The 1,153,433-nt window shown below is 37.1% G+C and overlaps 17 protein-coding genes, 11 long non-coding RNA genes and 3 pseudogenes across 43 annotated transcripts; 16 read left to right on the top strand and 15 right to left on the bottom strand.

Moving 5' to 3' along the window:
• Nucleotides 1–3,638: 3,638 nt before the first annotated feature.
• Nucleotides 3,639–6,353, top strand: LOC139996517 (uncharacterized). The gene is made up of 3 exons (XR_011802273.1): nucleotides 3,639–4,475; nucleotides 4,576–5,643; nucleotides 5,720–6,353. It is a non-coding gene; the product is annotated as an uncharacterized lncRNA (long non-coding RNA).
• Nucleotides 6,354–22,707: 16,354 nt separating this feature from the next.
• On the bottom strand, nucleotides 22,708–34,866 carry LOC139996356 (GDP-D-glucose phosphorylase 1). The gene is made up of 5 exons (XM_072020691.1): nucleotides 33,238–34,866; nucleotides 31,011–31,291; nucleotides 29,855–29,957; nucleotides 24,909–25,224; nucleotides 22,708–22,892 (listed from the first exon to the last, which is right to left on the bottom strand). The coding sequence occupies exons 1-5, from the start codon at nucleotides 33,424–33,426 to the stop codon at nucleotides 22,741–22,743; spliced, it is 1,041 nt and encodes a 346-aa protein (XP_071876792.1). The 5' UTR covers nucleotides 33,427–34,866; the 3' UTR covers nucleotides 22,708–22,740.
• A 7,880-nt stretch (nucleotides 34,867–42,746) lies between these two features.
• LOC139996364 (SET domain-containing protein SmydA-8) lies at nucleotides 42,747–61,731 on the bottom strand. Of its 4 annotated transcripts, none has more exons than XM_072020702.1 (10): nucleotides 60,912–61,731; nucleotides 60,630–60,820; nucleotides 59,895–60,054; nucleotides 58,401–58,655; nucleotides 55,055–55,291; nucleotides 53,382–53,535; nucleotides 50,327–50,483; nucleotides 46,611–46,963; nucleotides 44,721–44,821; nucleotides 42,747–43,191 (listed from the first exon to the last, which is right to left on the bottom strand). In XM_072020702.1, exons 3-10 carry the CDS (start codon nucleotides 60,033–60,035, stop codon nucleotides 43,048–43,050), a joined length of 1,542 nt encoding a protein of 513 aa, XP_071876803.1. In that variant the 5' UTR covers nucleotides 60,036–60,054; nucleotides 60,630–60,820; nucleotides 60,912–61,731; the 3' UTR covers nucleotides 42,747–43,047. The 4 variants fall into 4 exon arrangements, with proteins under 4 accessions (XP_071876803.1, XP_071876804.1, XP_071876802.1 ...); XM_072020703.1 differs by having other exon boundaries at nucleotides 59,895–60,043; XM_072020701.1 differs by lacking the exons at nucleotides 60,630–60,820; nucleotides 60,912–61,731 and having other exon boundaries at nucleotides 59,895–60,301.
• An 11,784-nt stretch (nucleotides 61,732–73,515) lies between these two features.
• Nucleotides 73,516–122,452, bottom strand: LOC139996357 (uncharacterized). The gene is made up of 3 exons (XM_074112137.1): nucleotides 122,390–122,452; nucleotides 111,440–111,505; nucleotides 73,516–74,775 (listed from the first exon to the last, which is right to left on the bottom strand). Exons 2-3 carry the CDS (start codon nucleotides 111,487–111,489, stop codon nucleotides 74,511–74,513), a joined length of 315 nt encoding a protein of 104 aa, XP_073968238.1. The 5' UTR covers nucleotides 111,490–111,505; nucleotides 122,390–122,452; the 3' UTR covers nucleotides 73,516–74,510.
• Nucleotides 78,668–80,198, bottom strand: LOC139996602 (uncharacterized). Its single transcript, XR_011802308.1, has 3 exons — nucleotides 79,982–80,198; nucleotides 78,882–78,960; nucleotides 78,668–78,758 (listed from the first exon to the last, which is right to left on the bottom strand). It is a non-coding gene; the product is annotated as an uncharacterized lncRNA (long non-coding RNA).
• A 3,077-nt stretch (nucleotides 122,453–125,529) lies between the features above and the next one.
• LOC139996393 (probable ATP-dependent RNA helicase Dbp73D) lies at nucleotides 125,530–128,255 on the top strand. The gene is made up of 6 exons (XM_072020753.1): nucleotides 125,530–125,620; nucleotides 125,798–126,531; nucleotides 126,778–126,990; nucleotides 127,076–127,286; nucleotides 127,401–127,835; nucleotides 127,916–128,255. Exons 1-6 carry the CDS (start codon nucleotides 125,598–125,600, stop codon nucleotides 128,253–128,255), a joined length of 1,956 nt encoding a protein of 651 aa, XP_071876854.1. The 5' UTR covers nucleotides 125,530–125,597.
• A 1,836-nt stretch (nucleotides 128,256–130,091) lies between these two features.
• LOC139996442 (pre-mRNA-splicing factor SPF27-like) lies at nucleotides 130,092–131,201 on the bottom strand. The gene is made up of 3 exons (XM_072020805.1): nucleotides 131,051–131,201; nucleotides 130,651–130,916; nucleotides 130,092–130,526 (listed from the first exon to the last, which is right to left on the bottom strand). The coding sequence occupies exons 1-3, from the start codon at nucleotides 131,123–131,125 to the stop codon at nucleotides 130,124–130,126; spliced, it is 744 nt and encodes a 247-aa protein (XP_071876906.1). The 5' UTR covers nucleotides 131,126–131,201; the 3' UTR covers nucleotides 130,092–130,123.
• A 280-nt stretch (nucleotides 131,202–131,481) lies between these two features.
• On the top strand, nucleotides 131,482–134,282 carry LOC139996363 (large ribosomal subunit protein uL4-like). Of its 2 annotated transcripts, none has more exons than XM_072020699.1 (8): nucleotides 131,482–131,604; nucleotides 132,068–132,245; nucleotides 132,333–132,578; nucleotides 132,774–132,898; nucleotides 133,123–133,221; nucleotides 133,304–133,575; nucleotides 133,765–133,924; nucleotides 133,999–134,282. In XM_072020699.1, exons 1-8 carry the CDS (start codon nucleotides 131,602–131,604, stop codon nucleotides 134,218–134,220), a joined length of 1,305 nt encoding a protein of 434 aa, XP_071876800.1. In that variant the 5' UTR covers nucleotides 131,482–131,601; the 3' UTR covers nucleotides 134,221–134,282. The 2 variants fall into 2 exon arrangements, with proteins under 2 accessions (XP_071876800.1, XP_071876799.1); XM_072020698.1 differs by having other exon boundaries at nucleotides 133,304–133,579; nucleotides 133,769–133,924.
• A 6,138-nt stretch (nucleotides 134,283–140,420) lies between these two features.
• On the bottom strand, nucleotides 140,421–157,014 carry LOC139996763 (annexin B9). 7 transcript variants are annotated; one of them, XR_011802348.1, is made up of 9 exons: nucleotides 156,817–157,014; nucleotides 155,578–155,723; nucleotides 154,486–154,527; nucleotides 151,468–151,849; nucleotides 147,811–147,890; nucleotides 143,829–144,075; nucleotides 141,890–142,071; nucleotides 141,336–141,529; nucleotides 140,421–140,743 (listed from the first exon to the last, which is right to left on the bottom strand). XR_011802348.1 is itself a non-coding variant. In XM_072021294.1 (8 exons), exons 3-8 carry the CDS (start codon nucleotides 154,513–154,515, stop codon nucleotides 140,693–140,695), a joined length of 972 nt encoding a protein of 323 aa, XP_071877395.1. In that variant the 5' UTR covers nucleotides 154,516–154,527; nucleotides 155,578–155,723; nucleotides 156,817–157,014; the 3' UTR covers nucleotides 140,421–140,692. The 7 variants fall into 7 exon arrangements, 5 of the variants coding, with proteins under 5 accessions (XP_071877395.1, XP_071877396.1, XP_071877393.1 ...); XR_011802347.1 differs by lacking the exon at nucleotides 140,421–140,743 and adding an exon at nucleotides 140,802–140,994; XM_072021294.1 differs by lacking the exon at nucleotides 141,336–141,529.
• A 3,671-nt stretch (nucleotides 157,015–160,685) lies between these two features.
• LOC139996691 (uncharacterized) lies at nucleotides 160,686–162,336 on the top strand. The gene is made up of 3 exons (XM_072021218.1): nucleotides 160,686–160,854; nucleotides 161,032–161,765; nucleotides 162,011–162,336. Exons 1-3 carry the CDS (start codon nucleotides 160,832–160,834, stop codon nucleotides 162,334–162,336), a joined length of 1,083 nt encoding a protein of 360 aa, XP_071877319.1. The 5' UTR covers nucleotides 160,686–160,831.
• A 24,545-nt stretch (nucleotides 162,337–186,881) lies between these two features.
• LOC139996396 (probable ATP-dependent RNA helicase Dbp73D) lies at nucleotides 186,882–189,611 on the top strand. The gene is made up of 6 exons (XM_072020755.1): nucleotides 186,882–186,976; nucleotides 187,154–187,887; nucleotides 188,134–188,346; nucleotides 188,432–188,642; nucleotides 188,757–189,191; nucleotides 189,272–189,611. Exons 1-6 carry the CDS (start codon nucleotides 186,954–186,956, stop codon nucleotides 189,609–189,611), a joined length of 1,956 nt encoding a protein of 651 aa, XP_071876856.1. The 5' UTR covers nucleotides 186,882–186,953.
• Nucleotides 189,612–209,281: 19,670 nt separating this feature from the next.
• Nucleotides 209,282–742,790, bottom strand: Dip-lambda (Dpr-interacting protein lambda). 2 transcript variants are annotated; one of them, XM_072020689.1, is made up of 12 exons: nucleotides 742,504–742,790; nucleotides 686,258–686,289; nucleotides 574,361–574,420; nucleotides 458,826–458,872; nucleotides 306,854–306,956; nucleotides 263,598–263,713; nucleotides 255,095–255,280; nucleotides 247,870–248,056; nucleotides 243,200–243,331; nucleotides 235,694–235,813; nucleotides 221,755–221,925; nucleotides 209,282–210,175 (listed from the first exon to the last, which is right to left on the bottom strand). In XM_072020689.1, exons 5-12 carry the CDS (start codon nucleotides 306,906–306,908, stop codon nucleotides 209,817–209,819), a joined length of 1,326 nt encoding a protein of 441 aa, XP_071876790.1. In that variant the 5' UTR covers nucleotides 306,909–306,956; nucleotides 458,826–458,872; nucleotides 574,361–574,420; nucleotides 686,258–686,289; nucleotides 742,504–742,790; the 3' UTR covers nucleotides 209,282–209,816. The 2 variants fall into 2 exon arrangements, with proteins under 2 accessions (XP_071876790.1, XP_071876791.1); XM_072020690.1 differs by lacking the exons at nucleotides 574,361–574,420; nucleotides 686,258–686,289; nucleotides 742,504–742,790 and adding an exon at nucleotides 516,672–517,186.
• Nucleotides 229,597–239,992, top strand: LOC139996354 (uncharacterized). Its single transcript, XR_011802212.1, has 3 exons — nucleotides 229,597–229,935; nucleotides 237,544–237,853; nucleotides 239,911–239,992. It is a non-coding gene; the product is annotated as an uncharacterized lncRNA (long non-coding RNA).
• Nucleotides 585,280–585,399, bottom strand: LOC139996770 (5S ribosomal RNA; annotated as a pseudogene).
• LOC139996771 (5S ribosomal RNA) lies at nucleotides 615,376–615,495 on the bottom strand (annotated as a pseudogene).
• A 44,303-nt stretch (nucleotides 742,791–787,093) lies between the features above and the next one.
• On the top strand, nucleotides 787,094–823,629 carry LOC139996497 (luciferin 4-monooxygenase). 2 transcript variants are annotated; one of them, XM_072020867.1, is made up of 7 exons: nucleotides 787,094–787,203; nucleotides 813,277–813,410; nucleotides 819,331–819,538; nucleotides 820,258–820,591; nucleotides 820,830–821,124; nucleotides 821,954–822,494; nucleotides 823,414–823,629. In XM_072020867.1, exons 2-7 carry the CDS (start codon nucleotides 813,297–813,299, stop codon nucleotides 823,530–823,532), a joined length of 1,611 nt encoding a protein of 536 aa, XP_071876968.1. In that variant the 5' UTR covers nucleotides 787,094–787,203; nucleotides 813,277–813,296; the 3' UTR covers nucleotides 823,533–823,629. The 2 variants fall into 2 exon arrangements, with proteins under 2 accessions (XP_071876968.1, XP_071876969.1); XM_072020868.1 differs by lacking the exon at nucleotides 787,094–787,203 and adding an exon at nucleotides 800,018–800,027 and having other exon boundaries at nucleotides 813,281–813,410.
• LOC139996512 (uncharacterized) lies at nucleotides 814,153–816,685 on the top strand. The gene is made up of 2 exons (XR_011802268.1): nucleotides 814,153–814,679; nucleotides 815,018–816,685. It is a non-coding gene; the product is annotated as an uncharacterized lncRNA (long non-coding RNA).
• Nucleotides 823,630–842,640: 19,011 nt separating the features above from the next.
• Nucleotides 842,641–855,068, top strand: LOC139996502 (calcium and integrin-binding family member 3). 2 transcript variants are annotated; one of them, XR_011802257.1, is made up of 6 exons: nucleotides 842,641–842,773; nucleotides 843,189–843,291; nucleotides 843,865–844,012; nucleotides 846,653–846,777; nucleotides 848,173–848,279; nucleotides 853,687–853,785. XR_011802257.1 is itself a non-coding variant. In XM_072020873.1 (5 exons), exons 1-5 carry the CDS (start codon nucleotides 842,679–842,681, stop codon nucleotides 853,801–853,803), a joined length of 588 nt encoding a protein of 195 aa, XP_071876974.1. In that variant the 5' UTR covers nucleotides 842,641–842,678; the 3' UTR covers nucleotides 853,804–855,068. The 2 variants fall into 2 exon arrangements, 1 of the variants encoding a protein (XP_071876974.1); XM_072020873.1 differs by lacking the exon at nucleotides 848,173–848,279 and having other exon boundaries at nucleotides 853,687–855,068.
• Nucleotides 846,652–847,588, bottom strand: LOC139996513 (uncharacterized). Its single transcript, XR_011802269.1, has 2 exons — nucleotides 847,002–847,588; nucleotides 846,652–846,969 (listed from the first exon to the last, which is right to left on the bottom strand). It is a non-coding gene; the product is annotated as an uncharacterized lncRNA (long non-coding RNA).
• Nucleotides 855,069–855,885: 817 nt separating the features above from the next.
• On the bottom strand, nucleotides 855,886–1,145,300 carry LOC139996508 (uncharacterized). Of its 2 annotated transcripts, XR_011802264.1 has the most exons (4): nucleotides 1,145,287–1,145,300; nucleotides 860,298–860,479; nucleotides 859,726–859,813; nucleotides 855,886–856,023 (listed from the first exon to the last, which is right to left on the bottom strand). It is a non-coding gene; the product is annotated as an uncharacterized lncRNA (long non-coding RNA). The 2 variants fall into 2 exon arrangements; XR_011802263.1 differs by lacking the exon at nucleotides 1,145,287–1,145,300 and having other exon boundaries at nucleotides 860,298–860,761.
• Nucleotides 857,396–859,361, bottom strand: LOC139996507 (uncharacterized). Its single transcript, XR_011802262.1, has 3 exons — nucleotides 859,136–859,361; nucleotides 857,748–859,067; nucleotides 857,396–857,465 (listed from the first exon to the last, which is right to left on the bottom strand). It is a non-coding gene; the product is annotated as an uncharacterized lncRNA (long non-coding RNA).
• LOC139996501 (venom acid phosphatase Acph-1-like) lies at nucleotides 864,478–873,588 on the top strand. Its single transcript, XM_072020872.1, has 6 exons — nucleotides 864,478–865,249; nucleotides 866,614–866,715; nucleotides 867,206–867,465; nucleotides 868,463–868,625; nucleotides 870,068–870,394; nucleotides 872,502–873,588. The coding sequence occupies exons 1-6, from the start codon at nucleotides 865,154–865,156 to the stop codon at nucleotides 872,703–872,705; spliced, it is 1,152 nt and encodes a 383-aa protein (XP_071876973.1). The 5' UTR covers nucleotides 864,478–865,153; the 3' UTR covers nucleotides 872,706–873,588.
• LOC139996500 (venom acid phosphatase Acph-1-like) lies at nucleotides 879,737–895,536 on the top strand. The gene is made up of 6 exons (XM_072020870.1): nucleotides 879,737–879,959; nucleotides 889,348–889,449; nucleotides 890,040–890,299; nucleotides 892,465–892,627; nucleotides 894,667–894,993; nucleotides 895,109–895,536. The coding sequence occupies exons 1-6, from the start codon at nucleotides 879,858–879,860 to the stop codon at nucleotides 895,307–895,309; spliced, it is 1,155 nt and encodes a 384-aa protein (XP_071876971.1). The 5' UTR covers nucleotides 879,737–879,857; the 3' UTR covers nucleotides 895,310–895,536.
• Nucleotides 898,876–925,394, bottom strand: LOC141445939 (uncharacterized). The gene is made up of 3 exons (XR_012453422.1): nucleotides 924,979–925,394; nucleotides 922,679–922,870; nucleotides 898,876–899,254 (listed from the first exon to the last, which is right to left on the bottom strand). It is a non-coding gene; the product is annotated as an uncharacterized lncRNA (long non-coding RNA).
• LOC139996667 (uncharacterized) lies at nucleotides 910,009–913,817 on the top strand (annotated as a pseudogene).
• LOC139996516 (uncharacterized) lies at nucleotides 929,487–932,097 on the top strand. Of its 2 annotated transcripts, XR_011802272.1 has the most exons (5): nucleotides 929,487–929,871; nucleotides 930,042–930,084; nucleotides 930,463–930,555; nucleotides 931,397–931,534; nucleotides 931,676–932,097. It is a non-coding gene; the product is annotated as an uncharacterized lncRNA (long non-coding RNA). The 2 variants fall into 2 exon arrangements; XR_011802271.1 differs by having other exon boundaries at nucleotides 930,463–931,534.
• LOC141445944 (uncharacterized) lies at nucleotides 1,005,111–1,006,180 on the top strand. The gene has a single exon (XM_074112172.1). It carries the CDS (start codon nucleotides 1,005,111–1,005,113, stop codon nucleotides 1,005,735–1,005,737), a length of 627 nt encoding a protein of 208 aa, XP_073968273.1. The 3' UTR covers nucleotides 1,005,738–1,006,180.
• Nucleotides 1,049,479–1,052,087, top strand: LOC139996511 (uncharacterized). Its single transcript, XR_011802267.1, has 5 exons — nucleotides 1,049,479–1,049,861; nucleotides 1,050,032–1,050,074; nucleotides 1,050,453–1,050,545; nucleotides 1,051,387–1,051,524; nucleotides 1,051,666–1,052,087. It is a non-coding gene; the product is annotated as an uncharacterized lncRNA (long non-coding RNA).
• On the top strand, nucleotides 1,134,311–1,135,407 carry LOC139996437 (uncharacterized). Its single transcript, XR_011802239.1, has 2 exons — nucleotides 1,134,311–1,134,900; nucleotides 1,135,001–1,135,407. It is a non-coding gene; the product is annotated as an uncharacterized lncRNA (long non-coding RNA).
• A 3,785-nt stretch (nucleotides 1,145,301–1,149,085) lies between the features above and the next one.
• On the bottom strand, nucleotides 1,149,086–1,150,722 carry LOC139996690 (putative fatty acyl-CoA reductase CG5065). The gene is made up of 5 exons (XM_072021217.1): nucleotides 1,150,471–1,150,722; nucleotides 1,150,075–1,150,258; nucleotides 1,149,614–1,149,799; nucleotides 1,149,275–1,149,529; nucleotides 1,149,086–1,149,203 (listed from the first exon to the last, which is right to left on the bottom strand). The coding sequence occupies exons 2-5, from the start codon at nucleotides 1,150,194–1,150,196 to the stop codon at nucleotides 1,149,086–1,149,088; spliced, it is 681 nt and encodes a 226-aa protein (XP_071877318.1). The 5' UTR covers nucleotides 1,150,197–1,150,258; nucleotides 1,150,471–1,150,722.
• A 23-nt stretch (nucleotides 1,150,723–1,150,745) lies between these two features.
• On the bottom strand, nucleotides 1,150,746–1,151,659 carry LOC139996689 (putative fatty acyl-CoA reductase CG8306). The gene is made up of 2 exons (XM_072021216.2): nucleotides 1,151,239–1,151,659; nucleotides 1,150,746–1,151,135 (listed from the first exon to the last, which is right to left on the bottom strand). The coding sequence occupies exons 1-2, from the start codon at nucleotides 1,151,482–1,151,484 to the stop codon at nucleotides 1,150,761–1,150,763; spliced, it is 621 nt and encodes a 206-aa protein (XP_071877317.1). The 5' UTR covers nucleotides 1,151,485–1,151,659; the 3' UTR covers nucleotides 1,150,746–1,150,760.
• Between the last annotated feature and the right edge of the window lie 1,774 nt (nucleotides 1,151,660–1,153,433).

The following is a 1,153,433-nucleotide window of genomic DNA, read 5'->3' as shown; positions in this document are numbered from 1 at the left end:
CTGCTTAATTTATATAAAGTGTAATTTATATGTGCCAATTCAGTGTATACTCAATTGTGATTATTAAGTGCATAATAGAGTGCGATATAAAAAGAGAAAGTTAATAGTTGTGTTTCGGCTCAGCCTTCTTCGTTTTTTTGTAATCTGAGTTGTGACTTGTGATTTTACGTGACAATGCCGAGGTACGGACCCGTTAACTAAAGCTGCTACGGCGACAGACATTAGATGTTCTTCTCGTGCTCACCTGTTGTGCGTCACTGTTCACTCGACTTCACTGATCAGTTGCAACTCTTTGTGTCTCTCTAGTATCTCTTTTCATCCTTTCTATCTGCGTAGGATGCCGAGGTCCCCGAAATAGAAAGTTTTTTTCTGGGGTAGGCAAACGGTTTTCTTTATCGAAGGCACTTGCGCTTTATCGTAAGTCACGGGGTTTGTTCTTTGACGACGTCCTGATCTCGAACGTCGAATTTTGCAGGGCTTGTGGCCAACACGTGCGCTTAAACCCTGAAACTTTCTTCACGGTCATTAGCCGCTACAGTAGGAATTCCAAGGGAACACTTAGTCAATATATCCTGTGTGGTCAGGATATATTTGTTCCCTTTTCGTGTTCTCGATAATGTACCCTAGACGTCCAGTGATCATTTTCTTCCCTTTGCAATCTTTCAATATCCCCACTACGCATGTGTTCTTAGCCGTCTTCTATTTTGGTTATGTACGCCTTCTTCCGATTATTTGACGGAAGGACCAAAGGGATATCGATGGGCCATTAGGACTATTGAAGTTTCCCGACACTTTGCGGCCTTGTGCCGCTACAGATTTTTGAAGAAGCGTACATATTCGGGAGATAAGCGAAGGTAAGTTCATACATTTTTATTATAAATTAAAAATTTCTCGTCTCGTAACTTCACAGGTTGATCGTGGAAAAATTAACGGATCCACTCAAAATGCGTGTTACTTATCACAGAGTCTCGATATCCTACGACAATTAATATTACATACGATCTCAGAAAAACGTACTCTACGCACTTTTTATTTATTTTTACCCTAATAATTGGGCTCAACGTAACGTAATAGAGCATGTGTATCTATATATATGTATATAGGCATGTATATAAAATATACAAGATAGATATATGAGATAAATGTGCATGTGTCTCGTCCACTTTTGTAACAAAAAAGTCCTCGATATATTAAGGTAAGCACATAATTGTTTGTGTAAAAAATTGAAAATGCGCTATTGTTGTCTTACGACTTCTCATGGAAAGGATTGTTGCTTCGCGTTAATTCCGAATTTTCCAGATTCTAAGCCAAGTGAACAATCTCCAACTAAGGAAATTGTGCGATGTCAACATAATGTAACGTAACGTAATGTGCAGGGACAGCAGGGATAATCATAACTGGCGAATAGCGCGAGTCACAACTCTAGGCGAATGGAACTAAAAGCAGAAAACTTAAAGAAAAGGAACATCGGAAAAATCCGCAATGGGATACGTTTATCGAAATACGTTCACTATCGCACTCCGTGTTGGTCGAGTACCTCGCAAATTATATACAGAGAATGCACGGAATTGGGAAGAGTGGTTCGAGTCAGCCACGTTTTTCTGCAACATTTCTGTACATGAAGGAACAAAGTTCCCTGCTCGTGAGTTATTTTGCAGATATCTGACCAGATAACCATCCGCTAAAATAGTAATGGAAGATAATATGGAACCGATCTACGTAGATTATTTAAGAAATTTGTTTGACAAGATCAATACGATACAATTCGCGACAATGGAAAATCTAATGTAATCAACATTAAGGTTTCAAGAATATTACGACAGACGAATCAATCGGCAAGATTTCAGAGCGGCAGATTTAAGATATTTATCAAGAGAACTCGAAAAAGGGAAATTCTGAAACCAGTATACAGTTCACCTCACAAAGTACTCGATATTCTCAACAAATATAATGTTAAAATCGAAGTAAAGGAAATGTCACAGAAGTACGCATAAATAAATTAAAATTAGCGCACAGTCGCAATAGACAGTGACGCACCGACAAACGGGCGGACCAAGGACAACAAACTAAAGGGACACGTTAATAATGAAAATTTGTCCTATTATGTACAGAATAGGTGTCGTTTATTATGAACACGCGAATAAGGAGGAGAATACCACAGCCCGCGGGTTGGAGAACTTCCAGCCTATCACCCAGATGGAAATGAGAACGAGCTCAGCGGCGGACGTCAGCGCCGAGGTCACACGGCAGGTCGCCGAAATAATGCGGGTTGCGACGACATCGTCCAACCTAAAAGGAACGTACGTGAAAACGCTGAGGGACGCGGCGAGTTATATCACCACCGCATGACAGAACCAATCGTCGAAGAGGACGGGACCAATACAGAACAGCGGCACTGCAGCGACGAGGCTCACGGATGCAAGGCTTATCGCGTTGGAGGAAGAGAACGCAGCCCTTCGCCAAGAGCTATCGCGAAGGACTGCCTGGGCGCACGAGTGTCCACGGTGTGGCGGCTCGACCTCCGAGTCTGGCCGCCCTCCGCGTGAGGGCAAGAGCGGGAGTGCGCGTCTCGCTGCCCTGGAGAGGAAGGTCGAGGAGATCAGACCCTGCATAATAAGGGCGATCGAAGAGCGCTTCGAAGGCCGTCAATTACATAACCCCGAAACGCGGCAGAGATTGCCGGAGCACACTGTCACAGGTCGCTCCGCCACCGCCGCCGAGAAACCACCAACGCCACCCCCGAGGATACAGGAGGAGGAAGAGTGGAAAGTGGTGGCTTCCAAAGGGGCGCGAAGGAAGGAGCCCAAAAAGAGGATGGTAACCGACGCCGGGGAAACGGCGAGAAAAGAGGAAAGGGCTGCTGTGGCTCCAACACCACCGGCGGGATGGCAGCAAATGCAGCAACCCCAGTAAAGGACGACAGGGGTGCCCAAACCGAGCAGCGGCGCCGCTGCAATGAAGAAAGGACCGACGCCGGCATCGAGGACGGCCACGCTCCCCCGCACACAGCGAACGTCCGCGGTGACCCTCACGTTCAGCGAGGGAGCAAAAATGTCATACGCAGGGGTAATAGCCACGACCAGACAGAGCATCCCCCTCACGGAGATCGGCGTCAAGTCGGTAGGGATGAGAAAGGCCGTGACGGGTGCAATAGTAATAAAGGTTCCCGGTGACAAAGGAAGGAAGAAAGCGTCGCAACAGGCGACGCACCTGTCGAAAGTCCTCGAAAGAAAACGGTCAAAGTGGCAGCTCCTACAAGGACGGCGGAGCTGAAAGTAGTCGGCATCGACATCTCGATAGAGAAGGAGGAGCTGCGACAAGCGCTGGCCTTGTCGGCAGAGTGCGGGGTCGCGGAGATACAAGTGGAAGAGATCGGAGCCTCCAAAGGCGGCCTCGGGGCGGTGTATGTAAAGTGTTCGGTGGCTGGAACCCGCAAATTAGCCCAGGCAGGGAAAGTAGCCTTGGGATGGTCCACCGCGAGGGTCATCGCGATCCCAAAGAGGCCGCTCCAATGCTACAAATGCCTGGAGCTGGGACACGTACGAGCCACATGCGTGTCCACTGTGGAACGAGGGCACCTGTGCTACAGAAGTGGACACCGTGCAATAAAATGTCTCGCCTCCACACCCAAGTGTCAACCACAGGATGGGCGTGACGGCATGCACGCCGCCGAAGACAAGGAGGACAATCAAGAAAAGAATACCCTTCCGCGAATTAGCCACCACGGAAGGAACACAGGGATGCTCTGCCGCTGCCGTCGCCGCCAAAGAAACAACATCAGCAGCAGCAGCGACGAAGGAGAGATTTCCCACTACTACGAGGACTACAGGGAGAAGAGACGCGCTCTTCAGCAGGAGATCCAGATCGCGAAAACCCGGTCCTGAATGGAACTGGTCGAGTCGGTCGAATCCGACCCGTGGGGACGGCCTTACCGACTGGTCACGAAGAAGCTGAGACCGCCCCCCCCCCCCCCCACTGACCGCAAACATGGAACCGGGCTTGCTTGCCAATGTCATCGGGACTTTGTTCCCACGGCGGCAAGACGACAATAACGAAAACGACGCGAGGCGGACATCATCCTCCCGCCCCAGCGAGACCATGGAGTGGAGCGAAGAGCTGCGAGTGACCCAGAGGAGCTCTTGGCAGCAACAAAGAGGATGGCATCCCGCGGCGACGTAACACCTGGACCGGACGGAATCCCAGTAGTGTTGGCAGAAGAAAGACATACGTTAATAATATAAATTAGAAAAAAGGACTAAATTTTGCAAAAATATATATTACTAAAGACAATAGCTTCTGGAATACTTTAATATTTTCCGATAAAAGTAAATTCAACATTCTTCAGTCTGATAAGCACAATTATATGTGGAGAAAAGCCAATACTAGAATAGAAATACGAAATTTACGCCCGGCGGTAAAAGACGGAAGTGGTTTTGTCGTGGAGTTGTATGGCAGACAATGATAATGAGAACTTGGTATGTATAAACAGGATTTTAGTCCAATATAAGTATTTGAACATATTAAAGAAAAATGAGAAATAAAATGCTAAAAATACATAATCTTCGCTTTCAACAGGATATTGATCGGAAACATTGAAGCTGGGTTGTAAAAGAATGGATACTGTACAATACACGCCACCACAGACCCAAGATATAATCCCAATATGATATATATGGGATGGAATGGGTAGAAGATTAAATAACTGTAAAATAAATAAGGAAACGATATGAAAACAGGCAATTACTTAAATATGGAACAATATTGATATAAATATCACACAAAAATTAGAACACATTATGAAAAATCGTCCTAGAGATGTTATTCGGGGCAAAAGTGACCGAACTAAATATTAGTATGAGGTAAGAAATAGAAATAATGTGGTAAGAGATAGAAATAGAGAAACGTTTATAGCTCTGTTTTTGCATGTTTCTGTAATGAGTATTCTCTAACTTCTACAAATATTATCCAATTCAAATTTTACACGCATAATCTTGATATCTGTATCTTGCTGTAGTTATGAGAATATTTTGAAATATCAAGTGCATCACACACACACACACGCACGCACGCACGCATGCACGCACAATCTTTATCTTTATATGTGTATATATATATATCTTTAAAGTTTCAGTAGCGAGCAATTGAATTCTTTCGTGAGCCATTGTACATAACACATACATGTATTTTACATATTTTACTATACTATAATTATATAAAGATTCGCAATATAGTAATCGTTATTTCCAGTATTAAAATCGTTATTAAACATTTATTTAATTAATCTTCGAACTGGAAGTACAATCATGGAAAATTAACAAAAGAATCACATCTAGATTTTACAAATATGCCACAAGGTAACTTGTGCGCAATGATCGTGTATATGTTCCACCTGTAGTCCTGAAGCATAGCCAATCAGCAAGCAGCACTACTCCTCTGTCTTCACTGTTATCGCAGTCCTCGGTGCTGTTCGATCGTCTTTCGTATTCCAATCAAGGTAGAGTGTACATCTTATAAAAATTTACTGAAGCTTATAATTTTCGAATTTACCAAGCATTACTTGGTAATGAGTACTAAGTGGTGAATTAAGTTTAACTAGAAACTTGATCTGCAAAGTTTCTGTAAAAAGAGATTTAGCGAAGGTAAGTATTTTATACGTACAATTTTGTAAAAATACAGTTTTGTATAAATAATTTTAATCTAAAAATTTGTTCTAGGATAGATGGGGTGGTACAGTAACCGGAAAAGAAATTATTCTATATGTAAAAGTAAGTCGTAATAACAAATACAATTTTTGTCTTGTATGTTTTTTGTATTTTCATTACATTCTTGATTTTCATTAACATAACCGCCTTACATTTAAAGAAGAATTTACTTTTTCAAGGACTTTTCATACAAATTTCAATGATAACTGCTATTTTTGATGTCTTATTTTAACCTTTGTTCCTGTTTGTTTGGGCTACTGTATCGCTTATTTCCTTTTAATGTTTGCGCGCTCTACTAATTTTGTGTGAATAATCTAGAAATATATGAAGTCTGGCAAATGAAATGACTTGATGTAGAAAATTCTTAATTTTCATAAAATAGTTTTGAACTGCCATGACTGGGTAGAAACAAAGAAGCTCGGAAATGAAATATAAAATAAACCGCTTAGAAAATGTACGTTGAGAGAATACATTACATGTTTCATTCAATATTAGTTGTTTTTTGTACTTTTATTTCACTTATCTGACCGGCCACAATTTTTTAGGAATAAATTTTTATAAATTCATTTCTTCTTTGTTAAAGTTATTTGTTCCTTTTCAATTCGTTTTTTATTACAGACTGTCACATTTCAATAAGAAATATTCTATTTATTTAATATTACTTATGTGTGTTGCTATATAAAATTATTTGTGGCTTATTCATACTTGGATTAGAAATATTTAAATTTGTTAGTTAGTACAAAACGTTCATAGCGAACTTTTTAAGTTGTTTTCATAATTTGTGAATTTGTTTGAATTACTGTGAATAAAATTTGTTAGTTACCAGTTACTTTTCTTTGTTGATAAAGGAGATTTATCGTTTTTTGTTTTTTTTTTTTACATTTAATCGTTGTTTTTTAAGGAATTTAGTTATATTGCAGGCAATATATTGCAGGCATTCTTTTATTATGAGTTAGCCGGTGTTCAAATTATTCTTCTTACATACGTACGTAAGCGTGTACTGCAAATATCATTTTTACCTATTTTGTACTTTATTCTGTACCTTTATTTTGTATCTATAATATTTATATTATTATTATGCCAGATTAACTAGTGTTCTCATTCCTTTTAGTTATTAATGATAGTTTCATATTTAAGCAATTAGCTTTAGTTATCTTTTCTGTGTTTTTCATATATTTATGTACATACTTCGCTACAGGTATATTATTCTAAGTATCTTTTCTTTGTTTTCTCCAGAGAGTTTCTCTGTTATATTATTATTTTATCCCATTGTTATTTAATTAAAATTTATTATTATTGCTTTATCACTAGATTCATAGCTGTATTTGAGTTAATTACCTGTGTGTATCCTGTTAAGTTCAGTGTTTTCCTATCAAATTCTGTGTCCTCCTTTAGTTATAGCCAATAGCCTATACCCTTTTCTTATTTTATGTTTCAAGCCTATTCTTCCTGCTTCTGTTCTAAACATATATTCTTCTGATATATCATATTCTTTTTAGGAAACCTGCGTGTATTGTTTTCATTTCTGTTCAGTAATAGGTCCTTTCTCCTGTATTATATAGAAGAGTTGCCATTGCTATTACCTCGGAAAGTTCTCTAGCTGTATTCCAGTTACTTCACTTTCTCACTATGACCAGTTTCCAAACTGTCTATCGCTATTTTTGTCTGGTATCTGATTTGCTTTGTTATTACTTGGAATGTGTCTGTTTTTGTAAATGTTGTTACGTCCTAGATATATCTTCGTCTTATCATTGTATTTCATTCTTGTTCCTCTATTTTTTTCTTTTTTACTCTTTATTAATATTTTTAGCTTACTTATATCCTTTTCAAGGTGATTCTGCATACAGTATCTTTAAAATATGCCGCCTTTACCTTATAAATGTATTAAGTTTCCTGACCTTCTCACTACATTGTCTGCATAATACGCATCTCCTATTACTTCATTGTGTTTCTTGCCAATAAGTATTTTTCACGGTTATAAAATATTGCGTCTTGTATCGAGTCCAACAATAGTATGTATATATCTTTCCTTTCACCACTATTCCTGTTATTTTAATCTTCAGCACCAGAAATGTTGTTGTCGCAGAATTTTTTACTTTCGAATTCTGCTTGATCCTCTGATAGTATATTGTTATACACCTGTAGAATGTTATACCATTATACTTGGTTAATAGATTAAAAGTATCTCTTCCTTCTGTAGAACTTTATTCAAGAATTGCAAGATTGTTTTCTTCATATTTTGCATTAAAGACTCAAGTGCTTGTTAAGTGAATGTATAATTCAAGTTTAACAGTGTTAAAAGCCATTTTGAAACGTCCACATATTTAAAAGAAACAGAAACAGAAAGAGGTTATGTTTGGACTATTTATACTTGACGACGAATATAACACAATAGCGATATTGGTTTCGGTATCTACAGGATATCCTACTTAAAATCGGTTATAGAAACCTTGGTCATTTAAGGATTGTTTTAGATTCTACTGCCGTATTATACAGATTTGTATTTGGTAGCGTGCAGTGCAATATTGGTTCAAGAGCATCGCCTTCTTAAAAAATTTTTTTTGCATTTTTTGATAGTACTCGATGGATAGAGACGAAATATAACGATTTTGTGTTTAGGATTCCATTGGTTCAGAAACTTGTATTGGTTGTGCATTTTTAAAGTTTCACATAACTTACATGTTAAGCTTAGTTCAACGTAATAACGATTTAAACGGTACACTTTTTTGTTTGTTTAAATACATACTATGTTCAACGTAGCATAATATTGCTTTAAGATGGTTATATTGGTATACTGAAGACGGTTATATGAGTAACGTTTATATAGGCAAAGTTCAACGTGCACTATCGAAGGTATTTTTATTAATATCTCGGAAATTAATATCTCACGATTGATTATTGGCAATTGATTCGCTCACGATCGTGTCCGCTTATTTATACTGGTCGGGGGGAGTCGAAAGATTCAAATTCGACTTGGAACGACGGTTGCCCTCGACGGCAACGTTGTTTTTGCCTGGAGATAATCTCGCGCTAATTTCGTGTGGCGAGGCGGTATCCGTGACCCGAAGCACAACAACAACATGAGTCGCTCTCGCTTCGCCTCGTCCTATGACTCATGTCTCACCACACTTTTATCCACCCTTAATTGTAGGATGCGCTATTCCATTTAAAAAATGTGATGAATTCCATTTATTCATTCCATTCCATTATCTTTCCTAATCGTTATTTACAAATTACGAATGGAAAAGATAAGTTTCATTTTCGTTTAGTTTTATATATATATATATTTACTTCAGCATTTATGTTAATTAACTAGATTTTATTGTGTTCAGTATTTGGCATGGCGTTAATACTATACCAAGTCTCATAAAATCAAAATTATCTAAAATCTCACAATTTTTTTTATATTGCTATATATTTCTATATGTCAAATTGATATGGAGCAAGGTATACCATGTTTGAAATCATATTAAGAGACAGTTTATCCTTTCTTCTTAAAAAAGAATAGATGATATTCATTATATCATTGTGCACGAAGTAAAGTTAGGACAGCTCGGACAGTGGGCATTTCAGAGATCCTTAAATTGAACAACACATGCGTAACAGCTATCCGAGCATATGTAATCGAATAAACAGGCTATGACCTTCGGAAACGTAAACGATTCCAACGTCTTCCGAACTTTTATTTATACTTATTACTAGTATTAGTCGACTTTCGGCAAACCTTATGTTCTAGTACAGTAAGACTAAGCTTTTCCTCTATCAAACTGGACGCTGCTGGGTCCAGCGAGTTTTTCATTTTCATTGCATTGTTTAGGGTGCCGAGCTTCACTATATGCTCAAATCTCGGCAACCCTAATCCTCCGTTGGCTTTCGGTGTGTAAAAGAACCCGAATGCAGTCGAGGGCGTTAAATGAAGGATCACCCTTTTGACTTCCTGCCTGATTTCACTGTCTAGTAGTTTTAGTACTCCCTCGCTAGGTGGATTTATTAACAGATAATAAATATGGCAACGGAATATATAGCTTGTGGGCAGCTCCGTCTTTTGGCCAGGTTTTAGAGATAATTTTCTAGTTCTTCTTATCGTACTCAGAATTTTTGGCACGATAATCCCACGTCTTAGACCTTTCCATAGCCCGATCTTTGCACACACGTACCTGAAGGCCTCATCTGGCTCAACAGTTGGTATTTGTCAGCTTTCTACTTCTATCTTCGAGTCCTTGACGTTCTAGGTGTCCTTCTTTGAGGCCATCTGAAACCTCAAACATTTTTCCCAGAGATACTCATTCCCAGGCTCTTCAGGTATTCCTGAACCATGTATAGTTGTTCTATCTATAGTTATAGGCCGCCAATTCTCGGCCTTGCTTGCATCCTTGTTTGGTTTAGGTATTAGTGTTGTTCTATTATCTCTCCAACTCTCCGAGAAGTGGGAGGTAAAACAAAGGATGTTGTATAACAGCGCCAATACTGTGGATACCTGTGTGTGCAGGCACGGATTAACAGATGTTTCTTTTGCAAGCCGTCCGGACCTGCGACTGTTTTGTTTCTTATTTTCTTGACCCTCTCACTTATTTCCTCGGCGATTATTGGTGGAAAATATGGCCCGATTTTGCCCCATAAATCTTTGTAAAGGTTTTCCATCTCTTTTGCTTCAGGAGATTGTCTGGCTGATTCCAAGTAGGCCAAATCGTTATTAACAATAACGTCGGCTAGCTTCCTCGGACACTTCAAATATTTCTTGACAACGTGCGTAAAGATACCTTCGATTTCGGTTTCTGTTCTTTTCGTTTTTATTCGTCGTTATTTTTTTCCACTTCGATCTTTGTTTTTTTATTTCCTCATCCTTTGCATTATTTCTTATTAACGTTCTATATAGAGACGTGCCGACAAATACATTAATTTTCACCGCCAAAATTTTTTTATTTCTATTAAATTCATCCCACACCTTCTTTAGTTCGTTATATATTTCTCGTGTGGGAGGAGGCACTTCGAAGTTTTCTCTATTTCCTTTCTCAGACTGAGCAGCCATTCACGAATCGACTCTTCGCTTACTTCACCATTCTCTATTCGCGCTGGCGCACAGCTTGGATCAACGGGATCGCACCCTTCCTCTGTCTTCCGGAAATGCTCCTGAGGGCTCGCATCCTCGCTAATTATCCTTAACTTTTTCCTCTTGTTTTTTAATTTGATCAATTCGTGTTAAGGAATAGGGAGGATTTGGAGAGAACAAAAAGTTAAAATTTATTTACAAATTATCTAAATTTAGTTCTATATGTGGGTTACTCTCTGAAGGACTCGACAACACACTCGCTTGCTTATTTGTTTTCTTCTAATCGCTCTTTTGTCTCAACTGAGACCTGGACGTCCTGTGATGCTCACATACACTCTAGGGAGAGGATGCATACATGTGTGTGCTCGCTCTTCGATCCTTCAATCTCACACGTACAATATAAGTGTACTATCTATTTAACACAACTATTTTGCTGGTGAGGACTTTACTTATTTCCAAATATGGATATCTATGGTCCTTGTAGATTTGATCGAGCTCTTTCAGGAGGTTAACCTCTTCTACCGTCCATGTTTTACTATAACTTATATTAGGGGGGTCAAAATAGGAGGAAGCTACGAGAGAAAGAGGTGAAGCGCAGTTGGCTCCTAAGCCCACCAGGGTACCAGACGTACGAGGAAGACGGCTCCTTCCCCGGAGAGGTTCTTCCGCTCCGCATTGAGCACGGAGAGCCTACAGACCGAGGAAACGTCGGAGGAAGAAGAGACTCCCGTCGTCCAAGCGCCCCGCGCGAAGAAAAGATAGACCGACGGATCTTCCGAGTTCCCCTTGATACTGGCCCAAGAGATGAGAGTATCTACTACGGCGGACATAGGAACGGAACTGCTCCGTCGAGCTTCTGAGGAGGCCAAGGGTGTCAAAACATCGCGCAACCTCAAGGGGCATGTACGTAAAGATCCTGGGGAGGCGGCGATGTTCATCGCTGCGGGTGCGACAGAGCTCGCGAGAAGGACGGATACCTCCCCTGGCGTCTCCGCGATACTGGAAGGACGTGTGGCAACGTTGGAGGCGGAGAACGGGGGGTTCCAAAAGGCGAGTAAGCGCGTCTCGCCGCGATCGTGCGCAAGATAGAGGAATTAGGCATCTCTTTGACCAAACTGATGGAGGAACACCTCGAAAACATCGATAGGAGGAGGGAAAAGGAAGTTTGCCATGGAGTGACAGACCGTAGAAAAAAAAGAAGAAGAAGTAGTCGCCGGCGGAGAAACAGCCGGTGAAGATAATTCCGGGGCCAGGGGCGGTGAGCCCGAGGAAAGCACCGGAGCGAAGATCGGAGAACGCAGGAAAAAGGGGAAACAAGCTGCCTCTCCCATGCACACCGCGAACATCGGCGGTGACGATCACGGTAAAAGAAGGGTCAGGCCAGTCCTACGCGGACAATATCCCTCTGGCCGAGGTCGACATCAAAGCGGTAGGGGTGAGCAAGGTTATAACCGGAGGCATCGTATTGGATGTCTCCAAGGACCAGAAAAGGGAGAAGGCCGCCAAGCACACATCACGGCTGATCGAGATCGTGGAACCGAGCAAGGTCCGCGTGGCTGCACCCTTCCAAGCCGTGAAAGCAAGGGTGGTCGAAATAGACGTTTAGGCTCGTGAGAAGGACGGATCCCTCTCCGTTCTTCGGCCACCACTCCGTCAATAGGTCACCAAGGAGGAAATCAGGCACACTTTGGCGAAAGAAGGTCATTGCATGGCGGAGGACGTCCTGCTGAGAGAGGTCCGCTTCGCTCGAAACGGTCTTGGATCCGTATGGATACAGGGCCCGACCGTGACAGTGAGCAAACTGGCCTAGGCTGGCAATGTCGTTAGCGAAGGACGAAGCCATCTGGCGAAAACCTTTGCAATGCTTCAGGTGCCTGGAGATTGGGGACATGAAGAGGATATGCACTTCCAAGTAAGACAGGAGGATACAGGATCAGCGGCTCGGACCACCGAGCCAAAGGATGCACTGCCGTGAACCCGAAATGCGTGCTCTGCGAGGCGCTCGGGGCACCGTCGGCACACAGGATGGGGGCGCGGTCTGCGCCCTTCCAAGAAAGAAAACAAGAGGAAGAACCAATCGCGGATTCGCGAACGCAAGTGGCAAGAAGGTAGGCTCGCCGCCGCAGGGAACCCCTGACCCCAAGCCCGCGAGCAAGGAGGCTGGCGCGGAGGAAGCGGACGAAGTGGTCGCTATCACCTGAACATCAACGCAGGGAGCGTTCACCCACGGAGTCCCGTTGGATCGCGGCAACAGACACGTCGCGTTCGAGTGGGCAGGAATGGTGGTGGTGGCGTGTACGTGACGTCCAACAGTGGATGGGCAGCGTTCGAGGAGTTCCTGGACGGGGTTGGTGACTGCGTTGGGCGGGGCCTCCTCTGGCAAGTGCTCGTCCTGGGTGATTTCAACGCTTATTCCACGGAATGGGGAAATCCTAGGAACAACGCGCGTGACCGCGCGCTACGGCGCTCGCTGCAAAAGGAATTCAAGATCACGAAGGATCATGCCTGGGGCGCCACTTTGGTACAAACTAGCTCGATGTGGTTACCAAACTTTCTGCCGGAGTCCAATACCACGCCTAAGTATTTAACCCTTTCGCGTGTGGCAACTTGTTGACGCCGGCACCGATATTCATGGTTTTCTCCGTGGGGTGGCGGCCGAATTTACTGTCTGCTTCGTGTGGCGGCGGTAGGTCACATTAGACTGTTCGACACGACCACATTTTTTCAATTTTGACCTCAATTTACAGCAAAAGTATAAAAGCTACACGATTTCTGTTGGGTTCAATAAATTCCATGGACTTCAACTAATACACTGATATACGATAGTTTGTCAATATCAATTTGCATAAATCTATAAATGTTAAGTAAAGCTGACGGGACCAGCTTTGGCCCTAATTTTGTACTCTTTTCGATTTTTCTCAAAAAGTAAAGGTCTGACGCGAATTCTGACCATCGCACGCAATTCTGTGAACATTTTTCTATAAGAAACGTTCATAGCGCGAATCAAAAAAGTTTTAAATTCCGTACAGGAAGAAAGAATAGTCATGCATGTCCGTCGGATAACAACGGCGCGGGTAAGGAACATACACGACGAAAATCGAGTTAGGTTACGTAAAATGGACTGACAAAAGGCCAGTATGTATGCTAGCTACTTCCAAAAATCATGGGTGTGTTATTGTTCAGGGGAAAGATAGTAAAGCCAGACACTGTTTTTTTTTTTTTTTTTTTTTCTTTTATAATTATTCTAAAAAGGGGGTTGATCTATCCGATCAGATGTCATCCTATTATAGTTGTTCGTGCAGAACCATAAAATGGTGTAAATAAATGACTTGCCTCGTAAATGCGTAGTATGTACATAGAAAATGGGGTATTAAAAGTATTAAAATTTTAAACTTTCGCGAAGAAATTATTTATCACTTTTTCAATATAGTGAATTCCCACAGAGAAGAAATGCCAAGTGAAAATGAGCTACTATCCAAAAAAAGATCACATTTTCTGCAGTCGGCTTCCTATAGTCGGCTTCCAGCTGGTCGGCACATTCCTTATTTCTACGCCTCGATCTCTGAGCTAACCTTCTCTTCTTAAAGAATTCCTCCCGGAGCCGCGCAATCTCGTCGTTCCACCAATAATTTGGGTTTCTACTTCCCCTGGAGGGAACAACTTTCTTGAGTGAAATCTCGCAAGTTTCCTCGATGATCCTCCGCAGGGAATTCTCGTGATTTATCGCTTCACCTAACTGCGCTCCCAATAACTTACTTTTTGTATTGTCTAAATTTCTTAAAAACATCTCCAGCAAAATATCCTTTGTTAAAAAGACCCGTGTTCCTAGGCATAGCCCAGCCTCTAAACTCGTGCAGTACGTGACTGTGATCCGAGGCACTATAGTCTTTCAGAACCACAGAACGCTCTCAAGGAGCTTGCCACTCACACTCCTAATGTCTAGGAAGCTCCTCCTAGAGCCTCTCTGAAATGTGAAGCCAACCCGGATCCCAATAGAAGCAAGGTGGTTCCTATCCAGAACCTCCGACAGCATCCTTTCCCTTCTGTCCGTCTTAGTGCTACTGCATGCCTTGGATTTAGCATTGAAGTCACCCGCAATGATCACCACTTTTCACCGCCTCGCAGTTGTCCCAATGGATGTGCCCAACCCATCCACATACTCATAAAAGATGTTTAGTCCAACATTGGGCGAGCAGTAACCACTCACGCAGTACGCTTCCCCTATCTTGATACCGACATACCCCTCCTCTTCGGTCAACGTTTCTTCGCTGGGGTGGAGGCCATTGAACCTTGTGGTCCAAATAGACGCATCCCCCTTCGTATCGTTATACCAGAAGAGAAGTTGTCGATTCGGTTCCGATATAATCACCACGTCGACCCGACGCACCCAGGCATTGTTGCTGCATCAGGTACTGCATAAGCTTACTCCTATTCCGATTTATTTGGACGACTTCCAAGATGCCCTCCCTCTAACTGCCCCTTTTTGTATTAACTTCCTGTACATAAGGCACACTATCGTCCCCATAACACGACTAGTCCGTACCTCGGAGCCCTTGCTACACAGTGTACACTTCAGAGCGTTACCGCAATTTGTGATCGTGTGACCCATCGCGCCGCATTTCCGGCATCGCTCCTTGCCAGGACTAATCGAACACTTATTTGCCATGTGCCCAATCTCATAGCACATGTAGCATCTAATCACCTTGGGAAGGACACGCATAATGGCAGTAGTAGGCCTCGTAAACGCCGGATTTTCTTTTAATTTCTTTAAATGTTCTTTTTTAAAAACATCGGTACTTTATCTCGGTACGTAAATCATAATGGAGAAGTCCGTCCCAACTCAAGTAAAATACAAGCCGAATTACATCCTATGCCTAAGACCAGCATGCTTTGGCATACAGTCCACGGAGATACAACACGCAAGTTAAGTGGTAAAAGTGATTCGAAAGAATAGGTTATTGTTTTGGGATACTTTCACTAAATTTCTATAACTACCTCATACTAGCAAACTAGATTCTTTTAGTACCGTTAAAGCGCTTGAGTCTGTTATATTTTTGTTCGGCAGTCTTTGTCGTATAATAGCAGGTCAAGGAAGATTTTTTTACAGGTAAAGAACTTGGAGACTACCGTCAAGGTAAACATACCAAACAAACCAAACTTCATTTAATAGCGACCGGTGCTAGTAGAGCTAATGGGCAGGTACAACGTATTATGGGAACGTTAAAAAATATGTTTACAACAATAGAAACGACCGGGCGGTCATGGCAAGACGCGATTGGCGAAATACATGACTAAAGCGAGTCCGTTGGAATATGCAAAACAAATATGCAAAACAGCAATACCCTACGGGTTAGTGCTACCCGAAAATATTGAGGAAAGAGAAATAGATATCTTCGATATAAAACAACAGACCATACAAAACATAGGAAGTACCGCCAAGTATGATAAAGATAGATTCGACAAGAAAAAAGCTAAAGTAGTTGGATTCAATCCTGGTGATTTTGTATTAGGAAAAAATGTAGTCAAGGTGTCTAAACTGTCTTGGCGACCACTAGTCGAGATTTTGGTTAAACGCGTATATAAGGGGTTTATGGTCCGTGTAAATAACGAAATCTCTACCTTCGACAGCGTGTCTGAATCGTTTTACCGCGGTGTACATCGCGAGTAATTCTCGGTCGTACGCGCTGTACTTTTGCTGCGCGAAGGATAGCGATTTCGTCATAAAATCTAACGGCTGCGTAATCGGATGCGCTAACATTGTCGCATCAGCTAAGGCGCGTTTCGACTCGCGGAAACTCTTTTCGGATCGTTCGGACCACTCGATGGTCGCGTTGCACTTCTTTGTGCCTATCAACAAGTCGTTGAGTGATTGAAGAATTTTTGCGCCCCCGTTATGAAACGTCGGTAGAAGTCGATAATACCTTCGTAGGTCTTTGACTGTCGCGGGTAACGGTACTTTAACTATAGCGTCAACGCGTTCGGCCAATGGTTTTATCTCCTCGGCAGTTACGGTGTAACCGAGGAATTTTATTTCATTACAACCCCGTATTCATCGAGGCGTTTAAACAAAATCCGCAAGTGTTCGCGGTGTCGTTCCTCGTTCTCGTATGCTATTAAGAAGTCGTCTATGTATGCGCAGACGAAATCTAGATGTCTCGTGATTTCTTCTGCGAATCTCTGACACGATTGAACGGCGTTTCGAAGACCAAACATCATATTGATCGCTTCGAAAAGATCAAAAGGTGTTATAATCGCGGTTTTGTCTACGTCCTCCGGCGCGATTGAAATTTGATGGTGAGCGCGAACAAGATCAATTTTGGAGAAATTGCGCTTACCATGGAGACTCTGCGCCAAGTCCTCGATGTGCGGCGGTGAGTACCTGTCCGGGATGGTGCGGGCGTTCAATACCCGATAGTCGCCACAAGGTCGAATCCCTCCGTCCTTTTTTGGTACGATGTGCAAGGGTGATGCCCACGGGCTTCGCGATGGCTGCATTACGCCTTGCTCGATCATGACCTCGAATTCTGCCTTCGCCAGCTTGAGTCGGTCTTGTAATACGGACAGAAAGCGCAATATACGATTAACACTTTCAATTCAATCATATTCTACACGCAATCACGATGAGAAAATCAGGAATCTTAAGTACTCAATTAGTAGATCATAAACTTTGCATTGAAAATTACGCTAAAGCACTCGGCAATCATGTTTCGAATACGAATTTGAAAGTAATTTGAAAGTATTCACTGCCAAAACTAAAGTTTTCTTCAAAATAACAGTCCCACTATTAACCGATTCTGTATGGGATATAGTACGAGTATACCCCATACCGATTCGACGAGGCAGTGCTTTCGTTGCACCAATTATTGAGCATCCAGTATTTTTAACGTTTAATTTAGCATATATGAATGTCGATAATGAATACTTAGTCAAATATTGTAAAACCAAAATAGGCGTAATGATGTGTAAACCCAACCTGTCCACTATAGAAAAAATAGGCATGACTGTGTTTCTGAACTTATCAATTTTGGTAACGCCATAGAGTTATGCAAATTTGTCGTATACAAGATCGAAGAAATAACATTTATTCCGCTAGAATCAGAAAATCAATACATAGCGATACCACGAGAGCCAATAGACATACATGATTTTTGCGATAATCAATTTCAACCTACAAATATTAGTTAACCTTCGATTATACATTCGGAAAAGCAATGTGATCTAATATTCAACAATAACCACATGGAATATCGAGTCAAAACCATACCATTTGAAAACGATACCAGTCTAGATTTAGATTTGCTTTTGGACAAAATCGATGATACACCTCGAGTATTTGGTCAAATCAATAGCTATCGAGATACAGTTGACCAAATTAATGATCGAGTCAATCAATTAACATATTCACATCGAATGCATTTTCTCACAACTTTCGTTTCTTCAAATTTCCGGTTACATTTCCTTAGGATTACTAAGTATTTATGTTTTAAACAAAATAAGATTATTTGATTGTGTCAAAAAATGCATACCAACGAAACTATGTATCCATTTATTATATTGTAAATCTAAGGACAATACTCAAAATTTTGCGAACCTAACAGCCCCAGTCAACATTTATATCGAGATTCCAACTTCAAGCCACCTGGCCATAGAGAATCAAGACGAAGAAGAAAGAAGAAAAGAACACTTTGAATCAATCAACATTCGATTCCACAAATCGATCTTGAAGAAACGTTAATTTTGGAGGACAGAAAAAACAATCTAAGGAGAGGGTATGTAACAGCGACCACACCCAAATTCACGTCATTTCACACTTCCTCATACTGAACCTTTAAACTTTGACCTTACCTTTGCACATATAACGCCAAGCACATCAGGTACCAGGCCGCACGCCGAGAGCAAGATTACAACCGGATGTGTACACATCCTTGCCGCGTACCCTCAATATTCTTAAGAATCCACCATAAAACTATTTTCATTTCTCACGTTCAGGTATCCTCCGTTAGCAACATTTTACAACGTTATTGAAGCCGAGAAACGCGCCGCCGACATCGAAAGATATTTTCGTGACGATAAAAGGCGCAAGCAACAGACCGTTCGCCTCAATGGTCGACCACAGTACAAACCACGACCAGTAACGAACTCCACGTCCACAACACCCAAACCAATTCAATATACTTTCGCTCAGAAACCAAGAATTACGTTTCAACAAATCGGACCCGCACAATTAGCAGAACGAACCTAATTACGATGTTTCAAGCGCAAACGCCTTGGACACGCGTCAAACCAATGTTCAAATTTTCTAACACCAGGCCTACAACAACGAGCACCTCCAATCAACAACATCGAGATGGAAACAGAAGAATCATAATCAACGCAACTACAGGAGAACTGCCAACGGTGCTCCTTGGACCAATTGGACAACCAGAACGAGGATTTCTTATCGACTCAGAAGCAAGAATTAATCTACTTAAGCGAAAATGGATATTAAGAACAGAACTCTTACCATGCACTTCACTTGCGAAATATAAAATTACGCTAAAAGAAAACAAAACCATAAACGCTAAATCCTACAGACCCCCTGAATGCCACAAAACAGAAATTAAACGACAAATGGACGAAATGCTTAAGAAAAACATTATAGAACCTTCCGACTCCCCATATAACTCTCCAGTATGGGTTGTACCAAAGAAACCAGACGCCTCGGGAAAACAGAAATGGAGAATTGTAATTGATTTTAGGAAACTTAACGAACTTACAGACCAAGACACATATCCACTATCCGACATAGATGACATACTATCACAGTTAGGAAACGCAAAATTCTTTTCCATCTTAGACCTATTCTCAGGATTCCACCAAGTTCCTATAGATCCCAAATCAAAGAAGTATACAGAATTTTTCACGGCACAAGGACATTACCATTATAATCGAATGCCATTTGGACTCAAATACGCGCCAGCGACATTTCAAAGAATGATGGACACTGCACTTCGTGGACTTATTAGCAAACATTGCTTCGTATATTTAGACGATATTATTATTTTTGGTCAATCAATAGAAGAACACAACCAAAACTTGGCTATCGTATTACAAAGACAGTATTACATCTTTCCTTGGACTAGCAGGTTACGACAGAAAATTTATTCGTAACTTTTCAAACCTAGCAAAACAACTCACTAACAAAGACACGCCATTCCACTAGACTGACAAAATACCTCCCGTGTTAAAATATCCAGATTACAGTAAATAGAATAGAATAAATTACGACATAGAATATACCAAAGGCAAAGACAACACTGCAGCTGACGCACTCAGTAGAATACATTGTATAACCAACGAACCAGTTACACTTACGATCGAAGAACTTAACGCAGAACTTGACTCTGAATACGATATTCTATTTGAGTATGGACTATGGATCGGATCTAGCGAGAAACCAAAATACTTAAAGATCTGTCCTAACGACAAAAGCTTCTACCAACTGAAGAAAACACAACTTGGAGACTATGAACCTCGAACATGGCTCAACAAGATAGGGAATATCCTTCAAAACAATAGAAAGATAGGTTTTGGAGATTACGACTTCACAGAAACCGAGAAGAATGAAATCAAGAGAATGATTCTATTCCACAACAGCATCGATGAAAATAAAGAATTTACACTGGCATGGGGACTAATTCGGGAATTTACTGAAGAGCAAATCGAGGAAATTCTGCAAGAGAACCACGATTTAATGGGGCATCCCGGAATACAAAAAACATATGATAGGATAAGAGAACGATACAAAATTCCGAATCTTATGGAAAAAATTCAAGAACGCATCAAGACCTGTGAGATCTGTCAAACCACAAAGATGACTAGGATTCGACCTAGAAAGAAGAACCATGCATAACCGACATACCGTTGGAACCAAATAACAAGATAGCAATGGATATATTAGAACCGTTGAAGAAAACGAGACAAGGCAATTCCTTTATACTTTCCATTCACGACGAACTCACGAAATACCTTATCCTTGTTCCTATAAAAAACCAACAAACAGAAAATATTTGAAATTTTCTGTTAAATCATTACATATACATATTTTCGGCACCTAAGAAAATACTGACAGATAGCGGATAAAATTTTATTAGTAGCTTAATGCAAAAATACGAAGAAGCTTTCAAAATAAAACATATTAAAACTACTAGCTTCCACCCTCAAAGTAATGGATCATTAGAACGAACTCACGCCGTAATAGCAAACATGTTAAAAAGTGTTCAAAAGGACTCGGAGAAAGAATGGAACGAACATTTTAATTTGATATGCTTAGCTTACAATACGATGATACACGACTCGACCGGTTATACACCTTTTGAATTAACATTCGGACATAAAGCAAATTTACCCTCGACAATTTCACGAAATCCACAACGCACTTACGCGGACGAAGTAGTATTCAGAAAACGAGAATGGGATTCTAGACTTTCAAAAGCTCGAGACCAATTGATTAAGAGTAAACAAATGCAATATCTTTTCTCTCATAGTGTCAAACCGATCGAATATTTTAATCTCCTTTTTACTCCTTCTCTTTGGACAATGATGGTTGAAGAAACAAACAGATATACCAAAAAATTGTTAACACGTTGAATGCCACGCCAGTTTTACAAGGTTTAGCCGTGGCATTACGATGACTTTTTTATTATGCGATACATATAATCATCATTAATGAATTTATCTCACTTAGGTCGCCAGTAACTCCCATGGCGCTGTAGCGCAATTTCACTCGAATAACTTATTTTTCGCGATTATCAATTATCTCATATTGTCTCTTCGCGTTGTTAAATAATTGTTCTATGTTGTTGCGTCCCGGCACCTACCATAAACCATAATCCATCCCTCGATCATACTTATTTGGACCCGCAATAATCCTAAAGGACCGTCACAAGATTTAGCATTTTTTACTTTAATATCAAGGCCCTTGATTGCCATCAAACATCTTTCAAGTCGACACGTTCCTTAGGGTTATTGTTCATTAATTAAGGTAGAATACGGAAAAAGCGGCTTTTTCTAATGTTCGACAGCCACTAGGGCGGGGGGGGGGGCGCACATAATAAATTCATATTACATATATAAATAAACCTATTCTTCTATGTTTTATACCGCATTAATTTCATCACATTATTGTAGTAACGATGGTGGTAATAAACAATTTACAACTATTGACATTTGTTCAAATTATGTATTTTTCCTTATTTTGGTGCGTCACTGCACGGCGCTACGGCCAAGTTGAGTGCCGGTCACCGTGACCATCATGACATTCGGCGTGTTAACATAAACATACATTTTATTATTATTCTTTATAGTCTATAGCATATTATTTAATTTATTATATTATTATACTAATAGTTGTTTATAATAGTGAAAAAATGTACACAGTAAAGTGTAATATTACATCAATTTTGTTTTAATTTGCATATATCAGAATCGCGGTTGCTACGCTCAATAGGAATGTTATGTTGCTATGCCAAAGATCACGGAGGTATATCCATATACATGTATATGTACATGTATATGTATACGCGTATGCATGCTTTGTAACGTCACCCAAAAGCCAGGCATCTGTCGACATTGGATATGTCGATAACACCTAGTCATGCGATAGCGATGAGAAAAGACAATAGTCGGACTCCCATCCATAAGATATGTAAATCATAATGAAGAGATAAAAACCCCAGTCCTTTAGTCAGTAAGTCAGTCTGTATTCTGCAGTTAATAAAGCATACGAATGGGCTATTGCTCATTCGCCTTTTTATAACACCTCGTCATTTATTACGTGACATCTAAAACGGCGAAATTGGATTTGGAAACAATTTCTCTTTGCTAATTTAAAAATAACCGAATATAGTTCGCAAATATAAAATGGTTTAAGCATAATGTTACTGTGGACGTTATTTTAGCTCCGCGTTGTTTCCTTGTGCCTTTGCCTTGTTATAGATTTGGTAAGTATTACACTGTCTGTTTTTGTACTGCAGCTGCATTTATTTGAGACTCTACTAACGCTTTAATTTCAGCAGCGATAGAAGAGAAAGTTTCTTCAGTTGCCTCTCGCAAAGCGCGCGTTACATATTCCTCCGTAACGTTCTCGTATGTCTCTTTGGCTGTAACATACATAAAGAAAAATGATAATTATTTATCCTGGTTTAAAGTTACAAAGAGATATTCCAATTAATAACCAATATTCAATTAATAAACATGTCTAATCATCCATTAGTAACAATAGCGCCAAAAATAAACAAATACGGCGCTATATATCAACCACGTTTGTGGAGTTTTACGGAAATTTCATGCAATAAATTATGCAATTAATGATATAGACATTTTGCTGTTTCGTCATACTGAATATAAAAAAATGTTAAATAATACTTTTATAGGTAACTAAAAACCTTAGTATTTCTAATGGGGATAAAATGTATCGATGTCACCATACGTTATAACCCAACTATTCTCTCAAAAACTAGTATAAAAGTTTCATAGTTATCTACGGAACGTTTACGTTTCAAAGAAAAGTGTAAAGTAAATGTGTTGGAATACAACGATATTTTACGCGTAGGCACAATACCCTTACACAGACACCCACACAGGCATTTGAATAGGACACTTGCACAGGTCATACTCGTTACTGTATAGAGAGTGGGGTTCAAAAGTATTTAAGGGATCATGGGTCATTACCTAGTCTAGTCTGAAAGTAACTGGCCAACGATCAACAATTCTTATATACGTTGTTAATTATATCACTTGCTTATATACATTTGGTTCTGTAGTCTGTTTAATAAACATCACTGAATATTATTTCAACATAAACATTGTGTCTTCCAAAGATTATTAATCTTAACTTCAAGATTAAATTCTAACAAAATGATTATTATCTGACTGTTTACTGACGCACATTAGAATCATAAATGTGATGAATCAAATTTTTCAGCAAGCAAATTAACAGCAAACTATTCTTCCACTTGTGAAATATATCGCTGTGCAGCAATAACTAACAATGACTACTACATTCACTTGCTATGTAAATTAAGAACTAATATTACATCATGTTTTTTGACATTGAAGAGTAGGTCATACCATAGGCATTCACATAAAGAAACAAATTTTCGTTATTACGTGTCTATTTATAATTCCTTCAAATTGACGTTCACGTTTCAATAAAGAGTTAGTCAAGTAATCTTTGTATCGCGAGAAGTAAGTCGAGTCCGACTTAGACTTTGGAGCAAAGTACATCCGTCATCCCGTTGACCGCGGATTCGTTATATCGAACCTAAGGTCATTGTCATTAGTGTCTAGTTACCGCGGCCACTCGCCAATCTTGTAACATCCATACTTGTGTTAATAAACGCTACCTCGATTGTGTGACAACGATGAATAATCCCGGTGAAGATTCATTACACGCCCCTAACCCAAGTCTTAACGATAACCCGACATAGATATATATGTCGGAGATGAAAGGACAACGGGGTCACTCGTTGGAATTGCTTGGAAAAGCCTCAATAGCATTCACGAAATAACCCAGACACAGTCATTCGAAACTTGAGACAATGAGCTTAGGCTCGAGGCGACAACCGGTCGCCGAGCGTAGCCGCGGTCACGGGATGAATGTTCCACCTAACAGAAAAAGTATCAATATTATGAGACACACGTTGTATTAACAATCAAACCCTGAGCAATGTCGCAGTTATGTGAGTCTGCCTAGCAACGGTAGCAGTTTGTTGGTATCCCAGGCCAACGTTAAACAAAGCCAACGCAACCGTAAGGAAAAGAAAGTTTCCATTACTCAATTATTCTTGTGATCTCCTTGGTGAGTGACACATCGTCTAGAGAGCAATATAAAGAGCGTCATTGTGAGCGATACTTTTGTGTATAGAAATTCTATTCTGAGTTTAATAAAGAGTGAGCCCGTGGACCGTGGATTCGCTATATCGAATCTAAGGTCATTGCCATCAGCGTCTAGTTACCGCAGTTATTGTTCAAACTTATTTCTTCTGTATTTGTGTTAATAAACGTTATCTTGATTGTGAAACAACAATGAACAACACAGGCGAAGATTCTTTACACGCCCATAATCAAAGCTCAAACAACTCAACTCCGACATATATATACTAACAATTACTCACATTTTATTGACAAGTGTCCAAAAAGTTCGCAAGCTGCCACATTAAACTCGTGAATGTCTTTTGCACCTTGAGTAGATTTTCTGGCCCAGATGTAAATTCTTACGTCTCTGTACTCTTCTTTATTTTCTTTAATATTTGATTTCCCTCTCGTAATATATATATTGTGTGGTATTTGTTTATTTTTCAAATAATCTATTATCAATAATGCCCAATTAACAAAGTCATTCATATTCTGCACATTGGAATACTTTATACAAAATCCTTTTGCTGGGTAGTTTCCTAATATTTGTATAGGCCCTGCATATTCTTCAAGATCCTAAAAAATAATAGTATATCCAGTATATGTAATAATGTTATACAATAACAAATGTCAGTGTTAACAAAATTATATTGAAAAGAAAATTACAAAAGTTGCAATAAATAAGCAAAGAATTTAGCCTTTCATCCATTAGTAACATATGATAATTGTTATTTAGATTTTCCGGCATCTGTTTGAAAAAGGTTTAATATCTGATGGACGTTACAATTAGTTATACTAACACGTGACGTTATATCCAAATATGGTATATCAATTTAACATCTTCACCATTAAAATGTAATTAGGAAAAACTGAAAGATAAAATGATCGCTTTATATTGTTCTCGTTAATGACATTAATTAGATTAATTTGCATTTTTCTGCTAATACTATCAACATATGTCAAAAAATATACTGGATGAGTAATAAAAATGATTGTAGTAAGAAAGCTTAAAAGAAGATTGTAATGAAACAAAATATGAAATAGTATTATTAGAATTGTTACTATTGAAAATCACTTTATTCTCTGTGAGTTTTTCCTAATTATATGTTAGCATGTTTCTATACATCAAAAATAAATACTTGAGCAGATGACTATCTTCTTCTACACCATTTACAATAGGAGATGCAGCTACAAATTTCTTTTACTTGGGATGATAAATTTGGCCCCACGAATAATTTTTATAATTAATTAATAACCATATATTTATTACATATTTTCTATTTTTTTACAGAGAATGCTGCGAATAACGAGTCAAAAACTTTTAAACAATTTATACATTTTCAGGGACTCAGCTCCCTTATCGCGATAGTTAAACAAACGTAGTAAAGTTGTTGTCAAACTTTAACTAAAGTTTTATTCAAACCAAAGTGTTCCGTTGCTGAAGAATCGTGATATTACTTCGTGGTATAACCAGCAACCACGAAGAACTAAGCCGATTTTCATTTTCAAAATATTAGAACCAAACTTCCAGAATTTCAAATCTACCAATAATATTTCAGCGACGCAGAAAACTGGCAAAAGTAACAATTTGACTTTGAATTACGGTTACGCAAAATCTATTATATTTGCAGCATAAACTTTTATATCAAAACCTTACATAGCTATATGACATTATCGAGTGACAGCAATTTCGCTTTATGAGAAGTAATATCCGAGCTATTAATAAAAAGATAGAAATCGAGAAGAATGTTGCAATCGTCCCATACCCCGCGGTGTACTTTTTATTTGCTTTGCTAAAATTATACGAATTATCGCATGCAAGGCAATAGTACTCCTTATTTTCTTCATGATTACGTTATTCATTCTTATTCTTCCTCTTGATGTTTTTGATGTGAATTCTCAACTAATTGGCGATCAGTCGGGTTGCAAGTGATCGGTTGATATCGCGAACCGTGAACACTATTAACGCTCAAGGTGGAGGTAAATTAAAGATACAGAGTAGTATTATGTTTAGTTTATTTATTTGCACTCTTTAATATACATTTAATATACTGATAATCATTTCTTTTACATAGCCTGCGTCGTTTTTCTCCCTCTTCTTTCCAGTATTCCCTTGCTTTGGTCTCGTTTCCACATCTGAATCTTGCTAATATTTTTCTGTCCTTCCACTTCATCCTCCCTTCTAAGTATTCTGGTAACGCTTCTGTATTTTCGTCCAGTCGCGGGAGACGCGATCGCTTGATGTAGCGCGTCAACGGGAGTCGTAAATTCCCGTTACGATTGCACGAATCAACACCACGAGCAGGGCGATCCCCTTATTTCTTTTGGGATAATAGGGGTGATTGGTTTTTAATATAACTGGAATCCACAGTTATATAATATATATATATTTATTTACACTAGCCTACAATAATTATTGCGTCGACAGAAATTGTTTGACTTCGTCGTGTCGGAAAGCACAGTAATTGATTAATCCGAAGAGTGATCGATTTGATGGATAGAACGCCGAGAACTTGACTTTTGATATGTATCGATGTTCGTTGAATTCGCGATTTTATCCGTTAGAGTTTAAGATGTATGCGGTAGGATTTCTGAAGAAAGACTAACTGCCCTAGGATAAATTTCTTGTCCTCTTGGGGAGACGACCCCCACCGCGCTCGGATCACGCCACCGCTCGCGCCGATGATCACGTATGCCGACTTCTTTGTGAAATTAAAGAACGGATCGAATCGACGTTTCTGGAACTCGCGGCCGTGTAACATCAACTACACCTCGATCTACATCAAAGACCGGGCCGCGCTTCAGAACCGCTGATGATAGAAATAAAGATGCGGCCGCACTCGGCGACAGTGTATGTCGGCGAGGCGAAGTGCTCAATGAACCCTCAATATCCCAACGATCCTTTCGCCGAATATTCGAGAACGGCTAACAAACGCGTGGATAGTGGGGATATTGAGGGATGACAAAGAAAAAAACAAATCAGTTTTTAAAGGTGGAATTGTAAGAGCTTCAGTCTTAAAAAGTCGCTCCTAGAGTTCGGAAGTCAAGTGTAAACCAAGTGTGAAGAAATAAATTCTGTCTTTGTATTTCTTTATTTTCGTTTTTTATCTTTTATTTTACGTCTTCGATTTTTCCTTCCTTTTTATTATTTTACGTGACACGCTCGTCGATACATCGTATGCCCCGTCGGGAAGATGAGACGATTCGTGTATGACGCTGGAGGACCGCGAGAGACTGTTAGAAACACGATCCATATCAAGCTTCGCGACGTAACAACGTGTATTCGTAAATCTCAGTACACGGATACATATATAGATATTATGATCCCTGTATCCCTGTATTTCGATATATGTGTAGCCGCGTATTTCAATACTCGCATATTGAGAAGTACACGGATTTAAACGCCCTAATATTTCCATTAATTCAATCGAATCCAATAGAGACATGAATTATAAAAACCTGTTAATAAATATCTTATTGATTAATGCGACCCTAATTATGATTATGGATGTGGACGTGATCCAGATAATAAATAATTGTCAACAATAAACGATTAAGAGTGGTATAACTGTAAAAATTAATCATAGTAATCATAATAAACATAGTAATCAAAGTAGTGGACTGGAACGAAGCAAGTAAAGAAGAGACAGTAAAGGAGTTCATAAACGAACAAATGAGGATAGGGGCAGAAGTAGAAAAAAAAAACCATGTATAACCATGTATCCCCTCTGTCATAGCAACATAACATTCTTATTAAGCACCTATAGTCTATAATAATAGCCTGATACTCATGATTATTGTGATGGCTGCCCTATTCCAATCGATTGATTCCTTGACATAGCAACTACCCAATACACTACATATATAAAAACACCAAGAATATCAATAAAGAATGGCCCTCTCATTCAGCGTTCAATCAAGTATATAATATAAATAATTATAATTAAGTATAAGTATACTTAAACACCTCCTTACCACCCTGGAAATAAGTTTATTACAAAATTATGAATTTTAAAGTTTTCATTTATTCTTTTTAAAAGAATAAAACTTTGTAACGCATGTTATAATTCGTTAATACAGTAAGTTATTAATTTTTCACACAGATATTCTTATGTGATAATGATAATTTTTTACTCCAAATTGCAGTTCAGTTGGTGGTGCTATCTTAACAAAACACAACTCATTTTGTAGGTTATTTAATCACCTATAACATTCATTCTGAATATTTTCCTCTATGTCCACTCAGTTCCCAAATATAAGCCAATAAGTAAAAGAAAAGGCTAATTTTTACAATTATACCACTTCTGATTATGTATTGTTGAAAATAATCTCTTACCTTGAACAGATTCTCATTCTCAATTGTGAATAGGACCACATTAAGTGGTAGAACAATAATTAGAATCTTTTTAATGAAATGGATTTTGTTACGACCGTTCGCGGAGAGACGCGGTCGCGAGGAAAACGCGTCAGCGAGAGGCGTAAATTCTCGCTACGATTCGTATAATCGACGCCGCGAAGTAGTCGTTCCCCGTGTTTCGGTTAGGATAACAGGGGTGATTAATTGAAATTAACACTGTGTTAACAGGTTAATATGATGTATATATTCAACAATGGATTACACAATATTATGAGCGTCACAAGTATTTGATGATGAGTACAGTTTATGCGTTACAGAAAATGTGACCCGATTTGACGATATCTCTCGATGAGATAGTTAGACTTTACAAACGGATTGATTTAAAGATAGAACCGTGGTAGACTTATTGACTGTTCGGACGACGAAAATGGACTCCCCGGTTACAGATTTCGAATGAGACTGATCGGTTAGAGTGTTCGATTGAGACTGACCTCCTTAGACCGATTCTTTGTCTTTCGGGGAGACGACCCCCCATATGCTCGGATCACGCCATCGCACGCGCCGATGATCACGCAGGCCGACTTCTTCGTTTATAAAATAACGGTCCGAGATCGACGGTTCCAGAACTCGTTATTTGGTGATAAATATGCGCTCATCGATACAATGTATATTTTTCGTCGGGCAGATAAGAGGATGTATCTGCGACGCTGGAGGGCCGCGAGCGACGGTTGGAAATACGATCTCTAAAAAGCCTCGTGGCGTAACAGATTTAATTTAATTCAATGTAAATCGACTGAACTAGTGGGATATATATATATATAAGGAATAACAGAATAAAAATGTAGTTACAATATATTCCAGTAACATCCTCCATCTCAAGTAGTATAAATGCCAATGAAGATGGTTCACAGATGCAAAAGCACAAAGACTATTAAAAGCCACCCTGAGATATCTGCAAACAACATATTATCAAATTGTTAAGTTTTAGTTATTTATTTATTCCAATTATTCTTTTTATTCTCTGTAGATCTTATATCGAAAATTCAAATATATTTAAGCTCTTGGTTATTTAACATAGTAGATTAAAAATATTATTTTATTATAAGCATAAATATAATGTGGATTAAATTTTAAAATATGTAATATTATTTCTTTGATTATTTCTTTGATTATTTCTTTGATCAGAATTCCACAGTTAGATTCTATTGAACAATAAAATCACAAACAACCGTTTGAGTCCCAAGCAGCGCGATCGCGCTGGTTAGATTTTGTGTCGAAAGGTCTCAGTTCATTTGAACGGACGACCGACGGTATTCTGTATTTCATTGTTATTTTCTTAATAATTTTTATTGAACAAAACTTGAAATATTATAAACTATGTCATAAAAATAACAAATATGACGAGCGCTATTGCGCCGCTTGTTTCTCTTCGCAATCGATTAAGGCAAGCTGTTCGGGATTTTTCGACCCCTGAGACTCAAATAGTTAAGACATTTATTGTTGCATGTTGCACAAATCCTAGATCCACGTCTCTAACACGACGTTGCAGGTTAAGGGCTTAATTACACAATAAGATTAATTGAAAACACTTATAAAATGTAAACAACAATGTAATATTGTAAATAGTTATAATATAAATATTTTTAAATGTCAGAAAATGTTAATAAATCATGCTAAAATTTCAAAATTTTTATTTTTCCTATTAAATTGGAATTGCATCACTGATTACTAAGCTTTATGCTATAACAATTAGAGTTTCAAAAATAAAATAGAATCATAAAATAATTACTTCTTTATTCATAATGCATTACTACAATAGTCTTATTTTATTAACTGAATAATGCTTAATAAATATTATTAAGAAAAATGAAATTTATGAGAGTACTATGCATGTTTTATTAACTTTCCTTTGACATTGCACTTTTTAACAATCAACATATGTATTTATAAATTAATTAAAGATTTAATTTCTGTTACTTTTGCTTCAAAGGTGGAATATACTTACGAAGACAAACTCAAGGAAAACAACTCAATAGCTTTCAATAAGCTATACTTTGTTACAAGTTGAGGTAATTGTTTACATCTTTGTGGCAACAGCAGAGAATGACAGTATTCAATTGGACTAGCATTAATTGCAATTATATCATCTTTGTCTGTATTATTTAAATTCATTATTTGTTCTTCTGACACAAGTTTTGTAAAGTTAAAATTTTTTTCATTGAAAGGTTGGTTCATTGAAATAATATTTTCTGGATATCTTCTTTTATAACCGCGGTCAATATTTAGCTGAAATTAATAAAAGTTGTCAGTATTAAATATTTAGAAAAGCAAATATTATTTAGTATAAGATTATTAATAATAAAGAAATTTTGTATAATGATTAAAACATGTTTGTATGATATGTTTTGTCACAGGACAATATATAATTGGATTGTTCATATAAAACCTTTATAAAAATTTGAATCATTAAATATTTTAGACATTTAATACCTGTGTCTAATGAATAGAAAATATCAGTACATATAAGAATCAATCTAATATAAATTACTATTTTATCTCCATCTTCTCCTTATAATGTATTTTCTCTTTTGTGAATCTGTTTTTTGATTTTTGGATTTATTGTCTAGATTTACATAAAATATTGTCCAGTTTTTTTAATACCTTGTATATAGCACCTTAAACAATTCATGGGCTTAGCAGTTTCTGGAAGTATGTATATCTTTCTAAACAACAGATGAATTTCAGTGTATTTATAATTCAAAGGGGTTTATTTACATGGTTAAGGAGATCCCCAAACCACATTTCTCTGGTGATGAACTATTCAATAGTTTAACAAAGAAAAACATCATACAAAAAATTTCTGCAGAAAATTGCAGCACATTATAAACATTATAAACTTCCTGACAGTTTCCTGTTTGTAAAAGATGAAAAATTTATAGAATTACAGATTATATATATATATATTTATATCAAAATAGAATAAAGACTAGAGTAGAATAAAAAATAGAATTAAAAAAATATCGAAAAACAGACATTATATGTATACAGAGGACTTGAATCCTAAATCTTACCATAGGACTTTAACAAATTACCATCATACTACCGCATTGTTTGTTAAATACCACAGTTGAAACACATTCTAGCGTAGTAGTAAAATTTCAATCACTAATGTTTCAAAAAATATTGGGTCTTTGTCCTTATAATTCAATACTTTTGTAAAGGGAAGATCCACCCATATGCAGAATTTTAACTAAATCAGTAATACAAATGTCTTGCAATTCCCTTGTTATTTAATAATTATGAATTTACATATATATGAATCAATATAATTATTTTTTCCCTTTCATTGTGTTAGATAGAGTTACATTAACTAAGTCATACTAGAGTAACTTGACACATTAGCACCGTGACTTACATATATGTAATTTAGGTTCCTTTGCTAGAACCTGAATGATATATATATGAGTTCCTAAATGCTCTGATGCCAATGTATTAAAGGATTGTAAGTTCTTTGAAATACAATCGAGGAGAGAGACATTATGATTCTCATAATTATAAATCATAAAACATTAAATAATTTTAGTTCATTAATAGATATATATTCCTAAAAGTATAATACATTGATTAATAAATAAACAATCCTGATATTGTATTGGCAATATAATAACAAATATGACATATTCATTGCTACTTCTTCAACTGTTATTTTATATATGATTTTGCACTATAAAATTAATTTATATAATTTTACTCTTATAAAAATTCCTAGAATAAACAATATTATCTATATAATATTATTAGATATAATTACGGTTACATACTATTTATTTCATTTTTATTTTTGTAAATTGTCACTGATTTTGTAAATATTTTTGTTTTGTCTGCTTATTTTTATTTTATAAGTTATCAACAAACTGTACTTGTGAGTATTAACACAAAGAGATAAGCATACGTAACAAGTTTTACATGTACTCTTGTATTACTGACATTAATACACAAAACATATTTGTAATTATTAAAATTTGAACTAGAAAATTATCTTACGAATATTTATGCAAGACATGGTAAAATTAAAGCATACATCTAGACATATGACAAGTGAACAATAAAAACATGTAAAATATTTTATCCTGTAAATTACTATATTACTTAAACAAAATTGTAACAATTAAAAAATATTTAAAAATAAATTAAATAAATATTTATTATAATTAATTATTTAATAACATTACCTGGACTAAAAAGTGATATTTGCCTTCCAATACTTTTGAATCTTGAATATTTAATATATAACGAAACATTCCATTCTTCTGGGCTTCCATCCACTTTTCTTTTAAAACCAAATCAAAATTAGATTCCCCATCTTTTTTAATATCTTCACTACAAACACAATTCGTTTCAGTAGGAGAATTGTAGGACATGACTGTGTCGGATTTTGTTATGTAGATTTAAATAATATGAAATCATTTAGCACAACTAACCATAGCCTATTTTAGGTATAAACCACGTTGTGATCTAAACATAACCTAGTTAATATTTTACGTATTATATCTATATATATATATATATACATATGTATGTATGTACTTCTCCATAGATTTTCTGCGAAATTAAAAGATACTGACATGATAAAAAAATTATAATGCAGTGAGTTAGAATATGCAATAGTGAATACAATACATGTAAAACGAATTTATACTATATTTAGATTAACTAGTTATATTTATTGTTTTTTTGTGTATCATAATTACTTAGATGAAGTAAGAAGTGTTGTATAATATTAAATATTTATTTTGTATCTTTTATCTTAAGTATTTTACTCTACAATATGATAGTATTACATAATTTTTTTTATATTAAGATCTTATTGATTAACTATATCATTGTATTACTATAACACTAGTTACAAGAAAGTTATGATACGACTTTTTTAAAGAATTAAAGCATGATATTTTTATTATATTAGAAAGTATGTTTAACCCTTTGCACTCCGAATTTTATTTCAATTTTCTTAGCAGTAGCTCCCAACGCTTTTATGTGTTTTATTTGAAATTTACTTTAACTAAAAAATAAGACAATTTAAATAAATAAAGGAAGAAACAAATTCACTTAAATACCACTTTTATTTACACTATTGTTGTATTTTGTAATTTTTAAGTGTATAATATATCTTGAAACAATTTCCAGGATGCAATCCTTGTTTTCTTTCGCACATTTGACAAAAAAAGGTGGAGCTGAAAGAGTTCCACTCGACAAAGTAGCTCCTGAGATAAAAACTAATGTCGAGTCATACTCGACATAGGAATGCAAAGGGTTAATACATTAATAAAAAATTAATAATAAAAAATTTAACAAAGAAGAAATTGAAAGACGACATTAAATTATATTTAAAATTTGTATTTCATATTGAATTTTTTGATCTCTGTTAAAAATTTCTCATGGTGGTATTAAAGCTAGTAAGTATAAGTAAATAAAGATAATTAGTTTAAAAAATTGTTATTTTAATGTTTAATCTCTGAATTAATTTTTTCATTTTGACGCTAATTTTATTAATTTTTAATGAAATCTTGTATTAGATTTAACTTTTTGCTGGAAAAATATAGGAGAATAATTTTTTTTATTGTAATTTTGGGAATATTTTGATTTAAATTTTCTTCTACTTCCTTTTCATTGTTATTTTTACTATCTGATGATAGTTATGAAAATCATTGTTAAAACTTGGAAACGCGCACGTCGATTACATTGTTTATTCGTTTGAACACACGCACAAAGGTCGACTTCCGAGACTATGCATGCCAAACCGAATAGAACAATGGAAAAGCATAAATAAGGAAAGAGAACAAGAAGCATATCAACGCTACGTTACAAACAGCACGTCAGTGTCACACACTCAAGAAAACCATCCGCTTAGTAACCAGATAGACCGAACACCCTGCATGCCGCATCTGTTGAAACAATAGACTAACGAGACCCCCTCCAAAGGGACTAAGTCCTCGGTGGAGGGACCTTCCCAAACCGACAAAAAGACAGTCTTCCGTAGCATCTCGAAGCTATCTGTTGTAACCGTCACTCTGTTGGATTTCTGCAATAAATCTCATTTTCCCAAATAAAGTTTCATTTCCTTCATCCTGTTCGTGAAAGAATCGTTCGTTCGTGCCGCGACGCGAGTACATCACCGACGATTTGTTAATTTCGCAATCTTTTGTGTCTCCGACGTGACAAAATTGGCGATCCTGCCAGGATCCATTCATCGCATCAAGGGGAAACTTCAAAGGGAAGTCTACGGATTCTACAGCGAAGGACCACGGTCACCTCTTTGATCAAAAGAAGGGTCTATGAAGAATCTCGGTAAGCTGGTTTTCGAATATTATCGAAATCCTAAACCCAAAATACGTTCTGAAGATAGTGACTCTTCCGAAAATATCGCGTCTATCAAGATGAATCCAACTGACATGAGTACGGCAAAGCAGAGCGAATTAATTATGACTGTGATCGAACAACTTCAAAGTCTAACTCACGAGTTCAGAAACTTTAGAAGTAATACTGATCAAAATATGAATAGAATAAAAGAATTCGCGGAAACTTGTGATAAAAATCGGGCCAAAGAAATACGAGGCCTTGCAAAGGCTATGGAACTAAGGTACGATACCGAAACTGACCAACCGCTCACGAGCACGCCTTTAGCAACCGGTGTTGACCAAATGACAGACGACGAAACCGACGAACCAAATGTTTCACGAAAACAACGAAGTAATCACGTTACGACTAGACAAGGAAACGACCGCAACGAAGACCAAGGGCTTGACGCAGACAAGGCCATACAAACTATCGAAACACTACGGGGTCGAGATGACGTAGGCGTTGAAGATTTCATCTCATCGGTCCGCAAAGCAAGAGCCAGATGTAAGGCAAGTGACAGAGAGCTATTATTGGACCTTATATTGATCCAAAGAATTACCGATGATGCAAAAAGAAATATACGGTATCTAAAAATTGACTCGTTCGAAAACTTATATACATGCTTGAGACAACATGTGCTAACACCAACAACTATCAGCAATTGTAGGGACAAACTAAAGAATTTAAAACAAGGGGCAACAGAAAGTGTACAATCTTTCAATTCTAGATTCCGACAACAGCTCAATGAACTGAATTACGCAGTTCAAAACGAAAATCGTACACCAACCGAACGACGCATAGCTATAGATATTGAAGAACGCGAGGCGCTTAAAACATATTTACTTAACCTACGACATGAAATAGGACAGATGGTAGTGGTTAGCGACCCGAAAAATCTGAACCTTGCCCAACAACTAGCCGCTGATAGAGAACAATGGCTACGGGAAGCGAATCGTGTCGCCAACCGCCCAAGGAACCAATCTTACAACACCATATCAGCACCCAAGCAAAATATCACCGACCCACGACTGCAAACTTTTGCTCGGTCATCTGGCCGACCATTAGACGACCACGTGAAACCGAAGTGTCCCAAGTGTTTACGAACCGGACACACGGCCGGAGGTTGTTACCCCCAAAATTTTCCATTTGCCAACCAAGGAAAACTTCCACCTCGAGTAAACCAGACAACGGAGAACCGAGAAGAAACATCCCAAGAGTTAACTGCACTACCACCGGAAGATTATTGTCGATCGTGTTGCAACGAAGAGACGGAAAAAGAGCCAGATTTCTCGTCGATACCGGAGCAGGAATAAATCTCATAAAAGAAACCACTTCACTGAACGCTCAAACCTCCAGTCCAAAGACTTTCCTAATGGGAAACGACAAACACACCACAAACAAAGTTTGTAACCTAAATATTTTCAAGAAGGATCATCAGTTCCATATAGTTCCTGACAATTTTCCCCTAATCGAAGACGGAATAATCGGACTCCCATTCCTTAAGCAGTACCAATATAACGTCACTAACGATAAACTGACCCTAGACGAGATCACATTACCTTTCCAGAGCACCGATAACGAGATAGGACCAGGCGAAACTTTAACCTCAACCCAATACATCGGAGGAAAGCCCACCACAGTATGCTTTATCAACACTGGTAAGCAAATCTGCCATATTACAAACGAGATAGAAAAACCGGATAGATTAACACAAATTAATAAATTTGCGCGAGTAATACGCACTAAACATATTGATCCAGAACTTCGAGAACCTCTTGAAAAAATCCTTATTAACTACTTAAACGTTTTTAACATGGAAACAGACTCACTACCATGCACTAACTTAACCGAACATACAATCACACTCAAAACAGACAAACCCATAAACGTCAAATCTTATAGACCGCCCGAATGTCATAAAAAAGAAATCGAGACTCAAATCAACGACATGTTAAACAAACACATCATAGAACCATCGGATAGTCCATATAACGCACCAATTTGGGTAGTTCCAAAGAAATTAGACGCATCAGGTAAACAAAAGTGGAGGATTGTTATAGACTTTCGGAAGTTAAACGAGCAAACAGACCAAGACGCGTATCCTTTACCGAATGCGGACGAGATACTCGATCATTTAGGCAAGGCTAAATTTTTCTCAGCCCTAGACCTCTCATCAGGATTTCACCAAATACCTATGGAACAAAAATCAAAAAAATATACTGCGTTTTCAACTCCACAAGGTCACTTTCACTATAATCGCATGCCCTTCGGACTCAAAAATGCACCGGCAACGTTCCAACGCATGATGGATACCGCGCTACGGGGCTTGGTAGGAAATAACTGCTTTGTATACTTAGACGATATCATAATATTCGGAAGCACCATCCAAGAACACAACCGAAATCTAGCTATTGTATTAGACAGATTACAAAATTTAGGGTTAAAAATAGAACCAGATAAATGCGAATTTTTAAAACCAGAGTTGGAGTATTTAGGGCACGTAGTAACAAAAGAAGGAGTAAAGCCTAACCCCGAAAAGATCCAGGCCGTGAAGGATTTTAAAATACCAAAAACCGCGACTCACATAAGATCATTCTTAGGACTCGTTGGGTACTATAGGAAATTTATACGCAATTTTTCCAAAATCGCTAAACCACTGACGGACCTCACAAAGAAAGACACTCCATTCCACTGGACTGATAAACAACAGTTTGCATTTGACACACTGAAACAAAAACTCTGTGAAGCCCCTGTACTGCAATATCCGGACTTTGAAAAAACGTTCACGTTAATAACAGACGCAAGTAACGACGGATTAGGAGCAATACTCTCCCAGGACGGACATCCATGCTGTTACATATCCCGAACCTTAAACCCTCCCGAGAAAAACTATTCCACAACCGAAAAGGAGTTACTAGCGATAGTATGGTCAATCAAAAGACTGAGACAATATTTGCTTGGTAGAAAATTTAAGATTCAAAGTGATCATCAAGCTTTGAAGTGGCTAAAAAATGTTAAGGATCCCTCATCGAGACTCATGCGATGGCGCTTGAGACTCGAGGAGTATGATTATGAAATAGAATACAAAAAGGGAAGAGAAAATACAGCTGCAGACGCTCTGTCCCGATTGTATCCTATCACCAATGGAGAGATTCAATCCGGCTTAGAAAACCCGAACTATTACGACGAATATGTCGACTGGAAAACAAATATCACCCCAGCTCCAATAATTCAAAAGATTAACAGACCACACTTTAAACAAATTACAAAGACCGAATTAGGAGACTTTAACGAACAGCACTGGTTGCATCAATTAACTAAACACTTTATTAACCAGACTGGACACTTGCATATAGGAATAAATGACAATAGCTTCAGTACATTAGAAAAAGTTAACATTCAACTCATGTTAAGGTTTCTAACAACTAGGTTCCCTCAAATAAAATTGGTATTTGGACAAGATCCGCCAGTAGACTACGATAACGAACAAAAGCAAACTATACTGCGCGAGAACCATAACGAAATAGTAGGACACTTAGGTATACACCGCACCGTGAAACGAATACAAGAACACCATCACTGGACAAACCTAGAGCAGGACGTTACAGAATTTATACAAAACTGCGAAACCTGCCAACGAGAAAAATTAAACCGTATTAGGGCCAAAGAGCAACCCGTAATAACTGACACACCCGTTAACCCTAATGATAAAATCGCAATGGACATATTCGGACCCCTAACCAAAACCAGACGAGGCAACCAATTTATCCTATCTATCCAAGACCAATTAACCAAATATCTCGTTCTCATACCTTTAAAAGACCAAACAGCCAACTCGATTATTAACGAACTCCTGGATCACTATGTATATATATTTTCTGCACCGAAAAGTATCCTCACGGACATGGGACGAAATTTCGTATGTAAACTGATGGATACATTCGAAGAGGCTTTCAAAATTCGACACGTAAAAACCACTTCTTTCCACCCGCAATCTAACGGTTCTCTTGAACGGACACACGCTGTGGTAAAAGATCTCATTCGAACTTGTACGACCGACCGACAGAACGACTGGGACGAAAATTTAAAATTGATATGTATGGGATATAATACTTCAGTACACGAAACGACCGGACACACCCCATTCGAACTAACATTTGGACGACAAGCTAACATGCCATCCTCGATATCAAACACCCCCATCCTAACTAAAGATCAATTATTTAAACTCTGGAGGAACCGACATAATGCCTATATAGCGAAAGCGAGAGAAATCACTGAATCAAACAAAAGGCGGTATCAAAGGGATCAGATTCGAAAAATTATTAAAACACAAACTATATTCCAAGTAAAAGACAAAGTATGGGTACATAACGATCACAAAACCAACAAACTAGATCACGAATGGCTAGGACCTGCAGAAATCCTCTCCTCCAATCCACCCACCTACCTAATCGAATATTCCAACGGTCATACGCAAAGAATCCACGGTAACAGGCTAAAACCCTACTTTTCAGGAAGAAGACCATAACATGGATCATTTTAACACTTGAATACATTAAAAGCGACCTAGCAGTAAAACCACTAAATTACGCCAACATTTTCTTGGAACACATCGACGACTGCTATCTGTACAACGAACAAATAGATATCACCCTTATAGTAAAGCTTAACGATCCAATTGATCAAGTTGATAGATTACAACGCGTGATAGATTTAATAGACCGTCAATGTAAACCACCTTGCGCTCACATACCAGAAATAAGTAGCCTAAAATCTAAATACAGAAATCTTCAAAACCTGTCTCGGTAGCTCAAATTATTATTGCATTACAGAAGCAAACGCGGATTGCTTAATGTCATAGGCTCAGTATCCAAAACTTTGTTCGGAACCCTCGACGAAAATGACCTAGAACTCATTAACAAAAACATCGACACATTATTCGACTCCAACAATAAAATAAAAACAATCTTTAGTGACCAAACCGCACTTATCAAACGCGTGGTAGACGACACCAAAACAGATCAACTCGAAAACCTTGCCAACAATATACACAAGATTGAAAACCACAATGGAAAAAACGAAATATTAGTCTCCCTAGTAATTCAAACTGAATTTACCATATCGGAACTCCATGTTAACGTCGACGAAATTTTTAACACTGTTACGTTAGGAAAACAAGGAATCATAAATCCACGAGTTATAGAACCTGAACAATTCCTACAAACACTTGACCAATTAACGAGACAAAACTTTATGACCAACCATATCGAACCCTCAGTTCAAAATTTTCAACTAATTCTAGATCTAAGTAAATTAAAAATATGGATAAGAGATAACAAACTTATATATACAATAACTGTGCCGGTTTTGGAAGACAATGAATGGAAAATAACAAAAATTTATCCGATACCTTCTAAACAAAACTCTGTATTCATTGCGCCTGTAATAGAAACTGACTTGATATTAACCAATTCAGAACAATACATCTTTGCCGATAGTCACTACTTAGACAGATATTGTAAACGAACAGCAATCATCCATATTTGCAAAAGAACTCAACCGAGTCACAATAGAATGAACTCACCCGAATGCGGGTCAGAATTAATTAATAATCAACGGACAGTCAAAACTTGTCCGACTGCTGCCTTCAAATTGGAAGGATTGACGTTCGTACCTTTGCAGACAGAAAACCATTACATTGTTATCCCTACGAAAAATGTACAAATCGACGTATTATGTAAGACACATAAAATCCTAGAGATTAGACAGCCTAGTTTAATAAGCAGTAAAACCGGGTGCATAATCACCTACGATCATAATATTATGAAGATAGGAGGTTCACATAAAAATATCTCTTACGAAACCAAATTTAAGAATAGTATATACAGCTTCGAAGAAACAGACGTTCCGATATTAGAGAAAATATTAGAAACAGCTCCAAGAGTAATTCATAACTTTAACCAATATAAAGCCGACCTCGATATGTTGCAAATGCAAATCAGTACCCTACAATTTGAGCGACGCATAAATTCATTAAAGGGATGTGGCATATCCACACTACAAATATTAGGAATCGTAGCTCTAGGATTAGGAACAATATATGTAATGTACAAAGGTAAAATTTTCGAATGTCTATGCCGATCACTTCCCAAAAACTTATGTATCAAAATACTCTGCCCTACCGCTCGCATAAACAGGATCGATCAAACACCAACAGCACCAAGGACGGTCACTTATCAAAACATCGCAGATGATGAAAATAGCGGGGTCATTCAAGTCAGACGACCCACCAGAACCATACGCTTCCACGGAGTAAAGCGAATCTAAGAAGGGGGGAATGTCACACACTCAAGAAAACCATCCGCTTAGTAACCAGATAGACCGAACACCCTGCATGCCGCATCTGTTGAAACAATAGACTAACGAGACCCCCTCCAAAGGGACTAAGTCCTCGGTGGAGGGACCTTCCCAAACCGACAAAAAGACAGTCTTCCGTAGCATCTCGAAGCTATCTGTTGTAACCGTCACTCTGTTGGATTTCTGCAATAAATCTCATTTTCCCAAATAAAGTTTCATTTCCTTCATCCTGTTCGTGAAAGAATCGTTCGTTCGTGCCGCGACGCGAGTACATCACCGACGATTTGTTAATTTCGCAATCTTTTGTGTCTCCGACGTGACATCAGCGACATCCATATACCCACTCATCAAACACGCACAAATGTTGCCGCAGGACACTTAAATTCCTAACAATTATTTTATATTTGCAAATAATAATCACTATGGTAAATATATTTTCTATATTTCATTGTGTTTCTAAATGTTTTTTTGTTTTCTTTTATTTCTTTCATTTCTGAATCTTATTTGCTTTCTTTATGCTCTTCCATTTTCTAATTGTAACAATTTTTTGTTACAATTCTTTTGTATAGCCAATCATGATTTAGTTGCATTACTCGGTTATTTACCACATAAATTTTGAACTTACATAAAGAATAATATAAAATTTGTAGATACGTGCAAAGTAGCTACAGTCTATATATATCTATATAATATCACAGAGGAAATTTCCTCTTTCATACATATGTGTATGTCGGGTTCACATTATGATTAGGGGCGTGTAACGAATCTTCATTTGGATTAGACATTGTTATTATTCAATAAAGAAGATATTTATTAATCTGATTATTACAGAATTTAACAAGTAACCGTGGTAATTAGATACTCGAGATACTAATGACAATGATCTTAGGTTCAATAACGAATCCGCGGTCAACGGGATAATTTTTTTTTTTTTTTGTTACTCAATAGGTTTTGGAGTTTGGTATTTATTGATTCACTCAGATTTAGTTTTTTACGTTCTGTATTTTACCACCAAGTACAAACATGTGAACACACCGAATACATTTAGATAATTAACACGTGGCCAACGCTTAAGACAAAGGAGCGTCGTTAGAAGTCGTACCAACTTAGCATGTAGGAACTAGTGATCATACCATCCTAATATCTCCTCAACATTTTTAACAAATTTATTTCAATATATTTGTTTGTTTACGAAGGCTATATATATATATACAGTTTTGTTTTTCGTTTAATATTTACTCCCAAACGTAGATCTTACTGAGCAAACTACGTACTGATAAAGTTTATGTTACGTTGAATCGTTTTAAGAGCTTATTTATTTCGTGTAAATTTTGTTCTGCATGTTGAGCTATTTTTCCTTCCGGTAGAACTTTCGGTTCATACTTCAGCAATTGATAGCCATCAACTAAATACTTCTTTGACTCCTGCTACAAAAAGAAACAAATTTTTAAATATTTATTAATGTAAAGAGCAAATAAATGATGGCAGAAATTTTTGTTCACAATTTATATAATTGTCTGTTAATATTGTATAATTATCGTATTATGTAAAAAATGTTCCAACCCCTTAGCGCTCGCGTTAGAACTATAATTACCGAAAAGAATAGAAACACGGGCGACCGAAGATAAGGCAAAAAATATATGTCGAAGATGAAAGGACACCCCCCCCCCCCCCGTTGGAATTCCTTGGAAAACCCCCAGTACTGTAGCCTTTACAAAATAACCCAAACACAATTGTTCGAGACTTGAGATAACGAGCTTGGGCTCGAGGCGACAACTAATCGTCGAACGTAGCCGCAGTTACGGGATGGACGTTTCACCTAACAGAGGTGTAGAATTGCATAGCTTTCCTTTAAAGAAATAGCCGTACCGACACTTAACAGTAAACATTCCAACGGTCCCGTGGTTGCTAATCATCTTGTGCTAATCAACATTAATCCGATTGTATAATAACGATGGCCAATTCCAGTGAAGATTCATTAGACTCCCCTACCCTTAATCATAACGTTAACCCGACGTATATAATACCGAACAAGTAGTACACTAGTACAACATTTGGTTGCTTATGGCTTGAAACATAAGCCTCAAGCCAACATTTCAGTATATCACACATAATAACCACACATACCATATCATAATGCACATATCATAATAAAGAATTTACATTTAAATTACAATACGTTCTCATGAATTATTAATTTTTTAAAGCTCTTGGCTTTTGTCCCCTTTTACAAGATAGTTTTTATCTCTTTCAAGCTCATTGTGCTTTTCTATTGTTCATGTCAACGAAGAAATTAAAAATACCCCATTAAAATTTCTAATCAGGTATCTATTTTGTAATTTTATTAAAGATGGTAATTTCTTGTGTTTGTGTTATATATGTCGGAGATGAAGGGACGCCGGAGCCTTTCTTTCGGAATATTTGGGAAGGTCCCCAATACTTTGGTTCAGACTTTTTATTATAGTCGTACTTAAACAATAAAACTGAGTAATAGCTGTTTATGAGTTAAGTCAATTATGATTATCCGAGATTTATGACAGTGGGCTTGGGCTCGAAGTGACATAATGGGTCACTGAACGTAGCCACGGTCACGGGAGGGACGTGTACCTAACAGTGGTATAAAGTAATTAAATAACTCTCCTTAAAAACAGGGATTGACCTGAGGAATACGATAATAGCCCAATGAACACGTACATCGAGTTCCTAATCGCGATCGTCATCCCGTTGACCGTGTATTCGTTATCGAACCTAAATTTATCGTCATAGACATCTCGATCACTCGATCATCGATATCACTTGTTAACTTTTGTAATACATTCCCATAAACAAACATCATCTGGTATAAGACAACTATGGACAACTCGCAGCAAGACTCATCATACGCCCCGTTTTCCAAAGATGATCTGACATATATATTATTATTTAAGTATTTGTTAAATTTGATATTTCATCTTACCAATAATGGCACTAAAATCTCCATTTCTGTATGTCTCTTACTAAGTTCTGCGTGGGCTGCATGTAATTCGAAGAGAATCAGACCTCGAATTCGATTTTCAGCTGAAACAAAGATCTTAAATTATGCGTACTATTACTACTATCGATACTAAGTGGATGAAATACAATGAAATCGTAAAGTAAAGTTAATTGATCTGATTGCAGGTAGGATCGCGCTCATTTCGCACATGTATACGTAGACAACTGTATCAATTTTTGAAATTGCCGATTTTTAATATTTTATGCAATTGACGATTTTCAAGAAAGCGTACTACAGTTATATTTGAAACAAAAATAGAATTAAAATTAAAGATAATGCTTTTTCGTTGCAACTTTGCGTTCTGATAAATTTGTAAAAGTTTATTTACATTGCCCTAGGTGGACCTTCGACAGGACCGAATTGGAGAGCTATGTCGGTACGCCATTAACGACGGAAAATATTATTGAAGAGGTAATCAAGATGACAATTGGACTAAGTTTCAGGCATTCTACAAAAGTATGCATGCGACATATGGCATGCATGCGACGAATGAGGGGTACACGCTAGGGCCAATCCTGAAGTAATGCCGAAAAGCGCTTCCGGGGTTGGTAGCTGTACGTTAAGAAAAACGGATAGAGGAGGGGTCTTTAGTGGATATGGCGTCCCACTTAACTCAGTGACGCGGGTCACTGGAATGCGTAAGTGCATTTTCCCCTCCTCGCGAAAAAATGTCAGGGAGCAACAGGATTATTGATTGGGGATGAGGATGAATGTGTAAGCAGGGTGCCACTAGAATGAAGTCACTTGCGGTCGACCCTGACGTGAAGTCAAACTACGAGAACCCAATGTGAAATCCGAGAGCTTCTGGGAAAAACGCCGTAGATGAACTTAATGACGTGCTATTATTTATTAATTATTTATGGAGGGAAAGGACTAAAGGAAACATTAATACTTTCTACTCGAAAATTCCATGAGGTGACCAAAAAAAGAAGCTTCGGTCAAGACATGTAGCTAAACCATGGAAAGAGAATAAAGCTAAAGACTAAAAACATTATATACTGGTGGACACGGAAGACGTGTAGGAAAGAACTGATCAAGAAAATGCGTATTTTAAAAACTTTGAAATAGAGAGGTAGACTACACCTAGAAGAGTTTCGTAGTGCTGGGAGAAGGAATGGCTAAAAACGAGGAGAAATGATATAATGGACTCGGTTAAACTCCAGCCTAACCAGGAAGTTAAAAAGTTAGCTCGGAAGTAACCCGAGGTTATATGCGCGCTCATCATCACGGTACCTGAAGAGAAGAGAGTGGAGAACGACGAATTGGAAATTGTACAATTACCCTCATCCCCCGGAGATCCCTGACACGATAAACGCTGAACCACCGCGAAGGTTTTAACCGACAAGAATTTGGTACTATTTCGCATCCTTTCTAGGGTGTGCAGTTTCTATGAATATTTGCATATTTTCAAAAAGAGGGAAATACTCAACTGCCCCAGGAAATGCGCAATACGCATCCAGAAGAAAAAGTAAAGAAGTACGAGGGTTTCTGTGAAAATGTTGGACGGACAGGTATACGGTTGTATTAAATACATTATAATTTGTTAAAAAATACCCTGATCCCTCCATCAAATTCCTATAACAGTGGCATCAGAAAATTAAATTAATCGAATAAACAAATTAAATAACAAAACGTTCCCAGGAATTCCTTGAAATCCTACTATCAAGTATTTGTATTTGAGTATTTTGCGTATCAGTGGTGAAGTTAATCATTTAATTTTAAAACATAGGACTCGTTGAATTCGTCAGAAATGAGCAGAGGTAACATGGAATAATTATCGTTAATTATGATTTCTTAAATAAAATACATTACCAGGAACGAGTGTCTTGAGCAATTTATCCAGTTTTTTGCATAATCCTATTTTCTCGATGAGAAGATCTTTTTCAACTGCTGCTAATCCTCCAGTTTGTTGTCCAATCAATTGAGCCAGAGCAATCGTTACATCAATATTGTAAAAATGATTTAGGTGAAGGACACTTTCGTAACGACTTATAAATTCTTTACATGCGATAATGTCATTTTTCTTCATAGTTGAAAGGTATATACCAATATTTTCTAATATTTTTTCAATTTCCACATAAGGAACAATTGATTCACAAATTTTGCATATATAATCCTGTTCCTGTTCAAAAAAAGTTTTTGGTAATATGTATCCTGGACAATTCCTGGAAAGAAGCAAACAGATCTAATCATTATTCTTGCATACAAATAATTTTAAAAATAATGTTCCCCAACTTTTCGTGGTATTTTTGTGTTAAAGAGAAAGAGTTCAAGACTTTAAGAGTCTTAAAAATTTCTTAAAGAGTCTTAAACTTTAAGAGTTTATAGTACTTTTCAAGAGAATCTGTAATTATCATGGATTCTGAAAGCGACTCTTTTGCTGTAAAATTAACTTTTTTTATTTACAAGTATCTGACATTGTACGTCAGCCTCTTCGCAACATATTCCAAAAAGAGTTAGTTTCGAAGTACTATAACATTGCCATCCTCATTCCTGAATCATCAACATAAAAATGACTACTTTATGTTATTTTTATTTTTATTTATACAAAATTGTATTTTAGTTTAAATTATGTATTTTCTTTAAGTTTAAATCAGCATTATTATTAATATAAGCTTGCGTTTGTTTTTTAATATTTTTTTATAAAGAATTGGCAACAAAATATATTCGAGGCCAGACACTCCGCATCCACGTGAGTGCACCACGTACCACGAGTATCAAGCATAAATAGAGGGTTGGTAGTTCAGTTCAGTTCCCCGATTAGTGGCTTCAAGAACCGACTTAGAGACTAGATCTGTGAGAAACCAAGAGACTCACAATCGGTTGGTTCGCTTCAAGTTTAATGAGCTCGCGAAGAGCTTAATCACCGAAACCCTAGAATTTACCTGATCCGGTTTTATCTGTCTCTCTCAAGATCAAGAGCTCTCAAGATCAACTTGATTAAATTAGTTAGCGAAGGAACACTTTTGGTTTAAGAACACATTCTGGGCTAAACCTGTAGTTGATTTAAGGTTCGTTCTATGTTTAATGATCTAGCGAGGAGCGGAGCTTCTTAGTAGCGGTGTTACTCAATAAAACTTACTGCATTTACTGAGTTTGGGCTTTATCTACAAAGCCCCTCGGTCTAGCCTGCACATGCGCAGCCAGTTTGATTAATAAGATAGATTTTAAGCATCTCAATTATCGTACGACTAGTGTGTCTTATGTTTTGCGGGCTCATTCCTCGGCGCTAATGTTTCACCATTTTGGACCTGAGTTCCCTGGGACCATAGAGGTTGGGGTTACGCCTAACCAGCACGCAAGGTGCCCAGTAACTTGCTACCTGTATTGGTTAGGCTTGCAGGGGCTGTCACTCATCTCAGGTCGAACGGGGCGTTTTCGAGGCGGTTCCGGAGCAGTTGGTACGCTGCTCACCCGTCGACGGACCGTTCAGGGGGCTGGGGAGGCACTAGCACTCCTTAAACGGCCGTTTTGTCAGCATCTTGGCATCAACCACTGCCACCACGAGCCCAAACCCGAACTGGTCGAGCAGAGGTGTCGCTACTCCCTCCAAGCTCACACTCGACCCCCGTGGTACCATCCTAAGTCATTGTTCGAACTATCGTGTGGATGTACGGCTACGTCACTGCCGGCTCGGCGACTTGCTAGCTTTGCTCGGCAGACCCAGATGAGACTCGCGTAAGCGAGGGCCTGAAAGTATTTTTGTACTCAGGACTTATCCCGACGGTCCCACCCTTGGCATCAGGATCGTGGGTGCACTACTACCGAAGGTCACGTAGAGAGAGCATAACTGCGATCAAGCGCGTTACACTCCCGGCGACTTTCCCTGCGGTGTACATAGAGGGCTTACGTAAGCGGAACGCTTGTCCCCACGGTCCTCCCTGGCTGCGGGAACGTGGGTTTGCCAGTCCCCATAGACTCACATAAGTGCTCGGGCGGGAGGTGACGTCCACCTGTCACCACTGCGGGGAAGAGGAGGACACGGCACAGCACACGCTGGAGTTCTGTCCAGCGTGGGCGGAACCGCGGCGCGTCCTGCAGCTCGACATCGGCGAGAGGTTGGCTCCGGAAGCGGTCGTTGAGGCCATGCTCCGAGGGCCCCGGGAGTTTAACGCTGTCCGCGCCTACTGCGAGGAGGTTATGCAGAGAAAGGAGCGGGCAGAGAGGGACCGGAAGAGAAGAGCCGATCCCAGTAGATCGTCGCATCAACGTCGCAAGGGCTCCGTACGACGCAGTCGCTGCCCCGGGTGCGTCAGATTAGGGGACGTGGCGCTAGGAGGAGTGGTTCCCCCTAGCTTTCCAACTCAAGCCGGGACGCCTCCCTAGACAACTACAACGGCAGGGAGATTGACGACGAGGTTGCACTCGGTAGTGATTCGCAAGAGACCCCGGGTGCACCTCTGAACGTCGGGATGACCACCGTGGGGTTTTAGTCGGTAAGAGTCCGACACTACACGGTCGTTGCTACGCAGCGCCGAGTGTCCATGAGGATTTCCCCACGATAAAAAAAAAAAAAAAAAAAAAAAAGACTCACATAAGTGAGCCCTCCCTGCGGAGTCAATTATCGTACATATTGAAAACGTTCCAGAATATTATGAACTTCTGTGTTCAAACTTTCAATATTATATCTGTGGCGGCATTAGGCAACAAAATACCGCCACTCGACACTAACTAGTGTCGGACGACGGCAGCGCAGTGCTTAGCGCCTTAGGTTACGAACGTTCGGAACCCGGGTTTCAAATCCCGGTGACCTGAGTCCGATTTTTCTTCCACGCATCTAAATTAGAATAAATACAACAGTACCCCAGCAGCCGATATCTACACCAACTTACAACTATCACGGCCTATTCACCTCATATCACTGTTTCGTTCACTCGCAGAGAGACGCGGTCGCGAGGAAAACGCGTCAGCGAGAGGCGTAAATTCTCGCTATGATTCGTATAATCGACGCCGCGAAATAGTCGTTCCCCGATCGATATTCAATATTTAGAGAAGCTATCGATTAATGTTGTGCCTCGGATCACGGATACCGCCTCGATATACGAAATTAGCGCGAGATTATCTCCAGGCAAAAACAATGTCGCCGTTGAGGGCAACCGTCGTTCCAAGTCGAATTTGAATCTTTCGACTCTCCCCGACCAGTATAAATAAGCGGACACGATCGCGAGCGAAGCAATTGCCAATAATCAATTGTGAGCGACTATCGAGCGATTATATACCGAGTTATTATCAAGTTATCCGCGAGCGGGCTATTTTATTTGTTAAACACTTTGTACGAACGTCTATCGACGATATCGAACTTATTTAATTATTTATTCTAAATACATTTGACGGTTGCAGCAGCAATCATTCTCGTCATTTCGTTATACCGACCCATTCATCATCCGCCACATAAATTCGGATGAAGAAGACTCTACTGTACTTGCATCAGTTCTGTACAATATTGTAAAGTGGGAAAATATTTTTATTTATAGTAATCCATCCTTCGTTTTCATAATAATTTCTATAAGACATAATTTTTAACTTACGTTCGATTGCACTTTAAAGCATTAAACATTGTTCCAAATTCTGTGGGATCCTTGCATCGATCACAAGTACATTCAAAAAATTTTGTTTTAAGAAGATGGTGTCTTCTGTTCGCAGTACCCCACAATGGATCCGTATAACATATAGAAATGTGGTCTCCTAAAATATTTCATACAAATTCATACAGTTGCATTTATCTTTTAGGCTAAGAACAGACAATTTATTCGACACGATTTTTGACCAATTGGTCACATCACCTTATACTCGCTAGCTGAATTGCTTACAGAAAAAGACACGTAATTTCTTAATCTCGCACAAAAATTTTCAATTCTACCATCCTAAGCGCTTTTATCCTTTACACCGTTGATTTATTTTCACCCATGGGAGGCACAAGTACACACAAGAAACAGTTCTTTAGCATAAATGTACGTATATACATACACGAACAGAGCATACTTCGCTTACTGCATCTTCACTATTGTAGTGAAAAGTATTTCAGATAAAAGTTGAGTGGTTTCAAGGAGGACAGAATTTGACGCGATTAGTGTCTTTGTAGGAGATTGCATAAAATACATACGAAGGTCAGATCTGTCTTTTTAAATGAAATCATATACTTTTTATTATGTTAGTCGATCTAACTCATAATTCTATATAAAAAAGAATTAACCTATTCATACAAAAAACCATTAGTTTAGAAGAAACTGCAATTTCGATTATTTGCAATGGCATAACTGAAGCCACTGCGATAACTCTAAAAATAGTAACTTGAATTCGAGCAGTTCGCAAAAAACAAAACTTGACCTTCTGCGTATCCTGAAACCATTCAACTTATATCTGAAAAATTTGTCACTAAAATCATGACATACAGAGTGATCGAAGTGATTCCGGTTACCTTCATCCCGTATATTAAATATTATTAATAGATGTCGACATTACGTATCCGTAGGAAATTTTGCAGTGCAAAATCACACAAAGTGCGTATAGCGTGATATTATCAGCAAATTTCTATTGTAACATATAAAGATGTCCACATAGTTGATGATGCGTTTATGTTTTGAAGAATGATTGTAACAAAAGCTAATATTTTAAATTACTTATTGTCTTACTTAGAAAAAGAGGAAGAGAGAAGCATGGATATTTATATAAATATTGGAAAATTGTTTTCTTGTAATTTTCTTCAATCGACATTGTAATATTTTCGATCAACATGAACTTGACTATTCGTATATATAATCAACAGTTTCTAATTAAAATCTCTTTTGTAATAGTACTGTGACTAATTTCTATAAAATTTCTATAAAACTACCCTGTGTGTACAGTTAAGAAACAGTTAAAAGAGCCTACTACTTCTTTAAAAATTGCTTTGCGTGTTCTTAGCCATAAGAACGCTTCTATATGTCTATATACAGGTCATTTATAAATATGTGATATAAAATTATTTGTAAATATCAAAACGGTAGAAAAGGCTAATATATAGAAATAAATGGATAAATGATAAGCAATTTAACTCTACACTACAAAATGTTTATGTAGACGTCAGCCGTTTTGCCTCGTCATACACATTTGTCCGAATGACAGACAAAACGTTCAATAACACATCACTCGTTAAGCAGAGCCGAAATGTTCAACAAACTTATGCACACGTGTAATATAGAGTATTCTAGTCACTCGTCGTAAAACATTGCCAGCACATTCCATAATTAGGAATAAAAGAATCATATAAACATAGGCTTATAAACTTTTTATTAAAAAGTTGTAACGATGATACGAGATTAGCGAAGTTCTCGTTAAAATATAATAGGCAACGAGTATCAACAACGTCGCACCTCAACAACGTCGAGTAATTCATTGGTTCAACCAGATTTTTAATTACGGGCAATTGTAAACGAAGAAATTTATGTAACAAGACTTAATGAACGTCAGGAATCAATATAAAGAAATCAATGAGAAGTTTGTAATATAACGAGTTTACTTCTTTTGCATTTCGACTGGAACAAATAAAATTGATAGAAATATCGTCAATCTATATCTTTTATCGAACGAAAAATTAGTCGGTTATTTCGCGTTTGTAACTTTTTAGAAAAGCATTTACGCAACATTTTTTCCTTTATTTGTAGTCATAGGATATGCCAACACCGTTTTGCACAAAAGACTGGAATATGCCGTACTATTTGTTGGACAGAAAATGATATCTGAGACTGTAGAGCAGCAAGAGCATTACTCCGCTAACTTGCTCACCATCACACGATGCCGTATGGTTTTACTCGTAGATATAAAGTTTTTACCGACACGCATATCTGTTTTTACGATTGGGGTTATCCAAAACAACAAAAATGAAAGCTACATTCGTTCCAAATGCCTTCTTCCGAACAACGAGTTATATGCAGGGTGTTCGACTACAGATGTAAAAAATTTAAGGGGTGATTATTAAAGCTAAAATAAGATGAAAATCAAGAATAAAAAAGTCGTTTTGTGGAGTAATATGTAATAATACAAATTGTTGAAGTGAATCTCACTTCTAGGAAAACTCTTCTCTAGTGTTTAGTTTTTGACACAACTATCCTCTTTACAGCGGCTTCATTGGTCTCTGTTATAGTACCGTGGAAAGATCGCCGACGTACAGACAATGTCGACGATAAAGCGTAAATACCGACAAGCCGAAAGGGTCGGAAAACTTCAATAGACCTAACGGCTATCAATATATTTCAGCACCGCAGCCATTGATGTTCAGTTAGCCACCGGAAAGTCTAGAGTCAAGAGTCGTTAATCGAGAATTGTCATATCACACTACAGCATTAAGTTCACGTTAAATAATCATCGTTTTCTGTTTAATCCACTGTAATAAATCCATCTATCAATACATTATCATATCGAATAGAAACCATTGGAAATCCTAATTTCTAACATTTCTGAATAAAGAATTTCTATAATACATTCATCCACGCGTTTGCTCTCTCTATTCCGATATATATATATATATATATATATATATATATATATATATATATATATATATATATTACTATACTTTATAGAATATATATATAATGTAGTCACCTTTTGCAATAGGTACTGCAGCATGAATAATCAGCCCTCCAGTATCGGTGAAACTTTTCGAGCAATTTGCTTTACAGTTATGCTCAAGTAATGATGTCAGTTCGTAAACTGCTACGTATGGTGGATCAGTAAGCGGAACTTCATGTCCATTAACCTGCAATTTAAGTGTTTGTCATTCATACTTTTTCAGATTTATTTTTAAACCGATAGAATGTACGATACGTTTATATTTGATGAAGATAATTAAAAAAATGCTGATTGAAAATAATATACAGTCGGACTCCGTATAACACGTCGCTTCTCTAACGCGGACTAAAAATTACGCTACTGCTCCCATATAATGCGATTAAGAAGCTGCATGAAATGACTTTTCTAATATGAAAATATGTAAGTCTTTGAATTGACTCGACACACGGTTTTGCATTAACTCTTGTGCGATAAGGAGTTGTTTACAGTTGGTATTGTGAACAGTTATTATTGTGGGACACATTTTGTCACACTAAGAAAAGACTACATATTTATTTAATTATATCTTTTGAATTCGTAACGGAACGTATATCTCGCGTTATAGGAGGTGCTATTGTACTACATTGTAACCGTATCAGTTATATACTTTGTACGTATGCTAAAAATATAGAGCTTAGAAATTAAAATTGTGCGGTGTCCGAATCCGCAGAAACCGCTAATTGCGTTAAACGGCTTTTGTCGTGGTAAACACACACGCAGTCGGCGTAGAAAGTATTCGTACAATAACTAATTTCAACAAAAATTTTGTAGAACATAGTTCATTAATAAAATTTTAACAACTAAAAGTTATATACGCATTCTTACAAGTCTGCAGAATAATTTTCACAAAATAAAGCTGTCTTCTATCTATGTCCTCCGTGAAAATATTAACAAATATCTAAAAAATGGCAAAAATATATGCGTAATAATTATTCGTACAGTTAGAGTTTAAGGGAAAAAACTATTAAGACAAATATAATTATTTTAGTACTTAGCAGATTCCTTTTGATTTTATTATGACTTGAAACTGCCGTGGCATTCTATTTGTCAAATTGACAAAGATCCTACTTAAAATATTTTTCCATTCTTGTAAAAACGTCCTCGTTGAATCATTTCCAGACGAAATATAGTGACTCCGTATTTTACGTTTTAGGTGGTCCCATATATTTTCAATAATGTTTATATCTGGAAATTGTGGAGGTATTTTAAGTGTTTCCGAACATTGTTCGTCTTTCAAACCTATTTTCTCTGCACTTTGATGCAGATTGTCTTTTATGCTATGAAGCGGTAACTGTAAAAATATTTATTACGCGTAGATATTTTCCTAGATATTTATTACTAGTTGAACAACAGAGATAGAAGATTATTTTGCGAGAAAGCTTATTTTCTGAAAATTAGTTTGGAGGCTTCTAGGAATACGTATACAATTTCTATTTGTTAAAATTTAGTTACTAAACGCTCTACGAAATGTATTACAAACGTGTACTAAATGTTCTACTATAATTTTGTTAAAGTTAAGCTCTGTACAAATACCTTTTGTATTAACTGTATCTGGGAATACTATACGTTACGAAAACATACTTTTCGAGAATATTTATTGAATATGTGACATTTCTATTCGTCTTAATATTTATAACGCGGTTTTAAAATATTGATTGAATTTCTACCTGTAAGATGCCGACGATTTTTGTCATTTCCTCCTCCGATATATCATCTGTTTTGAAAAATCTTTTAATAAAGCGAACAGTGTTTGACAGCTCATGGGAATTTATTTGATCGCAATGACCTTCGAGCGATAGTAATTTCTTATAAGATTCCAAATTAATATCCTTCGATGCTAATGCTCTTATGACTGTTATACATTGATAACTTGGATGTGGGTGGCCAAATTCAGTTATAGATACCTGAAACATTACATTATTATATCAGTATATATTGTTAACGAATCTCTTTCATACATCTACCGATAAAAATAGCTATAGAGTTTCTTCTGACGTAAGAAATAGCAATAATCTAACAAAAAGTATCATCCGACTATGATATCTTTCGATGAATTCGTTAGACCAAGCGACTTTAATTTTATTGGTCAGAACCTCTCGATGTATGCCGTTTGAATCTTCAAATGAAACTGATTGCCGCCCTTCGATCTTTACTTTGTCTTCTCTGGGAAACTACTCCCACTACGCTCGGGTCACGCCACCGTTCGCGCCTATGATCATGTAACGTCAAGCACATCAGGGACCAAGCCGCACGTCGAGAGCAAGATGACAACCAGATGTCTACACATCCTTGCTGCGTACCCTCAATATTCTTAAGGATCCAGCATTGTTTTTTTTTTTTCATTTGCATTTATTTTACAATCAATTCTCGTTAGAGAATTTTAAGTAAATTTATCTGACGTGTACTATGGCATGATTAATAAGTATTTATAATATGTTTGATTCTATTTGAATCTAGTGCTTAGGTCTAAAGTGTAATGTCTTTTTAGCCTGTTCCAACGTGTCGAGTAGTTGAGTAATTAGAGGGTTTTGGTTGTTGTTAACTCTTGTGCTGCGTCTATTGCTGAATTTGGATAATTCTTTGAAAGAATAGTTTCGCGGAAAAGGCTTGCGTGACTCTGGTCACGAGCGGTTGCGGAACACGTGCGTGGTGGGGCTAAGACAAAAGACAAAGGGATGCTAAGGGACAAAGACGAATTAACAGTCAGTGTTAGTTGAGAAGCCAGAGAGTGTGAATCGAAAAGTCAGGGAGTGCGTATTGCGTTGTCGAGATAGTGTTGCTAGCGTCGAGAGAATGTAGTCCGTGTGAGAGAGGGCGATGGAACCGTAGTGATGAGAGTTTTAAACAAATAATAATAAAATCCTATATTCTTGATCGGTTGAAAATTCCTGATGGTTTAGATAATTTAATGGGGAGATATCATGAACTATAAATAAATGTTTGACGTGACATTATAAATAATAAGATAATTGATAATTGAATCGAGTGATCGTTTATTACTCTGGTATTAACACGGCGAGTGGCACGCTGTTCACGCAGTGCAACACGGACGCCCGCAAGAAATTCTCAAATGGTTGGATCGGTCTACAATATTAGAAAATACGAAGGAACGAATAAGTGCTGCTTGTGCTAGTATTAGGCCTGAAATCATCAAAGAAAACTGTGTAACCTTTTATTGTTCGCCTAATGAAATGTACCACAATAGAAACAAATCATATCGAAATCACGCTGAAAGTAAGCTCCACACGAATTAAAGATTTTAGAGTCCAATGTCATTTCAAGGTCATATCATTATACACGAATGAATGCGCAATAATATTACATAGGACATACGATAGAAAATGTTATGTATATGTACGTAAAAACATTAAAAAGGAAACATTGAAAAAATATCATTTAAAAAAAAATGACAATTATCTAAATGTGTGACCTCTACACCGATTTCTATAACCTTAAAACATATTGTTAAGGCCATCGCTCCAAACAACTTTTTCTTATATATGTTAGTTTCGCAGATATTTGCAAGAACTTTTGTTTTTCTTCAATTGTATCATTAATCTATCGTGAGAGGCATCAAATTCATTCTGATTTTTGTTATCGTTAGAGATTTTTTAAAGTTTCTGAAGTGTGCTACGATATTCAATGATTCACGTTTACTTCCTACGTTTTTTGGGGTTCCACGTTTACCCGGTCGGTGCATGAGACGACGATGTTACTCGTCGTTTGCTTCGGCTGAACGGTAATGTTATTCGTTGTTTCCTCCGATTCAACATTTTCAGCAGAGAAACTTTTACAATGTTCAAGACTTTTATCCTATGTCTCCGTACTCCAATCTTCGTCTTGTACAATTTCTTGCATAATTTCGACTGACTCTTTCGGAAGCGTTGACAGGTCGATAAATCTCTGTGGGCAAGGTAGAAAGGGTTCTTACGTAAGAAATATTTCTCATATCATCACAGACAGAGAAAATGTGTACGTGGCCAATTTTAAGCGAAACGCCCGCATATCATCCTCTACATGTATCGCGTCAATACTAAAAAAAGCTATTGGAATCGAGGTTGGGGTTTTACACGTAATCTATCTAGCTTTCAAACTAGTTTGTACACATCTTTACAATTCGCTGCTTGATTCAAGAAGAAAGAACAAAGATTTTGTCAGTTCGTACATTACATACTACAAGGGATATTACATATCTAATCGTTCGTAACAATATCCATAGATGTCGCAATTATGATCTATATTGATTATGTTCCAACAAAAATTGTTGGTAATTACCGACCTCCAGGATATTGTTTAAAAATAATTGGTTCAGGAAATACTTCAACAAGTTTGTACATTTGAAACAAAAAATTAAAAATAATGAATATCCCTAAGCTATAAGTAACTTGATACTTTCCTGTATAGAGTAATCAGATGCATAGACAAATACATTAAGAAGTGTGATTTCATTTTTAAAAAACGCCGTTTATCTTCGTATCTTCTCTACGTGTCCACCTGTAAAAAAAGCTAATATCATCAGATCTTGTCCTCTTCGATGCCATTCCATTCTTGTTTGTAAAAGGCTCTTTTATGCAGATAAGTAATTTTGTAATAATTTGAGGTTATGAAGTTAAATGTTTTATCCATATCAGATTTTACATTTTCGAAGTAGTTTCGGGTTAGTAAGAAAAAAAGAAACGGAGTAAATATTAAAATGTTCGCCCGTTATAAAGATTGTTTGCAGGCCGCCGTAATGTATTTATAGAAATAGTAGATAAACGGTCGCATCATGTGACGTATAGTTGTACAGGCAGGATTTAATGTAGTAATATCTGCAGTTTCTTACAAATATTTCGGAAGTTAAAATCGAACTGCTGTTATATATAGGAAAAAGTTGTTCAGAATGTTGACGTTTTTAAAAAACCTGATAGTTTCGAAAGGTGTGAGTATTGGAAGAAACGGTTTGCAGATTCGTGTTCAGGTTACAAAAATAAAAATAGTTAGGTTATCTTAACAATGAAGTAATGTAATTACCTTATGATCTCTGCGAGAAGAAGAAAAATTACACTCTAATCCATGGTCTTTGCAATCTTGACAAAGAGGCCAACCACATTTTTCACAAGCTACTGCACTGGTTTCGTTCAAGACCGTGTAACAGCGAAGGCACACAGGAGCGCAATTATACATAGGACCTGCTATCAGAGGTTGATCATCTTTCAAAACGATTTCCCCAACTTTGATATTTCGTGTGGCTATACAATGACGACCCAATAAGGAATCTTCTGCTAACTGTAAAACGAGGTACGTAATTAACTTTGAATGTTTCTGTGCAATTTGCCCAAAGTGGTGTAATAATTAAGATTGGTAGCACGCAAATGGCAACGTTCATTGAGATGCTATTACGCCATGATTATAGTCCGTATACATGTTTATAATACTATTTCACTAGATTAATTTCATATTTCTTGTATAATCTTCTACTAGTCCGAGTTTCGTAAACTTTCGTCTCTCGTATCTCTACGATGTAATTATATTTACTTTGGATAACATTATACCTTTTATTACCCTCATTGTCATACACTGTTGGAATGTCACATTTGTTATTTACGAAACTGAATGTGTATCTAGTAAAGCTAGTATTATCAGTAAACAAAAACACTTTAATGTCCATGAATGTTGAGATACCCACTATGTATAGTGTATATAAAATTACTCTTAAGACACATTTTTAGAAAACTTTTACTTTTATGTCCGTCTATATTTTGTTATGGAAACATGCCCTAATGGTTTGTAACACAATCTTACATATCATACACTATCGAAGGCTTTAGAAGTACTGACCAGCATTACTTATTCTCTAGTGCGCGGTTCATTTTATTGGGTATTTCGTACATTTGTGAGTGATTGTGTATTTATTCCTTTACTCAAATTGGTATTGTAACCGACTCTTATTCGTCTGCTTCGTTCTGAGATGTGTGCATGCCTAGTACACGCATATATCGGCAATTAAAGAACGGAATTTTTCCTTGAACCTAATTCACTCTCCTTCGTGAGTGACAGCAGTTATTCGTGAGTCACACGAACTATCCAGAAAGGTAAGATCGCTAATTGATTTGTTAATTAAATAAACGTCCATACTTGTTATCTGATATAAAGAGACGAACACGTCTAACAATTCAAGTCTTTTCAGTTACACTAAGGAGATTTTTCAAATAGAGATTTAGAACGGTTTTTCACACAAGGTTTTTCATAAGCTTTTAAGCGCTCCCGTGCCAATTCCGTGTCAGTTCCCTTAAAAAATTTATTTTTAAAACATTCATTTATAACACTCATCTAGTAATTAACAGGCGTCATCCGACGAGTATCTTCACCCCAATATAGTACCTTTGTCTCTAGAGGCATATTAGGGAATAGCGAATTACAAGACTTGCTTTCTCTCCTAAGAACTAAGACTATACTTAATATACTATAATTATATAATTGAATCCATAGGCTAGAAAATATAAGATTAGTACGAAAACTACTAACCTTAAAACTTTTACAAGCTTTTGCGTGATTCCTCCAATCTTTTTTCTGATGTTGCTTACTGCAGTAATAAACATTTTCACAGGCACTACATTTATGAATTGCATTTTTCCCGCAAATCGCACAAGTAGTCTGAGATTCCATTGTTAAAACTTGTAACAATCTCATTTACAAAAATGCATATATTACATACGTTGTGGTAAAAATGATTCATATGTTCTTAATTATTTTAATATTATTTTATGTGCTAACATTTTTTATTTATAGTAATAGATTTAAATCATTAAATTATAAATTCACGTTATTAAATAATAATTTGAAAATATAGAAATTCCAGCAATATTTCAAATTAGTATGATATATTTAATACATACTATGACCAAAGAAAAAAATTTAATATTGCAAGTAAAACAAATTTTTCATACAAATAATAGATGTTTTTCATTTTCATCACAGTTTGATTAAGTTACATATCCACGTATAATACTGTTAATTAAGTGATTAAAATATATAGTCTAAAGAATATATGAGCGAAAAATATAACTTAATTATACAAAAATTTATTAATATGAAGTCGTTAGAAATGGGATATGAATATAAAAGAAATGTATTTTGAATATGGAAATGTACAAAATTTAATGAAACACACGGTATTGTGATTAACCGTGCAATTAAATGCATCACCCTATTGAAGAAAAGAAATAAAGGAAGAAAAAAGTTTGAAATCTCGAAACTTACCACAAATAACTTTTTAATCGTAAGAATTCGAACAAAAAATTGTTAAATATCTTCTTTCATTTAATAAATTTCATTCACTTATAACTGTTATGTACTTTTATAATAAGTTTTATATAACATAAAATTTAAATAGAAGTTTAGTTCGCACATATTCTTTTATAAATTAAAAGTACGAAGTGTTTCATTAAATTCTGAAAAAAGAGGTAATATTATATTACGTGGGGTTTAAGAAGTATTAGTATCACAAATGTAGCTATTTAAAAACAATTGAAACAAATATACATTTAGTGGAAAAAGTAACTTAAAAATTGTACAACACACGACGCGATGAACTACTTTGTTATTTAAAACGAGGAGCGTCCGCTTTTGCACAGTGATATAGACTAACTAAGCGTATTGCTTGAGAGGAAGTTGATTTCCAGAATAGAATCTATTTAGAGAAGAGCAACAGTACTTGTGCCTAGACATGTACGCAAGTAATTATATGCCTAGGTATAATGCGTGTAGCATAGTACATCTATACATCTCAACATCAATCCATATTTCTAAAACATTTTCAATATGGAGAACATTGAGTGATTTACGCGTGCAAAGATAAATATTAATTTTATAATGGAATCTATGTATCCAAAAAATATGTAAAATCGCGCGCTTCTTATTTCTCTTTTTTTTTTTTTCTTCTTCAACACGGTGCGTATTTCCAACTTTATTGTTAGAAAATAGATGTGTGTACATCTGTATTGTACGAGCGAAAAATGAAAGAGAGAAAGACAAAAGGAAAACGCGATGAGACGAGCGCATTGCGTATGCGTTGAATGAATGAATATGCAATAAGACGAATTCATTCCAGTTTGAGATGTATAAGAGAATATTCGTTATTCTGTTACACATAAATTTTATATTTAATAAAACGTTATATATTATTACTTTAACATTCATAAACCATTAATTTTATAAATTAGATCTAGTAGCAAAGAAAATCTTCAGTTAAAGAATTAAAAAAATTAAAATCCTCTAGGAATATATGCATTATGTTTACTTTGAACTATATTTTACGCGCTTTTAAGTACTTATTTGCTCTTCATAGCTTTGAAAATCGATAAAGATTAGCTATCTTTCTAAGCCAGATTATGCTATTATACTATAAGATTATACTATTGAAAGACTTTATACTTTTTCAAATAATTTAATAAAGTTTCCGAATGACAACGAAAAGTTTAATAAAAGTTGAAATAACAAATGAAATATCTGAATTAAATAAGTATTTATATCGAAATACTATGTATACGAATAAAAGTTGTGAAAAAGATATTTGTCATGGCGGTGATTCTACATCTCTGAATCGCTAGAGATTTGCGAAAAAGGACAGTCGCAAAATTGACTCTTATCTTGCAATAAAAGGTAAAACTTTTTTATTACATCTTATTCTACTCATTGCAAGGATAAAGAGTCTCGAAGGAACAGTGGATCGCAGCTCAACCGCCCTCTGGGGAAAAAATCTGATTTGCGTATCGTAATCAGATGCAGGGTACATAGCATCCATTGCTGCGCGTAGATATTCCAGATACACCATTGGATATCCTATTTTCACCCTTTTCCTTCTCTTTCTTTTTGGATCTGCGTAATAGGCGCCTCTGCGTGCCAACTTCTATATGCACGCCACTGTTGTTTAAGCCGCATCGAACTTATATAACATATTCCGGTGAAGCTTCTCTTAAAGATTTCTCCTCAAGAAAGAATCTCCTAGAGAAAGAAAGAAGAAGTAAGATTACGCGTTGATCTTGAGCGAAGGAAAGCGTATTCAATGTGATACTTATTTTTAAATGATTAAAATTGCCAACAGGTGGGATCCGTCCATTCGAACTAAAACGACACACTGACTTGATCCAACTGTGGAAAATCACGATGATCTGAAATTTCTGGACTAGCGATCTTCCATTATTACTTGATCGATTTCATGCGCTAAAAATAATCCACAGAGACTTCATCGATAATACGCTGTGCAAGGTCTATCTAATCACGAGATGTAAATATGTTATAGATAAAGTCAGTTTTGTATATACATGTCGGAGATGAGAGGACACCGGGCTCTCCCTTTGGAATTCTTTGGAAAGTCCCCAATACTTTAATTTTTATAAATTAACCCGATTATAATTGTCCGAGATAATGAGCTTGGGCTCGAGGCGACAACTAGTCGCCGAACGTAGTCGCGATCACGGGATGAACTTTTTTACCTAATAGAGATATAGAGTAATTACTAATTATATAATTATAGCTCTTCTTAAAAAGAAATAGTTGTAGCAACACTCGGCGGTAAACGTTCCAATGGTCCCTGTCCCGTGGCTCGCCACACACAGACTCTATTCTTCGGACACGATGATTACCAGATGTCGATGCATCTCCACAGTACACGTTCAGCTAGCCTAAGGACCAGCTATAAATCTTAGGATTTAGTTAACTAAGGTCCTTCAAACGGACAAACAGTCCTCATCCTGACAGTCTCTAAATCTATCACCTACTACGGGAAGATACGGGAGATCTGCTTTCCTCACGTACGACGCTTCCCGCTAGCAACCTTCTCTCAAGGGCGGCTAGCATCCTTTTCTAACCAACAACATAGAAATTAACCAATTAACAGCAACGTCCATTTCTCTCACCTTCCGAGCGGAGGCTTTCCTCGACGAGTCCAATGATCTCGTGCCCTTAGGCACACCCCATCATAGTTTTCCTCTGCAGCGTCATCGTGACGGAAAGTGATTTCCTTTCTTGCAGTCTCGTTAGTCAGTTATCTAGTGTCTGTACGATCGGTAAATAATCCACGTTTCAATAAAGAGTCAGTCAAGTAATCCTTGTATCGCGAGAAGTAAGTCGAGTCCGACTTAGACTTTGGAGCAAAGTACATCCGTTATCCCGTTGACCGCGGATTCGTTATCGAACCTAAGGTCATTGTCGTTAGTGTCTAATTACCGCGGCCACTCGCCAATCTTGTAACATCCATACTTGTGTTAATAAACGTTACCTCGATTGTGTGACAACGATGAATAATTCCGGTGAAGATTCATTACACGCCCCTAGCCCTAATCTTAACGATAATCCAACATATATATGTTTATATCAATACTTATTTAATTTATTTCAAATATATTTGACGGGTTGCAGCAGCAATCTCTCTCGCTGTTTTATAAATCTGATCTCATCTCAGAATCCACCACAACATAAAAGAGATAAAAACAAATCCTTGAACATGGGATGAGCATATGAAGAAATTCTAACTTTGTATCTAAAATTTTCTATATAATAAAACGTACAGCATGTCTGTGCGTAAAAAAGTGTTTACGATAAATGTTTATGATAAATGTTTCTAATACGTGTTATAGATGACTGACAAATGGGATGCTGTAAGCAGCGTTAAGTTTCACTGTCTTAATGCGCGCCGCATGCCCATGGCGAGACGTTCCCAGCTTCAACAGTAAAACAGCTTCGCCGGGAATATCCTGGAGTTCGACCGCAAAGATACCTGCAAGTTCATTTAGGCTGTAACTTGCAATTCGCGGGGCATGTCAAAAAGTAAGTCTATAAAGCTTAAAAAACTTTTACGATGAGGACATGCTTATTCGTGACGATATACTTAAATAGCAAAAGTTACTATGTTACAAGTTGATGGTGAGATCGATTTTGAGTTATTCCTCATCTGCCTGGTTCAACCACACGGCAAGCCAAATGGAGGCTTTTCGTTCATTCGAATGCTCAGATATTGCACAGAAATAAACAAAAAGTAATATCATTACACACAGGGATAGTATTCATCACAATAGATTAAAATTTTATAGCAACAAATAAAGAAAATAATAAATAACAACATAAAGATAATAAATGGTAATTAAATATTATACTTTGTCTGGTATGCTTGTAAAACGAAGGAAATACAATTCAAAAACCATTCGTTGCATACACAAATATTAGGAATACAATGGGCGGAGTGCGCCCTCCTATTCCGGAACCCGGCAGCGGAACCGCATACCATTCGAGCCCTCGTAGAAGTGTTCGTCGGGGTAATCGAAAATGACCTGGAGACGCCATCGGCAGATCCGAGAAGAGTTTTCTTTTTTGTATAAGCGTTCGAGTTCCGTGGGAACCTCTAGCAGGGAGATAGGGTTTAGGACGCATGACCCCGGACATGAGTTGCTTTAAAGTTATTATCCCATTAATGGGAGACAAGGTTGCTTGTCCGGTCTGTAAGGACATTGGGGGATCTTAACAAACACCATGTAGATACCCTCGTTCAATAGGGATGTTTCAAATGTGAGAGGAGCCTTTCCAAGCTTCGTGGCGCAAGATGCTATATTCCAAAATCTGGCGATTCCACGCGGTGCAGTGAGGGTCGATTCAAGTGTGATGCTTGCCCCATGAATTTCGGGACCCAAAGAAGGCTATCGACGCATGAACGGCATGTGCAAAATATTAACGACAAAAACGGCTGATCAAGTAAGAAGTAAAAGAAAGACTCTAAGAACAGCAAATGAAGAAGGGAGCCTTCAGGAGGGAACCCTAGAAGCAGAGGGCGGGTGCGATCTCGTTGAGCCAGTCATAGCGTCAGCGGGAGTAGAAACATGCGATTCGAATATGGAAATAGTTCACGATTGGCGGCGAAGCCTCGAGAAAGAGATCGAAAATCAAACCGAGGTGCTCCCTTTGTTAAGAAACATTTACACCCGGTTGAACGAAACTTGGGGAAACTAAAAGGAACAGGAAAAATTATCGCAGAAAAAACAACAATAGAAGGGATGGAGCAAAGAGATCCAGATCAAGTAGAAATCAAAGAAAATGGTACTCCTACGCACATTGCCAACTAGTGTGTCTTGTCCTTTACGGGCACATACCTCGGCGTCGACTTTTCGCCATACTGAACCTGAGTCCCCTAGGACCATAGGGGTTGGGGTTACGCCCAACCAGCGCGCAAGGTACCCAGTACCTTGCTACCTGTATTAGTTAGGCCTGCAGGGGCTGTCACTCATTTCAGGTCGAACGGGGCGTTTTCTAAACCCTACCGTTTCTCCAGGACGGATCCGGAGCAGTTGGTAACCGTCGACGAACCGTTCAGGAGTGGCGGGGGGCATCCGCACTCCATAAACGGCCGTCTTGCCAGCATCTTCGCATCGATCACTGCCACCACGAGTCCAAACCCGAACTGGTCGAGCAGAGGGGTCGCTACTCCCTTCGGGCTCACACTCGACCCCCGTGGTACCATCCTAAGTCATTGGTCGGACTATCGTGTGGATGTACGGCCACGTCACTGCTGGCTCGGCGACCTGCTAGCTCTGCTCGGCAGACTCAGATGGGTCTGGCGTAAGCGGGGGCCTGAAAGTACTTTTGTACCCGGGACTTATCCCGACGATCCCACTCTTGGCATTAGGATCGTGAGTGGTATTTTCCAACCACATGGAAGGAAAATAGGACCTCGCTAATACCTAAAACTAATAAAGATGGAAATAAAGTGGAAAATTGGCTATTCTAGGCCGAATTTTCTCATCTATCCTCGATGGTAGGTTAAGAGGGGATATCGCTCAAAACTTAAGGCAAAAAGGCTTAACATCCGAGAGCGGATGTAAAATAAACATCGAATTATTAAACGCAGCATTAGATTACAGCAAGAGAAATAAGGGAGAGGCGCATATTCATAATTGTAGATATGTTCAAGGCCTTTGATACGATACCCCACTCGACGATAAGATCTTGCCTGGCGAGGAAAGGCGTTTCGACCCCTATCATCGAAATGATAGAAGGAATGTATAAAGGGTAGAAAATCATAATAGAAGCAAAAGACGACATAGGAATCGAGGTTGAAAACTTCAGGGGAGTAAAGCGGGGCGACCTTCTGTCACTGCTGCTGTTCAATTTATGTCTGAAGTCGCTGCTGGTTGATATAGAAAAGAGAACTGGTGGCATAAATGTAAACGACGGAAACAAGGTTCCTGTTCTGGTCTTCGCTGACGATATCGTCTGGCTTGGTAAAGACGAGAGGGAGGTACAGTGCCAAATGACGTGCTCAATAAATACCCGAAGAGCCTAGGTATGACTGTATCGGGTGAGAAAAGTCAAGCGTTCCAGGTGGTAGCTAAGAAGGACACCTGGTTCATAAAGGACCCGGAAGTAAAGATGGATAATGCAAAAATATCTGCGATAGACCCAGAAGAGGCCTTCAGGTACTTGGGTACTGGGGCCACGGAAGGACGTCCATCGTGACATAGTAGTGCCAAGATTCTGAGCATGGTGAGAAGAGTAAGGAGGTTTTGACCCCAATTTTTCTTTTTATGTGGTAAATTGTCGGGATATTATTTTGGTCTTGGAGGTAGTTTTTTTCGTCTAGGTATAGGAACGCTTCTGGGGGGATGTAGCCTGTTGTCAGTGTGTTTTTTAATGTGAGTCATTTGGGAATAAGCGGCTGAAGATTGGGCTGTTTTCTTTTATTTTTGCCGCTTGCGCGAAGTGGTTTCTTATTAGTTTTAAGATGTGACAGTCTATGCGGTGAATGTTGGCTAGATCGTAGATTTTTTTGTTTTTTACATATTTTTTGAATCCGCTGTGTTCGGATCTGTAAGTACTCAAGCAAGCTCTGATGCATTTTCTTTCGAATATGCGAATTCTTTCCATTAGGGAGGCTAATATGTTGTACCAGATTGGGCAGCCATGATCGGTCTGATTAGAACTTGGTAGCAAAGTATTTTTACTTTGCTCTTGAGATGTTTGGAGTAGAATAGTCTTTTTGCTTTCCAGAACGCTTTATTGGCCTTGGAGAGTTGGATTTCGATGTATCGTTTGAAGTTTAGTTTGTCGTCTATGTTTATTCCTAGGTATTTTACGCAGTTTTTGTGCGGTATGAGTGCTCCTTCGTTTGCTTTTTCTCTTAGTTGGAAGGCGTTAACCACTACGCTATTGTCACGGTGATCTCGGAATATAGCGGTAGGATAATCATATTTTGCATACCAGTTCGCATACTGTAGCCATCAAAACTATAACTAAGCAGTAACAGGATACCTGTGTGACGGCATCCAGCGATAACTCCTCCTCAGGAACCAAACCCTTGATATAAAAATCCTCCCAAGTTAGCACTCGACGTTCCATTCCTGTTCTCTTCTGTTAATGTAACATTCTATATCGTTACTCTGTCAGTTTATAATAAATTTTGAAATAACTATCATAATTGGAGTACGAATCTCTCACCTTACGTGCGGAACGTGAAATAATCTCGAACCGACGCGACACTGTGAGCCAAAATGGGCCTCCAGGAGGGCATGCACTGTGGCATTTTGTGTTTGAAATTATAGGCACTATTAAAAGGACAAGAAAGCTATCCTTGAAGCCGCAGCAGAAAATCGATCTACCGATCAGCTACGTTTTCCCTTGTTCTATATACAGGGTGTTCCACGCAACTGTAACAGGCTGTATCTCCTAAACGGTTAGGGATATAAGAAGATGTAAATGAAATGTTGAAGTAATTACTTCAAGAAAAACTCTACATCTTTATTTATGTATATCCGTGACCTGGAGACCGCTATTACGCAGAAAATAGAATTTAGCGAAACAAAAATATTCTAAATAAGGAGAGATCCGTATTATTATGCCCTTGAATATAAATTATGTTTTGGGTTTCAAGATCTAGGAACAAAGGAACTAATAAATAGATTTCTATTTATGTTCCTTGTAGCCTTTAGCTAGAACTGTAAGGTTAACTTTTTGTAATGTCCTTTTACTATAAACAATATATGAACGTGCTCCCTATCGATTCTATTGTATTGTAACACTATGAGAGTGAGGGTCTGGATCAGCATAAATTTATACATTATACTTATAATTATACCTTTATTTATTTAAATATATTTTTCTATTACAAATTCATCCACTCGTCCTTCCATCAGTCAACCTCAACATGAAAGTTAAATGTTATCAGGCGGTGCATAATGTGTAACTAATTTTATGCAATTTTATGCTTCGGTGCATCAGAAAAATGCAACCTTTTTTAGAAATGGAAACTTATACTTTTAACAGCACCAATCGATACAGTTCCTTGTACTCTACATAAAAGTACTAACATACTTATGCCTTATAATTATTCATTACGCATAAGATTATCGCTCGAAAAAATAGACGTACGTTAGCCACTTCATAACAAGCGTTCGCAACTGTGAACAGATTCGGGCGGCTATTTGCCGACACTCGTCCGCAAAGCGTTAAACTACTGAACAATGAAACGAGACACAAGTAAAAGATAGTAGTAGACAACAAGTAAAGTAGAACCGCCGCGACAAAACTGTGCACTGTGCGCGAGAAAGTTTGTCAGCGATCGCGTTTACGCCTCTCTGCAACCGGAGCTACTTTGACGGTGTTTTTCGATGAAAAAACTTCCTTTAACACGCTCACGCCATCAATTCTGCTCCGATAATCGTTTGTCGTGCCAACAACGAAATTTATAAAATTGCCTAAATAAGGTTTCAATAGTCGCACGACTATAGGCTCTGATTCGCCGATAATTTCATTTTCGCAGCTTACAGTATTCAATGATCTACTATAAATAATAAGACCCTGTACATATCCAGATTGGGTATCACATAGAATAACAAATTTTATCCCAAATCTATTTCTTTTAGAGGAAATGTATTGTTTTAACGATAATCTCCCTTTATAAAGGAGTAAACCCGCATCAAAGTACAAGTTTTCGAAAAGATAAAATGCCTTCTGATAACTTTGTCCGAACATATCGCAAATTTGTCGTATTTTATACAATTTATCACCATCTGCGATCACATTATTCGTATTAAAATGTAAGATTTTTAGCAAATATACAAATCGATCTCTGTTCATAATTTCTCCAAAATTTTTGCTCTTGAACAATTCATCGTTAAACCAATATTCGCAATGTGACAGTTTTTTATTTCGCGACATTAATAATTTGATGGCGAGAAAGCAATAAATTTCTGGGGGAGAAGTGTGTCGGGAATTTATCGTATTAGCATTCTCATCAACTCTACTCCGATAATCGTTTGTCGACAATGACATTTATACAATTTTCGGAAGAGAACAATTGGAAAAAATCTAAAACTGATGCCGAATAACTAATTGATATTTTTATTCCCGAATGCTCGCAATTAAATTTATGAATATTTGGCTGGAATAATTCGTTAGTCCATGTAATTTTTCTGGTATCTTTCCTGGATTCAGTTCAAGTGTCCTCTTCGGATTCGGACGCGTTGAATGTGATTTTTCGAAATATTTTATTATTATTATTACATCTTCCTCGTACCAAATTTGAATTTATCTGCTCATCTTCCGACAGCTCCGAATAATTCCGATTTATGTTAATACGTCTTTTTCTATTATTTATCATCATTTTATGGGTGGTATAAAATCTGTTCAGAAATAATTAATCTAAATAACGATAAACAAATTTGAGAAACAACAAAACATACTGTAGCGGCACTCGAGAGCAAAGAACATTCCAACGGTTTTGTCGGTACATATTATACTACCGTTGACAGACTGTTTACGAGAGATCGACGAAACATAAGCAAGGTCGCGACGAAGCGTAAGTGTCGACAGGCCTAAGGCGTGGTGTTGGACTCTGAAATAAATTTTATCGACCACATTGAGCTAGTTTGTGCTAGAGCGGATGCTATTGAGCAGCCATCAGAGGGCTCCTGCCGAATGTGAACGGCTCCTCCGACGTCTGTAGCAAGTCGTATTATCAGTTGTATAGGAATCGGTTGTGCTATATTCCTCCTCGGTGTGGGTGGATGCGCTTAGTAAGGCCAAAACAGTGGGCGAGCTCTGTAGGGCTCAGAGAAGTGCCTTGATAAGTACCTCTACGAACTACAGGACAGTTTCGCATGCGGTGCTGTGCGTGTTGACGGGTCCATGCCTATTCATATCAGGACACGGTGGCGTGGGAGAATTTACGAGGTCAGGAAGAAATTAGCTTGACCAGACCTCGAGGATCCTTAAATCCTCCTTTAGGTGTCCTTAAATCAGCTTCAGCTGCATGAAGAGAAAGCGGTGGAGGAGTGGAGAAGGGAATGGTCCAGGTTCAACACAAATACTTGGACGAGGAGGCTGATCGAGGATGCATCCAGCTTTCGGAAGAGGAAGAGAAGCATCGACCATTTCACCATGAAGTTGTGGACTGGGCATGGTATCTTCAACAGGTACAGGGTTATGATCAACAAGAAAACTGTCTTCGATAAATGGTGGCACTGTAATGCGAGCCCGGATGATACCGAGCATGCCTTATTGAGGTGTCCGAGATGGACAGTACAGCGCACCACCCTAGAGAACATGACGAGTGACACCTTTACAGCGGACAACATAATCGCACTGGTCTTGGCCAACGACCATACCTGGGGGCAGTTCTGGAGTTCTTACAGAACAATAATGAAGGCAAGGCAAGCACAAGAAATAGCTAAAGTTCGAGCAGGAAGAAGAGGAAGGTGACCCCCAGGGGCTATCGCGGATTAGAATGTGCCAGTACAATATTAGAAGGAGTTGATGCGTCGATTGTGGTCTCGCCGAAGCAAAGTAACGCTTATTTAGCGTTGCCGGCGAGACCATCCGCTTTACGAAGGATTGGAAAGGAAGGGGTTTTTAATGGGTACGGCTTTACCATCTGTCGAGTCCCACATAACCTGGTGACGCAGGTCATTGGGTATGTGTAATGCATTTTTCCCCTCCTCGCATAAAAAGAAAAGAAAAAGAAAAAGGTTAGGGTTCGGTTATACAATAGGACGGAGCAACTATGTACTCGGAGGGACTCGAAGGGATGGAATACGGTTAGTAGGAGAAGGAGTGAAAGGAGGGGGCCCGATGGGTTACCATACTCCGGTGCTCGTGCAAGTGAAGACGGAGAGAGAGGAAGTGGCAAGGGGATAACGAATACGCGGAGGAGGAAGGAAGCGATCTTAATTAAGGTGTATGACCACCAAGAAGGAGTTGGTGGAAGGTATGAGAAGAGAGTGGGGAATATAGAGGGGTGAAAGTGTCGAGGTCAGAGCGTTGAGGATGGCACCCTGGCGGATGCAGGTTACGGTGGTGGTGTAGGAGGTGTGGCAGTAAGGAGCATGTGATGAAGGATTGTACAAATGCGGTAAGATGTGCGATATGTTGTAGGCACGAGGGTGTAAATGCAAGGCATGTTACAGGCTCATTGGCCTGTCCGATGTTAAGGACAGAGACGAAGTGTATAGGTTTCAGATCCCGCAGACACATGAGGAAGAGGGGCAAGATCTGCGTATAACGGAGGAGGACCTGCGAACGGCAATTGAGAAGTGTGACCCAAGGAGAGCTGCGGGCGTGGAAGGGGCTCCTGGGGAGATCGTTAGGATCATCGCGGAACAACAACTTAGGCGGCTCCTGGACTTGTTTAATAATATAAATAGGTCTGAACGAATTGCGGCGGTGTGGAGGGTGGCGATAGTGATGCTTCTGCAAAAACCAGCAAAGGATCCGCTGTTGTCATCATCGTACAGGCCGATAAGCATTTTGCCGGAGTTAAGCAAGGTCTGGGAAAATACGTTCAAGTCAGCCATTAAGAAGGAATTGGATATGGATTCCAATTGGGTTTCACAAGAGAAAAGGTACCATCGGTGCCATATCGCAGGTCTGCAAGTTTGCCGATACTTGCAGAAAGAAGGGCCTAGTCTGCGTTATGATGTACATCGGTGATAATGCGTTTAATACCTTGCGGTGGTTAGTTATGTTTGAAAGAGGCGAGGCGTAGGAGTCTCTCTTACAAATTTACGACGGTTCTCGAGAACTAGTCGTAGTTTTCAACAACCCGTGTGATCCGATCATAAGAAAAATCTTTTCTCGAGTTCCTCAGGGCACAGTGGTGGGCCCGTTACTGCGGAATTAATTTTCTTGATATTGCCGTCTATCAAAATTTCATAATAAGGTATTTTAACTTTTTCAATGGTGTAGGATCCTAACCATTCTATGTCTAATTTATGTTCTCTATGATCGTTATGTATTAAAACTCTATCAGACAAACTCAGGAGATTTTACTGGAACGGATAAGAGGGAGAAATGATAACCCTACTGTGAGGAAAATTCAGTGAAGAGTAGTACGGGAGTTTTATCGTAATATGGTGTGATTACGTCTCGAGTCTCACCAAAGTAATACTTATCTTTGCTGTTCCGACGAGATTTTGTGCTAACATGTACAGTAGACAGAGGAAGGGTTTTTAGTGGGTATGACGACACCATCTGCCGAGTCCCGGTGACACGGGTCACTGGGTACGCGTAACGCATTTTCTCCTCCTCGCGAAAAAGAAGGTTGGAGATAGGTTGGGATCAGTGGTCCGACCTAAAATAAAATAAAATAAATAAAATAAAAATAACAAATCGACAGTTTTTGAAAAGAAATTGCAGTTAAAGTAAAGTAAAATTATGGTAAGGTTAATGGGAACACAATAAATTGATCACAATGTAGAAATTAGAAAATAAACTGGTTACTTACTTTAATAGATTAGCTTGCCAAAATTATGGAGAACTAGAAATTTAGGTGTAGATAATCATTGGTTAATTCGTCCTAAATAGAAAATAAAACGAATTAAATTAACTGTGGTATATGGGTAGATAGGCTATATTGCTACAAATTACAAATATATAGGAAGGTACATTAAGATTAATGTTATGAAATAATAAATTTGGTATAACAGTTATGTATAGAACAAAGGAGATAAACCGAATAAATAAAAATAGGATAAACTGAATAAAAATAGAATGACTCATCGGTTATAATCTGTGTATTTCGTATTAAAAACGGAACACAGCAATAGAAATATAAAAAAGAGAAATATTGATGAGCGGAGCAACAATGGCTCATAGGCATTCTATGTCAAGCGGAAAATATAAAAAATAAAATATATTAGATGTTATATTTAATAAATGTTAAAATTTATAATAATATTTATTATAAAAATAAGTTGTTGTCGTTGTAGGTGTTATGTAAATAATAAACGGTAATAGTTAAATAGAGATATATAAGTAGATCTAGAGAATTGGGAATAAAAAGAAATGGTTATTTATCTTAGCAGGCTTATTTTGTCAAGAGGAAAGAGGATGAATCGTTAGTATTGATGGGGCTTGCTACGCCGTCCCAAAAAGTTAGTATAATTGTTATGTATAACATTAGTATGATTTTAAAGTTTGTAATGAAGAGTGAATTAGTTATATATAAACATTGACTCACCTTGCCAGGGTGAATAAACATGATTAGTTAATTATTGAAAGGGCTGCGGTGCCGTTCCTAAAATTAATTAAATTAATTAATTAATTAATATAAATTGAATTTAATTAACGGTTGCACATGGACGTATAGTCTTTACTAATTAAAGCACAAGTAATAAGTCGAATAACTAATATTAATGTTTAAGTTGTTGATAAACTTGTAAAATTGTTAATAATAGTACGATCTCATGACAGATACCTTATTGTTGCTGGAGCCTTGACAAGGTTGAAGAGTACGGTTCTGTTCAAGTAGCGGTTCTGTTCATTCTTGTCTCAAGGTAATAAATTAAGTGGATTTAATAATCCTTCTGGCGGAGGTTATAGAAAATTGAGAAGGTTTACACGTAATAATACTTGTGGAGTCGTGCAGCACTGCTAAGATCCAATGAATTGCGACTCGTGTAAGCCAGTAACGGTAAGCAATTATTAGTGAATGCACTTGCTTGATTAATACACATGCAGGATTTACAGTGATGCATTAAAACATGGGCAATGAATGTGTAGCCAACAAACACTGTACGAGTTTTGTAGGTACGCGAGCGATGGTAGAGTAAATGAATAATTGCTAGTGATCTAAATCTGATGACACTTGTGTAATTTGAATAATCATTTTACGATACCACCTATAACGCACTTGTTCGGCCCGAATAAAAGCGATGCATACGGTGACTGGCTCTCAGCGCCATGTTTTGATAAGTGGCCTGTACTCCAGAGCTTGAATTCGATATCGCTACGCCTGGGCTGTACGAGAGTGCCGTGTACGATACTGGGCAGTTTGCGACATATTGGGATGATGGCTTCCTCCATAAATCTCGTTGCAGTTGGCTGAGATAGAGTAGGCTCGTAGTGAGTTCCGCCGTTGAGCCAAATGCTGCTGAGATGAAATAAAACTTATTAATAAATTGCGACATGTCGGTGGATAACACTATTTTATTATGTTTATCTTATGTTACTTTTATATTTTTTATTCTGTTCTATGCTAGCCGTTTATTTTTACTCTAGTCGCAGTTTTGTTTAACCGATTAAAAATGATACATCTGAACAACATAACAGTAGTTAATATTGACTTTGAGAACATAACTGTATGTGACTGTAAAAAGTACATAGTATAATAAAGATTATTGTTACACATGATGGTGCAAAAGTACACTAGCACTGACTTTGTATGGTTTCGGCACGGTTGATAGCAGCTTGAATGGCATCTGAACTCCGGTTGAATTTTGAGGATTTTGGATGTGGATGGTAGGATGTGGTAGCACTCACTTGGCACTGCAGAATTTCGTATCATGGGAGCCAACGGTGGGTCGATGTGAAGAGACGCGCACGGGTCTATCTGGCGGTCGCCATTTTGTTATGGAAGCCCCTTCCTTAGGGCAGGGGTATAGAGTTGATATCAGACTGTGTGCCGATGCACGAATGAGTGCTGCTACCTGCAGGTATAAATTATCGACACGAAACAGTAGATAGGTATACGGGATGTGGCGGGCCATCTGGTGGCTAAAGCTAATCAGGATGGCTTGGTAATCGAGCACCGAGTGACACTTATGGAGGAGGACTCGTACTACTATGAATCAAAAACCATATGAGAGGTTGCATAGTTAATTGTAACTAATGTTATTTATTTATTCGTGTTAGTTGCCTACCTCTCTTTTTAGTTATTAGTAATGTGCTAAGCGTATAAAGTTGTTTATGAATGATTTGGTGATAATATCATATTAACGTCAGTTATCTTCCGAATACTGTCTGAGTTATCATGATATTCAGGGGTAATTGGAACGCATGCTTGCCATGTGTTGCGCCAAATGCGATGGTCCGTGCGAGGTCCCTCACGGTCTGGCCGCTAAGACCTACACATTGTTACAATGACCTGCAATAAACCTAACGAAAAACCATAAACCGAATCTTTTTAGCTTCATCTCGGTTTATCGACTCGCGACGGGTCTACGACAGTTCATCAAATCTTCTTGCAGTCAGCTACTGAACTCAACTAGTTATCACTAAAATTTACGCGACACCAGCGAGGTCGAAATCAAATCCCTGAGGCCGCGCCGTGGGCCAAGCAAATTGCGATCGCAATGGTATCTGTATCTTATCTCTCCGGTAAGGAGGGACATGCGAAGGTAAGAACAGGCCTTACCATAGCCACGATGCGGGTCCAGTACGAAGGGTAGTGAGATACTTCAGGTGCCACGAGATTGAGCACACGTCTAACAGGTGCACGTTGATCAGCCCGGGCAAGGAGCGATGCCGCAAATGCGACGAGAGCGACCACACGATCGCAAATTGCGGCAATAAACCATGTTGTGGGATGTGTAGTAAAGGGTCCGAGACATGGACTAGGCACGTTACAGCGTCGTTAGCGTACCCCACGTACAGGAAGCTGCTTAGAAAAGGGACCGCCAGAGGGTACTCTGAAAATACTACAGATCAACCTCGATAGGAGCAAACTTGCACAGAATCTGATGCAGCAGTTTGTCTGGGAGCGTCGGGCCGATGTTGTGATCATTTGTCAACCTAATCGGCAGCTCCCCTTCTGGTATAATGACACAAAGGGGGATACGTCCATTTGGGCCACAAGGTTCAATGGCCTTCACCCCAGCGAGGATACGTTGGCTGAGGAGGAGGGATATGTCGGAATAAAAATAGGGCAAGCGTTCTGCGTGAGTGGATACTGTTCACCCAACATTAGTTTGTGCAACTTTGGTGAATACGCTGAGAGAGACGCGACGTATTCATTGGGGATGCTATAGGAAGACATAAGAGAGTCATCATCTCCGGCGACTGTAAGGCCAAGTCAACGGCCTAGCGTAGTACCACGATGGACAAAAGCGTAGGATGTTGTCGGAGGTTCTGGATAGGAACCATCTTGCTCCTATCGGGGTTGGAAAGTGTTTCACATTCCAGAAGGGTACCAGGAGGAACTTTCTGAATATTATGTGCGTCAGCGGCGGCCTCATTAAAAGACGTAAACGCACCGTGGTCCCGGGGGATTACAGCGTCTCGGACCACAGGTACGTTTTACATGATTTTAAGGGATTGGCTACGCCTAGGAGTAGGAGACATTTTAGCTATTGGACGAACGACATCGTGCCCAAGAGGTTTTTAGCAAATTTCGACGTTATGAATTGGGAACTCGGGCAAGCGTAATAGAAAGTCAGGAGAATATCTTGCAGAGTATTATTGAGGAAACCTGCGAGGTATCGCTCGAGAAAGTCTTCCCGTTTAGGGGAAGCAGGACCCCGATCTATTGGTGTAATAAAGAGATCGTGCAGCTCCGAGAGGAAATCTTCACAAATGGAAGTTACGCACAAAGAAAGAGACAAAGAAAAGAGATAAACGCCAAACAATTGTGAACAGGATATAGGAAAAGCAGGAAAGGGCTTAGATTAGCTATCTTCAGGAGTACGGGGCTGGCCTGGAAGAAGTTTACGGCCACCCTCGACCGGGATGCAGGGGGCAAGCAGTACAAGAGGATTACAGGCAGGCTTAGTATCAAAATTGACGTGCTCTTCCTGACGAGGCCGACGAGAAGTAATGACGCTAGGTCTAGAAATCTGAACGACGGTGGTGATGCGGATGACGATGGCTGCAGGATTATGGTGGAAGACCTGCGGGACACCGGCAAGAAGATTAATTCGAAGAAGGCGGTCTGTGTAGATGGTATACCAGAGTATTGGTAGAAGAACGAACGGAGGAAGTTGAACCGAGGGCATTGAACGCGGTGAACGCTGAAAGCAAGATTCCGGCAAAATGGAAGGAGGTGAAGGTGGTCATCGTTGCCAAACAGGGTAGAGACCTAGCACTAACATTATCATTCCGGCCGATCAGCGTATTCCCAGCACCGAGTAAAGTCTGGGAGCACGCGTTTAAGGGTCTGATTGAGGAAAGTCTGGAGCTAGACTCATTTCACGAAGACCAATATGGGTTCAGAAGGAAGAGGAGTACTATGGACGCCCTGCACCTGCCTTGCCGATTGGGCCAAAAAAAGGAACAGGATAACTGTTGATAGCAGTCGATGTAAAAAACGCGTTTAATACCATAATTTGGAGCGTCATCTTGAGGGAAGTGGATGTTAGAGGGATACCCAAGAAACTGTTGACGCTCCTCGAAAATTATTTCGGGGACAGAAGGATTATAGTCAGAACGACGGGAGGAACAGTTATGAGGAACGTGTACGCGGATGTTCCTCGGGGATCAATACTGGAGCCGCTGCTTCGGAACATGGTGTACGAGGGCTATTAATGGAGTTAAAAGCTATTCCCCACCTAAACGCGGTAGCATTTGTCGACGATCTAGCGGTCATACTTGGCGTGGTTAAGCAGGAAGAGGCGACTATGAAATTATCCGATGCGATGGGCGTGATTTTGTGGTGGTGTGCCGATTGTGGATTATGGATTGCTCGTGAGAAGACTGAGGTGACATTCTTGACGGGCAAACGGATTCCCAAGGAAATCGAGATGAACGTCGAGGGATACCTCCTGACGACGAAACAGGACGTGAGATACCTTGGGGTCCAAGGTATTGGATTGCAGAAGAAGGTTCGCAGCACACTTGGGAAAGGTGTGCGGGAAGGCCGACGCCCTTATAGGAGCCTTTAGATATTTGCTCTTCGATATCAACGGGCCCACCGGCTCCGTTAGAAGACTCTATTATGGATGTAGGTCGTAAGACAAAAGGATAGTGTAGATAAATAGAGTCAAGGGGTATTTTAAAAACAAATAATTTATTTAATATTATTCATAAAATATGCATACAGGCTGAATATTTGTACAATAGTGGCAATAGTTAGTGCGAAATTAAATAATGGTAGATTCTAGTTTAGTAAATGTCCTGGTTGGGAACGGTGGTCCGGACCTAAAATAAAATAGAGACAATACTCGATATTATTTGAAAGGAAGCTGTAGTTATGGTATAGTAAAATTATGTTGACAATGTTTAAACGCAAGGTAGAAATTAGATAATAAATTTGTTGCATACTTGAATAGATTTGCTTGCCAATTTTAGGGAGAACCGGTAATCTAGGTGTAGATAAGTCACTGGATATGTCGCCCTATAACTGGGAATTTAACGTATTAAATTAACTATGGTATCGGTAGCAAGTATTTATCGCTACAATTATAAGTATATAAGAAGTTAATTAAATAATAAATTAGGCATAGCGTTTGCTACGTAGTTGAGACAGGAGGTAAAGTCGTGAACAAAGGAGGTATAAATAATAATAGGATAAGCTGAATAGAAACAGAATGACTCGCCGATTATTTGGTGTATTTCGTATTATACATTGAAAATAGCAAAAGAAATATTGATGAACTGAGCAACTATGACTTATTAGCAAGCAATGTCAAGCGGAAAATACAATGTTTGAACGAGCTGCTATGCCGAGCCAAAAAAAATTAAATAATATAATTGAATTTAATAAATGATCGCGCGTTGACGAGTAGTATTTATTAGATAGATGGTTAGAAATAGTCGAATAATTAAAATTAAGATTTAAATAACAAACGAAGTAGTATTTGGTCAAGAAAACACGAAATAAGAATATGGTAGACATGGTACAGATTGCTCGAGCCTTGTAAGGATGAATTATACGGTTCTGTTTATTTATTGGACGGGTATTCTGCTTCTATAGAAGTAATTAATTAGATGTTTATAACTAGGTTGACGGATGTGATAGTAAATGGAGTGGGTGAACACTTTATACGCTTAAGGAGTTGTATAGCACGGTTATGACCTAACGAACAGCGGTCCGTGTAACCATGAACTGCGAGGGGGATGCACTCGCAGAATCACTTATAGGATGTATTTAGATGCGGAAACACGTGGCTGACTAAGGTGTAATTAATAAATCACTGCACGAGTTTTTGGATAGACACGTACGTTGGTAGAATGAATGAGGAAACCCTAGCGACCTTATTATGGGAATCACTTGCGTAATTTTGCACGGTCACTTCGCGAATACGTTATATACGATTAGCGTATATATAAGCGACGCATACGGTGACTAGCAGTTGGTGCCATATACACATACACAATCCAAATCCACAATCTGATAATGAATCTTTAGACTTTGACCTTACCTTTGCACACGGCCCAACACCAAACTTTCCCTATCACGTAGGGCAGGATCCTCTCCTTGCCCCTAAATTCCAACAAACTCAAATATATAAAACTGCGAGCATTGGACCACGAGACCAGTCTTGGGCACAGTTTTGGCTCCTGTTCGAACAATTATTTTAATACGTTGTAACTTCACTACTTCATAACATTGTAATATTGTACTTAAAAGGACAGGTACTAAAATGGATAGTCAAGTTAAGCTATTGCTCAGCTCTTCCTTCATTTCCACATCACGAATTTTACGTGACGTTGTGAACGTGGCCCGCTCTGCAGTGCCCGATATCGAGATCGCTGCGCGTCGCTACGCATGCATAAGTATTCGAAGAAGAAGAGCTGTTAATTGATAATACGGACTGTTTTTTTTTATATAAGTTATTCCTCGCGCACTATATATTAGAAACGATGGTTGAGCAATCCAATAAATATGCTGTACAATGCATGAAGAGCTCTGCATCTAACAGCAGAAAACATCACCTGGCCTGGAAACCTGTTACAAAAGACGAATTGAACACTTTTATCGGTATCCTGCTTTTCATAGGTGTTTTTTTCATGGCTTTTCGCCAATATAGCGGCATAAGTATGGAATAAAACTTTATAGACTGTGCCTATAAAGGTTACACCTATAACATTCATATTTATACTGGAAAAAATGCAACCAGAATACACATGCGTATGATTTAGTAATGATATTGATTAATGAATAGATTGATTAATGAAGACCGCATACTATTTACCGATAGCTTTTATACTAATGTCCCTTTGGCCGAGGAACTTCTGCAAAAAAGAACATTTATTTGTGGCATCATAAAAATAAATAAAAAATTTCTACCGCCGCAGGCAAGACAAAAACAGTAACGGGATGGTTTATGAATTTTCAAAATCGGAACGACATTAAATTTTTAAAATGAACTAACAAAATGTCAGTATGTATGCTAGCTACTTCAAAAAGTCACAGGTGTGTTATTGTTCAGGGGAGAAATAGTAAATTAAAGCCAGACACTGTTTCATTTATAATGATGCTAAAACGGGGACTGATCTATCCGATCAGATCTTATTCTATTATAGTTGTTTGCGCAGAACCATAATATGGTATAGAAAAATTGTACTAGAATTAATATGCGTGACTTGCCTCGTAAATGCGTGGTATGTACATGAAATTGGGGTTACTAAAAGTATTATAACCTTAAATTTTCGCGAAGAAATTATTGATCATCTTTTAATGGCAGTGAAGAAAACCCACAGGGAAGAAATGTCACATGAAAATGAGGTACTGCCCAAAAAACATTCACATTTTCTGCAGTCGTACCAAGGGCCAGCGAGTAAAACAAGACAACAGTGTAAAAAATGTTATAAGCGTATTTCTAGAATAAAAGATAGAGTATGCCGCGAATGAAGCCTAAAAATTAACAACACATTGTGATCGTTGTAGGGGCCAACCGGCAGTCCATCTAACGTTTTACAAAAATTACATAAAAAAAAGTAAATAATTATGTTAAGTTTATAATATTGAATTGTTATGTTTTTACTATCGAATTCCTGTTTATAATGTTAAGATACAATAACATAAACCTATTTTGTACTACCCATTTTATGAAATACGCGTGACCCATCCCGATACGCGTCGCCCCATGGGACAGACACGCGTGACCCACCGGTGGTGCACACCGGGGTCAACGTGTTACTGAGACGACAGCAGTGAGGAGGATCAGAGCCGGGCGTGTGTTGATCGAGCTCGCCAGTAAAGTAATGGCGGCCGAGGTCGCTTACAACCTTAAGATAGTAACGTGGCAGGGTACGAAGATAGTTGAGAGTCGCGATTGGAACGCGTTGGAAAGCGGATATGTTGACGGGTTGCTCCCGCTAGAAGTGTGGTTGGAGAAGATTGAAGAGGTATGAGTGTAGGAGTCTCCGCGGAATTGTAAGAAGTTTCCTAGAATTAACAGTGTGAGGAATGCAAGAATTCATTGCGACAAAGTGCGAAGGGTGTGAAGTGGGACGAAGAGTTGGGAGAAAGGTGTTACGTCGCGTGAGATGGTCCCTGCGATATCCTTCATGTTCAGGCCGCCGAGGCCTACCCATCGTCGCACTGACGCGCAATAAACCCAAGAAATCACCATAAACCAAATCTGTTAGCTATTAAGCTCTATTCACATAAACATCTTCGGTTTATGGATGGTCCTTAAAAAAGTCCTTAGGTTTATTGCACGCTCTTACTAATTACGGAGAAAGCGGAGGTTTGCCCAGCGAAATAGCGGGTTTTCCCCAGGAACAAGGACGCACATGGCCACATCTGCAGGAGACTTTCTCCTCATGACTATTTATTAACATTAGCTATAACCAATAGGAATCGCGGACCCTCACTTTCCGGCCGAAATACGTGGACAACGAATTTGCGTACTTAGTCCAGAAGGGCACACCCTCACCGAGTTTTCCTCCATAATGGCATTGGAGCGGACAGTCAGTCAAGTTCTCGGTACACAACACATCAAATCTATCAACCTTCGGGTCAATCAACTACTGTACTTTCCGACACGACGAAGTCAAACGACACAATTCCTGTCTACGCAACAAGTATTGTAAGCTGGTGTAAATATATATATTATATAACTGTAGACTACAGTTGTATTCAAAAACAAACACCCCTATTATCCCACAAGAAATAAGGGGATCGCCCTGCTCGTGGTGTCGATTCATATAATCGTAACGGGAATTTACGACTCCCGTTGACGCGCTTCAACGCGATCGCGTCTCCCCGCCACTGGACGAAAACACAAAAGGAGTGAGTTGAATATTGGGTGAACGTTGGGGTGTGTGTTGCAAGGGACTCGATGTGGCTCAGGCTCGAGGGTCGTAGCTGCAATAAGTGAAGCGATGGTGAAGGAGTTAATTGAGAAGAGGACTAACAAGATGCTGAGAGCGTTAAACGCGGTAAATGCCAGTGGAAGGATACCTGCGATATGGAAAGTGGCGAGGGTGGTACTTATCCCAAAACCGGGTAGGGACACCGCTCTACTATCGTCGTACCGACCGATCAGTGTGTTGCCAGTACTCAGTAAAGTCTGGGAACACACTTTCAAGAATCTGATTGAGGAAAGGCTGGGGTTCGACCCTTTCCGTATAAATCAGTTTGGATTTCGCAGGAGGAAGAGTACGGTGGACGCGCTGCGCCGGGTAGTTGAATTGGCGGACACCTCAAAAAAAAAAAAAAAAAGAAAAAACGGATATGTGTGCTCGCAGTGGTGGACATCAAGAACGCGTTCAATACTCTTACTGGAATAAGATTCTGCTGGAGGCTGAAGCGAGAGGGACGCTCCGGAAACTTTTATTTCTTCCAGGCAGTTACCTAGAAGACAGGAAGATTATAGTCCGTAACAGCGGAGGGACGGTGAAGAGGAAAGTTTCCGCGGGAGACCCACAGGATTCCATACTAGGTCCCCTGTTATGGATTCTTGTTTACGACGGCGTTCTGCTGGAGCTTCAGGATATTCCTCGCTTGAATGTGCCGACGACGTGGCACTGATACTTCACGTGGCCAGCCAGGAGGAGATCGGGGTAAGCTTGGGCAGGGCAATGAATGTGATGACGAGGTGGTGTGCCGAGAATGGACTAGTCACAGCACGCGAAAAAAACGAAAGTAATTCTGCTCACCGGGAAACGTATTCCCAAGGTCATGGATATCTGGATTGAGGGCCCTCCAGTAAGAACTAAGAAAAAGATCAGTTACCTTGGGGTACAGTTGAATAACGGCAGGAGGTTTGTGGTTCTCTTTGAGAAAGTTTGTGGTAAGACCAATGCACTTATGGGGGCGCTGAGGGCGTTCCTATCTAATGTTAACGGTGCCACTAGTTCCGTCAGGAAGCATTACTATGAAGTATGGGAGTCAGTGGCGCTTCATGCGTTCCCCGTATGGGCCAAACCGCTGTTGACCAAGAGTAAAAAACATCTTGAAGAGGACACAAAGGGCCGCATTTATAAGATCGTCTACAGCCTACAGAACTGTGTCACATGCAGCGCTGTGGGTACTGACGGGCACAATGACAATTTATTAGAAAGCGGCGCTTCGGGTAGAGATCAACAAACTAAAAATGTATCAACGAGAACATGGTGAGATCCGATCTGGAGCAGGAATTGCTGAAAATTTTGTGGGAAGGATGAAGGCATTGGAAGAACGTATAGGCAACAGGTGGAGAAAGACATGTGAGCAGCAAAGTTTTAAGTATTTATCCTGCCTCGGATCATTTATACGTTTTACACGAATTTAAGACTAGGTTTGCATCGGCAAATCGAAATATTTTAAATAATCGACAAGGGAACTCGAACCTGATGTTTTCATAGAGAAATTGGACGAAATGTTGACGGATGAGGTTATAAATAATATTGACGTAGCCAACAGGGCGGAAAGAATACTGAGGTGCATAGAAAACACACGTGAGGAAAAATCGAAAAAAAGCAAATAGCACGGTGAAGAATAAATGCAGAAAATATTGATGGAACAACGGAATTAACGAGCTAAGGGAAACAGTGGTCGAAGCGAGGAGGAAGGCGACGACAGCGAAGAGAAAAGCGAATAGAGCAATAGATGTTCTAATAAAGGAATCCAAGGAAATGAGGAGGAAGTTGAAATACGAAATTGCCAAGGGCAAAAAGAGAACGTGGGTGAAATTTTGTGAGATCTTAGAGAGAGATCCCTGGGGAAGTATGGTTGAAGCAAGATGTAGGAATAAATTTCCGCCAAATGACATGCCGTTTAGTAAGGTAAGGACAATCATAAATGAGCTACTTATAACAAGACGCGGACCGCTACTGCAAGATGTTGTAGTAAGGGACACGACCGATAATAAGGAACACGATTTAATAATAGAGAAGGACGATGTGAAAGAAATCGCAGAGAAAATTAACTTTAAGAAGGTGGTAGAGATTGACGGAGTAACATCATTAAGTTAATTGTAGGTCACAACTTCAAAGAGATGGAAATTGATCAAGTTGATTTTACTACTAAAGCCGGGTAAAGATCTGAAATTACCCAATACATATAGACCCATCAGCATACTACCAGCATTAAGCAAAGTATGGGAAAAGTGCTTAAAACTGCTGATGGAGAGATGCATGAGTATGGATCCGTTCCATAGAAAGCAATATGGCTTTCAGTGGGAACGCAGTACGGCGAATGCAACAACTCAAGTTGCGAATAATGCTGACAATTATAAGAAGAAAGGGCGAATTTAATTGCTGGTAACGCTCGATATAAAGTACGTTTGTAATACTCTCAGCTGGGGGAGCATAAGAAAAGGAATGATAAGAAGAACGTTGTCAGCCTTCCCCCCCGTAAGCGGCTCTGCCGGGGGTGACATCCTTTCCGCAAGGAATTGAAGGCACCCAAAAGCCTCGATGAATGGGTGCCGTACGAACAAGATGATGACCCCCAAAAAACCAAGAATAATAATAAAAATAAAACAAAAACAAAAAAAAAATGAAATGAAAAAGACGGAGGAAGTCGTGAGAGGAAGCGGCGAAGAGGAAGCAGTGGGAGTTGGCCCACTGAAACGGTCACCGGAAATACGAGTAAGGTGGACTCTCTCAAGGAGAGGTTCTACCGCTTCCCACGAAGAACGGGGAGCCAACTTATCGAAGAATCGTCGGAGGACGAGGAGTCTCCCGTCGCCCAAGCGCCACACGCGAAGAAAAGGAAGGTCGGCGGATATTCCGAGATCCCCCTGGCACTAGTCGACGAGATGAAGATATCCATTACGGATTATGTGGTCAAACTTAAGGGCACATACGTGAAGATGCTGAGGGAAGCGGCGAGGTCTACCGCCACAGGTGCAAAAGAGCTTGCGAGAAGGACGGAACCCGGCCCTGGCGCCGCCGCGATGAAGAAAGGACGCATGGCGGCGTTGGGGGCGGAGAACGAGACGCTACGAAAGGAGGTGGCCAGACTGGCCTCGCGCTCCACGGCGGAGAAGAGTTGCGAGTCGAGCGCAAGATGGAGCCCAATAGCGGATGGGCAGCGTTCATGGAGTTCCTGGATGGGGTTGACGACTGCGTCAGGCGGCACCTTCTCCAGCAGGGGCTCGTCCTGGGAGGTTTCAACGTCCACTCCACGGAATGGGGAAACCTAAGCGCGACCGCGCGCTGTCAGATTGGGCCGCGGTTCTCGGACTCCTGCTGGTGATCAGGCGCTAGAAAAGAGAGAGAAATTTCTCTATGCTACGAAGCGTAACGTGAGGTGCGGCGGTCGTTGCAGAGACAAATCAAGATCGCAAAAGCGCGGACCTGGTCAGACCTGCAATCGTGTAAAAAATTTGCTCGAAGGGTCACCAGGCAACGACGGAGATGGAATCAATACTGCTGCTGGAGCTCATTGGAACGCTTTCGCCCCTACAGAATGCATCATCTCCTGATGAAATAAGTGTGGAATCGATTAGCGAATGGCGGCGCAGTCTGAGAAATGAAATAGAGAAAACTTCCGAAGTCCCTCGTCCCACACGAGGAATATACAATAAGTTAAAGAGTGTGTGGGATGAGTTTAGCGGCAAATAATAACAGCTGTTACACGCATAATCTTGTCATAAACCATAATCTACTCCTCGATCAAGATGACTACAAGCTGTCAAGACGTATCAACTGAAGCTCATAATAATCCTGTGGCGACTCATGAATTATAGGACGAAACGAAGCGTGAGCGACTCACGTTGTTGTTGTGCCTCGGATTGAGGATACCGCCTTGACATACAAAATCAGCGCGTGATTATCCTCAGGCAAAAACAATGTCGCCGCTGAGGGCAACCGTCGTTCCAAGTCAAATTTGAATCTTTCAACTCCCCAGTGTAGATAAGCAGACACGATCGCGAGCGATCTATTACGAGTTATCTATTGTGAGCGATTATCGAGACGTGCGAGTATCTACGAGTTATTATCGAGTTATTCGCGAGCGATTTATTGCATCTTGTTACATACTTTGTACGAACGTCTATCGACGCTATCAGTTATTTAATTAATTTATTCGAAATACATTTCGACGGTTGCAACAGCAATCGCTCTTGTCATTTTATTATTCCAAACATTTATAATATTAATTTATAATATCTGATTAAAACGAGAATATGTAGGTAAATTAGAATTTATTTTAGATCACATTCAAATACACATTTAATAGGCAAAAGGAAATAGGCGAATGTAATTAAATCAGCGAATATCTTGTTTTACCATTTCGGTCCTTATTGTTTGTTACTATTTTAAATCGCATCTGCAGTGACAGTCCTATCCGAGCAACCGAGCTAAACAAACTGAGGAACTGCGCGTCAATGAAACTGCGATAAGCAGTGAATTTAGGCGAACAAAACGACAACGAACGCTGCCAAATGGTTAGAACTCTTAAATGCCGCAACAAATATCGCCAATCAAAATAACCAACAAAGGTAATCAAATGTACCATGTAAATAAAGCTACAAATGTTGGACCAAAAACAAACAGCTCACAAGAAGCGTAAAATCATACCAGACACAAGCGCTATGAAGCTTTCAGATGCAGAAAAAGAACAATTATTACAAGACATCCCATTCCGAAATTCTTTCAGCTCACTGATATAATATGTAGTTACGGATCCGAAAGAAGAATTAACAACCGATATCGCTAAATCACCACCGTTCTACATTCGTGACCAAATAATAGATCCTCTTATAGAACTATTAAAGAACACTGACGGAAAAAGACTTCGGTATAAATCGATTAGAATTGGAACAAGTAAAAGTACAAACAAATATTTTTCATATTTCAGAAATCATTAGAAAAGTGACGCAAACATTAAGAGAGCGTGGCGGTACATGAGTCGTCGGAGGATTCGAATCGGGAGCGATTCGTATTGTTGTAGCTTAGAGTTTCAACGCAGTTTTCATTTGCTAGGTTCAAGAATAAACGAACTCCGGACAAAAATATTATCGCCGTTATGAGTAATCGGCAACCGAAATCACGTTTGAACTTTTTGAAAGTCCATCGATCGATAGCGGATCAGTCTTTATAGCGAGCGTTATTACAACCAGTATAGCGAATCAGTGTAACGAGTCATACGGTAGCGTTGAGCGAGCGACGATTATCGATCTCATTACTTAGGTTTAAAGTGATTTTAATATAGTTGACTATTACCATGTTACAATAAGTTTCTTTAATAAACTAACACGTTTAATACCATCTCTGGAGAAAAACGCTGAGTGGCATAGTAATTTAACGACTAACCTCGATAATATTCAAATGAATATTATCAATCGTACCACCTAAATTCGCTTGAAAACTATTTGTTGTATAAAAGAATATTTCAAACATCATTTGATATCGATTTGGCATCGAGCGTAATAACCACTTTTTAAATGTTTCTTTTCTTTATCGAGATATGAAAGTTGCTCTGAGCTTTTCTATCATAACGTGTAATATTTGGCCTTGAAATTTCAAAACGTATCGAATACCGAGTAAAAGACTACTAAAGTATATGAGGTCTTCTTTAATTTGTTTTCAATTTAAATAATGTTTAAAGTGTTGTCCATTACATTCGATGTAAGTACGCAAACTATTAATGAGAGCGAGTGACACATGTTCGAGCGTTTCCGAAGTTACATCTTTGTATGTTCCAATAATTCGATCCATAGTGTCTTCAGGTGTCGGCTGGCTCCTGATAAACCTCGTTTTTTAAATGTCCAAAGAAAGTAGTCGAGTGGCGCCAGGTTCGGAGATCGAACTGGCCATGGAATTTCTGGTCCACGTCCAAACCATCCATTAAGGAAAGATCGCCGCAACGCTTGATGCGCTTGTCATGCGTAATATACAGGACAACCGTCTTGTTGATACCACGTTGTCAGTGTTTGTAGTCATAAATCTGTTTGTAACGATGATAGTTTTTGGGATATGAGAATGGAATATTTCCGTCCAGGCAATGATCCCTCAGTATAAAAAGATCCAATTATTAAGATATAAGATTTGACGAAGCCAATGTGGATTTTCTTGTCATCGTATATAGTTATAATGCATATTTTTTATAACGGCTTGACCAAAATTCGTGAATATGGTCTCATCAGTAGACAACATATTTTGTAGAAATGTATCATTTGTATTTGTTTTATTTAAAAGCCTCTCACAAACTTTCATACGCTTTTGAAACTTTGTCCCTTGCAATTCTTCGTGCAATTGTATACGATCAGGAAAAGATTTTTGTGAATAGAAAATTCTTACAACACTTGTTTGACTAATTCTTATAGTTTGAGGTATTTTTGCCGTGTATTAATACGATGATTCTGATTGACAGCGGCAAGTATGCTATTAATTTTATCTTTGGTTCTTGCAATGTGCGAACGTTTATGCTTTGAATGGAAATTGCCAGTTTCTTCTAGCATTTTACAAAGCTTCTGCAACACACGGCGTGATGGTAGATGTTTGCCACGATATTTATCCACATAAGTGTTTCGTTATAACTTTTTCCTTGTATGCATCATAAACGAGAATCATATCCAACATTTCAATATTACTAAATTTCATTGTATCGTTGCACCTCTCCTCTTCTACCGATAATGTACTACTACGGAACTCATTTAAGCATCAATGTCGTCTGACTGAAGAAGCCAGATGTCTTTATAAACGCATGAACACGTTCACGCCGGCGTGTACCACTAGTGGCTCACGTTCGAGTCTCCCAGCGGTTCATGGTTGAACGTTCCATCAGACAGTGTTGTTTATGTATTTCTATGCAATTCTTGAAAGCATTTCAGTCAGAGTGCTGGCTGACCGTCACAACAATTGCAATACGTCGTTGTTCTTTTACCTTTCTTCGTGGCATGATCTCTACCTTTTTTTTTTTTTTTTATATAAGCATTTATAATATTCCTCGCATCTTTTTCTTGACTTTTTTCCAGATCCATTATACGAATGAAGAACATGTGAATCTTTTTTTGAAGGTATTTGCTTTTCAATAACCATTTGTTCAATATTGTGATTATTGGTCAAAAGTTGATCAATAGTTTATTTTACAAGTTGTAAAATATCAATATGTTTTTATTTAATTTTTATTAATATGTTTCTCATCCCAACTTTAATGTATATACCACGAATTTGTATAATTAAGTGTATAATAATTTTTCTGTACCATTTAACTGTTTTCCATAAACAACTATAGTACGATGTCATTTGATCGGATAAATCAACATCCCTTTTTGCATTATTATACAAAAACTACCATCGGGCTTTATCTTGTCATTTTTTCCGTGAATAATTGTACACGCGTGATTCTTGAAAGCAGTTAACATACAAACTGGTCTTTTACCAGTCCATTTCAAAAATTTTAATCCGCTACGATTTTCAAAACTCATAATGTCAGCTCGTTGTTGTTTTGCGTGTGGCGGTAGACATTTTTTATTTATTTTACGGTACCATAAATAAATGCTTTTTTCTCAAAAGTTCTTCAGCCAAAGGGACAGTCGTACAATAGCTATCTATAAATAGCATGCGGCCCTCAAATAATAATCGGCCAGAAACGCAAAGTAGCGCGGACGTAAACCTGTGTATTTAGCAGGTACGTAAGTAAGAATATCTCGGTAATTGTTAGTTTGTGCCCCATATACCTTAGTAGCTTTTTACTTGGCATTTAATGTCCTTTCCAATTGCAAATGTCGTACACTCCTTCCCAGTATCAAACAACTTTTGCTCGAAACATTGCTTTATACTGTGAACAAATTTGATCTCTTGCTTTACGATTTAAGTAGCAACAGCGCGTGCCGTAACCAACGGTAGGTCGGTCAGGCGTCGAGCCATTTCATAGTCTGGCTGAGCGTTCAAAGTCGTGCAAATCGCACCGTTCTTTTAATGTTTATATCATCTAAAAGTGAATAATAAATCAGTAACATTTTCTTATGTTACAGTAACATTTACATCAGTAACTAAATAAACACATATTAAATATTTGTCAATTTGATCAAGACATTAAAAATTTAAAATATGTGTTTATTTAGAAATTGTAATAAAAATGTTACTGATTTATTAAATATTTGTAAATTTGATCAAGACATTAATAATTTAAAATAATTTTCAATCGTGTGGTATATTTCGAAGCATATGGGTACATGTAATGCTACTTTACATATTTTGCATTCCCACATTGTTTCGCTACGTTTTTCATGTTTATGCAAACTTTGCAGAATCTTCGTGGCCTTGATTTCGATATTGTTCGGTCTATATGCTTGGAAAATTGACTCTAATGTTTTGCGTGCAGTTTCTTAGGTAAATCTCGGTTCGATAATCGTCCTCTCCTTTTATACTTATCTGGTAACGGTATATTTTTTAGTAATGACTCGTTTGCTGTTTGCTAGTTTGTTATTTATTTTGTTGAATAAAATGTACAGAGCAATATCTGTTCAAGCGTTCGCGAAGAGACGCGGTCGAAGTAGAGCGCGCCAACGAGAGTCGTAAATTCTCGCTACGATACGACGATCGACGCCACTAATCAGCGGATCCCCTATTTCGGTTGCAACAATAAGACTGGTTGATATGATTATATAACACTGAAATAACAGGTTAATTATACAGTTTATTCCAACAACTTTGATCACTTAAATATTTACGCGTGATGCGTGTAGGCGTGTTCTCAGCGAAGTGTTAATACGAAGTTAAGACGATGATCAATGCAACGAAAAATCAGTGAAGTTCGGTGGTGGTACTGTTGCAAAGGGAAACTAGCGATGAATGTGTCTAAAGCACGGAAAAAAGCTGGGGGTAAGGATGAGTGCTGGCCGCCCACATCGAAGGTCGTATATGGGAAAAACACGCTTTCCCGTGTTTTCCCGGAATAAACAATAATCCTAAACAATGCTTCAACTTATAAGATACTTGTGTGGTCTTACGGGCATCAACAGTAAGAAATGCTAAAATTTATAATGAGTTTTTAAGATACGTAAAAGGAAACGTAATAAGGTGGTCACTCTGGTGGCCATCTTACCCGAGGGATGGAGTCTGATTTATATAGAGAGTCACGAGACGTAACAATATCAAAGAGCTAAAGGAAAACCTTTCGGTATTCTTCCTTTTTATTTAATTTGTCCACAGTTTGTCTATTTTATTCCTTTAGTGAGGTCAGTGGGGTGTTTTCTCTTTAGTCTTCTTTTTACGAGGGTTTTGCTCTTTTCAGCAGCAAGCTGATTCAGATACGTTGCAATTCTTCATATGGTGTGTATAATATTGGTCTTAAGACGCTTCCTTGCGGTACCCCTACCTTGATGTCTTTAACTTCAGAATATGCGTCCTTTATTTTTGCTACGAAGGTTCTGTTGCTTAGGTATGATTCGAGTAAGTGGTGGATTTGTTCCAGGAAATGTTTTTTTCTTGTTTGTAAGAGGCTTTCGTGGTTCACTTTGCCAAAAGCTTTCTCGATGTGCACGAAGAGGACTGTACAGTATCGTGTCTTTTCTATTGCTAGTAAAACTTCGTTGACGAGCCTGTGCATTTGCTCTATCGTGGAGTGTTTGTTTCTGAATCCAGATTGGTGATCTGGTACTAGTTTTTCTTTCTCTGTTGTTGATTTTAAGCGATCGTGTATTACAGTATTTGGAGAAACACTGGAAGTGATGATATTGGTCCGTAAGATGCTGTTTGGTGTGGGTCTTTGCCTGGCTTAGGTAACATTACGATCTGTGCTAGTAGATTAGGAAAATATTGTATTCTTAAAATTTCATTGAATATTATTGTCATTAATTGTACTGGTTTTGGGGGAAGGTCTTTCAAGATTTTACCACGGATTAGATCGATTCCTGGTGCTTTATTGTTTTTTGTTTTCTCCATTATGATCCTAATTCCTTGAGCTGTGTATTAGGTATGGCGCGGTGCTTGTCAGTCGAGCTACTAGTATTTTGCGCATCTTTGCCTCAAGGACATTTGATTTTTCTGTTGTTAACAATCATTGTACGGAGTAATATGTAACATTATTATATGGAGTAAATGTATTACAAAGATGGTTGGAGAATTCTGCAGCTTGCTCTAGTCTGCTTTTCTGATTGCTGGCATTAGTTTCATCGGCTCCTTTGTTTTTATTTTTATTTTTATGAATTTTGAGAATTCGTTATTATTATGATCTTTTATTTTACTTTTTATCTCCTTTGCAAGCTTGTTCACATGTTATTTTGTTTTCACGTGTCCTATGTTTTTGACATTTTGTTTTCGCTTTTCTGTTTTCTCTGATTTTGTCAAGGATGTCTGTTGAAATTATTTTTGTTTGCCTATTGTTTGCTTCTTGTATAATTTCTGTCAATGTTGTTACTGCCTGTTCAATGTGTTCGGGTGTTTTTAGTGAAATATTTGGTGGTTTTATTGCAAAGCGATTCTAAATTAGTATGATCTGGAGTATGATCGGAGATAAGCTCGAGACTGGGTGTTATGTTTAATTTATTTGCGTTTAGTCCTTTGATAACTGCAAAATCTAGCAAGTCGGGAGTTTTGTTTAGATCTTTCGGCCAGTATCTTGGTCTTCCTGTGGATAATACGTTGAGATTACTAGTTCTAATATATTTTCCTAGTGTTCTAGCTCGAGGTATGTTAATTCTTGAGCCCCATATGTGTTTGATATCGTCCCTTATTATCACTCCGGCGCTTCCGTGTACTTTTCCTGGGGGATATTTGGTATCGTAGATGGTATAATATCGCATTTTCGTGTAGCTTTTTGAAGTGAAATGTGTTTCCGAAACAAGTAATATGACAATATTTTTGTATACAGAAATGTTTTAGTTTCGAGGGCCCGTTGTTGTAGACTTCCAAGCTGCTATTTCCAACGTGTTCATTTCTATTTTTTATTTAACGTATTTGTAAGTAGTAGCATGACTAATTTATTGTGTTTGTTGTCCGAGTACCGAGTATTTGCTCGCTTATCATTTTTCTTAGCAATTCAGCGTTTCTGATGCATTGTTTGAGAAGTTCCTTGATTTCTGTAACGTCGCTATTGTTGTTGTGTTGGTCGTTTGGTTAGTTACTTGTGCATAATTTCAGCTACCAAAGATGTTGATATCTTTATGGTTAGTGTTTGATACGTATTGTACATTTGTTTCTGATTCTGTAATTTCCTGTTGTGAGTGATAGTTGCTATTTGTTCCGCTTCGAAGCGGTGGAAATCTGCATGGTTTCCATTACAGTTATTTTACTTCGTCTATTTTTCCTAGTACGGGCAGTTTATTGCTACGTGGTTTTCCGCACATTTGATACACGCCGGGATTCTGTTGCAATTATTTTGCGTCCGTATCGTTGACTCCGTATGCATTGCGGTATGTTCTTTTTATAATGTGGTGGCTCAATTGTTCTTATTGTGTTTAGGATTTTTGTAATATCGAAGACATTTTTGTTATTGGTTTTGGGTTCGATTTCTATTAGAAACAGTAGCAATGGCTGTTTTGTATCGTATCTGGTTATATTATTAATTGTTCTCACTTGGTGTCCGATTTTTGCTACTTCCTCGCATGTATATTTTGTGTTTGTTCTTGGGGTTAGTTCTCTAATTACTACTTTCTACCTCTTTTCTGCTTCGAGCTGGTACGATACCCAGCGTTTTTCTCTCGTAATGTTTGCGTCACATTTCTAAAGATTTCTGGAATATTTGTTTGTGCTTTTACTTGTTCCAATTTTAATTGCTTTATATTGAAGTTTTCGTTTCCGGCAGTGTTGCTTAATACTTCAATAAGAGAATCTATTATTTGCGCAAATATGTAGATCGGTGGTGGTTTAACGATATTAGTTGTGACTTTTCTTTTGATTCCGTATCTATCTCTTCTATCAGTGAACTGAATGAATTTCGGAAAGGGATGACTTGTAACCACTGTTGCTTTTCTGTATGTGGAATTCTCATAGCACGTATGTCTGGTATGATTTTACGCTTTTCGTGAGCTGTTGCTACCTTCCTATTTTCATCTTGACAGGACAGCGTATTGTTATATGTGTTCTCTTCTTGCTTTTGCAATGTTTCCATTTCTCTTATAGTTGATCTTTAATGTTCACTGTTAAATACTTGTTTTTGGCTCAGCACATATGTAGCTTTATTTATGTAGTATATTTCACCTTTGTTTGTTATTTCGATTGGCGGCATGTGTTGTTGCGTTTCGCAGCTTTTACCATTTGGCAGTGTTCGTTGACATTTTCACCACCTACATTCACTACTCGTCGCACTACTTTCATTGAATCACAATTTCTCGCGTCTGTTTAGCCCGATTGCTCGGGCAGAAGTGTATCCTTTCATATATTTCCCTATTACAGGCAAGCACGCTAATATTTTGTCTTACTGATCAAGTCCAATCATTCCTTTATTATACTCAATGACATATTTTGGTTTCAAAGAACAATTGAATCGATTTTTGTCTGGTTCAGTCATTTCTGCTGCTTCGTGTTTTTGAAGAAAGAATATAAATGTCTCGTCTATCTTTCCATTTCAACGCCAGTACTCCATTGCAGATTCTCATTCTATATTCATCCTTTTTTAATTTTACTTGACAGGAATCTTTTGCCATGTTATTCCTCTTGAACAGTTTTGGTGAAGAGTACCAGCTGTCTAAACATAAACGTAATACTGACTGTGGTAGCTCTCTGACAACACTTGCAGATGCACTGCCACTGGAATTTATTTTATCACTACGAATATATATTTTAGCAATAACCTGATTTTGACTAACATAATTTATAAAATTTTATACCGAATCTTGTTCCTTTCGATGGATTAAACTGTTTGTAGGACAAGCGTCCGTTATTGTTCGGAATTTTGAGTTCGCATTCCCAGCTTTAGGAAATTCCGAATTGCATGTCCTCCTCGAGTTGTAAACCTAACGACTCCGAGGTCAAGTAAAAAAGCCCGGAAAACGACCAGCCGGAAGGGCACGATGGACGGACGAAACCCAACGGCTGGTAGGAAGAATCAGCAACGTAAGACAGTTCGTCAACAGACTCCGTACCCATGCGGGTGAAATACTTCACTCCCAACAAAATCTTATCACCGCAAAAAGTGTTTATCGCATGTAGCCCGAAAAACGTACAAAGTACACGTGTTTGTTTATGTTTGGTTGTAATTCCACGTGTCGCGCCTCTAACACAACGTTGCAGGTTAAGCGGTTGATAGGCAAGATAACATTGTAAGTAAACCCCGTTGTGGGCGACCAAAAAATTGACTGTAAAGGAAGGAAAGGCAATTATACGGAAAATGAAAATTGGTCCTTTCATTTCTGGATCGCAATTAGTATGAACAGTACGTACACAGTTCGATGAAGAAGTACATTCAGAATTGTATCGACGACTGTTACGAAACAATAATTTATATGCACCAGTTGCAAGAAGAAAATCATTCGTTCAGAAATAAAATTCTACGTTTAAAATTTGTTACAGAATTTCTTAATAAGGACAAGTTGTGTTGGGATAGCGTATTATTTTCTAATGAAAATAAATATATTTTTGGTAACGATGGACGAAGACAAAGTACAGAATTAGAAATAATAAATTTGCAGCCAACTATTAAACATACAGGTGGATCTGTGATAGTATAGGGATGCATGACAGATAATTATGTGAGAAACCTCGTGTTCATCGATAGGATCTTAGATAAAATGAAATATTTAAAAATTTTGCAAAATAATTTGAAAGACAGTGTAGCAAAATTAAATCTAGCAACTAAGTTTTCATTCTGTTGAAGTAATTAAATACAGTTCAGTAAAATAAAGAAAATGGGGGAAAATATGAATGTTGTTTGGAAAGTCTAGAAACAAAGAGTTACTGAGTAGATTTTTCTCTTGTAAATTTCAGCCGGAGTTACACACCAAAGTGAATCTCTTTTGGTGATGTGCTTTGTTGCAAATATATCAACATCCTCCTTATTACCTTCAATTGTAATGTAACACTAGTGATGATCTGGATTAGCATGCACTTTTATACCTGTACTTATACTTAGAGTGTCAACGCTTTCGATTCGTCAGAGTTAAAAGTAAACGAACTCCAGACAAAAACATTATCCTTTAGAGTTTAAAATGATGATGGAGCAAGGGATGATGCGACCATCGAAGAGTTCAAGACGTACCGTCTTTGGTACGGAGGCCTGCGATTTTACGGCAACTACCGTGCGTTCAACCCCCGCATCATAGCTGACAGGTATTTACTGCCGTGTCACAGATCGAAGTATGTGATAAGTTATAATTCCAAACGCCTTATCACGTGTCACCGTCCGGGTAGCATTCGGTCACTCTAGCCGTTCTTACAAATGTACGATAAGTACGACCAAAGGCCTTCTCTCAAGTCGCACTCCTACCTCCCCGTGGTACCGCCGGTAACATGTACGTCGCGTCGGCGTGGGGAATGGTTCCCCAGACGTGGCGTCCATGGCTAAACGGAGTACGGCGACGAAGGAGCGGAAGACGACTCAACTTAAATTATCGGCTTGCCGATTTAACGGTTTTAACCGCGAAATAAGAAAAGGATTAACACCAAAAATAAAGGAAACCGTTCCTTTGATACATATGATGACGTCTTGGCTTCTATTGGATTATGAGGTGGACACGAAGGGAATACAGAAAGACAGCAAGTTTGACAAAGATTAATAAAAGTAAAGGAGCTTCGGACGCAGCGCTTCTCGGTTCCGGAAGCTCTGTGGCGGATTTATTCGCTTTGGAGGAGACCATAATTGACGATCAGGTTATGTCCCTGGACACGAATACCAAAATGATGGTGCCGTTAATGGAGGATCAGGTTGCTTGTCTGGTCTGTGAGAAAAGGGAAATCCACCTTTTCTTCACGAACAGACCTAGACAGGCACCTTGATCAACATCACACGGATGCCCGCATCTAATGGGGATGCCTATATTGCGAAAGAAGTTTCCCGAAGCTTCATGGGGCAAAGTTCCACATACCGAAGACTAGTGGCACCAGTCAAAAGAACGAAGCGTAAAGAGCGTACAAATATGCAGCTTGCCCCGTGCTCGGGACTCAGAGAGGGCTATCCATCCACGAACGACATACGCACGCAACTGTAGGAAACGAAAAAACGAAAAAGGAGAGGAACGGACCGACCCCCCAAACACAAGGAAATGGACTGTAGAAGAGGTAACTCCTGAAGAGGTTCTCCTGATTATAGATATTAGAAGATATATAGATATTATAGATTATAGATAGAAGTTAAAATTAGCTACTGAGGACACGAGCCTTCGGGAGGTTGTTCAGGAGACAGAGAGACGGTGCGATCCCGTTAATTCAGGCAACGCGTGGGTAAGCGAAGAGCCTGAAATAAACTAACAGGGAATCCATCCTTCGGTGGAGACTCGAACTAGAAAAAGCAATAGCGAGATAGCCCCGTCGTTAAGGGAGGTTAACACTCGGTTAAACGAAATTTGGGCTAACGACAGAGGGAACAGGGAAGCCCTAACTGTCAGTATAAATGAATTTATTTACACATCTTTATATGCAGCGATAGAGAAAGACTTATTTGGGGGCTTCGCTCTTTTAGATTCTTTCCCTTTAGTAAGGGAAATAATAATAACCGAAAGAATAGTACTAGAAATCCTAGAAAAAGATACTCCTACGCACGTTGCCAGGAGTTATTAAAAGAATGTAAGAAGTTGGCCGATGTTGTTGTTAACAACGATCGTGCATACCTGGAACCAGCCAGGCAACCACCTGAAGCGACTATAGCGAAGAGGCTCTATGAGGATTTATGAGGTCGGACACGACCTTCTAATACCTCAATCCCAGGAAATATCTATAAGCGAATTATTTCCACCGATAACCGCTGAGAATGTGGGCGAAATTATAAGTAAAATGAGGATAAAGGCTGCGGCAGGACCAGATGGATTCCAAAAAGAGCACTTAATGATACCTGGCCTGCCAGCAATAATAGCAAAAATTTTCAACATCTTATGGTATAGTTCCTATTTTCCGACCATATAGAAGGAAAATAAGACCACACTAATACCTAAAGCGAACAAACCAAGCAGCCAGGTCGAGAACTGGAGGCCTATAACAATACGAAACGTAGCCACTCAAACCTCCATTAGGGAACAACAAGACGAACTACGCGAAACAAGACAGAGACACGGCGAAAGCGTTCAGAGTTACATTATCAGATTTCGCAGAGCGCTCAATAAATTACAAAACAGTATAACAAACGAGTACCATGACGAAATCATTAGACGAACGACGAACGATAGAATCTTAAGAGACTCCGTAATCGATTTCATCCGAGGGTTAAAACCCGAAATAGGAAGAATATTACTCGGCTACCCACTATACAATATCGCCGAAGCCGAAAACAGAGCCTCCTACGTCGAGCGATACCTCAGGGAAGATAGAAATCGACGATCAAGACCAACGGAACGATCACGATTCCCCGAGCAGCGACGACCGATGACCAATGATCCTAACCCAACCATTAAAAACCCAGCTCCACCACCTTATCCAACGTCAAGAAACTCCCAGCAAGTCGAACAAATGCCACCGGCCCAAAGAGGTCAATCGAAATATTCAAAGTGTAACCAAACAGGACAGGCCCCTAGTCAGAGTAGAAATTTTCAGACAATCGGCCAACCTCCGAGACCACCAGCAGTTCACAGCCTCGAGACACGCCAGGAAGAAACAGAGGAACCAACAGACCAGACCTTCGAATTAACGCCACAACAGGAAGACTACCCACAGTGGTTCTACGGTCCGACGGACGACGACTTAAATTCCTCGTCGATAGCGGAGCAGGAATTAACATACTCAAACGACGATGTGTATTGCGACCAACGATGGTGAAAGAACAGAAATTCTCGATGGGACACTCTAGATTTAAGACTAACGAACACGCGTGGATAAAATTATTTGGTAAGGTTGTAGAATTCTTCGTGGTAGACAATGACTTTCCGATTATAGAGGACGGCATACTCGGTTTGCCAGCCCTATCTAAATTTAAATTTGAACTTTCAAACCAACAACTCAAACTAGACGATAACATTCTCTTATTGCAACAGGAAACCGACGTACCCCCAAAACAAGCATTGTCAAAAACAGTCTACCTGGAAGGAAAACCGACGAAGATATGCTTTATCAATGGTGGTAAGTGCCCAGCCAGAATAACTAACCTCATCGAAAATTCAAATACATACGGTCAAATCTCCACATTTAAAGATTTAATCAGACTCTCGCATATAGAAAAACCTCTCCGTGAACCAATTGAAAAGATATTGCTGTTTTACCTCGACGTATTCAATCTAGAAACCGAACTTTTACCGTGTACTAACCTTGCTAAACACAAAATAACGCTGAAAGAGAATAAAGTCATCAACACAAAATCTTACCGACTACCCGAATGCCACAAAGAGGAAATCAAACGACAAACGGACGAAATGCTACGAAAGAACATCATAGAACCATCTGACTCCCCTTACAATTCACCAGTCTGGGTAGTACCAAAAAAGGCAGACGCCTCAGGGAAACAGAAATGGCGAATTGTAATAGACTTTAGAAAATTAAACGAACTAACTGACCAAGACGCATACCCATTACCCGATATAAACGACATACTATCCCAACTAGGTAACGCAAAATTTTTCTCGGCCCTTGACTTATCCTCTGGATTCCACCAAATTCCAATGGACACAGACTCAAAAAAATACACGGCGTTTTCCACGCCACAAGGACACTACCATTATAATAGAATGCCATTTGGTTTAAAAAACGCACCTGCAACATTCCAACGCATGATGGGCACCGCTCTTAGAGGACTCGTAAATAAACACTGTTTTGTATATTTGGACGATATCATAATATTCGGACAGTCGATTGAAGAGCACAATAATAATCTCGCGATAGTATTGCAACGTTTACGCGAACTCGGACTCAAGGTACAGCCTGATAAGTGCGAATTCCTTAAACCCGAACTGGAATATCTCGGACACATAGTAACTGCCGAAGGTGTAAAACCAAATTCCAAAAAATTAGAAGCCGTCAGTAACTTCAAACAGCTACGTAACCCCACGGACATCAAACGTTTCTTAGGACTAGCAGGTTATTACCGCAAGTTCATCAAAAATTTCTCCAAAATCGCGAAACCATTGACCGAGCTTACAAAGAAGGAAACACCATTTCATTGGACAGATAAAACTCAGGAAGCATTCCAAACACTAAAAGACAAACTTTGTTCATCACCCGTATTAAAATTCCCCGATTTCACAAAACGTTTCATACTAACAACTGACGCCAGTAACGAAGGTATAGGTGCGATCCTATCACAAGACGGACACCCCTGTTGTTACATCTCGCGAACTTTGAACCTACCGGAACAAAATTATTCCACAACCGAAAAAGAACTCTTGGCAATCGTATGGGCCGTGAAACGCCTCCGACAATATCTGTTAGGCCGGAAATTCCTTATTCGAACCGATCACCAAGCGTTAAAATGGCTACAAAATTGCAAAGACCCCTCGTCACGACTGATAAGGTGGAGACTAAAATTAGAGGAGTACGAATACGACGTAGAGTATACTAAAGGAAAAGATAATACCGCAGCCGACGCACTATCTAGGATACATGTTTTAACTAGACGAAACAGAAATTTAAACGTAGAACTCGATAAAAAATATCACGATTGGAAAAAATCTACCGACGCGTTGCCCAAAATTCTCAAAATGACTCCGAACCGTAAATATTTCTATCAATTATCCAAAACAGAGCTAGGCAATTACGACAAAATCAAATGGTTGAACAAGCTAAACGAGATTATTCATACGAACGGTAAGATAGGTATAGGCGACGACAGTTTCACATTCGCGAACGGCACAGAGTACCAGATTTGATGAAACGCGTACAACAACACGTAGAATCATGCGACACTTGCCAAACATCTAAAACTACACGTATCAGACCGCGTGAAGAACCTTGTATCACCGACACACCCCTCGAACCGAACGATAAGATTGCTATGGATATATTAGGGACATTGAAAAAGACAAAAAAGGGCAATCAGTACATTCTATCCATACATGACGAACTGACAAAATATTTAATACTCGTGCCACTAAAGACTCAGCAAACGGAAACAATTTGGAACGCACTCTTGAATCATTACATTTACATCTTTTCCGCCCCAAAGAAGATACTAACCGATCGCGGACAGAATTTTATATCTAGTTTAATGCAACAGTACGAAAACGCGTTTAAAATCAAACACATCAAAACAACATCCTTCCACCCACAGAGTAACGGATCTTTAGAACGGACGCACGCAGTAGTAACAGACATGTTAAAGTCGATACAGCGAAATTCAGATGAAGAATGGGACGACCAACTTAATTTTGTATGCCTCGCATATAATACAATGATACATGATTCCACTGGTTACACGCCATTCGAACTCACATTCAGACACCAAGCCAATCTCCCTTCCACAATATCCAAGAATCTCCAACGCACGTACGCAGACGAAGTCACGTTCCGCAAAAAGGAATGGGATTCTAGACTCCGACACGCTCGCGAAACACTAATCAAAAGCAAATAGCGATATCAGCGCGATCAAAAACGAAAAATCTTAAAGCCCCAATCAGTTTTCAAAGAAGGAGACTCCGTTTTAGTACACAACGATCATAAAAGACATAAACTTGATGTGGAATGGTTGGGACCATACACAATTGATAAAGTATGCACCCCATATTATTTGATTCAAGACAAAAAGATACACGGCAATCGTTTAAAGCCCTACTTTCCAGGTCGACACTTCTCTTTGCCAGAATGATATCCGCACAAATAAAAAACCATACTATTAAAAAAAAAAAAAAAGGGGGGAGAGAAAAAGAATATTTGTATAACAATTTATGTATTAATCTATTTTTTCTGCCGAAATGAAATTTTAGTCGACAGCCCCACCAGCACCAAACGCCCTGACCGCAACACCCAACACCTATACCTCAACCAATACATGCCACCCCGAAGGAGAATAGGAATCAGGTGTAATTTTCAAACCACATCGAGTACGATTTCGCAAAAGCCTCCTGAAGAAAACTTGAGGGACCAAGTTGAATCTAAGAAGGGGGGAATGTCACGGATCAAATTTCTGTTTAGCACATGCTACACCAGATGCGATGGTCCTTGCGAGATTCCTCCTAGTCTGGACCTTCGGAGGTATCCATTGTTAACGCTAACTCTCAACAGGCCTAAGGAGACACCGTAAACCGAATCTGTTCTGTTTCATTTCTTTTCACATAAACATTTTCGGTTTACAGATGGTCCGCATATTTGTTGCACGCTCTTAACTATTACGGAGAAAGCGGGTGTCTGGCGAGATAACAAACTTTTCCCATGAACAAGGATGCCCATATCTGGTTTTCTTTGTCATTCATTAGCCAATGGACATCGCAATTTTCTACCGAAAAGTGCGGACGACGAATCCGCGTTCTGAGTTCAAAAAGGCACACCCACACCGAGCTTCCTTCCCTAATGGTACGAGCCAGGACCGAACAGTTCTTCTTCCGATCTTTTTTGTAACAAAACCTAACTGTGAAAAATAAACTTGACTTCAGACCGAATCTTGTGTTTTCACTTTAAAAATTACGTGACACGTCCGTGGCTAAACGGAGTGCGGCGACGAAGGAGCGGAAGACGACTCAGCTTAAATTATCGGCTTGCCGATTTAACGGTTTTAACCGTGAAATAAGAAGAGGATTAACACCAAAAATAAAGGAAACCGTTCCTTTGATACATATGATGACGTCTTGGCTTCTATTGGATTATGAGATGGACACGAAGGGAATACAGAAAGATAGCAAGTTTGACAAAGATTAATAAAAGTAAAGGAGCTTCGGGCGCAGCGCTTCTCGGTTCCGGAAGCTCTGTGGCGGATTTATTCGCTTTGGAGACCATAATTGACGATCAGGTTATGTCCCTGGACACGAATACCTTCGTACCACGAGCCTTCGGGAGGTTGTTCAGGAGACAGAGAGACGGTGTGATCCCGTTAATTCAGGCAACGCGTGGATAAGCGAAGAACCTGAAATAAACTAACAGGGAATCCATCCTTCGGTGGAGACTCGAACTAGAAAAAGCAATAGCGAGATAGCCCCGTCGTTAAGGGAGGTTAACACTCGGTTAAACGAAATTTGGGCTAACGACAGAGGGAACAGGGAAGCCCTAACTGTCAGTATAAATGAATTTATTTACACATCTTTATATGCAGCGATAGAGAAAGACTTATTTAGGGGCTTCGCTCTTTTAGATTCTTTCCCTTTAGTAAGGGAAATAATAATAACCGAAAGAATAGTACTAGAAATCCTAGAAAAAGATACTCCTACGCACGTTGCCAGGAGTTATTAAAAGAATGTAAGAAGTTGGCCGATGTTGTTGTTAACAACGATCGTGCATACCTGGAACCAGCCAGGCAACCACCTGAAGCGACTATAGCGAAGAGGCTCTATGAGGATTTATGAGGTCGGACACGACCTTCTAATACCTCAATCCCAGGAAATATCTATAAGCGAATTATTTCCACCGATAACCGCTGAGAATGTGGGCGAAATTATAAGTAAAATGAGGATAAAGGCTGCGGCAGGACCAGATGGATTCCAAAAAGAGCACTTAATGATACCTGGCCTGCCAGCAATATTAGCAAAAATTTTCAACATCTTATGGTATAGTTCCTATTTTCCGACCATATAGAAGGAAAATAAGACCACACTAATACCTAAAGCGAACAAACCAAGTAGCCAGGTCGAGAACTGGAGGCCTATAACAATAGGCCCCATTCTCGGCCGAATTTTCTCTTCCACTCTCGACGGAAGGATTAGAAGGGGTGTTGTGTTAAACTTGAGGCAGATAGGTTTTACATCAGAAAGTGGATGCAAATTAAACATAGACCTTTTTAACGCTGCCTTAAGTTACAGCAAGAGAAATAACGAGGGGATATTCACAATTGTGGATCTCTATGATACCTTTGACACAATACTCCACTCGGCGTTAAAAGCTTGCCTGACGAGGAAGGGGGTGCCGACCCCTATTATTGATCTAATAGAGGAAATGTATCACGAGGGCGAGACAAAATAAAAACGGAAGATGATAAAAGGGTGGAGATCAAGATCGTTAGGGAGTCAAGCAGGGTGACACTTTGTCGCTGCTGCTATTTAATCTATGCCTGGAATAAAATAAATAGAGCTGCTGCTGCAAATGATAGGCGAACAAACTAGTGACATAAATGTCAGCTATACAAGAAAGGTGCCAATCATTTCGCTTTCGCTGACGACATTGTCCTACTTGATGAAGATGAGAGGGAGGCACAACGCCAAGTGGATGCGTACCCAGTCAGGAGGAGATTGAGGATAGGTTAGGCAGAGTAATGAGCATGTTTACGCGATGGTGTGCTGACAATGGGCTGATAAATGGCCGCGTCTGGATACAACTGTTAACCGCAAAATCAAAATTCGCCCCGCTCAAATCCCAAACTATCCCTCTGCTCGAGTTGAGCCGAGCACTCCTCCTTACGTCCCTAATATCGACAATACAGCACGCCCTACTGCACAATATTACTCAAACTACCTACTCCACTTTATACCGATTCCACCATCGTGCTCCATTAAATAAATACCTCATTTGCTCAAAACATTTGTCGCTAACAGAGTCTGCGAAATCCAAACAAAAACCAGAATCCGCGATTGACGCCATGTTCCCATCAGCGACAAACCCGCGGATCTAATATCGCGAGGCCAAACGCCCGGAGAGTTTCTACGCTCGACCATTTGGAAATACTGTCTTGAATGGCTCCACCAGTCGGAAAACTACTGGCCGATATGGATATTAACATCACAAATCGAATAACCGGGACTGAAAAGGGTGATTTGTCTGTTCGTGACTCCCGCCGATTACAGCTTCTAACAAAGATATTCATCGTTACCCAAGTTAATACGAATCATCGCTCGTTGCCTCCGTTGGAGACAAAAACAGAACCAAGCGATCCCCTTAACCGTAACCGAATTGAACCTAACACACGATAAGCTAATAAGATTATTATAATATATAATATTACAAAATATAATATAATATTACAAAACATCCATTTTTCCGAGGAAATCCGTACGCTCCGAATGGATCGAAACGCGACAATAAAGGGGAAACTCACGCGACTCAACCCGTTCATAGACAAGATAGAAGGAATATTGCGAGTCAAGGGCGGACTCGGTCAGTCGCCGATGACCTTCGCCCAGAAACATCTCATAATATTACCTAAATCATCAGTCACGGTACGCATTATCGAACATGAACACAAGGTCCACATGCACTGCGGAACACAGGCTACACATTAGGACAACGATACTGGCCCGTCGACGGCCAAACTCAAGTTTGGCGTACGATAAAAGACTGCGTCCGTTGCTGTCGTGCTCAAGCATCACCATCCTAGTCAAATCAAGGTATACGTGGTCGCTTTGTGAGGGTCTTGTTCGACCATCCACTGTGATAACGGCACAAATTTCATTAACGCAAACAACAAATCACGAGAGTTTCATGACCGGCTATAGTCGGACGAGCACAAGGAAAGAAGCATTGTTCGAGGTATCTCCTCTACAGCGGTCATTTCGTACCAGGACTTAAAAACGTATGCAAACGAATTAGAAACGCACTACAAAGCTTTGCAAGCACTTAATCAGCCCACAGCGGATACAGTGCTACCATATTTGTTTACGTCCAAACTAGATGACGATACACAGTCGCGATGGAAGAAAAGAATAGATGACAAACCCTTTCCAAGCGTAAGAGAATTATACCATTTTGGAACAGTCCCTGCAACGTATTAGAACCGATGAGTTCTAAATATCATACGCAACCTTTGCAAACAAAGATATTTTGTTAACAGCAAAGATATTTCCAAATATCATTTGATCTACAGCTGTCATCAACATCAGTGATCAAACCGGGAAAACGCAACGATACAGAGTCCTGTTAGACTCCTGCTCTCAGGCACATTTCTTGACGAACGATCCATGTGGCTAGGGTTAACCACATGCGTCTATGTGGTGCGAACCACGTGACCTCATACATCAATGAGATGACACAAATCGAGGTTCATTCATAAATCAGTGACTATACGGCAGAATTATTATTTCTGGTGGTCGACAAAATCTAGCAATCAGTTCCCTCAGAAGATGTCGATCGAGACAAGTTAGATTTACCAGATAAGGTTTCATTAGCCGAATCACAGTTCCATCGAGCAGCTGACATCGACGGTCTCATTGGAGCACAATTGTTTTGGGATTTCCTTCGCGAAGGAAGGCTCAATTTAGCAGATAAAAACATGCAGTTGCGAAATACAGCATTAGGTTGGATCGTCACGGGTGATACAGGCACAAGGAAATCCAAAGCAACTTGTAATGTAATACTGAAGGCTCTTCGTGAGGAAGTGGACAAATTCTGGAACGTGGAGGAATGCCCTTCAAATAAAATTTTATCTTATATAATTCTCCGATAGAGCCACCGATCTTGGAGCATGATTTCTATGTCGGCGATTTGCTAACCGAGGAGAACACACTCGAGAAAGCGAGTTCGTTCCGGAATGAACTCATCGACATAATCACAAAAGGGGGTTTGGAGCTCAAATAGTGGATTTCGAACGAACCCAAATTAATAGAGTCACTACGCGTGAAATCATATCCATCGAACCACCCCTTGTTAGACGACAAGGACAGCAAGAAGACGTCGGGACTACTCCTTAAAACAAGAGGCAAAGGTGCACAAAGTGACAAAAAGGGCAATACTCTCTAGAGTAGCTCAACTATTCAGTCCGTTAGGTCTATTAGGACCGGTAATAGTCCAGGTAAAATTAATATTACAAGAATTATGGAAATGTCAAGTAGAATGGGACGATGCTGTACCGAGCAACATTCGTGTGGCATGGTTAAAATTCCAAGATCAGTTAGAAAAAATTCACCAAGTTACCATTCCTAGGCAGGTCACTATACACAAGAGTGTCACGTTACAAGTATACGGATTCGCCGATGCCAGTGAGCGAGCATATAGAGCGTGTATTTACCTCCGTAGCACAGACAGCCAAAACAGGTATTGGAGCCATTTACTATGCTCAAAATCCAGAGTAGGACCGCTGGAAATGCAATCCTTACCCAGGTGGGAGTTATGCGCGGCAGTGTTAGTAATCAAATTATTCAGCAGCGTCACCAAGACCTTAAACCTCCACCGCACATTTTTAAAACTTTTGTTGCAAATAAAGTAACCGAAATCCTTCAAGGTAGTGACGTAACTCAGTGACGACATATACCGTCAAAAAACGATGCGGCGGACATCCTACCTCGAGGATTAGACTTGGAAGACCTCGTACACCATAAAATTTGATATCATGGACCGCATTGGTTAAATCAAGTCGAAACCACATGGCCAGCTGATGACCTACAGCCGATACAAGTACCTGAGAAACGAAAGTTAACAACACTACGAACGAATATATCAACCCAAGGTCAGATACTGGAAAGACTTTCTTCGCTCCCACTACTCGAACGAATCATTGCCTATTGCCTAAGACTTTATAACAATACTAGACAGCAATCAAAAGGCAGATGAGATCTAACGATAAAAGAGCTACAGCAGGCAAGCAAGAGAATCATAATCATGCTTCAAAAAATGGTATTCCCTAACGAAATACAAGACTTAAGACAACATCAAGCAAGACAAACCGATTAATCGGTCAAAACCTACTCATGAACGCAAAAGGAATAATAAGAATGGGAGGCAGATTAGCGCAGTCAGATCTGCAATACGAACAGAAGTACCCGGCCGTGTTGCCGCAACACCATCATGTCACGAATCTGATTATTCGCGAAGCACACATAAGCGAGCGGCGTGCAAGACACACTAAACGCAGTGAGACAAACTTTCTGGCCAGTCAACGGCAGAGTAGCGGTAAAGGCAGTAATTCGAAAATTCGTTCTGTGCCATAGAATGCAAGCCAGAACCCCTCAATATCCTACAGGCCAACTTCCAGCAAATCGAGTCAAATTCGCCAGACCATTTCTGATGGTAGGGATTGGGGTTAGGTTGGGGTTAGGTTGGGGTTTGGCTTTCAAGCATCCCGGAGGAGGACGCCAGGCGGCCACACCGAGCCGTCCGCGCCATGCTTCTCAATTGGGAGGCTTGGAGAGATCAAGGCGGGGTTCCGCTCACCTTCAGGACGACACGGATGCTCACCGGACACGGGGTCTTCGGTGAGTACCTGCTGAAGATCGGGCGGGAGGTGACGTCCACCTGTCACCACTGCAGGGAAGAGGAGGACACGGCGCAGCACACGCTGGAGTTTTGTCCACAAAACGCTGTCCGCACCTACTGCGAGGAGGTTATGCAGAGAAAGGAGCGGGCAGAATGAGACCGGGAGAGAAGAGCCGATCCCAGTAGATCGTCGCATCAACGTTGCAGAGGCTCCGTACGATGCAGGGGCGCGGCGCCACCGTCGCTGTCTCGGGTGCGTCAGACTAGGGGACGTGGCGCTAGGGGGAGTGGTTCCCCCTAGCTTTCCAACTCAAGCCGGGACGCCTCCCTAGACAACAACAACGGCAGGGAGATAGACGACGCAGTTGCACTCGGTAGTGATTCGCAAGAGACCCCGGGCATGGGCAACATGGGCAGTGACAACTATTTAATGCGCGCTAGAGCGTACATTAAAATAGGTGCACCTCCGTTAGAGCGAAAGAAAATTTCAAGGAGGAGTTGAAAGCAGCAGGACTTTAGTTGAGTTTTACAAAGGAATTAAAATTGACGAACAGGAGTATGACATTCGTTTCCCTTTAACGCAGCACGAGGTAATAATTGGAAGAGACTTCCTGAACTCAATAGATTTAATTATTAAAGAAGGGAAATTTTCCATTGTCAGACCTGCAAGAATATTTTAATCAAATTTAATAGATGTACCAGATGTATCGAATGTTGCGGATTAGAAACATAGAGACGCCATAGAAAACATAGTAGAACCGTATATATAAACCTTCAAAAATTCAAAAATGTAAAATCTGTAGCGGCTCATGAGTCATAGGACGATTCGAATCGAGAGTGACTCATGTTGTTGTTTTGCCTCGGAGTATTAACATCGTTACGAAGTACGAAATGTAGTAATAAACACACTCCGGACAAAAGAATGTCGCCGCTACGTGCTACCGTCAAAAACCGTCAAACCGGAGTCAAATACAAACTTTCCGATCCCCCCCCCCCCCAACAGTATAAATAGACGATCACGCTCTCGAGCGACGATTACGACTAACTCTGTATTCAAAACATAAAACAATTTTAAATACATTTAACTACATCGTGTATCAACTTGTCTCGTTATTCTATAAACCAACACGTTAAACCATTCAGCACAAATCAAAATGTAGATTGTAGTCAACGAGTGTAGATAACGATTCAGTTTATCAGAGAGGGCGTCGACTATCTCAACCCGAAAGAGTTGAGCTAAATAAACAATTGAATGAGTATCATTACTATATGTTACTATATTACTATATTACTATATTATTATATTACTGTTATTATTACTATATTACTATATTATATCACTATAATATATATGTATATATTTTAAATATATTATATCACTATATGTAAATCATATAGCCCTCCTTGTCCGAATACGCGGTCCGATAGTTCTAGTTAAGAAGAAAGATAGAGTATAGGATAAAAGCCCCTGAACAAAAACTAATGTTCAAATATTATGGTCCGTACATTGTAACGAAAAAAAATGGTGAGGGTCCTGTTGAGATGTGCCAGAGTACATGAAGTCTCGAGTGGAGAATAGTAGCGAGAGTAGTAAATGTGAAGAATATCATGTGAGGAATGGATTGACGATAGCTGAGAGCAGGTATATTTTTCAGAAAATGGAGGATGATGCGGATGAGGAGTGGAGGAATAAATGTAATTCCATTACAGACGTGAGAATTGAACCAGGAAATTAATCATATGTGCTTACCTCTTTAAAACCAAAGGATATTGAGATTGAAATGACGAATCCGATGATATAGAACACGATCTACTGAAATGTCCCAGGTAGACGGCCAAGAAAACGTCTTTAGAAAACCATATGACGTAACCATGAACTGCTAATATTTGAAAATATAATATTGAAGGTTATGAAGCGTAGCGAGCTTTGGAACCATTTCAAGGGAGTCTGCTGGAAGCTTACGAAAGCGAAACAAGCTCAAGAAAAAGTGCAACAGCTTTTGAGTAGATATGCGTAGAAGATTAAATAATTGAACAAGTATCTAACTCAGCCATGTGGCGTGGAGACAACGTGTGGATTGTACATATCGCACATCGCACATCGCAAGAGTTTTTCAGCTCTCAGTGGATATTGAGCACGATAAACACTGTGCGATGATGATACAACAGTATAAGCAAAGAGAAATATGGCGATATAAAATAATTAGAAAATTACTCACGAACGATAGGTTATGTAGCCTCGTGCAGATATGGCGACACATGGTAACATTTCCGTAATTTTCTTACTGCTGATCATAAAACAAGGCGAAACCATTCACACGATGAACGACACCGGAGGACACGCTATATAAATAATTATAGTTAATTAAATATCTCTGAAGATTATCGGATATAAAATCACGTGCAGGATTGGAGACGCGGATAAAATATCCATTGCAACTAATTGGCGATAACCGGAGACACGCGGCGAAATATCACACATGACGAATACTCATATTCAATATTTTATATTTTATTTAATAGACTAAAGATTCAGCTATTTATTACAGTATTTTTATAAAATAACCTGGAGCACGTATCGACACAAGTAAAAGGCAACCATACTGCATGCGCACGGCGCGGAGACTGGCGCTGAGTTGCCCCGTAGCAATTACACAAACTAGGGTGAACGGAAAGGAATATGGTCGCTAAAGAAGATTCCAGTAGGAATAGTAAAGTATAAAATGATGACTTTAAAAATAAAAAATACATTTATACTTTTTCTCTTACATCTTTACGCTTGGTTGATTAGTTCCATCATTAATGAAAGATTTTATTGATGTTATTGTGATTAGTCATTTAATATTTTTCTAAACAAGTCTTAACAGCAAAGAGAGACTGTATTATATTATTTATCAATATATCTATTCAAATAAAATTTAATACTAAGGAAAGATATAATTGTAATTATTTAGTTGTCATGCAAGTCTTTAAAGCCACTAATCTCTTGAGTGGAATATCGTAAAACGTATTACAAACGCTTAATAATACTCAGGAGAAGAAGGCAAAAAATAAAAAGAAAAATGTCGTCCTTCCAATCACAAAAAGCAGATACATTATAAGTAATTAAAAGCAACTCACACTGTACAGGTTATGTAGTCTCGTGTAGGCAGAAACGCGTGGTAACATTCCCATGATTTCCTCACACCGATGAAAATAAGAGAAGAAATTTTATCACATAATTCCACACTGGAGAACACTCTGTATTAAATAATTATGGATAATTAGATATCGCAGATGATCATTGAACATATAACCACGTGCGGAGTAGGCGACACGGATGAAATATCCATTACCACACGCTGGCGGGAGCTTGAAACACGTGGCGAAATATCACAAACGACGGATCCTCTCCAAAAGACACCATTAACGAAATATTTTATTAATCGATTTCAGAATCAACTACTTATCACAGTGTTTCAATAAAATAACTAACAGGACGTGTCGACACAGACAAAAGGCGGCCATATTAGAAAGGCATGCGCATGACTATCAAAGAATACTCGGAAGAGGGAGTTTTATATAAAAATAATTAACAACGAAAGAATAAAAGGAATAAATAGCTATGTCAAATAAATGTATAATAAATAAGTACGTATAATAATATATGTGTAACATATAAATAAACATACATAATGATACATAATGATAAATGTAGAGGTTTAAATGAATAATGAATAATGAGAATTTTTATAAATAACGAACATACTCATGAATACTAATGCAAAATTTTATTGATTTGATTGAATTTATCTATTTAACACTTAATTAAACAAGTCTTGATGTCAAGAAAAGACTTTGTTATGTTTATTATATATATTATTTATCCATGTACTTTTCTAGTCAAGCAGTGGAGTTTAACAGCAATTGTAATTACAATAAGAATAAAAGAATAAAAGGGATTAATAGCTATCCTGTATGGATATAGAATACATAAATATGTACAATAACGCACGTATAATATATAAATAAATACTTGTGAATGCTAATGCTAGATTCCATTCGACATATTGATTTTATTGAATGCAAACAAAGACAAGATATAAAGGTAAAAGACGATTTTTCCTACTAAATATGTTGGGATACAAATAATATAGAGACCAACTCTAAGGTAATGAAGCAGAACATGCATGCCATTTGAGACGCGTGCATACCCCACGATGGTGCGGTGTACTGGTGGACAGACCAGATAGCGAGTCTCAGATTGGCTTGCGTCTGCACTCGACACCAGTGCACTAGAATCCGCTGGGTGAGGCGGGGGAATAGGGTTACCGTGGCCGATTAAAACGAGGCCTACTGCGAGACCCGGAGGTCTCAGGTGGACCATCGGGGCAGCAAAGAGACGGGCCTGGGATGAACACCTGACTATCCTCAATTCCGATCCGTGAGAGCGTCCGTACAGAGAGCAATGTTGAACAAAAACTGCCCATGGCAGTTCCACATTCCACAACGAAGGGAATGGATCCTCGATTTTTGGAGGAGGAGGCGCGGTCTCAAGGTACTCCGCAAGAGGCAGAAGTGAGGGTGTGGGACGGAAAGATACCTGGGGCCGTTGGAAGAATCGGAAACTGTAAGGCTCCGGATCCCGACGGCATCCGGGCCTATCTATGGGGGCATTAGTCGGGCAGTTAACTGTGAGGCTGAGGCAGATGCCTGGTCTGAGGTAAATACTCCGGTCAGTGGCAGGAGAGTCTCTCTCCCAAAGCCAGGCCGACCTCCGAATTCGCGCTCGACTTTCCAGTCTGTGTGTTTGCTGGACGAGGCAAACAAGTAGCCCGAAAGAGTAATCGCAGTCTGCCTTTAGACACACTTAGCCCGGAGAATGTCTAGACTGCAGGAGGGCCAGTACGGCGTCAGGAAGTGGCGGTATACGATCGACGCGTTCCTTGGGGTACGATAGGGGAGGCCCTGGAGTATCACACAAATGGCCCTGTATCTGCGGAACGTTGTCCGGGCGTACCACCGGGACCGGTCTATTATATCACCGGTCGGGACAAAACGGCAGAGATGAGGGCCGTGCACCGCAGGGTCCCACAGGGACAGGTGTTGAGGCCGCTCCTCTGCGACCTGACGGTGCTGTGGGAGTCAATGCTCTTGAAGGCGGCATAACTTGTTATGTGGGTGATACGTTGGTGCTTGTCTGCAGATGTGCGTGGGGAAGGATCGCCCATCTGGCAGAGGTGGCGGTGGTCGCGTGGTCACCATGGTTCGAAGGTTGGTGCTGGAGGAAGTGACACCCGAGAATACGGAGACCCTGCGGTTTTACTCTAATAAGCGTTTGCGACTAATAAGGAACAATTTCTCAATTTTCTCGATGCTCTGTGTGTATCTTATGTTAGAAATGTAATGCCACACAGGTTAGAGGAAAATCTAAATCATGTTGTTGTTTTATTTCAGAGTATCAATGTCGCCGCTACGTGCAATCGTCAAACAAAGATGAATTTGAATATAACTTGAACAGTATAAATAAACGGACGCGATCGCGAGCGAATCAGTTATTAACAGTTATTATACGAGTTTCACGAGTTATCGATTAATATCTGCGAGCGATTATACACTGTCTCTGCGAATACGTTTGTACGAGCGACTTTGGGCATTATCTATATTTATTTCATTAATTTCAAGTATATTTGGCGGGTTGCAACAACTCTCGTTTCTGTTTTATCAATCCTCTACACTTCCACCACAGAAATAATAGTATGCACTTGCTCGAAATGAAACTACTTGTACATCTCAATAATAATACTACAGCACTTCAAAATCTTAGGAAATATCACATTAAAAATCTAATTCTAAAAAGCTGCCCTAGTTAAAAGTACATTTCTAAAATATAATATCGCAATACCATCCTCTACAAACGTTTGTCTGTGAAACGTTTATTTAGTTTTGCACGGCTAATATTAGCATCTCAACGAAATTCTTTATAAGATACTACGTTTGAAAAATATATTCTATTTAAGCAAACAAAGTAATTCAGCGATATATATAAATTGTTTCTGTGCGATATTTTCAGTTATTTACAAAATAAAATTATTATATTGTGGATAAAAGTATACTTGCATGTTAGATATGAAGGGTGCTTACGTTAGTATTAAAAGTATTACTCGAATAAAAATAGCGGTATTACTATTTGAAACACCATTATTTGAAATAGAAATTGATGGAAATACTATTATTTGAAATACTTTTATCTTATCTTTCAATGAAATACTCATTTCATAATAATATTTGTATGAGTTAATATTAAAATATGTATTTGAAATACCATTTCTATATATAATTATTATTTCAAAAAAAAGTTTATTTGCCAAATCTTGTGTTTACCAATAGATAAAAAAAGAAAGAAAAACTAGGTAAAGCTGAATAACTTTTTTTACCACTTATATATTTGGTACATATCAAACTTCGAAGTTCTATGCACGCACTTTTCTGTCCTAGAAATGAATTTGTTTGTCATATATATTAATCTTTTATTAACAAAAAATTGCTCTCAACAGCAAATAGGAACCATCTTATTCAACTTCAGTGTCGATCTGAAATAAATAATTTACTTATAATATACATATGTGTTGTTAACAAATATTTGCCTATTATTATTTATTTTATAATATACTTCAATTTCATAAAAAATTTCTTGGCAATCTTAATAATATTGTACGTACGATGTGTGATATTCAAGTTTTTATATTTATTTTAAAGAATCAAAACTGATATTTCCTTTCAAACGCTTCCAAGTAACTTCCTTTCTTGCTTCTACGTACACCTTTCATATTTCTATCAACAGCAGCATGCAATGATTTATCGATGCACTTTTTAAAGCTTTCTACTTCTATTTCACAAGTTAACGTATTTCCCTTATTTGCTTTTAAACAATCTGACACCTTTAATTAGTATATAATATACATGAATAAATGATATTGCTTATCATATAAAAGGTCGACGAGAAAAAGAGGGTATGTCAATTTCAACGAATTTTGAATTTAACATGTTTTCATATATTTCTGTGTGTGCTCTTTATCACTAGTTAATTCGAATGAAATTGTCGTGTACAACGTATTTTTCATTTATTGCCGTTTCCTCTGTTATACATTACTCGTAATTACAAGTAAAACTGGAAAATGATGCAGAACGAAACGAAGAACGAAATGTCTTATGTTAATGGAATACTTATGAGAAAATATAAAATTGTGACATTACATATTGAAAAATAAATTTTCGTTGTCTGAAAAGTGCTATAACATGGTTCTTTTTATCGTAGGCCTCTCATTTCATTTGAATCATAATATCAAATGTCACTTTTAAGAGAATATCAACAAGCTGCTAACAAAATCGTTTGCTTTCATGGAAGGTCGTAACATTGCGAAAAACTAGGATTCAATAACTCGGGAAAAGTTATTATCAGACAAAGTTAGAAAATAGCTAAATGGCATAGATAATGTACAATACATTTATATCTACCAATGTGCTCAATTTTGAATTATTGAAAACTTCCATTTATGGATACCACTTCTTGAGAAAAACAGGATTTCTTTGATAGACGTGTGTGTTTGAGCCCAGTCGCATTGCATTACAAAATACCCTCAGCGGGTTAATACGACAGTGAGGAGCGGATAATCAAATCACAGCTTTTTCGCAATTTTAGGACCTTCCGTGAAAACAAAGGACTTCATTACCAGCTCGTTGAGCTCGTATCGATATGCACTATAATATTATCTATACAAAAATATAATATTTCATTAAAAAAATTAAATTGACTTTGAAATCTCCCCACCATAACGTCTCCCTTATACCAAACAACTTTTGTTACGACACTTTTTTCGTAACATCATTTCCTTAAAAGATATTTAACTTTACTCAGATGAAACAGATATCCTGTATACATATGTATAACTGATTTTATTTCTATTATGTATATTTAGTTGTTCCAGTCAGACAGAGCTTACATAGCGTGCTATTGATGAAGCGCCAGGAAATTTAAGAAGTGATTCTTGAAGCTGACATAAAACGAAAATTAAGAATAAAAAAATTATGTTTCTTAGTTTTTGTCAATTAAAAATCGATAAAAATACCCTTATACGAACGAAAGGAGCAGGGCTGCAACTTATTTCTTACAAGTGGTAAAAAGAATATCATGGTATTCAGAGACGTAAACTGATATTGTCCCGTTCACGAGTGTCCACGGAACGATCGCGTACGCACCGCCATTGTTTCGGGCGAATACGGTGCAGTATCTGCACTCCCACATCTGGACCGTCCGCCAGATCCAGCAAGTTTCAACGTATCAGTACCCGCAATCGTTTGTCTATTTTGCAAAATATCTTTGCCCTGGGCATAGTCCTATTGAGATATCTTTCGCCGTACCAACGTCACGCTTTCGTGCTGTTGCCGTCGTCGCATCGTAGCGAAAATGTATATATTTTGTAAATGCCTACGATATAAATACTACTACACTCGCTACGCGCACTGCACACCCAAGTAACAATACGTCCAAGTAACACTCTACTTTAATTTGTTCAGTTCTCGAAACGAATCACGATCCTTTATGCATCGAATTCGCAAGCTGTTTCATTAGGCGCGACAGAAATGTAATGAAAGTTGTTCAGAATTTTGACCTTGACAACATATTTCGTTGAAATCGGTGAGATCGACCGCTTTGTGAGTGATTATTTAGTGATTTTCCCAACAAAGAGACAGCCATTTTTTAAAAAGCTCGAAGGATGAATATTTTGTTTACTAAACGTAAAGTATTTTTTATATTGTGCAACGTAGAATTGGAATAATTGACTCGGATTATACATAAAGAGGGATACTCAGAATAGCCCTATTCGTTGTATGTAAGAAAATTTTGTAGACGTACAAAGCAATTCATTTTCTTACATCGGAGTTATGCACTATTATTTTATTATTAATGCTTAATAATATTATTTAATTTTTTTACAAGTTTCAAAGCCTCCGTATCAGCTGTATGAAAGACTTACTTTAACAGAATCAACGGGACAACCGCGTCGAGGTTTTGCGCGTGTATATGTATCAATGTCGTTTAAAAGTCTTTCAATTTCATTTATATGTAAACCAGCTTCTCTGGTATGATCCTTATCAACAGCAACTAATTTATCGAGCCAGCATTTTTCGTCAGTCGTACAGATTTCTTCATTGGCAATACCTTGAAATTTATTTGTTTTATTGAACATATTCATTTGTTAAATACACTACTGTCTCGTTAATTGATCCCCCTCAGTGACGAATTATCGTATACAAGATCTGATTCTAAGTACAAATACGGTCTACCATTTCGCTGAACGTAGAGAAGGATACCGCGAGTGAAGAAAAAAGAAGTTAGAAGGTCGGCTTAACCCAAAAAACATATTCGTGAGACAATGCTAAAACAACAATTATATTTTTAATTTTTGTTTCTAGTAAGACTTTTACCAATGTAATGAGATTTTTATGATTAAAACAAGATATTCGCTGATTTAATTACATTCGCCTATTTCCTTTTGCCTATTAAATGTGTATTTGAAAGTGATTTAAAATAAATTCCAATTTAACTACATATTCTCATTTTAACCAGAAAAATTCCATAAATTCGTTAGTGAAAGTTTAATTGAAAAGAGGTTGAAAATAGAAAAGTTTCATCATATTACTACTGTCACTAATTGACATTCCAGCTCGGATTAGAATATACATATTACTCAGCCGAGCGTCCCAGTGTGTCGTACTAATCTTTGGAAAAGTTGTGAGAGAGACGACCAATCACTTGAGCGATACGAGATGACGTTCGATTGATAAAACGATACTGTAATTAATTAGTTAGAGTAATTTCTTGAAAATTTGATTCTAACTATTTCATGTTTATAATGACTTCTTGTTTATATTATATGTATATTTTTCATAATACGCATACAATATACTTGAATATATTTTATACATGACATACATAAATATTGTATAAAAAAATAAAATGTAATACACATGAGGTGATTTTTTTTCTTTCTTCATGCAGGTATAGAAGAAAACAAACAAAAATAATATATTGATATATTAACTATATTATAACTTATAGTTTTGTACTATACATTTTTAAATAATAATAATATAATTACGCTATATCTAACATATTCTAATTTATAGTTAAATTAACAAATAATTTGTTTTCTTAAATGTGTACACAGCAAACAGCTTGCTATAAATGTGCACATTTGATCTCTAACAACAACGAATAATTACACTAGAAAAGAATAAAAATTAACCTTACTCTAAAAATAATAGGATAATAATAATATGATATGTTATTATATATATAAAAAGATATATAACAGGCGCGTGCGTCTCTGTTCCACGTACACACAAACTGAGGTATGAAATGAAATTCTTAAAAATTAAGTAAATTATTCATACGTATAATATCAACTATCTACCTGACGTTAATCTCTGAAAAACAGAATTGCTAATTTTAATTAAACTTTCTTTCTCCGATATTTCCTTCTCAGTGGCAGAATATTTTTCGCTCATCTTTGAAATTTTCTATTATGTGGAAAGTATAAACTTGTTAGACTATTTTCTCCCAATGTAATGTAAATTTTTCTGTGTACTACTTGAACATTATCGCATCCGACGATGAACTTTTCATACTGTCTTTTTTTTATACATACATAGTGTAAAATATTCGATTGGTACGTACACATCGATAATTCAGTGGAGTGTCGTGTACGCCACATCCATTCAAATTTCAAAAAGTCAAATTATAAAATAGCGTAGCCTAAGCAACGAACACAGAGAATTTGTCCAAGTAAATATTTCGTGTCTGCCAGATTATTTATCAGAGATAACTACCGTTAATCTTTAATTTGCGTATTTATTTGTAATTGATGTTTGTAAGAGAATAATTTAGATATTACATTCTTTATTTTACTAAAAGATAAACTATTTATTGTAGATTGAAAATATATAACAATTCCATTCTAACAATAACATTTTCACGTCACATTAATGTAATTTAGTAGTTCTTAAAAACCATTCAAAGTGGAAAATAGATTTGTTTCGTATAGAAACTGCTAGAATATAATTCTATCTCAGTACAAAGCTATATTGCGAAGTGTTAGTGTCTGAATTCTAACATGCAACGAAAAGTCAGAATAATAGTTTCGATAAAAGACATCTTGTTATTTATCATAGAGAAAAAGATAAAAATTATCGTGAAATTGCACAATTATTAATAACGAAAAATATAAAGAAAAAGCCACCTCGAATTATTACAGAAAAGGAGGAAAGAATAACAATAGGCCATAGAGATTGGCCATGAAACTAGGAAACAAGCCAGTGCAGAAACAGTAGGCAGAATAACGAGACGCAATGGATTTAATGTTTGAATAGCAAGAAAAAAGCCGTATATAAACGAAATAAACGGATACTTGCCCGATACTAACAGTCCTTAACTCCACTACGAGAAGGTAAGGGAAATCTGCTTTTCTCACGAACGACGCTTCCTGCCAGCAACTTTCTCTCAAGGACGACTAGCATCTTTCTCTAACCACCAACATAGAAATTAACCAATTAACAGCAACGTCTATTTCCCTCGCTTTCCGAGCAAAGGTTTTCCTCGACGAATCCGATGATCTCGTGCCCTTAGACACACCCCATCATAGTTTTCCGCTGCAGCATCATCGCGACGGAAAACTCACTCTCGTGCGATCTCATCGGCGAAAAAAACGTCTTTACGATCAGTGAATATTGTTACGTTTTATTTTAACCAAGGGTCAGGTTCAGACTTTGGAGAAAAGTACCTTTACTATCCCGTTGACCGCGGATTCGTTACCGAAACTAACACCATTGCCAAGGCGTCTAATCACCGCGGTTACTTGTCGATTCTGTGATAGTCACACTTGTGCTAATCAACGTTACCTCGATTGTAGAACAACGATGGCTAATTCCAGTGACTACCCATAATCATAGCTTTAATCCGACATATAGATAAGAATAAATATTTGGATCAATCGCGTACGCCTTGGATAAATTGCAAGAGGGCAAAGCTTATAGGGGTGATATTTTTCCATAGATTTTACATAGATAGAACATAGTTTTCAAGATATCGGAGGCCTAGACAATATACACAAGCTTTGAAATATTGCCAACCTCAATATCATCTAATATCAAGTTTAAGAACTCGGTTTTCTCATTTTTACGATTTTTTGGAAACTGAAGACTTAGAGCACATCTGATTACGTATTTGCGATTGTTAGTCATCCATGATAGAAAATAGACGTAATTATATCGAAGAAACAATGTTGAAAACTTTAAAAGATGTATGAAATCAATCCTCTCCACTTTCGCAAAGCAAAGTATAAGATACAGTAAAACTAGACGATTTCTTTTCATTAATGGGAAAACAACGAGTTTAGTGTTGACAGTGTATAATTAACACTGCATAATTAGAATCGTTGAAAAACTCAGACGATAACGTCCCACGAATTCAAAATATCACAAAATACAGATACATGAAACAATTATTCTTAAAATATAAAACACCTATTTCGTCGTCTATCGCAGGTGAAAGATCGCTTAGCTTCGCTGGATTGATTCTGTGCCAGCGAAGGAGTAGCCTAAGTGACGAAAACATTGAACGATGCACTATGTTACATGCAAATAGCCATACTAAAAGAGGAAACTAAATTTATTTTCAATATTATGGTTTCTTGCATTTTAATATCATCTCTTTCCCCAATCTATTTTCGTCGTCAAGAAATATATGAAATAATATTTAACGCAAAGTTAAAATATTTTATTTTATGTTTTAGATTATTAAAATAACGCAAACGTATGAATAATGGTATTAGCGGAGGATGTTGAGATTGCAATAAAGGACCGGATAACGCGAAACACGCCTTATTTAACAGTCCTAAGTGGGCTGCGGAAAAAGCGACATTGAAAAATCAGATAGGAGAAACTCTTACAGCCAAAAATATTGTTGATAAGGTTGTTGGGTATGAAAAGTCCTGAGCAAATATATGAAAACTGCCAACATCACATAAATCCAGAAAACGAAACAACAAAGAATGCAATAATGAGAAAGAACGATCATACCGACTTAAAATAATAAAAGTAATAATATAATTAATATAATAAAAACTCACAGGTGATGACTGACAATGTAAGGACGTGTAGAAACGGCGACGTTGAGGATGGAACTGATGCGATGTAATCATGAATACACGAGCAATAAGCGGCTACCTTTGGTGAGATTGATCTGGAGCATGCGCACGGTGCGATGGCGGTGGCGCCACTTAAATAACGATGCGCGCTGATTGGTCCGCGGAAATTCAAGAAAAGAGACCAATTGGTTCGCGGAATAAGTGCGCTGATTGGCCGAACAAGTAGAAAAGGAAGATAGCCAGCAGAAAGTTCAACTTGAGGGAAATTTAAACGCATTTTTAAGAATAAAAGGCAGCAAGTAATTAAAAGAGGAAGAAGAATAGACATACTGACTTAAAATAATCAAAATTCACAGATGAAGACTGGACATATATGACACGAGTAGAAGCAATTGGCTGGTTTAAATAGATAAGTAAGATAGCCGACGAGTAAACCTACTAGAGGGAAATTTGAGAACATTCTAAGAAAGGATGATAGTAAAAAGGGGGAAATACTGTTTTTCTCACACGGTGAATACCGAAGTACGAACAAATAAAAAGACCAACCCTTAAGTAATACCCATGTTGGTTCCGGTGTTGGTCGTCATGTACCTTATGAGGGCTAGGAAAGGAAAAAAGGTTCTTATTGAGTATGGCGCATACCATCCAACCCAACCTGACATAACTCAACAGTACAAGCTGTTGGATATGCATAATGCATTTTCCTCTGCTCGTGAAATAAAAGCATTATCAAAATTAAAATCCTTTATTTGGCAGAATTTTACCGTCTATTTAAGATAGTTTCTATTTGAATTGTAGAACAACGAATATTTAAAACAGTATTTGCAATATTTTTTCTCCAAATTTTTCTACGTTCTGGCTATCAGATAGCCAAAAGCCAGGTAACACAGAATATATTGGCTTTTAATAGAGAACCGAACCCAGAAGAAAAAGATGATATGATAATGCAGACACACTAGCCCGACCTAAAAGGGACCAATATGATAAAGTAACTGGATAAACTTAAATATGCTGATGACAGAATATCACGTGCAAAGACAGACTACGATGTGAAACAATAGACAATTAGCAGGAGATATAAAACAGGGATACGATACGATACAACACACCGAACTCGAGACAATTAGACATCATGAATGTAGACATATAGAGCATGACTAACAAATGGGAAGACAAAAAAAGAACAAGGTGCAGTCATAGGGAAGAAGAAGTCAAAAGAAACATAATGGGAAGAAACAGATCAAAAAATTGCAAGGCGCTAGCAAACCTGCAAGGAAAAACGAACTATCAACTATTTGAAGAACTGATCCACCGACATAAAGGAAGGAACCTGGAGAAAAAATTGGGGTAGATTTCAAATTGTTCTTAGTTTTCTATTTTGAAACGACATATTGAAGTTGAAGATTCTAAAAAATTATAAGGATACGGATCGTCGTGTTAAAAAGAGCATCTAATAATGGTATATTTATTTTAACGAAAAGCAACAATCGATAGCTGACACTGGCGTATAAAAAACAAAGACTATATATTCTGTCTGTATATTGTTAATACTATTATAAAACGTTGCGAGGGCAAAAAACGTGTGAAGCAAGATAAATGAAAAAGATTATTTAGTTCAAACGGTGAGCGAATGAGCTGGTAGAGTGAGCTACTATAGTAGGACGTCATAATTTTTTAGGTTGACTGATTGAAAAACGAGTGGATGAATTTGTAATAGAAAAATATATTTAAATAAATAAAGGTATAATTATAAGTATAATATATAAATTTATGCAGATCCAAACCCCCACTCTCATAGTGTTACAACACAATAGAATCGATAAGAAGCACGTTCATGTATTATTTTTGTAGCAAAAGGACATTACCCAAAAAGTTTCGTTATAACTCTAGCTAAAGGCTAAAAGGGACATAAATAGAAATCTATTTATTACTTCCTTTGTTCCTAGATCTTGTAACCCAAAACATAATCTATATTCAAGGGCATAATAATATAGACCTCTCCTTGCTTAGAATGTTTTGTTTCACTAAATTCTATTCCTGCGTAATAGCGGTCTCCAGGTCACGGATATACATGAATAAAGATGTAGAGTTTTTCTTGAAGTATTTACTTCAACGGTAACATAACATAACATTAATGACCTAAGAGGTGAATAGCTGTCGGGGATTTAGCAAATTCAAATTGTTCGATTGTAACATTCAAATAAGTTACTGTTTGTTTCCCGTATTCGACCAATTTGGGACAAAATATCATCAGCGAAGTCCGCTTTTTGTAAAATTCTTTTTTGGAGAATTATAATTTTTATTTTATAATTTAAATATTATTTTATCCTTTTCGTAATCGTCACGACGACTTGCTCGTGAGGAAAATTTGCAGCTGACCTAGCTCAGAGTTAGTCTTAGAGCGTTTTGAGCAGCTTTTTTCTTAATTCTCATTCTGCAATCTTGTGAGAATATGCACATATTTTCTATTTGTTAAAATTTTGTTAATAAACGATGTTTTTTATGAAAAGATTATTGAGATGTTTAACAAAGTTGATTAATAATTTTTTGTAGACACTAAAACGGTTAAAAATTATGTGATTTAACTTACTAAAACGATATTCATTTGAAATTTGTTAAATATAGTCGTTTATCATATTACTATTATCTGCTACTACATACATGTGTAATTTCTGTTGGTATCTTACCTATGTAAGCAACGTATGTAAGCTTCTAACAAATTTGAAATTACAAATTACTTTCAATTACATACTTGAGAAGTAGTTTGGCTTATTTAAGCAGACGATTTTAACATTAGTAATATGTAATTTTAATATATATTTTAATCATATTTTTGAAATTAATTGTTTCTAAACATTATATAAATGTACACACGTAATAATGATGAAATATCAAGTTTATTCTTACGCATAGTAAATACACATAGTTAAAGTTTAATGAAATACAAGTTTAAAATAATACCATTTTTAAATTTGCCTTTTTCAAGATGTATATTTATTTATTTATATACATATATGCATAAGTAAATATATATCTATTTAAATAATACCACAAGATGATCGCGATCGTGACGACATTCACATAGGTTAATATAGGTTACAGTCGTGTATACAACCGTGGAGTAGGTAGTACACGTTAGAATATAACCTGTAAAACACGTGTATAACACGTGAGTAAAATTGCAAACAAAATGAGTTTATTTGTGATAAACAGGTATGTAAAAATGTCCAAAAATATCATACATGTGTGTTAATAAACTTAATCACTGAGTAATAAATTTAGTCAATTAAACTATATAAATAGATATTCTATTATATTAATCGTACTCGAGTTTTTAGTTCTAATAGATAGAATATTTATTATTAATATACATATTCTATTTGTTGATAGATATGAGGGTGAAAAAGAAGAAACAAAAAATGAAAGGAATCATCTGTCTGAATTATTAAAAAGAATAGAAGAACGTAAAGTAGAAAGAGCTATTAAAACTAATCATCAAATACAGGAAAGTAGTTCTCAAAATGCACAAGAATCGAATTATAAAAAGAACAAGAAAAGAGCACAAAATCTTAATAAATGTCCAATAGAAAATATTAATTTGAATGAAAATAGTACATCGAGTGACGTTAAAAGAAAGGCAGAATTACCTGTTTCAGAGCGTAGAAAGAATAAAAAGAAGAGGAAATATAGCGAAGGAAGTTCTAATGAAACAATTAAAACTGCAGATAAAACATTGCAAAGTGAAAATACAGATAATCAGGATAATGAAATACCTAATAAATCATCAGACCCGAATGAAACACAAGAAAAAATATCAGGACAGAATAGTGATTTCATAATTCTGGGTGTAAAAAATAAGCGAAGGGAGCGTGAAGTTAAGAGAATTCTGCCAGAATGGTTGGCTAATCCAGAAGTCATATCTATTGATTTAAATAGCGGTCCAACCTTGGACGACATGAATTCAATTTTAGATTCTAAGCTTATTGAAGCTTTAAGAGCTAACGGGATTAATAAATTATTTCCTGTTCAAGCTAGTATGGTATCTTGGCTATCGAAGTGTAATAAAGATAGGCAACAAAAATGGTGGTTAAGGGATACGTGTGTATCTGCTCCTACGGGCAGTGGTACGAATATACAAGTTATTTATAGCAAATTGAAATATTTACATTCTAGTTTCGATACTTTATCGTGTTTTGTTAATAACTAATGTTAAATTCTAATTACAATTAATGTTGTTAATGAATATTATTTCAAGTCAGTTTTCTTTATTTAATTAAACATTGCATACAACGAATAGATTAAAGCTCCGTATTTAAAAAATTACTTTCTGTCGTGAAAAAAAATAATTTAAGAAATTATTCTCTCTTTAGGTAAAACTCTAGCATATGTTCTACCAATTGTCCAGGCATTACAATTTCGTATAGTTCCGAAGGTGCGCTGTTTAGTTGTTGCACCCGTACAAGAATTAGCTATGCAAGTGTATAAAGTGATGCTTACGTATACTTCGCATACAAATTTAAGAGTTGGTTTACTTTCCGGCGCATCAGCATTTCACGAAGAACAAAGAAATATTCGAAAAGAGAGTATGTGTTTATAAATTTTAAGAAGAAGGTTTTGTTTACATTATTTATAAAATACAAAATATTCTCTATAATTTTTATATTTCAGATGATAGAGGGGAATATATCTCTCTAGTGGATATAGTGGTTGCCACGCCTGGACGGTTAAAAGACCACATATTAAAAACATCGGGATTTTCATTGGATGATATGAGATTTCTTGTAATCGATGAAGCAGATACAGCTACTGACTGGTTGGAGTATATCCCCGAGCCTCATTATCAAACTCCACGATTAACATTTTCCAACTTACGTTCTAGGTTAGTTTTTAGTTACAATTTAGTTAGAATTATCATTTACCAGGATGATATGTATTAATATAAAGTTGTATTATCTGATATTAAATCTATAATAATGCATTCATTTTTAAACAGTAAAATTCCAGCACAAAAGTTATTATTCAGTGCAACATTATCGCAAGATCCTGAAAAACTTGATCGGCTTGGACTCTTTCAGCCAATATTATTTACGTCTGTTTTGGTGACAGGCAAGGACGATGATGTAAATTTAGATAAAGAAGCGGTTAATTTTCTAGGGCGTTATACGAGCCCAGAAGAATTAAAAGAAGAAGCAATAGAATGTGAAGCAGAATATAAACCAGTAGCTTTATATCAATTAATAATCAGGAATGATATCACTTTTAAAGTATTAGTGTTTACAAATTCTGGAGGAACTGCTCATAGATTAACTATTTTACTCCAATCGCTCTTATCTAAAAAGAATATAGTGGTTGGAGAACTTTCTGCGCAACTTGCATCAAAAGAACGTGAGGATATACTTAGGAAATTTAGAAGTGGAAAAATTCAAATGTACGTTTTGTTTATAATTTCGTCGAAAATTAAGATCAATATTTTCTAAAAATTGTGATATAATTTTATTATACTTTCAGACTTGTATGTTCAGATGCATTAGCAAGGGGTGTAGATATTCCAAATGTACAGTTAGTCATAAGTTATGATCTTCCTAAGCATATTAACGGTTATATCCACAGAGCAGGAAGAACAGGACGCGCTGGTAAATCCGGTACTGCTATATCCATTCTGACACCCAAACAAGTCAAAATATTTAAGCATATGTTGAATAATGCGCATAAAGTAATACCACGTGTTGAAAAAATCGAACTAAGTGGTATTATAAATGACATCGATTATTTGAGTCATATTGATAAATTAAAACATGCTCTTGAAATAGAGAAACAGAACTTATTACGTGTAAAAGCTGTTAAATAAAATATAATTTAACTGAAAATGTTTACCTGTAACTGAAAAAATTGTCTAATAAATCAAAACCTTTTTCGAACCTATAGAATCCACTGAGTGATCCTTGTAGTAAGTATCCTATTCCAAACACGAGTCCGAATACAGAATTGCTCTAATATCTCTAGTTTTCAATAACAAGAATTTTTATAAAAACACGCGATTTGGTTGATGGCCAATATTTAAAAGTGCGCAAAACAATAGCAGATTGATTTAGTTTTAAATAGAGATAATTTTTCTGATATCGATATAAGGAATTGTTAAATGTTATAGTTTCAAGTGATTGTAAATTGTCATCGAAGCATAAAAGGAGTCCATGTGCGCAATTTCTATGTATTATTTTTCTGAAAAGTTCTTTATCTAAGACTATTTGTTATACTGTATGCAATTCTATAGACATTTCTGGAGAAAGAGCCGCCCAGAAAAGATGTTAGAACTGTTTTTAATTCGTAGAGGTCGAAAAAAAAATATGCTGAGAGAGTATATACGATATTTCGTCGCCGCGTTACTATTGCTCGTCCGTTTCGTATCATCGCGTTTGGAGCTACTTTCTTCGGAAAAATCTTACTCGTTCATTTTCCGCTCGAAAACGTAGTGATAACTTTTCTTACGCTGGGTTATTGCAAATTCTTGATCATTATACTATACATATATAAATTGTTAAAAATCACTTACATATAACTACGACACTGAGAGATTGAAGTTGGCGAGTGATTGGTATGGTGGCAAAACATATACAAGTATGCTTTACTCGTATGTACATATATACGTACATGACCGGCGGATATTTTTCTGATCTGTCTAAATTAAAAACTTTCTTTTTTTTGTAGAAATGTTTACAGAATCGGTACATAATTCTCGGTACATAATGTCGAACGTGAAAGTTTGCAGGTAAACCCACGACCTATAAACCCGGTCACTCAGATTTACTTTATTGCAGGCTGCCTTCAACGAATTACAATCAGCGACAACGAGAAATTCCCGTCCGTGCAGATAGTGGCGAAAATGTTTAACGGCGTTTACAAGTGCCAGCGTCTCTAGTTCATAGGAATGATACCTAGATTCCACGGGGCTCGTTTTCTTACTGTAATATTCTATTACCCGGCTTTTGCCGTTAATCTTGTGCATTAAAATAGCCCCATATCCGTCCGAACTAGCGTCAGTATGTAATTCGATCGGGTAATTCGGGTCGAATATTATTAACACCGGCTCGTTAGTCAGGACGGAAATTATTTTTTGCCTTATAATTTCGTGCCTATCTGTCCAAGTTAAATTTTTATTACCGGAGGTAAGTGCGTACAGCGGTTTCATTACCTGTGAAAATTTAGGGACGAATTTTCGAAAATAGGAGGCTAAACCTATGAACTGCCTAAGTTGGGTGACGGTCGTTGGTGCAGGTAAAGAACTCAAGGCTTGTATTTTACCAGGGTTGGGGCGAACTTCTCCGTTGTGAATTACGTACCCGAGATAAAGTATCGACGTCTTAAGAAAAGAACATTTCGAGAAATTGAAGGAGAACCCGGCATTTACGAGGATATTTAGTACGATGTATAATCTCTCTAGGGCTTGGTCTACCGATTCGGCAATAATTAGAACGTCATCCAGGTAGACAACGACGTAAGAGTAGGCGAGGTCGCCCAAGGCATTGAAAATAGCCCTCTGGAAAACGGACGGTGCATTTTTCAATCCGAACGGCATCGTTATATACTCGTATATAACGTATTTCGGAAATGACGAATAGGATCGGTAGTTCGCTGTCAATTTTAAATATAATCAATGTATTGAAATAATATCGACATAATAAAATACAAAACATAATTAGTCTCAATTTTATATACATTTTAAGGTTCTTGATTTTGTTGTTCTTGCTGATCCATTTTTGTTGCCATAACTTCAGTTGCACTTTTCTCTGGAATGTCAGGTTCTTCCTCGCCCGGCACATCATTGATTTCTACACCCTCACCCTTATTCATCATAGATTTCTGTATTCCTTCTTCTAAGTGAACACACGCCTGTTCAATCTCATAATTTTTTGACACTAGTCCTACCCATTGTGCTTCTAATGCCCTTAACTTTTCTCCACCTTGAGTTTGCATAGATTTTCTTTGCCAATTAACCTCTTGAATTCTTTTCCTTAATGCTTGTAGCTGTTTTTGGGCTTGACTCACTAGTTGTACTAATACTTCCAAATAAGATTTCCATGCTTCGCATCCATATTCCATCATTAATTCAAGATTACAAATTCTGCATTATTATTAAACATTACAATAATACACCAATTTAACATTATATCCTCATCACAATCTTGTAATTACTTAAATATTAAACAAAAATATAAAAAAGATATAATAGTAATCATAGCATTTACCTGGTAGCCTGATGTTCCAATTGTGCACTGCTATTTTTGACACTTTCATTCCATGCTGCAAGATCATTCATTTTACCTGGTGGAGGTGGAGGTAACTCATAGCGCTTCATACTGAGTACTTCCATAGGTAAACGGTTTTGCATTCGCTCAAATTCATGTTTCATCACCTCTGTCTCAAAAGCAGTAATATTTAATGATGGCAAATGTTCTAAATAGTTTTTTGTCGGTCTATAACGACGAGTTTCTTCTTCAACCATGGCCAAAGCCTAAAATATTTAATAACCACATATGAATTCGCAATTTATTTAATATGCTCATATAAACAACATAACCTCAAAATCAATTTAATAATTATTTATAACAAAAGAATTATTATAAATAACAGAAAACTATTACTTACTGCTTCTCTAACTCCAGGTTCATCGTATCCTTGGTCAATATATGGTAATGCATCAACTATAACTTCTCCCGCCATTTAAAGAAATTGAACAAATAAATACTTTTGAATGTCAATGTACAATTGTAATTCCCTGACAAAGTTTAAATTTTGTATGACGTACTTCCGACTAAACAAACTTCACTTAAGAATGTATCTGTACCAATCACAGTTCAACGTTTCCCGTCATATTGTAATACTATTGATAGATAACTATGGATACACAAATAATAAAATATAATTTCTACTATAAAAAACATTCGACTAAATGGAAATATTACAAATAAAAAAATAAATTCTTTGTTATTCGAGTATGTTAAATTTGTTATATATAGATATTTAGATGAAATAATGTAGACAATTGTAAACATGACTTAAGAATTGTTGAATTCTGAGCATGCGCGAATTTGGCACGTAATTTCCACTCGCGTCCTTCTTCCTTTACGACGAGGTAAGGCGTACGAGCTGCGTGGTTAGTTTGTCTGATGCGTGAAAAGTTATAAAAAGAACGCGAAATGGTAAGAAATTCTGCATTTTATTTGGAATTTATTGAAGGTTAATATTTAAAGGTATAATTTTATTGTTATATTTTGCAATAATTCCCAAGAATTTGATCTTGAATTAAAGCTTGTACACAGTTCATAGTTGGCCACGTGTAATGACTTGTAACGTACAAATTTGCATGGCTTGGTTTTGATATATGTTTAAATGTAACTTTACTGACATCATATATTTTCTTTTGCAATATTCTATTCAGTAGAATAAAGCAGTTTTACGACATATAGATATGTTTACATTGAATATGCGTGATTCCCATCTTTTAGTTCGCCATGTGCCGTCAATAGAAATCTTTTATAATTCTATCAGAACATGAAATTTTTTACTTTACTTTCCTCTTTTTTTTTTCAGAATTAATCTTAAATTTATCGATAGCTGTACGTAGATTAGTATTTCATTCTGATTTTTGTTTTTATTTTTTAGTCGTTATCAACGGCGCGACCGCTTATTACGGTATACACCGATAAGAATGAATCGTCAGGCGAAACGATTTCCCTGCCGGCTGTGTTTAAAGCACCTATTCGGCCCGATATCGTGAATTTTGTTCACCAGCAAGTCTCTAAGAATAGTAGACAGCCATATTGTGTATCCAAGGAAGCTGGTGAGTATACACTGTTTTATACTCGCCTTTTTTTTTATCTTTTCAAGAACTAATTTGCAATTATTAAATGTATGTTTGTTTTGTTAGGTCATCAAACCTCTGCTGAGTCATGGGGTACTGGACGTGCTGTAGCACGTATACCTCGTGTACGTGGTGGTGGTACTCACCGCTCTGGCCAGGGTGCTTTCGGTAACATGTGTAGAGGTGGACGCATGTTTGCTCCAACGAAGCCATGGAGACGCTGGCATCGTCGAATTAATGTTAACCAGAAAAGATACGCTCTTGTTTCTGCTATTGCTGCATCTGGTGTCCCAGCTCTTGTACAATCTAAGGGTAAATAGCATTCTCTGAGATGTAGTAATAAATCCTACTTTATATGCAATATTTTAATGATGAATAGCTTTGGTCCGTGTTGCTGAAATGATGTTGATTATTTTAATAGCTTTATACTGATTTATGTAAATGTTGTAATATATGTAGTTTGCTTTGAAAAGGATAATATATATACTATTTCTTTTTTATGTTTAGGTCATATGATTCAGGAAGTTCCAGAATTTCCATTAGTAGTATCCGACAAAATTCAGGAGTATAACAAGACTAAACAAGCTGTTATCTTCCTGAGACGTATCAAGGCATGGAATGATATTCAAAAAGTAAGTATACTTTCAAAAATTGTATCTTTGCACCGTAGAATGTCCGCATCTTCATTAAAACCATTTTAATTTAGGTGCTCCTATCAGGCGCTAAATAAATACGGTTATTATTGGCGTTCCAGACTAGCTGAATTAATTGCTAGGATGGGGTATTTTTAATCGAACAGATTCAATTAAAATATATTGATTTAGATGAAACTAATATACTTTCGTTTTATTAATAGGTTTACAAGTCTCAACGTTTCCGTGCTGGCAAAGGTAAAATGCGTAACCGCAGACGCATTCAACGACGTGGACCTCTGATTGTATATGGTCAAGATCAGGTATACAAATAACTAAAAAATGATAGTTAATTATTTTTTCAAAATTAAAATGCTAATATTCGTCTTGATCATATATTTTTAGGGTATTCGTAAGGCATTCCGTAACATTCCCGGTATTGACCTTATGAATATTAACAAAATGAACTTGCTTAAATTGGCACCTGGTGGCCACGTTGGACGTTTTGTAATCTGGACAAAATGTGCCTTTGAGAAATTAGATGCTCTTTACGGAACTTGGCGCAAAGAATCCCAACTTAAGGCGGATTATAATCTCCCTTACCCGAAAATGGCGAACACGGATTTGTCGAGACTCCTGAAATCGTATGAAATTCGTAAAGTTCTGAGGGCACCAAGGCATGTAGATTTACGTTTTATTATACATTTTCAACGAATACATATCTTATTCATGATGAATTTTATGGTCCGTGTTACTGACTGACAGTGATTATAATTTTTAACCATTTCTAATGTTTAGTGCTTATAAATATTTTATAATTATGTCACTTACGATGTATTTGCTCAAGATTAATCTTGAACTTGTAGGAAGAAGGTGGTCCGTAGCGTCAAGAAATTGAACCCATTGACCAACACGCGTGCTATGTTACGTCTCAATCCATATGCAGCTGTTCTGAAACGTGCAGCAATTTTGACAGCAAAGAAACGTCAGGAACAGAAAGATCTTGCTCTAGCAGAGAAGCGTGGAGTAAGTTTAACGTTAAATTGAATAATATTCGTTTAATGCATACAGATTCTAACGAAAATATTTCACATTTACAGATCAAGCTCCCAAAGACTACACCTGCCGTAAAGAGTAAATTACTCCGAGCAAGACGCGCGAAACAACTTTTAAAATTGAAGGAAGAGAAAAATCAGAGACCCGTGGGTTTTAAAGGACGTCCTATTATGAAGCCGACAGCTAGGATAATTTCAAGACGAATTCAAAGAGCCATTGCAAAAACTCACCCCGAACAAAAAGATACACTTTTTAAAACGTTATAAATTTTTATCAACGTTTGTTGTTCATCCATGAACTTCATTTGCATCGAGTAAAATATGGGAAACAACTACAGGAAGATCAGCTTTGTAATTGATGTAACTATATTTCCTACCTTTGACAAACGCTGTATATTCTGTCGAATTGGGATGAATGGGGATTTGATGGAACCCGCTGGCCATGTCCAGGCTAACGAAGTATCTCGCCTTTTGCAATCTCGCGATTTGGTCCCCAATAAGAGGTAGGGGATACCGGTCCGCGACCGTATTTTTATTTAGCTCTCGGAAATCTACGCACAACCTATCCGAGCCGTCCTTCTTTACGAGTAACATAGGGCTCGCGAACGGTGAGTTACTAGACCTTACGATTTTTGCCCTAATTAATTCGCTTATTCGCTCACGTACTATTCTTTGCTCTGCCTCGCTAAGTCTATAGGGGCTTCTTTGTACGGTGATGTTAGGATCGATCAAACGTATTTCTAACTGTCCCGTATTTACGCGTGTACGCGGGAACCCCGTAATAAACGAACTGTTAAATTCTTCGAGAATGGAAATCAATCGGTCTTTATCATCACCGAGCACCTCGGTGTCGACTTCGTTAATATCGATTTTATTTTCGGCGGTTTTATTACAAACATTGACTCTCGATTTTCATTCTCGTACGGCACTCCGCTATTTTATGCCCGAGGATACCACAGTAACGACGTAAATTCGATATAACGAATTCACGGTTCACGGGATAACAGATATATTTTGCTTTAAAGTCAAAGTCGGACTCGACTCACTCCTCGTGATACACTGATCGCTCGATTCACTCTTCACCGATCGTACAGACACACCAGGTCTCTGGCTAATGAGACTGCAAGCAAGAGAATGCCTTTCCGTCACGACGACGCTGCTCGTGAAATAAAAGCATTATCAAAATTAAAATCCTTTATTTGGCAGAATTTTACCGTCTATTTAAGATAGTTTTTATTTGAATTGTAGAACAACGAATATTTAAAACAGTATTTGCAATATTTTTTCTCCAAATTTTTCTACGTTCTGGCTATCAGATAGCCAAAAGCCAGGTAACACAGAATATATTGGCTTTTAATAGAGAACCGAACCCAGAAGAAAAAGATGATATGATAATGCAGACACACTAGCCCGACCTAAAAAGGACCAATATGATAAAGTAACTGGATAAACTTAAATATGCTGATGACAGAATATCACGTGCAAAGACAGACTACGATCTGAAACAATAGACAATTAGCAGGAGATATAAAACTGGGATACGATACGATACAACACACCGAACTCGAGACAATTAGACATCATGAATGTGGACATATAGAGCATGACTAACAAATGGGAAGACAAAAAAAGAACAAGGTGCAGTCATAGGGAAGAAGAAGGCAAAAGAAACATAATGGGAAGAAACAGATCAAAAAATTGCAAGGCGCTAGCAAACCTGCAAGGAAAAACGAACTATCAACTATTTGAAGAACTGATCCACCGACATAAAGGAAGGAACCTGGAGAAAAAATTGGGGTAGATTTCAAATTGCTCTTAGTTTTCTATTTTGAAACGACATATTGAAGTTGAAGATTCTAAAAAATTATAAGGATACGGATCGTCGTGTTAAAAAGAGCATCTAATAATGGTATATTTATTTTAACGAAAAGCAACAATCGATAGCTGACACTGGCGTATAAAAAACAAAGACTGTATATTCTGTCTGTATATTGTTAATACTATTATAAAACGTTGCGAGGGCAAAAAACGTGTGAAGCAAGATAAATGAAAAAGATTATTTAGTTCAAACGGTGAGCGAATGAGCTGGTAGAGTGAGCTACTATAGTAGCACGTCATAATTTTTTAGGTTGACTGATTGAAAAACGAGTGGATGAATTTGTAATAGAAAAATATATTTAAATAAATAAAGGTATAATTATAAGTATAATGTATAAATTTATGCAGATCCAAACCCCCACTCTCATAGTGTTACAACACAATAGAATCGATAAGAAGCACGTTCATGTATTATTTTTGTAGCAAAAGGACGTTACCCAAAAAGTTTCGTTATAACTCTAGCTAAAGGCTAAAAGGGACATAAATAGAAATCTATTTATTACTTCCTTTGTTCCTAGATCTTGTAACCCAAAACATAATCTATATTCAAGGGCATAATAATATAGACCTCTCCTTGCTTAGAATGTTTTGTTTCACTAAATTCTATTTCTGCGTAATAGCGGTCTCCAGGTCACGGATATACATGAATAAAGATGTAGAGTTTTTCTTGAAGTATTTACTTCAACGGTAACATAACATAACATTAATGACCTAAGAGGTGAATAGTTGTCGGGGATTTAGCAAATTCAAATTGTTCGATTGTAACATTCAAATAAGTTACTGTTTGTTTCCCGTATTCGACCAATTTGGGACAAAATATCATCAGCGAAGTCCGCTTTTTGTAAAATTCTTTTTTGGAGAATTATAATTTTTATTTTATAATTTAAATATTATTTTATCCTTTTCGTAATCGTCACGACGACTTGCTCGTGAGGAAAATTTGCAGCTGACCTAGCTCAGAGTTAGTCTTGGAGCGTTTTGAGCAGCTTTTTTCTTAATTCTTACCGCTTTCTTTTCTCCGATTCTGCTACACGAATCACAAGATCTAATCGGCGATTCATTGGCTATATCATCCATACCATCGCAATAATTACACTGAAAATTTTTTATTTTCCAGGTTTTGCTATTAATAGCTATCCTAATTTTGGTTTCTTCTTGTAAATTTTCTCAATTGATTATGCTTAAACCAGAAAATAATTTACCAATAAGAGTAGTGGAGTAACAACGAAATACTATTGAAACGAACATAATTAGAATAGTAATGTTTTGTATGTTTCATGTTGTCAATTTTGCGATTGGTTTTGAATCGAACTTGGTAGGTCTGGAAATATATCGTGAGTGATCTGAAAGATTGTGTATTCTAAACTACGTGTAGAATATAATTTTGATGTTCACACAATGCCACCCTCTCTTCCCTCTTTAGATTTTTTATTGAAGTTCTTACTATTAGATATTAGATATCAGATAATACTAAAGATGAGGATGAAGGTAACTGTCAGTACATATATTAGATACTAAATTGTCAATTTATTTCTTTAATAACATATGTCTTTGTCGGATGAGATGTCAGAAAATTTTTCTTCACTTTGATTCGGAGTTCGAATTATTTCGTCATCGCTGTCACTGTTCCGAGCATTCGATACTTCAACCATTATGTTTTCGTCCGATTGTACCATTTCCGGATTTTGCAGTGTTTCGTCCGCCACAGGAAATGTATTTCCCTTTTCTGAAATTTTGGTTTCCATGATCACCCAGCATTCGCAGTTACGAATGAAATTCCAGATTAGGTAACACAGTAGGTCATAAGATCTATCGCTGGAAGATTCGCAAAGGTATTTAGGTTGAAGTACCTTGGTTTGTGTTTTCGATTTAGTTTTAGTAGCTATTGCTTCTAGATTAATAGTTTCAAATGATTGGATTACGCGATAGAGCATCTTCATTAGTGTTTAACACGTTCACACTGGCGCAACTATTGGTGTTTCTCACCGTGGGGTGGCGCTCCTATTCGTGGCTTATAATAATGCAAAAAATTCCGATCACTTATTCGTCAGATGACATCGTACTGTAGTTGTTTACGGAAAACCGTTAAATGGTACAGAAGAATTATTATGCAATTGCTATGCGGAACATGCCTCATAAATGCGCGGTATGTACATCAAAGATGGGATAATAAACATATTAATATTTTACAATTTAGAGAAAGAATTATTGATCACCTTTTGACCAATAATCACCATATTGAAGGAATGGCTATTGAAAATGAAATACTTTCCAAAAAAAGCACATTTTTTTCACTCGTGTATAATGGGTCTGGAAAAAAGTCAAGAAAAAGATGTAAGCAACGTTATAAATGCTTGTCGAAGATGAAAGGACATCGGGCCCCCGTTGGAATTACTTGGAAAACCCCCAATACTGTACCCTTTACAAAATAACCCAAACACAATTGTTCGAGACTTGAGATAAGGAGCTTAGGCTCGAGACGACAACTAGTCGTCGAACGTAACCGCGGTCACGGGATGAACGTTTCACCTAACAAAGGCATAGAATTGCATAGCTCTCCTTTAAAGAATTAGTCGTACCGACACTTAACAGTAAACATTCCAACGGCCACACACAGAATCTATTCTTCGGGAAGATGATCGTCAGATGTCGATGCGTCATCGTGACGGAAAGTCATTCCTTTTCCTGCAATCTCTTAAAAGGGAGCATCCTTTAGCCCTCTTGTGAGGAAATTTCCATTTTTTATGGAGTTGATATCTGCAGATTTTAAATATGCTGCTATTCACATTCTGATATTGTACGCAGTGCTCTTTGCATCGTCATCATACATGAAAATAAAATTATCCTTCACATCCATTTTTTCCTCACTAGCAAAAAAAATTGCATTTTAAAATGTCAACATAAACCGTAAATTGTAACGAATTAACAACAGTTGCACTTATGCAACTAAAAACAATTCCACTATGTTTCACTACAGACCGCGCGTTTCTGGTTTCAGATCATCAGAAGCGAAAATATTAAATTTGTTTTTGTCCGCGAAAATCACTTCGTTCCAGTACTTCATTGGCGTACTAATGCTATTATTTGCGAATTGTAATCATTTCTTTCTGTTGGTTTTCTTACAAAATATTTTATGAGGGCCACACGACCGTGAAATCCTCGATTTCGTACAAGACTACGAACAGTACTAACAAATATATCGATATCGAAATTATTTTTAAGGTGCCCAACTATTTCTATCGTACTTACTTTTCGATTTTCTCTTATCATTCTAATAATAATTCGACCAGTATACTGATTAATTTTTCCACTTCCTGAGTTATTTTCCAGTCTTTTTCGTAGTCCATACCTATCGATTATGCTTTGTATAGTAGATCGAGGTCTGCTTACAATCCGTGAAATTTCTGCTAAACTTGTATGCTGTACATTATTATGTACATTAATAATAATTTGTCTTTCGCCTATCATAGATAATTCTGAATAATCATGGATAATTCTGAATACATTCTCCAGTAAGCAGTTTGAAATAAGAACCGTAGAAATACCTATTGCTTGTATATTTCTGTCGATATTTTGTTTTTTCTTGCTCATTCCACAAGTTGTACAAGTAACTAGTATTTTCTGGATTGTATCTATTCTAGAGGTTTCTCAAAATATGTACATATTCATTGTTTCTAAAAAATTAGTTAATAAACAACAATTTCACGTAGTCATGTTTGAAATTCATTGGTACACGAATACTTTCTACACCCTGTAGATTATCTTCCTCGTATCTAGTTCTGTGTATTAGATAATTAATCAACCTTTTATATGAATTTTTTTGTCTCAAACTTTAAACATTTTTAATATAGAGAGTACTATGTAAATAAATTATACTTAATTCCAATTGTTGTAAGAGGGATTTTATTCGTCTATGTACTACACGCACTATATGTTTGGGAACGTTTGCTAAAAAAACCCAAGAAATATGTTTCGAAGTCAAAAAATAAAAATAAAGAACATTAGCCGCAGTTCCGTATAACTAGTATTTGATTACAGGCCCCTGATCTTAATTCAAAATTTATTAACAGGGAAACGAACCGTGGAAGAAGAAACGTGGTACAATAAAAAATGGAAAACTAAAGATAATAGAACTAAATGGAAAGTATTGTTCAGAATGTTGCTCTTGACAACGTATTTCAATATTTCAATGTGAAATCGATGATCGTTTGCTATGTGAATAATTTCTGCATAATCTTCTTTAAGAGAATTTGTAAGAGTTGAGCAATTGGTTTGTCGTTGTTCCTGATTGGTCGTTTGAGATCCTTTTCATTCATTCGTATGGGGTAATGAACAGTTTAATTGATTTTAAATATTAATAAGTAATGAACAGAAATTGAAACGCAATTCTATTACTCTTCATTTTCATTTTATTTTTTATACTCCTCAAATCCAACAACTGTCGTCGAATACTCTGCTGTAGAGTATCGAGAAATAAATATTGGTTCTATACTACAATAGGAAAAACATTTAATAAATAAGATACATTGAACGTTATGAAAATTATTCTGTATCACTCACGTTTCAGCTGCTCGATTACCATTATTCCATTTTTCTTATTATTTTATTATTTCATTATTACCAATCTAACGTAATTACTAAATGTTATTCAATAATTCTATTTTATAATCTGTGCGCTATAACATTAATAACCGTTGAAAATTTGGGCTGCATTAAATTCCTTAACTTTTTAATATCATTGGTAATTTATTCTTTAAACTCCAAATTACTTCTCAATCTTATACAATGAATATGTAGTTTGTTGTTTTGTATCGTAATATATGGGTATTGTTGCAACGACTTTTATCGAATAAATCTATTTTTAATTCAACATCGCAATCAGAAGTCTTTTCCACTCAGCAGTGCAATCACTCTGGAAAAAAAAAGATACTGGTGTTTTCGTCTTACAGTCCACGATAAATAAAAAGTCGTTTGCGAACGTGCAAATTTATTGCAAACGAAACATATATTACAGTTATGTGAGATGCATATTATTAACATTTATGTTAGAGATGCCTATACTCTTTTTCTTTTAAATAGAATTAATAAACACATTCCTCTCCATGATTTTCTTTAATTTAAAAGTGCGATCAGAAGCCGCTTAAACTCTTCGCTGCAGTCACTCTGTAAATGCAAACAGAATGTAGGAAGGATTAAAGCAATGTAATAAGTGCAAAATAATATTATATTTATATTCAGACTCAATGTACACGTACGCATGCACATTATGAAAGCGGTTTGAAATTAGTAAAATTAGTTAACTGGCATATGAATTACTTTATTAATTAACGAATTTCGGTATGTAATTTTTAACAATTATAACAGACATTATTTATTTATATTCACTCGATAGGTCTCACAGAGATTAGTATAGTGTATTTCGATGCGAACGAACTAATTTTACGAGCAAACTCATATACGACATCATAATCAACAAAGTCAAACAAAAACCAGCCATGTAGTACCGTAATCACTGCTAATTATTGATGTAATTTAGAACAAATTAAAGTTAAGACATCTATACAGCTTCGCGGAATGTTGCGAAGATATATTCCTGGCGTTAAAGTAAGATTTAAAAATAAAAAGAATTGTTGAACATGAAATGCTTTCATCCAAGTAGAGCAAGCAAGAGTCTCTTGTAGTCTCCTGAACAGTCATCCTGAAATTTATGGAAAATTATGGGCAGCCAAGGTACAGGCAAGGTACTTGTTAAAGAATGAAGTGATTTATGAAAAATTAAGACACGTGTATGTGTAAAATTAAGACGTGTATAATGTGCATTATTACTTTGATGAGAGTGAGTCCAAGTATAAATGTTTCTGCAAAGAAATCCTTAATTTTCATAATTCTATCAAGATTGATATGCGTGTCATTAAATGACATTCTATATATTTCGTAATATGTATTTTAAACAAGTTTTATTGTTAAAAGAAAAAAAAAAGGAAAAGTAAATATTACAGAAACATTTTTACAAAAACACCAAGTATTTAGATAAAAATATGAAGTATCTCTGACTTACATCGATATCACCTGCAAGCGATTGTCCATACATTTTTTGATAAGTATCCTTAATATCTCCTAAATCGATTTCCGATCGAGCTACGATTATGCGTATCAATGTCGAGTCATCAGTACCTAATCCACGCATTGCTTTGTATAATCTCTCCGCAAAATATGCAGTTTTATCTCGTGCACACCTGACTAAAATAAACAAATTCAAAATTAATTTGTTAGCCTGTATTTTGCATTGCACTTTCGTGATACCCACAAAATGAATTTTCACGAAATGAAAAAATGAAAAAATTATTACAAAGAATTGTACTTGGAATTATATGATCACAACGAAACTACAAATCTTTGGTACAATGAATATGCTGTGAAGATTAGTTCAGATTTGAAAAAAATTGTCGCAATCTATGGGACATATTTAAAAGTAACTATTCGCATTGGATGTCGCGCATTATTGAATGTCTCTGTAGGGCTGGGTTTACACTGACTCGATATCATGCGAATGTAGTTATTCAGCCTAACACTGGATCGTAACTGGAACCTAACCTCAACCTAACCCTAATCTAGACAGTGTTGTCATCGCAACAAGTAATCCAGTGAAACGACTGAGTCGAAGATCTACTTTTTCGATCTAGCATTTGCAAGTGTACATATATTGTTTTGAGCGAATTCAACATAATCTCAGCTCAAGAGCTTTTTCACACAGCGATATGCGTCTGACAATAAGATACTCGATGCTAATGCGATACAGTATCTGACTAATGTCGTAAATAGATATCATTTATTTGTTTTTCGGTTGGTAACAACTTCTTGTCTGCAAAACAATACACATCTATTAGCAAAGGCTGCCGCGAGCAAATGCTGAAATAAAAGATTATCCGTTTGGTTTACACAGAAAAGAGCTAGTCAAAAAATGAAAGTAAGTAGGAAGTATTGAATTCGTTCAACGAGATGAATAGAACAAAGGACTTGTCCAATTAATACGAATTTAGAAGGAAAGAAGAATTTCTTATTTTAGCTAACTAGGTGTTGTTGTCAATTTATTCCGAAAAAAGAAAAAAAAAAAAAAAATGAAAAAGACTGTCGATACCACTACAGTGAATTTTGTCTACGATTTTATTTTATGCGTCAGTATATCAGTCTGTGAGGCGGCTGGTAACCAATGCACTGTCACAGACGAACAGTTATAGACAGATTTTTGCGAATATCTTGGGAACGAAGGCTGAGTAGCGGTTACATGTACAGGAAAAAGTTGTTCTTACATTAACATATATTTAAAAATCATCGAAATCGGTGAGGCGAATGAAACATCCATAATTATCCAGATCTTTAGTGATGTAATAGTAGAAGTCCTGCTTATTTAATCTTTGTATAAGTATATACGTGCATTTGCATAAATGTGATACCAGAATGTTGATACTTATTTAGAAAACAACAAGGTATGTTTCCCTTGATCTTTCCCAGACTCTACATGATAAGCTTTTCACAATCTAATTACATATATGTGCACATGTAGTTATATATATATATAATTATATTATATGGTTATCTAAAGTTATCTAAAGTTTGTCCAATGAGGCGAAGAAGTCGGCGTAAACGAAACGTGATTACTGTGGTTACAGCTAATGACTGCCAATCGAGTATCACTTATCGGCAGCAAATGGCTGTAGCTGTAGCTGCAGCAATCACCTATTATGTCTATCTCTGTCTCGTTTTGTTGGACAGACTACAATTAGATGACAAGCTATATGTTTCGGAGTGTTCTTTAAAATATAAAAAATGTAAGCATAAGTAATACGCATAACATTTTCACCAGCAGTGGATAAAGTACATAAAACTAATTGCATGCTACTTACTGATAAAAAAAGTTAATTACTCTTTCTTGTATTATACCAAATAAAAATTGTGCGATTTTACTTCTTTATGAAAAGTAATATATTTTTTCTTACCAACTGCAAGATAGCCGTCTTCGACTGATCCGGAAAATTCTGTCTTAATAGCTTCTTCTAAGCTATGACCAGCAAGACGTTCGTATTCCTCAAAAATTTTTCGTAGTTGAGGGAAACTTTTCGTAATGAGAATAGCATTAAAAGTACTTTCGTCTGTTCCCCATTGTTCCTCACCAGCTGCAAGTAATCTTTCGGCATCTTGCATTGCAGCTTGTTCGTCAACTTGAGGATTTTCATCTCTATTGGCCTATAAAATAATTTATATATATTTTATTAAATATATTTTTATTCCAAATAAAAATAATAATAAAAATAGTACTTCTATATTTGTGCCTTTGTTAATTTTGTAGATTGTGATATCAACTGTGCACTGTACATAAAATATCTTATGCGAATAATTATTTAAAAAATTATCGCGTTTAAATATTAAAATACTGTGCGAGATAACGTACGTGTATCGCCTTTTCTTGGAATTTGCAAAACGTTCTGAGAGAACGTAACAACGGTTTAAAATAGTGGCAAAGATAGATTATGAAAAGACAATGCCGCTTTTATGTGATCGTTAGACCACTGAATACGTCTCGATCATGTACATGACATTAAATGTATGTATTAATGAATAACTAGAGTATAAAATAAGGATGCAAGATTGAGAGTGACTTGCTGTGTGCCTCGTTTTAATCGAGTTGCATCACGAGGTATAATAAAGTTAAAAGTTGTTTTTAATCTCTCCTTAGTCATCTCGTACGCGTGACTAAAGTGAATAATCAGTAAACAAAGATATTTGAGTTTATTTGGATGTTCCCTTCAAACACCGTTTCTAGAGCTGTTACAGCTTGAACTTACGAGTCCAACGAAAGAACATACGCGTTAAATCGCAGAACTTTTATATTTCAAACATACATAAGAGAGTCTCACTAAAAAATCTCATCTATTGTACTATTTTTATTGGTTGTTACGTTAATTACTCCTATAAAACGCATCAACTACGCCTTTTCTTATGCGATTCAAATCAAGTACTTCTCATTCCGTAGATCACACTATGCTATGTCTACACTATGCTAATCGAACTCGACATTTATCACCAATTTTTCATGAAGATATCCGATAAATTATTATCCAAACATATCCATTATAGTATAGGTCATAGTATTCGTCACGGGAACAAAAGTCTCAAAGGAACTATGGACCGAAAATAAACTGTTCTTTTAAAGAATGACGTTAAAGTTCCATTGGTGTTACTTATAATACGTTTAAATTTTGCAGTCAAATAAGAATTAAACACTGTTATATTAACGAGGAAACTGAAAATTATTCCTTAGCGCATGAAATAATCCACTCACGATAGAACAAATACCAAACTCTATGATTTCAAACTATTGCAGAATTACTTACCGTACGATAAAATATTTCAAACGAGAATCGAATGGCATTGCAGAGAATGACACGATTTGATATTATTTTCTTGCAGGTGTACAGGCAGAGACCAGGTGAAGATCAACTACGTTTTCCTTTGAATGGTATCAAAATTCTTATTGTGTTGATCGAACAATTCATTGTTTCATCCGAATGCTTAATAATTGTCCATACGAAAATCCGTTAGTTCAGAAGAGAAAAGTATTAAATTTAAAGGATATTTGAGTAAAAAAGTGCTTTTGCGATAAAACAAAAATAATAAATCTCCCGAGCTGGTTTTGTGGCGTAAGAAACTTAATACTTCCTCGTGTGGAGCGATGAAATGCATCGACCAACAAATGAAGAAATGTAATCCAATTTTTAAAAAATGTAATTGACCTTCGTATCTGCTTTACGTATTGATTTGCAAAGAAATCAATGACATCGAGTCTGAGAACTCTGAAGATAGATGCTTCGTTCTATAATATTTGGGACAGAAACATTTATCTTACGTGCTAAGGAATAATTCCTCGTCTTTCTGTTTCCTCGTTAATATGACGCTATTTACTTTCTATCTGACTGCGAAATGTAAACAGTGTCTGTTTGTAAGTAACATCAAAGTAAGAGATAATGGAACTCTAAGGCTATTTTCCGAAAGAACGACTCATCCGCGACTCGTGGTTTCTCCGAGACTTGTCTGTCTCGTGACGAGTACGGTGAAATTTAAGGTTGTCAATTTTTCGGTATCTCTTTTTAAGAGCTCTGCGTCGATCCGAAGGTGTAGAATGAGAATCATTTGTCAAAGCCATAACGTATGATTTTTTAACACCATGTAAGTAAGAATCTAATGAGAATAGAATGGCTCTTGGTCATTTACTTTCAATCCTTTTAAAACACGTTGACAATAGCGTGTGAGCTATCAACTTCTATCTTCATCACGCGTTAAATATAGGAAGATGGATTGATATTTGTTTGACGTCGTGCTGTTTCTCCGAAGCCACGAGTTTTCCTTTTTTCGATAGAGCGCTTTTCGTCTTTGGACTTGACGTATAAACTTAAATCGAACATGAGTTTGTCAATATACGATACAAATGGATAAAAGTGGAAGGCAGAAATCGTAACAACAAAATTTAACGAGTAACTCCAGTAAATTAGTAAATCTTCAATTCATTTTCATTACAATTCCATTACTTTGAACACTTGTTCCAAACATCAGTTTCACCGTTTTCAAATTTCACTCAGTATCGAAACACCTATCCTTGTGCATCGATTTGTAATGTTTACATTTTATTTTCCCCTATCCGGTCAACGTAGCAGTATCTATAGATTTCACGCCAAAACCCAAACACGATAGAATTCATAACTCAGATCGTAACAGTGAGGCATACATTACAAATGTACAGTAAAATGAAAACCCTCTTATGTTATTAACACGGTCGTCACTAGCGTCATATAAGAAGCGAAGCGAAAACTGTGATCAATATTTTCGTCCTTTCTAGAGAAACTTTGTTTACAAAAGTCGTACAATACGGGAGGAGCCATGATATGGCAGTAATAAGTTTTGCGTAGATGAAGGTTTTTCGGAGATATCAAGATCACCTCCATTTTTTTAAATTGCTTGCCGTACTTCTTTATTCGGGCAGAATAGAGGGCGTTTAGCTGATTTTAGCAACCCCTAATAGAAGGTCATCAGACAATAAATAAAGAACGTTCAAAGTAGCGGGCGTTCGCATTAATATAACTTTGAAATCATCGAATTGCCAAAGCCCGTGCACTAGTTATCACTTTCGGATTCATAGTAACACATGCCACACAAAGTCCTTATTTCATATCTTGTAATACTCTTCCTATGTTAGTTGTTGGACATAGTTGTACGTAGTAAGAAATGGAAAAGTACACATTCAACTTCTTTTATTTATCGTTGGATGACTTTTTATTAATGAAATCATCTAAACACCCCCTATATCGCTAGAATAGAAAAGTAGGACAAGCAATTAAAGAAAATCGAGGTAATCCTGAAATGTCAGAAAAACCTTCATATTAGAGCGTTTTCTGTACCTGGTACGATAGATATCTGGTCGTAATCCATTATGCTGATCAACGTGTTAAGTTGTTACGAAACCGTTCAATGTAAAAAACGTAGCAGTTGTTGCGTTAAAAATCCAATAATTATCATTTATTACGAGTTAAGACCCATTCAATGTATTTGTTATCAAGTGAAAAAAGAAGTTTACTTTTTTCGAGATCGGAGATTCGAAAGAAAAATTTCGTTTCGTATTTCTTATTTATCATTCTGTTATCAGTTTGAGTATCTTATCAATTATTGTATAAGACATTATATACATCAATTACCCTATGAACATAAATATGACTGACTACCGCTATGCTTTTGAAAATGTTTGGTGGTATTACAAAATGTTTAAACATATCGTTTCCTTCTAAAATAACAGTCTCAAATGTCGATCTTCGATAATATAATAAATCAGATAAATTTACAATTTAAACGAATATAAAAATAATAAAAGAGTAGTCTTGTAAGTTTAAAAAATCCTATCAATTTAATTATTATATTAGAAAATTTACTTACGCATGAAAGTGAAACTAACAGTCTCTTAAAATAGCCAGAAGTATCGCTTTTCAAATCATCCTCTAAATCCGTTCCATACACTGCAAATATATATAAAATTTACATTAAGATACATTACATTTTTTATAAAGACATTTATGAAAGAGAAAACGTTACGTTAAATAATATATATTATATTATAATTAAGAATTAAATGGATTTACAAAGGCTTCAATAAGAAAGAAATTTATCAGTGTACTGCTTCTATCATATTCCAATCAAATTGTAACAAGTGAATTTTAAACAAGTAATTATTTTCAAATAGAAAACATGCAATGCAAAATGTTTTAGAATCCAATACCTTCATATAAAAAATGTGATTTCGTTACGGTTCAAAAATGTAGTGGTTTATGAAAGTATTCTTACATTTATCGACATCTTTTGTGAACATATTACGAAACTGTAACGACACCCATCTATCACGATTTTATTAGTAAAATTTTAAACGATTTTGCAAATGTACGTACAAGTATTCAATCGGCCCATTTTTAACACTTATCATGTGCTTAAAGTCATTATTCAACTATATACTCATTTTTTAATACGTATAGATTTGTATTAAATATTTTCAAATTAGAAAGAAATCTTGTTGGTATAATTTGAGGTAATGTTATTTGTTTGTAGTAGCCGCTTGCCGGTATTAGTTGCGGTGATAGTGCGCTACTGCTAGTGTGTAGGATGAGACAGGTTCTGCTGCGGGCGTAGATGTCGCTGCTGGGGTACTGCTGCATTTTTCTTCTCATTTTTAATGCCGCGGAAGAAAAATCGGACTCCGGGCGCCGAAATTTGAGAACCCGGGTACCGAACGTTCGTAACCTGAGGCGCTAACCACTGCGTTGCCGTCGTCTGACACTAGTTAGTCGAGTGGTGGTATTTTGCTATCGAGTGCCGCCACAAATTATAACAGTCGCCTCTTATTATAACGTTAATAAAATTCAAAAATGTTTTATGTAATATGTACAATATATACATAAAAGATTTTTATGGTAAGTGCACAAATACTTTCATGAACCACTGTATAAATATATGTAACAAAGTTAAGTATATTATAAGTCGTGTTTATTAAAAAGAGATCACCGATTTATCAAAGCAGGTCTCTTGTTAAAATGAAATAGGAACAATAAAAATATTAGTTACATGTCCAGAAATACGTACTGAAATAGGAGCTCATCACATACCTAACTGTTACATAAATGCGTTAAATCTTTTGAAAATCCTTTATTCGATAGAAAAATAATATACAGGGAAGTACGACAAATGCTGATTCTGAACATTAACGTAAAAAGAAAAGTTCATATAGACATACATCCGATATAACGTTATCTTCGAGTAACAGCTTACATTGTGCTGTAACAGTTGCTTACCTTCACAACATAGACTGTTCAAACAGCTTACGAGGATTTGTTGACGGAGTTTGTATCAGCATCGTCAACTGATGTTTATAAATTAGAGATTTTAAATGCTCGCGATTCAAGTCTGGAGAGTAGGCTGACCAACAACAGACAGACAGGATGACTTATCTATTTGCCAGGAACTCGTTGATCTATCTAATGTTTAGCATCATAAAATAAGCTGCGATTCGAAAGCAAGGTCATACCGGGTATATGTTTATATGAACTGCCGTATAATAATGCCGTACTTCCCACATGTTTTGATTCAGCCTGTATATTTAAAAAATATGATATATTGTGATCGTAAGATAAAATTATAATTTAATTTTCCTGATAGAGAAACACGTAGTACAGTAATGAAGTCCTGAGGTTGATTTTTTATCAAATTTATACGTTGTCAATTAAATTAAGTCAAGTTAAAATTAACAATGCTTACAGTGACTCAAACATTTTTAAGCATATAGAAGATCGTAGAGTAATAAAGAAATTCTGTTTTAAAAATGTTTCAAATGAAAAATGTACCCAATCATATTTTCTTTTAATGATTTTAAATCATTCGCACAAATTGCTAATACTATTCCAATTAATTCCAAATAATATTTAAAACATGCATTGTATTAAAACATATCTTATGTAAAAGATATACTTAATATCACGAGAAACATATCAAAGAAGAAGAAACTGCAGGATGTTAAAAAATGGCCATTTTTGGGGATCGTCTGGAGTTGAAAAATTTATGTAGAATATTTAAGAGTGTCTGCAAGGGAACAAAAAGCATCCTTATCATTTTTCTGAAAAAAAAAAAAAAAAAAAAATAATGTGGAAAATGAATCCAAACGGGAATATGCTAATGATCGAACTCATCTAAGAGTTATATTTCATCTCCTTCTTTGGATACTGAACCGTCTTTACAGTAGTTAGTGAGAAAATTAGCAGGTAAATCAATTGGACAACCAACAACGCGAATGCCGACTTTTCATTCACATGTGAGTACAAAAATGGCTTCCAATCCGACTTTACTTTTGTCTATCAATATGTATACTTTAAACTAATGAAATGTCGAGAATATAATTTTTCAGTAAAATACCATTATTTAATTTCATATAAATTTCATATTTTTTATAACCAATGCAACAGAACGTATTTCTTGTTGTGGATTCAATTCTAACTGTAACATAAGATGCTTGGCATAAACATTTCTCCGACTGTAACAAGATATATTAATCTTATAATGACAGAGTTTACAGCTGCAGCTTAAAAGAATTGTAACTGTTCTGATTACTGAAACTACAACAATAATATGTCTTTACTCTGTTTTTTTTTCCGCTACTTATATTCCGATAATTACTTGGACTATCATTGAGTCATTGAACTTGTAATTGGTACACATGTTCATCTCTGAATGCAAAATGGGAAAGAGCGAACGCGTTATTGATTGTTGTATCCATGTAGCAATGATTATCTGGTACTTTGATTTTGCTGGATTCCAAACTTTAACTAATTTTCGACCTGTCAGCTGATTTTTTCATTAATTATTTTGAAAACGGTTTAACACCCGAGAAAAAAGAAAACTAAATATAAGGAATAGGCGAGTTCGATCGCTATCACATGTTTAGATTCATTTCTAATAACTTCCCCATCGATTTTTCAGAAATATGATAAGAATACTTTTTGTTCCTCGGGAGGGAGAAACTCTTAAAAGTCCTAGATGAATTTTTCAATTTCAGATGATGTCAAAAATGGTCACTTTCTAACATTCTTCTTTCTTTGTTTATGTCAAATATGTTATAATGCGATTGTGGCGGCACTCGACAGCAAAAATACCACCACTCGACGCTAACTTAGAGTCGGACGACGGCAGCGCAGTGGTTAGCGCCTTAGGTTACGACCCTTTCGTTTCAGGACCCGGGTTCTCAAATCCCGGCGACCGGAGTCCGATTTTTCTTCCACGCATCTAAATTAGAAGAAAAATTACAACAGAATCCCGGCAGCGACACCGGCGATCCGCAGCAGAACCTGTCTCACTCTACACACGAGCAACATCAGCAACAACCATCACGGCCTATTGAGCATGAATTTTTTAAAAAGAATGAATGATGTATCTTCTTTAAAAAGAAGATTATAGTATTTCTTTAGTAGCTATCGAATTATTTGCAATAATGTTGTTCATATTTCTACTAAATATCTGTATTTATTTAAAAAATCATTCGAACAGAAACGGGCTTACTTTCTTTATAAACAGCAGATATGGTTTTGATGCCATAGTTGCTAAGAGATGCCAGCACCTCGATAAGAGCACCTTCGTCCGTGCCAATTCCAGACATCGCATTATGAAGTTCTTTAGCAAAATATTCCGGTAACGGTGTCATCAATGCCAAAATTGCCTTTTCAAAATTACCACCAAGTTCCGATTTCAACTCAGAAATCAGATCCTTCCCATACATGGTTTTAAATTTGTCAGCTATTTCAAGTCGTTGTACAATTCCACGATGAGCAAGGACATCGATTATTGTCTGTTCATCAGTGCCGAAACCCTTCATGGCAGTTCGTAGAAGAGCTGCATCTTCTTCTGGGTCGAAAGGATCAGCAGAATAGACAGTTGGTGTGCACTAAACCAATAAAATAAAATGCAAAATATATATTACATAGATATGTAAAACTTTTCACTATTTATTTCAAAGCAATATGTAATATTAAATATCTAACAAATGTTTAGCGAGTATTTTGCATATGAATATTACAAATAAACAGAAAGTACGACGAATAAACATTAAACTATTGCAATAGTGTATTGAAAAGTTTTTAGCCTCTTTGTTTTACAGGAGAAATACGATTTTATTTTGTAATATAATAGTTTTAACATGATATGTACCGCATACATTATTAGTAAGATTTTGTCATCACGTCTTTTGCAATCCGAATTAATTAACCTTCAAATAATAAAACAAATATTCTTATTACGTTCTGTCATTGTGTCTTCGATTAATCGGCTTCGTTGAGAGCGAGGCAACGCGGTCAAATCAAGACCTACTGACTAATCGAGACCTAACCTAGAATAAATCACGGAACGTTGATCGAAATTCATAATTCGTCGCTATTTCGCATTCATTCTGCGTCTTCTATTCGTCGCAGAAGCAAAACAAATAATTGGGTTCATCTATACTTAACGAGATGATATTATTCTGTGTATATAGATATTACATATAATTTATGTATAATTTGTGTGATATTAAATATAATTTATCCATTTATGCAGAAACGTACATATTAAAGTTTAAAGTACAAAAGTTTATTCCGAAGACAACGAATCTCCACGAAAATTTAATTCGGATAGCACATTTTGCGGAATCGGTAATAGCCGAAAACAGTATTCACATGTTTCTGTATTTCCGCCGCACGTTCAGCTCCCAAACATACCTTACTGAATTAATAGATTCAGTGTATGCAGTGTGTAATAGTTATTATTATAATAGTTTATCGTTCATTTGCCGAATCAACGAGTTGTCATGTGCAGTAGAACATACTTACGTAGGATTCATATGCATGTACAAGGTGAAATTACCGATTCGGTCGCTTTCGACATTCGGTTTCATAGATATGTATGAAATAACCCGGCCGGTAATAAAACTGAATCGGTCGGAAAGTATAGAAAACAGATGAAGAATAGAGGAAGAACGAAATCAGGAATACATAGAATAGTTCTTGAAGCTACTACGATCACAGCCAAGCATTTCTAACATGTGAAGAAAGAAAAGACCAAATTTTTAATTGAAATGAACTAGATCCCAAAACGATAAAATTGATAGATCACGAGATAAATTTGCATGACATGGCGAAGAACAAAATCGTAAGACTTGGATTTTCGATGTAGATATGAACGCCGCTTTCGAGTCGGTCAAGAAATCACGTCGTCTGAACTGATCTTTAAAAGTTCATTTATACATAACCGTGCTGTATCCGTTTCGTGTCTCAGCCGTGGCCTTGAGCCGAACCCCAATTGGTTACCATACTTTTAAATATGTATTCGTATCGTGTTAGTCATCATCGGCAGCGTGGACGTGTTCCATTCACATTTGATAATCTCATATTTCTCCTATTTGCCGATCTGACCGGTGGGGCCAGCCCCATAGCACGGGCCTGTATAAACGTACCTGAATATATCTCGTTCATGTATCACGCTATGAATTTGATTTTATCTTGATAAATCTTCTTATCCGTTTGCCACAACGGATGTACAATGAATCGCCTTTTCTTCCTTTGTTGCTTTGTTTTTTCTTCCTCTTCTTCATACAAAGGCATCGCTGCTATAGCTAAGTCTTTGGTTGGAAACGGCGGTTTGTTATATACTTGCGTAAGTTTGACTTCTATGTCTGACTAGCATGTTTGTCTCGGGTATATCCCGGCTGGTAGTATACAAATATTAATAAATAAACGTCCGGTCACTGTTTGGACACGGAACGAATTCGGCACGATTATTTATAAATGGACCACAAGTTATGTATAATATGATACAAATATGATATGTATAATCAGGTTAAACAATGCTCTACTGTAATTCTACCGTATCTGAAAACCTGAATTGTACTATGTTTTAGTTGTCCCCATAAATGCTCAAATTAGTACATAATTTAGATGCTAATTATCGTGCAAAATACACACTCTTTTAAAATGGTGAAATTAATTGTAATTAATGATTTCTAATCATTTTAACTTGTTTGCACGTAATAGAAAGTATTATGTAATGATGGTATACACAAAATACCAAACTTGAACGAACAATAGGACATGGTAAAGAAAATCTTACGGTTTGAGAGATCTCCCCTATTCAAAGAATTGCTGATTTAATGTAATTTAATGTAAAAATCTATCAGAGTACTTATTTTATTTAATTATTATTTTAAATAAAACACACTTGAGACAATGGCTTTAAAAAATGTGGATAAATGTTCTAAAGTAGCCATCTCTGCACTTAAATTCGATTGAGAATTTGTAGGAAGATAAAACCGCACAAACAAGTTTAAACGATCAAACAAAATTTAACTATGCCTATAATGGAAGTTCAAAACTTTATTTTGAAATTAACTGATATGATATGTCGTTATTGTTATCGTTTCAAAAGGCGAAACTACCAAATATTAATATTAATTTACGACATTAAAAGATTTCTCCTCTAAAACGAAGTAGGTTTGGGCTTTCATATTGCGTGTGTATCGTATAGATAAAGTAGAAAGTAGTTAGTAATTACCTGCACATGATAGTACTGAGTGGCCGACATTATTCGAATCAGCTAAAAAATAGAAATTCATATTAAAATCATATTAAATAATAGTATATGTATAATATTTATGCTATAGTTATATTTTAGTATTCTTATTGCACGGAAAATTTGCACAATTAAAATCAACTTATCATTAAAATAAATTACTATCTGAAAACAAAATTTATTATATAACATTTCATAAACACTTTATCGAAAGCATTAATTAATCAAACTCATAGTCTTATTCTAATGATTAACATTACACGTTTGTTTCATTATTAATTGTTCAATGTTTAAGATGTAAGATGCGATTAAAAATAAAAGAGAGTTGCAAACGCAATTAATATTAAAATATCGTATAGTATTTGAGGGTGTAATGTCATGAGAAATAAATGAATCTACTAATGACGCGATATTTACAACGAAATGGTAAACTTTAGGTATACTATAATAATATTACGTTTTAATTATCATACATATTTCCTTTCAATGCCTTAAAAATAGGAATTTGCTCAAACGTAGTATAAAAAACATAGTTGCGTTTAAAAATATCACTTTAAAAACATAAAATCATTCTATATTAATAACATTTTCATTATAATTCTAACAACAATATCATCAAAGCCTTGTAATGTAAAAGTAGCAACGTTAGTAAAAAAAAGGTAACAATTTTAAAGTTTATTGTAATATAATCTTAGTTAATAACAATCTTGATTAGTCTGAAATGAAGTCGAAATGCTTAATATTGTTACACAATAAGTTAGTTTCTGTCCTATTTTTCCATTCGCGTATCTTATTTATCTTCCCACGTAACTGTACATAATTTTAAAATGCGAGAAAACATATTATCAGGAAGTGTGTGTTCATGTAAAGTATATACATGAGTATACAGTATTGCGAAATTGAGGTGAATGATGACTTGAGTGGTTGATATAAATATCTTTGAAGACCTGCAGTTAACCTTGTTTGATATATACGCGAAGAAGAATGCCAAGAAGCTATCGTAGTGAAATTCCAAAGATTGTATTGATCGGTGTCTATGTATAAACAAGTATTTGGGGTGTGGCTCTTACTTACCTTCTTTTGAAGCGGTTACAGGTTCTATTCGCTCTTCTGCTACCGGTTCCGTTCGGTTCTCGTAACCAACTGAAACGAACCGTCGCTCGTCACGGATATTCTTTGCAGGAATGGTGGGAGCAACAAACGGAGAACGTATGCGTCTACTATAGGAAATGAGATTTAACGATGACTTAATGCGCAATTCATACGAAAACTATGCTATATACAATATAACGTTAAGCATTGAAAAACTACGTGTAAAGGTTGCAAGAATCAAGAAATAAGAAATCCTTGTAATGTAACCTCTGTTGTTCTACAATTAATGAAAGATATATTAATTTAAAAAACATACATCATGAATATTGAAATCACAATTGTTATCTAGATATACAATTGCTTGAGAATGAGATTCAGCTATCTAGTTTATACAAAAATATAACGTATTTATATACAGATACACAGAATAAAGTAATTGGAATTGTTAAGAATGTATCAATTTTAATAGTCTATATTTTATTTACATATATATATATATGTATAAATATATATAAATACTCAATCTTTGATTAAATAGTTTAACGTTATATTTTACTAGTAATATTTCCTTATAATATATTTCTATGTATATTAAAATTGCTGTGTTTTACCAATAACAGTACAAAACAAAGAATTTTTAACAGACACAAGCTTTATTATGTAAGTTAAACAAATGTGCATTATCTAAATTTAATTTTCTTATATCATATTTAATATAGAAATAACATTATTTTCATATTGTTTGAATGAAACTTTGAGAAAGGGAAAGAGAGAGATAGAGAGAGACAAAGAGAGACAGGAAAATTTATGTACTGTAAATAACTAATTGACTATGAAATAAAGTGTTAACTGTTCCTATTTAATTTGTTTCACGCGTATTTGTATATTACACATACAGAATTCCTATTTAATTCTTTTTAACTGCACCCGTTGAATTTGTTAAGTACAACAATTTAAAATAAAATTAAAAAAGTGAAACAAATGAAGCAGAAAAATGCAATATATTTCACTTAACAAACAAAGTATTTTAATATTACTACTCTACTATTGGTATATTAGTCGTATACGGATTATATGTATGTGATATATTTGACAAGTATTTTTTCTAATACAAAATACCGTTTCTGTATTATTAATGAAAGAAAATACGTTAAAAATCAATATCAGTATTACAAAGTTTCCCGCTTCACTTTGCATTATCTAATTGAATTATTTACTCACCTTTAGTCAATGTCAATTTTAGATTATAACAATTAAAAAGGCTATATAACTGTGCGTTATTTCTCTAGAACACTAAACACAATTTTCGTATCACTATCACCGTTTTTACAAATCGATTAAACGTATATGATAATTATCGACAAATAAGAAACGTCTTGATGCGGTTACATGCAGTCGCGCACATTAAATGGTTACGGTATCTGAAAGAAACAAATTCACATTATAATGTCACAAGAGGATCAGTAGAAGAGAGAATTGGTGGGGGAGCGACGTAGAGTCGATGACGTGTCATGTAAAATATGCTGCAGAGTAACGAAGAGAGAGACTATCGTCATAACAGCGACTAGGACTCCCGTTCACCAAAAGATTCTCAAGAAACAAGATCAGGTGATTCATCGCATTGTATGTGTATTACGAATATCATATATACGTATCCATTAAGTTCTTTGAACGGTGACGAAACGAGATTCCTTCACTTGTTAGATAAAAACCTGTAATGATTACAAAACTGAGAAACATAATGACGTTATTCACCCGTTTAGAAATTATCTTTCTTTCTATCTATTTTACTTTACCGATGTAACTTACATATATATATATGTGTGTGAAGTTGTCACTTAACTTCCATACTTTGAATAAATTTTAAATTATATGTCGCATTTTGTATTGCGTTTTATACTTCTAAAAATGTCAAAGTGTAGTTTTATTAGCAAAAACCTAATAATTACCAAATAGTTACCTATCCATAGTTTTCGGTCAAATCGATATTATGAACAGCAAATTATTGAAAAATGAAGCAAGATATCTTAACAACTATTAGCTTTATCTCCAATAAAACTTCATAAATTTTTGTTAAGAATTCATTGCTTATTAAATCGCACTGCTAACTTTATTTTTAATAATGTTGTTTTACTCATTAATGTCAGAAATAATTTTTCTCAACTTGCATTTTTATATAATATTTATAAAATAATAAATTTCTTATATATAAATGACTATTATATCAATAATAAATATATTATAAATATTCCATATTTATTTATGTAGAAAAACAAAATTCAATGCAATACAATTAAAAGAAGTACAACTTCTAATTGTATCTTATGACAATGTACATTTCAATTAAATATCCAAACACATTAGTCATATGATATACACGATACACCATTTATATCTGTCGCATGAATCAACATACCTATGACCGAATGTTAATATAAGTGCGCATATACATATAAAGTTTATAACAAATCGAAATCGTATTATGTTGGTCACGCGTAATGGTACTATCAATCGTAATGTTATAAATCTAACAAATCTAATTTTGTAATTACTATTGAGAAAATATAAAATATTGTCGTTACTTTGATATCTAAAACTATGTGCGTGTAGTAAACCAACGCATTCTTTACGCTAGTTTTAAATAAAGCGTACTGCTTAAATTAAAGCGAAATATTGCATGAAAAATATACAATATTATTTAATTTCGGATTTTTGAATATTAATAATTTAATTTTTAAAATTTTTTAAGTAAGTATAATTTATGGGTAACTATAAATCTTTTCAATACTATTGCAATCTATATGCTTATATTATAGATACTTTTGTAATTATTTCAATAATGTTATAGCACAGCAGTCACACACTATGTACTATTCTCATATATATGTATATTTTACAACCTAAGATATATGTATATTTAGAATAACTATTAAATTATAGTAAATATAAAAAATGTAGGAATGTTTCTTATATAAAATATAGTAATATGAATGAAACATATTTCATTCAGGAAGTTTTAAAGCTATTCCAGATTACTTTCATGTCTATTTGCATTTTTTAGAAAGAATATTATATTTTTGTTTTAATATAATACATAATCGAAGAAAAAGAAGAGTAATTCAAAATATTACTTTGAAATTAATTAGTAGTCCTCCTTGATACCCAATAGTAGTATATTTTATCGCTTACCTTGTGATATTACAAAAGGATTTACAAATTTTTGCATATTTCATATTACACAATTATTACATGCAACCTTATTAATTTGCTCAACTCAACTTACTAAAGTTTCATAATTTTAAACATCATACTAATATATATGTTACATAATATATTAGTATAGTATATTAGTATAATATGTAGTATATTGGTATATACTGCACATATTATATAATATGTAGCATGTAGTAACTTTGCATGAAATTTTGTGAAAATCAATCCTGTTTTATCTTAAATTACTAGATTTCAAGTACTTTCTTTCTTCATGTAATTGTCATACTTCAGTTCTATTTCTGATAACATTTGTTCATTGCAGTGTATCTATTCATTCAAATTTATTGTCCATTTTTATATAATATTCTATTATTCTTAGACAACAAACCCAAGTCACTTTATCATACAGTTAACTAGATATATATATTATATAGTTCAGATTCTGTTATTATTATCTTATAGAAAATAACTACAGAAATATAATATAATGAGCTGGAGGATCCAACAGATCATTTCTTTTATCCTTATGTTCTACAAGATAAGTTTACATGTATGTATGCAGTTTCTTTCTTCACCATTTTTATCAACTCCTTTCTGTTGTTCTACATATTTATCAATAATAAAGTTAGTAATAGCATTTTTGTTAATCTTTGCCTTTAGTTATATATATATACACATACAGTTGAAGCCATTATGGCACTGAATTTATAAAATTGATAAATACTCTACTTGAAATATTTTCCCATTCTTCTAAAAGATCAATCTTTAAAGCATTTCTTAATATAGATCGAATGCAAGATCACAATCCAAAACATAATGCTAATATGCAAACATGGATTTTGTATATGTCCAGAAATACTTAAGAATACAGAAAATATATGAGATCACTTGAAATGCAAAATATGTAGTTACCAAGAAATGATTTAAAGAGATCACTTTTACAAAAATATTTCAAGCAGATTATTTATTAATTTGATAAATTCAATGACACAATGGTTTCAAGCCATGATAAAATCAAAAGGGATCCCAATAAGTATTAAAATAATTAAAGCTAGTGATTTCTACTTCTATATGTAAGTCTTATTAGTTTTTTTCATTAAACTATAACTGTACAAATACTTATTATGCATTAATATTTTCACAGAGGATGGAGATATCCTATCTTCCTTTTATGAATGTTATTCTGCAATCCTGTGAGAATATGCACATATTTTCTATTTGTTAAAATTTTGTTAATAAACGATGTTTTACAATATTTTTTGTTGAAATTAATTACTGTACGAATGTCTTTTGTATGTCTTATTATTAAATGATTATTGAGATGTTTAACAAAGTTGATTAATAATTTTTTGTAGACAGTAAAACGGTTAAAAATTATGTGATTTAACTTACAAAAACGATATTCATTTGAAATTTGTTAAATATAGTCATCATATTACTATTATCTGCTACTACATACATGTGTAATTTCTGTTGGTATCTTACCTATGTAAGCAACGTATGTAAGCTTCTAACAAATTTGAAATTACAAATTACTTTCAATTACATACTTGAGAAGTAGTTTGGCTTATTTAAGCAGACGATTTTAACATTAGTAATATGTAATTTTAATATATATTTTAATCATATTTTTGAAATTAATTGTTTCTAAACATTATATAAATGTACACACGTAATAATGATGAAATATTAAGTTTATTCTTACACATAGTAAATACACATAGTTACAGTTTAATGAAATACAAGTTTAAAATAATACCATTTTAAAATTTGCCTTTTTGAAGATGTATATTTATTTATTTATATACATATATGCATAAGTAAATATATATCTATTTAAATAATACCACAAGATGATCGCGATCGTGACAACATTCACAGCCGGTTTTAAAGTCTAGAGTGGCGTTAGTACGCATAGGTTAATATAGGTTACAGTCGTGTATACAACCGTGGAATAGGTAGTACACGTTAGAATATAACCTGTAAAACACGTGTAAAACACGTGAGTAAAATTGCAAACAAAATGAGTTTATTTGTGATAAACAGGTATGTAAAAATGTCCAAAAATATCATACATGTGTGTTAATAAACTTAATCACCGAGTAATAAATTTAGTCAATTAAACTATATAAATAGATATTCTATTATATTAATCGTACTCGAGTTTTTAGTTCTAATAGATAGAATATTTATTATTAATATACATATTCTATTTGTTGATAGATATGAGGGTGAAAAAGAAGAAACAAAAAATGAAAGGAATCATCTGTCTGAATTATTAAAAAGAATAGAAGAACGTAAAGTAGAAAGAGCTATTAAAACTAATCATCAAATACAGGAAAGTAGTTCTCAAAATGCACAAGAATCGAATTATAAAAAGAACAAGAAAAGAGCACAAAATCTTAATAAATGTCCAATAGAAAATATTAATTTGAATGAAAATAGTACATCGAGTGACGTTAAAAGAAAGGCAGAATTACCTGTTTCAGAGCGTAGAAAGAATAAAAAGAAGAGGAAATATAGCGAAGGAAGTTCTAATGAAACAATTAAAACTGCAGATAAAACATTGCAAAGTGAAAATACAGATAATCAGGATAATGAAATACCTAATAAATCATCAGACCCGAATGAAACACAAGAAAAAATATCAGGACAGAATAGTGATTTCATAATTCTGGGTGTAAAAAATAAGCGAAGGGAGCGTGAAGTTAAGAGAATTCTGCCAGAATGGTTGGCTAATCCAGAAGTCATATCTATTGATTTAAATAGCGGTCCAACCTTGGACGACATGAATTCAATTTTAGATTCTAAGCTTATTGAAGCTTTAAGAGCTAACGGGATTAATAAATTATTTCCTGTTCAAGCTAGTATGGTATCCTGGCTATCGATGTGTAATAAAGATAGGCAACAAAAATGGTGGTTAAGGGATACGTGTGTATCTGCTCCTACGGGCAGTGGTACGAATATACAAGTTATTTATAGCAAATTGAAATATTTACATTCTAGTTTCGATACTTTATCGTGTTTTGTTAATAAATAATGTTAAATTCTAATTACAATTAATGTTGTTAATGAACATTATTTCAAATCAGTTTTGTTTCTTTAATTAAACATTGCATACAATGAGTAGATTAAAGCCATCTATCTATCTATCTAAAAATTGTGATATAATTTTATTATACTTTCAGACTTGTATGTTCAGATGCAATAGCAAGGGGTATAGATATTCCAAATGTACAGTTAGTCATAAGTTATGATCTTCCTAAGCATATTAACGGTTATATCCAGAGAACAGGAAGAACAGGACACGCTGGTAAATGCGGTACTGCTATATCCATTCTGACACCCAAACAAGTCAAAATATTTAAGCATATGTTGAATAATGCGCATAAAGTAATACCACGTGTTGAAAAAATCGAACTAAGTGGTATTATAAATGACATCGATTATTTGAGTCATATTGATAAATTAAAACATGCTCTTGAAATAGAAAAACAGAACTTATTACGTGCAGAAGCTATTAAATAAAATATAATTTAACTGAAAATTTTTACCTATAACTGAAAGAATTGTCTAATACATCAAAACCTTTTTCGAACCTATAGAATCCACTGAGTGATCCTTGTAGTAAGTATCCTATTCCAAACACGAGTCCGAATACAGAATTGCTCCAATATCTCTAGTTTTCAATAACAAGAATTTTTATAAAAACACGCGATTTGGTTGATGGCCAATATTTAAAAGTGCGCAAAACAATAGCAGATTGATTTAGTTTTAAATAGAGATAATTTTTCTGATATCGATATAAAGAATTGTTAAATGTTATAGTTTCAAGTGATTGTAAATTGTCATCGAAGCATAAAAGGAGTCCATGTGCGCAATTTCTATGTATTATTTTTCTGAAAAGTTCTTTATCTAAGACTATTTGTTATACTGTATGCAATTCTATAGACATTTCTGGAGAAAGAACCGCCCAGAAAAGATGTTAGAACTGTTTTTAATTCGTAGAGGTCGAAAAAAAAATATGCTGAGAGAGTATGTACGATATTTCGTCGCCGTGTTACTATTGCTCGTCCGTTTCGTATCATCGCGTTTGGAGCTACTTTCTTCGGAAAAATCTCACTCGTTCATTTTCCGCTCGAAAACGTAGTGATAACTTTTCTTACGCTGGGTTATTGCAAATTCTTGATCATTCAAATTCTTGAACCCATTGACCAACACGCGTGCTATGTTACGTCTCAATCCATATGCAGCTGTTCTGAAACGTGCAGCAATTTTGACAGCAAAGAAACGTCAGGAACAGAAAGATCTTGCTCTAGCAGAGAAGCGTGGAGTAAGTTTAACGTTAAATTGAATAATATTCGTTTAATGCATACAGATTCTAACGAAAATATTTCACATTTACAGATCAAGCTCCCAAAGACTACACCTGCCGTAAAGAGTAAATTACGCGCGAAGCAACTTTTGAAATTGAAGGAAGAGAAAAATCAGAGACCCGTGGGTTTTAAAGGACGTCCTATTATGAAGCCGACAGCTAGGATAATTTCAAGACGAATTCAAAGAGCCATTGCAAAAACTCACCCCGAACAAAAAGATACACTTTTTAAAACGTTATAAATTTTTATCAACGTTTGTTGTTCATCCATGAACTTCATTTGCATCGAATAAAATATGGGAAACAACTACAGGAAGATCAGCTTTGTAATTGATGTAACTATATTTCCTACCTTTGACAAACGCTGTATATTCTGTCGAATTGGGATGAATGGGGATTTGATGGAACCCGCTGGCCATGTCCAGGCTAACGAAGTATCTCGCCTTTTGCAATCTCGCGATTTGGTCCCCAATAAGAGGTAGGGGATACCGGTCCGCGACCGTATTTTTATTTAGCTCTCGGAAATCTACGCACAACCTATCCGAGCCGTCCTTCTTCTTTACGAGTAACATAGGGCTCGCGAACGGTGAGTTACTAGACCTTACGATTTTTGCCCTAATTAATTCGCTTATTCGCTCACGTACTATTCTTTGCTCTGCCTCGCTAAGTCTATAGGGGCTTCTTTGTACGGTGATGTTAGGATCGATCAAACGTATTTCTAACTGTCCCGTATTTACGCGTGTACGCGGGAACCCCGTAATAAACGAACTGTTAAATTCTTCGAGAATGGAAATCAATCGGTCTTTATCATCACCGAGCACCTCGGTGTCGACTTCGTTAATATCGATTTTATTTTCGGCGGTTTTATTACAAACATTGACTCTCGATTTTCATTCTCGTACGGCACTCCGCTATTTTATGCCCGAGGATACCACAGTAACGACGTAAATTCGATATAACGAATTCACGGTTCACGGGATAACAGATATATTTTGCTTTAAAGTCAAAGTCGGACTCGACTCACTCCTCGTGATACACTGATCGCTCGATTCACTCTTCACCGATCGTACAGACACACCAGGTCTCTGGCTAATGAGACTGCAAGCAAGAGAATGCCTTTCCGTCACGACGACGCTGCCGAGCAAAAGTATGATGGGTTGTGCCTACGGGCACGAGGTCCTCGGATTCGTCGAGGAAATCCTCCCACAACAGGCGACAGGTATGCGGGCTGATAAAACAAAGGCCGCTTGCCAATCTGAAGGACGTTAGTTAACTAAACCCCAAGATTTACAGCGGCTCCTCAGACTACCTCAACATACTGTGAATGATGCATCAACCTATGGCAACCATCCGTATGTGCCCTTAGAATGTTTAGTCTTGGCCCCAAGGCTGAGAACTCTGACAGATGTCTGTCACGGGGTGAATTCCCCTTTTTATGGACGTTCCCCGGACTCGCCTTCCGCCTTCCGCCTTCCGCCTTCCGCCTTCCGGCCTGTGCGTCTGTTGGACCAGGCTGGCAGCCACCCGGGCTACACGACAGCCACTTTGGCTTCCGGAAGGGACGATCTACGGCCGATGGCATCGGCCGTGTCCGCACCCTCGTCGAGGGGGCCGTGCGGCGCTGACGAGATACGCCGACTACACGTTGGTGCTGGTATGGGGATCAACATGGAGCAGGACCGTCCGTCTGGCGGAACTGGCGGTGGCCTACGCGGTTGCCGCGAACAAAGGGTTGGGGCTGGAAGTATCCCCCGAGAAGTCCGAGGCGATGTGGTTTTGCCGGAAGGCCGATTACGGGACGCCTCCGGCGGACTATCGCCTGAAGTTGGTGGGGGCAGAGGTCAGGGTCGGGACCAGTATGAGATATTTGGGCCTAACTCTCGACAGCTACTGGACATTCGGCGTTCACTTCGAGCGTATAATACCGTCGGCCGAGGCGACGGTGAACGCCTAAGGACGTTTGCTGTCTCGGCTAGGCGAGCCCGGTGTCGGCGTGCGTAGGTTGTACGCCAGCGTGGTGCGAGCAAAGCTCCTCTACGGAGCTCCGATCTGGACAGAGGACTTGGCGACAAACAGTCGTGATCTCCGTGAATATAATCGTCGATATGTTTCGGAAGATCATAAGATATGACTTGTACATTTGGAATATCTACACCCCTTGCTATTGCATCTGAACATACAAGTCTGAAAGTATAATACAATTATATCACAATTTTTAGAAAATATTGATCTTAATTTTCAACGAAATTATAAACAAAACGTACATTTGACATACACGTCTGTTTACGTCTGTTTTTCGACCTGTACGAATTAAAAACAGTTCTAACATCTTTTCTGGGCGGCTCTTTCTCCAGAAATGTCTATAGAATTGAATACAGTATAAAAAATTCGTCTTAGATAAAGAACTTTTCCGAAAAATAATACATAGAAATTGCGCACATGGACTCCTTTTATGCTTCTATGACAATTTACAATCACTTGAAACTATAACATTTAACAATTCCTTATATCGATATCAGAAAAATTATCTCTATTTAAAACTAAATCAATCTGCTATTGTTTTGCGCACTTTTAAATATTGGCCATCAACCAAATCGCGTGTTTTTATAAAAATTCTTGTTATTGAAAACTAGAGATATTGGAGCAATTCTGTATTCGGACTCGTGTTTGGAATAGGATACTTACTACAAGGATCACTCAGTGGATTCTATAGGTTCGAAAAAGGTTTTGATTTATTAGACAATTTTTTTCAGTTATAGGTAAAAATTTTCAGTTAAATTATATTTTATTTAACAGCTTCTGCACGTAATAAGTTCTGTTTTTCTATTTCAAGAGCAAGTATCAATATGATGAAAATAATCGATTTCATTTATAATACCACTTAGTTCGATTTTTTCAACACATGGTATTACTTTATGCGCATTATTCAACATATGCTTAAATATTTTGACTTGTTTGGGTGTCAGAATGGTTATAGCAGTGCCGGATTCACCTACGCGTCCTGTTCTTCCTGCTCTATGGATATAATCGTTAATATGCTTGCGAAGATATGACTAACCTTATAACTGAACTTATGACTAACCGTACATTTGGAATATCTACACCCCTTGCTATTGCATCTGAACATACAAGTCTGAAAGTATAATAAAATTATATCACAATTTTTAGAAAATATTGATCTTAATTTTCAACGAAATTACAAACAAAACGTACATTTGAATTTTTCCACTTGTAAATTTCCTCCTTTTCCTTGTAAAGTATATGGCGGCGCAGTCTGAGAAATGAAATAGAGAAAACTTCCGAAGTCCCTCGACCCACACGAGGAATATACAATAAGTTAAAGAGTGTGTGGGATGAGTTTGGCGGCAAATAATAACAGCTGTTACACGCATAATCTTGTCATAAACCATAATCTACTTCTCGATCAAGATGGCTACAAGCTGTCAAGACGTATCAACTGAAGCTCGTAATAATCCTGTGGCGACTCATGAATTATAGGACGAAACGAAGCGTGAGCGACTCACGTTGTTGTTGTGCCTCGGATTGAGGATACCGCCTTGACATACAAAATTAGCGCGTGATTATCCTCAGGCAAAAACAATGTCGCCGCTGAGGGCAACCGTCGTTCCAAGTCAAATTTGAATCTTTCAACTCCCCAGTGTAGATAAGCGGACACGATCGCGAGCGATCTATTACGAGTTATCTATTGTGAGCGATTATCGAGACGTGCGAGTATCTACGAGTTATTATAGAGTTATCCGCGAGCGATTTATTGCATCTTGTTACATACTTTGTACGAACGTCTATCGACGCTATCAGTTATTTAATTAATTTATTCGAAATACATTTCGACGGTTGCAACAGCAATCGCTCTTGTCATTTTATTATTCCAAACATTTATACATCATCCGCTACAATCCTAAGGAACCGTCATAACGTTTCTTGGGGTTATTGCTCATTGCGATAAAACCCGGGAAAAGCGGGTTGTTTTCCCAACGCCATCCTTGAGTAACCGTTGGTGGAGAATATTCGACAAGAAAAGTAAAGTATATAAAATTTGGAAAACAATAATCATGAGCAGATAAGACAGAGAAAAAGAGGGCAAGAGTAACATAAGATGCATATGAATAGAAGAAAATATTAGAAATTCACAATCACTCTTATAGTGAGGAACTTAGCGTGGAACAAATGATGGCGATTGCGGAAAACATTGATTCTGACAGTCAATAGGGATAACCCTGAAGCAAGAGATGTCTCATGGCCTAAGAAAGAGAGGAGGCTTTTAGTGGGTATGGCGTGGGCTACTGGGTATGCTTAATTGCATGTTCCCCTCTTCGCGCGCAAGAAAAAGGTTATTCTCTGATGAATAGGTATTGTTAGTGTAGGCTGTACTAAATACATTAGGTCTGCTTATTAAAAAATTCGTCACTGAGGGGGATCAATTAACGAGACAATAGCGTATTTAACAAATGAATATGTTTAATAAAACAAATAAATTTCAAGGTGTTGTCAATGAAGAAATCTGTACGGCTGATGAAAAATGCTGTCTCGATAAATTAGTTGCTGTTGATAAGGATCATACCAGAGAAGCTGGATTACATATAAATGAAATTGAAAGACTTTTAAACGACATTGATTTTAAAATGCCTTGATTTTTTGAAAATAACACTATGTATTTTTGACTTTATAGTCTTGTAACTGATGAGAAGGCGAATTCATCACAATGACCTTGACATGATCTTGAATTTATGAATGTCGAGTAAATGCAGGGGAATTATCGTAAACTTTGACATCGGTTCAACGTTTCGCAAGATATGTTGATATTTCTTGTCAGATTATGTGAGTGTTACAAATATATCGTGGACATTTTTTATCCAAAAAGAACACTGCACACTGGCACCGAAGTACCATTTCGGTCTTTATTATTTGTTACTATTTTAAATCGCATCTGCAGTGACAGTCCTATCCGAGCAACCGAGCTAAACAGACTGAGAAACCGCGCGTCAGTGAAACTGCGACAAGCAGTGAATTTAGGAGGAACAAAACGACAACGAACGCTGCCAAATGGTTAGAACTCTTAAATGCCGCAACAAATATCGCCAATCAAAATAACCAACAAAGGTAATCAAATGTACCATGTAAATAAAGCTACAAATGTTGGACCAAAAACAAACAGCTCACAAGAAGCGTAAAATCATACCAGACACAAGCGCTATGAAATTTTCAGATGCAGAAAAAGAACAATGATTACAAGACATCCCATTCCAAAATTCTTTCAGCTCACTGATATAATATGTAGTTACGGATCCGAAAGAAGAATTAACAACCGATATCGCTAAATCACCACCTTATGTTCTATAAGAGGATCTATTTTTAATAGTTCTTACTAAAGAGAGCGTGGCGGTACATGAGTCGTCGGAGGATTCGAATCGGGAGCGATTCGTATTGTTGTAGCTTAGAGTTTCAACGCAGTTTTCATTTGCTAGGTTCAAGAATAAACGAACTCCGGACAAAAATATTATCGCCGTTATGAGTAATCGGCAACCGAAATCACGTTTGAACTTTTTGAAAGTCCATCGATCGATAGCGGATCAGTCTTTATAGCGAGCGTTATTACAACCAGTATAGCGAATCAGTGTAACGAGTCATACGGTAGCGTTGAGCGAGCGACGATTATCGATCTCATTACTTAGGTTTAAAGTGATTTTAATATAGTTGACTATTACCATGTTACAATAAGTTTCTTTAATAAACTAACACGTTTAATACCATCTCTGGAGAAAAACGCTGAGTGGCATAGTAATTTAACGACTAACCTCGATAATATTCAAATGAATATTATCAATCGTACCACCTAAATTCGCTTGAAAACTATTTGTTGTATAAAAGAATATTTCAAACATCATTTGATATCGATTTGGCATCGAGCGTAATAACCACTTTTTAAATATTTCTTTTCTTTATCGAGATATGAAAGTTGCTCTGAGCTTTTCTATCATAACGTGTAATATTTGGCCTTGAAATTTCAAAACGTATCGAATACCGAGTAAAAGACTACTAAAGTATATGAGGTCTTCTTTAATTTATTTTCAATTTAAATAATGTTTAAAGTGTTGTCCATTACATTCGATGTAAGTACGCAAACTATTAATGAGAGCGAGTGACACATGTTCGAGCGTTTCCGAAGTTACATCTTTGTATGTTCCAATAATTCGATCCATAGTGTCTTCAGGTGTCGGCTGGCTCCTGATAAACCTCGTTTTTTAAATGTCCAAAGAAAGTAGTCGAGTGGCGCCAGGTTCGGAGATCGAACTGGCCATGGAATTTCTGGTCCACGTCCAAACCATCCATTAAGGAAAGATCGCCGCAACGCTTGATGCGCTTGTCATGCGTAATATACAGGACAACCGTCTTGTTGATACCACGTTGTCAGTGTTTGTAGTCATAAATCTGTTTGTAACGATGATAGTTTTTGGGATATGAGAATGGAATATTTCCGTCCAGGCAATGATCCCTCAGTATAAAAAGATCCAATTATTAAGATATAAGATTTGACGAAGCCAATGTGGATTTTCTTGTCATCGTATATAGTTATAATGCATATTTTTTATAACGGCTTGACCAAAATTCGTGAATATGGTCTCATCAGTAGACAACATATTTTGTAGAAATGTATCATTTGTATTTGTTTTATTTAAAAGCCTCTCACAAACTTTCATACGCTTTTGAAACTTTGTCCCTTGCAATTCTTCGTGCAATTGTATACGATCAGGAAAAGATTTTTGTGAATAGAAAATTCTTACAACACTTGTTTGACTAATTCTTATAGTTTGAGGTATTTTTGCCGTGTATTAATACGATGATTCTGATTGACAGCGGCAAGTATGCTATTAATTTTATCTTTGGTTCTTGCAATGTGCGAACGTTTATGCTTTGAATGGAAATTGCCAGTTTCTTCTAGCATTTTACAAAGCTTCTGCAACACACGGCGTGATGGTAGATGTTTGCCACGATATTTATCCACGTAAGTGTTTCGTTATAACTTTTTCCTTGTACGCATCATAAACGAGAATCATATCCAACATTTCAATATTACTAAATTTCATTGCATCGTAGCACCTCTCCTCTTCTACCGATAATGTACTACTACGGAACTCATTTAAGCATCAATGTCGTCTGACTGAAGAAGCCAGATGTCTTTATAAACGCATGAACACGTTCACGCCGGCGTGTACCACTAGTGGCTCACGTTCGAGTCTCCCAGCGGTTCATGGTTGAACGTTCCATCAGACAGTGTTGTTTATGTATTTCTATGCAATTCTTGAAAGCATTTCAGTCAGAGTGCTGGCTGACCGTCACAACAATTGCAATACGTCGTTGTTCTTTTACCTTTCATCGTGGCATGATCTCTACCTTTTCTTTTTTTTTTTTTTTATATAAGCATTTATAATATTCCTCGCATCTTTTTCTTGACTTTTTCCAGACCCATTATACGAATGAAGAACATGTGAATCTTTTTTTGAAGGTATTTGTTTTTCAATAACCATTTGTTCAATATTGTGATTATTGGTCAAAAGTTGATCAATAGTTTATTTTACAAGTTGTAAAATATCAATATGTTTTTATTTAATTTTTATTAATATGTTTCTCATCCCAACTTTAATGTATATACCACGAATTTGTATAATTAAGTGTATAATAATTTTTCTGTACCATTTAACTGTTTTCCATAAACAACTATAGTACGATATCATTTGATCGGATAAATCAACATCCCTTTTTGCATTATTATACAAAAACTACCATCGGGCTTTATCTTGTCATTTTTTCCGTGAATAATTGTACACGCGTGATTCTTGAAAGCAGTTAACATACAAACTGGTCTTTTACCAGTCCATTTCAAAAATTTTAATCCGCTACGATTTTCAAAACTCATAATGTCAGCTCGTTGTTGTTTTGCGTGTGGCGGTAGACATTTTTTATTTATTTTACGGTACCATAAATAAATGCTTTTTTCTCAAAAGTTCTTCAGCCAAAGGGACAGTCGTACAATAGCTATCTATAAATAGCATGCGGCCCTCCAATAATAATCGGCCAGAAACGCAAAGTAGCGCGGGCGTAAACCTGTGTATTTAGCAGGTACGTAAGTAAGAATATTTCGGTAATTGTTAGCTTGTGCCCCATATACCTTAGTAGCTTTTTACTTGGCATTTAATGTTCTTTCCAATTGCAAATGTCGTACACTCCTTCCCGGTATCAAACAACTTTTGCTCGAAACATTGCTTTATACTGTGAAAAAATGTGAAATCGTGCAAATCGCACTGTTCTTTTAATGTTTATATCATCTAAAAGTGAATAATAAATCAGTAACATTTTTATTACAATTTCTAAATAAACACATATTTTAAATTATTAATGTCTGAACAAATTTACAAATATTTAATAATTTTCAATCGTGTGGTATATTTCGAAGCATATGGGTACATGTAATGCTACTTTACATATTTTGCATTCCCACATTGTTTCGCTACGTTTTTCATGTTTATGCAAACTTTGCAGAATCTTCGTGGCCTTGATTTCGATATTGTTCGGTCTATATGCTTGGAAAATTGACTCTAATGTTTTGCGTGCAGTTTCTTAGGTAAATCTCGGTTCGATAATCGTCCTCTCCTTTTATACTCTGGTAACGGTATATTTTTTAGTAATGACTCGTTTGCTGTTTGCTAGTTTGTTATTTATTTTGTTGAATAAAATGTACAGAGCAATATCTGTTCAAGCGTTCGCGAAGAGACGCGGTCGAAGTAGAGCGCGCCAACGAGAGTCGTAAATTCTCGCTACGATACGACGATCGACGCCACTAATCAGCGGATCCCCTATTTCGGTTGCAACAATAAGACTGGTTGATATGATTATATAACACTGAAATAACAGGTTAATTATACAGTTTATTCCAACAACTTTGATCACTTAAATATTTACGCGTGATGCGTGTAGGTGTGTTCTCAGCGAAGTGTTAATACCAAGTTAAGACGATGATCAATGCAACGAAAAATCAGTGAAGTTCGGTGGTGGTACTGTTGCAAAGGGAAACTAGCGATGAATGTGTCTAAAGCACGGAAAAAAGCTGGGGGTAAGGATGAGTGCTGGCCGCCCACATCGAAGGTCGTATATGGGAAAAACACGCTTTCCCGTGTTTTCCCGGAATAAACAATAATCCTAAGCAATGCTTCAACTTATAAGATACTTGTGTGGTCTTACGGGCATCAACAGTAAGAAATGCTAAAATTTATAATGGGTGTTTAAGATACGTAAAAGGAAACGTAATAAGGTGGTCACTCTGGTGGCCATCTTACCCGAGGGATGGAGTCTGATTTATATAGAGAGTCACGAGACGTAACAATATCAAAGAGCTAAAGGAAAACCTTTCGGTATTCTTCCTTTTTATTTAATTTGTCCACAGTTTGTCTATTTTATTCCTTTAGTGAGGTCAGTGGGGTGTTTTCTCTTTAGTCTTCTTTTTACGAGGGTTTTGCTCTTTTCAGCAGCAAGCTGATTCAGATACGTTGCAATTCTTCATATGGTGTGTATAATATTGGTCTTAAGACGCTTCCTTGCGGTACCCCTACCTTGATGTCTTTAACTTCAGAATATGCGTCCTTTATTTTTGCTACGAAGGTTCTGTTGCTTAGGTATGATTCGAGTAAGTGGTGGATTTGTTCCAGGAAATGTTTTTTTCTTGTTTGTAAGAGGCTTTCGTGGTTCACTTTGCCAAAAGCTTTCTCGATGTGCACGAAGAGGACTGTACAGTATCGTGTCTTTTCTATTGCTAGTAAAACTTCGTTGACGAGCCTGTGCATTTGCTCTATCGTGGAGTGTTTGTTTCTGAATCCAGATTGGTGATCTGGTACTAGTTTTTCTTTCTCTGTTGTTGATTTTAAGCGATCGTGTATTACAGTATTTGGAGAAACACTGGAAGTGATGATATTGGTCCGTAAGATGCTGTTTGGTGTAGGTCTTTGCCTGGCTTAGGTAACATTACGATCTGTGCTAGTAGATTAGGAAAATATTGTATTCTTAAAATTTCATTGAATATTATTGTCATTAATTGTACTGGTTTTGGGGGAAGGTCTTTCAAGATTTTACCACGGATTAGATCGATTCCTGGTGCTTTATTGTTTTTTGTTTTCTCCATTATGATCCTAATTCCTTGAGCTGTGTATTAGGTATGGCGCGGTGCTTGTCAGTCGAGCTACTAGTATTTTGCGCATCTTTGCCTCAAGGACATTTGATTTTTCTGTTGTTAACAATCATTGTACGGAGTAATATGTAACATTATTATATGGAGTAAATGTATTACAAAGATGGTTGGAGAATTCTGCAGCTTGCTCTAGTCTGCTTTTCTGATTGCTGGCATTAGTTTCATCGGCTCCTTTGTTTTTATTTTTATTTTTATGAATTTTGAGAATTCGTTATTATTATGATCTTTTATTTTACTTTTTATCTCCTTTGCAAGCTTGTTCACATGTTATTTTGTTTTCACGTGTCCTATGTTTTTGACATTTTGTTTTCGCTTTTCTGTTTTCTCTGATTTTGTCAAGGATGTCTGTTGAAATTATTTTTGTTTGCCTATTGTTTGCTTCTTGTATAATTTCTGTCAATGTTGTTACTGCCTGTTCAATGTGTTCGGGTGTTTTTAGTGAAATATTTGGTGGTTTTATTGCAAAGCGATTCTAAATTAGTATGATCTGGAGTATGATCGGAGATAAGCTCGAGACTGGGTGTTATGTTTAATTTATTTGCGTTTAGTCCTTTGATAACTGCAAAATCTAGCAAGTCGGGAGTTTTGTTTAGATCTTTCGGCCAGTATCTTGGTCTTCCTGTGGATAATACGTTGAGATTACTAGTTCTAATATATTTTCCTAGTGTTCTAGCTCGAGGTATGTTAATTCTTGAGCCCCATATGTGTTTGATATCGTCCCTTATTATCACTCCGGCGCTTCCGTGTACTTTTCCTGGGGGATATTTGGTATCGTAGATGGTATAATATCGCATTTTCGTGTAGCTTTTTGAAGTGAAATGTGTTTCCGAAACAAGTAATATGACAATATTTTTGTATACAGAAATGTTTTAGTTTCGAGGGCCCGTTGTTGTAGACTTCCAAACTGCTATTTCCAACGTGTTCATTTTTATTTTTTATTTAACGTGTTTGTAAGTAGTAGCATGACTAATTTATTGTGTTTGTTGTCCGAGTACCGAGTATTTGCTCGCTTATCATTTTTCTTAGCAATTCAGCGTTTCTGATGCATTGTTTGAGAAGTTCCTTGATTTCTGTAACGTCGCTATTGTTGTTGTGTTGGTCGTTTGGTTAGTTACTTGTGCATAATTTCAGCTACCAAAGATGTTGATATCTTTATGGTTAGTGTTTGATACGTATTGTACATTTGTTTCTGATTCTGTAATTTCCTGTTGTGAGTGATAGTTGCTATTTGTTCCGCTTCGAAGCGGTGGAAATCTGCATGGTTTCCATTACAGTTATTTTACTTCGTCTATTTTTCCTATGTACGGGCAGTTTGTTACTACGTGGTTTTCCGCACATTTGATACACGCCGGGATTCTGTTGCAATTATTTGTGCGTCCGTATCGTTGACTCCGTATACATTGCGATATGTCCTTTTTATAATGTGGTGGCTCAATTGTTCCTATTGTGTTTAGGATTTTTGTAATATCGAAGACATTTTTGTTATTGGTTTTGGGTTCGATTTCTATTAGAAACAGTAGCAATGGCTGTTTTGTATCGTATCTGGTTATATTATTAATTGTTCTTACTTGGTGTCCGATTTTTCCTACTTCCTCGCATGTATATTTTGTGTTTGTTCTTGGGGTTAGTTCTCACATACTACTTTCTACCTCTTTTCTGCTTCGAGCTGGTACGATACTCAGCGTTTTTCTCTCGTAATGTTTGCGTCACATTTCTAAAGATTTCTGGAATATTTTTATAAGAGGGGAACATGCAATTACGCATACCCAGTAGCCCGCGCCATACCCACTCAAAGCCTCCTCTTTTTATTAGGCCATGAGACAACTCTGACATTACTGTACAGCATTGCTTCAGGGTTATCCCTATTTGCTGTCAGATTCAATGTTTTCCGTAATCGCTGTCATCATTTGTTCGACGCTAAGTTGATCACTATAAGATTAAATGTGACTTTCTAACATTTTCTTCTATTCATATGTATGTTATGTTACTCTTGCCCTCTTTTTCTCTGCCTTGTCTGCTCATGATTATTGTTTTCCAAATTTTATATGCTTTACTTTTCTTGCCGAATGTTCTCCACCAACGGTTACTCAAGGATGGAGTTGGGAAAACAACCCGCTTTTCCCGTGTTTTATCGCAATGAGCAATAACCCCAAGAAACGTTATGACGGTTCCTTTACAACAACAGCTGTTATTACTTGCCGCTAAACTCATCCCACACACCTCCGAATTCGCGCTCGACTTTCCAGTCTGTGTGTTTGCTGGACGAGGCAAACAAGTAGCCCGAAAGAGTAATCGCAGTCTGCCTTTAGACACACTTAGCCCGGAGAATGTCTAGACTGCAGGAGGGCCAGTACGGCGTCAGGAAGTGGCGGTATACGATCGACGCGTTCCTTGGGGTACGATAGGGGAGGCCCTGGAGTATCACACAAATGGCCCTGTATCTGCGGAACGTTGTCCGGGCGTACCACCGGGACCGGTCTATTATATCACCGGTCGGGACAAAACGGCAGAGATGCGGTTTTACTCTAATAAGCGTTTGCGACTAATAAGGAACAATTTCTCAATTTTCTCGATGCTCTATGTGTATCTTATGTTAGAAATGTAATGCCACACAGATTAGAGGAAAATCTAAATCATGTTGTTGTTTTGTCTCAGAGTATCAATGTCGCCGCTACGTGCAACCGTCAAACAAAGATGAATTTGAATTTTCCGACTCTCCCCCGAACAGTATAAATAAACGGACGCGATCGCGAGCGAATCAGTTATTAACAGTTATTATACGAGTTTCACGAGTTACCGATTAATATCTGCGAGAGATTATACACTGTCTTTGCGAATACGTTTGTACGAGCGACTTTGGGCATTGTCTATATTTATTTCATTTATTTCAAGTATATTTGGCGGGTTGCAACAGCAAGCTCTCGTTTCTGTTTTATCAATCCTCTACACTTCCACCACAGAAATAATAGTATGCACTTGCTCGAAATGAAACTACTTGTACATTTCAATAATAATACTACGTCACTTGAAAATCTTAGGAAATATCACATTAAAAATCTAATTCTAAAAAGCTACCCTAGTTAAAAGTACATTTCTAAAATATAATATCGCAATACCATCCTCTACAAACGTTTGTCTGTGAAACGTTTATTTAGTTTTGCACGGCTAATATTAGCATCTCAACGAAATTCTTTATAAGATACTACGTTTGAAAAATATATTCTATTTAAGCAAACAAAGTAATTCAGCGATATATATAAATTGTTTCTGTCTGATATTTTCAGTTATAAGTATTATATTGTGGATAAAAGTATACTTGCATGTTAGATATGAAGGGTGCTTAGTATTAAAAGTATTACTCGAATAAAAATAGCGGTATTACTATTTGAAACACCATTATTTGAAATAGAAATTGATGGAAATACTATTATTTGAAATACTTTTATCTTATCTTTCAATGAAATACTCATTTCATAATAATATTTGTATGAGTTAATATTAAAATATGTATTTGAAATACCATTTCTATATATAATTATTATTTCAAAAAAAAAGTTTATTTGCCAAATCTTGTGTTTACCAATAGATAAAAAAAAAAGAAAGAAAAACTAGGTAAAGCTGAATAACTTTTTTTACCACTTATATATTTGGTACATATCAAACTTCGAAGTTCTATGCACGCACTTTTCTGTCCTAGAAATGAATTTGTTTGTTATATATCTTAATCTTTTATTAACAAAAAATTGCTCTCAACAGCAAATAGGAACCATCTTATTCAACTTCGGTGTCGATCTAAAATAAATAATTTACTTATAATATACATATGTGTTGTTAACAAATATTTACCTATTATTATTTGTTTTATAATATACTTCAATTTCATAAAAAATTTCTTGGCAATCTTAATAATATTGTACGTACGATGTGTTTTTATATTTATTTTAAAGAATCAAAACTGATATTTCCTTTCAAACGCTTCCAAGTAACTTCCTTTCTTGCTTCTACGTACACCTTTCATATTTCTATCAACAGCAGCATGCAATGATTTCCATGAAAGCAAACGATTTTGTTAGCAGCTTGTTGATATTCTCTTAAAAGTGACATTTGATATTATGATTCAAATGAAATGAGAGGCCTACGATAAAAAGAACCACGTTATAGCACTTTTCAGACAACGAAAATTTATTTTTCAATATGTAATGTCACAATTTTGTATTTTCTCATAAATATTCCATTAAGATAAGACATTTCGTTCTTCGTTTCATTCTGCATCATTTTCCAGTTTTACTTGTAATTACGAGTAATGTATAACTGAGGAAACGGTAATAAATGAAAAATACGTTGTACACGACAATTTCATTCGAATTAACTAGTGATAAAGAGCACACACAGAAATATATGAAAACATGTTAAATTCAAAATTCGTTGAAATTGACATACCCTCTTTTCTCGTCGACCTTTTATATGATAAGCAATATCATTTATTCATGTATATTATATACTAATTAAAGGTGTCAGATTGTTTAAAAGCAAATAAGGGATTAGTTAACTTGTGAAATAGAAGTAGTAAGCTTTAAAAAGTGCATGCCTGAGAAGTGCTATAACATGGTTCTTTTTATCGTACATAGCGTGCTATTGATGAAGCGCCAGGAAATTTAAGAAGTGATTCTTGAAGCTGACGTAAAACGAAAATTAAGAATAAAAAAATTGTTTCTTAATTTTTGTCAATTAAAAATCGATAAAAATACCCTTACACGAACGAAAGGAGCAGGGCTGCAAACCTATTTCTTACAAGTGGTAAAAAGAATATCATGGTATTCAGAGACGTAAACTGATATTGTCCCGTTCACGAGTGTCCACGGAACGATCGCGCACGCACCGCCATTGTTTCGGGCGAATACGGTGCAGTATCTGCACTCCCACATCTGGACCGTCCGCCAGATCCAGCAAGTTTCAACGTATCAGTACCCGCAATCGTTTGTCTATTTTGCAAAATATCTTTGCCCTGGGCATAGTCCTATTGAGATATCTTTCGCCGTACGAACGTCGCGCTTTCGTGCTGTTGCCGTCGTCGCATCGTAGCGAAAATGTATATATTTTGTAAATGCCTACGATATAAATACTACTACACACTCGCTACGCGCACTGCACACCCAAGTAACACTCTACTTTAATTTTTTCAGTTCTCTGAAAGTTCCTCGGAACTCGGATGAAGAGATTAAGAGACGAGTCGTAAGTGAAGAGTGGCGATTGCGGCAGTTCTCGGCAAGAGTTGTGAATAAATAGTCATCCGCACGAGCGGCGAGTCGAGAGTTGTAAAGAATTAAGTCGAATTAACAAACGCATTGTTAAATAAAACGCCGAGTATTTCTTTGGCACCCTACACGTCCTATCACCTCAGTTCGTTCGAGCGATAGCTTCGCCTAAGCTTGCGCTGTACATAAGCGTGGAAACTGTGTTTCTGAGCTGATATTACTGATATTACTGATATTATTATATTGTCGTGCAAGTCGGCGTAACAATACTTTTTCTTACTTTCGAACATTCCAAACAGAATTGGTTGGGATAATCGAGGCTCTGTCGTATTATTATTTCCGCTACTGTAAACCTAGTATCGAGTTTAAAAGAATGTTACATTCTGAACAATTTTTGTTTTTCTGCCATTGACCTAAATGCTTTTAGACTACACCTTTGGTGTATTGGGAATTCCATAATCGAGAACAGTAACGGTCCATGACGTTTATTAGATAATTCATCGTACTGACGACGCAGATCAGTATTTTTTGCACGAAAACAGATTGAACTACTCAATGCGCAATGGACGGCGTTGTCCTTAAGATTGTCAAATGTATACCAAGGCCTCTCGTATAATTCGATAATACTAAAGCATTCTGGAATATTCCAGGGAATTTAGAATCGCATTCAATACTAGGTTGAATTTCGTAATAGCGATGTTTTAGCCAGTCTTTTGTACTCGTTATATGATATAATTTGTAGAATTTATATATATGTAATTGACTTGAAATTGTACATAAGGAAAATCATCAAAATAAAAAGTTCTTTTAAATAATACCATGATAACGCATGACGTTGCCATATTGATGTACAATATTCCCTCCGTGAATGATTTGATTTCGAATGAGGAATGTTTGATCTAAACTCGTATCAGGATCTACATTCTGCGATACGCGAGAGAACATAACGTCGATTTTCAGGGTTAAAATTATAGAATTTTCAGCTATAAAAATTTTACCTTCTGATATACACAGTTACATATATGATCGATTGTTACTGATTATTAAATAGAACTGAATAATTATCATACAGGAAATTTTACAGTTAACGTGAGAAATATGGGTTTGTGCCGAAAATTTGATTGTCATTACGCATGTACCAATTTATTAATAATAGCGTGGTAATTATAAAGCTAATAGATAAATTGTAAGAGTGAAGCAATATGTTTGAAGGAAAGGGAAGAAAGGAAAAGACACGAACACTTCCATAACTTTCCAACCTAACGAATCACGATCCTTTATGCATCGAATTCGCAAGCTGTTTCATTAGGCGCGACAGAAATGTAATGAAAGTTGTTCAGAATTTTGACCTTGACAACATATTTCGTTGAAATCGGTGAGATCGACCGCTTTGTGAGTGATTATTTAGTGATTTTCCCAACAAAGAGACAGCCATTTTTTAAAAAGCTCGAAGGATGAATATTTTTTTTACTAAACGTAAAGTATTTTTTATATTGTGCTACGTAGAATTGTTATAATTGACTCGGATTATACATAAAGAGGGTTACTCAGAATAGCCCTATTTATTGTATGTAAGAAAATTTTGTAGACGTACAAAGCAATTCATTTTCTTACATCGGAGTTATGCACTATTATTTTATTATTAATGCTTAATAATATTATTTAATTTTTTTACAAGTTTCAAAGCCTCGATGATGATGACGTTCGATTGATAAAACGATACTGCAATTAATTAGTTAGAGTAATTTCTTGAAGACTTGATTCTAACTATATCATGTCTATAATGACTTCTTTTTTATATTATATATATATTTTTCATATTACGTATACAATATACTTGAATATATTTTATACATAACATACATAAATATTGTATAAAAAAATAAAATGTAATACACACGTGATGTGATTTATTTCTTTATTCATACAGGTATAGAAGAAAACAAACAAAAATAATATATTGATATATTAACTATATTATAACTTATAGTTTGTACTATACATTTTTAAATAATAATAATGTAATTACACTATATCTAACATATTCTAATTTATAGTTAAATTAACAAATAATTTGTTTTCTTAAATGTGTACACAGCAAACAGCTTGCTATAAATGTGCACATTTGATCTCTAACAACAACGAATAATTACACTAGAAAAGAATAAAAATTAACCTTACTCTAAAAATAATAGGATAATAATAATATGATATGTTATTATATATATAAAAAGATATATAACAGGCGCGTGCGTCTCTGTTCCACGTACACACAAACTGAGGTATGAAATGAAATTCTTAAAAATTAAGTAAATTATTCATACGTATAATATCAACTATCTACCTGACGTTAATCTCTGAAAAACAGAATTGCTAATTTTAATTAAACTTTCTTTCTCCGATATTTCCTTCTCAGTGGCAGAATATTTTTCGCTCATCTTTGAAATTTTCTATTATGTGGAAAGTATAAACTTGTTAGACTATTTTCTCCCAATGTAATGTAAATTTTTCTGTGTACTACTTGAACATTATCGCATCCGACGATGAACTTTTCATACTGTCTTTTTTTTATACATACATAGTGTAAAATATTCGATTGGTACGTACACATCGATAATTCAGTGGAGTGTCGTGTACGCCACATCCATTCAAATTTCAAAAAGTCAAATTATAAAATAGCGTAGCCTAAGCAACGAACACAGAGAATTTGTCCAAGTAAATATTTCGTGTCTGCCAGATTATTTATCAGAGATAACTACCGTTACTCTTTAATTTGCGTATTTATTTGTAATTGATGTTTGTAAGAGAATAATTTAGATATTACATTCTTTATTTTACTAAAAGATAAACTATTTATTGTAGATTGAAAATATATAACAATTCCATTCTAACAATAACATTTTCACGTCACATTAATGTAATTTAGTAGTTCTTAAAAACCATTCAAAGTGGAAAATAGATTTGTTTCGTATAGAAACTGCTAGAATATAATTCTATCTCAGTACAAAGCTATATTGCGAAGTGTTAGTGTCTGAATTCTAACATGCAACGAAAAGTCAGAATAATAGTTTCGATAAAAGACATCTTGTTATTTATCATAGAGAAAAAGATAAAAATTATCGTGAAATTGCACAATTATTAATAACGAAAAATATAAAGAAAAAGCCACCTCGAATTATTACAGAAAAGGAGGAAAGAATAACAATAGGCCATAGAGATTGGCCATGAAACTAGGAAACAAGCCAGTGCAGAAACAGTAGGCAGAATAACGAGACGCAATGGATTTAATGTTTGAATAGCAAGAAAAAAGCCGTATATAAACGAAATAAACGGATACTTGCCCGATACTAACAGTCCTTAACTCCACTACGAGAAGGTAAGGGAAATCTGCTTTTCTCACGAACGACGCTTCCTGCCAGCAACTTTCTCTCAAGGACGACTAGCATCTTTCTCTAACCACCAACATAGAAATTAACCAATTAACAGCAACGTCTATTTCCCTCGCTTTCCGAGCAAAGGTTTTCCTCGACGAATCCGATGATCTCGTGCCCTTAGACACACCCCATCATAGTTTTCCGCTGCAGCATCATCGCGACGGAAAACTCACTCTCGTGCGATCTCATCGGCGAAAAAAACGTCTTTACGATCAGTGAATATTGTTACGTTTTATTTTAACCAAGGGTCAGGTTCAGACTTTGGAGAAAAGTACCTTTACTATACCGCGGATTCGTTACCGAAACTAACACCATTGCCAAGGCGTCTAATCACCGCGGTTACTTGTCGATTCTGTGATAGTCACACTTGTGCTAATCAACGTTACCTCGATTGTAGAACAACGATGGCTAATTCCAGTGACTACCCATAATCATAGCTTTAATCCGACATATAGATAAGAATAAATATTTGGATCAATCGCGTACGCCTTGGATAAATTGCAAGAGGGCAAAGCTTATAGGGGTGATATTTTTCCATAGATTTTACATAGATAGAACATAGTTTTCAAGATATCGGAGGCCTAGACAATATACACAAGCTTTGAAATATTGCCAACCTCAATATCATCTAATATCAAGTTTAAGAACTCGGTTTTCTCATTTTTACGATTTTTTGGAAACTGAAGACTTAGAGCACATCTGATTACGTATTTGCGATTGTTAGTCATCCATGATAGAAAATAGACGTAATTATATCGAAGAAACAATGTTGAAAACTTTAAAAGATGTATGAAATCAATCCTCTCCACTTTCGCAAAGCAAAGTATAAGATACAGTAAAACTAGACGATTTCTTTTCATTAATGGGAAAACAACGAGTTTAGTGTTGACAGTGTATAATTAACACTGCATAATTAGAATCGTTGAAAAACTCAGACGATAACGTCCCACGAATTCAAAATATCACAAAATACAGATACATGAAACAATTATTCTTAAAATATAAAACACCTATTTCGTCGTCTATCGCAGGTGAAAGATCGCTTAGCTTCGCTGGATTGATTCTGTGCCAGCGAAGGAGTAGCCTAAGTGACGAAAACATTGAACGATGCACTATGTTACATGCAAATAGCCATACTAAAAGAGGAAACTAAATTTATTTTCAATATTATGGTTTCTTGCATTTTAATATCATCTCTTTCCCCAATCTATTTTCGTCGTCAAGAAATATATGAAATAATATTTAACGCAAAGTTAAAATATTTTATTTTATGTTTTAGATTATTAAAATAACGCAAACGTATGAATAATGGTATTAGCGGAGGATGTTGAGATTGCAATAAAGGACCGGATAACGCGAAACACGCCTTATTTAACAGTCCTAAGTGGGCTGCGGAAAAAGCGACATTGAAAAATCAGATAGGAGAAACTCTTACAGCCAAAAATATTGTTGATAAGGTTGTTGGGTATGAAAAGTCCTGAGCAAATATATGAAAACTGCCAACATCACATAAATCCAGAAAACGAAACAACAAAGAATGCAATAATGAGAAAGAACGATCATACCGACTTAAAATAATAAAAGTAATAATATAATTAATATAATAAAAACTCACAGGTGATGACTGACAATGTAAGGACGTGTAGAAACGGCGACGTTGAGGATGGAACTGATGCGATGTAATCATGAATACACGAGCAATAAGCGGCTACCTTTGGTGAGATTGATCTGGAGCATGCGCACGGTGCGATGGCGGTGGCGCCACTTAAATAACGATGCGCGCTGATTGGTCCGCGGAAATTCAAGAAAAGAGACCAATTGGTTCGCGGAATAAGTGCGCTGATTGGCCGAACAAGTAGAAAAGGAAGATAGCCAGCAGAAAGTTCAACTTGAGGGAAATTTAAACGCATTTTTAAGAATAAAAGGCAGCAAGTAATTAAAAGAGGAAGAAGAATAGACATACTGACTTAAAATAATCAAAATTCACAGATGAAGACTGGACATATATGACACGAGTAGAAGCAATTGGCTGGTTTAAATAGATAAGTAAGATAGCCGACGAGTAAACCTACTAGAGGGAAATTTGAGAACATTCTAAGAAAGGATGATAGTAAAAAGGGGGAAATACTGTTTTTCTCACACGGTGAATACCGAAGTACGAACAAATAAAAAGACCAACCCTTAAGTAATACCCATGTTGGTTCCGGTGTTGGTCGTCATGTACCTTATGAGGGCTAGGAAAGGAAAAAAGGTTCTTATTGAGTATGGCGCATACCATCCAACCCAACCTGACATAACTCAACAGTACAAGCTGTTGGATATGCATAATGCATTTTCCTCTGCTCGTGAAATAAAAGCATTATCAAAATTAAAATCCTTTATTTGGCAGAATTTTACCGTCTATTTAAGATAGTTTCTATTTGAATTGTAGAACAACGAATATTTAAAACAGTATTTGCAATATTTTTTCTCCAAATTTTTCTACGTTCTGGCTATCAGATAGCCAAAAGCCAGGTAACACAGAATATATTGGCTTTTAATAGAGAACCGAACCCAGAAGAAAAAGATGATATGATAATGCAGACACACTAGCCCGACCTAAAAGGGACCAATATGATAAAGTAACTGGATAAACTTAAATATGCTGATGACAGAATATCACGTGCAAAGACAGACTACGATGTGAAACAATAGACAATTAGCAGGAGATATAAAACTGGGATACGATACGATACAACACAGCGAACTCGAGACAATTAGACATCATGAATGTAGACATATAGAGCATGACTAACAAATGGGAAGACAAAAAAAGAACAAGGTGCAGTCATAGGGAAGAAGAAGGCAAAAGAAACATAATGGGAAGAAACAGATCAAAAAATTGCAAGGCGCTAGCAAACCTGCAAGGAAAAACGAACTATCAACTATTTGAAGAACTGATCCACCGACATAAAGGAAGGAACCTGGAGAAAAAATTGGGGTAGATTTCAAATTGCTCTTAGTTTTCTATTTTGAAACGACATATTGAAGTTGAAGATTCTAAAAAATTATAAGGATACGGATCGTCGTGTTAAAAAGAGCATCTAATAATGGTATATTTATTTTAACGAAAAGCAACAATCGATAGCTGACACTGGCGTATAAAAAACAAAGACTGTATATTCTGTCTGTATATTGTTAATACTATTATAAAACGTTGCGAGGGCAAAAAACGTGTGAAGCAAGATAAATGAAAAAGATTATTTAGTTCAAACGGTGAGCGAATGAGCTGGTAGAGTGAGCTACTATAGTAGGACGTCATAATTTTTTAGGTTGACTGATTGAAAAACGAGTGGATGAATTTGTAATAGAAAAATATATTTAAATAAATAAAGGTATAATTATAAGTATAATGTATAAATTTATGCAGATCCAAACCCCCACTCTCATAGTGTTACAACACAATAGAATCGATAAGAAGCACGTTCATGTATTATTTTTGTAGCAAAAGGACGTTACCCAAAAAGTTTCGTTATAACTCTAGCTAAAGGCTAAAAGGGACATAAATAGAAATCTATTTATTACTTCCTTTGTTCCTAGATCTTGTAACCCAAAACATAATCTATATTCAAGGGCATAATAATATAGACCTCTCCTTGCTTAGAATGTTTTGTTTCACTAAATTCTATTCCTGCGTAATAGCGGTCTCCAGGTCACGGATATACATGAATAAAGATGTAGAGTTTTTCTTGAAGTATTTACTTCAACGGTAACATAACATAACATTAATGACCTAAGAGGTGAATAGTTGTCGGGGATTTAGCAAATTCAAATTGTTCGATTGTAACATTCAAATAAGTTACTGTTTGTTTCCCGTATTCGACCAATTTGGGACAAAATATCATCAGCGAAGTCCGCTTTTTGTAAAATTCTTTTTTGGAGAATTATAATTTTTATTTTATAATTTAAATATTATTTTATCCTTTTCGTAATCGTCACGACGACTTGCTCGTGAGGAAAATTTGCAGCTGACCTAGCTCAGAGTTAGTCTTGGAGCGTTTTGAGCAGCTTTTTTCTTAATTCTCATTCTGCAATCTTGTGAGAATATGCACATATTTTCTATTTGTTAAAATTTTGTTAATAAACGATGTTTTTTATGAAAAGATTATTGAGATGTTTAACAAAGTTGATTAATAATTTTTTGTAGACACTAAAACGGTTAAAAATTATGTGATTTAACTTACTAAAACGATATTCATTTGAAATTTGTTAAATATAGTCGTTTATCATATTACTATTATCTGCTACTACATACATGTGTAATTTCTGTTGGTATCTTACCTATATAAGCAACGTATGTAAGCTTCTAACAAATTTGAAATTACAAATTACTTTCAATTACATACTTGAGAAGTAGTTTGGCTTATTTAAGCAGACGATTTTAACATTAGTAATATGTAATTTTAATATATATTTTAATCATATTTTTGAAATTAATTGTTTCTAAACATTATATAAATGTATACACGTAATAATGATGAAATATCAAGTTTATTCTTACGCATAGTAAATACACATAGTTAAAGTTTAATGAAATACAAGTTTAAAATAATACCATTTTTAAATTTGCCTTTTTCAAGATGTATATTTATTTATTTATATACATATATGCATAAGTAAATATATATCTATTTAAATAATACCACAAGATGATCGCGATCGTGACGACATTCACATAGGTTAATATAGGTTACAGTCGTGTATACAACCGTGGAATAGGTAGTACACGTTAGAATATAACCTGTAAAACACGTGTATAACACGTGAGTAAAATTGCAAACAAAATGAGTTTATTTGTGATAAACAGGTATGTAAAAATGTCCAAAAATATCATACATGTGTGTTAATAAACTTAATCACTGAGTAATAAATTTAGTCAATTAAACTATATAAATAGATATTCTATTATATTAATCGTACTCGAGTTTTTAGTTCTAATAGATAGAATATTTATTATTAATATACATATTCTATTTGTTGATAGATATGAGGGTGAAAAAGAAGAAACAAAAAATGAAAGGAATCATTTGTCTGAATTATTAAAAAGAATAGAAGAACGTAAAGTAGAAAGAGCTATTAAAACTAATCATCAAATACAGGAAAGTAGTTCTCAAAATGCACAAGAATCGAATTATAAAAAGAACAAGAAAAGAGCACAAAATCTTAATAAATGTCCAATAGAAAATATTAATTTGAATGAAAATAGTACATCGAGTGACGTTAAAAGAAAGGCAGAATTACCTGTTTCAGAGCGTAGAAAGAATAAAAAGAAGAGGAAATATAGCGAAGGAAGTTCTAATGAAACAATTAAAACTGCAGATAAAACATTGCAAAGTGAAAATACAGATAATCAGGATAATGAAATACCTAATAAATCATCAGACCCGAATGAAACACAAGAAAAAATATCAGGACAGAATAGTGATTTCATAATTCTGGGTGTAAAAAATAAGCGAAGGGAGCGTGAAGTTAAGAGAATTCTGCCAGAATGGTTGGCTAATCCAGAAGTCATATCTATTGATTTAAATAGCGGTCCAACCTTGGACGACATGAATTCAATTTTAGATTTTAAGCTTATTGAAGCTTTAAGAGCTAACGGGATTAATAAATTATTTCCTGTTCAAGCTAGTATGGTATCTTGGCTATCGAAGTGTAATAAAGATAGGCAACAAAAATGGTGGTTAAGGGATACGTGTGTATCTGCTCCTACGGGCAGTGGTACGAATATACAAGTTATTTATAGCAAATTGAAATATTTACATTCTAGTTTCGATACTTTATCGTGTTTTGTTAATAAATAATGTTAAATTCTAATTACAATTAATGTTGTTAATGAATATTATTTCAAGTCAGTTTTCTTTATTTAATTAAACATTGCATACAACGAATAGATTAAAGCTCCGTATTTAAAAAATTACTTTCTGTCGTGAAAAAAAATAATTTAAGAAATTATTCTCTCTTTAGGTAAAACTCTAGCATATGTTCTACCAATTGTCCAGGCATTACAATTTCGTATAGTTCCGAAGGTGCGCTGTTTAGTTGTTGCACCCGTACAAGAATTAGCTATGCAAGTGTATAAAGTGATGCTTACGTATACTTCGCATACAAATTTAAGAGTTGGTTTACTTTCCGGCGCATCAGCATTTCACGAAGAACAAAGAAATATTCGAAAAGAGAGTATGTGTTTATAAATTTTAAGAAGAAGGTTTTGTTTACATTATTTATAAAATACAAAATATTCTCTATAATTTTTATATTTCAGATGATAGAGGGGAATATATCTCTCTAGTGGATATAGTGGTTGCCACGCCTGGACGGTTAAAAGACCACATATTAAAAACATCGGGATTTTCATTGGATGATATGAGATTTCTTGTAATCGATGAAGCAGATACAGCTACTGACTGGTTGGAGTATATCCCCGAGCCTCATTATCAAACTCCACGATTAACATTTTCCAACTTACGTTCTGGGTTAGTTTTTAGTTACAATTTAGTTAGAATTATCATTTACCAAGATGATATGTATTAATATAAAGTTGTATTATCTGATATTAAATCTATAATAATGCATTCATTTTTAAACAGTAAAATTCCAGCACAAAAGTTATTATTCAGTGCAACATTATCGCAAGATCCTGAAAAACTTGATCGGCTTGGACTCTTTCAGCCAATATTATTTACGTCTGTTTTGGTGACAGGCAAGGACGATGATGTAAATTTAGATAAAGAAGCGGTTAATTTTCTAGGGCGTTATACGAGCCCAGAAGAATTAAAAGAAGAAGCAATAGAATGTGAAGCAGAATATAAACCAGTAGCTTTATATCAATTAATAATCAGGAATGATATCACTTTTAAAGTATTAGTGTTTACAAATTCTGGAGGAACTGCTCATAGATTAACTATTTTACTCCAATCGCTCTTATCTAAAAAGAATATAGTGGTTGGAGAACTTTCTGCGCAACTTGCATCAAAAGAACGTGAGGATATACTTAGGAAATTTAGAAGTGGAAAAATTCAAATGTACGTTTTGTTTATAATTTCGTCGAAAATTAAGATCAATATTTTCTAAAAATTGTGATATAATTTTATTATACTTTCAGACTTGTATGTTCAGATGCATTAGCAAGGGGTGTAGATATTCCAAATGTACAGTTAGTCATAAGTTATGATCTTCCTAAGCATATTAACGGTTATATCCACAGAGCAGGAAGAACAGGACGCGCTGGTAAATCCGGTACTGCTATATCCATTCTGACACCCAAACAAGTCAAAATATTTAAGCATATGTTGAATAATGCGCATAAAGTAATACCACGTGTTGAAAAAATCGAACTAAGTGGTATTATAAATGACATCGATTATTTGAGTCATATTGATAAATTAAAACATGCTCTTGAAATAGAGAAACAGAACTTATTACGTGTAAAAGCTGTTAAATAAAATATAATTTAACTGAAAATGTTTACCTGTAACTGAAAAAATTGTCTAATAAATCAAAACCTTTTTCGAACCTATAGAATCCACTGAGTGATCCTTGTAGTAAGTATCCTATTCCAAACACGAGTCCGAATACAGAATTGCTCTAATATCTCTAGTTTTCAATAACAAGAATTTTTATAAAAACACGCGATTTGGTTGATGGCCAATATTTAAAAGTGCGCAAAACAATAGCAGATTGATTTAGTTTTAAATAGAGATAATTTTTCTGATATCGATATAAGGAATTGTTAAATGTTATAGTTTCAAGTGATTGTAAATTGTCATCGAAGCATAAAAGGAGTCCATGTGCGCAATTTCTATGTATTATTTTTCTGAAAAGTTCTTTATCTAAGACTATTTGTTATACTGTATGCAATTCTATAGACATTTCTGGAGAAAGAGCCGCCCAGAAAAGATGTTAGAACTGTTTTTAATTCGTAGAGGTCGAAAAAAAAATATGCTGAGAGAGTATATACGATATTTCGTCGCCGCGTTACTATTGCTCGTCCGTTTCGTATCATCGCGTTTGGAGCTACTTTCTTCGGAAAAATCTTACTCGTTCATTTTCCGCTCGAAAACGTAGTGATAACTTTTCTTACGCTGGGTTATTGCAAATTCTTGATCATTATACTATACATATATAAATTGTTAAAAATCACTTACATATAACTACGACACTGAGAGATTGAAGTTGGCGAGTGATTGGTATGGTGGCAAAACATATACAAGTATGCTTTACTCGTATGTACATATATACGTACATGACCGGCGGATATTTTTCTGATCTGTCTAAATTAAAAACTTTCTTTTTTTTTGTAGAAATGTTTACAGAATCTGAAAATATGTAACGAGTTTGTGGCAAATGAAGAAGTTTTCGTACAACTGCAAACATAATTTAAAACGTAATAATTTCTCATATCGACTATTTCTATATATCAATCTATCCAGGCAAATTGGTTCTATCATTCAAAACTGAATTGAATCTTTTGGCGTTATTACTTTTCATCTAACACAGTTATTTTGGTCGAAACAACATGATTTTACGAGAAATCGTATTCGATAATTGAAGATGATAGAAGTTGTTACGTGGCGAGTCAAGATTTATGCCAAACAATATTATTAATTAAATACTGAACAGTGAGTATACGCAAATAGGGTACACAAGACAACACATAAAGTAACATCGATAATAACATTTTATTGTCTGAAGTTAATATTATCGTACACTCGTATGCTCGTACGCTGGTAATGCTCGTTCTCTATCGCAATTTGTCGTATTGATAGTTGTCACGTTATTCAATTGTATATTAATTATCATTTTTAATTATCATTATTACTGTTGCATTGATAAAGGCAAGTTAGTCATATTTTTAATTTATAAAAGATAAATGACCATTTATTGATCAACGACACAGACATATAGTACACTGCTGGAAAGAAATCTAGCGGAACGGCACAAGGTCAAGGGAGGTTGCTCTCTACGCGTGTTGTTATATCGTTTTATTTGCATATGCGACTCAGCCAACACGCATGCTTATCTCTAAGGTTGTGTCCAGCCTGTCAGAAATAACCCGAATAATCGGACCTGCATTTCTGCCGCGAGACTTCTTTCTATTTAGCAGCGTATATATTATTATTATTGCTGTGTATAACTTTATAGCCTCGGACCATCGGTTACATTTTATATACAATGGAAACGAAGAGATTAGTAACTGAAATCTATAAAAAATGCACAAAAAGTGAGAGAGAGGGAGCAAAAATGTTTTTTGCAAATTGTGTACAATTGCTTTCAAATTTATGTAGTTTAACGATTTCATGAAATTGTCTAACTTGTTCGCTTTGCGTTTATATGTATGTACGTATCTGTCATCTGTTATACGGAGATAGTCACAGCGTACAATAATATTTTTAATAATACATGTTTATAGATTGGATATAATTTTTTACATGTAGTTGTATTTATAGAATATTTAAAGCTATTGGAACATATCTTACAATTTTTAACAAAACATATAGTAATTTATGCCGCAGTATCTGCAAAACATTTATGCAATTACTTATTGTATTATTATATGTTAACAAAACGCGTTATTTCGATATGTCTGATATAAATTAAAATTTGAATTAAAGTATTTAGACAAATGCAGTAGTTTGTTTCTTTTTACGCAGTAATGCACAACTTAAAGGTATAAAATACATATATTTTGTACATAAGGCAAATAATCTTTTTTCGCTAATTTGTTAGAGATTTATATGATTTAGAAAATAATTAGGCAATTTTTGGTCAGTAATTACAATTGATCGTCAAGATTATTGAGTATATTTTAATTTAATTGGAATATCTTAAAGTGAATTAAAAAAAAAAAAAAAAAAACATGTACAGATTACTTTTACATTCAGCTCTTCCGAATTTACAATATTTGAAACAGTTTATATCGATCGGTATAATTCAGCGAAGGCGTTTAATTGACCAAAAATTATCAAAAGTCGTAAAATTTAAAGAATTATTTAACTAGATAACTAATTTAATAAAGAAAGTCAGAAGATTCGTATCAGGTCTGTGGAAGCTTTAAGCAATTAAGAGAAATCATTAGTGTTCGAATTTTCGTTGTGAGAGATGCACATTAACTTACTTGTAATACTACATGTGATAAATATCTAACAAGTGTCTAAACATCCTTTTTTAATCTTAATATGTTACATTCTCTATGAGACCATTTATTAATATTTTATATAAAACGAGGTCTCATTTAATATTATTATTGTATAATCTATTATATTCATACTCTAATCATCTTTTCAGTTTCAAATTTCGTCAACAATGTCACATTTGCTTTCATGTTATGTACATTACATGTTACATGTAATATTGTTATATGTGCTTTTATAACTATATGTACATACACAAAACATGGTCCTATATGATTCATATGTATCGTTGCCGTGTACATGTATGTATATTATACTTAACGTCGATAAATTCACCACACTTGTATGATACCATTATGATAAGAGGATATTTGACGCACACTTTCTTGCATATATACCTATCTATATAGGGAATGCACCAAGCAATTTACCTTGTCCTTAAAAACCCACAGGAAAAATCATTCTTTAAATTTATCAATACTCTATGATATAATATTGGAATGTCCCATGAATATGTTGCCTCATTTAAACGGTTCAAGATGGAAAAAACATCACAAGGCAAAATTAAATGTTGTATAGAGCAATATCGTTCTCAGATAGGACACCTGATATCTTTATATATTGTATTGTTGTAGAAAAGAAAGAATCGAATAACAGGTTAACAGATTTAGTGAGATCTCTTTTTATAAACGGGAATGAGGAATATCTAGTTTACTTTTAATTGTGGCTTGAATACTATTTAGTGTTTATAATGTAAATTAGGTAAAGCATTAACTTTTCAAATGTCATATCTGAATATTTAACCCAAACAAGCAGGTAACGGACCTTTGATAACCTCTCTAAGTTGAAGGGTAGGCAACTTTAAATTTACTATACAAATTTACTATACAAAGTATTTTAAAGATTTTTTAAAATTTTTTCAGAGACCTTTTATTCACCGAAAGACGCGTCGGACATAGATGACCTCTGTTCATGGTAATCGCAAAAACGTTTACACGGTAAGAGTTAATATATATGCGGAATATTCAAGAAAATCCATTTAAGTTTAAGAAACATATGTTTTTGATTATAAGAAAAAGTGCTACCGCTTTTCCGATGTTTTGTTGCAATACAAAAGAGAGTATCACAAACATACAGTCAGTCACAAAAGTCTGTTTACAATTCTTAAATATGAAAGTTGTTGTTGTTGTTGTTGTTGTTGTTATTATAGTAAAGACACTAACTTTACCAATTATGTTAAAATGTAACACAATCCATTCACTCTAAATAAAAGTATAAAATACTATGTTACGAAAATTACATATTCCTGTTATATTTATATGAAATCATAGAAAGAGTAAACTTAATATTATTAATGTTATATTATTAATATTAATAGCTTTCAGATCCTCCTACGTAAGCATGTTGGTATCCCTTTGGTGAAAAAGTTCTCAAAAAATGAAAAGTTTCATAATTTTTCATACAATTTTGCCCCAAATTGAAAAGTGAATTAAATATTTCAATTATTTTAATTTTTTTTAGAAATACGTCAATAATAATCGTACATATTAAATATGTAGACATAAATAATTTTATGACAAAATGCATTTTTGGTTCCAGTCAATTTGTCGATGTGTGACGAGACTCTTTTAATTACTTTGTTGTCACGTGTATATTTGTAACGAGAGAGATAATAAAAACAGGCGGTTAGACTGCAATGACCTTGACAAAAATAAAACACCGTCTCAGTCTACAGTGTGATTTAATCTGCCTTATCCAGTAGAGAATCTGTAAAGCGTTGGTATTTGTTAACACTACGAACGTTATCGCTATAGTATTGCTTAGGATATATGTATATATGTATACTTTCACGGCTGCCCTTAATCTTTGTCCAAGATTATATTTGCCAAACTGATCCATACGTTGATAATAATTTTCGAGCCAATAGATCCCAAAGTCGAAATCATTGTATCTTGCCTCTGTTCATCGAGTACTATCAGAAAATTCCAAAAGAGTTTTAAAAGGATGGTATCCAGGAACAAAGATCAACCTAGGTTAAGGTACATAGCTAAGAAAGGTTTCTTCAAAGTCTCTGAGATGTCACACATAGACAGATTCGCCTTAATTTCTTTGCTAAGTCAGATATGCAACATTTTGTAGGTGTATGTGAACTTTCGTGACTGATTGTAGATATTATTAAATCGTTTCGTTCTTTTTAGTGTAATTTTAGTATAACAAGCCATGTAAGAAAGGAATTTTATACGTGCAATGATTTTTATGCACTTTTATGCATATAACCAATGCTACATAATGCATATAAATACGCTATATGTATACATATATACTTATTTTTCTATTTTACGTGTTGCATTTTAATTTTGAATATTTCTAAAGTTGTGGCGATCGACTTTGCGGTGACTGTAAAAAATTCACCGAAAGTTAACTTCAAATTTTTAAATAAAAACCTACATTTTTCATTACGTACTAGTGTCGCTAATATCGAAATATTTTCAAAATTATTTGCATTTTATGCATCAACCATTTTCGGGATGTGAATTTCCGAAATCATGTCGCTAGCAATCAACGCTAGCTAATTAATAAAGTAACGCAAAGTGTACCTATATGTACATGTATACACCATGTATATGTGTGCGTGTGCGTGTTACACTGTTTTGTATTATTTCATTGTTCCAAATCTTAAAGCAATAAATATTTAAATATTAAAAAATATCGAGGACGTTTACATCAAACAATTTTGTATAACATACTTCAACAATTCTACGTGTACGAGAACTGGTTGCACCAAACTATCTGTTGTTAGTAACGTTTTTGCGGTGCACAAATTAATTTGAAGATAAAGATACAATCTAATTGCTCGTTTAATTTTTCCCAATTTACCAAAAGTGCCTCCTTATCACGCTGAGTACAGCAGGTATAACAATGTTTCCTCACCTACTGATATTCAACCTTCTGATACCTACCGATAGAATGCAAGAACAAAAAACGGGTTACGCTAAAGTGACAAGAAGAAGGATTAACGGCCAAAGAATAAGTTGAAGAAATGTGTGAAATAAGTACAAAGAACAATTTGTTTGACAAATTGAAAATAATAAGCCTGATGAGATTCTGATAAGATTCAAGTAATACCACTTATATCTAGAGCAAAAAAAATTATACTGTCAAACGCGTGCCTTATTATTCCGTATGACAGCGTCGAAAAAAACGTTAAGAGACAAGTATAAATTCATCTAGACGACGAAAACTAGAGTATGAAAACACTAGCTACCATGTATTTGTTTGATATGCGAGCAAAAAGAGTGATATTCTTTCGACGAAATCGCTTTCTGTCAGCACGATCCAAGAAGTTGGAACTAACATAAAGAATAAAGATCAGTTTTCCTATTTTACATATTTCTTATCGTCTTCCTATTATCATCTGAGACGAAAAAGTGCTGCTGACTAGAAATAGGAGACTAATCTCGTCCATTACAGAATCGATCTTCTTGTCAGATATAGTAGCAGATGAAATATCTGATTTGGACAGAAGCATTGATTCATAATCCTCGCTATAAAACAACGAAGAATAACAAACATGAAGAACGAAGCGATAAAGTTAAAGATAATCCAAGACATAGGTCCTTTAAAGAACAAATTTAATAATCTCATTCGATAGTCAGCATATATTCTACTAATCTATTAAAATAAAAAATGAATAAAGAATATGTTGTCTAATCCCAGTGACAGAAAGGATACTGGAGAAACGTAGTAAAGTTTAGGAGTTTGCTAGATAAAGTTTCCATTATAAATCTCTAGTGCTAAATCATCGAAGAAATTCTAAATAATCCGGAAACGTACCTAGGAAACGCGCGTTTTAATCAAGCGTCAGCAGAGGAGAGTGTAATTGACCTTACAATTGTACCTGTGTCAGTAGTAGGAAACTTTAAATGGGAAGTAGCAGATGATCTCTATGACAGTGGCCTCTATCTTATAATCGTTGGAACTTTGAAAAAGCGGATTGCATTAAATATCAAGAAGAAATAGAAAAAAATATAACAAATATAGAGAAAAACTAGCTAAAAAATTCGACCAAGTTCTAAACAACTTTGTTCAACTGATCCAACAATCTCCCAATAATTCTATATCCATAATTAAAATAAAAGCCAAAAGAAAGTTCCATAGTGGAATGCGAAAAAGCATTAAAAATCGGTAAACGCGGCATTTACAGGGAATCCATTTGATTGCGATCCACACCGAAGAATTTTTAAGATATAAAAACTCATAATTTGCAGCCCTGGTAAACATTTGGCTCTCGAAAGATGACGATGAATTAGAATATAGAAATTACAGAATATAGAAATAGGGAAATCACTTAAATCATTAAAGAACTACAAGTAACCTTAATTGCAAGCAACGTAAGGATTCAAGTCCAGATCCCGATAGAATTCCTTATCTTCAAGAAATTTAAAAGGAGTTTAAAAAACTTAGAATTTTCGTGCAAACCTTTAAACGTGATTTGGTTAGGCAATTTTTATCTCAAACAGCGGTTAGAATAATAATTATTCCAATTCTCAGGCTTTTGCGAAAAGCTACGTCCAAAAGCTTTATCTTGTAATGCATGTAAACTAATGGAGAAAACTATTAACAAAATATTCAAAAAATACACTCAGAAATACACAAAATATTACCACTTGATCAAAGTGGTTTCGGATAAAGTAGTTCACTTTCTTATTACCTTTGAAATATATGTAAATTAATACTAAAGAAAAAATGTTCAAATTTATATGCAATTTCCTAAAATATAGGGTTCATTTAAGTTAACATCAGTGGTATCTTTCCGCTTTCTATTGAAATTTCAATCGCCGCAGGGTACCGTTCTACGCGTTACTTTGTTTCCATTAGCAACAAATAACATTGTCCAGTGGAATTTGTGTATGAACTCTATTTACACGAAGGAAATTTACTGGTTATCTGAACTTTAGCCGAGTTCCTGCTGTATGAACTACCGCGTAGCGTCAATCTATTTATATCAACGTTCAACTATAAGATGTAAACTAAATAAGATGTAAAAAAAAAAAGTGGAGGCACGCGTTATGTGACACTCTCGTGCTTCACAGTCATAGTTGCCCTTTAAATGGCCAATAATCTAGGATAGAGAGCATTAAAACAGACTTTACCGAAGGACACTTGTGATTATTTTTTAGGTTAACCACAAAATCTAAGATAGAAACTTCTAAAGATAGAAACTTCCACAAATTATATATTGTAACCTTATTGTAAATTATAGGTAGCACTGTATTTTTACTTAAACTGCTTTTAACGCGTTTGATACAAATACGAAACTTGAAGGTCACTCCTAGAAAAATAAACGCTTTGCTTTACGGTATGTACATTAGTATAGGTGCGCCTGACTCCTGCTAAATCATCGCACACATGGCACGATACACGGATGATCGGTGAAGGCTGACGGTTTGGGCAGCAAGCATCGGCAAACCTGGGTCGCTGTAGAATAATTAGAAAATACCACGATAGATGGCAACTCTAATTGCAGTCGATACCAGTTTGCAATATTATTACGTATTTAAGAGCAACCTTATATGAACACGAATTCCCTATTAACTGAATGAAAACTCGTAAATGCTGGGTAGAAGTATAACGCGAGACTCGTTTTATACGAACGACCGGTTATGTGAATCGACTTATCCGCCGACAGGTTCACATAAACGGAATTCTACCGCCTATAGGAGAGTTAGTCAAACATGGATTGTTGACGATTTCTATTTATTTTATGGCGGGAAAAATATTCGAATTATCCAGGAAACACTTGAAACTTCTGGTGACAAAGTTTACGAATGGAGTCGAGTAACAAATTCAAGTTTGTTACGCCACGAGGCTCTGCAGAGATCGTATTTCCAACCGTCGCTCGCGGTCCTCCAGCGTCGCAGATATACCCTCTTATCTGCCCGACGAAAAATATACATCGTATCGATGAGCGCATATTTATCACCAAATAACGAGTTCTGGAACCGTCGATCTCGGACCGTTATTTTCTAACGAAGAAGTCGGCCTACGTGATCATCGGCGCGTGCGATGGCGTGATCCGAGCATATGGGGGGTCGTCTCCCCGAAAGACAAAGAATCGGTCTAAGGAGGGCAGTCTCAATCGAACACTCTAACCGATCAGTCTCATTCGAAATCTGTAACCGGGGAGTCCATTTTCGTCGTCCGAACAGTCAATAAGTCTACCACGGTTCTATCTTTAAATCAATCCGTTTGTAAAGTCTAACTATCTCATCGAGAGATATCGTCAAATCGGGTCACATTTTCTGTAACGCATAAGCTGTACTCGTCATCAAATACTTGTGACGCTCATAATATTGTGTAATCCATTGTTGAATATATACATCATATTAACCTGTTAACACAGTGTTAATTTCAATTAATCACCCCTGTTATCCTAACCGAAACACGGGGAACGACTACTTCGCGGCGTCGATTATACGAATCGTAGTGAGAATTTACGCCTCTCGCTGACGCGTTTTCCTCGCGACCGCGTCTCTCCGCGAACGGTCGTAACAAAGTTCATAATGTTAAGTGAAAATCGCAAAATTATCAAGAAGATCAACTTCTATATCAACGAGCGTCTCATTAATAAATAAATAAAGCGAGATAAATAAAGAAATGGAAAGTAAATAAATGAAAACGTCTGCATAGATAAATCTAATTTTTTAAAGATACTCGCCGTCAATAATTGGAGAGCTGTTGGCGTAACATTATTAAACTATAAACCAGCCATCGAAACTAACATTAAGCGAGTGCAGTATCTAAATTATTAAATTCTAGCCACTAAATTGTACACGGGTTTCTGCACAGCAGTGGGAATATTTTCAACCAATCACTGAGCAAGTCTTCAAGCAGAAGGTAAATTATTAACCCTAGAAATTCGAAAAATGAAACTAGCATTCAATATTATATATTCAATGTTACATTATAATATAACAAACAATATTCTTCAATTGTAAATAGGATAGAAGACTTTCTTAAGGAACTGAAAATAAGTATAAAAGAAAGTTCGCTCAACCCATTTTCTTAAACAATCGATTTAACCAGTCGCTTAGTTGAAGATTACTTGATTTCTACATACACATATGCACATTTTTATCAAAGTAGAGAGTGGTAATGCAATTGAAGGTACGGTAATAATAGATAACACAAGCAAAGTAAACTTTCCCAGTTTAATATCAATGAAAACGTGCAATCTATACATTATTTTAATTGCATTAGAAGATATAGAAATCGACCACAAAATCGTTATATAGCGTAATTGATATAAGTGATGTTGACGAAAGTATACTTGACGAAATCTGCAACCCTTGTAGTGCTTGCTAAACAACCTACGATCTGAACTGTATAAACAATGTAGTACAACATAGTGTCATACGAGGGGAATTCAGAGTGTAATATACTTCTAAAACTTAATGTACAACAATAGAATTGGCATGTGGTAATCCTTAGCAAGTAATGGGAAAGTAGTAGTTGATCTTACAAATCTGGAAACACCAATCAACAAGGCACGGAAGATTCTTACAACAGAGATGTTAGATAAATAAAGCCAAAATTGGGTGACCAATAATGGTACTAAACACTTTCAATGGCGAGAAGAATTCAAATCATCCTAATGAGATTAAGATAGAGTATACGAAACTCACCTACCAACACCTGATTACAAGAACGGAAGAACCCATCTGCAGTAGTTGCAATGCGCAAAACTAACTATAAGAATGTCCCGTAACTAGAAACTCGAGAGAAGAGATTAATTTACGGTTAATTATTAAAGATTGTCTGAATGACAATAAAATTCATTTTTAGAAGAAACAAAAGTAGTACATGATATAAATAAAAATAAAAATGGGGAAATAAACAATGACAAGAAAATTACAATGTAAATACTATTATTTGACAAACTTTGTACAATCGGTCTGCTCAGTTCTTTAATTTTTAAGTTAAATTATACCATAAGTAAAATTTCATCAATGTAAATAATAGCGATCGCTAGTAGCAGTAAGTTTGTGCAACGATAAATAAATAAAAAAAAATCTGTTTTTTAGATGTAAGTAATAATCTTTAACGCTATATCAATCTGAAAGTTTATACATATTTTAAAAGCGGTTTGTGTAAATACAGTTACTCACAAAGGAACACGTCCACAAAGAACACCTAGAGAATATATAGGTAATTAATCGCAAATTAAACGCAATCCCCCCCCCCCCAATAAATTTGCTCTAAGCGGGAGGCATTAACCCCGGATAATCAGGCTGTTTTGCAATTTTGCATTACAACTTGTTATAACATTAATATATTTTTTATCAAATGATAGCTATAATTTAACGGGGTAATTTTTCTCTGAAAACTTCTTCTCTATCTCACATAGTTCGCGAGTTATAACGCAAAATCGGAGAATAGTCGTATTTTCAAACTGCAAGAAGCAACACGATATTTACATCACCGCCTCCTATACAAAGCAACAAATGCAGACAAAGTGCTGCGTGCGAATATTAATATTAATTTAAGTAAAAGTAAATAAGTAAGTAGTATTTTGAAAATGTTTTGATATCAGCTATAATATTAGCTAATGACATATAATGAGAAAGCTGACTTTTCATTTAAAAATCTCAAATTAATCTTCACTAAGAATTTCAGTTATTCCGAAGTGGAAGTTAAATAAATCCCAACATCTATCCTTTCAGTATATTCAGTATACACGTACGAGGATATTACTGTACATACTACAATTCTCGCCTGAAACGTTTTTCCACCTTAGGCAAATATCTCGAAAAACAAGGAAGATAGAAGATTCAAAATGTATATAATACACATTCCCTGTGTTACTAAAAAGTATACTGGTGGTTTTGAAATCTTGAGAGATGTGACCTTGAGAAACATATTTTGTTGTTAGACGAAACAGTACTATTCTGTGAATTTTTTCCACAATCAAAGATATTATTTAGATAAATTAATTGGTATAGCTTGTATGTCACTTGACATCGTTTAATTTTGCCTTCGAATATGTATTTTCCAATTTTGACTATTTTAAACATGCGCAGAATTTGTTTCAGTTGCAAATAACAACTTGTATATTACTTTCAAAATTTACTGATTACTCTGTTATAATTATCAAGTATTATACGGTAAAGATGCATTACAATTCAGTATCAGAAATAATATTTTTTTATTTTCAGCGACAAAGTAAATGAAAGAGGAACAAATTTGACGTACATATATATTTTTAATATATGTAGAAAATAATAGAGAAAAATAGATTTATTTTTATTTCGTAAAACATATTAAAATATTTAGTGTTGAAATTGTTCAACATCCTTAATGTGTAAAATGTTAAACTGTATTTATACTAATTTTGGTAATTATAAAGAAAAGGGCACACCTCATCGATTTCAATGAGCTGGAAATATGTTGCCAAGGTCAATATTCTGAACACTTTCTCTTATATCGTACATGTAATCGCCGCTCGGCCTTTGTTCCCAAGATACAGGCAAAAATATTTTCCACGCTGAATATCGTATTTCGAAAGTTGCGTTAGTATTGGATTAAGTTTAGGCTATGCATACATGGCCTTAGTTTGCGAGATTTTCGAAAATTCCTTCGTGCTCGTCTGGTCGGAATTAAATTTACCTATTTTTTATTCTTATTTATATTAAAAATGATTATCATCGATGAATTAGCTTTAGATTGGACTACATATAAAACTACGACCACCGTGAAGTTAAATTTAAGCAAACCTTTTTATAAATATCTTGGAAATTCAAATAATATAATAATAATAAAATATCCTGGAAACGAAAGCTGAGCGGCGGTTACGTGTGTAAAAAAAGTTATTCAGAATGACGACCTTGACAACGTATTTCATGCTCATTGAAATCGGTGAGGTATGCTCTTTCCTACGAATATAATTAACCTACTTTTACATTTTTCAGTGGGTCCGAAAAGATTGATACAGAAAGAGCAAATGATATCGTACAGAACTGGAAAAGTGGAAGATTATTATACCGATAACAGATGATAAATGATCAAACAATAAAAGATTATTGTTTTATATATAACGTTTATATTATGTCCCAGAAGGTTTTTAAGTTTTAGTTTCAATCATGTGAAACTTCACTATACTATACTTATTGTCGTGCATTTCACTTCGCAAACTGCTACGTATTATAATTTCCTTTAACTAATAAACATTTTTACTAAACGACTGAAATAAATTTATAATTAAGTCTATGTATGTATATCTACAAATCAGTTTTTAAGAATAAAACACCTAATCCTCTCCAGTAAATTTTCAAAAAAAGGACAAGTTAAAATAATAGTGATCGACCTTTATCTAATCAAAGTTTTAATAATTGTTTAAAGTTTCTTCCTTAAAGATTAATGTTACAAGCAACATTGAAAAATATCGTCTTTTAACGTATCATTAAATCTTCGAAATGGTGAGTAGCATGTAACGTTTAATGATGCTTTCGCTATATAAATATAAGCATAAGATGCATAACGCACGACTAATATCGGATGGATTAAAAGTGAAAATTTAAAAAGTAAATTAATACACATAATATTTGTATTCGTATCTATACGGTGTAATTACAATATACTGGAAAGGATTATTTGTTTTAAAATGAAGAACATTTGACAAGATGACACCGTAGATAACATATAAAAAGTATAACATAGATCCGAGATATTTTCATTCAAAGAGTTATTTTATACGCAATTTGGTACATATATTATACATTATGCAACTAAGTTTGAAACTTCTCATGCTTATTTTCACTGATATAGTTTTATATGTAAATTTCGTTTAATTAATTTACTAAGGTTTATGAAAAATAGGTGCAATAAGAAAGAAATTAGAGGAAGTGAATATATTGTATTTGATTCCTTTGTTAAAAAAGAAAGACAAAAATGAAGCTTTGATCTTTTCGGGATAGTATTTCTGATGAAAAATATTTTCTACGTTTAAACTTGTTATGTTCATATATTAATTACACATATTGCTTTTAATGTATATAAATAATTTTCATAATAGGTGCATATTATTTATGGTTTAAAGATAATCTTATATAACTTTTAAAATAGTTGCATAGTGTATGTTTACGATATTTTCTAAGAACTTAAAAACGTTTGTTGTTTTAAGAATATTAGAGAACATTATTGATAAGATGAAATTATAGGTATAAGTAAAATCGTAGTACCAATTCCTTTAATTATTATTACCGTACAAGATACAGTAATAATCAACTCGATGATTATACCTAATATCGTTATTTTTATTAGTATTATTATTTACTAGGATCTATTTAAACTTGTATTTGCATGTTAGTAACAATATGCATAACTCGCAAAATGTATGTAAACCAAAATGCAGATAAAAGTGTAAGAGATGCAAAAGTAAATCAGTGGTTTCAATTTCAATCTATGCCACTTGAAACATGGTGTTCTAAAGTAACCTATGTATAGGTTTTGTAACAATATTATTGCAATATACGGCTGTTAAGTACATACATAAATAAAAAATTACTCAAATACTTCATTCAAGCGTAAGACGTGTTAGTTAAATTATAGCAGAATGACACGTTTATGTAATCTAAAGAAAGAATTCTGTAATACGAATTTTACATGTCTTTTATTTACCAATTGCAGATTTAGAATTGCGCTGTACGATTTGCCATTCTCATTGTTATCAGTATAATGGTTTTCTTATATAAGATTTATATAGCAGAACTATGCAATATTACAATTATTTAAATTGCTCCATGAGTTATAATTACAAAGTAATTCAATTACATTGTATTCCATTACATTGCAATTCGTAATTCAGATCTCTAATTTAATTAAATTACAACGCAATTCATAGTTGTAATTGAAGTATAATTACACAAAATAATTGAATAATGTAACTGAAAAATATAAACATAAAATTAAGTCACGTAGGAACGGAAAACGGAAGATAAGTCGTATACATAGATTATGTAAATATTTATCTTATTTCTTCAGACTTTTCAGCTGTGATTCAGCTTCAACTAATACATTGTAATTCAATTACACTCATGATTACAGTAATTAGCAATTGAATTAATTGAAAAGATTGCATTATGTAACATAATTAAATTACAGTGTTGTTTATGTAGCACAATTATCATGTATAGATAGTAATTTGGATATCACATAGCCATGTATCCTTAAAAATATAATTTTTATTTAGGGTTTTTGTATCTAATTATTGTTAAATGTTATGCTTTGTCATATTTATTTTGTTTCGAAATCAAATATAATGAGAGCTGTATGACAAGGTTTTCTCTTAATAAAAATTAATTAATTAATTAACTAAAAATAATAAATTAATAAATAATTGAAAATAAATTATAGTATTTTCATATAGAAATAGATATATTGCACAGATAAAACTAGATGTTTTATGCGGCTGTTAAAAAGTATATGCACTCTACTTACAGGATTGATCGTAGATATCAAAACAATGAAGAAATTTCATGTGCAAAAATATCGATTGAGGCTTCTTTTTCGATATATAAAAAATTTAAGTTTATGTTATGTAGTAGAAATGCTTGTACTCGTTCAATCCATGCATCCATACAATCTTTATACATTCGGACAAACGGGAAGCAATGTTGACGCGACGTATTCCGATGTTAACTAGCAAGCAGGACAAACGAAAAATTTCAGACACACACAATACTTACCACTTACGCACGTGACATCTCGTTTCATTTTACGCAGATACGGCCGACTATACCGAAAATTTAATACAGTGCGTCACACTGTATATCGATATATGTATATCGTTACAAAAAAAACCATATGTATATTGTTATAAAAAAGAGACTTTCGGAATTGCAAATTATAACACACGTGCGATATATATAGTAGCAATGTGGAATCAAAGTGTTTTCTCTTTTGGTAATTACGAAGAAGAAGGGGTACCAATTCCAATTTTATTTAATTTCGGACAGGTTGTTAGTCCTGAATAACACGCACTTTGTCCGCGGCGTGGAACGATCATCGTTCAAAAGTTACGACGAAAAGAAAATGAAACTTGTTAGATTCCACTTACTTCAATAGAAGTGGTTAGAGATGAAATTGCATATACGTTTGCGTGGGATTGCGATACTAATAACGGTAAAGTATGGGTGATAGTAATAGAGGTTAGATTAGCGTTAGGCGTAGTGTTAGGCGTGAAATATAGCTATGCTATGAAATGATCATACAAATTTATCATTTACCTATTTCGCCTTTGGCGAGGTCATCTTAGATACATGTGATCGATGTGTGGATATTGAATTTCGGCTGTTTGATAAGCCTTGGAATGAGAAGTATTGATATGAGTGAAATGCGCAAGAAGACTCGTTAGTTGATTCACTGTACAGCACAACTATTTTTATAGTGTAATCCGAGATGGTTCGAATGTAGCCATTTCGAATTATTTTCATGCGAAATACTTCTTGTCTCGTTGATGATCATAATATGCTAATCACAGTGTGTGCAGTTTGTACATGCATTATTACTCATTTACGAGAATTATTTACTCATTTACGAGAATTATTAGGCAGATTTATATGCAAGAAAGAAAGAATACATTTACCCTTCCTATTCAAACATCCTTTGAGGCGGTGTTTGATTAGTCGCTGTGGGTTTCAGTGAATGGGCAGATTGTCCGATACTTTACAAATTACTAAATGTTGTCATAGAGTTGTCGCACCTTGTATGTACATGATGAGATTTGGAACGATATACGCGCGTCGTGTGGATTTTGAATATTCTTCGTTACGAGCCCTGCTTACCGAGTAATGTCGTGATATGGCACTGAACGTTCCTTGCTGTCCACTGGAATCTGTACACCAGCGTAAGGTAAGATTGCACGTGAACTAGCATTTTTGACATTAAAAATAAAATAAGCTTCATTTGACATTTACGCATATGAAAATTTTTCATTGTTTTGATATCTAGTGATTCCATAAGTACACATACCTACGCACATTGCACTCCTTATCGTTAAACTTGTGTTAAAATATCTTTGGTACGTAATAGATTGATATTCCTGTATTTTATTTGCAATTAGTGCTCGTGGTTCATAACTCAAGATGAATTTTCATATGAATTTAATAATTAATTTACAGCAATTGAGAGCTTTTAACTTAATTATATAGAGCGACGAAAATAATGCAAAATATTTTTGGAAGTTATATTAATTGCATTTTTAAATGAATTTTTAATTTGGAAGGAATTATGTATTGAAATAAATTTTGGATAATTCCCATGGAGTTGTTTACTTTTGCATCTCTTTGTTTCAACACGAAGCTCGAGATATTAGTCACGTTGCAAAATCATTATAACTTTTTACATTTAGGCAGATACTTTAAAAATTATAATTATACATACATCTTTGAATATATGATACGCGTTCTATATTGCATTAGATCATAATAGAATTTATACGTTGTACAAACTACGATAAAGACCACGTATCTTATGTTCAAATAATAAAAATATAAAAATTTGTTATGCAGTAAGAATATTTTTCAAAAGTCTTCATATAAAGTCGAGATGTTATGTGCAATTTTTTTGTTCAACTTCTATACATGATAGTAGTAGAGCAAACTGTAATAAAATTGTTCATTCTGTGTGATAAGTAACAACCGAAGATTCAAGACAAACGAGGTTCATGGTACATGTACATGTAGTTTCTCTCTTATAAGCGCCAATGTACTTTTTAATTTGGCGCAAAGTAATTATTAGTATAATATAGAAAAATAATGTATTTAAAAGATTTTTTAAACACAAACATAAAGCGTAGACACATCGAGTACGCTAAAGCTGGTTGTTTCATGTTTCGAACGTTCTTAATTTGTATATCAATAATGTTTATTTTGATATGAAGACTTTGTTAACGATTATGTGAAATTCGTGTATAATATAATATAATTTGTTGATCTACACGCAGTTGAAGTCTAGCAGATGTGTAAATTGAAATTCATGAACACTACTCGTATATTTACAGTACATTGTTCAGAGAAACGCTTTCATGTTGGTCGCGCCACAATAACTATATCTCGTTAGATCTAAATATACATATATGTATATATTCGTCTTTGTTACGTCGAACGCAAGGAAGACCTATATTTTTTTCGTCTCCGTAAGAATTTAATTTCCATTGACTGTCCTCTTCTAAAGATCAATTTCATTGTAAACGTTGATGAGTAATCAGTTTTACAAAGCAATTGTCAGTACCATTTAATTAACTTTTCCTGAAACGATCGGGAACATCTGCAAGCTTGTTAAATTAACATATCGAAATACGTCTTGCTTCTTGCATTGGTACATTCTCAAACTAACAAAGTTTCAATACGTTAATACCATTTAAATAATATCGTTTATAAATTTGTTACCTTGTATTAATGGCTGTTAGAAGAATATTTCAAAGTGTATCGATGAATTTTTCATTTATTTTTGTTCAAATACTTGTAGTTGTCCTAACATAATTTGTCATAGCAATGTGAGATTTATTAAATATCTGTAATTATTCGCGCTATCTGCAACATTAATTATATTATAATGTTATTTATTTGTGATATTCACTGTAGTTATCTGTAAAAGCCAGTAATAAAAATGAAACTATGTTAAAATTGATTTACACAATTAACCCACTTTAGACTAATTAAATTTAGTTTACCTTGTTCAACTCGATTCATATGATCTTTACATAGGTCCAGTTTTCAAGTTTCACCAACATATTCCATATGTAAAATTAAGAAGAAAATGTTATGTAAGCACAGGTTCTTAAATGGTTTAAGAAAGCTATAACAAAACTACGAAATTGCCAAAGGCTGCTTTTTTGTACCAGGTTATTAAGAATCATCTTAATGCATCTGCGGAAAATAGAATCTATCGCAGTACCGATTATTTCTTCGTTTCCCTTAATTCCAACAAATACGTCACGAATCCTTTGCATTAACACCTGACGCGTATTAACTTGTACTTAATAAACTTTTTGTTCACAGTGAGCACATGTAAACATCCATTGGCGTGATTTATGGTGATGTGGCAGGCCGAGGAATTGTTATTTAACTGGTTGACCAAATTAAGTTGACCTTAGCAAGTAAACATTAGACTTTGTGCAATCGTGTTGAATAGATATCGGCGATGTGTTCTTATGCTGTGTCGATGAAACACCAGTCCATTATCGTTTCGTATTTTTGTTGTAACCTTTTGAGGAAGTCTGCTTACATAACATTTTCGTCTTAATTTTACTTATACAATATGCTGGTAAAATTTTTCGGAACAAAACTAGAACGACATAACTATTACATAATACTAAACATATTTACTCTTGTAGAATAATTCCAGTAAAATAAGAGGATCATAAAATAAGAGTAATAAGAAGAAAACCTTATGGTATATTATCAAATACTTGTTATTACATATTAAAGAGTAGGGATAATTATTTAGAAGTCTGTATGAAGGACATTAAAGTTGCTCAATAAGGATCCAATTTATTGTAAAGAAAATTGATGGAAAAATTTTGACTAGTATTGTTGTAAATATCTTTTGCATTAGCAACAAGTTATTTATCATCTGCGAGACAAAATATAGCGAATATTAAGATTATATCTCAATATTACGGTTCTTCTTTTGTGGGTGTGATTTCAAGAAATACGAAAAGCAATAAATATTTAAAAAAAATTTCATATTAAATAGATTCATTGTAAAGATACTATTTATTGAACAGAATGTGCAAATGGGTTAAAAGCTGGAAAAGAATTGTTATGGCAGAAAAGGAGTATATTTATAACATCTTTGTAATTATTGTACATGTACTTTGTAACTTGTCCCATTATATGTTTACGTACTATATATATATATATATATATATATATATATTCATTATTTATTACATAACGTTTCGTATGTTTTATGCGTTAGAAATGTTTATCAGTATTCCAGATTAAGATACAGCACGAATAATTTACAGTTTTTTTTATTAATGATTGTTATTTTTCGGATCGTTAAGAAGAAAATTTTCAAAATTTCAATACAAAATTCTAATTGTTTCAATTCTTGTGCCTTTCAGTATAAAATTGTCATATTTAAAATATTAGTTTTCCTTTAGAATCAATAATAAAGTTTGTCATAGAACTTACTCATCTAGTTCTTACGTGTCTTTTGCTATAATGCTCGGATAAACATAAATTGTACTATCGTTCGAAATCGGATTATCGTTGTCACGTAACATGAATAAAATTTTATACTTATTATATAAATTGTTTTCTCTCCGTCACATGTACCAATCGTAAAAAGCAATACCACATTTTTTATTTTAATACAAGCACGTTTTCATAGTCTCGTGCTACGAAGAACGAATCGAATATATTTATTATTCTCTATAGTATTCCCGAATCGTTTCAAATCTTATCTGCATGAATTTCGTTGTTAAACTTTTTCTTCGTAAGAATGTATATTTTAAGGAACAAATATCATAGTTAGGATGAATAACGGAAAGAATAGCGTGATCGGTACTAAGTGATGCCTGCAATTGGCTGTGTTTATATTCACCCAAGGTGGCGGTAGCGATGGTGATATCAATGGCCTTTCTGTTCTGTGGCCTTCCTGAAGTGTGCTACCACCCATGATTTGCGTAGTACTGAAATCGTCGTCGTTTCCAGAGGAATCGAAATCGTCGAAGCTGCCCATATGAATTCTTCTACCGTTGCTGTTGCTGTTCTTCTTTCTCCCTTTTAGTATAGGTTTCTTTCTCGACGGTTTCTGATCGGTGATTTTCACAAAAGGACTGGGAGTTGTTTTCGCAACAAGATGTAGTTCTAAACCAAAAGAACAATTAATTACATATATGACGGTTAGATCTGTTGTATAAATGTGTATGTCTAGAGCATTTACATATTACATATATATTCGTTAACCGCGTTTAACACGTTCACACCGGCGTGCACCACCTCGAATCACACTCGAATGTTCCATCGGACGATGCATACCATCAAAAATGTAGTTCGTTTAGTAACTAGAAAAAAATTGCCATATAGTTGATAATTTAAATAATGGAAATTTAACGTATATTAATTGCAAGAAAGTAGGATTTATTTTATTTCATCTTAATATTATAAATATTAAATACAAATAGCAGCGCCGGCGTGATCGTGTTAAATTAATACGGTTTCAAAGATATAATTTTACTTTATGTCATACTTCCATAAATAGGTATCTATAGTGTTTGATTTCCGCAGTCGAAATTTACGACCTAATCTTTTTGCGCGTAGAAATAAAAAATCGAGAACTCTCGGATCAGAAATCACTTCAGGCCAGATGAGTTGCTACATGCTTCTGGGCGCATGAATAGTAATAGTCCGGGACATAGTGACTTTGTAGCGTGTAAGGGAACTAACTGCTTGAAAATCATTTAACTTTGTGATAACAGTCAAAAAATATATAAATTTTTGGTAATTTCAATCGAGCTTCATCATCCGATGTAGAGACGGGTCGGATGCCATACTTTCGTTTACTTCATTTTCATCATCAATGTAACAAAGTTAGACGGTTTCCAAGCGGTGAGTTATTATAGTACACGGAGAAGAGTTGCTTTCTCTTGGATTACAAGTCATAGTTCGATAGGTCAGTGAATCGGAGATCAGTGGACACGAAATTTTCTCCTGGGCCTCAGCCGCTCGCTCATTTTGCCGACTTTCGAGACAGCTTAGTGGCCGAGTGTCGATGTATCGAGCAAATGTTTTGTCAAATACAACGTACAGGGTTTCTCGTTTCTCGTATTTGTCAACAACAGAAGTGGCTGCAGTAGTAGAGTAGTTTTCCATAGTTAGAACAAACGAGCTGATGAAATAATTTATTTATTGATAAAAAGACGACTTATATACATTATATCCGCTTTAAATCAAACGAATGGATTTTTTCTCTTTTACAATTTAAATTTTTGGAAATATTAAGGTGATCTTAAATACCACCTCATATTCTATTTCCATTTCTATTACATACAATTTAGTAATAATCGAATCGAATCGGCAAGACGCGTTGGTTACCATAAGGCTACCTCTCAACGACCTTGTTACGACCGTTGGCGGAGAGACGCGGTCGCGAGGAAATAACATCTTTTATGACATTTCTCTGTTAATGCTTCTTTATATCTCTGTCTTTCTATAATACGCGATATTTTAGACGAATCTTGATCTTTTGTTATTAAATGTGTAAATACATCTAAGAAACTATATTTTCTACACTTGTTACAAATACTTACACTTATTGATTACTTTGAGTAGCACTGGAAGCGTTAATTTTTGCGATATATATGTTATTGGCCAACGATACTCGTTACGACGAATTGAATATTAAAGACGCTATTCAGTTAATGAGTGCTATAGAGTCATTGTTGATCCCATCAAGACGGTAATACGTAACGACCCTGCAATACGTTGCGCGTCAAGCCAACGACGAGCGGCTGATTATTTAGATGGAATAGAGCTGCTAGAAAGCGAAGATGGCAGTGAGTTGATCGAATCTGAAGATAATCACGGGTTGATAATCACACGATAGGAGTTTTCCACGAGGCATGTCTCAGGCATGAAACTCATGACACGAATGAGGCAGAACCTCAGTATCCGTTCTACCTTCGAAGTGAAATGGCGTTATGAGACGAGGTCTCGTGCGAGGCAAGGCAAATCTCACGAGTCCTATTTATAACGAGTAGTATGAGCAGCTTCGAAGCAACGAAATGTCATCGCTGTGCGAAAAAAGTTGCAATTGTTTAGGTACAGCGATAGGTATGTGTATTAGAAAGCAAAAAACATCACGTAAAACAGGGAAACGATCTAAAGAATCGGCTGATTGTCAGAAATTCCTTCGCAACTCGTTTCGATTTGTACGCGTTTTTATCACGGTACGAATTCCATATGTTTATATACGTGACTATGTACGTGTGATATATTTTATCTGGCCTTAAGGCGATTTTTGATCTCTCATCTTCGACGGGATATGGTGACAGTGCTTGGTTTATATCATCAGTCTTCACCGTCATACCACCATCATACAAATATTATCCCTGTCCCCGTGATCTGATCTCGGCCAGTTGAGTGAGTAGCACAACGAGGCCGCACATTTCGAGAAGTTTCAATAATAATAAAATAAAACGAAGTGAATAAAAGTTTCAACAACTAACAAACAAGTCGGAGAGATGGAAAGTAGAGTAACGATAGCGAGGAGTAATGATGCAGAATAAAGAGTACAACTCAACCATTTTTATGATTTTGAAGCACATTATTATCGACAAGATCCTCAATAACTTTTGCCTATTTTATGTTTAGTATTGTGTGTATTATATAACAATTCGTTTTAAACAGGCCTTCGTTTTTCAATGAAAGCAGCTACATATAATTATTACATTTTTGACCAGGTGAGGATCAGAATAAAATCCAACATTTCAAATATCAGTTGATTCAGTATCAGTTGAACCAGTATCGCGAATCCAACACCAAACCGCCAACATAAACACCATAAATCCTGAGAATTAGAAAGGAGAGAGGCGAAGAACAAAGGTACGCGATCTCTCAAGAAGTAAGCACAAATTACATAGTTTTAAGTGCAAGAGGGTCATCTACAAAATATTGTATTCGTTTAAAGCTTTTATTTCTATTTCTTTCTCGCACGCTCCAAAATGCAATCGGAAGAGTGTCTATGTAACTAGCGAACTAAATGGAACGCAATAAAATTTTTATACGTTTATTAACAAAAAACAGATGCAAATTAATATACGTGTTCTTTTCATTCCCTATCGTAATTTACAAATAAATTATCATTTTCCACAAAGAGCACTGTATTGTTTGAATTTTGCTCTTTGCTGTAAATATACAGCTACCTACGCTAGAATGTAACGTAATTCTAACTTTGATTCAACTAAAGTTTGCGAATATCTCGAAAGTTAACGAGTGATGGTTATATGTATGTACAGAAAAAAGTTATTCACAATGTTGATCTTCGCAATATATTTGAATCGGTATAGTTATCAATAGTCGCTTTGTGCGACGATTATCAATTGTTGCTTAGTAATTTTAAAAACGAGAAGGATTTTAAATTTTCGAAGCGAAAGGTAAAGATTTCCTAATTAGAAAAAGTTCTAGATATGGAAACAAAAGAAAAGTTTAAATAACGGAAAGACAGAATAATAGATCCGCAACTAATTAAGTCGAAAAAGAGTAAAGTTAAAACTTTGATGATGTTGAAAATACTGTCAAGATGACCTCCACATGATGTTTTTATCATCATTAGATACACACCTTGAAACCATTAAGGACCTTCCTAGTAATTTTTTCTTACCTTAATCGTAGCGAAAATTAAAAGAAATGTTTAAATAATTTAGATGGCCGATTTAAAATCAATATCCTGTACATGCATGTGGATATATGTATTTAGAAAAGAGTTTTTAACATTCGATAGAAACAAAAAATTTTGTGTCGTCCATAGGGTTGGTCCATAATGACAAATATACAAATCGCTTGAAAAACATAAACTGTGTTCTTTTTTTATACGAAACTGCGCTGCTACACTTTTTTTACACGAAACTTGTTTTCTTTTCTTGGACAGACCGATTCTTCAAAACATTCTGTCTAACAAAGCACAAAGTGCAATGCGCGATTTATACTTCATACAGAAATCTGAGACATCTCACTTTTAAATTTAAAATATCTGTCGAACTATAGATTTTCTCGATATTCTACCTTGATACATACTTTTTGAAAACAAACTTGACCTTAGTATGTCCTCTATGCACCTTTCTACAAAGAAACAAATCACGTCAAATTATGTCCCTCTCGAAACCATCCAACTTTTATTTGAAACATTTTTCGTTAAAATCGGTACTTGAAGACTTTGAGACTTAAAAATTGTATCGTTAAATGAAATTAGTTGTAGATTTTGTCGAAAATACCTTGTACGACAAAATATAAACATGTTCTCTGGAAAAATGTGGCATTCGAAATATCGTACTAATTCAATAACAATAAATACAAATTTAATAACATCTTTAGTGGTTCAACTGTTGAAAATCGAAACGAAATAGAAGCACAATATCGGTAAGAGTTCAGATACGATGAGAGAACATTCACGGCTTATAAATTAATCTTGTCCGATAAGAAGTACCAACTGATTAGTTAAGACTATAAAAGGAGTTATTGTTACATATTGTAATGTAAATTACCATAAATAATAAATAACAATTATGGAATATTTCCTACACATCATATATTATGTTTATCATAATGTTTTCTATTATATATTCAACTATCCTATAAGAAATAAGGGGATCGCCCTGCTCGTGGTGTCGATTCGTTTAATCGTAACGGGAATTTACAACTCCCGTTGACGCGCTTCAACGCTATCGCGTCTCCCCGCGACTGGATGAAAATACATATAGAAAAATCAATATTACAACTAATATTCATATTGTTATTATGAATAAAAGTAAGATGGAATTTGTAGAGAAATCTTTGTGGACCAATTCGTATAGCTGCTTGCAAACTAATATGCACAAACAGTCACGAGAACGTAATGCAAATGTACGACAGTGTTGCAAACGCCTACAGAGTTCGATGAAACCAAACGTGAAAATTTTTTTAGATAATTTTATGATAGACTTTCGTATACACGAGACAGTTTCTGAACCAGGACGATAAATTAAAAGTTGATGGTTTTTTTAGTTGACATATGGTTAACAATGATATTTGATATTTGAATGATACTTTTCAGATTTTCTGTATTCATTGCTACTGAAAACAAGTATTCGTTGCTCCTCATAAATCCGAGAAGTTTATTAATAATAAGTAAATGAACGTTCGGACGATTAACATTATTGTCAATATTATACATACATCAATATATAAGTTTCTCGACTCTGTATTGACAATATACAATATGCGTGTGTGTTATTTATTGATTCATCGTCTAGAGACGCCTTGTGAATCTTAAATATTAACTTAAATATTGAACGCTCTTTAACGGTTTAGGGACAGACAAAGAAAAGAAAGAGTTTTTTTTTTTTATTGATTATTTGTTAAAATTTTTACAATTTGTCCAGAAGGACATTTGGTAAAATATTATAGCTTAAAGAATAAAAATATAGCATGTGGACGGTTACCCCCAGCGGGGTTCCATCTTCTAGGATTCCTATTGCATCTCTATTGCGAGGTCTGCGGGATGCTTCCTCTTCAGTCTTCTTTCTATTTTGGTTTTATTTGTTTCAGCAACCAGCTGGTTTGGGTGTGCTGCAAGTCTTACTTTGTACTTTTTTGCGTATCTAGCGATTTCCTCTTTGACCGTTGGAATTTTTAGATCTTTTCGTAGGTCTTCATTTCTGACGTACCATGGAGCGTTAACTATTGTCCTTAAAATTTTTGCTTGCTCCATTTCTATTTTGCTTATGTGACTCATCGCTGCCGTCCCCCATAGTGGGACTCCGTATGTCCAGATTGGTTTGATTATTGTTTTGTATATATTTAGTTTATTCATTATGCTTAATTTAGATTTTCTATTGATTAACCAGTACATCTGCTTCCTTTTTGCACTTATTCTGTTTATTATTGATTTTATATGGTGCTTCCATGTAAGGTGTGTGTCTAAATGTATTCCTAGATATTTGACTTGCTTTGTTTGTGCTATGTGGGCGCCGTTCAGTTGGATATCTGGTGTTTTTCCTTTTCTAAGTGTAAATGTTATGTGGTTGCACTTGCTGGTGTTCACTTTTATTTGTTTGTTTTGCAGCCATTTTTCTATTTTTGTAATGTGTTCTTGTAGTAGTGCGGCGGCCGTTTCTAGATTTGCATGCCTCACTAGTATGGTCGTGTCGTCCGCAAACGTCAGTGTTTTGCTGTTGACAGTTGTTGGTATATCTGCCGTGTATAGTGTGTATAATATTGGTCCTAAGACACTTCCTTGCGGTACTCCTGCCTTGATGTCCTTAATTTCAGAGTATGCATCATTTATTTTTACTACAAAGGTTCTGTTGTTTAAGTGAGATTTGAGTAGTTTGTAGATTTGTTCTGGAAATTGCTTTTTGATTGTTTGAAGAAGTTTTTCATGGTTAACTTTGTCGAATGCTTTTTCGATATCCATAAAAAGTGCTGTGCAGTATTGTTTTGTTTCAAGCGACTGTAAGATTTCATTGACGAGTCTATGCATTTGTTCTATTGTGGAGTGTTTATTCCTGAATCCAAATTGATGGTTCGGTATTAGTTCTTCTTTTTCTATTGTTGGTTTTAAGCGGTTATATATTATTTTCTCTAATAATTTGGAAAACGCAGGTAGTAATGATATCGGCCTGTAGGATGCAGTTAAATGTGGGTTTTTGTTTGGTTTGGGTAACATTACTATCTGTGCTATTTTCCATAGTGTAGGAAAGTACTGTATTCTTAGAATTGCGTTAAATATTATCGTTGTTAGTCTTATTGCCTTTGGGGGAAGGTTTTTTAAGATTTTCCCATTGATCAAGTCAAATCCTGGTGCTTTACTTGTCTTTGTTGCCTCAATTAAGTTTGTAACTTCTTGCGCTGTTGTGCTGAGTATGGTGCAGCGTTTATCAGTTGTGTTGCTGGCATTTTCCACTTCTTCATTTGTTTGCCATCCAGGGATGCTGTTATTAATTTCATACGGCGAAAATATATTTTGTAGGTGCTTTGAGAATTCTTCTGCCTGTTCTTCGTTGGTTCTGGCCCATGTGTTGTCCATTTTTCTGATTGCTGGGATTGTTTTTACTGTTTTCTTAATTTTGTTAGTGACTTTCCATAGGGAGTAGTCGGTATTCTCATGCGCGGATAGTGATTCGATGAATTTTGAGAATTCGTTATTATGATGTTCCCTTATTTTATTCTTTAGTTCCTTTGCAAGTTTATTTAGGTTTTTCTTGTTTTCTCGTGTTCTCGTGTTCTCTGTTTTTGCCATTTTGCTTTCGCTTTTCTTTTTTCCCTGATTTTGTCTAGGATGTCCTGCGGAATAATTTTTGGTTGCCTGCTATTTGTTTCATAGGTGGTGGTTGCCCACGCTGCTTCCTGTATTATTTCTGTCAAAGTTGCTACTGCCTGCTCAATGTGTTCAGGTGTTTTCAACGGGATATCGCAGTTGATTTTGTTTTCGATTAGCTCTTTGAAAGTTTGCCAATTGGTGGTTTTATTGCAAAGCGACTCTGACTTGTTATAAAGTAGTGGTTTGCTTGTATATTCTATTATAAATGGTGTATGGTCGGAGTTAAGCTCGAGGCTGGTTGTTATTTTTAATTTGCTTACATTTAGCCCTTTTGTTACTGCAAAATCCAACAGGTCAGGTATTTTATTGGGGTCTGTCGGCCAGTACGTTGGTTTTCCTGTAGATAGTACGTTGAGGTTGCTGCTTCTAATGTATTTTTCTAATGTTCTACCTCTCGGCGTGTTAATTCTCGAACCCCATAATGTGTGCTTTGCATTAAAGTCTCCTGCCGCTATATATTTGTCGCCTAAGGATTGGAAGTACTCTTCCCATTTTTTTAGTGTCATTTTGTATCTCGGAGGTACATATACTGCTGACATCTGGAAGTAATTGTCATTGGTTTGTATTGTGACAGTGGTTGCTTGTAGGTGTTCTTGATTTGTTTGACTATGTAAGTGATGCTTGATGTCATTTTTTATTATTACTGCAGTTCCTCCATGTGCTTTACCTGTGGGATGTTTGGTATCGTAGATGGTGTAGTACGGTATTTTCGTGTAGTTTTTTTAGAGTGAAATGTGTTTCTGAGACAAGTAGTATATCAATATTATTTTTATACAAAAATATTTTAGTTTCGTGAGCTCGCTGTTGCAAGCCATTGGAGTTCCAGACTGCTATTTTCAAAATGTCCATCTCTATTTTTTACTTAGCAAGTTAGTGAGTAGTTGTAACATGATTGTTGTTTGTTATGCTTGTTGTCTTAGTATTGTGTTTAGATCACTTACCATTTTTCCTAACATTTCCATACCTTTAATGGATTGTTTGAGCATTTCTTTGATGTCTGTAACGTCTTCGATGTTATTGTTTTCATTCTGATTGATTGCAAGCGTTGGTTTGCTAATGTTTTTAGTTACTTGTGCGTAGCTTCGTTTACCTTGGGGATCTATGTTTCTGCTTATAGCGTTTAGTTCGTGTTGTGCTTTCAGTGTTGTTTCGTTATCCGTTATCCGTTATACTTTGTTGTGGTTGATGGTCATTGTGTGATCTGTTGCGAAGTGGAGGAAACAGTTTACGTTGTATTTGTTTCCTTATTTCACATCCTTTGTAGCTGGCTGGGTGGTTTCCGTTACAATTATAGCATTTAACTTCTTCTATTTTTCCTGTGTATGGGCAGTGTATTGTTAGGTGATTTTTTGCACATTTAACACATGCCGGGCTTCTGTTGCAATAATTTTTTGTGTGTCCGTATTGTTGACACCGCATGCATTGTGGTATATCTTTTATGTAGCGTGGTGGTTCCACTGTTACAATTGTATTTAGTATTTTTTTGATTTCATAGATTTCCTTGTTATTGGTTCTGGGTTCCAGTTCTATTAAGAATAGTGGCAATGGTTTCTTCGTATCGTATCTTGTCATATTGTTTATTGCTCTTGTTTCATGGCCAATTTTTCCTAATTCTTCACTTAATTTTTTTGTGTTAGTTTTTGGATGTAAACCTCTTATAACTATTTTATAGCTCCTTTCCGTTTTGAGTTGGTACGTGTAGCATTTTTTTCCTTTAGTTCTTTTATCACTTTCCTATAAACTTCTGGGGTGTTTGTTTGAATTTTTACTTGTTCTAATTTTGTTTGTTTTATTGTGTAGTTATCCTTCCCGACTATATTGTTTAGTAGATCAATAAGCGGGTCTATTATTTGGGCCTCAACAAATATTGGTGGTGGTTTTGATATGTAAGGTGATTTAGTTGTGGTTTTGCTTGTCGGGTCATTGTCTATTTCTTCCGTTAATGAGCTGAAGGAGTTTCTTAAAGGTAATTCTTGCAGCCATCGCTGCTTGTCTGTATCTGGGTTTCCTGCAGCATTTGTACCTGGAATTATTTTACGTTTTTTGCTAGTCTTTGCTAGCTTCCAGTTTTCGTCCTGGTAACTTATTTCGTTGTCGTGTCTGCACTCCTCCTGTCTCCACTGCTCTTCCATTTCTTCTGTTTCCATATCATTTTGGTTGTTATTATTTTGTTGTTGTTGCTGTAAGCCTGGTAAATCTGACGACCCTTTTATATAATATTTTTCTCCTTTGGTTCCAATCCTGATTGTTGATATCTGCTGCTGCATTGTTTGTCACTATCACTATTCGTAGCACTTCTCTGAATCACTTGACTGGAGCACACGTTTGCTTACACACATCTGTTCGCCTCGGTTGCCGGAGCGATCGAAAAGAAAGAGTGTTACGTCGGCCGACTCTCTACCTGGACCGGGCCTCGCATCGCGAGCGGGATGGCAACCATATGTCTGCACATCCTTATTGCGTACCCTTAAGAATCTCAAGAGCCAACCATAAATCTTAGAAAATTCCAACTAGAGTCATTCAGATCGAACAAAGATCTTTTCTACGAAGGCGTTTTCTAAGATCTCTGGTTTGTGTCCGGAAAACACTTTAAAATTAGTTCTTTTTCACACGTGCGATGCTTCCCACCACCAACCTTCTATCGAGGGCGGTAAGGCCCCTCCTAGTCCACCAACAATCGTAATAGCCAATAGAAACAATGTCTATTACCTTCACTTTCCTGGCCAAAAACTATCATCAACAAATCGGATGATCCCGTGCGCTAGACACACCTTTTTCTAGCTCTCCTCTGACACAGCATCGTCACTTTCAGGGTAGTCCGTTTTCGTCGTCCGAACAATCAACAAGTCTAACACGGTTCTACCCTCAAAGTAGTCCATTTTCGTCGTCAGAACAGTCAACTAGTCTACCACGGTTCTACCTTTAAATCAATCCGTTTCGTAAAGTCTAACTCATCGAGAGATATCGTCAAGTCGGGTCATACTTCTGTAACGCATTAACTGTACTCATCGTCAAATACTTGTGACGCTCATAATATTGTGTAATCCATTGTTGAATATATATGTCATATTAACCTGTTAACGCAGCGTTGATTTCAGTTTAACCACCCCTGTTATCCTAATCGAAACAAGGGGAACGACTATTTCGCGGCGTCAATTAGCCGAATCGTAGCGAGAATTTACGCCTCTCGCTGACGCGTTTTCCTCGCGACCGCGTCTCTCCGCGAACAGTCGTAACAAAGAGGTTTCGTTTGTATAATTGTATGTATAATTGCTCAAATTTTTCCCCCAAAATATCTAGTTAATTAAATGTCTAAAGAGGCAAGAGTCAATGTTCACGATCAACTGACCATCGAATCATGGAATTGTCACAATCACTCTAACGACATATTAAGTCCAGATGTTTCTTGTTTCTAACGCGCGACGATTGTCTCGTTTGCTGATACTATGTTAATTACTTGAAGCTTCTGTTTATGTCAGTCTCATCGTTTTATATTCGAAGGAAAATAAGACAACAAATTTTGCTAGAATTGTATTCTATGTATTAATCACAGTAACTTTAAATTAATTTTTTGTCAGAGATGTAACACATCGACGCTTATTCGCAGGCTCAGAAACTAGAATAGACAAAACATTCTGCATGTCACAGGCATCGAAACGGTAACCAAATAGTAACAGGATTATCGACGATAATCCCTCCAGAGGGACCAAACTTTAGTATAAAAAGTCTCCCAAATCAGCACTCTTTTGTCATAACACCGTGAACCGTTACTCTGTTCAATTTGTACGATAAATTTTACTATGGTATCTAAGGTCCGAATTGTTTACCTTGCTTGCGAAACGTTCGAACTAGGACGCGAGGAGACCATCGGTGATCTGTTAATTTCGTGATTTCCTGTGTCTTCTACGTGACACTTACGGTATCTGACTCTTATTATATTTTAAGAATTTACTAAAAACGGCATTTAACTTGATATTTTATAGAAATACGTAGATACATTATTTATCGCCTATATCTAAATTATGGTAATATTTAACACGTATAATCTTTTGGGATAAAGAGCTGAACTTGAAGAAAATATCTTGATTTCGAATTCTTCTTTATTTGCTACAACCTTATAGTACAATATTTTTAATCCTATGGATCCTATAAATTTGTTCGATCGACCGATTAAAACTTGTAGTAATCCTGTGGATTAAACATCAATTTCAGTATAGTCTTTTCTACTTTTCTTATCAAATATTTACATTTAATACATTTTGCTAATAAATTAAAATACTTTACGGTTTTTGTCCTTTAAATCACAGAAACCATCAACTTTTAACTTGTTTCGCTATATTTATGTATGTCATATTCTGTGAAAATTTACCTTGTAAATGAACGATACCATCAGCTTTTCCAAGAGCGTTTACGGACGAGCAAACGTATTCTCCAAAGTCCCTTTTTTCCAGAGAATTGACAGTAAGATTCATCTGCCAAGAGTAATCGTTCAACGCGTATTCTGACATTTTATATTTTTCACTGGGCAGCAGCTTTTCACCTGCGTAAGAAACGACAATATTACACTGTTTTTCATACATGCTTATTTATACAAACAGAACATACGTTTTTTTATAAAATTACACAGAACGATAGAGATATGTACAATACGTGTAATGAGTTTAGCAAAATAGTGAAATAGTAACACATAATCTTCGAGTATTTCGCGAAAATAAATTTGCGTATTCGAAAAACGGTGTGCTGAAATCATTAGTAGTGTCACGGAGCCATAAATTTTATTATTTATTTGCGTTTAATTTACAATCAATTCTCGTAGAGAATTTTAAGTAAATTTATTTGGCGTGGTACGATGACATGATTAATAAGTGTTTATGTTTGATTCTATTTGAATCTAGTGCTTAGATCTAAGGTGTAATGTCTTTTTAGCTTGCGGATCTGTTCCGACGTGTCGACTAATTGAGTAATTAGAGGGTTTTGGTGGTTGTTAACTCTTGTGCTGTGTCTATTGCTGAATTTGGATATTTCTTCTTTGACTGTGAGTATCTTGAAGTCGTGATGTATCGTTTTGTCGATGACATACCAAGGTGCGTCTATTAGGGATCTTAGGGTTTTCGATTGGAATCGTTGGAGAATTTCCATGTTGGAATTACTTGCTGTTCCCCATAGTTGGATTCCATAGGTCCAGACAGGTTTTAATATGGCCTTGTATAGTGTAATTTTACTTTGCGTGTTTAAGTTGGAATGCCGGCCGTCGAGCCGGTAGAATTTTTTAAATTTTGCTTCGAGTTGTTTGGTTTTATCCAAGATATGTTGTTTCCATGTTAATCTTTTGTCCAGAATCATGCCCAGATATCTGACTGACTCTTTATCTGGAATAGGTATGTTGTTTATCGTCACCTGTGGGCAAGTTTGTTTTCGTAGCGTGAAAGTTATGTGGCTGGATTTGTTTTCGCTGACTTTGAAGCGCCATTTGTGGAACCACTCTTCCATAGAGCCGAGGCCTCGCTCGAGAGTAGAGGAGACAATTGTCGGGTCTGAGTGTGAGGCTAATAAGGCTGTATCGTCAGCATATGTCGCTGTGGTTATGAGCCATAAATTAACAATAGAAAATCCAGGGGGGCCTAACGGACATCGTGCAGGACATCAAAACAACAACGTAGACCGTGTTTTAGGATCAGAAGACAGTAAGAGCATGGCTACCTCTGACACCCCCGTGACACTCCCTCCATAAGAGCCGAACCCATAGTATATAAACCTTCCCAAAATAAAACTCTCCACACTCTGTTCTAACATTCTTAACCGTCACTCTGTTGATTTCACATAATAAACTCTGCCACCATATCTAAAGCCCGAATTTTTCTTACCTTGCTCGTGAAACGTCTAAACCTGGGCGAAATCAATCGAACGACGCAAGGAAACGATTTTTCAATTTCACTTCTCCCTGTGTCTTCAACGTGACAGCAGCATAAAGACGAAAGATTCAGGTGATTTGCGATTTTCGTACGCTTGTACGTGTTTTCGACCCAGCTTTACTACATATGTACGTAATCTAGCTCGTCCAAAGTTTGTGTGACTTGTACAGGATCCGGCTGAACAGCACACGACAGTGGGCATTATGCGATTTCTCGTGGAAAAATAAGACATAAAATAACGTTTTTTCATTTTTTGGCTTGGTTTTCGAGAAAATCGAGTTTGAACATTTATCAAGTATAGTTGAACATGGCTAATTCCAGACTGGACAGCACTAAATAATCGACAGGAGATCGTTCTACGTGTGAAAATGTAGAATAGCAAAATAATCAAAAATGTAGAATAACATTTTTTCAGAAAACACATTGTACGTAGAATGATCTCCTGTTGATTATTTAGTGCTGTCCAGTCTGGAATTAACCAGGTTCAAGTATACTTGATAAGTTGTCAAACTCAATTTTCTCGAAGATCAAGCGAAAAAATGAAAAAACATTATTTTACGTCTGTTTCTTATTTTTCCACGAGAAATCACGTCATGCCCACTGTCGTGTGCTACAATTTTATAACTGTAACAAGTTATTGCATATTGTTAAGATCGCGAACTCAAAACATGTGAATCGCTAGCAAGAAGGTACATCCCTAGCTTTCGAGTCAAGGGAAGAAAAACAGTTCGTTTTAAGAGCGAAATTTATTATTTCGGCTGATTTCAATCGGTTGAAACATAAAGCTGCAACGTAATAATCTAGTAGAATGGGACTGCGAATCGGAAAAAGGGAAAAAGGAATGGAAATGGGAATGCGAAAATAGCTAAGCAGATCGAAAATGGAGCAGAATTAAAAAAGTAGAATCGAATTATCGATTATTATTATCGAACGAAGCTAAAAGCTGCGACAAACGTTGCAAACTTACTCGTCATCGTGTCAGGCATAGCGAGCTTATTAAAAGCCACTGCATTCTTTTGAAAAATTACACAACCGGATGAAAAGTCAGAAAATTCAAACGAAGAAGACGACTAGCGATAAGTTGGTTTATTTAGTTGCTCTTCAAATTTTGAAAATGAAGAAACAGCTTACTATTGCAAGTTGATAGAGTCCTGCACTCTAAATATCGGTCCAGAAATTTTGGGTCCTCGAACTGCACAAAAACTTGACGCTATAGCACTTTCGGATAACTTCATCCATCCAGAGAATTATTGATATGGCCAAGTATATCGAAAAGAAAATTGCCGAAGGGATAAAAAGATCGACATATTTTGTGATTCAACTTGATAAATCAACCGACGTACGTGAACATGCTATTCTACTTTGCTTCATGAGATGTTCTGAAGATGAACACTTTAGGGAAGAGCCTCTTTATTGTCTTGATTTATCTGGACAGACCACTAGTTCAGAAATATTCAATGTTCTTAATGAATATTTTCAAACACAGGATTCAGAGTGAGGCAAATATCGCGTGAAACTCGTGGTAAGAAAATTGGATCAAACGTAAACTGGTCAGACTCGTTGTTTTAATTTTGCCGATGTCTTTTCCTCTCAGTTACGCGTTATTCGTGGTCGCATTTGCGCGTTCAAATAAATTTTCTAAACATAGCAGAAAAATACTTCTGAAAAATGTGTTCAAAAAGAAATTTTGACGTTGACGAGGACAGCGAGAATTGTGCTGACATTGCAAATAATGATTTTTTGGATATTTTTAAGAGTGACAGCGACAGCAGCGATATTTTATTTCCTGCGCGAGAACGTTGTAAGCGACTGGTTATTGAGGACGATACCGACGATCAAGACCGCATTAATTATCAACAATCAGAGTAATGGATTTCGAAGGGAAAAAATAATTTTATATCAATTTGATGCAAACAAAACGGAATTGGACATTTTTAATATAATATTTGATAATATGTTTTGGGAAAATATCGTAATAGAGACGAATCGGTACGCAGAAGAAATAATAAACAATGATAACTTGGTTTCCTGTAGATTTTAATGAAAAAAAATGTATTATAATGGCTCAGGTAAAAAATCAACAATCCAAATGAATTGGTCTAAGAGTTATAGAAACTAAAGTTATAGAAATGCCAATATCTAAAGAAACGATGTGATTTAAAAGATTTCTGCAAATTATCAGATTTTTGCATTTTACAGAAAACATTACGTTTGACCATACAGATAAATTCCGCAGAATAAAATCTGTGACGAATTGTTTTAATAAAAAATTTAAAGAAGCGTGAAGGACATTGCTATCACTGAATCGCTAATGAAATATAAGAGACGCTTATAAGCAACTTAATCCATGGAAAAGGGCGAAACTCAGCATTGAATTTTGTAAATTATGTGAGTCAGAATCGGGTTATTGTTATGACTTAAAAATATACACAAGCAGCGATAAAATAAATTTTAATGACAGTGCATCTGAAAGTGTCGTCAAAGAGCTATCACAGTCGGTGTTACACAAAGCACATACGTTGTACTTACATAATTGGCACTGTTCGCGGATTAGTATACGAGGATTAGTATAGGCCGTATTTCTAACCGTCGCTCGTGGTCCTACAGTGTCGCAGACTGATCGTCTTATCTGCCCGACGGAAAATATACAATGTATCGACGAGCGTGTGACAAACGAAATGTCACGGACGAAATCCGACTAAACAAAGCGATAAGATAGCGAGATTCCAAGAGCCTTAGCATGAGTGACTACCGGGATAACATCCGGTCACTCTATCCGTTCTCAGAAATATACGATCGAAGCCTTTTCCCACTCCCACGAATAAAAGAATTTAAATACTCGCTCTAAAATCATCCAAGTCAGTCTTGAACAGTCACGCCTAGAGCTCGGAAGTGTATTGCAAACAACGAAAAAAATAAACTTTCTTTTTTTCTTAAATTTCTTTTTTATTTTACGTGACAAGCGCATAGTTGTCACCAAGCAGCGAGTTCCAGAAACGTCGATTTCGGTCCGTTATTTCATGCACACAAAGAAGGTGGCATACGTGATCATAGGCGCGAACGGTGGCGTGATCCGAGCGTAGTGGGGGTCGTCTCCCCGAGAAGACAAAGAAATGATCGAAGGGCGATCAGTCTCGTTTGAAGATTCAAACGACATACATCGAGAGGTCTGACGATTGAAATTAAAGTCGCTTAGTCTAACGAATTCATCGAGAGATATCGTAAAGTCGGGTCGAATTTCTGTAACGCACTAACTGTATTCATCGCTAAATGATTTGTGACGTTTTTATTATTATATAATTTATTGTTAAATATACAAGCTATATTAACCTGTTAATACAGTGTTAAATTCATTGAATTACCTCTGTCATCTTAACCGAAACAGGGGGACGACTAATTCGCGGCGTCGATTATACGAATCGTAACGAGAATTTACGCCTCTCGCTGACGCGTTTTCTTCGCGACCGCGTCTCTCCGCGAACGGTCGTAACATTTTGAGCTCTCGTCGATACATTGTATATTTTCCGTCGGGCAAATAAGACGATCATTGGCACTACTGTAGGATCACGAGCGACGGTTAGAAATACGGCCTTTACTAAGCCTCGTGGCGTAACATCGTCAAAATTATTTCTAACTTTACGTAACAGTAAAACTAATGCCGTTGTGACAGTACGTCTGAACAGAAAGAATATGCCAAACGATTTTGTTAAAGCAAAATTAAAAAACGGGGAAAGTGGAATGAGGAGCTGTGATGGAACACTGGCATTAAAATGGAAATAAAACGAGACGTTTATATTATTTCTACAAAACACGAAACAGCAGAAATAACGGAACAAGGCAAAAATTAATTCAATCCTTCCTCGAAACCAAAACGTGTCATCGAATACAACAAAGGAATTATTGGAATTGATCGGCAAGACCAAATGCTAGTGTCCTTCCCTGTTATGAGAAAATATATGAAAGAATATCGAAAACTTTTCTTTTACGCGTTTGATATTGCACTTTTTATCTCCTGTATTTTGTTCAACAAAATAAATAGTAGAAAAAAACATAGTTACGCTGAATATAGAATCGATATAGGCGAATCATTACGAAAAAATGTACCGTTGCAAGAATATAAAGGACGAGGACGATTATCGAGATTACACGCGCAACGTTAGGGTCATCTTTCCAAGCATATTGACCCAGCACTATCGAAATCAAAGCCATCGAGAGCGTGTAAAGTTTGTACGAGACACGAGAAACGTAACGAAACAACGTGGAAGTGTAAAAGATGTGCAAAAGATACCGTACAACTGAAGATTATGAATTTTCCGTAAATTATTCCGAAACGTTAGTAATTTAAAAGAAGGATTTATTCAGAAATCGTAATAAAATGTTATTAATTTATTATTTACTTCAAGATAATAAACCCGTCTTTTTCATCGAAAAATCGCTTGTAATTATTTATCAAACATCTTACAAAATTAAACCAGTTGTACCTTACACGTGTTTTTACATGCCATTATGTCATAACTTTGAACGCTTAGCCAAACCGTGTAATGGCTCGACGTGTGACTGACCTCGTTTATAGCACACGCCATCGGAACTTAAATCGTAGAGCAAGGGATTAAGGTCGTTTGTGACACCGTGGATTCGCGACACCAATGTCTCCTTCTGCACGCGGAAGGGTGCTGAGATGGCTATGGAAAATGGAGGCTCCTTCGCGCTTTTCTCAATTGAGAAAGCAAGTAGAATAATTTTGAAGAGAGCGAAAATCTGTTTTAATAGAACCTTTGCTGAATGGTGAGCTGAGCTTGTATATATGTCGAACGTATCTAATCCTTTCAGTGAACTTGATATCCTTCTTCAATGTTTTTGTACAAGTATTTTTATGGTAAGAAATCAGACGGACACGCTTAAAAAGAAGCTGGCTCATTGGATGGTCGCACGTAAGAAGGGGATGTTATCACTATTTCAAGATTTCGACTACTGTAGATGTCAACACGAAATTCATATTTAATATAATAAGTTAACATTTAAGGGGATAAGTTAAAAGTTTTTGCCATTATTAGCCTCAAAATGAGGATCCTGGTAAAGGTAACCTCTGGATTAATAAGCCTTTCATGAAAGATATCTCTCATGTGCACTTAATTATTGCGCACTTAAAAAAATTTGTTCGAGCTGTCTTCTGGCGTTACTTTAACGCCCATGCGTAGTATGCAATATTGTCAGAATTTTCAGGCATAACCGGAAGAAAAATATCTACCTCCTAGAACTGTTGAATTGTTGGTTTTATTTTCTAGCTATTTACGCGAGAAGACTCTCTCAGTCCTGTCGTTTGTAAGAACGAAACAAGGAAGTAGAATAAATGTCAATGTACCGCTTTGTTTTTCAGAAACAACACTCTAACCACGGTTATCAAATATTCTTGTAAAAAAAGTAACAGTAGTTTTCGCACTAATTTTATTCCAATTAAATATCCTTTAAAAATTTCAATTCTATTATATTCTGTTTCAATTTTCAATTCCTTTATTAGCACTTTTTTAACTGTTTGGTTTTTGGCTATTTTAAGAAGTTTTCATTGCATAACATTATATTCAAAAATAAATAATTAGAATACTATTATACAAATAAAAATTTTCATCTCTACACTGCAGTTTCTAAAATAATTCTTCTGTTTTCGCCAGTCCTTAGGTATAAGAAACTTAAAAGCCACTGTTATAGTAACTACAATTGAAAGAAATATGATGATACTTTTCAGATTTTTAAGTATATATATGTTAGTCAAAGAGCTGCAGAATAAAAATTTATTTTTCATCGTATATAGTCGCTTTAAATATTTAAAGGGGTCAAAGAGAAATTTGGAATTATTCTCATTGGAGCAATCGATCTCATCTACAATACATGCTTTTAAAAAGATTCTGTGAAATGTTAAAAATTTTCATAATTTCCGGTTGCATGTGACTAACTGGATTATGGGTAACTAATCGTTGCTTTCATTTTTCACCGATGGATCCTATGAAACCCTAATATCGCTTGCTTACTGTGAAACAAGTACCTATTTGGAGAATACACTGACTACATATGCACATATTTTCTCCATTCTCTTCAACAGAGAAAGTTATTTCATGTGTAATTATCTTGCTCTAAATAAATATCTTCCTAAAAAAGATATCATTATATTCATTGAGATTTAGTTGTGGGTACGTTATTACTGTACGATTGTTATTGTACGTACCGTTATGTTCGAACGCCTAATATTTCGCGCTCGCGATCATAGCGACAGCTTGCGTCGCTCTTGCTAAATTATTAAAACGATTGCGAAGACAGACAGGTGAGTTCCGCGGATTAGGAAAGATGACTTTATTTTTATCTCGTGTGAAATGCGTAATGTAACAGATTCGTGTTAATATAGTGTGATAAAAAGTCGGTGCTATTGTTCCTCTCACCCACACATAACACGTACATACAATTCATTAGGCAATTAACGTGAAATTGAAGATTGTAAACAGCCCAGCCATCTTAGCCAAATGCGCGTACCACAGCGAACTATACGTTTCTCACCACGTTCGGACACTACTAAATTTTTGTATTTTATTATATACTGTACTTTATAAAAGGAGAAAACGCCCGTAATTAATTGGGAACAATTCCAGGTAAACAATAACTCATAATAATAATAATAAAAAAAAAACGCTTTACTAAGGTCAAAATGGGAGATCTCCTCGATCGGTTATGTAGCAATTTACTTCAAAGTGGGGACATCTCCTCGATCGGTCATGCATTTACTTTAAAGTAGGCAGATCTCCCTATTCGATTGGCTAAGTGTGAATCAGGGCAAGAATATTCGTCGATGGCCTGGGTGGTTCAATTGGGAAAGCAGTCGTCGAATGAAAGATCCGAGTTCAAGCCCAAGGGGACAGCAAACTCGATTGGCTGAATATTTTCTTCCTTACAAGATCGCTTTAAGGAATATTTTAGATAAGCGAAGAAAAAGGAAGGATGCGATACTTAAAGGACTTATAGCGCTCATCGAGTGAATAATCGTGTAACGAACATTGACTTTAAAAGTAATTCTGTCGATGTGAAATCAATTTATATTATTTACTAGCGTTTCGTATCACGACTCTTCACAGCACATTGAATTTACACGCTTCATAGACACATTTGTAATACAAATCTTCATATCAACAATCATATATTGACGTACATTTTCAGATATCGCTTCCGTTCTACTGTCCAACACGCATTTTCTACTAGTTGTCGTAAGTCCAACGCGCATTATTTATCAGCGATGACCAGACCAAAGTTTTTAAGCTACCAAAAGAAAATTCAGAGAATTCAAGTCAAACGATCGAGCAAGCTAACCTGCTGGACCTCCTCGTCTTATCCGCCTCTTTCTGAAGGTTTGATTTACATGCTGCCTCGCGTTAATCAGTTAACTGCGTTCGACATGTATACACGTCAACCTAAAACTTTATTTCGGTGCGGTTGACGCGTATACTCGTCGTGTGAAATAAAAAATGCCATTTAGTGTAAAAACGCAAAATTTTAGTAAGAAGTAATATAAATGACATTTAATGGTATTAACCCTATTATCTATTTTATAAAAAAAAGAAAATAGTTTTTAAAAGAAGATTGAATATTTGATTATTCTTTACGGTATATCGGTTATGCTCCGTATAATGTATTGATCTTATTTTGCTTACTCTTGATTTACTTCATTGCTTTTTGACAACTTTTAGGTTTTTAATAAGAATACCTTTTCTCAACAATGAATTGTTAATTTTTTATCGAATAAAAATGTATTCCTTCCTCGTTTTGCTTTACTTTTTCTGTAAAATTCATAGTACGAGCATTTATCCTGCGGTCGACGTGTATATTCGTCATTGCTTGATTTTACCTGTGCAGCCCGTAAGAGATTATTTAAGATTTCAAGCAAGTCATTCGTTAATAACTGTTCGGAAGACAGACCGATCTTAAAATTTCGGTCCGTACGTTCAAAAAGAATTTCTCTTGATTTAATAATTATCATCCGACCATTCATGACTATCGTGACAATTTGTAGTCTCATTCGCCAGCAAAGAGTACGGCGAGAAGTAAATTCGGGTTTACAGTATATTTTGTCAATGACCATTGACAAAATGTCAATCGTTTCAGACAGTCGAGAGAAAACTTCAAAACTTTTTTTTTTATTATTTGCTTTTATTTTACGATCAATTCTCGTTAGAGAATTTTAAGTAAATTTATCTGGCGAGGTACTATGACATGGTTAAGAAGTGTTTATAGTATGTTTGATTCTACTTGAATCTAGTGCTTAGGTCTAAGGTGTAATGCCTTTTTAGCCTGCGGATCCGTTCCGACGTGTCGAGTAGTTGAGTAATTAGAGAGTTTTGGTGGTTGTTAACTCTTCTGCTGTCTATTGCTGAATTTGGATAATTCTTCTTTGACCGTGGATATTTTGAGGTCGTGATGTATCATTTCGTTGGTGACGTAGCAAGGAGCATCTATTAGGGATCTTATGGTTTTCGATTGGAATCGTAGAAGAATTTCTATGTTGGAATTATTTGCTGTTATATAGTTGGATTCCATAGGTCCAAACAGGTTTTAATATGGCTTTGTATAGTGTAATTTTACTTTGCGTGTTTAAGTTAGAACGTCGGCCGATGAGCCAGTAGAATTTTTTAAATTTTGCTTTGAGTACTTCAAAACTTGTATACGTTGAAGGTGGTACGGGTAAAGTAACTGTTTATGAATGGTTTACCGATACCACAGTCATCGACAGCCTTTGTACCTCTTCTACCACCCTCAAAACATATTCTTTCGTATAAGCGGCAGAAACAGATCGCAGTCACATAAACTGAAACGTTGGAAAAGCTTCTTAAACAGTTTAGGAGAAGGAAATTGAGATATTTTTTGCGTACTATTAGCAAAATAATATCAACTTAATAGTACCGTTATAACGTAATGCTCGTCATTTCCGCGTGACAATAATCAGTAGAACTAATAAATAATAATGGAATTCACGAGAATAACGTTTATCTTACTGGATGAATACTAAAGATTCGTGCTACGTTTGCGTGTGTGAAGCAATGTTTGCTGGTATCAGTAATGATCTTGTATTTACAACCTTGAAATAATGTTTCTGATTCCTGCATGTTCGAAATATGATCAAAATATGGAACGCTAATAAATAATAAAAGTCGATTTTACACGGAAAGGATTACTTATCTACTTATCTATTTATTGTAGTACGTATCTGTTGCTCGTGGTAAGTGCTATAAGCCTTTCAAGTATCGGACACCTTCTTTTATCAGCTTGTACAAACCGAGGTGCGAGATATTTAATACATTTCTAAATAAATTGTACTCGGAAGGAATTATATAAAGGAGATCTACACACAGCTCGGCATATATGGAAAAGCTTGCATCGTATAAATCGTTCCGAATAATGTACAATACCAGACACGACTCGAGTTATAAATACGTAGGGACGATCTAACATCGCATCGCTTTGGCAAAAATCGGTCTGAATCAGCCCAAGAATGCGATAAGAAGCGTATGGCTGGTAATGCCGACACGCTGTAAAATGTTATTTGATATTGATATCTTGGTTTGTTTCAAGTTTTAGAGGTGCACCCCAACAACAGGCGGGTCGATCAACTGCATGGAACGATCGCGGTACACGTCCGCGACTATCGACTAATGAGGATGGACGTGACATTAAATGGAACTTTGTGTCTCGGATTCTTTGTGTCTCGACCTGGAAAAAGACGACAGTGTTTCTTATGCCCTCTGCGACTTGCTACGGCGAGCATGGGGCTTATATTACGGATAACTTGTCTGTGATTACATTCAACATCCAACTCAATCGTCAAAATGGTAAAGTCAGCGTCATAGAGATGTCAAGATAGAGCACGTGAGCGAGCTGAAAAAACGATATAGGAATAGAAAGAGACCCGCATAGACACCCTCTATGTCCTTGTCTAATAACGCAAGCACATTCGGCGCGCATGTCTAACCAGACAAGAACAGAATATTCTTCTATACAGCGTCTTCTTCTGTATTCCCATATTCCCATGTCGCATCTATTTATGCAGCAACATATGACTCGTGTACTCTATCTTTGTATCTTTATGGTGCGAAATAAATTCGCTGTAACAGCGAAAACATCTCCACTTGTTAAGCTCTGAAGCTGTAACCGACGGTTGACAGCGGTGATAAGCTACGCGCATAAGTCGAATCCCCAGTTTGCCATAATTTGTTTGATTTTAACGTACATGCAATTATTTCTTCTTTAAACGATCTTTGTTCTTTAACTGCAAAAAATGCAAAAGATTTTCCATATGAATATCGTTTGATCGATTTAAAATTAAATCTCTTTGACTTTGTAAAAAATAGAAACGTTTTGTTAAAAGAAAAGAAAGGGGAAATGTTGAAGAAGCTAGCTTAAAAGGTTATAAAAACATATTTTGCCCTTAATAGTAAATTACTCATTACGGTATACGTTTGTATGTGTGCTGCTTCATCGAGATGTTGGTTTCGAAGAGAAAAGTATATATCAGATTGTGCGCACTCTTCTTGGCTTCGATGAAAACAGCGAATACGTTAGACTCATTTTTCACTATTATCGTCTACTTAATGACTTTCTAAATAAATTGCGTTTAAAAAGAGTTTCCACCCGTTTCTGTCCGTTTCCGATCAGTTTCTGGTCCTTTTCTGCCTAGTTTTCGTCCGGTCAATTTGAAGATCATTTCTAGAAGTGACAAAAGTGATCCAAATTGACAAAAAATTTGAATATAATCTGTTTGTTGGAGCGTTGTTCAACTTGACCGGGTGAGAAGCGGACGGGCGATCTACTTTATATAACTCCTTTAGAATGTAATTTATTTGAAAATAAGTTGTTAAATGCCGCTCACTCCTGCAAAGTTGACGAAATAGTTCAAATAAAATCTCGTTCACTTGTCAGAATTATTTCTGAAATTCGACTGTCTTCAATTTGTCGTTAATTGGCAAATGTGTCGCATATGAAATTGTTATATATCCAGAACTAAATCTCAAATATCATTTTTAGATTTCTGAAAATGTTTTATTTAGATAACAGTGACAAGATATATGTATACGAAACAACATTTTTAAACTTTTCGCAGAATCTTTTTACACGTATGTATCGAGGCGCAAGTTTTAATAAAGACGGTTCCTGACTTTGTTTCGTTTAGATATTTACAAAAACTGTAGGTGATGAATAATATATTGTTAGAATTTAATCTTAAAGTTAAGATTAATAATCTGTGGAAGACACAATGTTTATGTTAAAATAATATTCAGCGATATTTATTAAACAGAACTACAGAACCAAATGTATATAAGCGAGTGATATAATTAACAACGTATGGAGATTGTTGACAGTTGGCCAGTTACTCTCAGACTAGACGATATGATGCTTAAATATTTTGAACGCCACTCTCTATACAGTAATGAGTATGACCTGTGTAGGTGTCCTGTTCAAATGCCTGTGTGGGTGTCTGCGTAAGAATATTTGTGCCTATGCGTGTAATATCGTTGTATTCCAACATATATTTCTGTTTTGTAACGCTTTGACTATTACGCGTATTATATTAGGTCACAATGCACAACATTTTACGTTTTATATTATATTATCGAATTATGTATTATCCATTCTGTTCTATCAAAATAAAGATCACAACGTTCGACAGATTAGGTTTCATGTTTGTATAAAGACGCGTCGTTGTAAAATACGTGTCTGTAAAAGAAAGACACTTTTCGCACAACCTGATACTTGTAATCTTGAAAAAGTATTATATTCGTTTAATTCTTTTTAATTTAATTTAATTTAACATTTATGTTTACTTTTTATCGTCGTATATTTTTAACTTATTTATATATTAAATTTTTATGAGTTTTGTTTAGAAATTGCTATCGTGATGTAACTGATTTACTTAGAAAACCGAAATAATCATGGTGATGGTGTAAGATCTAGTACATTCGTATGTAGTCGATTCCAGTATCAAGTTTCAAGTAAATTGTAATAAATTGATAAGTTGCTAAATCAATTTCAAATATCTTTGTTCAATTTCCAAAAACATTTTCGTTAGAAAATTAGGCATAAGATAATCTTTTAGATTTCTCTTTAGTCTCTGATATTATATTAGAAGAAAGGAATCGGTTTAGTTTGAAATAAACCGTTCTCCAAGTACTTTAAATATCGAAACAAGATACATATTATACGTATACAAGCACGCATTACATAATAGTTATCGAAATGGATAAGTAAGATCAATATGTCTTTTTGCAAATGTTAATTCGTCGGTGATTGATAAATATCAAAAGCTGTTTATATTTTTTTCTTAATTTTATGTATTTTAAATATTTAATTGTGATAAATGTTCATTACCAGTATTTTGGTGCCAAGTATTTAATGCTTGTGGCGAAGCTTCTACCTGGCATTGAAGAACAACGTCACTCTCGACCGGTGCTGCTACTAGTTGATTTGTTACTTTTATAACAGGTGGAACTGAAACAAAAATAGTTTTGTAATTATACCCACATATATAAAAGGGATGGGAAAACGAAGAAGAAATATCACTTAATGTAATTGTATATAGTGTAATCTAAATTGCAAATTCCTTTGCTCAAATTCCTATTTTTATAAATAGGAATGCAAACAAATGCAACCTCAATAGAGACTTGTTTCACTCGCTAGTCACTAAATATTATCACTTTGGATATTTTGTATATTTGCTATGTTATTAATTTACAGATTATGTGAATTTTATACACTTTTGCATCTTTCAATTTTTAATAAATACATAAACATCTGAAATTTGGTGATAACAAATTTCCTAGAATGATTCAACCAAGACAATGCAATATTATATATTATTAAAGTTTACTACAGTACTTTATTAGGAATTTATATTTCTTTCTTATTAATTTATAATGTTTATTTGAAAACTTTCACAGTTTCGGAGGGGGGATACAATTATCCTATTTATTTGTCAAGTCCTATTTGTCAGGTGACTTCAAGGTTTTCCTTTTTTAAATGGAAATCATATTTTTTCTTTGCAAATTCTTATTCCACGGGAACGAAGAAAAGACTTTTATGTGGAATATTTTTTTTATCAGACTTTGTTTTAAAAATGTATTTCAGTGTTGTTGCTCTCAAAATAAAGGATAAAAAATTAAATAATATAAAAAACGGAATCCCTTTGATGTTTCTGGTCATTATTAGATGATAAGGTAAAATCAATAACAATGAAACTTTTTGCACTTTTATTTTATTACGCGAAGAATTACAATAATACATTCTGTTTCCAAATTCGATTCTTACTTTTCAAATGTTCCACCGACGTCTGTGCGTAAATGCACAGATTGTACCGTGCTATCTTGTTATCTTGATTTAGCGTGTCCCTCGACTTTTCTTCCATTGACTTGATTTGATGGTGTGAACTTGCTCGTCGCGTATCTCTCGACTATACCTGCATAATAATCTACACATATAGCCTGGTATAATATAGTTCGGTGTCTATGTATTCTTCGCCGTTCTTTTCTCTCTCTTTTTGTTCATACCTTTCGTACAGCCTAACTAACCGCATAAACTCATCGTTGCGCTATAACTTACCTTCCGATTCTAACATAATGCTTCTCTGATCATTTATTATTCTTCGTTTCAGGTTCTTAATATGTTTTGGTCTTCGTTGAAAGACTGTCGACATCTCGTGATTCGTCGATTTCCTTTTACGAGGACATTTAAAGTCTATAGTATTCAAGGAATAGCAAAACTGAAATACATTTTTATTTTATGAAACATCTTTTTAAGACGGAGTCTGGATAAAAAATGGTCCATATTAAAGCCTCTTCGTTTTTCTGTTTCTACAGTAAAAAGCTACTACAAAAAGATTACTATAAAAAAGATGCAAATGTATATGTTTGAATAATATTTGTATTATGTATGAATAAGTATCCGTTGATGACATAATATTACGTCGTCCAACTTTTTCGATTCAATGACTTTAGGTACAAATAAAAGTACAAACTAAACTTGTATTTCGACCGCTACAATCGCAATCGTGACCACTATGCGGTGCTGCACACGCTGGAAGATTGTCCAAAGTGGTTGTCAGGGCGCCATGCCCCTCTGTTCGTGCACAGGTGTTAGGTGCCTAGCGTAGCTATTACAAAACACAGCGAGAGGCCGTGAAACGCAACGATCTCTTTCTGTGAGCAAGTAATGCTCTTTTTTAGAAGGAGGCCGCGGAGCCTGATCTCGACCACAGGTGACAGCAGGTGTTCGTCGACCATAGCTGACTACTCCAGGCTACGGCCCGCTGTGATCTAGAACATAGTTCGGCTAAGGGTCCGGACTGTCGGAGGCAAGCCACCCCCAAGGAGAGTCTGAAAGATGCGTAGACCGAGTTGCGCCCTTAATTCGTGATCTTTGCGTGATCTTCTCCCAAGGCAGAGACTTTGACTACAGTTGAGGTTTTAAGGGGTCGTTCCCATACTTGCATTCCGAATGTGTGTACTTATTGAAATGCTCATCTCTAAGTACAAGGTACGTATAATAAAATAGCTTCTAGTTTAAGAATTTGCTTAGTTACTAGTAATTTGTATAATTAATTGTAACAACGTTTTGTTTTTCTGTGTCCATCATGTTCTCAAGAGCCGAGCGTGTCGTAAACGCGATTACTTCCAAAGAGTCATAAAAGTGATGCATGACCTTTATATTTAATCGTGTCCAAGCTTCACACTCGTCCAGGTATCGCTCGTTTATTCTTCCCACCATAAGCTTCGCGCCAAGGATGCCTAACGAGCATACTGATTCAACTTTCTTACGTTTCGTGAAAACCAGTCAATATGAATATTTTTCGTATCAGCCAAATGCAAGCTTTGCTGACAGAAACGTTTCGGACGCCGTTAGAATCGCTTCAACCGTTAACTCGATCGCTCTAGTTTTCGCACGAAGAAGTTAGTGAGAATCGCCCGAGTTTCCGAGACGCTCACGTTTCTCGTCCGTTTCAACCCTCGTACAGAAAAGATCAAAGCCGTTTGATGCTTGGACACTTGTGTCAGACTTATGAATCGTTTTCTTCGTGCTTCTATAGTTTTGTTCCAATGGTCCAGTCCTTTTGGAAGCTCCACGACATCGTTTTAGTTGTATATTTCGTACGCCGTTTAATCTATTAATCTAGTGATTAACAAGTGTAGTGCATCGTTGAATGGATACGGACGCGTGCAACAAAACACAGTTTGTATAAAAACGTTGCCCCTAAATAATTATATATACATATTGCAGTATCGTGGAAAGATTGTCTAAGAAATATCGGGTGAACTATAAACAATGTTGCGAGAAAGCCTAAGTGCCGACAGGCCGAAAGGATCGGGACATTTCAATGGGTCGTCGGTCCTTTGGTCGAATAATTACGCGGCAGAAGGTGTACGTGGTGGGGGCATGAGAAGACGACAATGGGATGCTTAAGGGAGAAAGACGGATTAATGGGCAGTCTAGTTGCGAGGAGTTAGTTGCGAATCGAGAGTCGAGTTGAGAGAGTTGAGTCGAGAGAAAGTTGCCGAGTTGTTATGAGCTGTAAACCATTAGATGTGAGTTGTGAATTATCAATGTAGTTGACTTAGTTATATCACATTGCTGCATTATGTTCACGTTAAATAACGATCGTTTCCTATTTAATCTACTGCAAACAAATCCATCTATCAATAAATTTATCATATAGGATAGAAATCACTGGAAAACCTAATTTCTAACATTTCTGAATAATGATCCTATAATATATTTCCTTATACCTCTACTAATTCAGACACGTCAATTTTATCATTTTAATTTTTCATACATGCCCTCAAGCTTTGTTTATAAAAATCTTAAATACCTTATATAATATGATATAAATCAAAGAAATGTGCATTAGCGAAGACAGTTTGCAGTAGTGATGGCAAGTAGACAAGCAGAGACTCTGCAGTGTCAACGTTGAGTGTGAAATTCTTCGTCATATTAGTATTGGTAGTTGTATTTGAATAAATTTTTATTTCTAAATTTCCATTGCATGGAACGGAACGATATACGTTACATTTTTGTAGGAAATTCATTCGTCAAATGTGATATCAGCGTGACGGCTGTTCCGAAAATTCTTTACACGCAGCAACAGAATTTCTAAACAGTACGTACTCAAACTAGTGGATTGGATGTAACTAATTAATATCTTCGTTAGTTAATAAAAACTGAGACGATGTTTAGCGCACAAAATCAATCGTTTCAAAGAACATGAAAGAAAAAATAATCAGATATTATGTAATTTATTGTATCGACAAAATAGTTCGAAGCTTTACAGAATGTTTAAATGCTTACGTTATTGCCACTACTTTGAATGTTTACTCTAATTCAAATAAATTTTACATACTGATGTTTCCATTGGTAGAATCAAAATTTTTGAGTCTAAGGTCATTTCAAGGTTATAATATACAAAACGGACGAATTCGTCTTGACATTAGATACAAAGCAATGAGATAAAAAATATTGTTCAAATAAACACTGACAACCTTGAAATTCCGTATAAAACTAACCTTCAGAAATATCTTTTCTCATTGTTACATGAGCAGCTCACTTATCAAATGGATCAACTACGCAAAGGAAAAGGTAGAAAAGTTAATGAAATTCTATACATCGTATTTTAAAATTCCTGTTATACTGTAAATCGAAATAAACATTGTAGAACGTATTATTACAGACGTAGTTTTCATCTAACGACATATAAAATGCCCAAAAATTATCGTCACAATTTTCGCATAACTAAAGAAGACAGACGATCTAACCAGTGAAAGTAGAAAGGAAATAATTAATACCATGAAATTGGTACTTGGAAAAAGAGTTTTGTTATAGAAAATTATTATTAGCGTAGTTATATTTCAACATTAATGTCAATTTCATCGACATAAATTATATCCTTTTTATCAGACACATTCATGAACCTATCATCGCGACCTGTGCTTAAATTTTTATAGTAACTAATGTTTAATTAATACGCTACACGAATAACAGAGATATTTGTATATTCGGTGACTCAGTTTGTGTCCAAGTTTCTTTTAAGTACAGTGTGCCTATTAATATCGTACAGTTTGTTTCTTAGAAATTTCAAAACAGATTTTAAAGGAGAAAAATTTGGAAAACCTGAAAGAAAAAATTGCAACTATATATGCATTAATCACTTAATTTATTTTATTAAACTGGTTAAATATCCACTTTGACACGGAGAATATTGCATATAAAGTCGTAGACGCATATAAAGCAGTAACAAAAAAGTACGGAACAAACGAGTAACAATAAAGAGAAAGAAAAGAGCACAATAATGGAAGAAAATGAACGAAAGCTAAGCTTTAATGAAACAGACAAATTTAACGCAGGGCAGCTACACATCGTTTTCAAGTAGTACATTATAGAGCAAATACATTTTCCGCGAAAGAAACAATTTTGTCGTTATAGGAGTTGGCAAGAGTACATATTCGTATGCAAAAGGGCTCCACAACATTGAAGAGAAACGAGTAGGACGGTAGCCTAAAGACCATTCGGTGTTTTAGAGGGACGTGTTGTTGCATTAAAATTGACAAGTTAAAAAAAAGGATGAGATTGACGATTTGTTCGTGAATAATCTTGCAAAAGAAAACAGAGGTTCGCAGGAGTTTTTTGGACTTCGAGTGAGGTAATACCGCAAGGTCCGACAGGAACCAGGTTCCAGGTTCGACTTAGGACGCCATATCCTGTATGCAATAAAAAGGAACTGAATTCTCTACAGTTTATGCTGTATTCTCTTTAACTGTAGTCTGTGTTTGGCAGTACGACGAGCCTAAATGATAGATGCGTGTTTGAGTACAGATCGGATGAGGAAGTAATATAAGTAGAAAAAAGCATAGGGATTTCTGATTAGTTGCAACATATGAAAAAGAAATCAAGCGATTTGGATCATTTCAAGATAGTATATATCAAGTTGTCCCAAAAGTTTCTTTCGTTCTATAAGGAAATAACAGATGCACAATATTTTTTATTTTATACTATTATTATTGTTCTATTACTACAGAATTGATCATACATAATTCAGTAAACTAATACAAAAGAAAAAATGTTGGGCATCTATTATTTCCTTCTAAAACGAAAAAAACTTTTGTGTTCTACCTAACTAGTGTGGGAGAAATTGGAAGAGTTTCTGTTTCTAGAGAAGCATACGATATGACACTTGTGACTGATAAATTCCATACTCCAATCACGTAATCTGTTAAGGTCCGATTGTACATTTAGAATGTCGGATTTAAATGTTACGATCTCGTAAACCTTGAAGTCGTCCACAAACAGTAAAAATTCGGTATAATGTTGAAACAGAAAGCATGTGTGAAACATTACTCGAGCGATTTCAGTAATACAGTGAGACAAACCGCAATCTTTTTGAGCAACTAACTTTAGGAATCGCCACGTAAGTGCAAAAGCATGTATTTTCTGTTATCGCTTTCAATAATACCCGTGTTAGTATTCAAACACAGATACTAAATAATTGAAATGGTACGTTGTTAAAATTGTTGAATTTCTTTGTACGCTCTAGAAAAATATAGAAAGAATCTTGACCTATAGAAAAGACCTTTAACTTTCTTAAAAAATGACTTTGAAAGAGATTCTTCCCATCGTTGTGTGTGCTTCTTCATATACCGCAACTTTGTGCCGAATTCTTTCACGTAACTACAAATAATACCATCTAATAGTTCACTTTGTATGCGTGTAGGTTCTTATACACATAAGCGTATTATTAATGTGTACGTTAGAAGTTTTTGTGAATAGCTAGGCATGCGTTCCTTCTCGAAATTCCGACATAAGTCTCATGCTATTTTTCATATAAACTTCTTGTTATCAGAAGATATCCTTGTTTTCTCCATTTCGCGGCCAACTCTTTTGGAGACAATGTTTCCGTATCTTAAGGCAATGCGATCATGAATCACTTGCTATCCTTACTTTAAACAATTACATGTAACTTCTTGTCATTAGGTCTTGGTATCTATCACATATTGTTTTAAAATTGAGTAGCACAAGCCAAATGACACCGTTGTCCTTAAAACTACGATGTCCCTATTTTGTACAACCAGTTGGTAATTACTTAGCCGCTGCTACTATTATAGGCGAAAATTTTCAGAGGTGCAATGTGTTCGTCGTGATTAATTAAAAGGACGTTATATGAACTTTCCAACGAAATAAATATGGAAAATCCAAGAATTGCTAACTATGCTTGGAAGTTGTGCGTGCAATATGATAGAGTTCGAGACATGGGGTGAATCGGAACATGTGGAAAGCACGGCTTACAGGCAAGCAGGAGCTGATTCAGCATATTAAAATAAGAAGGAAAGTTCGTATAAACGTTTTCGAGTAAACGCTTGCTTTGTGTTACAGTACTTTCTTACCTACCTTTAGAGAAATTGCTCGAATCGACCAGTTCCAGCTTCTACGAAAACGCGAATGCGTCGCGTCATAGATCGTCCACCTTGTTCGAACAGCTTGCACGGATTTGTCGGAAACTTTGGTTGTTACGTCAACTGACGTTTTATAAGTAAGAGATTTTAAATGCCCCCGTATTTGATAATCGAATGGTCCGGAAATAAGGCCAGCACGATTTATCTATTTCCCAAGAAATCGTTCATCTGTGCAATGTTTAGCATCGCAAAATAAGCTGTCAGCGGAACGTAAGGTCACATTAGGCATATGATGTCATATGAACTTTCCTTCTTATTTCAGCGTGCAGAATCAACACCTGCCATATTTTCCACGTGTTCTGACTCACTTAATATAATATATGAGAATGATAATTGCAAATATATTTGTATAATAACTCTACGATAAGCGCTTAATAATACATACAGTGAACTTGTACAGAGTAACGTTTGCTGACTGTCGGAGGCACATTGTTGCTGGCTATGCAAAGATAAGTGCCCATTTCTTGTCGAAGAACTCCAGTCAATTCTAGCGTTTCACCCACGTAAGTTTTTAACGCTGAAACATGAAAATATATAGTCGTTATTTTTTAACTTTGCCTCTACATAAAAAGTAACTTCTTTTTATTAAGACACATATTTATTAAGATTTAATAAGATACAATTTATTATTACCGAAAGTCAGGAAGTAGTAACATTTTAAGCGAATTCGCGTGGATTGAATATGCTGATCTGCTTATGAATAAGAGAATATTGATCGATAATTATTAAGCGCAATTGTTTGTGACATGAGAATAAGCAAAAGTAATATTCAAGTTTAAAGATCTTTAGCTTAGTATTGAAATATGTTTAATGTATTTTAGCAAAAGTAGATAGAATTGAAATATTAAAAACATTAAAAACTTAATATCTTGTATTGCCTAAAGTTGTGTTTGGAAGATAAAATTTGTTAAACGCCATTATAATTTACATACAGTGTGTTTCAAACTATTACTAAAATTTATCGATGATGCTTCTGTCTAACTCAAAATTAGACAAGTTTTGGGCGAAGATGAGTTACGAGTAAAAAATTATTCTAATGATCAGTTGCTATGGCGATTAATATCAATAATGTATTAGTTTTATATTATGATTGTTTGAGTTGTCGTTTTGGAAATCGCCCCGTCATTTTGTAGTTATGCAAGTGCAAGTAGAGTATGTAGGATTTACACAATTCAATGACAGTGTTTTTGTGTTCTATAGAGACCATGGCTGGCAAATTAGTAGTAACTTGTTATAATGTATAATTTATAAATTAATCTATAATTAAAAAATTTTTTAAATGTGTAATAATATAGTAATTTTATAATATATTCTTTTGTAGATCTCCATGCCATAATATAATAGTATAATACATATATCTAACAACTTCTACAGTAGGTTTATATTAAGTAAGTTTTTTTTCAAATTGGACATATGATTATTTAAAAAGTTATAGCCTCTTACTGTAAAACTAAATGTTAAAAAAATGGTATCATCGATCACTCAGTTATTAAGACATCGGGCTTTAGTTTTCAAGATTAGAGATCGTGGTATACATTACTTGCAAAATTCTATCAAACGTGTCTAAAAATAGGATATTTCAAGTACGATCCTTTTGTTGGTTCCAAACTCACTTCGTTAAGTCCGAAAACAGAAATTGAAGAAATAAATCTAAAATAGGTACACAATGCTCGAAGTACAAAATGTTAAAAATATCCTAGACAATTTTATGCTTAAATTTTTAACCGAATTCCGATATTTTTCGACTGTTCGAACTGTTCTAGTTATTTAATATCCTAAAATATTTTGATCTCTTTAACTAACCAAGAAAAGTTTGTTTGAAAAGTCTTACAGTATTGCGCGCCGTTTGGTGCAGTATGAAACCAAGCAATAAAAGTTTGCTTTGTTTACTCGTTTACCAGTTATCAGTAACTAGAGAATTTATTCTGCAATCCATGATCAATGAATTAAGTTCAAGTTATCATTTATTTATCATCATTACATTTATTTTTACTTTAATCGACTTCATTTTGTCGACAAAAGACATTTACGGCCTTTGTGGCTACTTTTAAATCCTAGTCCTTTGTCTGTGAAATTATTTCGAAAAAACGATATCTGTGGTATTAAAAAGAAATCACGCGAAGTAAATTAAAAGTAATCAAACAGAGTTATCGCACTTGTTACGTTTTCTAACAAGTGGCCATTTTTAATTAGTTAAAATTGTAAATTCGTTGACAATTACCTGTTGCAGCCACTCAGTTTCTCAGCCCCCTGGTGCGTATTATATTCCAAGTTTATTTTTTACCAACTTTTATTTAACGTAACATAAATATAACATTGGCATTCACCTGTCTTTTAAATATCAAGGTCGAATAGCACCAGGCTTCAGAATTTTTAACATTTAACCGCAAAATTCTCAGTTCTCAACCTAGTCTCAGTTCCCTGTCAAATATTATGATAAGTAACCAGATTACTTCTTGATAACAATATGCGTCGATTGTATTTATATTTCATAGATACTAAAAGAATGCCTTGGAAAGGATAAGGTGTACAATTTATTTATTTTAATTTATGATGAAAAACGCATCACTAGTTTGTTTATGTAAGAGACAAGTACTCGTTAGTTATAAGAATGCAATGATTTTTTATTTTAAGTTTAACTAACAATTGCCAAGATTGAAAGCTAGTTCGTTTATGATTTAATAAGTATCGATTGTTTAAATTTAATTACTTTTGTTTTCACTTTCAAGTTTGCCGGCAATTATCAAGATTGGCAGTTAATTTATTTATATTCTAGGCGATTACAAATTACTATTGATGTACGGTATTGAATATCCAAATTTTATAAATAATTCTTGAGAAAACTATATTATTGTTTTTGAAATTGATTACATGAGAATTTTATCGAAATCTCAGCACTTGGGTAGCTTTTTAGTCCTCTATAGATAGTTTTTAACCCTTTTGCTTCGAGCACCATATATCCGGCATCCAAATGATGCATATACAAATGCTATCTGTAGTCAATAATATATTTTGTCGTTATCGGCAGAACACTTTTTGTTGATTTTATTGACATATTGGATTAATCGCTTCTTAAAGTTGTTCGTTGTTGAAACAACATCAAAACGTTTCACGTAATATATTTCAAACATCCAAACGATCGTATACCGTTTCATGCTAAAAAATCTATCAAATCCACTGACGATGAAACGATATTTCATATACGGTTCTTAGAAGAATTATTGTTATTTGAGACTTAGGAAAACGTATATACAGCAACCACGCACACTGTGCGTATTTCTGGCGCGCGTTTCCGTTCAGTGACAGTACTTCGAAAGGGTTAAAAAAATACCGATAAAATCACATGTAGCTCTGTATTTGTCTGGTCGCTTTTGTAGCAATACCACTATGTCCTCTGACATACTCGAGGCCTCTTACAATTCACAAATTAAACGAATAACTGTGCAAGCGAAATCGCTGTAAAATAATTCCCGCTTCCGTGGATCATCCATTTGGACTTGAAAATTTAATGCGTCGCCGGGATTAGCGTTACCCGAAGTACGCCACAGGAATACATAAAGATATTTCCCAAAATTTGTTATTGCTGGTATGATATTGCAGAAATACAAGGCCGCAGTTTCTTAATGTTGTCAAAACATTCAGTTTTTTTCATCGGTCACTTTTCGCGTACTTTGTATTGCTCTGTCAAATTTGAAAGTTTATATCACGATAGATGGTGCGAAAGACACAAGTTTCTAGTATTTTAGAGATGTCTGAACGTCAACTGCATTGAAATATTTTAAAACGCAACAGATTTCAAGGTCAAATACATGTTAAGACAATACACACAAGGTAAATACACAAGAACGTAATAGTACATCCCCTTCGATGTCATTCGATTTTTGTGTCATTCATTTCCGTCGTCAGAACAGTCAACAAGTCTACCACGGTTCTACTCTTAAATCAGTCTGTTTCGTAAAGTCTAACTAACTCATCGAGAGATATCGTCAAGTCTGGTCAAATTTCTGTAACGTATTAACTGTACTCATCGCCAAATACTTTGTGACGCTCATAATATCGTATAATCTATTGTTGAATATATACGCCATATTAACCTGTTAACACAGTGTTAAATTCATTCAACCACCCCTGTTATCTTAATCGAAACAAGGTGAACGACTCTTTCGCGGCGTCGATTAGCCGAATCGTAGCGAGAATTTACGCCTCTCGCTGACGCGTTTTCCTCGCGACCGCGTCTCTCCGCCAACGGTCGTAACAATTTTTTTCCCGATATATTTGAGCGGTTCGAGATAAACTTCTAAATAATTTCTCTCAAAGGTGGCAGCAATTAATACCTCTTCTACCGAAGACAAATAATTGTGGAAATATTTCAAATGTAAAAGAATAGGAAGCTTATAAAACCTGTTCACTTATCGATGCAATCAGCAGAACTATACATATTTGCGATAATAAGAAGAATATCTCTAATGATATTTTTAATACATCATAAGGCAAATACTATAACAAGATTTGACGCGCTCTTTCAATACCGCTACTGTTAAGATGTACAAACATTAGTACACGTAATTAGTCTAGATCGTGTCGAAGCAGTACGTATGTACTTTTGACGAATTTTTAAAGTCAAAATTCTTTGTCTAAAATCTTTGTTTTACTTTTTACGTAATTTATTACGCAAATCATTACTAAAGAAAGTTACTTGCCAATTGTGTTACAAAGTAATCCACTTTGTACACAGGTATGTAACGAATTACCAGAAATTTTAATGAGAACGAACTTTTTATTAAAAAAGTGACATCTTTCGTATATGATTTCCTCTTCAATCTAATATTTGCTTGGTAGTAGTATATCAAATATTTTTGAGCTAAAAGTAAGAGAATATAATTCGAATGTCAACACTCGCGTCACATACATAGCGTGTTTTCTAGAACTTTGGTAGTTGGTATAATACATTTTTTAAAAGTGTCAAGTGCTAATCAAATTATTTTCAAGTATTTTATAAACCTTTAATTTATAATTTCGAACACTAAAATGATTAATTTATCCGAAATATCTTACATTGTTTCTGTCCATCTTCGCGAAGAATAATGTTTCGGCCATCTTCTCGTTTCCATGTGACAGTAGGCTGCGGTGAGCCGGTTGCAACACATTTCAACCTTATTTCACCACCTTCGTGAGTTACCATACCCTCGGCAGACTTATCGTCCATTATATCCGGTGGTATTACCACTTCCATGTAACCGTTCTAAAAATAGAGCAATTAAAATTTTCATTAAAATTGTAACAGTCGTTATACCAACGTTATCATACAAAATCGTATTTACAGTAACATTTAAATATTATTATTGACTACTGTATTATGTCAATATTTTATAATTAGATTAATTACAAATGAAGCTGTCAGTGCCATGGTTCTTGTAATTAAGATTCATTCGTTTTACTCCTAAGACAATAAAGAACTTTTACATTTAGAAGAAATTCGTCAGCCGAGATTTCGAAGGCAACTTTTTCTTCCAAATCTTTAACTTGCTTTCTTTGATAAAAAAAAAGTGTTACAGCTGAATAATAGAATCATAAATCCGTCGGGTCTGTTAAATTCCATTTGAGGTGGCTTCCTTAGCCGAGGTTCAGATGACTAACAAGTTGTAGAGAATATATTCTAGAAATAAGTATGTCTTGAAGACCCACGTGCTTCGTGATTCTGTTATTTGCAAGCCGCTAATCACGCGAATTCACGCGAATAACGCGTTATCTCAGGATCACAGGATAACCAATTAACATCTTTTTCCGCTACCTGCTACTGTGAATCTACCGATCGAAGAATTTGCAAATGCTCCAATCTGCGTCCATCCTGGAATTTTCACGAGTCTTGGAAAAAGCAAACTTTAGACACGTCAATCGATCATCTATCGCCGAGCAATCTGTCATCCACAGTCAGTCGTCTAGCGCAAAAAGGTCAAATATCAAGTCTATTCAACGAAAATAGATAACGTTTTCACCGGAGCTAACTCTCTTTGTCTCGTGCGCGAATCCAAAGTTTACAATAGTTAGAACTAGCCGATAAGTCGGAGTGCGGCGCCCAAACAATAACACTACACAATGATTTGTCGTATACATTTGCTATGAAATATGTAGTATGACCGAGCACGCGAAGAAGCTATATAGCCGGAGAGCTAGTTTAGTTATACGACTCGTGCTCACTCTGCTATACTCTATCGTGCGTGTATCGAAGGAAAGAGAGAGAAAAGCAGGCAGTGCGAGTGAGACAGAATAGGTAAAGTTTAACAACATACCGCGTAGCCAAGTTATTTTTCTCTCTCTTAGTCCCAGTCACACATTACCTATCTCTTTAACTTTGTTAAAAATTGTTGGTCAAATATAGTCGCGTTTGGTATCAGTTTGACCGGACGAATCTCAACAATTCGGGCCATCTCGTAATAATGTGGTAAAAAATAAAAGAAAATTTTTTATTCTGATAATTCGATGCCGCGTTGAATTACGCGGGGTCTGTTTTGAGCGAGCAGTTTTTCGAATTGATGGGGAACTCCCGACCATACCAGCTATGTATAGCTATGATTCGTATATCTGAACACTACGGATATACATATATGCTTTGGCAGAGCTTGTATAATGAAATTTATGCTATTAATTGTATTAATTACATTGCTTTGTTATATAAATATTAATGCATAAATAATTGTTACGAGTATTGAAAGTATTACATTTTTCTGTCTAAATCGTTTCGGTTCAATTTGGAAAATCTTATTCTGCGTGTGCTATTAATACCAGCAGCATATCGACTCTAAAGTTTCATACCTGGAAAAGAGTTTATGCAAAAGATAAATAAGAGTTAGGTTTGATATCGAGTAAAAACACGCAATTTGAAATTGATCTAACAGCGTTTCTCTAGATTATTTCTAGGTATTATTCAGTTTGTGCTTTTCTCGATATTGTTGGATTTAATTAACGCAGCATTCTATTTACGATAATATCTGCGTGTTAGGTATAATTTTAATATATAATAACGTGATTTCTAACTCTTTACAATTTATATTTTATACTCCACGTGTATCATGTTCTCTTTATTAACTCGAAACGTTTTGTACACACGTGTGTACGCGAGTACTATCAATTACACGTACATACCGATCTAACACGTATCGCTAATATTATCAACTCTAGAGCTATTAATAAATGTTCTTCAATAAATTATTAATTTGAATTAAAATACTGGTAGAACTAATATACCCAATTTTGTTTTTATCGTGTATTGTTTATGTAGATAGCTTCCTGAAAAAATTGTACAGGAATGTATCACGTAACAAAGTACAGTGCATTCGAGACGCACTGTTTCAGTGCAAATAATAAATTATTTTCAAACAAATAATCAAAATTTTTAATTAAATCTTCTCGAGATTTTTACGTATTAGAAGACACTTGTTATTTTATAAACTCAGACAGATATATACGCTGTATATACTACGTACATATATGTAATATCGTTAATCTTGGGATAATTCAGGGATCGATTCTGAAGTCTGAAAATCGAGTTTCTTTATTATGAACGTAATTAGATAAAATACAAAAATAAACGACAATTGATATCCGTCTATAACAATAAATAATAATAAATTACATAAACGAGAAATAACAAGTTTTGTACAATGTTTACCTGAAAATCGAGAATCGATTTTCAACGTCCTGAGCTACCGGTCTTTCTCCGTCAGTCTTCAAAATTTTAAATAACTATTCTGTGATCTTGTCTGCCTCTCTGTCCATTCGTTTGGGAAAATGCATGCTTCTCAAAAATGGTTGTCCGTAAAACATAAGAGGGTCGCTCTGTCCGTGAAACAAAGAACGTCGTGCTACCCGTAAAACAAAAAGAGTCTCTATCCCGCGTGAACTCTAGGGAGTTTACATATATGTATAAAATATATGATTTTTTTTAGGAATATCATTCTATTTTAAGCTGTTACTAGTAAAGATACTTTACAAGTGGCATTCTTATATGTTGGATTAGAAATTATTTCAATTAGTCTTGTAGTAAATGTACTGTACAATATTTGTAATTTTAGTGAAAGTTGTGATATCGTTTTGTGGAAGTACCAAAACAAGTACAAAAAAGTAGTTATCTTTTATTAGCAAATAAAATTCTATTTTTGATGAAATTTGGTAAAAAATATTAAAAGGATTCGAGGAACAATTTCTTTTGCCTGCAAAAGTCACTTTGAGCGGATGAAATCGAACCCTCAAGATTTTGGTGCTTTCGTTTTTTGAGTCAAACTTGTGATGATCCGAGATAGAGTAAAACTTTGCATCGCTCTATTGAAAAATATTTGTACGCTGGGAATAAATCTCGAATAGATAATGAGTTTGTTATTTTAAAGATAAAACGTGTAACAGGCATTACATGTAAGAAATACAGTGCAGGCAAAATAACAGCCCACTTAATATTTTTGTTAATCTCTAAATGCATAGGATTTTTCACCAGATATTAGCGCTTTTATTGGAACAAACAAATAAAAATGAACAATTCCGTGTAACATATTTCGGAGCCATATTGATCTGATATGTCAAACATATAGATTGATATTCCGAAAGTTAAAAATTATTTTCTAGAGTTGATATATTGTTTTTCGGGTAAGTACATTTTTTAACGTATACTATATCTAATCTATTAAGTGTAATTACCAGTTATTTACCCCAGTTTTACAATTTTCTTTGTATATTATATACATTTTAATTTAAAGCGTTTCAACGTATTTGTCGTCCAATACCGACGATTTAGACATAGATCGAATTTCTTTAATCCGTAAGTTCAATATTTTGGTAACTGAAACTAAATTAGAAGGCGTTCGTTTAATTTCTCTTTGAGAGAAATTAAATTGGGCTTTGAAGCTACTCCTCGAAAATAAAACGACCCAAAGACAGGCTGCTGAGGCTTTCAATGTTTCAAAAACGACGAATGTGAAGACTGGGCACACGTCGAAATCGTAAAAATCAAATTTGAATAAGAATAAGTTTGTATTCTGACGTCTAGAGGACTTTTTTAAACATTATTAACCATTTAGAGCAAAAGATCCAATAGTTCAATAATTGATCGGTACTGGACGAGAATTTTTCGTTTCCTAGAAATTCCGACATTACTATTCTTGCAGATTATCAATTCGTATTATTGAATCTCGTAAAGTTAATTTTCCTACTTTTATTAAGATCCATTTGTGCTACAAAGTCACTTTGTAAATTTTCATTTTTACCAACTCTAGCACAAGGCACTGTACGACTCTCCCCTGCATCTTATTTTGTATATGATTCGAAATTCAAATTATTCAATATTTTTCGTACCAAACTAAGATAAAAATTCTTAACAACTTTTGTAAGATTACGTATATTAGCATTTACTACGTTCCTGTCTCACAAGATCAATAACCATGTCTTTTCCTCGACTCTTTCTCTCTCATGAAACATTAAATAGTTTCCTTCCTTCTTTTTGTCCGGATGAATTTTATCTTTTTCGTAGGTCATTGAGATCTGGTCGCTTTTTAAATTACTTTTTCCGTAGTTTTCGTGTCTCGATTAAAGAGATTAAAAAAAGTTGGATCAAAATTTTTAATGCTTTTCTCATCCATTCCGTACTCTTATCTTTTTGTTTATGTTCAAAATAGCGAATAGAGGTACAATAGAGGCGAATACTATTGACAGCCCCTCCCTCTCGATGAGGTTGACTCGTATTAGACCACAATAGCATCGTGTTGGATCACAATATCAGTTTTCCTAACAACCAAAACTATATGGAATTTTGGGGATATACAGGCTGAATAATTCTTTCAATTTTTTGATATGCAGAGAAATGTTTGAAACAAAAGTTGTTTGGTTTCGAGGAGGCTATTACGCGATGGAAAAAGTTTTTCTCGGATGGACGCGTTTACGAGTTTCAAAGAACACTTTAATAGGCTTCATTTTTTTAAGTGTAACCGTGTAGTTTTGAATACCTATTTGCCCCATTGTTGCCCTTTTGAAGATGGATTCAAATATCGCGGTCATTTAAAATCACTCAAGGTCATACGTAGCAAAATAGTCGAATCGAACGTAACGTTTCAATATTTCGAAACAAAGGAAAATGGATTTACCATTTTCAAGATAAGAGGTCTGTTTTTATAAAATACCATTAAATTAGGAGACGCAATCAATTGGAGAAGAGATAAATTTTGTGTGACTTCTTATCGTACTCGAATTCGACTCTTCGTCTTCGTTACTTTGTCGAAATTGCTATGTACGGTAGTAATTATGAATAACGAAAGAAATCCTTAACCGAAAAATACTTTGTTACTCAGCATTCGTTCTTTAATATAATTTTGAAACATCAATCGGTAATAACACAGGAACTTTACAGTGAGATATTCGAATTATTCGTCTAATATGAAAAATAAGAATTTTGGAACAAAAAATTAAACGGTCAGTACAAACGTTCGATAATTGCACGAAAAGATCCTCTACGTAATTACACGGCCGTCACGTCCACTTCGAGAAGGGGAGATTTCCCTGAGGTATCGCGGAAATTTGGCGGCTCATTGCGATCGAGCGGTCTAACACGATTCAATATTATCAGTTATCGCTGAGACAATGTATCTAAGTAATCATTCAAACCTGAAACTTGATCTATTAGCGACTATCTCGAATTGTTTGTTGTTCCAAAAATGTGTTGCGAGTAATACTGGGCGCTATTAAATAAATTTTCATTTAAATAATTGTTAATAATATATTTAAACTTGTTGAAATTGCAAATAATTTATTTCTGTCTTTTAACATCTAATTATTTAAAATAATGAGATTAATTGTTATTTACAAATTTTATTTTCTATTTATTCTAAAAGACAGCTAATAATATCAGATCGCGTCCTCTTCGACGTCGTCTAATCTTTGTTTGAAAGCCTTTTTTCACGCAGCAGATAATTCTGTAATAATGTGAAATCACGCTGATTACTCCATTCTGTTTATCGTGGGCTATCCCACCTGCTAACGAAAACTTGTTGTTTTTCTCATTAATGTCACGTTACTTACTTTCCACCTGACTGCGAAATGTAAACTTGTTGCGAATAATCTCGATGTAAGACCCAATGGAATTTCAACGTCATTTCTCCAGAAAACGGTTTAATTGCGACTCATAGCTTATTTTGAAAAATTGGCGAGTTGGTCCTCGTGATGAGTAGACGTTTATAGAACTGTTTCATCCAGTGTCGTAGAATTATGGTGGTCCGGTCAAATAAGTGTATTTCTTATATACCCTGTACATACACAGACTTTTCCAGAATAATTCCATACCGCCAGACGGGATAAGACGTCAAACGGAAAAACATTTTTCTTTTCTCCATCTTATTTTTGCGCGTAAATTATTTTTATTTAAAGCTAAAGTTTAAAATGGTTGTCGATACTCTGTCACACTGAACGTATTTCACTGCAAGTTAGCTCCAGCAGAAACAAAGCCTTATGCAAGAAAACTTCATCCTCTTCCTTTGACTTACTCTTTTTTTTTTTTTTTTTTTTTTATTTAGTAGATTATTTACAATCAATTCTCATACAGAATTTTAAGTAAATTATTTTGGCGTGGCATTGTAACTTGGAATATAAAAGTTTATAGTATGTTTGATTCTAGTTGAATCTAATGCTTCGGTCTAAGGGGTATTGCCTTTTTAGTCTGCGGATCTGATCCGTCGTGTCGAGTAATCGGGTAACTAAGGGTTTTGGTGGTTGTTAACTCGTATTATATCTGTTTCTGAACTTGGCTATTTTTTCTTTGACCGTATCTTAAGGTCGCGATGTATCGTTTCGTTGGCAACATACCAAGGTGCATCTATTAAGGATTTAGAGTTTTTGATTGGAATCGTTGGAGAATTTCCCCATGGTTCCCCATAGTTGGATCCCATAGGTCCAAAAAAAGATTTTAATATGGCTTTGAGCTAAAGATATTGTAGAGAACTTAAATATAATAAATATACCAGAAATTGTATCGGGAATAAAACTGTAGTACATAACTAGATTGTAATGTAAAAGATGTCAAAATTATATTATTATTTTGTATTGTATTCGTATTACTACATTGTACTCGACTGCCAAATATCGACTGCATAAATTACAAATATATTGTAAACAGTTTATCGTATTTATATCATCATATTACATCAAATAATCATTTAATTTATATCATCTAAACTATCAAATATAATAAGGATTAGAATACATCGCATGGACTGGAATTATTTCAAGTGCGTAAATATTGACTCACCTGACTTTGCATAGGTTCGGTGTTTATTTGGCACATATAAGCACCGGAATCATTTTTTTGAACATTTGACACATGTAACTTCCACGTATTGTGCCCATTATGTGTAACTGAGAGCCGTGGATTATGCGCTATTAAATGCGTGTGTATCGCCAAGATTGCTCGAGAATCGGATTTCATCCAAGCTACCTGTGAAAAATATTTAAATTGTTGTCGTGAAAAAGTAAAACTACATTTTACATTATATAATGCACTACATGTAATAGTGGCGCTGACGCTACATTTAATTTTTGATGCACTTATACATACAGAATGTACGAAGGATTTGACAGCTATCGATAAATTTCAAAGAAATTTCTCAGGAAATGGAATGATTTAAAAATATTGTGTTTAATTGTTCGCATTAAGAAAAACCATTAGGCGATAACTGAAATTTGTTTGGCTAGCAGCAACCATTATCAGTGACAAAAATTTAATTTTGATTATCAGTAACAAATATGAATGTTTGGAATTTTTTGTTACCGATAACCATTATCGATGATGGAAATTTAATTTTGGTTACTAGTAACCAATATAAATGACCGGAATTTTATTTTGATTACCGATAACGATTATCGATGGGAAAAATTCTTTTGACTCCCGTTAACCGATATCGGCGACAAAAATTTTTTCTCCTTGTTCGAATATCGTCAATTGTTATTAACATTACTGACGATTAGTATTTATTGACAACATACAGAAAGGCGGTATGAACATGCCTAAAACAGAGAATAAAATAAAGATATTATAGTACAATATCTTTAATAATACTTATATTAATATTGTGCCACAGCATCCTTTATTCTATTCTTTGTTTCATATATTTTCATGTGATTTCATATGATGAAATATATGTTTTATAATTGAATGTTTTTATGTTATCGACGAATATGTAGGAATTACCATGAATGTTAGTAACAGTTGATAAAAGTCGGATGTAACGAGAACAAATCTTTGCCATCGCTAACCAAAAGAAGATTCCGGTCATTTATATTGGTTACAAGTAACCAAACTTAAATTTTTGTCATCAATAATGGTTATTCGTAACGAAATTTTCTAAATGAAACGTATTAACTTTACAGCCTATTTAAAGCCTAGTATATTTTTTTCTTCTTTGTCTTACTCACCTTGATTATCAATAGTTTTAATAAATATAGGGTATGGCATCGACATTCAATGTTTAGATTTAGAAAAATCGAACGTAATGATAGGTGCAATCATATTAATCGGAATATTTGCTTCTATTTAAGGACTTGTAAGATGAACGCATTATTTTGAAATTTGTGCACAAAATTTTATTTAGTGTCAATTTCTTCTTATATGTTCGTTTACTACATGTACCTAGTTATTACATACAATTACACGTTTTAAAAGAATTAATGAAAACGAATGAATTATTAATTAATTATTTAAAAGAGGTAGTTTAGATAACGTGTTGTGACGATAGAGTGCTGTATGAAATATTTAGGTGCAAGTAAGTTAGCTGAAAGGTGTTTCCTTTTGAACTTTCTAGAGAATTCTGAGCAACAGTTTTTAGCAAGTTTGCTCGTGTGAATTTTTATTCTGTAATGGTTTGCTTTAGAGTGTTTTATCGTTTCTTCCCCCACGGTTGAAATTTTTAGTATTTTTCGGATATCGTCGTTTCTTAAGTTTGACCGTGCATTTAATGTCCTCCTTAGAACAATAGATTGCGCACTTTTTATTTTCTTTACGTTAGGTTTGGTTGCCGTGCGCCAGATTTTAATTTCGTATGTTCAGTTGAATTTGATGGCAGTTTTATAGATTTGTAGCTTGCATTGAATTTGAAAGTTCCTGCTATAGACCAGTTTATAGATTTTGTGATAGATTTTATTTGTTTGACTTTCTATTGGATATCTTTCTTTCAATCTATCTTATTGTTCAGGCGAAGACCGAGATATTTGACAAAGTTTGTCTGCAGGATTTCTGTTTATTCGACCATTCGCGGAGAGACGCGTTCGCGAGAAAGCACGTCAACGGAAGTCGTAAATTCCCGTTACGATTAGATAATCGACGCCACGAAACTGATCGATCCCCTTATTTCTTATTTATTATTAGGATAATAAGAGTGATTCAATTGAGTTTACACTGAATTAACACGTATAAACTAATGTTTATTCCAACAGCTTGGTATAGACGATAATTGCACTGATGCGAATGTACAAGTTGAGTAATTTAAGGGTAGTAATTTAAGCGGCTCGTTACAGATGTGTTCTAACGGCGAAGAATAAGTGAGTTTTAGTGACGATGCTGTGTCGGAGGAAAGCTAGTGACGGATGTGTCTAGCGCACGGGACCATCGGATTTGTTAAGGATAAGTTTTCGTTAATTGACTTTGCTGTCAATTGGCTAATTTTCTAGGTTGGTGGGCGAAGAAGGATGCTAACTATCCCCGAGAGAAAGTGACGAGTGGGATGCATCACACGTGAGAAAACTAACTTTCTCGAATCGTCCCGTAGTAAACAATAACTTTTAGAAAATATATTACTATAGAGATGGTACATTCGGTTCGAAGGACCTTAGCTAGAATTTCCTAAGATTTATGATGGGTCCTTGATGTTATTGAGGGTACGCAATAAGGATGTGTGGACATCTCGTCCATCTTGTCCGCGGTGTATAGCCTGGTCTAGGTAGAGTGTCGCTGACGTAACAATTTCTGAACTTTCAAAGTGGATTTTAGATATTTTATTAAGTGTGAACATTTAGCTCAGTTGATTTTTATTCTGCTTGAAGTTTTAGCGTACCCATAGCATTTAATCCAGCACGTTGTGTTGTATTTCTATTTGCTCTGCAAAGTTTTATCTCGATATCTAGTGTTATATAAATTGTTGGCTCGTTCTTCTATTAAGAACATTGGTATTGATGTACTTTTTCTTGAAAGATTGATAATGTTGCTTAATTTCTGTCCTTCTGTTGTATATCTGTTTTCATATGTTTCTTGTTTGATTATATTTGGATTATACGTCTCATTGACATGTTGGTTGTAATCCTGCTACACCTATTTTAAATTTCCTTTCCCGTTTTGGAAAGTGTAATCCGCCTATTTACTTTTATTTCTCTTTTTATTTGCGTTTAATTTACAATCAATTCTCGTAGAGAATTTTAAGTAAATTTATTTGGCGTGGTACGATGACATGATTAATAAGTGTTTATGTTTGATTCTATTTGAATCTAGTGCTTAGATCTAAGGTGTAATGTCTTTTTAGCCTGCGGATCCGTTCCGACGTGTCGAGTAGTTGAGTAATTAGAGGGTTTTGGTGGTTGTTAACTCTTGTGCTATGTCTATTGCTGAATTTTGATATTTCTTCTTTGATCGTGGGTATCTTGAGATCGTGATGTATCGTTTCGTCGGTGACATACCAAGGTGCGTCTATTAGGGATCTTAGGGTTTTCAATTGGAGTCGTTGGAGAATTTCCATGTTGGAATTACTTGCTGTTCCCCATAGTTGGATTCCATAGGTCCAGACAGGTTTTAATATGGCCTTGTATAGTGTAATTTTACTTTGTGTAATTTTAAATTTTGCTTCGAGTTGTTTGGTTTTATCCAAAATATGTTGTTTCCATGTCAATCTTTTGTCCAGAGTCATGCCCAGATATCTGACTGACTCTTTATCTGGAATAGGTATGTTGTTTATCGTCATTTGTGGGCAAGTTTGTTTTCGTAGCGTGAAAGTTATGTGGCTGGATTTGTTTTCGCTGACTTTGAAGCGCCATTTGTGGAACCACTCTTCCATAGAGCCGAGGCCTCGCTGGAGAGTAGAGGGGACAATTGTCGGGTCTGGGTGTGAGGCTAATAAGGCTGTATGGTCAGCAAATGTCGCTGTTATATCTGTCGAAGTTGGTAAGTATGCAGTGTAAATGTTGAACAGCAGGGGACACTGCCTTGGGGTATGCCAACTTCTGTTGGAAATGTTGAGGTTATAGCGTCTAAGTGTTTTACCATGAATTGTCTATTGGTTACGTAGGATTTTAGGATGGAGTAGTAAATGTGTGGTAGGGTTTTCTTTAGTTTCAACAATAGTCCTTCATGCCATTCTTTGTCGAATGCCTGTTGAATGTCTAGAAATACCGCAGTGCAATATTTTTTCTCTTCTAAATCTAGGGTGTATTTACTTTTTGACTACTAATCGGTAAGCAGTTGGATTTTGTGCTGTATTCTAGCTTGCTTTCCGTGCAATTGCTTTTGTAAACATCTTCGGAGTCCTACTAGTTAATTTTAAGTTTCTAATAATCGTACTGACGTTAGGGGCTTTAACATATGTCAGTTTAGGTATTGGAATATTTGTTTTGTTCTCCTCTTCTAAACTTGAATTTTGCAGGACTCGTACCTGTTTGTTAACTTTGGGTCCTCGAACTATTTCGTCTTTAGTTACTAATTAATTATGTTTATCTCCATTCCTTATTTTTACAGGTTAATCGTTCTTTTTTGTTTCCATCGGTAACTCCTAAGTTACTGTAGCAGTATCTTCTGGCTGAGTGCCCATGTACTGAGTATCTATCACATATCTTTCACCTTTGGTTGTGCCTTGATTTTTTGTTCCTTGCACTTTGATTTGCATCTACTTGAATGGCGTGCGCCAGCTGTTAGACGGGTTTCTGTTGAAGATGTTCAAATCGTTATACTTATATAGATTTATTATATTTAACATTCATAATTTGCGATTTATCATCCAGCGAGATAGCAAAACAAATGCACCCCGGATCACTACGATGGCTCGAATGATTATTAATATCGATTGTCAATGAGAAACAAATGTTTGTCAGCATTTCACAGTGTCGCTAAGCTACGCAGCTAATCCCTGCGGATATTTGCGAGTAGGGAGATCAATCGTAATGCAATGATTTATCTACGGGTTTGAATAGTCGTCATATAGCGCTGAATATCATGGAACATAGGATATCACGCAACATGTACGATGCAAATTTCAATGAAACAACAAATTGCATGGATGGATCTTTGTAGAACGGAAAGATATTTCACTAGGTTGTCCCAAAAGTTTCTTTCGTTTTATAAGCATTTGTTCTATTGGAACTGTTAGAAAATGAAGAAGGAATGAAAATGAAGAAGACAAAAGGAAAACGCCATGAGACGCAATAAGTGTGCAATAAAACAAATTCATTCCTGTTTGAGATGTATAAGAGAATAGAGCGATGTACGTTAATACTTCGTTATTTTGTTACACATAAATTTTATATTTAATAAAACATTATATTATTGCTTTAACAAGAACGAAATGGATCATAATTTATGAAATAATATAAAACAAAAAATGTTGCCCGCGTGCTATTTCCTTATAAAACGAAAGAAATTTTTGGGACAACCTAATATCATACCAATACGCATTTCTCTACATACTGCGTTACACATGCACTTGGACATAATCAATGACGCATCTAAAACGATACGAATACGTAACTTTGAAAAATTTTCCGTCGAGAGGCTTTGTTAGTTAAGTGACACTGTGACGCGCAATTGATGTCATTTGCGCAGAATCTGCACGACAGCGCAATGCTGTTAGCACCCACGCAGGCATTTTTAACGTAAATTAAGTTATTTATAACTTGAAAGATATGTCCTAGCCGATATTTTTGCATATCAACTTTCGCATTTGTTCATTATTTGACCGATTCTCCAAAGGTGTTCCACTTTATTAGCAACATGTACAGCAGTGGGGAAAGATTTTTCTAAAATATGTTCGTGTAGGATATTGCGTATTTTTAATTCCGTTACGTCACAGCTCATCGTCAAAACGAATTCATCCATCCAGAATATTACTGCATAACCTTTTTAATGAATTCGGACTTGGAAACGCAGGTTTTATCAACAGAAATATGAACGTGTAGAATTTTACTTTCTACGTTACATTTTTGCGAAATACATCGTCGGATCTTTTGAACGTGATATCGACACGATGGCTGCTCCATAGCGCTTCCGCGCTGTAACACAATTACTACGCGATAAATGTGCAAACTCGTGTTCGTTGATCCTACTATATTCGATTTCCTTTTATCGCAAATGCTAAACGAACAATGTTCGCCACGAGAAACCCATCAGTTAAGCTGTTAGGAATAGACAGTTTCAAGTTAGGTTTATGACGCGGAGATAACTTCTCTGCTATTTTTTAGTTTTATACTTTTACATCCAATTTTACCATTTAATTTCGTTTAGTCTTGCTCGTAGCCAAAAGAGCTATGTAGCATTAACCGAGAATTCAGAGTTTCTTCGCTTCAATGGCAATTGACGCATCATAGATGCGCTTAGTTTCAGTTTCTACGCGAGCGAGGGTAGCATCCTTTTCCTAACTCGAGTGACGTGTATCGAGTGAAGAAGTTTTTTTTTTTTCTTCTTTAGTAGATTATTTACAATCAATTCTCATACAGAATTTTAAGTAAATTATTTTGCCGTGGTACTGTAACTTGGATTATAAAAGTTTATAGTATATTTGATTCTAGTTGAATCTAATGCTTCGGTCTAAGGGGTATTGCCTTTTTAGTCTGCGGATCTGATCCGTCGTGTCGAGTAACCGGGTAACTAATGGGTTTTGGAGGTTGTTAACTCGTATTGTATCTGTTTCTGAACTTGAATATTTCTTCTTTGTCTGTGGGTATCTTTAGGTCGCGATGTATCGTTTCGTTGGTAATATACCAAGGTGCATCTATTAAGGATTTAGAGTTTTTGATTGGAATCGTTGGAGAATTTCCATGTTGGAGTTGCTCGCTGTTCCCTATAGTTGGATACCATAGGTCCAAACAGGTTTTTATATGGCTTTATATAGCATTATTTTACTCTGCATGTTTAAGTTGGAGCATCTGCCAATGAGCCAGTAGAATTTTTTTAGTTTTGTTTTCAATTCTTTGGATTTATCTACGATGTGCCGTTTCCATGTCACTCTTCTGTCTAGAATCATGCCCAGATATCTGACTGAATCTTTGTTTGGAATTGGAATATTATTTATGGTCACCTGTGGGCAGGATTGTTTTGCTACAATAATATATAAATGAATAGTTTTCTGTTTTATCTTATCTGTTTCATTTTGTACGATGAAAAGTTTTGCATTGAACTATCTCTTTTTTTATAAAAGGTGGTTCAATTTCTACTACCGAATTCATTAAACGATTGATACTATGGGTTTCCTTGTTATTTGGTTTTTGCTTTAAGTCGATAAAGAATAAGGATAGCGGTTTTTTTGTAATTCTATGTCTTATATTGCTAATGTTGGTTACTTCATGGCCATGATTTAAAAGTTCAAGTTCCAGTTCATCTAAGTTAGCTGAGTGGTGCGTAGTACGACACGAAAAGGTCTTTCTTGTTTCAGTTGATATGTGTGGAAGTTTGCGTTTAGAGTTTTTAGTAACTTTGTTAGTTTTCTGTAGGAGGGTTTTAACCTGATTGTTTTTAATTTTTAGTTTGTAGTCCTCTTTGTTAATATCTTTCTCGATGGACTTTATCATTGTTTGAATGTCGATAACATCATCAATGAAGATTGGTGGAGGAGAAGGATTTTTTTGTGTGTCGAATTGTTGATGTTTTAACTACGTCCATAGAATTGTCTGTAGATTCTAATATTGCGAATCTGTTGTGAGTGGTAATGTGTCTTGTTGACGGTTCGTTCTGACTAGTGTTTACATTTTTTTGACCGAATCAAGCTTTTTTGATGCTGTTGGTGTGGTTTGAAAGGTGGGATATACTATCCTTTTGTTACGGAGGAGGTAGAACGGTGCGGTTGTAGTTTTGTTCGTGAGGGCCTGATCTGGTTACTTGGGCCATCTTCGAGCTGGTTAATTCAAATTGAAATAACTAGTCGAGAGGCTATGATTTGAATTAAAGGTTTGAAGTGTTGGATTTTCCTCGAGTAAGTTTAGAAAACACTTGGTTTGTTTCTGTTTCAACTCACTTTCGACGGAGGATCGTCACGTATTGTGAACTTCACTGGGTACTAGACACACGTGTGCACGCGTCGGCAGTCGAAAGAAAACTGTATTAAGAAGTTAACTGATTCTTCTTGCTCAGGGCTCAACCACCTAGCAGAAATTGGATTTGGCGCACCTCATTCTTATGTTATTTAAGCTTTCCAGTTATTAAGACATTTAAGTGTGTCAAGTTATTTAAACTTTGGAGCAAAACACTTCTCAAATAATTAGCCAACTTGTACTCCTGAAATCGACTCATATTACAGTCTGTTTAAAGTCGCGAACCTTCGAAGATTCTCGACTCAACACAAAGAATATAATTTCTTGTGTCGACGTTTTCCTTGAGCAAGTCTAAATTTCTAAGTCTAGGGTCACTTCAGGGTCATATTATATTAAACTTACGAATTAAATCTTTATTATTATTAAGCCGTTAACATGAAAAATTGATAAGTAAGATTCTTAAATGTCTTATATATATCTGTTGAATTATTTAATTATAGTATTTAGCAAACGAAACATCAAGAAATTATCGAACATACCTTGTATGAATGTAAATTATTGACGACGCAAGTGAAGAAGACGTCACGGCCCTGGATCACTGTGTGATTCTCCAAAGGAGCTAAAAATTCTGGCAATGGCTCTGGAGTTATCTGACCTGAAAAAGAAATTTATTAGCTTTAAATAATAACTTTATACATGTAGCCAAATTAAGTTAAGTAATTTATTAATAGCTTTTATTTTAGCATCAGAATTTTTATATTATAATATACAGGATACGTATAACCCTACTTGTAATAATAATTAGTCACCTTTTCTTATCCCTAGTAGTAGCGGACATAATTTTGATGTTCTACGAGCGAGATACTGTCAATCTGTTTGTAGATTACAATATGGACCGAATATTTTGAAAGTGGTGCAAGTTCATTTTGGTAAAAAAAATGAAATATCGCATAATTTGTGATTAATTTAGTGTAAAGCATTTATTTATAACTAGTTAATATTTAATATCTAAAAAAAATGCCAATGCTTTGTTCAATGTAAAAGTGGCCAAAAGAAATTGCATAGCGATTGATTATGAAAGTGGTGTAAGTCTAATTTCCATAGATATAGGTGTTGATCATTTGAACAATGCTGAATTAGCAAACAAAGCATTAAAAGAAGATAAAATTGTGGCATCAAAAGATCCCGATAAATACTTTGCCTTTTCTTTTGATTTACAAAAAGTCTTAACCTATTATTATAAGCGAAATATGTATTGTAATAATTATTTAAACGAGGGATTTCATAATTATAATAATAATAAAATTAATATGTATGTGTAGGACGAAACCACTGCTTCCAGGGGATCGCAGGAAATAGCTTCTTGCTGTTTGAGACATTTACAAAACGTAACGACTCAAAATCATGTTATTACGCTCATGGTAATGTTGTCCAGTCTTTGGAAAATAACATCGATGTAATTGATCATAAATTTTTACTCTCCGGGCATTCGCATCTTCCAAATGATGCAGATTTTAGTATTATAAAAGCGGCATTACGAAAAAAGAATTTCTTGTACACAGCACAGGACTATTATGATATTATAAAACAATGTAGATAAAATAAAAAAATTATTTTACACGGAATGAAACGAGAAATATAAGGATATGGAGCAGTTACTATCTTATATACTTCCTGTGCCTCATGAATATTTCAAAACACCGCCACATAAAGAGCATAAATAAATAATATCGATACCTTATGTTAAGTTTAACAATATATAAATATAATTAACGTTCAAAATGATAAATACTACTATTTTATTCCTTGTTTTTATTTATAAACGAAATTGGATTAATACAAAATATATTTCAAGTGATATTTCATTTTTCATCATTGAAATGATTTTTACAATTGACTAGTGATGAAAATGGTGCAAGTCCATTTACAGCCCGCAAATATATATTATTTTAGTTATATTCGCCTAAAAGAAATTTATATAATCAAATTACATATTGATACATTGGCAGAAACACTGCCAGGCTTGACATAATTAATTTATATTTTTGAATTCACTAAGATGCTAACCTTTAATTTTCTCGAAACAACAAAAAAAATGGACGCGTCTTTTTGGAGGCTTTTTCAGATTAAATATTTTACCTCCATTTTAAATTCTAACACTTTACACCTCCTTGCCCCTTCAGTTGCCGCACGAAACTTATGGCAACTGAGAGTCGCTTCTCAATCGCAAGGGGTTAGTTTTATCATTTCAGACGGAAGATGCGTGAAATCAGTGGCTGCAAATTAAACTGAAGGACAAATTAAAAATATAAACGCTAATATTGGGCCTAAGATGGGAGCCTAATTGCTTAGAGAAAATATTGTTGATGCAAATCGAAATATTACGATAAAACCAAACATCTCGAAGCAAAATTTAAAAAATTCTACCGGCTCATCGGCCGACGTTCCAACTTAAACACGCAAAGTAAAATTACAGTATACAAAGCCATATTAAAACCTGTTTGGACCTATGGAATCCAACTATGGGAAACAGCAAACCAACATAGAAATTCTTCTACGATTCCAATCGAAAATCCTAAGATCCCTAATAGATGCTACTTGGTACGTCACCAACGAAACGATACATCACGACCTCAAAATACCCACGGTCAAAGAAGAAATATCCAAATTCAGCAATAGACACAGCACAAGAGTTAACAACCACGAAAACTCTCTAATTACTCAACTACTCGACACGTCGGAACAGATCCGCAGGCTAAAAAGACATTACATCTTAGACTTAAGCACTAGATTCAAATAGAATCAAACATTCTATAAACACCTATTAATCATGTCATAGTACCACGCCCAGATAAATTTACTTAAAATTCTCTAACGAGAATTGATTGTAAAATAAACGCAAATAAAAAAAAAATTTGCGCCCATTTACGAAATCGTTATCGAGAAGAACAAAAACGTGAGGATTTTTGTAGATTTTTAAGGCGAGCTTTAGCGCTGCGGGAGATATGGATACACTGTACACAAAGACGCGGAAAGGCGGAAACCATAATCCGCGCCGGTTGACGACAACGTAGCCATCCGAGAAAGGAAAGTCTGGTCCGACAATAAACGGAGCAGAGAAGAATTTCACGATATTCTCTGGAAAGTTGGCTTGACTATGCGACGCATCAATTGCATAATTATATTTTAAATTTTCTCACGGCGTTCAGTATTCATTTCTGCCAAAAATCGTAATAATACATTTATTACCCGTGTCCACAATGTTTTTAATAACCGAGCGTTTCATTAACCTCTTGCCTTACGATTTAAGTTGCAATAGCGCGTGCCATAAGCAACAACGTGGTCCGTCACACGTCGAGCTATTTCACGGTTTGGCTGAGCACTCAAAGTTGTGCAAGTCGCACATGTCTTTCGATATATACCATATGTAATATGATCAAATTATTATTTCGTCGTTCTCGTTTGTCCATTTCATTCTTCGATTAATTTGGGGTTAAGAGGTAAAAGCATTGCCAGGATGTATTTGGTTTGGGTTGTCGTGTGTTGATTTATTTGATAAATGTGGGTTGTAGTTCGTGATGCGTTTCTTTGTATATCCTGTCTATTGTTCCTCGTTTTTAAGGTTATTGGATGTATTTGGATACAAAGGAACGCGTGGATAAATTGTAAAGTAGAAAATATATATATATTTTGAATATTAAAGTGTAAGTACAAAATTTGGAATACAATGTGAGCTGGTCCAGATCCGCACGCTAGCAGCGTTACCCTATGACTGACAAACCCTGAAGCCAACGTTGCATGTGTATCGAATATGGTTTGTCTTCGACGCAGCCTTTTGTCTATGCGCTGTCGATGGCTTCAGTGCTTGAGAAAACTAAAGACCACTTCAACACTCGTGATAACAGATTGTCTTTTCGCATGACTCTCCGCTGATCTCTTAAACGTTGTCCGATAGTTGCCTTGAGGTGTTAGGTAGTTCAAACTTCAGATGATTTTATATGTCGCACGTAGCGTAGGTACAAGATTTACAGTGCTCGCATCCAATGCAACGTTTACGAAACTATCGACCACCAACGATGACAACGATGACGTTGTCACGAAAAATAAAAAAGAGAAATCGAAAACGAAAAATAAAAGATAAAAATAAAGAAATAAAAAGAGAGAATTTATTTCTTAGCGCTTGGTTTACACTAACTACAATTCACTTCTGAACTCCAGACGCGACTTTTCAAGACTGAAGCTTTTACAACTACTTGACTTCCGGCGAAATCCGATTTTTTTTCTTTGTCATCCCTCGATATCCTCGCTATCCACGCGTTTGTTAAGCGTTCTCGAACATTCGGCGAAAGGACCGTTGGGATATCGAGGGTTCATTGGGCACCTCGCTTCGTCGACATAGATTGTCGCCACATCTTTATTTCCGTCATCAGCCCATCGGTTCCGAAGCGCGGCATGGTCCCCGATGCGGACTGAGATGTGGTTGATGTTACAACGTCGGTGACGGTCGGTAAGGTGAACTCATCTAACACTCTTTTCACTGGCAGCTGCCAGCTCAATTCCCTGCCATCGGGAAAATACATATACGTAATATACATATACATATACATAATACACAAATACAATGTATTGTTCGACGGTATCTCGCCTGCTGGAAGCCTAGCACCGGCTCCAGCTGTGTCCCGGCTATCGTCGTACAACGACCAAAGATCATACACTTTTATTATTATTACTTTGTCATAAACTGCTATAAACTTTAATCGATGCGGATAACTATACTCTATTTAACGAGAAAGATCAGTAGAGGTAAACAGGACGATCACGAGTGAGACAGATCTAACAGATGCAAGGAACATGAGTTATTGACTGGCGGATGTTGAGTCGAGGGGTAGATTTACCTGGCTCATTGCTAAAGCTTCCTTCGACCTCTCGGGCTTATGACACGGACGATAACGCTGTCAAGTGTATCACGAAACACGGAGATAAATCTGCGTCGTTTCCATCATTTGAAAAAGGACTGACGTTAAACAAAGTATATTCGCTGATTTATGAAATACAATATCAAACGCAATATCATTTATTGTATTACTCGTTTTACATACGTATATAACTAGTTAACACAACAATTTTATTCAATTCTATTTATTTCAAAGAATCAAGAATCTCAAGAATTCTATCCGGGAAATAGTGCAATATTTAAAAGTCTGCGGACTCTTCTCGTTGAACAGAGTATAGCATTGATCTTTAAGCGAAGCTCTGTTAATGAATAACATTTTACTTACAGTAGCGCAATCCATAACCCGATCTATCAATCAAGGTATACACGCGTATTCGATTGATTTTCAAATGCATTTTTCTTGTAAACGAAGCTTTTAACGTAATTCTGCTATTGATTTTCATCTCATTTTCAGCTATAGTATATCCTTCATCTTGCTACTACCACGGATTACAATCCACCCTATATATATATATATTTTAAGGGTGGATTAAGTTCCCAAATGGTCCCACCTTTATTTTGATCAGTAATACGACCTTTTTATTTCAACACTCCGAGGACATTTGCGTAGGCGCATGCGCGATTTACCAACTTTCAAGATGAGAAGAAAACTCCCCATTCATTATGCTCCTGTCTTCTTCTTCTTCTTCTTTCTGGCACGCAATGTGAGTGTTAGCCACACACAGGCTGAGATACGTGAAACAGGCCACTTGAATATCTCGATCGTTATTGGTGACAGAAAAAAAATGTGTCACGATAAATTTGCATGGTATCGAGTAGCACATAATTTCACGTAAATATTTCTTTAGGTAAACACGTATAGGTCATGTGAAAATCCACTTAACACGTTCGTCGCCCAGCGTGATTCGGCCAAGTTTCCTGTGGGGCCCGAATCCGACCGCCAGTACGCAGAACGTAAATAGAGCGACAAGCAGGAATTCATCGTTTATCACCTTCGATTCGTTGTTTATCGCCTCCGATTCATTGTAAAGAAAAGATTATTTATTTCTGAAATGGAGAAAGCGATAAGCTTTCCAGTTGGAGTATACCGAGGGATCTCATGGCAGATATCTCGGATCTTTCATTTAGTCGAGAAGCATACTTGCGAGACGTACATCAGTGATTTTTTCATCCTCAAAATGTTCGGTAAACAGTGTGAATCAGTCGCGTGAGTCAGAAAGTGAGGAGAGTAGCGATGACGGAGTCTATAACTATTGTTCGAAGTGCCCAAAATCACCCCAAATGTGTTTGGAATGTTTTAACGAATACCATGCGATATAGAATAATGTAATATATTATGCAGAAGAGCGAACAAGAAGAGCGTCACCATACTTTGGCGATTGGGTCCCCACGCAAGTATACCCGTCGCATAGATATGTGCGACGACGCGACGAACGTGTTATGATACGATAACTGCTGCTTTAAATGTCCAAAATGGCAAGCTTAAGCGTCTATGCAGGATGAAGCGTTATGAAAGGAATATCACGGCATGTCGAAATCGGTTCGGATTGATAGGGGATTTTTATTTATGGAGAAAATTAAAGCAGCAAGTGTACAATGAGATACCGATAACCAGAGAAGAGATGAGAGAACGTATAACGAGAGCTTGCTTTGCGATTAATCGGAACAAAATTCGACATGCCGTGATATCACTCTCGCAACGCTTTAGATTCTTTCTTTTTTTTTTTTTTTTTTTTTTTTTTAATCATCAATGACATTCGAGATATTCAGGTGTCCTGTTTTGGGAGCCTCACACCCTGTATATAAGGAGTCGCACGAAACAGAGACAATGTGTAGCTCTAAGGCAAGAGAGGATAAAAAAGTTTCAATGAACGAAATTAAATCGTTTAGAATGATAAATAAGCTAATGTATGTTTTAAATGTAATTACAAATTTTCTTTATGTATATCAACCTTTTTGTTTTCTACGAAAAAGTATTACGACACATGGGTTGACAATTAATTAATCTAGAAGATATTTTAATTTTATATAACTTACCGCATAAAAAGCAAGGAAACATGTGATGCAGTATTTTTGTTTATATTGACCTTATTTTCCATACAATAAGCTATATAATATTGAAGTTGAAATGTTTTTTAAAAGTCATTTTCAGACACAAGTAACGTAGTATAATTATTTTAGAGAATTGAAGATAGAGGCGACATTCAGTTTTGCCTAGCAAAGTTTTGTTTTATCTTCTCCTGTGTCGGAGATATACTATACAATCGGTAGTTTTTAGATATTCACATTCAAATTCCTCGTAATTACTAATTTTTCCGCATATTGAAAGCCATACTTAGAAGATCCTTCTCCAATTGTAGATTATGGTTTGTTGTTTCATCTTCAAAGTAAATAGTTTTCGAAGATGAACAGAATGCGAATGGTTTAATTATATAATTGAATAGCATTTATCTGTTCTAAGTTAATATTTAGCATCTATCCGTTATATTTCTGTATTATATATTGAAAGGAAGAGATAAAACACTATGGGGGAAAAAAATAAGAAATCTTGATTTCAGAGGTAACAAAAATTCCTCTAGGAGAGTTCAGTCTTTCATTTACCGTCTCACGTACAGTGACGTGGATTGACGGGATTTAAGGAGAAAAAAACTGGCATTACGAGACCAGTTCGCGTCTTGGATCTAACTTCTATCTCCTAGTTGGATTTCCCACTTAAGCTAAAATCAATAGCGTGCGTCGATCTGATAAGAACACCAACAAAGATGCTTTCTCCTTCGTAGAGCTTTTTACGTGTACAATAGTACATCTATTTCAATTAGCAATTTAACTAAAGATTTATTTTAATTCAACGAAAAAATTAATTATTAACCTAACTCGAATACTTTGAATATCTCACTTATTTCGAAGGAACAAATATTATGATAAGCAGACAATTTTTCTTAAAATTATATGTTTCAAAATTCCAAAGTCATCGATTTTCGATGGTACCAAACATTTTTATCATCATAGTATAACAGTTAAAGTGAAACTGAATCTGGCACACTATAATACTCGTGACTTTCGCGTGACATCGAGTATGAAAATAAGTACAACAGAGAGATTTACGAAGAGAAATTAATTTTAAAAAGCGTTCAAAAAATTTACTTTAATACATTTTTTCAACGATTCCTTGGCCTTCCTCATACATTACTGATTAATATTAATACATACAATTGTTTCGTATTTTCTGCTACCGTGGAAATATCTGCATGGATTGTTACTTTAATTAAATCCCACACAGAAGAGATTAGAGGCGCAGAATTATCGAACGTACAGAGATACCGAGTATCTGCATCACGACCGATTCAACGTTACGAAAACTTTTGATCCATTACGTGACAGACTATTGATGTATTGTGCGTCGGACATTCGTCATTCGAATCCACATTCGCTATTTTCAAAGTGGGACAACTTCCTTTAGTAGCTCTGGAAATTGATCGGTTTCTGCATATTTTCGAACGTGCAAGAACTTGCAAAGTTTGGAACATAAACATCCGATAATGTTTTATGGTTGACTGGTTTAAACGATTTCGGGTTTGCAGTAAAATAACGCACGTTGCGTATTTAGTTGTCCATAGTTGTCAAAAGCAAATTCATCGGTAAATAGAGTGTCTAATAAATGAAAATACTTTCATAGAAAATAAAACAAATTTGTATTTCTTTCTACTTGCTGTAGCGTCTCTTGACAAAAAGCAACAGGATTCTAAAAGTCATTACTTAATTGACGTTTCACAAACCTTCTCACGTAACTCATCCTATAAATTTTCTATGAGATTCAATTCAGGAAATATTGATAAAACGTGAATATAAAATTCCTAGAAATTCCTTAAATTCGGTATCGTTATCTTAGTACAACGTAAATATATCTTATATTCGCATTTTACGCGCACTCTTTAAAAAGTTTTCACCAACTCGAATATTCAAAATGTTCCCGTGGAGAATTACAAAGCTCCATGTCTCAAAGCTAATTGTGATCGTTTAGGTTTTAATACTTGGTTTGTTCTCCACCACATTTACTTATACTTGTAATTTGTGTAATTTATAATGTAATAATAATATAAATATAAATAATATATAATGACCATTTACTGCTAAATATTTACTGCCATCAGAAAAAATTGCTGCTGGTCAACCTCTTTCTCCCGTTTATCTCGTTTACTTTCTTCACAGTTCTTTACAGTTCTTTCTCAACTTTTTTTTTTTTTTTTTTTAGTCATTACTTCTACTCGTTTCTCAGCATTTCACTCGTTGATTTTCATTCTACTGTTAGATAAAGGAGAATCGTGCAGTACCATACAAAATTAGTTCCGACTTTTTTCATCAGATATCAGCTCTATTGTTTAAATAAACAAATTAATATAATAATTTCCTATAACATATTTCAGAAGCATATCGTTCATTCCGTTGTTTTCGCTGTTTTGGCACGTTAAGTGTTTACATTGATATTCCGGGTGTTGAACATTATTTTCTAAAGCTGATATTTTGTTTTTCAGGTAAGGAGATGATCGTTCTCTATTATGTATACTATATCTAGTCTATTAAGTGTAATTAGCAGCCTCAGTTTTGCAATTTTCTTTGTATATTATATACACTGGAATCCAGAAAACATTTCGACATGTTCGTCGTTAAGTAGCGATCAATCAGCTGTCGATCAGTACAGACAGTGAATTTCTTTTATCTGCAAGTTCAATCTCTTGGCAACTGAAATTAAATTAGAAGATGTTCTTCTACCTTCTCCCGCGGCAAATGTCTGAAATTCCAACGCAGAGAAAAATACGGCTCTTTGGAGCTACTTCTCGAAAATAAAATGACCCGAAGACAAGCCGCTGAGGCTTTCAATATTTCAAAAACGACGAATGCGAAGACAGGTGCACGTCGAAATCAAAATCAAATTTGGATAAGACCGTGTATTCTAACATCTTTTTTTAACATTGTTAGTCATTTAGAGGGAAAAATCTACTAGTTAAATAATTGATCGGTACTGGACGGCAATTTTTCGTTTCCTACAAGTTACAATATTTTTACTCTTGCAAACGATTAATTCTCATTGTTGAATTTGACGAAATTAATCTCCCTCCTCTTATTACGCTCCATTTGCACTACCAACTCATTTTGTTAATTTTAATTTTTACCGACTCTAGCCTAAGAGAACGAAGAACTTGGAGCGATCGATACTGTTTCTCTTCTGATTACATTATTTACAACCATCGTCATAATCGTTATTATTCACAACCAAGGAAAAACCAGCGGACCAGCTCGCGTAAATGCGGGGGAGCATGAGGCGGGCATGGGTTTTCGGGCCGTAGGACCACGTCCCGGGAAACCCCGATAGATCTGATGCTCTCTTACAGTCGGGTGGCAGCTGGTCGGTGCCTCTGGCGCCCGTCAATTTTGCCGATCCGATGCGGAGAGTTTCGGAGAAGTTGGTGGGCCCATGCCTGTCAAGACCACTCACCTCACCTTCCTGTGGGGCCCCCCGACACCCTGCACCGGCTTTGACCGGGACAGGGTGCGAAAGAGTGAGTGGCACCAGGACGGACTTTGTTGATGACCGCGGCGACAACAATGATAAACATGGATTGCGACCAAAAAGCGAAAATGGTTTACGGTGCAGGGGAGGGATACCCCAGTACCGGCGCAGCGGTGGGTAGTCAAGTGGGCTCACCTGCGTCGTCATCTCACGACCACGGCTGTTCGGGGGTGGACCGCCAGGCCCCCGGATGTGTTTTCACGTCTGGTGAGGCGGGAGGCAATAGTACGGAGATTCATAAGGAACCTCCGAGAAGAATAACAAGAGCATCGCGGAGAACCACGGGTGGGGCGGACGGCGTCTTCCTCGCACCGGCCGCGGTAACGGGCCTCGCGCCGGTAAGGGAGCTAAGAGCGCGGACGAGGTCCGATGACGGGGATTCGGTCGCCTCTTCCGCGTCTCGGTCATCCCTGGGATCGATCGTCTCCGGGGGGAAGAGAAGGCGCATGATGACGCTGACCCCGGAGATTTCTGTGGATTTGGCGCTGGACATACGGATGAGCTCGGCGGCCGACATGAGCGCCGAGTTCACCAGGCAGGTGTCTAAGATCTGGCGGGTGGCGACGACAGCGCCGAACCTGAAAGGAGCAAGTGTCAAGGACCTAAAAAACGCGGCGGCCTACGTCGCCGCCGCATGGAGGGAGCTTAACCTACAGAGGGCTGAGGTGGTCCACAGCGGTAGCTCCACGGCCGCCAAGCTCGCGGAAGCAAGGCTGACCGCGTTGGAGGAGGAAAACGCGGCCTTGCGAAAAGAGATAACGAGGCTGGCCGCCCGCACCCACGAGTGCCCGCGGTGCAACGGTCGGGCTATTGAGCCCGGCCACCCTCCGCGAGAGGGGAAACAAGAAGGCGCGCGTCTGGACGCCCTAGAGAAAAAGATGGGCGAACTCGGTCCCTCCATCATGAGGGCCATCGAGGAACGGTTCGGGGGCCGAAGACCGCGCAGCCCCGAACCTCGGCGCAAGGCGGACCAACCCGCTGTCCCACGCGTCACCCAAGCCACAATGCTCCCGAGGGAGCAGGAGGGTGGCGAATGGAGGATGGTGGAAAGACGGCAGCGGAAGAAAAGGGCCGCAAGGAAGGAGGAGAAAAAAGAGAGAATGCCCGCTGCTCCTTCGTCGCGAGTAACGGTCGTACGGAAGACGGGCGTCGCACTGGTGGCTAAAAAAGGAACGGCGCAGGCGACAAAAACGGCCGGGCTCCCCCGCGCACCGCGTACGTCCGCGGTGACGTTGACTATCAACGAGGGGGTTAAGACTTCATACGCCGATGTTCTCGCGACGGCGCGACAGAAGGTCCCGCTTGCGGAGATCGGCGTCGAATCCCTCGGAATGAGGAAGTCGATGACCGGGGGTATAATTATCCGGCTCCCAGGCGACAGAGACAGAGGAAAGGCGTCGCGATTGGCGACGCGTCTGGCCGAGGTGCTGGATCCGGCCGCGGTGAGAGTAGCGGCCCCGAACAGGACGGCGGAGCTGAGGGTGGCCGGGATAGACATCTCGATCGCTAAGGAGGAGCTGCGACAGGCGCTGGCCTCAGCGGCGGGATGCGGCAGTGCGGAAGTGCGGGTCGGAGAGATCCGCACCACCAGATACGGCCTTGGGACTGCATGGGTAAGGTGCCCAGTGGCTGGAGCCCGGAATTAGCCCGGGACGGGAAAGTAGCTCTGGGATGGTCCACGGCGAAGGTCACGGCTATCCCGAAGAGACCCTTGCAGTGCTTTAAATGCCTGGAGCTGGGGCACATGCGGGCAACCTGCACGTCCAACGTGGATCGCGGGCATCTGTGCTACAGGTGTGGCGGTAGCGGGCATCGTGCCAGGGGGTGTCCCGCCTCCGCGCCCAAGTGCCCGTTATGCGAGTCGCTGGGGGCGCCAGCCAACCACAGGATGTGCGGGGCGGCATGTGCTCCGCCGAGAACTAAGAGGAAGCCACCGATCCGTGAACCGACCGCGGAGGTAACGCAAGAGGGGAGCACCGTCGAACATTCAGCGGCAGATGGCCGGGAGGAGGCCATGGAGGTGATTGAGGGATTTTAACCGTCTCCTCCAATGCAACCTGGGCAGATCGAGAAGGGCGCATGACCTGCTCCTCCAGACTATCCGGGAGGGAGAGGTCGCCCTCGCGACAGTGGCCGAGCCGTATCGCGTCCCTGACGCTCCCAACTGGATCGGGGATTTGGACGGACTGACGGCCATAACTTGGACGCCGACCCTGGGCGCCTTTGGCGCCCTGCTTGACCGTGGCAGCGGCTACGTCGCGGTCGAATGGGCAGGAATAGCGGTGGTGGCGGTCTACGTCTCCCCCAACAGCGGCCTGGCCGCGTTCGGGGACTTTCTGGACGATGTCGGGGAATGCGTCAAAAGGTGCTTTCCCCGTCAGGTGCTGGTCCTCGGGGACTTCAACGCTCACTCGACGCAGTGGGGGAACTCCGCGACGAACGCCAGAGGAAGATGGCTGACAGACTGGGCTGCGGGACTCGGACTCCTGCTGGTAAACAAGGGTACGGCGAGCACCTGCGTGGCGTGGAGGGGGTCCTCCGTGGTCGACATCACGTGGGCCACCTCGAAGCTGTACCCGAGGATCCGTGACTGGAGAGTGGCCGAGGGAGTCGAGACCTTGTCCGATCACCTCTACATACTTATGGAGGTGGTCTCGGAGGACGTGGACGAAAATAACAACCAAGTCGCCCGAGGTGGTGCGAGCCGCTCCGGCCCGCAACCACCCAGATGGCGCCTGAAGGAGCGGGACAGGGAGATGTTGCGGGCGGCAGCCATCGTCTCGGCGTGGAGCTGGGACGCCCAAGGGACGACCAGTCTGGGAAGCGTCGACGAAGAGGCGGAGATCCTCCAAGAATACATGAACGCGGCGTGCGACGCCTCGATGCCGCGCTCCGTCCCGGGCGGTGGACGCAACCGCAGCGTTCACTGGTGGACGCCGGAGATAGCGGAACTGCGGGCGAGCTGCGTACGGGCACGCAGAAGATTCCTGAGGGCCCGTCGCCGTAGAAGGACGCGCGACGAGGAGGAGATCTCCCGCTGCTACGGGGTCTACAGAGAGGCGAGACGAACTCTGCAGCGGGAGATCAAGATCGCGAAGGCTCGGTCTTGGAAGGAGCTGATCGAGGCGGTTGAGTCAGACCCGTGGGGGCGGCCGTACAAGGTGGTAACGAAGAAGTTGCGACCCGCGGCCCCCTCGCTGACCGCCAACATGGATCCGGTACTGCTGGCCAGGGTCATCGGGACGCTGTTTCCGCGGCAGGACAGCGACGCGGGGCGGTCGGGATCGTCCCTCTCCTCCGGCGGGGGCGAGACGTCGTCAACAGCAGCGGTGGCGACGACGTCGACGGAGCGGAGCGAGGAGCTGCAGGTCACTCAGGAGGAGCTTCTCGCGGCGACTAAGAAGATGGCGTCCCGGGATGTGGCACCGGGTCCGGACGGAGTTCCGGGCCGAGTCTGGGCGGAGACGATGGAGGTGGTGGCCCCTCGCGTGCGGCATCTGTTTACCCGATGCCTGAGGGAGGGCATCTACCCGCGGATATGGCGGATGGCGAGATTGGTCCTGCTGCGAAAGGAGGGTCGTCCGCCGGAGTCGCCGTCAGCGTACAGGCCGATATGCCTGCTGGACGAGATCGGGAAGCTCCTCGAGAGGGTGATCGCCGCCCGTCTGGAGGCCCATATCTCGGGGCGGGTTCCCGGATGGCACGACAGACAGTACGGCTTTCGCCGGGGTCGCTCCACGGTGGATGCTGTGAAGCGGGTGAGGAGCATGGCGGAGGACATGGTTTCCCGCTACGGAACGGCGGTAGCGGTCTCCCTGGACGTCAGCAATGCCTTCAACTCTATCCCCTGGGCGAGGATAATGGAGGCTCTGCGACATTTCGAGGTGCCGGCGTACCTGGTTGAGGTCATCGGAGCCTACCTAAACGATAGGTGGATCACCTTCACTGGGAAGAACGGGGAAGAGAGAAGGCGCGTGGAGCGCGGCGTCCCGCAGGGTTCGGTGTTGGGACCAATCTTGTGGATCACGGCCTACGACTCCGTCCTTCGATGCCCGATGCCCCCGGGCACGGGCTTGGTCTGTTACGCCGACGATACCTTGGTACTAGCCGGGGGACGGTGGTGGAGTGAGACCGTGATTCTCGCGGAAGACGCTGTGGCATGCGCGGTGCACGCTATTCAGCGACTGGGATTGAACGTGTCGCCGGCCAAGTCGGAGGCCCTATGGTTCTTCGACCGCCGCCGCAGGGGATCCCCTCCCGATGGTTTGTCCGTGGCCATAAATGGCGAAGCGGTGCCGGTGAAGTGTCGTATGAGGTACCTGGGCCTCACCATCGACAGCCGGTGGACGTTCGGACCACATTTCGAGCTCCTGGTCCCGAGGGTGACGGCTGCAGCCAACGCCTTGTGCGGCCTTCTTCCGAATATAGGCGGAGCAGGGTCGGGAGTCCGCCGACTCTACGAGGGAGTGATCCGGTCCCGGGTCCTCTATGGGGCACCGGTGTGGGCCCAAGACCTGATGGCCAACCGTCGCAGTCGTACCCTGGTGAGGAGACTGCAAAGGACGATCGCTATCCGAATAGCCAGAGGATATCGAACAATATCCTACGAGTCGGCGACAGTGCTGGCGGCGTCCCCCCCGTTCGAGCTGCGGGCCCTCGAGCTCTGTCGGGTGCATGAACACCTGAGGGCACCGCCTTCGACGGTGGCACTGTCGCTGGGCGGCCTCTCGGCCTCGAACGTCCGGGAAGAGGCAAAGCTGGAGATCTGGGAGCGGTGGCGCTCCCAGCTGATGGAGGAGGACGCCAGGCGGCCACACCGAGCCGTCCGCGCCGTGCTTCCCAATTGGGAGGCTTGGAGAGATCAAGGCGGGGTTCCGCTCACCTTCAGGACGACACAGATGCTCGCCGGACACGGGGTCTTCGGTGAGTACCTGCTGAAGATCGGGCGGGAGGTGACGTCCACCTGTCACCACTGCGGGGAAGAGGAGGACACGGCACAGCACACGCTGGAGTTCTGTCCAGCGTGGGCGGAACCGCGGCGCGTCCTGCAGCTCGACATCGGCGAGAGGTTGGCTCCGGAAGCGGTCGTTGAGGCCATGCTCCGAGGGCCCCGGGAGTTTAACGCTGTCCGCGCCTACTGCGAGGAGGTTATGCAGAGAAAGGAGCGGGCAGAGAGGGACCGGAAGAGAAGAGCCGATCCCAGTAGATCATCGCATCAACGTCGCAGGGGCTCCGTACGACGCAGGGGCGCGGCGCCGCCGCCGCTGCCCCGGGTGCGACAGATTAGGGGACGTGGCGCTAGGAGGAGTGGTTCCCCCTAGCTTCCCAACTCAAGCCGGGATGCCTCCCTAGACAACTACAACGGCAGGGAGATAGACGACGAGGCTGCACTCGGTAGTGATTCGCAAGAGACCCCGGGTGCACCTCCGAACGTCGGGATGACCACCGTGGGGTTTTAGTCGGTAGGAGTCCGACACTACACGGTCGTTGCTACGCAGCGCCGAGTGTCCATGAGGATTTCCCCACGATAAAAAAAAAAAAAAAAAAAAAAAAAAAAAGCTCGCGTAAATGCAAACTCGAAACCGCCGACTTTGCTTGTATTAGCATGATGCGTTAAACGAAAGATAAAGACTGGGATAATTTATCCAAATTTCAAAAGTCTTTTTACTTTCGCGAAAGAAGTACAAAATTAATTTTAAAGTATTAAAATGTGGATTGTCTTTCTGGAGAATTGAAAATTCGTAGCTGCTCTTTTTGGTTTTTATATGTACAGAGTCATCCACCTAAAGGTGGATTTATTCGTTCAAACTGACAACAGTTGTGTCATGATTCCGTCTAGACAGACATGGAATGTGCATGTAGCTCGGAACTCACATGCGCGAGACTAAATGAGAATAGCAACAGTGCAACATACACGCAGAGTACTACAATCACGTGCGGACGGGAGTGCAGTTATATACTGTGGCGTGAGAAAGTTTCAGAACTTCCCTTTACGTTACCACGAATAAAGAAATAAAGAACATTTAGATACGTAAAAGATTCTTTCGTGTACAATTCTGTTAATTATTGTTAACATAAAAATGTCAAATATACCACAGGGTATATAGTTCCCTTTATGGGTAGCAAGTTTTTGTGAAATTTTTTTGCTAGACGCTCGAACGCTCGGCAAACGTTCGGCTTTTGGGTTGAAAACTTGCTATGCTTCCATTCACTTCCCCTTAGAATCGTTGAGACTAGTCGTGTCGAGTGTTTTTCTATCAAATGAAACACGATAATTGTGAAGTATTAAATGTATCTCATCGTAAAAGGTACCGTATTGCTCAACAATTTCAAGAAAAACACCAAATAATCATTCGTTAAGCTCAGCTCACAATCAATTCTGTTTGGCTTTTGATGTAGGCTAATTCTCTACTAAAGAGTAGAAGTATTTCTATTCTAAATACAAAGTTATGATATATACGACTATTAATCGTCGCAGCTTTGTTTATTTTCACAATGGGCGCGTGCAGCGAAGAAAATTACAGAAAGAGGAGGGAATGTCAAACTCTATCGCTCTTGCTCTGTTTATACTTTCGCACGTTGCTCTACGACCCTCAGGGCAGACTTCCTCGTCCGCACTCTGCTCCTCGGTTCTGCTGTTCATTCGTCCCGCTCTCCCACCGAGAGCGCCAGTCCTTGTTTTCTTTAACCTGCTATGTGTATATGCTAACACCATCTCGTTCGGTGGTATGAAAGCAGCAACTCGCTCGAGATTCACATGTCACATGATATTCGTCCTTTGGTAATTCCTCGTCGAAGGAAAGCCAACGCACTACGATCTATCACAGATATGTTATCTTTGAAATATCTACAGTTCATGATATATGCATGTACCGTATATATTACACTTATCGTAACACGAAACCAAGTTGCAAAAAGTTTCCGTCACCACTGTGTATGTGAATGGTAGGCGAGAACACGGAACGATTGTGGTTGCCGTCAGTGAAGCTTAAATATAACACCACTCTCATAAGAACTAGAAAAATTTACCGAATGTCCAGCTAGACAAATTGTAAAGTACGAATTAAATAATAATAAAAAAAAAAAACTCACAAGAGCCACAAGTCGCTGTTCTCTGTACAATGAAGAGAAGCGTTTTGGCCTAACCGTCAATTTTATCTTCCTGCCACCTCACGAAGCTTCGGTGAAAAATAAACGCAGTCGCTTCTGTCCACTTTCTCGTGCAAGCTACATTTCGCTACATGATGAAGCTTAATGTGCTCAGCTAAATTGTTACTTACGAATTACAATGCAATTATTTGCATTTTTACAAACGTTACGATCCTTTCTCTATCTCGTTTGGAATTATTTGTTCCTAACGTATTCTACATTTTCTCCTACGTTGTAACTTAAAATTTATCAACGATGATCTTCTGCAAATTCACCGGTATTACTCGACTTTGAATCGCTTTGCTGCAAATGTGTCGAATACGAGGACGAGAAACGGAGAGATATAGCGATACATTTAACAAAATTCATACTTGGACAGACTAGTTTTAGAAAATAGAAATCAATTTATATAAAGCCATGTTTGGTATCATTATCATTGTGACAGTAAAATAAAAAATTTAGAAACTTTATTTTTTTTGTTGAAACGATTACTGAGCTGGATTAAGTTTTCCTTCGCTTCCAATATGTATAATATCCTAATTGAATACAGGGTGGTCCACTCAACTTGCACACTCCGAATAACTTTTAAAGTATGTGTAGTAGAAAACATGTTTTTATACAAAAGTTGCATGGTTTTGTATATGGAACATGCACTTTTCTTATACTTGAAGGCGTTTTGGTGACTTCAAGGTCAATTTTATTTTTTTAAGCGGGGTCAAATTTTTTAATGCATTAATCGAAGCAACCCAGCATTCTCTATAAAAAAAGAGCATTAACCTATTCATGAAAGACGACGTAAACACAAGAATACCGCTTTTTTCATACGTTAAATTTGACAAATTGATGTTGAAATATCTGCTAAACTAATAGTCTTTCGACATAAATAGGTTAATCCGTTTTTGTACAAAATGTGCAGCCGGATCGACTTTGTCCAGAACGCGTTCACCTGCGGAAAAACTAATCATCCCAAATTATGTTCCCTTCGAAACCATTCAACCTGTACCTGAAATATCGCTTAACGTTATCGAACGCAAGCGAGATATTTTAGGTGATAACGTTATATAGGACACTCTATGTACAAGGATGTATAGGACAACATATGTACAATGTATGAAATGTAAAAAATATATTTTAATACAAATATATTTTTCTGCGTCTTGGAATTAGTGGAGGTTTATAAGAAAAAGGTTGGCGCATAAATGACCTAGACTTTAAAATTCAAAATCAGCTTTGTTTATTGCAACATATTCTATTCGTCATAAGGGGATAAAGTCGGTATATATAATTTTGTAATAATTTGAAATTACGATGTTAGATGCTATATTCTATTCAGAGCGGACTCCTTTACGCATTGTTTCCTCGCTTGTTAATATCTCATTATTTACATTCTATATGACTTTAAAATGTAAACGTGTAAATAACGTGGTGGTAACAGCTAGTGGAACTTTAACAGCTTTTTTCAAGAGCACTATTGGCTCACCACAACCCATGGCTCCATTGGCAAGTTTGATTCTCGCGACGAGTGAAATATGGCGCAAACAAAAATGTTTTACTTTCAAATTTTCAGAGCAACCGAGCATGTGGAATCTAACTGCGATGACCGTGACACCTACTTTCCCAACACCCTGTACATATACACAACCACGGTTTGGCTTTGGTTTCAGAGATGAGTTTGGCCTCGAAATAAGCAAACTCGCCATCCCCTTCTCGTTATTTGAAACTGCTGGCAGAGTGAGAGATTCGAGAACGAGTGGAGTCCATGAAAGCGAGGAATTATAAATCTTTATGATCGAACCAGCAACGACGATGTTTAGTAGAAGGAGAATAGAATATGTATAATGCTTTCCCACTCCAGCGATGTTACTATATATATACAGGGTGTTCATTTGAAGACTTCACGATCAGTTACATATCTCGAAAAGTACGTTATATATCACTCGTTTCTTATTTTTCAGCTGTTTTCCAAGTTATTTGAAGACCAGCTTTGCTGTTTTTAGATGCAAAGTATACCTTTTCTTTAGGGATTCTTTTTCTATTGGAAAAAAGAAGAAACTTTTATAGGAAACATTTTTTTTTAGTAAACTTCACCTTGAAAAGATATTTATTCGATTAAAAGTTTATTTTTGTTTTTGTTATTTCCAAAGTAGCGGAAGGAAAACTATGCATCACAAAGTAAGTTCCTTGAATTTTTCTAGTCATTATTAACGATAAGATGAAATCAATGATAATATTACTTTTTTACGATGCTGTTTTATTTTAAAAACAGTTGAATTTGAAAACGGATCATACTACTGTTTCGAACAAGATGGTAAACATTTGGAAAACGTTTTACGATGTTCCGATTTTGTGTAACGATCACCCAAGTTGACCGACGTGGATCCGAGTCATGATGAAACATACAGTGATATCCAAATAAGGATTGTCGATTGAAGCTAGATAAACGAAGATCGAGTCTTTAAATTAATGTTTGAGGAAATTTACTTTCCATCTTCCTCTACTTTTGTTTGACAGAAAATACTCTTCTTAAGTTACGTTTGTTGAAGGAAAGCTTTTTCCTTCGTCTTTCGCATGTTTTTCTCCATAATAGTTACTAGTGCTTCTCCCATTATTAACACCGCTTCATTATTGCATGCGTATTTCCTTAAAATTTCTCTGAATATGTTTATATCATTATTCTCTTTTCCTGTCAAACTTAATTGTGTTTTGCTCACTTCTGTTGCTTCGTGTTCGTCTTCTTCTTCTTCGTCGTTTATGTATATCTCTACTTCTTGCTCATCTTCTTCAATATTTCCTTCTTCCTTTAACGGTTCTACAGAATCTGCATCAACAATGCGACACTTAACAATGCGACACTCATCAATGCGACACTGATCAATGCGACACCCATCAACCTCGTTTTCATTGTCAATTGTTTCATTGGAAACATCTGTGATTATTTCTTCTTCAATTCCCTTTCTTGTACATGTTTCTTCTCTACGAATCCGTCCTGTGCCGATTTTATATCGCCTCTTAAATTCGGCTAACCATTCCTTGTTTTCAATGACCGAAGTATCTTCCTGTTCGCTACTTAGTTCGATTGCTTTCGCCTGTATCAAGGGGTCAGTTAATTGAAACCCTATCGCTTGTTGATCCTGGATCCACGCATACAAACGATCTTCCATTTCTTGGACCGAAGATCTTCTTCGAGCTTTACGTTTTGATGAATTGTTTCTTCTCTTTTCAGAACGTTCATTCTCGCGACGAATACGTACTATGTCTTCTCGCGAAACTCCATACTGGCGAGCTAAATGTTTCGCTGATATCCCTTTGCTCAACTCTTCGGTAATCGCTGCCCTATGTTGCACCGAGAGAAAAGTTCTTCTTATCGGCCGGTTATCTGCCATGATTCACATAAACACAATACTTCGTAACTTGAACTTTCCGCGCCGTTTTAACTGTCTCGTACTGCTCGATCAGTAGTTGTCGAAAGACTGATCAACCTCAGAATTGTATGGATTTTGTACTCCGATTCAGGTAAAAACATTTCAGTTTTTCCGAAAAAATATTCATGTGACCTCGTCAAAGAACATATCGCTATTGCTACGACAAACACAAACGGCACCTACTCATCATCTAATCATTTGATATAAATGTATACTACCTGACTGCGATAAACTTGGAATTTTTCTTTAAATTTGATAGTCTTAATTATCCGTATCTTTTACTGTTTTATAATTGCATTCACATCAGCAGTTTAGGGAACGTTTTAAACATTTTTAACCAAATATTCCGTGTATTATTTATAATTTGATAACAATATAGTAGCAACAATGATACGCTTCGACAATGACATAACTCAGAATTTGAAGTTTTTGAGTTATTGATGTAGAAAAAGTGGATCTTGTTTGTACTTTTTGCTGGTAAAGGCTCATAAGTGAGTTTTTAAAAATAAGTATACGAGGGCAATTGTACCGTTATCTTTTGTTTACGTTTGATACAATACAAAACATTTAAACTCGATTTCCCTAAAATCGTGATTCTTCAGTCATGGCATTGTTGTGGCAAACGAGCGATGCACTCATACTAAAGCAATTATAAAAAAACAAGAGCAACTATAGCAGTTGGAGTTGGTAAAGTACAGCGCGTTTCATCCATCGCTTAGATACCAAGACAACAGGTCCTGTTCTATACTTTTCCAAACAATAACGCTGCTCGTCCGACCGCTTTACGATTCGCCGCTATCTCCAGCTTCTCGTTCTTTCTGCATATTCTCTCCTGTCCCGTTCGAGAACAAAGCCAAGCCAAACGGCATACCTGTATCGATTGTACCTGATTCCGTAGTCCGCGATACACCGGTCTCGAGCGCACTGCTTATTTCGAAGTGAAAACTGCACATATATAGTGGCTCACGAAAGCATTCGACTGCCTTTCACAGCAGACTAATTTTTCTAAAGCCGGGCCAAGCGACTTGAGTTTTCTTGGCAAGTTAGAAGGATTATTCATCGTGGCTAGAAGTAAAACCCGTTAAAACATTTCGTCGGAAATGACGAAAATCGCGGTTTTCTACAACTTTTGTCCTATGACTGCAGTAAATCTACACTTTTATCCATCTTTCGATGCCTGTTGCTTGCGTCTGCATCAATCTATTTCGACTCTTTAAAACGTGTTGTTTAAACTCTTGTTACAGACCCAGATAAAAACGTTGTAAAAAGTGTCCTCTTTCTTCTCGCTCATCATCTAGTCAACTAATCCTTTTAGCCCATCGAGAAAGTTCAAGTCGTTTGGTCCAGCTATAAAAAAGTTCTTCCGTTTTGAGGAGCGTTCGGATACCATCGTGAGCCACTGTATGTACGTAAACGTATTTTCAATAATACGTGCCGTATCATTTTTTTCAGGGTCTTTCGTATCACAAAATTATGGTCTTTGGGAATCTGCTTCGGTAAATATAATCTAATTATCGATTTTATTTATTTCGTATTATAAACCAACAATAAAAACTAAAATATAAAGCTTGTGTTGGAGTAACATGTACATAATTTCTTATGGAAAAAGATGAACAAGAACGTTGCCAATTCCGAACTGGTCGGGAGTAAATAAAATAATCGGCGGAAGATTATTCTACGCGTGAAAATGAATCGGAAACGTAGTTTTCTTCTGCGAAAAATAAATTTGGCTAATAAATTGGGCCAATTCTTAGCTAAACACGTCCAGACATTATTTTCCTATTTTTTCGAGTCAACTCTGTATATAATCGATGTTTTAATTAAAGTAAAAATAAATCGCGATAATACAAAGATAAATGATAAACTGAATTATTAGATATAACTCTAACCTATAGTTTAACGTAATCTCCATCCTAACACGTAGCCTAACCTGATCTATCGTAATTTAATTCAAATCTGGATGGAAGCAAAGTTCTGTAAGAAAGATAGAATATAATGTGGCGCGTGAATTATTAGATAGAAACATGCGTGAAAAATAGAGCGAAAAGCGCGCATAGACTATGAATAGTCGCAAATATGAGAAGAGTATGTGAATCGTAGTTGCGACAGATTATATAAGATATCCACGTAAAAAACAAAAAAATTGTAGCAAAATAACACATTGAGTAAACCTTTTTATTGTAGATTCTTAAATTAGTCTAGTTGGTATCATGTTATATTTCACGTGTATTTAGCAATTATTAGTTCTTTGTTTCGCTTTAATTTCACACGATAAAGAGTATCTCCTTATAGACAGTGTACTCACCACAGCTTTTCTAATATTACTTTGATCAAGAACTATTCAACTTTTCAACGTTATCTGGCCAATCACAAATATCGCGAAATTAATGTTTATAAGAACAGTGTTGTAACAAAGTGTCTGTTGGAAAGCTACCGAGGTTGTACATATAGACAAGTCCCTTCGTTCAGGAACGTAGCCTCTGGAAAAAATTTATGTTTACAGAAAGGATTTTATTGGCGACGGGCGAGTTTGCCGCGCGTGATACAATTTCCTTTGCCCGTACTTTGTCTTTTCCCAGTATCGAACTAAACTTTGCTTCCTAGTATTGGAATTTACGGAATTTTACCAGTTATCACAAAGTTTCCGTGATCTGAAAATCGTGATAAGTATCATTTCTTCTCATACACTTGTCAAATACTCTTAATATGAAGATAATCTTGATTTTTCTAAGAGATATTGTCTACTAGGCCTAATAAATTTCGTAATTTGAAATAATATAAACATAAAGTGGTGGCATCTCAGTAAAAGTGAGACGAGAGAAGGAAACTGAAAAGATCTTATATATGCGATAAAAATGATAAAAAAAGTACATATATTTTTAATTTAAACAAAATTCGCATATAACAAGATCCATTGTATATAATATACTTTTATTCTTTTAGATTAGTCTTTTATGGGCACATACTTATTTGATTGAAAATAAATAGTCTTTCGATTGGGATAGGCGACACATGGAGGTAAATCAATATGTTGTATTCAGTAATTGGAAATTTCTTGTATTACTATTGTATTGTTATTATTATGGGTAATATTTCCTGCAGGATTCTCTTTTTCTTCAGAATCTTCAAGATCTGGCAGAAAACACAATCTTCTTTTTCTAAATTATGTACGTTGAACTTGCCAATTTGCAATTGCCACGCATAGACGGCGATCCATTTATTTACTAAACTATTTCTTATGCAAACAAATGTTTCAAGTAAAACTCACCTCATTTCAAGCGTCATCTTCTAATGATCGCAAATCTTATCCAGAAACCTTTCAGATTTTAAGGTGACTTTTGTTTTTTTTTTTTGGGTAAAACTGTATGGTTTTGTTCAAGTAGCCATGCAACTCGTTCCATGCCTCGTACTTCCCTACCACGTGCTGGACAATCATTACGATCAGTTGAGCGTTTGTCACTCTCGCATTGAGTGCAAGTTTCAGAGGAAAAGCTGTTACTTTTGGTTTCTGGTAACCTTCCGCTGAACCGAAAGTGTCTTGTTGTCTTTGCACTGTTTCTAGCGCATTTGCTTCCACCATAATTTTGTCAAGGATTATCATGTTTCCGTTAGACTTAGTTCTGGTGGCGGAATCTTATAAGAAACTTGTCAAATCTCTCCCCTGGCTCTTGTTTCATTAATTTGCACAGGTACCGCTCGTATATCTGACTTTGTTTAAGAGAAAAGTACTCGTCTAGTCTTCCACTGCAACTTTGTACATGTCGACATCTGTATTTGCATCTGTATCTGTATATCAGTGTTAGGAGTGTTGTGGTAAATTTCCTGGAACGACAAGTCTATATGTTGAAAAGTTGTCCTTTCTTGTTCTGGCTTATCCATATTCCCCGCGAATTTTTTCCATTTTTCCTAACGCAAAGAAAAGTTGAACCGCCTTCACACTCGAAGGTAACCAGTTGGTCGATCCGAGAAATCTCGGCGATCTGCAAGGGTATTGCTTCGGTTTAGGTAACATTTTGCATTAACCAAATTATCTACATATGGTGAGTTATGTTTCCACTCGTACGTACCGTAAGCTTATCATTTCACCTATACGAGATTCTATGTCGTTTATTTAATACTAACCTTGACGATTATGTCAATTTACTATTTAGTTAAATTCCTGTACCATTTACATACATTTGTAAATTTATCTCTCCCATATTGGTCAATGGGGTTTGCTTGGTGTAATTTCTGTTTCGACGTATCTGGGTATAATTTAAATTTAATAAAATATTACATAAATATATATATGTCGGATATGAAAGAACATCGGGGTCTTTCTTTTGGAATATTTGGGAAGGTCCCCAATATTCTAGTCTAGACTTTTTATTATAGTCGTACTTAAACAATAAAACTGAGAAATAGCTGTTTATGATTCAATTCGATCATGTTTGCCCGAGGTTTATGACAGTGAGCTTGGGCTCAAAGTGACATAACGGGTCACTGAACGTAGCCGCGGTCACGGGAGGAACGTGTACCTAACAGAGGTATAAAGTAATTAAATAACTCTCTTTAAAAACAAAGATTGACCCGAGGGATACAGAGAGGTACGGAGAGGAGTATATAAGGGCAGTTCCACTTGAACTGACTCTCAATCCGATAAGTTGGACTAGTCCAGTGAACACGTACGTCGAGTTCCAAATCGCAATCGTCATCCCGTTGACCGTGTATTCGTTATCGAACCTAAATCCATCGTCATAGACATCTCAATTATTCGCTCACCGATACCACTTGTTAACCTTTGTAATACATTCGCCTCAATAAATATCATCTGGTATACAACAACGATGGCCAACTCGCAGAAAGATTCATTACACGCCCCGACTTACAACGTTACCCCGACATATATATTATATAAAAATGTAAATAAATTATCTAAATTAGCAAATGAGTGAATGTACTTGATATAGGTGTAAGATACCTATAAGTACTATACATAATAAGTACTTGGTGAGTGATTTTGTCTCAAATGTCACAATATCACATTTTCTCAGAATTGTCTTAATGGTAATTATTTGTGTATAATATTTAATGAGTACATATATATAATTCCTAGATTAATCTAGCTACAACCTCTGTTATTTTTGAGTAATTATGTAAATAAACAAACACTTACTGTTTATTATTATTATGTCGTGCCTTTTAACTCTAGAAAACAAAATTTCACTCACTTATATGCGTACAACGATGATGTACGAAACTACAACCTCCAAGTTTGTTTTTTTTTTTTCTGTGATAGCAAATCACAATTATGACAGCAGTGACAAAACATTGTCGCGTCCTCTTAACCAGTAAACTGCGTATACACGTCAATGCAAAACTTTATTTCGGTGCGGTTGGCGTGCATATTCGTCGTGTAAAACAGACAAATACTATTTAATATAAAAATTCTAACCGTCGTTCGTGGTCTTACAATGTCGCAGACTGATCGTCTTATTTGCCCGACGGAAAATATGCAATGTATCAACGCGCGCATAGTTGTCGCTAAGCAGCGAGTTCCAGAAACGTCGATTTCGGTCCGTTATTTCATGCACACAAAGAAAGTGACATACATGATCATAGGCGCGAACGGTGGCGTGACTCGAGCGTAGTGGGGGTCGTCTCCCAGAGAAGCAAAGAAATGGTCGAAGGGCGATCAGTCTCGTTTGAAGATTCAAATGAAATACATCGAGAAGTATGACGATTAAAATTAAAGTCGCTTAATCTAACGAATTCATCGAGAGATATCGTAAAGTCGGATTGAATTTCTGTAACGCATTAACTGTATTCATCGCTAAATAATTTGTGACGTTTTTATTATTACATTCATTATTGTTAAATATACAAGATATAATAACAGTTAATACAGTGTTAAATTCATTGAACTACCTCTGTTATCTTAACCGAAACAGGAGAATGACTAATTCGCGGCGTCGATTATACGAATCGTAGCGAGAATTTACGCCTGTCGGTGACGTGTTTCCTCGCGATCGCGTCTCTCCGCGAATGGTCGTAACAAGTAATATAAGTGACATTTAGTGGTATGTTCCCTTTATACATCCAGTAAATACATACATTATTTGTATTTCATAAAAACAAGAGTTTGAGAAAAAAAAAGAAAGTTTGATTATTTGACTATTTTCTTTGCTATATATCGGTTATGCTCCGTACAATGTGTATTACTTTTTATAAATTGAGTTGATTATTTTCCCGAATGCATCGGCTATTTCTCTAATTATCTTTTGGCAATTTTGAAGTTTTCAATAACGATACCTTTTTCCAACAACGAATTGTCAATTTTTTTATCGAATAAAAATGTAATCCTTGCCCGTTTTGCTTTACTTTCTTCGTAAAATTTATAATGGGAGTATTTACCCTGCGGTCGACGTGTTACTCGTCGTTGCTTCACTTTATCGGCGCACCCCGTAAAGGATTTTTGAAACTAAACTCCGCAGTTAACAGGTTAATTATTATTAGTGGCGTGTACATTGATCCACATCGGCGCTTGCTGCGTCTCGAGTTACTGCCGTCATCGTCCTTGCAAAAGTTACATTATGCGCTGTTTCCATACCTGGCAGCTAATAGAGCGAGTGTTCGAACAGAAACGCACACTGTCCCTTTGCTTCCCAACCTCGTACATTGAGTCACAAAGTTCTATACATGAACGACACTCTATCGTTACTAAACTAGGTATACTTAATTACAAAACTGATAATTTGACGTGTTCGAAAGTTTCCAGTCACTTTGTATTACGAAAGAATTTTATGCTTTATCTCGCAATATATGTATATGGAAATTGTATAAAACTCAAACTACCCGCCAAGCGACATTTTTACTTTTGTTTTGTTTTACCGACAGTCATTTGCTGAATAGAATGGATCACGAGAGAAGAACGGTAATTTAGGACTTGGAAAATCGATTTACGATTTTCCGGGTAAAACTGGTAAAATTTGTAGTAGATATGTTATTAGCTGTTGTTGTATTTAATTTCATTATTCCCAAAATAAACTCGAATTTCTCAGAATCGATCGTCCGATTTACCCTAAGCATTTACGTTATTACACATATACGCTAAAAGTGAATTTTGTTAACACTTTACTAAGGTTCTGGGGTAAGCGTCGCGGGGTCCCTCACAATCCACTTAACAAAAGCTAACTATCAGATCCTTTAAACAAAGTCTCTATTCTCTATTTTTTATTTATCCTTCGTCAAACTGTTTTACGCATCCTCGAAACAGCTCGGCTATCGGCTTTGCAAAAATTCGCTCAAGCAGCCTGCCTTCGGCCCAATCATACATTATTGCAAGCCCAAATAGCGGCCAACTATCTGCCATTACATCGACATGAAGTCGTCGCTAACATATTTGTTATTTTTAATATTTTGTAATTAATTATTTTTTAATAAAATTTTCGTATTAAGAGCACAAAGGCCAGATATGCGGTTGATTAGATTTGTCTCTTTTGTCGTACTTCGTTTGTATCTTTAAATTTATTTACAAATTGTGTTGCCTGTATTGGTAGGTGTTCAATGGGATTGCGTATCTAAAAGTTTCATTTTATTTCGAATCATTATCGCGTTAAAACACCTAATTTCTCGATATTTCTGTTGCTATTTATTCCAATAAACGTACATGTATCAAAAGTATTACATTATTCAGCATTCCATTGATTTCCACAAGTGGGGCGATCCCTTGAGCAGGAAAATGATCCAAATTACAAGATTTCCCTCACCATGTTTTCCCCTTGATGCATTATGCTATATCTTTTACCGGTATGACTTGTCGTGTTATCTTCTATCATTTGTGAATAAATTAAATTTTTATTGATAAAAAGTGCAATGTTTCTTCAATTCAAATGTTCCTTGGCAAATCATAAATCTACATTAGGTGTATAAAAACCATCCGACTTTTTTTAATCAATTGAAGGTTTTCTTTATAAGCAATAGACTAAAAGACTGATCGTGTAGGTGTGCTGTTGCAATACAGTGGCTAGTACGAGTCGCTGGCATAATATACCAACAATTTCGCGACAGATTTTCAATTTATAACTTTTCCAATTGTTCTTTGCGGTATTCCAATTTGGGGCCGGTTTCCAAACTGCACTCTACCTTGCCATATCGTTAATCGTAAATTGTTCAATTTGTAATAGTAGGTAAATCTCACGAGAAAATTTATTAGTTTGCGATGAATTTGAACAGAAGCTTTTCGATACACTTTATCGCTTTAACCATTTACTAGTAAGTAATATTGACAGATAAATACATGTAGAGATAAACAGATCTTACATAAGTGAAGAAAAGCAAGTGGATGGAAGATTTTGAGCTCGTGAAATGAACAGTTTCGTAAATAGGAGTGCACAAAATTTACTTACTTCATAATTCCTACTATTAATTAATATTTTTTTACATAAAGTGAAAATCTATCTGACTGGAAACTTCTGCATATCACTGTATACATACAATACGTCCCATAAATTGTCAAATTTTATTACATTTCACGTATGTTCCTAGTTTTCCATCCCAAGTTCCAGATCTAGGGAATTCTATAGGGAATTCATGGAATTATGGGATGAACTTGATTTTAGATTTTATAAAACCTCTAAATAAAAATCGTTAATGATCTGAAAAATAGATTGACAGAGAAATGGCGTTCTACAGTATAACGTAGAATATTCGAAAAAAATAATTTTAAATAATAAACTAAAAAATGAATAAAAGATGTAAAAAAGTATTAATTCTTGATAAATCACCGTGTACTTCTGCCATGAAAAATTGGAGACGATTTCAATTAATTTATACTACAATATAAAACTGTATTGAGCTAATGATATACATACAATTCCAAAGCACATTAAATAAGTTTCATTAAAAAAAAAAGTCAACCTAGGCCTTGCGTAATTAATTTAGACATGTTACAATATATACAGGGTGTTGCATAGTGACCGGAGCGAGTCGTGTAAATGTGTGGATGATAGTGTGAAACACGACGACGCATCTGAAAATACGGACAATGTATCTGGCCACGCGGTGAAATAAAAATGGTATCCCGAAAGGGAATAAAACTGAATATTTAAAATATCTTCAAAGTTAACACACGATGTGTCTCTAAAATCGTGGTACGTGGATTATGATTCTACATGTAAAAATAGAGCGAAGAAAAGCGCAACATTTTTTTGTTTAAAGCTTCGTTTTCAAAGGAAACGAGTTTGAAAAAAAAATAGATATGAGTTACCCCAATGCTTTATAAAACTGATAGCACGAAACACCATTTCTTGTAGCCTGTTTTGGTAATCACGCAATCATTGGTAAATAGAAATAAGAAAAGTAATGCTTTTGTATTTCTTGCATTACAGCAGAAACACACGAGAAAGGGTTCTACATGGATGTACATCAATTACTGTAGAAGTACTTGAAAATGTAGAGTCCAAAAGTGTACTGAAGTTAATGGTGCACATTTTGGACATCTTCTGAAATAAATATTTTCCATTGAAAGATACAAATCTTGCCTTTTCTCTATACAAACATGAGTTTCTCCTTGCAGATTGCGAAAAGGTCAACATATGGTCATGCATTCGCTAAGATATAATATTTTACAAAATGTCTTATGTATGCGAACATGGATGGATTCCTTGTAAAAAAATAACTCAGAGGTATAAAATAACAATTTTTTGCTTGAGGCTTAGTTTTGGAGAAAATTCAGTTTGAAAATTCTTCACGAGCGCGAGATATTTGCGACACTTAGAGTGCCCCTTTCCTGTCTTTATGATCGTAAACATTAAAAATGTCACGGTTGATCTTGGTAGAACGATGATTCAGTCTGCAAGATTACCGCAGCTCGTTCCGCTGGATCTTTTTCATGGGATAACATTATTTGTGTACTTTTTGTATTGTAAATTTGACGAGCATATATTTGTAACAGTTAGGAAAAAGAATTATACAGATACTTGAACACATATGGACTCAAAATTCATTGACATCAGTTCACGCTTCCGTGATTCGGCGAGTAACGTTCTGTTTACGACAAGATAAACGATAATTTCTGTAATTTCCGCATTAACACGTTCGCGGCCGCTTTGGGAACTGTAGCGTCCAGGCCTTTCCAATCAAATGCCCCTCTGTGAGCCATTGTGCAGGGAATTCATACATCTTGCATAACCACAAGCGAATTTATCTACATCAATGACATGTAAAGCAAGAGTTGGCACTAGTTGCCAATGGTTTCGAATATTTTAAGAGCAGGTATTCTTATTATTTTCAAGTATTCTTCTTTTGAAACAGCCAGGAATTTATTTTTACCTACTTTGTTAATATCACAATATGTTACTATAATATCTATATAAGTAAATGAAATAGCTATAATCCGGGAATAAAATTTGCAAATAAACATGATAAATAAATATATGTAAAGTATAATAATGATAACAACGTTGAAAATAAGGAATATTTTTTTTCAGGAACCATAGTTTAGATTAAGCTATGTTAAAAAATGTGCTAAAAAAACATTTTCTATTATTAAATATCTGTTGGAATATTTATAACGATATGTTGATACTAAAAGCATAAAATGAGAAAAAATAGTTTTTCCAGTTAAACGCTCGTCAATGACAGCATTAATTAATCAGTATCTTTCATAATACCGTCAAAGCTCCGAGAAAAAATCGTTTTTGTATATTTTTGATTTATCTTTTCATAAGGAATCTACCCATTTGCCCGTTTGTACTACTTGTACTCTGTATATGAAATATACATATATATAATATTAAATATTATACGTATACGAAATTAATATTGGCACATAAACATGTGATGCATGTGCGTGAGTTTTGATTTACACACACATCGTGCATTTATTTACAGATTACACCTGCAGCATAAAACATCACGTTTATGATGGCAGTCAATTTTTTACAGTAATTCTGTACATTTTTGGTTTTGGACAGTCTCCGTTTGAGTGATTAAGAACGTTCGAACCTTTTTAAGCGATTGCTTTCTGTTTAAAAACTATTAGTAAATATTATTTTCTCGAGTGTTTAAATGATGCAAAAAATATTTTTTTTCTGTTGAAATTGTACAACATTGTACAATTGTTTTGGTATAGAGCGGCACACGGATACTTTTTCAACTGCGTGCATGCGTTTACAATTTGTAAGTGTTTTGTGTTTTTTTTTTTTTTTGCAGCTCTATGTAGAATACGAGAATACAAGAAAAATGGTTAAAATGTACTGTTGACCGCCGACGAGCAGTGGAGTATTTTCTCAAACTCGGTAAAAAACATTTTCCGAATAAAATCATACATTTATTGGTTATTTTTCATTTTATTCGGTTTGGTCGTATATTTGTAATTTCGTTGATGCGGAATAATCAATAAGATTTATTTTTTAACCGTATTTCTAAGTTAATTATTGGGGGATATAATGCAAAATCGGATGTTCATTTGAAATCATACGAATTTTAATACGGTTACAAAATCTTTATTTGTATTATTTCAAAACTAATTGACAAACCTATTTTCATTCGTTTTAACAAATATTATCTTATTTCAACTTATTCTTCTAACTTATCTGAATCATTTAAAAGTTGACATTTTTACTCTTTTTTCCATCTTATTTCACGAATTAATAACAATCTTATAACTTGTACCAAGTCATGTTTATTTTTATTCATTTTTTTCCTTGTTTAGAAAATAAAGTCACGAGAGAAAAGCTAATTTCCTTTTCATCGAAGATAAGATATCGCCCTTTGCAATGCAACAAGAAAGCGCTACATTAAGTTGCATAAAAGTTGCAACATAAACAATGAAAATGGGAAATGTTCATCAAGTATTATATAAACATATATACATATATAAATTTAAAAAATATCGAAAGTATTAAAATGGGATACTAACAATTCAAGTTCGCGTCTGCTAGACTTCATCCCATCGCAAATTAGTTACATTAAACAAACAATAAAGTAATAAACAATAATTATAGTTTTGACCTCTTCACAGTTGTGCAGCTGAATCAAAAGTTAACGAATGTCAAAAAAATATCATACTACGTTAACTACCTGCAGTTAAGAAATTTTTTATTTCGGACATACTTTTATAAGAGCAATTTCTACCGCGTATAAGGGCAAATGCGTGGCGACCAGTATGTTCAGAAAGTGCAATGTCTGGGTGACCAACGAAGTGCATTGAATCAAATAGTTGTATTAACGTTGAGTAACTTTCTTTCTAAAAACGAAACAGAATTTTGCACATAGTTGGGCAGCTTTACGATGCGCACGTAGCTGTTCTGTGCTATTTTTCACATCCTTTTTCAGTGGGCCTGTTGCATTTCCTTCTTAATTATTTCCATTATGTTGAAGTGATCGATACTTCTAAGAAAACTCTACATATGGTCTTCGGCTTTCACAAACGCCGATGTCATCGATAGCGCATAGACAAAAGAATGCGTCGACGACAGACCATAAGCGGCACACGTGCGACGTTGGTTTCGGCGTTCTGTTAGTCTCAGAGTAACATTGCTAGCGTGCGGATCTGGACCAGCTTACATATATTCCACACTTTATACTTTACTTTCACAATAAATTATATATTTACAATACCTTACAATTTACCCACGCGTTTCTTTAATTCCACATCCATCGTATAACCTTAACACGTTATCACCAAGAAAGCTGCAAAGCATATCTCATATTCGCAGCCATGTCCCTTATCGATAATTTTATTACGCTCAACATCTCATCGAACGATTTAATCGACATTCTCACGAAGCTAAAGAATTTATTTTCATGTTTGCTAATTAGGAAGCATGGGAAACATTCTTTTTGTACGGTTTCCCTTTAATAAGAAACGCACTCTGGATTTTCTTCCCTTTTCTTTGAAAGCAACTTTCTGAGTACAACACTTTCCTCGACATTCATTCCGTTCGACAATATTTACGATATTGGCAACTTCGAGTCGCCGAGCTCCGTCGTTGAGTTTGGACTTGGCTTTTGGTCACCGGCGACTGGTCGACATCGAAACAAAACACAAGAAGCGAGTTCTGTATCTATTATGTAACAATATCTTTATACACTTTTACTTTGTGAATTACTGCAAATTGCATCGATTTTGTAGGAAATTTAATGCAAAAGTGTTTTTACCTTTTTCTAAAACGAAATTATCAAGTATCAATCTTAAGGTGATTAGTCCTGAATAGCTTTTTCTGCTTATTTCAAACAGAGCTAGCGCATCGGTAATTACATTTCGTTGAAAGTCCACTGGATAAATCCTTAAATGTGATTTCTCATAATATAGAGAAATACGTTTACGAGAAGGGCGACGTGGCCGTCATAAATACCGCAACAACAAACTATATTTATCCATGTGGTACCATAACTAAGTGGCAGTGGCTCCGTGTGGCGAATAGCCTTTTAACCGTTCCTATCGGTCTAAAAAGCCTGAGGTTCTGTTACTTACTCAGAAGGCTATGTCGTTATTCAGCTCAGAGGTCGTGTGCCCAACTAAATCATGCTGGATTTAAGTGGATTTTACAAACTCCTCTACGCCCAACTATGACGATGCATTGCTGTTGCAGGGTCGTTACGAGGCCATTCTACCGCAATATAAAAATTATTTCCATCAAATTCTGCAAGTACATCGACGATGAAATAAGACCATTTAATTTCACGAGTTTCATCGTATGATTTCATAAATCTGCAATCGCATTACCACGACGACCGTGATACAAATTTAATTTCTGCTCACGGCTCCTCTTTCATCAATTTTTAAATGTTGACAATTATTTCGGTATTGACAAATTTTAGTTATTTAATTGGCGCACATGCTGAGACATCTAAGAGTTGAAGCTGAAACACTTTTGTTATTATTAAATTTGATTGGAAAATGTTTCAGATAAAAGTTGGATAGCTTCAAGGTTGGGCATATTTTGACGTGGCCAGTTTTTCTGTAGCCGGGAGCATAAAAGCCATGTGAAAGTCAACCTTGTTTTTCTAGAAAATAGAATCATATACTTTTTAATACATTATTCAATGTTCGACAGATATAACCACAGCGACATTTGCTGACGATACAGCCTTATTAGCCTCGCACTCAGACCCGACAATTGCCTCCTCTACTCTCCAGCGAGGTCTCGACTCAATGAAAACAAAGCTAGCCACATAACTTTCACGCTACGAAAACAAACTTGTCCACAGGTGACGATAAACAACATACCTATTCCAGATAAAGAGTCAGTCAGATATCTGGGCATGACTCTGGACAGAAGATTGACATGAAAACAAGATATCTTGGATAAAACCAAACAACTCGAAGCAAAATTTAAAAAATTCTACCGGCTCATCGGCCGACGTTCCAACTTAAATACGCAAAGTAAAATTACACTATACAAGGCCATATTAAAATCTGTTTGGACCTATGGAATCCAATTATGGGGAACAGCAAGTAATTCCAACATGGAAATTCTCCAACGATTCCAATCGAAAACCTTAAGATCCCTAATAGACGCACCTTGGTACGTCACCAACGAAACGATACATCACGACCTCGAGATACAGTCAAAGAAGAAATATCAAAATTCAGCAATAGACATAGCACAATCACCAAAACCCTCTAATTACTCAACTACTCGACACGTCGGAACAGATCCGCAGACTAAAAAGACATTACACCTTAGACTTAAGCACTAGATTCAAATAGAATCAAACATTCTATAAACACTTATTAACCATGTCATAGTACCACGCCAGGTAAATCTACTTAAAATTCTCTAACGAGAATTGATTGTAAAATAAACGCAAAAAAAAAAAGAAAAAGAAGAAAATTATTCAATATAGCTCGCGATTCTTTATAAAATGTTATTAATCTACAAATTGCGAAAAACTACCAGTTTAGTAGATATATTATTTTGTATTTTGTAGAATTTACCGTACGACACTACTTTTGTATTTGTTCTCGTGTTTCGTTTTGCGTTGATTTTTGGCATTTCACGCAGACTGAAATTTTATTGCAGTAATTTTTTGCATGGCCAAATTTCTAGCAAATAATGCATTGAACGATTTCTTTGTTTGATCATAGTAGTTGGAATGAGATAATAATATTTTGTCGATGCTACAGTTTTTTTTTTTGTTTTCTGAAGATCGATAAAAAATAGTATCATTTTTAATTATGTTTTTTATCAAACGTATTTTATGATTAAGTTGCGCAAGATGCTTCGTTACGACAAAATGGTAACTTTAAATTAATATGTGCGAAGAATTAGCATTTTGTAGCTTTAGAGCATTAGAGCATTTACTATTTTTCTATAATACTATGAGGTGTGAACTTTAGTTTGATTATTACGTAATTGTTTAATGGTATATTTGTTAATTGCATTCTTCTAACAGATTTCTCAAAGTTTCGATTATGTGTGTTTCTGAAAGTGTCGGTGAAAAAGTTTATCTCGTAAAACGAATTTATTTATAATAGATAGATAATTTATACTTACATCTGAAAATATAAAGATATGTAACTTATCTCTATAGACTCGTATATTGCCACTAGCTTCTGAACTATATGCGGAGACGAAATTATTACATACGAAGAATAGAACAATCATGCAGTGTACTTTTTTCGCTTAAATTTCTGGCGTTCTAGGACCCTGTTACCATTTTCGTGTCACTTACAACGTTAGCAACAGAATACGAAAACATTGTTACGCTTACTGTGCTAAGAACAATAAACTCCATGGCGGGTTACTTTAAAATGATAAAAATCTGTGAAATAACTGAAAATCTAAGAATATTTGTCGAGACAGTAGCGAGATGCAGGCAAACAGGTAAGCAAGTTAAGTGTCGTAAAATAATTACGAAATTAACTTCCTCGCAGTTCTATCTTCGCAATTAGTTTCATTAAAATCAATTAGCTAATTCGTTTATAATTAATTTGCGAATTCTTTCCCCTTTTCTCGTTTTACTTTACAACAGTTAGTTAATTTACTCTAGTTTTAGATGCAATGGGTCATCAGAAAGATAAAAAGAAATACACGTGTTATAACAATTACTGAAAACTTCTTTCTAGATTAATGAGCCCAACGTAAACTATTATTGCGTAAGATAAATTGTAAATTACGAGCATGTGACCAATAAACTTTATTTTTTAAAATATGTACATCTATGCTGTATTTTTGTGAAAGAATCTTTTAAAAATGTTTTATAACTTTGGAATTATTTTGTTTAATAATAAAAATGTTTTAATACTACTCAATTTAATATATAATCAATTTTTGTTCGCTGCGAGCATGCAACGCCACCGCAACTTTTCTCGATCGTCTATTGCTTTATATATATGTGCCTGTAATTCAATATACACATGTACATGTTACTAAAGTACCCAAGAAATATTCGCGTGACACAAATCGTCTCTATATCGAGTCTGCAATTGCCTCAATCGTACGAATCAAACGTCTCTACTCTCTATAGGTACACGTGCATCTACACGTGAATGCTGTTTGGCTCTTGCTAATACTTCTTTAACAAGTACTTTATCGAGTGACTGTCGTTTACGAGTAGAGGACGCTAAAATCAATATCGAATTTCTATGTCGGTATGGTAGTCGCGTTGAGCCACAGAGGTCCATAAGGTAATTTGTTTATACGTATGACTCGTCTGTGCTATGTGTCGCACAATCGGTACTAAATACCTGCAATACCGATGATTTTATCATTAACGAAATAAAATGCTCTGCCTTAGTTTTCGAATTATACGTAAAAGTACGTTTGGTATCGTATACAGCCGGTGGACAAAGACAAATAGTGGACAATGAAAATATATATCAATAAAGTTTCGTTAAATATAGCTGGTTTACAAAAAATTGTTAATATTAATTTCAATTATTTACTAAATAATCTATGTAGTATAAGAGCACATAATAAATAAAACTAAAGTATATAACGCTAGTACTAATTCGATTAAACTTTATTCATACCGACATCCACTACCTGTCCACTTACTTTTGTCTCCGACTGTATGTCGCGTGAATCTGTCGATGTGTTACCTCCTCATGAATTTTAACGGAACTTTCTTCAATATCTTTATAGTGGTGTATAAATAATGGAAAAAATAATAAAAATTCCTGCCACTGAATTCCAAATGGAAAAAGGTAGGTAGAGTTAGGTTATCTCAAAGGTAGCGGTATAAACAGACGATTTAAAACAAAGATTGCATGTATAAAATATACAAAGAAAGCACGTATATCATACCAACATAGTTTTATGTATAAACCAAAAACCAAGACCGGACACCCGTTATGCATGTAGGAAAAAGTTGTTCGAAATGGAACTATTCGACAAGTTCATTTTATCTTTATTGTAAGCGTACTAATGTAAGCGTTGACAAACACATTTGTGCAGAGGTAGAGTTATATACGTAAAAAATATGTTTGGTAAATGTATGTCAGTCATGTACACGCTGAAAATTTCATCAAAATCGATTAACGTTGCTACGAGCTACAAACGGTTAAAAATGATGAAAATCGCAGTTTGCCACGATTTTTGGCCTATAACTGTAATAAATCTAAAGATTTTTACGCCTTTCGACGCATGCCGCTTGTTTTAGCGGCATCAATCGATTTCGATAAAATTTTCAGTATGTATATAACTCACATAAATCTACAGTACGTGTAGTTTAAATTTTCATTACAGGTTCTGATAAAAAAAGTTGTACCAACTCTAGTACTTTTTCATCTAGTAAACTAATCCTTTTAATTTGTAAAAAAAAGCTCAAATTTTCTAGTCGTATCGAGTCTCACACACGCCGGATAACGTTATTTCAAACTTTTCTTATTATTTTTTAACAAAGCATTTTTAAGCCTACGTTAGCACGATACTTTTTCCTCATTTTCATGCGTAGAATACGCTGACAAAGTATTATTACATATTCCTTCCAAATTATTTATTATTTATGATAAACACCTTTTTAATTAGAATGTTTGGTGATTAAATGCGCGTGCAAGCTAGTTTTCAGCTGGTTGAATAATAATTGAAAAACAATTGAAAATGTTTTTGAAATGTTGAGAAACGTAAATAAGATCGTTAAATGTTACATTTCTGTCCAATATTAATAATCAAATACGTCTACTTTTTTAACGTTATAATATTAAGCGTTTAATGTTACCCTGTATTTAATGTTTTTCTTGTCGCTTTTCTGTTATTCGTCATACAAATAAATTTTGGTTGCAATCGCAATAAGTTTATAAACTGGCAACTGACAAACAGAAATTAAAAACAGTAATAGTGACGATCAGTCAATGGTGTTGTGCATTAGGGGCAAGAGTAGGGATGTATTTTTTCGTCCAGTCGCGGGGAGACGGTCGCGTTATAGCGCGTCAACGGGAGTCGTAAATTCCCGCTACGATTGCACGAATCGACACCACGAACAGGGCGATCCCCTTATTTCTTGTGGGAGAATAAAGGGTGATTGGGTTGGAATATAACTGGACTTCACAGTTATATTATATATGTATTTATTTACACTGGATTACACTACTAGATGTGAACAGACCGTGTTTGGAAAGCGTTGTGATGAACCCGAAGGTTGCTAGACGTGGTAGTTAGAGAGGCGAGAACTGGACTGACTTGATGAGTGTTAGAACCGTAGACTTGACTGTCCGCGGGATATTAGAACAGTGGACTTGACTGTCCAAGGGATCTTAGAGCAGTGATTGACCCGTCTCGTACTATTTAGGAAGAAAGCTCGTTGTGGGTGTATCCTTGTCGAACTACGAACGCGGATTCGTAGTTCACACTTTTCGGTAGAAAAGTGAGGGTAACGATCCGCGATGCCCATTGGGTATTGCCAATGTTAATGAGTTAAATACGAGGGGACAGTCCTCGGCAAATATGACTCGCGTGTGTATCTGTCCTTGGGAAAAACCCGCTACCTCGCTGGGCAAACCTCTGCTTTCTCCGTAATGAGTACGAGCGTGCAATAAACCTAAGGACCCTTTTAAGGGACCACTCATAAACCGAATATGTGCAAAGAATGCAATTTTATTGTTAACAGATGTGGGCTATGGTGGTTCCTTGGGTTTATTGCGGGTCAGTGTGACGATGTGCAGGCTTCGGCGGCCTGACCATGAGGGACGTCGCAGGTACCGACTCACGCGACGTAACAAGGGATATATAACAAAAGGCAACCCTCCTGACAAAGAAACAACTTCTAGGTAGAGATGAAACGAAACAACCAATTTAAATGTCCATTCGGTAAGATTCAGCAACGATCGGTAACTTGCGTGAAAATTCTCTACGAATCTCCACTCATAGTAACTTCCCTCTAGTGAGATCTGGTAATCGGCAATGCCGAGTCAATAGTTGCAAAATTGTTTAGACTTGAGAATATATCAAATATCTTTGCAAGTTACTTGTAACATATTTATTTGTAATAAATGCTTGTGTAACTTATTTATGAAATAAATTAAAATTAGGGTTAGGAGCGTGTAATGAATCTTCACCGGAATTATTCATCGTTGTCACACAATCGAGGTAACGTTCATTAACACAAGTATGGATGTTACAAGATTGGCAAGTGACCGCGGTAATTAGACACTAACGACAATGACCTTAGGTTCGATAACGAATCCGCGGTCAACGGGATAACAGATGTACTTTGCTCCAAAGTCTAAGTCGCACTCGACTTACTTCTCGCGATACAAGGATTACTTGACTGACTCTTTATTGAAACGTGGATCATTCACCGATGGTACAGACACTAGATAACTGACTAACGAGACTGCAAGAAAGGGAATGACTTTCCGTCACGATGACGCTGCAGAGGAAAACTATGATGGGGTGTGCCTAAGAGCACGAGATCATCGGATTCGTCGAGGAAAGTCTCCGCTCGGAAAGTGAGGGAAATGGACGTCGCTGTTAATTGGTTAATCTCTATGTTGGTGGTTAGAGAGAGATGCTAGCCGCCCTTGAGAGAAAGTTCCTGGCGGGATGCGTCGTACGTGAAGAAAGCAGATCTCCCGTATCTTCCCGTAGTAGGATTTACGGACTGATAGAATAAAGACTATTTGTCAATTTGAAAGACCTTAGTTAACTAAATCCTAAGATTTATAGCAGGTCTTCAGGCTAGCTGAACATATATTGTGAATGATACATCGGCATCTGGCGATCATTTTGCCCGAAGAATAGGGTCTGTGTGTGGCGAGCCATGGGACAGAGACCATTGGAATGTTTACTGTCAAGTGCCGCCACAACTATTTCTTTTTAAGGACAGCTATACAATTATTCTATACTTCTATTAATAGAAACGTTCATCCCGTGACCGCGGCTACGTTCGGCGACCAGTTGTCGCCACGAGCCCAAGCTCCTTATCTCAAGTCTCGAACAATTGTGTTTGGGTTATTTTGTAAAGGCTACAGTATCGGGGATTTTCTGAAGAATTCCAACGGCGGGGTGAGGGCGGTGTCCTTTTATCTCCGACATATATATGTCGGATCATCTTCGGAAAACGGGGCGTATAATGAATCTCGCTGCTAGTTGTCCATAGTTGTCTTATACCAGATGATGTTTGTTTATGGGAATGTATTACAAAAGTTAACAAGCGAGTGATCGAGATGTCTATGACGATGAATTAGGTTCGATAACGAATACACGGTCAACGGGATGATGATCGCGATTAGGAACTCGATGTACGTGTTCACTGGGCTAGTCGAACTTATCGGATTGCCCCTCAGTCCAAGTGGAACTGCCCTTATATACTCCTCTCCGTATTCCTCAGGTCAATCCCTGTTTTTAAGGAGAGTTATTTAATTACTTTATACCTCTGTTAGGTACACGTCCCTCCCGTGACCGCGGCTATGTTCAGTAACCCATTATGTCACTTCGAGCCCAAGTCCACTGTCATAGATCTCGGATAATCATAATTGACTTAACTCATAAACAGCTATTTCTCAGTTTTATTGTTTAAGTACGACTATAGTAAAAAGTCTGGACTAGAGTATTGGGGACCTTCCCAAATATTCCGAAAGAAAGGCTCCGGCGTCCCTTTATCTCCGACATATATTTGCAATATGTCATTTGCGAAACCATAATTACAGTATATTTCTTGTCTCCTAACTTTTTAATCCTATAAGATTGAATTAAATAATTTGGAAACCATTATTGGTAATATATAGATAGAGAGTAATTAACAAAGACATTGTTAATTACTAGAAAGTAAAGCGAAGTAAAGAGATACGTCGAGTTTAGTCATTTCAAATATCCCGCTTGTCTGTAGTCATTGTAACAACCAATTAGGGATAACAGTGTCGCCTCTTGTCGTACCCCTACTCTTTACTAGGAGAAGGGAGAGAACAGCCCCCGATGGGCCCTTTCGAAAAATTGCTCGCGAGGCAATCCTGTGCTAATCACAACTAAATGGGCTTTGAACTTGACTTTGATGAAAACGGTTGCATATATTTGTAGAGAATGGATTTTTCAAACGAAGAACAGTTCCGTATAAATAGAATAAATGGAAGCAGATGCTTCCGGGATGGTCTAACTTGCCGATGAATTGGCTTTAAGTATTCGGAAGGGTCTCGATCGGTGTCAAGCGCTCATGTCAAATACTGGCATCAATTGCTGAGACTTGGAGAGGATCTCTCACAGTAATCGGAGGAGGCCACATTCGATGATACCCGAAATCACTTCAATCGTTTACCTCCACTGCAGGAGAACAGATTCCTCGGAGAGAACCACGAAGTCTCGCGGAGATGCTGAGCTAATTAGCAATTTTGAAGATTTTAGATCAGGAGGATGACTCATGGACGGGACGAATGTGACCAGCATAACAATTTTGATTTTTCGAGTCGGAGTCAAAAGCCAAAACGCCATCAGTCAGATTAAAAACAAAGGGACCAAACTTCAGTCGGTTTGGTAAATTTCACCACGTTGTAAAGTTCAGCCAGTCTCATTTTGAAGGCACAATTAGTATAACGTTCCCAATACGTCGTAATTAGGTCGTCCTTTGGGCATAGATCGTGCATTATTCAAGGTCAGAATAAATTGCTTAACGACTGTCGGGCGGAACTCTCTTCTGACCCCATTAGTATACATTAAAACTTTAGCTGATTTCAATAAAAATGCATAAAATGTTCAACTAACGGTACCTATCCTTATACAAATTTTCTATTACAATATTTACAAATAGTATTTATTATTCAATTTTTGACGCTACCCCTCCCGTAAATATTCTACTGTCCAATGGTGGCACTAAACGTATTGACTGCTTTAAAAGTCTAATTATGTGCTGTAGTGGTAAAAATATATTTATTCTGATCATTGTTAACAGCAACGATGAAATTGAATTCTAATTAGTATTCTTTTTAATTGTTTTAATTTTTTTCTAGATGTCATTCGAGTAATAAAATTAAACTTGGACTTCTTTCATAAGATACGCATATACATTTTCATATACTACCCGGTACATCTGTCGTTTCCTCCTGAAAATTGATCGACAGTAATCGATGCAATTGTGTAACGCGAAATTTTAATTTATTCCATACAGCTATTCTCGTTTCTTTCGTGCGTCTACGCGCAGTTTATATTCAAACGATCGGTGATTTCTGTTAAATTGCAAATGTAATTTGAGACTTGCAAGTATAAGCTGGCAATGTGTAATTTTGAATATACTGTAAAAAAATCAGTAATCAATTATTCGGAGAAAATAAAGCTCACTCACATAAGCAAAGATGCAGAACTGCGGTGAAGAGGGCTGCGAGTTTCCGTGCTGCCATGAGAATTAACCACTTTTGCGATGACAGTTTGGCACACTACTTGATGATCTGAAAGTAGACAAAACTCGATTTGTTTTTGTTTTATTTAAGCAATGAGAGTGTCGAATACTTGAACAGCAGAACAACGAAATGGAGCTTTATTATAGATACAAGATTATTATAGACCTTTTTTTATAAAGTCAGTAAATAAGAATTAAACGCGATACCTGTAAAAGAGTATCAATAAAACAAAGGTAAGCTACCAGTATTACTTTTGAATGCCTAACAACTAAAAAATCGTATGCAGTTTGTTTCTTATAAAAAGAAAATATTTAGCGATTGTGATAAACATTTTAGTTATATATGTCGGGTCGTCGTTAAAGTTAGGATTAGGGTTAAGAGCGTGTAATGAATCTTCACTAGAACTATCCACTGTCGTTATAATACCGAGGTATTATTTATTAGCACAAGTGTGGATATTACGAGATTGACAAATAACCGCGGTGATTAAGCATTAATGACAAAGATCTTAGGTTCGATAACGAATCCGCGGTCGACGGGATAGTAAATACACTTTTCTCCAAGGTCTAAGTCTGAATCTCCGTTAAAATAAAAACGTGAAGTATCAACTGATCGTGAAAGACGTTGTTTTCTCGTTGATGAGATCGTACGAGAGAATGTGTTTTCGTCGCGATGATGCTGCAGAGGAAAACTATGATGGGGTGTGTCTAAGGGCACGAGATCATCGGATTCGTCGAGGAAAACCTTCGCTCGGAAAGTGAGGGAAATGGACGTCGCTGTTAATTGGTTAATCTCTATGTTGGTGGTTAGAGAGAGATGCTAGTCGCCCTTGAGAGATAGTTGCTAGCGGGAAGCGTCGTTCGCGAGAAAAGCAGACTTCCCGTATCTTCCCGTAGTAGGTGATAGATTTAGACTGTTAGAATAAAGACTATTTGTCCGTTTGAAGGACCTTAGCTAACTAAATCTTAAGATTTGTAGCGGGTCCTCAGGCTAGCTGAACATGTTCTGTGGAGATGCATCGACATCTGGTAATCATCGTGCCCCAAGAATAAGGTCAGTGTGTGGCGAGCCGCGGGACAGAGACCATTGGAATGTTTACTGTCAAGTGTCGCTACAACTATTTCTTTTTAAGGAGAGTTATACAATTATTCTATACTTCTATTAGGTAAAAACGTTCATCCCGTGATCGCGGCTACGTTCGGCGACTAGTTGTCGCCTCTTGTCCAAGCTCGTTATCGCAAATCTCGGACAATTATAGTCTGGTTGCTTATAAGATTAAAGTGTTACGAATATTCCTAGGAATTCCGAAGGGAAGGCCCGGTTTTCTTTCATCTCTGACATACTTGGACGAAACTTGGACGAAGAACGCGGAATAAAGAGAAAGCTATCTTTTAATTCTCCCGTATCTAGTGATACGATTAGTGATAAGTCTAAATTAAGGTTTTAGATTTAGATAATGGGGGAAAAAATAGCGATCATGAGTAGCTAGAAAACAGATAGTTCAGATAAGAATGTGGGACGGGAGGAACACGCGTTCGTTATACAGAAATGTTTGAAAGTTTAAAAGTGGAAAATGTCGTTTCAGGAAGAAGGAATGAGTCGAATGAAAAAATAATAGACGAAATAAAAGCGTTAATAAGAAATAAATCTGGCGTCTTGATCGAAAACCTGCTGAAAGGGCTAAAGGAAGATAGATCTCCTGTGAAAAATGCTGCTGGAGAAGAGAGAATCGGAAAATACAAATTATCGAAGAGATTAAAGAAAACAAAGGAGAAAAAGATAGGAAACAGAAAAGTCGAAGTAGGAAGGCGTCAAGAGACAAGTGGAAGTTGGAATAGCAAAAGTACACGACGCGAAAACGGCCGATTAGCAAAGAAATAATGAGAGGATAAGGTAATTGGAGGAGGAAAGAGTATCCGGTCGAGATACGAAAGAGAAACAAGGAAAAACGAAGCGACGCCATGAGGAATCGAAGAAGCTCCATCGGCTAAGTCACGGAAAATACGCGTTAATCGATAATAAAAGAGCTAACCGATAAAGGCAGAGGTGAGGACGGTTAGAAAGTAATTAAAAAATGCAGAAGATACAAACAGGGTTAAAGGAAAAGTATTAGACAAAGAAATGAACGAAGAAGACAAAGCAGACCATATCGCGGATATGCGTAAGATGTACGAAACGAACATTACTTGGAGAAGAATATATGATTACAATAGTCTCGAAAAACGATTACGCTAGTTGTTACGTCGGCCGATTCTCTGCCTAGACCGGGCTACACGTCGCGGGCAGGATGGCAACCAGATGTCTTCGCATCCTTACCGCGTACCCTCGATAGTCTCAAGTACCCTCTATAAATCCCAGGCATTTTCTATTTAAGGTCCTTCAGACCGACCAAATATTCTTTCACCGAATAGTTGATACTACGGGAAGATACGGGAAAGTTGGTTTCTCTCACGTTCAGTATCTTCCGTTGGCGACTTTCTCTCGAGGGCGGCTAAGACCCTTGCTAGTCCACAAGCCGTCTATTATCCAATCAGAAGCAATGTCTATTGCCCTCACTTTTCTAGCCAAAATTGTCATCAACAAATCCGATGGTTCCGTGCGCTAGACACACCCATCCTTAGCTTTCCTCCGCCGCAGCATCGTCACACCGTCAACACCTTTGACCGGGTTTTCACATTTAGATCAGTCACCTACTTTACTTATACATACGCACCAGTGTAACTATATTCGTTACAAAGTTGTTCGAATAAACTGTAACTTTAATTTAATTTAATTTAATTAACTGTAAATTTAATTTAATTTACGACTCCCGTTGACGTGCTTCCTCGCGATCGCGTCTCTCCGCGAGTGAACGAAACACTAGTGTAGTGCAGTATCGGGGAAAACCCCGGGTAATTCAGAAAGTCTACTTGACCATGGGTCATCCACGTCTGTGGAACATGGGCGTGCCGAGTATACCGGAGCCATGATATAAGAGGTAGCCGTTAGGCAGTCGAAGGGTAAGTGTTGTCCGCGTTGTCAAGGAGGATGGTCAGCGTGAAAAAGAACGTTGGAACCGTTGTGACGAGAGTAGTGAGTGTGACGAATGGTGACTGCGTGCATATAGACTGACGGAGCATCATTCCTGATTTTGTGTTGACGTGAACGATGTTGAAACAAATCATACCGTTACCAAACCTACTAGCACTATACTTTCCCACAGTAGTATCGTGGAAAAATCATAAAAAAAAACTCGCTAGGAGTACAAACTATTGTACAACGCAGTTAGTTGCGAGTGAGTTGCGAGTTGTCGATTGTTGTGAGTCGCGAGTTGTCACTCAGAAGTCGAGTAGCTGTACAAATTTAGTTGTTTTACTTGTATTACATTGCTACATTAAGAAATAGCTCTGATTAAATAGTCATAGTTTCTTGTTTCAATCACTGTAAATAAATCCATCTACCAAATAAATAAAGTCACTATACCGGTAGGATTATAATGAACATAGGTTCCATCCCGAAAGGAGTGAACACGATTGGTTTTCCCAAGGCGGAAATTAGATACAAACGAAGAGAGGAAAACAACGGGGTAATGACAGCAGAAAGGAAAGGAAATAGGAACTTTTTAACAGATATCTCTAATAGGAAAAGATTTACGAAAGGAGTGATTCGTGAATTGGATCGATCAGCGAGCTAGAGGAACAGCAATCGTCCAACCAGGAAAATTTAGAACGGAATGACTTAAGAAAAAAAGAATGAAAGATGAGAAAGCGGCCTTGGAAGATTCGAGGGCCATCCTGGTTCGGTTTCACATCCAAACCGATTACTGATTAGATACGGAAACATATGACTCAAGGTGGGACCGTTTATAGAGACAGCGAAATGATACTACAACTGATTGGGCTTTGATCATATATAGGCGAATTAATTATTAATTATTCAGAAACTAATTAGCTTATTTTATCGAATAAATATATCAACGTCAGGGAGGTGTTTTATCTGTGCGAATAAGTTGCATGGAAATTGTAGTGACACTGCCGTTTTTTTACTTGGTAAGATATATAAGATGTATAATGAAGTATTTTGACATTGAGTGTAATTAAGAGTATTAGTTATCACTAAAATCAGTAACAGCCGATGATAGTCGGCATAACTAGAAAAAATTGTTGTCGCCATCGATAACCGAATAACCAATTTCATTGTCGGTAATCGAAATAAAATTCTGACCATGGATAGTGATTACTGGTAGGCAAAAGAAATTTTATTCAGTCATTCATGTTGGTTATTTATAACAAGGTAGATTAAAAATTAACATCTTTTAATCACTTTATTTTTTGAGAAATTACATTGATAAAATTTATTGATAACTGGCTGTTATTTAAATAAAAATTTTTATTCATGACATTTTCCTAAATAATGCATAAAAGAACTATTATTTTGAATATCTGATTCTAAGCTAGGAAGGCTATAAATAAAACAATTTCTTAATTTTTCGTTGTGATTTTATATATATTAATTTTTTAATAACTTTATTTTGTATTGTATTTTCATAAGAAGGCATTCTTTTGCTGCAAAAGTAGTAAATCGAGAAAATGTTGTGACAAATTATTTTATATTAATACCCTCTATAAGTAGATAACATAAAAACTATCATTTTAAGATAGCACACGAACATAACTCACCATATTACCTTACATGAAATAGTACAACTCAAAGTAATATAAATTTTAGAAAATTATACTACTCGATGAATTTAAATTAAATACCTGGTTAAACTGAACAAATCGATAAGTTTTACCACATCAGCTTGGTTTTAAAAAGCTTTCCAATTTCAAATGTATTAAAAATCGACGAGAAATAATAATTTGTATGCATTATGTTCGCTTTGAAAAATGGATATTACCGGAATTCTGCACATAAATTTTTAATATGTAATACCAATATATATACAATGCATATTTTACATGGTAGAAAATAAAAACCATATACTGCTATGCTTAAAATAAGAAATCAAAATTAAATTAGTAGTCACCGATTAAAGAAAGCGTTTCGTACTATCGACGTTACCGAAAATTACAGTGAAATTTGCAGCTGCATCGAGTACTCGTGTATGAGCAATCAAGCGTAAAATGCAATTAAGAGATAACGATGCATATAGACCTTTATAACGAGACTTTTATAAAAGATTGACAAGCGAATAAATGAATAGTTAAAGTAATGGGTTGTTGACTGATGTTACCTTCCAAAGTTTCAAGAGCTACTCCATTATTCAATGCCAAATCTTAATCAGTCCACGGTACCCTCAATTTTCAATGATTAATTCGAATCAGTCCATTATATTCTTAATTCGTTCCTGTGAAAGAAGTTATCGTCAATCAGAATCTATGGTCGTTTTGACAGTTCTTTTTTCTTTCTTAATGGATGCAGTAATGAAGGAGAGTGGTAGGGAATGGTCAATTTTTGTGTAACTCAGGCACCAAAAATATTTATAGCACAGGTTCCAAGAAATTGCAAAAGCACAATCTTTTATCGGTATGATATGATGGGAAAGTTGTAAAAAAGACAGTTGGAGTATGAAGTGAACAAAGCAAAAATTTGATAATCCTTAAATTCAAACGATCGTAACTTTGTAACGAATGGGATGAAACTCAAAAATTCAAATGCCATTTTATAGATAAGAGTTGATGTTTATATTATACGACAAAAATAATTGACAAAAATATTTTTGAACATTTCTAGAAAGCAATAAACTATGATAACAAATAGCGGTGTACCTATTCGAAGAAATATGTAATTGTACTGTGACCTACCTAGTAAAGCAAAATATAATATTTTACACATAACGAAGAGTTGTTGCATTCTGTTTTTTTCTTTACCTCACAGTGTACTACTATTTGCTACCATCCTCCTTTGATCGACCCAGATCGTTCGTTTCTCGAAACAAATTTATGAAAACTATGTATATCTATGATGAAAACTGTTTACAACTTTTTTACAAATTTAACGGAAATTTGTGAGATTGCAGAATGACGATCTGATACGTACATACAGTATTCTAGTTTATAAAACAAACGTGTGCTTTAAAATAAGTAAAACTAATTTTTCCATATTTGAAGTAAGTTTAACATACGTAATTAGGCACGTATTAGAACATTCTTCATCTATATACATGAAGACTGTTTGGTGGACTTAAATATTATCATTATTTATAATAATGATAGTAAACAATAGTAAAACTTATATATAATTATAAAAAAATAATAGATCCTTTATAGTAAAGGCGTGGGCGAAAATATTTGTTAATAAAATTGTAAATTTTTGAGTCAATAAGAGTGAACACCTGAAGTAACTCGCTATATTCGAATGTATTTAAGAGACTTGATCATCAGCCGACTAAAAGTTGGTTCTTTAATTCCTTATATTTTTTGAGATATTAAGATGACATTAGGTTTTTCAAATGGTATCGTATATGTATTTTCTAGAACAGTAATTGACCCAGTTGGACATTCTTTACAAAAAGGTATTAATATATTTATACCGAAAAATCATTAGTTTACCAGATATTTCAATGTTTCAAATTTAACACATTCGAGACAGATGACATAGCATATGTATGTATAATATCTCGCCGCAATGACCGACGGTAACACGTGTATGTCATCAGTATTTTCAGTCAATTCTCAAACAACAGTCAGAAGAGCACTGGCCACAGAGATAATTCAGGTTTACGTTTGGAACAGCCTTTCAAGAATTGTCATAACGATCATTCAAGATTTATGTCACTTTAAACAATTCTTTTTTAACTGTATGTACAAATATTCGATTCCTTACTTCGATTACGATGGATATTTAGGTAAAATCTAATACAGGGTTTTAAAGTTTAAACATAGCTATACATTTCACAAAAAACACCTTCAAAAACTGAATGTGCGGATGAATGTTAAGTGTACACGGAACGGTGTGGTTCTGCTGTACGTCTTGTGTGGAAAGCTCAGTGCACGTGGAAAAGATGAAAACTTGAAATTGGCGTGTCTAGAACATTGGACAAGCGGATTCGTCAACTAGTGTGTCTTCATTTTTCGCCATACTGAACCCGAGTCCCCTACGACCACGGGGGTTGGGGTTACGTCTAATCAGCGCGCAAGGTATCCAGTACCTTGCTACCTGTATTAGTTAGGTCTGCAGGGGCTGTCACTCATCACAGGTCGAACGGGGCGTTTTCTAAGCCCTGCTCACCCGCCGACGAACCGTTCAAGAGTGGTGGGGGGGGCAACCGCACTCCTTAAACGGCCGTCTTGCCAGCATCTTGGCATCAACCACTGTCCAAACCCGAACTGGTCGAGCAGAGGGATCGCTACTCCTTCCGGGCTCACACTCGACCCCCATGGTACCATTCTAAGTCATTGGTCGGACTATCGTGGGATGTACGGCCATGTCATTGCCGGCTCGGCGACCTGCTAGCTCTGCTCGGCAGACCTGGATGGGACTCATGTAAGCGGAGACCTGAAAGTACTTTCGTACCCGGGACTTATCCCGACGGTCTCATTCTTGGCATCAGGATCGTGGGTGCGCTACTACCCAAGGCCACGTAGAGAGAGCATAACCGCGGTCAAGAGCACTATACTCCCGGCGACCTTCCCTGCAGTGTACATAGTGGACTCACATAAGCTCGTCCCGACGGTCCTCCCTGGCTGCGGGAACGTGGATTTGCCAGTCCCCATAGACTCACATAAGTGAGCCCTCCCTGCGGAGTAGCGCATTCGTCAGTCAGAATTGTCGGTGAAGAAACAAGGGCAGCGATTGCTAATCGGTAGAAAAAACTGGTAAACAAAATGAGAACTGATCGCCACCAAACTAAAGGTCACTCGCAGGTATGAAACGTACCCTCAAAATAAAGGAAAAATAAGCATCTCGATGGCAAACACTAAACCTCATGACAGATAGATGGAATCAGTGAAAACAACGGCTAGTTTTCGACACGTAGTAACGGCTGCCTGGAGATTATTGCTGGTCCGAGTGAATAAGTTGAGGAAAGCATAGAAAAAGAAATAGAAAAAGGCATATGGCAGCCTTAGTAGAGTATTAGAATCGGCCATTCTCGATGGTTGTTATGAATGAAGAAATGGACGAGTGTGTAATGACTGGGTGCGATACGGAATTGGTACATGTGCAAAATATTATAAAATTAATATTTATTTTCTTAAATTTCATGTAGGGACGTAACTATCGCGTTTTTTATTTGTTCTGACGCTGACTGATAAGTCGATGAACGAGGTTTTTAGTTCAGCAACAAGTTTGCACACGCACACACGTATTACAAATCTTTTTGTTTCAACTTATACGTTATCGCTGCTTTCTTCTGCTAATATTGAAATAAAATGAGTATAAAGGAAAGATCCTATGAATTACTGTTCGAGACAGTGCGGACTAAAAAGTAACTACGATCGTGTAAACATGTCTCGACACACATACACCGAAGCATATAGAAAACCTTTCGAAAATTGAGTCGTCAAAAATCTACATGGAGGACAAAAAGCTTCTTGTTCTGCGCGTGTGTGACGTGCTATGAATGTCTCAGGCAGAGACAACGAGACTTTATTCATCTCTGTCTGTCTCGCAGAACGACAACCTCCTCATCTTTCATGTTGCCCTTTCGCTATTTAGCATTCGGACAATTTTCCCCAGATAGTACTAAATTATACGAAATTATACGATCGTGGTCCAAAACAATATATTGTTTTTTAAATTTGCTCACGCGTGGGATTGGTTTTGAATAGATTCTTTCGAGCAGGCGAGCAAAACGTAAGTAAGTATACATATGTCGTGTTAATATTACGCACGTATGGGTAAAAATAATATTTGTGTAATGTAACTTAATATAATAAAATTTTGTAAATGGGATTTTTAAAAAATTCATACCTCTTGAATGAGAACACCTTTATTAAAAATCACTACACGTTTTAAAAGTAAAGTATGTCTTTTCTTGGAACCTACTGAAAAATACAGTTGGAAAATATTCAGTTTCTTCATAACGAAATAAAAATGGTAAAGACGATAAAAAAAGCACAAATTAAAAAAGTGGGTTCCTAATATGAAAAATCTGTATATGTCTGTTCGTTTCTTCTTTCTTCTTCACACATTGGGCATATGAAATCTACTTTTTGAGCATTGCAATTTTGGTGGACTTTATTACGTGTATCTGAAGAGTAGAAACCTGTGCAAACAAAGCATTCTGCATCATAATATTCTTCATAATCACTTTAATTATTCAGAAAAGAGTTTTCCTTCATTCATCAGTCGAGTTCCTTCTACGCGTCCTCTTTTGGTGAACTTTTTGAAATAATCTTTTGCCTTGTGTCCTTCTATGATTGACGAAGGCTATTACAAATAAACAATTTCAGGTGAATAGGCCATGATAGTTGGTAGGTAGTTGCTGGTGTAGATGTTGCTGTTGGGATACTGCTGTATTTTCTTCTAATTTAGATACGTGGAAGAAAAATCGGACTCTGGTCGCCAGGATTTGAGAACCCGGGTTCCGAAACGTTCGTAACCTAAGGCGCTAACCACTGCGCTGCCGTCGTCCGACACTAGTTAGTGTCGAGTGGTAATATTTTTGCTGTCGAGTGCCGTCACAAATTCAAAGAGCATTCGCTGTATAACCAATCTCAGCAAACAAACATATTTACTATTCATATCAAGACTAGCTAGTGTTGATGAGCTACTTCAGCTTCAGTTTCTTGGCAGTTTCTTCTAAAGTAGATTTTCTACCGAGAGACTTTGATACTAAATATTCATGTGAGAAGTCTTTTTACATAACGTTCTCTAACCGCTTAAAACCGCTAGTATCATTTTATTTTTGCCCATTGTTTGTTCTTTTTAACGAAATACACTTAACACGTTCACGCCGGTGTGCACCACCGGTGGCTCACACTTGAATAGTCCATTGGACGGAGCGTACCACCAAAAACATAGTTGTTTTAGTAATTAGAAAAAATTGCTATATAATTGAAAATTTAAATAATAGAAATTTAACGTATATTAATTGAAAAAAAGTAGGATTTATTTAAAAACATAATTCAATATTATAAACTTATTATAAACATGAATACGAGCGCCGCGTAACGGCGAGAAACATAAATAGCAGCGCCGGCGTGAACGTGTTCAAACAAAATTGGATATAATATTACATCATAATGTTATAATTGTCACATGATGGGAACTTTCGAGTGTCCTATATTTGAAAACAATAACATGATGGCTATTAAATAGCTTCAAGCTTAAGACTTCATTATTTAATAATAAGAAAGCAGTAAATTTTGAACTTGCATGCACTATACGGCAGTATTTATGAAAATGATTATTCATCTAGCATCTTGAAACTATTTGTAACTTTATTGAATCACCTGAAGAAAACTTTCTACAACGTATTGCACAATATACTCTACCAAGACACTTAATTGATTTAAACGACTATGTGCGGAGACAACAACTGGTAAACGGATTATTACGCGACAAAACAGCTTCGCTACAGGACATTCGAGAGTTCTGTACCGAAGATAGCTAGGATCTCATATTAGAGAACCGTATAGTATAGAATCTTTCCTTTACACTCGTTTTATTGCAATAATACATGCGATTTCATGTCTCTACACAAAACTTTTGATATTGGCTGCAGCTTAGCAGAAAATGTTAAGATTTGCCAATTAATTTCACTAAAAGTAGAGAAAGAAATATTGATTTCATAGTATTTTGGACTTATATCGGCATTGGTTGGTAAATCATAAGATTTACTGGGTAAACCTGACCTTGATATATATAATAAGAACGATTTCAAAAAACTGGAAACAGCAAACGAAAGTAGCAATGGAGAGGTATCTTGTCGTACAAAAAAATGTAACTGTACGTTTTAGTTACTTATGTTGAAAAGATTATGTGACTCAACAGCCAAAGGGATACGAGATCCATAAATATTTAAGAGATCTATCGGTTAATCTCAATCTGTGTTTGAATAAATGAAATGTCATATCGGAAAAGTGATTATTCTATATTAATACCTTGTTAAATTCCATTATCCGAGCAGATTTGTCTCTCTATCAGTTCGGATAAAGAAGGCTCTTTTAAATCATACGTAATTAGGATACGAATGGAATCGCTATGCATATTTTGTATTCTAGCAGACATTAGCTTTTAGAAAAATAGAAAAATCGCAAGAGAAATAGATGCAAAGAATTGGAGAGGGCGAAAGACGGGGAGTGAAGAATCGGAAAGACGCGATTGATTTATGGTAACAAGAGGCCGCGAAGCGTGGTAAGTGGGCTATTTTTCAATGAACTCAAGGGAGAGAATGAATTCTCTCGGGGAAATGGAATTTTGAGCGGTTCGTGCTCGTTTCAACGGCATATCAAAAGCCACGGCTGGCCGTCATACGTGCCTCAGTCACCCTTCGGTGATTTCGCGGGTATTTCGATACTTCGCAGGCGAAAAGGAGAGGATAGAGGAGAGAACGACACGAACGATGGAGCACCGTAAGTTATGACTTTCGCCTCGGTCCTCCTGCCACAGCACTTTCCACTACCTCTATGAATGTATGCATGAGATACGAACTTTACGCTTTATGCATTGAACGCACTGGTGATAAGGAGTCAGCGATGCTACCACCACGCCACACAAACTATATCGCTTAACGCTTGAAACCGCTGTCATAGATAGATACGTTTTATCATTTAATCGGCTGCATATGCATACTATCGACGCTAATATCCGTGTATGCTTTTAACTACTTCAGCTTATTACAGTTTTCTAACCTAAATTTCTATGAATAGACTTCATTCGCTTAAAATAAAATATCTTACATTATGATTCTCTTTCTATACTGAGCGTACAACGTTGTATCGTATTTCCTGCAATTTCCGGACACGTAACAAAAAGTCTTTTCATGCTGTCGAGTGTACTACAAATGAAGATAATACTCATAAACGTATACTCTGTTTTAATTAACCCAATACTAGCAGTACAGTACACTTTATTTCAACGTTGCTCAAATTGCATATCGCCTTTCTCCATATAACGTTACACTCTTTTGCAGAGGTTTGAATGCTATTAGAGTGACTGGACGTACAACTCTTACCTGTGCTTTCAATCAGTCTCAATCTTTTCTTTCAGTCTTGATAGCAAAAAAGCAAAAAGATGCGGAAAAAATTGGAAAAAGAACGTTTGTAGCGTTTATGGTGATGCTGCTATTAGTGAACGTGCCATTTGAAAGTGGATTAAATGGTTTTAAAATGGAGATTGTCGCGTAATCTGAATTGAAAATGGAAATTTACAAAGCAAAGAAATATATTAAGTTGCCCCAAAAGGTTCTTTCATTTTATAAGAAAGTAATAGAACGCTTTTTGTTTTATATTATTTCATTGAATTACGTATTTTCTTCTATTGTATGGATTATACTTATATAGAACAAAAAATGTGCATCTATTATTTCCTTATAAAACGAAACTTTTGAAACAACCCAATATAAGTTAGCAGAAAGACGGCAAAAGCTCATCGATCAAATATACTTTATAAAAGAAATTGGCAGAAAAAGCGGACTTCTTACACGGCACAATATTCTAACGAAAATCAATTGTGCATATATACAGATTGTCTCGCGTAACGTGACACTATTTGCTTGCCATTTCGCGGCAGGTAACAATAAATTTTCCGAACCGAGCTTTAATAGTGTTGAGTATACTACAAATAATGATAACAAAATTTTGCGAAGGCAAGCTCACCTTGGGCAACATAAATAGATCTATCTTCCTCGTGAGACTGCAGAGGACTTTACGGTAAATTCAATAAGCATATTACATGATATTTTTACAAACTTTGTGCCAAGTTTACAGTAAACTTTATTTTGACTCCTGTTCAAATTGCAACCACCATCCGTAACGGCATTCTGCTCTTTTACAGAAGTTTTAGTAATTCTGTTTTTCTGAAACGTAAGCAGAGTAGAAGTTCGTTTATTCGAGCCTTGTTTATACGTACCAATGTTTACTTACCGTCAGTTATACAGGGTGTCCCAGTATTGATGGTACAACCGTGGAGAGGGCGATTGCACATGAGAAAATAAGTGGAAAATATGGAATAAATCTTTTTCGTTGGAAACTGTTTTCGAGAAAATTGACTTTGAATTTCCTCCGATTGCGCATGCACTTGACTTTACTTTATCCATTTATGTAGAAACATATTAACACGATATCATGTACACTTGCTATTGCACACGTTATAGCTTGTTGTCATCGAGTCTGCCTTATTATTATCTTTTGGCTCCGACTGTTAGTTTCTATCGGTTCGTCATAACGATGAGATACAGTAATCGAGAACACGTGGACATGCTTCTTGCGTTGGATGGTAACGCGTCTGCTGCCGCTTGTTTGCATCGTGAAGAATATCCCACTCGACGTTATCAAGATAGAGGCGTGATTCAAAGAATAGAGCACAGTTCTCGTTTCAGTACAATCACGAATTACACCGAAAACGTATTCGCAGAAGAAACGATTATGAAAAGTGTAGTACATAATCCTCGGATCAGTACAAGAAACCTGCCTGCACAACATGGTATTAGTAAATCGACAGTCTGTCGCATTTTAAAAGATAGTAAGATGCATCCCTATAATACACCGAGAGCGCAAGAACTAATGTCTCGTGATTCTGACCTAAGGGAAACTTTTTCTCGTTCAATGCTTGAGCAAAATTATACCAATTCACATTTTTTCTCGCGTGTTTTATGGACAGACGAAGCAAAATTTTCAACGTGCGTAATACACGTTGGTGGTCGATTACAAATCCGCATATCATCGCGGAAACACATTCTCAAGAAACATGGAGCGTAAACATCTGGGCAGGGATAATCGGGAATGAAATTGTAGGAGCTCGTTTATTCGCAAGTGCTTAAACGGAGCAGAGTATTTAAACTTCTTACGCGAAGATCTACGTGTGTTGTTAGAAGGCATATGTCTGGCATAAATTTCATTTTCCAACGCGATGGAGCTCCGCCGCACTTTTCACAACAAGTCAAAATTCGTTAAATGAACGATACGAATGTTGCATTGACCGTGATGATACAGTAACTTGGGTCTATGACCACTTTAGGATTTGTCACCTCTTGATTTTTATCTATGGAATCATATTAACCCCTTGACCTATAACCACGAACGAGACTCGTGGTAAGGGATTTGTGCCATAAATGGAACCCACGAGTCTGACTCGTGGTAATTTACAAATTGCTAATGATTCATTATCCACTTTGAAATAATAAATTGTTTTTGTTAACTGATCAATTGATCATGATTACGCCCTAGACGTCTTAAAAACACTATTTGTCCTCAAACGTTGTTTATTATTTCGCAATTCCTTTTGCAGCCTTTAAATATACATGTCGTAAGAAGTATATATTTTGCGCCAGTTCGGGCACACGGCTGAACAGATGAATGGCACGGCGCGCGACCGAACTGCTTGCTTACTATGGCTCGCGCGATCAGCAGATAGCGTGTAGGCCAAGGGGATAAAGGAAAAATTTATTTCGAAGGTAACGCAAGTCTTTCGCAATTAAAAGCGAGGATCATTTTGGCGCTCAAAGAACTAAGAACAAAGCGTATGCAGTACGCAGTATTTTCAACGATCTTTGCATTAATAAAGTAACTCTTAGGAATGACATGCTTTATTATTACTCGTAGAAAACGAAGCTCCAAATGAAAAAGATGTTAATAATAAAAGATTCAATATTTTCGACGTATTTTCTCGTGTACAATCACCTCCTCCACGGTTGCACCATCACTACTGGGGCACCCTGTATAAGCTCGTAATTAAGTGTATATTATCCGAACTACGCTGGAACGTACATTCAGTTATACGAACGCCTGTGTTTTGTCTAAGCTGACATACAGTTTAACACAATTTGCGTTGAAATTGTTGTTCAACCTCAATTATCCGAACATCAACCTATATTATCGAAACTCATAGCAGCAGATGGTGGGAGTAGCAAGTGAACCTCTATTTTCCAAAAATTTTATTGCCCGACTGATTCGGATAAACGAACTTCTACTGTAATTCTAAAATGTATCAACGAGTGACAATATTATTACTTACACTAATATAAACCTAGTATTGAGTTACTAATACTACCATGTAATATTTTTTGCGTGTTAGTGCATACAATGCTGTATGTATGTATCGTGCTGATCGTGTACTTTGTTTACAAGAAAACAGAGGTTATATCGGACATTTACTGTAATATAAAACGACTGCTATTTTCGTTACAATTTTCCTGTGAACAAACTGGACACTCGCAATTTGTTACGACCGTTCTCGGAGAGACGCGATCGCGAGGAAAACGCGTCAGCGAGAGGCGTAAATTCTCGCTACGATTCGTATAATCGACGCCGCGAATTAGTCGCTCCCCTGTTTCGGTTAAGATAACAGAGGTACTTAAACGAATTTAACACTGAATTAACAGGGTTAATGTAGCTTGTATATTTAATAACAATGAATATAATAAAAAACGTCACAAATTATTTAGCGATGAATACAGTTAATGTGTTACAGAAACTCGACCCGATTTTACGATATCTCTCGATGAATTCGTTAGACTAAGCGACTTTAATTTCAATCGTCAGACCTCTTGATGTACGTCGTTTGAATCTTCAAATGAGACTGCCCTTCGATCATTTCTTTGTCTTCTCTGGAAGACGAGCCCCATTACGCTTGGGTCACGCCACCGTTCGCGCCTATGATCACGTGTGCCACCTTCTTTGTGTGGATAAAATAACGGACCGAAATCGACGTTTCTAGAACTCGAAGCTTGATGACAAATATGCGCTCATGCATATATAAAATTGTAATAAAAATTGTATATTTTCCGTCGGGCAAATAGGACGATCTGTCTGCGACGCTGTAGTACCGCGAGCGACGATTAGGAATACGGCCTATAGTAAACCTCGCGGCGTAACACAATGCATGTGTGATTTTTTTGTAATCAGCCGTGGACGAGATGACCCCAATGCGTGTGTTAAATTTGTTGTTTATATATGGTGTTATTTATTAATTATTTATGGAGACAAAGAATTTAAGGGAACATTAACCCTCCCTACTCAAAGTTATAATAAATTATTATGTATATACTGACAATGAGGCCAATATCGCTATTGTATGACCGGTTATTCGATGATCATCGACGACGAGTACTGTGTCACGGATCAAATTTTTGTTTAGCACGTGCTACGCTAGATGCTATGGCCCTTGCGAGATTCCTCATAGTCTGGGCGTTAAGGACTACCCATTGTTAGCGCTAACCCTCAACAGGCCTAAGGAGACACCGTAAACCGAATCTGTTCTGTTTCATTTCTCTTCACATAAACATTTTCGGTTTACAGATGGTCCGCATATTTGTTGCACGCTCTTAACTATTACGGAGAAAGCGGGTGTCTGGCGAGATAACAAACTTTTCCCAGGAACAAGGATGCCCATATCTGGTTTTCTTTATCATTCATTAGCCAATGGGCATCGCGGATCATTACCCTCACTTTTCTATTGAAAAGTGCGGACGACGAATCCGCGTTCTGAGTTCAAAAGGGCACACCCACACCGAGCTTTCTTCCCTGATGGTACGAGCCAGGACCAAACAGTTCTTCTTCCGATCTTTTTTGTAGCAAAACCTAACTGTGAAAAATAAACTTGACTTCAGACCGAATCTTGTGTTTTTCACTTTAAAAATTACGTGACAACTGCAACGCGCATGGATGTACTGGTAACATATGTGTTAAGGTTATTCGATGTATGTGGAATTAAAGAAACGCGTGGGTAAATTGTAAGGTATTGTAAGTATATATGTATTGTGAATATAAAGTACAATTTGTGGAATACAATGTAAGCTGGTCCAGATCCGCACGCTAGCAATGTTACCCTGAGACTGAAAAGAGCGCCGAAGCCAACGTCGCACGTGTACCGCTTATGGTTTGTCGTCAACGCATTCTTTTGTAGAGTTTTCTTAGAAGTGGCGATCACTTCAACAATATGTATAGGCAGAATTGAATGTAGAGTACTGAGCATTTTTTATTAATATCTCGGAAAATACCCGAAGTTAAAATTTTACTATTCGGCACCCATCCCCTCCCTTCTCTCCACCAACTCTTTCAAATTTCGTGTCGATCGGCCATCCAGACCTTTCGGAACTATATTCCGATGCCATATAACTTTTGTACTTTGTGTTTTTTATGTAGCTAAAGTAATCTAGATAACTCAGGTGAGGAACATTTTTGGTTCATGTCACAGTCATGTATCGTGTATGAAATGAGGTTATTTATATGTACAAAGTGCAATGGAATTACAGAAAGTTTACAGTACAAGGCATTCCAGGATATTCGCTTCACTAAATCGTTCTCAATAAATGTCTCTTATCAATTAACAAACCTGTTAAATTTACGAATATTGCTCATTGAAGCTTTGATATAAAATGGTTTAGAAGAGATGAAATTTACTGTAGTGGGTACAATTGCATCGTTTCATACAGCGTAAAACAGAGATAAAAATGTGCTTCATTTGCAGTATTTCTTTTTACCGATTCATTCCATTTTCCAAACAATGACTATTTCGTAAACAAGGAAATTATAAAATATGTATTATTAAAAGCATTGAATTTGCTATATTTGCAAATAGAAAGTTATATATTTAAAATAAATTGTGGGTTTCGTAACCTGAGAAATCTTTGAAATATCCACGGAAACCTTTTAGTGTTTTGGATTTGCAGATAATTTTGTTTTAAATTAAACGTCCGCCCGATATATAATGTAAAATCATTCCGGTTATTTTCAGCGATAGTATCAGGCATTTTTTACGAAAACTTTATGGTTATAATGAGAGGAGTATAATAAAAGAACCTTTGCCAGTACAGTAAAAAAGATTGAAGATGATTACTAATTAACTAACTTACTAATTAACTAATACATTCTTGGTTACAAAACTAAGAATATTTTTTCGAATGGCACCAGCGATAGATCGGGATTGAATGTGGTGGGCATCATTGAACAAGATAACAGAAATCTTATCTGAAATATGAAATCTTAGCTGCGAAAAATCATTCGTTCCGAAGATGTAGGTCCTTACTTATTTTTTATTTCCCCGCGCGCTAGAACTTGGAAAATGGTAACATTGGTCACATGTACTTACTATTGCATCGATGTCCACCATCTAAACTAGAGTTGTACAGGGTGTCTCATTCTAATTGACCAACGCAGATATCTTCCAAACTATGCATTATTTGCTAAAATATTTCAAAAAAACTTACTTTATTTCGAAGGAAATATTTTTTAATGGTCACGTCTTTGCTTTTTTAATCGGAATTATACATTTTTCATATATCATTCTATGCATTTTTTAATTCTCTACGAAAAAGTACTGAGGCACTTGGGTCAAAAAATGACTAATTTAAAAGATATTTTAACTTTCATTTTATAAAACTTATTGTATTGTACAATTAATTTATTTATAATAAATGGATTAAACAGGTGTTGGTTAAACAGAAAACGATGGTTGTTTAACGTGAATTATATGCAATAACGTACTATAATTTAGACAATTAAATAGTTAATTTGCAACTCTCGTCACCGCGGATCCAACGCTCTGTCGTACGCGGACCACACCCTCTCGACAACGCTAGTGTGACGCTAACCACATGAGAGACCAGGCCACGCTTCGGAACCGATGGGGTGACGCAATGAGATCGTCTCGTCGCGATAAAGACGATAATAATAACGATTTTACAAAAATGAAAAAGATAAACAAAATACTAGCCGAGGAGGTGCCTTTTCAAGCCGAAGCATTCGTAAAGCACTTGAATGGTTCAAAGTACAAAAAGAATGTAACTCTATGCAATTACCCAAATCGAAAAAATTATGCCAATTAACAGCTAAGAAAATATTGGTCTGTAAACATCTAAAGAATCTGTAAAGAATCTCTCTAAGAATTTCATATGAGAAAAGTGATTGTTTTAGTATCTGAAAATTCCATTATTCCAATAGTGTTGTTTCCCTATTAGCTCAGATAAGAAAGGCTCTACTGTATGCATTTTGATAGTAAGAACCTGGACAGTCCTCCGGTTAAAACAATCTCATAACAATAAAATGAAGAATATAGAAACTTTATGTTTGTTATTACGGCGATTCATCAATAATTGTGCCTAGTTTTTTCCTTTAGCGAATCGGCCCAACAAAGCTGTCGACATACCCGCAAAGAAGACTAAAAATAAAATAGACAAACTGGAAGATGGTATCCCGCTGGGGTTAGCCATCCACAAGTTATTTAGCGATAAAGTTAGAAAAATTTACCAAATGTTTTGCTGGGCAAATTATAAAGCACAATTTAAAATTAAAAAAAAAAAAAAAGAGAATACTCGAAAAACGTAGCTATTTAAAAACCTATGACCTGTTCCGACAATGACTGAATTATTGAACATTGCGTTTAGTTTCACGCAATTGTTTCAACTTATAACTCCATTACCAGAGTAGTTAGCGAAAATGTCAGTGGAGAAAGATGAATGTGGCACGGATCAAATTTCTGTTTAGCACGTGCTACGCCAGATGCGATGGTCCTTGCGAGATTCCTCATAGTCTGGGCGTTAAGAGCTATCCATTGTTAACGCTAACCCGCAACAGGCCTAAGGAGATACCGTAAACCGAATCTGTTCAGTTTCATTTCTCTTCACATAAACATTTTCGGTTTACAGATGGTCCTCATGTTTGTTGCACGCTCTTAACTATTACGGAGAAAGCGGGTGTCTGGCGAGATAACAGACTTTTCCCATGAACAAGGATGTCCATATCTGGTTTTCTTTGTCGTAATAACTTCATTTATTAACCAATGGGCATCGCGGATCATTACCCTCACTTTTCTACCGAAAAGTGCGGACGACGAATCCGCGTTCTGAGTTCAAAAGGGCACACCCATACCGAGCTTTCTTCCTTGATGGTACGAGCCAGGTCCGAACAGTTCTTCTTCCGATCTTTTGTAATAAAAAACCTAACTGTGAAAAATAAACTTGATTTCATACTGAATCTTGTGCATTCACTTTAAAAATTACGTGACAAATGCATGAAAGAGTATTGCATTTGTAGGACCATGTTTTTTTAGAAGCGCAATGATGCATGTGCAATCAACAATTGCATTACTTTTTTTGCGGAAATGCATGACAGTGTCCTTTCGTCATTTTACGTAAAAAAAGTACTGGCAAAAGATTTACTAGTTATCGAAATATTAAAAAAGAAGTGTTTATTAAAGATGTGAAGAAGAAGTTATTCAAACGCTTCATGGCAATTTTGTATTTGTCGATATCGATGTACGTGGTCGTAACAAAAGCAGATACGAATTCGTTATTTAAAAGATAGGATTTATTCAAATCCTATAAATTCTGTAGAGAATGTAAAGGAACGGTTAATACTACGATGTACAAGAATAACCAGAGATTACCTTAACTCAGTTATGAAAACAGTTGAGAAGCGTTGTCTGGAAAGTTTACAGTGTAATGGGAGATTTACAGTGTTTCAGTATCTTCAATAAAGATATTCTTTTTTAATATCTCTAAATTTTTTACCATTGTAACCCAATATCTTTTTAAACAAAATGACAAGGGGAATCTATCTATGTAAAAGGAAATGTAAATTTCCATATAAAAAAAAAATAATGCAATTGTTGATTGCACACGCGCCAGTACAAATAATTCTAAAAAGAAAATGGTTCTGCGAATATCGTACTCTGTCCATAACCATTCATCTTTCTCCCTAACTGCTCTGGTAACGGTATTATGCTGTGAAATAATTGATCACCCCGTATATAGGGATCTGTATTTTTCGAATCTACTATTTCACTCCATAATACCGAACAAGATTCGTCTCGATCAGCCACTGGTGTCTTTCGGAAGTACAACGAAAATTAATAACACCTTCAACTAATGTAGCTTAAATTTGAAACTGTTCGGAATACAATTTGTTATCCGAATGTTTTATTATCCGAATGTTACATTATCCAAATATATTTCGCATGTAAACAGTTTAATCCTTTACTAGAATTTTTGTTCAGAATCGACCGCTCTACTGGCGAATAAATGGTACAAATTCGCAAGAAATTAAATTTAAAGGATTGCTGTTAATTGTGGCATATGCTTGATATTTTTTGATATTTATTTATTTATATTTTAATAAGCTTTCAAATCAGAACTTTCAAACAATAAATATATAGATTTGAAGTCGGAAGTCATATAAATACAAATAGCTAATATAAATATTAAATAACTTTTATAATAAGGAAAAAATTGCCTGCTATAAAATACTACACATATATTTATGTTTTTCAACTTTTCCAAAAATTTGTTTCCTTGATAGTAGTGATTTTCCAACATATATACATAGGTTAAGAACTTTTTATAAGGAATACGTTAAAAAGAATATAGTTCTACCAAGAAAAATGAAATTGACCTTTGTTTGATTTCCAAAAAATTCTTTACGACGTAAAATTTCCATGTATTTTCACATTTTCTACTTTCGCCTTTCTTCCTTTCAATAGCAATTCCAATGGAAAGTAAAATACTCGTCCGCGGGCATGCATTTTTCGAGGCTTTTCCCCAGACGACGCATGTTTGCCGACAATTGTCTGTCAATGTAGACGTGATTTTTATATTTGTCCGTGTGAATTTAGTTTCAGAAGTGTGTTGAAAGTCGGAATGAGAAACAATAACTGCGAGTAAAATAAAGGGGAAAGGCTCGCCGGTCTCACTGACCTAACAAGTAACTTTTGTAAATTTCGGCAAAAAGGCAGGTAGCAGGACGCGTAGCGATTTAGCCAAGCGCGGACTCTGTTAGGTAAGCGAAACTGTAATACGGTTCTGAACGTTTTTCTGACTTGTTTACTTACACAAATTTGTATCACAGAATTTAATTGCTTCGAAATTGAAAACTAATTGTAATTCTCAACCAACATTTTCACGTATTAAATTTAGCGTTTATGTCGGTGTTTAGAATTGACTCCATATATTGCTTAACACCTTGTATCGAAAGCTGTGATTTCTATCCGTGTGAAGGGGTTCAATATCCGCAAGGTAAATAAATAAGTAAGTAATCAGCAGCGTTCTAGAATATATTTTATACCAAATTTTTGTAACGCACCGTCCCGCTATAATTAATCTGCCAATAACTATGTACGTTGATGGTGTCGTGTTATTAATTTCGTACAAAAATGAAACAGCTTAACTTCTGCAAAAGTCGATAAGAAAAATACAAATATTACATAGAAAATGAAATATTAAAAAAAATGTTACGTTGATTTTATGATGCATTATGCGACGGGCTCAGAAATTAGATCAAAGTAGAAAATATTAACCATAGAAGAATCTTGTTATTAAACTTGTTCTATAAAATGATATGAAGCACAAGGCTTTAACCATAGCCCATTCCACGTATGCTTTTATTAAATGTGAAACAATACAATAGAAGTAATAAATGTCTCTTGGGTCAGATTTTGGCACGAGTGACTTAATACTTGTTCGGGTCTTGATTTTTATTCCTTTAAGACTGCATCATCATTATCTTTTTCGAGATAATACACTTTACTTCTATAATTGTTCTCCGTGTTTATTTCGACTATCATAGTAATTAAACGTTCATAGTTTTTCATAATTTGGGAAAAAATAATCTCCTACTAAGATAGATAAGATAAGGGATATTTAATGAGGAATACGTAAAGTGTTCCTCTGACCAAATAAATTGCTTCCGATATCTGCATAGGATGCAGAAATAGGAAGGTGCGACGTCTCTTCCGACACTTTAGGATAGATGATTCATTTTTAATCGGGATAGACGCGACACCGTCTCCGTAGAAGTTAGCTTAACCGAAATGATGTTTATAATCTTTAGGATATAAAAAAGTTTTAAAATAAATAATTATAATATCTTAAAAACTATTTATTTTCTTATTGAAAGTCTGATAATTTAAACATATTTATGAAGCTTCTGCATCTTTTCACATTTGTTTTTATTTTATCCCCAAAATGTCGACTGGATACAAATAAAAGGACTGAAATAAAAGACGAGCGTAGTGAAAAAAAGCTACACTTATATTCTAAAAAACAGAAATAATTACACATGTTGTTAATATTTGGCCTATACTTCATTGTGAGAGAAAATATCGTACATGATTGCAAGATCATTAGCAATAATAGGTAAAAAATTTATTTAGGCAAGGTTTATAGGTAATAAATATATATGAGAAGAAACATCAGACATATAATTACATGTAAAAGTAAGCTATTTAATAATTATGAGATATATTTCAGGCTGCGTAATTCTTCAGTAAAACAAGAAACGACAGTGACAACCGAAGTCGTATCTGTCAGATACATGAGACAGATCCTTCGGGATAGGCGGGAGTGATCCTTCGAACCGTGAACAGCAGGATATAAGTTCCGTCGCCAGTCGTCTATAAGCAATGTATCGACTACGGTCGGACGAATGCAGGTCGTTTGATAAATTTTATGGAACTAAAGAAAAACACAAATATTTTCGCTCAACTACTCCATAGGTACTCTTACTGGGTTTCTATCGTTTGACGTCGATACCTGTTTCTGACAGCTAGCTCGCAGTTATTCAGTCAAGCGGCACAAGAACAAGTTACTCGAACGTGTACATTCTGCCTTCCCCTGGATGTAGCATATGTATAACGCAAGTTTATGTAACTTAGCTACAGTTAAAAGGGTTTAAGCTTCAAGCGGAGGCAACATAAGCTCGCTATTTTCTTTATTCGTTTTGTGGTAATTCTTGGCAAACGACAGATTTTCATTTTTCGCGACGAAGGTTTATGCGTATGCATACGTCTGACTTATTCAATTAGAAATATTTCTCGTTTGATTTGTTACTACATTTATCTATTTGTCAAGTCCATATTCTGCGCTATGCAATTTATGTAGTAACACGAGCGAAATTTTCGAAAACATGTCACGCCCGATTTGATTAAAATTTCGTAAATAGCTTTACTTTACATAAAAACGATGTTTGCGAGAAGGATTTTTGGTGACTTGAAAATTAAGATCTTATCGCCACGCTTTCTTCATTAACGACAAAAGTGTAGCTCCGTCGCGTTTATTGTCGGGGCATATTTCCAAGCGATACTTATCTCCTGCACGCTTTATCGTATCTTTCGAACAAAAAAATTAACCCTAAGTACAATTGAAATATATAAAATAAATTTCAAAATAAAAAGAAGTCAACCATCCGAAATAGAGCCGGTCTCACTGATAAAAGTTGCTTTAACAAGATCTAAACCATATCCAATTTATAAAAATCTTTAATTTTCGAGTCACCAAAATTTCTTCTCGCGAATGTTGTTTCTACCTAAAAGAAACCTATCTTTAGAATTTCAATCAAATCAAAGCATAGAAGTTTTCAAAATTGCAGCCAGTGACACTGAAATGCTAAACATTGTTTGCAAAATTTTGGATCTTAATATTTGAGTCGACAAAAATCCCTCTCGCAAACATTGTTTTTAAGATGAAGCTATTTGCAAAATTTCAGTTGAGTCAGGTGTGATAAGTTTCGAAAATACAACCGAAATACGCACAGCAGTTGGATTTTTTCTTGATTCCGCCACTAACGTTTCGCTTATTTTGTTGATATCTCAATCAAAATTTTATAAAATTAAAACTAAGCAATATATGTGTGTATGCTTCAGTTTTATATAAAGTAATTATTCATTAATTGCAAGCACACGTATTGAATTATGAAGTAAAGTTATTAATTGCTCTATGAATTTCGTATATGATAATTATATACGCATGTTTATGAATAATACGCATTGATAGAATTGTTCAGGTTCATTGAGATTCGCAATAAAAAGGACCGAAATTAACGGTATTATATGATTTCAGTTTGTAGGTTCAATTGCTTATTATTAGCGTTCTCAATACGTTTTGTTGTGCAAATGGAAGTATACGTTAATTAGTGTAGTATCGTGGACAAAAAAGCCTAAGAATATAGGGTAAACCATAAACATTGTCGCAAGCCGAGGTGCCGACAAGCCCATCAATGTGTCGTCGGTCCTTTAGCTGAAGAGTTTCGCGGGAAAAAGGCCTATGTGACTCTGGCCACGAGCGGTTGCGTAACACGTGCCTGGCGAGACTAAGACAAAGGGACAAAAGGGATGCTAAGACAGAGAGACAAATTCACGGTCAGTGTCAGTGGAGAAGTCAGAGAGTGTGAATCGAGAAGCTAGAGAGTGCGAGTTGCGTTTTTTTTTTTTTTTTTTTTTTTTTTTTATTTGTTTTATTAAATTTTTACAATTTGTCCAGAAGGACATTTGGTAAAATGTTATAGCTTAGAGAATAAAAGAATAAAAAAATAAAAAAATAAAAATAAATAGAAATAAATAAAATATAGCATGTGGATGGTTACCCCCAGCGGGGTTCCATCTTCTAGGTTTCCTATTGCATCTCTATTTCGAGGTCTGCGGGATGCTTCCTCTTCAGTCTTCTTTCTATTTTGGTTTTATTTGTTTCAGCAGCCAGCTGGTTTGGGTGTGCTGCAAGTCTTTCTTTGTACTTTTTTGCGTATCTAGCGATTTCCTCTTTGACTGTTGGAATTTTTAGATCTCTTCGTAGGTCTTCATTTCTGACGTACCATGGAGCGTTAACTATTGTCCTTAAGATTTTTGCTTGCTCTATTTCTATTTTGCTTATGTGACTCATTGCTGCCGTCCCCCATAATGGGACTCCGTATGTCCAGATTGGTTTGATTATTGTTTTGTATATATTTAGTTTATTCATTGTGCTTAATTTAGATTTTCTATTGATTAACCAGTACATCTGCTTCCTTTTTGCACTTATTCTGTTTATTATTGATTTTATATGGTGCTTCCATGTAAGGCGTGTGTCTAAATTTATTCCTAGATATTTGACTTGCTTTATTTGTGCTATGTGGGCGCCGTTCAGTTGAATATCTGGTGTTTTTCCTTTTCTAAGTGTAAATGTTATGTGGTTGCACTTGCTGGTGTTCACTTTTATTTGTTTGTTTTGCAGCCATTTTTCTATTTTTGTAGTGTGTTCTTGTAGTAGTGCGGCGGCCGTTTCTAGATTTGCATGCCTCACTAGTATGGCCGTATCGTCCGCAAACGTCAGTGTTTTACTGTTGACAGTTGTTGGTATATCTGCCGTGTATAGTGTGTATAATATTGGTCCTAAGACACTTCCTTGCGGTACTCCTGCCTTGATGTCCTTAATTTCAGAGTATGCATCATTTATTTTTACTACAAAGGTTCTGTTGTTTAAGTAGGATTTGAGTAGTTTGTAGATTTGTTCTGGAAATTGCTTTTTGATTGTTTGAAGAAGTTTTTCATGGTTAACTTTGTCGAATGCTTTTTCGATATCCATAAAGAGTGCTGTGCAGTATTGTTTTGTTTCAAGCGACTGTAAGATTTCATTGACGAGTCTATGCATTTGTTCTATTGTGGAGTGTTTATTCCTGAATCCAAATTGATGGTTCGGTATTAGTTTTTCTTTTTCTATTGTTGGTTTTAAGCGGTTATATATTATTTTCTCTAATAATTTGGAAAACGCAGGTAGTAATGATATCGGCCTGTAGGATGCAGTTAAATGTGGGTTTTTGTTTGGTTTGGGTAACATCACTATCTGTGCTATTTTCCATAGTGTAGGAAAGTACTGTATTCTTAGAATTGCGTTAAATATTATCGTTGTTAGTCTTATTGCCTTTGGGGGAAGGTTTTTTAAGATTTTCCCATTGATCAAGTCAAATCCTGGTGCTTTACTTGTCTTTGTTGCCTCAATTAAGTTTGTAACTTCTTGCGCTGTTGTGCTGAGTATGGTACAGCGTTTATCAGTTGTGTTGCTGGCATTTTCCACTTCTTCATTTGTTTGCCATCCAGGGATGCTGTTATTAATTTCATACGGCGAAAATATATTTTGTAGGTGCTTTGAGAATTCTTCTGCCTGTTCTTCGTTGGTTCTGGCCCATGTGTTGTCCATTTTTCTGATTGCTGGGATTGTTTTTACTGTTTTCTTAATTTTGTTAGTGACTTTCCATAGGGAGTAGTCGGTATTCTCATGCGCGGATAGTGATTCGATGAATTTTGAGAATTCGTTATTATGATGTTCCCTTATTTTATTCTTTAGTTCCTTTGCAAGTTTATTTAGGTTTTTCTTGTTTTCTCGTGTTCTCTGTTTTTGCCATTTTGCTTTCGCTTTTCTTTTTTCCCTGATTTTGTCTAGGATGTCCTGCGGAATAATTTTTGATTGCCTGCTATTTGTTTCATAGGTGGTGGTTGCCCACGCTGCTTCCTGTATTATTTCTGTCAAAGTTGCTACTGCCTGCTCAATGTGTTCAGGTGTTTTCAACGGGATATTGCAGTTGATTTTGTTTTCGATCAGCTCTTTGAAAGTTTGCCAGTTGGTGGTTTTATTGCAAAGCGACTCTGACTTGTTATAAAGTAGTGGTTTGCTTGTATATTCTATTATAATTGGTGTATGGTCGGAGTTAAGCTCGAGGCTGGTTGTTATTTTTAATTTGCTTACATTTAGCCCTTTTGTTACTGCAAAATCCAACAGGTCAGGTATTTTATTGGGGTCTGTCGGCCAGTACGTTGGTTTTCCTGTAGATAGTACGTTGAGGTTGCTGCTTCTAATGTATTTTTCCAATGTTCTACCTCTCGGTGTGCTAATTCTCGAACCCCATAATGTGTGCTTTGCATTAAAGTCTCCTGCCGCTATATATTTGTCGCCTAAGGATTGGAAGTACTCTTCCCATTTTTTAAGTGTCATTTTGTGTCTCGGAGGTGCATATACTGCTGACATCTGGAAGTAATTGTCATTGGTTTGTATTGTGACAGTGGTTGCTTGTAGGTGTTCTTGATTTGTTTGACTATGTAAGTGATGCTTGATGTCATTTTTTATTATTACTGCAGTTCCTCCATGTGCTTTACCTGAGGGATGTTTGGTATCGTATATGGTGTAGTACGGTATTTTCATGTAGTTTTTTAGGGTGAAATGTGTTTCTGAGACAAGTAGTATATCAATATTATTTTTATACAAAAATATTTTAGTTTCGTGGGCTCGCTGTTGCAAGCCATTGGAGTTCCAGACTGCTATTTTCAAAATGTCCATCTCTATTTTTTACTTAGCAAGTTAGTAAGTAGTTGTAACATGATTGTTGTTTGTTGTGCTTGTTGTCTTAGTATTGTGTTTAGATCACTTACCATTTTTCCTAACATTTCCATACCTTTAATGGATTGTTTGAGCATTTCTTTGATGTCTGTAACGTCTTCGATGTTATTGTTTTCATTCTGATTGATTGCAAGCGTTGGTGTGCTAATGTTTTTAGTTACTTGTGCGTAGCTTCGTTTACCTTGGGGATCTATGTTTCTGCTTATAGCGTTTAGTTCCTGTTGTGCTTTCAATGTTGTTTCGTTATCCGTTATACTTTGTTGTGGTTGATGGTCATTGTGTGATCTGTTGCGAAGTGGAGGAAACAGTTTACGTTGTATTTGTTTCCTTATTTCACATCCTTTGTAGCTGGCTGGGTGGTTTCCGTTACAATTATAGCATTTAACTTGTTCTATTTTTCCTGTGTATGGGCAGTGTATTGTTAGGTGATTTTTTGCACATTTAACACATGCCGGGCTTCTGTTGCAATAATTTTTTGTGTGTCCGTATTGTTGACACCGCATGCATTGTGGTATATCTTTTTTGTAGCGTGGTGGTTCCACTGTTACAATTGTATTTAGTATTTTTTTGATTTCATAGATTTCCTTGTTATTGGTTCTGGGTTCCAGTTCTATTAAGAATAGTGGCAATGGTTGCTTCGTATCGTATCTTGTCATATTGTTTATTGCTCTTGTTTCATGGCCAATTTTTCCTAATTCTTCACTTAATTTTTTTGTGTTAGTTTTTGGATGTAAACCTCTTATAACTATTTTATAGCTCCTTTCTGTTTTGAGTTGGTACGTGTGATATATAGCATTTTTTTCCTTTAGTTCATTTATCACTTTCCTATAAACTTCTGGGGTGTTTGTTTGAATTTTTACTTGTTCTAATTTTGTTTGTTTTATTGTGTAGTTATCCTTCCCGACTACATTGTTTAGTCGATCAATAAGCGGGTCTATTATTTGGGCCTCAACAAATATTGGTGGTGGTTTTGATATGTAAGGTGTTTTAGTTGTGGTTTTGCTTGTCGGGTCATTGTCTATTTCTTCCGTTAGTGAGCTGAAGGAGTTTCTTAAAGGTAATTCTTGCAGCCATCGCTGCTTTCCTGTATCTGGGTTTCCTGCAGCATTTGTGTCTGGAATTATTTTACGTTTTTTGCTAGTCTTTGCTAGCTTCCAGTTTTCGTCCTGGTAACTTATTTTGTTATCGTGTCTGCACTCCTCCTGTCTCCGCTGCTCTTCCATTTCTTCTATTTCCATATCATTTTGGTTGTTATTATTTTGCTGTTGTTGCTGTAAGCCTGGTAAATCTGATGACCCTTTTATGTAATATTTTTCTCCATTGGTTGCAATCTTGATCGTTGATATCTGTTGTTGCATTGTTTGTCACTAACACTATTCGTAGCACTTCTCTGAATCACTTGACTGGAGCACACGTTTGCCTACGCACATCTGTTCGCCTCGGTTGCCCGAGCGAGACTGAGTTGCGTTGTCGACGTAGAGTTGCTAGCGTTGTCGAGAGAGTATGGTCCGCGTGAGAGAGTGAGCGTTGGATCCGTTGTGACGAGAGTTGCAAATTAATTATTGATTTGTCTAAAGTATAGTACGTTATTGCGATTAGTTCATGTTAAATAACCATCGTTTCCTGTCTAATCAACATCTGTATCAATCCACATTCTTTGTAATAAACCATCATTTAAGTAGTATATATTCCGTGATACCGTACCCTGTCAATTACTTTAAATAAAATAATAATTTTGATAATACAATTTTGTTACAAATTTTCATATTTTTATCAAAGTATAATTATTGTATATAGCATTCTGTATATAGCAAAATACTAAACAGTTGGGTTTATTAAACAATATTTTTTAAAAAGGTGTGTTATACATTTTCTTCGAAGGTCCAAAAAATAATGTCGAAACGAAAGAAGACATTTACATTATTTGGGTAAATTTAACAAAATAAAACGCGTAATAAGTATTCGTGTCGGTCTTGAGTCAAATGTACTATTAATTTAAGCATCAGTTATTAAAATATCAAGAATGTTTAAAAGTAGTATTTGTAATTAGTCTTTGCAATTATAAATCAGTATTTTGATTGCCTGATTACAATACAATCGAACGATTACAAATTTGATTGTACAATTACAGATAGTCTTTTAAACATAGTCCCAAACAGATAGGAGATCGTATGTATTTTTCTTTCTCCACACTATAGAGCATCCATTAGAGTCAAACATATTAAATTTATCCTCATCTGTAGAAATTATCCTGTTTCAACTACTTTTGCAAATTCCAATCTCCCCTTCTTATTCGTTTCATTTACGCAACATTCTACTTTCATTAGTGTAGTATGATACTCTTAGCTCTGCAAGAAATTGCACATAGTAGTGGTGGATACATTAATGCTAAAATTATTATTAAACTCTTCAGCCATCTTTGTTGCACTCATCTTCGGATCTACTTAATTAATGGAATAATATGAAGGCCACTCAGTAATTTCTCGTACCCGTGCTTGGGTATAATAATCCACTGTTTCGCATTGCGTTTCCGTAATTCATATCTATTAACGATTCCGTGCATCGTAGATCTTGATCTTTTCATAACACGTGATATTTCAAATAAACTTTGGCTAACTCGATTAGCCAAATTGATAATTATCTTTCGCTCTTCTACACTAATTGCTTTACTTTTCCGACTCACGCTGCCCCTGTAACGTAGCTGTAATCTTTAATGTCACAACTGAAAACAAAGTTTCACGAATTATTCACAGCCAATTATGTTACATTTACACAACAAAATTGAAATGGTAGATATAATGCGCTATAACGTGTAATATTTATTTATTCCTTTGATATTTCTTTCTGGAAAGGAATTGATAAAAAATTGGGCGATGTGACAGTATCCACATACTATAAAACTTTATGACATTGTGTTTAATCTCATTCTAATTAGAAAAATCTCATCGGTGTGTTAATGAAATTTTTATTGACAAAAGATTTAGAATAAAAAAGGTTCGTCGTTGCATTAATGTCGTCGTACCAATGCGAAGGTGAAAACGATCCTATTGTGTGGCCTTACAAATGCTCGGGATCAGGTCAATGTTTATTTTCGCATGAAACCGTCGCTATTGATTAGGCCTATGAATCTTTCTTTTTCTACGTTGATCTTTTCTACGTTGCATTATCGTGTGACTGACGCACTAGTCTTCTCCAGCTTTGCCGCTCCTTCCACTCCGATCCTATTTTATGTCGCCGTGTGACGTGCAACTGACATATATTGACAGTATATATGGGGTGTTACGGTCCCCACGTAGGGACGTGTTGCTATCAATCCCAGTGTGGTGTGCACGAGTCGTATAGTATACATATGTAGGTATAGTTACGTTTACTAGTGTACCGTAGAGACAACTAAGGACATGTAATGACGTTACAAATCCCCATGCGTAGGGATCACGATCATATAAACAAGTCTCGACACTCATATACCGAAGCACAAGCCAAACCGTCCGCAAATTGAATTCTGACTAGTTGCGAAAAATCAAAGTTACTAGACGATTCCCTATTCATACCCCCACTACTACTCTGTTCTAAGTCGTTTGTGTCACGTGACATGAATTTCGTCTTTCGTCTCTCCTCGTCGCGTCGCTACCGGCAAAGTTAGTTGTCCCCCGACTACCATTTGTCCACAGTGACGTGTAGACGCGACAAAGAGAGTAGAATGGCAATGGGGGTAATGTGACATCGCGAATTGCCTGCATCTGGTAACGCTATGGACACTATCGTATTGTGGTACCACTACGACCGACTGTTCGTCAATTGCAGGTGGCATCGTCCGTCTACGACAATTGCAAGTGACATCGCGGCGGTATCGTGGTGCGATTCTGTAGACGGCTGATGCGATGGCGCTGTGATTTGCCGCGTTAATGAACGTAGCTATTTACATATTTCTATGGAGGCGACGCCAGTTAAAGGTAGTAGTACTAAAACCCAAAATGACTAAATCGTAGTATTATTATCATAAACAGTATCTCTGCGTCATATTATTTGGAATAATAGATTCAAATTATATGTTGAACTATGTATGTACATAAAAGAATCTGCACTTACGTGATCTTTTGAATAATATAGCTGACGATTTTCTGGATTTTTATTGGTTCGGTAAACGTTCCGTAGTCCGCGAAACAACAGTCGTGAAGCTTCAGACGCTTCGCCAAAAAGAAGTTTATACCTTCGACTTCTGCTTTCTTTTGTCATAGGCTAATGTCTCACACATTTAAAATTTACCCGAGAAACACCCTTTAAATTGGTGAAAATCGCAGAGAGGTCATTCAGCGGCTCTCGAGATTAGTTCGAATATACAGATGCTTACTTTATTTTATATTATGTATAGATAAGAATAATGAACTCAAAGAGATCAACATTTTCCTGGAACAAAATTTCCAAACATGCCGTTGTTGTGTATCAGCGATGAGCGGAAATATGTTAATGTTGACTCATAGCTGGATGCGCGAGTAGGAGTTCGTTTTGGATGATCCTTGACTTATTATGCGCCACAGTGAGCTATAAGCTTCTCACCGCACATTCTTCCAAGTATCGAGGACTAATATTCACTACTTAAAAAACAAAGAAGTTTAAAAATTATTTAAGTGGTCAATTATATCTTGCGCTAATGATTTTCTTTAACGATTTCACATATTATTTATACAAAACATCAAGTTAAAGGTATATATTAAAAGTATAAAAAAAATATAGGTAAAATTAAAAACATTCAAGATGACTAAAGATAAATAACACGATTTGAACGTGAAATTAAAAATTCACAATGCATTTTAACACTAGAACTACTGATGGTTAACACGAAGTTATTTCTACAAAAACAAGTCAAAATGACTGATTCTTAAAAATACGTATTGATAGAATATTTTTATAATGATTTATTACTTTCTTACAGAAGGAATTTCATCTTCTGTAGTACATTTTTGATATTATTAATCGATTTGGGACCATGATCCCTAAACGAGGATTGACACGTTTATAAAATTGTAGAACTAGTCGTTTTGACTGGTGCGGTATTTCTAGCGATATAGCGATCGATCCGGAATTTTCCTAATAACTGATATCATCATATCATACGCAGTAAAAATTTCGAAAACGTGTAGGAAATTGTACAAAACGAGGAAACTGGTTAATTGGGGTTCGATAAACAGATTGCAGGACCCTTTTACATTTTGACAAGTAGCAGTTATTTTGCCTGGTATTGGTATAAGATAGAAAATTTTTTTTAATTTGAGTGCATAAAAAACAAAATAAAGTTCATTATATTATTCTTTTAGTTATCGTTGCGAAAGTCATTACATCATTGCGGAAAATAATATAACATGAAGTAGGAATTTTAAAATAAAATTGTAAACCCAGTCAATTTGACTGGCGTGATATTTCTAGAGTTAATATTTCTTTACAATGTGTTATCGTTCGATTATATCTTAGTCATAATTGATAGTGTAACTTTTTAGTTAATTTTCACACTAAATTGATGTATTTTGTTATATACCGTACTATATAAAAGGAGAAAATGTAGCGCAATTAATTGGGAACAATTCCAGGTAAACAATAACTGATAATAAAAAGAAAAGAACAAAAAAAAAAAAAAATAAAGAAAAAGAAGAAGAAAATGCGTGCAAAAGTCGAAAGGGTCACGTAGCGATGTATTTTACAGAAGGGAGACCTCTCTATTCGGTTGGCTAAGTGTTAACAGTAAGTTAAATCACGAATAAAACTGACTGAATTAAAACAGATATTAATACTGGCTGATAACGAAAGGAAACGTGCAGGTGCGTCCGGATAAACTGTCTGAGCGGCAGTAAGATAGGGGCTGGCACATCCCTGCCTTTTTAGAAAGAGTAGAAACCTAACACCTGTTCATAATTGGGTCCGCTGAGTCTCGTCACCAAATGTGCAAAGTTGACGATAATCAGATGCAAGCGAATTCAGGCAAAGGAATCGGAGAAAGCATAGATTTAGTCGTGTCAATGTTGGACATTATTGAATACATTTTCATTTAAATAATTATTTGAATACAGTCATTCGTTATTTGAGAATTTCGATAAAAAGTAGAAACAAATTGCTTGGTATTTGGGCAAGTCTAAAAATATTATTTAAAATAATGAAATTAATTGTTATTTCGAAATGCAATTTTATTTTTTATTTATTACTTTTATCTGAGCAAAATGAACAAATTTATTTTCGCATACGTGTAACATTTCAGTCCGAGAGATTATTGTAAATTAGTAGTGGCAAATAGCAATTTTTAATAATATTTGTTTCTTATGAAGAATACCCCAAAATCAAATTGACCTTATGAAAGTTTGTTCGAAAAACAAGTACAGTAGAAAGTCGACTATTTGAAACGATAGGAGGGCAGACTGAACATAAACAATTTTTTAGTATATTTATTAGTATCATATGCAAAAGCAAATGATAAATGTAATCTTGCAATAATCTCAAATTAAAGAAAAGATTAAATCTTCTATGGTAAATATTTCAAATGCCTGTCCTTCTTCATCTTCAGCTATGGGAAAAAGAAAGCATCGATACTTAAGGGCGCCATAAATTAAGCTCTCATCCGCATGCTATGTGGGTCAGCAGTGCCGACGTTTCGCAATTGCGATTGCCTGAGTTCTGTCATCACTGTCATTACTGTCATCACTCGAGTGTGTCGAAAACTATGCCGTCTCCCTCGCTAGCGAACGGAATAACAGCTTTTGACCTTCTTCGTGGCTCCGACGCCGAGGGTACTCGGGCATTTTTTGTGCAATTGTCACAGTGGACGAATGTCAAAGTAACACCACGCGAGTTCGTCATTTTTCGAGTTTACAAAACGCGCTGTAAACGGGTCTATCTGAATTCGCTTTCAATGCTCCTTACATGCATCTATTTCCTTTTGCGCTACTCTTCACCTTAATACAATATCTAATGCAGCTTTAGCTTTGCAATGCAGTGGGACAGCACAGGGTCTTGCCAAGTTAAACAATTTCATGATGACTCGTAATTTCTTATTTGGAATTGTTCTTATTTACATTACATACTATGTATATGTGTAATGTACCCTGAGTAATTAAGAAGGTCTATTTGATCATGGGACATGTGTGGGCCAGGTATACCGGAGCCAGGGTATAAAAGGTAGCCGTTGGTGAGTTGAGAAGCTCTAGTGTTGCCAGCGAGGGTTTTAGTGTAGCCAGAGTTCTTTAGTGTTGCCAAGGGGTTGAGTGTTGCTAGAGAGTTTTTTAGTGTTGTCGGCGTTGTCGGGCTTTAGTGTTGCCAGCGAGAACTTTAGTGTGGCCAGAGAGTTCTTTAGTGTTGACAGCATTGTCGGGCTCAAGAGTGGGAATTGAGACGTTAGAGTGTTGTCAGCGTTGTCGAGGAGCGTGGTCCGCGTGAAAGAGAGCGTTGGAATTGTGGTGACGAGAGTTGTAAATTAACTATTTAGTTGTCTTAGTTATAGTACATTATTGTATTTAGTTCACGTTAAATAACCATCGTTTTTATTTTGGGAATAATTAAATTAAATACAATAACAGTTAATAACAAATCTACTACAAATTTTACCAATTTTACCTGAATTACTGTTTTTCTCTCGTGATCTATACTATTCAGCAAATGATTGCCGGTGAAACAAAGCAAAAGTAAAAATGTCGCTTGGCGGATAGTTTGAATTCTATAGAATTTACATATATATATATACTATATATCAAATATCATTCTGATCATAATTTTCAAAACCAAATATATTGCGTGTCAAATTCGCCACGTATTTTATGCCATATGGGGTTACATTGTCATTTATATCGTTATATAACTTATTCTAAGCTCGCCGGAGAGTAGTTGATGGTATATTTTCCCGTGCTTCGCCGAACATGTAGACACAATCTTTCAAACTGATTTATGTATAAAATTGTAAGACTCTCGTGTCATTGGCTGAATAAAAAATGTTACATTAGGTGGTAGGAAAAGAATTTCTACATTTTCTCCCTCAACTTCCGAAAGTTCAGTCACGGAAGGATGTGTCGGTGCATTGTGTAAGACTAAAAGCATTGATCTTGATCATTTTGCATTTGCATATTTGCACATCTTACCGGTGATACGACGTTTCCTAATTTTATGTCCTGATACTATACGTTCAAATTTTGATGTAGGCGTTTCACGCGGCAACGTTTTTCAGAAAATACCTGTTTCACCACAATTATAAATGTGATCCAAATCACAACTTTTCTCCACCATTTGCAAACACTTTAACAAATTGCTCAGCTGCGGAATTATCAACGGATAATTTTTCCTCAACAATTTCCAGTTTAGGTATCCCACATTTAGACTTGAAACGTATCAGCCAACCAGTACAGTTTTTAAATTTTGTATTGCCATCTAATCTTGTGTTTAATTCGTTTCTGTGAAATCCATTTGTACATGCATATTGCCAGATCTAGTTTAACGTCAGTTGCAAATTGCAAACTCTTTCGGGAACGATTATTGTCTTTACTTCGAAAATCTAAAAATCGTGATTCTCGATTTTGAATTCCGGAAATCGCGGACGTTCCAGTATTATGTTCCTTCGCTAAACTTCTCGCACCTTCACCTCTTTTCAAACGATCGATATTTCATTTCTCTTCTAATTTCGACATAACTCTTTTCCTTGCCGTATTCATGATGTGCATTCGTAAATAATACGTAAATACTTCTAAAATGCAAACAAGATACTAATTGTGTGAATTTGAAGTAATCAGGATATGTATTTTAAAATATAAACATTGGTACAGATGATACGTGTCTCGTTGTGTAGATACGATATCAGATTTCGATAATTGATCGATTCTTCGGGTAACCGGTATTCGGATAATCAACTTCTATTGTAATTTTAATGATCTGTCTATTGAAAAATAACCATATTAACTTCACGGTCTTTTCATTGTACAAAATGAAACAGATAAAATAAAACCGAAAACTATTCATTTATATATTATTGTAGCAAAACAAACTTGCCCACAGATGACGATAAACAACATACCTATTCCAGATAGAGAGTCAGTCAGATATCTGAGCATGATTCTGGATAGAAGATTAACATGGAAACAACATATCTTAGATAAATTCAAACAACTCAAAGCAAAATTTAAAAAATTCTACTAGCTCATCGGCCGACGTTCCAACTTAAACACACAAAGTAAAATTACATTATACAAAGCCATATTAAAACCTGTTTGAACCTATAGAATCCAACTATGGGGAACAGCAAGTAATTCCAACATAGAAATTCTCCAACGATTCCAATCGAAAACCTTAAGATCCCTAATAGACGCACCTTGGTACGTCACCAACAAAACGATACATCACGACCTCAAGATACCCACAAACAAAGACACAACACAAGAGTTAACAACCACCAAAACCCTCTAATTATTCAACTAGTCGACACGTCGGAACAGATCCGCAGGCTAAAAAGACATTACACCTTAGACCTAAGCACTAGATTTAAGTAGAATCAAACTTACTATAAACACTTATTAATCATGTCATAGTACCACGCCAGATAAATTTACTTAAAATTCTCTATGAGAATTGATTGTAAATTAAACGCAAATAAAAAAAAAATTTATATATTATTGTAGCGGCACTCGACAGTAAACTTTCCAACGGTTTTTGATCTGCGGCTCGCTACACAAAGACCCTATTCTTTGGATAAGATGATTGCCAGATGTCGATACATCCTCACAGAATATTTTCAGCTAGCCTAATGACCTGCTATAAATCTTAGGATTTATTTAGCCAAGGTTCTCCAAAGGGACAAACAGTCTTTCTCTTAGCAGCCCCTAAACCTATCATCTCCTACGGGAAGATACGAGAAATCAGCTTTTCTCACGTACGACACTTTCCGCTAGCAACTTTCTCTCAAGGGCTGTTAACATCCTGTTCCAACCATCAACACAAAATTAGCCAATTAACAACGACGTCCATTTCCCTCACTTTCCGAACCAAGGTTTTCCTCAACGAATCATGATCTCGGATCCTTAGACACACCACATCACAGTTTTCCTTCGCGGCATCATCGTGACGGAAAGTCAGTCGTTACATATCGGTCCGAAGCAATAGTTGGTAGTTCGTAATAATTAATTAGAACTCCTCGGCATCTTAAGCGATCATCATCCGAACTTGTAATTGCGAATCGCGAACTGCTAATATAATAACCGAGAACCACTAATATAATAATCGCGAGTTCTATGCAAAGTCACGCTATTACGATCCATCACCTTATTATCACTTGTTTTCCAATTAAATCAAAATAAAAAATAAAATTTCGTTTGCAAGTAAGAGATAATAAATACATTACTTTTGGCATCGTTTAAACATTTATTTTTAATTCTTATTCACAGCTAAAGTATCATTTTTATTTGTTATTTATTATTTAATAGGGAAACAAAATTTCGCCCAATATCGAGGAACGTACGGAAAGAGAAAGTTTGGCAAAAAACGATTATCTACTTTCTGGTAAGGTTGTAGCTTAAATGTAGCACATAAAGGTCATATTTTCACTTATCGGTTAATTCGAAGCAGTCGTTCCATAGAATGTGCACTTGGCGTTCCATCAAATAAATGTAGTTTTCCATAAACCATTAAACGTAAAATTATCTTTCATTGTGGACGTAAAATGCTATTGCACTTTTCGTAATTTTGTTCGTGCGGTACGTCGGAGTAGAGTATATCGCGATAGTATCCCGTATTTTGCGATGCTCAGGGATTTCTTCAATAAATAATTCGATATCGAAAGAATCGGGTATATTCACAATTTGTGTATGCCAAGCAATGTTTCCTTATCGACGTGTATCAGCTTTTTGCGAATCGGTAAGTGACGCGCACGAACATTATGACAATCTCTTGTCAGTTACAATCGTAGCCGGATCGTACGCTCGTGTGCATTGGACAATTGAAAATAAAAACTTGCCGAATCACACACTGTTACGAGATCGCAGTGAGATTCCGTCACTCGCGTGTAGCCGGCCTTGCAGTAATGATTAAACAGTAATTAAACAAGAAATACCGAAAACGACTAAAATCAAGATACAAGCAATTGCTAAACCTGATCACAAACTTTCCAATAATATAAAGTTATTATAGTATAAGAAAAATTGATAATTTCTTTAGATTATGTTTCAATATATATATTTTTCGTCAAATTAGAAAACACTCCTATGTGCATTTCTCTTTGCTACGTTGTATATTCAGTATATATAATAAATGATAATAGAAGATTTTTAGATTTTAAACTTGTATGATTAGACAATATATTTGTAACGTTGCGAATTTCGATCATGCTATGATTGGTACATATATTTTAAAGTATTAATATAGTTTTGTTCCAGTAATATAGGTTCACTGTTAAACATTTTCAAACGATTTGCAAAGGAATATCAGCATATTCATTTTGATAAGTGACATATAATTGCCGAGATGAAATTGGGTATGTCGAAAATTTGTTAAAATGATATATTACGAAATGTATGTACCTTTACCTTAAACTTCAAGGTCAATTTTTTAGAATACTATATGTTTTGAGCAGATTTTGATCAGACCAAACCTAGAAGCACTTGTGAAAATTAAAATAATTTATTCCAGTGTGTATGGAGGAACTTACATAAAAATACCCTTTCACGCATGACGCTAGTTCTTAATTAAAATTAGTATTTGAATTTTATATAAATTTGCTTTATGTATATGTATGCATATAATAATTGGAACAGTAAATTTTATTTAGTCTTGTTTCAGCTATAGGAATGAAATTGAAATAATTAAAGAATTAGTATATAATATTTAATTAATGTAATATTAAGTTAATATCAAGTTAATTAAAGATAGAAATCACATTACAACATTTTCCTTTCTTATTCTTTTTTTATAGCTTTTGGTAATTTCAGAAAGCTTGTAAGAAGCTTTTTCCCTGTTTTCAAAGCTATCGATTTCCCTAGTTCATTAGGAAATTCTGAAACAACTGGCTTCCATTATTTCTACTGCTACTGACAGATGTTTCGTGTGGCAAAAACACACATACAGTAAAGCAAACTAATAAAAAAATTTTCTTTTCATTTAACCGCTTCCTACTCCCGTCTGTCGATTCTATTCGCGTTCATTCCACGAAGGAATTTATGCTATAAAGAATTTTTAAATTGTATCGAATACTGCGATCTTTCTGTTGTAATGCTCATACATTGTTAATTCGCTTTTTTTTCATAGATTACGGACAGCTCTTTTCAAACTTTTATTAATTAAGATTTCTAATTTCTGAGATATTGTCTTATGTTGTTTGCTACTAAGTTGACATGATTTATGTAACATATACAATGATAATAAGTAGACTGCGAACATATATGCAAATTCATATCCTTATGGACATAATTAAAAAAGCAGTTTTAGTGGAATATCGTTTTATTTATTAAGTAGTCTAATAAATATTATACTTTGGATATTTTATATCTGTGGCTAGGTGTAAGAAGTATCAGATATTAGCACTCAAAGATATGTTAAAGAATTCATGTTCAATTTTTGGTACATAAATTTTTGTTTCAAATTTCTTTTCCAGTGCAAAAAGTTATGTATTTAAAAGTTGTATAAGTATGTTATTTGTGTTTTCTACGTTGACTTTGGTATTTTTTAGACAAAGTTTATTTTATGAAAAATTTTGACATTGATACGTACAAATGGCCACTATAGTCATCTCTACATAGAATTAAAAGTTTCCATTTTGGATATAGGATATAAAATTGTTTACAAATTCAATATCGGGTTTAACTCAGTTTTGAAAAAAAAAAAAAAAAAAAATATTGACGCCTCTTGTACCAAGCCACAGATATATTGATGCATATTCTGTGCATTTTTACATTTTTCCATTTCTCACAAATGCATAAAAAACCACAGTCTGGTAATAAGTATACCTCGTACGTTTTCTTCCACGTTATGCAAAATGTGGTAGTAATTTAATATTGTAAAATATTAAATTTCTATAGGGCGTTTCACTAAAAAACGAATACATAAATATTTCCCTTGCTTTTAGTCGTGCTAAAAAATGTTTAACGTATAAACTGAATATTTTCAGAAGAAGAATAACGTAGAAGACCATTTCTATCTAATAAGTTTCAGAGATCATCATTATTTTTAGCTAGGAAAGTATCTACCTTTCCTTACCGTATTTTGTAACAGATGTTTTTCTGATTATTTCTCACATCATAGTAGCACAAACTTTCTGTTTCTTCATCATTTCTAGAATAGTCGATTACTAACCAGACGCTAAATGTATCATCTTTATGGTTAGATTTTTTTCTCTGGAAGAAACTGAAAGAAAAAGTGTCTTTTTGAAAATTAAAGCTTCGTGAATGTTCTGTAGGACTCTTACTAAGCCGTGACAAATGGTTCTTGATTTTTCAGTCATTAAACTTTCACGCTTGCATTAGTGCTCGATACCTATACACTTTGAAATTAAAAGAAATGGTGTACTATTCAAAATCTGGCAACATTTATCAGTAGTCCTTCAAATCGACAGAGCTTTTGTTTTTGGTAATACAGTATGGCATACATATTGCTGTGTTAATTCGGATAGGCGTATCTGGTCAAAAGGTGGTTTTGAGAAAAATGACTTTTAGTATTTAAGTGATTCTACAGAAGTGGGAATTTTTTTATTCAATTTATGAATTATAACAAGCTTCAGGTATGGCAGAGGACATGCTGCTTTTGCTACAAGAGCGACAAGACAACTTGAGGTAGTGAAACCACCTGCTAAAGTAGCTTAAAAGGTTTTTTTTATTTTATTCGCATTTATTTTACAATCAATTCTCGTTTGAGAATTTTAAGCAAATTTATCTGACGTGGTACTATGACATGATTAATAAGTGTTTATAATATGTTTGATTCTATTTGAATCTAGTGTTTATGTCTCAGATGTAATGTCTTTTTAGCCTGTGACCTGTTCCGACGTGTCGAGTAGTTGAGTAATTAGAGGGTTTTGGTGATTGTGCTATGTCTATTGCTGAATTTTGATATTTCTTCTTTGACTGTATCTCGAGGTCGTGATGTATCGTTTCGTTGGTGACGTACCAAGGTGCGTCTAGTAGGGATCTTACGGTTTTCGACTGGGATCGTTGGAGAATTTCTATGTTGGAATTACTTGCTGTTCCCCATAGTTCCATAGGTCCAAACAGATTTTAATATGACTTCGTATAGTGTAATTTTACTTTGCGTATTTGAGTTGGAACGTCGGCCAATGAGTCAGTAGAATTTTTTAAATTTTGCTTCGAGTTGTTTGGTTTTATCCAAGATACGTTGTTTTCATGTCAATCTTCTGTCCAGAGTCATACCACGATATCTGACTGACTCTTTATCTGGAATAGGTATGTTGTTTATCGTCACCTGTGGCCAAGTTTGTTTTCGTAGCGTGAAAGTTATGTGGCTAGATTTGTTTTCGTTGACTTTGAAGCGCCATTTGCGGAACCACTCTTCCATAGAGTCGAGGCCTCGCTGGAGAGTAGAGGAGGCATTATCGGGTTTGAGCCTAAAAGGTTATCTCGGAAACGGTTAGAAATTTTTTTTTTATTGATTATTTGTTAAAATTTTTACAATTTGTCCAGAAGGACATTTGGTAAAATATTATAGCTTAAAGAATAAAAATATAGCATGTGGATGGTTACCCCCAGCGGGGTTCCATCTTCTAGCTTTCCTATTGCATCTCTATTTCGAGGTCTGCGGGATGCTTCCTCTTCAGTCTTTTTTCTATTTTGGTTTTACTTGTTTCAGCAACCAGCTGGTTTGGGTGTGCTGCAAGTCTTTCTTTGTACTTTTTTGCGTATCTAGCGATTTCCTCTTTGACTGTTGGAATTTTTAGATCTTTTCGTAGGTCTTCATTTCTGACGTACCATGGAGCGTTAACTATTGTCCTTAAAATTTTTGCTTGCTCTATTTCTATTTTGCTTATGTGACTCATCGCTGCCGTCCCCCATAGTGAGACTCCGTATGTCCAGATTGGTTTGATTATTGTTTTGTATATATTTAGTTTATTCATTATGCTTAATTTAGATTTTCTATTGATTAACCAGTACATCTGCTTCCTTTTTGCACTTATTCTGTTTATTATTGATTTTATATGGTGCTTCCATGTAAGGTGTGTGTCTAAATGTATTCCTAGATATTTGACTTGCTTTGATTGTGCTATGTGGGCGCCGTTCAGTTGGATATCTGGTGTTTTTCCTTTTCTAAGTGTAAATGTTATGTGGTTGCACTTGCTGGTGTTCGCTTTTATTTGTTTGTTTTGCAGCCATTTTTCTATTTTTGTAATGTGTTCTTGTAGTAGTGCGGCGGCCGTTTCTAGATTTGCATGCCTCACTAGTATGGCCGTGTCGTCCGCAAACGTCAGTGTTTTACTGTTGACAGTTGTTGGTATATCTGCCGTGTATAGTGTGTATAATATTGGCCCTAAGACACTTCCTTGCGGTACTCCTGCCTTGATATCCTTAATTTCAGAGTATGCATCATTTATTTTTACTACAAAGGTTCTGTTGTTTAACTAAGATTTGAGTAGTTTGTAGATTTGTTCTGGAAATTGCTTTTTGATTGTTTGAAGAAGTTTTTCATGGTTAACTTTGTCGAATGCTTTTTCGATATCCATAAAAAGTGCTGTGCAGTATTGTTTTGTTTCAAGCGACTGTAAGATTTCATTGACGAGTCTATGCATTTGTTCTATTGTGGAGTGTTTATTCCTGAATCCAAATTGATGGTTCGGTATTAGTTCTTCTTTTTCTATTGTTGGTTTTAAGCGGTTATATATTATTTTCTCTAATAATTTGGAAAACGCAGGTAGTAATGATATCGGCCTGTAGGATGCAGTTAAATGTGGGTTTTTGTTTGGTTTGGGTAACATTACTATCTGTGCTATTTTCCATAGTGTAGGAAAGTACTGTATTCTTAGAATTGCGTTAAATATTATCGTTGTTAGTCTTATTGCCTTTGGGGGAAGGTTTTTTAAGATTTTCCCATTGATCAAGTCAAATCCTGGTGCTTTACTTGTCTTTGTTGCCTCAATTAAGTTTGTAATTTCTTGCGCTGTTGTGCTGAGTATGGTGCAGCGTTTATCAGTTGTGTTGCTGGCATTTTCCACTTCTTCATTTGTTTGCCATCCAGGGATGCTGTTATTAATTTCATACGGCGAAAATATATTTTGTAGGTGCTTTGAGAATTCTTCTGCCTGCTCTTCGTTGGTTCTGGCCCATGTGCTGTCCATTTTTTTGATTGCTGGGATTGTCTTTATTGTTTTCTTAATTTTGTTAGTGACTTTCCATAGGGAGTAGTTGGTATTCTCATGCGCGGATAGTGATTCGATGAATTTTGAGAATTCGTTATTATGATGTTCCCTTATTTTATTCTTTAGTTCCTTTGCAAGTTTATTTAGGTTTTTCTTGTTTTCTCGTGTTCTCTGTTTTTGCCATTTTGCTTTCGCTTTTCTTTTTTCCCTGATTTTGTCTAGGATGTCCTGCGGAATAATTTTTGATTGCCTGCTATTTGTTTCATAGGTGGTGGTTGCCCACGCTGCTTCCTGTATTATTTCTGTCAAAGTTGCTACTGCCTGCTCAATGTGTTCAGGTGTTTTCAACGGGATATCGCAGTTGATTTTGTTTTCGATCAGCTCTTTGAAAGTTTGCCAGTTGGTGGTTTTATTGCAAAGCGACTCTGACTTGTTATAAAGTAGTGGTTTGCTTGTATATTCTATTATAATTGGTGTATGGTCAGAGTTAAGCTCGAGGCTGGTCGCTATTTTTAATTTGCTTACATTTAGCCCTTTTGTTACTGCAAAATCCAACAGGTCAGGTATTTTATTGGGGTCTGTCGGCCAGTACGTTGGTTTTCCTGTAGATAGTACGTTGAGGTTGCTGCTTCTAATGTATTTTTCTAATGTTCTACCTCTCGGCGTGTTAATTCTCGATCCCCATAATGGGTGCTTTGCATTAAAGTCTCCTGCCGCTATATATTTGTCGCCTGAGGATTGGAAGTACTCTTCCCATTTTTTTAGTGTCATTTTGTGTCTCGGAGGTACATATACTGCTGACATCTGGAAGTAATTGTCATTGGATGTATTGTGACAGTGGTTGCTTGTAGGTGTTCTTGATTTCTTTGACTATGTAAGTGATGCTTGATGTCATTTTTTATTATTACTGCAGTTCCTCCATGTGCTTTACCTGAGGGATGTTTGGTATCGTAGATGGTGTAGTACGGTATTTTCATGTAGTTTTTTAGAGTGAAATGTGTTTCTGAGACAAGTAGTATATCAATATTATTTTTATACAAAAATATTTTAGTTTCGTGGGCTCGCTGTTGCAAGCCATTGGAGTTCCAGACTGCTATTTTCGAAATGTTCATCTCTATTTTTTACTTAGCAAGTTAGTGAGTAGTTGTAACATGATTGTTGTTTGTTGTGTTTGTTGTCTTAGTATTGTGTTTAGCTCACTTACCATTTTCCCTAACATTTCCATACCTTTAATGGACTGTTTGAGCATTTCTTTGATGTCTGTAACGTCTTCGATGTTATTGTTTTCATTCTGATTGTTTGCAAGCGTTGGTTTGCTAATGTTTTTAGTTACTTGTGCGTAGCTTCGTTTACCTTGGGGATCTATGTTTCTGCTTATAGCGTTTAGTTCGTGTTGTGCTTTCAATGTTGTTTCGTTATCCGTTATACTTTGTTGTGATTGATGGTCATTGTGTGATCTGTTGCGAAGTGGAGGAAACAGTTTACGTTGTATTTGTTTCCTTATTTCACATCCTTTGTAGCTGGCTGGGTGGTTTCCGTTACAATTATAGCATTTAACTTCTTCTATTTTTCCTGCGTATGGGCAGTGTATTGTTAGGTGATTTTTTGCACATTTAACACATGCCGGGCTTCTGTTGCAATAATTTTTTGTGTGTCCGTATTGTTGACACCGCATGCATTGTGGTATATCTTTTTTGTAGCGTGGTGGTTCCACTGTTACAATTGTATTTAGTATTTTTTTGATTTCATAAATTTCCTTGTTATTGGTTCTGGGTTCAAGTTCTATTAAGAATAATGGCAATGGTTGCTTCGTATCGTATCTTGTCATATTGTTTATTGCTCTTGTTTCATGGCCAATTTTGCCTAATTCTTCACTTAATTTTTTTGTGTTAGTTTTTGGATGTAAACCTCTTATAACTATTTTATAGCTCCTTTCCGTTTTGAGTTGGTACGTGTGGTATATAGCATTTTTTTCCTTTAGTTCATTTATCACTTTCCTATAAACTTCTGGGGTGTTTGTTTGAATATTTACTTGTTCTAATTTTGTTTGTTTTATTGTGTAGTTATCCTTCCCGACTATATTGTTTAGTAGATCAATAAGCGGGTCTATTATTTGGGCCTCAACAAATATTGGTGGTGGTTTTGATATGTAAGGTGATTTAGTTGTGGTTTTGATATGTAAGGTGATTTAGTTGTGGTTTTGCTTGTCGGGTCATTGTCTATTTCTTCCGTTAATGAGCTGAAGGAGTTACTTAATGGTAATTCTTGCAGCCATCGCTGCTTGTCTGTATCTGGGTTTCCTGCAGCATTTGTGCTTGGAATTATTTTACGTCTTTTGCTAATCTTTGCTAGCTTCCAGTTTTCGTCCTGGTAACTTATTTCGTTGTCGTGTCTGCACTCCTCCTGTCTCCACTGCTCTTCTATTTCTTCTGTTTCCATATCATTTTGGTTGTTATTATTTTGCTGTTGTTGCTGTAAGCCTGGTAAATCTGACGACCCTTTTATATAATATTTTTCTCCTTTGGTTGCAATCTTGATTGTTGATATCTGCTGCTGCATTGTTTGTCGCTATCACTATTCGTAGCACTTCTCTGAATCACTTGACTGGAGCACACGTTTGCTTACACACATCTGTTCGCCTCGGTTGCCCGAGCGATACTGACGGTTAGAAATAGGAGAAAATTTCGTGGACAAAAATTGTGTGACCTTTGGCGTATTGGGAGTAAGTGCTGAAGTTTATAAAAATTTGCAGAATTATTTGAAAAAATTACGTCGTTCATGTTTATTTGAAAAATATGGTAACAGTAAATACGACAAAATAAATTGCATTTTTTATTACGAATACAACGATGTATATTTAATATGGTTTCCCCATCGATTAATGCAAATATTCTATTTTTATTTCGATATTTTATTTTACTTTTTTTTATCCCGGTTGATATTAGCGTCGCTAACGATTAACGATACTAACAGACGATGTCGATAGGTGATTCGACAATAGCAGTGGCCGCCGACTCTACCGTTCCACAGTGTTTGTTAGAACTAATTATCGAGAATTTTATAAATTCATATTTTTACTAATTTGACGACAAGTCATACATACAAGTCATTTTATGCATTTTGTATATCACGCGCATTTTTAATTTGTTTGTTCATCTAAATTTTCCATAAATTACATAGGTGTTTGTATAAATAGGTGTGTATATGCCTTCGCAATCTCGCAATTGTTCCATATAATGTCTGCTTTCTTAAGACATGGCTGAAAATATTTTACTTTTCCAATGCCAGTACTTGACACAGTTTCGTTTCTGGATTCTTGGAGCGGTGATTGCAGAAAGGCGATAAACGAAGCTGTGGTCCACGATAAAAGTGTTAAATACTTTGGCATTTAGAACGGTGCATCATGGAGATTGGAATTTCTATGCTACGAATAATACGATAAAATTACAATCTCTTGTACGTAATTTGTTCCCAGCGTTAAGGTTTCGGAATTTCATTAAGGACACGTGGAACAGAAATGGTTACATGGACGAACAACTAGCAGCGTTCGAAAATCCCACTGAGTGCTGTTATTCCTTTGAAACAGAACCAGACGCAGTGGCTGTGGCGATGTAGCAATAATTAACTGTGGATGGTGCAAAAAGTCTTTGTGTTTTGAAAATTTCGTCAATGAGTACCACTGTTGTAGAAATTTGTACAGAGTAACTGCAAGATTGCGAATGTATATACGCCTATATACATATATATATTGGGTCGCTCAGGAAGTTCGTTCCGATTTTTAAGGAATTTGGTCGACAAAAAGGTCATATTGAAAAGTTTTTCGTCGAAATACCTGAGAAGCATGGAATGTTCAAGTTGTGCGAAAGATGGAGAATGGTCGTGGAACAAAATGGTACCTATATAATTCAATAAATGTATATCGAATCGAAATGTAAATCGGAAAGAACTTCCCAAGCGATATAATACAAACACGTTTGTAATTTATGGAAAAATGAAATGAATTAAAAATACTTGTAGTGTACGACAATACATATAATGGCTTGTAGTCAAATTAGTAAAAATACGAATGTAGAAATTAGTTTTCTTAACATTTTCGAACAGTAGCACGGTCAAATCACCTATCAAAATCAGCTACTCGTACCGTTGATTGCTGCCGACACTAAAGTCAGGCGGCATAATTAAAAAAAAATAAAATATCGGAATTTAAATAGAATATTTGACCAATGAGGATTATATGAGGATATTATATACATATCGTTGTATTTGTAATAAAAAATGCAATCTTTTTTATCATATTCATTGTTGCAGTATTTTTTCAAATAAACATGACCGACGTAATTTTTTCAAGCAATTAAAATTTTTTTTATTAATTTTAGCGTTTTCTTTCGTTTCTGTGTTAAATATTATTCAATTTTTATTAACGAAATATTTTTTTACCTTCAATTGCTTCCGAGATGGCCTTTTAGTGGTCCACTATCATTTTGACAATTGTCAGTTAAACTTAGAGACAAAAATCGTTGCATTCTTTGAACGAATATTTCTTCTTTATATAAACAGACTAATGGTCTATCTTGCGTTCTTTATTGTAAACTAAAATAAATAAATTGTACACTTCAATTCCTATTGCTCAGAACTAAATTATAACTTTACCTAAACAATACAAGACATTCTTTCAAGTATCTATGTAACATAAATACAATCGACACACACATTTATCAGGCCCTTGGATATTTTAGTGTACGCGTCGCCGATGTTTACGGCAATAGAAGTGCAACATCGTCTTTTCTCTGCAGCGGAAATTGCACAAACTGCGATGGGAAACTTTCGCATAATGCGGCGAAATCAAATCAGAATCAAACTCTGTTTACGAGGAAACGAAGGACATCGAATACCTACCGTAATTTATTGTACGTTCTGTGGACAATCGCGGTGCGTGTGTAAACTTTCTATGAACATTGGCAATACGATTTTTCATTTATGAATTATGGAGGCAAAGGATTAGAGGAAACATTAATCCTCTCTACTCGGAAATTTCATAGGACGGTTTTCGATATGCTCTTATGGATTTCCACGAGTAAGTGGGTTTTACGTTCAATCTACCATTTTTCTTGCAAAACGTCGTGCGGGATCGTTTACGTCTCTGAATATCATGGCCTTCTTCTCTACGACTTGTACGAGATAAGCTGCTGCCCGCGTTCGATTTGAGGCTCCCTGTGCACTTCGCTGCTTGAGTTGGCCTACTTTTCTTCGTATAAGGAGGATTGCTCGCGTACAGTGATATTTCGGCTAATTTTTAATTGTCCGTAACTAAAGAACAAAACCGGAAACACAACTTTTTATTTTTGATTTTCGTCTTATTTCGGCTTCAAAAATCACCCCTTCAATTTTTCTGCATCTGTAGACGAACTGTATAGACAGGGAAAATCAGTAAATAACCAATTTTATTCGCTGATCGTGTGTTGTAAAGTAGATTTTCTAGTTGTGATGTAACAGGGGACTGAGAATTCCACGCGAAAAATGTAATTTTTGGTTATAAATAAATTAAATTGATAGTTCTTCGTAATTTGCCTATGAATTGTCTCATTCATCGAAGTCATTAGCTATCTTAAAGAGTGAGATTCATAAAAAATTCCCACTTCTGTAAACAATCAGATGTCAATTGTGCACAGTTCGAAATGTAAATTGTTATATATTTAGTTTTAATACAGGTGCAGCTTTCTTATTTAATATACATGAAGGTAAACCTGTTGAAAATTATGGATCTTTGAAGCCGAAATAATGTTATAGGAACACTTAATTAATATTGAGGATTAATATTAAAACAATAACATATTTATTTCATGGACGATTCCTCATATATTCATCGATACATACTTGCACGCGTCTCAGCACTTTCTTCCATACCCGACTCTTAATCGATCGCTTCTCGACTTTTTCTCGACTGAATCGTTTACATACAAGTATCCCCACTACGCATTTAACCCAGTACAGCACAGAAAATTATACATATCTCAACAAAACCATTTTTACGTTACCTGACAGCAACGACTTGTTCGAAGCGGAAATTGTACATAAGTCCTTTCTACTTAACACGGCAGCGTAACAGCGCAGCGTTAATATCGAGTGTTAATAATATGAAAAAGGAATTTTAAAGAGGAAGATCAGAATTCTACCTACTCGGATCAATCTATAAAGCCATTCTATTAAAGCCTATTCTATGGGATTTTTGAGTGCAGGAAATTAATGATTTTCCCAGTACGAGAGACGCCCCACCTAAATATTACACAAGTACAGAATATTATGTGTATCATAGTGGCGAATGTATAAATAGATATAAATGTTTCTTACCACGTGTTATTTGAATATTCACTACAATTTTAGGAATATTTTATATTACAGTATAATAATATCAATTTAAATATATAGGGTGTTTCATTTACCTTGTCCATTGTAATATCTTCGTAACTTTTACAAGTACAAAGAAAAAAATATGTACGAGAAAAAAGTTCTTTGGTTTCGAACAACGAATATCGCGATTCATGTTTACTTTCCTTCAAGGTCATTTTTTTTGAGTTTTTAACGTAATCGACAATTTTTCACTAATGGTGGCATATTTGTATCCTCGTGCTATTGTAGCTGATAGAAAATGGATTTTAAACATGTAGATATGTTGAGCTTGAGATGACCTTGAGTAGAAATTTTTGATGATTTGGATGGAAGTAAGAAATCGAACATTCTACGATTGTTGCCCAAAATTTTTATTATTTGACAAGAAACGTTCAATGTGACTTCCATTACATTCAGGATTCCAATAAATTGTGTTCTCAAGTGCCAATTTCGTTTGATGACACACTAGATGAATCGAAACACAATCATAATCGAGTCATGATGTTAATTCAAGCAATCGAAGATTCTACTGCGTTATTTATTTCATTAATTTGGACATGTACAATCACGAAGAAAAGAGTGAAATGGTGCTAATCAATGGAGAAGTCAGTAGGAATTACTACCATTGCTCCATGATCGAACGTGCAAGGTTACCATGCATATGTCGTATACGAAAGTTTTTGCTAGGTTATATCCTTTGTGAGGTCTGTTGGGTGTTTCCTTTTTATCCTTCTTTCAATGTTTGTTGCGTTGATCGTTTCTGCTGCCAGCCGGTTCGGGTGCGTTGCTATTCTTTCTCTGTACCTACTTGCGAGTCTGCCAATCTCCTCCTTGACCGTTGGTATTCCCAGGTCTTTCCGAATGTCCTCGTTTCTAACGTACCATGGGGCGTTTACTATGGTTCTGAGTATTTTTGCTTGCATTGTTTCAATTTTGGTTATATGGCTCATTGCTGCTTTTCCTCATAGCGGGATTCCGTAGGTCCAGATTGGTTTTATGATTGATTTGTATATTCTTAATTTGTTTTCAGTGCTTAATTTGGATTTTCGACTTGTTAGCCAGTGCATATGTCTCCTTGCTGTCTGTATTTTGTCTGTTATTGATTTGATGTGCTGTTTCCATGTGAGTTGTGTATCTATGTGTAGCCCTAGGTAATATACGAAAGTGTCTTGCTAAATGAGCAACGACGATACGATGATAAATATATTGCATTATTATTGAAAAATCGTCGATGACCTTGAAAATTCGAAAAAGAACGACTTTCAAAAGTAACGAAGATATTAAAGTAGGCAAGAGAGCACCCAGTGTATAGTTTTGCAGATGTTCACAAAGAAATGGAAATTTGTATATGTTAGACATTTTTATAGACGGATATAAAAGACTGCTCGGCTGAATCACCCAGGCATGCGACCTTTTACGAAATTCTGCGATAAGTACTATAAGTACTACTCCTCACAGTCCTCTTAGCAGAAGCTACCCCTGCCATTCCCTCTTCGTGTCCAACTTTTCTAGGAACAATGTTTCCATTGTTTGAATGCAATGACTCCCTTCCATCGTTAAATCTTGTCATTCCAAACGATCAGTCTCGATACCCGATGGTTACGTGACATTGTTAGGCACGTGCTCACTCTCTGCTCATTTTCACTGGTCACACGTAGTTCCAATATTAGGTTGTTTGAAAAGTTTCTTTCGTTTTATGAGGAAATGATAGATGCACAGCATTTTCCCTTTTATATTGTTTAATTGAATTGTATATGACCTGCTTTGTTCTATTACTACAAAATAGATTATACATAATTCAATAAAATAATATAAAACAAAACATGTTGTGCACCTACTAATTCCGTCTAAAAAGAAAGAAATTTTTGGGACAATCTGATATAATAAATTATTTTAAAGTTGAATAGCGTCAATAGAAATACGTCGTCGCTAATATATAATGTCAATTTTACCAGTATTTTATAATACCAGCAATACCAAGAAGTCTATACATGCGTATATGCATTATGGTACTATCATGTGATAGCGTGTTGTCCCATAACGATTGTTGCCTTAACATTAGGTGGTGAGCAATTGGCTTATCTGTTTATTTTTCCTTCATTCCGGTATACTTTTGGCGGTATTTGTTAAGAATGCTCCAGTTACTTCAATTAATGGTAAACATTTACATTTACAAAGAGGGAGGCATTCGATTCGAGATAATGTTCCAACGCGTTGTTAAAATTATTAAACCGAGTAGTGTTGTGAACGTTGACGGTCGCCGTTTATTAAAAAGTTATTGTCAAGAAACAAACTACCTCTGATTGTGATAATCTTTGAACACGTTTCCAAAATCATCACTCTGAACTGTTTTTGATAATTTTAATGGTGCAGGATCAGCGCGTCATTCCTACCCATTAAAAACCCTAACCTCACGCCTCATTTCTGTACAAATTAAAATTAAACGTAGATCAGCTTAAATTTTTGGGGTACGAGAAGTGGAGATCATCCCACGCTCACGCTTTTACTTCACGACACATAAACACATACATAATTCTATAACAACGTCATGAGTCGTGTTTTCTGTCATAGAAAGCCAGTTCTGTCAGAGTCACAAAAAAATATCAATAGCCACATCGATGAAAGGAATAAATATGAGCATTCGATTTACGCTCTGTTAAATATAAATGAAGCCAGGAAAACCATATACTTTTGAGTGAACTTTTCTTCGAGACGCGGATCGATGAAGAGGTGAAAAGATACTGGAAAAAGAAGGGAACGCGAGCTCTGTGAGCACAAATACGGAAATCCAGAGCACGTGACACGAGAGTGTAGAGAATTAGAAAGAGGGATTACTATAGACGAGATAGTCAACGAGGAAGGAAAAGATGGGGCTCCAGATTAGCTGAGAAACTTGGAAAAGAAGGAGTATCCATCTATCTAGGGCTATCCAGCTAAGTAGGTAAAGATTTATGCAGAAGGCGTTATACATATAATAATTAAGAGTTAGAGGGTAGGCCGTAGATAAGCAATAGCAAAATAAGGGTAGATTATGAATTAAGTGTTGAAGTGGTCACCACTTTTAAGAAAACTCTACATCTGGTCTTTTAGTTTTCTCAAGCGCTAAAGCCATCGACAGCGTATAAATAAAAGACTGGGACAAAGGCAGACCATAAACTGTAGACAGACGACGATGGCTTCAGGGCTTTCAGTCATAGAGTAACACTGCTACTGTGCGGATCTGGACCAGCTCAAATTATATTCCTATTTGTATTTATTATATTTGTAATTTCTGTATTAAAATATATTTTCTACCTTACAATTTATCCACGCGTTCCCTTGTTCACACATCAAATAACCTCAACATTAAGAATAAAGATGTGATGGATAGTTCCTCTTATGACCGCGAGACTAAAATAAGCTTCATGTATCATCCGTCTTCTTTCGACTGCCGAAGCGACCCTCCGTCGAAAGAGAGTTGAAACAGAAACAAACCAAGTGTTTTCTAAACTTACTCGTGGAAAATCCAACACTTCAAACCTTTAATTCAAATCATAGCCTCTCGACTAGTTATTTCAATTTGAATTAACCAGTTCGAAGATGGCCCAAGTAACCAGATCAGGCTCTCACAAACAAAACTACAACCGCACCGTTCTACCTCCTCCGTGGCAAAAGGATAGTATATCCCACCTTTCAAACCACACCAACAGCATCAAAAAACGTAAGCTTGATTCGGTCAAAAAAATGTAAACACTAGTCAGAACGAACCGTCAACAAGACACATTACCACTCACAGCAGATTCGCAATATTAGAATCTACAGACAATTCTATGGACATAGTTGAAACATCAACAATTCAACACGCACAAAAAAATCCTCCTCTCTCCCAATTTTCATTGATGATGTTATCGACATTCAAACAATGATAAAGTCCATCGAGAAAGATATTAACAAAGAGGACTACAAACTAAAAATTAAAAATAATCAGGTTAAAATCCTCCTACAGAAAACTAACAAAGTTACTAAAAACTCTAAACGCAAACTTCCACACATATCAACTAAAACAAGAAAGACCTTTTCGTGTGGTACTACGCACCACTCAGCTAACTTAGATGAACTGGAACTTGAACTTTTAAATCATGGCCATGAAGTCACCAACATTAGCAATATAAGACATAGAATTACAAAAAACCCGCTATCCTTATTCTTTATCGACTTAAAGCAAAAACCAAATAACAAGGAAGCCTATAGTATCAATCGTTTAATGAATTCGGTAGTAGAAATTGAACCACCTTTTATAAAAAAAGAGATAGTTCAATGCAAAACTTTTCATTGTACAAAATGGAACAGATAAGATAAAACCGAAAACTATTCATTTATATATTATTGTAGCAAAACAATCCTGCCCACAGGTGACCATAAATAATATTCCAATTCCAAACAAAGATTCAGTCAGATATCTGGACATGATTCTAGACAGAAGAATGACATGGAAACGGCACATCGTAGATAAATCCAAAGAACTGAAAACAAAACTAAAAAAATTCTACTGGCTCATTGGCAGACGCTCCAACTTAAACATGCAGAGTACAATAATGCTATATAAAGCCATATTAAAACCTGTTTGGACCTATGGGATCCAACTATGGGGAATAGCGAGCAACTCCAACATAGAAATTTTCCAACGATTCGAATCAAAAACTCTAAGATCCTTCATAGATGCACCTTGGTATGTTACCAACGAAACGATACATCGCGACCTTAAGATACCCACAGTCAAAGAAGATATAGCCAAGTTCAGAAACAGATGTAATATAAGAGTTAACAACCACCAAAACGCATTAGTTACCCGATTACTTGACACGACGGATCAGATCCGCAGACTAAAATGGTAATACTCCTGAGATTGAAGCATTCGATTCAACTAGAATCAAACATACTATAAACTTGTAGAATCCAAGTTACAGTACCACGCTAAAATAATGTACTTAAAATTCTGTATGAGAATTGATTGTAAACAATCTATTAAACAAAAAAAAAAATGTATCATCACTAATTACTTTTGAGTAAAATTTTTGCTAATAACTTTTTAATTATCGGGAACCACCGATTAAAATCTTCACACCGCTATTCAGGATGATGATCTTTTAAACATGTTAAAAAATTATCGAAATCGGTTTGTAAATATTAATCCAATTAATTTATAGCGGTATATATTAATCAATTTGAACTTACTATTAAATTGGTAACATTATTGATTACATTATGTGAAGTTCACATCTGTATACGCGTATAGGCGTAATTGTTTCTGTACATATTCAGCTATGACTAAGCACTTATGAGATTCGTGTCTGTATTTGTGAATTAATTATGCAGATATATCAATGTATTGGAGGAAATATTCATTTCTTCCATTCGCAAATTCTACGAGGATTTATTCTAGAGAGTCTAGCAAACTGTTAAAGTCACAAAGAATAAACAATTGCATTCTCATACTTGCCCGATATAAATATCAGAATTTATGTTCATAGTATCCACGAAACCAGTTGTACAGCGGTCTGGTTATTAGAACTTTTCGAATGTTAAAGATATTTCCATCGATGGATCTTTCAAATAATTATAAATATTTATAGTTAAAACAGTAGGCTACCTTTGTTGTATCCACTATTTTATTTTGGTTGTACAAGAAAAAGGTGTGAGTATAATTTACGACAAAGTTAATCACGTTTACTTAGAAACAAAGAAACGCAAATTTATTGTAAATAAGGGAACAAGTAGCTCGACAAGCAAAAACTACATAGAAAATATTTGTGTAAACATGACAAATATGAGGTAGGATTTACAAGGAAAGTAAATCGAACGACGAAACAAATAAATCACTGGTAGTTCCAAAGTTATTCAAGCCCGAGGAACCGAGAATAGCGTACTGAACACGTGACAAAAACGGAAGAATGCATGCATAATGATGTTTAATGCATAAGGTTTCTTTGCTTCGTTTCGAGAAATTTCTCAGACGTTCGAGCGACCGATGGTATTTGACTGGCAAAACGTGTCTTTGTTCTGCTGGGGTACACTGACTGATACGGGACGCGCGAAAAGGTACATACTACTGTGCGCTTTTGTATTCACGGCATACTTCCGCAACACGTTTCCTCTATCAAGACACCTCCATCATTCTGGCAGGTGACCTCAATGAAATGGACCGCTGCCATGAGAATATTTCATACGAAGTAACATATGGATCGGTACGCAAGGGTAGTAAAGGTAGCAGCGTTTTAAAGCCACTTTAATCGCCGATAGTCGCGATTCATGTGCCACAAGTAGGTATTAAAAGTAGACGTGAAATCGAAATGCGGCCAACTGTGTCTCAAATACTACGCTTTCGAGAACGCTTGAAATCCTCCAACAAGTTTCTTTCCCTCGGACCTTTACATTTTCCAACCATTAAGTTCAAAAATTATATTTTTCGAATGAAATTTTAAGTATAAGAAAAACATAACTCTATAAATTATTTTTAATATTGCTTACAAAGTATATTGGTCAAGTTTGTTAAATGAGTTCAAGAAATGGGAGGATTCTTTTCGGTCCCTCGATTTTGGAAGCGAATTTTGTGCCGACTGATGCCTTGTGATAAGACATTAGTCACCACCAATTACCAAGTTGAGCCGACAATTAGTTTTCGAGATACGGGAGGTCAAGGAAGCGAAAAACTTCCGATGTACTTTTATGTGAGTGTGATTTAAAAAACTGCCTGTAGAGATTTTGCCGACCGCGAATAATAAATTTCAGCTTAGATTGATAAACTTTGCAACGGCTGACTCACTATACTGAAGAATACATTTAGGAAATATCTACAATCTTTATTTTTCATGACTTTAATCCTTGGAAATGATGGTGGTACATTACATACATCGGGATTGAGTATATTAATCTCACGACATCGACAATATCCAAGGAATCATGCAACTATAATAACATGATTGCAACAGCCAACAGTTTGAGCGGCACTTTCGCACATGCAGTAATATTCTGCGATTGATTTTCGTTCGGTTTTAACGTTATCGACAAGTATGAAAATGTGATGATGCTTTCCACCATAATAAAATGATAATTATTAAATAAAAGGAATTATTATTATAATCATAATAAATAATTATTACCGAAATTATTATTTTTATCGTTATAAAACTATGAATAATCATAATGCAGTATCATGGACAAAAAGGCCTAAAAATATCGGATAAACCGTAAACATTGTCGCGAGCCGAGGTGTCGACAGGCCCATCAATGTGTCGTCGGTCCTTCAGCTGAAGAGTTTCGTAGAAAAAGGTCTACTTGATGCTGGCCACGAGCGGTTGCGTAACACGTGCGTGATGAGACTAAGCAAAGGGACAAAAGGGATGCCAAGGCAGAGAGACAAATTCACGGTCAGTGTCAGTGGAGAAGTCAGAGAATGTGAATCGAGAAGCTAGAGAGTGCGAGTTGCGTTGTCGACGTAGAGTTGCTAGCGTTGTCGAGAGAGTATGGTCCGTGAGAGAGAGTGAGCGTTGGATCCGTTGTGACGAGAGTTGCAAATTAATTATTGATTTGTCTAAAGTGTAGTACGTTATTGCGATTAGTTCATGTTAAATAACCATCGTTTCCTGTATAATCAACGTCTGTATCAATCTATATCTTTATAAATAAACCATAATTTAATTATTAAGTAGTATGTCTCCTCCACGATACTGCAATAATTAAAAAATTATTGCTAAAAGAATTAAAATCCTACTTCATGTTGCGTTTTTTTTTTCTGCAACGACGTAATGAAATTTGAAGCCATAGCCAAAGGATATAATGAATTTTATTTTATTATTTTTTTTTTTTTTTATGTATTTAGAATCAAAATAATTTTGTCTCATGACTACTTGTATCAATAATCAAATGTCAAAAATGACTGGTAATTGTCAAAGTGTAAAATGGTCTTATAATCTGTTTACCGAACCCGAATTAATCAGTTTCCGCGTTTTGTACAACTTTTCACACATTTTTAGAACTTTTACAGCGTATCATTCAGGACGATGGTGTCAATTATCTGGAAAATTCCGGATCGATCACTAAATCAGTGAACTGGTGTTTCCATAGGCAAATCTCGTTGACCGGTAACGAGTCAACTCGTGTTTGCGTATATCCATTTGCATCTCCTTATTCAATTTCTAAATCGATCTAAGTCGACCATACTCTATCGTATTATTTAGCCTATGATTCGATAATAAACCGATACACTTTGCGATCCGCTCTCTTATCCCGGCCGTAGCTCCTCCTCTGTCTTCTTATTTCACGTTCATTCCTACTGTTCTATTTATTAGTATCGTCAAATCAGTATCTACAGCGTTTCTGTCTTGTCTATTTCTTTTTCTTCTTACAAAATTGGTAAAATTTCAAAAATGATGATTAGCTGGAAAATGTAAATTTGTCGGAAGATCTGTATGCGATATTGCAGCAACATCAAGGAAAGGATTATGTAAATGTTTCTACTGTAACTGTCGAACTTGGTGATTTACTACAAATTTAATTAAATCTCCTCACTTTAATTTCTATGGGAATTAGGACATTTTTTTGACATACGGATAGCTATATAAAATCCGCCATTGTGCATGTTGAGAATTCAAGTATAAGCTCGTTGCGAATTGTTAGCAGCCAGAAAAATTCCTGCCAACAATTTCCCAAACATAAAAATCCGTACGTCGAAGCGTATCAGCTGACGCGTTAATGAATTTTCAGATTTTTGACATGTCAAAAACTAATTATTGGCTCAACTCGAAAATTTCTAATGTTTGATGTCTTATCATAAGGTGTCATTGGGTAGAAATGTCACATTAATATACTCTTTAATCGAAACCTGTTACGTCTGGCGACTCTCTACCTAGACCAGGCCACATACCGCGGGCAGGCTGGCAATCAGATGTCCGCACATCCTTATTGGGTATCCTTAAGACTCTCAAGGACCAACTATAAATCTCAGAAAATCTTAGCTAAAGTCTTTCAGATCGAACAAGGATCTTTTTACGAGAGCGTTTTCTAAGGTTTATGGTTTGTTTCGGGAAAACACGTGAAAGTTAGTTTTTTCACACGTGCGATGCTTCCTACTACCAACTTTCTATCGAGGGCGACTAAGACCCTTCCTAGTCCACCAACAGTCTTAATAGCCAATAGAAACGATGTCTATTACCCTCACTTTCCCGGCCAAAAACTGTCATCAACAAATCCGATGGTCCCGTGCGCTAGACACACCCTTCTCCAGCTCTTCTCCGACACAGCATCGTCACTTTCAAAGTAGTTCGTTTTCGTCGTCAGAACAGTCAACAAGTCTATAACGATTCTACCCTTCAATCAGTCCGTTTCGTAAAGTCTAACTAACTCATCGAGAGATATCGTCAAGTCGGGTCAAATTTCTGTAACGTATTAACTTTACTCTTTCGTGGCGTCGATTAGCCGAATCGTAGCGAGAATTTACGCCTCTCGCTGACGCGTTTTCCTCGCGACCGCGTCTCTCCGCGAACGGTCTTAACACCAGCCACTGGATCAAGAAATTATATTTTGACTGGCAATCGATCGATATCTACGTTATTCCAGTCTTATTAAGTAGTTGACAGTAGCAAACTATATTTGCAATGGATTCATGCGAAAAAAGAAAAATTAGTAAAACAATACGTGTACGTTTCAGGGATTGAATCAAGCACTGAACGTTGAGTCGTCTAGACATCTAGACGATCCCAGTAACGCTGCAATGTTGCGTCCTCGATATTAAACACTGGATTGAAAAAGTCATCTTTCGATCCAGTCATTTTACCGGTTTATTTATAAGAATGACGACACTAGAATAAAAACGCTGTATACGTTATTCGAGTTACAACCCAGTGTCGGACTGGATTGCTATTGGATCAATGTAAAGTGGCTCCAGCTTAAGCCATGGGCCTGCTAAATACCCTCACTGACGAATCATCTAGGTAACCTTGTACAAGACAGATCGTCCCATCCTGTCGCCACTTTCTTCAGTCCAGTCAAATTAGGCCTAGAACGCGACATCTCATAAAACAGCTATTTTGTCGTTTAATACGATCCCAATTACGGTTAACCCTTTGACTACCGTAGGCGCTTGAAGGTGCTCGAAAAATTTTATCGACCATAATTCCAATGCCAATTCAGCAATAACATATTCCGTTAATCGTATTATTATTTAAATATGTTTATTTTACAATCATTTTTCTTTATATCCTTAAAATGAAAAATTGGCACAATAAAAAGGTCAGAAAAGTATACGCAAACATGAAACAACAAATGATTTCGAGTAAATGAGCAAATAATATTGGTTTGATGCAGTGGAATTGAGTGTTTTAATTATTTCAATATACTTTCTCAGAAATGCACGCCTGACAAAAAGTTTCTTTCTCCAGTAGTCAAAGGGTTAGTGACGAGGACGTGCTGAATGTAACAAATTATTTTCAATAACGAACAATTGGTGGCGGCATAATCGTAAAATTTGGTCCATTTCTTCATTTGTCGATTTGTATCTTGGAGCAGATCGGACATAGGGGAAAATGTTTAGTTTGAAAATTGTAGATAAATAACTTTTAAAGTGGGATGTGTTTCGTTCATGTTGAACTGAAAAATCAAAATTTTAATTTTAAATCAAATTTTAAGACAAGGGTATCGCTATTATTCGGAAACAAATGGCCCAAAGTTTCGCCTCAACGGTTAAAAACTTTTTGTATCGATCCAGAGATCACGGTTGGTTCGTTCTTTATATTTAAATTAGTAATTATAAAGTTCATATATATTTTTGATATATCTATTATATTTTCTATTAGCTGTCATATATCTATACAATCTTTTAGGAAACAAATTCGACTTCATAAGTTGCAGAAATAGAAAATAGAAAATAGAAAGCGTAAACTGTGAAGTCGCTGATTTCTGATACTTTGACAAAGAAATTTGGAAATTTCGTTTGAAAAATGTGAACCGTCTCGACGAATTACCGCGAATTTAAAAAAAGGTCAATTTTGGTTGGAAACTTATTTCCAGAGACAGCAGCCGCTTTCGATTTTATACTTTTTTCTCACTTTTTTCTGGAAGCGCGCGAGGTGGCGAGACGAGCCGCTTTCAGTTTCTGTTTCTACGAGACAATCCACTTAAGGTATTTGTAGTGTGACAATATCCGTCAAAGGTAAAACACGCCGAGACTCGAAATTCATATTCTTCGCGCACGTCTGAGATTTACCCTCTAGGAAGATTGGTTGTCTGTACTCTGCACGCACACTAGCAAACGATTCAGAAACAGACAGAATCGCCAACTTCGCATTATAATGCACGGCATTTTGCACGCCGAAATTACCAATATTGCAACTTCGCGTTACTTTTATTCCAAAACAGCGAGGCATACTTGCTTTTTAACAACTTTGTAAAAACCGTCTTTCTGCAATTAATCGAAAAGTCATTCTCGCAGCGGCTTACTGCAGAGATTACGCGTTAAAACTTTCAACCTTGAAGATGAATATGTCCATTTCGGTAAGACTAGGTTCTCCAAAAATTGAATCCTGTGTAGTGAATCGATACTACAAGTAGCTCGATTCATTTCAAACTAAATGTATCATAAACTTTGAATTCAACATGGAGACATGAAATAAAAAAAAAAGACTCACATCAACGTAAATTGTTTATTAATATTCGAGTCATGAAGAAAACGTTAGAACGGGGAGTAACGACGTACCTCGCCTGTGTCAGCCTACAGGAAGCATCCAATATTTCACTTAATAAGTCGTTAACCTCGTAAAAATTCTTTCAGAAATTGCGGTTTATCTGAGATACACATCAAAAATACCAAGAGTTACGTCAAATCCATGCCGCAGCTTTTCTTTGTTTTGTGTAGGTATTAGTTTGTTTTATATTTCTTTATTGAATTATATGTAATCCATTTTATAGTAATGGAACAAATATAAATATAAATGTTATTTGCTTATAAAACGAAAGCTAGTTTTGGGCATTAAGCGAATTAACACGTTCGTCGCCCAGCGTGATTCGGCTAAGTTTCCTGCGGGGCTCAAATCCGACCGCCGGTACGCAGAACGTAAATAGAGCGACAAGCAGGAATTCATCGTTTATCGCCTCCGATTCATTGTAAAGAAAAGATTATTTATTTCTGAAATGGAGAAAGCGATAAGCTTTCCAGTTGGAGTATTTCGAAGGATCTCATGGCAGATATCTCGGATCTTTCATTTAGTCGAGAAGCATACTTGTGAGACGTACATCAGTGATTTTTTCATCCTCAAAATGTTCGATAAACAGCGTGAAAATATATTTGAAAGTGAGGAGAGTAGTGATAACGGAGTCTAATTATTTTTCGAAGTGCCCAAAATCACCCCAAATGTGTTTGGAATGTTTTAACGAATACCATACGATATAGGATAATGTAATATATTATTCGGAATACAAATTAATAAAAAGTATGGTATAATGTGTTTTTAATATTTTTATGTTGTATATCCTATATATAATATCGTATATTTAATTAATTAACTCGAGCAAGATGAGTGTCACCATTATTTGGTGATAGGGCCCCCACGGTAGTATACCCGTCGCATAGATATGTGCGACGTGGCGACGAACGTGTTAAACACACAGAGGTGTGAAGAAACCAAGTAGAACCTGTCAGGATTTCTCACTCGATGGAAACGTAAACATTTCGATATCTCAGAAGAAAGCAAAAGGGACTCGCACCACTTTCAAAATAAACAGTTCGTATAAAAAAGAATATGCTATTCAGCCGCAGGTTCTCCTACTTGTGTAAGTCATCTTGGTGGAAATAGCGTATGTTTGTAAGGTAGGACAGAGGTTTGAAAAGAAACAGAAAAGTAAAGAGAAACGGCGGTGCAGTCACGTGTAAAGATGCTTTGAAGAAGGCGTGCAGCTTTACTAAAGCAATTGATGCTAATTATTTTCTGAGCCACGCTCAGCTCTAACATAAAAGACGAAGAAACTTTCTCACTATTCTGTTCATTGTTCATCGTAGTGGAAAGCCACGTGCCACAACACGAAGACAAAACTTAATTCTTGTCACCGTCGAGAACGATGTTCCTGTTGCTGACATCTTTGGGTAGCGCGGAGAATGTTGTCCGGGTATTCTTTAACAGGCTTTGAATCTTTCTCGGCAACTTTTCAGTTACCTCTGTCGGAAGGAATCTCGCAAAGTTCGTCAAGCTGCAACCAGGGCATTACCGGTGATAATTCGAGTTAGTAGCAGTGAAATCTTGTTACTTTGCTTTTCCACTACTGTAAATTCTGAAGAAAGTACGACACGGTATGTTCCAACTATCCAACTTTGCTCTGCCCACCTTTGAATGCAATTAGAATCCCAAAACTATTCTTGCAAAAGAAATCGTTATTCGAGATTTATTTCGTTTTAAATAACACCTTTCTTCTTCCATAGCACTTTATTGTAAATAATTTGAAATAAGGATTTTTAATTTTGTGCGCGTATATCTTTACACATTTTTCAACCGAAGAAAAGAAAAAAACTCGGAAGAAACGTTTGAAATTTTCCGGCATTTGACAGAAAATGTTTATTTAGAAATTGATGCGTTCAAACGTTGAAGCGTTTACATTCCCATTGAAACGTCTCTACGTCTCTATGGCATTTTGCGAACTGTTCAATTCATTAAATGTTAATCAGTTAAAATTTGTACTTTATAAATATCTACACGGCGTTTGAAAATAAATGGAATAAAACTAAATAAGTTAAAATTGTTGAAATTATTATGTTAGATTGCAGTATACATGTCTGTATCACTATCAAATTCTAATGTTAATGCGAGTTATCCATAAGGAAAGAAAGCAAGATACGATTACATTTAACTATAACAATTTAAGGTAATTATCGACCACCTCACCGATTTCGATGATTTTTTAATATATCTATATATATATATATAACGGAAATCAACATTTCGAACAATCACGGCTCTGCCTTAGTTTCCGAGATATTCACACAAAAAAGAGAAAAAACTGTCGTTTCCACTATAATAAAGTCCGTCTGTAATTGTGCGTCCGTGGTGGCGTGTGCGTCGGTATTGGTTGTCGGCCGCCTCCCAAACCTAATTTTTCCTTTGTTCACAGTTTATACAGGTTTGGGTTTGGCGTGATTTGCAGTCTTTTGCAGATATCTCTCGCAAACTAAGGCCAAGCCGCGATTATATATTGTACATGAACGAAAATTTGTTCAGGATCATCCCCCCAACATGTTCCAAAATTATCGAAATCGGTGAGGTCAATAAGATATCGATAATTACCCACTTGAATTTAATACTGGTAATTTAAAATTTAATAGACGTAACAATAATTTACCGAATCGCATTTGTACAATTTGTTCACATCCGTACATGCAATGTTATGTCGGATACAGAGATTAAGATTATTTTCGCTGTAATTTGTTTTTGATCGTTATTGGTGCCTGGACTGTTTGGCCGGGGTACAGATTACAGGAAATGGACTTGAACCACTTTCAAAATAAATGACTATGCAATTCTATTTATTAATGAAATTTCAATTGATTAAAACCAACAAATATTTTGAGATATAAATTATAAACTGTTTAGAAATGTCGATTTTTCGTTGTCTGAATGTTTCAAAGAAATGAACTTGCTCCACTTTTGAAACAGACTTATATATACTTTATCTGGAAACAATGTACATATTGTCTACACAGTTTGGCTAATATCCTCTTTAAAGTAAAACTTTAACCTTTTACAAACTTTGTTAAGTTCTGATAAAAACACCGTTTCCTTTTTAAATGAGTAAATTTTCATAGCAATTTAATAACACTTCACAAACTGTAACAGTTTTATCATAGTTTATTGCTAGAAATTGTAAACAGCGTATTATGTCTTTCAATTTTAAATCGAGTATAACGTTAAAGCAAATTGGATAGTTACCAAGGAGATTTTGGTTTTGTGAAATTAAAAGTGATTGAAACAATGTTTATGAAAATTTTGAATTTGCATTGGACATTACTATCGTGATGATGTGTTCGATGACGGAGTGAGATCTTTGGCTAGTCGCAGAAATTGATTCTACTTCAACTAGCATATAAAGCAAAAATCTGCGAACCATGTCGCTGGTTAGAAGCTAATATTCTAGTCAGGAACAGATAAGAAAGTTTCTCGTGGAATCGGTACAGTAATAATTATGCAAGGAGTGTCATGGTGGTGATGCCTGGCGCATAACAAGTGGTCTAGTTTTTCTCTGCCGGGGAACGAGCCACCCTCGCTGTAACCTTTTCTTCGAAATGATTCATCCGGGGAAGGAAGTTGCTTCTCTTCTCTCGTTTTTCCTCCAACTACTTCGATGCTCGAGGTCAGACTTGGAAATGGACTTGTGGAAGTAGCTGCTTGCGAACATTGCCGCGAGACATTGACCTGATTGTGAGTTGTAATGGGATGGCCAACTCACTTCAAGTGAAATATCTCTTCTAAAGTGATTCGATTTCTTTTTCGGGATATTAAGAGCTGGACAAGATCGAGTTAGTTGAGTAGGAAGTTAAGAGACTATAGACTTGGATGCCAACGTCTCCCAGTCTGTTTAAAGTTTCTTCGACCGTTTTATTAGCTATTTATAAACGTAAATGTTACTCCCATAATTAAATTATGTCGGAAACAAATAATCATTCAGATTTTCCCCGAGTATTTTTCCACGATTAAAGAATACAATTCCGTGACCTGCGAATAATTAATACAGTTATTCGTACAGGGGAAGGCATAACTAAAAGAATGTTTGATTTCTGTTTTATTTTTATTCTCCTCGACAAATTTCATTCTATGAGAATTCAAGTGCAAGATGAAGATCGCAGCTCGTAAAATTTGCATATTTCGTTGGTATTTAATTTCTAGCACCTGAGATTTTACAGGATGGATGTATACTATGAGTATATTATTTAAATAGAATGAAATAAAAGTATACCAAAATTATTAAAAGAAATTAATCGTATTAGAAAGTCAGAATCGATGGATTTAGTCGTAAACTCCTAATTAAAAGTTATTATATTGCTGATGAGAAATTAATTTTACAACATTAATCGATAGCTTTAACACGCAATTTAATTAACATTCTATTTGATGTGTACGAATGTGTAACACGTATACATATGTATATGAGTGAATATTCTTGGGGCAGTGGAATTAACGGGAGGAAAGAGAGTAGCAGAAGAATAGCAAACGAAAGCTATTGAACTTTTTAGACAGCACGCCGATAATAGATCGCAAGTAGTTTCGACAACTGCATTTTTGGTATATATACAACTGTATTTGTCAATGTAAAAGAGTAACTACACTCTGTTAACGAGTAAAGGTGATCAATATTAGACCTGCAGATAGGCTTTCCAAACCATCCATTCGGTAAACACAAACCCACATTTCACGTTACGCGTACAGTTAAATAAAGAGGTTTTACTTTAAACGTTACTTTAAAACCAAAAATCTAAATCTAATCTCAATTTAACATAAACCGCATTAAATTTCTTCAGTTTTATCTTTCGATTCGTCCACTGATCGCCTAATCCCGATCTAATTCTAACTTCAACATTTTTCGTTATTTGTTTATTTGATGAATGGATATTAAATTAAACTTCTATTTTCATTTGTTTACTGCTTACCTTCTTTTTCCGCTCAATAGCATTCGTATAGTAAGGTTGAGCTTTTTAGGCTTAGTTTTAAGGTACAGTTAAAAGTACTTGTAATTGTTTACGACGTTTTTCTGAGATATTTTGATGCTGATCAAATTGCTCGCTATCACCGTCGTTATTTATTTAAATATGATTATTTTATGTTCGTCACACAAATGTGTATTGATTAAATTAACACTCTATAGGTAATTGTTTCGTCGAGAATCTTGTTATTACAAACTCGAGAAATACTCTTATCTCTCTATTCGCCCTCACCTTGACGTAACGAGTCGGGAGAACTATTCACGCCTTATTACAATCCGAGTGACCAAACGATGTAGCGCACTAATTATCATAAGAAGTGGATGCGCGATATGCCGATATTAAAATTGTTCTGCCGTTATTTTTCTTTTCAGAAACAAAATTTTCCTCGCTATCAGGGGAATAATCAATTTAATCTTATCCGAAGAGAAACGAAACTACTCAGCAGTTGCCTCGACAAAGCCTTTTCTATTTTAAAACACCTAAACCTATATATAATGTACAATTTATTTATTTATTATCATAGTATTGCCTCTTAAAATTATTTGGAAAGTAATAATGCGCAAGTATCGTATGAAGCATTTTGTACGAAAATCGATGTATCTGAAATTAGATTGATTTATTTGTTATTTTACGACGAAATTTATTGTATTTTGTATTTGTTAATATCTTTAAATATTTACATTTTAACTGTTTCTTAATATAACTATTACACACTTATTACGTCTGTTACTGTTGCTATATTTTTTAGTAGGTCTGGGTATAAAATAGCTAAAAATAGCTAAATAGTAAATAGTAGCTATATGATGGAAAAATCACGATTAAAATACATACATTCGCATTTTGGCAAATTAGATGTGCAACCGATACATGCAGCGAACAAAACAACACTTTGATGCCATAAATTTTCTTTTTAAAAGGGAACGTGCACGTAATTGTTTGTCTAATTTCTGGCGCGACAAGAATAGATAATGAACAGGAGATTATTCTACATGCAAAAGTAAGTCGAACATATGGACTAAACTTTCATTATGTAACAATTACTCTAACACATAATGTATGCTGATAATACGGAATGTGCCTTTGATTTTCCACAATTTCCAATTTTCAACTTGGAAATAGACTATTTTTCAATTTATAATTATTTAATGCGGCAACATCTAAATCAAAGTTTCGGTAAGAGGTGGATAGGACGAGAAAGTCCAGTGGAGTGGCCTCCTTCATCACCTGACTTGAATCCTCTGGATCTTTTTTGCGAAGATACTTTAAAAACTTTGGTCTACTCATCGCCCATAAATAATGTGCCAGATATACAACGAACAGAAAATGTGCCTTGTATAATACGAAAACGTATGTCGATCTATGATCCTCGGACGTGAGATGTGTGTAGTAATGGAAGAAGGACATATGGAACGTTAATTATAAAGATCTGTACGACGATATAGTTATGTCTACTATAGACGTAACTATTTAGTATAGAGTGTGTAAATTCAATGTGTTGCAAAAACACTCACAATCATTTCATACTTTCAGCACTTGTGTTTATTAGATACTTTTTATTCTTCTTGCTGAGCACTATAAACACTTTGAATATCGGGCTTTTCTCCTTTATCAGCCTGTATAGTTTCACTATCTACCATGCTTGCTACTATATGATTATTGATCGAATCAAATATACCTTTAAATTGTAAAATAACGTAGTTGTAGTATATATGACGCGCAAAGTACTTTGCAATTTTATTTTACACACATATGTACATCAACAGTTCTTTCAAAACATTATGCTACAGGACGTACAGGAAGAATTCGTCGTCACTGTTATAGATGGACTCTACATTTCTGGTTCGAAGTTTAACACGTTTTGATAAATAAAGTGGACTTGGAAAAAATCCGCATTTCATTTCGTTAATTTTTGCCACAAAATTGGGACTAGAGAACGTACATTATTTTTGTGCAAGACGAGCAGTTTTCCACTAAACATGGTCGTTTTCTGCAAGAATCTTTTCATTTGTTGGCCGAAAAGATTTACGTAGCATGTAATCATGGCAGATAGTCTGGCAGCAATATTTCTTTAGCGTCTCATACAACTGATGTCGTTACTTTCCCAACAGATTTCACAGACATTGCTTTCTTTGATGGAGAGGATCGCGATTTCTCTATTGTTTGGATTGTTCTTTCATTTCTGGTTCATAACGACGAAGTTAAGCTTTGCTCTTAGTTATAAAACGGAGCGTAAAATCTGATTTCTTTTCTCGAAATATTTCAAACATTCTTGAGAAATTTTCACTCGAATTCGCCTTTGATCAATTATTAAAGGAGACAGCATCGAGGTACCGACAGCTTTAGTAATTCCACAAACTTTGAATCAGCGATTCCTCAGGACCTTGCCACGGAATTCATTCGATAATTTTATATCTTGTTGCTCATTTTTATTGCGTGGACTCGGACGAAGGTCTAAAATTCATTCCATCATACTCGAAAACAAAGAGACCTTTTGAAACATTTTTACGTAGTTAAATAGATACTTTCTGTCGTCGTTCTTCTCGGGAAAATATTTCATTACTGCACAATACTCAATTTCACCATTCGACGTCTAATATACGTAGGTCTTATTCGATTTCTTATTATTCAAAGGAGGATGCGGAATACTGTTGAATGCTTAGCGGCTAAAACTTTCACGGTGGTCCACATTGGAGCGTAGGGGAAGTTCCGAAACCATAGTTAGGAACGCGCAAGCCTCCCTTTCACGCGAGATATGTTTCTTTTCACCAACTGGAATGGCCCCATTGGGTTGCAATTTCCCGATTGCGGCTGATTGTGAGTCCTACTAATTTTGATCCTACATTATAGGTTGATAATAGTACACAATTTATAAAGGGCAATTTAGGAAAATCCCATAAACTAAGATTCCACGACACGTTCAAAACCACGACTGAGATGTACAATAATGATACAAAAATTGAAAAGCATAATAAGCCACGAGCCAGCTACTGATAGCCATTTTTCATTTATTATTTTAGATTATTTGAATTTATTATCAGTAGACGTTAAATTAAATTTCTTTCCTAGCTGTTTTCTGTTTATTTCTTTTCACCTAATTAGTATCCATACAGTTAGTTTTAAGCTAGATTTAAGTTTAGTTCTAAAGCCAGATTAAAAGTACTTAGAACTGTTACCTTTTTAAATAGCCCTCTTCGATGTATTACAGCTTCAAAAAAATCTAATTGTATACCATTACCGAAGGTGCTGCACAAGTCGGCTGCTAACAATAGAGCGCGCAATTATTAGGTTGGTGCAAACAATACGTATATTTTCATCGAGCAACTTTTACTTCGGCACTTAACGCCGTCCTTTGGAAACCTGACTCATAGATTGAAGCCTCTTACAGCTTAGCGAACAAATTAAGAAACATTTGCCGCTCACTGAGAGCTTTGCCCCCACCACGGAAGTTGTCAGAGCTGTGTATACAACCGTGATTGCGAACGCACCCAGCTGTTTGATGCCGAACTCCAAAAACCAATTCCTTCTGAGCCGTGCGACTAGGCGGGACCGTGCGACGCGTCGCGTTGTACCGTTTGTTCGGATATGTTTTTGTGCTACAAAGCGTGAATGCGTCTCTGTGCATCTCAGCGTTGCACCGTGGCACATTCAAAGAAACGACTTTCAGTTTCTAAATATTTGTCGTACTATTTAATGAACTTGATTCAGAAAAATATATCGAATATCTCTGAATATCTTCCGTACTAAGCTACTATCAATTTTAAAGTTTACAGGTCACTATTGTTAAGGAATACTGATATAAAAACGTCAGTTGGTACGTTTAAAGAAAGATGTATATCTTCTACTAGGAGACGGAATTATTAATAAATTGCACCAACTTGTCAAAACGTTACGAACAGATCTTCTTATTAACCTCTTAGGTACGACGCGCCACTATAGTGGCTCACTGTACCGACTCATTAGCTCACCGTTTCAACTAAATGATCTTTTTCATTTGTCTTGTTTCACGCTTCTCCTGCCCTCACAACGTTTCATAACAGTGTTAACAATATACAGACAGAATATATAGCCTCTGTTTTTGATACGCCAGTGTCAGGTATCAATTGTTGGTTTTCGTTAAAATAGATATACCATTATTAGTTGCCCTTTTTAACGTGCCGATCCGTATCCTTATAATTTCTTAGAATCTCCAACATCAAAACGTCGCTTGAAAATGGAAAACGAAGAGCAATTTGAAAGACACTATCGCGCTACGAGTATGAAAATTGTGAGGTGGTCTATGTGTCGTTCCCTGCTTTAAAATATGTCACACTCAATTGTATTATTAATTATTAAAGTAAATTATTAAAGTTACAGTATATGCATCGTATTTTTAAGAAAAATTATAATTTAATTATCAAAAACTTGATTGTAATGTGCTTGCGTAGAGAACAGCATTATCCGCCATACACTGCAGTGCTGTATCGTTTACGCGTAATTCGTGTCAAACTCCGCCATACAGAGAAACAGCCCCGTACAAGATTCAACCAAAATAAAAGATTAAAATACGAGGGTGATCCAGAAAATACTATCTTACTTATAGAAAAGGCCATGTATCAGAATGTGTAATATTGTCGTTGCATCACGCGCATTGCATTGAAATGGAGATGCGAATTGAAAATCCCGATGATGACGGTTTTACGCTTTTCGAACGCTGAAAACATTCACCACCGAATTACAGCAGTTCACGGTAATAAAGTTATGAAAGAATTCGATTCTGAATCGAAGGAGCTGAAGTACGTGTCTCCGACTTTACTGCAAATTATAGAAGCCAGGTTACCTTTTGCAAAACCTGGAGTTTCTTGTGCCCACAAGAAACGATAAATTGATTATCTATCGTATTTATTGCTTCACAAGAAACGATAAATTAAAGGAGTGCGTGAGACGATGGTTGTGTGAACTGGCGGCGGAAGTGTATCACAAAGGCATACAAAAACTCGTATAACATTACGACTGGCGTTCAAATCGGGTTGGTGTTTGTATCGAAAAATAACTTTGGATATACGCTAAAGTTACAAATAGAGAAAACTTTATAAAATGCGTTTGTATTGTTATTATTGCAAAACGGCTATTACTTTCTGCATGACCCTAGCACTGTCTATTAAAAAAAGATCATGGTGCGAAACCAAATAATATTTGAATGTATGTTAGTCGGATTGGTTATCCGAGTAACATTCTAAATTCTTCCATCTCATATGGAATGCGGGTGGGTTTTATGTCAAAGTCTTACCAGAATCAAATTTCAAAGACGATCAAGCTGTAAAAACTGAAAGATTCACTTTGCTCCTCAAACGAGACACCCACTATCGACTGAAAAATATGTGATGAATTCGCACGATAGCGATCACTTGCATATTTGCATTATCTACAACACTAACTCGTACATATTGCAATAAAGTGGAAGCACAAATTAAAGTAAGTACGGTACAGTCTTCTTGAGGCGCACTTAATATGTGATATTAGTATAAAATACTATGAATAACGTACGTGAAAGAAGAGGCCAAGTACGCATTCAACAGACACGAAAAGGATCGTTCCCTGGACGATTTAATTTCCTTCGAAAAATGCAGAAATATTTCCACGCGGAGATAGAATCTCATACCCATAGCACTATGGGCGGCAGCCATTGTGAACCTGAAGAGTTTGCAAGAAATACTCGCCGACAGTCTGGCTTAATTGGCAATGCACTCGACCGACAAGCAAAAGATGTTAGTTTGCTCGAATATTTTCTGCCTGTGCAATATTTTTATTCCCCATTATCGCCTCGAATAGCTATATCACGTGCCGTCTCTATATTTTGATGGCTGTCTCGTGGCGGAAACCACCGATCTCACATGGGTGGTCGTAATCAGGACCATACCTCCGCCACTTCTCACCTCCTATAGATTGAAATAAGCACATTTTTGCATGTGTGCCTCGAATGGCGTAATGCATGATCGTAATGGGGTAGACTGAACGCACCGTCGTCCATTCTGTTGTCGCGTAATTTTTAAGTGATTACAAAAGATTCAGTATAAAATCGAGTTTATTTGTCACAGTTAGGTTTTTTATTACAAAAGATCACAAGAAGAACTGATCGGACCTGTCTCGTACCATCAAGGAAGAAAGCTCGGTGTGGGTGTGCCCTTTTGAACTCAGAACGCGGATTCGTCGTCCGCACTTTTCGGTAGAAAAGTGAGGGTAATGATCCGCGATGCCCATTGGTTAATAAATGAAGTTGTAAAGACAAAAAAAAACCAGATATGGGCATCCTTGTTCATGGGAAAAGTCTGTTATCTCGCCAGACACCCGCTTTCTCCGTAATAGGTAAGAGCATGCAACAAACATAAGGACCATCTGTAAACCGAAAATGTTTATGTGAATAGAAATGAAACAATGGGTAGATCTTGGCGCCCAGACTATGAGGAATCTCGCAAGGACCATCGCATCTGGCGTAACACGTGCTAAGCAGAAGTTCGATCCGTGACACTGTCCTCGCCGCGTCGGTTACGAGTGTGGAAAATCGGCGACTTGGTGGATGCTGCTACACCGTGGACGACTCGACGAGACTTGCAATTTTCGAGAAAGTCGAATCTAAGCCAGCCAATGAGGGATGCGAATTCAGATTCGCAAGTAAGACCGTGCAACTCCTCCCGCTTCGGATAAGTCTCGCGCGCCTCTGACAGATTTCCGTAGTAAGGCAATAGTCCGGAATTTGCGGTCTTGCGACGAGCTTCTACAAACCTCGGCTATGGATTTCGGGTAGCGTGAATGTGAGCGTTCGCAAATTGAATTCGCGAATAGATATTATAAATCTCCATCGCGCGATAGTATAGCGAGTATATGAGATCGCGTGTGTGAGTAGCATAATGCCAAGCGAGCAGTAACTATTCTGAGTCTTGGTTTTAATTATCTCTCTCTCGCATCGCCTTTCTCTTTTTCCTCTTAGCGTCGTACGAGATGCACGTGCGGACAAAAAGACACGGACAAGAGTTGTTTGTCATTGTACGTTGTGTGTTTAATAATGCATAGGATGAATTTAATAACTTGATAATTCTGAAAATTTTGTCTAGTGTCAGTCGTTGCTTCCTTTCTTAAGACATTCCTGACGTTCATTGTAGTAACTACGACATAATTATACGTGAACTGTCAGTAACCTGAAATCCACTTTCCATTGCTGAGCAATATACTGGTTATGCTACAATTATAATTGCTTGATTAATTTATCAAAACGTAACTTTCATGCCATAGTGGGTAATGTACGTCGCGAACATTTTTTTAATTCATTGAAGAACGTACTTTTTTCCTGAGGAGATTCAAGAGAAGACAGTTTGTATCTCGACGTAAGAATAAACTCATTAACTATAACGTGGAATTTCTTGGAGATTTTGATCTTGGTCCACAGATCATTAGAAAACTACAGGAACTTGTTTCTCAAAATATAATTTTCTGTAATATATGTTGGAATACAACGATATTTCAGGCATAGGCATAAGTACCCTTACACAGACACCCACACAGGCATTTGAACAGGACACTTACACAAGTCATACTCGTTACTGTATAGAGAGTGGGGTTCGAAAGTATTTAAGGGATCATGGGTCACTACCTACGTCTAGTCTGAGAGTAACTGGCCAACGATCAACAATTCTTGTATACGTTAATTATATCACTCGCTTATATACATTTGGTTCAGTAGTTCTGTTTAATAAACATCATTGAATATTATTTCAACATAAACATTGTGTCTTCCACAGATTATTAATCTTAACTTCGAGATTAAATTCCAACAATATATTAACAATTACTCTTAAGAAAAATGTGTGCTGGTTTATCTAAGTGTCGGTTGATGTTATAAAGTACACAAAGTCCAACTTGTCGTTTGCATAGAAACGATTATGTAAAGTACTTAATTACGCGTTGCTATAAATTTCATTGGAAAGTTTTTAAATATAAAATAATACCGATTTCACATTGACACATGTATGCAAGTCAAATTTGTTAAATAATTCGTTGACTGGAATATCTTTTGGTCTCGTACTCGTAACATCTATCTTTATATAAACAGCAATTTCAAACGAGATAAGAGAGATACGAAACTTTTTACACTACATTGTTTAAGTGAATGCGAACATGATCTCCTGAAAGTCTTTTGGAAATAGAGGAAATATTGATTTACAGCAACGCGTGCTTCGCATGAAAGCAACAAGCGTTATAGAAGAACAAAATCGCTAAAAATTAAGCTCAAAAAGCATAAAAATACGTGCTGAGGTTAGGAAGTACTTAATGCCCATAACTGTAGAGCATGGCCACGCATACACAAGTAAAAGTGTATAGATATTTACAGCTTACAAATACATTCTTTGGTACAGTATTCAACAAACTTTAACATTTTCCATTTTTCCATTTACGAGGATACATCCAGTGATATTCAAAACTATATTTACTCAATAAAATAGTATTTGCACTTACTATTAATTATAATTGGTTAAATATTTATTTAAAAATTTTTCCTCTCGGCCTGGAAAAATTCTCTAAATCGACATTATTCCTAGAATCAAAAACTCGCTTCATAAAGTAGCATAAATTTTGATAATAAAATCAAATTAGACGAGACTGTACTTTTAGATGTCAGAAACAACATCTGCGATTTCAGAAATAAAAAAATAAAACTTTCTATACCAAGTAAATGCATTCGGTTTTGATACTGAATAATTATTGACGCGCACTACAATCTATTACTATAAAAAGTCTTGTTATTTAACTATATAACAAAATACTTGAAAATTGGTTCCACAAGAAGATAGCACACTTTCTAAACTTCTTTCTTTCGGTTGAATTCAACCATCGAAATTTTTAAATCAACCATTATTAGACGTCCTGTATTTGCTATTGCATTTATCGTTCCAATATCATTTTAACGTTCCAATATAAAACGTGGAAAACCCTCGACATACGAACAATTCTAACATAAAAGAAGAAAACTCAGTGTTGGCGATTTCATGTATCTTACGTTAGAATCGAAAAATTATTCAAAACTCTAAGGGATAGAGTACAAAAGGAGAGTGTAGATGAACAGGAGCAACAAGTTGCTATTATAAACGTAAAATTTTAAGATTTTTTCAATAACTTCAATTCTTTGCCAGATATTTTGCTAAGAATCATTTTATGAATGCAGAGACTGTATCTCTGTAGGTCGTGTCAGCTGCTAGTACTTTGCCCTTGTAAGTACATATACTCGATAGTCATAGCGACAGACGTATCATAAATCCTTAAAACATGATACACAGGCAATCTGTCGGACAGAGGAGGATCTCCGGTGTACTACATATCCACTTTGTTAACAATCAGGTCCATAAGGTAAGCGAAGTTTCGTGTTCCTCTAACAAGGGAACATATCATCAAACTCACATGCGTTTTCCTCTATGGAAACATTTAATATGTGTTTACCTCTACATATCTGTGTCAGTTTATCGGTAATCGTCCAGATCAAAGAGCTAAAGCTGGCGCAATTTCAACATAAAAATCGTCTTTTTGTCATATTTTAGAAAAATCTTCTCATTTCAAATCGCGTGCCATCGAAGCGAACCATTCAATTAGAAACATTTACTTTCTATCAAAAATTTAAAATCCTGTGATAACACTTTTCGCTAAATGTTAGTCAATTTGCATTTATTTTTATATTATTTGTATTCGTTTCCTGTCATGTATTCATCGATTTTAGAATGCATAATTTGCTCCTAGTATGTGCAAAATGTATTGTTCCGACATATTATTGTAAAAAATATCATAAACGTGTTCATTTCAACAACCAGAACGAAAGCTGCAAGCGAGGCAGAGAAGAAATATAGAAATCTAGCGTGGTGCTAATTAATGTCATAAAGAGCACAAAAGACTTTTATGGACCACGTTGCATTCGACTGATTTACAATGGTAAAAGTTTGAGGGAGAATAAGGTAGTCAAGTAAGGAGAGTCCGGATAATTGAACTTGAAGTTTTATCATATCGTAAAGTGTATGATAGCTGTAGAAGGAATTGTCTGGGAGAAAATAAATTATTTTAGAGAATGTTAGTTAATTACTGTATTGTATATTATTCCGCTTCGTTTATAAGCGAATTCTATTCTGTACGCTATTTATCTGTCATTATTATGGTAGAAGTTCTCTGTTCTACGATGTGCATTCGATACTTTAGCGATCCACCTGATTTCGAGATAATTAATTAATCCTCGTTGGATTAATCGAAATGGTCCCGTTGCTTGTTCCACACGTTCATCAGACTTGAACACGTTAAATATTTTCCCGCGGGAAACATCGAAAGATATTGTCTATCAGTATGCGTCTGTTGTCCCAAAAAAAAAAAAAAAAAAAAAAAAATGCAACAACACATTAAAACAGTTTGTGACCAAAATTACGCGATTCATTCCAACAGCGCGTTTTTGAAAAAATGTATTTTAAACGAAACATTGAAAATAAATAACGCAGTCACAATCCAGAAACATTCGTTTCATTTTCGAAGATAGCTAAAGGTCATTTAATCATGCTTCGTTCTATTCGTCTTCCTAGCGACTATTATGAAGGAAAATTAATTTCTATTTTTTCGTACCAGTGCTAGTTTTGTACTAGGTTTCGCGAGCTACTCGTCATTGGAGAAACGTCGGCGATACCTCGCACATCGAATTAACCTTGTGCGCATAGACTTAGTTAAATTAAGTAGGATTAGGTTAATGGACCGACGGTTGATACAGTCTCCCGAGATTTTTTATAGCGTTTTTGGAGATTTGCTTCAATCGAGTAACGATCAGCTACCGTAAGGAATAATACGTTGCTGCCCATTTCGCTCGTTTACCTCGTACCGTTGCGATCGCTATTTATGGCCGCGCTAGGACACGGCGAGGACTAGGCACATAAAACGCTATCACCTGAGCTAACTGAACGATCCTCAACAAAACTGTGTAAACGTGAATTCTACGAGGCGTCTTGTATCTTATTTGTTGCCTTGTTTCTCATCCTCGCACTCGATATATTCGTCAATTTGTAAAAAGTGAGTCGTTAGCAAATTTCAAGTTACAATGTAATTTACGAAAAATGCTGCATAAAGTAGAAAAAGAGCCACGGTGTTTGTAAGAATGAAAATAACAACGTTGTGCATAATTATTTTTCAGATAAGCAGCAGCTTGCGCCACAGAGAGCGGCGGCCAAGATCGCTCTGTGCTTTTTTACAACTTGTACAATTTTGATTCTAGCAACATAACTAGCTCATAAATGGCGTACATATAATTGTAGTAGTAGGTGTATATGTGACCAGATGTTGCCATTTTTCAAGTTCTCGCGCGCGCTTTTAAATTAAATGGATGACTTGGTATACACATATACAGGGTGATCCACTTCAAGTCTTACACATAATTTTTTCTTTTTTCTAAATGATATTTTTTTATATTTATGTGTTTTTGATATGGTTTTATTCAAATAAGCCCTTGCTTTACAATTTTAGTTGCAATAGCGCGTCCCATAACCAACAACGAACGTCGAGCCATTTCATGGTTTGGCTGAGCGTTCAAAGTTGTGCAAATTGCACGTATCTTTTGATGTGTGAGGTACAACTAATTTTATGTTGCAAGATGTTTGATAAATAATTACCACCAATTGATGATTGAACAAGAAAGATTTATCATCTCGAAGTAAATAGTAAATCAGTAACATTTTTATTACAATTTCTAAATAAGCAGATATTTTAAATTATTAACGCCTTGATAAAGTTTACAAAAATTTAATAATTTTGAATCGTGTGGTACATTTCGAAGCATATTGCTACATGTAATGCAACTTTACATCTTTTGCACTCCCACGTTGTTTCGTTACTAATCAAATATCGTAGATGACTAAGAGATACAAGTTAGTGTACTGTCTGTATTGTCGACATATCACTGTCGGTTGATCTTTATGCTGTATGCCAATATCGTAATCAACACGTAAATGTGCCGTTTTATAAATTTACGAGAGGCACGAAATACTGACTAGATTAGGCAGTTTATGATATCAAGGGACGGAAGCGTACAATTTTTGGAAACACGATAAAGACGATAAAGTCAGAAAGGGTCGGATGTAATGCGTGTAATATGTAAAAAATTATAATGTTTTATGTAGAATGCAATTAAGAAGAATCTTTCTCCATCGCACTCCTGAAATTCCTTTTATTGAAACATCGCTTACGCAAGCAATGCGAGAAGCAGCTGTGGTCGAGCTGAATATCCGAGAATTGAATCGAGCTGGATGATGGAGAAATTTCCGGGGTATTGTTTCTCCGAAACTTTATTATTTTTTCCATAAGTAAACGCGTATAGTGAACGATAAAGTTAGTGAAGTAGAATCCTCGAGTCGGTACAAATTCTATTGGCCATTACTTCGAAGCTACTATTACTGTCTGCATTGCCATTTGACTGCATCAAAGCCGAGCATGTACACTGAAGTAGTATATTGTTATGTTCATATTGAGATATGTATAATTTTATGTGCTAGATTAGGTTAGATGCGTAATAGTACTACTTGTATGTGAATATCAGTGTGTAGAAGCACGTGTGTGCGCGGCGTCTCGAAAACAAATGAATGTAAACTGTTCGGTCGGTTAACAGTCGGGTATGGAAGTGCTGAGACGCGTGCAAGTGTGAATATCATTAGAATCATTTATCAAATAAATATATAACTATTCTAATATAAATTCCAAGTGTAAATTTAGTGTTCATACACCATTATCTCGGCTATTAAGATCCGAAATTCTCAACAGTTCATGTATCCGCGACACATACACACTTGTAATAACCTCTTGATTGCAATTTGTTTTATTTGTATTTTTTCGATTCGATTGATTTGTGTTTTTGTATAAATTCGAGTCTAATTATCTCGGACCTAATATTCAAGATAGCGTTCCTTCACAAACGTAGTTGCACGCGAACATAGGACAGCGTTTGAGTCTGTCGATTACCTACAACTTTCTGAATTCGCATCAAGTTCGTCTCTATTATCTGCAACCTGCCAACAGCTCGCCGGCTTCGTGTCGGATTCATTTGTGTAATAGCACCAGCGTTTCCAGATTGAGGGAATTAAGGGAACAAATCCTTCTAATAGCGAGAGAAGTAGTACAGTTGGTGGACCAGTGACGTCGTGATTCACACTGTAGGCGGTGGAGGGACAACTTTGCAGACGCAACGCTCAAAGACCTGGGACGAAATTCATATCACGTGACATTAGACACGTAGCTGTAGAGCGGCAGTAGGGGTACTGTGACGTCATGCTATCACTGAATTAATGGAATCGTCTGGCAATCGCACTAACTTCCTAGTTAACTGCCCGATTTCGCACCGAGTTCGTCTGTGACGTTTTTCCTAGTGACCCCCAATTTCGCATCGGGTTCGTTCACCAAGTTTCAATCTCTCGCGGCTCCTTACATTGAGCGAGGCTCGTTCGCGCGTGACTCCATTTCACAGGTCCCGTGAATTGGCATTTAGTTTCTCCTCGCAAACCGTAATCCTAGCAGCTTCTTGACGTCGCGTCAGGCTCGTCCATCTACTTGCTAACACATTTGCATAAAATACCCTCGCCGGTTTCTCGCGTTGCTCGCAGCCTCGACTCGTAACAAAACATTTATTATCATCAACAGTGATCATTTTATACAGACGCGCTATTTTTTCGGAATAAATCAATTCGTAAGATTCATTCTTATAATAATTATAATATAATAAAAACATAGATCTGGCTTTTTTCTTCAGTTGTGAATGCAATTCTTCACCTTTAACATTATCAACGTCACTCCTTACATAAATTCCCCATCTTTTCTACAATTCATAGAAAAAATCTATTTTAACATGATTCGGCTTCTCAAAGTGACTGTAAGAATTCAATTGTCGGTCACTAATTGCAACAACGTAGCTACTTGTATAATTGAAGTAACCTGAAACACTTGATAATTCAATCGCAATACCTTTCATAAATCACGAAATCCATTCAATCCAATTCCTTTCTATTTCGGTTTTCTTTTGAAAATGTTTTTGTATTAATTTTCTTCGTACCAAAGCAAGAGCCATGATTTGTGTCATTTTCGCCGCGTTGAGCACGCCGAAAGAATAAGCCTATTCTACAAATCTACAAGTTACATTAAGTTGTGGGAATACAAAAACACCATTTGTGTGTGTATGTGTGTTCAGGCTCATAAATATTCAAAAGAAGGTACGAAATTCACCGGACAAAGCGAAAGTGTCAAATCTAAATATCGGAAAAGTAACAAGTATGCAAACAGGCGAAGAGATTGGAGATGTATAGCTAACACGAACATCGAATAGGTATCATGCTAGGCAAGTAACTAACAAAATCAATATTAAAGCGAAAGATCAGTATATTCGAATGAGTTTCGCTTGGAAATCTACCGTTGAATGTAGTTGTTTGTTGTGTTTAGAAACGCATAAAAATTTTTTAGGGCAAGCGTATAAAAATGTTAAAAAATAGTACTTTTGCACGATTTATCGTTAAACATGTTTGTTTTTGAGTTGTTTCAAAAATAAATTCGCTGTTAAATTTATTTTCTTCTTAGTATAATTATTATTTATCTGTCGAAATATGTACGTGTCGAACGTGGAACACGTTGAGTATACGCGTTATGCAACATATCAATGACGCTGCTACTGATGTCGATGTAAATTATATTTATTTTGTGGTGGCAATTACAAAAGAGACAAAACGCTGTTTTCTTTGAGACTACAAAGATAATAAAATAATAATATAATAATGTAAGTTTAAATACTGGAAGATATAACTGCTTGTATGTCTTTTTTATTTAAATAAATACTTGTTGTTCAGAGTAAGACTTTTGACATTTCTTTACAAATTTCCTCAACTCACCGCAGTTGATTATTTTTTTTACCGTTACTTCCACATGTTTAAACTTTTGTGTAACTAACATACGAATATTTATTAATTTTCTCGTGTTTTAAAATCCAGGTATGTCACGTTTGGTGCAATTACCCTGAACATAAGAATAAAGCGGAAAGTAAAAGTTATACGGTGTCAAGTGTATGAAAGAAGCCGAGAGAGAGTGAGATTTGAAACATAGAAACAGAATGAAAGTTAAAAAAGAGAACAGAAAAGAAAAGTAAGAAGAGAACAAATAGAACGAAAGAAACAAAAATGTGAAAGATTGCAAGTAAATACTTATCGCTTAACCGTTCAACATTGTTGAATAACGAATATCTTCGATTGAATAACGAATATCTTCGTGGAAGGTTCATTTGTGTGTACTTTCGCAGGCATCGAGTATTCTATGGCATGCGAGAAGAGGGTAAAAAGGGGACTAAATGTATGAATTTCTACTTGCTAAATGCTAAAACGGTACTGGCAGGTTTAATAAATTCTAATGATTGGCTTTTTTTCTGCTATGGCGGTCGCTCAACTTTCCAAAAGCAACGAATAACCGAAATTGAGTACCAAACTGGTTTCAACTTACGTACAATTTAATTCGCTGTTAGGGAATAATAGCGCATATTTCTGTCTGCAACAAGTATACAAATGTGTTGGTAAAGTCGTATTTTTTTCAAACTCTAAAAGGATTGAATATTCTCCTTCGTACAATGTTTTAAATTCGTTTAGTTGTAGCGAACAAACATTTTGTACACATTTATTTACTAATTATTTTCCACAAAATAATTAATTTGAACATATTTTTGAAAATCTTTGATATACGGTTCGTGAAAGAAGATGAGGTTCCTTTTATTATAATGTTATATATATGCAGATAATTATGCATATATTGGCAGAAATATATGCAGATTCCACGTCTCTCTTTTTCCGTTTGTAATACTTTCGATTTTATGATTCTCTTAAACCTTCATGAAATTAAACTTATGAAACTATTTGTTAATATAGTATTTGCAATTTTTATTCACTTTCCCGAATATTTTCTAAATAGAATGAGATTGGATTCTTCGCTTCACATAATCCCATAAATATTATATTTCATTTATGGCTAGCGTTTGTTAGAATACATATACTCGAATTATGAGCATGATGTTATGGGCCATTGTTTTAGGTAAGAACAAAATTATGTTTTATATCTATTGTATGTCGTTTGAAGGTGGTTGCATAAATTGGATAATGTACATTCAGTGGCCCATGATATCGATGAAGCAAATCCAATACCAGTCTAGTCGAATTCGTGCTTCGTCAAATTTAATCTAGTTCTCCGTTATATCTTACAATGGACGTAATTTTTCCTTCTCGCGTTTCATATTCTTTTTCTTTTAGGGTCTAGAATATAAGAAATCTCAAATACAACGAATCTAACAAATATAAGAAATCGTGGTTCCAATAAAGACGTGGATTAATTTCTAAAAAAAAAAAAAAATATACGGTCCCATTTAAATAAATACGGATAATCTTAAAGTCTTGTAAAATAATCACATTAAAAAAAAAATTCTTTTCGATTTTTTTTTTGTATATAGATTTTAACGTTACATCAACTACACCTATGTGATTATTAGCGACGAAAATGTGAGCAGAGAGAGATTTACTTGCTAGATTTTGCTAAACAACGATATACTTTTGAGAAAGGAGTTAGCATTTGCTGCGAGAGCAATTTAGGAGCGTGTGCTTGACACTAATTTGACAATCGTAGATGTCGTAGATTGGTGGGTTCGATTTTCAGATTAGATATACAACTGTGAAGCTGATGTGACCAACTTTATGTCTGTTTAGTACAACTTGGTCTTGACAATCAAGATTCCTGATAAGTAGGTTCTTGTTAAAAAATTCTTTCTGGATCTCGAATGCAGGTTTAGCTGGCGGTTTGAGTGCGTGGTCTTTTGTTTTCGAGAAATTAATAAGCGTTTCCATACTTTATAAATTCTCGTAACATTAATATCGTGTTTCCTGTCGACATAAAATTTTTACAATTTATTTAAATAAATTTTTGATCATTTTTATTTATCATGTACCAAGGACATAATTTCTCGATTAATTTCTCGAAAACAAAGGACTATGCATTGAAATCCTTTTTCGTCGTTTTGTCGTCACCGAAAGCATCGCACATACAGTCAATTCATTCGAAGTTTCACGGTTCTTACCGTCTCCTTGTGAACTAGAGAGTTTCCTTGAAAAGATTTGAAAAATCATTCTTGTTATACAGCAATATATTTAGATGATACCATTTACCTGGTTCACTTTACACAGACCTTTAATATACAAGCATTCTCCTTGGTAAAAATTCTTTTGGCGGAGAGTGTATGAGGAGAGTAGGAATACTGAAGATTTGCCATAGTTTTACTGGGATACAGCATTGCTCGCAAAAATTATTCAGAAAAATTAGTTACTTTTAGCGGATGGTTCTATAAAATCGTAATACGATCGGAAGCCTGACTCAAATTTATATTACACAAATATATAAAACAAAAATGCTATTTTCTTAATTTTCTGACACTATCCGTTTTATCGACCTATGTATTTCATAAACATTCTAAGTAATTACTTTTGCAATGGCAACTGACATTAATTACTACTGATTCGAGTATTTGCTTAGCCAATCTTTATAGAACGTTGTCACGAATACGCTCATTAATCTAATATAATTTCCATATAATGAGAATACAACTATGTTTTTGAATGTGGCAATTTATTAATACGTCGAAATGTAATTTTGACGACTGTGTCACGATGGTGCGGATTCGATCCATTCGACGGATGCAGTTATCGGAGGGATTACGTATATGCTATGTACGTACGTCCGTAAGTACATACACACGGCATAAAGTCGTGTCAACCTATATGTTCGTAATATAGATCTCATATACCGTGACCCAAAAGTATGTGGACACTTCCATTTTTATGGTTTCGTGGCATCTAGGGTGTTTCGTTCACCATGTCCACTTTAATATCTTCGTTACTTTCGCAGATATAAAAAGGTATACGAGGAAAAGATTCTTTAGTTTACAATGGTGAGTACTGTAATTCATGTTTTGTTTCCTTTCAAGGTCATTTTTTCGAGTTTCCAATATTATTCCACCGATGATTTTTCAATATTCATGTCATATGTTTATCGTCGTGTAATCGCAGCTGATAAAAACTTTTATTTCTGAAATAATTTCGAATAGAAATTTTATGATGATTTGAAGGAAAGTAAAAAATTGACCATCTTATTTTTGCCCCAGACTTTTATTATCTTACAAGAACTATTTCCTATGACCTCTATTATTTTCAAGACATTTTGTTCTACCATAATTGGAGCAATAGTAAAGAGGATAGATTCCTTTAAAGAGATAAATTCGTGCTTGCTAGGAGTGTTCGACCTCGAGCCCGACAACTTCGGACCGACGCGACGTGACAGAAGAAGAAGAAGAAGAAGAAAAAGAAGAGAGAGAAAGAGAAGGGGAGATTTCCGAATTGGACCAAAACTATCGCGCTATCTGAAAGGCACCAGACTACCCGTAAAGTATGAGACTGCCCGAATTTTTCCAAGCTCGTCCGATAACGTAATTTCGCGTAGCCGCATATCTAGTAAGCACGAATTTGTCCCACTAAACGAATTTGTCCTTCTAACAAGTTCATTGCGGTATGGGGCACATGGGTCTCGTAACGAACTTTCCTCCTGGGCGACCACTTTTCCATCGCACTTGCCCCATTTGCGAAACTAATAATTCTCAGCGAAATAAACACTAATTGAGTCTTTGCAGAGTGAAGTAACATAAATTAGAGAAAAAGTCTGCGGGGCTTAATTGTCTCGTACTGCTAACAATGCTCCTCGTTATCAACGGATGGTTACTTTATACTACATCTATTATTGAATCGAAATAAACGTCATATATTTCATTATAGATTAATACACTTGATAAATCTTTCAAATACGAAAGTGCAATACGTAACATGTATCGAAATGAGTATGGGCTTACGGTAGTCTTATACTGTCAAACAAAAAAGTATAACGCGGGCATTTAATTAAAATTGCTACGGGGCATTGTTGCCCCGCACTGCAAGTCGGCAAGTCCTTGAAAAAACTGCCGCAGTGAACATGTTGAACGATCTTGTCTCTTTAAATGGATACGAGCTACCCCCACTTCTACGTAAAACTGCTCGCTCGAAACAGTTCCCGGTGTTACTTATGATCTGTCTCGGCAATGACACACGAATAAAAATGAGAAAAATAAAGTTTCCATATTTTTTACTTTATTGTCATAAAATTGTTTTCAGTAGATTGTTGAGAGCCTCGCAATCTAATTGCTACTTTTTGAATTTGTTACGTACCGTGATCTGTTCGTCGTTGGACAAGTTTTTTTTTCTTTTTTATTTGTTTATTTGGATTTTTTTACAATTTGTCCAGAAGGACATTTGGTAAAGTATTATATCTAGGTGGAAGTGAAAAAAAAAAAACAAAAATAAAATATAGCATGTGGGTGGCTACCCCCAGCGGGGTACCATCGTCGTGTTTGCTAGGTTATATCCTTTGTGAGGTCTGTTGGGTGTTTCCTTTTTAGCCTTCTTTCAATGTTTGTTGCGTTGATCGTTTCCGCTGCCAGCCGGATTGTTAATCTCCTGTTAATCTCCTCCTTGACCGTTGGTATTCCCAGGCCTTTCCGAATGCCCTCGTTTCTAACGTACCATGGGGCGTTTACTATGGTTCTGAGTATTTTTGCTTGCATTGTTTCAATTTTGGTTATATGGCTCATTGCTGCTCTTCCCCATAGCGGGATTCCGTAGGTCCAGATTGGTTTTATGATTGATTTGTATATTCTTAATTTGTGTTGGACAAGCGTCAGCGGTACCTCGTACAATCTTGTGCAAGCAGTTTTAGTTAAGTTAGACAAGATTAGGTCAGTGGATCGATGAATCATGCAATTATCGGATTATTAATCACAAATTTGAATACTTAGAAGCCTGAATTATCGAGTGACACATTCTATTTCTTTTCTTCTAATTAAATTATCAGCTTTTACAAATGATTGTTCGCTTGGAATACTGTTCCCCTATACGAGTTCATCCAGTGATTATATTTAGATTAACTTTTACTTTTTAAACTTGTTGCATGCCGTTATTTGTTCCGCGTTGAACAAATGTCGTCGGTACGCCATATGCCGAATTAACCGGATAGTTTTAGTTAAACTGAACAGGATTACGATAGCGAGCTGATGATTGATACAACCATCGCAGTTCTTTATGGCGTTTCTGAAAATTAACTTTGATCCAGCAACGATCAGTTATTGTGATAAGTGGCATGTAATTGTTTCTTCCTAACGAGGCCCAAGCACGTCGATCCTATCGCACGAGCTACCGGAATAGCAAATTTTGTAGATCACTTGCTTTTTCGTGTTCCATTCTTACGCTCCAGGTATTTGAAATCAGATAGTAGCGGTCAATTCATGGCAAATGATCCTAAATAAATTTTAATACGTTCAAACCGCTGTGACTCGCCAGCGGATCACAATCTGCACTTCTATCCGGCAGCGTGACCCACCGGTCATTTACGCCATTTATGTTTCCAATTTTAATTTATAAAGACGTAATTTAACGAAAATTGGAATAAAATTGTAGTAGAAGAAGGCGTACATGTGCCAATTCCCAAGTTCTCGCGCGCGTGCATTCTGAATGAAATGTAATATATATGTCGTGTTCTCATTATGATTAGGGTTAGGAGTGTGTAACGAATCTTCATTTGGGTTAGACGTTGTGATTATGCAATAGAGAAGATATTTACTAGTGCAAATATGATTATTACAGAGTTTGGCAAATAACCGCAGTGATTAGACACTGATGACGATGGTCTTAGGTTCGATAACGAATCCGCGGTCAACGGGACAGCAAATATACTTTCCTCCAAAGTCTAAGTCGGACTCTTTGTTAAAACCGTAAAGTATTCACTGATCTTAAAGACGTTGTTGTACTCGCTGATGAGAATGACTTTCCGTCACGATGATGCTGCAGAGGAAAACTATGATGGGGTGTGTCTAAGGACACGAGATCATCGGATTCGTCGAGGAAAGCCTTCGTTCCGAAAGTAAGGGAAATGGACGTTGCTGTTAGTTGGTTAATTTCTATGTTGGTGGTTGAAGAAGGATGCTAAGCACCCTTGAGAGAAAGTTGCTAGCGGGAAGCGTCGTTCGCGCGAAAAGCAAATTTCCCGTATCTTGCCGTAGTAAGTGATAGATTTAGGGACTGTTAGGATAAAGACTGTTTGTCCGTTTGAAGGACCTTAGTTAACTAAATCCTAAGATTTACAGCGGGTCCTCAGGCTAGCTGAACGTGTACTGTGGAGATGCATCGATATCTGGTAATCATCTTGCCCGAAGAATATGTTCTATGTGTGGCGAACCACGAGACAGAAACTGTTGGAATGTTTACCGTCGAGTGTCGCTACAACTATTTCTTTTTAAGGAGAGCTATACAATTACTCTATACCTCTATTAGATAAAAACGTTCATCCCGTGACCGCGGCTACGTTCGGCGACTAGTTGTCACTTTGAGCCCAAGTTCATTATCACAAATCTCGGACAATTATAATCGGGTTGAATCATAAAGACTAAGGTATTGGGGATTTTGCCAAGAATTCCAAAACGAAGGCCCCGGTGTCCTTTCATCTCCGACATATACATATGCAAAAAATATATCCGGTAAAACTCATTTGGTTTCGAAGAGGACATCTTGTGATGGTTACAAGTCTTATCTAGGTGTACGTGTCTTGCATATTTTAAGTTAATCTTTGCTTTTTTAATTGAAACTACATATTTTTGTTCAGACTACATATTTGTGGTCCATTCCGTGACGGATTTATATAACATGTTGGTATTCCAGAGTCGTAGAAGATCATTTATTGCCGTTAAAGATTTACTTTGTTATTTCGTTGAACGTTCAGAAACTATTCCTCATTTCCTGTATTCAAAAGGCGACCATGAACGTCCAGCATTTACAATTATTTACTCAATCCCTAAATGATAGCTCCATTTCCTCGAAAGCGACAGAACTAATTCTCCCAAATTCCTCACATTCTCCCAGAATCACAAATATATCGACAATTTCATTAGGCGTATAATGAGCGACCGTAGATTAATTCGTTACCGAATGGGAGCGCACCTAATGTTGTTTGTAATAACACTGATTCCTTCGAGACAACTGTAGCACAAATTCAGGATATCTGTCTACGTATCAGCGAATTATCTTCCCTTTATAAGTAAGAACAACGACAAATCACATCATTAGTGTGATTTTGATTCATGTTTATACCCGAATCAACGTAATTGTTATTCCGGTAGATGAAATCTTGAAGACGCCTTTCAGAATAAAAATGTTCACCTCCATTTAACAAACAAAAATCACTTTGAAGTCTCGGAGGTACCTGCAACTAGACGAAATTTTTGCTTGTTATAAAATGTCCCCTTGCCACAAATAAAACAAGTTCTATGTGAAACATTTCTTCGAATAACGAGTAGTCCAGGAAAATTAAAACGTGACATCCTGTACATATGTTCGTTTATATGTACTCGTATATATATAATACATATTTAATGCACGTATATTCTATAATTTTATAGCTCAAAGAATTAAAGTGGCGACATTTTAAATGTTACTATCTTATTAACATTATTACTTTAACATTGCTTGTTTAGTAACAAACTACGTCGAAACTTTTCTGTCGATATCTTGTTATTGCAGTCATAGTCAACACTTTATTGGAAGATAAAAACACCGTTCAGCTACACATTTTGTTACATCTATTGTGTATTACAACAGCCTCGTGTACATCTATTTATCGATTTTTATACATCTATCAAAGTTATAGTACTATATCGATTATCACAAAATATATCCTAATAGCAATCCTAATAGCAATTCATGCAAAAAGTTGCATAACACATTGCGCAGAAATATCGATGTCCGTATTATTGTATTATTATGAAACAATGATATAATATGTATAAGCTTTTCTTAAAGAATAACTCAGGCGCTTCAGGCTAGGACAATGAACAGCACGGCGATATGGTCCAGCATACAAATATTTTTTGAGGAAATATGGTTATTCCTGTTGGGAATACTGATCACGAGAAGGAATTTTATGCGTTATCAAAGAGCTGCAAGAGAATGAAACTTTGTGAACGTAACGGACGCGAGATCAAGATGCTGCTGGAATGAAAATTTGCGGGTATCAGCGCGTAGTCAAGGAGCTGTTAAGGCATTGAAATATACATAAAAGAATCCGATGCAAGTCAAGAAGCTGCTTCAAAGTTGGAAATGTAGCGTCGATCCTGACATACATATGTATATGCACCGATGCAGTATCGATTGACATACAAACTGACCAAAGTTAGTTCTGCCTTTTTTCATCAGATATCAGCACTTTTCTTTGAATAAAGAAATAAATGTAACAATACCTCTATCGTTTACAATGTTTATTCATTTTCAATTTATGTATTTATGTATTTATGCTATATGTATGTATTCGTTTTCAACTGTTTATTCCATTGTCGTCGCTGCACTAACACGTTATGCGTTGATATTTTAACGAGTGTTAAAAGTTATTCTCTAAACCTGGTATTTTGTTCTTCAGGTAATTAAGTAGTTCTTTTTTTATGATGTGTACTATATCCAGTCTATCAAGTGCAATTACCAGCCTCAGTTTTGCAATTTTCTTTGTATATAAATACATTTTAATCTGAAATGTTTCTACATGTTTGTCGTTCATTACTTTAAGAAACTTTGATCTGTTTAATCTTTCTTCTATTTTTTCCCGCAGAAAAATGTATGAATTTCCAAAGTAGGAAAGAGAAACGTAAAGAAAATAATAACTCTACAGAGGAGAAAATGAATGCGGTTTTAAAGCTACTTTTTGACAACAAAATGACAAAGAGACAAACCGCCGAGACTCTCGATGTTTCAAAAGCAACGAACGTGAAGACTGACCACACGTCGAAAGAAAATATTAATTATTTTACTAGCGTTATATTTAAAAATAAAACTTGGATGAAATTATGTGTTCTAACATGTAAATGTCTCCTTTTCAACATCATTAATCATTTAAGCCGAGAAATCTACTAATTAAATAATTGATCGATTTCGTTTGTACTGTAAACTCATCCTGAAAATTTTCATTTTTACCGACTCTAGCCTAAGATATAACAAGGAAACTTGAAGCAGTCGGTACTGCACTTCCGTGTATTAGGAACCCGAAAGAAGCGGACAAATCTGTTTTAACAGCAATAGGATGTGTAAAAGAGTTTAGTATAAGATCAAGAGGTCACTAGGTTTGGAAGAGTTGGATCTCTAACTCTGAAAATTAATATAATTCGAACATTAATCTCACGTAAAAAATGTTTAATTATAATAATTATAAGGATTGTCGATCGAATTATACTTTTGTTTCCAATTGTTATCCAGTTGATCGATGTTAGGCTTCCTACGTTATAAGAAGAAAGATAAATAGTAGGATTCTAAGACGCTTCCACTTTTTCACATTTATTCGAGAAATTTTTATTCGTGGTAGAAAAATATTCTTTATGTGTAACGTGAATAATTATGCTGAAAAACTATTCTTAAGAATTCAATTTTTTAAACATTATCCACACGCAGCTTGTACATATTATATATCGTATTACATTTACTGTATTAAAATTATATTTACTTTAACGTATTACGCTACGTTTAGTTTAACGTATAATTGATTCTATTACTTTTAGCGGTTTACGAAAGTATTCGATCATTTAATAAGTGAAATACAATATCACGTGTGAAACTTGACTGTTTAAAACATTATTCATATCAAGGGGAAAAACAACTTAATAACATATGATATTTGCAATAAATTGCAATAAAGAGACAGACTAGACGATGTCTCATAGTTGAGCTTAAGTGACTTTATCATTATTAAATCATCGTATTTGCTGTGAAGATCCATTATATGTCTATATATGCCATTTGTCTCTATGCATTCTACTATTTTTCTGCGTGTATATCAATAAAAAGCATCGAATCCAACATAAATTGTTCCAACATAAATTACGTTATTAGACGTTATAAATACTTTGAATTAAGATTAGCAATTACGCGAGAAAGTTTAAAGGAAGTTTATTGTAAAAGAGATATGCAAAGAAATTATCAATGCACTTTTCCTCTATCTTAATGACGCCTTGTCATTAGTCTAGCAATTGGTCGACGTCATATCCGAGAAATTTAGTGGAGTTTTAGTTTGCAAACTACTCTAATTAAGTAACAAATCGTCCTCTTCCTCACGAAGGAGAAATATCGAAGGAATTCAAACAATAAGAAAGAACTTTTTATCATTAAGGTGATTCTAAAGTAAAACTACATTTAAACGGCTTGGTTGGCCTGAATACAAATTTACCGTGATAGTCCGATTTAGTAGAAGGAATTCCCACTGAAGATTTATCATAATATTTTGCTGTAGGTATGATAATTCTTCCGATATATAATGCTATTCTTTTCTTCGTGAAAAAATATCATCCCATAAGATGCGGTTGTCATTCTTGATAACAGGTTTATCTAGAAACGAGTGGCCTAGATAACAAAGATGCAGTAGCGGCTACTAAAAGAGGATGGAAAGGCGTAGGTTTGACGAATTCTCGTAAGCAAGATTGATATTGGATGCAGCAGAATTTCGCGGTATATTTATGTGGACGTACTGCGTGTGTAATAGGTCCGAGGGATATAGAGTAGAACGTAACTCAGCATCAGAGCTGACCGGCGAAGCCGAAGCTGAAGCCGTAGCCAAAGCCGGAGCCAGCTTCGCTTGCCGTTCCTGTATTTCAGTAATCCCGGGCAACACGAACTCACCGAATACCCCTATAGATATCCCATACGGAGCTGCGCCACAGCCGTTCCACTTGCTAGTTACTTTGAGGTTGAACAACCCGACCTCCTCCCTCTTTGGCTTCGCATCGTTCTCCTGTCCGCTCGGATGCGATAGCATCTTAATCGTGCTAATTCGCGCCCACCCATCACCGGCTGACATTCGCTGTACCGTGAGCTGTAGTTGGTAAACGGAGCTTCCCAGGCTTATGTACCCGAGACGGCGTGCTCACATTTAATAAACCCACTTAATAAGGAATCTATCGATTACCTTGTTCTTCAACCGGCTTCGAGCTCATTCTTCTTATAAAACTATTCTATATATTCTATTATATTCCATATATATTGTATTCCATATATTTGTATTTCTTCAAATATTTCAACAATCTCTGTGCGCATTTCTGTCAAATTTTACACTAGGTTATCAAGTTAATTAATTATACAATGACCAACATTAAATAAATACAAGATAGTTCGGATAAACTCTACTGAATGATTATTTTCATTTTTTTATAACTTTGGCACCGTAATGGTAAGAAAGAAAAAGAAAAAAGAGAGAGAGAGAGAGTAAGAAAGAAAGGAAAGGAAAATGAATTCATTGCTAAAACTTTCCTACCAGGCTTAATAGTTAAGATCAGACTTACATAACAGTTAAGAACAAGCCTAAAGGAATGTCTGTGTAAGAGAAGTGGTTAGTATTTTCAAGAAATTGTATTTTTGCATATACCTGCCAGAGATGATTGTCATGAACAAAAGTCGTATCGCAAAAACTACATCTTTTTTTCAAAATATTTGCTTTTCTTACTTGTTCATAATAGTCAGTACGTAATAAATAGCGATTATGCAGCAAAGTGTAGTTTTATAAAACTTTTATAACTGCTTTATAACTGCTTTTATAAAACAACCATTTTATAGAACAGATATATTTGTAGTACAATCCGATTAAAAGACAACTGAACGTCATGGACAAATTTGCACTTAAGGAATGGATTTAATAGGCGCAAATCCCTCAACTTTCATTCCACTGAGAAATCCAAACCAGTGATACGTAAAATTTTGTTCTTAAACTCGTTTCCTTTCTGTATGTAGAGAAACTTTCATTTCATACAAGATTCAGACTTAAGAGTAGAGAACTTACCGAAGCAATAGAAACTTTCTACGCTAAGAAAATATTTGGAGAATAGTATAATTGGTTGATAAAATAAAGTACCAACTAAATACTAATCACTCGCTTAGCTAATATCGCTTAAAATTAAAGAAATAAACCTTATATTCAATCGTTTATACGATATCCTCCTGGTTTCTTACCTTTTGTATAAAATGTCAAACCAAATATCTTATTATTATCGATACTTTTACTTTTTCTTATTAAACGTAGCACACAAAGTGTTCGTAGCAACGATTGCCATAATTTTTTGGACATTTCCATTAACATGCAAAACTAAGGATTGTGAACAAAAATTAGTTAACATTCGATCGGTAAGAAACTTACTAAAACATTTTTTCTTCTATAAAAAATCATTTCAACGATCTTGAATATCTTGTCAATGTTAGCATTCTGAACAACTTTTCTCCATACGCGTTACCGCCACTCGACTTTAGTTTCCGATATATTCGCCAAGAACTTCAATGCAATTTATGTTACGATCGTTCTTCACTCAAGAGTGGGTGCATTTTTATATAGTCCAACCTAAACTTGGCTAAACAAGTATTTTTAATATTGTATAAATATAAAAGGAAAATGAATGAGTTGTGGATTGAATTACAGTAATAGCAACCGATTAACATTGAGGCAGCGTGAAATAATTTTGCACTATGTCTTACTTGTCTGTTCGTCGCGTACATACTAATAATCAAAGTCAGCAGTCCACATACGTAACCTGATAATAACCACGCACGGCCTTAGCTTCTGAGTTATACGCAAAAGTATATTTACTACAATAGTAGTATATATAGATAATATAGTAGTATGTATAGATGATAATAAATGGCAATAATCGAATTTACGATACACTTACAAAATCGCATGAAATATTGGGTTGAACAGACAGTTAAACAATGGCTATTAATCTGAATTTAATTGGTCCAACCTGATATTGTTGATCGGTTAACAACAAACGGTAGAATGTAAAGCAAACATTTTTGGTAGTACATCTTGTCTTTTGTTGGCCTGGTACAACTTCAAGCATGATTCGCTAAGATTATAATGCAAAAGCATTCGTGTCAATCGTCACACGACGAAAATTGCTGCAACTTGGATGGGATGTTCTACTACCCCGTATACCATATACTGTCGAACTAACACGCCCAGACTATCGCTTATTCCTCTCGTTAGGAAGTTACCCTGATAATAAGAACCTGTCTTCTTTGGAAGACTGCAAAAAACGAATTGGCGCGTTTCTTGTTCCCGGAAGACTAAGCAATTCTACGCCGATGGAATAACAAAGTTACAACAAAGACGGCGAAAAGTCATTAAAAGAAATGGCGCACAAGCTGATTAAAAGCAGTACACGTAAAGGAGAAAATACATCTCTCAGTTCGGCGATAAAAACGGAACGAACTTTCGGTTCGACCCAATAAAAATTAAGTCATGTCCACGGCGGTTGGATACTAATAAGACCAACTCATTCATTTATCCTTCTTTTACTTGTATTACAAATGATTAGCACCAACGAGTTAAGTTTAGATTCGACTATGAAAAAATCTGCCCACATGTATAGCAGAATGAAGTATAATGGAAACTAAGTTTAATTGAGGTTTTTTGTGAATATCTCGAAAACTAAGACCGAGTGGCGGTGACATGTATAGAGAAAACTATTTCAGAATAATGATCGTGACAACGTATTTCAAGGTTATTAAAATCGGTAAAAGATTATTAAAATCTTTCCTATATAATTATCAAAATCAAGTTTAGATGTTATGCAAATTTTCTATACCATACGAGTGCCAAAATAGCTAGAAAAATATCGAATTAATTCAGGAACTTTTATTAAGTATCCAAACCAGTAACGTTTTTAGAAAAATTTATCGCATATTGCTTAGCTCGAGACAGCCACGCGGTTGTATATTGGCATATGATTTCGCAGTATATTTGTTTTCATAGTATCATGAGAGTTTTCAACATGGACCTTTGAGGCTAGTAAAAAACATTACAGAAATTAACTGTAGTATCGTGGATAAAAGGCCTAAAAATATCGGGTAAACCGTAAACACTGTCGCGAGCCGAGGTATCGACAGGCCCATCAATGTGTCGTCGGTCCTTTAGCTGAAGAGTTGCGTAGAAAAAAGGCCTATGTGACTCTGGCCACGAGCGGTTGCGTAACACGTGCGTGACGAGACTAAGACAAAGGGACAAAAGGGATGCTAAGGCAGAGAGACAAATTCACAGGCAGTGTCAGTGGAGAAGTCAGAGAGTGTGAATCGAGAAGCTAGAGAGTGTTGTTAGCGTTGTCGAGAGAGTATGGTCCGCGTGAGAGAGTGAGTGTTGGACCCGTTGTGACGAGAGTTGCAAATTAATTATTGATTTGTTTAAAGTATAGTACGTTATTACGACTAGTTCATGTTAAATAACCACCGTTTCTTGTCTAATCAACATCTGTATCAATCCACATTCTTTGTAAATAAACCATCATTTAATTATTATGTAGTATATATTCCGCGATATTACATAACAAACAAGTGACAGTAGAAAACGAATGTCAGAAGATATGTAACTTTATGGCATAAATTATGTGTTCCATGCTTTGTAATATGCAGGGTATTTAATTTTTCTTGTAAATGGTATTAGAAAAAAAAAAAAAAAAAAAAGAAATGAAAGGAGGATAAGCTTTACAGTTTTTTATGATCAATATATCGCTTCGAGTGCATATCATTTTTTACATTTGCAATTTTTTCAAGAAACAAAGTCAACTTTCAGTTTTTTAATCGAAGGCTGTACGTTCCTTTATGTCTAAAATTTTTAAGTTTTTCTGGTTACATTGTCAATTGCTATTAACACTACTGATAATTAGTACATATTCGTTAACAACATAAAAAAATTAATTACAAAACTTTTTCTTATAATTAAAATAATTTCTTGTTCGATATATTTTCATACCGCTCTTTTGCTTAATAAATAAGTTTTATAATGAAGTTTTTTTATATTATCTATGAATACTAATTATCTAATAATTTGCAATAATCCAATGTTACCTGACAAAATTTCTGTCGTCGATGTTAGTTGCTGGTAACCAAACAAATTTTTCTAATAGTTATCGATGACCAAAATAAAACTCCGGCCATCGATAATGGTTTCGGGTGAACAGAAAATATTCCAGTCATTTATATTAGTTACTAGTAATCAGAATCAAATTTTCGTCGTCGAGAATGGTTACTAGTAGCAGAAAAAATCATTCACAATAGTTATTCGTAACCAAAACAACTAAAAATAGCTAAAAATATTTCTTAATCATTTCATTTTCTGGGAAATTTCATTGAGATTTATTGATAAATAAGTGGCTCCCATTTAAATAAAAACTGACTTTTATAAAATTATACATCATCCAAGTATTTTCAGCTCTATGATAGAAATCCTACATTTACTTAAAAAACTAATTCTCGTCTTCGACCATGCCACGAATCTTATCTAACGATTAAATTTCTTATTTAACAAACGTAATCATGTTAGCTTATAAAAGTTGCCATGAAATACCAAAATGCATTGCGCTTCGATACACATTTAGACAATTACCATGTTGATATCAGATCATCGCATCCTGTTATTGTATTTTCCAGCATCACATAGTTTATCGTGATTCTCGTGACCTTATCTACTGTTTATTTTACTGCTACTAAGTAGGTTAATGTAGTTAGGCAATCGGGGTTAAACAACTAAATTTACAGGTCAGTTAGTACTTTGCTTCACAGCACATCGAGACGCAATTATCCGATAAGACTTGGATAAAACTCAACTGGAGCAACGACTTTCGTTGAAACCTGAGAATGTGCTGCTGATTTGAAAGAATATACACATGCATGAAATTCCATCTCTTCTTTCAAATTATACCAAGTTTAAGAAACATTACAACATAATTTTATAAAATCTCTTTGAAAACTAACAGTCGCATTATGCAGTATATAACTTAACGCTGAACCCATTCTCTAATCAGAGTGAAAAGGAAATGCAAAAAATGTTGTTCGTTCACCTAATTGTACGAAGGTGTAAATATAAGAATGGTAATTATAATTAATTATGTTTTTTTTTTTTTTAGTAATTTGTTTCTTCGAGGAAAATGATAAACTTGATATTTATATCTCAATGCAGTTGTAAACAGCAAGATAAAATTATTGTATGACTTACTAAAGAAACTTAGAGTAACTTTTAAAAAATTGTTTTCAGACGTTTAATGTCTTTTATAAAAAATAGAAAGAGCGTAATGAATGGCGTAGAGGAAAAATATGTAGCACGATTTTAAAAAATGAAGGTGATCTTAGAATATTTGCAATGTCTCACCTTCGGAGTAGATATACTATTACTCGCGAAATCATTTAGTTTTCGTAATGAAATTTTCGTCTATCTCACTATTTTAAAGCTATCGTCAGAAACATCCCCGCATGTACAAAATTAGGAGAAATTTCAACTAATCAATGTTGATTTCAAACAGATATTACAAAAGAATCGTTCGAAAAATATGTCCAGCGGACATATAACGATAGAAAAATAAACACCAGTTGACCATTACGAATGATTTTATTTTTCTAAACTATATTTTGTTACCCACTGTGTACAGTTTATTAAATATAATCTTCACTTGACACTGTGCTCTTTTCACACCCTCTTCCGTGCAAAAAGTTAATTAAATTAAAAATTTATTTAAAATCAAATTAAATTAATCTAGAAAATAGGAAATCTACAATCGATTATTCTAAGAACTATATTCAACGCGCCGTGGTATGTAAGAAACGACGATATAAAAAAGATACTAAAAATCCCAACAGTAGAAGAGGAAATTAAAAGATATTCCAAAGCACATCAACAGAGGATAAAAATCCACAAGAACTAACTTGCTAAAATTTGTTTTTATCATACAAAAGAAACTGTCATTTAGATCTACTTACGCCTCGTAATCGACGCATGGTTTCATACAATTGCAACATTAGTTTTCCTTCTAGTAATTATCGATAAATGTATAGAAATCCGCGCGTTATCTTAAAATACACTCCCCGTCAAAGAGATGTGAGCTATCTTTAATTTCTCAATGACACGTGTAAAGTTTTTCGTCTGCAACGTATAATATCAAAACATTATGAGCTCGGGATACGCGGCTTACTGGAAATAGGTCACAATATCGTAGATGTTTTTATACAACCAAGAAAAACTATTCCAAACTAAGGTCGAAATGATAGCACACTGTGTTAATATGTTTAGAAATTGCTCAGTAGTTCATGATCTGTCAACGAGAAAAGATTACAGTATATATATTATATAAATTTGAAAGTATGGGACGCGGAAAAAGATTAAACGAGTCTGAAAAAAAGCATATTCTAGAATTAAAACAGCAACAGTTATCAGTAACAAAAATATCGAAAGTAATAGAAAGAAGTCGTAAAGTAATACACAATTTCTTAAAAAATGTTGAAGGTTATGGCAAAAAGAAAAGTACTGGTCGGCCGTCATCGTTATCCGATCTTAGCTTCCAACTGGCAGTTAACGCAAACAATTAACGAAAAAAATAATGGAAAAATCTAGTGTTAGTGTCAGTGTTTCGAGTGTTCGTCGAGTTCTGCTATCCTGCAAAGATATCAAGAGGCTAAAGTTGAAAAAATTTACGCTTTGCAAAAGAAAGAATGCATTGGAAAAAGAAATGGAGACGGGTACTATTTTCAGACGAAAAATATCCAACTTTGATGGTCCTGATGGGTTCCAATATTATCTTCATGACACAAGAAAAGAGACAATGTCGGCAATTCGACGACAAATGGGAGGAGGCAGCGTGATGGTTTGGGCCGGCATCGGTTATTTCGTCAAGACAACTATCAAATTCATCAAGTTCATTGGGAGAATGAACAGTGTCCGATACATAAATTTAATCAAAGAACAAATAAGTAATCATACAGAACGCACTTCTGGACTTGATTACATCTTTCGACAAGATAATGCACCTGTACACGCATCAAGATTGGGTCAATCATACTTTAATGAAAATAATATATCTATTTTGCCGTGGCCTGCACGCTCCCTGGACCTCAATGTTATTGAAAATTGCTGGGCAGAACTTGTTCACGGCGTATACGCGAATGGGATACGTTAAGTCAAAATTACATCCAGAAACTATATAAATCGATAGCAAATCGTAGAATAAAAGTAATAGAAAATAAAGGGGGATGTAGCCATTATTAAATAAGTATATACGTTTGATAAGTAATTATTGTTATTTACAATTTATGTTGATTATTATTTTCTTATTGTACATGTGTTTGTAAGAATGCGAACAGTAACGTTGTGGAGAATTACTTTTCAGGTAAGCGTCTTGCACCACAGGCGGCAGCTATCAAAATCGTTCCGTGTTCTCGTTTATGACCTGCACAACGCCAGTTCTAGCGACTGCTCGTGGATGGCGGTGTCGATGTATGATCGTTGTACTAAACGTACATGTGAATAGCATGGCTATTTTCCGTTCTCGCGCGCGCCAGTTCTGAGTTAAGTGGATGACTCTGTATTCGGAATTAACCTTAATCGTGATTCTATGGAGTAACAGTTAATTCCATCGTATACTACGTGCTGATTAATTAATGTTCATTCATTAGTGTGCATAATATTAACGAGCCGTGCATCTACACCAATGTGAATGTAGCAGATTCGGTAGAAATTGATTTATTTTCTTTTTCCGTTGCTCTTTGCGTTTATATATAACTAAGTATCTCGAAGAATATACAAAATACGAAAAGATGATTCAGATAGAAATTGTAGCATATGCTGGTATTTCTATGACCTTGAAACGACACTAAAAAGTCCTGTGAACATTATGTTTGAATTTTTAAACGAATTTTATATTATTCACAAAACGACAAATCCGTCATGTTGCCGATATTAGCGTAACTCAATGTACATTGTGAGGAGGTTGTTCGGTCGCACGTTGTACATCAAAAAGGTGACGCCGAAAAGTTGCGAGTTTATGTGTGGAATGTAATTTCGTGCAAAACAGCGCAGCATGATGATCCACGAGTGAGCGAGATTCGCGTTAATGCGACTCTTTATCCTCCGGCTTTCTCTTCAATGTGTTTGCTTCCGAAAAAGTACGCTTCTCTATTCCTTTCGAAAATTACTTTTCAATGTTTTGGAACATTGGTGTCGTAATTTCCGCGAATCCCACTCACTCGTGGTTCGTCGTGCTAGGCTATTTTGCATTACATTACATTACACGCGTAAAACCGGCTCGTTTTAGCACCACTATGATTTGCAAAGTCCAACCGAGTAACTCGCTTGCGGTGTGCATTAGGTATAATGCCGACGATACGGCATGACAACTTTGTCGTTTCATATCTCGAAATTGTTTTATCTAAGATACATACGCATTGACGTCTTGACTTCAGATACGAAAATATATAAGAAAAAGTATAGAGATATATTTAAAAACTTGAAGGTAATGTTCACGGGGCATTTCAAGGTCATATAAATGCCAACACGATATGTATCCTCCGGTATACTACAACTTTTATCTGAATCATTTTTTTCCTATTTTGTATATTTTCGGAGGTATTTAACCGTTTAGAGATAAAACGGACACACTGTATATACATGTCACGCGCTTCTAACGCATTTAAAAGTACTGCATTTTTTTATCTTTCTTCGTCTTTGCAGACAATCATAGCAACACTCGATTTTCCCTCCTTTTCTTTCCTCTTCATTGAACTTTATTCTTATGTTATTCTCCTTTCACCAGTCGTGCTTACTTTTGGACGTTCCCTGATTTCTTTCCTCGCTCGCATATTCTTTGTTCTGTTCCTTCATTTTTCTACTTGTTTTTCACCCTTTTTCATCGCCTTGCTCTTTGTCCGCGCAGTTTTGAGCAATCTTGCATTTTCACCTATTGTTTCGGGATGTCATCGTTTCTCCGCTCGGATTTTCTTGCATCGTACGATAAAACGCGTATTTGCATAGAAATCGTAGATACGTTCCAATATTTTTGCCAACATGAAATCCACGAGACAAGTGTTCTCGTAGCGCATTTCATAAAATATTCATTATCCTAAAAGTACGAAGTACAGCTTCAAAAAATAATTTTTTAAAGATGCTGTCATTTTCTGTTAATTAAACAATTATTTCTCGTAGTTCCCTATAACGTTTGCAATAATAAATAATTTGTATTTCGTCAAAGCGTGTAAAGATATTTATATTTCAAACGTACTTTGTACTTTTCATACATGTAGAAGTTTGATCCAATTTATCGATAAATATTAACAGCATAGCATGCAAATGTCAACTGGGATTGCAAAAATCCTATTGTTCTACTATGTTTCGAAATAATACATGTGCCGCATGCACGTACGATGTTCAATGATGCGTGAAAATAATAGGTGATCAAAAATCTTGACACAAAGGTATGTATACTTCTCCATAATATCCTTTTCCTCTTTGAAACAGTGCTTTGTCATACGTAGCTATCTGAAATATAAAATTACGTAACCTGTGTGCCATTTGAGCTGCAGTATTACACGGTTTGCCCATGAAGCTGAAGTAGGCAGACTTATTATTCGTAAGCGTTACTCATACCACATGTAAAATTATTTCGAGATAGAATTTGCCACTTTGATTTTAGAAATAATAAAAAATTTCCCTTTCAAGTCCTACATTGACTATTGCTACCCTGCATTTTTTACATAGTAGTGCATCTACTAGTAAAGATGCTGTTTATGACCTCGACAACATACATCAAGGTCACCCTCTTGAATGATCTTCGGAATATTCAGCCATCTCTCGTTGTTTGTAGAGCGTATTTTTCAGACGCTGAGCACGCATATAAGTAGCCAATACGTACATGTTGCGCACGAATATTCCTACACTTGTCATTCTGTTTTTATTTGAGTTAAATTTAATTAACCCAAATCTCTTCCGTATCAGAGAAAGAAACGTGCAAGATCCGAAGAATTGCGGGAAAAATACAATAAATAAATTCAAGAAAGTGAAATAAAAAAAAATCATAATCCAGCTTCGGTTTGGGTTGGCCATTTTTACCTCGCCAACCCCAATCCTAACTCTGATCCCAATCCATGTGAAATAAAACAATCGCAGGTTCAGCATTTTTACCTTGCTCTTAAAACTAACAAGCCACGACTAAAAGGTTTTGAAGGGACGGTCACCTTGCCCATTCAGGAGAGTAACTTGGACAACATATGTCAAAGTCAAGATCATTGGAGGTGGGTCCCCTAGCACCGTTTCTACCCATTTATTTTGTAAACTACACCGAAGAATTCACATAAAAATATCTTTGTTATGTTGCTGATAATTCAACTCAAGTTTAGAAAATAAGCTTAAAGTCTTCAAATCATACGTGAAGTCAGAGATATTTCATTATTTTGATCTTATATGTATGCTTCTTTATGAATTTCTATTTTACATCATAAGCTATATTTTTCGAAAATCTAAAATTGTATTTTTCTTCGCGTTAAAAAGTAAAGTCACTATGAAACATGGGCATCTTACTATAAATTGTCATTGAAGTTTCATGTATTGTAAAACATGTAGGATATCAAATATTAAACTAGAAGATAAATATACGAATATCGCGACAAATACCTGTATTTAAAAGATTATACTCTTTTTATTAAATCGTATATTAATAATTATATTCTTATTAAATTATATTTCTTGTCGTTCAAATAGTTATATGTCTGTATATATTAGGGAATTAAATTCGCATTCTTTAAAAGGATAACAATTTCTCCACATTCGGAAAATGCTATATATAAAATATCATAAAGCTGTAGATGGGCAGCTGTTAGAAGCGGTCTGTGTATAATTTGTATATAATTGTACTGAGGCGAACAGCTTAGGTTTAAGTTAGTTTAAAATAGAATAAGGTAGAATAAGGCAATATAAGTTAGTGTAAGAGTTAACGTAGTTAACGTAGTTTGTAGGAGAAGGTATGTAATCGGAAGTTTTAATCGATAAATTTACTACTAAAAAGTTATATTTAAATCAATTTATTAAATTTATTTAAAAATGACGTATCGTGGATAGTTTCTTTTTTATGATAAAGCAGCGCAATGCAAAGGGCTGAGTGATTTGTATAAAAAAATATTAGCACAGCTTGGTTTTAATTACAGAGCTACGAATAAACCAAACAAAGAACTCAATATTCAGTTAATTTTTATATAAATAGTAATTGTGGTGTTTATATATTTCTAGAAGATTACACGTACTGCGTTTTAATTGTTTACAACGCAGTGAATAATAATAAATTAATTAGCTGAAAGAACTTTTAAAGAACTACTAACTGTGCAAAAGTTATGCAATTTAGTAATTTAGAAATAATGGGAGAAAGATGTCTAAAACATAGTAAAACGTAAGTTCGAGTATCAAATCATTCTGAATACGATTAATATTCGAGATTCTACTGTATTAACTTTTCAAATAATTAATTTCGATATATGCACATTGTACAGAATGTCAAAAAATTATTTGTCGTAGTTTTTGTCGAATCAATGGAGATCTGTTAAAGCAGTGGACACGATAAAAAACATTTGCTTTGCAAATAACAAAATCCAAATCCAAATGAAAAAGACTATTCCAGTTGCAAATAAGAGATGAGAAATAAATAATTTTTGGTATCGTTTAAACGACCTTTATTTAACTAACAAAGTTTACTTTTTATTCACAGCTAAAATATTATTTTGATTTGTTATTTATTGTTTAGTAGGTAAATAAACATTTGCCCAACATTGCCAGTTCTCATGCGTACTGCTTGGCAACCAATTGCGATTACGAGGAGTAACTTCCTTATTGTTATGGTATTGTTATTCCTTTATTTGAAATTGTACGTTTCCTATGTATAGCATATCTGAAATTCCAATGAAACACGATGCTCTTACAGCAGTTCTATCCAAACTTGGATCGATGTTGATAGTCGTCGTCTCGCATATTCGCGTATAACTACTGGAAGGGAGTTAACGATAAACGGAATAGTTGGATGTTCTACTCTGTGTTATGATATCTTGCATCTTTGTATCTATATTATCAAAATAATATAGCGATTGAAATTAACCTGTCTATAGCAGTTTTATTTTTTACTTTTATTTGTCACGTTAAAACATAAGTACCATATAATCACAAAGACGACTGAATTATTCAATTATGAATAGATAAACAAGAAATATATTTGCAAAGATCTAAGCCGCTCATCATTTCCTCGAATGTCGCGAACAAGATACTATTTCATTTAAAGATATAATGTTAGCGACACCAGTAACACCTACAAGATTGATACCGAATAGAATCTTTTATTTAGACTTGGATTTATTTTATCATATCGTCTTCAAGTAACTGCTAGGAGCTAAATTACATTAAATCGCGGGCAATTTGTCGATGCGTGTCTTTTTTCAGGTATTTTTATCTACGACAGAAAATAGATACGTTCTCGGAAATATTTGAAATAATGGTGTAATCTCGCCAAACGTGCAAAATGTTAAAATAACTGCCCACAATTCCACGATGACTTAAACCACGATCACTGACTCCATTTACATTAGACAACTTTTGGTCGGACAACCAAAGCGTGAATACGATGTCAACCAAGTTGAAACGATTCGAAGCAGTCGTAATTATCAAGATTCTTTAATTTAATAAATTCTCATTGCTATTTCGACTTTTGTTTACTAATGTCGATATGTTTGAAAATCTTTATAATAAAATTACTGTTATCTTCATTTTCTCTAATTGTATACCACTGTGCCATTTATCGCGATTCGTATAATAATAATCGAACGATTACTGTAATAAGTTATTTTACATAGTAACTATTCAACTTTCGGAACCTGACTTAAAACACGTTGTCGTACTTGTTTTCACACTCGAAAAATGCATAAATAGTTGCCACACATAAGCTTCTTGTATATGGAAGAGTCGAGCAGTACCGGTCGGCATGTAGTACCTATCAAAAATATTCACTTTTATTTGAATAAACAAATGAATATACAGTAGCGGAAAAAATTTAAGACGATGATTTGTAAACCGAATTACAAACATCTTACACGCATATTGTTCTTCTATTCGGTTTGTCTCTTTGGAATAACATAGCTATATATTTGACCTTTGTAACCTCAGACCGTCAGTTGTTAAATACTGTTAGAATTTAATCTTAAAGTTAAGATAAATAATCTGTGGAAGACACAATGTTTATGTTAAAACAATATTCGGTGATATTTATTAAACAGAACTACGGAACTAAATGTATATAAGTGAGTGATATGGTATAATTAACAAAGTATGCAGTTTTTTTTTTATTTATTGTTTGAATTTTTACAATTTGTCCAGAAGGACATTTGGTAAAATATTATATCTTAGTGAATAAAAAAAATAAAAATAAAAATATAGCATGTGGGTGGCTACCCCCAGCGGGGTACCATCATCGTGTTTGCTAGGTTATATCCTTTGTGAAAGTATGCAGGTGAAGAATTTATGGATTGTTGACAGTTGGCCAGTCACTCTCAGACTAGCTGTAGGTAGTGACCCATGATCCCTTAAATATTTTGAATCCTACTCTCTATACAGTAATGAGTATGACCTGTGTAAGTGTCCTGTACCAAATCCTACTGTATAGGTGTCCGTGTAAGAGTATTTGTGTCTATGCGTGTAATATCGTTGTATTCCAACAAATACAAACAATGTAGTTAGTTACCGCTTAACACTTGTAAACAGTGGACATTAGTTTAAGACGATCTGTGTAAAACGTGAGTATGAGTACAGTTTTTGAACATTTTGATTCTGGAATGTCAAAATCATTGTTTAGTGTACCGTTTATTGCTTAAAATTCATTTAGGTAGGAACAGACTATGGGTAAATCAAAGAATTTACTTGAAAACGAAAGGGAACGAATCGTAAGGCCGCGAAAGCAGAGTAAAACCTTCACCAAAATAGCAAATATAGTGAACAGGTCAGAAACGGCTTGTAAGCACGCTTGGTATAAATCTTTAAAGGAGGTTGGCATGTATTGCGATCAACCGAAAAACGGAAGATCACGGAAAACAACGCCGAAAATGGATCGTCGGATTCATCGATCGAGCGAAAAGGATCGTTTTCGTACTGCAAATAATATTACTGCGGAGATAAACTACAATAACGATACACAAATTAGTGCTAGAACTGTTAAGAGAAGATTAGAAGACTTTAACTTAAGTGGGCGAAACCCTAAAAGAAACTACTGCCGAGTTCTAGGAATCGAAACAGACGACTTGCATTTGCTAAAGCTCATAAGCATTGGACAAATGAAGATTGGCAAAAGGTATTGTTTTCGGACGAATCGAAATTCAGTCGCGTATCTTCTGACAGGATACGGTACGTTAGACGTCGAATTAGCGAATGTTTGAAAACACAGTGCGTTTTAAAAACTCTTAAACATGGTGGTGGAAACGTCATGGTGTGGGCGTGTTTTTCTCGAGGCGGCCCTGGTCCAATATGTCGTATCAATGGAATTACGGACCGTTTTCAATACAGGACATACTCAAGGACACAATGTTGCCTTTTGCACGCAAAAACATGAGTGATGATTTTATTTCTCAAAATGATAATGATCCGAAGCACACGACTCGGGTTGTGAAACAGCTTTTCGAGGAAGAAAATATTACCGTGCTGCCGTGGCCGTCGCAATTACCAGACATTAGTCCAATCGAGAATTTGTGGAGCATCATAAAAAAGACAGTGCAAGGTTATAAACCAAAAAATTTAAATGAACTTTACTCTACAATTGAAACAGCTTGGAGTAATATTACGGTAGATCAATGTAAAAAATTAATAGATTCTATGCCAAGAAGATGTACCGAAATGATAAGAAATAACGAATATTGGACAAAATATTGAATTTAAACAAAAATTGTGTATATTTTCTTATCAAAAATTAATATTTTTTGTGTAGTCTTAAACTTTTGACCGACGAAATATTATACAGATTTCGTTCCTCTTTAATAACTTAGCTACTGAGCAAAATATCAAAATGAAATTTTTTTGTAAGTGTACAAACAAATGTCTAATTAGTCAATACCAAAAGTAGAACATTGTATTTATATTTTTTTATGGAAAGTAAATCAATTATTTATTTCTTCCATTTCGTCTTAAACTTTTGTCCGCTAATATAACAATTCTGTGTAACACATTTTGCAGCCATAATTTTCTTTTTAGCTTTTACACGTCCCGATACGTTAAACCTATATGTTGGTATTTCGAGTATTAAAAGTTATTTTCTATAGCTGATATTTTGTTTCTCTGTTAAGCAAATAATTACTACTATACTATATCTATATTATACTATATCTAGTCTGTCAAATGTAATCACCAGGCCCAATTTTGCAATTTTCTTCATACATTATATACCAATTATATAGTAATTATTATCTAATTATTATCTATCATTACCACCTAATGACAAAATCCGCAATCACTTAGTTGTCAACCCGATGAAACATTTTATTACATTATTATCTATGGCTTCAATGTTTTTGCAACTCAAATTAAATTAGAAAATGTTCGTTGGACTTTTATTCTACTTTTTTCCATAGAAAAATATCTGAAATTCCAAAGCAAGAAAAAGGAGAATGGACAGAAATACGAATGTGGTTTTCAAGCTACTTGTTGGAAATAAAATGACACAGAAACAGACCGTTCGTCTCTGTTGAAGCAACATCGAGCAAGATTTTGTCGCGATTCCACGTTTCTCGAAGAAATCGCCGCTTACTGCCGAATTTTCCTTCAAGTATTTACAATTTACAGTATATCCTCCAACGTTTTTAACCGACCACGAATAATATTTCATTTATACCCTTCATTGTTTAATACACAGTGGCGAGCATATAAATAAAGAAATTCCATAAATAGAGAAAATTCATATCGACTGGTCGAGAGGACAACGGTCAAAAGTTATTTATTTCGATGAATGAAAATTTAATTATTTCGGTTCTGATGGAAGATCGTATGTTCGTCGGCGAATTGCACATAAAATTTAGCATTGAAGGAAGTAGCTTCGTAATGATTTGGAGGAATGATCATAATTGAACCAGGTCCAATTTGTCGCATTGATCGTGACTCAACGTGTTTATTTTAGACGACTGTTTACTGTCTTATACGAATGATAATTTAGCTCAGGATTGGATTTTTCAAGCAGACGATGATGCTGAACATAACCACAACGCTAAGCAATGATCAGCTCAGTCGTCGGGTCTAAACCCTATTGAGGGATTATGGAATGACGTGAAAACAGTGAAGAGAAAAAACATCAAATTTAACATTGTGAAAGAAGCGTAGAAAGAATATTAATAAGTCGCAGTGTAAGATTAACGGAGCCCGCAGCACATAGATGTGCAAAAGTTATTAAAAACACAGGTGGATCAACAAAATGCTAAAAATTTCTTGTGGAATATTAAAATCAATTACTTCTAAGAATTATTTTATTAATAATATATAATATAATTGAAGAAGAAACATTTCCGCTATTTATATGATCGCAAAAATCTTATATAGTTTCAAATACTATCAATTTGGAAAACGACTTCAAATTAATATCTGTACTATCGTATTACATTGAAGTGATATGAAAATTTTGCATTTCTCCCTATTTACATACATACACCCTCGCCTGTAGTTGCAAATAAAGATATTGGGGTATTTCGATGATTTTGAACAACGTTGTCGAGTTCAATATTCTGAACAATTTCTTGCAATAAATTGAACAGCTGCTCGGCCTTGGTTTCCAAACTACTTGTAAAAAATCTTCAGTTAAGTTTAGGTTATAAATGCATTTTATTCTAAAGTTGGTAGTCGCAGTTTGATATAACTGATTCGAAACTTAACTTTTAGATGAGAGAGCGAGCCATCGATAATATCGCACAAACAAAAACTAAAAATCAATGGGTTATAGGTTGAGCTAGATTAATATCCGGCCGCCTTTAGGCGGTGGGTAACGCTTGCGTGAAATAATTTTCGAAAAATCGATCGGTGTGTGGAATATTGCACTTTATTCCGATGCTCTATTGGCCAAAAATGTAACAAATATACCTGTCGTCATTGAAAAACTGTTAACATTTATAAAATAAATCATTAAGTAGTACATATAGTTTCAAACATTAATTGTTTTATAACTTGAAAAATGAACGGTAATTTCAAAGTCATTGGAATCGGTAAAAAATACCCTGATCGATATTATTATTTATTATTATTTATTTTACTGCATTGCACGTTTATTTCTACTTGTTTTATAATTTGTATTAGTAGAACATACATTATTTGATTTTTATGAACTGCTCCCTTATGTAGCGTATAATTGGTGCCTAATCAAAGATTTGATCATGTTATAGCTTATACGTGTGTACGATGTTTAATGTGTACTTGTAGCGCTAATGTGTACCTCAGGTAGTTTAGTTAGTTTAGTTTGTTCGTATGTGCTCTAGTTTTCTGCTAACTAGTATACAATAACTATATACAATAAATATACTTTTTGCGTTTCTCACCTTTCGTCTTCTTCCTAGTCGCCTAAGCAGAAGGACCTCGGTTTCATATTGCTTTTAATGAAATTTATCAAGTCCCAGATTTTTCTCTTAGTATCTGTTGCTAAGACCCGTGTCATTTTGTCATTTCCCAACCATTTTGGTTATAGTTCTTTGTAATGTACGACATTTAGTTACGACATAACTTCTAGTTTCCACCTCTTTCCTATCGCAGGTTCTACATTCCGTGCTTTCGAGTATTTCGTACTTGAAACCCTTTTCAGTTACCGCTAGCCAGCCTAGTTTCCTAGCAATAAATTAGCTATTTTATTTTATTTTAATATTTTAAAAGTAATATTTTCTAAGTAATATTTTGTAACCCAGGTAGAAGCTCGATTATTCGAATTAATTGTATTCGGGATAATCGGATAATCAAATTTTTCGAATAATCTCACGTTCAGTTACGTTCTGCTTGAAAAATTATATCTTTTCACATATTACATGCATTGCATATATGTCTTAACCGTCTTCCTTTTCCCATTTTTTCTGAGACGTAATAAAGAATAATAAAATTAGACGCCTAAATTGCATATATTTTTTAAAGTTAGTAGTTCTTTAAAAGTACTTTCTTACTCTGTATTTAAGCCATCTTCTATCTATCAGACTATCTCCGATTCCGTGGGATCTCCTTCAAAACGCATGGAAGTATCATCTTTTTTCAGAATTTCAAAGAAATGTAAATAAATAAGACAATTTTTATCGGTCAACACTACATCTCACTGTTTAGTCTTCTCCAATAACATTTGCATTTTACTCTAATTTTCGTTAAATCACATTTGTTGGAATACAACGATATTACATGCATAGACACAAATACTCTTACACAGATACCCACATAGGCATTTGAACAGGACACTTACACAGATCATACTCATTACTGTATAGAGAGTGGGTTTCAAAATATTTAAGGGATCATGGGTCATTACCTACATCTAGTCTGAGAGTAACTGGCCAACTGTCAACAATCCGTAAATTCTTCACCTGCATACTTTGTTAATTATACCATATCACTCGCTTATATACATTTGGTTCCGTAGTTCTGTTTAATAAATATCACCGAATATTATTTTAATATAAACATTGTGTCTTCCACAGATTATTTATCTTAACTTTAAGATTAAATTCTAAGAACTTTTTTATAAATTAAAATTGGAAACGTAAATAATGTGAATCACCGGTGAGTCGCGTTGCCTGATGATACAAGATTTACATATCACTTGCACATACTGTACATTGCTATTGTTTTAACTATAAAGTTAAATAGCTTCCCTGGCGGAGTATATTCGTTAGATCTTGTAATTATTAGCGATTTCCAAATCGTATTAGATGCTACTGTTGCTTAGTTACAAAGAACTTTGCCACTTCGTTAATCCTTTTTGATCAAAGAGAAGTCCCAGATGTGTACATTCTTGAACCTCTTTCGTGATCCATTATATTATTTCCGTTGTATATTATTTTTGTTCTCTCTTTTTTCCTCTTAGCTTTCTCGCACAGCATTAGTTTCGTCGGCATTAACTTCCAGATCGTTTTCAAAGTAGTTTTTTTGCATTATGTGCTTGCTTCGTCTTGAAGATTTGCTGGGTTACTTGCTAGGATTGTCACATCGTCTGCGAATAATAACAGCTCCATTTCTTCTGTTAGTTTCTTCTGCCCGTTTCGTTTCAAGTGTTCCACTATATCGTAAATTGTTAGTATGAAAAAAGTTGGGCTCAAACCGTCTGCTTACGGTACTCCCTAACTCTAAAATCTTGTATTGTTTATAGTCGTACTGTTTCTTCATTTTATCGTATTCATTATATTTATACTTTTTGGTATAAATAGAAGATCATACTTGGCAAGATCATCTCTGCAATAGATCGTTCTCTGTCCCAGGTCGATAGTTTAGTCGATTCCCTCAATAATACAAATAAAAATATTGAACTCGGTGGTCTGTCGTAAACGTAAGGTATTTAATATATAAAGATACCAGATAAAACCTGATTAAACACTTTTTATTGAAATTTAAAAATAAGCGAAGGTATCGTAATTTAATTTCTTGGAAAATTTAATTTCTTTGCTCTATATATAAAATTATTTTAATTACGCGTGAAAAAGAATTTTGTGGCTAAAGTATTTTCGATCACTAATGATTGCTTCGATTTGATTAGTGTAATTGTTCTCGAATTATAAATTTCTTATGGTGTGTTTAAATCACCCAAGCGAATGCTCTTTCTTCTCTGACTCTAGTGAAATTAAGAGACGCACTTAAATACTTATTCTTAAGTAAATAATTATTTAACGATATAGAATAGGTATAGATGTATGTATTTGATATCAATGTTTATTTATGAAAAATGCTAATTGTAAGTTTCGAAATAAAACAATGCTTATTATGCGAGAACTCGTCAATTTCATCGAAATAATTTATACAAAAATTCATAATTTTGTAATCATTTAGGATATAAACTAATACATCTTCCTCATAAAATTGTATATATAAAATAAATAAATAAATTTTCAATTAGTACCGCCAATAGATGGTAATTTACGCTGAATGATCCAACTTTCTATAATACATTATTTTTATAATGGTTATTAACAATAGATTAATGATAATCGAATACTTGATAACTATGCAAAAGCTTACAGTATATTTATAATAAAATTTACAGTATACAAATCTTAGATAAATTATCAACTTAATTAGAACATTGGGCAATATTATTTAAAAGTATTATTTAGAAAAATCACAAAAGCCCTCCTTACCTGACCCATTTCCGAACACCTTAATATTCGAATATAGTATTTCTCACTAACGAATAGCTTTTTTTGTTAAAAATGTTACATATACAATGTATTGCTCCCTTCGTTCGATCGATTGAATCCTGATTAAAAGAATTTAGTACGAGACTAATACTGTTCTAACTATCGAAAAGAGTACAACATAGTCAAAAAGCTTGAAACTGGTGTAAGCGCACCACAATTAGCAAAAGTGCATAGTGTTGGAAAAGCCACAATCACAGACGTTACAAAATGAAAATATAACACTGAAAATTACCTTAAGCACGCAAATTTCTTATACGTTGGCGCTGGTAGAAAAAGCTTAATTATACCGATGTAATGATATGGTTTCATTGTGGTAAAGACGACAACAATGACGATATTACACAAATAGAAACAGCAAACGGAAGTGATAACGGAGAGGTCTCGTGTCGAAATATTCGTGGCATTCGAAAAAAGGTTTCAAGTACGAAAAGAATGTAACTCTATGTAGGTTTTTATGTTGGAAAAGTTATGTGATTCAGCAGTCAAAAAGAAATGGAATCCATAAATATTTCAACAAACTATCAATTAATCCTAATCTGTATTTGAATAAATGAAAGAAGAGTGTAGCGCTTTTTGCCCATTTGTCATCTGTCGATTTAGGAATTGAATTTGATATCGAATAATAGCCGATGATGAGGCATGAATCACGGAAAATTTTCAAGTTGAGTGGACAATTAGTTTCTGAGATATAAGGGGTCAAACACGTCCACACTTATTAACGCGTCAGTCGGTATGTAGACCTTTATGTTGGTCGAATAATTCACAAAGCTTTTTCTCATGGGTCTGGTTCACTGCTGATATTCAATTTAAACTCAGATTTTCAATTTAAACTCAATATTTGTCGATTCGTTCAAGTATATATGTTATACTCATATGTACAATAGTTGTCGAATTACGATTTGAATCTTGCTTTTCTTACGTTTGATGGAACTTGGTCCCAAATGTTTTTGAAATTTGAAGAAAAAGGGGATGAAGATGGTAAAAAGGACAGAGTCAGCATTAGAATGGACTGAGAAAAAGTGGCGAACTGTTGGTTGCTGAAGCCACGTCATGATACGTCTTCGGTTCTTCACATACCGTTAATATCATGGGGCACATGTATTCGATGCTATTGTAACAATAATTGAGATAAAAAAGATAAGAGTTAGTACGTAGATGTTTTAAACATACCGTACGTTTCATTGAATCAGACATTTTGAATCTTGAAAATCCAAGTTCAAATCAGCAGTCAGCAAAACCCCCCAGAAAAATTTTCCGAATCATTCGACCATTAAAAATGTCCGCATTTGTTGGTAACAAATACAGTTCAAAAATTAAAAGGCCAAAGATAGTGCGACGTCTTCGGTCACCTTTTCATATGAGAAAAGCGATTGTTTTATTATCCGAAAATTCCATTGTCAAGGGTGGCTCTACTATAATTCGAAGCGGCCTTAAAAATTTATTTCAAATTTAACGAACATTAAGCCTAAGAAGTTAATACTATTCAACTTTTCATGAAAAGGTAAAAGTTACTGCTCGTGCAGATTCTTTCTTTGTCTCTTATCGGCCTTCATCTCTATCTCTCTTGCTGTATATTCCTCTCTTCTCTTTCCTCTGCTTCGCTTTTTCTGATCTATCGGTAGGTAGACAATACCACTTCTCTGTCTGAGAAGGTAAAGCGGATTCCACAGCTAAGCAGATGGAGATTCAGACGATACGAGCACGGTAATGCACGTCTCTGCATCATATATGGAAGAGGAGGCACACGAATAGACGAGGAAATCAGAGAAACGAAGTGGCAGAAGGAACGAAATAAGCGAGCGAGTGAAAAAGCTAGTAAAAATGAAAGAATTTCAGGTTGCATGAATGAAGAGATAAAAGAGATGATAGAGTTTATCAAATAAAAATGAATCAAACAAAATATCAAGCTTCAGTAACATATGGAAAGAAAGAAGGAAACGAAATATGAAAGGAAGACTCTGAATTTTATTAAAGAAGTATTAAATTATGTTCTTTTACAAGAAAAGTTATACTTAGATACTTGTAAAGCTTCGCTTTGGAAGAAATAGGAATATTTTCTCCCATGTAAACACGACGAGGTATAATTTGTAATATTATAAAAATTTCTGCAAAAGAATTACGTACGGGAACAGTTATCATGCGATGATGATCTTCTTCTTCAGCAAGTTCCTCTGGCCTGTCACAAAAACGTTTAAATGCAATTGTAGAAACGTCAAAGTTCGTCGTCCTTTCTGATAAGCGAATCCTTTTAAATTTTTTTCTTAAGACACTTATACAATGGTATGATTATGATGTGAAATCCCTCAAGATGACAAAAAAATTAATTACAAGGAAACTATTTTCGATAAAATCCCTACAAGTACTCGCTTACGTCATGCACGAAATAAGTAATAATTAAATGGAACAGAATGTACAATTTTTATAGTAAATTTATCGATATATACAAATATATTCTAATAATAACGAATTCTAGAGTCCAAAAATGTTTACAATTTACGAATCTCAAAGAAGATTAATTTATGTCCTACAGCATATGAAGTCAGAATTCAATTTGTCTTTATATGTATATTGTGACTAATCGATAAATGCCGACATGTTTATTTTAAAGAACAGTTCATGGGGTCCCTTAGAATTTTTGATACCCAATACTATTGTTTGTTCACAAAAATTAAATAAAACTTAATCAAAAATCTCGTTAGTTCAAATATTCACATCGTTAATTTGCTACAGCAGTGACAAATATCAATATCTATAAAATTTTTAATCAATGAACAACCAGATGACGGTAGAAGGTAAATAATTCTCTTTCTTTCTCACGATTTTGCAACATTCGATGTATTCAGAATCATTGTTTCTCCTTGTTGCTACTTGCTATTTCCTCCTCGGCAAAAATTAACGCAATTTGCATTAAAGTATACTTGCAAAACGACTTTGTTTCTTCTTCGAGCGAACGAATAACGTAAATCAGGTTCCAAATTCCATTTTTTTGAAATCGAAGCGTCATATTTCCGACTTCCAACATTATTACTTATTGGATATGTGGTAGGCAACTTTTTTTAATTTTAGAAGTAAAATAAATGAAATAATCACGTTTAAATCACGCAGAAGTCAAACTCCTCCAGCTATACTTTCATTAAGATAATTCATTTGGTTTCCGAGTGGTTAAGCTTTAGTCGTCTCGTCTGGCATTAAAATTTAGAAAATTGAAGTAAAAAATGGAACAATTCACTTCTGAATGACCCATTTATATATAATGAGAATATAAATCTTAATAATTAATGTGATTAACATAAAGATCTTCTTCTTCCTTTCTGTTTAAAAGTTCAAAAAAACAACAGTTAACACATTCGCTGATGTCATTTTAAATTTTCTTCCTGTTCACCGTTGACGTCATTTCGAAAATTCTTTTTGGTGGCTGCTAGGTTATTATATTTAACGGTTTTGAAAATAAATTGTCAGGCAATAGGAATTCGAATAATTTTATAATACAATTTCACATTTCAATTATAGTCAATGTCCTATGTGGTTGATCAAAAAACGTAATTTAATCATTAATTTGCCGCACAATATGTTGTGTAGTTTCAACATGCTTTTTGTTGCAATACAACGTTACGTACACACAGCTGGTAAATGAGACGGGAAACTCATCGACACCTTTTTGACCATGGGCTCAGAAGAATCGAGTGCGGAAGATAAAATAAGAGACAGATAGAGTTTGCAGTTACCACGGCTGCCTGAAAGAAGCGGCTTTTTTCTGAACGGGAGCTTGGCGGTCGAAATAAGCCGTAATAAATATGATCCGGTAAGGGGAAACTTTTAAGTTCACTGTCACCTTAACAGCAGAACCTTGCGGTAATCAGCTGTAAACTTATGGAAATTGTAGGCGGCACCCAGCTGAGCCTCCGCGTCAGAACCATCGGCTGCGAATGTGTTAATATGCTCAGAGTTGCGAGCTGAGACTTGAAGCAGCGCGAGAGGCCGACGAGGGTGTTTTACGGAATATGGTTGCAGTGTGTTAGCAGGTGCGCGGACGAACTCGAAAAGGGGCGATCCGAGATCAGGGAACCGCTAGGATTACTATTTGCGAGGTAGGTTGCAGTCACTTACGAACGAAGCTGGCGCGAGATCAGAAGCAGCCGCAGAAGGTTGCGTAAACGAACTCGATACGAAATCGGGGACTCACTGAGAAAGGCAATGCAGGCGATGCAAAATCGAGCGGCTGCTAGGAGGTTGGAAAATAGCACAGACTAATCTGACACAAAGCCGGGGAGCTGTTAAGAGGTTCGAGGAAATATAGATGAGCTAGATGCGCAATCGAGGAACCACAGGCGGGTTTGGTTCTCGCGAACAAACTCGACGCGATATCGGCAAGTTACTCGGTTAGAAAGATTTCCTTCTGGATTGAGACGCGCCAACGAATTTGATACGAAATGACGGGTTGCAGGAAATGTTAGCACAAGCCTTGTAACTTTGATTAACGCACGAACAGTGGTGCTTATGCCCGTTTGGACTACCACTTTACACGTAGCGCGTAACACGCTCCGATGTTTCAATAATAAAACAAACGACAACGACATGAAAAATCAAAAAGAAAAAACTGCTTCCTATGTATAATGTAAAATGCGATATTTGTAAACATACGAAATCTCACGTGTTGTGTACACGGTGTGCAGAAGAATTACATTAGTCTAACATTCTCCGAAATTGACCATTTTCATTCGTAATATTATTCGTAGAAAAAGATTGTACACGAGTAGCGCCACTCGGCTTTCCGACTGTTAATAAAAGTCGACATGACTCAAACGGTAAATTCGTATCGCGTGGGTATGTTCAACTATGTTGTATTATATTATTATTACTACATATATGCTCAAATATGTCGTAGGCTTCGAATAATTAGATTCAAATTGTGCCAGTTCACAGGCATACATATACAAGTGTGTCATGTAACTGAATTCGTTTGTTGGGTACTTGCAGTGTTTGGCCAGCTGCAAAGATTTTCAAAAAGTGCAATAAATTTGACACGTGATCTTGCAAAACTAATAATCCTATTATTTTAATTTTTTCACATAGAATCACTTTCACGTTTAGTGTACTATTGTCACTAAGACACCTTGTACATATACTTTGTACCAAAACTCGAATTAATACTCTAATTTATTCATAATTTTAAAATTGTTTAGAAATGATTTAAATTTAATAAAATAGAACAAAATCACTTTTTATCTTATTTTTAAATTAATAATAACAAAGTATTTGGAATAATTTATTCGACTTCAGATCTGATTTATTTGCAAAGTAATAATTTTGATTACGATTTCGACTCGGATATTGCTCCAATATTGCAATATTATTTTTGTTTCTCTTTCCTCCAATTCTTCTTTAAAAGAAAAGTTCGTCTCGTCTACCATCTTAATTCTTTTTATTATTAATCGACTATGTGCCGAATTAATAAGTTCAATTGATCGATTCCAAGGATGCTGAAGAACAAATATGTTTGTACACTTTCCATCTTTGCATTGGCGCAATGGGCGGCAAACATATTCTCGATATACTCTAAAAACTAGTCACGCGATATTTAAATTAACTATGAGGGAACATCAAACGTAGCTTCTGTTGCTTATTGTAAAAGCAGATTATAATATTATTTCTTCTGATATACAATATAAAATGAACAAATAATTATAATAAAATTTAGAAAAATGAACTTTAATTCAACTTGTAATTAATAGAATTACATAAGCAAAACTAAACGATAAGAAATTTTCAATTTGTTGTAATATCTCTGACCTTCTTGTTGATTCTATTCAATGGTTGATTCAATATTAATAAATAGTATACACACATACTTATTTATCGTATAATTAATTGAAATTATGTATTTTACAAACATTTGGTGTTATTAATTTGTCGCCAACTATCACGGCTCGACGATATTAGTTCCACTTCGCAAGTGTTATTTCGCATATTGTAAGTGACACGAAATATTTGTGATCAATAACTTAAGCTACAAATACCTTAAGATTTAAAACATTCCCGCAATGGATACTATTTTTGTAATATAAAGTTCTTCTGAACATGGAATAGTTGTTTGATGTCACGATGCATATTCGTAGGTAAAACTATAGATCAAAATTATCATTAAAGATAATTGTAAGTAATAAACGTCAATTTTCTAAGTACTGTATATTAATGGCGACTAATACTGTATATTTATGATCAGAAATAATTTCTGCGTGTTCATACACCATGATAAACCGTTAGTTTAATAAAGTCAAGAATTTCTTACAAATTCTCTCTTTACAATTGATTACTTTGTCCATTAACTGACACGTAACTCCAATTGTTGGCGATCACTGCTATGGTCGTGGTTATAGTGGATAACGAAACATCCAAAGACTCCAATGTATACACTCGTAAAAATCTATATACGTGCGTGCTTGATTACACGGATTTACTGGGTTCGTCAGAAGAATTCGTTTGAATAGGCATACACCGTAGACATAGGATAGCACGGCTTACGCCATGGCTATGGTATCTGGAGCTACTTTGAAATTCGTTGGTACGCATAGTCGTGCCATAAATTAAGAGTCTGCGAACGGTCTCGACCGGCGTCGAAAAGGAAATGTCGCAAAGTTTTGGGCAACGCCACCTGTCATGATTCTTGAAATCTCTTCGGCTCTGCTCCGGAAAGGGTGAATTTCTAGAGGAATCGCGGGCTTCCGGTAAGCGACTATGGTAACAACCAAGCGTTCTTCAACACAGGGTTCGGAACAAAATTCCTTCACCAAAGTATAATTTTTGGTCGCACCAACTCTAAAATTCTGTTAAATGTTGCAGTACATGACCCATTATATTGCTCAAATTTTTTCAGGATATTGTATCCGTTATCAATAGACTGACCCTCTTCTGATCCTGTTTTTTAAATGACCCGGTACATAATATTTAATTACAACATTTTAATATCGACAAAGACATTTCACACGAAAGAAAAATCTGTCAGTAGTTTTGAGCGTTGGTTAACACGCTGGTTAATTTACTGACAATTTGAAGGATTAGAAGAGATAGTAAACATGTTAACGGCAAAGAAATTGTGGCACCTTTAAAGGTAAGTACAACTCCGTTTATATAAACCTGTCGATGGACAAGTTGGTTTATAGAATCGAGCCATTAATACATAGAATAGGAATTCGTGTTTGCTGCTCACCGCCTGTGATTTTTCGTTCAGTTAACTACATAACAATGTTGGAAACTTGTATCGTTTACATTTTATTGTTAGACGTTGATACAAGTGGATTGACGCTCGGCGCCAGTTCGGATAATAGGAGCTCAACTAAACTTCTAAATGTTCGTTCATATAAACAGAGTTCGAGATATGACTACTCGATGTTGTCGCTTCTTGATATATAATGCTGCTTCAATTAATCGCGATGGTATAGTAGAACTTCACTTATTTGAACTTGTCAGAGAACAAACAATTTACATAATTGGAGTTTATATAACAGGAGCTCGCCAATTATCCCCACTGCCGACTATTTTCCGTTGCTAGAATAGAAGCTCAAGTTCAGATAAACGAAATCAACTAGCAAAAGTTCAGTTCATCGGGCATTAACTAAATTTTCCTTCGGATGAATGCAGTTCTACTGTACAGTATTATCTTGCGTTATTACCTGGGATTTTATCTTGCATTGTGACTGACGTTATCCCTATCAGTTCTTGGAACTGTTTTCGTGAAGCTGAGCTTCAACAATACGCATCTGACATAAACAAACGTGCCGGATATCGCTATCTCTATCTGTATATTCATTTCATGCCAAGCCAAGATTCCCGATATAGATCCTCCCTTGCATTTTGATCAGATTCGATCCTGATTCGCGATCGAAATGCAAGAAGACATTTGTACATATGTATACCGGCATTTATGGGAAATTTGGAGAAGCACAAAACATACATAATGCGCAAAATATGTAAGATATCCAAAGTGTAGTATTCTAACGGTTCTTTCCCAAGTTCCATCTTTTAATTTATATTCTTCCAAACATAATTTCCATGAATATCTGTTGTCTACTCACAATTTATATTACAAACAACGTGGAAGGAAACAATTTTTAATTAATATATGTTAAAGTGGTCGCCACTTCTAAGAAATCTCTACATCTGGTCTTTAGTTTTCTCAAGCACTGAAGCCATCGACAGCGCATAGACAAAAGACTGTCGAAGGCAAACCATAGGCTTCAGGGTTTTCAAGTCATAGGGTAACGCTGCTAGCGTGCGGATCTGGACCAGCTCATATTGTATTCCAAACTTTGTACTTACACTTTAATATTCAAAATATATATATGTCGGAGATGAAAGGACAACGGGGTCCCCCGTTGGAATTACTTGGAAAAACTTGATGAGCTTAGGCTCGAGGCGACAACTGGTCGCCGAGCGTAGCCACGGTCACGGGATGAACGTTCCACCTAGCAAAAAAGTGCCAATATTATGAGACACACGTTGTGTTAACAATCAAACCCCGGGCAGGAGCAATGTCGCAGTTACGCGGGTCTGCCTAGCAAAGGTGACTGCAGTTTTGTTGGTATCCCCGGCCAACGTTCAACAAAACAAACGCGATCGTAAGGAGAGGAAAGTTTCCATCAGTCAATTATTCTTGTGATCTCCTTGGAGAGTTACACATCGTCTTTACGAGCAGTATATACCGAGCGTCACAGCGAACTTTACTTTTGTGCATAAAATTTTATTCCGAGTTTAACAAAGAGTTAGCCCGTGGACCGTGGATTCGCTATATCGAACCTAAGGTCATTGCCATTAGCGTCTAGTTACCGCGGTCACTGGTCGATCTTATACCATCTGTATCCGTGATAATAAACGCTATCTCGATTGTGCAACAACTATGAACAACCCAGGCGAAGATTCTTTACACGCCCCTAACCCAAGCCCCAACGTCAACCCGACATATATATATTTTCTACCTCACAATTTATCCACGCGTTCCTTTGTATTCACCAATTCTATAATGTTTAGAAACGAACGTTTTACAAATAAAATACAAATTACTATATCTCTTCGTGTCTACAATCTTATGATTAAATTACGTCCTGTCAACAATATAACATTACCTTCTATATATTTGTATGTAACATTTAAGCAAATTTTTCCAAAACATTTTACCAAAACTGGCAAAACACCCTAAATGTATGCAAATAACGGTCCGCAATTTACCATATAATCAAGAAATGTTTGACATCTATAATCGTATATTGCAAATGATTAAATATACACCTGCCGTTCGCTCAACATTTTGGTCAGTTTGCATTTATGGTGCAGGAATGTTTCTAAAATGAATTGTGAATTACTATGTTAGCGACAACGCATCTTCGTGACGATGTAATGGCAGGTAGCGCGCTGCCACTTAGCCTAACCATAATTTACGATTGGCCGGGGGTCCTGTGGATCCGACGAATCTGGACCAGGTATTTGGAGAATATATGGAAACTTCATGAGGTGTCGATGACTGTTTATAGGATGCGTGGAACAGTTTACTAACGGCGAATGACCCGGCGTCGCATTGCCAAAACGTAGAGACTGTGGCCGGACTGGGCAAGGAAGAACTTGCTCCAAAATCACCTTGAGAAATTTCTAACAAATAACTATCCGACTAATCAAAATCCGCGCCATCAAAATTTGCGAGTACGTAAAGACTCCTTGCATAGTGATATCGTAGTGCATAGTGGATTGCAAGTATGTTAATTTGATCAAAAAGGAAGACCTTGTGATCTAGTAACAATGGAGTGGAAAATGAGAGCTTATACAAATGGGGAATCGCGAGTTTAATCACACCATTTAACACCAGAAGCGAGCCACCATGGCGCATCCTTTCCCAGTACAACGACAACTTTGAGTGTCGGTTTCGCTCAATTGGCAAAGGCCCTGTTAGGTATGACGCAGTCAAGTTCCAGACGACCGAGTCAGTTTTCAACTGATAAATCGTTGCCAGAGTTTGATCCAATGTGAAGTAAATTTCCTGCAAACAATTGGTCAGGAAAGATAGTACGATGAGCTAGCAAATCCTCCGTTAACTTGGGTAGTCTCTTCGCGATTGCTTATTAAACAATCGATGGCAAGTAGATTGTTCTGTTCTCAAAAATATATTCTTAAAAATATGTTTTATGAAAGTAGAAAAAGTAGAAAAGGGACAAAATCAAACCTACCAGAAGACGAATTATTAGATTTCGTCGGAGAGGAGATCCTCTATGGTAACATACGCACCATCATTCTGGCACTTCGATGTAAATAACTTGTTAAATATATGTATTTAGTACATCAGACAGCAAAATTAAAGATTCGAAAATTTTGAAATGATTTATGCAGCGAGAATATGCAAGTAACGAGCACAGTTGAATGAGGAGAAATGCAATAGTTTTCGCGGCTGCGGCAAGGCGAGACACTTGAGGTGAAACTGCCTCGAACGGTTAAAATATGGCAGGAAGGAAGGAAATAAGGAAAAAAGATGGAAATAGAGTAGCTTGCGGGTGCTGTCATAAAAGCGATCGTACGGAAGAGCGCTAGGGGAATGCGTACACTGCACTAACAACGGTTTAAAGCTTTCTGCAAGGGACAAGGTATTAAGTACACATTGAATGGTGCGCAGTGAATAAATAGTTTACGCTAGTTGACACGTGTGCATGTGATCGAAGAACATGGGATTCTAATGTCAAGAGAGTGAAAAATGCGACAAACGGTTCCGTGGATCATACAACACAATGAAATGCGGCGCAAATGTTTGTATACGGTTTGTCAATAAATATCGACAATACATATATAATATAAATTCAGAATACTCGCTTCATTGCTTGAAAATTTAAACTGTCAACCTATAATTATAATTTGGAAGATGTAATCACGGCGGCTAGAAATTCAGCGGTAACAGGACAAAGCAGAAACCGTTAGTCAAGGCGAAAGAAAATTCGGGAGATGCCAAATTTGGATAGCATCCAAAAGTAGATTACTTGCGATACTCTACAATATCACTGTATAAATGAATTGACACATTGTTGTTTAATTAGTTGTTTCAGGGAGAATAGCTAGTATGTACAGAGTGATCATAAAGTGACAACTGGAAGCTGAGAGGTGAGAAGCATATCGCATCTGCCGAACAAATCAAGGAAATGACTCGGTTGTTGATTCAAGATGTCACAATGAATCTGGACTCTTGACCCAAAGCATGCCAGCTACATAAACACGATGCCTGATGGCGGGGAGCAGCCATCCGGAGTTGATTATTGGAGATACTGGGCGCCTGTTTTATTCAGTCGCGTAGCCGCGGGTACCTGTGGACATTTATCAATGTTATTATGATAGAGTTTGGTCGTACTCCAAGGTACTCAGGTACAGTTTGTCAGCTACCAGATGAAATGGAATAGCACAAGCTTTTACTGCTGATGACACAACTGATCTCTCTGTTAGTGCGAAAATTCCAGGCACACGGTTAACTATCTACGAGGGTTGCAAGAGGTAATATAGTGATCCTTGAATATTATCTGTGTAATTTTAGGTCTAGTAGTAAGCATAGTCGAGAGCGATCTAACTTTCAAGAAGGCCGAGTGTAAGGCCATGGGCATTCCAGCGCATTATAATTAATGACCAGGATATTATACGAGAGTGACAGAGGGCGACGGCAGAGTCGAAGAGGCGCTTGCATTTTGCAGCAGGGCCAATCCTTACCGAAACGTTAAATGCGTTGATTTGAAGTCTGATTAACTGAGCGCCTCATTATATATATATATATTATTATTACATTATTACAATTTATCAATTTGTATTAAAATTAAATACACGGTAAGGTGTTAATATTATTGCCAGAATATCTTCTTTATCACACTTATAGCTTGACAACAAAATGAAGACATTGAGTTCCTTAAATAACACAACTACATCATAACGTATGACAACAAAAGCCAATATTTTTATTACATATCAATTTTTTCATTTTAAAGTCACATTTCATCACGTAATAATATTTCTCGGCAATAAAATCATACTGAATTTTGTAATCAAAGTATTTTCTATTAAGAGTGAACAAGAATCCACGTGTTTTTAAAAGCCAGCAAAATGTTAATCTGCTGCTACCGATATAATCAATACGAGTAATTAAGGAACTGTAATTAAATAAAATGAAATAAAATGAACGATAGAAAATGAATAATAGAAGCAGAAATTATTTCTTTCGCTGGTAGCAAGTGTCGTATACATCAACATCAGATTTCTATTTTGTAAGTAAATATCGAAAACGGATATTTTAACAGGTAAAGTTAGAAGCGTAAAAGAAATGAAGTTTCGATCAGTTGTAATTAGCATTTCTAATAACGCTTCTGCGGTTAGGTTGATACTCTCGTGTACATTCAAAAACAATGAACCAAATTATGTCTCTTTCTGGTACATTATTTTGATTACAGTACTAATTCTCGAGAAATTCCCTAGCGATATGTCGTACCAACAGCTATCCCATCGGGAAATTTCTATACTAATATTTATGACCCAAGCCATTATTTCCGGACGACTCCACAAAATTGTGTGCACAAATCAATTGCTACGTAATTTATGATTTCGAATGGAATTATGGACACGTGAATTGTACATTAGAGAGATATAGGTCTGTAATTATGTGCTCATCGCATGCGCTCGCTGTAATGAGCGGACACACGTGTATCTTTTTGATGAATGTGTCATCAACGTTTTAACAAATAATATTGCTATGAAATTGAAATTTAATTTTGCCATAGAAATTATAGATACATACCGTATAGAAATTATTAAATATATTGAAATAAATTAATGTTCTTGATATTCTTCCCATAATGCACGCTTGAAACTTGCAAAGCTTGAAAGTTGTCACGTAGAGTATGTCCTATTTAATTAGAAACGTCCAAATATCGAAAAAAGAAAACATAAGCAATACGGAAAAATGTGTCAGATAAAAGTTGTATGGTATCGAGGAGGACACACTATGTTTTTATCTATTTGACCTTGCGACAACATTGAAACGTCCTGTAAAGGTGACATAAAAATTGTTAAATTGTTAAATTTCAATTCTTATTACCAATTGCCATTACAATTCTTATATTTTCAAAGTACTATGCTGTCGAGGTATAATGGATTTGAAAAATAAATATCTATTTTCTGTTTTATACCTACAGCAATAAATTACCAACAAGGAACGTCATTAGTTGGATATTCAGCATAAGACACGAAAAGCGAGCCACCTAAGTAACTTTTTCTATCTTTGCGATACAAAAAAAAAAGTTGTCTGCTGTTCTATGCTAAAAGTTATCGCTATTACGCGATGGTGATCGCCTTTTTTTAAATGGAACTATGTATTTTTGGATAGCTAGGATTGTAGCCCAAAGATAAATTCAAATACCACTTAAGGCCACTCACGATCACCAACGTGATAACGGTGAAAAATAAAGATTCGTTGTGAATTCTTCTGAAAAAGTGTATTCTTGGTTTTATTAACAAAAATCTTTTTTCGAGACACTCGCAGAGTACCATTTATAATGAAGAGCAAAAGCGTAAACGAGTTTTGTGCGAAAAGGGATAATACAAGCAATTTTTTAATTGATCGTTTCGGGTTATTTTCATTAATATCAACGATATACGGAATATTTTTTAAAAATAGGGATTTGGAACAATGTTTATAGTTTTGTACGTTTCGTCGAAAACCGATAGGATAGCGAATAAATGTTCGAGAATTGAAACTGTTAACAAAAGCTGTTCAACACTTGCTTAGTTATTCTTCAGTTTGCAAATCGTTTGACACGCTTAATCCACGGTAAAGCCACTTAAGCAAGACAAAAAGAAGAATATCGTTTCGTTGTGCGATAAAGGTTTATCGCTGCGGCAAATTGCAGAGAAATATGGTGTAGGTCGTACGATAGTTGCGAGAGTAAAAAGGACCTACGATATTGCATCAGTTTGTTCAAGAAACGGTAAACCACTACTTATATAGAGCGGTACGTGAAATTGCACGTCGTATTCGGTCTGAAAGTTGCAAAACGCCAAAAATCGCTGCTCTAAAAGTCGGAGTAAGTGCTAGTGAATGGAGCATTCGTCGCTCTTTAAAGAAAATTGGTTTAAAGGCGGAAAAAAAAAAGGAGAAACATAAACCAGCTCTTTCAGATAAAAATATTAAGTTACGAAAAAATTTTGCTGGCACGTACAAAGAATTGACGACAGAAGATTTAAAAGAGCTGTATGGTCCGACGAAACAAAAATTAACAGTTCCGACTGAAGGTCCTGGTACTGAACTTTGTTTGAAAATAATGATCTAACAAATGGTATAAAACAAACTATGAAGTTCGAGGGTGAAGCAATTACGTGCTGGTCCCTTAGTTCGAATCGAAGCTTTAACGTGCAAAGGGGATTATTTAAATATTTTGAAAAATAATTTACCTTTTGTTGTTAATTCTATTGGATTTGGTAAACACAAAGTAGTATTTCAACAAGACGGGGACCCTAGGCATATTGCAAAAGTACTTTCTGTAATAAAGTGGCCGGCCAAAGTCCGGGTATGAATCCGATCGAGAATTTGTGGTCCACTGTGAAAAGAACTGGCAACGTATGATAATCCACCCTTTGGGGTTCATGAATTGTGGAAGAGAACACAACAGGAATGGTACAATATCGGACCAGAAATTATTAAAAGTTTAATAGACACTGTGCCACTTAGACTCGAAGCAATACGAAAAAATGAAGGAGAATGGACAAATTATTAATTTAGAAACCCTAGTTTGACAAAATCCATATTTGTGTAAAATATTCTCTACATCGCTAATATTAATGAAAATAAACTGTTACGTCTTGTTAGCGAAGAATTAAAAAATTACTCGTATTATCGTCTTTTAGACAAAACTAAAGGAGTGTGTTTACGCTTTTTCTCGTCGCTGTATGTACGTACTCCGTTGAACGACAAAAGTGAGTAGACGTAAACAAAACACTCGCGTGCTAGGCACGAGATTGAGGCAAGCAGTTGCAGTTATTGACCGACTGTGAATTGGTGAGAATTTAGGAGAGTCTCGATGTCATGAAATATCTCTTTTGCCACTAAAGCCGAGTAGACTCTTTTTCAAAAGCATTCGCAACAAATTTTTATTTTTTACTCATTATTGCGTTCGTGACCTGAGTGACCGTGTGACCATGGTATTTGAATTCGTTTTGAAAAGGGCTGTAATCGTAGGTGTTCAAGATATAAACTTGTAATCTTCAAAACTCATGAACACTTGACAAAAATCTTAAAAATTGAAAGAGTTATTTAGGTGGCACGCTTTTGATCACTTATTTTGTATGTGCATTGTACGAAAAAGTTTTGTAATCTTGATAAATGTTATCAACATTTCAAGTCCCTGTGCTAACAAAAAGATTAGAGCGAAAGTGGCGATAAAAAGCCTAACTTGGATGGAACTTGGATGGTTTGAAGCACAAACCATATAATTCAATGTAACAAAATAGGCGTAGAATCCATAAATAATTTAAAAAATATTATATTTACATCGTATGATATTTTTTTACAATCGTTCTTGTATTATTGGTTTTGAAATATAGAATAGTAATTACGAAAAGAGACAGGAGTTCTATTATGCGAAAATTCTCTTATCCAAACAGTTATGTCCCGTCATTAATTCGGATACTGGAGGTCCCACTGTATTTAATTATTTTGTCATTACGTTATTATTTATATTTATATATTATTTATACTATTAATATTTATAAGTATAAGCGGAACTGTATACATTATAATTTATGTTATTAACGATATAGAAAATGAGATCATTTTGGCGTACTCTCCGCTTCAGTTAATGATATGTAGACTGAGAAAGTCAACAAATAGCGTTTTCAGTGAAGTGTTTGTTTAGATAAAGCGAGAGCGCTTCGTATTATCTGTATCAAATATTTTCTATTCTACTTTGGAATACCAAAACGCATATCGTAAAAAAAATACGCATTATATATTATCAAATATCGTATTATGATTATTCTTACGAATTATTTATTTTCATTTAATATATTATTAATATATTTTTAATCGCATGTTTTCAATGCCATGAAAAGATTTATTAATTGCATCGAAGGTAAGTATTCTCTGGTACCATTCGTTAGATTTACAATTCTATAACCAACAGCTAGCTGCTTTAATGAAATTAAATGACAATTTAATTTTTTCGTTGGACTTTTCTTGCAGAGAAATATTATTTCATTAAGGTTGCTGCTGTATCTCCTCGTGCTTATGCGGTTTCGCAACAGGAATTTTAATATCTCGTTTATTAAAACCTACAATACCACTATGATTTAAATTACATTAAACCATTCTGTATACCAGCAATGAAATGTATGATGTGTACATACATAATTAATATGTACACATTTATGTATAATTACTATATGTAGCATATATCCTAATTATCAGCACATACAACTTGGAAGGATAAAACTTTTGGTTTGACTTTTAGTATTGGAAAATATTGAATTTCATGCTGGAAGAAAGTAAAAAGGTGAATACCTTTTGTTGCAAAACTATTAGTTTGGTAGATATTTTAACTGATGTTTTGTAAAAACCTATCGCGTGAAAGACAGGGAAAGCAAACGCAAGAGTCGTGCTTCGATCAGAACAAAAATGTCCCTTTCGTCCCATTCTCCTGTAGACACGTTTAACTGATCCTGAATGAAAAATTTATTCGTCCGTAGAAATCAATGTTTATACATATTTCAACACAGATTTTGATACCATTTCTCAACATAAAAATTGTGTGTAACAAGTTTTTCAATTATAACTTTTCGAGCAACAATTTCGGAAAGCGCTTCAAAATGCAGCAGAGATTTCTCACAAATTACATCACACAGCATAGCAATATTATTTTAACACATAAAAAACAGTTAAAGATTCTATCAAAGTGACGAAACATTTGTCTGTATTTATATTTCATATGTTCATATTGCCGATTGGCATTGATACTGGGACAATTGAAAAAATGTAACGTTTAAAGGGGAGGATTTTTCAAATTTACAAAGAAACCTTCGTGAATCATTACGAGATATTACAAGACAGCTGCCACTTGCAGCGTCATAAAACACCTGACGATGAGCAATGTTGTTATAAAACTAAAGCCAGGCTGATAAGTAATAACTTTGTTCTTTGACGGAAAACCGATGCAATTGCAAGTGTACCGTTCTACACGATAAAGATGGAAACACAATGTATGATAAAAGTAAATCGGAAATTGTTCAAGTTGCGTCGCTATCGGGTGAGATTTTATGTGATACTCGGTCAAAGAAAATATTCATCAAACACGTATACGGTAGAGCGTAATAATAAGCGAAGTTTACTATTTAAATTTGACGTTGGAGAAGAAAACTTGTTTACATGGATCGTTTTTAAAGAAGCTATTTGAACGATGGTGTTAATATTGAGAAAAATGGATTCGGCAAGAAGGTTGAAAGTTGTTTTCAGCTGCAAGAGCGAACACGCATAATTACTGGCTCGTCTTACTTGCCACACGAGTTGGCTTTACGGTCTCGCTAAAGGAGGAAACGAACGCGAAGGAAAAACAGAGAAGCATCCGAGGGAAGAACGGGTTATTAAAACGTTTTGAAAGTCTCTCTCGGCAGCAGCTTGGTTCGTTGAAACAATAGCCACGCTAGCTGCCGATTGTCACAGACTTTGCGAATCTGCTCCCTCCCTCGGATCTCGTTCGCTCGAATTCTGAATCACCGTGGTGTCACAGATCCTGAATGGCAGCCGTAGAGGCGACGACTCGATGCTGCAGGAAGCTCATTAGGCACTGCTTCGGGCATTTTCTGGCCCTTGCCTCCTAGACTTCGTCAATTTTTACCCTACCCTTCCGCGTCTACCCCCAACCTCGGCCCCACTTCGAGAAAACCTCCGTCTGTACATATGTAAATATCCAGTACATAGTCTATGGGCTTGGAGAACAGGTATCAGCGTTCGATCCGCGCGAACAATTTCCCTTAAATGTTTAATTAACCTTATCAGGATCTCTAAGGAATCAGACGCTGACACTTTCCTAATTGACTATGTCGACAACCATTTTCTGCCGACTTTTTAGAACTTCTATAGAGAATGAAATCCCATTTTATCTATCATAGAATGTAATTATCCTTACGGAGGAATTTTATGATCGGCGATTACCGACTGCGAGAGAATAAGACGATAAAACTTACAAGGCTACATCTCCAATCTGCAAAAAATTATGACACCTTGGAGATATGTAGGCAATATATAGGTAGGATAACTGCAACAGATCGCCAATACCTGTTTAATTAAATATTTTAAAAGCTTTCCAAAAAGAGAAATGTGCTTTCTCTCAACAAAACTAACGTTTAAACACGACAAAATTAATAGGTATTCGTATGTTAGAAGAAAATATCTCTGATGAAAAGGGAATTGATAATTAAGTTATACAATTAAGTTTACAAGACGATATGAAATGTTTCATACAGAATTAATAACAACAAGAAAGAATTTCAAGTCCTTTTTTTTTCTTGTATCTTGATACCAAATTTACGATTAACACGAGTAATTCAGTGCTTATTATAGAACAAATTAAGAGTGTTACATTCTTTGGCAAAGTTTCATTTCTTTGATAACGTGACTTTTATAGCGTAAAATTTTTGATAACATGCGTCATTCCTTTCTATGGTATAAAAATTGAGATGTAGGAAAGATTGCAAAAGGCAAAACATACACATGTAAGAGTCGGGGATTAGTACGCAACGCACACCGGTCACAAAGTGAATTTTCCGTGTTACAGAAAATTACAGCGGCATTCTTATTGTGGTAGCAAGCGTGTTCCAGTGAGTTCAAATGCAAATACGAGACTGGCATCTCAACTTGGTCGTTTCGTCCGCATGTCGCGAGCTGAAAGTTTGATAAGCGAGACTACGTTGATTGGAGACCAGCTGGGGTTCAAACGACACGTTCCGTATGGGTTCTGCAAAGGTCTCGCAGTTATTCCAATGAAATATAACTCCAAATTAGGACAGACCGATAGAACATTTGAAATCGCCAGTCTTGTCATATAGATTTTGTTACGATATGTACGAGTGTATGTGTAGGTATATATATGTCGTCACTCGAAAAAATCCAGATACATATTTATTTTTGTAAAGATGTAATTTAATAATGAAATTAGTAAGCAAAAAGATAATACTTTACAATCTAGCCTCTTCGTCCGTACAATTTAGTCCTTATCTCAGGATCTTTTTAAACCTCGATACATCGAAAAGGGCTACTTGGAGAGGTAAAATATGATTTAAAAACGTGTCGCAAACAATTCAAAGTACGTTTAATTCGATATTAAAGCTAAACCTAAAATTATCTATATGCAAACGCAAATCAAGCGACTGAAAATAAATAGTAGAAGTTTGATTTAATGTTTATTAGTAATAAATTTAAATAACAAAGAATAAATAGAAAAATGGAACTTGGTAGTCATCTGGCTCGCTATCAGTATCTTTAAAGAGAGAAAACTTGTTAGACACTCTTTACACTGACAATTTATCGGTGTAAGGAGATTTATCAGTGCTGATTCTTGTTTTCATATTAACACTTGATTGGCCGCCAGCGGTTCAACAGCATACGCACGTCCGACTTTCAGCTCAGGCTCTGTTTCGATTTAGGCTCTCCAACCATTCTTTTCGTTCATCGCGAACGGTAAGTTTTTCAAATTGGTATAAAACTGTGGGAGCTTACAAAGCAACGCAACTGACGCAACTGAGCAAGATACCTTAGTACTAAATAACAAATTACTGCTCAAATAATGAAAAAGATTGTTGGCCATAAAAAGTCGATTAATAGGTTATCGGTCGGTAAAGTGTTAACCGAATTACCAAATAAAAATGACGAAATCGAACATGAGTTTTAGCTTGGCTTTATGGTAAGTTTTAATACAAAATAAAAGATACCTTCAAACATTTCTTAAAATGATATTGTACTCTTTGAAATATCAATACCAGCACTTGCTTGTACAGTAAACAAATTTCTAAATAACAATGGCAAATTCAACGTGAGGTTTGGTTTTAACATAAAATGAAAAGTACTTGGAATTGTTTACTGTTGAAGTGGTCATCACTTCTAAGAAAACTCTACATCTGGTCTATAGTTTTCTCAAGCACTGAAGCCATCGACAGCTCATAGACAAAAGACTGCGTCGAAGGCAAACCATAAACTATACACAGGCATCGTTGGCTTCAGGACTTTTTAGTCATAGGGTAACGCTGCTAGCGTGCAGATCTGGATCAGCTCAATTATATTCCAAACTTTGTATTTACACTTTACTATTCAAAATATATATTTTCTACCTTACAATTTATCCACGTGTTCCTTTGTATTCACATACATCTAATAACCTCAACATTTACGACATTTTTTCAAAGTTATATTGATAAGGATAAGGACAAGCTAAATTTTGAACGACAATAAGTGACGTTGAATGATCTGTTATAGGTCGATGTATATACGCCTGCCTAAATAAAAAAGAAAAAATGTTACTTGGAACATTTTTTGCATAATTTATTTTCTATTTTCTATTGCATAGTTTATGTTCTTCAATAGAAATATGTATATGCAGGATAAATCTAAATCGTAAGGGACTCCTACATGCCAAAATTGTCTACTAAATGGGGATTTCTATATGGTTGATGCTCGCGATAGTACTATTTTGATCCCACGAATGTGTATGGATATTTATATACAGAGTGTGGCCGATTAACAGGTACAAACAGACACTTATGAAAATAAGTCGAAAGCACGGAATAAAGTTTTTCTCAAGACGCTTTGTTTCCGAGAAATATAAACGTGAAAATTTATCATACGCGTGTACTAGGTCGGTTCTTAACTAAACATGTTCGAACTTTATTTCCTTGCAAATGAAACCCAGAACTGACAAATTTTATTCTACATTGTCGACTTGTCTTTGCACGTAGAACAACATCCTGTTGATTATTTAGCCATGTTCAAGTATACTTGATAAATTTTCAAACTCGATCTTCTCGAAAACTACCTTAAACGAACAAATTTTATTGCAGACTTTGTTCTGTATTTATCGCGATTCTTAAAAAATATGCGCGACCTTGAGAAAAACATTAAACGTTTCTTCCGCCTGATTCGTCTGTTGACATAATTACGTAAACAATATTTCTTATATCATCAAAAACAATGAAAATATTTAGCTGGCCTGTTTTAAAACACCTTCTATACATAGATACACGATAGTTTTGTACATATATTTTATGGACTTGTATTAAACTTTACGCGTGTAGGCACTCATTCCAAGATAATGTCGGTATTCCCTAACGAGTAATAATATACAGCATGTCCCAAACTTAAACGAGTAAGCCGCGAGGGCTTTACCTACAGACAAAAACAGAAAAAAATGTTATACCGAGTTTGTCCATAAACGCTTTCTACAAACAGAGAAACAAATATTGTATGCGTAAAATGGACAATAATGCGGTTATTGAAACTCGGCAAAATTTTCAAAAACTGTGTAGTGCTATTAATTTCATTGTTGCTCGATATTAGGTTTGTGCCCAAGCGCAAGGACAGTACTTTGAAATAACGAATTAAAAACACTAGGTAATTGCGTTTCATGGCACTATTATGTTTCATGATTATTAACGACACGGAGTTGTTATCACGCGATAAAAACCATGTAACTATGCTACGACACAATAATACAGTCAGTTACTGCTATAATGGAAAATGCGTAGTTAACTATTTCATGCGCACGATATTTATTTATAATTCTGTAACAAAACGTTTATCGACAAATTTAACATCTTTCTCCATAATCTCCATAAGTTTGCAATACCCTGTATACTTCCTTTCTATTTGTGTGCGTTATTCAAAGATAGTTTGCTATTAGACACCTTTTTACTGTATTAGACTTTTACAAACGATATAATTCTTTTCCTGCTCGGAACAACGAGGAAACGAGTCGATTATAAAATACTTGAGATGGTTAACGATCCACCTATGTATCGTGCACTTTAACAAAATGAGCTTCCATAAATGAGCTTTACATATTTACAAGAAGATCATATTTAAAATCTGCAAATTTAACGATATTATGTGGAAAACGATATATCGATGTAAAAACTATAAAAACAAGCTTTGCGTTCTAAGAATGCAAAGTGATATGGTAAAGCTATCAAATAGTACGTAGCTGGGTAATGGACTTACACCCGCGTCCATAAATCACCGGGCAATTATTCATTTTGACCAAAATCGTTATTAGAACAATACAACGCGAATACAATTTTCCGGCTTGGTTTCATTGTTTAATTTTCTGATATATGGGTGATTCTACAGAAATGGCAGCTTTTTCTAGCACTCACTCTTTAACACTGTTAAAAACGTTAAATTGTATTACGTTTGAAGATAATGAGAAAGGTAATAAACGTAACTTTATACATGATGTTGTATGTGATATATTATACACGACATAATTCTCACTTACGTCTTATGTACAAAATGTACCCTACGACTTGTGCTCGGTGAATGAATTTGAACTTGTTTTTTAATTTTCCCCTTTTATATATATTTTTACTATTTTATTATTTTATATATTACACATTTATTTCCACCTTAATCGACATCTTATTGACAAAAACATACACAATCTTTGTCACCATTTTTACGTGTCGATCCCCTGTCTATGAAATTTTCTAAAACAGCGATATTTACTTAGCTCTTGCAATTTATAACAAGCGACCATTTATGATTGGCTAAAATTGTAGATTCGTTGACAATCTCTTGTTACAGCCAATCATTTTCCCAATGCCATCAATCATTGTATTTCAAGTTTATTATTGTTACCAATTTTCATTTAATGTAACACGGATATAAAATTGACATTCAACTTTCTTTTTAATACCAGAATTTTGAACGTTTAACATCAAAATTCTCAGTCCGTAGGTTTCACTTACCTGTCAGACAATTTGACAGGGGACTGACACGAGTATCCAAGGACCTGATAAATGTGTGTGTCGATTATACTTATATTATATAGATGTCTAAAGAATGAGTAATAGAGTATATGATCAATTACTTTTTAAATTTAATTATTTCTGTTTGCACTTTCTAGTTTAATTGACAACTATCAAGACAAGAAGGTAGTTAGTTTACGATCTAGGTGATTACAGATTGCTACTGATGTTTGATGCTGAGTGCAATAATCTGATGGGAATGAAACGAATTCTTTGTGATAAAAAGTATGCGGACTGTCTATTTCTTCGAGTGAAAAGTTTCGGATCCAATTGATCATACGATATTTTTATTAAAATCTCAGTTTCCTATAGATAAGTATTAAAGGAATACACATATAGTTATTTATTGATATGTCCTCCTTGTAGCAATACCAACATATCCTCTGCCAAACTCGAAGCTTGTTACTAAATTTAATTAAAAACATGTGTGGACAAAATTACTGTCAAATAATTCCCACTTCAGTATGATCACCCACATAACCAATATCAGTTTGCGATAATATCCGAATGTAAACATACGGATGCATAGTTTAAGCTAACATTTTCACGCACAACGTCAAAGCAAACTTTATAATTAAGCTGAATTTGTAGTTTCCAAAATTGAAAAGGAACGATGGGGAATAATTTCTTACGATTGAATAAAGTGAAGGAGATTTTTTGAGGATATAATTTCTCGCTTTCAATCGCAACGGAAGCTCGGTTCTTCGAAGGACGATGAATTCTGAAACGAATGATGAATCGCGCCCGACGAGAAGGACTCCGACAATAACTGAAAAACGGATGAATAAGAATGCACTCGAGTCGAGTGGCCAACTGGTCGCTGAAGGGAAAAGAAATCCTGCTAACGAACATCCTGCCATGAGATGCGCGATAGTAATTCCTGACTGAGAGTTCCGTCGCTCCGGAAAACCCGTTTTCAGGATGACGGCAGAGGGAGAAAACCGCATCTCCTTCGAAACGTCTCCTCCGATTGCTACGGATTTCATTCCATTTTTAGCTTGGCTTAACGAAAACTTTACTCCTCCACTTTATTACTCGGCAGAGTTATAATAATTGGATGAAATTCCTCGCCATAGCTCGTCTTCGCTGACAGATTATAGATTCGGTGAAATGTCCCTTCAGAACATAGCTTTCATCGTACAAATAAAAACCGATCTTACACAACCGAAAAGAAACGACGTAAACGTTTCTATTCGATAACTTTAATTTCCCCATTAATGTTATATTCGATGCAAGAGTTGCGCTTTATTCGAATATTTATACAAGTTGTTTAAATAAATTTGTGTATATTTCGTTCGAATAATAGTTACGTAGCGGCACATGAGTAGAGGACAACTCAAATCATGTTGTTGTTTTGCCTCGAAGTATCAAGATCGTTAGGATACATGCAAGGTAAGAATAAATAAACTCCGGACAAAACAATGTCGCCGCTACGTGCAATCGTCGAACAAAGATGAATTTGAATTTTCCGATTCTCCCCGACCAGTATAAATAAACGGACAAAACCGAAAAGAGTTCAATATCGACGACTTATCAAGAGTTATCTACCGAGTTATCGACGACTATCTAGTGAACATCTATTAATTAGCAATCTTACTTTGCGATTTATACACTGTACGAGCGACTCAGCGAATATAGCCTGTACGCTAACTTATTATTTTTAAATATATTCGACGGTTTCAACAACAAGCAATAACATTTAATAAGTCTCCTCTATACAAACATCCTCTATACAAATCCTCTACAAAAGTGGTGACCCCGACGTGATCTAAGCGAAAGAGGTAAACGTGAGAGCGCTATCAAAATTTTAAATACCGCGAATATAAGAGAGTTCAATATGACCAGTACCGACAAAGCTGAATGTACGACGACCGAGTGTGACAACGTAGACTCGGTAAACATCCTGGTCCGCGTACCACCGTTATGGTCGGATGATGTGCTGTGCTTTGCGATGCTGGAAGCGCAGTTCGGAGCTGCCGGATTACGAGCGACGACGCAACATTTCTAACCGTTATTTCAAATATCGACCGAGCCGTACGTGCGGCTAATCCGAGACATACTGATCGCTCGTACGAGTTCCTTAAGAAGGAGTTCGTTAAGAGATTAGGAGATTTGGACGCCAAGAGAGTGCGTAAGTTGATAGAAAATGAGGAAATAGGCGATAGGACGCCATCCCAATTTTACCGGCATTTAAGAAACCCTGCCACCTCCTCGACATCGGATGACTTCATCCTCGGCGTCTGGGAGAGCCGACTACCGGTACATATGCAGCGTGTTTTGACCTCTGTGCAGGATAAGAATCTCGAAACGCGAACCCGGATTGCCAACAGTATACACGAGATCCTATCCGGACGGATAGTCGCGGTCAGCGAACATAGAAGGACAAAGGACAGCGAACGATAACACCACGGCTGGGACGCGATGGAAGAAGACCTGCCAAATCGCGTCGTGGGCGTACTGGACACACGGCTAAACCAGATCCTGACGCGAGTTAACGCGCTGAGCATCGACAACCACGATCACGCTCGCGTACGCGATACCGCCGCCGTTCGCGCTCGCAAGACTCGCCGCGGCAAGACGGACTATGTTTCTATCACGCAGCGTTTCGGAAACGCGCGAGAAATTGTCGCTCCCCATGCAACTATCGATAATCGAACAAACAAAGAAAACATCAGGAATAAGTACGTTACGCGGTCCGCTTTCCGGATTGGCTACAGGCAGGTTTCGGTTAGGCGCTGCAAATTCTGATCAAGAAAAACAGTGTAAACATTTGATAAACATAACATAATAAAAACGTTATTACTGGTAGGGGGATGATGTAGCGGCACATGAATCAGAGCGACTCGTGTTGTTATTTTGCCTCGGGACATTGACACCGCTTTGACGCACGAAACGTAACGATAAATAAACTCGGGGCAAAATAATGTTGCCGCTACGTGCAACCGTCGAACGAAGACGAATTTGAATTTTACCACTCTTCCCCGACCAGTATAAATAAACAGCCGCAACTGAGAAGAGTTACAGTCAGTTGTGGATCAGTTATCAACCAGTTATCAACGAATTATCAGCAATCTAATTAACGAGTCATTAGCGATCTTATTTTGCGAATTCGTTAGTACGAGTATCTCAACGAATATTGTCTGTATATTACTTTATTTAATCATTTTAAATATACTCGACGGTTTCAACAATGAACCATCTCGTCATTAAACCTCACCGACTAATCATCTTCTACAGATAAACCTCTACAGTTACATATATTATTTTTTTAACATATTGTTCTATTTATTCCTGAATTCTATTCCTTGTGTATCTATTTGTGTTTCTATTTAACTTTATTCAGGTAACTATTTAAAGATTATTCGAGTAGTTTTATTTACTGCCGTGCGTATATTTTGCTACTTTTACCACGCAGCGATGCTATTCACCTTTTTAGAATTTAAAAATCAATTCACTCCTGTGAGATATATTTGTCTCCTTATACTAAACTGACAAGTTCAAAATACATTTATTGCGACGAATAGATCGAATTCATGACAAGTATGTTTACTGTTTCTATTCGATTAAAATGAATTACTGGATACTTTCACGTTTGACTTGTGTACAGGGTGCATGAGCAGTAAATGTAAAAATCACTATGGTGAGCTTGTACATCTTTCGACCAGTGAACATTTGTAAGGAGAGAACCTTGATTGTGGAATTCAAGGTCAAATTTTTATTACGTCCTATTGTAGTCATCGTAAGCGCAAAAAGTCTCAGACGAGTTTCATTAATTCTTATATATATACATCGGAGAATCGCTTTGGCGGTGGATTTTGCACATGAAAGCAATAAAAAAAAAAGTCATTTAAACTAACACTCTGGTTGACCTAGTTTTCGAGATATAGTGAGTTTCTTCTTGAGCAAATTGTATTGCATTCGGACACAAGACGAGTCTGGATACTTTTTGTCACTGACTGTTTTGCTCTCTTCATTCTTCTAGGTGCTGTTTGTTGGATATCGAGTTCTGTCCGCGAACAGGTAGATAGAATTATTCCAATATAAGAATCGCAATAACTCGTATATTCATCATTCATCAGATTTTAATCTATAAATTATGAATTACCCGTTATATAAAGAATGGTTCAGACAAGAATTGAATGATTTTGAGTGGCTGATAATCCGAGGTAATTAATTTTCTCGTAAATGGAAGCAACGTACCTTTTTTCTTAAATAGAAATCATATAATTTTCAATACACTAATCGATGCATCTTGACATTCTCTACAAAAAATTATTATTCTTATTCGTGTCTAGCTAAACTGTAAGCTCAGCAGATATTTTCACTTTTATTTTGTAAAACCTGCAAAATGCAAGGAAAACAGATACAAAAGTCATACGTCTTCCCTTGCATTCCCTACGACAGTTTTCACAAAATAAAAGTTAAAGTATCTGCTGCACTAATGGTTTCTCAACCTAAATACGATACTATTTTTTTATTGAGAATATCAAGATCGATTGGTGTATTAAAAGTTATATGATTTTGATTTAAGAAAACGTATGTATGTCATCTTTTTATGAGAGTTAGGTGATGTGCAAATAATTTGTTAATAATTCGCATTTGTAGATTTGCAGATGAAACTCGAACACCCTGTATATCAGTTTCGTAATATTCAGATAATGATTTAAGGCTTTGCGCGTTGAAAGATTTAAACAAGACGTTCTCAGTAGTTCCCGATAGTATTCAAATTGGACAGGCATGTTGGTTAATTTATGTAAATGTGGAATGTGTTCAGATGAAAAGTAATCTTTCACAATTTCAGCGCTATAAATCGCAATACTGCTCTGCTGAAAAATGAGGTGAATGCCTGCAATATGTGTCGCATGCCTCCTACTTTGTTCTTGTGTTAAATCACGGTAAATGACGCCATTTATTCGACTTTGAACGAATACAATACCAGTATTTCCATTCTATCCAATATCTGTCCCAATCACAATATTCGCGCTACTCATTTCATACTGCGCTTTCGTCAATTCCTCTTTGGTGCGTGGTACAATTCCTCTGAATCATTGACAATTCTTTCTCGTTTACAAGTACTTGTAACTCTTTGCCATCTTCTCTTCGACTATACATATCGTTTTGCAAAGTTTAATTTCCTTTGTCCTATAGTTGATGAAAGTTTGCGGTATAGTCTTATCCCTTTCGAATAATATTACGCGACGAATGTTTCTGGAATTAGTTTCAACTTCGTCTTTGCGAGAATTTGATGTGATGCGAGACACAAGTTTGATGCCTGATGTTTGATGACGAAGATTTGATGTTTCGACCATTGCTCTTCTTTGTACCATGATTACTCACATCTTACTCTTTGTATACATCGTAATTTCGAAAAGTAGTAAATTTTGCTTCTTGAACTCTAAAATAGTTTGAACTTTTCCTTCTCGCGCCTCGTTTTTTGCGAATATTAGCCTTGCTTCTAATAACAAGACTATTTGCGCCTCATCTCAATTTAACCTCTCAATCCAAACAGATTGTAAAGCCACCTATCATCTGTAATCTATTATTTGTCAATCATCCTCACTAACAAAAACCTTAACGTACATGGAGTGGGTCGTGCAAAAAAGCTTTGCTTCAAAGACACTCCCTCTAGAACAGAGAGACAGGAAAGTAAACAAACTGCAAAAGATCGTCTACTAAGCATACGACTAAGCCATTTTCAAACTCAAAGTCTATTCCCATGCGGATCTTCACATCAAACGACATATTCCTAGGACTCATTAAAAACAGAATTAAACATACGAACATCCAAAATGCGAACTGTCAAGAAACACCACCATATACTCCACTTAGGACAAGCACAATGGCAGCAAAAACTTAACACTCTCAACTTTGCAGATAACTCACAAAGTGCAAAGTATACAAAGCCTTACAAAGCAAAGCCTCGACAATCCCTGCTTCGAAAACCGAAGCAGAATCTGTTTTTCCGAACGAAGAAAAGGAAGAACTCGTAACACACGCCTTATACAATATTCACAGTTCCACAAACTACATAATTTCACTTTGGGAAATTCTCTCTCCAAACTCACATCCATAACACCATGTCCGCAACAACATCAAATGTACAAAGCCAGCCACTTTACAAAAATTCTAAAACCATTAATCGACTCTGTCAACTCAACAACTCCTAACGGAACACCATGTAATACACGAGAAATTTGGATTTAAAACAAGTCAGTCGACAGTGTGACAAGAATCTACCGAACACATCACATTCGAATTTAATGAAAGCAGATCCACAGCTTATCCAAGATGTTAACTACCTCACGGGAAACAAATCATAAACATAATTAAGGATTTCCTATTTGGCAGTACGAGGGAACAGCGTCCCGTAGAAATTTCAATCGAATGGCCGTATTGAACTTTCCTGTTTGGCAGTGTGGGCATATCGTACTCATTTCGACATATGTTTCATATTGCGCTTTCATGTTTGAAAGATTTATTAAGTATATGGCGCTTATTTCAATCTACGTTTGTTTCACTTCAATAATAAATGTAATCTAAAACGACCGTCTGTTGATAACAAGGAGCATCCTTCCATTCTTAGAACGGGACAAATGCGGCCAGTAGTATTTTTCGTTACATTGTGTTACTTCTATCCTGCAAAGACTCGACTAGTGTTTATTTCGTTGAGAAATGCGGCAAAATGACGGAAACATCAGCTTCGGAAATAGGGCAGGTCCGATGAAAAAGGCACCGTACAGGAGGAAGATTCATAATGGCACCTATATATCCCATACAGCAGTAAACGTGTTACAGATACTAACTGACCAACCTGGTGACATACGCTGCACCAAGAAATAGATTGGAAAAATAGTAAAATACGCCCGAATTATAAATAGGAACGATTAGAATCTTGTGTCCATTAAGTGGAAAAGGCAGCTCATTATCGACGAGCTCTAAGATCTACCTCTATAAAACATGGTTATTGATATACAAGGTGCAGGCCTAGGTTCCAGCGGCAGAAACGGTTATTCAAATTGCACAAAAAGACACAAAGTAGATTTTTAAACCTTTGCCATACCATTGAACTCGGAAGAATCCGGGCCCAAACGTTGCGCCCGAATGAATGGTCGGGCAAGGAGCCGAAGTGGCGGAGACAAAGTGTCGAAACTTAAAACATGAGATCGTACGACTGAGTCGCAGAGAGAAAAAAGACACTATTCAATACATTCACACCAGGCCTCAGATTAAGACCACGCAGTGGGACTCGTGAGTTTGGCTCAAAATTCTCATCACGACTCAGACACGTAAAAGTATGGCAAGGGGTTAAAAATCATTACACACGCGAACGAACCTCGGCTGAAAGACTTTAAACAAACCACACTACGACCAGTAATCCCAAAAGTACTCGATTGTAATATTTACGAAGTTCTACTCAAAAAGAACAGAAACATCAGAAATTTTCCTAAAGCCCTAATCTTATGTCTGCAGGTGTTTGAAACGTCTTCTTGCATAACTCGTAGCAAATTTAAGAATTCAAGTTGTCGATGAAATTGGTCCACTCTTAGCGATATTAAGCGAGTACGGCAAAACTGCTGTTTAGAGCATCTTCGGTGACCTCAATTTTGACATATGTTGTTAAAGTTAGCCTTCTGAGTGGTTTCCAAAATATTTTAACTGTCGATCGTTTGTTAAAACGTTATTAACGCTTTATACGGGAAGGGAGATACAAATACTGGGTGCGCAATTGTTTTGTTGCACGTGGGTTAGAGTTCTGGTTAGGTCCCGTTAGCGAGGTAAAGCAATGAACAAACTAACCCAAACCGAACGCAAATCACAACAGAATGGTAAATGTGGAAATATTTGTATACAACGCGTATATACCCCGCTCAGCGTGTTGGCTCCTTAAATGTGTACCCAGTGTCGGAAAAGTACGTTTTACTTACATAAATCATTTTGTTAATATCTTTGTAACAGACAAGGAACGAGGACTAAAAGCTTCTGAAAGTCATTCGGGATGGTGAAATTCATAGCACGCGCGAAGATTAACCGCTGAACCTACAGCATGTTGGTACAGTTAGTGAGAGACGTGGTACCTCGATGTTATTGATTTATTATTTACTTCAAGATAATAAATCTTTCTTGTTCAATAACCAATTGGTTGTAGTTATTTATCAAATATCTTGCAAAATAAAATTGGTTGTACCTTGCACGTGCATTTATATATCAAAAAGCATGTGCAATTTGCACAACTTTGAGCACACAGTCAAACCGTCAAATGGCTCGACCGACCATATTTTTTGTTGTTTATTGACCATTGTTGCTTATGGCACACGCTATTGGAACTTACAACGTAAGGCAAGGGATTAAGGTCATTGGAAATCATTGGGTGACCGAAACGGCAGCTTTACGTGCGTACTATTAAGATGGTGTAACCGCCTCAGACAACTCTCTAAACTCTCTCCGGGGAAACGTCAAAGAGCAAATAATAAGTAGAAAATTCAGGAGGAACGCCGAGGCGTGTCATTTGCGAGTGTAATTCGTAATAAAGAAGCTGCTCCAGCAAAATATCCATTGTATAAACACCCGTTATATGATCATTCTGTTATTTTGACGTCTTGTTGTATGAACGGTACATTTCCTATTTTGATACTGTGTGTAAACGTACAAAGTGTTTACATACTTGCTTCTATAGAATTTCTGCTACTCACAGACATAATTACGAACGAAGACGTAATTAATATTCATGAAAAGTTAAATTTAAAGAACCGCGATAATACGGTGAGAAATGGCTGGTTGAGCGTGAAAAACAAAGCACTGAAGAGAACACGAGGTAAACTTTTGCTTCATAGGACAATAAAAGAAAAAGAAGAATTAGACTCAAGCGCAAATGACATAGACGAAGTCATTGCAATATTACATGGAATATCAGGATGCAACGTTTATGATAAGTCCAGCGTAACAGAGCGATTTGATAAAACGCACAATAATCGAGCACATTCTTCCAAACGTTACTTTGCAAAATCTGTCAAATGATGACTAAGAAATGAATAGCCAACACGCAACCAGTGATAGCAGTAGCGAAGATGTACCGCTTCATTTCGAACCATTCACAAGTGTGAAAGCAAAGCTTAGATGATTCGAAGCGTAGAGATTCGAAATGTCATTTAACTGGCAAGAAAATTTTGGATCCGTAGGTTTGATTTCTTTAATTTCGTAAATCGGTGATTTACAAATAAATTGTATTCATTTTAATTCATCTTATTTTAAACGTTAAATCAAATTGTGTGCTAATCGCTTGTTATGCGAAAATTTTTATTATGTTATTTTAGAATCACTCTAAGTTGTCTGAAAGGTTTTCAGAGTTGAACGAGCAGGTTATGAAATAGTCTGGATTAAAAAAAAATATGTCTGACAGATAGGATTTGTATCCATTATAACAGTTTGGAATATAGTACTATTGGAAATTTTAACATTATACTGAATTGCAAATTATATTACATATTCATTGTTGGCATTCAATTTTCATTATATTATTCTAAATTAAATGAAATGGACGTTTTTATACAATAATTCAGACGTCGAATGAAATATATCGTCGCCTGTAGGTACTTTATTTCAAATCCGGAATGTTTTATAATTATTAAATGCTCTTATTAAAATCTCTTTATTAAATGTCCTTATTAAAATAATTTTCAATATCAGTATATATATTAAAACTGATTAATTGAGATTTGTTATGTGCCTTGAATAAAAAGTTTGTTTTCTGAATAAGAAAATGAGAACCATAAAACAGCAAAGCTAGACCTATTAAATAAATGAAATGTCATAAAGACATACACATCGACAAAGACAAAGACATACATTTAAATCACCCTGTAACGTAAAATAAAATGATAATAACAAAATTTCCATTTAATAAATTATATTGACATTTTAAAATCTCTGTAAATATCCCATACTAAATATTGAAGTTCGTTCATGAAATTAAATAACTTTTATATAAAATATCTTTTCACGTGTACCAAAGTTAGCAAAATAATAGCGTACATGGTACATTTAAATCGAACACACTATACATCTAGATTAATAAAACATCATAAAGCCTATGTTAATGAAAAACTTCTTTTACTCTTAGTTGCTACGTGTTAATGAGGTCAAGCAGAGCAAAAATTTAATATAAGCTTGTGTCTGAAAATGATTTATTGAAGAGTTATAGCGTCCAAACATTTGTATCAATTCTTTTGATAATTATAATAAATATTCGAAATTTCTTTTTGCAGTAATAGTAGTAAACGCATTTTGAATACATTCCTAACGAGTGACAGAGATCTTAAGGCTTTAGGCTGTATCAACAATAACTGTCAATGAGAATCCTCAACTTCTTTTTACCTACTTAATTCCATTAACACGTAGTATAAATTTGGACTTTTTCGAGCACCCTGTATAGTTTTATTCCCATCTTCTCAATTTATTCTCATCTTCTCTTCAAATATTGTATCTGTCAGCGTTTCAAAGCAAATACAACGTTCATACACTGTATAACCTTTGCGCGTATATTTCAGAATGTCTCATAACCGCAACAGTTCAAACCCATTATCGTTACATATATGTACATGCATATAGGATTTTGCAGCCGTAGGCTTCCTGGTTATGTGCCTATTTACAGCTACATTCCATTATTTTTTACATGTACCAATACGCGTACGTTTGAACAAATTAAAAATACAGTAAAAGTAAGCGAGGAAAGAAGTATACATATGTCTAAGAAATGTGTAAGAGATACACACACACACACACACAAATACGATGTATCCAAGTTGCATTTATTTAGAATGTTCTGAATATCTTCGTTATTGTGGATGAAAGAAGTTGCATTTTCAACTCTTAATGAAATTTGTTGTATGTGTAGAATTTCCATTTTATCGATACAGAAGATTTTTTTTTTTTTATTAGGTGAACTTTTTACAATCAATTCTCATTGAGAATTACAAGTAAATTATTTTGGCGTGGTACTGTAACTTGGATTATAAGAGTTTATAGTATGTTTGATTCTAGTTGAATCTAATGCTTAAATCTAAAGGTTATTGTCTTTTTAGTTTGCAGATCTGATCCGTCGTGTCAAGTAATTGGGTAACTAATGGGTTTTGGTGGTTGTTATCTCTTGCATTATATTTGTTTCTGAATTTGGATATTTCTTCTTTAATTGTGGGTATCTTAAGGTCGCGGTGTATTGTTTCGTTGGTAACATATCAAGGTTTATCTATAAGAATCGTAGAGTTTTTGATTGGAATCGTTGGAGAATTTCTATGTTGGAATTACTCGCTGTTCCCCATAGTTGGATCCCATAGGTCCAAACAGATTTTAATAGATACAGAAGATGTATTACAAATTTATTCAATTCGTTAATTTGTAAATACTTGATAATAAACATTATCAAATTGCTTTGATGTTGTAACGTTTATCACGATATAAATGGAGGATCTTATTTACCTTTAGAAATGAGAAACAATAAGAATACATTGTCTAATTCTTTATGATGTGGTATGCATTGGATCATAAGAAAATAGACACTAATACAATTAACGTTGATAAACGTCATACATTTTTGATAATATTTCATTATTAATTTTACTTGTACATATGGCTTATTTGCTGCGACAACGATGTAACTCAAAAACCACAATCTTAGGGAAAACGAGTTTGAATGTTCTAAGCTGTTACAGTTTCGTTGTAATGCAACATGCTGCTCTTGCGTGATGAAATTTTGAACCACGCCTATAGAACTCTACCAGTAAAAAGTACAGAGAACAACTGTCTTCTCGGTACCAATAACCAAATAACTGTAAATTTTAGCTCTGTTATTATTGCAGCGAATGTGCGACTCGTACCAATGAAAATATAACGAGTTGTAAATGTAATATATAGAAAATAGATAAATAAAGAGAAGTGAGAAGGAGAGAACAAGGAAAGCAAACGTATACGGGAAAAGAAAGGAAAGCTCAGATCTTATCAGCATGGGATAAACAGAGTCCTAGCTCTAATTTTAGATTCCTACGTAAAGGTAAGTAGAACTGAACGTCCCAATGGTTTTGATGGCATTGTTAAGCGGTGGATTGACTTTCTCCAACTAGTTGTCCAACTCTCAATGAGATACAGTCTTTTGAACTAATTCCGTGGCGGTATGGCAGTTCTCGAGAATACGATATAAGTGAAAACAATTAACGTTAAAAGCAGGATTTTTCTACCTTTAGACAGTCGAAGACGATGGAAAACTTTATAAATTAAATGACTCGTGTAAAGAATTTCTAATAAGTCTTTAAACTAAAATTCAGAGGAATTCCTTATATGGAGTTTCTGTTTTAAAAGAAGTTGTATTCACAAGTCTGTTTCTTTGATATCAGCAATAATAATTACATATAATAATTATTCATTGTAAGACAAAGATATTTCGAAATTCGCATATTCTGATGTTAGGTTTTCTGTAAAGCTCATGCGATGGTCGGCTTTCTTTCTTTCAATGGAATTAAATATCTTTTAATACACTGGTCGACGCAGATCGAGATTCTGTATAAAAAATGATTAACCTACTTGTGTAACTTAACTAACTTTTATATTGTAAAACGCATCGTATGAAAGAGAAAGGAAATAAACACGAAAAAGGTGCCAGACGCCCTTTGTATTTCATACGATAGGTTTTACAAAATAAAAGTTAAAATATCTACGAAACTAATGGTTTTCCAATATGAGTAGGTTAATAATCCCATTTAATACAACATCGATGACTTTGAGATCTCGAAAGATACCACCTGGTGAACATTTTTTGTTCACCATAATATTTTCTCTCTTCAAAGCGAAAAATTTGTTCTTTTAGCATTTTTATTATTAAAGTCATTGAGGATATCGCCCTGTAACAGTGTTAGTGGGACACCCCGTCTACTTATTTTCATATTAAGGTAGCTTAACTCGAACGTGACAAGAATTATTTACAAAGTTACGAGAAATTTGAAGAAAAAGCCGCTTCTTAATTAGTTTGCAAAGAATTACTTTCCTCATAGTTTAACACACGATGGTACCTATATTTAAATAAAGTGTTAAGAAGAGGTTAGTTAAAATACGGGACATAATAAAAAGTCAGCAGAAAGGTAACAATAACGATTTCATAAACTATTGTGATTTCATAACAATAAACATGTTTGATTCGGAGTAATCGAGAAATTGGGAAACATAACTGTACATGTACTTATGTTTCATTCTCCAGTACAGCCGTGTTGGTTGTGTTACAAAATGGTGTATCATGCTATTATGTCTTGGTTTTCCGTATTAGTCAATTCAATTACGGAATATCACGTAAATAGCCTGTTCGTTGAGTGGGTTTGCCATATTCCACGATTAATCAACTCGTTCAGTCGATGCGGTTACATGTCGGATAACATTCAATCGATTCAAATAATTCTCTTTGATGTTGCTGACATACGAGGTGATATTCGCCGAGTGAATTATACCACAGTCGAGTGAATTAAATTGTAAGTGTTATGTCCGCTTATATCGATGCATTGATTGTCGATAAGCGATACATATCGAAGCTGGAACAACTGATTTCACCAGTCTATCGATCTTCACTTGTGATCCTACAGATACTATATTTTAATAACACGGTTCTCTATTTGTGACACATTTTTCATTCCCCTTTTGAAGCAATCGTAGTTCCTAATGCTGCTGTCACATGTTTACCTTTTTCCACATTGCATAGTCATTTATTTCTATAAATGCAATGCTGAATCTGTTTAATTAGAAACTTCATTCACCGCAATTATTAGTATATAGTAATATACTTAGTTATTTAAATTAAAATAGGTTATCTAACAGAGATTGCGATATTAGTGTAGTATCGTGAACAAAACGCCTGAGATATCGGATAAACCATAAACATTGTCGCGAGAGAGCCGAGGTGCCGGCAGGCCCATCATTGTGTCGTCGGTCCTTCAATTGAATAGCTTCGTAGAAAAAGTCTACGTGACCCTGGGCACGAGTGGTTGCGGAACACGTGCGTGGTGGGGCTAAGACAAAGGGACAAAAGGGATGCAAAGTCAGAAAGACGAATTCACAGTCAGTGTCAGTGGAGAAGTCAGAGAGTGCGAGTTGCGTTGTCGAAAGAGTATGGTCCGCGTAAGAGAGTGAGCGTTGGATCCGTTGCGACGAGAGTTGCAAATTAACTATCGAGTTGTCTAAATTATAGTACGTTGTCGTGATTAGTTCATGTTAAACAACCATCGTTTTTCTGTTTAATCAACATCTGTACAATCCATTCATTGTAAATAAATCACAATAATTTACGATACTATATTAGGGTACATACTACTTAAAAATATTAGGTTGTCCGAAAAGTTTCTTTCGTTTTATGAGGAAATAATAGACGCACAACGTTTCTTGTTTTATATTATTTTATCGAATTACGTACGATCCATTTCGTTCTGTTGAGATAAACACCGCGACATTTCACAGACTTGGTTTCACGTTCGTATGAAGGTGCACTGTTGTAAAACACACGTTTACGAAAGAAAGACACTTTTCGGACAACCTAATATTTATAATGAATTTTAATCAGTGCGTTATGTGGCTACTTTACAAACCACAACATGTGTATGGTATTTTACGTAAAGTCTTACGACCGTGTCATTGAAAATATAGAAATCAATTTCTTTAAATAATACTTAATAAATTATATATAAGCATTTGAGCTGATTGCATTTCATAAAGTATTGAAATTCAAGTAGAGATTTTTAAGCGACTAATACATGTACCTACTACAATAAAAACTACAACTAAAGTAGGAAATGTTTCATTGCTTCGTTTGATATTCGATTTATTTACTAACCTGTACACTTTCATTAAAAGGGGATGAGTAGACCGCCGACAGCTTTCCTGTAAGTAAATTAAACGTATGTAAATAATAATATATTCAATATTAGATATAACATAAGAAAACTTGAAAATATTTATGTTTTACCAGCACAAGTATTCAGCATGTAAACCTGCATAAGAACTAAATGTACGTATTTGTACAAGACCTAAAGTAACAGTTATATGTACTCAACATTTTCATCGATTTACAGCTTCGCGGTCAACTCAAGTTCACCTTTTTTATAGAGCGTTGAATTCGTCTTTTCATTGGCTACAACGTAACAGAAAAAAGGTACATTATTTTTGAAAAAACTCTAGGTGTTGGACCTTTCGCGGAGAGACGCGATCGCGACGTAGCGCGTCAACGGGAGTCGTAGATTCCCGTTACGATTATACAATCGACGCCACGAAATGATCGATCCCCTATTTCGTTTAGGATAATAGAGGTGGTTGAATTGATTATAACTCTGAGTTAACAGGTTACAATCTACACTTTATTCCAACAACTTTAGACATAGAGAGTTACGCTCGGTGCGTATTGATATAAGTGGAACAGATGACTGATCTAAGGATGAAAACTAATGAAGAGATGTTGACTGGTCTGAGGACGATGAACTCGTCTAGAAATGTTGACTGATCTGTAGATGTTAAACCAGTGAAGTTTGGTGACGATGCTATAGCAGAGGAAAACTCTTGCTGGGTGCTGGTCGCCCCACCACTGGTGGCTTACGGGTGGAAATTTCGGGAAAATTGGGAAAACCCACGTTTCCCCATTTTTTATCTGATGTAGCAATAAACATAAGGAACGTCTCGACTTGAATACATTTTATAACGATACAGTTTCTTAGGATTATTGCGATCCGACTAATTATATTTGCACAGCTAGTGTCGCTTCGACCCAGGGATGGATTCCGGGTTACGCACAGAGACACCGGTCGTAACATCTTCCCCCGTTGAGAGTGTGTCTCTTATCCAACTCTTTCGCGCTTGGCGGTTATCCGGACTCGTCTGGATCGGCTTGACAAAGTAGAGGGACTAGCCGTTTGACGCCACGATCCAAGATACTCGTTTCCGTCTGCACATTAGCTGCTCTGCAGGGAGGGCTCACTTATGTGAGTCTATGGGAACTGGTAAACCCACGTTCTCGCAGCAGGAGGACCGTCGGGACGAGCGTCCCGCTTACGTGAGTTCTTTATGTACACCGCAGGGAAGGTCGCCGGGAGTGTAATGCGCTTGATCGCGATTATACTCTCTCTACGTGGCTTTGGGTAGTAGCGCACCCACGATCCTGATGCCAAGGGTAGGACCGTTGGGATAAGTCCCGGGTACAAAAGTTCTTTCAGGCCCCCGCTTACGTAAGTCCCATCCCAGTCTCCCGAGCAAGGTTAGCAGGTCGCCGAGCCGGCAGTGACGTGGCCGTACATACACACGATAATCCGACCAATGACTTAGGATGGTACCACGGGGGTCGAGTGTGAGCCCGAAGGGAGTAGCGACCCCTCTGCTCGACCAATTCGGGTTTAGACTCGTGGTGGCAGTGGTTGATGCCAAGATGTTGGCAAGATGGCCGTTTTAGGGGTGCAGATGCCCCCCTCCCACCATCACTCCTGAATGGTCCGTCGGCAGGTGAACAGTGTACCAACTGCTCCGGAACCGTCCTGGAGAGACGGTAGGGCTTAGAAAACGTCCCGTTCGACCTGCAATGAGTGACAGCCCTGCAGGCCTAACTAATACAGGTAGCAAGGTACTGGGTACCTTGCGCGCTGGTTGGACGTAACCCCAACCCCTATGGTTCTAGGGGACTCGGGTTCAGTATGGTGAAAAATTAGCGCCGCGGAATGAGCCCGTAAAACATAAGACACACTAGTTGCACATTAGCTGCCCGGATGATTCCATCGGCTCCTGGATGGACCTTAACGACGCGGCCCAAGGGCCACTATATTGATGGAATGTTATCTTCCCTGAGGATTACGATAGCGCCTTCTCGAATGCCATGACTGCCTTTGCTCCACTCGTTACGGCTGGTCACCTCAGTTGGGTATTTCCGGTACCAACGGCTCCAGAAATGCTGTTCAAGTCGATTGATGAGCTGCCAGCATGATAACCGGTTTGGTGGAGTTGCCTTGAAATCTCGCTCCTGCAAACTCGTTAGTGTATCACCAATTAGTAAGTGGCGGGGAGTGAGGACACGGAGATCATTGGGATCTGAAAATATTGGAGACAGTGGACGGGAGTTTAGAATAGCTTCGATCTCAACGACGAGGGCAATAAGATGTTCGAAGGTTAGTAGCTCCTTGCCGACGACGCGTGTGAGATGGAGTTTCGCATAAGGGAGGCTTTCCATAAGCCGCCAAAGTATGATGAATGAGGGGAAATAAAGCGCCATTCTATCTGCCGGTCGGCTAGAAAAATCTGCACCCGTTCTTTGTGGTCATCGGATTGCAAGAGAATCCGAAGTTCCTTGAGTTCACTGTTGGCCCCGACGAAGTTAGTGCCATTATCCGAGTGAATTGTCGCGCAATATCCTCACCGAGAGATGAATCGGCGTAGAGCAGTAACGACGACGTCGGTTATGAGATCGCTGACTAGCTCGATATGCGCCGCTTTGGTTGTCAAACGTACGAATATGACTACGTAGACCTTGACCTTTCGACGATTGCGATCCCTTCTCTCCTTGATGTAGAACCGAACAGCCGAACGACGTAACTGGGAACCTCGAAGTGTTCCAGTGCTGGCACTATTCTGTCCCACGGCATAGTATTGAAGGCGTTGACAATGTCTAGAGCTACGCCAACGCCACGCCTTTCCGGGAAACCATGTCCTCCATGAGTGTCCGTACGCGCCTGATCACGTCCATCGTCGAGCATCCCTTCCGGAAGCCGTACTGGCTTTCGTGCCAACCCGGCACCCGTCCCGACATGTGTCGCTCCAGACGGGCGGTGACGACTCTCTCGAAGAGCTTGCCGACCTCGTCCAGCAAGCATATCGGCGAGGTCGCCGGTCGGCCTTCCTTACGGAGCAGGACCAGCTTCGCCGTTGTTCACCAGCCACGCCCGTGGATACACTCCCTCCCTCAGGCATCTGGTGTAGAGGCGCCAAAGTTTGGGAGCCATGACCCCCATTACTTCCCCCCTGATCCGGCTTGGGACCCCGTCCGGGCACGGCGTCAAGTCCCGGGAGGCCATTCGTCTGGTCGCCTCCCACAGCTCTTCCTCCGTGACTTCCAATTCTGTGTTCCACTAAGCGGTTCGGGCTGTTTCATGTGGCTGTTTCACCGCGGTATCCTCTTGCGGGGGAAAGAGCGTCCCGATGACCTTGACCAGCAGCGCCGGTTCCATCTCCGTCGTTGCCAGGGGGCCCTTCGCGCGAAGTTTTCGTGTCACCGTCCTGTATGGCCTTCCCCATAGGTCGGACTCGACTGTTTCGACCAGGTCAGACCAGGCACGATCCTTCGCGATCTTAATCGCCTCTTGTAGCGTGCGCTGTAGTACGCAGTACGCTCGGTAGCGCAGGGAGATCTCTTCCTCGTCGCGTCGTCGCCTGTGTCACGGATCAAATTTCTGTTTAGCACGTGTTACGGCAGATGCGATGGTCCTTGCGAGATTCCTCATAGTCTGGGCGCCAAGACCTACCCATTGTTACACTGACCCGCAACAGACCTAAGGAGATACCATAAACCGAATCTGTTCAGTTTCATTTCTCTTCACATAAACATTTTCGATTTACAGGTGGTCCTTATGTTTGTTGCACGCTCTTACCTATTACGGAGAAAGCGGGTGTCTGGCGAGATAACAGACTTTTCCCACGAACAAGGATGCCCATATCTGGTTTTCTTTGTCTTTACAACTTCATTTATTAACTAATGGGCATCGCGGATCATTACCCTCACTTTTCTACCGAAAAGTATGGACGACGAATCCGCGTTCTGAGTTCAAAAGGGCACACCCACACCGAGCTTTCTTCCTTGATGGTACGAGACAGGTCCGAACAGTTCTTCTTGTGATCTTTTGTAATAAAAAACCTAACTGTGACAAATAAATTCCATTTTCTACAAATCTTTTGTAATCACTTAAAAATTACGCGACACCTGCGTCGGGCTCTCGGGTACTGTCTTTGGCCCTGGACACATCTCGTCCTCAGCTCCGAACGATACAAATACCTAGAAATCTCCAACTAGCCGATCCAAGATTCCATAGGTCTGTAGCGGCACTCGACAACAAATACCGCCACTAGACATTACCTAGCACCGGACGACGATAGCGCAGTGATTAGCGCCTTTGGTTACGAACGTTCAGGACACAGGTTCGAATCCCGGTGCCCGTAGTCCGATATTTTTCTTCCACAACACAATTAGGAAGTAAATACAATAAACCCCCAGTAGCGACATCTACAGCCAACTACAACAATTATCACGGGCCTAGTCCGCCACAGGTCTGCCCCAATGGAAATATTATTGAGCACAGCACCCCAACACTAAGCATCACTATGCGTCGGATAAATCAATATCAATCAATCGAACGAGTCCGACTGGCATCTGCAAAAGACACGTGATTCGGCTGGGTCATCGGGGGAAGGCCAGCCTCTCAATCAACACCTCGCACGTTTCACGCCGCCACAATGATCCTACAAGCAGATCTCAACTGTTCTTGGGAAATCGACGAGGGACCGCCCACCACTCACCTTTCGGAAGCGGAACGACAATGTAAGGAGCACTTCCGAAATCCCGCCCGACGCACCAGAGAAGGGCGGATACATCGTCGCTCTGCTATTCGACGAGAAGCTTCCTTCACTTGGGTCGTCGAAGTCCATCGCGATAAACAGACTCGCCTCTCTTCACCAGCGATTTTAACGCGACAAACAACATATCACCACGTATCGTGCGGTTATTCAAGAATATTTAGATATGGGCACATGACTAAGATCACCACAAGCAACGGGTATTATCTACCACGTCACGGCGTGATCAAGGAATCGAGCGAAACCACACTAGGTTATCTTGATATTTCAGAAAATGTAAGATATAAAAAAGTCGGTTGTATCAAATAAATGTTGGCCATTATTGTGAATGTGGAACTGGCGTATACGAAAAACTTAATTTATATTTATTAAACTTTTTTTTCACAGTTGCGCGCAAGTAAACATCTATTGGCGTGATATCTGGTGATCTCTTCTTTAACCAACCACACATTGGTTGACCAAATCAACGATCTTGGTAAATAAATATCAAAGTTTGTGTAAACATATGAAATAGATATTTGCAATGTCTTCTTATATTGTGTCGACGGAACACCAGCCCATTATCAGATCCTATATTTGTTATAGGTTTTTAATAAAGCATTTAAGCGCTTACATTTATACGACATTCTTTTCTTAATTTTGCCTAGAGAATACGAAATAAAGTATAGCGGAAAAAATTGGAGAACTCTGTATATCTCCAATTTTTTAATTTATTCAAGTATTCTTTGGTACTTTAAATATCGTTTTAGTACTGACCATAAGTTAATTGCATATAGAATTATGTTTATAATTATATCGAATACAAAATTTGCTAAAATTACGGAGATAAATAAATTATGGTAATAGGTATAATATATATTTAAGGGGAAGTATTTGTATACATTATTTTTGTTTCACTCTTTCTCTCTTAACATTCATTATAGAATTTGAAATGAAATTAATAACAAAATTTTTGTTGATTGCTGAATATTTCTGTTAGATCTGTTGCTATATGAAAACGTTAGGAAGTTTGTTGGTCAAATAGTACAATCTATCACCTTCGTTTTAGAGAACGTAGTTTCTTCTTTTCTTCTTTTCGAAATATTTTTATAATTCATTTCTTTCTTAAACATTCGATTAATTGATTTATAAGTAATTTAAAAATTGCATTTATGACAGTTGATGCATATGTATTGGTACCATAGACGGCATAGAATGCAAGGAATAAAAAGATAATTAGGCAGAAAAAGGGGCCTCAATTCTAATATACCCTCTCCCTTGCTTTTTGATCGGGAGTCCCTACATTCGTCATAACTTTGCCAGTCGATTTTACGAGTGAAAGCAAGAAAAAATGTCCATTCAAAAGTATCGTCTGTTCTTAGAAACACGAACTTTACATCTATCAAAAATTGATTTCTTTTCATTTCACTGAACGCGTCACAAATTCTTTGCGTTCGAACAAAAACCAATACGTTGTCATTTCGATTTATTGTTATCATTTCTTAACAAAGCATTTTATGTTTATACGACATTTTTTCTTATTTTCACTCATAGAATCTGCTGGAAAAGTGGCACGGACGAAAATATGGACATCGTGCATAGTATTTAAAACGTAATTGTTTCAGCTATTTGAAGGTCCGTGGAGGGATATGTAATATTAACAATATTTTGATCTGAAACGAAAACGAAATAAAAGTGTGTTTGAACTTGTCATGTACCACATGACTCACGCACTCTCGCACAGGTGCCTACGCTCTCGTACACGCACCGAAGCTGGCCACATTGCCTACTCGCTCTTCTGCATACGCACTTTAATTCTCATTTTCATCGGTGTGAACAGATATTTATATGTCGGAGATGAAAGGACACCGGGCCTCTCCGTTGGAATTACTTGGAAAACCCCCAATACTGTAGCCTTTACAAAATAATCCAAACACAATTGTTCGAGACTTGAGATAACGAGCTTGGGCTCGAGGCAACTAGTCGCCGAACGTAGCCGCGGTCACGGGATGAACGTTTCACCTAACAGAGGTATAGAATTGCATAGCTCTCCTTTAAAGAAATAGCCGTACCGACAATTAACAGTAAACATTCCAACGGCCCCGTGGCTCGCCACACACAGACCCTATTCTTCGGGCAAGATGATCCCCAGATGTCGATGCATCATTCACAGTATATGTTCAGCTAGCCCGAGGACCTGCTACAAATCTTAGGATTTAGTTAACTAATGTCCTTCAAATTGACAAACAATCTTTATTCTATCAGCCCGTAAATCTGTCACCTATTACGGGAAGATACGGGAGATCTGCTATCCTCACGTACGATGCTTCCCGCTAGGAACTTTCTCTCAAGGGCAGCTAGCATCCTTTTCTAACCGCCAACATGGAGATTAACCAATTAACAGCAACGTCTATTTCCCTCACCCTCCGAGCAGAGGCTTTCTTCGACGAATCCGATGACCTCGTGCCCTTAGGCACATCCCACCATAGTTTTCCTCTGCAGCGTCGTTGCAATGGAAAGTCATTCCTTTTCTTACAGTCTCATTAGGTAGATACCTAGTGTGTTTGTACGATCAGTGAATAATCTACGTCTTAGCAAAGAGTTAATCAAGCGATCCTCGTATCACGAGGAGTAAGTCGAGTTCGACTTAGACTTTGAAGTAAAGTAGATCAGTTATCCCGTGGGCCGTGGATTCGCTATACCGACTCCACGATCGTTGTCATTATCGTTCGAGTATTGAGACCGGTAGTTTATCTTGTATTTGTGACAATAAAAGATATCATCGATTGTACACCGACGATGAGCGACCCTGGCGCAGATTCTTTACACGCCCCAAACCCAAGTGTTAACTCCAACCCGACAAATATTACAAATATCTCATTGTTTGGCATAAAATATCTCACGAATTGTTGATTTTGTAAATATTGCACCTATTATGCGCGTGGAATGTTTCAAGAAATCCATATGCAGGATGTAACAGGACATGTGAAATTCATTTGGGGGACTGATTGTATGTCTAACAACAATGAAAAACGTTCATATAAACACACGTTGCATCTGTCTTCGTTTATGAGATACGACGAGTTTTGTAATCGCAATGTTTCGTCCAAAGGAACAAAAACGTGAGAATTTCCGTGGGCAATTTATAACATAATTATGGGTAATTCAGAAACGAATAGCGTGGTCTAGTCCGTGTTTACGATTCGTTAACACCTTCTCCGTCAGACCTGGAGCAAAGAACCGTTTCTGTCTCTCGGCACTCGAAGAGAGCAGTCCCATCTGCATTCCTCGACTCATCAACATCTCTAAGTGTTCGTAGACACGGCTCCAAGCGCTCGTGCAGACAGAGTCGTTACATCAGTCGTAAAAATCAGTTGACAGTCTTCCCAGCTGCCTTTTCCGACTCGTCAACGATCGCAAGCGTTCGCGGAGATAGAATCGTCTTATCAGTCAACAGTTTTGCGCGGATCTTTCAATTACAAGCTGCATCGACACGCATTCATAACGTTTAGTACATCGCATCGCAGCAGTCGTTTCAGAGCAGGTAAAATCAAAATAGAAAATTCTCATTAACATTAAGGAACAGAACAATCTGTGAGATATTTTATTGATATTGTACTGTGATATTTTGTTATTATGTACAATGTTCCAAAGAATCGATTCATAATAATACGTATACAGATCGCTTAGCGAATATAAACTTTCCTTTATGCAAAACTGAACGAATGCACTTTTCTTATACGAAAAGTCTGCTGCATTCTTTAGTAAGTCGATAAATAGCATAAAGGTAAAATAATAAAATTAATAAAATTATTAATTCGTGAGATATTTCGGATCTTTATGCAAAGTGCCTCACGCTTTAATTTAAAATATCTCACAAATTGTTGATTTTTTCAATATCATGCCTTGATACTTTCTGACGCGGAGTGCTTCAAAGGATTTATTTACGATAGATGTTTTAAACAAAAAACGATATTTAAATCAAATTGAAAGAAAGAAACCTGGCTTTCCTATGTCCTTTGCGCATCTTCTTACAGAAAAACTGATCACATCAGTCAAATTATATTCCTCTGGAAAGCATCTTTTATTTGACTCTTTATTTCCCTCTTGAAACCAAATTTTGATCGAAAAAATGTACACATTAAAATAAGTACTTGCTTAGTAATCATATTTTCAGTCTGTGTACATGTACAGGGTGTCCCAGCTAGATCGAATTACATAAGTATCTGCTATATCTACGATAGCGTGAAAACTTTTCCAGGCAAATTTATATTACGTCAAGGAACACATGGATCAGTGGAAAGAACAAGGATCATCGGTATACTTTTAAACCAAGATATCAGTGCCTAAAAATAGTTTAAAAGATATTGTGACGTTAATTTCATAAAATGTATTCTTGTATTTATGTTTTCATTGTCTTTTACATACCACGTTTATTGAGATTTCCATCTTCCAACACAGGTGCTTTAATACTATTGCAGAGAGAACAAAAAGTACAGAATACAAAAAAAGAAAAAGATACAAAAGTCTATGTATAGGGTTCTCTTTAAAAGATACCGATGTGCTTGAAATCTCCCAAAAAGAATGAAATTGAGAAAAAATGTGTTCCACCGTTACGTGTGTACCTCAAAATAGTCTTGCTTCGCCTTGAAAAGTTTCTTCGAACAAAGATGCATAAGGCAAATATTTAGGTGATCCCGTTCAGTTAAAATACCCTATATATTCCTGTGACAAGGTGGACGATGCGAAATAAATTTTGCAATCGATTGATTTTACGCTATGCCGAATCCGTAAATTTATGGGTTCAGTATGGCAGACACGCATTTCACAGAACGTGTTATTACGACTTGAGCAGTGAAAGGGTTAATTTCCTTGGTGAAACAAATGTGACGTTATAGTGGCGTTTACCCTTTATAACCTCCGAGACGATGCTTTTATGCGAGCGACACACTTGTAAAGGCAATAATTAAGGAAACAAAGCGGGTGGTTGAATCGTTAACTTATAAGCATCAATTTTTATCGCACTTTTAGCGTGGTGAAGGTTCTCATCAGAGGCAAGAGAATATTGTAAGCGACACATAAAGAGTTCACCCACCCTAATAGTTTGAGCTTAATTTGATTAGTACTTGATGAGTCTATTTTTGATTAGTTCATTATAATTGTAGATCTTGTCTGTACTTTTTGTCGTAGATCTTATTTATTTGGTATATTTATTTAATAATAATAAGTTACTGTCTAACAATTATAACAGTCTATTTCGGTCACTTCCTATCTTTCTCTATCTTTTAACCTGACTCTTTTTTTACTTATCACTTTTCTTCTTCTGTCCTAAATTATTTTCAAACTTTTATTCTACATCCCAGTATCAATAGACTGGGGATTTTTATGCAAATTCATATTCTTGAAAATATATTTAAGAAAGCACAGACTCTATAGAAAATTGTTTCACGCAACAAGCATTATGAAAAGCATTAGATTTTAAATATTTTATATGCTTTTTCATATTATATTTCCATTCTGTGCACTTTTGCACTTTTAAATTTTCTATAAATACATAAAAATCCACAGTATAATTATCGCACGTTCTTATCACTTTTGTGCTCTTTTTACCTTTCTCCTTTCTATTCTTCAGTTATTTGATATTTCTGCCTTTCCAGTCTGTTCTTCTCTCTTCCCACTCCATATAATTTCATTTAGTCTTGTCGGCTTTACTTCTCCACTTCTGTTTATAATTTCTATCCAATTTGTATCTTTACTCCGAAAGTTGCTTCTTCTCCGCTGCATAATATACATTTTCTTTCTGTGTATTATGTCTTAATATCCGTATTCCCTAGATTCATCACCTAGTCTAAGTTCCTAATTAATTCATTTCTATACTTTCATACATTCCTCCATAAATACATTTATTCGTATATATATTATTCGCTTGTAGTATTATGAGGATAAGTGTAACGAATATGTTAATGAAAACACTTTACATAGATTATCCTACGCTCCTTGCCTTCTTACTAATTGCACTTTACAATCTTCGCGAAAGTCCAAACTATTTACGTATATCACGTGAATGCTGTTTACAATGAAAGTTAGCGATGCAGAGCTGTTTTCTCTGCAGGTGCGTCTTTGTCGCCATAAAAGTTGTTTCTGTCATATTAGGAACAGAGATAGCAGCGAATTGGATATTTTCTACTTAGAATCACACGCAAATTACACTAAACTTAAATAACAAAATTCGTTGATTTATTATTAAGTAAAATGGAGTTTATACAAAATTTAAATTTTCGTGAAAATGGATAAATATTTACAAGAAAAGTGAACAAAGTAATAACCTCAATATACGGTAGAACCTCTCTTGCCCGATATAACAAGGAGACACAAGCGGTCGCATAATGGAATTTTCGAATAATGGAACAATTATTTTTCTGATTTCAAATTTTTCACATTTTATTTATTCCAATACAGATTAAGATTAATTGTCATAATAATTCTTTCGACATAAGTTGCACTATACAAATACACTCTTTTTGTACTTCGAGCCATCGATGCCCGTTTTCGAATCCTACGAAGGATTCAATGTGAGAAGGTAGCTCTTCATCAACACTTTCGCATGGACAATAACAGCAGAAACCGGAATAAGGCGCAAGATGGAAGAAAACCTGTCATGTAGCATACGCAATATAGGAAAACTGAAAAATAGAAACGATATATTGAGAAAATGCCCTGTATACGAGAAAATCAGACCAAACATGCTAGAACACAAAGAGTGGGTAGAGACGGTAAGAACAAACACAAGGCACAAGTATGAGAACTAACAAATTTTATAAAGGGCAGCATGAAAATAAGGACACTGTGCCTGGCAGAGTAGGCACGCGAGTCTGAAGGAAACCCAGCACCAAAGTAACCGCAAATGGGTAGAATTACGTCAGAATAAACTGATACGGTATACAGCGTGATAAGAAAATATGTTACAAGGTATATAATAAGATGGATAACAAGTCATGACAAAAACAGAGCTCAAATATGTTATAATATGACATAATGAAGTAAGACTTAGTTAATAAGCTACATAGAATATTACATGAAATCGCTGTAATATGACACAAGGGACAGACAAAAGAAAAAAAAAAAAAGAAAGGAATCGATCAATCGCGAACCTATGTGTCCAAAGATTTTACTGGTACATTTACTGATACACGATACAATACAACAATACATTACCACTTTCGTTTGCTGTTCCTATTTCTATAAAATCATCGTCTTTATAGCGATGGAATCATTTCATGACATCAATATACAGGGTGAGATGTGGATTAAGAAAAGAAAAATCACTCTTCCGATTTTGTTTTTCAGTTATTGACAATTAAAAGTTAACTGAAATACTTGTGTACGTGAGCAAACTTCTTTACACCTACGAAAGTAGATCAACTTAAGCAGCGAGATGCACAAGGAATCGAACGATAACTATACGATTTCCTCAAATTGAAGCAACTTACTACCTCGTACAAGTCATAAAGAAGGTTACGACACTCGAAGACGTAAACCATCTGCACGGCGTTTTTTACGAAAAATCGTAGATTAAACATTATACTTAGCTACTCATTGAAATGCATCCCAACATATCGGAAATCCCCTCATGGAATTTAAGAGTAAAGAGGATTAATGTTCTTTCGCGTAACTTTCGTTCCTGTAAGGAGGTTTGCTCGTGCAGAAGGATATTTCATGTTAAGATTCTAAGTATAAGTAATCCAAATCTGTACTCTGGTAGCGTTACATTACAAGTGAAGGTGGTAGGGAACACGTTGATACATTTACAGCAAAGGACATTACAAAAAGAAATAATCTTGGTAAACTCTAACTGAAAGTTACAAGAGACGGCAATTAAAATCTGTAGCGGCACATTTCTTTCTTTTTTTTTTTTTTATTGAGTTTTTATTTTTACAATTTGTCCAGGAGGACATTTGGTAAAGTATTATATCTAAGTGAGTAAAAGGAAAAAAAACAAAAATAAAAATATAGTATGTGGGTGGCTACCCCCAGCGGGGTACCATCTTCGTGTTTCCTAGGTTATATCCTTTGTGAGGTCTGTTGGGTGTATTCTTTTTAGTCTTCTTTCAATGTTTGTTGCGTTGATCGTTTCCGCTGCCAGCCGGTTCGGGTGCGTTACTATTCTTTCTCTGTACCTACTTGCAAGTCTGTTAATCTCCTCCTTGACCGTTGGTATTCTCAGGTCTTTCCGAATGTCCTCGTTTCTAACGTACCATGGGGCGTTTACTATGGTTCTGAGTATTTTTGCTTGCATTGTTTCAATTTTGGTTATATGGCTCATTGCTGCTGTTCCCCATAGCGAGATTCCGTAGGTTCAGATTGGTTTTATGATTGTTTTGTATATTTTTAATTTGTTTTCAGTGCTTCATTTGGATTTTCGACTTGTTAGCCAGTGCATTTGTCTCGTTGCTGTCTGTATTTTGTCTATTATTGATTTGATATGCTGTTTCTATGTGAGTTGTGTATCTATGTGTAGCCCTAGGTATTTGACTTGCCTAGTTTGTATTATTTGCGGGGAGCATGAGGCGGGCATGGGTTTTCGGGCCGTAGGACCACGTCCCGGGAAACCCCGATAGATCTGATGCTCTCTTACAGTCGGGTAGCAGCTGGTCGGTGCCTCTGGCGCCCGTCAATTTTGCCGATCCGATGCGGAGAGTTTCGGAGAAGTTGGTGGGCCCATGCCTGTCAAGACCACTCACCTCACCTTCTTGTGGGGCCCCCCGACACCCTGCACCGGCTTTGACCGGGACAGGGTGCGAAAGAGTGAGTGGCACCAGGACGGACTTTGTTGATGACCGCGGCGACAACAATGACAAACACCATGGATTGCGACCAAAAAGCGAAAATGGTTTACGGTGCAGGGGAGGGATACTCCAGTACCGGCGCAGCGGTGGGTAGTCAAGTGGGCTCACCTGCGTCGTCATCTCACGACCACGGCTGTTCGGGGGTGGACCGCCAGGCCCCCGGATGTGTTTTCACGTCTGGTGAGGCGGGAGGCAATAGTACGGAGATTCACAAGGAACCTCCGAGAAGAATAACAAGAGCATCGCGGAGAACCACGGGCGGGGCGGACGGCGTCTTCCTCGCACCGGCCGCGGTAACGGGCCTCGCGCCGGTAAGGGAGCTAAGAGCGCGGACGAGGTCCGATGACGGGGATTCGGTCGCCTCTTCCGCGTCTCGGTCATCCCTGGGATCGATCGTCTCCGGGGGGAAGAGAAGGCGCATGATGACGCTGACCCCGGAGATTTCTGTGGATTTGGCGCTGGACATACGGATGAGCTCGGCGGCCGACGTGAGCGCCGAGTTCACCAGGCAGGTGTCTAAGATCTTGCGGGTGGCGACGACAGCGCCGAACCTGAAGGGAGCAAGTGTCAAGGACCTAAAAAACGCGGCGACCTACGTCGCCGCCGCATGGAGGGAGCTTAACCTACAGAGGGCTGAGGTGGTCCACAGCGGTAGCTCCACGGCCGCCAGGCTCGCGGAAGCAAGGCTGACCGCGTTGGAGGAGGAAAACGCGGCCTTGCGTAAAGAGATAACGAGGCTGGCCGCTCGCACCCACGAGTGCCCGCGGTGCAACGGTCGGGCTATTGAGCCCGGCCACCCTCCGCGGGAGGGGAAACAAGAAGGCGCGCGTCTGGACGCCCTAGAGAAAAAGATGGGCGAACTCGGTCCCTCCATCATGAGGGCCATCGAGGAACGGTTCGGGGGCCGAAGACCGCGCAGCCCCGAACCTCGGCGCAAGGCGGACCAACCCGCTGTCCCACGCGTCACCCAAGCCACAATGCTCCCGAGGGAGCAGGAGGGTGGCGAATGGAGGGTGGTGGAAAGACGGCAGCGGAAGAAAAGGGCCGCAAGGAAGGAGGAGAAAAAAGAGAGAATGCCCGCTGCTCCTTCGTCGCGAGTAACGGGCGTACGGAAGACGGGCGTCGCACTGGTGGCTAAAAAAGGAACGGCGCAGGCGACAAAAACGGCCGGGCTCCCCCGCGCACCGCGTACGTCCGCGGTGACGTTGACTATCAACGAGGGGGTTAAGACTTCATACGCCGATGTTCTCGCGACGGCGCGACAGAAGGTCCAGGAGGAGCTTCTCGCGGCGACTAAGAAGATGGCGTCCCGGGACGTGGCACCGGGTCCGGACGGAGTTCCGGGCCGAGTCTGGGCGGAGACGATGGAGGTGGTGGCCCCTCGCGTGCGGCATCTGTTTACCCGATGCCTGAGGGAGGGCATCTACCCGCGGATATGGCGGATGGCGAGATTGGTCCTGCTGCGAAAGGAGGGTCGTCCGCCGGAGTCGCCGTCAGCGTACAGGCCGATATGCCTGCTGGACGAGATCGGGAAGCTACTCGAGAGGGTGATCGCCGCCCGTCTGGAGGCCCATATCTCGGGGCGGGTTCCCGGATGGCACGACAGTCAGTACGGCTTTCGCCGGGGTCGCTCCACGGTGGATGCTGTGAAGCGGGCGAGGAGCATGGCGGAGGACATGGTTTCCCGCTACGGAACGGCGGTAGCGGTCTCCCTGGACGTCAGCAATGCCTTCAACTCTATCCCCTGGGCGAGGATAATGGAGGCTCTGCGACATTTCGAGGTGCCGGCGTACCTGGTTGAGGTCATCGGAGCCTACCTAAACGATAGGTGGATCACCTTCACTGGGAAGAACGGGGAAGAGAGAAGGCGCGTGGAGCGCGGCGTCCCGCAGGGTTCGGTGTTGGGACCAATCTTGTGGATCACGGCCTACGACTCCGTCCTTCGATGCCCGATGCCCCCGGGCACGGGCTTGGTCTGTTACGCCGACGATACCTTGGTGCTAGCCGGGGGACGGTGGTGGAGTGAGGCCGTGATTCTCGCGGAAGACGCTGTGGCATGCGCGGTGCACGCTATTCAGCGGCTGGGATTGAACGTGTCGCCGGCCAAGTCGGAGGCCCTATGGTTCTTCGACCGCCGCCGCAGGGGATCCCCTCCCGATGGTTTGTCCGTGGCCATAAATGGCGAAGCGGTGCCGGTGAAGTGTCGTATGAGGTACCTGGGCCTCACCATCGACAGTCGGTGGACGTTCGGACCACATTTCGAGCTCCTGGTCCCGAGGGTGACGGCTGCAGCCAACGCCTTGTGCGGCCTTCTTCCGAATATAGGCGGAGCAGGGTCGGGAGTCCGCCGACTCTACGAGGGAGTGATCCGGTCCCGGGTCCTCTATGGGGCACCGGTGTGGGCCCAAGACCTGATGGCCAACCGTCGCAGTCGTACCCTGGTGAGGAGACTGCAAAGGACGATCGCTATCCGAATAGCCAGAGGATATCGAACAATATCCTACGAGTCGGCGACAGTGCTGGCGGCGTCCCCCCCCCGTTCGAGCTGCGGGCCCTCGAGCTCTGTCGGGTGCATGAACACCTGAGGGCACCGCCTTCGACGGTGGCGCTGTCGCTGGGCGGCCTCTCGGCCTCGAACGTCCGGGAAGAGGCAAAGCTGGAGATCTGGGAGCGGTGGCGCTCCCAGCTGATGGAGGAGGACGCCAGGCGGCCACACCGAGCCGTCCGCGCCGTGCTTCCCAATTGGGAGGCTTGGAGAGATCAAGGTGGGGTTCCGCTCACCTTCAGGACGACACAGATGCTCGCCGGACACGGGGTCTTCGGTGAGTACCTGCTGAAGATCGGGCGGGAGGTGACGTCCACCTGTCACCACTGCGGGGAAGAGGAGGACACGGCACAGCACACGCTGGAGTTCTGTCCAGCATGGGCGGAACCGCGACGCGTCCTGCAGCTCGACATCGGCGAGAGGTTGGCTCCGGAAGCGGTCGTTGAGGCCATGCTCCGAGGGCCCCGGGAGTTTAACGCTGTCCGCGCCTACTGCGAGGAGGTTATGCAGAGAAAGGAGCGGGCAGAGAGGGACCGGAAGAGAAGAGCCGATCCCAGTAGATCATCGCATCAACGTCGCAGGGGCTCCGTACGACGCAGGGGCGCGGCGCCGCCGTCGCTGCCCCGGGTGCGCCAGATTAGGGGACGTGGCGCTAGGAGGAGTGGTTCCCCCTAGCTTCCCAACTCAAGCCGGGATGCCTCCCTAGAGAACTACAACGGCAGGGAGATAGACGACGAGGCTGCACTCGGTAGTGATTCGCAAGAGACCCCGGGTGCACCTCCGAACGTCGGGATGACCACCGTGGGGTTTTAGTCGGTAGGAGTCCGACACTACACGGTCGTTGCTACGCAGCGCCGAGTGTCCATGAGGATTTCCCCACGATAAAAAAAAAAAAAAAAAAAAAAAGTTTGTATTATTTGCGTGCTATTCAGGAAGATGTTTGGTAGTATCTATTTTCGCAGTGTGAATGTGATATGGTTGCATTTATTAGGGTTAGCTTTGATTTGTTTAGCTTGTAGCTTTTGTTTGGCACTTTTCAATTTTTGTGATATGTTTTTATAATATTGTGACTGCTGTTACTGGGTTAGTGTGCCTAATTTTTTCGAGGATGTCTGGCGGAATTATTTTTGTTTGTCTAATAGTTGATTCAGGTAAAGTGGTTGCCCTTGCTGCTTCTTGTATAGTTTCTGTAAGTGTTGTTACTTCTTGTTCGATGTGTTCAGGTGTTTTCAATAAGATGTTGCAGTTGATTTTGCTCTCGATTATTTCTTTGAATGTTTGCCATTTAGTGGATTTATTGCATAGTGTCTCTGAGTTGTTGTAAAGTATTGACTTGTTTCTGTATGTGATTATTATGGGTGTTACGCCACGAGGCTCTGCAGAGATCGTATTTCCAACCGTCGCTCGCGGTCCTCCAGCGTCGCAGATACATCCTCTTATCTGCCCGACGAAAAATATACATTGTATCGACGAGCGCATATTTGTCACCAAATAACGAGTTCTGGAACCGTCGATCTCGGACCGTTATTTTCTAGCGAAGAAGTCGGCCTACGTGATCATCGGCGCGTGCGATGGCGTGATCCGAGCATATGGGGGGTCGTCTCCCCGAAAGACAAAGAATCGGTCTAAGGAAGTCAGTCTCAATCGAACACTCTAACCGATCAGTCTCATTCGAAATCTGTAACCGAGGAGTCCATTTTCGTCGTCCGAACAGTCAATAAGTCTACCACGGTTCTACCTTCAAATCAATCCGTTTGTAAAGTCTAACTATCTCATCGAGAGATATCGTCAAATCGGGTCACATTTTCTGTAACGCATAAGCTGTACTCATCGTCAAATACTTGTGACGCTCATAATATTGTGTAACCCATTGTTGAATATATACATCATATTAACCTGTTAACACAGTGTTAATTTCAATTAACCACCCCTGTTATCCTAACCGAAACATGGGGAACGACTACTTCGCGGCGTCGATTATACGAATCGTAGCGAGAACTTACGCCTCTCGCTGACGCGTTTTCCTCGCGACCGCGTCTCTCCGCGAACGGTCGTAACAATGGGTGTATGGTCGGAGCTAAGCTTGTGGCTGGGTGCTATATTTATTTTATTTCCATTTAGTCCCTTTGTAACTGCAAAATCAAGTAGGTCAGGGACTTTGCTCAGGTCTGTCGGCCGGTATGTCGGTCTTCCTGTGGATAATAGATTGAGGTTATTTTTTTAAATGTATTTTTCCAGGACTCTACCTCTAGGTGTAGTGATTCTTGATCCCCATAGTGTGTGTTTTGAGTTGTAGTCTCCTGCTGCGATATACTTGTCGCCTAATTGTTGAAAGTACTCATCCCACATTTGTGCTGTTAGTTTGTGTCTCGGTGGTATACCGCTGACAGCTGTAAATGGTTGCTGCTAGATTGTACAGTAACGGTGGTTGCTTGTAAATATTCCTTACTAACTTGGCTGTGTAGGTGGTGCTTGATATTGTTTCTTATTATTATTGCGGTCCCTCCGTGTGCTTTTCCTGAGGGATGCTTGGTGTCGTATATAGTGTAGTAAGGTATTTTTATGTAGCTTTTTGGTGAAGTGCGTTTCTGATACGAGTAATATGTCGATGTTGTTGTGATATAGGAATGTTTTGGTTTCTAGGGCCCTTTGTTGTAGGTCGTTGGAGTTCCAGGCTACTATTTTGAGCATGTCCGTTTTTTATTTTTTGCTTAACATGTTTGTAAGAAGTTGTAACATGGTTGTGATTTGTTGCGTTTGCTGTCCGAGGACTGCATTTTGTTGGCTTATCATTTTTGTTAGCATTTCAGTATTTTTGATGGATTGCTTTAGTAGTTCTTTGATTTCTGTAGCGTCGTTGGTGTTTTTGTTCTGGTTTTGGTTGTCTAGGGATGTTGTTTGTTTGGTTACTTGCGCGTAGCTTTGGCTACCAGACGTATTGGTATTATTGTGGTTGATATTCATTACGTGCTGTACGTTTGTTGGTGGCTAATATCTGGCGTACACTGATTTACTGATCAGTAATAATACATCGGACTGTTACGAGTTCGTGCACAGATTCATCCTCAGAGAGCTTTCGACAGCAGCTGGAACCAGGGGAAACTAGACAGCCGTTCGTAAACCCGGCGTGCAACGGCGGCTTGATATCCAGCCGCATTTTCGTCACAGACAGGAATTCGAGGATCTCCTTCCTCGTGGACACCGGTGCCGATATATGCGTATCCCTGCGCAAATATGGGGGCTGGCAAACCCACGGCCATCGAAGAATCCATGGGTATCACCCCTGCATGTCGTCTCGAAAAAAGACGGAGGCCTACGACTCTGTGGCGACTGTGGCACCGTACCCGACAGGTATTCGCCGCCGCACGTCGAAGATTTCGCGCAGCAACTCCACGATAAGCGAATCTTCTCGAAAATCGACTCCGGACGTGATCGGTATTTGATGGTACGCACGGACAAGGTCGAAAAAACGGAGATCGCGACCCAGTTCGTATTATTCGAGACTGTAAATACAATGTTTGGAGTTTGAAACGCAGTACAAACGTGTCAACGATTCGTCGACGAAATCACGTGGGGTCTCCAATTTGTGCTAGATATTAAACGTGTTGCTTTAAATGACGAAACGAATTAATACTTGTGATAGTCAGATGTATTTAAAAATCGTTCAAAGTACAGAATACAATTAGTATAATACGTCTTAATCGTTGCTCGCTCAATGTTACTCGCTATGAGGATTCTAGATAATGATTTTTAACTCGTTTCGTCATTTAAAGCAACACGTTTAATATCCACCACCGATTTTTCTCTGTAACTGATTTACAAAAAGAATTACCTTGATAATAAATTACAATAATTAAAATATATATGTGCAATATGATAAAATATATGAACATGATGCAATTATTTCCTTACGTATCTCGCATAAATCATGAATATTTCAAAACACTTCCACATAACAATCAGAAATGAAACAGAATGTAGTGTAGAATGTACGTAATATTAAACATGGAAGCGTAGTGTTACAGTAATTAAGTAAATTATATTGATACGAAATAACAGTATTCAGCTTTTCCTGTTCTTATTTATAAACAAAAGTGAATTAAGGCGTAAAGCATAAATGTTAAATAATGAACATTTAATGAAATGTATAATTTACAAATTTTAAAAGTGGTGTAAGTTCATTCTCAGAGAAAATACTTGTATAGTGAGATTGCATCTAATTAAACACATAGAAACGTGGACAAACAAAGTAGATCTTGTCAGGATTTTTCAATCAATGCAAATACAAACAGTTGCTCGAAACAAGGGAAAATAGACTTACACCACTTTCGAAAGATGCGGTCCAATTCTCAATATCATGTTTCTCCTTTTTAATGTCTGTGATTATGGCTTTCAGACACCATGTATTTTTGCTAATTCTCTGACAGTTACACCACTTTCGAGTTTTGTAATTATGTTATATATCTAAGGGGACCTCTCCTGTATTTTTTAAACAAATGATAATTTATGTACGTAGCTATATTCGTCGATTAAAAACACAAAATTCGTTTATTGGCACAATTTTTCCATTTCCAATAGTTTTCTATAGACAGTGCTGGATATATAGTTTTACTTTCTAAATTTGCACGATTAATGAATGATGAACTCTATGAATCTACGAATCATAATCGGCGTGTCACATGGCTGACGTTCTCTGTTGGTGATAATAAAAAAGAAAAAAGAAAAAAGAAAAGAAAAGAGAGAAAAGCCCTATCCAGCGATGAAAGTCAGCCGGAGCTCTCCTTTTTCAAACGACCAATGCTACTCGTATCTTCCAATTTCACTGTTGTCCGTTATCTACCGGTTTTCCACGAACATATGTCTGTATTTTTTCTTAAGGATTATCTGATATCGAAGAGAATCGTGTACCAAGGGACATAGCCAACGCGAAGAAACCCACTGTCGAACAAATAATAATAAACTGCGGAATAGGTCCTGCTAGTGAATATAAGATTGTTGACAATATGTTCTTTCGATCATGCTGTTCCTTTTCACTTTTCTTTTGTTTCGCCTTTTTACTTTACATTTTTCTAGTTCGTAACAAAATGTTTCTCAAGTTTAGGTATTGCTACGGATTGACGTTCTATATGAATAGACAATTATTAGTGTCATTTGTACAGGTTAATCGAAAAAGTATTTCAAATAAAACTTACTTTGTTTCAGGGGACGTCCTGTGATATTTTTATTTCTATAACCTGTGAGATTCTGAAGAGACCTGTGCTTTTCTAAATGGAGCTATATATTCGTTTATACACAATTCGATGCATCTTTTAATTCTCTACGAAAAAGTATCAAGGTATTTGAGTCAAAAAAGTGCATAGTTTAAAAGATCTTTTAACTTTAATCGTGTAAGACTCGTAAATACAATACATACATCGAAATAGTTCCATTTAAAGGAACAGAGATCACATTGGGATGTGGAAATTGCATCCACCTAGACGATGGTCTGGTCAAGACGTCTCCCTTGAAACCAAATGAGTTTCGTTTAAAACACTTTCTGGAATAATATATAGTAAGAGATATTTACGTGGATCGATTAAAACGAGATATATATACAGTATGTTTACGCCACTATTTTCTAGCGTTTCCTACCGTAAACGACAAGTATGATCAAAAAATATGAAAGAGGAAGAAGATGAATGGCTCAAAGTGAACTACATGTCCACGGTAATATTTTTTTTACAAGTGACAAAATGCATGTGTATTTTGCAACTGCACTATTTTTTGAAATGAAAACCTTCTTCTGCATACATCGAATCCTTTCTCCATTCCAGGGAAAAAATGATGACATTTTAATTTTAATCTTTTATAATATCACGTGAATGTCGAGAGAAGACATAACACGGTACTGTTATTATTATAAATAATATAAATTCTACAAAATTAAGGTAAAAGTATCTTTTAAACTAATCAGTTTTCGACCATGTTGTCCTAATACCTCTTTTTGTACGGTAATGGGAGGATTCGATGTATACAAAAAAGGAATATCTCTTAAAAAAATTAAAAACTGGACACGTACTTATCGTTTACGAGAAAAATGCTGGAAACTAATAGCGTGAACACCTTGTACATTATATTGTTATAAGTTAAATTAACAAAGCAACGAATAAATAAAGTAATATAATCGAGTTTAAATTTCTCTTTTTTTCTTTTTTGTTAAGACTACAAGATGATTGTTTCTCGTTGCATCGTTATATAAAATTTGAATATGGATAGCTCAAAGAGATTCGAAGATTATCTTATAGTCAGCAATCCCAATAAAAAATATCTTACAAACCAAGCTATAAGCATATGCTGCAATTGCCTCCGAAAGGATATTCAGAATTAGGAAACGTTTTATCATCGTTATACAGCATGTCCCGAATTTAAATGTCAAAAGTTCGGAAGCGTGTAGGGAACCGAGTAACTAAAGCCTCGTCTACACTGGCAGACATTGTCCGCATATATTGTCCGCCGACAGTCGCCAAAAGATCTATCCAGACTGTCTGCAGGCTATGTCGGTTGTCCACTAGCAGCGTGTCGATGAGTCGAGGATGTGTCGGAGACGGAGCACACGCCTTGTTGAAATCTGTCTTTGAAGAAATGCGACTAAAAGTCATTAATCGCTTTCGAAATAATTCTTGTTTCGAATCGAACTGAAAAATTACTGGGCAAACTACCGTTTGGACGTGGGAGCAAGATCAGCTTGTTCGACTGTTGAAACGAGGGAGAAGGAGCGAGGTGTAGATATAGAAATACATACATTTGAATTTTCGGTTTTAGTAGTCAGCGTATATGGAGTAAAAAGAGAAGATAAAAGTGATAGGCGAGGTGTTAAAAATTTTCATATAAAAAGGGAGAAATGGGTATAGTGCCCCAGATGGATATTAAATTAAGTGTACGGTTGAAAGTAGAGTAGAGACCGCGCAAATGTATTTATAGAGGGGCGCGCAACTAATTAACGGTACCTCTTAATCCTCCGCTATACAACTTCCTCAAGCCGAAACTATGATGTTCCCAAAACGTTACTGTTAACTCATTTAGGTTATTAAGTTGTATGTATAAATTATCGCAAAATGAAAATATTAACTCAGCAGTTCGTTCTAAGGTTTGCATATACAAAAGGGAGAGGGATGATATACATATATAAATGAAATTCCTGAAAACACTGCTGTCAGATATAACTTTAACGCAATGGCATTGTACATTAAAAGAGAGTTATTAATTTATACCGTGTTAAGGATTTAGTACAACGTAATCTGCATTGAAAGTTAGAAATTATTTTCTTGAAGACTATCGGAGGCAACTTGAAAAGTCTGTTTCAGAGTTTTAACGATTTTCTACATGCTTCCTCCCGCTTCGTAGAATAAATGAGACGATACAGTTACCCCCCTCTTCAGCAAGGGAGAGACGATTTTTCGGCAAATGGAGTGGACATGTAAATTTTCGCGTTTTACGATAGTTTCTTTAGGGACCAACAACGTTTGTTTTATAAAATATGTCCATTTCTAGACAATTGAAGTAGGTAGCAAACACGAGATCGTATATATGTAATAGAAAAAGTTTAAAAACTCCATGATTCTACATTAGTTGTTTATTTATATGTACTGAAGGAAACAACAGTAGAGCTGAGACTTTAATTTAATTACTGATGTCTGACGTCACGAAGCATGAATCGAAGTAAGAAGGGACTCTAGCAGGCCACCTGGGAACTTTACCTCCAGCTTATGTACGTCTAGGACAGGATCTCTGATAGGATATTCCCTATGATCAAAATGTTGTATAAAGGGACCTCGCTAAAACCACATAAAAAGATGTCACGATATTGGTTTTTCGGCAACACTCACGTAGTTGTCGCACTTGTACTTTACTTCAATCCAATCAATATCATAATATTTCCTCGTCGTTAAGGTTTGAAATTTAAAACACTAATAAGACGTTTGTCGATATGTATGAAAAGAATTTGAAATTTTAGGTCAACATCTTTGCGATGCCTGTATCTTCAAGTTTGTATTTCATTGTTCAAGCGCCAATTACGTCGTATCCGTTCTTCTGTTATGATTTTATTATAATAAATTTTGTTCCGGTGAATAACATGCAGAATGTAGAAATTCAAATATCCATCAATGGATTTCGTTAGTTACGTCCACTCGCGAAGGCTTTAAAAATGCTACATACATAGTGCAATATGTACAGATTAAGAGATTATAATCTTAAGAAACTTCCCAGTTGTTATTCATGATGTTAATAGAGTAATGACTTGCTCGATTGTAATGGACTTGGCATCCATCACACTCTAGTGACGATTATTTTAATGACAAAGTTTAAAGATTTAGATTAATAATAAAGATAAAGATTAATAAACACGTGCGGCTTTAACTTCTTCGAAGCTCCATGTGGCGAACAGTTCGATAACGCGGATGCCTTCGTGAGTTTTGTACAGCTAAATTTCTCCTACACAATTTTTACGTATAAATTATTTCTGTATATGTTATAGTTGCTACGATACTTTTATTTCTTACACGTTAATAAGCAGGTTGACTATCTTGAATATAAATTTCTAGAAGATAAAAGTTGAAAGTGTTAGCAATATCTTCGCAGTTGTATTTAAGTGTTCTACACACTTAATTGCTTGCTGTCTCGTGCATCTGCCTTTAGTTTCACTTCAAATAGCTACAATTTGAAATAAATTTTGGAAAATTGTCGCAGTATTTGAAATTATAAAACTGGCAAACTCGTATAAAATTTCCTCTTCTTTCTCTTTACACGTTTAAAGTGTTAGCCGAAAAAATTCGAGTCTCGTAAAATAGCGTGAGTTGAAACACGAAAGTTACTATCTGTGGACCAACACATCCGGCGCAAATGGAATTCCAGCCAACTTCTAGAATTTTAAACTTAAAATTATTTCGTTATAACCTTAGGTTAGTTATTTGCTACCCGTACGCTGTAAATGTTAACAATAATATGATATTAGTATACCTTTTCACCGAAAATTAAATGTAATTATATCTAGACAACGTTTAAGTGTTTAATCTGTAGCAATTGTCAAGAAATGATGTGTCGCAAAATCTGAATAGAATAAAGCTGCAACATCGATCGTGATTCAAAAATATTACAAAATTACTTACTGTCTAAAAAACCTTTCCAACAAGAGCTAAATGATTTGATATTATTAGTTTTTTTGTAAGTAGGTATGAAAGGATATACAAAAGTTGAAAACACTACGTTTCTTTTAAGTAGAACCATATTTCTTTGTGCGTTGATCGATGCAATTCGTTATTCCACATAGGAAACTACTAGTTGGTGTTACGACCGTTCGCGGAGAGACGCGGTCCCGAGGAAAACGCGTCAGCGAGAAGCGTAAATTCTCGCTACGATTCGCATAATCGACGCCGCGAATTAGTCGTTCCCCTGTTTCGATCGTGATGACAGAGACAGTTAAATGAATTTAACACTGTGTTAAAATACCCGAGGAACCACACGAACGTAGCCATATTGGCATGCGCGCCGAAAGCGCGTCAACAATTTAAAAGTAGTAGTGACTGGTGGTAGTGACAAATGCGGGCATAAGTGGCCATTTTGCGCGCGTAATAGGAAAAAAAAGGACACAATTGAGGAAGATAAAAAGGCGGATGAAACCATGAAAAGAGGGGGCGAAGCGGAGTTGGCTGCTGAGGCTACTCGCATTAGCTCCAGACGTTCGAGGAAAGCGGTCCCTCTCAAGGAGGGGTTCTTTCGCTCCGCACTGAGCACAGGAAGCCTACGGACCGAGAAAACGTCGAAGGAAGAAGAGACCCCTGCGCGAAGAAAACGAAGGTCGGCGGATCTCCTGAGCTTCTCACAAAACTGGCTAAGGAAATGAAATTATCTACTGCGGCGGACATAGGACAGGAACTAATCCGTCGAGCTTCCGATGTGACCAAGGTTGCCGAAACATTACGCAACCACAAGGACACACACGTGAAGATGCTGAGAGAAGCGGCGAGGTCCATCGTCGCTGGCGCAACAGAGATGATGAGAAGGATGGACCCCGCCCCTGGTGCCTTCGCGATAATGGAAGGACGCATAACGGCATTAGAGGCGGAGAACGAGGCGCTCCGAAAAGAGCTGGCCTCGCGCTCCACGGCAGAGGAGAGGGGCGAAACAGCGCGTCTCGCCGCGATCTAACGCAAGATGGAGGAGCTAGGCCCTTCGCTGATCCAGCTAATGGAGAAACGCCTCCAAAACATAGGAAAAAGAAGTGAAAAGGAGGTCATCTCTGACGCAACCACGAGAAGGGTGGAGCTTGTAATTCCAACACTGCAGCGACCAAGGGAGGACAAGCGACTGCCATGGAATGGAAGACCGTTGCAAAAAGAAACAGGAAGAAGACGGGGTCGGCGGATAAACAACCGGTGAAGATAACTCCGAAGGCAAGGACGAAGAGCCCGAGGAAAGTCCCGGAGGGAGTAACGGAGAGCGTGCGAAAAGGGGCAGACAAGCTGCCTCTTCCACACACATCGCGAGCATCGATGGTGAACATCACGCTGAAAGACAGATCGGACAAATCCTACGCGGAGGTGTTGGTCGCGACCAAGGACAACGTTCCACTAGCCGAGGACGGCATCAAAGCTGCAGGAATGCGTAAAACTATGACCGAAGGAGTCGTTCTATGACAGAAGAGGAAATAGGCCGCCGCGCTCGCAGCATCCTAGATCCGAGCAAGGTCCGCGTGGCGACACCCTTCCGAGTCTCGGAAACAATGGTGACATCTCGGCTACCAAGGAGGAAATTAGGAACACCCTGGCGAAGGAAGGTGGTTGCAAAGCGCAGGATGTCCAACTGGGAGAGATCCGCTTAGCTCGAAATGGTCTTGGATCAGTGTGGATATGAGGCCCAACCGGGGCAGTGAAGAAACTGGCCCATGCTAGCATGGTTGCCACACGGTGTTCGATAGCAAAGGTCGAAGCCATCGAGCGAAGACCTTTTCAATGCTACAGGTTCCTGGAAATTATGTACATAAGGAGAGTATGCACCTCCAAGGAGGACAGAGGACACCTGTGCTACCGATGCGGAGGCTCGGGACATCAAGCCAAAGGATGTACGACCGCGAACCCGAAATGCCTGCTTTGTGAGGCGCTCGGTACCTATCACCGATAGAGGGATTGGCCTGCCCCCCCCCCCCGAAGAAGGCAACAAGAGGAACCACCCGCGCATGCGCGGTCGCAAGTGGCAACAAAGAAGGCTCGCAGCAGGGAACCCCAGACTCTAAGCCCGTGAGCAAGGAAGCTGGCGCGGATGAAGCCACTGAAGCAATGACATTGGGGGATTAAGAAAATGCACATCCTTCAGACCAACTTGGGACGGTCAAGACGGGCGCAAGACTTGCTCCACCAAACCATTCGGGAGAGCACGGTTGCCCTAGCGGTGGTGGCCGAACCATACAGAGTTCTGGATGCTCCGGACTGGCCGGAGATACGGACGAAATGGTCGCTGTCACCTGGACGTCAACGCCAGGGACATTCGCCCAAGGAGCCCCGCTGGAGCGCGGCAACGGATACGTCGAGTGGGCAGGAATGGCGTGTACGTGTCACCCAACAGCGGATGGGCAGCGTTGAAGGAGTTCCTGTACGGGGTTGGCGGGGTTGACTTGGACTCCTGTTGGTGAACAGGGGCTCTGCGTGGCGTGGAGGGGGTGCTCCGTCGTTGACATAACATGGGACTCCCCCAACGAATTCAGACAGATCTCAGACTGGGAAGTGACTGAAGGGGTTGAGATACTTTTGTACCATCTTTACATATTCATGGAGGTGAAAGACACACTTGGACCTGGAACGGCCACTGTTGGTAATGGCCGCGGCCGTCACCAAGGTGGAAGATCAAGGAAATGGATGAAGATTTGCTTCGAGCGGCCGCAACAGTGGCTGCCTGGAACTGGGAGGCCTCGACGATGGCGACGGAAACAAGCGCGAAGGAAAAGGCCAAGAACCTTCGCCGAAACATGACGGCAATATGCGACACATCCATGCTGCGAACCACGCTGGGCACCGGGCGAAACAGAGCCGTATATTGGTGCACTCCGGACATCGCGGAGCTGTGTTCAGACCCGAAGATGGTATCAGAGAGGCTGCCGCATGCGACGACATGACGAGAAATCTGCATGCGTTACCGAGCGTATCGCGTGTTACGGCGTTCGTTTAAAAACGAGATCAAGGTCGCGAAGGACTGCACCTGATCTGACCTGGTCGAAGCAGACGAGTCCGACCCAATAGGGAAGGCCATAAAGGACGGTGACACGAAAACTTAGCGCGAAGGGTCCCCTGGCAACGACGGAGATAAGACCGGCGCTGCTGCTGCAGATCATCGGAACGCTCTTCCCCCTACAAGAGGACATCATGGAAGAACAGCCGCGGGATACAACCTGGACGGTGGAATGAACAGATGATTGGGAAGTCAAGGTGGAAGAGTTGTGGGAGGCAACCAGAAGAATGGCCTCCCGCGACGTGGCGCCGGGCCCGGACGGGATCCCGGGCCGGATCAGGGGGGAAGTAATGGAGGTCATGACTCCTAAACTTCGGCGCCTCTACACCAGATGCCTGAGTCTACCCACAGACGTGGCGAACGGCGAAGCTGGTCCTGCTCTGTAAGGAAGGCCGACCGGCGATCTCGCCGTCAGCATACCGACCGATATCTCTGCTGGACGAGATCGTCAAGCTCCTCAAAAGAGTCGTCGCCGCCCGTCTGGAGCGACACGTGTCGGGGCGGGTGCCTGGTTGTCACGAAAGCCAGTACGGCTTCCGGAGGAGGCGCTCGACGATCGACGTGATCAGACGCGTACGGGCACTTACGAAGGACATGGTTTCCCAGAAAGGCGTGACGTTGGCGTAGCTATAGACATTGTCAACGCGTTCAACACTATGCCGTGGGATAGGATAGTCGTGGCACTGGAACACTTCGAGGTTCCCAGCTACCCGCTTAGACTGATTCGCGTCTACCTCGACGACAGGTGGGTATGTTACGACAGCAGGGAGGCGGAGAAAAGGCGGCCCATCGAGCGCGGCGTTCTGCAGGGCTCGATGTTTGGACCGATCCTCAGGAGGTTGCACAGAGTAACCGCTATCAAAATCATCAGGGGATACCGAACGGTGTCTCACGCGTCGGCGACCGTTCTAACCACAACTCCACCGTGGAAGGTTCGGACGTTGGTGGTCAAGAGAAGATACACCCATATGAGAGCACTAGACCCGGGAGAGGACTCGGATTAGCACGCGGCCCCCGACGACCTAGGAACCACCGAGGAGGACGCGTGGGACCAGTGGCGGTCTCAGCTGATCAACGAGGGAGGCGAACATCGTGGCATCGAGGCCGTCCTCCCAAGTTGGGAGGCATAGAGGAGCCAACGCGGTCTCCCGCTGTCCTTCAGGATGACCCAGGTGCTTACTTGACACGGCGTGTTTGGCAATTACCTGATGAAAATCGGACGCGCGACGACGGACATCTGTCACCACTGTGGGGAGGGCAGGGACACAGCGCAGCACACAGTGGAGTTTTGTCTGGCGTGGGAGCTGCCCCGCTATACCTTGCGTCTCGTCATAGGCGAGAGATTGACCCCTTCGGCGATCGTAGAAGCGATGCTGAGCGAGCCGCAGAAATACGAGGCTGTCTGCCTTTTTTGCGAGTGAATTATGCTCGTAAAGGAGCGGGCAGAAAGGGAAAGAAGGAGAAACTCTCATGCTTGTAGAATAACGCGATGGAAGGGGGTGGCGGTCAGGCGACCCAGGACCGCTCCATCGCCTCCCCCAATGGGACGCGACTAGCAGAGGGATGGCGCCAGAGGCAATGACCTCCACTGGTGCCAGTGCATTAGGATCGGCTCGGTCAAGGGGACGCGGGAAATTCTTATCATACGCGTAGGCAGGACATCGTGGAGTTTTAGTCGGTAAAAGTCTTACTCCGCTGCTGCCCGCAGCGCCGGAGTGTCCATGAGGATTTCCCACGTGCAAAAAGAAAAAAAAGGTTTCGAGGTTGCGGATGTCCCATCAGTGTTTTCAATGTGACGATACTGTGTCTTGGTTATCTAATTCGCAAAGAGCAAATAACAAATTATTTTTTTGAACATTCGTACAGGCATGTTAAAACGCAAAGAAATGTGACAGTACTTTGATTTTACATTGCAAAAATATTTTTTTATCATGTACGCTACATTGAAATATCCTTTCTTCCAATTTTATTTGACTTTCCATCCGAGTGAAAATTTCCCTATATAAATGGAAATATCAACGTCAAGAATATGTATGAGAAACATTACCGTCATTTCTAACACGATACGAGACCGTGTTGTTTTCGCTGAAGAAATAGAGTAGGGCCGCCAAACTTTTGTACGCTTATTTTTTGAAGAATAACGTCTCAGGAATGGCAGTTAATTTACGCAGTTTTCTGTTAAAAGAGATACATGATAATGGTGATTTGTGGTTATACGTCAGTCTTCGTTATTTTTAACTGGGTAAACAAAGAAAAAACTGCACCAGGCCTAACAAAGTTTAGTCAAGCAATCGTCTGTTTTAATATACCAAAAATTTGTAGCGGAACTCGGCAACAATGTATATCGTCGAAGCAAAAACCCCACTGAGTCATCAACATCCTAACGGTTCTTTCGCCAAATGTTCGAGAAGAAGGTGTGCGTGGCAACGGTCGCGGACGCTTAACAAACGCGTGGACAGTGGGGAAATTGAGGGGCGACAAAGGAAAAGAAAAGATTCATTCCATTTCGAACAACGAAGTGCGAAAGGTCTAGCGTAACACATTCGAGAAACGTGATTGTTAATAATTGAACATTAATCGTAGATTGTTAATTGTAGATTGTTAAACGTTGATTGTTAATCGATGATTGGAAGTCATTGATCGTTAATCGTTGACTGTTAATTGTTTAATAAACATTGTTTTTTGAAAGTCGAGAGTATTTCTTGGGGCATTTACATCCAACATCACCTCAAATTAATATATTAACATGTTCTGGTTACAGACGGCCTCTTTCCGTCGTAACAATATTTCCCGCACATGAGAAGCATCGTTTCAACATAACCGGTATTGCTGGTATCATTAAATATCCTTTAGCAAGTTCTGAAATTGCTGAGTATTAGGTTACTCTTGCCTTTCGCCATTTATATGGGTTCAAATTCAACATTCGCCTTTGCATCATTAGCGTCATTACTTTCGTCGTATAGAAATTCGAAAGCACTCATCTTGGTCGATTTTGCTGCACTTGCTATACGCAAGGCAGAATTTCCGAGCAAATGTTTCACTTTCCAGCGAATCATCTCTCTGAAATTCAACGTTTCACGTTCCAAATCTTTGTATCGTGAATGAGAAAGCAGGATATATGGCTCAGTGACATAACGCCATTTTCGTTCCGTTTTGAATTTGAAGCGTTTCGTAATTTCTGAAATTAATGTCTGCTTGCGAAATTAACGCGTATGAAAAATTGTGTCTTCTGGATGTCTGAGAATTATTATTCCCTTACAATTTGTAGTGTTTTTAAAATTCTGACGAGGGATTGTGTCATTTGCACCCTCTTTCGGTAATTTTAAGACGTTGTGCCACGGATTGGTATGCTATGACGTTTCATATTGGACTTCCACTTAAGCGGCATGAAATATACAGAGTTCAATCCTTTCAATGTAAAATTAATTTTTATCGTTTACGAACACTCGATATCGTTTACTAATTTTCCTTCGGGATGCAAGTTGATCCAATTAGAAAGTACTAAAGCCGAACATTCTAACTTGGAAAAAAAGATGGCACAAATTTTACGATATGTAGCTCATAAGGGTAAACAAACAGATACTAGCTGAAAAATGCTTTGAGATTTATCGACTTCGACGTTATAAAACATTGAATTGTATTTTCTTCCAAAATATGGAAAATTCGTTGTTCGTTTCGATATGTTTATATTCTTGTATTGTTTCGTTCCAAAATAAAATTCATTTTTATGCATAATAACGCATCGATGAAAATGCGACGCGAGCAAAAACTCCTTTGTCCACCGTAAACGTGTCCATCGACGGGTAAAAAAGTTAACCTCTTTGTGAATTATTATAGACAGAAATTACTTTGTAGCGGCATACGAGCCAACGGAAAATTCGAGACTGGGAGTGACTCGTGTTATTGTACCAACGTTGTTTTGGTTTACAAGGTCCAGAGACAAAGTAATTCGATACAGAATGTTATTGTCGTTCCTGGTAATCTTCAACCGAAGTTATGTAACTAAGTTCATATTAAGACCATGCACTATTTTTATACCCACACTGATTTTAATATAACTGGGGCTATTGCGATTTTATGTTTCATAAAGGAACCACCGTAATTTCGTAAACACGCGTTTAAATATCGATTTTCAGACGTCTTTTTCAGGCTGTATACTTGCCAATTCATCTAGACAAGTAGCTTACCTGGAAGTAACACTTAAAAAGAAAGAAAAGGCAACTAGATATTGATTTAATGAAGGAAATTTGCGCGTCTCCGTGAGCAATAAATTGCTAATATATAAACTACCATAATACCGACATGGTCATACGGAATACAATTATGAGGCTGTGCTACAGAATCCCACATTAATATTATCCAACGTTTTCAGAACAAAGCTTTCAGAATTACAGCGGCGGCACCGTGTCATGTCACAAATGAAACGTTGCACAAAGATCTTTAAATAATACGGATATGCGAACTCGTTTAAAATCAAGCGAAATCGCACAAAACAGACTATAAAATCATTGGAATGCTTGAGCCAGGAATTTGATCAGCAACGCGCCAGGACACAGGCGGCTGAAAACTACGATTAATAATTAATTATACACACCATGATAATTAAGGATAAGATAAATAATAAAGTGTAAAATACGTAATTTTTAAACGTCGAAACTATAGTAGTAGTTTTCTAATCACGAGAATATCATTGTGCAACACTAAATTCTAATAATAACGACAAACGAGAAAAAGAACAAACAATTTCATTTTTATTTTATATCCTCAAATAACGTTGCATAAGAAAATAATATTACCAATCATTCTTTTTTTAACTCTAAATTAAACAAAAAATATCTTTGTAGGTGCTATAACTGCCGAGATAATACGATTTTTTCCATGAGCTTCAGTTTTTGCGCGGTCGAGCCAGAAATGGCGCGCGAAGCTCCCAGCGGGCTCGTTCGCTGCACTGAAGGCTTCTAATCGCCCGCTATGAAAATGGAACAACTTTATAAACGTTTTTTTATCTTTTATGAGCATCCAATCTATACGAAAAAATACACATATAATACACGTAATAAACTATAAAACGACGCCTGTCGCACCGCTCAATATTTTAATAGTTTAGCGCTGGCGAGTTTTTCAGAAGCCAATTCCTCCTAGAGGAATACTTTTTTAAAATAATTAAGTTTGGAACGACTGGAGAAACCGACAGAAACAAGTCCCAGCACGGTAGGACGTAACGTGCGAAAGTTATTGCATTTTACAACTAACTAGAAACGATTATCGTTGTATTTTAGCCGAGCGTTCAGGCGAAAAAGACTTTTACTCCTGCGTATCAAAATACAGATCTTGTAGAAAACGTAGAAGCTCGGAGGATAAACTTAGATAAGTTTGTATTTGTATTGCAAATTTGACATTTCCTGCGTAGTAAAACAACAAACTGATCGTACGAAAACTGTTACGTCGCGTGAGTCGGTACCTGCGACATCCCTCATGGTCAGGCCGCCGAGGCATGCACATCGTCACACTGACCCGCAATAAACCCAAGGAACCACCATAGCCCACATCTGTTATCCATAAAGTTGCATTCTTTTGAACATCTTCGGTTTATGAGTGGTCCCTTAAAAGGGTCCTTAGGTTGGACCCAACAGGAGCAACAAATGCAGGAGACTTTCTCCTTGTATTTTGTTTCTTGACATTGGCTAGAACCAATGGTCATCGCGGATCATTATCCTCACTTTTCTACCGAAAAGTGTGAACTACGAATCCGCGTTCTTAGTTCAACAAGGATACACCCACATCGAGCTTTCTTCCCAAATAGTACGAGACGGGTATTGACCCGAATATTGCGCTGTTCTGGCACCCAACGGACAATCAAGTTCACTGTTCTAATACTCATCGGGCCGTCAAATTATAACATAACTCAGTCAAGTTTTCGTTGCTCTATTAAAATTATCTAAAATTATGGGCGATTTGAGAAAAAGGGATTTCCTTTCATTTCCTACTAATTTGCAACCTAAAAATTGGGATCATCGCAAGTCTCATTTTACAGATATTTTAATTATCTACAACATTCTACTGAAGCTTCTTCACGTACGATAAATGATTTTTAGATATTCTGGAAGCCGAGATAGTGTACTGCTGCTTTTCCGCTGATTTTTGTGTCGCGGACGAAAAATCGTACTACGGGCGCCGGGATTTGAACCCGGGTCCGGAACGTTCGTAACCAAAGGCGCTAACAACTGCGTTTTTTTTCTTTTTTTTTTTTAAGTTTATTTTTGCCAAGACTTGTTTTTTAAAACTCGCTAACCACTGCGCTGCAAGCACCGGAGGAAAATTGGATCAAAATCGTTTGTTTTGTTCTAAATATCGTTGCAAAACATATTATGCAAAGATATTTCTTTTTTTTCGTGGAGGAAATCCGCATGGACACCCGCCGCTTCTAGGGGGAAGAGCGGCGTGGTAGTGTCGGACTCCAACCGACTAAAACCTCCACGATGATTGCCCCTCTTGCGATCGAGAGGTGCCCGGGAACCGCTGAGGCGACACACCGCCCCCCCCCCCCATCCCGCGAACAACATTCTGTCCGTAAATGGCGCGGAGTGCTGATATGTCACGTCGCGTCCTCTCCCAGAGGCCGTCCGGATCCCCAACCGGACTGCTTGGTGGCTCCCGGGTGCTGGAGATCCAGCACCTAATTTCAATCCCCTTCAGAGGTCGCGGCAGCCCTCGCGCGCCTCATGTAGGCGCGTCCACGGGCACCGCCGCGCCCCCGTCGGCCGATCCTCTCGGGATGGGAAACCCGCTCCCTCACCCGCTCCCTCACCCGCTCCCTCACCCGCTCCGCCGCCTCCTTCCGCATAACTAGCTCGCAGAAGGAGGCTACGGCCTTCCTGCTCCTCTCGCCCGTCAGCAACGCTTCAAAAATCGCCGGCGGCGAGAGGTCGCATCCTATTTTCCCGGTGAGGGAGTGTCGTGGCGCTGACCACGCTGGGCAATGTTCCAGCGTGTGGTGCGCCGAGTCCACACTTGCATCGCAGTGGTGGCAACGCGCGGTCGCCTCTCCCGATTCGCAGCAAATATTTCCCGAAGCACCCGTATCCCGTACGTACCTGCGTCACCTTATAGGTCAGGGGAGGTGCGCCTCCGTCCAACCAAACGTCCCAGTCTGGGAGGACGGCCCTGAGGACCCTTCTTGTGTTCTTCAAGAACGACCCGTTCTTGTGTCGAGACCAGCGCGCCATCTGTCGAGCAGCTCTCGCCGATCCCGCGCCTCCGCGTTCGCGTCCACCGCGCCGACTCCGCCCAGCAGATCCCGAGTGCGGGGATAAATCTCGCGACACCTCAGGGCCTGCAGCTCGAACGGGGGAAGCCCGGCGAGCACCGCCGCTGCCACCGCCGAAATGGTGCGAAAACCCTTCGCTATTTTAATGGCCTGATTACCCGTAGATTGCGGGTGTTGGTTACCAGATTCTCTGCCCAGATTGGAGCTCCGTAGAGGAGCTTTGCCCGCATCACGCCGACGTACAGCCTACGCACTCTGACACCGGGCCAGCCTAGCCGAGGCAGCAAACGTCCTAAGGCGTTCGCCGTCGCCTCGACCGACGGTATTAGACGCTCGAAGTGAGCGTCGAATGTCCAGTGGCTGTCTCTGGATATATTTATATATTTCTACCATCTGGATATATTTGGATATATTTCTACCATCAAGTCAACTGTAAATATTTAAATCTCAACCAGAGGCATAATCATTTATTCATTCATTGTTTGTTGTTAAACAAACTAAAGTGCAATTTCTTTATACTCCTCCATACATAGACATACACTGTGGCTGAATAACATACAATTATTCAGTGCGCATCGTTCGTGTGGACGTTGAAGAATTGACACGTCAATGACAGACATGTCCGTACAGACATGTTCGCGACCTGATGGAAACATTAATACTCTTCATTTGGAAATTATAAGATAGCTTTTGACATTACACATGGATCGGCAGACTTTACGTTAGCGACAAAGTGCACAATTGTTTACATCATCAATTTTTCTTGTGACTTACACGTGATAAATTGGCGAATATGTGTCGTCGAGTTTAAAACTGAAACTGCTATATTCGTCCATGTAAACCATTTTGCCGAGTCTCAAAATTGAGGATATTATAGAGATCCTTACTTATTTGACAGATTTATTAATAACGGTGAAACAGGAAACTATGATCGTTCTACGATACTACAATATTTTGGTTGCCATTTAAATACCAACAGCTAATTATCAGTTAACAAACAAAGCTTGAAACGCAATTTTTGCTAATTGTATAAAAAGAGATACACTTCACCGATCATACTATCTTTGACATACATACATGAGGCGTAGTCTCACCGGGAATATTCGAATGTACCGAAATATCATAAGAACGGACCTAAGGCGTGGCGCAGGAGGAACAGTGTGATGTATATCTTGTAGGTTTTAGTAGGTAAAAATCCGATACTATCCTACGTCTTTCCTTTAAAGAAACACTGTATATGAAGATGTTTTCCACGTAAAAAACAAGTACGAGTCAAACAATAAAGAAGTAACTATAATTTATATGAAATTTTATGGCAGTAACATATAAAAGAGCACGCCTCATCGATTTCATTGAGCGTGCAAGAAACATTACGCCGGATATACATACATATAGTAGAATCTTTGTTTCACTCGTAATACATCTACGACAGCCTTGTGATTGTAATTTTTTTTTCCCCACTCTACTTTTACTTTCTTAATAAACTAGGGTCGTCTACATCTTGGAACAAATATATTTTTAGCATTACACAATTTTATTTATATATTGCTTCGTTTATATTAATATATATGATTAATTGTGCCGATTTAGTTGCAATTTTATTACATTACTACACTCTGAAGTAGCTCTAGTTAAATAACCATAGTTTCCCGTTAGTATAGCTACAAATAAATCTGTTAAATAATGTAAGTCACTATATAGCTTGAAAGATACTTTAACTTCAATCTTATTAGGCTTATCGTATGAAAGACAAGGACAAATAACGTGGTGCTTTTATGTTTACGTTTCCCTTGTCGTTCACATACTCGATTTTATAAAATTAACATCAAAGTGTCTTTTAAATTAATCATTTTCAGATAAAAGTACTTTAATAGCTTCTCGACGAGAATTCAGTACATCAAATGGTGGATAAAAAAATGTATAGTTGTACTTGAAAAAAAACACGGGTCGCCTTGAGATCTCGAAAACACTTCCACCCAGAGAAATCTGATGACAAGACAGACATTAGACCAAACAGAACGAATTCTAGTTGGAGCATTTTTTATGATAACGTATACTTTGGGAAAGAACGTTAATTTCATCGTATTTGTAGACTATAGTGGCAAAAATATCAATGGGGAAACAGTGTTATGAATATATTGTATAATGTGTACAAAGTGCTCGAAAATGATTTGAGCTTCTAGATCAATAAAGATCTGTAAAGATGGTAGTCGCAAAATTGATCATGACCTTAGTAAAATTCTAGATGGTTCTAAATGAATGGTACCGTTTATGACACCATTATTCAATTTCTAACCTGCGAACGCTTGATGAAAAGAAATGTTGCATAGAATATTTTTTTACCATAAAAGCATTCCTGTCGTTAACTTTTGAAACCATATAACATAAATTGCGAGAAAAGGAACAGAATCATAACAACCGGAACACGGAGAACTTTAAAATTAGAATTCTATAGAGATGGTAATTGCGTGCATCAACGAGGAACAGCGCTCGTAGGAAACTTTTAATTTGGTCATTGAATTAAATGAGAATGGCACGTTTATGCGCATATGACCCGATTCTGTGTACACGTACACGTGGAAATGTCGACGTTCACTCACCAAATAAACAGCCCTCTATGATATTGGACGAGAAATTACACTTTTGATCGTTCAGCCATTCCTTCAAATGGCTTTCAAACTCGAAAAAAACGTGTTTTCATTGAACGAAAAAAGGAAAACCGTTACTATCGTGGTTAAAACGGAAACACTCTAAAATACGCATTCTGTGGAAAAGGCAATTGCGCATATAAACGAACACAGTTTCTCTTGGGAAACTTTTAATTTGGTCGTTCAATTGAATGCGAATTGCATCTTCACATGTATATTTACACGCTCGTCCACACGTATACACGTATTCCTGTATACGTACGTATAAATTTTCTCAAATGGTTCTGGATATTGCTAACCGAAGAAGTAGAATCGCGGATAGCAAAAGGAAATAATCTAGATAGCAATAGTTGGGAAGAAATTTACGTTCTTTGTATCCTCAAGCAATTGCAAGGATTGTTGCTCGATAAATGATATATTCGTTTCTCAAGCGCTATTCGTCGGTGGACAACGTTTTGTTTTAAGACGTTAATCGTTAAGAAGAATTCAAAGAGTTTTAAGAGATTTAAAAAAATAATCTGTTGTTTCTATTAAGTCGCAAACGGTACAAATTGCCAGCACAGCAAATGAAAAGGAGTACAATCATAAAACAAAGGCGAAAAGAGCGTATTACGATAAAAAGAGCAATGAAAATCGCGTTAAGGATAGATACGTGTGTATGATGCTTTTGATAATAGTCTCTTAAATTAACAAATGCGTAAAATTAACAGTAAAATATCAAATGCAAAAATATCAATGGGGAAACAGTTTTATGAAAATATTATATAATGCGTACAAGGTGTTCGAAAATGATTTTATGATGAATTCTATCTTGACCTTAGAATTTAAGGCCAAATTTGCTTTTATTACAACGTATCCTACTGATCACAAGGATCAAAGGTCTCGAAGGAACCACGATCCAACGATCCTTTTGCACTAATTGATTGTTGAGCAATGATTTCTCTTTGCAAACGTGATTCAGTCTTACGTACAGTTGGTCACAAAAATATTCGCACACAGTTTAATTTTAATCTCTAAGCTCTAGAGTAGCGGACAAAAGATTAAGACGAAATGGAAAAAATAAATAATTGATACATTTTTAGCAAATGTACAGGGACCAACAAAAGTGGATTAAGTTATGTTACACTACACTATATATATATCAATAGAAAGCAATCTTTTCTGTTATTAATAAAAGATCCCATCATCTTTTTACAAAATGCTGTAATACTGCGAGGAAAGTTTAAAACTACTACAGCTGATAACAACGCAAGACACAAGTCGTGAATGCGATCGTTTCAGTGATAAGCCATCAAGTGCGTTTTTTTTTTCTCATCGTGAATTTTTATATTCATTTTCATATTCATTTAAGCAGATTAGCGTAACAGTGAAAGCAAGTTATTTGAGCAGTTTATTAGTTCTGAGTCTTAATGTTGTCAACTAATTATTTTCTACATAAGACATTAACAAGATGTTTCCGATATGAAACTGACGAGGAAAGTATTTTAAGGGCAAAGCTGGTGTAGAATGTGCTCAATGTATCAAGTGCTAGAGATGGGTTCATAAATATTATGGGGCTACTGATGCTGCCTTTATTGTGTCTAGGCTATCTTACAAAAGAATAAATGACTTTTTAATTTTGGATCATAATTTCAACTTTTAATCTTAACTTTGAACAAGCTCTCATATCAGGAGTACTTTTTTAAAACCATTGATTTTGTACTCTTTTATATTTTCTCTGTTTTTGTAATAAATAATAATATCCATGAAAGTAATATTTCTCTTAAATATGTATAAATAAATGACGAATGCAGAAGCATGACAATTTTTAACTTTTTCTCTTCTTGTTACTCGATATTTAATCAAATATAAGTGGTGTCCTATATTCGGTAATTGTATGTTTATGGCGATAAGTACAAGAAAAGATTCTCCTGACTAATATAAAACAATATAAATATCTTTGCAAGATCATCGTCATATTTTAACACATCGCAGTTGCTTTTAACATTACGACGTTATAGCCGACATCGCAATAAATTCAAAGATTTATGTCTTCCAAGAATAAAATATTAATTTTCGACTTTTGGGTAAAATTAATCAGTTGTAATATTCGCACCTCGTATGTCAGTCAATTTCATTGCTAGTCGATTCATTGGGAAGCTATTATCTTTAATTGGAACTTCTTACTTTCCATTATCTTTAATTGAAACTTCTTACTTGCTATTATCTGTAATTGGAACTTCTTACTTTGTTTACTTACTAGCTATTATCTTTAATTGGAACTTCTCCCCTTCTTTATTGAAATCTGTTGGACTACAATTCTTTAATTTATGGAATCCTACAATCTGAAATTCAAAGGTTCTTTGTTGGACTGTAGAGTGTTTAACAGTTACGAAATTTATTTGTAAAAGTTGTACCACCTACGTAACTCTGTTACCCTTAATTATTCTTTTATTTGTCACGATACAAGAAACTGTTTCGAGAGAAACATTATTGTATTTCAGTGCAAATCATTCAAAGTCGTATCTTTGGAAACTCGACTAATAGTAACGTTGTTTTAACTCTCCGTTTGCAAGCTTATTTACGTATTCACGTCGCCTAGTGTACATAATAGGTCGTTTGAGTGTGTGCAATTTTTTTTTTTTTTTAGATTTCCGTTTTAAAAAATTGCTCGATTTTTTAATACTTTTCCAAAGTTTTAGAGTATCATCTAATAATTTCTATTTCTCCGTGTCAGTTTAATTGTTTTAAGTTGGGCGAAAGATATGGAATTAAATTGTTGGTCGAAAATGGTCCAATATGCAGACGGAGGGTTAAACTGTACAGTCTATTCTTTTAATTACCACAAAAGAGGTGACTTTCCCAAGGACCTCGGCACCCTATAAAAAAGGAAACGAGGGAAAGCTCGGAATAATCCATCAGAGTCCTTCATAGTCGTTCTTGGTAGTTTACGGTAGTCGCTGGTATACGCCCGGTTAGTCAAAGTAATTCGTATAGAAGTTTGCACCTACTCAGTATCAAGTTTGTATTACTTCTGTATCGTCATTGCTCGAGCTCGACGTGCGTCACGTTACGACCTAAAAGGACGCACGTGATGAATGATTTCTGACTTCTGTTCCTCGAACTGTCTTTAACTGTTACTGATGAGCTTTGATTGTTACTAGAATGTTACTATCATGGGTCACTTCCTACAGTTAGTCTGAGAGTAACTGGCCAACTGTCAACAATCCATAAATTCTTTACCCGCGTACTTTGTTAATTATACCATATCACTCACTTATATTTTAAATACATTTGGTTTTGCAGTTCTATTCAATAAATATTATCTTTTACTATAAACATTGTGTCTTCCACAGATTAGATAGTTTATTTTAACTTTAAGATTAAATTCTAACAGTTACTGTGGAACAAGTCTGGTGATCAAGTCTAGAAATATGATAACTGTTCTGTAGTGCAGAGAACAAGTGAAGTTTGTTCTTGTGTTAGCACAGAGAAAAGCTCGAGGTGGATGTGTTTGTTGTATGAAGAAAGCGAATTCGTTGCTTACGAGAAGGAGGAAGCCTCCTGCCAACGTGACTCAAGGCTGACATTGTTCATGGGAAAAAGTTCGATCGTTCATTTATCGCGTATGAGGTGGCTTTTCTAGCGAGATTCCAAATATCAACCATTCACGTATCATCTGTCAAATTAATTTTGCGCCATTGATTTATAAAGTGAACTAGCACGAAACGATTAATCCAGCACAGGTACGAAATACACTCGATGTCGTGAAGCTTCGAAACTCGTAGTTCGATCAATGGAGCAAAACTGTAGAAGCACGAACGATTGCTTCTTCTTTCTCGTCTCAAGCACACAAGTGCCCTTTTCGACGATCGGAACGATTCCAAATTCTTCTCCGTACGAAGACTCAAGCGAATCTGACTGCTTAACGATTCCGATCTTGCGAGACCCGCGCGCAAAGTTGCTATAGTATTCTATAGTACTCTAGAAAGCGTAACTATACCTATACAGAATGACTCACCGAAAGCGAGCTACGTAAATCTTCCAATTTTCAATTCTTTCAATTTCTGAGATATAGAGAAATGTTTGAAACAAAAGCTTCAGAGTTGGTAGATTCAATAGGATTTTTCATAGTGTCTTACAAGGAACAAGCAAACAATGTCTGTATCATTTCCCCGAAAAATGATGGGAAAATTGTTAAAAATAAATTTTTCAACTCCCAACGATACTAAAAAATTTACATCTTCTTTCTGATCAGCATGCCTCTAAGACATTGCGAACATTATTTCATTCAGAGTGTAATTTACTGTTAATCGGAGGGGATGAGTGATACCTAAGCGACGTATAATTGCCTGGCTGGTATAATTTGGCAAGATTGCGAAATTTTCTTCTACGTGTAACTTTCAACTGTATGATACGTTACGTATTGATAATTTATTTCCCCAAAAACTGTTTTGGCAATAGCTAACGAAAATTCTAACGTTTTTCAAAAGCAAAACCTTGCTCGTTCACATATACTTGAAATGGATTTTCTAATTTTTGCCACATTAGTTATTTTATTATACAAGAAAGCGCTTATAAATATTCTGAAATATCTTGTGATTATACACAAAGGTTTGACAAACAATAATCTCATTGAATCACTGTTATAGCAGGTTTTCTTCCGATGTATTTTGCACATTCTGAACTGAGATATATTGATAATAAGTGTTTTTTCGCGATCATATTTCTACATTTACGACCATTTATTTTAAAAGTGTTGCAAGTCCACTTTCCTTCGTTTTAAGATATTCAAGTGTTTGCGTTTCCATCAATTGAAAAATCTTGATAACGTCTGCTTAGTTTATCCACGTCTCTGTATGTTTAAATGATTGAATTTCACTATACAAACATTTTCTCTGAGAACTAACTAGGCTAGAAAATTGGCGAATTGTACAATTCATGAAATTTTAATTATTTAAAATCTTGCGCTTTAATCCACGTTTGTTTATAAATATATGTATGTTTACAAACAAGAACAGGGAAAACAAAATACTGTTGTTTCATTTCAATATTTATTTGTTTACTGTAACAATATGCTTGTAAAAAACTTGTAAAATTAGTATTAGGTACTTTCTATTTTTCATTTCTGATCGATGTGTGCAAGTGTCCTGAAATTCTTATGATACACGGGACGTATGGCTTAATCATATCCTTATATTATAATATAATGTAATTGTTTCATCATATCCTTATATTTTTTGCATGTAATTGGCCTAACATTCTTATACAAAGATATTAATGCGATGTCTTCCGGTTAGTGATAAATCTACTTTCTGCAGATTATAAAGAATACAAGTAACATAAATAATATAATAATTACAGGGAATGAACTTATATTACTTTCAAAATAAATTACTATGCAACATCATTTAGTAACGAAAATTAAATTCATTAAAATAAACGCATATTTTGGCATTTAAATTATGAATAGCTTATAAAGACATTAAATTTAATGTAAATATAAATAAAGCAAATTTGTCGTTTCCTCAATTTTTTCAAAAACTAATCTTACAATATTTTCAAAATAAATGGTCCATTTATTCAGTGAAATATTGTTATTTCGAATCTGACGTGATGGCTATCGAATTGGTATAATAATTACATATTGGAATTAATGAGAGAAAATTGCAACAATGGAATGCGGTAGAGCTACTCATATTCGGATATTGTGTTGATGTTCTGTGACCTGAATATTTCATTAATAAGAATTTAGTATGAAAGTAATAACGTTCCAACTATCGAAACCGTCGTAAATACGACGTAATTAAAAAGCTCGAAAGTGATGTAAGTGTAGCAGAAATAGGCATTACAAACGAAAACAGGATATTGAAAATTATCCAAAGCATGTAGATTTCTTTGCTGCTGACAACGGCAGAAGAAACCTGAATAATCTGTTACAATGAAATAGTTTCGTTATTAGAATGAGTAGAGCAAACAAAAGCGATAATGGAGAAGTGTCTTTTTGTGACACTCGAAGAACGGCATCGTCGGTTCAAAGTGCAAAGACAAAGTAACTCTATGAGATTATATCTCTTGAAAAAATTACAGGACATGGCAGTCAAAACGATATGAAACTCATAAATATTTAAGGAATCTGTCGATTAATCTAAATCTTATGATCCCTGTTGTTATTTCTTTGTTTAGCTTTTCAATACTTAAACTCGCCCCGCTCGACATTTTTATGTTCTTTTGATAACTGTATTATATTATTATATAATATAATTGTTATATATTCGATAAAGCGCTCTTACGATATTCAACACTGAATCATCGATCAGGCACGTTTTTTTTTATTTTTAGGTTATCTTCTGCGCTCCTCAATATTATTACTATTAATAATATTTTCAATAAAAATAATAATTAATTATTGAACCTGGGCCCATAACTTGTTGTAATTTCTATGTTCAAAGGTAGAATTACAATAGCTACTATTATATTCTTTGAACAAATTTATCACACCGTTCTGAGCCGAAAAATCTTTATCGCACATTCTTAGATGGACTTCAAAACAGAAGAACATCTTAAACACATCGATTAAATCTATCGATTGTGTTTGGAACAACTTCTAGTTACTATTTAGTGTATCTGCATATGAATGATGAGCACGAACTCACGTTATCGTTTTCAACAACCCCAAATTCCATTATGGCTTTTTGTTAAACTTGAAATAATATATTCTACAGATTATAGAGTTCTCACTATGCCATTTTTCTTACAAAATACAAATATTATAATTCGACTATTTCAAGACGAAAGAAACGGAAGAAATGAATTTGATCTCCGATACGTGTGTTATAATATGTAGAAATTTTATATTACGAGTAGAATATCGATTGTGAAATTACATTTTTCCAAATGGCACACAACGAAACTCGACTTTCTGAATGTTGAAGTGTCTGATATTGTTTATTCACAAAATACTCAAGAAACATTTTAACATCAATACCTTCTATACGTTTATGTTAATCTAATAAACAGACATGTTTGATGTTGCTGAGTAGAGGAATCAAATTTCCGTTATTTCGATCCGGAGTTTCCTTGATCCCATCACTTCGCTAGTATTGGGTGTAGATTTGTGCTACATAGATACGCTAAACTTGTACCAGCTTTCATACGATACAACATTATAAGTTTCGCTGCTAAACTAGGATGCCAATGGTGAGAAAGCTTACGCGCGAACGTTTAGATTCAGCGAATCGTACAAATAAAAACACCAAGTTAAACTTGGGCTTCATTGTTACAGAGTTTATAGAAGCATTAACCAATTTCTGATACGTCAGGTTACGTTTCATTTATAAAACATGTCGTCACCTTCGAAAACAGCAAATGATGCATTCGTTTCAATTTAATTTCACCGTGTCAGAAATATTTATAAACGAGTCGTCTTCAAATAATTGAAAAAGTGCGAAAAGGTTAAGACAGCTCGTGTTTTCTTTGATTCGTTATTCCTTTCGATATGGAACAGGTGCCCTGCCATATTCTGTATCCAGGTCACGTCACGTAATTCAGTAACCTTGAAACGTATTCTCGTTGAAAAGAAGCAGAACAAAGCCTTCTATAACGATATATAACATTTTGTGACATCTATGCGACATCTTGTGATCATTTAGAACGAACATCGATTTCGCTAGAAATAATCATGCGAGTTGCACATGAGCAAAACATCGCTGAATGCGCACCGGTTAAGAATTTCTTATCTTTGATAGAAACTGACAGAAATATTTCTAAGATAGGAAGAAGCGCTGCCTGAACTCTGATAAGCAAAACAATTTTCAGACTGTTTCCTTCGAAATTGTCACTTAATAAATAAAGCTTGGTTTTCGAGAAAATCAAATTTACGTGCAAAAGTTATATTGCGTGTCATAACGCAATATACCAAAAGTTTCGTTTGCCGATGTTTATGCCACGGACAAAGAGTAGCGCAATTTTAGAGGAATAAAATTTTAGAGCTACGACTATATGCGTAGCAAAACTCAGTTGGAGTAATTTAAAGGAGTTGCAATATGCACGCACTTTTAACCTCTTTGAAACATTTTCCAATACCCGAATAATCAAAATCCTCTGACAAGCGTAGGAAATTCCATACGATCATATGAACTACGATAATCAATGTAACGGTTCCAGCGACATAACTCGCCAAAAATTTCTTGTACACGAGGTATTAAAAATGCTGAAACAGTGCATTTTTGGCGGAATTCCGATCACACCTCAAGAAAAATCAAGTTATATTCAATCAAGTGATAACGTCGCGTTCTCTACACATACATATGCATACACATACCAGTTGTACGTGAATATATTCAAAAATAACAATCGACCAATTGTAATCAATCTACCTCCTCCAATCACACGTCACAAGAGCCAACAAAATAGGATACACCGGAACTTAAACAATTTTACTCAATTTTACAACACGTAAACTTGGTTAATTCACCAATGAAGACGAGTGAACAATCGGAAATTAGCTTTTACATGTATTTGGCAAGTTATCACGTTTGATCTCATCAAAACCCAGGTCACAAATGAGAAAACTATATTCTAGATCTTCGACGTATGCTTCTACGTAAAATAATCTACTATCTGACTATATCACGTGTCCTGTAATATTCTGCATACAGACTGAAGCAGGTTATAATACTAAAAAATGTCGTAGTATTACATCAGCAGCGGATGTGGAACAATTCTAGCGCAAATTTTCCGCATTCCCAAATCATTTTTTGATATCCAAGGCAAACTTGCTGAGCTTGTACTAAGCTCTTCAATGATACAACTGTAAATAGTCGATTTGGAAATGCGAGTTCGTGAATACGTGTCATGTTTTCATTGGAATACGGCAGAAAATCGTCTCTCGCGAGTTATCATCTTTCGCGTCATCTTTTTCTTCTTGAAACCATTCTAGGTTTTGTGAATGTTTGCCGACGTCATAGTATTCATCCCACGCCGCAATGCTTTCTATGCTTCTATTAGCGTATGAACCACTTCAGTTCCTTTTTTCGAATTTAACGAGATATTTCACATTGATGCGTTATTCTTCAGTAAGAAGATAACCAGACATTTTTAAGTTGTGTGACGACCGAGGGCACATCGCCATACTAAAGAAATTGCTGCAAGCGCGGCTTATCGCAGACTCGCGAATTTGATCTGTTTATGGATAAAACCATAGATTGTATTCTTCGCCCGATCAAATTGCCGCAATGTTATTGCTATAACAGTAGAAAAAATAATTCTACCACCTGTTTGGTACATGTTTGCCAGCATCATGGTATTGTTTCCACGCTACTATGACTTCTATGCTTCTTTTAGCGCATAAACCACTTCAATCCCTTTTTTTCGAATTCAGCGAGAAATTTCACATTGATCCGTTATTTTTTAGTAACAACATATCCAGACATTTTTAAGTTGTGTGACAGATGAAAGCACATCGGCATAATAAAGAACTTTCTGCAAGCAACGGCTTATCGCAAACTCGTGAAATTTGATCTGTTTATGGATAAGGCCATAGATTGTATTCTTCGCCCGATCAAATTACTACAATGCTGTTGCGATGATAGTAGAAAAAATTATTCTACTACTTTTTTGGAAAATGTTAGCCGGCGACATAATATTGTTTCCACGCTCCTGTGACTTCTATGCTTCTTTTAGGGTATAAATCACTTCAATTCCTTTTTTCGAATTTAAAGGGAAATTTAGCATTGATGCACTGTTCTTTAGTAAAACGATCACCAGACATTTTCAAGTTGTGTAACCACCTTTTTGCTAAATGTTTGCCGGCGTCGTAGTATTGTTTCTACGCTCCTATACCTTTTATGCTTCTTTTAGCGTCTGAACCTCTTCAGTCCCTTTTTTTCGAATTTAACAAGAAATTTCGCATTAATCCCTTGTTCTTTCATAAAACAATCACCAGACATTTTTATGTTGTGTGACGACCGAAGGCACATCGGTGTACTAAAGAAGTTGCTGCAAGCAACGGCCTAACGCGGATTCACGAAGCTTAATCTGTTTATGGATAAGCCTATAGATTATATTCTTCGCCCGATCAAATTTCCGCAATGTTATTGCAATAACAACAGAAAAAGTAATTCTACCACCTGTTTGGTACATGTTTGCCAGCATCATGGTATTGTTTCCACGCTCCTATGCCTTCTACGCATCTTTCAGCGTATGAACCTCTTCAGTCCCTTTTTTGCGAATTTAATAAGAAATTTCGCATTGATGCGTTGTTCTTTCATAAAACAATCACCAGACATTTTTATGTTGTGTGACGACCGAAGGCACATGGACATACTATAAGCAGCGGTTTATTATAAACTCGTGAAATTTAATCTGTTAATGGATAAGCCTATAGATTATATTCTTCGCCCGATCAAATTTTCACGATGTTGTTACTATGACAGTAGAACAAATAATTCTTTCACCTGTTTGGTAAATGTTTAACGGCGCTATAGTATTGTTTCCACGCTCCTACGCCTTCTATCCTTCTCTTAACGTATGAATCACTTCAATCCCTTTTTTCGGATTTAATAAGAAATTTCGCATTAATGCGTCATTCTTTGGTAAAACGATCACCAGACATTTTTTAGTCGTGTGACCAAAGGTACATCGACATACTAAAGAAGTTGATATATGACAAAAACAGGAAAGAGGTGTTTGCACTTTCGGACGGCTGTAGCAGATCCTGGACCCGGCCGTGGTAAGGATTGTTCAACTCGTAAAGGTTTCAGAGTTCCGAGTGATTGGAATCGGTATTTCGATCACAAAGGAGAAGCTTCAAAATGCTCAGGCATTGGCTGGGGGGGGGGGGGGGTGCAGCGCCCATCCAAGTTGGAGTGTCATAAAAAAGAGTTTGAATTGAAACTTATTGTGTACAAGATTTCAAGGTAAACTTTGTTCTCTTAAATGAAACAATATATATTTTTATACATCTTTTGATGCACTGTGAAGTGTTAGCAGGCTGAAAAGGATGGGAAATCCCAATGGGTCATGTGGCCCAGCGATATGTCCTCTTGCTGTAGAGGATGGCGCTAGAGTAAGGCGTACGTGATCATCTTTGGTCATCGACTACTGCAAAAAACCACCCCCTCCCTTTTTTCAAACCCTGAATCTCACAAAAATAAAAAATAAGTTACCGATCTGTCCAGTTTCATTACCAAACTTTCAGGACAAAAGAGAAAATAAAGCGAATATTGTATAGAAGTACCGCTCACGAGCTGCTTAAATACAATCAATTATTGTACTGTAAAAAATGTGTAGATACTACACCAGATTATTTATTATTTCGTTATTATAAACTCGCGAAATTTGATTTACTTATGGATAAGGTTGTAAACCGCATTCTTCGCCCGATCAAATTATCGCAATGTTGCTGTGATGGCAGTAGAAAAATTTATTTCACCAGCTTTTTGAACAGATGGTATGGCTAAGGTGGCTAGATGTGGCAATGCTTTGCTAGGACCTCTTTTATGCATTCATTCACCTCTTTCATAAGTACAACGATGCCAACGATAAGTATCGACAATATCGACGACGATTATAAACAATGCACGATCATAGCGAAGAACGCTGTTGCGTTACGAGTACAAGCAGTAAACTCTCTCCATAGAGATATAAAGATAGCGTGCGTGAGCGAGCTGAAAAATGCGATATCGGAATAGAAAGAGAACGCTGCATTGGGGCGCCTTGTGTTCTTGTCTAATAAATATCCAATAGTAAATTTACCCATGATAAATATAAAATAAACCATGGTGTGCCAAGGAAAAATTCCGTTTATCATTAAACAGAATAAAATATTTCGTCCAAGCTAAGTACGCTAATGTATTTATTAATAATACTAATTTGTAGTAATAAATTTTAGATTTTTGGGAGCTATGTTTGTAAATGTGCATGGAGAAAAAAATACGGGCTTGAATACAAAGAATCTATATCAAATCCCAAAAATATAAAGTCCCAAAATAAAATATGGTGGTGAATCGGTGATAGTGTGGGCCAGCGAGTGGTGTTGGAAATCTTATTTTCATGGATATGTTTTTAGATAAGACGAAATATTAGACAATTTTGAAGTGTAATTTGAAAGATGATATAAATTAATTAAATTTGCCAAGAATTGATTGCTTCCAACAAGACAACGATCCGAAACATTCGGGAACAATTCTATTATCGTATAATAGCAAAACACATTAGCATATCCTCCAAAAAGTCCTGACCTCAATCCCATTTCTTATTGAGCATTTATGAGACGAGCTGTAAAGGAGATTAAGAACTACGAAAATTACATCGAAAAAAGGACTGAAGCACAAAACTCGTGAAATATTGCAGTCTATCGATGTAAATATTACATCAAAGATAGCCTCTTCAATGGAGAACCTTCATTGAGAAGCAATAAAAGCGAAGGGTGGATCGACACTTTTCTGAGCCATGATTCACTTCAATTCTAATAAAATCATTTTATCTCAGATGTGTGTTTCTCCAGTTATTCCATATTATTCCATATTTGATACAATTTCTGTCTTTTTAATATCAGTTCAATATTAAAAATTGTTCAGAAGTGTAAAAGTGGTCTTAGCTTCAGCGCAAATGTATGATTGAATATCCATAAAAATCCTTTCTTGTTGTAATCAATGTTGTAAGAATATCATTCAAAAAAGTAAAATGGTACTTTGCTATTATTTCGCTACTTTTAGTGTTTCGCGCACTTGAATCTTATTTGAGAAATGCTTCATAAAATGGTGAAAACGGCATCAAAATATATCCAGCGGTTCTCGAGATTAGCCTCAACATGCAGACACTTACCGAGAACTTTACTTTATACTATGTGCAGATATAGATACATATAGAAGTTACGAGCTCTAGCATACTAACATTGCAACCTGACCGGCCCCTCGCGTGGCTCGAAGCTCGGCTCTTAACAATATCCTTCGCCACTTAATATGTTATTTGTGAAGAAATCCAAACCAACGGTAGCATGAATATCTAAAATACCGCACCAGACATTAGTACTAAAACGTATTTGGTTACTCGTATGCATTTCTTCGAAACTGTGGGTTTTCTGTAATCCGCGTGTTATGCCTATTGAATATCTTATTATTTATAAATGTACATTCATCTGTCCATACAATTTCTCGAGGCAAATTTGACGAAATCCCATGCGCCGAACTTCATTTCCTGGATATAAGATATGCATGTCTATTGGGAAAACGGTACGCGCGAAAATTTTGACATTTTGAAATTCTTTAGACAAAACTTTTTCTAGTATCATATTCTTCCGTTACTTCTCTTGTTGAAGCTTGCGGATTAAGCTCAGTGGTAGTTGGTAACGCGTAATTATACTTCTCTTAGGTTGTAAAAAAACTTCGTATTCCCATAAATTATGTTCAGACTTTTAAAAATACGTTCGCGTTGGTTGAATACGATCGGGATACGCGTTACCGTATATTCTAACACCGTCCACAATATTTTTGTTACAAAACAGGAAACAAGTGAAATACCGCTTCACCGATTTAGATGATTCTTTAATATGTCGTAAAAATCAAAATTCTCAGCTACTTTTTCCTAAATATATGAGCACCGCTCGGCCTTAGTTGTAAAATTATATTCATAAAAATATTTTTGACATTTTTATTCTAATTTACGTTGGACGTCACTTAGGTTGAGCATGATCATACGAGGAGGAACTCTCCCTGCGTTACGGAGCGTATCGCGAACTAAGGCGCTCGCTGCAGAGAGAAATCAAAGTGGCGAAGGACCGTGCCTGGTCGGACCTGGTCGAAGCGGTCGAGTCCGAGCCATGGGGTAGGCCGTACAAGGTCGTGACGCGTAAACTTCGCGCCAGGGGCCCGCCGGCTACGACGGAGATGGAGCCGACGCTGTTCGCGAAGGTCGTCGGGACGCTTTTCTCCCCGCGAGAGGACACCGCGGTAGAGCGACCTCAGGAGACCATACGGACAAGCGATAAGAACGTTGATTGGGAAGTCAGCGAGGAAGAACTGTGGGAGGCGACTAGAAGAATGGCCTCCCGCGACGTGGCACCTGGACCCGACGGGATCCCGGGCCGAATCTGGGGGGAAGCAATGGGGGTGATGGCTCCCAGGTTTCGGCGCCTCTACACCAAATGCCTTAAGGAGGGTGCCTACCCCCGTGCGTGGTGAACGGCGAGGCTGACCTTGCTCCGCAAAGAGGGACGACCCTCTCTGAGCATAAACATGGCGGGCGTCGAGGCGTCGAGGCCATCCTCCCAAGTTGAGAGGCCTAGAGGAGCCGACGCGATCTCCCGCTGTCCTTCAGGATGACCCAGGTGCTTACGTGTTTGGCAATTACCTGATGAAAATCGGACGCGCGACGACGGACATCTGTCACCACTGTGGGGAGGGCAGGGACACAGCGCAGCACACACTGGAGTTTTGTCCGGCGTGGGAGCTGCTTCGCTACACCCTGCGACTCGCCATCGGCGAGAGTTTGGCCCCTTCGGCGGTCGTGAAAGCGATGCTGAACGGGTCGCGAGAGTACGAGGCTGTCCGTTGCTTCTGTGAGCAAGTGATGCTCGCGAAGGAACGGGCAGAGAGAGATAGAGAGAAGAACTATCATCCTAGCAGGGTAGCGCGGTGGATAAGGATGGCGGTCAGGCGACCGAGAGCCGCCTCACCGCTGTCCCAACGGGCCGCGACCAGAAGAAGGGTGGTTGGCGCTAGGGGCAATGCCCCCCCCCCTTAGCGCCAGAAGTCGATAGGTAAGAGAACCTTTGACTGGCTCGAACGAAGGAGCAGATGCGTAAGGGGGTGTACCGGAGCAGATAATTCGCAAGAGGTCCACGGTGCACTCCCGTCAGACGCGTGGGAAGGCCATCGTGGAGTTTTAGTCGGTAAGTGTCCGACACTACTCTGCCGTTGCTGGTGCAGCAGCAGCGGCAGAGTGTCCATGAGGACTTCTCCACGTAAAAAAAAAAAAAGTTGGGCATGATCATATATAGTATAAACTATTTTAGTATTAACTATAAAAGATCATATATTGACTTGATTAACAGGTACAAGCAGTACATATCGCCGCGGAAAACTTGGTATTCCAAAAGGATAATGCCGCGATCTACACTGCACAGTCAATGAAGAGGTACTTTTTTTGGGAAAAAGATCGAGGTTCCATAATGGCCAGCAAGGTCAGCCGACTTGAATATAATAGAAAATTGTTGGGGTGAGTTTATGAAAATAGACGAGAATTTCACTATTCGGGGAATAGTGAAAAGTAATGATAGGAGTTGTAAAAAATAAACTTAACAAGTAAACGAAACAAAGGGCTCAAAGAATCAAAGGAATAAAACTTAAAAATCAATTGAAAATATTAAAAAGAGAAGAAATTACAAGAAATGTACATCATAGAAACATTCAAGAATTCCAAAAATTTGAATACATGAATTATTCATATTGACGTAACTGGAACATGTTAAATATATACTCGCAAAATATGTACAACTTGCAAATGCAATTAATAATTGGACCATGTTATGCAAAGACCTACCAGCCCTCGATGATTTAAATTTGTATACATTTAATTTGAAAATTTTTATTTTTAAAAGAAGATAGCTTTATATCTGTCGAGCAGATTTCCTTTCTCCTTATTTTAGAATATTTTTAATAGCTTAATTAGTATAATAACTCTACAGTTTTTGTTGGTTGGTGTTATTCGGTAATTTCAATTTCACATCCTAGTAAAAGGTATGAATGACAATGAAGTCATCTTATCTTTAACAATTCCATTGTTACTGTTTAAATCGTGATAAATATTTTAACAATCTACTAGAGCGAGATGTCCTGTTTCCAGTAAATTTTTAAGTTTTGCATCTGATATGGGTTTGCCATTTCGTCGTAACATTGGTAGATCCTTAAAAGAACTCATAATATTAAAATATTTGACACGAGTAACTTTCTTTAGACTTATTATTTCAGGAAAATTGAGAAAAAATCATTTTGCCCCTAACCATAAGGAGGTTTTTTCTTTCCCGTGCTTATTGATTTCATTTATTGCTTGGTAGTTTTAATAATTTTACAATGTAACAGTTTTATGGGTTGGCAATTTTTTACGAAATAAAGATCACACAACATTATGGGATCCATCCAGTGTTTAATTAATTTTTTATCCTTTCGAAGTTTATTAGGTCCCTGCATAATAGGACTTAATTTATATGTATAAGAAAATACAATATGATTACAAATGATAAATATCCTTGAACTTTTGCATATCAAATTACAATCGTATGCTTTAACTCATACTTGAAAGGTTGTTCGAGCCTAAAGTTCGATTCACTTTCCTTTAATAAATCTCACTTTCATTTTGTAACACTGAATAACTCTGAATAACTAAAATCGTACTATTAAGCATGATTGATCGTCATTAACGGAAGCTGATACAATGGAATCTTTAACTTGAATTTTGCATCTGGAAAACAAAGTTTCGCTGATCTAAAAAAAACGATATCAACGAAGAGGAATCGCAACGAATTAGCAATAAGAAAACAAAAAAGACTGTAGGATCGGGAGAAGCAAGGTAGAGGTATGCAGAAGGATACACGAGAATTACCGTGCTTCTGCAACAGCCAGCCGCGGAATGACGCGGACAGAGTGTAGCAATTTCGTGCAATACCGCTGGAATACCGGGCGTTTCGGGAATGCGGATCAGCATTTCCCTGGTCGCCCGCCTTGCTTGGCTACAACTCGGTCCCCTTTTAACAGAAGATGAAGAAGGAAGAAACACAGATGGAAAGAGGCAAAAATGATAACAGAACATACAGTGCTGTGAATAATTAGAAACTCAAATACATTTCTTGCTTTATTTCTTCGATATACCCAAGAAAGCACTGACCATGCCTGGATATGCTAAGTGAAATCGTTTTTGTAAAGGTCGAATTGAACGCTATAGGATATCGAGAAATGTTCTGTGAATTACAGCCTTTGATAACTGAAATACAGGACAAAAGGACAAATTTTAAACAAGACAACAGCCACTAAAAATATGTGGTTTCAAGATTTCGGAATAGAAATTTGTTATCATGGCAAGCATTGAATCCTCATCTGAACTCGATCGAGAATCTTCTAGGATTCTAAAGAGAGAAAAGAGAATAAAATGCGCGTGAGCGGATATACGAAGCGAAACTTTAAATACGTTAATAGATGTGTAAAATAAAGAGAAATCAAAACGTATATGAATGTATATTTTTTTTCACAGCAAAAAGCTTTCTTTTAAGAGAAAATTAAATTTTTTCAAACTTTAAGAGAAGAAAATTGTTGTTTGCGTTATCTTTAGTTTTGTGACATATATAAAAGTATATATATATTACGCGTATATACAATATCAGCATGTCTGTATACAGATACAGTTCTACTATTATATGTGCAACTTGGTGAGTATATTTTTATGACAAAGTTAAAATTACTCGATAATTATTTGCTTCTCCATCATCCAATCCTAATACTAACATTTTCTAATATACATACGTATATTATCTGCTTCTGTAATTATTATTTTATGTGTATCTGGGAACCAATAATACAAAAGCAATTGCAAAAATGTAACGTAACATTCGTTAAATTATTTATGGTTCTACATCCCTTTTATTGCCAAATCAAATTGTTGGAATACATTGAACTACGTTAAATTATAACAAAATAACGTTCTTTTTATAATACCGTCAACATTTCAAAATAAGAAGACGTCTCGTTGTCACCTTCATTATAATTTTCCTTTTTAACATCTTTTTAGTCACAAGTAAACTAATGTTTTTATGCGCGAACTACGTTGACTGGTGCATATTTGCATATTTGCATTTACACTTTCCTATCCAATCTTTAAACATCGGAAAGAATTTTGCATCGTGTTCGAAACTACTCTGTCGTATTATATAATCTACGATTCTATAGTAAACCGATATGCTTTATGGCCCGCGACTCGCACGTGAGATATGTTAAGTAAGCCGATACGCTTTGCGATCCGTTCTTTTATTCCGGCCGTACTTCCTCCTTTGTCTTCTTATTTCGCGTTCATTTCTATTGTTCTATTTAATAGTATCGTTAAATCAATATCTACGGTGCTTCCGTCTCGTCTATTTCTTTTTCTTTTTACAAAGTTGGACAAATTTCAAAATCGATGCGTCGCGACGACAAGGAATTTTTTAAACAATTACTTTGGTTTTGAAGTGTGTAGTAGTTGGCTGGAAAATGGAAATTTACCGGAAGATAGTTCAGAGTTGGATATTAGACCGCGACCAAGGAAAAACAGAAACGTGATAATATTTGATGAAAATGAGATTTCACCGACCTTGGAAGATTATGCAAATGTTTCTGGTGTAACTGTCGAATTCAGTGATTTACTATAAACGTAATTAGATTTTTCCACTTAAAGAAAATAGCCGGTTACCCGGAAGAGTGTTTGTTCGAAAGAGCCGATGTACAAAACGTTGGTATTTAGCTATCATACTGGCACGATAATTATACATATATTAACATAATATATAGCATATAACTGCTAAAAACTCTGTCTATATAGTTACAGTATAATACGTTAAATCATAAGCTGCAATTTCATTGTTTCCACGGTAAGGAAATAAATGGTTAGAAAATTTGCGGAGACTACAAAAAGATAGGGCAGGTGTCGAACACCGCGTGCCACTGTAGTTCTATGCCGACATTCATCTTTCAGTGACAAAACACTAATCTCTTGCTTTAATATATTCTTAAGTCATTACTTTGCCTCTTATCCTTGCAATTCTTCTTTCTGTGTTGTTTTATCTTTTTTCGCTGTCTATGCTATTAAGCCTGCCTTCCTTATAACAGTGTACGTACATACACGTATATATACGTATATTCATATATTTAACAATATCCATATTTACATTGCATGCGCAATGTATGTTTGTATTTTACAGACTGCGGCCAAATAACACGCACAAGCAAGCACGAAACGATCTCTTATGAAAAATACAAAGAAAAAAAAAATATATATATATATACACATAAGACGATAGAAAATAACTGGCCAACCTTCATATGGCATTCTATTGTTTCGGAAGAAGAAAAGGTCACATAATAATAAACATAGGTCCGAAAATGTTCTTTTTTCGAGATATAGACACTGTTTGCAACACGTCGAAGAAATTGCAAAGCTAGGCGCAAGAGAGCATTAGGAAGGCAAAACGTTTCTTGTGAAAGAATACGGCAAATATTACGAGAAAATCTGTTGTATCCTTGTCACATTTAGCGAGTACAAGAACTTTTGCCACCGGTTTATCAATACCTTTCCACGAAGCAAAATTTACGCGAGACGCTATTGACGATTTTAATAACCAACATTTATGGATAAATGAAAATCCACATGCTGTTAATCAATCTCGAGGGCAGTATCAGTTTTGACGTAACGCACTGGCTCACGAAAGTATATTTAAAACGTGATATACTTATAAAGGAAATCGACATAGTAAGACAGTTACAGGATAGTAGCCATTTTGAAATTTCTATATGTATATATTGTATCATATGCATGTTACCTGTGTGTGTGCCCCATATCGACGATACCACGCTGTAATATGTTACCCACCGAATAATTCTTGAATAATCTATTCACAAGGTAGGAGAGTAGCAACGACACCAAAAGTTGAACTTCTCTGGACGACGAGAAGGTTTCGAATTGTCTCCAACGGCCGAGACGAGATTTACGAATGTTTATTCTTCGCATCTCATACAAGACTTTTATTTCCGTATGCCAAGTGATTGCAATACGTCTTTACTCCACGTTTGATTATGTTAATCAATTGAAGATGTTAACGATTCGAAGTCGCGCACGAGATTAAACTAATCGTTCCTAACGACCAGACTGACTCCTGGCTTGAAGTTGAACGGTAAATGACTCGAATGAGACTGACAATGCCATGTTAAACTCGACCGAGCGTCCACCGAGGTCCGAAACGGGGGTTCCGAAATACGCAAGAAAATAACCAATCAGCATACTCGCTAGCAAGGTGCCATTCTCTGTTTTTATGTACGTTCGAAGCGCGCAGGACCGTTTGTGCTATTAACACTAAACGTAAATTGTTATTTGACCGGTCACGAAATAGTTGTTTTTTTTTTAAAGAAATTATAAATTTATTGTAAGAAATAATGCACAACATAACTTTTAAATAATAATAAAATAATCAATCATATATTTTCATTTGTATATCTAATATAAATAAGAGACGATAGTCGAATCATTCTCACCTTCAATTTGCTCTCTTTCAGACTTTGAATTTCGTCCGTCTGAATACTCCTCACTTATATTTTGTATGTTTCTCACTGGACGTGTAGACATATTCAAGTATGAAAGAAAATACGAAACCAATGTACCGAATATTATGACATTCGCTCCTTGTCGTATTTGATTTCTCGTAGGCTTCGATCTGTATATTGCGATTAAACCTCATTCTAGACGCCCAAAGAAGTTAACGAAAAAGGAGAAAGAACAACAATTCGCGGAATTCAGAGAGATGTATTATCCTCTAAGTATCGTTTGTCTTTCCATTATAAATGTATCATTTCTAAATACGTTCTTTCACCAATATATATGGCCTGGGATTATTGGAGACTTTCTTTGATGGTATCGAACGTTTCTAAAAAATTCACCATAAGCGAGAAAAGTCTATATCTCGGAAAAGTAGTGCTCATACGACCTTTTTTCGTTCTTAAAGACATTAAAATATGATGTTCTTATCACTATGCTGTATATATACTATATATACTATACAAAAAATGTACGGCGCGGAGGGTGCCATAATGTGGCAGTAACAATCTTTTGTGGGTGAAAAGATTTCAAAGATTTCAAATTCGTCTCCATTTTTGCTAATTACTTGCCCTACTTTCTTATGTTTAGTATAACAGAGCGTGTTAGGAAGATTTCACTAACACACCTAATACAAGGACGTTCGAGGATAAACAAAAATGTAGGCAACAAATTTTACGTCGTAATAGGTGTTCGAAGTAGAAGAAATAGGTTTTTGTTTACATCGATGGAACATTGGAATCGGCAGGTCGCCAAAGTCCGTATATTTTTATCTCCTTGGATCGCTTGTAGCGCGTGTTGGTAGGAGACATAGTAAAAAATGTAAATAACGATTGACATTGCTAAAACATTTTACTATGAAAATGAAATTTTCATTTACTGAGCAAGTATGTAGATATGCTGCATGTGTATGGACAGACTCAGCAGAATCTCGTAACGTCACAAGCACTGTATGCTGAACCCTATCCAGATTGCGCCCACCCTTCATGCTGTATGTGTCAGCGGATATGTAAAAAATTAAGAAACACTGAAAGCTTAAATACACGAAATCCTAAACGCCGCGCCACACGGTGCTCGATGTTTATAAAAATGGACAAAAATGAGAAAGAAAATTACTTTGCAAATTGAACATCGTTGCGTAATTCGATTCGTTGGCGACTAATGCGTACGAATGATACGTTTTCCTCTATTTGATCTTATTTGAATTTTAATAATCATTCTTCTCTTCCGCCAAAATGATCATGTTCCAAGTTGTTTGAAATATTGAAAGTGTCACATTAAAATAATCGATTAATTATTTAGATAACAGATGTGGTTTGTGATACTTTGAATGCTGGTACGTAACTTTTTTGGAATATGTTAAAAAGCATCTTTTCTTACTGCATGTAATATAATATACATCTCTGCATTTGTAGAATCTAAAAGCAGCTGCGACTTGTCGCGATTTGCTCAGTTTTATGAACCGAAAGTCGTAAAGACGCTCGAGCGTCGATGAAAATTTAATTTCTAGGTTTCCTATTTCTTGAAGAGCGATGTCAAGTGCTCGTAAGACAGAGCAGAATTGTATGTAAAACATTTTGCGTGGTATTTCATGCCTGAACGTAAACTATTAGTTAATTATAAGATCGTTCTTAGTTGCTAGTGGACAACTTTCCAGACAAGTCCTGGATGCAAGGCGTAAAGATATTGAAAGGAATAACACGCGAAAATTGCCAACGAGTACAAACATAAAAGACCTATTTCGTATGCTTTGTATTACTTTGGCCCTGTAATAACAGACCTCATGGGATTTTCATTGAAAAATGCTCTCACACTCAATGATGACGTCGAATCGTTACTTTACAGAAATGATACATCTATCTACGAAGATTAAGGAGTATATTTAATTCTATTATTTGCCAATAAAGCAGGTCTTCGAGTAATGCTGATTCTTGTCCCACTCTTCATAATAATCAATCATTGTGCGCCGCGCCGTAAAAGGATGTGTCGTGAAAGCAACAAAGTTAACGTGCTCGGAATCTGGTTAAGGCGCGTCGTGCATGAGCAGTTCTTGCCAAACGTAAATTCCATACATGGCGCGTGCGCTTTCATCGATAATTACACGGATCAGATTTTGAAAATCGCGTTATCCTTTGTTAAGGGAGTTTCTTTACATCTGTGAAACTAACGGAGATACTCAAGGTGATCAGAGTTATTGTCGAACGCTGTATATACAGGGCTATCCACTTAACTCGAAACCAGCGCTCGCGGAAACATTGAGAATAGCAACAGCGTAACATGTATTCTTACCACTACAACATGTCGTGCGCCATATATGAACCGTTGCCAGAGCTATAATCATTATATGATGATCGAGAACAGCGATAGTGTTGTCGAGAATTTTAAATTTGACGTCACAATAATAATAACAATATGTTCTCTATGCGATAAGAAGAATCGAACCTTTTTTTTCGATCGAACCACGTTTTTGCTCTGATTTCGAGTTCGCATCGTTTAACCGACACAGAATTGACCGAGATTGTTTTCACCGTGATTCAGCGACACTAGACTTTATCGACAATAACTTTGACCGACAACAACGATTGATAATATTTACACAAGACTGATTTATTTTGCTGCCTAACAGTTCCCTAAATGAACAATACTTTTTACTGATTTTAGCTTTTACTGATTTTACAATTATCGATCGATGACGTTGTTAATTGGCAAGTATTTTATAATACTGGATAGTAGCGAGTGGAGGAATCGCTTGTAGGAACATAGTCCAAGACAGTACCAATTCCTCTCGCGTGAAAATTTAATCTCGAAAGAATGTATAACATCTGATACTAAATAATGGACGGAGCAGTAATCAAAATACTGCTTGTTTTTTTTTTTTTTTTTTTATCTTTTGTTTTATAATTGCCGAAAGCGAATTTTAAAATTAGAAGAAATTCTTTGAAACGCCAAGAATAAAATTTTCTATAACAGCAAGATACATTTCTGTAAAGAAATTCTACTACTTTGGTTAAACATAAGCACATAGACATTCGCTTTCAAGATTCGCCAAATTTTTCTTCGCAGTTGCTCAAATTTTAAGGCGAGGCAATACATATGGTAAAAATGCTTTCAATGAATTTTAATTCGAGACATCATAAAGTTCTTGAGAATTGCATTCCATATTTCAATATTATGAATATTTCACTCTATATAAATTGATAGCGTTAATTGAGATAAGCAGCGAAAGAAGAGAGAATCTTGTTTGATTAAATATGTTTTATTGCTTCTGAGATTGGTTTTCACGTTTTTCAAATTTTCTTTATTGAGATATCAAATTAAAGTTGTGATCTAATTTCTCCAAGTTGAGATCATGCTAATTTCGAAAGTATACATAATAATATGCATATGTAAATATATAGAATCGTTATGATAACGGTTAACTAAACTATCGATCAAGAATTTTATGAAATTTTAATTATTTTGCCTTCGACAGTCAATCAGTTAGCTAATCGGTTTAACCGTCAGCTAATCGATTAAGTTAGCACACTGCAATTGATTCTAGTTTACTCCTATCGATACGTTTGAAATCTGACGCTTTTTCTCATTAAAATTATGTAATGACCCAGTTACTGACTTTTACGCCCCAATTCATGCAAAATACAGCGTGTCATAAATAGATCCTATTTCTGAGAAACAATTTTGTTTCTACTGGGTATCAGCTTTCTGTTTTTAGATTACTGTATTATTATCCTCGTACTATTATCCTAACGTTTAAAGTGAAACGTAAAGTACGATAAATTTCTTTTACGTCAATACTGTTTCGCCGGGAGGAACAAAAATTGTAAGAATTTTCGTAGGTCGTTTTATGACATGCGCGTTCAAAGACAAGAGGCTACTTTTAAGCTAAGATCTTGTCATTTAGAATGATTTCTTTCAATATTCGAACAGTTATTTGCAATACCGTTTTCAGATATTCAAAGTTAGAATTTTTTCCGTTTATAGAATCGCAATATTTATGAAAATCCTGTAAAATCGATGCTACACAAACTTAATTTTTAATATAGAATAAAATGACACAGAAAAGAACGATTATTTTATTTCCATTAAAAGCGGACAATGCTTTAAAAAAGTGATATTGGACGCTCTTTTTCCAAATATCGGGTTTCCCCGTTACATTATAATGATTACAGCAATGAAAGTAATTACGTACGGTTACTCTCATTAATATTCCGTCACACTTTAAAACAGAATAACTTTTTTAAAATTAAACCAAACGATTTAAGCTTTTTTTTAAAAAATAGTAAAAGTCACCTTTTATAATTTTTTCTATCCGAGCCTGTAATGAAAATTTCGCGTTTCTCGAAAAATGTCCTTTTTTCGTTTACCTTTTTTTGTATCTAACAAGGGAAGTTCGACGACTCAAAAATTAAAAAAAAATTTGAAACTTTGCACAGACGTAGTTCATGCAATGTTAATAACGGAACAATGTTTTTCCAGGTGAAGGACTATCCTAGGGGTTAAACCACTCACCGAAAGAAATCTTTACTTTTCATATCATCGTGAATATTTCAGAAAGTATATAAGATAGAGGAGAAAAGTTAAATTAAATGTTGTAACGTTTTTTATAGTCTACGTTCTAGATATGAAAAATTAAAAAGAAATTTCTAAAGTTTCATATTTTGCTGTCGCACGTGTAAATGGTGTTTGAAGAACTCTTTACAAATATATAACTGGGTTGAGGCTAGAAAAATTGTTAGTCACATAAATATTCGTGCCTTAAACGCCTTCTCCACGAAATATCTCGAGAAACGTTGGTAATCCGAAAAGCTCCTCAATTGTAGCACTGCTCTTTTATTTTCTATGGTCACCGTGTTGTCAATAGCCGGGCGTGCCGTAAACGCGTTCACTTCCCAAGGGTCATTAACGACACGTAACGGTCCAATCGGTCAAGAACGACCCGGAGGAATTTCTGCGACCATTAGCTAATCGTTTCGAGGCCTGGGATTCATCTAGAGATCGCACTCGATCTTTCGCCAAAGGCGCTCTTGGGATACGTAGGAGGCCATGAGTAATATCGTAACTATTATTCACGGGCACAGACCAATGATATATCCTATATTGTAATTATCGTTAGACGCAAACGTGTCTTATGCAAATGCAATTAAAAAAATGAAAGGAGAGATGGACAATTGCCTATATGATATATACTTATGTATATGAAATTGAAGCTTGCGCTTAAAACAAATTGGAGAATCGAGACGAAAGTCGAAAATATTCCCATAAGAATCGCCTAGCTTTATAATTCTACCCATGAAATGTCGCTGACCATGGTTCATTTTAAAAAGTAAGGTATCAAATAAATATCTTTTTCTGATACGCTTTGGTGCTGCACAAAATTCAATTTGACTAAGAAAATTGAGAAAGTTCGCTTGGCCGTTAATAATCTTATGAAAGTAAGATAAACTGAATAATTTTCTACGATTCCCCAATGTTTTTGTACCAAGTCGTTCAGAAATCGAATGGTAATTGTGATCATAACGTGACATACTCGGGTCCAGCTTATTAGCTGCGAATGTTAGAAACTTGCATTACATATTTGCAAGTAACTGTAATACGATGCGTAAATTGTTTTTGTTGAGATTTTTATATATCTCGGAATAGAGAGAGCAAACGAGTGGATGAATGTATTATAGAAATTCTTTATTCAGAAATGTTAGAAATTAGGATTTTCAATGGTTTCCATTCTATATGATAATATATTGATAGATGAATTTATTACAGTGGGTTAAACAGAAAACGATAATTATTTAACGCGAACTTAATGCAGCAGCGTGATATGACAACTCTCGTTTAACGACTCTTCACTCTCGACTCTTCGGTGGCTAACTGAATATCAACTGCTGCGGTGGCGAAATATATTGATGGCCGTGAGGACTATTGAAGTTTTCCGACCCTTTCGGCTTGTCGGCATTTGCGCTTTATCGTCGACATTGTCTGTATGTCGGCGATCCTTCTTATTATAACAGAGGCCAAAGAAGCCGCTATAAAAAGAATCGTTGTGCCCAAAACTAAACACTAGAGAAGATGTAGAGTTTTCCTAGAAGCGAGACCCACTTCAACAGTTTTAATATTTTTAATAGTTGGAAAAATCCTTTGAATACCGTTTAAATAAATTAAGAGATTTCAAAACTTTGTTAGTAATAAATTGATAATGATTAGTAAAGTCAAATTTAATTTCACAGCTAACGAATTTCATCAACGAGCAATAAGTCACTGGATCCTAGTTCGTGTGAGCTTAAAATGTGATTTGATCTGGCAGTAAATCTCATTGCAAAGCATTTGCTTAAATTCAGCTCAAGTGTATTCGCTACAGGCCGATCATGAAACCGAGTAATATTCGACTACGGTTTAACGGTTATTATATGACGATATACTTAATATTATACTTGATATTAATATACGATATGTCTAATGGTAATGCCCAATATCTAACGCTGATTGGATTTTTCTCGCGTTCGGCGAAAAGCAATTTTTCAGACCACCTACACTTGCACCTTGTTGGACGCTCTCTTTAAGCATTGTAACGATCGATCTTTAAGAGTCGTTCGATGTCTCCAATCGTAAACATCCTCTCATCGATTGCAGAGAGTCAGGATCGTACGAATCGTCTCAACAGTCGCAGACAATACGCATCCTGTCATTCGGGGAGGTTTCCCACGTTAGCCGTTTGATAGTCCAACAATCAAAACTCCGCTACAAAGTGCAGAGTCATCGCCATCGCAGCACACAAAAATATGATGTTTAAAAAATCTTTTAAAATGTTTTTCAAACAGCAGATCTTATAAAACGTACATTGAGATTACTAATGACAAAGAAAACACAAACCATTAAAATAGAACAACAATCTATCGTAGCTAGGGAAGAGGCGTTATGAAAGGAATAAATCTTCAGTGGGATAAATCATACTGCCAAAATTTTAAACAGTCTCGCTCGCAACAGAATAGAAATCAAGAGGAAAATGATCATTCGTCGTATCATTAAAAATGCCTATATTCAACTGAAAGGAGAATATTTAACAGAATTATTTTATAATATGCTCGCTTATAATCTTGAATGGGAGAAAATGACAAGTTTTAAATGTCACTGTAGAAAATTAATTTATTACTCAAATGTTTTGTAGATTTTTTCTATACGTAACTTATATTTGCCACTCGTGTGTACTCTACGTTGCATTTTGTTAGTTTGTAAGACACAAATTTTATAAAAATTGTTACTTTGGCATTATAATTTTAATACGTGATAAGTCCATTTTCATTAACGTGTCCCTGTCATGACGTATAATGTCTCATTCAAAACCAGCCACTCGTAAAAGGGACATTTTCTTATTTGAAAATTATTAAAAAATCAATTTCGTTATTTTCTCTTATTATTGATAAGTTTGTAATCTATTTTTATTCCAGACTAGTCAGCATATTTTCTATTAATGAATTTACGTTTTAAATTCCTATAATGATATTATCAGAAATGGACGCTAGAAAAAATTGCTCGCTTCTACCAGGGCATCTGCGCCCTATTTGTCAAGCACGTTGCGTGACTGTGCTGTGTATCGTCTGGATGGACCACGTCGGGAATATTTAATGCATATAAATACGAGGTGATATCTAGGGGAACCTTATAGTATAAATTTCGCAGATGTTGCTCGTTTTGTACAGTAGTGTTTCGTTTCAAGATTAAGTATAAACTTAGGTATGCAAGGTGTTCGTGTCACGTTCAGTCGCGTCCACAGTACTCACCAATTCTGGCATTATCAATAATCTAACAAAAGGATGTTTGAAATGAAAATTAATCAGCCTCGACTTGGCTACAAACAGCAATAAAAATCTTCCTCGTAAATTTGCTTTCTCAATAAAGAGTCAAAGTCACGCTGGTTTCCGCAAATGGCGTTATGTGCTTTTTATTTGATGGGGTTGTAGCTGACGCCAAGTCGAATTCAACGACCTACTACGTTATGTCTCAATGATTAGAAACGTTAACGTGGAAAATTATTTTACTTGAACCGAATTACATGTTCATGAGAACTGTTCGACTAATAAGTTCATTAAACGAATAGCAAACAACTTCAACAATAATTATACAATACTTTAGACGATATTTACTATTTTCAGTAGATCGATGGTGAATGCTAAACAATTGACAAACGATGTAACATAATTTACCGTAGATTTCATTTATTTCGTTTATGTGTAATAAATTTATTAGTTGGACTTATTAATTCGATTCAACTAAAATAATTTTCCATATTAACATTTCTAATTCTTGAGCCTAGATTATGTATGTATCACAGTGTAGCAGGCTGAATTCGTCTTAGCATCAGCTACAACCTTATCAAGTTAAAAATACACAGTGGAAAAATCGAGGTGACCCTGCATTTTCACTGAGAAAGCAAATTTTTGAGAAATTTGTTGTAGCTGTTTGTAGGCAGAGCTAATTAATGTTTGTATCAAACATCTTTTTGTTAGATTATCGGAAATCCCAGAAAAATGCTGAGTACTCTTAGATTGGACAATTAAGTGTTGATTGGACAATTAATACTGTATAATTAAGCGTCCACGTGTAACCTATTTTGTTAATTATCGAAAGGTGACTCGATCTTTGTATCGAGGAGAAAAGATACGAGAGAACAAATGGATGGACAGATTGGGAGATAGAAAGTGTGTTTAGACTCATGATTGGTTCTGAAGAGGATTAAAATCCGTGGAGAAAGAGGAGGTAATAATAATAGTTGATTTGTTGAAAATTTTGCTAAAACAAGGATGCGCGAAATACGTCAGAAATGAATTGAAATATCGGAAATATTTGGCCACAGACTGTGTAAAAGATTAATCGACGATTGCCCTCTTTTTCCTTTCTCTTTCTTTATACCTCCTTTGTAAATGTTCCTTATCGTTTAGTACAATCAATCACATTTTTTCAATTGGATTTTATCGAACTTGTTTATTTCCATACATTTATCCACAATCGCTAGATTGGATCAGCCTTCTGTATGTTTACGCGCATTGTTGACACAGCGTGAGCAAATTAGTCGGGTGCTTTCTTCTAACTCTTTTGGGGATGTCTGAGTAGCAATTTTTAGTTCATGAGTTCGTATAATTCCTTATTCTATTTAGGTGAACATTGGCATGGTCTCAATTGTCTCAAAATGACAGATCGGAGAATTTCAATTCTTTCGACATCTGATTTGCCAGACAATTTATTGTTCCTGTTTCGAACGTCTGGCTACAAGCCAGTGCATAGATTTTTTCGTAATTTTTATTTACTTGATTATTTACTTTTTCCTGAATATATTTTTCCCAGTTTAACTAATTGCTTAGGCGAAGTTCGAGATATTTAACGGTGCTTGATCATGGGATTTTTGATTATGGAAGCTCACTCTAGAAGTTTGTCTTCTATCGAGAACGAGAATGATGTGCGAACATTTGTTCGAATGGAAATTATTTTAATTTTGTTCGACTCCGCCCAACTTTGTATCTTGTAAGTAAATGATCTTGTAGATTTATCGCTGCGGCGACGATTTCCCTTAATCCTTCGATTCACAGCTCCGTCAGGTTAGTATTGTTTTATTTTAATATTATTCGAGTTACAGAAGATGCAATTTAGAGCGCTAATATACAACGAACAGATGAAAAACAGCCATTTATGAAATATAATTAATTTAGTTAACTAATGTTTATAAAAAAGCAGAATCATAGTACGATAAAAATGTGATTTTCTCGCTAATAAGAAGGACGAATACGTATGTATATCATATGCCTATATAGCGTATGAAATACCTTGATGAAGTACATTTTTCATACTTAAAGAAACAGAATCGTTAATTTTACTTAACAAGACATTGCAATTTAATGTAGAACGTATATTCCACCTACTTGTACCAATTTAGTCTTTATCCTTCGTCTGCTTTATGTCTACTGACGTGATCTGCATATTTAGTCGTTTAAGTCCATTTTCAGGTTTTTATGTTTTAAAAAATTCTCCAAAATTTTCGAACTCTTATAAATTTCTAAAATATCATGCGATAGTTTTATTAGCTTAATTTCGTTAAACAAAGCAAGATTTAAACAACAGCACGGAGAAAATGAAAAATTACTTAAAATTACTGGTCGGCAATGACCCAGTATGCAGATGAAGGGTTAAGTGCTTTTTAAGTGCGTATTCGCTTTTAGTACTAATATAAAAATAATAAAAGAGAAACGTTATTTATTCCTAAGCGAAAAATGTAGTAAGAAAATAATTTTCTCACGGTTGAAAATTTGAAGTCCATTGATATTTTCTCTGTAACATTTTTATTATCGCGACATAGTATCTGAAGTTTTGACCAATCCAATGATTTTTATCGTTAGAAATATCTTGAATATGGAGAATTAAGAAACGTACAGTGAAGGAAGTAAATAATGAAAATTAATTATGGCGGAGGAATCAATGAAGGAAAGTTATTTTACTAATTATTATACGAATGAAAAAACTAAACTATTTAATTAACACTAACCTTACCAGGCCTAGTCAAATGACTGGTTTAAAGATCTAATTTAAAATTGTATATTTATGGTTACTTCTCTTGTTCATCTAGCTTTATGCGAATTCCTATATTCTCCGATTAATCGATTCCTCAACTTTTAAAACCAGTTGTTTGACCGAGCCTGGTGAGATTAGCGTCAAAAGTCAGCCTGAAATTTTCTTCAATTTCTGATCTTCGGCTGATTTTCCGTATTTTGTCTTCGACTTTTCGCCAGCAATTAGATTTGAGAAACGAAATGCAATGTAAGACCTGCCAACGTTTAGGCCATGTTGCTTCTAACTGCAACAGACTGCCGCACCGTTAAATTCAGCGATAAATTACGATCCAGATGAACGTATTGACCCAGATTCCTGTACCGATGAAAGCTAGGATAACACAAATCAACCTTGTTGCGTGTCGTGTAAAAATTTTGGTCATCCTGTTCGCATCAAGATTGCTCTCAACGCTTATTGTTAGTGTTAAAAAGGCAATGGCAAAAGAGAATTTGGAATATTAACGAAGAGCGAAACAAATACGATTCGTTCGTGAAACAAGTGACAATTACTTGCAGTCAAGTTCCATCGAATAATAAGCTGGATAATTTCTTAAATAATCAATATTCTTTAACCGAAGCTGTGATTCAAGAAAAGATTGTAAAGAAACTTGATATTGAACACTTTATAATATTTGCAGATACTTCAACAGAGTTCGCATAATACGTTAGATTTATATAATTTAAAAATGATACAAATCAATATTAATTCGATTGTTTCAAATGATAGAAACATAATTTGCAAGATATGAAAAGAAGCTAAACAGTAGCTACTTTGTTCAACTTAAAAATTAGAAATTTGTTCGCGAAAATAGACGTAATGCTAAACAAGGCGGAGTAAAACGAACTAAAATAAAATTCGCAATAGTTAGAATCAGAATCGCCAAGAATACTAGTTTCCTTATTATTTCTGTTTATGCAACTGGTTCAGCAAAGACTGAGTTTACCAATGAATTAGACGTACTTTTATAATTTATATAATTATTATAGATATTATTTCTATTATTATATATATTATATATCTTTTTAAATAATTGTTATTTTATCTCGATTTCGAATATGTGGAATTTGGCAATTTGCATAACAATAATTGTAGAGTTTGTATTGAATTCTGCTGTTCTCCTCGATTTTATGTGAACCGAAATGGATGTTATATTTCGAGATATTATTATAATATACATAGTTTTTGTATTTTTTTATATTTGGCTTTTTCTGTTCTGTTGGACAGAAAAGTGGGTGGATATATTGTAAGGGGGAAGATATATTTTAAATACTGAAGTGTAAATACAAGTCGGAATATAATTGAGCTGGTCCAGATCCGCACGCTAGCAGTGTTACCCTATGACTGAAAACCCTGAAGCCAACGTCGCCTATCTACTGTTTATGGTTTGCCTTCGACCTAGTCTTTTGTCTATACGCTGTGGATGGCTTCGGTGCTTGAGAAAACTAAAAGACCAGGTGTAGAGTTTTCTTAGAAGTGGCGACCACTTTCTGTTCCTTTCATGTATCCTCTGATATTTAGCTTTTTACGAGTGAAACTGTTCGAAAGAAGAAGATATCCGAAGAGATACAAACGCGAAGAAATGGGTAGGATGGTAGAGTCAACGAATGAATGCATGACAACTAGAAACAGTTGCAACTTCAACTTTATAGATCCTATAGCTCATCTTGTTCCAAAACCACATCATTCATAGATCTTGTTAGTATTGATTCGAGAATGAATATTTTAGATTTAGTAGATAATAGCTTCGTTAGTAACTCTAGATGAAACAGTGTTCATCTGACGCTGTGATGCAGGATTTTCTTTAATGCAGGTAATAATATTCTCTTTGATAATGAATCTGTTGATTCTAACACGAGATATAATTTTCATAAATTCACTGGGGAATTCTTTCGAGAGTTTATTTATCAAAACAAAAACTGTTTATAACAAACAGGGGAAATCTATCTCTCAATGATATGTGTACAACAGGAAATCTGTCCTGGAATTCATAAAGTTATTTCCAAGATTTTTAATAATACGAATCAAACAGATAGATACATCGATTCCCATACATTGCATCCTAAAAGTTAAAAAGTAATTACCTTATATTATTACATAGATTTCAACGTTTAAATACCATCCATGCTCATAATACTCATTCTGATATTTAATTTAAAAATCGTTGAACCGTTCTGCTGATCTTTTCTCCCATACGACAAACAATTTCCAAGATATAAAGCGAAATGTAAAAGAATGTAGTGTCTTCTTTGTATAATTTATATTTCGCCTATAAAACATCGGAGAAAAATTGTTTCAACGCCGCTTATTTTGTTCTAAATATTATCCCGTATATTAATCGTATTATGCAAGAACATTTCCACTGTCAATCTATCTCTGAAAACGTGTTAATTCGGCTGTTTTAATAATACTATACTAATACCGACTAGCTGAAAAGCCGTAAGAAGTCAAATAAGGAGTCATAAGAGAAATCAACTGAATAGATTTCAGTAAGAAATGCAAGCAGGAGCAAATATAGATAACCATGCATAATTAACGATAACATATGGCGGTAAATACAGTTGAGCCCCCCTTATCTGGACACCCATTATCCGAATAAACTAATATCCGAACGTTCTATTATCTGCAATGCTCTATTATCCGAACATATTTCCCAGTAACAATGTATTTCTTCCTTCGTTCGATTAAGTGAACTTTGATTATAAGAATGTAGTATAAAACTGATAGCGTTCCAACTATCGAAACAAAATAGATATAATTAAAAGACTGGAAAGTGGTATAAGTGCAACAGAATTAGCAAAAGCACACGATGCTGGAAAAGTCACAATCACAGACATTAAAAAACAAATATACGATATAGAAAAAGCACAAATGCTGACAAGAATGGGAAATTCTTAAACATATTGATGTAATGAAATGGTTCGACCGCGATAAATATGATAATAATGACGATTCTACGCAAATGGAAAAAGAACGTTCGAAAAAGAACATCGATAGTGTGAAGTACAAAAACAACGTTACTCACGTTGAAAGAGTTACGCGACTTAGCAGCCAAAAAAGATCCATAAATATTTCAAGAAACTATCGATTAATCTTAATCTCTATTCGAACAAAGGAAGTCTCGTACAAGCAAAGTGGTTGTTCTGTTAAGTTCGTGGGATTTGAAAATTCCATTATCCGAACAGTTTTGTCTTGCTATTAATTCGAACTAATTCGGACAAGGAAGGCTCTACCGTAATAATGATTCGTAAAACACTATGTCGGTAAAATGATCGTCGATGATTTAAAGATAACCCTGTGACCGTTCATTTGATTGATTACGCAATCCTATATAGTCTTATAACTAAAAATTTCCCATCTTGTTAATATAATATGGAGCATGGCTAATAACAAAAGCTATTTTGTGACATATAGGCCGAATAAGTCATCGAATTGAAAATGACAAATGGTTTACAACAGGGCACTGTTTAGTACAATTTTTAGTCATACGTTAAATTTATTTTCTTTTCTCTTCTGTTCTTTGCGTCTTTGCACGCGTTTGGTCACATGCGCGCAAACTCTGGCCAATACTTTTCCATATTTTTTGGAGCCTTCTTTCAATTTTTTCAGCTTCTTACATCTCACGCCTCTAATCTTTTTTTCAAGGGCTTGTTGGGATCTAATCGGTGAAAGTGAGCTTTTTTCCGCTACCTCCGAGCTTTCTTACTTCTTTTCTGTTGCTGTCTATCGATTGTCTGTTTCTTCCTGATCTATATTTTTTCTTATCTCATCCATCCTTTATAAAGACCTGGTCTTTCAGCTCCGGCAGTATTCTTTAATCCGACTTATCTATCTGCATGTAAGTAGACATATATTTGTCTTGTTTAATTCACAGGTAGATGCAGAAATGACTGCGTTAAATTTCAGATAAATAAAGATACGTTATTCCTAAAAAGAAACAGTTACTCATAACTTATAATTTAATATTAATATTATCAAATATTATAATTTATAATTTATAATAAAGAATTTATAATACATGTACACACCATAAACGTGTCTATAAATCACCGGATAATTATTCCTTTTGAGCGAAATGATTATTAGAACAATACAACATAAATACAATTTTCCGGCTGTCACGTCTCGCGTCCCGCACGATCCGTAGCGAGAAAGTAAAATTGGTAATTTCTTTCAAATCAAGGTAATTTAAAACGTTTATTTGAAATCGTTTTTATAGTATTTGAAGTGAAAGGCAGTTAAAGCCGCTAAAAGCTATATCTTGCGAGAACTTATCTAACTATGTTTTTATAACGACATTAAGACAATTTAAACTGCAAACAAAGTCGGCAATTTGAACAAACGTTAGGGATCTCCCCAAAAATTTTCAAAAAAAAGACCCGACGTTTTTTCATCTCTGACAGATATAAATAAATGTAGCGACTCAGAAAAGTCAGTAATAACAATTACCGTTCGTCTATCGAATAATTACCATTGTCTATCGAAGAGTCAGTTATCATTTTGTCTATCGAAGAATCATCATTTTGTCAACCGAAGAATTTTATATCCGTCACTCTGTCAGTCAATTGTCAGTATCGAAATTGAGTAAGATTTGAATAAATCATTACATATTGTTAATTTACTTTCGAACAACTTTTATTCCCGCACATAGCAGATTAGTCGAAAGTGGAACTTATTGTCAGTTAACGCTAGCGAACGCGGCAACTAAATAAAACGTAACACCGGCTTGATTTTATTGTTTAATTCTGTGACATACAGCTACTTCACAATAATATTCGAATGCGCAATTAACTGTGTACAAGTATAATGTGAACGAACATTCACGAATGGATTGCATCCATAAGTATCTATTTGAGAAATAGAGGGACGAACTAGAACAGATGGAAGAATAAGGTAAAAATGTCCAAAGTGGGAAAAACAGTAATGACACTGTTGGAAGTTGAAGTTGAAAGGCAATTGCAATGCGTATATTAACAAAAATATCGAAAATAACACGTCACAATTTCAAGCAGTGATATTCACACGTGGAGATTAAAAAAGTATATTAGATATTTTCTTAAGATTTTTTATATACAATTGAGTTTCATAATGTAGACTCTCTCGTAATAGAAAGACCATCTGCACCCAAATCTTATTAAGTGACCGGTGACTCATGGACAAGAATGTACATGAAATATTTTATGTTTCTGTACTATTATAATTTATTGGTATCCAAATACATAGGTACAACTTGTACATTTTTCAAACATTGCCTATTGCGCGCAGACGCAACGATTTAAATAATTGTTATAAAAATGTAAAGTTCATAGAGCACTGGAATGTACTTTTTATACTTTTAAGCGAAAGGGGCAATGTTTAGGTAAATCTAATTTCCTAAATATCTTTGACTTGTAATTAATAATAAATATTAATAATAGAAATATGTAAGTAATAATAAATTTTACAGAAATTGCATTCGTTTTAGTACAAGAATCGATTTTACAGCTACTTGAGATTCTACCATGGTTCGTTAAATGTGCATTTTAGTTTATGCCGTCAGTCAGCAGTTTCTCCATTTATGGCGTACGGGTGTTTTGCGTCCGTCGGTGACTATCGTCCCTATATGAATAATCTTAGAAAAACACTTGAAGTATCGAGTGTACAAAAGAAACTCAAGGTTTTTTTTTAAATATCGTAAGTTCAACTATTTGTCATCACGGGAAATTGCCGCGTGACAATACCAGGCGACACACTGCTGCTACGATAAAAGATATCATAATGAATCTTGTTTGGGGCGTCTTGTAGCAGGCAGCTTATTCGCTAGACATTATTACTTCGAATTGCAGTGTAGATTCAAACAGAATGAATATTTACTAGTTAGCATAAACAGAATTTTGTAATATAGTTAATTAATGGAAGATGTTTCGTATTTCAATTTATTAATTACATACTAGGTGTAAGGTAGGAAGAGTGGGAAAAATAAACAGAAGAAGCGGAATCTCTTTTAATCCGCAAGGAAGACAATGAAGATCTATCTATTCCGATCGACAAAACACGCCTTATCCGGTCTGCACTTCAAGTTAGTAGCTGACGACTCGATCTTGTCTAACGATGTAGCGTTTCCTCATCTTGTCATAACTTGCACTATTTTCTTCAAAATAGACTTTTCAGCTTCACTGAAAAATTTGGATTATTCGTTCGTACATCTCATAATTAAAATATTCTTTATGATTTATGAGTATCTGTTCGCTAGAGCTGATGAGACATATATTACTGGTTTGATTGGTACAATTGTGAGAGTAATTATATAATAAATTCAACTGTTTTGATAATTCCTATCTAAATATTTGCCGACAGATGTAGAATTCTATGCTGAAGCACTCTTTTATTGGATGTACTTGGTACAGTAAGAAGTTCTTATGACCATTACGTCACTGGACGTAACATCACTCGATTTCTTTTTATTGGAGAACTTAAAAGACAGCGTGTGTTCTTGCGTTGTTACTAGGGTTCAAGACATTCAACGTTTTATTCTTTATCTCGTTATCTCGGAGTACGTATCTCCGCTCTTGAACCTTTATATTTTGTTATCTCGGGCTATATCTCCCCATTCCTCCAACGTTTATGCCAACGTTGTATTCTGTAAAATTAAAAAATTATAGAAAGAGCCACGTAACGCAAAGGAAAGAATGGAAAAGTGTTTGGTCTACAATGAAAGATCGTTAGAACATTCGTTGTAGCGTAAGTATCCCATAGCATATCTTGATTCCTTTCGTTTTATATTCGACTCTTCTCGAATTATAATTGATTAATTATTATCAAAACTAATTATTAAAAATTATTGTTAAAATTATTATATTACTTTATTGGATTATAATTAATCATTATAATTCGCTTAATTATAATTCAGTAAAATAATATAAAACAAAAAATGTCGTGCATCTACTATTTCCTCATAAAACGAAAGAAACTTTTGGAACAACCTAATAATTTAGCTAACTTTTAACTGTTATAACTTTTGAGCTGAGATGTTTAGGGCAGGACTTGATTGTCACGCGTCAGTGAAACAAAAAAATGTCAATCATCTGTCATTAAAGAATCAGAAAGAACTCAAAATTATGTTTGGTATCATACATGTCGCGTGAAGCTGTCAATGTGTTATAAACATTGGAAAAAGTAATAAAAATTACAATCACTGAATTCCAAGGAATTCCAGGAATGGAGTAGGTAAGATTAGGCTAGTTAAGCGATGGTGGCATAAATAGGCGATTAAAATCTAATAACATTAAAAAAAAGGAAAAATACTAAGCTACACGAATAAGTATTTTATCAGTAAATTTGTTATATCTAATGTACGATTAACGTACAATTTTGTAGAAAATATAAAAAGAAAATTCATATACACTATCAAACATACGTTTATGTATAACTCGAAAACTAAAACGGAGCCGCATTATGTGTAGAAGAAAAAGTTGTTCAGACATTTGACAGGCAGTTGACAACATGTTCCTTGGTCATGGAAATAGGAAGCTAGCTTTTCGATAGGACCACCATACTTGGTGATGTTTTGTTATGTTGTTGATATGTTGAGACATATTGGAATAAAAATTACGATGAATGAGTATAGTGGCGAGAGACAAAGGAGGACGATATAACGCGTGGTATATGCCCGATATAGCTTAAATTGTTCCATGTTTACGAAGAAAGTTCTGGCTGAGGTCGGTCTGATGGAATACGCGGATAGACGACATAGTGGAGATTCCAAGGAAGCAGCATCGTTCATCCAAGGCGGATGCTGCCATTGGAAACGAAAGAAGACGAAGACAATCTACCAGGAGAAGCTGAGAAGAACGATCGGCTCCACTGATTCGCCATCCGCGAAGCAAAGCGTTCAACGAATGTTGAACTTACGGGAACGAGTGATGCGGGGCGCGCTTGAAACGGCAGCAAACACCGTTCTCGATCCTCATGCCTTGAAACGCGATATAAGGAAGAACGAGGTTTACGACGGAAGGAATCTGTGGAAACGATCGACCTTCGATAGTCCTCGAACGAAAATAGTGTCGGGAATTAGCTGTCGTCAAATACACTCCACGAAACTTTTCACGGTGATCAATTTTACGCGGCCGCATCTGATTTGCCTCAAACTTTTCTATTCGTGCTTTTTATTTAGATTACTTTTCCGTCTATCCGTCCGAGTGGAATTTTGTAAGCGAAATTTCACTCACTTGCCCATCCCGCTAGGAAACTGAAATTTGGAAATTGAAACACATGCTCACTCGCCACGAGCGATATGATACGATGCAATTCCAAAAAATTGACAATTTTTTTATGAAGATGGAAATGGCTAACTGAAAAGATCCTTTTTTCCCGCAATGCGGTTTAATATAAAATTGTTGTTAATATAAAAAGTATCGTTGGATGACGGTTAAAGACTAGAAAGTGACAAGTAAAATTAAAGAAATTAATAATAATGATTTTTATCGAAAAATGTACAAAAAAGAAGAAAATTATTTTCTTCGTTAAATAAGCAGCCAAATGTTCCGGCACAAGAAAATAGCACAGATATGATATCGTTTAGTCCTGATGTACATATTTCGAATTCCTGAAATGTGCTTTTTAGATTGCTGAAATAATTTATGCAGGAAGAAACAGTAAAATGCTAGTATAAATTAAAAATGAACAAAATTGGGAACAAAAATGAAACGTTAGATTACAAAAATTGACAATTTTTTGTGAAAATGGAAATGGGTAGCTGAAAAGATTTTTTTACCCTGCAATGGGGTTTAATGTATGTTGTCGGATGACGGTTTAAGATTAGAAAGTGACAAATAAAATATCTAAATTAAGGAAATTAAGGTGGGCTCGTATTTGCTTAGTTGCACAGTTTTCAGAATTTTAACACTTTCAGAGGCTCTCCATCTGACTACATGAATCTCGAACTCGCGGTTTGAGTCAAATATTCTTCCATTTTTACTTTGTAATCATCAGAGAATTGCTTTCCGTGTCTTCGTTAGAAATTTCTTCACCCAAAAGGTTCATTCAAGAGAGGAGGACAAAACCGAATAGAGCGGAGGTAACTCAAAGTTTTCTTTCGCTTAGTTTGCATTTTTTTTACAAGTTTTTAAGATCATCTCCAGGTGGCGAGATAGGATTCTATAATTTCGTTTTGCCTATTTTCCGATCAATACAATGACGAATCTGGAGCGTTTCGTAAAATATCATTTAGAACAAAGTCACTGTGAAATCAGGTATTTTATTAGAAGAACGTTGCGTTCTTATAAGGCACGTTCATCCTTGGAATACTAATGTAGTATTATAGAAGCGTAAGAAAAATTCTTCTGATGTATTATAATGTTCTCTCAGTACTAGCATCGTCTTTAGGTGTTTGTCTTCTCTTTTTAGCAATTTAGAGCTACTGGGAAATAATCTCTATGTAATTACTGATTTTTAATACACCATATCTTGTATTTATGATAATTAAACGTACTATGCGTTTATTATAATTTATGGAAAGTAGTTCTTAGCTTAATATATCTGTGCCTCTGAGTACAAAAGCATGGATTTTACGTTTAAGCGGCTCACAAACAAAATTCAAAGATCATCTAATAAAATTAGAAAGTACAACTTTCTACTTATCCAAATTCTAGCACGAAAGGAAATATTTGAATCTATGTATTAATATATCATGTAAGATTGATACTTATTGTATTTATTTAAATTTATTTAATTAATAACATTCTATAGCTGTCTTAAATTAATATAAGTGCAAAGTTGAAAACATTCAATGCGTATTGATAAATTATTAAATTTATATTTCAGAGGAATAACTTTTCTCCCCCTATTAAAATTATTAATTATTAGTATTTTTTATGAGCATAGTTTACATAAACTGTTTACAGGAATAAAAAGTAAGAAGCGATTCAAGTAATTTGCCAAAAGAGTTTCTGTCGCTGAAACTATCAAACGAAGCAACAAAAATAAAGAAAGGACTTAAAACTAGACGCTATTGCTTAACTTTGCTGCGATCTTCAGGTGTTTTTCAACTTTACTGACTTTAACTTGCTTTGAAAGTATCGGAAAACATAGTTACAAATATGCTTGTTTATGTTCTCTTGATATTACACCTTTGACAAGAAGCTATCGAAATATTTACATATAAAGTCTTTGGTTCCTTTTTGTTCAGAAATGTTAAGACACAAGTTAAAAAACAAGGGCATATCAGCACTGAATGCTTATGGTCTATATTTCAAAATTTAGGGACGCGTTAATACAAAATTATATTACACGATGGAAATATTATCCATTAATTTTTACAAAGCTAATACGACAGAGCCTTCAACATCGGCTGAGAATGTTACAGTTGACAAAGAAAGGGATTAGATGCTAAAAGAAGGACTAGATGTCACATATGTAACTAAAAGAGAAAATAACAGTTCGCAAAAGTTTGTTTGTACAAGACACTATCACCATATATGCACAATTTGTTATAAATAAATAACTTTAATAGAATGTACCGGATGTTTGGACTAACAGACTTTTGCTACAAAAGACGTAACGACAGATTACTACATTTCCTTCATTCTTTAGTGGGAAAATAAAATTTAAAAACGAAATTTGCACACGAGCCATTCAGAAGCCACACTGATCGACTTCATTTTTTATAAATTTCTCAATTTTATCGTTTGTTAACTACAAAAAAAAATGGTTTATTTCCATAAATTTGTAAGAAATGAACTCCCGAATAATTATTAGCGAAAAAGAAACTTTATGAAACGAAAATTTACACGAAAAGTTAGTATTCGTTCTGAAGTCCATCTTGGAACCTTTCCAGATAGTATGACAAAAATACAAAATAGAAAAGTATTTTCAATTGCGTAGGTAGCAGTAATTGCTGAAATACCGAAAACATGGCAAACATAATGGATGTTTTGATGAGAAATTAAAGAAAAAATTTAAAGAAAATTGCAGAAGTTTTATAAAAGATTGAGAGGCGTTCCGACACAATATCGGAGCAAATTTAAATATATTGCAATTAAAGTTGTAATTATGAACGATGTTTTTCGAACAACAAGCGAATTGTTTCAGATAAACAATGTGAAGTCACGACATGAAGTGGAAAATCCTGGAAAGACCGTTGCTATGCATTATAATGCAAATTATGACACGTAAAAACTCGTATAGAACAAAATTACCGATATTTTGTCAACGTACGTGTAATATGTGTGTAATGTGTGCGTACATCATACATAATTTAACATACAGCCCATATATCTTGCATACTTGTTTCAGCTGCAAAAATACTCCCAGTCTATTTCATTATTTCTTTTTCATTCGAATAAAACGATTTCCTTCAGTTGCAAATATTCGTACATGTATTTTATACGTAATGACGAAAAGAAAAGATGGGGGAAAGGAAAGCACAAAATGTTGGAACTTGAACGGGCGTTTAACGAAATTAATTGTTGATTTTCGTATCACTACCGAGCAGTAGCGACGCGGTCTTTTTAATTAACAATTTTTTCTTCTTGTCATGAGACAAACTTTCCAGATTGTAATTTCGCTGTTCATAATTAGTAAATTATCCAGTTGACGTTTTCTTTTTTCTGAAGTTAAGAACAAAAAGAACAGGCATCAGTTGTATGTAAATTGTTATAAACTCGAGGAACGAAGAACAAAGGAATCTATCGAGGCTGTACAATTACAAATGAAAAATTATAGCCGTTTAGCAGTCATAAACATAATAATAATAAAATCCATCGCGTCTGATACGTTTGATAACCGATTTACCATAGCCTACTCCAAGAAACTCAAGTATCCTGCCGCTTTACCACAGGATACACCATAGGATACGTAAGTGCTACGCAGAGCTACAAATTCGGCTATCCGCTACTGCAACACGGATTTACTTCAATATATATTGAACCGCTTGGACCGTTTAATATCCCAAAATCAACATAGAACTGTCAGATGTAATAAAAGCACAAACCATCCCCGTCGAATACAGAACTGCCTTCCATCAATCCAATAATGAGGATGCGGAAACAGCCTAACTATACTGACGTATCTAAAACAGAAGCAAACATCAGCGTTGCAATGGTCATTCCCAAAACACCCTCAAACATATTTGAGGTATACAAGCCTGAACTGTTACAGAAGAACAGTATCAAAAAGCTGTTATATCTGCTGCGATCTGACAACAGTTCTGTTATAAAAAACATACTCGAATTCTACACAAATCTATACAACACCGGCTTACAAATTATTAGAAATATAGCGACTAGGGTTTTAGCAGACTAATCGGCTGCCAAGAGATTGTCTAGTCGTCTCTGGCTATTACGCTGTTCGACACGTATCTAATTTTGCATCTTTCAATAGGCGACTCCTGTTTACTTTAAAACGTACTTTGCGAGAAAAAATCATTTCTGAAAAAGATTACAAATTCTCAACTTTGCTTGTTTTTGTGCTTTTACAACAGCGACCATCGAGTTGCTGTTAATTAAGGTGGAGAAATTCTGTCTACCCTTCCGAATAAAACGATATGTACTGCTATTGCATTATAAACATTTAAACGTGTTTAAACAATGATCAAAGCGAAAATTGCACCTACGCGTCATTTTCTGCTTGCAATCATTAGTTTATTTCAGAAACTAAAGGCTTAGGAGACAATTTAACTATAATACGCGATAGACCGGGCATTTTTGTTAAGAGAAGCATCAAGAAAATTTAGAAAATCACGTTTTGGTTTCAAGAAAAAAGCAAAACAGTTTGACAACACACTCGACGATGGCAGTGATGCTCAATATTCGCGGATGTCTTGCCTGACGTTTGGCATAACGAAATCGCTAAATGCGCGAGGCTGTTACTTGTGTTTTGCCAAACTTTTTCGCTTTTACATACATATTGCGAAACGTGAGATACGTAATTTTATTCTCAGTTCTTTCCACAAGTCATATTTTCTTTTCCTATCTCGTGTCAACTGTTCGAGAAGGATTATTTTCTTGTTCTATGTACAATGATGTTCTTCTTTATTCGACTACCACGAAAATATTGCACGTTGTTCGTGTGTGGCGAGAAAGGAAAAAACGATGCCATTTCTGGAGCAAAAAGGAAACCAGAAATTGTTGAATGCTATAACCAACCAAAATCTTGTATACTACTAATACTAAAACCAAATAAACACACTTATAACATTTTACATCACACACCTATCGTAAAATAAAAATTTACGGCGAAAAAGGTTGAACACACTCTGTAACATCAAACACTCATCCAAGATTTCATTCTTTGAGGATTCTTTTTAAGGATTTGTCTCAGTAAGAAATACTGTACAATTTGGTGAGAATCTTCGATTTTTTTAAACTGTAATATATGGAAAAGGGTAAAGTATCACAAAAAGGCGTTACAGACAATTCCAAGTACTGTTAATTTTACTTTAGAACAAGGTTTGAGCCGAACTTAAACACAAGTTTCATTGATAATAAATTCAAACAACCAAGACACAAATATACAATGAATAAAGAGAAATGGCTCATAGCTCGTGCTTCAATTTCTCTATCATGATTGTGAATCTGACTTGTGGCTTTGAATGTGTTGTGGATTTGATGGTTTCCTTTGAACATAAATTCATCCAGATGGCCTGGATCGGGATTAGATGTAATTCTAAAATAAAGTTAAAAGTATTTATAATTGTCTACGATACTTTTTAGTACAAGATATAAGACTGTCTAAAGCTAAACTTGTTTGATTTATTACCGATTAATGTTTTGATTGTATATTTATTTTCTACGTCATATTACTGGTGTCGCGCAAAATGTTTCCGAGCGAAATGGGGTCGCGAATGGAAAAAGTTTAAGAAGCGCTGTTATTGGCTTTTAATAAACTCTATAACTCGTATTGAACTGATTTGTGTTATTTCAGTCAAGTGATAAATAATGACGAATGGTTTACATTTATTTGAAATGTTACTTCTCCGACTGCGAGTAGTACATTATTTTCAATAAATAATCTCTTGAAACATTATTGTCGACCAATTTTTCCGACACTTTACTCGATTTATTTTCCAAGGAAAGATCACAATAAAAACTGTCATTTAATAATACAACAAAATTTAATGCTACGTTAATATTCGTACGCTAATATTCTCCATATGTCGAGTTGAAACTTATGTGTGAAACTTGTGCAAATATTTAATTATTTGTTACTGTTAATAAAATGAATTTCTAATATTTCTATTCGTTATAATTTTCGTTATGTTTATGTAATGTCGTAAATCTAGGGGTAATTCAGATGAACAATTCTGAAAATCGAGTTTATTGTGAAAATACTTAAATGAAATACAGGAGTAAAATTAATACCAATCTGTAACAGTAAACAATAAATGACGAGTTCTGTGCAATGCCTATCTGAAAATCGAGAATCGATTTTCAACGTCCTGAGCTACCGATCTATCTCCGTCAATCTTCAATGATTTAAATAATTATTCTGTGATCTTGTCTATCTCTGATGTTGCTCTCTGTCCATTTGACAAATGCGTGTCTCTCAAAATGGTTGTCCGTAAAACAAAAGAAAGTCGCTCTGCCCGTTGTCACGGTGATCTTGGAATAATCATATTTTGCATACCAGTTCGCATACCATAGCCATCAAAACTACAACTAAGCAGTAACGGCATATCCACGTACCGGGATCCAGCGATAACCCCTCCACAGGAGCCAAAACCTTGATATAAAAATCCTCTTAAGTCAGCACTCGACATTCCATTCCATTCCATTCCATTCCTATTTCTGTTCTGTTACTGTGACATTCTGTACCGTCACTCTGTCAGTTTTATAATAAATTGTGAAACAACTATCAATTGTTATTAATTGGAGTACGAATCTCTCACCTTACGTGCGGAACGTGAAATAATCTCGAACCGACGTGACACCGTGAAACAAGGAAGGTCCTGCAGTCCGTAAACACACGTGAACTCTAGGGAGTTTACATTTATAATATTCATTCTAATTCGTATTTGATGTACGTACCTGCAGTGAATTTCTTCTCGTTTAATGTACTTACATATATATAACAATAAATGACGAGATAAAATTTAATACGTTATACTAGCTTGTGAGATTCAAATTCTGGAGAAACATTTCATATCCACTGACTTATCGCTAAAATATACAATTAAAGTACGTTTGTATTGCCCTACATTTTCGTTCTGAATTGCCTTATACGCATATAATATATTAAGTAATATATATATATCGGTAGTGACGAACTATCTTTTACTTTAGAACTTGTGCTAAATTCGAATAAACTCTAGTTTTATATTGAATAAAAGCGTAAACTATTCGAGATTGTCCGAACAAATAACAAAACTCATTAAAAAGCTTTTTGCAGTAGGGAAGGTTTCGTGCAGTATGTAAATGTTCTCTTTCTATCATTATACTGTATCTAGTCTATTAATTGTAATTATCAACCAATGCAGACCAAATTGCTTTCATCTGTAAGTTTAATCTATCGATAACTGAAATTAAATTAGAAAATGTTCGTTTAATCTTTTCTCCAGCTTTGCCCACAGAAAAATGTCTGAAATTCCAAAGCGGAGAAGAGAAAAATGGCTAGTAAATGTGGCTTTGAAGCTATTTATTGAAAATAGAACGACTTTCAGTGTTCCAAAAACGAATGTCAACGCTGAATACACGTTGAATGCGGAGACCAAGAAAATTTTAATCACCTTACCTGTCATATACGTAAAACTAAAATTTGCCAATAAAAATGCGTGATCTAACATCTAAATGTCTCTTCTTTAACATTAGTAGTCATTTAAACCGAACAATCTACTAATTAAGTAATTGGTCTGTATTGGAAAACAATTTTCCGTTTTCTGCAAATTACAACATTTTTATTCTTGCAAATAGTCAATGCTTTTATATAGATGAACGACATATTGCTTTTTTATCGTCGTAAATATGGATGATTATTATTTAACACGTTCGTCGCCCAGCGTGATTCGGCTAAGTTTCCTGCGAGGCCCAAATCCGACCGCCGGTACGCAGAACGTAAATAGAGCGACAAGCAGGAATTCATCGTTTATCGCCTTCGATTCATTGTTTATCGCCTTCGATTCATTATAAAGAAAAGATTATTTATTTCTGAAATGGAGAAAGCGATAAGCTATCCAGCTAAAGTATTCCGAGGGATCTCATGGCAGATATCTCAGATCTTTCATTTAGTCGAGAAGCATACTTGCGAGATGTACATCAGTGATTTTTTCATCCTCAAAATGTTCGGTAAACAGCGTGAAAATATATTTGAAAGTGAGGAGAGTAGTGATAACGGAGTCTAATTATTTTTCGAAGTGCCCAAAATCACCCCAAATGTGTTTGGGAATGTTTTAACGAATACCATACGATATAGCATAATGTAATATATTATTCAGAATATAAATTAATAAAAAATATGGTATAATGTATTTTTAATATTTTTATGTTGTATATCCTATATATAATATCGTATATTTAATTAATTAACTCGAGCAAGAAGAGCGTCACCATCATTTGGTGACGGGGCCTCCACGGTAGTATACCCGTCGCATAGATATGTGCGACGTGGCGACGAACGTGTTAAAAGAAAGAAGATTATATACATCGTTCGAGTAGAAGCTTTACGGTCCATTATGTTCACATTCATAGTAAACGCATCAGTTTCTGCGAAATGGCAAACTCCGTACAGACCCGAAAATCAGTTCAGTCGCCGAGTAAATTACACGCGTGAGTGACAAATACAAAACTAGATTTGACAATCATCTTAATAACGACTTGGCAGAAAGACTCTATACAGTGAACCTACCCAGAAGTCTGCGCAGAAGATACCCTAATGACCCTCTGCTACGATAATAAAACGACACTTTTACATCAAGAAATCCACTACAAAATTTTAAAAAATTTTTTCACGTACAGATTCTCTCTAATGAGAAAACATTCGCGTGTTATATGTAGAATTACCTGTTGAAAAGATTCGCTAAACGTCCTTGTTGGATAAATTGTCAAGCTCATTAGAGTAAAAAAAGAATTCCAAATATTCTTCTATCCTGTGGGTTTCGTAAGTGTATCGCATAAAACCGCATTACGTAGTTTGAATAATGTAAACCGTTTAAAGGTATAACAATAGAGGCGTTGCTGCGTTAAAAACGTGTTGCATGGTACATTTCACTCTCTAAAAACCGCGAGGGCCGTATACCGTTTGAATGAAAATGTGCTAAACGGGTCGCGGTTGTTTATCGGTGGCTAATGACGTGCTGTTTAGTTTGGGCCGGTGAAAACTGGCCTTTACTCATTTTCGGCACGCCACCATCCGCCTGTATACTCTCGGCCGTGTACACCCGTTTCTGTTTGTCACCACTAGACGGGAATTTTCGTGTCACTACACTCTTGCGGTCAATCGAAACGCTATTGAATTACTGTTCGTGTACTTTGATTGCTACGATTCAAACGCACCGTTAGTTAATTTTGTTCATACCAGATGCATATCGACGCCTCTTTAAAATATCAATCGCTCGTCCAAAGCAATTTTTATTATAGCGATTTTAAACTCTGTCAGAACCGTACAAAGCGAATCTATAAATGTAATTTTGAGGGTATCGATTCAAGTTATGTTGATTTAACACGGTCCAGAAGAGAATCCAATTTTTTGCTCGCACGATTTAATTCGATGTAATACGGCTCAAACGGCGCCATTTCAGGAATATCCAGTGAACTCAACTTTACGTTAAAAGCTTCTTTTCCTACTTTGATATTATGTTGCAGGCGATGAAAGTAATTTAATTTTAATTTCATACATACGCACCTACATACATACGTCTGTCACCAGAAACATTTTCTATTCTTAAATCAATGATGTATTATTTTGCTTTTAGAGAATAATCCAATTTAAACATATAATTATTATTTCAACTACACAAAACGTATCAATGTGTCAGTTAGAGATTTAATCGAAGATTTCGATGTGATACGATATATTTCAAAGAGTTTGTTATTTGCATCAGGTTTTTCATCCGAAACAAAGCTTTTATTCTTATGTAATACACATTGTATTTGCGTTACACAACAACCCATCTCACAATGTATGTAAAATCACATACATTATCACACGTATCGTTTCAATATCAAATTCCAGTCTGATCTAGTCTTATTTTCTGGCTCAGACTTACTGCCATGCGTGGCCCAGAGGAATCACTGACCTCATATCGCAGTATCATCGTTGACACATTTCTAACTTTGTTTGAAAGCGCTGCCTTAAGTAGGATTCCGCCAGGTTAGCAAAACTCCACATCTGTTGCTAGCTGCTGTCTCAAAACACACACCAAAGACCGATATAAAGAGCATCGCGCGACCGCCGGAAAGATCTCACACATAAATCATGAAACACGTTACGAATGGAGAACGTCCGACCCCCAGCTGTACTTTTTCAATGCTTTGTAGCGGAAACAGCAACGCCTTTATTCTAAAACACGTATCTAAACAACGAGCATAGCCTGATAAACATCTGAAAGGTACTGTTTTCGAAAATCTTGAACGGTTTCCCATGCGTGCGATAAATTCCTTGATCCAACTCCATCATAGAATTTCGAGATTTTCAGAGTATACAGGGAGCAGAAGAATTACGTTGCTGCGGTGTGTTGCTTCGCGTTCCTTAACAGCTAATATAGCGAGATCGGGTTAAAGTTCCCTTTCGATCAACGTTAACGCTTCAGAATCCGCGAGACGGTTTAAATTCTGTTCGGCGTTTCTAGAAGCTGTTCTCCTAGTCCCCGGATTGCCAGTGCAGTAAAATACCCAGATAACACACAATCGCACTCATTTGTTCCTCCAACACGCTCTCTTGATTGCAGTGTATATTTGTGTGTATATAAATGTACATGTACATGTATATAAATTCGAGCGTAATTGTCAAAGTCTAACGTTGAATCCTGCAATTCTGTACGATACAGCTGAACGTATCCACGCGATACGACTTTACGGCTCCAGTTGTTCCAACTTTTATCAGTCAAAGATACGAGGTCTTGCTATTATTTCCTACGACTCCCCGATTTAGCATCAGGTTCGTTGCTCGATCCAGAAGAAATCTTTTGAATCGTCCACAAAAACTAAACCTCTCCCGCGACTCCCTGGTTTCTCCAGCCCCAAATAACCTAGCTAGCAACCTGTACGCCTTACATTCTCCTCTTCTCGATTGCAGAAAGCACGTCCAGATGACTCGACCACTACACAATAATGTCATTTTGCTAGCAACAAACTCAAACCCAGGCGCACCACAATGGAACGATATCTACGTACTTCGATCAAATGGATACAATAATTTACCGAATGTTTGTACAAACAAATTGCAAGTTTCGTTATGGGATAAAGAAATATTAAGAGAAACTACACGATAAAGGCAAACGTAATACAAATCTTCATAATTCACCTGCAGTACGTTTTATATTATATTAACGTTGTTTTACGTCTGAGATGAGTCTATGAATATTATGGGGTTACTAATGCTGCTTCTGTTCGTGTGTGCAAATTGCCTTAAAAGGCAAGAAAATGCGTGACTTTCCACATTATGATTTTCGATTTTAGTCTCAATTTGAAACAGGATCTCATATTAGTAGCTCTTTTCGGAAATCATTAACTTTTACTTTTATATTTTTTCTATTTTCATAATGAACAATAACACCCACGAGACTAATATATTTCTTAAGTACATAAAAAAAGTACGAACATATAAACGCAAAACCTTTCAACTTTTTCTTTTTTTATTATCCAATATTATCCAAACATCAATTATCTAGAAGCGAAAACAAGCATTTTTTAGAACAAACATTGCTTTTTCCTAAGCAAACTATCGTAAAACATGAAAATTGACATGTCCACTCCATTTACAAAGAAAGCATTTCCTTTTGTTCCGAAGACTAGGATAACAGTATTATCCCGTTTATTTTACGAAGCGGGCTAAAGAGTATAGCGAATCATTAAAAGTCTGAAACGGTCTTTTGAAGTTGCCTCCGATAGTTTTCCAGAAAATAATTTCTAACTTTTCATGCAGATCACGTTGCACTACATTCTTGGTACTGTATAAATTACTAATTCTCTTTTAATATGCAATGTCGTTTCTTTAAAGTTATATCTCGCAGTAGTGTTTTATAACAAATTTAATTTGTATCTATATGTATACCCAAACCTTAGTACAAATTTATTTAATTTATTTATACGTATAAATTAATAAGTTAAACGAGTTAACGGTAATGTTTCGGCAACTTTACAATTCTGACTTGAAGAAGCTGCGTACCGTAGGATTAAGAGGTACCGTTAATTAGTTGCGCGTATCCTCTATAAATACACTTGCGCGATCTCTACTCCGGTCTCCTTTCATCTGTACATTTAATTTAATATCCATCTGGAGCACTATACCCATTCCTTCCTTTTTATATGAAATGTTCAACACCTCGCCTTATCACTATTATTTATTATTATTATTCTCCTTTCATCGTATCCATTTCTAAATCTACACCTCGCTTTTTTTCGAAGAATAAGACATTTCAACTTTCAAACAAGCTAACATTATTCCAAAATCCAAACGATTCAGTTCGATACAAAAGAAGAATTGTATCGAAAACAATTAGTGACTTTAGTATAATATCCGGATTGCAAAGTGTTTGACTAAAATAACTTTCTTAAGGGGAGTTTTGATATCAGCGAATTCCAAAATGAGAGTCGTTCTTCGGGAAATAAATTTGGACGATACCTTCTCTAAAATTTGGTATTTTCAATCTATTGTAAGCTTACTCCGTACGCGTTTGAATCGCGAGTATTGGATAAGATTTGGCTTATTTTCTAGGGGCTGGTTACTTTTCTATCATTCAGAGAGTGATAACTAGCAAAATTGGCACTAGAAGTATTGGTATTGGACGTGCCATCGCCTGTTTTGCCGTTTGCCGCTCTGTATCATCACGATCTCACGCGGGCTTTTACAGATCAGCTTTTACAGAACATTTTAGAGATCATTAGCAACGCAGAACATTTAACAGTCTATACAGTTTCAGATATAAGTTTGTAGGTCTCAGGAATTCAGGATGGTTCAGTAGATTCAACAATTTGGTTACACCATTAGGCGGTTTGGCGCTTTTTCTCTTGAGATCATAGCTTTGCACTCCAGTATAATATAATGAACTTGATAGCTAACGGTACTTTGTATTGTTCGCAGGTAGGAGGTTCATGGTTGTTCAATAAATACGATTGAGACGACAATGAAAATTGCCGAGTGACCTGTTCGATCAATCGTATTTAGAAAAATACTTTTTCTTCATATTTTTCAGTAGCTAGAATTTTCCATAGGATACTTCTTTTATGAAACTATTTAAGTAACGTTTATATCATTGAATGCGACGTAGTACATCATTTTATTATGTTCCTTGATGTTGGCCGTTAGTTTCGTTGCCTCATCTACTTACTCGTTTCCCTGAATACGAAAAATGGGATGGTATCCAGCATACTGTTATATTTTTCCCCTTTATTAGTTACGATATCGCCACTTCGCAAAGCTAAGTACGACCTTATATGGCAAAATGTTCGCAAGGCCGAATTTTCAAACCGAGAAAATTGTCAGCTGCAACGACTTGAGATGCCCTCGAAAAAACACATTCAGATCAAAAGATTCGCAGCCCGGGTGATTTAGTTAATTAACCAATTTATCTGTCGATAAAGAAGCTGAAGAACGAAATTTCCGTAAATCGAATTTCTTGTTGGGTTGCAATCTTGCAACATAACGCAGAGAAGTATAAAATTCCAATCTATAAAATTATGTTGGTAATTTCTCAATCAAGAAAATTCCATGTTTATAACCTATATAGTATGTGAAGGAGTTCGACCGAAAGAAAATGAAAAGTTTTCTTTCTTCTCGGAAAGCAGCAACTCTCACGGAATTTCCAGGCTGCGAGAAACTTTTCCTAGATTCGAAATAATTGTCAGTGCTAAGCGCGTCGATTATTCGTGAACTATGCGAACAGGAGGGTCGATCAATGGCTTCCTGGGAGACCATTGTTTGGAGAAATATCCGATATATATCCATCGACTCTTCGAGCGCCTTTAGGAATCCATGATAGTTTTGGAGTTGGACGAACGCCCAAAGCGACCATCTACTTTACGTCGTGATATTAAACAAATAGCCATATGTAATACATTACATTGCATAAACGTACTATTTGTCAATGGCGCGGATCTGCTTAATTCAGTATCGTTCATTAAAAATATTGAACTTACCATTCATACGATTATTTATTAGCACAAAAACAATACAAATGGTTCGTTCTATCTAATCTTGTTTAAAAATCATAGCCATTTTAGCCATTATCCTGCTTGCCTTTGCAAAAGGTGTTAAAAATGACCGCCGTCGATCCGTATGTAAGCTTCCGGTCGTATCAAAGAATTTCGCAATTTTTCAACGATCCCAGGTATTTGTTGAATCTGTTGGTAACCTTATTGTGTGCTTTAAACCTAGCAATGGATATCGAATGCAGAATTGTTTTCAAGTGACACCAAAAATAAAAGTCGAATGGATTTAAATGCGTGAAACGAGCAGGCCAGGCAATAGATCGTGCACGACTTACGCATTTAAAAGAAAACAGCGAGAGTAAACAGTTGCTGGACCATCGACACACAAAAATAGCTATAACTTGGAAGCAAGGTCAAACAGGATACGTTTTCTTATCAACCTTTTTCATCCTTTTCTCTTCATCTTCCTATGATTAATGCAACTTACTAAAATAGATTAATGCTACAAACTTATTTAGAGAAGATGTCGATTACTTCGCTTTTACTTCAATGCTTCGACAATCATACTACGAGTAAAACTGACATTATCTCATTAAATAATGACGATGATACTTTTAAGATACGTTTTCATATAGTTTACTTGCTTGATTATTATTATTCGTATTTATAGCTGATTTTATCGTGAGCAATAATTGCAAATATTTATACACAACTAAAACGCTCATTGTTAATACGAATTTTCATTCAATTTATATTCTTTCCTTATATTATGCAGTCACTTGGAAATTTTAATACACATTTACTCTGTAGTCTGTATTCACAAATTAAATTAGTGTTTTAAAAGAATTAAATATGGAAGAAATAGTATTTTAATAATACATCAAATTCATAGAGCTTCTTAAACTGATCTTCAGAGAATGTTCCTTTGATAACAATATCTCTTCGCAAATATTTCAAATATTCTATAGCAGTTTGATTCTATGCCGCTTTTTACGAAGCAGAATAATATACTTTGTTTCTTGAGATATTTGGTAATCTCAAAGGAATTTGCGAAGGAGCAAAACATCGACTGTTCGAGCGCTTTCAGGAATTTTGTCTAGCTTCATCGAAGATGCTTCGAGATGATCGAAGCCGGTGGCTTTCAAGTCGAAAGTCGAGTTTTGTAGAAACTAGCAAAATATTTCAGTAGAATATCAGTATTTATTATTACGTATTATTTTAAGTAGTTAGTACAGTGCAAAGAAATAATACATAAAATAAATATATCTTTGTAAAAGAAAAGAGGATGTTAAAAATGGCCATTTGTGTACTTCCTGACGAAGGAAACATTTTTCTAACACGTTTAAGAGCACTTCTCAAGGAATAAAATAATATTACTAACATTTATCCGAAATATGAAAAAGTGGCAGTGACTTAACGCGTTACACTTGGATCCACTGTCCACGAAGCGTCGGTTCGATATAGTATCATCGCGATACATTTTCTCTCATTAGCCAGGTCTACGCTTTCGGTACACAGAAAATCCATGCGGAGACGAACTATCTACTGAATGCGAAAACGCAGGAAGACACGCGGGGCGAAACAAGACCATTGCAAAGGTCAAAGAAAAGCTGTTATGGATAAACATGGAACAAGACGTCGTCAAATACATCGAAGGGTGTGAGAATTGCTAATGCAATGAGCTGACGCGAATACCAGCACGAGAGGAAATCGTTACTCCAGACACCCACGGAACCAGGAGAAGAGATGCAGATGACGAGACGCAGAAAACGATCAACCATGCAACGACTTGCCACCGGAACGATGAGTGGACGCTGATCGTCATCATCAATATTTCACGAGAACATCTAAACGTAGTCAAGATTGTGTTACATAAAACTACTGAATTGTGTGATAACACTTGTAACGTTGAGTTAGAATTATATTACATCAACGAACACAGCAAGCCACAAATAGATTAAACGAACAAACGATCACCACGTAGACATAAACGAGGACTGTTTAATTCTATCGGTACAGTACCCAAGTCGCTCTTCAAAACACTCTAACTTTTGTTTAACGAACAAGATACGTTAGCGATTAACATCGAAACCAAAACGAAAATATTAGGTTGTCCGAAAAGTTTCTTTCGTTTTATGAGAAAGTAATAGACTCAGAACGTTTTGTTCTGTTGAGATAAACACCGCGACATTTCACAGGTTTGGTTTACCGTTTGTATGAAGGTACACTTCACGTAAAAAACGTAAAAAACACGCTTGTGAAAGAAAGATACTTTTCGGACAATCTAATAATACGTATACGTAGTAGAATTAATTAAAATTCGTAACAGGGGCGAAGAAGAATATACGAATTTAAGATAGAAAGATACAGCAACGCGAGATATTCATATGGCGACCGAACTAGTAGGAGACGATATACACGAAGATGTAGAGATATTTCTAGCCTATGGTTAGCAAAACAGGGACGCACTCATCCAGATCTTTTAAATTCGTTTGAATAACACATTTACGCGATCTTGAGAAACTATAGGATTCGAATTTGGTGAAAATAACTGCCAAGCGATCGTAGATACCAGCGTTAAATTGTCACAGCGTAGATATTATCTGCGCAATAAAGACAATCGTACTCGAACCAGACGAATGGATGAAAGAACACGTCTATCCTATGTCGTATAAAACGGAAAAACTCTTTCTCGCGTAGATATGACTACGACATAGCGTTCACACGTGGTCTTAAATATATACCAATGACACGTTACGCGTTTGATAAATGTAAGCAATCGCTAGTAGCAAATCGCTACTTCGAATCTCTGATGTTACTCTGATATCGCAATACCTTGCTGTGCTTACTTACTGTGAAATTTGATTAGAAAGGAGAACGCGAAAAACTCACCAGTACCGGAGTAATAGTGTTAGAAAACAATCTTATCTTATCCACCGCTATTAACCATAGCTACGAGTACGCCAGCGAATAGTTCATCCGTTACCTATGAAACACGCTTCCATAACTTAACTTACCATTGCAACATGGAAGAGGAGCGACTAATCCAGAGACTATTCCCGCAACTTCCCAACTGCTTTACACTGGACACCTTTAAAGGGCTACTACAGCAGAGACCTGGATCAAATTAACGGCTCTCTCGCTAGACTGAAAACCAACTACCGAGCCAAAACCTGGCTGGAGATTGGATAGATAACTATGCAGATTGCGGGATATATCGTCATTGCAGTTGTAATAGCCATAATTCTTTCTAAACGCGGTATTTTCAAAATCTTTTGTACCTCTCACGCCCCTCTCCTATTAGAGAAGATATACGACGAAATAATTCGTATATGGGTCTTCTGCGTTGGAACGCCGATCAAACGAATTACGATTTAGGCTCAACGACAGCGATTATATTAGTTATAAATTTTGGAGGACTACGTTCGCTTTAAGGAGAGGGATGTAACGATTATCCACCGCGCATTAACGGACATTCCATTTCCCCCTACCACTCTACAACTTCATAATGTATAATCAATCGATTCGCAATAAAGGTGCTTAATTCGGTTCGGACTAAATCGATCGTAGTTCGTTATTCTCTTTATGCTTCTCGTCATCGTATAACGTCGCATGTTGTAGACGTTTCTAATATCTACAACTTTTATTCCAAACAACAAAATGTAGGTTTGCGCACTATTTCTTCGTACATGTTAACCTGTTAACCGCGAAGTTTAGTTTCAGAAATTCCTTGCGGGCTGCGCTAGTAAAATTAAACGACGAGTATGCACGTCGAACGCACGGCAAAAGCAAACCGTAGAAGGATTACATTCTCGTTCGATAAAAAATTAACAATTCATCGTCGTTATTAAAAAGTTGAAAATTGCCAAAAAATAAAATTCATAAGCAAGACAAATTTAAGAAATTCAGTTGATTTCTGCGTATTTTACAAAGCAAGGTACATAAAGTAGCAGACACATTTTCGAAGTGGATTTGCTTTTGGTGGCGTAACTGATATAAAGTTCTATAAACTGGTATAAAGCACAAAACAACTCGGACTTTTCTTCAAAGAGAATAATCAACTAATCAAACCTTTTTGTATAAATTACACGATAGATTTACTGCAAGTATAAAGGAAACATTCAATATCATTTACATCACTTTTTACTAAAATGTTGAGTTCCTATAGTAAATGGTAACTTTCTATCTTACACGACGAGTATACACGTCAATCGCACCCAAATAAAGTTTTGGATTGACGTGTATACACCGATTAAAATCTTTTTTCACGCGAAGCCCAGGGACGACAGTTAGGGACTTGCAACCGTGTCTCCACCACGCGTCCCGCAGTTCGGCTCGTGTGTCACGTCGGAGACACAAAAGATCGCGAAATTAACGGATCGTCGGTGATCTCCTCGCGTTGCGGTTCGAACGAAATGATTCTTTCACGAATAGGGTGAAGAAAATAGAACTTCGTATGCGAAAATGAGATTTATTGCAGAAATCCAACAGAGTGATGGTTACAACAGCGTGGTTCGGAATGTTAGAACAGACTGCTTCGAGAAGCTACGACGGACTGTTTTAGCGCTGGTTTAGAAAGGTCCTTCTACCGAAGGTCTAGTCCCTTTGGAGGGGCCTCTTTATTTATTGTTTTAACGGATGTGGTATGCATGGTGTTCGGTCTATCTGGTTACTCAGCGGATGGTCTTCTTGAGCGTGTGACACGTGCTCGGAGAAGTGTCTTTCCTGACACGTCCCTCAAGACACGTCCTGCGGCGTTCCGAGATCGTACGATCTCAATCCGGATCGCTGTCTCTCGGACAGCCCGGGTCCTATCCAGAGCTGCTTGCGGCCCTACGCAGTAGGGACCGAGTGACGTCATTACATGTCCTTTCGTGTCTCTACCGTACTCTAGCAAGCCGCTTGGCTCACAAGTCTAACCACACCACAAGAGCCAGCGTCTATGTGTTTACAGTTGCTATGCCAACGCCAATCGACGTTACTGCACGGTTTGCCCACTGCTACTCCATAACTCTCAACCATGTCATAACACGTCCCTACGTAGGGACCGTCTGGCAACTCTGACTCTATCCGAGCTACCCGCGATTACGACAGGTCGCAGGCGTTGGAAGGAGAGAGACGACCGTCGACTGCGGCCAATAGAACATAAATCTATCTCAAAGTTAATCCACGCCGAAGTAAAAAGTGTCAAAAATATTTTTCCACATAATCTCGAAAACTGAATATGTTATATGTACAAGTAAAATTACTTCAAACTATGACAACGTACTTGAAATGGATCAGGTCCTGATCCATGTAATTACTCAAATTTCGCAATCAAAGTCGTTTCGAGTAAGATACGCTAACTAACCTACAACATATGCATATACGACGATTCATTTGTATCGTTAAGAATTCAATTTACGAAATATAAAATGATTCTTCTGGTCCATAAATGAAGTACGCACTATTATACATTCACAGTTTAATCTGCGTTCCATTTTATTACTTTTTGACATGAAGTATTAGTGAATATTATGAATGTCGTGAATATGTAATTCTATCAGATAATAGAAACAAAGCCGATGAAGTAGATACTCTTGAAGCGGACGCAAGTATTACGATAGAGAAAATCTCCCTAATAATTTTTTATGTATATAACTTTCGACTAATTTTTTGATTTATGTACGTCTTAAAGACTAAATGGATAATACACCTTTCTGTTCTTATAATTATGCATTCGTTTGTAATTTATTTAATCATATGTAAATGGAGGTTATTTAAAAAATTAGAATAAACATTTAGCAACTTGTATGTTAGTAAATTCATAAATATATGTAAACCAGATGAGACATTTAATTACATATACATGTTATAAATATTCCGTGTTGTATATCACATCCGCCTGAAATCAAATGCATAGAACAGAATACAACTTGACCGTAACACGACGCACGGTTTTGTATTCATGTTTCTGGACATTGCATTTTAATCGATTATAATTATTTTCAACGAATTAACTTGATGCACACCGATGACTGCTCGCATATAGCTCTTTATTTCAACATCATACCTTAATAATTATTCTAACGTATTCAATAATTATAAATGCATGCATCTAAAGTATTCAATATTAAATAACGTTAAAAGTGTAAAATATGAAATTAAATAAATTTATATTCGTTTGAATAATGAATGATACGAATAATGTTTGGAACAAAGTAACGAGAAAAAAGACAATAGTGGTGAAGGATTCACACGTGGAAATTGGAAATTTTAATTTATAAATCTGAAGTGATTCGGTGTAGGACGTGCAGGGTGCCAAAGAAATACTCAGCAGTGTTTAACGGTACATTTATTAACAATTCTCGCTTTCGACTCTTTACGTACAACTATCGATTCCAACTGACGATTCTCGCTTCTCGGTTACAACTCAACTGTTTTCTTGATTCGATTCGTTCCTTTTTGTCCTTCTTCCAAATATTCGGCGGAAGGACCGTAGGGATATCGATGGCTCATTAGGCCTGTCGGCACTTACGCTTCGGTGATACACTTGTATCAACGAAACCGTTGGAAAGTTTTGTTGTCTAGTGTCGCTACGTATCTAATGGAATACTTGTTACACTTGTTAATACTTATTAATACTTGCACATTACGAATTCATACGTTAAATGCTTGCTTCCCATTTCCTGAAATTTCAAATATCTTTGTTACGACCGTTCGCGGAGAGACGCGATCGCGAGGAAAACGCGTCAGCGAAAGGCGTAAATTCTCGCTACGATATCGTCGTATAATCGACGCCGCGAATTAGTCGTTCCCCTGTTTCGATTATGATGACAGAGGTAGTTCAATGAATCTAACACTGTGTTGACAGGTTAATATAGCTTGTATATTTAACAATAAATTATATAATAATAAAAATGTGACAAATTATTTAGCGATGAATACAGTTAATGCGTTACAGAAATTCGACTCGACTTTGTGATATCTCTCGATGAATTCGTTAGACTTGGCTACTTTATTCGTCAGACCTCTCGATGTATGCAGTTAGAATCTTCAAATGAGACAATTGTCCTTCGATCGTTTCTTTGTCTTCTCGGGGAGACGACCCCGACTACACTCGAGTCACGCCACCGTTCGCACCTATGATCACGTATGCCACCTTCTTTGTGTGGATGAAATAACGGACCGAAATCGACGTTTCTAGAGCTCGACGCTTGATGACAAATATGCTCTTGCCGCTACATTGTATATTTTCCGTTGGCCAGATAAGACGATCTGTCTGCGACGCTGTAGGACCGCGAGCGACGGTTAGAAATACGGCCTATACTAAGCCTCGTGGCGTAACAGTCTTAATAAGCTATATCTACACTGTTTCGCTAACTAATCCGTTTAACGTATTCGATATATATTATGTAATTCGTTTAGCGATTCAGTCTAGAATTTAGACACTCAATTCAGCTTTTCTTATACAAAGAAATGTTTTAAATAAATATTTGAATTTTAACAAATTTTTTATTTTTTAAATATATTATATAAAAATGAAATTCCTTCAATGTTTAACATTCTTAATTTAATGTAAGGACAATAAAATGCTTTGTATAATATATTTAGTGATGTAACGACATTACATACGTAACGATTTTTAATATTGTGTAGCTATAAACGTAACTTTAAGAAAAATGAAAAGAAAATTGTAAACGGAAGCCTCGATTTAAATTAATTCACATTTTACGCAGTGAACATTATAAACGATATAAAAAGCCATCTCTCCTTGGCTGAGAAGCAACGTGGCTCCTTACGTAGCTCGTTGTACAGTTTTATGCCAATGTTTCTCAACATTGTGTTCCTCTGTCTAGTCTGGGTACTAAACGTAAAGCGAGCCAGACCGGTACAACCGATCCTGGTATGTGTAGCGCACATGCTGCACGTGTTACATGCGCTCGCATAAGCAAGCGCGGTGAGTTGGCTGGTTCATTCGGACCGTCTACAAGTAAGATAAAATCTCCCAGAAGCCACATTAGCTCGTTCCACTCTCGTACAAGTACGTTGCCAATAAACGTTTACAACAACACGAAATTCGAGAATACGCTAACCCTTGGTAACTATCGATTTAAGCTTCATCAGGCCTTCGTTAGCGGGTGTATTGTTACATCCCCGAATTACAGTTAAACCGCCAGTACCATCTAGTCATTTGACATCTAACTTTATACGATGACATTTTAAATTCCAGGCAGATGCTAACATTTCCGTTAAGTACCTTCTTATTACGTTTAAGATCCCGCTTATACAAATAGCGAGAGCTTCTATAATTGTAGAAATGTATTCTTTATTCTTCTTTATTTGTTCCTTCTCGTTATATTAGAGAAATATATAGATAAATGCCCTGTATTTTTTATACGAGTATTCTGATATCGTTAACGGTTTGTGCCACAGTTGCGATGTTGACCATTTGGACTGGAGACATAGAAAAGTCGCTTCTTTCTTTACCATACACAGCTGTCTTACGAATCAGACATTTCGAAGGTCTTATATACTGGCGTCGATTGTCCGGACTCGAAGGAAACTTCGATGATTTCTGGAATCGTTTCACCTCCGCTGCAGAAGGGACGGATTCCCGGGAAAGAGTCGCGAAATCTTTGATAGGTTGTTTGGTTTTTAAAGAAGTAGGCCGATAGTTGACGCAATTTGGAGTAAAATTCAGATATAATTGGTTCGGTAAACCTTGTTACAGTTTAAAGTTGTATGAGTCTCGCTCGGTAGACTCAATTAGCACGATATTCTCAATAACGTCGGAAATTAAGTGGTCCTTCGGGTAGGAGTGGCACGTGTAGTGCGCTACACAAGGTCAGAAGAAATTGCTAAAGAAAGTGTCGAGCCGAGCTGCCCCAACAAATATCTGTTATGCATCTAGTTGACTTTGAGCAAGTGATTTACTAGCGAGAGTAGTGAGTGTTCCGACGATTGATGAACTGTTAATGACACGAAGGAGCGTTCCTCCGAGCGAGAAGTTTTCGAATGCTGAGACGATAAGAACGAATACTTACATCAACTGTACTTGGATCAAACGAGTCATGTTCCACGGTTGCTTGGATTTTTTGTTCACGGTTGAAAAGCTCGAACAAGACTCAACTGATCGATTCGATCAGTGAGATGCGTATTCTTGTGTGTGTCTGAGCGTAGACTCAAACGAGACTGTTTTCACCGATTGCTGAGAAATGCTTACGAAGCTCTTGATGAGACCGTCTTGCTAGAGTGGGATGAGCGTCCAACAAGGTTCAAGCACAAGTTCCAAAAGGTACGCGTGCTTATTGGCTTTCAGCGCAAGTTCCAAAGGTACGGCGTACTTATTGGTTCTCAGCGCACGCAAGAAAAATCCAATCAGCATGCTCGTTAGCATTACTCACGCACTTCCGCGCGCCTCAAGAGCGTCCTTGGCGAAAAGGGGCTAAGCGATGTGCGGACAAACACGAGGCTTCCAATCAATTAGGTAAGGGTCGCGGAAATTGCTGTGGGTGGCTCTTGATTACGTGTCGCTAATGACCCTTCAGAGGTCACCGTGTTTATGACACGCTCAGCGACTGAGAACGGCATCAATGCTGAAATGCATCTTTACAAATATTGAAAGAAATCGTCCTGAATGCTAATTTTGCAGCTCAAAAATAGCTTCTTGTCTGGGAAAGCGTGTCATACACTTACCTATGAAAATCTTCACGTCTCCTGTTCCTGAAGACGGAACAAATACTTTATTGCATATGTGTGAATATCAAATATATTTATTTAGGATTCTGTACTCTCTTCCTAAATTGCGAGCAAATCTTCAAAGTCTGTCGAATTATCGATATATCAGATATTTATGTATATATGTAAGAATTGTGTAGAACGTGGTGAAATATTCAAAGGAAAGAAGTTAGTCGAAATATGGTGGTGCCACGTGTTATCGTACATGGTCAAGTTTGTTTGCGCGCTTAATATCAGAATTGTTCTACAGGTGGTTGAGACCGGTGTATGTTTAGTTGACCTGCGCTATTTCTTCTTTTTCCTCTACCTCTTGTTTGTGGAGAATTTGTGTCTTTCTCCCAAGATGCGCGGTCTATGGGGAGCTTTTTATTGCACTTTTTACTACACTGCTCGCTCGATTGACCGCTCAGTGCCAAGTTGGGTCAATCAGAGCCCCGCATTTACATGATTAGGGCGCACTTAATCCTCGTTTTACGTTTGTTTGTGTATACCACAGCTCCTTCTTGTCTTTCTTAAAATTTCGAAATGATTGATATTTTGAAAATAGGAAAAAATATATTTTTTTTGCATTCTTCTAGAAAATAAAAAGATGGATTCAACGGTGCTAATATAATTATTTTAATAGTGTTGGTAATTCTCCAACTATCCAATCTGAGAATATTTAAATCTAAAAGTTATTAAAATTCTTCTTAAAATATTCTCCATTTTCATAATTCTCCATTGTAGTGTGTTGAACAAAATAATATTCTTATTGTTGGATCCGCTATATTATTCTCAACAAAATATGAGAAGAAACAAATACATACCATGGTTCTACAGGGTGTCCCGCATAACGTGGGCATTCGACTAGGAGCTGATACTACATACAAGAACAAGTCGAATATGTGAAATAAAACTTTTTAGTTTAAAGTCCCATTTTGAAAAAAATAGAGTTTGAACATGTTCGGTTGGTAATTGGCTTAATACACGCGTATGATAAATTTTCAATTTTATTTTTCTCTGAAACAGAGCGTTCTGTGAAAAAATTGTATTCCATATTTTTTTTTATTATCTACTATTCAATTAAAAATTGATCGTAATAATAATTTGTTGACGAATTATTTGAAATATGTTACCATGCTGTATATCCTGTAGAATTGACAAAACATACCTTTATGACTTATGAATCGATACGAGTAACAATAAATTTAAATTTAACGAATCAAAAAATTAAATATTTTAATTCTTATTTTATTATTCTAAAACAAAGTAGTCTACAAATATTTTTAACACTTCTACCTTACATGTCACATGTTATTAAAGTATACCATTGATCGATGAATGTTTATGAAAATGTGAGTTAATTCATGTTCCGTATAATGTTACGTATGTGTATACGTTCGTTAAAAATATAAATTAAAATCATTAGAAATACAATTTTCCAACTTGGTATCTTTGTTCGAAGAAGGAGAATCCCAAATATTTTATTCACATTTGTATTACTACGTAATTATAATTATATACTAATATATAATACGCGCGATATTGAACAGAAATAATAGAACCTTTCATTTGTAGTCACACAGCCATGTTATGTTGTCTGAACAAATATGTATTGGTTATGTGCAGAAATTACTGACGTCAAACTAATATTTCTATGCTGTTGTGATTCATTAGGTAATTAATTGCTTAGTCGAATCAGTTTGCTAAAGCCAACTATTGGAATAAGTAATTACTTTTGCTGATTAATAGCACATTTAATTCGTATATTTACTCATTTTTCCTCCATGTTATTGTTTTTATTCACAATATAAAACTATCGCATTGTTATTGCTACAATATGGTTTCGTCGCTTCGTTTTGTTCATATTCATTTGAATAGCGAGAATTTTCACAGATAAATACAGACATGTAAACAATAACACAGATTACAGCAATAAAAATTGAATATCGTGGGATTTATGGAAAGGAAAGAAATGTTTTTCGCATGCAAAGTTATATACGGTAGCTTTTATGTTATCATAAATATGACTGTTCTAAAAATATGAACTCTGTCTTTATTTCTGTCACGACATATGTACAGTGTTTATTTGTGTATTAACTATTACGATAAATAAAAAGATTTATTACATGATTTTTACCAAAGTTTGTTAAAATTGATTAAGAAGTCAATTTCAAGAAGTCATATTTACATAATTGTAAATTGAACCCTGTGTTTAACAATATTAGGCATTCTTAAGTATTTATTATTGCAAATTACTATTATGCTTCGCCAAGTGTGATTGGCCGTTTTTTCTGGATGTCTTCAATGAAAGAACTTAAGTTTAATAATAAGGAATACAAGTCACTATGATTTCTTCGTACTATTTCACACGTAGAGTGTGTAAATTTGACTTTACAATGAACAAAGTCAAGCAAGACAATGACAAAATTGTATGTGGCAAAACTGGATGCCTCAATGTTACACAATGTGTCAAGAAAGTGTTTGTCATCTTATGGCTTTGAGAGGTAATCCTACACCTTTGGATTTGCGGAGTTCTGTTGAAAAAGTGGACCACAAAATTGACCTTGAGCATTCTATTGCACGTTGTTGAAATACAACGATATTCCACGCATAGGCACAATACCCTTACACAGACACCCACACAGGCATTTGAACAGGACACTTACACAGGTCATACTCATTACTGTATAGAGAGTGGGGTTCAAAGTGTTTAAGGGATCATGGATCACTACCTAAGTTTAGTCTGAAAGTAACTGACCAACAATCAACAATTCTTGTATACGTTGTTAATTATATCACTCGCTTATATACATTTGGTTCTGTAGTTCTGTTTAATAAACATCACTGAATATTATTTCAACATAAACATTGTGTCTTCCACTTCAAGATTAAATTCTAACACACGTACTGCGTGTTTGTGCGCGTATTTATCCATCGATGTATGGCAAAGAACAGTTTGTCGAGTAGGGGTTTCACACGAAGCAGTGTGAAGAATAATACGCGAAGAAGGTGTACGTTATAATGTTCACCGTGTGCGAGATTATGTCGTTTGACGAATATTCGATGGTTGGCCGCTGAGAAAATTAGAACACAATCCTTGGAAATATCTTGTTTACGGATGAGAGCGATTCTTCCAGTAGCAATATTCTCGAATTCGTCAGAATGCCAAGATTTAGGCGTGTAAAAGTTCTCACATTATGATACAGAGATTCAAGCAGGCTCGAGCAAGTTTGATTTATTCCATAGCTCGCTTTAACGTGTAGATAAGACCAATTTGAAAATGGAATAGATATCATACGTTCACGAGCAGCCAGATAACAACATTGACGTTATTTCGTATCGCATCTGACTTTAAAAATGAAACTGAAAATGAATATAAAACGAAAATAAACGGGTTTTCATACAAAAAATGTATACTTGTCACGATGCATCGTGAATAGCAAAGTAACGCATATGTTTGTGTATTATAACATGAACGTATTAATGAATAACGATGAATATCTTAAAGCATGAACTGCCACCTATCAGAAGAAATGCATCAGTTAACTGTCTGGAAAGTAATTGTAGCGATTCTGTTCGATTTATTAAGTAATTCTTTTGTAATATGGTTTTCATAAATTCTGTGTATGTAATTAATGCGCTACCATTTCGTGAATTTAGCAATAAGTGTAGTCAATTGTATAAAATTACAAGAAATGCAAGAAGAAGTCACAATCGTCTCATTTCAACTTCTGCAAAAGATTAGATTTTAGAACGTGTAAAATAGCGCGACAACTTTATACAGAATAATATCACTCGCTACGTACGCATTTTCCATAAAGTGGCAACGCGATGCTAATGTAGCTGTCGGATAGAGTTGACCATGATCCATCCCAACATATTGTACTAGGTCATAAGATGATAGCAAGCTTCGCTACCTAAAAGTATGCAATTTTAGGATACGTATGTAAGAAACTGAACGTTCAATCTTCTTGGGTAGTTTTAATTGAATGTCAGAACGTTACTCTGTCAGTCAGTGAAATCGGGTTAAATTCCCTTTTGGAGCAATTATGCTTTATACCCTGACAGTTGCAGGACTGTGTTCGAGTCGCATTCGAGCGTAGTATCCAATCAACGTATTCGTCACCTCGAACATATCTAAACGAATTTGCTCGCTCGAGTCTTATTAAATCTAACCGTTCGACAGATCGAGTTCCTCCTTTATAATTTAATTAAGATTATTCGAAGCCACTTTCTATAAATTTATCTTTAATATCATATTAAAATATACTGTGTAGTTTGAAAAGGTTTGCTCGTGCCTAGACACTATGCCTTCGCAAAATACACTTTACGATTATTCCGTAATTGCCTTCGTCATTCGAGCTGTAGTATTTGACAGTGAATTGCAAGACTGACACGTTTCCTAAAATGTCGCGTCGATTCGTCCAGCCCTTTTCTTCGCTAGCTCTCGATACAGTCGGTTCGTTCACGAAAGTTTCTAACTAAAATTCCATCCAATAACTCAAGGCCACGCCTGTGCTTTCGACCGATGTTCCGATTCTCGTAGCTATAACATAAAAAGTAAGTGTGGAAACCGTAGCGTGATCCTATACCTCTGGATCGATGGAGATTTGTACAAAAAAACTTTGTGCAAATTTCACCTCCAGCGTGATTTTCTAGGTCAACATTTTTTTATTCAACATATTCTTCTCATCGCAAGGAACAAAAGTCTCGCAGGAACCACGGGTCGCAAACGGTCCCTTCTGCCAGAAAAGAACTCAAATTTTAATAATTTTCAAATTGAGTTTGTTCACAATGCGTTTACATTCTGCATTGAGATGCAGGAAAATGGCATCTACTGTTGCACGCATCTTCTGTTTCCCTCTTTCCTGTTTCTCTTTCCGTCTATTTAAACAGCCCCAAACTCGCAACTCTACCAGTTTCTCACTAAGATCACGTATCGATTTTGAAGGATAAAAACCGCATTCGATCGAACGTTGTGACTGTTTAACGAACATAATCTGTTCGATCCAACTGTAGATAATTTCTTCTCTCAAAGCAAAATATTCAGCGCCATCAAATTTCATGAGCAACGAGGTCGCGCGTTAGGAGCAAGTCTGTATCCTATCCAAACTAATCGTTCAATAACTGGCTGAACGATGGTAATTTGTCAGCGACTTTGTCAACAGTCACAAAATAAATGCAGCGACACCTCTGCCGTCGCATAATTTCACGTAATTCGATTAGGAGACGCGAGCGTAAAAATCGCAAATATGTTGCACCTTTTATCGATGTAGGCAAAAACACAGGAGCAGTGATACAATTTCCAACGATACCTGCCCATACGTTTATGGTGGATCGTGCTTGGTCAAATCTTTCATCCATCGCATCCGGATTTCTTTAAGTTCAAATCCTGGCATTTTGTCGATCGAGAATGCTACAACTTGAGAAACTGCTTTCATTCATAAATAACACACGCTCGAAAAAGTGTGAGTCGCGCTGCAACTTACGTAGCGTTCAATGGTGAAAACTTTGTCGAGTAACACGATCATTTGGTTGGAGTGCTTGAACGCGGCGAATTTTGTAAAGTCGCAAACCTTTCTCTCGATTTATTTGTCGCACCGTCATGTGATTGATTCTCACTCGACTAGTTTATGCAAGTCCAGTAATGGATAAGCACGAACAAGAGCGATAATTAATCTGTTGTTCTCCTTTCCGCCTGTTAATGCAGGGCAGATCTGCATTCAAATGTCGTAGCATTAATTCTTGATCACCAAGCGGTTAACACAATCTTCTGTACGCAGAGATTTGCGATTATTCCTGTAATCTGTATCTCTCTTTGTTTTATAAATAGTAAGCTACCTTCTCGTTGAATGCGAACCTAATTGTAAACCGTAAAAGCTAATGCGACTTCTTTTCGGGAGCAGAGGCCATTCTCTACCGGTGATTCTTTTCAGAATTCTGTTCCTCGTGGCAAGTAGAATACGTTGCAATAAAAAATTCAAGCTTGAAAATCATGTTCGAGGTCAACTTTACACGCTTCTTTTATAAATCTCCTGTATCATCGTACACAGTGTTCAGAAATTATATATCATGACTATCGTATCTGAATTGATTTTGAAGTTGAATTTTGTTGTCAAACTTTTTCCCGGCACCGTATTCTACTCGTAACAAGAACCAAACTTGTCAAAGGAACTACGGCTCGCAACTCAACCATTCTTTTATAAAGTAATATCAAGGTTTTATTGACTCTTACACTGACATTATTTACAATTACGGTGTAAGTGTAGAGGATTTATAAAACAGAAACGAGAGTTCACCGTTGCAACCCTTCAAATATATTTGAAGTAAATTAAATAAATATAGACAATGTCCAAAATCGCTCGTACGAACGTATTCGCAAAGATAGTGTATGATTGTTCGCAGATAACTCGTATAACTCGTATAATAACTGTTAATAACTGACTGGCTCGCGATCGCGTCCGTTTATTTATACTGTTCGGGGGGAGGGTCGGAAAATTCAAATTCGTCTTTGTTCGACGATTGCACGTAGCGGTGACATTGTTTTGCCCGGAGTTTATTTATTCTTATCTTACGTGCATCCTAATGATCTTGATATTCCGAGGGAAAACAACAACATGATTTGAATTGTCCTCTGACTCGTGTGCCGCTACACAATTATAATAATACACAATACGCTTACATATTGCGATCAAATAAAAAATAAATAACGTGACATTAACATTATTAACAAGGAATTATTCTTAATTCGTGAGACAGCAAATTCTGAATAAAATGAAGCAACCGACTTCGTGGTTTCGAGTCGCACAATGCAAATAGAGGCCACAGGGCCTGAAAGCTTCAGTTTGAGGTCTGCTGCGAAGAAGTAGGCTCCAAAATCTACGAAACGTTCAACTATTACGAAAAACTACGAAAAGTTGAACAACGAAAGTCATCGAAGAGTTGATTTGGTGCGCGGTTACCTCCGAAGTACATGTTGATTGGACGCTTTTGTATTCGGTAAAATCCAATTAATATGCATCTTCCCTGGGCCATCCGAGTTTGGGCATTGCTGAACTCTCGGTCGAGTCGAGCACGATTCGATCGTCGTAAGAATTGCTTTAGTCTTTGCGCGGAATAGACAAAATCGCTCAAACTACACACGTCAGGAGCTCGTTAATGTGCCCGTAGCTATCACGAAACCTCATCAGACACGATCACAGCTACACGACTACAGCTATCTTTATCGGATCCAGTTCCAGGTCGGACAGGGTCCCTCTGCAAGTCCCAAGTATCGTACAGCAGAGAGACTTCGGAGCGGTTACTCTTGCGTCTGGCAACTTCCGGCAAAGCCGATGACGTCGACCCATACAGGTATATCCATCGAGGAAGCATATCGTTTGCGGTCAACAATCCTTGTGGATCGTCTAACCAACATTTGGCCACAGGTCGCTGCTCGCACGAGACCGACGTTAAGCAGTCGGAAATCGGATCCCGATTCCGGTCCCCGTGGAACCAATCAAAGTCATTGATGGGACTAGTGACGCCACAAGTCGAGATCCGTGCAATCTCTGTCACTGGCAAGAACTTTCTCGCGGTCGCATAAACAGGTCTCGACACTCGCTAGGGAGAGCCGTCCGAGAATCGAATCGTGAAAAATCAACATGGAAGACAAGAAGAGTTTCGATCTGCGAGATAGATAGAAATGAACAGAATGCCTCTGCCTCTGTTTAAGACATGCATAGTATCAGATAGTCTACGTATATCTGTACACGTGAACGAGACTCTTCCTGCGTTGCATGGTGGTTTTTCAAGACTCAATTTTCGGACGATTCCTTTTCTGTTTTCGGTATAAGAGTGTTCAGATCTGTTTATACGAGCGTGGACTCGCGTAAGCAGGGATTAGCCACGGTATTAACCGTAGCCTTTACTCCGTAGGTTGCTTCCGTGAGATGAACACAGCCAAAGGAACTGGCGCAAGCGAGACACAGCCGCAAAAATGCGGACCGTGCTTCGGCAGTCTCTCCAACCCCTGCAGGAATCTCGATGAATTATGGGAAAGAGTTGAAGAACAAAGGTATGCGATCCCTCAAGAAGTATGCACAAATTTGATTAAAAGTATGCCAAAACGAACTGCAGCCGTTGTAAGTACAAACAAGTTACGTACGAAATATTAATATTTATATTAATACTATTATTAATTCGTTCCTTACTATTACGATAATAATTTCGCGAGATACCAAATTGCGCCAAAGCGAATCTTTCTAAATAGCGAACCTATCATTATCATAATTATCATTTTCTACAAAAAGCATTACATTGGTCAATTTTTCTCCTTACTATATGTGTATATGTTATATATATGTAAACTCCCTAGAGTTCACGTGGGATAGGGACTCTTTTTGTTTACGGGTAGCACGACGTTCTTTGTTTCACGGACAGAGCGACCCTCTTATGTTTTACGGACAACCATTTTTGAGAAGCACGCATTTTCCCAAACGGACGGACAGAGAGTAACATTAGAGGCAGACAAGATTACAAAATAGTTATTTAAAATTTTGAAGACTGACGGAGAAAGATCGGTAGCTCAGGACGTTGAAAATCGATTCTCGATTTTCAGGTAAACATTGTACAAAACTTGTTATTTCTCGTTTATGTAATGTATTGTTATTTATTGTTGTAGACGGATATCAATTGTCGTTTATTTTTGTATTTTATCTAATTACGTTCATAATAAAAAAACTCGATTTTCAGACTTCAGAATCGATCCCTGAATTATCCCAAGATTTACGATATTACATATATATACAAGTACATATAAACATATATAAGTGTGTATATACACGCATACATTTTTTATTATTCACATTACACACTTCTGGTCGTTTGCATTTATTCCCAAACATTTCTGAACTTTTCATACGCGAGTCATGTACCCAAATGATTTCATTATAGATCACTCACCACAAATATAACGTCATGACGATAACATTCGTGGTTTTGAAATGCCTGGAAATATAATCTCGAGATAAATTTCGTGCTTGTCATCATATTTTCCTAATTAAATAATGTTTTCTTCTGACACTTTTCCTAATAACAATAAGTGAAATATTTGAGGTGGATCACCGTGTATACGATTGAATATTCACTAAAATTATACTTGCTCCTTCCCGATGAAGATATTAATATCGTTTCACCGTGAGAATAATTAGCTTTTAATGCTTCTTTGATGGGACAGAAATCTGTTGATCGTAAGAACTTTAATTACGATAGTTACGTTACGATGGTAGTATCATTGGTTTGAACAGTTTAATCAAAAATTAATTTTAGTTCTCGGGCAACTTGATATTAAGAGAAGCGTAATGTTTGAATTTCATTGAAAATGAAACATCGAATTCGAGATATCGGTTGTAAGAGCTAATCAGCTATGTAGTTAATTGTGGCAAGCATATTTATTAATGTTGGCACTTTTAGAGAAATTGATCGATCCTTGTTCCCTATCGAAACTTTACGCGTTAACGTACATCCAAGCACAAATCAATGATGTATGATTATAGATAATAAGTTTAACGGCTGATTCGCAGCCCATTTGTGAAGGATAAAACGTTGCTACAGCAAAATATTGCATCACATTAACGTTCTCGTTACGAGTAAAGATAAAAGCAGGTCTTGATATTGGTGTGCCTACTTTCTCCACCTATCCGTTGTTAAACCGGCGCATATTAGTGTGCTCGTTACGTACATTTTAAGCGGCTTTATTAAAATTACGATTCTGTGTTACTAACAAGTCAACATTTTTTACGTCATTATTGTTCTATCGCAACCGGGACCGTATAACGGTCTTAGAACTTTCATTTATTTCGTAATAGCATAGTCGAAACCTGCATTAATGCTTTTAAGAAAAAATAATCGTCAGCTACGACGAGAACGAAGGATGTTATAAAATGACTATTTTTGGCATCGCTTGGAGTTGAAAAATTCACGCAACACCTATAAGTGTGTCTTCCAAAAAACGAAAAGTGTCATTACCACCTTCCCGAAAAACGATAAGAAATTTGCTAAAAATCAATCCAAATATGTGAATACCTTCATTTGGTACCAAATTCGGTTCCAAAATCGAGTGACTAGGAAATGGGCGATTTTTTCGCTTGTTCTTTGTTTCGTCGTTACGAGATTCTAAAAACATAGTGGTTATTTTTCGTATATCGCATGTATTTTGCTTAAGTGCATATTTCTTGCATAAATACATAGATTCTGAATATGTATATATTTAGTTGACAATTTATTAAGCGAGGATAAGCGAGAAAGATCAAGTAATCTGTTATTTTACAGTAAAACTCCATTTATCCGACACGGTCGTGTTGGATAACTGGATCAGTCGGATAATAGGAGTCTACTAGTTCTCCCATCCTTCCTTGTTTATCATTCCTATAATCGCAGTTAATTTTCATGTAACTGGACTTAACTAGGCTGAAATTTGTAAATACTAAGGTAAAATCCTTACGGTCTGGATTCGGATAATAAGAGCTCAGGAACGTATCTGGTAAATGTCATCAGTTCGGATAAATAAAGTTCTACTCTGGTCCAATTATCTATCGGTAATTTCATCGAGCAGCGTCGCTCCTACTTCCCCTGCAGCTTCAATTACTTCATCTTTGTTTTGTACCGTGTTCTCCTGGTTAGCAAATTGTCTTACAGTTCGGTATTATACCGCAAGAGATTTGAATAATTCAGTTACACGAGCCATTCGATAGTGTTAATAGTGAAACACTCACGGTTGAGAATTTAAATATTGAGAAGACGCCCAAGTCAGAAGATTGCAAACGTGTAACGGTGTCTAACTGAATTACTGCACTGGCAAATAATTGTATTACAGCGCAGAGAGAAGACGTTTATCGCAAAATGTGTGACAAGCAGATTGCATGCGATAGAAAATCGCAAATGAAACAACACCGAGATAGAGGTGTGCGCAGGGAAAATGTTTATTGCTTTAAACAACGATCCAAAATGTGAGGCGAGTTCGTCAAGAAGAAAAAGTAATTTTGCCTTGGAAACGTCTTAATAGTAAAGCGTTCGGAAAAATATTCGTCACAATTATATCTGAATGTTCGTGGATGAGATGAAACCGGTCGGTCTATCGCAAATTCGATTGTAGGGAAGCTTTGTAAAAATAAGAAAACGTAGTCTCGTTTGTTGGCCTGAATACAATTATCCGAAACGAATTATGCAAGTACTGCACGTTCTTTAAATTCGTTTTCCAATTTCCGAGGAAAAGATGTTGCTGCCTGGTACGGATACCGCAGCACGCGTGTTAAAAGTTGAAATATGTTGCTAGAATAGCAGAGGAGGCCCGACTACAATCACCGGCAGCGCATAAGTCGATATTAACTAGCAAAAAGGTTTTTTAAAACTTCCTTTTCCTTAAAAAGCTATAATCGATAATTGAAAAAAAACTACTGCAACGTACTATAGTTTAAATTGCAACACAAATTTCGTTGCATACATTTTGCATGTCTTTTGCGTATTTCGATGTATTACATCCGTATAAAGATCTGCTGTCTACCGATGAGTTTGTATCAATCATGGACCACTGAATAGACATAATATGCATTATTGTTATACTGAAAAGCCGAAATGGCTTCGTCAAGCCGTACATCAGCATTCACAAAGCGTAAATATATGATATGGTGATTGTATTATTCGACCATTTTTTATCGATGCCATTTCGAGTGATGAACAATGTGTAAGTTTTTTGAGCTATCAGCGAGTCGATCTATTAGAGAACATTTCCACACCATGAAGATATCGAACGTAGTTTCAACACGACGGATATTCAGCTCCAAATGTATCGGTAGATCGTCAAGCCCGATAATTCCTGCAACGTCGGATCGGTCGTAACGTAGATATTCAACAGCCTGCTCCGACTTTACCGGATCTTAAGCGTTTCTTTCTTTGGAAACGCTGGAAATACGAAGGAACGTATTAAAACTGCACGTGCTAATACCAGTGAGAAGGTTACAAGAAAAGTCAGAAAATCGTTTAATTCGAGCACATGCTAAAGTAAAATTTTCCTCCGTTAATCTTTTCGTCATAGTTATTTCAGTATTTCCATCAATTGCCCTACTTTTGTGAAGTTTTCGTACTCTAGATCACGTGACAGTCACTTTAAGTCGTTGAAGATTGGAAAATACGTAGTTGCATTTAAAAAACCTGTCACGGGACAAACTTTTGCATATAACATTTGCTTCTTTCAGTCAGATATCGTTTTCCACTGATATTTAGGATGGTCAAATTAAGCAGGACACCCTATACATCAATGAAACGAAATTTGCAATAAGAAAATTCAAAATTGTAGCATCACTTTGTATTAATTCAAGCTACTAAGTGCGCACACACCTGAATCGGAGAAACTGAAGGTCCGAGTTATATCAATTGCTAGAATTAAAAGTGCAATAAATTCTTAGTATACACAGATTATTTATGTCATGAATTCTATGAAACAGTTCCACGTATTTTCTAATAATAGAATTCTTCAAACTCTATTAACGAGCAGATTATTAATTCTGCATTTTTTAACATCCTTTGTATTTATTGACAAAAATATAGAGCTCTTACCATTATTATCTGTTACTTTGAAGCTTTGGTCGTATCTATTACATTAGTTCCGGTAATTAATGATATTGTGTTTAAATAGAAAAGCTAAATAGAAAATACAAAGTAAGAAAGGTATCGTGCTGCAAGCGTAAAAATATTGAATTTATCAAACGCACTGCATAAAAGGCAAGGAAAAAGCGGAATAAATGTACTACTTTTCCTTTTCTAAGTATGTCTTTCCTTGTCCAACTGGATCGACCAATCATATGAAAAATACAAAGTGCCGTTTAAAACATTCAAGGTCGCCTTAATAAGCATTTCAAAAAATATAAGGTATTGGAAAGTCGTAAGGTAGTCGTTCGACGAAATTATTATACGATAAATTTCACTTCAAACATTTTTGAATAAAATCAATGGATAACGGGTTAATTCAGGTGATAGTTTATACCGACTCGGTCTGTACTTCTACCGATAATCTTGAAAGATAATATTTAAATATATTAATTTAAAAATATTGTTACGTAGCTATTCTCTAATGCGCGTGTAGACGCGGCACAGGCAATTGTATTTCCAAACTACTAAGGGCCGCTATTGAGATTTATCAAAATATCGGGCGTCATTAATCTAAATTCAGAGAAATTCTACGCTCTGGGATTTTTATGTAACCGGTATCTATGGACCGGCACGGGTATTACGGCGGATTTCGTCAATGGTGCAACCTTCCCCTATAAATCTCCAAACCATCCACTCGTGCCAGAATGAATCTAGACTATATTCAAACGAAGTTCAGTGGAAGAGAGCAGCTGAATATATCAGCACATACCGCGCTCTGATACGCACACATGTAACTATGTGCTCCAAGTGTGAGCTAGAACATCAAGCATTTCGCTGGAAATGAATTTAACGAACTCAATGAAAATTAAGTGGTCGCCTAAAAAGATAAACGAGCGGAAACTTTTGCAGACATTAAACAGTAAAGCGACCAATCTGCACGTACAACATTTAAACTGCAATATATCATAAACGAATATCACAGAAAGTCTACGTAATTTCGTCTATTGTATAACTGATTACAAACTTTGTTATCGCACAGACCTTTTGATTTATTAAAAATTATTTCTTCGTAGGATAGAATATGATACAGAGTGCTACCAACTGTTTGTCTCGGATAAATATTTTCCAAACAATATTGGACGTTATTCGATAAATTTTCATTGAAATAATTGTTCAAATAACAGGGCATTTGTTATTGGAGAATTCAAATAAAAAACAAAAATAAATTATTCATTATTTAGACAAGTCTAAATACATTACTTACAATTATGAAATTAATTTTATTTTTCATTCATCATTTATCGGTCGTTGGACAAATGTATTTTTACCCAAATATATCGGTTTAATCAAAAACATTACTGTGAATTACAATTTATAATTTTGTGCGTCAAAATCAAATAGGCTTTCGGGCAACTTGTTTTATAAGCGAATAGATAAGGCAAAAATGAAAGCTATTTATTCATACGTTGTAATTTGTTTTCCAATCAAATCCAAATAAAAAACAAAATTTCGCTTGCAAATAAGAAATAGGAAATAAATAATTTTTGACATCGTTTAAATGATTTTTATTTAAATTCACAAACAAAATATTATTTTAAGTTGTTTTTTATTATCCAAAAGGTATATAAAATTTTGCCCAACACTGTTTACAAATATGCAATATATTTATAATTTCAAAAATATTAATGAAACGACGTTATATAATGCAAAAGGTTTAATTTTTACTCACCACTAATACTAGCTAGCGTTGGCACCTTGAATGGCTCAAATTGATGGTTTCATCGTTAACCTGAAAAAACACAGTGTTAGTAACGATGTAATAAATGTAATTGACTTAAAAATCAAATGATTTAGCAATAAACATGTAGTATTATATTTCGTTCAACTACATTTTAAATACTTTAAACTAGATAATCCCTATCAAATAAAATATCTCATTTCAGAAATCCGTTGAAACGTGGCAGTGGTAAGCGCATAAATTAAAAAGCTAATCTCGCATAGGCTAATTTGGATCTAAACGAATGTAAACCATATCGTAATATGTTTATAATGCATTAAAAGTAGAAGATTCTCAAAATATTGTAATGAGTTGACGCTTTCCTTCGAGTTAGCAGATTAATATTTCGAAACATATTTTAAATAGACGTGTTTGTTGATACAAAGAAACTGGACGATACTATACGTTTAACAGCTTTATCTTTCTCCGGAATGAATTAAATCTAGTGGTTTCTCGAAAAACGTATTTTTATCTATTTTACAACTAATTATGTACATTAATTTCCAAAACTACGACTCGATCTTTTATAATGAATTTGTGTGCATTTTCATTGACAAGTTCACGATAATTGTATTAAAAAAGGCTCTATTTATATACATACTACCAATACTTTTGTGTATAACTGAAAAAGTAAAACCGTGGGTATCATTAGTTTTCGCGCGGAGGACGTGTGACTCAATTTTAAATAATTACATACTAATAATTAGAGTCACATGTCACATTAGTATGCTAAGATCACGTTCTTTATTTTCTAATTGACTGCGAAATATAAACATATTATAAATAACATCGGTGCAAGAGCCAATGGAACTTTAACGTCGTTTCTTTTTCAATTTTAACATCGTGACGAGTACAATACAGTTGAATTTTATGGTGATGGTGAATTTTGGTGCAACTTCTTTCAATAAATCTTCACCGTCCCGAAGCTATAGAATCACGCTATGGCGATCCTAACACCTACTTTCGTACACCGTGTACATTGTACATACGAGTCATGTTACTTCCACATAGAATGCTAATTTAACCTTAGAGAGGTAGAATTATGTATTTCGGTCAGGTAGAATTACTTGTGCACCACATTATTGCTTCTTGTGGCAATATCGCCGTATTGTTCCTATGAAATTGTCTAATTTATATCTTCCTGCCGTGCGATATTGCTCAGAGAACATGGCAATGAACAGCACTGTATTACAGACAGTAAGAGACATACATAAAGTTTGTACGTATTTTACAGCAAATAAATATCTTGTAGAAGTAAATTGATTTTTTGTAAATTGATTGCCAATTTGTCTTTATGAAATGTACAATCGGACATGATAAATTTTATAACGAAGCTAATTTACTATCTCTACTATAATTACTAATATTGTATGCATTGTACGAGCATCTTATTAAAAAATTACTCGAATACAAATTTTTACTTAAGAAAAGCTGTTGGAAAATCCAATGTTGCATTATTTTAACATAACGGAATTAATCCGTTTGATTCTAAATTTCACTATAAAAATATCGTAAACACGGGACCTTGAATTTCGCACTCTATTACTATAAATCCAAGAATTGACAATGAGAGGAGAAGAGAAAGATATATATACAGCGTATTCATTGTTACCATAACCATCATCATTAACTGACTGTCGACACGCCGCTACCGTTTCATTGACTCTGTCAATTCCTCCAACAGATCTTCTGTATGTGTATTACTGTACGTGTTAAGTGTGTTTGATGTGTAACGTTCGAATGTTTGAAGATGTATACCATATGGATGTTTAAGGATGTCTGGTGTTTGAGGGTTGAATAATGTCAACACTTCGTAAACTGGAGAGAGTGTAATGTTTTGAACGTTGTAGAACGTGTGTATTTTACCCGGAAAGTTCAAGTATTTTTTTAGTATGCTCAGAATACATATTGATCGATTGCTTTCAAAAAATTGATATTCTAATGCATGGTATCGCGATTACTATACGTTCTTTTCGCGCTAAAGGTGTAGCATTACCTACATTGACGCGAAATGTCCGCTTTTTCGGAAGAATCATGGTATTCCTTCGGGTTAAATATATCGGAAATATCGAGTTTCTAACACATCTCTATAAGTACGGAGGAAGTTCTAAGGAGATCATACTTTAAAAGATTTAAATTAAAAAATAACCTTCCTTCACCATCGTGCCACAAGCTTCACCGACCAAGACACCGCGTGATTATTTTATGCGTTCCAGACGGAACAAATGTCATTCCCAAATTGTTAATAAACGAATTTCACCACTAGATGTATATCACCGATCGGGAAATTATATTATATTGTAAATTGTCTGTCTTGAATTAAGCCGTTGTTAACGAACGTAAAAAACGAGTTATTTAAAAAAAGAATCACGACATGAAACCAGGTCGTTTATCATACAATCCGAAAAACGTTGCCGGCAGCGTTACAACATCCATAACAAGTCTTTTTTCACCTATTTTTGGTTACGTGATTTTGGAACTGAATTTTGGGTGAAATGACGCGTCACGATCTGAGCTCAATCACCGCAAACTTTCAAATGAAACTGGAAATTAGTTTCCCAGATAAAGGAGAATAAGGAGACACAACATAATTCCTCTTTTATGTACGATGTTTAAATGAAAATACGCATATAGAGAAATATCTTGAACCCTGTGTTTGGAACGGTGAGAACAATCGATTTAGTGAGAAGGTCCCTCTTCTTCGCTAAGACTCTAATTGAAGATGAAAGGATTTTCGATGTTAAATTTCTTACGTAGGAACTTGCTGAAAAAGCACAGAATATAAAATTGTTTGAAGGTCGTAATTCCGATTGGACACACGAAAGTAATCTATCTAATGGATCGGAGAAAAACAAAGCTAAGCGACATACCAAGCGACATGCTCTCCCCCTCTTCGATAAGTCGCTTATTTGGTGGCAAATTTCTTCTTTAGGAATATGAATCCTTTGGGTGTTGTTGTTACAACCGAGTAAAATTGGTCTGTCTGCTTTTACCAAATCTGCCTAAAACGATTTTGGGAGCAGAGCACGAGCGAAATGAAACGAATGTTGAATCTTGGCTATCTATTGAGAGCGACATGTGTTTCTGAAAATATGCGTAATAAGACTTTAAGAGTGCCGTGCGACTGAATACACGTTTCACGGCTATCGAATCATTATCTTCTAAGCTACTACTTAAAACTATATGTACAATTATAGCGAAGACAGCTTCTTGTATTACCGTACTCTCTCACCTCAGCAATGAACACAAAGACTTATTTCTCATACTCGTATAAATATTTTACTTTAATGCTTAAACTTTCAATATTAAAATATTTCTAATACTGTACTCGAAGTCTTACACATTGCGGGCGTCCAATTGAAAGGCTTTTCACAAAAATAGAAAAGTGGCTACAAGCTAAACAAATCAAAGCTAACCCTAATAAATGCAACCACATCACATTCACACTGCGAAAACAGATACCACCAAACATCTTCCTGAATGGCACGCAAATAATACAAACTAAGCAAGTCAAATACCTAGGGCTACACATAGATACACAACTCACATGGAAACAGCATATCAAATCAATAATAGACAAAATACAGACAGCAAGGAGACAAATGCACTGGCTAACAAGTCGAAAATCCAAATTAAGCACTGAAAACAAACTAAGAATATACAAATCAATCATAAAACCAATCTGGACCTACGGAATCCCGCTATGGGGAACAACAGCAATGATCCATATAACCAAAATTGAAACAATGCAAGCAAAAATACTCAGAACCATAGTAAACGCCCCATGGTACGTTAGAAACGAGGACATTCGGAAAGACCTGGGAATACCAACGGTCAAGGAGGAGATTAACAGACTCGCAAGTAGGTACAGAGAAAGAATAGCAACGCACCTGAATCGGCTGGCAGCAGAAACGATCAACGCAACAAACATTGAAAGAAGGCTAAAAAGGAAACACCCAACAGACTTCACAAAGGATATAACCTAGCAAACACGACGATGGTACCCCGCTGGGGGTAGCCACCCACATGCTATATTTTATTTTTGTTTTTTTTTTTATTCACTTCCACCTAGATATAATACTTTACCAAATGTCCTTCTGGATAAATTGTAAAAAATCCAATAAATAAATAAAAAAAAAAAAAAAATTGAAAGGCTCGACGCGAGCGAGAACAGAATCTTGTTCGGCCTAGAAATTTTTAAATTTTTCAACATTATCTGTTGCCCCTGACCACGAATTGTCTGTTTATGGATATGCTCAATTGTCGTATCGATAACTGATATTACCGCATTACTCCAAGTGTTCATATTGCATGCAACGTTTTGTTCTTAATTTTAAGCCTAAAATGACACCGTGCGATTGCCGGCGACCCTACCGAGGTTTAATCCTGTCTGCTGATATATATATAAATGAAACACTGGTATACTTTTTGAATTTATGCCATAGTTTATAGAATTGCAGAAAGAAATTCTTTTTAAGCATTCATCATTTTTGTAGTTTTCGACTCTTTCAAATAGACCTCTTTCCCAAACAATTCGAAATAATGTTTCCATTTCCATGTCCTTTCCTTAAATGAAAATCATCAATTCTTAAGGTGTCTAAAAAACAATAGAAAAGGAATGTTACGAAAATATTCAATAATGTTAAAAATACGTAGATTTCCGGGGCTGAGAATAGAATCATTCGTATTCAGCAGGAAATAGAATTAATATATCCAAAGTGAATTAAATATTTGAATCCTCAAAAATAGCAAATACTTTCGTACGTGTGGCAAATGTCGTCTAGAACGGTCAACTATTCTAAATAAACGATGATTACATTTTTAGAAAACTATCATAGATATATCATGATGTTTTGCTGAAAATGAATCCAGACACAATACCATACGAATCATGTCTAGTTGTATAAATTCGAACTACTATTTTCTTCGCTTAGCATCCTGTTACCTTGGTGACTTTACAAAGTTGTCTTGAAATTCGTTTCAGTTGAGAGAAGATAAATAGATTGAATAGTAACACTTCCGTAACGATAAATGAAAATACCTGTATAAACTTCAATTTTCAGCAGTACATAACTCATCAGGGAACTGAAAGTTAGTCTTCTCGTCTAAAGTGAGATTTAGGTACATTCCCTACTTTGCCACCTGAAGTCTACGACACTTTCTCACAGGCGGTCGTCCCGTCTACCTGTTCCCATAAATACAATTTTCAATATGACCTTTTCTATCCTGATATCTAAAACACGATTATAGAAACAGGTCGCGACGCTCGCTATGGAAAACTGTCTGAAAGTTGAGTCCTAAAAGATCAACATAAAAGACAACAAAATTCTCTAAATAGACAAATAGCCTTACTGATGAATCTTCCAGCAGATCGCGGACGAAATACTTTTTTCCTTCCTTCTTACAACCCTTTCCAACCTCCTAATTGTAAGTTACAGCCGTACAGATTAAACAGAAAAAGTGACACACTCTGTGTCGTCAACTTGTAATTGTAATTGAAATATATATACACGTAGAATAACCAGAGATGTAAATAAATTTAGAAAATTTATTTATTTTTAAGCCGCAAACTGATCAAGAAAACGAACTGGAAATACAATTTTATGGTAGGGAATGGTGTTGCCTACGTTAGTGGCAATGGCATTCGCGTTGTAATCGGGCTTCTCCTATTTATCTAAAAAGAATTCAAACAAATATAAGCCTCTTTAAACGTACCAATTATATCTTTAATATACCAATCTATTTTCAAAAAATGAGGAGTGGAGGAATTTGTTCCTCCCTCTCCCTCTTTACATATTTTATTATACGATTAATCTATTGTCTCATTTACTTGAGAAAAATTCAATTGTTTTCTTTCTCTCGCTTGCACTCTTTATCTGCGCAGCAATTTCGAAAATGATTATCCACTTCTCATTACTACATGAAAATTTTAGGTTATCTTTCATTTTTAATAAAATTGTTAATTGCTTGGTGTAAATTGCGAATTTGAATAAAACCGTTAATATATTAGTAGCGTATGGTTTCTTTATCATGGAAATACCATTTCATTATGTCTTTTACTGTGTACTTAATTTATTCCAATTTTAATGCTAATTGTTCTTGAACTAACTCTCGCAGCAATATTTAATTCAGTGTAATTTGTCATTGTTGAATAGATTATAGGCTTGAGAGGAAATCATTACAGGGACTATATATTTTCAAACTTACTTTGCACTAGTTTAAAGATTCATATTTCGTATGATAAAAATTTTGAGAGTCAAACGAAATACTGAGGCAAATTATGTTTTTAACGAGAATGTACATTTTTCTAAACGTAATTTTAAATATTGGTTCACTATTAATTTAATAAATAATATACAGTGTGGCCCCCTATAACGCGGATTAAAAATTGCATCACTGCCTCTGTATTTCAAAAATGAATTCATCTAAATTACAAAGTAGGTATTGACAAATTTAAATTAAATTGTCACATTAAAAAAGGACGACATATTTATTTAGTTATAGTTTTCTGCGCTCTTGCTTCTTACTGTATACATTTATTACTTCAATACCATTTTTTGTTTGAGTTTGGATTAGATTTAAACCAAATTGCAATTAGTTTTAAATTATATTTACTTAAATTTGCCAACACATTTTATGATAAATATTGGTAAAAGGGAAGCCAGCTTCGATGATCTTGATTTTGACATAGAGTTTTGACATGCAGTTGTTAGCCGTTGTCCGTTATTTCTTCAAAAGTTATTAACAAAAATATATTACTATTGGTTTATCCGTTGATTTACTATTAATGTAATTACATTATATATATATATGTCGGAGATGAAGGGACGCCAGAGCCTTTCTTTCGGAATATTTGGAAAGGTCCCCAATACTCTAGTCCAGATTTTTTATTATAGTCGTACTTAAATAATAAAACTGAGAAATAGCTGTTCATGAGTTAAGTCAATTATGATTATCCGAGATTTATGACAGTAGGCTTGGACTCTAAGTGACATAATGGGTCACTGAACGTAGCCACGATCACGGGAGGGACGTGTACCTAACAGAGGTATAAAGTAATTAAATAACTCTCCTTAACAACAGGGATTGACCTGAGGAATACGGAGAGGAGTATATAAGGGCAGTTCCACTTGGACTGAGATGCAATCCGATAAGTTCGACTAGCCCAGTGAATACGTACATCGAGTTCCTAATCGCGATCGTCATCCCGTTAACCGTGTATTCGTTATCGAACCTAATTCATCGTCATAGACATCTCGATCACTCGATCATCGATATCACTTGTTAACTTTTGTAATACATTCCCATAAACAAACATCATCTGATATAAGACAATTATGGATAACTAGCAGCAAGACTCATTATACGCCCCATTTTCCAAGGACATCCGACATATATATATTTTATATATATATATGCTTGATATTGCAAGTAACTGTACATGACGTAATACGATATGTCTGATTAAAATCATTTCTATAAAATGCTATCAAAATAATAAATAAATATATATATGTAAACACCCTAGAGTTCACGTGGGATAGGGACTCTTTTTGTTTTACGGGTAGCACGACGTTCTTTGTTTCACGGACAGAGCGACCCTCTTATGTTTTACGGACAACCATTTTTGAGAAGCACGCATTTTCCCAAGCGGACGGACAAAGAGTAACATTAGAGGCAGGCAAGATTACAAAATAGTTATTTAAAATTTTGAAGACTGACGGAGAAAGATCGATAGCTCAGGACGTTGAAAATCGATTCTCGATTTTCACGTAAACATTGTACAAAACTTGTTATTTTTCGTTTATGTAATTTATTGTTATTTATTGTTATAGACGGATATCAATTGTCGTTTATTTTTGTATTTTATCTAATTACGTTCATAATAAAAAAAACTCGATTTTCAGACTTCAGAATCGATCCCTGAATTATCCCAAGATTTACGATATTACATATATATATATATATATATATATATTTATTTATTTATTTTAATAGAATTGTATAAAATTGTTTAATAATATATATATATATATTTATTTATTATTTTGATAGCATTTTATAGAAATATTTTTAATCAGACATATCGTATTACGTCATGTACAGTTACTTGCAATATCATGCATGTTACTTATATTTCAATGCTGTATATTATATATAATGCTGTGTATACATATTTGAATAAATCTTATTGTTACTATAACGTTTCATATAATTGAAAAACAATCGGATATCGTATAAACGACGTAACGTTCGAAACAATAATATAAGAACGTGGTTGCAAAAATTGACGACAAACTAGCGCGATATGTATAGCTCGTGAACTGTCGGTGAATGGTGTGGTAGGTACCGCACACGTAAGTTAACACACACAGCAGCAAACTGCAGTAGCTAGGTTGCAATAACCCTCTAGGTTTCCTCCACTGCTATCCATAATTACACTCTCAACATAGTAACTGCATCTCCAGTGCTCGAGATCGTCGCGTCTATTGTGAATGCACCGGTGCTGCGAAAGTGACGACTGAAAAGCAAACCACACACCGCGCAATCTTGCCAAGATGACAAGTATGACTGACTTAGTATCACCATCATCGTCCTTTCGAAAGTACGCTTGCAAGCTGAACTTGTTACACGATAAACTTACTACGATTATAACTTTTTAATCGTCAGCTATCTTACGCAACATTACGCTATTACGCCGAGTAATTGAATGTGTAATACGTTTCGGATTTCCCTCCTGGAAAATTGCGCGATTGGTTTCTGTGAGAAAAGTGAAAGGAATCTTAGATTAGGTAACATTAATGTGTAGATTATCCAGTGTAGACTATTTTTTATTTTCTTAAAGTTTAAACTCTACAGTAAAATTATTTATTACACTACGAGTGAGGAAACTAACATTTTGATTATTCTTCCAATAACCTGAATTTTTAAAATAACAATCCATCTTTTTCGTCGTATCGTATATGCATTACATTGCTAAAAAGTTATAGAATCACACGCAATAACTGTCAAATCTCCATCCTTGACACATAAAAAGGAATAATATATTTAAGAAATAGTACGCCATTCCGCCCAACGTTCTCCTACGTAAATTTCTATCGCCGATGCAGATTCTATATTATAAAATTCATTCCTCGTCGTCTCCTAGAACAACATTGATCATTTTTATCATGTCCTTTAAAGTTTATACCTGCTCTAATTTTGATGAAGCCAGCATCCATCTTCAGGTATATAGACGAAGTCGACGAAGTATACACATATTCTCTTTTCCTGAGAAAGTTTATATTGCTTGGTTTAAAGCGCTTAGGATATTTTTGACGAAGTAGGTGGGAGCATAAAATATCAAATAAGAAAATTAGGTTAATTTCTTATTACGTAGCGCCTACAAAATTGTTCAAACAAATTATTTCATAAATGTTAAGTAACACTGACGCGAATAAACTTGATGCGTAAACCGTTATTTGAAGATACAGCAAAAGTTTCGTAAAAGAGTTACTTGATAAATTCCAGTCCCCAATTATTCTTTGAAAGTATAACAAAATAATAAAAATAAAATGTACATAATGTAAACAGTACAGGAAATAAAACAATGGCAGACGGTATTGAGAATTAACGTCTTGGAAGATACCTTACATCAGCTGTACTATGTAGATAGATAGATAGAAGACGTTTAACCTCTTAGGTAGAGCTGAATTTTGCGCGGAGCTGTTTCTCTCTACGGCAGAGTTTGACGCGAATTACGCGTAAACGATACGGCACTGCAATATGTGACGGATAGTGCTGTTCTCTGCGCAAGCACGTTGGTATGAAGTTTTTAATAACTAAATTATAATGTTTCTTAAAAATATGATGCATATACTTTAAGTTTAATAATTTACTTTAATAATTAATAATACAATTGTGTGTGACATATTTTAAAACACGGTACGACACATAGACCCACGTCACGATTTTCACACTCATAGCGCGATAGTGTTTTCCAAATTGCTTTTCGTTTTCCATTTTGAAGCGACATTTTGAGGTTGGAGATTCTAAAAAATTATAAGGATACGGATCGGCAAGTTAAAAAGAACATCTAATAATGGTATATTTATTTTAACAAAAGCAAGACACTGGCGTATCAAAAACAAAGACTACATATTCTGTCTGTATATCGTTAATACTGTTATAAAACATTGCGTGAAGTAAGACAAATGAAAAAGACCATTTAGTTCAAACGGTGAGCGAATGAGTGAACTACTAAAAGTTAATAACGTGGAATTAAAAAATTATGCGTGAAATACTTACGGGCTAACAAATTCGCACGTTTAAAACCTCAAACTAATAACAAATCTGTCTCTAAAACTAAAAACAAACAAGATTTCAGTGTAATGGTTGTTTATTGCTTCAACTAATTTTCAAGACTGATATTACACAAATATTTAATAACACGATCATGTTGAATATGTGTTTATGTGAACTCTTTAAATTACATTCGCGTTCTGGGTACACCTCTGTTGCAAGCACTTTTCCAACAACCCTACGGATTGATATTCTATCTTTGTTGCGCTCTGTCAGTATATACATACGATAATACATGCAGAGTATACCGAAAATCGTCGTGTAAGCCAAATGGATGTGATTCCTCGTACAAAAGTAAGTCGACAATGTAAAATAATAACTTTTAATATTAATCTGGCATCATAAAATTTCTGCATACCAAGAGACATTATTTCTTTCAGTTTTAAAACGTGTGCCAGTTTCTTTGTACGTGTATGAAAAAATGATACAACGTATGGTGACAGTCGTGTAATGCTAAAAATATATTTCTCCCTCCCTGGATACGATCATAAATTATTCAGAAAAGTAAAAAAGATTGGCAAAGCAAAAAGAGCCAACACCACACGGAGTTCCCAAGCGGTCACCCGTCTAAGTACTATCCGTGCCCAGCGCTGCTTAAACTTTCGTGATCGGACGAGAACGAGTGCATTAAGCGCGGTATGAGCGTTGACTGAAGCAATCGGTTTTGTTATTTCATATTATCGAATAGGAAAATATTTAAGAAAACATAGAAATATGTACGAGAATAAACGGTATCTTTATACGTGCACCCAGATCTGTAAAATTTTGTCTGGCTTCGTTTCCTAGACAATGAGCTGTGAAGTTCCGTCATGTAGGTACGTCAACGAGAGTCAAATGAACGGAACTTTGCAATTGATTTTCTCGAAAACGAAGCCTCGTATCAAAAATTATCATTCTACGTTTCCAACCTGATTTGAACAGGGAAAAACAGCCCTTTCTGATGTGTATCACACGACAGAGTGCGTAAGAGTGAAAAAACTTGTCTAACCTGTTCGTTACCTCTCAAGTGCACGAGTGCTTGACAAAACTTCATAGTCGATTTTCGAGGCGAAGCCTAGTATCAAAAATTGTCGAAAATTGACGTTTCCGACTTGCTTTTGCACGGGCAATCACCCTCTTCCGGCTTGTACCATGATTTTTGATACACCCTTTATATATCACTCTATCTAGTCATCGATAGAATGTAAACTTTCAAGTTTTATAAAGGCGTTGTGCACCTCCATACCCATACCGTGTTTTATTATAAATATGAAATTTCTACAATTAAATTTCAGCTGGTTTTCCTTTGTTCCACATCTTCGATTTAATTTCAAACGTAGAATAACCTCTTACTGATTACTCAAGTACACTTGATTTCCACACTCGATTTTTTCGAAAATTGAGCTCTATACGAAATCGGTTTGTTGATGCTCTACATATCGAAATAAAAACTACACGTATTTTAATAAGATTATAGAACGTCACTTTCAACTATTTAATATAACACGCAAAATTAAATAGGAAGGATTTCAAAATTATGTCAGGTGGCTGAATTCTTTCCCAACTGTACGTCAGAGTTCCTTCCGCGTAGTCGTGCATATTTCCGTGTGTTGCATATTGAAAGAAATTTCCAAATATTTAGTATTTTTATCATGCTGTTCGCTAAAGCTAGTTCAGGAAAGTATATCTGAAACTTCGGGTAGGAGTCTCGAGGTAAGCAAAGAAAACCCGATAATATCCGCCAATATGCTTAACTAAAGAGAAGCTAAAGAGAAGCAGTAATCATTGTCGGCAGTATCGAAGGAGCTTCTGGTGGCCAGCCGTTTCATTTCTCGAATTTCTAAGGACCCTGTGTGGATATATCTAGACAGTAAACGAACCCAGCATCAACTTTTCTCTAAACAGTCATCAATTGTTTCCAGGGATACCAATGTCGCAATAAGACCCTTAATCGCGCTTTCACAGAGAATTATACTTTTAAATGTTGCGCCATGCATCTCGAACGAACATATTGAAAACTTCTTTGCATAAAGAAACATCAAAATTACCTCTAAGCTTACTTGCTTAACAGCAGCTATACAGGAACCCAGCTTCAGTCACGTTTTAACACTTTGACGGCAGCGTCACGTAAACGTGATGTTGTGTTACTGGCCGCCGTCGTGTCTACGTGAAATTATTCTTTTCTTTTTCTTCTTTTTTCTTTTTTATTTAATGAAGCGAAAGGATCTCTAAATGCACTGAAAAAACCGGTAGTTCGTAAGTCTAATGATCCAGCGAAAGTGATTGGTCAGCAAATGACTGTAATCCCGATTTCTTTATTTCTATAACACGTAAGTGTAGAAAATAAATAAAAATAGCATGATAAAGATTCGGTAACGATGATAATTAATTCAATCATGATGGCAATTACGCGATAATAGACTGAGTGAAAAGCGTTCGCGATTGGCCGTAATGGCGAAATATGCGGCTGTCAGAGCGTTAAGTTTTAAGCCACGATATATGTCAATCTAGAAGACGTATAAAAAATCCCAGAATTTTGTTGAATTAACCTTGGTAACACACAATGTCGTATACACGTTTACATCTACGGACAAAGTTCTCTTTGTAAAAAAAAATCACGTAGCAAGACAATGTACTACTAATAACAGGTCTTAAGATACAGCTGCCGACAATCTTATTGTTTCACATGACAATGTTTCAGCCTTCAACTCCGTCATTAACAATAACAGTAACAATAATATTAACGACAAACAGCGTCACAAACACTCCCGTAGTTTTTCGGAACCCGCGACAACCAGACAACCGGAGCACGTTGCAACAAAAGACTCTTATCTGTATCTTCTGAGATCTCTGCAGACAATCCTGATAGCAAAGACCCAATGTTCTCTGATATTAAGGATGAAACTGCTACAGAAAGCAGAGATCATCCTCATGTTGAAAGCAACGAGGAGTCGAAACAGAGTTTTGAGAAAGTACGTTCGACTAAATAGTAAATTTTATCATTGTTATTAACAAATACACTGCTTTTATAAAAGCCTTTGTGGGTATCAAAAATAAAAATCACCTACTCAAATACAGAAACACCAAAAATAGATTACACCAACTTACTGAAAAAGTAGAAAATATCTAGCTGGGCGCCTACCTTGCGAAACTAAACATTGGTTTATTTTTGCTAATCTGACAATGACACGTATAATCAAAAATCAGAAAACGCGTATAGGAAGTTTAATACAATTGAAGAGATTAGCTCCGCCGATGAAAAATTATGGTTAACCGTAATATATCTTCCCAATTACTTTCCATTCTCATCGATATTAATAATATTAAAAGGATGGAAAGCATACAATATTCAGTAATAAGCGTTGTTCTTAATTATCGTATCAGTGCACCAACAAACATTCTGTTAAAGCCAAAACTTTCTCTTAGCAAGGACCGTACTGCATATTTGTGTAATAGCTTCCTAACCAAAGCCCTCTAATACTGCTATGCAAATTAATAGTGCAGGAAAACACTTTTAACCATTTAAAAATAAGGAAAATGAACTTAAAAAGAAGACTCGTGAAACAATGTATCGATAAAGGGAACATTACACACTCGTAATCACTTAAATATCTATTTTTCTGATCATAACACTGTCATTATCTCGATTCCTATAAATATTGAAATTGGAAACTTGCACAAAATGTGCAATTTTTTATTAAATGATGACTTACATATAACATATACCGATGGAAGTAAAACTACAAGACCAGTTTCTGTAAAATCAGCTTACATCTGCAAACAATTAACAGTCTCGAGGAAAAGAAGCATTCCAAATACATTTTACGTATTTTTTGCCGAATGCATTGATATTATATTTCATTAAAATTTCTACTGATTCCCTTAGTGTTCTTCTTTTCCCGCATAATTAAAAAATAGATACAAAGACTATCGTAACTTCTGTATTCCCGACATTAAAAGAAAATTAATTTTTAGATTCCATTACAAATGGATATACTGGGTAATTAAATTAATTAAAACATTATCTTTGTGAATCACTTAAGTACGAATGTAATTTGAATATTGTATATTATTTTAAAGACAATAATAAACCACGATTCGTTAATAAAGGTTAAACTCGCGAGAGTTTGTCCTTTGATCGCTACCACTTTTCTGCAAAAGCAGAATTTAAATCAAATAGTCTGCACAATTCTTTAATTCTCATAGAGCTGGTCTAACGAAGAATTTGAGAAAACACAAGCTGTACCCACCACTGAACACGAAACCCTTACTTTACGAACCAGATATCGAAACGCGTTTATTTTCTTAAAAAGTGCACAGTAATTCGCACGTTTAAATTTTCTTCCAATTTAAATTAAACTGTTTAAAATCTCATGCGCCTGGAGAAATAGTAGCTAGGGAAAGCTAACGTACCTCTTATGGTACATAATTATTTACAAAGGGCTTTTTTGTACTTGATAAAAAAAAAAAGAACCGTATGTAAATTATTTAAGAAAGCGGGATAATCTCTAAATCTAAAGTTTCCAATATAATTCATTCTTTGCTCAAACTGTTGGAAAATTTTGTTCGATGTATGCATATGCGACAACACGTCCTTGCATGTAACGAATTTGCATGTTTCATCAATCAATGGAATTTTCATACCACTTGATTGAAGAACTGCTCGCTCGACGGATTTCAGACATGTTTCAGATGCATCGTATTCACCGGAGGTTATAAAATCATGAAGTTGTATATTAAGATACGAATTTGTTTTATTTTCGTCGAGCATTTCCATTCGCGTGTTTATTAAAATATATTCATCGCAAGAACAAAAGATTAAAATTCCATTAAACTTTTCGTTCATTTTAATCTCAATTCTTCGCTATTAATTTGTTTATAGATTGTTTGTAGATTGACAAAATATATTCACATATTACGTGTATTCGATTTTATATATTTCAAGAGAATCAATCAAGTGATTTTTTTCGAATTCACTTTAATTATGTCGCTCGCATTATCTAACGATCTATCATCGCTATCATTATTGACAGTATACAGGGTGTAACAAGACACGCGAGACCCACTTCGGGAGCTGATCGTACACCTAAAAAGAATGGAGAAGTCTCACATAAACATATGATCTATTTGTTTTCGCTTACGAGATACATCGAATTTTGCAAGCAGAGAAAACCTATTAAAATACGTTCGTCGCCACGTCGCACATATCTATGCGACGGGTATACTTCCGTGGGGGCCCCGTCACCAAATGATGGTGACGCTCTTCTTGTTCGAGTTAATTAATTAAATATACGATATTATATATACGATATATAACATAAAAATATTAAAAACACATTATACCATATTTTTTATTAATTTATATTCTGGATAATATATTACATTATCCTATATCGTATGGTATTCGTTAAAACATTCCAAATACATTTGGGGTGATTTTGGACACTTCGAAAAATAGTTAGACTCCATCATCGCTACTCTCCTCACTTTCAAATATATTTTCAATCTGTTTACCGACATCCGTTTGAGGATGAAAAAATCACTGATGTACGTCTCATAAGTATGTTTCTCGACTAAATGAAAGATCTGAGATATCTGCCATGAGATCCCTCGGAATACTCTAGCTGGATAGCTTATCGCTTTCTCCATTTCAGAAATAAATAATCTTTTCTTTATAATGAATCGAAGGCGATAAACAATGAATTGAAGGCGATAAACAATGTATCAAAGGCGATAAACAATGTATCGAAGGCGATAAACGATGAATTCCTGCTTGTCGCTCTATTTACGTTCTGCGTACCGGCGGTCGGATTTGGGCCCCGCAGGAAACTTAGCCGAATCACGCTGGGCGACGAACGTGTTAAAAATGTTGAAATGCTAAGGTTCAAAATAGGACAAGATTATAAGGAAATTCAGGAATACCAGGAACTATTCAAGTGTAAACGAGTCCATGAAAAGAGGTCTACGGGTTGGCCTTGAAATGAAAGGTAGTCATTTTGCTACCTTTGAAAATTCATTATTGCTACCAAACGAACACAGATACAGCATGTGTTTATGTGAATCTTTTTCATTGCTTTTAAGTGTACCATCGTCTCTCTTCGCTATTCGTTTTATACGTTTTACGATATTCAAGTTAACTCAACAGTAGAAACAGAAGGTCATTGTAAATTTTGTAAATATTTGCGAAACATCGCGCTTTTAGTGATCGTTTGAGAGGAATAAAAGCTATAGAAATATTTTAACAGATAAACATCAAGTCTGCGGTCTTGAATCACTTGCATAATAACGTTAAAAATTGGATATGTATTACATGTACAGGGTGTTACGTCGCGTGAGTCGGTACCTGCGACGTCCCTCATGGTCAGGCCGCCGAGGCCTGCACATCGTCACACTGACCCGCAATAAACCCAAGGAATCACCATAGCCCACATCTGTTAACAATAAAGTTATATTCTTTGCATACATTCGGTCTATGAGTGGTCCCTTAAATGGGTCCTTAGGTTTATTGCACGCTCGTACTCATTACGGAGAAAGCGAAGGTTTGCCCAGCGAGGTAGTGGATTTTTCCCAAGGACAGAAACAAACGTGATTCATATTTGCCGAGGACTGTCCCCTCGTATTTAATTCATTAACATTGGGAATACCCAATGGGCATCGCGGATCGTTACCCTCACTTTTCTACCGAAAAGTGTGAACTACGAATCCGCGTTCTTAGTTCATCAAGGATACACCCACGACGAGCTTTCTTCCTAAATAGTACGAGACGGGTCAATCACTGTTCTACTAACCTTCAGACAGTCAAGTCCTCTGCTCTAAGATCCCTTGGACAACCAAGTCCACTGTTCTACTAGCCTTCAGACAGTCAAGTCCTCTGCTCTAAGATCCCTTGGACAACCAAGTCCACTGTTCTACTAGCCTTCAGACAGTCAAGTCCTCTGCTCTAAGATCCCTTGGACAACCAAGTCCACTGTTCTACTAGTCCTCGGACAGTCAACTTCAAGTTCTAACATGTCAGTCAAGTTCTCGCCTCTATAACTACCACGTCTAGCAACCTTCGGGTTCATCAACACGCCTTCCAAACACGGTCTGTTCACATCTAGTAGTGTAATCCAGTATAAATAAATACATATATAATATAACTGTGAAGTCCAGTTATATTCCAACCCAATCACCCCTTATTCTCCCACAAGAAATAAGGGGATCGTCTAATTCGTGGTGTCGATTCGTGCAATCGTAGCGGGAATTTACGACTCCCGTTGACGCGCTATAACGCGACTGTCTCCCCGCGACTGGACGAAAATACACAGGGTGTGAAGGAAGTAAGTTTAAACAAGATCGTAGTATGATTCTACACTTCCGGATGGGTGAAGGAAAAAGCTTCTAAAAAAAACCATAGGCTGCAAATGATTACTTCTGCCGGTCAACAGTGTTAAGTTTTACTAATTCGTTAACTGGCTTTATTGGCATGAAAATATTTATTTACATTTACTTTTCGTGGGGAGGTACCGCGCTATCGACGAAGCAGTAGGAAATTACACATATATATCAGAATACTGGAATAATAGCAGACCTTTACGTGCAGAAAAGGTTGCGCGATGATATGATTTTCAGCGACTAAATTAGTAATTTCGTGATCAAGAATTAATATTGCGACATTTAAATCCATATCAAAGATTAAATCGGCCCCGCATTCCTAAAGAAGATTAATTGTTGCCATTCCTTGTGCGCATTTACTAATGAATTTACATAGAATAGGTGACATCGAATCAATCATACGACAATGCGGCGAATACGAGAGGGAACTTACATTTTTATAAAATTAGCCGCGTTTAAGCACTCCAAATAGATGTGTCACTCGGCGGAATTTTTCCCATTGAACGATACTTATGCTATGCAACTATGCTTTTTCGACCGTGTTACGAATGCAGTAGCATCCTCGATCAACAAACGGCAGGATTTAATTTCGTGCTCGCGGAAAAGCGCACGCAATAATTCGAGGCATTTAATCAAGAATGGGCAGCAATTATGTGCCTACATCGATAACAAGTGCGTATATTTGCGACTTTTACGTTCGTGACTCTATAGCAAATTACACCAAGTTAAAGCACACGTGTCTGCTCTATCTATCCACGCATGATTGCTCACACTCCGCCTCATAGTCGATCGGTTCGCCGATTTTTCAATGAAACATTTATATTATCGTGAACAGGACGAATCGCTTCGCTTTGCAGATTCGCCACCGCTCCACTTCTTTCTTCGCGGAGTAAAAGATATCGTTCAGTAGTTTAAAATTTAATTAAAACAGTAGTGTCAAATTTAGCATACTTTTCGTCGCCTATGAGCAAAAATAAATATGCGTTTATTTTACGATTATGGATATCTATGAGAATAATCGTTCATGGAAATGAAGCCTGAACGAAGAATTATATGTAAATTTGCAAGAAATAAAAGTTTAATTCGTTAATTCACTAATGTTAATTCATTGTGAATTAAAAATCAGTTTGAAAATTACTAAACCTTTAACATTGTTGACCGACAGAAGGGATCATTTGCGACCCATGGTGCCTTTCAGACCGTTGTTTCTCGTGATGAGCACAGTATGCTATAATAAAAAATATTAAACTTTGATTTTGAAATGAATTGAATTTGATGTAGGATCTTCTTTAAACTTACTTTCTTCGCATCCAGTGCATGACACGTCGCAACGGCAGATAATGACCGGTAGAGTGAAGTTACGTCTACGCAACAACAATCACCAAAGTGTAAATTATACCACATAAATATAGATTCATAGGGAGTAGCGTGATGTGAGAAATGAGAACAGCGCGTAATTACTAGAGAGTGAATATGAAAAGACGATTAAGTGTTAGAAATAGACAAGAGAAACTCTGAAGCTGGTTTAAGGACAGGCGGGAGAAATTCTAGACAGGGGGAGACAAAGACACGGAGTAGCGAAATGAGAGAGGACAGGTGGAAGGTAGAAAGACACCTAGTAGAAGGCAAAAGACAAAGGGATTTGAGGTTAGAGCGAGAACTCGGATCTACTGGACGACGATCGTGTGGATCACAGGAAGCAGCGACACCTATCGAGGGAAAGCAGGGCTGCTGGATCGCGGTCCATCAGAATCAGTAACCTTCGACACCTGATGGACACGCAAGAAATCAAAGAACCAAAAGCAACAGAAAGCGCTAGGTGAGAGCAGAAGAACTAATGAGCAGAATAAAAGATTCAAAAAGGAGAGGAAGATCGACCTCGACGGAACAGGATAGCACGGTACAGCGTCAAAGGCGAATGCTCATTAATTGAAGCCTTTAAGGGAAAAAGGGAAGAGGGCGAAGACCGGGAAAGAGACAAAGCAGGAAAAGAGAACTTTAAAAAACCGCAAATGACAAGAAAGAAAGGTAGATCACCAGCAATGAAAAAACAGGAAAAGGGAGAGGCGGGAAGTAAAAACGGTGGAAAACAAAGGCAGGGACCAGGGAAATTTGAAAATGGAGAAACTGGGCAAATTAAGGGGAATCATTTTAACGATAGAAACGGATGTAGAAGATTAGACATATACACAAGCGACCACCCACATCGATGTTTTAAATTCAATGGCACTCTAAAGTAGAAGTCTCTGTACTAGCGCGAGACTCAAACAAGGAATCTGTTTCACTTTTGCAAAGCACACACTAGGGACTTGATAGTCGTTCGGGTTCGAAACAAATTTCCTCTTTGTGATAATCGCACGCGTCGTTTAAAGAACGCAGCTATTCGAATTGCAGGTTAAGATCAAGTTTCATTCAGATTATTTATGGGCCTCGTCATTTTTCGGTTGCTAAATCAAACAATTTTTTCAACTTAATGATAGAGTTGCACCCTATTTGTATTTCGAAGCATCGAAGTTCTTTTCCGAATGCCATGATTGCTTCGCCGTAAAAAGCCACCTCTCTATTACCACCTTTGTTCGCTGTTTTCATTTGCATAATATCGTCATTGTTATCGTCTTTGTCGCAATGAAGCCATTTCATTACATTAGCATATTGAAGGTTTTTCTAGTGTTGCCAGCATCTGCAGAATCTACGTGCTTTGGATAATTTTCAATATCACGTTTTTGTTTCTTAATATCTGTAATTGTGTGTTTTTGCTAATTCTATTGCACTTACACCACTTTAGAACTTTATAATTATGTCATGTTTGGTTTCGATGGTTAGAACGCTGGTTAGTTTCATACTAAATTCTTAAAATCAGAATTCACTCGAGCGAATGAAGGGGAGAATCTATCAATTCATTATTAATGAGCCTCAACGGCCACTGTCCACATCCTAATGTTTAAATAATTAAGATTGAAACAAATATATAAATAAATATATGTTGAATACGATTTTTGAAAAAATGCACTTTCATTCAACATACATAAGATACGTACAAACGTATTGGATAAAAGTCCAGAACTTCTTTTTAGTAAGAAAAAGGAAGTTATTCTGACCAGATTTAGAATTGGTCATACTAATCTGACAGGCTCTCGTTTTATAACTGAAAATGAACCACACAAGTGTAAACACTGTAGCTGTATTTTGTCTGCAGATCATCTTCATAAATTGCAGTAACTTTCCCCGACACAAAACAAAGTTTGATCTTCCAGATGATATTCAAACATGCTTAACTAAATCTTCTTCACTTTCTCAAAGATATTAGTTTGTATCGGCAATTATGACATTATAGGCTATCAACTTAGTTATTAATTTAAGTTTAGGTTAATTGTACTGCATCTTGCTGCCATTGTATATCGTTGCACTGTATGTGATTTATATTCAAAATGTATTGATATATACTATTAAGTGAGTTTGTAACTTGTTTTAGATTTTACATTTTGTTTTTTGTATATTCTTGTTATGTATTTTATTAATTACGTGACCTTAAATAAATTAAATAATAAGACATCCGTTATTGGGAAATATCATGTTCCGATAATAAAACCTTCGGATATTAGATGTTTGGACGAGGGGGATCTATTGTACTTTGAAAAATTTCTAAATATACATTGCACATAATACGTGTACATTATCTAGTGTTTTTTTTTTTTTTTTTTTCATGAAACTTAATAGTAAAGCTGATAGATACAAATATTTTTAATACTACAAAATGCGTTTAAATGTGGTATTTCATTCGAAGGAGTAAATATCGTAATATAAAAGATTCGTTACTCAAAATTATATTTCGCGCAATTTTAAACATAAATAAAATTTATATTAAAAATTCTACTACGGTCTATCGATATAATTTTAACTGTCTTACTCGATGTACGAAAAATTGACATTTTCATTAAGAGAGTATAAATAAGGGTACCAATGGCTGGCGAGGAAGTATATCATTTTTGAAAAATGCAGAAAATGTTTTAATATCGAGTCGGTTATAAAACTGACTTTAATTCTCTACTATTAATAATAATAAGCAATAAAACTGATCCAAAACATTGATAATACGAGAGAATAGTAAAAATTAGATGTACTGAAATTGAAAGCTGCGCTGAAATTTATTTAACATATCTGCAGGCATTCATCGTGCTTAAAGTGAACGAAATACACGAGCTTTTTATGCGTATTGGCATATTACAAGTATTATTTTCCAATGTCGATCAACTATTAATCTGGTGAAAATTGGACATCTTCATAAAAAAGAAAAAAAAAATAATTTGTGTACAAAACGTTGGTGAAACTTTATTTTTCTAGTTATAAATAATTGAATTTTTCCATGGAAATACTATCGATGAACCAGTTGATGAATTTTGCTCTCTGTTTCACCCATGTTTCATGTTTCTAACTCTGAAGATACAGAACAAAGGACGATAGTAATTCACTGACTTAGGACAACTATTCGTCACATGTATTTCTAGTGTAAAATGAAATCGTTTACAATTTGAAAAACGATGCTTAAATAATATCTTTTTATATAAATTTTCTTCGTTGTTTCGATGCCTAGAAATGTCTTTCCACATATTTTGTGACATCCTGTAATGTCAACTGCAAACGTGCAAACAGCAAGCTGACATATTACTGCTGGGGAATGACACGAAGATTTATGCGATGGAAAGTATAATGAAGAGGGTGATGTTGAATATTCTGTATAGCTAAAGTACTATTCATACTCAGAGATATGTAAGAATACTTATTCATCTATTTGACCAAGAGAGTAGAAATTATTTAATAATTGAATCACCTAGCTTAATATTTTTACATGTAGAATGCACTTTGCAACTGCATCAATGGATAATGCAATGCAAAGAGTACATACAAGCCACGCAGAAATCTACAACGTACAACGCAATGATTAATTGCGCGAGACACGCTGTATGTGTATATTACAACAATTCATAGTTTATTCGTAAATTTGTAGATACGGTAGTAACAACTGACATTGATGGTAGTGTCTCTTATGTTATTTATCATTTGTTATTAAAAGTAATTAAATTGGGTTTGCGTAAATGTGATAATAGAATGAATTCAGGTTGGTAAATTGTAACCAGCAATTGTGTGTAATTACGTGTACGAGGGGACTAGGATTCTAATGCGAAAACAGAACGATTACAGTAAATACCAAGTGTAACTGCAGCTAAATGAATCGGTATGTGCGTGTGTATCATGTTATAATTATTTACAATATTTCAATTCTAGTAAAATATAAAACTTCTTCTCTTGGCAAATATTCCTATAAATTTAATACAAATTCGTCAAATTTAATAATGTACATATTTAAAAGCGATAGTTCGCAGATCACAATGATGCAAGTCAACATTTTCAGAGTATCATGTTCATATTCGTCATTCAGAGTTTCAACTTTTAATCGTATCATCCCTTTAACGTTATGGCCAACCGACAATAAGTTGTAACTTCACTCCTTGTAACGATAAACGCAAATTATAACGCATTTTATTTCAACTTATTATATGTGCGAACACATTTGGAAAAATTGTAAGCTAGTTTTTAGCCAATTATTTTAGTCGATTGAAATTTGTTAATAAATGGTAAATATAAACATGGTGTGATACTATGGAAATAATAATAACAATAATCAGTGGTAATATAAATAATCGCAATACGAAAATAGAATATCAAAGTGACAGGCATAGTTAAGCGAAGTGACAGACCTGACAGCCTCGCCGCTATTCGCAGCGTTCTGTTTAATGTAAATTATAAAGTAAAGTATCAGTACAAAGAAAATATCAGAACGGATATACAGGTTCGTTTAACAAATGTTATGGTGTCAAGTAGACTCTACTTTCTAAATTGCATAACAGTATCACTGTGAAAAATATGGTAGTAAAATTTTATACAAAACACGTAATGTCGTTGAAAAATTTAATAAAGCTGCGAAATTTTATTTCCAGAATTAACAATTATAAAATGAAACGCGTCAAATGTGAAAAAATTATTTAGCAAAAATAAATACATTAAAATTAGAATTCTTCATATATTCCATAATTAACTATTTCCTTTTTACAAAATTAGCTTTAATTAAAGAAATTGTGCGTTAGATTCTGAAAAATTTGCAGGTTAACCTATTTGTTTATCAGCGTTTAAGAAAAAATTATGTGGACAGCTTAACAGAGATTAATAAATTCGATATTGGTGACATTACGATGTAACTGTGGCCAGTTGCTATTGTTCTTGAATATAGTTTTCCTGTTTCAAAAGACAACAATTTCTAAGCCACTATATGATCAATCGATCGCAGATTTTACACAACGATTTCTTATACTCCATATTACTAGTCGCCGCTGACGTGAATTCACACCATTTCGTAAATTTTATTCAGTTGCCGCTTAGTTATCATTCAACGGCTTCGAGCATATTGTTTGGTGAAAATGAACAGTCAGGCAATGGGAATTGATATAATTTTATAATATATTTGCACAATACCGTTAACATCCTATTGATCAAAGAATACAAATTGTTCGTTAATTTGTTGGATTTAGTTCGCCACGAAATATGTTGTACAGCTTGCAGCGTTTCGATACTTTGAGCTGCTTTTTCTTGAGATATATAGTTATATACACATAGAAAATGTATGAATGGGAAAACCCATCTGCAGTTTCTTGACCGTGGATCCAGAAGAATCGAAGACAGAAGATGCGACGGGAAGCAGATAGTTTTCAGTTGTCGTGGCTGTATAGAAGAAACGAATTTTTTTCGCAACGGAAATTCGTCGGATAGGACAAGTGATTACAAACATGGTATGGCAGAGCGATACGTTTAAATTTACTCTCGTTTTAATAGCAGAACCTCGCGGCAATCAGCTATGGACTTATGGAAATCGTAGACGGCACCAGCTGAGGTTCTCGCGTCAGAACCGTCGGCAGCGAATGTGTTAATGTAATTAGAATTGTAAATTTATTTGCACAGTGAAATTTGTGAAGTTTTCGTTTTTGGAGCAGCTTTCAAACATTGATATTATGCAAATTCTCTGACCTTCAACAAGTCCAGTTTTATAATACGTTCTAGAAAAATAAAGCAACGTAACAAGGAGCATAAAGTGCTTGCGTTGATTCACAGCGCTATCCTATTACCGATGATTTGATTCTAATAAAGGCGCGTCTGCATGGTGGAAAGCACGTATTTAAGTAAAGCGTAGCAGTTTGACGCGGCAGATCGGCCAGAAGCGGGAATGTAAACGCTTAAAACGCGTTAAACGGCAAGGGGAAAGAGACTGAAGGATAAAGAGAACGAGCTCTTTTGCACTGCGTTAGCGACACTCTCTTACACAACGTGCGCTCAAAAGCTCTTTCATTCTTATACATGTATGAGCATTGTGCGTCATTACAAAACATTCGCTGATGTATTCATAACCAGTGCTTTCGCTCATATACCACGTATGAAGCGCCAAATGCCAGCTGGCGCATCGATTGCATACAAGAAATGACATATTACACTCTTCTGGAGAAATACCACCATCTTCTCCGTTTTTCAATTCTATCAAGCTTTCTTCATTGTTTCGATGGACAAATAAGGAAACACCATTCAAAATATAATCGTTTCGACTTTTACATCCACGACAACTGACAAATTTCTAGAGAAACCAAATTTCATATCGCTAAGAAGAAGATCCGCTCGTCAGAGTAGCTGTCAGAAAGTAACGCAAATTCAGAAATTAAATTTCGTTGGCGGATACTCGGTAGACGATCCGAATCGCGTTATGATACGTATGGACCGTTTATTTTGAAACTGTGTGAGTCCATCTTTTGAAAAAATTGAAGACACACACACACACACACACATACACATATATATATACTATACGACACGGCTGTTGCCTGACATGCGCGGGTGTCATAAGTAGACTGCCGATTTTTATGCCAATTCATATTTTTGAGAGCGTAATTTAAAAAATTTTTCAAGTATTATAAAAAGTATTATACATTGCTATATATTTTTTCGTATCACGTACATTGTGTACAATTTTGCACTTTGAAATTTCTTACAACTGCATGAAAATCGGCAGATTAAATATTTATGTACATACTGTTACAGTAAATAAATAACTATCGAAACGAAATAACAGTATTTTGTTTTGCCTGCCTTAATAATAAAAAATGGAATTCTCTTTGTGTTACGACCGTTCGCGGAGAGACGCGGTTGCGAGGAAAACGTTTCGGTTCAGATAACAGAGGTAGTTCAATGAATTTAACACTGTATTAACAGGTTAGTATAGCTTGTGTAACTAACAATAAATTATATAATAATAAAAACGTCACAAATTATTTAACGATGAATACAGTTAATGCGTTACAGAAATTCGACCCGACTTTACGATATCTCTCGATGAATTCGTTAGACTAAGCGACTTTAATTTCAATCGTCAGACCTCTCGATGTATGTCGTTTGAATCTTCAAACAAGACTGATTGCCCTTCGATCGTTTCTTTGTCTTCTCTGGGAGACGACCCCAACTACGCTCGGATCACGCCGCTTATGATCACGTATGCCACCTTCTTTCTGAGAATGAAATAACGGACGGAAATCGACGTTTCTAGAACTCGCTGTTTAGTGACAACTATGCGACGCTGTAGGACCGCGAGCGACGGTTAGAAATACGGTCTATACTAAGCCTGGTGGCGTAACAATTTGTAAATAACAACTAATTTCACTATAGTAAGTAGTGTATTAAAACTTGCCAAATAACAAACAATTTATTTTTGTTTTTCATTTCAACTCTTAAATAACAAATGACTCTCTATTTAAATAATTATTTGAATAAAAATTTATCAAGTGTGAACGTTATCTTAATAGAAAGTTAATAATATCATGCCAGGAAAATGATCGATTGCTGAAAGACATATACAGGAAGCAGAAAATTCGGCGAGATTCTTTTAATCGATATTGCATATTGAATCTTTTAACATTAATCGTATTTCGATGATATTCGCGTTAATTACCAACTTTAATGTACAATTACTGTGTGATGTGTAGTCATAAACCGCAAAGTATTAAAACTTTATTTCAACGTGTTCATTTCGTTTCCAAACGGTTAATAAATACATGAGCCAATTATTTCCACTTAATCAATGACATGCAATTTCTGTTCTTGACCGTAGGAAGCTCTTCTTACGTAGGAATGTATTTACGACAATTTCCATTTTATAATTGTCTTATGTTTTACACGAAGGTTTATTTCCCAACCGCTATCTTGTTTACTCATGAAAAAGCCATTTATCAAACGACTTCGCCTCTCAGTTACTCGTGTATTATCCATTATTCTTCGCGAGTGTAAATTCCCGATTTACTTCATGAAGCCCGTCCGAATTTCCGTTCGGCGAAAAGCCATTGCTACTACTTTCAGAAGTAGACTATTCGGTATAATACCGTAGCTTCCTTGAATTGTTATTGCAATCGTCCAAGTTTTCAAAATCGCAATGGCCCTGAAGCAACCTTCTTCCACACAGCTCCGCAGCACTTTCTAACCCACTAATGGCACTTTTGGAGAAACTGCGATCGATGGTTCTGCCCAACAGAACGGCCATACGGTAAAACTACATACGGAATGGCCTACAGTTTCTTCGAAAGTATACTCTGTTCGAGACGTGATCACGTATAATTAATTCCGCGATTAAATGTTATAAGAATGTCATAAATATCAATTAGATCTATCCTTTTATTCTTTTAGTCTGAACGTTTGGAAACTTTGCTACTTAATGCTCATATTTTATTTTGCTTTAAGGTATTTGTAGCGTGGATCAACTTTCTTATACCTTTAGCGTTTAAAATCAACGTGCTGAGATTAACTATTACAACTACGAAACAGTACGAATAATGTCTGTAAATATGGCGAAAAAGAAAAAGATGGTTAAAATATTGGATAAACAAATTGCGAGTGCCTATGACGATAAAAAGGCTTGATCCAAATTGAAAAGCGCGACTATAGTATGCGGGCCAAAATTTATAATGTCAAATTGCTATAATGCTGTATGTACTGTAATAATATCCTATATTAATATATTATAATATACTATTTAGGCTAATACAATGTGGTCGGTGTCTCCAATTTTTCCAAACTTCAATAGCGTAGAAGTTCGTAGAAGACAAAGTATTTTCGATAACCCATGTGTTTGGATAATAGAGGCTACTCCCCAGATAGAGCTACTGCTATGAGACTCTATGATAGAAGTTAACACAGGATAACTAAGGTTAAGCGATAATTTCGACGCAGATTGTGTTAAATTTCATGCTAGTTTAGACAAGACACACAGACGTGTATAATTTCAGAATATACATTCGTGTATCTGAAAATAATCAAGTTAAGTAAACGTAATTTGGATAATAGAAACTCAGCTATCGACGGTAAACAAAAACTAGTTCGTATAAAGGAGTTTCCGATAAGCGAGCATGTACTTTATATAGAAACGGGCTATTTAAATAAACAAAATATCGCGAAAAAAGAGTAGCAAACAACTACGAGTACTTTTAATTCTACTTTAAAACTAGCTGAACCAAACGATAGAGCTAAATGTAAATCTAACCATGCCACATGCTGAATTTGTTTGGTGTTGTGATTATGCAGAAAAGAGCAGATTTTGACGATCTTGGAATATATTGCCAACAGTGTGAACAATTTTTTCCTACATCGCCACTCGGTCTTAGTACCTAAGATATTCGCAAAAAGCTTCGATACAATTTGTGTTATGATTGCAGTACATTTTGAAACCGGCGGCGGCGCTTTAAAGACTTTAAGGAAGGATATAATCCAACCTAGTACCATTTTTAATAATCTGTAAATAAAACAAAAAATGCACGAAGGCCTTAGTTCTTGAATTATATACAGAATATGTTTGGTGGTACAGTAGTTTCGTACTCATATAGGATACATGGTCTCGAATTTGAAAATGTTGAGGTTATTAGATGTATGAACAAAGGAACGCGTGGATAAATTGTAAGGTAGAAAATATATTTTAATACAGAAGTGTAAATACAAGTCGGAATATAATTGAACTGCTCCAGATCCGCACACTAGCAGCGTTACCCTATGACTGAAAGCCCTGAAGCCAACGTCGCCTGTCTACTGTTTATGTTCTGTCTTCGTCCCAGTCTTTTGTCTATACGCTGTCGATGGCTTCAATGCTTGAAAAAAACTAAAAAACCAGATGTAGAGTTTTCTTAAAAGTGGTGACCGCTTCAACAGTTTGTGAATCATATTATTGGTAGCGTATGTACAACTATAGCGTAGAAGCGTGTACATGGCTATAATAAACTATGTATAAAATTTATTCAGCATTTTACGACAAAAATGTGACTTTTTGTCAGAAGAACGACATTTAGGAATGTTATAAAGGACACGATATCCTGACTCAAATGTCAAATTCAATCGATGAATTACATTCATAGTGAAGCGTTAAATCTTTGCTTTTATTCGTTTGCCGTTTGCCTGAAGCCATCGTCGCCTGTCTACTGTTTATGGTCTGCCTTCGTCCCAGTCTTTTGTCTATACGCTGTCGATGGCTTCGGTACTTGAAAAAACTAAAAAGACCGGATGTAGAGTTTTCTTAGAAGTGGTGACCACTTCAACAGAAAATATAATCAGAAAATATATAAGAAAAATAAAATACGTTTCACTTGTTATTATATCGTGACGAGATGGCCTTAGTCGAATTATCGATCAAATGATCAAAATGATACCAAATATGACTATATTTGACCCACAATTTTTAATTGTGGTACGTACATATATAATAGGTGATTGAGAATAAGAAATGACCTAATTCTACAGTATCTTATTACATTCTATCTATTCTGTCTCGCTCGCACTGCCTATTTGTCGCTCTTGCCCTTGGTGCACCCACACGGCACAGTGAACAGGAGTCGCATAACGTGGGTCAATTCTCGGAAAATCGTATTTCCGGATATACGACCAAGCACGCCCCCGATTGGCGGCCATATATCCGGACACTACGTACGCCCGCGAATGTGTGTGTACGTGTTTAAAGATGATTAACATTACCGAGCCAAGTTTAGATCGGTCGCTATATAAAAATGAGGCCACCTATCTACCAGAACAAAGCAAAAATGGAAACTAAATTTAATTCGAGTTTCTTGCGAGTATCTGAGAAACAAAGTTTCCTCTTTTCTATACAATTAACGAAATAAGTTTTTCTTATTAAATGGTCCATGTGAATTTCAGTAATTTAAAATATTTCATACACAGAAATCATTTGTGCAATGTCTTATATCAAAAATAAAATAATTAAAATGACACCACGTTCTGGTAATTTAATTGAGTTTGGAAAATAACGTTGAGGTATAATTTGTTTAATTGCTTTTAGATTATTTAACTAGTAGCTTGGATTCACTGGATATCACTTATAAGAGTAAAGTGAATTACATACGTAGAATAGTACCCGCCAGTATGCTCTCTGCAAAGTTAATACGATTATCGCGTGAAAAATTGCTTAATAAGTTTAATGTAATTTGAGAAGGAATTTCGGACTGTGTAGAAAGGTTTCACATACGTGCATATCTACGGGGTATAAAAACTAATATCAAGGTGCAGATGTTATATCGTAATCATTCGTTTCTGACATACAGGGTCGCTTCGAAGTAATTGAATTTTCGATCCACGTTTAGCAAAGCTGTTTATACAGGTTGATCGATAAATTTTGTTAAGACCCATCCGCATACTGGGTCATTTTCAAAACCAGTAATTTTAAGTAATTTTCCCAAACATTTAGATTTACTTAAAAAATTACGGCGACGTGTGGCAACTAAAGGCTACCGGACGACATTCTAGAAACTTGGAAGACTATCCAGGAATTTTTAGAGATCTTTTAAAACACAAAAGCTTTAAAAAACTGCGTGCACTTGAACGCCCTAGTATGCAGACGACGTCAGTAAAAATAAGATTGCAGTCCTTCGACTTGAGGTTAATATTAGAAAATGCACTATTTTGAAGCAGTCGCACGAGCTTGCGAGGGAGAAGATTTTTCCTCGAGCCAGTGTCGTGCCTTTGGCGCCCTGCTTGACCGTGGCAGCGGCTACGTCGCGGTCGAATGGGCAGGAATAGCGGTGGTGGCGGTCTACGTCTCCCCCAACAGCGGCCTGGCCGCGTTCGGGGACTTTCTGGACGATGTCGGGGAATGCGTCAAAAGGTGCTTTCCCCGTCAGGTGCTGGTCCTCGGGGACTTCAACGCTCACTCGACGCAGTGGGGGAACTCCGCGACGAACGCCAGAGGAAGATGGCTGACAGACTGGGCTGCGGGACTCGGACTCCTGCTGGTAAACAAGGGTACGGCGAGCACCTGCGTGGCGTGGAGGGGGTCCTCCGTGGTCGACATCACGTGGGCCACCTCGAAGCTGTACCCGAGGATCCGTGACTGGAGAGTGGCCGAGGGAGTCGAGACCTTGTCCGATCACCTCTACATACTTATGGAGGTGGTCTCGGAGGACGTGGACGAAAATAACAACCAAGTCGCCCGAGGTGGTGCGAGCCGCTCCGGCCCGCAACCACCCAGATGGCGCCTGAAGGAGCGGGACAGGGAGATGTTGCGGGCGGCAGCCATCGTCTCGGCGTGGAGCTGGGACGCCCAAGGGACGACCAGTCTGGGAAGCGTCGACGAAGAGGCGGAGATCCTCCAAGAATACATGAACGCGGCGTGCGACGCCTCGATGCCGCGCTCCGTCCCGGGCGGTGGACGCAACCGCAGCGTTCACTGGTGGACGCCGGAGATAGCGGAACTGCGGGCGAGCTGCGTACGGGCACGCAGAAGATTCCTGAGGGCCCGTCGCCGTAGAAGGACGCGCGACGAGGAGGAGATCTCCCGCTGCTACGGGGTCTACAGAGAGGCGAGACGAACTCTGCAGCGGGAGATCAAGATCGCGAAGGCTCGGTCTTGGAAGGAGCTGATCGAGGCGGTTGAGTCAGACCCGTGGGGGCGGCCGTACAAGGTGGTAACGAAGAAGTTGCGACCCGCGGCCCCCTCGCTGACCGCCAACATGGATCCGGTACTGCTGGCCAGGGTCATCGGGACGCTGTTTCCGCGGCAGGACAGCGACGCGGGGCGGTCGGGATCGTCCCTCTCCTCCGGCGGGGGCGAGACGTCGTCAACAGCAGCGGTGGCGACGACGTCGACGGAGCGGAGCGAGGAGCTGCAGGTCACTCAGGAGGAGCTTCTCGCGGCGACTAAGAAGATGGCGTCCCGGGATGTGGCACCGGGTCCGGACGGAGTTCCGGGCCGAGTCTGGGCGGAGACGATGGAGGTGGTGGCCCCTCGCGTGCGGCATCTGTTTACCCGATGCCTGAGGGAGGGCATCTACCCGCGGATATGGCGGATGGCGAGATTGGTCCTGCTGCGAAAGGAGGGTCGTCCGCCGGAGTCGCCGTCAGCGTACAGGCCGATATGCCTGCTGGACGAGATCGGGAAGCTCCTCGAGAGGGTGATCGCCGCCCGTCTGGAGGCCCATATCTCGGGGCGGGTTCCCGGATGGCACGACAGTCAGTACGGCTTTCGCCGGGGTCGCTCCACGGTGGATGCTGTGAAGCGGGTGAGGAGCATGGCGGAGGACATGGTTTCCCGCTACGGAACGGCGGTAGCGGTCTCCCTGGACGTCAGCAATGCCTTCAACTCTATCCCCTGGGCGAGGATAATGGAGGCTCTGCGACATTTCGAGGTGCCGGCGTACCTGGTTGAGGTCATCGGAGCCTACCTAAACGATAGGTGGATCACCTTCACTGGGAAGAACGGGGAAGAGAGAAGGCGCGTGGAGCGCGGCGTCCCGCAGGGTTCGGTGTTGGGACCAATCTTGTGGATCACGGCCTACGACTCCGTCCTTCGATGCCCGATGCCCCCGGGCACGGGCTTGGTCTGTTACGCCGACGATACCTTGGTACTAGCCGGGGGACGGTGGTGGAGTGAGACCGTGATTCTCGCGGAAGACGCTGTGGCATGCGCGGTGCACGCTATTCAGCGACTGGGATTGAACGTGTCGCCGGCCAAGTCGGAGGCCCTATGGTTCTTCGACCGCCGCCGCAGGGGATCCCCTCCCGATGGTTTGTCCGTGGCCATAAATGGCGAAGCGGTGCCGGTGAAGTGTCGTATGAGGTACCTGGGCCTCACCATCGACAGCCGGTGGACGTTCGGACCACATTTCGAGCTCCTGGTCCCGAGGGTGACGGCTGCAGCCAACGCCTTGTGCGGCCTTCTTCCGAATATAGGCGGAGCAGGGTCGGGAGTCCGCCGACTCTACGAGGGAGTGATCCGGTCCCGGGTCCTCTATGGGGCACCGGTGTGGGCCCAAGACCTGATGGCCAACCGTCGCAGTCGTACCCTGGTGAGGAGACTGCAAAGGACGATCGCTATCCGAATAGCCAGAGGATATCGAACAATATCCTACGAGTCGGCGACAGTGCTGGCGGCGTCCCCCCCGTTCGAGCTGCGGGCCCTCGAGCTCTGTCGGGTGCATGAACACCTGAGGGCACCGCCTTCGACGGTGGCGCTGTCGCTGGGCGGCCTCTCGGCCTCGAACGTCCGGGAAGAGGCAAAGCTGGAGATCTGGGAGCGGTGGCGCTCCCAGCTGATGGAGGAGGACGCCAGGCGGCCACACCGAGCCGTCCGCGCCGTGCTTCCCAATTGGGAGGCTTGGAGAGATCAAGGCGGGGTTCCGCTCACCTTCAGGACGACACAGATGCTCGCCGGACACGGGGTCTTCGGTGAGTACCTGCTGAAGATCGGGCGGGAGGTGACGTCCACCTGTCACCACTGCGGGGAAGAGGAGGACACGGCACAGCACACGCTGGAGTTCTGTCCAGCGTGGGCGGAACCGCGGCGCGTCCTGCAGCTCGACATCGGCGAGAGGTTGGCTCCGGAAGCGGTCGTTGAGGCCATGCTCCGAGGGCCCCGGGAGTTTAACGCTGTCCGCGCCTACTGCGAGGAGGTTATGCAGAGAAAGGAGCGGGCAGAGAGGGACCGGAAGAGAAGAGCCGATCCCAGTAGATCATCGCATCAACGTCGCAGGGGCTCCGTACGACGCAGGGGCGCGGCGCCGCCGTCGCTGCCCCGGGTGCGACAGATTAGGGGACGTGGCGCTAGGAGGAGTGGTTCCCCCTAGCTTCCCAACTCAAACCGGGATGCCTCCCTAGACAACTACAACGGCAGGGAGATAGACGACGAGGCTGCACTCGGTAGTGATTCGCAAGAGACCCCGGGTGCACCTCCGAACGTCGGGATGACCACCGTGGGGTTTTAGTCGGTAGGAGTCCGACACTACACGGTCGTTGCTACGCAGCGCCGAGTGTCCATGAGGATTTCCCCACGATAAAAAAAAAAAAAAAAAAAAAAAAAAAAGTGTCGTGCAGTATAATATCGAAAATTGTGCAGGGTAACGAGACCACTCTTACCCTGGTCATTGGGTAAACTGTTTAATGTTCCTGCCGTGCGAGCTACTTACTGCAATATACATATATACATATATTTGTAATAAGACTCACTGCGATAGTTTTAACACGATTAAATAATTATTAATCATTATAATTTCATGAAACTTTAAAAATAATATATGGAAATACATTATAAAATCTTTGTGATCATTTGTGCTTTATATTAAAATCTACACGAAACAACGTAAATATAGCTCAAGATGGATGCTTTCGTGATGGAAAGTTTAAGAGAATTGTTATAAAATAAGGGAAAAAAGTAAAGCAGATGTTGCAAATAAATACATTGTGAATAGTAGCTTTCCTGGAAACCTAGCCTAAATGAAATGAAGATATACTATGGTCCATTAATGGTGCTTTTGAGAGAACTCAAGCTACGGTTCTCGTAATGGGGCTTTCGAAAATGCTTTCACGGTAAACCCATGAAACAGTGTTTCGCTATTCGTCCATTAAGTACATTGCATTTGAAGTACATATACGTGTATACCTTCTTCGATCGCATCTTTCCCAAATTTTCATAAATCGCTTAAAGAAACGATTTAATCTTACAAAACCATTGTGCATATCGTATCCTCGCATTTAGAAACAAACGTAGCATATTTTTCAACTAGTAACAAATTTTAATAATTCGTCAAAAAATATAACTAGCTATTAACTTTTTGTCTATAGATTGTTATATGAAAAACAAAATTTCATACAACAGTTGAAATAATCGTAAAATTGTTAAAAATGCGTATTGATATTTTAGAACATCTGATCACGTTATACCAACTCGACAGAAAATTTAATACTCGAAAAGTTCTAGTACAAGTAAAATATTTTGCTACTAATATTCTACATAGGTTTGCTACTGCATCGTAATATTCAAAATGACTACCGGTTATCTAAAAAAAAATGGTAGAGGATTTCTTGAATCGAATATATCAATTTCTATAGACGATGAACGTTGTACTATGCATATACGCTGGATTTTACACAGGATGTTCATTTGGAAAATTTACGTCCAACTATCTCGAAAACTACGTAGTTTAGAGAAAAAATGTTCGAAACAAAAGTTCCGAGGAGTAAGCGCAACCGTGCTGCTCGTTATTAATTTTTTAGCCTTTTTAAAGTCATTCAAAGGTCAACTTGGTCTTTTAAAATGGAGATCATATTTTTTCTTTACAGCCTCTTACTCTGCGAGAGAAAAGAAGAAACTTGTATAGGAAACATTTCTTTATCGCGCTTCATCTTAAAAGGATATTCGTTCGGATAAACATTTATTTCGGTTTTTGTTATTTCCAAAGCAACGGATGAGATTAAAGTGTACAATCACTGACCATTCGACTTTTTCACGAGGCCCTTTAAATACACAAATAACGAAGCATTATAAAATGTTCCAAAATCTTGGTAATTTTAGGAAAAGTGAGAATATTCTAAATACATTTCTAAATATTCCGATGTTTTGTGTATCAAAAAAGTTGTACAGATAAAAGTTGAACAAAATATCTTTTTAAGACAAAGTCCGATAAAAAGAATCACAAATTTCTTGTAAAAGCTTTTTCTTTTTTCCCGAAGAATGAGAAAAAGATGTGGTTTCCATTTGTCCTACAGATTACCTTGAAATTGGCTGAAAAGCAAGAGGCAAGTTGCATTGTTTTTATTTCAAACATTTTTTTCTAAAATGCGTAGTTCTCGGGATAATTGGACATTTTCAAATGAGCACCCTGTATAAAAATGTTTACCAGAGTATGAAGTAGTTTCCAATCTAATAGTAGATCATAACGGTAGATTATTATCTGCTTGATTTGTGGCCAATTGTCACGCGCGTGACGTAATTCGTTGTGAATTATATATCATTGGAGGAATCTATGATAGATGTCTATAAATAATCCTTGATAATAGTTTCGTGGAAATGAAAATATAATATTTTGATTAACGAACGACTCATCAAATGCCTCGGATTAAACCAGTTTTTGCCAAGTACCTAATTCGGTTTCACATAATAATACACAAATACTACAATAAAATTGTCTCTCATTACTATAGAGTAGTTACGAACACTCGAAGGTCTGATTTCTGCGTGTATTTATACATGGAATTATATTTTGCTTCGTACACGGCACTATTTGAAAATTTAGTTTTCTTCAAAAACGGATATTTAAATAAAAAGAGTTTGTAGCATAGTTCCGATCTTTGTTAAACAATTTTTCTTTCGTATCATGTAGAAATATGTATATATATATATATGTGCATTTCTATACTAATATTTCGTACCAGTCATCGACCGTTTCTCAATTATCAAATTATCCAACAATTTCTTAATCTTTGACTTGTAACTATTGTTTAACGTTATACGGATGAAAAATGAGACTAAAGTTCCGATAAAGTCGGTCTTTTAAAAAAATTGCCCTATTTGATAAATATATACTATGTAGCACATGATACAATACCAGTATTGACATAATCGTCACAGCAAGCGCACTTTGGCATGCAATGACATCGCTATTTTCCGGTTTTGGCCCATTAAACCTCATTGACGGTGCGCGTTTGAATTTTCATACGGTCAATATCGTCATGCGAATTAACCATATTACACGGGTCAATCACACAGCTATTTTCATAGTCGCTGAATTAATGTATCCCCAAACACGTTTGATGTATTGTGATATGTCGCAGATAGACCCATTTACCGCTTAGGTAGCTGAATCGTTGCAACTGATCGTGCTAATCAATTGGAACCAATTGATTTCCATGGAATAATTAGTACAAACGAATAGTTTCGATGAATCATTCTCTCTAAGAATCCTATTACTTTGTTATTAACTGCCAACAATGAAACAATAATTATCCAGGTAACAATCATCATTGTGTATTGCGTACGTAAAAATACACACAGGCATCTTCATACAAACCAGATAATTTGCATATTTGAATTTTTAATCTTTCTTTTAATTCGTAATTTGTAATTGTTGAAGTGGTCGCCACTTCTAAGAAAACTCTACATCTGGTCTTCGGTTTTCTCAAACGCTGAGGTCATCGATAGCGCATAGACAAAAGAATGCGTCGATGACAGACCATAAGCGGTACATGTGAGACGTTGGCTTCAGGGTTCTTTTAGTCTCAGGGTAACATAGCTAGTGTCACGTCGGAAACACAAAAGATCGCGAAATTAACGGATCGCCGGTGATCTGCTCGCGTCGCGGCACGAACAAAATGATTCTTTCACGAATAGGGTGAAGAAAATAGAACTTCGTATGCGAAAATGAGATTTATTGCAGAAATCCAACAGAGTGACGGTTACAACAGCGTGGTTCGGAATGTTAGAACAGACAGCTTTGAGATGCTACGACGGACTGTTTTAGCGCTGGTTTAGGAAGGTCCTTCTACCGATGGTCTAGTCTCTTTGGAGGGGCTTCTTTAGTTATTGTTTTAACAGATGTGGTATGCAGGGTGTTCGGTCTATCTGGTTACTGAGCGGATGGTCTGGATCTGGACCAGCTTACATTGTATTCCACACTTTGTACTTTAATATTCACAATATATATATATTTACAATACCTTACAATTTACCCACGCGTTTCTTTGATTCCACATACACCAAATAACCTCAACAGTAATCTTCGTCGATATGAGTATTTTCAGCTACTAGAACTGTTAAAGAATGCAACGCGGTGACTTTATGATACAGCGAAGCAGACACCTGGTAAAGATTCGTCTTGTCAGAGATCGATCATTGTTCATCTGCTTGTTAGAAAAGTATCATAAAGTCATATCCCGAAGGATCTTTGAGTTGGCGGAACCGCCCTGTTGTCAAACCATCGTCCACCCTGAGACTAACTTCTGTACCTCCGCTCAAGGGGAATACGTCGCCACTGACCCGCTGGACCAAGGTGACCGCAAAGTTGGTTGACTGCACATGTCGATGTTAGCAAGACAGATAAGATGGCGGAATCTTCGACCGATTATCTTGATTAACATCTTGAGTCGACTGTGAGTGTGTTTCGACTCGTATGCTGTTTATAATCGTTATAAACGAAGCATCATCAAACGAAATTGACATTTAAGAACAGAATTAATTAGAATCTCGAAAGTAATGGGCATTGCTTGCAAAATGACAAACATTTTGAGCGAAAGAGTGGGAAATGCTTAATTTCTCATGTCGCTACAAATTATCATGAATTTTTTACTTTATGTTATTTCATTGACATGTCTAAAATCCATGTTTTATTAGCTACAATAGTACGATGATAAAAATATGTTACTGCTATCGGAAAATCGTCGATGACCTTGAAAATTCGAAAAAAAAATGGCTCCGAGGGTAAAACACGAATCGCAATAATACGTATTAATCCAAATAACTTTTGACTCGTACAGTTTTCTGTATCTGCAGAAGTAACGATGATATTAAAAGCGAACACGATAAACGAAACATAAATGTGGTTCGAATCGAAATTACGAATGACATGTGGTTCGATTCATTTCATTACTCTTACCCATCATTTCGTCGAGGAGAAACGACCATGTTATTTCAAAAAACTGGGATAACTAGATGCATTCATGCTATTTTTAATCTGTTACTCCATCTGAACCAATAACTTTTTAATGTGTATAAAATATTCGTATAACGAATAACGAACTGCACTCTTTAATACAATAATATTATATTATTACTTTTTGTAGTATTTAATAATAAATTAACGATAAATTGTAGAAATCCATCGAAAGAAACGCAAGTGTTCTTCTTAACGCCTTTATCTACTAACGTCTTGTCTACCTTTCATAATTGCTATACGAAATATTTTCATTATTAGTGGATTTATCAGAATTTGTTCTAGTGCTTGTCATAAATAATGTTATTTCTAAGAACCTGCAAACCGACGATGTTTGATATTTTCCATCTTTTATTACAGTAGATTTTCCGCCGTATTTTTAACTTTTGCGTGTATCAGTCTAGATAATAACAGGGAAATGAGAACATTTACGCAAACAGTAACTGAGATACGCGCTATTCCTTTTAATGTTACATCTTTGTAAATTTTCTCGTGTTACTATACGGTCGTTGTACCTCATGGAATGTTTGTAAACATTTGCTATTGATACCTCTACCCTATTCAGAGAGTACACAAGATATTAATATTCTCGTGTTATCTTCTGCATAGCGTGTACGTGGACAATGCACGAAGAATAACACGTAGCATCATGAGTTAGAGTAACGAGGAAAAGTTTGAAATGCTCTTAATTTACGTTGTAATCGTGTTCTACAACGGCTAGTGAATCGTAGTCGATATTATTGGCATTTTTATTCGAAAAGAATAGCGCACTTTATCGATTTCAATGAACTTGAAATATGTTGTCGAAATATGTTAGCGTTCTGAGAAAACGCTTTAAACGATTAAATTTAATTTATTCGATTTAACAATCAACTTTTCCTATAGCTTTTTCACGTGTATAAAATATTCGGTACGCACAAATAATATACGGAACAATTTTCAAGCAGATGAATTTCTATGAACGAAATAGCTGCATATTTTTTATACTAAAAGTTAAATTATTTTCCGCAGTAAGAAATATTAAATTAGAAGAAGATTCGATTTCGGAACAAACACGACGTAAACAATAACCATCGTTGCTCGACGATCAAACATTGAAGCGGATACAATTCAAATGCGAGGCTGTTTCTCAGCTTCTACAAAACGGGTCGAGATGAAACATATCCAATTTTCTTTCCAAGACACTACGCTATATAACAGAGAAAACCCGATCGAATTGTGTTCGGTAGTTTTTACGTGATGCGAGTACGAACAGACAAACAAGCAGAGAGGCAACATTTTTTTAAGTTAAAATTAGTTTTTTGGATTCCATAGCTGATGAGTCGTTCCTGGATATCTGCTTTATTTCTTATTTATTCGATGTACAGATACAACTCTTTTACTCTTTCTATAATTCTGCCACACAAGTGACTGTATTTTTTACCTAAATTTAACTCATTGGTGCTAATCATCTTTAATATAAAAAAATAAATCAGTGGGCCAAACTCGTAGATTGGGTTAGATTGATATCTGGCTGGATATATGTGTCTACTGATGTTAATTATTATTATGTATGTGACGAACACGCCGATAAAACAGTGCAACATTTCATACGTCAATACATTGCTTGAAAATTATTTTCGGCCGGCTGCTACTCTATAACCCGTCCATTTTTCTTTTTTATTCATGTTGAAGTGATTCTCACTTCTAGGAATACTTTACATCTCTAGTGTTAGTTTTCTTAGTCCTCGAAGCCATTCGAATTCTTGCAGTATGTAGGTGATAAGGATTCGCGAATTCAACTTATCAGGAAGTTTGTACTTGTATTTGTATACATTAAACAAACATTTTCAAAATAGGGTTTATCAAAAATCATGGTACAAACCGAAAGCAGAAGATTCTCGTGCAAAAGTAAATCGAAAATGTGGATTGACAATTTTTGATACAGGGCTACAGGGTTTTCAAGAAAATCGACGTTGAAATTGTATCAAGTACGGATGCACTCGAGAGGTAACGACAGCCGATCGAACCGGTTCCTTCGTATTTGGGTACTTTGTTCGGTGGTACTCGATTCCCAGTGCAACAGAAGTCGAAAATTAGACTGACGGTTTCTTCAGCATATCGAGAAACGTGACTTCTTAGTTTGAAAACGTGTGTTAATTTATTTGTACGTGTATCGGAGAATGACACAATGTATGGTGACAGTCGTGTCAAAAATATATTTTTTTCCAAAATAAAAAATGCTAACACCACACGGAGTTCCCAAGCGGTCACCCGTCCAAGTACTATCCGTGCCCAGCGTTCCTTAAACTTTCGTGATCGGACGAGAACGAGTACATTCAACGCGGTATGAGCGTTAGCTGAGGTATTTTGTTTTATTATTTCATATTATTGCATTAAAAAATATTTGCAAAACATACAAATATGTATGAATATAAAAAAGATATGCAAGATCTTGGCTTCGTTTTCAAAAAAATGGACTGTAAAGTCAAGTAGAGGGAATTTCATAATTGATTTTCGCGAAAACAAAGCGAAAAATATGTCATTTTACATTTTCGACTTCATTTCGTATAATACTATATTACGTATAATACTTTTATATCGACTTCTTTTCATAGATTTATTTATAACGATTGAAACAGGGAAACGATGATTATTTAATTAGAGCTTAATGTAGTAATGTAATACAACTGAAACAAGTAAATTTATACAACTACTCAACTTCTGAATGACAACTCACAACTCAACTCACAACTCACTACAATCGACAACTCGCAACTAATCCGCAACTAATGAACGACTAACTGACTTTCTCCACCAAGACATTCCCTTATCACAGTTTTCGTACTCCCACCACAAGCACGTGTTTCGCAGCCGTCCATGACCAGAGATGGTCACGTGCGCCTTTTCCAAGTGACTACTTTTTCGAAGGACCACATGGCCCATTGGAATTTCCACTTTCTATCTAAATCGTAATTCGTAGTCCTAGCGAGTTTCCTCTTACCATTATTCCACGATGCTACACTATTTACAATACAAAGATAGAATATTTTATTTCATACACCACATTGTGAAAATAAAGATATTTTATTTTTTTTAATACTATTTCGCATTTAATATATTTTTCCTATAAATTTGACCGAGCACTGGTCAAACACAGTGGAGGTGTAGAGCGAAATCGTACTGTCAAAATTAACATATTCGTAAAGAAAATTAAAAAATACAAATTATTTAAATATCTAACTAGTTTTAATTATATAAATATCTAACTCATTGGTTTCATCAGTTCCCTGTAAAATACTATTTCGAATCAATTTAAAGTCTCTTACACAAGAAGGAAATGTTTAACGAGTTTAACCACGATTAAAAAGGTGTCTTAGTCAATATTAAAGTAGTCGAGTAATAATCTTTTAATGTTTCAAAAGTCATATACAGCAAGTAGGAAGATACTTATTTGCTGACAATATTGACACAATTTAACGAAATAACAATACGTGTCTGATATCGATGATACCGCGCTCTGTAACTTTATTAATTAACCTTGGGTAACAGATTTACGAGGGAGAGCAGTGACTCAATGCGCGAAGAACAAGCGATGAGAAAGTCTTCGACGATTAAGACGAGATTACGAAGCAACTGAACAAACTAACTATCGTACGACGATACGAACGGTTAACGATACATTCGTCCGCGAACGCGTGTCGATGCTGCTCGCATTTGAAAGACCCGCACTGAGACTGTTTACCAATCGTTCGCTCATTAAGACGACACTTTCCTCCACGTGTGCTTGAAGATACTGTTCACGGCTGAAGCTTTCGCACGCGACTGTCCACTGGCCGTTACGCCTGATGGAACGACTCTGTCTCCACCAACACTTGCAGCCATGTCCACGCACGCTTCAAGATGTTGACGAACCAAAGAAGGCAGCTGAGAAGACCATCGACCGATCGTTACGACTGACGAAACGATTTTGTCTGCACGAGCGCTTGAAGGGCACTGAGAGATTGAAACGGTTTTTTACTTCACGCTTAACGATTCGAAGGCACGCAGATTGACTCTCTGATCGATGTTCGCGATTGAACGACTCGAACGATGCCGCGTGAGACTCGAGCGGCCGTCCAACAAGGCTTGCTTTTCAAAAAAATCGCCAATCGGCATATTCGCTCGCAAGGCATCGTTTACTGCGCCAATGCGCTCCAAGCGTGATAGATCCTTAGCAAGAAGCGCGTGATCGATACCTGGACAAGTCTGAGGCTTCGGACCGTCAAAATCCGTCAATTATCCTTCCAAGAAACTCACGTTTACGTCACTCTCGTCTGTTGAAACTAGAACGAGGCATAGCAAATTAAAAATGCTGCTACGAATCGTTTTAGCTATTAAAGTACCGTTCTGAAATAGCGCCTCGACTGCGAAAGCGACTATCGTGAGTCATCCACGAAACTTCTCGCGCTTTCGTTCCTTTGGACGGAACGATATGTATATTTAAGAAAATAATAATGCAAATGTTAATGTAGGTGGAATTGTTTATAATCTAGGAACACAGAAGGTAAAAATTTGAAAGCGCAAGGTTTGTTGTCTTTGAATTTTCAGCCATAAATATCAACATTACATGAATCGATAGTTGGAGTATTATATTTAATTGTTAAGGTCAAAGTTAAAAATAATAACTAACTTGAAATGATTTTTAAAAATAGAGTTTCAGTCGATAATATCTACCATAACAGCTATTTGTACAAGTTTTTAAGTAGTAGTAAGTGTTTTACACAAAAATAAATGTTTTTTTACATTAGAAACATATATTCTTATGCAAGGGATACAAGTAAGCGATTATATTGTAAATGTCACTAATAAAATTGTAATTTTCATGAAACCATCCATATTCGGTTGCATTACGCATAATTAGCCATATTGAACAGGAATTAAAGCGACGCCTATTTTGACAGTTAATTAATTGCGCTGGAAAGCTCCGATACGGCATGGATTAATACGCTCGTTGGTCAGCAAATTTTGTAAAACTAGTCTTCATTAATTGGATCAATAGGAATTAGAGGATTTCTGAAGATACCGAGTGGACCGTAATTCGTGGTACGAGTGGGATAAGGAAGAGTCATTCCATGGCCGAAGATAAATCGAAACGATAAAGTGTCTTTCATGACACAAAAATCAATGTTTTAGACAATTTGTTAAAAAATTGATTTTCAGAATTGATCGAGTATCCGTGCATTTAACTAATACTTTGCATGGTAACTTTAATTCTAAGACCGTTACTATTATAAATATGACAATAATCCAAAACAAATATATACATAATTGAATTTTTTTTAATAAAGAAACTTGCGATTGATTTTCAAAGTTCAGTTCTTTATCTCTAGATTTTTCATTCATTTCTGAAAAATAATTTAAAAAGATATATTTATTTATTTATTTCTTTATTTAGAAACTTACAAGCACGTGCAATGTCCATTGTTGCAAACAAAAGAAAAAATATAATTTGGGAGGAGTCGGATAATAAGAGTACAACAAAAGAATAGGGCAGCAATTACAAATTTAAGTTGTAAGGCAGTACAGCGACGATCTATAAAAACGCGTTCGAGATTGGTGACTTTGAACAAAAATCTTCCGAATGCCAGAGAGATTTTTTGCATTTATTACGAAAAATAAGTAAAACTAATCAATGTAGGAACAAGAAAATAAATATTAGATAATTTTTAGCTCAAATCGATTAACATCGACCTATGGAGAAGTGAAATATACAAATAAAAAAAATTGAAGAAAATGATTATCAATTAAGAATATACTGAAAACAAGAAAATAATTTTTCCAATGAGGTGTCGTCAAGGTAATTGAACGTAATAAGAATATACAACGAGAATTGTTAAGCACACGCGACAATCCTATAAAATAAAAAACTGGCGGACTCATATTAGCTTAGTTGCAAAGTTTCAGAGACTCTCTATTGATTAGATCAATTTTGGATTCATGATTTCAGTCGAACATTCTTCCATTTTTACTTTATAGATACTAGAGAACTGTGTTCTTTAGAAATTAATATCTTTAGTATTCTGATAGAAAATAAGCACGTGTAGAAGCTTCCTGGCTGGTCGAGAAGTGAGGAAAATTTCGCTTACAAAATTTCACTTAGACAGACGGACAAACAGAAAAGTAAGCTAAATAAAAGCCATTAAAATGGTTTGAGACAGACAGTCCGACGTCTTGCACGTCGCGTTCACCTTGTTTAAATCTCCTTGACATTTTCTCGTAACGCTTTTTTTGTGAAAAAGAACTAAAAAAAACTACTTAAGTACTTATTGTAAGTGGTGAATAAATGAACAACGTAACGGAAAATGTGAGGAAATGTTAGAACGAAGTGATAAAGTGCTGGAGCTCTTGTCGACATCCAAAGAAAAGTTATATATTTCGAAAATTATCCAGTTCTTAGTGATTTTATCCCAATATTTTAAATTCTTTTTGTCCACGAACGAACAATTTTAATTCCATTAAAAATAGAGTAATTACACTTTGCAACTATATCGCTATACTTCTGTAAAAAAAAAAAAAAAGCGCACAGCACGATGATGATAAACAATGCAAAATTTTCCTTTAGTTCTTTTTTTTTATCTGCAATGAGAACAGAGTTATCGTCCGGCCCAGTTTATGGACTCGCCCGGAATAATAGATCGAAATTGGGGTTACAATTGTTGGACCTTTGCTATTTTGTTAATATCGGGTAGCATTAAAAGATCACTAATCGAATTTATCGTTTAAAATTCGCTTTCAAAGCAAGATACTTCAGTGGTTAATATGATTTAAAACGCGTTAGGCGAAAACGAGGATGCGCAAGAGTGACGGAGACGCAGACACGCTACTAGGAATAGTCTGCATTCGAGATGGCTCGACGTCCATTAAACTTGCAGTCTTTTTATCGAGTCTGACCCCTCTCTGATACGGCCCAGGCAGGGACGGCTCCTCTTTTCTCTTTTCTCTGGTAACTTTCAAATGGTTCGCGATCGTCGTGTCAAACGGCGCCGAATGGCGAGCAGTCGAATAAAGGAGAGAAAGGAAAACGAGGAAAGAGCGGTAGCTACATGAATAGAAAAACAGTGATACACCTAGACAGGTAAATAGAAAGTGGTAGCGAGAGGGAGAAAGAGGGCGTAGAAGGGGCGGCAGGGGGCAGAAAGGGCATAGTGGGGAAACTAGGAAACTTAAAAAGACGGCAAAGCTATTGCATCAAAGGGACGGCAGAGAGTCAGATCAGCGTACAAAGACGATACGTCGACGCAGCTCTGTTATGTGAACGCCACTGACTCGATTGGAAAGGCTGGATGCGAAGCTGAAGCTGCACCTGAGAAATGCGGTATTTTCATTGAGAATGTTCCGATGGCTATTCGAATGCCTTTTAAAACAAAGTATTTTCTTCTTTCAATTCTCCAATGACAATCATTCGCAATTTCAAACGAGTCTTTAAACTTTTAATACGAACCTATCGATTTCCTGTTTAATACTTTTACTGGACAGCCTGGATATTCCAGGTGTACCTAATCTATATATCAGGGATCAACAAGTTTTCTAGGTATGTACGCACCTAGCATACACGAACGTCGTGATTTTCTTGACAAAGGTAGAAAGCAGAACAAAAGGGGAGAGAAATTTTTCTCTGTAGGCCAAAGATATGTATTTCTATGAGAGAGCAGGTAATTAGAATGTCCGTAATGCACGCGATATGTCAAAATCCGACCGTGAATATATGAGCTGACGCTGCATACACGGTCATAAATTCTTGCGTTGGCAGGCAGTGAACTGGCGTCAATGGTGCTTCGTCGATGACCGAGTGGAAACGAGAGAGACGATGTTGACAGAGCAAAGCAGAAAATCAAGTAGCTAGAGAGACGAACAGAGACGGGTGAACGCGATCGAGCGGACGAGAAGGGTGAGGGTGATATGTGTCTGGACGCGAGAGGACGAACACGGATACAGAGAATGAGATCTATATATTATATAGGATGTCGGGAAGCGTATAGGATCGTGTGTACGCTAGAAGGAAGAGAAGAGAAGAGAAGAGAAGAGAAGAGAAGAGAAGAGAAGAGAAGAGAAGAGAAAAGAGGATGAGCTCGCGCGTCGCTATACCGAGATTCGCGAACGTATGAGCAACTGCGTGTACGCACACAAGAGACACGTTTCGAGTGTAAGTAAAGCCGTGTACACAAGGGTGTCGGGGTTAGTGAAGCGGTCCTCTGTAGTCGAATATATGCATATTCAGGACTTGTTATGTAGCTGGCGATATGGCTGCAGGCCGGTCGCTGTGACGCGGTGGACCACGCCGGAGATACTGGGGGATAGTCGGTGACGGACTGCCGGACATCCGACCTGTTACCCCCTCGAGCGTCCTCCACATCAGCCACCTCCTCTCACGCCTCCTCTTCCCCAACTTCCTACCCCCTTTCGACTGGTAGCGAGCGGAACGTTGCCCGACAACGTCCTCTCTACTCGCGTCCCTTCATCTCCAATAGCTGATTCCTGGTTGGTACGCCGTAACTGCGTGTGCTCCAGTTGATCGGTCAATCGAATCGCTACGATCTATCTGCGGACGATCACGGCCCTTCAGTCTGGTTACGTCGATGTTTCGACTAGTCAGGATGTCAGATAAATTGTACAAATGATTTTGGAATCAGCTTATGTCTCGCGTGCACACGTGCTTCTGTGATATCAACTATCCCGTTAATACAATGCCAAACTCACTGAATCCTGAAATTAATTTTCCCCGTGTGACATTCTTTGCCATTTTCCTTTCAAACGTACCGTTTTTTCTTGACAGTTTCCTCTTAACGTTCCTAGCGACGCCTTACACACTTATGCTTTCCTTATAGATTTGTAAAATGTCTACTTCATCTTGGAATGTTTCGTTAAATTGCCGAATATGCGACATACGAGCAGAAGAGCAGGCACGGAACAGCTATTTTAATTAGTATCGTAAACATCGTTGATTAATATCTGTCAATTAAATTTACACACATTAAATATTGTACATTTCGTGTTTTGCGGTGTACATGTTTTTACTTTCGATCTGTCTATAGATCCTACACGTAGTTGCGAAGAAGAATGAATGTACGTACGTGACCCCTTAATAAACAATAGAACTTTACGTCTGAAAGGTGAAACTTGTCGTTTTAGCACTCGAGTAGCTTTTAAATAGTTGCTGATCTATCGAACAAAGTCTCTTAGCAACTTAATTACCGAACTCACCGTTGTAAAATACGCAGCTAGACAAGTGAAACTTTTAAACGCGGAAACTTGTATCGCTTAATCAGGTCTTAGGGAAGAAATAATATCAGGATTATTGAAAAACTTTGAGAGATATACTTTAAAAATTGCAATACATGTTGTAATTATTTAGGCAAATTTAAAGAAAAAATGATTAAAAAATCCACGAGTTTTTAGTACTTAAGGACAAAATATAATCTCCTTAGAAAAGAAGATTTACGTTATTTTCCATCCGTTTATGTTTCCTTTTCTCTTTTATGCGTTTACAGTGCAGCGCTATCGCGCCTGAAAAATCAAGAAAAAGGTCACGAAAAGTATTTATAACTGGGATTCGAGTTGGTGTGAAACTTTTTGGACGATCCTGCGTCAGCATTCTCATATATTTCCCATGGTAAGCTTCAGGCAATGATCAGGTACCAAGCTACGTGCTCGACATCTTCAACGCTTTCTCGAAAGACGAAGGATTTCGCTTCTACTCTGAATAAGCTTCACACATTCTCCTGGGTGCTTGTGCCATTCACTTAACTCCTTTTTCTTCCTGGTATTTCTGTATGGAGCTGTTTCCGGAGCACGTGGCTTTATCTCGCTCAAGTTTTGTACACGAATACTCGTCTATATATGACGATTAGAAATGCATCGAATCGATTCCTTCGCTACGCATTTTCGAAATTCTTAAACGATAGATTTACGCGAGTACCTCTTTCAATTTTCGAGATACGGAAAAGCTTTGTTTGAGACAAAGGTCGTATGCCTTTGGAATTCACCGAATAAGATCATGCCGATAAAGCTGTGAATATCGTGTTTTAGGAGCATACATTGTGACTTTTCATTTTTCACTCATCAGAGCTACATCGTAACCCAAAAGAGCTATATTATCATAGGTAATCTTCAAATCTTTCAAGCACGTTCGCGAGTTCTGTCCACCGTGTAATGGCTCTCTATGAACTACGCAACTTGCTGTAAACATTTCTCCTCTTCTCCAAAATTCAAGAAGTTGTTAACGTGGCTCGGCTTAGGTGACTGTATGATCCTGTATGTTGTATGTAATTTATTTATTTGATATTCTTTTATTAATACCACTTAGTTTATTATACTGATTACTCGAGGAACAAGAGATTCTTCTGGCATAGCCTTCATCTCTTTTTATATAGTATACCATGTTCATTCCTGTTCATTTAGATAACTCTTCTGAACATTTACTTAACGTATTTATCGTTATTTTGCGTAATTAAATACATTCACCGCCATGACGGTCATCGATGACTGTCACTGTGCTTCCCATTTACGCAATGTGCTCCACTGGTGACCGACGCGTGAAAAATATTTTAAAATACGTACAACATGTAATTACTTACGTATACCCAACACTATGATTATTCCTTAACAGTTGTAAAAGAGCGTAACAAACAAGATGTATTGGTAGAAAATGTGATACATTTATTTAAGAGAAATATTACATGGGCATATTACGACAAGCCGCAATAAAGTATAGCAAGCGATAGTAAAGGTTGCTAGTACAGATTCCATAGGATTAGGTTACTTTTTTTGTAGGATCTTTTGCAAATTCTCAATTGAAATTTTTCTCATTCACTTTATAGCATCTGTTCGTTAAGGCCAATAAATTATAAGATATAAAATTCTCGTTAGAATAATTATTTCATTAAATTAATTTCTATTCGAGGAAGGCACGTTTATATTTCTGACTTATTCTTCAAAGACTGACCGTTACTAACGAAAGAAAGAAAAACAGAAATATGTTGATTAAACTTTTACAGTTACACACACACTCACTTCCTGCACTAATCCAACAGCATCTCTCGCATTATCGTCTTATTTCGCATTATATTTCCAGCCGTTTGTAAGAAGTAGACACATACGTGGTGTTAACGGAAACACGTTTGCGTTGTGTGAAAATACACCTGGCGGTGAACGTGCTAAAGAGCTATGACGAATGAAAGGTCTAAAGGAAGACTACGGGAGGCTTCAAAGGGTAATTAAAATAGAGGTACTGTCAGGTAAAATTCTTTTATTAAATCGTTTCATTAAACGTTCAAAACGGTGATCGTTCACTTTCAAACATTTGTCCTCTCGTGTTCTCCAATAGTCGTTAAATCTCTTGTTCCTCAAATATCAGTCCTCTTGTATCATTAAAATTAAAAGAATTTAAAAAAGCATTTTATGCGGGCGATCCTGTATAATTTCTTCAAATATATTTTTGGGAAAAGCTTTTAATTTACAAATGGAAAGTACCATAACTCGATTAACGTAAATTTATTTACCTATTATTTATAGTATTGTTAAATATTATCCACGAGTTTACATAAAAGTACACAGAATTTAATTATTAACGTCTAAATAATATTCTAGACACTAGACAACGCATGTAACATATTCCATTTCCGGAAACTGTAAATAGGAGTATAACAAACAGGCATAGAGAAATTTTTAAATCGATTAAATAATATGCTTTATAAGAATTTTAATGTTTTCCACTTTTGACTTTGTATTATTTACATCAGTAGTTGTTAATTCAAGATATTCTTTCATATCCTGACTTTTCCATATTTTACTTGTGGAGAGACGATAGCCAATGAAAATTCAATTAAAACGAAAGAATTTATCACGTACAGTAGAATGTGTAATTAAAATACAGTTAGAGTATCAGCAGCCCGAAAGTTTATATTGTTTAAGTTTCCAATATATAGCGAAGATAGTATAACAATGGAATGTGAAAAATTCCATTAAAGCCATTTAAGCGTTATTGCTATTTTTCTATCAACTTTCAAAGATATGCATTCAACTATACGTATATTTTAATTAAAAATATAAATAGAAGTGTAACTATAAATCTAGACACGATAAAACGTAACGTTGTCCTTTTTTCCTCCTTTATATGATTGTGTCATATTTTTATTTTTTCTTTTTTTTTTTCGTCTTTACCAAAATTAATTTTCTTTATCGTTTGAAACTTTTATACGAATCAAAATTGCACGAAGAAATATTTCTTTCGACTATTTGGGGGAACTATTTGACGATGTATTGATTTCGTGTTTATAGCGTGAAAACAAATAATTATAACTATACAGAAAAGAGCATACCTCGCCGATTTTAACGAGTTTTTATACATGTCACATCGTCCCTTGGCATTTCCGACATGTTTACAAAATTTCAATTAAATTTAGTTTTCATCACACTTTTATATAAACTTAAGTCATTGATGCCAATCATCTTTAATATAAACAAACAGAGATAAATTAATGAGTTATTGGGTTGAGTTATAGGATCTTTATTTTATGCAATTTTTTAATATATCGTAAATTCGATTACTACCATTTATCGTTATTTACACATATCACCAAACATACTTTTATGCACAAACACATAACGTTATTTAATATCGTGAGAAATTAAGAAATAAAAAATGTAATTTGCAAGTGGAATTAAATTAAACGATCGAAGGCAAAAGGTAATGCAGTAACGTATCTATACCGGAACGTTCGTGTTGAGGTTATTAGATGTATGTGAACAAAGGAACGCGTGGATAAATTGTAAGGTAGAAAATATATTTTAATACAGAAGTGTAAATACAAGTCGGAATATAATTAAACTGCTCCAGATCCGCACGCTAGCAGCGTTACCCTATGACTGAAAGCCCTGAAGCCAACGTCGCCTGTCTACTGTTTATGTTCTGTCTTCGTCCCAGTCTTTTGTCTATACGCTGTCGATGGCTTCAATGCTTGAAAAAAACTAAAAGACCAGATGTAGAGTTTTCTTAAAAGTGGTGACCGCTTCAACAGTTTGTGAATCATATTATTGGTAGCGTATGTACAACTATAGCGTAGAAGCGTGTACATGGCTATAATAAACTATGTCTAAAATTTATTCAGCATTTTACGACAAAAATGTGACTTTTTGTCAGAAGAACGACATTTAGGAATGTTATAAAGGACACGATATCCTGACGCAAACGTCAAATTCAATCGATGAATTACATTCATAGTGAAGCGTTAAATCTTCTTTGCTTTTATTCGTTTGCCGTTAACGTTGAAAATTTCATTCGAACCGACAAAATTCATGTTACAAAAGTGCGACAAAAACGCTACACGGATTCCGACATACCTCGTTAAACTTTCAGTAGCGAGTGAACCTGGTAACCGGGTGCAGAGATGCCAGGAATTCCATTATAAAAAACGCCTAGTACGTGCATGCTGAATGTACTTCGACTTACGATTTCTCCCATGTTCCTTTTGCACGTTCCTTTTACAACATGCTTTATGAATGTTTTTAACCGTCCAGAGCAGAAATCTTTTGCGATAGTTCGATAATTGCCGCTATATTATATAATTACAGAACAATGGATCGTCCGATATTAAATTCCTGCTAAATACTTATGTGTAAAATATGTACTACAGCTTTCACAGTTCATTATAAAAGCCTTCCTTCTATGAAAAGTATTTCTATTAAAAGTATATTTTAAAGATTCATAATTTAAACTTTCGAGTTTATCAGTGACATTCGCCTTTTTCGCTCATACTTTAATAACTGATCTAAATATGCTTACTACAAACATTTTTCAGATAACAAGAATGTTATCTGAAGAGATGCGAACAAATGCAAAACCTCGAAAAAGATGGCTGTATGTGCATTGGATGCTTTAAATTGGTGGTGAAACAGCTCCGAAGAGATTCGAGCTTTGTTCTATTTACATTTTCCTTTATAAATTCTTTGGATATTTAATTTTTCCAATTTATTTCGATAAATTTTCAGTCATTTTCATTTATTGTAGAACTTTTGCATGTTTTTGCATGTTTATGAATGGAAATTGTAATAGAAACGTTTAAAACATAAATCGCTGTACCGAGATTCACTTATTTCTCCCTAGGGTTTGTCTTGTTGGATAGTCGGTAAGTTCTTGCAACTGTAAATTATCACGTGGATGACTATCTCCAGAAGGATATCATTTGCACGTCAGCAGAGCTGGTTGATTGGATATTGCGTAACCCTTTCGTTGCTATTTGCCTATAGTTGCTATTTTTCATATACATAGCAGGCATATCACGGAGCATTGACAGCTGTTCCGAGGATAATTGACCGCAGTGATTCAAGTTTAGGAAACGTGGCTCTTTGCTGTTATATTTTCAATTGTTTTTTTCGTGCGAGTTTTGAGTCGCAGGTGCAGTCTTAGATGTTTCATTCGTTTAGTTTCCGTTCATCATATGCAGTAAATGTCGCGAATGCGTTAATTAACGTTTCTTTGAGCACTCAAAAAAGGCTTTATCAAACTACGCGTTTAAATGTACAATCAGATCGTAATTAAAAGGAGTGAGAAGCTTATCTCCAATTCTTTTGTAACAAGATCAATGTTAACTACCGTATTAAAAATGTTAAATTGATTGATTAATTAAGATTTGCAATTGAAATAAACTGGCCATAAATATATCTATTATGCTTATATTTTACATTTCTCTTTGAAAATATTTTATTTCGAAGAAATCTCGTTTGTGTATACCAGGAATTATTAGAAGAACATCTGCAATATCTCGGCAGGTAACTAACAAAATCAATTGGTAACAATGTAAAATTTTTCATTAAGTGCAAAAGGCAAAAGAATGCTGGAAATCTGTCGTTGAACGCAGCTGATTGTTGCGTTCGACAGCGTTTTCGAGGGATGAATTTTCGACGTCGCGTCGTTCATCTTGTTTTCTTCTTGGTACAATTATCACTTTACTGTCGAAATGCGTACGTATCCAATGTGGGACACGTTGAGTGTATTACATTTATTTTTGTAGCGGCAATTTCAAAAGACTGTAATAGCAAAACATGGGTCCAATATATTCGCTGTTTTCATTGGGGTGGCGAAGAATGTGCTTCAGATGTGTCATTCGCGCGTTCAACGTGTAGGAGAGAGAAAAAAAAAATATATTAAACCTTAAACTGTAAAAGTATTTCATGTCCGGGCTACTTCGACCAGGTTAAGTTTCTCGCAAGTAAGTAGAAAACCTTTTTTCGCCCCACCTGCGAAAGGTTGTGTGGCAAAAGTTTTAAAATGGCCTTAATTTAGAACGTTTGAACATGCGATATGAATTTTTTGGCACTTTAACAAATATTACCTACTGAAAGATGCATTGAATAGGAAAGTCTCGCGTTTACAGCTTGAGGATACCGTAAACACGTTTACAGTCTAAGAGTTGATATAATATAGTGTAAGTTAAAAAAATAAAATTTATTTATCTGTATTTTTTATTTAAATAAATGTTCCTTTCTCAGAGAAATTTCTCTTCTAATTCACCGCATTTGGCTTTTTCTATATTCTTTGATGATAATAGAGTTTACTTAAACTTTTGCATAGTTAACTATTAGTATACGAAGATTAGTCGTAAAATGTCAGAAAAATGCTATGTAAAGCTATTTCGCTGATCGCGTGTCTGTGCGTGTCTCTAGCGCGAAGCAAGTAAAAAATGAAACGCGAAAGACTGTAGAAATTTCAAATGAAATTGTTAGAAATCAATGCCTGGCGGAGTAACAGTTTCGTTTTTGAAGAATGAAACTCGCTGTTTCGATGGGTATCGTTCCGCAATTTCAACGATGCGTAAAAACGATTCGTGGCATTAATTTTAACGAAACGCAACTTGTTGTAGCGCGCGAATACCTTCAATCTTGCAAACGCTGTACGATTCGATGCTTTATTGGTTAACTTTATTCATTGAAACGTTAGTAGCGAAGCGGAACGTAGCACGGCGCAATCAATGCCTCAGTCGCGGTTGCATAGTTTGCGGATCTCAATTTCCGTATCAGTTTAGTTGCCTATTTATACTAGCGGCTAGCCTGTAAGCTGCGCGGCTTTTAAAACGAAATGTTTGCGTCGTCCAAAAATTAGACAGACTGCCTCCAATTTTTTTTTTTTTTTTTTTTTTATACCACGAGATTCGTGACTTTATGTGCGGAGCAAAGCTGTTTCTACCAAGGCCAACTCTCGGTCGGCCATCACAAAGCATTGGCATCGTGCGAAATCAATCGCAATAGAACCTCCGTTAGATGAACGCTCGTTAAATAAACGTTTCATTCTATGAACGTTCTGCTGTTTCCACGTTCTATTACATAAACGTGTTGTTCTTTGAACGTTTTATTTATTTGATATCTTGAACATTCCATTATACGAACGGTATATTTCTCATTCGACTACTATTAAACGTGCAACGTGTCTACGTAGATGCGTGTGTAGGGTTTCTGCTAACCACAGACACAATTAAGAACGAACGCGTAATTAAAGTCCATAAAAAGTTAAATTTAAAAGACTGCGATAATATGGCGGGAAATGCTTGGTTGGACGTAGAGAACAAAACACCGAAGTCACTTCCGTTGCATGAAATGACGGAAGAAACTGAGGAATTAGATTCAAGCGGGAATGACATATTACATCGAATACCAGGATGCAACGATCGAGATAGGCCAAGCGTAACAGAGTGACAACGATTCGATAAGAAAAAATTACAATAATCGAGTACATCCTCCCCACGGAGTTACCTTGCAAAATGTTTTAAACAATGGTGACGAAGCGAATAGTCCAGATGAAATCTATGACAGCAGAGACGAAGATGTACTACTGTTCCGAGGTGTTTCGAGCTTAAATGGTTTCAAGTCCGAAGAGAATGTGATTTCGCTGGCAAGAAAATGTGGGATAAGTTTGTTTCCTTTGATTTCATTGAAAAGAAGGAGGACCGAACAATAGCGCCTTTTTGATTTTCTATTCAATTGTATTTAAATTGTACTTAATTGTATTCAATGTTACCTGCGAACAAGTTGTACTTATTTTATTTCAGTTTGTCCGCGATCTTAAATCGGACGAGTGCTAAACGCTCGTTCTGTTATGTGAAAATCCTCTTATGCGAACACTTTTGTCCTGCAATTAGTTCGTATAATGGAAGTTCTACTGCACTCGAAAATCCATTTACAGACACGCCGCTACCATTTCAAATAAATATTAACTGAAATAATATCCTCCTTTAGGATATCTAAAGGATTAACACTATGCGAGCATCGATATTGCGAGAATATTATTAAATTGTTTACTTAAACGAAAAGAGGCCACGTTTTGCAGAGGTAACGTTATGATTATAACATTGCGCAGGAATTTTCATCTACAAGTAACAGTTACCTTCTTCGGTAAAACATAATAAAACAGCTTCAAGTTATTTTAATCCTTGTTACATGCAAATCAATGTCGAAGATAAAGCTTCTTCCACAAGCGTTAGTTCAAAAATGAGAAAGGAATTGTTGTTAGTCGTCTAGACGAGAAAAATGTTCCAGCAAATCTTCAAGCTATCTAGTTGACGAATAAACAAGTTTAGACAAGAATAAATTATATAAGTAAATTGCAATTTAAACGAGAAACGAATACGTTGCGTTCAAGATTTGGTGTGCGAGCAAATTCCTTTTACAATAATATTTTTAGTGTCGATATTTGAAATTTCAAAGTACATCGAAGTTGCCTACTTATGTATGTAAATATGAATAAAACGATTAATATTTGATTTAAAAATCATAGTGATATTTTTCGTTTCGAAACCTTTTTCGAGTATTGGTGCGAGAGATTCCACAAATTTGTGACCTCTGTCGTCTGGCCAATTTTTGGACACGATGGAACTGAAAAACTGAAAAACTGAAAAACTGTAAGTTTCAGGGCTGAAACGAAACCATGAAAGATGGGATGAGAGATGATGGAAGAGAAAGGGATAGAGAGAGATACGAGTTGTTGGGTAACGGGCAGATGAAATTGAAAGCATAACGTCGATTTGATATGCGAAACAAATGTGATAACAAACGCGCTGCACGTTGCATAGAAATTCTATAGCAACACGTTCGAACGCAATGTAACAAATTATTCGAAAATCTGATTTTGTGCCCGTGTTGAGAGTACGAAACAATTTCACTCGCCATAGAAAGTATTCGCGCAATAATCAGCTTAAAACGAAACTTTATGTAACTGCGTTATTTATCAATTGCAGCGAAAAAATTACTTGCAGATATTCTTCCATTTTTCTAGAATAAATTTTCTACAAAATAAGATTCGAGTATTCTCGAATGGAAATACCGACAAACAGTCATAAATCGATTTATTCCTAATTACATTGTGTTTATTTCAGCGCGGTTCTCGTGGTTTTAAAAGCTCGTTGTTACTCGCTTTCAGACATTAGAGTTCTAGCGCTTGGTGTCGATAACAGAGGTCTTAGAGCACCAGAGCTATTAGCAAAAAGTAGAATAACGCGTGCATTGTTTCAACGAAGACAACGGTCGATAATAACTCTCGCAGCCAAGTGCAACTCCAAATGAAAAAAGAAAAAGAGACAGTTGAAAATGTTTCGAAACAAATTCATACTGACCAACGCAAGATAGATGTATGCTTACTGCAGGAAACACATAAAACGGTGCTCAGCTATTTCAAATAAATCAGGAGAGGACCAGCAATTCTAGTACGCAAAGGAATAAAACACTATCCCATGCGGGGAATAAAAGAAACATATGCACAGACCGTAGCAATAAAAATATACTTGGGAACAACAAACTAGCCAAAGGACATCTGCAAACAGATCCATAACACAAACAATGATGTAATATAGACGATACAAACAGTGCGATCAGAACGCTAATAAAGAACCTCAGCGTAGAAAAAACTGGTTACGTTTCGATCCCGGGGAAAATTCTAAAAAAACGTAACGCCAAAAAACAATACTGTTCGACGAGACACACAATACAATACCTGCCATCGCAATGGAAATCGCAATGGATCTCATTACTTCCAATACCTTGCAAAATATTAAAAAACGTTATACTACGTCACCTGATGAACTTGTTCCACTCCAGCGGTTTCGCTAGATCCACGAGCTAATCCATTTAATAACAGGAGCCTACACGCGGAAAAAAGTTGAAACTGTGTCTTTCTGAACGTAGGCAACGCTTTTGATAAAATAGCACATTACGAATTAGTAAAAAATCTTAGCAACAAACTACCGCGCCATTTGGTAAGCGTGTTGCGTAATTACGCAAATGATAGATTGCTGCAAGTTGAAATAGGCAACGAGAATATAAAGCAGAGTTTCCTATACTCTTCCTTACATTTCTTAAATTTCTTTACCGCAAACCCTCCTAAAGAAACGAGGAATTCAACGCTGATATTTGGTGACGATACCATAGTCTACGACATCGGAGACAATTGTACTACAACAGGATATTTAACGCACAAAATTAAAACTACTACATTGATGGATGGTACAAAAAAAAATTACAATCAGCCCACAGAGAAGTAGAAATATTTGCTTCGCATTAAATCGGCAAGAACAAAAGGCGGTATTTATAAACCAAACAATCGTACCACGGACAACGGAAACGAAATATTTAGGAATTGTACTAGATAAAAGATTAACGTTGGACTGTCGCATAAAACACATAACAAAGAAGATAGCATTCGCCACGAAACAACCGTATTGGCTAATCAGGAGGAAATGGAAACTGAAGATAATAGATAAAAGGACACTATACACTACAATGATTAAACCAATACCCGCGTATGGGCCACCTCTCTGTAGCACAGTTACAAAAGGCAACCGAAAGAAAATGAAAATTGCACGATCGAAATTATTGAGAACGAGATGCTCGTGCACCATGGTGCGCGAGGGACGATAACAACGATAATAAAAAACATACATTCCCATCAGTCGAATAAACTCCTAAAGTCATCAACGAAAGACATTGCGTTAGAATCAATACGCGCCAAAATCCGACGATGAAACACTGTGTGATACTATTACCAAGAGACTACGTAGATCGCACTCAGTGGAAAAATGCCCAGTACCTTTGGTGCGACACTGGCGAAAGCGAGGGAGGCAAAAGAATAGGCGTAATGAATGAATGGATCGAGCGAATGGTAGCAAAATAAGTTTCTCAAATCAGTAAAAATTCTATAAATGAAGAAACTGATTTATAGAGGAAGGAGATTAAAAAAAAAAAAAAAACTACCAAGTGTTGGTTCATCAACTTGCCGAATAAAAGAAGCAGATGCCAATGAAACAGGTCAGTCGTAATATTTAGAAAATTACGATTAGTTTCCAACACGAGTTTCAAGGATACTGAAACTCGGAAAAAGAAGGGAAAAATATTGGCCTTCTACATCTTCTTTCACACGAACAGCACAGAAACTTTTCAAACATTGTTCGTACTATAAATACCGAGCTCGGCTAATTAAAGTATTATCGGTATCAACTACCGCACGAGGTGTGTGGCAGCGTATTGCAAGAACGTGCAAAGAAGTTACGCCGGGCGCACTCGAGGCAAACTGCCAAACATTCCGACGCCTTTTGGAAACTAGAAAGGTAGAAAGGGTAGACGGCAAACACTATAAACTAAAACATTAAAAGTAAATGACAGACATTTACCAATTAGTAAGCATAGTGTTTATTAGAGATATCATTTCTGCTCGCTAACAAATACAAAAGAAAATGCACTTTAAAGGCATACGGTGTTATACATCGTTGGATTTATCTTGACCCTAGTTACAACGTCATGATGACAAAAAGATATTATCCCATTAAAAGAACATCGGTAAGTTTGAAATCTTGCAAAGTGCGACTTTGAGAATATTTTATCGAAAGATAAAGAACGAGGTAAAGGACGAGAAAGCTACTTGGAAAAAGTCCACTTCGTGGTCGGTGAATCTGAAATAAATAAATAAAAAATATAAATAAATGGCCTTGAGAATACTTTCACGATTACCAGCATATTTGTCTCTGGAAATCAAATAACGCTTTTCCTCTGACACTTTTTCGTATCATCGATAATAAGAGGTATTTGAGATGCTCAAGTTAGATGGGACGGCTCGTATAGCTTGCAGTCAGCTTCAGCTTCTCGCTATCGAACGTAAAACAATTAATAAACCATCTCGCTAAGCCTTTTATTCTCCCAGCAGATTTCAATGACTACGGTAAATTATGGGGCTGAGAAAATACTAATGCAAGGAGCGAAGAAGATATATCGAAACAACCCGACGATATTGTCTTGTTAAATAATAACCAAATGACGAGGCAATGTACAACGGAGAAGAAAAAGGCGCTATAGATTTAATTATAGTTTCGTGAAGCATCACAGAAATTCTAGATCGGAAAGTAGCCGAAGAATTACACGGTAGCTACTATTATATCAAGATTATATTACTACCCTAGTTCTTCCAAAAGCTATTTCATGGAACTTTGAAACAGCTAATTGCCAACTTTATTAATGCGAAGAAGGAATCAGCTTGACAAAAGTAAACTGAACAACCACGACATTAACAATGTCACCTGCGTTACTCTCGATCAGCTAATAAAGTAATTCCCACAATTAAAATTAACGCCAATAGAAAACGAGTTGCTTGGTAGAACGATGAACGTTCTACTGTCCGAAGTAAATAATTCAAATAATAATACAATTCTGAACTAAATATAAATATTCTTCTCTTAAAAATATACGATAAGTTAAGAAGGATTTAAGTAACCGATATAATATATCCAAATCTTTAATCTCTATTGCCCTAATCCCTAATCTAATTCGTGACAAAGAGAATAATTCATCAATGATATAGTCTACACGGTTGCTGTAAATTGAAACGGTGCTGGATACGACGAAGAGTTTAAACAATGGAAAATAAAACACCAAGAAGACAGTTTCAGTATCAACGAGATGACAGACACTACATTCAACAGTGACATCTCGTCCGACGAGATTAAAGCCATTCTTCAACAGTGGAAAAACTGAAGTCCTAGTCCAACCAAAATCCTCAACACAATTACTAATCCTCAAAAAATTACAAGCAAAGGGTTTCGAATTTATCACACATTTATTTCACGAAACATAGAAGAAAAGCATATTTCCTAACATCTGGAAAGGAGCTAAAATCATAGCTATCCCTGAACCAGGAAAAGACAAAAATTTGTAGAATTAATAAAAATTCTTAGAAGAACGGAACACAATCGCTCCGCAGCAAAGTGTATGTCGCTAAAACGGATCAAAGTTTTTCTTCAAAGATTTATTACCAACGCACTCATATCTAAAATTAATCTAGAAAGTCTTGATCTAAAAAACGTATGTATGAACTGATCTGATGTAAAAGAATAGCTAGCGTACTATACCAACTGGGAATAAGACGGAAAATACTCGCCTTTTCTTTTTAATTTTTTAAGATGAAGGTCTATCTGAATCGAAAATTCTCATTTGAGCATTATCTTGTTTGTAACCGTAATTGACAATATGGTCAATTATGTCAAACCACTAATGCAGAGTAACCTCTTTGCTCGTGACTCCACGATTTTCTGTAACGGAAGAAATCTAAATGACCTTTACAGTTGGACATTGAAACCGGAGTTAAATTCTCTCCGATCAAAACCGAGTGCATAATTTTGGCCGGGAATAAGATACAAATAATCTGAAACTCGTACTGAGCCACACACCAATTACAAAAGCTGCCGGAACGAAAATAGTTGTATTAACCTTCGATCAAAAGTTCAATTGGAAAAAACATATGGGGATACCAGAGAAAGACTACGTCAAAAGAATGAAAATACTTGCAGCCAAATACTGGGATGCAGATATAAAAATTTTCACAAATACGTACAATCATTAATTATGTCAATCACACGTGTAATCATTAATTATGTCTGAACTTGACTACGGATCGATTGTTAATGGTTGAGGCAAAGAAACTACTCGCCCAAATTCTATTCGTCACTCTGGTCTCCGAATCTGGTTAGCTGCTCGTCGATCGAGCTCAATAAACAGTCTATTAGTGGAAACTAGTATATAAACTAGTATATAAACTTTCAAATATAGGAGAGTCAGTCTTGTGCCAATTAAGCTTGTAAAATAGTTGCTGCTCCGAAAAACCACTTTTCGAAAGTTTATTCGAAACGTCAAATGACAAGAATCTAAAAGCAAATACTCTCACATTTCAAAAAATGTCCTAGTTTGAGACATTTCACGCAACAAGACGATAGCAACCCCAATGATAATAAGAAATATATGTACACTTTCTGATTCAAAAGGAAAGGGCAGCATCGTCTTGACATATGATAAATCATAAAAAATTAAAACTAAAGTATCTTGTAAACTAATCGGTTTAGACTATGTCGCCATAATACTCTTTTTCGCAGAATGGCGACAGGTTTCGGGACATGCGAAAAAAAAGGAAGGTTTCCATATCAAAATGTCTGCAACTATACAATGCACATGCATTTTTGCACTTGCGAAAAAGATATTATCGTATGTAGTTCACTTGGAACTACTCGTTCTTTTCCTCTTCCATTTTTTCGAATATTTATCGTTTACGGAAAAAGCGCTGGAAACTAACCGCGTTCTCGCCTTGTACGCGTTGTCTTATAGGTGGAAAAAATCAATATCTGTATCGACACATTGCAAGAATTGGAAGAAACAATTGTCCTGTATGTACAAAATTACAAAAAGGGGGAAATAACCGCGTTAAATGAGTTTGACGTTCCAATCAATTGAATTGAATTGGTGAAATTCGTATTGGAAAGGAACATTTGTAGATGATAATTTGTATTCGCGGTATCAACGCAATGACATTAGAAATGATTTGTAATAATCGATATGTAACAAGCGAGGGTAACAATGAATTAACAAATTTGTAACTTTGATTTTGCTTATATATGCTTTGAGCAATCGAGTAAACACAGCATTTTATCCTGGGAATCTGCTCTGGTGTAAAACAAAGTTTTTTCTTTTAAACCCTCGTGTTGAAGAAAATAAAGTTTGAACACGTTTCGTTAAGAATTGGCCTGGTACGCGTTGCATGATATTTTCGAATTTATTTTTCTTAAAAAGAAAGCACCTTGTAAAAAAATTTTACTCTACGTATTTGACTTATTTTCATATGTATTTTAACCTCCTGCCGGTTATTTACCCACGTTCAGCCCGGAATTAGCCAAGTTTAAGTTTACTTGACAAATATTCAACTTTGATTTTCTCGGAAACGGAACGTCGTATGAAAAAATTTTATTCTACATTTTCGTCTCGTCTTTCCTCGTAGAATCAGCTTATACTCAACTCTGTTACTAGTTATGGACCACTCTTTATAAAGTTTTTTTTTTTTTTTTCAAAGTAATAACAGCAAAAGAATACAACGGAGATAAAGATAAACGTAAATAATAACAAGCGAGGCTTCGTGAAATCGCATCGAAATATGGTCACGATTTATTAAATTATCGAGTCTTTGAATGACTATATATCTGCTAAATCCCTTTATATAGCAAGTGAAACTATCTTTACTTTCAATCAATTTCACGTGTACTCGCAATGCCCTCCGGGAACGGCTCGTTATTGCAGGTGAGTAAACTTCCATTTCAGGTGTATGAGCTTCTCAGCAAATATCCCCTCTACACGCAGCTATTTTTCCTCGTTTACATTCACTGGATAGATAATTTAATATCACTGAGGCGAAATTGACATAGAAATCGGTTTAATCGTAGATTAGAGTTATTCTTCTCAAGAAAAAAAGATAAACGTTGCAACTAATAATATTCGACACTGTAGCTTTTCAAACAAAATTCTTCCTCGTTTTAATTTTCAGTGCAAATTGATAACAAAATTTGTTTTAAAGATACCTAACTGAACTTTGTTACTTTCTTTCTTGGCAAGGATTCATTTTTAATTCTGTCAAGAATTACATTGCGTCGAATTGAAACATTCACGCAGAAAATTTAAAAGTGTCTCTCAAGCAACAAAATATATCATCACTCTCTCAAAAAATAATGGCAAAATAGTAAGAAATGAATGCAAATATGCGAATACGATAGCGTTATATTTCTTCCTCTTTTTCTTCAGATATTGAACCGTCTTGGAAGTGGGTGAGGAAATCAGCAAATGAATCAACTGAAGCCTGGAATCAAGCAAAACCAAAATACCATAACGTCATTGATACATGCAAACACCACCTCTGCACCTACATTGTATGCAAAAATGGTTTCCAATCCGATTTTACTATTGTCCAGCAGTATCTGTATAAAATATTTCATACTATTGGAATGTGGAAAATGCAATTTCGTTTTCAGTAAAAATGCTGTTGTATTATTTGATTTGACGTGAATTTGATATTTTCGAATTCGATAATATATCATATTAATAAAATTCTATAAAACTATGCATCAATTTTATTATTTTTATTACAATTTATTACAGACATCTCTGCGTGATACGTTTTTCAGAATTTTGTGAAATGCGTCATAGTATAGCATTAGATGGTTCTAAGGAAAATTGTAAACGATTTACGTTCGTATATCCGGAAAGGTAACTTTTTAAAAACTGGGCCAAATTATCCGACTCGTACTCACTCTACCGTACGTACAATAAGGTACTGCAGTCAGGTCATTTCTTACTCTCAGTTTCTTTAGTTAAGTTAAACAAACAGTCGTGTTTGGTATCATTTTCACCGCACGAATTTTAGTAATCCGACCAAGACCATCCCGTAACAATGTAAGAAAAAATAAGAAACGAGTAATTGCTGGCCATATATTCGGACCAAGTATTGTATTTACCTTTCAGTATAGCCAAAAACATCAATTATACTTATGCAGCTTTTTAATATTTTTCAACAATAAATACGACTTTAATTTTCATATCTAGTAAAAATGCACGTTCTTTTGCAAGTTTTGTAATAATTAGAAATATTGGCATATTATACTTTTCTTGGATAATGAAGGTGATGTACAGTCATAATTTTTTAAATAAATAAAGATACAAGCGTAGATGCCCTATAATTTATTTTTACTACGATATCGATCTTGGTCACTTTTTAACATGATTTATATTCTTTATAATTAAAACGTAAATTATATTACACATAGGATTGCGGTGAAGAAACAATGCATTCTTGTTTGAAAAGTTTCGAATCACATTAGTAGTTGAACAGTTACGAAACATAGACGCGGCACAACCTTTTCCTTCTGCACAACAGTTTTTCTGTGTTTTCTGGCTGACGCAAGTTTGAGAAACAATGTTTACCAAATATTAAAACTCGCTGTAATGTATTCCAGTTATAAAGAAAAAAATGAAAAAGGAAGAGATTGCTCGAAGGAAGAACCAGAATGCAGGATGAGAAATTCTGTGAAATTTGGCGATCTATGAGCCGCAAAATGAAGTCTGGTTAAGAAGAAGGATCCGTGAAGGGCGATAGATTGAAGAGGCGGAGGCAAATGAGAGCGGGTTGGATAACGCCGCGGAGGAAAGTTTTAAATTGTGTTGGGAAAGGCGAGCGATTAGTGGATTATAAACATACTGAAAACTTCTGATGGGATTAGCTTTCCTCAGAAGAGGGGTCAAAAGAGGTTTGGCTGGCTTTCGGTCGGTTCGAATAACCTCGAAAAAGCACTTGACTTTCTTTCCGATTTCTCTGCTGCGCAAAACGGAGAATACTGAATCCGCATCATCGTTTTGTAACAAACTGTAACGATCAATGTTAATTTTCCGAATAAATATTTTACGAAAGAATCGGAATTTCCTAATTTCATAACGCAATACAGCACCTGCCCCCTTCTTATCTAGACATTATTCGAATATCTTATTATATTAATAATTAATATAAAGCTTCTATCATTCGAATGTAATATTTCCCAGCAGCGCACGCCTTATTATTATTATTTATTTTATTTGAAATCGTGTCAACGATTTTGTATGGTCATCAGCCACAGTGATCAGTAAAATAAATAATATACGAAAATATACGAAAAGCAAAGTGTAAAATGTAACAATAAAAGAAGTTACAAATCGGCTTAATACTATACGTCAATACATTTTGAATATAAATCATATACAATGATGTACAATGTACAATTAACCCAAACTTAAATTAATAAGATACAATGTATGTTTCAACTAAATTAATAGCTTGCAATATCGTAATTTTTCGTACAAATTTTGTTTTAGATTGGGAAACGTAATTCTAAATCTGACGATAGTAGCTTGCTTTTTCCTGTTAAAAAAATTGCAGAATTTTTACCAAATATACCAGGTATGTAAATATGTATAGAAAAGTATATTTGTATAGAAAATACACGTTTATTGTATGAAAATGATTAAAAATATTTTATTCGAAGTATTGCCCATCGCTAGCTATACGTTTTTCCCACCTGTCTGGCAATTGGTGGATGCCACGCCAAAAAAACTGTCGCTCTTTTGAGGCAAACCATTTTCGTTCATTTTCATAAGAAGTGAAGTGCTGGTCAGAAAGTGCGTGTCCCATCGATGCAAATAAATAGTAATCGGACGGAGCCAAGTCTGGTGAGTAAGCCACGTGCAAAAGTATTTCCCAACTGAACGCTTCGATCGTTTCCTTGATCGGTTTTGCTGTATGTGATGGTGCATTATCATGAAGCAAAATTACTTGATTCAAATCGATCATTTGTTGTTGGTAGCGCTCAGTATTAACGGTTTCGCCAGGTTTTAACAGCTCATAATAGATCATACCCTTCTGATCCCACCAAACACAGAGCATTGTCTTCCGTCCATAGCGATTTGGTCTTGTAGTCGATGTCGGTGGTTCGCCTGGAACTACCCATGATCTTTTACGCTTAGGATTCTCAAAATATATCCACCATTTTCATCGCCAGTCACAATTCGGTGGAGAAATGACTTTCTTTTGTATCTGGCGAGCAGCATTTCGCAAGTGGTTTTTCGGTTTTCCTGCTGTCTTTCATTCGGTTCATGTGGAACCCATTTTCCCACCTTCTGGATCTTTCCCATGGCTTTCAAACGTATGAAGACGGCTTCTCGTGTCACGTTTAATTGATCAGCGAGTTGTTGTTGCGTTTGAGCGTCATCCTCATCCAACGATGCTTGCAATTCTCTGTCTTGAAACTTTTTCGGTGGTCTTCCACGTTATTCATTCCTCGCGTCAAAATTGCCACTTCTGATTTTTTTAAACCACTCAAAGCACTGTGATTTACCAAGAGCATGCTCACCGTAAGCTTCGACAAGCATTCGATGCGATTCTGCAGCAGTTTTCTTCAAATGGTAACAGAAGATCAATGCTGTCCGCAAATCGTAGTTTCCAGGCACAAAATTCGACATGTTCAACGCTATTACAAACTATGCTGTTGTATGAAACTTATATTGTTCTGAGTCGAAAATGTTTGTGAGATGTCAAGAAAGACTTTTGGCATCAATGACGCAGTTTAATGATAACTACATTATCAGCTAGGGCTATCTATAGGCAAATTCCGGTTTCATACTTACATACCTGATATTTATAGTACTTTGAGAATTAACTAGATATTTTCTCTCAGGGTCAGTAGACATTTGAAAAAAAAATAAAACCAAAATAAATATTATTATGATGGACAGCATTATTAGCAGATTTTATTGTTAATGCAAGGTTGAGAATTTGAGAAAAGAAAGCAAGATAACACCAATATTTTAATATTCTTCTCGATCTTCGATATGAAAGTAATTAATTTAATAATACTCTAAATATAATAGTAATAGTAACCACATTTAATTATATCAAGTTAATCCAATAATAGCAATTTACGAGTATATTGTTGAATCGCATTTAAACAACTTGTTCACATCCGTACATGCAATATTATGTCAGATGCAGAGGTTAGAATTACAATCGCTATTATTTGTTTTTGATTATTGATTCTTCGATTGTTTAGCCAGGTAACTGCAGGAAATAGCTTTCTGTCACTTTCAAAATCGATAATTATGCAATTTCATTTATTAACGAAATTTCAATCGATTGAGGCAAACAAATGCTTTAAAATTTCAATTACAAATTGTTTATAAACAGAAAGTTCACATTAAAGTATATGCGTATTTTACATTTTCACAATTTTTTCAGGAAATGGACATGCACCACTTTCAAAATGAACGGTCCATGTGTAGATGTGTTCCGATGTATCTGTACGTTCATAACATATTATTTACTATGAATAGTAAAGCAGGATAATAAGTGTAGCTTTCGATATTACGTGTCCTCCGTTCGTTTTCCGCAATCCATTACAATGGAACATGTCAGTTGCAATTTGACATCAATATGCAGATGTTTCACTTGAAAGCGATACGGGCACGTTCTACGCACACTGAATATCAAATTATCAATGAATTATGATTTCTAGTTGTATGTACAACTTGTGAATTACAAACAAGATTTATGCGCAAATGCTATACCTCGATCTTATAATTTTTTTTTTGTAAAAAAGGTAATATAATCTGTTAAATCGGTAGCTACATACATAAGGCAAACAATTTATATATTAAATTATGTGTTAACCATAGATTGGACATTTCAAAAAAACACGGTTCTGACGTTGAACGTTCAAGAAAAATGTATACAGGTAATCATTTACAAAACGACCTCGTCGATTTCTATCGATATAGGAAATGTTGCATTACGTCTTATCTGTTTGTCCATCATGTACTTACTAATGGCGAAGGTCAGCAGATATGTAGACATATCCACGCACAATCTAGTAATAATGAAATGGATAACAACGTACAATCTTAGTTTCTAAATTATATACAAAAGTATGTTTGGTAGTATAAAGAAATAATACAAGATCGCGGGGATTAGCATCAATGAGTGAAATTTAGATAGGTGAAATGTGTATGCCACAATGAAGTGTAAAGGAAACTATATTTAACAAAAGTTGCATGCGGATATCTCGAAAATTAAGGTAGAATGGTGGTAACGTGCACGCGGGAAAAACTGTTTAGAATGATGACCTTGACCACGATCATGTAAACAGGTCTGGACACTCATATGCCGAAAGTATAGAAGAAGGAAGACAAGAAGTTATTGTCTTCCACGTTGATTTTTCAGGACGCAATTGTCGCACGATTTTCCCTAGCGAATGTCGAGATCTGCTATATAGCCGTAACACATTTCAAGGTCGTGAAACTCGGTGAGACGTGTCCTAACGTAAATAAATGATCATTTCCCGGTTGAATAGCTTCAAAGATGTTGGATTTAAATCGATTTAAATGGACACCCTGTACGTGATATGCATAATTGGAATATTGAAAATGAGGAATGGCTTTGCCAAGTCGTACGACGCGATGTCGTTGATGACAACTCTATCGAACCATTTTCTATCAATAGTATTCGAGATTGTCAAAAATTTGCAAATTTTATAATGAATCACTGTCTTTGAATTTAATTTAAAAATTACAATATGGGAAAACGAAGAAAACCATTACGAATGCAGAGCGGTATATTCCGAATCGCCAAATCTACAAGGAAACCGACATTCTCGGGTTTCGCAGCGAATCTCCTGGACACCTTGGAGGAAGAAGAAGAGCTAGAAAGACACCACTTTCGCCAACTGCCCTTCAGATTTAGCGACGCAGGCTACCAAACGACGATGTGATACAAAATCTACGTAAGCATTTAGTAGATTAAAAAAAAAAAAAAGAAAATGGAAAAGGGTTAGTCACCAAGAATATACGAACGTTGCTATTTTTCTTTCATTAACGCAGTACGTTCATAATTCTCCTTAGACCTGTTAAATAAAAGTTAAACTTGATAAGCAGGTTTGCAGTGGTTTCACTGCAATTTACAATGAAAAGTCACTTGATTATACGAAATAGGGAATTGAACGTACGCAGAGAGAAGCAGATGCGTGAAAAAAACGTGTGGTCCCCTTTGCCAGTTTGCATTCTTCTTCTTCTTTTGTAATGCAGGAGTAGTCCTCGAAACGAAATCCATTGTTTCCAGCCGTTGAGCACGAAGAAGTACCAGCACCAGAACTACCTACTCTAACACTCGAGTGCCCTTGAACGGTCGACCTGACGATTAAGCCGGAAAGTGTCTTGAAACTGCTCAAACAGGACGCAAATGACGGATCGAGAACCTCTCAGGACCAGTTTTGTCCCGCGTTTTGTGTATCGAAATAGTTGAACCTTATCGAATCCCCTATCTGATGCGGCTAAGCGCAGGCTTAACGACGATTTTTACGCTTTCTGTTCGCGTTTTGCGTATCGAATCCTAGAAAAGAGGGTGTTAGATTCCGCGGTAAATATGCTCTGTATAATATTCATATACAGGGTGCTCGAAAAACTCGAGGCGAAACTTGTATTACGCGTTGACGAGAGAAACAGGTAATTATAAATCTATTTTGGAGACAGACTTTCAGTCGAAGATTATCGGTAGATTGCATATTTTGATGAATTTGAAGGAATTTCGAAAGGACAAGATTGAACAGGATGCACATAGAACGAAAAGGTATATAAAATATGCATAGCACGATGTTTTCTATAATACTTGGCAGGTAAAGCAATTTTCATAAATATGTATTCGCGTAAAAATCCGTAGTCTAATTATTATCTTTCTTGCAGTAAGAAGCTTAGAAGATGGCTCTGGATGGAGGAATTTTGTAAGGATATTGAAAGTGATTTCGAGGTTTAAAAGTTGGTCCGAAGATAGAAAGAAACACGAGAATGCATTTCGATGAAAAACTATTTCCATATTCTAAAACTATATTTCCAGATTCTCCCCAGATAATGCAGATAAACTGCACTAAACGTGGTTTACATCCGCGGACTTCAATTTTGTCTGCTATTGTCTGTGAATTTTTTACGAAAGACAGATGCTGATCTACGTAAAACTAAGATCTAGGGGAAGCAGCAGCTCGTTCGCTCTGGTAATTCGTAACAATATGTATTGTAACGATTTCGATAATATTTTGCAAAAGATCGACTCAACAAATGTTGACAAATTATGTTACATGTAAGAGATATATTTTTCGCGAAACGTTCGATAATTGCACAGTCATCTTCACTAGGAAGAAGAAAAAGCGAAGAGAGGTTCCCTTGACCCACCGTGAAACTAGGTACCAATTTAAAAATAAAGCTTCTTTTACTTGCCGAATTTTCTAAATTAAACTTTTGCAAACGTATTTGTATGAGATCAAAGACGATATAATTTGAATTATATTTGTTTATTGATATCTTTGGAATTATCATTTATTAAGTAAGCAAATATGATTCAAACTATAACGCGTTTGATGTCATTTTGGCAAAAGTTTCATTCACCAGGAATCAAAGATTTAAAAGTTTGATTTTTGAATGAAAAGTCTCAGTTTATCGCGGACCTTTAATATTCGTCCCATGCTACTTTCATTAACGCTGTCCTTTTCCACGTTTCACATCTAAAATCATAGTTTGAAGGAAAAGAATCGTTTCTGCCTCCGTTTAATTGCAACTCTTGAATCCCGATTTTTACGCGACTATCGAACGTTTCAAAATTCGTGAAACATAATATAATACATAAATAAAAATTGCCTGTTTAAAGATTCGTTACATTCTTCTAAGTATCTCGCGGAACAGTTCTTTGCATGAAAAAGATCACGTGCCTTTTACATTTGGTAATATTCTCGATGACACGAAACGATTTTTATTGTCAAAGTTCATTCGACAGTTTGCGATAAAAACATGAAACTATACAGCAATACTTTAGAGTGCTGCTTTGTTATCCTGTCACCTTACTATCGTTATCACATAAATAATCTGGAAGCTATGCAATACAGATTCCTACGTTTAGCGACACTGCTTCGTCGTCTACGTCCGCCGCTCAACTTATTCTTTGCGCGTAAAATACCGAACGACTTAATAAATTGTTCCGAAATCTCAAGGCACTTTAGTGCCCGGATCTCTCGGTCTTCTATTAGACATTGTACCATGAATTTCATAGAACGCGTTACGGTTCACATAATTGCATCGATATTCGGGCACAATTCTCTCTGTTTCCGCGCCGACTTCTTCTTATATCGTATCAATCTTTATTATATATAATATATGTATGAATATATATAAATAATAGAGAGTACAGCCTGCAAACATATAAATATTACTAATAAAAGTAAACATACGTCTTTGGAAAACCGTGTATAAAGGATCGACTGGATTTCAGATTGTCGTCGTTAGTGCGCAGAGACATCGATAAGGACTGGATTTCTATCTCATTGCTTTACTCGTTAAACGACAGCATTAGTTCAAGGATCTTTGCTACATCAACGAAACGTCGAACATAATTATCCGGGAATCCATCGGTGAACTTGGATTACCATAGAATCCGGAGCAACAGTGGCTTGGCAGCAAGCCCGCAGCGTTTCGGTTGCCGCCTTTTGAATCTTAATAAATTATCCGTCGACCATGGACGATCGGAGAAGGGTGCGAGAGGCTGGTCGAGCGCGCATCTATCGGCATGCTCATTAATCACCCGATATATATATATATACATATATATACATATACATATATATACATATATACATATATATGTATATATGTATATGTATATATATATGTATATATATATATATATATATATATATATATATAGCCCGGTTCGTCGCCACCGATAATCGGCCGCGCCACAGCCGACCAGGGAATTTGAATTTCGAGAACGGGCATACGGTTCTGGCTCGAATATTATCGGTATATCGATTTCACACACACATTCCCCCCTGGCCGTTCCCCTTCTCCTATGCCTTGCTTCGCCCACTTGAAATCCTCCTGTCAACCAGTTCAAAAAGATTTTCTCAATGCCCTGTCGTTTATACTCGTACCATAAATTCGATAAGCTTTATTGCTCTAATGGCTGCTAATTCGATAATAATTCAAACCGACTATGTATTAAAATATCTAGCACGGCGTGGGCCAGACACGGGGAATTTCTCGCCTGTTTTTGATCCAACGATTTCGGAACTGAATTTCGTGCCAAACGATATCTTTTGCCGAGACATCAATCACAATAAATTTTCAAGTTCAGCAATTAGTTTCTGAAATATGGGAGATCGAAGAATTCAACATTCGTTAACGCGTCAGTCCATACACTACGACGTGCGGACTTTATGTCAATTCGATAATTTAAAAAGTCCGAACTTGGATTTTCAAAATTTACAATGGCAAATTCAATATACCGATCCGTGTGTTAAAAAATGTTTCAATTTTCATAACATTTTCATTTAATGCCTGCAACTGAAAAGATTACAACTATAAAACGTATCTACCTTTTACTCTTCCCGTCGCTCATAACGCTGTAAATTGTTCGGAATCAACTCGGATTTCAATGTTACAAAATAAAAAATTCGAAACATTTTTTTTTTTTTTTCAATAACCAACGATAAATTCTCCTTCATTGTGAACGATAACAAAAGTAGTAGAATCGTAAACAGCAAGTAATAGCAGTAGAGCAAATCAACGATTTTTCGTAGTTTTGCGGCAAGAAAATATGCATTATCAAGTAGCAAATCTACAAGGTGTTTTTTCAAGCATTTTCGGACAAAGGTCGATCAGTTTCGAATCGGTAAATTGCAACATTCAAAATTGCCAAAAGGACTTGTTTGGATAGAAAGTCACAATTACCTTGACTTTCTTAAATAGCATAATCTATTTTTGATTTCGCAGCTTTGTAGCAGATGTCGAAACGAGTTCAACGAGCTGCAATACTATGACCTTCGATTGACCACGAGTTCAAAAATCTTAAATTCAACACGCCAATTAAGCGTACAAAAGTAAAAGCCTAGCAATTTATTTGACGAATACAAACGACACGATGAGCACGAATAATTTCCGGATCCTGATCTCTGATTTCGAGGAGAGAAAAGATGAAACAAGGGAGATCCAACAATATAACTCATCAGCGCAACAACAAGATTCATTAATTAACTTGCAATCGAAAATAGAAGCTCGTTGAAATAAATTCTAAAGCGAAAGACACGATCGCAAGGATCTTGTCGCACAGAAACTATTTGGAATATTTTTAGCGCATTTTGTTGCGCCGGCTATTAATCAAGTTCCTGCGTGTTTAATAAACTTTACAAACTCTTCCGGTTTATTTAAACTTTATGATATAGATGCTCTCGATGCAGTATATATCGCACAGACTTTTCTGAAGTAGAAAGTTGTTCAACTAAGGAGTGATTTAACAAGAACCTATTAAATTATAATAAATATTACCGTATTTTTTAAATTCTTTACTTCTTTTCTTTAATAGTTGCACAATTTTAAAGAGAATTATATTTATTTCCATAAAGTTTTTATTATCTCTGCACAGTAAATCTCGAAATAAGTTTCGCCTGAAAATCGAGAGTCCCAGCGGTACTTTTAATAAACTAGCCTCCATATTCCCATAATGTATTTCAGTTGTTAAAACGTTAGATTGTGTGGCAATTTAGAGAGTTATAGAAAAAGTGATCACAACAACGTTTGCAGACGTACCGTAATTCTTGCATCCTACGACACCTCATCGGTAGCCATAAAAAACTGACAAGACCGATTAGACAATACAGCTAACTGGCTGGAGAACTGTAACGGAACGAAAACAAATCCATTCGCGTCAATTTTACCTTAGGTAAGAAGGCGTGTCCGGCAGTCAGGCTAAATAACAGTAATTTCGCAAAGTGAATCAGTAAAACATCTAAAATCGGCAAACTATTAGTTTGCTAATTAAAACGTAAGTTGAGGTTGATATATAAATATATCATAAAACCAGTCTGGGCGCATGACATACGGATGGAAGTGCCTCAAAGAGAACAAAGTGTGGCAAACGTCGTATAAAACAATTGTCCGAATCAACCAAACATACAGATTAAAAAAATACACGCTGCTAGATCTGATAAGCAGATTCAACAACTGATAAACATATAATCTTGTAATAACGATCCTATATCTATCGTATTCAAGGTACGTTGCAACTAACAAAATTGTCTTCAGGCCATTAAACAAAGTCATGAAATTTATTTATAACTCGTAATGTGGAATTGGCTACAAGGAACCTTGGCGTAGTTGGAAAATAGCGGTGATTTAATTATTCGCAATTGCTTCTTTTCTCGCAAAATTACACTTCAATTTTCCGCCACGTTCACTCGCGCACTTACATTCGAGGTATCTGCTTGGAAAATTACGAGAGGCTGTTGGTGTTTTATCAAGCAACTTCTATTGTCCGGCAAAATAGAAATATAGAAAAGAAGAGAAGTTGGTATGTACGCGTGAACGCCGGTAGACGAACGTATATCGAGTATCCTGAAAGCATTTTTAGCTACTAAAAGCATCCAGAAGAAAGCTTGTTGCTCTGTCTCTATAGAAAATGTTCTTATGCGTTTGTAAAGGATACAATGCCGTCATCGGCTGATATAATTTTTCTTAGGAGAAGCAGCGTTCGAGAAGAATGTACTAATCAGAGTCTAAGGCTACGGAGAGTTTAAAGTAATATCTAACAAATTTTTCAACTGTCTACATTTTTCATCGTAACATAGAAACCAGAAGAGCAAATCAGAAATGATATATTTTTATTCATTTTCAGTAAACAGACATTCCGATGTTTAAGCAGCGATCTTTCTATCAGAATGAAAATCCATTTAACGAATGCTTGACTGCAATAGAAGAGGGACTTGATTAATATACCTATCACCCTAAGAATTTCGTTTAAATAAAGTTTCATTACACTCTACTTGTTGGAAAAAGCATTGAAACGCAGTGTTCCAACCTTTCTTTGTATGTATTTATGTTACATCATCGTTCGTTTGGAAAATGGTGTAGGATCATTTCTTGAAAACATTACGAGAACGAAGAACTTACATATACTTTAGTTTAAACTTTTCATTTATAAACAATTTATAATTAAAGTCTGAAAATATTCCGTTGTTTTAATCAATTGAAATTTCGTTAATAAATGAAATTGTTTAACCGTTTATTTTAAAAGTGTAAATCCATTTCCTGCAATTGGTGTAATTTCTGGCCCGTCCGAACAGTCGAGGCAGCAATAAATCAAAAATAAATGATATTGAAATTAAATAACAGTATTTCATTTGTCCTGCTTTTAATTGTAAATAAACGCGTATTAAAGCTTAAAATGTGAATTTTTAACAATTAAAATTGAAAGAAATCGTACAATTCTTTAACGTCGAGATTAGTGTAAGTGCCATCGAAAAGAGATATCGATCAACTCTTAAGAAAAGCTATTTGTATAATGAATTTACACCTACTTAGACATATATATATATATATATATATATATATATATATATATATATATATATATATATATATAGATGTGACCAAACCAAACAGATCTTATCAGGGCTTTCCAACCGAGAGAAACGCAATCACTTCAATATGTGAAAAGAAAGGAAAATGGAAGTAGACCGCTTTCAAAATAAGCGGTGCATTTCATGCCACGTAAGTATTTCGCGAAAATAAATCCAACAATAAAGCTATTTGTTGAGAAATGTACTAACTGGATTGCAACGATTCCACTATTTCTTGGAAATATCTTTTACTTACTTTTACTCAACAGTGTTCGAGATTATCAACAGCTTCCACGCTAATTTTCCAAACATTTAATTGTTTTTTCAACAACGCTTAGTGTACGTAAAAATATTTTAAATAACCTTTCCGTAAAATAACAGCTATCCCGATTATCTGAATCTGTGAAACTACGTTGGTGCGGAAAAAGACGAAGGAGAATGTACATATAAAACAGAGCGTCCTGAAAGCATTTTGCCCGTTAAAAGCATCGAAGAGAAAATTCGTTCCATTTTCTATGGAAAAGGGGCACGACGCTGTGAAGCGTGCTCAATCGTATCCATCAGGTATAATCGTTCCTGAAAAAAGACGATTAGCACACGACTTAACTCGATGGAAATTGGAAGAAACTGTTTCCCTTTGTTTAAGGTAGGTACTACCTATTAATGTGAAAAGCGAGCAGATTAAATGAAAGATTCGATCAACTTTTTAACACTTTATTGCCACATCTGCAATTATTTACTCTTCTCGTACAACGATATTGCGTCGGTGAGGATACCTTTTTTACAACCAATGCTCGCGCAATCCTTCTTAATAATCGTGTAAGGATACAAATGTTTTACTCGAAAGGTACGCGCAAAGACAAGGAACGATCGACAACAAGGATCGAACAAGGATTCTTCTTTGCGTCAAACACCCACATTAGACGCACACGCACGCTTCTTTGGAACAAATGACAGAATTTAAGGACCAATTTGAAAATTTCAAAAACAAACCTAACTCGAACTACCAGCGAGACAAAGCTGATCGCATAATGGAATTTTCGAATAAAAAAGCAGCGAATTTCTTGGTATGAAATTTCATCTATTCAAATACGGATTAAGATTAATTGACAGATCCTTTAAAATTAGAATCGTCGAAGCCCTTTCACGATTGCTTCAACATGACAAGACACCCCCCTATTACCACTTTCGTTTACTGTTTCCATTTCCATAAAATCACCATTGTTATCGCCTTTGTAGCAACGAAAGAGTTTCATTAGATCAGCATATTTAAGGATCTTCTAGCGCGGCCAGTATCTAACGAATCTACGTGCTTTACATAATTTTCAATAACACGTTTTTGCTTCTTAATGTCTGTGATTATGGCTTTTTCAGTTTTTATACTTTGCTAATTCTGTTCCAGTTACACCACTTTCAAATTTTTTAATTACGTCGTATTTCGTTTCTTTAATTATAACGCTGCTAGTTTCACAGTAAATTCTTATAATCAGCATTCACTCGATCGAATAAGGGAAAGAATGCATTGTATACGATGGAAAAAGGTATCCATTACTGGAATTTCTTTAATTCGCATAACTTATAATCATTTTTCTTCTCGCGCGTGGTACGAGTTCGAGCGTGTAACTTTCTCGTGGTGTTCCTTGGATTATGCTAATGCCGGCGGCACACTTTTCATTCAAAATTTAATAAGACGACGGCAAAAAATCGTACATCAAGTTTTAGGGGGTGATTGTTAAGAGCGGGCTTCAATCTTCGAGTCCATATTGATGCTAATCGTGAAAAAAAGTTTTCAATGTCCGCAGAGACGTTTGAATTTGCAAAATATTCCAGAAGGAAAAATATCCTCACTCTTCTACCTGTTACACCATGTGAAAATATCTTTGGAAAGAGAATGAGCACGGAACTCTGGAAGAGAAAATTTTGCGCTTTAAAATAAGGTCAGATAGATTGTTGCACGACTTATTTTTACAAAGTTGTAACAGTTCAAATATTAACAATTCTTCGTTGAAAATTTAACGATCCTTTAATTTTGCATGTCGCTGTAGTTGTAAAAGTGTCGTTACAAACTACCGTACTCTTTTTTATTCAGTTAGTAAAAGTATAAGATGATTTAAAATAAATATGACGAAAATAGGGACGTAAGTTCTGTAGAAAATATTATTGTTTAGTGGATACAAGTATGGGTACAAGTATATAATACAGACTTATGGTAATTGCATAGAAGGAGTAGACCGATTTTTATGACCTTGAAATATGTTGTCAGGGTCAACATTCTATACGGCTTTTTCCTATACATGTTACCATTGCTCGATTTTAGTTTCCGACGTATTCGCGAAAACCTCAGTTCAATTTCCGTTACGATTACGCTTCATTCTGACATAGACCGACAGCTCATAGCATTCGTATTTTTATATAATCCAACGAAACTCATTTTCGACAGACATTTTCAATTTACGTAAGAACGAAAAATCAATGGGTTAGGTTTGGGTTAGATAATTATAACTTTATTGTGAAATAATTTTAAGCGTCAAATAATAAGAGAGATTCGATTCATACATTAAGTTTAGTATTATATCGTCGTTATTCGAAATTGGAAACACTCGAGCAATGACGATCATCAAAATCATACTATCGTCGAAACAGAAACTTTTGCGAATACCCCGAAGACTAAAGCCGAACGATGGTAACGCGTATAGAAAAAAATTGTGCAGGATGTTGCTCTTGAGAATGTATCTTCAGATGATCGAAATCGGTGAGCTGATTACCTTTGCGGATAATTACCGGAAAATGGTGGTTACCATGATGGATCATGGCTCGAGCTATCCAACCGCCATTAGGCGTAAAGTAATTTTCAATGATTCTATCGTTATAGGAAATCTCACACTGTGTCTCGTTTGTCTGCTTGTCACGTTCGTGCTAACAATAGTAGATTAGAATGAGCAAACATGTATATGCGTCCCGCAACCTAGTGGCAACGTGAAATGCACGGCCTTCATTTTTGAGTTATACGCAAAGATGCGTTTGGTTGTGCGTAAATAATGATAAACAGCAAATGATTATAATCGAATTAACGATACACTTGCAAAATCTGTCGTTAGTCGTTAATTGTAATCCATAGATTTCTCGATCTCGTTTTACTTACATTAGAGACGATTAGCACCATGATATGATAAGATGATGGCAGCATGATTAGCAGTGAGTCAAGTTCAGATTATGCTATAGAAAAATACGGTCCCTCGTACCAGAATGAAATTACTTGTTGTTTGTCATTCGCTGACTCTTTGTCCGACGTGGGAAAATTAATTCCTTTTTGATTGGTTTGCAAACGTTTGTGAGCTTCTTATTGTTAGTAATGTTACTGGAAAAATGCCGTGCACACGAACACGAACACCAACGCTTACGCGATACCGGTGCTTCAAACGAAACACATTGTTCTTGTGCATTGAGTGAGGATGAATGTCTATATTCTTTCCAAGAACAATATCGATCCAACGACAGTTGAGCCATCAATGACCAGCACTGCGCGATACTGAAATCAGATTGTCAAAGAAATCAAAGTTTTCTAAAAAATTTCCGAGACATTTAACAAGTTGTATCAAATTGTTGTACGCAGATACAATCCTATTCTTTCAACTAATGAAATACGATACGTACGAACTTGTACACAATTTCTCGAAATAACTTTCCAATTATTAAAGATCCACACTATATGACAGAGTTTGAAACACTTATTCTTACGTTTAAACCTAAACAATTTTACAAACGGATATTATAATTTCTGAAACCAAATTTCTTTTTGTCACTTATATTTATTTGAAAATGATTTGAATAATAATCACGTCTAATTACTTAACAAAATGGATTTGAGATATTTTTTGAGGGTTAATGATCGAAAAGTTATAAAAGTATAATATTGGTATGTACATATCTTCCGCATATATTTTTATCGAAATTTTTAATGTTTAAAAAAAGCTGCTTAGTGTTTACCGTACGTATTCACACGTATGCAAACCATTACCACGTATGCATTTCATTCCTGAAAAATCATTCCGAAATATTAAAATTTCGTATTAATCCCTATGCATATGTATGGCTGTTCATTATATATATCGAAACGAATAAAATAAGTATACGATAAAATTCATATTATATATGACTCGAGTAACTGGTAACGAAATCGATTATAAAATCAACGTAACTTTTCATAGATCGTAAAGAAGAAAATATTTCCTATGCCTTATAGGCAGTAATTAGGATATAGCGAAATGAGTGCATATAAAGACACAAATTACTCAGTTGGAAAGTTTACAAGGCACTAGAGCCGTTCGAAAATAGTTTCGAGAAAAAAATATATTAAAAATTTTTTAAAACATATAATACATTACATAAATATATTTCAAGCTTTATTCTGCGTTTCGTTCCTATTTTTTCACAAGGAATTACCTCGCGCTTGCTTGTACATTCGACTGCACTCTGCGTATGTATGTGCGTACAAACTATAAACGCTAATCTTGGAAATGTTTGAGAGAAAAAGAACGCGAATAAGAGCGTATGGTCAAAGAAGGACAAGGAGAGAAGATGGAAAGTGATGACAGGAGGAGAGGAGGAAGTGGTTTTTGTACGCGGAACGATAAATTTGGTGGTGCAGCATTTTGCCCCCGAAAACCTATCGCAATAAATACGTGGTACGTCCGGTACGCGGTTGAGCCGCCGCGTTATACTCTAATGCAGTGCATATGGAACAATTTATAACGTTTCAGCACGGGTCCACCAGCGTTTTTCTCGCCGCTCGTTCGTTCAGCTCATGCCGCATACGCTTTTCACCACCCATTGTTTCTCTATTGTTGAATTATTATTTCGTAATTTGCCTTTTATCCTTGGAGATCACTATATATAGCTACTAGGTACAATTGACTCAGATCTCTTGGAAACAACTCGCCGTGCAATTAACACTTGTAAACACTACTGCGATAGTATGATTATGTCAACAAACTCAACCACTTTGTTGTTCTTCAATGAGAGCTATAGTGTCGAAGCCATGTACATTTTTGCTTCTCTGTCATTCTGCATTTTACTACACCAAAGGCTAGTTTGAACATTGATTTTCCAAAGAATCGCCATGTCCATTTCATATGAAAACTTGCATTGCTAATGCAGTACTCGAAACTTAATTTCAAAAGTTGCCATTTATGACATTCGTAGAACTAGCTTCGCATTGCGTTTCGTGTAAATTTGATTTACGCGAGTCAGTGCATACGGTGTGTTTCCGAAGTCATGGTAGAAGTGGTCGAGTGGTAATCCTACATGCAAAAATAAAGCGAAAGAAAAAGGATAACATTTTTTAATCGTTGATCATAATTTAATTAGACGAGTAGAGCTATGTATGCAGCAGCGCGGTCAACAGTTTGAACACTTGTTACGTTAATAAAATGATGTTTAAAAAGTAATACTCTTATCCTTGGTTATAAAACCATTTCCAATGCGAACACTGTGAAAATGAGGTAACGGTATTAATGGAAAACAAATCGTGACGCTGTCAATTTTTATAAATATCAACTGGAGCGAAAAGAGAAGTCAGACACCTCGAAACTTGCAATTAGCACTTGAAGAATCTTCAAATATACTTTTCTCGGAAACGAAGCCCCAAACGGAAAGATCTTATTCCTCTTTTTCCATTCATTTTCATGTGTAGAATCACTACCAGACCACTGATACATACAGTTAAGAACGAAAAATTATCCAATGTTGACCAATTTTTTGACAGACACTATGATAACGACTTTCGAAATATTAATGATTTGCTACAAGTTATAAAAATGTATTTAATATTGCAGCTATAGATTTGGTTCACAATTTTGAAGGCGAGTAAAATCCAACTGTTCTAAACTCCTGTCTAAACCTCTTCTTACTTTGTATTTGTACTTTGCGTTATCTATTTTTTATATCTATTTGAACATTTTTATATCTCAACTTAAATATACGAATAAAGATTTCACGTTAGTAATTAACTCTTATCATCAATTATTTTCTAGATTTATCCTGAAGTCATAAGTTAGTAACAAAACTGGTCAAATGCTTTGCTGTCAAAACCGGTAATGTCCAATGATCGGTATTAAAAGTTGCCATCTACAACAATTTACCACTAGTATTTAAAAAATTATAAAATTAATCATTTTTATTATCTCTATAATAATTTCAATTAATAGCGATAACATAACAAGTTATGTTTTGTACGCAATAGGTCCAAATTTTCATTTTAATGTTAATAAATTTAAATTTATAAGTATCCATAAAAACCCATAAAACCCCATTGATTTAAAATGAACATAGTTTTGCAATTACATTCCCCAAACGTAGTAACAAATTTTTACTTTTGTTAAATGTTCATTTATGCTCTCTAACAACGAATAAGTAAATTTTCTGATAGAGTGCTTACTGAATTTCAATATTTATCGATAGCCTTGAATATAAAAATTTCTGTGTAAATTTTTGCAACTGACCGAATTACACGAATTGCGATTAATGTTGCAATTGAAAATAGTCTAACTGAAAATTTGATTTTTAAACACATATGTTTGTTAAATACCGTGGAATGTATGGAATTTTGCAAATTTGAGATTTTTACAGAATTAGAGCATGTAATATTCGTTATTCGTTCGATCGAATAATAATAATAAGTTGAATATATAATTACATTAATGAATCACTATTGAGACATTGCTTCACCTTTATACATGATGCAAAATCTATACGGCAAAAAAATGATCTAACACATTTTACACAATTGTTGAAAGATTAAAAATAACCGACCTTTTTTAATTTTGAAATGAAAATACATTGAATATCTACAGTTATATTAATATATGTACAATCGGTGATAAAGTTATCCTACGTAAAAGCAATTTAATAATATAGAATACAATTTTTTCATACGATGCTTCGTTTTCCATAGAATCTAAAAATTTATCAGAGTTACTCGCATTAATATTTGGACATAATATCATCTCTGCATTTGTTGTTTTGTGTAAGTGGCAATAGAAGAGAATACGAACTACTTGTTGTAGTTTGAAAATACGCAAGCAATTTTTCCCTCACAATAACGTTTAATTGTACAATAAATTTCTAACAAAAGATCGTCTTATTTCCACGCCACATTAATATTTAGACGGATATATATTTATACGTAGGCATCACGCTGTAAAAGTCACATAATACGATTATCGAATTCTGCAAAGGCAAACATCGCAGCGCAAATAAATTATCCTACTCTTCCGCATTAACAAAATCTCAATTTATCTACCTTTGGCATTTTCTCGTTAGAAGGAATGCTTCTCCGGTCAGATTACCGGCCTGTGAAGCTTCGTCAACTTTTACATTTCGTCTTGGACAGCTAAAAACGTAAATGTTAGTCGGCGTGTACCCATACGAGCGATGAAAACAGAGTTGATTGTAATAGTTGAAATAATGGTAACTTTTATTCAACATTGCAAACCAGGTAATATTCATATCAGAATCTTTCAATTTTAATTTTAGCAAAGTTATTTTTTCTCGTTTTTTATATGACTGTATTATAAATTCTTTGAAATATCTCGTAATTCTCTAACTACGTTTATTGAATTTTGCAAAACAGTCGGCGAGAAAGACATCCATGTTTCCAATTAGAAATACCAAGTGCCATACGTTATTTCGAGATTTACCGCTAACCTTCGGAGAATTCTATAAATATTTTTAAATATTTTAGTATGTATTTTTGGTGGAAATTGTATATTATTGCATGTTCTTATTTCGCCAAATCCACGCATTTTCAAACACTACATTTTCAATATTTATAGTATCAGTTTGTGAAACTACAGTTCACATCGAGCCATTAAACTGCTCGGACATATTTATTTCATTAATCGCGAGTGCCAAACGACATCGAGCGACATTATGGAAGCAAACTACTTACACGAGTGAATTTTAGTGTTAGCGTTAGTATTGGTGCGACCATCGTGCCTGAGGGCTCGCGGTATGACTGACCATACCATCAAATGAACCTAAGCCAGGAAACAATGGCAGAGACCTTTGAGTACAGGAGTCTCGAAAGTAGCCTCACTAGTAACATAGCGAATCCTCAAAAGCCTAAATCCGTAGTATCGTCCTCTGCTCGAGTAACCATAAGCAACGTACAACCTGGTAAAGAAGCAGCAGCTTTAGCCAACAGTGTCGAAGGAGCAACCATAATTTACTACATGCTGTTGTTCAATGCTATTGGAAAACTAAGGAGTATACCAAGATTGCAAACAAACAGCTTACCAATTCCTGTCAAATCACGTCTCGCTTACTGTCAAGAGTATCAGTGTTGTAATCAGGCTACGTACCAGGTATGTAAATATGAAACCGGAATATTTGTATAGAAAATACACGTTTATTGTATGAAAATGATTAAAAATATTTCATTCGAAGTATTGCCCATCGCTAGCTATACATTTTTCCCACCTGTCTGGCAATTGGTGGATGCCACGCCAAAAAAACTGTCGCTCTTTTGAGGCAAACCAGTCATCGAGCCATTTTCGTACATTTTCGTAAGAAGCGAAGTGCTGGTCAGAAAGTGCGTGTCCCATCGATGCAAATAAATACTAATCGGACGGAGCTAAGTCTGGTGAGTAAGCCGCGTGTGAAAGTATTTCTCAACTGAACGCTTCGATCGTTTCCTTGACCGGTTTTGCTGTATGAGATGGTGCCATGGTGTCATGAAGCAAAATTATTTTGTGTTGCCTTTTTTGATATTCTGGTCGTTTTTCACGCAATGCTTGATTCAAATCGATCGTTGGTTGTCGGTAGCGCTCAGTATTAACGGTTTCGCCAGGTTTTAACAGCTCATAATAGATCATACCCTTCTGATCCCACCAAACACAGAGCATTGTCTTCCGTCCATAGCGATTTGGTCTTGTAGTCGATGTCGGTGGTTCGCCTGGAACTACCCATGATCTTTTACGCTTAGGATTCTTAAAATATATCCACCATTTTCATCGCCAGTCACAATTCGTTGGAGAAATGACTTTCTTTTGTATCTGGCGAGCAGCATTTCGCAAGTGGTTTTTCGGTTTTCCTGCTGTCTTTCATTCGGTTCATGTGGAACCCATTTTCCCACCTTCTGGATCTTTCCCATGGCTTTCAAACGTATGAAGACGGCTTCTCGTGTCACGTTTAATTGATCAGCGAGTTGTTGTTGCGTTTGAGCGTCATCCTCATCCAACGATGCTTGCAATTCTCTGTCTTGAAACTTTTTCGGTGGTCTTCCACGTTCTTCGTTCCTCGCGTCAAAATTGCCACTTCTGAATTTTTTAAACCACTCAAAGTACTGTGATTTACCAAGAGCATGCTCACCGTAAGCTTCGATAAGCGTTCGATGCGATTCTGCAGCAGTTTTCTTCAAATGGTAACAGAAGATCAATGCTGTCCGCAAATCGTAGTTTCCAGGCACAAAATTCGACATGTTCAACGCTATTACAAACTATGCTGTTGTATGAAACTTGTATTGTTCTGAGTCGAAAATGTTTGTGAGATGTCAACAAAGACTTTTGGCATCAATGACGCAGTTTAGTGATAACTACATTATCAGCTATTCTTTACTTAAAGATAACTTTAAAGTTTACTCGAAACTGGCCTACCTAAGACTACCGATGAGTATCCGAAAACAACTGTACGTAAGTTCAGAAAATATATTTAACGTTGCAAAATACTATGACAGCAATCAAGATCGTATATTCACACGCATACAGATGCTCGGCTACTTCTTACTTACGTAAACAGGAAGGACATGTAGCCGTGCAATGTAGTATCAATAGAAAAGTTTCAGATATAGTTTTACCAAACCAGAAAGAAAACAAGTCACGAATACACCCAGCAAATCCAAAAGTACCTCTCACCAGCCTGCAACTTCAATCGTAAATCACACAATATATTAGTAAACCCAAATCCATAGGTAACAAAAGAGCACACTTTTACACGCACACATTTGAACACAAATGACAACTTTGTCACTCCAGCAACTCCAATCACAACTGACTCAATTAATGCAAATAACGAAACAAACATACAAGGAAAGGAAAAGGAGCGAAATTCGTTCGATCATTTTTTCATTTAACCAGTGAAACTAGACACGATTAGCCAGCTTGCTAGAAAACGTAATTGGAGAAATTGGAGATCAAAACCCTGCTCAAAATCTGGCTCCATCTAAATAAAAGTAGTATGAAGAACAGAATCCTCGGATTAGTTAAAAAATTAAAAAGCAAGCCAATCAAGAGACGATAAACCACAGACTTTGGTGGACACTCGAAACTAACAACATAATAACCGCTTACCAAAGTGGCTTCAGACCCTTTCACTCTACAATGGACCAACTAATCGATATAGAAACGCAAATTGACGACAGCTTCATAAATAACCAACATTCACAAATTACCAATGCTAATACCAATGGACTTCGAAAAAGCATATGACAATATGCAGGAAGAGAACCATCAATATTCTAAAAAAGTTAGGCTTCTATGGAAATACATTAATATTTATCGAAAACCTTTTAAAAATAAGACGCGCGGAAGTGAAAATAAATAACAGCTTGCTCATCTACCTTGCTCATTTATTTTTAATTTCGATCAACGATATCCTGTATCCTGAAATTTTTGGCCGAGATAGAAATAGTTGAAGTTCAGATAATACTGTTCCGATAATAGAACATTTGGACAGCGGAACGTTTGGATATTCGGAAAATAGATGTTCGGATACCGGAAGGTCGACTGCATATTCATATTTAAGAAAGTAGTTATCGATTTATTTAATTCATGCTATTCGCAAATTTAGATTGCCATCTAGTACTAGTAAATATTAAATAATTTTAGTTACTTGAGAAATACTTAATGAATAAAGACAAGATGTTATTGACTAATTTGGAGGAAGCTGTTCACTACGCAAGACCAACCGGTATGTGAAACACGAAGAAGGAATTCAGAAGTTCAACATTCCAATATACATTAAAGTGTTCATGTGTACTATATATCAGAAATTGTGGAATTTTAATTTAGTAACCTTCGCCATATAATAATTTAGAAAATTTAAAAATCCTATTATGCATAATATTCCGCGAACAAACTGAAAACATTTTCTAGGATATTCAGAAGGTTATTTCAAGTCTTTCCTTTCAGTATATGAAAAATGCATTTTTGTTTCATCGTATACTTCAGATTGTACTTTCCATATGTTTCACCGATATTCTTATTATTCGTAATTATTTCTGCGCACAAAAGTAAACAAAGCATAGTGTTTTATAGTTATTGCGAGAACGGAAAATTCATTTAATTCGATTCATTAATGGAACCATTATTTTTATATTTTCCGTTTACAGTTACACTCCGAAAATGCTAGTTTGCTTGCGGCACACCGTACGTGTGGTTTTAATAACATTAAAAAATATGAGCAAAGACACAATACAATAAAAAGAGCATATTGTACAGATGTACATACGATTTACTTCGATCGAAGTTCACTTAATTTGTCCACGTCTTCAAGTGTTTAAATACATGTAAATTCATTATACAAACAGTTTCTAGACAATTAACTAGACCCATCTTTTTTCAAGGTCATGAATGGACTTGCACTACTTCCATAATTAGCGCATTGTATATTTCATAAAATTTTAATTACATAAAATTTATGTTTTACGCTTTGATCCACTTTTGTTTATAAATAAGAGCAGAGGAAACAAAGTACTGTTGCTTCTAATTTACTAAAAATATTTACTTGTTTACTGCAACAATGTGCCTACAAGATTAATATTACATTATATTTTTCATTTTGGATCGTGGCGCGAAAGTGTGATACACGAATAATTGCATCGTGTCTTTATATTTTTCGCATGTACTTGGTCTAACATTTTTATGCAAAGGTATTAATGTAATGTTTTCAAATTGTCGCGGTATCTCTCGTCCGATTGATGATAAATTTAGAGTTTCATATTTGGGTTGCTCCATTTTGTACAAAATTGTACATGGGGCGTTCCTGCGGATTACAGGAAATGGACTTACAGCACTTTCAGAATACACGATTATGCAATTCCATTTATTAACGATATTTCGATTGATTAAACGGATACCCTAATATCGAAATTGTGTATCGTTTATAAATAAAAATGTAAATTTTTCGCTTTCTCAATTTTTAAAGTAACTTGATATTTGTCGTTTATCTAATGTTGACTATTAGGTGGTGTATTCGGTTTGATATTAACTATCATACATCAGCTTTTATACAACAATTTGAGGATAATAAGATAGTATATAAATATTGAATAATAAATATAGTCGGGACAAAAACATCACAAGCATTATACTAAAATAACACGGTACACGTGTCCTGTTTATGTATTCTATTTATAACGTTATGTGTAAATTAATGCAAACGTATCGTCTGATAGCAATTCTTTGGCGCAAATATTAAAAAAGATTTTAATCCAGTATTCCTTACATTGACGAATGAAATAATTCTTATCGGAGCCGTGATTGTTTCTTGACAGTACTATGATTGACACGTAGTATGAAAACCGATAACAGTGACCGTGACTCTAACGACAGAGAATCGTGAATGTATTGTTCTGCCAAGCTGTTAGCGCAAATCGAGCTTTACCACAGTAAATGGTATCGAACATAAACAACATACTACGCTTGACTATTAACATGCTGTGTGAGAAGAAAAGACATCGTTTAGGTTTGTTTACGCAAACCTGAGTCGTCATGCTTCAAGCTCGTATGAGACTAGACCAAGAAGAAAAGAAACAAGCAAAAGTTACTTTCAGTTACGGAGCGGAACATTTTTTGGCTTTAGTATAATAATATTAATGACAGAAAGTATGTAAAGTATGTGAGCATTTGAACGTGTATTTCCATGATAGCGATGGACAATTGTATGTCCAAAGTCATCGATATATAAAATGAATAATACAACGGATTGAAACAAATTGATTAAAATGTGTTCAAAGAAGGACGAAACGTAGGACACCTGCGACAAAAATGCGACATTATCGTTGCATAATGTTATTACATTATAAATGAACACACTGTAAATAAATTTATAAATAAATAAATGTTATCGTGTAAATCGATTAAATAAGTACAGAGAATGGTGAAAATAAACGCTTGTCAATTTATAAATTATAAATAAAGGTGTTGTTATATTAATTTAAATACATAACACAGTCATAAAACTTTGATATTTTCCAACTCAATTCGCACATTCTAGTTTTCCAAGAAAATTACTAAATGAAAAATCCTTACACAGACCAATTTCTCTACTCGTAATATTATCAAAAATATTCGAAAACCTTCTATTAAAACAATTGAATCCTATAATCTCATTTGACATCGTGAAATTCTGATAACAACATCCTATAATGAAGCAAACACATCGGATAGTGAACGAGATAGTGTTGAAGAAAATAGGGTACGTTTATCTGCCTTTATAGACATTAGCTTTTAATCGCATTTGGCACGAGGGATTATATAAAATCAAATATCTGCCGCGCAATTATTATCTGCCACTATCTCTATTACCTGAAAGATATTCCCGAGTGAACTACAATAGCAGTTTTTGCAAACTATACCCCATACGAGCTGCTATGCCCCAGGGCAGCGTCTTGGGACTTGCGTTGTACCAAATTTTTATAGCACATCTTGCTACGACCAGCGATACACTAGTAGTTAAGTATGCTGACAACAATTCTAGCATCAGATGAGAACTTAGACAAAGCAACGAAAACTATAAAAATATCCATAGAGGAAATTTGAGGTAGGATCAAATAAAATCAAATTAAATGCTTCCAAATTTACGTACACGTAATGAGACAAGCGACTTACGTAGAGGCAACACTTAGAAACAAACAGAGCAACTAGATATTGAACTGAAGAGACGTAGGTCACCGTTTTCACTGAACAATAGATCGCTAATATATAAATCTCGATATGTACATATGAAATTCAATTATAGCTCTGAGAGTGCTAGCAATTTTCAATAAAAAATTTCAGATAAAATGGATTCGAATTCATTCGAAATCAAGCGAAATTGCACAAAAAATGATTACAAAAGCAGCCCAATTTATTAGTCAGCAATTTGATCAACGACCCACCAGAATACAGGTGGCTGAAAACTACAAAGCTCGCGGATTTCATGTAAATTAATTAATGAATTACAATAAGTCTATTTCTGAAGGTCTACTAATTGGTGATAAAAAAAAAAAAAAAAATTATAAATCTGTTGTGCACCTTGATTTTTCTGTTGCTTCTTACTCATAGTTAAACGACAGTATGTTTCTCTTTAGATATTTTAAGAGTTTATTATATTTGGAGTAGTATCCTGATTATTCGACGTGATGTGGACCGAATTTATCTCCTATAATCGAAAATTCGATCCATGGTTGTTAATAAATAGCGCAATAAAATTGTAAAAAATATTCTGGTAATGTAATATTGTACATGCATTTCAGCTAAATTTACTGTTTAATCGATTAAAATCGTGATTAGTTGCCTTGATAGTACTTGACTATTTACACTTTCGTACCCTTTGTGTTAAACTTTTGAAAGAAATGAAGTTATAGTAAAGTTTGGTAATACTTTAGAATTTGGACGATACCTCTCGTTTCTTTCAAACTTTAATATATTGGAGGGGATTATGTAAAACATCATTTGAAAAAAGCATCGCAAACAACTCCAAGTTACTAAGAATTGTGTATTAAAACTAAACTTAAAATTAGCCTAAAACTCACGTTGAATTTTGTCATTTTTATTTAGAAATTTGTTTAATGTGGAAACAAGTGTCAGTATCGATGTTTCAAAAGGTACAATATCGTTAATAAAAACAGTACAAGCAAGCGACCCAGATGTCCATTAAGTTCCATTTCTTTTGTTAGCTTTTGTTATTTGAATTGTTTACTTTAATTTGCATTTTTACAGGGTGTCTTAGATTTTAACAGCCATACGTTGTCAGTATATTCTATAGGTTTGCTGTTATTCCCTTTGTATTTTATACTTTTGCCATAACTTTTTCGTACAGCCTTAAACGGCCTATATTTATATAACATTTTCTTATTTAGACCCATAGGAGATACTGACAGGTTTAGTTTTAGTATAAAATTAAAAGTACTTGGAATTCTTTGCGACACTTTCTTTTATATCTTTTACCTTTAATATAATAACGTTTAAGGTATATTTTACCTCTTTAAGCACTCCTCTTCTATATATTAAAGTTTGGGAACAATCGGAGATATCGGCCAAATTGCTAAGGATTGCGTAAAGTTCAAAGCACGTCGAATAATACGAAAGTTGGGTTAAACGTTGTATTTGATATCGTAAGGTTTTCAGAAATTTCGAACGAATGAAGGATAGTAATCTTAAGAAGATAAAGGTCAACCGAAAATTAAGCAATTGTTCTAGCTCGTAAATAAAACGATATATATATATACAATGCAGAAAATATTGTAAAATCATGGACTATGAGAAAGGTGGATCTAATGTGATATTTTGAAAAATCTTACATTTCTCGTCGATACTACGCGCATTGTCGATGCTTTTAACGAAAGAAAGGCGTACGTGCATGCCACGACATTGCATTGTATCCACGAGTTGTCGTATTATCTTCGTGGTACCTTCCCCCGCTTCGCGAACGTATCAAGCGCCCGAAGGATTCCGCTTTTAAAAGCATTTCTCGCGTAAAGAGTTTCCTCGCGATCTTTCCGACGTTGGCCCGCTTCTGCGTTTAACACAATCGCATTGCAATGCAAATGCAACACAGACTCGAACGGCGAACGCATTGGCAAGATTTGCCGATGCGCCGTTTCGATGATTTTAATGCATCGCCGATTATCGCCTACCGGAAATCCGTGTCGTCTTGGATATCTGGCGATTTCGAAACAGGCTCTTCCTTTCTTTCTGCTGCATTAGAGACGATGTAATAGTCGCAGCTGTTGTAACAATTTTCCAAGTAACGTAACGCGACGGTCACATGAAATTCATCGATGCGACACGGATGGTCGAGCTCGTATCGAAAACCAATTAATTAAATTTCATCATCCTCGCTCATCGCGCGAACCTTTATTCGTCTTTATTTATTTTTTATTATAGTCATACGTTGCCCTTCGTTGTCATTTACCGCTCCTAAAATCCCCGCTACGCGTCAACGATCTAATAAAACTTTCAAATTCCTGTCTCCGTGAAAAGTATTAATTAAAATATCTCAAATATTGCAATTTTTCACGTTTAATTTAAATTTTGCATCGATTTGGCTTTAAAAAATTTCACTCGAATATATCAACGATATAATTTTACAGAAGTTTTGTATATATTTCGCCGGAGAACTTTTCGTATTATACACAGCGCCTGGTTTAAATTTACCATGTTGGATATTTGTCATTTTTTTCGTTATTACAAACGCAGTTATATACGCGAAACATTTTAACAGATCGATTCCGACGAATAACCGTTCGCTCGTTTACATTTTTCCGTTAATACAAATTTTGTACAAGATAACAGAAAAAAAGGAAATAATTTATATATCATGAATGTCTTTTGATAGTTGCTAGCAGAGCAACTTACTTTATTTCCCATTTCAAACTTTTATTTTTTCCTTCGGGCTTTACATCCAACTGGGATCAAGCGTATTAAGCGCATTTCTAGCAATTCACTTTACATTAGTATACATAATCACACAACATCTACGTTAACTGCACACTTGCTTATACTTGTTAAACGAATACTAAAATATTCATCTTTCTTCGCCCTTTGGCATAACTGACAAAATTATTTATGTCTAACGTTCTTTGTTTCACAAGAGACGATTCAATTTTTTATTCCTCTTTCTTTTCTTACGCACGGATCTCGAAAGAACGCTACAATCTAGTTGTTATATTCTATGTAAATTTTCATTCATGCATTATTGTTGAGGTTGAGGTTGACCGGATGAAACACGAGTGGATGAATTTGTAATAGAAAAGTATATTGAAATAATTAAAGGTATAAGGATTAAGTATAACGTATCAGTTTATGCTGATTCAGATCCTTACTCTCTTAGCGTTACTAGACAATGGAATGATAGGGAGCAAAAGGACATTACCAAAAAAGTTGACCTAGCTTTGGCTAGAGGCTACAGGGAACACAAATAGAAATCTGTTTATTAGTTCCTTTGTTCCTAGATCTTGCAACCCATAACATAATGTATATTCAAGGGTACAATAATATGCACCTCTGCTTATTTAGAATATTTCTGCGTAATAGCAGTCTCCAGATCACGGATATACATAAATAAAGATGTAAAGTGTTTCTTGAAGTGGCTACTTTAACAATTATATACAGAATTATATGCTCGCATTAATAACGTGATATTTTCTATTTTCTATTACTACCTATTGCTTTCTTTCGTCAGACATCTTTTTCGATGTATGGTTGGTAATTCTTTTCAAAAGTCTGTCAGTTACCTTCGAATTGATACTTTTTAGGAAATAAAAGGTAGGTTTGAATAACTCTTTGGAGAATAAAATTTCGGATAAACTGTCTTTTGTAATTTCGAAGCGCTTGTAATAAAAGGATCAACATATAAAAGTTAGCAGGTGCCGAGCATTAGTAAAACATACTTGAGATTTTAAAGGCTATCACTGTTCTAATAATTTTGCATGAATTTCCTTCTTTCGCGAATGAGTTCCTTAAGAAGTTCACCTTACAGAGATCTACTTAATAAGCTACTTAATACTTAAGAAGTAGTCGAACTCGGGTAGTGCTAATTGCCAGTCGTGAATAGATGATTCTTAACCTATAAAAGTTATTCGCCTGCACCGTTGATCTCGAATGAAATCTTCTTTAAGTTGGAAATTGTAAGGCTTGTATTCCACTACTTCATCCTCGCTAACAGAAAAAGTATTAAACGCGAGAAAAACTTTTCTTCCTAAGTAGGTAAACATAAATTTATGTAGGCTGTTTCGTTTACCTTGAATCGCTAAAGTCGCGTAAAAAAATATGCGTAAAAGATATCAATTATAATTTTATAAACTTGTCAGTATCATATTATTATTACATATTAGCCTTTATATTAATTACGGTTTCTATATTTGTTTGAATTACTTCAATTAACAAATTGATAAAGAAGACGTCAAATACAATGTTTATAGAATTTTATAGTTATACTTCTCTTTCTTAAGTACAAAGTACATACCTATGGCTAGATGCGTTTGAATAACATTTATCTGCTTTTATTCAGTTACTTGTTCTTGAAAGAAAATACCAAAAAGTACGAAATCAGCCGCAGAATCCAAGAAACGACCGTTGCGTACGAAAAATAATAATAAATTTGTTTAGAAAAGGAGATTCATATTTCATTATTGGGAATGCAATTAAAAGAAGTCGTTTCGTCATTAGAGGTGTAATTAAACGATTTTCTAACGCGTAAAATGTAATAAATACTCCGTGACTTGGTCGTTCAAAAAGTTGACCAAGCGAGAAAAGAGGAAAATCATTGATAGAGTGAAAAATGACCATGCTACCATCTTCCTCGGAGATCGCGGTAACAATTAACGAAGATTTTAATAAGAACATTAATTAAGAATAAAAATGTATTTGTCGTGTATCGTAATATGTCGAATATCGGTCCCGAATTGCAAGGCGAAAGCAAAATTAATCAGCAGAGAAAATTAAAGTTTCCTAGAGATTATGTTGCAAAGGAAAAAAGTTTCTTCAAACTGATTTTAACGTGCAGATTCAAATATAATACGGAATTAGATCTAAAGAACGTATAAGGCGCTTCTATTCAGGATATAATGGATAAACACATTTATTTAAATATTTTAAAAGAAAATCTTTCAAAAAGTGTACAAAATGAGATCTCGGGGAGAACCTTGTATCCCAAAAAACAACAAGCCTAAGCACAAAACAGTCTACAACGTAGATTCTAGATTTACTTAGATTTAAATTCCATCGAATATCTTTCGGCCAAATTGGGAAAACGTGTAAAAATGCACCACGTCATAAATAAAAACCAACTTAAACAATTTCTATTAACAGAATGGATTAAAATAAAGTTAAAAGTCAGTATATTCAAGTAAAAGTAGAGAGTAAAGAACGACATACAAAATATTAGACTATAAAAGTAGCTGTTTATTATTATCCTTTGTTACGTAAACAATTAAGAATCAATACGTATAATCTTGACGCGCAAGACGTATTTTTAGAAAGAAAGGGAAAATTCTTGAATTTGGCAGTTATTAAACCAAGTATAAATACTATTCATCGTTTGACCATATTTTTGCTCCGTTGCTTGTACATTTACGAATTCCCCGTCGTTTTTCTTTTCGCCTGTTGACCAGAAACAACGATAAATTGCACTATCTGTGCTTTATCTTCTTCTTGGCCGTTTACACGTTTATTCGTCGAATCTGTAGGTTTACGTTTAAAGCGGAAATAATAGTTGCGAGCAGCCAGAGAGTAGATAGAAATGGTTAGAAAACCGTAAGTAAGTTTCAGACTGCGTGACCGGCTGAACCATTCTGGACGATCCAGGGAAGGAATGCAGCCGGTGCTATTCTTCCTGTCGTTTATTGAAATGCTCTGCATGCTCTCACGCGGTATTCTTCGGCTACCTCGCTCTCCGCTCTGACAACGACCGGCTGAAGGGAAGAGAACGATGAAAACTGAGTCGAGAAAGTCGAATGGAATGGAATCGGAGGAGAAACTGTCGGGAACAGATGTAAAAGTTCAACGATTTGGTGTCTGTTAACGGACGGAATAGCTGAGCAAGAGCAAAAATATGCTTATCGCTAGATATTCATGCATGTTCTATCAAATTGTTACAATATTTTCAGTGGCAATCGTTCTGCTATTCATTTTTCCGTGGTAAACATACCATCGTTGATTTTATATTAATTACGACAATCATTGCTAACGTACAAAGTAGCCATCGTAATATTAATAATATTATAATGTTTTGCTTAATTATATTTTCATCCGATCTTCAAAAAATACTTGCCTTACAAAATTGCTTTTAGAAACTTTCTAATAATTATTACTGCTTTTTGAAAAAATTATCTTCATCTCCTTCGCATTAATTAATCGACCGTTTATTTTGAAAGTGGTGAAAGTCCATTTCTTGAAAAAATTAAGAAAACGAAACGTTTACATATACCTTAGCCTAAACTTTTTATTTATACACAATCCATAATTTATATATTTAAAATATTCTCTCGTTTTAATCGATATAAATTTCGATGATGAATGGTATCGCATAATCGTTTATTTTAAAAGCGACGTAAGCTCATTTTGCATAATCTGCACCTTGACCAAACAGTCGAGGCACGAATAATCAAAAACAAATGATAGTTGTTAAAATGCGATTCAGTAAATTATTATTATTATTTACTTAAATCGTTTAGATATTGATTAGTAAATAAATAACCTTGGCTTCTTTTCACGGTGTATAACCTCGTATTGATATCAGAATCTGATAACGATACAAGTATGTTTACTACAATCTAACGCGATAATATTATAATGATTTTGATTTATTTCGTTTTATTCTATCTATTTTCAACTATAAAAAACATCGATTTTAAACGATTAAAATTTAACGAACTGTACAACTCATTAGTTTTAGAAAAAAGATATCGATCTAGTTGAATCCAGTGAAATCAAGTAGACTTTGTTAGGATTTTTCAATCGATGGGAGCGCAAACACTTTGATATTTCGAAACAAAGGGAAATCAACATACTCCAGTTTTCAAATAAATGGTCCAATTTCATGCTTACTAGCATACAGAAATGGAAATGCTAATGACAGGTTAGTGTGATATTTGGTATCATTTTCCGATAAACTAAACCACAGTCGTATACACAGGACTGGAAACTGATCAGTCGTTCCGTCAAGCATTTGAAAAATTTAGTTGGTAAATTAGATGACAAATCAATGGAAGATTGAAATGGAACAAAACCAATCATGATAAAACCGTCAGTCCACGTTTCCACTTGCGACTAGTCGCGCGACTACGAAATCGATTGTCGAATTTGCCACAATTTCTATTCGCATCCGACTACAAAGTACATGGAATATGTAGGTGCTATAACCACGTGCAGAACGATCGTACGCGACTGAACGTCAGTTTGCTGGTAGAACGTGTGAGGAGTTCCAACTGAGGACATTTTAATTTATAATACTATTAACTCATAGTGCTATATAATACTACAGAGAACGCGGTAACTAGCCAAGTTCACATATATCAAACAAATTTCCACAGTTGGTTTTCTCGAAAACTAAGCCTTCTAAAGGATCACCTGCCACCCGCTTGAAATGTTATTCGGCCTTGTATAGCGATAATTTAGAATAATACTATACTAATATACGATGCTATGATTTAGAATACCTTTAATATAAGTAACTAATGTTGAAACGATGAAAAATTTTCTACCACAATACCACACGTATGACTGGTTGTTAATTAAATTCTAATAATTTCGATAATTTGATTAATTAAACTTTTTATAAAGGATGCCATGACAGACCGATTAATCTGTTAAAAATATATGGTTCCTTTAAAAAAAATAAAATTCACCTTTGTTCGATTTCCTCACAACACGTTGACGAAGATTCAAAGTGTCACGAGGTTCACGACAAAGCCAGGTGGTTGGCTATTTTTGCGAAATAGATTTAATTTTCTACCATCTGGATGGCAATATGCGGCTTCGCAGTAATTTTGACAAATTGCATGCATTTTCAAATTTTCTGCTTTCGCCTCTATTTGTTTCAATAGCAAATAGCGTGTTATAAATTTCGCTATCGGGCAGTTGCGTCCCAAACACGGTAAAAGTATTTGTAAAAGTATTTTGTAAAAGTATTTTCATAACTAAAAAATTTTGAATATTTGGATCGTAATGTAGTGTGATCTTTTACCACATTCATTACTTTTCGCTTTGATGCTACATGGCTTTAAAGAGGTCAAACTCGGAATTCTGAAAATGTAGATTTATTATAATTTTGTCGTTTGCTCAATGTATCCTGTATGTAATCTGCGATGAGATTAAACGTGCCAAGTGCATATTTGAATTGCGGCGAATTTCACTTTGATACTTTTGATAATTTTAGAATTGTAGTTTACTGAATATACGCCTTGTTTGCACAGAGATTGAACAAAATAATGAAAACACCGTTTATATGACATATATATATGATGTATGAGAGTCGTCTCCATTATTTTGTACAACACCTGTATATTTCTCGATAATTTATTTATTACATTTTATTATCATATTCCGTAGCTTAAGAAAACAAATTTCATCGATTACTTTGCACCAGTAAGGGCGCGAACAGATGCCTAATTTGCTGAAGCGAAAAAGTAAAGATTGTTATTAACGATGTCAGATATTGACGTTAGATTGATATTACTTCAGACAGGAAATACTTTTTACCCCGCTTGGAACGCACTTTTCGCGTCCATAATGATGATACTAATAGTCTGTTAGAAACTTTGGCGTCGAATATTTTTCCATTTTCCATGTATCTTACAATCACAAACGTTATCGACATCTTATGTTACCCTCAGATTAGTAATATCTTTAAAAGTTTTAACAAATGATACTTGACTAATATTTGACCACCTGAAGGATTAATATCTAAATACTTGCATTGATGCTTAAAAGACTACCAATAATAAATAATAATAATAGCATGTATTTTCTTATTTTTATGACGAGCAACATGTTCGATTATTTTTCTGAATTTGAATATATTTTCGAAAGCGTAGTATCTAATACACAATGCAATTTAAATTGCAGCAGAAACAAAAGCTATGCGAAAAAACGACAGAAATGTGTAAAATAATGGAGATATTTACATCGCTTCGTATATACATATATTCTACCGTTAAAATGCTAAATTTTTGACAGCAGTAAAACAGTAGTTTGCATTCACTTACCCCTGGTAATTTAATGTTTTCAAGCCCTGGGAAAATAGAAAAGAGGAAAGCAGGTTTTGAACTTGAAACTCGATTTCAAGACTCGAGGAAACTCTGCTTCATTCCCTTTGATCGTTACACCAGTGATTTTCTAAATAAATTAGGTCTTCCGGTTCAGTTATAATGAGCTTACTCTTCTATGATAACCCTGCCGGTTACATGCAGAAATAAATGATGAAGTTACGAACAATGGTTCCTTGAACCGCCCAAACTTTACAGAAATTTCAGTGGAGTCCTTTTTATTCTTCGACTTGCGTGCTTGCCTTCGATTCTCGCAGAAGACGAAGGAGTACTTTCTGCATGGGTGAAGCTAATTTGTTGCAAAAAATATGCAAATATCGTTTATGTTTGCTGGGAGCTCGTGGTGGGAGTTCGTTCCGCGTAACTTTCCCGCTATGTGGGAGACCGACAACTCCGGGCTTGAATACGACATTTTCCTGCTTTGCAAAATTGTGTACGTGCCTCGCTATTGACCCTCTTGGGCCCGAACGGCTGACGCCAGTGCTTCACTCGAAAAGCAAACATTTTCGTCCAAAAACGGAACAGATAAATTATGAATAAACTATGAACTCATGCCAAAAGATGAGTATACTGCGAATTTATAAAACAGCCTTTAATATTAACGTATGTTCGGATATAATAAGATGAAAAGAGAATTACACATTGCATTGTTTTTAACTTACACTTGGCATTCATACGTTTAACACTATTTCGTCTATCTTCTAACTAACGAATACGTATATGTTTTTGATATAACCACACACATCAACGTACGGCGTTTGTGCATCTTCTTCGATAAAGGCATTTCATAACTAATCATTCTTTTACCATTATACCGCACCGCTCTATCACGTAGAACGACGACAGGAATCCATCTATGTAAAAGAAGATGCATTTCCATTAAAAAATAATGCAATTGTTGTTGCACATGCAGCATTGCACTTTTAGAGAAAATATGGTCTTACGAATGTGTAGTAGCCATTCATCTTGCTTCTTTGACATTTTTATGTAACTGTATTGGTAACGGAGTTATAACCCGAAGCAATTGCGTAGTTATTTTATTGCGTTAAATATCGTGACTTGTAAATAAAAGAAAATCCATTATAACGTATGTAGTTAATGTAATTAAAAGTGTTAATATTTATCTAGTGCTATGTAAGTAGAAGACAATCCTACATATTATTATTTTACTAAGCAAATATGATACAGGATGCTTTTCGATATTGTTATGGCGTCTTATATAATGCCATTAGTTAAAGTAACTTTAACTATAAAAATTTCTTTATTATTTGTGTGCTCTTCCGACCTACCTGTCGATACAGTACACGTTTGAAGAAACATACCGTTCAAGTGTCGAAAAAGTGGAAAAATTTGTTAACGGATGAATAATTTTCAAAGATAAATCATTTTATCATCGCGGCATCCACTTTTTACCAGAGCAATGGTTCGAGATTTGTCGAAATTAACGCATTTTTACACCGAAAAGTCTCTCGAAACTAGTTCATACTCGTAATAACTGTGGGTAACGCGTTGTAGATGTCGGTTAGAAGGGCAATGGTTTCCTTTAGAATTCTCCCGGTTATTAAATCAAGACCAGGAGGTTCCTTGGGATTTAGGGATTTGCATATTATCTATTTTACTTCAGCAACGGTAAACGGCCTGATACGAGTCGAGAGTCGAAGCAGTGTCTTCGGCTCTTCTTTCAATTGTTCGACTATGGATGTGTCTGCACCGTTTATCGGACGGAAGACCCTTTCGAGATACTTGGCAAATGTTGCAGCTTTTTCTTTGTCCGTCCTGGTCCATGCTGCATTTTCCGCTCTAATCGGTAGAACTGATCTTGTTGATTGCCCTACTTTTCTAATGACTCGCTAAAGTGAGTAATTTGTGTCTTCAAACGGTGTCAAGTTTTCCAGACATTCTTTCATGAAACGTTCCCTTCTTTCCTTAGAAGCTCATTTTGGATCAAGTCTGCATATACCCGTCTGCACTAGAGTATTAAATTGTTCTACCGTGTGATCTATATCTTCCTCTGTTTGTAGCCAAATATTCAGTTGAATTGATACGTCGGCTATCTCGCGGAACTTATTTTACAGTGTGTTCCAGCGTTGCAAAGTGTAGATGGTCTTTCGTCGGTGCCCAGAATATGTTAATCTTTGTAGGTGTTGTAGGATGGTTGGAAATCATGCGTGAAATCGGAATGTTACTAAAGTGAAAATCTGCGAACGAACTCGATGCGTAGTAAGTGGCTGCTACTGGATTCTGCTCGAGAATCGGTCGGACCTGGCAGCGAATCAGAGTTTTCCTAGATGTATCTGATTCTACGTAGAATCGAGTACTTTCTGGGTTTGTAGATGCAACGACACCTGATGGGAAATCAAGCTATTTGAAAGAAGGCTATTTTCGAGTTAAGAATTTAGCTCGGCATTGTATGCGTGCCATAAAGCAGAGTTGTTGGGGGGAAATTTAGAAACGGAAGCAAAACGGAAGAAAGAAAAATGCTGATGATATGCTACGTAACTGATGATTAGTCAAGGGTATCAAAAACGATTCGTCAATTATAGTTATCAAACCATATCGTCAACGGAACGTCAATTTGAAAAGCTTTGTTTCTAATCAGATGTCAAAATGTAAAAAACGCTGACTTCAAGTACCTACGTACGACCTATTATTGTCATTGTATTACTCGGGCAATGTGTCAGTTGATGGGTGTAAAATACGTACGTGTATAGTCCAATTGCTTCTACATACAGCATGTCCTATTTTAACCTATTATTGCAAATATAAATATAAAATGAACTAGGCAGGGGGAAATATTTTTAGCGACTTACGAAAATTCGAGAATAACGTACAGATAAAAGTTTGTTGGGTGCAGTTGTTCAAGTTTAAGGTATTTGTAACGCTACAATATCTCTGAAAAGTAAAACACGTTGAAACTCGAAAGTCATATTCTTCACGCATGTTTGACAGGCTCTCGCTAGAAAGAAATTTCTTGACCGTCTGTACTTTTTATACGCGCACACTAACAAGCAATTGAAAAGTATGGTATCAAAATTCGTCTTGTCCATTTTTGACAAATCTTGAGAAACTAATTTAAACGTTGCTTTAATTTGACCATATTTTAAAATGTTCAAAAACCTTACTTTAAAGTAAAACTAGCCAAATATTAAATATTAAATATTAATTAATTAATATTAATATTAATATTTTATATTAATATCTAACTTTAACTTATATTTGGTGTCGAAAAAAACATGTGTCTTTGTCGATTTTTTGAATTATTTATATCTTATTCGTTATTTGAGTTTTTGTTTGTTTCAACTTGGATAAATTGATAAATATTTAGTAATTAATTCTTCTTTGTCAGTTATTTTCAGAATTCAGAATATTCATTTTTTCGGGATTGTTTTACTATTAAAACTGGTCGCGTCCAAGAGTCAAAAGTTTCCCCGTACAACTACGTACCATTAATATTTAAAAAAATATGTAAAAATAATATTTTCCAAACTTTAGCATAATATCTTCAAATATTGTTAGTATTCTGCTAACAATATATCCAAATTGTTACTTTCAATATTCAAAAACTAAAATCCACAAATATCTCTAACTAGTTTAGATTGGACATGGCCAGTTTTTAAACTACGCCCCTCGATTCAGAAATAGATAGAACTTGACGTTATAATATTCAACATTTCGAACGCCGAAATCGCCGATATTGTATATTTTACATTACTGTTATTTAAAAACGATGAAATGAGAGGTAAACTTTTCTTTAAAAAAAGATTCTTCTAGCCATTTTACAGAACATTAGTTTCTTAACAAGTTTGTAAGGACGATTTTGCTGTAATTAATCAAAAGACCATTTTTGCAGCGGCTTACCACAAGAATTACGTGTTAAAACTTTCGACTATGAAGGTGAATAGTGTAGATAATATACTAAATAACGTATCGTCAAAGTTTCAAAGAAATTGCGAGAAAGCCAATATACAAATACCTTAACAGAAAGTCCAGAAAGTAATTACATTATTCGATTAACGCACCACGCCATTAGTATAAAATATTTGTAACTGCATTTTTATAAATTACCGAAATAGCTAATTTGTATCAAAGATTGAAATCGATAAATGAAACTAATTCAAGCACTTGAAAATGTTTCATGAGAAAAAGATTTTCCCGAGCAATATAAACATAATATGTCCAAGTTTCTTTCATGTACAGCGCTCAGTTTAAAAATAACATAAAGGAAAAAATCAAGGGAAATGATCAAGCCATTGGTACGGTTTTTTCAAAGTTATCAATGGTATTTCGTATTTCCTATTTTGAGTTTTGTATTCTTATCACAAGTTTCACAGAATCTGAGAAAATCGAACGGAATAAAATCCAAGGCAAATGTAAAGTTCAGCAATTCCATATAACGGATAGAATCGTGGAATAGGAACAAAATCGATCTTCGTATGGAACGATAGCATACATCCGGCGACAAATTGTACATATTGAAACGAATTTCGAAGCTTTCCAACCGATACTCCTATTCAATACGAGAGTAAAATTCAGGAAATTTCAAATTTATTAAATATATAAACTTTGCATCAAATAAAAAATAACATTATATTTATCAGAGCGTAATTACTTAATAAAATAAAACAAAAACGGAAGAACATGCCAAGCAAATTGTTCCTTTTTCATTTATTCCAAACGTTCAAAAACTAACGCATCTCTATATTAAGCATCGAATTAATTAGTCGTGGAACTGTTTAAAAAGTATCCACGTCAAAATATAAAATTTCATATTATCAAGTACTTTACGATAATATCGCACAATACGTTGCAAATGCACAAAATAACATAAAGTAAAGTATATTATTTCAAGTACAATGGCAGTAAAGAAAAGTATTGAATTTCTTACATAGAACGCTAAGAAAGAAATTAGTACATGTATATTATCTAATGAACATTTGTGTTTTTTAATTTTAGGGCTTATTTGCATGCAATACAATGCTGTCCGATAACGAGCTATTTGAAAATTTATAATACAATAGAACCTGTGTTACGTGAACGTGCTGTATAAACAATATATTTCCTATTACAATACTCTATGTAAATGTACAGTGTCCAGTTACTCGCTTCTATAGGATTTATCACATAATTACGAGCAAAAACGTACTTGGAATTCATAAAAAAATTAAATTCAGGAGGCTGCAGTAATATGATAAGTCTGGTTGAACGTGAAAAGCGAAACACTAAAGACAACATGGGGTAAACTTTTGCCGCATGAAGCAACAGAAGAAAATGAGAAACTAGTCTCAAGCGGAAACGACGTAGATCAAGTCATTGCGATGTTAAAAAAAATACCAGAGCGCAACGATTACGATAAGATAAGATAAGATAATCGAGCACATTCTTCCGGCAAAGTTACTTTACAAAATCTCCGAAACAACGGCCAAGAAGCGAATAGTCAACATGCAACCAGTGATACCAGTGGCGAAGATGTGCCATCTCGTTCCAAGGCGTTTGCAGCTTTGGAAAGGGAAAAAAAGATGGCTTAGGTAGTTTGAGATCTAAAAGAAACACGATTTCGAGCTGTCAAAACAATTAAGGATCATAGGTTTGACTTTCTTAATTTTGTTAAAAAGAGGAAGCGAACATCGAACGATATTGTCTTTTTGATTTTCTATCCTGCGAATAAAATTATTTCGAAACAAATTCTATTCATCTTATTTCATTTTGTCTGAAATATTACATCAAACTGAACACTTTTGTCGCATTGGTTCATATGGTTCTACTGCAGTTCCTTTCGAAGTGTGTACGACTCCTGACTGTCAATAAAAAATATTGAAAACGTTGCAAGTATCGACGACATATCGAACGAATAAAATACTATTTCGGGTAGTCAAACGATACACATAATCGTCGGTTCACCTAGTTTTTTTTTTTATATATATTAACACATCCACTGCGATCGATATATGTATATATTCCGTAACGAATCTTCTTTCTGGGCGGCCCTTTTTTCGTGAAATTCCGCTATTCGCAGAGCTGATATTTCCCTCGTTTTGCCACATTTCTCAATGAAATAAACGCTAATTGAGTGTTTGCAGAGCAAGGTAACGTAATATAGAGAAAAGTTCTACAGTGTTGATATAAACAAACTTTATTATATTGTAATATAATTTATAAATCTTTCAAATATGCAAGTGCAATACGGAATAAACATCGAAATGAGTACGGGGATAGTGCCATACCGGTAAATTCGTAGAGAAATACAATATAGCGATTGAATCAAAATTGCTACGGGACATTGTTGCCCCGTACCGCCAAGTCTGAATATCGTTTAAAGAAACAACCGCAGTGAACGTGTTAATAATTACGTATAACTTAACTTTAAATTTTCAAATAGCTGGCAAAATCAGCCAGCGACAGTGTAAAACATTTCATTAAATGAAAATGACAATAATATTCGTATGAGCTTCAATTGGAAACATATTGTCGAGTATAATTGAATGCTGTGTTTTTGAGAAGCGAGTTAAATGGTAAAAGTTTGTACCGCAAACAAGTTAAAAAATATTACTTTCGCATGATTTTGAACGTTAAACATGTTTATTTTCGAGTGCTCAAAAAAAATTTATTTTTTCTTTGTACCACCATTATTTTTTTGTCGAAATACGTATGTATCGGACGGAATTACACTTATTTAGTGACTGCAATTACGAAAGAGACAATGATAGTGAAAAATGGGCCCCATAATATTCTTTCTTCACATTTGAATAACGAAGAACGTGTTTCAAGTGCGTCATTCGTGTATTCAACGCGTAGAAGACAAATTAATGCAATATAAGTTTACAAAATAGAAGATATTTGTTTATTTGTCTTTTTTATTGAAATAAATATCTTTAATAGCGAAAATAAAGTTTTTTGAAACTTTTTTACGAATTTTAACTTGCCTATGACTTCAAGACGTTTAAACGTTTGCATAATCAACTATTAACGTACGAATATCTATTGATTCTGTCGTATTTTACCGTTACGTTCAATGGAGAAAGAATCGTTTGCTTTTCTGGAAAACAACTAAATTATGTGCAGTTACCCTACTTACCCAAAAATGTTTTGTTATTTCTTGGAAATTTGGAAACGATCAATTAAGCGATTAATCGAACAAAAGAAAACTACGCTTAAGAGAATGTACTGTATCTTTCGCCATTCAGATACAGCTGGGTTGTAGACATTTTGTTTCAGAACAAAAGTAAGAAATGTTTGCAAATGTATGCAAATAGTAGAAGCAGCAGGTGTCAGAAGAAATCAGAAACAAGACCGTTATTAAAGATGCGCACAGAGGGCATAAAAAAGCTCGTTTACAGTTCTCACAACAACGCACTCGTTAAGGGAAAAAGTGGCGACAGTTATTTTTATACGTGCAAAGAGATTTAATCCAGACGGGCTTGGTGACTTTTCACATTATTTCCACAATTTTAGGGAAGGAATACAGACAAATGAGCGGAGAAAGCATTATGGTTTTTGCCAGAGTTGCATACCGCGGAAAATGCGGAAAAGATTTATGAACAAATGACTGACTAGTAACAAGTAACATTCGTTTAATTGACGTACAAAAAAAAAATCAAAAAAAAATTCGCAACAACGATAACTAGAAAAAACGTTATATTTCAATAAAATAACGCAAATAATCGAAGAGAAGATGGTTTAAAGTGGTGGCTGAGATCTAATTTCAACATACCGCATCGAACTATACGGAATTTCCAATATCCGAATTAATGGAGAAACATAACTACTCGGATGCGAGAATTTTCGCGTCTCTTTTTATAATTATTATTCCATGTTTCAAAATCAATAACTGTAATATTTTTTCAACTATTTATGAACTCTACAACGTTCTTACTGCTAAATCGAACCGTGTTGATGCATGGGACTGCGTTAATTATATTCTGTTGAAACCATCTAAAATCCAAGTCCTCTTTCTAATGCCATAAACGTTTCAAAATAAGAAGGCCGTAATCATCTTTTTTTCTGCATCAGAACTTGAAATGTTAATAACAACATTTATCCAAATTTCAATATTATATATATATATATGTCGAAGATGAAAGGACAACGGGGCCCCCCGTTGGAATTACTTGGAAAACCTCAATACTATAGCATTCACGAAATAACCCAGACACAGTCATTCGAAACTTGAGACAATGAGCTTAGGCTCGAGGCGACAACCGGTCGCCGAGCGTAGCCACGGTCACGGGATGAACGTTCCACCTAACACAGAAGTGCCAATATTATGAGACACACGTTGTGTTAACAATCAAACCCCGAGCAGGAGCAATGTCGCAGCTACGCGGGTCTGCCTAGGAACGGCGGCTGCAATTTTGTTGGTATCCCCGGCCAATATTCAACAAAACGAACGCGATCGTAAGGAGAGGAAAGTTTCCATCAGTCTTTTATTCTTGCGATCTCCTTGGAGAGTTGCACATCATCTTTACGTGCAGTATATACCGAGCGCCACAGCGAAAGTTACTTTATGTTTCAAAATATATTCTAAGTTTAACAAAGAGTTAAATGACCGCGGTCACTGGTCGATCTTGTACCATCTATATCTGTGATAATAAACGCTATCTCGATTGTACAACAACGATGAACAACCCAGGCGAAGATTCGTTACACGCCCCTAATCCAAACCCTAACGTCAACCCGACATATATATATGACAGAGCATAGACATAGAGATAGAATTTCCATTTCTGGCATCATTAATTATAGGTCTTCTAACGTTGTAGATCTTTGCAATTTTTACAACATTTCCACGTCTTTTTAACATTTTTCAACTATCTTTTCTCTCCTCCCAACGCCTCGTACAACATATTTTCTCTTTGACGCCATTAGACACAGGATATTAACTTCGTACTAAAGTAATAGGAAAGCAATATGAAATTATAAAAAGGGCATGAGCGAAAGGTATTGTTCCGTTAATATAACAGAACTTTCGGATAATGAAACGGATAATAGATCACTGGATACTGCAGACTCCTACAAGAAAGGAAGGCAATTTCAAAGTGCTATAGATATGAAAATTTACAGATGTGTTTAAATTTGATACAAGCGTACTATAATATTACGTAAAACGTTTCGAAAAAGTGCATAAACCTTTTATCTAAACAAGATATAGACGCTTACACAAGACCAGACGACGATATTTTTCATGGGATGATCTAATGCTTTAAAGCTTTATTGAAACGTAGCTGTACAGCGCAGAGCGATATAACAAGTGATCGCCTTTAATATATCCGTTATTTTTAAAGGAGAGAAACTGTCCTTGCAAAAGTTGTATGGTATGGAGAGAACCGTGACGTGGCGATAATCATTTTTCTACAGATGAAGCATTCTCGGAGATTTCAAGATCACTTTTATTTTTCCAAGTGGCTTACTTTACTTTTTATCTTCGGCATAATGTAAACAATGTTTAAACATCGATTTCGACGGCCTCTCATATAAAGCCGCTCGATAACAAAATAAGGACACAAAAAGCGAGCATGACGTCTGACGTTACAGGAGATGTTCAAAATGGTGCCTGTTTGCGTCGATGTAACATTGGAATTATCGGATAACTGGTCTGTGTGTTTCCGCATTCATTGTACGAGTGATATGATATCAACACGATGCGATGGTCCGACCGATTCCTATACTCTTCCGTCTATTGTCGAACAACCTTGAATTATAGGTCGTTGAAATCGTCTGAACATCGCTTGTTTTACCAAGGTATCATTTTAACGATAAACTGTTTAAAAAGATAGAGATTTTGAAATTAAAACCCTTCGCTCAAAAAAAAAATTATTACTACGAAGCGTATTCTTCTCTATATCATACAATTTTCGTTTTAGAAAAATTCACACTTTCACAATGGTTCCAAATCGCTAAACGTGGCCAAGACATGAAAAATGGATTTTTCGTTAGAGACATCTTAATTGTTAGGTACTTTGACGTTGACGACTCGTTTGGGTATTCCGATAATGTGTCAATGGAAAAATCACAGAAAGTTTTATTATTCGTATCTGCGAAATGGTCACAGATAAAAGATCGTCGCCTTCATTTGTCACGCAGTTTTCATGTGCGCAAGTACGATGTCAAAGAATAAAATGCAAAGTATATAACTTCAACGAATGTTAATTAATATAAATTCCGCAAGGTGGATGGGGTTTCAAGAAGTAAGTGGAATATTTGCTTGGTTAGCTTGTACGATCGTCAAATTCATTATGATAAATGAGGGGTAAAACTCTACGCACAAATATCGGAGAAGCAGAGTAAATGTTGCGTATTCCACAATATCAGGCTAAAAATCTTGTTCAGATTAGTAGTTGACGCTACTATCTTTCAGTATTTGCAAAAATTAACTGCCACTGTGTGCCACCCTGGTCGTGCGACCATTTTTTACGATGGCAGGATAATCACGCTATTAGTTTCAAGCGTATTTTCTTGAAGACTGCGAAAAATGCAAGAATATTTGTCAAGTAAATATCGTATGGTTTTGGATAGCATTATTATTAATTTCGATATTTAACACTAATATACTTATTTATCTATTAATATTTTTTATGCTGATACACACGATGAAATTTATTTCCTACAAACAGGTATTGAAAGACATTTATTTACTTTTAAAATACATTTTTTTTAATTATTTGAACATATAACTATTTTTATTTCAAATAAGCTCTATATATGCAAGGAGACATTTACTGCTGATAGAAAATCAGATTCTGATATCTTTTTAACGTCATTTGTTTCACTGCAATTTGTATCTGCGGTATTAGCGATCGTTGTATAGAAATCTTTGTAGGCCAATAAAAGTTCAATTTCTGCATGAAAATACATCAGCAACGATGAATGAAGTAGCGTATATCGAGAAACAAGTACAAAAATTTGCTGCATTTGGCACGGTTATAGATGGGATGGAGATTTTTATCTATAATAAGGTAAGCGTCTGTGTATTCGAGCCAATCTTCACAACTACTCGACGAATTTTGACGTGGTTTTCACCATTTCAAAGAGTACTTTTCGAACAAGCTTCAGTTATGTAACTACCCTGTGACCGTAAAGGGTTGAGTAGAAATCGAAAATATAAAGAAGAAGCTTCTCTGCGATCGTGTTTTTTTATAATCGCTGCGACGATACAGCGAGGAAATATGGTCCTTCTGCAAGCAGAGCTAATAGAAATTCACGAAATTGTGAGCCATGTTATTTTTAAAAAAGATTATATAAGTATATATCAGCTAGTATCGTATAAACCTGAGTCAGTGTTGCCAATTTGGATGTTTGATATTTAAACCTACGTGATTTTAGTTACCTTTGGATGCAAGAAGATGCTATTCGGACGTTAAATGTAAATTTACACGTTTCCATATAATTTTGAATGTTTTTAAACGACTTTACAAAGTTTCGAGTAGAACGCATTTTTGCCAAGCAACGTTTGATTTTTAACCTGCCACGGAACGAAAGGCAGGATTACCCTACCATCATGCGTGTATGTGTGATTTCGTGAACAGAAAAATCAATTCAATTTGTTTCAGCGATCGCCGATTGTCGATCGCTCGTGGCAATAAATGCTATTTAGCTGTTAACCGATGAAAGTACTTTGATTCTCGATCAATTCAATTACTTAATCAGAAACTTTCATCAATTACTCTTGCAACAAATACCAGATCAAAGGAACTTTGAAAATCAAGTTTCAAGAGTTTTCTACTTTCTGAAAGACTTGTCGTTGTTTCGCTAAATTTAACAGCTACGTCTCTTTCTTCTCACATTGTCGCCGCTAATTACCACGTAATATCATTAACAAATGTGAATTGGCCTGAAAATTGTTCTACAATTCGAGTATAAGGCACTAATTAATACTCGAAACTACGCACAAGTTCTTAGATTAATCGTAATATAATCAAAGAGCACAACGTTTTTAAATCATAATTCCGCATCATTCCTATTTGCATATGAAGTGCATATAAAATATAATGACGAGAAAGAGGATGCAGGAGGATAAAATATAAAACGGAATATTTTGTTAGATTTTATAAATAAATTCCCATCATTTTATATGAAAATTTTGTAAAGTGTAAAATTGGAAATACATATAGGCGTACGTGTTTGGCTAGTAATTAAAATAAATGGTTTTAATCCCGTCTTTTTTTTCTTTTTTTTTTTTGCAAAATAAAATACCATCTAGATGCAATCTATAACTCGTTAAATTATAACTTTGCTTAATTTTACATGTTATCTTATTTGAACGCAAATATATTACCGCTATATGCTGAATGAAAACCAATATCTTATTCAAGCAATTATGTCAGTTTTACAACTTAAAGGAACGAATGTAAATAAGATTAATTGTGAGAACAAATAGCAGAAATAATATATAATGTAGTATACACATCGACAAAGGAAAGTGCAATAACAACGTATAAAACACGAGATACGTGTTTAAGTAAATTTTTATGAAATATCTTTCCCTAAAAAATATTGAAGAAAATAAAAGTCGATTTTAGTCGATCAAATTATAAAAACTTTAAATGAGAAATAGCAAAGGCAATAACATGGATTGATTAAGTTATATATTTTTAAAGGGAAGTAATAAAAGAATTAAAATTTTTTTTAACTTATAAAATATTAAGTAAAAAATAAAAGGACTTGATCTTCTGCATATATACATATATATTGATAAATATCCCAACTACGTATACTTTGAATATATTTTTATTACGGCTATATACGTATTTACATGATTAAATTGAAACAGAGTACTTACCAATTATCACAGCTTTAAGTAGTCACTGGAATCTGTAAGAAACATAAGTATACTTTTATTTATACAATTTGGCTCGTGTGTTTTATATTATGTGAGATAGTTTATTTTATCTAAATAGCTCACTTGAATAACTCCTAAATAATGCGTTATTTGAAAAATTGTTACACTTGTTCCGAAGAATGGGAGCATATTTTACGATGCACTCATATACACGTACATATGTGTACAATATTTTCTTTGCGAGAGCGTTTTAGAGATAGAAAAATCAACTTTGTTTCTTTAAATGCTTTGCCATAATAAAAATCGATAAAATTGGTAATAATTATTATTTCTAAATTTAATAGACGAAATACTTTGATGTTAACGATTATATATAGCAAGTTGGAAATTGACAGACGAAAAAGTCGTAAAAGGCGATCTTTACTTTGTTCCTCGCTGTTTCAACAAATTGCAATTTTTTCAAAGACTTTTTGCATGTCATCTAGTAAATTAATTCTTTTAACGTCTCAAACGGAATCAAATCGTTTGGTCCAATTTTAAAAAAGCTTATTCAGTTTTAAAGGGCGTGCGAATATTCGTATGACCGACTGCACTTCAAATCAATACGACTTCAATACACAAGAAACAGTCAATATAATAAACCAGTTACCTAAAACGTTTGTAATTATCAGAGGTTTCAACGGCCACGGTTCTTTTCCGCGTCTAATAAAACTGATACGAGAAACAAGAAAACAAATTGGTCATCGACCAAACTCAAATTATTCTGCTTAACACATCGGAATAACGTAACTTTAGTACGAAAAAGAGTCGATTTAGCTCTGTGGATTTATCACTGTATAGTAGGTATGTGGTGGATTTGGTCGAACGGTCTGTACGTTCTGGACTAGATGACAGTGACGATTTCCCAATACCGTTAAATATCCAAAAACCACGCTTCAATCTTCCAATATTGAGCCAAAGATGAAAATTTCGAAAGAAAAACTGCGGTAAATATCATGAAATCATAAACGAAATTAGTCAAACTAAATTAACTATTGGATCGTCTGACAAGCGTCTTTCTTTTACAACAATATAGCTTTACGTAAATGTGAAATCTAATCTGTCAAACGTTGTGGTCTTTATTTTAACAGAACAAAATGGATCATTCAATAAAATAACATAAAGTAAAAAATGTCGTGCATATATTATTTTCTTATAAAACGAAAGAAACTTTTAGGACAACCCAATAATCATTCGCATCAATGATAACGCAACATAAACATATAGAAATCTGAACAACGTTTAGGGAACAATTATAAGAACAGCAAATACAGATATTCTTAAAAGAAGAAAATCGATATCAAAGAAACAGAATAGAATAGAGGAAGAAAACTATAATTAAGAATACTAAACAGTGTTTAGAATATATTGAACTTGTACAGTAACGCAACACTTACAGTATATACTGTTTAACTGAAAACTGCACTAAAAGCACAAAATAAACAAAGTTTCAAGATTATCGCAACGTTAAGCAGAGAAGAGTATCGCATATCCCCCTCGATTGTCATACGAATTTTTCCTGAAATATTTTTTCGTATCATTCGTATTCTTTTAGATATTTGAGCATTTCCAGTTGAACGGAACATACTGTTATTAACTAAGAACGTTATCCCAAACGAAGCAAGAGGATGTATTATATCGTAGAATATGCATATAGCATTGTTCCAAGCGAAAAGCCCCAGATGACATGTAACGTATATAGGGAAAAGTTGTTCAGCATGTTGACTTGATCTTCAAGGTGATTGCCTTTTCAGAATCAAGCATATTCGAGTTCAAGTATACGGACACCTGTTGCAATGTCACGAAGTGTCAATCAGAGTCTCACAAGGATCAACTTTAAATGTCATTCTTTTCCCACTAGTACGTACGCCAAACGTAGCAACAGTTGCTTCGAAACACTCTCAACAAAGTAGAAATATTCGCTGGAAAAATTTGGTTCCTGGAAACCTCATAGAGTAAAACTACCGTAACTGTGTTCTTCGGAAGAAAGGGGGAGGTGGAATAATCAGAACTCTATTCGAGAACACAAAAACTACTTATTAGTAGTAAGTTGAAAAAGATCTTGCGATTAACTCTCTACTAAAAACTCACTTGGAGTTTGCATACGAAGAAACCTGCTACCAGAGCGAAAAGACAATTCAGTTTACCTCTTGGATAATACACTCACCAAGAATAATACAAAGCAACAGCACCCGGTAATTAAGAACTAAACACGCGAGTGCATACCACGTACACTTAATTACGGAGGTATCCCAACTTCTAAATGAAACGGAGCACACTGCCTGATTTCTCTACTAATTCTTGCAAATTTTATTCCACTCTCGTGGTCCTTTGCTTATATCAAAGAATTAGAGGAAGATAAATTCATTACTCGCAACACGGAAATCGATAAAACAACTTGATTTAAATTTTCCTCTTAAGGAAAAGCGACGCTGATATGGAGGTTTAGCATCCGCTCGTTCGAGCGAAATTAGTGGCGAGACAGGAAATAATTCATCGCGTCGTTATTTCCCGAAATTTGAACCTGGCGGGGCGACCTAAACGATAGCTGTCTTGGCAGGTAGTTCACTGTGCGTAGAAAACGCACAGGAAAATCCAGTAGTACTTTGAATAATAATAGCAAGATATCCTAGACTGTTCGCTTAAAAAAGAAAAAAAATTATCGAGAAGCTAAAAGTTCAGCAAATAACATTTATTTACAAAAGTTAACAGTTTCATTGAATTCCTGGCCGAAAGTATCAAAACAAAACAACATATCATCCCAAGAAGTAATCTCAAGCCCAACCTACGTAAGAAAAGAGTAGTAAAACATCTCTTGCTTCTTGCAGTTGCTAAAAGACATAAACCTTTTCTAACTAATCCAGCTGCAGCGAAGCAACGGCATATACATATAGTGTAGTCTTGGTTATCCGAGTCCCGTTTAGCCCAAGTTCCATATTATCCAAGGTATCTTGAACGTTACGGTAATACTTTCCAATTTGGCCGGTATCTCCGATTCTTTTCAAACTTCGGTACATTGAAAAGGACTATTTCAAAACTGAATATACATAAACGCAAATTAAATGATTGAAAGTAAATAGTAAAGAAGAACTTGGTATTTATTAGTAAAAATTCAAATAACAAAAAATGAGGAACAACGAATAGATAAAAAGTCATTCGATTTTTCAATTTTCAAGTTTCAGGTTAAGTTTACATTTAGTTTTGATATAATGGAAAAATACTGTTTGCCAGACTTCTTCTAATGATACTTTCCTTTTGAAATGTCGATAGTAGTAATCTCTATCATATGCATGTTTGCGTTCATTTTTCACAACTTTCCCATTGTTTCTCAGGAAAGTGATACGGACAATTTTTCTTTCTTCGGAGACACAAAAGGACCTTTTAAAGGCCCTCTATTAATTTTTAACTTCAAGCGATGCCAACGGCCCTTGTTTAACATCATTCTGTCTTATTGAATCGATGAAATCCACAAGCGACAGTCAGTGCAACGCAAGTCGTCTCCAAGACCGAAGAAAGCACGTACGAGTCGCTCACAGTTCAAGGCCATATTTGCTTTCTTCAACATGAAGGGTATTGCGATAGCGGAGTGGGCAGCGAGTGAGCCAAACGGTAAATCGGCGATGCTAGATCGAAGTGCTGACAAAATTACGAGAACGCGTGAAAAAGAAACGGGTGGATTTTACGCCAGCGACAACGCTTTGTCGGTGAAGCAGTGTTTAGTAAATAAAAGAATCACTGTGCTCGAACACCCATTCTATTGGCCAAAGCTCGCTCCCTGTCACTTCTACCTATTTCCGAAAATCGAATCGATGCTCAAAGGAGCGGATTTTCCGTCCACAGAGTTGTACAAGTTGCAGAACTGTTTTGAACAATGGCAATTCGTATACAGCTGTGTATCCTGAACTCGGCACCAACTATTTCCAAGGCAATAAAAGTTGATTTTCATAGCTTGTTACGATAAAAGAGCTGCAATCTATCTTGTGACATACAGACTGTTTATTTTGAAAACGGTAAAGATAATTTAGCGCAAACTTTTTATCTACGAAGAATATATAATTTAAATCTTAAAAGATTGGTTTGTATTAGTCGATTGAAGTTTCGTGTCGTTTCTTTGGCATTGTTTTCTTCCACAAAACTTTACAACTTTCCGATAGAAAAGTAAGTTGATGCAACGAGTTTTGTGCGGCGAACAATGTATTTGATTACCGAGAAAAAGAAGGCCGAGTGGGAAACGTTAAGAATCGTAGTAACGAATCGTCGAATTGGTCGTTTTCACGGTTACGCGAGATGGTCCGCGAACACATTTTAAAGAGAACTCGAAGCGAACGAAGGCGTTACGACACGGCCGGTTTAGAGGTGGAAGCGGTTCACAGGATGGCCAGCAAAAAAAAGCACACGTGACATCTGCCGTCCATCCAAGCGAAGCTTTTTTGTAATAAAGCGACGAAATCCCAGAAAAACCGTCATCGCGGATTAAGCGGCCGCCGATATTAAAGCGCAATCTGAAATTCGACGGCGGCGCTGCCCAGAGAAGCGCACAGCGGCAAAGGGAAAGCGGGAAAGGGATAGAAATAGAAGGCAGGGAACGGGAGAAATAGAGAGAGTGAGAGAGAGTGTGAGAGAGGGGGGGGGGGGGAAGGAAAAAAGGGTACAACGAGTGCATCGGCACATCAGCTATTATTTGCGCGGCAAATGGTCGTTTAATGGTTCTCGTTGCGTATACATGGAAACGAACGTCTGCCAATCGCGGTGTCGCATAATTGTTTTTGTAAAGTGCGCACTTGAATGTCGCCATGATACAAAATAGCTGGCCAACCGAGTATCACATAAACAGCTCAGGCTGAACGAATAGGTGGTCAAGCGTTTGCGATCAATTATCTGTCTGCCTAAATAGAACTGTCCGATTGCTTTAACTAATTGGAATTTATGCATTAACGCTCATTACTCGTTTTCAGAAAGTACAGGGCGTTCAAGTTTTTCCCGCCCGTACGTTGCCGCTATATCCTGCAATTCAAAATAAGGAAAAAGTGTCATGTAAACGCATGTCATTGAAAACGTTGTTAAACAGTTATAACAGAGAAAATGATATACGAAATGAGCGCTAACGAACGTGCGTTAATACGGTACAAAGCGCGAATAGATTGGAAATATTTACATCTACCAATAGTCAGAAGTACAATCGACTACAATCTAATTTACCAAAGATTCCATTGCAAACGCTTGTCATATCCTTTTATCAAATTACATGTCGATACTCGTAATTTAGCGAGATATTTGATTTTTCAGCGAAATTAGATTAGGATCGTTTAGTATAGTTTTACATGTCGAATCAGATTTTTTCGCTATATTCCAATAGAATGTCAGCAAAAATGCAGCAAGTAAAGATCTTTGTGTCGATCGTAGATTTCGATTGAATATTCTAACTTGCTTGCTAACTAGAATATCTCGACTGTCTTATATTGTACGTAATAGTTGGCTTAATTTAACAACAAACGATAATATCAATAGAACAGTTATCCTCGAAGAAAATGATATTCATTTAGTAATTGGTAGTTATTAATTAGTGAATTAGATTAGTTGATAAGAATGAAATCTTAAAAGAAGATTTAAAGAGTAATTTTAAGAAAGTAACTATTAATTCTGTTAATATCTGAATAGCATATTTTTGTTCGAAACGGTTGCGTAACGATGTCATAAAATTACGTTTCCTCCGAAACATTAAAGTCACAAGTTGCAAGGCAGATCGAATAAAATAGCGGCGTAATATCGTAGAATGGAGAAGAAGAGACTCTAGTGTAAAATGGAGTAAGACATAGTAGACATTGCATCACGCGATTATCAACAGGTATCTTACGTTTAAGCATTCATTGGCAATCATCCAACGTTGGTCTACGAAAGGAACACCTCTTCCTCTCGTCTCTTTCATAACTCCTTCCCACTCTTATCTGACGAGAAGATTTTCCTCCTTACAAAAGTAGCGATGAATTGAAGCCAACTACCCGTGCCTTTCCTCGCGAAATAGCATCGTTTATTTATGCTTGTAATTATCTTCAACGATCAATGTGCATATACCGATACACGAGCCCTTTTCCACCAATCAATTAATATTCTTGACGAAATTTTATAAACCGTAGGTTGCAAGTTATTGGTATTAATAATTCCTCGTGCATGACAGTAACAAGTTTGTCGATGAAACAAGGAATTAAATTTTGCAATTTATAAATCATTTTTTAAAATTTCGTAAAATCATTTAATTGTTAGCAATATTCGTTCACTCGATATTCGTTTCAAAAATATCGTTTCACGTAATATCGTAAAATTATAAAATCGTAGAGGAGAAGTTTAAGACGTACAATTTTTAAATTATCGATTCATTAGTATTATTAGTCGATGGACCATGGTATAAGAAACACTGCATACGAAAGTTTCTATTTAAATATGTATGTATGTCATAAATGTAGCAGCTTCGGGTTTTACTATTTAAAACTTCGACTCGTTCGCGTAAGAATATCTTAATAAACTATCGTATCAGCATAGATTAATTAATTTGTATTTCTTTTTTCATAATTTCATCAAGTACAAGCAGGCTGTTTGAAATATTTAGCATTAACACATAGAAAATTAAGCAGAATTGCTGCGAGTTTGATCAATATTTTCAACTCGTACATCCAGGATTAAATCGAATCCATCACTACAGGAAAATCCATATCCCAACCATTACGTCATCCTCTTTCTACCGATTGGAAAACTTCTAATTAATGGTTCTGCAGTTCGGCTTACTAATTTTTGTTCCACTTGACGTAATATTCGAGAAAATACATATCAGTGAAAAATGCACGTGTAATGAATTTTTAATGTGCGTAAAATATCGTCTATATGAAAACTTCATGAAGTTTAAAGTACCATTACAATTACATCTTACAATTTCGAACAAACTTGAAGGAATAAAAATAGTTTATAATAATAACATCAATAATCGATGCAACGATGTTTAACCGTAAGAAAAATGTTTACGCAATTACTAATGCATATTGATAGGAAATATTTGCAATAATTTACGTTTGCCGCTTTTTCCCCTACCAGTTGTAAGTTATTATTTTATAACAAAATGCTTTTTTTATGCAAATACTTGGAAAAAAGATAAAAAATGAAATTGAACATCTTTCTGCTGTGACTGAAATAATTATGAAGGTAATTATGACAATTTCGAACATTTAGTGAGCAATCACGATTCTTTTTATTCTATGAACACTATTCCTAAAACGGATCAAACTTCAATTTTTAGTATTTAAATCATTCTTTTAAGCAATTACTACCAATCGACTATAACATAGTTGTGTTATAACACAGTGACATTATTCGTATTTGAGTCAAACCAAAGTGATTCGCAATTTTCTTAAACATTAACACGATGTACGACTCGCTCAAATATCTGCCAAAATGTGAATGGTGCGAAAAAATGCTTCACTTTTATCTATTTGATCTTGCGACGGTCTTGGAACGTCCTGTAAAGCTGATTTTAAAATTCTTAAATGGATACGTCCATTTGTTATTCTCGTAGTAGACATTCAAACGTTTTCAAAACGCTGCAAATTCGCGTCTTTCGCAACATCCTCTGTGTTTAGTGGCAAGCTGATAAAAGGCACAAAAGCTATATTTCTTGACGCTATATTTTTCTAATAATAATCGATGATCTCGCGAACTCGTATCAAACGATATTTTAATAGCAACCGTTTCTGCTTCGTGCTACAGCGTATAGTTTATAACAAAAATATTTCAACGCCGATGTAGATTTGATTTGTAGGCTTCGCATTTCAAGTAAACAAATATTAAACAAAGAAAAACGTAATGTGTTACGCTGCAGCATAACTTTTACATAACAAAATGTGCAAGTTTTTTGTTCATTACGCACGCTTGTTTAACATTTTACACTCCAATGAAGTTATAAAGCATACTGCGAATGTCCCCGTAGCGGAGCTAACGGAGTGTAACGGGTTAAATAATAGATTAAAAGTGGAGAAATAGTTAATTTTCATGTAACAAAATATTCGAAATATTCTTACAAATATTTCATTTTACTACACAAAATTGAAATAACAGTTCTTACGTAAACATTAATATTTTACGAGTTTCTTCTGTCACTGACATATTAGAAATTATATTTTTGAAATATTTGACGTCGTATGAACTGACAATTTTGCAATTCTGCATTTAAATTTATAACGACTTTCCGATTTACGCGCTCTAATTTTCTCTATGAATTTTAATAATCAGATGATCGAGCAAATGGTCGTAAAATATTTCTACGCTTTTACACAACCCATGCTTTGTACTTCAGGTCGCTATTCCGGTACGTAAAACTTGATAACAAACACTGATTGTGATGGTTTAAAGTGACTCGAATATGAATACACCGAATGATGTAGCACGATGACATCGTTTAGCAGATATTGCTAAATCCGAAGAGTAGCTGCAGAAAATGAAATCTCTTCGGTTCTTCCAGCAGACTTGTGGCCAGGTTAGTGGTTTTTAGCCGCTGTTGATACAATTTGCTGTGTCACGCGATTTTTTCTTTGACAGAAGAAATGCCAGTTTCTATAATTAATTGTTCGTTCCGGATGTACCGATCCGCATTCGTTGCAGCTCTTAGCTTTTTATTCTGCCATCGCTCTAACGTTTTCGTGTTAGTTTTAGAATAATTTTGTATAACATTAGTTTGTTACAAGCCGTTAATTACGACTTTTTACCAATCAGCCGCCACACTTTTCACGCCCAAGTATTTCATTGCTTAATTTTACTGGCGGGCGTGTACATTCCCTGGTGGTGAAAATGACACGAATGAATTTTGCAGCACTGATTTTAATTTCGCATGTTCTTAGCCAGAATTCCATTTCGTTGAGATGGTGTTGCAATTTTTTTTGAAGCTTCACGGGAATCTTGTTCAGAGGCCAATATAGCCGTGTCACCGGCGACGGTTTCCGTTGTGGTATTTGGCATTGTTGGAAAGTCTGACGTGTATAGAGTATATAGTAGTAGCCCTAGGACGCTATCCTGCGGAACTCTCGATTGAATAGGATAAAGCGTTGAGATGGTTTGTTGTACTTTGACCTGGAATAGTCTGTCCGTGAGCTACGATTTCGGAGGAGAGTAAAACGATGGCGGTAAAAACTCTTCGATTTTGATTACCAAGCCAACGTGCCAAAATTTATCAAACGCCTGATACATGTCCGAAAACGTCGCCGAGCAGTACCCCTTGTCGTTGAAATCTATTTTAATTTTGCTGACAATCTATGGATTTGTTCGATGGTGACGTGTTGTCGTTCTGTCTTGCCCTCTTCCTTAAACTTCCTTAAACGTTATTCTCGAAATTGTCAAAATATATCTCGTCAGGAATCGTGCTATCACAACTATGGACGTTATATTTATCTTTGTCGAGAAAATTGAAGTTATCGTCCAACTTAGTTCCTTTACATACATCTCTTTTGCAAATTAAAATCTTCTATTCTGCTTTTTGCGTTAATGTAAGGCTACCTTTTTCTGGCTACTTGTCCCCCGTAGTCCACCGCACACGATTATGCATATAGCGATCTTGCATATCTTCATTTAGCACTGCTGCTAATTTGGAAACATTTATTCATATGCTATTTTTAACGTTTCAACTACACCACGTTTACTATAGCCGCTAAGAATGAACCGTAATATCGTTTGAGGAAAAAATCTGATTCTACTTTCATTTTTACATTTCTTTATAATATCTGCATGATATTTTAGCCACCTCGTGTAATAGTTTTCCTTTCTTTTATGAAAAATAAAGAACATATCGAAAGTCGTATTTTTATCCTCTTAGAACGAATTTAAGATTTGATTAATTAATAAATTTTAGAAACTCGAGCATTTTGATATAAGCGTGGAAAATGAAATAGAAATATTATTCCTGCGGATTTTTTTGTTATTTATTTATCTTTCTTGGTTGTGTCAACGCATTTGAGTCATCGACAAACACATAATACACATAACAGTAACTACATAAGGTTACAGATTAGAACGTATATTACGTTAAATTAAGTGCAAAATACTGATATATTTGAAAAACTTGATGTAGATCCGAGCATGATGTCACAGTCCCGGTCCCCTTTTTAGGATTTTCGTTGATTCGATCGGTTTCACTCAGTTTATTACATCGTATCCGCTATGCATTGGATGGTCTTCGTCTTTCAACGAAAAATTTTGCATGTCCGATCCTTGGGTTCTTTTATTTAAAAGGGTATAATAAATTAATTTTGGGTAAAATGGATTCTGTTTTATATCTAAATGACAATGAAAGATTGTCAGTAATCTCACGAAATTTGTCTACGGAATAATAAGTTTTTGCACATGTTTCTCAATCCGCACTTTAATTTATAAAATAAGCCGGGCAAAATTATATATATATACATATGACTTAAACTTGAAGATATTGCGAATGATCCCAAGTGATGTTTTACACGATTGAAATTTACCTTAGATATTTAAATAAAAGGCGAATCCTCCTTTTTTACTGCATAATTTAAACATTAATTCAAATATTAGAAATATCAGAATTTTGTAGAACGAATAAAATAAGTTACTTTAACACATATACTAATTAAACTATACGAGTTACCATAAACAATTTTTTCGCGTACTCTGAATCAATGGCACAGTAGAAATTACGTCATATGAACACCCGTTACATGACGTTCGCACGAACGATATATTTGCTACTGCAACACCATGTGTAAACGTACAAAATGTGTATACATTCGCTTGTGTGGGATTTATGCAAACCACACACATAATTACGAACGAAGACATAAAAATAATTGGAATACATAAAAAATTAAATTTGGAAGACTGAAATAATATTGTGAGAAATACCTGGTGAAATATGAAAAACGAAACATCGAAGCACAAAATGAAATTTTGCTGCATGAAATAGTAGAAGAAAATGAGAAGCTATGCTCAAGCGGAAACGACGTAGATGAAGTTACTGCAATGTTACGTGGAATACCAGGATGTAACGACTGAAACAGGCTCGACATAGCCGAGTAATATCGATTTGATAAAAATTACAATAATCGAGCGTATTCTTCCAACCAAGTTACTTTGCAAAATGTTTTAAATAATGGCCAAAAAGCGAATAGTCAAGAAATGTGATTATAAAGATTTGGAATCCACCGGTTCGATTTCTTTAATTTCGTTAAAAAGAAGGGGGTTAAACAATTTTGCCTTTTTGATTTTGTATTCTATGTGCAAAGTGATTTAGAAACAAATTATATTCGTTACATTTGAAATTAAATTGAGTGCTAACCGCTTGTCCCGTTACATCTTTTAACAGTTTTGTCTCCTAATTAATTCGTATAACTGAGATTCTACTCTATTTCAAAAGCAATGCTTCCCGCTTCAAATAAATTCTGAGATCACGACTAATGTCAAAATCATGTTTCTACACTGCCAGCTCTTTAGGTCTATCTATTGATATTTGATATGTCATAAGAGTATGAATTGAATGCTATTTGCTACTTTTATTTTCAGGCTATTTTATTATAAATCAATTATTTCATTCGCGACACATGTGCCTTATAGCGTAATATTAAATAAAGTAAAATTTCTTATAGTTTTCAAATAAATGTAACCAGTAGGTAAACTAGGGTTTCTCCGTAGCATTTACACTAAACGATCAGAAACAATGAAATTGCGTCGCCGAATGTCAAAGTTTCTTCTAATGGAGATAGGGTCCCGATTGACAATTTCATTTCTTGAGATGTATTGCAATGTTTTGCGACTGAAATTATATAGTTGACCGTAATTTCGTACAAATTCGATGAAACGCTCTTCCTTTGCTTTTTGACTGCTGCTGACTGTTGCTGACCGCAGTCTTGATCGCTAACAAAGCGATGCCACCGTTCCCTATGGACGTTACGCTCGATAGATTTTCATTTGACTCGACCAAACCGCCTACTGTGGATGCTTTCATTGAATTACGTGCAAGTGATTTTGACCGCTGCGTTGCCTCACGTAATTTCACCGTATCGTGGTCGCTAATGCGAATCAAGCTTTCTTATTCTTCAGGAATTTAGCCGTCGAACACGGACACGTGTCGTTTTGACCCGACGCGACACCGTGTTCGGTTTCCTTTCTCATCGTTGTAGCACGAACAAAGAAATATCCACTCCAGAGTGGCAGGCATAGTGCGCAAAAATGCACTTGGAAATTGTATTTCGGAGCTGCATTCTGTAGAATACAGCCTACGAGAAAGTTCAGCGAGGAAATTTTTGTTCCAAATGGCTTCTATGTCTGCAGAATTTTCTACAAACGAAGATGATGACATTAAAGTATCGTCAGATGGAAGAACTTGTAGTTCGTGCAGCGATATACCAAACGTACGGAAGCCGAAAGAGGATGAAGATTTAAACACGCTAGAAAAGGGCAAATCTGCGACAGTAAAACCAAAGTAAAACCAAGTGATATGTACAAGATGCATTTACGAACCATAGCAGTTATCGTATAAGTATGCTACGAGCGTGCAATTTCTTTTTTCCTTGGTGTAACGTTGCTTGAAAATCTATTTCTAACGAATAATGGTAAAAGAATAACGGAATCTACACATACGCGGATCATTTTGACCCTCTTTCGACGTCGTTGCAAAGCCCGGATTCGCAGAATTAAAATCGGTATTTGGAAGTTTAATCAAACCGCGGCTCTTATCTCAGCGGAGATCTTTCGATCGTTCAATTTTCCATTGTACGATATTCTCCAAGATCAAGTGGATGCTGAGGATCGTGTAAACGTTTCATTTGCAGCAGAAAATACTCGATTCATGATAGCTTGTCGGAGTCGTGATTATATTTAAGGAGCACCAAAGTATATAAATAGTACAATGCGAATCTTCTACAATTCAATGATTCTACTTATTACTTGCTACACATAGAAATTATTAAAAGATCCTACTTGAATCGTTTATTTTGAAAGTGTTTGAAACGTAAGTCTATTTCCCTTTGTTTCGAGATACTCGAGGTGTTTCCATCGATTGAAAAATCCTGATAATGTCCACTTGCAATTAGTTCGTCCACTCTTTTTGCGTTTAAGCAGATGTAAATTCTTCGCACAAATAGTTCTTTTGCGAATTAACTAGACCAATGTTTCTTCTCAAGGCGATGAACGGACTTACATCGCTTTCAAAATAGACGACTATGCGAACCCATTTATTACTTCCGTTATATTAATCGATATTATATAGTATTTATTAAGTGCGCTTTCGTTATAATAATTTAAAAAAATTGTGAAGTTTTCTAATCTTTCAAGAAATTTCTTACATTTTGCAAAAGATAATCCTTTAGGGTCGAAAATAAGAAACGCGTTTAAATTCTCAAAATGCAAGTGAAAGTTTTTACAATTTTTTCCGGACTTTTTCGAAAACCGTTTGTGGCACGAAAAAAAAAAGTTTGTCTGACGCGTTTGGAAGATAATCGAGTAAAATCGACTTATTTAATATATGTATGTAAAAAATTATCTTAATTTTAAGAGTCCGGGAGCACGCTTTTCCCTTGACCAAGCCAGCTCAAATTTTGCACAGATTATTTTTTTATCATCCGAAACTATCCTGGTTTGGGCCGTAAAAGAAACTTGAAATTAGAAACTTTGAAACTGATCAAGCGCAAAAAAGAGCGCGGTATCGCTCAAAGTATGGAATCGCTACGCAGCTTAATTTCTTTATTTTAAAAAACTTTGTAGTTATACGTTTATTAGCATAAAAAAGATTATTATTAATATCTGTGCTAATCTCTAACGAATAAAGATATTATCTGAAAATTCATTGTAGCTACACATAGAGAACTGATCTCAAATTTGCCGACGAAAGTTTCAATCTAATTATAATTATTGGATATTTATTAAAACTTTAATATTGAAAAATTCTGAAGATACATGCTGTACATAATACATTGATATTCTAATATTATATATACAATATGCGACATATATAGAAGATGCATGTGCGAATCACATTCTCATGTCTGGTGGTCTAAAGTCTAAGCGAATATATCTGTGTCAGTATGTCACTCGAACTGTAAGTACCGTGGATATTTCCACTCCAAACGGAAATGTTTCTTCCTTAGTGGTATAAGAGGATAAAGAGCAGCATTCTTCGGTCGCGCCTTATATATCCTTTTTAACGCACTGCATTGCCAACTCAATTCGACCATAAATTCGATATTATCCGAATTTTTACAGGTAGAACAAATTCGAGTATACTTGATAAATTTTCAAACTCGACTTTCTTGAAAACTAAATCTTAGACGAACAAATTTGTTCCATATTTTCTTCTTACGTTTTCATACGGCTCGTTTCACCTCGTGCTCGTTTGTACGTATTATTTGACCACACCCTGTATATATATGCAGGTGAAAACAAGTTGGATATAGTTAGTACGTTAAATACGCACACGCGGTATATCGATTTTGATCAGCAGCTGCGGAGACATTTATTGTTGAATATTATTTATGAGAATAAAACAACTATACACGTTATTATACTTTGCTAGGTTGAAATCAATTTCCAGTATATCGTTCTTCGAATAAAGTTATTCCATACATTTGCTGCTGCTATCGTAAGAATGGCAAATAATAAGAAATGCAACATCCTTCGATCAGTGGAAATGGTTACGTTTGAAACGTTTTTTCCGAAAATTCGAATAGAGCTGCGAGTAGAAAAGAAGCTTTGCACGAAACCAGAAGTCGAGGAACACAGATCGACTGCACAATTCCGCGACACTGATCGATTCGGCAAACCGGGAGTATCGGCCACTCGTTTCTGATATTTCTTAGCCTCGGGTGCCACGTCGTTCCAACACGATCCTGTGGATTACAAAATTGGTTCCGTTTAATCCAGAAAATCCAAAACGTATTAACACTACATCTTTTTGCTTGTATTTTACGTCGAAATGTATTTACAAGGTGTTTGCGTTATTATTGTACAGCGTTTTTCTCCAAAAAGAAAAAAAAAAAACGATAAGAGATGCGTAACTATACTTAACTATTCTTACATTGACATTTTTTAAGTAACAACGAATCCTATGTAGATACACAATATTTCGTTTCAGAATTGCAACTTTTTTATAATATACGAGTGAAATACGAGTGAAAAAATAAGACAATATCGAATAAAATAAAATACAGCAAATTTAGCACAATATTAACCCTTTATATCAGGTTTTCGTTCGTGTTCGCGAAAAAGAAAGATTTGTTGGTTATAATCCGTCATTTTGATGCAAGGAATAGGAACCAACAACCGCTATAAATTGTTGTGTGACGCTGCAAAAAAATATAAACATGTAATTTTCAAGGCAAACGTAACGTTGTGAAGAAGTATAAAACACAAAAGTAATCTACTTTTTCTTCTTATTTTTATAACTTACGTTTGTAATCTAGTACAGTCTGCTAAAATATTCATCGCCCTTTTCGATTCATGTTTTTAGCTCTACTATTCTATTTACTCACATTTCTATTTCATTATTTCTGTTTATTGTAGTATCTATAATTATCTAATTATAACACAGATATAGAGTAGAGTTTGATGTAGACCGAACCTGTCTCGAATAATCGAAAACTCGAATAACGTGGAAGAGTCGAATAGGTCACGCAATAAAACTTGCAAAGAACATTTTGATAGTGTAATATTGTACACATATTTGAATTTACTTGACTATTTATTTCATTAAAGATTCGATTAACTGCCTCAACAAAATACTTATTGTGTTAAAAAAAAAAAAAAAATGAAGTTATGGTAAAGCTTTAAACACCTTCTGAGATGCACCATCTACGCATGTTGTTGCATGATTTAAAAGAGTGATTGTCTTTCATTATTTAGTCTATCTCTTTATTACTTATACATATAAATATTTAAATACACCCTTCGACTTATGTTTAAAATAGTAGAATTTCCGTGACAGTGGAACACATACATGTAGCCTGTAACATCGATAGTCAATCTGAGTTAGCGGATTTATCTACTGAGAGATTTTCTGAAAACAAATGTAACAGCGAGGGAACGCTGTAATCTGAACTAATTGGGTCCGTAGTTCGTCCTAGATAACAATTTTTCTGATTAAATGCTTTGTACAAAAGTACGTGAAAGTCGTCGAGAGTAAAGGGATTCATCGGTAATTTGTACTTTTCACAGTGAAAGAAGGCTCTGTAATTCAGAATCAACTTTCAAAAGGATATTTGATTATAACGTTTACTTTATTTAGATCCAACTTTGCACATATTCCATATTTGATCTCATTCCAATTTGACTAAGTTTATTTCTTTATTTAACATGTTCTGTTACGAGCTATAATTGCGAGACCTTCTATTTCCATTAGATATTTTTATTGTACTGGGTGTCCCAGTTGTTTCCACAAAACTCTACTGGCATATTCTATAACTAAAAATAGGAAATAAAGTGCTTCGTTCGAAGATTATAAGAAAAATACGAAATGGCTTCCTTGCTCGATGCCACATAAGGATAGATTGTCGGTTTGTGTCATAATTTCATCTCAAAACTGTTATATTATTCATTTCTCGTTCATTTTCCTTAATTGCGATAAATACGCCACGAATTCTTTGCACTGACCAAAATTCTCCTTTCGCAGTTCTTCGCAAGTAAAATTTCGTTGGCGAGATACGTACCGATCCATCATTGGGAGCAATGGTCACTTAACGATTGACGTATCAGTTGAGCAAATCAACGACCTTAGTAAGTATATGTTACAGTTTGTGTAAACGTATCAAATAGGTATCGACCACGTGTTCTTACATCGTGTCGATAAAACACAAGTCTGTTATCATTTCGTATTTTTGTTATAACATTTTTAATACAGCGCCAAGAGCCTATATGTATAACATTTTTTCCTTAATATTACTTATAGAATATGCTGGTAGAGTTTTGTGGAAAAGAATCGATGTACAGTCACCTTGAATTATTCATAATTTGTCATATCGTTTCAGATAAAAGTCGTATAATATTAGGTTAAATAATCAGTTCGTTACTCTTTTTTTTTTAAATCAAAATATTCTAAAGTCCTGCGATTTGAGAGAGTATTCTACTGGATATTATGACCAAATAATTGTCGTAATATAAAAATTCAAATTAACTGCCTTAATTATCGAAATATTCTTCAAATAAGTTTCGATGCGAGTAACGTTCAAAATATTATCCATACAGCGCAGTAATTATTTTTAAAACGAGGGTGTTCTTCCGTATGCAAATATTTCACTCTCATAAAATTATTCTCGCGTGCACAATTAAAGGCTACCATACGTTATTTTTCGTTATTATTAAATTTCACTGTTACCGATACACGTGCATTCACCGATAATTGTATTCGTTCAGTTGTGTAAACAATTTTGCGGGTTCTAGTTCACGTTGCAAGAATTTCGAGCGTGTGTAATCATATCTGCAAGCATCTCGTGTTTGGATTCAAGAATTAATAAGACAAGTCGCTCATTTGCTGCAACAACGACGTAACTCGAAATTTGTTTTAAGTTACTGATATAGAAAAACCAAGTATTCTTCGCACTTTCTACCGATAAAATGCTACAAGTGAACTTTGGGAAAAGTCTGCACGTAAGAGCAGTTGTGTCGCTGTTGCATCATCATAAAATCATAATACTTTAAAACATTCAAATTTGTTTTCCCTAAAAGTAAGTCGTGATTTTTCAGTTATGCTATTAGATATGTCTATTCAACGTTGTTTATTCAACATTCCAGACGAAGGCGAGTAAACGATAACGCACCCCAGAAATTTAAAGCTTCTGAAATTTGAACACAAAAATATTCATCTAATTTTGACGCATAATGATTGTTATTATGCACTACAGACTGTGTATTACCGTGTATACGAGTCTCGTTAATCTTGTGTTACAACAAGACAGCAGATAACTGAAAAATTCTGATAAATATGTATGAAAAAGAATCTTTAATTTTTTGCCCTACATCTCTCGAGTTTCGTAACAAATTCTGAATTTATTACAAAATTAATGTAGGGTGCAAAAGGCACAAGTGCAAATGTTTTTTCAATGGAACTGTATATTAGTTTTTCTTTACTTCGATAACTGTCGTCAAGCCTAACAACTTTTATTTTTTCTATTCTTCATAATTAAAAAGTTATAGGAAAGAATATTTTTAAGAGTAATTTTTGGCTGGGTGGAGGACGATCAAGATAAACATTGGTTACGATGAAAATGTATTTTATTAAATGTTCAAAATGTTGGCTATTCGTTTCTAAGCATTTATTTATTCCGTTTACGATATTTTGAGCGAACGCCTACAGCGACAGAAGATATGAAAAGAGGGATAAAGAACGTTTGTACATAAATATCTCCAAGAATGTTGTTATCAGTACGAGAAAATATGGTCAACGATATATTGTCGGATGACAGTTAGAAAATAAAAAATAAAAGATAAAATATATGAGTAAAAAAAATGAGAAAGGATGGTTTTTATTTAAAAATATACTAAAAGGAAGAAAATAATTTTCTTAATCGCTTGTCGTTAAATAAGTAATAGAATATCATCATATTAGTTTACTTCGAAAGTTTTCAGAATTTCGACATTTTCAAAAGTTCTCTATTTGATTAGATAAATCTCTGATCTTCGTGATTTGAGTCAAACACTTCTCCACTTTTACCTCGTAATCATAAAGAGTCGCCTTTGCTAGAAATTTCTTCATCCAATAAGTTGAATCGCAAAATTAATGCAACGTGCTCGCCAGCTGTTTATTTATACTTTATTAGGAAAATTGTTTTCTACCTTTTAGCAAGTTTGCAAATATAAATCTTTCTTTTTTAATTCTCTAAATTTATATTTATATCCACTTGATGATAGTATGAATAAATAAGTGTAAATACATATCATCTATTTAACGAAGGCGAGACCGAATCGTAACTGCAGTGCGTCAAATATCACCAACGCAATATCTGACTGCAAATTAGGGCGGTCATTGTTAGATGTAACGCTTGCATTGCTGCGGCAGGCCAACATTTTGAACAGTATCTTCATTAAATAGATGGTAACATGAATAAATAAGTGTAAATGAGTAAGCGTAAAAACGAAATCATTTTTCTGTCTCTTTCACGATTTTCTCGAAAGTGAAACTAAAACCGACAAATCTCAAATTTTCGTTTTCCCGCTTATTTGCTTACACTTAACTGTACATGTTATCATTTATTTAACGAAGATGAGGCCGAGTCCTAGTTGCGGTGCATCAAATATCACCAGAGCAATGTCTAGCTGCAATTACAGCGGTCATTGTTGAATGTAACGTTTGCATTGTTGCAGGAGGCCAACATTTTGAACAGTATCTTCGCTAAACAAATGATAACAAGGAGATATAAGCGTAAACAACTAAGAGTAAAAACGGAAATGCAACAAAAACAAGCAGATCTCTGATGGATTTTTCTCATCATTTCCAAGTTTTCACATTTACCTTGGGGATACCCTGTATAACAGCTTCGGAGAAAATAGGTTGTAATATTTCACGTGGTACGTCTATATTCATATTTATGTTACCTAACAATTAATTATGTGTGTGCTGTGGAGAGAATAGCGTAAAGTGTTAAAAATTCTAGCGTGTCGTAGAATTTAAAATTATAAGCATGATATATGTCCTTTCAAATTTCTATCTCCACCTTTAGCACCTGTTCACACTGCTAAAAGATTGCGTAAATGTAATAGTGCGATCCATTTCCTAATGCAATATAATTTTAGGTACGAATGGCCATGTAAGCGCGCGTATAAAGTTTTTTTTTAACTGATGTAACTTAATTTATCATAAAAAGTGAAATTAACATTAGAAACTAATTAGTTTGGTCGACTTCGGTATGAGAAAAGTGCACTCAACTGATCAGAATTTCTTTGCCTTCGTATCTACTTAATCGCGAGAGGATTCGATTGCGATATTAATAAACGAAGGAGATAATGTAAAAGCGGAAAGTTGAAATTCTATCTACAAAGTCGAATGTGTCGTTACAGGTACACCTTACACACACATAAATCCGCCACTGTTTTAACGTTCGGCTACAGTATTCTCCAGCGGAAAGTTTTTCCATCGCTTGGCGAAAATTGCGTCAGGATGGTTAATGGTCGTCACGACGGACGGAGCCCATCAGCAAACCGAGAAGAATGCATTCAGAGTCTAGAGAATAAAAGGGAAAAATAGCTGGGACGAATGTCACCAACAAAGCGTTGACATCTCTGCTGTGACTAACATCCTTTGTCGTGAAATTTATTGCTATTGAAAATAATAGTCCTCTCTACTCGTCTGATATATTTTTATTGTATTTTATATTTATATTTCTTATTTCTCGCAATATATTATTATAGAAAAACGAGCTTTACCTGCACTAGTACATTACTATTTCATCGAGCCGAGGTTAATGTATCAATTTCTACTCTGGAAATTGCACTTTGAGAAATAAGCTATTCGCCGAATGTACGCGATAACGAATACCATTAAATTATCAATGTATAGCAGTTAATTTCTTCCGAAATAGACCATATGACTAACAAAACAAGATATAATTCAACAAAAATATACAGAGTATTTCGTTTTTCTTGCCCGAAACAATATCTCTGTTACTTTTACAGATGTCAAAAACTGTACGAGGTAAAAGTTCTTTTGTTTAGTGATTCGTGTTATTATCCGTCAAGATCGTCTTTCTTCGAATTTTCAAAGTAGTCGATGATTCTTTTTAATAATAACGCCATACTCTTATGATCGTGTTATCGTATCTGATAAAAAATGACTTTAAAGATATAGATATATCGACCTCGAAACAACTTTGAGTAGAATTCGCGATAATTTTCAACGAGCAAGAAATTGAGCATTTTGCCCTAAATTTGTATCATTCGGCAAGAAATGTTCGATATAGCTTCCATTATTTTCAACACGTTTTCGATCATAGTTACAGCCGTTGCTGTGCATCCGCACAATTTCTATAAATTAGCACCATTCCTCTTTTTTCTTCTTCACTGTCTTCTCGACTTTGATTAACATCTTCGTTTCATCGTGATCGTATTTCGATTCGTATGGTGTTTATAATTGTTACAGATAATAATATCAGGAGTGTTATCAAACAAACTTGATACTTGGCAGCACGATTTATTGGTACTTTTAAAATAAAGCAAGTAAACCGTTTATTTATTTATTTATTTCATTTAAAATCCATTTTTATATTCGATGGCTTATTACATTATCTCCATTTTTTTTACAAAAGTTGATAACTTTTTCCTAGAACTGGATCGATGAGAGGATATCCTTAAGACTGTTGTCGACATTGTCTTCTTCTTTCTTTATCACATATGGGACATTATGATTATGCGTGTGATTCATGGTCTCGTTTAATAGGACTATTTTCCAGTATGCACATGCGTCTCAGTCAGTGTAACCTGATCTTACCCTGGTCATTGTGGTTTATTCTGTACCGTCGAACTCTTTGTTTGTCTTCAAATCAGAGACTGATTTTCTATTACAATTTTGCCATAATACGTTCCAATTTTGTTTGCATATGGCTTCAACATGTTTTACTATGTCAAACGTGGGAAGCTCACTCTGCTATGGTTGCAATTTTTGACGTTAGATCGCCTGGTTCATTTCCAATGTGTTTATTTCTCGTGGGAACGGGTCCAGTCTTTGACAATTTTTTACCGGAAATTAATAGTATGTGGTGCATTTCTGGAGCAACTGTGTTCATTTCAGCTTCGCGTTCCGAATCTTGCATACCATTGATTGCGATAAGAGAAGCACAGAAAATTATGAACCGAAATTCCTTGCAATCGTGTAGATTGTCGAGTGGTGAAATTGGCGAGTACAATTTCAGCTGTGACGGTGTTGCTAGCTTGTTCGAAAGAATATTTGACGTTACTGGCACCGGTAACGTAACTAGCTGTTGTCGCAAAATGGTTTTTGAACCTGCATAGATGTATTCGTCGTAATAGACGTATCTACGTTTAGTGGATATGGGGTTATTAATGTCCATGCAGATAAACCGCGTGTCCTGATTTTTTCATAGGTAGCGGAATATATTTTGAATCTTTCGGATATTTACGGACACTTTGATAAAGGATGTTAGTCTGATTCCGCTGTAAACACAAGCAATGGAATTTCGAACGAACTGTGCTAAAAATGATAGCGTTTCTAGAGGTACAGACTTTTACTGCATATTTCAAGCATGAATATTTTCTGCTGTACGTCAGGAACGATTCTCCAGCTTCAAGCAGAACAAGGCACCAGGTGTGGAAAGCACCAACTGCAATTCTTAGACTTGCGTTACGGATTGGATCGAGTTTTTTCAAATTTGTGGATGTAGTCGAATTATATACCGGGCGTGTTTTATAAGCTTGTGGTTGTACAAACTTTCTGTATTTATGCTATTGATTTCAAAACATTTAACGTTTTCTCATAATTTTCTTGTCATATTGACCAAGTAAATTTTACCCCAAGCAACATACCACGCATTTTAGTAACACTGAGAAATTTAGGAGTATTGTTTTCCATATTATTATTATTATATAATATAAATTTTAGATGATTACAATGTTAATGATAGATGTTTCTAACTACTTTTTAAGCGAAATATAATATCGGTTTTTCACTTTCTTCCTTTATTTGTTTCATACATCTTATTTTAAATTTGAGAATCAGTACAACAGAAAAGTCACGCGCGTTTAAATGGAATAAAAATGTTTCTTGGGTATATGTATAACAATTATTATTACATCACAATGGCAGATAAAGAAGATATAACGAACGATATATCTATTTTGCTGGATTTAGCTATAAAATCGGCGGTATAAAAATCTGCTCGTGTCATCGACTTAGGAAAATCAAATACGAAACACGCGTTGAATCGTTTATCCAATTTTTCCAACATTCTTCAATCGACATGTTCCTTTTCGCACCTAATTGTTTTCTTCGATCGATTCTAACAAATAAATAAATACTTTAAATCTACTTGAAAATGATTGTAGCAACTGTGAGAATATTGAAATCAGAAAATGTAAAATTATACAAAAGTTTTTCCGAGATACGGTATCATTTGCTATTATTAGACTCGCGGTATTTGGGCATTTATGGGAAATATAAACAAAAATGCATAGAACGTGCAACGATATATCCAATGCAAAGTACTCTTTACTATATTTAGATTTCGTTTCTTTAATTGTGTTTATAAATATAAAGTATTCGTAAACATTTGCAGTCTAATTACGTTGTAATGTTTGTAATGTAATTAACTATAGTTGCATAATGACGCTCGGATAGTAAAATTGATTGAGGAAAATTTTTATCGAATAGTAAACACTATGCTTCACTCACATGGGAAGAAGTATGCAAGAATCTGTGTTACGTTGAAGAATACAGTTGAAGAATTTTTGTTTTCCGTTAGAGATATTTATCAATAGCCGTACTGCGAATGTGAAAGAATTTCGCCGCATTTTTATCAAATAAGAACATATCCATTATGACGATAGTATAGCCATCCATTTCTACTCGGCAGCTCTTCTTGACGTTGGCGAGGTAGACGAACGTAGAATTAGAATAATTAGCATTCAGTTGCTGGAGTTGACTGAGGTTGCTACCAGCCTACGTGAATAGAAAAGTGGAAGAAAAGACGAGAAGAAAAGATTGTGTAAACGGTCTAAATGAATTAATCGTGCAAGGAACGTTCTGTTTTTGTTATTTGCTCGAATGATATTTAACCTACGCCTCGTGAACGTGCATAACTTGCCGCCACTAGCTACATCAAGGTCATTTGGAGCACTCTCACGGAGAATTCACGGATAGAACGAAATGCGGAACATTAATTCGAGCCACGGACGAATGCGGAGAAAGGCAAATGAAATGTCGCCCAGAAAAATGTTCGCTCTAGTGAATCTTCAGATGCACGGGATAAAGAAAATAATTAGAGATATTGTCTTCCACTTGGCATTCGGCCACGACAGAAGCAACTGCTAACTGTTATTCGACCAACTAACTGTCAGAAAGCGTCGGTCTAGCTATTTCTGTGTTGGTCATGAAATAAAAGTTGCGCCATTCTTTCAAACTCTGAATTTCCTCATTGCCACTCTATTTTAAAGTAGCATACAACATCAATATTCATTAATTGAAAATTAATTTATTATTTCAATATCGGGCTGTTTATTTTGACGCAAGTCCATTTTCCTTCGTTTCATTAGACATTGAAACGTTTGCGTTTTCATCAATTGAAAAATCCCAAAGAAATCTACTTATAAATTCGACAAGTCGAAAATTTGAAAAAATCTCGCAAAAACTGCAAAGCAACCTTGACTTTTCGTATTATTATGAATACGTAACAAAGTATATAAGACGGAGGAAAAAAGTTAATTTAAAAGTTGTAGTATTCTTTATTTACACGTATAATCTTTCAAGAGTTTCTTCAAAATGTGCAAACGAGTTGAAAGAATAAAATTTTTCCAAATCGAAGGGTGTAACGTATAACTTTGATCGTGATCTCTTGCCAAGATGAAGCACCCCGTGCAAATTATATACATTAATTAAATTATACTAATTATATTTAATTATTTACGTAATTTCTTCTACGTACAAACATCGAGATTTAAAGCAATCTTTTCATAAAATAAAATTCTTATTTACAAATCATACCAGCATTAGATAAACTGGATCACACAGCGTAAGTGTTACAACGATATCCTTCGTTGTACGTTACACCTTTCGATTTCGTGTGCTCGGAAATTATTGTTCCAACTCATACGTGTATTAGTAACTGTCTTAATCTTTCTAAATTCATTTGAATTGAAACATAAATTACCCCAAATAAGAAGTAAGATAAAATTAATTTAGAAAGCATAGAAAAGTATTCTGTTTCCAACGCTAAATATGAATTTGCACGAAAGTTTAGAACGGTGATGTTTGATACGGTGAAATCAAAGATGCTTGAAAAACAAATTGCAATAAATATCTGAATATTTTTCAAAAATGATGAAACATGAAAAAATTACATAACATTTACACAACTTGGCCAACTGACGTTACGTACATGGACAATTAGGCCAGATATAAAATTGACTTTAAGATTCACCTATAATGTTCCTGTAGATTCTCCATGCAACGCCCACTTCAGGTGTTTCAACCTTGTAACAACATACTTGTAACGATGAAGGCGGTAGCTCGTTTCTTACCAAATGAAAGTTCATTGTGTTTTCATAACATGTGATATTAAGAAATTAATAAAGACTATCCAGCATCGATTCAAATATTTTGCTAGCAGTGACATAATAAAACAAACAGAGTAGAATGATAACAAAAAGAACAACGTATTACGAGATTGAACACGTAATCGAATAAAATTGGTAAGCGAACGAAAGAAAGAAAGAATACATGTAGGAAGTAAACTTATTAATACTTTTCTTTCTTCTTCGTAGATAGAATCAAGAATATGGATTATATTAAAGACACAAAAAGTAGTTGGATTTGGTAACGAAAACGAAGAATGCTACATAAAGGATCGGAGAAATTGAAATGTCATTGTCCCTGACTGCCGTGCGATTAGAACTGACAACCAATTCACCTATTTCGTTTCTGTTCGACTTGGTTACTCGTTGAAACGGTTAATCGGAAAATCTTTCCAATTTCTTCGTGAAATCGTGTAAAGGTTCGTAGCAGCAATAATTCTTTAATCACGTGATATTGCATCAAGTTTCGCAACACGAAACACTAGCTATAGACGAAAAACTTTTCGCCATAATTCTGCAACTAGTCAATCGATTCGACTAAAATTTATTTCACCATTTAGCTTAATCGGGCAGAATTTCTATAAAATTTCATTTGAATGTAATATCTTCTTTTGTACAGTAAACATTTACCTGATTTTTCTCAACTTCTGATCCTAACAAAATAATAGGTCTACTTACCGAGAAACAGAAACTTTAAGCCTTTGCACTCTGAATTTTATTTCAATTTCGTTACCAGCAGCTCCCAAAGCTTTCAAGCGTTTTATTTGAAATTTACTTTAACTAAAAAATAAGACAATTTAAATAAATGATAAAAGAAACAAATTCGCTTCAATACCAATTTTATTCACATTATTGTTGTATTTTGTAATTTTTAAGTGTATGATATCTTGAAACAATTTCCAGGATGCAATCCTGCTTTTCTTTCGCACGTTTCACAAAAACAATGTGGGACCGAAAGAATGTCGAATGAGTAAAGGGTTAAGAAACTAAGACGTTATTAATAAATTCAAACTCTTCGTAATTCATTCAACTAGATCTTGCGCAGTTTTCGATTCGGCAACGATATTAAACTATCCCGTCAAAAACTTTATCACGAAAGGTGATCAATATGCCCCGAAAGTGTCATGGGGGAAACCCTCCGCTTTAAACCGATCGTGTAAAGAGTTCTTTACGATGAAGCTGTACACTTAACAAAGGGAACGCGACGATTCGCTTAATCTTCAAAGTAAAGAAACGAAAAAGGTTGTGGCGATGACCAAGAAACACTAGCATATTCCATACCGATATAAATAGTTGACGTTTAAACAGTATATTATATTCTTTTCGTTCATTTAGATGACATTCTGGAATGAGAAGAAGTTTAATCTGGACGGATCAGACTGTCTTGTACGCTACTCATACGAGAAACAAAATTTTGGTAGCTTTTTCTTTTTAGTAAATTTTTGCTTTTCGGCATTCGACAAGACAACTTCGGCGTTCGTGTGTACTCGTACGGACTCACATTTTCTGTCACACTCGCGCAGTTTTCCATTGGGTACATTTATACGCGATAATGCGACAGTTTACGTTCCTGGAAACTCTAGGCAGTGACTGCAAGAAAGAAAACTCAGACATCTCTTATCCTTATTATCCCTATCGAGAATCCTTGGAGTCAACTTATGCGTGACGTATACGACAATTTTCGCCAATTGTCGCCAATTGAATACCGTCACCGAAATCTAAGCTGAGATATCGGAGGCTCGAAACCGCGTTACTCCGAAACTGTTGTAAAATCTAGCCGAATCAAAAACGAATAGGATGAATTCATCGATAATGATATTTCTAGTAACAACTTTTCAAGCAATTTAACTTTTAACATATTGAAGTCTCGAGAAGATTGGAGATTCCGATGAAATTGGAAAGCGCCACCTGCCATTTTTTTCGAAATTGTTTTTTTAAACGAAACTAAGAAGCAACTGTTAAGCGGAGATTTGCATACTTGAGATTTGAATATTGTACGTAGCTTGACGTAGGTATGCGCGTAGGACATCGTAGACAGCGTGATCGTATTTACTCTATTACCGCCAGTAAACGCAATTACTCAAAGTGCTTAAATTCTTATTTAAGAATGCCGTCATGGTAGATTGATATAAACTTGACATCGATGTAGTACGAGGTTTATTTCGGACGCTGAGAATTTTGCTAAATATCAGCGAATAAATGGTTAATATTGTACAGAAGTATCTTCGTGGCTAGTTATTTCCGTTGCGTGTTACAGTAAATTATACTCCCATAGTTTACAATTTTAAAACACAAAATTGGAAGCACTTTGTATACATGGACGATAATTGCGAAACTGAAATTCCAGTATGTGAAATTTTTGTACAATTTGTAGAAATTTGTATCATCGATCGATTCCGTTACATTATCTTCCGATAGAATAAATCTGCTGAAAATGAGAGAAGGCGTACTTAATTCTTAAAGTTAACTAACTTTATTGCAGATTGTTTACTTTTGTTAATTATACGAGCTCCAATTTCGTAAATCTTACCGAATAAATTTGTCTTACGTAAATTTAATGTTTAATTACCTCAACGAAATCTATCAAAAATATGTTTTCTTTTGTAATTTAAACATCGCTATCTTATCCTTGTTAATTTACATTTTAATAAATCTTCTACATTCTTGCAATTTCAGACTTCCTATAGATGCATAAAATTATATTCCACGTATTCCACAAACTGCTCAAATTGTATTAACGTATAAGAAAACCACTTTTATCGAATGTTGTACACTTTTGAAAATTCTCCGATGCAGCCGACTACGAGTGTTTCTTATTTCTTCGTCCTTTAATTCCAGTTTGAAAACAGGCAAGAACGTTTTCATAAAACGAACGACAATTATAATTTTAAACGATACAGATACACATATGCGTACAAAGAATACAGAACGTTAGTCGTTTCGTTCTCCTGGAGAATGTTACTCGGGATTCGACGAATGACAAATAAAAGCAATTTTGTCACGATAACGCTGTAAACGTAATATCTTGTAATTAACGTCTTCTAGCCAAGATTATTGTCAGTAAATCGAACCAAATTGTATAAATTGTTGGAAGCATAAACTCTGATTCGTGAGATCTATATGGGACATCGACGTAAGTGGAACGACATGATAAATCAGAATTATCGCTTTAACGCTTTTACGTATGTGTGTAAGCGATATGTTCGTAGTCGCAATAAGTGGATGAAAAGTAAAAAAAGAGAAGACATTTGGATGAAAGGTGTGAAAGAATTAAATTAATCCAGTGGCATAAAACGTGAAAGCAGTCATGATCATCAACAGGTTCTACGAGTCAGTCGGAAGTCATTGGCAGTTCTCCAAAGAAGAGTTCACGAGGGACGCCGGTCCACAGGTGCTCGGAACGAGCATAGTGGCTCGGGAAAGAGCGCTACATATATGTCGCTACTGAATGAATTGGCAAAGGGTGCCACGAACAAAAGAAGTCTACGGCATTCGTGCATACAAGGTTCTTGTGTTCACTTAGAAGACCTCTGCAGTTACTCTTTAAAGGAATTACCTACCTCTCTCACACGCTTCGCTATTTCCACTTGAATTTTCTGTATTTTTGATCAAGCGATTAGTCTTTTATCCGACACCTCTCTACAAAATTTACACAAACAAAATTCAAATTACCCTCCACAGAAATAATACTATTTTAAATTGCGAATAGCTTAGTTTTCGTTTTAAATCGATTGTTCCAATTGAATAATTACAGGATAACAAGCGAATTAATAAGTTGCCGCTTATAGGCTGATAGGCAACGCGAATATTAACGAAGTTGTTCAGCAGCAATTGTTTTAAAAGTGTCAGTCCCGTATCTACTATTCAGATATTCAGGTATCCAATAATCTTTCCCGGTTAGTATCCGTTGGTCTTTTCCGTTGTTCCGCTCTCAAAGCAATGGTCTTTATTACAAACCGACTTTGAAGCATATAGTAATCGATATTAGCGACGAAAGCATCGTATCGTTGGAATAACCTGAAGGATTTTCAACAGGTATGTGTCGTGTATCAGTCAGATCGGATCGCTTGATACTTTATTTATCAACACTTTCTCTTCTCTAAAACACTTTCAAGCAAGTTCAAGGTCCTATGATCTCATAACTATGACTTAACAAACATGAACGACGATATTTCCAGACGTGTATTTTCCACACTGAAGCAAATCATTCCGTTTATTTTATTAGTTTAGTATCGAATAATTCACGATATCACCATTCACTGGTCGATCTAGATCGAATCGTAAATTTATTGCTACGAAGCAAATAGAAGCACTTGACGGATGAACAGACGGGGACAAACTGAAAAAACTTTTCGCGATCAACGGCATCGTCGACGTTTTTAAATTCATTAAATAGGACAACGTAAAAGAGTTTGTCAAAACGAACCTCGAAGACATACTTTTCAACGATCGAGATCTCTCGGCGAAAATCACGTGGAAAACACAATGCAGAACGTAAGTTTCTTCGAACGACAAAACGTAGGTTGTCTTGGTCACATAACTGACGCGCACTTCCCGATCGTTTATGTCTATTTTACAGATTTCGTCGCACATGGAAACAACGAACGAAAGTGGAGGCACCGAGGCTAGTAAAGCGAAGGAAACGGCGGTCAGTTGGAGACGGAGGAAATTTCATCAACAGGTTCCCAGCGAATTAAACCGTACACGATCGCGGTCGATTTGTCGTCGAATAGAAACCTCGCTGGCAAGTTTTCCAGCGAAACAGTCATCGAGCGAGTGTGAAAACGCGTTTCGATAGACAAGATCCGGCTGTCATGATGTAACCACTTACCCGATTAAAAGCTGCTCGGAGATGGGTTCGAGGAAGCGTTCGAAGAAGCTTTCGAAGAAGCGTTCGAAGAAGCGTTCGAGAAGCGACGAAAGCGACGAAAACGAAGCAAACGACGAAATCCTTGGTCGTAGCCTTAAAAGCATAGCACTGTTCGCGGGCCCTTTTCGTGCGTACGGCTAAGGGGGCAGATTGGCACGCGCGCGGTTTCACTCGTGGGGGTGTCGCGGTGCGACTGTAGCACAATCGCTACCCTCTCACGCTCTCACGGTCTCCATCCCTCCGCTCTCTTCACCCTTCCAGCGCTTTGCCACCCTCTCTATCCTATTCTCTCCCTCCGCCTCTGCCGTACCCTCGCCCCTTGCCGCCCCTCGCCCCGTCTTTCTTCCTTTCCTCGTTTGTTCTCTCTTCGTTCAACGCCGACAACCTATCTCCTCTCGCCCGTTGCCATCTAATTCGGTTTCTCTCTTTCTCCTCGTCTCTCCTCTCCGACCGCGTCCCTCTATCTCGTCCGCTTCCACCCTTCTATTTCTGTTTCCGTCTGGAGCCGTCGAGTATCCCCACTACCGAAAGCAGCAAGCCACTCCTGCAGCAGCGGCGTGCCTTTTCCAAAAGCCCCACTCACGACTCTTACGTGATAACCGAGGTGGCTGGTTGACGGGGCGGCTGACTGACTGACTCGCTTGGATCGCTCTGTACGCTTGCGAAAGCCGCGCAGCATCCTCTAATCGGCCCGCGCACGCCTTCGCGCTACCAAATTCTATGCGCATCGCGCTCTTCTCTCCGGCTACCTGCTTCTCAGCTGGATTTACGCGCACCGCTACGTCCTTTCAATGAATCTTGCCTTTCACCTTCCTCCCGCGCAATCCTCTCCTTCGGATTTCGATCATCGTGTGCCTTCTACACACGCAAACTAAACACGCCTTGTCGGCTCTCTCTTACATTATCCCGTCTGTTGGCAAACGTTCGTCCACGTATATATACGCGTATCGTGAGTTGACGTTTCAAAAACTGAGACAATTTCCATCTGCTTTCTTCGTCCTCATCTACCTATCGTCTGTATCTCTGACGAATATCAAACGGACGAACCTGTCGTTCCTCCTTCCCTTGCATTCGTAACACTTTATTTCGATCGCGTTTCGATCCTCGAACGAGTTTGAATGAAAAAGTTTCGTTTTCTAATTACCAAAGTATATCGACAGAGAATGATCGGAGCAGTTGACGTGCCATAGAAACGCGGACTGAAAGCTAGAGAATTACAAATGCTATTACAAGTGCAACAAGTAGAAATTCTTACATCCATTTTCTATTACGGCGACTTTGTACAAACCAACGTTGTCGCATTTACAGAACGCAGCTCTCAGTTTGTCCATAATCTAATAATCGAGGTCATGTAACATCGATCGTAGAAACTATGAGCAGTTCGTCATCTTATTGTTAGCCCAAGTTCTCGTCGTAGGTTACGGTATCGTCGCACGTATTTAAAGCGCGAAATACTAAACGTTTGAAACTGTAACGAACGAACGTTGTCAATTAGAAAATTGTTTATTTTACGCGGCACTTACACTTGTAGAAATCATCCATATATAATGTATTAGCATTTATTTGCAGTGCTATACATATAGTAGGCAAGTATAGTAGAGAAGAGTATAGAAAATATCGAGTACAGAGAAGAGAGAAAAGTGGGACAATAGCGGGAAACTAGCTGCTTTCTATTCTATAAATTCGTATATTTCTCACTTCACTTGCGATGCGAGAGCGTAACACCTAAATCCTATACATTTTTCATACACGTATGGAAAGATATAGAGAAACATAGGATATAAATAGAAGGTAGAAAAAATCGGAATAATATATATGTTTTTACATATAACATAATCTTTTTCTCAAGAATTCATCTTGATTTTAATATTCTTAATTTACGGTAAATGTCTATACTATTGAACAATTTCGCGAATATTACAAGATATTTACTTGTATCGAAGTAGCAATAATTACTATAGCATTCTCTCAAGGTATATGCACAACATGGATAAGCTTAGTTGTTTACCTCTCTTAACAAAAAGCAGCAAGGATTCCCCTCGCAATATATTAAATAACGTTGAATTAGTTTTATATAACTTTTATCTGATCGAATTTATGGAAGCGTTATAATCGGAAATAAAAACGGAACGCGGAAGAGAATCTTTTATACAAAAATGTAACGATCAAATAATTAAAATCAAATGCCGAAGCACTAGCATTAACAATCTCATAATACTCAAATGTTTTAATCACAGTACAAAGTTGTGGAACGATGCAAAAGTTTGTTATATATTTGTACATTACATTGGAAAATTTCTATTTGAAGATTACACGTTTTATCGGCAGACACGATATATGTACAGACGCATGCACGTAGAAGAAGTACACGCATGGTTTAGACTCGCGACTCTACAGCTTTACACCGATGGAGATCAGTTTAAAAAATTGACTTTGACCTACAAAATCAAATTTTCATTACATTTTATTACATAAAAACAAACTATATCTCGAAACTCAGATGCAAAATAAACAATTCCGCTTATAATTTGATTGTTTATCGACGTACGTTAATATCGTGATCATGACCAATTAGTTCATTTGTGGTGAACAGAAATTTGCGATAACTTTACTCCACTGACACGACAACAGAAAGTTATTCCTTATATATATATGCTATTTTGTCCCATAACATAATAATATTCATATAGAAATAAATACTACATGTATCGCGCTAAATATGAAAACAAACGTGTATTTAATAACAATATTTACATGTTTACCACTTTACGTACACGCATATGAATCAATCTAAAAATGCGATCGATTTGGCACCTTCTATTTGTTGGTTTGTTCGTCACGCAACAAACACGCTGCTTAATTTCGTAAAATACTTTGATCAATATGTCCAGTATAACGTGTTTTGTGTAGTATTGTGTTTGATTACTTGAACCGTGAAATGCTGTGTCACGTTGTAATTACTTTTCCATTATTGCGACTTTGCTATAAAATCAAAAGCTACGATACTTTCCTCCATTCGTGCATTTGCTCCCTCGTCTGTACCGATTTCTGTGTACGTTCATATAGATTATATCGTAGTATCGTGAAATAATCATGTAAAACTCGATAAACTTGTAAAGAGTATAAACTGAAATTATCGTTGGTTGACACGAGCATCGTTAGTCGTCACCAGTCGATTAGCTGTATTGATTTAGTTGCTCTAGTTCTAATATATTAATTTATTAAAAAATAGTTTTAGTTAAATAATCCTAGTTTTCTGTTCTATCATTTGTAAATAAATATACGGAATAAAATCCGTTATTAAAAATCAATTTAAAGGTAAGGAAAACAAGCGACAGAATAAAAATTTGGAAATATTAATAGTTCTTGAGAGCTATTACTTGATTAGATGTTTCTAGTAATTTAATAAGCATTCTATGTCGCAGCTAAAGATCTCTATCCGCAGATCGCAAAGTCACAAGATTCGAACATCGCAAGAAGTTCTTCGTAGATTTTGATTAGTAGAATTCAAAGTCGCCAATTTTCGATATTAAAGGTTCCTACTAGATTTATAATCATAGCGGGATACAGGAATGACTCGCATTCGTCGAGTAAAAATTTTGAAGTTTCAAGATATACCAAAGAATCGCAACTTTAAAGACGGAATAACAAAATTTTAAACGGACAAAATATTTCAAAGCGCACGTGTAATAATATGGAAGAACTTTTTCTCTAGTCATTTTCTCACGAGATTTCGAGAATATCGGCATATTTCTAAATGGAATCCTATACCTTTTTGTACATCAACTGATGCGTTCTTTTATTCTCTGTACAAAAGTGTTAAGGCACTTGCGTGTGAGAATGCTTCGTTCGAAAATATTTTAATTTTATTAATTAAAAATTAATCAATTACAGATAAGTTTCACGAAACACTAAATAAAAGAAAAATTTTCCATATTTAGTATGAATTTACCCCCCTTTTGTAATTAAAATTTTTCAAAGTTTGTAATTATTCGATGCAGGCAAAATTTAAGAAACACGTAGCAGCTTCTGGTGACAACGAAATCGAAACTTAAAAGAAAATGGGTATACTTTCAACGATCTGATAAAAAATGTTTTATTTAAAAGTTATTCAGTTTCGAATCGGCTACAATTTTTGGCCCTCTAGAGTAAAGTTCAACCATTATTTTCACTGGAAAAATTGTTTCATTAAGAAAACAGAGTTTCCGTTATCTACCGTTATTATTACTAGCATTAGAAAATTGCAAAGTATATTAAAAACATTCTTGCACACTATAGGAAATATCCATTATATACTTGTCTTTTTTTCTTTCTTGCGACAATGATCATACATGATCTTAAATTTCAGATAAGAAAACACATTCGATCCATTCATTCGTCTTCTTTCGTCATTGTAGTCTTTGTCGCATTTTTTATTATTAACTTTTGTTATTCGAAATATTTGACTCTCCTTCGTTACTACCTAGAGGGTCTTTAATTAAATTTAATTAAAACAGCCATAATTAAATCTTCTTGTTGCCATACGTCTCGTTCAAAGAACGCATGTCTCGCGGATATTTTCGAGACTATATACGTAGGTCCGTCTCTCCCGCTGATCCATCCCTCCCGGACTTACCTATGTATACATAAAAACAACCGTCTCCGCCTCGATACGTGGGTGATATGAATCCGCAATACGATAACCACTCGTATCTTACGATACCACTATCACATAGCATAATTAACAACATTCCCTTCGAGTTAACTAGCGAGGAATTTACTCTACATACGTATGTATGCACATATAAATTATGTATCATTTGTTATAAAGAAGCGTTACGAAGGAGTCAGAAAGTATAGAAAAGTCCCACATAAAGATTTTATATCTATTTCATATTCATCCGTATCTCTAAAAACTGGGGGAGTTTATTTATTATTTAGAACTATGTATTTGTTGTTACGTAGCTCCCTTCTTTTCCTCTCGTTTCAAATCTACGTTTCATTTCTTAACAGCAAAGCGTGGAAAAAGCACATTGTATATAGGGTGCTTCGTTTATCTTATCCACTTTAATATCTTCGTTACTTTTGCAGACACAAAAAGATGTGCGCGGAAATGGTTGTTTGTTTAAGAACGGCGAACATCAAACGTTTCTCGTAAAATGATAAAAGTTTCGGGAAAAAATAAGAATGTTCATCCTTAACTTCAACTTTAACTTAAGCCCTGTTACGACTTCGATGACGCAGGTAACAAGTCAATTTGGTTATGCTATGCCGCACGGGATTGCGGCAAGGTGAGGCCCAGCAAGGTATCAAGGTATTTTGTTAATACTAATTTCGTTTAATAATAAGACACGATTAAATTTCTTATACTTTGTGCCGTAAGTATAAGGTCATAAAAATCGCTGTCTTTAACCACAGACCAGGCGCCTTTCGTTTATCTATCTCTCTACTATCGCTAGAAACGTAATTTTCTCTTCTACTGTATGACGCAAAATGTAGAGTATCACGCGGCCGTCGCTCCGATGCCTATTTTTCTATATATTCAATTTTTCAATATAGCGGTTTTCACGTTAAGCGCTACCTAACCCAAGTTCCTCTCTTTTTACATAGAATTTCCGACATAGAATTACCGCTGTTACCGTCCATTCTTCCGTCAATATTAGATTCGCTTTATAGCCTATAAAAATCTTCAATGCCCTGCCAATCTTCTAATCTATATTTGCGTTTCTTCCCTGAGCCGCTTTTGTCTGAAGAAAAAGATATTATTAGATATTTTATCGTGATATTCGAATAAAAGAGTCTTATTCGCACATCCGAACGAGACAGTATTATTCCGACGATCAAAGAGACAAGTCTAATCAGTATAGTTGTACAATCAAGAAACGATTGTATATGTAGAGAGGGTAAAACCATCATAGCGTGATTAGATAGCTTTGAATCGATGGAGATTTGTAAAAAGAAGCCCGTGCAAAATTGACCTTGTATTCTACTTATCACAAAGGACAAAAGTTTCAAAGGAATCACGGATCTAAATTCAACCGTTTTCATGCAAAAGACGTCGATGTGTCGATCATTCCTGGACTAAATTGGGGTTAGGTTCGCAATTTGTTTACATTTGCAGTAAGAAAATATATAGCACGCTATTGACAAAACAGCAAGAAATATAGATTAGCTCGCAAAATGTTACTTTTAGAAAATTAATGGGAAATAATAGGTACATCTAGATGCAGAAGAAGCTCTAAGGCAAAGATTTTCATTCTGGATTGACAATCTGGTAATCACGAATTAATACTGCAGCGTTTTAATCCATATCGGAGAACAGACCGACGCCGCGTAGAGAAAAATGGATTATCGGTGTTGCTCGTGTTTGCCCATTAATGAGCTTACATAGAGCAGTTCGTCCCGTAAGAATCAATCACAAGCCAGGATGGTGGGCGACGAATAATTTAAGAAGTTTGTTATACAACTCAACCAAATTTTTGACGCTGCAAGTGCGATAAATAGCCACGAATTTTTGGAACGTGTGTTATTTATAGACGAAAGTAGTTTTTCAAGTGTTAGAGCTAACAGAAATACCCATACAATGAAAGATTTAAGCAAAGAATTATTGGGAACCACGTTATTGGTTCTATTTATTCGCCTACCTCGATCACAAGTGCAACACATTCACGTTATAGCGCATTGTGAATAAAAACAGTTTAAACCTGTATGAACGCGATCTAATCGCTCTTTTCTAGGGCGTGCACTGTACCGAAGAGACTGGGAATTTTTCGATCCTCACGATGAATAGAATATGATGCAATAAAGAAATTTGAGCCTGAATTTCAAGGTTAACGTTCATTTTGCTCGAACCTTTTGTTTCGAATCTTCACCAATCTGATCGCCGAGAATCACACTGTGCGTGTTTTGATTTATTTCCTAATTTTACTAGTATAATTTTGTAACTGCCCTTGCTATAGATATCGTTTAGTTTTAAACGTCTCAATTTAACACGAGTACTTCATTTGTCAGAAGTTTGAAACAAAAGCGTTAGATGCTAAAGTTTGCCTCGCTATAACATCGCTTTCAAAACTTAGATTCTCTTGACGTTTTCCTTATTTCAAATTTCAGTTGTACGCATCGAACATTTTGCTGGGCCATTGGGCACAGCGCAGATCTTTCTTATTCCAACTTTTTATCCATATCGACAGATTTAATACATTTTTATACAGGATATTTGTGCAAAGAAATGTATTTTGTTAATTATTTATTCAATTAAGTGCTAGATATTGGAATTATTATCAGATGTGGCTGAGACTCGATGTTAGTAGAGGTAATGAGAGTTAGATTGTAAGAGTAAACGTAAATGAAAATAACGTTAAAATAATCACTTGTCATTCACGTTGTGATTAAAAAGAAGGAAAAGATGCAATTTGCGCAAAAAAGGGGACTGCAATTTCAATTTTGTTGAATTTCGAACTGTAGAGGGTCCAGATCGAGTGACGCCTCGGACAAAGCACGTGTTACACCGTATCCAAAATTCACCAAAATTGCAGCTAGGGCCCGCTTTCCCGCGTAATTACCGAAATTAGCGAGGCATAACCCCTTAATTATACGACTAATTGCAACAGTGGGCTATTGCCGTTAAATGTGAAGACTTTATGATGCTGAAATAGATCTTCCTTTTGATTCGTTGAAGCTAATAGTCCGCTTATAACCATCGTTTACTTTCCTCATCGAAAGAATTTACGAATCTTTTGTTTTGGTAGATTTCTCCATAGAAAAGTAAGAGGGATTGAAGTGACACTCATCTCTCCCCCCCCCCCTCTCTCACACTCTCACTCTCTCTCTCTCTCTCTCTCTCTCTTGCCATTTCGTTCTCTCGTGCTCCCGTCTCTTTTCATTCGTCTCTCTTGCCTTCACTGCCTTCCTGTTTCCCTCTTTGCGATGTCACTTCAACATTCTTTTTCAAGGGACGATGGTTCGATATTAGGAAATACCTTCTGCCAATTCTCTGTTACATAAGGTGAGTGTGTTCCTATAAAAACCATGGCTTTCCCTAGCACGCTCTTCTGAATTGGTTTTAGATTAAGAATTTTTATACCTTCAGGTAAGAGGGTCGCAAGGACGATGGTATTCGAAGCTCTCCGATTATTTGCTTACGTGGAATATCTATGGTCGGTACTATCTCCTGATTGAAAACAATACTTGCACGAATTCATATTCGTCGCCGGAATAAAATACGTAGAAATAGCAAAATATACATAAAAGATAAAAACTCTATGTAAAAATAATCCATATTAATATATATATACCTTAATGACAGACTCTTAACCATATCATTTGTTTGAAACTATAAAATATTGTTATTCATATTTTTATCGTTGGCTGATATTAAGTTTTAATTCTCGTTTAAAGTTAAATTACAATAAATTAAACAATTTTATAAATTTAAGTTATCAGATTACGAAACATGCGACAAGGAATGTTTCGTAATTTCTAAATATGTAAATATAGAAATATCTTTAATTCGATAATGTTTCGGTAGATTTATATTTGGTAATCGAAAATAAGGCAGGATATTCGCTTTACCTATCTTTTAGGTCATTGCAAATTAATTAAAATGGTAATCTTTGAAATACAATCTTACGAACGAATTTTTAATATCGTTCTATCCGACAAAATATTAAAAGACGATATACGTATAACGCTATACAGCATAAAATTATTATAGTATCGATAAAAAACTTGTTTCGATCCTAACATTATACAAATGTCATTATAAAATAAAAAAAATCTCTTTTTTATAATTACGTCGTTATTCCACCAAATTGACGATGTACTAGCCAAACAAACGAATAATCCAATATCTTTTCAAGGTTTCAAAAATTGATAATAAAACGAAATGATTCTCCAGCCCTTTGGGGTATGCATCGTCGACACGTTACTACTGAAAAAGATATTTTGTTTGCCAGAGTTGCAAGATAATCCTGAAAAAATAATCAATTCATAAACGTCAATAATGGCATATGCACAAAGTGCATATCTGTCACTGTATTGCTCATGGATTCCAACAAGGAAAATATAGTAAAAATGCAAGCGAATTGATTTGTCACTTTCTCGGTGAATGTATTGCATCATACGATATGTGTGCATTTTGGTTCAAAGTGGTTTGATCGACAAACCGCGCTTTGGAGAAACTAGTGGTTGAGAATTCAGCCAAACGCAAAAACAGTTTGCGAAGCAGTTAGGTGTAACAGGACAAAGCATTTCAGATCGTCTACGCGACATGAAAAAGATTTCGAGAGAAGAGGGTTGGCTTTCCTGTGAAATTGCCGCGCCATAACGCTAGACCACGCGTTTCTTCCGATACAAAACACATCATAATGAGACTGAAACTGTCATTTTTTTCGCTCGATACAACACAGTTTGTCGGATATGCGCTTTCGTATATTCGTAAACATGAAAATACAGGGCATCCTTTCCAATTGGTATTGATCAACCGCCTGAAAGATGGCTTAAAGTTGTAGAAAACGAAAAAGAAATTTTGGATTATTCGTTGGTACGCGTAACACCGAAGCGCAGGAGATTTGCTAATCCGTCTGGTGCCAAGAAGTTACAGGGAAGAAAGGAAAAATGTTTGTTGATAAGTATACGTATGAGAAACGATACCGTTCTAAAATCTAAGGTTTGGAAAGAGGTGAGTAGAGAAAAGAAAGAACGTAGAAGGGGTTCGGAATGCTATATGGATACATGGCTTCGTATAAGATAAAGGATGACTCGAGTTCGCCTCGGGCAAGCTCCAGCTCGTCTATCGGCCGGCAATATCAGCGAGAATTGAAATAGTCGTGATATTTCTTTGAGAGGCGAAAACGAAACAGCCGTGACGGCGCGCGACTCGCCGGAATAAGAAATAATAAAAAGCGAGAAATAGATTTTTGTGGGATACAGGCAATGCCTCGGGAAAAATGGAAGCGTTAGCTCGGTCGTCCTTTACAATCAGATTTCTTAGCGGGCCGCTCCATCAGCGAGCCGATACTCCAACTCCTTTGTCGTTATCGGCCGACGCCACGCTATTGGCCCGACAATCACCAGAACGAAACAAAAGAAAGGAAAGGCACAGACGAAGGAAGCAACGAATACTCGATTGAATCGCCGTGCACCAAAGATATTACGTGTACGATAAAAGGTATTATTTTTAGAGAAATACTACATATATACGACACAAATTATTTTCAAATTGTTTTCCCTCTTCTCTCATCTTCTCGATATCGATAACCGACAAATATATTTAACCTACGGCGACAGAAACATTTCAAAATAACGTACACCGCTCAAATAAATTGAACAATTTACAATTAATTTATCCATGTAGCACTCTCCAAATGTTTATTCCATATTGAGAAAAATATTTTTTATTAATATTCCGATAAATATAAATGCAAGCGTATTGGTATTTAGTTTAAAAAATCGCGCTCTGCTGCATACACATGTATCTACATTTTTGTTTTAAATAAATATACGCTATTCTTGAATGCGAAGATATAGGGTGGTCCTGGTCTAACTGCTGGTACAATTAGGTACGATTCTGCGATAATAAATGATAATAAATATAATACAAAGTCGCAAATATCTACAACTATAACTTGTAAGTAGATTCGCGATTAAACAAATCGAACAAAATAGCACAAAAGTTTTAGGTTCCACCAAATTTTCAGGTATAACAAAGTAATTAAGTAATTTCTGTTCGTTGGGAATTAAATTTCTCGTGGCTGAAGTTTGATTTATTATTTATCTTTTTAAATCGCGATACAACGGAGCACTTTTAATATTTAGCTGATACTGACGCGTTCTATCGGATACTAAGCTGTTGTTCGTTCGGTTGATTGTTATTTTTATGAAATACATATAAAATTGCGTATAGTACGATTCCAATATATCTGACTGGATAGCTTATGAAAAGATTTATTTTGCATCCTGATTTTGAGAAGGCAGGTATTTTAAATTTGCTACGATCTTCCATTCAATTACACGCTTCAAATCTTGGAAACAAAACTAAGCCTTACGTGAAAAAATTCGTTTTTTCAATTTTATTTTCTTGTTGAAGGATCAAGAAAATGTAGTAATATGTTATGTCTTTTATTGTAAAAAATCTTTTAGCCGCGTTCTATCAAAGTCATTTAACGATATTAGTGACTTTTGCAAACAAACCTTTGGCATTCGTGACATTTTTGCAAACCCTTATTCTCTCCTTTACTTACGTACGTGGTAACTACAACTTTTTTCGTACACTGTAACATTTTCAGACAATGTTAAAGGTTCCGATATATTTATAACTCTGTGTGTGCGTTCGTTCGTAACGTTCGCTCGATACATTACACTTATCACTCGCGAAACTAATATTAGGTGACTGATTGAAAAAGCGGAGTAGCTCCGGCAAGATGAACTATTCACAAGAAAACTTGCAAACGTGCGATCGTTGGAGCAAGGAAATGGAAGCACGAAATGGTTCCATCTCGAGACGATTCTTAACAATGAAATACAAATGATGACGATCAACGAATTTGATGTTCTCGGTACGATTCTAAATTCTCTTCGAAACGATGACAGGCGTTTACTGTTCGATAGACCAAGCGATTCTGAATTTTCTGCAAAACGGCGAGAGAAGCGCTCTGTTCGAAAGATGCAGCGATTCTGATCTGCTCGATTCGATCGAGAGTTTGGCAAGGCCCCGGCGAGAATTTGAAAATATGTATGCTGAGTGGCTGGTCATCGAGTGCAAGAAAGGCCCAATCAGAGTGTTCGTTAGACGTCGCTCCAGGTACTTCCGTATACCCGAAGCCCGTCCTTGGCGGGCAGTGAGAGAGGGAGAGAGAGAGAGAGAGAGAGCAATTGGGTAGGAATCGTGGAAATTCTTACAAGTTATCGTTACAGGTATCGTAACAATAGTTAAATTAGCCTTCGTAAGTAACCACGTTTATGACACGCTCGACTACCGAGAGCAGGATGGTAGATCATAGAAGATTGAAGCAAGATCGAAAGCTGGTTTCATAAAATTGTAAAATCCGTCAGAACGAATTTTTTAATTATTCGATCAATATAAAAGTCCACACATCGGAGCGCACGGAGTGACGCGTTAACGAATATGGGCTTCTTTGATCCCTTACATCTCAGGATCTAATAGCCGGCTCAACTCTGAAATTTCCCGTGATCGATGTCTCGCCATAAGCTACCATTCTGTACGAAATTCAGTTCCAAAATTGAGAGACGAAGAGTGGACGAAAAAATGTTCGCTCGCTCTTTCTTCATAGTGTATCAGATCGGATTGGAGCTTTCCAACTATTCCAACATTATTTTACTTTGTAAAACGCGCGAACAAGTATTCATCTACGTGCTAAGTTGATGTTACGTTGCTAAAGTACAACGGGACTTAGTGAACTGACACAGTTGCAAAGAGACATCAATATTCGACAAGTTTAATACTACTGTCAGAACATTGCCTGACCCCGGGGGTATCCTGCGGTCTAACACAGGAACTCCTCTCATGGATTCTAACTTTTGTTCTAGATGACGAACATACGTAAAAGCTAGTATGTCAGCTACTCGACAATTAGGACTGCAAGGGCCGATTGCGTATAACGTATTACAGGTAATCAGAAGTACAGAGTATTACGATGAATATTGTACGTATAGAAAGATCGCTAGAAACGATTAATTGTTAGTTTCCTTTTTAAAAGAATCGTGCAACATCTTTCATAGATATACGACTCTATTAGGATTTATGTATAATTCTAGGAATAATAATAACAATAACAAGCGAAGGGTTCAAGGGCAAAATGGGCTGTGTCAATTTTAACGAATGTCGAATTTTTTAACGAGTTTAACATTTTTTCGCATGCTCCTGTTCGTGCTCTTCGTCATTGGCTGTGTCGTATTAATTTGGACGAAAATTTTTCTGTTTTATAGTAGTTTTAAGATATTAAAGCGTACAAGATACTTTTCGTTTTTTACAGGTTAATGTGTTGCACAATGCTGTGAATAATTATAAACTCAACTCTATTTTTAGATTCTTCACAGTATTAAAGCAAAAATTGACATGATCGTTTATATAATTGCATATCCTAATGTAAAAGAAAACTGAGGATACGACAAACAAAAATTTGATCCCCTTCAAGTTCAGGAATAATTAAATTTCCCCTTAAAGTTGGTTTTTTGGCTATGAACAAAATATAAACTTGATATTGATTTTGCTACATTTTCATTCAATATTTCTGTAAATAATCTGTACGGCACGCTATCCATAGATTTGTTTAAAGTTTCGTCGTAAATATCCACCTATGCGTATTTTACTCCTTTTTTAGGTTAAACGATATTTTCTTTAAGGTGGCTTCTTGCGATCGTAAACTTTTCTTGCTAGAATTCCCTACAGGTTTTCGATCGGGTTCGGATCAAAACTCGATACTGGCCATAGTAATAATTCTATTCCAAAATATTGAAACCACTTTCCCGTAGTGGCGGCTGTATAAATAGAAGCAAAGTCTTGACGAAAAACTATCTTTTTGTTTCCTATTCAGTTATGAAAGGCAATAATTCACCATGTAATAATTTACAAAAATATTTCCACTTTGCATATTCAGGCACGGACAGTAATTTCTTGGAAATTTCGAAGAAATAATGCAGGATATATGCTTGAGTTTATAATTATTAGGTAAAAGTAGAAAACTACGTAGAATAAAATATTTTGTTTCGATACAATATCACTGAGAAAATACAAAGTTGCGACATTATATATCGAAAAATAAATTTTCATTTTCTGAGAAATGCTACGACGTTCCTCTCACCTCTTATTGATTATTATCCACTTGTTACGTTAATCTATCACCTGTCTATCCTGATTCTATATCTGGTTATTAAGCGATTTAAAATATTTGCATTAGGTTTAAATACGCGAATGTAAATAGCAATCTAACGAATACGAATATAGATAAATTATATTGCAATTATATAAGAAATTACATCCTTTCCAGGCGTATCACGATTTTATAATCATCCCGTATATTGCCGTGTAACGAAATATCTAGGATAGTGCATTTTTAGTAATCTAAAGTTGTACGTACCTTTTACTCGAGGAATTAGTATATTTTCCAAGTCTGCGTATATAATATATGGTTATAGGGCTTATTAAAGACGACAAAACATGATTTTTGTCTCGTTTCGGACGAAAAGGAATTACAACTGGAATTACAACTCCAAATCATCCTGCACGATATAATTTCATTGTATGGAAATATTTCGTAGCATGATGAAAGTTAGATATAGTAATATAAATCGTGTAATTAATGACACAGAAAGGCAGGGCCTGTATTAAAAATGATAAATTCCAAATTACGGTAAAATTTTCAGTCAACATAAGAGTTACAATTACAGGAAGATTACTAAAGTGTACTTGAGAAAAGTGCCTGATAATTAAACGATAACAGCATGATAAATTGAATTGGGGAAGATTAAATTCCAGCGTAAACGGTGATTAAACTCCCTCGTCTCTTGGAAAAAGCAGCCACATTTTTCGCATGTAAATAACCGGTATCTTCCAGAGTACGGTGCGGGGAGGAGAGAGGGCGGGTAGCATCCCCTATCAATTATAGGAACGTGCTGACAGCAGACGTAATGCGTCGTCGATGCCGTCGGTGACTCGGCCCGGAAATAGAAATAGAAGGGCGAACGAGTAGCTAGGTCCGAAATAAAACGCATAAGACTTCAATCAATAGGAGTTTATCGGGCAACGTTTGCTTGCAAGTCCTGTTGGCCAGGCAGAGCGAAACCGATGCAATACTAGGAAGATAGAGCAAGCAGGAGTAGGATGCAACTACGCGCATTGACTTGTTTACGCTACGCTGAACGGCTATGCAACCGAGTGGAGGACTATAGTCAGTATCACAGAAACTACTACTGAAACGAAAAGAACGTATCGTCGAAGCACGCTATGCGCTGTCTGCGAGCCATCGGTGCCTTTTCATCCTCTCTTTTGCAGAATATTTTTAAGTCAGATGTTGGAAGGGACAGAATTCTACACCTTGCGCCTCGCACCTTTCAATTTATCCGCAACGTGTTGTCCTGCTCTTCCCTATAAATTCTGCAGTTTTCACGCAGTGCCTAATTACTAAAATTGTTCGGATAATGCAATTTTCGGACAATAGAACAACCACTTTTCCCATATAAAACTTTGTTTCTTCAAATATAGATTACGATTAATCGACAGATTCTTTAAATATTTATACATCCCAATATCTTCTTGGCTGCCAAGTTGCATAATCATGTTCAATATACACCCCCGTCTGTAAATCATTGGAAAATTACTCATTTTGAGTAAAATGGTTATTAGAATAGTACAACACGAATACGATCCTCCGGATCAGCATTTAGAAATGGACTACGTCCGTAAGTATCTGTTTGAGAAATTATTTGGGCAAGATTGTCCAAAGTCAAAAAACAGATATGACGATTATTGGAAGAAAGTTGAAGCCAGTTATCTCTTAAAAAGTTATTAATAAAATCTACCGTTACCACCACAGTGAATTCTTCCCATAATTGTGCGTCCGCGGTAACCTAATTTTCACCATCTGTTTGTAGTTTATAGCTATGCTTGCGCTGTCTCGCAGATAGACACATATGGATATGGGAAGTACCGATAACGATAGTCTTGTGCGAATATCTGGAAAACTAAAAGAGTCCGGCTATTACACGTATAGGAAAAAGCTAATCAAAGTGTTGTCTACGTAATGTACGTAGTGTAAGTATGTACGTAGAAACGCGGAAAAACGATGGAATGACGATGAAGATCGGATGACAAATTCAAAGAGTTAATTAGGAAAAAGCCGTACGGATAATCGCATCGTGCTTAAGGGAATGTAATCTATTATTTATATGGACGCATTCCGATTTATCCGAGACGCTACGTTTACTCAGGATGCCAGTAAACGCGTAGGACAGTCGGTTCCGTTCGCTACCCTCGCAGTCGCGAAACCGTTGAGGCCCGCTAGCCCGTGACGCAGCAAGAGAGAGAGAGAGAGAGAGAGAGAGAGAGAGAGAGAGAGAGAGAGAGAGAGCATAATTTACGACAGCCTCGAGTGACTCCGCTATCTCTTGCTAGAAACGGGGGTGACGGATTTCGTCTTTGGATTTCAGAGGACCGCTCCGAGCGTTCGAAGCTTCGCGTTTTCTTACACCAAGTCGGTTAAAATAGTGTATAATCGTGACACGCTTGATAAACTGCAAACAAAAGATAAGAATTCGGTGTGCATCAGAGGTTACTTCACCCGGTCGTCGACCAATACCGTATACTGCGTATACTACGGCGGACGCGCAATTATAGCAGAATTCACTATAGTAATTTCTTTAATAGCTTTTCAACAAATAACCAGCTTTTTCAAGAAGAGCGCCCTTGACAACATATGTCAAGGTCGACTTTGTTGGGGCCGATTCCCCTTTTGTCAACATTTATCAAAAACATAATCAACAGAATACCGCAATTATTCGAAGCGGTGATATTGGCAGGCGGCGGATGAAAAAGATATATGAGATATTTTGTTAAGACTTTGGACATACAATTTAATCTACGAATTTTTTAAATTATAAACAATTGATTAATGCCAATTTTATTTCTTTTTATTAAATGTCCGGTGATTTATGAACAGGGGTTCTGCTTCTTCTGGGTAAGTAACTGCATAGAGTCACATTCTTTTTGTACTTCTAACCATTGAAACTCTTTTCCGAATGCCATTTCTATAAAATCGTCCTTACTATCGTCTTTACGGCGATGAAATCATTTCATTACATCGGCATATTTAAGGCTTTTCTACCGTTGTCGGCATCAGATAATTTCCAACGTCACGTTTTTATTTCTTAATGCCTATGATCGTCACTTTTCCAACATCGTATATTTTTAACGACTTTTACTTTGCTTACTTTTCTGTCCGCCTCTCCAGTTGATTAGATAAATCTCGGACTTGTAGTTTGATTCAAATATTACTCCATTTTTACCTCGTAATTGTTAAAGAATTGCCTTCCTTGCTCTCGCTAGAAACATTTTCGTCCAAAAAGTCCATCCAAAAGAAATAGGTGTTGGCCGAATGGAAGGTACGTCGCAAGGTTAATGCATTAAGTCTGGCAGGTTTTTATTTTTAGTAATAAAAGTTGAACGATTTCAACTGATCGAACTTGTTCTGTTATTACTCGTTCAAACAGTGATATCCATAACGTCATCTACATCAACTTTTAATGTTATATTTTTATCAATGGAACAGACTCGGTGTCGCGATTTATATCACGTCGTATAAATACATCAGAATAAATCTATAAAAATAGCCTCGTATCCTGCTAACGTCGCAATAAAAATCAGATTGCATGAATTATCAGAAATTGATTGTATTATTGGTAAAATTCATTTTGCAATTTACATATTTTCACGTAAATATAAGTACACGATATTTATATTATTCTTAGTACATGTATATTTGTTTTGTTTTGTTAGCATGCAATGAAAGAATTGAAAATTATTTTAGTAAAAATAGCACAGAGAGAAGTGTAGATATAATCGTATTGTCCATATATGATACATACGTAAAATCATATATGGTCCTCTAAGACGCGTGTTTTGTATAATAAGGAGAAATACTTTGATGCAATGAAATATTTTCATGCGTCTTTCCAGTTTAGAAACTACCGCATTATATAGGACAATGTAACAAATGATTTATTAAACTAAAAATCAAAGTGCGAAACTGTTAAACGATTTCAAAGTCAAAATCGAATTACGTTTGAAACAAACCTGAAAAGTTAGTTGCGAAACTTGAATAACATTATGGTATGTCAGAGAGATTTGCATGAGACGAGAAAGAGTGAATAAAGGACTTTGGGTTTAGCGGTAACTCTACACTGCAAACAAAATAATGCAAAGAGTAGCCCGTTTCAAAACCAATTACGTTTTACAAACAAGACGTCGCAGCTTTATAGATTCTCAAGGGCTGTTATAAAAATAGATAGCGAGTATACATTATAATAAAGAGATTTTCATAGAAATGTACCTATCAATTTTATATTCCTGGACTTTGACGTTTCCCTATTTTGACTATTCACTAAGTTCTCGTACACCATTTAACTTTTCAGATTAAAGTTTTCCATCGATCACGTTTATCAATTATGTTTATAATTGAATCATGTTGCGCAAGAAACTCGCCAAAGCTAAAAATGGCAAAAAATTAGTCGAACGCTGCACGGATTGTTGTTACGCCACGAGGCTTACCATAATCGTCGCTCATGGCACTACGGTGTCACAAACAGATTGTCTTATAGGACCGGCGAAATATATACAATGTAGCGACAAGCGCGTAATTGTCATCAAGCAGCGAGTTTAGAAACGTCGATTCGCCTTCGGTCCGTTATTTCATGTACACAAAGAAGGTGGCATACGTGATCATAAGTGCGAACGGTGGCGTGACCCGAGCGTTGTGGGTGTCGTCTCCCAGAGAAGACAAAGAAAAGATCAAAGGGCATCAGTATCATTTGAGGATTCAAACGGAATGCATCGAGAGATTCTGACGAATAAAATTAAAGTCGCTTAGTCTACAAATACATCGAGAGATATCCTAAAGTCGGGTCGAATTCCTGTAATAAACTAATTGTATTCATCGCTAAATAATTTGTGACGTGTTCGTTATAATATTAAATATTGTTAAATATACAAGTTTATATTAATCCTGTTAATTAAGTGTTAAACTCATTTGAACTACCTCTGTTATCTTAATCGAAACAGGGGAACGACTAATTCGCGGCGTCGATTATCCGAATCGTAGCGAGAATTTACGCCTCTCGCTGACGCGGTTTCCTCACGACCGCGTCTCTCCGCGAACGGTCGTAACATTTGTTTTGGAAGAAGTTTTCAACCCATTGAACGAATCTTGCGTTGTAAAATTGTTGAAACTACGAAAGATACGCTTTAGGCTTCCCAACTACTTGGCTACAGATAAGATCAATAAGGATAGAAAAGAAAGAACCATATTTTCTTATACTCGAGCAAAATGAATTCTCCGATCCTTCTGAAATAATAAATCTAAAGAAAGTTACTCGTGAGATTCTAACATTACGGATACTTTTACGGATCTTACACCTAATGGCAGACCTATATCAGATGCAAAAGCAGATTGTTCAAATTTTTATGACAATTCAAATAGTGAGAAGAGAAGTAAGAATCGTTGAAGATAAAGACGGCTCCTATGTAGAACATCCTGACTTTGATGCGGGTGATACTAAAATTGAAATTGTCCAATAATACTGATTCGCGAAAACTATAAAAAATTTCATGGTAATTATTAAATAAAAAGTTTCTCTTTCGACGATAGAATATGATTCTGGTATCCGAATAGTCGACTTTTCAATATCGCGCTTGAAATATCCAATTCCGAATGACCATAATACATTATAAAGCGTAATATGAATCGCATCTGTCTTATCGTTTGAGACCTGAACTTATTTCACACTAGCATTAGAATTATCCAACTCAAGTCTGTTATATTACGTTATATTAAAGTATGTCTATGAGAGAATGTAGCATAATCGTAACGTAAATTAAACTGATGTTTTGTAAACCTGACAGACAACAAAGTAGAGAAGCATTTTAGATAATTTGGTTACATAGTCATTTTCACGTAACTTATATTCTCTTGTGTTCTTTCTGTCATTCGCATGTATCGATTTACTTACTTGTTAGCTTTATTTCCATTTAACTAGATCTAGAATTTTATTTCACTATTTAATACGCCTTGAATATTCAAGCATTACGTACAAGAGAGACATAGAAAGTAATTTCTCAAGAGTAAACTATACGATCGAAGATAGAAGTCACGCTTTGTAATTGCAACGTGTTTTAAAAAAGGAGAAAAAATTGTTCTTTGCGTTGCATCGATGAAACGAGCGGAAAGAATGTAAAATATGCGAAAGAAAGGGTGAATTTTCAAGAAGGCTTGTGAAACGTTTCGACGCAATGGTTTCGCGACGAAATGAAGAATACAGAAATTTCCCTGGAGGTGTCGTGCAACGTCGAATTCGTAAAATGCCGGTAGGGCTGTTTCGTCGATCGATCGGCTGCGTTTCAGCGAACGGACAGAAATTGGAAATAAAACGAGACAGCTTGAACGAGCCGCGAGTAACGGCATTTTGGCAAGCCATGGGACACGATGCTCTACTCCTCCGAAACCAAAGGAACTTTCGATTGATTCCCGAGAACTCGCGAATCCACTCCGGGGAATCGAACCAGCCAACTTTCGCGAAGGATGAATTTTCTCCGCGTCGCTACGAAACGAATTTCGATCCGCGCATTTCGAAAAACCTATCAAGTCGACCTTACTTTAACTGCTGCCGAATTTCAACCTTCACCTTTTTCCGTTTACCAACTCTTTCATATTTTAATATACAGCATGTCTCGTAAACTTTGTTATTCCAAAGAGAACTTTGTTACCTCGAGTATCTTTGTTATACCAAATACGCCAAAAATTTTACTACCGAAAGCTCCAAGATTTAAGCCTTTAACAACGAGTATATTGTGGAAAGTCGTGAATTTTGAAAAAGAATTTTGAAAATCGTGAAGAAAGAAACAAAAATGTTTTTGGTTTGACACTTATTTATTGGTGTTATCGTCTATCTAATGAAGATGCTGTCCAAAATGCTGGAGCTATTGCAGCGATGCAAGCGTTACATCTAACAATGACCGCCCTAATTGCAGCTAGACATTACCCTGCTGATATTTGATGCACTACAGCTACAATTCGCTCTCATCTTCATTAAGCAGATGATAACACGAATAAGTAATTGTAGACAAATAAGTGAAAAAACGGAAGTTCGAGATTTCCTCGTTTTTGCTCCATTTTGGAGAAAATCGTGGAAAAGGAAAGAAAAATGTCTTCGTTTTTACACTTATTTATTCGCGTTACCGTCTATTTAATGAAGATACCGTTCAAAACGCTGGCCTCTTGCAGCGATGCAAGCGTTACATCTAACAATGACCGCTCTAATTGCAGCCAGACGTTGCTCCAGTGATATTTGATGCAGTACAGCTACAACCCTATCTCATCTTCATTAACTAGATAATAACATGAATAAATAAGTGAATAAATAAAATGAAGAAAAATGGGCAAATTTCTAAAAGACTTTCTTTCTTTGTTTATCGGCCCTATACACGTTCTTTGACATGTAAATTGGAAACACCCAGTACAGGTTAATTTTGTTCTTTTAAACGGGATGTTCAATTTTTTATGCTTGATTTCGACGCAATAGCGAATTCTGAGCGTAAAAGCACTGCGATACATTTATCCTGAAACTAGTTATGCCCGCGCAACCGCCTTCGTGTTCTGCGTTATTGGCATTATGATATTCAGTTGAGGACAACGTTTAATGTAGTCTATAACGCCGACTGTTTTCAAGTTTTCACGTAGATATTTCTAGAGTGATAAAGTACGGGATATTTGGGGCTGTACGTACTCGTTCTATTATATTAAAGGTACAAAGTATTAGCGAAATATTAGCTACGAGAGAAGCATATTCTCGCGATAATACAATCTATTCTAACATATTTAAAATGCTTATGTATATGAACTATGTTGGCGCCAGTTTTTGTCCCCGTAGCTATACAAGACAATATCAGAGTCTTTCTTACATATAGATTTACAGGTTTCCGCAATAAACATGTATGCGGACACTTTTATAGAATTATTCAAGAGATACACATCTCTCATACATACTTTAGTTGTATCTGCGTTTCCAGTCTTTTCCCCTACATTGTGTTCACTAGTCTGCTCCGTAAAAACCGATTTTAAGTAAACATAGACTAAAACCTGACCAGAATGTACCTACGTAGAGAAGAAAACCGCACGAGAATCTACTCATTGGTTCTCGAATTATAAGCTAACAAACAGACAGAAAGACATTACGTTTTGTAGGACGTAGAAATTTACTATTTCTAAGAAATTTGAATTTGAAAGAAACATGTTCAAAGCGTCGATCATGTGCACCGATATAACGTTGTAATATTTGAACCGTTTCGTTCCTTACTTCTCGTATCGTCGCAGAGTCTATTATAGAATCATGCGCCAATAATCCGTTGCATCGTATGCTGCGAACTTGGTATATCTCGATATACAATATTTTTCAGTATTCCCTAGAAGAAAAAATCTAGTGGTGTCAAGTCTGGTGATGTAGTTGGCCAGGAAGCCATCGATATTGTCGATCCACATGTTCGACACTTCGAACATGTTTCATAACGAAAGTAATGGAACAAACAAAGTCAAATATCTCAGAAACGGTAAGTTTTAGAATAAATATACCTTGGTACTTTTATACTCGGAAGAGTATTGCTGTTACATCGAAATCAGGTATAAACAATTGTACGCATTCACCTGTCAAGAAACCAGCATGATCATATTACATGTTTCTTTAAATTCTACAACTTTCATTCGTAATGTTTTCGCATATTATTTGCAATAACGAAGATATTACAGATGCACAGAGTTTGCGTGACACACTCTCTAAACATCGAACGATTTTTCCATTTCTTTTTTAATAATACGAGCTCGGTCTATTAGAGAAATTTTATTGTAATTATCACTCGCTGCTATGATAATCTAGTTCAGATTTAATTTATTAATTTGGATTTAATCTATTTTAGAATTAATTTCTGAGAAATTAAATAGTGAGATAATAAAAAAATATCTGACAACCATTTATTTACATTGAATAGGAAAATTGATTCAAAGAATGACCGAAACGATTTGAAATCTATTTTGTTTCCAAGTGACTTTTGTCAATTTATACAGTATAATTGCTATTTTTTATTACATATTTTACTATAATATTTACTGTAATATTTGTCACGAGGCTTACCATAGGCGGTGTCCCTGTTCCTAACCGTCTCTCGTGTTACCACAGTGTCGTAGACAGATCGTCTTATAGGACCAACCAAATACATACAATGTAGCAACAAGCGCATATTTGTCATCAAGCAACGAGTTCTAGAAACGTCGATTCGCCTTTGGTCCGTTATTTCATCTACACAAAGAAGGTGGCATACGTGATCATAGGTGCGAACGGTGGCGTGACCCGAGCGTAGTGGGGGTCGTTTCCCAGAGATGACAAAGAAAAGATCGAAGTGCATCAGTATTATTTGAGGATTGAAACGGCATGCATCGAGAGGTTCTGACGAATAAAATTAAAGTCGCTTAGTCTACAAATACATCGAGAGATATGCTAAAGTCGGGTTGAATTCCTGTAATAAACTAATTGTATTCATCGCTAAATAATTTGTGACGTGTTCGTTATAATATTAAATATTGTTAAATATACAAGTTTATATTAATCCTGTTAATTAAGTGTTAAACTCATTTGAACTACTTCTGTTATCTTAATCGAAACAGGGGAACGACTAATTCGCGGCGTCGATTATCCGAATCGTAGCGATTCTCGCTGACGCGTTTTCCTCGCGATCGCGTCTCTCCGCGTACGGTCGTAACAATATTTTAATTTGCGCGACTCATTAACTTCTCTATATTCTGTTTTTGATTCTTCTCAACTACTCTTCTTCCAAATTTTTCGAACCAAAAGAACAAAGAATTAAAGTAGTTGATTTGTAAAATATAATCTGTTGATTCGATCAATGCACAAAGCGGTTCCATATTTAAAATCATTTCCACGCTGTTCCTTAATTAATGAAGGGTATTTTTATTTCCTATAAATATGTTACGTTTCAAGATTACATAACATATTCGTGCATTCTATGAATATTTATGTAACGACAGAAAAATCTTAAATAGTTCCCATACTGTGGAGCAAATAAGAAAACAAGATTATCGCAATCGGTTAATAGCAATATTCGTTATACGTATATCACTATCTTTTTAATTCCAGAGCTAAAAGATTATATTCATTTTATATTTTTTTTTCTTTTCGAAAACATTGATAAATTGTTGTACGAAAATATAAATCATACAAACATAACATTGCAAAGATAATAAATTTTTTGTATAAAATGATTGCTTCTCTACGTTTTTGGCTTAAAATTTTTATAAAACCCTTGTATTCCGCAAGTATTCCTTTATCTCGTTTCGTTGAAAAATTAACGTTACATAATGGGGAAAAATGTAAAAACTTTAGATTTATCTTCGTCCCTCGCCTACTCACTGTGGTCCTATTTTTGTACATTTTCTTTCGATGTCTTTTTGTTCACTTGAAGTAATTAAAGTCGAAATTTTATTAACCACGAATTGTAAAGGTCAGTTTCCTTTTCTTTGCTTCGCGTTAATATCTCTTCTATAGAAAATACCTTCGATAAACAGGTATTGCTCGATTGAGAAGTTGGTTCCTAGCGAGGGAGGAAACTATTACCTAACTATGCTGATCAATATCAAATTTCACATTGCCAGAAACTAGGCAGCCGAGCGTGTAGAAAGTATAAATATTCTAAAAATTTTAAATATTGCAACCAGATAGTTGTCGTTAGAAAATTTGACAATATCGTAGCGGTCAGGAGACAAAGTTGAAAAGTGGGGTACAGATAAATGTAAAATAAGAGTCATCGAAGAATTACATAATTTGCTGTAGCTTTTTTTTTTTTTTTAAATATTCATCATTCCGAAATCACTGATTTCAATATGGTCGAATTGAGCACATCAGAAGATACTCAGTTGCACGTGTAAATTCGCATTGAAGGGAAAGAGATAGAGATTGGGAAACATATCTCCATGACCCGCAACCACGTGATACCTAGCCTCTGTTTGTAGTCCTGTTGTCAAAGGGACGAAACGTAGAACGTGGTTCTGGATAATGTTTGCACAAACAGCTGCAAGCTAACAGCTTATATTGGTCTATTTCCCTCTCTCTTTCTTCACCTCTTCCTGACCTCGTGCTTCTGTGTTTCACTCGTGGAATTTTATTCCCCCCTTTCTATTTCTTCCTGCACTCTCTTTCTCTCTCATACGCATGTGAACCGCGCTCTTTCTCTTTCTCGCATGCTCTATTTTCGTAGCTCTTTCGATATTTCTTCCACTCTACTCTTATTCTCTTATTGTTGTTGATCGGATCTCCCTCCGTTCTTCCACTATATCACGGTGGCTTCCGACTACCCACATCTCTTTCCAACGTTACGCTCGTATACGCATGTGCGAGTAACGTTGCCAAAGTGGTTTCAGGTACGATTAAGCCGACCAGAAAATTACTGGACTGGGCTAAAACCTTCGTTCGTGCGCCAATCTATACGCGCGTGTCGTTTTTGTAACGAACTGTCCCATTTAGAGGTGAAATTGTCAAGCCATTTTTTTTAGAGTTGCTGTTGTATCTATACGAAACCCATTTCTATACATCGCAACATTGCAAACTAAAGAAAGATTGTACGCGTGTGAATAACATACTTGGAAACAACATGGTTTATAAATTAATCCAAACTCTGTCATTTTTCGAAATCTCGTTTCAAATAAATAAGGTTTAGAAGAAGCCGACAATTAGTTGTTTTATACAACTATATATATATCCATTTTACATATACTATGATATTACTGTTACAGAATAATTATTTGGTAATTTTGTACTTGAATAAGCGCAATTTACGCACTATATCCTTTCTATCACAGTGTTACGTAGATTTCACAAACGCATTGATTGTTAATGATATTGTAAAGTGATTTGCTGAAATTAGATATAATGATTCGAATACTAAGTCAGATGAAATATATCCAAAGGTAGTTGGTCGCCATTGTTGTGTATATCACCTACAGCTCTTGTCAATGGATAATTTATTTTAAAAAATGTGATAAATCCATTTTTTATTTAATTTAAGAACCGAAAAATTTACTTCAATGTGTTTTTGTTTATAAACAATTAATAATTTAAATCTTAAGGTATCGATTTGTTTTAATCGATTGAAATTTTGTTAATAAATGGATTTTCAAATCAGTTTCTGTAATCCGTATCCTGCCCAAACAGTTCGAGATACCAATAGTCAGACACAAATAATAGCGAACGTAACTCTAATCTGTTCATCTGTTTTCAAATAATAAATATGTAAACTTACGGAGTGTGAATACAGCAAAAAATCCTCCTAGTAGTAACACGTAATCGCGCCATGATGCAATAGTATTCCATTGTCTCTTCACTGACTATTATCACGAACTATTCTTAAATAGGGCTAGCTTAGCCTAATATATAAAACTAGATAACTATATTAAATAAAACGACAGTTTGATACATTTTATACACAATTTAACTCTTAATTCACTCTCAGTCTCGTTCTTTTTTTACTCTTCGTGCACACACGGACAGACAGATACGCGCAATTCCTTTTATTTGTTTGACGGTTAACGTCCTTAAACGCGTCTTTTCAAATGACTGCGCTGTGCCGACCAATCAGGCGATGTGAAATAGTTAATCATATTGGTATCTAACATAATATTACATGTACGATTGTGAACAAATTGTTTTGTTGTGAACAAACTGCGATTGAGTAACGTACTCGTAAATTATTATTACATTTATTAAACTATCGTTATTATTATTATTAAATTAAATCGTTATAATTAAATGTTTCTATTATTACATTTAAAGTATTATTAACTACATTTATATTGGGTCGTATTCATGTGCAAACTTAAAATTGACGGAAATAGTACATATTATTGTTTCCTTTTCTAAATGGATAGCCTTGTATTAACATCAGAATTTGTTGAGATTATTTCACGTCGCCCGATTGGTCGGCGCAGTGCAACTTTTAAGTATGATGCGTTTATGAACGTATTTCGAGTCGTTGCGTAAACGAACGTTAGTCGACTCGTTCGCGCACGTCTTGCCGTTCTGTGAAAAATGAAGCAAGTGAAAAGTGAAAAGTAAGTCGGGAGTTAAACTGCATATAAAATGCATCTAATCGTCTTTCGGTGTATTATGATTCTTTGACTATTTATAATAGATTAACTTGGACTGTAAAAGTAGCAAAATAAGGAACAATAGAATATTATTACACCATCGTGGAATCATGTATTGCATTCAACAAAATGTCTTCCTTTATTCACGTTTCGCAAATTATTTACGTATTAAATAATAACAACAAGGTCTGATAGCGATACAGGTATGTTTATTGCAGTTTAACATAATAATATTATAACAGTTTTAATTTACTTAGCGTATAGATGTTTGTAAACAAAGATGAATTAATGCATAAGACAAACTTCAAATAATTGAAATTTAACGAATTGTGGATTATTTGTACAATGAACTTACATCTACCTGTACACGTAGAGACGTGGACAAGCTAAGTGTCTCCTATCATTCGCGATTCGCTTATAGACACTTTGATTTTTGAGTCGATCTAACACAGATGTTAAAAACAATAAGATATCAAAACGTTGTGTTAAAAGTATTATTATCAGTAATATAATATTATTGTCAACGAATATTGAAATATTAAAGCATAAATTAAAATATAAGAATTATGCCAACACAAAGAATGTTTAAAATATATAAATGCAGGAGCTATTAATAACAGTTTGAACAAGTAGCAATATATTTATAACATATTACGTAATAATGATATGCTTAAAATTCCAAGCAAGTTTAAAATATCTTTGTAATTCTTTTACAATTTTTTAAACCTTTTCTTATCCTTTTAAGTATTTACATTAATCAATGTCCGTATATACATATATATATAGGGGATCTCGATATCAATGGTACAAATGAGGTGAGGGTGATTCTGCATAAAAATAGAAGTCAGAAATATAAAGTAAATTTTTTTCATTTAAAACATGGAGAAAATTTCGAGAAAATCTAGTTCGAAAATTTGCCAAATATATCTGAACTAGGCTAATTCCGGTCTGGGTAGGAAATGGAAAATGGAAAGTGTAAAACAAAATTTCTTTGCAAAACGCCTCGTTTCCGAGAATGATATTTGAAAATTGATGAAGTAATCAAGTAGAAGGGTTATTCTGAACTAAACACGTTCAAACACCATCTTTTGAAAATAATGTTACAGTTTTCACTTATTTTCGCATCTAGAATAATCTTTTACTAATTATTAGTCTATAAACTATTAACCAATTTGCTACAATAACGATTTCAAAATTTGTCGCATTTATATTGGTAAGGAAAACAACTTTCTATTGGAACTGTTTTTTAAATGAACTTTAAACGATGATAGTTCAAACTCGTTTTCTCTAAAATCGTGATTTTTCAATTATGTCATTGATGCAGTAAATGAGCGGTTTGTCAGAAAGGACGAAAAATTCCCACGAAAAAAAGAAGAAGAAATAGTTTTTCACATATATAGGGTGATACGTAACTTGCCGTACAATTGGGTACGGAGGGTTTCTACGACAAAATATAAGACGAAAATAGAATAAAAGTTTTCATGTGACGCTTCGTTTCCGAGAAAATCGAGTTTGGAAAGGAGGATGTTAAAAAGAGGCCATTGTTGGTCCTTCTTGCGAATTAAAAGTTCTCGTAGAACATTTAAGAACACCGCTCAAGAGAGAAAAAATATTATTAATATTTATCCGAAATGTGATGAAAAAATTGAAAAAAATGAGTGTGAACATAGGAAAGATAATCTTTATTTTCTTCAGATACTGATCCATTTGCGAATTAATTTAGAAATTCTGCTGGTAAATCGATTAAAGTTTGAAATCGAGCAGTTGGCTATTGTTCTCACGTAGCAACAATCTGGTGGTAGTTTAGATTTGCTCCATTTCAAACTTTAATTGTGATTTATCAGCAGAATTTCTGAAGAATTATTATCTCGTTATAGATGAATGCATTATTCCGTAGCTGAATCAAAATTTAGAAAAAATCAGAATTAAGTGTAAAATATGGGTAAGCTCGACTGCTATCACCTTCTCATCTTTGCATTCGTTGTTTTCAACATTCCCATCACATTTCAAGTAAATGTTAATAATATTTTTTCGTTCGTAAGGAGGTCCAGATATGGTCATTTCTTATCTTATTCTCTGACATCTCTTATTCTTTGGCAAGTATATATAAACGTGACTAATTCCGAACTGAACAGGAGTAACTAATCGACAGAAGGTTCAACAACGCGCGAAAATAAGCAAATAACGTAGAATAAAATGTTTTTACGAGATGTTTTGGTTTCGAGAGAAATAAATTTGAAATTGTATCAGAGCAGTTCTTAATTAAACGTATTCGAAATTTATTTACTTGAAAATGAAGCCTTAAACGGAAAAAAGATTATTTTACATTTTTGACTTATTTAATAACCTCCAGATGATTGTTTACTCATACCTAGTCGATATTTAACCAAGTTTAAGTATACTTGGTAAAGTTTCAAAGTCTAGCTAGTTTCGACTTATTTTTTCACATACGATCACCCTGTTGCCGACTGTATCACGTTTACTGAAACACCCTGTATGTATATTGTCTTGTATTCTGTATATCAATTTTGTCTTCGATTATTGCAAGGTTACATAGGAAAATGTGTTAATTGATACTTTTAGAATAGTTGAAACTGTTGCGAAATTAAGCATTGTAAATGAAATAGTAATGTAAAAAAAGGTACGAAGGTGTAGCAGTACTCAGAAAGAAGCGTAAAGATGTGGCAGCTAAATTATTGTGTCCGTGGAAACAAGAAAATTCCTGAATATGCCTGTTTTCAGAAATGTAGCTAGAGTACACGACAACTTGTTACACACATAGATGAAAATTAAGATTAGTACAGAGAATTTGCCCTACAGTTGTATCTAAGAAGTAATTTAATGGGATTAGCATCTTAATTAACTGTTCTCCATTAATAACTCCGAGAAAAGATGGCTCTTTAAATGGCGAATATAAACCTGCGAATAAAATAGTGTTATCCCATAAGTAATGCGGTTTTTGTGAGAGTTAAGTTTAGAACAATGGGAGTTGTTACCATCGGAATTTTTAAAAATTGGAATAAAAAGCTAAATGGAAAAGATCCCCGAGAGATAATTTTCTATTTTCATCTGGTATAAGGAAACCAACGAACGCGTGACCTAATATGCCTTAATATTCATCAAATGCATTGGTCTCATGGCCAATAGCGTACAATTATATTAGTTTTACAAAAATTTATACTTCTATTAAGCTGTTTCGACTATCAAACAGCAAAGTTATTATACACGCTTGCGATATTTCTTTATAAATATCTCATTTCCCTTTCAATTTACATCATATACATATTCCGTTTATATGTACAGCGCGCCTGGACAGATCGGGACGAACTTATCTGTTAATGAGGTCAAGTAGGAGGTCAAAAGAAGTATGTGTAATATTACGCCCGAAAATGCTTTATCGAAGAATTATAAATGTTTAAAGATTTCGAGGAAAGTTGTTTTTAAGATTTGTTATGCAGAGTCAAATACAGAAAAATGGGGAAAACGACAAATTTACATACGCTTTAACGTGAACTTTTCATTTATAAACAGTTTATAATTGAAATCTTAAAATGTCCGTTTCTTTTTAATCAATTGAAATTTCGTTGATAAATGAAATGGCATAATGATTTATTTTGAAAGTGATACAAGTCCAATTTTGTATAAAACAGGGGAGGCCAAATTTGAAACGCCAGATTTATCACCAACTGGACGAGAAAGATTGCAAAAATTTGAAAACATCGCATTAACATCTTCGTATAAACATGTTACTCTAATGACGTGCCAAAAAAACGTCAACTCTTGTTACCCACTTGAACTCGCGAATACGTAGTATAAATCTGGTCCCGACTTTTTCGAACACCTTGTACACTGTATTAATTTTCAGCATAATTAAAGCAAGGAATCACTGTAAAAATTATACTCACTGTTCTGTATGAAAGAAAGAAAAATTATTTGGATCGCAGGCGATTAACGACGCGAGGAAATGTAAGGTAGGATTTGGTCTGTGTAGTCAGGCGTCGGACGAATTAGATCCTCGTTGGACCGAGATTGAATTACCTGCGCCTGTTTACCCGACATTGTGTGTTCGATGCCTATAACCAATATGCCGACATTGAACTTTCAATTAGTGTCACTTAACTCTGCAAACACAGCCGCTCCCGTTCCGGTGAGTCGTGTCGCCCGACGCTTTCTTCAGTTTTCTCGCGTTACGTCGCCGCCGAACAGCCTTCTTCCTTCCCTTTCTGTTTAGTTTTCGTTATCGAGCGCTCAAACAACCCTGAAACAGCAAACTGTTCCGTTGTTGCTTCCGCCAGTATATATACATATATATATATATATATATAGCGACTATCCTTTCTGAATTCCTCAATTCAGTAATTATTTAGTATAAATTCGAATAGGGCTGACCTCGCCGACCTCAACGACCCTGAAATATACTGCGAAAGTCAACACTCTGAATAACTTGTTCCTATACATAGTTTGACAAGTATTCGTACACCGTTTAGAATAGAATAACTTTCTTAAAATGGAACCAAACGACCCGAGCCTTTTTAACAGCCTGGAAGGGTTAGTTTGTTAGAGATGATATCTAAAAGAAATTTTGAAATATGGAAAAGAAAATAGTAAAGGTCATCTTGCACAACTTGTTTATTTGGGCTTGTAATAAAAATTAAAGTAACAAATATTGAACACTTGTATCAAAATATATACATTTCATCGAATAACGTTGCTATGAGCTAATGGTTCTCGCGTAATAAATCCAAGATGCTTAAAAATTAATTTTGAAACAAACTAAAGTTAAGATCCCTACATTTTTCCATGCTTGTCATTTATCACAACTGGCATAAATCTACAAAACGTGCTTTTTAAATTTTCTCTACAAAGTGACTTTTACTACTGTCATCGCCATTTCTAGATACTTCAATTTGCTCAACATTTCTTTTACGCACTATTTAACGAACTAATCCTTCTAGTTTGTAAAAAAAGCTCATCGTTTGGTGCAATTTAAAAAGAGCTATCGACTGTCTGTATAGCCACTGCATGGCTTTAGTCTTCAAGTTAAAAACCAATACTATACTATTTATCATTTATCGTATACACTATGTCATAAAATTAATGGATCATTAAATCGTGACTCGAAAATCGTCAGTATCTGAACTGCTGTAATTTTGTAAAAAATGGTCTACCTGGCCTCGTTTCTTCATAACTTTGAACTTAATTATTTCAAAGATCCGTTTTGGCTGCAAAACGGAGTAGGAAACCAAGGTTGCACTTCTTATTTTCAAATTTGACAAATTCTAACGACACTACGGAATTTAAAAGGGATTTCAGGTAGTTGGATTTAAAATAAAATTTAGTCAGACTTAGATGACAAGTAGATTTACGCAAGAGTTTGAAGTTTGCGATAGATTTTCGGTTGGAACGCGCGTCTCTTTTAAGGGAAGTTTCCCTCTGCCGTCTCCGGAATGACAAAAGTGTGGAAAAGAGAAACTGTTTTCTATACAGTGCACAGGTTTGGCCAAATCTAGACAATCGAGCCATCAATCGAAGCAATTGCAGCGACGTGGGAAGGCATTGGAAATGTAAACGAGGCGCGACACTTCGACGCCTAAGAACCCTCGAGGATCGGACTCTCGAGGTTTCCTGCATTTTCAAGCGGCGCGTCCGACTCGTAGCTGATTTATTGCACTAGACCCGGGTGGGTGTTGTTACACCGGTTAGAAAATACCTGGCCATGTCTGCAGAGTGTCTAGAGTTTAGCTATTGACAGGTTTTCGTTGCTTTCCCCGAGAACAAGTGGGGTTTCCAGGCTCGTCGTCTACGGGCCTAACAATAGCAAACGTCCCATTCAGAAACTGTTTCTGTTCTAAGAGATCGGTCAGTCCCTGCCCGCGGATTATTCCGCGATTCGTAATATGTAAGTTGGTAATACAGGCCAGGCATTATTCGCGAAATATCCCGCTTCGCGATGCAAATGGGTTTTAATCTCAGGATAGTAGCTACGTACGTGTTTAACACGGTTCGCGATAATCTTTGGATCGAGCTAGGAAATTAGTTCGGAAAATAAGCTATGTATCTTTAGCTTTCTTCTTTTATCTACAGTCTTCACCATTGTCGTTTTAATCGTTCCTCGTGCCATCAATCTCGAAACGTATAACTTGCATATTATCACTTTTCATAGTCAACATTCACCGCTGAATTTTCATTAAATAATCCATAAATTCGTCTAATATCGTGAATAAGATAGAATAAAACATCGGATGACACGTCGACAATACAGTCTCCCGAAAATCATGGTACAATCGATCGAGTGAAAAGAATAACGTTTAAAACTCCGCTTTGGAAAAAGATAAGTTTGGAAATTCATCAGCTTCCGAGGTATGAAACTTTTGTTTTTGTTCACGTTTGTATTATTAAACATAGGCAATGCCATGATTTGCTTTCTATTATTGCTATTATATATGCGTTATAACCTGACATCCGCCTGTCCTATTAATTTCCTTTATTCTCTATTTTATTGGAATAGTTTCATAAATAAGGCTGAGATTCTTACTCCTTTTAAAGATTCTTACTTCTTTTTAAGAATCGTTTTATTAATGCAACAAGTGTTCGAAATGTTGTCTGCTTTTTAAACTAAATTATTATGCGTATCTTGTAGTAAATTATGTGCGTTGTGTAAATCTTCCAACGTTAGACCGATGTTTCTTCTTAATTCGTCTACGCCATTACTATTCATGGAGTACACCTTGGATTTAATAATACAAATCCGAGTAGAAAAAGAAGTTTCATGTCCCAAAACTTGCAATTAATATACGGCTACTTGACGGATTTTTAAATTTAATTTTTTTCAGAAATTAAGCATTAAATTTTGCATTTAGCGTCATCACCCGACCGACTGTACCACGAATTTGGAGACAGTCGAAGGGAAACGTGCATAAATATTCTCAAGTGCTTTATTTACTATCCATTCTTAATTATGCAATAAAAACACAAACCAAAAAGATAAACACAGCAAATGCGATATATAAAAATATAAATATTAATTTCAATCATTGACTAAATAAACTATGTATTATTGGGATATATAGCAAGTAAAATTTCTGTATTCGAGGGATGAAATTAGGCTATAAATTAGGCTATCATCTCAGAGTCATATTTCTTTCGATTTTGCTAATACATTCTTTTCAATAATCTGTATTTTTTACCATTAAAGAAGATGAAATCAAAACACAATCAACCAAGTCACATACATATAATATTCGTTTGACGAGTGATAAGCGCATAAGCGATAAGTGCTTTGAGCGAATATTACAAACGGGCACACGCGCACATAATTTTTGCTCCTTCGTCGACCGATAACAGCGACGCTGCTTGCAACGAAGACATCGACACAGCAGTACGATGCCGATTTCCAGCTAACGAGCATCTGTCTTTGGCAAAAGGTAAGTTCGTTGAGCTATCAATCAGATTTAATTCTCCCTCCTCCTGTACAGCTTCGATCTCTCGATATAAAAGTACGTAAAACGGCACTCGTTTAAGACGCAGATTACGATGTTCCATAAACTTTACCTCGTCGTTTTGCGCTTCTCGAAGCATCGCAGGAACCTTTGCGAAAAATTGAACCGCCTACGAAAATTCTCACGTCTTGTTCCTTCGGACGGAACACGTGGATATCCGTATCATTATAGCTTTCCAAGTCAGTATATCGTAGAGGTAACTTAAGCGAATGTCCAACGAGCACTTGACGATTGAACGAATGCTCTGACTAATGATCCAAAAATACCTCACTTTCGTTGTTGGGATTCACTTTGAAGAGTCAAAATTATTGTAACAATTTTGAAGAAACAAGTAGAGCAGCATCGTTACTGGCAACGCGAACGCGCGTGTGTTTAACAATTTTTCTACTACTGCCTCTGGCAGATTTAAGAAAAAGCGGATTAATAGTCTACCGGTCCGTAACCGAAGTCAACAAAATGCCGATTTATAAGCTACTGGTCGATAAACGCTGGCGTTTTGAACACCATTAATAGGCTGTCGATAAGCAATGTGTTAAAATGACTTGGACCGAAAATTTCGCAAGTGAATGATCGAAGCGGAAGCTTACGGAAAATGGATTATAGAAACAAATAAACACTTTAATCGCATTATTTATTACTTTAATGTACGGAAGATAGGAAAATACGCGAAACGATATAGTTGCGTTTACGTTATCTTTGTCTTTCATGCGTTGAATTTGACAAAGTAAAGTTAACGTATCTGCTAAAGATTTTTTGTACAGAATGTTCTCTACGCGTTCTCTTACGCAAAAACTAATCACGTTAAGTTCTGCCCATCTCGAAACCATTCGTCTCGTTGCTGAAACATTTTTTTAATATTCTCAAAGACAAACGAGATATTCCAAGTGATAAACTTAGCTGGGACGTCCTGTACGTATAAGTCGTGGATAGTTGTACCGATGGGTAAACTGTATGTCGCAAAAGACACGTTTAAAGATTAGGGTTTTATATCGAAATCAGTGATTTTCGACTGGTTGAAACCAAAGTTGAAATCAAGAAGACACGAGAGTGTAGCAAATCAGTGGGATAAGTCACACAGAGACTAAGACTGAGAAACTAAAAAGAACTAAAAGCTTGAAAGTGACATTGTGTCCTAAGAAGAACCGGACATTGTAATTTAAGTACTAAATAAATTCCATAATCGATACTTGGATTTCAATAACTTTACGATGTATTTTATGCAAAAAATCTGCAATAAATAAAAGTGCGAGATACTTTTGAGAAATGTAAGGATGAGTACTGTTAATAAGACAGAATAGGCATAAATTTCTACTACACGTAATCATTGATGGAACACGTGAAAACAAAAAAATGAGAGATGAATGCGAAGATCAGATACAAGTATTATACTTGAACAGTAGCTTTTAAATTGTACTGCATTTATTTCTTTGATCTCACCTTGAATCTTAAATATACTACTCGAATTATCAAAACGTAAGATATATAAGGTATCAAACACTTTCATGTGTTTGACCATAAAATGATTTAAGCAAAGATTTCTCCGATTACTTGAGCAATATAAATTCCAACTTACTTGCTACTCTCATTAGAAACCTCTTGCCGGAAAATCGTTGTTACGGGCCAGTGATCCAAATATAATTACTACCATCGTCGACAGGATGATTTAAGAGGTTGCGCTACGTTGGGTGGCTTTATGAAACCGAGCAGTTCATAAAATACTCGTACTTTTAGGAATTTTTAATACTCGCGATTAACACTTTTCATCGTTCGGATTAGATATTTGTATATAATGTCTTATAAGATGAAAGGCCTTTCGTCAAGGAGAAAATTCAAATTCATTAAAACTTGGAGCTTAAACTTTAGCTTTCTTTTAAGCTTTTTCAAATTTGAAAATTCTTAAGTTTATACAATATTTTACAACGATATAGGTGAAATGTCCTCTACTATCAAGCAAAAAAAAAGAAAGCAAAAAATATTAACTTTTGGTGTAATGCTTATGTAAGTAGTCATTTTGAAAAATAATTTACGTAATTAAATTTTTCACTAAAAGACAAATAATTTTTGTATACAATATTTTTTTGTACTTTAAGTTTCCGAGGTATTAAGAAAAATTTCAGCCCTATTTTCAGGGCTGTTTTAGCCTCCTGAATATCACCGATATAATAAAATATAGGTCAAATATGTCTTAGAAAGCTAATAAATTTCATGAAAATTGGTTATCGACACTTGGAAAATCTCCCTAAGTAACGAATCAGTAGCGACATTAACGTATTGGGATAACGTAATAAGGCACAATGCTGTTTTACTCGGAATTCAACATCTTCCCATGCTTTGATATAGAAAATATAGCGTTGTATTCAAAATACTGCAGCTGACGTTGACATTGAAATCTCCGAATCGTCACCATCTATTAAAGTTAGCTGAGACGCCTTATATTATTATAACATTTAAAATTCTGCGACTTTTTCTCTTCTCATTCACCATATCCTAATGCACACGTATCCATGTGAAGGCGATAATTTCCATTCTCTCGATCGACACACCAAATTTATTTCTTTTCAATAATTAAAAGTTGAATGCGCGAATAATTTAATAAATCAATATATAGCAGCATATAACTAGGATAACAACTTTATTATTTGAATCCGTTTAAACTATTGGAGAAGGAAATATACACTTTGCACTGGAATGGGTATAAAACTTTTACAAGAACTCAAGAACAAACGTTCCGTTAACGCCGTGCAAATTCTAAACGTAAAGTTTCGTTTTTATTACCGAAGGTAGGAAGCGCGACAAAGTTTCACTGTTTTTCCGATAGTTAAAATTTCCAGAAATTGTGCAAGTTAAATGTCTAGGAAGTCGAAGCGTTGGCTCGGTGCTCATTAAAACCTGATACTTCATCGTGTCAATAAAAGTACATGCAACGGCCAAATGCGCGATTAAATAATTTACCGTTTAATAATCAGGACATAATATTCGTTTGCTTATAATTTAATCGACGGAGGTTCGTTGTCTGCTTCATTTCTTCATCCATGACACTTGCATCCCTTCCGCAATCATCAATACGAACTATATATGTATGTACATGCGATGGATATTAAACGTGTTGATTTATTTAATAACGAGACAAGTGAAGAATACTTGTGATAATCGTAATCGTCTACTCGCTATAATGTTACTGGATAATTATCTTTCTAGAAAGCATGTTCGTCTATTTATACTGGTCGGGGGAGTACCGGAAAGTTTGAATTCGATTCCGGTTGACGGTTGCTCGTAGCGGCGATATTGTTTTGTCCGGAGTTTGTTTACTTTTAAATCTTGTACATCGAAAACGGCGTTGATACTCAAAAGGAGGTAAAACAACAACACGAGTCACTCTCGATTCGAATCGTCCTATGACTCATGTGCTGCTACATACATATAGCAAATATATTATATCTACAGACGATGCGGCACGTAAATGTAACCACTTAGATCAATGCACAAGTAATGTTTTTAATGAAAAAAGGTTTCAGATATGATAACGTATCATAGATGTCCTCCATAGGTAGTCTAATTATAATCACGCATAGTTCCTAGTTTTTGTATTTGTATGTTTAGTAGCATACATATATCTTCGTTACTTGTGCAGATACAAAAAAATGTATGAGAAAATAGTTCTTTGCATATTTTTATCATCGTATTATTTTAGTTGATAAACAATGGACTTCAAACATGCTGCCCTGAGATGACGTTGGTAGAAATTTTGTGGTAATTTGAAAAGTAAGAAATCGAACATTTTCTTACCTTTGACCAAAGTTTTATTATTTTACACGAGATGTTGGATTCGACTGGCCTTGCTTTCCAGATTCCCTTAAACATAAATTGTATTGTTAAGTATCATCAACTTTGTTCGATGACACTTCCGGTGTTACTATCTGTAACGATTATAAAGATCCTACGAATCGAAACGTAATCACAATTGAGTCAACGTGTTGATTAAAGCAGTGGAAAACTCTTTCGTCTTGTTCGTTTCGTTCGCGTAGACGTGTACGGTCAATAAGAAAAAATTGAAATGCTGCTAATGTATGGAGAAGCCGTCAGGAATTCTGTAGATGCACAGCGACTACACCATTTCTCCAACTATGATCGAACGTGCAACGAAATGATCAATCATTCGTGTGTCGTATGGGAAAATGTCTTGAAAATAACGTAGGTTATATCGAGAATTTCTTGTAAAATAATAACAATTTTAGGCAAAAATAAATTATCATGAAATGTCTACTCAAGCTTGTTTCAAGATCAACATATCCATATGTTTAAAATTCATTTCTTGTCAGCTAGAAATATCCCATTATTATGAAACAAACCGTCGATGAACTTGAAACGTCGAAACAAGATATCTTTGAAGGAAAAAAACACGAAACACGAAACACGATATTCGCCGTTCTAAACCAAATAACTTTTTTCCCGTATATGTTTCCTTATCCGCGAAAATAACGAAGATATCAAAAGGGAAACGACCTGTACAAAAATAATGATAAACGGTAGCAATCGAATTTACGATACATTTAGAAAATCGGATGAAATAAAAATGAAGTCATGCTAGCGTCGGGATATCTCGAAAACGAAGATTTCATGTATAGGAAAAAGTTGTTCACGATGTGGACCTTAACTTTTGAATGAAAGTTTTCAAGTTTCGGATTTCAAGCTCATTAAAGCCGGTGATTGTCGATTAGCTTTTATTAATTTTCAATGGAGCAGAATTATTATATGCTATTAGGAACAAGTTTTCTAAAGTTTATCAGAAGTTAACAATTCTGTGAAGCAGAAAGGAATTGAAACACAGGAGCGTAATTACCAGGTATGTAAATATGAAACCGGAATTTTTTTATAGAAAATACACGTTTATTGTATGAAAATGATTAAAAATATTTTATTCGAAGTATTGCCCATCGCTAGCTATACGCTTTTTCCACCTATCTGGCAATTAGTGGATGCCACGCCAAAATGTGTCCCATCGATGCAAATAAATAGTAATCGGACGGAGCCAAGTCTGGTGAGTAAGCCGCGTGCGAAAGTATTTCCCAACTGAACGCTTCGATCGTTTCCTTGACCGGTTTTGCTGTATGTGATGGTGCATTATCATGAAGCAAAATTACTTTGTGTTGCCTTTTTTGATATTCTGGTCGTTTTTCACGCAAAGCTTGATTCAAATCGATCGTTTGTTGTCGGTAGCGCTCAGTATTAACGGTTTCGCCAGGTTTTAACAGCTCATAATAGATCATACCCTTCTGATCCCACCAAACACAGAGCATTGTCTTCCGTCCATAGCGATTTGGTCTTGTAGTCGATGTCGATGGTTCGCCTGGAGCTACCCATGATCTTTTACGCTTAGGATTCTCAAAATATATCCACCATTTTCATCGCCAGTCACAATTCGGTGGAGAAATGACTTTCTTTTGTATCTGGCGAGCAGCATTTCGCAAGTGGTTTTTCGGTTTTCCTGCTGTCTTTCATTCGGTTCATGTGGAACCCATTTTCCCACCTTCTGGATCTTTCCCATGGCTTTCAAACGTATGAAGACGGCTTCTCGTGTCACGTTTAATTGATCAGCGAGTTGTTGTTGCGTTTGAGCGTCATCCTCGTCCAACGATGCTTGCAATTCTCTGTCTTGAAACTTTTTCGGTGGTCTTCCACGTTATTCGTTCCTCGCGTCAAAATTGCCACTTCTGATTTTTTTAAACCACTCAAAGCACTGTGATTTACCAAGAGCATGCTCACCGTAAGCTTCAACAAGCTTACGATGCGATTCTGCAGCAGTTTTCTTCAAATGGTAACAGAAGATCAATGCTGTCCGCAAATCGTAGTTTCCAGGCACAAAATTCGACATGTTCAACGCTATTACAAACTATGCTGTTGTATGAAACTTGTATTGTTCTGAGTCGAAAATGTTTGTGAGATGTCAACAAAGACTTTTGGCATCAATGACGTAGTTTAGTGATAACTACATTATCAGCTAGGGCCATCTATAGGCAAATTCCGGTTTCATACTTACAGATCTGATACAATTTTATACAGGAGTAGCGAAACTGGAACTAAGAAGTCGATAAATCTGCAAAACCCAACCAAGTGTAGAAGCGGAAAGTTAATCTAAACATTGTGAAATTGATTTATCAAGTCGTGAACGAATAAAGCAGATATTTTAATCCGAGATCTTTTGTAACTCTGAAGGAAGTTTTCCCACTTTTTCGTTATAGTTGGTTTTATTATAACGGATAAAATAGTTAAAGATTAAAAGTGGAACGATTATAAGCATTGCACTCGCAAGATAATTGTGCAACGCAACCTAAATATGTGAGGCAAGAGACAACTTATTCATATTCTTATTATCAAAATTCAACGATAATCCCTCATTTCCAACGAATTTCTTCGACTTGTGCATGCCGAAATCAAACTAGTAAATTTATTTGAAAAAGCCAGCAATAATCGAACTATACTGCATGTTCACTTTAACTAAAAAAGATTAAATAAAATAAATATTTCAAGAATCTTCTTAGTTATAATAGTAGAAATATTTAGTAGGTTGAAATATATTTTATAGCTTTTATTTCTTATAAATATTCTATAGTTTATAGCGTTTGCTTATTTAAAAAACATTTTGTTTATAAAAATATAAAAATACAGTATGTCATACGCAAAAATCACACCAAAATTTCTTTCTTAAACTATAGATATGTATACACAGTTTATGACGTCATTTGAATACATTCGACAAACTGGTCCATCTCGCAGATACATTAAACGCAATCACTTTCCAATAAATTTGCCGACTGTAACTAATGAATAGTAGAATGAGATTACCATTCTGGAATATGAAAATAAAAATAATAAAGATACATCCAAATAGAAAAGAGACAAGATCGAAGTATTTGCCCTAAATACTGAAATGTAATTACAAATAAGACTAAACACAACAGTGTGATGCACGTAAAACGACGAATCGTTACAAGTCGTATTGTAATTAACGAATACTACTGTTTATGTCTTGCTGACAACTTGTTAGCATCGTATTTGGAATAGCAGTAAGTCTACGTACGCAATCACTATCTGGCTGCAACACTTAACAGTATAAATAGACAGAGAACGAAATGCGGTCTCTGTATGATGAGAATGTTTACAGTAGAGCCTCTCTTATCGAAACACCCATTATCCGAATACCCTACATGCGCGAATGTGTGTTATCCGAACATAATATTTCTCAGTAACGGATGCCCTTTTCCGTTTCAAATGTGTACATACTTTATTAGCGTTTATTCTATTGACTGAATTCTGATTATACGGATCTATTATGAATATTTTTATTTTTGTTTATTACTTTTCTCTAATTGTATACACAATCGGTAAGACTTTCACCAAATGACCGTCCTCGTTAAAAGAAGCAACTGTTGCCTGAAAATTTTTTTTCTATCTCTTACAGTTTGTGAGTTGTAACATAAAATCTAAAAATAGCGGAATTGTCAAATTGGCCTCTTAGAGTTTATGTTTCGTTATAGTTACCTATATATATATATATATATATGTTTTACATATCCCAAAAGTTTCATAATTTTCCGAATTTCCAGGTTGGGATTGTTTATATTAACTATACTGAATCGTTTTAAAAAGATTGCAAGAATATATGCACACAGTGTGTACATTTACTTACAGCGTTCGAGTAAGAAATATGTTGTTTATACAAAGGATATTTACTTACGTGTTAAATAGCATTTCGGTGAAAATAGAAAGTATTTTTACAATCAGAAATTTGTCAAAGTGTATCGCGTGTTTCATTTACGATGAAATACTAATTTCGAGTAGATGGATTATTTTGTAATAAGTATTTTGTAATGAGTTTGTAGAGGTAACCTTAGTTTCGATACCATCAAGGTGGCATAACCTCTTAAGCTTGCGCGAGACCCAGTTATAAAGTGATAATAATTCATATAATCCATGATAACGATGCGCAAACTATAAAGGACAAACGATTCAGCTTGGCCGTAGCATAATCGAGAGTGGCGGATAAGGGGAGGTTTGAGGATGAACCGCAAGTATAAAATTAGCTGAAAATTCAGGAAGATTATAATGATAATGCCGCTGCATAATGAAGGAGGATAATGTACCTTAACGATCGGTCAGTGATTAACCGCATACGCCTAGCCGATAATCTGGCCAGTTCACCCCGGCCCATATGCGTGGAACCGTCAAGATCCACCGTCAGAAGTGCCAACCACAGTGGTCCCTGTCGCCTTGGTAATTAGTGGAATAGCATTCGAGTGCAAGTTACGACTCATGGAGGGTGTTGTGGACTAGCCGTGCGGCAGACTAATCGATATCCGATCACTCGAGCAATACGTCAAGTACATCCCACGCGCGCTCTTTCACGATACGCGACCACGGTCGTTTCATCCGGCCTGTCCACGATTCCACTCGATACCATTCTACTTTTCATGCAAAATGTTGCTCCACCTAGGCAAACGAGGCTTCGCTTTCTACAGCCAGTCTGATAGGTCACCTTCAAACAGATACGAAGAAACTTTTCCGCTCAGCGATGACCAACCTGCAAATATTCCCAAACCAATTCCTTCGTTTCGAATTACCGGCAACTTTTCGTAGCTAGCGACTAGCACATGTACATATCGTATAGCTATTCAAGTTTTACGTAGAACTTTTCAAATAAAGCGTTTTATGAAAAGCACAGTAGAAGCTCCGAACATCCATTCTTCGAATATCCTAATATCCGACGTTCTATTATCCGAACGTGGTATTTTCCAGCGATAGATACCTCACCTTGTTTCAAAAATAAATAAATATATATATATATATATATATATATATATATATATATAGGAAATTGCAGTGATTCTACGTGAAAAAATAAGAGAAATATGCTATAACATTTTTTCATCCGAGACTTCGTTTCCGAGAAAATCGAGTTTGAAAATTTGACATGTATATTTAAATTTGACTGATTGCTGGATCAAAGAAGAGCAAATAATCGGCACGAGCTTAAACTACATGTGGAAATAAGTTAAAAATGTAAGGTAAAATTTTTTCATAGGGTGCCTGGTTTTCCCTAGAAAAGTAAATTTGAAAATATATCATGCGCGTGTATCAGACCATTTCGTAATTTTCGTAACAGACCGTTCCAACTTTATATTCTTGGAAATGAGACCTTAAACGGAAAAATATTATTTTACATTTTTTACATATTTTAACATGTATAATAACTTTGCGTTGGTTGCTTATTCATACCTAGTCAATACTTGGCCAAGTCTAATTATGCTTGACAAATTTTCAAACTCGATTTCCTCGAAGATAAAGCGACATGCAGAGATTTTTTATTCCATATTTCCGACTTTGTTTTTAATGTAAAATCACCCCGTACCCGATTATAACACGATTTGCGACTCACCCTGTATCTTACTAGTGTCGGTTCAACCATCGATAAAAGTTTTTCACTCTGTTGCTTTAACAACACCCTTCTTCTTTTAGTTTTACTTCGACCGTCGACATTCACGTTCTGTTGCTGTATCAGTCGCCGTAATCAAATTTGAATAAGCAGATTCAATAAATTCCAACACTTACATTTTACTAATGTTGATATACAACGTACCTATCCTTTCCTTGATTCGATCGAGTAAATTGTAATCAGAAGAATTTAGAACGAAACTAATAGCATTCTAATCATCGAAACAGAGTACGACATAATTAACAAACTCGTAAGTGGTCGAAAGTTGTAAATGCGACAAAATTAGCAAAAATTAGACATAAAAGATTGACAAGCAAAAACACGATATTGAGAATAATCTAAAGCGTGTAGATTCTTCGGATGCTGTTGTATGACTTGGAAGTCAAAAAGATACAAAGTACAGAAATATTTAAAAAATCCATCAATTAATCGCAATCTGTGTGTGGATAAATGTGTTAGAATTTAATCTAGAAGTTACGGTTAATAACCTGTGGAAGACACAATGTTTATGTTGAAATAATATTCAGTGATATTTATTAAACAGAAACTACAGAACCTGATGTATACAAGCGTGTGATATAACAACGTGTGCAAGAATTGTTGATTGTTGGCCAGTTACTTTCAGACTAGACTTAGGTAATAACCCACGATCCCTTAAATACTTTGAACCCCATTCTCTATACAGTAATGAGTATGACCTGTGTAAGTGTTCTGTTCAAATGCCTGTGTGGGTGTCTGTGTAAGGATACTTATGCCTAAATATCGTTGTATTCCAACAAAATGAAATTTCACATTAGAAAAGTGATTGTTTTATTATTCGAACAGACTTGGAAGAAAGACGTAACTTTTGTTTGCACGACGAGACAAACTGAACGTAAAAAGATTTGCAAGTTGCTTTTAAATAGAATGGCGAAAATGTGCTCGTTTGGCGGCGCATTTCAGTCGCTGAAGTTGGAAGATTGGTCTTCGTCGATGATATCTTGTTTTACGTACATACGAAAGAAGGATTAAAAAAGAAACTGTGAGAGGATTAGCAACGGGCAAGCGTAGAATACTCGACAAAAATAATCTACAGCGAAGCTTCTAAACTATGGGTCGCGAAACAGAATTGTCAGATCGTGAAAATCTTTGCAACCACCAGTGAAATAAAAAATGTCAACCATTTGTTATTAGGATCGTGGCAAATTCACACGGGACTATTAATCGACACAGACGTAAAACATCTTCTTAAATAATCGTTTAAGTGCACTTTTGCTGGTACCTAACGCATGTATGACATTTTGTGCTATATATTTATCGCAAAACGACGCATTTGGGAAAAGGTGAAGACGGCAGTTCAGGTAATGAACAAGAAGTTGATCCAAGAGAAGAGAAGAAGCGTTGGCCGATCAGATGAGTTATTAAACACCCTTTAGAATAGAATTTACAATAGAATTTGGAATAGAAAGGCTTGAGGTTCTTTTAACAGTTAAAAGGATTAGTTTACTAGACATCGTGTAAAAAAAAATATTGGGAAATTGCAGTTGATCGGAAACGCGAAGAAAATTTGAGAGATACGTTTTGTGAAATGTCAATTAAATGCGTATGAAAAGTTTCTGCATCGGCCAATTTAAAGGAAATTTTCAGTATGCATATAACTGACATAAATCTAGAAAATATATTTTCTAGACTTTAATTACAGTTTAATTTGCAAGATAAAATTTTGAAGAAGCGACCTTTGTTATTTTTTTCGCGATTCCGACCAATTGTAATTTTTGTTAAAACTCTCTCTATAAAACATCTAGGAAACCAACATTTCTAGCTTCTAAAGAAAACTCAAGTCGACTGGTTCAATTTTTACAAAGTCCTTTCGTCTTGAAGAACGTATAATTTTAAGTGACGCGTATTTTCACGCACACGCAGCATACGAGCATAGACGATAGATGCAGAGCACAAGTGCGTAGGAGAAGTGCGACGCGTTGGTGTGGCGTGAGATCCAATAATTAAGTTTACTATTAATCGTCGAGGGTCAGCTGGGCTCACACGAGCTACAGGCACGTCCATCCTGACGAGGTGTTTGGTTCAGCCCTCCAGAGACTGAAATCGAGACCTATAGCTCGATTGTCGGATCCTCTGCACTACTAATTGCTCTACGCGGATTAATCGCTTGGATCTTATATGCATAGCTGATGCTACGTACAGGGTGTTCGAAAATGATTTGTCGCGAGCATCGTAGCGTTATTCTACGCTCCGTTTGAAATGTCACACTTTTTAATTCCGTTATATTGTACTCATCGTTAGGTTCCAAAGACCCAAAGAAACTATGGTTAGCAACTCGATCGTTCTTTTGGAAAAAAATGCTAAACTTGCCTTTTTTATGTATATCTTCTATGTACTCTGCAATTTGTCAATAGACATTGAGCAAATTGTTGCGAATGTGGTACAATAGCACGACGATTGTGTCTCCGTCAGGACAACGTTATCGTTATAATCAGTCGATCTAATTTATTTATTCTTGGTAAATAATTTTCTCGAGTTTAACGAATTTCCTTTGGTAATTATTAATTATGGAGATAAAATGTAGCAACTTTGCTAAATTTTTCAACGACATTTCTAACGTTTTTACTAATAAATTTTCCGCTTTATAATCTACATTAAACAAATTCTACCTACAAACACGAATGGCAGCGAGATTGTCAGGTCTGCTGTTTCACTTAACTGTGCTAATCAATGTAATACTTTATTTTCATATTGCAGTTATTTATATTAACATTTAACGTTTTAAAATAAATATGATTGATGTTAGAAATTATTATTATTATTTTCATAGTATCATACTATGGTTATATTTGTCGTTGGTTAACGCGTTCCATTTTGTGTAACACTGTTGGCTAAGAACTATTATACCTTAATGTCATTCGATATGTATAACTTTAATTACCGATGTATTATTCGTACTATTTTAGCTACCAGTTTCAGAGAAATTATTCAAAGTGTTTCTTCTATTTCGTGGAAGATATGTTATTTAATTCTTTCTGAAGAAATAGTTTTGATTAAATTGAACAAAACAAAGAAATAGCTATATCATTTGCTATTGCTCAAAGGGTTAAGCCAGGCAGCAGATTTAAAAAGTTAAAAATTGTCTTTAACACTGTGAACGAATTTGTGGTGGAAGTTTTGGGTATGAGTCGGTATGGTGTGTTAAAGGCGTTCTGTAAATTGGATCTATCAGCGCATTTGGATGGTGCTATATCATGCTGAAAGTAGCGGCCAGAGAGAAGGAGCACCACCATCTTTCAACGTCAACACAGCCTACTCTCGACCATTCTCTTGCCCTTCCCTTCAATCTGCTTTAACTAAAACTGGTACGCGAAACAACACACTGGAGATTGCAACAGGGCTAAGTAAAGCTGATCCCCAGATTCTCGATATTGCCCTTAAAGATGAACAATAGATACACAGTTTATGTGGTTCTCTAATCGATCTGCTATTTCCGTCTGATTAACCGCAGCTTGTTTCGATATGATTAATCGACTTTGACAATAGCTTGAAGATTAAAGTTTCTCGTTGCTACTTTTAAACATTTAAAATAAAGAACAAGCCTATTTATATGTTACTATATATAATAACCATTTTTAAATTAACTAAATAGTCTTATATCGATGATTCAGGCTTATCGTAATTTCCGATACTTGTAATATTCTGCCAGTTTTATTCGCATTCGTCTGGAATGCGTTATAATATGTGTACCTTATTTATAAATTGAAATATGTGCTATGTAAAACACGAAACAATGGAGTAAATCAAGGGAACGAATGTTATATATTTTGGATAAAGTATTTGTTACAAGTTAGAAACTAAAGTGACCCGTTTCAAATCTATTAGCATTTAAATAGAGAAAGTTATGCGCTTGGATGATAAGGGGGTTATCGAACTACGTTAATCTTCATTCTTGAAATAAGCCAGCTGAGTTTCAATGTCGATATCCAAATGTCAACCGCAAAGAGCCTTTGGCCTTAAATGTAACTATGCTGCAACGTTCGTATGAAGTTGAAGTGCATATGCCTTACACTGCAAAAAGAAGACCAACAGATTAAAGAGCAAAAGCTGTTGAAAGGCAATACACGACTGCAATAAATGTAGACATTATTCATAGATTATTAAATTGCATAAAATCAATTTTCTAATTAACTTTCCAATTGATTAACTTTGAAAGTATGAATTATTACAAATAGTTTCAGTCATTTAATTGAATTTAGCGCGATAAGATGGCAAATCATCCAATTAGAAAGAGACGAATTATACGTATAATAAAAAATATTTCAATCGAATTGTATAGAAAAGTACAAATGATAAAGAAAGAGCAAACTTGATTGTAACTTTGATAATGTGCAAACGACGTATTAATATTTAAAATTCTAATTAGAATTTCTCAGCTACGGTATTCGGTAGGTTTGTAACTCGACTGTCATTGGTATAATTGTATTCCATTGTTCGTACAATAGTTGGTGTAACACGTAGGGTATACTGAAGGAGCTAGGGATGTCATTCGTCACAGGCAACAGTAACCGAGATCGCCGAAATCAAGATTTTGACGTGGTTAGAATCGTAACAGAATAAAAAAGATCTATACGCGAAATTGGTGCCTGGTAAAGGAAAAATCAGGACGATGGAAAACGAGGAACCGACCCGTTGGAAGACGATGCAAGAAAGAAGAAAAAGGCAAGCAACGATAAAAATAAAAATAAAAATAAAAATAAACCGGACAAGAAACGATAACGTGTATAGGAATAGCGATACGTTACGGCGCGAAGAACGAAAGAAAGTTTGAAATGACAAGGTCAAGGGGAAGATCGAGGTGAACTTCGTAATGTCGGTTAAGGGAGTAAGCGATCGCACAGAAGGCCAGTAAGTCCTGCTCTTCAGTCTGCTAATCCCACATTGGCAAGACAATTAACTCCGAGCAAGAATAGAGATCTTGTTTGGTTGTCTCTGCTCGCCGAGCTAGTCTCTCCCTCTCTCCCTCTCTCCCTCTCGCTCTCTCTCTCTCTCTCTCTCTCTCTCTCTCTCTCTCTCTCTCTCTCTCTCTCTCTCTCTTTCTCTCGCTGTATAGCAACTGGAGCCGTGTAATATCGCGAGACATTGGTCTGCGCAAAGGGCTGCTCAGCCAGCGGCTGTTTCACCGTAGGGATCACAATATCCTTCTATCCGCTTCAGAAATATCCGGCTGATGTCACTTCGCGTCCTAGAGAGGCCGGAAAGATAATCAAACTCCTCACCGACAATTTACGGTTATTTGTAGTCGTGTACGCATACACGCCGGTAATTCTCTGTAGAGGTAAACCGATTTCAGGACTGTCGCTTTTCTCGGCTTCCGAGGATTCTCCCTGATTTTCTCCTTCTATCGTCCCATCTGCGTTTCCTTTGTCCCCCGCCGTTTTCTTCATCTCTCTGCCTACTTTCTTCCATCTGTATCTTCAGCTTCTCCAAATCTCGACTTAGTTATCTGTAACTAAGCTAATCCCAACCAAGAAGTCGGACTATCCCACAACGTGGGCTACTTAAACACGAGTCCGACCGATCCGCCAAAGCTTCCAGACCTCTTCTAATCCACTCCCTCGAGCTTATGTATACTCGAATCCTTACCTCCAGTCCCTTCTGGATATACATAGCTTCCACCTCGGTTGGTTAGAAGATCGGCCAAGGCAAAGTCCTCGATCCTCTCGCCCGAGTTAGCGGAAGACCATTTTTACTACCAATTCTGTCGTTCTGATTTTTTCGCGCGACAGAACCGTCTACCCTCATCGAGTTTTCTCAACCGATAAACATAAGAATAATTCGCAATTTTCACCACCATCCAGCTAGAGCTAATGAGATTCCCTGTATTTTCCCTTCTTCTAAATGTCGCTATATACAATTTTACGATGCATAGCTACTGCGACCACTTCCACTGGTCCCTATCCACAGAAGAGTTTTACTTCTGGAAGACAAACTTGTATCTCGTATGTTAAATTTTTCCTACCCAATTCAATATTTTGATATCGATTATCTTTTCTTCTATTCAACTGTTGCTGAAACGTTTTTCCAGCTTCTATGGTAACGTAGCGATTCTGAAACAAGCTAAACGGCTACTCTCTGTTGGAAAATGAGGACAAATGGTAAAAATATTCTTTTAATTTCGCAGGAAACTTACGGCCTTCGTTCTGAAACGTATGCGTAAGGGCGTTTATTGAGAAGGATATAGATGTCGTGATTCGAAGGTAAATCGGAGAAAGCGCGGCACACGTGGAAGAAGGAAAGATGGTGGTAGAAAGGAGAGAACAGAGACAAGAGCGCTTCGATTGGATCGTCGAGGATTGAAAGAACTTGATTGGTGATACGGATCGCTACCTTGCAAAATAGAATCTCCGTGAAATCGCAGATTCCCTTGCATGCAAGTTGCGTTCTTGCACTGATTGTCGTGCCGCTTCTGACTAGCTTCTGCAGGAAACGACAGATTTCAGATCGGCTATTTCTGTTACCAGCAACTTTCTTCGCCTTCGTTCTCTCTTCCTCAAAATACCAGCCGAATAATGAGCAAATCGATATTACGGTTCGTATATGGTTATCTAATAACCGCATTAATGTTCTATAATCATATCCGCACCGGATGTTACGCATTTGGTAATGTTGTTAGCTGCAGATGGAACGTAGGTATTTAAGAGATACGAGCCGACTGATCGATGCAATCAGATTATTTCAATTAAATGATGTGCAATATGTATCCTAATATTGTACACCTCGTATCAAATTATTATGCAAAAGTGCAAAAGTATATCTCTAACGCTAAAGTAACAGATACCGAAAGCTAATATTTCGTTCATATTTTTATATCCATCGTTTCGTATTACGAGAATAAAACAACTATTGTTGAAATTCGTTAGAGGAGACTAAACGCGGAATACATATCGTAATGGTTGTCGTAATATTATTAATGTATTGTTACGATAATATGCAGCTTATGGTATCGAATGTATTTCAATTAGGGATTAGCTAAAGTGATCCGCAGTCCGCGCGAATAGATTAGATTATAGCTTTGAAACGATTCGAAATGCGAGAAAATGTTGTAGAAATAAATTAAATTCTTCTAAATTCGTTATATTTTGATATTTCTGCTTTTCAGTTATACACAAATACACGTTCGCGTAAAGTATCGTTTAACAGAACTTTTTTAACGTAACTATTAGATGCTGTGCTTTTGCTGACGATTGGACAGTGTCATTAGGATAATAATGAATATTTAAAATTGTAAGGAAATTTCAAAGTGAATATCCTAATTGCTAAAAGCTCGTAATTCAATTATACGGTATCAGTTGAAATATCAATTTGTTTTAACAAAGCGATAAATTTTGGAATTACGTTTTCTGAAAAATCGATAGTTTGACCATATTTTATTTCACCATATGTAGATCTAATTTGAAAGAAGTAAAATTGAAAAATTTACATTTCCTCCAATGTTCCGTATTCAAAAAACGAAACAATTCAATAAATCAAATTGAGCGTATACGGAAAGAAAAGAAGCGCGACGTTAAACAGGTGACAGAGAGAACGCGATACTCTTATTCGCAATGGCTTAGAATTGGTAATCTCATTCAGCAGTCTATTATTACGAGTGGTTGAAGTCTTTTTAGCATACATTTCATGATGCATTTCGTGGAAGGATCGTCTAGGCAGGCAAATACATCGATTTGACATGAGTTCTGGCTTGTCGTGGAAAAGTCATTATACTCGATTCTAGGCGGATTACGCGACGAATCTCTTTCAAATATGACGACTACCTCAAGATGCAGACACTCATCGCGACCCAATTACTTTTCACCAGCTATCCGATCATTTTGTAATGCTATGCACGTCTGGCGAATTTTAGTTGTTGGGAACAATGCTTCTAAACGCAAGCCGTTGCACTTTGGAGCATTATACGGAAGAGCACAGGGCAAGAACTTGTGCGGATTTAACTTTGAAAAGAATCGGGACAGACTGCGTTACTTTACCCAACGTTAGATATTATAAGGCACGAGACTTGTTCGTTTTTCCTACCATGCAACGGTTTTCTATGAAATCGGAATTGGAAATATTCAATGAAAATCAAATTCGTTTGATTTTCAACCATTTTCCACGAAACGATACAAATAAGTATAAGCAGAGAATACAATAATACTGATCAGCAGAAAAGCGAATGCGCGTAAATTATATTACATGCACATGTGTATCTGGTCTTTGTTAATAAAACGTTTTGTTGATGCACTATTACGTTATAAATCAAGTTACAACGTATTTGAAGGTAAAACCTAGATTTAGTGGTAAACCGCGAACCACAAATATCATGAATATACAAACACACGTACACTACGATATATTGCATAAGTACAAACAATATAAGTGCGCTATGCAGCTTGTAAAGTAATCCTTGTTATTAATTTAGAAAGTCAACTATGCGAAGTTGAAATTAAACACAATCGTATGGAATAATGCACGGTTTGGATGGAGTCTAATTGAATTAGCAGTTACAACCAATTATTGAATGTTCCATATTTCATTCCAATACACAAACATGCAAAACTAAAGAATATAAATGTTTTTATGTTATATGAATGATTTTGTTTATACACGTTGGACCGTATATTTTGAAAGTGGTCTAAATTCATTTTTATTAAAATTTTATCTTAAAGTTAAGATTAATAATCTGTGGAAGACACAATGTTTATGTTGAAATAATATTCAGTGATATTTATTAAACAGAACTACAGAACCAAATGTATATAAGCGAATGATATAATTAACAAAGTATGCAAGAATTGTTGATTGTTGACCCATGATCCTTTAAACACTTTGAACCCCACTCTCTATACAGTAACGAGTATGACCTGTGTAAGTGTCCTGTTCAAATGCCTCTGTGGGTGTCTGTGTAAGGGTAATTATGTCTATGCGTGCAATATCGTTTCCTTTACTTCGAGATGTCCAAGTTTGCATTTCCATCGATTGAAAAATCCTGACGCGGTCTACTTGGTTTCTCCGCGTCTCTATATGTTTAAACAGATGTAAATTCATTATATAAATAATTTTGTTGAAAATTAACTAGACACCTTTTTTCGCGGTTATCAATGGACTTACGCCACTTTCCAAATTAGCGCGTTGCACAATTCATCAAATTTTAATTATTTAATTATTTTACTATTGTTGCATTTCAGTATTTATTTATCTACTGTAACAGTGTGCTTGTAAGATTACTATCAAATACATTCTATTTTTCATTTCGGATCCTTGTGTGGAAGCGTTCTAAAATACTCGTGATGTAAGGCAATAATTGCATCATATCTTTATATTTTACCATGTTCTACATATATATTTATGTTTGTTGTAATTTATAATTTTTATTCTGTAATTTGTTATCAACGTAATTCCTTTTGTAATTAATGAGCTAGAGAAAGACATTCGAAATATCCAGAGGTTTCATCGAAATTTATTACAAAGTTTAGATTCGCGTTAAAGCGTTAAATAAATAAGTCATGTTTCTGAATATAAAATAAATTTTTAATATTTAAAATAAATGTAAAGCTATTATTAATTTAATAATACATAAAATATAACGATAATTTACGAACGAAATTATATTACTGAATCGCATTTAAAAATGCGTGCAATACTATGTCAGATATAGAGATATAGACATTCGCAATCATTCTTTTTTGTTTTATTGTTAATATTATGTCGACTGTTTGGGCAGATTACAGGTTATAGGGACTTGCATCGCTTTCAAAGTAAATGATTTTTTAAAACATATTTTGAGACGTAAACTATAAATTGTTTATAAATAAAATCACACCAGAGTGTATCTGAATTTGTTGTTTTGCCAACTTTTTCAAAAAATGGACCTACGTCGTCTTTAAAATAAATGATCCATACTTAACTATACGTATGCAGTGGAATTCTCTTGCAGTATCCTTATTAACAATTATAAAACGTTTTATTGCTACATGATTTTTACTTAAAAAATGCTACTCCGTTTCGGTACCTATTTTAGAACTTTGTTAAATAGCGCGATTTGTACGGATCCGATTCAACGTAACATAATAACATAAACTTGCATTATGTTTTCCATCAATATTGTTTATTAGAAACTTTGGTTTGCAATTAGTTTTGGTCGGTTTATTGAAAATTGCCGCTGACAAGCGATAAGATAACCGATCGTTTTGGGCACCTTGGATAAGCTGTATCGATAAAACGAGGTACATGTCCTCCGCTCCATCTTCCTCGAAATGACCAATGTCTTTCGATACGTTAGATTAGGTTGTCTAAATTTATGGGCCGCTGTCAGCGAGGTTGAGAGACAAAGACGGTATCAGTAACTGGGTGACCGAGTAATCCGATGTGAGGCCAGCTGCGCCAAATTGGCAGTGGCTCTACCGGCAAAGGGGCGGTGGCGCGCGCTGTCTTTAAAATTCGAAGCGAGTTAATTTGATTATCGCCATAACGGAGCTTTACTGGGCTGAGGAATAATCCGGCTGTATAACGACATCGGCTTAGCTATAGCCGGCGCGTTTCTATTGTACGACTGTACAACGTCCTGGAAGACTGCCGTGGCGAGAGAGGCAGGGGTTAAGAGTCTTCGCCTGGAAGGGTGTAAGGGGCTATACTGATTGGCCCCCAGCTGGGGTAGCAGTAAACATTCTCTCGCCTTTCCGTCGTGCTACCAGAGCCCACCACTAGCCCCCTTTCCTCTAGTCCTCTTCGCTCTTTCCTCCTCTCGCTTTCCTGCTTCCATTTTCTCCTTACCTCCTCCTCCTGCCACCGTCTGCGCTCTCTTCCTTCCCGCCCTTCTCTGACCTCTTGCTTCCTGCTCAATTCCGCCCCTAACTCCTTTTCTCTCTCTTACGAACTTAAGCCCGATTTAATGGGGTGGAAACGCGCGGCTCGATCAAGTTGTATTCAATTATCCCTCCTTTCCGTCCCCCTGTTAACCCCAGCCATCTACACAGTGTCTTGCAAGAAAGTTTTTTTCTTTTTCTCATTTTCGTTTTCCGTCTCTGTTGTTGTTTGCCTTTCTGTCCGCCGTTCGTTTCTCTAACGTTACATCTCGTGTCCCTGTTTCGGACAACTTCCAACGATGTATCGCTGTACGTTCGATTAACTCAAGGTCAATTTGAGTAGCTAATCGAAATCCATTTAAACTTCTTTACCGTTTCTTGTTTTCTTATCCTTTTGCAATTGTATTCCGTCATTTCTACATCAACTAAACCTTATATTTTTCTTAATACTACTATATTTGTTATTATAAATAATAATATTTTATAAATTGCATAAAAATTATATTTATAATCGTAACAGGGAATTAAGAAAGAGAGAAAAGGCAGATGCTATTTTTGCCAATTAAAAGCAAATGCACGAGTTACGTCAATTTCCTCGTGTATATCATAGAATACCGCTTCTCCTTCAACTCTTGCCGATGACACCGCTATTTCAACAATGCACGATGACGCTGACATTGCTTCTTAGCTTCTGCGGCAATCCCTACTAACTCCGCAAGCTTGGTTCTTTAAATGGAAAATAAAAGCGAACGACGAAGAATCCAGACGCTTTACCATCACAACCAGACAAGAATGGATTGAGGAAAAGATTAAAATAAGATTCAAATAAAAAGAAGAAACACGGACTATGTAGAGCGAAGCAACTCAAAACTGAATCCAACGAATAAAATTTCGGATCAAATTGTGGCGTGGATACAGTTGCCATAAGCAACGTTTAAAAAGCGGAACCTTCAAGTACAGCAGTTGATGCTCCGTAGTACGTTAGAAACGAAGATGTCAGAGAAACTCTCGAGATGGAATTAGTTGACAATACAATAACGCGTCTTGCTGCGAGATATAAAAAGTTATTAAAACACCACCTAAATTTACTAGCAAACAAGACTGAGCAAGAAGCATCTCAATGATCTGATTAGCTAGGACACTTAATAACGTACGATCAAATGTATTTAACTCTAAGGCGAATATGCCTGCAAAATTGCGTTTACCAGTAGGCAAATTAGATATTAGGTATTAGGATATTTGTCATTACTCCATGAAATAAACAAATCCACTTGCTTTAACTTCTATATTTAATGAAAACATATATACAGATAATAATACTTATTGAGAATCCTTTGCCAAATACAAGTTGGTCTGCGCAAGCTGATGTAACAAGTGGCTTAAAAGAGAATTACGTTAACATTAAATAACATTAAACAAACTATCCATAAATGAAACTGAAATGCCAGTTCGAGTAGAAGCGGCTACATCATTTAATAAACTGGTATTTCATTAACGTGTGTTTGAGGAAAGATTTTACGCGTCCAATATCTACAGTAGTATCGTTATACGCAGCATAAACAATTTTATTAAAAATATGCCTAACGATTTCGAGATGTTTGGGAATATTACCCCAATTAAATATAAAAAGGTGCTGAATTACAAAAAAAGAAAAAAGTATTTTTCGATGATAGCAATGAGAACAACGTACGATTAAAAGGTGGTGAAGCTTCTAGACAGAATATTTTAAACCGTTTGTGATGGAATAGTTACTTATTCTTATAGAAGAGCTGACATATAAAGATATAAAAGATAAATTTAAATTTATGTACACATACATGATTGTAGCGAAGAAAGCTTGGGAATATAGTCATCGCTTCCGAAAAATTGAATTTTATAATCGAATTTTAAAAATCCTTAATGAAAACATTATTTACGCAGTACTCTTGCGGAATAAAAGCTTAACTGGCAATACCGTACATAAAAATGGATGCTCTAAAAACTCTTTGTTACGAGGATATTATTAATAAGCTTACAAATGTTAAAATTGGGAAACAAAACTTTGTAATTGCTTAAAATAATTTAATGTCGTTCGTTTATTTTCACTTTATATCTTTTAAATCTCAAGCTGACTAATATAAATTAACGCAATTCCAAAAATTGTGATTTTTTCACGATTGTCTTCCTCATTCTCGTTTAAATAGAAAGCTGCCTCTATTCATTTGTATGTCTAGGGCCCGAAAAGCTCTAGACTCGGCCTTGCCTACAAGCTGTTATTCCAACTCGTTATACCAATTTATCGAATGTCCTCACGAACAAATGGTAAATTATCTCGAGGAAAATAAAAAGAAAGAAATTTTCGCGCGTTGTAATAAACGGTGTTTACTAAAGTAAAGTAGAGTACTAAATGTCTATTACGATCGTAGTAATTATTTTTCCTTTATCTCAAGAAATACACTTGAAAATAGGAATGATATCATAAATACGGTATTTATATATATATATGTATGTATATATTTTATAAATTGTATTTTGTAATTATTCCCTTTAAAGGATTAATTATCGTTATTCGAATAAAATATCAGGACATCCATGTGTTATATAAATAATTCTTATCTAATTATATGTATGTTTGAAACAGGAATTACAGGCGACGCGTTATCGACAGAATAATATTGCCCAAATGAATCGTGAATATATCGAGCCACATATGTTCAACCTGAGCCATCAGATTGCTATACATATAGCGTTCTACGTACATAAAAGTACCTAAAGCGATGCCAGGGAAAATGGTGATCGGTCTTTCAGTTAATAGAGTGGTAAATCTGCTTCCCCTAGTTCTGTACTATAACGCCGTGTGAGATAAAGTCTAGAAATAGTGATTATTAAATTGTATTCGTTCATTTCATAATATTCTGATAAAAAATTTCGTTACATGTTCTGGTAATCATTTCTTTATTCGGTTATGTTTCAATCAGACTTTTTTTATTCCTTTGTTCTAATTTATACACAGGGTGTATAAAAAGTAAGTGTAAAAACCACCGTATCGTGACTCTACATCTCTGGAAATTTGTAAAAAAGAGTTACCATTAATCTGTTTCGTCCCCACGATATAGATATATTTTTAATTATTTGTGCTTGAGACTGTTTAACGAAAAATTACAGTAATACTAAGTTGTGTTTAACGATGAAAATTGTTAAAACAGAATAAAATCACGCATATACTCGAGTAACACTCTAGCACGGAAAACTACAGATTGTAAAGAAATACCAAGCGTAAGTAGATTATCCTACTAAACAGAGGAGAACCTGAAGCTTATTAGTTCACTCTAAACGAAGCACACAAACGAGACAAATATGCAACACTCTACTTGCATAGGCCGTTAATTAACTAAACATAAATTTGCAAGACTATCCACATGTGTTTCTATTTTTCCCACAACTAAAAAATTAATCAATTACTTTAGATGGCAATCAGTTCGCCAAGTTAATCCTCAGTTACTCAAATTACATTCAGTAATATGAACTAATTGGGAGACAAAAGTATTCGCATAAGAGAATTCTCACATTACAGAAGGACAAGCGGTTGGTGCTCAATTTGATTTATACGTAGAATACAAAATCAGAAAGACGGCCCTTCTTCTTTTTAACGAAATCAAAGAAATAAAAAAATGAAACTTGAATTTTGTTGGCAGTTAAACCCCGTTCCTTTTGGTCTTCAAACTATATAAACTCCGTTTCCAAACCCGTAAATGCCTCGAAATGAGATGGTAAATCTTCGTTAATCGTTAAAAAGGCATTTTTTATTCGAAACGAAATTTATTTCTCCTTAACTTCAAAATTGAAAAAAGTGTTAACGTGGCTCGCCTTAGGTGTCGTCATCCTGTAGATCCAATTTATTAATTTATTAATAAAAGTAAAGATAAGCGATATAATAGAACAAAAATTTGTAGCAATCTACAATTGGTATGTGAAAATGTTAGCAAAGACTACATTAGAAAATTGATAAATAACATATTACCGAGTTAAATATTTATTTAAATGAAACAGTTTAAATTAACTGACAACATTGTTGTAACTAAAGATAATGATAGCCAGTTGTGCAAGTTATCCGCGTAATTTTGTCCATGACTGTACAGATAATACGTTTATAAAGAGAACTATAGGAAAAATGTAAACAAGATCAATAGCCAAACACTCGATGAATATATAATGCGAGGAAAGTGCTTCGTCATTGCGGTTGATCGGAAAATTCAACGTTACAGAGGAGGTTAGCTGTGTTTATAGCTGGACTCACCCTCTCGAGATCACCGCTTCCCCTTCGTCGCCATCATTCTGAGCAATTATTCGCAGCCGAAGGGAAACGCGTATGCCGATCTCTGCCGAACTCTGTTCAAAGATATTGCTGGCCCCCTCCTAGGGCTCTCTTTACATCCAGCAGGCTTCTATGGGGAACACAGGGTCGGTACGTGCGATGCACGACTCGTACTTTCGTTTCTATGTATTCGATAGTCGCGTATATATTAGAAAGCCGTGCATGTATACGTTCGCGAGGCCATAGAGCAGCTCTGCAGCAACTGCGCCAAACTTCGAATTAGCGCCGACGACGAACTTCGAGATTTACAGTACAACTGCGACCTCCGCGAACGCCGCCACTGAAAGAATTCCACCTCCCTTTAAGATATATGTATGTATGTATGTATGTATGTATGTATGAATGTATGTATGTATGCGCAAGAGTATAGCCACGCGCATTGTCACCTTTAAACTTTAATCGCGTCTATCCTCCTCGCCATATTTTTCGTCTACTCGTTGCATCTATGCTAAATAAATAATTAAAATTTAGTTCGTATTTCGTTATATTAACGTTTCAAACGATTAATCCTAGAGTATATACCGTAAAATACGTTTATTCAAAGATTTCTACATATAGGTAGGTTTGACAAGGCTTCTTCGTATATAATTTCATATATAACATTATAATAATGTTTCTTACAAATCATACTATAAATTACTTTTTTTTTACAAATAATTTCTTGCTCGTCGTTTCACATCTCTATAAAATTATCTCGTATACCGTATAGTATATCTCAAAATACAGCGCAAATACATGGAACGGCATAGCCAAGAAAGAAAATTCATGTTCAAACGTTTCATGAAATGCTTAACGCGGCAACGTAGAATTTAGGTATAGAAATCAGTTACTAGACGAGAATATCCTAGAAAGCCTTCTAATGGCAAATACGTTATCCCCACAGCTGAAATACAGCTTCTTCAGTTACATGCCTCGTAGATGTTAACGAAACCAGTGTAATAACAATTAGTAGTAAAAGGGAGACGTACATACTTTAAGACGAAACCAGCGCACACGCGAGCAATTGCTTTCGCAACAAAGATTTGTTTGAAGGATATAGCGTAACTGAGTTTCAGAGATACTCGGATGTAATTTACTTTGTGTTTACTTAATGAACGAAATTCTACTGACTTGTCTATTTCTTCAAACACAATTACATTTATACATATATACATATTAAAATACAATTGGACATTTAATAACAAACATATTAGGAAGATTAAACTCAAGAAATTATTAATTATTAAGATCAGTGGTTTAAAGAGTACGATGATTATGACATTATCTGTATCGGAATAATCATCCCGTCGCAATACAACATTAAACCGATGAAATAATTTATTATTAATAATTTCACACGTTAAAATTTAGAATATACGTATATTTATAAGGCTTCCTTCCAATTACAGATATTTATAGATTTCAATTTTTGAATATCGAAAGTAAAAATTCCGACATATTACTAGCAAGACAAAATACCAACGTTATGCCAAGTTATTATACCAAAGTTTGAAAAATATTCTTTTTACAATTTTTGAAATAATAGTGGTGAAACGAACATTTTTAAATTTACATTCACCTAGTATAAATGCCATTCAGATTGAACTTACAGATAAGAGAAATTTGGTCTGCATTGGTGGATAACAAACACGTGGAAACATCTTATAGACGATTGATAATGTGTATAGAACATAAGAAAAGATACAAAATTGGGTCTGGTAATTACTTAATAAACTAGATATAGTAATATCATTTACTTAGTTGAAAAACAGAGCATCGGCTCTAAAAAATAACTTTCTACACTGGGAAAATCAACGTATACGTTTAACGCGCAAAAACTTTGGAATAAATAATGTGACGTCGAAATATGTTATATAAAATTATTGAAAAAAAAAACAACTAATTTTTGATCGATACGATATGCCAATCGGTACCGCACGACTCATGTCTGTACCTTTATATAATGAAGACTAATCAGCGTTATTACGTTCGAATTACGCATAATTGCCATTTATGTGAATAACTCGTGTAACTAGTAATGTCGTTTCAATTAAAGCCGATAGTAACTTCATAAAATTATAAATTCCAGGTTCCGATACATATTAACACTTTGTTGGACAAAGCCGTCAACGGTTGGTCGTATAGCGACGTGGTTTTTGTTGACTAATATAGAGGCACTTTCCTCTCAGATCTACTTTGCAACTTGGAATTGATTTCTCGGTGTGCAGCGCTGTAACGTCAATTTGTTGTGCTCGAACCAACAGGTATGGTAGAGTGCAGCAGCACTTGCATTCGAACAGCTTTCCGGTTCAAAGTCTAAAACTAGTTGGACGGAAACGCGGCAATGCCTTCACAGTGTGCACACGTCACTACGTGAATATCGCTATCGATAATACCAATATTGGAAACAGCGTCAAGGATCATAAACTCCGTACCTCCAAACAAACGCTATCGTTAAAAGATTATTCGATAAACTCTTATTTCGATATACATTAAATTAAGAATTATAATTACAATTATTTGAATACTATGTCGTGTGCAAATCAGATATTACGATTCGGTCATTTCCCCACATTCGGGCAAGTATCAGTTTTAGATAATTTCAATGGAACACTGTCTGACGGTTTGGAAAATTCCAATTTAGTTTTATCGCTATATTTCATTGACTTATCAAACTTTTTATAATAAGACAATGAGAGGGTAATGCCCGCTTCCAAACACATTAATTACACGCGCAGAATGACTCCCGCAGGATTAAGCAATTTGAAAATTAGACATTTCTTTATGTAATTATAGGTTAACTGTAGATATTTTGTAGATGTTATAACAATTTAAATGTCGACAATTTTTCATCGAAAAGCGATCCTTAAATTTTGTGCGCCAGTTACTTACTAAAGTACTAATATTCGTGATCATTGACATACGTAACGAACAAGCTTCCAATCCCTCGCTTCTTTCTCAAATGAAAAGTTTAGTATCCTCGAGTGTACAATACAATTGTATCTTCTTTCGCTTTTAAAATAAAATATAATTTAATTTGTGTAATCCTAAATACATTACTGTAGGTGCTATGTAAGACAATTTTGAAGTGATATGTAGCTATCTTCCTTTACAAAGTCATACTCTTGCGATTATATGTATGTTCAACTAACTTCTCAGAATTCTAATACCTCTCTCGAACTTAGCTTGGAATATCCAAATAATCCTATGTGACAAGAAACTTCTAAGATCCCGATCCGATCAGTCGAGATCAGTTTCCGCCTAAGCTAAAAGTACCCGCAGTTAATTATAAAAGACCAGCGACTCTATATTAGTATTAGTATATAAAAAATCAACTTTATCGTCCAACTTAACGCAGCTGTTGCTTCACTTTTTGCTGTTTAACCTTATTGTTTCTAATACAATTTTAAAAAATATACAATTTAAATATAATTATGTAAAATATATTATTTATATATTATGCATAACAATATAAATTATAGATATGTAATTTACAGACATATAGATATATGAAACCATTTTTAATATGTTAGATACCTACCCTCGTCTCTTCTGAAAAACTATCGTCGCTTTCGAAGCGATTTATACAAAGTCACGATTGATTCGAACATTTTAAATATTTCTCTTTTAGTTTTTTTTTTTTTTTTATAATAGAAAAAATGTTTAGCTTTAAATATTATTTGAGAAATATATTACTTGTCGCTAAACAAATTGCATGGTCGTCAACTTTTTTTTTTATAGATGGAAACGTTGCGAAGATATCAGAGTTAGCTTTATTATCATAAATGGAATGCTACATTTTTTATGCCAAAATATCGAAGATCGCTGAACTCTGAGTAAAAACAAAATTGACCTGTATTAGCTCAAACCTGATAATTTACGAGTAATTTGACATCGTTCTTCTTAGTAATTTAATATTAATAAAAAATTTCGTTAGACGGAACGTTACGAACAGTGTCAATTTGCGTTGCGTCCGTGAAAAGTGAGTATAGCGAGATCCAGCTAAAGTTCATTTTCGACCAACTCTCTTTCACATAAATTCGAGTATAATTATTCAAACTCGGAATCACAACTGTTACGATCAAAATGAAGAAGGGTCATAGAATAACAATTGTTCTTTCGATCAAAATGGTTTTCGTTACAATCATGATCGACAAAGGAAATTTATTTCGATAGCTCGTAATAGCTATCGGTGATGGAAAATCTATTTCGGTCGCTCATAGTAATTGTAGATGATGGAAGTTTGTTTCGGATTGCACATGATAGTTATTGATCGAAGAAATCGTATTTCGATCATGGTAGTTATGAACGAGGAAAATATTATCTTGGCTTGGATCGGGTTTTCGATTTTGAAGTTTATGTTTCACCGCTATGAACAGTGCACGTTCGGTTCAAATGGCCAACAACTAATATCAAATTCAAATTAATAAATTACAGTAATGCAAGTTTTCAAAAAAACTTTTCCCTCGGTAGAGAATTATATTTATTGATTTTTTAATTTATTATTAAAATTATAAGTTAAAATTCAATGTAACAAACATAAGATTCTCCAAGTTTTGCAGAGGTCCCTTTTCACGTCTTTATCTTTCAGAGTGACAAAGACACTGTTTTCGTTCGGAAGCAGAGAACTGTTTTGGTCGAGTACAAAACAATACTTTACACGATTACGAGCAACAAAAATACCATTTCTCTGGCCAGTAACTGTTTTGAGCAATTGAAATAAATTTCCCTCTTCGCTAACTATTATACCATTGTATATGCGATCGAAATATAATTCCCTTCGTCAATAACGGCTATGGAAAACGACAAAAATTCTCGGTCACTTATAATCATTATTTCTAATACGTTTACAAACTGAAATCTTCTAATAACGATTTTTTGAAAACTTATCTTCGTATTTTGTGGTTAATATTCTCAGCTTAAATAATAAACAAATGTTACTGATTTTCTTCTTGAAAAGTTTTCGGATAACTGTTGGTCCCTGATTCAAACATAATATTCGAGCCCATAGTCTTGTGCAACACAGCTGAGCTACCAATGCGAGTTTACCGCTCGAATTGTGTCGATTTTTATCAATCGAGTTACGAGACCTTCATTAAGATTTCCTGCAAGTCCCTGATTTCGTATCAGACTCATTCGCACGTTTCAATCTACTCAACTCAGTAGTTCCTCGATTTCGCATTGGTCCACGAAAATTAAACCCCTTCGGATTCCCTATTAGGTTTGTTCGTATCCTGTGGTCGACTAATTTTGCCTCAGGTTTGTCTGCATTTTCTCCAACCTCCTACCAACAGCTTCCCGACTTTGCGTCGGATTCCCAGTGATTCACAGTGCGTTGACCATTGGACAAAAATCAAAAAATCAACTTTTACGTCGCCAGTTAAAAGCCTCATAGGAGCATTTCTGGGTGTGTATTAGTAAGATTAGAAGTGTTTTTAAAACAAACAAACGAGCGACCACCATGTCTGGATATATCGTTTGTGAGTCAGAATTTTCAGTCAAAGTTCATCTTTTCTTTCGACCGAGTTAGTGTGCCTACATTTTTTTATTATTTCCAGTGGAATCTGTTATTAAAAGACAAGTGCTCTTTATTTCGATAGCTTTTTGTTTCTTCATTTCCACCTTTTACAAGTGAAATTAGTAACCTAGGTTTTGGTGACTTTAATTAAGGTTTTAAAAAATACTGCTCAAAACTACTTTATAATATTTGATGAAAATATGCATATCCCGCAAAAGATCACGAAAAAATTAGCTGCAAAGTAGCTTACCTGCCAGAGTATGTACGTAAAATTGGTACGAGAAATAAAATCTGTTCGATTTCGGCAAAAATGCAGTTTTCTCACTTGGGTCAGCACTATCCGTTACTAAGTTTCGATAATTTCCAGACATGTATCGGTGGGATTCCTAGCAGCGTAATCGTCAGAAATTAACGGACAAATACCCTACAAATTAATAATAGTCTGTATACATAGTGTCATTGTATTTCCTGTTCAAGTAAGGCTCCACTGTCATACCCATATTGCGTAACCACCCTTCTTTTCTTAAGATGACTACGCTGCTCGTCGTGCGCCTTGTTGCCTGTGATCTGTGATGCTGATACGCGTACTCGGGGTACGAGATGCCGTAAAGCCGCGTGAAGCAATTTGATCGAACTTTGACATATCGTGGCTCTAGTATGTAGCGCCGCTATCGTTCGACCAGTGTATTTCACTCTCTTGTACAGCCCTTCGTCCTCGTAGCACGTGGTGTCCATTAGTGACAAAGTATTGAGTGTTGCGAGGCCGAAGGGCAATACAAGAGTCGTTAAGAAACTTGAAGAAGCATTCCTCAACAGGCGACAATTTTTTCAAGGAACATGGAACAACAATAAGATATTCCTCGTTGTTACTTCATTGGAGACAGGATTAAACAAGTAACAACCGGCGATATCTGTTGGAGGCGACAGAAACACGAAGAAACTCGGAGAAAAAGTCAATAACGAGCGGCGACTTTTACAAGAAACTTTAGGGATGAAGGGACGGGGTCATAGCACCATCGTTTTCGTACATATGTTTAGATCTGTTTGTATCCTTCGTTATATTTACAGAGTTCCCATCGTTGTTCTCAAAGATGTTACAATTTCTTTTAGGCGAGCCTGTCATATTTCTTAAATTATTAACAACGAAACATTCATAACTCTTTATGAGTCAAATTTTGTATTCTATCGAGGAAAATATCTTTGGGCGAAATAAATTATCTCGGACATAACGCGTGAACATTGGAAGATACGGCGCGTCTTTTGTCGTTTCGCTGGAAGCTAAATCGATTGTAATTACGTTTTTACTGTCTACGATACAAAGAAGGTGCTTTAAAATACTACTACTAGATCAATCGTATTATTATGTAACGTATTTTTTCTTTTAACATTTTAATTAATTATATGGCGTTTTACAAGTCTAAACTGAAAAAATCTTTTTGTAGAAAAGATTTGTTAATTAATTTATTTGGTCTCGAAAAATTCCGTTAGAAAGTTTGGGCACAGATCGAGCTTTTCTAAATATGCGACTTCTCTCTCTCTCTCTCTCTCTCTCTCTCTCTCTCAAAATTATTCATTGTTACAAACTCAAAATGTTACTACAAAAATGTTCATTACATAATCAATGTTTACTATACAACATTTACTATTATGCAAGTACAAATAGAAAAATAATTATGTTACGAATTTAATATTATTTCTATTAAGTGGACTATAACTTTCAAACTCATCTTTAATAACTTTTAGCCTTCTCAAAATACGCCGAATGATTATTTTCCGATCCAATGGTATCGAAATAACGAAGAAAAAGTTCCTTCTATTAAAGGTTATTAGTTATTATTTCTTCGTTAACTTACTAATCATAAAATTTAACTAAAATCAATAGGATGTACAACAGTATAAATTTTTATTGAATGTTTTACAAATCAATACATAGGAATACACCATTCGTGATAGCTCACGATCGGTTTCCGATATAGGTATGTAGCAATCGATATTCACGTAGGAAGTAAAGCAAACGTTTCATCGTGCGATAAATTAGAAATACCTCTGTTTAGTATCTCGTTTGATGGACGCGATACGGCTTGCGGAATGTTGATATAGTAGCTATTAAAAAAAAAAAGAAAAAAAAAAAAGAAAAATAAAACAGTGTCTTTCGAAGCAAAATTGCGTAGTAAAGGTTGCGACATGTCACGTTCAGCGCCTCGAACGTTTTCAAACTCGTCGGCCGTCTGGAACTAAGCTCGACCGGAACTGGGAATGCGATCTTCCTGCACACCCGGACCAGTGTGCAACTACTTCATGCCAAGAGTATTTGAAATACTCCGCGGTCCAGGATGAAGTATGCCATGGTATCAGAGGTTTGTGGGCTGTAACAAAGCAGGCCCTCCGGGCACCGAATGTACATACAGCCCTGGCATTTACCGCCAAACGACGACGACAGCCTGAATGCTGCAGGACTCCTGAAAACTTCCTCATAAACGGCTATTTGCGTTCGAGGAATTGGAACACGGGTACACCATGAAATTTTATTTCTCCTCCGACGAGCTAGTAATACACCGTGGCAGATTATTTGTACAGCTGTGTCTAGATTTTATTTATGATCCTTTACACATTTTTACGCGAATACTCGTTCTTTTACATTATCTTTCGCATCGCAAACATTAAAACTATTTACGATATTTCATTGCATACAAATTAAATTTATCACGAAAATTATAACATAATTATAGCATTACACACATAACAACGTAAATATATTTTCCTAATAGTGCAAACATTCAGCGAGCCTTAAAGTTTCGACTAGATTTAACGAAATGTTGTAGCGAATATCAGCAAAATTATGATAACTTGGTAAAACAAAGTGTTTCGTTGAAGATGTCGTGAAAGAAATTCGATGATCGAGAGATAAGATTTACCATAATATGCACTTTAGAACGAAAATCAGATAGACTCTGTATATGATAATTATGAATCAATCGACGATATTGCGTAACGCGGCACAGATTAGAATTCCAAGTATTATTTACACCATACCAGCTGGAATTAAATGGCTAGAATGGAAATTCTCATACAACTTGAAGCGATTTTTATGATAATAATCCAGCTATGTGAAATGGACGGCGTCGGTACTTTTAAATTTTCTGCACATTGCCGACATTCAACGTTGTAATATAAATTTGGCGACTGAGGGAATACGTAACGTAGTACATTTCAATTGCATAAAACATTATAAATTGTTGCGCCTTTTATCATTTTATGGCCACGAACATGTTTCATATTAGATCATATCAGATCTTGCGTTGAATATAAACTTGAGGGCATTATAATTTCTGTTACAATATTAAAAGCAAAAATTTAAATTTATCCGTATTCTCTGTACACTTTTCTGTAATTTATATGTAGAAATTCGTATGAAGGTAGATTATGTCGAATATCTTTTACAAGATTATATTCCATAAATTTTCATCTCTTTCCCGTAGAATTCGTTATATTCGTTTCGTAGAATCTCGATATATTCGTTCGTTAAATCAAAGTTAACTAAAGTATAAAGTCCGAGAACTGCGTAACACGTTTATAAAATTATTGTAAGCCGCTACACTTTGTCGTTGTACATATTTCATATAAATGAAGCACAGCTACGGCACAGCACAGCACAAAACAGCACAGCACAGAAGCTAAATAATACTTTCTTTTCTGAAATCACTGAAATGCAAAGTGATTTTGTTTTATGGGTGCAGCATACAGACAAGACTCTTATAACAATTAGATTAATTGAAAGAAACGTTATGATTAAAAATCATCATTAGGAAAATAGTGACAAATGAATATAAAATTTTATACGAATGCAGTCTTCGTTATACTTCATTTTTATTATACATTAAGACCATAACCTAATATATTACGCTCATGACACAAAGAAAAATAGGTTTATGCAGGGTCCCATTGGAATCACAGGTATCACCGACTCCCGAACCAACAACAGCTTTAACTGACTAGTAGTATTAGTACAGAGAAATAAGAGAGAATTTTTATTTATTTTTTATTTAGTTCATTGCTGTCGATAATTGGTGGCCGGCCGTTTTACGATCACCGGATGAAATTACTGTCCCAAACCTAGCACAGCTCATGAATTTGATACCGATTTGTGTTAAAATTACGCTCACACCTATCGTAAATTAGTTGAAATCAAAGCGAAACTTATTTAATTGCTGATCAGCCCCTGCTCGGTATTGGCCTTGGATTAGTCTTAATCCTTGCCGCGCCGCGATCGCCCATCAAATTATTTATAGCATTAAACCTACATAATCTTACTTATTATACCTCTCTTATTTCCGCGTGATAATATCTGCCAGTCAAGCCTGTCGTCGGTCAAGTCTGATATCGGTGAAATTTGTCTCGGAGATTTCAATCGAAGAATTCAACCTATTTTATTAGTGTTCATATACAATGTATTTTGCTTTCACTCGATTAAGCGAATTTTGATTATAAGAATTTGATATGAAGATACGATGCGGTTAAAAAGTTGGAAAGTAGCGCAAATGCAACAGAATTAGCAAAAGCATATGACGTTGGCGAAGCCACAGTCGCGGATATTAAAAAATGAAGATGTGTTACTGAAAATTATCTAAAGCTCGCAGATTCTTCAATTGCTGCAACAGTAGAAAAATCTTAAATATGCTGATGTAATGAGACGGTTTAATCGCAATAAAGGCGACAATAATGATAATTTTATACAAATGGAAACAGCAAACGAAAGTAATAACCGAGAGGTGCTTTCTTATGCTGAAGGCATTAAAAAAAAGGAAAAAGTGCAAAAAGGACGCAACTGTTATGCAGTTACTTATGTTGAAAAAGTTATGTGACTTGGCAGCCAAAAAGATATGGGGTTTAAATGGGTTATAAACCTTTTTTAGGGTAAATCTTTCTATTAATTTGGATAAGGGAGACTCTATTGTAACTTTGATTTTTTCAACTGCAAACAAGTAGCAAGACATTATTAGTATTTACGTGTGGGGGATTATAACATTTATCCTATTATCTTTATGATTATATGCAGATATAACATGTCTGTGTAACTTTGTAACATTGTATTTTATATTTTTGAATACATTTATACAATATTTTATATTTAAGGGGTATGTACACTTGTGTGACTGGTTGTATAATTTATCGAAACTCGAACAACGAGTGAATAAAAACTAACGTCTAAAATAATTTATTACGTTTCTTTTCCACTGTATTCTCTCGAAACCATCGAGAATTACGCTAAAACGTTATTCAACATCGCTCAAAACAAAAGATATACGCATTTAGGTACTTGGTTTAGGCTGAAGGCATTCTATATTTACAATGAAGATAAACAGTTTTGTGGTCGTAACGAGTCAATGAGATAGAATGTAAACTTATCTTTGCCTTTCGTTGAGCGAATTGTTTATGTTACGACCGTTCGCGGAGAGACGCGGTCGCAAGGAAAACGCGTCAGCGATTCGTATAATCGACGCCGCGAATTGGTCGTTCCCCTGTTTCGGTTAGGATAACAGAGGTGGTTCAATGAACTTAACACTCTGTTAATAGGTTAATATAACTTGTATTTTTAACAATAAATTAAATAATAATAAAAGCGTCACAAATTATTTAGCGATGAATACAGTTAATGCGTTACAGAAATTCGACTCGACTTTTGATATTTCTCGATATTCGTTAGACTTGGGGAGTTTATTCGTCAGAGCTCTCGATGTATGCAGTATGAATTTTCAAAACGGACTGATTGCTCTTAGATCAATTCTTTATCTTCTCGGGGAGACAACCCTCACTACGCTCGGATCATGCCACCGCTGATGCCGATGATCACGTTTGCCACCTTCTTTGTGTGTATGAAATAACGGACCGAAATCGATGTTTGTAGAACTCTCTCTTTGGTGATAAATATGCGTTCGTCCATACGTTGTATGTTTTTCATCGGGCAGATAAGACGATCCGTCTGCGACACCGTAGAACCGCGAGCGATGGTTAGAAATACTACTTATGCTAAGCCTCGTGGCGTAACAGTTTAGTTCTCGTTGTAAACTCAGTGGACACGTTTCCAGGCTTCTCATTTATCAAATTATATCCAAGTTGATAAGTGTCATACGTTTTACATAATAAGAAGGCGAATAAGGACAAAATTAAGTGCGTCTGTTACAAAATATTTGTGGTAATTATATTTTTAATAAATTTTTATAACTCTGTGTAAATTATAACGTGTCACATGTTAAATGCTAGTGAAACAGAAATCTTAGATTCCGTGATCAAGTAACGATCAATTTTAATTGGAATATCGTTAATTATAATTATTCTGGTTTCAGTATAAATGGCATTTAATTAAAATAAGATGTAGAATGTGTTGTTAGAATTTAATATTGTAAAAATAAAATAACAATGTGTGACAGAAAATCAAATTTTTGCAAATTTATCAGTTATTATTAGTAATTTTGTAATGAACAAAGATAATAATTAAATATATACAACTAGTATATTATTACTTTATTAGTTCATGAACTATAAATTAATAAAATATAGTACACTTTACATATTACTACTTCACAATCTTAAACTTTCAAAAGCAGATACATTATCCTATACTAAATATGTTATTTTGTCCGTGTAAAATATATTTAACTAGTCGGTTAATTAACACGTTCGTCGCCCAACGTGATTCGGCTAAGTTTCCTGCGGGGCCCAAATCCGACCGCCGGGTACGCAGAACGTAAATAGAGCGACAAGCAGGAATTCATCGTTTATCGCCTTCGATTCATTTTTTATCCCCTTCATTCATCGATAAAGAAAAGATTATTTATTTCTGAAATGAAGAAAGCGATATCTATCAAGCTAGAGTATTCCGAGGGATCTCATGGCAGATATCTCAGATCTTTCATTTAGTTGAGAAGCATACTTGTGAGATGTACATCAGTGATTTTTTCCTCCTCAAAATGTTCGGTAAACAGCGTGAAAGTATATTTGAAAGTGAGGAGAGTAGCGATGACGGAGTCTGTAACTATTTTTCGAAGTACCCAAAATCACCCCAAATGTGTTTGGAATGTTTTAACGAATACCATACGATATAGGATATATATAAATTAATATAATTAATAAAAAGTATGGTATAATGTGTTTTTAATATTTTTATGTTGTATATCCTATATATAATATCGTATATTTAATTAATTAACTCGAACAAGAAGAGCGTCACCATCCTTTGATGACGGGGCCCCCACGGAAGTATACGCGTCGCATAGATATGTGCGACGTGGCGACGAACGTGTTTTAATTGTTCAATTTTCAAAATACCGAGATTTATTTGAACTGACAATAAGTTTGAGATAATATTCCAGTGTTCAATCATCTGTAACTTATATTATATTAATTTTAACGATTTTGTACAATTATTTAAAAGGAAATATTATCTAAAAGCGATAATGTTTCCAAAAAATTCATATATCAATAAACTTTGACTTGGTTCGCAACAATGATAACAACGAACCTTCTATGCGAATTTTTTATCACATCTCTTGTCAGATATATAGTAAAGCATAGTATAATAGATCAAACGTGATAATTAACAGAATAAACTAAAATTTCGCAATAATGAAAATTACGGTAATTATAGACGAAAAAGTACACCTCCCCGATTTCAATGAGCTTGAAATTTGTTGCCAAGGTCAACACTTTGAACAATTTTTCTCATAGATGTAACTGCTATCGTGTTTACTATAAAAAATCTTATATTCAAAAACTTAGCATTTGCAAGAGAAACGCTGACCCCATATATCGTAAACGTTCCGCATATACTGGCAAACGTACTCTTGTCTACAGTTGAAAAAATAAGATAGTGCATGTTTATCATTATGTTACACGCAAAAGCATGTATATATGTCTCTTTTCCATTTCCTATATCTACATAATTACTAAAAAGTTCTTATATTCAAGATATTAGAAACACGTATTCTATGTTCCTGAACACAGACAACGATATTTATATATTGATGTTTAAGTATATTATTAACTATTACTTCTTAGCATACTCGTGTTTGTCTTTACTTTTACATTCTTGTATTTAGGATTACGTTGTAATAAATAGCGAAGTAAATTTATTCCCAATATTGTTGAAAAGTTATATTTGCCTAAATAGTTATTTCTCATGTATTATAAATTGCCAGCATTCTTATAGATTATACGTATATATATATATAATGAAGCAATTACGTAAGAAATAATGGCAGTTTTTATTTGCGTTTCTTGAAACAGCATCATCTTTGACACTTTTAAACATATCGTGTTTCATTAGATTAGCTGTACTACGTGTTTATTTTTTGTAGTTTAAGAGCATTTAATAAAATATACCCGTTTAGTATACAGACTTCAATAAATGGACCATACACGTTCGTATAATATTATTATATATTATCTATATCCATTATTTTATAGTTTCACTCGTATTCAAGTACACGATGCAAATGCGTAATGTTTTGTGTCATAGGGGTGATTAGTTTTTAATATAACTGGAATCCACAGTTATATAATATATATATATATTTATTTACACTAGCCTACAATAATTATTGCGTCGACAGAAATTGTTTGACTTCGTCGTGTCGGAAAGTACAATAATTGATTGATCCGACGGTTGATCGATTTGATGGGTAGAGTACCAAGAACTTCACTTTTGATATTTTTCGATATTCGTTGAATTCGCGATTTTATTCGCCAGGGTTTAAAATGTATGCGGTATGATTTCTGAAGAAAGACTAACCCGCCCTACGATAAATTTCTTGTCCTCTCGGGGAGACGACCCCCTCCGCGCTCGGATCACGCCACCGCTCGCGCTGATGATCACGTATGCCGACTTCTTTGTGTAATTAAAAAACGGATCGAATCGACGTTTCTGGAACTCGCGGCCGGGCGGCAACCATGCGCTTGTCACGTAAAATAATAAAAAAAACACAAAAAATAATAAAAAAAAAGACAGAATTTATTTCTTCACACTTGATTTACACTTGACTTCCGAACTCTAGGAGCGACTTTTTAAGACTGACGCTCTTACAATTCCACCTTTAAAAACTGATTTTTTTCTTTCTTTGTCATCCCTCAATATCCCCACTATCCACGCGTTTGTTAGCCGTTCTCGAACATTCGGCAAAAGGACCGTTGGGATATTGAGGGTTCATTGAGCACTTCGCCTCGCCGACATACACTGTCGCCGAGTGCGGCCGCATCTTTATTTCTATCATCAGCGGTTCCGAAGCGCGGCCCGGTCTTTGATGTAGATCGAGGTGTAGTTGATGTTACAAGTGCGGCCGCATCTTTATTTCTATCATCAGCGGTTCCGAAGCGCGGCCCGGTCTTTGATGTAGATCGAGGTGTAGTTGATGTTACACGCTCGTCGATACATTGTATGTTTCGTCGGGAAGATGAGACGATTCGTGTATGACGCTAGAGGACCGCGAGAGACGGTTAGAAACACGATCCATATCAAGCTTCGCGACGTAACAATCAGCGTCATTAAAAATTTTACGATTTAAGGAGTTCTGCATGGAACGAAATAAATGGTAATCCGAAGGCGCAAGATCAGGGCTGTATGGTGGATGAGACAACACATCCGAGTCTAGTTCCAATAATTTTTGGCGAGTGACCAAAGATTATCATGCTGGAAAACAACACCTTTACGATTTGCCAATTCTGGCCGCTTTTCTTGAACTGCACCGCTCAGTTTGGCGAGTCATTGAACTTACACGTTTGTAATCGTTTGGTTTCCTGATAAAAGTTCAAAGTACAGAATTCCTGTATAATCCCACCAAACTGACAGCATAATCTTTTTTGGCGAATCTCAACCTTTGGCTTCGTCTGGACTGGTTCATCTTGCATCACCTGTGATTTTTTTTCCGATTAACGTTGTTATAAACCATCCACTTTTGGTCGCCAGTAATCAGTCGTTTCAGAAATGGATCAATTTCGTTGCGTTTCACAAGCGAATCGCAGATGTTAATGCGTTACGTCAAATGAATTTCCTTAAGCTGATGAGGGACCCATAAACCGAGTTTCTTCACATAGCCAAGCTGTCTTAAGTTTTTTCAATGCATGTATGCGATACATTGAGCTTCTCTGCAATCTCACGCGTTGCGCTATGAGGATCTGAATCGTTAATGGCCTTGATATGGGTCTCATCAACTTCAATTGGACGGCCAGATCGTTGAGCATTTTTCAGTGAAAAATTACCAAAACGAAATTTGGCAAACCAATATTGACACTGCCTTTCTTTCAACGCTTCATTCCCATATACGGCACATAACTTCTTGTGTGCTTACGATGGGTTTCTTTTCAAAAATAATATTATAAAATATGTCTGAAATGCGCGTCTTATTCTTCCATTTTTAAATTGGAATAAAAACGAAACTAAATAACTAATCGATACAATTTTTTAACTAAATTAAAGGTGAAAGTCCAAACAATAAGAAAACAAATTAGGTGCTTTGAACACGTTGATAAAACAAAAGAATGTTAGTAGAGGGTTTGAAAAGTGTTTTAATGTGGAAAAGCAAATAATGTTACTTAAGCAATCGATAAGAAACATATGAAATACATAAAATATAACAGAACGATGGAAAATAAACTAAATATGTGAATGAATTATCAATTATCATAATGATATTGTCACGAAATGTCGTTACTTGTTCGAAATTGTATTTTGCTAGTTGCGAGTCTAATCAAAGTTGTGAAACAAAGTACTGTTGGTAAATTGAAATAGATGCACTTGAATACGATATAGCGACCGAAGTCGTTACGCTATATATACTGTTGATAATACACGATATGATAATTGCTCTACGAATGAAATTAATGTACCAATTGGCAATATTACAAAATATTTCACGACAATGAATTTGTTTGCATTCAAAATATAAAGTCATCCGAATGAAATTTTCAGCTATTCACTGTTTAATTTAGGGTGCTTGCATAGGTATTTTAATAAAAATGTTTATCGACATGTTGCAACAAAAATGGAATACGTAGGTATCTATAAGATATTTATGACCAATATCATTGCTCCATGCAGTATACTTTATATGTGGGAGATGAGTTTCGTAGAATATAGTTCTGCCGATTTTTCTCAAGGCAGTGGCAAAGTGAACGTTTTGTGCTAACAATTCCATGGACAAACGAATGTACTTTTATCAATACTTTTGCTAGTACTGGGATTTTTAATCGACACAACGAGCACATACCCTAAAGTAGACGTGTTACAGAAAATCCACGTCCTACAAGAAATACGAACAATCAAGTAAGATGCATCAACGTGTGGTATGGAATTCTTAATACGTGCCTTATGGATCCGTATTTCTTTCCCCACAATACTTTAAATGCTAAACGATATCCGTATTTTCTGGAATTCACATTACCCGATTTGCTACGTGATGTTCCATCAGAAACGCGAAACCATCTGAAATACGAGTACTATCAGCAGGATGGAGCACCGGCTTGCAACGCACGCGCCATACGGAGACACACATATTTAACATCAACTTGTAAAGAAAAATGGGTTAGGGTTTTCACATTTTCTTGCGGCCTTTTTTTAAAAATGGACTGTGAATAGAAACCCGTATTCTAGCAGATGACACGAAAGAACGAATTGAAAGGAGCTGTTTGAGTATGAATGCTGAATAAATGAACAGTGCCATGGGAAATTTCAGAAAACGAATGAAAAATTGCTTAGAACGTAGCGGTCAAATGTTTGAGTATTTGTTGTAAACGTTCAAAAATAGTTACAGTTGTCTGTAATGTAATTAGTTGAACTAATAATTCTTTGATACTTCCTTGTTAAGAACGATACGAAGGAAGGTAGTAGGGTTCTATTCAAAGAAAAACTGCACCGATCCATTTTTGTAAAAAATTGCACTGCACGATGATACAACATTCTTCCCTATAATCTTGTATAATATTAGTCATTGTAGTTAGAACTAATGCGCAGACTTTATCCTTCAGCTGGGAAATTAGTAGGATCGCCTCTTCCTATCCAATGACTTGGAAATAATCCGTTCAATGTATCTTGCCCCATTAATGCACAACGTGCAGGACATACATCTCGTTGGATCCACATTTTTCGAGGAATATTTAACGGGCAAATCTTCCAATAATATGCATAAAATTTCTCTTAGGAAACGTATATACTTTGATCCGGCCAGTGCTACATTCGTAAAATATGGCCCAATAATACAATTTACGAGTATACCAAACCGTACGTTAACACTTTGCTTTGTCGATGTTGACGATCGATTTATCTAAATCGACATTCACAAAATTTTAAATGACGATAAAAAGCATTGTCAGTGAACTTTAAAACTTTTGACCAACGGTGTGGATGAATTTTGTGCCTTTGGAGTATGCGCGACTATACGATGCTTGCCCGACTAATTCCATATTGCCTTCCAATTTCGCGATAGCATACTGACGGATCAATGTAGCTGCGATCAAAACTGTAATTTCGTTTCCATTGTTCGTCACTGTTTTACTTGGAATCGTTTTTTTACGTGAAAAGTTTCCAATTCGTCGAAATTGTTTAACAACATTATTGAAAGTATTACCAGACGGTTAGTTTCTATGAGGAAATCTCACCGTATATCATCGGTTGACACGTGCTACAATTACTCCAATTTCAGAATAAACTGATAACATATCTACTTTTTCTTCTTTTGTGTGCTTAATATCGGGGTTATACTATACGCTAACTAAATATGTATAATACTATAAAAATGACGCGGATAAATATTTGCAACAGCTAAATATTGACATTAGGTCGATGGTTGAATACTTCTCAACTGTTTACATTTCATGAAACTGTAGAATACAATCGTTTTAAGCGCCAATTCTGCTAAACGTAGCTAACATTTGTATAAGAAAATTTCGATTTCTTAATATTTAATTGTTTGAATTACAATATTTCAATCGAAAAACGTATTCACTTACGAAAAAGATAATGTACTCTTCTCTAAATCATTCACCCGTTACTTGAAACATGTTTCGTTACGAGGAACGATGACTACGATTATAAATTAAGATTTCAATATCAAATGAGTATCTTGGATTAATATCAGATCAATATCGTACTCTGCAGAAAAGAAATATACATGGTGATTCAATAAGAGTTAGCACTTGAACAGCTCCGTTGCTGCTGAAGTTATGAAGAAACTTTGTTAGCAAAAATTGTTTAGTATAAAGAGGTTTATAATGTGACAGTAATAATATTTATTATATATTTTTTAATATACTACGTCTCAATTCTCTATGATATATAATTGCATTTAAATAAATGCAGGTGCATTTAAAAACAATTATTACCGCCATATCAAAAACCTTTTCGAAATCGAACATTTTGCTAATAAAGGTTTCTCATAGCTCCAAAACAACGAAGCTATTAAAGTGACTGCCATTTTATCCATATCTGCAACATTAAAAGAAGAAAATGTTGGTTTTCAGTAAATGTAAGGTTAAAATGTACATTCTGACAGATATAACACGACACCGATTATCCATGCGCATAATGAAGCAATGATTAAGCAATTTCCTTGTATTACATACGAACATATAGTAACTGGTTTAATGTACAACATATAACAGTTCCACGAGACAATACGTGTATCACCGTGTGAAACAGTGAAAGATACGCGTATGAGATACATTTGAGAATGAGATATAATCTCATTTGTTCTTGTATCGAACATTTGTTTCGATCATTTTTCAGTTGAGAGCAACTTCTCCTCTCAAGCATCCGTTTTGGATGAAAATCTATTCTTCGAGGAATGGACAAGTTTAAAGTTTCGTCTATTTGGACGTTATACGAATGAACTAAGAGGAAAAACGAGTGAAAAGAGAACATTATTATGAGCGGATACTGACCTACAATCACGCGTGAAAATTTAACGTTTCAACAGGATAACGCAACAGGTTTATGCAACAAAACATGTAAGAGACTAGATTGGGAAAGGAATAAGTACTTTAGAATTGTTAAAGAGATCACCGAATGTCATTATAATTGAAAATAATTGAGTAGAATTAGTAAAAGTGGGTAAAATTTCGTTGAAGATATATTAAGACGCAAAATATATCTTCCTCAAATCATATCTTGACAATTATGCAGAGCAAAGAAGGAAGCCTAAAATATTAAGAGCCATTACTTTACATACATATATCATAATTTCTTGCTGGCATTTAATAGTTTGCTATTTTTGTTGTTCAACTTTTTATAATAACGGATTCAGCGCTAAAACTTATCACCTATCAAAATTAGATGCACATTCATGGAATTTATGGAACAAACGATGCCGAAGGATGGATACGATACAATGAAACTCCATTTACATGAACTCTGTTTGAACAAACGAAATTTTAGTAGCGTCTGATTAACTGAACTTTAGCCGAGTTCTTATTATCTGAACTGTCGCTGAGCGTCGATCCACTTGTACGAATGTCTCGCAGTAAGATGTAAACAGTACTGGCACGCGTTATGTGACGCATTCTCATCTTCGTAATCGATACAAATTTGCAACGTTACGTATTTGAGAGCAAATGTCTCCTGGATTCACCTTGCACGAACATGGACTGCTACTAACTGAACGAAAAATCATAGGCGGACTCGTATTAACACTAGAACCACCGATAGTTAACACGAAGCTATTACTACCAAAAGCAATGAAAATGACTGGTCTTTAAAAAATACGTAATAATAGAATATTTTTATAGTGATTGATTTATTATTTTCTTACAGAAGGAATTCAATGTTACGTAGTACATTTTCGGTATTATTGATCCATCTGGGAGCATGATCCCTAAACGAGAGTTGACAAATTTATAAAATTGTAGGACCAGTCATTTTGGCTTATGTGGTATTTCTAGTGTTGGCATCTAGCGCTCTAGCGATCGATCTGGAATTTTCCTGATAACTGATATCATCATATCGAATGTTGCGCAGTAAAAATTTGAAAAACGTGTGGCAAGTTGTACAAAACGAGGAAACTGGTTAATTGGGGTTCGATAAACAGATTGCAGGGCTTTTAGGCTTTGACAAGTACCAGTCATTTGACTGGTGTTGGTATAAGTAGCTTCGATACAAAATTATTTTGAGTTTGAATACATAAGAAACAAAATAAAATTCATTGTATTATTCTTTTAGTTATCGTTGCAAAAGTCATTACATCATTGTGGAAAAAATATGATATGAAGTAGAAATTCTAAAATAAAATTGTAAAATCAGTCAATTTGATTGGTGTGTTAGTTCTAGTGTTAAGCGAACGACCTGGTCATATGGATCAACCTAACCCCGACAGGTTTATATAAACCTAGTTTTACCGTACCATGTATTTGCCGTGTGAATAACACGATTTGTTCCAATGTTTCGTCTGCTGATACTTTTCATAGGAAAAGTATAGCTAGCGGCCGAGGATCTTAGGATACAGGAAATCAGTATCGCGGTACTATATCTGTCGAGAATCGTCGTGCGAACGCTTCCATTGGTATGCGTTACTATACGTATATTCAGTATCTGTTATACGCGTATTGCGATATACGACACGTATCGTCGCGTGAAATCCGCCTTTATGGTGTAAGATGCTTACATATATATAGCGCGATCCTTAGAAAGTGATCGATTAGATTTCCTCCAAAATGAGAAGAAAAGTGTTTTGTTTCAAAACCAAAAGTCTAACTGATCTCAAAGCCAACCTAATTTTAAAGTGCGATTCTTAATTTTCTGCAAAGGGACATTAAGGACTTGCATCTGAAGCTGCTTAATTCCAAAGATACTTCAATATGAATTTCATTAAAATTCAGTGAATACGAGTAATCATAACAGCACTGCGTTGTCTTTCCTTGTCTTTCATCCGATAAGTTTTACGAGATTAAAGTTAAAATATCTTTTAAGCTAATCATTTTTCGACACAAGTACTTTAATACTTTTTTTGTAGAGAATTAAAAAGTGCATGGAATGGTGTCAATGCATCTTGATTAGAATTTTTGAATAAGCTACAGTTTGGAAGATCAAAATGAGACACCCTATATAAATACTTACGTATAAATTTACGATTATGATATATAGAAATGGCAGACTTTGCTTTAGACAACGATTTGCCTTTAAATAAGCGCATAATTAGGTCCAAATTTTTTGGCTGATAAGCAAAAGTATTCTTTTAATTAATATCTGAAACATCTGAAATAACATATTTAAAGTAACCGGGAGAGAAACATTGAAGATTTCTATCGCGTGCAACTTTACTGGTCTCCATTTCGAGTTTATTGAAACAGCAAATCGTGCAAATTTGCTTGACTGAAACATAGAAGCGGTATAGAGAAAGAGATGGAATTCATTCAAGCTAAAAGTGGAAACCGACATCCACGAGGAAAAGGACCAATTCCGTGGAATATCGCGATGATTATTATAAAAGCGACCATTACCGTGCCAGGTTGTTAAAATTTTACTCAACCGTATCTGCATTTGCAATACGTTTCTGTTACCGATCTTCTGACCGAATGAACACAGACGTTTCTTTCCATTATTTTACTTAACGTTATGGCTAAAACGTACAACTTAATAATATTTCATGCCATGAAAAATATCGTTCATTTTCCAAATGATTTCTAAAGGATTCAATTTCAAGGATATAATTCTACATAAATTTTAATTACCTCTTTCGCTTGTTTTACGTTATAAACATTTCAATCGATTAATCGTACGTTGTACTTTACAGAATTCATGCATTAAGATCCCACTTTCTCGATTATTAACAAAAGTTGGCTCTTATTCAAATAACACGCTAGAACGTTACAAAGAAGATACAGAACAGGACCAAGAAGCTTAAAAAGAAAACATGCGATGGACATCCTCGTTGCAACGACAAACCAATAAAAAGTGGATAGCTAGCTCCGATGGAAAGCTAAATGAGCGAATAAATGAAAGTGCGTGCATAGTGTAACATAGTGTAAATGCACCTAAGGAGGGAAGTAAATAAAGAAGAAAAGAAAATATATTAATACATTAATTATTAATAGCAGTATATTACATAATTGGAGCATATAACTTGCTGTATCGTCAGATCGCATTTACATTAATTACATTGGTGGAGTTTATCATCCGTTCGCGGACTGTACGAAGAAAGTGGCTGAGAAAATTTTCCTCAGACTTTTGGAAAGGAGATAGTGGAAAGTGTGAAAAAGTCTGGTCGGAGAAGGTGGTTGTACGTTACTACGTTTCCTCGGCTGGTAGTGTTATTTATTGTTCGACCCGATGAATGTCATTTAAAATTTCGATATAAATTAATTTAAGGGGGCAAAGGGGTTTGCAGGGTAGCGCAGTGGGACGGGGCGTAATGGCTCGGAAAATGAAGTTCTTGTAGCCCGGCTGAGAGAGAATCTCACCCCCTCTATTTCACTCTTCCGCTTTTATCCTTAGCCGCTTCCGTCTCTGCGGCAAAGCAACCCTCCAGCTACTGTTCCTCTCCTCTTCGGGATTCCCTTCTTCGGCTGCTCTGCTCCTCTATCGCCGCTCGCCCGAGATCCTATCCCTCCCCGAGCATTCGACTCGCCGCGTTCTTTCCTCGTTTCTCTTCGTCTGCCCTCCTCCCAGAGACTCGACATTGCCTGCTGAAATTTCCTTTCGCCTTCCCCTCGCCAGCCTTCCATCTACGTTCAGCCAGCCACTCCGCTTTGCTATTATCTTAAGTAAACAGGCTACCTGTGCGCTCGGGAATTCCAGATAAAGTCACATGTTATCAAAATCCTGACGGTGCTTCAAGCGGGCCGCTGCGTTTGCATCGTACCGCCGCCACTTCCGCCCCGCGTTCTGCCGCGTTCTGCCGCCCTTTACGAGCTAGACACGATCTCGTTAATTCCGTTAAGTCGCGGCCTTACGTTAATACGAACCGGAAGATGGAACAATTGAGCCCGATTGCCAGAGACGTTTCAATGTCGCCGGTAATTTTTCATCCCGGAAACATACTGTCCCAGAAGTACGCATATAACATCGGCCGTAATGGCAGCTCTGTTCGCTTACAGCAGGGCTTCTCAAACTATGGATCGCCTGATAGAATTGCAAATTTCCCCAACTTGCACACCAGTCAAATGAAAAATGTCAATCGTCTGTCGTCAAAGGACCAAGAACAATTCACCGAGTTATTAATCAACTTACTCGTAAAACACGATTCGAATTGGGGCAGAATTTCCAGCAATTTCTAAAATGGCATATCTATCGCAAAACGACCTCTTCGTCACTGGCGATTCTAAGATCAAGATACCGATTGTCCCTGAGAAACGTTGAAGATGTGCTGTTGAAGCTGAGGACGAGATTTAGTTTTTTAAACAGGGACAGTTATCTTATCAATATGGCGTGGTTTTCTCTTAATAAGTTTAGATTTAGGCAGTATAATATATCGAATCTTTTTACAAACTGTTTGAGATTATTGATTATACTAGTATATAGTTTGGTATATGTTGGCACATTTTTTAAGCGCATATAAAATACAAATTCACAAGCAACGACTGAACTTGGTTTACAAATATCTATATTTACAAAGCGTATCTCGAATCATTCACTCTCCTTTCCTTGCACACTCCGAATTACTCCGACTAATAATTATCCTGCTTAATGCATCCTTTTATGATCACGAAGACTCCCTTTGGTCTGCTTATATCCTGCCTTCTCCTTTTCTTTTCTTTTGCAGCTTCTCCAGCTATCCCGCAATCCCTCTATCCTGTCTTCCGCTCACTACATCTTCCAACCTGACACCTCTTTCGGTTTCCCTGCAGCCCCTTGTTAAGTGTTCTAGGTTCCCAAATCTATCCCCACATAAATCACTTCTTTCTTCCCCCTCTTTCCAGTATGTACTTATCTCACTTAATTATTAATTATTATTTTTTAGTACATTGAAATGTAACTGTACGTTATTGATCTGACGCTTATCGCATCGCGCGCGTCATCTTTACGGAGAAGCAAATTAAGTAGTGTATCGTCGCATACGCAAAAGCAGCACAACAGATAAGCCATTATTCTCGGCGAAATTGCACAGTTTGCCTGGATAGGCAAATTACAGAGTTTGCCAGTAACATGCTATGTAAGTCGCTTTCCTTACCCGTTTAACCCTCGCCAAGTCGTCAAGAACAAGCTAAATACCGCTATTCTGAGAATCAAATTTCACATCCGTGAATGTCAGATGCTATTACTATCGTATCGTAATTCCCTTGTCTTCTGTCGCACCCTTCGCGATTTCCATGAAAACGTCGTTTGGGGAAAGATGTAACCCTTCGTTAATTATATTAGGCCATAAACGAAAGACACGAAATCATTTGGAACAAATGATGCTCGAGATAAACAATATTCAAGTCATGTATTTTCACTTTTCTACTTGTATTTACGAACGTATCCGTCTACCTAATTCTAATCATTTTCTCAGTTGTTTAGATACAAACATATACACATTTTATGATCTGTTTACGTTATTACGTATTACGTTACATTCTATATAATTTATTTCTAACCACTCTTAGTCCTGTATAATTCTCTTTCATGGATCGCTTAACCTCAAAATACAGGAAGCGTGCAAAATCTTGGAGACATGTCAGCAAGAGAATTAGTGGCACCTTTCATGTTATTTTATCTTTAAGAAATTGTTTCCAAAACTAAAAAGCATAGTACACACGGTATTTAACGATTACTGTAATATTATCAAATTTTTAATGACATCTAATGACAAATTTTCTTCTCATTTTAACTTATGACGGAATAATACCGACTGAAAAGATCGTTAATAGCGACTGTGTAAGATAGAATAAGCAAATAAACGACACACATTTTTGTTTCATTAAAAATAATTTAACTTTCGCGTTAATCCCAAGTTTGGACTACCCTTAATCGCGAAGATCCCAACAACAGTTAAATCTTTATGAAAAAATGACGAAGATATTGTAAATTCACGCAACAATTTATAACTTATAAATCTTTGTAAATTATCTTCCCGTTAATTCGATAATGTCGATTCCGCGAACGTGGCGATTTCAACGTTAACAGGGTATTGGAGCGGAAAATAATATAGTCGTATATAATCTATTACAAGCAGAAGAAATTACATTGTCAAATGTAAAAATATACAAAATATAGTGCTCAGAAATGATTGTATCACGGTCTAACGAAAAGTATCGTAATTACTCGAATAAACGGAAAGTTCATGTTCTACGGATATAAACCGAGAAATCCCTTGTTTCCATTGTAAGTTTTAAAACTTATTTATAAATTTTTGCTTATATTTACACGAGCATTTATTTATCTATACATTTACGGATTTACAATTTACCGGTACACGATACACAAATTGAAGCAATAAATAGAAAACTTGCTCCGTTGAGAAGTAGAATACAATCGTGAATTTTACGAATGTACGTATTCTCGGCGGTCTCCAAGGAGCTCATGTTATAGTATTCGAATACGTTGTATCGTACTGAAATATATGATAGCAATTTGAAACATTTGTGGTAGAAGCGAATAATGCTCGTTCGCCTGTAACTTTGGAACAAATGATTCTTTGATCAATATTTATTCAGCATTTCTTATCACACGAGGAAGAATTTTGATTGTATGTAGTATTTTATATAGAAACATACCGAGGATTTTTCTACGCAAAAGAAGATAAAATGTGTGCAAGTAGGCAAGTTATATTTGGTAAATTTCACGCAATTCACTGCAATCGTTAGCGCAAAGAAAATTAAAAATTTCGAGCAAACGGAACTGCGACTCCTGCTTTCTGTCTGTGCAAATTTCATTCAGGCTGAAGCTCTGCGAGATTTTCTTGTATTTAAATTTATATTTAACCGCCTGTAAACATTTTCTGAAATGAAAGTTTGCTACGTGAAGAAGTGTGCGCCCCTCTGATTGAACTGAAATTTATACATAGGGCATAGTTAGTGTACCGAGAAGTTAGTTAAAACCGGCTTATGTAACAAGAACGGAAGCTTTTTGCATGCGATCTCTTCCAACCTTTAAACTCACCCCAACATGTTATAAAAGCTCTTTGTTGCGTAAATTAATGCACACGAACCGCGCACCGCGCACCCGCACCAGATTTTAAAAACCTGGCATCGAACAGAAGTCTCGAGATGAATTTTTAAAAGTGAAATTGAATTTTTCCGCTGTAATGCACGCGTAGAAAATATTTCTTTGTGCTCGTATCTCGGCACACGAAAAGTTGATGCTTAATATTATTCGACCCGAGCCTTTTACTCGTGGCGTTCGTCGAAATTACTCCACCGAAGAAATGACAAATATTCATACTACTATACTCGATATTTTTCATTTTATCCCATTCTGTCGTTTTCGTTCACGTTGCTGTCATTATCCATTGACATTGCTACAAAGATGCAATTTACTAACGAACCAGTGATACTTTATGAATTCGTTGTTCCGTATTCTCCGGTGTTGTCCTCGGTACACTATGTTCTTTAACGTCTACCACGGAAAGAAGTCTAGCAGCTTTAGATCTGATGAGCGTGGTGGCCATAGAAATTCTCCACCGCGATCAATCCATCGTTTGGGAAATTGCCTGTCTTGCATTTTCCTTGCTACGTATACGTAATCTGCAGGACAGCATATAAATCTTTGACGATATTGAATCTTCAACTTGATATTACATATTACGTGAAGCAAACCTTTTAACGAACAAAGCGAGACTATTCGTTAATTGTTAGGTTTAAAGGTAGTAAATACCTTTTTACATAAAAGTAAGTAGTTCTTTAAACGACGTCCTTAGTTAGACGGGAAGCCGCACCGCTTCAGCAAGTCATAAGTATTCTCAGGGTGTCTAGGCACGCCGCATGAAACCAAGAATCGTCGGTATGTGGCTCGTGTGTCCCAGTATGGCCGCCACAATCAGAGTGGCACGCGCTCTCATACCCCGGTCCATCTACTCCCAGCAGCGAACCTACCTCCGGCAACTAACCCCGAACACCGACTCCTAGTCAGGCAGTTCAGTGATTTCCGAGAACACATTCTCACCTATTTCTCCGGTCACTGTTACCGTGCGTGAATATTCGAAACATTGCTAGTAAGATTATCGCGACACACGCTTTAATTACTCAATAACATGTACCTGCAGCCTCGATCACATCGCGTTGCACCAGGAATCTCGCATCTATCTCTTCATTTGGTACACAAAAATTCCACTTACATACAAAATTTAACATCACTTTTAACGCAATATTCATTTTAATATACACGTTATTCTTGCAGTTGGTTATGTAAATTAGTATTTGTGCTCACCAATAACAGACAAATACATGGTATTACCTCAATTTCTACCTGATTACTAGACGTAAATTTTGTTTTCTGTTTACGAGTATGTTATAAATATTTTTAAAAACCTCGTAAAACCTTTGTAAGTGTGTTATAAATATTCAACAAATTTGATTAAAGCAAGCAAATTTGATATAAAGTTTTCACCAACATACAATATATCCTTATTATCGGTTTAATAATCGGATTATATACGGTCGATCACACTTATATTCGGACACTATTTAAAGCAGAATAACTTTTTAAAAATTGAATCAAACTCTGTTTTGATCAAAATACAGTCCGTAAATTTACATTTAAATTAATTATATGTAAGAAATACAGGCTGCTCCGCGTAACGCGATTCACAATTTTTCTATCATTTGGGGCCATGTAATAAAAAAAGTGTGTCGAGTGTACTGCGAATCATGATAAAAAGATTCTGAATACACTTTATTTTCATAGCGAGATCAAGCACTGCCTGAGTAACATGAATAGTCCATATGTTTTTTTTATATAAAATTGCGGGAGACTTTACGACAAATTCAAAAAGTGCGTTATTTTAACATTTGTTCAAATTGTACAGCGCCTTTCGCAGTACAGCATTCTGCTTTTTTTTTGTAGAAGTTTGAATCACCTACTTGTTAGAGTGCCTGAATATATGATTCTACATGCCGTAGTAATTCTCTCTTTCTGTATGAAAGAGTGAAATATTATTATTTCCACTACTGTGTTCAAAACATTTTTCGTTACATGGCCGCAAATGGTAGAAAAATGGGGAAGAAAAAAAGATTGCGTTACGCTCTCCATAATGAAAAGGAATTGAGTTTCCCTTAACAGACATCATTTTTGTCGGACACTGTATGGATCGTTTGATACTAACATATTAGTGGCACTTAGTCCAACATTCTTAGCTTAAACTAGTCATAATTGGATAAAGAAAGTTTTAGAGTTAAATTAATCAGCTTTTAAGTTCTGATTTGATTACTATGTCTATAAAACTTGACTTCCTTTGCTCGTAATTTACAGTAAAAGTTAGTGACTGTTAAACAGATGTTTTGCATAGCAAAGGACATTAGATTTTCTGCAATGGCCAATGCTGAAACTCCATGAAAGAATAGACTGTGCAGTAGATGCCTGATAGAGAACAAAAAATACATAAATTATTTAACAATAATGGAGAAATTATAAATATGAATGAAATATTATAGTTGAAACCTTTTACGTTTTATCATTCTCTTGCTCAGTAAATTGTTTGTCTCTGGAATTTTGTTAAATACTTGCTACCTACTTTGCCATAAATTTATATTAAAAGAGAATTACAGTAATTCGTTGATAGAAATATTTTTTGTTTTTGTTAAAAACTTTTGTTTGAAAGGTAACTATAAGAGAAGTAATAGAAACTGTGAGAAAAGATAATGTAATTTTAAATTTCAAGCTAATGACGATATAACGCGTAACAGTAATATTAATAGAGCGGCAAGAATCTTACGTTAAGAACTTGCAATAATCACTTAACACAGACATACACTACGCACTATAAATACAAACCTGAAAACTTATTTGAAAGCGAAAGCTACAAATTATGCCGTGACAAAACAATACACATCAGTTACGTGTAAAACAATGTTAAAACAATTGCGTGTAACAAACCAGACACCATATTTCTAAATAAAAGTGAGAAGGAAACCCACCTAATCGACCTTGTAATACCAAACGACGCAAACATCACACAAGAAGAACAAGAAAAAATTTTTCCAACTACCTTAAAACCATAGGTATAAATACACATTTTTATTCAAACATCAAAAAGTTGTGATACTCAAAATAGCAAAGAAGACTTTAAAACCATGCAAGTGTGATAATAATCACCGTAGGATGCATAATTTATTTATTTCTGGAAAGTGAATATATCTCTGCCATTTAAAAAAATGAACAATTTTTATATCTTTATTCATTCAGAATTTGTCTTTTTCTATAAAAAAGAAAAAAAATATAATAATATTTCTTATCTTTACTTCTCGTATCTTAAAAACTAATTACCGTGACATCTGCATAGGGCTATAGATGTACAAAACGGGAAAATAATTTTACATGCGCCTTACGTATAATCATTCATATTTATCGCTGAACTCGACAATAAGCAAATTTTTGCTAAAAAATTTACACGCCGTTCTGACCACACTATTCGGGAATCGCGTTTCCTATATATCGTGCACAGATCTTCAATCCAATCTCGCATCCACTCCGACTGAACCTAAACAGCGATTTCTCAGCATTCCGACTTCCAAGAACGGATTCCTACTTCGCGTTTCATCATTTTACTGATGGAATATTTGAAGGATTTTCAATAGGATATCAGAGAGAAATGCAGCATCCTGTATGTTGTCAAGGAATACTAATATGTTTAACAGGCGCGAAATAACGCGCGAATGATTTAACTTTATCATTAGCATACACCTAAACAAAAACATTCCGCAACCAATGGAACTTTAATATCATTCTCCGAGAGAAAGGTTCAACTGCCATGGTTCTTTGCGCAAATATGATACAAATATTAACAAGTAAATTAATTTATAAAATAAACATATAAAAGGATAAAAGAGTTTGACCTTTTGACCCAGATCTTCAAGGTCTGGGTCAACCTTCGCCAAACCGAGAGTGCGGAGAATCAGGCTACGGTAGTCGAGTCATATAAATTCTAGACGCCCTGTACATATTTGAAGGGGAAAAAGGCATCCGTTGCTAGGAAATATTATGTTCGGATAATAAAACATCGGAGTATCTGAGTATTCGACTAATGGGTGCTCGGATAAGGAGCACTCTGCTGTGCTACACAGTGGCAACAGTTTTGAAATTGTTCGGTAATTTTAACACACGGTTATTCCTAAAATACTTTGATAATTTTAGTAAACTAATGTACACTTTACCAATTAATACCGAATAACGAACGTTATATTTATTCCTGTGACACAAGTAACAACAATTTACGGTATTGAACATAGTTTAAAAGTTCTCCTTACTGCAAATAAGCTATGGAATTTTTTTTAAATGCAAGCACCTACGGATCACATTAATGATAATGGAAAGCGAGAATACCGATAAGCAATGTTTTTATGGTTATTTGATCGTATCCATCATCAATTGCTATTATCTTGATAATTAACTAATTATACAGATGTTTCGTCGCTTTCTATCAATATTCACAAGTTCCTCCTCTATGCTTGTTTTAAACCGAAACTCTGCAATTTGAATTGTAGATCCTGCACCGATCATGTAAATTGGAATTCGCTGAATCTGAAGATGTCGATTTAAAGATTAACTGCTGTTGCAGAGATTGATTCTGTGACATAGTTAATCCGCATTGACATTGGTTAGCTATAAGCGAGTATAATAATTAATATTTTGTATAGATTGTCTATGCTTTATTCGGCAGAGGAATAATCGATAGTCCATTCATATTGCACGATATTATAAATATTCGCAAAGTTATAAGAGGTATCGAGAAAGACTGACGTGCGTGCTCCTTGTCGTTAAATTAAATGTGCATTAAAACATTCTTAAATGTTAATGGGGGTCAAACCTTGTGTATTCAGTCTGACAGCATTTCATTAATTAGCATGAAGCTAAATAAAAGGTATCGGAATTGAAGGAACGTAAATTTTGTTATTAACGACACTAGATACTCTACGTGAATGAATTGGAATGTCTCAAGAATGATTAAAAATTAAAAGGTCATCGTGAGATAATTCGGGTGTTCCAAATTCTTGTATTACTTTGGAATTTTCTGTACTCCTTACTAGTCAATGTCGGACGGAATAGTTTATAAACTTTTCGATGCATATTGTAGAATAAGGGTTTAAACAATGTTAAAACATCGCGTACATACGTAAGGTTCCGGCCGAATAACATGCAAAGATAAAAAAATATAGAATAACGTTTTGTCATTCCTCCCTTAGTTTTCGAGAAAATCGAGTTTGCAAATTTATCATAATTCTGGCCTGGACAGGACTAAATAAGCGACAAAAGGTCGATCTACCGGTGCAAATAAATCGAAAATGTAGACTAAAATTTGTTCACAAGATGCAAGATTTTATTCCTTTCACGCATTTTCTATTTATTTTCACATGTTGTTTAATCTCGTATCTGTTATTTAGTCTTATCCAGTCTGAAATTAACGTTCCAGTATACTTGACAAATCTTTAAACTCGATATTCTCAAAAACTAAGCCGAGAACGAACAAATTTTACTTTACATTTTGCCCTAAATATTGATTCTATATTTTTCCACAATGTATCACATTGTAGCTGCTTTTATAGCCGGATCCTGTATACAAGCATGGTTTTAGAATAGGGATTGGATGCAATTTTTGAATTTTTTGTTATTTAAATAGCTGTTATCATTACGACATTGATTTTCATTTCAGTTTTCATCGAGTTTACGATTAATAATATTTATTTGAAATACTTATTTTAAACAATTCAGCGGATCATCTTATTTATCGGATTCGGGTGGACGGATTATCTCCATAGAACAGTTAAATTTTTATCGCCTAAAGTAACGCGTAACCGTATTGTTACGCGAATGGACGATACACCGGCGGAGCGAAAACACAGTGTTAAGTACATCCGCTTCTTGAACTGACGATTCTTCGAATTGACGAAATAACAGATCGATAAGGGTTCGAGGAGCTGATTCAACCGGTTCCTTTTGCCACGTGGTAAAAAATGCTATATTGCGGTGCCTCGGGGCTGTTCTCCCCGTGCTGCTGACCGGTAAACGTCTTTATGATCTTGTGAAAAATAACTCGAGCGCTTACTTTTCGCCGGAATCTTGGACCTTTCCTCTTGCCGCGGCATAACAGTATAACGTTGGAATATGTAGAAATGCAAGTCCTATGTTACTTAAGCAAAAAGAAAGAAAGAAAGGGAAATATGGAATATGGAATATCGAATGGCGTATCTTTGGTATCTACGGACGACGATTTTTACCCTGCATCTGACTGCGAGGTATAAATGTATTATAAATAAAGTCAGTATCATATATATGTAGAAGATTTACATCGAGATTCGACACTTGTGATCCTCGTGATGAGTAGAATATGTGATAAAAAGAGTTTGACCTTGTGTTACGTCGCGAGGCTTGATATGGTTCGTGTTTCTAACTGTCTCTTGCAGTCCTCCAGCGTCATATACGAATCGTCTCATCTTCCCGACGAAACATACAATGTATCGACGAGCGTGTAACATCAACTACACCTCCATCTACATCAGAGACCGGGCCGCGCTTCGGAACCGATGGGCTGATGATAGAAATAAAGATGCGGCCGCACTCGGCGACAGTGTATGTCGGCGAGGCGAAGTGCTCAATGAACCCTCAATATCCCAACGGTCCTTTCGCCGAATATTCGAGAACGGCTAACAAACGCGTGGATAGTGGGGATATTGAGGGATGACAAAGAAAGAAACAAATCAGTTTTTAAAGGTGGAATTGTAAGAGCGTCAGTCTTAAAAAGTCGCTCCTAGAGTTCGGAAGTCAAGTGTAAATCAAGTGTGAAGAAATAAATTCTGTCTTTTTATCTCTTTATTTTAGTTTTTTTATCTTTTATTTTACGTCTTCGATTTTTCCTTCCTTTTTTCTTTTTTTTTATTATTTTACGTGACAAGCGCATGGTTGCCGCCCGGCCGCGAGCTCCAGAAACGTCGATTTCGGTCCGTTCTTTATTTTCACAAAGAAGTCGGCATACGTGATCATCGGCGCGAGCGGTGGCGTGATCCGAGCGCGGTGGGGGTCGTCTCCCCGAGAGGACAAGGAATTTATCCTAGAGCAGTTAGTCTTTTTTTAGAAATCATACCGCATACACATCGTAAGCCCTGACGAATAAAATCGCTAATTCAACGAATATCGAAAAATATCAAAAGTCAAGTTCTCGGTGCTCTACCCATCAAATCGATCAACCTTCGGATCAATCAATTATTGTACTTTCCGACACGACGAAGTCAAACAATATCTGTCGACGCAACAAGTAATTGTAGGCTGGTTAAGTAAATAGATATAGATTATGTAACTGTAGATTCCAGTTATATTCAAAACCAAACACCCCTATTATCCTATAAGAAATAAGGGGATCGCCCTGCTCGTGGTGTCGATTCGTTTAATCATAACGGGAATTTACGACTCCCGTTGACGCGCTTCAACGCTACCGCGTCACCCCGCGACTGGACGAAAATACACCTTGAGTCTCGAGACTATTTAAATAAAGATCACAAAATTGTGGTATCCGTACTATGTTTAAGTTTAAGTTATCTTCTATTTATTTAGCTATTATATATTTTTAATTTATATTTAGTTATAGTTAATTTTTTGTAATTTTAAAGATTGGTAGATTTCTGCATAACTTAGCCGAATCGTAAATCGTTTATAACCGTTAATTGCGAAAGTAATTAAGTTCTATTAGTCTGTGTTCCGTAGAGTGAATCGATTTTGCCGCTTGTGTCAAAGTAAAATCGTATCGTTTCATTTCTACGACGTGAAAACAAAAATATTTTTCCGCCTTTCGCTCGTGTTCCCTATAGACCACGCCAAGTCGATACCGAAGGAAAACAATTTGTCAATGAGACGTTTCCGTCGTGATATCGAGCTTTCCTTCCAATTTATCTGACTTTTCGCCGTTGCTCAGCGTGGTAACTTGATATTATAAGCGCCGCAGTTTTGTATTTTACTCTTAGCTAAATAACATTCGCTGCAACAGCGTGTGCTGCATATATACTTATGACATTACGAAGAAATCGACATTTTCAACGTTTTGTAAAATATTTAGTAATTCACCTTACAACACTTGATAATTTCTGTACTTCTTTAAATAATTTTTATTTATATAATGGATAATGGATGTATCTTATTTACTTAACGGATATAATCCCTTCGATACATAATTTGAAATCTTGTCGCTATTATATACTGCGAAAAGTTCAATAAGCCTTAGATTTGTTGTTATAAATAATACATATAAATTTAATCTAATCATATGGAATCATACGGAATAATAATAGTTGTCATGAATAGGTAAAGTAGCATAATTAATTAAAAAAATTGTTTGATCCGTAAAAATAATTTCGTCACAGGGATAAATAAAATATCCTGTAATTCGTTGAAAATAAGAATCAAAATAAGAATTCTTTAGTGATGGGAACAAAACTAGACAGGATCTTTTGTGTGGATGTGTTTGAGTGAACGATGAATTATATTTAACAGACTAACCTGTCAACTATCTTCTGAAATAATCGATTTCAGGAAATGCCATCATTACTATCCAAAATTCACAAATCCTCTCACAGTTCCAATATACGTTAGGTTCTATCGCACTATCGTGCAATCAGTTGTAGAAGTTCAAGTTAATATCGTCGCCGAACCAATCAGCCGTCTTGGTGAAGTTCTCTGTCTTCGATGATGGAAACGATTACTGTAATTTATCAGATCGATTATTATGGTGGGCAACGGTGACATACACGGGACTATTATTATTTAATATTATTCTATTATTTGATATCTTATCTTCGATACCTTTCAGATAATTAATACGACTTGAATTTAATACTGTGAATTTGAAACATTATATTTTTTGTAACAAGCTTAGCTTTAATTAAAGAAACTGATGTATTTTAATGAATCATTCCTGTTGAAATGTCGTAAAGTACTTATTGTGTGACGTTGTTACGTTTGTTACTCTGCGTAGCTTCTGAAAATTTGCACGTAAATCTATCTTTTCATTAGCCAAGTGAAAAAACTACGTGGACAATTTTACAGAAATTAATAAATTCCTATTTCAGAGGGAAAAATAAAAATAAATTCTTCTTTTTTCGGATCTGCCATACTTTACAGTGTTAAAGTGCATCTTTTATCAACAATTTATTTATAACTGTTTTACACGATAGATTTTTTCTACTTCAAATTAGTTTTCTTCGAAATTTTGGATTTTCAAGTTCACCTAAGAACTATCTTCTAAGGCTGACACGAAAAAAAAAAAAAAAAAAAAAAATGATTCGATGCACAACCATTCCCAAGCTACGTAAAATAGTTAATCTCAATGATTACACTCTTTCTAGGAACTGCTATTTGTTTAAGATATAAATCAATTTAAAGAACTAATTTATTTAATAAGTAATTACAATGCATATAATATGCAACGTTCAGTTACTACTTTATCACGGTTAATTTATTGAAATACTTGCTTCCATGTTGTTAATAAGTCTTTAGCAATCAAATTTTAATAAATTCTCTCCTAACGCAATTCAAACTTCTCCAATCTTCGATAAAGTTATTTGAGATTTAAATCGTTTATTTTCTATTTGAAAAACGAGAGACTAAACATAGTTCGTTTTAGGTTGATGCTAAAAGCACGAATGTTAATAAAAAAATGGAAAATGGTAAACGACATTGTAGTCCACTATTTATGTAATGTAAAATTTCATTTCGTGACTTGGTATTGACTCGATGATCAATTATATTGCAAATTCAAATGTCTCGTAAATATTTCGAAAAGGACGAAAAAGATAATACTTTTAAGATAGTTTCAAACTTATATGAGATAATTTCAAACTATGTTCATATACATGTTCCTCATATTTCCGAAAATCCTAGTCAAAGACATTCCACCACGACCGCGATAAATCGTTTTCTCTATTCAGACGCAAAAAGATGATAGTAACGACAATTACAATAAGAAATATATAGGATGGTTCACATAATTGTTCCATAAATCCGTTATCTGTACAGTTACAGAAAAAATGTTAAAGAAGGAAGATGAATGATTTGAAAAATGCTACGTTTGTAAAATTAAGGTTTTTTTTGGAAGTGGAACGATGCACGTGCAATCAACAACTGCATTATTTTCTGAAATAGTAATACATACCTTTTTTGCGAAAAGTATCGGGGGTATAATGATGAAGAAGTTATTAGTTTTCAAGATATTAAAGAAAAAATATTTTTATTGAAGAAGATGCTTGAACGCTTCTCTATTACACTATATAAACATTTCGAAAAATTATTTCAGTTTTTGTCAAAATAAACAATGAGTCAAGACGATCTCCGACCTGTTGCACCTAATGCCTTGCAGTATTATCCGTTCTTTCAGATTCTCTCCAGAATTTAGAGGATTTAACGAAATCCTATCTTTCGAACAAAGAAATACGTATCTGCTTTTTGGTAGAAGTACACGCATCAATATCGACGATTACAAAATTTTTGAGCATCGTCTTCGATAAAGATATTTGTTTCAAATTTTATATCAATTATTATTTATTATACCAATTATACCAATACTCTTTTACGTAGAATGGCGAGAGTAATCTATCGATGTGAAAAGGTATGCACTTACATTTCAAAAAATAATGCAGTTGTTGATGGCACATACGTCATTACACTTCTGAGGAAAGATGACTTTACGGACGTAGTACGCTTTGAACCATTCATCTTTCCCCTTTGACATTTTTCTCTAACCGCACCGGTAATGGAGTTATAATCTGAAACAATTGTGTCGACCATCCTGTATACATATGTATATGTACGCATGTACGTACCTCAGTCAAATCTATAACAAGATGTGCATTTAAAACTGCCGTGGAAAATTTTAAAGAAAAATCTCATCTATCGTTTGAGGCGATGTATAAACATTATATATAGTGTAATAAATAATATGTGCTTTACCGATCAATCTTCCCATCCATTCTTCCATGTCTTAATAAGGTATACAATTTACGTTTTTCTTGCTAAACTAACTAAAATATTGTAGGCTTTTTCTCCCTAGTAAAAGTAAAAATACGTAATTAAAATGAAATCACTTCGTGATAAAATAAGTAATATCTGCGCCATTCCATTTAGCAGGAACTGAAATTTAGTAATTGCTGTTATTTATTTGCATTTTTATCGTTACAGGTAGCTGCATCTGAAAAAAAATGAAGATACAAAATAATATAATTCATGGTCCGCCAATAACAGAAATACCAAACATATCTCTGGGACAACATTTGTTCAGTTGTCTACACTCTAATGCTGATCAGATTGTGCAAGTAAGATAAAAATTATTTTTACAGAACACCGTTTAATTTTACGAGTGTTTGCGTTCATGCGTGCTTTTGCAAATCCTTTAAGCGCAAATATTCATAAACCATTGCCACCGTTTGTAGAAGCATAGCTGAAGCGGCGTTACGCCTTAAAAGTGCATTCTTTAATTTTCTCATCCAACTTTGACAAAATTACAATTATAGCGAATGCTATATAGTACGTATTATGCTGAAGGAAAATGCAAAACGTCAAACGTGTTTTTCACGAAGCGCGTGTTTAGCAAATTGGTTACCATCGTTTATTAATAATCGATAAACGGACCTTTCCAAAATGTTACACGCGTATAAAGCGGACATTCCTTTATCTTATGTTATAGATGAATCTCGATATCTGCAATAGCTTCTTTGATAACCATTTAGAATAGGGGACACTCGACCGATTTTAACGAGCGTGAAAGATGTTGTCAGGGTCAGTGAATAATCTTTCTTTATACGCATAATGATACATAGGTTTGCAGTTAAATCAAATTCCAGAAAGCGCCATGAATTTTCAGAATTTACGACTTCTTCATCCGGAGAAAATGTGACAAGCTGCGCAAACATACAGTGGCTCACATTAATATTCGGATACTCTTTATAGCGGAATAACTTTTTGAAAATGAAAAAAGACAAACTAATTTACTTGATGACGCGTAAACATACGTGTGGACAAATTGCAATTGGTTGGAATCGCAAAAAGGATAGCGAAGGTCGCACTTTATCATTTTTTATCTGGCTGTGTAATGAAAGTTCAAACAATGCGCTCTGTAGGTTTATGTCAGCTACATGTATGCGTGCTAAAAATTTAATCGAGATTGGTTTGATGCGGAAGGAAAAGACAGGCATCGAAAGATGCAAGAATCTTTTAGATTTATTACAGTTTTAGAAAAGTTGTAAGAAACTTTTTTAAGATTTTTACCGTTTTCGATCATTTGTAGCTCTGTTAGCGCTGTTAACCGTTAACGAAAAGTTGTTCCGTTTTATAGGGAGTGCGAATATTAACGTGCGAGCAGCTGCTTATTACAAGGAAACGATTAAGGTCACCGCGAATTCATAACGCTCGTTCGTAATTGAAAAATTGCTTATCAGCTATTGTATCGCGCAGTTTGGATTTAACGTGTTCGAAAGCTGCCTATATATAGAGATTCGTGTACAGTCGCGCAGTTACTCCAAATTGCAAGTTTCAGTTGCTACGGATATGAGTATACGCGGAATATCCGCTTCCCTCGGTAATCGGTAGGTATAAATTTGGTCATTAATATCATTGGTTTTAATTCTGTCATTATTCAAATAAATTCGAATAGATGCACAGAATTTATTCTTGCTCGATAGTCGGGTCATTGTGAAATTTGTACTTTCTTTATTTATAAAACTCCTATTTTCGAAAATATCGTTTTGTTTTTTTTTTTTTTAAAGTAGCAAATAGTATTACACTTAGATTTCCAAGGACTGAAATCTAATTGAAATTAACTCGTTTATATTACTTCCTAATTTTATAGATGCATTCTAGTAGGTTAAAAACTATATATCGAATATAGTTAATGCTAAAGAAAACAAAGAATTACTTCCAACAGATAAATCAACTTTCAAAAAGCGCCATGAAGAACCGGTTGATAAGTGCAACATTTGTTAGCGGTGTTCTGTTTACGATCCTTCTCGCCCACCTGCCGGTTACTTTATCGAGTTCCGAATCGATCGAGGATCATCTGCCGATCATAGGCGCAGGGGTCAAAATATTGATAAAAGACGTTGATCGCCAGTTGAAATGTCCCTTGTTTCACATTGCTGTAGACAACAAATGCGTTATGATGGGTTAACGTTCAGAGCCTTAAAATTTATATCATGAACACGTACATTTACATTTCTGTTTCTTCCGTTTTCGCTCTTCGACTTTCCGTTTGAATCTTGATCGACATCGATGCAGAAAGATTCAATGACCGTTGATTACTAGCCCATTGAATCTGTGTATTCAGGACTTTGTTTACTGTCAACTTGAATTATAAACAATGTATTGTAATAAATAAGACAATGAAAACGTTGACTTTATTTTAATTTTGTTACAAAATCCACTTAAATTCAGATACGAGTGTTTAGAAGAAGAGAAACGTTTACAACTACGCACTTGCCTACTAAAATTCAATCTTCTTGTTGATTTAGAGATGATTTGACTTTAAAACGAAAGAAAGACACGTGTCTCGTTACTAGAAAAGAGTCGTAGAACATAGAATATATTAAAAGCAACAAATACTTTATAATACTAATTATGCTATTAATACCAATAACTAGAACTCATCCAAAATTCTAACGAATTATTGTTGAAAATTCTCGAGGTACATAATGTTAGGGCATATGCACGATACATCAAAAACGATTGTAATACTTGAAAATGAGAATTTACTTCTTTTTACCGTTCGGGCACCAACAAGCTTGGTTAAGATCGTCTTGTCCATTCCAACGACCAACCGATACTTGTGGAACTTTTTCTAATTATTTTTTTGGGGTTAACCAAACTATCGTGCATGCTCATAGTTGAATAAATAAAAATCAGAATGCGAAGCAGTCTTGGCAGTTGAAGGACCGAAGGTCGGTTTTCCAGCGCCTGCATATGAGAAGCGCGTTGATGGTTTTAGCGAGGGTCCTGGTGATTTTTCTAGCGTTGGTCATGTTTTCCTGCGTATTTTCCCTTTCCCCTAGAGTTTCGTTGGAATCCGTAGATTAAATCCAGTTAGCGCCAGTTGTTGAGTGCGAATGGGAGGTGGGAATGATGCGAGAAATGACATGCGCGATCCTTGTACGATAACGATGTATGTTTATTATTACAAGCTTATCTCTAAAGCTTGGGCGAACTATCCTCCACCCAGCAAAGTTATTACTAATATCAACAAAGATTATTTGTGTGGTTAACAATGTCCCTTTACTATTCTAAAGTGGAAATAACAAATACGTAGCAGCCTTCGAATTTGACCTACGAAACACATATTTTTCATGCTTGACTCAATTCGCGATTATGCTCTTTCCACAGACGGTATTCGATATATCAGGCCTGTAAGTATGAAACCGGAATTTGCCCATAGATGGCCCTAGCTGATAATGTAGTTATCACTAAACTGCGTCATTGATGCCAAAAGTCTTTGTTGACATCTCACAAACATTTTCGACTCAGAACAATACAAGTTTCATACAACAGCATAGTTTGTAATAGCGTTGAACATGTCGAATTTTGTGCCTGGAAACTACGATTTGCGGACAGCATTGATCTTCTGTTACCATTTGAAGAAAACTGCTGCAGAATCGCATCGAATGCTTATCGAAGCTTACGGTGAGCATGCTCTTGGTAAATCACAGTGCTTTGAGTGATTTAAAAAATTCAGAAGTGGCAATTTTGACGTGAAGAACGAAGAACGTGGAAGACCACCGTAAAAGTTTCAAGACAGAGAATTGCGAGCATCGTTGGATGAGGATGACGCTCAAACGCAACAACAACTCGCTGATCAATTAAACGTGACACGAGAAGCCGTCTCCATACGTTTGAAAGCCATGGGAAAGATCCAGAAAGTGGGAAAATGGGTTCCACGTGAACCGAAAGAAAGACAGCAGGCAAACCGAAAAACCACTTGCGAAATGCTGCTCGCCAGATACAAAAGAAAGTCATTTCTCCACCGAATTGTGACTGGCGATGAAAATGGTGGATATATTTTGAGGATCCTAAGCGTAAAAGATCATGGGTAGCTCCAGGCGAACCATCGACATCGACTACAAGACCAAATCGCTATGGACGAAAGACAATGCTCTGTGTTTGGTGGGATCAGAAGGGTATGATCTATTATGAGCTGTTAAAACCTGGCGAAACCGTTAATACTGAGCGCTACCGACAACGAACGATCGATTTGAATCAAGCTTTGCGTGAAAAACGACCAGAATATCAAAAAAGGCAACACAAAGTAATTTTGCTTCGTGATAATGCACCATCACATACAGCAAAACCGGTCAAGGAAACGATCGAAGCGTTCAGTTGGGAAATACTTTCGCACGCGGCTTACTCACCAAACTTGGCTCCGTCCGATTACTATTTATTTGCATCGATGGGACACATTTTGGCGTGGCATCCACCAATTGCCAGATAGGTGGAAAAAATGTATAGCTAGCGATGGGCAATACTTCGAATAAAATATTTTTAATCATTTTCATACAATAAACGTGTATTTTGTATATAATAATTCCGGTTTCATATTTACATACTGGCTCGCTCAAGATATCGAACGCTAAGAAATAATAAAAGTTGACTTTACATCGAAAGGGCGACTTTTAGAACTATGTTGATATTTATTTTTCCCGGTCGGTACTATAAGCACTTTAAGTATCGAACACCTTTTTACACAACTTGTATACGTCAATTAGTTGTCACACTTGAAACGATTACGGAGAAAACACAATGTTCGGAATCGCAAGCTTTGAAATAAAAAAATAAAATATCACCGCGACAATAATACGCTAAAGCGTTGTTAATCGAGTCATGTTACGTGTACCCTAAATTGTACGTATATGGTAGAACCTCGATTAGGAGAGAGACAGGAAAACTGAGCGAAAGATGCACTGGGAAATGCGAATTTTTACAAAGACCAAACGGCATCCGTTTATTCGCATCTTGGCCACATTTGCCCAGCCACAATTTTCATTTGTCTACCCTTCGAGAAATATTATCGCCAAATGAATATTCAATAATGTGATAATTTCAGTATAGCGTATCACACTACATATTTAGATACAAAAAGGTCGAGCAACATCACGTGGATCAAGCTAAAGGAATATAAAGGAAATAATACAGAAAAACTTGGAAATTGGAAGTGAATACACGATAAAAAATAATAATATTCGCTCATTTACAACAAACATAAAAACAGGGGAATGTAACATAAAGTGCATAACACATACTGCTCGATATATGTGCTACCTTATTATTATTATCTCATAAATACGCCACCTAATTGTATTTTCAATACAATTTTTATATTTCTAGAAATGCTATTGTGCTTGAATGTACTTTAACCGCCTAGGGATTTTTAATTACACGCAATTTTCGGCTAACTTCGTCGTGTATCGTCCACATACCTGCTGTATTACGACAATAAGCTATAAGCCGTCCAGGCGTATAACCTATAGTACCGCTTAAAATATATATTTCATTTTGACTCTGAAATTTATCGGGTATATCGTTTAATTATATTCCATCCGGGTATTCGATACAACACCCTCACCATGAGCTTCGATAAACCGTTTAATTTTTACTGCCGCCTCCTTCGAAATTAAAACCAAAGAGGAAGTAATGCCGGATACGCTCCTTTACAGGTCTATCGTTTTAAAAACAGTTTACACTGAAAAACTGCGAATGTTAGAACGGTTCATTATTACAGAATGGTTGAGCTGTGAGAAATAAGAACAATTGCCGCAGAATATAAATGAGACAAAATATAAATTGATATAAGATGCAGTGAAGGAAATCAGTGGCGGGTCATTCGTTTTATCATTTCCTGACGTCTATATTTATTCAAAATTAAAAGCTGAGGTAGACTCGTGATTATGATTGATTTTGAATTAGACACAGTCCTTGTAATTTTCGTCAGAAAATATAAGCTTTTCTTAAGGATGGAATATTTGACACTGACGTTGCAACGAACAATTAACGACCTGGTACGTTTCGTTCTAGATAAGCGACCCGCATAGTGAGATTACAGATGGCTTTATTAGCATGTGCATTGTCGGAATAATCAACAGACTCAATTTAAGCAAGACAGATTTTTTGATATAAACAGAGCAAGAAACGACAATACCAATGATTCATTTTGATTACTATGTTTTATATTCTAATACTTGAATGTTACTATATCAGGTAGATATTCAAACTGGTAAACAATACACGTGCAAAGATATTCTTGAAAAAAGCACGATATTATCTGTTGCTTTGAGAAATTATGGAATCAACGTGGAAGACATAATCTCCGTTGCAGCTGAAAACCATCCACGTTACATGGTATCGATATGTAGCACGTTATTTATTGGAGCTACATTTGCACCGTTGAATCCAGCATATACAGAAAGTAAGATATTTTCCAAGCAGGTTTTACGAATTATTTTATAATAACAGAGAAATTAATTTAATTAAAAATACTTTTAATGCGTGTTTAATATTATAAAAGTTTAACGAAGACAGAACGTAAAAAGTAGAAAGAAAAAATTGCTCTTCTTTTTTGGAAAGTTACGTGTTTCTGATAACTCCACTGATTATACCATATATAAGTTAATGAAATCGAGCCTCGACTTTATTATCTACCTCGAGTTTATTATAGAATTTTACAATTACTAGAAACAGAGATCATAAATCAGATACTTTAATTAAAAATTAAATTTATCTACGTTACATTTGCAGAATTAACAATAAAATTCTAGAAACGCTACTTACTTTTTATAATGTAGTGTAAACAATAATTGTTAATATTAAATTGTTTAATATTATGTATATAGGTGCGGACATTAATAATTACTTATATTCTCAATATTCGTTACTCCGTCATCTTTTCGAAATATAAACAATACTGATTTTTAATCGTATTTAACTACTCCGAATATCTTCTGAGAGTAAACATTGTACGAAAAATATGTTATTTTAGCCTCTTCTTGCGGAGACGGATATCGGAAAAAGCTTTTCGAATATTTCTAGATCTCTCGTAAAACTGTCATTTTGTTACTCGGAGTAGTCAAGTTACGCGATGCAGCACATGCGTTATTTAATCGTATCTAATGCAATTTTTTAACGTAGGAGAATTTAGGCACATGCTGGAAATTTATCAGCCACGGGTGTTGTTTGTATCGCGACGCACTGAAAACATTTTGGCGAAAATTGCATCTACTGTAAGCTGGAATATGAAATTAATCGAATTGGATGATAAGCCTCTTGATGAAAACGTAATAACCTTAGACAAGGTTTTGGAAAAATATCAAAGTATCACGGATCCCTATACGTTTTCACCAGTGCAGATAGATAATAACAGGAAAAGAATGGCAGCTATTTTATGTTCTAGCGGTACAACAGGCTTACCAAAAGGAGTAATGTTGTCTCATCGAAATTTGTTACTTTTCATCCAAACTATAAGGTAAAGATATTAAATTAATGTACACAATGTATCCGGTTGATCTCGAATCGCACATATATTTCGTGATTTATTTTTTATTTGTGCTAAATTTAAATATATATTATTTGTTTTATATGATTAACAAACCATTCTTTATTCAAATCAACTACATAATATTTTTTCTACTGTTGTGCTTCTTAACTTTTATCATTCTACTTGAAATTATAAATATTCGATTCAATTTTGTTCTTAACTGAAGTGCTCCAGGATCAATGGATGTTCAACGTGGAGATCGAATACTAGTTTTCTTGCCATTATTTCACGGTTATGCGTTCGGAATGATGACTATGGCAATAAGTTGCGGTGCAGTTGTGTATATAATGCTAAATTTCAAGTTAGAAACGTTACTCAGTTCCGTAGAAAAATACAAAATTATGTATATACCATTGGTCCCTCCAGTTTTGGTAGGTCTTGCGAAACATCCAATGGTGCCAAATTGCGATTTCAGCAGCGTGAGAGAGATCTTTTGCGGTGCGGCATCGTTTCCGCTGGATGTAAGTTTTTCGTCCAAACTTATTAAAATTGAGAAGGTTATTCGCAACATGCAGAAGCCTGTGCGATCGATATTAAAGTACACAAGTAAATTCCTCTTTATACATCTTTTCTCTCTCGATGTGCAGAATTAACCAAAAACATTAACGATACAGATCGACATTCCTATTTATAACTAGCGAAACAATGAATGTGTTACCTCATCGCCGATTTCAATGATTTTTACATACATTGTAGAAATTAAAAATTTTTGCTCTACATATAACTGCCGGTCTCGCCTTGTTCCCGAGTTATTCGCGAAAATCTACCGACCCACTGAATTCCGTCTATGTCTCTGTCTACAGTTGTGCGTCCGTGACAGAATATTTTGGTTAGTTTGGTTACCGGTCGGATTTAAACGACGCCAAACTCACATCAAATTCTTATCTGCATATAAATTATATATAAAAAAAATCTAAGAATTAGGGTTGGTTTCAGCAATCAACCTAAACACGTACGTCGCCACGGACGTACAATTATAGGCAGAATTTAGACAGCTAGACAGAATAGACAGCTTTTTGCTAATATCTCGAAAACTAAGAACGAGCAGCGGTTACACGTGTAGGAAAAAGTGGCTTGAAGCGTTAATTTTCACAGAATATTCAAAAATCATGAAAGTCGGTCGTGAGGTGGATGAGATATCGGTTACTAACAAAATTTGAAAGGATATTGGATTCCTCGCGACAATATATTAATTTAATCTAACGTGATAGTTAACGACAAATGTGTCAACATGTTTCGATAAAAGCACCCTTCATAGAGGAAAATATATTCGATACGTATCTCTTTCAGGTAGCAGACGAAGTGAAGCGACGTACAAAACTGAAAGTTGTTCGAAATGGTTATGGTATGACGGAATTATCAATAGTATCAAACATGAGCGATAGGACGAGCAATGATAACTCCGTAGGTCCAATATTGCCTGGCTTTAAGTGCAAAGTGGTAAATGTAGAAACGGGCGAGACGCTGGTTGCAAGACAAATTGGGGAAATTTGTCTCACAGGTGATCAAGTAATGTTGGGATATTTTAAAAACCCTAAAACCACTGCAGAAACAATCGATAAAGAGAATTGGCTACACACTGGCGATCTAGGATATTTTAACGAAGAAGGATGGCTATACATTACAGGACGTATAAAAGAACTTATTAAATATAAAGGTTTTCAAGTTTCACCATCTGAGATCGAAACAGTAATATTGTCGCATCCAAGCGTTAAGGATGTAGCAGTCGTGAGTAAACCGGACCAACTCGGCGGAGAGATACCAATGGCTCTGGTAGTCAGGCAACCTGATAAAAATATATCGGCGAAAGAAATCGTGGATTTCGTTAAAAGTAAGATTGTTTTTCTTGTTATTGTTTATGTACAGACTCGTCGTTATCATCAAACGCACAAAGGACATCCCGTAAACAACAACCGTCAATTTTATCTGTTTTACGGTTCTACGTGCAATTTAAGAGAACCGCTTCTCGTTAAAAGAAATTTTAACGAGATAAATAGTTTTGTCAATAGAATCTCGATGGCATTTTCAAAACGTTGTATTACGATCCATACGTAATAATATTACTTAAAAAATATAACGATCAATTAATTAACCGGAAACATTTACTCTGGACGTAATAATTTTTGTATAATGAAATTTTCAAGTTTCATAAGGTATTTACATATTTACATTAAAGTTTTATCGTCATGCTTATATGTGTAATAATTAAATGAATTAATTAATAAATAATAAAATGAAATAAGTTAATAGATAACAATTTGAATTAGGCACTTAAGCTAATTCTATGCGAAAAAGTAAGATAAAGGTTGCAATACAATTTTTTCGTCCGAGACTGCCGTTTCGAAAGAATCAATTTTGAAATTAGTCACTTACGTAAAAGACACTAAACTTTGAATACGACTTGATCGTATTAACGTTATGTTTGCCGACGATAATTTCCAAGGGTGGTTTCTATCTAACTTGTTATTTGTAAACAGTGACAGTGAAATGATCCAAATAATAGAACACACCTTTGCAGATTGTTGTTTTCCTTTTTGTGAAATAACTACTATGAGCTTTGAATAGAATAATGTAAAACAGATAAAATACAAAGCAGAGAAATTGAGTGTACATATGTTTTATAAATATCTGACAAACTGCTGAAACTGTCAAATTAATTATGTATATATTAGTCGTAGTTTCTTTCATTTATCGATTAATTATGTATTTAAATTAATTTTTTTTGTTTTTTTTTGTTATGAACCTTACAGAAAATCTGTCACCACAAAAATGGCTGAGAGGCGGTGTAAAATTTATCGAGCATATACCCAAAACACCATCGGGAAAAATTATACGAAGAGAATTGGTTAATATGACAGTTAAATTATGAATCAATTTTTCTAATTACTCGAAATATACGTACTGAACACCCAACTTCTGTATAAACACGTACATTCAACTATCTATAAATATATTCTGTAAAAGTGTTTTATTTATGCGCCTATTTGAATATATAAAATATACCTGTCCAACATAATACGTGAATAAATTGTAGACCATACTTTGCTTACCAATCCGGATACATCAGACATACGTGTGCACTTTAGTAATGTCGTTACAAGCATACGTTCGTGACGAGAGCAGCGTTCGAGCAGCGTGAGAGGACGACGAGGATTATTGTTTACGAGGACGAACCTGATACGAAGTCAGATAACCTCTAGGATAGATACTGATGCGGGCGAACCTGGCGCTAGGTCAGGAAGCCGCAGGAGGTTAAAACTTCATGAACGGACCCGAAGCGAAGTCGGCAAGCTGTCAGGAGTTTGAAGCAGAAAGAAACGAAGCTGACGCGAAATCAGAGAGCCGCAGGAGGAGTTTGGTTTCCATGGATGAACCCGATACAAAATCGAGCAGCCACTTGGTTGGGAAGATTTCTTTTGGATGCTGAGACGCGGAACGAGCATAATATGACTCGAGTGTTAGCGTTTAAATAATTCAACTCGAATTTATATAAAGTAATATATTGCAATGAAAAGGTTGTTAGAGGTGTGTTTGTCGCTCGGTTTTGACGCTCTGTCGATGGGCCGGGGACTAAGACCAGTATGGAAGCAATGCCGAACAGAATCGAAGCCGACCGCGGATTATCCCGTAAAGTTAATTATTGACTAACAAACGTTTCTTAGCAAACGCGACCAAGTTACACAGTCACTTCTCGTGACGTTGTGTCACGATTCCTCGGTTGCCTATATATTTTATGACAGCCTAGATCAGGAGTTTATTTTTTACCACATGCGTTTACATATGGAAGAAAGTGAATTCCCTCAAAATTTCTGACGAACGGCACTCTCCGGTCTTCACGACGGTCGACTGAATCGCAGCTGCGTCTCCTACATCGCTTTAGGTAAGGGGTGTTTAAACTAAGAGACTCTTCTGTTTCCTCAGTGTTTTCTGGAGAAGTTTTAAGAACGGAAGTGGAGAAAGATATTTCCTATCCGTAACACGCTATTCGCCACTCTTATCCTAATCTCGGTATTGAAGTGTTGCTTTCAAATTACAGAAATACAAACCGATATAAAGTGAAACATTAATATTATTGTACAGAAACTAATAGAGTTTTAAATTAAAATTACTTTACTAATTTCTACTGCTAAATCAGAGACTGTTTAACCGATGAAATTGTTCTAATAGCATGTATATACATGATATTTTGTAACGTAACGCTTGATTATTCAGACTCCTGTAGTCCATTCATGTATCATTTAACGAATCTTTGCGCTTTAAAGTGAAGTAAAAAAATAATCTGCTTCAATGATATTTCACGCGAGTTCAACTTCACAAAAGTACTTTTAGTTTCTTTGCACTATACTTTCAACGAACAGTAACAGAACAAAGTCTTTCGATTCTTTGATGAATGAAAGGGATTGAGAAGTAAAAAGAAGAAGAAGATTAACGCGATGTGAAGGCTATCATCGATAAGTAGACCGATAATTGGCCGTTCTCTTAGCGGAGCAGTCAGAACGATCGCGTTATCTTCGTTAACGAGAAAGTGCGATAGGAATTTCTAGCAGTTTTACCGGATCAACGGAATTAGTGGTATCCGGTATTGGAAAAATTTAAATTTCACGCCACCGACTCTACGGCGAGACCACCCATCTACATGGCTATGTGTGTACGTCTACACAGGGTGTTCCATAAATTTTCGTTGACCTATTTAAATATCTCAACAATTTTCAGGAGTTCTCTCGTTAAACGTATGAATTTCAATGTCTTCGTTCCATTTTATCATCAACCCTATATAGCTTTGCAATAGACGCATATTTATTTTTGTATTATCACGTATTCGATTCTACAATACTACTATCCTAATTTATTTATTTGTAGTTGAGATGGATACTATGTCGTGTCAACAAATTTCGAAACTTTATTATTAATAGGAAAACAAACATATATCTAGCCGTTTCAATTTCCAATGTTAAATATATACATAGTACGAAACACGATACAGGTTTTAATTACTAATTGTATGTAAGAGTATGGAAGCACGAATGAATACGAAACATTCCCGAAACAGAGAAATATGTAAAATTTCTGCACTGAATACGAACTCGTAAAATAAAGATCGCTATTATTTGTTGGCTTATAAAACGAAAAAGTGAAATTGTTTTTTAAGAAATGGACAACTATGATTGCAATAACAAAAACGTATAATCTATATTTGTATTTTATTCATTATATTATTATATCTATATGTTACATTTACTGTTATCGTATAATATTTACAATTTTTTCCTATAAATATTCTCACAATTGCAACATATGACTCGTTTGATGAAATTTTATACACTTACCTCTAATAATTAACCTCTAATAATTACCTCTAATAATTAATTAAAAACTTTAAATTTAGTGTAAGATTTACAAGTTAGTATAGAAGTATAGATAAGGACTATTTAATTCAATTTCCATGTTATTAATACTAAACCTAAAACAAGCCTAAAAATTACTATGTAGACGTAAATTAAGTAGAAGGTACGTAGTAACAAGTAAAAAGAGAAATTTAATTTAACGTTTGTTAATAAAATAGTCAAATAACAAACAAAAAAAGGAATTTATCACGATGTTTGGTTCAGGCTTAGATTTATTTCTAGTTTAATTTCTATTAATCTCTAATAATTCCATGCAGTTTATGCTGGATTAACGTTAGGTTTTGGTGGTTTGAAGGTAGAATTAAAAGTACTTGGAATTATTTGTTACACTTTGTTTAGTTTGCTTATTTAAGTAGCCCTTTTCAATATATTGAAAATATATGGAAAAGATGGCAGGGGTATTACTCCACATTGAAATAAGTATATCGTATATCCTAAAAGCTTATTAGAAGCTTGTCTAACAAACATATCGAATTCAGTATCAACTGATTCGAAATACACCTTGTACGTAAAACAGCCTGCATGTATATATCTATCACCAGTATGTACATTGTACATGTACGTGTCTATGGCTGGTGTTCCTGTTAATTTCATTGCAACGATCACCCTGACAAATCTAATTGACGTGCATCAATTATTTGCTGGACGAAGGCCGCTTAACTCCCTTTCCATTTGCCAGCTAGCATGGTTTCCGGATAATTCCATTTTTCACGATACCTTCTACCGATAGAATTTCACTATCATGGAGTTATGTCGGTCATGCTTTCTAATTCCCAAGTGAACTGATAGTTCGCACGAGGCCACCAGTAAAAACTACACTTATCGATATTAATATATTTCTACAACGAACATATCCAATAATTACACATTTTGTAGTTCTCATTATTTTCTAGTATAATAACTGCCTTTAAAATTCAAATTTTAGCTTTCATTTTATTCTTAATTTCGAATTTATCGTAGACGTAAAAATACGTAAGTTCGAAAACAGATATTGTAATAAAATCTGCGGCGTTTGTAAGAAGGTATATTTAGAAGAGTAGAAAATTTGTAAAATATATACTATTCGTGATCATTATCGTTCAAAATCTTTATTTTTATATAAAAGTACCTAGAAATAGTTTCTTCGATTACTTCATAAAAAATATCATGCAAAGGAAGTTATTACGATAAAGTAAGGACAATTTTCTGTCATTAATTTTTATAAATTTTTACTGTTTTAATATATTCAAAGCATGTACTAGCTTTACGAGAACAAAAATCAGATAAGCTACCATACTTTAAAAGTCATGAAAGAGATATAGAGGAAGAATTAATTGATCCTCCTGTTCCAATTACATTTATGGTATCATAAAACAAATATTTTGAAAAAATATGTCCTCTTTAATTATACTGATACGATGTACGTGTTTTTTTAACAGAAATTTTACGTCAATTTATTGTCGAATTGCGTATTCAAATTAATAATGATACATCTAACTTGCATATTTGCGAATTCTCTTGCAGCCAGAATCTATTTATATTAGAGTTTCATTAGTTGCATTTATTTAACTGACAACATTTGTCTGGTATTTTTTCTTTTTTCCAATCTTAGATATCGTATTACCTAAGAACATCTTTTCGAATAATAGAGCCATGAATTTACAGTAAACTGTAAACATCTTTAGTAAAGCTTCGTGAGAGAATTAAGAAAGTATTGACAAACTTTTCTCCATCTCCTCTCTCTACTAACTCTGTACTAGATTAAAAAAGTAATTAATGAGAAAATTACATTTAATGTGCAACCAATGAACTATGATAAAAGTTCTCATACCTTGGAAGATTTTTCTTTCTACAAAGGGATCATATATTTTTCATCGTTACTAATTAACTTTCCTTTACAATTAATAGATAGGCGGAAGAATCCATCTAAAGCCGCCGTATAAGTCGTACGAGCCACTTAAATTCTTGCCGAACTCTCACCATGGTACGAATCAAATAAAAGATTCGGTATTTCTGTTGACATGATTTCACATAGAAAGACTAAAAACCAGTATATATGCAACGTTAATTTAACGCATGCTATCGTAGTTTGTATAAAATACGTAATAGTAAACGCTTTAATAGAAAATGAAATTTATGTTTAAATCAGAAAGTTAGTACGGTAAAGCTCCGTTAACATCGAACATTTCAAGTCCGTGAAATCGATATTAACGAATTCGTGACAAGTTCTAATTGAATTTTCCCGAATTCAACTCGAATTGGTAAAATAAGTAACGAGTACGAAGGAGCACGAAACTAAAGCCATTGCTGGGAGCCGATGAATGATTGGTTGACAAGAAATTAAATTACACCCCGTTTACATTTTTCTAATAAGAAGAAATGCGACGCAGCGCTGAAATCTTTTTGATTAATGAATGGATTCAACCGCAGACTCCATCGGTCTACTTTATGTTAAATAATAACGGTCATAGCAGATCAGCCGAGGAATTTCATCTCGTTATTCCTAAGACTGATGAAGAGTATTTAAGTTGTAATTTACTCAACGTAATCACTAATTTTTCCATTGGTAAATGAGCTCTTCCATTTGTCATAATAACAGTATCGTGTTGTAATAAAATTCATCCTTTTTTTAAATATAAAGATTCCAATTTCTGCTAGTTGCACGACTCATCGTTTTCGAATGTTTAGATGACTCAGCTTCGAGTGACGATGGTGATAGCTTTGTTCTCTTGCTCTTTGTCATTCGTTCTGTCTATTTTATTGGTCTCGGCTGACTCGGAAAACGGCTGCTCTTCGTTTGCGCGTACATGTATGAGCTATTTCGATATATTTTAAATAAGATTGTTACACGTTTAAATTTTCCCACAGTTCGCCAAGTAATTGAACTCGTCTCGAGACGAGCTACCACACTATAAAATCCAAAATATGTAATGCTACTGAAAAAAAAGAACTATTTACGGGAAAAGGATTTTTTGGAAACCTTTCTATTGCAATTTATAGCCAACTAAGTATCGATCAACTTTTGTTCAAAGCACTTTTTCGTTAGATCACCGAAAGTGTTTGAAAAATCGCGGTATGTGTTACATGGGACACCCTGTATATGTATATTTGTATATCTCGTATATGTGTGTGTTATGTGTGCTCATGAAGTTCATCTAGGTTTACAATAGTCGTTCAATTGTCGAAACAAAACCCGAGATGTGCCGATCGCTCTCGAAACCGTTTACTCGAGACCACCAGTACCTATAGGTTTGGTTTCTACCAATTGGTCTTTGACTCGTGTGCATAGTGTTACGGCTATTATAATAGCAACAAGAGCAATAAATGCCAAGAGATACGTCTGAAGATTTTTCTGGCAGATACGGAGCCAGGATAAACGTCATCGAACAAATCCTTCCTTGAACCGTCCTTACATTATTATAGATGGAATTAGAAGTCAAGGATCATAATTACACGATATCTAACATTTATAATATTCACAATTATCTAACTTACGTTTCTGATCACACGTTTCTGTCTTATATTATAAAATAGTACGTATTCTCTATCTATCATTATTAAGAATTGAGAAAGAAACGAAGCACTTTCGAAATTTTTTCCAATGGACAAATAATTTAATCCAAAGAAAAATAATATCAACTGTAGCAATTCTTGGAAAAAAATTCAAGCACACCTTCTTCTTACGTATAATTCAGTATCTGGTTTCGGATATGAATGCTGATGCGAGTTTTACATGCGCAACGATTACACATCGCAGGCCTCTTATTAAAATCTTTTATTAAATTAGAGCGTGCTACGTATACTATGCACTACAGTATAATATGTCGTAGGAATGCATTAAACTTCTTGACTAAGCGCTCCCGCGCTGCACACAGATTGCTAAGTTGTACATGGTGAATAGCAACAGATGAAATAGAATACCACCTAGTTTCCAGCTAATACTACTTACAATTAGTCAAATTAATACAGCCGATTCAATTTCACACCTTAATTTTAATTTTCTTTCCTAATCAAAATATCTATTATGACACAGCATTTCGTTGAACATTGAGAAGCATCGTTACTGGAGCAGAACTATCTACTTTATATACCTTCCGAGGCTGAAGACTACTGAAAACTACAAGAAACTGAAATACACCAACTGTGTTTTGTAATGCGAAGCATACTATCCTGAATTTAAACTACGATGCGTCAATGTGCCTCTAGGATTACTAACGAATCCTACAACTATATATATTTTCTTCCTTTCTTAATTTGCAGATTTTTAAGATACATACATACTTTGTCTACATAAATCACACTCACCTACAAACAAGAATTGAAATGGACCAATTAAAAATACACAATTAACGTTTTCCTAAACATCTCTTTCTCGCAAATAGTACTCGTCAAATGTTGTCAGGAGTGGTGGATTCTTCCCGATAAACTTTCTCTTTTATAAAGTCCCACGAGAAAAAGTGTAAAGATGTCGAGTCTGGTGATTTTGGTCAAGGAAATTCTATTTCTTCTTCTTATGCGGGAATACGAGAGCTTGCATTGGAGATGCTTCTCAGCAAATAATTTGAGCAACTTTCGCGAGGTTGGCATTCTCGTTCAGAGATAGAATAAATCAATCGATGCCCAATCATCCCTTCGTTGCGTACGAAATACAGGAGATGAGGGACAATTTCAAGAACGTTTTACGAATGAACTTGCAAAAGTTGCTTCGAAATGGGCTATATATCTGGCTAAAGGAAAACATATAGTTCAATTTAAGAAGAGACGAAGATCACCTTCAGATCTCGAAACTATCTTTACCTGGATAAAATTTGTGCTTATCATAACACGTCTCCCCCGGAACACGTTTTCTCGAGTAACGAATAGTTTGGGAAATAATTTCATGGGTGAAATAAACTAAGAAGATCAAAGTAATAATAATTTCAATATTTTTAAAAATATAACGTTACTTTAAATTTATCAACTGCTTCGGAAATATCGACACATTTTTGTTTCAAAAATGTTTGCACGCTTGTGCAGAAAAAATAGTATTTGTTGGAGAATCGGAGATTTCATACTGATCGCAAACCTCTCTATCGGGAGATGTACAGACAGAGAAATATGTTTAGTTCTTTCACAGGCAGTTATCGACGAACGAAACAAAGAAAGTTTTACGATGAAGTTCCATCGTATAATAATCGAAATGGATAGGAAGGATCGATTCGTTCGACGAGTCTGTACGGTTTGGAAAGTTCGTGGGTCGTAGAGTGCGCGGGCCAGATGCCGTAGCTGAAACCGGAAGAGCACAAAACGGGCAGATGCGATGCAGTTGGCCGCAATGGCGATAGAATAGTGAGGCTCTGGCATAACGCGCATAATAACGCGCGCTCGAGGCCTTCGTAAAATGAGATACGACAGTAGGCAACGAGGCGTGGGAAGGAGACGGCAGGGAACCACGTGGAAGAGTGAAACAGAGTGAACGGGACAGACAGAAATAGATAGACGCCGGGGAACACAGAGGGGCAGTGCCTATCACTCGGAGAGATCCAATACAATGCGAACTATTGTACCCACGTTCGCCATCCACTCCAATTCCTAGGCTGGAGATATGCAGCTAGCTCGATCCTGCACTTGCTGCGCACGCTGCATACATCTATTGGAACGTTACACATACCTACCAGTGTGTCTATAGTACGACTTCCGCAAGGATACGAACGAGTTCAAAGTGGAACGAATGAAGATATTATTTGACATTGTAGCCTGGCAAATGACATGTTTTATAATTCAAATTCATCTACTGCACAGAAATAGCTTCCTTAAAGCTAAAACTACCAATCTGTAGTGTACCGTAGTGTAAATAGGTGATTATACCTATAATTACTATGATAGTACGAAAAGGAATAGGTACAGGCAAAACGAATAATTATAATTAGGGTCATATCATATATATAGAATATCATCTTATTTGCATATGTGACTCTTCGGCCAATACGCCAGCTTATCTTTATGATTGTATCGAGAGTGACACTTAACCAGTTAACTGCGTTCGACCTGTATACACGTCAATCCAAAACTATATTTCGGTGCGTTTGGCGCGTATACTCGCCGTGCGAGGTGAAAAATTACCATTTACTATAAAAACCCTAAATTTTAGTAAAAAGTAATGACATTTACTGGTATATTTCCCTTATGTATTGCTTTTTATAAATTGAGTTGATTTTTCCTCGTGTATCTCCCTATTTGTGAACTTTCCCGCGTATATCGGCTATTTTATGAATTGTTTCATGTCTTTATTATTTCTTTATTATTTCTTGGCAATTTTTGAGTTTTTAATAGCAATGCCTTTTTCAACAGTGAATTGTTAATTTTTTATTGAAAAAAATGTAATCCTTCCTCGTTTTACTTTACCTTTTTAGTAAAATTTATAATAAATTGTGTATACTCGTCATTGCTTGATTTCAGCTACGCACCCCGCAAGGGATTTTCGAAACCAAACTCCGCAGTTGACAAATTAAGGAATTCCTCCGGGTATAACCGAACTTTGGCAGTATGTAATAAAAATATCGTCGAATCAAGCAAAAATGTCTTCATAAACAAGCGTCCCAACACCATTAAAAAGCCACTTTCGGAGTTACGAGATGTTTAGTGCATAATACTGTATAAAGATACAAAGAATCGAAAATTGTTGCCAAGAGATAACAGAAACGCCGGGAATCTTTCAACGTGTGCGTGCTTCTATGAGAAAATGTGGCAAAGTATGTGTTTAAATAAACGAAGAACATATTGCGCACATGCTGTAAAGATAGTATCTTACTGACAAGAAACCGAGTCTCGTAACTCAGAAAATAATGGTTTTTAATCCATGTTTATCAAGACCTTTCTTGCTTGTTTCGATGATTACTATACTATTCCCTTCAACTTTTACGCACATCCTGTACGCATTTAGTGGTTGTAAAATTAGTGGTTGTACGTTGTATCGATAGAAAATGAAACTATTTACCGTTTGCTGACATGCTAATTCATGTCTTTGGCATAATTTATAAAACCGCCGATATAAATATATGGAGCTATACATGTTTGTTTGTTTTATGCAATATGTACGAAGTGTACTTACATTTTTTCATTCAATAGAGTACCACTCTTAGATTAAAGATAGATAAAAAAAAATTAAATATCTTATGCAATCTTTCCATACGATATCAGGCGAGGCTCCTACAAATAGCGTTTAATCTATAATAGAACCAGAAAATTCTAGAATTTTCAGTACTTTAAAATTTAATTTACAAACAAACATTTACATGTTCATATTATGTGTTGTAACGATATCTTATGTATCCTGTTCCAAACAATTACATACCTATTGCATAATATTTAGATGCAGACTACTTATTTCAGGATTTCCAAAGAATCTACAAACCCAGTAAAATTAAAGCCAAGGAAGAGTGTGCAGGAAATGTTTAAAAGTTTATTTCTGTATATTTGTAACATTTGCGAATATTACTCGAGGATGTATTTCATTTCCGTTATTTAATTAATAAAAAATAAAAACACAATTACCTTTTCGTTATTCCTCCTGCGATTTGGCTTCAAAGAAAAAATGTCTATTCACTTTGTTTTAAATTGCTTATGCTATTATATGTTTGAATTCAATAGTAAATGTTAACATTTTGCAGGAACACAAATAGTGAAAGTAAATGAAATACACCCAGGGTGATCGCGTTATTAGTTTCCAGCGTTCTTCTCGCAAACGACAAGTATCAGGAAAAAGTGAGGAAGGAAAAGGACGAATAATTCGAAGTAAACTACATATTCGCGATAATATTTTTTCCGCGAGTGCAAATATACAATAATTAAGAAAGTAGTTTTTTGCATATGTTAAAATACTATATTTGGTTTTTGATCAAATTTGCAATTTACCATCTGTTGAAAATTAAAAGGGATTTTGTATGACACATGTGTATTGAAAGCAAAAGTAAATGATCACCTGATTGAAAAGCAACGACGAATAATATCGTCTGTCTATCTATTTACAATAATATTTATTTCCAAGTAATCATTAATATTTCACATTGGTGAATATGTTAAAAATAGCAGTTGAGATTATGATGGAGTACTATATATTTTGCTAATACAAGATGAAAGAATAAAGAAATCGGTAACCAAAAATCTAGAAGCATGTATGAAATTTGCCGTCGTACGAGCGTTTGAATACGTTTTACGAGGGTAAAGAAACGTAAAACGTTACTAAAATAAATTTTAGTTCAAGTTAGTTTAAGTGAGCATAGGTTGCTATAAGTTATCGTTTGACGTCGTTTGTAAGAAAGGTAATCGGAAACCTTGGAAACTCATAAGCCACGTGAATAATCAATAAAATTCTAGTACTAAAATAAATCTTATTTCATTTCCAAACAAAATCAAAGTTTAATCAATTCTCCATTAAATTAAATTTAATGGAATAACCAATTTCGTAAACATCGTGTTGGAAAGGATTACTAAATTCTGTTGGATGTCATTGCTGTTCAGACTAGTTGTTGTTTACTCGATTTATTTAAAATACAGGATTGTGAGACTCGTCTGTATAGATATTTACTTTAGACAGATATTACGTTGTCGCTGAATACTAATGCATTTTCATTCATGACGTGATTTCCTTACGTGTCAGCACGTGACTAAACTGTATACTGTGCACGGATCCTAAAATTTCTTGGATTAAGTGATGTTATATTCATAGAAATGATAATGACTTTTCTGGTTAATAACATTCATAACATTTATATACATCATTAATACGAATACAATATTAAACAATCTGATATTAAACTTTTGTATTGAATTTCGTTATAATTTTTTAAAATTAAAGTTTTGTGACCCAAAGTTTATATTCATAATTTTGATATTATTTCATGACTATTGATATCAGCGATCATTAAAATAGAAAGGATAAGTACCAAAACATTTTCTTACGAGATTGCAGAAGATCTACAGAAAGTCGCGCATATACACATAAATATCGGAACACTTTAGCCGATTTGTAACGGCGTAGTTAGTAAAATGTATAAATTAGTGTACAACTAATCGTTAAAGGCAATATTTACCATTTTTTAATAGAATGAACAAATGATAAAATCTAATTGTAATTAATTTAATTACATTTATTGTAGAACAATATTGTAGGCCTGTTTATAATTTATTGACGGATGCGATTCTAACGCGTTCTTTAATATTTTTCTGTCTTCTCCACAGAAAACGATTTAGAGGTGTAAAATTATAAACGTGCAGGCAGACAGGTTCTTGAAATATTTATGGGTCTCATATTTTTTTACCAGGTCACATAATTTTTCCAACATAAGTAACTGCATAGAGTTACATTCTAAATTGAAATCCTCGATACCGTTTACTATAGAATATCCTTTAGCTACAATATTATACTTGTCTTTATAACGTATGAAGAATATTTGCATACAAAATTAGTTCGAAAAAAATTCAACAGATTTGCAAATTCCGCGTTGTATTTGAGTTACAAAAAGCTAATAAATATACATCTGCGATCCGTAACGAGAAAGAGAGAGATACATATCTACGATATAGGATTTATTATTATCCAGTATTATTTATTTATTATTAGATAATTTAAAACTAATTGCGCAATTTAAAACAAACCTCTTTCTTCGCGGATTTATTATCCGCTTAAAACTTTTTCTTTGGTATTTAAAAGGTGTCAAATCGTGTATGGATCAAAAAGTAGCGGAGATGAATACAAAGTACTATAAAATGTCACGACAAGCCATTATCAGGATCCGTAAGATTTACTATTTATATTGAAAGAAAATAGAATTGCACAGATAACGTGGAAAGAAGGACCAGAAGGAAAATAGAAAAGTAGAGAGGTACAGTAATGAGAGATAAAGAAGGACGAGTAACGGGGAAGGAGTTAGTTGTTAGGAACGAGAGAAAGCAAGAAAGATAATGTTAGGAAAAGAGGAGATTCGGTGTAGGATTTCCGCAATGGAGCTAAAAGATCGAAGATAAAATAAAATGGGATGCAAAGCTAGCGAGGGAAATAGATAGATGGTGGAAGATAAAGCATAACCGTTGGCGAGAGAGAAGCTGGAGAAAAGGAAGGAGAGAGAAACAAGGTAGGAAGGGAACAGGCGTTTACGTGCGCCAGACATCCGATGATGCATAGTTGCTGTTGACATGCTGGAATGTCAGGCTCACATGACCTCTCGAGCACAGCCATTATCCGCAAAGCGACCCCCAATTTAGGACAATAACCGCTTCGTAGAGTCATGTAATAATTATTGGCCGGTTTTTGGGTTCACCCTTTTACCCCCTTTCGTTATCAGCGCCAGCATTTTGTCACAATCACTGCCTAATAATTATTTGGAACAGCAATAGATAGACATCGCAAGGAATACCTGTGGATTTTAGCCATCACCTGTGATTTTACGTACTAAATATCGATACTATTATACCATCATACTATTTACATTCTACTTTCGTATATCGAAAGAAACCATTCTAAATTTAGTTGAAATACATAATAGATTTTATTAATTCGTAAATATAAGTATCTGTATTTCTCATCGCTCCGAGGAATCATGAAATACAGAGTTGTAAAGGTACAGATACAAAGGTACAACAAAAGAGCAGAGGAAATAATTGCATGTATGTATACGTGTATTGGAAATAACATCCGAATTGATTAAGAATCTTCTCGATTAAGAAACTTTCGTATTTCGCGTTTCTTGCGAAAAAACTCACAACTTCGATGAACTTTGCACACTCGTTTGCTTTGGTCACTGAAATTTTACACGTGCCCTTGCGAAAACTGTGATTTTCTTCGATTCTCTCGATTCTTTTGCGCAAGAACTGCAATTTAACATATAATTCGACATCAGCCGTTTAAAAAATTCTCTTTCGTGTCGCTGACATATTTCGATGGCTTGAATCTTATGTTTGAAACTATGACACAATTTCCGCCTTGTCTTATACCGCGTCCCCTCGACAGAAGCGAAATTTTCGTCATGAATATTTTGCCAGTCAGGTGACGATCACACGTCGGTTGTATGCTACTCGTACGACGGCAAAGAGATGGTTATTCACAGATAATCGATAACTGTTTGTCTGCCGCATGATAAATAATGAAAAAATTAATGGAGTTTATCCGTCAATATTTATTTTTATATAATGATATCGATAAAACTTTTGTTCATCGCGATATGATTGACTGTATGTATGACGTGTGAAATTTATATTCGATCGCACTCCATTGCAGATTTTTATGTATATTCAATATCTCTTTTATTTCACCAAATAATTTGGTTTTATGATCGTCTTCATTTTCGTAAATATGTACAAAAGTACACTCGTTTCTTCAATACCAAATTCTGATTCTGCTCTCCTATTCTCTTCGTAGAGTGTGCCGGTATATTGCTAATGTAGTGCCGATGTGATATTATGGACGTCGATATGTTAGGTATGCGACAAATAGCATCGTGGGTAACTGAGCTTGGTTGAGCTTATGCTCTGCTGTTAAATAAGCGGCAACCTCGAACCGTTAAATGACCGAGCAATTACGATTGGTGAATATTACGTTTAGTGAACAGCGTCATACAAAGGATGTAATATATTTATAGCGGAAATACAAATATATTTGACGAGAATTATAAGTATACAATGAAACCACAAAGAGACAAAACAAATCTTACAAATAAATGAATATAATTAGTTAAATTTACAAATTTAATTTCAACCGTTTGAATACTTTTCGCTTTAAGCTTATAATCAAGCTTAACTATCACGTGAAGCTTCAGCGACAGCAATTTCATCATTCTTATTCAAACAAAGTCATTATCCTCGATGATTCATCATCAGTCGTATTGACGTTATCAACGTTTGACAGCGATTTAAAATGAACAATACCATTATCACGAACTGCTCTTTAGAAAATACGCAATTCTTTTCTATTTTACAAGTTGATAAACAAGTTGCGCGTGCTCCTGTATAGGCTGTATGCCATTGTCTATAGATACTGAAATAGTATGCGTAACGTTTTCAGAAATAAAGCTACATATGATATATCGAATAATGATAAAGCGGAAAATCAAGTGACGAAACGAAATGGGGTATTTACTGTAAAATAAAATTACTTAATTAAATTTGAAATTTATAGGATATCAGTGAAAAGATAACGCGAGGACAATTAACAATAAAACGTGACTCGTATGACGCAATGAAATATATGTGCATAAACTGTCTGAAAATTACATGAAGCACGAAACAGCTGGATGACAGCTAACATGAACAGTAAAGTAACAATATTGTCCTCATTTATTTGAGATTTATTATATGATGACATTAATAGAATGCACAAAAAATTAAACCATAACGTACTTTGACAATATTAACAATCTTTAACTGTATTATTTAGCGACTATATCTTTCTGACATGTTATTACTTTCTTTTAGAGATTTACAATTTTTGAAACAAGGCTCGTAAAGAATTTGTAGAAAATTTATGATAAGAAAGCATAATAAATTGTCGTTTCAAGTAAATTTTCATGTTGGCAAGTATAGCTCTTAAGAACACAATTGTGTAATGTAGATAAGACAGAAAAGATGTATGAAAACGATGTGGAGAACTGTAATAAAAAGGGAATAAGAAAATCTAATCAAACTTTACTGCTTATACAACAATGTTCCCATCCTTTCTATCTTTAACCCCTTTGCTACCGCAGTTTAAGAAAAAAATCGCTGTTTTCAACCCAAGTTACACATTCTCAACTCAATACTATTTTACATAACACAACGTGTATTTTTACATATATAAAAATAAAAAATGTCAAGTATCAGGTCTGTAAGTATGAAACGGGAATTTGCCTATAGATGGCCCTAGCTGATAATGTAGTTATCACTAAACTGCGTCATTGATGCCAAAAGTCTTTGTTAACATCTCACAAACATTTTCGACTCAGAACAATACAAGTTTCATACAACAGCATAGTTTTGTAATAGCGTTGAATATGTCGAATTTTGTGCCTGGAAACTACGATTTGCGGACAGCGTTGATTTTCTGTTACCATTTGAAGAAAACTGCTGCAGAATCGCATCGAATGCTTGTCGAAGCTTACGGTGAGCATGCTCTTGGTAAATCACAGTACTTTGAGTGATCTAAAAAATTCAGAAGTGGCAATTTTGACGTAAGGAACGAAGAACGTGGAAGACCACCGAAAAAGTTTCAAGACAGAGAATTGCAAGCATCGTTGGACGAGGATGACGTTCAAACGCAACAACAACTCGCTGATCAATTAAACGTGACACGAGAAGCCGTCCCCATACGTTTGAAAGCCATGGGAAAGATCCAGAAGGTGGGAAAATGGGTTCCACATGAACCGAAAGAAAGACAGCAGGAAAACCGAAAAACCACTTGCGAAATGCTGCTCGCCAGATACAAAAGAAAGTCATTTCTCCACCGAATTGTGACTGGCGATGAAAATGGTGGATATATTTTGAGAATCCTAAGCGTAAAAGATCATGGGTAGCTCCAGGCAAACCATCGACATTAACTACAAGACCAAATCGCTATGGACGGAAGACAATGCTCTGTGTTTGGTGGGATCAGAAGGGTATGATCTATTATGAGCTGTTAAAACCTGGCGAAACCGTTAATACTGAGCGCTACCGACAACAAATGATCGATTTGAATCAAGCTTCGCGTGAAAAACGACCAGAATATCAAAAAAGGCAACACAAAGTAATTTTGCTTCATGATAATGCACCATCACATACAGCAAAACCGGTCAAGGAAACGATTGAAGCGTTCAGTTGGAAAATACTTTCGCACGCGGCTTACTCACCAGACTTGGCTCCGTCCGATTACTATTTATTTGCATCGATGGGACACGCACTTTCTGACCAGCACTTCACTTCTTACGAAAATGAACGAAAATGGTTTGCCTCAAAAAAGCGACAGTTTTTTTGGTGTGGCATTCACCAATTGCCAGACAGGTGGGAAAAACGTATAGCTAGCGATGGGCAATACTTCGAATAAAATATTTTTAATCATTTTCATACAATAAACGTGTATTTTCTATACAAAAATTCCGGTTTCATATTTAAACCTGGTAAACATTCCAAACGGCTTTGAGAATTCGTCGTATACGTGCATGTTATATGACGCTGCTATGACACAATGTCCGACAATGCTGGACCAGTAATAATTTGTCATTGTCTATAATATACAGAAGAATATCGATATATCATCTGTGATGAAAATAAATAAGATGTGTCACACATGTGACACTGGACTATGGAAAGTAACTAATGAGTCACATATGTGTGGTAGCGAAAGAGTTAAAAACATTTTCTTAACAATATGAAACAACAGATCTGTGGGGTTCGAATAAGAAGTCGTGTCTTAAAGGAATTTCTTATGGACGCAAAGTCTGGCCAGGATCGCAGCTAGATTCTCCAAGGTCTAAAAACGTATTGGAACTGACTATTGATATATAGTGTAATATTTAGCCAGCATTGTTGTTTGGTCGAAATTGATGCGGTGTCCAGTAGTTTAATGATGTTCGGCTATGATTGGCTGTACCGTATTTCAATCTGGTTCGCCTCTCATGTTCTTTAAGACGTGTGTTTACGCTCCCCCCGGTTTCTCCGATGTAGACTTTGCCACAAATACACGGTATCTTATATACCCCTGGAGTTGATAAAGGCGGCAATGGAATCTTGGAGAAGATAAGCGTTTGAACGATTTCACTGTCTAGTTTGAAAACTATATTCTAATATCGCTCCTTTTTAAGATTTTAATAATGCGGTCGATAGTATCTTTGACTTATGGGAGAAAGAGCGTGATGGCAATTTTTGTACGGTTTTCCTTGTTCTCGATACTTTCGGACTTTGCATCCCGTCCATCGATCGATTATTCTTCGTTTTTGAATTATTTTCAAATATAGCTTAAAGTTATCGCAAATATATCAACAAACATAAGTTTCATACAGCGATACCATTAAATCGATAATCACGAAACGAATTTATTGCAATTTGAATGTACCTTACAAGTTTAACCGAATCGATAGCAGCCAATCCTCGAGCTGAAGTACATCATTCTCGACGAACGTACAAATCGCGCGATACGACCGTTTTCCAATCAGTAAGCTCACTCATTGACGGTCTAATTAAACCTCTTCCCCATCTATCGAAATTCTCTGCATTCCAGGTGTAATCGGTTTAATCATTTACGTGCTGCAGTATACGCTGCTTAATTCTAAGCGAATCCTTGAAGCTCTATGTACCCGGTGCGTACGCTCGTTGAATATAAATCTGTTACACTTATTTATTATTTCATGAATATGCATTTCTTTTAAGACAGGCTAATGGCTTGCCACGATATAGAAAAGCACGCAACGATAGTTATACAGACTAAACATCGATTAAAACATCGATCGAAAAAATATTGACCACGCCACTCGAATTTAACTCCGATCGCATATTTTAACGTTAACTCCGACCTTACTATTATCCATTTTCAATTCTTTGACTAGACGCTTACTAAACATTACATTCAGTGTTTTGCTTCAAATCAAATTCCAATCTCGAAGCTTGAAGGTTAACAACAGAAAGGATTAAATATTAAATGTTTCATTTTATATCTCCAAATTTATGATACGATGAAACATTTCAAACGTACAAATTTAATCGAAAAGAGAATAATAAAATGTGGAGATCTTCGGGCCTCAACGTCTTACGTAATACATATATTAACCAACTTTTTTACTTTGTCCGATATAATTATTTCATTCGTTGTTCTAAAACATTCAGTTTATGATTAACATGAAATTGATATTATCAACAATTAGAACGATATTATTAGTGTAAGGATAAAGTATTTACATTCATATTGGCACATTCTTTGAAACATAATAACTTTCTTTTAAACCCGTACCAAGTGATTTCAGCTCTTTTGAGAAGTTAAAAAGATTAGTTTACTAAATAGATGATGCGCGAAGTAAATTTCGAGAAAATTGCAACTGGTCAGAATTGCGAAGATGATGGCAGAGATCACTTTTTACAATCTTGTTATTCGAACTTAATGAATTAGGTTTTGTACATTTATGTCAGTATGTACATGCTGAAAACTTTATGGAAATCAGTGATAACGGTAGTTGTTATGGGCTGCAAATAGGGTTAAAAATGACGAAAATCGCAATTTTTCGCGACTCTCGGCCTAATATCGAGATCGTTATGTCTTTCCATGCCTGGCACTTGTTTCCGCATCGACCAATTTCGACTAAATTTTACTCCCTTCAAGTATTTTTTCCCTCGCAACCACATTAACGAACGGCTAAGTCCACTCGCTTCAGATTCGCCAAGATCACTAGATTCATTCATCCAATCATTAATTTACGACCACTTTTACAAATAGAAAATTTTGTTTAACAATTGTCTGTGGAACTTTCAAAGTTGCTTTCATGTTAATGAATCGTATTATCGGTATTTGAAATTTGATTGTTAACATCATCTGTGACGTGTCTAAAGAAACCCTCGGAAAGAGATAACACGTTATCGATACAGTGATAACCAAACAGCACATTGTTTGATTAACAGGGCGTTAGTTTGTTTGAATTCTTCGACATCCGTGCATTACTATGGGGAATTATTTGTCAACCAACTATATTCTTCCTGAAGAAACACTCGTCACTTACGTGGAATTAACATACTTAGAAAAGAATGACATACAGTAGTGAGTAACAAAAATAAATGTTCGAATTATGTATAAAGTGCATAAGTTCTATTATTGCATAGTGCATTGAAAAGTTAAAAACATAATGTTATCACAAAGGAATTTCATTGAAAATTAGTAACAGAATAGAACCAAATGCGAAAGTGAAGATTCATAATTTTTTCAATACCCTTTCTCGATAATATAATTGCAATATATAATAATGTTACATATATACGAAGTACTATGTATTAAAGTTACGTCAATGCCTTAAACAAAATCTAAGTTTTTATTGTCATAATTATAACTAAGGAAATAGATAATTTATAAATTTAATTGTAAATACAAGATATCAACAAAGGAAAACAAAGTTTCATTATTCTACAAAGTCTTTTTATCGAAGTTCATGATTAAAATTCTAAATTCATATTTTCAGTATTGTTAAAATGCTTGACAATGTAAATCCAGGTAAACTTGGTGAAAATATACAGCATCGTTTCACTATTGATGAAGTTGAAACCATATTGCCACAAATTCGAGTAAGTTAACCATTACTTCATATTTTGGCTAAGTATAGTAGTAAATAGAAAACTTTAAATATTTGTATTTATAATATATTAGTGTTAACGTTTAGTATTTAAGATCTGACTGAAGTAATGACAGCTTATAAACACTTTTATAATGATGAATCATCTTTCACCTATCATTTTGATAAGAGCAACGTCGCACTGAAATTAGCCAACTGGGATTGATAGAACATTAATCCGCGATAATTGTATGCAATTTTACGCAACGTTTCTTTGGTAACAAATTTTCGAAATTTATTAATTAGAAACGAAATACGTTACACATAGAAGATTTCCTAATTATGTCGAAGAGAGTTGAAGTTATACATCATTTATTTCATGACATATGAGTGACATTCTTAGAACTCGTAAGCGAATGCCCCCCCCCCCCCCTGTTAGATAGTAAAATTGATATTTCCTCTTTTCTCTTCTATAGTTAATAATAATAAATAATAATACATAATTAATAATAATCTGTAGTGCAGATAAATTATATCGTTCGATATTGTTTAATTTTCAATATTGTAATACTAATATTTATTTTAGTGCAGCCCATTTCGTGATTCAATATATCGAGTATTTTCTTCACAAAAAGACAATCATTTAAGTTTGGAAGACATATTGGATTTATGTTCCGCCTTCTCTAAACATTGTCCTTCGAAAATTCGTGCTGCTTGGGCATTTTACATTTTTGGTAAGACACTGTTTATAACTTAAAATTCAAATTCTTTTTAAAATAAAACGTTAATTTAACAACTTAATATACTTTTAATGATATTTTGTATTTCTTTGTATCAGCGCTTTTTAAACTTCTCCTATTTGCAACCCCGCATTGTCCGGGATATTAAATATTAATTGGCAATAAATCGCATAAATTTGAAACAATTCTTTGTTACATTTAGAAAGTTATTACTTATTATCACTTGTTAAGACGAACCGAAAGCATATTGACATATAGGGACATTTGGTAAATTTTTTTAACGGATAATTGTAAATGTAGCACGTAGATGTTTCTTTGTTTGACAGAGCATCCGCATGTACAACAATTTTAAACGTAGTAAATTCGTGAGCAAAAGTGTCGTTTTATTACTGCGACAAAGGATAATTAGGATGTCTTCTGTGCAGTCTTCTAGGTAGATTGACTGTGTAGAGTTTGGTAGTTAGGTCGTTAGGATGATTGTCTAATCTGGTTTTGTATTTGCCACTCGAGTGTATAATTTCCTCCGCGACTGAACTGATTCTCAGATCTTCACGGAGTTCGTCATTTCGCACATACCACGGTGCGTTTGCTGTGGTCCTCAGCACAATAGATCGCAGTAAAGCTTCTAATTTAGCGATCTGCCTTTTAGCAACCACCTCCCCCCACCCCCTTAGCACAATATCTTACGCTCAAATGAGTTTGACGATTGTTTTGTAGACGACAAGTTTATTACGTACACTTACTTTTCGCAGTGTGCCGAAGAGTTAATATTTTAATGACTCTTACTTAGCTTACTTTCCTGTTTGTTTGTCAGCCTGAGTGTAACCTTGCAATCGAGATTTCAATCAAGTCATAATCATACGATATAACATGTCAATAATAATACAATATAAAAAGAGAAGAAAATAATTGAATGCACTAATAATATAAGGGGAAATCCGTATATGTTGAGCACACGCTGTAATCACATCATTGAACAAATATTGCCAAAAATAAAAAACTGGCGGACTCGCATTAGTTTAGTTCCAAAGTTTTCAGTATTTTAACTATTTTACTTACAAAGACTCTCTACTTGATTAAATAAATCTCGGACTCGTGATTCGAATCAAATATTCTTCCATCTTCACCTCGTAATCGTTAGAAAATCGCCTTTCTTGATGTCATTAGCTTCATCTAAAAACACAGAAGAAACGTTGTAGGATACATTGCAAGGTTGATACAACCAGGTTTTTATTTTTAATAATATGTATTCAAGAATCGAGTGATATCGTATCGTGTGTATGATTAACGCGTGTGCTCAACATATGCAGGTTACCCCGTGTATCATTATTACATCGAATTACTTAATGACGCCGGGTTAAGAAAAGTATTTTCTACTTTTTAGTACTTTTTAGTATTTTGAATAGAAATTGTATTTATTTTATTTTTCACTTATATATATTTTATTATTTTCTGTGATTTGATCAATCTCTGCGTATGCGTTGTTCCCGCGTTAGTGAGAATCTAAGTGCATCGCTAAATAGTTAACTATTTTTGATCGAATCGTAAACGGTAGAATTCATATAGAAAGGTAAAGTTGTTGATTTGGATTAAACTATGAAATCTCCAACTTCCTTTCTTTGAACTTTGAGGAGAAAATTGGTTTGAAGCATAACGTATTAAAACATGAAGTTAAACAAGGGGAAGACAGAAACGACTTATAATCCTCTCGGATCGCAAATGCCTATCCGATATTACAGACGCATCAGGAGTTCGCTCGATTTCGTTAATCGGGATCGTTTAATTTCACGGTGCACACGATATCGCGTCAATGCTCGTGAAAGCAGAGAAATAATAGGGGCGAGCGAGAGTCGAGAATAGCTGCATACGTAGTTACGTGAAAGGAACGAGAATACAGGCAGACAAGAGGAAGAACAAAGTCAACCGAATTGGAAAAGAAGGTAGAGAGACGAATAAAGAAGCAATAAGAAAAACTAATAGGCATTTATTAAGTTTAAAGTTGAGAAATATGCAGCAGCAAATACGTAAGAAAAATGTCAGTGGATAAGAAAACATTAAAATCTTAAACATGTTTTAATTTAAAGGTTTCTAAGGTTCTAAGAGTTTCGAATGTTAATGCAAATAATTATTCAAATACTTAATTATTGTGTGATTAAAATTTGATTGAAAATGAATAAACGGTTAATTGCATATTTATTAAGTTACTAAATATAAAGAAACTAAAAGAATGTTATAATCGTTCAAATTAGATATATACGAATAGCAACAAAATATTTATAAATCGATGTAGAATCGTTAACTTAATTAAAATTAATTAAAATATATGCAAGGTCAAGATCAATAAAGATTTATTTTTTTATTGCATCATATTCTACTCATCACCAGGATCAAAAGACTGAAACGAACCATGCATCGGAATAAAACAGAAGTAAAGAGGGTGTTGTTACGTTAATCTATATTGGATAACGCAATGACGACTCAATTTAGGTAAATTCAACGTATTTCCGTTTCATTCCGTTTTCGCGTCTTGTATAGAGAAATGTATATCAGGTTACTGAACTGTTCGAACGATACGTAGAATAGAGTCGGACGACTCTATACGAACAACGGCACCGTTAATACCTTCATTTCCAGACTTCGACGGCGACAATCAAATCTCAGTGAACGATTTGATCGAAACTGTGCACAGATTGACACGGAGCGACCAGGACGAGCATGAAACCATTGATTCGACGACAGCGGAACACGTCGCGCGAATGGCAAGTTTTGATAATATTTACTTCTACGAGTTGATTTTGCAGATAAACGAACAACGTAGCGCAGCAAACGTTTCATTCAATTAACAATGATAAATATATTACCGCTACGTATTATCGGTATAACCGTTGCTTTTATTTGACCAATACAATGATCATATTCCGAAGAATACAAACAGATCTGTTGTCTTAAATCTTGCAATAATAACTTTTATTTCTATAATAACAAAATTTTATTACATAATAGTAGAGTTTCTACCTCTTTTTTCATATTTGCCACCTACAATTTTACGATTAATTAAAATTTACAATGTAGTTACGTTAAATCAGAAATCAATTAAAGATACGAGAACTGTATTTACATAATTTGCGTGCTACAATGCGCACCATAATGTACTGATAAATTTTTGGCAATTACTTACGAAGCCGATAACCTCACTGATTTGAATAACCTTGAAATATGTTGCGAAGATCAACATTCTGAACAACTTTTCCTTATACATATGTTACTGTCGTTCGGCTTTAGCTTTCTCATAGCGTCCATACTTTTCTATAACCCAACCTAATTAAATTTCGATAATCATTTTCAACTCACATGAAAAATCAATGGGTTAAGTTTGGGTTACATAACTATAACGCTAACTGTGCAATAAGCTAAAGTATGGGATAATAAGACAGGTACAACTCGTATTAAGCTTTATATTATATTATTGCTATTCGAAATTGAAGATACTTCAGCCACGATATTTTACAAGAAAATTATGAGACTATTCAATCATGAAAATCATGCCGTCGTCGAAATGGAAACTTTTGCGAATATATATTTCAAGCTCATTGAAATCGGCGAGATGTCCGCTTTGTAAATAATCGCCAAATTTGTTTTCTTATTAGGACTTTTAAAGATTTTGGGGTCATTTACATATAGCTACCGTCTCCCTTTTTTAATAAAACCCCGTGCGTTTCTATTTTTCGTAGAATAATAAATATTTAATGAACAGTAAAAAAATAAGCGACGTATGTTTGTATTACTAATCAAATATTGAAGTCATCGGATCTTTGACCGCTTATTTCTACTCTTATTTTCGAATTGATTATAACATACCTTGCAATAGTTTGTTGCTCTACATTTCCCAGTCTAATCGATTCATTTATACCTACAATTAGTTACACGTAGCTACGGTGGAGCTCCGTTTATACAAACTCCATTTATACAAACGAAAGTTTAGTTCGATTATTATTATTATTATTACATATTATTTAATTCCGTCGAAATAGAAAAATGTAAGTTGTACAGCGTAAATACGAGAGGAATTGCTTTTAAACTGTCCCAACATAACATATTATAAAACCGCTTCTCTGCTCCACTCGTTACGATAACGCAGAAACGTTATTAATTAGGTCAGCTGTCGCCAGTAGTAATCGATCACCAAAGCCAGTTGATTTACGAAGAACTCCATTATGCTCGTCCACATGCTTCTGTCAGCAACGAGAAAATTCAATATATGGTAACTGGGCAAGAATTCCGTGTTTTCATGAAATACGTATAATACATCAAAATGAATCGATTATCTCAGCATGTTTTTATTTATTCTACTTTGCGTCTGTAACCGACTCAATTTTACATGTAACCGATGATACTCAATTTTCGAGCAAATGAATATCCAGTAAAATTGTGTACTATGTTAAAAAATTAATATTACAATCAGAAGAGTAGGTATCGTATGAGAATTCAACGATCGCTTCGACTCCAACGTAGTGGGTTTTTCTTGGTATTTCCTTTTCCAGGAATAGGAGGTTTAATAGTAATAGTTAACGTAACATAACGTGTCTCGATCCTTACACATATCTACAATATAACGGCAGAGGGGCGAGAGGGCGTATGAAGACAAAGAACTTTGTTGGAATGAAAACTTTTTATGGAATAAACACTATAGAACTGGGTCCCTCCCCCGCCCCTCACCTCAGTCTGAAGAGCAAAATAGTCTGAACATCGAAGAATGTAGCGTGTGTCGCATAACTTTTCGGAGAAACGTCTTTGCGCGTTATGCATTTTGTTTTTAACAATGTTGCAAGTTCTGTATAGCGTTTCGGATGAACGTGTTTTGCGCGCTATACGTTTTACAAATAACGTTTTGGTTTTCTTATGTGGAACGTTGCTGTCATCTCAGTTGCTATACCAGTTGAGCTATAAACGTTTGTCCTTGTCGTCCAAGTTCAACCATGGAAACGGCGGTTCGAAGATACAGTGTACTAATCGTTCGTTATCGCCAAGTATGACTTTTATCGTGAATTCTTCCTCCCGCTCAAATCCTTGAACGCTGACCATAGCCATCTCCGTTGTTTCCTTTTTCTCTCAAAAAGGTTTCTTCAGAGACGTTCGTCGAAGGACTGTACTCGACGATGCGATCGTGGACTATTTTAAACAGTACGCGGTGATGCTTGGAGACATGTTGTCTCAACATTTAAAGTCGATTCTCGCGTCAACCGCTGCAGTCTACAGAGATTCGTTTTGCCGAGAACGGACAACGAAGTAGAAAGTCCGTGATATCGAGCAGTAGTCTTTCATATCCGTAATAAGATTCGTGGAACTTTGCGTACATATCGTAAAGTACGGCATATTTGCATCGATCAAAGTCGAGATTCGGATCGTCGTATGGATACGTTGCAAAATTTAAATAAAGTCAAACGTTCGTCGACATACAAAAGTTAAAAGAAGCAGAGTCCTTTCGGGACGTTTACATAGTAAATATTACGTATCTCGGCTTTTCTAATTGCGCAGCTGCTTTTATTAGCCAAATATGTTTCGTAGTTGTTTGCAATAACGGATATTCGTGGAGATTCCAGAATCGGAAACCCATGCCGATCGATTCGCTGCTGTAGAGAATACGCAACACGCCAACTTTTGCTTCAACGTAACATGAGGTACGCTCCATTGAACTTTATGTAATTTCAATTTAGATTTCAAAGCAGCGGGTGAGTACAACGTGTTCGTATCATCGCGTGCGCGAATTAAAACGAGTTTGTGGCATGCGTTTATCAGGACACGTTTGTAATCTTCGCAGAAGCCCAACAACGTGTCGAGCGGTACACAGAAATTGAAATCTGTCGTCGCTTTGTGAACACTCTTTGTATAATTTACATACTTCCAAGCTGCGTTCTCCAGTGCCCTACTTCCCTCTCTGGATAGACTCGAGTAATTCTTCAGTGCAATTGTTATACCGAGACTTCCGAGGGGATCTCAACACCGTTCAATTCGTAACGAATTTCATCGAATGTAAACGCGACGCTATTAGTATCCAAAATTGCATCTCCAATGGTATCCTTCGACTCCTCTTCCAATAAACTCAATTTCCCCTTAACGTACAGGAAACTTCTACGTTTTAGCACTTAGAGGTCCGGCTGTAGTATAGGCATTCATGTTCCATCGTTGTTTTTCAACGTGGCGTTAGCGTGCGTCTTCTTCTTTTCTACCGCCAGATTACCGTTAGTCCCAGCAACTGTGGGGATTTCACGTTTCGCACGTTCAACTTGGTCGTCTTTACCCTTTTCTTTTCTCTGATCAAGGGGTGGAAAGGTTTACAGGTAGTCGATGAGATTGCTATTTGCGTAGAGTTACTGCCAGTGTTGTTGTTGTTGTTGCTGCAGATAAGAATACTATTTCTTTTTTATCGATCGTAGACGAAGCGTCTTCCAAGTCAACGTACGTGTATTCGCACCGTTATCTCTTCTCTCCGAAAGTCTTACGCATCTCTGATCGGACTCTAATCGGATGGTGATTCGAACAATCAAATCATCTATTTCTCGCACGACGATCGCTAGGTAAATGATTCGTTGCAGCGTTTCCAACATCCTATGTCCTGGAGGCACCCTCCGAGAATAAACTTGCAGTTACTGTACGAACCGGTGATTACGTTGCATTCTATTTGAATCACGTTTACATTTATGATATTTGCAGGCTTATCTGACACGTGCGACGTATTGGGCGATAGGATACGATCCGCAGAAAATCCGAACTGAGAGTTTCGCTTTCATGCTGTTGTTATTTGTTCGCAAAACGATGGGATATTCATCGTCGTCGTTCTTGATCATCGATCCGGTCTTCCAAGGATACATGTTCGTTATCCTTCGCCTCAGAAATTTATTTATCGCTTCTAATTCGTGCGAACCGTCCGACGAACTGGACTCATCGTCTTTATCGCGAAAATAAAATTTATCGTTGCTACGCTCGATGTTGAGAATCGTGTTACACGTCTCGAAATATACAAGACCAAGCTCGTACTCGCCATCCGTCAGATCGATCGGTGGAAAATATTTCGCCGAGAGCACGTTACTCCTGCCCGTTAAAGCAAAGGTGAATGACATGTTCGTCGTCGTTCTATCATGAATGTCTGACGAAAAATGAGATACGTTACGAGCGTAGTTTAGATTTATGTCAGATATTCATGAAGAAATTTTACGCACAATTGTCCACATAAGCTCTCAAATTGAAATTTGACATTGTGTACAGTTGTACGGGATTTTCGTGTTATTCCCGAAACAATCGATGAGTTTTGCCGGTGGCCGGACTTCCCAATGTTGTCAGAATATTTAACCGTGGAGCCTCGCTTTGCATATGCCACTCAATGCGTGCTCAGACTGTTGTCTTTATCCAAATTCACGATGTTGCATTTGCTTGGTCGAGATTTCCTCGGTAAATCATCGCGCGAAAGTACCGCGATTTCTTACACCACTTTTTCAGTTGAACGAACTATACGAAGTATAGTCACGATTTATTGTTCCTATTTTCCGATATTCTGTTTCAATTTTAGCATTTGGTTCTTTCTTCCTTTTCAAACCGCTTTCGCGCTTGCACGATTACGACGTTACGCTTCTTTCAGCTGTTTTTGTGCCGTCTACGCATCATTTACAGCTTTCGCCACTATGGCTGCACCGCCGATCGGTGCTCCTGCGGCTGATAACGCTGGAAAGCAGGAACAGGGGTATGCCACTGCGTTCCGCATTTTCTCCCTTCCATCAACTTTCAATTCCATACAAATTTTTGTTTCAGCCTTTATAGCTGATTCAGCCTATACACCTGCCCATACGATGCTCTTTCATCTAGCGATTATATTTTTCATTATACGTTGATTAGACGTCGTCACGCGCGTTCAGCCAAAATTCTGTCCGCTTTGTGACGTCCTTCGATGTCTTTGAGCTGGAAGTAGGCGATGCCGTGCTTTCTGCAAGTCTCGCGCGGCGAATCCGCGCCTCTATCTCTAAAGCTGTAGCTTCACAGGTAAGATGCGTATCAGAAATCATGTCCTGTTCAGAAAACTTGTCCCTTTCGTTGTACGTATAAATAACAGTTTCTCAACATGGATGGAGGTCCATATGCGTTCTCTGCTTGGAAATATTGTAGTGTACGATGCACCGTAACTTTTCATTTGTTGGTCAGCTTTTACGTTATCTGAGCGAAGCTTAGTTAGAACTATAGATAGATAGCTTTCTGATCAAGCAACTTCTCCCACACGGTATATATGTCGAAGATATGCCGAAGTGATCGAGTAATACTTGCTCTGGTATGTATTTGAACCGTTCGAAAATTAAATCGTATAAAATTTATTAGTTTTAATATCGCAATTTCTTTCTTAGAAGTAAAACGGAGCAGCAAACACAAATGCTATTTGAGAAAATCCTACAAATAGAAATTCTAGCAATATGTCATAAAAAATATACTACAAAAAGTTCATTGATGCTATTAATATTAACATCGTTATTTTGAAATATGTCAATAAATTATACAATTGCTTCGTATAATTAATTATTTTTGAACGTAAAGTATGAAATCCTCATAATCTATTTAGATAATTTATGAGATCAATTTCATAATCTTGCCTTTCAAATAAACTTCGGTATCTATTCAAAATACAGGTCTCTATTAATTTGTCAGGTTGATAAAGATTGATTTTAAACGTACGTGGCATTGATTGAGCGGAAATCCATTAAACCGTAGCCCTTTTTAAATAAAATTTGTCAATACACTATTGAACTGAAAATAAGAAAATTGTAATAAATTACTAATTTCCAGTTTGAAGCGATCGGTGATTTGCATTATTTCGAAAAACCAACAACGTAGAGTATTACAGCCACAAAAAGCATTTGATTAATTTCCTAAATATGTCCTTTGAAAGAGTTGAGTTGCGTACTAATTATTGTATCGTATATCGCATGTTTATATTCATTATGCACAACATGCTTTTTTACTTCTTTGTGAAACATAGAAAGTATAAGTATGCTTGATATAGTAATATAAAGTATATTCTCTCCTACCAATATGAAGTTTATTTCTCTTCTAAAGTATAGCAAGGAAATTCCATTCACGAGCTTTTTTTTATTTCACTACCTTATTGCCGCTTCTAATATTTGAACAGCATCACTTTTCTGTTAAAACGTTGTCGCGCGCTATACCACATATATTTTTTCTCATATTTAATTTAGTTGTAAACGAATCAAGTTATTCCTAATATTGAAATCTACACTATGATTAATGTTTCGTTGTTACAAATTATATATATTATATATATATTTTCTGTAAAAAGGAAGTCTTACTGCCGCTAACGCAACACAATGAATAAGTAAATAAAATAATAGTCAGATTCAAAATCTTAATGTAAAATTTTTTATTTTCTTATTATACTTAACTACATGTATCAAATTGCAAACATATGTAAACTTGGAATACAATTACACAGCCGAAAGTAAAATAATTGTAAATGTTACTTTTAGGTTACAAGTATTGTTTCTTGAGATAGAAATATGAATATACATGTAGATTGTATTTAAAAATTATTACAACAAAAGAATATTTTGTATGCAACGATTCTATATATAATATAAGCTTTCTTACTAACGTTTCTTTTTCAACTTCGTTAGATACTTCAAGAGATGGTGTTCACTCAACAGGGAAGCATTTCCTTCGAAGAATTTATACGTTTCGCTTCGAGAATTGCAGAATTCTCGTCAACATTCTCGTTTCATTTTAATGTTTAATTATGCTCATATTATGATAATTATTTCTGTTACTTCGATATGCATATTGGAGCAAATGTACGACTTTGTACTCCAAATTCATGTGCATGCATATCATTAGATAATTAAGTAATAATTATATAATTTTCTCAAAAAGGTATTTTCACAAATTAATTCTATTCGAATGGAATTATCGACCATTTCGTAAGGAAAAAGACACGCATAGATGTGCTTTGCAATGAATTTCACATAATATATTCAATTGCATGTTGCTTTACAACTGAAAAATGTTATTATTCATGGTTACTATTATATTATTGTACATGGTAATACAAATTTATAGCACTGTCGGGGGTACGCTTCTAAATACGCATAATTATCGATTTTGTAACCTTAGCGATATAATTAATGTTTCAATTATTAGATCGTATCTCCTACATAGAAATTTTCCATATCCTAAACGAAAATTTTATTATATACAGGTCGATATACTTATTGTCATTTATTTGATAAGAAGAGTTCGTTTCTTAGAAGGATATGTAGAATAATAATGGTATCGATAGCATTAGATTGATGGAAAATAAATGACCTATCGCTGTTTACATTTTTAATTCATTACCAAAATATATAATCTTACTTATTATTAATTTGTTCAGTAAATAAAAACGGTTATCAACTATTTATGGGACTACTTTATTATTTTCTTTTTTTAAAAATATCTATAAATTTATCGAAGCATTCCACCTTATAAAATTATTTAATTTTCTCCAAAATATAACAACAGATGAGGCAGACAAACATAAACAAATTCATATTTCAACTTTATAACACTTACAGCGATATATATGTACGTATATACAACTAACAAAGCGTTGCATTATTTTTTGTAGTTTAACTTTTGGAATAAAAGATAATTAGAAGTGATAGACAATTGACATTATAACCGCACGTTCTAAACAGCGATTTATTTCCCACCAATCCAATATAACAAAAATGTCACATATTATCAATAGATATAATGTTGTAAAGGAATTTATAGTACGTATATATAAGGATAAGAGAGGGAGAGAGAATTTGCTGCGAAACAGAGAAATTTGTAGATTTGGTTGTCTTGTAACCTCATAGGGGAATCAGTAAATCAAACTGCTACTAAAAAGAGATTCAATCTTTTTCTAATAATTAAATATACATACGATATTTAGCAAAAGAATATTTTTTCCAAGTATGAAATAAATACTTATTTCACATTTTAAAAAAATATTTTCCGAGTGTACAAGGAATACCTGTTTTATATTATGAAGAAATTATTTTTTTAGAAATATGAAACCAACGAAGTTGTTTAATATTAGAAAAAAATATTTTTCTCGAGGATGTAAAACATACCTATTTTATATTACAAAAATATATTTTTTTCCAAATATACATACAAGAAATAATCATATTTATTTTCTTCTTTACATATTCTTTTTTGTTAACAATACTATATCTCATTAAAAAATTAATTTTATTTTTCGCCAAAAGGATTATTTTTCTAAAAAAATTTATTTGACATTTCTTCTAATTCATTCTATCGTTTCACTCGTGGTTTACCCAACTGTCCTTAAAAATTCGTACTTGATAAATAATAATACTCGTAAGAAATAGTTCGTGATCAAGTTAAGTTACACACACTCCCATGGGCAGTAAAAAAAATTTCATCGTCAAAAAAATCTGTTTTAAATCACGACCAGAATATATTTGAAAAAAAAATTTAACCAGTAACGTTAAATAAATATAGTAGGTATATTAAGCTAGATATACATGTATTCTATATATTACAAATTTTATAATTTCTAAAATTATTCATCCTGAACAACAAATTTTGTTATATTTCAAATAATTTACCTAAATGTCTCATTTCTTTCAATTTTATACAATTTTTAATTTACTTTTAGATTATTGTTCGAGTAATACCTTGGTTTATAGTAACATTAGCTATCGTTTATAAGCAATACAAGTGGATTTATTATATATCCCAGACAGAGATAAATCTGGAATGTACGGTGTCTGCATCCTCCTTTCGTAAGTGAGAGGTGAAACTATTGGCATTTTGTGTTTGACATAATTCGTTGGATATTTCAAGAAATATGACGTCGTCATTCCTGGTGCACACTGATACATGTAGGTATCGGGTTTAAAGAAAGTTAAAGGATGAAAGCTACCGGTGCGATCTTTATATTGACTGCGATGAATTTGTACTCCCTGTAAGTATTGTTATTAGGTGTTTATTATTAGGTAGATATAGTAGCTACAAGCGATGCTAGACCAAGATACTTTGATTAGAAATAAATTAATGTAAACCAATAGAATATTTACTCCACGCTTGGGCATTATTCAAATACAGTCCAATAACTGTTAAGACAATAAATTATCTCATCTGGCTACATGTTATTTGAAAAATTCATACAATTAATTTATTTGATTGGACAAATGTCTTTTCTTTAGATTATTTCGTTACTTGGATTTCAAATGAAATAATTTCTCGTTTTATTTTTCGTTCGATCAGATGTTTATTCAAAGAATTTCTCAAATAGTCTCCAATTCTATCATTGCAGAATCATTAACTGCGTCAGAAATGCAGATTTTCCTATAGCGTCGTACGCTCATACAAGTTCGGAACATATACTATCGAAGAGGAGTTTGTATTCTGCTGTTGAAACATGTAGACATTATGATCGTGTTCCGTAAAATTTACAATCACTGTGAGTGTACGTTTTCGCACTGACAAGTTGTTACGCGAAAAGAAATACAGAAATTTCTCCTACATTTTATTGAGTTAAATTGTAAGAGAGTAGAATTACTGAATCACAAGCTACTTAATGCCTCCCGACTAGTTATTCCAAATTCAAAAATAGAGATCAATCGAGTGTTCTTGATCAAAGCTGCATCATAACGATCTACCATCGCTATGGCAGAGAGATAGCTCGACCCAACTGACTAACCATATTAACATTGGTAAAAAACGCAAGATAGAAGCAGAGAGTAACATAAACGCAATCATAAACGACCAAAAAGAATATTACTACTTCAAATAGATTCGCATTATTATATTCTATCGGAGACTGTATAGATGGCACTGTAACGTCAACAGGACAAGACCCGCAAAATTCTTCTTTCTTTACCAATCTTACTTGACGATGTTATCAATTGTTGTAAATAAACAGAAATATAAACTAAAAGCTAACAACAACGACGTAAGAATTTTACCGCTTAATCCCAATGTTTCTAGGAAATTAACAAAGTTAATCGAAGACCTAAAAGCAAACTGTCATACGTATCAGCTTAAGCAAGAAAGATTCCTTCCTAATCCAAATGAACCTAAATGAAATAAAACTTGAACTCCGGAAATATGGTAATGGAGTAATTAATATTAGCAACTTAGGCCACGGTACAACAAAAAATCCACTATCCTTATTTTTTATCGACTTGAAACAAAAACCTAACAATCAAGCTGTATACAGCATCAAACGATCAATGAATTCTGCAGTAAAAATTGAGCAATTCAGAAGGAAAGGCAGGTCGTTCGGTGTAAAAGATGTCAAAGATATGGGCACGCACAGAAAGATATTGCGATTATAGTTATTGCTTCGTTGAATGTGCAAACTCTCATTCTACAGCACAGTGCACGAAATCAGTAAAAGTTCCTGCAAAACGCATTCATTGCGAAAAAGAGCATCCTGCAAATTACAAGGACTGTCCACCCTACAAGGAACTGTAGAAGAATATGTTTCTTAAATCTGAAATTACACAACCAACCTAACACGTAATGTAAATCCGTCGACCTCCTATACTCAGGAACATTAAAACAAAGTAAAGGTATATGATAGCACTATACAAAATAGCACGTATAACCCAAAAACTGATAAACTATATGAAATTAGCATCACTATTAAAAATGGTCGTAGACAAGTTAAGAAGCAACGTACCAAAATGGAACTCTTACGCATAGTTCTTTGGAACGGCAACAGTCTAATTGAGTATAAAAACGAGCTGGAATTCTTCTTACATAATCAAGGAATAAAATTAATGCCGATGTCTGGAACACGTATTACCAGAAAAAAAAAAAAAACACTTGAAAATAAATGAGTATAAAATATGTCACACACAATATTCGAGTAGCAGGGATTATGCTGGCACTGCAATTATTATCAAATCCACCGTGATTCAGTATAAACTTCCATCGTATTATACAAAACGAACTATCTTCAAGCAACGAACGTGACGATAGAAGATCGCATAGCCCAATTACTGTGTCAGCAGTCTACCGCCCATCCAAGTATACTATCTCCAAAGAAGATTCCGATAATTTGTTCGTTAGCTTTGATAATAAATTCATCGTGAGAGGGGAGTTCAATGCTAAGCGTACCCAGTGGCGCAGCAGAATCATCAGAAGAGGTAAGAGTATGTTTAAAAACGTCAAATCAAATAGACTGAATTATTTCAAAACAAACGAACCAACATACTGACCAACGGATATGAATAAAGTGCCTGATCTATTAAACTATTTTATAATCAAGAACATCTACATACGAAGATATACCCAAGTCAGCTCTTCTCTCGAACTCTTTTCAGATCACTGATCTGTTGTAGCAACAATTCATTCAACGATTATCGAAGACCGACAAATTGTTCGCAATAAAGTTATAAATTGCCTTCAACCTCTCAATGTCAAATGTCTTTCAAATGTCAAAAGACATTTACGCAGCTGTGGAACGTTTAAATAACAATATAATGAATGTTTTACCGAATCAGGAGTCCGGGAGCAAACACGAGTATCCGCATTTCATAAAGAGGAAAATGTAGAAACACGTAAACTTAAAAGAATATGACAAAGCAACAAAGAGTCTAAAGTTAGCGTAGTATGAACAAAGTAACGGAAAAATTGACAAAATTTCTTCGAAACTATAAAAATTAAAACTAAAAAAAATCCCCCTCCCCCTCGCCCGCGGCAAACTCTAACTAATTACTCCGAATAGCAGCCAATCAAAAAAAAAAAAAAAAAGAACAAACTTTCTCTATCCAGTTTCATATCCTTTTCCTTTTATTCTATTTTCAAAGATTTCTTCTTTGATTTCGTGTAGACTTAGAAATACGCACACACCCTGTAGTTTCACACAAGTGCAAATGATTCTGTCTCCTTTCAGATTTTACTTCTCCCATTTTTATCTTTGTCTATTTTTAATTTCATCCTCTTTCCCTAGATCCTATTTACACTAAACAAGTTTTTCCTAAACTTAGACTTGCCGCTCCACTGGAGAATATATATCGGATTATAGCACAGTTGAGTTCATCATTGTAGATAATTTTACGTCACTATTACTAAAATTAAAAATAAATCAATATAAAGGCAATCAGTTAAAATCACTAGTAAGTAGTATTGCAAATAAACACTTTAGACTCACACAATTTCATAAGTACGTCACAAATTAAGTACTGTAATTAAAGACTGTAATAAAGAATTGCGGTAGAACTTCGTTTATACCTATATACCCTATTTATAATTCATAAGTAGTAGAGAAAACGAATTAATTCCTAGTATATGCATTTTAGTTATATGAACTGCTTATTTCCTGTCACTTTCATATAGACGTAATTTTACCGTATTTGAAATTCTTCCTCGATCGGAGAACATTAAAGAAACGATACCGATGACATTATCGATCAAGTTCTATCATCTTACTGTATTTCTCACTTTTAAATGTAACTATGATAAGATAAACAAGGAGATAAACTGATTGTGAAAAATATTATAAAGAAAATTAATAAAAAATAAAAAGAAAAAAAATAAAATGCAAATAAAGTGAAAAAAGGAAATTTAGAGTATTACTTTAAATAGGTCATCAACTTCCTTCATACGTGTATTGTCGATTGTTGAAATATCATTTGAAAGTACGGTTAACTCACGATTTATTTTGCGTCGCACTGTATCTGCGACAATATCAGGTCGTGGACTATACGGAGTCTTTTGCATTCCCCACTCGTATGGTAGCATCTACAAACAATATACACATAAATACGTATAATACTTATACCTTAAACAATATGAAACGTATAGAATATAGAATGTAGCGTTTTAACCTTTAACACTCCTTAACGCTCCGACTTTTAATTGTAAATATCGACCGCCAACTCTAACTTATTCTCATCGTACTTTGACTTGCAAGTTTTTAAGTGTCAGATTTTAAATGCTACAATAACGTGTAAATAATAATATTAAAGTCATCCAAAACAATCTTTATTCATCTCAGAAGTAATATAATTTTGATTGCAATAGTTATATTAATTATAATTGAGTAATTTGAGGAATTTTTTAAAACATTCATTGGGATGCAAACTGGGATTGCGTTCACAGGTCTCACGGTGGAAACTGTTTGTTTTTTTACCGCGTTACTTCCTTTTGGTGAACAAACAAGACGCTTTTTCTTTTTCCCTTTCGGCATTAGTAAAACATAATTGAAAGTACTGAATAGGTTCACATAAATTGTGTACCTGCGGACCAGGAGTTTCTGTACCTGCCGAAAATTCAAATTGTCGTGGAATGATATCTTCGGTAAAAATTTCCTGCCAATCAGAAGATCTTACGTTACAAATACTCTTAGTTAGATTTTCTTCCTACGGTTCTCCATCATCTGCACTTTCGTCACTCGATGAAAGTTTCCTTATCTTTCTTCTTCTTTCAGGTGCAAGAATATTACTATCACTGCTGTCACTATAAATGCTTTCAAAGTCAACAGTTACATCATTATAGATGCGAAAATCAAAATTGTCATCGTCACTATCTATATTTTCCTCACAAAGATAATTCATTTTTCTTCTCGACATAATTAAAATAGATGGGTTTAAAATGAAACAGGTTCAGATCTGACTGCCTTTACCGATCGCTTGTAACTGACTGAGGAGTATTATTTTCTATTTGTAAACAATTACCGATAACGATCCAAAAATACATTTGGAGTAGAACGCCGCATATCGGTGGTGTTTGAGAGGCACATTTGGAGTAAAACGCCTCAACATCGGTGGTGCTTGAGAGAGAGACACAGTCTTGGAGCGTTAAGTGTTAATAACACGAATGAGAGGAATTTGCTATATCAACATAGAATAATTTCTTTCGTTGTTATATTTCCAAACGAGGGAAAGGAAGCAAAGCTTAAAATATTCTACTCTTGAAAATACAATTCTTTATTGCAATTATTACATACCACTTTTAAGTGTTTCTCTTTCTCAACATAATAAATCACCGTTCATATCGCACATAATCACGTTATAATAAACATTCGTTAAACTAATAAAACGGTAACAGACAATTAGACATTTAGAAATGACATTCAGGTATCATCCCGCAGAGATTAATAAGTCAGAGGTGCAAAATAGCGCTCGTTTCGTGCGCTTTAACTAAAAAGGTTGGAAACAAGCTTACCGAGAATTTCGATAACGTTTCGTTTCTGTAATTCTGGAAATAACCAATGCTTCCACCTTCGTATAAGGAAAGACTCAACTTTGTCGGAGGATAAGCACCCATAAAAGCAGGCATTAGCGAAGGTGGGTAAAACATGGCCTGAGTTTCCGACATTTTCTTGTTACTCACCACCGCCCCGAATTGTTTATCGTTTGCCGTAATTGAAGGAAAATTTTACATTTTATACCTTAATATAATTATTGAAAAGGTTATCAGTCTGGTTATGTTTATCATGAACAAATGAACGAACATGTCCAGATTTTTGTATAATCAAGTAAGTAAGCATGTATTAAGGAAATGAAAAATAATCAAAAGATATTTAACTAGACCTTTTATTTTACATAATTAAAATAGATTTAAATAAACGAGACATCTTTTGCTTGCTATCAAATCTAACGTAAGTTCAAGTGTTATTTTATAATATTATTTTGATTCCATAAATAAGGAATCTGAAGTTGTTACAACTACATAAATATTCGTACCCTATATTCAATTACGAAACTTACTGTATTTTCATATAATATAGTTATATCTGATAGATAGAAGGAAATGTAATTGGATTTTTTCATGTTTATGTAAATTAAATATACTTTTCTTATTGCGAACGTATGACACTTTTATCTAAGTTTCTATAATTCATGTAATTATAAGATATAACTTTCTTCGTTAATTATTTTCTTAAATATTTCACTTAGATTTGGAGAAAGATTTCAAGTTCAATATAAATCTATGGATCGAATAGAAAAATTCATTATAAATGTACTTTGTTGTTTTATCTGCTGTTAATATATGCAGAAGAATTAAGCTAGATTAAACTAGATCGGTATTGTACTTATCGCAATCAGTCCTGACGAATTTTTGCAGTTATTAGGTACAATAAAAGCTCTATAATAATTATTTGGTTTTTAATGCGAAACCTAACCAGGAAGATAAGCAGTTAGTAACACAGTACGAACAATTATCAACTCATATCATTTGAAATCCTTTATTGGATTAATTCGATGACATTCTTAAAGATATCACTGCCATGTCACGTGATGCGGTGATTCCGGCCAGAATGTGTTCCGTTTTATCTCATGTCAGTAATGTCGGAGTATGACGCAAGATGTTTTTCTCTATTTTTTATGTTGTCGGATGTGATAATTCACTATAATAGTTTAACGGTAAAAATATAATGGCAGAAATTCCGTCTCTCCTAGTCACTTACCTCTGTTTACCTTAACTGACTCTTCTCGCGAAATAGAGTATAGCGTTTGTTTATAACTTTCCCTGTAAAACTTTTATAAACCACATTTCACACAAACACAAATTACGTATAATATAAATATATTCAGAAATAAACGAAAATATTAAATCTAATATAATTTTACCCCGAACTGAAGCTATAATTGTAGAAAACAGATTCACAAAATTTTGAAATCAAACCACGGATAATCGTTACTAATAATTGTTACTGAGAACTTCTGATCGTATCAAGATTTGTAAGATAGTAATAAATTAATGAAATTTAATTATTATATAATACTGTTTTGTGTACTCATCACCTGCAGTATTGCTGATTTACAATCTACTGATATTTGGAGATATTGAAATCGTTGCGTTTTCAAATTTGATTATATTTTTAATGTGGACGTAATTGCAACATATCGCGAACTTCATAATACATAACATACTTAGTCTATAAATAATACACATTCATTTAATACTAACTTGTTCTCGGTATCTGATAGATTGCCATAAATACCTGTCATAATCAATTATACTCATTGATAAGAATAAGATTGATACACTGTAGCCATAGTGTCACGTTCCTGGCAACGTTCTCAGACTTTTTAATTATACAACCTGTTTTTAAAAAATTAGGATGCTTTCAAAATGCCACATTTTTATTGCAGTTATTAAAAATAGACAATATTTACATTTTACCGTAGAAGCTGCCTGTCATATTTGTCGTCTCATAATCTGTTTAGATTTTTCAAAACGATGCTTCTTAGTTAAAAAAAGATTGACCTATCTATTTTTGTATAATTGTTATAATGGGCATATCATATGAGAGTATTACGTGCAACTGTAAATAGTTTTATCCGCATCAAATGGTGAATTTTTAAATACCTTAACTAATCTTTATCTTTCTGGCTCCTATTAATCTTTACAGCTGGCAGCGTAGAATTTACTCGCTGAACACCGAAGATTTTGTTGAGTACTTTAGTAGGTGATATATCAAGCACGTGATAAAGAATAAATTGTATCAGCGGCATAACGCCATGGTTATACTATCTCAGATTTTTCACTTGTTATAAGATATGACAAAAGACATCAAGCAGTAAAGCTGTAAACTATGTTTAAGTCAATAACTACTTAAATAATATGGATAAGCGGCTAAAACTTTGCCGAAATGCTTTTCCTAGGAAGCTCTTTCGATTCATGTATTACAAGTTAAATTTGGTATAGCAGCACTTTTATTATGCTTATTCAGCTGAGCCCTTTGCATGATTCGCATTTTTACGCAGGGTATTCCAGTATTGGCGGTACAAATAAGGTAAACGCTTCTACGTGAAACAATAAGTCGAAAATGCGGAATAAATCTTTTTCGTTTCAAGTTTCGTTTCCGAGGCCATCGAGTTTGAAGATTTTTCAAGTATGCTTAAACTACTTAACTGATTCCAGACTGGATAAGAGCGAATAATCGACAAGAGATTATTCCGCGTGTAACAATAAGTCGAAATTGTCTCTGAAGAGATGTGAAATTCGAAAATTGATAATAAATAAATTGATATATTTTTCACTTATATTCTTTATCTTTCAACCTTCTGTTGGTTGTATATTCGTACCCAATCAGTAATTAGATTTTCTCGAAAACGGAGCCTCAAGCAAAATTAATTTATTTTATGTTTGAAACTTGTTTCTCTCATGTAAAATCACCTCCACATCATTTGCACCATTAGTACGGTGATTTCCTATTATCCATAACATTTTTATTCGGTATAAACTATTTTGCTACGTGATGCTTCTTTTATTTTTTAAATTATTTTTCTACGTGGAGTTCACTCGTATTTTCTTTCATTTGTATGCACCTAATGTATGTACCGAATGTCTTTCTCTGTTTGTATTATGTCCGTTACTACGAAGAAATTTTCTATTACTATACATATTATTATATTACTATACATAAACATTTCTTCATTATTATCTTCTTTTTATAATACGTACGTTGCTAATTTCGTATCGATATCGATATCTTTATTGTGCAAGTAGCATCCGTACGGACCGTTATTAATCTACTGTATTGTTAAATGAACGACAGTTTTAATTCTTTCGAGATGAATATTTCTTTTAACAATGAAAATTATAATATGATTGTATGGATTATAGTACATTCAAATTTGGAAAAATAAAAATCAAACAGAATTTTTAAAATGGGATGTGTATAGTTCTACTTATAACGAGATTCTATATTCTACTGATTCTCAGTGATGTTAAGAAAATTCTAACAATTTAACAGGCTCCTGAAAGTTATGCGCGCATGTGAACAATTACTATTATTTCATGTACATTTACCTCTGCAACTATCCAATTTTTCCCTCGAAGTGTAATCATACGTTACTTCACTTGAGATACGGAAGCATTTTTAATCTCCAGATCGTTAAGCATGTAGATATTAAGTTGTCAGATTGCGATGACTTATCCCTCCTCTTATATTTATTTGGACCGTCGATTGTCTACAGTTATAAGTTATAAATTTTATTGCCTCTGTGATAAGTTACTAGTGTCTTTCGCTCGAGCGAGTCTATCACTGCACTTCAACTGTTATATAAAAACGGACTAATAATTTTCCTTACAAATCATTTTAAGAATTGGTTTTACATCATATAAAAAATGATTCGTATAAAAGTATACATAGGAATATTTTTGTTCCTAACTCCGATCGTGCAGTCAACAAGAACAAATTATGAGTTGGAGTCACTTCAAATTGTGAGTATTTAAATACATTTTTTGGATAAGATTGAATTGTAAAATAAGTTTAACATAATAATATCTAATCACGGAAATTGCGTATGTATTTGTTTTAACACTGTCAAATTTTACTTAGAAATTTTTCTAAGAATTCCAATTTCAATGTAACTTATCAACCATGTATTTACATTATACATGTAGTGTATCTGTTCTAAATATCTACACATGCTTATTTTTGTAAGTATAAAAAATGCGAAAAAATATTTCGGACGAATGTTATTTTATTTCGTGCGGGAAGCTTAATAATTTTTTCAAGTGGAGCTATACATTTTTTATACTCCATTCGATGAATTTTTAACTCTCTACAAAAATGTATTTAGGTACTTAAAGTCGAAAAATGATTGGTTGAAAACATCTAAACGTTTTTAAGATAGAAGCAACTGCGTTGTCCTTCCTTGTTTTTTATACAACAAGTTTTATAAGCTCAAAGTTAAAATAAAATAGCTCTCAAACTACCCATTTCTTTGCCCGACAACCTTAATAGTTTTTTTGTAGAGAATTAAAAAAAAGTGCATCGAATGGTGTATACAAAAATACGTAGTTTCATCTTAAAAAGTTACTTTGGAAATAAGAATACAAAAAAGCTCAAAATATTCTATTACGTTTTCCCTATGAAGTGAAACAACTTTTGTCTTTCAACTTTTATCTGAAACATTTTTTAATTTTTTCGCATTTCTGATACTTATAAAAAGTACACATTTAAAACGGACATATTGTACATATACGCGATTTACATAGTAATGTAAGGAAATCTTGAACTGTTTGATATACTTTTTGATGAGCTTTCAAAGAAACTCGTTTGCATTTATCGCGCTCATGTTTCCATTGAAACACCTACATTATGTTAATCTTAAATTGTTTAAATGATTGCGCTATACGATATAATATAAGTGTAAATGTATTTTTTATATCGACTTCGGGAAAGTAGGAAGGTATCTCGATTCGATGGATATACCTTTTGTAGCTCTTTTTATGCATGTTTGCCGATTTTTCCGAAACAAATTAACGAATCGAGATGATTCCTCTTGCACCTTGTACAATTATCAATTAATATTGTGAATCAACATTTGCTATGTCGGATGAAATATGCTTGATACGTATAAACAAGGATTATCTTTAGGAAATATAAATGTTTTAATTCATACAGTTCAAACCTTTCACTTACATCCAATGAGTTTCCGTGTCCTCTCCCCCCTCTCTCTTTGTTATCAGACATAATACAGCAAACAGTTACATGTTTTTGATAAAAGTGAAAATTAATATATAAAAATACTTCGTGCTAATACATTTAGTGCTCAATAATCCTTTTTGACAATCTTTAGGTATTTAGACATGGCGATCGAACACCAAATAAAGAAGAATTATATCCTACATTAGCCTATGATCCTATTTACGAAACACTTGGTTACGGTCAATTAACTGAGGTAAGTACATGTTATGTCTTAATGATATATAAAATGACTTTAAAATAAAAGTATAGTAATGGATTTTTCACGTACAATCCTGCCGAACAATTCTTTCTCCTGCACATTTTTATCTTGTTATCGAAATAAACATAAATACTTTGAAGAAAACGCAAAATTAATATTCCACTGTATTACTTTATTGTCTTGCATATCTAATCTAAAGCAAAGTTTAGATATCGAAGAGATTTCTGATAAGATTCAAAAGATTACCAAATATTATTAAACGTAATGAAAACAGACGGTATTTTTATTGATCGTACTTCTCATAACTAGATTGGTAGTAATTTACTACTTGGAAATATTTATACAACTTAGAGTCACCGTTCAAGAATAGAAAGTCCTTTAATCGTTATATTTTTTATTAACTCACATTACTTCGCATTTCTTTAAATAAATTGCAAGGATTAGAAGTATATAATATATTTTCATTCTGTTTGTTTTCATCTAGGTTGGGAAAATGAGAGAATTTCGTCTTGGCACAATGTTGAGAAGACGGTATAGTACATTTCTGGGTGGTCATCATAAATATGGTAGCGTTTACGCCTACAGTTCGGACGTTGAGCGAACAAAAATGTCTCTGCAATTAGTTTTGGCCGGTCTGTATCCTCCTACACTGAGCGAGGAAGGCCGAATACTGTTATCTCCAATAGCAGCGAATTACTTGCCGATGATTATAGACAATCTACTGTTCCCGATAAGTTGTCCAGCGTAAGTACATAAATCGATTTAAACACATGGTTATTCTTGTTCTTGTGCCTATCACAATATAGGATTATACATTGATTTATTATAATACCTATGGAGAAATAATATTACAACGAACAGAAAAACAATATGACAAAATGTTATACATATAACTGACATAAAGGGATGCATATTATGACTCTTTGGTTGGTGAAGGGATGGAGGAAATTGCAAGGTCATTTCTATCTTTCTAAATAGAGTGCGGTGTTTTTTTATCTTGGCGTGACAGCAGGTGTTGAGACGATGTTACATTCAGCAATGTGGCAGATGTGTGTTTTACTAAAATTTAAGTCTCATGTATAATTACATCCTTGCTGTATATCAAATCTTTGTCTACAATAGCCATAAAGAAATTTTGTTAGCAGGGGATAGATTTCATGTATGATTTTCTTTCTAAAATTATCATTATTAACGTTATATTATATTCTTTAAAATGTAAGTACTATGAAAGAAATCGTTTTCCATAAAAACGATAATAGAAATGCCAGTAACCAATTGGTTTTATTTATAATACTTTCTTTTATTGCCCAAAACTGGCACTTAATTTTGATTTTATAAAACTAGGTAATTATAAAATACTTGAAGTTATTCGAAAAGTTGTAGAATTTATATCTAATGTTATTAAACAAACGATAGAAATTAAATACTGAATAAATGGACAGTATGTATTTACTTGTTATTTAATTTCTTAATGACTAAGTTCCCTTCTTATATATCCATACGTAATCTATGTCTTATATACCAACTCTTAAATATTTTAGACATCTTGTTTCAGTCTTAGAATGAATATCATATGAATATATATATATATTTTGTTTTATTTAGATATTTTGTATGGGGGACAAATGACAAATTGTAATGTGGCTTTCAGATTTCAGATGCAGCTATTATTATGTATTCAAGATGTTTTCTTGAATTTTTCATTTGATTATAATTATAGTATAAAAAATATTTGTTTCAGGTTCCGCGATGAATATCGTAAAACGAAAAATTCACCTCCGATTCGGGCGAAAATATCGCAGAACAAAGAACTTTTTAAGTATATTGGAATGCACACTGGTTTAAACATGACATCAGATCCGATTTACTCACTTTACTTACTACACATCCTCTTCACGACACAGGTATGCCTTAACTTCGGTTTAAAATTTTGATTTATTAGTTTATTTTATTTTCAGTTTCACAATTTTGCAATTATATATTGGTCACATAAATGTTTATATGAGCATTTTTCCTAATTATTTTATCGCTTGAAAAGTACGATCACAATATTTTTATACCATGACGCAAAAATTATACGCGTTCATAATTTCATCGATACGAAAATACACATAAAAAGCATAAATAAAATAGGCAACTAAAACCGTGTAATGTTCATTCTACAGGTTATGTTTTTATATATGAACTATAAAATTATTATAGTATATTAATACATTAGCAATAATATATTAATCATACATTAATATTAATCGTAATAAATTATAATATCTGGAAATTCGAAGGTTCCATTTTCTAATTATAAATACTATTTTTTCCTTTATAATGGAAAACTACAGCAATGCATAATTCTCACATAAAAAAGTTTTTCCACAGTAATTTTTATTCTGCAGTAATATTGGTGTTATCTTGATGATCTGGTGAATTTTAGATGTTGTTACAGAATACAATTTAATTTCCTAGTATTTCCACGTTAATAATAAATCAACGGTTTTGATTAGTTCGATAAATAAAAGTTCAATAAATTTATATTTCCACATATATATAGTGGGGAATTAATTTACCATATCTTCTATCCTAAACAAAATACGGATATTTTTAGAACAAAAGCTTTGATAGTTCACAAAACACTTTGATTCTGAAGTAAATCGGAATGTAACGATGTCATTCGGCATGTTAATTTTAGCTTATTAATAATTAGATAATATGAAAAACATTAGAAAATTGAGTACGTTACGAATAGAAAGTTTGAATACTTTTAAAGCAAATTTTGAAGTACCCCGATTACTCAATTTGGAGTGAAAAATACAGACGTCCGGCAACAGATGGTAGAAGTTTTAAGAGCTGCTTCTACGAATCAAAATATGACAAAACTGAAGGGAAAAAAGAATTGCGTTTCAGTCTTTCTTTGTCTGTAATGTTCGACGAACTTTTTTAGAGGCAGAAATGCAAAAGTTCGAGGGAGGATTCGCGCAGTGATTCCGTAATCCAGTAAGAAAAGAAAACTATAATATTCGATATCGTAAATGATCCTACATATTGTAACAAAACTCGCAGATTAAGTATTGAACTTAGCTATTCGCAGAAAAGAATCTGAAAAATTTATTTTGTTCTAGTAGAAAATTACATTTTACCCTAACAACACATACAATTTTACTGCATAATATATTTTACGATTTTACAATCTGTTAATTATCTTCGTATAGCACATTTCATTCAATTTTGTATAAAATAATTATCACGCAGTATAAATATACAATAGAATTCATTGCATTTTTATAATTATAATTTTATTGTCGTATGAATGATAACAAACAGGTTCCAGTTACTGAAAATTTTTGAATTACAGAGAAGTATGAACATTACCCTCCCCAAATGGGCAACCGAAGATATACAAAAGAAAATAGTGCCATTCGTAAAATTGGAGTATGATATCCAATCTTATAATACGTTACTGAAGCGACTAAATGGAGGTTTTCTTATAAAGGAATTCATTAAAAACATGGATACGAAGAAAGATGCAAGGTCTCCGAAGATTTATGTATACAGTGGGCATGAAATAAACATTGCATCTTTTGCCAGAGCACACGATTTGACTAAACCTGAAATCCCCAGTTTTGGATCTGCAATTATCGTTGAAACACTACGAGACAGCATTGGTAAAAAATTTGTTAAGGTACGTTTTGTTAAACTATATAAAATAAAAGTTTGCTTGAAATGTGTTCAAATTAACTGTACATGGTGACAAAGAAATAGATGGTCAAACTCTGGTACCGTATCCTACTGTTCCTAAGGATAAGAGAATATCACGTAAATATAACTCTGAAAACTCTTCTTTTCCGGGCTATAAACACTTTTGATAATGACGTGTGGATTTGCATTCATCCATATATAGATCCATATATTGGTTATGAAAATTGACAGTAGCGTCTTCATCGTGTCTGCGAAGAGTGTCTTCAAAACACGGGGTACAATAATATAATATATTGTAGTATATATATGTAATATCGTTAATCTTGGGATAATTCAGGGATCGATTCTGAAGTCTGAAAATCGAGTTTTTTTTATTATGAACGTAATTAGATAAAATACAAAGATAAACAACAATTGATATCCGTCTATAACAATAAATAATAATAAATTACACGAGAAATAACAAGTTTTGTACAATGTTTACCTAAAAATCGAGAATCGATTTTCAACGTCCTGAGCTACCGATCTTTCTCCGTCAATCTTCAAAATTTTAAATAACTATTCTGTAATCTTGTCTGCCTCTAATGTTACTCTCTGTCCGTTCGTTTGGGAAAATGCGTGCTTCTCAAAAATTGTTGTCCGAAAAACATAAGAGGGTCGCTCTGTCCGTGAAACAAAGAACGTCGTGCTACCCGTAAAACAAAAAGAGTCCCTATCCCACGTGAACTCTAGGGAGTTTACATATATATAATCCGGTGGCAAAAGTTCTTGTCCTCGCATGTATAGGTAAGTATTTACAAAGTGAATGACTTTACCGACCTCAGTGACCTTAAAATATTTTGTCAAGCTCAACATACTGAACAGTTTCTCTCTATACGTCTTACAGTCGTTCGGTTTCAGTTCCCAAGATATTCGCAAAAAGCTTTAGTTCAATTTATGTTACGGTTACAGCTTATTCTGTCATAGACAGACGCTTCAGGGCCTCCTCATGTTTATATAAACGAACTCGTCCCATTTTCAATAATTCTTTTCAACTCACGCAAGAGAGAAGAATCAATGGGTTAGATAATTGAATAATTATCGGTAAAATAGCCGTCGCGCTGTGAAGCTACTGTGAAATAAGTTACGGTATTAAACAATAAGACAGATACAATTCATATTAAGCTTTATATTACATTACCGTTATTCGAAATTGGAAATACCTCAATTATGATATTGTAAACAGAGACTATTCGATTATGAAAATCATACCAAGCCAAGCGAATGTAACATGTATAAGGAAAGAATTTTCAGAATGTTCACCTTAACAACATATTTAAAGACCGTTCACATTGTAATTATTGCTAAATCTGATAAGGATATGCGATATTCTCTCACAAAATTTGCCATATTGTGTCACGAAAAACACTTTGCATGAAAACTAATGCTATCTGTTTTCTACCGAGTTTTGGATTCTCTTCGACGCGTTTAAGTATCTGATCTTCAACTTTAGTTGTTCGAACATGCCTTCGGTTAATTGTAGCAGGCGAAAAAGATGCAGTTTCCCTAAGCCTACGATACACTAAAGCAAAAGTATTCGGTTACAAAACCGAACATCGTCTCTAAGAGAAAATCTGCTGATGGAGATGCTGAAATTCTCTGGCGTTTCCGTTAGCTCGTCCATATGCAAACTGAATATTTGCCCACTCAATAGCAGGATAAATCATTCTGATAGTACTTGTCTCTTCACTATGTCACGCTTAGATACCCACTGATTTACCATGAAACACGCTGCCTTCAATATCAACGTAAAAAAGCTTGCCCTAACACATTTACTTCTAGCGAAAGAAATGATGACAATATTTGAAATTCTACCTCTGACAATCACTCTAGTGTGTATATCTCGGAAAGGAAGAGTTTTTGAACTATTGTTTATACAACCTTTTCTTATCCTTAGAAACAGTGGAATACCGTACCAAAATTTGGCCACCTACTTCCTTGTCACCCTCTATACAACGTCGCCGCTCTGTTCGAGTTCCAGTGCTTGTTCTTAAATAAAGTTTGTCGTGTACGGTTCATGTATAATCTAATCTTATAAATTTTGTTGACAGATATTACACTGGAGTGGCGTTACGGAAGAATTGATCACTTATATGATTCCTAACTGTGGTGAAATATGTCCATATGAACAGTACGTAAAACTTATGCAACATGTTATCCCTTCAAAGGAAGAATCAGATTGCTTATGGAATAAGATATCAAAGGAAACGTTACGTCTGTATTACGCAGGACAATTAAATCTACCTAACATATAAAAATATGTTTTGAATTTCGAAATTCCAATTTGAAAAGACATTTATGAAAGCCAAATAAGCGCTTATTCTACACCTGCTACTTGGAACCAAATTACTTTGTTACAAGTCAATATCTAATACAATATCTTCGTAAGTGTAACGGAACCCATCAGGCTGTTTTAACGTAAATGTTTGAGGGCTTGCCCGGATATATATCGTGTGACATCTTTTACTACTTACCGTTTACTATTTACAATCTACATTGATTCAATAAGTTTGATTCAAGATAAAGATAATTTACCAATTATTTATCACGTATTTAGAAAATCCTATGGTAAAGAAATTACTTATAGTAAAAATAATTATTGGTCTAATCTCCGTTCTGCACAAATATTGGTGGCTGGGTAATCCTGGCTAGCCGAAGCGTTGACAAAGAAAAAAGGAGGAAAGAAGTTGATACTCATGTATATTTTTGTTATCTTATTACTGTTATTAAAAGCAATTGATTTACTACGTTTTACATATATATATAAAATCCAGTTAGTTTACAAGTAATTATATTTATAATTTATTTATTTATATCCTCTCTCTTTCCCCCTCTCCTCTTTCTAATTATTTTATATTTATTTATTTAGCAATAATAAGTAATTAAATTTCTTTCAATGATATTGTGCGGAAAGTTATATCGTATTGCGTCACACAAGTACAGTTGATACTTTATTGTGTGTGCCATATAACAAAATGTTCTGTTAATATAAACTATTTATTTTCATCTATAATTTTATGAGCTTTTATGAGCTTTATCGTACTAGATTAAACCATATCGTGAAACGAGGTACACAAGACGCCGCACGTGGTCGACGTGCAAATTGTTTCCGATCTATTAATAAATGTTGCTATCTTAGCAGATGTCTTTGCTCCTGTCACGTCGGAGACACAAAAGATCGCGAAATTAACAAATCGCCGGTGATGTCCTCGCGTCGCGGCACGAACGAACGATTCTTTCACGAATAGGGTGAAGGAAATAAAACTTGATACGCAAAGATTAAATTTATTGGAGGAATCCAACAGAGTGACGGTTACAACAGATAGGTTCGAAATACTACTACAGACTGTCTTTTCGTTGGTTTGGGAAGGTCCCTCCACCGAGGACTTAGTCCCTTTGGAGGGGGTCTCGTTAGTCTATTGTTTCAACAGATGCGGCATGCAGGGTGTTCGGTCTATCTGGTTACTAAGCGGATGGTTTTCTTGAGTGTGTGACACTCCCGCAGTATTACAACTTGTCCCCTTCCACTAGATAACACTGAACATTTAAATGAATTTAAGATAACGAAAGACACACTATATACTGATTTTGATATTTTTGCACCATAGTGTAATTTGTTTATTTGTTAGACCGATCGTCAAACTTTTTTTTTTTCACGTGGAGAAATCCTCATGAACACTCCGCCGCTGCGGATAGCAGCAAAGCAGTATCCGGATTCTTACCGACTAAAACTCCACGATGGCTTGCCAGCGCGTATGATAGGAATGCTCCGTGGTCTCATTCTTTGCGAATTGCTATCGGTGCATTCCCCGCGACCCCTTAATCGAACAGATCCTAATGTATTGGCACCAGTGGGGGCCATAGCCCCTGGCGCCATCTCCCTGCTGGTCGCGTCTCGTTGAGGATGGTGGTGGAGCGGCCCTGGGTCGTCTGACCGCAATCCCACTCCATCGCGTTATCCTACAAGCGTGAGAGTTTTTCTTTCTTTCCCTTTCTTCGCCCGTTCCTTTGCGAGCACGACTCGCTCGCAGAAGAAGCGGACAGCCTCGTATTTCTGCGGTTCGCTCAGGATCGCTTCTATGATCGCCGATGGGGTCAACCTCTTGCCAATGATGAAACGCAAGGTGTAGCGGGACTGCTCCCACACCGGGCAAAACTCCAGCGTGTGCTGCGCTGTGTCCCCGCTCTCCCCGCATTGGTGACAGATGTCCGTCGTCTCGCGCCCGATTTTCCTCAGGAACTCGCCAAACACGCCGTAGTCCCGTAAGTACCTGGGTCATCCTGAAAGACAACTAGTGCGTCATTTGATAACGGGTTCATTCCTCGGAACCCAAGTCCCCTAGGACCATACGGGTTGGGGTTACGCCCAACCAGCGCGCAAGGTACCCAGTACCTTGCTACCTGTATTAGTTAGGCCTGCAGGGGCTGTCACTCGTCTCAGTTTGAACGGGGCGCTTTCTAAGGACGATTCCGGAGCAGTTGGTACGCTGCTTACTCGCCAACGAATCATTCAGGGACGTCAACATCCCTTAATCGGCAGTCTTACCAGGATCTTGGCATCAACCACTGCCATGTCACGGATCGAGTTCTGGTTGCCACGTGTTACGCCAAATGCGATGTTCCTTGCGAGGTTCCTCACGGTTTGGCCGCCAGGACCTGCACATTGTTACACTGACCCGCAACAAACCTAAGGAAATACCATAAGCCGAATCTGTTTAGTTTCGACACTATTCATATGGGTGTTTTCGGTTTACGGATGTCCTTATGTTTTTGCACGTTCTTACCAATTACGGAGAAAGCGGGTGCCTAGCGAAATAGTAGGCTTTTCCCATGAACAAGGATGCCCATGAGCCACATCCATTTCTTTGTTTTCATAGTTTCATTTATTAACCAATGGGCATCGCGGGTCGTTACCCTCACTTTTCTACCGAAAAGTGTGAACGACGAATCCGCGTTCTTAGTTCAAAAGGGCACACCCACACCGAGCTTTCCTCCTTGACAGTACGAGACGGATCCGCGATAGTTCTTGTGATCTTTTTATAATAAAAACATAACTGTGTTGTTAAGAAAGCCTGTCATTTACTGTACTAATTTGTTATCATTTAAAACGAGTCTAAACCCGAACTGGTCGAGCAGATTGGTCGCTACTCCCTCCGGGCTCACACTCGACATCCGTGATACCATTCTAAGTCATTGGTCGAACTATTGTGTGGATGTACGGCCACGTCACTGCCGGCTCAGCGACCTGCTAGCTTTGCTCGACAGACCCAGATGGGACTCACGTAAGCGGAGGCCTGAAAATACTTTCGTACCCGGGACTTATCCCTTGGCATCAGGATCGTAGGTGCACTAATACGCAAGGCCACGTAGAGAGAACATAACCGCGGTCAAGCGCATTACATTCCCGGCGACCTTCACTGCGGTGTACATAGAGGACTCACATAAGCGGAACGCTTGTCCCGACGGTCCTCCCTGGCTGCGGGAACGTGGGTTTGCCAGCCCCCATAGACTCACATAAGTGAGCTCTCCCTGTGGAGCATCCTGAAGGACAGCGGCAGACCGTGTCTGCTCCTTAATACCTCCCAACTTGGGAGGAGTCCTCTTGCGGGTCCAGCGCTCTCATGTGGATATATCTCCTCTTGAGCACCAACGCCCGCAGCTCGAGGCTCTCACGGTGGAAACGCGGCCAGAACTGTTGCCGATGCGTGGGACACCGTTCGGTGCCCCTGATGTTTCTGATGGCGGTTACCCTGTGCAACCTCCTAAGGACGACTCGCCATCAAATTTTTTGCCCATACCAGGACCCCGTACATCACTCGGGACGGAACAATGCCCTCGTATAGTCGACGCACCGCGACACCCGCCCTGCCGATGTTCGGCAGCAGGTGGCACAAGGCGGGGAGCATGAGGCGGGCATGGGTTTTCGGGTCGTAGGACCACGTCCCGGGAAACCCCGATGGATCTGATGCTCTCTTACAGTCGGGTGGCGGCTGGTCGGTGCCTCTGGCGCCCGTCAGTTTTGCCGATCCGATTCGGAGAGTTTCGGTGAAGTTGGTGGGCCCATTCCTGTCAAGACCACTCACCTCACCTTCTTGTGGGGCTCCCCGACACCCTGCACCGGCTTTGACCGGGCACGCCGACCCGAGCGTCGCGTTGCGCCGTTACCAGCGGGTGCCACGAGGAGGCGGAGCTGCCAGCACATGGCTCGGTCCCAGCAGATTGGCTTTCCAGCCGATTATAACCTGCACCGTCACAGCACCCACTGTGTGGGCACCGCCTGCATCGACGGTCGCAGGTAGTCTCCTCGGTCTGCGCTCTGGCGCTTTTGATCCTGCTTATTGCTTGTATTTTGTATTGTGTGTTACTGTGTCTATTGTTTGTTAATCCTCTTTTTATGGTCCTGTGTTCTGTTTGTGTTATTCCCTATTTGGTTATTTTCTGGTTTTAGTGGCTTCTTCGTTCATGTTTCTTCGTATGGAGTTCCGCAGCTTCCGTCGCTCTTCTTCGAAGAGTGGGCATACCTCGATTATGTGCTGCGGTGTTTCCTCCATGCCGCAGTCGCATGTGTCCTCCTCACTCAGCTGGAATGACTTCAGCTTACTTTTGAAGTCGCCGTGACCACTGATGAACTGCGTCATGTAGTGGTCTGGGTTTATCCAGCGGCTTGCTAGTCTGTCCTTTGGGTTTTTGAAATATTCGTAGGTTGTCCTTCCCTTGGGCGTGGCATGCCAGTGCGCCTGCCACGCCTGAGTAGCTTCTTGAATGATTCTTTCCACGCTGCTTTCTTCGGAGAGGTTTTTCTTTTTCTTATACAGCCTTGCCCTTACCTCGATTAGGAGGTCGATGGACAAGACTCCTGCTATTATCTGTAGTGCTTTCGCGGATGTCGTTCTGTAGGCTTTTGTTATCTGCAGAAGCGCCATCCTCTGTGTGCGAATCAGTTTGGATTTCGTGCTCTTGTTCAGTAGGTCGCTCCAGCCGGCCGCGGCGTAGGTGATTATCGGTTCAAACAGCCCTTTGTACAGAGTACGCATGGCCGTTTGTCCGAGACCCCATTTCGCCTTGGCCACTCTTGCGAGGCTACTGAGTAGGTTCCTTGCTTTATTGGTGGTTTCCTCTACGTGCTTGGTTATCCTGAAGCCGCTCTCGAAGTGGACTCCAAGGTATTTTATGGTATGCTTCCTACGAATACTTTTCCCATTGACCTTGATAATTGGTGGCCTTTCGGCGTCTAATTTCCCCTTCAGCAAGAGCATTTCTGTCTTACTTGCTGATAGTGCCAGTTTTTTCCTGGAGCACCAGTTGGAGACACGTGTGACTGCTTTCTGTCCTTTCTTCTGCAGTTCTGTTCTGGCATTTCCTGCAACGAGTATAATTATGTCATCCGCGTATGCTATCGGCTCGCATTCTGGTGTATGTTTTTCCAGTTCTTCCAGCAGGTCGTCGAATATCAGGTTCCAAAAGTTTGGACCCAATACCGAACCCTGCGGGCATCCTTTGGTGACGGGCTTGGTGACCACCTCGGTTTTCCCAGCGATCTGCACGGTTCTGTCTGAGAAGTAGCTCCGTGTTAGCCTGTATAGGTTATCGGGCCAACCTCTTCTTTTCAGCTCGTGCAGAACGTTTGGCCACCAAACGTTGTCAAAGGCTCCTGATATGTCGAGCGCGATTGCGAAGACATATTTCTGGTTTTCAAGCTGCGCAGCTTTCTCCCTTAGCTGTAGTATTGCGTCCGTTGTCGATCTTCCAGGGCGAAAGCCGTGTTGCCAGTCTGAGGCCAGCTCGTGTTGGTGGAAGAGGGTTGTCATCCTGGTAGCCATCAGTCTCTCCAGCAATTTGCCCACCATGGAGAGCAGGCAGATTGGCCTGTAGGACTTTGGGCTACTTCTGTCCCTTTCCGGTCCTTTAGGCCGAACGAGGCAGCTAGGAACCTCGAAGTGTTCTAAAGCCGCCACTATCCCGTTCCACGGCATAGTGTTGAACGCGTTGACGATGTCCTGAGATACCGCCAGCGCCACGCCATCCCGGGAAACCATGTCCTCCATGAGTGCCCGTACGCGTCTGACCGCGCCAATCTTTTCCGGAAGCCGTACTGACTTTCGTGCCAGCCCTGCACCCGCCCTGACATGTGTCGCTTCAAACGGGCGGCGACGACTCTCTCGAAGAGGATCGTCTTAACCTAACGATCACTGACCATAGGGGCTCGGAAGAAACAAATATTGGAAAATTTGTGTTTTATTTATATTCGGCGATCGAAACTTCGAGATTAAGAAGGCCAAATATACATTTTTATTATTTTAAAGCAACAAACCGAATGAAAAGATGGCACTTATATTGCATGTGCATAATCCAAACAAAAATTTGTCGTTTGAAATTTATAAACGCTACTATGTATGATATATGGCGGGTTTCATGATACAATGTATTCTATCTTTCTATAAATTCACATTGACTTACCGTTAATTTAATGTACGATACTGTATCTGATAAATTGTTATAGATAGGTATTATTGTTATAAATAGACATTAATGACAATAGATTCTTTCTCTTACCGATAAGGATAACATATTTGAAAGAAAAAGGTACGACAAGATATTGTCAATCGTTTCTGTTCTCATAAAAACGAGCAGTGATATTTCATTATTCAATGTTAAGTGAAACATCGAGGCAGCAATGAGTTACACTACATTGTATGTAGATAAAGACAGACATCTGGATTAACAAACCATTAATATCATTAGCATACAAACTATGTACGAAAAATTCCAAGAAATATGTTTCGAAAAAGGTTTTGCAGAATATTCAACTCAATAAATTCTAAAAACTATAAACTCTACAATAATTATCGAAATATATTTATGTTTCAACGTGGATTTTTAGAATCAGCAAATACATTTTATAGGACGAGTCATATTATGAATAAAAAATGATTTTCAGTATTAATTTAAACGATAGACATCCTGTAAACTAATTGTTTGAGTGTTATGAGTAAAGGCGAATATTTCTTGATCTATTTACCAAACTGTTTGATCAGATTTCGTAATTAATATTGCGATGTATGATGTGTTCATTTATCTATGTAATTATCGAATTTTTCAAACGTTTCCCTTCAAGTGCAATCAGAAATGCATCCACTTGAAATACGGAAGTAATTTTGCTCTCATAATCGGTTAAGTATGTCATGTTAATTTATCAGATTACGACGATTTATCTCTCTCTTCCATTTATTTGAACAATTGGTTGCCTGGAATAATAGACTATAAATTTGATTGCGTTCGTGGCAAATAGATAGTATCTTTCGCTCAGCATTCTGTTCCACCCTATCTTTTTATATAAAAACAAACTAATATTCTTCCTTAATTGTTATTAACATCATTTTACGAGTTATCTCTGTATCATACAAAAAATGATTCGTATAAAAGTATGCGTACAATTATTTTGGTTGTTTTTGATCCTGCAGTCAACAAGTTCGAAGAAAGAAGATTATGAAGTGGAGTTGGTACAACTTGTAAGTAGATGAACATTTTATAATTAATTAAAATACAGTTGCGAGATGTTTTATAAAATAACTGTAACGTAATAATGTCTAATCATGAAACATGTGTGTATATATTTGTTTTAGCATTTTTTAAATTTTACTCTTAAAATATAAAATTCTGGAAATTCCAGATTTTAATGTAACTCATCAATATATATGTAGTTTAAACAGTAATATACAAAAATTTCCAATTTTGTGTAATATACTTCGAAACGATATTCTTCTATAGTGCTGTATCTTCTAACGGAATTTGTTTCAATTCATTGCTTTCGTGTCCCTATCGCAACACCTGAATATTAGTAAATTTAATTATTTCGAATAAAGTATTTTTTGATTTTTCGATTTATTAATAACCTTTGAACTATTATTCCAACGTATTAAATTTGTTTCTCAGAATTAAATTTAATACGAAACAAATTCAATAGCTCCAATAAGAATGGACGTTAAATATGCGCGCCATGTTTACACATAATTAATTTTTATCATAATAAATAAATAGAAAAAAGTTCTGTTTTATAAATAAGATTTACAACAATTGGAGGGATTTACATAGATTGCATAGTTTATAGCATGCCATTTATACGTTATACCATTTATTACTTAAATGTAACAAGATATCAGTCGCAAAGTAATGCTATTTACAAAACATGTTATTACATGTTATTACATGTAATTCGTGATAAATGTTAAAAGATATAAGATTTGTATTCTATATAGTAGTAGAAACTGCGACAAGTAAATTGTCCGTATCTTATTTCAATTTAAGTAAAAGATTTTATACGTATCGTTCGACACAATTTCTTACCGATTATACTATAGATACATTGATGTATTGAATAAATTGATTAATGCCCAAGAAAAGACATATGCAATATTTTTTATTGTTTTGATACAGGAAACAGCTTGATAAGTCACAAAATTAAAATAATATTGTTTCAAATTTTCAGACATGTTTTCGTTAGAAAATTGTGAAACGAAAAGTTGATTTCTACGTTGTTTCGAACATTAAAAGTAGCTCTTTGCATTTAAGAAATTATAATTAAAAGGTTTAAAATGTCGTGAACAAAAGCGGAAAATATCATATTCGTTTAGTTAATAGCGTTACAAATAAAAAATGACTTAAGCAATTGATAATATAATACAGCAATGGATAATGCAGGAAACCACCGTTCCAATCACTTGTATCATAACACGGTTGAAGAAATTATCGATACACGATATGTGATTCTATATGTTATTTGTTATTCCATAGTTTCAATGCAAATCACCGCTGTAACGAATCAATAACGCCACACGAGAATTGAAAATGATAAGGAAATCAGGTGACCCCCAAACCAAAGCATCGAATGTGTGGTCCATCGCGTACTTAGTCAATGATAATACTAAAAAAATAGTAACAAATAAATAATTTTTTATTGCTACAAGTAAAATAACGTAGAACCGTCTATTTTATAAAATTCGATCCAAACCATCACGAATAAATGAAATAGGTAAAAAATCAATCGCAAATCCTACACTACCATGTTACAATAAAACAGATTTCTTGTAAATTCTTTACATGTTTTCTTACAATTTTCATGTATCTGTATAAATAGGTATTTACTAATAAATTGTTAGAAATTAAAAGAAGATACGTGTTCATTACGTTCAAAACGCGTGTAATTCAAATATTGGGAGAAAACATGTAAAGTAAACGGTACAGCATCTCTCATATACATAGTATCTGTTACAATTTAATTGTAAATTATAGATCGTTGATTAATAAAAGATGACATAACGTCTGAAATTGAAGAATCAGTAAACAAATGACAATTCAAAACGGCGCACCTTGCCGATAAGCTAATCGACTTTGCGTAAATTATGAAAATATGTTTTTAGAATAAGCATATCTTATCGCTTTATTACAATATACAGGTGTTATACTTTCCTTTTGATAGTAAGGATGCATTCAATTGAAATTCGTGAGCTCTATCAACTTCATAAAAATTTCGGCACAGTTTCGAACAGTTCAAGAATCCCTGTGTGCTTCGTTAAATACATGGCCAAAAATAAATATTAGGCAAAGAGAATATTTTTATTGACTTGTCGAGTAAAAAAAGTAAGATGTTCAAAGTCAAGAAATAGGAGAATAACTATAGCAAAGTAACGCAAAAGGTTGAAACTTCCTTACTCAGTTCGAACTATACAAAGAATACTAAAATCGCTGAACTTTAAATTAAAAAAAAAAAAAAGAATGGGAAAGGAAATATCTTTATCGAAGCAACAAAGAATATTGCATATGTCTTTTCTCGTATGTGTGCAATGTATGTATAGTATAATCGATAAAAAATTGTGTGATCCACTATACAATTCCTGACGAAAGTTTTCGACCAGACACAGTAATATGCAATTTGCTCAAAACATTCATGTTTAAAAATTATGAAATATTATCGTGTACAGTTAATGATGTAGCGCAACAGTACGATTATAATACCATCGAGTTTTTAAAAATAGTTTAAATGATCGACAACAGTTTAGAAACAAGCGAAATTGTTTGAAATCAGCATGCGTTTTTTCACCTTTCCTTAAAAGTCAACGCGCTTTATTATGCCTGCGAAAACGATTCCGACTAACGAGTCGGACACTCAAAATTCAAGCGCCGTCACCTCAGAGCCTGTCGCTATCCAGAGTTAGTTAGTAGTCCGCGTTTGCTTCTATAATGTAATAACAATTTCAATTGATTAGGATTAGGATTAGGGGATTTCTATACTTGATTTTTAGATTGTTTATCTCTGGTATGTAAGCGCAAGGTGGTTTGCGTTGGCGGTGTATTAGCTCGATTACATGTTGTAATTTATTGGTTTGATCGATTGGATCGCTAAGGTCCACTATAAGGGTGACATCTACTTGTTCATTGTACAAATAGCAATCATCTATGTGTTCTAAGAAAACGTTGGCATAATTTAGTGGTCTTACTACTAGATCGCTTAGAACGTGTTCGAGAGTTAGAATTATTCATGTTATGGTTGCCTTCCTGAAAAATAAGGTTTTAATCTGTTACCGTGGATTCTTTGCGTTTGACCGTTGGAATATTCAATTAGATAAGTGGGTGGATTGGATGAGAGAATTTCAGTCGGTCCTAGCCATTCGTGGTCTAGTTTGTTGGTTTTGTGATCGTTATGTACCCATACTTTATCTTTTACTTGGAATATAGTTTGTGTTTTGATAATTTTTCGAATCTGATCTCTTTGATATCGCCTTTTGTTTGATTCAGTGATTTCACTTGCTTTTGCTATGTAGGCGTTATGTCGATTTTTCCAGAGTTTAAATAATTGATCTTTAGTTAGGGTGGGGGTGTTTGATATCGAGGATGGCATGTTAGCTTGTCGTCCAAATGTTAGTTCAAATGGGGCATCATATCCGGTCGTTTCGTGTACTGAAGTATTATATCCCATACATATTAGTTTTAAATTTTCGTCCCAATCGTTTTGTCGGTCGGTCGTACAAGTTCGAATAAGATCTTTTACTACAGCGTGTGTTCGTTCGAGAGATCCGTTAGATTGCAGGTGGAAAGAAGTGGTTTTTATGTGTCGAATCTTGAAAGCCTCTTCAAATGTATCCATCAGTTTACACACGAAATTTCGTCCCATGTCCGTAAGGATACTTTTCGGTGCAGAAAACATGTATACATAGTGATCCAAAAGTTCGTTAATGATTGAGTTGGCTGTTTGGTCTTTCAAGTGTATGAGGATGAGATATTTGGTTAATTGATCTTGGATAGACAGGATAAATTGATTGCCTCGTTTGGTTTTGGTGAGAGGTCCGAATATGTCCATTGCGATTTTGTCGTTAGGATTAAGAGGTGTGTCAGTTATTGTAGGTTGTTCTTTGGCCCTGATACGGTTTAATTTTTCTCGTTGGCAGGTTTCGCAGTTTTGTATAAATTCTGTGACGTCTTGCTCTAAGTTTGTCCAGTGATGGTGTTCTTGTATTCGTTTCACGGTGCGGTGTATACCTAAGTGTCCTGCTATTTCGTTATGATTCTCGCGCAGTATAGTTTATTTTTGTTCGTTATCGTAGTCTACTGGCGGATCTTGTTCAAATACCAGTTTAATTTGAGGGAATCTGTTTGTTAGAAACCTTAACATGAGTTGAATGTTTACTTTTTCTAATGTGCTGAAGCTATTGTCATTTATTCCTATATGCAAGTGTCCAGTCTGGTTAATAAAGTGTTTAGTTAATCGATGCAACCAGTGCTGTTCATTAAAGTCTCCTAATTCGGTCTTTGTAATTTGTTTAAAGTATGGTCTGTTAGTCTTTTGAGTTATTGGAGCTGGGGAATTATTTGTTTTCCAGTCGATATATTCGTCGTAATAGTTCGGATTATCTAAGCCGGATTGAATTTCTTCGTTGGTGATGGGATACGATCGAGACAGAGCGTCTGCAGCTGTATTTTCTTTCCCCTTTTTGTATTCTATTTCATAATCATACTCCTCGAGTCTCAAGCGCCATCGCGTGAGTCTCGATGAGGGATCCTTAACATTTTTTAACCATTTTAAAGCTTGATGATCGCTTTGAATCTAAATTTTCTACCAAGTAAATATTGCCTTAGTCTTTTGATTGACCATACCATTGCTAGTAACTCCTTTTCGGTTGTGGAATAGTTTTTCTCAGGAGGGTTCAAGGTTCGGGATATGTAACAGCATGGATGTCCGTCTTGGAGAGTATTGCTCCTAATCCTTCGTTACTTGCGTCTGTTATTAACGTGCATGTTTTTTCAAAGTCCGGGTATTGCAGTACAGGAGCTTCACAGAGTTTTTGTTTCAGTGTGTCAAATGCAAGCTGTTGTTTATCAGTCCAGTGGAATGTAGTGTCTTTTTTTGTGAGGTCTGTCAGTGGTTTCGCGATTATAGAAAAATTGCGTATAAATTTTCTGTAGTACCCAACGAGTCCTAAGAATGATTTTACGTGAGTCGCGGTTTTTGGTATTTTAAAATCCTTCACGGCCTGAATCTTTTTGGGATTAGGTTTTACTCCTTCTTTTGTTACTACGTACCCTAAATATTCTAACTCTGGTATCAGAAATTCGCATTCGTCCGGTTGTATCTTTAATCCTAAATTTTGTAATCTGTCTAATACAATAGCTAGATTTCGATTGTGTTCTTGGATGGTGCTTCCGAATATATGATGTCGTCTAAGTATACGAAACAGTTATTTCCTACTAATCCCCGTAGCGCGGTATCTATCATGCGCTGGAACGTTGCCGGTGCGTTTTTGAGTCCGAAGGGCGTGCGATTATAGTGGAAGTGACCTTGTAGAGTTGAAAATGCAGTATATTTTTTAGATTTTTGTTCCATGGGTATCTGGTGAAATCCTGACGAGAGGTCCAGGGCTGAGAAAAATTTAGCTTTGCCTAAGTAATCGAGTATTTCGTCCGAGTTCGGTAAATGATACGAGTCTTGATCTGTTTGCTCGTTTAATTTTCTAAAGTCTATAACAATCCTCCACTTTTGTTTACCTGATGCGTCTAATTTCTTTGGAACTACCCAAATTGGTGCGTTATATGGACTGTCCGATGGTTCTATGATACGTTTGTCTAGCATGTCGTTGATTTCAGTCTCAATTTCTTTTTTATGACATTCGGGCGGTCTATAAGATTTGATGTTTATAGGTTTGTCTGTTTTGAGTGTGATCGTATGTTCGGTTAAGTTAGTGCATGGTAGTGAGTCTGTGTCCATGTTAAAAACGTCTAGGTAGGTGATAAGGATTTTCTCAAGAGGTTCTCGAAGTTCTGGATCAATATGTTTGGTACGTATTACTCGTGCAAATTTATTAATTTGTCTTAATCTATTGGGTTTTTCTATTTCGTTTGTAATATGACAGATTTGCTTACCAGTGTTGATAAAGCATACTGTGGTGGGCTTTCCTTCGATGTATTGGGTTGAAGTTAAAGTTTCGCCTGGTCCTATCTTGCTATCGGTTTTCTGGAATGGTAATATAATTTCGTTTAAAGTTAGTGTACTTTCGTCCAGTCGCGAGGAGACGCGATCGCTTGATGTAGCGCGTCAACGGGAGTCGTAAATTTCCGTTACGATTGCACGAATCAACACCACGACCAGGGCGATCCCCTTATTTCTTTTGGGATAATAGGGGTGATTGGTTTTTAATATAACTGGAATCCACAGTTATATAATATATATATATATTTATTTACACTAGCCTACAATAATTATTGCATCGACAGAAATTGTTTGACTTCGTCGTGTCGGAAAACACAGTAATTGGTTAATCCGAAGATTGATCGATTTGATGGATAGAACGCCGAGAACTCGACTTTGATATTTATCGATGTTCGTTGAATTCGCGATTTTATTCGTCAGGGTTTAAGATGTATGCGATATGATTTCTGAAGAAAGACTAACTGCCCTAGGATAAATTTCTTGTCCTCTCGGGGAGACGACCCCACCGCGCTCGGATCACGTCACCGCTCGCGCCGATGATCACGTATGCCGATTTCTTTGTGAAATTAAAGAACGGATCGAATCGATGTTTCTGGAACTCGCGACCGGGCGGCAACCATGCGCTCGTCGATACATTGTATGCTCCGTCGGGAAGATGAGACGATTCGTGTATAACGCTAGAGGACCGCGAGAGACGGTTAGAAACACGATCCATATCAAGCTTCGCGACATAACAGTTAGTTTATCGTTAGTGATGTTATATTGGTACTTTGTAAGAAATGGGAGGCCGATTATTCCGTTTTGTGATGGTGGTGATGCAGTTGACTCTAGGTAAGCTTCCCCCTGGATTCTCCGTTGTTTGGATTACTCGGGGTGGAATCTTTCCTTGGTTGGCGAATACAAAATTTCGAGAGTATCAGTTTTCGGCTGTGTGTCCGATTCGTAAACACTTGGGACACTTCGGTTTCATGCGGTCGTCTAATGGTCGGCTAGGTGACTGAGCAAAAGTTTGTGGTTGCGGATCGGTAATATTTCGCTTAGATACTAATACAGTATTGTGAGATTGGTTCTTCGGGCGGTTGGCAACACGATTTGCTTCTCGTAACCATTGTTCTCTATCAGCTGCTAATTGTTGAGCAAGGTTCAGGTTCTTCGGATCGCTAGCTACTATTATCTGTCCTACTTCTTGTCGTAAGTTAGGTAAATATGTTTTAAGTGCTTCGTGTTCTTCAATGTCTATAGCTACGCGTCGTTCAATTGGTGTGCGGTTTTCGTTTTGAACTGCGTAATTTAATTCGTTGAGCTGTCGTCGGAATCTGGAGTTGAAAGATTGTACACTTTCTGTTGTCCCTTGTTTTAAATTCTTTAATTTGTCCCCACAATTGCTAATAGTTGTTGGTGTTAATACGTGTTGTCTTAAGCATGAATATAAATCCTCGAACGAGTTAATTTTTAGATACCGTATGTTTCGTTTTGCGTCATCGGTAATTCTTTGGATCAGTATGAGATCTAATAATAGTTCTCTGTCACTTGCCTTGCACCTAGCTCTTGCTTTGCGGACCGATAAGATGAAATCTTTAACGCCTACGTCATCTCGACCCCGTAGTGTCTCGACAGTTTGTACGGCCTAATCTGCTTCGAGGCCTTGATTTTCGTTGCAGTTGTTTCCTCGTCTAGTCGCAACGTGGTTAATTCGTTGTCATTGTGAAGTGTTTGGTCTGTCGGTTTCGTTGTCCGTCGCGTTATCGGCACCGGTTTCTAAATGGGCGCTCGTGTGTGGCTGGTCAGTTTCAGTGTCGTATTTCACTTCTATAGCTTTTGCAAGATCGCGTATTTCTTTAGAGCGGTTTCTATCGCTAGTTTCCGTAAATTCCTTTATATTTTTAATGTTTTGATTGGTGCTATTTCTAAAGCTTTTAAACTCGTGAGTTAGGCTTTGAAATTGTTCAATCAGGGTAGCGATTAGCTCGTTTTGTTCAGCGGTACTCTTGTCAGTTGGGTTCATGCTGAGAGATATGACACTTTCAGCGGAAGAAGAGTCACTATCTTCAGGTCGTATTTCGGTTTTATTGTTTCAATAATGTAAGAAAGTCAGCTTACCGAAGTTCTTTGTGGATCCTTCTTTTGATCAAGGAGGTGACCGTGGTCCTTCGCTGTAGAATCCGTAGAGTTCCCGTTGAAGTTTCCTCTTGATGCGATGAATGGATCCTGGCAGGGATTGCTAATTTTGTCGCGTCAGTTCGAGATTATTTCACGTTCCGCACGTAAGGTGAGAGATTCGTACTCCAATTAATAACAGTTGATAGTTGTTTCAAAATTTATTATAAAACTAACAGAGTAACGGTCAGAATGTCACATTAACAGAACAGAAATAGGAACGGAATGGAATCTCGAGTGCTGACTTGGGAGGATTTTTATATCAGGTTTGCTGTTACTGCTTAATTGGAATTCCGAGATCACCGTGACAAGACCTATTTATAGAGAATATTCTCCTTCTTTGAAACATGTACTCACCTCTTTTACTTATTCTCTCCACCTCCTTCTTCTCGAGAAAATGGAAAGTCAGAAAATTCGAGCAAAATTCGGAAGCAATTTTGTCTAATCCTCCAGTAATTTGTCCAACTTCAACCATTTCTTCTATCATTAGTCTGTAACAGAACTTCAATAAGTTAACAAATTTCTTCTATAAGTCTACACGCCTATCCTAGCTTTTTCCGGGCTGTTCTTACACTTCAAAATGTCTCGACTGCATTATATGTCGTACAGCAACAAATTAAACTTGAACAAATAGTAGGAAATTGAAGCTTAATATAAAGTAAATAACAACAAAATAACACAAAATTCCATTTATTACGAAAGAGAAGCAAGAGAAGAAACAAAATGTTATGCGAAGAAGAGGATGTTACTTATAGAAATCATGGAAAAAATTAGGAATAAGTAAAATAATTTCCTCGTAAATTAGAATTAACGAATCTGATTGGAATTTCTTTCTAGGATTTCCGCCAATTGGGAACTCTCTTCCGTGTAATATTATGTTTTTCCTCTTACTTCTCTCGCATAATAAGTTTGTACTATTTTACTGTTATTTACTTTACGAGGTCTCTCTTATTTTCTCATCACTTTATATACACGAAGTGCCTGATCGACAACTTCTTGCCAAGTGTTGCGAAAGTAGCTTAATTAATTAATGTTGTGAATAGAAATATGGAATATATCTGTAATATGGAAGAAGAAAGTTGAAAAAATTCTGGCTGATTCGAAATTGCGCTTCAAAGGTGATTGAAGACTTATTATAATACATTAGGAATTATAATTTTTATAAAAAAATATTTGAATATACAAACAAATTGATATATACAGATGTTTTACATTAACACATTTAGTATTCGCTTCAATAATCTTTCTTACAAAATTTGCAGGTGTTTAGACATGGCGATCGAACACCAACTAAATCAGAATTATATAAAAAGTTAGCCTATAATCCTATTTACAACACGCTTGGCTATGGTCAGTTAACCGAGGTAAGTACATATTATATTCTAATAATTCATAAAGTGACTTTTTCGATGAAATATAGTAATCGTAATCGATTCTTTGTTTTTATGCTTTTTCTTTATCTACGTAAGGTACGATTTCTGGAAACTAATTTAGATATTGTAATTTCGATTCAACTTTTGCCGTATGTAATCTACAGCAAAGTACTGAACAAGTATTTCTGTTTCTTGCGGAAAATCGTTTCAACGAGTGGAATTTTCTCTTAAGAGTCTCGCGATTTATTGCTATGTCGTATATATTATATACATTATGTACTTCCTTATCACTTATCACCTTATTATAAAGGTATAATTATACTATATAGTATATATATACCAAACTTAAAATTTTTAAAAGCTTATATTAAATTTAAAACTCTTGCAAAGATACTTTGTACCGCAGAACGTCAACGTGTTGTACCTGTGAAACCTCGTTATAACGATTTATCGAATGCCCCCGCAGGGTAAATGGTAAAGATTATTGAAGATATAAAACAAAAGTTATCCAATATAAGATGGAAATAAAATTAGCCCTAGCATAAATGTCTACGATATAATATATGTTTGTTCTCGTTTAGGCTGGGAAAATAAGAGAATTTCGTCTTGGTGCGATATTAAAAAAACGGTATGGTGCATTTCTTGGTGATCATCATAAATATGGTAGCGTTTATGCCTACAGTTCGGATATGGATCGAACAAAAATGTCTCTGCAATTAGTTCTGAGCGGTCTGTATCCACCAACGTTGACCGAAGAGGGCCGTTTACAGTTATATCCAATACCAACGCATTTCGTACCACTGACTATAGACAATCTACTGTTCCCAATACTTTGTCCAGCGTAAGTATAAATCAATTTAAATACATCGTTATTCATTATATTTGTCACGATACAGGATTATGCATTTCACTGTTATAATATTTATGAAAAATACCACTATTAACGATTACGACATATAAAATCGACGAAATCATATCAATTGTTCAACCAAAAATAAAGCACTGTAAATATGCGCTCGCAAAGATATGTTCGTATATATATATATGTACATACACGCCGTATACATGTACTGTTGGCCAACAATGTTGCATCACTTACTTCTTACATTTATTTATTTATTTAATTATTTGTTCAATTAATTATTTAATTATTAATTAATTGTTCATTGAAAAACTCTAATAAATTTTATTTTATGTATTATCGTACATTATAAAATACGTACAGTGCGAATGAAATAACGGATTTATAATAAAATATTTCATAAAAGCAGTGTAAAGCGTACAATTTGTATCAAATATCAGCATGTGCTCTAAAACTTATGGCCCGCAGTTACCTATATATATATATGTTGGGTTAACATTATAATTAGGGGCGTGTAACGAGTTTTCATTTGGATTAGACATTGTTATTACGCGATAGAAAAGATATCTACTAGTACTAATATGATTACTACAGAATTTGACAAGTAACCGTGGTAATTAGATACTCGAGATACTAATGACAATGATCTTAGGTTCGATAACGAATCCGCGGTCAACGGGATAACAAATATACTCTCTTCCAAAGTCTAAGTCGGACTCGTGATTAAAAAATTGAAGTATCCACTGATGGTAAAAGGCTTTGTTTCCTCGCTAATGAGATCACACGAGAATGTATTATCCGTCGCGATGATGCTGCAGAGGAAAACTACGATGGGATGTGTCCAAGGGCACGAGATCATCGGATTCGTCGAGGAAAGCTTCCGCTCGGAAAGTGAGGGAAATGGACGTTGCTGTTAATTGGTTAATTTCTACGTTGGTGGTTAGAAAAGGATGCTAGCCGCCCTTGAGAGAAAGTTGCTAACGGGAAGCGTCGTTCGTGAGGAAAGCCGATCTCCCGTATTTTCCCGTAGTAGGTGACAGATTTACGCACTGTTAGGATAAAGACTGTTTGTCAATTTGAAGGACCTTAATTAACTAAATCCTGAGATTTACAACGGGTCCTCAGGCTAGCTGAACATATACTGTGAACGATGCATCGACATTTGGCAATCATCTTGCCTGAAGAATAGGGTTTGTGTGTGGCGAGCCACGGGGCCGTTGGAATGTTTACTGTTAATTGTCGGTACGGCTAATTCTTTAAAGGAGAGCTATGTAATTCTATATCTCTGTAAGGTGGAACGTTCATCCCGTGATCGCGGCTACGTTCGGCGACTAATTGTCGCCTTGAGCTCATTATCTCAAATCTTGGACAATTATAATCGGGTTGCTTATAAGATTAAAGTGTTCCAGATATTCCTAAGAATTCCGAAGGGAAGGCCCGGTGTACTTTCATCTCCGACATATATATATCGTATATGCATAATCGATTTACTAGAAAATTGGCATTATCGGGAAAAGTAATTTTTTTCAGGAAATCGATTTACAACAGAAATTTTCAAGTACGAAATTATTAATAACTTAGCTGTTTAACAATAATTCTTTTATAACTTGGATAATAGTTTTGAGGTTCTGCAGGATTCTAATGATATATTGTTTTTATTCTTACTAAATAATTATTGAAAACAATTCATCGAAAAATTATAGCAACTCTATAACAGTATCTCCTTTCTAAAAGTTTTCTACAAACATCTCAGATCTGACTATTTTTAGATGTGTCATTTTTCTAACAAGCTAATCACGAATAGTCTGCTATAATCAAAACGGAAATTATAACAAATAAGCAAAATTCAGCAATTCAATTCAATTCGACGGTTATAGTATTGAATCGATGAAAAGGGACAATTTTTCTCTTTTATTTATAGACGGATTACATGGTTATTGAAACTTTCCAAGTCATTTCTAAATCCATTATTTTAGTAAGGATAGGAAATGTAACGTGTATGTAAAACAGATAATAAATTACTCGACAGTTTTGTTTCCTGGTACGTTTTCAATCTTTATGAAGCTATTGCCACGTATTCTAGATGTTTTTTTACACCTTTTATTTATTTCTAATTACAATAGGTAAAACTGTGTTTCTTTTAGATACATAAAGGAATATATCAGGACTAAAGCTTCATCTTCGGTTCGTGCAACAATATCGAAAAACAAAAAACTTTTCCAGTATCTTGCAAATTACACCGGATCAGACATGGTCTTGGATCCACTCTTGTCAACTTACAAACTGCACCATTTCTTGAAAACACAGGTTTGTCTTAAATCCTTTTATTTTACTTTTAGTTTCGGTGTTTTGCATCATTGTACATCGTCGGCATAGATATATTTACGATCGCTTTTCCTAATAATTTGATCTCTTTGTTATTCACATTGTTACACTTAGCACTGATACTAACATTGTTTGAGCCTTCCGAAAAAAAGTTTTGTCGAGAAGGGAAAGAGATCCGAGTAATTTCATTAGTATCACAGCTGGCTCCATCAGGCTGTCGCACTGGTACCACATATACGTATACAGTATCATCAACTGCAATACCGACGAAACGTTGGATTTCTTGTTTCGTGTTACACGAAGCATTGTTTACATTGTTAAGCGTAACAGTGTAAATATGTAGTGATAATCCAGACCGTGAAAGCTTCAAGACTCTCAACTTTATCATTTGGGAAATGCAGGTTCAATTTTTAAAAGCATTGCATAAAAAAACATCGCTGAACCGGAAATAATTAAATAAAAACTCTGCTGATGTTTGAGCGGCGTAAAAATGCGAATCTTTGGCCGCTATCCTTGCGACATCGCGAATCTGTATCTCTGGTGTCGTACGCGATACGTGCATACCGCCCTACTCCAGTTGTCGGAATAATACCAGTAATATAACGTGATCGGAAATGTTAGATTTTCATATTTTTAATTGTTTATATCTTTTTCACTTTTAATAATTTTCAAGAAAAAAAGACTACGCCTCGAAACTTTTTTTTTTTTTCGTGAGTTCATCAACTTACCTCGTGAAACATATGCAAAAATACATAATTTTTTAAATTTTTTCCCATAATAATATTGATTCTAACTTGACGTTTTGTAGATTGTGAGAAACGTTTAAAAATTCGTAAAATTCGTAAAACAATGTCAATATTATTGTAATATATACAATATAATTTTCTAGTACTCGCACACGAGCCTAAGTTCTAGACTAAATCGATGAATAGGAATTTCTACATGGGGAAGAGCAAGTTTTATTAGACTAGCAAACAGTGCGATTTTGAAGCAAATTGCGATGCAACGATGTTATTTAACATATTAAATTTAGTTTATTAATAATTAAAAAGTGTGAAAACTGTTGAAGAATTGAATATTTTAAATATATAGAGGAAAGTAAATAGTTATTATAATAATGGCCTCGTTAACCGCTAAAACGTTGATATTTATAAAATCGATATTAGCAAAGTACCTACCGAGCACTTTGAGCTTAACCGAGAGTGAAAAATACAAAATGTTTGGAAATATATCAAAACTGAGGAGTAAAAGAAATTCATCTTTCGCATTCTGTTTAATACTCACTCAAAAAAAAATCAATTGCGATTCTGAAATCCAACGAACCAAGACAAGAAAACATTCGATATCGTAGACCGAAGAATCGTAAATTAAACTGCTCGGGAATCGTCTGTCGATATTAGAAGGCAAGCACTATTACCGACGTGCTAATTATACCGACATATCACGGTAATTGGCACGTCGGTAATACGTACAATTGTATCGATTGATCAATGATCGCACACTTTTCCTGACAACCGCTTTCCTACCTAGTCCATGGTCACACCGAGTGAGTGTATTATATGGAACCATACAAGGCGTCTGTATAAAAAATCCAATCGAATTCCAAGCAATTTTATTTTCTTTCGTTACTATAGCAGCATTTGCCTCGAAATTCCAACCTTTGTCATGGTCCATCAACAACCTATCAAATCCTACCTATTGAACATTAAAAGCAGTTTGGAAAATTCATTTCGTTTTGTGCAGCAAAATAGATTTCAAAATAAAAAAACATCCAATTTTGCTGCATAATATGTTTTACATTTTTACAAAATGGCAATTAATTTCATATAGTATATTTCATATGAAATTCATTAAAGGTAAATAAACGAATAAATAAATAAATTCATTTCATTTCGTACAAAATGATAAATACGTAGAATAAAATATTATTCTGTATAATAATACAATGAAATACATTTTGCATTTGTAATTATAATTTGACTGTTGTAATAACAATGAAAAGCAGTGTTTTAATATTACAGGAAAGTATGAACATTACTCTCCCAGAATGGGCAACTAAAGATGTGAAACTGAAAATGAATTCACTTGTAAAATTAGAGTATGATATTCAATCTCATAACACATTAATGAAACGACTCAATGGAGGTTTCCTGGTAAAGGAATTTATAAAAAACATGGATGCCAAGAAAACTCAAAATTCTCCAAAAATTTACGTATATAGTGGACATGAATTGAATGTTGCAGCATTTGCCAAAGCACACGATTTAACTAAACCTGAAATGCCTCTCTATGGATCGGCAATTATAGTCGAAAAATTGCGAAGTTGTACCGGCAAACAATTTGTTAGAGTAAGTTTTATTAAATTATGCAAAGTGAAGATTTTCTTTAAGACTGATGAAATTAATTATTCAACACTTTTTTTAACATATATATAAGATCTAACGTTATAAATTTTGTCGATAGATGTTACACTGGAGTGGCGTTGAAGACAAAATAGCCACTTATACGATTCCTAAATGTGGTGAAATATGTCCGTACGAGAAGTACGTAAAACTGATGAAACGTGTGATCCCTTCGGACGAAGAATCAGATTGCTTATGGAATAATGCATCGCTGAAAAAGTTACGTCGGTATTACTCAGGACTATTGGATTTAATTATGTAATAGAGATATATGTTTTAAATGCGTATTATCGAAGACCTATGTGAATATGGAACTTTCACGATTTATGTAATGTTTTTTCTTGCCATTTTCATGTAAATTTCACTGTTATCGACGTAAAATCAATATGACGTAAAGTGGCATTGCAACACTAATGATAATTGGAATTAAAACAGCAAATCGAAAAAGGTTGTCTGTGTTGGAAATGAAATTACAGAAGCATGCTAATAGTATGTTTATAATTATTACATTATTTTTCGAAATCATTTATATAATTAAAAAGCTAAGCTTAATATCAGTATCGGTAGCTCAATTTATCGATGTATTTGAAGACTATTCCTGTTCAAGTATATCGAGCATGGAATTTGCCTTCTATGAATGCTGCACAATTATTTTTTTTAAATAAAACAAGTATTCTCAAGTATAATGGAACACTAGTCGAGCCGGTTGAAAATTTTACAAGCAATTTATCAGAAATTCTCTATTCGCGTAAAATAATTTTTTCTTAACTGACATTTTTAAATAAATGCTAGTGCCAACGTCGAAATAAAATTCCTTTACGATCTATAGCTCCTGGACTAGATAGTTGTATCTTAAATTTTGTTGAAAAAATTCAACGCGCTGATAATGATAATCGTAATTCGATTGCCACTTGCAAGGGATTTGAATCGTTCGAAAATCGAAGTACGAAGAAGACATTGTAGGATCTACGTTATTTTTTAACAATATTCTAAAGTTCGTAAATTACAGAGGAATATAGTTCGGAATTTGTATAATATGCTAAAAGATTTATTCAAAACATCAAGATGAGATAATGAGATAAGATATATGATAATAAAAAATAAGACGCGATTCGCTATGAGCGTGTGACGCGTGCGGTACACCGTCTGCGTTCGTAGTTTGCGACTAAACTCTGCGACCGTACTTTCCTGCAGTCCCAGCCGGCTTCGATAGATGCATCGCTCAGCATCGATCGTAGATAAGAGCGCGATAGTGTGCCACAAGGGCAGACATACTTCTCCCCCAATTTCACGATTATTCGTTAATTACTCTTTCCCTTGGCAAAATTCGTGAACTTTTAGGATCGTACGATAAAGGCAAGATTCCAACACCGATTTCCAGCGGAATTTCCTATTAATTAATTAGTTATGAATAATTATCGTAGCAAGTGTCACGGCTATCGCGGTACGGGTCAGAGATTTTCCATAAATACCAACTTTCTGGAGAATTAATTCGCTCTCCAAGGAATTGTAGAAGCTTCCTCAGATCCTGTTCTAAGTTCTTCGTACACAAAAGATAGTAAATTAACTACGTGTAGCGAAAAATATGCGAAAATTCACTGCGTTTTAATTTAAACTATTAATAAACTTTAAACTATTAATTTATAGAATTTAAGCCATTAATTTAAAACATTTACATCATTAATTTACGGCCTTGAAGCTATTAATTTAGAACATATAAAACACTAATTTACGACGCTTAAGCTATTAATTTCTAACATGTAAAAACCACATTAACGACGTCAGCAAATAATACAATAATATATTACATAGTAATAACGCATAATGATTTAATATTACGCTATATTATATTGCTTTATATTATATCATAACACGTCATAATATATCACGTTATATTATATTACATTATAATGTATTACGTTGTATAGTATTACGATATATATTATTACGTAATAATGTATTATGTCCTAATGCAATATAACTGAGGTGTGGTACGTGAAAGCTGCCAGCTGAATACGTCGCGCTTCGTTCAACAGTTTAATTACTGTCGTGACTAGCTGCTTCTTCAGAACTCTCGACTCGGGACTTCTACTGACGATTGGTTACTGACAACTGCAGTGTTGATCCACTTGTTTCCCTTTGTCACTTCCTTTGTTGAAAAGATATTTAATATATTATAGCAAAATTTTTGTCACCGTAGGAACGCTATTTATTACAAAAGGAATGCTATTGGCTTGGACATTACAGTAGATGATATATTAATTGATTAATAGTTACTTCATTTTCTAAAGATTCGTTCGATAATACCAATAAACCAGAATAAAAGCTAGATTATAAGCCTATATTTACCGAGGAATTCCATTTAACTCATCGTTCGAATCCCTTGAATACAACAATTTCTTTATTCAAAGATCTTCTATCTTCTAATACGACGTGTCATTTTAAAAAGAAATTTGTATTTACAAAAACTATTATAACTAAGCATTTTATAATTATACAAACTATTGATTTAAAGGTGGATCGTTTAAAACGTTTAGATCTCCGAAAATCGAAACATCTTTTTCACCTCAACAGGATCAGTCCATTTACCTGCTACGCTTTTTAAATATCAAAATATCCTTCTGAATCACCAAAATCCCATTATACGACCAGCTAAAAACCTCAGTTTCCCCAGGCGCGTTGGATTACCTCTACCTCGAATAGGGCGGGTCCAGGACATTTCCCCTTCGTCATTCGTTTCACTGCGCCGCACAGCTCTTCAATCCGAAACTTTGTGATGTTTTCGACATTCGGAGGGGTTCCGTCTGATCTCTATCTGCTCCAGCGTGTCAGTTTCTTCTTAATCATCGGGTATTAGAGCTGTTAGCATCGCCGCTGCGGTTGTTCGCCAGTTGGAGGCCTTGTGGCCTCCGCGGGGTGGACGCCGTCTCTTCTCTTCTGAGTTTACCCGCGACCGTTTTATTCCCCAGGGCTCTTTCTTACCCTCCTCGGTTACAAAATCTTGTCAGCTCTGGATCTTTGCTCTCGTTACAGTGTTTATATATTGCTTCCTGATTTCCCAGTACCGCAGCTTTTCTTGTTCCCTCGTTATCCTTCGGGTCCTTATCCCCTTTGTATCTTCTTCTTGCCAGGTAGGTGTTCCTTTTTGCTCGTATGAGCTCGGGCGTCCACCATGGTACTGATATATAGTGCCATTTCTTCTTAGGAATAGCCGTGTCGCATTCGTTCAACGTCCTCAGCCTGCTGGAAGGTTGTCTCGCGGAGTGACTCTTTCTCCTCCATGACAACCCTTTGAAACACTTCCCAGTTGGCAATCCGCGTATTATATCTTCTTCCTTGCAGCTGCGTCGGGATACTTCGTTTCTCGAAATCCAGACGCGTCTCCAATATCCTATGGTCGCTGGAGGTTCCGTCCTCGTGAACTCTCCATTCTTTCACGAGCGATATTACCTCCGAACTCGCTATAGTTACCTCTATATTTGATCGCTCTCCGGTTGTCTCAAATGTGCGAGCCTGGCCTGATTTGTTAAGGACGCGGAGGCCGCACTGTGCGATAACGGCCTTCAGAGCTTCTCCTCTGTCGTCAGTGCTCCTGTCACACCATAACGGAAATGCTCTCAGTCAGCGAAAATTACTGGCTTATTACGTAGATTTGCGTTGCTCCGTCGCTTATCTGCACACATACGCAGTGCGTTGTGCACAGCGCGGCGACCTCGAGCGGTGTTACTGAACGCTATCTGGCCTTTTGGCTCCGTAGTTTCCACTACTAGGCCATTAACACTAATTTTTCGAATTGCAGTAACTTGTATTCCCCTATACGGGGAATATAACCACGTTCTTCGGTAGTTTAACCGCCATTTGTCCAGCCTTTTTGCTCGCCATCTTGACCTTTTCGGTATACGAGGGTTGTTTTAATTTAGTCTTCGCTGTTTTCTTGACAGCTGTTTCAAGCCGCTTGCTGACTTGTAGCGAATGGGAAGGAGACAGAAAGAGGCGGCGAAGATCACGACGAGGAAGAAGGTAACAGAACGCAGAAGAGGCGATGCTCGTGAGACGGAAGACGGATCTTCCGCCGACGAAGGAAGAAGACCGATAACAGGACTTTGTGGAGAGCCTGACGAAGAGTTCAGAAATTTTATCACTCGGCATGGAGAGAATGGTGAGGAGAATCACGGTCTCGAGCAAGGGAGATCCCATGTTGATCAAGCTAAACAATGAAAGCGTACGAGAGATTAATAGAGTAAGGGAGTGGATTGATTCCAACACGGAAGCGAACAGTGGACGTCGCGATAGGAAGTCGTTCGCTACTCAGATCAAAGTTTTCAAAGTCACTAGTTTGATATAAAACTGCGAGCATTCGACCACGAGACTAGTCTTGGGCACAGTCTTGGTCGCGGTTTGAACACCCATTTTAATACTTTGTAATTTCGCTACTTCATAACATTTTAATATTGTACTTAACCACCTTTGTGAATAAAGCATATAAAAATATAAAAGGACAGTCAATTTGGGCTATTGCTCAGCTCTTCCTTTTTCTATTTCCTCATCACGAATTTTCCGCGACACTAGCTATGACGCAGGTTCTCTTAGCAGGTTCTACTATATTTGGGCATATTATATTGTATTGCACACTACCTCTTCGATTACGTATTTCCACTATTAAGACAGAAGAACAGATTCAAGATACTTATTGTAATCTTAACTTAAGAAAAAAGAAACTTCTTGTGATATAAACTCGAAACGGGAACATATATCAGCTATATCATATCTATATGTATCGATTTAATGTGTTGAGGATTAGAAAAGCATGTTGGTCATGTTGTACGAAAAGATTGATTTTTCGAAATCTTTTTTTTTAGTGCATCGGTTGACACAATTGAATACATTGAAACTATTATTTTTCTAAAAATATTCAAGCTTTGAATTAATATTTATATAAATTATAAAATATTTAATAAATTATATAATAAATATGTAAAAATATATAATAAGCTACACATTATGAAAATTAAATTATAAATTTAGTCAAAAGAGTTTCAACAATTTAGTATAAAAATATTAAAGAATTGAATACGTCGAGACGTAATATATATTTTACAAGAGAAATAAGATATGAAATATTATAAATAATAAATCATTTATTCGCTGCACGATGTATTTTGCATGATATTTTGCATTGTCTTTTATTTATACTTTCACACATCATTTTCATAATATATTCATGAATTAAAATGTGTTTTTATAACCTATGCTCTATTAACGATTTTCCGTATGTTCAATGTGGTGTGTTCTATAGAGTATATATATTTCTTATTCATCTCCAGCCATAAACCAGAATGGGGAGCATGAGGCGGGCATGGGTTTTCGGGCCGTAGGACCACGTCCCGGGAAACCCCGATAGATCTGATGCTCTCTTACAGTCGGGTGGCAGCTGGTCGGTGCCTCTGGCGCCCGTCAATTTTGCCGATCCGATGCGGAGAGTTTCGGAGAAGTTGGTGGGCCCATGCCTGTCAAGACCACTCACCTCACCTTCTTGTGGGGCCCCCCGACACCCTGCACCGGCTTTGACCGGGACAGGGTGCGAAAGAGTGAGTGGCACCAGGACGGACTTTGTTGATGACCGCGGCGACAACAATGACAAACATCATGGATTGCGACCAAAAAGCGAAAATGGTTTACGGTGCAGGGGAGGGATACCCCAGTACCGGCGCAGCGGTGGGTAGTCAAGTGGGCTCACCTGCGTCGTCATCTCACGACCACGGCTGTTCGGGGGTGGACCGCCAGGCCCCCGGATGTGTTTTCACGTCTGGTGAGGCGGGAGGCAATAGTACGGAGATTCATAAGGAACCTCCGAGAAGAATAACAAGAGCATCGCGGAGAACCACGGGCGGGGCGGACGGCGTCTTCCTCGCACCGGCCGCGGTAACGGGCCTCGCGCCGGTAAGGGAGCTAAGAGCGCGGACGAGGTCCGATGACGGGGATTCGGTCGCCTCTTCCGCGTCCCGGTCATCCCTGGGATCGATCGTCTCCGGGGGGAAGAGAAGGCGCATGACGACGCTGACCCCGGAGATTTCTGTGGATTTGGCGCTGGACATACGGATGAGCTCGGCGGCCGACATGAGCGCCGAGTTCACCAGGCAGGTGTCTAAGATCTTGCGGGTGGCGACGACAGCGCCGAACCTGAAGGGAACAAGTGTCAAGGACCTAAAAAACGCGGCGGCCTACGTCGCCGCCGCATGGAGGGAGCTTAACCTACAGAGGGCTGAGGTGGTCCACAGCGGTAGCTCCACGGCCGCCAAGCTCGCGGAAGCAAGGCTGACCGCGTTGGAGGAGGAAAACGCGGCCTTGCGTAAAGAGAAAACGAGGCTGGCCGCTCGCACCCACGAGTGCCCGCGGTGCAACGGTCGGGCTATTGAGCCCGGCCACCCTCCGCGGGAGGGGAAGCAAGAAGACGCGCGTCTGGACGCCCTAGAGAAAAAGATGGGCGAACTCGGTCCCTCCATCATGAGGGCCATCGAGGAACGGTTCGGGGGCCGAAGACCGCGCAGCCCCGAACCTCGGCGCAAGGCGGACCAACCCGCTGTCCCACGCGTCACCCAAGCCACAATGCTCCCGAGGGAGCAGGAGGGTGGCGAATGGAGGGTGGTGGAAAGACGGCAGCGGAAGAAAAGGGCCGCAAGGAAGGAGGAGGAAAAAGAGAGAATGCCCGCTGCTCCTTCGTCGCGAGTAACGGGCGTACGGAAGACGGGCGTCGCACTGGTGGCTAAAAAAGGAACGGCGCAGGCGACAAAAACGGCCGGGCTCCCCCGCGCACCGCGTACGTCCGCGGTGACGTTGACTATCAACGAGGGGGTTAAGACTTCATACGCCGATGTTCTCGCGACGGCGCGACAGAAGGTCCCGCTTGCGGAGATCGGCGTCGAATCCCTCGGAATGAGGAAGTCGATGACCGGGGGTATAATTATCCGGCTCCCAGGCGACAGAGACAGAGGAAAGGCGTCGCGATTGGCGACGCGTCTGGCCGAGGTGCTGGATCCGGCCGCGGTGAGAGTAGCGGCCCCGAACAGGACGGCGGAGCTGAGGGTAGCCGGGATAGACATCTCGATCGCTAAGGAGGAGCTGCGGCAGGCGCTGGCCTCAGCGGCGGGATGCGGCAGTGCGGAAGTGCGGGTCGGAGAGATCCGCACCACCAGATACGGCCTTGGGACTGCATGGGTAAGGTGCCCAGTGGCTGGAGCCCGGAAATTAGCCCGGGACGGGAAAGTAGCTCTGGGATGGTCCACGGCGAAGGTCACGGCTATCCCGAAGAGACCCTTGCAGTGCTTTAAATGCCTGGAGCTGGGGCACATGCGGGCAACCTGCACGTCCAACGTGGATCGCGGGCATCTGTGCTACAGGTGTGGCGGTAGCGGGCATCGTGCCAGGGGGTGTCCCGCCTCCGCGCCCAAGTGCCCGTTATGCGAGTCGCTGGGGGCGCCAGCCAACCACAGGATGTGCGGGGCGGCATGTGCTCCGCCGAGAACTAAGAGGAAGCCACCGATCCGTGAACCGACCGCGGAGGTAACGCAAGAGGGGAGCACCGTCGAACATTCAGCGGCAGATGGCCGGGAGGAGGCCATGGAGGTGATTGAGGGATTTTAACCGTCTCCTCCAATGCAACCTGGGCAGATCGAGAAGGGCGCATGACCTGCTCCTCCAGACTATCCGGGAGGGAGAGGTCGCCCTCGCGACAGTGGCCGAGCCGTATCGCGTCCCTGACGCTCCCAACTGGATCGGGGATTTGGACGGACTGACGGCCATAACTTGGACGCCGACCCTGGGCGCCTTTGGCGCCCTGCTTGACCGTGGCAGCGGCTACGTCGCGGTCGAATGGGCAGGAATAGCGGTGGTGGCGGTCTACGTCTCCCCCAACAGCGGCCTGGCCGCGTTCGGGGATTTTCTGGACGATGTCGGGGAATGCGTCAAAAGGTGCTTTCCCCGTCAGGTGCTGGTCCTCGGGGACTTCAACGCTCACTCGACGCAGTGGGGGAACTCCGCGACGAACGCCAGAGGAAGATGGCTGACAGACTGGGCTGCGGGACTCGGACTCCTGCTGGTAAACAAGGGTACGGCGAGCACCTGCGTGGCGTGGAGGGGGTCCTCCGTGGTCGACATCACGTGGGCCACCTCGAAGCTGTACCCGAGGATCCGTGACTGGAGAGTGGCCGAGGGAGTCGAGACCTTGTCCGATCACCTCTACATACTTATGGAGGTGGTCTCGGAGGACGTGGACGAAAATAACAACCAAGTCGCCCGAGGTGGTGCAGGCCGCTCCGGCCCGCAACCGCCCAGATGGCGCCTGAAGGAGCGGGACAGGGAGATGCTGCGGGCGGCAGCCATCGTCTCGGCGTGGAGCTGGGACGCCCAAGGGACGACCAGTCTGGGAAGCGTCGACGAAGAGGCGGAGATCCTCCAAGAATACATGAACGCGGCGTGCGACGCCTCGATGCCGCGCTCCGTCCCGGGCGGTGGACGCAACCGCAGCGTTCACTGGTGGACGCCGGAGATAGCGGAATTGCGGGCGAGCTGCGTACGGGCACGCAGAAGATTCCTGAGGGCCCGTCGCCGTAGAAGGACGCGCGACGAGGAGGAGATCTCCCGCTGCTACGGGGTCTACAGAGAGGCGAGACGAACTCTGCAGCGGGAGATCAAGATCGCGAAGGCTCGGTCTTGGAAGGAGCTGATCGAGGCGGTTGAGTCAGACCCGTGGGGGCGGCCGTACAAGGTGGTAACGAAGAAGTTGCGACCCGCGGCCCCCTCGCTGACCGCCAACATGGATCCGGTACTGCTGGCCAGGGTCATCGGGACGCTGTTTCCGCGGCAGGACAGCGACGCGGGGCGGTCGGGATGGTCCCTCTCCTCCGGCGGGGGCGAGACGTCGTCAACAGCAGCGGTGGCGACGACGTCGACGGAGCGGAGCGAGGAGCTGCAGGTCACTCGGGAGGAGCTTCTCGCGGCGACTAAGAAGATGGCGTCCCGGGATGTGGCACCGGGTCCGGACGGAGTTCCGGGCCGAGTCTGGGCGGAGACGATGGAGGTGGTGGCCCCTCGCGTGCGGCACCTGTTTACCCGATGCCTGAGGGAGGGCATCTACCCGCGGATATGGCGGATGGCGAGATTGGTCCTGCTGCGAAAGGAGGGTCGTCCGCCGGAGTCGCCGTCAGCGTACAGGCCGATATGCCTGCTGGACGAGATCGGGAAGCTCCTCGAGAGGGTGATCGCCGCCCGTCTGGAGGCCCATATCTCGGGGCGGGTTCCCGGATGGCACGACAGTCAGTACGGCTTTCGCCGGGGTCGCTCCACGGTGGATGCTGTGAAGCGGGTTAGGAGCATGGCGGAGGACATGGTTTCCCGCTACGGAACGGCGGTAGCGGTCTCCCTGGACGTCAGCAATGCCTTCAACTCTATCCCCTGGGCGAGGATAATGGAGGCTCTGCGACATTTCGAGGTGCCGGCGTACCTGGTTGAGGTCATCGGAGCCTACCTAAACGATAGGTGGATCACCTTCACTGGGAAGAACGGGGAAGAGAGAAGGCGCGTGGAGCGCGGCGTCCCGCAGGGTTCGGTGTTGGGACCAATCTTGTGGATCACGGCCTACGACTCCGTCCTTCGATGCCCGATGCCCCCGGGCACGGGCTTGGTCTGTTACGCCGACGATACCTTGGTACTAGCCGGGGGACGGTGGTGGAGTGAGACCGTGATTCTCGCGGAAGACGCTGTGGCATGCGCGGTGCACGCTATTCAGCGACTGGGATTGAACGTGTCGCCGGCCAAGTCGGAGGCCCTATGGTTCTTCGACCGCCGCCGCAGGGGATCCCCTCCCGATGGTTTGTCCGTGGCCATAAATGGCGAAGCGGTGCCGGTGAAGTGTCGTATGAGGTACCTGGGCCTCACCATCGACAGTCGGTGGACGTTCGGACCACATTTCGAGCTCCTGGTCCCGAGGGTGACGGCTGCAGCCAACGCCTTGTGCGGCCTTCTTCCGAATATAGGCGGAGCAGGGTCGGGAGTCCGCCGACTCTACGAGGGAGTGATCCGGTCCCGGGTCCTCTATGGGGCACCGGTGTGGGCCCAAGACCTGATGGCCAACCGCCGCAGTCGTACCCTGGTGAGGAGACTGCAAAGGACGATCGCTATCCGAATAGCCAGAGGATATCGAACAATATCCTACGAGTCGGCGACAGTGCTGGCGGCGTCCCCCCCGTTCGAGCTGCGGGCCCTCGAGCTCTGTCGGGTGCATGAACACCTGAGGGCACCGCCTTCGACGGTGGCGCTGTCGCTGGGCGGCCTCTCGGCCTCGAACGTCCGGGAAGAGGCAAAGCTGGAGATCTGGGAGCGGTGGCGCTCCCAGCTGATGGAGGAGGACGCCAGGCGGCCACACCGAGCCGTCCGCGCCGTGCTTCCCAATTGGGAGGCTTGGAGAGATCAAGGCGGGGTTCCGCTCACCTTCAGGACGACACAGATGCTCGCCGGACACGGGGTCTTCGGTGAGTACCTGCTGAAGATCGGGCGGGAGGTGACGTCCACCTGTCACCACTGCGGGGAAGAGGAGGACACGGCACAGCACACGCTGGAGTTCTGTCCAGCGTGGGCGGAACCGCGGCGCGTCCTGCAGCTCGACATCGGCGAGAGGTTGGCTCCGGAAGCGGTCGTTGAGGCCATGCTCCGAGGGCCCCGGGAGTTTAACGCTGTCCGCGCCTACTGCGAGGAGGTTATGCAGAGAAAGGAGCGGGCAGAGAGGGACCGGAAGAGAAGAGCCGATCCCAGTAGATCATCGCATCAACGTCGCAGGGGCTCCGTACGACGCAGGGGCGCGGCGCCGCCGTCGCTGCCCCGGGTGCGCCAGATTAGGGGACGTGGCGCTAGGAGGAGTGGTTCCCCCTAGCTTCCCAACTCAAGCCGGGATGCCTCCCTAGACAACTACAACGGCAGGGAGATAGACGACGAGGCTGCACTCGGTAGTGATTCGCAAGAGACCCCGGGTGCACCTCCGAACGTCGGGATGACCACCGTGGGGTTTTAGTCGGTAGGAGTCCGACACTACACGGTCGTTGCTACGCAGCGCCGAGTGTCCATGAGGATTTCCCCACGATAAAAAAAAAAAAAAAAAAAAAAAAAAAAAAAAGCCATAAACCAGAATATTGAGTGTACTATTACTTTCCTGCAGATTGTAAAATCATAAAATTTATACAAATGTTACAGATTTATATTATATGTAAAGAAAGGATACAGAGACACAGCATATCATAACTGGATACATGTATTTTCTGTGGCATATTTTGAATTCTTATTAATACAAAATTTAAATCTTATTAGTGAGAATTACGACACATTTGGAAGCTTTAGCTTTTCTAGTGTCACGTTTATGTCATGATATAGATCATAGAGGAACAAATAATGCATTTAAAACTAAACGCTCTACGGTTCCAGCTAGTCTTTATAGTTCTGTAATGGAGGTAAATTAGCTTTGAGAACAAAACTGTCGTAACAAAAATGTAGAAACTGACAACTTGAGTTCGCGCTCGCCATCCATATGAGATGCGCTAGTTACAATAAATAGTACCTAGAGGATAGTTCTAGATACAATCGATAGATTTAATCGATAGGTTTAAGATGTTCTTTTGTTTTTATCCGTAGTTCGTGTAAGAAAGTGCGATAAAGGTATTTCGGCTGAGAAAGGTTTATCTAAAGAATAAAATAATAGCTACAGTGATCCTACCTCTGAATACAGAAATAAGAACAAAAAGTTGAACATAAATGTGATAACAAATATAACTTATCGTTCTTTCATTTAACAGAGACATCATTTTGCACAGACCATGTGCATTTTAGATAAAGAAGGGTGCAATATATTTGAAAACGTTAATAATGAAGAGTATAGCGAAGCATTAGATCTACTGAAAAATAATATACTTGCAACTGACTTAGCATGCCACTTTCGAACGATAGAAAAACAGGAAGAGATGGTTAGAAGTAAATTTGACCAAAATGACTGAACGAAAGAGATTATTTCTTAATATGCTTGTGACATGTTGTGATCTTAGTGATCAGACTAAGCAGTGGAAAGTTTCTAAAAAAACTGCAGTAAGTAAAAGTCTAAGTTTAGATAAATTTCGAAGACGATAATATATTGAAGAGCTTATGTGCTTTTTTTATTTGACTTTGCGTTAGGAACAAATTTATGATGAATTTTTTCACAAGCAGATTTAGAAAAAAGTATGTGTAATTCCCACATAGAAATGATGGATAGAGAACGAGCATCTATACCAGACCTACAAGTTCAATTCATTGCAAATATAGTCTTTCCACGTTTTACATAAGTATATTTTAAAAGAAACTGTCTTTCTACAATATATGTATACACTTTTATTTTTAATATACGTTTAAAGTCAAAAAATCGGATCTAAGATTTATTTTTTATAACGAGTATAATTAAAAGGAAGAATAGTATTTTTGTAAAAGATAATATTTTCTTAATTGAAAAAGATAGTGATGTTTCGTGAAGACAGTAGAATATAGATTATAGATTATAAACCTTTCCCTTTATTTAATTAATTTTAGTCTTCCATATAATTTGTTTCGCTATTTTGTTTCTTAGTAATCTTTCTACATTATATCCAATGGTACAACCACTTATTGACGTGCTGAAAGAAAATCGAGCTTTATGGGAAGTATCTAAAAGCATATTCCAAAAATTTTTTGAAAGCAGAAACAAAAGGTATTGCTATCCTATTGGATGCTACTTTTGAGGAAGAAGTATTACAACTTTATGCTTAAAGCAATACAGGTTTCTCAAGCAATTCTATCAAATTAGAATTAAACGAAACAACAAATAATAGTAGGTGTACAATAAAATAAATACACGATATTTTTACCATGAATATAAAAGTTTTTAAAGTATATAAATCATAAGATTTTTTAAATTCAAAAGCAATAGAAAAGGCCTATTAATCACTAGATGTACAAAAAATAAAAAAATTTATTTATTACAAGAACGCAGGCGTTCTAAAACTGTTTATTATAAATTTGATGTACACTGAAATGTTATATTTATTATTTATTTATATATATATATTATTTACATGTATCTACATAAGTATGTTATAAATTATAAATATTTTATTCTTTAAAATCGTGTTCCTTAAATATGTATTTAGTATTTAACATTTTTTGTGATATATTACTTATTGTTATTAAATGCATGAAAATATGAACATTATATGTAGTTTATGACATATATTAGTTTGTAAGAAGAATTTGTGCAATTTAAAAAATCATATACTTTATATGATTGTAATATAATAATCTCTTAAAATGTAAACGTTTTTATTAATAATAGTTCATAACCTGAGTCATACATTTAGTTTACATTTCTAAATTTGTATTTTCCATTTTACCATCTCTATTTTTCTCAATATTTAAAGTTATATAATGTACAAATTGTACCAATACTTTTTAACCGATTAAATTATAAATTGAAGTTCCACAAAGCTTTAAAAACATTAACTTAATAAACTTTTATAGTGGTTTGTAGACTTCATATTATTTATATTCAAATTCATAGTAACAATAAAATTTTTAATTTTACATATTAAAGAAATTGCTATTTTTCCCAAAAGTTTACTTTTAGGAATATAAGCACAATTAAGAGAAATGTATGCGTTTCTATAAGAAAGTTTTAGTGAAGCTTTTATTCATAGATGGGAACATTATAATATGATTTACAAAAACACATGCTTTGATGTGATAATGAATAATGAAATTGACAAAATGATTTAGATATGGAATTTGTTTCAGCTTCATTAATAATAAATAAAACTTTCTACAAAAATTCATTAAACATATTATATTTATACAACTTTATTACCGATTTTAAAACATATTATATACTTTCCAGTAATCAAATTGTAAATATAGTAAACAAATAATTGTGTTAAGTTATAGTAAAGATTTATAATCTATATAATATGACATATTACGTACATACATACGATATGTGTAACATTAATCACATGTATATACAACAATACAACGTTATTATTACTTATTTAAAGTTATTACTTATTATTATTATATTAATGAAATTTATAATATCGAGTTTTGAAAATCACCAATTGCGTTGTAGTGAAAATGTTGTCTTGACTAAACTGATTAGGTTTAATAACACGGAATACCGATTGTTATTTTTGTCTTAATATTTAATGTTTAGTCTTTTCACTGAAAAAGTCAGAGGCAAAAGTTCAGAAATTACTTTACGTTCGGAATAGCACGTCTGCGGTCAATCGACTTTCAAAATCCTCGTCTCTGCATTCTCAATAAAAATAACATGACATAAATCCACATCTTAGTAAATACCATCTTTGGTAAATACACACATTGGCAATCAATGGACGACATACCTTCTTAGGCCTAACTCGTAACTCGCAACCCACAGGGGCTTGGGATTGGTTAAGGTTAAGGGTTAGACAAATTGTACAAGGGGATAAGACTACTACTGATTCGCCTAACTAGATAAACCGCCATATTTGATTGTCTAGTACAAAGGAACGGACATATTCAAACAATCAGGTTTTTTCAAATAGAAGTTCCATAAGGAAATTTTTCCAATAGAATCACACAGTTTTCGTAGTTGTTAAACACGTCTGCATCGCGTATAAGTAGCGTTTGCTTAGAATAACGTCGTTTTTGTACCTCACAAACCTACCAAGACTATAAGTTGGTTTTGCGAGAAATGTTTTTCATAGTTGATACACCATTCTATAAATATCTCGATACCTGATCGTTACTTTTACAACCGCGGACGCTAACAGAAAACTATTTTACGTGAAGATACAATTATAGAAATTGATAATTGCTCGACTAATCAAATTACATCGGATGCGATTTAAATTCTAGAGAATAATGGCGCGCCCGGGAGAATAGATGGCATTAAACGCAATGATTCAAATTGAATTGAAAAGTTTTTATGTATTTAGAGGACTTTTATGTAAAGGATGGTTGATCGTGAGATTTATTAGACGAGATTGCTCGTTGTTGAAATTATCAAGTATATTTTTAAATGATTAAATAAATAATTACAGATAATGTTCGCAAAGACGCTCGTACTAACGGATTCGCTAAGACAATGTATAATCGCTCGCTGATAACTCGTTGGTAACTGATCGATACTCGGTAGATACTCGGTAGATACTCGGTAGATATTCGGTAGATATTCGGTAGATATTCGTAGATACTGATCGATAACTGAACTCTTATCGGAAAATTTAAATTCGTCTTTGTTCGACGGTTGCACGTAACGATGACATTGTTTTGCCCGGAGTTTATTTATTATGTATGTCCTAACGATATTGGTACTCCAATGCAAAAAACAACAACATGATTTGAATTGTCCTCTAGCTCATGTGCCGCTACAAATACTTTCAAGGAGCCATAGTTTCGCTTGTGTCACGAAACGGAGATTATCGTTTCCCTTCCTTTAACACATTTCGCCATTGAAAGACACTAATTTCTGTGACTCGTTTTATCTCTGTTATAAAAGTTTATATTTAAAATTTTTTAGTTTTTATGCAAACGTAACAGGTAAGTAAATATTAATAAATATTATAACAATATAATATAATGCTATATAATAATATTAATAAATTTTTCGCTATTTACTTATTTTATTTCCATTAAAGTATATTGTATTTTTCATTACAGTACTTTCATTTCTATTTAGTATAATAATAAACATATACGTTAATATTCATTGACATTAGTGTAATTGTAATCTTCACTGTAAATTTAATAACATTGATAAGAACAGAATTGTTAAAAGGGTATATATGTGTAATTAAACTAGATTCTATTCTCAACTATATTCAAATATTCAATTACTTCATTATTTTATTATTGTTTCATATAAATATATTTCTTTTTGTTTTGACAAAAATTTTACATATGCTTCTAAGTTAATAGAACTAAACACAATGTGTTTGTATTAATTGTTATATATGTCATAATTTCAAGCATAATATTAAATTATGGTATGTATTATTAAAAAGTATAGTTTAATGTATATATTAAATACTTAAGAATGAGATTAAAGCAATTATTATCAAAGATATATCGAATATACATAATTATTGTTTGGATGTTAACAAATTTATTAACGACTAGTTTGAAGATACTGTGGATTATTTACATAGTTTAATTGCTGAAATACCATAATCAGCCTCTGGCCCTTCAACTACAGAGACGCCGAAAGTTTTGAAGAAAAAAGGTTATCATCGTATAGAGACTATCCCAGAAAATGATATTATCAACATTGATAATACAGTATCAGATTCTACTGCAATACATGATAAAACAGATAATAAAGATATAACAACTGGGGATGTGCTGGAAGCAACAATTGGCCGAGCAAAAAGAGAGACTTCAAGGAAAGCTGTAATTAATATTAAAAAACAGCAGTCAATGTCACTTGCTACAAAATTACGAAGGCTGTTAATTCTTGACAGTAATATAAATGTTTGTATTATATTATGATGAAATTTAATACTTTTAATCTTACCCCAAATCTTATGTTACTAATCAATACTAACCTTTACATATAGTACTTAATAATACTTGATATCGGTTAATTAATATGTTGAAATCTAATTTCTTAATGTATGTACATTATGTATATAAATTCTATTATAACGTTGTTAAATATATTCTAAATTTTTAGAGGAAACGTGAAAGCCGATCTAAGAAAAGGAAAAGTGTTGGAAGTAGTTCAGACGAAGAAACAACACAAGGCCCTACAAAACATAGTAAAACAGAAAAAAGTATTTTAAGCGAAACAATTTCAAGGAAGATCGCGGGTAGTTCACAGATACATTCGCAGGATCATCTTTCTATAAGAGAAGATGCAATACAGCCAGGAAAGATTGAACCATTAAAGTCTTCAATGACAACAAAAAATAGTAATAGAAACAAAACTTTTTCACAGAGTGAAAACACGAAGATGCAGCAGCTAAAAGAAGAAAATGAGTCATTCCCTGAAGTGAAAAAGTTTAAAGCGACTATTAAGAAACAAGAAATTAAAAAACGACAAAAGCGGCAGAACGGATCTATGACATCGAGCGAAAATGAAATATAACCATCTTCGAAGGAAAAGAATATAAAACCACAGGATTTCAGAAAAGAAGAAACACGTATAAGTCAAATGCTCTATTCGATCCATATGGCAAGGTATCTGTAAAAGAAAGAATTGAGGCATTTGAACATCCTGTGTCACGAACACTCCAAATCTTGCTGTTGATATTGATATGAACCAACTAGAATAACTAGAACAAAACACTAGGACTGCTGCACAAACAGAAGCTTCGGAAAATGCAAACACTGCAGAGAAAGCGATTGTTTATAAATTAGCACGAAAGTCACATTTAGCAAAACAAATGCAAAAGAGACAGCGTCAAAAAAGGAAGAAAAAACGTATAGCTCAATTACAACGAGTTCAAGTATAAAATTGATAATTTAAAAGATGAATGTGTACAAAAATAAGGATACCGAAAAAGATATTGATTTTTATATAGTATAGAAAATTAAGTTACAGTTGGATTAATTCGCAGGAAAAGGAAGAAAGAAGAAAAGAAGAAGAGCAACAGCTTTTACAACGTTTAAAAGAACAAGAAGAAGCGGAGCGAATATTAGCTGAACAAAGACGTCGAGAACAGAAAGCTGAAAGACTAAAAGAAGTCGAATTAAGAGTTGAACGACAAGCTGCAGCTGAAGTAATGAAAGCTAAGCATCAGATGCTTACATCACAGGTAACATTGCAAACGATATCAAAGTATTCTTCTGTTATAAAAGCACAAGCTATTGTTCATTCAATATTTTAGACAAAATATGGCTCCAAACAGCATGGTCGAACCACTTACGTTTTGAATAGTGAATCTGACGACAATGAATCAAATGATGAATCGAGAATAAAGCATACAATTCCACATTGGGCACAATGTAAGTATTGTTTCACTTAATGAGTTAATAAACATTAGAGCGCATAAAGTATTCGAATTTTTATCAATTTTAGCGCACATACGTAAAAATCAACTTGCAATGCAACGATACATTCCAGAGAAAGCAGTCCATAAATTCTTTGATAGTAGAAAGTGCACACCGAATTTAACTGAAATGTTTCAAAATGTAGATAGGAGTAGATTAAAACGCACGTCCAGTGCAATTTGGAAGACGCCACCACGTTATTCCATGATGAAACCCGAATAAAAGGTATAATTTGTTAAACTGAATGTTATTGATTTCATATTGTGCCTTAGAGCAAGAGTACTTGTCATACCTTGCACGTAATATAGAAATGATGTTACATTGCAACTATCATTAAAATATGTATGTGTTCTTAATATATCAATGAACGTAAGACTACTTCATTTTTTATATTTTAGAATGATCATAGGCATATATTATTTTTATTGTACTAATCAAATTTTACCATTTTTTCTTATTTATACGTATCTTTTTATGAATTAATAAATAATTGTTCTGGTACGACTTTTTAATGAAAACTAAATTTTATTAGATTTGACTTATTATCACTATTGTGTAATAATTCGCGAGATACAAAACTTTAATGTATCCAGCATTGTGTCTTAAATTTTTTTAAATGGACTTACTCTCCAATCATATTTTCTGGCTTTATCTTTCCTTTCATATTAAATATTTTGTCACAATGAAGTATCACGTTACATGTGACACGACTGTGATTTTTTGTGAGTTTCGGTTCTTGCGCACACTTAACATACGTTACACCGATGACAAGTTTCTGAAGATAAATTATTTACCTTGAGAACAGATTCATAGCGAATAAATAAACTATCACATTGAGGTTCTTGTTTAAGTGGTCCTCCCTCTATTAAACTAAAAGACATGACTTTGACAGATCCACTCATATCTCCAAGTACAATATACGAGTCCTCTTTGATATTTTTACTGACAGCTTACTAATTAGCTTACTAATTTACATTCTCTCCTACATCACGTCGTAATCTTTTGATATCTTTAAATACAATTCGTGTAAAACGCGTAAACACATTTCTTGGACACGAAATAATCGATTTTTACTAAATTCAACATCTTCGTTCTTAGGCTATCTATGAATAGAAAATATATCGCACGATGATTCAGAAAGTTAAATGGTTGTCTTTACATGGAGTTATATCAGTATCACTGTTTATATCGCTTAACAACGCAAATAATTTGTCGATATCCGATATTTTCACAAATTCCCCGTATCGTAGATAGCAAAATTTTCAATAAATTTGCTAAAATAAACCTCAACGGAAGTAAGACTTGGAACAAAGTTTATTAACTGCATATTTATCGATATTTGTTTTGAAATATGAAGAAGGTATCCGACTTTTCTGCACTGTCTAATGAAAATGGATATTTTCTTTTATTTGAATATTTTAAAAGCGAATGCGCCAGCATTGCAGTTTGAAACAGATTTGTAATCTTAGTTCCCAAGCGGTCCCGTTATTCCGTAAATAATTTCAGCCCGGAAATTTTACTTCGTAATAGATTGAAATTCTGAAGTCTGTTGTTTCAAATCCCAATACACGCTAAAATGGAAAAATCCTGTCAAGATTACTAAACGAGTATCAGAGTCGCTCGGCTAACAAAAAATACCTAAATATCTAAGGAGCAACAAGGGAAAAACAGAGAATCGATGCCAGCATAATTCGCTTTATGACAAGAACGTTTTCTACTCGTTCATACTGTACAAGCGCAAGCGCACGCGGTTGCAAATCTTAATCGACTCATCGATCAAAGTCTTGCGTGCGCCTATAACGCTTGTTAGGTTGTTACGCGTGCCGGAGTTCGCTCATCCCTCTCCCACAGATTCAATATAATTTCGCGGAAGAACTTTTTAACTTCCTTCCTCGTTTTGTTACGCTGCGATCTCCTAGCCACGAATGATTTTTTGGCGACGGGTTTATTGCACGAAATTCGTCCTTCCTCATTGACGCGTCTAATCTTCGTCCAATTTTCTCATTGTATCACGTTGTTATTGAACTCTTCGAAACTTCACGTTGTTTAATTTCTTCTTTTCTAATTTAACGTTAATTTTTCGTATTAGAAAATGTTTAAACAAACTTTTTTTATCTTTTTAATTTCTTTATGCTTAGAAATTCCTCGAACGAACCTTTTAAAGTTTAAAGTTTTGTTAAAGTTAGCAACGAATATCGTGCACTTCTTTCAGTTCAACGTTAAAGTCTTCATACAAGAACTTTGAACTTAATAATTATAGCATTTTAGATGATAAAAGAACATTGTTCGTCTTGGTTGTTTCATTCTGTAGGAATATATAAAGATATATAAAAATTCCATTCGTCAAACTTTAAAGAAACAAGCAGATACTTGTTTAAACACTAACGTTCACCTATGCCAGCGGGTCTAAGATTTAAAACTACAATCCAACAAAACTGTAGGTCGCTGGCTAATGATCACAACGGACGATGCCAGGTAATTCGAAGAAAAGAAAGAAACGAATTTTGGCAAATTAACCGCGCTGGTATCTTGAGAGACTCAAGTTCGGAATATATGAAAAATCTGCAACGAATAAAATATACTTAAAAGATGGACAATGTATGAGAAAAGAGAATTTCACTCTCCGATCGTTGAGGTTAATTTTCATTTTCTTATATTTCATCTAAAGTTTAATCAAATCGCGATTAAAATCGATGGTAATCGGAATAAAATTTACGATGTCGCTAATATTGTGTTTAAAAAACGGAATTCATGCGGTTCATCGTTAGTAGCTCGTAAACGTTGCCGACGTTATTCGGCAAATATTCCCGATTCAGTTGGATTTTCAGCGCTTTCCAATCTGTTTTACCGAATTTCTAAACGAAACGTAACATTCCTCGGACCCAACATTTCCATCATACGCGTATTTCAATAATTTCAATAATTACGTCGCTTTTAACTGTCGCTTTTAAGTGTCGCTCTTATCGCATCAAAGCGGAAAGATGAAATTTTTATGAAAGTCTAAGTTTAGATCGATATTTAGTTAACAAATTTACCACAGAAATTATTAATGTTTACTTCGATTCAGCCTTTCGATAATCATAGCACGCAGGGAAATGAAACTTTAAAGAGAAAGACAATCTCTTACTGTTTTCAAAAAAGAATCAGGAAAATTCCAAAACTGTTCGCATATATCTGTTGGAAAACCTGCCAACGTTCACAGATTGCCAAAAGGCAAGATTCTCGGAACTCACAAAACTACCTATAAACTGTTCCAAGACGAAAAATCCTCCGGAAGAAGAAGATGGGAAAGAATAGAGAAAGAATTACGCGAGACTGAACTTCGTAGAATGCGGTGAAGCTCGCGGGAGATCTCGATCGACATGGAAAATGGATTGGAGTAGCGAGGCGAGAGAATGACGCGTGGTGCCGTCCGGAACGGCACCGGCTGACTGAGTGGCGAGTGTCGTGTCGTGTCGTGTGCGGCTTCTGGTTCGATCTGCCCGTGTATATGCTCGCGTGCATTCTGTCCCGTCGTCGACGTCGATTCAAGGACCGCTCCAATTCCCAATATCTAATCGCAGGTAACCGTCTTTTATTTACCTCACAGTGGGTATTCCAATTGGGTTTCAATGGCTGGGAAGGGCGACAGCTTTCCACAGCGAATAAAAGTCCTGATATTTCGATTGTTTATCGGTCTGCTGCTGCCGTTGTTACTACCATCGCCGTCGCCGTCACCATCGCCATCGCGTCACCGTCGCCGTTTCGTCGCCGCCGCTGCTGTTGGCTGTCCGCTGGATAATTGTGCGTCATGCGTGGATTCGATTGTGCTTTGAATAACTAGACGATGGAGCAGTGCCTGGTCTGGAAGAGAGGAACTGTGAGACTAGCCGATGATTGTTGATTTTTGTTGTCATTAGCTGTGCGTAAGGGCAGGCATTCGGCTGGATCAACACATCTGATGCTGTTGTTCCATTCGAATAATAATATTTTGCTTCTGTTAGCTTTTTGGAGCACGTTGATTATTTCTATCTATGCGTTTGATATATCGATATTTGTTGTTAATGCCCGTTTATATTATATTAGAATTTTTCCATGTTATTCAAGATGTCTGAACGTAGTCTAAATTCGAGTACCGTATGTTCGTATCGAATAAAGCAAGCTTTCCTCTGATATCAGGATACAAATTAATAAACGCGTAAACCGAGCAATATTAACCATCGAATAGTTTTCCTAAAACTCGTCCCGCTCGTTATTACGATCGAGAACGGAACGCTCGTAAGTCGACTAAATTCGTCGCACGACGATACATCCGGAATGTTCATGTAGTGACGCGAACCGAGGGAACTTTTTCAACCATGCCTCGTTCATTTTTGTTCTCGTTCCGATCCTTCGTAACAAATAGATTTGTTATTTACCGATTATGGTTTGTGTACGACATTCTTTGTTTCTCCCTTGACAGAACGGAAATCGCTTCGACGAAGAACATCCGTCGCGGCGAACGGTAATTCAGAAAATAACCGAGAAACCGTGAAACAAGACCAAAAGTCGTATGCGATCGGAAATAGTCATCGAAAGATTTATTTCGTAACGGATGGCCTGGATACTACGGTAATTTCATAGTTTCTCCTAACGGAAGAAGCACGTTTAAAACAGTTCTATTGATAAGAAGAAACAAGGCAGGATATTTTGCTGAAAAACGCGGCCAACATCGACCGTCGCTGGTCGTAATTAAGTCGATCGTTTGATCGATGAAAAATAAATTCAGTGTAATATAGAAGAAAACTATATAAAATATTCAAGGTGGACAATGTCGTTTAAAATGTCGGGAAATTAATGGATATTTCAGATAAAAAACAAAAGGTACAACGCATACGAAGGATAATGCGAAACGAATAGAGCGATCGAAGTGTTGGCGATGCAAGGATTAAACCGTTTCATCTCTCGTTGTAAACACGGAAAAGCTGACATTGACGCAGACGTGCAGTATGCTAATAAAATATTCTGTAACGTATCGAGAAGTACCATCGTTCGAAATGCGCCTAATACGCCGAAGTAGGCGAAACTGAAACATTTTACAGTTAGAAGAATGAATCCGTTAAAAACCGATATGAATCCTGCGGATTGATGGATTAAAAAGTCTCAGCCTAGGTACTCGTCGATATTTCAACACGTTCTAGCCAACGATGATCGATATCCGACGTGCTACGATCGAATTTGTGTCAACGTCGATTTAATTGGTTTAGCAAGATACGCTTATCGCGCGGAACAATTCATCAAGCATTAAGAAAGCGAGTATTTTAAGCTCGGTCGGGAGAAAGATACTTGGTTATTACGTTCATCGATTGTTAGTGCTATTGAACTCGCGACAAAGTGCAACATACAACGAAATCGAGATCGAGCGAGATCGAGTGAACCGGGGCAAGGTTGCCTTCCTCTAAGAAATCATCCATATCCTCAGCGGTGGCTTTGCGGTAAGTCTCGTTTTGCGCGTCCGTCAGATCGTATAGACTCTCGTACGTCAGATCGTCGAAAATCTCGTCTCTCTCCTGTTCCTTGCTGGCTCGACGTTTCACGCGTGACCTGTCCGAAGTTCTCTCGTCGCAAGATCACGCTGCCGTTCACGTAGGTGGCACCACGAGTGATTCATCATCGACGTTGAAGATGTTCGACGTAGAATCGCTATCGATGCCACCCATGTTCTGCGGCGCTTCTTCCTCAATCTGAGTCGGCGGAACCGTTGCCACTCGATTGTTTCTGTCCCTCTGTTCCACCAGATTCTGAAGCACGACGTCTGCCAAAAGGCCCTCTAAGGATCTAGACCTTCGATGGGACGTCTCCGTTCCAAGCACCAACTTGGCTGTTCGACTTATCGCGAAAGCCATGCGGATACAGATTCCTCGTGCTAATCTCTGCCGACGAGATATTAGGCAGAGGCTCGGTAGATTTTACCCTGCTCAAAGTATCGGCTTCGTAAAAGTTCTTGTCCACGAGATCGACTTTGTTGTCGCCCAACAGTTGACAAGTCGTTTTCCTGAGTTCGGCTGCTATTCGCCTAGCCTCGTCTACGTCATCCACTTGAATCTGTCTGGGCATTTGCCTGGAAATTGGATTTACTATACGCTCTATATCGTTCCTCTTGTTTAACGCGGAAGCGTCGTCTCTGTGATTGTTTAGTTGAGGCAATCTGGAAGAATGACCGATCGGCTTCATCGACTCGGCGGTATCTACGGCGTTTACGCTACCTTGGAGATCGGAGTAGTAGTAAGGAGCGCCTGACTGCTCGTTCTGTAGATATGGCACGCCTGGCAGATACGATTGAGGTGTGGGATCGAAGTTTGATAGTGACTGGAATCCTGACTGGCCGACCTCGAATGACTTTGAAACCGTAGATCGGAGTAGGGACTCGCGTTTTGCATCATGTTGCCGACCAAACTACTCCCGTGGTTTTCTAAGGATATCGAACCCATAGGAGAGTGCATGGAGGGCTGGGCGCTGGCAGCTCTCTGAGAAGCCATATAAGTCAGACCGAAGTGGCTCCATAGGGCAGAGAGTAACTAGAGTCTCTGCTATGAGAAACCGTAAGCAGATCATTTTGAGATCCTAACTGAAGACCGTGCGAATTGTCTCGCGATTGGTTGTTCGATCGGATCGCCGGTGAATTTCTCAGTTCAATATCTCCGGAGAAAAGCTCGAAATATTTTCGCAATGAGCATCCCCGATGAAGGATTGCAAGTGCTGATGAGAAGGAGGAGCAAGCTACTCATCGAAGGCAAGCTACTCGCCGATCCCACTTGGTTCGCTGCGCCATTCCTTAGAGATTGGTCAAGATTATCGAAGCCCAAGTTCGCTTGCCTCGACAGATCGCGGTTGGTGGTCTTCTGCAGCTTGTCCACTACCATCGTGTTCTCGTTGAATCTGTAAATGCTATTGTAACTGAGATCTTTCGTATACAAGTCGATGTTGAAGATGTCGCGAGCCTGCAATCCCTCCAGATACTGAATCCAAGTCGATACTAGCTCCGTCGAAGCGGCTTCCGAGGGACTCCAATTCGTCTAAGCTGTCAAGAACTCCGCACACTTCGCTGACTGGTCTGGTTTTCAATTATCTGTGTCGCGCTTCCACTTCGGGCATTCTCAGTTCCACCGAGTCGCTTCCGGACGCGCTCTTCAAAAAGATTCTAATGTCTCTAAAAGTGGAGCTGATGGTAGCGTCCGAAAATCTCGACGGAGGCCTATGGGTCTCGATCTGACCCAACGACTTCGGAAAGTCTCTGCCCGAGGTGTTATCCTTCGTCACCGCTATTTACGAAGACCTTTTTGATTTCTAAAGATTTTTGCATGTCCAAAGAGTCCAAATCGTCCAACGGAGGCGGACCTGAAAGTATCCGACAGACTGAACCTAGGATGCCGTGGAGCGTCGATCGAATCGAGATCCTTTGAGGATTCATTGGCATCCGAACTATCGGACTTGAAGGCTGTTAAAATATCAGGGAGATTGGTCGTCCTCGAATATGTCGAATCGTCGTTTCTCTTTGAAAGGGACACCTTTCCACCGTCCTGTTCCTTCTTTCCCGACAACTGACTCACCCCCATGTACACTGGCTCATTTTGTTGTCAGAAACATAGACAAACTCGTAACGAGGCGTGTCCAAGGTAGAACAATCGCCGTAATCCTGTTTCCTACTTTCGTCGGTGGGCGACAAAAGGGAATGGATCATACCGTTCTGCGCAATCTCCACGTACGAACATTCCTCGTGGTCCAAATTGGCAGACAGGCTCTCCATTATCTTTGGATTCGGTCTGTCGTCGTTTGAATGCAATATAGCTTTCCTAGGAGTCATGGGCAGATAGTGTTCTTCGGGACTGATATCCTCTTGTTTCACGGTGGGACTCGTGGTACCGCTTTCTTCGGAGAAACGATCGCCGTCAGACAACAGAGATTCCGTGACGCTTAACTTAGCGCAACTGGGATTCGATGGGATGTCTACATCCTCCGTAGGTATAGTTTGATCGCTCTCGCTCTTCTTAGAGGATGATCCTTTCTTACGTCTAAAGGAGACGTCCTCCTTCTTCCTCGTCGTATCGGTATACATTCTACGGTCGTTGATAGGCTCTGGTACAATTTGATCGATTTATAGGGTCCTCTCGTCCCGCGCGTCTTCATTTCTCTCACGCTGATCCAGATCGCTGCCCGTATCGTACAGCAAAGCCTCAGAGTCTCTGAACACTCCACGGTCTTTCACTTCCTGGTACCTACCCTATTCCTGTCTTTGAACCTGTCGAGACTTCCTCTCGAAATTCACCAGCAGATCCTTCACGGATTTGTTGCTATCTTGTTCTCGATCGCTCGACGACAAAAACACGTTTTACGAGCTGAAATTTGAACGGCGACCACAATCGAACGCCTCTACGATAGTGTTAGCGATATAATCCTCGAAATGCCATGCTGACCTACATTTTGCAAAGTAGTACGGCTATAGCGCGAGCGTTAAGTCGTAATGGCCGGTTAGTTAAATCCGAAAGCTCTTAATCGTTCCCATTCACAAGTCAGCCCAATCCCAACAGCAGCAAAGAGGAGGAGTCCCACGGAGAAAATGTTTGCAGATTCTGCTCTTTTCTTACGCCTCTTGTTCTATCTTTTTGTGTCTATTTTTCGGTTTCCTTTCACCTTTCTTAAAGTTCCTTGCTATCTACAAATTTGATCTACCCCTAGACGAGGGGCAACTTGGCGATAGAGAGAAGAACAGTTAGAGAAAGTTAAGAGAGCACAGACGAGGAAATTCCGAAGGTTGTAGTAGTGATGTCCGCTCGGTCTCGATCGCGAAATGTCGCTAAAACGTACGCGCTTCTTTTTCTCGTTTCATTTCAATTCGTTCGTGCGTTCGTACTTGTGTTAGTTTTCAAGAAGATGATTAAAGTAATTTTAATGAAAGTGTAACAGGATTCGTGATACATACGGATTGATTCGACTCTCAAATTGATTCGAGGCACTTTATCCGAAAACTGGTACGTAGAAAAAGTATAAATCGTTGGTTTCATGCTCGATCAGCGTTTCCGTTCGTTCTTCGTTAACGTATCTCTAACACCATACTATCGACTCGTGCAATACAATACAGAAGCGTCTTATTCGTTTTAAGGCTTATTTCGCAGAACACACGCGTGAATGCGTCGACCGTGTTAGGGCGGTTATACTGGTTAGAGTTTGCTATCTTACTTGGTACAGTCCAACTATCTACTTAGAATTCTTTCAGTCAGTAGACGCGGCACGTTCGTGGGCATATTTATGAACAATTGTGTATAAATGGTCCAAAAATTCTTAACTCGATATATTGTTTACGATACAATTAGCAAACTGGGCGTTAAAAAGATCTTTCAACAGGTATACGACCTAAATTTGGTAATGAACCAGGCTGAACAATTTTTCTGGTTAATCGTAAAATTCGGTCCCAAACTGATTTACCGAATTATATAAAGTCAACGTACAAAGTTAAATCAAACATTCCAAAGTAGCTTATACGTGTACTGAAAGGAATATGGTCCCAGGATCGGCCCGTGTCGGAGAGGCCACAACTCAGGCCTACCTTCGTCGTCGCTGGAGTAGCTGTTGTATCGCGAAACGTTGGCGATAGTCCGGCGGCCGTCGGTGCTCTTGCTGCGGACATGTGGCCGGTGACTGTCCTCTCTTCGCCTTGAGTGACAACCTTCTGCGACAGAGGCCTCGTGAACAGTGAGCTCGAGCAGCACCTGCTGCTTGTAATAGTTCGACAGCTCATCTAGACAGGAATCATTTCGAAGTCGTGACAAGTCTAAGCATTATCGTTTGTTATGTAAAAACATTATTTTTTACATAACGCTGCTCAACTGAAATTAAGCAAATTAACTGAATTAAGTAAAAAAAAAAAAAAAAAATGAAAATACGTGTATTTTCAGGAAATTGCCTTTCTTCTCCTAGCGAATTCGAATATTTATCTAATGAGCAAAATTTATCTGATTACGATAATGGTGAACGAGACGAAAATTAAAAAAAAGAAAAATTATTACACGAAAACTCTGCTGGATGATTTTCCACTTTATGAGTTCAACGGTTCATCGATCAATGTTTTTCAAACCTCATTGTACAGGAGCATGTATTTTATGTTTTTTCTTTATTATAACCATTTCAAAACTTCATGATTCATGTTATACTTAAGCTTTAGAGTTGAAAGCTATATTTTACAAAAAGATTAAATAGAGAATTCTTTCCTCTACAGATTTACAAAAAATTTTGTACGAAGATCCTGGCTGTGTCAATACTTCTGCTTGGCACTGTATTAGCATGAGCGAACAGTCTAACTTCGAATCGGCTTGACAAAAATCGAACGACTAGCACAAACAGCTAGTGACCGCTTATTTTTCATAGCTCGGAATATAGTTATGGACATTAGGACGAAATTGTTACCGGAGAAAATACAAAAGTTATGTAGTTCAATACGACAAGATTTCTACAGGTTTTCTACATGTTATGTATATCAGGTATGTACGTATGAAACCGGAATTTGCCTATAGATGGCCCTAGCTGATAATGTAGTTACCACTATACTGCGTCATTGATGCCAAAAGTCTTTGTTGACATCTCACAAACATTTTCGACTCAGAACAATACAAGTTTCATACAACAGCATAGTTTGTAATAGCGTTGAACATGTCGAATTTTGTGCCTGGAAACTACGATTTGCGGACAGCATTGATTTTCTGTTACTATTTGAAGAAAACTGCTGCAGAATCGCATCGAACGCTTGTCGAAGCTTACGGTGAGCATGCTCTTGGTAAATCACAGTGCTTTGAGTGGTTTAAAAAAATCAGAAGTGGCAATTTTGACGCGAGGAACGAATAACGTGGAAGACCACCCAAAAAGTTTCAAGAAAGAGAATTGCAAGCATCGTTGGACGAGGATGACGCTCAAACGCAACAACAACTCGCTGATCAATTAAACGTGACACGAGAAGCCGTCTTCATACGTTTGAAAGCCATGGGAAAGATCCAGAAGGTGGGAAAATGGGTTCCACATGAACCGAATGAAAGACAGCAGGAAAACCGAAAAACCACTTGCGAAATGCTGCTCGCCAGATACAAAAGAAAGTCATTTCTCCAACGAATTGTGACTAGCGATGAAAATGGTGGATATATTTTAAGAATCCTAAGCGTAAAAGATCATGGGTAGTTCCAGGCGAACCACCGACATCGACTACAAGACCAAATCGCTATGGACGGAAGACAATGCTCTGTGTTTGGTGGGATCAGAAGGGTATGATCTGTTATGAGCTGTTAAAACCTGGCGAAACCGTTAATACTGAGCGCTACCGACAATAAACGATCGATTTGAATCAAGCATTGCGTGAAAAACGACCAGAATATCAAAAAAGGCAACACAAAGTAATTTTGCTTCATGACACCATGGCACCATCTCATACAGCAAAACCGGTCAAGGAAACGATCGAAGCGTTCAGTTGAGAAATACTTTCACACGCGGCTTACTCACCAGACTTAGCTCCGTCCGATTATTATTTATTTGCATCGATGGGACACGCACTTTCTGACCAGCACTTCACTTCTTACGAAAATGTACGAAAATGGCTCGATGACTGGTTTGCCTCAAAAAAAGAGCGACAGCTTTTTTGGCGTGGCATCCACCAATTGCCAGACAGGTGGGGAAAATGTATAGCTAGCGATGGGCAATACTTCGAATAAAATATTTTTAATCATTTTCATACAATAAACGTGTATTTTCTATACAATAATTCCGGTTTCATATTTACATACCTGGTATAGAAACCAAAAATGTAATAGAAATAAAAAGCTACCTAAAATAAGAAGATTAAATTTATTTGTTTTCATGACTTGCCTTTATATGTAGAATAATTTTCTGTCCGGTTACTGCATTACCCTGTCTATTATTGAACAAATTTTATGTTACAATTATTTACACAAAGCTAATACGCGTACGAATATCTTTTCATTTTATAAACATTTATGTATAAAATATCTATCTACGTTAAATCAATTTCTTTTTATAGAAACTTAATAAGTTAATTTTCTAGATAAAAAAATTAAAACTTTCAGTAAATTGTTGTACAACGCGTACTCTTCTACGTACAGGATACGAATGACGAGTGAACGTTTTCGAGCTCTACGGCGATCGCTTATATAGTGACGACGACGGATTAGTATTGCTCAGTGATTGGCTACGCTTCGAGACTATAGGCGCTACCTGTACGTGATCACTGCGTAAAAATCAGTTCGTGGCACGCTCCCTCCGCCCCTCCTGCGCCCACCGATCACTCAGTCCCGCAGGAACTAAAAGTAGGCCACCGATCTGTCCTGTTTTGCGACAAAGTTTTCAGGACAGAAAAAGAAAGAAAAGACAATATCGTATAAAAGTACCGTTTTTGAACGGCTTAAATTAAATTACAAACTGTAATGTTAAAAATGTAAACCCAACACAAAATATGGTATGGCTACGTCGTACCATCGAGCGTAAGAGTACTTTTACCAAAACCATTTTCAAACAGAAATTCATTGTTTATTGTGAATACACATATGTAATTTATATTTTTGTTGGGCAATAAACATTATATATATGTGTGTAAATTCTATAGAATTTAGATCACCAACCGACGGTTTGAGTTTCCCCGTGTTTACTGGGAGTCGGTCGAACGATATAAATAGAGAAGGACGGGGACTTGGGATAGAAAATAAAACAGGACTTCGAGAAGCGAAGATTGAACAAAGAAAAAAAGCAAGTTAAGAGCTAGAAGGAGAAAGAGAAGACTTAGAAAATCGATTCTTGAGTTTTCACAAATCGATCGCTTGATTTCCAAAAATATTACAACATTACATATATATGTATATATATAATTCGTGACATGCTTGTAAAATCTAGACATGATTCTTTTGTTAGCTTTTCATAATTCTATCACAATTGTAAGATTAATTAAACGAATATTTAATAATGATTTTAATATCGAAAATAACGATTATTATACTGCGAATTTTTATATGAATACAGTATGTTAGAATATGTGAAACATAAGGTCCGGTCACATAACATCAACAAACGAAAAACAGTTTTGTACGAAAAAAAACAAGGAAGGAATAACAGACTTTGTTTTTGAGAAAATTGATCTTGGAAATCTGTTTGAAACATGTAAATTTGGTTAGTTACCGACTAAGCAGACGGAAGTTATTTTACGTGGAAAAATAAGAGAAAAATGTGGAATAAAATCTTCCCGTATAAAGCTTCATTTTCAAGAAAATCGAATTTCTTCGTGCTCGACACTGTTCGATAACACTGTTCGACACGTATCTAATTTCGCAATGTCAACAGACGATTCTTGCAGACTTTTGCGAGCTACACTCGAATTTGCAAACCGTTTTTTCCTATAACTTACAATTTTCGAAAAAGTCAATTTTGAAGAAAATTGCAAATTTTCAGCTTTGGAAATATTTTATGTTCTTACAGTAGCAGCTATTGAGTTGCGGTTGAGACGAAAAAATTCTGTGGACTCTTCCAAATAAAATGATATGTATTGTTATTGCATTATGAACATTTAAACATGTTTAAATCATGATTAGAGCGAAAGAGCCCCTCAAACGCAACATTTCTTCTTACATTTCTCAGTTTATTGAAAAAACTAAAGGTCTAAGAGAAAATATAACTACAATACGCGATACAACAAACATTTGTGCTAAGGCTAGCACCATCTACCGTATTTCATTTGCAATATAGAAGCACAACTCACGATGTTTTGTCCGGTGAAACGAAACCGTTAAACGCACTCAATTTTACTTTCATCGAAAGTATTAACATTATCAAGATTTTTAGATTTCTTATATCGCCGCTTGGCATCGATGGTGACACAACTAAAAAGAATTTCGAATCTGCTTTTATTGAATAGCAAATCCACATTATGCTTTTTTTTCTATCATATCAAACGGTAAATTTAAAATTTCGTCAGTTTTGCGCCACACGACAAAATTATTACGTATTACTCTGACCTTAGTTTTACAACAATATTTTCATATCTTCGGTTGTTTACGACACTATAAGTGGAACGTCATACTGCTTTCGCGAATAATGGTATATCTTGTGTTTAGTCAACCTTATACTATTATTGAAATGACTGGTTGAAAATCTCTTCGTAAATTTTAAAAAGCCTCTCTAAAATTTACCTTCTTGCGAATTGCATCACTATCAATGTCAAACAGCGATATACCGTTTGAATATCTTTCTGTTTCTGCTTCATCAATTGAAAAATATTTACTGAAAAATATTCCGTCAATTTTGGAAGTTTATTTTTAAACTCTTCTTCCTCATTAATTAAAAAATTTCCTTTTTCGAGCTCTGCATTCAAATCTCTCCGACGCTTTGAAATTTCACAAATAATAATTTATGAATCATATACTTGTAAATAATAATTTGTCACGACGTAATTTGTAAGTACCGAAAATCATAGTCTTTTTACCAGAAGGTTCATTATCCTCTCTTTTCCGTGGCTGGTTTTTTCTAGAGCATCTTTAAGCCAGTTTGAGGATTTCTTGTGACATTTGCTTTCGAAAGTGCTCTGAAATTGTGCATCCATTTGAGAGTTCAAGTTAGAAAAATTTACCAAATGTCCAGCTGAACAAATTATAAAGTACAAATTAAATGAGAGAGCAGCTTGAAAGCTTGCTATTACACAGTACTCTCAGAATCGTCCATTTGAGACTCGCTCGTGCGTTTGTTCGTCTGTTCTGCAGTTTGTTTCGAAATACAAGTGAGGCGCGATAGCGACTGAACGAAAGGCTTTGTGCTCTTATTATTGCGTACAATTGCATACAATTGGGTGTAGAGATAAAGTAGGTACATATTCGACCCTGACAAAGGAACTTCGCATTCACGAAGGCCAGCAATTTCAATTTATAGGAAAAGTTCAATTTATAATAAAAATAATTGGAATAACTATTGCCGGAAGAGATACAAACCGAAGATGTGACATTACGTTTTTTATATTTAGATTGGGTTGGGAATTAAATAACTAAATGCAAAAGTAATATAAAGCTACATTTCGTTTTGAAAGGTCAGTAGTCTTCGAAATTTATTTCCTATACCAAAGTGCATGAGATGAATATTTTCACGAAGTAATATCGGACTGTTGGTGAGACGAAAACACTTCTGAAAATGTTTTCTTTCTATTGAATCGCGGAAACCAAGGTAATCACGCATATTTTTAAAGGGACGTAAGAGACCAAGTTGAAGAATATTTTAAGACATTATATGGTGAAGTATCGCGGCAATATAAACACGTGTAATTGGCATTCTTTTTTACTCACAATAGTCACCGATGTCTCTGTATATGACTGGATTGCGTTTTTGCCGTAAACGATTTACATATATTCAATTCTTTTGATATCCGTATTTGAATATTTAAGTAACACGTCTATTTGATTTTATTTACTTTATCCGGTTTCTTAATTGCGAATTTTCGGCTGAATTTTTCTAACGGAGTATTGAAAATCATTTGCAACAACCTATAAGCCCAATACGTTGATGATACTCATTTTTAATTGAATTATAACTGGAGTCACCAGACGATTCGTCACCATTACAGTGAATGATACATATAATTGTGTGTCTGTAGCACTGTATATGTTCGTATTGTTTGTCAACTACTTTGCGGTGGCCGAATTTAAGAAGCTAATGAAAACCTAACTCTCATCTACCGTTTACATGCAATATATAAACAATTCTTATATTCGTTATATTCTGTTATATTCGTTACGTACAACAAAATATCCTGTAGAATTCTGGTATTACCTCCTCTATTTGAAGTATTGAGATACAAAAATTGCTTTTAAAATATTGTTGTGGGGATACGTAAAAGTACTCTTCTTCTATATTGTTGACAGTGAGCAAAATATGTACATATACATCGTACATGCATAATACGGCTTTGTATACACTGTTCTCTAGGGTCATGGTTTGGTCATGTGGAGATTAGAGAATTGTTACGTATAGAGTATCTTCTTCGATATAGCTATAAGCATTATAGCGGTTTATGCCATGTATTATACTTACGTATGTGTGTAGCAGTTACACAATTTTCAGTAGCGATTGCAGATGTAGCCTCCATTTTTTGCCAAATATCTCTAGCATTACATACGCTTCAGAGGATAAAAATCATTAAATTATTTTCTGTAAAATATTGTACATTTATTACATAGTTCGAATATATTTTGCATTTGCATATTTTATCCTCTTTGATATATAATATCTGTATAAAAACCAGCAGCATAATAGTGACAATTTTCGAGATTTAAAGTCGTTATTTTATTTAGTTTATTGTAGTAAAATTGAAATATTAGATTGTCCGAAAAATTTGTTTCGTTTTATAAGAAAATAATGGATGCACAACATCTTTCGTTTTATATTATTTTATCGAATTACGTACGATCCATTTTATTTTATCACGATAAAAATCACAACGTTTGAGACATTAGGTTTCATGTTTGTATAAAGATGCGTTGTTGTAAAAGATGTGTCTGTATAAAAAGGACACTTTTCGGACAACCTTATATAATCGGCGCAGAGACATTTGCGCAACGTATAGGATCTGCTCGAAGTTCAGAAGCGTAGACAATGAACAAGCAGTACGAATCTGCCTTTATTAGGGACGGTAGTGTTCAACGGTCTTTCATATTCGAAACGCGGTAGTGTGCATGTGCTAATGTTTGTGTTTAGCAAGTGTTTGTGCAATTGGTAAGAAGTGCTAGTTGCTAGATAAAATATAAAGTCTTGTTATTCAAAATTTGACTTGCAATTTTCTATAAAAAGAATTTATTCAGGATAAATACTTTATACTTGTAAATTTTATGAATTATAAACTTTCTGTGGATTATTTTAATCTAATAACTTTGTTCTGTCTCTAGGATGGGTCACACAGCAACCAGATAGATTATTCCACATGTGGAAGTAAGTCGTAGAAACCTATACAGTTTTTTTATTTATTTTTCTTTTTTCTTATCTTTAGTATATTTTTCGTCTTTAATGTACTACTTGCATTTATACAGTTATATTAAAGTAAGAGTGATGATATACATATTTATGTTTTAGTTTTAATTAAACGTATTGTTTATATCTTTTTATGTAAAAGTTAGGTCGTTCTTCCTATTTTATTTTCTTCCGCTAAAAAATGTTTTCATCAAAGATAATGCTTATTCAGAACCAAAAATAAAGTCGGTCATCGATAATGGTTACTAATAACAGAATTTAACGTAATATTAATTATTCTTCGAATCTAGTATTGTATTTATCTGATAGATAGTAATTTTTTTACGAAATTTGTTTAAGAATCCTCCTCTGATGCACTTCGTGATAGACAAAGAAGCCTATTCCAATAACGCAATTCTTCATAAATTCTTTTCCATGCTGTTATGGTAAGTCGTTTCCCTACTTCTTTTAGATTATCTACTATTACTGTATTATTTGCTATAATGTCTGCATTTTAATCGCAAAATGCATCGTTTCATTTAAGAAAAGTGATACAGTATATTTATTCGTTATCTTTCGTATTTATTAACCAAAAATTATGAATGAAAGAAAACAAATCTTAGTTCTTAGATTCTGTTACAAGTCATTACAATTAGATATGGACATGATTTAAATAATATACCGAGTCTGGTATCTATAAAATCGTCTTAAACTTTCAATTTTTATATGTATTTTATATGTAGATATTTTATTATACATAGAAACATAACCTCAATATTTAACCAATGGCAAAACAATAATCGGTAGAATATATCACGTGATATTGATGTTATCAGACAAAGTTTTAACAAAAATTGTTTAGTTCGAAAAAAGACATCACATACGGTGCAAATTACTTTTTTGTAGATCCAGTAGTAGGGTCCCATTTCAACTTCATTTTTGCAAATGGAACCATATATTTTTTAATACATTTGCCGGTCTATCTTTGTATTCCTTATAAAAAAATTATAAAGAAAGAACTGTTAGCTCACCAGATATCTTAACTTGAATTCGTCGTATGAAAGTCACGTAAGGACGCGAAACGCTGCTCTTGTGTTTACGTTGTCCTTGTCTTTCGTTTGTTTCAACGTAAACACAATACCGCTTCGTGTCCTATGCTTATCTTTCATACGACAAATTAAACGTAAGGTATAATCTAAATTAACAGTTTTTCGACATACATAGGTTAATACTTTTTTTATATGATATGAAACGTTACGATGATGATTACACCACTGTTGTTTACAAGCACGAGTTTCGATTAATTGGTAGATAAAGAAGAATAATAATAGCAACAAAGAACCGATTTGGGAGGACGAATCTTTCGTTTACCTCCGAATCTCTCATCAAACAGGTCATATTGTAGGATGTCAGCTTACTTTCCGCGGTGAACGTATGTATATATTATTTATATATATTGTTTTTATATACTTATTTGTTATGTATATTTATATTGTAGTATAAGAACGTAGCCGAAAAATCCGCCTGTTTTAAACCCCTTCCTTTAATGTATGTAATTAGCTTTTTTTTGTAGACATGAACGCACAAAAGATATATGGACGCTAACATTATTTCGTTTAACGGAATCATCGAACAACACAAACAATTCTTTTTCACATTATTTTCCGAGATACGAAGCCGCAGTTCTGTTCTTAATGGGAACTACGACGGTTGACTGAAATGAAACAGAAAGGAAATTAAAATTCAATTCATTACCTATAAAATATGTTAATTATTTTTCAACATAATTGCCATTTACGTCAATCCATATTTGGCTACGCGTGACAAGTTTCTTTATTCCGTCAACGAAGAATTCTGCTGGATACTTCTAGTAAACTTTTGATAAACAACTTCACTACTGTCTTAACTTTATTTTCACACTTGAAATGAGTACCCCATCTCGTTATTTTCCATTTATAATTTGTATAAAGTGAAACTAAATCGTCACTGCGATGTGCTTATACTTTAACTCGCATCTCCCACGGCCACATCTGCACGCTGCTTGAACGGAGAGCACATCAAAATCAGCTTCGCGCTTAATGTTTTAAATGTCATTGTATCACCGTTATCGATATGATTCGCGTATTTCACGCAATGTAATTTTTTTGAAAGCAAAAACATTTCAGTCACAGCGTCTATCCTCAATTTTCCTGCACTTTTCTCTGGTGGTTGATACAGCATTCATAAGCATTTGTTCCCTGCAATTTTTTATATTCTGAAATATCTTCCCTTTCTTTCGAATAATAAAGTGAGCGCCAAAAAGCAGATTTTACTTTGTGAGGGGATGCCTTGTTCAGCGAAATATGTTATATTATAGAACTGATACAGATCTTGTATCTTTACAAAAATCACATCTTTAATTTGTGATATAGATGTGCACAGCTCATAGTACTATCTGAAACACGGGGTTCGCCTAACTCACTTTCCTTCCCCCGCGTCATTTAAAAACTTTTTGTCATATATAAAACAGTTCACAGGTTTGATAACTTCACTCGATAACTCTATGTTGGATTTCCTTCTGATAAACACGTTCAGGATTTCGTTCCTGCGTATCTTTGTCGGGGTATGAAATTAGGCAGGAAACCATTTTCTGAGCGTGAGAGTTCAAGAAGTGAGAGAACAGGATTGCCAGTTTTGAATATGAAAATAGAAGTAATGTGCACCAAAACTAATCTTTAACAAAACTAAATTTTAGAATTATATACTTTAGTTGAAATACGATCTCAAACGTTAGGAAATAACGTAGTATACTACTGGCGAAAAAATAAAACGCTACAATAAGCTCTCGAAACCAATTTCTTTGTATTTGTTGTTACTTTTCTAGCGATGTATCTATTTCAAATTCCGATTGTTGCTCATAGGTTGCAGCGCTTAATAACAAGAGTACGAGCCCCTCTTGATACCATTCAATTTCTATATAAAACTTTTTCCCCTATTTTTTATACGTATAGAAATAATAGCGCGTATACACTTAAAATGGACATACTGTGTTACGTTGCGCGAGATGGTCCGTGCGACGTCCCTCACGGTCAGGCCGTCGAGGCCTACCCATCGTCACACTGACCCGCAATAGACCCAAGGAACCATCATAAACCACATCTGTTAGTTATTAAACTCGATTCATATAAACATCTTCGGTTTATGGATGGTCCCTTAAACAGTCCTTTGGTTTTTTGCACGCTCTTACCAATTACGGAGAAAGCAGATGTGCCCAGCGAAATAGGTGGTTTTTCTCCAGGAACAAGGACACCCATGAGCCACATCTGCAGGAGACTTTCTCCTTGTATTTTGTTTCTTAACATTGGCTAGAACTTTTCTACCGAAAAGTGTGAACAACGAATCCGCATTCTTAGTTCAAAAAGGGTACACCCACATCGAGCTGTATACGTTATGACTTATGACTTATGACTGTTTAGTGTAATAAGAACGGCATCTACGTGTAGACTCTATCTGAGAAAGCATGACATTTTAAAAAGGCTATTAAATTGAAGTTAAGTTTCTTGTGACGAACCAAGAATCTAATTCTTCTGGCCAGATGGATCATCGAGGGTCAAAAGGTAATGTGAAATAATGTTTAATAGCAATTCGATGTACCGCTGAGTTACTGAAGTCGGCGATGCGTGTGATTTCGATACCCAATCTTGCAGAGATTCCCCGTAGCGAATCTGTTGACCAACCGAACCCGTCTAACCTTTCTTACTACCCTTTTCACATCTCGGAAGTTGGGGAAAAATTAGTACTGGCAAATAGGAGGAAATCGTGGTGTTCATGAGACTTTTGTTTAAAGAATTTCTGCTTCGCGTTGGTCCTAATTTCTCCATAGTCTAAATTGAGCGTATGATCTCTAAATAAATATGAATGAAGATATGTTGCGCGAACATAACGCTTCCTTTTTTTGATGAGATATCATTTGTTGGTATGCTTACACACTCGTAGATCGAACGCGTGTCAAGAAAATATTAAAGTGAACTGTTGCCCTGTAATATGCGCATTTTTATGTATATATGTAGGACTTATCGTTTGCGCGCTTCGTTCGATTTCCTGGTTTTCTTGAGTGTGGCATTTGGTATCAGTTACTGATGTTTTCATTAATTGAATGGGGGAGCAGCAGACTATTCTTCCATTTGGTTTCCCCTTGGTTGAATTGACTTTTGCGTTCTCGACCTTGAACTAGGATTCAGTACCTATTTGATTGTTTATGTCTGAGTCAAGTACGAATTTTCCCGTTGACCATTTCACCAGTCCGACTCGGCACTCGGTCACTTGTATCTCATACATATTACCTGGTCCCCATTTGATTCGGTTTTCGTTCAAATGCTCTACATTTTGTGATCTCTGCTGAATTTCTGCTCCCTGAATGCGTAAGGATTATGGAGATCCTCGTCCGCGTTTTGTACCATCATGGAGTGGGGGTTAGGTTGGAGAAATTAAACAAGAAAGGAAGGAAAGGCAGACCACTGAATTATGTATGAAATAGCCGGTAATAGTTACAGTTTGTCCTTTCAGACATATGTACGGCACTTTATTGGTACGCCAGGAGCTTAAATTTTCGCCTAATCAGTTTTGGAAAGGGAACAGAAAGCACTAGTTTCAGTACACAGTTAATAATGTTGGCATGAACTTCTCGGCAACAAGTGAACGTATAAAACGCGACTGTTGGAGTCCAGATAATAGGTTGTTAGTTGTTTAAAGCGGTCGGCAGAGATTTTGAATTTCGCTCGGTGATGTTTGGACAGAATCTGCCGTGAAGCGAAATGAAGTTATTAATTCGCGATATTCGAAAGTGGAGAGAAGCCGTTTCTTTCGATATCCAAGAGACGTAGTATGTAGCTGCAGAAAGTTGGAGAGTTAGAAGGAGATTACTTATGGGGTTGCACTCTTGGGGTACCGGGGCTTCTTATATTCGAGTCGCATGATGGAAAAGAGAATCCGGTGGAAATAGAAAACAGACTTGATGGAAATAGACAATTGATGATAAAGGATAGAGAAAGTAATTTATGATCTCGTAACTTGAATATTTTGAATTTATTTATGTACAATTGAGTATACGATTTTGAAGCTTTGAGGAAATATAACTTTTCTCAATTTTCTAAAGTGTACAAAATTCAATCGCCAAATATTTATCAGCTGAAAACGTGTTATGACTTGTTTTATCAATTTTCTGCCAATATCTCGTCCAAATCATGCTACATTGTCTTCGTAGGATTTTTTCAATATCTTCGAACTTTAGATGCTCTCCCAATTTTTTGTTGCAGCTTGTGATATACGAGATATTTAAGGTATATTTACAGTATTGCTACTTGGACTTTCTTCATCCCGACAATTTGTTAGGTGGACAGGTAATTTCTTTCGAAATTCTGTGATTCTTTCGTATTTTTCTTGTTAATATTTTTATATAAAATATAACCATTGAAAACAGCAACATTAGTCAGAGCTCATAGGCTAGCTACTCATACCATGTCATTTTCGCAACGAATTATTATAGACACTCATTTGATCAGATATACCAACTGCTGCTTTTCCTGCATTATGATCCACTACAAATTTTAATAAAAAAGTAAGAAGTTCCATTTATTTTTCCATTTTACAATGATTATTCCACCTTTGTGTCCTTTTGCAATAATTTTTCCCCGTTTTAATTTCTTTGACGTTACTTCATGAGGATTTCCCCGTCGATTTGAACGTAACGTTTCTCCTAAGTGAGACGCGCTTGGAGTGTGCGGCGTTTCGAAGCCCGTACATCATTTTGGTCGCTTCAAAAAGTCCGAAGGGCGTAGTAATCGCCGCCTTCTTTATGTCTTCCGTTGCGATGGGAATTTGACGGTACGCGCGAACGTGGTCTATTTTCGAAAATGCACGCTTATCATGCAAATTCTGCGCGAAATTTTCTATGTGCGATGGTGTGTATCTGTCCGGGATGGTGCGAGCGTTCATTGCCCGATAGTCGCCGCACGGTCTAATTCCTCCGTCCTTTTTTGGCACAATGTGTAAGGGTGATACCCATGGGCTTTGCGATGGTTGCATCACGCCTTGCTCGATCATAACTTCGAATTCCGCCTTCGCCAGCTTGAGACGATCGGGGGCGAGGCGGCGTGGTTTGGCATGGAGGGGCGGTCCGGACGTCGTATTAATGTGGTGTTCCACCCCATGCCGTATACTGTTTCTTCGAAACACTGGCGGTCTCGTCAGGTCAGGAAATTCCGCCAGGATTTTATGATATAGTGTATCTCCGATGATTGTTTTAATCGACGCTAAGTGGGGTTAGGTAAGGCGTTAAGGGAATCCTTTGGTTGATAACCGAGTGTTTTTGTCGAGGAATCGAGGTGTTTGTTGCGTGGGTCTACGAGCAACCCGTAATGACTCAAGAAATCGACACTGATAATAGGCGTTTGCACATCAGCCCACTATAAAACGCCATTTGAACGCTTGGCATAGCGATAGGTTAAGGGAGACGATGAAGGTGCCGTGCGTAGCGATCCGCGTTCAATTAGCCGCGTACAGTTCATATCCCGACTTATTCGTGTGTCCACGGATCTTACTGCGCGGATATACACAGGTGTCTGCACCGGTGTCCACTAAATAGGATATACGCGTTACAATATCTTTTACGAAAATGCGGCGTGTCTTTAAACCGTCGTCGTGCGCCGCGTTTACGGACGGTTGTTTCCGTTTCACCGGGTCCACCTGCGCGAAGATGAGCGTGACCGACGATGTTTGTCGGTAGCCAGCGCATCTACCTTTTTTGATAGGGCATTAAGTGCCATGGCCAGGGAGTCAATTGTGTTCTCGCTTTGCGCCGGCAGCTGGGTAACTGCTTGTCTTGTTCGCGCGACTGTTTCGTACGTATGCTTCTTCTGCCTTATCCGCGGCTCGAGTTAATTTGACGACACCCCAATCATCCATCACGGTCAGTACTTTTCTTAAACGATCTGGCAGTCGATTTCTCCACATGGTGAGGATGAATTTATCGGATACATGTGGACCGGCGCGATTTTTGATATCCTGGTAAAACTGCGAAGGTTTCGATCGTCATTTTCTTCTAGTATGCGTATTAATTCGTACCTTAGTTTTTCGTATTGTCCTGTGGCCAGAGGTTTCTTTATAATCTTCTCCAATGTTCCTTGATATTGAGGCTCGAGACAGTATATTAAGGCTGTGGCCTTCTCTTTGTCGTTGGTGATGTGGGTATCCGTGAATTGCCTCTCTAGTATGGAGATCTACAGTTCGATCTTCGTAGGCATGAAGGGCGGTACTCGTAACGCTTGGATGGTTGAACTTTGTTTATTATCTGACGCCATTTCAATTTTTTAGTTGTTTCCTGTTCTTACGTCGGGGTCACCGATGTAGCGGATGAGGATGTTGTGTTTTGGATTGCAGAAATTATTAGGTTGTTTACTGTTGCAACCGTCCAATATATTTTTAATTAATTCTTTAAAATAAAGTACAACGTCGATAGACGACCTTACTGGAGATTTATTTCCGGTGAAGTAAATCGCTTGTAGGTACACTACGAAGATTCGCTAAAGCTTTATATCACAGTAAACGCTTACTCGTATTACTCATAAACTCGCTCGCTAAATCAACTCAATACTCGCTCGCTAAATCAACTCAATACTCGCTCGCTAAATCAACTCAATACTCGCTCGATAATAATCTCGCTCGTGATCATGTCCGATTATTTATACTGGTCGGGAGGAGTCGGAAGATTCAAATTCGTTTTGCAACGACGGTTGCCCTCAACGGCGACATTGTTTTTGGCTAAAGATAATGTAGCTTTATTTATGTGTATGGAAGCAGTAATCGTGATCCGACGCACAACAACAACATGAGTCGCTCTCGCTGCGCCTCGTCCTACGACTCATGTGTCCCCACATGCGACCACGAAATGGTATCAAAGATTCATCGATACACACAGTTTTAAATGGATGATAATATTTTTGGAAATTTATTTCCATGTTATCCATTAGTTATTGTATTTTGCATAAAGTTTCGAAACATCTGTCTGCCTATTGGCTGAAAAATTCAGCATTCATGACATTTCAAATCTACTTCTTGACATTATCTTTTTCAGAAAAGTTTGCGTATATGCAGGATCGTGGGATCAATATAAACGTAAAAATGATAGTCTAACCAGACCCATCCATAGAATCAGCCCAAAAAATCTTTTCATTGTATTTTTATTTGTCACAGTCAATCTAAACAAATTCTGTGAGTTTTCAATACCTAGTTTTTGCGACTCGTATAAGTTCGTAGCATGGTCGATGGTGTTCATGATCAAGCAGGTCGACCTTTTCTGTTCAGGGACTTCGACCAACGGTGTTGGATTCCAGGACGGCCGATGTTCGTTCTGCTGGAGCCACTCTGGTCCCTTTTTCCAAATGGTCGGACGCAGGAATTCCTTGGGCGTCTGACCTCGGGAGATAAGATCCGCTGGGTTATCGACGCTAGACACATGACGCCAGTCGGTGGTGTTGGTCTTAGTTTGTATCTCGGCCTTCGCCACAAAGGTTTTTAAGATGTACGGCGAGGACTTGATCCACTGGAGCACGATGGTGGGATCGGTTCAATATACGATCGACCTTGATATACGGGAGACCTTGATCGTTAGGGCCTACTGTATAGAGGTGATCAGGGAAGCAAGAAGAAGTGTTCCGCTCAATTCGAGCCGTGGTATGGTCAGCGATTTGAGCGGCGCTACTTTTGATCGCGTCGTGAGGAGTCGAGTTCAGGCATGGTTGCCAAGATTAGTGGTTCTGAGGTAGACGCAGGCGCCATATGCCTTCTCGCTAGCGTCACAGAAGCCGTGCAATTAAATTTCTGTTGCAGATTCTATGATGGCTTTCCGCGGGAATCTTACACTGTGTAGCAACGGCAACTGTGCATGGTACCTGTTCCATTCAGTGTGTAAGTCTGTTGGAAGGAATTCATCTCAATCTACCTTCAATGCTCAGGCTCGTTGTAGTAGTGTTGTGGATTGTGTGAGGATCAATATTATAAAATAACGAAATAACGAGAGAGAGATGGCTGCTGCAACCCGTCAAATATATTTGGAATAAATTAAGTAAATATAAGTATAAAAATACCGTCGATAGATACAACGTATTTGCAAAGATAGAGTATGAACGCTCGCAGATAACTCGATAACTCGTATACTCCGTTAATCACAGATAATAACTCGAATAAGTAGCTCGTGTAATAACTCAGGTAATAACTCGTATAATAACTCGGATAATAATTGCTTGCGTCCGTTTATTCATACTGGTCGGGGAGGAGTCGGAGAACTTGAATTTTTCGCATTTCGAATTTGATCGCATAGAGGATGGAATCGTTGGCTAATTTCGAAAGAACATCGAGTGTTTTTAATGTTAATGACTCGCCGAGATGTAATTTTTTTTGGTGTCTTGCTCATATAATCCTTGGAGCAGATCCCGGTCGTTCGATGCCCATTTACGGATATTTAGGCCGGCTTGCTTTAGCAGTTCCGTGAGTTCGGTTCTAACTGCTAAAGCTTCGTCTTTTGTATCGGTCAGCGCATCGTCGACGTAGAAATCCCGCTGCAGGATCTGCGCTGCGCGCGGAAACCGATGTCCCTCGACCTCTGCCAGTTGCTTAAGGCACCGAATGGCTAGATACGGGACTGCGGAGAGACCGAATGTTACGGTATTGAGTTTGCAAGTTTCGATCTCTTCGTTATCGGCACGCTACAAGATTTTTTGATATTTACGATCTTCTGGACGTACGATGAATTGCCGACACATTTTTTCGATATCGCCGGTGTTACGTCGGCCGACTCTCTACCTGGACGGGGCCTTGCATCGCACATGGCAGCCATGTGTCTGCACCTCCTTACGGCATACTCTAAAGAATCTGATGTTACGTCGGCCGACTCTCTACCTGGACCAGGCGTCGCATCGCGAGCGGGATGGCAACCATATGTCTGCACATCCTTATTGCGTACTCTAAAGAACCTCAAGGACCGACCATAAATCTTAGAAAATTTGAACTAAAGACTCTCAGATCGAACAAGGATCTTTTCTATGAAAGTATTTTCTAAGATCTCTGGTTTGTGTCCGGAAAACACTTAAAATTAGTTATTTTCACACGTGCGATGCTTCCCACCACAAACCTTCTATCGAGGGCGGCTAAGACCCCTCCTAGTCCACCAACAATCGTAATGGCCAATAGAAACAATGTCTATTACCCTCACTTTCCTGGCCAAAAAACTGTCATCTACGAATCCGATGATCCCGTGCGTTAGACACACCCTTTCCTAGCTCTCCTCTGACACAGCATCGTCACTCTCAGGGTAGTCTATTTTCATCGTCCGAACAGTCAGTAAGTCTACCACGGTTCTACCTTCAAATCAATTCGTTTGCAAAGTCCAACTATCTCATCGAGAGATATCGTCAAATCGGGTCACATTTACTGTAACGCATAAGCTGTACTCATCGTCAAATACTTGTGACGCTCATAAGATTGTATAATCCATTGTTGAATATATCTATCATATTAACCTGTTAACACAGTGTTAATTTCAATTAACCACCCCTGTTATCCTAACCGAAACACGGGGAACGACTACTTCGCGGCGTCGATTAGCCGAATCGTAGCGAGAATTTACGCCTCTCGCTGACGCGTTTTCCTCGCGACCGCGTCTCTCCGCGAACGGTCGTAACATTTGGTCCTTCGAGCCGGATTCAGTGGTAAGTGAAAAGTGCACACCAGTGACACCCACTACCATACAGTGCCACATGAATCCAACATAACCAGCAGCGGAAGCGTTACCACTCCAGCGAAGTCAGTAACGTCAAGGGACCGTCACCTTGGAAGAGGCATAATTTAATGGTTGAAGACGCAACCAGGCAGCCTCCCGCCGCAACTGGACAATCGTAAACATAACGATATTCAACAACTTCGATCGAACGACAAAACACGTCACTTTCGGGAAGAATCGCCTTCCTCACGAACGTACGTCAACGACATTCCACTGCACAGGGACAAGCGACAACCTGCAGTCGGAACAACTTCAGTTTCACTACAACACGAGTGATCTTCGGGAAGAACGCCTTCCTCGCGAACATCACGATATCCCGCTGCACAGTGACGAGCGAGCACTGCAGCCGGAACAATTCTGCATCGGGAAACACCGATCACACATCACAAGTACCACCTTCGTTAACGAAGTATCTTCATCACAAAAAATGGCAAACGAAGCAAGAATCACCGCCTTGAAACAGGAGTACGACGATATAAGCGAAGAATTCAAGACCATATGGAGACTACTCGACCAATACGAACAGTCCGGGCAGCGCAACAAGGGCAGCTTAAAATTTTATCAAACACTGGTCGACGACAATTGGAAACAATTCAACATTGTCCTTAACAAATTGCTCGACATCGACGACAACGAACCTGAGGACTTATCGGATATCTATTTAGACCTGATGGTACGATTGATCAGACTCAACAACATTGATTCTTCCTCAACGGATGTCTCCAACGTAGTGGCGAATCCAAAACTATCGGAATGCAACAGCAATACTTCCAGCAGTTACCAGAGACGTAAGAATAATCCAAATAATAACAGTAACAATGATCATACTCCGCCGAGGGAGAATGTCGTATCGAATCTAGCACCGATTCCGTCGCATGACACGCGAAGTTCATTGCATGATACTCGCAGCGCGCCAGCACGCGACTTGGCGACGGCCAGGCTCGCGTCATCGTTGTCTGAACAATCTGATTCAACACTACCAAACGCCGTGAATCAGACAACCTCTAACGTTCTCTGCTCATCGCCTGCATGCGACTCGACGACGACCAAGTTCGTGTCCTCATTACCCAAAAAATCTGATTCAACGATACCGATCGCCGTGAATCAGACAACTTCTAACGCCCGCTGCTCATCGCCAATACGCGACCGGACGACAATCACGGTAGCATTATCATTACCCAAACAATTTGATTCGACGATACCGATCGCTGTGAATCAAACTACCTCTAACGTCCGCTGCTCATCGTCAATACGCGACCGGACGACAATTACGGTAGCAACGTCTCTACCTGAACACTCTGATTCAACGTCACCGATCGCCGTGAATCAGACAGTCTCTCACGTTCGCAACTCATCGCCTGCATGCGACTCGACGACGACCAAGTTCGCGTCCTCATTATCTGAAAAATCTGATTCAGCGATACCGATCGCCGTGAATCAGACAACCTCTGACACCCGCAGCTCATCGCCTGCATGCAACTCGACGACGACCAAGTTCGTGTCCTCATTACCTGAACAATCTGATTCAACGTCACCGATCGCCGTGAATCAGACAATCGCTCACGTTCGCAACTCATCACCAATACGCGACTTAACGACAAACAAGCTCGCGTCATCATTATCTGAACGATCTGATTCAACGCTACCAATCGCCTTGAGTCAGACAACCTCGAACATTCGCTGCTCATCGCCAGCACGCGACTTGGCGACGGCCAGGCTCGCGCCATCGTCTGAACAATCTGATTCAACAATGCCGATCGTCTTGAATCAGACAACTTCTCATGTCCGCAGCTCATCGCCTGCATGCGACTCGACGACGACCAAGTTCGCGTCCTCATTATCAGAAAAATCTGATTCAACGCTACCAAACGCCGTGAATCAGACAACCTCTAACGTTCGCTGCTCATCGCCTACGCGCAACTCGACGACGACCAAGTTCGCGTCCTCATTATCCGAAAATTCTGATTCAACGCTACCGGACGCCGTGAATCAGACAACTTCGAACGTTCACTGCTTATCGCTTACATACGACTTGACGACAAACAATTTCGCATTATCATTATCTGAACAATCCGATTCAATGCCAGCAAGCGCCTTGAATCAGACAACCTCTGACACTCGCAACTCTTCGCCAACACGCGACTTGAAGACAACCTCTCACGATCCTCTGGACCGGAAAAAACTGAATCCCGTTCAGGACAACAGAGGCAATTTCGAATCAAAACCTACAGCAGGGGTTTCGAAATCCACGATAAGATTCTCCAGGAACATTTCCTCCTCAATCAGCATCTCAATGTTCAGTCTGTCTTACAGCACGTTACCTGTATCATCTGAGAGCAGGAGTATCGTATCGGAGAGTCATCTTCCTGAACATAACAAGAAGATGCCACTCTCGCCATTTCCGAAAGGGGCCACATCTGCGAATTATCCGAAGCGGAATAATCATCACGTTGTCACCACCATTGCTGCATCGGACAAGTCTCGGGAAAAAACCACGAGGATCTCACTGGAGTCACCCCTGGCTCCAATAACGCCAACATATTCTGCAATGCCAAGGCAAGTCACAGTTACGACGTCCAGCGTCACGACGCCCAACGCTCATTCTCCGCCAAGGATCATCACTAAGAGAGCGCGATTCGGGCGGATCATCGGGGGGAGCCCAACCTCCCAATCAACTACAAAACTCCGCATCGTGTTGGACGAGTCAGCATCAGGCAACACAGGAATTCCGTTCAACGACACCTCATGGGCAGAGGTGTTCCAAGACACGTCCTGGGCAGAGGTGTTCCATGACACTTCCTGGGTCGAGGTACTACACGACACCTCCATGATCGAGACATTCCACGACACTTCATGGGCAGAGGTGTTCTACGATACTTCATGGGCAGAGGTGTTCCACCACACTTCCTGGGCCCAAAAACACAACCGCAAATTCCTAAAACGACGAGAACCACAGCGATCGAAACTACAAGGAGTTTCCGAACAGGACAGAAACAACAAACTTGTCAAATCACTATAATTCAGTAATTTTCAGATGTAATCCGTACTCTACGAAGGGAATCTCGCCCATTCATCAACCTCGGAATCATCTATTGCAAATCGTTTACGTCAAAGAGCGAAAGGATCGCAACCACCGCAGAATCCAGGTATTCGTATCCAACTTATACGTCTTGCAGTTAAGGCAGTCCACATCGAGCTGGTCAACGATCTCATAAGCAAGGCCTTCGTCGCGTCTCTGGGAAGATTCATCGCTCATCGAAGGGTCAGTCTTTCTAGCCGACCGATGGATCGAATGGCACTTCACAACTCTCAACTCGCCTCATTTCAACGGATTGTGGAAGCTAGCAGCAATTCTTCAAACGACATCTCAGACGTGTCGTCATAAACAAGCTTCATACAATTAAAACGCGAAACACACTCCCTATCAAAATCAAAACCAATCCTCAACTCCAGACCGCCAACTTCGATATCTCCAGATCGAAACGATCTCTTTATCCTTACTCCCAGTCACTTCCTCATCGGAGACTAACAAGTTTGCGAGATCGAGCTTTCAGGGACACTCCGTCCAGCCGTCTCCAGCGAGCATCAAGAGTATCAACACGAGTTGAATATCCAAAAAAGATGGAGTAAGGCAGTCACGGCATACGAAAAGGCATCATCATCCTACTCAGAGGAGACAACGTTCCCCCAACGCAATGGCAACGCAATGGGCAGATTCATCAAGGTCCAGCCCGGCGCAAACAGCATCATACGAACGGCCACCGTTCGAACTGCAACGAGCACCCTGGATCGAAGCATCAAGCGGTTAGTCCCATCACCAAGCCGATTGACGCCAGACAATTCTGCCACAATCAACAGCGACAACGTTTGACGAGAAACCCACCTCACGACATCAACCATATCATTTGATCGGGAACCTCTCAACGGGGGGAGGATGTTACGTCGGCCGACTCTCTACCTGGACGGGGCCTTGCATCGCACATGGCAGCCATGTGTCTGCACCTCCTTACGGCATACTCTAAAGAATCTGATGTTACGTCGGCCGACTCTCTACCTGGACCAGGCGTCGCATCGCGAGCGGGATGGCAACCATATGTCTGCACATCCTTATTGCGTACTCTAAAGAACCTCAAGGACCGACCATAAATCTTAGAAAATTTGAACTAAAGACTCTCAGATCGAACAAGGATCTTTTCTATGAAAGTATTTTCTAAGATCTCTGGTTTGTGTCCGGAAAACACTTAAAATTAGTTATTTTCACACGTGCGATGCTTCCCACCACAAACCTTCTATCGAGGGCGGCTAAGACCCCTCCTAGTCCACCAACAATCGTAATGGCCAATAGAAACAATGTCTATTACCCTCACTTTCCTGGCCAAAAAACTGTCATCTACGAATCCGATGATCCCGTGCGTTAGACACACCCTTTCCTAGCTCTCCTCTGACACAGCATCGTCACTCTCAGGGTAGTCTATTTTCATCGTCCGAACAGTCAGTAAGTCTACCACGGTTCTACCTTCAAATCAATTCGTTTGCAAAGTCCAACTATCTCATCGAGAGATATCGTCAAATCGGGTCACATTTACTGTAACGCATAAGCTGTACTCATCGTCAAATACTTGTGACGCTCATAAGATTGTATAATCCATTGTTGAATATATCTATCATATTAACCTGTTAACACAGTGTTAATTTCAATTAACCACCCCTGTTATCCTAACCGAAACACGGGGAACGACTACTTCGCGGCGTCGATTAGTCGAATCGTAGCGAGAATTTACGCCTCTCGCTGACGCGTTTTCCTCGCGACCGCGTCTCTCCGCGAACGGTCGTAACAGCCGGTAAGGACGTATTGATGCCACCGGAATCTCAATAATATTTCAACAAAATCCTCCTGACCGGTATGAACCTCCGGTGGTGCTTGATGCCGATCCGTCGAACATAACCCGGAGTTTGGTGGTTTCGCTCGATTCCTTGATCACGCCGTGGTATGGTAAATAATATCCGTTGCTTGTGGGGTGATCAGTGGTGATCTTCGTCATGTGGCCCAAATCTAGGTATTCTTGATATTCTTGAATCATTGAACGATACGCGGTTTCAAGTTGTTTGTCGCGTTGGAAAGAGAGGCGAGTCCGAGGCACATCAGTGACACCTACTACCATACAGTGCCACGTGAGTCCAATCTACCGATTCCAACAACTACGATACGATACTACAAAACGAGCTACCTTCGGAGAAGAAACGCCTATATCGCGAAGCAATCGCCAATCCAGAATCCGCGGCAACAATGGCAAGCGAAGACAAACTCACCGCCTTGCGTCGAAGTCGAGGCTATTATATCGGCCGATTCACTTTATCAGCCCCTCTAAAATACCTCTCGACATTACTTCAGGCTTGGTCTTCTCTTTGGGTGTGCCTCTCATCTTTTCATCTTCCTATTCTTAATCTTGTCTGTCTCTCGATGTTCTTCTCCTGCGCTTGTCTGGTTAACATAATGCTCCGACATAGCCCTGGAATCTCGACCAATACTCCTCATTACTGACAACTACGTCTATTTTATTGTTTTGCATTTCCCATTCTTTCGTTTTCTTTTTTTTTTTTTTTTTTTAACACACTTTTATTGGTTATGTTATAAACTGACATTACATTTGATACAGAATTCAATGAGAAATGAGAACATACTCAATATTTATACAAATTTTACAAGTTTATGTTTTCTAAATTTTATATTCTACAAGTTATGCATGTCACGGAAAGCATACGGAAAATCATTGTAATAAATTATGAAAGTTATAGAAGGAATCTTATTACATCTTTTATTAATTACTGTTGAGGTATTTTGAAAGCAAACTAATAGAGTACAAGTCTACCCAAAATTTCATTCTTTTATTTCTTACTAAATTTTGGAAGTAAGTACGTCTTTCTTCAAGGGAAAATTTTAAGTAATATTAAAATTGACAGAATTCTACTATTACAGTAAACAATTCATTATACCGTCATAGAAGTTACAAAATTTGTTAGTAGAAATGAAAAGATAGAAACATAATTGTTTAGAAGTGCTAGAAAATATAAAACAAGAAAAAGCAGGGAACAGTCGCATCGACAAAAAAAGATTTGCTAAAATAGTAGATCTTGCGATACATCGTACAATGTACTTTGCAACGATATAAGCATTTGCAACGTGCAACACTGCAACGTTAAATATCATTTATATCTCAACTGAAAGAAAAACGTATAGAATTCATAATGATACGTGTACAGTATACAATGTATAAATATAATGAAAACATTAATGAAAAGTTGTATTTAGCGATTTAGCAAAAAAGAATCCGACTCGAATGCAATCCGTCCAGATGAACGGAATTGTAGAATATGCAGGAAGTTCCTGCCAACAATGTATTATCTACTATATTATAACTTGTCGTATATTTGCATATGTTGAAGATATCTATAACAAGTGTGAACATATAGATATTGGTCATCATATCGTCGAAAACTCTATGCAGATTGGACAATGACACAGCAACGTTTTGAACTTGTGATATCTATTTATGTGATGGGGAATTTGAATAATTTGGCAGACTCGTAAATAATTATTAGCAAAAAACTTTGCGTTTTGGAGTTTTACATAGTAACGGCGAAAAGATGAACAACGTGATTCGCTTAAAACGTGCAAAATTATATACAGATATATATATAAAAAGAAGAAAACTATAACGATTCCAATCTTTCGTTTGTGCACTCAAATCACATGATCGCGTGAATAGTACGCAGTTTTGTAACAACGTTACTCAAGGAAATGGACCCAATTATTTTCGTCAGATATGCAATGCAGTACGTCAATTTTCTAATCGTGAGGACGAGATTTTCATTATTTCACAAACAAATACACTTGCATACTTGGAATGGAGAATCATGTTTTATCTGTAAGGAAACTATATCCAGAATTTTAACATATTTCTCTTAATACAAGGATTGTGCAATGTAATATAGCAACAATAATATAAAATAATATCAAGTTTCAATTTGGATAAACGAACAAATGAAACGTTTGCTTGTGTAATACAAACAAAACTATACGCAGTGAGATTGCAATGGAAAAGGTTGTAAGATTCAAAAGCTTCTTGAAGAAAATTAATGAACACCTCAAACATATTTGAAAATCGAAAATCTTATGAACAACCTATTTTTCGATAAATATGCGGCATTTGCACATGTGCTTCCATTTTCTTGTACAGAATCATGCAATTCGCGTAATTTGACCTCCAGTCGCTAAACAGGAGCACAAAGTTTCACTGCTTTGGCTGCAGGCAACGCACTCCGTAATTTCCTCCTTTATATCGTTGCAGTCGTCCTTGTACGAGTTAAAATACTCCTCGTACCATTGAAAACTGGCTATAGTCACAATACAGGTGTAGGTGACAATACAATCGATACAATGCATCAGTGCAGTAGTACATTCCAACCGAACAGATGTATTGTCAACAATTACGTTTCTCATCAAAGCACAGGTGTCGAGCCGAGCCAAAATTTTCAAACCAACGTCACTGCACTCAAGACTGTCAATAGATAATATGCAAAAAAAAAAAAAAAAAAAAGAAAAACCTAAAGACACCTGAAGTCAAAAAGGTTTCAAGCGAAAACATATTTAGTGCTTGCATACGAGACTAAAATCAATCATCGCTGTATGAAAATTGCAACTGCTTATGAATGTATTTTCGACTTGGATTTGAAAATCCTGTAAGATGTTCTTGTTGGCATTTTGCTCTATTGGGACAACTATCTCATATGGTCTGCCCTAAAATGTATGGAGTTTATTTTTCTGCATAACCTATTCCTGAAATGGAACCCCTTCCAAATTTTTAACTCGGGTCCTTTTGTGAAATTACTTAATCATATGTCGCACTGTAGTAAATTCGGACATCAAAAAGTTGATCTATATGAACGTCTGATGAAGTCGATGTATGTTTTTAGTAGCATCATATGATATTACTCCATATCATGAAATATATACATGCTGTAATAGGAATACTTTCGAGATGATGACGTTTAGAGGAAAATAAATCAGAATCGTTGCCTCTCGAACCTCTTCAAATGAGCGAGTGGCGAACGACGATGCGTATTGGCAAGGTTGCTCGATGAAGATCAACTACGTACTGCGTCCGCAGATTCCAAGAAACGAGCCCCTAAGTAGGTGGAAAAAGAAAACGAAACAGATACAACACGAAGAGCTGATTAATGCAAGGGAGGAAAGCTAAAAATCCAAATAAGGAACAAAAAGGAACAAGCTGCTTATGACGCTATCGTTCCTGATCTTCTGTGTTCGGTCACAATTGCCTATATCGCTCTTGCAGTATATCGTAGCAGGTTGTAGTATATTTGAGCATGCTGTATTATTTTAAGACAGAAGAATAGAATGCTGATCGAAGATGCTTATAGTGATCCCAACTTATGAAAGCAGACACTTCTTTTGACGTGTATTCGAAAGGGGAACGTGTATCAACCTGGATGATGACCTTCGTTGTTAGATTGAACTTTTTCTTTCGCGAGGAGATCCTCATGGACAATGTCGGGGTAGTGTCAGACTTATCGACTAAGACCCTACGATGGCTTACTTAACGCCTAACAGTGGTGCACGGGACCTGTTTCGAAATTCAAGCCTTGAACTGCTCCGCATATTCATCGAATCGGAGTGTTGGATACAGAAAATATTGTAAATTTAAATGTTTGTGCAGAGGGAAGTCAATTTTAAACAGTAAGTTAACTTGAGAGAATTAAATTACAAAGTTCAAGTGTTGTAGGAGAATAACATAATTTTGCATAAAAATAATAAAAAAATGAGTACGTCGAAGCATTTTACAAAATAAATAAACTATGAAATGTTATAAAAAGTGAATCGTTTATTCATATTACAACATATTTTACATGACATGCTCTATCAGTTTGTTACCTCAAATTTGTCTTTTATTTAAATTGTCTTACATAATTTTCATAATATAATCATGAAGTAATATTGAATATATAGTACAATGCTATAGGCCTACTGCGAGAAACGCATCTTAAAGACAGCAACACTAGTAGAGAAGAAGTTTTCAAGCCTAGAACCAAATATGATACAGAGCTGAAAAACTAAAATTAATATATCATAACAAGTAAAATGTATCTTCATAATCGATGTTCTACTAGCGATTTCCTACATGTTCAACGAGATATGCAGTACAGAGGACGTATAAATTTGTGTTCTTTATTTATGTTGAGTCACAAATCAGAATATTGAGTATGTTATTTTCCCGCGGATTGTAAAGTCATAAATTGTAAAAGAGTCACGGCTCATTTTATTATCGTAACATCTGTTCAAAATTTGTCAATCTATATCGCGACCTGGGGATTACGGTAGTGAATATGCAACAATCGAATGCCCCCGCGAGAAGGGCCCGGACATTATGTTTATTCTTATCCCATCCGAAGGACCGTCGAATTCTTCTCCTTGTTCTTGTTCATAAAAGACGACGCCCATTCTGTATATAATAGGAAAAATTCTCCTTATCATTTTCATTATCGATCTTGTCAAATAGATCCCTTAAAAATCTACATAGGTTGATTCCATATTTCTTTTGATTTTTACTCTACCGGACGGTTCTCTGGCTTCGGCAGACGTTCGAAAATTAATTCATTAGGAGAGAACTTCGTTCCTTCGTGTACAGAAGTGTTATAGGAGATCATGGCTGACTCCTCCTACTCATTCTAATTAAGGAATTAGAAGAAGGAAAGCAAGGGTTTGCTCTGTATATATTTGAGATGGCCGTCGGCGGGTGAGCAACTTCCCCATTGCTCTGGAACCGTCCTGAAGAGACGATAGGGTTAGGAAAAAATTCCCGTTCGACCTGAGACGAGTTAAAGCTCCTACACGCCTAACTAATACAGGTAGCAAATCCGAAACTCCATGGCCCTAGGGCTACCCGGGTCCGGTATGGCCACGATACTGTAACATCAACCACATCAAAGATCAGGCCGCACACCGAGGGCAAGATGACAACCAGATGTCTACACATCCTTCCCGTGTGCCTTCAATATTCTTAAGGACCCACCATAAAACCATTTTCATAGTTAAGGTCCTTCAGGCCAAAAACAAGCGTTCTTTATAGTTTTGCCTATTACGGGAACATGCGGGAAGTTAGTTTCTTCACGTTCGGTATCTTCCGTTAGCAACCTTCTCTCAAGGGCGGTGTTACGACCGTTCGCGGAGAGACACGGTCGCGAGGAAAACGCGCCAGCGAGAGGCGTAAATTCTCGCTACGATTCGGCTAATCGACGCTGCGAAAGAGTCGTTCCCCTTGTTTCAATTAGGATAACAGGGGTGGTTAAACTGAAATCAACGCTGTGTTAACAAGTTAATATGACGTATATATTCAACAATAGAGTGTACAATATTATGAGCGTCGCAAGTATTTGACGATGAGTACAGTTAATGCGTTACAGAAGTATGACCCGACTTGACGATGAGTTAGTTAGACTTTACGAACGGACTGATTTAAGGGTAGAACCGTGGTAGACTTGTTGACTGTTCTGACGACGAAAATGGACTACGCTGAAAGTGACGATGCTGTGTCAGAGGAGAGCTAGGAAAGGGTGTGTCTAGCGCACGGGATCATCGGATTTGTTGATGACAGCTTTTGGCCAGGAAAGTGAGGGTAATAGACATTGTTTCTATTGGCTATTACGATTGTTGGTGGACTAGGAGGGGTCTTAGCCGCCCTCGATGGAAGGTTGGTGGTAGGAAGCATCGCACGTGTGCAAATAACTAATTTTAAGTGTTTTCCGGACACAAACCAGAGACCTTAGAAAACGCTTTCGCAAAAAGATCTTTGTTCGATCTGACAGACTTTAGCTAGAATTTTCCAAGATTTATGATCGGTCCTTGAGATTCTTAAGGCTACGCAATAAGGATGTGCGGACATCTGGTTGCCATCCCGTTCGCGATGTGAGGCCCGGTCCAGGTAGAGAGTCGGCCGACGTAACAGGCGGTTAGCACTCTTTCTTGCCTGCCAACCTAGAAAATCAGCCAATTGACAGCGAAGTCTATTTCCCCCATTCTCCTAGTCAAAACGTGTCCTTAACGAACCAGCTCTTTTCGTGTCCTTAGACCCACCCATCACTAGCTTTCCTCTGCCATAACATCGTCACAAAACTTTACTGATTTTCCAACTTTCGAACTTTCAATATCTTTTATCGGGTTTCTACACTCAGATCAGTTACCTACTTAATTTATATAAAGTGTAATCTATACGTGTCAATTCAGTGTATACTCAAATGTGCATAATAAAGTGCAATATAAAAAGAGAAAGTTAATAGTTGTGTTTCGGCTCAACCGTTTTGTTCTTTTGTTTTTTTTTTTTTTTATAATCCGAGTTATAACTTGTGATTTTACGTGACAATGCCGAGGTACGGATCCGTTAACTAACGCTGCTACGGCGGCAGACATTAGATGTTCTTCTCGTGCTCACCTGTTGTGCGTCACTGTTGGTTCGACTTCACTGATCAGTTGCAACTCTCTGTGTCTCTCGAGTGTCTCTTTTTCTCCTTTCCATCTGTGTAGGATGCCGAGGTCCCCGAAACAGAAAGTTTTCTTTTGGGGTAGGCAAACGGATTTCTTTATCGAAGGCACTTGCGCTTTATCGTAAGTCAAAGGGTTTGTTCTTTGACGATGTCCTGGTCTCGAACGTCGGATTTCGCAGGCCTCGTGTCCAGCACATGCGCTGAAACTCTGGAACTTTCTTCACGGCCATTAGTCGCTACAGTAGGAATTGAATTTTTATTGAAGATTACAGGACATCAGAAGATGTTACACAGTAAATTATTGCTTTTAATAACCAGAAAAATGACTTTCTGTGAGAAATTCTAGTAAGTATAGTTTACGATCAGGAAGAGGCCCAAAGAAGATACCGTGAAACTTAAAAACAGGATAAAATCCACGCAGGCGGCTATTCAAAACGAAACTTTAACACGTTCATTTATCACGTTCAAAAAGTCTATGAACAACAGAAGTATGTTTATAAGTGTGCGAATGTGTACGAATTGCTGTGCGAATGTGTACGAAGCGCGAAGGACGAATTACTTCGTTTGCTCTTATGAGTAGATTGAAGGTTACTTAGGGCGAATACTGGCTTTGTCGCGTTGTCATCCCTTGATACGACCATTATGTTTTCCTTGGAATTTATTGCGTAATGCTGATGCCATTTTTTGAAGTATGTGCGTGTGCAGTGTCTCGTAGAACAGAAGAACGGTGAAAAAGATTGTTACGTCGGCCGACTCTCTACCTGGACGGGGCCTTGCATCGCACATGGCAGCCATGTGTCTACACCTCCTTACGGCGTACTCTAAAGAATCTCAAGGACCGACCATAAATCTTAGAAAATCTCAACAAAGTTTCTCAGGTCGAACAAGGATCTTTTCTACAAAAGTAATTTCTAAGATCTCTGGTTTGTGTCCGGAAAACACTTAAAATTAGTTATTTGCACATGTGCGATGCTTCCCACCACCAATCTTCCATCGAGGGCGGCTAAGACACCTCCTGGCCCACCAACAATCGTAATAGCCAATAGAAACAACGTCTATTTCCCTCACTTTCCTGACCAAAAAACTGTCATTAACGAATCCGATGATCCCATGCGTTAGACACACCCTTTCCTAGCTCTCCTCTGATACAGCATCGTCACTCTAGATGTAGTCCATTTTCGTCGTCAGAACAGTCAACAAGTCTACCACGGTTCTACCCTTAAATCAGTCCGTTCGTAAAGTCTAACTAACTCATCGTCAAGTCGGGTCCTATTTCTGTAACGCATAATCTATACTCATCGTCAAATACTTGTAACGCTCATAATATTGTAATCCATTGTTGAATATATCACATTAACCTGTTAACACAGTGTTAATTTCAATTAACCACCCCTGTTATCCTAACCGAAACACGGGGAACGACTACTTCGCGGCGTCGATTAGCCGAATCGTAGCGAGAATTTACGCCTCTCGCTGACGCGTTTTCCTCGCGACCGCGTCTCTCCGCGAACGGTCGTAACAAAGATAGTGAGTCAAAAAGAGTGCTGAGTCACGTGCAATGTGTATTTACGTATATCTTGTAAATCACATATTAAATAAATATGAACTATTTGAATATCATTTTTACGTGTAATGTGAGTGTATTCTCAACAATAATAAGACTATTTAAACTATTATAAAAGTAATACAGAAACATGGTTTATTAAAAATATTATTTACAGTGTAATGTTTTTGTCCATGTTGAAGTATTTACTTCTAGAAAAACTCTACATCTCTTTCATCTGTATACCCGTGTCCTGGACACCGCTGTTACGATGAAAATAGAACTTAGTGAAGCAAAAAAGTTAACGAAAACGGGAGGTCCATATTATTGTGTCTTTGAATATGAATGTTGTTTATGGGTCACAAGGTCTAGAAACAAAAGAGCTATAAGTAGACTTTTATTGCTGTTTCTTGTAACTTTCAGCTAGAGTTACACACCAAGGTTAATTGTTTGGTAATATCCGTTGCTGTCAATACAACAAGGTGTACCCTATCATATTCCATTGTAATATAACACTGCGTAATTGAGGATCTGGATCAGCAGATATACCATACCTGTACTTATACTTACTTCAATATATATGTAAGATCGTTTTTCTTGGGATAATTCAGGGATCGATTCTGAAGTCTGAAAATCGAAGTCTTTTTATTATGAACGTAATTAGATAAAATACAAAAACAAACAACAATTGATATCCGTCTATGACAATAAATAACAATAAATTACATAAACGAGAAATAACAAGTTTTGTACAATGTTTACCTGAAAATCGAGAATCGATTTTCAACGTCCTGAGCCACCGATCCTTCTACGTCAGTCTGCAAAGTTTTAAATAACTATTCTGTAATCTTGTCTGCCTCTAATGTTACTCTCTGTCCGTCCGTTTGGGAAAATGCGTGCTTCTCAAAGATGGTTGTCCGTAATACATAATAGGGTCGCTCTGTCCGTGGAACAAAGAATGTCGTGCCGGAAAACAAAAAGTCCCTATCCCGCGTGAACTCTAGGGAGTTTACACCTCCCCTCCTCGTGTTGGCAATTGCATCGTTAATTGTCTTTCCTATAAGGAACCAGATTGCTCGAGTGGAAGAAATTTCCTTCACATCTCCGATTACCATTATCCACATCATATATGGAATTTGAAATCCTTCTTAGAATTTTGAAAGGTCCTTTCCTAATTTCTTCTAGCTTATTTCTATTTAATTTGTTTCCATTGTGGGTGAAGACCATATCACCAATTTTAAATTCGTGTTCTCTTCTTTTTTTTATCGTATTTCTTTTTGTTAGTTTCGAAATTTCTTGTTGAGTTTTTGAATGCTTCTTCTCTGTCTCTTTTTAAGTTTATCTTATTCTCCATTATTCCCGCGGGGACGATTTCAATTATTTTTCCATACAGTAAATGATTTCGAGCAAATCCCGTTACACTGTGTCTGGTGTTGTTATACTCTTCTACACTTTCTTCTGCGATGTTTGTCCAGTTTCTCTTTTTTTTGTCTGAATTGATTTTACATCGGATCCTGTTTACTAATGTTTGATTTACCCTTTCGTTCAATCCATTGGAGGATGGACAGTCTGCCGAGGTGAAAATTAATTTAATGTTCTCCTTTCTTGCGTACTCTTGAACTTCTCTGGATGTCATTACTGGGTATCGGTCTACAAGGATAATTGTTATGGAATCAGTTTCTCCTGTCGAGTCTATAAGTTTTGTGATATCGTCTGAGCGTTATGTTTTCGACGTGGACATAAAATCGGCCTTTGAAAAATGGTCAATAAGAATGTGCATATATTTCTTTGGTGAGTTGTTATTAGAAAAACCTCCGACCGTATCGAATGACATTATTTCAAACGGTTTCCTAGCTGATCCCAGTTTCGACATAAACCCGATCGGTCTTCTCGTTCTGCTTTTATTCTTGATGCAAATTTCGCATTGTTTGCAGAATTTGTCGACAGTTCGGTCCATATTTTTGAAATAATAGAAGGGTCGGATTTTCTTCAATATATGGTTCCTTCCACCGTGACCAAAGAAATCATGCACCGTCCTTATGATATGTTCACCAAAATTTTGTGAGACGAATATACGTTGACGTCCTTTAATATTTTTGAAAAAAATTTCTAATTTTTTTGCGAGGTTTCTTGTCTTTTCGATATTTTCTCTGTTTTCTTTTTGATCTTGAATTATATCTTGTTTTTTATTATAATATTCGCCACTTTTAAAACATCTTCTTCATTCTCAAAACTTTCTAAGACGGGGTTAGTGGATAGTGCGTCTGCCTCTATGTTGTGTTTTCCTGGAGCGTAGATGATCTTGAAGTCATATTGCGACAAGTAGTGCATTAGGTCTCCTAAAGTTTCATCGGTTCTTGCCTTGATTCTCATTGATTCTAACGGTTTATGACCTGAAAGGACAGTGAAATATCTACCGATTAACCAATGTTGCCACTACTGAATCGCCTCTTTAATAGCAAGGCATTCAAGGTGGATTGCTTTCTTCTTTCCCTCTGTTGGTTTCAATTTTCTCGAAAAATACGCAACCGGATGTAACATTCCGTTGTCTCGAGGTTGCTTTAAAACTGCGCTCCTAAACCCTCTCCACTTGCATCTGTATAAATAAACACTTCTTTGTTATGGTCATATATTGAAAGGATCGGGCTTGAACAGAGGTATTCCTTAATTTTTTTAAACGACTTTTCACATTCTTCATTCCAAATAAATTCTGTATTTTTTCTCAGTAAATTGTATAGCGGTTCCAAGAGTTTGCACGCGTCTTCTATGAATTTATAATAAAAATTAATTTTTCCGAGTAATTGTCTTACGTTTTTCTTGTTTCTTGGGCGTTCAAATTCGCGTATCGCTTTGAGGTTATCTTTTCCTAGTCTCACGCCGTCTTTCTCGATAATGTGGCCCAGATATTTTACTGAGTTTTTCGCGAACTTATGTTTGGCCAGTTTTAATCGGAAGCCATCATTTCTTATGACTTTCATCAACTGCTCTATATGTTTGATATGTAGATCAAACGTTTCGGAGAAGACCAGGATGTCGTCAATGTAGTTAATACAAAAATCTGCTAATCCGTTACTTTTAAGGGTATTTGCCAGCACTCGTTGGAAAATAGCAGGAGAGATTTTCAGTCCGAACGGTAGACATTTCCATTGCAAGTGTCCATTTTGTGTTGTAAAGGCTGTCTTCTCTCGGTCCTCCTGTTTTATTAGAATTGACCAAAACGCTGAGTTTATGTCAAACTTGAGAAGAAATGACGATTTCTTTGACTATGATATCTTCGATTCTTGGGGATGGTTGTGATGCTGGAACTACAATTTTGTTTATCTCTCGGAAATCGATACACAATCTATCTCTACGGTTCGATTCTTTTTTAAAGGCTAGAGTCTCCGGTGCTGCAAGTGGTGAACTTGATTCCTCTATGAGATCGTGTTCTAGTAATTTCGTAATCTGGAATTCTATTTCTTTCTGATCTGGAATGCTACATCTGTATGGTTTTTTTGATATGTATTTGTTTTTTGTTAGCTTGATGGAAGCCTCTTGTGATTTCCTAGTTCCCACATCGAATTTGTGTTTGGCGAATATGTCTTTTTATTTCTCTATGAGTTGGTATACCTCTTTTTTTTAGGTTATTTAAGTGTCCTAGCTTGTCCATCGGCTTGTCCGTCTCTCTGTATTCGGTAACGTTTATCTTTCTTCTCTGATCATTCCTTTTTTCTTCTTTTTTATTAAATATTATTTCCTCTTTGTCACCTACTTTTTGACCGACTCTCAGTCAAGTTCTCGTCGTGTCTTAATTTGAACTTCCTTATGGCGTCCAACCCTAGGATAAGATCATACGTGAAGTTATCATTGCGTATTATATAAACGTCTATTTCTTTTTCTATTTTGTTAATTTTCATTCTAAGTTTCGCCCGGCTATTCGTGATGTTCTTATCACTGACAGTTTTAAATATACTTTTATCTTTTATTATGTCTGCTTTTATTTGGTCAATGATCTTTTGATTAATGTAGCTTGCATTGGCTCCAGTGTCGTAGACGCCTTCAACTTCTTTCTGATCAATGATTCTAACTCGCAGCTTTATCAGTGATTCGTGCTTCTCCGGGCGTTTTAGTTTTTTTCATTCTTACCTGGTGTTATTGCCTGTTTGTTTTCTGATATAAATTATTCTAGTGAATTTACTTGTTTGTGGTTCCTTTGAGCATTTCCGTCTTTGTTTCTGCATAATTCTATTGGGTGAAATCGGCCGGGGAAATTCAGTGCTTCACAAATCACGCACGGTTGTTTCTTGGGTGGTGGATCTGACTTTCTGTCCAATCTTACATTACTTTCTTGTATTTTTTTTCTTTTTGTCTGATCTTCATATTGCCCCGAATGTCCGATTAAGTCATTTGTTGATTGTACCGTTTCTTTATCAATTTTGTCTTGAATGTATATGGGTAATCTAATCACAATTAAATTTATCCTTGTCTCTTCGGAAGTTTTCCTCCTTACTTCCAATATTAACCGTTCTTTTTTTATTGCGTACTCAACGAACGAACCTGAAATATATCTAAAATTATAGGCGTATCGTACTGCAGACCAACCTTTATTGCTAAAAGCTTTTAGGAATGCCGTCTTCCAGTTTTCCCAGTTGTATTCTTCTTCCTTCAGCAGATTTGTCTGGTACCATTCTGCTGCTGTTTTTCCCAAATATTTCTTTATATTCTTGATTCTTTTCTCATCATCTTGGATTTCGTATTTTTCACATTCAATTTCGTACTCTAGTATCCAATCTGTCGTTTTCTGTGTTCCATCAAGTTGTTTTATAGAAAAGTCCGTACCTTCTCCCTCATGCTTGTGTTGTTTCTGGAAAATCTCTAATAATCTTTCCATTTGAAGACTGGGCTTCTCGGTTTCGGCCTTTATTTTCCTTCTGGGGATGATTTCTGCTTCTTCTAGGTAAATATCTCGGAATACAAAGTTTAGGTCTGTGTCGGTGTATGACGCTGCCGTTGCATCATCCATCGTTATTGTAATGTTTCTGTAATGGCCTACCTTGGTTAAGCTGTTTGCGGCTTTCTTCACTGCCGATAAACTGAATAACTGTGGATGATGGTCTCTTGCTTGATATTCTGGGGGGAAGACATAGCATATTTCATCTTCTAGTTTTCTTATGGATTCTATGCATTCCATTTCCTCCTCTCTTGCTTCACTTTTATCGGCATGGCGTAACGAAAATCGATTTGTAAGATCGTTTTTCTTGGGATAATTCAGGGATCGATTCTGAAGTCTCAAAATCGAGGTATTTTTATTGTGAACGTAATTAGATAAAATACAAAATTAAACAACAATTGATATCCGTCTATAACAATAAATAACAATAAATTACGTAAACGAGAAATAACGAGTTTTGTACAATGTTTACCTGAAAATCGAGAATCGATTTTTAATGTCCTGTGCTACCGATCTTTCTACGTCAGTCTTCAAAGTTTTAAATAACTATTCTGTAATCTTGTCTGCCGCTAATGTTACTCTCTGTCCGTCCGTTTGGGAAAATGCGTGCTTCTCAAAGATGGTTGTCCGTAAACGTAAGAGGGTCGCTCTGTCCGTGAAACAAAGAATATCGTGCTATCTGGAAAACAAAAAAAGTCCCTATCCCGCGTGAACTCTAGGGAGTTTACATATATATTATATAACTGTAGACTACAGTTATATTCAAACCCAAACACCCCTATTATCCTAAAAGTAATAGGAGGATTGCCCTGCCCGTGGCGTCGATTCTTATAATCGTAACAGGAATTTACGACTTCCGTTGACGCGCTTCAACGTGATCGCGTCTCCCCGCGACTGGACAAAATTACAGGGGCAAAACTGTAAATCATAAAATCATGTCGGCACATCTCAATTAAAAATAAAGTAATACTGTAAATGATAAAATCGTATCGTCACATCTTAATTGCCGAGAAAGTGGAGGAAAATGAAATAAAAGTTTCAAAATGTAACCAAAGCTTAACAGTCGTAAAAAATGCCTTCCTGGAAAATAAGAGCGCAACGGCGCTGATGTGTGTCCATGCAACTGTAGCGATTATCGGGATGTTTCCATCGCGTCACGTCGGTTGACGACCGCGGTTTGGCTAGCGAAAAAAGAAAGAAACCGTAAAACTAAAGGATCGTTAAAAATTGGCACTTTATACGTTCGTTCAAGTTTGTATAACGAGATTGCGATATTAATCACATTACGTTATGTAGCTATTAGTCTATGTTCATTATTTACTTTCGATGAAACAGTAGAAAAACTGACTAGACTTCGATTTCGATAATTTTTGGATGTGTCGTGCAAATCGATATTTTGAACAATCTTTTCCTATACATACAAAAACTGAACTTGCTTAATTTCTGAGATATTCGCGAAAAACTACCGGTATCGTTTGAGTGAATTCTGCCTATAGTTGTGCGTCCGTGCAACTGTCACGGTGATCTTATGGTATGGTAAAATAATCATATTTTACATACCAGTTCGCATACCATCAAAATTACGATTAAGAAGTAACAGCATACCCGTGTGCCGGCATCCAGCGATAACCCCTCCACAGGAGCCAAACCCTTGCCAACGACGAAAGCGCGCTGAGAATGCTGGTTTTCATCCGATCGCCAGAGTTAAGCGGCGCGTGGCACGGGGAAGTACTATGATGGGGGGTGATCGCTCCTTGGGAACTCTGCGCGTCGGTGGCTCGATCCAACCTGAGAATCGGCCGACGAGGGCGTGGCGATGCCCGTGGACGCGTCTATACGAGGCGCGCGAGGGTCGCCGCGACCTCCGGTGGGGAGTGAAATTAGGTGCTGGATCTCTAGGACCCGGCAGCCTCCAAGCAATCCGGTTGGGGATCCGGACGGTCCCACGTGACGTGGCAGCACGCCGCGCCATTTACGGACCGAATGTTTAGCCTGGAGGGGCCCGGTGTGTGTCGCCTCAGCGGTTCCCGGACACCCCTCGATCGCAAGCGCGACGGTCATCGTGGAGGTTTTAGTCAGTTGGAGTCCGACACTACCACGCCACTCCTCACCCTAGAGGCGGCGGGTGTGCGTGCGGATATCCTCCACGAAAAAAAAAAAAAAAAAAAAAAAAGGAGCCAAACCCTTGATATAAAAATCCTCCCAGTTCAGCACTTGAGATTCCATTCCATTCCGATTTGTGTTGTGTTAATGTCACATTCTGTACCGTTACTCTGTCAGTTTGATAATGAATTTGGAAACAACTAGCAATTGTTATTAATTGGAGTACGAATCACTCACCTTACGTGCGGAACGTGAAATAATCTCGAACCGACGCGACATAACGTATGCGTCGGTTGCTACCGGATACAATATTTTGTTCATAGTATATGTAGGTATGATAGAGCGGGTGAGTATTACGGGAGATTGAAATATTATTTAACTGCTAGGTGAAAAGAGACGTCGGCTTAAACTCGCTGACTAAGGCCTCTTGTCTTCACGTAGCCATTTGCTGGAAACACATACACACACACACACACATATTCCTTTTGGTCTAAACCCACATATCTCGCAAAAACTGCGCGTGACCACCAGACCAGCTGCTGTATGGGTAAGTCTGTGCTCTAAAGCCTAGACCAAGGTAATGCAAAAACTGCCTAGGTCGAGTTCATCACTAAGCCACAAAAACGCGTGTACTCGGTAAAAACAGAATAAGCCGATGAATCACCGATCAACGAAATAAACTCGATCATTACAAGCGACAATACAAAGGAAATTTATGTCGATTTGTCCCTAACAATAAATAATGTCAATGTTTGTGTACATTTATTATACAATTACATTATTTATATAAATGTCTCTTATGGTGTACAATTACATATATTTGAATAATGTAGGAAATATTGCTCTTTTTATTGCTATATTCCAACTGTACGAACACTTTTGTTTTTCATTATACATACATACATGTATCTTAAATGTTATACATACTTTGCATGTGTATTTTCGTCCAGTCGCGGGTGACCCGGATTTTTCTACGCGCCTAAAGATAGTGGTGGTCTAGGGTTGCCGAGGTTTGAGCATTTGGTAAAACTCGGCACCCTGAAAAGTGCAATTAACATTAAAAATTAGAGTGATCCAGCAGCTTCCAGTTTGATTAACGAGGACACGGAGTTGAAGCTCAAAAAGATAGCTAACTCCCTAAGGATTAATTGGCCAGCTACTTCCTTGGACATTGACAAGGCCAAAAGGAGATTAAAATTTGAACATGTTAAACAATGGGCCGACTTGCGAAGTCAAGGCCAAGGTGTGGCTGACTTCGCAAGAGAAAGACTTGGGAATGTGTGGCTGAAGGAGCACCATCTGTTAAAGCCATCTTGGTTCATTGACGGCATCAAACTAAGAACGAACACATTCGGCACAAGAGTCGCCATAGAGATTAATACTATGTAACGTTATACGTTATACCTTAACACTATATAACGTTATACGTAATACCGCAATACATTAGCACGTTATACGTTGTTCTTCCGATCAGCCGCAGGGAGACGCGATCGCGTTGAAGCACGTCAACGGGAGTTGTAAATTCTCGTTACGATTAAACGAATCGACACCACGACCAGGACGATCCCCTTATTTCTTATAGGATAATAGGTGTGTTTGGTTTTGAATATAACTGGAATCCACATATATATAAAATATATCTATTTATTTAACCAGCCTACAATACTTGTTGCGTCGACAGATATTGTTTGTCTTCGTCGTGTCGAAAAGTACAATAATTGATTGATCCGAAGGTTGATCGATTTGATGGGTAGAGTACCAAGAACTTGACTTTTGATATTTTTCGATATTCGTTAAATTCGCGATTTTATTCGTTAGGGTTTAAGATGTATGCGGTATGATTTCTGAAGAAAGACTAACTGCCCTAGGATAAGTTCCTTGTCCTCTCGGGGAGACGACCTCCACCGCGCTCGGATCACGCCACCGCTCGTGTCACGTAAAATAAAAATGCTTGTAAAATAGAAATAAAGATGCGGCCGCACTCGGCGACAGTGTATGTCAGCGAGGCGAAGTGCTCAATGAACCCTCAATATCCCAACGATCCTTTCGCCGAATATTGGAGAACGGTTAACAAACGCGTGGATAGCGGGGATATTGAGGGATGACAAAGAGAGAAACAAGTCAGTTTTTAAACGTGGAATTGTAAGAGCTTCAGTCTTAAAAAGTCGCTCCTAGAGTTCGGAAGTCAAGTGTAAACCAAGTGTGAAGAAATAAATTCCTTCTTTGTATTTCTTTATTTTCGTTTTTTTATCTTTTATTTTACATCTTCGATTTTTCCTTCCCTTTTTTTTTTTTTTTTTTTTTATTATGTTACGTGACACGCCGAACGTTCGAGAAGAAGGCGTGCGTGGCAACGGTCGTGAACGCCTAACAAACACGTAGGTAGTGGGGATATTGAGGGGTAACAAAGGAAAAGGAATCGGATCCGGTCAAAAGTCAAGTTGTAAGAGCTTCAGTCTTGGAAAGTTGCGGCTGGAGTTCGGAAGTAAACCGTCGTTAGTGTAAACAAGGTGTTACAAAATAAATTCTCTCTTTAGTTTCATCTTTGATTTCTTTTCTTTCAATTTACGTGATACGCACATAGTCGGATGTGCGTCGTGTTGAAGGATGCTTACAATATGGATATATATCAGAAACAAAGAATTATAAAGTTAACCTGTTAAATTTTGATAGAAGAGAATATGCAAATACAAAAGATGTAACACTTGATCGACCATTGATTTATTTAAGGTAAATATTTTATATATGCTTATATAACTAATGATTTTGCTTAAGTTATTCTAATATGAAACAGATATATTTTATACAATTTAACTTATACTATTGTGGTATACCAAATATATCAAACCATAGGTATAATAGATAAATAAATGAAATCGTAGATCTAGACGATCTAAACGTAGATCTAGATCGTAGATAAGAGAAATAAATGTGTAATATGTATTAAAAAATACGGAATTTATGTTCTTAATTCAATTATACTTTTATTAACTGTGTGGATAGGTTCATACTTTTTTTATCTAATACTAATACACGACTACCTAGGAATATGTACAGAACCGGAGAAAACTAAGCAATAAAATACCTATTTGTGATTATTGGTATGTAAGTTACAAATTTGCCATATTATCGTAGTACCTTTTTATCACATTTCATCATATAACAAAAACAAAATTTCTTGTCTATAAAAAAATGAAAAAGCATCCCAATGTAAATATTATTTTAGCTGGAAATACGTTTCAAACAGTGCTTAAAGTCATAATGCGTTAATATATGTTAAAACCTATTTTTGTTATATTATATTTATGTATAAATCTATCTTTATAATGATAAGCAAGCATTGAACTACTGAACCTTTGTTTCCTCTTCTATTTTTTGTCATAACTCATATGTACAATTATTATTATTATTAAATGTACAATAATGTACACTTTCATTAATGTTAAAAACATTTGACCCGCCAAGAATTGTATCAAGTGAAATTATATTTTAATAATTCAAAATATGTGAAGTGCTGATGGATTATTTTGTTTAAACATGTCAATATTTCTCCTATAAATGTAAAAATATTACAACATTGCAATGTTCAACTTGGGAATGTTATTTTTTTTTATATAGATCAGATCGCTTTAAAATTATTTTTTTCTATATATTGTGAAACATTGATTATGGAATTCGTTAAGATTTTAAGAACAGGATCAATTTGATTGATCAATGATTAACAGGAGAGTGTGCTTTAAAATCATGTATATTAGATAACAATCCGTTAAATGTTTTAGCAAGTGAAACAAGATATATTCTGAGAATATTTTGAGAAATTCTGAATATTATAGGTATAAATTCATTTATAACTTATCAATAAATTATGCTATAAAGATCATACAATTTTTTATTTTAATGTTGTGAGTTATTTGTTTTTATCAAAATTTTCTTATTTAGAAGCATTTGATGAAGTTCAATCAAATAATGACAAAATATTGTAACATCTTAACTTAGTTGTATGCATTAAATATATAATTCAATACTTGCTTTAATTTCTTAGGGTGCCAAAGTCTTTGGATCTCCAGAAACTTGTGCATAGATTTCGTGTTATTCGACCAAACCTATTCTCCTGTGAGGTGAATCATTATAAATCTTATTTTACGTTGGTATGGTGAGTCTTTTTTTATTATCTTTGTTACGAGATGCATGTAATCATGCGTTCTCCTTTTTATTATGACGGATTTAAATGACGTACTGCGTGGCTTTACCAATGAATGTTTACGAATGGCCATGATACTGCCCGATAACGCGATGATAACGCGATAAGCGTTGTATTCAAAATATAATTAAAAACATCGGATCAGCGGTATGACCAGTGAGATCTCTATTTATAACGCGCCGCCTGCGCGTTAGAAAAGAGTAAAAATCACCGTGGTCTTGTCGCGGTTAGCGATTGAACTTCAATTTGAAATTATTTGTGTCGTGTAACCGAAATGTTAACGCCAATCGTCGCAACCTTGCTTTCGGAGGTTGATCGCGGCATTTCGTTTAGCGAATGTTCTCCTTTTTTTTTTCTAGTAACTAATTAGTTACCCGATTTTATTTATTTTTTAATTCTTTGGTATATAGTTTACATAAACATTACGTATTCCTAAAAAACGTTCTCTTTGTTCAACGGACTTTCCTGGTTATCTTGCGCACACGTAACATTCACGTACCGTTACATGCGTTGCCATTCCACACTTTTCGTATTCTTCTTTTTCTACTATTACTTGAATATAGAATTATAGACAACGTCTAAAAATACAAAAGTACAAAAATATAGAAAATATAAAGATATAAAAATAAAAAAATACAAAACTATCAAAATTACAGAAACTCAAATTAAACATTAATACATATATTCTACACTCATTTTATATTACATATATATTTTTTATATTATATATATGAATCAAAATAGAATATGTAAAGTATATGCCATATAACATGTTTCATGTCCCACTCTTTTCTGAATCATAACATTTTATCTCAGATATTTTCCTTTCACAATTTCCTCAGGCTATTCTTCTGAACCTCTACCAAGCTGCATATCATTTTTTACTTTCCCCTTCTTCTCCCCCCCCCCCTCCCTCATACGAGGCGTAATCAAAAAGATCGTTGAATTTGTTTCTTATTTGAGAAAATATTTATTTGTTCGTCTATATTTAAATTATTCCCTTTGAATATGTTGAAGTAACTAGTTCAAAAAAAACTCTACATCTTTATTTATGTATATCCGTGACCTAGAGACCTCTATTACGCAGAAAATAGAATTTAGTGAAACAAAATTATTCTAAGTAAGGAGAGGCCCATATTATTGTACCCTTGAACGTACATTATGTTTTGGTTTCAAGGTCTAGGAACAAAGGAACTAATAAATAGATTTCTATTTATGTTTCTTGTAGCCTTTAGCTAAAGCTACAAGATTAACCTTCTTGGTAATGTCCTTTTGCCATAAACGTATGACCGTGCTCCCGATCGATCCTATTGTATTGTAACACTAAGAGAGTAAGGATCTGAATCAACATAAACTTATACATTATACTTATGCTTGTGGCGAATACGTATGCAAATTGGGTATACCGATTACAAAAATAATCAGGATGCTTGCTGTTGCAACCGTCCAATGTATTTCAAATCAATTTCTTAAAATAACTGATAACGTCGAGATTTTATTTTTAGACGCGGAATGGTAGGCCGTCGTGCGAAAGTGCTTGACGCCGAGCAACCGGCATAGTTCTTCGAATAAACGCGATTCGAATTGGCGTCCTTGATCGGTCGTAATTCTTAACGTCACGCCGAAATTAGCTATCCAGTTTGATAGGAGGGCCGAAGCGACAGTTGGTGCTTTCATGTCGATGATGGGAATAGCCACGGGCCAACGTGAAAAACGATCCATACACGTTAGACAATATCGGTACCCTTGAGAGTAATGCATGATGATAATATGTAAGTGTATGTGCTCGAACCGGCCTGCGAACGTTTTGAATGTTTTCCGCGTGTAAAGATACGTGTCTGGTAACTTTGCACCGTAGGCATGGTATACATTGGCGCGCCCACATTCGGCAATCTTTGTTGATGGACGGCCAGACCAAATGTGACGTTACCATTTTTCGCGTGGCAGGTATCCCCGGATGGGAAAGTCCGTGTAACGATTGGAATACCGTGCGTCGTAACGGTTCCGGTATATGTGGCCGCAACTTTTTCGTTGAGATATCACAGTATATTCCGACGTCCTGATCGGGAAATCGTACTTTTCTCAATTGCAGCGCGGTGGAGTTGGGTTTGAGGATTTCTCGAAGTTCGTTGTCATTCTTTTGCGCCGCAGCCAACATTTGGTGGTCTATTGATTTCCCGATCGTTTCGACACGGGATAGAGTGTCGGCAACGTTATTGTCTATCCCTTTTATCTGTCGTATATCTGTCGTAAATTGTTCCATGTAGTCGAGATGTCTAAATTGTCGTGGATAACATTTATGAGGATTTCGATTGAACGCGTATATGAGGGGTTTGCGATCGGTAAAGATTATAAAATCTCTTCCTTCGACGGCGTGTTTAAATCTTTTTACCGCGGTATACATCGCGAGTAATTCTCGATCGTACGCGTTGTACTTTTGTTGTGCGGGGGATAGCGATTTAGTCGTGAAACCTAAAGGTTGCCACGTATTATTGACGCGCTGTTGAAGTACCGCTCCTATAGCGTAATCGGATGCATCGACTGCGAGGCTAACGGGCGCGCCGGGAAACGGATGCGCTAACATTATCGCCTCTGCTAAAGCTCGTTTTGACTGGCGAAAGCTTTCTTCAGCTCGTTCGGACCATTCGATAGACGCGTTGCGCTTCGTAGCGCCCTTCAATAAGTCGTTGAGTGATTGAAGGATTTTTGCCGCCCTCGATATAAAACGTCTGAAAAAGTTAATCATATCGAGTTATCTGCGTAGATCCTTAACTGTCGCGGGTAGCGGTACTTTAACTATAGCGTCAATGCGTTCGTTTAACGCTTTTATTCCCTCTGCGGTTACGGTGTAACCGAGAAATTTTATTTCGCGGACGCCGAATTCACATTTTGCCAGATTTATCACAATCACCGTTTTCGTCGAGACGTTTAAACAAAATCCGCAAATGTTCGCGGTGTTGTTCCTCGTTCTCTGACGCTATTAAGAAATCGTCTATGTATGCGTAGATGAAATCCAAGCCTCCCGTGATTTCGTCTATGAATTTTTGGCACGTGTGTGCGGCGTTTCGAAGCCCGAACATCATTTTGGTCGCTTCAAAAAGTCCGAAGGGCGTAGTAATCGCCGCCTTCTTTATGTCTTCCGTTGCGATGGGAATTTGACGGTACGCGCGAACGTGGTCTATTTTCGAAAATACACACTTATCATGCAAATTCTGCGCGAAATTTTCTATGTGCGATTGTGTGTATCTGTCCGGGATGGTGCGAGCGTTCATTGCCCGATAGTCGCCGCACGGTCTAATTCCTCCGTCCTTTTTTGGCACAACGTGTAAGGGTGATACCCACGGGCTTTGCGATGGTTGCATCACGCCTTGCTCGATCATAACTTCGAATTCCGCCTTCGCCAGCTTGAGACGATCGGGGGCGAGGCGGCGTGGTTTGGCGTGGACGGGCGTTCCGGACGTCATATTAATGTGGTGTTCCACCCCATGCCGTATACTGTTTCTTCGAAGCTCTGGCGGTCTCGTCAGGTCAGGAAATTCCGCCAGGATTTTATGATATAGTGTGTCTCCGATGATTGTTTTAATCGACGCTAAGTGGGGTTAGGTAAGGCGTTAAGGGAATCCTTTGGTTGATAGCCGAGTGTTTTTGTCGAGGAGCCGTCTGTTGCGTGGGTCTACGAGCAACCCATAATGACTCAACAAATCGACACTGATAATAGGCGTTTGCACATCAGTCACTATAAAACGCCATTTGAACGCTTGGCATGGCAATAGGTTAAGGGAGACGATGAAGGTGCCGTACGTAGCGATCCGCGTTCAATTAGCCGCGTACAGTTCATAGCCCGACTTATTCGTGTGTCCACGGATCTTAGTGCGCGGATATACACAGGTGTTTGCACCGGTGTCCACTAAATAGGATATACGCGTTACAATATCTTTTACGAAAATGCGGCGTGTCTTTAAACCGTCGTCGTGCGCCGCGTTTACGGACGGTTGTTCCCGTTTCACCGGGTTCACCTGCGCGAAGATGAGCGTGACCGACGATGTTTGTCGATAGCCAGCGCATCTACCTTTTTTGAAAGGGCATTAAGTGCCATGGCCAGGGAGTCAATTGTGTTCAAGCTTTGCGCCGGCAGCTGGGTAACTGCTGTTGTCTTGTTCGCGCGACTGTTTCGTACGTATGCTTCTTCTGCCTTATCCGCGACTCGAGTTAATTTGTCGACATCTGTATCATCCATCACGGTCAGTACTTTTCTTAAACGATCTGGCAGTCGATTTCTCCACATGGTGAGGATGAGTTTTTCGGATACATGCGGACCAACGAGATTTTTGATATCCTGGTAAAACTGCGAAGGTTTCGATCGTCATTTTCTTCTAGTATGCGTATTAATTCGTTCTTTAGTTTTTCGTATTGTCCTGTGGCCGGAGGTTTCTTTATAATCTCCTCCAATGTTCCTTGATATTGAGGCTCGAGACAGTATATTAAGGCTGTGGTCTTCTCTTGGTTGTGAGTCTTCTCGTTGGTGATGTGGGTATCCGTGAATTGCCTCTCTAGAATGGAGAACTACAGTTCGATCTTCGTAGGCGTTTCTTTGGCTGCTTTTTGGAGATAATCTCGCACAGCCCTAAAATGTGCCCTAGGGTTTCGGGCTGGGCATGACATCTTCTGCACACAACATTGATCTTATTATTCGCTCTTGCAAGAGCTAGTTTTGTGCCAAATCTCATCTTTATGGCTTCGATGAAGCGAAACGGCTTTAATAGGCGATACTCTTTAAGCCACTTTGCCAAGTTTCTCTCTCGCAAAAGTCGGTCACTCCCTGGCCTTGAGTCCGCAGCTCGGCCCATTATTTAATATGTTCATTTTTCACTATCTTTTTGGCCTTTTCTATGTCCGCGGAAGTACCTGGCCAATTAATCCTCAGGGAGTTGGCTATTTCTTTAACTTCTATTCCGTGCTTTCATCGATGAGGCTAGACGCTGCTAGATCAAGCGAGTTTTTCATGTCTGTTGCATTCTTTATGGTGCCGAGCTTCACTAAGTATTCGAACTTCGGCAACTTTAACCCTCCATTCTTCTTGGGCGTGTAAAAGAACCCAACTGCGGTTGAGGGCGTTAAATGAAGCATCCCTTTGACCTCTTGACTGACTTCACTGTCCAATAATTTTAATTATAAATATAGCGAGGGAATATATGATTTAGAAGAAGCTCCATCTTTTGACCTGGCTTTAGTGAAAGCTTTTTAGTTCTTTTTATCGTGCTCAGAATTTATGGCACGACAATCCCACATTTTAGGCCTTTCCATAGTCCACTTTTAGCGCCTAGATACTTGAAGGCCTCTTCTGGTGCGATGTTGGGTATTTTCTTATTTTCTATTTCTATCTCTGGGTCCCTTACGTCTGATTTTTTCCCCCAGAAATACTCTTTCCCAGGCCCTTCAGGTAGTCGTGGAACATGGATAGTTGTTTCTAAGCTTCCCTTTTGTCTTTACCGAGTAGGACAATGACGTCGGTAAAGGCGAATATGGGGATCTTATTGTTTTCGTTAACTTTAATCCCTTCAGTGGATTCTTCTACCGCCACCAGCAGCGGTTCCAAGCACAAGTTGAATAGTAATGGTGACAAGGGGTCACCTTGTTTAATTGCCCTGAGGATTTCAACCTCGACCCCAATTCCGTTTTTGGTTTTAATTCTTGTCTTACTGTGTTTGTACATGTTTATGATTAAATCGATTAAAGGTGTCGAGATTCCTTTCCTAGCCAGACACGGTTGAATGGGGTACCAATGCTTTGGCGATGTCCACTATTGTGTCGACACCTTCTTTATCCCTTTTGCTTGTTCCAGGGCTGTGTTTAATAGTTCTACATTTATTTTGCTTCCGTTTTCGGATGTAAAGCCCTTTTGTCTTATATTCTGTACGATGCCCTTTCTTCTTCTCCTGTCGAGAATTGAATAGAAAATTCTCGCCAGAATAGGACCTATCGTAATTCGCCGCCAGTTCTCGGCCTTATTTGCGTCTTTGTTGGGTTTTGGAATTAAGGTGGTCCTATTCTCTCTCCAATTCTCCGGATAGTGAGAGGTATAACATACAATATTCAGGCCTATGGCTGTTTTGTTTCTTATTTTATTTATCCTCTCACTAATTCCCTCAGCGATTACAGACGGAAAATATTCGCGTATAAGACCTCCTGAAGCACATCCTTGTGATATTGGGAGGTCTGATGGCCCAATTTTACCCCATAAACCTTTACCCCATAAATTTACCCCATAAATCTGTAAAGTTTCTCCACCTCTTTAGCCTCAGGAGGTTGTCTGGCAGGTACTAAATAAGCCAAATCGTCATTTACAGTATCGGATAACTTGCTCGAACATTCTCTAAACATATCCTAGCAACGTGCGTACAAGTATCTGCGACGTTGATTCCTGCCTTTTAAAAATATTATTAACATTCCTGTCATTATTCCATTTCGTATTGTTTTTCTTATTTTGATTTTGGTTTCTTTATTGCCGTTAAATTCGTCCCACACATTTTCTAATTCATGATATACTTTTTGTGTGGGAGGGGGGACTTCGGAAGTTTTCTCTATCTCATTTCTCAGACTGCGCCGCCATTCGCTGATCAATTCCCTATTTAGTTCATCAATATCGTTCCACGCTGGCGTATTGCCTAAGTTAACGGGATCACACCCTCCCTCTATCGTCTCTTGGGTAACCTCCTGAGAGCTCGCTTCTTCACTACTTATTTTCAATTTTTTCCTCTTTTTTTAAATTTGTTCCAAAGTTTTAATAGTGAGGATTTTGCTAATTTCTATGTTCGGATACTTGTAATCTTTATATATTTCATCGAGCTCCTTCAGGAGGTTTACCTCTTCTACCATCCAAGTTCTACTATTTGGAGGTCCCCTTCTGTTTTCATTTCTTATAGCAGGGTGCGCACGCCGTTCATGGGTGGATAGTTCTCTTTGAGTTCCAAAGCTCATGGGGCAAACTTCGTACTTATATGCTCCCTCTTTACTTAAACTGGTGCCACTATACTTTGGTATGTGGCACCTCGCTCCATAAAGCTTCGGGAAACTCCTCTCACAATGCAAGCATCCCCGTTGAATACGGGCATCCCCATGATGAAGACCGAGGTGCTTGTCCAGGTCTGCTAAGGTTATGAAGAAAAGGTAGACATCCCTTTTCTCGTAGACCGGACAAGCAACCTTGTCGCCCATTAACGGTACCATTATTTTGAAGCTTCAGTCCAGGGATATAGCCAAGTCATCAACTAAGGTCTCCTCCGAAGCGATGAATCCGCCACAATATTTGAGTTATCTATCTCAAAATTAAATCTGTGTATTATCCAAGCATTTGTCCAATCATTCCATCTCATAATCCTTTTCATAGCCATGTCATCAACTGTGGATCAAAGGAACGGATTTCTTTGTTTTTTAGGTGTTTCAATCCCTTTCTTCACGGTAAAAAACCGTTAGATCGGCAAGCCTATTTATTATTTGAATTATAACTTCGTCTTCCGCTCCTTCGTCGCCACACTCCGTTTAGTCATGGAGGCCGCGTTCGGGGTACAAATCCCCACGTTGACGCGACGTACATGTTACCGACGGTACCACGGGGAGGTAGGAGTGCGTCTTGATTAGGCGAGACCGAAGTCTCCCCTGCCTCCGAGTAACCGTGACTCCCTAAGGGATCCGCAGCACGACCGTTAAATAGGGGTGTGCTGCTTACACCCTTTTCTGCGAACCTACAAAATGAGGCCCATACTTCCGAGGTACCCCTTCGTAGGGACTTACAACTAATATCTGCCTTAAAATTGATGACCAATTAATAAGGCAGATAGGTAATAAATAAATAATGAAAATAAATAAGAAAACCACCTATTCAAAAACACGTTGCACATCTCAATGGAGCTACGCAAGACGTTTATTATTATCGTCTTAGTTTCACTATACGTAGCGCCCATTTGTCTTAAAATTTTCTCAGTATTGGGCGTTATTGCCCCTCTGCTGCCCAAGACCACGGGCAAAACTTCGCCCTCACCGATATTAAACTTTTCTTTCAGATGATTTAGGTACGGCCTTGTGGAGGTGATCCTTATTCTCGTAGCGGACAGTGACATCGACCACGAGTATGCTTTCCCTGGTTTTAATTACAAGGTGAGATTTGACCAGATTACCCCCCACCTTTAAAGTAGGTTCAACAAACACCTCATTATTTTCTCTGAAGTTGTTGGCGAGGATTGATTTCACCTCATCGTGCCTCTTAATCCTCAGACCTTTGGTGTATTGTCACAGCCCTAAAATATGTCCAAGGTTTTCGGGCTGGTCACGACATCTTCTACAAGCTACGTATATCTTTTTGTCGGCCCGTGCCAATACAGCTCTTGTACTAAAGATGATAGTTCTCAGTCTGAGGGCATCGATGAACCTCAATGGTTTGAGCAGGATGTACTCTTCGAGCTACACGTTGCCAGTTTTATTCTTAGAGAAGTCACCCACGCCTTGTCTCTGACTCTGTCACGTAAACAAAACTTTTCGTGAAGACAAAAACTTTATTTCTCAAAAACACAAAAACTATCAGAACATTCAAGTATCGGCTCGCACTTCAGACTAACTTAATCATCAATATTCGCAGTATATATACTAAGTGAGAACAATGAAAATGCAGGTGGGGGTATTATTCTTGGAAGGTCTTTATCAGGGTAGAAGAATTTGAGGTTACCACTACATCTGTATTTTTATCATATTCAACGGCAAACAATTCCTGAAGTAAATTGCTCTTCAGTTGTTCATGATTTGTTTCAAAGATAGATCACGGTTTTATCTACATTTCATGTGCTGTCTCACAGGACACTGTTAAATTTTTTTCTCGGCGTTAGCATTTTTAATTATCCGCTGTTTACTTTTATTTTCTTAGGCAGTTTCCTCGATTATTATATCAAAGTTGTCGTGTACCTTTAAAATTATACTTAATTGAATTTTCTACTTCGGAGTACTTTTATATCCGTAATTGTCGTTAATAAGTTTCGGAGTTTTCACCAGTTCATTTAGTAAAATAGTCCAATCTGTGTTATTAGTTACATTGACCGCTTTGATTTCAATCTCGTAAGAAATTTCCTTGCTACTTCCATTGATTCTCATATGGTTATTCTTGTAGAATATGTCTACAGTTTTATTGATTTGTAATAAAGATGGTTTCTCTAGTTTAACAATTCAATTTGTCTCTTCTTCGAAAATGCTCAGATCTATTGGTTCTTCTGATATAGCTATAAATGATTTTCAGCATTTAATGGAATGAAAGTTATGTCTTCAATGTTATAAACTACTACTTTACAGGATTTGACAGTGTTTTCTGCGCTTAAGATTTCAAAGTTACAGTCATATTCTACACGGCGGTCGTGAATCCGCTGAGTTCGTTTGCAAATGTAAAAGTTAGAAATAGAACGGCATTGCTTATCCAAATAGTTATGATAGGCACTAATGTAATTTAGTCCTGATGTTAAGAATATCGGATTAACTACTAATGGTACTAAAAAGACTTTGTTCGTAAGAGATGGTGTGGGGTATATTTGCTGTATACCCCATTCCATGTCTATAATTGTTGGTACCGAAATTATAAAGAAAACTTTGTTTTGTCGAGTAAGCAATGTGAGTTCTGAGATGTCTAAAACACTTTCGAACTTTTCTTCCTTTGGTACAAAAGCGTTTCCTATTGTTTTGTTACCTAGAACTTGGGCGTAATTGCTAATAAATGTTCCGCGATCAATAATCTATGGGCTTATTATTCCTTGTTTTCCTAAGATGATTAAATTGAATATTTCGTCGATTTGGAAATGTAAGTCTGAGAGTGAGCTTTCTAGAGCTATGACTTTCATTAAGGTGATTTCGTTTTTGTTAAGCGTTCTAAGTTTGTTTGTTATACTCGTGTCTATTTGTTTCAGTTGTTGGATGACGTCGTTATTTAAAATTCGTTTAATCAAGGCTGTCTGCTTGGCTACTATGGTTTTTAAACTGTTGTCTTCTTTAAAGAGGTTGTCTAGATTTTTGTTAATTACATCTAGATCGTTTGCGTCTAAGGTTCCAAAAAGAGTTTACTAATAGATCCGATACCGTTTTATCACTCCTCGTCTATTTCTGAGATGGATGTGAACTAAGAATTGTAATTTGATGCTAAGTGTTCCGACACTATTTAGTCTTGCTTGTAAAGAGCGTACTTCCGGTAATATGTTACAATCTTTTTGTGTCTCGTAATGATTCGTAACTTCGGCTATTCCATTTTCAGTATATCTTACTTGTTCTAATACAGTTCCAGTATCTATTCCTATAATAACATTTATGTGTTCACCATAAAGATATACCTTGAATATTTTCTCATGAAATATTCCATTATTGACAATAGGGATTATTTTTAATCTGCTAAGGATGGAAATGCCGATGGCAAAGGTAATCGTCCTGAAAGATAAGGTTTTATTCTGTTAGCGTGGATTTTCTTAATTCGATCTCTAATAAGAATCTAATAATACGGTGTTTTGACTGACTTAATGACGTAGGGTCTTAACCATTCGTCGTCCAATTTATCTGAGTTATGATCATTGCGAAGGAGTATACGATCTCCTTCCCTAAATAAGGCTTGACTTTTAATGATTTTTCTATTCTGATCTCTCATGGATCTCCTTTTACTTTGTTCAAGAGCATTCCTCGCCATCATTCTATATTTTTGCAATTGTCCTTGCCATAATGTAAACATTTCCTCGTAGGTGTAATTGGAAGTTCGGGATACGGAAGATGGGAGGTTAGCTTTTCATCCAAATGTTAGTTTGAAGGGTGAAAATTCAGTTGCATCGTATATCGCGGTATTATACCCTGAGCAAATAAAGTCTAATACCTGATCCCATTCTTTATTAGAATCGTGTAGGCTTGTGCGAATAATGTCCTTAACTGTGGCGTGTGATCGTTCTAAGGATTCGTTAGATTGAGGATAGAAAATGGTGGCCTTTATATGTTTAATTTTAAGTGCTTCTTCGAATTTTTCCGTTCGTTCGCTAATAAAGTCTTGTCCCTGGTCTGTTAGTATTGTTTTGGGTGCTGAAAAGATATAAATGTAGTGGTGTACTAGTGCATCGATAATTGATTCGGTTCGTTGTGTTTTCAGTGGTACTAAAACGAGATATTTCGATAGGTCATCGTGAATCGAGAGAATATATTGATTTCCATGTGTGGTTTTAGGCATCGGACAAATTAGATCCATGGCTATTTTTTCGTTTGGTTCTACTGGTGTCTGTGGAATTACAGGTTGTTCCTTGGGTCTGATTCCAACTAGCTTTTGTCGTTGATAAGCTTCACAATTTTTTATAAAATCATCTGCCTTTTCTATGAGGTGTAGGATTTTGATCTGGTCATTGATTTTACTATATGTCTTTTGAATACCTAAGTTTCCAGTAATATCGTTATGGTTTTCGCGTAAGGTGATAGTGTGTTTTGTTAAGTTGGTACAAGGTAGGGTATCGGATTTTAGGTTAAATACGTCTATATAATGTGGGAGAATCTTTTCAATACTAATACGACGTTTGTCTTCAATATGGTCTAATCTAATTATTTGTTTCATTTTGCCAATTTCATCGCGATCGTTTTCATCAGAAAGATCATTAGCTATTACAGTTGGTTGCTCACTAGTATTGCAGAAACATATTCTCGTTGGAACTTTATCCAGATAAATTGTGTCGACTTTGGTTTGTCCAGGGAGAATGGTTTTCGGCTCCTGAAAAAATATTTCGTTCCCGTTTAGTTGTATTGATTCGTTGCTAATTTGGTATGAGTAGTTAGAATGCATAGGCAATTCAATTATTCCGTCGTCTATTAGAGGGAAATCGTCTGGTACAAAGTGAAATGTGTTCATGATGTTAAAGAATTGAAAGTCTACTGTTTCGTCAGTTTGATATTTGTCATTTCCCGTGTAAAATGTTTTAGCCTCTGTCTTTTGAGATTTGAATGTGGCACTTGACCTTTTAACTAATTTTATTCCTGCACCTGTATCAATTAAATATCGTTTGGTTTCTGTTCCTGATCGAATTCCAATGGATAGGAGTTTCTTGACCTTCTGGTAGTGTTGTTTCTTTTTCTTGTCCCGTATTCCCCATGTTTATATTGTAGCAGCGAGATGGCGGACGGTTTCGCTGGCTGGCCGGTTGAAAATTTCGGCAGTAATTCCTGTTATGTCCTATTTGGTTGCACTTGAAACATTTAAATCAATTTCCAGAGGTAGCCTTATAGTTGTTTATCTGTGGACGGCTAGGGGTAGTCATCGGACTGCTACTAAGTGGAAAGTTGCGCTGTGATGGTACATCCCCTCGGGTGAATGACTGAGCTCTTATTTGCTGGCTGCGCTGGTTCCCGCGGTTTAGTTCAATTTCTCCCATTAATAGTTCCGCTTCGAACGCTGCATCTTGTGCTTCTTGTAAGGTGCGAGGTTTTGTACTTCATGTCCTGATTTCTATCTCGGCTTTTAAATTTAGAATGAATGTTTTAGTTGCACGCTCGTTTTCTAAGTTTATCGCGACTGCTCGTCGAATTGGGTGGCTGATTTCGTGTTGCAAGGCGTATATAACTTCATTGAGACTGTGTCGGAATCTTTTGACGTATTCGTGAACCGATTCGTTAAAATTTTGATGGATTCTCTGCCGTTTATCACTTGCACCGTTTGAAGTTATATTAATTGATACGAATTTTCTCTGGTTTTCGAATAAGTCGCCATATGTCTCGATAAGTGAATGTCTAATGCTTCTTTCAACTTCACCGACGTAACGTTTGGTTAGAATTAATCTTAACAGAGCGCGTTTTTCTTTACATTCTGATCCAGCTTCTCTTACTCGTTTGATGAGTCCCTCTACTCCAATGTCATCTTGACCGTTGAGGACTGGGATAAACTCGATGCTGGTTTTCGCGTCAAACATGGGTCGCTCGTACGAGCCTCGTTCTTTATCTGCGTCCTCGTAGTTTGTTGGGTCACAGGCTTCTGCAGTTTGTTCGTTCCGTACGTGTTTTACCGGAGGTTTCGTTATACGAGTGTTCTGGGTAGTACTTCTGCTTGAAGTATTAGTATCGTCTGTTATGATTGAGTTGAATTCGGAAGTATCACCTAGCTTGAATTCGGCCATAGTTTTTCCTATTAATTCTATTTCTTTAATGCGTTGAGCGCTTTCCTCGCGGATTAGTTTATATAAATTATTTACAGCTGCTTTATACTCTTCGTTCTGGTGCTGCATCATATCCAAAATTGCCCATAGGTTTGGATCTACGCTAGTTGAAGCGACAGGTGTAATTTTCTTATCGTCTTTCTTGTCCATTTCAGAGTAATAGATCGTCGGAGTCTGACGTTACCGAATACAGTCGATCGATCTTTTTAAAGGAAATGGTTCTACTCACTAGTTAAATCGTCGTTCGTAGCGCAGGTTGTTTGATACACCTTTGGTCGGATGTCCCGTAAGCCAAAACCGTAGTCTTGTTTTATCCAACGTTGATGTTTCCTGACAGGATCACCTAAATGTGACGTAAACAAAACTTTTCGTGAAAACAAAAACTTTATTTCTCAAGAACACCAAAACTATCACAACATTCATGTATCGGCTTGCACTTCAGACTAACTTGGTCATCTATATTCGGAGTTTATATACTAAGTGAGAACAATGGGAATGAAGGTGGGGGTATTATTCTTGGAAGGTCTTTATCAGGGTAGAAGAATTTGAGGTTACAATTTTTCAGTTGCGCCCATTGTTTGATGTGTGAAACTCTGAGTCTCCTGTTTTCAATGTCCTCGGAAGTGGCCCGCCAATTGATGCTCAGGGAGTTCGCCATTCTTTTCAGCTTCTTTTCAGTTTCCTCGTTACTAAGCCCAGAAACTGCTGGATCAATTGAGTTTCTGATATTGATCGCACTTTTTAGGGCACCGAGCTTTACGATATATTCCATTCTCGGTAACCCTCACAGGCCTTTGTGTCATAGAAGAAACCAGTGGCGGTTGAAGTCGTCAGACGAAGAATTGCCTTTATTTCCTGTCTGGCCTCGCTGTCCAACAATTTTAAAATATTGTCACTTGGTGGATTTATTAGCAGGTGGTATATATAGCGAGGGAATATATACTTCGTAATTAACTCAATTTTCTGGCATGGTCTAAGAGAGAGCTTTCTGACTCTTCTAACTACGCTCAGAATTTCTGGCACTATAATGCCACAGTGGATACCCTTCCATGGTCCCATTTTGACGCCTAAATACCCGAAGGCCTCATCGGAATCAACAGTTGGAATGTTGTTATCCTGTAGCCTAATTTTCAGTTCTTAAATGAACCAGGTGTCTCTGTTTGCGACTACCTGTAACGTTTGGCTCTCATCCCTTGAGATGGTCATTCCTAGGCCCTTCAAGTACTCATGGAACGTATCCACTTAGCGTTGTGCCTCCTTCTCATCTTCAACAAGCAAGACAATGTCGTCAGCGAAGGCCAAGACAGGTACCTTCCTTGTTTGACTGACATTTATGCCACTGGTTTGCTCCCCGATCATTTCCAGCAGCGGCTCCAGGCACAGATTAAATAGCAGCGGTGACAAAGGATCACCCTGTTTAACTCCTCCGAGGATCTTGATCTTGACCCCTATGTCATCTTTAGATTTTATGGTGATCTTGTCTTCATTATACATATTTTTTACTAATTCAATTATAGGGGTCGGCACATCCTTCCTCGCCAGGCAAGGTTTCGACGCCGGATGGGGTATTGTGTCGAATGCCTTGGAGATATCCACAATTGCGAATGTCTCTTCGTTGTTTCTTGTGCTGTAACTCAAGACAACATTAAATAGGTCTATATTAATTTTACATCCATTTTCGAATGTAAAACCTTTCTGCCTCAAATTCAACATAACACCCTTTCTCATCCTTCCGTCAAGGCTGGAGGAGAAAATTCGGCCGAGGATGGGGCCTATAGTTATAGGCCTCCAATTCTCGACCTGGCTACTTGGCTTATTCACTTTGGGTATCAAAGTAGTCCTATTCTCCTCCCATACGGTTGGAAAATAGGAACTATAAGACAAGATGTTAAAAATCATCGCCAATATTGCAGGCATACCAGGTATCATTAGGTGTTCTTTCATTAGTCCATCTGGCCCTGCCACAACCTTCTTCCTTACATTATTTATTCTCTCACCCACATCCTCCGTTGTTGTGGGCGGGACAATTTCACTGAAAGACAGCTCGGAGGCTCTACTTCCTGGGATTGGGGTATCTGAAAGTTCTGTCTTACCTTATAAATCCTCATAGAGCCTCCTCACTTCTGCGGCTTCAGGTGGGTGCCTGGCTGGTTGCAGGTATGCACGGTCGTTGTTGACAACAACGTCGACCAACTTCTTAGGATATTCGTGGAATAATTCCTGGCAACGTGCGTAGGAGTACCGCTTCCTCGAAGACCTATTACGCCGACTATTCTTATGATTATTACCTTGTGGTTTCATTCTTTTAACTTCATTAGTACTATAATATATATAAATGGCTTTCTCTGTTGCTCCATACAGAGATGTGCAAATAAAATTGTTCAGTACTTTTGTAAGGGTTTCCCTGTTCCCTTTTCTATAGTTCCAAATTTGGTTCCACCGATCGTTAACCTCGGTTGGTCTCTCTATTTTTTGCATTAATTCGAGTCTCTATTGTTGGATAGACTCGTAATTCCCGCTACTGTCAGGCTCTTCGAACCGCGCATCGCCTGAATTAACGGGATCGCACCCTCCCTCTGTCTCCTGGGCAACTGCCTGAAGGTTCTCGCCCTCACTAGCCAATTTCAACTTTTTCGTTTTATATTTGATTTGCTCCACAATCTTGCGAGTGAGGATTTTAATTATTTCTATATTAGAAAATCTATGGTCTTTGTAAACCTCCTCGAGTTCCCTCAGGAGAGTTATCTCCTCTAGCGACAACTTTTCTGTACTTTGGGGATTCGCTGCCCTTCTTTTTATATTTCTTACGGCAGCGTACGTGTTGCGTAATTCTTAAATGATAACCAACGAATTCAGTAAAATGACTACCTTTATTGCTTGAAAATTGTGGATCTTTAAAGCAGAATAAAGACATAGGAATACTAAATTTATATGAAGGATTAATATTAAAATAATAATATATTTATTTCATGGGCGATTTCTCATATATTCATCGATACACACTTGCACGCGTCTCAGTACTTTCTTGTATACTCGACTGTTAACCGACTGAATAGTTTACATTCCTTTGTTTTCGAGACGTTGCGCACACACATACTTTTATTCACATACAAGTATCTCTACTACGCATTTAACCCAGTCCAGCACAGAAAATTATACATATCTCAACAATAATACAGCTAAGTTTTTACTAAAAAAAGATTACAAGAACTGTTGTAGACTCGTCTCGTACCATCAAGGAGGAAAGCTCGGTGTGGGTGTGCCCTTTTGAACTAAGAACGCGGATTCGTCGTTCACACTTTTCGGTAGAAAAGTGAGGGTAACGATCCGCGATGCCCATTGGTTAATAAATAAAACTATGAAGACAAATAAAAGCAGATGTGGCTCGTGGGCATCCTTGTTCATGGGAAAAGTCTGCTATTTCGCTAGGCAATCGCTTTCTCCGTAATTGGTAAGAGCGTGCAAAAAACATAAGAACCATCCGAAAACCAAAAATATTTATATGAATAGAAATGAAATTAAACAGATTCGGTTTATGGTATTTTCTTATGTTAAGGTTATTCGATGTTTGTGGAATTAAAGAAACGCGTGGGTAAATTGTAAGGTATTGAAAATATATATGTATTGTGAATATAAAGTACAATTTGTGGAATACAATGTAAGTTGGTCCAGATCCGCACGCTAGCAATGTTACCCTGAGACTAAAAGAACGCTGAAGCTAACGTCGCACGTGTACCGCTTATGGTCTGTCGGCGACGCATTCTTTTGACTATGCGCTGTCGATAGCCTCAGCGCTTGAGAAAACCGAAGACCAGATGTAGGGTTTTCCTAGAAGTGTCGATCACATCAACATCTAGAGACATTTATATTTGTAGCTTTAACTTCGGCATCGAAAACGACCAAAGCGATATATTATCACCTGAATCAATATTTTGTGACCAATGTTTTAAATCTCAAATCCAATAATGTACTTATTACATAAGAATTATTATCTTCAACGACTCTTATGTAATAATCCATACAATATATTAATTGTTGTCGCAAGTTAAATATTCCTTCGATGGATGTATATAATGGAATTATTACTTGCTTTTCAATGGCTATTATTTCAGACAAATTTATTTTATCTGTATGGATTGTTATTACACAGGGTTTGGAGTTTGATATTTATTGATTCACACAGATTCAGTTGTTACGTTGTGTATTTCACCACAATGTACAGCCATATGAACACACGGGATACGTGAATCTGTTTCTGCTTAGAGAATTTGGATACTTCCACGTGCTTTGCTGTTTTCCTTATAACGATGGATCCAAGTTCCATCACAAGTCACAATTCTTTCTAATAATTCACTTCCTTCGGTCAAATAGCGTTCTTCAAGTTCCCTGCACACACGAAGTCTGGTTTCTTCGTGATTATCAGTAAATTGTCTTGAAACCCATCTTGCATATGTTTTACACAAGTTTAATTTATTGCGAATGATAAAAGAGACTGCTAATTTAATCGTAAAAGTCATTCGACGGCTAAGTAATTGAAAAACTAATTTCATATTTTCGAAACTATTAAGATTAAAATAATTGGTTATTTGTTAAGTGGTCTAATAAATTCGGTGTGTTATAAGATTTATCGAGTTCTCAAGTTTGTGGTAAATCTGTAGAAAAAATTATAATTTCGTTATTTATATACACGTATCTATTCGCAAGATCTCGATACAGCTACCAGATTTTCATAAGAGGAGGTCAAAATATGTCATTGATTTATGAGATTAAATAGCTTTTGTTTTTTGCTATCTTGGTCACAAACAATAATTTTAACATCGACTTCTGCTTTTCGAAGTTATGTTAAAATACGATTTACAATTTCAAAAAGCTTATCCTTGAAACACCATGTTGATTGAAACCGAAAATTAAGCAACTTCCCAATTTCTCTTATGTTTTTCTATATCAACGACAGGGATGAAAGCCATTTCCGCACAATCAAATCTTCTTTTATACTGTACTTTTCCAAAACATTTATTGACGTGATATAAGTCATATGCAGTGTCCTTAACACTGTTGCCTTTTTTGAAAGGATGATATTGTAGTATCGTGGGCAAAACAAGGCCTAAAAATATCGGGTAAACCATAAACATCGTCGAGATCAAGAATACAACCGGATATCTACACATTCTTGCCGCCTACCCTCAATACTCTGAATGACGCATTCAGGCCAATAACAAGCTTTTGTAATTTTGCCTATTACGGGAGAAGTGCTAGCGTTGTCGAGGGAGTATGGTCCGCGTGAGAGAGCGAGCGTTGAGTCCGTTGTGACGAGAGTTGCAAGTTAACTATTGAGTTGTCCAAAGTACAGTACGTTGTTGCGATGGCTCCAGCGAGAGTGACCATGCCCCCCCCCCCGCCAACCCCGCACTCGCGGCTGGCGTCACGCCGTCTCTGCTGTTCCGATCGTATGGGGAGCGAGGAATCCGCAATAGGAAAGGGACCGATAGGACCCGGAGGTCCGGGACCTCGAGATCCTCACGAGGGCCTCAAGGCTCTATTCCTCAGCAAGCTGGAGGAGTGGTGGCGTGAGATAGCATATAAGGATGCGATCTCCCCGACCGCTGACACTGCCGCAAAAACCGGGCCACCACGGCTGCGGCCGACGAGAGACACCTCGCGCTCAGCTGCCGTGTCATCGAGCGACGAGACAGAAGGCTTCGTCGCAGTCGCGAGAAGAAGAAGGGGAGGAACAAGACGAAAGGGCAGAAGGCCAGAAGCGCAACCCCTTCCGACGACCCACGCGCCGTCGAGGAACGTGAGATTCGGGGAGCGAACATCGTCGTCCTTACCGTTGTCACCGCGCAAACAGGGATCTCGATATCCGGGACGGTGGATTGCAACAACAACAACTGTAAGGGACCAAAGGCGAGGACGTTCACCGAGGTGGTCGCCGCGGGGCCAAAGAACCCACAGGGGGAGCGGGAGTCAAGAACTACGACAGGATAAAAGGGCGAAACGCTGATGGGCGGGACGCGCAAAACACAAATATGCCTGGCCTTCTCCGCCCCCCACGGAGCGCCGCGGCGGCGCTCACCGCGAGGTTTTACGTATAGGAACGCGATGTCGGTGGTCAGGAGTGAGATCATTCCCTCTGAGCTTGGCATCGCAGAGATGAGACCGAGGAGAGCGGTTACGGGCGCTCTCATATTCGAGATCACGGGCCAGGACGCTAGCAGTAAAGCGTCGCGACTGGCCGAAAAGATGGCGGGTACTCTTCGAGACTTACCTGCCAAGGTTACCGTACCGCGGAGGATTCAATCACCCCGGAGGAGGTCCCAGCCGCCGTCGCCGAGGCGGGGGCTTGCCAGGTCGCGGAGGTCAGCGTGGGCGTTATACGCGCCACTCCCCGGGGCCTCGGCTCGGTATGGTGCGTTGCCCGTTGACAGCGGCAAGAAAACTCGGCGGCAGCATTGGCGGGGAGGAGACGCTCTTGGAGGCAAGCTCCACATAGGATGGTCAGTGGCGAGGATCTGCTTTAAATTTATTCCGAATAATATAAAAAAATCCAACAATTGCGAATAATGAGATCGTTGCCTACAGACGCAGACATATTACTACTGGCTTGGATAGACAAACGAATCGTGACAATGCTTGGCACTTGTGCTACCACAACTATGAAAAACATCATTAAAAGAACACGCAGAGAAGGAACAACCATACTGTAATGGCAAATGTCGGATAAATTACAATAAATATGAGATGGTTTAAGGTGTAGGCTTCCAAGAAATATTCCAGATGTTCAATAATATAGTTTATTTAACAATCAACAGTCAACAATCAACATTCCGCGTTTTCCGACTGTTTGCTTCGCTGTTACACTGGATCCTTCGCACTTCGCTGTTCGATATCATCACTACGCACGCGTTTGCGTTCGTACGTATGCATTCTTCCGAATATTCGGCGAAAGAACCGTAGGGATATCGATGACATATTGGGCATGTCGGCCTTACGCTTTCATGGTATAGCGCCTTGTGTCGCGAATCTGTCGAAAGGAGTTCCGTCGTCGAGTGCCGGCACAAACATATGGGCGGTGTCGACAAAGCAGACCAGTATACAGTTACATACTGTTTTATACGAAAGTCCCAAAAATGGTAGCGAAAATTATTTTTTGCGGCTTGGAAATATCAACAATAAAACCAGGAGAAACAGAATAAAAACAAAATAACGCATTTGCAATTCGTACGTCGCTGGATGGGTCAGTTCATTGAGGATATTCGTGCTATTGACCCCAAGAATACTTTATCAACTTCTGGAACAGCAGAAAGGCTAAACGGCCTTTTACATGTCATTCGGCGAGATGCCACAGAAGGGAGTAAAGATCGTGTGGTATGTTGCAATCGAAAAATCAAAGGTAGAAGAAGAAAGTCGATCTATTATGTTACTTGCTTGGTTAAACCGGCCTTGCATATACGCAATTGCTTCGAACAATGCCTCACCGTGCAAGGATATGAAAAGAGTCATAAACGTAGCAAAACTAAGTACGTTTTTCAGCATTTTGACAAAAAATAGTGTTATATTTAAAAAAAGTTCTAGTTTTTATAACGCAAATGTTTTCTCACAAAGGATTAACTCCAATGAATAAACGGATAACAGAAGAATTAAACGAAGTGAAACTAGTACAGTGCGTGAAAATATTCTTGAAAGCAAGCGAAAACACGAAAAGATTAAATTTCGTACCCGGATTACTTATAGAAATCATGGCTACAAGCACAAAAGATAAAAACAAGAGGAAAGAATTAGTACATTAAAATAAAATATCAAACGCAGCGGTGGATTATTACTAGTAATACTAGCAACGGTGGCAATTACTAGCGTTGCTGGAAAAGAAAAAGAACAGCAGAATAACAGAGAAACAAAGAGACTGAATACGAAATTAGAAAAGCCTTCCACAACTTCGTAAGAAACTATTGGAAAAATAGAATTAAAAACATATCCAAAGAAAAACCCAAAGAACTTTTACCACCGATTAACAGTGTCTTCCGCCGAAAAAACCACAACTTAGGTGATATACTATGACACAACCAGAACGAATACAAATGGGGACTCATGAAAGCCGATATGTAACGCAACGTCACACAATTCGACGAAGACAGTAAGATAATCATTATCGATATCCATGAGAAACTAAACATACTAACATAGGGAAATAACCTTTATTGTCTGGATGGCTGTAAAGAGAAAGCTTACGATATTTGCAAAGATGTATTCCAACTGAAATATCTAGCATATGCCGAATGGGAAAAGCGGCCAGGGTCTACTTGGGGGTACGTGACTGCTGGGCCGCATGGGCACGCTCCGCGTTACATGGTCGAAACCTCGTGAGTATCTCCAGATAAAGGGCCTAAAAATGTGACTAATTTGGGAAGTCATAACCTAACCGTCTATACTAAGAGCATACATTGAAGCAGTTCACACACAAAATAATCACATAAGAACATATCAAGTAACAAGCATAATTGCACAAACAACGAACAAACTGAAGCGACGCGTACGCAGTTGATAATCCAGATTTAATCCTATCTAACATTTTCACAAATGACAATAGGTTAGATCTAACCTTCAAAAAAGTGAACAACAAAAAATTATCGAGTTTGGTAGCATAGATTTAAAAGAACCTACCTACCGTCTTTACACGTCTTTCGCACATCTACTCCTGCAGCATAATATTTAACAATTACCTAAACGCCAACTATTTCTCCATTCTGAAAAACAAGAAAGGCAATAGCATTAAAAAAAGAAGGAAAAGCAACAGTGATCCTGCCAGATATACTGATCAATTAGCCTCTTACCCAACGTTAATAAATTATCCGAATCTATGATAAATAACACTATATACATGGAAAATAACCTAATTTCGGACACTCAATTTGGCTTTAAATTTAAACATTCAACGATACATGCAATTACAAAATTCACACCATATATCTCTTGGCAAGATACGCGAATGATTGCGTCAAAGCGGTGTTCATAGATTTAGGGAGGGAATCCAACACATTCTGGCTGAATTCTTTCTTTAAGTTCAAAAAAGATAAGCTTTCCACACCACGTAATAAAAATAATTTGGAAATCACAAATTAATGTAAGCAAATTCAAGACAATTCCATTCAGGCCATACGTTTCCAAAATATCAGATGCAAGAAAAAATTCCGCCTACACGATATCTACGATACAATAGCAACATATCCATTCCTCACGAAAAAAAGTCGTTCGCTATTTAGATATACATTTGGATTTCAAATCGAGCAAACACGAATCTACTGCAAACAACTAAATAATAAAGTAAAAATACTCTGCTACAAACTTCTAGTAAGGCCGATCCTGACGTACGATTGCCCGATTTGGTTCAAACAGAAAAATTACATTTGTTCGAATGTACGTGTCTGAGATCATGCTAAATATATATTTAGCTATTATATATCATTTATAGGTTTTAGATAGTTTCTGTACAGTAATATCGAATAACAAAACTAGTTATTTCAGCCAACGTACATATCTCGTTGAGTACATTCGTACTCGCACTTTTCTTCTGAAAAAAGAAAAGACAATATTGTATAAAAGTACCACTTTTCTAGCGTCTTAAATTCAATCGTTAACTGTAATGTTAAAAATGTAAATCCAACACAAAATATTGTATGGCTACGTTATACCGTCGCGTAATGGTACATATGCCAAAACCACTTTCCAACTGAAATTGTTTCTTTATTGAGAATATACAAGTGTAATATACATTTTCTCGGGCAATAAATGTTATATATAAATATATATATATATATATATAAATATAAATAACACTCGTTCTCGTTCGTTCACGAAGGTGAAGCAGCGCTCAGCACGGATAGTACTTAGATGGTTGACTGCTTGGGAACTCGGTATGGTGTTGACTCTTTTTTTGTTTATTTTTTTTTTTTTTTTAATTGTCCAGTCTCTTTTATTTTCCTTAAAGTCAAATTTTATAATAGAATTATCCATATCCATTTTCTTCGAACAAGGAGAATAAGAAAACAAAACAACAAGGAGAACATTTGCCAAATATCAGACGCTTAATTTTTGTCACCTTCAACGTCAGAAGTGCGAAAAAGTTGCCAAGTGGGCTACTGCAACAAAAAAAAGATAGAAGCAATAATTGCTGTATATATTGCAAAAAGATCGTATGCGGAAGATGCACAAACAGAAGTCAGTATACTTGTAAAAATGTGCTCAATAGTTATGATTACCTTATACCGTTAATATTATTGTTATCATTTCCGTGATAATTTAAAAAAAGACTTTGCACTTATTAATTATTTATTTAAACGTGAAGCCTGATACTGTTGAATTCAGATTTAAGTTGAATAAATCGATTTTTTAAAGAAAATGCACATTTTCGTTTACCCGTCAACTTGATGGGTGCTCATAGAGATAGGTGCATAAAAAACACCCGTAAACCTACTGTTGAAGGAACAAATTGCTAAAGTTCTGCTAGTTTCTCAACTCACTTTGTTTGTAATGTGGTTACGTATTGCAATCAAATGAAGAGAAAATAGCATCTATTGTTGAACGTCGATATTCTAAATCCACCATTATGTAAAGTTTCCAGCTACAGCTGTAAAAATGTTTTTAAGAGCTCGGTTTAGGATTAGGTATTCTTGAAGCCCCCCTGAGACAGGGTAGGCCGGGCCCTCAAGTTTCATCGGGTGCCCGCTTACCTGCGGGGTGTGGTCCGGGCTTTCCTTCGGGACCGTGGTATCGTCCACACCGGACGGGGCGGAAGGATGACGGGGAGGGCGGTGTACCGTGGTGTCCCGCAAGGTTCGGTACTGGGTCCGTTGCTGTGGGACATCGCGCACAACGCGCTACTTCGGGCGCCGATGCCCCCAGACTCGGCGCTGACGTGCTACGCCGACGACACGTACCAACGTTCTGGTATGGGGTTCAACATGGTATCGACCGTCCGTCTGGCGGAACTGGCGGTGGCCTGCGCGGTCGCCGCGATCAAGGTTGAGGCTGGAAGTATCCCCCGAGAAGTCTGAGACGATGTGGTTTTGCCGGAAGGCCGATTACGGGACGCCTCCGGTGGACTATCGCCTGAGGTTGGTGGGGGCGGAGATCGTGGCCAGTATGAAGTATTTGGGCCTGACTATCGACAGCCACTGGACCTTCGGCGCTCACTTCGAACGTCCAACAAGATCGGTCGAAGCGACGGCAAAGGCCTTAGGGCGTTTGCTGCCTCGTCTGGGCGGGCCCGGTGTTGGAGTGAGTCGGTTGTACGCCGGCGTAGTGCGAGCAAAGCTCCTCTACGGAGCTCCGATCTGGGCACAGGACCTGATGACCAACAGTCGCAATCTCGGAGCAATCAGGCCATTAGAATAGCGAGGGGTTTTCGCATCATTTCGGCGGCGGCAGCGGCAGTGCTCGCCGGGCTTCCCCCGTTCGAGCTGCAGGCCCTGAGGTGTCGCGAGATTTATCTCCGCACTCCGAGTCTGCCGGGCAGGGTCGGCGCGGTGGACGTTGATGCTGGGGTGCGGGCTCGGCTAGAGCTGCTCGACAGATGGCGCGCCGACCTCGACGCAAGAACAGGCGCGCCGGGGCTAGGGGTCCCCGAGGCCGTCTTTCCAAGCTGGGACATTTGATTGGACAGAGGCGCACCTCCCCTACCTACAGTGTGATGCAAGTGCTTACGAGATACGGGTGCTTCGGTGAGTATCTGCACCGAATCGAGAAAGAGGCGACCGCGCGTTGCCACCATTGGGATGCAGGTAAGGACTCGGCGCAGCACGCGCTGGAACATTGCCCGGTGTGGACGGCACCGCGCCACTCTCTCACCATAGAAATAAGATACGACCTTTCGCCGCCGGCGATTCTAGAGGCATTGCTGACGAGCAATGACGTAGCCTCCTTCTGCGAGCTAGTTATACTGCGGAAGGAAGCAGCAGAGTGGCTGAGGGAGCGGGATTCCTATCCCGAGAGGATCGGCCGACGAGGGCGCAGAGGTGCCCGTGGACGCGCCTACACAGGGCGCGCGAGGGCCACCGCGACCTCCGATGGGGGTTGAATTTAGGCGCTGGACTCTCCAGCACCCGGGAGCCACCAAGCTGTCCGGTTGGCGATCCGGACGGCACCCGGGGAGGGGCCGCGACGTGACATGGCAGCACACCGCGACATTTGCGGACAGATTGTTGTGCGCGGGACAGACTGGTGTGTCGCCTCAACGGTTCCCGTGCACCCCTCGATCGCAAGAGGGACGGTCATCGTGGAGGGAGTTTTAGTCAGTTGGAGTCCGATTCTACCACGCCGCTCTTCCCCCTAGAAGCGGCGGGTGTCCGTGCGGAGTTTCTCCACGGAAAAAAAAGGTATTCTTGAAGCTAAAGTACGACAAAAATCAAAAACAAAACAGTTGCTCTTTCCGTTTTTCTTTTTAATTATAATTAGTAGTAATTCAGACATTCTATAAGTGGCTGTACCGCGTGATGCGAGAAAGGAATGGGTGTACGTGTATTGAGAGCGAGATTAGAATAGAGTGAGCTTTTGTGAGAGAGACGTGATTAAGATTAAAAATTTAGAGTATTATGAAACAAAGAATTCCTCTTGGCTTTTTCAAACAATATATTTATCTCTTCTTAAGTTTTTTTGCGTGTACAATTAAAATTATGAAAGTCAAGAAAACAACAGGTGATAGGCCCAACTTGTTAGTAAAGCTGCTGGGTGAGATTACAGAAGGTCTAGAACATTCCGCGATAGCACGTTGAGAAGTTTAGTGAACGACAAGAAAGAAAATAAATAACAATCAAATAAACTAGCAACATTTTCTGAAGAACTCCAACAAATTGAAATGCTGGTTGATGCCGATAATTTTCCGATGTAGAAAATTCAATTAAGTATAATTTTGGGCAATTTTGGATATGATGCATCATCAGAACGAAGAGTATAAAGCAGCTGTAAATAATTTATTTAAACTAATCCGCGAGGAAAGCGCTCAACGCATTAAAGAAATAGAATTAATAGGAAAAACTATGGCCGAATTCAATCTAGGTGATATTTCCGAATTCAACTCAATCATAACAGACGATACTAATACTTCAAGCAGAAGTACTACCCAGAACACTCGTATAACGAAACCTCCAGTAAAACGCGTACGGAACGAAGAAACTCCTGAATCTTACGACCCAACGAACTCCGAGGACGAAGTTGAAGAACCAGGCTCGTACGAGTGATCCATGTTTGACGCGAAAACCAGTATCGAGTTTCTCCCAGTCCTTAACGGTCAAGATGACATTGGAGTAGAAGTATTCATCAAACGAGTAAGAGAAGCTAGATCGGAATATAAAGAAAAACGCGCTCTATTAAGATTAATTCTAACCAAACGTATTGTCGGTGAAGCTGAAAGAAGTATTAGACATTTAGTTATCGAGACGTATGGCGACTTATTCGAAAACCTGAGAAAATTCGTATCAATTAATATAACTTCAAACGGTGCACGCGATAAACTACAAAGAACCCGTCAAAATTTTAACGAATCAGTACACGAATACGTCAACAGATTCCGGCACAGTCTCAATGAAGTTATATACGCGTTGTAGCACGAAATCCGCGATCCGATTCGACGAGCAGTCGCGATGGATTTAGGAAATGAGCGTGCAACTAAAACATTCATTCTAAATTTAAAAGCCGAGATAGAAATCAGGACATGAAGTACAAAACCTCGCACCTTACAAGAAGCACAAGATGCAGCGTTCGAAGCGGAACTATTAATCGGAAAGATTGAACGAAACCGCGGAAACCAGTGCAGCCAGCAAATACGAGCTCAATCATTCACCCCAGGGGATGTACCATCACAGCGCAACTCCCCACTTAGTAGCAGTCCGATGACTACGCCTAGCCGTCCGCACATAAACAACTATAAGGCTACCTCTGGAAAACGATTTAAATGCTTCAATTGCAACCAAATAGGACATACCGAGAACACATTGACATCATGAACACATTTCACATTGTACCAGACGATTTTCCTTTAATAAAAGACGGAATAATTGGCTTACCTATGCTTTCTAACTACTCATACCAAATTGTCAACGAATTAATACAACTAAACGGGAACGAAATATTTTTTCAGGAGCTGAGAACCATTCTCCCAGGGCAAACCAAAGTTGAGACAATTTATCTGGATAAAGGTCCGACGAGAGTATGTTTCTGCAATACTGGTGAGCAACCAACTGTAATTTCTAATGATCTTTCTGATGAAAACGGTCTCGATAAAATTGTTAAAATGAAATAAATAATTAGACCAGACGATATTGAAGACAAACTTCGTATTCGGATTGAAAACATCCTCCTACATTATATAGACGTATTTAATCTAAAATCCGATACCCTACCTTGTACCAACTTAACAAAACACACTATCATCTTACGCGAAAACCATAACGATATTAGTGGACACTTAGGTATTCAAACGACATATAGTAAAATCAAAGACCAATTCAAAATCCTACACCTCATAGAAAAGGTAGAAGATTTTATAAAAAATTGTGAAGCTTGTCAACGACAAAAGCTAGTTAGAATCAGACCCAAGGAAGAACCTGTAATTCCTCAGGCACCAGTAGAACCAAACGAAAAAATAGCCATGGATCTAATTGGTCCGATGCCTAAAACCACACGTGGAAATCAATATATTCTCTCGATTCACGATGACCTAACGAAATATCTCGTTTTAGTACCACTGAAAACACAACGAACCGAATCAATTATCGATGAACTAGTACACCACTACATTTATATCTTCTCAGCACCCAAAACAATACTAACAGACCAGGGACTTTATTAGCGAACTAATGGAAAAATTCGAAGGAGCATTTAAAATTAAACATATAAAGACCATCATTTTCTATCCTCAATCTAACGGATCCTTAGAACGATCACACGCCACAGTAAAGGACATGATTCGCACAAGCCTACACGATTCTAATAAAGAATGGGATCAGGTATTGGACTTTATTTGCTTAGGGTATAATACCACGATACACGATGCAACTGGATTTTCACCCTTGAACCAACATTTGGAAGAAAAGCTACCCCCCCATCTTCCGTATCCCAATTACTTCCAATAACACCTACGAAGAAATGTTTACGTTATGATAAGGAGAATTGCAAAAATATAGAATGATGGCGAGGAATGCTCTTGAACAAAGTAGAAAGAGATACATGAGAGATCAAAAAAGAAGAATCATTAAAAGTCAAGCCTTATTTAAGGAAGGACATCATTTACTCTTTCACAATGATCATAAATCAGATAAATTGGACGACGAATGGTTAGGACGCTACGTCATTAAGACAGTCAAAACACCGTATTATTAGATTCTTATTAGAGATCGAGTTAAGAAAATCCACGGTAACAGAATAAAACCTTATTTTTCAGGACGATTACCTTTGCCATCGGCATTACCATCCTTAAGAGATTAAAAATAATCCCTATTGTCAATAATGGAATATTTCATGAGAAAATATCCAAGGCATATCTTTATGGCGAACACATAAATGTTATTATAGGAATAGATACTAGAACTGTATTTGAACAAGTAAGATATACTGAAAATGGAATAGCCGAAGTTAAGAATCATGGCGAGACACAAAAAGATTGTAACATATTACCGGAAATACGCTCTTTACAAGCAAAACTAAATAATGTCGGAACATTTAGCATCAAATTACAATTCTTAGTTCACATTCATCTCAGAAATAGACGAGGACTGATAAAACGGTATCGGATCTATTAGTAAACTCTTTTTGGAACCTTAGACGCAAACGATCTACATGTAATTAACAAAAATCTGGACAAACTCTTTAAAGAAAACAACAGTTTAAAAACCATAGTAGCCAAGCAAACAGCTTTGATTAAACGAATTTTAAATAAAGACGTCATCCAACAACTGAAACAAATAGACACGGGTATAACAAACGAACTTAGAACGCTTAATAACGAAATCACCTTAATGAAAGTCATAGCTCTTAGAATGCTCACTCTCAGACTTACATTTCCAAATCGACGAAATATTCAATTTAATCTTGTTAGGAAAACAAGGAATAATAAGCCCACAGATTATTGGTCACGGAACTTTTATTAGCAATTACGCCCTAGTACTAGGTAGCAAAACAGTGGGAAACGCTTTTGTATCAAAGGAAGAAAATTTCCAAAGTATTTTAGACATCTCAGAACTCACATTGCTTACTCGACAAAACAAAGTTTTCTATATAATTTCGGTACCAACAATTATAGACATTGAATGGGATATAGAGCAAATATTCCCCATACCATCTTTCACGAACAAAGTCTTTTTAGCACCATTAGTAGTTAATCCGATATTCTTAACGTCAGGACTAAATTACGTCAGATAGTCTTTTTATATTTTACGGGCTTATACCTCGATGCGGACATCATATTAAGCCCGGGCCCCCTAAGGTCCATTGGTGCTGGGATACGCCCAACCGGCGCACAAGGTACCTTGCACCTTGCTACGTTGAGTAGCTAGGCGTGGCACGGGCTTTCGCTCGCCTCAGGTCAGACGGGGCTGTTTTCCAAAGCCCTACCATCTCTCCAGGACGGAGCAGTTGGTACGCTGTTCACCCGCCGACGTAACCGTTTCGAAGTCACGGGGGGATACCCGCGCTCCGTGAACGGCCGTCTTGCCAGCATCTGGGCCATCAACCACTGCCACCACGAGTCCGTACCCGAATTGTGGACGAGCAGAGGGGTCGCTACACCCTCCGGGCTAACACTCGACCGCCCGTGGTACCAACTTATGTCGCTGGTGGGACCACCGTGTGGATGTACGGCCACGTCACTGCTGTCTCGACGACCTGCTAGCCGAGCATTCAACAGACCAAGATGGGACTCTACGCAAGCGAGGTCCTGCGGTACTTTTGTACCCAGGGATTTATCCCGGCGGTCCCATCCTTCGCATCAGGATCGTGGGTGCGCTACTACCGAAGGCCGCGTAGAGAGAGCATAGCCGCACTTAAGCGCAAGTATACTCCCGGCGACCTCCCCTGCGGTGTACACAGAGGACTCTCGTAAGCAGGACGCTCGTCTCTACAGTCCACCCTGGCTACGGGAACGTGGGTTTGCCAGCCCCCACAGGCTCGCACTCGGCGAGCCCTCCCTGCGGAGACGAAATTACGTCAGTGCCGATCAAAACTAAGTGGATAAGCAATTCCGTTCTATACCTAATTTTTACATTTGCAAACAAACTCAACCGATTCACGACCGCCGAGTAGAACACGACTGTAACTCTGAAATCTTAAGCGCAGAAAACACTGTCAAATCCTGTAAAGTAGTAATTTTATAACATTGAAGATATAAGTTTCATTCCATTAAATGCTGAAAATCACTTTATAGCTATACCAGAAAAACCAATAGACCTCAACATTTTCGAAGGAAAGACAAATCGAATTATTAGACTAGAGAAACCATCTTTATTACAAAGCAATAAAACTGTAGACATATTGTACAAGAATAACCATATAAGAATCAGTGGCAGTAGCGAGGAAATTTCTTACGAGATAGAAATCAAAACGGTCAATGTAACTAATAACACAGATTGGACTATTTTACTAAATGAACTCGAGAAAACTCGGAAACTTATTAACCATAATTACGGATACAAAAGTACTCTGAATTAAATCGAAGATCTAACGAATCAACTAACTTTTGCTTATTGAATCGATCAAGTTAAATCATTGGGAACATCTATAATACAAATTATAGGATATTTATCCATCTCATATGCTCTCATATGTTTATACTTCCTCAATAAAATAGTAATGCCAAAATTGTTTCCATTTATTCTGCTGTAACATCAAGCGAAATGCGACAAATAACAATCCACCAGCCAGCGCTCCGATGCCAATCAACTGATCACCTATCAAGATATACACTCCTATGCTACCTGTGCCCAGCACCAGCAACGATTCACACGTAACCTTCGACGTGCAGACACCCAAGGCAAAATTCCACCCATATACCTTAAAGAAAAGAAAGAACTTCGAGGACTAAGTACATTTTAAGGAGGGGGGAGTGTAACCTCAAATTCTTCTACCCTGATAAAGACCTTCCAAGAATGATACCCCCACCTTCATTTCCATTGTTCTCACTTAGTATATAAACTCCGAATATTGATAACCAAGTTAGTCTGAAGTGCGAGCCGATAATTGAATGTTGTGATAGTTTTGGTGTTCTTGAGAAATAAAGTTTTGTCTTCACGAAAAGTTTTATTTGCGCGACAGTCACACATATCAGTAGGCTTGTGAATATGACGTATAGTTTAAAAGGTTTAGACGAAGTAGATATAGCGGCACTCGACACCAACTAGAATCGGACGACGACAGTGCAGTGGTTAGCTCCTTAGGTTACGAACGTTCAGGACCCGGGTTCGGATCCCGGCGAGCGTAGTCCGATTTTTCTTTCACGATACAAAAATAAGAAGAACTTATCGCGACTGTATTTATATGATCGTTTACCATCTAATGTTTTTAAAGTATACCTATTTTCTTCCAAAATATCTGCTATTACAAATGGACCCTTAAATTTTGGATCTCATTTAGTTTGATTTCTTTCCACATTTCTGCTTAATACAAAATCACCAAGATTAAATCCAACTACTTTAGCTTTAGTTTTGTCAAATCTATCTTTATCATACCCAGCACCAGTCGCTATATTCTTTATTGCCTGCTGTCTTACATCGGAGACATCTAGTTCTCTTTTTTCAATATTATCGGGTAGCAACAAGCCGTAAGGTATTGCTGTTCTACCGATTAGTAAATCTAATGGACTCGATTCAGTCACACGGTTGGTGGTGCAATTCAAAGCCAATTGTATTTCACCAATCGCGTCTTGCTATGACCGCTCGGTCGTTTCTGCCGTTGTAAACATATTTCTCAACGTACTTATAACGCACCCTACCTGTCCATTAGCTCTACTAGCGCCGGTTGCTATTAAATGAAATTTAATATGTTTACTTTTGTTACGTTTTTGTTTGGATTGTTTTGCTTATATTGCCGTTAATTTTTGAATTTAGAGTAAATGGTAGTTGCTGCCATCAGAAACAATCTAAGGACTGTTTCAAATTTTTTGTTATCGTTTATCTTTTCGAAGATCCCGAACTGTCGTATTTCTTAATAATTCTGACGACAATTAAATATCAGTGGGTAGCGTTGACTGATGTTTAATGCGACTGGCAATTAAAATCCACGTTTCGGCTAACTTACTACGCGCAGAATTACTGGCACGGGAGAGGATCAAAGTTGGTGAAAATAAATGTTCGCTTAATCTTATTATATTATTAGACAAATATTTTCTACAACAAAAGTTTATTCTAATTCTAATTGGTTATTAACAGAGTTATCGTTGAGATTTCGAATACTCGAAGTTCCAATAGTTCGCGATACGTTTTTACTCTTATTAATTACAAGATTTTTATTTAATTGATTTTCAATAATTTACAAATTGACAAATACAAATACGTCGATTAACAAAACTGACAAGAACTGAGAACTAATGAAACAAAGAATTAAAGGCAAGAGAACTAAAGGACTAAAGAACTTGAGAACTAAGGAGCTAAGAAACTAAGGAACGTTGAAAGCCAAAGGAATGGAGAAATTAAGAACCAAAGAAATTGAGAACTAATCGCTATGAACTAAGAAATTACTTGCCAAGAACTGAGGAACTGATCGCCAAGAACTAAGGAATTAAACACCAAGAACTGAGGAACAGAACTGAGGAATTATCTATCTACTCTTCTATGTCGTTACGCTTATTTATAATTAGGTCTACCGTGGAGGGGTCGTCATGTGACGGGTTGTTCCGTGGGGTTGTGAAGCTCGAATTCGGTTTCTATACAAATTGTTAAATTTCATTTAAATGTCAAATTGAAACGCTCACTCGCGCTATTGGTAGTTTCAGTCTTCGTTACTGCGCGTGCGCAGCGCGGGACGTGACACCTTTACAGTAATCTTGAAATTCTTTATCCGTAAAACGTCTTCCTTGTTCCGCTATTATCCGGCAAGGACTGCCGAATAAAAATATAGCAGACTTGAGCGCTTTAATGGTATTAAGGGAATCTATTTTACGAGTACGATGCAGGTATACATATTCTTTCGAATCACTTTTATCGCTTAACTCGCCTATTATATCCATGTGAACTGTATGCAAAGGTATGCTGATCTTAGATATAGGATGTAATTCGGCTTGTATTTTACCTGAACTTGATTCAGAAACCTGACAAGTATAACAGTTTTCTACAAATTTATGTAGCGGCACTCGACAGTAAACTTTCCAATGGTTTCTGCCCCGTGGCACGCTACACAAAGACTCTATTCTTCGGACAAGATGATTGTTAGATGTCGATACATCCGTACGGAATATTTTCAGCTAGCCCAAGGACTTGGAATAAATCTTAGGATTTATTTAGCCAAGGTCTTCCAGTGTAACAGTCTTTTTCTTAGCAGTCCCTAAACCTATCACCTCCTACGGGAAGATACGAGAAATCTGCTTTTCTCACGTACGATGTTTCCCGCTAGCGACTTTCTTTCAAAGGCTGTCAGCATCCTTTTCCAACCACCAACGCAAGAATTAGCCAATTAACAACGGCGTCCATTTCCCTCACTTTCCGAACCAAGGCTTTTCTCAACGAATCCGATGATCTCGCATCCTTAGACACACCCCGTCATAGTTTTCCTCTGTAGCATCATCGTGACGAACAGTCAGTTAGTAATCGATTAGAGCCCCGCGACGCATCTAGAGAAATCATCGTCCGAACTCGCTCCAGGCAATTTGTTCAACTGACACTGTATCGCACCGCCTGTGAACCAAACTTGTAAACGCGAACCGTGAACCGCTGGTGCGACAGTGAGTTCCACACAAAGTGTATATTGGTAGTAGTATAATAAATAAACTGTTAATTACACTCTAGTATTTCTTCAATACCTATCACGACCTATCCACCTCATTTACGAACATATTTCGTCATTCCTTCCAACCTGTAATACTTATACAGCTTCTCGAGTGTTTTATCCCAAACTAAATGCATGATTGACTGGTGCACATGATTAATAACAGACCACCTAAAACCTCTTGGGACAATAGGCAAGCAGAGAGTTCTGCCTTTTCTTTGTATTTTACGATAAAGGGTATCAGATTGTAATTCGTATGTATTTGCGATATCTTCCGCGAGCTCATCATTTTGCAATTTAGTAACGATTTCTGAAATTTGAGCATCGCGACGTTGTTCCGCTAATAGCTAATCTTCTGAAATTTCGGCCAGATTAATTTCTTTGTTACTGCTATAACACTACTACTATAACTGCAATAAATTTGTTAATTACACTGTTATCAATGTCTATAGTATTTCGGGAAAAGAAATCTACGTGAGCCATTCGTTTACCTTCTTGATGCATAATGTCACAATTAAAAGTATATTTGCTATAACAACGGAGATACATTCCAATGATTATTCCAGCCTGAATATGCATTACTGCAATTACACATCATTTATCACTGACCAGAGTTGTCAAAGCGCAAACCAGCTAATGTGCGCTGTATTTGCCAGTAAACATGGTGTATAACGCGCATCGAATTGTCGACGTATCTGCGATAGGAACGGATATACATTGATTTCCATATTTAAGCCAGAATATGCAAAACTGCAACTACGCTGGATTTGCCCGGACAGGGGTTTATTTTACGTAAACCATATGATGTACACTGTATTCGACAGCAAATGTAGAGTATAACGCGCATTGCATTGTCGAACAGAATCTGCAAATCTGCAATTACGCTGGATTAAACGCTAAACCTATGAATTGTCTAAGCTGTGTGACGGTCGTTGGTGCAGATATAGAACTAGAGGCTTTTATTTTATCCGGGCTGGGGCGCCATGACTCGCCACACACAGATTCTATTCTTCGGGCAAGATAATTACCAGATGTCGATGTATCCATTCACAGTATATGTTTAGCTAGCCAGAGGACCCGCTATAAATCTGAGTTAGCTAAGGTCCTTCAAATTGACAAACAGTCTTTATCCTAACAGTCCGTAAATATATCACCAATTACGGGAAGATACGGGAGATCTGCTTTCCTCACGAACGACGCTTCCCATTAGCAACTTTCTCTCAAGGGCGGCTAGAATCCTTTTGTAGCCACCAATGTAGAAATTAACCAATTAACAGCAACGTCCATTTCCCTCACTTTCCGAGCGGAGGCTTTCCTCGACGAATCCGATGATCTCTCGTGTCCTTAGCCACACCCCATCATGGTTTTCCGCCGCAACATCACCGTGACGGAAGGTAACATTCTCTTGCAATCTTATCAGCGAGTAAAGCAACGTCTTTACGATCAGTGGATACTTCACGTTTTTAACCACGAGTCCGACTTAGGCTTTGGAAGAGAGTATATTTGTTATTCCGTTGACCACGGATTCGTTATTAAACCCAAGATCATTGTCATTAGCATTTCGAGTATCTAATTACCACGGTTACTTGTCCAATTCTGTAATGATCATATTTGTGCTAGTAAATATCTTCTCTATTGCGTAATAACAATGTCTAGTACAAATGAAGACTCGGTACACGCCCCTAATCATAATGTGATCCCGACAGAATATAACTTACGACAATGAAAATAGTCTTCTATCCAACATACGCAAAAATTCAAAATCAGCGATAAAGTATGAGTAAAAACGTTCAAAACGGTGTTCGATGAAGATTATACATCTAACTGGCCGACAGGAATGCAACGATAAGACGGCCAAATCCAGTCGCGTACTTGTTAACCGATTCGCGATGCCATTGGTGGAGGATTCTCCGAGCACGAGTAATATATCCCTGTGTAACCTGATATATTTAGCAGACAGTGTTTGGGATTGGGAATATTGTTGTAAAGCTCCCAAGTTGCAAACCTTATAATGCGGACCTCATCAAAAGGCTAATAAACACCCTAAGTATCCGATGGGTCCGTTCTAAAGTAAACATCAGGTATCAATCAGGACCACCGAGGATATGCGCTCACGAGGGTACACAATTACAGGATTGAAAGGAATAGATTCCCATCCCATAAAAACCATGGTAACACATGGTAAAATAACATTATTCTGCATCTTAACTTATTAACATATTAACTTAAAGCCAATTCTCTTCATGTATACTAAAGAGTGCAAATAAAAAAACTAAACATACTACTACTCCGCATCTTTAATTTATCTCCACCTTAAGCGTTAAATCTCGTTTATGGTACGTGATATCAACTGATCAGTTGCAACCTGACCAATCGCCAATTAGTCGAGAAGTCGCAACAGGGAATGTGTTACGTAAGAAAGGAAACAAAATGAATGTAAACTGAACAGGATTCGATATTTCTCGTAACTCCTGGATAAACAAGAATGATATACTTTAATTTCAATAAAGAGGTCTTTTGTTATTTTTTAGCACTTATTTTTTTAGCAGTATTCCCAAAACCGATGTGTATGTATATCTACAATATATCGAGATAACGGTCTCGTAGGAGAAAATACAAACACGGATTAGTAGAATTAAGAATAAAATAAAGATGCTCGTATGTTTTAATGTACATGTAGATGTACTCGTGTAGGCGTTTAGATATTCACGTAAACATACGTATAGATGTTTAGATGCTCGTATAGATGTACGCGTAGAAAATGAAATGTATGTCTATCTATATACATCTTCAATTTTAATAGTCCATGTTTTCATTTTTCCACGATACACTGAACCACGTTGGTCGCATGCCCTGTATAGTAAATTAAACGTTCGTGTCTTCGTTTTTCACGATAGTGTAATGTCTCCACGGGAGTGTACACGCTGAATTTGGAACAATGTATCATTTACCGCCGAACGGGCTAATTTCTTTTCGTTTATCGCGTACATATTATGCAGTATCGAGAAATACACGAGAAATACATTTTTTCGTGTTCTCCCTCAGACATTCGATATAATGTTCGAGATCTATATTCCTCGCAACAACGTTTCGTTTAATACCTTTTATTTTTTTACGCATTCCTTTATGTCATGTACACGAATTGCATACATCTTTGTCTGGGCGTTAAGAGCTATCCACTGTTAACGCTAACCCGCAACAGGCCTAAGGAGACACCGTAAACCGAATCTGTTCAGTTTCATTTCTCTTCACATAAACATTTTCGGTTTACAGATGGTCCTCATGTTTGTTGCACGCTCTTAACTATTACGGAGAAAGCGGGTGTCTGGCGAGATAACAGACTTTTCCCATGAACAAGGATGCCCATATCTGGTTTTTTTTGTCGTAATAACTTCATCTATTAACCAATGGTCATCGCGGATCATTACCCTCACTTTTCTACCGAAAAGTGCGAACGACGAATCCGCGTTCTGAGTTCAAAAGGGCACACCCACACCGAGCTTTCTTCCTTGATGGTACGAGCCAGGTCCGAACAGTTCTTCTTCCGATCTTTTTGTAACAAAAAACCTAACTGTGAAAAATAAACTTGATTTCATAGTGAATCTTGTGCTTTCACTTTAAAAATTACGTGACAAGTGCATCGTTGCTTTCGTCTTCCATCGAGCCTGGTACATCTTTGTTCTTCACGATTCGTATCGTCATACGCGTTATCGCACATAAGTTCATAAATCAGACTATCCATATTCATGTACATAATTTGGCATTTTTCGGTCAAATTCGGTAACACATAATCATAGTGAAACAAATATATCCAAAATACACATTCCTACGGCTTACTGGCGTAAAAATCTAGAATTAGAAATTCAGCTAATTACTTGTTCTTAACAATCTATCGTTACAAATTTCAATCCATGTTTTAAACATTTTCGCTGTGGCGACACATAAGTCATAGGACGAAGCGGAGCGAGAGCGACTCATGTTGTTGTTGTGCCTTGCGACATTCACACAGCCTTGACGCACGATACGTAATGATGAACAAACTCCGGGCAAAAGAATGTCCCCGCTACGTGCCACCGTCTTTCTAAGACGAATTTGAATCTTCCGACTCCCCCCCCCCCCCCCTCTCCACCGACCAGTCCAATTAAACAGACACAATCGCGAGCGAAGATTATTATCGAGCTATTATGGAACTATTATCCGAGTTATAGAGTTATCCGCGAGCGGTCTACTCTATCTGCGTGAATACGTTGTACGAACGTCTATCGACAGTATCTATTATATTTGTATTTAAATTATTTATTCAAAATAAAATTGACGGTTGCAGCAGCAATTTTTCTCGTATTTGAGATACCGATCTGCACTTCATCCGCCACATTGCAAATAATGTCAGAAATAATGGTAATGGATTACATATCGGAGTTTGTTATCGACCGTTGCGAACAGTTTCTTTTTTCCATTATATCTCTCGTGATTGGAATAGAAAAGTAGATCGGGGTGCGACTCGCGAAATTCGCACGGATACTCCTCCAAATTAACATCCAGGAGCCTACAATGTGAACCAATTTAGCAAAACTTTCTTTTTACGTTGAAATTAATATCGACGATCCTTGGAAAGCGGCAACACTTCAGAACTAGCGTAACCGTACAAATTATTTACATCAAAATACATACAATCTTTTTGGGGTTTTCGGCACCTCGTATGTACGCAGACACTAGTTATTCCAGTGGACATGCCTATGCGAATATTCACTCAGTTCTTCGCGTATTTCAAGCTCAGCGAACAATAACATGTCGTCGTTGATTAACATTTCGAAATCGATTTCAGTGTATTTCAACATCGTCGTCCATGCGATACCTGGGAAAGTAAAATGATGTGCCAACACCAGATTGCAATTATCGATGCAGTCGCTAAAAATTTTTTGGAAACATCTACGATACCATTAAAAGGAAATCTTAAGCAAAATCTTCGAAAGATTACATTTTGCGCGGCGCTGTGCCTGTTTCGTGTTGAAATGTGATTGCACTATATTGGGCGTGTAACATCGAGTGAAAGCAGCGTTACAACGTCAAAATATCTGAAGCAGGTACGAAATAACAACAAGCATTCGTCATAATCTTCAAATGGTTGCATTTTACGCGATGCTCGGATTGTTTCGACGCTGAAATAGGTTTACATTACATAGGTTTAAATATCTTGAAGAGGATCGAAATACGTTACATAGTAATACTATATAACGTTATACGTTATAATGGAATGGTATATAGCGTTACACGTTATAATGTAATACTATGTATCGTTATACGTTACACAGTAATACTATATAACGTTATACGTATAGGCTCGGCATCATTCTGTAATCCCTCAAGGCCTTTAGCAGCAGACCGCCACACAACGGTTGTGTTGCGGGGCCTTGGGGAGTCATAGGTACTCGGGAGCAGGCAGGGCCTTGGCCTTGTCTGTCCAAGTTGCACTTCTACTTCCCCGTGGTACCGCCGGTAACATGCTCGCCACACTAGCGCGGGGATATATCCCCCGGGTGTGGCGAGCATGGCTAAACGGAGTGCAGCGACGAAGGAACGAATGATTAACATCTCTTTGTGGAAATCTCGGCTTGCCGACAACGGTATAAGCATACCGTGAATTAAGGAAAAGAACGAATTTCGAATAAATTCGAATAAATTTAAGAAGGAACTCGTTCCTCGATGGCTTTATGACGACTGGATTTGAAAGGGTTTATAACCTGGATACTTTGGGAACAAAACTTACAGATTACACATTAACTGGCACCTTCGATTCAAGAAACGCTAGAGCCTCGGACGCAGCGCCTCTCAGTCCCGGAGGCACTGTGGCGGATTTTTCCGCTCGGGAGGGGACTACCGTTGACGACCTAGCTACGCCCATGGATACGAATTGGAATTTTAAAATTATGGTGCCGCTGGTGGGGGACAAGGTTGCTTGCCCGGTCTGTGAGAAGAGGGAATTACACCTTTTTTTCATGAATCTATCTGACTTGGGTAGGCACCTTAATCTTCATCACGTGGATGCTCACATCCAGTGGGGATGCAGACAATGCGAAAGGAGTTTCCCAAAGCTGCACGGGGCTAGGTGCCACTTACCAAAGTGTAGTGGCCCTAATCAAACAAATGAAGAAGCTTATAAATGTGAAACATGCCCCATGAGCTTCGGAACTCAAAGAGGTCTATCCACGCATGAACGGCATGCGCACCCTGCTGTTAGAAATTTAAAAAGAAAAGAGGCAACCTCTATAAATACAAGGAGCTGGACAGATGAAGAGGTTAGCCTCTTAAGAGAGCTAGATGACCTATATAGACTATAGGCATCCGAACGTTGAAATCGCCAAGATCTTAACGACCAAAACGGTCTAACAGATCAAATACAAAAGAAAAAGATTGAGAATGGAGGGCTCTCAAGAAGAGGAAATGGTAGTGACAGAGGGAGGGTGCGATCCCGTTGATCCAGGCAATGCGCCAAATTTTAAATAGTTGGAACTAGAGTCTATCGACGAGTGGCGGCGTTGCCTGAGAAACGAGATTGAAAAAGATTATGAGGTCCCCCAACCCACACTTCAGTTATACCAAGAACTAAAGAAGTTGTGGGATAATTTTAATGAGCATGAAATGATTTTAGCGGCTAAGTTCGACAAATTCGTTGACACGTCTCTGTCGAAAGCGTTACTAGCGAATCAAAAAGGTAAGCCCCCAAAAAACAAACAAAAAAAAAAAAAAAAAGAAATAAACGTAAAAACAAAAAGTAATAGAAATCAAAAAGGCGTTGTTATCTGTATGCACGTTGCCAAGATATGTTCCGCGAATGCCCAAGGAAGTTCGCGGACGTCGTCGTCAACGACGATCTGGCTTATCTAGCGCCTGTCAGGCAACCTCCCGAAGCGGAGGATGTAAAATCATTGTATAACGAGTTATGGGGAAAAGCGGGTCCATCAGATCCCCCCATACCTCAGGATGTAACTTCAGGAGGACTTATACATGAATATTTTCCTCCTGTAATGGCTGAGGAAATTAGTGACAGGATAAAACGAATAAGAAATAAAACCGCCGGAGGCCCGGATGGTATAGAGAAAAGCAATTTGTTGTTTCCGGGCCTGCCTAAAGTCCTGGCGTTACTTTTTAATATAATATATTTTACCTGTCACTATCCGGAAAGAAAATAGGACAACGCTCATTCCGAAACCTAACAAAGATTTAAATAAGGCCGAAAACTGGCGGCCTATTACTATTAGCTCGTTATTAAGTCGCATTTTCTCTTCAATTCTTGACAGGAGAGTAAAAAGGGGCATCGTACAAAATATTAGACAGAAGGGCTTTACATCCGAAAAAGGATGTAAAATTAACACAGAAATTTTCAACACAACCCTCGAACGAAGCAAAAGAGATCGTGGAGGTGTCTTCACTATAGTTGACATCACCAAAGCGTTCGATACGGTGCCCCACTCAGCCATTGCACCTAGCCTGGCAAGGAAAGGTATCCCGGCCCCATTAATTGAAACAATTAACAAAATGTACAGAAGAGTTAAAACTAAAATTAAGACCAGAGATGGAAATGGGGTCGAGATAGAAATCCTTAGGGGAGTTAAGCAGGGCGACCCCCTGTCCCCTACTTTATTCAATCTATGTATGGAACCGCTGCTGGAAGCGGTAGAAGAATCCACGGAAGGGATTAATATTAATAATAATAATAAGATCCCTATATCGGCCTTTGCCGATGACATCGTGCTAATAGTCAAAGACGAAAAGGAAGCTCAGAAGCAATTGACTATGATCCAGGAATATCTGGAGGGCCTCGGGATGAATATCTCTGGGGATAAAAGTCAGACGTTCCAGGTGATCTCAAAGAAGGACACCTGGTACGTGGAAGATAAACTAGCGATAAAGATTAAGAATATTAAAATACCGAACATCGCACCCGAGGATGCCTTCAGATATCTCGGGGCAACAATGGGGCCATGGAAAGGCCTTACGAGTGGGATAATAGTACCCGAATTGATGCGTACTATCAAAAGAGTGAGAAAGTTGTCTTTAAAGCCAGGCCAGAAAATCGAGCTCCTTCAAAAATATATACTCCCTCGTTACATCTTTAACTTGTTAATAAGCCCACTTAACGAGGGAGTTTTAAAGCTATTAGACGGTGAAATCAGGCAAGAGGTCAAGGGGATTCTCCACCTAACTCCCTCAACGGCGACCGGATTTTTCTACGCGCTTAAAGATAGTGGTGGTCTAGGGTTGCCGAGGTTTGAGCATTTGGTAAAACTCGGCACCCTGAAAAGTGCAATTAACATTAAAAATTAGAGTGATCCAGCAGCTTCCAGTTTGATTAACGAGGACACGGAGTTGAAGCTCAAAAAGATAGCTAACTCCCTAAGGATTAATTGGCCAGCTACTTCCTTGGACATTGACAAGGCCAAAAGGAGATTAAAATTTGAACATGTTAAACAATGGGCCGACTTGCGAAGTCAAGGCCAAGGTGTGGCTGACTTCGCAAGAGAAAGACTTGGGAATGTGTGGCTGAAGGAGCACCACCTGTTAAAGCCATCTTGGTTCATTGACGGCATCAAACTAAGAACGAACACATTCGGCACAAGAGTCGCCATAGAGATTAATACTATATAACGTTATACGTTATACCGTAATACTATATAACGTTATACGTAATTTCGTGTTACTATGTAACGTTATACGTTATACCTTAACACTATATAACGTTATACGTAATTTCGCAATACATTAGCACGTTATACGTTGTTCTTCCGACCAGCCGCAGGGAGACGCGATCGCGTTGAAGCGCATCAACGGGAGTCGTAAATTCCCGTTACGATTATACGAATCGACACCAAGAGCAGGGCGATCCCCTTATTTCTTTTAGGATAATAGGGGTGTTTGGTTTTGAATATAACTGTAGTCTACAGTTATATAATATATATGTAAACTCCTAGAGTTCACGCGGGATAGGAACTTTTTTTGTTTTCCGGGTAGCACGACATTCTTTGTTTCACGGACAGAGCGACCCTCTTATGTTTTACGGACAACCATCTTTGAGAAGCACGCATTTTCCCACACGAACGGACAGAGAGTAACATTAGAGGCAGACAAGATTACAGAATAGTTATTTAAAACTTTGAAGACTGACGTAGAAAAATCGGTAGCTCAGGACGTTGAAATTCGATTCTCGATTTTCAGGTAAACATTGTACAAAACTTGTTAGATCTCGTTTATGTAATTCATTGTTATTTATTGTTATAGACGGATATCAATTGTTGTTTATTTTTGTATTTTATCTAATTACGTTCATAATAAAAAAACCGCGATTTTCAGACTTCAGAATCGATCCCTGAATTATCCCAAGAAAAACGATCTTACAAATCTATTTTCATTACGTCATGCCGGTAGAAGTGAAGCTACGTATCGTCATGAACGAGAACGCAAGAGGATAGAAAATGGAATGCATAGAATCCATAAGAAAACCAGAAGATGAAATATGCTATGTCTTCCCCCCAGAATATCAAGCAAGAGACCATCATCCACAGTTATTCAGTTTATCGGCAGTGAAGAAAGCCGCAAACAGCTTAACCAATGTAGGCAATTACAGAAACATTACAATAACGATGGATGATGCAACGGCAGCGTCATACACCGACACAGACCTAAACTTTGTATTTCGAGATATTTACCTAGAAGAAGCAGAAATCATCCCCAGAAGGAAAATAAAGACCGAAACCGAGAAGCCCAGTCTTCAAATAGAAAGATTATTAGAGATTTTCCAGAAACAACACAAGCATGAGGGAGAAGGTACGGACTTTTCTATAAAACAACTTGATGGAACACAGAAAACGACAGATTGGATACTAGAGTACGAAATTGAATGTGAAAAATACGAAATCCAAGATGATGAAAAAAGAATCAAGAATATAAGGAAATATTTGGGAAAAACAGCAGCAGAATGGTACCAGACAAATCTGCTGAAGGAAGAAGAATACAACTGGGAAAACTGGAAGACGGCATTCCTAAAAGCTTTTAGCAATAAAGGTTGGTCTGCAGTACGATACGCCTATAATTTTAGATATATTTCAGGTTCGTTCGTTGAGTACGCAATAAAAAAAGAACGGTTAATATTGGAAGTAAGGAGGAAAACTTCCGAAGAGACAAGGATAAATTTAATTGTGATTAGATTACCCATATACATTCAAGACAAAATTGATAAAGAAACGGTACAATCAACAAATGACTTAATCGGACATTCGGGGCAATATGAAGATCAGACAAAAAGAAAAAAAATACAAGAAAGTAATGTAAGATTGGACAGAAAGTCAGATCCACCACCCAAGAAACAACCGTGCGTGATTTGTGAAGCACTGAATTTCCCCGGCCGATTTCACCCAATAGAATTATGCAGAAACAAAGACGGAAATGCTCAAAGGAACCACAAACAAGTAAATTCACTAGAATAATTTATATCAGAAAACAAACAGGCATTAACACCAGGTAAGAATGAAAAAAACTAAAACGCCCGGAGAAGCACGAATCACTGATAAAGCTGCGAGTTAGAATCATTGATCAGGAAGAAGTTGAAGGCGTCTACGACACTGGAGCCCATGCAAGCTACATTAATCAAAAGATCATTGACCAAATAAAAGCAGACATAATAAAAGATAAAAGTATATTTAAAACTGTCAGTGATAAGAACATCACGAATAGCCGGGCGAAACTTAGAATGAAAATTAACAAAATAGAAAAAGAAATAGACGTTTATATAATACGCAATGATAACTTCACGTATGATCTTATCCTAGGGTTGGACGCCATAAGGAAGTTCAAATTAAGACATGACGAGAACTTGACTGAGAGTCGGTCAAAAAGTAGGTGACAAAGAGGAAATAATATTTAATAAAAAAGAAGAAAAAAGGAATGATCAGAGAAGAAAGATAAACGTTACCGAATACAGAGAGACGGACAAGCCGATGGACAAGCTAGGACACTTAAATAACCTAAAAAAAAGAGGTATACCAACTCACAGAGAAATAAAAAGACATATTCGCCAAACACAAATTCGATGTGGGAACTAGGAAATCACAAGAGGCTTCATTCAAGCTAACAAAAAACAAATACATATAAAAAAAACCATACAGATGTAGCATTCCAGATCAGAAAGAAATAGAATTCCAGATCAGAAAGAAATAGAATTCCAGATTACGAAATTACTAGAACACGTAGAGAACCGTAGAGATAGATTGTGTATCGATTTCCGAGAGATAAACAAAATTGTAGTTCCAGAATCACAACCGTTCCCAAGAATCGAAGATATCATAGTCAAAGCAGGAAATTGCCATTTCTTCTCAACGTTTGACATAAACTCAGCGTTTTGGACAATTCTTATAAAACAAGAGGACCGAGAGAAGACAGCCTGTACAACACAAAATGGACACTGGCAATGGAAATGTCTACCGTTCGGACTGAAAATCTCTCCTGCTATTTTCCAACGAGTGCTGGCAAATACCCTTAAAAGTAACGGATTAGCAGATTTTTGTATTAACTACATTGACGACATCCTGGTCTTCTCCGAAACGTTTGATCAACATATCAAACATATAGAGCAGTTGATGAAAGTCATAAGAAAAGAAGGCTTCCGATTAAAACTAGCCAAACGTAAGTTCGCGAAAAACTCAGTAAAATATCTGGGCCACATTATCGAGAAAGACGGCGTGAGAGTAGGAAAAGATAACCTCAAAGCGATGCGCGAATTTGAACGCCCAAGAAACAAGAAAAACGTCAGACAATTACTCGGAAAAATTAATTTTTATTATAAATTCATAGAAGACGCGTGCAAACTCTTGGAACCACTATACAATTTACTGAGAAAAAATACAAAATTTATTTGGAATGAAGAATGTGAAAAGTCATTTAAAAAAATTAAGGAATACCTCTGTTCAAGCCCGATCCTTTCAATATATGACCATAACAAAGAAGTGTTTATTTATACAGATGCAAGTGGAGAGGGTTTAGGAGCGAAGTTTTAAAGCAACCTCGAGACAACGGAATGTTACATCCGGTTGCGTATTTTTCGAGAAAATTGAAACCAACAGAGAGAAAGAAAGCAATCCACCTTGAATGCCTTGCTATTAAAGAGGTGATTCAGTAGTGGCAACATTGGTTAATCGGTAGATATTTCACTGTCCTTTCAGGTCATAAACCGTTAGAATCACCAATCTCATCTCCAATCTCATGCAATTTTTGTAACGGATATCGCGTAATACGGAATTGAAAAAATTTCTTATCGTTGTCAATACCCGAGAGACCAAAACTAGTAAGAGAAAAAAATCGCTGTCTCTATTGTCTGTAAAACACACATTCCGTTTGTTACGTCGGCCGACTCTCTACCTGGACCGGGCCTCGCATCGCGAGCGGGATGGCAACCATATGTCTGCACATCCTTATTGCGTACCCTAAAGAATCTCAAGGACCGACCATAAATCTTAGAAAATTCCAACTGAAGTCTTTCAGATCGAACAAAGATCTTTTCTACGAAAGCATTTTCTAAGATCTCTGGTTTGTGTCCGGAAAACACTTCAAAATTAGTTTTTTCCACACGTGCGATGCTTCCTACCACCAACTTTCTATCGAGGGCGGCTAAGTCCCCTCCTAGTTCACCAACAATCATAATGGCCAATAGAAACAATGTCTATTACCCTCACTTTCCTGGGCAAAAACTGTCATCAACGAATCCGATGGTCCCGTGCGTTAGACACACCCTTTCCTAGCTCTCCTCTGACACAGCATCAACAAGTCTACCACGGTTCTACCCTTAAATCAGTCCGTTTCGTAAAGTCTAACTAATTCGTCGAGAGACATCGTCAAGTCGGGTCAAATTTCTGTAACGCATTAACTGTACTCATCGTCAAATTCTTTGTGACGCTCATAATATTGTGTAATCTATTGTTGAATATACACGCCATATTAACCTGTTAACACAGCGTTGATTTCAGTTTAACCACCCGTGTTATCTTAATCGAAACAAAGGGAACGACAATTTCGCGGCGCCGATTACACGAATCGTAGCGAGAATTTACGCCTATGGCTGACGCGTTTTCCTCGCGACCGCGTCTCTCCGCGAACGGTCGTAACATTTGGTCCTTCGAGCCGGATTCAGTGATAAGTGAAAAGTGCACACCAGTGACACCCACTACTATACAATGCCACGTGAATCCAACATAACCAGCAGCGGAAGCTTTACCACTCCAACGAAATCAGTAACGTCAAGGGTCCGTCACCTTGAAGAGGCATAATTTGCTGGTTGAAGAACGCAACCACGCCGCAACTGGACAATCGTCGACATAACGATATTCAACAACTTCGATCTCACGACAAAACACGTCACTTTCGGGAAGGATCACCTTCCTCACGAAACGTACGTCAACGACATTCCGCTGCACAGGGACAAGCGACAACCTGCAGTCGGAATAACTTCAGTTTCACTACAACACGAGTGGTCTTCGGGAAGAATGCCTTCCTCGCGAACATCACAATATTCCGCCACACGGTGACAAGCAACAGTTAAACTCGCAACTACAAGGTAAGCTCGCTCAAAGCGTCGAAATCAGTCATGGCTCCCAATCTGAAAGAGCGCACGAAACAATTGATACTACAAGGAGAAGGGTTCAGAAAAGGATTAGAGGCATTTCGCACAGTACTCAACAATTATGAGGAAGGGACACATATATATGCCATTCAACGAAATTTAGAGGAATTAGAGGTAGAATTCACATTGTTCAGAAAAGATCAATGGAAATTAGACGACAGGGATGAGGGCCAAACACTGCAGGACCGCATTGACTTACAACAGATGTTCTATGTTATCACCAGACACGCGACTACCATAATTAATAATGCAAATAAACAATCAAAGCCTACAATCCGAAGTCTTACATCGAACTTATCGAACATTTCATTGTCGAAAATTCATTTACCCACCTTTTCGGAAGCATACAAGGATTGGCCAGGTTTCGCGTATCAATTTCGCTGCTCGGTTCACGATAACCCTCGCATTGACGACTGCAAACGAGTAACCTATCTCCGCTCTTTCTCAACGGATGTCTCCAACACAATGGCGAATCCAAAACTACCAGAATGCAACAGCAATACTTCCAGCAGTTACCAGAGACGTAAGAATAATCTCAATAATAACCGTAACAATGATCATACTCCGCAGACGGAGGATGTCGTGTCGAATCTAGCGCCGACTCCGTCGCATGACACGCGAAGTTCATTGCATAATACTCACAGCGCGCCAACACGCGACTTGACGACTACCAAGCTCGCGTCATCATTACTTGAACAATCTGATTCAACACCACCGATCGCCTTAAATCAGACAATCTCTAACGTTCGCAACTCATCGCCAATACACGACTCGACGACAACCAAGCTCGCGTCATCATTATCTGAACAATGTGATTCAACGCTACCAATCGGCTTGAATCAGACAATCTCTAACGTTCGCAACTCATCGCCAATACGCGACTTGACGATAGCCAAGCTCGCGTCATCATTATCTGAACAATCTGATTCAACGCTACCAATCGTCTTGAATCAGACAACCTCTAACACTCGCAACTCTTCGCCTACACGCGAATTGAGGACAACCTCGCACAATCCTCTGGACCGGAAAAAACTGAATCCCGTCCAGAACAACAGAGTCAATTTCGTATCAAAACCTACAGCAGAGGTTTCGAAATCCACGATGTTCGGATTATTCAGCAGCATTTCCTCCTCAATCAGCATCTCAATGTTCAATCTGTCTTATACCACGCTACCTGTATCACCTGAGAGCAGGAGTATCATATCGGAGGGTCATTTTCCTGAACATAACACGAAGATGTCATCTTCGCCACTTCCGAAAGGGACCACATCTGCGAGTTACCCGAAGCGGAATAATCATCACGTTGTCAACACCGTAACGAATTCCCCAAATGAGATTAATAGTAGTCAAAACACACCATCAGCTCTCAATACTTATCCACTGAGCCCACAGATTGCTGCATCGGACAAGTCTCGGGCCACAAACATCTCACTGGAGTCACCCTTGGCTCCAACAACGCCAACATATTCACCAATACCAAGGCAAGTCACAGTCACGACGTCCAACGTCACGACGCCCAACGCTCATTCTCCACCAAGGATCATCACTAAGAGATCGCGATTCGGGCGGCTCATCGGGGGGAGCCCAACCTCCCAATCAACTACAAAACTCCGCATCGTGTTGGACGAATTAGCATCGAGCAACACAGGAGTTCCGTTCAACGACACCTCATGGGCAGAGAGGTGTTCCATGACACTTCCTGGGCCTGCGGCACGACACCTCCAGGATCGAGACATTTGTCACAGGTGAAATTCGAGCAGCTACATAAAAAACCAAACTTCCGAGTGCCTTATCACGTGTGACCGTCCGGTCAGCATCCGTTCTCAGCCGCCTGGGTGGCATTCGGTCACTCTAGCCGTTCTCAGAAATATATGATAAGTACGACAAAAGCCTTCTCCCACTCCAACGAATAAAAGAATATAAATGTTCCCTCCAGAATCGCCCAGTTAGTCTAAAAAAGTTCTCAACTACCCTAAGTATCGAAAGTGTATCATCGCGAACCAAAAATAAAACTGTACAAATTGAGTAAAAAAATAAAGAACTCGATCTCCTGTTCGGAAATTGACAAGTTTCTTGTTTTATCTTAATTTTTACACGACATGTTTGGCGATCTTGCCAGGATCCATTCGCTTCAGTGTAAACGAAATCACGATTTCGGCGTACGCGCATCATTGAAGATCGAAGGATCAGCGGACCACTGCGAATCTTTGCTACTACGAAGCCCTGCAGCAACTTTCAACGTTCCACTACGGTGAAACTAGACGAGAGGACTACGGTCAGCGCAGAGCAAGCCTACGAACAAGATTCGGATTCTAAAAACAACCAGAGACTCTTCAACGGCTATAGCTACTACGGTAAGCTAAAAATCTGGATTTATTTGCACATTACCGTACGAGAAAACCAAGTTTCTCAAGCGTTTCGAGCCCAAGCAGCAACGATAGTTCAGACTCGTTAAACTCTATTAGAATCATGTCTACATCGCGAAAAGACAAAGCCGAAACCGTCTCTACAAACGGAGCTATGGATAATTCGACTCGTGCCATACTCGACGCGATACAAAAACAAATCGAACTTCTTACGCGACGTATAGAAGAGACACAACGGATAGCCGACAGTGAAAATAAGAAGCGTACAGCAGAGATAGAGCTATTAGGCAAAAATATCTCCAAAATAAAAATAGGACACGACGCTACCACAGAACTAGGCTCCCTTATTACCATGGAAGAATCTATTGCCGTGAGAGACAGAACTTCCCCACCGTGCGCTCCGATTCGAACAGAAGCAGACAACCATCCCTCTTACGAAGACCGTCTACCGCAATTCGCCTCTCCGAGCTTACGGGCTAAAGACGCGATAACATGCATACCACAATTAAACGGCGAAGACGATATCGGAATAGAAGAGTTCATACGCGAAGTACGAGAAATGCGAGCCATGTGTAGCGAATCAACTCTATTACTAAAAATGATCAAAATCGGGAAAATCACGGGTAAAGCCGCAATGGCCATAAGCAATATACCGATCAACGAATACGGATACCTGTACGATGCTCTACGACGAAATGTAGCCACCCAAGACTCCGTTAGGGAACAATAAGACCAGCTACGCGAAACGAGACAGCGTCACGACGAAAGTGTGCAAAGTTATATCATCAGGTTCCGCAGAGCGCTCAATAAGCTACAATACAGTATAACGAACGAATACTGTGACGAAATTACTAGACGAGCTATGAACGACAGGATTTTAAGAGACTCCGTAATCGATTTTATTCGAGGCCTGAAAACCGAAATAGGGCAATTACTACTCGCCAACCCACCATACAATATCCTTGAAGCAGAAAAAAAAGCCACCGGACACCGAGCGATTCTTCAGGGAAGATCGAAATCGGCGACCAAAACCAATGGAACGATTACGACTCCCAGAACAGCGACGACTAACGACCAATAATCCCAACCCAATCATTAGAAAACCAACTCCAACACCTAATCCAATGCCAAGAAACCTCCGGCAAACTGAACAACTACCACTTGCCCAAAAGACTCAATTAAAATACTTCAAATGCAACCAGATCGGACATATCTCTAGTCAATGCAGAAATTTTCATACACTCAGCCAATTTCCGAGACCACCAGCAGTTCACAATCTCGAGACACACGAGAAAAAAAAAAAAAAAAAAGAAAACAAAGGAACCAATAGACCAGACTTACGAATTAACGCCACAACAGGAAGACTACCCACAGTACTTTTACGATCCGACGGACGACGACATAAATTCCTCGTTGACAGCGGAGCAGGAATTAACATACTCAAGCAAAGATGCGTATTACGACCAAGAATAATAAAGGAACGAAAATTCTCGATGGGACACTCTAAATTTAAAACTAACGAACACGCCTTGGTGAAACTATTTGGTAAAACTCTAGAATTCTTTGTAGTAGAAGACAACTTTCCAATTATAGAAGACGGCATACTCGGTTTACCAGTCCTATCTAAATTCAAATTTGAACTCTCGAATCAACAATTAAAACTTGACAATAATATTCTTTTATTGCAACAGGAAAACGACGTACCTCCAAAACAAGCAGTGTCAAAAACAGTCTACCTGGAAGGGAAACCGACAACGATATGCTTTATCAATGGTGGTGAGTGCCCAGCCAAAATGACCAATTTTATCGAAAATTCAAACACGTACGATCAAGTCTCCACATTTAAAGATTTAGTCAGACTTTCGCATATAGAGAAAACTCTCCGTGAACCAATCGAAAAGATATTGCTGTTTTACCTCGACGTATTCAATTTAGAGACCGATCTGTTACCATGCACTAACCTTGCTCAACACACAATAACGTTAAAAGAAAATAAAATCTAATAACACAAAATCTTACCGACCGCCTGAATGCCACAAAGAAGAAATCAAACGACAAATGGACGAAATGCTGCAAAAGAACATCATAGAACCATCTGATTCTCCTTACAATTCACCAGTCTGGGTAGTACCAAAAAAGGCAGACGCCTTAGGGAAACAGAAATGGCGAATTGTAATAGACGTCAGAAAAATAAACGAGCTAACTGACCAAGACGCATATCCATTACTTGACATAGACGACATACTATCCCAACTAGGCAACGCAAAATTCTTCTCAGCCCTCGATCTATCCTCCGGATTCCACCAAATTCCAATGGACACAAACTCTAAAAAATACACAGCATTCTCCACACCACAAGGACACTACCATTACAATAGAATGCCATTCGGTTTAAAGAATGCACCCGCAACATTTCAACGCATGATGGATACCGCGTTAGGAGGACTCATAAATAAACATTGCTTCGTATATTTAGACGACATTATAATATTCGGACAGTCGATCGAAGAACACAATGGCAACCTCGCGATAGTATTGCAACGCTTACGCGAACTCGGACTCAAAATACAGCCGGATAAATGCGAATTTCTCAAACCGGAATTAAAATATCTCGGAATATAGTAACCGCCGAAGGTGTAAAGCCCAAAAAATTAGAAGCCGTTAGCAATTTCAAACAGCCACGTAATCCCACAGACATCAAATCTTTCTTAGGACTAGCAGGTTATTACCGCAAGTTCATCAGAAACTTTTCCAAAATCGCGAAACCATTGACCGAACTTACAAAAAAGGAGACACAATTTCATTGGACAGATAAAACCCAGGAAGCATTCCAGACATTAACAGACAAACTCTGTTCATCACTCGTACTAAAATTCCCAGACTTTGCAAAACAATTCACATTAACGACTGACGCCAGTAACGAAGGTATAGGTGCGATCTTATCACAGGACAGACATCCATGTCGTTATATCTCGCGAACTCTAAACCCACCGGAACGAAATTATTCCACGACGGAAAAAGAACTTTTAGCAATAGTATGGGCCGTGAAACGCCTCCGACAATATCTGTTAGGCCGGAAATTCCTCATACGAACCGATCACCAAGCGCTAAAATGGCTACAGAACTGCAAAGACCCCTCATCACGCTTGATGAGATGACGATTAAAATTAGAGAAATATGAATACAACATAGAATATACGAAAGGAAAAGATAATACTGCAGCCGACGCACTATCTAGAATACATGTTCTGACCAAACAACGCGAAAATCGAAACATAGAACTCGATAAAAAGTATCGCGATTGGGAAAAATCTATCGACGCGTTACCCCAACTTCTCAAAATGACTCCGAACCGTAAATCTTTCTATCAATTATCCAAAACAGAGCTAGGAAATTACGACAGAATCGAATGGTTAACTAAATTAAACGAGATTATTCATACAAACGAGAAGATAGGTATAGGCGACGACAGTTTCACAGAGACCGAAAAGAACGCGATCAAACGAATTTTATTATTCCTGAACGACACCGTAAAAGAATTAAATTTTGCATGGGAACCAATCCAAACATACAGCGAAGAGGAAATAGACGAATTATTAAAAGAAAATCACGATTTAGTAGGACACCCCGGTATACAAAAGACATACGACCGCATTCGTGAACGGCACAGAGTACCAGATTTGATGAAACGGATACAACAACATATAGAATCATGCGACACCTGCCAAATATCTAAAACTACACGTATCAGACCGCGCGAAGAACCTTGTATCACCGACACACCCCTCGAACCAAACGATAAAATTGCTATGGACTTATTAGGCCCACTGAAAAAGACGAAGAAAGGCAATCAGTACATTCTATCCATACATGACGAACTGACAAAATACTTAATACTCGTGCCATCTTTTCTGCTCCCAAAAAGATATTAACCGACTGCGGACAGAATTTTATATCTAGTTTGATGCAACAGTACGAAGACGCGTTCAAAATCAAACATATCAAAACGACATCTTTCCACCCACAAAGCAACGGATCTTTAGAACGAACACACGCAGTAGTAACAGACATGTTAAAATCGATACAGCGAAATTCAGATGAAGAATGGGACGATCAACTTAACTTCGTATGCCTTGCATATAACACAATGATACACGATTCCACTGGTTACGCGCCATTCGAACTCACCTTTGGACGCCAAGCCAATATCCAAGAATCCCCGACGCACATACGCTGACGAAGTCACGTTCCGCAAAAAAGAATGGGACTCTAGACTCCAACACGCTCGCAAAACATTGATCAAAAGTAAACAGCGATATCAGCGCGACCAAAAACGTAAAATTATAAAACCTCAATCAGTTTTCAAAGAAGGAGACTCCGTTCTAATACATAACGATCATAAAAGGCATAAATTTGATGTGGAATGGTTAGGACCATACACGATTGATAAAGTATGTACTCCATACTATCTGATTTAAGACAAAAAGATACACGGTAATCGTCTAAAACCTTACTTTCCAGGTCGACGCTCCTCTTTTCCGGAATAGTATCCGCGCAAATAAATATCTCATCATTAGAAGGAAACTCTGTATTCGTAGAAAATATAGGAAAAGGATATTTGTACAACGATACTGCCAAAATTATAGTAGGATTAGACACTAGCGAAATATACGAGCAGATAAGCACAATAGGATCATATAAATTAACAATAGACTCACATGCAACCAGCAAAGAATACGCCGAAGAGTTAGACGGATTACAAAATCGTATCAATAACCTAAAACAACTCGCAAAACACTTGAAAGCGTTAACACATATCCGAAGCACACGAGGTTTACTCAACATCATAGGTTCCGTATCGAAAAGTCTGTTCGGAACTCTCGATGATGACGATCTTACGCTCATAAACGAGAATATGGACAAACTATTCGACGACAATAATAAAATCAAGACCATAATAGCTAATCAAACCGCACTTATTAGAAAAATTGTAAACTCAGAAAACTTAAATCAGTTAGAGAAATCATATAGCGATATACTAAAACAACAACGGCAGGCAAATATCGATAGATTTATGCTTAAGATGATTATGAAACTCGACACCGCGATGCAAACTTTACACTTTTCCAATTAGATGAAATACTTAACGTCATGATATTAGGCAAACAAGGAATAATTAGTCCACAAATACTCGACCCTGATGAATTTATAGAAAATTACGCCAAGGCAATAGGTAACCAGATGTACAACACCGCGATCTCTGCCAAAACCGAACATTTTCAATTCATACTCGATATCAGTGATCTTAAAATCTTCACAATAGATGACAAAATATTTTTCAAAATCATAGTACCTTTAGTCTCTAACACAGAATGGAACATATTACAGGTATATCCTATCCCGAGTAAGAGAAATGGAGTATTTTTGGCTCCAGTAGTCGAACATCAGATATATTTAACCTCAGGTCTTTTATTTATAAACGCTGATATCGAATATTTCAACAAACTTTGTAAGAATCGAGTAGGAACCACTATATGTAGACAAACACTACCAATCCATGACAGAAACTCGAGAACCGATTGTCACAGCGAAATAATAAACTTCAAACCTCACATTGAACATTGCCAAATAACTGTACTTAAGATTGAAGACATTAGCTTTATACCGCTCAAAACTAGTAATTACTACATTGCGATACCAGCAAACCCGATAGAAATAGACACAATTTGCCAAACGAAACATACCTTGCAAAAACTTGACAAGCCCTCCATCATAAGAGCCAACACTTCTTGCGATATATTGTACAAAGATGAACACATGCGTATAGGCGAAACGAAAAACGAAATCAAATACGAAATCACAACAAAAACCCTAGTGCTCAAAACAAACGATAGTTTTAGATAAACTCGAGCGAGCACCAAAGGTAATAGATAATTTACAAGACTATAAAACCACGATCGATAAAATAGGCGACGAGATAGAAACTCTTAATTTCGAACATAGAATCAAAAAAATACGGTATTGGGGACTAACCACGCTCCAGATATTAGGGTACATAGCATTAGGCATACTAGGAATATATGGATTAAACAAAATAGGGGTATTCGAATGTATCAGGAAATGTATACCGAACAAATTATGTATCAATCTATTTTGCTACCGAAATGAAACCGTAATCAACAGCCACAATGCGATAGCACTACCAGTGCCAAGCACCCTGGCCTCGACACCCAACATCTATATTCCAACCAACACATACCACCTCGAGGAAGAGGAGGAATCAGCTGTAATTTTCAAGCCACGCCGAGTCCGATTCCACAAAAGTCTTCTGAAGAAAACTTGAGGGGCCAAGTTCAATCTAAGAAGGGGGGAATGTCACAGGTGAAATTCGAGCAGCTATATGAAAAATCAAACTTCCGAGCGCTTTATCACGTGTGACCGTTCGGTCAGCATCCGTTCTCAGCAGTCTGGGTGGCATTCGGTCACTCTAGCCATTCTCAGAAATATATGATAAATAAGACCAAAGCCTTCTCCCACTCCAACGAATAAAAGAATATAAATGCTCCCTCCAGAATCGCCCAGTTAGTCTAAAAAAAATTCTCAACTACCCTAAGTATCGAAAGTGTATCATCGCGAACCAAAAATAAAATTGTACAAATTGAGTAAAAAAATAAAGAACTCGATCTCCTGTTCGGAAATTGACAAGTTTCTTATTTTATCTTAATTTTTACACGACACATTCAACGACACCTCATGGGCAGAGGTGTTCCACGACACTTCCTGGGTCGAGAACTACAACAGCAAATTTCTGAACAATAACGAGGACGACGGTGATCGAAATTCCAAGGACTTTCCGAACAGGACACAGACAACAAACTTGTCAAATTATTATAACTCTGCTATTTTTTCAGATGAAGTCTGTCCTCTCCGAATGGAATCTCGCCCAACTATCAACCTCGGAATCAACTATTGCAACCCATTTCACGTCAAAGAGCGAAAGGATCGCAACCGCCACAAAATCCAGGTATTCGTATCTAACTTGTACGTCTTACAGTTGAAGCAATCCATATCGAGCTGGTCAGCGATCTCATAAGCGAGGCCTTCGTTGCGGCTCTGCGAAGATTCATCGCTCGTCGAAAGCGGATGATGAAAGGTTGCAGTAATTCTTCAAACGACATCTCAGACGTGTCGTCGCTAGCATCAAGAATATCCACACGAGCTGAACATACGAAACGAATGGAGCAAGGGCAGTCACGGCATATGAGAAGGCACCATCGTCCTCCTCAGAGAAGACAACGTTCCCCCAATGCAATGGCCATTGGGCAGAATCATCAAGGTCCAACCCGGCGCAGACGGCATCATACGGACGGCTACCGTACGAATGGCAACGAGCACACTGGATCGGAGCATCAAGCGGATGGTACCACTACCGAGCAGATCGACGACAGATGACTCCGAAACAACCAACAGCAACGAAGTCTGACAAGAGATCCACCACACGACATTACCCATATTACTTGATCGGTACCCTCTCAACGTGGGGAGTATGTTACGCCACGAGGCTCAGTAGAGATCGTATTTCCAACCGTCGCTCGCGGTCCTCCAGCGTCGCAGACATATCCTCTTATCTGCTCGACGAAAAACATACATTGTATCGACGAGCGCATACTTGTCACCAGGCAGCGAGTTCTGGAACCATCGATTTCGGGCCGTTATTTCCAACAAAGAAGTCGGCCTGCGTGATCATCGGCGCGACCGGTGGCGTGATCCGAGCATATGGGGGGTCGTCTCCCCGAAAGACAAAGAATCGGTCTAAGGAAGGCAGTCTCAATAGAACACTCTAACCGATCAGTCGCATTCGAAATCTGTAACCGATGAGTCTCAATCGACAACTCTAACCGAACAGTCCCATCTGAACAGTCAGTCAGAATATTAAAATATTCACACCGCATACATCAAAAATCAAATCGAATCTCTGTAAATCATTAACTGTATCTATCACGAAACAATTTGTAAGGCGTCTATTCTTATTCAATTCATTGTTAAAAATACATGCTACATTAACCTATTAACACAGTGTTAAATTCATTCAAACACCCCTGTTATCTTAATCGAAACAAGGGGAACGACTATTTCGCGGCGTCGATTACACGAATCGTAGCGAGATTCGTAGCGGAATTTACGCCTATGGCTGACGCGTTTTCCTCGCGACCGCGTCTCTTCGCGAACAGTCGTAACAGTGAGGGTAATAGACATTGTTTCTATTGGCTATTACGGTTGTTGGTGTACTAGGAGGGGGCTTACCGCCCTCGATAGAAAGTTGGTGGTAGGAAGCATCGCAAGTGTGGAAAAAACTAATTTTGAAGTGTTTTCCGGACACAAACCAGAGATCTTAGAAAACGCTTTCGTAGAAAAGATCTTTGTTCGATCTGAATGGCTTTAGTTGGAATTTTCTAAGATTTATGGTCGGTCCTTGAGATTCTTAAAGGTACGCAATAAGGATGTGCAGACATATGGTTGCCATCCCGCTCGCGATGCAAGGCCCGGTACAGGTAGAGAGTCGGCCGACGTAACAATGATGTTCCCTTATTTCATTCTTTAACTCCTTTGCAAGTTTATTTAGGTTTTTCTTGTTTTCTCGTGTTCTCTGTTTTTGCCATTTTGCTTTCGCTTTTCTTTTTTCCCTGATTTTGTCTAGGATGTCCTGCGGAATAATTTTTGATTGACTGCTATTTGTTTCATAGGTGGTGGTTGCCCACGCTGCTTCCTGTATTATTTCTGTCAAAGTTGCTACTGTCTGCTCAATGTGTTCAGGTGTTTTGAACGGGATATCGCAGTTGATTTTGTTTTCGATTAGCTCTTTGAAAGTTTGCCAATTGGTGGTTTTATTGCAAAGCGACTCTGACTTGTTATAAAGTAGTGGTTTGCTTGTATATTCCATTATAATTGGTGTATGGTCGGAGTTAAGCTCGAGGCTGGTTGTTATTTTTAATTTGCTTACATTTAGTCCTTTTGTTACTGCAAAATCCAACGGGTCAGGTATTTTATTGGGGTCTGTCGGCCAGTACGTTGGTTTTCCTGTAGATAGTACATTGAGGTTGCTGCTTCTAATGTATTTTTCTAATGTTATACCTCTCGGCGTGTTAATTCTCGAACCCCATAATGTGTGCTTTGCATTAAAGTCTCCTGCCGCTATATATTTGTCGCCTAAGGATTGGAAGTACTCTTCCCATTTTTTTAGTGTCATTTTGTGTCTCGGAGGTACATATACTGCTGACATCTGGAAGTAATTGTCATTGGTTTGTATTGTGACAGTGGTTGCTTGTAAGTGTTCTTGATTTGTTTGGCTATGTAAGTGATGCTTGATGTCATTTTTTATTATTACTGCAGTTCATCCATGTGCTTTACCTGAGGGATGTTTGGTGTCGTAGATGGTGTAGTACGGAATTTTCGTGTAACTTTTTAGAGTGAAATGTGTTTCTGAGACAAGTAGTATATCAATATTATTTTTATACAAAAATATTTTAGTTTCGTGGGCTCGCTGTTGCAAGCCATTGGAGTTTCAGACTGCTATTTTCAAAATGTCCATCTCTATTCTTTACTTAGCAAGTTTGTGAGTAGTTGTAACATGACTGTTGTTTGTTGTACTTGTTGTCTTAGTATTGTGTTTAGCTCACTTACCATTTTTCCTAACATTTCCATACCTTTAATGGAGTATTTGAGCATTTCTTTGATTTCTGTAACGTCTTCGATGTTATTATTTTGATTCTGATTGTTTGCAAGCGTTGTTTGGCTAATGTTTTTGGTTACTTGTGCGTAGCTTCGGTTACCTTGGGGATCTATGTTTCTGTTTCTAGCGTTTAGTTCGTATTGTGCTTTCAATGTTGTTTCATTATCCGTTATACTTTTTTGTGGTTGGTAGTTATCGTATGATCTATTGCGAAGCGGAGGAAACAGCTTACGTTGTATTTGTTTCCTTATTTCACATCCTTTGTAGCTGGCTGGGTGGTTTCCGTTACAATTATAGCATTTAACTTCTTCTATTTTTCCTGTGTATGGGCAGTGTATTGTTAGGTGATTTTTTGCACATTTAACACATGCCGGGCTTCTGTTGCAATAATTTTTTGTGTGTCCGTATTGTTGACACCGCATGCATTGTGGTATATCTTTTTTGTAGCGTGGTGGTTCCACTGTTACAATTGTATTTAGTATTTTTTTGATTTCATAAATTTCCTTGTTATTGGTTCTGGGTTCAAGTTCTATTAATAATAATGGCAATGGTTGCTTCGTATCGTATCTTGTCATATTGTTTATTGCTCTTGTTTCATGGCCAATTTTTCCTAATTCTTCACTTAATTTTTTTGTGTTAGTATTTGGATGTAAACCTCTTATAACTATTTTATAGCTCCTTTCCGTTTTGAGTTGGTACGTGTGGTATATAGCATTTTTTTCCTTTACTTCTTTTATCACTTTCCTATAAACTTCTGGGGTGTTTGTTTGAATTTTTACTTGTTCTAATTTTGTTTGTTTTATTGTGTAGTTATCCTTCCCGACTATATTGTTTAGTAGATCAATAAGCGGGTCTATTATTTGGGCCTCAACAAATATTGGTGGTGGTTTTGATATGTAAGGCGATTTAGTTGTGGTTTTGCTTGTAGGGTCATTGTCTATTTCTTCCGGTAATGAGCTGAAGGAGTTTCTTAAAGGTAATTCTTGCAGCCATCGCTGCTTTTCTGTATCTGGGTTTCCTGCAGCACTTGTGCCTGGAATTATTTTACGTTTTTTGCTAGTCTCTGCTAGCTTCCAGTTTTCGTCCTGGTAACTTCTTTCGTTATCGTGTCTGCACTCCTCCTGTCTCCACTGCTCTTCCATTTCTTCTGTTTCCATATCGTTTTGGTTGTTACTATTTTGCTGTTGTTGCTCTAAGCCTGGTAAATCTAACGACCTTTTTATATAATATTTTTCTCCTTTGGTTGCAATCTTGATTGTTGATATCTGCTGCTGCATTGTTTGTCACTATCACTATTCGTAGCACTTCTCTGAATCAGTTCACTGGAACACACGTTTGCTTACACACATCTGCTCGCCTCGGTTGCCCGAGCGATACTGTTCGCTTTGAGTGACAACCTTCTGCGACAGAGGCCTCGTGAACAGCGAGCTCGAGCAGCGCCTGCTGCTTGTAATAGTTCGACAGCTCATCTAGAGAGGAATCATTTCAAAGTCGTGACAAGTCTAAGCATTATCGTTTGTTATGTAAAAACATTATTTTTTACATAACGCTGCTCAACTGAAATTAAGCAAATTAACTGAATTAAGTAAAAAAAAAAATGAAAATACGTGTATTTTCAGGAAATTGCCTTTTTTCTCCTAGCGAATTCGAATATTTATCTAATGAGCAAAATTTATCTGATTGCGATAATGGTGAACGAGACGAAAATTAAAAAAAGAAAAATTATTACACGAAAACTCTGCTGGATGATTTTCCACTTTATGAGTTCAACGGTTCATCGATCTTTTTTTTTCAAACCTCATTGTACAGGAGCATGTATTTTATGTTTTTTCTTTATTATAACCATTTCAAAACTTCATGATTCATGTTATACTTAAGCTTTAGAGTTGAAAGCTATATTTTACAAAAAGATTAAATAGAGAATTCTTTCCTCTACAGATTTACAAAAAATTTTGTACGAAGATCCTGGCTGTGTCAATACTTCTGCTTGGCACTGTATTAGCATGAGCGAACAGTCTAACTTCGAATCGGCTTGACAAAAATCGAACGACTAGCACAAACAGCTAGTGACCGCTTATTTTTCATAGCTCGGAATATAGTTATGGACATTAGGACGAAATTGTTACCGGAGAAAATACAAAAGTTATGTAGTTCAATACGACAAGATTTCTACAGGTTTTCTACATGTTATGTATATCAGGTATGTACGTATGAAACCGGAATTTGCCTATAGATGGCCCTAGCTGATAATGTAGTTACCACTATACTGCGTCATTGATGCCAAAAGTCTTTGTTGACATCTCACAAACATTTTCGACTCAGAACAATACAAGTTTCATACAACAGCATAGTTTGTAATAGCGTTGAACATGTCGAATTTTGTGCCTGGAAACTACGATTTGCGGACAGCATTGATTTTCTGTTACTATTTGAAGAAAACTGCTGCAGAATCGCATCGAACGCTTGTCGAAGCTTACGGTGAGCATGCTCTTGGTAAATCACAGTGCTTTGAGTGGTTTAAAAAAATCAGAAGTGGCAATTTTGACGCGAGGAACGAATAACGTGGAAGACCACCCAAAAAGTTTCAAGAAAGAGAATTGCAAGCATCGTTGGACGAGGATGACGCTCAAACGCAACAACAACTCGCTGATCGATTAAACGTGACACGAGAAGCCGTCTTCATACGTTTGAAAGCCATGGGAAAGATCCAGAAGGTGGGAAAATGGGTTCCACATGAACCGAATGAAAGACAGCAGGAAAACCGAAAAACCACTTGCGAAATGCTGCTCGCCAGATACAAAAGAAAGTCATTTCTCCAACGAATTGTGACTGGCGATGAAAATGGTGGATATATTTTAAGAATCCTAAGCGTAAAAGATCATGGGTAGTTCCAGGCGAACCACCAACATCGACTACAAGACCAAATCGCTATGGACGGAAGACAATGCTCTGTGTTTGGTGGGATCAGAAGGGTATGATCTGTTATGAGCTGTTAAAACCTGGCGAAACCGTTAATACTGAGCGCTACCGACAACAAACGATCGATTTGAATCAAGCATTGCGTGAAAAACGACCAGAATATCAAAAAAGGCAACACAAAGTAATTTTGCTTCATGACACCATGGCACCATCTCATACAGCAAAACCGGTCAAGGAAACGATCGAAGCGTTCAGTTGAGAAATACTTTCACACGCGGCTTACTCACCAGACTTAGCTCCGTCCGATTATTATTTATTTGCATCGATGGGACACGCACTTTCTGACCAGCACTTCACTTCTTACGAAAATGTACGAAAATGGCTCGATGACTGGTTTGCCTCAAAAAAAGAGCGACAGCTTTTTTGGCGTGGCATCCACCAATTGCCAGACAGGTGGGGAAAATGTATAGCTAGCGATGGGCAATACTTCGAATAAAATATTTTTAATCATTTTCATACAATAAACGTGTATTTTCTATACAATAATTCCGGTTTCATATTTACATACCTGGTATAGAAACCAAAAATGTAATAGAAATAAAAAGCTACCTAAAATAAGAAGATTAAATTTATTTGTTTTCATGACTTGCCTTTATATGTAGAATAATTTTCTGTCCGGTTACTGCATTACCCTGTCTATTATTGAACAAATTTTATGTTACAATTATTTACACAAAGCTAATACGCGTACGAATATCTTTTCATTTTATAAACATTTATGTATAAAATATCTATCTACGTTAAATCAATTCCTTTTTATAGAAACTTAATAAGTTAATTTTCTAGATAGAAAAACTAATACTTTCAGTAAATTCTTGTACAACGCATACTCTACTGCGTACAGGATACGAATGACGAGTGAACGTTTTCCAGCTCTACGGCGATCGCTTATATAGTGACGACGACGAATTAGTATTGCTCAGTGATTGGCTACGCTTCGAGTCTATAGGCGCTACCTGTACTTGATCACTGCCTAAAACTCATTTCGTGGCATGCTCCCTCCGCCTCTCCTGCGCCCACCGTTCACTCAGTCCCTAAGGAATTAAAAGTAGGCCACCGATCTGTCCTGTTTTGCGACCAAGTTTTCAGGACAGAAAAAGAAAGAAAAGACAATATCGTATAAAAGTACCGTTTTTGAACGGCTTAAATTAAATTACAAACTTTTTTTTTTTTTATCGTGGAGAAATCCTCATGGACACTCGGCGCTGCGTAGCAACGACCGTGTAGTGTCGGACTCTTACCGACTAAAACCCCACGGTGGTCATCCCGACGTTCAGAGGTACACCCGGGGTCTCTTGCGAATCACTACCGAGTGCGACCTCGTCGTCTATCTCCCTGCCGTTGTGGTTGTCTAGGGAGGCGTCCCGGCTTGAATTGGAAAGCTAGGGGGAACCACTCCCCCTAGCGCCACGTCCCCTAGTCTGACGCACCCGGGGCAGCGACGGTGGCGCCGCGCCCCTGCGTCGTACGGAGCCCCTGCGACGTTGATGCGACGATCTGCTGGGATCGGCTCTTCTCTCCCGGTCTCTTTCTGCCCACTCCTTTTTCTGCATAACCTCCTCGCAGTAGGCGCGGACAGCGTTAAACTCGTGGGGCCCTCGGAGCATGGTCTCAACGACCGCTTCCGGAGCCAACCTCTCGCCGATGTCGAGCTGCAGGACGCGCCGCGGTTCCGCCCACGCTGGACAATACTCCAGCGTGTGCTGCGCCGTGTCCTCCTCTTCCCCGCAGTGGTGACAGGTGGACGTCACCTCCCGCCCGATCTTCAGCAGGTACTCACCGAAGACCCCGTGTCCGGTGAGCATCTGTGTCGTCCTGAAGGTGAGCGGAACCCCGCCTTGATCTCTCCAAGCCTCCCAATTGGGAAGCACGGCGCGGACGGCTCTGTGTGGCCGCCTGGCGTCCTCCTCCATCAGCTGGGAGCGCCACCGCTCCAAGATCTCCAGTTTTGCCTCTTCCCGGACGTTCGAGGCCGAGAGACCGTCCGGCGACAGCGCCGCCGTCGAAGGCGGTGCCCTCAGGTGTTCATACACCCGACAGAGCTCAAGGGCCCGCAGCTCAAACGGGGGCGACGCCGCCAGCACTGTCGCCGACTCGTAGGATATTGTTCGATATCCTCTGGCTATTCGGATAGCGGTCGTCCTTTGCAGTCTCCTCACCAGGGTACGACTGCGCCGGTTGGCCATCAGATCTTGGGCCCACACCGGTGCGCCATAGAGGACCCGGGACCGGATCACTCCCTCGTAGAGTCGGCGGACTCCCGACCCTGCTCCGCCTATATTCGGAAGAAGGCCGCACAAGGCGTTGGCTGCGGCCGTCACCCTCGGGACCAGGAGCTCGAAATGTGGTCCGAACGTCCACCGACTGTCGATGGTGAGGCCCAGGTACCTCATACGACACTTCACCGGCACCGCTTCGCCATTTATGGCCACGGACAAACCATCGGGAGGGGATCCCCCGCGGCGGTGGTCGAAGAACCATAGGGCCTCCGACTTGGCCGGCGACACGCTCAATCCCAGTCGCTGAATAGCGTGCACCGCGCATGCCACAGCGTCTTCCGTGAGAATCACGGTCTCGCTCCACCACCGTCCCCCGGCTAGCACCAAGGTATCGTCGGCGTAACAAACCAAGCCCGTGCCCGGGGGCATCGGGCATCGAAGGACGGAGTCGTAGGCCGTGATCCACAAGATCGGTCCTAGCACCGAACCCTGCGGGACGCCGCGCTCCACACGTCTTCTCTCTTCCCCGTTCCTCCCAGTGAAGGTGATCCATCTATCGTTCAGGTAGGCTCCGATGACCTCAACCAGGTACGCCGGCACCTCGAAGTGTCGCAGAGCCTCCATTATCCTCGCCCAGGGGATAGAGTTGTAGGCGCTGCTGACGTCCAGGGAGACCGCTACCGCCGTCCCGTAGCGGGAAACCATGTCCTCCGCCATGCTCCTCACCCGCTTCACAGCATCCACCGTGGAGCGACCCCGGCGAAAGCCGTACTGACTGTCGTGCCATCCGGGAACCCGCCCCGAGATATGGGCCTCCAGACGGGCGGCGATCACCCTTTCGAAGAGCTTCCCGATCTCGTCCAGCAGGCATATCGGCCTGTACGCCGACGGCGATTCCGGCGGACGACCCTCATTTCGCAGCAGGATCAATCTCGCCGTCCGCCACATCTGCGGGTAGATGCCCTCCCTCAGGCATCGGGTAAACAGATGCCGCACGCGAGGGGCCACCACCTCCATCGTCTCCGCCCAGACTCGGCCCGGAATTTCGTCCGGACCCGGTGCCACGTCCCGGGACGCCATCTTCTTAGTCGCCGCGAGAAGCTCCTCCTGAGTGACCTGCAGCTCCTCGCTCCGCTCCGTCGACGTCGCCGCCGCCGTTGCTGTTGACGACGTCTCGCTCCCGCCGGAGGAGAGGGACGATCCCGACCGCCCCGCGTCACTGTCGTGACACGGAAACAGCGTCCCGATGACCTTGGCCAGCAGTACCGGATCCATGTTGGCGGTCAGCGGGGGGGCCGCGGGTCGCAACTTCCTCGTTACCACCTTGTACGGCCGCCCCCACGGGTCTGACTCAACCGCCTCGATCAGCTCCTTCCAAGACCGAGCCTTCGCGATCTTGATCTCCCGCTGCAGAGTTCGTCTCGCCTCTCTGTAGACCCCGTAGCAGCGGGAGATCTCCTCCTCGTCGCGCGTCCTTCTACGGCGACGGGCCCTCAGGAATCTTCTGCGTGCCCGTACGCAGCTCGCCCGCAACTCCGTGATCTCCGGCGTCCACCAGTAAACGCAGCGGTTGCGTCCACCGCCCGGGACGGAGCGCGGCATCGAGGCGTCGCACGCCGCGCTCATGTATCCTTGGAGAATCTCCGCCTCCTCGTCGACGCTTCCCAGACTGGTCGTCTCTTGGGCGTCCCAGCTCCACGCCGAGACGATGGCTGCCGCCTGCAACATCTCCCTGTCCCGCTCCTTCAAGCGCCATCTGGGTGGTTGTGATGGGCCGGAGCGGCTCGCACCACCTCGGGCGACTTGGTTGTTATTCTCGTCCACGTCCTCCGAGACCACCTCCATAAATATGTAGAGGTGAAAGGACAGGGTCTCGACTCCCTCGGCCACTCTCCAGTCACGGATCCTCGGGTACAGCTCCGAGGTGGCCCACGTGATGTCGACCACGGAGGACCCCCTCCACGCCACGCAGGTGCTCGCCGTACCCTTGTTTACCAGCAGGAGTCCGAGTCCCACAGCCTAGTCTGTCAGCCATCTTCCTCTGGTGTTCGTCGCGGAGTTCCCCAACTGCGTCGAGTGGGCATTGAAGTCCCCGAGGACCAGCACCTGGCGGGGAAAGCACCTTTTGACACATTCACCGTCATCGTCCAGAAAGTCCCCGAACGCGGCCAGGCCGCTGTTGGGGGAGACGCAGACCGCCACCACCGCTATTCCTGCCCATTCGACCGCGACGTAGCCGCTACCACGGTCAAGCAGGGCGCCAAAGGCGCCCAGAGTCGGCGTCCAAGTGACGGCCGTCAATCCGTCCAAATCCCCGATCCAGTCGGGAGCGTCAGGGACGCGATACGGCTCGGCCACTGTCGCGAGGGCGACCTCTCCCTCCCGGATAGTCTGGAGGAGCAGGTCATGCGCCCTTCTCGATCTGCCCAGGTTGCATTGGAGGAGACGGTTAAAATCCCTCAATCACCTCCATGGCCTCCTCCCGGCCATCTGCCGCTGAATGTTCGACGGTGCTCCCCTCTTGCGTTACCTCCGCGGTCGGTTCACGGATCGGTGGCTTCCTCTTAGCTCTCGGCGGAGCACATGCCGCCCCGCACATCCTGTGGTTGGCTGGCGCCCCCAGCGACTCGCACAACGGGCACTTGGGCGCGAAGGCGGGACACCCCCTGGCACGATGCCCGCAACCGCCACACCTGTAGCACAGATGCCCGCAACCGCCACACCTGTAGCACAGATGCCCGCGATCCACGTTGGACGTGCAGGTTACCCGCACGTGCCCCAGCTCCAGGCACTTAAAACACTGGGGGAGCATGAGGCGGGCATGGGTTTTCGGGCCGTAGGACCACGTCCCGGGAAACCCCGATAGATCTGATGCTCTCTTACAGTCGGGTGGCAGCTGGTCGGTGCCTCTGGCGCCCGTCAATTTTGCCGATCCGATGCGGAGAGTTTCGGAGAAGTTGGTGGGCCCATGCCTGTCAAGACCACTCACCTCACCTTCTTGTGGGGCCCCCCGACACCCTGCACCGGCTTTGACTGGGGCAGGGTGCGAAAGAGTGAGTGGCACCAGGACGGACTTTGTTGATGACCGCGGCGACAACAATTACAAACAGCATGGATTGCGACCAAAAAGCGAAAATGGTTTACGGTGCAGGGGAGGGATACCCCAGTACCGGCGCAGCGGTGGGTAGTCAAGTGGGCTCACCTGCGTCGTCATCTCACGACCACGGCTGTTCGGGGGTGGACCGCCAGGCCCCCGGATGTGTTTTCACGTCTGGTGAGGCGGGAGGCAATAGTACGGAGATTCACAAGGATCCTCCGAGAAGAATAACAAGAGCATCGCGGAGAACCACGGGCGGGGCGGACGGCGTCTTCCTCGCACCGGCCGCGGTAACGGGCCTCGCGCCGGTAAGGGAGCTAAGAGCGCGGACGAGGTCCGATGACGGGAATTCGAACCTGAAGGGAGCAAGTGTCAAGGACCTAAAAAACGCGGCGACCTACGTCGCCGCCGCATGGAGGGAGCTTAACCTGCAGAGGGCTGAGGTGGTCCACAGCGGTAGCTCCACGGCCGCCAGGCTCGCGGAAGCAAGGCTGACCGCGTTGGAGGAGGAAAACGCGGCCTTGCGTAAAGAGATAACGAGGCTGACCGCTCGCACCCACGAGTGCCCGCGGTGCAACGGTCGGGCTATTGAGCCCGGCCACCCTCCGCGGGAGGGGAAACAAGAAGGCGCGCGTCTGGACGCCCTAGAGAAAACGATGGGCGAACTCGGTCCCTCCATCATGAGGGCCATCGAGGAACGGTTCGGGGGCCGAAGACCGCGCAGCCCCGAACCTCGGCGCAAGGCGGACCAACCCGCTGTCCCACGCGTCACCCAAGCCACAATGCTCCCGAGGGAGCAGGAGGGTGGCGAATGGAGGGTGGTGGAAAGACGGCAGCGGAAGAAAAGGGCCGCAAGGAAGGAGGAGAAAAAAGAGAGAATGCCCGCTGCGCCTTCGTCGCGAGTAACGGGCGTACGGAAGACGGGCGTCGCACTGGTGGCTAAAAAAGGAACGGCGCAGGCGACAAAAACGGCCGGGCTCCCCCGCGCACCGCGTACGTCCGCGGTGACGTTGACTATCAACGAGGGGGTTAAGACTTCGTACGCCGATGTTCTCGCGACGGCGCGACAGAAGGTCCCGCTTGCGGAGATCGGCGTCGAATCCCTCGGAATGAGGAAGTCGATGACCGGGGGTATAATTATCCGGCTCCCCGGCGACAGAGACAGAGGAAAGGCGTCGCGATTGGCGACGCGTCTGGCCGAGGTGCTGGATCCGGCCGCGGTGAGAGTAGCGGCCCCGAACAGGACGGCGGAGTTGAGGGTGGCCGGGATAGACATCTCGATCGCTAAGGAGGAGCTGCGGCAGGCGCTGGCCTCAGCGGCGGGATGCGGCAGTGCGGAGGTGCGGATCGGAGAGATCCGCACCACCAGATACGGCCTTGGGACTGCATGGGTAAGGTGCCCAGTGGCTGGAGCCCGGAAATTAGCCCGGGACGGGAAAGTAGCTCTGGGCTGGTCCACGGCGAAGGTCACGGCTATCCCGAAGAGACCCTTGCAGTGCTTTAAATGCCTGGAGCTGGGGCACATGCGGGCAACCTGCACGTCCAACGTGGATCGCGGGCATCTGTGCTACAGGTGTGGCGGTAGCGGGCATCGTGCCAGGGGGTGTCCCGCCTCCGCGCCCAAGTGCCCGTTATGCGAGTCGCTGGGGGAGCCAGCCAACCACAGGATGTGCGGGGCGGCATGTGCTCCGCCGAGAACTAAGAGGAAGCCACCGATCCGTGAACCGACCGCGGAGGTAACGCAAGAGGGGAGCACCGTCGAACATTCAGCGGCAGATGGCCGGGAGGAGGCCATGGAGGTGATTGAGTGATTTTAACCGTCTCCTCCAATGCAACTTGGGCAGATCGAGAAGGGCGCATGACCTGCTCCTCCAGACTATCCGGGAGGGAGAGGTCGCCCTCGCGACAGTGGCCGAGCCGTATCGCGTCCCTGACGCTCCCAACTGGATCGGGGATTTGGACGGACTGACGGCCATAACTTGGACGCCGACCCTGGGCGCCTTTGGCGCCCTGCTTGACCGTGGCAGCGGCTACGTCGCGGTCGAATGGGCAGGAATAGCGGTGGTGGCGGTCTACGTCTCCCCCAACAGCGGCCTGGCCGCGTTCGGGGACTTTCTGGACGATGTCGGGGAATGCGTCAAAAGGTGCTTTCCCCGTCAGGTGCTGGTCCTCGGGGACTTCAACGCTCACTCGACGCAGTGGGGGAACTCCGCGACGAACGCCAGAGGAAGATGGCTGACAGACTGGGCTGCGGAACTCGGACTCCTGCTGGTAAACAAGGGTACGGCGAGCACCTGCGTGGCGTGGAGGGGGTCCTCCGTGGTCGACATCACGTGGGCCACCTCGAAGCTGTACCCGAGGATCCGTGACTGGAGAGTGGCCGAGGGAGTCGAGACCTTGTCCGATCACCTCTACATACTTATGGAGGTGGTCTCGGAGGACGTGGACGAAAATAACAACCAAGTCGCCCGAGGTGGTGCGAGCCGCTCCGGCCCGCATCCACCCAGATGGCGCCTGAAGGAGCGGGACAGGGAGATGTTGCGGGCGGCAGCCATCGTCTCGGCGTGGAGCTGGGACGCCCACGGGACGACCAGTCTGGGAAGCGTCGACGAAGAGGCGGAGATCCTCCAAGAATACATGAACGCGGCGTGCGACGCCTCGATGCCGCGCTCCGTCCCGGGCGGTGGACGCAACCGCAGCGTTCACTGGTGGACGCCGGAGATAGCGGAATTGCGGGCGAGCTGCGTACGGGCACGCAGAAGATTCCTGAGGGCCCGTCGCCGTAGAAGGACGCGCGACGAGGAGGAGATCTCCCGCTGCTACGGGGTCTACAGAGAGGCGAGACGAACTCTGCAGCGGGAGATCAAGATCGCGAAGGCTCGGTCTTGGAAGGAGCTGATCGAGGCGGTTGAGTCAGACCCGTGGAGGCGGCCGTACAAGGTAGTAACGAAGAAGTTGCGACCCGCGGCCCCCTCGCTGACCGCCAACATGGATCCGGTACTGCTGGCCAGGGTCATCGGGACGCTGTTTCCGCGGCAGGACAGCGACGCGGGGCGGTCGGGATCGTCCATCTCCTCCGGCGGGGGCGAGACGTCGTCAACAGCAGCGGTGGCGACGACGTCGACGGAGCGGAGCGAGGAGCTGCAGGTCACTCAGGAGGAGCTTCTCGCGGCGACTAAGAAGATGGCGTCCCGGGACGTGGCACCGGGTCCGGACGGAGTCCCGGGCCGAGTCTGGGCGGAGACGATGGAGGTGGTGGCCCCTCGCGTGCGGCATCTGTTTACCCGATGCCTGAGGGAGGGCATCTACCCGCGGATATGGCGGATGGCGAGATTGGTCCTGCTGCGAAAGGAGGGTCGTCCGCCGGAATCGCCGTCAGCGTACAGGCCGATATGCCTGCTGGACGAGATCGGGAAGCTCCTCGAGAGGGTGATTGCCGCCCGTCTGGAGGCCCATATCTCGGGGCGGGTTCCCGGATGGCACGACAGTCAGTACGGCTTTCGCCGGGGTCGCTCCACGGTGGATGCTGTGAAGCGGGTGAGGAGCATGGCGGAGGACATGGTTTCCCGCTACGGAACGGCGGTAGCGGTCTCCCTGGACGTCAGCAATGCCTTCAACTCTATCCCCTGGGCGAGGATAATGGAGGCTCTGCGACATTTCGAGGTGCCGGCGTACCTGGTTGAGGTCATCGGAGCCTACCTAAACGATAGGTGGATCACCTTCACTGGGAAGAACGGGGAAGAGAGAAGGCGCGTGGAGCGCGGCGTCCCGCAGGGTTCGGTGTTGGGACCAATCTTGTGGATCACGGCCTACGACTCCGTCCTTCGATGCCCGATGCCCCCGGGCACGGGCTTGGTCTGTTACGCCGACGATACCTTGGTGCTAGCCGGGGGACGGTGGTGGAGGGAGACCGTGATTCTCGCGGAAGACGCTGTGGCATGCGCGGTGCACGCTATTCAGCGACTGGGATTGAACGTGTCGCCGGCCAAGTCGGAGGCCCTATGGTTCTTCGACCGCCGCCGCAGGGGATCCCCTCCCGATAGTTTGTCCGTGGCCATAAATGGCGAAGCGGTGCCGGTGAAGTGTCGTATGAGGTACCTGGGCCTCACCATCGACAGTCGGTGGACGTTTGGACCACATTTCGAGCTCCTGGTCCCGAGGGTGACGGCTGCAGCCAACGCCTTGTGCGGCATTCTTCCGAATATAGGCGGAGCAGGGTCGGGAGTCCGCCGACTCTACGAGGGAGTGATCCGGTCCCGGGTGCTCTATGGGGCACCGGTGTGGGCCCAAGACCTGATGGCCAACCGTCGCAGTCGTACCCTGGTGAGGAGACTGCAAAGGACGATCGCTATCCGAATAGCCAGAGGATATCGAACAATATCCTACGAGTCGGCGACAGTGCTGGCGGCGTCCCCCCCGTTCGAGCTGCGGGCCCTCGAGCTCTGTCGGGTGCATGAACACCTGAGGGCACCGCCTTCGACGGTGGCACTGTCGCTGGGCGGCCTCTCGGCCTCGAACGTCCGGGAAGAGGCAAAGCTGGAGATCTGGGAGCGGTGGCGCTCCCAGCTGATGGAGGAGGACGCCAGGCGGCCACACCGAGCCGTCCGCGCCGTGCTTCCCAATTGGGAGGCTTGGAGAGATCAAGGCGGGGTTCCGCTCACCTTCAGGACGACACAGATGCTCGCCGGACACGGGGTCTTCGGTGAGTACCTGCTGAAGATCGGGCGGGAGGTGACGTCCACCTGTCACCACTGCGGGGAAGAGGAGGACACGGCACAGCACACGCTGGAGTTCTGTCCAGCGTGGGCGGAACCGCGACGCGTCCTGCAGCTCGACATCGGCGAGAGGTTGGCTCCGGAAGCGGTCGTTGAGGCCATGCTCCGAGGGCCCCGGGAGTTTAACGCTGTCCGCGCCTACTGCGAGGAGGTTATGCAGAGAAAGGAGCGGGCAGAGAAGGACCGGAAGAGAAGAGCCGATCCCAGTAGATCATCGCATCAACGTCGCAGGGGCTCCGTACGACGCAGGGGCGCGGCGCCGCCGTCGCTGCCCCGGGTGCGCCAGATTAGGGGACGTGGCGCTAGGAGGAGTGGTTCCCCCTAGCTTCCCAACTCAAGCCGGGATGCCTCCCTAGACAACTACAACGGCAGGGAGATAGACAACGAGGCTGCACTCGGTAGTGATTCGCAAGAGACCCCGGGTGCACCTCCGAACGTCGGGATGACCACCGTGGGGTTTTAGTCGGTAGGAGTCCGACACTACACGGTCGTTGCTACGCAGCGCCGAGTGTCCACGAGGATTTCCCCACGATAAAAAAAAAAAAAAAAAAAAAGGCACTTAAAACACTGCAAGGGTCTCTTCGGAATAGCCGTGACCCTCGCCGTGTACCAGCCCAGAGCTACTTTCCCGTCCCGGGCTAATTTCCGGGCTCCGGCCACCGGGCACCTTACCCATGCAGTCCCGAGGCAGTATCTGGTGGTACGGATCTCTCCGACCTGCACCTCCGCGCTGCCGCATCCCGCCGCTGAGGCCAGCGCCTGCCGCAGCTCCTCCTTAGCGACCGAGATGTCTATCCCGGCCACCCTCAACTCCGCCGTCCTGTTCGGGGTCGCTACTCTCACCGCGGCCGGGTCCAGCACCTCGGCCAGACGCGTCGCCAATCGCGACGCCTTTCCTCTGTCTTTGTCGCCGGGGAGCCGGATAATTATACCCCCGGTCATCGATTTCCTCATTCCGAGGGACTCGACGCCGATCTCCGCAAGCGGGAACTTCTGTCGCGCCGTCGCGAGAACATCGGCGTACGATGTCTTAACCCCCTCGTTGATAGTCAACGTCACCGCGGACGTACGCGGTTCGCGGGGGAGCCCGGCCGTTTTCGTCGCCTGCGCCATTCCTTTCTTGGTCACTAATGCGGCGCCCGTCTTCCGTGCGCCCGTTAGTCTTGACGAAGGAGCAACAGGCGTTCCCTCTTTTTTCTCCTCCTTCCTTGCGGCCCTTTTCTTCCGCGGCCGTCTTTCCACCACCCTCCATTCGCCACCCCCCTGCTCCCTCGGGAGCATTACGGCTTGGGTGACGCGTGGGGCAGCGGGTTGGTCCGCCTTGCGCCGGGGTTCGGGGCTACGCGATCTTCGGCCCCCGAACCGTTATTCGATGGCCCTCATGATGGAGGGACCGAGTTCGTCCATCTTTTTCTCTAGGGCGTCCAGACGCGCGCCTTCTTGTTTCCCCTCCCGCGGAGGGTGGCCGGACTCAATAGCCCGACCGTTGCACCGCGGGCACTCGTGGATGCGAGCGGCCAGCCTCGTTATTTCTTTACGCAAGGCCGCGTTTTCCTCCTCCAACACGGTCAGCCTTGCTTCCGCGAGCCTGGCGGCCGTGGAGCTACCGCTGTGGACCACCTCGGCCCTCTGCAGGTTCAGCTCCCTCCATGCGGCGGCGACGTAGGTCGCCGCATCCTTTAGGTCCTTAATGCTTGCTCCCTTCAGGTTCGACGATACCGTCGCCACCCGCAAGATCTTTGACACCTGCCTGGTGAACTCGGCGCTCACGTCGGCCGCCGAGCTCATCCGCATATCCAGTGCCAAATCCACAGAGATTTCCGGGGTCAGCGTCATAATGCGCCTTCTCTTCCCCCCGGAGACAGTCGATCCCAGTGATGATCGCGACGCGAAAGAGGCGACCGAATCCTCGTCATCGGACCTCATCCGCGTTCGTAGTGCCCTTACCGGCGCGAGGCCCGTTACCGATGCCGGTGCGAGGAAGACGCCGTTCGCTCCGCCCGCGGTTCTTCGCGATGCTCTTGTCACTCTTCTCGGAGGTTCCTTGCGAATCTCCGTACTACTGCATCCCGCCTCGCCAGGCGTGAAAACACATCCGGAGGCCTGGCGGTCCACCCCCGAACGGCCGTGGTCGTGAGATGACGACGCAGGTGAGCCCACTTGACTACCCACCGCTGCGCCGGTACTGGGGTATCCCTCCCCTGCACCGTAAACCATTTTCCTTTTGTGGTCGCTATCCATAGTAGTATAGTATATATTTTGTTGTCGCCGCGGTCATCAACAAAGTCCGTCCTGGTGCCACTCACTCTTTCGCACCCTGCCCCGGTCAAAGCCGATGCAGGGTGTCGGGGAGCCCCACAAGAAGGTGAGGTGAGTGGTCTTGACAGGTATGGGCCCACCAATTTCTCCGAAACTCTCCGCATCGGTCGGCAAAATTGACGGGCGCCAGAGGCACCGACCAGCTGCCACCCGACTGTAAGAGAGCATCAGATCCATCGGAGTTTCCCGGGACGTGGTCCAACGGCCCGAAAACCCATGCCCGCCTCATGATCCCCAAATTAAATTACAAACTGTAATGTTAAAAATGTAAACCCAACACAAAATATGGTATGGCTACGACGTACCATCGAGCGTAAGAGTACTTTTACTAAAACCATTTTCAAACAGAAATTCATTGTTTATTGTGTATACACATATGTAATTTATATTTTTCTTGGGCAATAAACATTATATATATGTCGGGTTGGGTTTAACACTTGGATTTGGGGCGTGTAAAGAATCTGCGCCAGGGTCGCTCATCTTCGGTGTACAATCGATGATATCTTTTATTGTCGCAAATACAAGATAAACTACCGGTGTCGATACTCGAACGATAATGACAATGATCGCGGGGTCGGTATAGCGAATCCACAGCCCACGGGATAACTGATCTACTTTACTTCTAAGTCGAACTCGACTTACTCCTTGTGATGCAAGGATCGCTTGATTAACTCTTTACTAAGACGTAGATTATTCACTGATCGTACAAACACAATAGGTATCTAACTAGTGCAACTATAAAAAAAAGAATGCCTCTCCGTCGCGACGACGCTGCAGAGGAAAACTATGGTGGGATGTGCCTAAGGGCACGAGGTCATAGGATTCGTCAAAGAAAACCTCCGCTCGGAGGGTGAGGGAAATAGACGTTGCTGTTAATTGGTTAATCTCCATGTTGGTGGTTAGAAAAGGATGCTAGCCGCTCTCGAGAGAGAGTTCCTAGCGGGAATCGTCGTACGTGAGGAAAGCAGATATCACGTATCTTGCCGCAATAGGTGACAGATATACTGGCTGATATAATAAAGACTGTTTTCCAATCTAAAGGACTTTAGTTAACCAGATCCTAAGATCTGTAACGGTTTCTCAGGCTATCTGAACATAAACTGCGAATGATGCGTCGGCAACTGGCGACCATCTCACCCATGGGATGGGGTCTGTGCGTGGCCGCTGGAATGTCTCATTGTCAAGTGCCGGTACGGCCTATTCTTTAAAGGAAAGCTATGTAACTTCGTATCTCTGTTAGGTGGAACGTTCATCCCGTGACCGTGGCTACACTCGGCGACCGGTCGTCGCCTCGAGCCCAAGCTCATTGTCTCAAGTTTCGAACGACTGTGTTTGGGTTATTTTGTAAATGCTATTGAGGTTTTTCCAAGTAATTCCAACGGGTGGCCCCGTTGTCCTTTCATCTCCGACATATATATGTGTAAATTCTATAGAATTTAGATCACCAACCGATGGTTTGAGTTTCCCCGTGTTTACTGGGAGTCGATCGAACGATATAAATAGAGAAGGACGGGGACTTGGGATAGAAAATAAAACAGGACTTCGAGAAGCGAAGATTGAACAAAGAAAAAAAGCAAGTTAAGAGCTAGAAGGAGAAAGAGAAGACTTAGAAAATCGATTCTTGAGTTTTCACAAATCGATCGCTTGATTTCCAAAAATATTACAACATTACATATATATGTATATATATAATTCGTGACATGCTTGTAAAATCTAGACATGATTCTTTTGTTAGCTTTTCATAATTCTATCACAATTGTAAGATTAATTAAACGAATATTTAATAATGATTTTAATATCGAAAATAACGATTATTATACTGCGAATTTTTATATGAATACAGTATGTTAGAATATGTGAAACATAAGGTCCGGTCACATAACATCAACAAACGAAAAACAGTTTTGTACGAAAAAAAACAAGGAAGGAATAACAGACTTTGTTTTTGAGAAAATTGATCTTGGAAATCTGTTTGAAACATGTAAATTTGGTTAGTTATCGACTAAGCAGACGGAAGTTATTTTACGTGGAAAAATAAGAGAAAAATGTGGAATAAAATCTTCCCGTATAAAGCTTCATTTTCAAGAAAATCGAATTTCTTCGTGCTCGACACTGTTCGATAACACTGTTCGACACGTATCTAATTTTGCAATGTCAACAGACGATTCTTGCAGACTTTTGCGAGCTACACTCGAATTTGCAAACCGTTTTTTCCTATAACTTACAATTTTCGAAAAAGTCAATTTTGAAGAAAATTGCAAATTTTCAGCTTTGGAAATATTTTATGTTCTTACAGTAGCAGCTATTGAGTTGCGGTTGAGACGAAAAAATTCTGTGGACTCTTCCAAATAAAATGATATGTATTGTTATTGCATTATGAACATTTAAATATGTTTAAATCATGATTAGAGCGAAAGAGCCCCTCAAACGCAACATTTCTTCTTACATTTCTCAGTTTATTGAAAACACTAAAGGTCTAAGAGAAAATATAACTACAATACGCGATACAACAAACATTTCTGCTAAGGCTAGCACCATCTACCGTATTTCATTTGCAATATAGAAGCACAACTCACGATGTTTTGTCCGGTGAAACGAAACCGTTAAACGCACGCAATTTTACTTTCATCGAAAGTATTAACATTATCAAGATTTTTAGATTTCTTAAATCGCCGCTAAACACGTGTAATTGGCATTCTTTTTTACTCACAATAGTCACTGATGTCTCTGTATATGACTGTATTGCGTTTTTGCCGTAAACGATTTACATTTATTCAATTCTTTTGATATCCGTAATTTGAATATTTAAGTAACACGTCTATTTGATTTTATTTACTTTATCCGGTTTCTTAATTGCGAATTTTCCGCTGAATTTTTTTAACGGAGTATTGAAAATCTTTTGCAACAACCTATAAGCCCAATACGTTGATGATACTTATTTTTAATTGAATTATAACCAGAGTTAGCAGACGATTCCCTTAATTATATCCTCACTCTGTCACTGTTGCTGTCTATAGCAATATGATCTTATCTATATACGTGACACAAGCTTATTATTATGATTGCATTGAGAGTGGCAGTTACCCATTGAGTATGGGTAACTTTTCCTCGCTTAGCGGATCCTTCCGGCAGTCCTTCTTATAACTGATAAACATTTTTTACACTTTCGTATATATAATTGCGTACGAAACTTTATCCAAGCTCGCTCAACTTTTGCTTATATATACTATAAATATGCATGTGTATGTAGTGTTGTTTTAGAAGTTAGGATACGTGTTATATTGTAGATTGTTTAACCCTTTGCGTTCGAGGACCTTTTCGATCGGGCGTAGCAGCAACCCCAAATGATTTAGCGTAAATGTGACGCTACAGGTAGCTTAAAATGATTTTATATACAAATTAACTTTACATTCTAAAAAAGTTACAACTGTTAAGTGTTATTAACATATAGCAAGATGTTACCAAAGTCACCCATACTCCCATTTAAAAAAAAAAAAACGTTATATTCTAATTGTTACGACCGTTCGCGGAGAGACGAGGTCGCGAAGAAAATGCGTCAGCGAGAGGCGTAAATTCTCGCTATGATTCGACAATCGACGCCGCGAAGTAGTCGTTCCCCTTGTTTCGGTTAAGATAACAGGGGTGGTTCAATGAATTTAACACTGTGTTAACAGGTTAATATGGCGTGTATATTCAACAACAAATAGTAATAACAATAAAAGCGTCACAAATTATTTGACGATGAATACAATTAATGCGTTACAGAATTCGACTCGACTTTTGTTATTTCTCGATATTCTAAGCGACTTTGTTCGTCAAGGCTCTCGATGCGTGCCGTATGAATTTGTAAAGGAGACTTTTCAGATGCGACTGCGCAGTTACAGTTTTCGAATGAGACTCTTCAGTTAGAGTGTTTGAATGCGACTTTTCAGTTAGAATGTTCGATTGCGACTGATGTCCTTAGACCGATTCTTTGTCTTTCGGGGAGACGACCCCCCCCCCCCTATGCTCGGATTACGCCACCGCTCGCGCCGATGATCACGCAGGCCGACTTCTTTGTTAGAAATAACGGTCCGAAATCGACGGTTCCAGAACTCGCTGCCTGGTGACAACCATGCGCTTGTAACATCGGTTACACCTCGATCTACATCAGAGACCGGGCCGCGCTTCGGAACCGATGGGCTGATGATAGAAATAAAGATGCGGCCGCACTCGGCGACAGTGTATGTCGGCGAGGCGAAGTGCTCAATGAACCCTCAATATCCCAACGATCCTTTCGCCGAATATTCGAGAACGGTTAACAAACGCGTGGATAGCGAGGATATTGAGGGATGACAAAGAAAGAAACAAGTCAGTTTTTAAACGTGGAATTGTAAGAGCTTCAGTCTTAAAAAGTCGCTCCTAGAGTTCGGAAGTCAAGTGTAAACCAAGTGTGAAGAAATAAATTCTGTCTTTGTATTTCCTTATTTTCGTTTTTTATCTTTTATTTTACGTCTTCGATTTTTCCTTCCTTTTTTCTTTTTTCTTTTTTATTATTTTACGTAACATAAAAGAATCGCGTGGGTAAATTGTAAGGTATTGTAACTATATATATATTGTGAATATTAAAGTACAAAGTGTGGAATACAATGTAAGTTGGTCCACATCTGCACGCTAGTGTCACACACTCAAGGAAATCATCTGATTAGTAAATAAATAGACCGAACACTCTGAATGCCACATCTGTTGAAACAATAGACTAACGAGACCCCCTCCAAAGGGACTAGATCCTCGGTAGAGCGACCTTCCCAAACGAGCGTAAATACAGTCTATTATAATATTTCGAATCTATCTGTTGTAACCGTCACTCAGTTGGATTTTCTATAATAAATTTGATCTTTGCGTATCAAATTCTATTTTCTTCACCCTATTTGTGAAAGAATCATTTCATTCGTGCCGCGGCGCGAGGACATCACCTGCGATTTGTTAATTTCGCGATCTTTTGTGCCTCCGACGTGACGAAATTGGCGATCCTGCCAGGATCCATTCATCGCATCAAGAGGAAACTTCAAAGGGAAGTCTACGGACTTTACAGGGAAGGACCACGGTCACCTCCTTGATCAAAAGAAGGATCTACAAAGAATCTCGGTAAGCTGGCTTTCGATTATTGTCGAAATCCTAAACTCGAAATACGTTCTGAAGATAGTGACTCTTCTGAAAATATCGCGTCTATCAAGGTGAATCCAACTAACATGAGTACGGCAAAGCAGAGTGAATTAATTATGACTATACTCGAACAAGTTTAAAATCTGACTCACGAGTTCAGAAACTTTAAAAGTAATACGGATCAAAATATTAACAGTATGAAAAGATTCGCGGAAATTTGTGATAGAAGTCGGGCCAAAGAAATACGAGGCCTTGCAAAGGCTATGGAACTAAGGTACGACACCGAAACTGACCAACCGCTCACGAGCACGCCTTTAGCAACCGGTGTTGACCAAATGACAGACGACGAAACCGACGATCCAAATGTTTCACGAAGACAACGAATTAATCACGTTACGACTAGACAAAGAAACGACCACAACGAAGACCAAGGGCTCGACACAGACAAGGTCATACAAACTGTCGAGACACTACGGCGTCGAGATGACGTAGGCGTTGAAGATTTCATCTTATTGGTCCGTAAAGTAAGAGCTAGGTGCAAGGCAAGTGACAGAGAACTATTATTAGATCTCATACTAATCCAAAGAATTACCGGTGACGCAAAACGATACATACGGTATCTAAAAATTAACTCGTTCGAAGATTTATATTCATGCTTAAGACAACAGGTATTAACACCAACAACTATTAGCAAGAGTAACTATGAGTAGTTAGAGTAACTATGGATCATTACAGTACTCGAATACATTAAAAGCAATCTAGTAGTAAAACCACTAAATTACGCCAACATTTTCTTGGTATACATCGACGAAATTTTTAACACTGTCACGTTAGGAAAACAATGAATGTAAAATAACTAAAATTTATCCGATACCTTTCAAACAAATCTCTGTATTCCCTGTAATTCTGTATAATGGAAACTGACTTGATATTAACCAACTCAGAACAATACATCTTTGCCGATAGTCACTACCTAGACAATTATTGTAAACGAACAGCAATCATCCACATTTCTAAAAGAATTCAACCGAACGCAATAAAATTCACCAGAATGCGGGTCAGAATTAATTAATAATCAACAGACAGTCAAAACTTGCCCAACTGCTGTCTTCAAATTGGAAGGATTGATGTTCGTGCCTTTGCAGACAGGAAACCATTATATTATCATTCCTACGAAAAATGTACAAATGTAAACTTTTCGAATGTCTACACCGATCACTTCCCGAAAATGTATGTATCAGAATACTCTGTCCTACCGCTCGAGTAAACAGGGTCGATCAAACATCAACAGCACCAAGGACGGTTACTTATCAAAACATTGCAGATGATGAAGATAGCGGGGTCATCCAAATCAGACGACCCACCAGAACCATACGCTTCAACGGAGCAAAGCAAATCTAAGAAGGGGGGAATGTCACACACTCAAGGAAACCATCTACTTAGTAAATAAATATACCGAACACTCTGAATGCCACATCTGTTGAAACAATAGACTAACGAGACCCCCTCCAAAGGGACTAGATCTTCGGTAGAGGGACCTTCCCAAACCAGCGTAAATACAGTCTGTTGTAGCATTTCGAAGCTATCTGTTGTAACCGTCACTCTGTTGGATTTCTGCAATAAATCTAATCTTTGCGTATCAAGTTCTATTTCCTTCACCCTATTCGTGAAAGAATCATTTCGTTCGTGCCGCGGCGCGAGGACATCACCGGCGATCTGTTAATTTCGCGATCTTTTGTGTCTCCGACGTGACAAGAGCTTAGTCAGCGAGTTTAAGCGGACGTCTCTTTTTACCTAGCAATTGACTAATATTTCTATCTCCCGTAATACTCACCTGCTCTATCATACCTACATATACTATGAACAAAATATTGTATCCGGTAGCAACCGACGCATATATTGCACGGACGCACGACTATAGGCAGAATTCACTCAAGCGATAACGGTAGTTTTTCGTTAATTAAGTTAAGTTAAATAAGTTATCTGGTTAATTAAGCAAGTTCAGTTGTATGTATGTATAGTGAACTTGTATGTATAGGAAAAGATTGTACAAAATATCGATTTGCACGACATACGCAAAAATCATCGAAATTGAAGTTAAGTCAGTATTTCTACAGTTTCACCGAAAGTAAATAATGAACATAGACTAATATCAACATGGGAGCGTGGATTTCGGTGATTTTTCACTATGTCGTAAACAAGTTTTTCCTTTGCATGTTACCACTACTCGGCCTTACTTTGCGAGATCTTTGCAAAAATCTGTCGGTACCACCACTACAGTGAATGATACATATAATTGTGTGTCTGTAGCACTGTATATGTTCGTATTGTTTGTCAACTACTTTGCGGTGGCCGAATTTAAGAAGCTAATGAAAACCTAACTCTCATCTACCGTTTACATGCAATATATAAACGAAGACTGGGCGAACTTGGGTATTCCACGGATCGTTCGAATTATAGCCGCTTGCAGAACTGCGTAATAAAAATTATTATTACTAATGATACGAGTTAGGTTTAGAATAATCTAAGTCTTTTAAATTACAGTTTATATTGAGCTTTATATTTTATTGTTATTATTTCAAGTTAAATACATTTCAGCCATTATCAGCAATGATTCTTACAGTCTCGAATACGCAGTTGTAAATAATTAATTATTGTTAGATTCAGAATGTAGAGTTCCAAGACGAAAACATCAATGTCTAATGGATGTAAATAAACAAATCGTCATGCCACACAACGAACAAAGCGGCGAACGTATCAGCTATGCTTGCGACTTTGTTAGAGATATACATGTAGTGTGAAGAAGTGTTGAAAATGTTGATTTCTACAGCATATCATGGAAATTCAAGCTACCGGAAACTTTTTAAATCATTTATTATCTAAAATTTTATTTCCATTCTTATTTATTATTCATTAATTTCTCTTTAAAAAGAACATTTATTCGTCCGTTTTTCTTTTTTTTCTAAATAATTATGTTCGATACATTATAGAGAAACTTTTTATTCATCTTTATGCAATAAAAAATTCTCTCTTATGAATTGATTTCAATGTATCGCTCTACAACTGGTAAAGACGAATAATAGCAAAATAAACTACAAATAACTCGAAAATGAGATCACATCGCGTATATGTATATTTATATAAACTTCTTTTCTTGTTTGCTAATTCTGTCCCTGTTATATTCGTTACGTACAACAAAATATCCTGTAGAATTCTGGTATTACCTTCTCTATTTGAAGTATTGAGATATAAAAATTGCTTTTAAAATATTGTTGTGGGGATACGTAAAAGTACTCTTCTTCTATATTGTTGACAGTGAGCAAAATATGTACATATACATCGTACATGCATAATACGGCTTTGTATACACTGTTCTCTAGGGTCATGGTTTGGTCATGTGGAGATTAGAGAATTGTTACGTATAGAGTATCTTCTTCGATATAGCTATAAGCATTATAGCGGTTTATGCCATGTATTATACTTACGTATGTGTGTAGCAGTTACACAATTTTCAGTAGCGATTGCAGATGTAGCCTCCATTTTTTGCCAAATATCTCTAGCATTACATACGCTTCAGAGGATAAAAATCATTAAATTATTTTCTGTAAAATATTGTACATTTATTACATAGTTCGAATATATTTTGCATTTGCATATTTTATCCTCTTTGATATATAATATCTGTATAAAAACCAGCAGCATAATAGTGACAATTTTCGAGATTTAAAGTCGTTATTTTATTTAGTTTATTGTAGTAAAATTGAAATATTAGATTGTCCGAAAAATTTGTTTCGTTTTATAAGAAAATAATGGATGCACAACATCTTTCGTTTTATATTATTTTATCGAATTACGTACGATCCATTTTATTTTATCACGATAAAAATCACAACGTTTGAGACATTAGGTTTCATGTTTGTATAAAGATGCGTTGTTGTAAAAGATGTGTCTGTATAAAAAGGACACTTTTCGGACAACCTTATATAATCGGCGCAGAGACATTTGCGCAACGTATAGAATCTGCTCGAAGTCCAGAAGCGTAGACAATGAACAAGCAGTACGAATCTGCCTTTATTAGGGACGGTAGTGTTCAACGGTCTTTCATATTCGAAACGCGGTAGTGTGCATGTGCTAATGTTTGTGTTTAGCAAGTGTTTGTGCAATTGGTAAGAAGTGCTAGTTGCTAGATAAAATATAAAGTCTTGTTATTCAAAATTTGACTTGCAATTTTCTATAAAAAGAATTTATTCAGGATAAATACTTTATACTTGTAAATTTTATGAATTATAAACTTTCTGTGGATTATTTTAATCTAATAACTTTGTTCTGTCTCTAGGATGGGTCACACAGCAACCAGATAGATTATTCCACATGTGGAAGTAAGTCGTAGAAACCTATACAGTTTTCTTATTTATTTTTCTTTTTTCTTATCTTTATTATATTTTTCGTCTTTAATGTACTACTTGCATTTATACAGTTATATTAAAGTAAGAGTGATGATATACATATTTATGTTTTAGTTTTAATTAAACGTATTGTTTATATCTTTTTATGTAAAAGTTAGGTCGTTCTTCCTATTTTATTTTCTTCCGCTAAAAAATGTTTTCATCAAAGATAATGCTTATTCAGAACCAAAAATAAAGTCGGTCATCGATAATGGTTACTAATAACAGAATTTAACGTAATATTAATTATTCTTCGAATCTAGTATTGTATTTATCTGATAGATAGTAATTTTTTTACGAAATTTGTTTAAGAATCCTCCTCTGATGCACTTCGTGATAGACAAAGAAGCCTATTCCAATAACGCAATTCTTCATAAATTCTTTTCCATGCTGTTATGGTAAGTCGTTTCCCTACTTCTTTTAGATTATCTACTATTACTGTATTATTTGCTATAATGTCTGCATTTTAATCGCAAAATGCATCGTTTCATTTAAGAAAAGTGATACAGTATATTTATTCGTTATCTTTCGTATTTATTAACCAAAAATTATGAATGAAAGAAAACAAATCTTAGTTCTTAGATTCTGTTACAAGTCATTACAATTAGATATGGACATGATTTAAATAATATACCGAGTCTGGTATCTATAAAATCGTCTTAAACTTTCAATTTTTATATGTATTTTATATGTAGATATTTTATTATACATAGAAACATAACCTCAATATTTAACCAATGGCAAAACAATAATCGGTAGAATATATCACGTGATATTGATGTTATCAGACAAAGTTTTAACAAAAATTGTTTAGTTCGAAAAAAGACATCACATACGGTGCAAATTACTTTTTTGTAGATCCAGTAGTAGGGTCCCATTTCAACTTCATTTTTGCAAATGGAACCATATATTTTTTAATACATTTGCCGGTCTATCTTTGTATTCCTTATAAAAAAATTATAAAGAAAGAACTGTTAGCTCACCAGATATCTTAACTTGAATTCGTCGTATGAAAGTCACGTAAGGACGCGAAACGCTGCTCTTGTGTTTACGTTGTCCTTGTCTTTCGTTTGTTTCAACGTAAACACAATACCGCTTCGTGTCCTATGCTTATCTTTCATACGACAAATTAAACGTAAGGTATAATCTAAATTAACAGTTTTTCGACATACATAGGTTAATACTTTTTTTATATGATATGAAACGTTACGATGATGATTACACCACTGTTGTTTACAAGCACGAGTTTCGATTAATTGGTAGATAAAGAAGAATAATAATAGCAACAAAGAACCGATTTGGGAGGACGAATCTTTCGTTTACCTCCGAATCTCTCATCAAACAGGTCATATTGTAGGATGTCAGCTTACTTTCCGCGGTGAACGTATGTATATATTATTTATATATATTGTTTTTATATACTTATTTGTTATGTATATTTATATTGTAGTATAAGAACGTAGCCGAAAAATCCGCCTGTTTTAAACCCCTTCCTTTAATGTATGTAATTAGCTTTTTTTTGTAGACATGAACGCACAAAAGATATATGGACGCTAACATTATTTCGTTTAACGGAATCATCGAACAACACAAACAATTCTTTTTCACATTATTTTCCGAGATACGAAGCCGCAGTTCTGTTCTTAATGGGAACTACGACGGTTGACTGAAATGAAACAGAAAGGAAATTAAAATTCAATTCATTACCTATAAAATATGTTAATTATTTTTCAACATAATTGCCATTTACGTCAATCCATATTTGGCTACGCGTGACAAGTTTCTTTATTCCGTCAACGAAGAATTCTGCTGGATACTTCTAGTAAACTTTTGATAAACAACTTCACTACTGTCTTAACTTTATTTTCACACTTGAAATGAGTACCCCATCTCGTTATTTTCCATTTATAATTTGTATAAAGTGAAACTAAATCGTCACTGCGATGTGCTTATACTTTAACTCGCATCTCCCACGGCCACATCTGCACGCTGCTTGAACGGAGAGCACATCAAAATCAGCTTCGCGCTTAATGTTTTAAATGTCATTGTATCACCGTTATCGATATGATTCGCGTATTTCACGCAATGTAATTTTTTTGAAAGCAAAAACATTTCAGTCACAGCGTCTATCCTCAATTTTCCTGCACTTTTCTCTGGTGGTTGATACAGCATTCATAAGCATTTGTTCCCTGCAATTTTTTATATTCTGAAATATCTTCCCTTTCTTTCGAATAATAAAGTGAGCGCCAAAAAGCAGATTTTACTTTGTGAGGGGATGCCTTGTTCAGCGAAATATGTTATATTATAGAACTGATACAGATCTTGTATCTTTACAAAAATCACATCTTTAATTTGTGATATAGATGTGCACAGCTCATAGTACTATCTGAAACACGGGGTTCGCCTAACTCACTTTCCTTCCCCCGCGTCATTTAAAAACTTTTTGTCATATATAAAACAGTTCACAGGTTTGATAACTTCACTCGATAACTCTATGTTGGATTTCCTTCTGATAAACACGTTCAGGATTTCGTTCCTGCGTATCTTTGTCGGGGTATGAAATTAGGCAGGAAACCATTTTCTGAGCGTGAGAGTTCAAGAAGTGAGAGAACAGGATTGCCAGTTTTGAATATGAAAATAGAAGTAATGTGCACCAAAACTAATCTTTAACAAAACTAAATTTTAGAATTATATACTTTAGTTGAAATACGATCTCAAACGTTAGGAAATAACGTAGTATACTACTGGCGAAAAAATAAAACGCTACAAAAAGCTCTCGAAACCAATTTCTTTGTATTTGTTGTTACTTTTCTAGCGATGTATCTATTTCAAATTCCGATTGTCGCTCATAGGTTGCAGCGCTTAATAACAAGAGTACGAGCCCCTCTTGATACCATTCAATTTCTATATAAAACTTTTTCCCCTATTTTTTATACGTATAGAAATAATAGCGCGTATACACTTAAAATGGACATACTGTGTTACGTTGCGCGAGATGGTCCGTGCGACGTCCCTCACGGTCAGGCCGTCGAGGCCTACCCATCGTCACACTGACCCGCAATAGACTCAAGGAACCATCATAAACCACATCTGTTAGTTATTAAACTCGATTCATATAAACATCTTCGGTTTATGGATGGTCCCTTAAACAGTCCTTTGGTTTTTTGCACGCTCTTACCAATTACGGAGAAAGCAGATGTGCCCAGCGAAGTAGGTGGTTTTTCTCCAGGAACAAGGACACCCATGAGCCACATCTGCAGGAGACTTTCTCCTTGTATTTTGTTTCTTAACATTGGCTAGAACTTTTCTACCGAAAAGTGTGAACAACGAATCCGCATTCTTAGTTCAAAAAGGGTACACCCACATCGAGCTGTATACGTTATGACTTATGACTTATGACTGTTTAGTGTAATAAGAACGGCATCTACGTGTAGACTCTATCTGAGAAAGCATGACATTTTAAAAAGGCTATTAAATTGAAGTTAAGTTTCTTGTGACGAACCAAGAATCTAATTCTTCTGGCCAGATGGATCATCGAGGGTCAAAAGGTAATGTGAAATAATGTTTAATAGCAATTCGATGTACCGCTGAGTTACTGAAGTCGGCGATGCGTGTGATTTCGATACCCAATCTTGCAGAGATTCCCCGTAGCGAATCTGTTGACCAACCGAACCCGTCTAACCTTTCTTACTACCCTTTTCACATCTCGGAAGTTGGGGAAAAATTAGTACTGGCAAATAGGAGGAAATCGTGGTGTTCATGAGACTTTTGTTTAAAGAATTTCTGCTTCGCGTTGGTCCTAATTTCTCCATAGTCTAAATTGAGCGTATGATCTCTAAATAAATATGAATGAAGATATGTTGCGCGAACATAACGCTTCCTTTTTTTGATGAGATATCATTTGTTGGTATGCTTACACACTCGTAGATCGAACGCGTGTCAAGAAAATATTAAAGTGAACTGTTGCCCTGTAATATGCGCATTTTTATGTATATATGTAGGACTTATCGTTTGCGCGCTTCGTTCGATTTCCTGGTTTTCTTGAGTGTGGCATTTGGTATCAGTTACTGATGTTTTCATTAATTGAATGGGGGAGCAGCAGACTATTCTTCCATTTGGTTTCCCCTTGGTTGAATTGACTTTTGCGTTCTCGACCTTGAACTAGGATTCAGTACCTATTTGATTGTTTATGTCTGAGTCAAGTACGAATTTTCCCGTTGACCATTTCACCAGTCCGACTCGGCACTCGGTCACTTGTATCTCATACATATTACCTGGTCCCCATTTGATTCGGTTTTCGTTCAAATGCTCTACATTTTGTGATCTCTGCTGAATTTCTGCTCCCTGAATGCGTAAGGATTATGGAGATCCTCGTCCGCGTTTTGTACCATCATGGAGTGGGGGTTAGGTTGGAGAAATTAAACAAGAAAGGAAGGAAAGGCAGACCACTGAATTATGTATGAAATAGCCGGTAATAGTTACAGTTTGTCCTTTCAGACATATGTACGGCACTTTATTGGTACGCCAGGAGCTTAAATTTTCGCCTAATCAGTTTTGGAAAGGGAACAGAAAGCACTAGTTTCAGTACACAGTTAATAATGTTGGCATGAACTTCTCGGCAACAAGTGAACGTATAAAACGCGACTGTTGGAGTCCAGATAATAGGTTGTTAGTTGTTTAAAGCGGTCGGCAGAGATTTTGAATTTCGCTCGGTGATGTTTGGACAGAATCTGCCGTGAAGCGAAATGAAGTTATTAATTCGCGATATTCGAAAGTGGAGAGAAGCCGTTTCTTTCGATATCCAAGAGACGTAGTATGTAGCTGCAGAAAGTTGGAGAGTTAGAAGGAGATTACTTATGGGGTTGCACTCTTGGGGTACCGGGGCTTCTTATATTCGAGTCGCATGATGGAAAAGAGAATCCGGTGGAAATAGAAAACAGACTTGATGGAAATAGACAATTGATGATAAAGGATAGAGAAAGTAATTTATGATCTCGTAACTTGAATATTTTGAATTTATTTATGTACAATTGAGTATACGATTTTGAAGCTTTGAGGAAATATAACTTTTCTCAATTTTCTAAAGTGTACAAAATTCAATCGCCAAATATTTATCAGCTGAAAACGTGTTATGACTTGTTTTATCAATTTTCTGCCAATATCTCGTCCAAATCATGCTACATTGTCTTCGTAGGATTTTTTCAATATCTTCGAACTTTAGATGCTCTCCCAATTTTTTGTTGCAGCTTGTGATATACGAGATATTTAAGGTATATTTACAGTATTGCTACTTGGACTTTCTTCATCCCGACAATTTGTTAGGTGGACAGGTAATTTCTTTCGAAATTCTGTGATTCTTTCGTATTTTTCTTGTTAATATTTTTATATAAAATATAACCATTGAAAACAGCAACATTAGTCAGAGCTCATAGGCTAGCTACTCATACCATGTCATTTTCGCAACGAATTATTATAGACACTCATTTGATCAGATATACCAACTGCTGCTTTTCCTGCATTATGATCCACTACAAATTTTAATAAAAAAGTAAGAAGTTCCATTTATTTTTCCATTTTACAATGATTATTCCACCTTTGTGTCCTTTTGCAATAATTTTTCCCCGTTTTAATTTCTTTGACGTTACTTCATGAGGATTTCCCCGTCAATTTGAACGTAACGTTTCTCCTAAGTGAGACGCGCTTGGAGTGTGCGGCGTTTCGAAGCCCGTACATCATTTTGGTCGCTTCAAAAAGTCCGAAGGGCGTAGTAATCGCCGCCTTCTTTATGTCTTCCGTTGCGATGGGAATTTGACGGTACGCGCGAACGTGGTCTATTTTCGAAAATACACGCTTATCACGCAAATTCTGCGCGAAATTTTCTATATGCGGTGGTGTGTATCTGTCCGGGATGGTGCGAGCGTTCATTGCCCGATAGTCGCCGCACGGTCTAATTCCTCCGTCCTTTTTTGGCACAATGTGTAAGGGTGATACCCACGGGCTTTGCGATGGTTGCATCACGCCTTGCTCGATCATAACTTCGAATTCCGCCTTCGCCAGCTTGAGATGATCGGGGGCGAGGCGGCGTGGTTTGGCATGGAGGGGCGGTCCGGACGTCGTATTAATGTGGTGTTCCACCCCATGCCGTATACTGTTTCTTCGAAACACTGGCGGTCTCGTCAGGTCAGGAAATTCCGCCAGGATTTTATGATATAGTGTATCTCCGATGATTGTTTTAATCGACGCTAAGTGGGGTTAGGTAAGGCGTTAAGGGAATCCTTTGGTTGATAACCGAGTGTTTTTGTCGAGGAACCGTCTGTTGCGTGGGTCTACGAGCAACCCGTAATGACTCAAGAAATCGACACTGATAATAGGCGTTTGCACATCAGCCCACTATAAAACGCCATTTGAACGCTTGACATAGCGATAGGTTAAGGGAGACGATGAAGGTGCCGTGCGTAGCGATCCGCGTTCAATTAGCCGCGTACAGTTCATATCCCGACTTATTCGTGTGTCCACGGATCTTACTGCGCGGATATACACAGGTGTCTGCACCGGTGTCCACTAAATAGGATATACGCGTTACAATATCTTTTACGAAAATGCGGCGTGTCTTTAAACCGTCGTCGTGCGCCGCGTTTACGGACGGTTGTTTCCGTTTCACCGGGTCCACCTGCGCGAAGATGAGCGTGACCGACGATGTTTGTCGATAGCCAGCGCATCTACCTTTTTTGATAGGGCATTAAGTGCCATGGCCAGGGAGTCAATTGTGTTCTCGCTTTGCGCCGGCAGCTGGGTAACTGCTTGTCTTGTTCGCGCGACTGTTTCGTACGTATGCTTCTTCTGCCTTATCCGCGGCTCGAGTTAATTTGACGACACCCCAATCATCCATCACGGTCAGTACTTTTCTTAAACGATCTGGCAGTCGATTTCTCCACATGGTGAGGATGAATTTATCGGATACATGTGGACCGGCGCGATTTTTGATATCCTGGTAAAACTGCGAAGGTTTCGATCGTCATTTTCTTCTAGTATGCGTATTAATTCGTACCTTAGTTTTTCGTATTGTCCTGTGGCCAGAGGTTTCTTTATAATCTCCTCCAATGTTCCTTGATATTGAGGCTCGAGACAGTATATTAAGGCTGTGGCCTTCTCTTTATCGTTGGTGATTTGGGTATCCGTGAATTGCCTCTCTAGTATGGAGAACTACAGTTCGATCTTCGTAGGCATGAAGGGCGGTACTCGTAACGCTTGGATGGTTGAACTTTGTTTATTATCTGACGCCATTTCAATTTTTTAGTTGTTTCCTGTTCTTACGTCGGGGTCACCGATGTAGCGGATGAGGATGTTGTGTTTTGGATTGCAGAAATTATTAGGTTGTTTACTGTTGCAACCGTCCAATATATTTTTAATTAATTCTTTAAAATAAAGTACAACGTCGATAGACGACCTTACTGGAGATTTATTTCCGGTGAAGTAAATCGCTTGTAGGTACACTACGAAGATTCGCTAAAGCTTTATATCACAGTAAACGCTTACTCGTATTACTCATAAACTCGCTCGCTAAATCAACTCAATACTCGCTCGCTAAATCAACTCAATACTCGCTCGATAATAATCTCGCTCGTGATCATGTCCGATTATTTATACTGGTCGGGAGGAGTCGGAAGATTCAAATTCGTTTTGCAACGACGGTTGCCCTCAACGGCGACATTGTTTTTGGCTAAAGATAATGTAGCTTTATTTATGTGTATGGAAGCAGTAATCGTGATCCGACGCACAACAACAACATGAGTCGCTCTCGCTGCGCCTCGTCCTACGACTCATGTGTCCCCACATGCGACCACGAAATGGTATCAAAGATTCATCGATACACACAGTTTTAAATGGATGATAATATTTTTGGAAATTTATTTCCATGTTATCCATTAGTTATTGTATTTTGCATAAAGTTTCGAAACATCTGTCTGCCTATTGGTTGAAAAATTCAGCATTCATGACATTTCAAATCTACTTCTTGACATTATCTTTTTCAGAAAAGTTTGCGTATATGCAGGATCGTGGGATCAATATAAACGTAAAAATGATAGTCTAACCAGACCCATCCATAGAATCAGCCCAAAAAATCTTTTCATTGTATTTTTATTTGTCACAGTCAATCTAAACAAATTCTGTGGGTTTTCAATACCTAGTTTTTGCGACTCGTATAAGTTCGTAGCATGGTCGATGGTGTTCATGATCAAGCAGGTCGACCTTTTCTGTTCAGGGACTTCGACCAACGGTGTTGGATTCCAGGACGGCCGATGTTCGTTCTGCTGGAGCCACTCTGGTCCCTTTTTCCAAATGGTCGGACGCAGGAATTCCTTGGGCGTCTGACCTCGGGAGATAAGATCCGCTGGGTTATCGACGCTAGACACATGACGCCAGTCGGTGGTGTTGGTCTTAGTTTGTATCTCGGCCTTCGCCACAAAGGTTTTTAAGATGTACGGCGAGGACTTGATCCACTGGAGCACGATGGTGGGATCGGTTCAATATACGATCGACCTTGATATACGGGAGACCTTGATCGTTAGGGCCTACTGTATAGAGGTGATCAGGGAAGCAAGAAGAAGTGTTCCGCTCAATTCGAGCCGTGGTATGGTCAGCGATTTGAGCGGCGCTACTTTTGATCGCGTCGTGAGGAGTCGAGTTCAGGCATGGTTGCCAAGATTAGTGGTTCTGAGGTAGACGCAGGCGCCATATGCCTTCTCGCTAGCGTCACAGAAGCCGTGCAGTTAAATTTCTGTTGCAGATTCTATGATGGCTTTCCGCGGGAATCTTACACTGTGTAGCAACGGCAACTGTGCATGGTACTTGTTCCATTCAGTGTGTAAGTCTGTTGGAAGGGATTCATCTCAATCTACCTTCAATGCTCAGGCTCGTTGTAGTAGTGTTGTGGATTGTGTGAGGATCAATATTATAAAATAATGAAATAACGAGAGAGAGATGGCTGCTGCAACCCGTCAAATATATTTGGAATAAATTAAGTAAATATAAGTATATAAATACCGTCGATAGATACAACGTATTTGCAAAGATAGAGTATGAACGCTCGCAGATAACTCGATAACTCGTATACTCCGTTAATCACAGATAATAACTCGAATAAGTAGCTCGTGTAATAACTCAGGTAATAACTCGTATAATAACTCGGATAATAATTGCTCGCGTCCGTTTATTCATACTGGTCGGGGAGGAGTCGGAGAACTTGAATTTTTCGCATTTCGAATTTGATCGCATAGAGGTTGGAATCGTTGGCTAATTTCGAAAGAACACCGAGTGTTTTTAATGTTAATGACTCGCCGAGATGTAATTTTTTTTGGTGTCTTGCTCATATAATCCTTGGAGCAGATCCCGGTCGTTCGATGCCCATTTACGGATATTTAGGCCGGCTTGCTTTAGCAGTTCCGTGAGTTCGGTTCTAACTGCTAAAGCTTCGTCTTTTGTATCGGTCAGCGCATCGTCGACGTAGAAATCCCGCTGCAGGATCTGCGCTGCGCGCGGAAACCGATGTCCCTCGACCTCTGCCAGTTGCTTAAGGCACCGAATGGCTAGATACGGGACTGCGGAGAGACCGAATGTTACGGTATTGAGTTTGCAAGTTTCGATCTCTTCGTTATCGGCACGCTACAAGATTTTTTGATATTTACGATCTTCTGGACGTACGATGAATTGCCGACACATTTTTTCGATATCGCCGGTAAGGACGTATTGATGCCACCGGAATCTCAATAATATTTCAACAAAATCCTCCTGACCGGTATGAACCTCCGGTGGTGCTTGATGCCGATCCGTCGAACATAACCCGGAGTTTGGTGGTTTCGCTCGATTCCTTGATCACGCCGTGGTATGGTAAATAATATCCGTTGCTTGTGGGGTGATCAGTGGTGATTTTCGTCATGTGGCCCAAATCTAGGTATTCTTGATATTCTTGAATCATTGAACGATACGCGGTTTCAAGTTGTTTGTCGCGTTGGAAAGAGAGGCGAGTCCGAGGCACATCAGTGACACCTACTACCATACAGTGCCACGTGAATCCAACCTACCGATTCCAACAACTACGATACGATGCTACAAAACGAGCTACCTTCGGAGAAGAAACGCCTATATCGCGAAGCAATCGCCAATCCAGAATCCGCGGCAACAATGGCAAGCGAAGACAAACTCACCGCCTTGCGTCGAAGTCGAGGCTATTATATCGGCCGATTCACTTTATCAGCCCCTCTAAAATACCTCTCGACATTACTTCAGGCTTGGTCTTCTCTTTGGGTGTGCCTCTCATCTTTTCATCTTCCTATTCTTAATCTTGTCTGTCTCTCGATGTTCTTCTCCTGCGCTTGTCTGGTTAACATAATGCTCTGACATAGCCCTGGAATCTCGACCAATACTCCTCATTACTGACAACTACGTCTATTTTATTGTTTTGCATTTCCCATTCTTTCGTTTTCTTTTTTTTTTTTTTTTTTTAACACACTTTTATTGGTTATGTTATAAACTGACATTACATTTGATACAGAATTCAATGAGAAATGAGAACATACTCAATATTTATACAAATTTTACAAGTTTATGTTTTCTAAATTTTATATTCTACAAGTTATGCATGTCACGGAAAGCATACGGAAAATCATTGTAATAAATTATGAAAGTTATAGAAGGAATCTTATTACATCTTTTATTAATTACTGTTGAGGTATTTTGAAAGCAAACTAATAGAGTACAAGTCTACCCAAAATTTCATTCTTTTATTTCTTACTAAATTTTGGAAATAAGTACGTCTTTCTTCAAGGGAAAATTTTAAGTAATATTAAAATTGACAGAATTCTACTATTACAGTAAACAATTCATTATACCGTCATAGAAGTTACAAAATTTGTTAGTAGAAATGAAAAGATAGAAACATAATTGTTTAGAAGTGCTAGAAAATATAAAACAAGAAAAAGCAGGGAACAGTCGCATCGACAAAAAAAGATTTGCTAAAATAGTAGATCTTGCGATACATCGTACAATGTACTTTGCAACGATATAAGCATTTGCAACGTGCAACACTGCAACGTTAAATATCATTTATATCTCAACTGAAAGAAAAACGTATAGAATTCATAATGATACGTGTACAGTATACAATGTATAAATATAATGAAAACATTAATGAAAAGTTGTATTTAGCGATTTAGCAAAAAAGAATCCGACTCGAATGCAATCCGTCCAGATGAACGGAATTGTAGAATATGCAGGAAGTTCCTGCCAACAATGTATTATCTACTATATTATAACTTGTCGTATATTTGCATATGTTGAAGATATCTATAACAAGTGTGAACATATAGATATTGGTCATCATATCGTCGAAAACTCTATGCAGATTGGACAATGACACAGCAACGTTTTGAACTTGTGATATCTATTTATGTGATGGGGAATTTGAATAATTTGGCAGACTCGTAAATAATTATTAGCAAAAAACTTTGCGTTTTGGAGTTTTACATAGTAACGGCGAAAAGATGAACAACGTGATTCGCTTAAAACGTGCAAAATTATATACAGATATATATATAAAAAGAAGAAAACTATAACGATTCCAATCTTTCGTTTGTGCACTCAAATCACATGATCGCGTGAATAGTACGCAGTTTTGTAACAACGTTACTCAAGGAAATGGACCCAATTATTTTCGTCAGATATGCAATGCAGTACGTCAATTTTCTAATCGTGAGGACGAGATTTTCATTATTTCACAAACAAATACACTTGCATACTTGGAATGGAGAATCATGTTTTATCTGTAAGGAAACTATATCCAGAATTTTAACATATTTCTCTTAATACAAGGATTGTGCAATGTAATATAGCAACAATAATATAAAATAATATCAAGTTTCAATTTGGATAAACGAACAAATGAAACGTTTGCTTGTGTAATACAAACAAAACTATACGCAGTGAGATTGCAATGGAAAAGGTTGTAAGATTCAAAAGCTTCTTGAAGAAAATTAATGAACACCTCAAACATATTTGAAAATCGAAAATCTTATGAACAACCTATTTTTCGATAAATATGCGGCATTTGCACATGTGCTTCCATTTTCTTGTACAGAATCATGCAATTCGCGTAATTTGACCTCCAGTCGCTAAACAGGAGCACAAAGTTTCACTGCTTTGGCTGCAGGCAACGCACTCCGTAATTTCCTCCTTTATATCGTTGCAGTCGTCCTTGTACGAGTTAAAATACTCCTCGTACCATTGAAAACTGGCTATAGTCACAATACAGGTGTAGGTGACAATACAATCGATACAATGCATCAGTGCAGTAGTACATTCCAACCGAACAGATGTATTGTCAACAATTACGTTTCTCATCAAAGCACAGGTGTCGAGCCGAGCCAAAATTTTCAAACCAACGTCACTGCACTCAAGACTGTCAATAGATAATATGCAAAAAAAAAAAAAAAAAAAAAAAAGAAAAACCTAAAGACACCTGAAGTCAAAAAGGTTTCAAGCGAAAACATATTTAGTGCTTGCATACGAGACTAAAATCAATCATCGCTGTATGAAAATTGCAACTGCTTATGAATGTATTTTCGACTTGGATTTGAAAATCCTGTAAGATGTTCTTGTTGGCATTTTGGTCTATTGGGACAACCATCTCATATGGTCTGCCCTAAAATGTATGGAGTTTATTGTTCTGCATAACCTATTCCTGAAATGGAACCCCTTCCAAATTTTTAACTCGGGTCCTTTTGTGAAATTACTTAATCATATGTCGCACTGTAGTAAATTCGGACATCAAAAAGTTGATCTATATGAACGTCTGATGAAGTCGATGTATGTTTTTAGTAGCATCATATGATATTACTCCATATCATGAAATATATACATGCTGTAATAGGAATACTTTCGAGATGATGACGTTTAGAGGAAAATAAATCAGAATCGTTGCCTCTCGAACCTCTTCAAATGAGCGAGTGGCGAACGACGATGCGTATTGGCAAGGTTGCTCGATGAAGATCAACTACGTACTGCGTCCGCAGATTCCAAGAAACGAGCCCCTAAGTAGGTGGAAAAAGAAAACGAAACAGATACAACACGAAGAGCTGATTAATGCAAGGGAGGAAAGCTAAAAATCCAAATAAGGAACAAAAAGGAACAAGCTGCTTATGACGCTATCGTTCCTGATCTTCTGTGTTCGGTCACAATTGCCTATATCGCTCTTGCAGTATATCGTAGCAGGTTGTAGTATATTTGAGCATGCTGTATTATTTTAAGACAGAAGAATAGAATGCTGATCGAAGATGCTTATAGTGATCCCAACTTATGAAAGCAGACACTTCTTTTGACGTGTATTCGAAAGGGGAACGTGTATCAACCTGGATGATGACCTTCGTTGTTAGATTGAACTTTTTCTTTCGCGAGGAGATCCTCATGGACAATGTCGGGGTAGTGTCAGACTTATCGACTAAGACCCTACGATGGCTTACTTAACGCCTAACAGTGGTGCACGGGACCTGTTTCGAAATTCAAGCCTTGAACTGCTCCGCATATTCATCGAATCGGAGTGTTGGATACAGAAAATATTGTAAATTTAAATGTTTGTGCAGAGGGAAGTCAATTTTAAACAGTAAGTTAACTTGAGAGAATTAAATTACAAAGTTCAAGTGTTGTAGGAGAATAACATAATTTTGCATAAAAATAATAAAAAAATGAGTACGTCGAAGCATTTTACAAAATAAATAAACTATGAAATGTTATAAAAAGTGAATCGTTTATTCATATTACAACATATTTTACATGACATGCTCTATCAGTTTGTTACCTCAAATTTGTCTTTTATTTAAATTGTCTTACATAATTTTCATAATATAATCATGAAGTAATATTGAATATATAGTACAATGCTATAGGCCTACTGCGAGAAACGCATCTTAAAGACAGCAACACTAGTAGAGAAGAAGTTTTCAAGCCTAGAACCAAATATGATACAGAGCTGAAAAACTAAAATTAATATATCATAACAAGTAAAATGTATCTTCATAATCGATGTTCTACTAGCGATTTCCTACATGTTCAACGAGATATGCAGTACAGAGGACGTATAAATTTGTGTTCTTTATTTATGTTGAGTCACAAATCAGAATATTGAGTATGTTATTTTCCCGCGGATTGTAAAGTCATAAATTGTAAAAGAGTCACGGCTCATTTTATTATCGTAACATCTGTTCAAAATTTGTCAATCTATATCGCGACCTGGGGATTACGGTAGTGAATATGCAACAATCGAATGCCCCCGCGAGAAGGGCCCGGACATTATGTTTATTCTTATCCCATCCGAAGGACCGTCGAATTCTTCTCCTTGTTCTTGTTCATAAAAGACGACGCCCATTCTGTATATAATAGGAAAAATTCTCCTTATCATTTTCATTATCGATCTTGTCAAATAGATCCCTTAAAAATCTACATAGTTTGATTCCATATTTCTTTTGATTTTTACTCTACCGGACGGTTCTCTGGCTTCGCCAGACGTTCGAAAATTAATTCATTAGGAGAGAACTTCGTTCCTTCGTGTACAGAAGTGTTATAGGAGATCATGGCTGACTCCTCCTACTCATTCTAATTAAGGAATTAGAAGAAGGAAAGCAAGGGTTTGCTCTGTATATATTTGAGATGGCCGTCGGCGGGTGAGCAACTTCCCCATTGCTCTGGAACCGTCCTGAAGAGACGATAGGGTTAGGAAAAAATTCCCGTTCGACCTGAGACGAGTTAAAGCTCCTACACGCCTAACTAATACAGGTAGCAAATCCGAAACTCCATGGCCCTAGGGCTACCCGGGTCCGGTATGGCCACGATACTGTAACATCAACCACATCAAAGATCAGGCCGCACACCGAGGGCAAGATGACAACCAGATGTCTACACATCCTTCCCGTGTGCCTTCAATATTCTTAAGGACCCACCATAAAACCATTTTCATAGTTAAGGTCCTTCAGGCCAAAAACAAGCGTTCTTTATAGTTTTGCCTATTACGGGAACATGCGGGAAGTTAGTTTCTTCACGTTCGGTATCTTCCGTTAGCAACCTTCTCTCAAGGGCGGTGTTACGACCGTTCGCGGAGAGACACGGTCGCGAGGAAAACGCGCCAGCGAGAGGCGTAAATTCTCGCTACGATTCGGCTAATCGACGCTGCGAAAGAGTCGTTCCCCTTGTTTCAATTAGGATAACAGGGGTGGTTAAACTGAAATCAACGCTGTGTTAACAAGTTAATATGACGTATATATTCAACAATAGAGTGTACAATATTATGAGCGTCGCAAGTATTTGACGATGAGTACAGTTAATGCGTTACAGAAGTATGACCCGACTTGACGATGAGTTAGTTAGACTTTACGAACGGACTGATTTAGGGGTAGAACCGTGGTAGACTTGTTGACTGTTCTGACGACGAAAATGGACTACGCTGAAAGTGACGATGCTGTGTCAGAGGAGAGCTAGGAAAGGGTGTGTCTAGCGCACGGGATCATCGGATTTGTTGATGACAGCTTTTGGCCAGGAAAGTGAGGGTAATAGACATTGTTTCTATTGGCTATTACGATTGTTGGTGGACTAGGAGGGGTCTTAGCCGCCCTCGATGGAAGGTTGGTGGTAGGAAGCATCGCACGTGTGCAAATAACTAATTTTAAGTGTTTTCCGGACACAAACCAGAGACCTTAGAAAACGCTTTCGCAAAAAGATCTTTGTTCGATCTGACAGACTTTAGCTAGAATTTTCCAAGATTTATGATCGGTCCTTGAGATTCTTAAGGCTACGCAATAAGGATGTGCGGACATCTGGTTGCCATCCCGTTCGCGATGTGAGGCCCGGTCCAGGTAGAGAGTCGGCCGACGTAACAGGCGGTTAGCACTCTTTCTTGCCTGCCAACCTAGAAAATCAGCCAATTGACAGCGAAGTCTATTTCCCCCATTCTCCTAGTCAAAACGTGTCCTTAACGAACCAGCTCTTTTCGTGTCCTTAGACCCACCCATCACTAGCTTTCCTCTGCCATAACATCGTCACAAAACTTTACTGATTTTCCAACTTTCGAACTTTCAATATCTTTTATCGGGTTTCTACACTCAGATCAGTTACCTACTTAATTTATATAAAGTGTAATCTATACGTGTCAATTCAGTGTATACTCAAATGTGCATAATAAAGTGCAATATAAAAAGAGAAAGTTAATAGTTGTGTTTCGGCTCAACCTTTTTGTTCTTTTGTTTTTTTTTTTTTTTATAATCCGAGTTATAACTTGTGATTTTACGTGACAATGCCGAGGTACGGACCCGTTAAGTAACGCTGCTACGGCGGCAGACATTAGATGTTCTTCTCGTGCTCACCTGTTGTGCGTCACTGTTGGTTCGACTTCACTGATCAGTTGCAACTCTCTGTGTCTCTCGAGTGTCTCTTTTTCTCCTTTCCATCTGTGTAGGATGCCGAGGTCCCCGAAACAGCAAGTTTTCTTTTGGGGTAGGCAAACGGATTTCTTTATCGAAGGCACTTGCGCTTTATCGTAAGTCAAAGGGTTTGTTCTTTGACGATGTCCTGGTCTCGAACGTCGGATTTCGCAGGCCTCGTGTCCAGCACATGCGCTGAAACTCTGGAACTTTCTTCACGGCCATTAGTCGCTACAGTAGGAATTGAATTTTTATTGAAGATTACAGGATATCAGGAGATGTTACACAGTGAATTATTGCTTTTAATAACCAGAAAAATGACTTTCTGTGAGAAATTCTAGTAAGTATAGTTTACGATCAGGAAGAGGCCCAAAGAAGATACCGTGAAACTTAAAAACAGGATAAAATCCACGCAGGCGGCTATTCAAAACGAAACTTTAACACGTTCATTTATCACGTTCAAAAAGTCTATGAACAACAGAAGTATGTTTATAAGTGTGCGAATGTGTACGAATTGCTGTGCGAATGTGTACGAAGCGCGAACGACGAATTACTTCGTTTGCTCTTATGAGTAGATTGAAGGTTACTTAGGGCGAATACTGGCTTTGTCGCGTTGTCATCCCTTGATACGACCATTATGTTTTCCTTGGAATTTATTGCGCCATGCTGATGCCATTTTTTGAAGTATGTGCGTGTGCAGTGTCTCGTAGAACAGAAGAACGGTGAAAAAGATTGTTACGTCGGCCGACTCTCTACCTGGACGGGGCCTTGCATCGCACATGGCAGCCATGTGTCTACTCCTCCTTACGGCGTACTCTAAAGAATCTCAAGGACCGACCATAAATCTTAGAAAATCTCAACAAAGTTTCTCAGGTCGAACAAGGATCTTTTCTACAAAAGTAATTTCTAAGATCTCTGGTTTGTGTCCGGAAAACACTTAAAATTAGTTATTTGCACACGTGCGATGCTTCCCACCACCAATCTTCCATCGAGGGCGGCTAAGACCCCTCCTGGTCCACCAACAATCGTAATAGCCAATAGAAACAACGTCTATTTCCCTCACTTTCCTGACCAAAAAACTGTCATTAACGAATCCGATGATCCCATGCGTTAGACACACCCTTTCCTAGCTCTCCTCTGATACAGCATCGTCACTCTAGATGTAGTCCGTTTTCATCGTCCGAACAGCCAGTAAGTCTACCACGGTTCTACCTAACCCCAATCAATTCATTTGCAAAGTCTAACTATCGCATCGAGACATATCGTCAAATCGGGTCCTATTTCTGTAACGCATAATCTATACTCATCGTCAAATACTTGTAACGCTCATAATATTGTAATCCATTGTTGAATATATCACATTAACCTGTTAACACAGTGTTAATTTCAATTAACCACCCCTGTTATCCTAACCGAAACACGGGGAACGACTACTTCGCGGCGTCGATTAGCCGAATCGTAGCGAGAATTTACGCCTCTCGCTGACGCGTTTTCCTCGCGACCGCGTCTCTCCGCGAACGGTCGTAACAAAGATAGTGAGTCAAAAAGAGTGCTGAGTCACGTGCAATGTGTATTTACGAATATCTTGTAAATCACATATTAAATAAATATGAACTATTTGAATATCATTTTTACGTGTAATGTGAGTGTATTCTCAACAATAATAAGACTATTTAAACTATTATAAAAGTAATACAGAAACATGGTTTATTAAAAATATTATTTACAGTGTAATGTTTTTGTCCATGTTGAAGTATTTACTTCTAGAAAAACTCTACATCTCTTTCATCTGTATACCCGTGTCCTGGACACCGCTGTTACGATGAAAATAGAACTTAGTGAAGCAAAAAAGTTAACGAAAACGGGAGGTCCATATTATTGTGTCTTTGAATATGAATGTTGTTTATGGGTCACAAGGTCTAGAAACAAAAGAGCTATAAGTAGACTTTTATTGCTGTTTCTTGTAACTTTCAGCTAGAGTTACACACCAAGGTTAATTGTTTGGTAATATCCGTTGCTGTCAATACAACAAGGTGTACCCTATCATATTCCATTGTAATATAACACTGCGTAATTGAGGATCTGGATCAGTAGATATACCATACCTGTACTTATACTTACTTCAATATATATGTAAGATCGTTTTTCTTGGGATAATTCAGGGATCGATTCTGAAGTCTGAAAATCGAAGTCTTTTTATTATGAACGTAATTAGATAAAATACAAAAACAAACAACAATTGATATCCGTCTATGACAATAAATAACAATAAATTACATAAACGAGAAATAACAAGTTTTGTACAATGTTTACCTGAAAATCGAGAATCGATTTTCAACGTCCTGAGCCACCGATCCTTCTACGTCAGTCTGCAAAGTTTTAAATAACTATTCTGTAATCTTGTCTGCCTCTAATGTTACTCTCTGTCCGTCCGTTTGGGAAAATGCGTGCTTCTCAAAGATGGTTGTCCGTAATACATAATAGGGTCGCTCTGTCCGTGGAACAAAGAATGTCGTGCCGGAAAACAAAAAGTCCCTATCCCGCGTGAACTCTAGGGAGTTTACACCTCCCCTCCTCGTGTTGGCAATTGCATCGTTAATTGTCTTTCCTATAAGGAACCAGATTGCTCGAGTGGAAGAAATTTCCTTCAGATCTCCGATTACCATTATCCACTTCATATATGGAATTTGAAATCCTTCTTAGAATTTTGAAAGGTCCTTTCCTAATTTCTTCTAGCTTATTTCTATTTAATTTGTTTCCATTGTGGGTGAAGACCATGTCATCAATTTTAAATTCGTGTTCTCTTCTTTTTTTTATCGTATTTCTTTTTGTTAGTTTCGAAATTTCTTGTTGAGTTTTTGAATGCTTCTTCTCTGTCTCTTTTTAAGTTTATCTTATTCTCCATTATTCCCGCGGGGACGATTTCAATTATTTTTCCATACAGTAAATGATTTCGAGCAAATCCCGTTACACTGTGTCTGGTGTTGTTATACTCTTCTACACTTTCTTCTGCGATGTTTGTCCAGTTTCTCTTTTTTTTGTCTGAATTGATTTTACATCGGATCCTGTTTACTAATGTTTGATTTACCCTTTCGTTCAATCCATTGGAGGATGGACAGTCTGCCGAGGTGAAAATTAATTTAATGTTCTCCTTTCTTGCGTACTCTTGAACTTCTCTGGATGTCATTACTGGGTATCGGTCTACAAGGATAATTGTTATGGAATCAGTTTCTCCTGTCGAGTCTATAAGTTTTGTGATATCGTCTGAGCGTTATGTTTTCGACGTGGACATAAAATCGGCCTTTGAAAAATGGTCAATAAGAATGTGCATATATTTCTTTGGTGAGTTGTTATTAGAAAAACCTCCGACCGTATCGAATGACATTATTTCAAACGGTTTCCTAGCTGATCCCAGTTTCGACATAAACCCGATCGGTCTTCTCGTTCTGCTTTTATTCTTGACGCAAATTTCGCATTGTTTGCAGAATTTGTCGACAGTTCGGTCCATATTTTTGAAATAATAGAAGGGTCGGATTTTCTTCAATATATGGTTCCTTCCACTGTGACCAAAGAAATCATGCACCGTCTGTTACGCCACGAGGCTCCGCAGAGATCGTATTTCCAACCGTCGCTCGCGGTCCTCCAGCGTCGCAGATACATCCTCTTATCTGCCCGACGAAAAATATACATTGTATCGACGAGCGCATATTTGTCACCAAATAACGAGTTCTGGAACCGTCGATCTCGGACCGTTATTTTCTAACGAAGAAGTCGGCCTACGTGATCATCGGCGCGTGCGATGGCGTGATCCGAGCATATGGGGGGTCGTCTCCCCGAAAGACAAAGAATCGGTCTAAGGAAGTCAGTCTCAATCGAACACTCTAACCGATCAGTCTCATTCGAAATCTGTAACCGAGGAGTCCATTTTCGTCGTCCGAACAGTCAATAAGTCTACCACGGTTCTACCTTCAAATCAATCCGTTTGTAAAGTCTAACTATCTCATCGAGAGATATCGTCAAATCGGGTCACATTTTCTGTAACGCATAAGCTGTACTCATCGTCAAATACTTGTGACGCTCGTAATATTGTGTAACCCATTGTTGAATATATACATCATATTAACCTGTTAACACAGTGTTAATTTCAATTAACCACCCCTGTTATCCTAACCGAAACACGGGGAACGACTACTTCGCGGCGTCGATTATACGAATCGTAGCGAGAATTTACGCCTCTCGCTGACGCGTTTTCCTCGCGACCGCGTCTCTCCGCGAACGGTCGTAACACCGTCCTTATGATATGTTCACCAAAATTTTGTGAGACGAATATACGTTGACGTCCTTTCATATTTTTGAAAAAAATTTCTGATTTTTTTGTGAGGTTTCTTGTCTTTTCGATATTTTCTCTGTTTTCTTTTTGATCTTGAATTATATCTTGTTTTTTTTATAATATTCGCCACTTTTAAAACATCTTCTTCATTCTCAAAACTTTCTAAGACGGGGTTAGTGGATAGTGCGTCTGCCTCTATGTTGTGTTTTCCTGGAGCGTAGATGATCTTGAAGTCATATTGCGACAAGTAGTGCATTAGGTCTCCTAAAGTTTCATCGGTTCTTGCCTTGATTCTCATTGATTCTAACGGTTTATGACCTGAAAGGACAGTGAAATATCTACCGATTAACCAATGTTGCCACTACTGAATCGCCTCTTTAATAGCAAGGCATTCAAGGTGGATTGCTTTCTTTCTCTCTGTTGGTTTCAATTTTCTCGAAAAATACGCAACCGGATGTAACATTCCGTTGTCTCGAGGTTGCTTTAAAACTACGCTCCTAAACCCTCTCCACTTGCATCTGTATAAATAAACACTTCTTTGTTATGGTCATATATTGAAAGGATCGGGCTTGAACAGAGGTATTCCTTAATTTTTTTAAATGACTTTTCACATTCTTCATTCCAAATAAATTTTGTATTTTTTCTCAGTAAATTGTATAGTGGTTCCAAGAGTTTGCACGCGTCTTCTATGAATTTATAATAAAAATTAATTTTTCCGAGTAATTGTCTTACGTTTTTCTTGTTTCTTGGGCGTTCAAATTCGCGTATCGCTTTGAGGTTATCTTTTCCTACTCTCACGCCGTCTTTCTCGATAATGTGACCCAGATATTTTACTGAGTTTTTCGCGAACTTATGTTTGGCCAGTTTTAATCGGAAGCCATCATTTCTTATGACTTTCATCAACTGCTCTATATGTTTGATATGTTGATCAAACGTTTCGGAGAAGAACAGGATGTCGTCAATGTAGTTAATACAAAAATCTGCTAATCCGTTACTTTTAAGGGTATTTGCCAGCACTCGTTTTGCACAGGAGAGATTTTCAGTCCGAACGATAGACATTTCCATTGCCAGTGTCCATTTTGTGTTGTACAGGCTGTCTTCTCTCGGTCCTCCTGTTTTATTAGAATTGACCAAAATGCTGAGTTTATGTCAAACGTTGAGACGAAATGACAATTTCCTGCTTTGACTATGATATCTTCGATTCTTGGGAACGGTTGTGATTCTGGAACTACAATTTTGTTTATCTCTCGGAAATCGATACACAATCTATCTCTACGGTTCGATTCTTTTTTAAAGGCTAGAGTCTCCGGTGCTGCAAGTGGTGAACTTGATTCCTCTATGAGATCGTGTTCTAGTAATTTCGTAATCTGGAATTCTATTTCTTTCTGATCTGGAATGCTACATCTGTATGGTTTTTTTGATATGTATTTGTTTTTTGTTAGCTTGATGGAAGCCTCTTGTGATTTCCTAGTTCCCACATCGAATTTGTGTTTGGCGAATATGTCTTTTTATTTCTCTATGAGTAGGTATACCTCTTTTTTTTAGGTTATTTAAGTGTCCTAGCTTGTCCATCGGCTTGTCCGTCTCTCTGTATTCGGTAACGTTTATCTTTCTTCTCTGATCATTCCTTTTTTCTTCTTTTTTATTAAATATTATTTCCTCTTTGTCACCTACTTTTTGACCGACTCTCAGTCAAGTTCTCGTCTTGTCTTAATTTGAACTTCCTTATGGCGTCAAACCCTAGGATAAGATCATACGTGAAGTTATCATTGCGTATTATATAAACGTCTATTTCTTTTCTATTTTGTTAATTTTCATTCTAAGTTTCGCCCGGCTATTCGTGATGTTCTTATCACTGACAGTTTTAAATATACTTTTATCTTTTATTATGTCTGCTTTTATTTGGTCAATGATCTTTTGATTAATGTAGCTTGCATTGGCTCCAGTGTCGTAGACGCCTTCAACTTCTTTTTGATCAATGATTCTAACTCGCAGCTTTATCAGTGATTCGTGCTTCTCCGGGCGTTTTAGTTTTTTTCATTCTTACCTGGTGTTACTGCCTGTTTGTTTTCTGATATAAATTATTCTAGTGAATTTACTTGTTTGTGGTTCCTTTGAGCATTTCCGTCTTTGTTTCTGCATAATTCTATTGGGTGAAATCGGCCGGGGAAATTCAGTGCTTCACAAATCACGCACGGTTGTTTCTTGGGTGGTGGATCTGACTTTCTGTCCAATCTTACATTACTTTCTTGTATTTTTTTTCTTTTTGTCTGATCTTCATATTGCCCCGAAAGTCCGATTAAGTCATTTGTTGATTGTACCGTTTCTTTATCAATTTTGTCTTGAATGTATATGGGTAATCTAATCACAATTAAATTTATCCTTGTCTCTTCGGAAGTTTTCCTCCTTACTTCCAATATTAACCGTTCTTTTTTATTGCGTACTCAACGAACGAACCTGAAATATATCTAAAATTATAGGCGTATCGTACTGCAGACCAACCTTTATTGCTAAAAGCTTTTAGGAATGCCGTCTTCCAGTTTTCCCAGTTGTATTCTTCTTCCTTCAGCAGATTTGTCTGGTACCATTCTGCTGCTGTTTTTCCCAAATATTTCTTTATATTCTTGATTCTTTTTTCATCATCTTGGATTTCGTATTTTTCACATTCAATTTCGTACTCTAGTATCCAATCTGTCGTTTTCTGTGTTCCATCAAGTTGTTTTATAGAAAAGTCCGTACCTTCTCCCTCATGCTTGTGTTGTTTCTGGAAAATCTCTAATAATCTTTCTATTTGAAGACTGGGCTTCTCGGTTTCGGTCTTTATTTTCCTTCTGGGGATGATTTCTGCTTCTTCTAGGTAAATATCTCGGAATACAAAGTTTAGGTCTGTGTCGGTGTATGACGCTGCCGTTGCATCATCCATCGTTATTGTAATGTTTCTGTAATGGCCTACCTTGGTTAAGCTGTTTGCGGCTTTCTTCACTGCCGATAAACTGAATAACTGTGGATGATGGTCTCTTGCTTGATATTCTGGGGGGAAGACATAGCATATTTCATCTTCTAGTTTTCTTATGGATTCTATGCATTCCATTTCCTCCTCTCTTGCTTCACTTTTATCGGCATGGCGTAACGAAAACAGGTTTGTAAGATCGTTTTTCTTGGGATAATTCAGGGATCGATTCTGAAGTCTGAAAATCGAGGTATTTTTATTGTGAACGTAATTAGATAAAATACAAAATTAAACAACAATTGATATCCGTCTATAACAATAAATAACAATAAATTACGTAAACGAGAAATAACGAGTTTTATACAATGTTTACCTGAAAATCGAGAATCGATTTTTAATGTCCTGAGCTACCGATCTTTCTACGTCAGTCTTCAAAGTTTTAAATAACTATTCTGTAATCTTGTCTGCCGCTAATGTTACTCTCTGTCCGTCCGTTTGGGAAAATGCGTGCTTCTCAAAGATGGTTGTCCGTAAACGTAAGAGGGTCGCTCTGTCCGTGAAACAAAGAATATCGTGCTATCTGGAAAACAAAAAAAGTCCCTATCCCACGTGAACTCTAGGGAGTTTACATATATATTATATAACTGTAGACTACAGTTATATTCAAACCCAAACACCCCTATTATCCTAAAAGTAATAGGGGGATTGCCCTGCTCGTGGCGTCGATTCTTATAATCGTAACAGGAATTTACGACTTCCGTTGACGCGCTTCAACGCGATCGCGTCTCCCCGCGACTGGACAAAATTACAGGGGCAAAACTGTAAATCATAAAATCATGTCGGCACATCTCAATTAAAAATAAAGTAATACTGTAAATGATAAAATCGTATCGTCACATCTTAATTGCAGAGAAAGTGGAGGAAAATGAAATAAAAGTTTCAAAATGTAACCAATGCTTAATAGTCGTAAAAAATGCCTTCCTGGAAAATAAGAGCGCAACGGCGCTGATGTGTGTCCATGCAACTGTAGCGATTATCGGGATGTTTCCATCGCGTCACGTCGGTTGACGACCGCGGTTTGGCTAGCGAAAAAAGAAAGAAACCGTAAAACTAAAGGATCGTTAAAAATTGGCACTTTATACGTTCGTTCAAGTTTGTATAACGAGATTGCGATACTAATCACATTACGTTATGTAGCTATTAGTCTATGTTCATTATTTACTTTCGATGAAACAGTAGAAAAACTGACTAGACTTCGATTTCGATGATTTTTGGATATGTCGTGCAAATCGATATTTTGAACAATCTTTTCCTATACATACAAGAACTGAACTTGCTTAATTTCTGAGATATTCGCGAAAAACTACCGGTATCGTTTGAGTGAATTCTGCCTATAGTTGTGCGTCCGTGCAACTGTCACGGTGATCTTATAGTATGGTAAAATAATCATATTTTACATACCAGTTCGCATACCATCAAAATTACGATTAAGAAGTAACAGCATACTCGTGTGCCGGCATCCAGCGATAACCCCTCCACAGGAGCCAAACCCTTGCCAACGACGAAAGCGCGCTGAGAATGCTGGTTTTCATCCGATCGCCAGAGTTAAGCGGCGCGTGGCACGGGGAAGTACTATGATGGGGGGTGATCGCTCCTTGGGAACTCTGCGCGTCGGTGGCTCGACCCAACCTGAGAATCGGCCGACGAGGGCGTGGCGATGCCCGTGGACGCGTCTATACGAGGCGCGCGAGGGTCGCCGCGACCTCCGGTGGGGAGTGAAATTAGGTGCTGGATCTCTAGGACCCGGCAGCCTCCAAGCAGTCCGGTTGGGGATCCGGACGGTCCCACGTGACGTGGCAGCACGCCGCGCCATTTACGGACCGAATGTTTAGCCTGGAGGGGCCCGGTGTGTGTCGCCTCAGCGGTTCCCGGGCACCCCTCGATCGCAAGCGCGACGGTCATCGTGGAGGTTTTAGTCAGTTGGAGTCCGACACTACCACGCCACTCCTCCCCCTAGAGGCGGCGGGTGTGCGTGCGGATATCCTCCACGAAAAAAAAAAAAAAAGGAGCCAAACCCTTGATATAAAAATCCTCCCAGTTCAGCACTTGAGATTCCATTCCATTCCGATTTGTGTTGTGTTAATGTCACATTCTGTACCGTTACTCTGTCAGTTTGATAATGAATTTGGAAACAACTAGCAATTGTTATTAATTGGAGTACGAATCACTCACTTTACGTGCGGAACGTGAAATAATCTCGAACCGACGCGACACAACGTATGCGTCGGTTGCTACCGGATACAATATTTTGTTCATAGTATATGTAGGTATGATAGAGCGGGTGAGTATTACGGGAGATTGAAATATTATTTAACTGCTAGGTGAAAAGAGACGTCAACTTAAACTCGCTGACTAAGGCCTCTTGTCTTCACGTTGCCATTTGCTGGAAACACATACACACACACACACACACATATTCCTTTTGGTCTAAACCCACATATCTCGCAAAAACTGCGCGTGACCACCAGACCAGTTGCTGTATGGGTAAGTCTGTGCTCTAAAGCCTAGACCAAGGTAATGCAAAAACTGCCTAGGTCGAGTTCATCACTAAGCCACAAAAACGCGTGTACTCGGTAAAAACAGAATAAGCCGATGAATCACCGATCAACGAAATAAACTCGATCATTACAAGCGACAATACAAAGGAAATTTATGTCGATTTGTCCCTAACAATAAATAATGTCAATGTTTGTGTACATTTATTATACAATTACATTATTTATATAAATGTCTCTTATGGTGTACAATTACATATATTTGAATAATGTAGGAAATATTGCTCATTTTATTGCCATATTCCAACTGTACGAACACTTTTGTTTTTCATTATACATACATACATGTATCTTAAATGTTATACATACTTTGCATGTGTATTTTCGTCCAGTCGCGGGTGACCCGGATTTTTCTACGCGCCTAAAGATAGTGGTGGTCTAGGGTTGCCGAGGTTTGAGCATTTGGTAAAACTCGGCACCCTGAAAAGTGCAATTAACATTAAAAATTAGAGTGATCCAGCAGCTTCCAGTTTGATTAACGAGGACACGGAGTTGAAGCTCAAAAAGATAGCTAACTCCCTAAGGATTAATTGGCCAGCTACTTCCTTGGACATTGACAAGGCCAAAAGGAGATTAAAATTTGAATATGTTAAACAATGGGCCGACTTGCGAAGTCAAGGCCAAGGTGTGGCTGACTTCGCAAGAGAAAGACTTGGGAATGTGTGGCTGAAGGAGCACCACCTGTTAAAGCCATCTTGGTTCATTGACGGCATCAAACTAAGAACGAACACATTCGGCACAAGAGTCGCCATAGAGATTAATACTATGTAACGTTATACGTTATACCGTAATACTATATAACGTTATACGTAATTTCGTGTTACTATGTAACGTTATACGTTATACCTTAACACTATATAACGTTATACGTAATACCGCAATACATTAGCACGTTATACGTTGTTCTTCCGATCAGCTGCAGGGAGACGCGATCGCGTTGAAGCACGTCAACGGGAGTTGTAAATTCTCGTTACGATTAAACGAATCGACACCATGACCAGGACGATCCCCTTATTTCTTATAGGATAATAGGTGTGTTTGGTTTTGAATATAACTGGAATCCACATATATATAAAATATATCTATTTATTTAACCAGCCTACAATACTTGTTGCGTCGACAGATATTGTTTGTCTTCGTCGTGTCGAAAAGTACAATAATTGATTGATCCGAAGGTTGATCGATTTGATGGGTAGAGTACCAAGAACTTGACTTTTGATATTTTTCGATATTCGTTAAATTCGCGATTTTATTCGTTAGGGTTTAAGATGTATGCGGTATGATTTCTGAAGAAAGACTAACTGCCCTAGGATAAGTTCCTTGTCCTCTCGGGGAGACGACCTCCACCGCGCTCGGATCACGCCACCGCTCGTGTCACGTAAAATAATAAAAAAACACAAAAAATAATAAAAAAACATAAAAAAAAGACAGAATTTATTTCTCCACACTTGATTTACACTTGACTTCCGAACTCTAGGAGCGACTTTTTAAGACTGAAGCTCTTACAATTCCACCTTTAAAAACTGATTTGTTTCTTTCTTTGTCATCCCTTAATATCCCCACTATCCACGCGTTTGTTAGCCGTTCTCGAATATTCGGCAAAAGGACCGTTGGGATATTGAGGGTTCATTGAGCACTTCGCCTCGCCGACATACACTGTCGCTGAGTGCGGCCGCATCTTTATTTCTATCATCAGCGGTTCCGAAGCGCGGCCCGGTCTTTGATGTAGATCGAGGTGTAGTTGATGTTACATACCCCCCTCCTTAGATTGATTTTGGTCCTCCAAAATCTTAGTACTTCTGCAGATCATTTCCCGGTCAATTGGCTTTTCTGGTATCGCTATATAAATATATGTCGTTAAGTGGATTTTTTTTTTTTTTTTTTTTTTTTTAACGGTAGAATTTCTATTTGCGTGTTAGCTAAATATACTACAGTTATGAAGACCGTCCTGGAAAATAAGGTTTTAAACGGTTTCCATTGATTTTCTTAATATTACCTTCTATCAAAATTCTTCAGTTCTTTATGATCATTATGTATTAAAACTCTATCACCTTCTTTAAATATGGACTGTGGTTTTATTATTCGTCGTCTTTGATCTCTTTGGTACCTTTGTTTACTCTTAATCAATTGGTCGCGAGCTTTTGAAAGTCTAGAATCCCATTCCCGTTTTCTGAATGCTACTTCGTCCGCGTAAGTGCGTTGTGGATTTCGTGAAATTGTCGAGGGTAAATTTGCTTTATGTCCGAATGTTAATTCAAAAGGTGTATAACCGGTCGAGTCGTGTATCATAGTATTGTAAGCCAAGCATATGAAGTTTAAATGTTCGTCCCATTCTTTCTCCGAGTCCTTCTGAACACTTTTTAACATGTCTGCTATTACGGCGTGAGTTCGTTCTAATGATCCATTACTTTGAGGGTGGAAACTAGTAGTTTTAATATGTTTTATTTTGAAAGCTTCTTCGTATTTTTGCATTAAACTACTAATAAAATTTTGTCCTCTATCTGTCAGTATTTTCTTAGGTGCTGAAAATATGTATATATAATGATTTAGCAAAGAATTCCAAATAGTTTCTGTTTGTTGGTTTTTTATAGGAACAAGGATAAGGTATTTCGTGAGTTCGTCATGAATGGAAAGTATAAAGGAATTGCCTTGTTTCGTTTTCTTCAACGGTCCTAATATATCCATTGCTATCTTGTCATTTGGTTCCAACGGTGTGTCGGGTATGCATGGTTCTTCTTTGGGTCGAATCCTAGTCATCTTTGCGGTTTGACAGGTATCACAGGTCTTGATGCGTTCTTGAATTTTTTCCATAAGATTCGGAATTTTGTATCTTTCTCTTATCCTATCATATGTTTTTTGTATTCCAGGATGCCCCATTAAATCGTGGTTCTCTTGCAGAATTTCCTCGATTTGTTCTTCAGTAAATTCCTGAATTGGCTCCCATGCTAGTGTAAATTTTTTATTTTCATCGATGCTGTTGTGGAATAGAATCATTCTCTTGATTTCATTCTTCTCGGTTTCTGTGAAGTCGTAATCTCCAAAACCTATTTTTCTATTCCTTTGAAGGATATTTCCTATCTTGTTGAGCCATGTTCGAGGTTCATAGTCTCCAAGTTGTGTTTTCTTCAGTTGGTAGAAACTTTTGTCGTTAGGACAGATTTTTAAGTACTTTGGTTTCTCGCTAGATCCGATCCATAGTCCATACTCAAATAGAATATCGTATTCGGAGTCAAGTTCTGCGTTAAGTTCTTCGTTCGTAAGTGTAACTGGTTCGTTGGTTGCACAATGTATTCTACTGAGTGCGTCAGCTGCAGTGTTGTCTTTTCCTTTGGTATATTCGATGTCGTATTCGTATTCCTCGAGTTTCAGCCTCCATCGCATAAGTCTCGATGAAGGGTCTTTACAATTTTGAAGCCATTTAAGAGCTTGGTGGTCTGTTCTAATGGTAAATCGTCGTCCAAGTAGATATTGTCGGAGGCGTTTAACTGCCCATACTATTGCTAATAATTCTTTCTCGGTTGTAGAGTAATTACGTTCAGGTGGATTTAAAGTTCGCGATATATAACTGCATGGATGTCCGTCTTGGGATAGAATGGCTCCTATTCCTTCGTTACTCGCGTCAGTGGTTAGTGTGAATGGTTTACTATAATCTGGATATTTTAACACGGGAGAGTCACATAACTTTTGTTTCAGAGTATCAAATGCGTCTTGAGTTTTGTCAGTCCAATGGAATGGCGTGTCTTTCTTAGTGAGTTCGGTAAGTGGTTTTGCTAGTTTTGAAAAGTTGCGGATAAATTTTCTGTAATAACTTGCCAGTCCGAGGAAAGATTTTACTTCTGTTGGGTTTTTGGGTTGTCTAAAGTTTTTTACTGCTTCTATCTTCTTTGGATTTGGTTTTACTCCTTCCGCTGTTACGATATGTCCGAGATATTCTAATTCCGGTTTCAAAAATTCGCACTTATCTGGTTGTATTTTCAATCCTAACTCTCTAAGTCTTTGTAATACGATAGCTAAGTTTTGGTTGTGTTCTTCTATCGATTGACCAAAAATGATAATATCGTCCAAATATACAAAGCAGTGTTTGTTAATAAGTCCACGAAGTGCAGTGTCCATCATTCTTTGAAATGTCGCCGGCGCGTTTTTGAGTCCAAACGGCATTCGGTTATAATGGTAATGTCCTTGTGGCGTGGAAAATGCTGTGTACTTCTTCGATTTTGGATCCATAGGAATTTGGTGGAATCCTGAGGATAGGTCTAAGGCGGAAAAGAATTTTGCGTTTCCTAACTGTGATAGTATGTCGTCTATATCTGGTAGTGGATATGCGTCTTGGTCTGTAAGTTCGTTGAGTTTTCGAAAGTCAATTACAATTCTCCATTTCTGTTTTCCCGAGGCGTCTGGTTTCTTTGGTACAACCCATACTGGAGAGTTATATGGGGAGTCGGAAGGTTCTATAATGTTTTTCTTAAGCATTTCGTCCGTTTGTCGTTTGATTTCTATTTTGTGGCATTCAGGAGGTCGGTAGGATTTAGTGTTTATGACTTTGTTTTCTTTTAGAGTAATTGTATGTTTCGCAAGTGAAGTGCATGGTAAGAGTTCTGTTTCGAGATTGAAGACGTCCAAATAGTAAAGCAATAATTTTTCAATCGGTTCTCTAAGTGCTTTTTCTATGTGCGAAAGTCTAACTAAATCTCTGAATGTAGAAATTTGATCGTAGGTGTTAGAATTTTCGATAGCGTTAGTGATTTTTAGGTTTGACTCACCACCATTGATAAAGCATACTGAAGTTGGTTTTCCTTCTAGGTACACTGTTTTTGATATGGTTTGCCCAGGTAATATGGTCGTATCCTGTTGTAACAAAATAATATTATTGTCTAGTTTTAACTTATCATTAGAAAGTTCGAATTTGAATTGTTGTAACGCGGGTAAACCTAATATCCCATCTTCTATTAGTGGAAAATCATTATCCACTACATAGAAGTATACCTTTTTGCCAAACAGATTTATAATAACGCGTTCTGAAGTTTTGAATTTAGAATGTCCCATCGCGAATTTCGTTATAGGTGTTGGTTCTGTTCTTGATACCCATTTTCGCTTAAGTAGGTTAATTCCTGCTCCTGTGTCGACAAGAAGTCTCCGTTTTGGTTCTCCAACTGGTCCAAGGAGCACTGTTGGGAGTTCTCCTGTAGTTGCGTTGATTCTAATTCTTTTATTTCCATTTCGATGTTGTTGATTGGAGGTGCTCGTTGTTGTAGGCCCTGGTGTTCGAAAATTTGAACATTGGTTTGACGTATGTCCAAGGCGTTTACATTTGAAGCATCGTAGTTGGGCTCGTTCTGCTAATGGTGAGCGTTCGATTTGTTGAAACGCAGTTCTTGGTCGCTGTGCGGGGGTGTATTCAATCGCTTTGAGAGGTGTGGACGTAGAGTTCGTTACTGGTCGTGGTTTATACTGTGGTCCATTATTGAGACGAGCAGTTTGTTGCTTGCGCGTTCTGTCTTCACGAAAATATCTTTCAATGTCGGCGGCGCGTTTCTCGGCTTCGATAACGTTGTACGGCGGATTGGCAAGTAGAACTTGTCCTATTTCTGTTTTTAATCCTCGAATGAAATCTGTTACCGAATCTTTTAAAATTCTGTCGCTCATGGCACGTCTGGTTATTTCGTCCGGGTATTCATTGGTAATACTATACTGTAATTTGTTAAAAGATTTTCTAAAACGAATAATATAGCTTTGTACGCTTTCGTTAAATCCTTGTCTAACCTCTCGTAATTGGTCTTGGTGTTCCCGAACCGAAGCTTGAGTTGCTACGTTCTGTCGTAATGCTTGGTATAAATGTGCGTATTCTGATATGTGTACGTTACGTATTGCCGTAGCTGCTTTTCCCGAAATTTTCTCTATCTTAATCATTTTTAATAATAAATGTTGTTCAGTACACATTACCCTCATCTCTCTAACTTCCTTAATAAATTCTTCTACTCCTATATCGTCTTCGCCGTTAAGTTGTGGGATGCACTTTAATGCGTCTTTAGCTTTAAACTCTGGTTGTGTAAAACGTCGAGTAAAAGCTCTGTCTTCGGATAGCTGAGGTGGCATCTGAGGAGGTCCTCGAAGGGGTGATTGGTCTTTAGCAGTGTGGGTTGTTTCGTCTGCGGTCATTAGCGAATTGGCTTCTGATACATCTCCCATATGTATTTTTGTTAAACTTTTTCCTACTAGTGCGATCTCTGCTGCGAGTTTTTTGTTCTCTTCGTTTGCTGCGCGTTGAGTTTCGTCAATACGTAGTGTGAGTGTATTGATTTGTTGAGTGAAAGTTTCATTTTGTTTCTGTATTGCATCTAATATAGCCCTAACTGTTGGGTCTATCCCACTACTAGCTGAAGCGGCGTTAACAGTCACGATTTTATCCTTTCGTGACGTTGCCATTATTATACTGATTGTATTATTTGTGCTTGAATGTCTCTTCTCGTTCTATATTTGGTAAAAGAATGCAGAGTTTCCTCACCTTGATCGTTTAACCCGTAGGAAAGGTTCCGTTGCGGTGTTCCTTTGTCAAAACGTCAAAAGTGTTTCCTCTGTTGGAGTGGCTCGTTGATCCTCAATCTTCAAGGTTGACCGTAGCCCGAAATGCGTAGTTTCGTTTACTTGAAGCTGATGGATCCTGGCAGGATCGCCAAAATGTCACGTAAAATAATAAAAAAAACACAAAAAATAATAAAAAAACATAAAAAAAAAGACAGAATTTATTTCTCCACACTTGATTTACACTTGACTTCCGAACTCTAGGAGCGACTTTTTAAGACTGAAGCTCTTACAATTCCACCTTTAAAAACTGATTTGTTTCTTTCTTTGTCATCCCTTAATATCCCCACTATCCACGCGTTTGTTAGCCGTTCTCGAATATTCGGCAAAAGGACCGTTGGGATATTGAGGGTTCATTGAGCACTTCGCCTCGCCGACATACACTGTCGCCGAGTGCGGCCGCATCTTTATTTCTATCATCAGCGGTTCCGAAGCGCGGCCCGGTCTTTGATGTAGATCGAGGTGTAGTTGATGTTACACTCGCGCCGATGATCATGTAACATCAATTACACCTCGATGTACATCAGAGACCGGGCCGCGCTTCGGAACCGATGGGCTGATGATAGAAATAAAGATGCGGCCGCACTCGGCGACAGTGTATGTCGGCGAGGCGAAGTGCTCAATGAACCCTCAATATCCCAACGATCCTTTCGCCGAATATTCGAGAACGGTTAACAAACGCGTGGATAGCGGGGATATTGAGGGATGACAAAGAAAGAAACAAGTCAGTTTTTAAACGTGAAACTGTAAGAGCTTCGGTCTTAAAAAGTCGCTCCTAGAGTTCGGAAGTCAAGTGTAAACCAAGTGTGAAGAAATAAATTCTGTCTTTGTATTTCTTTATTTTCGTTTTTTTATCTTTTATTTTACGTCTTCGATTTTTCCTTCCTTTTTTTTTTTTTTTTTTTTTTTTTTTTATTATGTTACGTGACACGCCGAACGTTCGAGAAGAAGGCGTGCGTGGCAACGGTCGTGAACGCCTAACAAACACGTAGGTAGTGGGGATATTGAGGGGTAACAAAGGAAAAGGAATCGGATCCGGTCAAAAGTCAAGTTGTAAGAGCTTCAGTCTTGGAAAGTTGCGGCTGGAGTTCGGAAGTAAACCGTCGTTAGTATAAACAAGGTGTTACAAAATAAATTCTCTCTTTAGTTTCATCTTTGATTTCTTTTCTTTCAATTTACGTGATACGCACATAGTCGGATGTGCGTCGTGTTGAAGGATGCTTACAATATGGATATATATCAGAAACAAAGAATTATAAAGTTAACCTGTTAAATTTTGATAGAAGAGAATGTGCAAATACAAAAGATGTAACACTTGATCGACCATTGATTTATTTAAGGTAAATATTTTATATATGCTTATATAACTAATGATTTTGCTTAAGTTATTCTAATATGAAACAGATATATTTTATACAATTTAACTTATACTATTGTGGTATACCAAATATATCAAACCATAGGTATAAAAGATAAATAAATGAAATCGTAGATCTAGACGATCTAAACGTAGATCTAGATCGTAGATAAGAGAAATAAATGTGTAATATGTATTAAAAAATACGGAATTTATGTTCTTAATTCAATTATACTTTTATTAACTGTGTGGATAGGTTCATACTTTTTTTATCTAATACTAATACACGACTACCTAGGAATATGTACAGAACCGGAGAAAACTAAGCAATAAAATACCTATTTGTGATTATTGGTATGTAAGTTACAAATTTGCCATATTATCGTAGTACCTTTTTATCACATTTCATCATATAACAAGAACAAAATTTCTTGTCTATAAAAAAATGAAAAAGCATCCCAATGTAAATATTATTTTAGCTGGAAATACGTTTCAAACAGTGCTTAAAGTCATAATGCGTTAATATATGTTAAAACCTATTTTTGTTATATTATATTTATGTATAAATCTATCTTTATAATGATAAGCAAGCATTGAACTACTGAACCTTTGTTTCCTCTTCTATTTTTTGTCATAACTCATATGTACAATTATTATTATTATTAAATGTACAATAATGTACACTTTCATTAATGTTAAAAACATTTGACCCGCCAAGAATTGTATCAAGTGAAATTATATTTTAATAATTCAAAATATGTGAAGTGCTGATGGATTATTTTGTTTAAACATGTCAATATTTCTCCTATAAATGTAAAAATATTACAACATTGCAATGTTCAACTTGGGAATGTTATTTTTTTTTATATAGATCAGATCGCTTTAAAATTATTTTTTTCTATATATTGTGAAACATTGATTATGGAATTCGTTAAGATTTTAAGAACAGGATCAATTTGATTGATCAATGATTAACAGGAGAGTGTGCTTTAAAATCATGTATATTAGATAACAATCCGTTAAATGTTTTAGCAAGTGAAACAAGATATATTCTGAGAATATTTTGAGAAATTCTGAATATTATAGGTATAAATTCATTTATAACTTATCAATAAATTATGCTATAAAGATCATACAATTTTTTATTTTAATGTTGTGAGTTATTTGTTTTTATCAAAATTTTCTTATTTAGAAGCATTTGATGAAGTTCAATCAAATAATGACAAAATATTGTAACATCTTAACTTAGTTGTATACATTAAATATATAATTCAATACTTGCTTTAATTTCTTAGGGTGCCTAAGTCTTTGGATCTCCAGAAACTTGTGCATAGATTTCGTGTTATTCGACCAAACCTATTCTCCTGTGAGGTGAATCATTATAAATCTTATTTTACGTTGGTATGGTGAGTCTTTTTTTATTATCTTTGTTACGAGATGCATGTAATCATGCGTTCTCCTTTTTATTATGACGGATTTAAATGACGTACTGCGTGGCTTTACCAATGAATGTTTACGAATGGCCATGATACTGTCCGATAACGCGATGATAACGCGATAAGCGTTGTATTCAAAATATAATTAAAAACATCGGATCAGCGGTATGACCAGTGAGATCTCTATTTATAACGCGCCGCCTGCGCGTTAGAAAAGAGTAAAAATCACCGTGGTCTTGTCGCGGTTAGCGATTGAACTTCAATTTGAAATTATTTGTGTCGTGTAACCGAAATGTTAACGCCAATCGTCGCAACCTTGCTTTCGGAGGTTGATCGCGGCATTTCGTTTAGCGAATGTTCTCCTTTTTTTTTTCTAGTAACTAATTAGTTACCCGATTTTATTTATTTTTTAATTCTTTGGTATATAGTTTACATAAACATTACGTATTCCTAAAAAACGTTCTCTTTGTTCAACGGACTTTCCTGGTTATCTTGCGCACACGTAACATTCACGTACCGTTACATGCGTTGCCATTCCACACTTTTCGTATTCTTCTTTTTCTACTATTACTTGAATATAGAATTATAGACAACGTCTAAAAATACAAAAGTACAAAAATATAGAAAATATAAAGATATAAAAATAAAAAAATACAAAACTATCAAAATTACAGAAACTCAAATTAAACATTAATACATATATTCTACACTCATTTTATATTACATATATATTTTTTATATTATATATATGAATCAAAATAGAATATGTAAAGTATATGTCATATAACATGTTTCATGTCCCACTCTTTTCTGAATCATAACATTTTATCTCAGATATTTTCCTTTCACAATTTCCTCAGGCTATTCTTCTGAACCTCTACCAAGCTGCATATCATTTTTTACTTTCCCCTTCTTCTCCCCCCCCCTCCCTCATACGAGGCGTAATCAAAAAGATCGTTGAATTTGTTTCTTATTTGAGAAAATATTTATTTGTTCGTCTATATTTAAATTATTCCCTTTGAATATGTTGAAGTAACTAGTTCAAAAAAAACTCTACATCTTTATTTATGTATATCCGTGACCTAGAGACCTCTATTACGCAGAAAATAGAATTTAGCGAAACAAAATTATTCTAAGTAAGGAGAGGCCCATATTATTGTACCCTTGAACGTACATTATGTTTTGGTTTCAAGGTCTAGGAACAAAGGAACTAATAAATAGATTTCTATTTATGTTTCTTGTAGCCTTTAGCTAAAGCTACAAGATTAACCTTCTTGGTAATGTCCTTTTGCACGTATGACCGTGCTCCCAATCGATCCTATTGTATTGTAACACTAAGAGAGTAAGGATCTGAATCAACATAAACTTATACATTATACTTATGCTTGTGGCGAATACGTATGCAAATTGGGTATACCGATTACAAAAATAATCAGGATGCTTGCTGTTGCAACCGTCCAATGTATTTCAAATCAATTTCTTAAAATAACTGATAACGTCGATAGACGTTCTTACAGGAGATTTTATTCCGCTGAAATAAATGGCTTGTAGATACTCGACGAAGATTCGCAAATGCTTTCGTGTCATTATTATTGTCTACCAAATGATTACTCGTATTATTCGTAACTCACTGACTACTCCGCTTATTTATACTGGACGGGGGAGAGTCGGAAAATTCGAATTCATGTTTCATCGACGGTTGCAGGTAGCGGCGACATTGTTTTGCCCGGAGTTTGTTTATCATTGCGTTTTTATACGTCAAGGCAGTGTCCATGTCCCGAGGCAAAACAACGACATGGGTCGCTCTCGCTTCGCTTCGTCCTATGACTCATGTGTCACCACATCACTCCCCTACCAGTGATAACGTTACAATCAGGTCGATTTGTAAGAACGATATTTACGTCATAGGTTTTTAAAAAAATAAATAGATACAAGTAATGTACTTAATAATATCCTGTGTCCGACAATTTACGACTTTCACCCGAAATCTGTCTGATACCTATCGGGAAAACAGACTCTTCGCCCGTACCGCGTAACGTACCTATCCTTGGTGTGTTCTTCTGCGCGTTGGTTGTAATTATTTGCCTCACATTCGTCGCGCGTGCTTGTTCGCCCTACCGGAATCAGTACGTTACGAGTTTCAGTGGTTTTTTATTTCTAGCTCGACCGGTACAATAAAGGCAAGTTTTAAACTCTCTACGGAAACCGTTACGTCGCGATTGTTTATTCTAATTATGAACGTCCTATCGTTTCTTTTTATTACCTTAAATGGTCCGTCGTAAGGCGGCTGTAACGGGCCTCCAATCGCGCCATGACCCAAGAAAATGTACGGCGATGATTCTAACTCTTTAAAAATTAAAATTTCCTTTTCGCAGTGACGCGTAACCGGGTATGGCCTGATTTTCTCCATTCGATCTTTTAGCCTGTTCACGTATTCTGAATTAGCCCGATGTTTTGACGGTAGGAAGAACTCTGCCGGCAATCGTATGCCGGTGCCGTAGACCATTTCGGCTGCAGTTGCGTTAAGATCTTCCTTTAACGCGGTTCTAATGCCCAGTAGCACTATAGGAAGAATTTCGACCCAGTTGCTCGTGTCGTTGCACTTAATTGCTGCTTTCAGTCGTCTGTGAAAACGCTCTACCATTCCGTTAGACGCGGAATGGTAGGCCGTCGTGCGAAAGTGCTTGACACCGAGCAACCGGTATAGTTCTTCGAATAAACGCGATTCGAATTGGCGTCCTTGATCGGTCGTAATTCTTAACGTTACGCCGAAATTAGCTATCCAGTTTGATAGGAGGGCCGAAGCGACAGTTGGTGCTTCCATGTCGATGATGGGAATAGCCACGGGCCAACGTGAAAAACGATCCATACACGTTAGACATTATCGGTACCCTTGAGAGTAATGCATGATGATAATATGTAAGTGTATGTACTCGAACCGGCCTGCGAACGTTTTGAATGTTTTCCGCGTGTAAAGATACGTGTCTGGTAACTTTGCACCGTAGGCATGGTATACATTGGCGCGCCCACATTCGGCAATCTTTGTTGATGGACGGCCAGACCAAATGTGACGTTACCATTTTTCGCGTGGGAGGTATCCCCGGATGGGAAAGTCCGTGTAACGATTGGAATACCGTGCGTCGTAACGGTTCCGGTATATGTGGCCGCAACTTTTTCGTTGAGATATCACAGTATATTCCGACGTCCTGATCGGGAAATCGTACTTTTCTCAATTGCAGCGCGGTGGAGTTGGGTTTGAGGATTTCTCGAAGTTCGTTGTCATTCTTTTGCGCCGCAGCCAACATTTGGTGGTCTATTGATTTCCCGATCGTTTCGACACGGGATAGAGTGTCGGCAACGTTATTGTCTATCCCTTTTATCTGTCGTATATCTGTCGTAAATTGTTCCATGTAGTCGAGATGTCTAAATTGTCGTGGATAACATTTATGAGGATTTCGATTGAACGCGTATATGAGGGGTTTGCGATCGGTAAAGATTATAAAATCTCTTCCTTCGACGGCGTGTTTAAATCTTCTTACCGCGGTGTACATCGCGAGTAATTCTCGATCGTACGCGTTGTACTTTTGTTGTGCGGGGGATAGCGATTTAGTCATGAAATCTAAAGGTTGCCACGTATTATTGACGCGCTGTTGAAGTACCGCTCCTATAGCGTAATCGGATGCATCGACTGCGAGGCTAACGGGCGCGCCGGGAAACGGATGCGCTAACATTATCGCCTCTGCTAAAGCTCGTTTTGACTGGCGAAAGCTTTTTTCAGCTCGTTCGGACCATTCGATAGACGCGTTGCGCTTCGTAGCGCCCTTCAATAAGTCGTTGAGTGATTGAAGGATTTTTGCCGCCCTCGATATAAAACGTCTGAAAATGTTAATCATATCGAGGTATCTGCGTAGATCCTTAATTGTCGCGGGTAGCGGTACTTTAACTATAGCGTCAACGCGTTCGTTTAACGCTTTTATTCCCTCTGCGGTTACGGTGTAACCGAGAAATTTTATTTCGCGGACGCCGAATTCACATTTTGCCAGATTTATCACAATCACCGTTTTCGTCGAGACGTTTAAACAAAATCCGCAAATGTTCGCGGTGTTGTTCCTCGTTCTCTGACGCTATTAAGAAATCGTCTATGTATGCGTAGATGAAATCCAAGCCTCCCGTGATTTCGTCTATGAATTTTTGGCACGTGTGTGCGGCGTTTCGAAGCCCGAGCATCATTTTGGTCGCTTCAAAAAGTCCGAAGGGCGTAGTAATCGCTGCCTTCTTTATGTCTTCCGTTGCGATGGGAATTTGACGGTACGCGCGAACGTGGTCTATTTTCGAAAATGCACGCTTATCATGCAAATTCTGCGCGAAATTTTCTATGTGCGATGGTGTGTATCTGTCCGGGATGGTGCGAGCGTTCATTGCCCGATAGTCGCCGCACAGTCTAATTCCTCCGTCCTTTTTTGGCACAACGTGTAAGGGTGATACCCACGGGCTTTGCGATGGTTGCATCACGCCTTGCTCGATCATAACTTCGAATTCCGCCTTCGCCAGCTTGAGACGATCGGGGGCGAGGCGGCGTGGTTTGGCGTGGACGGGCGTTCCGGACGTCATATTAATGTGGTGTTCCACCCCATGCCGTATACTGTTTCTTCGAAACTCTGGCGGTCTCGTCAGGTCAGGAAATTCCGCCAGGATTTTATGATATAGTGTGTCTCCGATGATTGTTTTAATCGACGCTAAGTGGGGTTAGGTAAGGCGTTAAGGGAATCCTTTGGTTGATAGCCGAGTGTTTTTGTCGAGGAACCGTCTGTTGCGTGGGTCTACGAGCAACCCATAATGACTCAACAAATCGACACTGATAATAGGCGTTTGCACATCAGTCACTATAAAACGCCATTTGAACGCTTGGCATGGCGATAGTTGAAGGGAGACGATGAAGGTGCCGTACGTAGCGATCCGCGTTCAATTAGCCGCGTACAGTTCATAGCCCGACTTATTCGTGTGTCCACGGATCTTAGTGCGCGGATATACACAGGTGTTTGCACCGGTGTCCACTAAATAGGATATACGCGTTACAATATCTTTTACGAAAATGCGGCGTGTCTTTAAACCGTCGTCGTGCGCCGTGTTTACGGACGGTTGTTCCCGTTTCACCGGGTCCACCTGCGCGAAGATGAGCGTGACCGACGATGTTTGTCGATAGCCAGCGCATCTACCTTTTTTGAAAGGGCATTAAGTGCCATGGCCAGGGAGTCAATTGTGTTCTCGCTTTGCGCCGGCAGCTGGGTAACTGCTGTTGTCTTGTTCGCGCGACTGTTTCGTACGTATGCTTCTTCTGCCTTATCCGCGGCTCGAGTTAATTTGTCGACATCTGTATCATCCATCACGGCCAGGACTTCTCTTAAACGATCTGGCATCCGATTTCTCCACAAGGTGAGGATGGATTTTTCGTACACATGCGGACTGGCAAGATTTTTGATATCCTAGTGAAATTGCGATGGTTTTCGATCACCCATCACTTCGCCTTCTACTAACCTCTGCATTCGTTCCCCATCATTTTCTTCTGGAATGCGTATTAATTCGCCCTTTAGTATTTCGTATTGTCCTGTGGCCGGAAGTTTCTTTATTGTCTCCTCTAATTTCCCTAGATAATGAGACTCAAGGCAGTATATTAAAGCTGTGGCCTTATCTTCATCGTTTGTGATGTGGGTACTCGCGAATTTTCTCTCTAGTATGGAGAACCACAGTTCGATCTTCGTAGGCATAAAGAGCGGTACCTGTAACGCTTGAATGGTTGAACTTTGTTTGTTATCTGTCGTCATTTCAATTTTTTAACTGTTCTTTTGCTCTCACGTTGGGGCACCAATTTGGCGAATACGTATGGAGATTGGGTAATTTGATTACAGAAATAATCAGGATGCTTGCTGTTGCAATCGTCCAATGTATTTCAAATCAATTTCTTAAAATAACTGATAACGTCGATAGACGTTCTTACAGGAGACTTTATTCCGCTGAAGTAAATCGCTTGTAGGTACTCGACAAAGACTCGCAAATGCTTTCGTGTCCTAATAATCGCCTACCAAATGATTACTCGTATTATTCGTAACTCTCTGACTAACTAACTAACTAGCGCTCGCAGTCGTGTCCGCTTATTTATACTGGTCGGGGGAGAGTCGGAAAATTCGAATTCATGTTGTTAAGGTTGTTCGATGTATGTGGAAATCAAAGAAACGCGTGGGTAAATTGTAAGGTATTGAAAGTATATATGTATTGTGAATATAAAGTACAATTTGTGGAATACAATGTAAGCTGGTCCAGATCCGCACGCTAGCAATGTTACCCTGAGACTAAAAGAACGCTGAAGCCAACGTCGCACGTGTACCGCTTATGGTCTTTCATCGACGCATTCTTTTATCTATGCACTATCGATGACCTCAGCGCTTGAGAAATGCGAAGGCCAGATGTAGAGTTTTTCTAGAAATGTCGATCACTTCAACACATGTTTCATCGACGGTTGCAAGTAGCGGCGACATTGTTTTGCCCGGAGTTTGTTTATCATTGCGTTTTATACGTCAAGGCGGTGTCCATGTACCGAGGCAAAACAACATGAGTCGCTCTCGCTTCGCTTCGTCCTTTGACTCATGTGTCACCACATACTTATACCATTATTTATTTCAATATATTTTTCTATTACAAATTCATCCACTCGTTCTTCTATCAGTCAACCTGAACAGAATACAATATATTTTTGCCAGCGTGTCTTTCAATGATTAACACATTTCTGAAAGTACTTTCTTAGAGAGTGCATAGTTCGCATAACGATTTTTGTTTTATTTTTTCATTCTGGAGATTAACAAATAATCGTAAGAGAGCGATCAGGTGAATATGGTGACTGTAAATGTTATTTTTTGTGAAAAAGTCCCGAGTCAGTAGTGACGCGTGTGTTATAGTAGTACAATTTCTACAAGTTATCGGTTCACAAATTCTTCGAATTGCTTCGCGTAATCGACTTGAAACGCTCATATAGTATTTTCTTGGATCGTAACATATTTTGATAAAAATTTATGAATTACAATACCACGGTAATCGAAAAAAAAGTGTGAGAAGGACTTGAAGAAGGATTTGATCTCACTGTCATGCTTTCCTCGGTCGTGGTTAACTTGTAAATTTCCATTGTGATACTTATGATTTTCATATAATAATGATAAGAGGATACAATAGAAATAAAAAAATTAACAAAAATATATTTACTTATACTTTTTACTATTTTTTATACTTGAGGTGATATTAAACGTGTTAGTTGTTAAAGAGACGGGTGGAAATTTGTAATAGTCAATTATATTGAAATTACTTCAAGTACAACTACAGAAATAGTGTAGGTCAGTTGTAACTGTCGTTCGTATGATTCGCTGTGATAATTAGCTATATTCTTCGTTATATTAGTTCGCTTTCTAGACTGTCCTCCTAGAGAGGATGCTCGTCTGTTTATATTGTTCGGCGGGCTTACAGAAGGTCGTATTTGGTTCAGGTTGACGATTACTCATAACGGCGATACTGTTTTTGTCTGGAGTTCGTTTATTCTAGAACTTTGCAAATCCAAAACAGCGTTAATACTCCGAAGTACAACAATATGAGTCGCTCCCGGTTCGAATCGTCCTATGACTCATGTGCCGCTACAATACTATAGTAAACTGTTGCATCCTATGATGGATTAATAAGAAAGTTAACAATTAAATGTATGAATATTCATATTATTTAATAAAACAATACCAAATTAACGGTAACATCTTTTTAATTAACATCTTTCTGGAATCACTTGATATTTATAAATAACGAATTTTATAATTCTCTAATTGTATAATTTTCTGTTCATAGAAAGCGTGCTTGGCGGAAAAAGTAAATGTCATAGAGACAGTAATAGGAACCACAATGTGGCGTAATAATTTCTGATATTTATATACAATTTCCATCGTCATTTGTAAGAGTACTATTAACTTGTATTATATAAGATTTATAAGAAAAATTCTTGTCAGAACCGATGACCCAACGACTGTGACCTCTCCTTGTTAGGCTGCAGAAGTTTATGCACTACAATATACAGTAAATATGCAGGGTGTTATGCAAGATACATATATACAAAGTGCATGCAGAATAAATTTGATAAATATGCACTTACATAGAGAAAATTGATACATCTGTGTTTATTTAAAATGTATTTAATATTATATGTGTATTATGCAAACTGTTATAAAAAGCAATTGTGTTATACATATCTTCAACACACAAAATACGATGTAACATAAATACCAAATTTTAGTATCAAAACACAACGTAATATGGATATTACATTTTTAAAGACATTCATAATTATGCTATTAAACTGTAGTAATAATCTGTAGTAATATTGATAATAATAATAATAATTGTAGCGTTTGATGTATAGATGTTTGGAAAAATGAAATGATTGCTGTTGCAACCGTCGAAATGTATTCCGAATAAATTAATTAAATAATTGATAGCGTCGATAGACGTTCGTACAACGTATGTAACAAGATGGAATAAATCGCTCGCGGATAACTCGATAATAACTCGTAGATACTCGCACGTCTCGATAATCGCTCACAATAGATAACTCGTAATTATTGCCTCACTCGCGATCGTGTCCGCTTATTTACACTTGTGGGGGGGGGGGGGGGGGAGGATCGAAATATTCAAATTTGACTTGGAACGACGGTTGCCCTCAGCGCGACATTGTTTTTATCTGAGGATAATCACGCGCTAATTTTGTATGTCGAGGCGGTATTCTTAATCCGAGGCACAACAACAACGTGAGTCGCTCTCGCTTCGCTTCGTCCTATGACTCGTGTGTCGCCACATAATAATAATCAATTAATTAATACTTGTAGTTTATATTAACATTAAACTGTTACGCTATATACAGGGTGTTGACATAATTAGTCATAGAGTTATTAATCTGGAGCACATTTATTCCGTTACAAAGTGTTCTGCTGGTAATCTGTCTACTATTTTTGCAATGCTGGCTATTGTTCCGGAATCCTTTCTTCCTCTGACACAATAAAGTTTTAACTTTATTTTGTTCCCACAGGTAATGTGTTCTTGGACAATTGAAATTTACGATTGTTTTAATCGTCAGAATTGTTGCTTCTATTAATGGTATACTAATTTGTTTATTATAAACGGCATTGCTACAAAATAAGTCTTTATATATAATTATATTATAGTGTAGTGACTAGCAGATTTAATGTGTGCGTATATATATGTCGAGTTCACATTATGATTAGGGGCATACCCACTAAAAACCCCTCCTTATTTTCGTTACTGGAGCGGTACTCGAGTTTCCAATCGTGGGACTACCATGCGGCATTACTTCGGGGTTGGCCTCGACATAAGCGTACCTAAAGATTGCCAAATGGAGGGCTCTATGTTCTCCGTCTTCCTCTTTTGCTTGTTCTCTCCACTATCTTTTCTCTAGCCTGGCGAGCCTTCATTACAATTGCGCAGAACCACGTAAACCGTTGCCAGTATCCGTCATACTATCGTCCCTATTACGTCATTGCCAAGCTTGAGCTCCGCTCCGATATCGCTTTCCAGGGCGGGTCTTCCCACTGCCCATCTCGGGCATCTAACGAGCACATGCTCGTCATCATCTTGGATGACTTCGCAGTTTCAACATCTTGTATGGGTCTCCTTGCAGATTCTGTACCGGTAATGGTTAAAAATGCCATGACCAGTAAGAATCGTATGATAGTCTACGTTACGACATGTCTTTTTATAAAAAACTATTGGGTCTTGAATCAGCATCCTAGTCCAGTTGGTGGGATTGTAGTAGGCCCATTCCATGCTTCAACGCTCCTCCGTTTCCTGATCGAACCTACACCGGCCGACCTCACTCGGAGATTCCACATGCGTCCTCTGGGTCTTTTGCCCGTCTAGTGCGGAAAGGCTCTTCTTATTCGCATATTCGGCAAATTTCTTTGAAAGATTTCAAATAGAAGGAAGCCATGCAACAATCTGATAATGAAAGTAGGTCATAATACGTGGCAAGCCAAAGCTATGGCAGACATGAGTACAGTGAACACATAAATGAATGACACGCTTGCGTGTATCATAAAATATATCGCACGATCTAATGCATGCAGAGCTTATATATCGATAGCTTACTGCATGAATATTGCATACTGATCTTTAGCAGTTTTCGCAAAAAGCAGTTTGAAAAATTCTATGGCACTTTATAAAATTGGTTGCAAGTTGTGTATTATTGTGTTCTTTTTAGAAACATAAAATGACAATGATGGATCATGATTCTTGAAAATATCCCTAAATAGACTAAATACATAAATCAAGAACATTATTTTTGGTTAAACGTGATTTTTATACAGTATAAAGTATACAGTATACTGTTTGACTTAAGTGGTTTAACGTATGCTTTTTAAGTTAATCTTTTTAGTCTGAAGGATTCCCTATAAGTGTTTTCGGTTTATGGATGGTCTTTAGAACATTCTATAGGTCTATTGCACCTTATTACAAATTACGGAGAAGGCGGGTTTTTCCCATAAACAATACCACTCACGAGCCACATTGGCAGGAGACCTCCTCCTCCTATTTTTATTCATTAACGTTGGCTAGAACCGATGGGCATCGCGGATGATAACGATCCTCACTTTCTTAACGAAAAGTGTGAACAACGAATCCGCGTTCTTCGTACCTAAAACACACGCACACCGAGCTTTCCTCCGTTATGACACGAGAGCGAAGTAACAGTAACAGTCAGTCATCACAGTCGCCAAGACCATTCAGTAACTATAATTAAGAATAACATAAAACACTAAATAATATAAAACACTAACAAATTCTTACCCAATTTCAACATTGTACGCATCACCAAGATATAAAATAATACTCGAAGACTGGAAGTAGACTCTCAGAGTAATATTAGGAGCAGTAGCCTCAAGGTCGGGTGACCAGCTGACTCACTGGTTGACAGAACTCAATAAAATACTGGATGTGCTTGACTTTGCAGTCACAAATGATACAAATCTAAACAAACTAAGAATATCAGGAAACCTAAGACTCGCCTCTGACCATACTCCAATAATAATTAAATATAACAGCAAACGAGTCTTTTACAATAAGTCAACATCACTCTGCAATAAAACAATTAACTGGGCGATGTTTGAAAAAATACTGGAAAACAGCACTAACTGTAATATACCAGATGAAGTTGAGCAAGCATTTAACAGAACTCACACAAGTAGTGGAAGCAACTACGAATTACAAATCAACAACCAGACAAAACAAATTAATAGCGAATGAAATTCTCGAAGAAATTAAATATGAGAAGGAAGCAAAAGCTATTTGGCTAAAACATTAAATATCGGCAAATAAAAAAAGTACTGAGCGAAATAACAAAAAAGTCAAAAACGATATAAAGGATAACAATGATATGGAATTCTCGAAATATGTAGACTCACTTCCACCCCACGAGGACACCACTTACTCAATGTGGTAAGCTGCGAAACGAGCTTTCGAGAAGATCTCAAATAACGAGAAAAACCCAATAAACTGATTCCAGTAAATAAAACCCCGAATGCGATGTGGGCAAGGGAGACCCAGGAGCAGGCCGAAGCATGTAGACCATTTGTACAAAACATTATTCTCATGCGAAAACAATAAACATATCGAATGAAAGCAGCCAAACAAACGCGGATAATACTGTTGCACTATAACAACCACAAAAGAAGTTAGGAGAATCATCTCGAATATAAGGAAAAATAAATTACCTAGTATTGACCTTACCAATAGGAAAATCCTAAAATAATTGCTGACAAAAATAATAAGGATGATCACGATACTGTACAACACAGTCTAAGAATACAATATTTTGCAAGTATCTGGAAAATAACTGAAATAATAATGATACCCAAGCCAGACATGGACCCCAACAATCAGCGTTTGTTTCTCTTAGAGATCAATCTCGCTTCTTGCAGTAATAGCAAAAATCATGGAGAGAAAATTGTCTATGATCGTTTAGAATGTATCATAAAAGATAGAAAACTAATACCAGATTATCAATTTGGATTCAGGAATAAACATGCAACCATTGAACAAATGCACAGAATCTAGTTTCGTCATATTTGTAGAACTGAACTTTCACAGTAAAAGTTAAGGATATACACTCATAAATTAATTAAATATTGTACACAACATATATAGCCGATATTCCAACACACACTAACAGTAAAGTATTCACATTTTCCGATGACATTGTGTCGTTAACTACTCATTGAGACTTAGAAATAGCATGTGGTACACTTCAGGAGCATATTAATAAAATAGAAGAATGATTGATTAACAAAAAATCAGAGTAAATCCAGGAAAATGCAATCACATCGTATCGCAGATACAGAGCACCAACTACCTCACTAAATGAAATGATTGTTTCACAATCTAATCAAGTAAATAGCTCGCTTTACGTATAAACTCAAAACATTCATGGAAACATCATATAAAAGCAACAATGGAGCATATGTAAATCAAACGGCGAGAAATGTACTGGCTAACCAGTGGCACATCTCATCTTACTATAGGTAATAAATTAAGGATGTATAAAGCTAAACGCCCCGTCGTTGTTCAGAAACGAAGAAATTCGAAAAGACCTCAAAGTTCTAACAGTGAGATAGGAGATACTCAATTATGCAAGAAGATACAGCAATAAAATCGCAATGCATTCGAATCAAATAGCGATAGAAGTTTACGAAGCCCATACTACTGCAAGGTTAAAGAGGAAGCACCTGCATGACCTAATCTCAGTATAAATGATTAGTGCATACCGCTGCTACAAAGATATACAAATATGCGTCCATAGATTATTAACTTGCAATGATATTTGAATGCAGGTGACTATCCACATGCTACAAATTCCAATGGCTGCAATAATGTACCAAATGTCTCCACAGACAAATTGCAAAGAGAAAAATATGAAGAATAAAACAGAATGGTTACATTGTAGTGTTAGTATATCCCGTGTCCGGTCAAAATCTGTATGGTTCAATGTATCTTTTGTATTTTTTAAAAGTACAAGCGTCAGAAATTCGTCCCGTAAAAACTTCATTCCTCTTTTCACTTTTCGTCGATGCTTTCTTCCACCGCCCTGATTCTCTCACAAAATTTAAGGTGTCGTCTGCACTGGAACGGGTCTCATACTGTCTCTGTTGATAACTGTTTTTAAGTTCATACTTTTCGGCTCGGAGCTCCGTTTTATAGTAGATCGGCACAGTGCCTGTCAACACACACAGCGCTGCATGGGACACAGTTTTATACGCCGTCGACGATCTAACCAGTGCGGCTCTTTTTTTTCGGTTTTTCTTCCGCAACAGCACTTTAACACATACTGGGGACGCATATAGCACCATTGACTCCTATACCCTGTAGTATAATCTTCTAACTGAGCCAATGGGCTCCTCGACATTAGGTAACAGCGACCTAAGCGATCCCATTAGGACACCAGGCTTTCTACAGACTTTCTCAAAGTGAGTCCCGAATCTCCTACAGTTATCCAACTGCACCCTAAGGCATCTTATTTCCTGCTTCGTCCTCAATAGGAATCCTCCAATATCCATTTCCATAACCCTGGGGATGCGTTTCCCTGTGAGCAGAATTACCTCCGTCTTACCGTGTTTGATTGTCAGCCCATTGTCAACACACCATCTCGTAACCATGCTCATTGCTCTGCCTAACCTATGCCCAATCTCCTCCTGACTAGGTACATCCAATATCAACGCCAAGTCGTCGACAAAGACGAGCTCCTTCAGGAGTCCATCGTAGACCTGATACCACAACAGCGGTCCCAAAATTACTCCTTTTCCTTTTTAAAAAATAAATATATAAATATATAAATAATTATCAATAAATAAATAAATAAATATTTTATTGTTTAGCCATCTAAGAACAAGTTGCACAGCTCTATCAAGCTACGCAACACATTCATGACAATTGCTTTCATTTCGCTCTTTGTAGCGCCAAGTTCTTTTAAATTTTAGATGGCCTCTGGCGTTATTGTCCCTCTACTACTTTTTTTTTTTTATTATTTTCTTTTTATTATACGTGGAGAAATCCTCATGGATACTCGGTGTTGCTTTCGCAGCAGCCGAGTAGTGTCGGACTCTTACCGACTAAAACTCCACGGTGGTCGTCCTCACGTTTTTTAGCGAAGGTGCCCCGGGCTTTCTTGCGAATTACTACCAGGGGGCACCCCTCGTCGTGTTCTCCCTTATTGAGGGAGGTATCCTTGTTTATGTTGGGCCACTAGGGGGGACCACGCCCCCTAGCGTCGAGCTCCTTGTCTTGTCGCTCTAGCTGGATCGCGGGCTCTTTTCCTTTCTCTCTCCGCCCGTTCCTTCGCGAGCATCACCTGTTCGCAGAAGGTGCGGACGGCGGTGTATTCCTGGCGCCCTCTCAGCATTGCCTTTACTACAGCTTCAGAGGCTACACTCTCGCCGATGACGAGCTGAAGGACGCGTCGCGGTTCCGCCCACGCCGGACAGAACTCCAACGTGTGCTGCGCCGTGTCTTCCTCTTCCTTGCAGTGGTGACAGATAGAGGTCACCTCCCGCTGTATGCGTAGCAGGTACTCCCCGAATACGCCGTGGCCGGCGAGCACCTGTGTCATCCTGTAAGTCAGCGGAACTCCGCCTTGGTTCCTCTGTCCCTCTACTACCTAATACCACCTAGTACCTAGTACTACCTGTGTTCTTTAGCACATTTAAACAAAGGAAGTATTTGTCGACCTTTTCTTTGGCTGCTTTTTGGAAATAATGTCGCACAGCCCTAAAATGTGCCCTAGGGTTTCGGGCTGGGCATGACATCTTCTGCACACAACATTGATCTTATTATTCGCTCTTGCAAGAGCTACTTTTGTGCCAAATCTCATCTTTATGGCGTCGATGAAGCGAAACGGCTTTAATAGGCGATACTCTTTAAGCCACACTTTGCCAAGTTTCTCTCTCGCAAAGTCGGTCACTCCGCAGCTCGGCCCATTATTTAATATGTTCATTTTTCACTATCTTTTTGGCCTTTTCTATGTCCGCGGAAGTACCTGGCCAATTAATCCTCAGGAAGTTGGCTATTTCTTTAACTTCTACTCCGTGCTTTCATCGATGAGGCTAGACGCTGCTAGATCAAGCGAGTTTTTCATGTCTGCTGCATTCTTTATGGTGCCGAGCTTCACTAAGTGTTCGAACTTCGGCAACTTTAACCCTCCATTCTTCTTGGGCGTGTAAAAGAACCCAACTGCGGTTGAGGGCGTTAAATGAAGCATCCCTTTGACCTCTTGACTGACTTCACTGTCCAATAATTTTAATACTCCCTCGCTTGGTGGGTTTATTAATAAATTATAAATACAGCGAGGGAATACATGATTTAGAAGAAGCTCCATCTTTTGACCTGGCTTTAGTGAAAGTTTTTTAGTTCTTTTTATCGTGCTCAGAATTTCTGGCACGATAATCCCACATCTTAGGTCTTTCCATAGTCCACTTTTAGCGCCTAGATACTTGAAGGACTCTTCTGGTGCGATGTTGGGTATTTTCTTATTTTCTATTTCTATCTCTGGGTCCCTTACGTCTGACTTTTTCCCCCAGAAATACTCTTTCCCAGGCCCTTCAGGTAGTCGTGGAACATGGATAGTTGTTTCTAAGCTTCCCTTTTGTCTTTACCGAGTAGGACAATGACGTCGGTAAAGGCGAATATGGGGATCTTATTGTTTTCGTTAACTTTAATCCCTTCAGTGGATTCTTCTACCGCCACCAGCAGCGGTTCCAAGCACAAGTTGAATAGTAATGGTGACAAGGGGTCACCTTGTTTAATTGCCCTGAGGATTTCAACCTCGACCCCAATTCCGTTTTTGGTTTTAATTCTTGTCTTACTGTGTTTGTACATGTTTATGATTAAATCGATTAAAGGTGTCGAGATTCCTTTCCTAGCCAGACACGGTTGAATGGGGTACCAATGCTTTGGCGATGTCCACTATTGTGTCGACACCTTCTTTATCCCTTTTGCTTGTTCCAGGGCTGTGTTTAATAGTTCTACATTTATTTTGCTTCCGTTTTCGGATGTAAAGCCCTTTTGTCTTATATTCTGTACGATGCCCTTTCTTCTTCTCCTGTCGAGAATTGAATAGAAAATTCTCGCCAGAATAGGACCTATCGTAATTCGCCGCCAGTTCTCGGCCTTATTTGCGTCTTTGTTGGGTTTTGGAATTAAGGTGGTCCTATTCTCTCTCCAATTCTCCGGATAGTGAGAGGTATAACATACAATATTCAGGCCTATGGCTGTTTTGTTTCTTATTTTATTTATCCTCTCACTAATTCCCTCAGCGATTACAGACGGAAAATATTCGCGTATAAGACCTCCTGAAGCACATCCTTGTGATATTGGGAGGTCTGATGGCCCAATTTTACCCCATAAACCTTTACCCCATAAATTTACCCCATAAATCTGTAAAGTTTCTCCACCTCTTTAGCCTCAGGAGGTTGTCTGGCAGGTACTAAATAAGCCAAATCGTCATTTACAGTATCGGATAACTTGCTCGAACATTCTCTAAACATATCCTAGCAACGTGCGTACAAGTATCTGCGACGTTGATTCCTGCCTTTTAAAAATATTATTAACATTCCTGTCATTATTCCATTTCGTATTGTTTTTCTTATTTTGATTTTGGTTTCTTTATTGCCGTTAAATTCGTCCCACACATTTTCTAATTCATGATATACTTTTTGTGTGGGAGGGGGGACTTCGGAAGTTTTCTCTATCTCATTTCTCAGACTGCGCCGCCATTCGCTGATCAATTCCCTATTTAGTTCATCAATATCGTTCCACGCTGGCGTATTGCCTAAGTTAACGGGATCACACCCTCCCTCTATCGTCTCTTGGGTAACCTCCTGAGAGCTCGCTTCTTCACTACTTATTTTCAATTTTTTCCTCTTTTTTTAAATTTGTTCCAAAGTTTTAATAGTGAGGATTTTGCTAATTTCTATGTTCGGATACTTGTAATCTTTATATATTTCATCGAGCTCCTTCAGGAGGTTTACCTCTTCTACCATCCAAGTTCTACTATTTGGAGGTCCCCTTCTGTTTTCATTTCTTATAGCAGGGTGCGCACGCCGTTCATGGGTGGATAGTTCTCTTTGAGTTCCAAAGCTCATGGGGCAAACTTCGTACTTATATGCTCCCTCTTTACTTAAACTGGTGCCACTATACTTTGGTATGTGGCACCTCGCTCCATAAAGCTTCGGGAAACTCCTCTCACAATGCAAGCATCCCCGTTGAATACGGGCATCCCCATGATGAAGACCGAGGTGCTTGTCCAGGTCTGCTAAGGTTATGAAGAAAAGGTAGACATCCCTTTTCTCGTAGACCGGACAAGCAACCTTGTCGCCCATTAACGGTACCATTATTTTGAAGCTTCAGTCCAGGGATATAGCCAAGTCATCAACTAAGGTCTCCTCCGAAGCGATGAATCCGCCACAATATTTGAGTTATCTATCTCAAAATTAAATCTGTGTATTATCCAAGCATTTGTCCAATCATTCCATCTCATAATCCTTTTCATAGCCATGTCATCAACTGTGGATCAAAGGAACGGATTTCTTTGTTTTTTAGGTGTTTCAATCCCTTTCTTCACGGTAAAAAACCGTTAGATCGGCAAGCCTATTTATTATTTGAATTATAACTTCGTCTTCCGCTCCTTCGTCGCCACACTCCGTTTAGTCATGGAGGCCGCGTTCGGGGTACAAATCCCCACGTTGACGCGACGTACATGTTACCGACGATACCACGGGGAGGTAGGAGTGCGTCTTGATCAGGCGAGACCGAAGTCTCCCCTGCCTCCGAGTAACCGTGACTCCCTAAGGGATCCGCAGCACGACCGTTAAATAGGGGTGTGCTGCTTACACCCTTTTCTGCGAACCTACAAAATGAGGCCCATACTTCCGAGGTACCCCTTCGTAGGGACTTACAACTAATATCTGCCTTAAAATTGATGACCAATTAATAAGGCAGATAGGTAATAAATAAATAATGAAAATAAATAAGAAAACCACCTATTCAAAAACACGTTGCACATCTCAATGGAGCTACGCAAGACGTTTATTATTATCGTCTTAGTTTCACTATACGTAGCGCCCATTTGTCTTAAAATTTTCTCAGTATTGGGCGTTATTGCCCCTCTGCTGCCCAAGACCACGGGCAAAACTTCGCCCTCACCGATATTAAACTTTTCTTTCAGATGATTTAGGTACGGCCTTGTGGAGGTGATCCTTATTCTCGTAGCGGACAGTGACATCGACCACGAGTATGCTTTCCCTGGTTTTAATTACAAGGTGAGATTTGACCAGATTACCCCCCACCTTTAAAGTAGGTTCAACAAACACCTCATTATTTTCTCTGAAGTTGTTGGCGAGGATTGATTTCACCTCATCGTGCCTCTTAATCCTCAGACCTTTGGTGTATTGTCACAGCCCTAAAATATGTCCAAGGTTTTCGGGCTGGTCACGACATCTTCTACAAGCTACGTATATCTTTTTGTCGGCCCGTGCCAATACAGCTCTTGTACTAAAGATGATAGTTCTCAGTCTGAGGGCATCGATGAACCTCAATGGTTTGAGCAGGATGTACTCTTCGAGCTACACGTTGCCAGTTTTATTCTTAGAGAAGTCACCCACGCCTTGTCTCTGACTCTGTCACGTAAACAAAACTTTTCGTGAAGACAAAAACTTTATTTCTCAAAAACACAAAAACTATCAGAACATTCAAGTATCGGCTCGCACTTCAGACTAACTTAATCATCAATATTCGCAGTATATATACTAAGTGAGAACAATGAAAATGCAGGTGGGGGTATTATTCTTGGAAGGTCTTTATCAGGGTAGAAGAATTTGAGGTTACAACTACATCTGTATTTTTATCATATTCAACGGCAAACAATTCCTGAAGTAAATTGCTCTTCAGTTGTTCATGATTTCTTTCAAAGATAGATCACAGTTTTATCTACATTTCATGTGCTGCCTCACAGGACACTGTTAAATTTTTTTCTCGGCGTTAGCATTTTTAATTATCCGCTGTTTACTTTTATTTTCTTAGGCAGTTTCTTCGATTATTATATCAAAGTTGTCGTGTACCTTTAAAATTATACTTAATTGAATTTTCTACGTCGGAGTACTTTTATATCCGTAATTGTCGTTAATAAGTTTCGGAGTTTTCACCAGTTCATTTAGTAAAATAGTCCAATCTGTGTTATTAGTTACATTGACCGCTTTGATTTCAATCTCGTAAGAAATTTCCTTGCTACTTCCATTGATTCTCATATGGTTATTCTTGTAGAATATGTCTACAGTTTTATTGATTTGTAATAAAGATGGTTTCTCTAGTTTAACAATTCGATTTGTCTTTTCTTCGAAAATGCTCAGGTCTATTGGTTTTTCTGATATAGCTATAAATGATTTTCAGCATTTAATGGAATGAAAGTTATGTCTTCAATGTTATAAACTACTACTTTACAGGATTTGACAGTGTATTCTGCGCTTAAGATTTCAAAGTTACAGTCATATTCTACACGGCGGTCGTGAATCCGCTGAGTTTGTTTGCAAATGTAAAAGTTAGAAATAGAACGGCATTGCTTATCCAAATAGTTATGATAGGCACTAATGTAATTTAGTCCTGACGTTAAGAATATCGGATTAACTACTAATGGTACTAAAAAGACTTTGTTCGTAAGAGATGGTGTGGGGTATATTTGCTGTATATTCCATTCCATGTCTATAATTGTTGGTACCGAAATTATAAAGAAAACTTTGTTTTGTCGAGTAAGCAATGTGAGTTCTGAGATGTCTAAAATACTTTCGAACTTTTCTTCCTTTGGTACAAAAGCGTTTCCTACTGTTTTGTTACCTAGAACTTGTGCGTAATTGCTAATAAATGTTCCGCGATCAATAATCTATGGGCTTATTATTCCTTGTTTTCCTAAGATGATTAAATTGAATATTTCGTCGATTTGGAAATGTAAGTCTGAGAGTGAGCTTTCTAGAGCTATGACTTTCATTAAGGTGATTTCGTTTTTGTTAAGCGTTCTAAGTTTGTTTGTTATACCCGTGTCTATTTGTTTCAGTTGTTGGATGACGTCGTTATTTAAAATTCGTTTAATCAAGGCTGTCTGCTTGGCTACTATGGTTTTTAAACTGTTGTCTTCTTTAAAGAGGTTGTCTAGATTTTTGTTAATTACATCTACATCGTTTGCGTCTAAGGTTCCAAAAAGAGTTTACTAATAGATCCGATACCGTTTTATCACTCCTCGTCTATTTCTGAGATGGATGTGAACTATGAATTGTAATTTGATGCTAAGTGTTCCGACACTATTTAGTCTTGCTTGTAAAGAGCGTACTTCCGGTAATATGTTACAATCTTTTTGTGTCTCGCAATGATTCGTAACTTCGGCTATTCCATTTTCAGTATATCTTACTTGTTCTAATACAGTTCTAGTATCTATTCCTATAATAACATTTATGTGTTCGCCATAAAGATATGCCTTGAATATTTTCTCATGAAATATTCCATTATTGACAATAGGGATTATTTTTAATCTGCTAAGGATGGAAATGCCGATGGCAAAGGTAATCGTCCTGAAAGATAAGGTTTTATTCTGTTAGCGTGGATTTTCTTAACTCGATCTCTAATAAGAATCTAATAATACGGTGTTTTGACTGACTTAATGACGTAGCGTCCTAACCATTCGTCGTCCAATTTATCTGATTTATGATCATTGTGAAAGAGTAAATGATGTCCTTCCTTAAATAAGGCTTGACTTTTAATGATTCTTCTTTTTCGATCTCTCATGTATCTCTTTCTACTTTGTTCAAGAGCATTCCTCGCCATCATTCTATATTTTTGCAATTGTCCTTGCCATAATGTAAACATTTCCTCGTAGGTGTAATTGGAAGTTCGGGATACGGAAGATGGGAGGTTAGCTTTTCATCCAAATGTTAGTTTGAAGGGTGAAAATTCAGTTGCATCGTATATCGCGGTATTATACCCTGAGCAAATAAAGTCTAATACCTGATCCCATTCTTTATTAGAATCGTGTAGGCTTGTGCGAATCATGTCCTTAACTGTGGCGTGTGATCGTTCTAAGGATTCGTTAGATTGAGGATAGAAAATGGTGGTCTTTATATGTTTAATTTTAAGTGCTTCTTCGAATTTTTCCGTTCGTTCGCTAATAAAGTCTTGTCCCTGGTCTGTTAGTATTGTTTTGGGTGCTGAAAAGATATAAATGTAGTGGTGTACTAGTGCATCGATAATTGATTCGGTTCGTTGTGTTTTCAGTGGTACTAAAACGAGATATTTCGATAGGTCATCGTGAATCGAGAGAATATATTGATTTCCATGTGTGGTTTTAGGCATCGGACAAATTAGATCCATGGCTATTTTTTCGTTTGGTTCTACTGGTGTCTGAGGAATTACAGGTTGTTCCTTGGGTCTGATTCCAACTAGCTTTTGTCGTTGATATTCTTCACAATTTTTTATAAAATCATCTGCCTTTTCTATGAGGTGTAGGATTTTGATCTGGTCATTGATTTTACTATATGTCTTTTGAATACCTAAGTTTCCAGTAATATCGTTATGGTTTTCGCGTAAGGTGATAGTGTGTTTTGTTAAGTTGGTACAAGGTAGGGTATCGGATTTTAGGTTAAATACGTCTATATAATGTGGGAGAATCTTTTCAATACTAATACGACGTTTGTCTTCAATATGGTCTAATCTAATTATTTGTTTCATTTTGCCAATTTCATCGCGATCGTTTTCATCAGAAAGATCATTAGCTATTACAGTTGGTTTCTCATTAGTATTGCAGAAACATATTCTCGTCGGAACTTTATCCAGCTAAATTGTGTCGACTTTGGTTTGTCCAGGGAGAATGGTTTTCGGCTCCTGAAAAAATATTTCGTTCCCGTTTAGTTGTATTGATTCGTTGCTAATTTGGTATGAGTAGTTAGAATGCATAGGTAATTCAATTATTCCGTCGTCTATTAGAGGGAAATCGTCTGGTACAAAGTGAAATGTGTTCATGATGTTGAAGAATTGAAAGTCTACTGTTTCGTCAGTTTGATATTTGTTATTTCCTGTGTAAAATGTTTTAGCCTCTGTCTTTTGAGATTTGAATGTGGCACTTGACCTTTTAACTAATTTTATTCCTGCACCTGTATCAATTAAATATCGTTTGGTTTCTGTTCCTGATCGAATTCCAATGGATAGGAGTTTCTTGACCTTCTGGTAGTGTTGTTTCTTTTTCTTGTCCCGTATTCCCCATGTTTATATTGTAGCAGCGAGATGGCGGACGGTTTCGCTGGCTGGCCGGTTGAAAATTTCGGCAGTAATTCCTGTTATGTCCTATTTGGTTGCACTTGAAACATTTAAATCAATTTCCAGAGGTAGCCTTATAGTTGTTTATCTGTGGACGGCTAGGGGTAGTCATCGGACTGCTACTAAGTGGAAAGTTGCGCTGTGATGGTACATCCCCTCGGGTGAATGACTGAGCTCTTATTTGCTGGCTGCGCTGGTTCCCGCGGTTTAGTTCAATTTCTCCCATTAATAGTTCCGCTTCGAACGCTGCATCTTGTGCTTCTTGTAAGGTGCGAGGTTTTGTACTTCATGTCCTGATTTCTATCTCGGCTTTTAAATTTAGAATGAATGTTTTAGTTGCACGCTCGTTTTCTAAGTTTATCGCGACTGCTCGTCGAATTGGGTGGCTGATTTCGTGTTGCAAGGCGTATATAACTTCATTGAGACTGTGTCGGAATCTTTTGACGTATTCGTGAACCGATTCGTTAAAATTTTGATGGATTCTCTGCCGTTTATCACTTGCACCGTTTGAAGTTATATTAATTGATACGAATTTTCTCTGGTTTTCGAATAAGTCGCCATATGTCTCGATAAGTGAATGTCTAATGCTTCTTTCAACTTCACCGACGTAACGTTTGGTTAGAATTAATCTTAACAGAGCGCGTTTTTCTTTACATTCTGATCCAGCTTCTCTTACTCGTTTGATGAGTCCCTCTACTCCAATGTCATCTTGACCGTTGAGGACTGGGATAAACTCGATGCTGGTTTTCGCGTCAAACATGGGTCGCTCGTACGAGCCTCGTTCTTTATCTGCGTCCTCGTAGTTTGTTGGGTCACAGGCTTCTGCAGTTTGTTCGTTCCGTACGTGTTTTACCGGAGGTTTCGTTATACGAGTGTTCTGGGTAGTACTTCTGCTTGAAGTATTAGTATCGTCTGTTATGATTGAGTTGAATTCGGAAGTATCACCTAGCTTGAATTCGGCCATAGTTTTTCCTATTAATTCTATTTCTTTAATGCGTTGAGCGCTTTCCTCGCGGATTAGTTTATATAAATTATTTACAGCTGCTTTATACTCTTCGTTCTGGTGCTGCATCATATCCAAAATTGCCCATAGGTTTGGATCTACGCTAGTTGAAGCGACAGGTGTAATTTTCTTATCGTCTTTCTTGTCCATTTCAGAGTAATAGATCGTCGGAGTCTGACGTTACCGAATACAGTCGATCGATCTTTTTAAAGGAAATGGTTCTACTCACTAGTTAAATCGTCGTTCGTAGCGCAGGTTGTTTGATACACCTTTGGTCGGATGTCCCGTAAGCCAAAACCGTAGTCTTGTTTTATCCAACGTTGATGTTTCCTGACAGGATCACCTAAATGTGACGTAAACAAAACTTTTCGTGAAAACAAAAACTTTATTTCTCAAGAACACCAAAACTATCACAACATTCATGTATCGGCTTGCACTTCAGACTAACTTGGTCATCTATATTCGGAGTTTATATACTAAGTGAGAACAATGGGAATGAAGGTGGGGGTATTATTCTTGGAAGGTCTTTATCAGGGTAGAAGAATTTGAGGTTACAATTTTTCAGTTGCGCCCATTGTTTGATGTGTGAAACTCTGAGTCTCCTGTTTTCAATGTCCTCGGAAGTGGCCCGCCAATTGATGCTCAGGGAGTTCGCCATTCTTTTCAGCTTCTTTTCAGTTTCCTCGTTACTAAGCCCAGAAACTGCTGGATCAATTGAGTTTCTGATATTGATCGCACTTTTTAGGGCACCGAGCTTTACGATATATTCCATTCTCGGTAACCCTCACAGGCCTTTGTGTCATAGAAGAAACCAGTGGCGGTTGAAGTCGTCAGACGAAGAATTGCCTTTATTTCCTGTCTGGCCTCGCTGTCCAACAATTTTAAAATATTGTCACTTGGTGGATTTATTAGCAGGTGGTATATATAGCGAGGGAATATATACTTCGTAATTAACTCAATTTTCTGGCATGGTCTAAGAGAGAGCTTTCTGACTCTTCTAACTACGCTCAGAATTTCTGGCACTATAATGCCACAGTGGATACCCTTCCATGGTCCCATTTTGACGCCTAAATACCCGAAGGCCTCATCGGAATCAACAGTTGGAATGTTGTTATCCTGTAGCCTAATTTTCAGTTCTTAAATGAACCAGGTGTCTCTGTTTGCGACTACCTGTAACGTTTGGCTCTCATCCCTTGAGATGGTCATTCCTAGGCCCTTCAAGTACTCATGGAACGTATCCACTTAGCGTTGTGCCTCCTTCTCATCTTCAACAAGCAAGACAATGTCGTCAGCGAAGGCCAAGACAGGTACCTTCCTTGTTTGACTGACATTTATGCCACTGGTTTGCTCCCCGATCATTTCCAGCAGCGGCTCCAGGCACAGATTAAATAGCAGCGGTGACAAAGGATCACCCTGTTTAACTCCTCCGAGGATCTTGATCTTGACCCCTATGTCATCTTTAGATTTTATGGTGATCTTGTCTTCATTATACATATTTTTTACTAATTCAATTATAGGGGTCGGCACATCCTTCCTCGCCAGGCAAGGTTTCGACGCCGGATGGGGTATTGTGTCGAATGCCTTGGAGATATCCACAATTGCGAATGTCTCTTCGTTGTTTCTTGTGCTGTAACTCAAGACAACATTAAATAGGTCTATATTAATTTTACATCCATTTTCGAATGTAAAACCTTTCTGCCTCAAATTCAACATAACACCCTTTCTCATCCTTCCGTCAAGGCTGGAGGAGAAAATTCGGCCGAGGATGGGGCCTATAGTTATAGGCCTCCAATTCTCGACCTGGCTACTTGGCTTATTCACTTTGGGTATCAAAGTAGTCCTATTCTCCTCCCATACAGTTGGAAAATAGGAACTATAAGACAAGATGTTAAAAATCATCGCCAATATTGCAGGCATACCAGGTATCATTAGGTGTTCTTTCATTAGTCCATCTGGCCCTGCCACAACCTTCTTCCTTACATTATTTATTCTCTCACCCACATCCTCCGTTGTTGTGGGCGGGACAATTTCACTGAAAGACAGCTCGGAGGCTCTACTTCCTGGGATTGGGGTATCTGAAAGTTCTGTCTTACCTTATAAATCCTCATAGAGCCTCCTCACTTCTGCGGCTTCAGGTGGGTGCCTGGCTGGTTGCAGGTATGCACGGTCGTTGTTGACAACAACGTCGACCAACTTCTTAGGATATTCGTGGAATAATTCCTGGCAACGTGCGTAGGAGTACCGCTTCCTCGAAGACCTATTACGCCGACTATTCTTATGATTATTACCTTGTGGTTTCATTCTTTTAACTTCATTAGTACTATAATATATATAAATGGCTTTCTCTGTTGCTCCATACAGAGATGTGCAAATAAAATTGTTCAGTACTTTTGTAAGGGTTTCCCTGTTCCCTTTTCTATAGTTCCAAATTTGGTTCCACCGATCGTTAACCTCGGTTGGTCTCTCTATTTTTTGCATTAATTCGAGTCTCTATTGTTGGATAGACTCGTAATTCCCGCTACTGTCAGGCTCTTCGAACCGCGCATCGCCTGAATTAACGGGATCGCACCCTCCCTCTGTCTCCTGGGCAACTGCCTGAAGGTTCTCGCCCTCACTAGCCAATTTCAACTTTTTCGTTTTATATTTGATTTGCTCCACAATCTTGCGAGTGAGGATTTTAATTATTTCTATATTAGAAAATCTATGGTCTTTGTAAACCTCCTCGAGTTCCCTCAGGAGAGTTATCTCCTCTAGCGACAACTTTTCTGTACTTTGGGGATTCGCTGCCCTTCTTTTTATATTTCTTACGGCAGCGTACGTGTTGCGTAATTCTTAAATGATAACCAACGAATTCAGTAAAATGACTACCTTTATTGCTTGAAAATTGTGGATCTTTAAAGCAGAATAAAGACATAGGAATACTAAATTTATATGAAGGATTAATATTAAAATAATAATATATTTATTTCATGGGCGATTTCTCATATATTCATCGATACACACTTGCACGCGTCTCAGTACTTTCTTGTATACTCGACTGTTAACCGACTGAATAGTTTACATTCCTTTGTTTTCGAGACGTTGCGCACACACATACTTTTATTCACATACAAGTATCTCTACTACGCATTTAACCCAGTCCAGCACAGAAAATTATACATATCTCAACAATAATACAGCTAAGTTTTTACTAAAAAAAGATTACAAGAACTGTTGTAGACTCGTCTCGTACCATCAAGGAGGAAAGCTCGGTGTGGGTGTGCCCTTTTGAACTAAGAACGCGGATTCGTCGTTCACACTTTTCGGTAGAAAAGTGAGGGTAACGATCCGCGATGCCCATTGGTTAATAAATAAAACTATGAAGACAAATAAAAGCAGATGTGGCTCGTGGGCATCCTTGTTCATGGGAAAAGTCTGCTATTTCGCTAGGCAATCGCTTTCTCCGTAATTGGTAAGAGCGTGCAAAAAACATAAGAACCATCCGAAAACCAAAAATATTTATATGAATAGAAATGAAATTAAACAGATTCGGTTTATGGTATTTTCTTATGTTAAGGTTATTCGATGTTTGTGGAATTAAAGAAACGCGTGGGTAAATTGTAAGGTATTGAAAATATATATGTATTGTGAATATAAAGTACAATTTGTGGAATACAATGTAAGTTGGTCCAGATCCGCACGCTAGCAATGTTACCCTGAGACTAAAAGAACGCTGAAGCTAACGTCGCACGTGTACCGCTTATGGTCTGTCGGCGACGCATTCTTTTGACTATGCGCTGTCGATAGCCTCAGCGCTTGAGAAAACCGAAGACCAGATGTAGGGTTTTCCTAGAAGTGTCGATCACATCAACATCTAGAGACATTTATATTTGTAGCTTTAACTTCGGCATCGAAAACGACCAAAGCGATATATTATCACCTGAATCAATATTTTGTGACCAATGTTTTAAATCTCAAATCCAATAATGTACTTATTACATAAGAATTATTATCTTCAACGACTCTTATGTAATAATCCATACAATATATTAATTGTTGTCGCAAGTTAAATATTCCTTCGATGGATGTATATAATGGAATTATTACTTGCTTTTCAATGGCTATTATTTCAGACAAATTTATTTTATCTGTATGGATTGTTATTACACAGGGTTTGGAGTTTGATATTTATTGATTCACACAGATTCAGTTGTTACGTTGTGTATTTCACCACAATGTACAGCCATATGAACACACGGGATACGTGAATCTGTTTCTGCTTAGAGAATTTGGATACTTCCACGTGCTTTGCTGTTTTCCTTATAACGATGGATCCAAGTTCCATCACAAGTCACAATTCTTTCTAATAATTCACTTCCTTCGGTCAAATAGCGTTCTTCAAGTTCCCTGCACACACGAAGTCTGGTTTCTTCGTGATTATCAGTAAATTGTCTTGAAACCCATCTTGCATATGTTTTACACAAGTTTAATTTATTGCGAATGATAAAAGAGACTGCTAATTTAATCGTAAAAGTCATTCGACGGCTAAGTAATTGAAAAACTAATTTCATATTTTCGAAACTATTAAGATTAAAATAATTGGTTATTTGTTAAGTGGTCTAATAAATTCGGTGTGTTATAAGATTTATCGAGTTCTCAAGTTTGTGGTAAATCTGTAGAAAAAATTATAATTTCGTTATTTATATACACGTATCTATTCGCAAGATCTCGATACAGCTACCAGATTTTCATAAGAGGAGGTCAAAATATGTCATTGATTTATGAGATTAAATAGCTTTTGTTTTTTGCTATCTTGGTCACAAACAATAATTTTAACATCGACTTCTGCTTTTCGAAGTTATGTTAAAATACGATTTACAATTTCAAAAAGCTTATCCTTGAAACACCATGTTGATTGAAACCGAAAATTAAGCAACTTCCCAATTTCTCTTATGTTTTTCTATATCAACGACAGGGATGAAAGCCATTTCCGCACAATCAAATCTTCTTTTATACTGTACTTTTCCAAAACATTTATTGACATGATATAAGTCATATGCAGTGTCCTTAACACTGTTGCCTTTTTTGAAAGGATGATATTGTAGTATCGTGGGCAAAACAAGGCCTAAAAATATCGGGTAAACCATAAACATCGTCGAGATCAAGAATACAACCGGATATCTACACATTCTTGCCGCCTACCCTCAATACTCTGAATGACGCATTCAGGCCAATAACAAGCTTTTGTAATTTTGCCTATTACGGGAGAAGTGCTAGCGTTGTCGAGGGAGTATGGTCCGCGTGAGAGAGCGAGCGTTGAGTCCGTTGTGACGAGAGTTGCAAGTTAACTATTGAGTTGTCCAAAGTACAGTACGTTGTTGCGATGGCTCCAGCGAGAGTGACCATGCCCCCCCCCCCGCCAACCCCGCACTCGCGGCTGGCGTCACGCCGTCTCTGCTGTTCCGATCGTATGGGGAGCGAGGAATCCGCAATAGGAAAGGGACCGATAGGACCCGGAGGTCCGGGACCTCGAGATCCTCACGAGGGCCTCAAGGCTCTATTCCTCAGCAAGCTGGAGGAGTGGTGGCGTGAGATAGCATATAAGGATGCGATCTCCCCGACCGCTGACACTGCCGCAAAAACCGGGCCACCACGGCTGCGGCCGACGAGAGACACCTCGCGCTCAGCTGCCGTGTCATCGAGCGACGAGACAGAAGGCTTCGTCGCAGTCGCGAGAAGAAGAAGGGGAGGAACAAGACGAAAGGGCAGAAGGCCAGAAGCGCAACCCCTTCCGACGACCCACGCGCCGTCGAGGAACGTGAGATTCGGGGAGCGAACATCGTCGTCCTTACCGTTGTCACCGCGCAAACAGGGATCTCGATATCCGGGACGGTGGATTGCAACAACAACAACTGTAAGGGACCAAAGGCGAGGACGTTCACCGAGGTGGTCGCCGCGGGGCCAAAGAACCCACAGGGGGAGCGGGAGTCAAGAACTACGACAGGATAAAAGGGCGAAACGCTGATGGGCGGGACGCGCAAAACACAAATATGCCTGGCCTTCTCCGCCCCCCACGGAGCGCCGCGGCGGCGCTCACCGCGAGGTTTTACGTATAGGAACGCGATGTCGGTGGTCAGGAGTGAGATCATTCCCTCTGAGCTTGGCATCGCAGAGATGAGACCGAGGAGAGCGGTTACGGGCGCTCTCATATTCGAGATCACGGGCCAGGACGCTAGCAGTAAAGCGTCGCGACTGGCCGAAAAGATGGCGGGTACTCTTCGAGACTTACCTGCCAAGGTTACCGTACCGCGGAGGATTCAATCACCCCGGAGGAGGTCCCAGCCGCCGTCGCCGAGGCGGGGGCTTGCCAGGTCGCGGAGGTCAGCGTGGGCGTTATACGCGCCACTCCCCGGGGCCTCGGCTCGGTATGGTGCGTTGCCCGTTGACAGCGGCAAGAAAACTCGGCGGCAGCATTGGCGGGGAGGAGACGCTCTTGGAGGCAAGCTCCACATAGGATGGTCAGTGGCGAGGATCTGCTTTAAATTTATTCCGAATAATATAAAAAAATCCAACAATTGCGAATAATGAGATCGTTGCCTACAGACGCAGACATATTACTACTGGCTTGGATAGACAAACGAATCGTGACAATGCTTGGCACTTGTGCTACCACAACTATGAAAAACATCATTAAAAGAACACGCAGAGAAGGAACAACCATACTGTAATGGCAAATGTCGGATAAATTACAATAAATATGAGATGGTTTAAGGTGTAGGCTTCCAAGAAATATTCCAGATGTTCAATAATATAGTTTATTTAACAATCAACAGTCAACAATCAACATTCCGCGTTTTCCGACTGTTTGCTTCGCTGTTACACTGGATCCTTCGCACTTCGCTGTTCGATATCATCACTACGCACGCGTTTGCGTTCGTACGTATGCATTCTTCCGAATATTCGGCGAAAGAACCGTAGGGATATCGATGACATATTGGGCATGTCGGCCTTACGCTTTCATGGTATAGCGCCTTGTGTCGCGAATCTGTCGAAAGGAGTTCCGTCGTCGAGTGCCGGCACAAACATATGGGCGGTGTCGACAAAGCAGACCAGTATACAGTTACATACTGTTTTATACGAAAGTCCCAAAAATGGTAGCGAAAATTATTTTTTGCGGCTTGGAAATATCAACAATAAAACCAGGAGAAACAGAATAAAAACAAAATAACGCATTTGCAATTCGTACGTCGCTGGATGGGTCAGTTCATTGAGGATATTCGTGCTATTGACCCCAAGAATACTTTATCAACTTCTGGAACAGCAGAAAGGCTAAACGGCCTTTTACATGTCATTCGGCGAGATGCCACAGAAGGGAGTAAAGATCGTGTGGTATGTTGCAATCGAAAAATCAAAGGTAGAAGAAGAAAGTCGATCTATTATGTTACTTGCTTGGTTAAACCGGCCTTGCATATACGCAATTGCTTCGAACAATGCCTCACCGTGCAAGGATATGAAAAGAGTCATAAACGTAGCAAAACTAAGTACGTTTTTCAGCATTTTGACAAAAAATAGTGTTATATTTAAAAAAAGTTCTAGTTTTTATAACGCAAATGTTTTCTCACAAAGGATTAACTCCAATGAATAAACGGATAACAGAAGAATTAAACGAAGTGAAACTAGTACAGTGCGTGAAAATATTCTTGAAAGCAAGCGAAAACACGAAAAGATTAAATTTCGTACCCGGATTACTTATAGAAATCATGGCTACAAGCACAAAAGATAAAAACAAGAGGAAAGAATTAGTACATTAAAATAAAATATCAAACGCAGCGGTGGATTATTACTAGTAATACTAGCAACGGTGGCAATTACTAGCGTTGCTGGAAAAGAAAAAGAACAGCAGAATAACAGAGAAACAAAGAGACTGAATACGAAATTAGAAAAGCCTTCCACAACTTCGTAAGAAACTATTGGAAAAATAGAATTAAAAACATATCCAAAGAAAAACCCAAAGAACTTTTACCACCGATTAACAGTGTCTTCCGCCGAAAAAACCACAACTTAGGTGATATACTATGACACAACCAGAACGAATACAAATGGGGACTCATGAAAGCCGATATGTAACGCAACGTCACACAATTCGACGAAGACAGTAAGATAATCATTATCGATATCCATGAGAAACTAAACATACTAACATAGGGAAATAACCTTTATTGTCTGGATGGCTGTAAAGAGAAAGCTTACGATATTTGCAAAGATGTATTCCAACTGAAATATCTAGCATATGCCGAATGGGAAAAGCGGCCAGGGTCTACTTGGGGGTACGTGACTGCTGGGCCGCATGGGCACGCTCCGCGTTACATGGTCGAAACCTCGTGAGTATCTCCAGATAAAGGGCCTAAAAATGTGACTAATTTGGGAAGTCATAACCTAACCGTCTATACTAAGAGCATACATTGAAGCAGTTCACACACAAAATAATCACATAAGAACATATCAAGTAACAAGCATAATTGCACAAACAACGAACAAACTGAAGCGACGCGTACGCAGTTGATAATCCAGATTTAATCCTATCTAACATTTTCACAAATGACAATAGGTTAGATCTAACCTTCAAAAAAGTGAACAACAAAAAATTATCGAGTTTGGTAGCATAGATTTAAAAGAACCTACCTACCGTCTTTACACGTCTTTCGCACATCTACTCCTGCAGCATAATATTTAACAATTACCTAAACGCCAACTATTTCTCCATTCTGAAAAACAAGAAAGGCAATAGCATTAAAAAAAGAAGGAAAAGCAACAGTGATCCTGCCAGATATACTGATCAATTAGCCTCTTACCCAACGTTAATAAATTATCCGAATCTATGATAAATAACACTATATACATGGAAAATAACCTAATTTCGGACACTCAATTTGGCTTTAAATTTAAACATTCAACGATACATGCAATTACAAAATTCACACCATATATCTCTTGGCAAGATACGCGAATGATTGCGTCAAAGCGGTGTTCATAGATTTAGGGAGGGAATCCAACACATTCTGGCTGAATTCTTTCTTTAAGTTCAAAAAAGATAAGCTTTCCACACCACGTAATAAAAATAATTTGGAAATCACAAATTAATGTAAGCAAATTCAAGACAATTCCATTCAGGCCATACGTTTCCAAAATATCAGATGCAAGAAAAAATTCCGCCTACACGATATCTACGATACAATAGCAACATATCCATTCCTCACGAAAAAAAGTCGTTCGCTATTTAGATATACATTTGGATTTCAAATCGAGCAAACACGAATCTACTGCAAACAACTAAATAATAAAGTAAAAATACTCTGCTACAAACTTCTAGTAAGGCCGATCCTGACGTACGATTGCCCGATTTGGTTCAAACAGAAAAATTACATTTGTTCGAATGTACGTGTCTGAGATCATGCTAAATATATATTTAGCTATTATATATCATTTATAGGTTTTAGATAGTTTCTGTACAGTAATATCGAATAACAAAACTAGTTATTTCAGCCAACGTACATATCTCGTTGAGTACATTCGTACTCGCACTTTTCTTCTGAAAAAAGAAAAGACAATATTGTATAAAAGTACCACTTTTCTAGCGTCTTAAATTCAATCGTTAACTGTAATGTTAAAAATGTAAATCCAACACAAAATATTGTATGGCTACGTTATACCGTCGCGTAATGGTACATATGCCAAAACCACTTTCCAACTGAAATTGTTTCTTTATTGAGAATATACAAGTGTAATATACATTTTCTCGGGCAATAAATGTTATATATAAATATATATATATATATATATATAAATATAAATAACACTCGTTCTCGTTCGTTCACGAAGGTGAAGCAGCGCTCAGCACGGATAGTACTTAGATGGTTGACTGCTTGGGAACTCGGTATGGTGTTGACTCTTTTTTTGTTTATTTTTTTTTTTTTTTTAATTGTCCAGTCTCTTTTATTTTCCTTAAAGTCAAATTTTATAATAGAATTATCCATATCCATTTTCTTCGAACAAGGAGAATAAGAAAACAAAACAACAAGGAGAACATTTGCCAAATATCAGACGCTTAATTTTTGTCACCTTCAACGTCAGAAGTGCGAAAAAGTTGCCAAGTGGGCTACTGCAACAAAAAAAAGATAGAAGCAATAATTGCTGTATATATTGCAAAAAGATCGTATGCGGAAGATGCACAAACAGAAGTCAGTATACTTGTAAAAATGTGCTCAATAGTTATGATTACCTTATACCGTTAATATTATTGTTATCATTTCCGTGATAATTTAAAAAAAGACTTTGCACTTATTAATTATTTATTTAAACGTGAAGCCTGATACTGTTGAATTCAGATTTAAGTTGAATAAATCGATTTTTTAAAGAAAATGCACATTTTCGTTTACCCGTCAACTTGATGGGTGCTCATAGAGATAGGTGCATAAAAAACACCCGTAAACCTACTGTTGAAGGAACAAATTGCTAAAGTTCTGCTAGTTTCTCAACTCACTTTGTTTGTAATGTGGTTACGTATTGCAATCAAATGAAGAGAAAATAGCATCTATTGTTGAACGTCGATATTCTAAATCCACCATTATGTAAAGTTTCCAGCTACAGCTGTAAAAATGTTTTTAAGAGCTCGGTTTAGGATTAGGTATTCTTGAAGCCCCCCTGAGACAGGGTAGGCCGGGCCCTCAAGTTTCATCGGGTGCCCGCTTACCTGCGGGGTGTGGTCCGGGCTTTCCTTCGGGACCGTGGTATCGTCCACACCGGACGGGGCGGAAGGATGACGGGGAGGGCGGTGTACCGTGGTGTCCCGCAAGGTTCGGTACTGGGTCCGTTGCTGTGGGACATCGCGCACAACGCGCTACTTCGGGCGCCGATGCCCCCAGACTCGGCGCTGACGTGCTACGCCGACGACACGTACCAACGTTCTGGTATGGGGTTCAACATGGTATCGACCGTCCGTCTGGCGGAACTGGCGGTGGCCTGCGCGGTCGCCGCGATCAAGGTTGAGGCTGGAAGTATCCCCCGAGAAGTCTGAGACGATGTGGTTTTGCCGGAAGGCCGATTACGGGACGCCTCCGGTGGACTATCGCCTGAGGTTGGTGGGGGCGGAGATCGTGGCCAGTATGAAGTATTTGGGCCTGACTATCGACAGCCACTGGACCTTCGGCGCTCACTTCGAACGTCCAACAAGATCGGTCGAAGCGACGGCAAAGGCCTTAGGGCGTTTGCTGCCTCGTCTGGGCGGGCCCGGTGTTGGAGTGAGTCGGTTGTACGCCGGCGTAGTGCGAGCAAAGCTCCTCTACGGAGCTCCGATCTGGGCACAGGACCTGATGACCAACAGTCGCAATCTCGGAGCAATCAGGCCATTAGAATAGCGAGGGGTTTTCGCATCATTTCGGCGGCGGCAGCGGCAGTGCTCGCCGGGCTTCCCCCGTTCGAGCTGCAGGCCCTGAGGTGTCGCGAGATTTATCTCCGCACTCCGAGTCTGCCGGGCAGGGTCGGCGCGGTGGACGTTGATGCTGGGGTGCGGGCTCGGCTAGAGCTGCTCGACAGATGGCGCGCCGACCTCGACGCAAGAACAGGCGCGCCGGGGCTAGGGGTCCCCGAGGCCGTCTTTCCAAGCTGGGACATTTGATTGGACAGAGGCGCACCTCCCCTACCTACAGTGTGATGCAAGTGCTTACGAGATACGGGTGCTTCGGTGAGTATCTGCACCGAATCGAGAAAGAGGCGACCGCGCGTTGCCACCATTGGGATGCAGGTAAGGACTCGGCGCAGCACGCGCTGGAACATTGCCCGGTGTGGACGGCACCGCGCCACTCTCTCACCATAGAAATAAGATACGACCTTTCGCCGCCGGCGATTCTAGAGGCATTGCTGACGAGCAATGACGTAGCCTCCTTCTGCGAGCTAGTTATACTGCGGAAGGAAGCAGCAGAGTGGCTGAGGGAGCGGGATTCCTATCCCGAGAGGATCGGCCGACGAGGGCGCAGAGGTGCCCGTGGACGCGCCTACACAGGGCGCGCGAGGGCCACCGCGACCTCCGATGGGGGTTGAATTTAGGCGCTGGACTCTCCAGCACCCGGGAGCCACCAAGCTGTCCGGTTGGCGATCCGGACGGCACCCGGGGAGGGGCCGCGACGTGACATGGCAGCACACCGCGACATTTGCGGACAGATTGTTGTGCGCGGGACAGACTGGTGTGTCGCCTCAACGGTTCCCGTGCACCCCTCGATCGCAAGAGGGACGGTCATCGTGGAGGGAGTTTTAGTCAGTTGGAGTCCGATTCTACCACGCCGCTCTTCCCCCTAGAAGCGGCGGGTGTCCGTGCGGAGTTTCTCCACGGAAAAAAAAGGTATTCTTGAAGCTAAAGTACGACAAAAATCAAAAACAAAACAGTTGCTCTTTCCGTTTTTCTTTTTAATTATAATTAGTAGTAATTCAGACATTCTATAAGTGGCTGTACCGCGTGATGCGAGAAAGGAATGGGTGTACGTGTATTGAGAGCGAGATTAGAATAGAGTGAGCTTTTGTGAGAGAGACGTGATTAAGATTAAAAATTTAGAGTATTATGAAACAAAGAATTCCTCTTGGCTTTTTCAAACAATATATTTATCTCTTCTTAAGTTTTTTTGCGTGTACAATTAAAATTATGAAAGTCAAGAAAACAACAGGTGATAGGCCCAACTTGTTAGTAAAGCTGCTGGGTGAGATTACAGAAGGTCTAGAACATTCCGCGATAGCACGTTGAGAAGTTTAGTGAACGACAAGAAAGAAAATAAATAACAATCAAATAAACTAGCAACATTTTCTGAAGAACTCCAACAAATTGAAATGCTGGTTGATGCCGATAATTTTCCGATGTAGAAAATTCAATTAAGTATAATTTTGGGCAATTTTGGATATGATGCATCATCAGAACGAAGAGTATAAAGCAGCTGTAAATAATTTATTTAAACTAATCCGCGAGGAAAGCGCTCAACGCATTAAAGAAATAGAATTAATAGGAAAAACTATGGCCGAATTCAATCTAGGTGATATCTCCGAATTCAACTCAATCATAACAGACGATACTAATACTTCAAGCAGAAGTACTACCCAGAACACTCGTATAACGAAACCTCCAGTAAAACGCGTACGGAACGAAGAAACTCCTGAATCTTACGACCCAACGAACTCCGAGGACGAAGTTGAAGAACCAGGCTCGTACGAGTGATCCATGTTTGACGCGAAAACCAGTATCGAGTTTCTCCCAGTCCTTAACGGTCAAGATGACATTGGAGTAGAAGTATTCATCAAACGAGTAAGAGAAGCTAGATCGGAATATAAAGAAAAACGCGCTCTATTAAGATTAATTCTAACCAAACGTATTGTCGGTGACGCAGAAAGAAGTATTAGACATTCAGTTATCGAGACATATGGCGACTTATTCGAAAACCTGAGAGAATTCGTATCAATTAATATAACTTCAAACGGTGCACGCGATAAACTACAAAGAACCCGTCAAAATGTTAACAAATCAGTACACGACTACGTCAAAAGTCTCAATGAAGTTATATACGCGTTGCAGCACGAAATCCGCGATCCGATTCGACGAGCAGTCGCCATAGATTTAGGAAACGAGCGTGTAATTAAAACATTCATGCTAAATTAAAAACCCGAGATAAAAATCAGAACATCAAGTACAAAATCTCGCACCTTACAAGAAGCACAAGATGCAGCGTTCGAAGCGGAACTATTAATCAGAGAGATTGAACGAAGCCGCGGAAACCAGTGCAGCCAGCAAATACGAGCTCAATCATTCACCCCAGGGAATGTACCATCACAGCGCAACTCCCCACTTAGTAGCAGTCCGATGACTACGCCTAGCCGTCCGCACATAAACAACTATAAGGCTACCTCTGGGAAATGATTTAAATGCTTCAATTGCAACCAAATAGGACATAACAGGAATTACTGCCGAAATTTTCAACCGGCCAGCCAGCGAAACCGTCCGCCATCTCGCTGCTACAATATAAACATGGGGAATAGGGGACAAGAAAAAGAAACAACACTAGCAGAAGGTCCAGAGAAATCATACGAGTACACGCAATAACAGGAAGACTCCTATCCTATTCGAATTCGACCAGTAACAGAAACCAAACGATATTTAATTGATACAGGTGCAGGAATAAAATTAATTAAAAGGTCAAGTGCCACATTCAAATCTAAAAAGACAGAGGCTAAAACATTTTACACGGGCAATGACAGATATCAAACTGACGAAACAGTAAACTTTCAATTCTTTAACATCATGAAAACATTTCACATTGTACCAGACGATTTTCCTTTAATAGAAGACGGAATAATTGGCTTACCTATGCTTTCTAACTACTCATACCAAATTGTCAACGAATTAATACAACTAAACGGGAACGAAATATTTTTTCAGGGGCTGAGAACCATTCTCCCAGGGCAAACCAAAGTCGAGACAATTTATCTGGATAAAGGTCCGACGAGAGTATGTTTCTGCAATACTGGTGAGCAACCAACTGTAATTTCTAATGATCTTTCTGATGAAAACGATCTCGATAAAATTGGTAAAATGAAATAAATAATTAGACTAGACGATATTGAAGACAAACTTCGTATTCGGATTGAAAACATCCTCCTACATTATATAGACGTATTTAATCTAAAATCCGATACCCTACCTTGTACCAACTTAACAAAACACACTATCATCTTACGCGAAAACCATAACGATATTAGTGGACACTTAGGTATTCAAACTACATATAGTAAAATCAAAGACCAATTCAAAATCCTACACCTCATGGAAAAGGTAGAAGATTTTATAAAAAATTGTGAAGCTTGTCAACGACAAAAGCTAGTTAGAATCAGGCCCAAGGAAGAACCTGTAATTCCTCAGGCACCAGTAGAACCAAACGAAAAAATAGCCATGGATCTAATTGGTCCGATGCCTAAAACCACACGTGGAAATCAATATATTCTCTCGATTCACGATGACCTAACGAAATATCTCGTTTTAGTACCACTGAAAACACAACGAACCGAATCAATTATCGATGAACTAGTACACCACTACATTTATATCTTCTCAGCACCCAAAACAATACTAACAGACCAGGGACTTTATTAGCGAACTAATGGAAAAATTCGAAGAAGCATTTAAAATTAAACATATAAAGACCATCATTTTCTATCCTCAATCTAACGGATCCTTAGAACGATCACACGCCACAGTAAAGGACATGATTCGCACAAGCCTACACGATTCTAATAAAGAATGGGATCAGGTATTGGACTTTATTTGCTTAGGGTATAATACCACGATACACGATGCAACTGGATTTTCACCCTTGAATCAACATTTGGAAGAAAAGCTACCCCCCCATCTTCCGTATCCCAATTACATCCAATAACACCTACGAAGAAATGTTTACGTTATGATAAGGAGAATTGCAAAAATATAGAATGATGGCGAGGAATGCTCTTGAACAAAGTAGAAAGAGATACATGAGAGATCAAAAAAGAAGAATCATTAAAAGTCAAGCCTTATTTAAGGAAGGACATCATTTACTCTTTCACAATGATCATAAATCAGATAAATTGGACGACGAATGGTTAGGACGCTACGTCATTAAGACAGTCAAAACACCGTATTATTAGATTCTTATTAGAGATCGAGTTAAGAAAATCCACGGTAACAGAATAAAACCTTATTTTTCAGGACGATTACCTTTGCCATCGGCATTACCATCCTTAAGAGATTAAAAATAATCCCTATTGTCAATAATGGAATATTTCATGAGAAAATATCCAAGGCATATCTTTATGGCGAACACATAAATGTTATTATAGGAATAGATACTAGAACTGTATTTAAACAAGTAAGATATACTGAAAATGGAATAGCCGAAGTTAAGAATCATGGCGAGACACAAAAAGATTGTAACATATTACCGGAAATACGCTCTTTACAAGCAAAACTAAATAATGTCGGAACATTTAGCATCAAATTACAATTCTTAGTTCACATTCATCTCAGAAATAGACGAGGACTGATAAAACGGTATCGGATCTATTAGTAAACTCTTTTTGGAACCTTAGACGCAAACGATCTACATGTAATTAACAAAAATCTGGACAAACTCTTTAAAGAAAACAACAGTTTAAAAACCATAGTAGCCAAGCAAACAGCTTTGATTAAACGAATTTTAAATAAAGACGTCATCCAACAACTGAAACAAATAGACACGGGTATAACAAACGAACTTAGAACGCTTAATAACGAAATCACCTTAATGAAAGTCATAGCTCTTAGAATGCTCACTCTCAGACTTACATTTCCAAATCGACGAAATATTCAATTTAATCTTGTTAGGAAAACAAGGAATAATAAGCCCACAGATTATTGGTCACGGAACTTTTATTAGCAATTACGCCCTAGTACTAGGTAGCAAAACAGTGGGAAACGCTTTTGTATCAAAGGAAGAAAATTTCCAAAGTATTTTAGACATCTCAGAACTCACATTGCTTAATCGACAAAACAAAGTTTTCTATATAATTTCGGTACCAACAATTATAGACATTGAATGGGATATAGAGCAAATATTCCCCATACCATCTTTCACGAACAAAGTCTTTTTAGCACCATTAGTAGTTAATCCGATATTCTTAACGTCAGGACTAAATTACGTCAGATAGTCTTTTTATATTTTACGGGCTTATACCTCGATGCGGACATCACATTAAGCCCGGGCCCCCTAAGGTCCATTGGTGCTGGGATACGCCCAACCGGCGCACAAGGTACCTTGCACCTTGCTACGTTGAGTAGCTAGGCGTGGCACGGGCTTTCGCTCGCCTCAGGTCAGACGGGGCTGTTTTCCAAAGCCCTACCATCTCTCCAGGACGGAGCAGTTGGTACGCTGTTCACCCGCCGACGTAACCGTTTCGAAGTCACGGGGGGATACCCGCGCTCCGTGAACGGCCGTCTTGCCAGCATCTGGGCCATCAACCACTGCCACCACGAGTCCGTACCCGAATTGTGGACGAGCAGAGGGGTCGCTACACCCTCCGGGCTAACACTCGACCGCCCGTGGTACCAACTTATGTCGCTGGTGGGACCACCGTGTGGATGTACGGCCACGTCACTGCTGTCTCGACGACCTGCTAGCCGAGCATTCAACAGACCAAGATGGGACTCTACGCAAGCGAGGTCCTGCGGTACTTTTGTACCCAGGGATTTATCCCGGCGGTCCCATCCTTCGCATCAGGATCGTGGGTGCGCTACTACCGAAGGCCGCGTAGAGAGAGCATAGCCGCACTTAAGCGCAAGTATACTCCCGGCGACCTCCCCTCGGGGTACACAGAGGACTCTCGTAAGCAGGACGCTCGTCTCTACAGTCCACCCTGGCTACGGGAACGTGGGTTTGCCAGCCCCCACAGGCTCGCACTCGGCGAGCCCTCCCTGCGGAGACGAAATTACGTCAGTGCCGATCAAAACTAAGTGGATAAGCAATTCCGTTCTATACCTAATTTTTACATTTGCAAACAAACTCAACCGATTCACGACCGCCGAGTAGAACACGACTGTAACTCTGAAATCTTAAGCGCAGAAAACACTGTCAAATCCTGTAAAGTAGTAATTTTATAACATTGAAGATATAAGTTTCATTCCATTAAATGCTGAAAATCACTTTATAGCTATACCAGAAAAACCAATAGACCTCAACATTTTCGAAGGAAAGACAAATCGAATTATTAGACTAGAGAAACCATCTTTATTACAAAGCAATAAAACTGTAGACATATTGTACAAGAATAACCATATAAGAATCAGTGGCAGTAGCGAGGAAATTTCTTACGAGATAGAAATCAAAACGGTCAATGTAACTAATAACACAGATTGGACTATTTTACTAAATGAACTCGAGAAAACTCGGAAACTTATTAACCATAATTACGGATACAAAAGTACTCTGAATTAAATCGAAGATCTAACGAATCAACTAACTTTTGCTTATTGAATCGATCAAGTTAAATCATTGGGAACATCTATAATACAAATTATAGGATATTTATCCATCTCATATGCTCTCATATGTTTATACTTCCTCAATAAAATAGTAATGCCAAAATTGTTTCCATTTATTCTGCTGTAACATCAAGCGAAATGCGACAAATAACAATCCACCAGCCAGCGCTCCGATGCCAATCAACTGATCACCTATCAAGATATACACTCCTATGCTACCTGTGCCCAGCACCAGCAACGATTCACACGTAACCTTCGACGTGCAGACACCCAAGGCAAAATTCCACCCATATATCTTAAAGAAAAGAAAGAACTTCGAGGACTAAGTACATTTTAAGGAGGGGGGAGTGTAACCTCAAATTCTTCTACCCTGATAAAGACCTTCCAAGAATGATACCCCCACCTTCATTTCCATTGTTCTCACTTAGTATATAAACTCCGAATATTGATAACCAAGTTAGTCTGAAGTGCGAGCCGATAATTGAATGTTGTGATAGTTTTGGTGTTCTTGAGAAATAAAGTTTTGTCTTCACGAAAAGTTTTATTTGCGCGACAGTCACACATATCAGTAGGCTTGTGAATATGACGTATAGTTTAAAAGGTTTAGACGAAGTAGATATAGCGACACTCGACACCAACTAGAATCGGACGACGACAGTGCAGTGGTTAGCTCCTTAGGTTACGAACGTTCAGGACCCGGGTTCGGATCCCGGCGAGCGTAGTCCGATTTTTCTTTCACGATACAAAAATAAGAAGAACTTATCGCGACTGTATTTATATGATCGTTTACCATCTAATGTTTTTAAAGTATACCTATTTTCTTCCAAAATATCTGCTATTACAAATGGACCCTTAAATTTTGGATCTCATTTAGTTTGATTTCTTTCCACATTTCTGCTTAATACAAAATCACCAAGATTAAATCCAACTACTTTAGCTTTAGTTTTGTCAAATCTATCTTTATCATACCCAGCACCAGTCGCTATATTCTTTATTGCCTGCTGTCTTACATCGGAGACATCTAGTTCTCTTTTTTCAATATTATCGGGTAGCAACAAGCCGATTAGTAAATCTAATGGACTCGATTCAGTCACACGGTTGGTGGTGCAATTCAAAGCCAATTGTATTTCACCAATCGCGTCTTGCTATGACCGCTCGGTCGTTTCTGCCGTTGTAAACATATTTCTCAACGTACTTATAACGCACCCTACCTGTCCATTAGCTCTACTAGCGCCGGTTGCTATTAAATGAAATTTAATATGTTTACTTTTGTTACGTTTTTGTTTGGATTGTTTTGCTTATATTGCCGTTAATTTTTGAATTTAGAGTAAATGGTAGTTGCTGCCACCAGAAACAATCTAAGGACTGTTTCAAATTTTTTGTTATCGTTTATCTTTTCGAAGATCCCGAACTGTCGTATTTCTTAATAATTCTGACGACAATTAAATATCAGTGGGTAGCGTTGACTGATGTTTAATGCGACTGGCAATTAAAATCCACGTTTCGGCTAACTTACTACGCGCAGAATTACTGGCACGGGAGAGGATCAAAGTTGGTGAAAATAAATGTTCGCTTAATCTTATTATATTATTAGACAAATATTTTCTACAACAAAAGTTTATTCTAATTCTAATTGGTTATTAACAGAGTTATCGTTGAGATTTCGAATACTCGAAGTTCCAATAGTTCGCGATACGTTTTTACTCTTATTAATTACAAGATTTTTATTTAATTGATTTTCAATAATTTACAAATTGACAAATACAAATACGTCGATTAACAAAACTGACAAGAACTGAGAACTAATGAAACAAAGAATTAAAGGCAAGAGAACTAAAGGACTAAAGAACTTGAGAACTAAGGAGCTAAGAAACTAAGGAACGTTGAAAGCCAAAGGAATGGAGAAATTAAGAACCAAAGAAATTGAGAACTAATCGCTATGAACTAAGAAATTACTTGCCAAGAACTGAGGAACTGATCGCCAAGAACTAAGGAATTAAACACCAAGAACTGAGGAACAGAACTGAGGAATTATCTATCTACTCTTCTATGTCGTTACGCTTATTTATAATTAGGTCTACCGTGGAGGGGTCGTCATGTGACGGGTTGTTCCGTGGGGTTGTGAAGCTCGAATTCGGTTTCTATACAAATTGTTAAATTTCATTTAAATGTCAAATTGAAACGCTCACTCGCGCTATTGGTAGTTTCAGTCTTCGTTACTGCGCGTGCGCAGCGCGGGACGTGACACCTTTACAGTAATCTTGAAATTCTTTATCCGTAAAACATCTTCCTTGTTCCGCTATTATCCGGCAAGGACTGCCGAATAAAAATATAGCAGACTTGAGCGCTTTAATGGTATTAAGGGAATCTATTTTACGAGTACGATGCAGGTATACATATTCTTTCGAATCACTTTTATCGCTTAACTCGCCTATTATATCCATGTGAACTGTATGCAAAGGTATGCTGATCTTAGGTATAGGATGTAATTCGGCTTGTATTTTACCTGAACTTGATTCAGAAACCTGACAAGTATAACAGTTTTCTACAAATTTATGTAGCGGCACTCGACAGTAAACTTTCCAATGGTTTCTGCCCCGTGGCACGCTACACAAAGACTCTATTCTTCGGACAAGATGATTGTTAGATGTCGATACATCCGTACGGAATATTTTCAGCTAGCCCAAGGACTTGGAATAAATCTTAGGATTTATTTAGCCAAGGTCTTCCAGTGTAACAGTCTTTTTCTTAGCAGTCCCTAAACCTATCACCTCCTACGGGAAGATACGAGAAATCTGCTTTTCTCACGTACGATGTTTCCCGCTAGCGACTTTCTTTCAAAGGCTGTCAGCATCCTTTTCCAACCACCAACGCAAGAATTAGCCAATTAACAACGGCGTCCATTTCCCTCACTTTCCGAACCAAGGCTTTCCTCAACGAATCCGATGATCTCGCATCCTTAGACACACTTTGTTCTTAACAATCTATCGTTACAAATTTCAATGCATGTTTTAAACATTTTCGCTGTGGCGACACATGAGTCATAGGACGAAGCGGAGCGAGAGCGACTCATGTTGTTGTTGTGCCTTGCGACATTCACACGGCCTTCACGCACGATACGTAATGATGAACAAACTCCGGGCAAAAGAATGTCCCCGCTACGTGCAACCGTCTTTCTAAGACGAATTTGAATCTTCCGACTCTCCCCCCCCCCTCCCCACCGACCAGTACAATTAAACGGACACAATCGCGAGCGAAGATTATTATCGAGCTATTATGGAACTATTATCCGAGTTATAGAGTTATCCGCGAGCGGTTTACTCTATCTGCCTGAATACGTTGTACGTTACACAGTAATACTATATAACGTTATACGTATAGGCTCGGCATCATTTTGCAATCCCTCAAGGCTTTTAGCAGCAGACCGCCACACAACGGTTGTGTTGCGGGGCCTTGGGGAGTCATAGGTACTCGGGAGCAGGCAGGGCCTTGGCCTTGTCTGTCCAAGTTGCACTTCTACTTCCCCGTGGTACCGCCGGTAACATGCTCGCCACACTAGCGCGGGGATATATCCCCCGGGTGTGCCGACAACGTGAATTAAGGAAAAGAACGAATTTCGAATAAATTCGAATAAATTTAAGAAGGAACTCGTTCCTCGATGGCTTTATGACGACTGGATTTGAAAGGGTTTATAACCTGGATACTTTGGGAACAAAACTTACAGATTACACATTAACTGGCACCTTCGATTCAGGAAACGCTAGAGCCTCGGACGCAGCGCCTCTCAGTCCCGGAGGCACTGTGGCGGATTTTTCCGCTCGGGAAGGGACTACCGTTGACGACCTAGCTACGCCCATGGATATGAATTGGAATTTTAAAATTATGGTGCCGCTGGTGGGGGACAAGGTTGCTTGCCCGGTCTGTGAGAAGAGGGAATTACACTTTTTTTTCATGAATCTGTCTGACTTGGGTAGGCACCTTGATCTTCATCACGTGGATGCTCGCACCCAGTGGGGATGCAGACAATGCGAAAGGAGTTCCCAAAGCTGCACGGGGCTAGGTGCCACTTACCAAAGTGTAGTGGCCCTAATCAAACAAATGAAGAAGCTTATAAATGTGAAACATGCCCCATGAGCTTCGGAACTCAAAGAGGTCTATCCACGCATGAACAGCATGCGCACCCTGCTGTTAGAAATTTAAAAAGAAAAGAGGCAACCTCTATAAATACAAGGAGCTGGACAGATGAAGAGGTTAGCCTCTTAAGAGAGCTAGATGACCTATATAGACTATCGGCATCCGAACGTTGAAATCGCCAAGATCTTAACGACCAAAACGGTCTAACAAATCAAATACAAAAGAAAAAGATTGAGAATGGAGGGCTCTCAAGAAGAGGAAATGGTAGTGACAGAGGGAGGGTGTGATCCCGTTGATCCAGGCAATGCGCCAAATTTTAAAGTGTTGGAACTAGAGTCTATCGACGAGTGGCGGCGTTGCCTGAGTAACGAGATTGAAAAAGATTATGAGGTCCCCCAACCCACACTTCAGTTATACCAAGAACTAAAGAAGTTGTGGGATAATTTTAATGAGCATGAAATGATTTTAGCGGCTACGTTCGACAAATTCGTTGACACGTCTCTATCGAAAGCGTTACTAGCGAATCAAAAAGGTAAGCGCCCAAAAAACAAACAAAAAAAAAAAAAAAAAATAAACGTAAAAACAAAAAGTAGTAGAAATCAAAAAGGCATTGTTATCTATATGCACGTTGCCAAGATATGTTCCGCGAATGCCCAAGGAAGCTCGCGGACGTCGTCGTCAACGACGATCTGGCTTATCTAGCGCCTGTCAGGCAACCTCCTGAAGCGGAGGATGTAAAATCATTGTATAACGAGTTATGGGGAAAAGCGGGTCCATCAGATCCCCCCATACCTCAGGATGTAACTTCAGGAGGACTTATACATGAATATTTTCCTCCTGTAATGGCTGAGGAAATTAGTGACAGGATAAAACGAATAAGAAATAAAACCGCCGGAGGCCCGGATGGTATAGAGAAAAGCAATTTGTTGTTTCCGGGCCTGCCTAAAGTCCTGGCGTTACTTTTTAATGTAATATATTTTACCTGTCACTATCCGGAAAGAAAATAGGACAACACTCGTTCCGAAACCTAACAAAGATTTAAATAAGGCCGAAAACTGGCGGCCTATTACTATTAGCTCGTTATTAAGTCGTATTTTCTCTTCAATTCTTGACAGGAGAGTAAAAAGGGGCATCGTACAAAATATTAGACAGAAGGAAAACGGATGTAAAATTAACACAGAAATTTTCAACACAACCCTCGAACGAAGCAAAAGAGATCGTGGAGGTGTCTTCACTATAGTTGACATCACCAAAGCGTTCGATACGGTGCCCCACTCAGCCATTGCACCTAGCCTGGCAAGGAAAGGTATCCCGGCCCCATTAATTGAAACAATTAACAAAATGTACAGAAGAGTTAAAACTAAAATTAAGACCAGAGATGGAAATGGGGTCGAGATAGAAATCCTTAGGGGAGTTAAGCAGGGCGACCCCCTGTCCCCTACTTTATTCAATCTATGTATGGAACCGCTGCTGGAAGCGGTAGAAGAATCCACGGAAGGGATTAATATTAATAATAATAATAAGATCCCTATATCGGCCTTTGCCGATGACATCGTGCTAATAGTCAAAGACGAAAAGGAAGCTCAGAAGCAATTGACTATGATCCAGGAATATCTGGAGGGCCTCGGGATGAATATCTCTGGGGATAAAAGTCAGACGTTCCAGGTGATCTCAAAGAAGGACACCTGGTACGTGGAAGATAAACTAGCGATAAAGATTAAGAATATTAAAATACCGAACATCGCACCCGAGGATGCCTTCCGATATCTCGGGGCAACAATGGGACCATGGAAAGGCCTTAAGAGTGGGATAATAGTACCCGAATTGATGCGTACTATCAAAAGAGTGAGAAAGTTGTCTTTAAAGCCAGGCCAGAAAATCGAGCTCCTTCAAAAATATATACTCCCTCGTTACATCTTTAACTTGTTAATAAGCCCACCTAACGAGGGAGTTTTAAAGCTATTAGACGGTGAAATCAGGCAAGAGGTCAAGGGGATTCTCCACCTAACTCCCTCAACGGCGACCGGATTTTTCTACGCGCCTAAAGATAGTGGTGGTCTAGGGTTGCCGAGATTTGAGCATTTGGTAAAACTCGGCACCCTGAAAAGTGCAATTAACATTAAAAATTAGAGTGATTCAGCAGCTTCCAGTTTGATTAACGAGGACACGGAGTTGAAGCTCAAAAAGATAGCTAACTCCCTAAGGATTAATTGGCCAGCTACTTCCTTGGACATTGACAAGGCCAAAAGGAGATTAAAATTTGAACATGTTCAACAATGGGCCGACTTGCGAAGTCAAGGCCAAGGTGTGGCTGACTTCGCAAGAGAAAGACTTGGCAATGTGTGACTGAAGGAGCACCACCTGTTAAAGCCATCTCGGTTCATTGACGCCATCAAACTAAGAACGAACACATTCGGCACAAGAGTCGCCATAGAGATTAATACTATGTAACGTTATACGTTATACCGTAATACTATATAATGTTATACGTAATTTCGTGTTACTATGTAACGTTATACGTTATACCTTAACACTATATAACGTTATACGTAATACCGCAATACATTAGCACGTTATACGTTGTTCTTCCGACCAGCCGCAGGGAGACGCGATCGCGTTGAAGCGCATCAACGGGAGTCGTAAATTCCCGTTACGATTATACGAATCGACACCAAGAGCAGGGCGATCCCCTTATTTCTTTTAGGATAATAGGGGTGTTTGGTTTTGAATATAACTGTCTACAGTTATATAATATATATGTAAACTCCTAGAGTTCACGCGGGATAGGGACTTTTTTTGTTCTCCGGGTAGCATGACATTCTTTGTTTCACGGACAGAGCGACCCTCTTATGTTTTACGGACAACCATCTTTGAGAAGCACGCATTTTCCCAAACGAACGGACAGAGAGTAACATTAGAGGCAGACAAGATTACAGAATAGTTATTTAAAACTTTGAAGACTGACGTAGAAAAATCGGTAGCTCAGGACGTTGAAATTCGATTCTCCATTTTCAGGTAAACATTGTACAAAACTTGTTAGTTCTCGTTTATGTAATTCATTGTTATTTATTGTTATAGACGGATATCAATTGTTGTTTATTTTTGTATTTTATCTAATTACGTTCATAATAAAAAAACCGCGATTTTCAGACTTCAGAATCGATCCCTGAATTATCCCAAGAAAAACGATCTTACAAATCTATTTTCATTACGTCATGCCGTTAGAAGTGAAGCTACGTATCGTCATGAACGAGAACGCAAGAGGATAGAAAATGGAATGCATAGAATCCATAAGAAAACCAGAAGATGAAATATGCTATGTCTTCCCCCCAGAATATCAAGCAAGAGACCATCATCCACAGTTATTCAGTTTATCGACAGTGAAGAAAGCCGCAAACAGCTTAACTAAGGTAGGCCATTACAGAAACATTACAATAACGATGGATGATGCAACGGCAGCGTCATACACCGACACAGACCTAAACTTTGTATTCCGAGATATTTACCTAGAAGAAGCAGAAATCATCCCCAGAAGGAAAATAAAGACCGAAACCGAGAAGCCCAGTCTTCAAATAGAAAGATTATTAGAGATTTTCCAGAAACAACACAAGCATGAGGGAGAAGGTACGGACTTTTCTATAAAACAACTTGATGGAACACAGAAAACGACAGATTGGATACTAGAGTAGGAAATTGAATGTGAAAAATACGAAATCCAAGATGATGAAAAAAGAATCAAGAATATAAAGAAATATTTGGGAAAAACAGCAGCAGAATGGTACCAGACAAATCTGCTGAAGGAAGAAGAATACAACTGGGAAAACTGGAAGACGGCATTCCTAAAAGCTTTTAGCAATAAAGGTTGGTCTGCAGTACGATACGCCTATAATTTTAGATATATTTCAGGTTCGTTCGTTGAGTACGCAATAAAAAAAGAACGGTTAATATTGGAAGTAAGGAGGAAAACTTCCGAAGAGACAAGGATAAATTTAATTGTGATTAGATTACCCATATACATTCAAGACAAAATTGATAAAGAAACGGTACAATCAACAAATGACTTAATCGGACATTCGGGGCAATATGAAGATCAGACAAAAAGAAAAAAAATACAAGAAAGTAATGTAAGATTGGACAGAAAGTCAGATCCACCACCCAAGAAACAACCGTGCGTGATTTGTGAAGCACTGAATTTCCCCGGCCGATTTCACCCAATAGAATTATGCAGAAACAAAGACGGAAATGCTCAAAGGAACCACAAACAAGTAAATTCACTAGAATAATTTATATCAGAAAACAAACAGGCATTAACACCAGGTAAGAATGAAAAAAACTAAAACGCCCGGAGAAGCACGAATCACTGATAAAGCTGCGAGTTAGAATCATTGATCAAAAAGAAGTTGAAGGCGTCTACGACACTGGAGCCAATGCAAGCTACATTAATCAAAAGATCATTGACCAAATAAAAGCAGACATAATAAAAGATAAAAGTATATTTAAAACTGTCAGTGATAAGAACATCACGAATAGCCGGGCGAAACTTAGAATGAAAATTAACAAAATAGAAAAAGAAATAGACGTTTATATAATACGCAATGATAACTTCACGTATGATCTTATCCTAGGGTTGGACGCCATAAGGAAGTTCAAATTAAGACATGACGAGAACTTGACTGAGAGTCGGTCAAAAAGTAGGTGACAAAGAGGAAATAATATTTAATAAAAAAGAAGAAAAAAGGAATGATCAGAGAAGAAAGATAAACGTTACCGAATACAGAGAGACGGACAAGCCGATGGACAAGCTAGGACACTTAAATAACCTAAAAAAAAGAGGTATACCTACTCATAGAGAAATAAAAAGACATATTCGCCAAACACAAATTCGATGTGGGAACTAGGAAATCACAAGAGGCTTCCATCAAGCTAACAAAAAACAAATACATATAAAAAAAACCATACAGATGTAGCATTCCAGATCAGAAAGAAATAGAATTCCAGATTACGAAATTACTAGAACACGTAGAGAACCGTAGAGATAGATTGTGTATCGATTTCCGAGAGATAAACAAAATTGTAGTTCCAGAATCACAACCGTTCCCAAGAATCGAAGATATCATAGTCAAAGCAGGAAATTGCCATTTCTTCTCAACGTTTGACATAAACTCAGCGTTTTGGTCAATTCTTATAAAACAGGAGGACCGAGAGAAGACAGCCTGTACAACACAAAATGGACACTGGCAATGGAAATGTCTACCGTTCGGACTGAAAATCTCTCTTGCTATTTTCCAACGAGTGCTGGCAAATACCCTTAAAAGTAACGGATTAGCAGATTTTTGTATTAACTACATTGACGACATCCTGGTCTTCTCCGAAACGTTTGATCAACATATCAAACATATAGAGCAGTTGATGAAAGTCATAAGAAAAGAAGGCTTCCGATTAAAACTAGCCAAACGTAAGTTCGCGAAAAACTCAGTAAAATATCTGGGCCACATTATCGAGAAAGACGGCGTGAGAGTAGGAAAAGATAACCTCAAAGCGATACGCGAATTTAAACGCCCAAGAAACAAGAAAAACGTCAGACAATTACTCGGAAAAATTAATTTTTATTATAAATTCATAGAAGACGCGTGCAAACTCTTGGAACCACTATACAATTTACTGAGAAAAAATACAAAATTTATTTGGAATGAAGAATGTGAAAAGTCATTTAAAAAAATTAAGGAATACCTCTGTTCAAGCCCGATCCTTTCAATATATGACCATAACAAAGAAGTGTTTATTTATACAGATGCAAGTGGAGAGGGTTTAGGAGCGTAGTTTTAAAGCAACCTCGAGACAACGGAATGTTACATCCGGTTGCGTATTTTTCGAGAAAATTGAAACCAACAGAGAGAAAGAAAGCAATCCACCTTGAATGCCTTGCTATTAAAGAGGTGATTCAGTAGTGGCAACATTGGTTAATCGGTAGATATTTCACTGTCCTTCCAGGTCATAAACCGTTAGAATCACCAATCTCATCTCCAATCTCATGCAATTTTTGTAACGGATATCGCGTAATACGGAATTGGAAAAATTTCTTATCGTTGTCAATACCCGAGAGACCAAAACTAGTAAGAGAAAAAAATCGCTGTCTCTATTGTCTGTAAAACACACATTCCGTTTGTTACGTCGGCCGACTCTCTACCTGGACCGGGCCTCGCATCGCGAGCAGGATGGCAACCATATGTCTGCACATCCTTATTGCGTACCCTAAAGAATCTCAAGGACCGACCATAAATCTTAGAAAATTCCAACTGAAGTCTTTCAGATCGAACAAAGATCTTTTCTACGAAAGCATTTTCTAAGATCTCTGGTTTGTGTCCGGAAAACACTTCAAAATTAGTTTTTTCCACGCGTGCGATGCTTCCTACCACCAACTTTCTATCGAGGGCGGCTAAGTCCCCTCCTAGTTCACCAACAATCGTAATGGCCAATAGAAACAATGTCTATTACCCTCACTTTCCTGGGCAAAAACTGTCATCAACGAATCCGATGGTCCCGTGCGTTAGACACACCCTTTCCTAGCTCTCCTCTGACACAGCATCAACAAGTCTACCACGGCTCTACCCTTAAATCAGTCCGTTTCGTAAAGTCTAACTAACTCGTCGAGAGATATCGTCAAGTCGGGTCAAATTTCTGTAACGCATTAACTGTACTCATCGTCAAGTACTTTGTGACATTATCATTGTATCATTGAAGTGACATTTAGTAATTGCGGGAACATTCATTTGAGAAGCATGCACAACTGGATATCACAAAAGAAGTTGGTCACCATTATCAATGGTGTATCAATATGTAGTGTGCTACAGTCGGCAATCAATTAATATCGTATTATATTGGCGTGATCGAGAATCGACTAATTACGAGAAAATTATATTTATACGGATTAATAGTCTCAAACAAGAAGAATAGCGAACAAATATTATATTTCCTGAATGAAAGGACAGAATAATGTTTTTGATCGCTGTATTACTTGATAGAAATCACCAGCACACAATAGAAATTCAACAACTTGGATGAGACATTATGTCATTCGCGTCTACTATGTTACTATCTATCGAATAATAGAATTGTCAGAATTACAGAAATTAGGATTACTAGTGATATCTATTCTATAAGATAAATTTAGTGATGAATATTTAAAGTGAACTTAATGCAGTGGTGTGATAACTAAGTTATAACTAAGACAAATAAATTGGTAATTCACAACTCACAACTAACAATTAAGAACTCAGAACAACTCAGCAACCGATGATTAACCAACTCGCAACTCGCTCTCGACTCAACTGAACTCCTCGCAACTGCACTCCTCGTCAAAGAGATAGCCCATGTGAGCTATCTTTAATTTCTCAAGTTTTTCATTTGTAACATATAGTATGAAAACATTATGAGCTCAGGATATGCGGCTTGCTGGAGATAAATCACAATGTCGTAAATGTTTTTATACAACCAAGAAAGACAATTTAAAACTAAGGTCGAAATGATAGCACACTCCGTTAATATGTTTAGAAATTGCTCAGTAGTTCATGATCTATCAACGAGTAAAGATTACAGTATATATGTAAGATCGCAAATCTTGGGATAATTCAGGGATCGATTCTGAAGTCTGAAAATCGAGATTTTATTATGAAAGTAATTAGATAAAATGCAAAAATAAACAACAATTGATATCCGTCTATAACAATAAATAACAATAAATTACATAAACGAGAAATAACAAGTTCTGTACAATGTTTACCTGAAAATCGATTCTCGATTTTCAACGTTCTGAGCTACCGATCTTTCTCCGTCAGTCTTCAAAATTTTAAATAACTATTTTGTAACCTTATCTGCCTCTAATGTTACTCTCTGTCCGTCCGTTTGGGAAATGAGTGCCTCTCAAAAAATGGTTGTCCGTAAAACATAAGAGGGGCGCTCTGTCCGTGAAACAAAGAATGTCGTGCTACCCGTAAAACAAAAAGAGTCCCTATCCCACGTGAACTCTAGGGATTTTACATATATATTATATAAATTTGTAAGTATGGGACGCGGAAAAAAATTAAAAACGAGTTTGAAAAAAAGCAAATTCTAGAAGTAAACCAGCAACAGTTATCAGTAGCAAAAATATCGAAAGTAATAATAAGAAGTCGTAAAATAGTACACAATTTCTTAAAAAATGTTGAAGATTATAGCAAAAAGAAAAGTACTGGTCGGCCGTCATCGTTATCCGATCGTGATAAGCGAGCAATTTTGCGTGTAGCTTCCAACTCGCAGTTAACAAAGAAGCAAATAACGGAGAAATGTAGTGTTAGTGCCAGTGTTTCAAGTGTTCGTCGAGTTTCTACTATCCTGCAAAAATATCAAGGGGCTAAAGTTGAAAAAGAAACCTTCGTTAACAACGAAACACAAAGTAGAACGTTTACGCTTTGTAAACGAAAGAACGCATTGGAAAAAGAGATGGAGAAGGGTACTATTTTCAAACGAGAAAGATTTAACTTGGATGGTCTTCATGGGTTCCAATATTATTTTCATGACACAAGGAAAGAGACAATGTCGGCAATTCGACGACAAATGAGAGGAGGCAGCGTGATGGTTTGGGCCGACATCAGTTATTTCGGCAAAATAAGTATCAAGTTCATCGTTCGGAGAATGAATAGTGTCCGACACATAAATATAATCGAAGAACAAATAAATAATCATGCAAAACGCATTTCTGGATCTGATTACATCTTTCAACGAGATAATGCACCTGTACACGCATCAAGATTGGTCCAACCATACTTTAATGAAAATAATATATCTATTTTGCCGTGGCCTGCACGCTCCCCGGACCTTAATGTTATTGAAAATTGCTAGGCAAAACTTGTTCACGGCGTATAATAGAAAGCAGTATCAACACGTATAACAATTGTAAAATGCAATTGTACGCGAATGGGATATGTTCAGTCAAAATTACATCTAGAAACTATATAAATCGATACCAAACGTACAATAGAAGTAATAGAAAACAAAGGGAGATGTACCCATTATTAAATAAGTATATACGTTTGATAAGTAATTATTGTTAGTTACAATTTATGTTGATTATTATTTTCTTATTGTACATGTGCTATCATTTTGTTCTTAAAATTATTTTCAACGAACCGCATATTCTGAGCTCATAATATTTTGATATTATACGTTACAGACGAAAAACTTTACACGCGTCATTAAGAAATTAAAGATAGCACATCTGGGCTATCTGTTCGACGAGGAGTATAGACTCTCAATTAATAGACGTTTTCCCTCAAGCACCCCTTTGTCCCCTTTTCATGCGCCCGCCACGCACGTGTTCCATGACTGTTCGCGATCATGGTCATGTACACCTTCTTCCGAGTAACTATCTGACTGAAGAACCGAGGACACGATGGACCGCTTGGCCCATTGAAGTTTCCCGATCATTTCGGCCTGTCGGCGTAAATACGCTTTCTCCCAATACTGTATATATTTCGTCGGGTCTTTCTTAGACACTCTTTCGACGATATTACAGAATTATACAATTAAATTATTTTAATAATACAAAACCTGGAGTTATTCCTTTCCTTTCTTCGAGCACAGAATTCAATGCAAGAAAATGAGTATAGGTTTAGGTATTATAATTCGTGACGCATGTTCAGAATTATGGTTAATAAACATCATGAATTATATATATGTAATTATAAATAGTACACATATTTTATACACTTCACTCTACTCCTTTTATTTTTATCACTCAGTAGAACTTCCATTTGTTTTTGTTTGAATGTCTATTACAAAACATTACGTACATTTTCTTTGATTATATATTTTGCAATTTGATATGTATCTCTTTCTAATCCATTTAATTTCATTTCAGCGTTTTGTTTTCTTTCCTTCTTTTCTTCTGCTACTCATGTTAATCGTTAATATCTGTTACGACCGTTCGCGGAGAGACGCGGTCGCGAGGAAAACGCATCAGCGAGAGGCGTAAATTTTCGCTACGATTCGTATAATCGACGCCGCGAATTAGTCGTTCCCCTGTTTCGGTTAAGATAACAGAGGTAGTTTAATGAATTTAACACTGTATTAACAGGTTAATATAGCTTGTATATTTAACAATAACGAATATAATAACAATAACGTCACAAATTATTTAGCGATAAATACAATTAATGCGTTACAGAAATTCGACCCGACTTTACGATATCTTTCGATGAATTCGTTAGACTTAGCAACTTTACTTTTATTCGTCAGACCTCTCGATGTATGCTGTTCGAATCTTCAAATGAGACTGATTGCCCTTCGATCATTTCTTTGTCTTCTCTGGGAGAGGACCCCCACGTTTCTGGAACTCGCGGCTTTGTGACAACTATACGCTTGTCACGTAATTTTATATGATAACAGATTAGTTCAGTAAACGGCTGGCTTTATTAGTAGCACAGTTAGGTTTTCCGTACAAAAGGATTACAAGAACTGTCCGGACCCGTCTCGTACCATCAAGGAGGAAGCTCGGTGTGGGTGTGCCCTTTTGAACTTGGAACGCGGATTCGTCGTCCACACTTTTCGGTAGAAAAGTGAGGGTAACGATCCGCGATGCCCATTGGTTAATAAATGAAACTGTGAAGACAAAGAAAAGCAGATGTGGCTCGTGGGCATCCTTATTCATGGAAAGGTCTGTTATCTCGCCAGATACCCGCTTTCTCCGTAATAGGTAAGAGCGTACAACAAACATAAGGACTATCCGTAAACCGAAAATATTTATATGAAGAGAAATGAAACTGAACAGATTCGGTTTATGGTATCTCCTTAGGCTTGTTGCGGGTCAGTGTAACAATGTGTAGGTGTTGGCGCTCAGACTATGAGGAACCTCGCAAGGACCATCGCGTCTGGCGTAACACGTGCCAAGCAGAAATTCGATCCGTGACACGCTCGTCGCTACATTCTATATTATCCATCGGGCAGATAAGACGATCTGTCTGTCACACTGTAGTACCGCGAGCGACGATTAGGAATATGGCCTATAGTAAGCCTCGTGGCGTAACAATATCTTTCATTTGACATTTGAAAAAAATACAAATTATTGAGAAAACTTTAATTTTTACCATTGTGTAACAAAAATTAGCAAGGACATTAATGAGGGGTGGAGACGTAAATCTAGAAGAAAGTCTTGTGGGAGGAAAAGCTGGTTTTTAAATAAATCCAATAGAAAAAAGAACATATTGATGTGAATAAACGAATAAAGTAAAGTATTTACAGACTTCCAAATGAGATCAAACTGCATCCGGCAACAGAGAATGAGGGAGCATTTCTACCACTCGTTCTGTCGTTTGCTAACTTGTGAGATTTCTGTCTAGATGTACAACATAATGATACAGTAGATATGATAAAATAAGTAATGTAAAATGAAGCAATAATTGATACAATGTTAGAATATTTTATGAGTTTGGTGAGTGTGACTGAGAGCCTTATAAATCATTGCATAATCGATTGCAATGCATTAACATTGTTCTACGAGAAAGTAAGTAAATATGCAGAGGAAAAGAGGAAGAGAGAGAGAGAGAGAGAGAGAGAGAGAGAGATAAAGAGAGAGAGAGAGAGAGAGAAAGAGAAAGAAACATCATTTTTCAAAGAAGAAAAGACAATACTTCAATCACTAAACAAAGGTATGTTGTTTTTGAACGTAAAACACGAAGAAACGAAGTTAAAATGCATTAACGTCACGTTTATAGTGAGTCGATGCAAATATTTGCATCCTCATCATCACCAACGATGGTGTCACACACTCAAGAAGACCATCCGCTCAGTAACCAGATAGACCGAACACCCTGCATACCACATCTGTTAAAATAATAACTAAAGAGGCCCCTCCAAAGGGACTAGACCCTCGGTAGAAGGACCTTCCTAAACCAGCGCTAAAACAGTCCGTCGTAGCATCTCGAAGCAGTCCATTCTAACATTCAGAACTACAATGTTGTAACCGTCACTCTGTTGGATTTCTGCAATAAATCTCATTATCGCATACGAAGTTCTATTTTCTTCGCCCTATTCGTGAAAGAATCATCTCGTTCGAACCGCGATCCGTTAATTTCGCAATCTTTTGTGTCTCCGACGTGACAATGGCGATGGCAGCACGTATATCGCATCTGACGAAAGGCTGCTTTAAGTATCTTGAGATCGGCATCAAAGTTCGTAAAATTTTTTTAATTGTCTGTTGGAGGCAATCGTGGACTGGAGATACCTTTTAACATGTACATGTGGAAAGAACTGATGCGAACGAAAAGCCGAGGATCGATGTGTAGAAGTAGTATCATAAAATTGGAGATCCTCTTACCAGGATGAAATAAAAGTTATCAAATTATCGAACGACATTACATCTATATTTGTTACTGAAAGTGCTATGAATATAAGATTTGAATTCGAATATTGTATGAATCATATATACTCACGGCAATTCGAACATGTTTCCGTAATTAACGATAAATATGTGAAATTCGTTGAAATTGTGCAAAACGCGAATACGAAGGACTGTACGTGTTGTACATAAAACAAACGAGGAATGACAACAGTTTCGAACAGCGCTTCCTGATATATCGCGAATTGCTAATTATAAGTTATTAACTTTAAGTCTAGGTTTTATAGTTTATATATTTTATACGATTTTTTATACGAATTTTTTTGAATACATTCCTTCCTCCTGTTCTTCTACGATTTCATGGAAAGGGTATAAATGAATCATATGAAGGAACAGGATAGGTCAAGTTACATAAAATATATAACGCGTAAAAGATGTTCATTCGAAATATTATGCAACATGCGTAGAAGGTGTTGCTTCAAAATGCAGTCAGGCTCTTTGATAAAAAATATCATAAGACGCGAAGACATTCCTACGAAACGCTGTGCGGTATGCGTGACATTCTTCGGTAGCCTATTGTGTTCCATAGAATGAGGAGGGTTACAGGGGAAACGATTTCATAGTGCTTATTTCATACGGTCTAGAGAAGTTCCTTATCTGGTGAAATGGTTATAACCTCACCTTCCCTTATTAAATATGTATAAGGAACAAAGTATGTTATGCTATATTAACGCCCTCCCCTGGTTCCTCTCGATTGACCTAAATTCTTGGACAAACACGTGCTATTCGCGGGCAAGGAAATTCTGCAAGAAACACAAACATATACATTATTATAATTTTCTTATATAGCCATTGTAATTTTCATACGGTATTAAAATAAATGATATTTAAAATAATTTAAAATGTTCAACATGCTCGTTACATTTCTCCAGCTAACTTACTTTTCCTTGCTATTATTTCCTTCATTGTTTCCTTCCTTGCTCTTGTCCACGCATAGCCATCTTTTTGGTTCTTTTTCAATTTCAACTTCTCTGCATTCTTCTATGCGGTATTCCATCGTTTCTTCCGTTCGTCCAAACAATTTAGTTACAATCTAGTGCCACACAGATTATTCTCCTTTGATTTTATACAGAGGTTATTGTTTTTTTCTTTATTACCGCATCTGAATCTCGCTATCACCGCTTGATCCCTTCCTCCTTCAGACAATCTGCTCTGCTTCCCCTCTTAATCCTTTGTACTTTCCGTTTCTTTTATTATCCTTTTATATTGTGTCTGTATTTGCCCTGCCCTGTCCACCTGTACTAGGGCTTCTTCCACGTTCTTCTCTATCCGATATCCTAAATTCTCTTACGTTTATGCCCTTTTCTGAATAATATCTCTTTCCTCTTTCCAGCATTTGGGGATTATATTATTTGTATCGTTTGACTTTTATTTTTCTTCGTACCTTACGTCTCTTCTGCCCGCTGCGATTCTTAACTTGTCCACTTTATTTTCTCCATCGCTACGTGCAAGAATATGATAAAATCTTTCCTTAAGACCCTCTTTATATTTTTCCGTTTATAACTTTTCTAACTTTTCCGATTCTTCCCATCCCCATATGTCTGCTATGTGATGTTTTTCACCAATTGCCGAAAATCATCGTCTTTTTCCAGGTTATTTTTAAATCTCCTCTCCTCTATTCCTCGTGTCTGTTTCATAGCTGTCACAGCCTTCTTCACCATCTCACTCAAATGCTTTATTTTGAGTCCGTTTTTTTTTTGCAGAATGTGTTCTAAATAAATATTTATTAATAAATACTGTCTTCTACTTTTTCCTCTACTTTCACTCCATCGCCCTAATTCCCTTTTCCCCTTTTCCTTTGGCTTCTTTCTTCCGTAAGTACTTTCGACTTTCTCATGTTTAATATTAAACCTTTTCCTTTATGGAAGGTCGCTACAAAGTCGATAAACAACACGCACAGCTTCTCCCGCCTTTTCTTAATTTCTCTGTTTATCACGTAATTCGGGATAAAGGTATTCTTTCGCGTCTAGAGTCTGCTTGCATAATTTTCTTCTGTTCCAGTTCCGCATTTAATCTGTTTTCAAGAGCCATCGCATATATCTTGCATGTCATACTTAGTGACGTTATCCCTGTGTAATTCTTTGTACTGTCTCCGTCTCCTGGTTCAAATGTAGGGCTAATAAAACCTTCTTTCCATCCTTCTAGTAATCCTTCATTCATCAACTCTGTAATTTCTGTTAGTGCTTTTCTACCACCATGCAACTATACTTCGTATACTGCATATATGATATACCTCATTTTCCGTGTCATCTGTTCCTATCACCTTTCCTTTCTTTAATTTCTTTGTTTGGATTCTTACTTCCTATTCAGTTATGATACCTCCTTGCTACCAGTTCCCTCTCATTCTTGCATTCCGTTCTTTCTGCCTGCTTCCTTCTTCTCCCCCTAGTAACTCCATAAAAATTTTCTCTTTTCCTGCAGGGTAGTTCTATCTGTTATTTCTATCTCTACTTTCTCTTTTCTTATTGATATATGTTTGTACCTTTTATTTGCACTGTTTTTTCCTCCATCTTTTTTACTGCTTATTCTTCTTTTCTTTTCTTATCTTGTTCTCTTCTCTTCTTTTCTTATCTTGTTCTCTTCTCTTCTGACTGAAAATTTCTGTGCGTTGGTAGAAATCGGTGAAATATATCGGATTTCGCCACTGAGAAAATGCCAGTTTCTTGAATCGGCTCGGAAGAGCAAGTGTCGAAGAATTTTTATTTGCGTACAGTATGGTATATCGCAGCAATATGGTAACAGAGAGTGTATTTTCGTCCAGTCGCGGGGAGACGCGATCGCTTGATGTAGCGCGTCAATGGGAGTCGTAAATTCCCGTTACGATTGCACGAATCGACACCACGAGCAGGGCGATCCCCTTATTTCTTTTGGGATAATAGGGGTGATTGGTTTTTAATATAACTGGAATCCACAGTTATATTATATATAGATATTTATTTACACTAGTCTACAATAATTATTGCGTCGACAGAAATTGTTTAACTTCGTCGTGTCGGAAAGCATAGTAATTGACTAATCCGAAGATTGATCGATTTGATGGATAGAACGCCGAGAACTTGACCTTTGATATGTATCGATGTTCGTTGAATTCGCGATTTTATCCGTTAGGGTTTAAGATGTATGCGATACGATTTCTGAAGAAAGACTAACTGCCCTAGGATAAATTTCTTGTCCTCCGCGCTCGGATCATACCACCGCTCGCGCCGATGATCACGCAGGCCGACTACTTTGTTAGAAATAACGGTCCGAAATCGACGGTTCCAGAATTCGCTGCCTGCTGACAATTATGCGCTTGTCACGTAAAATAATAAAAAAAAAGGAAGGAAAAATCGAAGACGTAAAATAAAAGATAAAAAAACGAAAATAAAGAAATACAAAGACAGAATTTATTTCTTCACACTTGGTTTACACTTGACTTCCGAACTCTAGGAGCGACTTTTTAAGACTGAAGCTCTTACAATTCCACCTTTAAAAATTGACTTGTTTCTTTCTTTGTCATCCCTCAATATCCCCGCTATCCACGCGTTTGTTAGCCGTTCTCGAATATTCGGCGAAAGGATCGTTGGGATATTGAGGGTTCATTGAGCACTTCGCCTCGCCGACATACACTGTCGCCGAGTGCGGCCGCATCTTTATTTCTATCATCAGCCCATCGGTTCCGAAGCGCGGCCCGGTCTCTGATGTAGGTCGAGGTGTAGTTGATGTTACACGCTCGTCGATACATTGTATGCCCCGTCGGGAAGATGAGACGATTCGTGTATGACGCTAGAGGATCGCGAGAGACGGTTAGAAACACGATCCATATCAAGCTTCGCGACGTAACAGAGAGGAATTTCATCTCTGGCGGTAGGTTTTATAGGCGAGGGAAAAGCTCGTTTACTTCAGCGGAAGATTGTGTCGAAATGTGACAATGACTCATATCTTAGTCCCTGACATTCGTTCACCCACCGCTGTGCTGATTTCGGCTTCAGGGCACGCTCTCTCGATAAATTTAATCGGTGGGAAATAAGTACAAATCCAGAGCAGCGCTTTTTCTCTTCCCTTGCTTCCATTTTCCTTTTGCCATCACTCCTCCAATCCTACTTTTATTCTCTTAATACTTGTTACTCTTTTTTAGTGTCGCCTCTTTTATTTTTCGTATCGTTTATTCCACCATTTCGCTTGTTCTGCTCGGCGAGTGGAATTTCCTCTATCGTCGTCGCCAGCACCTCCGCATGGGTCTTCTTCGATTCCTTACTGAACGTCAGTGTCACTGCTGACAACCTTCTCTCCCATCTCTCCGACTGCGGACTGCTGATCGACTGAATCACGGCCGTCTTTCTCCTGCCTCACCGTTGGTCCGTTTTTCTTTTTCTTTTTCCTCCTTCTCTTCCCATCCACAGGTAAGCACTGTTAGGTCGCCACCTCCTTTCTGGCCCATGGTTCTTCGACCGCCTTAGCGACGGGCAGATGGATCCATTTGCACACGTGGCTGTTACCTTTACTATTTCCTCTGCTCGGCTTCGATGGCCACTTCTACAGAGGCCAATTCTTCTGGCAGCTTCGAACCGCTGTCTATGGCTCTCCTCTCCTTGACTCTCGATATCCTTAAGGAGAACGACGTCATCGAAGGGAGGAATTCTTCGTCCTCCGATGGTATCCCCCTCCTTGAAACTCCCACTGAGGCTACAACAGTGTCAGCAGTTCCCTCTGTCTTCGCCGGGATCCGAGAACGAAATATCGATTTCTCAAAGATAAATTATTGTTGTTATCGTATGATTTTCTCTTAAGTTTTGTTTGGTGGAAGATAAAAGAAGTTTTTATCATCATACGGAAAAATAATTATTTTCAGTGAGCAGATTTAATATGCAAACTATTATATAATATATTAACTACTATATAATTATTTTGTCGTTTAGCATTACATAAACACATGTCGTACAATATTTATGTAGGAATGATCACTAAACATACACTTATGATGATGTATGAGCGTTTGCAAATGTTATTATACTACAAACATCGAGGAGTAAAGAAATCGTCATGTATGAATTATTTACAAATCAGAAACTGTGTGTATATAAATATATACATCCTTACTTAGCAACGTCATAAATGAATTTATTTAGAAATGACACGAGTGAAAAGACAAAATGAAACGGATAATGAGGCCCTTCTTTATAAAATTATTCAAAATTGTTCAAAAATAAAAAACGTTGAAATACACAGTACACAGAACATAATATTATCCATAACAAAATTATTACACTGGATATTTTGGTGATCTGATGTATCCAGTACAACCTGAAATAACCGAAAATACATGTATTCATATTAGTTCTCACTTTTTTATACTAAGGTACTCTTATACGCACCTTGATAACCGTTGTCGGGCTACTGACTTAAAGTCTTCTTTCAGAATAAATTTCCTAATTCCGATCAGGTAAATTGCAACATACTTCTCCCAATTCATATTCCGTAAATTTACCTTAACCATATCGGTGTCGTTCAACAATTTCACCTTCCTCGCCAAGTCGGAACAGTTATCCCTTTGGAACGTCCATTCGTGCGTGGTGAAATATGTTATCGATGTGAACAGCTTATTGCCATTTTTGAGAAGTTTCATCATTCTGAAATATCACTTTTAATTATTGTTATAGATAAAGGCAAGAATTATCCCAGAAAAGTTGTTCGAGAATCGATGGAATACTCACGTTGGTTTACTACCTCGGAGTCTTAAAAATGTATCTATGACGAACGCAGGCAAAACATGCGGAATTACACTCCGAACTTCGTAAATATATCTATTAGCTATCATTGGACAACCCGGATACCATAGCGTATCCTTCAGTGGCGCTTCTATGCTACATTTCACCATGGCATCTTTCATCTGACCCCATCTTGCCAATTGAAACAATTACATTTGTACAATTAATTGAATCACGCTTAAAGTAAAGTTTATTACTATCCGATTGTTTCAGGAAATATTATGCAATTTAAATAAATATTATATTATATCACTATTTTTCTAAATTAACGTCAATACAGCAAATATACGTTTGTATTTTACGTTTGTTTGCACTTCAATTGTCCACGTTATTTAAATAAACTGAAACTTTTGAAATTCTCTGAAAATCGAATTACATTAGTTGAACAAATTTGTAATAAATATTACCTATAAGAGCAAGCGTTACTCGTGCAGTTGTAAACTTTAACTTCACAATCACGATGTAACGTGACATGCCATGCAGTACATATTATAGTGTCGATTACAAAATCGACAGGAACTAAGTCCATTCTTGCATCTCTCACACCTGGTATCGCTGTTGCACATCCTCTGCCGATTAGCAGAAAGGCACCTGGTAACATTAAATTGGTTTAGAAACTATTTGTGTTTCTCGATTACCAGAAATATGGCGTTAAATAGATAAGAATGAAGTTTCAACATTGTGAGGAATGACAAATTTAAATTGTAATAATCATGATCTAGTGGAAAGCCTTTCATTTATCCACTTTTGGGAAATGTAAGGAGTATTGAACAATTACTATTGAAAAAGATCTATGACAGTACCTGTAAATCCAGAAGTACCCTGTATCCAACCAGGACATGGTTCTTCCAAAGAGGCACCAATTATGCTTGGCCGCACTATCGCAACTGGCACATCTTTGCACTTGTTTGCTACAATCTGCTCTGCTAAATTCTTACTGAACGTGTATGTGTTTGGATCAGTTTTTAAAACCTCTTTTTCTGTTTGATCGGTGGACGTTTTGTCTAACTTGTCGCAGATATCAATCACCTCCGAAGGTTTCAAACTCGTGCTGCAAAATCAATAATAAGTGAACATATTCTTCACGCTACAATTATAAACATAATATTCGTAAACGACGGAACAGCGTTTGCGTATAACTTATCCTCATGTATAAACTTTTTCCCCCATTTTCATGTAGATTCGCATTATTATAAGCCGTGCTAACGTGGACGAAGCTAATCGGATGCCTCAGTTCTTTCCAAAGCTCGATGACACGAGCAGTACCTTTGGTATTCACATTAACAGCCACGTGCAACGGCTCGTTGAATCTCACAGTGGCCGCGGCGTGAAACACTATGTTTATTTTCTCTAACAACAGATTTCTATCTTCTCGCGAAATACCTAAATCTGGCAGACTCATGTCACCTCTCACGGGATAAACTCGGCTCAAAAGTGAGAGGTTCTTTGCTTTGACGCCATCGTAAATCTGAAAACGAAAAGATACAAGCTCAATTCCAGAAAAGAAAGTTAATCAATTTGACTCCTGACAGGCTGAAGCAATGAAAGAAACAAGAATTATATTTACGAACGGGATCATCTATGAGCTTCTTAAATCGTTGTTCTAACGTTTCGTTAGTTTTTGGGCGAATTAGTATAAAGATGGCAGCGATGCGCGGACACACGCGCATCAGTTTTTCCAATAGACCGACTCCCACGAATCCGGTTGCTCCAGTCACAAGGATTCCACTACCGGCATAGAATTCCTCGAGCGAATTTCTCTTATTCAATCCTTCATTGGTCCCATTTTCATTCGTTTCTTTATTGATTGTATCCATGTTTCAGGATCTTTCAGTTCCAATGTTTGCCATAAATGAGCATTCCCGACAAACAGTAAGTGGAAATATTTTTTAAATAATATACCATATTGGTTATAGTTGAGATCTTTATATATATTACCTTCTAAAGAAATCTACGTAATTCAACAATTATGGTTTCGTTTTCCATGAATCGAATAATTGCGTTAAGTCAACGATGCTTCTGTCACACACTCAAGAAAACCATCCGCTTAGTAACCAGATAGACCGAACACCCTGCATGCCGCATCTGTTGAAACAATAGACTAACGAGACCCCCTCCAAAGGGACTAAGTCCTCGGTGGAGGGACCTTCCCAAACCGACGAAAAGACAGTCTGTCGTAGCATCTCGAAGCTATCTGTTGTAACATTCTAAACCACGCTGTTGTAACCGTCACTCTGTTGGATTTCTGCAATAAATCTCATTTTCCCAAATCAAGTTTTATTTCCTTCACCCTATTCGTGAAAGAATCGTTCGTTCGTGCCGCGACGCGAGTACATCACCGGCGATTTGTTAATTTCGCGATCTTTTGTGTCTCCGACGTGACACTTCCAGTGTAATGTACAAATATTTTTCTACATGGGGAAGTTGTGCATCAAAAAAAAAAAAAAAAGGGGGGGGGAAGTTAAAAGAGCTATGCGACGCAGTAAATGCAATTTTTCATGTGGTTGTTCATTAATTTGTATTATTTCATATTACTTTATAGAACGATATCTTAATTAATATTTCGAGTCTAAGTTTAAACAATCCTTATGAAGTTTCATTTGGCGTCTTCATTATTTATTTTATGTGTATGCTTGTGAATATTATAACATACATTGGTCAGTAATTTGTGTGGAAGATGTGTGTGGTTCATGCGAGACAGCGTTCGCCCACGTTTAGTAGTTCCTCGAGAATACTTAATGCGTATATGATTTTTCTGTCACCACCCGTGAACGCGTGTGTATGAAAAATCTGTATAAACATATTTTATATGTTCTCTTCATTCATTAATTATTTATAGAGGCAAAAGGAGGCAAATTTCCGATATTTTCATTTTATTTTAGCTTCAAGATTCTGCAACCAAACACCCTGTATAAATACAACCCTCTCCCGATTTTTTCGATCATCCATTATGCGATTATCCTAATACCGGAACAATCTATTATCCCAACCTAATATTTCCTAATAGCGGATGCCTCTTCTGTTTGAAATATGTACTATATACATATTTTATTAGCGTTCATGTACAATGTATTCTAATGTATTCTTTCCATCATTCGGTTCAGTGAATTCTGATTATAAAATTTTTGTATGAAACTAATAGTGCTCTAGCTATCGGAGCAAAACGAAACAAAAACTCGAAAGTGGTGTAAATGCAATAGAATTAACAAATATACATAGTGTTGGGAAAAGCCACAATCAGAGACGTATCTATTGATGTGATGAACTGGCTTCCCTGTGAAACAGCAAATGAAATGGCAATGAAGAGGTGCCTTGTCATGATGAACCGCGCGTGGCATTCGAGAAATGGATTCAATAACTCACAGTATAAAAAGAATGTAGCTGTTTGCAATTAATTATGTTGAAAGAATTATGTGACTTAACAGGCAAGAAGATATGAAATCCACAGATATTTAAAGGAACTGTTAATCAATCTTAAAATCTGTATTTGAATAAATGAAATTACATATGAAAGCGATTATTCCAATACCCGAACAATTTTGTCCCCCTGTTAGTTTTGATAGGGGGCTCTACTGTATTTTAGGTTATCTGGTTGAAATTTGATTGCCACAGGAAACTGATGAACGTGATAATGTAAATGAGAACAGCGGTAAATGAAATCAACCACAACACTTAACATTTTTACATGTTATATGCCATATATTATATCTATATTTTTATTATAATTTTCATATATCCTGTAATTTTATTATGTACGTATGTATGT

The sequence above is a fragment of the Bombus fervidus genome, chromosome 18, assembly GCF_041682495.2.
Source record: "Bombus fervidus isolate BK054 chromosome 18, iyBomFerv1, whole genome shotgun sequence".
Classification (NCBI taxonomy): Eukaryota; Metazoa; Arthropoda; class Insecta; order Hymenoptera; family Apidae; genus Bombus; species Bombus fervidus.
The sequence above is the reverse complement of the archived record's forward strand: the minus strand, read 5'-3'. Positions and strand labels throughout refer to the sequence as shown.

Coding starts and splice junctions, on each gene's coding strand:
- LOC139996500 (XM_072020870.1), top strand. CDS start 879,858: ATGATTCGTATAAAAGTATGCGTACAATTATTTTGGTTGTTTTTGATC. Junction 879,960..889,347: donor AAGTGGAGTTGGTACAACTT/GTAAGTAGATGA, acceptor CAAAATTTGCAG/GTGTTTAGACATGGCGATCG. Junction 894,994..895,108: donor CCGGCAAACAATTTGTTAGA/GTAAGTTTTATT, acceptor TTTTGTCGATAG/ATGTTACACTGGAGTGGCGT.
- LOC139996690 (XM_072021217.1), bottom strand. CDS start 1,150,196: ATGGACTTAGTTCCTGTCGATTTTGTAATCGACACTATAATATGTACT. Junction 1,149,530..1,149,613: donor CTCCGAGGTAGTAAACCAAC/GTGAGTATTCCA, acceptor GTGATATTTCAG/AATGATGAAACTTCTCAAAA. Junction 1,149,204..1,149,274: donor GCCCGACAACGGTTATCAAG/GTGCGTATAAGA, acceptor CGGTTATTTCAG/GTTGTACTGGATACATCAGA.
- LOC139996689 (XM_072021216.2), bottom strand. CDS start 1,151,484: ATGGATACAATCAATAAAGAAACGAATGAAAATGGGACCAATGAAGGA. Junction 1,151,136..1,151,238: donor AGAAGCTCATAGATGATCCC/GTTCGTAAATAT, acceptor TTTCGTTTTCAG/ATTTACGATGGCGTCAAAGC.
- LOC141445944 (XM_074112172.1), top strand. CDS start 1,005,111: ATGACGACTGGATTTGAAAGGGTTTATAACCTGGATACTTTGGGAACA.
- LOC139996393 (XM_072020753.1), top strand. CDS start 125,598: ATGAGTTTATTTGTGATAAACAG. Junction 125,621..125,797: donor AGTTTATTTGTGATAAACAG/GTATGTAAAAAT, acceptor ATTTGTTGATAG/ATATGAGGGTGAAAAAGAAG. Junction 126,532..126,777: donor ATCTGCTCCTACGGGCAGTG/GTACGAATATAC, acceptor TTCTCTCTTTAG/GTAAAACTCTAGCATATGTT.
- LOC139996763 (XM_072021294.1), bottom strand. CDS start 154,515: ATGTCGGCCACTCAGTACTATCATGTGCAG. Junction 147,891..151,467: donor ATCTGCTGTTTATAAAGAAA/GTAAGCCCGTTT, acceptor ATATATTTGCAG/TGTATGGAACGGATTTAGAG. Junction 142,072..143,828: donor AGACGGCTATCTTGCAGTTG/GTAAGAAAAAAT, acceptor TGTTTATTTTAG/TCAGGTGTGCACGAGATAAA.
- LOC139996357 (XM_074112137.1), bottom strand. CDS start 111,489: ATGTTACCATGTGTCGCCATATCTGCACGAGGCTACATAACCTATCGT. Junction 74,776..111,439: donor GGCTACATAACCTATCGTTC/GTGAGTAATTTT, acceptor TCATCTCAGCAG/CATTTGGCTCAACGGCGGAA.
- LOC139996356 (XM_072020691.1), bottom strand. CDS start 33,426: ATGTCCTACAATTCTCCTACTGAAACGAATTGTGTTTGTAGTGAAGAT. Junction 29,958..31,010: donor TTTTCCTTGAGTTTGTCTTC/GTAAGTATATTC, acceptor TGTTGTTTGCAG/ATATCTCAGGGTGGCTTTTA. Junction 22,893..24,908: donor TGGACACTTGTCAATAAAAT/GTGAGTAATTGT, acceptor TGTATGTTACAG/CCAAAGAGACATACGAGAAC.
- LOC139996363 (XM_072020699.1), top strand. Junction 132,246..132,332: donor TTGTGTATCCAAGGAAGCTG/GTGAGTATACAC, acceptor TTGTTTTGTTAG/GTCATCAAACCTCTGCTGAG. Junction 133,222..133,303: donor TTGTATATGGTCAAGATCAG/GTATACAAATAA, acceptor ATATATTTTTAG/GGTATTCGTAAGGCATTCCG.
- LOC139996502 (XM_072020873.1), top strand. CDS start 842,679: ATGGGGAATTATTTGTCAACCAACTATATTCTTCCTGAAGAAACACTC. Junction 842,774..843,188: donor GAAAAGAATGACATACAGTA/GTGAGTAACAAA, acceptor TCATATTTTCAG/TATTGTTAAAATGCTTGACA. Junction 846,778..853,686: donor CGGAACACGTCGCGCGAATG/GCAAGTTTTGAT, acceptor CAACTTCGTTAG/ATACTTCAAGAGATGGTGTT.
- LOC139996364 (XM_072020701.1), bottom strand. CDS start 60,059: ATGAGATTGTTACAAGTTTTAACAATGGAATCTCAGACTACTTGTGCG. Junction 58,656..59,894: donor AAGCTTGTAAAAGTTTTAAG/GTTAGTAGTTTT, acceptor CTCGTTTTACAG/TTAGCAGAAGATTCCTTATT. Junction 53,536..55,054: donor AAATCGTCGGCATCTTACAG/GTAGAAATTCAA, acceptor CTTAAATTGCAG/GTTAATGGACATGAAGTTCC.
- LOC139996691 (XM_072021218.1), top strand. CDS start 160,832: ATGAGTTTATTTGTGATAAACAG. Junction 160,855..161,031: donor AGTTTATTTGTGATAAACAG/GTATGTAAAAAT, acceptor ATTTGTTGATAG/ATATGAGGGTGAAAAAGAAG. Junction 161,766..162,010: donor ATCTGCTCCTACGGGCAGTG/GTACGAATATAC, acceptor TTGTATGTTCAG/ATGCAATAGCAAGGGGTATA.
- Dip-lambda (XM_072020689.1), bottom strand. CDS start 306,908: ATGGCAGCACGGAAACTCGCAGCCCTCTTCACCGCAGTTCTGCATCTT. Junction 263,714..306,853: donor AGTTCTGCATCTTTGCTTAT/GTGAGTGAGCTT, acceptor TTTCTTTTTCAG/GTCAGATAACTCCAGAGCCA. Junction 243,332..247,869: donor CGAAGATGGACAGAAACAAT/GTAAGATATTTC, acceptor TTCATGTTTCAG/CGTTAAAAACTTACGTGGGT.
- LOC139996442 (XM_072020805.1), bottom strand. CDS start 131,125: ATGGCGGGAGAAGTTATAGTTGATGCATTACCATATATTGACCAAGGA. Junction 130,917..131,050: donor AACCTGGAGTTAGAGAAGCA/GTAAGTAATAGT, acceptor TAAATATTTTAG/GCTTTGGCCATGGTTGAAGA. Junction 130,527..130,650: donor TTGGAACATCAGGCTACCAG/GTAAATGCTATG, acceptor ATAATAATGCAG/AATTTGTAATCTTGAATTAA.
- LOC139996497 (XM_072020867.1), top strand. CDS start 813,297: ATGAAGATACAAAATAATATAATTCATGGTCCGCCAATAACAGAAATA. Junction 819,539..820,257: donor GAATCCAGCATATACAGAAA/GTAAGATATTTT, acceptor TTTTTAACGTAG/GAGAATTTAGGCACATGCTG. Junction 822,495..823,413: donor AATCGTGGATTTCGTTAAAA/GTAAGATTGTTT, acceptor TGAACCTTACAG/AAAATCTGTCACCACAAAAA.
- LOC139996396 (XM_072020755.1), top strand. CDS start 186,954: ATGAGTTTATTTGTGATAAACAG. Junction 187,888..188,133: donor ATCTGCTCCTACGGGCAGTG/GTACGAATATAC, acceptor TTCTCTCTTTAG/GTAAAACTCTAGCATATGTT. Junction 189,192..189,271: donor AGAAGTGGAAAAATTCAAAT/GTACGTTTTGTT, acceptor TTATACTTTCAG/ACTTGTATGTTCAGATGCAT.
- LOC139996501 (XM_072020872.1), top strand. CDS start 865,154: ATGATTCGTATAAAAGTATACATAGGAATATTTTTGTTCCTAACTCCG. Junction 868,626..870,067: donor ACATCCTCTTCACGACACAG/GTATGCCTTAAC, acceptor TTTGAATTACAG/AGAAGTATGAACATTACCCT. Junction 870,395..872,501: donor TTGGTAAAAAATTTGTTAAG/GTACGTTTTGTT, acceptor TTTTGTTGACAG/ATATTACACTGGAGTGGCGT.